The following is a 947,038-nucleotide window of genomic DNA, read 5'->3' on the forward strand; positions in this document are numbered from 1 at the left end:
CCCTGGGTTAGGGCTTCTATATCCTTATGGTTCTTACTGGCACTGGTTGGAGTGCAGAGACATAAGGAAAGATCATATTCCCTCCTCCAAACCCACCCATGTCCTGAGATCTTCAGAAGAGACCCTTCTCTCCATCCTGTGCCCTCACTGGCATGCTTGGGGGTGGGCGCGGGAAAGGGCCTTATCGGTGGTGGCTCCTCCCACACAACTTTGGAACTCCCTGCTTAGGGAAGCTACGCTGGTTCCTTGCTTGCTGCCTTTCTGCAGACAGTGGAAGATCCTTCTCCTTCCACCCAGCTTGGGGAAACTGACTACTTCTAGTGAAGGGGTTGGGGGTGTGCTATATCGATTGCAATTCTCTGTGTGTTTTTAATATTGAATATTCTATTTTAATAGTGTTTTTATTGCAGTTATCTGCATGTTTTTAACAAAGCTCCCCCTTTCTATGATCAAAATATATATTTGGTATTTATTTCTTCCCTTAACTGTTCTTATTTTTAAGCCACCTATATGCTGCTTGAGTGTAAAAATAAAATAAAATCAAAAACTCTGAAAGCAGGTATTTAACTTTAAACATGCGGCTTTTATTTTATTTTTAATTTTGCTTTTGTTTCTGGCGACCAAACCACCAGTGTTTGTTACTGTCATATACAGTGGTACCTCGGGATGCAAACGGGATCTGTTCTGGAGCCCCGTTCGCATCCAGAAGCAAATGTAGCGATAGCACGTCTGCGCACACGCATGTCGCTTTTCGCCGCTTCTGCACATGCACGTGACATCATTTTGAGTGTCTGCGCATGCGCAAGCGGCCAAACCCGGAAGTAACGCGCTCTGTTTCTTCCGGGTTGCTGCGGAGCGCAACTCGAATACGCTCAACATGAAGCATATTCAACCTGAGGCATGACTGATTATATATATATATTGGCAGAACCCGAATATATTTCTAACGCAGTTGTTTCAAGGGAAACCGCATTGTTATTATTGCTGCTGTTATTTTTAAACACACACACAAACATATAGATGTAGATATACTGTATAAAATTATCGGTAGTTCTTTTTAAACAAATATATCTATATATAATTATTGCTAGTTATTTTAAATAATTATTGTGTGTGTGTGTGTGTGTGTGTAATTGTTTAAAATGACTAGCGATAATTATATATATATTTGTTTAAAAATAGCCATTTTATATATAATATGCAAAATGTGTGTCTCTATCTACCGTTACTTTTAAACAATTTAATATATGTGTGTGTGTGTGTATATTTGTTTAAAAACAACAGTAGCAACGACCATAACGCAAGTTCCCCCTGAAACAGTTACATTAGAAATATATTGGGTTTCTGCCATTTCGCCTTCGGACTGACTCTTGCCCAAGGCAACTCGGCGGAGCCGTTCCCCTCGAGAAGCCCGCAGCGCGTCCCTCTACACTTTTTCTCCTCTGCTATCTCTCTAGGGATTTGTTGTCTCGGGAGTTTCCCGCGAAGGCGCCGCTTTTCCCCCCCTCTTCTCGCGATATTTGGAAAGCGCGCGGTTTTTTCCCCCTCCCCCGCCCACTCCGCCGGAAGCGCCGCGAGGCATTCGAAACCCGGCGCGAGTCAGAAGCGGCGGCGCGATGCCCGTGGAGGAGAGCGGCGGAGCCTCGTCCGGGAGCCACGCAGGTGGGGAGCCGCCAAGGGAGGCCGGGCTGCCTCCTCAGGGTCCGGGGGGAAGAAAAAAATGTTTCTTGTGGGCTAAGGGGTCCCCTGAGCATGTGCAGAGCGCTCTCCGCCTCGCCCGCCCCCCCCCCCAGCCAAAAGCCCGGGAAGAAAAGCCCAGCAGCAGCAGCAGCAGCGCCCTTCTTTTTATCGCTTATTGTGGAGGCGGGGCTGCCTCCCGCAAGGTTGCCCCAGAGCATGTGCAGAGTGCGCTCCCCTCCCCCCAAAAAAATAGCAAAAAAAAACAACTCGAGAAACTATCCGAGCATCGGCAGCGCACTTATTTTTTCTCATTTATTGTTCTTTGCACGCCGCCATCGCTTTGGCTCGATGGTAGCTTTGGAAGCCTGGAGGAGCTCTTTATATATCGGTATATATAACTATATTTATAACTAGCTAACTATATATATATATATATATATATATATATATATATAAATATAAATCTGTATCTATATCTAAATATATCTATATATCTAAATATATTATAAATATATTATATATTATATTATAGTAAGTATATTATATAAATATATATTTATAATTCCTATCTATATATTAAATATAAACATGCATCTATATAGATATGCGAGAGGGGGGAAGTCAGAGAGGTGAAAAAAATACGGGGCTGGTGTTGGTTGGTGGGATTTTAACCTCCTTCATGAGGATAAGTAAGAATTTAGCAAAGTAGGCTGCAGCTTTCCTTCCCCCCCCCTCCAAAAAAAGAAACAAACAGAAAAGTTTGTAGCACTGATCCTCAAGCCAAAGTACAACTTTTACTATCCTGCTATTATTTTCCACCTCATTTCGCTTTGTAGCTGGTGACCGGTATCCATTACTTGTTGTTTGTATTGTTCTTGATGAACGCTATATTATAAAGAGACAACAATGGGGGGTCAACGGAAGAATTGGGGGGAAAGATGGTGGTAAAGGGATGGAGGTCTTTTAAGATGGAGGATTCAGGAGCTAGAACCAACAAGTACTGTGTTTTATATATGGTGTGTGTGTATATAAACACAACAAGAAGCAACAGGTACTCTGTGTGTGTGTATGTATGTATGTATGCGGGTGGCGCTGTGGGTTAAACCACAGAGCCTAGGACTTGTCGATCAGAAGGTTGGCGGTTCGAATCCCCACGGTGGGGTGAGCTCCCGTTGTTTGGTCCCAGCTCCTGCCAACCTAGAAGTTCGAAAGCACGTCAAAGTGCAAGTAGATAAATAGGTACCACTCCGTTGGGAAGGTAAACGGCGTTTCCGTGTGCTGCTGGTTCGCCAGAAGTGGCTTAGTCATGCTGGCCACATGACCTGGAAGCTGTACGCCGGCTTCCTTGGCCAATAAAGCAAGATGAGCGCCGCAACCCCAGAGTCCACACACACACACACACTGCTGCCCCTCCCCCTGGCCTGCTTTTATTTTTGCCCAGGTTAAAGTGTGCCCTAGACCCATGTTAACGGTTTCCTAGTCATGCTTGTCTTGTGTTTTTGCTCAGGACACCTGCAGGAAGACATGGGTGCAGAAGCTGGAGCCACCGAAATCACAGCAGCAATGTTGCAGGAGGAGAAGCAGCTTGAGGCAGAAGGAATAGAAGAGGAGAGGCAAATAATGGAGAAGGTAAAGTGCGTTTGCTGCAAGTTGACCGAGGAGAGTTTGGGTTTAAGGGGGGTGGAGTATGCAGTTATTAATAAACAATAACTAGAAATCCTTTTATTTGAAGTATTTGTGTCCTGCAAATAAGAAACACAGCTTGCGTGGAATTAAAAGCAGTCACAGCTGGCTTTGTGACTATGCTGCAGTCCAAACCAAGGTGATTTTTAGATACTTGTTTCAACTTGTAGGTTGAAAAATTTGCTATAGGCATTGAAGTGAGCTCCCTTCTACCTGGTACTGCCTTGTTGAAAAATTCCCATAATCTGTTAATCACTTAAGAACCCAAGAAGAGCTGGATCACACCAAAGGCCTGTCTCCCCTATCCGGCATCTGTTTCCCCCGCAGTGGCCATCCAGAAGCCAGTGGTAAATCATGCCCTTAGTTATCACTTGCATGATGGAAATACAGTGGTACCTCAGGTTAAGTACTTAATTTGTTCCGGAGGTCTGTCCTTAACCTGAAACTGTCCTTAATCTGAAGCACCACTTTAACTAATGGGGCCCCTTGCTGCTGCGTTGCCGGAGCGTGATTTCTGTTCTCATCCTGAAGCAAAGTTCCTAACCCGAGGTACTATTTCTGGGTTAGCGGAGTCTGTAACCTGAAGCGTATGTAACCTGAAGCGTATGTAACCCGAGGTACCACTGCATTGGGTCATATCTAGGGCTGTGTGCTCAGAGCTCGCACAATGGGACTTGCATTTTGTCTCTTCCCCCAACCCTCTGAAGCAGATTTCGAGGATGTGCAGGGGGCTTCAGAGGAGCGATGAGGAAAGTTCTGTTGCACATGTAGAATTGGAGCATTTGATACAGCGTAAAGTTCTAGGTTATGGGACGCAGGTGGCGCTGTGGGTTAAAAACCACAGAGCCTAGGACTTGCCGATCAGAAGGTCGGCGGTTCTAATCCCTGTGACGGGGTGAGCTCCCGTTGCTCGGTCCCTGCTCCTGCCAACCTAGCAGTTCGAAAGCATGTCAAAGTGCAAGTAGATAAATAGGTACCGCTCCAGCGGGAAGGTAAACGGCGTTTCCGTGCGCTGCTCTGGTTCGCCAGAAGCGGCTTAGTCATGCTGGCCACATGACCCGGAAGCTGTACGCCGGCTCCCTCTGTCAGTAAAGCCAGATGAGTGCCGCAACCCCAGAGTCTGTCACGACTGCACCTAATGGTCAGGGGTCCCTCTACCTTTTAAAGTTTTAGGTTACTTAAGAAATTTTAAGAGATTAACATAAAAGTGTAGAATGGAGTACCATCTTGTCCCTTCGAACAGCCCCATTTACAGCTACCTCTGAATGTTCTGGTGGGTGCACCACACATGCTCCAAGCAGCCTAATTCTTCAGGCCACTCTTAAATTGAGGATTTTCTTCCCTTCCTGTTCAAGGCAGTGAATGTAATAGAGCTGGTTTAGCAATGTGACCATAACTTACCCAAAATACAGAACCAGAAAAATAAAGGGGCATCGTAAGACATTTTTCCAAGGACAAAATTGTCACAGCCTTTCATTTTCTTAAGATTTTTTTGGACATATAGCCAATATAAATACAGTGGTACCTCAGGTTAAGAACTTAATTCCTTCCAGAGATCCGTTCTTAACCTGAAACTGTTCTTAATCTGAAGCACCACTTTAACTAATGGGGCCTCCCACTGCCACCACCGCGATTTCTGTTCTCATCCTGAAGTAAAGTTCTTAACCTGAGGTACTATTTCTGGGTTAGCGGAGTCTGTAACCTGAAGCGTCTGTAACCCGAGGTACCACTGTAGTCTGTAACACCCCCCTCTTTTTTGACTGAAGTGTCTAGTGCTTAATATAAATTATTCCCTTAAGAAAATAGGTTACTCTGATGGTTCCCCTACTTTCTTGGGCCCTTTTCTCCAAGGATGGAGGAGACGTTTTAAAGAATGGGAATAAAATGTATGGCATTTGCTGTTTCCCTTAAATTTGATGCCTGGCAAGTAAGCGTGTGTTCAGATGCATCCTTCTTGCTAGGGCTTCCATCATTTAGATTAAGGAAATGTTGAGTAATGTAATCTGGAACTTTAAAAAGGCCCTACATAAATTGATTGAGGCAGCTCTTCCATCATGACTAGTGCTGTCCCAGAAGGTGATGTTGATTAATCCTTGCATTATGGTTGATGTTGTGACCCAGGTACAATTATTGTAAAATACCGCATTTCAGATTTAAATTCTTTGGGGCAAACTCTCCAGAGATTCTTTGAAATAAAATTTGGTTGTGATGAAAGACAACAACCAGGCAGAGGGCCTTCTCGGTAGTGGCGCCCGCCCTGAGGAACGCCCTCCCACCAGATGTCAAAAAGAAAAGTAACTACCAAACTTTTAGAAGACATCTAAAGGCAGCCCTGTTTAGGGAAGCTTTTAATGTTTAATAGGTTATTGTATTTTAGTGTTTTGTTGGAAGCTGCCCAGAGTGGCTGGAGAAGCCCAGCCAGATGGGCGGGGTATAAATAAAAACTATTATTATTATTATTATTATTATTATTATTATTATTATTATTATTGCAACAACAAGGTTCATCCCTTTAGAAAGAGGAAGAAAAGGCGTCCAACAGCAGCACTAGCTGCTTTCATCTTATTAAGGCCTACGGTTAAGCTGACAAATGCAAGCTTCCCATACTCTGTTTACCCCTCCTGGTCCCTTTGGACCTCTTGTTTGTATTCCAAAGGCAGGGAATTCAGAGCATAACTACAGCAGGTGCAAAACGAGTACAACCATGGCTTCTCATCAGGAAACTCTGGGCAGTTTAGTAGTGTGAATTCTCCCAGGTTTAACACAGGTATATTTCCAATACTTCTTGGGGAAAGCTAAAGAAGAGTTGAGTGACCTCGGGTTAATATTGGTTTCCCTTTCTATTGACAATGTGCTGTGCATTTTAATGGCTGCAATAATACCACACTGAGTTACTGCTGATAATGGCTTCTTGTTTGTCTCCTAGGCTCGCATGTCCTGGGACAGAGACTCAACTGAAATGCGCTACAAGAGGCTTCAACACTTGCTTGAGAAAAGCAACATCTACTCGAAGTTCTTGCTGACCAAAATGGAACAGCAGCAGCTGGAGGTAAGTGTGCTCAAAAGTTGGAAGTGAATAAATTAGACTTGTGTGTCTGATAAAGTACATTAAAAAAGTAGGTTGATGTGAGCCTCAGGTTCACATGCCTGCCCCTCTGGCTTTGAAGAAGGGTTGAGAACCTTCCAGTGCCTTTATGATTAGCCGCAGTTTGTTTTTTCCTGAATTGAACAATGGTTAGTTTTAAATATTGTTTGTTTGAAACAAGCCTTCAAACAATGGGTTATGAAGCTGGCTTATTGCAGCAAACCATGGTTAATATTTACCAAAGTTTAGAACTCGGGCGTTGATGCAGTTCTCAGGACATCTTAGCACAGCCATTGAGAGGTATCCGTAACATTTTGGACACTCAGCATTCATCATAATAAAAATGAAGCTATTTCTATATTTGGTCTCCTTTTTTACTTGTGTAGACTCTTGAAAGTTCAATTCTTACGCATAATTTCAACAGCATTCATTTAACACTGGCTCTGAAAGTTGCAAAACAGTACATGAAGCAGGGTAGATTTAGAGTGTTGTTTTAAACTTTTAAGGGACGCGGGTGGTGCTGTGGGTTAAACCACAGAGCCTAGGACTTGCTGATCAGAAGGTCGGTGGTTCGAATCCCTGTGACAGGATGAGCTCCTGTTGCTCGGTCCCTGCTCCTGCCAACCTAGCAGTTCGAGAACATGTCAAAGTGCAAGTAGATAAATAGGTACTGCTCCAGCGGGAAGGTAAACGGTGTTTCCGTGCGCTGCTCTGGTTGTCCAGAAGCGGCTTACTCATGCTGGCCACATGACCCGGAAGCTGTATGCCGGCTCCCTCGGCCAATAAAGCGAGATGAGCGCCGCAACCCCAGAGTTGGCTACGACTGGACCTAACGGTCAGGGGTCCCTTTACCTTTAAGCTTTTAACAAGTCTGCTATAAGGTCATTTTAAGAATGGAGATAGAATGGTTTGTTTCCCAGTATCACATTTAAATATGTTAAGTTTGTTTTGCTGTCCAAACATTCCCTTCTTTCAGATACTCACCTGCCTGCACTATTTCCTCCAGTATTTACAGAATGTAGACGCACTTTCTCAAAATGCCACTGTAGTAAAGCATGCTTGCCTCTTAGTGTAAAGAAATAAAAGGAAACAAATTCTTTCTTGCAGAATAGATGTTTCACAGCCATTGGGTGGCAAGTGGAATATTTCCTTAACTTGGTGGCAACTTTTAGATCTGGACCCTGGATATAAACATGTCGACATAAAATGCCTGTATTGAGGAGCTTAGAGTCTTTTTACTTGCTGTTAATAAGATTGGTAAACTGTTGTGTGCTTTCAGCCTTGTTCCTAGGGTGCATTGGACATTTAAATCTGTTGCGGTATTTTTCGTCCCAGTTTTAAAATGCTTGAGAGATTTGGTGGATAGAAACATGTGCGTTCTTTTTCTTTCTTTAAGGAGCAAAGAAAGAAAGAAAAGCTAGAAAAGAAGAAAGCATCACCAAACACTACAAAGGTAAAATAATTTTCATTTGGGAAATTCTTTTCTTGAGGAAAAGGTTGTTTGGGTGATAGTGGGAGAAAGTTACCGTATTTTTCGGACCATAGGGCGCACCCAGTTTTTAGGGGGGGAAATCAAGGGGGGAAAAATCCCCCCCAGCCCCAAAGAGCAGCGTACAGGCTGCGCACAACCTCTCCCTGCCGGAGGGGTTGCGCGCGGCTATGGCACAAGCCAATGCAGCGAGCAGGATGGATCCCGCTCGCTGTTTTGGCTTCCCCTTTAGCCCCGTGCAGCCTCTCCCTCCTGGGAGAGGCTGTGTGGGGCTAAAGACTCCATAGCCCCGTGCAGCCTCTCCTTGATGGGAGACGCTGCACAGGGCTTTCCTGGCTTTACTGGGAGGTGGGGGGATTCACCCACCTACCGCAAAACTGGCCGAAGCCGCGCAACTCCTTTAAAGAGATTGCGGCTTCTCCTGGCTTTTCTGGGAGGTGGGAGAAGGGACTGATGCGGCCATTCAGTCCCTTCTCCCTCCTGTGGAAAAGCCCGCAAGAGCGCACGGAGCTTGTGTGCAGCTCTTGGGGGCTTTTCCCACCTGCCTCCCCCCTGTATTTGCTCCATAGGACGCACACACATTTTCCCTTGCTTTTTAGGAGGGGAAAAGTGCGTCCTATAGTGCGAAAAATACGGTAAGTCCCTGGTTGAAGGAGATAAGAGTGCCTTGGTTACCCAGGTGGAAAATGGGTAATTTGACCCTGTTGTTTCTTTTGGAAGAACCACTGGGGGCTGGAGGAGTCCATAGCCTGTGGGTACTGCTTTTCCTAACTGTGTTCTTGGGTTTGAAGCATGTTGCTGTAGCTGGACTGCTTCTTAACAGCTTTGGTTGGCTAAACCATCTGCTGGAAGATAGAGACTCTACTACTTGAAGACTTCTAGATATGTTCTGTGTGGGGCTGACTTGAGAAAAAAGTATTTCTGAAACCCTTTGGCTATGCAGCATTGGTCATGCACAAGAGTAGACCCATTAAAATTGGTGGGTTGATACTAATTGGCCCTACTCAGAGTGTAACACTGTTTTTTATTTTGTTTGTGTTTTATTTTTTTAAAATTTATTATTATTATTTGATTTTAATTAATTTTTATAATGAATATTTTGAATGTGTGATTATTTGATTGTTTGATTATTTGATTATTGTTAGCCGCCCTGAGCCCGGCTTCGGCTGGGGAGGGCGGGATATAAATAAAATTTATTATTATTATTATTATTATTAAAAGGTCAAATACTGTTTGATACAGCAAAGCAATATTTGTTTTAAAACATATTAAAGAGAGACCCTTGTGTGTACATAAAGTTCTGTTGCAATTGCTTGTATGTTCTCTAGTTTCTGACCATAGTGGTGATGATGATGATGATTTTGAAGATCGTTGGAGCAACTACCTATACCCTTTTACACTAAAGTATACTTTGGAAAACAGTGTTTCCGTGCACTGCTCTGGTTCGCCAGAAGCGGCTTAAGTCATGCTGGCCACATGACCCGGAAGCTGTCTGCGGACAAACGCTGGCTCCCTCGAACTATAGAGCGAGATGAGCACCGCAATCCCAGAGTCGTCTGCGACTGGACCTAACGGTCAGGGGTTCCTTTACCTTTATACTTTGGAAATAGTTTGTGGCCAGGTTTTTATGTAAAATAATGGAGAAGAATTGTTTGCAGCAGTGATTTCATCATTCTTATATAAAATATAAGTTTGTTAATGGTTTTGTCCTAAATGTTTTGCTTCAGAATGAAAATGATGGAAGAGAAGGCAAATTGGGTAAGACTTGTGACATTCTTTAAAAAAATCCTGTAGTGTTTTTGCTGTTAAAACTTCAGCTGCTGATTCCTGTCCAATATTTTGTTGCAGCTACAAAAAAGAAGAGAGCCAGAGAAGACGAAACCTACAGTATTTCGGAAGTCATATCGAAAGAGGTAAATAGCTAGGGTGAAAATCCACCAAGGTTATTGAGTGATTTTCATGGCTATGTGGAGATTTTTCGTGATGCAGGCCTGTCCGGTAAACAACTCTGAATTTTCAGTTAGGTAGAATCTTTACAATATCTTGTTTTAAAGGCACAATGAGTTGAAAGGGAAACCCATGTTATCAAGGAGAACAGAAAAGGTTTTCAGTGGATATCACCATTTACTTTAATACAAGGTACTGCTCCTGGTGCATTCTGATTTGGGTAGAAGAGCTGGCATTCTTAAAATACAAGCATAGCTGGGATTTGATCCACTTGCCTCAGGAGGTGGTGTCTGTACCTGGAGGGAGCCTAAAATGCCATTTTGTTTCTTCCTCCTACCTGCATGCATCGGCATGTTCCCAGGCAGCGCAACAGGATGTTGAAGCTATGAGCAGCCTCGGCATGCCTCCATAACCCTGTCAAGCCCTCCCTTGCTACTCCCTGTGTCTTGGAGCAACTTTAGCTAAGCAGAGAGAGAAAAGAGGATATGGAGGAGGAGGAGGAGGGCAGGGCATCTCTGAGAAGGGAAGATAGGAGCAACCTGACATGGACAATAATAGAGGGGTAATAACCTCACTCCTCAAATCTTTATGAAGACTGCAAGGCAGAAGCACATGAGCCACGGACTCAATACTGACATCTCCACAGGGACATAACCGTTTTCCTAGTGGAATTTTTTGAAATCGACCCTCAAGTGCAGCCAAAGGCAATATATTCAGTCTTGCGAAAATGAAAGCACATCTGTATTTTGGAATTGTTAAATTTCGCAAATAGGGTGTCAAAATGACTAGGTAGAAAATAATCATACCATGGTCAAAATTTCCTTATTGTGGCCAGATAATTCTGTCACTCGATATCATATAGGCGCTGTCTAGTTAAATTATTTGCTTTACTGAAGCCCAGTGTTAGTAACTGTTCTGATAAACCAGAACAGTTTTGGTTGACAATTTTAGTCTCAAGCGCTCTCATGACAACCTGGCAATACTAAGGGTAGTAGATCAGTGGGGTTTAAATTTAGGCGAAGCCAATAATTAAATGTCCTACGCCAAATCTGTAATTCGACAGAGGGGAGGTTAGCCTCTAAGTGCAATCAAGCATTTGGAAGACAGGATGGAACAGAAAATAAATTGCCCTATATAAAACAGTAGGATCGCTGTGGAGTTTGGGGTACAGGAGTGCTGTTGATGGTTCATTCTTCTCATTAGTCGTCTTGCTCCTACCCTCGCTGGCCACAGGCAGATGGCTTCACTTGCAGAACAGGTTTTTCTGAACCCTTTAAAACACTCTGCTTATCAGGAGATGTCGTTCCAGTAGCTGTAACCGCACTGGCAGCAGCAATAACTGCTTCAGACGGCACAAGAAAACCGATGGTACTTAGCTCCGCATGCTGTTCTCTTCCAGTGTTTGTATTTCTGAGAGAGCTTGTTCGGAGCGCTTTAGGCCAGAGCTTTCCAATCTGTGTGTCACGACAAACGAGTGTGTCGGCTGCAGCGTGTGGATATGTCATGCGAGAGTTCCCCACACTCCTCCCGGGGTTGGAAAGGGTTTAGTTTAACCTCTGGTTTGCTAATAAAACTGAATCACCGTGTCTAAAAAGTGTGTCACGTTTGGAGAGCTCTGCTTTAGGCCTTCTTACAAACAGGCACAAGCCCTTCTCAGTGGAGGTTTAGAATCTCTGTTCCATATTTGCAGACCAGGCCGTCTGCTTTGTCTGGTGTTCCTGGACTCCTGGGGGGGGGGTACTATTGTCTTGTTGTCCTTCTACCTCAGGGGTCAGCAAACTTTCAGCAGGAGGCCAGTCCGCTGTCCCCCAGACCTTGTAGGGGGCCGGACGACATTTTGAAAATAAAAAGATGAACGAATTCCTATGCCCCACAAATAACCCAGAGATGCATTTTAAATAAAAGCACACATTCTACCCATTGGGCTGGATCCGGCCCCAGGGCCTTAGTTTGCCTACCCATTTTCTACCTGTTCCACAGGGATGAAGTTAGTCCCACTTTCATGTCATTTCACAGGTGTATTTCTCAGCCTCTTCAGAGGTCTTCCTGTGTGCACCCCTGCCAAGTGAAGGGAGACAGAAGTCCTTCTGATCACTGTCTTTTTTAGTGTTCCAAACAAACAGGTTTTGCAAACTAAGCTGCTGATTAATTGTTTCGTCTGCCAGAAAGGAGACTTTTGTGCTGCATTTTCATGTGTGGTTTTTTTAAAAAAACGTTTGGATTTTAATAGTCATTTTTACTCTGTTTTGTAGGCTGCCCAGGACCATATAAATTTAGTAAAAATAACAATGCACTCCTCCCCTCCCCAGATTTTAGCTAAGGCTTAATGAAATTTTGCTTCCATGATCTAGGTTAGGGGCACAGTGTCCCATAGGAAGACAAAAGTGTTGGCTGGATGTGGTGAGTGATGAACACCCACATTCTTTCTGATTTTTTGCTAACTGGCATCGTGAGTGCTCGCATGGAGTAAATATTGTAGATGTGCATTAGCATGCTCAGCAGTGATTCTATATATTATACTGTATATGGATGGTGTGTGTGAATTATATTCATGTTGTGTTAAATGTGTGTGCCCTTCATTTCCTTCCATCTGGCCTTTTAATATCCTTTTTTGTTAATGCACTGTGGAATTTTATGTTGAAAAGTTCATTTAAAGTTGTCAACAAATGATTTCAGAGTTGTACTCTTTCCTTTTTCGGCAGGAAATCTTGTCGGCAGCAAAGAAAAGCAGAGTTGAAAATCAGGTATATCAGCTTGTTTGTAAATACTGATTGCCTTGGAGTTACACATTTCCTATCAGAGCCTCATGTTTCGGTACATAAATGAGCATGGCACAGCAGCCTTTTGCTTGTTTCTGAAATTTCCTTTAACAACTGTGAAGATGGATTTATTACATATCAAAGAAAAGTACAGTGGTGCCTCGCTAGACGAAATTAATCCGTTCCGCGATTCTCTTCGTCTAGCGGTTTTTTCGTCTTGCGAAGCAAGCCCATTGACAGCTTAGCGGATTAGTGCTAGAGCTGTCAAGCGGCTTCCAGCGATCAGCTGTTAAGCGGCTTATCAGCGGAACAGCTGATAAGCGGCTTAGCGGCTTAGGAAAAGGGCAAAAAAAGCAAAAAAAAACCGCTGGGGGACGCAAGATTTTTTCGTCTTGTGAAGCAACCCCATAGGGAAATTCGTTTTGCGAAGCGCCTCCAAAACAGAAAAACCCTTTCGTCTAGCGGGTTTTTCGTCTTGCGAGGCGTTCGTCTTGCGGGGCACCACTGTAGCTAGAGGAGAATCTAAACTGGATTATTTTTAAGCTATTTGGTCTAAAGACATGTCAGTACAACAGAGAAAGGAACATAGAAACTCCTCCCTTCCATGGTTCAATTAAGTTTGTGGAGAGGATATATTTTAGAAGATTCGGATAAAGTGACATTTTGATGACTTGGATTGTGATGATAAAAGATGCAGCACATGAATACATGCCTATTCCCTTTTCTTTATCCGTTTTAGTTTTCCTCCTCCCATTTTGTATCATCATGTTTGATGGTGTTTGTATTTTGCCTTCATTTATAAATTCATGGCAAGTTTGTGAAATATCTGTCTATAAACGTCCTTCTGCAGAATGAAAGCTCTCCTCCAAAACTATGTACAGAAGAACTCCAGAATAACGGGGACTCAAATAGCATCATCAAGGACAGACTAGCACAGGCGGTGCGTAACACTGCCAAGCAGTTCGTCGACCCAGTACGGAAATTTAACGGGCAGCCCGTGCCTTTTCAACAGCCCAAGCTCTTCACTGGAGGAATAATGAGGTGGTACCAGGTTGAAGGCATGGAATGGCTTAGGGTAAGGATTGAACTCGACTCAAAAACTTATTCGTTGTGTTATAGAAGAGTAAAAGAAGCCATGTTTCCAGTTGGCTAGATCTTTGGTGCAGTCGCTTGCAGTTAGCAAGTACTTGTGATACTGATCTCAAACATTACAGTGGTACCTCGGGTTACATACGCTTCAGGTTACAGACTCCGCTAACCCAGAAATATTACCTTGGGTTAAGAACTTTGCTTCAGAATGAGAACAGAAATTGTTCTCCGGTGGCACGGCAGCAGGAGGCCCCATTAGCTAAAGTGGTGCTTCAGGTTAAGAACAGTTTCAGGTTAAGAACGGACCTCCGGAATGAATTAAGTACGTAACCAGAGGTACCACTGTAGTCTGATCCAAAATCATTCATACGTGGAATAGATCCATTGAAGGCAGTGGGCTTAATTTCAGTGGATCTACTTCTGAGGTTGACTTAGCTGGATAAAAAGGTAAAGAACCCCTGGACAGTTAAGTCCAGTCAAATGCAATTGTGGGGTTGTGGCGCTCATCTCGCTTTCAGGCCAAGGGAGCTGGCGTTTGTCCACAGACAGCTTTCCACGTCATGTGGCCAGCATGACTAAACAGCTTCTGGCGCAACAGAAGCCAGAGCGCATGGAAACGCCGTTTACCTTTCCGACACAGCGGTACCTATTTATCTACTTGCACTGGCGTGCTTTCAAACTGCTAGGTTGGCAGGAGCTGGGGCAGAGCAACGGGAGCTCACCCCTTCGCGGGGATTCAAACGGCCAACCTTCTGATCAGCAAGCCCAAGATGCTCAGTGGTTTAGACCACAGTGCCACCCACATCCCTTTCTAGCTGGATATCACCCATTGGCTTCATGGCTTCACTTTTTCTATCCCATAAGCTCCTTAAATCTGCCTGTGACAAACAGAACACTTAAGCAGTGGTGGACTTGGGTACTGTGGGGCTATGTGCGAGGGCAAAATCCCCCCCCCCCAGCCTTTGAGCTGCCTTCGTAAGGCGAGTAAAGAGGTGCTCTGCTTGGTGAACCCGAACTGCGAAGGCACTAACCAGGCTTTGGGAAGGAGGAGAAAGGACTCTAGGTCCCTTCCATGTATGTGCACAATGTTCTTTGTTGCTTAGTCGTGTCCAACTCTTCATGACCCCATGGACCAGAGCACGCCAGGCATTCCTGTCTTCCACTGCCTCCCGCAGTTTGGTTAAACTCATGCTGGTAGCTTCGAGAACACTGTCCAACCATCTCGTCCTCTGTCGTCCCCTTCTCCTTGTGCCCTCCATCTTGCCCAACATCAGGGTCTTTTCCAGGGAGTCTTCTCTTCTCATGAGGTGGCCAAAGTATTGGAGCCTCAGCTTCAGGATCTGTCCTTCCAGTGAGCACTCAGGGCTGATTTCCTTAAGAATGGATTGGTTTGATCTTCTTGCAGTCCATGGGACTCTCAAGAGTCTCCTCCAGCACCATAATTCAAAAGCATCAATACACCGCCCTAAATCCACCCCTAACTTGACCACAATTCATGCACCATTCCCCACGATGCCTAAGAAGCTTTTAACTGAGGTTTGATGGTAGTTCCTGACTTAACAGTAATGGCGGCTGTTCCATTTCCGGCGGATGCCACTTCTAGAGACTTGGATATTGAGTAAATGGAAACTGAAAGCAGCTAAGCAGCTCTAAAGCATGGTTTGCCTGTACATCGGAAGCTCAGTCCAATAATCACTGTTACCAATATTAAGTAATTCTTGAAAACAATAGGCTACACTTGTGAAAGAACATGAACTGGATTGTAAATGTTGGGCAAGTCAAATTTCAATGATATCCATTAATCGGGTGTAAAGAAAATGTTTTTCTCTCTCTCTTGTATGCAGATGCTCTGGGAGAACGGCATCAATGGCATTTTGGCTGATGAAATGGGCTTAGGAAAGACAATCCAATGTATCGCAACAATAGCATTGATGATAGAGAGAGGGGTCACTGGGCCATTTCTGGTATGTGGTCCCCTCTCCACACTTCCTAACTGGATGGCAGAATTCAGAAGGTTTACTCCTAAGGTAAAAAATGACTTTTAAAGTAATAGAACAAACCTCTTTTTAATGAGAGAACCACATCCTGCATTGCAGGGGGGTTGGACTACATGACACTTGAGGCCCCTTCCAACTCTACAATTCTGTGATTTCCCGGGGGAACTTTTAGCTACTTCCAAGGCTTCTGGAATTGGTCTGTATGTATGTGTGTTAAGGAGCTTTGCCAAGCGGTTGCAATGATGGGATAAGAACTGGCTTGCTTAAAATGACAGTCTTGGAACAAGGTCCACTCATTTCAAGACCTTCCAATCCAACCAGTGTATTGCAGTCATAGACCAGCAGTTTTTTCAAGCTCTTAATAAATTATTTTGTGCTAGTTCTTAAGGCAGGCATATCCAAAGTCTGCTTTGGGGCCCAATTCGGCCCTCCAGCCGGTTTTATCAGGCCCCTGTGTCAGTTCATTTATTGCTGTCAAATCCTTTTAAAAAGGTCAATAAACCTTGGGGGGAAATCCTAAAAAAAAGCTCAACTTTGGTCAGCCCTCATGCATGTTCACTTCCATCAAATTTGGCCCTCTTTGAAAAATGTTTGGGCACCCCTGTCTTAAGGACTTTAAATGTCTTATTTGTTAATGAGGATGTGAGGGGCAACAGAGGAGGTGTTGGAGACGTGGAAGAGGACCGTAACATTTAGTTAAATTAGTTAAACTAAAAGACTGACTAAAATATTCCCCTGACTGGACAGCACATTGAAAACACTGGCTTTTTAAAATACTTAAAAACTGTAGGTGATAAGTACCATCTTACCGAAGCATCGCCTTCTGTATTGTTCTCTGTTACCTGCTTTTCTTTGCTATTGTTGAAGACCTTAACCTTATTATAATTGGTACTGGTGGTTGTTGCTTTAACCCTGTTTCCCAAACATATGGAGAGAATGCCTAAATAAATCTTACTTCCGGGTGCTGCTGAGCTGTTTGGGGGAAATCGTGTTGAGAGTTCCCCTTAAGGGTTTTTCTTGTTCGTTTCTGCAAACCTTAGGATTCCTCTCAGCTTGCTGATACCTCCCTCATGCATGAATGGGGTTTTTTTTTGGGGGGGAGGGTTTGGCTACATAAGCAAATTACATTCACATCCTGAACTTTGGATACGGAGGAAGTGTTGGGGGAATTAATGGCGTTTTAATACTGTACCCATGGCGTCTACATAGGATTTGGTTGACACTTTTGTTTTTTAAAAAATAATTTTAGGTTCCTATAATGCTGTATCACGGGACCCAGCAAGAACGGCGTTCGTTGGTTCATAAAATCCGAAAGAGAGATGGTTCTCTAAATGTTCATCCCGTGGTCATTACTTCTTTTGAAATAGCTATGAGAGACAGAAATGCCCTTCAGGTGTGTAAGAAAATGCTATTTCATAAGTATGGTCACTCTTGGTCCTTGACAGAACCACAGCGGATGCTATGTGTGAATTAGGATGGGTCGTTAAGTGTTGAAGGCTCAAAGTTATCAGTTTTGTGAAAGGTGGACAGAATAAAATGGCATCATTGTACCAATAAAAAAAAGTAAAGGTAGAGGACCCCTGACTGTTAAGTCCAGTCGCGAATGACTCGTGGGTTGCGGCACTCATCTCGCTTTACTGGCCAAGGGAGCCAGCATACAGCTTCCGGGTCATGTGGCCAGCATGACTAAGCCGCTTCTGGCAAACCAGAGCAGCGCATGGAAATGCCGTTTACCTTCCCACCGGAGCAGTACCTATTTATCTATTTGCACTTTGACGTCCTTTCAAACTGCTAGGTTGGCAGGAGCTACGACCGAGCAATGGGAGCTCACCCCGTCGCGGGGATTCGAACCGCCGACCTTCTGATCAGCAAGCCCTGGGCTCTGTGGTTTAGACCACAGCGCCACCCATGTCCAAAGCTACTAATCAAATGGCACGTATGGCAAATGATGAGTTGTGTTGCTACTTGTGGTAATCAGTGCAGCAGTGCTGCATATAAACTACAGACGCACCGAGGACAAAGTTTAAATTTACAGCAACTATTTATAGTGAAAGACCGCCTCACCTCATACGAACATGCCCAGCCTCTGAGTTCTTTGGGGGAAGCCTTTCTCTTGGTCGCCCCACCCTCGCAGGTGTACTTGGTAGGGATGTGGAAGAGGGCCTACTTGGTGGTGGCTCCTCCTAGATTACTTTGGACTCCCTCCCTGGAGAAGCTAGACTGGCTCCCTCCTTGTTGTCTTTCTGCCAGCAGGTGAAAACCTTGGTCCAATAGGCTTATGGGAATTGACAGCTTTTAATGAAAGGGCTGTTGCCTTGCTGGTTTTATTCCAACTATCTGTATGCTTTTAATAGAACTTATATATTTTATCCTATTAATGTTTAATTGTTTGTCAATGATGGGGAAAGCAATGTTTTTATTTGTTCTGGTTTTTATCTGTGAGCCGCCTTGAGTCCCTGTCAGGGGGAATGGTGCGGTATAAATAAATATATAATAATAGTGGCTGTCTCTATTAGTATTATAACATGCTAAATTATGTTTTAATTGCTAAATTATGTTTTAATTTAAGTAATGAGTCTCATGATTTTCTCTTTTAGAAAACAGAATAAAGCAATATAAAAGCTATGGCAAATTGCTAATATATCACAGCTAACTAATCCAGTCACTATCCTTTTTTTGGGGGGGGGGTGAAGTGTGCAATGGACAGATTGACACAAATGAAAAGTATATTTTAAAAAGTATGTTTCTTCCCCTTTGCTTGTTGGAAATTTTGAATTTCCACTTCTGCTGGAGGGGAATCGTCTCTAAACACAATGCACACAGTAAGAGAGAATGATGATGAAAAGTTATAAGCCCTGTTTGACATCTATTAGCTTTTGGTGGAAAAGAAGGGCATATGGATGGATGGATGGATGGATGGGTTTTTTGTTGTTGTTTTTTTACGTAACCAGCGACTTCTCTTCTCCAGAACTTGTACTGGAAATACTTGATAGTGGATGAAGGACACAGGATTAAGAATATGAATTGCCGCCTTATACGAGAATTAAAACAGTTTCGCACTGACAATAAACTTCTGTTAACTGGAACTCCCTTGCAAAACAACTTATCTGAGCTTTGGTCCCTGCTTAATTTTCTGCTTCCTGATGTGTTTGATGACTTGAAAAGGTAGGCAGTGAACCCCCCACCCCTGTGTTAAAATATGATATAGCAAATGTCTGAAGTTTGGTAAATGGCTGACAATCCCAGACAAACTTCTAATACCGGAAAATAAATATATATCTTCAGCAAAGCAGGCTATTCTTACATAGATTGCTCCCACCGTTCTTTCTAGCAGACGGGGTTAAGTTAAGAGGTACTTTCTGTAGGAAGAAGCCCCTTCCATTTTGGGCCCTGTTTAGCTCCAAAGCACAATGGCATTTTGTCACATGGCAAAGTATCCTGGCTTTCCCTTTCCACCCTTCTGTGGAATAGTTGATGGGCTGTCCTTGAAGACTAATCAGTAACTTCATTTTGTCCAAAATGCCGGTGGCAGATTACTGGCCAGGATTCTCATGCCACACACCCCCCTTTAAAAAAAACAAATAACCCAGCTGCCCTGGCTGCCACTTGGTTTTTAGGCCCAATTTAGCATTCAAAGCCATAAAGAGCCCAAGTCCCAAATACCTGAAATTCTGCACCCTTCCCTACAGACCCTGTCGGGTGCGGAGATTGGCAGAGACAGCCCCCTTTTGATAGTTCACTCCTGCGAAGACATTCCAGATCCCGAGCTTTCATTTAAAGACAGGCAGACTTTCTGGTATTTGTTGGACTTTAGATGTGAAGTTCTGCTTTAATTCCTTGTGGAAAAACTAGCCTGCTTCCCTGTTTCAGTGCTTTATTTGTCCAGCTCCCTAAAATAAATAAATTCTGCGGGTCTGGGCATTCAGAGTTTTGGGAGCACAGTATAAACTTATCCTGAAATGACCTTATTATATACATGTTTAGTTTTTTAAACATGTAACGTTAAGCTAATATTTGATCCAGTAATTGCAGGTTTTGCTTTACATAGGTTTTCAGGAAATGTACTTTCCTCATTCTGAAACTCTGGCTAAGGCTGCATGCAGGGATTTGGGTGTGTAGTGGATTTTCTTATGGAAGGATATATTATTGCACTTGCAGGGGATTTAATTTTCGGTGTTGAATTCAGTGCCTTGATTATCAAATTTCTAGATTTTAAGAGGTGTGGAAGCTTTTATTTCAAGGAAGGGGTGAGGATTGAGCAGTTTCAGCTCCCCGCATTCCTCTTTTTACCTCCCTTAACAAGCCGAGTAAATTAAGGCAGCAGCAAATACGTTCAAATTTGGATAATCTATACAGGCCTTTGCTTTTTTTAGCACAGAACCCACCTGCACATCTCACCAGTTCTTAAATTTGTCTCCCAATTTTGTTTCCTTCACCACAGCTTTGAGTCCTGGTTTGACATCACTAGTATATCGGAAATAGCAGAAGACATTGTTGCTAAGGAAAGAGAACAGAACATCTTGCATATGCTGCATCAGGTCTGTTCCGATTGCTTAAAGTGAGCGAATCGTCTGAATGGTAGCCTGTTGGTCTGTTGAAGCAAAAACATATTGTGGCATCTTTGACAAGCTTATTATGACACACACAAATTCAAAAGCAAATGCCACTATAACTGTTAGTCTTTGTTGGGCCTCAACTTTGGACTAGCCTCACTAAACAGATTCAGCTGGTACTGACTTTTGATTGCTTTTGGACACCACAAGTATTAAATTTTCTAAAATGCTTGGCTTTAATGGTAAATTTTTACAGTTGTACTAATTTTTGGTGTGTGCTTGTATTGCATCTTTATTTTGCTTTAACCTTATGTTTGCCTAAATATGTATACAAATTTTGGGAACCTGGGGGTGGGATGGAAGCGGCCCATGGACTGGGGGTTTGTAACCAGGTGCACAGCCTGGGAGTCGTTTTGGACTCACAGCTGTCCATGGAGGCGTAGGTTAATTCTGTGTCCAGGGCAGCTGTCTACCAGCTCCACCTGGTACACAGGCTGAGACCCAACCTGCCCACGGAGTGTCTCGCCAGAGTGGTGCATGCTCTAGTTATCTCCCGCTTGGACTACTGCAGTGCACTCTACGTGGGGCTACTTTTGAAGGTGACCTGGAAACTGCAATTAATCCAGAATGCGGCAGCTAGACTGGTGACTGGGAGTGGCCGCTGGGACCACATAACACTGGTCCTGAGAGATCTGCATTGGCTCCCAGTACATTTCCGAGCAAAACTCAAAGTGTTGGTGCTGACCTTTAAAGCCCTAAACGGCCTCGGTCCAGTATACCTGAAGGAGCGTCTGCATCCCCATCGTTCAGTCCGGACACTGAGATACAGCTCTGAGGGACTTCTGGCGGTTCCCTCATTGCGAGGAGTGAGGTTACAGGGAACCAGACAGAGGGCCTTCTTGGTAGTGGCGCCCGCCCTGTGGAACACCCTCCCTTCAGATGTGAAGGAACTAAGCAGTTATCCTATTTTTAAAAGACATCTGAAGGCAGCCCTGTTTAGGGAAGTTTTTAATATTTAATGCTGTATTGTTTTTAACACTTGATTGGAAGCCTCCCAGAGTGGCTGGGGAAACTCAGCCAGATGGGCGGGGTATAAATAATAAATAATAATAATAATAATAATAATAATAATAATAATAAAAGTTCCTTGCGAGTCTTTTCGCTTTTATTCAGTGTTGATCACGTTTACTGGGCCCCATGACATGTAAGAGCGTACCAGGGTACAACGTTTTCCTGCAGCTACACATATTACATACTTCATAGTGCAGTGCAGGACATGATATCCTTTGAAAATAGTCATCTTTCCCCTGTTTTCTTGCCCTTCACAGGCTAAAAATACTTAAGTTGCGTTGTGTGGGCTGTTATTATAATGGTGAATACAGAGGAGTGCTTCACTTTACCAAGGGAGATTTAGCATACGGTTAAACTTGTGTTTTATATTTATCAAAACCAGAAGTGCTGTGCCTTTTAAAGAAGCTTTTTGAGTATTATGCGTCATATATAAGGGATCTACCCAATGACATTATTGGTCAAACAAGCGTAACACTGCACATGGCAGGGTGCAGAAACCCCATCTTTTTATATTGTTGCATTTCCCTTTTGAGCCAGCAGTGTTCTATTATTTAAGCTTGAGTTGTTGGAAACTTTCATATTTGAAACTTTTCAACTCTAGATTTTGACCCCTTTCTTGCTGAGACGACTGAAATTGGATATCGCTCTAGAAGTTCCTCCCAAACGTGAAGTTGTGGTCTATGCGCCCCTGGTCAAGAAGCAAGAAACTTTCTACAGTGCCATTATAAACAAGACCATTCGAAAGCTGCTGGGAAACAGTCAGGTGCGTGCTGTGATGCCCAGGTTATCCTAATCATATCAACCTACATTTTGGCCTCGAATCAGTTTATTTTGGCCTCTGCAACTGCAGATGGGATGCCTTTGTTTCTGAAGACATTCATTTTTTAAAAAACATGTTGCATATGACTGTGAAATTTGAGCAAAACACTAGAGCAAAGGTTCTCAAAATAAGAGAATAAGAATATTGTGTGCATTTCTGCTAAAGAAAAACCCACATGGTACTTGTTTTCATCTATTATATGGAAGGTTCAAAAGGTTTGTTATGTTTTTTTTTGTCACTGAACAGAGAGTTAGAAACAAGTTCGTTCGGAGTACGTGACCTATTTTCTTATCACAGCTGCTTTTTGGGGGTTTTTCCAATGCATCATAGTGAACTGTAGCAATGTTTTCCGCTATTTAGGAAGAAGCTGTTGAGCTGAGCTCTACAGGCCGGCCAAAGCGGCGCAGTCGGAAGGTGGCTAGTTACCGTGAGCTTGATGAAGATGATTTTCCTGATCAACTGGAGCAGATGATAGCCGAAATGCAAGAGGAAGTTGAAAAAGAGAGGTACTTATCTAACCATGGCTTGTGTATTTGCACTTAAACTGGTGGCATATACAAAGAACCATTGAGAGTTGGAGAATAAACTGTCTCTATAAAATGTGGCGTTGTACAGGTGATTGAGCAGTCCTTTACTTGCCTTACCTCTGAATCCAGAGATAACATCACCAATACAGTGGTACCTTGGCTTAAGAACTTAATTCATTCCGGAGGTCCATTCTTAACCTGAAACTGTTCTTAACCTGAAGCACCACTTTAGCTAATGGGGCCTCCTGCTGCCGCCGCCATGCGATTTCTGTTCTCATCCTGAAGCAAAGTTCTTAACCCAAGGTACTATTTCTGGGTTAGCGGAGTCTGTAACCTGAAGCGTCTGTAACCCGAGGTACCACTGTATCAGGAAGAACTTTCTGACACTAAGAGCTGTTGGGATAGCAGAACAGACTCCCCCGGGAGGTGTTGGCTTTCCTTTCTTGGAGATTTTTAAACACAGTTTGGATGGCCAGTTGTCATGAATGATCTAGTTGAGATTCCTGCATTGCAGGGAGTTGGGATAATGTGCACATTTAATACTAGAGGTCGCTGTCTTGAATCCAGGAGACAACCTCTCATCCCCCACAACCAGGTGCATCTGAGCTCAGTGTGCAGACTCACTGCATGAGCCTCCAGCCTTTTCAGGCCATCCTTCCCCCAAGCAAGCCACCTGACCAGTCTCCCCTACTGTTTACAGCAAGGCTCAGTGCCCTTCCTTATTTCACACCCAGAATCCATCCCTTTTCTGCAAGCACACTTTGTTTCTGTGCTCCCAGCAGAGGAAGGAAGACCAGTCCTCGGCCTGTTTGATGGAATGCATTTTTTGCTATCTTGCCAAGAGGCTGGTATCTCTTCGCTGTGGCTCCACGGCCATTGTGAAAAGACAGGCTGCTAGCAGCATAGTATCTTTTGTGGGCTTAGCTAGATTCCAGCTATAATTCGCATTGTCGTTTGATTCTGTCATGCTTACAAACTCGCTTGTCGTTTGCAAGGCCAGTAATAGAAATGAGTACGCCGTTGGATTCAGAAATCAACCTGAAGTTGCAGAACATTATGATGTTACTGAGGAAGTGTTGCAACCACCCATACCTTATTGAATATCCATTGGACGCTGCCACCCAGCAGTTTAAGGTATTTCCTCCCATCGTTTACTTAGAAGGCCTTTTGTTCGTTCCAGTGTTGTTTGAAGGGCTTCACCTGATGGCATCGCAGTTTGATTTGCATTGAACAGTTCACCCTCATTAATGAAGTGGGTGACGAGCAGTCAAAAGACTCATGTCAGGACTTTGAAAGAGGACAGGAGAGCTTCCTTACATCCCACAACTTCTCTCATCTTCCAACCACCTTAGCACACTATGCAAAGAATTGCTGGCACCGCCATAAGTCCATCCACAAGATTATTGCATGCCCAGCCGGTAGGCCACTGTTTGAGGGAAGCTACACTATTGTATCGCTCCCTCTTATTTGCCTTTGCTTGTGTGCAAAAGTTATTTGCTAAGAGAGAATAGGCTCCTAACCTCACAATGGAGCAGTTTTCTATAACCCAGAACTTTGCTCTAACCTAGAATGAGAGTGTGTGGGGGGGCGGGATTTAACCATACAGTTTGTTACCTGGGGTTATCTTCCCACCCAATTTTTTAAAAAACAGAACCCAGAAAATCAAGACACACTGACTTTGATTTATTGTATTGGAAGGTTCAGGGACGCAGGTGGCACTGTGGGTTAAACCACAGAGCCTAGGACTTGCCGATCAGAAGGTCAGTGGTTCGAATCCCCGTGACGGGGTGAGATCCCGTTGCTCAGTCCCAGCTCCTGCCAACCTAGCAGTTCAAAAGCATGTCATGTACAAGTAGATAAATAGGGGCCGCTGCGGCAGGAAGGTAAACGGTGTTTCCGTGCGCTGCTCTGGTTCGCCAGAAGCGGCTTAGTCATGCTGGCCACATGACCCAGAAGCTGTCTGCGGACAAACGCCGGCTCCCTCAGCCTATAGAGCGAGATGAGTGCGCAACCCCAGAGTCAGTCACGACTGGACCTAATGGTCAGGGTTCCCTTTACCTTTATTATTGGAAGGTTCAAACATCTCAGCATTTAACTTTCAGTCGGTTGTCTTTTCGATACTTTCTTCAACATTTCTTATAATTTTGGGCCCGTTAGAAGAAACAAGAATATTCAAAGAGTGCACTGTGTTTTATACATAGCTTTTATTGGTGGTGGTTTAGACTTCAGAGGCTTGCTTTCTAACTCCAGGCTCTTTTCCTGGTGCCATTCTTGAGGCCTGCCAACAAGGGGATAAAACCTTCCGGGGTAAATAACCCTGGAACCACCAGTCAAGGGATGGGAGTGGATGGGGCAGTGAGTTCAAATTCTACTTTTTAGCCCTTCACCGATGATGCTATTGCTTGATGAAATGTTTTGGAAGAAATGAAGGCAGAATATTTACAAACATCATTGCCGGAAGAGCATGGAAAGCTGTTGTGTAAAGCAGAGTTGAGGAAGCTGTGGCTCTTCCGATGGGCTGCATCTCCCATCACTCCTGCTGTGCTGATTAGGGACCATTGCGGGTTGGAGTCCAACAAGTGACTAGAGGGCCACAGATTCCTCGTGCAAAGCTAATGCAAATATGATTTAATTAAAAGGTAAAGGTGCCCCTGATCGTTAGATCCAGTCGTGGATGACTCTGGGGTTGCGCGCTCATCTTGCTCTATAGGTCAAGGGAGCCAGTGTACAGCTTCCAGGTCATGTGGCCAGCATGACTAAGCCGCTTCTGGCGAACCAGAGCAGCGCACGGAAACACCGTTTACCTTCCCGCCGGAGCGGCCCCTATTTATCTACTTGCACTTGACGTGCTTTCGAACTGCTAGGTGGGCAGGAGCTGGGACCGAGCAATGGGAGCTCACCCCGTCGCAGGGATTCGAACCACCGACTTTCTGATCAGCAAGCCCGAGGCTTTGTGGTTTAGACCACAACGCCACCTGTGTCCCTATGATTTAATTAGAATGTCCTAAATTGTACATGTGTGTTCTTGCATCAAGGTCGACGAAGATCTAGTGAAGAGTTCGGGCAAATTCTTACTCTTGGATCGCATGCTGCCAGAACTAAAAAAACGAGGACACAAGGTATTGTTAGTTTGTGGTGTTACCAGAAATTATTTGTCTGGACACCTGAGTTCACATGATTGAAGAATCTTTGCTCTGTTCAGGTGCTGCTGTTCTCGCAGATGACAAAAATGTTGGATATTCTGATGGACTATTGCTATCTGAGGTCGTATGAGTTCAGTCGCCTAGACGGGTCCATGGCGTATGCAGAGAGGGAAGAAAACGTAGGTGATAAATTTATTGGATCCTGGTTTGTTTGACTCTTCTGAGATTCCCTTTGCATCACAGCAGAGAACTTTTGCCAACAGAGTTTAGCTAGAAATATCAGCGAGTTCTGGCTTAGTCTATGAACTCACTAGCCCGAGGCAGCCTCACCACCCACTTCAGTGCTGGGATTTCTCAAAGATGATGCTTGAAAAGTTGTTATCAGTAGGTAGCTTGCGCCTTAAAATGTATTGATGACATGTTTAGGTAGAAACTGTCCTGACTAACTGAGGCGGTGATGAATATTGCAGTTGAAATTAAGTCTTACACCCAACATCTGTAGTCCTCTTTAAACATGTGCTTCACTTATACGATAGTCATTGTGTGACATAGTCTGTGGATGCACTGGCAAGTCCTGTCCCCAGGGCTCATCGCCCTGGCCATCCTTGCAGCTCTTCATAATTTATGGGGATTGTTCCTGAACTGGAGAATCTCCACAGTTCGTGGAGGCTCCCTGCATGGTTTGGTGTGTGTTTGGTTGGCACTGTAAAGGTACATTATTAACCTAATGTGTTTACCGTTTGTCATTTGCAGATAAATAAGTTTAACACAGATCCGGAGGTTTTTATCTTTCTGCTGAGCACACGGGCTGGAGGTCTTGGAATTAATTTGACGGCAGCGGACACAGTAATCATTTATGACAGTGACTGGGTATGTTTCGCATGCTGGCATGTATAAATTGTCATGGGTCCTGGTTTCAAAGGGCTGTGTGCTGAGTGACACACATGGGGATGGGGGCTTCCGGGATCAGAGTTGGAAAGGATCCCGAGGGTGATCTAGTCCAACCCCCTGCAATGCAGGAATCTCAGTTAAGTGTTTTATGGTAGCAGCCCTCATCATTGCCCAGCAAGCTGCCTCTGAAACCGGATGCAGAAATAGTTCTTCAGGGAAGCACGATGAGGGGAAGATTTACATTTCTGCCCCTCTTAAATTCAGGTCGTGTGTTCTGCTATGAAAAGCCTGTTCTGGTTCTACAGAAACATGCCAACTTCTAAACAGCTCACAGGAATGGCATGAGGCTTAGAAGATTTTGTTTCAGAAATTCCAAAGTTCAGTCAAGCAATTATGTATTTTTAATCTCTGTATCAACTAAACCAGGCATAGGCAAACTCATCCCTCCAGATGTTTTGATACAATTCCCATCATCTCTGACCCTGTTAGCTACGGATGATGGGAGTTGTAGTCCCAAAACATCTGGAGGGCTGAGTTTGCCTATACCTGAACTAAACAACTCTGGTTAAGGTACAGCACTTTACATCAGATTGAAATAACCAGGAAAAGTGAGATTAAGAAAACCCCAGCTAGTCTTTTTTGCTAGGTAGAATGGAGCACGTGGTCTGCATGCGGCAAGTCAGATCAGGCATCACCACAGCAGCACTTTGTAAACTTTTATTATTTCTCTTTTCCCCCCAACCCCAGATGTTTAGTGGTTTCTGCATTCCTGGCAGTCAGGAGGGGTCACATTTTGTGTGTGTGAAATACATTTGTATGGGAGAAGCCTGCCTTAGCTGTTGCTAGTCAAAATAGACAATACTGGACTATGTGGACCACTGGTCTAACCCAGCATAAAGCAGCTCCATATATTCATATATTTTTCCTTAATCCCAAACTTGCAGAAAGCTAGAACGACTTATTCTGGGAAAGCTGGCACTGCCTGCAAAAAAGGAAAACAAACCCCTTAATTTTATCTCTGGAGTTCATTTCCTTTCTTTCCCACTCTTAGAACCCTCAGTCTGACCTCCAGGCCCAAGACCGATGTCACCGAATAGGCCAGACGAAGCCGGTGGTCGTCTATCGCTTTGTAACTGCAAACACCATCGATCAGAAGATTGTGGAGAGAGCTGCTGCCAAAAGGAAGTTAGAGAAGCTGATTATCCACAAAAGTTAGTAGCAACTTCATTTTTCTTACCAAAATTGACAGGTTTTCCTACTTGGGCTAATAGCTATGAACGTGGTTTCTCTCAATGTACAAGGCGTGACCGGAAAGTTCGATGAATGGTCACAGAAATCGGACAGCGAGAAATATTCGAACATACATACCTTACAGGCCTTCAAAGTAGGCCCCCTCTGATACAATGCACTGTTGACAACGTTCATAGAACTGTTGGAAACTTCTGGAGAAGTCCTCTTTTCGTACTGCTTTCAGTTCCCTCATCACAGCAGCTTGGACGTGTGGAACGTTGGAAAATCTCTGCCGTTTCAGTGCAGATTTCAGTTTTGGAAAAAGAAAGAAATCCAGTGAGGCCAGATTGGAAGAATATGGAGGGTGGGACAACTCAGTAATGATTTCACGCAGAATATGCATTTCTTCCATCATCATTTGGACGGACAAACGCTGATTCCGCATCAGTAACTCACAAACTCTGTTGACATTTGCCACCGTTCTGCTCATCAACAGTCTGCCAGATTGAGGGTCATCTTCGATGGCTTGCCGCCCTTCACGGAAACGCTTAAACCACTCACACATCTTCATCTCTGTACACAATTGTGAGCATTTCATGGGTTTCTGATGCCAATTGTATATTCAAATATTTCTCACTGCCCTATTTCTGTGACCATTCACCGAACTCTCCGGTCACACTTTGTACATAACTTGGCTTGGCTATGCATTGGATTGTGTACCGTGGTAGAGCCTACAGGCTTAAATCGGCTGACGTTGAGAGCAACAAATGATCACATACTTAAGAGAGCTTTTGCCCGCTGCTCTGCCACAAGGGCTGTTGCCATTTGCACCGTCTTGAGCAGACAAAGGAGTTTGGATTTGATATCCCGTTTTATCACTACCCGAAGGAGTCTCAAAGCAGCTAACATTCTCCTTTCCCTTCCTCCCCCACAACAAACACTCTGTGAGGTGAATGGGGCTGAGAGACTTCAAGAAGTGTGACTGGCCCAAGGTCACCCAGCAGCCGCATGTGGAGGAGCGGAGACGCAAACCCAGTTCCCCAGATTACAAGTCTACCGCTCTTAGCTACTACACCACACTGGCTCTCAGAGCAGAGTTTTGCTGCTGTGTTTCCTGGCTTCTGGGACTTGCGAAACAAAATGATTTTGAAGTTAGCCTGCCTTGTGTTCACAAGATTGTAGCCCGCTTGATGGTGCTAACTAGCACTCAACGTGTTGGGTGAGAGGCACCATCCAAGCTGTTGAAAGGCAGAAGAAAACAGGTGGCATCCGATTGCAATGGAGATCAAAGCTTGGCCTCTTGCAAGCTCCCTGCCATTTGCGTTGTCTCCCCTGCTGTCGCCAGAGAGATGCAGGGCTAGTGTGCGGATTCTACACGCGACGGGGGCTTTCAGATGTGCTGCTCTGTGGGCAGAGAGAAGACTCGTTGATGGCAGTCTCCTAAAAGGAGCTGAATCTCAGATCCCTCCGTGATAAGCCGAGTCAAGGTTGCAAGTAAAAAGGAGAAAAATAGCCGTATCCAGGCAGCATCAGTTTCCAGTAATCTTGACTGTAAGGCAGCACCTCGAAAATATGCAGGAATGTAATGGATATGTGTCGGTTGTGATGGACAGGAACAAGCAGGGAGGTGCCTCTGCATTTTTCCTATTACTCTGGGTCTATAAATAGTTATGCCCAGGTGTCAAAAGCAACAGGACATTAAACCAATGATCACCTGATGGAAACAGTGACAGGCTTGAGTTTATACTTCCTTTTTCCTTCATGTTTGGGCGTTGGCACATCCATCTTTGACCGCCACCGGCCAGCAGCCCCTGGAGGGTTAGCCAAGAGGGAATATTTCCATAAAAAGCACCCGTTTTGCACCGATGGCTCTTCTCCTTTTGTAGGTCAAAGATACGTGTCAAACGTTTGCAATCCTAGGGGATCTATCTTGTACAAACCTAGCTGGGAGAATGAGTTACCAAGACCAGTTCTTGCCGTGTAACATCATGAATGTTGCGCAAGTTGGCAAAAAGCAACTGGGATCTAGGTTAAAGGTAAAGGACCTCTGGATGGTTAAGTCAGGTCAAAGGTAACTATGGGGTTGCGGTACTCATCTCACTTTCAGGCCAAGGAAGCCGGTGTTTGTCCACAGACAGCTTTCCGGGTCCTGTGGCCAGCAGGACTAAACCGCTTCTGGTGCAACGGGACACCGTGACTGAAACCAGAGCGCATGGAAATGCCGTTTACCTTCCTGCTGCAGCGGTACCTATTTATCTACTTTCACTGGCGTGCTTTCAAACTGCTAGGTTGGCAGGAGCCTGGGACAGAGCAACAGGAGCTCACCCCATCACAGGGATTCGAACCGCCAATCTTCTGATCGCCAAGCCCAAGAGACTTAGTGGGTTAGACCACAGCGCCACCCACGTCCCAACTGGGATCTAATGGTGTTTTCACCACGTAAACATGCCTGTCAAATCAATTTACTCGTAAGTTTTCTTGTACTGAATGTAATGTCGCAAACCTGTTTGGGAAATGTTTCAGAAAACTCTGATCCATAATTGTGTGCAACGAGACAAAATGGAATGTGCAGAGAACAGAATGTTTATGAACTAATAGCTTTTGTACCAGTGTTGTGGCCAGATGTTTCTTAATACTATCAGAAAGCCCAAGCGACAGTGCTTTCTCTCTCTCAAAGTTGTTGTTTTTTTTCTTGTCTAACTTCAAGATCAGTTTAAAGGTGGGAAATTTGGAATAAACCAATCGAACAGTTGCTTGGACCCCAAGGAATTAATGGAGCTGCTACAGTCTAGGGACTACGACAGGTATGTCTCACTTACAAAGAAACCATTTGGTTTTTTATGTGCAAAAATTCATTATGCTTATTTAACGAAGGGTTTGTATGTTGGAGGTGCTTTAATGACTTGCAGTCCTTATGGCGGGGCTTAGTTTCAAGTAAATAAATATGGTTGCACTGGAACACAGCTATCTGAAATTAATATACACTTACTTTCCATCTGTAGAGAGGTTAAAGGATCAAGAGAAAAAGTAATAACTGACAAAGATTTAGAGCTACTGCTGGACAGGAGTGACCTTATCGGTAAGTATATATATCAGTGTCTTTTCTATTCATTTGAATCTCTCTCCAGAAACGAGCTTCAAATGTGAACTATGTGTGTAGTGTGAACTCTCCCAGCTGAGAGATACATTTCCTTAAGGCAAAGGTGGGATCCCCCAATTACAATTGCCTGTTGCTGCTTCTGGCCAACTATCATAGAAACAAATATTTCTATGATTTTACTGTGCAAGTTGCTTAGCACAAAATGTGCAGCTGATAACTCCCGATACCTAGGCATGGTTTTGCCACAAAGGAGTTTTTTCTGCAGCAATTGTGCTAGGAGAGAAACAACTGCATTGGTAGTGACTGACCGTATTTTTCGCCCTATAGGACGCACTTTTCCTCTCCAAAAATGAAGGGGAAATGTGTGTGCGTCCTATGGGGCGAATACAGGCTTTCGCTGAAGCCTGGAGAGCGAGAGGGGCCGGGCTCCCATCGGTTGCGCAGAGTTCCTTGCATTCCGAAGCCTCGGGCACGCTGAAGAGCACGCCCGGGCTTCACGCAGCTCTCCGCAAGCCTGGGGAGACCGGCGCGGCTCCCTAGGCTTGCGGATAGCAGGCTGTTCTGGGGTCGGGGGAAGCTCGGGCTTCCCCCGCACCAGCCCCGTGCCTGGGGGGAGAAATAAATTTGTTTTCTTTATTCCCCCCCCCCCAAAAAAAAACCTAGGTGCGTCCTATGGGGCGAAAAATACGGTAACTTTCGGCCTAGTTACTTAAGTCCGATTCTTACTACGGAATAATTGTCAGTTTGATTGTGTTGTCGAAAAAGAATGCAAGAGTTTAAAACTACACAAGACAAAAAATGGCTCTGTTCTTTCAGAGAGCATGGTCTTTTTATACAGGAGGGCTTGTTGTTGTTTAATCGTTTAGTCGTGTCCGACTCTTTGTGACCCCATGGACCAGAGCACGCCAGGCACCCCTGTCTTCCACTGCCTCCCACAGTTTGGTCAGGCTCATGTTTGTAGCTTCGCAAACACTATCCAGCCATCTCGTCCTCTGTCGTCCCCTTCTCCTTGTGCCCTCCATCTTTCCCTACATCAGGGTCTTTTCCAGGGAGTCTTCTCTTCTCATGAGGTGGCCAAAGTATTGGAGCCTCAACTTCACGATCTGTCCTTCCAGTGAGCACTCAGGGCTGATTTCCTTAAGAATGGATACGTTTGATCTTTTTGCAGTCCATGCAGTCTCAAGAGTCCTCCAGCACCAGAATTCAAACGCATCAATTCTTCGGTGATCAGCCTTCTTGAGGGTCCAGCTCTCACTTCCATACATGACTACTGGGGGAGAGCTAGGTTGGTTTAAAAAGAAAAACCTGGCTGTTTACTGAGACTCTAGTCTTTCTGAACACAGGTATCTTCAAGCTTTTCAAACCTAGGGCCCATTTTTAACCTAAGCATGCATTTTGGGGACTTTTTCCTTAATCATTCACCATATATTTTGCACGATAGCACTCCTGTTGCGATCCACCTTGGATCAGGCCACAAACCACTCAAGTTTCCCGATCCACCAGTTCAAGGCAGGTGCTCTAAGCTGTGTGTCTTGCTTCTTTCTCTCTAGACCAAATGAAAACTTCTGAGCAACTTAAAGAGAAAACGAGAGCGTTCAAGGTTTTAGAAAACTCTGAAGATGTCAGCACGGAGAGTGTGTTTTGAGATACAGGCAGCTGCTGACTGTAACCTTACAGTTGCTTTGTTCTTAAGAGTTCAGAAATGCATTTCAGACTCTTGTTTTGGTTGTATAATTTTCCAGAAAGAAAATAAGGCTAAACATTACCAAGTGTAGATGTGAAAAGAGAGCTTTTGGACTCCCCTTGGATTTTAGATCCTCTGACTCTGTACAAACTGGAAAGCTAAAGACTACTATAGTTTCCTGTGGAAGTTCTGATAAATGGTAGGATTTGGAGTTTTTGGTTTTTTTACTTCTCAGTATGCTTACTCCTTGCCCTCAACTATAGTTTTATTTGGTCGATGTATTTTGTTTCAAAGTCCAAACCTGTATGACTTCAGTTTTTGATAATTTTGCTAAATAAATTGTTTTGTAACAAGCAGCACTTGCAAGGTAGCAGAGTTACTGCAAATCCACGTGTTCAGTTGTCTCCTAGAAGCACTACAAAAAATAACCCCCAGCTTGAAATTGTACACCTGTCTCGTCAGTAAAGAGCCGGAGACAATTCAAGGTTACCTTCTTAGGATGGGAAACTCAGCTCCTGCTCCCAGTTTGGCACTTGGGGATGAAAGTAAATTGCAAAGTTGCTCCCTTTTCTGCTCTAGGTAAAAGCCAATTCTACAACAATCTGCTATCAAACCACTGGGGGAAGGGGGGTGGAATGTTTTGTTATCTAGGTACCTAGTGTTATTGCTCAAAGACGGAATTATGCCCAGTGAGAAGTGTGTTTTCCTTGGCACGAGTCTGAAGAAAAGAGTTGCATCATAGTATTTCACACCAAAAGAATGAATGTAAGTACTTAAAAGCACTGCTTCAGAAACAGTTCAGTTTCAGCAATAACAAAAAACAAAGGCAAGCAGAAGGATATGGGGAACAGGCAGTTCTTATTTATAAAACCACACCATGGGAAACTAAAGTAAGCAAGCCCTTTCCACAGACTCTGAGACATCATGCAACACACCCCCAGTCCTGGCAGGAAACTTGCGTAAATGATATCAAAGTGAGAAGCAGCAAGGCACACTGGTGCAGGAGAGGCAATAGTTTTGCTGACCTGGATTCTTAAAAAATCTAATTTTGAGACAGGAGTACTTTTGGTGTATACTCCCGTTTACTCTGCATCTAGTCCACACAACGCTAACTCAAACACAATGCAGACAGCGGTTTGAGTCAGCTCCTTTTATTGAGTAGAAAAAGAACAATCGTGTGGCTTGACCTCTGGCATCCGATTGTTAGTTGTGGAAGAAGAGTTGCATTATCAAAAAAAGAGGGGCAATTCCCTCCAACCAAGCGGATTTTCTTTATAAAAATGGAAGTGGTTCACTTACTAGCGGTATAAAAAGGTCCACTGGCAAAAGCCTTGCTGAGCCTCCGCGACTGCGAGGAGAATTCAGAGGCAGAAGACAGTGGTGCCTGGTAGAGTGCTGGAAAAACACTCATTTTGGAAACACAGTGATCACATCGTATCCTTCAGGCGGGGTAACCCGTTCCCGGGCGTGCTTCTCACAGTAGATGCGCTCCTCCACAAAGAAGTGCCCTTTTTGCTTCAGGTTCGTTCCGCAATCACTGCACACATAGCACTCTGGGTGGAGGTGCTTCTCCCGGAGTTTCACAAACACACCTCTGGGAAGAAAAACAGTACCAGGATCAAAATTCAGGAAGGTCATATAAAAAGGTAAAGGGACCCCTGACCATTAGGTCCAGTCGTGACCGACTCTGGGGTTGCAGCGCTCATCTCACTTTATTGGCCAAGGGAGCCGGCGTTCAGCTTCCGGGTCATGTGGCCAGCATGACTAAGCCGCTTCTGGTGAACCAGAGCAGCGCACGGAAACACCGTTTACCTTCCTGCCAGAGTGGTACCTATTTATCTACTTGCACTTAGATGTGCTTTTGAACTGCTAGGTTGGCAGGAGCAGGGACCAAGCAACGGGAGCTCACCCCGTCGCGGGGATTCGAACCGCCGACCTTCTGATCGGCAAGTCCGAGGCTCTGGTTTAACCCACAGCGCCACCGCGTTGGTACCACTGTACAAAATGCAAAATGTGGTATTTGACTGTTGTTTAGTTCATGATTACCCATTCACATGCTACTCGATACTAAAACTTCCACCACAACCCTCCCTTAACCATTTTCTCAAAGCTGAAAAATCTTTCCTCAAACTACAGCAGGCATAGCCAAACTTGGTCCTCCAGATGTTTTGGGACTACAACTCCCATCCCTAGCTAACAGGACCAGTGGTCAGGGATGATGGGAGTTGTAGTCCCAAAACATCTGGAGGGCCAGGTTTGCCAGTGTCTGAACTACAGCCTCTCCACAACTGCAGTCTCCATTGACTGCTCGTGCTGCTACTTACACGATGCCAGATCCACACTTATCACAGACAGGAAGCTTCTGAGAATTTCCAATCGATGCCGCAACTTTGGTTGTTGGTGCTTTCACACTTCGGAATCCGGAGGGCTTATTGGGATCTGTAAGTATTTTAAAGCAACCAGTATTACGGATTAGGAGAACTGTCTTGAGTATAAAATCAAGGCAACAATATGAAATCTGAAAGTCTGAAGTCCACCCCTGTGGCTTTCGGCAGTGGTTTTGAAGGACTGAAATGTTGCGTAGGTTACAACAGGAACTGGTATTTGGCCCTTGTAAACAGTGTCCGGGTGGAAATTGCCGGAAAAAAAATAAATCGCCAGCCGTATGGCAGCCCATGTCAGAAGTGTGGATTTTGGTGAATTTTCACTGCTCAGTTTTGACCCTCCGTCCTCAGCTCGGCGTCCCCCACCAAACAATCTTGCATCTGTCCCACATTCAACAGCTTCCCTCCATATTAAGTACCCAGAACGATTTAGCTGAGAACTGTTTCCCATAAGACGTCTAAAGCACTCCCTTATAATCCCTATAAGGAATGTGGTTTGATGAGCGTGATTAAAAAGGAGCTTCCCTCCTGAGCCAAATTGTCATTTCTTGGGGGTCGAGAGGAAGGCAATTTCCACCGGGACTACCGTGTGGAAAGATTAAACCCTCCCTGCCCTCTAGCCCCTCATTTCCCTCCTCGCAGCTGCTATTTTTAAGAACATCAATGTAACTTTGCAACATGTGTGTCCCACAGGGGAGCTGGTTCAGAGCAGCGGTCATAAGGATCAAATGCTTCTTCTTATTCCCTCTATTATTTCTAGCCAAGTCTTTGAGCTTAACAGTCCTTGCTTCTTAAAAACCAACGCGCGCACACACACCCCTTTACCTTTCTCTTCAGATTCTAAAATTTCTTGGAGCACCAAGAATGAGGTGGATTGTCGAGGCGGCTCTGCCGAATCTTGGTTCTCCTGCAGCATCTTGTAGACCTCAGAATCTCTGTCAATCACTAAGTTACCGGCAGGCTGGTTAAGCTGGTCCAAGCTGAGGAAAAATTAAAGCAAACACCTTTAGTGAATGAAGTGTTGGGAGGTCTGCTAACAGCATTTTTGCTGCTGTTGTTTTAAGGTAAGAGTAAACTTGAGACACAGAGCAAAACAACTAGAGACGGAAAGTGTCTGAACAAACAAGCAGCAGTGAGATTAAATCTACAACTGAATGCAGGAAAAGCCAGTCATTGCCTCCTAACAGTAGTTTCTTGGTATTTCCCCTTTTAAAACTACTTTTAAGTGTACACTTACACCAATTTTATATTACTTCCCCCCCCCCCCATTATTGGTGCTTCCAGAATATAATGTGTGATGCCTACGACTTGGGCTTGTGGGGTCCAGGTTTACTGGTCTCTCTGGGTCCAAACTAATGGACTCTGAATTAGAATATCTCCAGAATTTTTAGTACTTTTATTTTAACAAGAGGGTTAAGGTAAAGGTACCCCTGACCATTAGGTCCAGTCGTGGCCGACTCTAGGGTCATCTCACTTTATTGGCCGAGGGAGCCAGCGTACAGCTTCCGGATCATGTGGCCAGCACGACTAAGCCGCTTCTGGCGAACCAAAGCAGCGCACGGAAACGCCGTTTACCTTCCCGCTGGAGAGGTACCTATTTATCTACTTGCACTATTGACATGCTTTCAAACTGCTAGGTTGGCAGGAGCAGGGACTGAGCAACAGAAGCTCAACCCGTCATGGGGATTCAAACCGCCAACCTTCTGATTGGCAAGCCCTAGGCTCTGTGATTTAACCCACAGCGCCACTCGCGTCCGACAAGAGGGTTATCGATAGGCTTAAAATCCCCCTCTTGGCTGCACGGGAGAAAGCTACACACTCTGCATAAGACAGGTGATGTTTGCTAATCAGATTTTCCCAGGCAGCCGTTGCTACTCACCCCAGGTGAGCAGGCAATTCACAAAACAAAAGACTGGCTTAAGCTGCACAACTGCAGACGAGCACAACATAATGAACATGAATAAGTGTGCATAACTGGCTGCCCCACACACTGGATCCACGAGACTCGCTGTTTGTGAGAGACACAGACAAAAGGAACAATAAGAGCTGATTCATGCATAATAATTGACGGGGCTGTGGCTGAACGTGTAACAGGCTTCATTTAGAAACATCTGTGCTTCAGGCAATACGAGAGCAATAGGGTTTGACCTGCGATGACTCGCTTTGTGTTCATCGAGTGATGAACTACGTTTGAACCAGGTCTATGAGGCAATTCAGACATTCCATTTTGCCTTGCAAAGATGACTGTCTCCTTCCAGAAGGCACAAAGAAAGAGCCCTTATTTTCCTATTCAGATGACTTTTCACCATTAGGCATAGGAGCCAGAAAGAATGCACGTTATTTCCAGCGCATTACACGAATATCAAGCGGGCCTACGGTGGGGGTGTTGTTTAAGTTAAAAATACAACCATTTCATCCAAGATAAAACACGGAAAAGACAATGATACACAAACCACAATATGTTAAATCTGAAGAGGCTCAATCACATTTTGTTTTAATTTTCATGGTGTACCTTCAAAACTTCATCCAGTGCTCCAATGATGACCCACCACCAATTCTTTCCCCTCAGAACTATCATTAGCAATCACTAATTGCAGTCTCTAAAAGCAACCCCTAACTAATTGCGGCCATTGAAGATAACAACATGAACAATGTGCAAAAGCACGGAAATTAAACCTCAGAGAATTTTCTGGGTCAAAACTAGACATATGTTTGGGCTATAGAGTGAATTTTTTTACCCTCAAGAGGCATATGAGTGAGAATTATAGACTTGCAAGCTTGCATGGGACTCCCTGCATTGCAGAATCTCACCTAAAGCATCCATGACAGAGAAAAGCATCTTTCTTTCTCTCCCACACCACAATACCTTCATGCTCAACAGGTTGGAATATTTCTCTCCCAGCTCATCTTGCTTCCAAACTGGGTGGAAGAAAAGCACCTGATTCTACAAACTGTAGATCAAGGCTATTCTGTTTCCTGCTGGTTGAGCTCCACATTTAAATGGAAGGTTTTCTGAAATTTCTTAGTCCGTTAGAAAACGAGGTTTCTACATTTGGAATATCTAAAGCTTTTCAACCATCTCTCTATTCCACTATTGCTTCTTTAAAGGCCAGGTTGTCTCTTAAAGGTAAAGGTTAAAGGGACCCATGACCGTTAGGTCTGGTCATGGCCGACTCTGGGGTTGCGGCGCTCATCTCGCTTTATTGGCCAAGGGAGCCGGCATACAGCTTGCGGGTCATGTGGCCAGCATGACTAAGCCGCTCCTGGTGAACCAGAGCAGCGCACAGAAACGCCGCTTACCTCCCTGCCGGAGCGGTACCTATTTATCTACTTGCACTTTGATGTGCTTTCGAACTGCTAGGTTGACAGGAACTGGGACCGAGCAATGGGAGCTCACCCCGTCGCGGGGATTCGAACCGCCGACCTTCCAATCGGCAAGTCCTAGGCTCTGTGGTTTAACCCACAGCACCACCCGCATCCCAGTTGTCTCTTACAATGCCTTATTTCTAACATTAAGCGGAACTGGCCTGTTTGTAGCTACTGGGCAGCCACAGGGCATGCGCAAAAAGCATTTAGAGTGGTCACAACATGCCAGCGATGGTGTTCAAAATCCAACACATTCCATGGAACAGATCCTTCCTGCTTGTATGAATAAAGCCTGTTTGACCAACCTGAACCATGCACGACAGGAGAAGAAAAACGAGCGATTGGGAAAAGCTACTGAGACAGGCTTCATGCATCAAGGGCCAATTCCAAGGTAACGTTGTCGTCCTCACCAAAGTATTTCCCCCGGGCTCACACACAGGTAATTTGCACGCTCAAATTTCTCCCTGATCCAAACCTTGCTCTCTCCTTTTCTTATCCTATTATGCTTTAGGTTCAAGCACAAGAAACCACGTTTGCATGTTGAAAAGCTCCCCCATACTGAGGGTGGTTTTGTTTTTGCTTGCTACCATGTTGTGTATTTTTGTGTTTTTCTATTGTACACCACCCTGTGATCCTCCGTTGAAGGGCCGTATAGGAATTTAATAAATACCACGATCTTGTGATGGAGGGTGTTATGTACTGAAGTTCTCACCCCGGGCCAGCAGTGGGATACTGTAGATAGCTATGCAAATAAGGAATCGAAAGTGACGCTCAGTGATTGGATAGTTTTAGAAAATTGTTACAGTTACGTTATACTGGAGCTCTATATAAGCAGGCTGACTGAACCCTTCAGTTCAGTTCTTTTCTGACCTGTGAATAAACAAGAGCTGTTTGGAGAATCGCTGTGTCGTCTGCTACGTCTACCCACTATTTAACAGAAGGATAAGGTGATCCTCAATGAACAGGGGTGTAAAGGATTAACACAACACCCCCCAAAAAAAGAATATTAGAGAAGCAGGCCCAAATCCAGCATATGTACACCACAGTGAGCCCCTTCCACTGACTGGAAGCTCCAAAACGTTACTTCAGAAGCAACCCCAAATCTCAGCTTGAGGAGATGCATCCATCACAAGAATGTAGAGGTGTTTTATTTTGTTTTTGCAACAATCGACCGCGTTGAGTGAGCGATGGATGCACACAAAAGGATGAGGGAAGTGAATGTGCGCAGGGACGATAATTCAACGGCATGTGAGGCAGGCAAATTTACCTGGGGAAGGTAGGGCTAACGTAAGAGATCTGCCCCTGCAAAGTATCCAGGATATTTTTCTGTGAATAGAGCTGTAAAGGAGAGTTAAACTGTACGTGCCGCACTTTGAGCCCCGGCACGTCCACTTCCACAGGGCTGCTGGGGCAGATCTGAGCAACTTCCTTGAGCTGTCCGGGCCCCACTCGGATTTGGCTGGGGATGGACGAGGTACTGTGCCTCCTCCGCAAAGGAGAGGAGGAAGAGGCCTGGAGTGGGTTATAGACCGATGCAAAAGGAGCCTTGAACCCGCCAGCAGGTGACAAAGGACTGGTCATAAAAGGAGGGCGTTATAAAGGATGGGGTACGTTCGGGATGATAATTTGCCACGGAGGTGGGGAAGAAAGGACATAAATTAATTACAGCATCAATCGCAACCCTAAACCAGCTTCATTTAGACCAGGGTTTCCCAAACCTGGGTCTCCAGCTCTCTTGGGACTACAACTCCCATGATCCCTCGCTAGCATGACCAGTGGTCAGGGATGGTGGGAATTGTAGTCCAAAATCAGCTGGAGACCCAAGTTTGGAAAAGACTGCTTAGACCAGGCTTCCTCAAACTCGGCCCTCCAGATGTTTTGAGACTACAATTCCCATCATCCCTTGCTAGCTAGGGATCATGGGAGTTGTAGGCCAAAAACATCTGGAGGGCCAAGTTTATGGAAGCCTGGTTTAGACAGTTCCACACAGCCAAGGAGCCAGCACAATATCAACACAGAACAACTTGGGGCTCATCGAGACTTCTGTTTGTGCCGCGATTTCTATGCAAAGGTCCGAGCGTGTTTTCTGGTCCTGCTGCTTTTCCCTGGGAAAACTCACTGTTTAGCACTGAATTGGAACATTCTGGAGCAAACCTGATTGACATCTGTTCTGATTCTGGGGAAAGTGGTGGAACAAAACAAAAACCCTACTCGATCCCTGTTTGGAAATCCTGAACCTTTACAGTAGAAATCACAGCACAAATGGAAGTCAGGGTGAGCCCTTCATATGAATGACTGTGGATTGATGCACTAGTGTTTTACAGACAGTTTTGTATGCACTAACAGACAGGGAGGGAGCACTCACTTCATCCATTAGGAATTTGCGAGGCAAAGAGGAGTCAAGATGGCTGGCAAAGCAGAATATACTCATGTTGGAAGGAAGGGACCAGGGATCTACATGATTTCAGGTTGCTCCACAGGGATTTCTTCTCAGAGAGCATCTGAATGAGTTACCACACTGATAAGACTTGGGCTATTTGGATCTCATAAAACACTAGGGGAAAATAATTTCCAGGTCAGGGTGTGAGGCCCTTAAGGAATACTCAGGAACAGACACAATATTCTACTGGTGGATCTTATTACAGTGGTACCTTGGTTTTCGATCATAATAATAATAATTTATTATTTATACCCCACCCATCTGGCTGGGTTTCCCCAGCCACTCTGGGCGGCTTCCAACAGAATATTAAAATACAATAACCTATTAAGCATTAAAAGCTTCCCTAAACAGGGCTGCCTTCAGATTCCTTCTAAAAGTCTGGTAGTTGTTTTTCTCTTTGACATCTGGTGGGAGGGCGTTCCACAGGGCGGGCGCCACCACTGAAAAGGCCCTCTGCCTGGTTCCCTGTAACTTGGCTCCTCGCGGCAAGGGAACTGCCTGAAGGCCCTCGGCACTGGACCACCATTCCAGAAGACCATTCGGCTTCCGAGACATTCGAAAACCGAAGCATTTACTTCCGGAAAGCTAAATACGGAAGCGGTGTGGCACGTCCGACTTCCAAAAAGCATTTGAAAAACTGAAGCAGTTCCTTCCGGGTTTTCGGTTCGAAAACCGAAACGTTCGATTTCCGAGATGTTCAAAAACCGAGGTACCACTGTAACTAAAATGTAGGGACCCGCTTCATGAGGGATGAGTAGATTAAGGCAGGAATTGCTGCCAGAATAATGCAAACATCTGCACTTAAAAAAAAAGAAAAAGTCCTAGCCTTAGCCAGGACAGGGGGCATTTTGGTTCCACTTCAAGAAGCAAAATATCTTGGGCCAGCAGTGGTGAAGTGTACAGGAACCATGATGATGTAAAACCTCTCCTGTGGAAGGGTGATTTTTAGCAATTCAAAGCATAAGAAGAGCCTGCTGGATCCGACCAAAGGCTCATTCTAGTCCAGGACACAGAATGGCCAACCAGATCGAGCACAATATATCCCTCTCCTCCTATGGACCACAACTGGTGCACAGAAGCATTTATGCCTCCAGCAGAAATGTCACTTCTAACTTGCATTTTCTCCTACTAAGGTACACTTCTGTTTGCTGCAAAGCTCTCAGGGGTTGGAAAAGGGAGCAATCTGTTTGATACCTTTACCTGAAGATTTAAGCATCTAAGAAAAGTTTCTCAGCCCTTCACCCCCCCCCCAAAAAAAGATGTTACTTTCAGGACCACAAAACCTTCCGTTGAAAAGGGAAGTCTTTACTTGTGCTCCCTCTGCCAGACCGTCCCATTTCGCTGGGAAGATCCCCAAAAGCCACAATTATTCTCAAAATAGAAGCGACGAGCACCTGAGCGAGTGGGGAGGCAATTTTAAAGGCTCGTACGTCATACTGAAAGCGCGCTGAAACGGCACAGGCAGCTGGGGAATCAAAGAACAGAAAGGTCATTAGTTTTTCTTTGTTGCGTCGGAAGAACTGGTGTTCTCAGGCACACGCCAGCCGAGTGGCCAAGCTGAAAGAAAAGAAGTCTTGAGGTGCGTCACAGCATAAATACATCACTCCGTGCATCTACAGTAGAGAACGGGGCTTTCCTTGTGTGGTGGTGGTGCCGTCGAGCGCAAAACTGGGGAGCCACTTACTTTTTGCTGGGCTCCTGGTCGCCCTGAGCAGACTTGGACCCCACCGCGTCGTTGAAGGTCTGTATGTTTTCTGAGGAGTACAGGCCCGCTGGGCTATTGTACTGGGCAGTGATGACCTTGGGTGCAGTGCTGGAAGCAGCGGTGGCGGCAGTGAAGGGCATAGCGCTTCGGTTATGTGCACTTCCTATGTGCCTTATATCCTGCATGCAAGGGAGCAGAGGGAACAATCAGATGCGCTGGGCGTGCGGGTGATAAGCAGCAGTCCCTTGGCTGTGCAAGGAAACGGGGAAAAACAAGGTCGGTCTGCAAAGGGGGGTGGAATATACTTGGATACGGGATGGACATTAGTGTAGGGATGATCGCAGAGTGGGGAGTGGGGTGCGGAGCACACACACCCCTCACAGACAAAGCCACGGCTATCTGAACATCATTGCCTCTCTCTAACCTTTTGCGGTCTCAGTAGTCTGCGGTGTCCTGTCTGTGACCTTTGTCTCTGAGACCTTTTTGTCGCCTTTGTCATACACTGTGCAAGGGGAAAATGACGCGGTGGAAACAGGTGCCAAAATAGCTTTGTACCACCCCCCAATCTCGGGACCAGAAGATGTGCAAAGGTCACAGCCCAAAATGTATCTGCCTGGTTTGCATATTTGTCTCAATAAAAGGAGGCTCCACAGGGCTGGCCAGCAGCTTGCATGCAACTCACCTGTGCGCAGCTCACCTGCATTATCAACTCCTGCCTCATGTCCATCACTTCACATTAGCTGCCTCAAACCAAGGTTGCAGTTGCCAAAACGGAAGGTCTAGATTTGGGGCAAGATGGCTGTAAAATTCTTCTACAAATAGGAGGGCAACCATGTAAGTTTGGAGGGGAGAATGTTTCTCGACCAGAGCTTCCAGGGGCTACATTTAAACAGAGGGAGAGGCCATTTGGCAGATCCGAGGATGTGGCTCTTAATTTTGTAGGAGTCTACAGTCACACACTGACCTCACCATCCTTCATTTCCGGAAGCAAGAGCATTGTCAAAGACCAATGACATGTCTCTGCCCGGCAAAAAAAAGGCTTGAGAAGGCTGCAGTGTAGTGCTGGCAGTGTTAGAAACTCAAGATATATAAACTAGGAACTGAATGGATCCTTAAACCAAGCTGCGGGTTAAACCACAGAGCCTAGGACTTGCCAATCAGAAGGTCGGCGGTTCAAATCCCCGCGACGGGGTGAGCTCCCGTTGCTCGGTCCCTGCTCCTGCCGACCTAGCAGTTTGAAAGCACCTCAAAGTGCAAGTAGATAAATAGGTACCGCTCCGGTGGGAAGGTAAACGACGTTTCCGTGTGCTGCTCTGGTTCGCCAAAGCAGCTTAGTCATGCTGGCCACATGACCCGGAAGCTATACGCCGGCTCCCTCAGCCAATAAAGCGAGATGAGCGCCGCAACCCCAGAGTCGGCCAGGACTGGACCTAATGGTCAGGGGTCCCTTTACCTTTAAGGGGGCCCATAGAGTCAACTAGTCCAGCCCCTTGCAATGCAGGAATCCTGTCCTGTTCTCTTCAAACCCCAAACCAGATTTCAGTGTACTGTAATGTATAAGTGTAAACTGTTTAATTATTACGTTCCAATGTTAAATTTTACCGTTTACCATTATATTCTAATGCACTATTGAATATTGCTTTATTTGATGCAAGTTGTTTATTTTAAAGCTATTGTGACTTTTTCTTTTGTATTGGATCAGATTGTTACTATGCGTGTGATATTTGGGGTCTATTTTGCCGTTTCTTCTGCCTGTAAATCCCCTTGGGCATAGCAATATAGAAAGGCGGAATACAAGTTAAATGTGAAGTGAAAATGAAATTAAATGGTACAGTTAGCAACAGAATGAGGGAGCGAGAAATTGGCAAGGCCCCGATTTGAAATCTTGCATCTGTTCACTAAAAGGTCTCAGACGAGCCGCATTTTCTTAACCTCAAACCTCCACTCCCACCTCTGCGATACAGGACAACCACGTTCTCCACCCTTGCAGAATTGTTGTGAGGATTTCAACAAAATGGAATGAAATGCTTCGAAGATTTAGAAGCTGCGCTGAGCACTGAAATGAATTATGAGCAAATCAATATGATCTGCAAGAATCTGTTGCTGTAAAGGTAAAGGGACCCCTGACCATTAGGTCCAGTCGTGACCAACTCTGGGGTTGCGGCACTCATCTCGCTTTATTGGCCAAGGGAGCCGGCGTACAGCTTCTGGGTCATGTGGCCAGCAGGACTAAGCCGCTTCTGGTGAACCAGAGCAGTGCACGGAAACGCCGTTTACCTTCCTGCCATAGCGGTACCTATTTATCTACTTGCACTTTGATGTGTTTTCAAACTGCTAGATTGGCAGGAGCAGGGACCAAGCAACGGGAGCTCACCCCGTCGCGGGGATTCAAACCGCCGAACTTCTGATCGGCAAGTCCTAGGCTCTGTGGTTTAACCCACAGCGCCACCCTCGTCCCTATCTGTGCTGTACCCAAGCGCAAATCTGGTTTTCCCAACACTTGTAGCAATTGGTCCGACCTCGTCATAGTCCCAAATATTCGCAGCTCATTTTTTTTTAAAAAAAGGAGACGCAGAGATAAGAGATTGAAAAAAAAAAGAAAAGAAAGGAAAATTAAAGGAGGCCATGGCAGTGTCTCAATTTTGTCTTCCAAACGGCATCTGGTTGGGATATTTTAAATGCTCTGAAATCTAAGTGAAAATGCTAAAGGTTAACCCAACTTCTTCTTCTTGGGTGGGGAGCGAAAACCTGCCTGATTAGCTTTCCAGCTTCCCTTTCTGTGTTTACCAAGTGTTTACATCGATGCAAAAGACAAAACGATTCAGGAACAATGACGAATATGAAGCCAGATGAGGCCACCGGGCATTTCAGACAGGAAACTGCTATGCCGTTCACCTTTTGACTCAGAGATCCTGGCGCGAGGTCTACTGCGGTCTTATCAAATGTCAAAGCACACACCCAGTTTCTACAGCCTTCCATTCCCCGGTTTCTATGGGAATAGCTAAACAAAACAGCCGCAATGACCTCATCCCCAGAGGATGTGACAGGGAGCGTTTTAAAGGAAAAAGCCTCAGGACAATCGGTGGCCTGTTTTAACGCAGCCATGACATCAGTCTGGCAAAGGAATGTATGGCTCTGGGGAAGGGCAGAGGTACGGAAAGGGACTCACCGATTTATCCTGGGGCAAGCAGCTCAATTCTCTTTTCTGGATTTCCTTTCATTAAGATGCAGGGCACACACGCACAAAAAGGTGTATGTTCGCACGATGGCTCACTCCACCATCCAGCACATTGAAGGCGCATTCACACGGCATTCACACGGCATTAGCCGCCACCCACAGCGATCTCGCAGTTTCGTTGACAAATCCTGCAGTTCAGTGTGTTTCTCCGCCACACTTCAATCCGACCAGAAAACTTTGCACTTAACTTTGTACTCAAGTTCAAAGTGTGTTCCAAGCATAATACATTAAAGAATTATTTGTACAGCTTTTCTTAAAATTTTGCTGTGTTTAGAAATTCAGTCTGACTCTTAACTAAATATACTCGGCCTTTCATATTGCTGCTGAAACAACTGCAATTACTAAATGAGAATCTAGTGACATTAGACTCTTTTAGCTTTGTGGCATGTGTTTGAGTTTGCACTGCAGCCCTTTCGTACAGGCAAATCATCACAGATTAATGAAAAATGTATTCGCATAATTGGTAAATGAAACTTGGTAAGCAATTGCTATGAAATGAATCATGAAATATTGTCTTCCATTTTCGATCACTATTGTGTTTTAATATTCTGTTGGAAGCTGCCCAGAGTGGCTGGGGAAACCCAGCCAGATGGGCGGGGTATAAATAAATTATTATTATTATTATTATTACCATATTTTCCGCTCTATAGGATGCACCAGACCATAGGACGCACCGGACCATAGGAAGGGGAGAATGGGGGAGGGGGGAATTCTCCCCTTCTCTGCGCAGCGCCCCTTCAGCGAAGCGGTAGGAGAAACAGAGCCCCTTCCATTTCCGAAGGCTTGCGGATAGCTGCCTGAAGCCCCTGGTTCGCAGTGGGAGTTCCCACTGCGCTCCAGGGGCTTCAGGCGGCTTCAGCGAAAGCAACACGAAGCCTCCAGAGCACGGGGGGAGCTCTCTCTCTGCGCTTCGGAGGCTTCGCGTTGCTATTGCTGAAGCCAAGGAGCCGGCATTCGCTCCATAAGACGCACACACATTTCCCCTTAATTTTTGAAGGGGAAAAAGTGCGTCTCACAGAGCAAAGAATACGGTACTTAAGAATGGCGCAGCCGTTCCAAGGTGGGTGTCGCGCTCATGTGCAGAAGACAGCTTCGTGCCTACGAGTTCCTGGTAGGGTGTTGCAGAGGTGGGGAACCCCCCAAAAAAAGGCCACATGTCCCAGGTGCAGGTATCACACCCCCTTCTCCGATTGCGGCCCAGGGGGTTGGGCTAGAGGACCTTTCTGAACCCTAGGGCTTTGTTCCAATTACTGCATGCCAGTAGCGGATGAGGCCAACAGGAAGTGTTTGTGGCTGACATTGAGAGAAGCCACCCAAACACCCAAATTCACAGACAATCATGTATTCTCACGTGAATCTAAATTCCACAATTCTGCACTGATCAGATGCAGAACTTCATCCTCCCCACAATCTCCTGCTGCCTGATATATTATGTTACTGGTCATCACTAAAATCTAATGGAGAGAAACCTCAACTTAATTATGTATTGTGTGATGGATTACTTCCTAGTGCTGTATGTCCTGCCAACCACTTTTCTAGAGGCTAAATTACGGAGCGTGGCCCTGCCTGGAAGAGCCTACAGTTTTGATTAGGCTTTCAATATTTCATAGAGTGAAAACTCTGGTGAGAAATGTTATTGAGCTTTTTAAGGCAAAGTTGTTGAGCTTTCTTGGGAGGGAAGGGGGCAATGTTGTTGTGCAAATTGCAAAAAAATGAGGTTTTATAGCTTTTTCTCCCCCCCTGAAATTGCCCAAAACCTGATATGGGATTTTCCTATACATTAAAGGCATTCCCGCCCAAATGCAATTCCCGATGGCCGAGTAAAAAAAAAATCTACAGCCATGCCTTGGAAGTCGAACAGAATCCGTTCCAGAAATACGCTCAACTTCTAAAACGTTCGGAGACCAAAACATGGCTACAGGAAGCTCCTGCAGCCAATCGGAAGCCGCGATGGACATCCGGCTTCCAAAAATTGTTCAAAAACTTGAAGACTCACTTCCGGGTTTCGATTGTTTGGGAGCCATTTTTTTCGGGAGCCAAGGCATTTGAGATTTAATGTACAACTGTATATGGATTCACGATACTCTTTCCTCCACCCTCCACAATTGACTTTTCTCCTCAGCTTATACTGGGCATGCATGTGTTATGCCAAACATGTGACACACAGTGCACCTGTGCCTTTAGAATAAAACACAAGCAGCAGCTATAAGAGTGTCATTTATGCTGCGTCAACACGGTTCAATCCATACCTGCAGTGGGCACAGTCTGGCGGAAAAGAAACAGCCTCCTTCATGTTACTCACCTGTGGCTGGGATGCCAGGTTCATCTTGTACGGATTGGTTTTCCCTTCCTCGGTAACCAGCGGCGACCATATTTTTGATTCAGTTCTGCAAAGTAGAGCGCCTGGTGGTTAAACACTAGAATTCTCCACATTTGTTACAGTATTTTGTAGTTTCAAGACGTTTATCTTGCGCCACACAATTCCATAATTTGGAATTCCCCCACAGCAGCAAGAATATTATTGGCCCAAAAATGGAAGCAAGAAGAGTTACTGTTGACTGAAGAATGGAGGATGAAGTTAAGGGACTATGCAGAACTAGATAAACTAACAGGAAGGATTCAAAACCAGCGAGACCAGAAATTCACGGAAGACTGGAGTAATTGTACGGACTATTTGAAAAGTAATTGTGAAGAACAGATGACATTTGTAGGGTTGTAAGAAGTTTGTGAGGAGTATTATTAGAAGTAAAATTGTAAAAATGGAGAAGGGGGAGGATGATTTGTTAAGAGATGTAAAGGCAATATAAAGTTAAGAAATGCATAAGAAGTGGTTAAAACGGTGGATCATCAGAGGTGCTGATGGAAGTCCAAAAAGATTGTATAATTGATAAGTTTTGTGGTACATTTTATAATTTATATGTTAAATTTAATAAAAATAAATAATAATAAATAAATAAATTTGGAATTCCCCCAAATCCAGGGTTTTGGGGGTGGGGTTTTTTTTGCTTTTGAACTTTTTTCAGGAGTAGACGCCGTACTTAGGCAAAGTCACAGCAGACATTCTGTGTGTCTGGGAAATGTCGAAGTCTCCAGAATTAAGTAAGATTCCTATTGAAATTCTTTACTCCACCATCTCCAAGGCTCACTTTAAGAGTGGGAAATTTAACTTAGCAAGAATTGCACCAGCAGTTTTATGCAATCTATTTATTTATATGCCAGATTTCCTCAAGGAACTGTGGGCCATTATTCCCTTAATAACAACCTTGCAAGGTAAATTAAGGGAAGAGGCAGTCACTGGTCCATTTGAGGAGCATGGATGTGAATTTTTCCAATATTCCTCATTCCATTGCAGATCCAAGAACAGTGGTACCTCGGGTTAAGTACTTAATTCATTCCGGAGATCCGGAAACAGCTGTTTGTTGCAGCAGCCCCAGCTATGAGCTCCCCAGGCGAATGGTGCCTCTCGGGCTGGTCAGGGGGTGCTTCCCAGGCCCTGGAGGGGCAGTGTGAGGAGGCACCTCTTTTTGGGGCAGGGGGGGTGGCAGCTGCAGCTGCCCAGAGGACCCCAAGCAGAGGGGAGAAGAGGCTGAGGGAACCCCCCACAAGGGAGGGCATTCGAAAAGGGGTGAGGGGCTGCCAGCTCTGCAGGCAAGGGGTAGCATAACTGGGCTCCTGAGCCCCACAGGGGTGCCACAGAAAGAATGTACAGTGGTACCTCGGGTTAAGAACTTAATTCGTTCCGGAGGTCCGTTCTTAACCTGAAACTGTTCTTAACCTGAGGTAGCACTTTAGCTAATGGGGCCTCCTGCTGCCGCCGCGCAATTTCTGTTCTCATCCTGAAGCAAAGTTCTTAATCTGAGGTACTATTTCTGGGTTAGCGGAGTCTGTAACCTGAAGCGTCTGTAGTTAGTCAAGGGAGACATGGAGCCAAAAAGGTTGAAAACCTCTGGTGTACATAGTTCTCCTCCTCCTCATTTAATCCCCACTACAACCCTATGAGGTGGGTTTGCCTGAGGGCAGCGACTGCCCCAAGGTTGCCCAGTGTGCTTCATGGCTGAGCAGAGATCCAAACCCTGGTCTCTGGAGGTCCTAGTGCAGCTCTCTAACCCCTAATAATAATAATAATAATAATAATAATAATAATAATAATTTTATTTATATCCCGCCCTCCCCGGCCAGAGCCGGGCTCAGGGTGGCTAACACCAGTAAAATTACTATCTATCTATCTATCTATCTATCTATCTATCTATCTATCATCTATAAACCCCAATTAAAAATGCAGGTTAAAATACAATTTAAAATGCAGCCTCATTTTAATAGTAGCCCATAGATCAAAACCATAAGGGGAGGGAAACATAAGAGTCGGACTGAGTCCAAACCAAAGGCCAGGCAGAACAGCTCCATCTTGCAGGCCCTGTGGAAAGATGTCAAGTCCCGCAGGACCCTGGTCTCTTGTGACAGAGCGTTCCACCAAGTCGGGGCCAGTACTGAAAAGACCCTGGCCCTAGTTGAGACCAATCTAACCACCTTGCAACTTGGGACCTCCAAAGTGTTGTCATTTGTGGACGTTAAGGTCCTCCGCGGGGCATACCAGGAGAGGCGGTCCCGTAGGTACATGGGTCCTAGGCTGCATTGGGCTTTAAAGGTCAAAACCTTAAACCTGACCCTGTACTCCACTGGGAGCCAGTGCAGCTGGTAAAGCACTGGATGAATGTGATCCCGCAGCGAGGACCCCGTAAGGAGTCTCGCCGCGGCATTCTGCACCCGCTGGAGTTTCTGGGTCAGTCTCAAGGGCAGCCCCACGTAGAGTGAGTTACAATAATGAAGCCTGGAGGTGACCGTCGCATGGACCACTGTGGCCACTACACCACACTGACTAATCTTATCCACTGTTAACAGCAGAATTCCTTCCTTAAGGGACATTATTCCCTCCACTGCAACTTTAAATTCACAGAGACAGAAACCAAAGAATCTTAAAATTGTGGAGTTGGACGGGACCCTATGGGTCATCTATCCCAACCCCCTGCAATTCAGGAATGAACCACTTCAGTTAAGATACTTTGGAGCAGTTTCTGGCAAGAAGAATGCACCAAGTGGCATGCTACGCATTCCCTTATTCGGGAAAACATTAATAGTCCTTGCCTGGACTTGTCAGAAATTTATTTTTAAAAGGGGAGCGGCCTGCCAACCACAATGAGCCTTGCAACCCTATTATCAGTAATTAGAAATGTTCTTTTGACCTCCTACGGAATAGGAGCGTGTGCCACATAAACGCCGAGGGGCATAATCTCAACTGCAGAGCTTCCTTTGAGGCTGAAATTCATGCAAGTCAAAGATATTGACCCCTTCCTCCATGATGTGCCCTGGTTAACCCTGACCAGGGACGGAAGGGGAGAAGAGGTATACAGGCCTCGGTCCTTTATACCTGAAGGAGCGTCTCCACCCCCATCGTTCAGCCCGGACACTGAGATCCAGCACCAATGGCCTTCTGGTGGTTCCCTCATTGCGAGGAGTGAGGTTACAGGGTACCAGACAGAGGGCCTTCTCGGTAGTGGCACCCAACCTGTGGAACACCCTCCCTTCAGATGTGAAGGAAATAAGCAGCTATCCTATTTTTAAAAGACATCTGAAGGCCGCCCTGTTCAGGGAAGTTTTTAATGTTTAATGCTGTACTGTTTTTAACATTTGATTGGGAGCCGCCCAGAGTGGCTGGGGAAACTCAGCCAGATGGGCAGGGTATAAATAACAAATTATTATTATTATTATTATTATTATTATTATTATTATTATTATTATTATTATTAAATGAGCAAGATGATTTAGAGGCTGAGAAGTTGCATCAGCGCCAGCCCACCAATGCATTTTCGGGGAGCTGGGTCACTTGGCCCAAACTCACGGCAAACTAAAACATTTTTGGCGTGCACAAACATTACAAAGTGGGGCATTCCACTGAGCGGGAGATTCCCAGGCTCTCGATCACGACGATGGAATGAGCGAGGAATGAAGCGAGCTCTCACCTTCCATTTAAAGACCAGCATTCCAAATTTGCAGGCTAAACTTAGCTCCCTAAAATATAAAACAGCTGCCTTTCAAAAAAAAACACAAGAGCAAAACAGCTGCAGTTCCCAGTTACTTCACTGGCGTTCGTGAGCACCCAGTGCTTGCGAAAGTCAGGTGGCTGGCATGCGAACAAACCTAAATGCCAGAGGAATGTTTTAGCAGACAGACTAGAGCAATAGCTTTAACCACTGCACATTAAAAATCAGTTTTCTCGGCAGGGTTACTGGTGTCAGACATGTTTCGAGTAAATAATAACAATAAATCCCTCGAGAACCTCTACTTTATCTCTTAAAGTAATTTTCCTACTTCTCATGATGGTTGCACAGAAGTAAAAGGTTTGGGGAGATGCTTTCAGCAGCACTGAAAGTCAAAGTTTGAAGAGGGGAAAGTATTCCAGCTTCAGCTAATGCCATATAAATTTGAACATGGCCAAGAATCCAGCAAGTTTGCCATTGAAACCTGCCGAGACAATATTCTTGTGACCTTTTTGCCCACCTGAGAAGATCAGGTTTACTGTTCTTTATTTCTTCCTGTTGACGGTTCCCAAAAAAATAATTGGCTCTTGAAAATTAGATGAGGAGGCTTGGAGCCTTCTCAGCAATTTCTTAATCCAGCCTTCTGAAGAACTAAAAGGTTAGACCAATTCTGAGAACCAGGTGTGGTGCAACAAACTTAGAATATCAGCTAAAGCAAGGAACAACAGGTGTGTCATATTTCTAATTCACTATGAGAAGAGGGAATTTCAGCTGACGCAGCGCTCACTGGTCAAAATTCCCTCTTCCACACAGTTGCTCCAGTTCACCGCCATCCTTTGAATTTCGTCAACCTAATAAAGAGACGCATCCAGCTTCCTTGGTGGTTACAAAGCTATTTTTCTCTGAATGAGAAAGCCTGTGGCATTCAAATCAAGTCAGCCTTTATATTTAAGGAACACAATAACAGATGCAGAGTTGACGGGGGGGGGGGTTGCTTTTTTTACAGAGGCTGGCATCCATGCAGACTTGTTCAGGGGATAAAAATGGAAAGGACAAAGTCGCTCTTGGCTCTGCTTTCCATCTGTACTTGAAGTTATCCAAACAAGGAAGCAAAATGTCTGATGTTTGCACTCTTACGGCTGCAAGGATTTTGTCCCCTGCGAGGAGCTGGGGCAAAATGCTTCGCTTGCTCAAAACAAAAAGTCCTCTATGACAAGAGAGTAGGCTGCCCTCTTTTAATACAGTTACCATGGAAGGAGTTTGGGGGGGGACCAGGATTTGGGGGTTCCGAGTTAAAGCAGTGTAGATAAGATGTCAGGCAGGCAGGGAAGGATGGGAGCTGGAGAGGGGGTCCACCAGGGTGGCGCTGTGGTCTAAACCACTGAGCCTCTTGGGCTTGCGAATCGGAAGGTTGGCGGTTCAAATCCCCGCGACGGGGTGAGTCCCCATTGCTCTGTCCCAGCTCCTGCCAACCTTGCAGTTCGAAAGCACACCAGTGCAAGTAGATAAATAGGTACCACTGCAGTTGGAAGATAAACAGTGTTTCCGTGCGCTATGGCTTACGTCACGGTGTCCTGTTGCACCAGAAGCGGTTTAGTCCTGCTGGCCACATGACTCGGAAAGCTGTTTGTGGACAAACGCTGGCTCTCTCAGCCAGTAAAGCAAGATGAGCACCGCAACCCCATCGCCACCTTTGACTGGATTTAACCATCCAGGGGTCCTTTACCTTTTTACCACCAGGGTGGCAGCCCCCCCCAACAGGTCGCTATGCCACCTTCGGTGGGGCAGGGGTCCCTGTAGAAGCTGGAACCTGCACGGTTGCGCCCCCTCAGCATTTTGCACCCAGGGCCATGGCACCAACTATCTCCACCACCACTGATGCAAAACAAGCTTCCAAAGTAACATGCTGGTTTCACCCTGTCAGTGAGCTGGGTGATGCTTTTGGTCCACACTGTGAATGTTGATTTGGGAAAAGTAGGGGCTGCGTTGGGACGCAGGTGGCGCTGTGGGTTAAAGCCTCAGCGCCTAGGACTTGCCGATTGAAAGGTCGGCGGTTCGAATCCCTGCGGCGGGGTGCGCTCCCGCTGCTCGGTCCCAGCGCCTGCCAACCTAGCAGTTCGAAAGCACCTCCGGGTGCAAGTAGATAAATAGGGACCGCTTACCAGCGGGAAGGTAAACGGCGTTTCCGTGTGCGGCTCTGGCTCGCCAGAGCAGCGATGTCACGCTGGCCATGTGACCCGGAAGTGTCTCCGGACAGCGCTGGCCCCTGGCCTCTTAAGTGAGATGGGCGCACAACCCCAGAGTCTGTCAAGACTGGCCCGTACGGGCAGGGGTACCTTTACCTTTACCTTAGGGGCTGCGTTTCAACTGGTTTTTAGACATGCTCCCCGACAGAACGGGGAATGCTGCCCGACTGCCTCATGGTATTTCTCCCTGCTTTCTCCTGTCAAGTTCGGGCAGGTTTTCTCAATTCCAATAACTTTATTGTACTAGCCATTGGCCATGGCAAATCTGAATCAAAAATAAATACACGTAAAGAGATTTTATCCATTCTGAAGGAAATCAGCCCTGAGTGCTCACTGGAAGGACAGATCCTGAAGCTGAGGCTCCAATACTTTGGCCACCTCATGAGAAGAGAAGACTCCCTGGAAAAGACCCTGATGTTGGGAAAGATGGAGGGCACAAGGAGAAGGGGACGACAGAGGACGAGATGGTTGGACAGTGTTCTCGAAGCTACCAGCATGAGTTTGACCAAACTGTGGGAGGCAGTGGAAGACAGGAGGGCCTGGCGTGCTCTGGTCCAGGGGGTCAAAAAGAGTCGGACACGACTAAACGACTAAACAACAACAAAGAGATTTTGCTGCGCCACAAATCATAATCTCTAGATGTGGGCGTCTCCCAGTTCAATGCTATATTGTCCAGGGGCTTCTTTCTCATCTTTTTGGCCGCCAGAGCAAAAAGGGCAACTTTGCGAGTCACTGGAATGCTTACATTGCTAAGAAGTCATTGGAGCTACTCTGCCGGGGAGAGACATCATTCCTATATGGGCAGTAGGGTGAGAAATCGCCCCCTGGGTCCAATGTATAGGTCTGGGCGATATATCAATATATCGCCCAGGACCAGCAGATGGAGTTCTGAGAGAAAAGTCTGGTTAACACTACAATGCAGAAATTGAATGAAATACAGTGTATAATTTGAGGAGAAGCAAACAAGAGAGGTTTTGCCTTTTTTAGGGCAGGCCTTGTCTATAGCAAGGAGACATTCAACTAAACATACAGAGGAAAACTCCTGACAGCTACATAGCCAATCAAAGCATGTGCTACCTGAGATGGATCATGCCCCTCTGACTGGTTGCTAGGCAACACTTCAATCACCAAAACCCTCTCGGTTGGCTGTCTGACAATAAAATTAACCTTTAGGTTACTCACTAATTGACCTTTGCTGCTATACTTCCACATTATGCTTTTTTATTTGTTGGAAGCCACCCAGAGTGGCTGGGGCAACCCAGTCAGAGGGGTGGGGTACAAATAATAATAATAATAATAATAATAATAATAATAATAATAATAATTAGGAGGAGGAGGGGCAGACCATGATGTCGGCTTCACACAACTGGTGAAACCACCACCACTCCTGAGTCCCTCTGCTAGTGGCGTCTGCTAGATTTCCTTACCTCAGCTGAGCACTTAAGGGAGACCACATATACAGAGTCTGCCTTTATACGGCACCCTGTTGTCTCACGCATCCAGGACGGCGGAGGGCATAGCTTGAAAACGCAGCTCAGTAAACGCAAATCGCAGTGAGGCTGGCTGGAGACTCAACAGGTAACTGGCTCTAAAATGGACCCTTTTTAGAAGGGGAGAGCATGTCAAGGCTTTGATCGCTGGGCAAGCTTTCTCAGCCTTGGGTCCCTAGGTGTTGCTGCACTACAACTCCCATCATCCCTAGTGAGAAGCCGTCAGGGATAATGGGAGTTGTAGTCTAGCAACAAGTTAAGAAAGGCTGGATTTTGCGGGAAAGGCGCTCTCTAAAGTTTAGCACCCGTTCTTCTGAAGAAGCCAGCTCTCTGAAATATCCCATACACAACATTCCAGTGCAAACACACTTTGCCAATAGCCATCAATAATAATTAAACCTTTGAGAAGCTGCCTGTCCGTTTTAATGTCCATATATAGACAGACATGCATACACAGCGTGCCTGACTAGGTTGAATGACACAGACGTTTCTCAGGGTTGAGGAAATTCTCAGGAAAATGACAGGGCTGGAATGAGTCAAGAGAATTTGTGGCATTCCTGAAGTACATCCACCTCCCTCTATTTTTTTGAGTCGAGTTCCTTGTTTTGCTCTCCCCCTTTGAGCTAATTTAATAGACCCTTAGTCACAGGCTTTTGTTAATGTAGCACATTTTGGTCCCTGATTAAAATACTTCTCTCTCAAGAGCTGTTTGGGTGGTTGCTTCACTTCTTGGACAAGTTTGTGACTTAAATTCGGCTTTTCTGTGCTGCTAGCGATTGAATGAAGAGGATATGCTGCCAGCTCCACTTCTTGGAAGTGATTCTGCAACAATAAAACTAACTTTGACACAGAAATTCACGGAGTTTGTTCCAAAGCTTTGGGAGAGAAGAGAGGAACAACAGAAGCGTTGTGCAACTATTTACAATGACATTAAAAGAGTTCACGCAAAAAAAAAACGTATCTGCAGTTCCTCCCACCCCACAATAGTTTTTCTGATTACTCGTGGTTATATATTAGCCCAAGAGTTGCATAATCTTGCACAATAATTGCTCATCTCCATTCAAAAAAAAAAAAAAGAGGAGGGGAAGGGAGGGAGAAAGACGTTCTTGGACCATGAACCCAACTCTTATGAGCTGATCTGGCAGAATATGAAACCTTCACATAAATCTCCTACCAGGAAAGGAATGGATAGCCAAACAGCAGGCAGGAGCTGGCACAGAAGCCGGAGAAGAGGAGAGGGGCTTTGGAAGGAAGAAAGGAAGAGGAGAGTCCATGATGAGCCAACCGGAAGTGCTCCCCTCACCCCCCCGGATGGAAGGAACTGCTGAGAAACTCCTAGCCCTGACATGAGAAAATACACCAGACACATAGGCGCCGACTCCATGGGGCCTGAGGGGGCCCGAGCCCCCTCAAAAATTCGTTTGGGGGGCTCCGCCCCCCCAATAATTTAAGAAAATTATTAGTTATATTATGCTTTGTAAAATCACAAAATTATGTTGGTATTTTTTATTTTCCTTGTTTGACGATAGTTACCTTTTAAAATACATTCAGTAATGAGTTAAAACAAAGCCACTCCCGATCTAGAGAGGGGGTGGGGTTGCGGGCTCTCGACCCATCAACAATCCCACGAGAAGCGGGGATTCCCCCTAGCTCATTAATATTCACCGCCCACGGCGGCAGCCAATCGGCTGCCGCAAAGGGCGGGCCCTCACAGGTTCACTTAAGGTCGGGGCAGCCCGGGGCTCGCCCCTTTCGTTCCCCCAGCAGCAGCGGTTTGGAGGTCTTGGGCCCCCCAATATTTTTTATAAGTCGGTATGGGCCCCCGCCCCCCCAATATTTTTTATAAGTCGGCGCCCCTGACCAGACACTTGCTGCTTTTGCTGCAACACAGAAGTCCATTACCGTTAAATTTCAGCCCACACCAGGGGCGTAGGGTGGGGAGGGCTGGGGGGCCGAATGATTTGGGATCCCTGCCCTCCCTGATGCTGGGGGCCTCTGAGGCCTGGCCTTACTGTTGAATGGCCACCAAGGCTGGCTGGGCCCTTGAACCTTCTGTGCCCCACACCTGCCCGGTGGCAGCGGCAGCAAGGGTTTGGTTGGCATAGCGGAGGAGGAGGAGGAGTTTGGACTTGATATCCTGCCTTTCACTCCCCTTAAGGAGTCTCAAAGCAGCTAACAATCTCCTTTCCCTTCCTCCCCCACAACAAACACTCTGTGAGGTGAGTGGGGCTGAGAGACTTCAGAGAAGTGTGACCAGCCCAAGGTCACCCAGCAGCTGCATGTGGAGGCGCGGGGAAGCAAACCCGGTTCACCAGATTACAAGTCCACCACTCTTAACCACTACACCATGCTGGTTCTCCACCGGCGGGTTTTATTCGCCCTCTGTGCCCAAGCCAGGCACTAAGTGTGTAGTGCATGCAGTACATGGCATGAGTGGCGCTGTGGTCTAAACCACTGAGCCTCTTGGGCTTGCTGATCGGAAGGTCGGCGGTTCAAATCCTTGCGATGGAGTGAGCTCCCGTTGCTCTGTCCCAGTTCCTGCCAATCTAGCAGTTCGAAAGCACACCAGCGCAAGTAGATAAATATGTACCACTGCAGCGGGAAGATAAGCAGCGTTTCCGTGCGCTCTGGCTTACGTCACGGTGATCTGTTGCGCCAGAAGCAGTTTAGTCATGCTGGCCACATGACCTGGAAAACTGTCTGTGGAGAAACGCCGGCTCCCTCGGCCTGAAAGCGAGATGAGCGCCCCAACCCCATAGTCGCCTTTGAATGGACTTAAGCATCCAGGGGTCCTTTACCTTTACCTTTAAGGGTGTGAGGAAATGAACTCTCTCCCTCCCCACCAACCCCAGCCTTCTTGCATCGAGCAAGAAATTCCAAAAGAGCTTTACAGTGGTACCTCGGGTTACATACGCTTCAGGTTACAGACTCCGCTAACCCAGAAATAGTACCTCAGGTTAAGAACTTTGCTTCAGGACGAGAACAGAAATCGTGCAGTGGTGGCACGGCGGCAGCAGGAGGCCCCATTAGCTAAAGTGGTGCTTCAGGTTAAGAACAGTTTCAGGTTAACAACAGACCTCCAGAACAAATTAAGTACTTAACCCGAGGTACCACTGTATAAGCACATTCAGCTAAACACGATTACAGGCCCCTTTCAGATCTTCCTATGTGGTGCAGGAAGCAGGAGCAGAGCTGGGGAAATGTACACCTTGCCATGTACTTTATTTGTTCAAAGCGTTCTAGCTCACCCTCTGTGCAAAGAATCCGTGGCAGGGAATAGTGAAACCTCTATTAGAATATGAGGCATGGCAATAAAACAGGCAGGCAGATGGAATGCCTCCTATCAGCACATCCTGAAACCATAATAAAACATCCCATTCCAACAGGAGACCAGAGTAGGCATTAGCCAAATTTCAGAGGGTTTCAAATTTCATAGCCAGAGTGCCACCACTGAGAAGGCCCTCTCACATGTCACAGCATCGTGTAGCAAGTAGTGGGATGCTTAAAAGGGCTTCCTTAACAGATTGGGAGGCCTATAAGGGAAAGATCTTAGGTATTTGAGTCTTCCAGGGCTTTGTAAGTCATCAGCGAACCCTTGCATTCAGACCAGAAATGTACTGGCAGCCAGTAAAATTATTTAAGAACCAGTGAAATGTGGCCGCAACTGGCTGTCCAGCCAAACAGCTTCATTCCACATACACTGCGATGTTGCGTCATCCTCAAAAGCAGCCCTACGTAGAGCACATCACAGTAATCCAACAGGAGATTAATCGCAGCATGAAATATTGTGTCCAGGCTACCATTGTCAGGGAATAGCTGAAGCTCGTAAATGTGAGAAATTGCAGTCAAACAGAACTATGTGCGAGTGCTAGTTAGTGCATGAAAGGGTTAAAACAAAAGAGCTAGTTTCCTAGACTCAGCTTGGCCATGATCCCTCTTCTCTGATGAGATGAAGTGAAGTCTCCTCTTCCTGTACTCACTCCCTCTGCACCATATAACTGACCAAAGGAAGACATGCCTAAGCAAACTCCAAGCTTAGAGCATGTGTTTGAAGCTATCTTGCTGTATTTTCTACCTGTGCTCTCCTTGCCGCTGCTTGGATAAATGCATGAATCTGACCTTTGGAATGTTTTGTAAGTAAAGCATTTTAAACTTACTTAACCGTGTGTGCTTTGTTCACTGCAAGAGGGGCAGAAAGAGAGGAGTGCTGTATGCAACTAAATGGGATAAAAGGGTCTAACAACTTACATTCCTAACACCTTTGTGAGTTTAAACTCTGCTACTGGGAGCTCTTTCCTGTTGGAGAGGGAGTTTAGCCCTGGGTCAGAGGGATTCATATTTTTCCTCCTACAGTAAACCAACCATAGCTGTGATATGTGCTCATTTGATACTTGAGCCAGGCAGATTTCATTCCTCCAATCCAACTGCTACTTTACCTGCCCACGGTCAGAATTATTTCATCTATGCAGCCCTTGATTTTGTTCTGTGCTTCTAGGTGAGTCATGCTTTCTGTATCTTCCCCATCAATGGACATGATAACATCTCCAATGCATAAATTGGCAGCTGCAGCTTTGCTGCCAGGGGTTACCTGCAAGAAGAAGAAAAGAGATAAACAGAAATTGTCACCAAAGCAAAACTCAAGGCCCCAGGCTGTTCTTTGTATACTGGTCCTGGCTTGTTTCACAAGAGGAACTGGGAGCTGGCTACGAAGAAACTAGCAGAATGCCTTTGAACATTTAACAGAAAGGCAAAAACATAAAAACTGTAAGTGAATCACTCGTAGGCATCTGTAGTACAGTGCTAATTTTACTGGTCTACCTTATAGGGTTATTGTAAAGGATCAATGAGATACTGTCTTGTTTCACACACCATTCTACAAAAACGGTGACTTTGTGAATATTAACAAGCACTGAAAGTTCGGGTTCCCAGAGGGATCACAAGCTCTTTGCTCCTAATTCCGCTGCTGCACTGCACTAAGATTTGGGCTTAAATCCTTGGCTTAGCGTGTCATCCTAACCCAGAGCTGTCCCAGGCAAACCATGGTCCATAAACCATAGGACAAGTACTAATGACAGCTCATTGGGCTTGCCGATCAGAAGATCGGCGGTTCGAATCCCTGCAACAGGGTGAGCTCCTGTTGCTCTGTCCCAGCTCCTGCCAACCTAGCAGTTCGAAAGCACACCAGTGCAAATAGATAAATAGTTACCACTGCAGTAGGAAGGTAAACGGCCATTTCCGTGCGCTCTGGTTTCCATCACGGTGTTCCGTTACACCAGAAGCGGTTTAGTCATGCTGGCCACATGACATGGAAAGCTGTCTGTGGACAAACGCCGACTCCCTCGGCCTGAAAGCGAGATGAGCGCCGCAACCCCATAGTGACCCAGGGGTCCTTTACCTTTTACCTTAAGCTGCAGAAAACTAAACCACGAGCCCAAGTTCAGGCAACCCACTAAACTAAGTCAGGGCTTAGCTCAACCGGTAAAGGAGCAAAATGGCCACAATCTCCTCTTGCAGAGTTTATGCACTCACACTAAAACTGTGGTTTGGGTTACATCAACTCTACAAAATGAACGGGCAGCTCCATGAGTGCAGAGTATCAAGACCATTACATAGCAGACTTGCAAACTAACGACAACAACTTTAATACTTCAGAAAGGAACCAGGTGATAGAAAAGAGGAATGAATTAAGTTGAACGCAAAGATTTTTGTAAGCTTTTTATAATAAAATAAAATTAATAAATTAATAATAATAATAATAATAATAATAATAATAATATACTTTATTATTTCTACCCCACCCATCTGGCTGGGTTTCCCCAGTCACTCTGGTCAGCTCCCAACAAAACAGCAATAACAATAATTAAATAGCAACAACAAACATTAAAAACTTCCCTAAACAGGACTGCCGTCAGATGCTTTCTAAAAGTCAGATAGCTGTTTATTCAGATAGCTGTTTATTTCCTTGACATCTGATGGGAAGGCATTCCATAGGGCGGGCACCACTACTAAGAAGGCCCTCTGCCTGGTTCCCTGTAATCTCACGTCTTGCAGTAAGGGAACCGCCAGAAAGCCCTCGGAGCGGGACCTCGCTGTCCGGACTGAACGATGGGGGTGGAGACGCTCCTTCAGGTATACAGGACCAAGGCCGTTCAGGGCTTTAAAGGTCAGCACCAACACTTTGAATTGTGCTCGGAAACGTACTGGGAGCCAATGTAGGTCTTTCAGGACTGGTGTTATATGGTCTCGGCAGCCACTCCCAGTCACCAATCCAGCTGCCGCATACAAGAGGGTTTGAAAATCCTACTTAACCCTCACAGGACCCCTTTAGCTACTTATTCCTTGACATTTTCCATTTCACAAAGCATACTTTCATTAGAGCATGGGTAGGCAAACTAAGGCCTGGGGGCCGGATCCAGCCCAATCGCCTTCTAAATCCAGCTTGCGGACGGTCCGGGAATCAGCGTGTTTCTACATGAATAGAATGTGTCCTTTTATTTAAAATGCATCTCTGGGTTATTTGTGGGGCATAGGAATTCATTCATCCCACCCCCCAAAAAAAATCATCCGCCCCCCCCCCCCAAGGTCTGAGAGACAGTGGACCAGCCCTCTGCTGAAAAGGTTTGCTGACTCCTTTAATTAGAGCAACCTTACTCTAGGGTAGATTCTTATTCTGTTGCTTGAATGAGAACTTGCACTGAAATCTACTTTCACTGGCCTTAAAGAGAATGTGACAGGATTCCTACATTGCAAGGGGCTGGACTAGTTGACTCTATGGGCCCCCTTAAAGGTAAAGGGACCCCTGGCCATTAGGTCCAGTCGTGGCCGACTCTGGGGTTGCGCTGCTCATCTCGCTTTATTGGCCGAGGGAGACGGCGTTTGTCCACAGACAGCTTCCGGGTCATGTGGCCAGCATGACTAAGCCACTTCTGGTGAACCAGAGCAACGCGCGGAAACGCCGTTTACCTTCCTGCTGGAGTGGTACCTATTTATCTACTTGCACTTTGATGTGCTTTTGAACTGCTAGGTGGGCAGGAGTTGGGACCGAACAACGGGAGCTCACCCCGTCGCGGGGATTCGAACCGCCGACCTTCTGATCGGTAAGCCCTAGGTTTAACCCACTGTGCCACCCGTGTCCCTTAGGGGCCCCCTTACAACTCTACAATTCTATCCTTCTATCCTCTCTGCCTCCATCAAGGACACTTTCTAAAGGAATTTCTTTGCAAACAACAAAGCAGTAACAGGAAGACCTAGCAGCGCAGACACAACTCTCATCTACTCCCCAGTGGGAGAAAACAAACAGCAACGTAAAACTGGACTAAAGGAAAAACGAAAACCCATCAATCAACCGGCTCGTTTTTTAGTTTCCCCTCGCTTTGGCTTTCACAATGGAATGATAGAATGAGTGGGAGACCGCGGTTAAGAAAAGCACATTCATTCGCAATGAGCCATCTCTGAACTATGCATACCCGTTTGCCATTCCTAACAAAAGAGATCCAAACATTTAGAACACGAAACATGGCACAGAAATGTTGGGTGCTTCTGGCTCCTGTGAATTATGGCCATCTTGGCCTTCATTACTTTTCACGAGGGTAGAAACTTAAAAAGAAAAGTAGTATTTAAATGCAGTACGAAGGGGGTTCACGTTTCTGAGCTGTGTCTGCTGAAACCAGAGGGGTTCTAAAGGTAAAGGTAAAGGGACCCCTGACCATTAGGTCCAGCCATGGCCGACTCTGGGGTTGCGGCGCTCATCTCGCTTTATTGGCCGAGGGAGCCGGCGTACAGCTTCTGGGTTGCATGGCCAGCATGACTAAGCCTCTTCTGGCGAACCAGAGCAGCAGACGGAAACGCCGTTTACCTTCCCACCGGAGGGGTACCTATTTATCTACTTGCACTTTGATGTGCTTTCGAACTGCTAGGTTGGCAGGAGCAGGGACCGAGCAACGGGAGCTCACCCCGTCGCGGGGATTCGAACTGCCGAACTTCTGATCGGCAAGTCCTAGGCTCTGTGGTTTAACCCACAGCGCCACCCACGTCCCAGAGGGGTTCTCAGAGCCATAAAACTTTGCCACACTCCAGTTTCCAACATAAGATACAGATTTGTGCTGTACTTTTGTACTGTTTTATTGTTAGCCGCCCTGAGCCCGGCTTCGGCTGGGGAGGGCAGGATATAAATAAAAAAAAATTATTATTATTATTATTATTTATTGTTATCACTGACAAGATGCCAATTATTTCATTCAAAGCAATGTCATTGGGTGGCATAAACTGTCACCCTCAGATGCTGACTTGCAGATCCGTTATTACGCCAAATGTTCCATAGAGATGACCCACTAGAATTCATTCACCTTCTTCTTTTACGGAAATAACACCTGATCACTTCTTTGTCTGGCCAACATTTTCTCTAGTTGTCTCCATGTGCACTTGAAAGGTTCCTGAACTGGTGAAGGTGAGATGTGCTATATGGGGATCAGGGTTTTCATTTTTGGAATAATAAATTTTCAGAGTAGTTTTCACAGTAATATCAAAAATTACTGACTTGGTTATACTATTAGAAATAGTACATAGACTGATAATTATGAATTTATTGTGATGCTTAATAAGTGAACTGTTTATATTTGGATAACTTTTCTGCTGTACTTTAATGGAGGGAGAAAAATAATCATTTCCTTAATAACAATTTGAACAATTTATTTAACTAAAGCAATAACATTATTGCATATGTATCCATGTTTGTTAACTGATGTGGTTAAACTTTTGTGTTTTTGTTTTTTTAACTTAGACTGATTTTTAGCACACATGAAAAACTTAAAACAAATCCTTATTTCCTGATGAACAGCATTTGGATTATAACAAAACTTAAATAGAAAACTATCTTTAGAAAGATTTTTCTTCCAAAAGCATCTTATTTTAAAAATCTGGTTTAAATAAAAAAAAAATCCATTTTTTTAAAAAAACCTTTTTAAAAAACCATTGATTTTTATCCACCCTGCAAAGCACCATGATTGGATGGCATAGACTGTTATCCTCAGATGCTGACTTTGAATGGTTCTTTGCAGATCCCTTATTACCCCAAAGCAATATTCCATAGAGATGACCCACCAGAAGTGGAATTAATTCACCTCTTTCTTTTACCAAAATAGCATCTGATCCCTTCTTTAATTGCCTGGCCATCATTTTCTCTTGTTGACTCCATGTGCAATTGAAAGATTCCTGAACTGGTGGAGATGAGGTTGGAGGATGGATGGTGGCTAACAGATTAAGGTTGAATCCTGATAAGACAGAAGTACTGTTTTGGGGGGACAGGAGGCGGGCAGGTGTGGAGGATTCCCTGGTCCTGAACTGTGCCCCTGAAGGACCAGGTACGCAGCCTGGGAGTCATTTTGGACTCACAGCTGTCCATGGAGACACAGGTCAAATCTGTGTCCAGGGCAGCTGTCTACCAGCTCCATCTGGTACGTAGGCTGAGACCCTATCTGCCTGCGGACTGTCTCGCCAGAGTGGTGCATGCTCTGGTTATCTCCCGCTTGGACTACTGCAATGCGCTCTATGTGGGGCTACCTTTGAAGGTGACCCAGAAACTGCAATTAATCCAGAATGTGGCAGCTAGACTGGTGACTGGGAGCAGCCGCCGGGACAGCATAACACCGGTCCTGAGAGATGTGCATTGGCTCCCAGTACGTTTCCAACCACAATTCAAAGTGTTGGTGCTGACCTTTAAAGCCCTAAATGGCCTCGGCCCAGTATACCTGAAGGAGTGTCTCCGCCCCCATCGTTCAGCCTGGACACTGAGGTCCAGCTCCGAGGGCCTTCTGGTGGTTCCCTCACTGTGAAAAACAAAGCTACAGGGAACCAGGCAGAGGGCCTTCTCGGCAGTGGCGCCCGCCCTGTGGAACGCCCTCCCATCAGATGTCAAAGAGAACAACAACTACCAGACTTTTGGAAGACATCTGAAGGCAGCCCTGTTTAGGGAAGCTTTTAATGTTTGATGTATAACAGTATTTTAATTTTTTTTGGAAGCTGCCCAGAGTTTGTTGTTAGCCGCCCTGAGCCCGGCTTTGGCTGGGGAGGGCGGGGTATAAATAATAAAAAAGTATTATTATTATTAATTATTATTATTATTATTATTATTATTATGAGATGTGCTTGATGGGGAGTTGCCTTCAGGCCTCAAGCCCGATGGCAGACCAACTCTGTGTTACAAAGATGTCTGCCAGCATGACACTGAGGCTGGCAACATTAACCCTGTATGTGGGAATCCCTCACAGACGACCGCAGTGGCTGCAGACAGACAGCCTGGTTGTGTGTCCACAACAGTGACCAGAGGAGAAATGGCCACTGGAAGGAGCACAGAGAGAAGAAAAGCCTTGGTGCATTTGCAGCGGCAAAAGAGACACCTTCATCTGCCCCGGCGGCAACAAAACATGTCTCTCCCATATTGGTCTCTACAGCTATTTGTTGTTGTTGTTTAGTCGTTTAGTTGTGTCTGACTCTTCATGACCCCCTGGACCAGAGCACGCCAGGCACTCCTGTCTTCCACTGCCTCCCGCAGTTTGATCAGACTCATGCTGGTAGCTTCGAGAACACTGCCCAACCATCTCATCCTCTGTCGTCCCCTTCTCCTTGTGCCCTCCATCTTTCCCAACATCAGGGTCTTTTCCAGGGAGTCTTCTCTTCTCATGAGGTGACCAGAGTATTGGAGCCTCAGCTTCAGGATCTGTCCTTCCAGTGAGCACTCAGGGCTGATTTCCTTCAGAATGGATAGGTTTGATCTACTTGCAGTCCATGGGACTCTCAAGAGTCTCCTCCAGCACCATAACAAAAACATCAATTCTTCGGCAATCAGCCTTCTTTATGGTCCAGCTTTCACTTCCATACATCACTACTGGGAAAACCATAGCTTGAACTATACGGACCTTTGTTGGCAAGATGATGTCTCTACTTTTTAAGATGCTGTCTAGATTTGTCATTGCTTTTCTCCCAAGAAGCAGGCGTCTTTTAATTTCGTTGCTGCTGTCACCATCTGCAGTGATCATGGCAGGCATTATAACTCTCCAAAGGTTGAATCATCTCCATTGTCTCCCAAGCTATACAGATGCTAATAGTAAACTGCTTAACTTACATGACCAAAATCATACTTCTAATTCAGTTTTGTTGTCACTGATTCCCCCCCCCCCTTAAACAAGCATAATCTGTGTTTTCACCATAATAAATACAGTCGTGCCCTGGATCTCAAATGCCCTGGCTCCCGAACAAATCGGCTCCCAAATGATCGAAACCCAGAAGTGAATGTTCCAGTTTTTGAACAATTTACAGAAGCCTAACATCCAGCGTGGCTTCTGATTGGCTGCAGGACGCTCCTGCAGCCAATTGGAAGCCACACCTTGGTTTTCGAACTGTTCCAGGAGTTGGACGGACTCCCGGAACACATTCTGTTTGAGAACCAAGGTACGACTGTAGTTTAAAATTCAGATGAACGATACCTTCAAAAATCCCTTATAATATTCTTTTTATTCGTTACAAGGACCACCAGCATACAGAATAATGAGAGTGAAAACTGGTCTTATCCGCCAAGTATTGTATACAGTACTGGACTATAATAAGCACAAGATAAGGTGGCAAGACTATTTTGTTTTTACATCTAAATTAAACAATAATGGCAGTCATTGCCAGAAGCTGGAATAGTATTTGACTAAATCATCTCCCCATTATTTCACAAGCCGCACCCACTGTTTCCTTTGGCAAGCTGGAAACTGTTCCAGTAACTCTGCATGTGAAAATAGCTTTCCTGTTTCTAACCTCCAGCTCTTTTAAAATGCTGTAGTAGAGGTGTCTGCAAGCATGGCTTTTTTCTGCTGAACAATAAATAAATGAAATAAAAGTGTCCTGCCATCCCAGCACACAGGAGAAGACCCAGCACAGAGCTCTTGGGTCATTTGCTATAGAAGCAGCTAACTTGCTCTATAGAGGCAGTTACCATCTTCAGGGTTTGCCAGAGGACAAAAACAGCCATTATGGGTTTGCATACTGTATCCATTTAAATCAGGCAGCCCCAGACTCGGCCTCCAGATGTTTTGGGATTACAACTCCCATCATCCCTAGCTAACAGGACCAGTGGTCAGGGATGATGGGAACTGTAGGCTCAAAACATCTGGAAGGCCGAGTTTGCCTATGCCTGATTTAAATGCATGGAAAGAAACAACTCCCTATGATCTGGCATTAGCTGGGCTGAAATAGTAGTAGTAGTAGTAATAATAAATAATAATAATAATAATAATAATAATAATAATAATTTATTTATACCCTACCCATCTGGCCGGGCTTCCCCAGCCACTCTGGGCGCCTTCCAACAAAAAATTAAAATACAGCAACCTATTAAACATTAAAAGCTTCCCTAAAGAGGGCTGCCTTCAGATGTCTTCTAAAAGTCTGGTAGTTGTTGCTCTCATTGACATCTGGTGGGAGGGCGTTCCACAGGGCGGGTGCCACTACCGAGAAGGCCCTCTGCTTGGTTCCCTGTAACTTGGCTTCTCGCAGTGAGGGAACCGCCAGAAGACCCTCGGAGTGGGACCTCAGTGTCCGGGTAGAATGATGGGGGTGGAGATGCTCCTTCAGATATACTGGACAGAGAGCTGGACCATAAAGAAGGCTGATGACCGAAGAATGGATTCTTTTGAATTATGGTGCTGGAGGAGACTCTTGAGAGTCCCATGGACTGCAAGAAGATCAAACCTCTCCATTCTGAAGGAAATCAGCCCTGAGTGCTCACTGGAAGGACAGATCCTGAAGCTGAGACTCCAATACTTTGGCCACCTCATGAGAAGAGAAGACTCCCTGGAAAAGACCCTGATGTTGGGGAAGATGGAGGGCACAAGGAGAAGGGGACGACAGAGGACGAGATGGTTGGACAGTGTTCTCAAAGCTACCAGCATGAGTTTGACCAAGCTGCGGGAGGCAGTGGAAGACAGGAGTGCCTGGCGTCCTCTGGTCCATGGGGTCACGAAGAGTCGGACACGACTAAACAACCAACACTTTGAATTGTGCTCGGAAACAATAAAAATTACACATTCAAGTGATAACAAAATCAGGGTGGCTCAAAAAACCATCCATGAGTGGGGCAGTCCTTCTGAGGAAGGTGGGGCAGGCAGAGGCAGAATATATGCCCGCGCTCCCGAGGGCGGCGTAGCACAGAGGGTGCCCTCCCAGGCGCAGGATAGCTGTTCGGGTGCCTGGAGCAGTGCGCATGCCCTCAGCCGGGGGCGTAGCAAGCCGCTCAAGGGGGTGGAGCAAGCCCCGCATGGCGGATATTTGGGACGCCACCCACCTGCAACCTGGCAAAGTGGCACAGCTCCCCCCTTACCCCAACGGCTCGAGGTAGGCTTGGGAGTCGCCGGCGGGCGGCGAACCAAATGTCACCCCCTCAGTGAGGGCACCTGGGGAGATCCACCTTCACCAGCACCCCTTCCTCTGCCCCTGGGGGCAGGGGGGTTGAAACAGATGGGCTTTTGGGTCACTTCCCAACCTAAAGTTCTACGAATCCACAAGTTTCACCAATCGTGCCTCTTCTTACACAGCTGCTTGCAATGATTCTTCAACATCAACTTCGTTGGACTGGTCATGTCGTGTGGATGCCTGATTATCATCTTCAAAGCAACTACAGTGGTAACTCGGGTCACATATGCTTCAGGTTACATACGCTTCAGGTTACAGATTCTTCTATCCCAGAAATATTACCTTAGGTTAAGAACTTTGCTTCAGGAATGAGAACAGAAATCGTGCTACGGTGGTGCGGCAGCGGCAGCAGGAGGCCCCATTAGCTAAAGTGGTGCTTCAGGTTAAGAACAGTTTCAGGTTAGGAGCAGACCTCCGGAACGAATTAAGTTCTTAACCCGAGGTACCACTGTACTCTATTTTGAACTTAAAAATGGAAAACGTGATGCTGGTGATCAACAAAAGAGGTTTAAAGACTGTCTTGAGGCAAGTCTAAAAAACTATAGTATAAACACTGACAACTGGGAAACACTGGCCTGCGAGCTCTCCAGTTGGAGAACAGCCTTGACCAAAGGTGTCATGGGTTTTGAAGATGCTCGAACTCAGAGGCCAAGGGAGAAACGTGCTAAGAGGAAGGCACGCTTGGCAAACCCTCAATATGATCAACTCCCAACCCAGAAACCTATGTCCCCACTGTGGAAGGACGTGTGGATCCAGAATTGGCCTCCACAATCACTTATGGACTCACTGTTAAGACCGTGTTCATGGAAGACAATCTTACTCGGCTACGAGTGATCACCAAAGAAGACGACTGAAGAAGCATTGGACAGTGTTAATTTTGGGGAAGTAGCTCGGCAACTTTGTCGCTCTTGCGTCTCTCACTTTCGTACGGACTGCATTCATATTTATTCTTGGGCAAAATGGATCTTCTTTTAAATAAATATTCCTTGCTGTTCCATTAACCCAATTCAGAGACATGGGTTTGAGGAAGAGGAAGGGTCTCTCACCCATAATTCCCTGCCAGGCTCACAGGGCTTTAAGCTATCAAGAAGTAATACTCTGTGCATCACTTGAGCCTAATAAGATGCCCTATGGAACCTCTTCTGTGTCCAGTGGAATTCTGGACCACCTGTGACTCCTTTCCCTTTCTTCCATATAAGGGCTTTATTATATTTTTGATTTGGGAAAAGGAAAGGGGCTGTGGCTTCCAGAAAATGGCTTCACGGGCCAAGTTTGGCCCATGGGCTGGAGGTTCCCCATCCCTTCCTGTGCCACAAAAGTCATTTTATTCTTTTTTTCACCTAGGAAGAATAGCAGCTCCCCATTCTTCGGACGGGGAACAGAGCCCAAGGTACAACTGAATTGGACTATGCACCAAGATTTACCAGGCGAAAACTGTACTCATTCAGCTACCCATTTGGAAGGTTTTGTGTGGCAACCCACCAAAATAGTGCACCTATTTTATGAAAACATATGCAGAATATAAGAAGCCTTGTTTGTGCGGGTTCTCTTTTTTATTAAACAAAAAAACACCCTGTAGATTTCTGTGGAGCAGACACAAAAACAGCATAGGGCTTCTATCCTAGCAGAGAGAAATTGGTAGACTGTGTCAGACACACACAAAAAACAACTCCCAAAGCAAATGTTCACCCTTTTTTCATTGTTCCCTTTGCTAAGAAAAATGGTTTCGAAACCAAACTGCTAGAGGGAGCCTGCAAATTACTCCACGGCAGATCCCATTTTGGAAAGTATGTGGTTAGGCGCTTAACAAAAAAATATGGATTTGTTTTCCGTAATCAAAACCCCTGTTTTGCTGAAAGGACTTTGACAGAGAGCTGGGCTGCTCCTGAGAATGAGATCTGAATCAGGGGCCCATAACCTTATTTGAACATCATACCCAGAGCTCCATAATCTACTAGCAGCCTGGAATTCCAGCAGCAGAAACTAACCTTTTCGCCTCTGGCTATTTGAGGCTGGGAAAGAAAAAGAAGGGAAAGGTGAGCTCCTATTCACCCTTCCTGAGTCTTAAATAACCCTGCTTTTAAACTGGTGGAAGATCTCGCAGCACTGCTGCTCACTTGGAATCATGGTGATATATTCCTAAAAGCAGGCATCATTTTCTGAGAATAAGCTTCCCAATGTCTGATGTCAGAGCGGTCTTAAGGATATCTGGCGCCGTGGTGCAAAGCTCCCTCCGGTGCTCCCCCTGCCATTTCCCAGTTTTTTAGGGAGGGCGGCGCTGTCGGCGGGGCTGGAGGAGGTGACCAGCAGCTGGAGGGCGGCTCCTTTGGCGGGCAAGAGGCAGAGACTGGACGCTTTGTGCCGCTGTGGCCGCGGCAGGCAGAGGCTCCGAGTGCGGCGCTGCTTCAGCGCGGCATGGTGGAGGCGGGCAAGGGGAGTGAGCTGATGCCAGGAGGCGCCGCATCCAGCCTCCACCTCTTCCCTGGCGCCCTCCAGGCCTTGGCGCCCTGCACCCCTATGGATAAGACGCCCCTGTCTGATGTATCTCCTTGGGTTAAAAAGGTAAAGGGACCCCTGACCATTAGGTCCAGTCATGACCGACTATGGGGTTGCGGCGCTCATCTCGCGCTATAGGCCGAAGGAGCCAGTGTTTGTCCGCAGACAGCTTCTGGGTCATGTGGCCAGCATGACTAAGCCGCTTCTGGCGAACCAGAGCAGCGCACGGAAACGCCGTTTACCTTCCCACCGGAGTGGTACCTATTTATCTACTTGCACTTTGATGTGCTTTCAAACTGTTAGGTTGGCAGGAGCTGGGACCGAGCAATGGGAGCTCACCCTGTTACGGGGATTCGAACCGCCAACCTTCTGATCAGCAAGTCCTAGGCTCCGTGGTTTAACCCACAGCGCCAAAAGCATTCCTCAGTTGAAGGCATTATGAGACAACTACATTCAATGTGGGCTAGGGAGAAACCAGAGAAAATTAGGAGATTTGCTGCAGCATAAGCTTTTGCAAGTCACTCCATGGACACTTCTGGCACAATACATCATTGTAAGTTTCTTTAAGGTGCCACAAGTCGTGTCATTTAATTGTAATGTTTCCAAAAAAAAATCATTTTCAGATGGTGATATCCAGTGTTACATCATACTCAGAGCAGAATAATGGAATCAGTGGAATTAAGCAACTTAAATCCACCAATTCCAGTGGGTCTTCCTGGAGTATGACTGTCATGCAAAAAATTAAATGCTAGAATTGATTAGCTCAGGCCACCCTAAATCTGTGAGTACCAAGGGACTGGAGTTTTTGAAAAAGCTAATTGCTTTTATTATCAGTCAATAAAGGTGGCAGAGTGGGTGCGAAGAACAGTCAGAAATATACATTTTTCCTACCAGAAGGATGGATGAAGTATTTAAAGCGAGTGCATCATTACCCTAACGAAAATGTGCAGGCAGGAATATCCAGACACTGACCAATACTTTGTCAACCGTGCTAGCTGATACCTGGGGGGGGGGGGCTTCTTTCAACCCTAGGGACAGAGATTAACCCCCACCCCACCTGAGCACAGTCAAGCAGCTGTTAATGCAGCACCAGCCACTCCCCAAGTCTCAAGTAGGTGCGGCACCTCTCAGAGCTTTCCTCCTTCCTCCAACTTTGGCAATCTATCAGGCAAGTGCAGACAGACTCCGGGGAAGCTGAAGGAAGCAGCCACCGCAACAACAAAAAGTTCAGTCCCCATTTAAGGGCAGAAAGCTGTCACTTTATTTCAAATACCATTGTGATCTGTAACATGCAGGCTGCAAAAATTTGGGGAAATACAGGATGTTGGGTTTTTTTAACCACCCATGTGGACGCATCACCTCCTAGCTTTTACTTTTGGCATTTGCTTTCACCCTTCCAAGTGCTAACACGCCTCGGATCATCAGCCCGATATCTGCAATGGATTTGAAAGGGGATTAGACAAAATCCCAGGAAATTCCAAGGAGCTGGGAGCATTCCTCGCGATTTTATCAATGGATAGCTAATCGACACCTCCAGACTCACGGGCACCACCGCGCGCCTCTGAGCACCAGCTGCCAAGGAGAAAGGGCCGGGGAAGGGCTGCTGCCGGCCGGCTTCCCAGCGCCCCTTGGCCGGCAGATCCCGGCCCCGATCCCGGATTTCTCTCCTTGGGTCCCCCAACCCGAGGGACCCCTGCTGAAGATTCAGAAGAGCTCAGATTCAAGCCCGTCTCAGAACTGGAACGTCCTTCCCTAAAAAGCGATGGGATGGGGACCCGAAGGATCCGGCTCGAGGCGCAGGAGTTGCAGTTGGCGATGCAGGGCGTTCTGCACATGTTCAGAGGCGCTCTCTCCCTCCCGCTCCAATCCCAATCCAGGTTTCTCCCGGAAGGTTGGGGGCTCCCTGCTTACCCTGGAGATGGTGAGCGGCTGCTCGAAGTCTTTGCCCCCCACCAGGCGGAAACCCCAGGGCGCCGGCCCCTGGAGGACGATGCGGTGGGTCTTGCTCATGGTGCTTCGCCGCAGGCTGCGCGATCCAGCCGGCGCGGCGGGGCTAGGCTGCTCCGCCCCACCCCGGGGCGGGGACTCGGGCGGGCCCTGAGCAGGCGCCGAGCTGGGAAGGAGCTACTCCCTGCCTGGCCTGGACAGACTGACTGACTCCGCCCCGGGACGCGCGGCGGGGAGGAGCGCGGCCAAGGGCTCTTTTTTGCGCGTGCCCGGCGTCACCTTACCTGATGCTGCCTTGCCAAAGGAACAAAGGAGTCCGATCCGAAGCCGCGCCCTTTCCAGCCGGCAAGCAACTTTCCCCCGCACCCGGATCGTTTGGATGCGCGCGGTCGGTTCCAGGAACGCACGTGGAAGCAATTGTGCGCAATTACGCACAAGCAATGTTGAAGACAACCTGTGGCCACGCAGCCAAGGGGGGCGCCCTGAACTAGAAATTTTGGCACAAGCAGTTATGGGGTTGCGGCACAAGGGTGCTTCTGAGCATGTTCATCAGCTCATGAGGGACACGTGCAGCAGAGGGAAGTGACTGCAACGCCTGCAGCCCAGCTGGTGCCAAACGGTATTGCTCTGCTTTCATGGGCGTAGCCAGCAGGACAGCTGCCCCCACCCCAAATCAAATAAATAAGTAGAAATTCTTAACTGACCAATTGCATCACAGATAACTCAGTTGTGCGCCCCCCAGGCCTGCCCTCCTAAAATAAATCCTGGCTACGCCCATGTCTGCTTTCCTTTGGACCACCTCAGGCCAAGAGGGAAGTCTTGTCGTCTGGGCAGTCCATACACACTGCCCTGGAGAAGTCACTTCCGTGCTGCTAATGAAGCAAAAACAACACAGGAGGCAGTAGTTCTCTGCACCACCCATAGTCCGCACTGTGAATCTCCAGTGGTTTGGCTTCACCCCAGAAGGCACACTCCATTGTCCCAGAGCTCATTAAATTGGACCCACTACTGTGAAGTAAGGGGGACGCGGGTGGCGCTGTGGGTTAAACCACAGAGGCTAGGATTTGCCGACCAGAAGGATGGTGGTTCGAATCCCCGCAACAGGGTGAGCTCCCGTTGCTCGGACCCTGCTCCTGCCGACCTAGCAGTTCAAAAGCACGTCAAAGTGCAAGTAGATAAATAGGCACCGCTCCAGCGGGAAGGGAAAATGGCATTTCCATGCGCTGCTCTGGTTCGCCAGAAGCGGCTTAGTCATGCTGGCCACATGACCCGGAAGCTGTTCACCGGCTCCCTCGGCCAATAAAGCGAGATGAGTGCCGCAACCCCAGAGTCGGCCACGACTGGACCTAATGGTCAGGGGTCCCTTTACCTTTACTGTGAAGTAAACCTACGTTGTACATATTTGTGAGAGAAATATACATAAAAGCAGAAGTCACCAACCAGACCTAAAAGGTTTCAAAAAGGTTTGGACCTTTTAGGTCTAAAAGGTTTTGAACTTTAGGTTTAAACCTTTTCAAAGAGGTCTGGTGACTTCTGTTTCAGTGTATCTGAAGAAGTGTGCATGCACACAGAATCTCATACCAAGAACAAACTTAGTTGGTCTCGTAAGGTGCTACTGGACAATTATTTTTATTATTTTTATATGTTTCTACTGCGTCAGACCAACACAGCTACCTACCTGAACATTTGTGAGAGATTTGTTCTGCAGACAAACCAAATACCTTCTTGGCTTGCACGTAAATGGAAGACACCCTCAGTACAAATTCCTGACAGATTCCCATCTCAATTTCTGCAAGCCATTATCTTATTTTGACTTTTGCAATCGCCACACAGAGAGGTCCATGGCCTACAGAGGTTTTAGGCAAGGCAGGGTAGGCAAGTAGTATTTCGGCAGCTTATCTCCTCTGGTGATTGCAGAATACAAGTTACGGCGAGACATTCAAACAACCCTGCTCCATAGAGGTCCCGCTGTAAAAACCAAACAGTGCAAAAAAAGCAGTACCCTGGTTGTTGAACAGCTTGGCTCCTGAACAAAATGGCTCCCAAACGCTGCAAACCCAGAAGTGAGTGTTCTGGTTTACGAACGTTTTTCGGAAGCCAAACGTCCAACTCGGCTTCCATGGCTTCCGATTGAGTGCAGGAAGCTCCTGCAGCCAATCAGAAACCACGCCTTGGTTTTTGAACCATTTTGGGAGTTGAACGGACTCCCGGAATGGATTAAATTCGAGAACCAAGGTACCACTGTAATCCAAATCTGCTCCATTTTCAGATCTTGCCAACTTAGTCTCCAAGCTGTCCTACTTAAATTTAAAACACGTTCACAAGTAAAACTGTGTGTGGAATAATAATAATAATAATAATAATAATAATTTATTATTTATACCCCGCCCATCTGGCTGGGTCCCCCCAGCCACTCTGGGTGGCTTCCAACAAAACACTAAAATACAATAACCTATTAAACATTAAAAGCTTCCCTAAACAGGGCTGCCTTTAGATGTCTTCTAAAAGTCTGGTAGTTGTTGTTCTCTTTGACATCTGGTGGGAGAGTGTTCCACAGGGCAGGCACCACTACCAAGAAGGCCCTCTGCCTGGTTCCCTGTGGAAGGAGGTGCACAATTTAGGCAGCGCCCTCTCCTAGGCTCCCTCTCTCCAAAACTCCTGAGGGCAGCAGAACTATCAAGAGGGTTTCCCTCTGCCAATCTTAACACTCAAAATGGTCTGTGGGGAAGGAGGCAGTCTTTTAGACATTTGGGACTTCCGTTGTTATAGGGAGCATTTGGAACAATTCAAGGTGCTACGTAGTTATGACCTATAAATCCCTAAAAAGGTTTAGGGCCAGGTGACCTGCTCCCATAAACCCACTTCCTCAGGACTCTCATCTTAACACTGGGATGAGACATAAACATCATACTACTCTTCCAGCTGGAGAGGTAAGAACAAAGGGCCTCACTGCAGTTGAGACCAACATACAGTACAGTGGTACCTCAGGTTACAGATGCTTCAGGTTACAGACTCCGCTAAGCGAGAAATAGTACCTCAGGTTAAGAACTTTGCTTCAGGATGAGAACAGAAATCGTGCGGTGGCGGCAGCGGGAGGCCCCATTAGCTAAAGTGGTACCTCAGATTAAAAACAGTTTTAGGTTAAGAACGGACCTCCAGAATGAATAAAGTTCTTAACCTGAGGTTGTTGTTTAGTCGTTTATTCGTGTCTGACTCTTCGTGACCCCCTGGACCAGAGCACGCCAGGCACTCCTGTCTTCCACTGCCTCCTGCAGTTTGGTCAAACTCATGCTGGTAGCTTCGAGAACAGTATCCAACCATCTCGTCTTCTGTCGTCCCCTTCTCCTTCTGCCCTCCATCTTCCCCAACATCAGGGTCTTTTCCAGGGAGTCTTCTCCTCTCATGAGGTGGCCAAAGTATTGGAGCCTCAGCTTCATGATCTGTCCTTCCAGTGAGCACTCAGGGCTGATTTCCTTCAGAATGGAGAGGTTTGAGGTACCAGTGTACTAACAAGCGGTCTGCGCCTCGGTTTTTTTGGGTAAAGAAGAGGAATCACCAGTAGGTGGCAGGCTGTCACCGGAAATCAAAAAGGCATTGGATTCTAAGTTAATACTGGTTGCAGGGAAAGCTCTTATGACAGGCAATAGGATGGGGGAGGGCCTGGCAATCTCAGGGCATGGCTGGAGGGGAAGTCGGACAGGGATCCATTTCAAAGTCTTGTAGAAAGAGCCAGGGTGGTGTAGTTGTTAGGGTGTCGGACTAAGACCTGGGAGGTAAGGTAAAGGTAAAGGTACCCCTGCCCGTACGGGCCAGTCTTGACAGACTCTGGGGTTGTGCGCCCATCTCACTCAAGAGGCCAGGGGCCAGCGCTGTCCGGAGACACTTCCGGGTCACGTGGCCAGCGTGACAAAGCTGCATCTGGCGAGCCAGAGCCGCACACGGAAACGCCGTTTACCTTCCCGCTGGTAAGCGGTCCCTATTTATCTACTTGCACCCGGAGGTGCTTTCGAAGACCTGGGAGACCAGGGTTCAAATCCTCAATTGGCCATGAAGCTCACTGGGTGAGCTTGTCAGCCTAACCTATCTCACAGGGTTGTGAGGATTAAATGGGGAGGAAGGGAACAATGAATTCTTAGGGTGAAATGGTGGGCTGTAAATATGGGGGGGGGGGACAGAGAGAAACTATGGTTCCATCCACAGAAGTGGTGGCACTTGCTGTGCCATCCTGAATCATACATGTCAAATAACGGGATTGCAGGGGTTGGGCTAGATGACCCCTGGGGTCCCTTTCAACTCTACAGTTGTGTGATTCCAGGTCAGAAAGCCTTCACCAGCATTCATATTCAAGGGAAGGGCAAATAGTCCAGGAGCTCCTTATACCGTGATACCTCAGGATACATACGCTTCAGCTTACACATTCCGCTAACCCAGAAATAGTGCTTCAGGTTAAGAACTTTGCTTCAGGATAAGAACAGAAATCGGGCTCTGGTGGCGCTGCGGCAGGAGGAGGCCCCATTAGCTAAAGTGGTGCTTCAGGTTAAGAACAGTTTCAGGTTAAGAACGGACCTCCAGAACGAATTAAGTACTTAACCCGAGGTACCACTGTACATTGTTACACACAGGGGAATAGAAGCCTACACACAAATAGCAGTCTTTGGGAAGTGGAGAAAACCTATTTCTGCACATTCAGTGGTACCTCGGGTTACAGACGCTTCAGGTTACAGACTCCGCTAACCCAGACATAGTACCTCGGGTTAAGAACTTTACCTCGGGATTAGAACAGAAATCACGCGGCGGCAGCAGGAGGCCCCATTAACTAAAGTGGTGCTTCAGGTTAAGAACAGTTTCAGGTTAAGAACAGACCTCTGGAAAGAATTAAGTTGTTAACCCAAGGTATAGGAATGAGGCCTTAAAACTGATACATAAATGGTGTTTCACCAGCACATGTTCAGCACGCAAAGCAATATGAAGTTCATCAGTACAGTGGTACCTCGGGTTACATACGCTTCAGGTTACAGACTCTGCTAACCCAGAAATAGTGCTTCAGGTTAAGAACTTGCTTCAGGATGAGAACAGAAATCGTGCTCAGGCGGTGCAGCAGCGGCAGCAGGAGGCCCCATTAGCTAAAGTGGTGCTTCAGGTTAAGAACAGTTTCAGGTTAAGAACGGACCTCTGGATTGAATTAAGTACTTAACCCGAGGTACCACTGTATGGTTGAGGGAATGTAGGCGATGCAGAATGTTTACGCACATGTGACGGAATTGTACAGAAATAATGGATTTCTGAAAATTAGTATTTAATGAGTTGGACGCAATGACTGAAATATGGAGTAATATTGAGTAATATGGAGTAAAATATGGAGCAGCCCGGCTTAGCTTTGCTTAACTGATGGGGAAATAAGGTAAAGTCTAAAACTCTTATTATCCTTATACAATAGGCCGCTGTGAGACAATCTGTTGCTCCATGCTCAAAATATGTGGATGGTTTGATGAGAGACAAGTGGTAGGAAATAATACGTCAGGTGGAAAAACTGACACATCAAATGAAAGTAATTAAGTGGATAGACAAAAGACTTGGACTTCCTTGCTGTATGGAAAGAATTAATTTTCTCCCACATTATGGAAAAGAGACTAAACTTAACCTGGAGAAAAAGGGCACTAAGGGCACATCTTAAAGCTTCTTCAGCCTATCTTTTCCCTGCTGCCTCTCTTGTGATTTTAAATCTCTGGTGGCATTCTCTCACCAAAGAAGAAGAAGAAGAAGAAGAAGAGTTTGGATTTGATATCCCACCTTTCACTCCCTTTAAGGAGTCTCAAAGCGGCTAACATTCTCCTTTCCCTTCCTCCCCCACAACAAACACTCTGTGAGGTGAGTGAGGCTGACAGACTTCAGAGAAGTGTGACTGGCCCAAGGTCACCCAGCAGCTGCATGTGGAGGAGCGGAGACACGAACCCGGTTCCCCAGATTACGAGACTACCGCTCTTAACCACTACACCACACTGGCTCTACAAAGAGTACTCTATACAAAAAGTACTAGCCCCAAGCTTGGACCTTGGCATCCAGGAATCCTTCCTTTTATTTATTCTTGAACCAATAATACTTGCCTTCCTTACTCAAGAGGATCCCGGGTCAGAAGTCCTGGTGCAATTGCACTCTCCCTTGCTGTTTAATCTTCAACACCTGCTCAGGTAGGCCGGGCTCCTTTTAATGAAAAGGTTCTTCTCATCAAAGACAGAATTAGCTACAAGGCAGCTGCAGCACTCGTCTGAGGTTCAGTCCAGGAATGATTGCAGCAGAGGCAACTTCTGAGTCCCGCGCAGAGCTGTCAAGGCTCGCCTCACCTCTGCCGAGGTTGGTGCTCAGAAACAGAACTCTGTGTATATATATTGTGTGTGTGTGTGTGTGTGTGTGTGTGTGTGTGTAAAAAGGTAAAGGGACCCCTGACCATTAGGTCCAGTCGTGTCCGACTCTGGGGTTGCGGTGCTCATCTCGCTTTATTGGCCGAGGGAGCCGGTGTACAGCTTCCAGGTCATGTGGCCAGCATGACTAAGCCGCTTCTGGCAAACCAGAGCAGCGCACGGAAATGCCGTTTACCTTCCCACCGGAGTGGTACCTATTTATCTACTTGCACTTTGACATGCTTTCAAACTGCTAGGTTGTCAGGAGCTGGGACTGAGCAATGGGAGCTCACCCCGTCGTGGGGATTCGAACCGCCAACCTTCTGATCGGCAAGTCCTAGGCTCTGTGGTTTAGCCTACAGCGCCACCCACGTCCTGCATATGTGTGTGTGTGTGTGTGTGTATACACACACACACACACATACACCGGCATATATATTCAGAGTGAAAAGCAACCAAGAGTCTTGCGGCACCTTTAAGAATATAAAAAAGTGTGTGTGTGGCTGGAGGGTTTGTGTTGTGTACAGTGAGCTCAGAGGGGAATGGAATGCAGAAAGTACAGAGAGTGATAATGAAAGCAGCTGCTGGCGATATAACACAGGCATGCTGGCATTGCTTAGCTAATGAACGTGTTGTGTTGCAGAAACAAAAATAAAACAAGCCATGGGATAGCATTTAACCTCTTTATGCACTTCCACATGGAAGTCACAGGGAACTCGGTGTGACTCAGGCATGGAGGTTGTTCACAGTATCAACATGAAGTTGTCCTCCAAAATGCCATTCCCACATTCCCTCTTTTAATCTAGATTTACCATGTCATCCTACAGAAGAGTTTTTTATTTCTAGAAATGTAGTGCAGGTGTTGATTATTATTATTTTTCCATAATTACTTTATATATAATTGGCAGATAGAGAAGCAGAAGTGCCTTCTTTGTTCTTCTTCTTCTTTTTACAAAGTAATAATCGTAAATATATAAGAATAAAAATGTGCACCCCACCACTGAGACCATTCCATTGTAACTATCCAACCTCTCAAAATTTCAACACCTCTTGCGATGGTTTGACCCCTTTCCATTTTAACGGTACAAATTCTACAAACACCTTCTGTATCTCCTCAAAATCATTTATCCTGCGTATTCCCTGTCTTACCTTAATGGCACATGTTAATTTATCATTAATAGCTATATTCCCCACTGCCTTCTTTTGCTTTTTCTATTCATTATTATTTTCTTTCCTCTCTAGCCTTTTCCTTTCTTCCTTTATTACTCTTCTTCTCTCTTTTTCCTTTCATAAGATATTTAGATTAATGTTTAAGTTTCTTGGAGGGGAGATATTTGATAATAAGTTTATTGATAATAAATTTATTCATTTTTTAAAACTAATAATCTAGATTTATTCAGGGTGAAGATGCAGCATTGCTGACGCAATAATGAGTCAGCCCTCCAGAAAATATATATGGTAAAACAGAGAGTGGCTGATAAGTAAAAGGCTTATTTGAAAATGTGGGTTGTTAGAAAACAATTTGGACAGGAAGAGCATTGAGGCAGGGGCCCTTCATTTTTTAGCTAGGTGCCCTGAGAGGATCACAATGAAGATAAAAGATTAAAAGCTGAGAAAACAGTTGCTCTACTATGTTGTAAATGAGATACTGTCTATAAAGGAATGCAGCTAATAAACTTCATTCACTGTCTCCAAACATGACCTTTTCGAGAGAACTTAGTGTTTTGCACCCTGGTGGCTTCAGATTGGGATAGTTTGTTTTCTCTTCTTTTTTTCCTGCCAAACAAGGACAAAGTCTAATTTTTGAAAACATTCTACAAAAGAAGAAGTCGGCAAAGGATTGTCTGGGGTGTTAGAAAAGGGGAAAGTGCCATTTTGCATGTGACGTTTGTGGCAATATAACCTTTCGGCGAATTATTCATCCCTGCTTAGTGTTTTTGGATGCAAAACTCTCCCTGGCTTATTGACACGCCGACTTGTTGAGCAGTAGCAGGCACACGACCGGCGAAGAAAAACACTGGAGCATCTGGACTCACCATTCTCAATGCCTTTAAAGGAAAAGTATCGGTTCTATGACCTTTAATGGTGCTCCCGTCCTCATTATGTTCAAGTACTCTGGATGTCTGTACAAAGCAGCGATGTTTCTCCTCATGGTACTCTCAGCACTTCCAAGTTTCTGCAGTGGCAGAAATTGCCAGGAATGTTTTCGGCTTTGCACAATGTGTAAAAAGGTAAAGGGACCCCTGACCATTTAGTCCAGTTGCAGATGACTCTGGGGTTACGGCGCTCATCTCGCTTTACTGGCCGATGGAGCCGGCGTTTGTCCGCAGACGACTTCCAGGTCATGTGGCCAGCATGACTAAGCCACTTCTGGCAAAACTAGAGCAGCACATAGAAACACCGTTTGCCTTCCTGCCGAAGCGGTACCTATTTATCTACTTGCACTTTGACCTGCTTTCAAACTGCTAGGTTGGCAGGAGCAGGGACCGAGCAACAGGAGCTCACCCTGTTGCGGGGATTCGAACCACTGACCTTCTGATCGGCAAGCCCCTACACAATGTGTAGGTTGGCATAATAACTGATAAGGTGCCAAAGGCCCCTGTTTGGCAATTTGGAAGCCTGCAAACTAAAAACAGGATCATTGTAAATACTTGACAGAAATTTCATGTCGCTGCCCACTGCCCCCCCCCTTCTGCCACCGCAAACTGAAGCTATGTTGGCTCCAGTTTTGCAAAATGTAATCAAATGTGAATTGCAGCTCTGGGCATTCTCTTGCAGACAACGAGTCACTATTCCAACCAAAAAAGGCTTCAAGGGAAACTGCAACATAACCTGTAGGTTGTAAAGCTAATATTCATTCACCCAGTCATTTGGAAAAGAGATGAAGAAGTCTGGGTTCAGGTGAGGACTCGAGAGAAACTTGCCAGGCACTTTGAAGAAGAAAGAGACACAAGGAGGAAATACTTTAGAACAGGGGTAGCCAATATGAAAACCTTCCAGAGGTTTTTTGGACTCCAATTCCCATCAGCCCCAGCCAGCAATGTTGATAGTCAGGGATGATGGGAATTGTACTCCAGCAATATCTAGAGGGCTCCATGTTGGGCTATCTCTGCTTTAGACATTTTTTACTTGCTGAGCAGAGACTCTGCTTGACAAAAAGGTGAGCGAGGTTGCAATCCAGTTAAAATTCACCAGAGCACAAGTACAATACAAAACAGTAGAATCTACATTTGAGTATACATGCAGAAGAAGATTGATCACCGAAGAATTGATGCTTTTGAATTATGGTGCTGGAGGAGACTCTTGAGAGTCCCATGGACTGCAAGAAGATCAAACCTATCCATTCTTAAGGAAATCAGCCCTGAGTGCTCACTGGAAGGACAGATCCTGAAGCTGAGGCTCCAATAATGTGGCCACCTCATGAGAAGAGAAGACTCCCTGGAAAAGACCCTGATGTTGGGAAAGATGGAGGGCACAAGGAGAAGGGGACAACAGAGGACGAGATGGTTGGACAGTGTTTTTGAAGCTACCAGCATGAGTTTGACCAAACTGCGGGAGGCATTGGAAGACAGGGGTGCCTGGCGTGCTCTGATCCATGGGGTCATGAAGAGTCGGACACGACTAAACAACTAAACAACAACATACATGCAGAGAGGCTCAATCTTAAGGCAAGATTTGTTTTGGAGTCCATTAGCGTGCAGAAAATACTTTTCCACAGAGAAGAAATGGAAAGTTTGCTTTTGTTTGTGTTGTTTCTGCCGGGGAGGAAAAAGGGATTCCTCACCTTGCTCAGTTGACAAAAGGTTTTCTTTTTCTGTTGTGTGCAATAAACACAAACCCCTTTCATTTCCTCTCTCCACGAGAGGGAAAAAGCCTTAATTTCTCACTCAAAGCACACACCCTAGGGTTGCCTGGGGCTATGGAGAGCAACATGTCATTTCATTTATACCAGGGGGAATTGGCAAGAAGGCAAGAAACCGAGACTTAGAAGAAAAGAACAAAATAAAAATTGAATAATATGTCAGTGGTTGCAAAAGGAAAATATTGACTATACTTAACAAAGGACCAGAAATTCTAGGATTAACTTGAGGAAGTGGCCGAGAAGGGAGGATGCGTAACAGAAACCAGGTGAACATGCATAAGGCACTCATATGTGGTAAGAGGCAGGGCAAGCCCACCCACCCCCCAGTGTCTTCATATATTTTGTGTCTCCCCTCCCCTGTCCCCAGTCATCCCTGTTCAGCATGGTGACAGTTGGGGACTAAGTGGTGGGGCTGTGGTCTAAACCACTGAGCCTCTTGGACTTGCTGATCAGAAGGTTGGTGGTTCGAATCCGCACAACGGGGTGAGCTCCCGTTGCTCGGTCCCAGCTCTTGCCAACCTAGCAGTTCGAAAGCACACTAGTACAAATAGATACATAGGTACCACTGTGGCGGGAAGGTAAATGGCGTTTCCGTGTGCTCTGGTTTCCATCACAGTGTCCCGTTGTGCCAGACGTGATTTAATCATGTTGACCACATGACCCTGGACAAACACCGTCTCCCTCGGCCTGAAAGCGAGATGAGCGCCGCAACACCATAGTTGCCTTTGACTGAACTTAACCATCCAGGGGTCCTTTACCTTTACATCTTTACCTTTAAGCACATGTGAATGTAGGGGTAAATCTTTGTCTGCAACCCCCTGAGTTTGCATATTCAGACAAATGCCTGAAGTCACCTATACAGTAAGTTGCATTGGAGCAATAGGTCAGACCAGTGTTTTCCAAACTTGGGTCGCCAGGTGTTTTTTGGATTACAACTCCCATCATCCCTAGCTAGCAGGACCAGTGGTCAAGGATGATGGGAACTGTAGTACAAAAAGAGCTGGAAACCCAAGTTTGGGAAACGCTGGGTAAGACCTGGGCAGAAACTACAAGATGGCAGGCAAAACTGACCCAGAGTTGGTGGTGGTTGTTTTCAATTGCCCAAGGCTAATATTGGTATAATTAGCCTGTTAACAGACAGGACTGAAATCCACTCTGGGTGCATTTTTAATTGCAAAATGTATATAGAAGTAGACCTACAATGTAGTCTTTCTAGGTTAGTGTAACAATGTCCCCAAATATTAGCTGCTTCACATTTGCAGTTTCCTTTCGGGAAACAAACAGCACCTGGGTAAACAATATCCTGCAAAATCTATTGATCGGTTTGTTTGTTTGCTGTTCCATGTTTTGTCTCAGCCACAAATGTCCCCTCCAGACTGGTGTTTTAGTGTGGGCGTCTTTGGCAACATGTTATTAACGCATTAACGTATTGGGTTTATTCAGATTTAGTCTGTTCTGCAATGCTTCCCCAAAGCTACCACCTTACTGCTGTCTCGTGGGGCTGTAGCAAAACAGAAAGCAGCAGAAAAAGAAATGTAAACATTTGTGAGACAACAAGTCACAGGATTTCAGCAGGAAGTCATGAGATAGACACTGATTGGAAGTGAAGCAGGGTGACTGCCCCAAAACTTTGACAGCTGCAAACTTTATTGAAATGGGATTATTATAGCACCATGTCTTAGTCCATGGAGTTTTCTTGGCAGGGATACTGGAGTGGCTTGCCAGTTCCTGCTCCAGATGGATCACGTTTGGTCAAAACGCTTCACTATGACCTGTTCATCTTGGGTGGCCCTGCATGGCATAGATCATAGCTTCTCTGAGTTATTCAAGCTCCTTCGCCACGGCAAGACAGTGATCCATGAAGGAGTAGCATCTTAGAAAGCAGAGACATCACCTTGCCAACAAAGGTCCGTATAGTTAAAGCGATGGTTTTCCCAGTAGTGATGTATGGAAGTGAGAGCTGGGCCATAAAGAAGGCTGATTGCCGAAGAATTGATGCTTTTGAATTATGGTGCTGGAGGAGACTCTTGAGAGTCCCATGGACTGCAAGAAGATCAAACCTCTCCATTCTGAAGGAAATCAGCCCTGAGTGCTCACTGGAAGGACAGATCGTGAAGCTGAGGCTCCAATACTTTGGCCACCTCATGAGAAGAGAAGACTCCCTGGAAAAGACCCTGATGCTGGGAAAGATGGAGGGCACAAGGAGAAGCGGATGACAGAGGACGAGATGGTTGGACAGTGTTCTCGAAGCTACCAGCACCATGTGCAAAATTCAATAAAAAGAGTATCTAGTGAGTCTCCATCGTAGGATAAAAAAGAGTTCAGAAGCAGTCCAGGGGCTTGGAAAGGTCAGCATGGGTAGGCAAGCTAAGGCCCGGGGGCTGGATCCGGCCCAATCGCCTTCTAAATCTGGCCCACAGACGGTGTTTTTACATGAGTAGAATGTGCCCTTTTATTTAAAATGCATCTCTGGGTTATTTGTGGGGCATAGGAATTTGTTCATCTTTTTATTTTCAAAATGTAGTCCAGCCCCCCACAAGGTCTGAGTGACAGTGGACCGGCCCCCTGCTGAAAAAGTTTGCTGACTCCTGGATAAGTGTCCTTATTCTGAGGCAACATGCATGGTTTTGCTTGGGGAAATTGTACCCCAATAAATTGGAATTTGCCTTGGGGTAGCAAAATAATCCCCATTAAATTTTTCCTAGGAAGGTGAATCACAGATTTTATTGTTGGCCCAGGCTTGCGGGCAGGAGGAGAATAAGTCTTGAAGAACAGGTGAAAAGTACATTGTAGAGGTGAAAAGTACATTGTGTTTCCCCCCCTCATAAGATCACAGATGTTTGTTGTTGTTTGGGGTGGGTGCATTTTCAAAGTGGGAGGTATTTTCCTTCTTCCTTATTGTGCTCGAACAATGGACTGGCCTCCAAGGATTTTTCCTTTTAACCATTGTTGCTCTTGGCCAGCCCATTTCTCACAACCTCCCCAACCTTCACTCAGGACAACATTCAAACAAATGGTTTTAGCATCCGATTCACTTGGAAATGTCTTCTGCTGGGTGCAAAGGTTTGGTGTTGGAATGGAATTGGAATAAAAGCAGGGTTGCGAAATTTCTTGGCCTATTCGTCCTATATTCTATGGCCCACCCTTGTTTTCAACTGCCTTCTCGAGATGCATTTATTATTTTTGCCAGAATTTAGTTGTTTGATGTGATGTGGCATTGCATAAGTCTCTAAATGTCTATCAGCCTTCCATGCTAAAGAGGGGGAGCAGGGTTAAGATACTGAGAGTGAATTTTGGCTAAGGTGAACCAGGAGCAGAAGATGCAATTGAACTGAGGTACCTACGGTACCTATGCCCCAAAATTCAAATTTTGTAACTTGAATTTGGTTGTTTGGGTGGGGCTGAATGAGCTTTGTATTCTCTGGCTACAGACACCGGCGGTTGTTCACAAAAAATACACCTTAGCCTCTTCACTGGTTTATTTCCTCAGAACACAATACATTCTGGAGTTGGGGGTTGGGCTGCCATCAGTATGCGGATGACACCCAACTCTATCTGTTGATGGATGGCCATCCTGACTCGGCCCCAGACACACTGATCAGCTGTTTGGAAGCTGTGGCTGGATGGTTATGTGGGAGCCGGTTGAAGTTAAATCCTTCGAAGACAGAGGTCCTTTGACTGGGTCGGGACAATATGGGATGGGGGGGAATCCCATCTCTTGCGGGGGTGCAATTAGTGCCAGCACCGTCCGTTAAGAGTTTCAGTGTAATCTTCGACACCTCCCTCTCCATGGAGGCGCAGATTGCAGCTATAACAAAGGCAGCATTATTTCATCTCCGCCAAGCTAAGCAGTTGGCTCCTTACCTCTCTTGCCCTGACCTAGCCACTGTGATCCATGCGACGGTCACCTCCAGACTGGATTATTGTAACTCGCTCTACATGGGGCTGCCCTTGAGACTGACCCAGAAACTCCAGCGGGTGCAGAATGCCGCGGCGAGACTCCTTACGGGATCACATTCATCCAGTGCTATATCAGCTGCACTGGCTCCCGGTGGAGTACAGGATCAGGTTTAAGGTGCTGGTTTTAACCTTTAAAGCCCTATACGGCCTAGGACCCTCGTACCTACGGGACCGCCTCTCTTGGTATGTCCCACAGAGGAACTTACGGTCTTCAAACCAAAACATCTTGGAGGTCCCAGGCCACAGGGAGGTTAGGCTGGCCTCAACCAGAGCCAGGGCTTTTTCGGCTGTGGCTCCGATCTGGTGGAACGCTCTGTCACAAGAGACTATGGCCCTGCGGGACTTGACATCTTTCCGCAGGGCCTGCATGACAGAGCTGTTCCACCAGGCCTTTGGCCAGGGCACAGCCTGACTCCCTCCTTTGGCAATCCTCACAGAACTCTAGCCCAATGGTTGCCATTAATCTGTTTTGAATTATTTTTAGAATGAAATGATTTTAGAATGTTTTATCATTTTACTGTTGTTGGCCGCTCTGAGCCCGGCTTCGGCTGGGGAGGGCGGGATATAAATAAAAGATTATTATTATTATTATTATTATTAACTGTGAGTGTCTGTTTGCAAGCAGCAGTTTACTGCAGGTTTCCCAAACACAATAACTACTACAGGTTGCACCCCTACTGCAGAACTCTTATTGCCTTCCACTGCAGAAGTCATTGAATATTAGGTGAGAAATTGCCGGTGTGCATTTTTCCTGGGCAGAGAGATGCTATATTATTTGCAAACACTTTTTTTTTATTCACATACTCCCTTGATAAAATGAAAGTGACATGAGATTGGCAGGACCCATTTTGTGGAGCCAACTATCCACGTGGCTGATTTGGGGCAGCAAAATTATTTTTAATTATATGTTTTCCACCACAAGGGACATCATTTGGATTTTCTGCCTCAGGCACTAAAATGTCATGGGACTGTCTCTCAATATTATTTAGTATAACAGCTACATTTTCTGTATACACAACTGATGCACCAGATTTTTATTTTCAGTCCACAAACTACTGATCTGTGTGTGCACGGTTCATTTTGAGCGAAAAAGGAGGAGAGAGGAGTAACAGTTGTTGTTGTTTAGTCGTTTAGTCATGTCCGACTCTTCGTGACCCCATGGACCAGAGCACGCCAGACACTCCTGTCTTCCACTGCCTCCCGCAGTTTGGTCAGACGTATGCTGGTAGCTTCGAGAAAACTGTCCAACCATCTCATCCTTTGTCGTCCCCTTCTTCTTGTGCCCTCCATCTTTCCCAGCATCAGGGTCTTTTCCAGGGAGTCTTCTCTTCTCATGAGGTGGCCAAAGTATTGGAGCCTCAGCTTCAGGATCTGTCCTTCCAGTGAGCACTCAGGGCTGATTTCCTTCACAATGGATAGGTTTGATCTTGTTGCAGTCCATGGGACTCTCAAGAGTCTCCTCCAACACCATAATTCAAAAGCATCAATTCTTCGGCGATCAGCCTTCTTTATGGTCCAGCTCTCACTTCCATACATCACTATTGGGAAAACCATAGCTTTAACTATACGGACCTTTGTCTGCAAGGTGACGTCTCTGCTTTTTAAGATGCTGTCTAGGTTTGTCATTGCTTTTCTCCCAAGAAGCAGACGTCTTTTAATTTCGTGGCTGCTGTCACCATCTGCAGTGATCATGGAGCCCAAAAAAGTAAAATCTCAGTAACAGTATATTGGTGCAAACTGCTAGTTGAGTGAAACAATGGGGAACTTCATAAACATGCTGCCCATGTCTTTGTACTCAGAAGCAAGTCTTCCTATATTCAGTGGCCCTTACCCACAAGTAGCACGCATCAGACCGCAGCAAAAAAAGGAGCTGGTCAAAAGTGAAATGGACTCCCTTGAAAGCTGGTGGTACACCTCGCCCATCTGGCTAGGTTTCTCCAGCCTCTCTGGGCAGCTCCCAAAAGAATATTAAAAACACAATAAAACGTCAAATGTTAAAAACCTCCCTATACAGGGCTGCCTTCGGATGTCTTCTAAAGGTCAGATAGTTGTTTATTTCCTTGACATCTGATTTGCCCTCCCATTGAGAAGGCCCTCTGCCTGGTTCCCTGTAACCTCACTTCTCGCAGTGAGGCAACCACCAGAAGGCCCTCGGAGCTGGACCTCAGTGTCTCGGCTGAACAATGGGAGTGGAGATGCCCCTTCAGGTATACTCGGCCGAGGCCATTGAGGGCTTTAAAGGTCAGCACCAACACTTTGAATTGTGCTCACAAATGTACTGGGAGACAATTTAGGTCTTTCAGGACCGGTGTTATGTGGTCTCGGCAGCCGATCCCAGTCCCCATTCAAGCTGCCACATTCTGGATTAGTTGTAGCTTCTGGGTCACCTTCAAAGGTAGCCCTATGTAGAGCGCGCTGCAGTAGTCCAAGCGGGAGATAACCAGACCATGCACCACTCTGGGGAGACAGTCTGCGGGCAGGCAGGGTACCAGATGGAGCTGGTAGACAGCTGCCCTGGACACAGAATTGACCTGCACCTCTGTGGACAGCTGTGAGTCCATGGGCACACTGATGCTGTGCGAATGCTCTCATTTGCTCTGCATTCAGTGTGCTCCCATCACTGGTTTGTAAAGCACACGGCGTTCATCACAATCCACATCTACCCTGTAGTTTCTTGAGAAATGCTGCTTCCCTTACCCGCCCAACTAGCTACAACCCTATGTGAAAATGTCAGCTGTATGAAGACATCCATGCCCATTCTCCACCCACTGACAGCGGGCAGCTTGCAAACCAGCCCTGCTGATGTGTACAATATACAAATGTGATTTGAAACACAGCACTGGGAAATGACCTAGCTGCATTTTAAGCCAGGAATGTGTGTGCAACCACCCACTCTCTGAATAGCGAGGATATAATAACTGGTGACAAAGGGCACAGCGCCAGGAATGATTATTTTCCCCCAATTGCCTACAATAAGAACCAAACTCAGCAGTTCCACCATGTACCCAGGCATAAAATGGGGATCGTAATTTATTCAAATGAGCCATTGTAGACCGAGTGCGTCATGTCAGAGATCTGGAGGGATTATGGGCCCCCGGCGACATGCAGAGACACAATAGCTGGGGTTGCATGGTCCCTGCTTTCAATGGCCTGTGGATTATAGGAGTGTTTGATATGCTTCAGGAGGTTTCAACTTCCAACCCCACAAATTTCAGAACTGCTTAACATTTGTATGCAGTAGAATCCTCAGCTGGGAAGTACACTGGGCCAATACTTGGGTTTCCATTAAAACTTAATTTCTGATTTGGGTGGCGCTGTGGGTTAAACCATAGAGCCTAGGGCTTGCTGATCAGAAGGTCGGTGGTTCGAATCCCCGTGACGGGGTGAGCTCCTGCTGCTCGGTCCCTGCTCCTGCCAACCTAGCAGTTCAAAAGCACATCAAAGTGCAAGTAGATAAATAGGTACCGCTCCGGCGGGAAGGTAAACGGTGTTTCCGTGCGCTGCTCTGGTTCGCCAGAAGCGGCTTAGTCATGCTGGCCACATGACCCAGAAACTGTACACCGGCTCCCTCAGCCAGTAAAGCGAGATGAGTGCAGCAACCCCAGAGTCGGTCACGACTGGACCTAATGGTCAGGGGTCCCTTTACCTTTAACTTTACCCAAACTGAGGGAAATGGTCTTGGGGGTGTTGTTGTTGGAGAAGCCCAGGACTGTTGTGGGTCTGGAGTGCTGTAAATGTATTGTTGTGTGATGGGAATGGCAGCTACCACCATTACAGAAGCAGTGGTGCATCTGTTCCTCAAAAACAGCAATGGGCCCAAAGCTGCCGAGTTGCAAATGTGCCCTTTTGGGGAAGAGGAAGTTGGCCATTCAGTTCCAAGTGCTCTTGGAGGAAATAGATTGTCTAGATCTATGAGGGAGGCCTTCTTGGTACTGCTGCAGACATCAGAGATACACTATAGAACAACCCAAGCAGGGCCTTCTCAATGGTGGCCCCTCAAGTGATGGAACTCCTTCTCAGATAAGGCCTGCATTGACTCTTGGTGAGTTTTAGGCCCTTGATGAATACCCACTTTTCCATCTGTTGCCTGTTTCTGTTATTGTTATTTAAATTTTCCGGTTGGTGAGAGTGAGGCTATACAGTGGTACCTCAGGTTACATACGCTTCAGGTTACATACGCTTCAGGTTACAGACTCCGCTAACCCAGAAATAGTGCTTCAGATTAAGAACTTTGCTTCAGGATGAGAACAGAAATCGTGCTCCGGCGGCGTGGCAGCAGCAGGAGGCCCCATTAGCTAAAGTGGTGCTTCAGGTTAAGAACAGTTTCAGGTTAAGTACGGACCTCCGGAACGAATTAAGTACTTAACCTGAGGTACCACTGTATATTTATGATATTTTAATAGGTATTTAAAATTTTACATATTTCTAATCTTTTGCTGGAAGCCGCCCAGAGTGGCTGGGGATACCCAGCCAGGTGGGCAGGGTAGAAATAATAAATTATTATTATTGTCAGTGTGTTATTATTATTATTATTATTATTATTATTATTATTATTATTATTAGACCGGCTCTGGGATTCCTTTTACAGTAAAGAACAGACAATAATATTTTTTTAAATAACTAAATCAATCAATGTTGACCATGAAAAATTCTGTGGATATTTACTTGTGGCCTTTGCAGAGTCAGAATAGAACCTGTGTAATACAGTTGCCAATCCTGCTTACCAGCGAAATGCCTGTCATCAGATTAAGAGTGTTTTGAGCGAGAAGCAAGGTTTGCCATTTCCTACAGCTATGCCTTGGAGTTCAGCTCATTTGCTCTGTTCCATGGACTGCAGTGGCAGCTGAGGTCTGCTTGTGTAACGGAATGTGAGGAATGGGTTTGTATTGATATAGATAGACTTATATAGCAGCAGCAGCATACAGTACATACTTGAACAGCCTGCAAACAAAGCAGAGCATTTTTACTCCAATGTGCTTAAAGCATAGCTAGTGACAGTGAGTAAGATGACAGAGAAGGGAGAAATAGGGGGGGGGGGACAGCAGGGAAGTACCCTGCAAGCAACCGAACTCTCCTCACCTGCAGTTCTCAGCAACGGGTTCAAGAGTCATACTACGTACCTGTGACAGTAGAGTAGAACCTAACCATTGTGGCTAGCAGCCTTGTTGTTGTTGTTGTTCAGTCATTTAGTCGTGTCCGACTCTTCGTGACCCCATGGACCAGAGCACGCCAGGCACTCCTGTCTTCCACTGCCTCCCGCAGTTTGGTCAAACTCATGCTGGTAGCTTTGAGAACACTGTCCCACCATCTTGTCCTCTGTCGTCCCCTTCTCCTTGTGCCCTCCATCTTTCCCAGCATCAGGGTCTTTTCCAGGGAGTCTTCTCTTCTCATTAGGTGGCCAAAGTACTGGAGCCTCAGCTTCATGATCTGTCCTTCCAGTGAGCACTCAGGGCTGATTTCCTTCAGAATGGAGAGGTTTGATCTTCTTGCAGTCCATGGGACTCTCAAGAGTCTCCTCCAGCACCATAATTCAAAAGCATCAATTCTTCAGCGATCAGCCTTCTTTATGGTCCAGCTCTCACTTCCATACATCACTGCTGGGAAAACCATAGCTTGAACTATACGAACCTTTGTTGGCAAGGTGATGTCTCTGCTTTTGAAGATGCTGTCTAGGTTTGTCATTGCTTTTCTCTCAAGAAGCAGGTGTCTTTTAATTTCGTGGCTGCTGTCACCACCTGCAGTGATCATGGAGCCCAAGAAAGTAAAATCTCTCACTGCCTCCATTTCTTCCCCTTCTATTTGCCAGGAGGTGATGGGACCAGTGGCCATGATCTTCGTTTTTTTGATGTTGAGCTTCAAACCATATTTTGTGCTCTCCTCTTTCACCCTCATTAAAAGGTTCTTTAATTCCTCCTCACTTTCTGCCATCAATGTTGTGTCATCTGCATATCTGAGGTTGTGCTCCATGAATTTTCCTGATCCTCTGTTAAATCATCCAAATTGGTGACCCTCACTGCTTCTTGTGGAAGTGAATCCTTGCAGGAAGAATTACGGTATATATTTCTGCTCATTCCCGAATCTTCCAATGTTTTGGCTACACTGGAATGTCCCTGAGTTCTAATATTATAAGAGAGAGACAGAAACATTTCCCGATCCAATTTCTCTACGCCAGGCATGGCCATACTTAGCTCTCCAGATGTCTTGGGACTACCATTCCCATCATCCCTGACCACTGGTCCTGTTAGCTAGGGATGATGGGAATTGTAGTCTCAAAGCATCTGGAGGGTCAAGTTTGGCCATGCCTGCTCTATGCCTTACATAATTCCACACACCTCTGTTGTGGCTCCTCTTACTTTTTCTTCCAAGCCAAAAACCTCCAAATGTTGTCACCCCTCTTGGCAGGAAATTCCCCCCCCCCCTTTGCTTGCCCTTTTCTGAATCATTTCCAACTCTGCAACATGATGCAGTCACCCACTGACCCCACTATTTTCACCCATCTACCTGCTTTTGCCTCTTATTGTGTGTCAGGACCAGCATACCTGATCTCTTCTCGTCTTTCACCTTTTGGAAAATGAAATTGAGAGCAAGGTAAGTCAGCAATTAATCAGTAGAATTTCATTCTTGGCTTCCAACATATATCAGGCTACTTGGTTTCCCACACTACTATATCTCTCTTATCTGAAAATGTGGAAATACAATCTAGGAAGGCAACATCTATGTCTTTTTCTGGGTTTGGTCATGTAGCAGTCTCCTAGTAAAGGTAAAGGGACCCCTGACCATTAGGTCCGGTCGTGGCTGATTCTCGCTTTTATTGGCCGAGGGATCCGGCGTACAGCTTCTGGGTCATGTGGCCAGCAGGACTAAGCTGCTTCTGGCAAACCAGAGCAGCGCACGGAAACGCCGTTTACCTTCCTGCCAGAGCGGTACCTATTTATCTACTTGCACTTTGATGTGCTTTCAAACTGCTAGGTTGGCAGGAGCAGGGACCGAGCAACAGGAGCTCACCCCGTCACAGGGATTCGAACCGCCGACCTTCTGATCGGTTTAACCCACAGCGCCACCCGTGTCCCTAGCAGTCTCCTACAATGATGTAATTATTAGTTCCTTTTGACATTATTGGTAATCACCTGTTCTCAACCAAACCTCCACCTTCAGATTTAGGGTTGTTGTTTAGTCGTTTAGTCGTGTCCGACTCTTCGTGAACCCATGGACCAGAGAACGCCAGGCACCTCTGTCCTCCACTGCCTCCCGCAGTTTGGTCAAACTCATGCTGGTAACCTCGAAAACACTATCCAACCATCTCGTCCTCTGTCGCCCCCTTCTCCTTGTGCCCTCCATCTTTCCCAACATCAGGGTCTTTTCCAGGGAGTCTTCTCTTCTCATGAGGTGGCCAAAGTACTGGAGCCTCAGCTTCAGGATCTGTCCTTCCAGTGAGCACTCAGGGCTGATTTCCTTCAGAATGGAGAGGTTTGATCTTCTTGAAGTCCATGGGACTCTCAAGAGTCTCCTTCAGCACCATAATTCAAAAGCATCCATTCTTTGGCGATCAGCCTTCTTTATGGTCCAGCTCTCACTTCCATACATCACTATTGGGAAAACCATGGCTTTAACTATACGAACCTTTGTTGGCAAGGTGATGTCTCTACTTCTCAAGATGCTGTCTAGGCCTGTCATTGCCCTTCTCCCAAGAAGCAGGCGTCTTTTAATTTCGTGGCTGCTGTCACCATCTGCAGTGATCATGGAGCCCAAGAAAGTAAAATCTCTCACTGCCTCCATTTCAGATTTAGGGAGTTCCTTGCATATCTACATATAATCTCCACTCTTCCTGTTTGTTCCTTTGGAATAAAATATGCCCTACAGTTCATTAATGAATTTCATCCCACCAGGTTTCAATAATGCCTGTTAAATCATATTTGCTTCCCTTGGACTAAATAAATGAACAAGGAAGTGTTCGTTGAAGGTGAGGCATCAGAGAAGACAATCTAATTCACTTTTCATTGAACAGTCCAAAGATTGCTCTATACCTTGATATTCAAAATATGATGGTTCATATATTACCGTCAAACCCAATAGTGGCATTATTTATTTATTTTTGGTTATTTAATAAGCCGTGAAAGAAGATTTGAAAACATTATTACAGGGATGTTAACAATAGTTTTTGATGGAAAAATGATAGACCCATCATGTCAATGTCAATTGAGAAGCTGGGATATGACATATGTGGTGAAATTAATGCAGCAGAACTTTGAGAGGGGAAAGGTGCATAATGTTTATCAGGAAATGGAGCATCTATGGGAACAATAAAATGCAGCCTTAAGAATGTTTTAAATTAATTTAGTGTTTAATCATGTCTAGAACCAAATGGGGCAGAGCTTTTGTTGTATATACAGTGGTACCTTGGTACTCAAACGCCTTGGTCCCCAAATGCCAAAAACCTGGAAGTAAGTGTACCAGTTTTTGAACGTTTTTCGGAAGCCGAACGTCCCATGCGCCTGCACCAATCAGAAGCTGCACCTTGGTTTTTCAAACATTTCAGAAGTCAAATGGACTTCTGGAACGGATTAAGTTTGGAGCTTTTGTTTTTGCTATTTATTTTGCGTTTTTGAGGCTTTTTCAGTTAATTTGTTTTTGTGACTGTGTGGAACCCAGTTCAGCTACTGATTGATTGATTGCGTGACTGCGAAAATGGATAAAAGCCCCCCATCCAAACAATGACCATCATCAGTGCAGCTAAGAAAAAAAAAATATTTTTAATTTTTATCATCTACAACACCCTCTTACTTATTTTTTTTAATGAATATTTATTAGCATATTCAATAACAAAACATAACAAAAATAAACAAAAAAGTAACAAACATACAAAAAGAAAAACTTAAAAAGAACAATTAAAAAAAACATATGAAGTTTCAAATGCTTATTTTCATATAACTTCTTTCTCAGACCTCCTCACACCTCCCCTTCTTGTATTCCAATTCAATTGTTATTCCGGCAAATTCTTATTACATATTTCTCAATCTTCTGTTAATCATTTTTACATATTATAGTATTACCTTTCCTCTTTCTTCCATTTCCTTAAATTATTTTTGCAATTCTTATTTTCATTTTAATTTAACCATTCTAAAAACCAATTTTCATTTATCTAAACTTAAACATAAATACCTATACGTCATTTCTTATACTTAAACATATTTCTTAAAGTCGGCCAATTTCCCTTCCACGGCTTTCCCAGCTTCTATTCAAATAATCAACACATTTAAAGAAAGTAGTTTATAATTATATGCCCTTTGGATAACCAAACTCCACCTCCCCTTTCCCAGTTTTGGTCCCCAATTGTTCATCATTTACTGTTTAGCCTGGAGATCTCACGTCCGAGGCTCTCAAGTCACCATCAGTTCCTCTCTGTCGGCCTCTTTGACAGTCCTTGATGTTAGGCCCCAGGGCTCGGAGGGGCTCCAGCCCCTCAGGGTCCATGTTTTTTCCAGCTAATCCTCCGTGTTTAGAATTAACGCTTGTGGGGTATTCCAGACCTAATTTCATCTTCCTCTCAAGTCCAAAAGCTCCCCATGTTCCAACATCCCCTTTGGTCAGATCTGTAATCCTTAGGTCTTCATTTTCCATCTCAAACCAGTCTTTCCATCTCAAATTTTTATTCTCCTTTGTTGCCTTCCTGTCAGGCCCCAAATTATAGCTCTCCTTTGACATCTGCGAGATTAGAACTCCTCCCTCCTTTTCTTCAGAGACAGCATGTGCCTCTTTCTCCATATTCTCATGGCTCTCCACTTTCTCTGATTGCTCAGTTGTGTAGATTTCTTGCTTCCACTCCTTATCAGTTTCAGCAATGTTATTTACTGCCAAGACCAAAGTGTTCACACTTGTAGTCAAAACATCAGTCTGGTTTTATAATTTTCCCAGGAGAACAAGTATTCTATTGAGTTCAGTTTGATTTTTCTTTCCTTCAGCCATTCTTGTAATGTCCCTACCCCCCACAAGGGGGATTTTAGTATTTTACTGTCTTTCAGTTTAAACCCGGTAAACAAGTTAGTTTGTAACAACTCTCTCTTATTTTCAAAAAGTTGCAGCAAATATAGCCAACAGAGGCGACAAGAAACAAAGTTCCCTTTTTCCTTTCCTTTGGCAGCTAGTTTGACAGCTGTCAAACTCTTCAGTACTTCATCAACAGGCTCTTCTCGCGGGGCGCCCCCGGGTTCGGGGGGGTGAAACTTTAACTCCCAAAGTTACTTTTATCCTCCGGTAATATCTTGTATTGTCAAACTGTGAAGGTTCAAAGCTTTTAAAAAGAAAAGAAGATTCTCTCGACCTTAAATAGCAAGCTCTTTGCTTTAAAATGTCTACAATGAGGGGGGGCGACTTCCTTTTTAACCCTTCTCCGCTCGTTCCTAATTCATCAAAGTTTTCTTTAAATTTCGAATTCCATATTTACTCACGGGTTCTTATTTTTAGTCCGAATGTTCCAAGGAAAAAGTCAGCGCTTCTCCGACAATGGCACGCGGCTTCGCTCCGCAGAAGTAGCAGTCTACTCACAGCACCACGCCGTCCCCCGTCCCCGTTCCGTAGCCTTTAAAAAAGCTCCTTCGCAGTTTGGGAGGGCGCAAATGGTGCCCGCCGAGTCACCACGCTCACAGGCATCAGCGCCTGTGATTTTTAAGGGTCCCCGCGTCACCGTCGCGGACGAGACCCAATCCTGCGGAGCCGATTCCCTCCGGAGCTCGGAGGGAATCCGCCATTAGTCGATGGCGCTAACCCGGAAGTCTACCCTCTTACTTATTTTAAAGCACAGTACAGTGGTACCTCAGGTTACATATGCTTCAGGTTACATATGCTTCAGGTTACAGACTTCGCTAACCCAGAAATAGTGCTTCAGGTTAAGAACTTTGCTTCAGGGTGAGAACAGAAATCGTGCTCCGGCGGTGCGGCAGCAGCTAAAGTGGGCAGCAGCCCATTAGCTAAAGTGGTGCTTCAGGTTAAGAACAGTTTCAGGTTAAGAACGGACCTCCGGAATGAATTAAGTACTTAACCTGAGGTACCACTGTACGTTGATTATTGCTTTCATTTTGTGGCTCAGTGGTCTTGTTAGATAGTAAAAATCATGTTAAATTGCTGTTTTAGGAGTTGTTTTTAAAAGTCTGGAACTGATTAATCCATTTTGCGTTACTTTCTATGGGAAAGCACGCCTTGGCTTTGGAATGTTTTGGTTTTGGAACGGACTTCTGGATTGGATTAAGTTTGAGAACTAAGGTACCACTGTATGGTTCATACATATCTGACTTGATGTTATGTTGAACTCGTAAATCACGTATTGATATTGTAATGGTAATTAAAAAGGAATAAAAATCAATCAAGCAAGCAAAACCCTGAAGGGTTGGTGGCACAGGGGGAAAGACATGGGGGTGCTTCGCATCTCTTGCAGCAGTTCTCAACCTGTGGGTCCCCAGATGTTGTTGGACTACAACTTCCATTATCCCTAGCTAGCAAGGCCACTACCGCGCCGCACATGCACATGATGTCATTTTTGCGCGAGCGGCAAAACCCAGAAGTAACGCGTTCCGTTACTTCCATGTTGCCATGGAGCGCAACTCGAACACACTCAACCCAAAGCGCTTTCAACTCGAGGTATGACTCTACTGGGAAAACCATGTCGTTTAGTCGTTTAGTCGTGTCCGACTCTTCGTGACCCCATGGACCAGAGCACGCCAGGCACTTCTGTCTTCCACTGCCTCCCGCAGTTTGGTCAAACTCATGCTGGTAGCTTCGAGAACACTGTCCAACCATCTCGTCCTCTGTCGTCCCCTTCTCCTTGTGCCCTCCATCTTGCCCAACATCAGGGTCTTATCCAGGGAGTCTTCTCTTCTCATGAGGTGGCCAAAGTATTGGAGTCTCAGCTTCACGATCTGTCCTTCCAGTGAGCACTCAGGGCTGATTTCCTTAAGAATGGATACGTTTGATCTTCTTGGGACTCTCAAGAGTCTCCTTCAGCACCATAATTAAAAAGCATCCATTCTTTGGCGATCAGCTGCCTTTATGGTCCAGCTTTCACTTCCATACATCACTACTGGGAAAACCATAGCTTTAACTATACGGACCTTTGTCGGCAAGGCGATGTCTCTGCTTTTTAAGATGCTGTCTAGGTTTGTCATTGCTTTGCTGCCAAGGGAAGGATTTCAGAACTCTGTTCCACCTCCACGCGTGGGCTCCCGGAGGGATAAATTGCCATTAATATATCCTCTCCTACTATTCCATCCCCACGCAGCAGACACGTGTCGGCGGGGGAGGCGCCGGGCTGCACGCACGCCTCCCCTAATTGCGGGGGAGCGCGCGCTCTCTGCCTAGCGCGGGAAGCGGGGAAAGGCGAGGCGCGCTCGGGCCGCGCTGCGCGTGCGGACGCGGCCCCCGCGGGACATGCTAATGAGGTGGGCGGAGCCGTCTCCCATTGGCCGCCCGCCGCGCGTCTGGCGGTGAAGTCAGGGCTTTTTCTTGCCGCCCGAGGCGAAGCGGCGCGGATTGCTGCGGCGCGCTGCGCGGAAGGAGCTTCTCCTGCGAAAGCGGCAGCGGGGAAGGAGCGAGGTAAGAGGGCAAAGGGAAGGAACGCGCGTCAGGGGGAGATTTAGAACCTGCGTGTCCGCGTGAACGTGTGAACTGGGCTGGGATGCTGCTGGTGGTGTCGCCGCCTCGGACTCTTCCAAGAGGGAATCCGGCTTATCCCGAGAGAGGCTTTGCGGGGGGGGGGGGCGTGCACGCGGGCGCGCGCTTTTGCTTGCTTTAAAGGCCCGGCTCTTGGAACGCGGAGGTTGCATGGAACGCCTTGATTAGAACGCCTCCCCCGCGCGGATTTAGGGACCTCTTTAGGGAGTTGCAGAACCTGGTTCCCTCTCTATGTGTGTGTTTTGCAAAAGAACAAGTCGAATTGCCACCCTCCCCGTTCGCACGGCGCGGAGATTCGGGTGTGATGGCAGCCCCACCCGGTGGATCTTCGCCATGGCAAACGGGTTTTCTTGATTGCCCCCCCCCCCAACGCCCCAAGAACTGGGCTGATGATGGGAGTCCATCTTTAAGGTGGTTGCCTTTTATAGACTGCGCGACCTTGACTTTCGGATGCCGGCGGTGCTGGAGGTTAAAGACCGCCGTGCATTGTTTTGCGGTGGGGGGGGGGGAGGACAGAGAGAGAGCAAGGCGGTTGTCGCGTCCTGTATCTGTTGCTAGGAGCGGGTGAAAGTAGCATCTTCTCCGGGAGAGATCCCAGGAAGCGGCCGCTGGTGGCGCGTGGCGGTTCATTCACCGCCGTTTTGCCCTGTCCGCAGGGGAATGGCATCCCTTCTCCCCTCCTCCTCCGCTCAAAATCCTACGGGGAAGATCACTTGCGCAGCAGCTGCGATGCATTGGTGTTGCAGGGTTGCAGAGGACCAAGCAAAATGCTGGGCTTTGGGGGAATCAGAGCGAGCCAAACAGAGGATTTTTAATTTTTTAAAAAATTGGACCAAATTTCTGGAGAATAGACTAGTCCAGTGGTCAGTATAATACATTTAGAAAACTGGTTGTGTGTGTCTCACTCTTCTCCTGGGTGTTGACCAGGAATTGCTGCGGCCGCTTTTTAAATGCAGAAATGTAAAATACCTCTGTGGGTTTATTTGGCTGTTTTGTGTTCGTTCTTCTTCTTTTTAAAAAAAAACAGTGTACATTAGAGGTTTATTTCCCCTGCAGAGCAAGACAAAGAGCTGAACGCTTGTGAATTCACATTTGAGTAAAGAATGAAACCTGTATCCGTGGCCTGCCAGGAACATTTACTGTTAGGCCCTTCAGCCCTTCCCGTCTTGAGGATTGTGGGGGGGTTGGGTTTTCTTGCTAGCCTGCTGCTGTGAACACGAAAGCTCCCACTTACTTATTTATTAGGCTATTAGTATAATGAAGAAAAGCCACCTCAGGCCTGTTGTAGGTATCCTGTTTCCATCAAAGAGCGTGCGCTTGTATTGGCAAACCTTCTGCTTCGTTTTAGAAAGGGCATTTGCTTCTACAAATGTATTATACAAACAAAGCATTTTCAGGCATGGGAAATGTGTGTACGCTCAGGGCTATTCAGTTGCATTTCTGTTAACTGGCGAGTAGGATTTTCAGGGGAGATCCTTGCCTTTAATTTGAAACCCCTGTCCTTTCTCCCCATCACAGGATGCTGTGACAGAGACTTTATGTATAGGATTGCAGCTTTAAAACATAAAACAGCTGGGAGTAAGCCCAGTTTAATGTAAAGGGACTTCCTTTTGAGTAAATATGTATAGGATTGGGCTGTAAGTGACCTGCACTGAGACTATTCTGTGGAATAGGTGGATAATTATAATAATAATAATGGTAATAATTTATTATTTATACCCCGCCCATCTGGCTGGGTTTCCCCAGCCACTCTGGGCGGCTTCCAGCAAAATATTAAAATACAATAATTCATCAAATATTCATCACAACCTTCTCCCAGGCCTGTGCAGTTGTGGACTTCTTTCCGAAGGGCTTATAATATATCTACTGTGGCAACTGTAATAAATTCGTTGAATGTTGCTCTTTAGTTGCTATTCAGTTGGATCAAAAGGATAATATTGTGACTGAGTACACATTACCAGTGTGCTCCCATTGCTGGCTTTTGAATCGTCCTGCATGTAACATAATTCACAACGCAGCACCGTCTTGTAGGTGTATGTTTGTTTGTTTTTTAAAGAGATATAGCTGTTTAATGTGTTTTCCCTCAAACCAGTTTCAGTCTGAAAGGAAAACTTGAGCCATGTTTCAATTCACTTTTAAGCTGAGGTGTGTACATTTGAGGCACCCATTGCACATGCGCAGATGACGGCGCTTGCGCACAGATGACAATCTTAATGGAAAGGAGGGTTTGCAGGGTTCAGGAAACCAAACAATAATGTGTAAAGCAGGGGTCAGCAAACTTTTTCAGCCATGGGCCGGTCCACCGTCCCTCAGACTGTGTGGGGGGCCAGACTATATTTTGGGGGGGGGGGGGAATGAACGAATTCCTATGCCCCACAAATAACCCTGAGATGATTTTAAATAAAAGGACACATTCTACTAATGTAAAAACAAGCTGATTCCTGAACCATCTGTGGGCCGGATTGAGAAGGAGATTGGGCCAGATCCACCCCCGGGCCTTAGTTTCCCTACCCGTTGACTAGATTGCCTACCCCTGGTGTAAAGACATCCCAGCCCCCCTCTGACTGTGTGCAAATGCATCTTGAAACACAGCAGGGGGAAAATGTCCTTGCTGCACTTTAAGCTGCTAATGTGCACATAGCCTAAGTCTTTTCATCGGGTAAGCGTCAAATCCAATTAAATGCATTCAGTAAGCATCCAGATCTCTCCCTCCTTTTCCTTAAAAGGTAAAGGGACCCCTGACCATTACGTCCAGTCGCGGACGACTCTGGGGTTGCAGCGCTCCTCTTTCTTTCCTGGCCGAGGGAGCCGGAGTACAGCTTCCGGGTCATGTGGCCAGGAGACTAAGCCGCTTCCCGCCGGAGCAGTACCTATTTATCTACTTGCACTTTCATGTGCTTTCGAACTGGTAGGTTGGCAGGAACAGGGACTGAGCAACCGGACCTCACCCCATCGCGGGGATTTGAACCGCTGACCTTCTGATCGGCAAGCCCTAGGCTCTGTGGTTTCACCCACAGCACCACCTGTGTCCACCCACAGCACCAATAAATACATGTTTCCATGCCACAGTTATTAATGCTTTAAAAAAAGAGGCCACGAGCAGGCAAACTTTGCTGAGCCTCCTAAAATATTAAGAATTACAGAAGCGGCTTAGTCATGCTGGCCACATGACACGGAAGCTGTACGTCGGCTCCCTCGGCCAATAAAGCGAGATGAGCGCCGCAACCCCAGAGTCGGCCACGACTGGACCTAATGGTCAGGGGTCCCTTTACCTTTATCTTTACTGGCGAGTCCCTACGTTCAGCAAGCTCTGAAATACGCAGATTCTTGGATATAATGAACCAGCATGGATTTGAACATAGAGCACTTTCACATTACCTAGAAACCCAAAATTAAAGACATATGTACCATAAGATATCCCAGAACAGATGGACAATTGGACAATAGAAATGAGAAGGAAATGAATTTCCTCCAGATTATTAACACTTAACTAGAAAGTTTGACATTGCTCACATGCTTAAGCCAAAACATCCTATTAGTAGAAAAGCAGACCCATGACAATTAGCAGTTAAAGTTGGGGATGTAGTTTGTTTTGTAATGAACCCCATCATAGTACAAGCCAAGCCATACATAGAATGGAAATTTGGCCGATGGTGTTTCTTCGAAAGCGAGGCAGTAGCAACCAGGAACATATTTACTAGTACAGTGGTACCTCGGGTTACATACGCTTCAGGTTACAGACTCCGCTAACGCAGAAATATTACCTCGGGTTAAGAACTTTGCTTCAGGATGAGAACAGAAATTGTGCTCCGGAGGTGTAGCAGCAGCAGCAGGAGGCCCCATTAGCTAAAGTGGTGCTTCAGGTTAAGAACAGTTTCAGGTTAAGTACGGACCTCCAGAACGAATTAAGTACTTAACCCGAGGTACCACTGTACATACAGAATATGCTCTGTAAAATGTGAGTCCCTTCCTTTGTGTTGTGGGGACACATGTACAGAAACCATTTGAAAATCCTGTGTTGAAAGCAAAGCCAGTAAATTAGGCCAGATATTTTCATATTTACATTTTTTTTTACCTTTTTTGCAGATAATGTTAATGAAAGCAAAGCATTGGATCATTTCATATTATTGCCATACGTCATGGGCAGAATTTGGGTTGTAGTCTTTTTTGGTTCTGCTTGGCCTCCAAAACTTTTTCTTTGTCAGATGGCCTGGTGCAATCTCCCAGGTCATGTAGACTACATCTCCCATCGTCCTTGACCCATGGCTGTGCTGGCTGGAGCTCATGGGAGATGCAAGATCTGACCTACCTTGACAGAGGGAGATATTCCAGGCTGAGTATGAAAAGGGAATTGGCACAAACATTCACGCTATTCAAATAAATAAAATATGGGGCTCCACAGTTCTGGTCCCCAGTGTGTTACAGAGGTTAGAGTGCCAGACTGGGACCTGGGAGGGTTCAAATCCCCACCCAACCATGAAACTCACTAGATTACTCCACGCCTGTCACTCAGACTCAGCCTAACCTACCTCACAGGGTTGATGTATGCATAACATGGGGAGGGGCTCCTTGGAGGAAAGGTGTAAACAAGTAAATAAATAGGCTGTCTTTTTGAGATTGGAGGAGGCAAGGAGTTGCTATGCCCTTAGAAGCTCAGTGAAACTTCAGGGGGGATTCCTTCCTTCGCAGTTTGCAGCTAGAAGAGCGCCAGGGTTGCAATTTTTGACACTGGGCTGCCGAGGCGCTCTGCTGCTGTTTTGGCACAGTGTCCCTTTTCAGCCTGGCAGCGTGGGGCAACGTTGAATGCATGAATCGGGAGCTGAGATCTGCCACCAAGCCGAGGGAGGAGGACCCTTGTTTCCGATGCGTGGGAAGGGAAAGAAAGGAGCGATGAGTTGGCAGCTAGCTACAGAGGTGGGTGGATCAGAAAAGAAGGGAAAGCAGCGGGTCCTGCCCCCCCCCCCAAGTTTGGAGCTTGGGAGAAAGCTGGGCAGTCATCTGCCGGGCATTGCAACACTTCCACGAAGCGCTCAACACCAGAGGCGCCTCCACCGGTGTCACAATCGCACGCACACAGCTCTGAATAGAAACACTGTTTTGTACTGAGAACGGTTAGGAAGGGCAGGGGAGGGTGGTCCTCTGGTTGCATCACCAGGCAAACTACCGTATTTTTTGCTCTATAAGATGCACCAGACCACAAGACGCACCCAGTTTTTGGAGGAGGAAAACAGGAAAAAAAATATTCTGAATCTCAGAAGCCGGAACAGCAAGAGGGATCGCTGCGCAGTGAAAGCAGCAATCCCTCTTGCTGTTCTGGCTTCTGGGATAGCTGCGCAGCCTGCATTCACCCCATAAGACGCACACACATTTCCACTTACTTTTTAGGAGGGAAAAAGTGAGTCTTATAGAGCAAAAAATACGGTATTTAGGGCTTGAAAGTGGAGAAGGAAGATTGCGTGAAAAGGGCAATAGTGACTTTGAAAAATGCGTTTTTTCGGGTTACAGACTCGCCAAAACCCGGAAGTACCGGAATGGGTTACTTCCGGGTTTTGAGGGTCGCGCATGCGTAGAAGCGCTAAATCGCGCTTTGCGCATGCACAGCAGTGCTGAATTGCAACCCACTTGTTCGCAGACATGCCGCTGCGGGTTGCGAACGTGCATCTCGCACGGATCACATTCACAACCCGAGCATCCACTGTACAATATATTTGCAGAAACAACAAGGAGAAATGGTCTTGCTGGCTGGATTTAAATAAACATTTGCAACTTCATTTATTGAGAACCAGAAGTATAACAGTGTGACAACATATTACAGTATACAAACAGCAGAATGTATCATAGGATGTAACAAACCAGAAACGGTAGTTGAGGGAAGTCAAAAGGGAGGGGGGAAATTGGAAAATGTATGCTTAGTAATGTTATTGGTTATTTGTTATGAGAAAAGAAACTTAATAAAAATTATTATTTAAAAACAAAAAGTGGAGAAGCTAGAGAATCGCCAATCTGGCTGCAAGGATTTCCAGAGGCTCTGGGGTTCACTGTGACATCAGTTACCCCCCACCCCGGGAAGAAGAAGAAGAAGAAGAAGAAGAAGAAGAAGAAGAAGAAGAGGAGGAGGAGGAGGAGGAGGAGGAGGAGTTTGGATTTGATACCCCACTTTATCACTACCCGAAGGAGTCTCAAAGCGGCTAACAATCTCCTTTCCCTTCCTCCCCCACAACAAACACTCTGTGAGGTGAGTGGGGCTGAGAGACTTCAGAGAAGTGTGACTAGCCCAAGGTCACCCAGCAGCTGCATGTGGAGGAGCGGAGACACAAACCCGGTTCCCCAGATTACGAGTCTATCGTTCTTAACTAGTACACCACACTGGCACTACGGGCAAGGGCCTGTAGACTGAGCACCCCTGGATTTAGGAAACTCCTGTGCACCGCACAAAAGATATTTACAGGCTCTGACTGGCAGCCTGCCTCGGAAAAGAGTGGAAGTTGGAGAAAGAAGAGGCTGGTTGCTGGAGCCCTCTTCAAGGTTGCTACCTGGGATAAATGCTTCACCTGACCAGTGAATGGACTGGCTGTGCTTGCTGTCAACTACGCTCCCTCCAGGCCACAGACTTATAATATCACTCGGGACACGAGAAAGGCCTTAGTGAGCGCCGGTTAGCTAGACAAGGTCTGTCCATTCCTTACCATATAAGGTTTACTCTGGTACATATGCCTCTCTGCAAGAGCTTTCAGCCTTGCAAGTGGAAGGCACTGGGGTATTCTTAATTATTAGGAGAACAATCACAGCTCCCCCCATCTTCTTTCTGGCAATCCCAAGTACAAACAGAAATTTATTTCCATTGCTGTGGCAGCGCATTCTCAGTGATGTGATCGGCTGAGATAAACAGGAAGCAAAGCAGCGGTAATAAAAGAAATACGATTTTGTAATTATGAATCGCATTGTAACTGGGGCTGCCCCTCTAGGAACACGGCGTTTCTAGAACGTTGCCAAAAATCTCTCTAAAAGACTGCAAAAGAGCTAAATGGCCTTGGGTAGCTCTGCCAGCTTCTAGGAAGCAAGGACGTTTTTAATTGGGCATAGGATGTGCCAGGCATAATGGTGGTTAATGAGTTAATGGTTAATCACTGACCAGATGCTTGGAAGCTGTGGCTGGATGGTTTTGAAACTAAATCCTTCGAAGACAGAGGTCCTATGGCTAGGTCGGGATGGCATGGGGATGAGGGACCAACTCCCTTCTCTTGCGGGGGCCCAATTAGTGCCATAGCCTTCCGTTAAGAGTTTGGGTATAATCCTTGATGCCTCCCTTTCCATGGAGGCGCAAGTTACAGCAACAGCCAAGGCGACATTTTTCCACCTTCGCCGCATCAAGCAGTTGGTCCCTTACCTTTCCCGCCCCGACCTGGCCACAGTGATCCATGTGACGGTCATCTCCAGGCTTGACTACTGTAATTCGCTCTATGCGGGGCTGCCCTTGAAGCTGTCTCAGAAACTCCAGCGGGTACAAAATGCTGCAGCGAGGCTCCTCACGGGGTCTCTGCCATGGGAGCATATTCACCCAGTGCTTTTCAAGCTGCACTGGCTGCCGGTGGAGTACAGGGTCAGATTTAAGGTGCTGCTTTTGACCTTTAAAGCCCTTCACGGCCTAGGACCCTCGTACCTACGGGACCGCCTCTCCTGGTATGCCCCACGGAGAGCCTCAAGGTCCATAAATAACAACACCCTAGTGGTCCCAGGCCCTAAAGAAGTTAGATTGGCTTCAACCAGAGCCAGGGCCTTTTCAACTCTGGCTCCGGCCTGGTGGAACTCTCTGCCTCATGAGACCAGGGCCCTGCAGGATCTGATTTCTTTCTGCAGGGCCTGTAAGACAGAGTTGTTCTGCCTGACCTTTGGCTTGGAGCCAATTTGATTCCCTCCCTCTCTCTCTCTTTTCCCCCCCTTTCTTTTCCTTCTCCTCCTGCGATGAGGCTACATTTTAATATTTTAATGTTCCATTATTTTAATGTATTTTATTTTTGTTTTTAAGTTGTAACCATTCATCTTGTTTTTATTATTGCTTGTAAGCCGCTCTGAGCCCGGCCTTGGCTGGGGAGGGCGGGGTATAAATAAAAAATTATTATTATTATTATTATTAATGAGTTGGAAAAAAGCATCTCTGAGCAGGATGCTGGCCTCCTTCTCAACTGTCTGAAGTCAGTTGGTTCAGTGTAGAATAATGGAAGGCGTAAGTCGCAGAGCAGGGGACATCATTCGTGCCGTGGGTCTCCTAGGTCCTTTAAGACGTTGCTCTGTCCTTTGTTCCTGTTTCCCAGATGTAGCAAAATTCAGCGAATCATATAATCCTAGAGTTGGAAGAGACCCAAGAGTCCTCTCATTCAATAGGTCATTCATGCAATGCAGGAATTCATGTGTGCTGAAGCTCACTGGGTGTGACCTTGGGCCAGACAAAGCCTCTTAACTTACCTCGCAGGAGTGTTGTAGGGATTAACTGAGGAGGGAGGTGTACCATGCACTCCGTGGAGAAAAAGGTGGGGCATAAATTTCAGTAAATAAGGTCTTCTGCTGACCTGCTGAAGAAAGCTGGAGGGGCCAGGCAGATGGAGATGTCAGTCACAAACTGGGCATCCAGAGCTCTCCATGTGGTCACAATTGGACCTGCGCCAATCACAAAAGGCGCCTGGCTAATTTCAAACACTGTGAAGCCCATTTAGTACCCCCTCCCCTTGCCAGCAGGTCCCAAGGCAGGGGACAACAATTTAAAATCCAGCATTTTGTTGTTGTTGTTGTTTAGTCGTTTAGTCGTGTCTGACTCTTCGTGACCCCATGGACCAGAGCACGTCAGGCACTCCTGTCTTCCACTGCCTCCCGCAGTTTGGTCAAACTCATGCTGGTAGCTTCGAGAACACTGTCCAACCATCTCCTCCTCTGTCGTCCCCTTCTCCTTGTGCCCTCCATCTTTCCCTACATCAGGGTCTTTTCCAGGGAGTCTTCTCTTCTCATGAGGTGGCCAAAGTATTGGAGCCTCAGCTTCACGATCTGTCCTTCCAGTGAGCACTCAGGGCTGATTTCCTTCAGAATGGAGAGGTTTGAACTTCTTACAGTCCATGGGACTCTCAAGAGTCTCCTCCAGCACCAGAATTCAAAAGCATCAATTCTTCAGCGATCAGCCATCTTTATGGTCCAGCTCTCACTTCCATACATCACTACTGGGAAAACCATAGCTTTAACTATATGGACCTTTGTTGGCAAGGTGATGTCTCTGCATTTTAAGATGCTGTCTAGCATCAAACAGTTAAAATAAAATGAACGAAAGGGCCGTAGGTTGCACCCCAAAATGGTACCTCCGAGAAGACTAGTTTTGAACCCGATGAAATCGCAAAATATTGGGGATGTTAGAATGGCCACACTGATATATTTTGCCACTTGGAAGTTTTATTTTGCTTCTTCTAAGATCTGCCCGGTGTGATCCACAAGGAGACGGTCTCTGGGGGAATTAATTATTGAAAGGGTCTGTTTAATATTTTACAGTTGCTTTTTGATACGGCTTTAAAATGAATTCTCTCCAAACTGGGTGAGTAGGCAATAAAATGGCAAAGCAATTAAATATAAGCAAGTTGAAAGCGATGCACGATTCGTCCCCACCCCCACCCCCCGAATTTCACATATGGACTCATGGGGTGTGAACTGGCATTGACTTACCAGAAATGAGACCTTTATATCAGAGTGGATAGCTTGGCGACAATGTTGACCCTGTGTGCATGGCAGCTGTGGAAATGGGATTGTTAGGAAAGGGGTTGAAAAGAACACGGCAATTATCATAATGCTTTTATGCAAATCTATGGGGCGATCACACTTGGAACACTATGGGCAGTTCCGGTTGCTTTAAATAAAGGGTACCACAGAGCAGGAGAAGTTTCAGAAAAGGGTAAGCCAAATGATTGAGGGTTGGAGCAACTCTCCTATGGTGAAACCAGGAGGGTTGGAGCTGCTACCTCAGGTGGTGGAACCCCAAGAGGCAGTGCCTGGTGTTTGAAATTAGCCAGGAGCCAGGTGCGGGTGGCACTGTGGGTTAAACCACAGAGCCTAGGGCTTGCCGATCAGAAGGTCGGTGGTTCGAATCCCCGTGACGGGGTGAGCTCCCGTTGCTCGGTCCCTGCTCCTGCCAACCTAGCAGTTTGAAAGCACGTCAAAGTGCAAGTAGATAAGTAGGTACCACTCCGGCGGGAAGGGAAACGGTGTTTCCGTGCGCTGCTCTGGTTTGCCAAAAGCGGCTTAGTCATGCTGGCCACATGACCCGGAAGCTGTACACCGGCTCCCTCGGCCAATAAAGCGAGATGAGCGCCGCAACCCCAGAGTCAGCCACGACTGGACCTAATGGTCAGGGGTCCCTTTACCTTTACTATCAGCCAATTGCGACCAAGTGAAGATGGCTGGGCCTGACATCTCCACCATCTAGAGATCCTTAGATCTGGTCTGTTTTCACACACTAATAGCACATCCTGTAGAATTCTATCAGTTATATATTACCTGCACAGTTGGAATGAATTTCAGGAACCAAAATTCTTTTTCTGTGCTGCCGGTGCAGTGAACAATGTTATGGCTAATAGTTGTCGCTTGTCTTCACTTACCCCACCCGTCTGCCATGCTCACAGTTGTGAAGAATATTCATACACCACTTCTTCTTCGGTGATCACTACGAGTAAGATTGTCTTCCATAAACCACCCTTCTAAACCACAGAGCCTAGGGCTTGCCGATCGGAAGGTTGGCAGTTCGAATCCCTGTGATGGGGTGAGCCCCCATTGCTTGGTCCCTGCTCCTGCCAACCTAGCAGTTCAAAAGCAAAGTTCAAAGTGCAAGTAGATAAATAGGTACTGCTCACTGCGTTTCCGTGCACTGCTCTGGTTCGCCAGAAGCGGCTTAGTTATGCTGGTCACATGACCTGGAAGCTGTATGCCAGCTCCCTCAGCCCGTAAAGCGAGACGAGCGCCACAACCCCAGAGTCATCCGTGACTGGACCTAACCATCAGGGATCCCTTTACCTTTGCCTTTTATGAGTAAAATTGTCTTCCATAAACACAGTTTTAACAATGAGTCCGTAAGTGACTGTGGAGGCCATTTCTGGATCCACACATCCTTCCACAGTGGGGACATTGATTTCCGGACAGGAGTTGATCATGGTTTGGATTTGCCAAGCGTGCCTTCCTCTTAGCATGTTTCCCACTTGCGTCCTGAGTTTGAGTGTCTTCAAAGCCCATGACACCCAGGGGCGCCGACTTATAAAAAATATTGGTGGGGCCCATACCGGGGTCCTGCCCCGGGAAGTTTTCTAAATTTTAGATGAAAATTAGTGAGTTTTAAAGTTTTTTAAAAGTATTTTAGAGTCATATGATCAACATTAGAACCCCGAAAACTCGACTCTCTATAACTCCACACTCCGGGAAACTCGACAAGCCTGAAACACTTTTTGGCTTTGAAAAAAGAAACAAAACATAAACACGCACGGTATTTTCGTAAAAAGCTAATTTAATTTACAGGAACAATTATGCTTATAGACTATTACAGAGCAGTGAATATATAGCTCTGAAAAGACTGAAATGATATTTAAATAAATCCTAAACTATCATTAAAAGAATAAAACATAAAATATTGCTGTCGCACAGTAATAGCACTTTGATTAATAAGTGAAATAGCTAATTTAAGCTTACTTTGAATAAGGCTGAGGGTTCATTAAATAAAAATAATATCTCAAAGTTAATGCTTTAATACAGTTAATAAAGTTAATACAGTATGCCTAATACTGTATGTTAATACTGTAATACTGTATGTAAATAACGGGCTTTAATTGGGTCTTACACCCTAAAAATATTTAAGTATTTGAAAATAACTAATACAGTACTATAGTAATATAGAAATACAGTACTAAACTAGTACTAATATTTCAAAACTGAAAATTTAACATTCTGTATGTATTTAATTCTCTATTTTATAAAGATTTTTAATATCTGACAGTGAGTTTGGAGTAGCCCAATGCAAAAATCCTGAGGATCCATGTGGATCCGTGCTTTGTAACCATGTTTTTGCACCACTGTGACCCTAGGCAACAGTGGGTGCGTGATTTTTTTGGTGCAAGATGTAGCCATGAACATGCTATGTGATCTGATGGTGAATTTGGGGTGACCCAATGCAAAAATCCTGAGGATCCATGTGGATCCGTGCTTTGTAACCACGTTTTTGCACCATTGTGGCCCCAGGCCACAGTGGGTGCATGATTTTTTTGGTGCAGGCTGTAGCCATGGACATGCTATGTTATCTGAACAAGCCAGATGTTTTACTGAGAATCACAACCAGTCCATTATTTGAAAAATAAGACATTAGAGGTGTCTTGCCCCAAAATGACAACTAGAAATTCTGTTTTGTTGACTGTAACTTTTGTTTAAGGATCCATTCAGTTCCTAGCTTATATATCTTGAGTTTCTAACGCTGCTGGCACTTCTTCAGCCTTCTCAAGCATTTTTTGCCGGGCAGAGATATGTCCTTGGTCTTTGACAATCCCTCTTTGCTTCCCAGAATGAAGGATGAAGAGGTCAGTGTGCGACTGTAGACTCTTACAAAGTTAAGAGACGCGTCATGGGATCTGCCGACTGGGCTTACCCGCTGTTTGAATGTAGCCCCTGGAACCTCTGATAGAGAAAGATTCTCCCCTCCAGACTTATATGGCTGCCCTCCTTTTTGTAGAAGAATATCCAATATGACAGCTAGGGAGGCAACAGATCTTCAAAGTCTTGCATCACTCCTGGAAGGCACCCAAGCGAACTTGGATAATGGCCAGACTACATATGATGCTGAATGTGCCACTGAATTATTGTGTTGCTTTACTGTTAATAGCAGGAGTGCCTGATCAGTTTTCAGACTTCAAGGCAGAGGGAGCATTTTAAAACCATTTCTTCACCCACCGTGGTTCCAGTGTGCGATGTCAGGTGCGGATTGTATGCAGTATGTAGCTATGCCTGTAGTATGCTGCTACAGTCGCTTCTAGGGACACGGGTGGCGCTGTGGTCTAAACCACTGAGCCTCTTGGGCTTGCCGATCAGAAGGTAAGCGGTTTGAATCACCGCGACGGAGTGAGCTCCCATTGCTCTGTCCCAGCTCCTGCCAACCTAGCAGTTCGAAAGCATGCCAGTGCGAGTAGATAAATAGGTACCACTGCAGTGGGAAGGTAAACGGCATTTCCATGTGCTCTGGTTTCCGTTACAGTGTCCCCTTGCACCAGAAGTGGTTTAGTCATGCTGGCCACATGACCCAGAAAGCTGTCTCTGGACAAACGCCGGCTCCCTTGGCCTGAAAGCGGGATGAGTGCCACAATCCCATAGTCGCCTTTGACTGGACTTAACCTAAGGTTACCAGACGTCCCCGTTTCCCAGGGACAGTCCCTGGATTTACAAATCAACCCCCATACAAAATCCATTGAAGTTGAAATGTGACCCTGGATTTTAAAAAATCTGGTAACCTTAACTTGACCGTCCAGGGGTCCTTTACCTTTACCCTTTTCTTTTTCTTTTTTACAGTTGATTCTGGAATGGAAGGGTTGTCGAAACCGAATGTGTGTAAGAACAAAATGTGCATGCATTCCTGTCATGAACTGGCAGGACAACGGGGAAGAGGAAGAGGATCCCGGGGAGGGGTGTGGCCGGGAGGAATTGTTGAAATGAAATACAGTGAAGTACATTAATAGTGAAATACAATTAAGAAGTACAGTAGTATATTTTTTGGGAGCACCCAAGAGAGTGGAGCCCTAAGCTGTAGCTTATTTAGCTTATACGTAAATCTGGCACTGACTGCACTGCAAATTTAGCATTCTGCTGCGCATCACTAAACAGGATAGTTGCTTTCTTACGCTTTATTTATGGACCGTAGGAAGGGACAGCTGATTTGGGGGAAGAACATAAATGTGTCATCGTGTTAGATACTGGCAAATAGCAGATGGCTATAGTGGCTTTGGCAACCAGCATGCCCATGAGAAGTTTATTTCTTTGAGGGATGGGCAAACTTCTGCCCACGGAAAATCCTCCAGACGTGACCAGTTCTAGGAACTAGATGAGTTTCGTACTGATTTCTACGTTGCTTGAGAAAGAACTGTGGGAAAGGAGAGGTTGTATCCAAATTCCTCGCTTGTACTTAACGTTCTTTCATTGTGTCATTTTAAGATGAAGTTGAGTAAAAAGTGTAAAAAGGGTTTGTTTTTGGGTGGGCCACTAGGGGCTGGTGGCAAACCTCCAAGTTGGGTGCTCAGTAATGGATTCAGCCTTGCCTGTAACACTTTGTCTCAAAACAGCACCAGGAACATAAACTCAGATGTTTGGAAACACAGCAATTGTGTTGGCTGTGAATAGACAATTTTTTGGCAGATACTTCAAGGAATTGATTGGTTGCAGAAGCTTAATGTGCCGTTCTTTAATACTCAAAGGCTCTCTTTCAGCTCCTCTTCTTAAAATATTAAGGGAAACATTTTTAGAGTGGCCAAACAGCTAAGAGTCTTGTTTTCAATAAGAGGTTGTCCAAGCCACATTCTGACTGCCTGTTCCATATGAATCACTTTTGTGCTGTACATTATAATCCTAGGTGCTTATGTGATGAATCACAGTGGCCTACTCGGTTCATGACTAAGGATGGTCATGATTCTTGTACAGCAAGATACGAAGGAGGACACCCCCCCCCCCTTGTAGCTGGCCCTCTGAGCAGATTTCGTTTTAAACAGTGGCTGATAAATATCCATGCTGTTAGGGTTGGGCAAGGTCTGGTTTTCAACATTGCGGTATATCATCAAGCTAAATATTGTGATAAACCAATATGTCACAACGTCTGAAATAAAGATGGAGTTAAGGAGAGACCTGCCTACCTAGCAGTTCAAAAGCACGTCACAGTGCAAGTAGATAAATAGGTACCACTCTGGTGGGAAGGTCAACGGCGTTTCCGTGTGCTGCTCTGGTTTGTCAGAAGCGGCTTAGTCATGCTGGCCACATGAACTAAGGCAACAAAAAGCAAAGATGGCTGCATGATCAGCCCTTTTGTAGGGTCTGCCAGGCTCACGCCTATCTACCTGGTCACATGAAGGAGGAGGATGCTCCAGACCAGGTGTGACAGGAAGTTCTTCTGGCTGGAGCAACATTCCCCTGTGTGTCCGCTCTGGGCAAACAGGAAATGTTGTATTTAACTGCTTCAGTGATGTTACATCCCACATCTCGGAGGCAGTGAGAGGAGGAGGAGGAGGAGGAGAAGGACTTAAAGAAGGATTGCCACCAGGGAGAAAGGGAGAGATGCCGGAAGATAGAGGGCTGCAAGTTAAAGTTGCCGACTCCCCTGAATGTTCTTCCGAGAGAAAGAGAAGAAAACAAGAAGAGTTTGGATTTAATATCCCGCTTTATCACTACCCGAAGGAGTCTCAAAGCAGCTAACATTCTCCTTTCCCTTCCTCCCCCACAACAAACACTCTGTGAGGTGAGTGAGGCTGAGAGACTTCAGAGAAGTGGGACTGGCCCAAGGTCACCCAGCAGCTGCATGTGGAGGAGCGGGGAATCGAACCTGGTTCACCAGATTATGAGTCCACCGCTCTTAACCACTACACCAGAATGCAGGAAGATATGGGCTTCAAGTTGATGAAAGCACAGCCCCCCAGGGCTCCCCTGAACACACCTCAAGTCACCCCAGGGTGCCATGGCACCTTGGTTGACAACCAGTGGGATAGTAGATGTTCCTCGAAGTGGATGTTGCCTGGGGAAGGGCCGTGGCTAATCAGTCATTAGCCACGCCCCTTCCCCAGGTAACAATCACTTCCAGCAACACAGAACTATGATGTATAGATTTTGCACTCAGATAGGCTGGTCCTATGGGATAGGAGCCTTAAGAAACACTGTGTTAATATAGAAAGTGCTTTCCAGAACCCCCTGTGAGAAATTGCATTGTTTAAATGAGCTGTCACATTTTTAAATGTTTGTGGCCACCATCTAGATCAGCAGCACAAGTACCCGTATTTTTGCTCTATAAGACGCACCAGACCACAAGACGCACCTAGTTTTTGGAGGAGGAAAACAAGAAAAAAAATATTCTGAAGCTCAGAAGCTGGAACAGCAAGAGGGATCGCTACGCAGTGAAAGCAGCAATCCCTCTTGCTGTTCTGGCTTCTGGGATAGCTGCGCAGCCTGCATTCGCTCCATAAGACGCACACACATTTCCCCTTACTTTTTAGGAGGGAAAAAGTGAGTCTTATAGAGCAAAAAATACAGTAAGTGGTTTTCAGCAGTACCTGCCTGAAATCTGTGACATTAATTCCCCACCCCCCTCATATTCTAGAGTACACCGCGCATGTGAAATGTAAAGATGGAAAGTGGGATACGCATTGAAATCCACAGAGAGCTTTTTAAAAACGACAAGTCCTTGTTTTAATTAAACACCTGCGTGAAATTGCGGGTAAGGTGCTGCTTGAATATGCTTCCATTTTAAACAAGACTGCATGTGCAGGGTTTAATTTGGAACAGAGTTTGATTTTTTTTCAGGTCCCCTAAACCTAGTTTCGAGCCTTTGAGCCTGAGCCTCTGGGTTAGAGCAGAATAAATGAAAAACGAAAGACGCATCAAGTTTGCACCTGTATTCTGGCTGGAATGGAGAGCACACCTGAAAAGGTGACACAGAACTCCTTTTAAACAGCTGCAGATTCTTAACACTTAAACCATGGGTATTCAGGGACCCTCATTTTACTGAAGTGGTCAGTCCATTGCCACTTCAGCCTGCAGGTGGGGCTAACATGACTGAATGATCTTCTGTGCATGAAAAATACTCTGTAGTGCAAGGGTTTGAATTCTGGTGCTGGAGGAGACTCTTGAGAGTTCCATGGACTGCAAGAAGAACAAACCTATCCATTCTTAAGGAAATCAGCCCTGAGTGCTCACTGGAAGGACAGATCCTGAAGCTGAGGCTCCAATACTTTGGTCACCTCATGAGAAGTCTCCCTGGAAAAGACCCTGATGTTGGGAAAGATGGAGGGCACAAGGAGAAGGGGACGACAGAGGACGATATGGTTGGGCAGTGTTCTCGAAGCTACCAGCATGAGTTTGACCAAACTGCAGGAAGCAGTGGAAGACAGCAGAGCCTGGCGTGCTCTGGTCCATGGGGTCATGAAGAGTCGGACACGACTAAACGACCAAACAACAACAACAAGTGCAGGGGTAGGCAAACTAAGGCCCGGGGCCCAGATCTGGCCCAATCAGTTTCTAAATCCGGCCCACGGACAGTCCAGGAATCAGCGTGTTTTTACATGAGTAGAATGTGTCCTTTTATTTAAAATGCATCTCTGGGTTATTTGTGGGGCCTGCCTGGCGTTTTTACATGAGTAGAATGTGCGCTTTTATTTAAAATGCATCCCTGGGTTATTTGTGTGGCACAGAAATTTGTTCATTCCCCCCCCCAAAAAAAAATAATAGTCTGGCCCACCACATGGTCTGAGGGACGGTGGACTGGCCCATGGCTGAAAAAGGTTGCTGACCCTTGCCGTAATATATTGGGTACAAAGGCTCTAGCCCAGCTTTCTATGCTGATTCTCTGTGTTTGATTTTTATTTTTTTTCTGATGGACATTGCCTCCCCATGGGGGAACATTCAATTATATGAAGAGTCTGAACTAGTATGACCAAACACAGGTTGGCCTGTGAAAACTAGGCTTTGGCCAGCATGACATCTATGCAATCTTGCACCATGGCAATGTTTAGTTCATTTGGAGACAGCCACCTTTAAAATGTTAATAAGCAATAGTTGTGCGTTCCCGTAAAGCCTGTTCTTAGCTTTCTGCTTGTGGTTTTGTTGGGGGGGGGGGGGGAAACATGCATGCTGGTTTGCATGAAATTCTAAGTCAGTGCTATGGTCGGGTTGCCATATTTTGAAGAACAAAAAAGAGGTTTGCCGATTTCTCCTTTTAATTACGGATCGCTCTGGCGACTTTCATGTTAAACACCCTTACTATATGTAGGCTATAGAAGCTGTGATATATTGCTTGTAGCAATGTTCTTCACTTTCAGCAACAAAATAATAATAATACATATTGCTCCCTCACTTGCCATAGGAAAGTATTTGGGACACATCTTAGTGAACATAAGTGTGCACCGAACAATTTATCAAACTGTTTAACATGTGCATATGAACTCTCCTTAAGGGCAGGCAGATGTTAACTCTTGCCCTCCCAGACTCCTCCTCCAAGATCGTTTAGCTGAGCCAGGGTCCTTTTAGTTCAGCCACAAGAGAAGGGATTTATACAGTATGTAGCAAGTTTAAGATACTGCTCTGTTGTGATTCTCTGCTGCAGATCCTCTTAGCCAGGTGCCTTAGATCTGAGTCTAATGCACTAGAAAAAATTTCTTGGTGTACTGCAAACAAACAAACACAGTCATTTTGCCAATTAAAAAAAATCCGCCTGGACAGATATTTAATTTCTGAAAAAGAGGACGTGTCCTGGAAAAAGAGGACATATGGCAACCCTATGCTGTGGTTTGTTTCCTTTGGGCTCAGCAAAGGTGGTTGTGGTTTAAGTAGTGTTGTGTAGCTAGACATAGTTTGTTCCAGACTCTGGATTATGGTTATGTGTGAATGGGCCAATGAAAGGGGTCTTTATTTGTTTGATTATAGGAAATCAAAAGTTCAACGTCAGGTAAAGCAAAGCAATGCAGATCTATCACTCAACAAACTTTGAGATCATATTACAGTGGTACCTTGGTTTGCGAACTTAATCTGTTCTGGAAATCTGTTCTTAAACCAAGGTGTGCTTTCCCATAGCAGCGGAAGACTCAATTTACAAATGGAACACACTCGACAGGAAGCGAAACATGTTCAGCTTCCGAGGCAACGTTCACAAACCAAAACACCTACTTCTGGGTTTGCAGCGTTCTTAATCCAAGTTGTTCATAAACTAAGCTGTTCTTAAACCAAGGTACCACTGTACAGCAATGGGTTGTACCAAACAGCAGTTGTATTATCTGAGATGAATTCTTCCTCTCTGCTAGTTTGATGGTCTTCCTGCAGGCAGTCCTCCATTTGTAAGTACCGTATTTTTTGCTCTATAAGACTCACTTTTTCCCTCCTAAAAAGTAAGGGGAAATGTGTGTGCGTCTTATGGAGCGAATGCAGGCTGCGCAGCTATCCCAGAAGCCAGAACAGCAAGAGGGATTGCTGCTTTCACTGTGCAGCGATCCCTCTTGCTGTTCTGGCTTCTGAGATTCAGAATATTTTTTTTCTTGTTTTCCTTCTCCAAAAACTAGGTGCGTCTTGTGGTCTGGTGCATCTTATAGAGCGAAAAATACGGTAGATTAGTTTAGGAGTTTGTGTGTTTTTTGAAAGTACGCAAAAATATGCTTAAGGGAGTGGTTCTGTTTTCTTTCTCAGCTGGGTAATTGCTTTACCACACTGATAGATAGCGGCATTGTGTGGATCACAAGGTTGAGTTGGAATGGGAAGAAGGAGTGGTAGTGGCTGCTGTTTGACATTACAGATCAGACTTGTTTTTCCTCGTTTAATCACTCCCTCTACTTCAAGTCCAGAAAGAAAACAAGCTTTAAGTTCCTGCCTTTCTGGCACACCTCTCGGGCACATACTCAAAGCCGAGGGCCCAAGCTTAAAGAACTCTAACTCAGACAACCCTGTTGTCTCAGAAAGCAGGGGCCCAGCATAATGTCTGCTTCAGTTGGGTGCTTACAGGCTATCCTTTCCCTGCAGAATTGCCTGCCCTCTCATTTATGGAGAAGAAGTAGACTACAGAGAATGTTTTTTAGTTCCAAGGGTAGGAAAAACATGGCTCAAAATGGCCACACAGTGCCAGCCCACCCATGAGGGAAGGCAAGGCAACTGTGGAACCACAGGGGCAGCAGACCCCAGTGTAGGTTTTTATTCCATCTTTGTTCCTGATACAGATCTTCACGCATTCCTCCTTCTCTAGCCAGGAGAGGGCTGCCATTTTGTGTTTCGCCTCAGGTGCCAAAATATATTGGACAGGCCCTGTGGTCAGGGAGCAAAAACCACCGGAGACGCTCATCTGTCTGAGTTGGTTGGCAAACCTCTCTGCTCTTTACCAGCGGAATAAATTTTATATGTGTGTGTCGCTCATAGATTGCTTATCTGTGCCCAAATAAAACATGCTTTTTTGGGAACATTTCAGTAGGGTCAGTTTAACATTGCACGACTGGTTAACCAGCTCATTTGCTTTTCATTAACTAGCCTGCCAACACATGACCAGGCTATGGGATTTGGAGTGGAGGTCACCAGGATCATTTGTGGGGTTGCTATGCAGTGTCAACCACAACTTTTTGGTATAAGCTTCTTTTTTTTGGGGGGGGGGTAAACACTCCATTGTTTGGGAGACTGATTCCCCATCAGAAATTCAGAAGCACCTTGAGTCTTTTAGTAAGGGAAAGAGAGTAGATGAACTTTTCCCTCTCTGCCACATATCTTCCTCCCCAGAGCTTTTTTCATTAGGCATAAAGGTTGTGCAGAGAGAGCGCAGAATGTAAAACATTTTTCTTAAAACACCTAGGTACACATGCATGCTCATCTACACAAAATGGTTTATGCTATATACGGCTTAGGAGCACAACACCTCAAGGACCGACCCGCCTTTCCCCACCTGACCCAGACCTTGTGATCATCACCTGAAGCCCTTCTTTGTGTGCCTCCTCCATATGAGGTCCAGAAGGCGGCAACCTGAGAACAGGGCCTTTTCTCTGGTAGCTCCCAATTTGTGGGAGCCTTTGTTTACATATCTTTAGGCATTGGACCCAAAACATTCCTCTTCTCCCAGTCCTTTGGCTAATTAAGCAATCTGTGGGCTTTCAAACTTTGTGAGTGGGGTTTTGTTTGTTACTATGTTATGGGTGTTTGTGTTTTTATACTGTAAATTGCCCTGTGATTCTCAGATGATGGGCGGCATATGAATTTAACAAAAATAATCAAACATACACTTGGGATATTTATTTATCCATGTCCCATGATGTTCTAAGCTTGAGAGAGCCAGAAGCTTCACAATTGCAGAATCCACGAGACTTCCGTACAGTGGTACCTCAGGTTACATACGCTTCAGGTTACATACGCTTCAGGTTACATACGCTTCAGGTTACAGACTCCACTAACCCAGAAATAGTTGTTGTTGTTGTTGTTTAGTCGTTTAGTCATGTCCGACTCTTCGTGACCCCATGGACCAGAACACGCCAGGCCCTCCTGTCTTCCCACTGCCTCCCGCAGTTTGGTCAAACTCATGTTCGTAGCTTCAAGAACACTGTCCAACCATCTCGTCCTCTGTCGTCCCCTTCTCCTTGTGCCCTCCATCTTTCCCAACACCAGGGTCTTTTCCAGGGAGTCTTCTCTTCTCATGAGGTGGCCAAAGTATTGGAGCCTCAGCTTCACGATCTGTCCAGAAATAGTACCTCGGGTTAAGAACTTTGCTTCAGGATGAGAACAGAAATCGTGCTCTGGCAGCGCGGCGGCAGCAGGAGGCCCCATTAGCTAAAGTGGTGCTTCAGGTTAAGAACAGTTTCAGGTTAAGAACGGACCTCCGGAATGAATTAATAACTTAACCTGAGGTACCACTGTATTCCTCTTTTGGTTGGGTCCAGGGCTTGGATTTAATCTTGACTGGGTAGTTGTTTTACTGAAATATAATTTATCATTGACAAACGACAGTCTTTGGAAGCGAGGCAGTTCTATAGTTCAGTGCCGGCGCAGGTGCATTTTCAGCCAGAGGATCTCTTAATTGCAGGATTGTTCAATGCCTGCATTTGTAACCTTGAACCACGGCTAGTCAGAGGCAAGACAGTACAGAGCAGCCTGGTTTTGTGCAAGGCCAGTTTTGTTTACTATTATTATGTTGAAAATTAGATTAGCAATGGCCATTCTCATGTCTGCTCACAAAAGGATGGTTAAAATGAAAATACCAACAGCTCACATGCCTCAGTCTTTTCTTTCTTGTATTACGTTTATATAGCCAGAACCTCATCCTGCCTAGGTGCCTTAATTGTAGATAAAGTAATGGAACGCTTCAGGTTTTTTACTGCATCCGATAGTGCCAGAAAGGACAGAAATGTGCTTTGTTTTGGTCCAGGACAGATAAATCTATTGCAATCGTCAGGTTCAATGAGCATAATTTAGCATAAATTAAAAACTATTAAAAAGACGGCAAAGTGGACTGGTGAAGGACTATGGCTTAGGTGTGGGAGCTCCAGGACGATAGTAGACATTGATGGACATTGGGAACGCAACCGGGAAAGGGGGGAGGGAAATTTGGAATCCAAAGGGTGTTAAATTTTATCTTATTCTTTTTTTATTTTTATTTTTATTCTAATCTGTACTGCATATTAAAGAGGGGAACTCGTGGAAGGGAACAGGTCGATTTTAGGGGATGGGAAAATATTTTTAAATTGGGTCAATGATAATAAGTTTAAAATTGGGGGTAAGAATTTGTTGAATTTATTTGAAAGAATTGGAATACAAGAGGGGGAGGGGAGGGGAAGTCCTGGAAAGATGCCAATGAAAATAAGGTCTTAAATTTGGATGTTTTTCTTTTTTTGTTATATTTGAAAATCTTTAATAAATATTACTTTAAAAAAAAAATAGCATAAAAGAGCCGAGCTTTGGCGTGGAACAAAGCTCACTTCTGCCGCACCGACTGTATACAATCTTGCCTGTTCTGTTCTGTGTTTTTCTCTGAATTGTTTATATTGCTTCAAATATCATTGCAGAACAGAACTTGGCTTGGGGTTGCTGCAAAAGGTATTTGATTCCATGTAGGGGCTTAGTCTCCCAGTGCTATTTTAGTTCGAAGTTCCTCATGAAGCCGTGACTTCATTTCATGTTCAGCCCCGGGGGCCGGTCTGAGCAGCTTCCTTGTTCAGTCGTGGATGCTTGTTTGCAACCAGAGAATCAAATACAGTGGTACCTCAGATTAAGTTCGTTCCGGAGCTCCGTACTTAACCTGAAACTGTTCTTAACCTGAAGCACTATTTCTGGGTTAGCGGAGTCTGTAACCTGAAGCATATGTAACCTGAAGCATATGTAACCTGAGGTACCACTGTAATTGTAGAAATGGAAGGGACTGTGAGGGCCGTCCAGTTCAACCCTTGCAATGTAGGCATCTTTTGGCCAAAGTGGGACTTGAACCCATGACCCCCAACGTTGAAAGTCTCATGCTCTACCGACTAAGCTATCCCCAGGGACCTGCTTTGGTTCTTGCAAGCCCTCCTATCCAGGGCTTTTCAGGCAAATACATTAAAGATTCAACTTCAGTCCTCAGGAAAGCTAAATTCCATGCTTAAGGATAAGAAAATGCTGTGCAATCAAATAATGTTCTATTCATAATTCATGCAAGTGTTCAGAGCCAGGCAAATTTGTATTGCAGATCAGATAACTCTGGATTTCAATGACATGAGTGCAATCTACTGTTCCCCCACCTTGTTCTATAACTTTCCTTCAGTTTTTTCATACCTTCGCTCCCTTCCCTGTCGGGCTTGCATCTGTGCCTCCGCTTCCTTTTCCAAAAGCCTGGAGCAGCTTCTTCTATGCCTGTGGAAGGTTCTTCATACAATCAAGCCAACTTTTCACTTGCCTCCTCTCTGTAGCCCAACCTTTTAAGACATGGGAGCTGAACAGTACTGGGAAGGGCATCCTAAGTCAATGGAAAATACATACAGTAAAGAGGGAATGCGTGGCGCTGTGGTCTAAACCCCTGAGCCTCTAGGACTTGCCAATCAGACGGTCGGCGGTTTGAATCCCTGTGATGGGGTGAGTCCCTGTTGCTCTGTCCCAGCTCCTGCCAACCTAGCAGTTCAAAAGCACACCAGTGCAAGTAGATAAATAGGTACCACTCCAGCGGGAAGGTAAAGGCCTTTCTGTGCGCTCTTGTTTCCGTCACGGTGTTCTGTTGCACCAGAAGCGGTTTAGTTATGCTGGCCACATGACCCGGAAAGCTGTCTGTGGACAATTCTAGCTCCTTTGGCCTGAAAGTGAGATGAGCACTACAACGCCATCATCGCCTTTGACTGGACTTAACTGTCCAGAGGTCCTTTACCTTTACCTTTTACATACAGCAAGCCCACAACCTACGCAGGCGTTTCCTTCCAGGGATAGCACCTAAAGCCAAAATCACATCTAGTCAAAACACCTTGGGTAATATCATGGCAGGTGGGGTTGGCAAAGTAATTTTTCTCAGAACTCCAGCCCCTTTCTTCCACATTTCAATTTTTATTTTATTTTTGCCACGTGCGCCAAGCTGAATGCGCAAAAGTACAGTCTGTTATTTAAATGAACTTAAAATGAGCTAGATTTTAAGTGCCCAATTGTTCAGCAAGGTCGGCTGGCTAGCTGTCCTACCCTACTCTGCAAAAACACCCTCATTCTATTTGTATTTCTTCCACCCCCTTTTATTTAATTTCAGCTTGATTGTTTTCTCCTCAAAGTGCATCCTCCCTCACAGATTAGGGCTGGGTGGAACCTGGTTTTCGACATCACAGTATATCACTAGCTAAACATTGTGATACATCAATATATCACTTTGTCTAAAATAAGAGTGGAGCTATGGGTGGCGCTGTGGGTTAAACCACAGAACCTAGGACTTGCTGATCAGAAGGTTGGCGGTTCGAATCCCCGCGACGGAGTGAATTCCCGTTGCTCAGTCCCTGCTCCTGCCAACCTAGCAGTTCGAAAGCACGTCAAAAGTGCAAGTAGATAAATAGGTACCGCTCTGGCAGGAAGGTAAACGGCGTTTCCGTGCACTGCTCTCGTTCGCCAGAAGTGGCTTAGTCATGCTGGCCACATGACCCGGAAGCTGTACACTGGCTCCCTCAGCCAATGAAGCGAGATGAGCGCCACAACCCCAGAGTCGGCCATGACTGGACCTAATGGTCAGGGGTCCCTTTGCCTTTACCTATGTAGAGGTGAACAGATCCCCCCAGATACATGTAATTTGCATAAATAAATGCAATAAACAGGTGATGCTGAGTTCATTGCTTCTAAAGTGTTTTTTTATTATTATTAAATTCACTTTGCTGAAGCTGGCAGCCTTGTTTCTGCGGATTCGAAGGCATTATAATGTAGGGAACAGAAATGAAGTGAATGGGCGGTGATTACCAGCACTCCAAGAAGCAGTAGTAGGAAATAACAAATTAGAAGTTGGGGAACCTTTCTTAGACAAGGTGGTGAATTGCCCAAGGGAACTCAGCGAAGCTGAATGAAGGTAATTTAGGGTTGCCATACGTTCAGATTTTCCTGGACATAAACAGTCGGCAACAGCGTTCGTGCGGAAATGGGGAAAATGTCTGGATGTATGGCAGCCCATGTCGATTGTGCCTTTTTTGCCGTTTCCCCCTAAAAATAGCTTAAAAATGGCATTTTTAGCGATTTTGCCCAAGAAGCTCAAGAACTTTGCCCAAATAAATCTCAACAACTTTTCTGTCTGGATTTTCACTGTTTGAAATATAGCAACCCTGGTAATTTAATCTGGAAAGGTAGAGAAAAGCATTTTTTTGGGTTGGGAAATGGAACTCGCACACATGCACAAATCTTTTTTTTTTTAAAGGCACAGAATTGCTGGGTATCCCTGTAGACTGACTAAAACTTGCATATGGTCTCCAGGTTAGGGGTTTAGCCATTACTTTCCTAGGTTCTGAGGTACCTATCGACTGATTCCATTGAAAATAAAGAGATCACGTCTGTCCCAGACAGAGTCATTGAACCAAACAATTTTTCAGCTTCGCAAACACAAAACCACAACCTCATTAGTGGCAGGAATAACATTTCATCCAGCTTATGCGGTGCGTAACTGAGAAGCCTCGAAAGAGTTGGGAGTGAAATATGATGATAATATAGGAGTGGAAACGTGTCGTTCTGAGATCCTTCTCCAAACCAGCATCTGACAAGAGTTTTCAGTTACAAGGGGGAGGAATGAGGGAGGGAGGCAGGAAGAGAGATGAATGTGGGGCTAGAGTAGAAATGGGGAGCAGGATCTAGATCATGGGTAGGCAAACTAAGGCCCGGGGGCCGGATCCGGCCCAATAGCCTTCTCCATAGCTGTCAACTTACAGATTTGAAAATAAGGGACCAGCAGCCTCAAAAATAAGGGATCAGCAGCCAAAATAAGGGATTTTCCAAGCACAGGTAGGTTCAACTTCTGAGCCCCTCCGAGCCAAAGGCAGAAAGCCCAGCCAGCAGCCAAACGAAGCCTCAAGCGGTGGTTCCCACAGCGCAGCAACCCGGCAAAGGGGATGTAGCAAGGAAAACCACCGTCACCTCTCTACTGGGAAGTGCTGAGCAAAGGCGAGTCCCCAGGCAATGTGGCTGATTTGATCGGCACAAGGCATGCAAGCTCCACCCCCCAGTCGTTCTTAGACTCCTTATTGGGTGAGCAATGCAGCCGAGCAACACAGTTGGAGCCTCCCTCCTCCTTGGCCAGCAGGGAAGGAGGGAGAGGAGCTGTTTCCTTTGAAACCCAGGACATTTAAGAGACATGATCAATAAGGGACAGCAGCGGGACACAGCGCTGGGATAAGGGACTTTCTCGCCAAATAAGGGACGGTTGACAGCTATGGCCTTCTCAATCTGGCCCGCAGACAGTCCAGGAATCAGCATGTTTTTTCATGAGTAGAATGTGCCCTTTTATTTAAAATGCATCACTGGGTTATTTGTGGGGAATAGGAATTCATTATTTTTCAAAATATAGTCCAGCTCCCCACAAGGTCTGAGGGACAGTGGACCACCCCCATGTTCAAGACCCACTGAGCAGAAGAAGGAACCTTTTGCCAGTCAACAATGGGGAGGAAGTAAATGAGGCCAAGTAAGTGAGAAGCTGGACACTCCAGGGAGGAATAGATCTTTGCATGGAGCTGGGGAAAAGGGGAGGTGCGAGTTTGTGTTGCCACCATGGGGAATGACAGGAATAAGGCATCACTCGGCTTTTGCACATCTCGGCAGCCACTGTCAGAGGCAGAAGAGAGAGAAGGTGCCAAGTTTTGAAACCACACTGCATGCTCAGTGGAACAGCTCCCAACCCACAAAGCCACAGTAGTAGACAGGAGATAGATGCGTCCTAGGACTTTTTTTTACATTCCTAAGCCAGGGGTGAAACTAGGCTTTATTTCACCCTGGCCAAAAATCCAGTTTGGCACTCCCTTGTGCGCATTTGTGTACACACACACACACACACAGGCTGGGAGCCTCAATGGCACCCCTCTGGAGGCTTCACCTGGGGCAAAAACCTCAGCTAGCCCCCTTGTAGCTATGGCACTGCCCAAGCACAAGCCTAAAGACCCGGTCATACATGTCTAACATATGAAGGTGACCCGGAAACTACAATTAATCCAGAATGCGGCAGCTAGACTGGTGACTGGGAGTGGTTGCCGAGACCACATAACACCAGCCCCGAAAGACCTACATCGGCTCCCAGTACGTTTCTGAGCACAATTCAAAGTGTCGGTGCTGACCTTTAAAGCCCTAAATGGCCTTGGTCTTGTATACCTGAAGGAGCATCTCCACCCCCATTGTTCAGTGCCGAGGTCGAGCGCCGAAGGCCTTCTGACGGTTCCCTCCCTGAGAGAAGTGAGGTTACAGGGAACCAGGCAGAGGGCCTTCTCGGTGGTGGCCCTGTGGAATGCCCTCCCATCAGATGTCAAGGAAATAAACAACTATCTGACTTTGAGAAGACATCTGAAGGCAACCCTTTTTAGGGAAGTTATAATGTTTGATGTTTTATTGTGCTTTTAACATTCTGTTGGGAGCTGCCCAGAGTGGGTGGGGAAACCCAACCAGTTGGGTGAGGTATAAATAAAAAATTATTTTTATTGTTACACTGACACATGAAGCAGATCAGATCATATAGCAGGAGAATTCTGTAAGTCAAGGCCCAAGTTTGGGGCAAGCACTCTTGGGTGACAGAACCCTAGCAGAGAGTAAACGTCGCAAAACATGCAGCAAAGAAAAGTATGTAAAACCTTTGAAATGTGCCCTTCTGGTGAGTCTCAAAAATGTCACTTTTAAAAGATATTTCCAAGCTATCCAACATCCCTAGCACAGAGATAGACCACAAGTCATCGGAGTAACATATTTTTCGCTCTATAAGATGCACCAGACCTCAAGACGCACCTAGTTTTTGGAGGAGGAAAACAAGAAAAATAAATAAATCTGAATCTCAGAAGCCAGAACAACAAGAGGGATCACTGCGCAGCGAAAGCAGCGATCCCTCTTGCTGTTCTGGCTTCTGGGATAGCTGTGCAGCCTGCATTCGCTCCATAAGATGCACATACATTTCCCCTTACTTTTTAGGAGGGGAAAAGTGAGTCTTACAGAGCAAAAAATACGGTATTTATCAGTCCAACCTAATCTAATATGTTTGTACAAACTTCAGGGCCTCCAGTTAGCTCAAATAATTTTAGTATCCCAGATAGGGAATTGCGGGTGTCTGAGGTGGTTGTGGTGTGGTTTTTTGGGTTTTTTAATGTAGCTTTTCTCTCACTTGTATTAGGGAAAGTTCTCTCTATGATGAAACGTTTTTGCTTTGTTCCAGGGGAGAGGTGAATTTGCAAGCTCTGTATTTGTTCCCTCGCATGACTATTTCTAATGGTCATCATGTGTTTTGGCATCTGAATCTTTTGCAACAGCAAAGCAGAAAAGGGAGAGAAAGCAGGGTTGGATTCTGCTGAGAGGATGCACTTAGCATACGGTTTAACACAGCCGTTTGTGGCAGCCTTATCATTTGGGCTGCAGCGCAGATTATTCTTCAGAAGGAACTGGGAGGTCAAGGGCCCTGATGACTTGAAACAGTCCAGACCTTTAGAGGAATGTGTGTGATGGCGTTTCTCCAAGATTGTGTTAGTTCTGTGGTTGTCACACTGTGTTCACAAGGCCTACGCATCTTTCTGAAAGCTTATTTGGAACTGGCAAGTTACAGGACTGACTTTTTCCCTTCGTTTCACCTGCTGCTGAAATTTTTTACGTAATTTTAAAGTTGCTGTTTGTAAAACAAGAAGTGACTAGCATAAAAACACGCAGGGAGTGAAAGCTATCGGCAACAAATGAATCCTCAAAGTCCATTTTAAAACCTCCAACTGATCAGTTGATGGTTGGCACTCGGGAGACACTTCCCAGAGTGCTTTGCAGGCCCAGCCAGCCAGATTATCGTGCCTGCAAAGCTCCCTTTGCCAAGCAAGTACTAGGATGGGGTTCAAGATTTCTCATATGATAATTGCAACCACCAGATGGCAACTTGTTTCTCAAACATGTATTCATGTTACAAACGTTTCACTGGCACAAAGGTTCGTCCTGTGAACTGGTTGTCTGAAGCCACTGTTGGCATTGGAGGGTTTCAGGATTTATGTATGGTGTTAATGAGAGGCTTCTTCCGCTGAGGATTATCTCATCTATTTAAATGCGCGCTCTTTCAAATCAACGTGCACTTTTATTGATGAGGCAAGCCCTGTTTGTTTCCCCAAATGTTTAAGATTGCGACACGGGCCATCACTAGATGTGGTAGAATCCACTCAGGAGCTTCAGCCTGTGTATCGCTTCAGAAGATGAATTGCTTTGTTGCATCCATTGTCCTTGTTTGCACATAATGCTAAGCTGAAGCATAGGTAAAGGTAAAGGGACCCTTGACCAATAGGTCCAGTCGTGACCGACTCTGGGGTTGTGGCGCTCATCTCGCTTTATTGGCCGAGGGAGCCGGCATACAGTATTCCAGGTAATGTGGCTAGCATGACTAAGCCGCTTCTGGCAAACCAGAGCAGCACATGGAAACGCCATTTACATTCCTGCTGGAGCGGTACCTATTTATCTACTTGCACTTTGACGTGCTTTTGAACTGCTAGGTTGGCAGGAGCTGGGACCGAGCAACCGGAGCTCACCCCATCGCAGGGATTTAAACCGCCAACCTTCTGATAGGCAAGCCCTAGGCTCTGCGGTTTGACCCACAGCACCACCTGCGGCATGGTGCAAATGTGTGGCCTCCTGGAGAGGAGACTGTGACTCCTCCTTGGTCATTTTGCTGCAGCACTGAGCCATAGTTTTGCTTAGAGTCTTGTCTGAACCCAGCTTGTGGTTTAAATCTCCCAGACAAACCACAAGCTGCAAAATGACTCAGAAAGACCAAAGCAGCCTTGATCAACTCTCCAAGAGCCTGCAGTTTGCTCATCCATGTTAAGCCCTACATGTGAACTAGGGCCATTGCCGCTTTCTGACTCCAGCAATGCTTATCAAGTGCTCTTTCCTTAGAGAGGCTGCCTGGAGAGGGAGCAGAGCCTTTTGCTATTTGGCAACACTTGAGTCGTAATTGAAAGGCGTGGGTGGCCTATTGTAGAAAGGTTTTCCCGTGTGGGCGTGTGGTGTCACTAAAAACTTTTCTGACTTTGTTTGCTTCTCCTGTGAAGCTCAATCCAAACATCCTGTTGTTCCATTCGCCCCCAGAGCCTCAGCCCAAGCATAATTTCAGCTTAAGACTGCATGCAGCTCTAAGATCCAGGTCGGCGCACTTTTCATATATGTGCTGTTTTCCAAAGGTGTGGCATCTAGGATCCATTGCGCTGAAAAGTCTGGTGGCTTTTGTTTTCTGAGGTTCTGATTTTGTGTGGTCATGTTTGTGCCTGGGAAATATTGTCTCTGATGACCAGTAGGGCTGGACGTTATATTGATATATCACCCGAAACCGGTTTGAAGTCCATATCGTGATAATGGTTTCATAACTTTTGACCTGGCAATATATTGCAAAGCATGATGTGTGAGGGCTATGCAAAAAATCCCAATGTGGGGGAAACCGTGAAGCCAGCCAATGCGTTTACATAGTTCAATCCTTATTTCAGACATTGTGATATATCAGTAACATCAGCATATAACAATGTTTTGCTGATGATATATTGCGATGTTGGAAAATGTCAATCACTTCTCCTATCTGGGCAGTTATCTTTCCACAAGGGCCAACCTTGATGCCAAAATCCAGCATTGCCTGAGCTCTGCGAGTGCAACTTTCTCCCGATTGAAGTGCAGAGTGTTTGAGGACAGGGACATTCTCAGGCAAACCAAAATGCTTGTTTACAATGCTATTGTACTACCAACCTTACTGTATGCTTGTGAAACATGGACCACTGATAAACACCATCTCCATCTCCAACTCCTCAAAGGATTCCATCAATGGTGTCTCCAAAAAATTTTTTACACATCACTTGGGAAGAAAGGTGAACTAATGCCAGTGTACTGGAAGAAGCGAAGAGTACCAATGCTGAAGCAATGATTCTTCAACATCAACTTCGTTGGGCTGGTCATGTTGTGTGGATGCCTGACTATCGTCTTCCAAAGCAACTACTCTATTCCGAACCTAAAAAATGGAAAGCACAATGCTGGTGGTCAACAAAAGAGGTTTAAAGACTTAAGGCAAATCTTTAAAAAAATGTAGTATAAACACCAACAACTGGGAAACAAGTGCTCCAATTGGAGAACCGCCTTTACCAAAGGTGTCATGGGCTTTGAAGACGCTCGAACTCAGGATGAAAGGGAGAAATGTGCTAAGAGGAAGGCACATTTGGCAAACCCTCACCGTGATCAACTTCTGCCCGGAAACCTATGTCCCCACTGTGGAAGGATGTGTGGATACAGAAATGGCCTCCACAGTCACTTACAGACTCACTGTTAAGACCGTGTTTATGGAAGACAATCTTACTTGGCTATGAGTGATCGCCAAAGAAGAAGAAGAAGATATTGCGATGTTGAAAACCAGGTATTATCCAACCCTAGTGACAGGAAGAAAGGGGTGCCCCGAAACATGTGGTGGAGACTCAGATGGACCAGCTGAGGAGAAAAGTGGTCAGGTGACTTGTACCTTTTCACCCCAACCATGTGACCAAGCTCTCCCAGCTTCACACCAGGCCTCCTTACGCCATTGAGATTGGGGTGGCAGACAACAATATATATTCAGTTGGCTCCAGCTCTCTGCAGATGCAATATATTCCATTGTTGCCTCAGAGGGAGAATGTTTCAGCCAGCAGGCTCCCTTGGAGCTGCAAAATAATCCTGTCTTGAGTGCTCAGACTGGATACTGCCCGCTTCCCCTGCAAGTCTTGAAAATGCCAGCGAATCCAGACTAGGGAGTGTTATCTCTGCTGCTGAATAATCCTTCCTTGGATCTGCATGAACTCTGTAATCCTTTGCTGGTTGATAACATCCCTTTTCTGGACAAGGTGGTTTTGTGGGGTGGAGGTGGCGCTGTGGGTTAAAGCCTCAGCGCCTAGGACTTGCCGATCGAAAGGTCGGCGGTTCGAATCCCTGCGGCGGGGTGCGCTCCCGCTGCTCGGTCCCATCGCCTGCCAACCTAGCAGTTCAAAAGCACCTCCGGGTGCAAGTAGATAAATAGGGACCGCTTACCAGCGGGAAGGTAAACGGCGTTTCCATGTGCGGCTCTGGCTCGCCAGATGCAGCTTTGTCACGCTGGCCACGTGACCCGGAAGTGTCTGAGGACAGCGCTGGCCCCTGGCCTCTTGAGTGAGATGGGCGCACAACCCCAGAGTCTGTCAAGACTGGCCTGTACGAGCAGGGGTACCTTTACCTTTACCTGGTATACAGACAAAGGGACGCGGGTGGCGCTGTGGGTAAAACCTCAGCGCCTAGGACTTGCCGATCGCATGGTCGGTGGTTCGAATCCCCGCGGCGGGGTGAGCTCCCGTCGTTCGGTCCCAGCGCCTGCCAACCTAGCAGTTCGAAAGCACCCCCGGGTGCAAGTAGATAAATAGGGACCGCTTACCAGCGGGAAGGTAAACGGCGTTCCGTGTGCTGCGCTGGCTCGCCAGATGCAGCTTGTCACGCTAGCCATGTGATCCGGAAGTGTCTCCGGACAGCGCTGGCCCCTGGCCTCTTGAGTGAGATGGGCGCACAACCCCAGAGTCTGTCAAGACTGGCCCGTACGGGCAGGGGTACCTTTACCTTTACTTTACCTGGTATACAGACCAGGCACTCTTGGATGAGCCGGAATGTTCTTGGTCTATCTTTTGGTCCTAGTGAGCCTGGGTTTGGTACTGAGAGGGATCATAATCCCTTGAGGCATTTTCGGGTGTCCCTCAGCCACATTTGAGGCCAGCAGCCCTCCTGCTGCCTTTCCACAGCGCTGGGATTTGGGAAGAAGGTGTGAGGCTCTGGCAGGGTCCTAGAGTCCTCTTCCTTCCTTCCCAAAGCCTTGTTAGTGCTTTCCCATGTTTGGGAAGAAGATGGGAGGGCTCTAGGACTCTGCCAGAGCTTTGTGCCTCCTTCCTAAAGCACAGCACCTCACTTTGCCAGCCTGGGGAAGGCATCTTGGCTGGGAGAATCAAAATTTGGCCTTGCTTCCCCACCACCATGCAACAAGGTCTGCGGATTCCATGTTGAAGTACTCTTGTGGCCCACTTGGTATTATAGATTGGGGGGTGGGGACCTCCCCTAAACCCTAGAAATGAATAGATGGTAGGATTTCGATTCGTTGGGATATGGATGAAAGCCCAAGCTGCAGAACTGTTCCAGACAAGGAATCCCTGGGATGGCTTTTGCAAACCAGCCCGATGGCTTAGTGAGGAACAAATCTGTTGACATGACAAAAGGGGTTGATGGACCATCAGAGAATAATTCTTTGGCCTGGGCAGACAGATGTTGCCAAGGTGATGGGGTGTGTTTTGAGATGCCAGGAAAAGTTTTTGAGCAAGGTTGTGCCCAGATGAAGGCTACCCACTTAACTTGGAGTGTGAGCCCTATTTAACTAAAGCCCAACTCCAGAAGAAGATGAGAACAAGCTTTTTGAAATCGTAATGGTTCTTTGTGTTAAAAAAAAAAAAAGTTTAGATGGCCTGTTGCTAAGGCAACAGGAAGGTTCCAGCACCCATTTCCAATAGCAGCTTAGTTTTGCAGCACTTGCAGTTTGTTGCCTGTAGTGTGTCCTTTGCACTTTTAGATGAAAAACATTTCCTGTGACGCTGGAGGAGAAATGGGACCTTTGCACAAGCCCTGAGATAACATGGCAAATGTTTGTCCATCATCTCTTTGGGGAATCCCAGTGCCATTCTATACACGTGTCTACTCAATAGTAAGCTTCATTTAGTTCAGGGAGACTTACTTCCAGGGTAACGTTATTGGATGGATGCCTCAGATGCACAGGTTCTCATCACATTAATGGCTGCCCTATTAATCTGCGGCCTTCCGAAACTTTAAAAATCATCTTCTGCAAAGGCTGGTGTGGGATTGGTAAAGTCTGAGCCAAGAAAAGGAGCAGCAGAAATGGAACACAACACGGTAGCCGTATCAGATGACATAAGAGGTAAAGGTAAAGGTAAAGGTACCCCTGCCCGTACGGGCCAGTCTTGACAGACTCTGGGGTTGTGCGCCCATCTCACTTAAGAGGCCAGGGGCCAGCGCTGTCCGGAGACACTTCCGGGTCACGTGGCCAGCGTGACAAAGCTGCATCTGGCGAGCCAGAGCCGCACACGTAAACGCCGTTTACCTTCCCGCTGGTAAGCGGTCCCTATTTATCTACTTGCACCCGGAGGTGCTTTCGAACTGCTAGGTTGGCAGGCGCTGGGACCGAGCAGCGGGAGCGCACCCCGCCGCAGGGATTCGAACCGCCGACCTTTCGATCGGCAAGTCCTAGGCGCTGAGGCTTTAACCCACAGCGCCACCTGCGTCCCATCGATGACATAAGAACATAGGCTCAAAACACTTGTGAGATTTAATGTGCATATGTTGTTGTCATCTGTCTGCCTCAAGAGACAATGGAGTGTACCGCTGAGGGTTGATTCAAACCGCAACACCGAAGTGACTTCCTGTGGTGTGCAAGCCTGGGCAGTGTGTTTGGGGGTCCTGGGCTGCCCAGATGATACAATCCTGCTCTTGGCCTCGCAGATGGGGTCCAAAGGAAAGCAGAGCAATATGATTGGCACCAGCTTGGCTGCGGGAGTTGCTGGAAGGAGGTGTACAAGGTATCATCCAGATCTCTTGTGGACTCCACTCTGGATTTGTGTAGTGTTGAAAGGTAAAGGTAAAGGGACCCCTGACCATTAGGTCCAGTCGTGACCGACTCTGTGGTTGCGGCGCTCATCTCGCTTTATTGGCCGAGGGAGCCAATCCTTCGCTGCCTCAAACATGCATATTGGAACCAATCAGTGTCAGGAAAACACAGTATGTTAACAACGTTTTTAATGCCGTTTTTGAACGTAAAGTATCAAAGTTGCAGGAAGAGAGAAGCTACAGAAAATATTGTCAGCTTGCTAATTAAAAGTCCACTGTGGTCAGGAGGAGTATTCGGCCTTGATTACCATAATAGGAAGCATTTTCTCTGTGTGTGTCAGCCATAGTGGGGAGATTTATTTTTGGTCCTGAGAAATTTATCTCTTTCACAGCTATTAAAAGCCTTCTCTGGCATCAAAACAATCCTTTGAAATATGTGGCAAAAGTTAAGTGGGGCAACATGTTTTCTCCATGATGTGGAGCACATCTGGGAAAACTAACTCTGGGAGAAGCAGATGGAGGAGTTTGCCTTGTCCCAAGAAGAAGAAGAAGAAGAAGAAGAAGACCAAGAAAGTGAAATAACATTTGCCTCTAGTGTCCCTATAATAGCAGGTAAACGCGGGTGGCGCTGTGGTCTAAACCACTGAGCCTCTTGGGCTTGCCGATCAGAAGGTCGGCTGTTCGAATCCTCACAACAGGGTGAACTCCTGTTGCTTTGTCCCAGCTCCTGCCAACCTAGCAGTTTGAAAGCACACCAGTGCAAGTAGATAAATAGGTACCACTGAGGCAGGAAGGAAAACGGCATTTCCGTGTGCTCTGGCTTCTGTCACAGTGCCCCGTTGCTCCAGAAGCAGTTTAGTCCTGCTGGCCACATGGCCCGGAAAGCTATCTGTGGACAAACACCAGCTCCCTCAGCCTGAAAGCGAGATGAGCGCCGCAACCCCATAGTCGCCTTTGATGATGATGATGATGATGGTGATGGTAATAATAATAATAATAATAATAATAATAATAATAATAATTTATTTGTACCCCGCCCATCTGGCTGGGTTTCCCCAGCCACTCTGAGCAGCTTCCAACAAAGATTAAAAATACATAAAAAAGTCACACATTAAAAACTTCCCTGAACAGTCCCTTTGACTGGACTTACCTTTTTTTTTAACCCTAATATAGCAGTTTTACATCAGGAAAAGGGTAGGATGGCAAACCCTCCCAAAGTGCTGGGTTTTGATTGAATTGCCATGCCCCACTGCCATGGGTAGGCAAACTAGGGATCTGGCCCAATCGCCAAAAAGACTGAATCCAAACCCTAAATTCGCTTTTCTGCAAGACCCTTCAGAAGAACTTAAGGTGACTTTCTAAGAATGGGTTAACAAGTTTGCTTTCTCTCTCATGGCTTAGTGTCTTTAACATCACCTGTTGAATTTCCCCCTGTAATCTAACTGAATGGCACATCTCCTAATAAAGAAATAACCCTCCCTTTCCCCACATTCTGGCTACCTAGTTAGAACTGTACAATTCTATACCTGGAATTGTTTTCGTAAAGGCGACTTACATAGCTGCCTGCTTTTGTTTTGCCGTAACATTTGCATTAATTCAACCCTCCTTGCTCCATTTGAAGCCCATTCAATCATACTTACTTCAACTGCCTTTTTCCATTTACGGCCAGCGTTTCCAAGTCTTCTGCCTCCGTCCTATTTGCATGTCATAGCACATGGAACCAGGGAAGAAAACATGAGCTCAGATCTATGTATCAAAGCAGGTTTTTCCTACCCAACTCCCAGCAATATGTCAAGCTTAGTCGCTGCCTACATATGCCTAGTTAGCTGGTAGTCAGAATCAGTTTTATTTCCCTGCGAGCATCGCTCAGGCCTTAGGAATGCAATGGTCGTGATCTTCTGAGATATCTGTAGGAAGCATATGTTTTTGGCTGAATATAATTAAGCTCTGTAAATAACCATTGTGCCTTGGCAAGGCAGTTGAAACAACATTCTTCTGATAACCTGAATTAACATTAGATAAGACTGTCTCTCTAGATGTTCCTTGTCTAATGGTGTCACTTCAAAGCCTCCCCAAATGTTGTTGCTGTCTCAAGAGCTGAAAAATTGCTGAAATTCCCTCATCTTAGTTCTTTCTAAGGAACTCTGTGGACAGGAATCCCATGTTCCCCTGCAGTTTCCAATCCAATTTAAAACGAGAACCACTCTAGGGCAAAAATATTAAAAACATCTGGGTTATAGACAGCTGTGGAAATTGTGTGCAGTGTATTAGGGATCTGTGTTTAATATCAGGCTGTCATATTGCAATATAAGTTTACCTCCAGTAAATGGTTAATCCACAAAGTATAATATGTCCGCCAGTTGCCTGGCTCATGGAAATGGGGGGAAGGGGGTGAGTGCTGTAGAATGAGAGTTTGAAATTCAAACACCCCCTTCCGAAACAAGGCGGCCTCCTCAATTTCCATCTGCAAAGGACGGGAGCCGTTGTAGTTTGCAGAGCGTTTTGTTGGAACACTCGAATCAGCCTGATTTATTTCTGGGGCAAAGGGGCGTCCTTAATTAAAATAGCTGCTACTTTCAGTAATGGAATTTGGGTTCCTCCCAGGAGTTCCCCGTGCCCCAGTGATTCAAAACTTCTGGTGTTTTGCGCCAAGTGGAAATAGTGACTTCACTGTAATGTCTTCATTGGAAGTGAGGGGGAAATGGGTAGTTTGTAATCAGTACCTATGGCAGGGGTCAGCAAACTTTTTCAGCAGGGGGCCGGTCCACCATCCCTCAGATCGTGTGGTGGGCTGGACTATATTTTTTTTGGGGGGGGGGAATGAACGAATTCCTATGCCCCACAAATAACCCAGGGATGCATTTTAAATAAAAGGACACATTCTACTCATGTAAAAACACGCTGATTCCGACCGTCTGTAGGCCGGATTGAGAAGGCAATTGGCTAAACATCGCAATATACTGATATAGCACAATTTCTGAAATAAGGATGGAGCTACGTAGAGGCATTGGCTGGTTTCATGGTTTCCCCTCACATGGTGATTTTTGCATAGCACACACATGTCATGATTCACAGTGTATTGCCAGATCAAAAACATATGAAACCAATATGATACGGCCTTGAAACCGCCCAGCCCTAACACGTATCATGATTCGCGAAATATTGCCAGGTCAAAAACTTTGAAACTGATATTGCTATATGGATTTCAAACCGGTTTTGGACGATATATCGCTATATGGCCCAGCCCTACTCGGAGGGGGGGGGTCCTTTGCCATTCTCCCCCTTCTGCCTCAGCTTCCTGTTTGTTGAGGAGCAGAGGAGTGCAAGGGTGGCCAACAGCTGTTATTGCAGCACAACTGGGGCCTGGTAGGAATTGCAGTCCTAAAACAGCAGCTGGAGGGCTCCACGTTGGCGACCCCCGGAGTGGAGCATCTCCTCACCCTTTTGCAACTGCAGCCTTTCCTGGCCTGAGTGCCTTCTTTGCCCAGTGTTGTGGTTGTGGCAAACTTCATTGAAAGGCTTCGGTGCTCATCTGCGTTTTTTGAGCGCTAGATTGAGGGGCACCGATTTAGCCTGAGTGCACTTTATTACAGTGGTACCTCGGGTTACATACGCGTCAGGTTACATACGCTTCAGGTTACAGACTCCGTGAACCCAGAAATAGTGCTTCAGGTTAAGAACTTTGCTTCAGGATGAGAACAGAAATCGTGCCCCCCGCGGCGCGGTGGTAGCAGGAGGCCCCATTAGCTAAAGTGGTGCTTCAGGTTAAGAACAGTTTCAGGTTAAGTACGGACCTCCGGAACGAATTAAGTACTTAACCCGAGGTACCACTGTATTTGGCACCTTAGCGTGCTCTTAAAATCCTGTCCAGACGAGCTTGCCTCTGTTATTTTAGAGCTCGCATCTTCAGGCACTAGGCAGATGCTACAATCCTGACTTTGATTACTGTACTAAAGTGGCTGTTGCGGGAAACCCTGCCTCCTTTTTCTTTGTGGCACAAATTATGGCTGATTGCCGCTGAAATGCTTAGATGCTGTTGCCCCAAAAGCAAATAGGATCTATTAGCTATATGGGCTGAGTAGAGAGGACTTTACTTGAGTCCTAGGGTAGCAGGTTTTTATACTTGGACTCCCGGCTTTCTGCTTGGGATGGGATCTGGCCCACCCCTGCCTTGACCGCCTCCCAGACTCTGATGAATGTAGCAAGGATCTGTTTAAATGTGTGGGTCTGTGAAACATGGGATCTCCTTCTGACTGCCTCAGTGGCACAGCCCTGGAAAGAGTTAATAGGGCTAAGCCTTAGATCTAGCTGAAAAGAGAGAGCATTTAAAATCCTGCTAATTGGTGTGCTTTCTTCACACTAGGAACAGAGGAGTTGCCTAGCTAGACCTCCCACAGTGGCTAATGCTCACAGATGCACTTGACACTCTTGGACTCTGGGTTAGCCAGAGGTCAACTCAGATACTTGCCTTCTTAATGACCAGCGAGTGACCTTGCTCCCTCTCATACCATTATCCTGAAGAGGCCTAAACGGTCTGGGAGGTCTTGCTGAGCATCTCTGCCTCAGAATTAGCGGGGGGGGGGGGGCTGTAGACTGGGTTTCCCCAGCTTGGGCTGCACCTATGGGTGTGAAATTGGTCTTGGACCTAGCGCTCAGTTTGCTGCCTTTGGAGACCCCAAGCACCTTTGCACCCAGTTCCTTCTTGGTTTCTCAATCATACAGGGTTCCTCGGGTTACAAACGCTTCAGGTTACAGACGCTTCAGGTTACAGACTCTGCTAACCCAGAAATAATACCTCGGGTTAAGAACTTTGCTTCAGGATGAGAACAGAAATCGTGCTCTGGCGGCGCGGCGGCAGCTGGAGGCCCCTTTAGCTAAAGTGGTGCTTCAGGTTAAGAACAGACCTCCAGAACGAATTAAGTTCTTTACCCGAGGTACCACTGTACATCTGTACATGCAATGGGCTTCCAAGTTACAAAAAAGGAGATTCCGACTAAACACCAGGAATAATTTTCTGACAGTTTACAGGCTTTCAGCAGTGGAATTGCATCCCCTGGGAGATTGTGGACTCCTCGTTCCTTGGAGGTTTTTAAGCAGAGGTTGGATGGCCACCTGTCATGGATGCTTTAGTTGAGATTCCTTTACTGCTGGGGGTTGGACAAAATGACCCTTGAGATCCCTTTCCAACTCTATGACTCTGTGGAAATCAGAAGAATTACCAACATGGAAAGATTGGCAATATAAATTTTTTGAAATGATTGAATAGCAAAAATGACGGCAACAATTAGAATGCAATCTAATCAAAATCTCAAACAGGAATTGAGATGTGTAGAAGAATACATGACCAAAAGATGCTCCAACAAGAATGTATTGATACGTATAGACTGATTTCACAAAGTTACGGTAAGTTAAGCTAAACAGATATATAAGGCTGAATGTTTAATTATTAAGATACAAAATGACAATCTCAGTAATAAAGTTACAAAATAATAACAAGGAAGTCACGCACAGGTGGAGGGAAGACACAGGGCAAGAAATAAGAAACGGATAAATGTTGGTACATAATGAAATGTGAAAATACAAATATAATGTACCGTATTTTTCGCCCTAGAGGACGCACTTTTTCCCCTCCAAAAATGAAAGGGAAATGTGTGTGCGTCCTATGGGGCGAATGCAGGCTTTCGCTGAAGCCTGGAGAACGAGAGGTGTCGGTGCACACATATGTAAGGGACACGGGTGGCGCTGTGGGTTAAACCACAGAGCCTAGGACTTGCCGATCAGAAGGTCGGCGGTTTGTATCCCCGCGACGGGGTGAGTTCCCGTTGCTTGGTCCCTGCTCCTGCCAACCTAGCAGTTCGAAAGCATGTCAAAGTGCAAGTAGATAAATAGGTACTGCTCCGGCGGGAAGGTAAACAGCGTTTCCGTGCGCTGCTCTGGTTCGCCAGAGGCGGCTTAGTCATGCTGGCCACATGACCCGGAAGCTGTACGCTGGCTCCCTCGGCCAATAAAGCGAGATAAGCTCCGCAACCCCAGAGTCAGTCATGACTGGACCTAATGGTCAGGGGTCCCTTTACCTTTACCTATCAATATGTAAAGATCTCATATATGTATTGCAACATTAATAATAAATACATAAATAAAACCACACACACACAAAAGATTCTGGGCTATTCTTGAATGACAGGATTGTCTGTCCCAACTGTGGTTTTGGGAGTCTGTCATCTTTTACACTGGACAATGCAGCTCAAATGTTGCCGAGGGCTGCCCAAAAAGGCCCTAAGGGCTGGCGTTGGACCACCCTATATACAACGTCTAATTATTTCTCAAAAACTGAATGATTATGTCTAAATATTTTATTCATTATTTCCCCTTCAGCAGACTCCAGTGGCTGAATGTATGCAATTCCGCAAAATCAGTTCAAGGTGGGCTTGGGAAAGGAGCAGGGATGGTATGGCTTAATGGTTAGAGCATTGGAGTGTGATCTGGGAGGCCAGGGTTCAAATCCCCACCCAGCTGTGCAGCTCACTACCTTCGGCCAGTGACTGCCTCTCAATCTAACCTACTTCACAGGGTTGTTGTGAGGATTAAGTGGGGAGGAGAACCATCGTGAGCTGCTGGGGAGAAAAGGGGGATTAGAAATGTAATAAATAAACAAATTAAAAAAACATCAAGTTTGGAGATGGGGGAGGGGTGTGCCTTTTGTAGTGTTGAAAAAGGAAAGTTGCTGAAACAAACTTTACTTGGGTAAAAGCATGCCAGGCAGTGTTTGTTTAGATTCCAGTGTCAGCAGAGCTGAGACAATAGATCTGCAATTTGCAGAAGCCCTGAATTGCCCTGGACGGGCGGTCAACTATAGCAGCATAGCAATAACCTGAAAATTTCCTTGTTAATAACGAGAACGGACAGAGTGCAACTCAATTGCCTTTGCAGAACAATTGCCTTCTTACTGGTGGAACCGATATCATGCAAAAACACAAAATCCAGGATTGTGCTGTGCAGGCGACACGTAGTAAAGCCTTCTGTTAGGATTAGGCACTTACCTTTGGTGTGAAAATATGGACGCTTGTTTTGCATTTGGAACATCACTGTTTTATTTATAAAATGTTGCAGGGCATGCAAACAAATTTCCCGGTTCCTGTTTGACAGCATGAAATACGATGCCAATAGACTTGTGAGCAAGTCTTTCCTGGGATTGCATATCCTGAGCACGTCTCTTGAACACTTTATGAGTCATGTCCAACTGCAACTGGTGCCAAATGTGAGTGCTAAGGACTATGGAATCTCAGTCGTCACATCATAGGAAACCGATGCTGGTTTTTGAATAGCGTGGCCCCAGGCAAAGCCCATTGCACAAGGGAAACCCTGTCTGTCTTGCATGCAGCAGGATAATCTCTGCAAGACATTCTACCGATCTGTATTATTAGCAAAGATCTCGCCACCCTTCAAAGTGCAGCAGGACCCATATCTGTGTGATCACGCTGAGGTCAGGCAATTGCAGGAAATCTCCTTAGTAACTGCATGTCTCAGCTGGTATGTTAGGCACAGATTTGGACTGCAAGCTACTATCACAGGGGTGAGCCACAAAATCAAGTGATATGTGCACATCCCTTCTCTGATTAAGTGAGAAATTCCAAGGGGCCAGCGCTTGACCAGGTTTCCTTCATTTTGGATGGTCACTTGGAGGCTGCCTCCAGAGCCCAAGACTCACTGCTCAGTGATGTGGTCACTGTTAGAAACTCAGATCTACAAACTAGGCACCAAGTGGCTCCTTAAACCAAGGTTACAGAATGTTTAGTTGCCATTTGGGGGGCGATCACTCGTATTGAAGATCACTTATGGAAGATCACTTGTCTTCCATAAACACTGTCTTAACAGTGAGTCTGTAAGTGACTGTGGAGGCCAATTCTGGATCCACACGTCCTTCCACAGTGGGGACATTGGTTTCCGGGTGGGAGTTGATCACGGTGTGGATTTGTCAAGCGTGCCTTCCTCTTAGCATGTTTCCGACTTGCATCCTGAGTTTGAGTGTCTTAGAAGCCCATGACACCTTTGGTAAAGGCTGTTGCAGGCCAGTGTTTCCCAGTTGTTGGTGCCTCTACTACATTTTTTTAGATTTGCCTTGAGACAGTCTTTAAACCTCTTTTGTTGACCACCAGCATTACGCTTTCCATTTTTAAATTCAGAATAGAGTAGTTGCTTTGGAAGACAATAATTAGGCATCCGCACAACATGACCAGTCCAATGAAGTTTATGTTGAAGAATCATTGCTTTGACACTGGTGATCTTTGCTTCTTCCAGTACACTGGCATTAGTTAGCCTGTCTTTCCAAGTGATGTGTAAAATTTTTCGGAAACACCGTTGATGGAATCTTTCTAGGAGTTGGAGATGGCGTTTATAAGTGGTCCATGTTTCACAAGCATACAGTAAGGTTGGTAGTACAATAGCTTTGTAAACAAGCATTTTGGTTTGCCTGTGGGTGTCCTGGTCCTCTGCACTCTGCACTTCAATCGGGAGAAAGCTGCAGTCGCAGAGCTCAAGCGATGGTGGATTTTGCCAATGTCTAGTTGTCTAGACATGTCTAGTTGCCATTTTGGGGTAAGACGACTCTAAAGTCTTTATTTTTCAAATGATGGGGTGACTGTGATTCTCAGTTAAACATCTGGTAAGTTCAGATGACAACCTTGAGCAAGGATAAGAGCTTTGAGAACTTGAAGAAAAGTCCCTTGATCCAGGGGACAAGCCACACATATATATTGGCCTATTCTGACCTCTTTTTCTTAATGGTGACTGCTCCTGCTCAGGCTACACAGCAAAAGCAGTTTGCTTCCCGAAATTCATTCCGATTGTACAGATAAAATATACCTGATAGAATTCTACAGGGTGTGGTATTAGTGTGCGAAAACACTCCTGATTCAGTGATCCCCAGGCATGCACTTCCAGGTGGTGGAGATTTCAGGTCCCATCTTGGCGCCCAGCCATCTTCAAGCGGTCGATAACCAGGTCCAGCTAATTTCAAACACTGGATGGGGGTATACAGCAAAACGGGCGCCAGAGAGGCATGAATGCAGCCCAGTCCATAGCTGTCAACTTACAGATTTGAAAATAAGGGACCAGCAGCCTCGAAAATAAGGGATCAGCAGCCAAAATAAGGGATTTTCCGGGCACAGGTATGTTTGATTTCTGAGCCCCTCTGAGCCAAAGGCAGAAAGCCCAGCCAGCAGCCAAATGAAGCCTCAAGCGGTGGTTCCCACAGCGCAGCAACCCAGCAAAGGGGATGCAGCAAGGAAAACCACCGCCACCTCTCCTCTGGGAAACGCTGAGCAAAGGCAAGTCCCCAGGCAACGCGGCCAATTTGATCGGCACAAGGCATGCAAGCTCCACCCCCCAGTTGTTCTTAGATTCCTTATTGGGTGAGCAACGCAGCCAAGCAACACAGTTGGAGCCTCCTTCCTCCCTGGCCGGCAGGGAGGGAGGGAGAGGAGCTGCTTCCTTTGAAACCCGGGAAATTTAAGGGACATCATCAACAAGGGACAGCAGCAGGACACAGCGCTGGGAGTTTCCCGCCAAATAAGGGACGGTTGACAGCTATGGTCCAGTCCCATGGGAAACGTAGGTGGCTCATGAGAGGCCAGCTACCTCCCGCAGGGATTGCTCTGGTTATAGAAACCCGGTAAAGGCAGGAGTCTGAAGAAGATGCATCTCTCCCCTCCGTTCTGGAGCGGTGATGATGAGCAGAAGGAAGACTCGATGTGCTTTTGACCCCCTCCCTGCTGCACAGGAGCCTGCATTGGAAAGGAGGAATGCCAGTGTAGGTTTCAGAGCTAGACTTGAGTCCTTTAGACCTTCTCCAATTGAAGATGCTGCGCTGTTGTTACACGTTTTGCTGGTTTCAAAAGCGCTTTGCAATCCTGATTGTCGGCCTTCGCCGAGCAGCTGATAAGAAGTACAAAGAGGACTGGATTTGCCGGTTTCCCGTTCCTGCCACCTGCCTTTCATGTTTGCCCTATGCAATTCTGACAGCATCACTGCGGGCCTGGGCCAGCGTCAGGAACACCCACCCACACGCCATAAGTGTGTGTGCCTGTAAGCGTTTGCCCGTATCGCAAGCTGAGCCGAATGACGTTGCATACGGAAACGCTCCCTCTGTAGCATAATTTTCGAGCTGTGTTAAAATCGTGACTTCTAAATAACACGGTGTCGTGTGTGTGTGTGTGTGTGTGTGTGCCTGAAACAGCCACCCAAGTAAATTCATAACCACGTTGAGGCTTGGATGGTTCCCGCACGTAGGCATTTCAAAGGGTACAAATATAAATAGAATAACTTTGATTTTGTTCACAAAGGATTTCCTCCCAGTTAATATAATTTCAGCTTCACAATTGATCAGTGTGCAGCGACTGCATGGGAGTGGAACCTTGGATCTGCGGGGGGAACACGTGGCCCCCAGACCTTGCGGTTTGGCCCTTGGGATTCACCCCAGGCTACCCCCATTCGCTGGCCCTGTTCTACACCCCCTGTGTGTGTTTATGCCTGTCTAGACTGTTTCCTTGAACCCTGATAATTCCTCTTGCCTGCCTGGATGCAGGATAATAATAATAATAATAATAATAATAATAATAAAGCAATAAAACATCAAACATTAAAACTTCCCTAAGATTCCCTAAGAAGGGACGTGGTTGGCGCTGTGGGTTAAACCACAGAGCCTAGGACTTGTCGATCAGAAGGTCGGTGGTTCGAATCCCTGTGACAGGGTGAGCTCCCGTTGCTCGGTCCCTGCTCCTGCCAACCTAGCAGTTCGAAAGCACATCAAGTGCAAGTAGATAAATAGGTACCACTCTGACGGGAAGGTCAACGGCGTTTCCGTGCGCTGCTCTGGTTCACCAGAAGCGGCTTAGTCATGCTGGCCACATGACCCGGAAGCTGTACGCCAGCTCCCTCGGCCAGTAAAGCGAGATGAGCGCCGCAACCTCAGAGTCGGCCACGACTGGGCCTAATGGTCAGGGGTCCCCTTTACCCCTTTACCTTAAGATTGGTGTGCTGATAATAGCTTGCTGTCCAAAGGTAAGCTTTACACTTGTTGCCCCACCCACTTTTGATACTGGCCCCGTCCACTCCTGGCATGTGGTCCTTAGAAAGTTGCCTGGAACAGACGGCGGCCCCTGAGCTGGAAAATTTCCCCCCTTTCTGCGCTGCATCCTGAATTAGCTTCCCTCCCCCCCCCCCGATTCTTTTAACACAGAACTTTGGCTCGGCAAGTGGTAACACCCTCTTCCCGCTTTTAGAAAATGGGTTGTTTGTTTCTGAACATTCACAACGTTGTCAGTTTTCTCATTTCGTAACAGAAGGAATGTTTATTTCAAAGCAGGTGCTCCATTCGCTGTGTGTGTTCCCAGCAAGGTAACCACTGCTGTGACCAGAGAGCTTCCTGCCCCCCTCTCCAAAAAACACCCCCACACACACACCCAATCTCTGCAAAGCCTTTTCGATTGTGTGGACAGGAAGGAAGAATGCTGTATGGCTCTCATCCTGTCTTTGAAGGCAGAACTCTCCCTCCCAGCTGGAACAGCAGACTTAGCTACTCCTGTCCCCGCCACAATCCACAATAATATAGTTTTATAAAGTCTCCAGGCTGTGAGGTCGCACATGAAATGCAGGTCGGGGTACGAAGTTGCCAGAGTCGGATCCTAAAGAAAAGCCATGCTTGCAATGAGGAAGCAGAACTTTTTGAAGCCAGGGTACTTTCCGACTACTGGGAAACCGGCCTGTGTGCCAAGATTTCCAGAAGAAGCTGCTTGGACTATTCCCTTCCTTTTAGCAGCAGCTGTTTCCACTCTGTATTTTAATGAGGAGGCTGAACTTCAGCCATGGGGGAAGGATTTCCCCCCTAATGGCACCCCCTCCTGCGGCTAGTAGAGGGCTTTGCTTTCATTTCATGTTCTTTGCTTGCATTATGCAAATGCCTTTGACTGCGCACTTCCCAAAAAAGGAAAACACTGCGCTCTCCGTCAGTTGCATTCCGGATTACCAGCAATGTTGGGTTTTCCCCTCCAACTTTCTGTGGATTCTTAATTTCGATGTGCCGTTGACCTTGCCAAGTGAGTATTTAAAACTTCCCAAGGTTTGAATTAGTCTTTTTTTTTATAAAAAAAAAAGTTCTTCAGTGAAAATGGGATTTCCTCCGCATTTGAAGGCAGATTCAGTTGGAACTGTTGCATATAATCTTTCCGGCAAAGTTAACTCTTAAATCCCTACTGCCTTCTGTGGAGTCTTTCTAGTGCATTTAACAAGTTTTACTGGCAGAAGATAAACAGGGCTAAAGGGTAGATCATCAGCAGTTTTCTTTCTTTGTGTTGTAATAATGAAATGTGGATGCAAATCTGTTAAAGCCCACAGAGCAGCCAAGATTGCAGATGTTAATCTGTGGCTCAAGTTTCTTTGTGTAGTTAACGGTTTTATGTGCATTATTTGCTCACTTCCAAATCAGGTTTGGTTGCTTGTACAGAAAGCTACTGGTGATGCAACCCTAAGTATACTTTCCCATGAGTAAGAACAGCTGAACATATGGGATACTTCTGAGGGAGCATGCATAGATCAGGCTGCACATACCTTCTGTAATTTTGTCAAACTTCAAAGCCAGTTAGTAGATATTTTATTCCTTTGTGTGTTTACCATGTCGGAGCAAAACTGAGAAAACCGTGGAAGCAGTGATTCTCTTTCATGATAGTTCTAGAGTGCATTAGCTAAATTCAGCAAATAGCAAAATACTCCCTAGAGAATATGGGGAAGCAGCTCAGTTATTCTCCTTTTGTTGTTGTTGTTGTTGTCTTGCGGTTCGTATATATATTGATGAAAGAGGGATTTTGAAAAGGGACAACTTTGATATTCTGTGTTTTAATAATTTGGAAAACATTCCTGATTGATACTTTTCTCAAAAAGTCAATTTCTGTAGGATTATGTACCACTCTTTCAACCAAACTGCAGCGTGCGTCATTTGCAGCAGAAAAAAAATGTGTAGGCGTCTGGTTTGAAACCCTTTTGATTTCCCCCCCACCAAAAAAACCCCCACCACTTTACATAAAAGTCATTGCATATGAGAATTATGAAGCAATGCAGGGAAGTGCCATATGTTCAGTTTAGTTTACAGCTATTTTAAAATTATCACCTTCCCACACACAAATCCATTGCTTGAAGTGTAATGTGTCGGTCCCCAACTCTGCAAAATATCCAGACTGGTGGTGATGCTTGAATGTGGCAGCAAACATGTTGATGTGGTTGTTTGAAGAGCTGGAGGAAAGAGGTAGCAGATGGGTAGGGATGGCATTGATACTGGAACCAGAAAGGTAGTGCTGCTCCTTCGTGGTCCCCTGGGGCCACATTTATGTTTTAATTCAGACCCACTATTCAGAACAAGATTACTGTATTTTTTGCTCTATAAGACTCACTTTTTCCCTCCTAAAAAGTAAGGGGAAATGTGTGTGTGTCTTATGGAGCGAAAAACTAGGTGCGTCTTGTGGTCTGGTGCGTCTTATAGAGCAAAAAATACGGTATAATATTCAGAGTGCCAAGCACGCTTCTGTTCTCTTCAACACTGATCTAAATTAAGGGCTAAACCAGACATAATGTTGAACATGGCTTTGCATTTACAGTGGTACCTCGGTTTACGAACTTAATCCGTTCCAGAGGTCTGTTCTTAAACTGCAACCGTTCCTAATCCGAGGCATGCTTTCCCTAATGAGGCCTCCCACCACCGGTGCCCTTCCACTGTTCAGATTCCATTCTTAGACTGAGGTAAAGTTCTTAAACCAAGACACTAGTTCCAGTTTTGCGGAGTTCGTAAACCGAATCGTTCTTAAACAGGACTGTTCTTAAGCTGAGGTACCACTGTAATGTGGATGTTCCTCTTAAAATGTAAACGGCAACCAGTGGTGGGGGAATGATACATTTCCGTAGTTGATGCCAAAGAGAGATTTCCTCTTGCTGCAAAAAGCAGCTTTCAAGGTAAGGACAGGGTTTACACCAGGAGTCAGAAAACTTTTTCAGCAGGGGGCTGGTCCACTGTCCCTCAGACCTTGTAGAGGGCTGGACTATATTTTGAGGGGGAATGAACAAATTCCTAGGCCCCACAAATAACCCAGAGATGCATTTTAAATAAAAGCACATGTTCTATTCATGTAAAAACACCAGGCAGGCCCCACAAACAATCCAGAGGTGCATTTTAAATAAAAGGACACATTCTACTCATGTAACAACACTTGGGCCGGATTTAAAAGGCGATTGGGTTGGATCCGGCCCCCGGGCCTTAGTTTGCCTACCCGTGGTTTACACCCTTCCCACTTGCTATGACCCCAGTAGTGCTAAGCCTTTCCAACAGCTGTTATTTGCATTTAACGCACGCACATTTGAAATCGTATCTGGTTTAGCCTTGAGGGTAAGTTGGTCGAAAGGGATTTTAGTTCGAGGGTTCCAAATGTCTTGTTGCATCTGCTTTGAACGGGAGTCCTAAAAATATGGTCCTATTCCATCCGGAAAAACACTGCTAACTCGCAAGTAAATGTAAGCAGGCATATTTGAGTGAGGCGTGTCCTATACTTGCAGCAAGTAAGGCAATGTGCTACTGCATCTGAGGGAAAAACAACATTTTGGCTATTTCGGCACCGCATCGCTGACTCTCGCATGAATTGTCCTTGGAACATACAAAGTTTCTTTCTCCTAATGTCTAGCCCAGAATGGCCTGATCAGACCTGAAGCAAGTTCTTCAAGTTCTCAAGTAGAAAACAAAACTTCCAGTATCGAAGCACCATTATCCAAATAAACGGCACAACCACACCTACTGTTTCACAGGTCAGGTTGCATCACCTCAAAAAGGATATCTTTGGGGAAGGTTCAGGGGGAAAAGCAGGCAAAATTATAAAGGGGATGGGATATACTTCCCCTGAGGACCAGTTAGAAATCTGGTTCTTTTTAGTTTAAGAGAAAAGGCAAGAAAGAGGTGAAGTGATGGAAGTTTGTAAAATTTTCTCCTCAGTGCTAGAAGTCAAGGACATGTAATGAGCGAAGACCAAAAGGAAGTATTTTTCGCTCTATAAGACGCACAAGACCACAAGACGCACCTAGTTTTTGGAGGAGGAAAACAAGAAAAAAAATATTCTGAATCCCAGAAGCCAGAACAGCAAGAGGGATCGCTACGCAGTGAAAGCAGCAATCCCTCTTGCTGTTCTGGCTTCTGTGATAGCTGCACAGCCTGCATTCGCTCCATACATTTCCCCTTACTTTTTAGGAGGGAAAAAGTGAGTCATAGAGCAAAAAAATGGTACTTATTCCTGCAGCGCACAGTTAATACTATGGCATTGGCTTCCATGAGATAACCACCAATTTGAACAGGGTTTAAAAGAGGGGAGTGCTGTTGCTCACAAGTTCTGCTTCCAAGCTTCTCCTGGGCATGCCAGGTAGTGGGCAGAGGAGGAAATGGTGGAGACCCCCTCCCCATCCCGACCCTTCGAGGGAGGAGGAAGAGGAAGACAGTATAGATTTACAACAGGGTTTTGAGGGAGGTCGCAGCTCAGAGGCTGATGAGGGGGAAAGTTGGGTTAATCATGAGAGAGCCAGAACAACACCCAGATGACATGTTGTTATTAGAAAGCATTCCAGACTCACCATCTCCCAGAACCCGGCAAGCCTTAAAAGTAGGAGAGCCAAGAGCTCGAAGACAGGGGCACTTAGCAGCACCCATAGATGAGGTGATGATGATGAATGAGGAGGTGGGAGAGATAGGAGGTGGAGAGTCACTTGGGACAATGCTGTGGCGTTTGCCCGTTCTTTTGAAATTGCCTAAACAGTGTTACCTCGGGTTACATATGCTTCAGGTTACATACGCTTCAGACTCCGCTAACCCAGAAATAGTGCTTCAGGTTAAGAATTTTGCTTCAGGCGGCAGCAGGAGGCCCCATTAGTTAAAGTGGTGCTTCAGGTTAAGAACAGTTTCAGGTTAAGAACGGACCTCTGGAACAAATTAAGTTCTTAACCCAAGGTACCACTGTAAAGGGGGAGAGAAAGAGTTAATAGGAAGACCAATAGAAAAGCCAGAGGCGGAGCCTACCTGTTTATAAAAGGACTTAGCCTGAGGGTTAGTTGGTTAGTTGGTTGGGAAAAGGCAGTTGAGAAAGCAGTTGGCAGACAGATGGAAATAAGCAGTTAGGGCAGTTGGTTCTTGTGTGAGGGGAGGTAGAAGAGTTAGAGCCAGGATAAAATAAGACTAAGAGGGTAAAGGGTAACAGCGTTTCAAATGCATTGAAACTACAATAAACTACAATCTTCATTGTTAACTTGAGAACCTGACTAAGTGATTTACTGGGGAGAACCTGGTTGGTGGCAGCAGATTAGTGGTGTACGGGTCAATAGTTTGTGAGATGACTGGGGGCTCTGTATGAACGTCACAAACACCATTATCCAAGAGGCTGGCTTCTATAGCCTCTCTCCGTAAAGTTGGAAATAAAAAAGGACTGTAAAAACTTTTCCTTTTCTTTATACTTTCCTGGGCAACCAGCTGGGAGCCGCTGACATCGTCCTGACACTCGTTGGCCCCTGTAAGAACAGAATGGTGGAGTAGATGGGCCCTTGGTCTGATCCAGCAGGGCCCTTAGAATCATGGAGTTGGGAGGGACCTCAAGGGTCATCTAGTCTAACCCCCTATAATGCAGGAATCTCAGCTGAAGCTTCCATGACAGAGCACTTATCTGATTCAGTCTTAATACATCTTAGCGAGTCTTCTCAGAGTTAAATAGCATCTGTAAATCATTTTCAGATAATTCTCCTTCAAAGTTTTCCCCGAAGATTAAAACTAAAATTACAGATTAAATTTAATTTAATTAAAGATTAAAAGTAAAATGCATTCTTAACTAGTCCTGGCACATTGTAAAGCCATGTATGAGACTTTTTGAGCAATGCGTTGGATATCATTGAATTGGAGAAAGTGCTGTGTCCAGATTAAACTGATGAGAAGTAGACAAAAGGCCGTCGTTCTTCGCACAGTGTTTTCCAAAAATGTAGCGATGGCTTATAAGACTTTTTAACATTGGTGAAAAAACACCAAATGATTAGGCTATTTCAAGGAGCATAAACCTAGTTTAAAATGGGAGCTCAAATCTCATTTGTCCTCTCCCCACTGAAATCTGACTCGGCGTCCTGCTGTTCTTTGTATACCGTTAAACAGTTTGTAAGTTTATTATTGTAGCCAAAGGCCATGACAAACTTTGTAGCAATAGTATTAATAAAATGATGCCGAACATTCACCCATAATATACGCCAACATCCATGATGTTTGAGAGGTTACCAGGAGCACCAACAAACTCAAATCCTTCATGATTTCAAAGTAAGCCTTCAAATGTCAACAACAACTTATAGGAATTTTATCTAACGCCTTTTACCAGTCCCCCCCCCCAGCCAGTGCTTAGGGGGCACTTTGTCTATTATTCTAACTGAAAAGAAACTATACCATTTCTGCTGGGGTGTGCCTGCTTCCTTATGTGAACAAAAGTTTCAGAAAGTGATCTCTTGGGTCTCTACTCATATAACACCAGTCCTGAAAGACCTACATTGGCTCCCAGTACATTTCCGAGCACAATTCAAAGTGTTGGTGCTGATCTTTAAAGCCCTAAACGGCCTCGGTCCTGTATACCTGAAGGAGCGTCTCCACCCCCATCATTCTGCCCGGACATTGAGGTCCAACACTGAGGGCCTTCTGGCAGTTCCCTCATTGCGAGAAGTGAGGTTACAGGGAACCAGGCAGAGGGCCTTCTCAGTAGTGGCACCCGCTCTGTGGAATGCCCTCCCATCAGATGTCAAGGAAATAAACAACTATCTGACTTTTAGAAGACATCTGAAGGCAGCCTTGTATCAAGAAGTTCTTAATGTTTGATGTTTTATCGTGTTTTTAATATTCTGTTGGGAGCCGCCCAGAGTGGCTGAGGAAACACAGCCAGGTGGTGGGGTATAAATAATAAAATATTATTATTATTCATTTATTCCACCTGAGGTTGACCACAAATACAAAATCTGCCTTTTATCTGGGTCCTTGTTGTGGTGACCATCCAAGACTGCAGTGGGCATTGCTTGGAAACAGCTCAATAAAGGCATTTCTTAAGGACACTGGCAAGAGTTTGGCCAGATAACTGTTTACAAGAGTGGATACCAAGGGGAAATTTGGGTGTTTTTTGTAAATTCTACTTTGGATTGGGGGGAGGTCAAGATTGCAAGTGGAAGGACATGAGGAAAAACTGGGATCAGGAGTTAGGAAATAGGGAGAAAACTTGTTTGGCGTCTGAATAACTGGACTAACTTGAAATCGCACAAAAGGGCATAATGTATCTTTCCTCAACCTATTTTTAGAAGTCAGTTAAAGTTTAGGAAGCAGAAAATCTAGGCAGACCAAGTTAGCACAAACTGTTCCATTGCTGCTTTCGCTTGGCTATGGTTCTTAGCAGATATACAGTGAGATGTGTTCTGAAATGATTCCCCTTCTTCTTGGTTATCATCTGCCTGGAACCATAAAGATTTCTTCTTGCTTCAGTTTCTGGAACCCCTCCTATTTGCCTGGCACTACTGCCTGGAGTAGAATACTCAGGCTGTAATGAAGTCCTCTTATTGCTAGGTGTTCATTACCTTTGGCACAACAGTTTGCCAAAGAGCATGGTCATGACTAGGAAAATCATAGGTAAAGGGACCCCTGACCATTAGGTCCAGTCGTGACCGACTCTGGGGTTGCGGCGCTCATCTCGCTTTATTGGCCGAGGGAGCCAGCGTACAGCTTCCGGGTCATGTGGCCAGCATGACTAAGCCACTTCTGGAGAACCAGAGCAGTGCACGGAAATGCCGTTTAGCTTCCTGCCGGAGGGAGCGGTACCTATTTATCTACTTGCACTTTGACGCGCTTTCGAACTTCTAGGTTGGCAGGAGCAGGGACCGAGCAACGGGAGCTCACCCCGTCGCGGGGATTCGAACTGCCGACCTTCTGATCGGCAAGTCCTAGGCTCTGTGGTTTAACCCACAGCGCCACCCGCGTCCCATAGGGAAATCGTAGAATTGCAGCATTGGAAGGAAACACAAGGGTCATCTAGGCCAACCCCCAGAAATGCAGGAATCTGTTGCCCAACGTGGAACTTGATCCCACAACCCAGAGATTAAAAGTCTTGCACACTACCGACTGAGCTATCCTAGGACCATGCATGAAGTTTGTGTTTTATTAAATTGCTTTTGAAGGATCATGTAATTCACTATTTTATGCCCTTGCTGAAATGAGTGTACACTGAGTGAGATTCTGCTGAATGAGTGTACACTGAGTGAGATTATGATGCTGTATTATTTTCTGGGGGGGGGGGGTTGGGGGTGGTAATAAATCCTGCCATGGAATCTCCTTTTCACATGCAAATATATTGTGTGTCTGCAAAATGATGTAAAAAATTACCGTATTTTTCGCTCTATAAGACACACCAGACCACAAGATGCACCTAGTTTTTGGAGGAGGAAAACAAGAAAAAAAATATTCTGAATCTCAGAAGCCAGAACAGCAAGAGGGATCGCTGTGCAGTGAAAGCAGCAATCCCTCTTGCTGTTCTGGCTTCTGTGATAGCTGCGCAGCCTGCATTCACTCCATAAGATGCACACACATTTCCCCTTACTTTTTGGGAGGGAAAAAGTGAGTCTTATAGAGCAAAAAAAATACGGTATATAAAATCTGTAACCTGATTACTGGTTACATGGCTGGAAGTCAAGTTACAAAACATGCATTGGGGTTTTTTTGAAAAAGAGTTACGAAATCTTAAGAAGGAGCAAGGGAATTATGAAAGCAAAAGAGCTGCGAAGGAGGACCAGCCGAATAAGTGGTGCAAAATGAATGAAGCAGGCCGACACCGCAAATGATTATGTCCCCAGTCATGACCTCTTGCTGTATTGATGGTTGTTAAGTACCTGAGCCATTATATATTATAATAATAATAATATTATAATAATTTATTATTTGTACCCCACCCATCTGGCTGGGTTTCCTCAGCCACTCTGGGTGGCTTCCACAAAGAGCAAAAATACACTAATATGTCATACATTAAAAACTTCCCTGAACAGGGCTGCCTTAAGATATCTTCTGAATATTCAGGTAGTTGTTTATCTCTTTGACATCTGATGGGAAGGCATTCCACAGGGCGGGCGCCACCACCGAGAAGGCCCTCTGCCTGGTTCCCTGTAGCTTTGCTTCTCACAATTAGGGAACTGTCAGAAGGCCCTCGGCGCTGGACCTCAGCATCCGGGCAGAATGATGGAGGTGGAGACGCTCCTTCAGGTATACTGGGCTGAGGCCGTTTAGGGCTTTAAAGATCAACACCAACACTTTGAGTTGTGCTTGGAAATGTACTGGGAGCCAATGCAGGTCTTTCAAGACCGGTGTTATGTTGGCGGCCGCCCCCAGTCACCAGTCTAGCTGCCACATTCTGGATTAGTTGTACTTTCCGGGTCACCTTCAAAGGTAGCCCCACGTAGAGCGCATTGCAGTAGTCCAAGCGGGAGATAACTAGAGCATGCACCACTCTGGCGAGACAGTCCGCGGGCAGGTAGGGTCTTAGCCTACATACCAGGTGGAGCTGGTAGACAGCTGCCCTGGATACAGAATTGACCTGCACCTCCATGGACAGCTGTAGTCCAAAATGACTCCCAGGCTGCGCACCTGGTCCTTCAGGGGCACAGTTACCCCATTCTGGACCAGGGAGTCCTCCACAGCAGCCCGCCCCCTGTCCCCCCAAAACAGTGCTTCTGTCTTGTCAGGATTTAACCTCAATCCATTATATGGTGAGATGCGTTGCAACTAGCTCATAGGAAAGCTGCACAAGATTATGTCAATTGGCTGCCAGCCTCAATTTGACCATGCTGTCTATCACAAGGCCAGTGGCAAATGACAGGTGCACACATTGCAGCGCGTCCGTCTTCCAGTGTCCCAGGGCATTCCATCACAGATCCTGCTAAAGTTCAGGAGGATATGCAGATCTCTCTCTAAATGCCACACACATTCTGGAGGATAATTAAGCAGGACTTCCCTACCTAAACGAACCACTTTCTCCCTCTTCCTGCTGACAGCTAGAAGCTTCTATTAATGTGCCACAATGTTGCTTGGGGAGATGTCTCTATAAGCATACCCAAGGATACACAATTCCTCTCACCATCCTTTCTTGTCAAGAGATCGCTTACCAGGCAACAAAGCTGCTGCTATATTAGGGATCAAAGGATGTGGCCGAAGGGCTCTCCACAAAACCGCGTACCAAAGAGCTAACCCTGCAACTATTTATTCCCAAATAAAAGTTGTTGTTGAATGGAATCGCAGTAGTTGCCAAAGACCTTCTTAATGAGAAGACCAGTTTGCAAACTTCTCAATGCCCGCTAAAAACCTTTTTGTTCAGGCGTGTCCCTTTATTATGTACATTCATTTTTTACACAGCTGATTTTATCTGTATTTTGATAACTTTATTGTCTTTACTCTTTCGAGGTCTGTTTTCGGCGATAACTTTAAATGAATACTTTATGCCATTTTATGTAAACTGCCTAATGGCTTTTATTTTTATTTTAAGCATTGTATAAATCTTGTTAAACAAACAACTAAATAAAATTTCTGCTCCAGGCCGTCAGGGAATGGCAGGGATGGTATTAGCAATCATGCTAAGTAAAGCCCAGCAAAGAACCCAAACCAAATTTGCACCTTGGATCTGCACTTAGTTCCACCTAGGTTGATACCCACAATCCAGACCCTTTTCAGGAAAATCTGCTGAAGAATAGTTGAGTTAAAGCAGTTCAAACATGTTGTATTGAGGCGTGATAGTCTTGTATTTACCAACTCCACTCCCCCCTCCTCACTCAGAACATATAATAATAATAATAATAATAATAATAATAATAATAATAATAATATAAGATCTTGGAAGACACAAGATCTACCCACCCTGGAAGAATGGCAGATGAAAGTGATAGACTATATGGAACTGCCAGAAATGACTGGCAGAATCCGGGACCAGGGAGAAGAGTCGGTGGAAGAAGATTGGAAGAAATTCAAAGACTATTTGCAGAAACATTGTAAAATTAATGAATGTTAAAATGATGTCGGATTGAAATGAAGAGATCTTAGCAACAAGGTTAAAAAGAATATGTAAAAATGGACTGAGAACGGATGAAAATATAAAGCTATAATATGTTAAAATATAGAATTAAGATAAAAACAAAGAGGGAAAGGATTTGCTGAATTAACCATGCGAACTGGAATACAAAAAAGGGAAGTGTGAGGAGGTCAGGGAAACAAGTAAATGAAATATAAGATATGAAAAGATTGATTTGTTTTTAATTGTTTTCTATTTACTTTTTCTGTATTTTGTTGTTTTTTTCTATGTATTTTTGTACTTTTTTATTTTTCCCTTTTTTTCTTTTTTATTCTGTAACTTCTTTCTTTTTGTAAAACTTTGATAAATATCCTTTAATAATAATAATAATAATAATAATAATAATAATAATAATAATATAAGATCGATAATGGGGCTTGTTATGCAGCCCAGGAAAAAGGAGACAAAAGGTTTCATTTATGGAAACCACTGCAAAGAATGTTGATTTTGACAGACTCAAAACTACAATGCTGTTCCTTTGAGATAACTGGAAGGTGAAAACATTGCAAAGGCAAGTGTTGTTTTTTCCATCTTGGAGTCGCTTCTGAGGAAGAGCAACTTAGCTTCAAGTTGAAGAAGAACTGAGGAGGAACATCTTACCCCTCATCTCTGTTCATGTCGGCTCCCTTGGCCAGTAAAGCAAGATGAGCACCGTAACCCCAGAGTCGTTCGCGACTGGACTTAATGGTCAGGGGTCCTTTACTTTTACCTTTTCAGAAACAGAACATCAAGAATCCTTTAACAGCTTCTCCACTCATTGTGAAACAAAGAGATAACCAGCTTCTTGTGGCATGGACTTCAGGCAAGCATCCATGTTTCAGTATTCAGAAGTGAAGGCACGTAGTTATCTTACTGCACACCTATCCACAGTAATAGCATCATAGAATTGTAGAGTCCAACCCCTTGCAATGCAGGAATCTCAGGTAAGGCATCCATGACAGATGGCCACCCAACCTCTCCTTCAAAACCTCCTGAAGGAGCGTTTCCACCCCCATTGTTCTACCCGGACACTGAGGTCCTGTGCCGAGGGCCTTCTGGTGGTTCCCTCACTGCGAGAAGCCAAGTTACAGGGAACCAGGCAGAGGGCCTTCTCGGTAGTGGCACCCGCCCTGTGGAACGGCCTCCCACCAGATGTCAATGAGAGCAACAACTACCAGACTTTTAGAAGACATCTGAAGGCAGCCCTGTTTAGGAAAGCTCTTAATGTCTGATGCATTACTGTATTTTAATATTTTGTTGGAAGCTGCCCAGAGTCTCTGGGGAACCCCAGCCAGATGGGCAGGGTATAAATAAATTATTATTATTATTATTATTATTATTATTATTATTATTATTATTTATTAATTTACTCCAAGGAAGGAGAGAGTCCACTACCTTCTGAGGGACTTCTTTCCACTGTCGAACTGCTCTTACTGTCATAAAGTTCTTCTTGGTGTTTTGTCAGAATCTGTAAGTTTAAGCCACTGGTTCAGGTCCTACCCTCCGGAGCAGGAGAAAACAAGCTTGTTTCCTCTTCCATGTGACAGCCTTGAGATATTTGAAGATGGAAACACTCTATTTTTCTGTGTGAGGAGCCTCCTTCCACTATCTTTAGTGGCAGTCGAAGACTGATCTTCTCATTCATGGTGCCCCAGTTATGGAATAATCTTCCGGGGGTGGGGTGGTGCCTCACCTGGCACCTATTTTGTTGTCACTTTGGTTTCTGGTTAACACATTTCTCAGGCATTCAAATACATGTTTCATCTCTGATATTGGTTTATGCTGTTCTGCCAGTGCCCTTTCAGTTCTCCTCCTCCTGCATCAAAATTCTGCTGCGTCTTGCCTCATGGTGCAACCACCTCTAAACGTACACTAAAGGACATTACTCACTCTGGTCTTGTATACGCCAGTGGCCAAAACTTAGGGAAAAGTGTGTTTCTGAGGTTTGATGGCTCATAACACCATTTTTGGGGGGTAGGGGAGTAATACCATAAAATTATATATCAGTGGAAAGATAATTTAATGAAGAATGTAATACAACAAAGTTTGTTCAGTTATCTGTACACTATCAAAAGTTATGGCCAAATCACCAGAAAAAAGGAAGCACAGCTTGCTTAGGGTGATATGCAGTATTCATTTGAATGTAACCAATGAGCATGAGTGTTTAGAGAGCTAATCAGGTGTTAAAAAGATAAAGGACCCCTGACAGTTAAGTCCAGTCGTGAATGGGGTTACAGCGCTCATTTCGCTTTACTGGCCGAGGGAGCCAACATTTGTCTGCAGACAGTTTTTCCGAGTCATGTGGCCAGCATGACTAAGACTCTGGCGAAACCAGAGCAGCGCATGGAAACGCCGTTTACCTTCCCGCAAGAGTGGTACCTATTTATCTACTTGCACTTTGATGTGCTTATGCTAGGTGGGCAGGAGCTGGGACCGAGAAACGGGAGCTCACCCCATCACGGGGATTCGAACCGCTGACTTTCCTATCGGCAAGCCCTAGGCTCAGTGGTTTAGACCACAGCACCACCTGCATTATGAGCCATCAAACCTCAGAAATACACTTTTCCCAAAAGGTGTCCACAATTTTTACTGTGTGTGTGTGTGTGTGTGTGTGTGTGTGTGTATGGAAAACCACATATACAAAAATGGTCCTGAAATATTCAGAAAGGAACCCTTGCTTCTGCTAACAACTGTTTGCATCTTATTCTCTGAGAGCGGGCGTGGGAATAGAAGGGAACCAGCCATTACTGACCTATTTGACATGCAACTGTGAGAAATTTGATGGATGGCTGCGTGGGAGCAAATGGTGCTTTGCAATAAATGTTTGAGCTTGACAGCAACCCGTTAGTCAAAGTTACTGTACTACTCTAGACCTTCACGTTGCTTTATTACCACTCTGTGTCCCGTAGCTCCATTATTATTGATCACAGACCCTCAGCACCAAGTTAGGAAAGCACAATGCTTTTTGCTTTTATTTTTCTTGATTTTCGTTCTTCGGCCGTGAATGTTCGAACAGGAAATATTGCCGGAAGAAGGGAGCTCGTCCATTGCTGTTTCCTTGGTAAGCACATCTTGTGCTTTTAAGAATTGTGTGACGGATAATGAGAGGCAAAACTAGAAGTAGCCGTGGACTTTTTGAAATGATTCCGTGCTGATTTCTGAGGCCGTCTCTCTGACCGAAGTGTAGTTTAGTCTGTTGCTTGTGGGCTCCCCAGGGACATCACAAAGGCCACGGAGACTAGAAAGTGCTGGACTTCTTTAAACTCTGCGAAAAGCGATCTGAAAGTTTACAGTATGTTATTCTTTGAAGGAGAACTACTTGAAAATGCTATTTAACTCCGAGCATGCTTGCTAAGATGTATAAGACTAAATCAGATAAGTGCTGGAGATACAATGAGGTTAAGGGACCATTCTTTCCTATGTGGTGGTCCTGTAAAAGGGTAAAAGAGTATTGGGAAATAATCCATAATAAATTGAAAAACATATTTAGAAGCACTTTCCCCCAAAAAACCAGAGTCCTTTTTGTTGGGGATCATTCAGAGGGAAATTCCCAGGTGTCAAAAAAGACTATTTATGTATGCCACCACTGCGGCCTGTGTTTTGTTAGCCCAAAAGTGGAAAAAGAGCGAGGTCCCAACTAAAGAAGAATGGCAACTGAAATTGATGGAATATGCGCAGCTTGCGGATCTAACCTATAGAATAAGAGAACAAGAAGAACATACGTTTAAAGAAGATTGGAAAATGTTTCTTGAATATATGGGGGTGGGGGGGAATTGTGTACACTTGAAAACATTGGCAGCATTCAGATAAATTCAACACTGTAAACAAGTTTTGATGGATGTATTAATGGAATACTGAATGGTTTAGTTGATGTAAAATCTGCAGGGATTTATGATATGCAAAATGAACCATGGAAAGAGAAGAAGGGAAGTCATTGGCATTTTAGGATTGTGTAAATGAATATTCTAAAGTATAAAACAGAAAATTTAATAAAGATTAGATAGATAAGGGATGGGGGTGGTGCTGTGGGTTAAACCACAGAGCCTAGGACTTGCCGATCAGAAGGTCGGCGGTTCAAATCCCCGTGATGAGGTGAGCTCCCGTTGCTCGGTCCCTGCTCCTGCCAACCTAGCAGTTTGAAAGCACGTCAAAGTGCAAGTAGATAAATAGGTACCACTCCGTCGGGAAGGGAAACGGCGTTTCTGTGTGTTGCTCTGGTTTGCCAGAAGCGGCTTAGTCATGCTGGCCACATGACTCGGAAGCTGTACACCGGCTCCCTCGGCCAGTGAAGCGAGATGAGCGCCGCAACCCCAGAGTCGGCCACTACTGGACCTAATGGTCAGGGGTCCCTTTACCTTTAGATAGATAGATAGATGATAGATAGATAGATAGATGATGATAAAGGTAAAGGTAAAGGTACCCCTGCCCGTACGGGCCAGTCTTGACAGACTCTGGGGTTGTGCGCCCATCTCACTCAAGAGGCCAGGGGCCAGCGCTGTCCGGAGACACTTCCGGGTCACGTGGCCAGCGTGACATCGCCGCTCTGGCGAGCCAGAGCCGCACACGGAAACGCCGTTTACCTTCCCGCTGGTAAGCGGTCCCTATTTATCTACTTGCACCCGGAGGTGCTTTCGAACTGCTAGGTTGGCAGGCGCTGGGACCGAGCAGCAGGAGCGCACTCCGCCGCAGGGATTCGAACCGCCGACCTTTCGATCGGCAAGTCCTAGGCGCTGAGGCTTTAACCCACAGCGCCACCTGCGTCCCTAGATGATGATAGATAGATTAGATAGATAGATAGATAGATAGATAGATAGATAGATAGATAGAAAGAAGATCCTGGACTTCAAGGGGCCTTTTGGGTTGACCCACCAGGGCTCTTATGTTCAGTTGGAAGTAAAACCTATGCTCAATGACATGTACGTCACCTAGAAGAAGGAACTCTGAATGCAGTGTGTTGAATCCAACGATGGCTTTGCCTTGTCAAAAAGTGCTTCTGTTCATGCAAGCTAGGACACTCTGTTTGTCCTCATCTTCCTACAAACATGCCCGTTATTGATTTCTGCGGATGTTAGGCAGACGCCTTTGGTGGTGGGCTGCAAAAATGCATAACTCTTCTTGCCCTGCCTGTGTGAAATTAACCAGCAGAGGGTGCTTTCTTCTTTGAACAGTTTATGCTCTACGTGGCACTGGAGTTTCTTTGGCTCTCTGGCCGTGATCTTGCCTCTGAGAAAGGACCCTATGGCATAATGCAACACATTTCCAGGTGCAGTGTTGGGGTGTCCCCAATAGGGCAGTGGGATCAGCCGTCTTCCCACACAGTGCACCTGAGCAGGGCCAGATTTAGGTTTGATGAGGCCCTAAGCTGCTGAAGGTAATGGGGCCCTTTATATGTCCAGATGTCCTTTGTCAACAACAAATAGTTGCTGTTTTTTGTGTTGAGTATAAGCTATATGGTAATTTATGGACCTAATAGGTATCTCAAGCCATTTGCACATGCAGAATGTAAAGTAAAGGGGCCCCTGACCATTAGGTCCAGTTGTGACCCACTCTGGGGTTGCGGCGCTCATCTCGCTTTATTGGCCGAGGGAGCCGGCGTACAGCTTTCAGGTCATGTGGCCAGCATGACTAAGCCGCTTCTGGCGAACCAGAGCAGCGCACGGAAATGCCGTCTACCTTCCCGCTGGAGTGGTACCTATTTATCTACTTGCACTTTGACATGCTTTCGAACTGCTAGGTTGGCAGGAGCAGGGACCGAGCAATGGGAGCTCACCCCATCGCGGGGATTCGAACCGCTTACCTTCTGATCAGCAAGTCCTAGGCTCTGTGGTTTAACCCACAGCGCCACCCACATCCCTCATGCAGAATGTAGGCACCCTGTATATAGAAATGAGCAAACCAGTGATATTTTAGGGAGCAGGCTAGCAGGCCGGGCCCATGACTTATATCACAGGAGCCTACACAACACGAAACACTGTTGCTGTATGTAGGTTTTATTTTATTTGTTTTTTATCTTATATTTTGCAAATGTACATCCAGGGTTTTTTTTCCTTTAAATTTTTTGGAGACCCCCACAAGAGTGGGGCCCTAAGCTATAGCTTGTTTAGCTTATACGTAAATCCGGCACTGAGGGATACTTTGGGTGCACCAACATTTCGCTTGTCCGAAAGGTTTTCTCTTTTCCTGGGAAAACCTGCTCTTTACCACTGAATCGGAGCAGACATCAGTCAAGTTTTCTGCGGATGGATGTTTGCTCCAGTTTGGCAGTAAAGAATGGGTTTTCCTGGGGGAGGGGAAGGGGCAGGGCAAATGGAAATACGCTCATATCCATTGCCCAGAAAGCATGGAGCGCATAGAAAACCTCTCAGAGCTTTCTAGGCATAAGTGAAGAGTGGACAAGCTCCCACTGGCTGTGGCTCTCCAAGGTTTCTGATGGGGTTCATGCACAGTCCTTGCCAGGGATTAAATTTGCAGCTCTCCAAATGCTCTGTCACTGAACTCCCCTAGCCATGGCTGGGAGAAGACACTGCTGCTTACTGTATTTTTCGCTCTTTAAGACGCACCAGACCACAAGACGCACCTAGTTTTTGGAGGAGGAAAACAAGAACGAAAATATTCTGAATCTCAGAAGCCAGAACAGCAAGAGGGATCGCTCCGCAGCGAAAGCAGCAATCCCTCTTGCTGTTCTGGCTTCTGGGATAGCTGTGCAGCCTGCATTCGCTCCATAAGACGCACACCCATTTCCCCTTACTTTTTAGGAGGAGGAAAAGTGAGTCTTATAGAGCAAAAAATACGGTACTTGTTACACACCCAGTTCCCCTGCCCTTGAAATTCTTAAAAACTTGGGTAATTTTTAGCAGCCCTGGGTGTGCCTTGCCCACACCCTGCAAATGTCCTAAATTTTCTCTCTTGCCCACAGAGATGTGTTATTTTGAAACGTGTGGAAAACAAAAGGGAGGCGTTGGTAGGTCAAGGCAATATTCGCACTGGGAGCAGATGGTGCGAACCAGGACAGATTCCTGCCTGCAGGCTTACGCTCTAAATGGACACAAAACGCAGGAGAAGGGGAGAGAGATTGGAAAGTGAAAGAAACGAGCGAGAGTTCAGGTTTTGAAAGGTCGAGTCGCAGCAGAGGAAATGCAGGACAAACTTCGTTCTGTATAGAATCAGTAGCAATTTGCACTGAAGTAAGGGACAATCCTGTATTGTAGGTGGCTGCCTTAATTGTAGGGCAGCCCTCCCTTTGCAGCTTTTATCGCTGGTGAGTTAGATGGTTGTTTGTCTAATTATCCACAGGATCTGTTCATCCCACAGCCGGAGGGGAACGAGACTGTTTGCAATGCATCTACTGTATTTGCGCTGGCTGCAAAAGGAGAGGCTGAATTGCTGCAGCAGAACAAGTCTATTTGCAGTCCAAATCTGTGTTTGCATTGCCTATATTTACTTTGGGTCAGGAGAGAGCTGTTGTGCCCAGCGCTTAACAGAGCGGCAGCAGAAATAAGGAGAGTCTTTCTGCAGGTGAAGTATGACATTAACTTGGGTCAGGAACAGGAAGCTGTGCTCTGCACTTGGCAGAACAGCAGCAATGAATGAAACTTAACAAAACGCATTTGCAGTTTGCCTTGGGTCAGGATTCAGGAGGGAAGAAGCGATGACGCTTGGCCCCATCACTTATCAAGGAGAGCAGCGGGAGGTATGGAAATCGAGGGGGGAGATGGGACAAGTTTTATAGGGCCTGTAAAACTGAGAGACAGGAGGATTTGTCACTGAACGCAGCTCTGTGTCAGCACTGGGAGCAAAAGGAACTGGCTTTTTTGTACTTGATACTGGGCAGGGAGAAAGAGGTGTGGCAAATGGAGGTGGAGAGATAGAGAGGGTGCATTGAAACCTGGAGTTTGCGCCTAGCAAACATCAGAGGTTGGGTGAAAGGGAGCTTGTTTTCTGTACTCAGGCACCGACAGTAACCAGGAGCAGGGGGTATGGAGCTTAAAACTGAACTGTGTTGTTATGGGTCCCCACAGGAATTTTTCAGGGTGGTAAATTAACAAGTACAGTGGTAGTACAGTGGTACCTTGGTTCTCAAACTTAATCCATTCCGGAAGTCCGTTCCAAAACCAAAGCGTTCCAAAACCAATGCACGGTTTCCCATGGAAAGTAATGCAAAACGGATTAATCCGTTCCAGACTTTTGAAAACAACTCCCAAAACAGCAATTTAACATGGATTTTACTATCTAACGAGACCATTGATCCATAAAATGAAAGCAGTAAACAATGTGCTGCAGTCACACAATCAACCAGTAGCTGAACTGGGTTCCACACAGTCACAAAAAAGCCACAAAAATGCAAAATAGCAAAAACAGACCGACCTCAGCGTGTGTGTGGCACTCAAATCAGAAGCGTAACACTCTAAACGGAGCCTGTTCAGCTTCGGAAAAAAGTTCGCAAACTGGAACACTTACAGTGTTTGGGTTCCAAGTTGTTTGAGTACCAAGGCGTTTGAGAACCAAGGTACCATTGTAAGCATAACTAGCACCAGGGAACAGGCATTTCGGGTGACTGAGGGGTGGCAAAGCCTGGGGAGACACTTGCCCTCTGAGAAGCTTGTGTTCTTGGTCTTACTCCTCCATTGTTTCTCAGTGGGTATGTCTGCTGTTCATTGTGGCATACGATCCAGCCAGACCTTATTTTAGAGTGCAAAAGCCAACCCTATAAATTGTGATTCCTTAGCTTTTAAATTCTAGCAAAGTTAGCCTCTGTCTCACGCCTCAAGATCAAAAATGGCAAAGCCTGCTTTTGCGGTTTGTTCAGTTAATCTACATTTGGGCATACAAGGAAAAGCGATTTGCTCATATGCATACAAAAGAGCTTTGGGGTGAGTTTTGGTGACGTACACTTTCTTCCCCAAACAAATATTGATTCAGAATTGTGTTGGATAGGGTGGCAGTAGCTATTGCTTAGTGCTTTAATTACTAAAATGAGAAATGCCCGGGTTGTATCCTCTAACCTAGAAACTCAATACCTCATACCAGGTGTGGGGGGGGGGCACTTTCTGTGTTGCATGGGGAAAAAACTCTGCACATGCTTAAGGGTGCTTCTCCATTTGCTTGCAAAGTGATGCATTTTTTATTGCATTGGACAAGCATTTAAGGAATCTTTCATTATACACTTTTTTATGTTTTCCGGCTTTTTGTTGATTTTATATGTTTGCGGGCTTTGAGACTATTGTTGTATAAACCAACAAATATTATTTTTACTACCATTACTGTTAACAAACGGCTGGAGGCAAGGCTTTTATGCCCCCTGGCACTGTTATTAACGATTTTTTATTCCTTGTACAGTAAAACCATAGTTTAAGATGCCTTTGAATTTATGATGCAGGTGCCCCGTTTATATCTCTTGGGGGAAGGTATTTGATGGCTAAGAATTAATGCAACCCATTCACCATAGCTTAAGCATTTGTGAGAGTGTGTCTGCAGTGTGTTAAGATTATTCCCATACACAAATAGATGTTAGTTCCAGAGATCGTTAAATCAAATCAATTTAAATCACTAGTCAGTAAGAATTGATTTAAATCATTTTTTTACAGAAAGACTCATTCTTGCTGGTATAATCTTAATATTTACAACCAGATGAAGGTTTCATTTTTGGAATAATAAACTTTCAGAGTAGTTTTTGCAGTTATATCAAAAATTACTGATTTGGTTATACTATTAGAAATAGATAGACAGATAATTATGAAATTATTGTGAGCTTTAATAAGTTAACTGTTTATATTTGGACAACTTTTCTGCTGTACTGTACTTTATTGGAAGGAGAAAAATAACCATTTCCTTAATAACAATTTCAAGTATTTATTTAACTAAAACAATAACATTATAGCATATGTATCCATGTTTGTTAACTGATATGGTTAAGCACATTTTTTTTAGAAAAAAACCCTCAGACTGAGTTTTAGCACACATGAAAAACTTAAAACAAATCCTTATTTCCTGACAAATAGCCTTCGGACTATAATGTAACTTAAATAGAAAACTATCTTTAGAAAGATTTTCCCCCCCAAAGCATTTTATTTTAAAAATCCAATTTAATTTTTTTAAAAATCCAATTTAAATTTTAAAAATCAATTTTTAAAAAATAAAAAAATCATTTATTTTTATCCACCCATATGATTACCGACTATTAGCCAAGTCAGTGATCCTATCCCTGCATCTTGAAGGGGCAGTTATTTCACTGTTTACTTGAGTGGAGCGGCGTCTTTTCATAGGGATGCTTTGGTTCTGAGGACTCCTGCGTCAGGGAAAGCGACGAGCGGTCAGAACAACTGAAAGTTTGGGAGCTGCTGTTGTATGCGAACGAGGGGCGAACGCAAGGAAATAATCTCTGGTTACTTGTTAATGCAACAAAGGCTCCAGTGTTCCTTCTCGTCTCTGAATAGAATTTTATGTTCTGGAAAAAGTTGTCATGTGAATCCACTCGTAAGTGCATCAACTGACAGAACGTAATTACTGGACACGCAGGAAGCAACTGAAAACGAATGTACTGTACCTAACTTTTAATTAAGACTCACCCACTCTGAAAACCCAGCACCCCCCTCTCCTCTGTTCAGTTCCTGGAGAAAACACTGAGGGAAGCTACTTGGCTCTGCTGTGGAGTTGTGACTGAGAGGGAAATAGCTGAAGAGAGGCCTAAAGTGATTCAGGTCACCCTCTGCGACAAGCTACAACAATTAGCTAGAACATCATTCATCTCTTCTGCTCAGGCTGCACAGAAAAAGCATTTTGGTTCCTGAAATTCATTCCAATGCTGCAGACAATATATACCGTATTTTTTGCTCCATAAGACGCACCTGACCATAAGACGCACCTAGTTTTTAGAGGAGGAAAACAAGGGGAAAAAATATTCTGAATGAAACAGTGGATGTATGATTTTTGTGGTTCACGCTGTGGCCGCAGACATGTGATTTGACGGTGAGTTTGGGGTAGCCCAATGCAAAAACCCTGAGGATCCATGTGGATCTGTGCTTTGGAACAGTGTGTGTGTGTGTGTGTGTGTGTGTGTGTGTGTGTGTGTTTTGGTGCAGGCTGTGCTATGTGATCTGATGGTGAATTTGGGGTGACCCAATGTAAAAATCCTGAGGATCCATGGGCTTTTACCTTCCCCCTCCCAGGCAGCCTCCTTTATCGCTAGCATCCCTTATCTCCCTCCCCGATTGCTTGCTAATCAGCTGCTTCCTTTCAACACTCCCTTCCCACTTGTTTGCCTTAGTGTCTTTTCCTTAGCTGGAGCAGTTTTTGGCTCTTCCTCTTATTCAAATTTCTCTCCTCATTGCTTTAGTCTTCCTGTCTCCTTGCAAGTTCACTGTCTTTACCTCCCCCCTCCCAGGCAGCCTTCTTTATTGCTAGAGTCCCTTATCTTCCCTCCCAATTGCTTGCTGATCAGCTGATCAGCGGCTTTGTTTCAACACCTCCTTCCCTCTTTCAAAAAAAGAAGAAGCATGATCTGCTTTTCGCCCCTGGGCAATTCGGCTCCAGGGACCATGCATTCGCTCCATAAGACGCACAGACATTTCCCCTTACTTTTTGGGAAGAAAAAAGTATGTCTTATGGAGCGAAAAATACAGTTACCGATAGAATTCTACAGGATGGGGTATTAGTGTGTGAAAACTGACCTGATCTAGTGATCTCCAGGCACACACTTCCAGATGGCGGAGATCTTGGGTGCCATCCTGGCGCCCAGGCATCTTCATTTGGTTGCAAGTGGTTGAGAGCCGGGTGCAAAATGCGCCTGGCCACTGGCTAATTTCGAACACTGGCTAGACCAGCCTCCCTATGCCACCTCTACAGCAGTCTATCAGTGAATAGGTGCTTCTGGTCTCCTCCTACCCCTAAGAAGGAAATGGTGGGGGCCGTGACAGTGTTTGACTCAGGCAAATTTGATTCTCTCCCCCCTCCCCACAAGCCTTGTTCCTGATGTAGATCTTCACTTGCCCTTTCCTCCTTGGCAGAGGGACACCATTTTGTGGTTTGCCTCAGGTGCCAAAATGTCTTGGGATGGCCCTGTTTCTATTTTAGAGTCTTAGCCCTTATGGGAGGGAGATGTTTATACAGGACCTATTGGAAAAGAAGGGCAGAGTGATCTCTTCCGCATGCGCCCCCTTCTCCCCGCATTCCAGGCAGTGTTAGAAGTTGAGATAGGAAAGCTAAATGATACCTTAAACTTCGGTCATGGGCGCTAAAACAGAATGTCTAGGTGCACTTTTTTATACCAGTAATACGAAGCTGAAAATGAACTGCGGTTAAAATATTATGTTCATTTTTCACATGGTCTAGTCCTTCCCCTGCCCCACCCCCTAATATTCTTAAGAGGGTCCCTTCTCCAGTCTTCAGAGAGGAGCTGGAAGTGGGGAGACAGAAAAAGGTCCTCCTTTCCTTCCACTCTGCAGCTTTAATCTCAAATTTTAGGTGCAGTACTGCACCCAGAGACATCACCTTGCCAACAAAGGTCCATATAGTTAAAGCTAGGATTTTCCCAGTAGTGATGTATCGAAGTGAGAGCTGGATCATAAAGAAGGCTGATCGCCGAAGAATTGATGCTTTTGAATTCTGGTGCTGGAGGAGACTCTTGAGACTCCCATGGACTGCAAGAAGATCAAACCTATCCATTCTGAAGGAAATCAGCCCTGAGTGCTCATTGGAAGGACAGATTGTGAAGCTGAGGCTCCAATACTTTGGCCACCTCATGAGAAGAGGAGACTCGCTGGAAAAGACCCTGATGTTGGGAAAGATGGAGGGCACAAGAAGAAGGGGACGACAGAGGACGAGATGGTTGGACAGTGTTCTCGAAGCTACCAGCATGAGTCTGACCAAACTGTGGGAGGCAGTGGAAGACAGGAGTGCCTGGCGTGCTCTGGTCCATGGGGTCACGAAGAGTCGGACACGCTCCATATTCAGTAATTCAGTAGGACCCCCCCCCCCCAAGGCTTCTGACTAAACCACTAGGCATGACTGAAAGAACCACATCTGTTTCCTCACCCCATCTCTTTCTGTCCTGTTTCATATAAAATGATGGAATCGGTTAAAAGGGCCTGCGGTCAAGGGAAGCCAAGTCCAGCCCCCCTACTTTCTCTTAGGCAGCATCACCCCAGGTATTTTTCTCCCCTAGCCTGGCTGTCACCAGATGGAAGAATAAAAATGACACAGTGGTACCTCAGGTTAAGAACTTAATTCGTTCTGGAGGTCTGTTCTTAACCTGAAACTGTTCTTAACCTGAAGCACCACTTTAGCTAATGGGGCCTCTCGCTGCTGCCACGCTGCTGCTGCATGATTTCTGTTCTCATCCTGAAGCAAAGTTCTTAACCCGAGGTAATATTTCTGGGTTAGCGGAGTCTGTAGGAGTCTGTAACCTGAAGCATATGTAACCCAAGGTACCACTGTATAGGTGTCAGCAGGAAATGTACTCCCCAGTCGGTGTGTTTAGGATTGCAACCCGGGACTAGCCTAACCCTAACCCTAGAAAACTTGGCCTTTGTGCACTAAATCTTGTGCGTCCTGTCAAACAAGGCTTGCTTCTGGCAACGGAGCAATTGGCAGCTCGGTCTTTAATTACCGTATTTTTCCTTCTATAACACGCAGATTTTTTCTTATAAAAAGGAAGGGGAAATGTCTGTGCGTGTTATAGAGCGAATGTGTGGCCCCTGGAGCCGAAAAACCATGCAAAAATCAAATCGCAGCGCTGCACGCTGCACGGAGAAGCGAAACCTGAAAAGAGGAAGCGGCTGCTTTCCTGCATTCTGCCTCAGGGTCTTACTGCCCACCCCCCTCTGTTTCGTTGCTGTGTTTGCTGAAACGGAACAAAGAGCAGGGAAAGCCCCTCCCCTCCAGGCAAGCTCCGGTGCTGCTGGGGGAGAGGGAGAGAGAGGGGGGAAGGGAGGGAGAGGGAGGGAGGGAGAGAGAGAGGGGGAGGGAGGGAGGGGGGAGGGAGAGAGAGAGAGAGAGAGAGAGATGGCTGGCTTGGGTGGGGGGAAACTTTTGCCTTTCTTTCCTCCCTCCCGTTAAATCCCTCTCCTGCATTCTTAGCCAGCTGCTTCTCTGCACACCCCTCTAATGTCCCTTCTTTGTTTTTCCTTCGCTCCCCACTTAAAATGTGGTTACAAAGCATGGATCCTCAGGATCCTTGCATTGGGTCACCCCAAATTCACCATCAGATCACATAGCATGTCCATGGCTACAGCCTGCCCCCCCAAAATCACGCACCCACTGTTGCCTGGGGCTGCAATGGTGCAAAAATGTGGTTAAAAAGCATGGATCCACAGGAATTCTCAGGATTTTGGCATTGGGTCACCCCAAATTCACCATCAGATCACATAGCATGTCCATGGCTACAGCCTGCCCCCCCAAAATCACGCACCCACTGTTGCCTGGGGCTGCAATGGTGCAAAAACGTGGTTACAAACCATGGATCCACAGGAATTCTCAGGATTTTGGCATTGGGTCACCCCAAATTCACCATCAGATCACATAGCATGTCCATGGCTACAGCCTGCCCCCCCCCAAATCACATACCCACTGTTGCCTGGGGCTGCAATGGTGCAAAAACGTGGTTACAAACCATGGATCCACATGGATCCTCAGGGTCTTTGCATTGGGTCAGCCCAAATTCACCATCAGAGCACATAGCATGTCCATGGCTACAGCCTGCCCCCCAAAAATCACGCACCTACTGTTGCCTGGGGCTGCAATGGTGCAAAAACGTGGTTACAAACCATGGATCCACAGGAATTCTCAGGATTTTGGCATTGGGTCAGCCCAAATTCACCATCAGATCACATGTCTGTGGCCACAGCATGAAGCACAAAAATGATACATCCACTGTTTCATTCAGAATGTTTTTTCCCTTGTTTTCCTCCTCTAAAAACGATGTGCGTGTTATGGTCAGGTGTGTGTTATAGAGCGAAAAATACGGTATTTCCCTGTTGCCTGCAAAGTATCGGCTTCCGTTTCCACCAGCTTCCCCATAAAACAACAACAACAAGCCCTGCATTTCGAGGGAGCCTTAACCATGATACATCTCATCTCATCTCTCTCTCAACTTCGTTACGAGACCTGACCGAGCAAGCCCTGAGGTTGGCATCAGTGGCGGAGAAAGGGGCTGCGGGGGTTTTGGCTCGCCCCAGGTGCCATCCCTGAAGGGGGGGTGACAAAATCCCCCCTGGACGGATCGTCGCCATGCCAATAGGGACATGGTGTGCTGTGGCGCCCATAGCTGTCAACTTACAGATTTGAAAATAAGGGACCAGCAGCCTCGAAAGTAAGGGATCAGCAGCCAAAATAAGGGATTTTAGTCAACCAGCAGCCAAACGAAGGCAGCGGGTGGGATGGGCTGTCATGGGTGCTGCATCCCTATGGTGCCCAAGAGGCTTCCTCCGCCGCTAGTTGGCATTTCCACCTGGGAAGTCCCTTAGAAGCCTTGTTTGTGCCATCCGAGCTTTGGGAACCAGTAGGTCTTAAGGACAGCCTTGTTGGAATGCAGACCTCTCTTCACTGCAGTTGGACTTTTCCTACTGCCTCTCCGCCTGCCCCTTCTAAATCTCTCCCCGGGTCACTCTGGAGTCTTCTTGCTGTTATTTTTGCATAGAGTACAGCACATACTTTCGTGGCATCCTAATAGGCCTCATTTATACTACGTGAAGACAAGTTGTCTCAGGCCTGTTTACAAACCCCTAATAAGCGCCAGGCCACCCAGTTTGTCCAGCTGACGGCTGTTCTCAAGTGTCAGTGCACTACCAGGTTGGACTAGCAGGGAACAAGTGCCTCAACAGAGTTGTTGCTCTGGGCATCATTATATGTCATTTATTGATGAGGAAAGATCATTGGGAAAGGGAAGAAGCAGCGAGTATCTGATCTAATTCTTGCTGATTCTTCTTACGAGCTCCAGAGGTGTTCCGAACACCTTTAAACGTGTCCCCATAGAAGCCCTAACTTACCTGGAACGTAACCAAATACAGTGTTACCTCGGGTTAAGTACTTAATTCGTTCTGGAGGTCCGTTCTCAACCTGAAACTGTTCTTAACCTGAAGCACCACTTTAGCTAATGGGGCCTCCTGTTGCCACTGTGCCGCTGCTGCACGATTTCTGTTCTCACCCTGAAGCAAAGTTCTTAACCTGAGGTAATATTTCTGGGTTAGCAGAGTCTGTAACCTGAAGCGTATATAACCCGAGGTACCACTGTATTACTATTCAGGATTCAAAAGCATGTAATCCTCAGTTTAGGCCATCTCCTCTTTCTTTGCCGTACGCCAGCTCATTCCTGACAACGCAGTGTCTTCAGATAGCAGCCACAAATTCTGGTCCAAAGTCAGCCCAACAGAGGCTCCTACATAGACCAAATTCTGGTCCAAAGTCAGCCAACAGAGGCTCCTACATAGTCACAACCAGGCAGGAGTCAAGGTCCAAGGAAACAGAACCTGGGCCGAAGATCCCCACCGTGAGGGACAAGTTGCTTGGATGAAGGAGCAAATTCTATTTGTAATTTTTTTATTTATTTAACATAATTGTTACAAAATATAAGCAAAATATTGCAAATACACACATACATACATACATACATACATACATAATCTTTCAGATAATTTTTCAGATACATAATATTTCAGATAATCATAATCATTTATAAGAAAAAGGAACAAAAGAAGAAAAGAAAAAAGAAGAAGAAAAATTGGAAGAATTTCAACAAATATCTACAAATTTCTACAAATATCTCAATATGAAAATAATAAAATTTCGTTGACTTCCATCGCTTACACTGCACTTCCTATATACATTTTAAGCAAGATTGTATCTGTTATTCCGTATTTTCCCCATACAATCTCACACCAATATTCTAATCAATAAGTTTTCTAAATCTTTCATAAATCTATTCTAAACACAACCAATACCTTATATTTAATCCTTGTCTACATAAATAATCATTTAGACATTTCCATTGTTTCTGGATTATATTTTTTGGTTTTTGTCTTATCAAATCAGTCAACGAGTCAGGAGCAAGTTCTAAGGTCAAGACATCATTAGGTCTAACAGTGTTTCTCAAACTTGGGTCCCCAGCTGTTGTTGGACTGCAACTCCCATCCTCCCTGACCACTGGCCCTGCTAGCTAGGGATGATGGGAGTTGTAGTCCAACAACAGCTAGGGACCTAAGTTTGAGAAACACCGGTCAGGTATGTCAAGGCTGGCCCTTGTGGGTGGTGGGCAGCTTAGGCTAGTACTGCAACTCCCCCCGGCGTCTAAGAGGATTGTGTTGTAGGCCTTAATAAGTGGCTTAGATTACAGTGGGCTAAGATAGCAGAGGCTTAGTGTGGTCAAAGCTTGTTGAGGCTTATGCCGAGAGTCACATTACATGAGAACCAAGTCACTTCTGCATAAGGCAGCGTGAGAATCCGGCCTGCATTTTTGTCATGTTTGGTGAATGTATATGTGCCTCCCAATGTACACAGAGGCAAGCTATGACTAGTAGCTGATTCTTCCCTGTGAGCATGCGGTGAAGCAGAAATATTTTGCCATGTGTCAAACCCCACTGAATATTTTGAGCACAGGAGCATAAGTTTCCTATGTGGAAGTTATTCCCATGCAAGGAATTTTCTTCTGGTCCGGGCGGTCCTTATTCTTCCTTGGATTACCGTGGCCCTGCCGTGGTTGCTGTCAATTCTCTCCTCACCCCCTATAAAGATATTTGCAATTTCAATTCTGCACAGAGAGCCTGTGAGCTAAAGGCTCCAGCCGGTTCCATTTCCTGTTCATTTATTTAATGTTACTTTTATGTCCCAACTTTCCCCCACGGAGTTCGATGTGTTCAGGCTTCCCCTTCTCCCTCCACCTCCATTGAATCCTCACAACAATTCTGCGAGGTAGGTTAGGCCAGGAGATGGTGACTGGCCCAAGTACGCTCAGTGGGCTGAGTGGAGATTCGAAAGCTGATCACCCAGGCTCTGGTCTGATGCTAGAACCACACAAGCTCTAGTTTCTGCAGAAAATTCACCTGGGGGAAAAACAACAACAACCCACCGTGAATTCCCCATTGCTAGGGAGAAAACAAAACCCACAGCCCTCCTCCTACTGAGCTGACGACTGTAGAAATATTTGCCTGACAGCTGGTGTGATCCCTGCCCCGTAGAGCTGGAACGGGTGGCATGCATAGTAGATGCCGGTTATTTGAAAATGATGACATTCAGTCACCCTCCAACCACCATCACACCGAGGCTGAGCTTGCCTGCTTTCCTCATGCAACACATCCAGGTTTCAGCCGACTGTTTCTGCAAAGGACTCCCGCCCCCCCTTTCCTCTTCTTCGAGCCGGCGAGTCCCTCTCCACCGATTCCACCCCGATTTGCCGAAAAGAATTGTGGTTCTGGCTGCTGTCCAAGTGAGAGGGGGACTATGCCAGGCAAGCTGGGAGGAGGAGGAGGACGACGACAACGAGGCCAATGACATGACTCAGATGAGCTCTTCTAATTATAAAGCACAGCCGGGGGTGGGATGGAGTATTTAAAGGTGTCGGAAGGACAGGAAGAGTTTCCTGATGCCAGTTCTTCCTACACTTCAGCCAAGCGGGACACACACAGCATGCTTCGGACTCGGGGTGATAACTCTATGCCCCAGTTGAAATGAGGAGTGCAGAATATGGCACCTGCTCTGGTAGAAAAACCTGACCAAAGGTAAGGGGGCAGTGTGTCCAATTTTAGCTCTCTAGTACAGTGGTACAGTGGTATCTCGGGTTATGTTACCTTTGGGTAACGTAATTTCGAGTTACGAACGTAGCAAACCCAGAAGCGTTTTATTGCGCCATGTGTGTGCGCAGAAGCGACGCCTGCGGATACGGACTTTTCGTGTGGACTCCTGGGACGAATTAAGTTCATATCCGGAGGGTCCACTGTACTTTGGTTCTCAAACGCCTTGGTATTCAAACAACTTGGAACCCAAACACTGCAAACCCGAAAGTAAGTGTTCCGGTTTGCGAACCTTTTTCAGAAGCCAAACGTGCTCTGTTTTGACTGTTGCACTTCAGATTTGAGTGCCACACTTCCGTTTTGAGTGTTAATGCTGAGGTCTGTCTGTTTTTCCTATTTACTTTGCGTTTTTGTGACTGTGTGGAACACTGCAGTACATTGTTTGTTACTTTCATTTTATGGATCAGTGGTTTTGTTAGATAGTAAAATCCATGTCAACTTGCTGTTTTATGGGTGGTTTTTAAAAGTCTGGAACGGATTAATCCATTTTGCATTACTTTCTATGGGAAACCGCGTCTTGGTTTTGGAACGCCTTGGTTTTGGAACGGACTTCCGGAACGGATTTAGTTTGAGAACCAAGGTACCACTGTAAATATTTCTGGCCTCTTGCATTGATGCGGGTGCCGCATCAACCAGCCTGTGTCGTATAGTTTAATTTCTAGTCCTGTCCTGGTTTTTGAGGCATTGCTCTACTGCAGCTGTTGTTGAGAGAGTTTCTGATATATTTTTTAGAAGGCTTGGAGCTGGTCAGAGCTACAAAGGTCTTTAGCTATCACACATCCAAAGGATTGGCAAGGGTTATGCGAGGAGACTTGTGAGATGCCTGGAGGTGTGCCATTCCTGTTGCAGGGTTTTTGTTGTTATAATGGCAATCCGTCAGCTTGGGCCTTCCCAAATTCAGACCTCGCCTCTGTCATTAACCTGTTAGGCAGGCTTAGGCAGTCCTCCAGCGGCAACACAAGAACAAATTGCTGACCTACTTTACAGGGTTGTTGTAGAGGTTTGCAATACAATGTGGCTGATATTTTTTACATGGCATTGTCCTATTACAGATTGAATAGCAGACTAATTGTTACAGTTAGATAGTATCACATATAAAGAACTTTATACATTTTCTCCTTACCAGTCTAGTTGCTGATCACTATAATTTACCTGTGCTTTGGATTTTGGGGGTCAGACTGGTCTGCATTTTTTATTAAAAAAAATGGTTTAGGACAATTTTTACCTTGGCTCTTTGCCTGGGTGAAGCAGGCCAATGTCTGCCATACTCAACCTCTGATTAAACGTTAGTTGGGGTAGATAATGTAACCCCCCCCCAAAAAAGTCTGGTGTTTTTAAGCTAAGGTGGTTTTTGTTTACAGGAGAGAGGAAATAGTCCCCATGATAGGAAGTTGTACTTTGGGGTGTTATTTACTATGTGTAATGACAATGAAGGGACGCAGGTGGCGCTGTGGGTTAAACCACAGAGCCTAGGACTTGCTGATCAGAAGGTCGGCAGTTCGAATCCCCACGATGGGGTGAGCTCCCGTTGCTCGGTCCCTGCTCCTGCCAACCTAGCAGTTCGAAAGCACGTCAAAATGCAAGTAGATAAATATGTACCGCTCCGGCGGGAAGGTAAACAACGTTTCTGTGCACTGCTCTGGTTCGCCAGAAGCGGCTTAGTCATGCTGGCCACATGACCCGGAAGCCGGCTCCCTCGGCCAGTAAAGCGAGATGAGCGCCGCAACCCCAGAGTTGGTCACGACTGGACCTAATGGTCAGGGGTCCCTTTACCTTTACCTTTAATGACAATGAAGAGTCACTACAATGAGAGATACACACACACCCTCCCCAATATGCATAAGAACAACTATGGGAGTAGTTTTATGTCATGATTTGTTGTTGCTGTTTAGTCGTTTAGTCCTGTCGGACTCTTCGTGACTCCATGGACCAGAGCACGCCAGGCTCTATATGCCTGTTGTCTTTGTCCATGGAGTTTTCTTGGCAGGGATACTGGAGTGGCTTGCCGGTTCCTGCTCCAGGTGGATCACGTTTGGTCAAAGCTCTCCACTATGACCTGTCCATCTTGGGTGGCCCTGCACGACATAGCTCATAGCTTCTCTGAGTTATTCAAGCTCCTTCGCCACGGCAAGGCAGTGACCCATGAAGGGGGTCATGATTTGTAGCAAGGGCCAAAGACCTGCTCTGGAATATATTTATGGCTTGAATTGGAAAAAAGGCAATACATTAAAAAAATACAGTGGCACCTCAGGTTATGAACTTAATTTGTTCTGGAGGTCTGTTCTTAACCTGAAACCATTCTTAACCTGAGGTACTACTTCTGGGTTAGTAGAGTCTGTAACATGAAGCGTATGTAACCTGAAGCATCTATAACCCGAGGTACCACTGTATTGGTTATAGAGAGAAATGAATGGTCTGGGAGCAGCTGGTGTGGTATCATTGCTGAAATTAAGCAGGTACAGACAGACCTTATCACTCCCTTGGATGGGAGAACACTGGGAGAGTAGGATATATTTCTTAAAAATAAGTGTTCAGGTTGCTTTCTTCACACCATTGCAATATTATCCACATGGGCTTGTTGGCATCTTTCTTTCATTTTTTTTTGGTCAGGTTGTTGGCATCTTTCTTTCATTTTTTTTTGGTCAAATTTTTATTAAACTTTAAAATATTCACATATGTATTCCAGATTCCAAATTTATTATACATTTCTCTTTAAACGTTGACTTCCTGGCGTTCGCTCCACACTGTTCTTAATCCCATCCCATTTACAATATTGCATTTTAACCAACATTTCACCTAGGACACATTATTCTATTTCAACCTTCTACCACTCCTCATGTTTCAAATCCTGTTCACGATTTCATCTGATTACCGTATTTTTCGCCCTATAGGATGCACTTTTCCCCCTCCAAAAATGAAGGCGAAATGTGTGTGCGTCCTATGGGGTGAATGCAGGCTTTTGCTGAAGCCGGGAGAGCGAGAGGGGTCGGTGCGCACTGACCCCTCTCGCTCTCCAGGCTTCGTGCAGCTCTCTGCAAGCCGTGGGAGCCCGCGCCGGGCTCCCACGCTTGCAGAGAGTTTCCTGCATGCCGAAGCCTGCGCGCGCTGAGCTCAGCGCGCCCAGGCTTCGCGGAGCTCTCTGCAAGGCGCGGGAGCCCGACGCTGGGCTCCTGCAGCTTGCGGAGAGTTGCCTGCATGCTGAAGCTTGGGCGCGCTGAGCTCAGCGCGCCCAGGCTTCGCAGAGCTCTCCACAAGGCGTGGGAGCCCGGCACTGGCTTGCGGAGAGTTGCCTGTTCTGGGGGCTGGAGTCCCCGCCCCACGCCTGGGGGAAAATAATTCCCCCCCCCTTTATTTCCCCCCCCAAAAAAAACTAGGTGCGCCTTATGGGACAGTGCGTCCTATAGGGCGAAAAATATGGTATATATTTTGCCAGATATTCCAAAAAGGTCTTCTATGAATAGTCTGCCATTCTGGTTTCTTACTTTTTCCATTAGTTCTGCCAGTTCTGCATAGTCCATTCGCTTTAGAATCCATTCTTCTTTTTCTTCTTTCTTTCATTTTTAAGTAGCTAGTGCCTAGGTTGATTCAGTTGTCCAGTATAGGCCAGCATGACTTCTGATTCCTAAACAAAGCCCACATGGAGACTCTCTGTCTCTCTGGAGCACAACAGGACAAGAAGGAAAGCACATTTCTCCTAAGCTACCTTTCAAAACCCGGAAAACCATATAAACATCCTTGAAGGGAAGGGTAGAGGAAAACATAATAACTACAAAGAACGACACAATTCGCACTGTGTTTTAGTGCTGAAGAATATGAACTGGGGAAGAAGACGAAAAACTTGCTAACTCACAAGACGTCCACCAGCGGATAGGCTGCGAGCTGAAAGTAATTTAAGAATATATTCCCATTGCTCATTTAACTAGCAACAAAGGTCCAGTGAAAGGAGGAAAGACCATCTGCCACCAAAGCCACATTTTAACCACAAGTCTATAACTTTTTCATTCTGTGTTCAGGACCAGGATGCTGAGATGCATTCTCAAAATGCAGCAACGCTGTAGAAAGGCCAGGAATGAACGGGACAAAAGTGAATGCATTCTTTTATCAGCAGAAATGGGGACGCCAACAACATCTCCCTCTCTTATTCTTCGGTGTTTTCCAGGGAGAAAAAGAGTAGAACATTCCATTAGTTTGCTTCTTAGCAGCTTGCCCCCATGAGCAAAAGGCCCCAGTATTGATGTAATGGAGTCGCAGCTGTGGGCAACTCTGGCAGCAAAATGATGTCACTTTGAGCTATGGCTTCGTTGAATGTGATTTGATTGTTCAGTGATTTGGGGCTAGGGCTGCAAAGGGGAGCAAAATGTTTGCAGTGGAAGCAGCCATGTTCCTCACCCTTAACTGGGCGTTATTTGTAGGACATTAGAGCATCTGCAAGAAACACTAGGTAAAGGTAAATGGAGCCATGACAGTTAAGTCCAGTCATGACCGACTCTGGGGTTGTGGCGCTCATCTCGCTTTATTGGTCAAGGGAGCCGGCGTACAGCTTCCGGGTCATATGGGTCATGACTAAGCCGCTTCTGGCGAACCAGAGCAGTGCACGAAAACGCCGTTTACCTTCCCGCCGGAGTGATACCTATTTATCTACTTGTACTTTGACGTGCTTTCGAACTGCTAGGTTGGCAGGAGCTGAGACCAAGCAAGGGGAGCTCACCAAGTCATGGGGATTCGAACCGCCGACCTTTCGATCGGCAAGTCCTAGGCTCTGTGGTTTAGACCACAGTGCCACCTGCAAGAAACACTAACGGATGGTAAAGGGGGGGGGAGAGTAAATGGAGGACATTTGTAAAATGTATGCCCTCTGAGTTCCCTTTTGAGCCCAAATATTAACCTTAGCTTTTCTTCAAACAACAGAGAATATAGCCATTCATAGGGTGCATCAAGACTTCCTTTTGCGCTGCGCTTTCCAGACACATGTCTCGGCTTTAAAGATTCGCATCTGAACATTTCTTTCTTTCTTTCTTTCTTTCTTTCTTTCTTTCTTTCTTTCTTTTTTATCCTAGTCCTTTCCCTGGGAAAACCAGTGTTTTACCACTGAATTGGAGCAAACAACAGTCTGTGGAAAGCCTGGCCTGTGTCTGGAACGCATGCTTAGAAATGTTTCACAAATGGAAGTCTGGATGAGCCCTCAAATGTCGGCATCCATGGCAGCTCTGCTGCCACTCACCATGTTTCATGCGTAAAAATTAATGTGCATAAAGAGCCAACACATCACGGCAGCAGAATGATCCCACAATAAGACCTTACGCAACATACAGGCAAGACACAACTGGGCAGGCATTAAGAAACCAAAGTGTTTCCCCACAGTGCACAACACCATGGGTCAGCCCACACAAGGGCTTGAACCCAGAGCGTCACCAGCAGCCTGCAGGTAGCTCCATTTCTGAGCAGCAAACGTGCAGGGCTTCGCCCTAAAGTCACAGGGCAGCTTACATCAATTACAACACAACACTGATATTAAAAAGACAACATTTAAAGCAACAATATAGGAGACACCAGACTTGCAGCAGTAGAGACCGGGTTCCTGTTGAGTTTGTGTGTGTGTGTGTGTGTGTGTGTGTGTGTGTGTGTGTGTGTGGAATCCCGAGCCAGAATACCTAGAGCAGTTTTGAGATAAGTGTTAACAAATTCTGAAAAGTCAAATCCTTGTTGGGCCAGACCATTTATGGTTGCCGCATCCCCCAGAACATGATTTCACCTTGGCTCCCATCAGCAGGGCTCTTACTTGTATGTTCTTGAGTTCTCCAGATGTGAGAAAAGAGTAAGGCAGCCAGCCCCATGACAGATATCCACCTGGGATGTGTGTTTTCTTGCTAAGCCTTAAAACTGTGGTTGTCTCTGGCTGCAGAGTTTGTTGGGTCCCTGTTCCCCTCATGGCTATGAAAATGGAGTGGGAGAAAGTGGGGGAAGGGGAGTTTCAGTGGGAATGTCGTTTTTAGCTCTTGTACATGTAACATTACACCATTACTGTGGGAAACGTGTGGGTGGCGCTGTGGTCTAAGCCACTGAGCCTCTTGGGCTTGCTGATGGGAAGGTCGGCGGTTCGAATCCCCGTGACGGGGTGAGCTCCCGATGCTCTGTCCCAGCTTCTGCCAAACTAGCAGTTTGAAAGCACACCAGTGGAAGTAGATAAATAGGTACTGCTGTGGCGGGAAGGTAAACGGTGTTTCCGTCACAGTGTTCTGTTGCACCAGAAATGGTTTAGTCCTGTTGGCCACATGACCCGGAAAAGCTGTCTGTGGACAAACACCAGCTCCCTCGGCCTGAAAGCGAGATGAGCGCCGCAATCCCATGGTTGCCTTTGACTGGACTTAACCATCCAGGGGTCCTTTACCTTTTTTATATTGAAACTGTTTTTTAGCACTGTAGAACAGGAGTTGGGGCTGAATAAGGTCCTCCAAGCCTCACTTTGTGTCTCTTGCTCATAGAAGCTAGCCTACTGTAGAAAGGCAAAATTGTTATATTAGTTGTTGTGGCCATAGAATCATGGAACTGTAGAATTGGAAGGGACCCTGTGGATTATCTAGTCCAGCCCCCTGCAATTTAGGAATATGCAGCTGTCCCATGCAGGGTTCAAACCTGCAACCTTGGCATGATCAGCACCATGCTCTGACCAACTGAGCTATCCAGGCTACTGACATACCCTTGTGACCTTTCCTGTCTTTCATTTCACAGAGAGGATCCGAATTCGCATGTGGAGAAGCCAAGATCCTCTGGCAGGATGACTTCTGGTAAGTTGGCTTTCCCTGTATTTTTCTTCCACCTCTTGTCCTTTCGTGAATGACGTATTCTAAGGTTACCAGATTTTTTTCAAAGAATCCGGGGACCCTTTTTTTAAAAGAGAAAAAAAGTTACTGAATTTAAAAAAATAAATCTATAAAGAAGTAATATCTTATCTTCTGTGGTCTCCTCTGTCGTGCGGTTTTTCTCTGGGCCCCGGCCTGCTCTCTTGGAGCACTAGCCGCCGTGGGGTAGGCTCAGGTTGGGCCTGGGCTCGGCCACGTACCTTGCCCTCCTGGTGCTCTCCTACCTCTCCTCCTCAGCAGCAGCGGTGGCACAGCAAGGTCGGGGCTCCCTCTTTTTTCTCCTCCTTCTTTCTCTCTCTTCCTTCTCCTTCTCCTCTCCTCCTTCTCCCTGCGTCGGCTCCGGGGTTTTTACTGGCCCCAGAGCGCCGCTGGGCAGTCGGCCGGGTGCTCTTGCTCCCGGCTCGATGTGAGTCGTGGGGGTGTGGGGGTGTCAGCCGTTCCCCCAGCTGACACACCGGGCATCCCCGGTTCCCCCTCGGCAGTGGCAGCGGCAGTCTCAGCAGCCGGGAACCAGCCTGGTAGCGCAGTTGGCTCTGGCTGGCTTCAGGAGCTGCTCGCTCCGGTGGCGCCCGCCATTTTGGCTCGCCAGAAGTTCCCATATGATGTGTCTTGTGCTGTTGAACCAATCACGCAACATTCATTCCCTACTAATAAATCTACAACACTTAAAATATAAATCCGGGGACATTAAATGAAATCCGGGGACGTTCCGGGGACAGATTTTGTCCAGGGACAGATTTGTAAATCTAGGGACTGTCCCTGGGAAACAGGGATGTCTGGTAACCATAATGTATTCTACCGGAAGCAATGCAGAGAACCACCCCAGCATTGTAGGAGTAACTTCAGGTATCACATTTGACCGGTGCCTGCACCCCTAGCTTGCAGGAACAGCATCCTTACGGAGTAGCTAGATTGAGGGCGAGGAACCTGATGTTGACTAGATGTTGACAATTTTTCTGCTTGGAACGCAGCTGACCTAGAATTCCAAAAAGGCCCAGAAGATCAACAACAAGTCTGGCAAGGCTGCCTCAGATGTCAAATAAGACATTTCCCTAAGCATGCAAATATTTTAAGCCATATACTTATCTTCTGCAAGAAGTGGGCATAAACTGTGAGTGTGGGTTCTCCTTTAAGCTGCTCTTTATACTCACGGGCAAAATGCAAGTTGTGCCCTTGATCTCCAAAGCATCTAATTTATTAGCCAAGCTTGATTTTGAGGTCCCAGAACAGTCCTCGGCTAGAGGTTGGAGGCTGCTGCTGCTGCAAGTCTGAAGTCTCAGCACAGTGTAGCAGTCTCTATGATTGAACTCACCAGATCAGGGAGAAGAAAAGTGGAAAGAGCAATATTAGCAAGTCTGCTCAAATTACACCATGGTGGGGTTTTTTTGCGGAGTTAACTCTTTGTGTACCTTTGTGCAGATTTTTTAGCCGCTAACAGAAATGTGTTAAAGGTGGAAGCCTTAAGCTGTTTGTTGTGATGTAAGCTCACAGCGATTTAAGCTCCCTGGTAATCTTTTCAACTCAACGGTGTTCTCATTTTCCCACTGTCAGAAGCACTGTAACTCTGATTAACAATTGGTGGGAACCGGTTAGGAATTGTAGGGAAAGATCTGCCAAAAAAGCTGGAAAACATCTTCATGTATGCGACAACGGCCGCAAGAGTTTTAATAGCACAAGGATGGAAGACTGAAGAAACCCCAACTAAAGAATCATGGCAAGAAAAATTGATGGATTATGTAGAACTGGCAAAACCGACATACAAGCTACGGGACAAGGATAACTGTGACTTTGAAGATGAATGGGAACCCTTTACAAAGTATTTGAAGACACAACAAAGCGAACTGGACTCCTTGGCTGGTTTTGAATAAACATTCACAAACTTTTTATTGATAATAATCAGCTAAATGGTTTGAGGATCTATACAACTGTGTAACATGCAGAAAACAGCATTTCTAGAGAAATCAAAGACTGGAACTGAGGGAAGTCGGGGGGTGGGGAGTGGGTTCTGTGGGGGGAGGGAGGAAAAATGGGGGGAAATAAGGATGTTATGTTTCTGGATAATATGTTTTGTTTTAATTTTGAATAAAAAGAAGGAGGAAAAAAACCAATTGGTGGGAACCACAATTGGTGGGAATCTGCTCATGGGTTTTCCATGGAATTTAGCTGGCCACCCTGAGAACAGAGTGCCAGGTTTGGGGCTTGAACCAGCTGAGCCCTTCTTATGTCCTCCCATTCATGTACTCTCATCATCTGGTGTCAGTGTAATTAATTTTCACAACCTCCCTGATGTTTGGAGGACATTCAACTCCAGAGAGATTTCTTCTTCTTCTTCTTTGAGGCATACACAATACTCATGAATGCACTACCTATTAGCTTCTCAGGAATGTGTCTCAAAAAATACCGTATTTTTCGCTCTATAAGACACACCAGACGCACCTAGTTTTTGGAGGAGGAAAACAAGAAAAAAAATATTCTGAATCCCAGAAGCCAGAACAGCAAGAGGAATCGCTGCGCAGTGAAAGCAGCAATCCCTCTTGCTGTTCTGGCTTCTGGGATAGTGCGCAGCCTGCATTCACTCCATAAGACGCACACACATTTCCCCTTACTTTTTAGGAGGGAAAAAGTGAGTCTTATAGAGCAAAAATTACGGTAGATTGTTATTAGCAATGTTCCACTACCACCTCCCATGCTCTCCTAGCCAGGGGACGTGATTCTTCTACCATCCTTGGACTCTGAGGATAAGTCTTCAGAAGAGATTACACCTTCCCAGCCTGTTTGAAGCAGCAGTAACAGAACCATAGAACTGTAGAGTTGGAATGGACCTAAGAGCAATCTAGTCCAACCCCAAGCAATGCAGGAATCTCAGCTAAAGCACCCCTGACAGAGGGCCATCCAACCTCTGCTTAAAAACCTCCAAGGAAGGAGAGTCCACCACCTCTCATGGGATTCTGTTCCACTGCCGAACAGCTCTTACTGTCAGAAAGTTTTCCCCGAATGTTTCATAGGAATCTCCTTTCTTGTAGTTAATAGCCGTTGGTTCAGGTCCTATCTTCCAGAGCAGGAGAAAACAACCATGTTCCCTCTTCCCTTGAGATATTTGAAGATGGCCATCATATCTCCTCTCAGTCTCCTCTTTTCCAGGCTAAACATACCCAGCTCCTTCAAGCGTTCCTCATAAGGCTTAGTTTCCAGATCCTTGATCATCTTGGTTCCCCTCCTCTGCAGATGTTCCAGCTTGTCAGCATCTTCTTAAATTGTGGAGCCCAGAACTGGACACAGCATTCCAGGTGTGGTCTGACCAAGGCAGAATAGAGTGGGACTATTACTTCCCTTGATCTGGACACCATACTTCTGTTGATTCAGCCTAGAATAGCATTAGCTTTTTTTGTTGCTGCATCATACTGTTGACTCATATTAAGCTTGTGGTTCACCAAGACCCCTAGATCCAGTTCACATTGTGATAGGAATTTTATGGTTTTAGATATATGGTAATGTTCATAAGTGTACCAACCAAGCACATACATAGATCAGCACAGGAAGGCCAACCTGGAACCATTTTGATTCCTAAACTGAGCAAATGTTTTCTCTGCAAGGTTAAACTGGAAAACCCTCCCCATTGTCTTTTCCTTCACAAATCCTGTCTTAAGGGTATGTCTGTGTTTGAATAGGATGTGAGCCTGTGACCTGGCCCAGGAACTAAGTATTTATCATTACAAAAGACTGACCAGGCTCGCCAGGAAATCCAATCAAGTAACCTGCCAGACAGGAGATAAACAACAACAGGAGAAAAACAATATTAAAATTTCTGTTTTAGACCACCTTTTCTGTGATGTAGGTTTGATGTATCTGAGGGGTGGTCTTAGGTTACACCCCTTCTGTGATGTATGTATGATGTTTCTGGGGGTGGTCTTGATCTACAGGGTGGCAATTTCAAAAGTCTTTATAAGGCCTTGCACACCATTTTTCTGGGTCCCTCCTCTCTCCTGCGGGTGAGTTGAGCACCCTGCTGCAATAGATCAATAAAGGCCAAGCCTACAGGCTGCTGTTTTGCTCCAAGTTATCCTGGTTGGTGTCTTTGTTTTTTGTCCAAGGAAGCCCTCAGATTTTTTCATTAACAACATGTGCTGCTAGTAAGCCCATCTAATATTTGTGCATCTGGTTCTTCCTGCCTAACTGCATAACCTTACATTTGTCCCTATTGAAATTCATTTTCAATAGGAGGGAAGAATTAAAAGAGGGCAGACAAATTCTCTTTGGAGATGGGGCCAACTAAAGAACAGGCTAGCTGGACTTTAATAAGGTTTCAGATAACTGCGGCTCTTTGCTGAGACAACATTCCTCCGTTACCAACACTTGGGTGTGTGAAGAACTACTGTAGCTCTGAATGCTCTCCATGGTCCTGATAAAGCCTGCCTGAATCTTGATTAATCTTGGCTAAATCAAAACGAGATCCTCCCTTTTGCTGGAGGGGGGTGCAAAAGGAAAACCTCCCCATACCCTTGCAGCAAACTTGTAAACGTGTCAAGACATTCTGCTGACGTTTGGGAGTATATCGGGATTTGTACATCAAGAGCAGCTTCTCCACAAAGATATCCCATTCCTCCTTACAGCTGCTGGAGTGGAGGTACCTAGACAGTAAGAAGGAAGAAAAAGAAACCTCATCTGAGCATTTGTTTCACGAGAATTTGTTTCACGAGAATTTGGCTTTGGGGGAAAGTTAAGGGGCTGTTTAGACCGGCTCTAGAAGACTGTGTGTGGAAGGGAGAACTAGGCAGCCCTCAGAGAAGGCAGGGACTATTGCAAGAGTCATTGGAGAATGCAAGAAAATTATTCTTCTCTTCTTCCTTCTTTTGTTTGTTCTGGCTCACCAGTAAGGATAGTACTCTTCTCCCCAAGCGCGCGCGCGCTCTCTCTCTCTCTCTCACACACACACACTTACTTACAGGTGAAACTCAGAAAATTAGAATATCATGGAAAAGTTCATTTATTTCAGTAATTCAGCTTAAAAGGTGAAACTAATATATGAGATAGACTCATGACATGCAAAGTGAGGTATGTCAAGCCTTTATTTGTTATAATTGTGATGATCATGGCGTACAGCTGATGAAAACCCCAAATTAACAATCTCAGGCTGATAGCATCCATGCCACACCACATTGAGGCAGTAATTGATGCAAAAGGGGCCCAGACCAAGTACTGAGTACATATACATGCTTCTACTTCTCAGAGGTCCAATATTGCTCTATTTGCAGTCCTTGTTTTGCTGATTTCATTTAATATTCTAATTTTCTGAGATTGTTAATTTGATTCTTTCATCAGCTGTACGCCATGATCATCACAATTATAACAAATAAAGGCTTGAGATATCTCGCTTTGCATGTCATGAGTCTATCTCATATATTAGTTTCACCTTTTAAGTTGAATTACTGAAATAAATGAACTTTTCCATGATATTCTATTTTTCTGAGTTTCACCTGTACACTTCTGTTATTGCTGCCGAAAGGGTTTTGCACTGCCCTGCTTCAGTTAGTCCCGTCCTCCTTAATGTACTTCCTTTGCCGACTCAACCTGGAATGATAGAGTCCTTTTCTGGAGAGAGGCGTGCATCCCACAGCACAGCGTTAAAAATAGCTGTGCCACCTTTGCTTTCACAATGCTCTATGTCTTTTAACGGCTGTGTGGGAGGCAGCTGTTCAACAGGTTCAGAGTTTCGCTGGCTAGGGTGGTCGTAGGTGAGAAAGGCTGTGCTTTACCTGTCCCATTATCAACCTTTAGTAATTAAGGGCACAACGCCTCTCGGGAAAAGAAGGGAGAAGCTGCTGGAAACTCTTGAGTGGCAGAGATTGAATGAATGTGAGCAATGAGTATGATCTTTTGGAAACGACCGATTAAAGATTTTATGGTATGTTCCAATATTAGGTCAAGGTAAAGGGACTCCTGACCATTAGGTCCAGTCGTGACCGACTCCGGGGTTGCGGCACTCTTCTCACTTTATCGGCCGAGACAGCTGGTGTACAGCTTCTGGGTCATGTGGCCAGCATGACTAAGCCGCTTCTGGCGAACCAGAGCAGCACACGGAAACGCCGTTTACCTTCCTGCCAGAGTGGTACCTATTTATCTACTTGCATTTCAACGTGCTTTTGAACTGCTATGTTGGCAGGAGCAGGGACCGAGCAACAGGAGCTCACACCATTGTGGGGATTCGAACCGCCGACCTTCTGATCGGCAAGTCCTAGGCTCTGTGGTTTAACCCACAGGGCAGACAATTTGCATTTTTCTTGAGTGTCCCCTTCCCTGAACTAGGGTACCCATTGCACGGGACATCATGCTCCAAGTCTGTTTCCTGTTCCTTGCTCTTGCATCTTCCGTATACAGTGGGCACCTTGGAAATTTTCCTGTCCTTGTGGATTCAGCATGAGAAGGTTGTACTGATCTTTTCTGCTCTTCTTTCAGAATGCAAAGAAGCTGAAGCTGGAAGCACTGTTGTGAATGGCCTGGTACTGGGCAGTAATGGACAAGACAGAGGTATGTTGAATAACAATACAAAATATTAGTAGTAGTAGCATTAGTATATGAACCACCTTCTACACAAGCATCTCAAGGCAACGGCAATAAAAATCGAGGGGACACAGGTGGCGCTGTGATCTAAACCACTGAGCCCCTTGGGCTTGCTGATCAGAAGGTCAGCGAATCCCCGCGACAGGGTGAGCTCCCGTTGCTCTGTCCCAGCTCCTGCCAACCTAGCATTTCAAAAGCACATCAGTGCTAGGAGATCAATAGGCACCGCTGTGTGGGGAAGGTAAACGGCGTTTCCATGCGCCCTGGCACTTGTCATGGTGTTCCATTGTGCCAGAAGCGGCTTAGTCATGCTGGCCACATGACCCGGAAAGCTTTCTGTGGACAAACACCGGCTCCCTTGGCCTGAAAGCGAGATGAGCGCCGCAACCCCGTAGTCGTCTTTGACTGGACTTAACTGTCCAGGGGTCCTTTACCTCGGTCTCGATCAGGTATACAGGCCTCGGCCCTGTATACCTGAAGGAGCGTCTCCACCCCCATCGTTCAGCCCAGACACTGAGATCCAGCTTCTCTGAGCGGCTCCCAATAGAGTGTTAAAACAATACAGCATTAAATATTAAAAACTTCCTTAATCAGGGCCGCCTTCAGATGTCTTTTAAAGATAGGATAGCTGCTTATTTCCTTGACATCTGATGGGTGGGTGTTCCACAGGGTGGGTGCCACTACCGAGAAGGCTGTCTGTCTGGTTCCCTGCAACCTCACTTCTTGCAATGAGGGAACTGCCAGAAGGCCCTCGGCGCTGGATCTCAGTGTCTGGGCTGAATGATGGGGGTGGAAATGCTCCTTCAGGTATACAGGACCGAGGCCATTTAGGGCTTTAAAGGTCAGCACCAACACTTTGAATTGTGCTTGGAAACGTACTGGGAGCCAATGCAGATCTCTCAGGACCGGTGTTATGTGGTCCCGGCGGCCACTCCCAGTCACCAGTCTAGCTGCCGCATTCTGGATTAGTTGTAGTTTCCGGGTCACCTTCAAAGGTAGCCCCACATAGAGTGCATTGCTGTAGTCCAAGCAGGAGATAACCAGAGCATGCACCACTCTGGCAGGACAGTCCGCCAGCAAGTAGGGTCCCAGCCTGCGTACCAGATGGTATTGTGATGCCTGGTTTATTTCATCCATTTTCCCTTGGTAGCTTTTCTCCAGAGTTCCAGAACACATAGGTTAATGGGTTAAAAATAAGGACATGAGTGGCGTTTCCATTTTATTCTGCATTCCTGCCACACGGTTTCCCTTGTTTCCTATAGAGGTGAGATCTGTGCTATATATGGTAACAAAGGGTTTCTTTCTATACCCATGTTCAGATGCTACATATACAACGATTCATTAGTTGTATACACTGCATGAATCTTTCTATGCCATGGTTGAACAACAAAAAATCCATTGGGGGCCATTCTTGCCATTTTTAAAGTCACTTCCAGGTTGGGTCTGATGAGTAAGCGCATGCTCACATGTCAATAGGACACATATAAATTCAGAGATGCCTGTAGTTGTAAATTAGACGCCATGCAATCCTGCTTATTGCCAAAGTCAGCAGTATTTCAAAATGATAAGTGCTGGAGCTTTTCACATACAGTCATACCTCATGTTACGTTTGCTTCAGGTTGAGCGCTTTCAGGTTGCGACCGGGAAGTACCGAAAAGGGTTACTTCCGGGTTTCGCCGCTTGTGCATGTGCAGACGCACAAAATGATGTCACACGCATGTACAGAAGTGGCAAATCGCGACCTGCGCAGGCACTGACACGGGTTGCATTCTGCTCATTTTGCAAACGGGCCTCTGGAACGGACCCCGTTCGCAACCAGAGGTACCACTGTATAGACTAAAGTTTTCTCTGATGTAATCTTTCAAGCATGGGACGTGGGTGGCGCTGTGGGTTAAACCACAGAGCCTAGGACTTGCCGATCAGAAGGTCGGCGGTTTGAATCCCCGCGACGGGGTGAGCTCCCGTTGCTCGGTCCCAGCTCCTACCAACCTAGCCGTTCGAAAGCACGTCGAAATGCAAGTAGATAAATAGGTACCACTCTGGCGGGAAGGTAAACGGTGTTTCCGTGCGCTGCTCTGGTTCGCCAGAAGCAGCTTAGTCATGCTGGCCACATGACCCAAAAGCTGTACGCTGGCTCCCTCGGCCAATAAAGCGAGATGAGCACCGCAACCCCAGAGTCGGCCACGACTGGACCTAATGGTCAGGGGTCCCTTTACCTTTACCTTTAACCTTTCAAGCAGTTTATAACCCAGACTGAAGATGCTTTCTTCTGTGCAATGCATGTTGGCAAGCAAGCAGTTTCAGACAGTGATGCTGCATTGTCAATAATATGGCTGAGGGTGAGCAGAGCTTGCTGCTGTTTAGTGAAAGTTTCACTCCAGACTTGCAGAAAGTTGAGGGGACTGAGATAGGAAGACCCTATAGCAGCTCATCTCAAGACAGCAAACCTCTGGGTTCACACTGAATGCCAAAGGCAATAGCTGCTCTCTTTTGCGGCTGTATCTTATTTTAGGGGGGGGCAGTTGACACGCTGCTGTCAAATTGCAGCTCTTCTGGGATCCTGGATTTCTCAGTTGTTTAATTTGGGCAGCCCCAATTCCACTCTGGGGGTTGGGGGGAAAGGCGTCGAAGACAGAAATTCAGCAGACTCCGAGTTCATAAATGTCGTCTTCTGCTGTGAGAATCAGAGGCGAGGAATGTTACGGTGTCAGTTAAGGAAGAGAGGATTGGAAAAGGAAGGCAGGCAGGCAGGGGGAGAAAGGCGATTGGTCTGCATCTTTATAGTTTATAGTGAACATTGCGGAGGGAGGGTTTAAGGTTGGTGGTGGAGCATGTATGTGGAGCAGTTAAACAATATGGAGAAAAATCCCTTCCCCTTTCTGTAAGATGTGGGTATATTTCAGAGAAAAGGACATCCGCCAGAATCAGGTGCAAATACACACACTGTAACAATAACATACTGGCAGTGCCGAATTTACCGTATTTTTCGCTCTATAAGACGCACCAGACCATAAGACGGACCTAGTTTTGGGAGGAGGAAAACAAGAAAAAAATATTCTGAATCCCAGAAGCCAGAACAGTGAGAGGGATCGCTGCGCAGCGAAATCAGCGATCCCTCTTGCTGTTCTGGCTTCTGGGATAGCTGCGCAGCCTGCATTCGCTCCATAAGACGCACACACATTTCCCTTTACTTTTTAGGAGGGAAAAGTGAGTCTTATAGAGCAAAAAATACGGTATGTATAAGCTAAACAAGCTATAGCTTAGGGCCCCAAGAAAATTTAAAGGAAAAAACCTGGATGTGCATTTCCAAAATATAAGATAAAAAACAAATAAAATAAAAGCTACATAAAGCAACAGTGTTTTGTGTTGTATAGGCTCCTATTTGTTATGTGCAAATGGCTTTAGATACCTATTAGGTCCATAAATTACCATATGGCATATATTCAACACAAAAAACAGCGGCAATTGGTTGTGAACAAAGGGCAGCTGGACATATAAAGGGCCCCATTACCTTCAGTAAGGGATGCGGGCGGCGCTGTGGGTTAAACCACAGAGCCTAGGACTTGCCGATCAGAAGGTCGGTGGTTTGAATCCCCACGACGGGATGAGCTCCCGTTGCTCGGTCCCTGCTCCTGCCAACCTAGCAGTTTGAAAGCACATCAAAGTGCAAGTAGAGAAATAGGTACCGCTCCGGCAGGAAGATAAACGGCGTTTCCGTGCGCTGCTCTGGTTAGCCAGAAGCGGCTTAGTCATGCTAGCCACATGACCCAGAAGCTGTACACCAGCTCCCTCGGCCAATAAAGTGAGATGAGCGCCGCAACCCCAGAGTCGGTCATGACTGGACCTAATGGCCAGGGGTCCCTTTACCTTTAGATCCATAAATTACCATATAGCATATATTCAACACAAGAAACAATTGGTTGTTGACAAAGGACAGCTGGACATATGAAGGGCCCCATTACCTTCAGTAGCTTAGGGCCTCATCAAACCTAAATCTGGCCCTGCATATTGGGACTGGTAACCAGTCTTAAACCTGGGCCTTTTAGCACCAGCAGGAGCATATCTCAGGGAGATAAGAAAGAGGGAAAAGTTACCCTCATTTCACTAGTTTCCTTTATGGTGAGGTCAGAGAAGCACTACAAGCCTCCTGTTCCAGACTGCCTGGAAATCGAAGCCTTCTTGGTCTGCGTTGGGGAGAGAGATGCGTATGACAGCCTAATGTTTTAATTATCAAGTTTTCTGACATTGTTTGAATACTTTATGTCATGTTTCCCCACATGCCCTCCCCCTTTTGTTTTTCCCTGACTTGGACGCACCATCTTCTGTACTTTTATGTTTGCAGCGAATGATGTCCCTTTATGTTCACGCTCTGTTTCTGCTGTTAAAATAATTCCCGTGAAGAAAGTGAAAAGTTCTCCTGGTCTAGTGTTGCCGACAGGTATAATTCTCTCTCTCTCTCCCTCTCTCTCTCTCTTTTATTTATTTATTTTTTTTTTTGGTCCTCTCTCCATATATTCTTCCTAGGTCTTTTGCTTTGCCTCCTAGTTGCTAGAATAGTTTTTCTGCACCATCCTCGCCCACCCCTCACCCACTGTTTTGCCGGCCCACACATTTCATCAGTGCTCTATAAAATTAGACCAGAACAACAAATATGCCAGCAGAGTTCAGCAGAGAGCCATTCTGAAGATAATTTACCATGGAGGAGGGAGGAGAGAGTTATGAGCAGGCCACCACTTGCTTCAGTAGTGAGTGTCTGGTGAATTTTGAAAGTGGTAGGACTTAGTGAGGGCACAAGCAGACCACGGCCAGGTCACCCCCTTTTGCTCATTCCTACTTCAGCACACACATGTATTTATTTATTTATTTTGCTTTGGGATCTAAAATTCTTCCTCTTTTCTTTCACCAATTACTTCAAAATTATGCTTGCTTATACAGTCAATTGTGCTTGCTTATACAGGGACGCAGGTGGCGCTGTGGTCTAAACCACTGAGCCTAGGGTTTCTTGATCGAAAGGTTGGCAGTTTGAATCCCTGTGACGGGGTGAGCTTCCGTTGCTCTGTCCCGGCTCCTGCCAACCTAGCAGTTCAAAAGCACGTCAAAGTGCAAGTAGATAAATAGGTACCACTCGGGCGGGAAGGTAAATGGCGTTTCAGTGCGCTGCTCTGGTTAGCCAGAAGCGGCTTAGTCATGCTGGCCACATGACCTGGAAGCTGTCTGTGGACAAACGCCGGCTCCCTTGGCCTATAGAGCGAGATGAGCGCCGCAACCCCAGAGTCGGTCACGACTGGACCTAATGGTCAGGGGTCCCTTTACTCTTTACCTTTATACAGTCAAACCTCAGTTTTCGAACGTCTTGGCCTCTGAACGTTTCAGAAGCTGAACACCAAAAACCCGGAATTGAATGCTTCCATTTTTTTTTTCATTCCCCCCCCCCCCACTGAACTTGCTGACAGCCCTTTGACAGCCCTTTGATCCTTGGTTTGTGAACGTTTTGTAAGTCAAACGGACGTCCGTAACAGATTACGTTAAAAAACCAAGGTTCCACTGTATATTGTTAAACGTTTAGGAGGGAGACCCTCCTAAACCCTAGAAATTAATAAATTAGGTTTGCCATGTTTTGAAGAGCAAAAAAAGAGAGGGACATATTGGCCGACTTCTAGTTTTAACTATAGAGGGATGCGGGTGGCGCTGTGGGTTAAACCACAGAGCCTAGGGCTTGCCTATCAGAAGGTTGGTGGTTCAAATCCCCGTGACGGGGTGAGCTCCCGTTGCTCGGCCCCTGCTCCTGCCCAACCTAGCAGTTCGAAAGCACGTCAAAGTGCAAGTAGATAAATAGGCGGGAAGGTAAACGGCGTTTCTGTGCACTGCTCTGGTTCACCAGAAGCGGCTTAGTCATGCTGGCCACATGACCCGGAAGCTGTACGCCGGCTCCCTCGGCCAGTAAAGTGAGATGAGTGCTGCAACCCCAGAGTTGTCCGCGGCTGGATTTAACCATCAGGGATTCCTTTACCTTTAGCTTACTTTTAACGATGGATCACAATGACGACTCTTATTTCACATATCTATGAAAAAGTGGGCATGTCCTGGAAAAAAGGAGGACATATGGCAACTCTAAATAAAGGGTAGGATTTTGATTATTTGGCATATGAAGGGAGAATAGGAGCTGTAGTGGAATTCCTGGGCTAGCCTGTGCAAAACGACTTGCCCATTAAGAATCAATACAGGGCCCTTGAGAGTCATTGGCAATGCAAGAGAACTGTCCTCTCTCCTTTCCCTGAGGCGTGAACAGAGACTGGGGGTTGGGAAGGTTGCCAAGGTAACCGGGTGTGAGGTGACAAGGAAGGAGAGATTTTGAGCAAGGTGTTCTGGGAAGAAGAAGGGAGAAGGAAGACTGGTATCCATTTTGGGCAGGCTGGCTGCAGGCTGGCTGGGAGAGATGACTCGGAGCAGCTCTTCAAAAAACCGTTTATGTACAATATGAATAAATGACAGCCGTCATTTGATAAAATAGTATATTTGCTTACACTAAAGTGTCAGACAAAGCTAAAAGGCTTTGCGCATGGGCCCATAAGCACAAAATTGCCTCTAAATTGTATGCATTGATTTATGAGTATAGGTGCAAAATCATAAATAATTACAGTGGTACCTTGGTTTAAGAACAACTTGGATTAAGAACGCTGCAGACCCGGAAGTAGGTGTTTTGGTTTGTGAACTTTGCCTTGGAATAAGAACATGTTCCGCTTCCTGTCGAGTGTGTTCCATTTGTAAATTGAGTCCCCCGCTGCTATGGGAAAGCACACCTTGGTTTAAGAACGCTTTGGTATACGAACAGACTTCTGGAACAGATTAAGTTTGTAAACCAAGGTACCACTGTAAATCCTGTTGCCTCCCACCTGAACTTGAACTTGAAAGATCAGGGTTCTGTTTAAGCACAGCAGTCTCCCTGCCACAGAAGTTTAACACTTGTGCCACGGGAGAGCTGCAGGAATGTCCAGGAAGGCAGTGGGAACAGTGGGCTCATCTCTCTTGTGTAATGGGAGGTGCGTTGGCCCACCTCACAGTGGTGGGAAATTAATATGCAAATTCTTATTTTGTGTGTTTGGATAATGGAGTCCATGGGGGCTGTTTTGCCTTGTTATAAAGTGGGATTTGGACTGCTTGAACTTCGACCATCCAACTGGATCACGTTCCATTTTTAAGCCTGCAGAACATACATAAGAGAGGAAGCGCCACCAAATGCAGTGATTCTTACTTCTGAGTAAACATGCATAAGATTGCATTGCAAATATTATAATTCTGCTGGAAGCCGCCCAGAGTGGCTGGGGAAACCCAGTCAGATGGGCGGGATATAAATAAATTATTATTATTATTATTATTATTAGCCAGATACTGTTAAAGTATCTGTTCTGCATACCAACATTTTGTTAAACCTCCTGGAAGGATGTTCTGATGGTGGCAGACCATAATAATTAGACCCTGCCAACAAATTAAGATTCTGAAGTAGTTTGGACTGTGTAGGTTTACTTTGGAGAACAAGTATCACACCAGGGCTACTGGTGGAAGGTGAAAGAAGAGAACGGGATGTTGGAGAATTCTGACGAAAATGGAAAAGGAAGCAGAAATTGCTGCAGTTCACATGTTTGTGGAAATCAGCCAAAAGAATACATAGTTGTTAATTATGCAAACAATGCATAATTAATTACTATTTTTACATAGCTTTGATATTTCCTTTACATTGAAATGAATGAATGCTTTGAAAGTTACGCAGATACTTAAGTAAGTCATGTGACTTATGTTAAAGAATGGACAGCGTAACGGATATTACAGTGGTACCTTGGGTTAAGTACTTAGTTCTGTACTTAACCTGAAACTGTTCTTAACCTGAAGCACCACTTTAGCTAATGGGGCCTCCTGCTGCTGCAGTGCCGTGCCATCGGAGCACAATTTCTGTTCTCATCCTGAAGCAAAGTTCTTAACCTGAAGCACTGTTTCTGGGTTAGCGGAATCTGTAACCTGAAGCGAGTGTAACCTGAAGCGTATGTAACCTGAGGTATCACTGTATAGAGTTGGCTTTTGCACTCTGAAATAAGGTCCGTCTGGATCGTATGCCACAATGAACAGCAGACATACCCACTGAGAAACAATGGAGGAGTAAGACCAGGAACACAAGCTTCTCAGAGGGCAAGTGTCTCCCCAGGCTTTGCCACCCCTCAGTCACCCGAAATGCCTGTTCCCTGATGCTAGTTATGCTTACATTGGTACCTTGGTTCTCAAACGCCTTGGTACTCAAACAGCTTGGAACCGAAACACTGTAAGTGTTCCAGTTTGCGAACTTTTTTCAGAAGCCGAACGGGCTCCGTTTAGAGTGTTACACTTCAAATTTGAGTACTATTTCTGGGTTAGTGGAGTGTGTAACCTGAAGCGAATGTAACCTGAAGCGTATGTAACCCGAGGTACCACTGTACAGTGTTTGGCAGAAACCGAACTGCAGTAGAATGGAAACAGTGCTGATTGCGGCAAATACCGGTTGGAATGGAAATTTCTGCCTTCTCACATCCCTAAATGGGAAGCAGTTGAGGATATTTGGTCAGGGGAGCAGAAGCAAGATGTGAAGGAAAGACTGGCAGCCTGAGGGGCACTGAAACGTCTGCAGTTAGTGCCTCTTTCATCCCAGAAAGTAGCTTTAGAAGTGAGAGATTCTCTGGAATCCCATTTAGTTGCTTAGTGTGAAATCTCACATATCCAGAAGTCAGACAGTCTTATACGAATCAGTTTGTGTGCCTTAAGTTTATTATAGTGAAGAAGTTGTTCTGGCTGCTGCAATAGGCTTCTTAGGTGAAGTACAACTATAGCCAACAGAGGATGGGACAGAAATATAATCCTGGCTGGCTGATACTAGTGATATATCTGAAAATGCAGCCGTGGTATCTAATTTCTATACATTATGTATTTTCTTCCTTTTTTAGATCATGCTCTTGATTTCAAAATTTGACTCATCTCTCTGCAGATAAACTTACTTTAGCGTATACATTTTTAAAGCTGGAATCGAAAGCTAATTTCCATCCACACTATTATTGTTATGGATGAACATATCAGACGACACAGCGATTCTTCAAACAGCTCTTGTTTATTCACAGGCCAGAACAGAACTGAATTGAAGGGTTCAGTCAGCCTGCTTATATAGAGCTCCAGTACAATGTAACTGTAACAATTTTCTAAAACTATCCAATCACTGAACGTCACTTTTGATCCCTTATTTGCATAACTATCTACAGTATCTCCCTGCTGGCCCAGGGTGAGAACTTCAGTACATAACAATTATGACTAGATCAATTTGCTCAGATGCTAAAGTGAAGCAAGCAGGAAGCTTTCTGTGCAGAGAGCATGATTTAAGATTCTTTTATGTTCCAACTCATCTTCTTAATGTTTTGTTTTGTTTTTTGCCCCTTTAGAGCTGGATCCTGCCAAAGTCTGTACTGGAAAGGGGGCTGTGACCCTCTGGGCGTCTCCAACCTATGAGGAGAATCGGAGCGTCAGTCCTACAAGTCATTCACAAGACGTCCACCAATCTGAAAGTAAGTCCAAAGTGTGAGATAATAGCCATAGCCTAGATAGAAAGTCAAAGTGCTTGTTGTTTAAGCTGCTGCCACTTGAGGGACGCAGGTGGCACTGTGGGTTAAACCACAGAGCCTAGGACTTGCCGATCAGAAGGTCGGCGGTTCGAATCCCCACAACGGTGTGAGCTTCCGTTGCTCAGTCCCTGCTCCTGCCAAGCTTGCAGTTCAAAAGCACGTCAAAGTGCAAGTAGATAAATAGGTACCGCTCTGGCGGGAAGGTAAACGGCGTTTCCGTGTGCTGCTCTGGTTCACCAGAAGCGGCTTAATCATGCTGGCCACATGATACGGAAGCTGTACGCCGGCTTCCTCGGCCAGTAAAGCAAGATGAGCACCACAACCCCAGAGTCGGTCACGACTGGACCTAATGGTCAGGGGTCCCTTTAGCTTACTTGAGTTTAAAGACCTCTAGCCTTTAAAAAAAAAGTATTTCAAAACTAACTCCATTTTTAAACAAAAAAAAATATTTACATGCTTGAAATGTGGGCTGTGTTTGGCTTTTGAAATTCAGGTTTTTTAAAATACAAATTGCAACGAGCAACTTTTTATCCTGCTGAAAACCGAATCCTAGTTGTGGAATGTGACTGAAAAAGAGCAAAAATGTCAGTGACACGTCACATAGTTCAGTGACATCATGCACATGTCTGCATTAGAACTTAAGCAGTAGCACAAAATCCCCATTTCAGAAATTCAGAATGTGCTGTTTCAGATCTCACCTACGTGAATTTTTGAATTCAGTAGTTTTGTATTTTCAAAACACAGTGTTTCGGAATGAAGTTAATTTTTTGTTCGGTTCTAAGCTTGAAATGGATGTGTTTTCATTGTGATGCTCCTTTACGGGGGGGCAAAGCATCTTCTGCCCCCAGATGACTGTGCTGTCTCACCACAGTGGCATTTTGTCATAGGCAGTATTCCCAAGTTGACTCTGTTGTCATTAAAGCTCTGCCTCCCTTTAAATAGCAGATCTGTAATCGTAGTAAACAAGCAAAGGCAATAAACAATGCTCAAATAAGTAACTGACCCTGAGAGGACAGGATTGTTCTTGAGATGGAATTTGCAGCAGGTACAGAGGAGGAACCGAAGCACTTTTTAAACCAATGTACAGTATAATGAATTTATGGAATGTTTGCTACCCTACAAGATATGGCCATTGCCTTAGATGGCTTCAACAGGGAACAAGTCAAATTTACAAAGGGTAAGATCTATCGGCTGATTGCCGAAGAATGGATGCTTTTGAATTCTGGTGCTGGAGGAGACTCTTGAGAGTCCCATGGACTGCTAGAAGATCAAACCTCTCCATTCTTAAGGAAATCAGCCCCGAGTGCTCACTGGAAGGACAGGTTGTGAAGCTGAGGCTCCAATACTTTGGCCACATCATGAGAAGAGAAGACTCCCTGGAAAAGAGCCTGATGTTGGGAAAGACGGAGGGCGCAAGGAGAAGGGGACGACAGAGGACGAGATGGTTGGACAGTGTTCTTAAAGCATGAGTTTGACCAAACTGCGGGAGGCAGTGGAAGACAGGAGTGCCTGGCATGCTGTGGTCCATGGGGTCACGAAGAGTCAGACACGACTAAACGATGAAAAAACAACAACAAGATCTATCGGTGGCTATAAGCCAGGACAGGTGCATGGTCACCATTATGGACTGTGCTAAGACCCACTCCAACGACAAATAAAAATGCAGCAGAAAGATTCTTACATCACAGTGCTGAGCAATGCTGTATCACGTTGTCCTCCAGCAAGATGGTGGAATGAAAGTCATTAACCAGCCGCTTTGTTCTTCTCAACCTGCTGTCCTCCTCTCAGAAGGTATGGGATGAAGGGGTTTCTGAAGAAAATCACACCGCAAGGCTGCTTGGGTCTTACTAGTTTCAAATGTCTCACATCCCCTGGTCTCTTCAACCCGCTGGCTGAGATCCTTTCAGGAAGTCACAACCGCTTCTGCCATTTGAAGGTCGGAAGGAGAAGCCCCTAGAAACTGTATCCCAGCCATCATTGGCCTGCCACCCTTCAGGTATCGTTGGACCATAATGTCTATCAGCCCCAGGCAATAAAGAAGAGCATGAGCACATTCAATTATGCCAGAGGCATTTGACAAAGCCTGGACAGCTTTTGCTGCCTTTTTTCATCAGTCCTTATTTTTAACTGCAGTTGTATGAAGTTGTTTCTGGAAGGTCAAAGGAAACAAGAGAAGACTGTCTTGTTTTGTTGTCTGCAGGTGGGAAGGAGGTTGTTTTTATTGCTTGTGGGTCTTACTTCTCACTTCCCTGATTCCCCTTCCCCCAAATGGGGACGCTCCTTATGGTTTCTTTGTTGTGAGAAAGGCGCTCTGTTCATGCTCTGAGGTTTCTGTGCTCAAAGAGGTTCTGGTGCTAAGCCTTGGTGAGCTCTGCCTCTCTCTCTCTCTCTCTCTATATATATATATAGAGAGAGAGAGAGAGAGAGAGAAGTAATAGTAATTTATTATTTGTTCCCCGCCCATCTGGTTGGGTTTCCCCAGCCACTCTGCGTGGCTTCCAACAAAGATTAAAAATACATTAAAATGTCACACATTAAAAACTTCCCTGAGCAGGCTGCCTTCAGATGTCTTCTAAATGTCTGGTAGTTGTTTATCTCTTTGACATCTGATGGGAGGGCATTCCACAGGGCGGGCGCCACTACTGAGAAGGCCCTCTGCCTGGTTCCCTGTAGCTTTGCTTCTTGCAGTGAGGGAACCGCCAGAAGGCCCTCGGTGCTGGACCTCAGCGCCCAGGCAGAACGATGGGGGTGGAGACGCTCCTTCAGGTATACTGGGCTTGAGAGAGAGATCAGTCTCCATGCCCTGAGACTTTTAATCTCAGGCTTGGGTGTTTGAGCCCCGCGCTGGGCAAAGGATTCCTGCAGGGAGTTGGACAATTTGATCCTCATGGTCCCTTACAACTCTACAATTCTGTGAAATTATTAAGTCCTGTTCCTGGATTATCTAAAACCACCGATGGCATTGACAGAATCAGATAACTACTAGTTTTGATATTTCCAAAGTGAGGTTCTCGGAGCATGGAGTAAGCCTTCTGGGACTTACTCCTGAGTTGACTTACATAGGATCATGCTCAGAAATTGGTTCTCTGGTCTAGCATGCCACCGTGTAATATTACTTTAGGGCAAGTGAATATTGCACTATTGCTATTTATTGATATTTATAAACTGATGCTTTTGAATTATGGTGCTGGAGGAGACTCTTGGGAGGCCCATGGACTGCAAGAAGATCAAACCTCTCCATTCTGAAGGAAATCAGCCCTGAGTGCTCACTGGAAGGACAGATCCTGAAGCTGAGACTCCAGTACTTTGGCCACCTCATGAGAAGAGAAGACTCCCAGGGAAAGACCCTGATGTTGGGAAAGATGGAGGGCACAAGGAGAAGGGGACGACAGAGGACTGTTCTCGAAGCTACCAGCATGAGTTTGACCAAACTGCGGGAGGCAGTGGAAGACAGAAGTGCCTAGCATTCTCTGGTCCATGGGGTCACGAAGAGTCGGACATGACTAAACAACTAAACAACAACAACATGAAAACAGCATTGATGAGCTGTCCAGACACAAAGGCTGTACAGAAAGGTCTTGAATGTTTAAGGAGGCACAGTTTAGTTAGCAAGAAATATCTGTACTGTCCCTTAAAGCTTGGAAGAAACTGCAGACAGCACAAAACACTATGCTCTCTCTTTGGAACATCTATTTCCCCTTTTTAATTACATCCAGGTTGAGGAAACAGTCTGGTGCAACTCAAATGCTCACATTATGAATTAAACATCCTGATACAGTTATTATGTTCTACCCCTGAGCTTCAAACACGCTTCATCCTCCATCTTACATCTTCAGGTTTTTAATAGCCGTATGTATTTACTGCCCAACCACCTACTTCATCTAAACAGTTGGAATAGTTAAATAACTATGACAGTATATGATTCTAGTAGTTCAGGCTCTTTTTTATGTGGCATAATTGTTCAAATGTGGTACCAGGGGCTGTGACTTGAATGGAAAGAAACATGATGCATTCCATGCGGGACTTCAGTTGAAAAAACCAACAACAACCCCAGGCCATGGAGAAGTTTGTCCATCAGAAAAAATGCCAGGCTATATTTCTCACAAATAATATCCCGGATGATGCTTTTAGCTATGATTCCTGATGTGGGTATGAAATAAATGCAAACATTGCTTGCCTGAAATGTCACTGGCAATGCTTATTTATGCAGCATATTTAATCCCTTAAATGGGCTTGGGATGGTTGTGATTATTTATTTGGCAACATGCGCAGGAACAAGGGGGAAAGTGCAGGTGCGCAAACACTTTCAGCAGAGAATCCAGTTAAAAGAAGGAAAAGGATGGGACATTAACACAAACTCCTTTGGATAGTTCTTGTTGCTGATTTCCTCTTTTTTCATTTTAAAGGCTTCTTGATTACTTTTCGCCACAACTGGGCTCTGAACACATTGCCAGCTTCAAATAAAGCCGCTTCGTTCCTTTTTCTCAGTTCAGATCAAAGCTGGCTTGGGGGCAAATACGTAAAAATGCAGTGTTTCCCAAGAACAACAGAATAGATACGGATTGCAGCTAGTGTCACCCAACCGCCGTACAGTGCAAGAATCTCAGCTTTAAAGCATCCATAACAGATGGCCCCTGCTCAAAATCTTTCAATGACGGAGAGGAATTTCAGCTTCTTGGAGCAAGTGGCAGAGAGCAGGAAGCTGAGGAATATTGTGCTTGGCTGAGAAAAGAAGCAAAGTTTCCCCGGTTCAGTCCATGGGCAAACCTGAGTATGTTAAACACTACTAAGGCGGATGTTATGTACTGAGTTGAATAGGATCCAAAAGGCAGCAGTCTGATTGGTCCTAGAACAATAGGATCCAACATGCAGCAGTCTGATTGGTCCTAGAACAATAGGATCCAACATGCAGCAGTCTGATTGGTCCACAGGAGCCACCCAATCCAGCTCCAGGTGGAAGTGAATCCACAACCTGATTGACCTACAGGAGAATCCCGGAATTAGCCAATCACATGGGGGCCATTGTGTAAATAATATAGATAAAGCAGACATTCTGGGGGAACTTCCATTCCTCCTCACCACTATGAGCTGAATAAAGAGGATGAAATCCATTCTCGACTCCGAGTATATTTCAGCGGAGATCCCCTGCTCTCTTACTTCAGAGTAAGCCCCGTTGCACTGAACACTGGTGGAGATGTTCTGAGCATGCAACTCATGCTCAGGCTTGCCGGTGGATAATTTGAACTGATTTCTAATTTTTTCGCACAGAGGATGCCGCCAGAAAACTTTCACTGTCTCATGGTGGGAGGAGGGAACAATTACCGGAAATGATTGCGCATCTGTGAGGGAGAAAAGGGAGGAGAATCGTGCCCACTCTTTTGACCGTGCAAAGTAGAATGTGTGTGGAAGGGGAGAAGCATTGAATCGTGTCGCACTCCCCAGTGGGCATAGATACCCTGTTGAAATTCCAGATAGAACGTAAAATAGAAAAGCCGCAATCGGAAAGTACTGAGTGCGCTGCATCAGAGCTCTAGTTAAGCCACCTGTCTCAGTTTATCCCCCTCGCTTCCTTTCCCCTTCGTACTCTCCTCTGCACAACGTCATCCCTCCCATCCACGCCACCCGCTGTCCTTTTTATTGCTGATGGCTTCCTAAATTTCCAGCAGTGAGTCATTTACAATGGAAAAGGATCATTGTTCTGACTCTCCCTTTGGAAAATGCCCGCCGGAGCCAGGAGGCTGCATTTTGCATGTGCATCAACAGGGGGTTGTGGTGTGTGTGTGTGTGTGTATTTGTGTGTGTGTAGTGGCACCAAAACCAGGTTCTGGAACATCTTGGAAAGGGAGCCAGTGAGACTTCTGAACTTAACTAGGCGCCCAAAAGATTTTAAAGCAAAGATTATGGGATAATGCACACAGTGACTTGCGATCTCGATCACACGCAGTCTGTAGCCCGCTGGGAGTAGGAGTTCAATATGGGTATGTCTTTAAGTTAACATCTTACATTAAAAACCTGACAGTACCAAACTACCAAAGGCTTTTCACTAAAGCCAGACTAAATGTCTTTCCTTCCGCAGTGTTGGATGGCAGGTTGAGAGGAGTTCCCTACCAGGACAGACTTTGCTCATGTGCTCAAGACATCGATTCCATAAAACATATTTTGTTGCACTGTGCAAAATATGAGCAAGCCAGGGCTGAACTGATACTACCCTTGCTGGTACCTTTCCCAGGAAAATCAGAGGCTCACTATGTCAGGTTCCTACTGGAAGACCGGACAAATGCTAGAACGTTAGCAGTAGCAAAGTTTTTATCGGTGGTTGCAAGAACCAGTGATCCCTGTATTCTGAACAAAATGCTTGTTTAACCTGGAGGTAGGCTGTATGAATTGTTTATTGATTTGTAATGATTTCTTGGGTCTCTGGACCGTAATAAAGATTGATTGATTGATTGATTGATTGACTTAACTAGGATCTGATTAAAGACTTTCCTCTGCTGCGGCAAATTTGTTCCTAACCCTCAAAAGAGAGAGTGTTTGTTTGTTTGTTTGTTTGTGGTTTCCAGTCTTAGGATCTCGAAGCAACGTGCATAAGGCTAGCATGTAAATAGAAAATACTGTGTCACACCTTGTGGCCCGGACTCTATAAAGATGGCACATGTTGTACCAACCACTTCTAAATATGTTTGTTTGTTTGTTTGCAGCTCTCCCTCCCATCTCCTCTGGCAGGGTTAAGAAAGGACAGATTTATTTTCCACCCTTTGCTTACATCTTCGTTTAAAATATTGAAGCCCTGCACTTGCAGCAGTGTGTGGCATTTGGGCTCCGTACTGAGCGCTCCGACTGCCTTTTTGACTCTGGAAGGAAATGTCAATGCACAATTGTTTCTTCATCACTCTGAATGAATTGCCTTGTGTTTACAAAGGTCAGGAACGGTGAGGGAATCATGTTTCTATGGAAATTAGGCAGCCTGAGCTCTAAGTATCCCATGCGCAAAGTGGACTCAATTCTTAACTCTGATTGGTAAATGCAACCCCCCCCCCCATGTAACAGTTGATTGTGGTGTTTTTTTCCTAATTCCCTCCCTTCTTTTCATTTTCTCCAATGCTTGCCACAAAATGCTTCAGGTGTAGAGCCAGGAACACCCGAAACAGGTATTTACTAAACGCTTCAATTTCTTATGGTTTCCGCGGCACACCTCTCGGTTGCTTAAGCAAGCACAAAACTGTTTGGTGCAGCTCTAGTGACCTGAAGTTCTTCGTTTTGCAGATGATTGGAGGTTACCGCTTAGTGTCGACTCCAATGGGGATGCTCAGTCCTCTGCTCTGGCTGCCAAGGGCTACCGCAGTGTGCGGCCAAACCTCTCTGAGAGCAAACCACACGTGAGTACCTGCCAAAAAATCCTTATGTGCTAGGAAAACTTTTGAGCCAAAGTAATGAAGAGTGAAGAGACCTGTGTCATCTTCCTGGCTGTGGTTGGGTGGGGAGCTTTCGTAATTCCTTTTTAATGGTTTGTAACAAGGGGTTGCAGGTGGCAACTTGGCAAACTTTTGATGAGGGAAGTTGTAATGTCCTGTGTCCTTTTCACCCCTGAAATCCTTCACGGGAATTTCTTCAGAGGTGGGACTTGAAGGATTCCCCATTGTAGCACTTTGTTATGCAACCTAACGTCAAGGTACGAGGGCCAAGCCAAATTTCTCAGAAAAGAGCATTATCAGTTTCCCCTTTTGGTGTGTCTCTCGTCCCACTACCTCCAAGCTGGCTGGGGAGTTCAACCGAATGCCCCTATCAACTTCTCCACCAACATTACAAGCGGGAAAATTTTGAGTGCAGCTGCAGATCCCATACATGGGACGCGGGTGGCGCTGTGGGATAAACCACAGAGCCTAGGGCTTGCCAATCAGAAGGTCGGCGGTTCGAATCCCTGCAATAGGGTGAGCTCCCGTTGCTTGGTCCCTGCTCCTGCCAACCTAGCAGTTCGATAGCACGTCAAAGTGCAAGTAGATAAATAGGTACCACTCTGGCGGGATGGTAAACGATGTTTCCGTGCACTGCTCTGGTTCGCCAGAAGTGGCTTTGTCATGCTGGCCACATGACCTGGAAGTTGTACGCCGGCTCCCTCGGCTAGTAAAGCGAGATGAGCGCCGCAACCCCAGAGTCGGTCACGACTGGACCTAATGGTCAGGGGTCCCTTTACCTTTACTTTTTTAACATGAGCATAATGCCACGGAACATCTCTCATGTCTGTTCAAATAAAGAGGTAGCAGTAATTGATGGAGAGCACCACAAAAGCGCAAGTTTCCTTGTTTGTTTTCCTGTTCAGCAGTAGTCTTCTTCTACTTGAGATCCATCTTTAGCCCCAACCTGCAACATGGACCCAGTGTTTCTTTGTTTTTTAAGTCAATGTGGACCTGAAGATCACCTAGTCCAGAATGCTATTACAGCATCGCTAAGATCCAGCCATCAAGCAGGGGAGACTGTCCCAAGACAGGCTATTCTACTGCCAAACAACCCTTACCAGTAGGAAGGTTTCTCCTACTGCTCAGCTGAAATCTGCTTCCATGCCTTTTCTGCCTAGAGATTCTAGCCCTTCCCTCTGGAGCCACACACACAAAGACGTTTGCTCCATCTTCTCCCTGCTGGGTGTTTGAAGACTTGCTGTCATGTCTCCCCTTAACCTTAACAAAGATGTGAGTTATAGGATTTTCCCAGAAAGGGAATTTGAGGCTTTTTTGACATTGCCTTCTCCTAGAACTGCACTTGGTCAGCAAAAAGGAACCGACGTCCTTCTTGATCTTGAATTTTGGCTCCATGTGTGTAATTTCCATTACTGAATGAAGCAAAGTAGGGGAAACCACAACTGTTCTCTCCTGCTACCAACCCTGCCTGTCCTTTGCCACAAACTGGATTCTTGGCCAACCAGATTCTTACTGTGCCACCCACTATGTCTGGATTGCAGCAACCATTGAGTTCTGGGTGGCTGTGCTAAAGCTGGTGACAGCCAAGCTCTGCTTCGTTTTATTCAGAATAGGGTCACTCATCATGAGCACCATTGCAGAACACAGAGTTTTGTGCGTGAGAGGACAAGCTTGATTCATAATCTTGGTTGCCTTCTTTATTACATTGCCTTAAAATTTGGCTGAGTTGCATCCAATGTTGTTTGCTTTTGCTTTGCTTTTTTGCAAGCAGAAGGAGGCCCTCACTAATGGAAGAGGCAGTGAGGGATCTTTTTATTTTTTAATACCAAAACCTCCTTCGGGGTACAGTCCCCCAATCATCTGGAGCAGATTTTCACAGGGCTGCAGGGGGGATGGAAAAGATCTCTTTCTCTTCCTTCATCAAAGACATCCATTGGATCAAAAGCGGTTCTGTGAACTGGAAGGGCACAGTCTGATTCAATTCAGTCTGGTGGTTATTATGTTTTCGTCTTTGTCCAAATCCAGAACCCCAGTCACACCTCAGACAGTTTCTAAATGCTTCCAAATGCTAACATTCAGTACATTTGAGAGGAAAATTTAGAAGCTATTGGATGTTTGGGTTGTAGACACATTATTTGGTCACGCAAGCTCACTGGATACACACTACCTTCCCTTCCTATCCCAGACAGTCTCTGGACTTCCCAGTTTCCAGAAGCCTTTAAAAAATCCTTCTTTTGGGTCATTTATTTCACTTCTGTCTGAGCTGTGGTTGGTGCACAGAGCTCAGGCAAAAAAATAAATAGACGTGAGCTAAAATCACAATAGGAACGGATCCCGTTCGCAACCAGAGGTACTACTGTATAGACTAAAGTTTTCTCTGATGTAACCTTTCAAGCATGGGACGCGGGTGGCGCTGTGGGTTAAACCACAGAGCCTAGGGCTTGCGGATCAGAAGGTCGGCGGTTTGAATCCCCACGACAGGGTGAGCTCCCGTTGCTTGGTCCTTGCTCCTGCTAACCTAGCAGTTCAAAAGCATGTCAAAGTGCAAGTAGATAAATAGGTACCACTCTGGCGGGAAGGTACACGGCGTTTCCGTGCGCTGCTCTGGTTTGCCAGAAGCGGCTTAGTCATGCTGGCCACATGACCTGGAAGCTGTACACCGGCTCCCTCGGCCTATATAGCGAGATGAGCGCCGCAACCCCAGAGTCAGCCACGACTGGACCTAATGGTCAAGGGTCCCTTTACCTTTACCTTTAAGATCACAATCTGCGCGTGTGTAGGACCCTGTTTTATGTTCCAAGCTCCAGTAGAACTTCTTTTTACAACCAAGTTTTATTTAAAGTTTTCCACATCAGCTAAAATAAAAAGCATACTAATCTAAAAAGCAAAATAGAAAGGCGGCGGGGGGGGGGGGGGGAGAGCTGAGGAAAGGAGGAGAGTAAAGAAGAAAAGAAAGGGGAAAACAAGGGAAATGAAATTACAAAGTCCTCTATCAAAATTAAGTCTTAACCCTTATTCCGCACATGGAAAAATGAGCCCATGCAGCTCTCACCTGGGACCCTCGCCCTCGTCCCCCAGCCTCCCACCCTAGGAAATGTTCTCACACACAGGGTTCTTCATCTTCAATCCTGTGTGCATCTTTCTCGATATGAGAGGAGGAACTTCAGGTTACAGAACATAGCATAAGTGTAACGAGAAGAAAGAAGAAGAAGAAATAATAATGAGATAGAAGAAAGTGAGATATAAAAAAGGCTAAAAAGAAAGAAATAGGAAGGGCTTCCAATTATTTGCCTGACAATTATGTATGCAACACAACAACAACAACAAAACAAGAACAACATATTATTTATATCCCGCCCATCTGTCTGGGTTTCCCCAGCCACTCAGGGCAGCTCCCAACAGAATATTAAAAACATGATAGCACATCAAACATTAACAACTTCCCTAAACAGGGCTGCCTCCAAGTGTCTTCTAAAAGTCAGGTAGTTGTTTATTTCCTTGACATCTGATGGAAGGGCGTTCCACAAGGTGGGTGCCACTACCAAGAAGGCCCTCTGCCTGGTAACAATGATTCAAAATGTTCAAAGTCTGCACTCCAGGATACTTTCAGGATGCACTGTTGGGTAGTATGTCTCCATCTGCTGTAGCAGAACGTCTGAGGGAAGTGGCATTCAAGTCTTCATAATCTCAGTCATTGCAAACTAGGCAAATTCATATACAGAACAAGATCACCAACATGAGCAAAGCTAAGTTTTCATTAACATGTCTGACGTCTGAACTAGGCTCTATAGGTAACTTTCCCTCAAGTATTCTAGATTCAGGTAGGTGGCCGTGTTCGTCTGACACAGTCGAAATAAATAAAATAAATAAAAAAATTGTCCAGTAGCACCTTAGAGACCAACGTAAGCTTGTTCTGGGTCTAAGCTGTCGTGTGAATGCACACTTCTTCAGATACACTGAAACAGAAGTCACCAGACCCTTATATATAGTTGGAGGGGCGGGGTTTTTCCCAGAAGGGTAGTAGGAGATGGGTGATTGGCTCGATGGGTATGGTAAACCTGTTGAAGACTATTAACGACTGCAATTAGTCCTGCAGGAAAAAGCAAATATGTCCTCAAATAGGTTTTTTTTTTAATTTTCCATGTAACATTTTTACAAATCAGTTTTATTTGTTGAGACATTAGGAAGAAAAGGGGGAAAGAGGTGGAGGGAGTAGGAGATGGGTGATTGACATACGAGAGAGAGACATTGCACACAATTTTGTAAATCAATAAAATATTTAATAAATAAATAATAAAAGTATGCTGTGCCATACAAAAAAAAATGGGTTTTTTTTTAAAGCAAAAGCAACCTCTTGATGGGAATTCCAGGGGCTGATGCTTAACCCTTTCTCCCCTAGCTGTCCCCTCGGTTTGCCTAGGAATAAAATACCGTATTTTTTGCTCTATAAGACTCACTTTTACCTCCTAAAAAGTAAGGGGAAATGTGTGTCCATATTATGGAGCGAATGCAGGCTGCGCAGCTATCCCAGAAGCCAGAACAGCAAGAGGGATCGCTGTGCAGCGATCCCTCTTGCTGTTCTGGCTTCTGAGATTCAGAATATTTTTTTTCTTGTTTTCCTCCTCCGTAAACTAGGTGTGTCTTATGGTCTGTTGCGTCTTGTAGAGTGAAAAATACGGTAATAGCCAGGTTGGGGGTGAGGGGACTACTTCTACAGAAAGTTAAGTGGCCCCTCCACGTGGTTCCTCTGCATTAACTTGCAGTATCCTGATTCCTGAAACTGCTGTCAATATATAGCCAAGAAGGTTAGGGGACAGGTACACAGGACTGCGTTTCATGTTTAGTTCCAGTTTGAAACTGAAAGGCAGATTTTTCTGGTTGCATTCTGGAAGATATATGAAGAAAGGAAAGGCCCAAAGGAAGGGGGCGTCCATCTACAACAACAGCGATAATGAACAACAAACAGCAACAGATATTTGAATGTTGTGCTCTGGGTATTGCTGTTCAAGAACTGGCAGACTGGAGGAGATTTCAGAAAACAACCAGAAAGATGACAAAAGGCCTCTTCAAGGCACATGAATACTAGCTCACAGAATGCGGCTGTGAAACCTTAGACTGAAAAAAAAGCATCTTTAGGGAGTAGTTTGCTTCTCGAAATGTTTAACTGTTTAATTGACTTGCTGTTCCTGTTTCTTAAAGGGAGAGGCATTCAAAGAGCACAGTGAAAAGACTGGATTTATTTGTTAAGCTAATACATTCCCTGTCCTCCTTTTTGCAGTGGTAATAATCAGGGTAGCTTACCATAAAAATAAAATAAAATTAGGCCCCCTGCCTTTTTTTAACAGCCCCACCCTGAACTATTAATCACAGACAGTTATAGGAAAGGCAAATGTATACTGTAGCATCAGATAACTGCAAGAAAAGGCTGCGCAAATACCAATTTGGGGTGCTTTTGTTATGGGATATCATGTCTTAGGCCAAAGTTTGGTGTGACCCAAATGGTAACTTTCAGGACAAATAGCACCTGGGAACAGACTGTCAGGAAAGCATTAACCTCACAGTCCTGGTCCAAATTTGTTCTCTCCAACCCCCCAAGGGGGCTGCTATTAATTTCCTTTTAAAATGCTGGTGATCTCATTCATTTTATCTCCTGCGTCATGTCTTGTTAGAGCAAAACGTTGAATGGGGTGAAGCACCAAATTCCTTCCAGTTGTATCGATAATTTTACTTTCAGAGCTGCTCACTGGTGTTTTTTTAAATTGAAGTTTGCATGTATGAATAAAATCTCAGTATATACAGAAATCCGTTCCAGAAAGATTTAGAGACTTACATAGCCATCTTCCAAATAAAATCACACACAGTTTCAAACCGTATCTGATTATATTTTCAAAACACCCTCAATTTTATCCCAGTTTTTTTTAAAAAATTGAGTGTTTTGAAAATAAAATCAAAAACCTGTTCTACAAGTTTTGATACCTGTTTGCCCCGTACCTTTTCAATAAATAAAAATTTGAGCATTATAATGTTTTTCCAATTTCCACCAAACATTTTCTTTGTGTTGATAAATTTGATGTTTCCCCTCCCCCAACGTATAATTTGTACAGTAGTCAATAAATCATCAGGCTATAATGTTATTTGTGTACATCCTAAAGGTAAAGGTAAAGGTACCCCTGCCCGTATGGGCCAGTCTTGCCAGACTCTGGGGTTGTGCGCCCATCTCACTCAAGAGGCCAGGGGCCAGCGCTGTCCGGAGACACTTCCGGGTCACGTGGCCAGCGTGACATCGCTGCTCTGGCGAGCCAGAGACGCACACGGAAACACCGTTTACCTTCCCGCTGGTAAGCGGTCCCTATTTATCTACTTGCACCCGGAGGTGCTTTCGAACTGCTAGGTTGGCAGGCGCTGGGACCGAGCAGCGGGAGCGCACCCCGCCGCAGGGATTCGAACCGCCGACCTTTCGATCGGCAAGTCCTAGGCGCTGAGGCTTTAACCCACAGCGCCACCTGCGTCCCTTGTGTACATCCTAGATAACACCTAATGACACAGGACTGGAGGCAAGTGATAGTTCTGAGCCAAATTTCCCTTAATCACCAAAACAATGGTATTTGAGAAAGACTTTATATTAGAACATGGCCACCAGGAATAATTGAAAATAGCATTCAGATTGCCACTGTGCTAACACCTTGAATTGATTAGGGCAGGGATGTCTACATTGTGGGACCACATCTCCCATCATCCTTAATCACTGGCCGCAGTGGGGCTGATGGGAACTGGAGTCCAGTGACAGGTTCCCCCTTGAATTAGGACCACTCTTAATCCCTCAGAATTTACGAGACTTATTCTTGTAGAACATGTTGCAGTATATTCAATACTTCGAAGAAGATTAACTGTGGTGTACTTGAGGTAAACGGCGTTTCCGTGTGCGGCTCTGGCTCGCCAGATGCAGCTTTGTCATGCTGGCCACGTGACCCGGAAGTGTCTCCGGACAGCGCTGGCCCCCGGCCTCTTAAGTGAGATGGGCGCACAACCCCAGAGTCTGTCAAGACTGGCCCGTACGGGCAGGGGTACCTTTACCTTTACCTTACTTGAGATCTCAAAATGACAGCTATTGGTACATGTTGGCTGATGAGACGATAAAAATATCACCCAATTTTATTTTATAATTGATTTCGGTGTTCGTGATTCTTTGGCTTTTATGAAGTCTCTGCCATCTTTTAAAAAGAAACATTTCACCTCTTTTCTTTCCCCCAAGCCAGCTAAAGGAGTATGTATGTGTGTGTGTGTGTGTGCTGTTAAAAGCTTGCAGCAATGGAAACATAACAATGACATTTTAGTGGTCTGTCTTGTGCCCCCCCCCCATTTTTTACTATGCAACTATTTTGCAGAAGCTCACTCCAAATGGAGTCTCTGCCATAGCTGTCAAGCGTCCCTAATTTGGCAGGACAGTCCCTTATCCCAGCGCCATGTCCCGCTGCTGTCCCTTATTGATGATGTCCCTTAAATAAGCTACTGAAGGTAATGGGGCCCGTTCTATGTCCAGCTGTCCTTTGTCAACAACAAATTGTTGCTTTTTCGTGTGTTGAATATATGCTGTATGGTAATTTATGGACCTAATAGGTATCTAAAGCTATTTGCACGCCACAAAATATGTATTTTATCAAAGTAATTGTTGATCCCTTGTTTTGGCTGCTGATCCCTTATTTTCGAGGCTGCTGGTCCCTTATTTTCAAATCTGTAAGCTATGGTCTCTGCTAGTGCACTTTGTAATGAAAATCTGACTTGCTCATTGATCGAGGGCTTTCATTGGGTATCAACAAGTTTCACTCTTAAGGTTGCGTGGTAGATTTCCATCACTCTGCTGTTAAGAAGGTGTTTGTAACTCAATGATACGAGTTCATAACAGACCCGGAAAATGCATTACTGTCTTTACATAAGCATTTTCCTTCAAAGGACCTCTTTGTTTTATGCACCTCTGGCTTTGTACAGACTCAGAAGTAATATTGTTGATTGCTTTGAGTAAGATCCTGAACTTCATTCCAATATCCAGAGATCCTGAGAGGGATGATGGGATTCAGAGCTGAAATTCACCACCTCTAAAACCGTGATCCTGAGAGTAAACTCCAGTGAATGCAATAGGGCTTCTGCGTAGACATGGTTAGGATTGTTGCATTAAATCCCCAGGCTTCCCTGGTTTGTCAACTAAGTAGAAAACTAAACATGTTTACTGTAAGCAATACATAACATTGACTTCTTGTTTATTTATTTATTTACTTGCTTTCTTATTTAATCATATCATCAATGCACACTGTGTTACAGTCAAATACAAGGTAATAAGAAAGAAATACCTATCTTAAATATAACACATACGTATATAAGCAAGGATCACAGCATAACTTATTCCTGCAATTTAATTGATTCTTATAAACCTTGATTTCAATTCCCATTCCACTCTCTCCCTGGTTTGGAAAGATAGCAGATAGGAAATGCATACCACTGACTTCAGTTTGATAGACAGCTACACCAATCTGGGCTTTGGGTTTTCAGCCAATACATGATACACTGAAATGATACACCAGCTCATCATGTGAAGATCTGGAAATCCTTCATTCAACAACGGGAGTGAATGAGCTGTGTGCCGACTTTGAAATTCCATATTAAAGTTTCGTTTCTTCCTGTTAACCTCAGTCGAATGACCAACTCATTTCTCTCTCTCCTCTTTTTCTCCTTTGTATGGTGCTGACTCCCCCCCCCTTTTGAACCCCTTAACTGGGCAGACCCCCTCTCCACCCCACCCCTCTCCTCCAAACGAGGAGAGCTTTGCATGGCGACCTCGCACCGGCACCGCAATAACTGTCCTGCAGCCCGTTCCCATAACAGATTGTGTACACCCTCACGCACCCAAGCCGCATTTGCGACCCAGCCTCGAGGGCCGGCCCAGTTTTTCCTCCTCGCCCAAACCCTTCGTCGCGGCTCCCTACAAATCCGCCGGCTCCATCCCCGCAGACAGGGGGTTGCATGTTGGGCAATCGCGGCCGGGAAGTCGCTCCTTGTTACCCGACGCGTCATCCGAGCACCAAAACACCCTGGCGCTTGCTGAGGAACATCCGAGTGGTAAAGCTGGACTGAAACCCAACCACGAAACCAGAGCGCAGAAAAAGGTCAGCAGTCTATATGTAGCTTGTTTATCTAACAGCACTTGTTCGGCTCCGGTTGGAAATTCCACTGCCCGTTCAGATGGCCAAACACAAGGCGCCCGTTTTGGAGCTGAGGTCACTGTGGCACCAGCCTTCCCCCCTACTTCCTCTGTAACAGATACTGGAAAATCTCTTCATCCTCCTCCTCCTGCCCCTCCCAGGCCATTCTTTAATATTGTTCTCAGTGGAGACTCAGTTAGTTATGGTCAGAGCCATCCCTCCAGGACTCCACAGGCTGTTGGCAACACAAAGGCAGACTTCCCACATACGACTTGCAGTGAGGACAGGATGAGAAAGGAACCGTGCATTGCTCAGCTGCCACCGCCGCCACCCCAGCAACATCCATGCAAGGCAAAGGAACATGGCAGGGTACATGGTTTTCTTCATAACCTTTTTTTCCTCCCCCTTTCACACGGCTGTATCTTTCTTTCCCTTCTCCCACGCACCAGTGCCTTCCTTTCCGATTTGGATGCCTCCTAAGATCTTTCCCTCTCTCCTGAATAACCGACAGCCTTTCCTTCCGCGACAGATGCATGTTTGTGTGGAGATTGCGGGTGCAAGGTTTTTTTGGGGGGGGTGCCTCAAGCCCAAATCATACCGGAGAGGTTGGGATGGGTGCTGTTCTGTGAAACCCCTCTGTCTTAGGCTAAAGGAAACATAGCAGCTGGCACAAAACTGCCCTCAGGTGATGACCATGTATTCTAAGGGATTTTGAATTGCTTGATCTGTTGATGACAGGTGACCTGGAAGGTGGGTTTGGGGCCCGGGAGTTGTGTGAATTGTTGTTGTCTTTTTTTGATGGCCGCCGTGCAAAACTTGCTCTTTTGGGTAAATAATGTCGTCTCACGAGGTGTCGTCTCACGAGGTGCGGCATTTTTTGCATGTCACTGCACACCTGCACTGTTTCGGTCCCCCCCACTCCTTGTGTAATGCCACCTTATCTCCCACAGGATGCGACTTGCTCTGCCGCCACCACCCCAGCTCATACAGAGGTTATAGTAGTGCCATTCCAACAGGTTTACCCCGACCGCGGGCGAGAAGCCAGTTCAAGCACACCTCCGCCTCCTCTCCTGCCATATGGCCAAAGCTCTGCATTCTCTGACAACACGCCTGCTCCTGGCTTACTTCTGACCTTCCCGACATTAGACGATTTCATTCCCCCTCACCTTCAGAAAGGTTCCCAACATAACCAGCCATCCTCTTCGTCAGGGATCGTGCCCCACGTTCGCCCGAAACTGCCTTCACTGTCGCCACCACCACCACCTCCTCCTCCTGTTCTGATTCCTCCCGTCACGGAGGTCTCAGACAGTGTGTCGGAGCCCGAGAGCACAGGAATGATCTTGCGCACAGTAAGCCTTGCCACATGCCACCGTGACGGCTTTGCTAAATTTATGCTCCCGGATTAAATGACCTTATTTTTTTTCCTCACTGGCATACTAAACTTTGAACAAGGTGCTCTCTGCCAGCAGCATGACAACCGAAACCTTGTTTATGTGCTATTATATTGCATGTGTGTCCCTTCCCCCCACTTCTTGCTCAGTCACCCTTCGGCCGTGTAATGTTTCTTCCTTGTCCTTTCCTATTTGAAAACTCTACACCAGGGTTTCCCCAAATGTTTCAGACTACGGTACCCATAATAATAATAATAATAATAATAATAATAATAATAATATCTTTATTGTCATTGCCCCCTCTCAGGGACAACGAAATTACTTGGCTGCTCCATCCACCCAGATAGGGCACTCCACTTAAAATCAGAACAACTATAAAAACACTAATTAAAACAATATAATATAATACAGCAAGGAAGATTAGATGACTTCAAAGTCCAGGTTTCCCATTCAGGGCCGAGATCGCTCTGGAGAAGAAGCTGTTCTTGAGACGGCTCGTTCTTGTCATCATCGTCCTGTATCTCCGTCCCGACGGCAGGAGCTCGAAGAGACAGTGACCAGGATGCGATGGATCTTTTACTATGTCCAGTGCCTTCCTATGGCACCTTGTGGCATAAATCTGCTCTAAGGTGGAGAGTGGGCAGCCAACAATGCTCTCTGCTGCCTTAACAACTCTGCACAACACCATCCTGTCCTGGGTAGTACAGCTTCCGTACCACACACACAAGCCATAAGTGAGCATGCTCTCAATGACACAGTGATAGAAGGCAAGCAGCAGTTTCTGCGGAAGATGGTTTTTCCTGACCACAGGTAGCTAGCGGTGATGGGAGTTGTAGTCCAAAAACAACTGGAGGCCCAAGCTTAGGAAGCCCTGCTCTGTGCCTTTGGCCATAACCAGGCACATCCCAACTTGGTGCCCTGCAAACGGTGCTGGACTACAAATCCCAGCCTCCTGACCTGATGGACGCACCGGGCCATAGGATGCACCGGACCATAGGAGGGAGAGATCAGGGGGGGAAATTTTCTTGTTCTTGCCCTCTAAAACAAGGTGCGTTCGAGGTGCATTCACCCAAAGCCTCTGGAGTGCGGCGGGAGTTCCCTCTGGGCTCCGGAGGCTTCAGGTTCCTTTTGACCTGCAGAGGCTTTGCGCAGCTAACCCCAAGCTAGAAGAGCGAGACAGAGCGCTCCGCAGTGCTCCGTCTCCCTGTTCTGGCTTTGGGCTTAGCCGTGCAGCTTGCATTCGCTCTATAGGACGCACACACATTTCCCCTTAATTTTTGGAGGGGGAAAAGTGTGTCCTATAGAGCGAAAAATATGGTACTCTATTTTAGTGTTCCGCACTGCTTTAGACTACCTTCATGGAAGGACATAGGGTAGCTGTTTTGCCAATGTCTTAGGGCTTCTTCCTTTGTGGCAGCTTCGTATTCGCAATTTCACATCTGCGTACGAAAGCATGCCTGCCATTGTTGCGTTGCAGAACACGTGAGTTTCCGAGGCTCCATTTAGTCACCTGGCAGTGGGAAGAGGTCTTTAAAGACAGCTTCACATGCAATGCCTTTCATAGAGTCATAGCTGGAAGGGGTACTGAGGATCATCTGTGTGTGTGTAATAATTTTTACACTAATAAATAATTTTTATTAGTTTTCAATTACAAAAACTCAGTAAAAGCCTCATTGTCACAGTACCAAATTATAATACAACTCATATTTCCAATTGTTCAGATACCAAATTATATTATTTTCTTGGGCCCCCGCGTGCTAGAATTGATGATTTGATAATTTACTTGGACTCGGCATTCCAAAAACTTATGAATTCCAGTTGTACACCAGTCAGAATAACAAACTAAAATTGCAGCTGCAATTTTAACAACTTCCATTCGCATTAACACATCCAATAATTTGCAGCCCTACAGGTAAAGCCTTCAAACTCTCTCTTTGGATTCTGAGCATCGTCTAATCCAGTGTTTCCCAACCTTGTGCCTCCAGATGTTTTTGGCCTACAACTCCCATCATCCCTAGCTAGCAAGACCAGTGGTCAGGGATGATGGGAGTTGTAGGCCAAAAACATCTGGAGGCACAAGGTTGGGAAACACTGGTCTAATCCAACCTCCTGCAAACAAGGCAGTTGCCCCATAAGGGGATCGAACCTGCGACTTTGGCATCATCAGCACCACGCTCTAACCTACTGAGCTATCTAAGCTCAGTGAAGGCTGGTGGGCTGTCTCTGCCCATGGCAGGATATATCTATCAAGAGGGCCCCAATTAGAACAGCCAGGCCTGGTGAAAAGTACTTTATGCCACCAGGATCTCCATACACAACTCTTCCAGCTTCAGGCTGCAAATTATGCCAGTTTCTATGGTTTTCTTCTTCAAGATTTGGCTTCTGCTGGCTTGGCTTCCTTGAGTCTCAAAAGGCAGCCAGACACAGCAAAAACAACAACAAACCTATTTTAATGATTGGGCCGGGAGCTAAACAGGTCACCTCTCTTCCAGTCCCCCCCCCCCCGCCTTTTATATACTTGCTAAAACTGATTGGCACTGTGGGTTAAACCACAGAGCCTAGGACTTGCCAATCAGAAGGTGGGTGGTTTGAATCCCTGCGATGGGGTGAGCTCCCGTTGCTTGGTCCCTGCTCCTGCCAACCTAGCAGTTCGAAAGCACGTCAAAGTGCAAGTAGATAAATAGGTACCACTCCAGCGGGAAGGTAAACAGCGATTCCGTGCGCTGTTCTGGTTCGCCAGAAGCGGCTTAGTCATGCTGGCCACATGACCCGGAAGCTGTATACCGGCTCCCTTGGCCAATAAAGCGAGATGAGCGCCTCAACCCCAGAGTCGGCCACGACTGGACCTAATGGTCACGGGTCCCTTTACCTTTTTAAAAGTGATTGTGGGACCAAATGGAGCTCTGGTGGTCGCTCTATGATTCTGTTGATCTTTAAATATCATGTAGCACAAAAAATCCCCAGAGGGGCACATTTGGATTTGAATTTCCTGTGCTTCTGGTTTGATTCAAAGTGTTCCTTTAAAAGAAGAGAGAGAGAGTGGGGGAGATGCAATTGAATTTTGACATTTTATCCCTCCGGGGAGGTAGGGGCAGCACACATGGTTTCCCCAAACGCATCATCCTTGTGGCAACCCTGTGGCATTAGGCTGAGAGGTGGTGGCTGGTCCAAGGTCATCCAGGGACTTTCAGTGCCTGATGTGAACACAGGCCATGCTGGTTTGAGCCCAATGATCCACCTACTGGCACTTCATGGAGTTGCTTTTACAGGAGAACCCAAAATAGGAATCCCCATGCCTTGAGATTGTCCTTCCTGGTGCACACTGGCTCATGCAAGTGGCTATGCATCATAAAGATGAGTAGGAGATCAATATGGGCTGTATGTAGTTCAAATGCTATTTATTGGATGTGTGGACATGGGTGGCGCTGTGGTTTAAACCACTGAGCCTCTTGGGCTTGCCAATCAGAAGGTTAGCAGTTCAAATCCCCACGATGGAGTGAGCTCCCATTGCTCTGTCCCAGCTCCTGCCAACCTAACAGTTTGAAAGCACGCCAGTGCAAGTAGATAAATAGGTACCACTGCAGCGGGAAGGTAAACGGTGTTTCCATGCGCTCTGGTTTCCGTCACGGTGTCCTGTTGCCCCAGAAGCAGTTTAATCATGCTGGTCACATGACCCGGAAAGCTGTCTGTGGACAAACGCCGGCTCCCTTGGCCTGAAAACGAGATGAGCGCCACAACCCCATTGTCGCTTTTGACTGGACTTAACCGTCCAGGGGTCCTTTACCTTTTTACCTTATTAAATGTGCACACTCACAGAATGGTGGAGTTGGAAGGGACCCCACGGATCATCTATTCCCAACCCCCTGCAATGCAGGAAACCTTTTGCCTGACATGGGACTCAAACCCACAACTTTGAGATTAAGAATCTCATGCTCTACCAATCAGCTATCCCTCCCCCCCCCCTCTCCAACTTGCAGTTGCGCCCTAATTTTCTGCCACTCGCTGCTCACTTTGAACAAATCCTTTTGGTAGATCTAAACTGGAAATCTCAGGGTCAGCATGATCATTTCATCTGGACGGCCACCGCCACAAAAATTTAACAGCAGTTCTTATGTCAGTGATAACAAATAAGCAGGTTCTGACGCTGGCTGCGGTTGGCCCAAGGATGTGATGCCGTACCTTCCTCTCTCCTGTCTCTGCTGGTTCCTCTCCACCTGTTCTTCGCATTGTCCTGATGTCCCCGGCGTCCTGCTGTCTTAACAGCTTGCAAAGGGCGGTGCGTCCTAAAATTATTTCCCTGATCCCCCTCATCAAGTAATCCGTAACCGGCTTTCGTTCAGGATCTGCATGGGTTTTGCATGCCTGATGGTTTCTGTGAAAGGAACACCTCTTTTTAAAAGGAAGCATGGGTCTGAACACACAGATCTCTCTCTCTGTAACCAGAACAGCTCATTCCTGCCACCAGCTGTATGCCATGTATTACAGTGTCTTTGAGCGACGCTCCTTCATCTAGCGCAAAAAAGGGGGTTCGGCTCTTTCCTCTGTGTGTACTAACGGCAAGAGAAAGGCGCCGTGCCGGTGCATCGAACTAAAACATTTCTCGGGTTTGTTTGTTCTCTGTTGCAAAGCGGCTGTCCTCCAGGTATCCTGTGGCCCTTGGGCAATAACGGCATATGTACCTTTCCATTTCAGGATCCCTGTCCTCTGCTCTATGAAGCGCCCAGGTCCAGCAGTGGCACAGAGTGCTATGGCTCCCTAACTCTCACCAGCAAACCCACCTCCGGCTACCCCTCCACCACCATTGTCAACCCCACCATCGTCCTTTTGCAGCACAACAGAGGTAAGGGTAACAACGTATTGCCTTTGCCAGCTCAACTTGGGACAATTTTCAGCAAGGGCAATTACCATATTTTTCGCTCCAAAACATGCACCAGACCATAAGGCGCACCTAGTTTTGGGAGGAGGAAAACAAGAAAAAATTATTCTGAATCCCAGAAGCCAGAACAGCAAGAGGGATCTGGTTTCTGGGATACCGTGTGGCTGTTCTGGCTTCTGGGATAACCGCACCAATACTATTCAGGGCAGCGGGATGAAGGCTCCCCCTGCCCGAAGAGGCTCCACAGGGGTAAGGCGGAAGCCAGGACAGCGCGTCGCTGAAGGGGCGCTGCGCAGTTCACCCTCTCTGCACAGCGCCATTCGCTCCATGAGAAGCACTCACATTTCTCCTTACGTTTTAGGAGGAAAAAAGTGTGTCTAATGGAGCGAAAAATACGGTATATATGACAGGGTAACCGCAATGGGATGGGAGTAGGGCTGGGCTATATATCGATACGTCATCCAAAACCGGTTTGAAGTCGTGATATCGGTTTCATAATTTTTCAATCTGGCGATCCATCGCCAAGCATGATGTGTGTGTGTGTGTGTTAGTCAAAAAATCACAATGTGGGGAAAACCATGAAGCCAGCCAATGCTTCTCTCGATTCCTGCAGCCCCTCTGCCAGCTCAGCTCTCCCCTGTCTCATGCAGGGGGCAGCGAATTACAAGAGCAGGTGCCAGAAAAAATCAGGATGCGGGGAAAACCATGAAGCCAGCCAATGCTTCTCTCGATTCCTGCAGCCCCTCTGCCGGCTCAGCTCTCCCCTGTCTCATGCAGGGGGCAGCGAATTACAAGAGCAGGCGCCAGAAAAAATCAGGATGCGGGGAAAACCATGAAGCCAGCTAATGCCTCTACATAGCTCCATCCTTATTTGACGCCATGATATATTGGTGCATCACGATGCTTAGCTGGTGATACCTGGTTTTCAACTCTGTGATATATTTCCCAGCCCTAGTGTTTGGCTCCTTATTTCAGACATTGTGATGCACATATGCACACATATATACACTCTCACCGTACTTTTCCGTCTATAAGACGCCCCCATGTATAAGACGCCCCCTATTTTTGGGGACTGAAATTTCAGAAAATGGGGGGAGATGGCAAAAAGTTGTTGGGGAGGGGAATTAGTGAGGGTTGCTAAGCTTTCTTTAGAGGGGAATACCGAAAATCGCTCACCCACACACATCGCAAAATCCGCCTCCTGTCTGTCTCCTCGCTGGCAGGAGCTGCCAACGCCCCCCCCCCAATTGCCGTAGCGTCGGCCAATCAACAACACCCATTGACGCAGCAACCAATAACATGCACAATAGCCTCTGACAGCCACGGCAGCAACCAATCAAACGTCCACCCTATGCACTACCCATGTATAAGAAGACCCCCACTTTTTTGCATAATTTCTAAGGGGAACAAACATACATGGAAAATTACGGTATATCTATGCATTTATCTTATCTGTAAACTGCCTGAAGATTTTTCTTTAAAATAAAAACAAAACTGCAGGGAGCCATCACAGCATGTTAACGATGAGATTAAGTGACGACCTTGGAAACCCTTCATTTTAATTTTGCCTCTGCCCATTAAGTCAATAAGTGGCCTTCGATAAGCCACCTTTTCTTTCATCCTTAACCCGCACCTGCAATCTGAATATAATAATTATTTACCAGTCTTCCAAAGTCGTTGCGAAAGGTCACAAGGTAAACAGTCTAAAGTGATATATAGATACTAATAATAAACCCACTGTTTGGAGGTGTGTCCTTTTTGAGCTTTGATATTTATACATCCTGTTTGGAACAACTCACTCACGGTATCAATGACTTGGGAATGTTGCCTAGCACTGCTGTTTTGAAGTTGTGCAGGGCCGAACATTATTTTGCTTTGGTGGGAAGACCTTGGGTTCAGGGTCTGATAAGGGGGCACCTAAGCCCTTGTGTACCGCATGTGTTATTTATGCCTGCCCAGATCACTGCAAGAGTTGAGAGCTCTCACGTCTCTGGTGTTTGTACCACTTATTTGTCTGTCGTTTTCTCTTCTCCCACAGAACAACAAAAAAGGCTTAGTAGCCTATCAGGTACGGTGCCCAGAATGTTGCCACCTCCTTTTCCTCTCCTGTTCTCCTGCTGCTGTGTTCACCTGAGAAGCGCACTGCTTTGTGACTTAGCAGAGTACCTTTAGTGAATCCGCGAGTGAAGAGCCTTTACTGAAAGGGGTAGATGAACTGCGAAGTATATCCTCTCTCTTGAAAGCACTGGAAGGAGCATGCAAATTCTTTTAAGACTGCCTTGGGTGTATTAGATTCTGAAAGGCGAAACTGTATACTGTAGTCAATAAATATGCTTGACAGCTACACAGCACCTTGCCGCTAAAAATATATATATACTGAGCTCCCCCAACACAACTATTCTGTCCAGTTCTGCTAGAAATTTGCACGTGTGTATTTGCACAACCACTGAACCTCACCTGAGCCAATTCCTGAGGGGGGCTCCCAGCCTGGATGAAAAATAGTGTGCCCCACATACATGCCTTCAGATGTGCTTTAAAACTGAACATGCTTTTAAATGATGCTAAACTGGACCCAAATGTAGAGCGGGGAAAGGAACAACTACATTTATTGACTGATTACACTTACGGGATGCTAACAGGCTGGGTTGCCAGGCTTCTCGCCCATTTCCTTCTCCTGTAAGAGAAAAGCAGCCTGGCACCTGTGTATTTATGAAATCCCCTTTTAAAGCTGTCTCAGCTTAGTGGCTTTTGCCACATCCTGTGGCAGCTCCTGCCATAAATTAATTGATCCTGCGAAGTATTTTCTTCCTACCACCACCAATAAATGTCACTTTTCCTTCCTTGTTGACATCATACACAATCTTAGAAAGCAACATTGTGTGCCCATCCCCTTTATGCATTTATTTGTTATTATATTTATTATGCCACCTCTCCTCAAAGGAGCGCACAGTTCGTGGTTCTCCCACAATCCATATTATCATCTCAACTCCCCTAGGAAGTAGGTAAGGCTGAGAGATGCTCACTGGCCCAAGGTCACCTAGTGAGGTTCATGGAGAACTGAGATACAAGCCTGGCCTCCCAAGTCCTAGTCTGACTCTCTAACCACTCTTAGTCATGTTTATTTTCTAAATGAAAAATCCTCTTTAGCTCTTATTCCACCTAGAGATGCTGGTTCAACTCCCGGCTCAAAGTGAGCCTCCTGTACCAGTTTCTTTCCCATTTGTAAAGTTTAGAGAGATCCGTTTGAAACAGTGCGCTTGTACCATTCTAATAAATTTGGTGTCACAAGCAATCCTGGCCACTTCCCTGTTCAAGTTGAACAAGTTTAAACAAGCGCAAGTCGTAGTAGAGATCCTGGGAGAAACCTACTTGTTTCTTTCCATCTTTGAGATTTTTACTCATAGTATGTGCTCAATCGGGGACAATTACATTTTTAATGTTACTATCGGTCTAGATATCTATGACCCCAGAACTCAGTTTAAATTTCCCACTTCTAAAACCTGGTGGTCTTTCTCTGGTTTGCTTCCCATAAAACAACAACTTTTTCTTAGCAAACCCATTGTGCTTCCTGGATTAGGTTAACTGCCCCTTGTAGTGAATTTAGAGGATTACCATGCTGAATTTTCAGTGATTTTGAGACCTTTCCTTCGCTTGTCAATCCTGTGCTAGATTTAAGAGCAGAGCCCTCATTCAAAACCTAGATCAACAATCAGTATTCTCATTTATTCAAAACATGTATGCCACCCTGCAACAAACTGATTCAGGAGCAATTTACACAGGTTAATTGACAATATTAAAAAAATTAAGAGTATTAGATGAAGTGGCTCTCTACAGGATTTGCTAAGGGTACTCAATGACTGAAGCTGGCTCTCTCTGCATGAGCCTTGTCCTGTACTACTTCAATATCCCATTCTGAACCATACAGCTCTGGTTGGCTTTGGGTACTACAGCTGGGTGCATGATTTTAGTATCTGGCCTTCCATCTTTCTCCAGTGCATGCTACGCAGTGATATCAGAGTTCCTGCAACTTGGCAAACTTTTGATGAGGGAAGTTGTAATGTCCTGTGTCCTTTTCATCCCTGAAATCCTTCACGGGAATTTCTTCAGAGGTGGGACTTGAAGGATTCCCCATTGTAGCACTTTGTTATGCAACCTAACGTCAAGGTACGAGGGCCAAGCCAAATTTCTCAGAAAAGAGCATTATCAGTTTCCCCTTTTGGTGTGTCTCTCGTCCCACTACCTCCAAGCTGGCTGGGGAGTTCAACCGAATGCCCCTATCAACTTCTCCACCAACATTACAAGCGGGAAAATTTTGAGTGCAGCTGCAGATCCCATACATGGGACGCGGGTGGCGCTGTGGGATAAACCACAGAGCCTAGGGCTTGCTGATCAGAAGGTCGGCGGTTCGAATCCCGATGGGGTGAACTCCCGTTGTTCGGTCCCTGCTCCTGCCAACCTAGCAGTTCGAAAGCACGTCAAAGTGCAAGTAGATAAATAGGTACTGCTCCGGCGGGAAGGTAAACGGCATTTCCGTGCGCTGTTCTAGCTTCACCAGAAGCAGCTTAGTCATGCTGGCCACATGACCCGGAAAAACTGTCTGTGGAAGCAGACAAACGCCAGCTCCCTCAGCCTGTAAAGCGAGATGAGCGCCGCAACCCCAGAGTCGTTCGCGACTGGACTTAACTGTCAGGGGTACCTTTACCTTTACCTATAAATATGGCTAGAATTAGGTAGTGCTTTTGAGAACCCGTGTTTAGCCTGGTTTGTGGATTAGTAAAGGTAAAGGTAAAGGTACCCCTGCCCGTACGGGCCAGTCTTGACAGACTCTGGGGTTGTGCGCCCATCTCACTTAAGAGGCCAGGGGCCAGCGCTTTCCGCAGACACTTCCGGGTCACGTGGCCAGCAGGACAAAGCTGCATCTGGTGAGCCAGCGCAGCACACGGAAACGCCGTTTACCTTCCCGCCAGTCAGCGGTCCCTATTTATCTACTTGCACCTGGGGGTGCTTTCGAACTGCTAGGTTGGCAGGCGCTGGGACCGAGCAACGGGAGCGCACCCCGCCGCAGGGATTCGAACCACCGACCTTTTGATCGGCAAGCCCTAGGTGCTGAGGCTTTAACCCACCGCGCCACCTGCGTCCCTGGTGGATTAGTGCCTAGAGTCAAATCCCAGACATTGATGGGCTGCTGCCCCTTGTAAAAATCCCTTGCTCATTTGGTCACATTTCAAATTATTTTGCTGTCTTGGGACAGTCAGACTCATCAGTGTTTCGCCAAGGTTTTTGGAGTGATTGATGTTCAATATTGTGCAATGATTGTATTGGAAGTCAAAGCGATGGACTTGCTTCCTTTGTTTACAGAGCCAGCGATAGATGTGCCACTAGCGGATAAAGTAGATTATATGCCTGTCCAAGAAAAGATGAGCCAAAGCAAGAAACAAGCAATGGAGGAACGGAAGAAAGCAATTAAGAGTCCGCAGTACATGACCGATTCCTCGCCGGATGACATAGGCATTCCATTAAGGGTAAGGAAATTTGGCCCATTTTCTTTCCATGTAAATTCATTTGTGCTAACCTGTATGGGGTGTCAAATCTAAAAAAAATGTACAGTGGTACCTCAGGTTAAGTACTTAATTCGTTCCGGAGGTCCGTACTTAATCTGAAACTGTTCTTAACCTGAAGCACTACTTTAGCTAATGGGGTCTCCTGCTGCTGCCGTGCCACCAGAGCACGATTTCTGTTCTCATTCTGAAGCAAAGTACTTAACCCGAGGTAATATTTCTGGGTTAACGGAGTCTGTAACCTGAAGCATATGTAACCTGAGGTACCACTGTAGTATAAACACTGAAAACTGGGAAACACTGGCCTGCGAGCGCTCCAGTTGGAGAACAGCCTTTACCAAAGGTGTCATGGGCTTTGAAGACACTCCAACTCAGGACGCAAGGGAGAAATGTGCTAAGAGGAAGGCACGCTTGGCAAATCCACACCGTGATCAACTCCCACCCGGAAACCAATATCCCCACTGTGGAAGGACGTGTGGATCCATAATTGGCCTCCACAGTCACTTATGGACTCACTGTTAAAACCGTGTTTATGGAAGACAATCTTACTCAGCTACAAGTGTTCGCCAAAGAAGACGACGACGAAGGGGTGGTTTGTTCATCTTTGGCCCCCACGCTGCACTTAGCACTCACCTGTGGCTCCTGGCAGCATGCAACAGTGGCCACAATCCGGGAATATCTTCGACTGGCCAACTAAACCAAGTGAAGGTATCTGGTGGGTCTCAAACTCTCAGTGAGTTAGGGACTTGTCTGTTCCCTGCATGCTAGGACAGACTCTGGCAGGTTGAGCAGATGAGACCAATAGTGAGTCTAATGGCCGAGAAGGAAGTTTCTGCGCATACTTTTAGACGGAAGTGAGGGACAGATGGGGCTCATCCACCTGGGAAGGTAGCCCATCAAGGAGACGGAAATGCAGTGCATTGCAGTGCGCTTTTTACACACAATTAGTATCTTTAATCAGGGTGGATTTGATTTAAATCAAATCGATTTAAATCATGATTTAAATCACTAGTCAGTAAGACTTGATTTAAATCATTTTTTTTTTTTACAGAAAGACTCATTCTTGCTGGTATAATCTTAATATTTACAACCAGATGAAGTTTTCATTTTTGGAATAATATATTTTCAGAGTAGTTTTTACAGTTATATCAAAAATTACTGATTTGGTTATACTATTAGAAATACATAGACAGATAATTGTGAAATTATTGTGAGGTTTAATAAGTTAACTGTTTATATTTGGACAACTTTTCTGCTGTACTTTATTGGAAGGAGAAAAATAATCATTTCCTTCATAACAATTTAAACAATTTATTTAACTAAAACAATGACATTATAGCATATGTATCCATGTTGGTTAACTGATGTGGTTAAAAGGTGGTTGTTGTTTTTTAAAAAAAACTTAGACTGAATTTTCGCACACATGGAAAACTTAAAACAAATCCTTATTTCCTGATGAATAGCCTTTGGACTATAATGTAACTGAAATAGAAAACTATCTTTAGAAAGATTTTTCCTCCAAAAGCATTTTATTTTAAAAATCTGATTTAAATTTTTTAAAAATCCTATTTTTTTATTTTTATTTTAAAAAAATAATAATTGATTTTTATTCACCCTGTCTTAAATATGGCAGCTTAGGAGTTGGGCCGAGAGAGAGTAACCCTGCCAGCTCAGTTCTGTTACTCACAAATGTCAGAGAATCTCAATGCACGGTCTTCCCATCCAATTTGAAACCACACCGGACCCTGCTTAGGTTTGCAAACGTGCCGGAATCTTTTTATTTCTGCGCCACTAGATTTCCCTCAGCTTTTGCAGGTTGTTGGTCAAGCTGTGACAGAGCAGCAGCAAGGGACAAACCTTTGCAATGCAGTTATTGTCGCAGAGAACGAGCAGAGTGCGTGCCGTGAGGCGAGCTTCTTTGTTTTTCGAACGGCGGAATGAACTCGCGCCAATGACTTGTTTTGTCCCTTTTTCTATCAGAACACGGACCGATCGAAGGACTGGTACAAGACGATGTTCAAGCAGATCCACAGGCTGACAAAAGGTACCGTTTGCCTGCCTGCTTTTTGTTTCCCCAAAGAAGCCCTTCTGTGGGCAGCCCTTAGTGGATGTTGAAAGTACCCAGAGCACCAGGAGAAAGGTTGAGAACGGACTTAGAGAGCCAAATTACCCATGAGGTTACATGCGTGGTAGCATTTAGCTTGCCTAATTTTTGTCCTTTAAATAGCAGTTAAAGGAGGAGCTTCAATTGGGACTGGGCACACAGGGAATGGCTCAGTCTCAAAGAAAACTCAGCCTTCCCCATAAGCTGCCATTAGGTCTAGAATGGAAGTGTTTGTGGGGGCCAAGGGAAGTTCTCCCCCAAGGCTAACAGCAGCTTGGAGGGAGGTGATTGGTCCTGACCTGACCCTATGCCCGCCTCCATGACTGTCATTTAAAAAGCAAAACAGGAGAGGTGTGTTGTGTTTACACATCTTTAGCATCATCTGTACGTTGGTCCATGGATGCTGTGTGCCTATGTGTGTCTGAAGTTTTATACACGTTTATAGTCCTGGCTCGGGACAAGGGTGGTGCTGTGGTCTAAACCACAGAGCCTCTCGGGCTTGCTGATCAGAAGGTTGGCGGTTCGAATCCCCGCGGCGGGGTGAGCTCCCGTTGCTCGGTCCCAGCTCCTGCCAACCTAGCAGTTCAAAAGCACGTCAAAGTGCAAGTAGATAAATAGGTACCGCTCCGGCGGGAAGGTAAATGGCATTTCCGTGTGCTGCTCTGGTTCGCCAGAAGCGGCTTAGTCATGCTGGCCACATGACCCGGAAGCTGTATGCCGCCTCCCTCAGCCAGTAAAGCAAGATGAGCGCCACAACCCCAGAGTCGGTCACGACTGGACCTAATGGTCAGGGGTCCCTTTACCTATAGTCCTGGCATGAAAGGGACTCAATATCTTTGCAATGTGCAGCTTCTGCCCTCTCTGCCCCCCGCCCCCTGCCCCTGTTAGCATGGATGTCTGAGGTGTGGAACATTTTGCACATGGACCTCCATGCCTTTAGGCTTTCGCATATCCAGGAGCATGTGGGATTTGAGGGCCCTGCGAAGGCTTTCTCCGTGCAAACGTCCATGCCTGGAATTGGGGGGGGCTGGCAGAGCCAGGAGAAGCCCCACACCATCAGGGCGGGGCCTGAGATAAGGTCCCACAGCCTTCTTAGCATCAACTGCCCCCTAAGGACTGGCTGGCTGATACTAACGGACAGTGTCTTGCAGTAAATAAAAGAACCACGCAGAGTCAAAAGATCCACAAGGAAAGGAACAACTTTACTGAGGCAAAATCTTTGTTACATGCAATGTGCAAGCAAAGTAACAGAGAGGGAAGCTCACTGAGCGCAGGAATTTATCTCTCCTGGCTCAGCATGACCTTGAGGTAGTCAAAACAATAAGTGAGCCTGCTAGAAGGTTTATATGGGGAGAGGTAGTCCTTCAGATATTGCGGTCCTGAGCTTCCCTCTATGAAACAAGCACTGTGTTTTGGCTTTATGGGGTTGTCCTCCTCCTTTTGTAGTCCTCTATAACATTGCCATTGGATGAGGGGTGTTTTTCCCCATTGGTACTCAGCCAGAAACTCAGCATTTCCGTCTCATGTGCTATCAGACCTTTTGTGGGGGGCAACTGGACCCCCTGTTTTCCTCTTCCCACAGTATTAGTTTCAGCTTTCTCCAACCCCGTTCCCCTTTAATTCCGCTCTCCTGCGCATGAACCCCTTTGCATTCCTCCTCCTCCTCTTGACAACGTGATATTTGGTGGGAGGCAGAGCGAGGAGAAGCGAACCGCCATCTCAGAGATACCACAAGCCACCCAGGGATGATGGGGCTTGAAAGAAGGGCGCAGAGATAGCTGGCATCAGGGTGCAGCAGAATGCTAAATGGGTGTTTTCTGCCCTTTTTTGCGGGGGGCGTCAACGTAAAATAGAATTCTTGACATGCGTGTGTGAGGAGATTCACACTGATTTGTCCATCTCTCCCTTCATTTCTTTCCTCTCTGTTCTTTCCCCCCAAAATGTGCTCTTTCTGCACAGACCCTCCTGAAGAAAACCCTTATTGCCCTACCTACAAATTCCCCGAACTTCCTGATATCCAGCCCCAAACCAAAGGTACCCACAAGCTTAGCCAGTTGTTCTGTGTTTGGTTTTTAACCATCCTCTTAAATCTTTCACACTAGAGCGTGCTACTTAGTTGAATGCCTGTCCTTTCAGCATGGCTGGCTCTTGAGTGGTGCTCAGTTTGCCTCCTTGTGTGATGTGTGCGGAGGCAAAATACTTCCTAACCTTTTCTTCTCTGTCTGGAGTGTGTGATGTAACACTGTTGTCGAACGAGGCCGCGAGAAGCTTAACGGGGATAGGAAATTGGGGGAGTGATGTTTCCTCCACTGCTGTCCAACTCCCTTGCTTTTCTCCGCTGCAGAAGAAAATCCTTATTCTCCTACCTACCAGTTTCCTGTGTCTACTCCTAGCCCTAAATCTGAAGGTAAATAGTCGTGGTTGGCCAACGTTTCCTTTTGCACAAGCGCTGCTGCTGCTTCCTCCTCCTCCTCAACTTTCCAACCAGAGTTTTCTTACCCCTGCTTAGTTTGCTTCTTCCTAATGATCTGCTGCCAGTTAACTTTTTTGCCTTAACTGTCGGACCAGCTCTCTGCTTTCTAACAGTCCCCGGACTAATGCAGCGGGACTTGGATCTGCTTGGTTTTTGTGTGCTCAATCCAAGGTACCGAGCCGCGCATCTGCAGTAGTTTACCTGGCACACTGAGCCCAATCCACCAAGTGCAAACTGCATTGGATGGAACAGGACTGATCTGAGAAGAGAGCTATTCGATTGCACATTCCCCATTCATTCCATGGGGAGCTTTGCTGAAAACGTTCCCAGTGAATTGGGCTCATGATGCCAGCTAATTGATCGCCCTGAAATAATAGCATTTAACCTAGTGTGTATTTTTTTAAAAATATGGTCTTGCGTTTTTCCCTTCCCCTGACTACTTTTTAAAGATTACCTTAGACGGGTTTTCCCAAGCTTGTGTCTCCAGCTTTTTTTGGATTATAACTCCCACCAGTGGTCCAGTGGTCAGGGACGATGGGAATTGTAGTCCAAAAAAAATAGCTGGAGAGTTTGGGAGACCCCGCCTTAGAACAAAATAGACTAACAAAATCAATTGAAATAGATGACCATTGACATGACATTTAGTTAACACACACAGACAGAATTTATACATATTCTTTTTTAAAAAAAATATTACCGTTCTTATGTCACATATGTATACATTCTCATATTACATTACAGGGCATATTATAATATAATTTCCAACATGTATACAAAGTTTATATACCAAATTTATGTACCTAAAGAAAGAACAAAGAAAAAACAAAGACATAAAGCCATTTCAAAATAATATTTGTACCAACACTACGGACTTCCTATCAATCTCTTTGTATATTCTTTTTTTAAAAATGAATGTACTCTTATTATTGTATATTTCTTTACATTTTATCTAATACATTCTTATATCAATATGTACCCTTCATCTTGTTTCTCAACTCAATTACTCTCCAACATCAATCGAATGCTAGCATAGATAGCGAACCTTTACTATGTTTTTGAACATATGAATTTATACATATTCAGTGTATAGCGGGGCATTTATACTGTGCGATTTTACACATATTTATACGTATCTTAGCGTTTTACATGTCATGTATGATATGTAAAAGTTCTACATATGTATCAATATGTGTATGTATAATCATGCATTTATGCTGTGACTCAAAATGTTTAGACTCATTGAAGCTCCTCTGATTCTGGCCTTCAGTTAGCTGCCCCCTCCCCCATGGCTTACCTGCACTTCTAATTAAACTTAGATATTTGAACCCGTGTTGCTGGCGTGGGGCTTGCTGGGGGCTGCCTTTCCATTGCCGGTGTACTCTCAGTGGCAACAAGTACAAGCTCTTAGATGCGCTGAATCTGGCATGCTGTCTGTAAAAGTGACCCATAGCTCAAGACTTTAGAAAAACCCTTTTGGAAACGCATGTGTTTTGCATGTATGAGTCTCCAGGCTCACCCTCTGACGCTGGGGGTTAAAAAAATGATCTCTGGTGGCAGAAGAACCTGTGTCAGAGATCCCGGATAACAAGATTCTGTGTCAGAGATCCCGGATAACAATGTTCTGTTCCATCTTACGTGGGCATTTGAGGCCTTCAGACAAAATGCTATGCATTGCAAGGAATGCCTATGTGATAAAGTTATTTACAACATGGACTCGGAAGCCACTTAGTAGCAAATGAATGTTTAGAATATTTCAGTCCCTTTGCGGTACCGGCAGTGTTGCGTCTGATGCTATAGAGCGACCCAGGACACCAAGGTTTGAAACTGTCTGGTGTGGAATTGTGATTCTGTCAGCTACTGTGATTACTAGATGCATCTCAGCCGTGTTGCAGGATAGAGGAGGGAGTGACGTTCCTAAGCCCTTGTTGAGCACCATGGCAAACTATTTGTGGCAACGTCTTATAATGAGATTGCTGCCGCAGGAACCTTGCTGAGTATGCCAAGCCTAGGATGACAGCCTGCGTGCTGTTTTGGAGCATTGGGTGGTGAAAAAGCAGGTTTCTTTCTAGCTCGTTTTAAAGCTTGCGGGTCTGTTTTATTGTTACAGAGAAGGAACGCTTTCTGCAGCAGGAGGCTGCCATCGCTTCAAGAAGGTTTTGCTCTTGTTTAAGGCAAGAGAGTGCGGGTGGCGCTGTGGGTTAAACCACAGAGCCTAGGACTTGCTGATCAGAAGGTCGGCGGTTCGAATCCCGCGACGGGGTGAGCTCCCGTTGTTCAGTCCCTGCTGCTGCCCACCTAGCAGTTTGAAAGCACGTCAAAGTGCAAGTAGATAAATAGGTACCGCTCCAGCGGGAAGGTAAACGGCGTTTCCATGCGCTGCTCTGGTTCGCCAGAAGCGGCTTAGTTGTGCTGGCCACATGACCCGGAAGCTGTACGCCGGCTCCCTTGGCCAATAAAGCGAGATGAGCGCCGCAACCCCAGAGTCGGTCACGACTGGACCTAATGGTCAGGGTTCCCTTTACCTTTACCTTTAAGGCAAGAGAACTGGGGACTTGGGCAATGGACCCAAGTGCTTTTCTTCTGTGCCACAGTGGCAGTGTTCAAGCTGAGAAAACTAATAGCCAACCTAAACTGTCAAGTGCAGATAACCAGATGATGGAGTGAAGCTTTCAGCTCAGTGGGAATTGGGTGGGGAGCCAACGAGAATCCTTGTAGCCCTGTAACTAAACATCAGGGTTTGACATCTCTCTCTGAGCAAGCTGATGTTCAGGTGTGTCGGCTGGCATGCAGACAGGCTGAGTCCATCTGCCTCCCTGACTCAAAAGGCTTCTTCTTTCCACTTTAAGGCAGTGGAAAGCTCCAGGTCAGCCTTCCCAAACAATTCTGTACCGTGAGAATTCTGCAACAGCTAAAATGCTGCCAAGGGTCCTCAAAATATAAAAGTGTGACCTTGCTTGAGGATTATTGGATCTTCATGCAAACATAGTGGAAACTGGTCAGTCAAATGGGAAGGCCTCAAAACCGTTGGTGGGTAATGGGCAGGGGGTAATGGACAGTCTAGGCATGAAAGGAATGCCAGCACACATTTTCCAACCCAGCGTTTATTTATTTTATTCCATTTTGCTAATCAGTGCTGCTATGGTGTTGGGAATGAGGATATTTTCGGCAGTCCCTATGAAAAATAGGATTCCTATATATCTAGATTGATGGGCATTCTTTCACAAATGCTGTTACTCTGAAGAAGAAGAAGAAGAAAGACATATGTACTTATATGTAATTTTGAACACAAGTTTGCTAGAACTGAGCATAATAAGATGCTGAGTTGATGTGGAGGGCCTTTTCCGTAGTGGCACCCACCCTGTGGAACGCCCTCCCATCAGATGTCAAGGAAATAAACAACTACCTGACTTTTAGAAGGCATCTGAAGGGAAGTTTTTAATGTTTGATGTTTTGTTGTGTTTTTAATATTCTGTTGGGAGCCGCCCAGAGTGGCTGGGGAAACCCGGCCAGGTGGGCGGCAAATAAATAAAATCATCATCATCCAGTCATTCTAGTAGTCAAGCATGAAAGGAGAAGGAGCTCTCACAACCACATGCACAATGGTAAACATGAGAACACTTGTGTATTTATGTATTTCGTAAAAATTATATACCACTGGATTACAGAACAAACCTCAAAGTGGTTTACAAAAAAGTTAAAACAATAAAATTATCACTGAAAAAGATATTCCCATAGTTTAAAACATCCAGAAAGTTTAAAACCAGAATAGAACAGACAAACAAATCAAAGCTCATGCAAACTTTCTAAACTACTGTGTGGGGTCGTTTAGGCAAAGAGGTTTTCAGCTGGTGCTGAAAGGAATACCTGCAGTATTTCAAACACCTGCCTTTTCCATGGTTAGAGAGGAACCTTGCAAACCTCTCTCTCTCTTCCCTCTTTCATTTTCTCCTGCTGCCGTTCCCCACAGGGATGAGAACACTGAAAACAATACCTGCATTTGCCCTTAGAACCCTGTAAGGACAGAAGGCGAAACACTTTTAAGTCATAGGTGCATAATGAAATACCTGTGGTGATTGTAAATCGTTTGTTTTCCAGATGAAGATTCCGATTCCTATGTGCCTCAATACTCCTTTTACAAAGACAGTAAGTACCTGGATGTTTCGACGTCTGAAGTGAACTCATGTAAATGCTAAAGATTTGAATGTTATGAAAGAGAACGTGTTGGTGGACTGTTTGTTGAATCCCATTACTGCAGGAGAATCGTGGTGCTTCTAGAACGCAAAACCTTTAACGTTTTAGAACATTGAGATCTCGTTGTTTCCCTTTCAGACGTAACCATGTTGTGTGTGTTTTTTTTAATGCTCCCTTTTCAGCAAGAGCACAGACTTCAGTACCCCGTTCCAAGAGTGAAAACGACACTATCGACATGGAGAAGGTGGTCAAGAGATCTGCCACTCTCCCCTTGCCAGCTCGTACCTCTTCTCTTAAACCGAGCACTGAAAGGTAACTTGTTTTCTCCTCACCAGGAGCGCTGTAACTTGCGCCACCTGTTTTGCCACAAGCCTCTGAGTTTTCCCTCAGTTCAAACCAAGTGTGTTTGGCGCAGTGAGAAAGCAGAGGTGCTTGCATACTTTATGCGTGCATCTGGTTCCAAACATAAGGCAGTAATTACAGTTTGGTTAATGGGCTCCAGCGCATTTTTGACAACTAGAATTATGCCTTGGCGTATCCGTGTAGGAAGTTGAAGAAACTCCCCACGCCCCTAATTTGAACTGCGCGGTGCTCCAAGCCTGATTTCTACTTTTGATTGAAGCGTTTTTGTGATTAAACTAGGATTAACCGCCCAGTGAAAATATTTCGTTTCTGTAACAACAACAAACTATATTCCGCCCCAGGAATGATTGGGAACCTCCGGACAAGAAGGTGGACACAAGAAAATACCGCGCTGAACCTAAAAGCATTTATGAATATCAGCCAGGAAGGTCCTCTGTTCTGAACAATGAAAAATTGGTAATGTTAATTTTATCTTACTAATACGCTTTCCCCTCTTCCTGCACCGCTGGCATGCTTCCATGTGGCTAGGTTTTACAGTCCTGTTTTTTAAGTTTCCGTCTAAACTTATATTTAACATCTTAAAAATCCTCCATCCTGTTCGAAAACAGCTGGTGAATAGGCCAAGGCCCCTTCACCGTTGCAAAGTTCTTTGGAGTGTGTTGAATGTGGTCGGTTCGCTTGCCAAATACTTAATAATCCGTGTTGGACACCACAATCTGTTGGGTGGTGGGCCTGATTTTTAACGCCTTGTGTTATTGGTGCATTCAGTGTGGAATCTAAGCAACAATTAGTTTTAAATAGGAGAGTTTCCACAAGGTTTTTAAGTTAAGAGAAAGCAGGCTTTGTTTCTTATCTTTTGCTTTTGGGTTCTTCCTGTGGCCAAGGTTCAGAACATAGTGACCCTCCAGATAGAGTTGCTGGGGATCAAACCTACGACCTTTCGCATGCAGCTCCAACCAATGAGTTTTGGTTTCATAAATTCATCAGTGCTCCTTCCCCATGCAGCAAGTGTCCTGGGCAAAAGCTCTGCTTGTGGGCGAAAGCTCAGCTGGGTCTGACGGAAGGTGTGTTTCAAAACATCTGGAGAGCATCATTATATTTGTAGGCTGCTGTAGAGTCAGTGCCATCTTGCAGAGATAATAATGGGCTAAATGGACCATAGAGTATCTGCAAAAGGTCCCAGATTCAGTCCCCAGGACCTCCAAGCAGGTCTTGAGACATCCTCAGCAGTGGCTGACCTTTGGGTCTCAGATTTCTCCGGCACCCTGTGTGAGGCCAAAAATCAGCAACCCACCCACCACCTTTCATTCTACATCATAGGTTTTTAAATTAAAGATTTTCTTGTGTTACAAAACAAACAAATGTAGGGGGGGTACGTGCCATCTCCGCTTTCAGTTCATAGAGCAGGCATCCCCAACCTGCGGCCCTCCAGATGTTTTGGCCTACAACTCCCATGAGCCTTAGCTAACAGAACCAGTGGTCCAGGATGATGGGAATTGTAGTCCAAAACATCTGGAGGGGCGAAGTTTGGGGATGCCTGTCATAGAGTCTTTATCACAGTTCGTTTACAGTGGTCTCCAAACTTTTTTCAAAGAGGGCCAGATTTGATGAAGTAAAGGGCGGTGAGGGCCAGCCAAAGTTATTGACCTTTTTTTAGGATTGACATTGTTGAGGTGTTTTTTTTTTTAAGGATTTTAGCCCAGGAAATAAATAAACTGCCATGGGGGCCGGATTAAACCGACCGATGGGCCGAATTAGGCCCCCAAAACGGACTTTGGACATGCCTAAATGTAGTGAGAGACACTTTTGTCAATAGACATCCTGTGGTTTGGGGGGGGGAGAGAGAGAGGGAAGGGGTGTTGTTTTTTCGTTCTGTTGCATAGTGCTAGTTTAGGGGGTTGTGTCAGCATAACACAGGACTTTTGCACCTCACAGACATGCGAGTGGTTAGGGGGTCCAGAGTTGTGTTGGTTGTGTTCAGCTGATTGCAGCATGACTTGTTTGTGTGTGGGTTGTGGTGCCACTCCCCTAAACCCACCACTCCACTAAACCCACTCCCCTAAACCCACCACTGTCCTTTGTCTGAGGCACTGGAGAGAAACTCCCGATTCTGAACTGGATGGCCCAAGGGTCTGAGTCAGTAAAAGGCAGCATCCTATTTCCCTGTGATCTGCACAAGGCAGCATTTTATGTTTGTACAGAGCTTTGCGAAGTTTCGAAGCTGTTTCTCCTTAGGCAGAAGGAAGTCTGTGTTAAAAATACGATAATTGGCTCAGTTCAAATGATCGTGGTTTAGGAGGATTGTGAACAAGCCACAGACTTTCCTCTCTCGTGTGTAGCCACCCTTTTGATTTTTTCTGTTCTTTGCTATGATGTCCAAGCGGACAAACTAGCTCTGCGCAAGCACACACGTGGAACATCTTATGCCTGCAAGGAACATCATTCAGAATGTAGAGCTAGAGCTTTTGCTGTCTTTTGTTTTTGGTAGCAACATACTCCCCTTCAGGTCTAGTGTTAATGTTTTAAATGGCTGACCCCATGTCTTCCTGCTCAGTTCTCTATTGACTACTGCAGTGGTATATACCATCACAAGGGATGGCCACTTGGGGGGGGGGTTTCAGCTAAGGGAGCTAGGCCTGTTCAATTTATTAGGCTTAGCATACCTTCTTCCCAGTGCTGTAGCGTGGGTTGCCGGTGCCCGGGACTGTGTGGAGGGATGGAGGCGAGGGAAACGTACAGAGGACGCCTGTGCATTCAGCTGCCTAATGGCATCCACCTCACCCAGGAAATTGCAGCTGCAGAAATAAGAAAAGAAGAGTCATTTTGTTATCTGCAGAGGTCACTTCCTGTTCGCATGGAGAAGCAGTTTCCAACGGAGTCCAGCGATGGAAGCGTGCAGCTGTACTGAGGCAGCACCGGGTGTTGAAATTTTGCACCCAGGGAAACTGCCTCTGGGACCGGCCCCCAGGCTACACCACTGGTTCTTTCCCCCTGCCCTTTCCCCCATTTTTGGCCAGTCCTCTTCTGCCCATTTTGTCACGGCTAAAATGGCCGCTGTTTCTTTAATGCTTAAAAAGCTGGGTCAGCATGAGTCAGCGGCCTGCACCAGGTTGTATATATAGAGTGAGAAATGTAGGGTTGGTTGGTTGGTGAAAGCTGGTAGTGTTGTTGTGTGTCAGTCGCTTTTGCACAAAGACTTTTAAGAATAAAAGCAGAAAGCACTCTGCAAAGATATTCTTGTGGACTCTTTTATGCCGACAAGGGTCTGAGGGCCAGGCTGAGACAAAGGGAGGTCAGAACCCTTTCCTTTGTTGTTGTTGTTTTTTACAAGCACTGACAGGTTATGGGCCCAGCGTTTCTGAGCATGTGCAGAGTGCAAAACGACTGACAGCATCTCAGCAGGGAGCTGATGAGTCCTGGTGGTGTCAGTGGCTGTGCGTTGGAGCAGTTGGTGGCAAGCTGTAACTGTCTGCAGCGACGCTGGAGTGGCTAGGATCTGAGGATCAGGAAAGCACTCAGCGTCGGCTACTGGAACAGTTTGAACTGCTAGAAGACCACAGTGGGCGACTCACAGAGCAGCCACACCAGTTGTTATAAACACTGACACATTTTGTGTTTTAATTTTCATAGTGGGTGGGTTGTTGTTTTTTTCTTGTACCTGTGGCCACTCACTTGTGATGCATAGCCTTCAGGGGGCACATTCTGCCATTAAAATAAATCAGCTTCTAGCTTTAAAATCTTCTGAACGATGCTCTGGGCAGGCACAGTTTATTCACACATCTGAAACCCGTTCACATCTAAGTGGGAGCCTTAAATTAGTATAAAAAGAGGTGTGTGGTTGAGGGAAGCTGAACCTTTTCCCCATCTTGCTTCCTTAAGCTCTGTATAGCTCAAGTACTTTCTCCCCAGGCTGTCTCATCTCCAGTATCAGAAAAGCCCTCAGAACAGTGATTGTCCTTTTTTACCGCCTGATACTTGCAAAGAAGACGACTAGAGATGCTTGAGGATTAAGTCTTTGCAGATTTCTAAACAAAAGGACCTGAATCTCTTCCTGATTGGAACTTAGCTGTCTGTTAGATCTTACACTTTTCCAACTGTCGTGATCCAGCGTTAGCTGTGCAGTTTGGACATACCAAAATGCACATTTAAATATATATTTTGAGAGAAAATGAACATTTAAATATGTATTTGGTTGTCTGTGTGTGTTGGAAGGATTCTTCTGTACCCCAGAAATTCCAAATTTATCTAAGAATGGAATGGAATGATGGGACTAAATACATGAAAGTGTCATAGGCTAGCAGTCGACAGCTTACACATATATGGTTACAACATTGTCATAGGTTTGCTCATCTCACAGGCAGAGAGGTATAGAGCAGGTTTATTCTGAACTGCTCCTAGCTCAATTAAAGTTTGTCCAGGTTTCGAGCCTTACAAGGCAATTTTTTTTCTTTAAGTTTTAGAAGGCTTTTAAGTGGTTTTGTCTAAAAATTCTCTTCTAGAACCCTAGTGTGGAAAGTCTCTCTGGTGCAAATTGCAGCTAGGGTGGTAAGGATTAATCTCCTCCGCACCCTTACCAAGTCCTTAAGTGGTTCAGAGGTGGGGAAAAGAGACCAGGGACTCAGCTATACAACTGCAAATAAAAAGTTTTAATTGTGTTTTAAGGTGCAATATACAAATGTGACACTAGGTGGCGAAAGGGAGCTATGCAAAATTCAATGTATTTTTTTAAAAAAGCATTTTCACAGCGTTTTTTATATCTGTGTCCATTCCAACTCGGAGGAAAATTCTGAGCACAGGACTCAGGCATGCATAATATCACAAGTAGTTTAAACATTTGAGATGTGTTGAAAGTGAAAACAAGAGTTATCTGGTATTTGGTTCCTGCTAATTGGAATCCTTGTTGAACTAGCAGAAAGAGTTTTGTGGAATGCGAGAGCTTACTATTTTTCTTTGCTTTTGGCTGCTAAGGGGTACTTAGAAAAATACCAATCAGGCCTGCAAGGTGTCTAGCAGACTCTGTAAGAGCTTCTGGGACTTTGCTAGAGGAGGCCTGAGTCAACATGACTCATCTCAACCAAGGACTAATGTCTTTAGCGCCCTTGACAGTTAAGGTTCTCGTAGCATCTTTTTACAGTGGAAAGATTGGGGAAAGCGATTGACTTACGATGAGCCAGAAAGCAAATGTTAATATTGCTTGCCCCCTCCTAAACTATATATATATATAAACACATCTCTGTAATTTGTCAGACAATCTCACTGCTACAGTCAAGTGACCCCAAAGCACAGAAATAATGGGGGGAGGTGTATTCCCGGGACCAACAAGAATGTAAGTCGCTTTGTACAGCTGGAATGTCACTTTCATTTTGAGTTTGGAGTCCATCTGCGCTTGCCAAGCAAAACATTTTCCTGCTGTATTCAGTCCCTCGTGCTAACATCATCCAAGGAGAATGGAACCAAAACACTGTGCAGTAGCTATCGTTTGGGAAGATTAAATCACCTTTTAACCCAGGTGGAGTCGGCACATTTCCCAGATTTCAAAAATATAGTATCAGGTACACCTCAACTTGTTTTATATTTGATGCAAAGCAGTCTGCTCCACTAAGAGCCAATGTTTAAATGTGCTCAGGTATTCAAGTGTACTGTGGTTCTAATTAACTACATCATTAAGAGCTCCAGCTTGTTGCTTTAAAACAAAATATAAGTACAAAAAGGGAGAGCCTTTCTTGGTAGTCATTCTGTTCCTGTCCTGTCCTGTCCCTACTCTGTTGGTTTGTCTGAACTCTTAACTTTTACCCTTGTATTAAATGTTGGTCGTCTAACAGAACAGAGTCTTGTGTGTCCATTCCCCTTAGAGACTTCTCAGTAACATGCTTTCTCTAACTGCGTCCTCTTTAGTTTAGAATTTCACCCTTCATCCTGTTTGCCATTTATGAAAAAGGGTTTCTCACATATCCATGTGCTGTTAAAGATGCCGTGTTCTGCACCGACACATAAATGGGGGGAGGGCAGCTGAGGCGGGAGGGGTCGCAATGTAAATTGCGACCCAAAGTCTTAATTTTGCAGAAGGGTGTTTTTCAGCAATTGGATGTTCCGAGCAGATTGCTCTGGAAATTTAAGCAGGACTTAACAGGATTTATTCACATGTTCTATTTAGTGAAAAGGAAAGTCACGTGTCTCCATATGTCGCCCCGCTGTTGCTGACCATGTCGTCTGCATTTCAGCTGAGGGGAAATTTGATTTCACTAGTTCTCCTCCTTAATTTGCTTGTCAATACAGTGATACCTCGGGTTAAGTACTTAATTCATTCCGGAGGTCCGTACATAACCTGAAACTGTTCTTAACCTGAAGCACCACTTTAGCTAATGGGGCCTCCCGCTGCTGCCGCGCCGCCGGAGCATGATTTCTGTTCTCATCCTGAAGCAAAGTTCTTAACCTGAGGTAATATTTCTGGGTTAGTGGAGTCTGTAACCTGAAGCGTATGTAACCTGATGCATATGTAACCCGAGGTACCACTGTAATGCCATTATCTGTCCTGGTTCAGAAATGACCCATCTTCCTTCCCTGACACCTTTGACACTCCGTATTGAAATGGAGTTTCTCCAGTGACTTATCAGTTCAATTCTATGCCTGTCTACTGAGATGCAAGCGCAATTGAATTCAATGGTACTTACTCCCAAGGAGCTGTGTATGACCGCAGCTTACATTGCCAAGTAATGGGGTGTAGGCTGCCAACTGAATGCCTCATAAGCCGCAGTGGGGGGGGGGGGACGCAGAACACTGCATCTTTAACAGCCCTTTCCTATTCTCTGCATAATGTTGTCGTTCTCTTTCTTCCATTCCCGTATCACCAACTCCTTTAGACTCGGGATATAAGCCCAGAAGAGATAGATTTAAAGAATGAGCCTTGGTATAAATTCTTTTCGGAATTGGAGTTTGGGAAACCGGTAAGTTTTGATGGTCACAGCCATTAAACAAAAACAAAAACCCAACCTGCCTTACAAAGCGCACATGCAACGCTCCCACCTCCATTCTGATTATAGTTATGACCGTAAGACACACACAAAAAATGCAACCTTGGGGTTTTTTTTAACAACAAAAAAAGCAGAAAGAATTTCTGTTTGCGCATCAAGCCACAGATGTACAGCCTCTTGATGATATCTGGAATTCACTAAACCTGTGTCAGCAGTACTAGTGGCCAGTCATATGCTGAAGTTTAGTAGGCCACTGCAATTCATGAGAAATGCGATTTCTTTTATTTTCCAGTGGGTGCTTCCCATTCCCCTAGCAACAGCAAAGACGGCCATTTTCTTTCTTGCTAAATGACTTCAAACCAGGATGCCCTCATCAACTCTTGCCAACTCTTTCCTGAAATCTTTGGCCAGCTTCCTGCCAGCAGGATGAATCCTGTACAATACACATACCTTGTCCCTCGCTCCCTGTGTACCGCTGCTTTTCTCCCAGCCACGGTGCTCCGAGGAAGCTGCAGTCACGGCAAAAATCCCAGAAATGTCCTGATGGACAGACCCGTTGTGTTAATCTTTCCCACATTACTCAAAGTGGGTTTCAGATGCAGGAGTGTCATATCAGAATGCTGCAACACAAACAACCGAACTGAGAATTTGAATCCATTGTCGTGTTGCATTTATGCACCCTGCCTAGCATATTGTAGGTGCTTTACCAATATTAAATTATTGTGGTGGTTTCACGTTCGTATTCATATTTTTGAGAGGCAACCAGGTGGAAGCATTCTGCTGGGACGGATTATGCACCCCATTCACACAGATAGTCCTGCATACAGAATCCAACAGAAATTGAAAGTTTTTGATGGTTAATCCATTCTTACGTAACTTTAGAACATTTCTGGTTGGGCACAGTTTTCATGGGATGACTTCCGAAACCAATCACAATCCACCCAATTTTTGCTCTTGAAATAATTTTTATTAAGATTTTCACACCTTACAGTCATGAAATGCAGAATTAATTAAAAAGAAAAACCCCTAACAACTAAATTTGGGGCACATGTTTTGTATATTAACATGATAAATTAGGAAGGCGGCTCCCTCCCATTAGTGTCAGCCAAGGCCTAAACTCACACCAGAACAGTGGCGTAGCTTGGGTTATCAGCACCCGGGGCAAGGCAAGTAATTTGCACCTCCTAACCCATGGATTTGCGCCCCCTAACCCATGGATTTCCCTAACCCCCAGATGTTGCGCTTGGTGCGGCCGGCCCCCCCTGCACCCCCCCCCCCGCTACGCCACTGCACCAGAAGCTTAGGACTGTGGATTCTTTGGCATCAAGTCTGCCCAGAAAATCCTCCTGAGTTTTTCCTCTTGAACGTTGTATAAATGGGTCCCATTGATCAGAAAAATTGCCCCTGGGTTAACGTCTCTGCCAGAGCAAGAGCCCACACCTTTGACCATGAAGGGTGTTAAGCATTGCGAACTATTCCCACCTGAGCCTATTCCTCCAGTTTCGTAAGAAGTGGAACAGATCTAGGTTTCCTTTTGCACGTTATGGGGATTCAAGAGAGCCAGGTGATCAAAACCACCACTCCCTCGAGCAAATTACTGTATTTTTCACTCTATAGGACGCACCAGACCATAGGACGCACCTTGTTTTAGAGGGGGAGAATAAGAAAAAAAAATTCTCCCCCCCCCCTCTGCTCTGTGCCCCTTCAGCGAAGTAGCAAGAGAAACGGAGCCCCTTCCATTTCTCCTGCCGCTTCGCTGAAGGGGTGCTGCGCAGAGAGAGGGAGAATTTTATTTTTTTTGTTCTCCCCCTCTAAAACAAGGTGCATTCTGTGTGTTCAAGGTGCGTTCACCCGAAGCCTCCGGAGCGCAGCGGGAGTTCCCACTGCACTCTGGAGGCTTCAGGCGGCTACCTTGGAAGCCTGGAGAGTGAGAGGGGTCGGTGCGGACCGACCCCTCTCACTCTCCAGGCTTCAGCGAAAGCAATGCGAAGCCTCTGGAGTGCAGAAGGAGTGCTCCCTCTGCGCTTCGGAGGCTTCGCATTGCTATCGCTGAAGTCAAGGAGCCTGCATTCGCTCCATAGGACACACACACATTTCCGCTTCATTTTTGGAGGGGGGAAAGTGGTCCTATAGAGCGAAAAATACGGTATAAATTGGGGTGAAACAGGAGCAGAAATTGCCAACGTTTTCTTATTAATTCCATGTCTGGAACGGAAAACAATCCACACAATACAATTGGTATACACTGTTGTTTCTGACAATTTACAAATGATAGATAATGGGTTCTGTTTCCCCCTCGATTGCATTGTTTCCTCTGCATTTAAATTGAATGGAGTGGAACAATGCGATGACAAACATAATTTATGTAATCAATTAAGCTGCGTAATTTTGCCACAGCGGACAGCGATTACAAATAGCATTGTTTTTGGCGGTGGATGAACTGGAGCAAACAGAAGCAGCAATGAATGCAGGGTGGAATGGAAATCTGGGCTCCTTACATCCCTGGTTGTAAGAGCCATGAAATTTGTGGCTTCTAGGACTGTGAAAATGCACTCTGCAGTGTTCCGACTGCATTCCCAGCTAGCGATCAGATTCCATCTAAACATTCAGGTTTTTTCCTTTTTCACTTTTACAAAAGTGCAAAATGCTATCAGCAAAGTGAAGTTCAGCAAATTCCCCTTTGCTTACTCCCACAGTGCTAAGGAAAGCTCCACTGTTGAAATTCTCACTTTAAGATCCCTATTAAAGGCATGGGAATCCTCTTAAGTGGGAAATCTGGATACCTTCCTAGGAATTAGAAGGGCAGATTATTCCATTAGAGACAGCCATTTTAATAGGCCTCCATTGAATTTATAACAGGGTCCATTTTTCAGTGTAAAATCTGCCAGTGTGGGCAGGAGGGAGGTGAGGTTTTAGCTGAAAGGGCAGAGAAAGAAGTGTCTTGCTGTGAAATTGTGAAAAACAAAACAAAACCCTTTGTCTGTGAAACATTTGCCAAGATGAGTTTGAAGCTATTTCCTTGTTCCCCACTCAGCACAGAAAGGCACGAACAGCCTAGATATATATAAACTGTGCTTCTTCACATTTCCCCAGCAATAACTCCATCCATAGTGATGGCTTGTTTTTTTTAATGTGTGGCGCCCTCAGGTTAAAAACTTAGGAATAAGGAAATCTGCGAATGATATCCCGTTACAAGGAGACTGTTCTCTATGAGATGCTTCTCTCAAACATGATGCCCATTGCTGCCACTAGATCTGTGAATAAGCAACTAGGGGGGTTCGTACCCCTGAATAAACCATGACTCTCCAGTACTGAATACTGTGCTCCCCCAAATAAGCTGGAACTGAAAGCCATTAGGAAACGTGATTTCTGACTGAAAGATTTGTTTTGGCACATGTGTCATTTGAGCATACTGAAGAACCAGTTTGGATAGGGCAGGCATGGCCAGACTTGGCCCTCCAAATGTTTTGAGACTACAGTTCCCATCATCCCTGACCACTGGTCCTGTTAGCTAGGGATGATGGGAGTTGCAGTCCCAAAACATATGGAGGGCCAAGTTTGGCCATGCCTGGGATAGGGAGAGAAACCTCTACTGGAACACCCTGAGGACCCCTTTTAAAGGTGACTCACGCCATTTTTTATTGGTCTCCGACTGTGAGCTTGGGGACAACATAGCTTTTTTCAAGCCCACAGTCAAATCTGGACAACCGTTGCCCATGGACTGAAGCCAGGACTGAAGTCCAATGCGACAATTGCCCCTGGTGGGACAGCCAACCTCATCTCTCCTCTCCTTGCACCACCATATCTCAAGACCATAGGCCTTTCAAGAGGACTTGAAGACTCTTACTGGGAGGGTTTATGGCAGGCTTTCTCAACCTCAGCCCTCCAGATGTTTTGAGACTACAATTTCCATCATCCCTGACCTCTGGTCCTGCTAGCTAGGGATCATGGGAGTTGTAGGCCAAAAATATCTGGAGGGCTGAGGTTAAGGAAGCCTGGTTTATGGCCTCCTTGTGCCAACAAACATAGGCCATCACATTAGGACTATTATTCCCTCCAACGTTTGAGGGACTGCCCTGTTCTGATTTGATCTCCGTTTCTGCACCATGCATTTCCTTCAACTACAATCTCTACAGATATACTCTGTGTGCTCAACATTAGTGCCTGAGCCACTGGTGGTTCAAATAGCCTATGAAGTGCTAATCATGGTGTCCAGGATGGCGCATGTTTTATCAGTTTCTCCTGCTCAATTTCCCCTTTCACTAGCTCCAACTGGAATGGCTTTTTTGCAGACAACTCTGGCCTTGCCACCTGGGCCTATGATGGATTCCCATGACCCTTCTTTCATCCCTGCCCTCCCAGGTGTGTTGGTCCCAGTGGTACCTACTTCCCCCAATGTTTTGACTCATGGGCTTCAACTGGCCTGTTGACCAACATTTCTGTGGTTATCTCCACAACTCTGGTCTTGGTTTTGCTGGAAGCTTCTATTTCCTCTATGAAAGGTTAGCACATGGGCTCAAGGCAGAACAGCTCAAACTTGTTGCTGTGAATCCTGGTTTTTAATTGATTTAGATGGGTACTGCTGTTCTGGTTACGCCACCCATGCTTCTGGTATATTAGAAACCACCATATAAAGTTGGAAATCTCCTTGGGAGGGATGGTACGGTAACGTGTGCCATTCCTCATTAGCATTTAATACAGAAAAAGTACCGTATTTTTCGCTCTATAAGACGCACCCGACCATAAGACGCACCTAGTTTTAGAGGAGGAGAAGAAGAAAGAAAATGTTCTCTCCCTCTCTGCACAGCGTCCCTTCATCAAAGCGGCAGGATAAGCGGAGCCCCATCCATTTCTCCTCCCGCTTCGCTGAAGGGGTGCTGTGCAGAGAGGGAAAGCTGTGCAGGGGCTCTCCCTCTTGCTCTCCTGGCTTCAGCAAAAGCGACGCAAAGCCTCCGGAGCACAGTTGGAGCGCTCCCGCTGTGCTCAGGAGGCTTCGGGCAGCTATCCCTGAAGCCAGGAGAGCAAGAGGGATCGGTGCGCACCGATCCTTCTTGCTCTCCTGGCTTCAGGGATAGCTGCGCAGCCTGCATTTGCTCCATAAGACGCACACACATTTCCCCTTACTCTTTAGGAGGGGGAAAGTGCATCTTATAGAGTGAAAAATACGGTATATGGCTGCCCCTGTATGGGAGCAGCCATATTGTTTTGGGTTTTTTTCTGTACTAAGTGCCAGGGAGAAACAGCACATCATGGCGTACACCTGCGAGATTTCCACCTGAGTGGCAGAGCTGCCAGTTTTCACAGCTTTGAGCTGCTGGTGGGTGCGGGGAGTTTTAAAAGTAAAATGAAAAATGGTAAAAGGCAGACATCAGATCATCCTTTCAGATTCATCGTCGGGGTTCAGATTCTGGAGTGGGCCTCATTCTGAAATGCAGAACCAAGTGGGAGGCTTCAGAAAAAAGGCAATTGACTCTATAGTGTAGATTTCCTAAATTTCTCCCCCAAGCCTAGTTTCTTCAGTGTACGTTGGGCTTGTTTTTCCTTTGTCTGCCACTCGGCAAACTCTTGTTGCTGGATAGCTGATAAACTGAACGAAAGGTTATAGAAGTGAATCTCCATTCCTAGTTTCATAAGACAAGGCAGCCTTGCTTCTCACCAGCATATTTTTCATTCTGCTACACCAGCAGCCGAAGCCGCTGGTTTTGATTCCCATCAGTACAAGTTTCTGTTCCTTGGGCTCTGTGTAGCACCTCCCAAACCCAGATTTGTTGGGACCCGGGACCTGGTTTCCAAACCTGGGTCCTGAATTCACTTCTTTGACTAAATTCTTAATTCCACCTTCTCTTCCTTGCGAAAGATCAACAAGTAGCTCAAACGGTGACATGAATAACCCTGCATTTTCATTGCCCCACACTGCCACCTCTGGGATTTCAGCCATTTGTTAACATGGTATGTATTTGAAGTCTGGGAAAGGGGCTGGGGATCGATATTTAAAAGAAAAAAGAAAAGGCAACCCCACAATTTGCTCTGTTTGAAAATCTTGGTTATACCCCTTCTTTTTTTTCAGGGGGGAAAGAATGTGCAATTATTTATTTTTTATCCTGGTTTGGTTTCTTTAGCAAACTGTATTGGAAGTGCTTTCAAGCAAATTTCTAAAGCGAGCCCTGCAACACAATGCATGCTTCCTCTGTCCCCCTCCCATAATCTCCTGTGTTTGTGGTTTAACAGGTTGAACCCCTGTTTCTTTCCTTCCCCTCTTCAATTTTATTTCCAGTCTTGATGCAATTTCCCCCCAATGTACTCCCTCTGTTCTAATCCAGTTTCCATGTTCTTTGTGAAGTCTTTCCTTACCTTCATTTCCTCATTTCCTCCTCTGCTTTCCATCAGCCTCCAAAAAAGATTTGGGAGTATACTCCGGGAGATTGCTCTATCCTTACTAGAGAGGATAGAAAGGTAATTCAAACATACGTTGTACTATAGTATGGTTTCTGTGTGTTTGTGTGGCTTCAGCTTTCAGTCTTTAGCAATGTTTGGATTTTACGTGAGTGCAAGTGGTGGTTTGGATTGAATTGATTTTGGATTCCTTATGCCTTGTTTCAGGCTGAAAAGAAGCCTTAAAGCATTCCTTTTAACCCTTGCTGGATCACAGCAGCCTCCTTGCTCTTGTGATCTGTAGCGATAATTGTACTAACAAGTGTTTTGTGCGGTACGAATGAATTTTTTACAGTGGTTTAAAAAGAAATATTTACAAGAAACACTACTAGATCATGGCAAATTCAGAAGGGAATCTAAGCCAGTTGTGGATTTGAGTATGGAAAAATATTCGACTTTTGTCTTGTCTATCTTTGTCACTTTAAAACAAAAGGCTCTGTTTTTTCAGAATTAGCTTTTGTTTTGCCTCCCCTTATGTGTTGTTTCTTCCTTCTTCTTCCTTCTTTAACCAGACTGACCCAGAAAAAGACATCTACCTCTATCAGACTGAGTTAGAGGCAGATATAGAAAAAATGGAGAAAATGTATAAAGATAAGAAGCAGATGAAGGTATTTCTTCTTCATTCCATGCTGCTTGCTAATCCCTGTTCCTAAACCCTCTGCTCTAATCGGGTTGCGGCTGAATAATTAGCAAACAATGCTGCTGAAAATGGTATTACACAGAGGCTGCATTCAGATGTAACACTAAACCATGGTTTACAGTTACTGGAAAGAGTTTGGACAAGTTTTGAGCTTGTGTGCGCTCCCCTCCTCTTCTGGTGCAGCCGTGAGGTGATCGAAATCTTTCTTATTCCATTTCCAGTCAGCCACACACAGTTTAGCATTATGTCCAAACCTTAAACTGTGATCAATAAAATAGGGTGTACAGTAAAACCGCAACTTACGTTCCGGGGATTGCGCCCAAATCCAAAATTGCATACAGTCAAAACCCGCTTGGTTCAACAATGTGTGGGCCTGCCAATGTTATTTTTACCCCTTTTAATTTTTGTGTGTGTGATTTTTGTGGGCTTACTGCGTTGGGGGGGGAAAGGTATCTCAAAAGTGGTCAGAGCACTTTACAGACCCTATTTTCCTGGGACATTTCTGAATTTATCTAAGCCGTCTGGTTTCTGATTTGATCCCGGAACGTCCCGCTTTGCCTTAGGACATCCCTGTTTCTCATTGGAGAAATGTTAGGGAGGGTATGGAGTTATGCGACTCGCTGAGCCAAGGAGATAAATAACTATACAACCTTTAGAAGACATCTGAAGTCAGCCCTATCTAGGGAAGGTTAAAAGGGAGGGGGGCTTAATGTTTTATTATGTTTTTATATCTGTTGGAAGCCACCCAGAGTGTCTGGGGTGGGGTAATAATAATAACAACAACAACAGGCAGCCCTGTTTAGGGAAGCTTTTAATGTCTGATGGATTACTGTATTTTAATATTTTGTTGGAAGCTGCCCAGGGTGGCTGGGGAAGCCCAGTCAGATGGGCGGGGTATAAATAAGAAATAATAATAATAATAATAATAATTATTATTATTATTATTATTATTATTATTATTATTATTATGGAATAGTACATCCTTATTTCCATCAGAGGAATATGGGAGGATATGGCTTTATCTCCCATGTAACTTAATTTTCAAATGTGTTTGATTATCCTTCTTATCCTTAATTAAAACAACACCCCAAAGCAATCTCATTGCAGTGTACAGAAACCGAAGTTTCAGTGGCCCATTTTCTTTGCTTATGTTTCCCACCTCTTTTTATACAAAACGGGTCGGAGGGAGGTATAATAATTCTAAATACAGCCTGTCTGCCTTAGAGCCAAGCCAGTTGTTGTTGTTGTTGTTTAGTCGTTTAGTCGTGTCCGACTCTTCGTGACCCCCTGGACCAGAGCACGCCAGGCACTCCTGTCTTCCACTGCCTCCCACAGTTTGGTCAAACTCATGCTGGTAGCTTCGAGAACACTGCCCAACCATCTCGTCCTCTGTCGTCCCCTTCTCCTTGTGCCCTCCATCTTTCCCAACATCAGGGTCTTTTCCAGGGAGTCTTCTCTTCTCATGAGGTGGCCAAAGTATTGGAGCCTCAACTTCACGACCTGTCCTTCCAGTGAGCACTCAGGACTGATTTCCTTCAGAATGGAGAGGTTTGATCTTCTTGCAGTCCATGGGACTCTCAAGAGTCTCCTCCAGCACCAGAATTCAAAAGCATCCATTCTTCAGCGATCAGCTTTCTTTATGGTCCAGCTCTCACTGCCATACATCACTACTGGGAAAACCATGGCTTTAACTATACAGACCTTTGTTGGCAAGAGCCAAGCCAGACACAAGGCTAAATGTGCCTTTACATTTAAAGTGCATATATATATCTTTGTTTCTAAGAAAAGCAAATAATTTCTGGGGGGTGGGCCTGTCCCAAGCAGGATCAGGGCTAGGGTGGTTAAGGAAGGGGGAAATTGCCCCTTGTCCTCACAATAATCCCGGGGAAAATCCCATCCAGTGTTGCAGGGGGAAGAAAGCATTGAACATCATGTCTGGTTTGGCACTTAGCGGTTGCAAACTATCCACTCACAACCTTTTTATTGTTCGCTCTGTTGAGAAGAAAACCGGCTTCAAGCTGTTTCTTTAAACAAACAAACAAAAAATAAAGAAGCTTTTTATGATCTGGTGCATATGTATTTTACCTTCTACGCTAGAGAAATATAATCTTCTTTTGGAAAGTGATTGGCTTGGGCAGAAGGAAGTCGCGTAGGCCCTAATTATAAATATGTGCCTAACACGGAGCAGTTTATTTCCCTTACTTTTCTTAAGGCTTTCTTTAAAATAAGGCATTGACAGACAAATAATCACGGTGCAAAGGCGTGGCGCGAGTTAAAATCTTTTACTTTCGTGAAGGAACCTCCAATCAAATGCACGCCAATCGAAATCAGTGTATAAAGTCCAGGATTTGAATTTAGGGTGGAAAATTGCTCAGTGGAGTCCCTCCCCCATCTCTGTCTCTCCTTTTGGTTTGCACGAAAGCTTCTGCATATCACTGATTTATTTGTCTGGATTCTTGCAGAGTACGACAGGCTCCTCTCCTCCAGAAACTTCCTCGGATCATTTGCCTCAGTAAGTTTTGAATGCTGCGCTCTGATGTTGATGTTCTAAAGCATTGATCATGTTGGGAGCTGTAGCTGCAGGTCCTTTAAGAGCTGTGCCCATGTACAACATCGCAGGAATCATTTTATGTGTGTCTAAGCGCGGGTGGCACCGTGGGTTAAACCACAGAGCCTAGGATTTGCTGATCAGAAGGTCAGTGGTTCGAATCCCCGTGACGGGGTGAGCTCCCGTTGCTCGGTCCCTGCTCCTGCCAACCTAGCAGTTTGAAAGCACATCAAAGTGCAAGTAGATAAATAGGTACCGCTCCAGCGGGAAGGTAAACGGCGTTTCTGTGCGCTGCTCTGGTTCGCCAGAAGCGGCTTAGTCATGCTGGCCACATGACCTGGAAGCTGTATGCCGGCTCCCTTGGCCAATAAAGCGAGATGAGCGCCGCAACCCCAGAGTTGGTCACGACTGGACCTAACGGTCAGGGGTCCCTTTACCTTTAAGCTGGATTCAAAGGGTATATGGGTGACATTTCTAGTTCTAAGTGTGCCCTGAAATTAGCACAGGCAAAAGGTTATTGGAGGGACCTAAAAATGTTCTCTCTTAAAATCTTCCTCCGTAGAAATTTAGTCAGAATGTGCTTAGCTCCTTCAGGCTTTCTTTCTGCCTTTCTGAATCAAACTAATCAGAGTTGAAATGAATACGTCATATGCAGTGCTGCCACAGGTAATGTAGCCCAAGGGTTGTTAATATTTTTGACCTAGTGCGACAGATCTTTTATTTTTCCTCACCCTGTGCACAAACTTGAGCAGGTGGGCGGGGCAACCCACCCGCCAGTCATCAGAAGACGTCAGGTGAAGGGCGGGTGCATAGCCCCGCCCACCTGCCAAAGATGGCCCACAGGGTGTGTGAGGAGTGTGCTTTGCCAGCACGTGCCTCTCTAGGAATACACTGGCAAAATGGTACTTGTCGAATCATAGAGCCCTGAGGATTATCTAGTCCAGCAGCGGTGAAATTCACTGCATGTTACACCTTGAAATAAAATTTTATGAAGATGCAGTTCAGCTGGTACTTGACACCACTAAAACTATCTAAAATGTATAAGAACACATGAAGTAAATGTTGAAGATGTGGAGAGGCGGAAGGCTCAGTGTTACATATGTGGTGGACCTGTAAGAAAATTAAGGAATTTTGGGGTGTAATTTATAATGAGTTCAAAAGAATGATTAAGGTATCTCATACACACACACACACACACACACACACACACACACACACACTTTCCTCCTGGGGATACCAGACCCAGACATACTTTAAAAAGCGAGAGAAATATTATTGTATGCCACAGTAGCCGCAAGAGTATTAATCGCTATGACTAGGATAGTAGAGGAAACCCCAGCAAAGCTGGAGTTGCAAAGTAAACTGCTGGAGTAGGCCAAGTTGGCAAAAATGACAGAAAAACTGAGAGGTCATACTGATCAAACATTTATTAGGAAATGGGACATGTACAAAAAATATCTAAAGGATTATTGTAATAGCATGACGTCAGTGGCAGGAGTGGAATGATGCCTGTGGTATGATAGATAACACTAAGGGAATATAATAGTGATGGAAATTAACAAAAGAAAATGATAAATATTGTGCTAGATAGACTAAGTGGTAGATGCACGATGGGGTGGCGGGAAGTCTTTAGAAATCCAAGAAGAACGCATTGTGATGTGACATAACAAATATTATCATTCTTCCTTCTGGTTAACCTCTTTGTTGGTTATTTCGTTTTAATCTCAATAAAGCATAAAAAGTGGAGGGGGGTGGGAAACAAAACATCTAGTCCGGTAGCTATCCCATATGGGAATCGAACCTGCAACACCACGCTCTAACCAACTGAGCCAGGTTGAACTGTTCGCTCCCCAGCTGATGAGCAGAGGATTGTGCCCTCTTTGCAGGAATCTGCTTTGACCAGCTCATTGCCCACAGGGAGGGTTCTGGTGAGATGTACCAAGTAGGATGGAGCCCTGCCCACCAGCTGACCTCACTTGATGGACAGCTGGGTGTGATTTGGGGGGGGGGGTAGAATAATAATAATAATAATAATAATAATAATAATAATAATAATAATAATAATAATTTATTATTTGTACCCTGCCCATCTGGCTGGGTTTCCCCAGCCACTCTGGGCAGCTTCCATAAAGACCAAAAATACACTAAGATGTCACACATTAAAAACTTCCCTGAACTGCCTTAAGATGCCTTCTGAATATCAGGTAGTTGTTTATCTCTTTGACATCTGATGGGAGGGCGTTCCACAGGGCACTACCGAGAAGGCCCTCTGCCTGGTTCCCTATAGCTTTGCTTCTCGCAATGAGGGAACCGCCAGAAGACCCTTGGCGCTGGACCTCAGTGTCCGGGTAGAACGATGGGGGTGGAGATGCTCCTTCAGTTACACTGGGCCGAGGACGTTTAGGGCTTTAAAGGTCAACACCCAACACTTTGAATTGTGCTCGGAAACGTACTGGGAGCCAATGTAGGTCTTTCAAGACCGGTGTTATGTGGTCTCGGTGGCTGCTCCCAGTCACCAGTCTAGATGCCGCATTCTGGATTAGTTGTAGTTTCCGGGTCACCTTCAAAGGTAGCCCCACGTAGAGCGCAGTCCAAGCGGGAGATAACCAGAATGACCTCATAGGCCAGTTTGCACCGCTGGCAGTCTTCCCCACCCCTCTTGGAGTGAAATGCCCTGGGCCTTGATTGCTTTCCAGCCAGAGGGTGCCGTTGGTTTTCTTCATGATAAGCTCGGGTTGTTTCTTTGATGGAAGCTAGAGAATTACTCTTGGCTATGCATTTCAGCACCACATAGAGAAGGAACAGCTGCTCTGCCTTTCTCGTCCCATCCTACCAGAGCCGTCTTTCCCATAGGGCTTAGTGGTGCGTCGCGCCAGGGCACCAGCCTCTCAGGGGCGCCCCAGCAAGTGGGGGAGCTGAGAGGCTTTGCCAGCGGCCTCCCCTTTCCCTGCATGCCTGCCAGCTGCGCCCCATCAACCATATGGCAGGCGGGTGTGGAGCTTGCCTCCCAAGCCTTCGCGGGAGGAGAACGATCCCTGCAGAGGATTGGGAAAAGGTCGTCAACTCTGGGAAATGGGGAGGCGGGGCAGAGGGACCTTTCCACCACGGAGCCAGATAATAATAATAATAATAATAATAATAATAATAATAATAATAATATTTTTTTATCCCCCCCTCCCCAGCCGAAGCCGGGCTCAGGGCGGCTAACAACAATAAAATAATACAACATTCTAAAATCATTTCATTGAAATTAATTCAACTCAAATTGATGGCAACCATTAAGCTAAAGTTCTGTGAAGGAGGGAGTCAGGCTGTGCCCTGACCAAAGGCCTGGTGGAACAGCTCTGTCTTGCAGGCCCTGCGGAAAGATGTCAAGTCCCACAGGGCCCTAGTCTCTTGTGACAGAGCGTTCCACCAGATTGGAGCCACAGCCGAAAAAGCCCTGGCTCTAGTTGAGGCCAGCCTAACCTCCCTGTGGCCCGGGATCTCCAAGATGTTTTTATTTGAAGACCTTAAGGTCCTCCGTGGGACATACCAGGAGAGGCGGTCCTGTAGGTACGAGGGTCCTAGGCTGTATAGGACTTTAAAGGTTAAAACCAGCACCTTAAACCTGATCCTGTACTCCACCGGGAGCCTGTGCAGCTGGTATAGCACCAGGTGAATGTGATCTCGCAGCGAAGACCCCGTAAGGAGTCTCGCTGCAGCATTCTGCACCCGCTGGAGTTTCGGGGTCAGTCTCAAGGGCAGCCCCACATAGAGCGAGTTACAATAATCCAGTCTGGCGGTGACCGTCGCATGGATCACAGTGGCTAGGTCAGATATGCTTAAGATGGCCCTGCATCTTACCTTCCTTTTGATTCTTACATACCTGTCACGTAAAATGCAGGGAGCCGACGTGTGTTTTGCATACAAAAATCTATGCCACTCCTGGAAAGACATGTGATCCAGAAATGCAAGGTGTTTTTGCTCTTAGCAATTTCGCAGCGGTGTGTTGAGCTGCCGGAACACCTGTTAGCATGGCCCGTCTACAATTTTGCAACTTATTTATTTTAATTGCTAAGGAAATTAAGTCTCCCTCCTCCTGCATACTTTTAGCTCGCCGTATTCCCCCAGCTACCATTCTGCAAAGAGAGAATTTGAAGCAGCTCTTGGAGATGTCACCGGGCCAGAAAACGAAAGGCAAATATACAAAAGTGTTTTAGAAGGTGGCGATATCCCACTGCAAGGGCTAAGCGGTCTCAAACGTCCCTCCAGCTCAGCTTCCACTAAAGGTATGTCGCTAGAGCAACAATTTCCATGCATCTTCGTGTACTGGCTGTTGTCGGTAGAACTTTAAAAACAGATTGTGTTAATATATCTGTGCCAGGAAATGGTGTGCTTGTGTCAGGATTTGAGATGTGAGGAATAGTTTCTGGGGTGGTAATATCTGACTGCACAATTTCATACTTCAGTCAGGGTGTGTGTGTCATTTTCAATGCTTCCCCACTTAAAAAAAAAAAAAAACCTTTAAAATTTTAGCCTGTTCCCTGCATGTTAGATTTCTACTTGCAGGGAGTTTTATAAAAAGGAGCATGTAAAACAGCCACATGACATCTAGGTTGGTAAAACCCATTTTGCCATCACACAATTCTCTTCTCTTACTCTGCCGCACATGTAGACCAGGCCACAGTCAGCCTACATTGGGATCAGATTGGCTTCAGATCCGGGAGTTTTATAAACCCAAGTACCCAGGAAAAGATTTGTTAATCTGCTGGTATCTGCTCTTCTTTCCGGGGTATTTTGACCCCAGGTTTCATGGGAGCAAATTTTCCTGCACACAATTGGGTGGAGGATTAAAGGGGGGTGATTCATCTCTAGAAAGAGTTTGCTTATCACTCATCTATCCTTTTTTGGCCCTGCTCACTTCCAAGCACAGTCCGGTTACGCTCCCTCTGAATCTTGATCATGGTTTGACCTTCCCTGGCCACGGTATTCTCTGCCCCTCACTCCCTTCTGTCTTCAGAGCATCCTCACGGACCCACATCACTCAAGCCAGTTTCCTTCACCCATGGTAGAGCCTTCTCTTCTGCCCATCCTCTTGCCGGTCTAGCTTCCTAAATTGGACATTTATTTGGGATTGCCTTGTCTGCCGACCTTACTTATTCTTCCACTGCTGTGCCCTTTGTGGCTTTTCTAGGCTGGGAGGACTTGATAGAGAACTAACAACACCAGCAGTTGCGAAAGAGCGTCATAGAAGAGCGAAACGCATTATGAGCTGCAAACACTGTGGCTAATGCAATAGTTGTGGCGAATTAATGCAAGTCAAAGTTGTGCATTAAGCCCTGCTGATTTCAAAGAACTTGAATCGTCCCTTGACAATCTGTGAAATGCAAACTTAGGAATCACTGGTGTTGAAAGCAATTAATTTTATGTTGACAGCTTGCTTCTGGGTTGCTTTTCTTTTACATTTTTGCAGTTACTTTTCCGAATGCTATCTCTGCAACTTTGCCACACATTTGTTGTAAAAAAAAAACCCCAAAAACCCTGAAATTCCCAGGAACTCACAAGTTACTCAATGGAGTCTTTTGCCTATAGAGGTACAGAGAACGCTCACATTGGCCCCACATCTATAAGAAATACAAAATAATGAATGAGGTGTCTTTTGTGGAACCAACCTTTCTTACTGTAATAGTCTGAAGCTTTTCAGTTATATTTTCCTCAGGCAGAAAAGGGGCAAATTCTCAGAGTTTCAGAGGGCAACTTTGCAGTCACTTTTAGCAATTTTATCTTGGAGATTGCCATCTAATAGCAAAGCCTTTTTAACTGTAAACGTATAATAGTGTCTTTACTAGGAGTTCCTGGCTTTTATAAGGTGCAAGGACACCATTTGAAGCGCAGGATATAAATCTTCAAATAAATATACCTTTTATATTTGACAAGCTTGTGGCTATTAAATCTTCCAACTGTATATAATACAGTACAAAACAGTACAGCGCTCTCTTGAAGACTTGGAGACTCTCAAATCTCATTTGTGCCGTCAAAGCGCTCGCCCACAAATGACAATCTGTTCTTTTCCATTGTCACTTCCAAGTGTGATACGTGGGATGTTCAGAGCTGTTAATTTTTAGCCTTTAAAATCTCAAAAGAATCTACCTTGTGTCTCCATAGATTTACAGGGGTGTTAAATAGCGTCACATTGTATTGACTGAAATTATTAGCAGTGTTGCTGCCTTCGGGTGCTGAGTATTTCTTTATTTTTCCTTCAAAGAAGATTTTGCTCTTAAGCAGAAAGCTTGCGTGCTGTTTCATCTAATAGCAGTTTAAACCAACAACTTGATTTATGCACAGGCGTTTTGCATGCTGGGCACAGCCAGTTAGATTGCAAGCTTTTGCTGATTTCCATATGAGCACTTACCGTATTTTTCGCTCCATAGGGCGCACCGGACCATAAGGCGCACCTAGTTTTGGGAGGAGGAAAACAAAAAAAAATTATTCTGAATCCCAGAAGCCAGAACAGCAAGAGGGATCTGGCTTCTGGGATAGCCACGCAAAGCCTCTTCAGGGCAGCGGGATGAAGGCTCCCCCTGCCCAAAGAGGCTGCGCAGGGCTAAGACAGAAGCCAGGACAGGCACATCGCTGAAGGGGCGCTGCGCAGTTCTCCCTCTCTGCGTCCTATGGAGCGAATGCAGGCTCCTGTGAAGGAGAGGCGCTGCACAGCGAGGGAGAAGGCACAGCGCCCTTCAGCAAAGCTGGCTTCGCATGACAGGCGCGTCGCTCAAGGGGCGCTGCACCTTCTCTCTCTCTGCGCAGCACCTCTCCTTCACAGGAGCCTGCATTCGCTCCATAGGACGCACCCACATTTCCCCTTCATTTTTGGAGGGGGAAAAGTGCGCCCTATAGAGCGAAAAATACGGTAATATACCCCGTTGCTCCAGATTCCTAAAGCAGCGGCACTGACTTGTAGAGAACTTGCTTGATCTCTGCCGCCCCTAGTTTAGTAGCTCCTCTAACGTCGCAGGATTTACCTTCCTGAACACAAACAGTCCTGTGTTACCTTGGCAGCACAGCTTGGCTCTTCCATCGCTCTCCTGCATTCCTTTTTAACATTGCCTGTCTCAAGATTGCATTGAGTGAAGCCACAAAAAGCATGTCATTTCCCTCCCCTCCCCTCCCCTCTTTCTCCACAGCTTTGCCACACTTAAGCTAACAGGTTGTATTTATTTTATTCTGCATGCTTTCCAGTGGATCGTAAAGGTGGGAATGTTCATACGATTGCACCCTCTTCAGTTAATAGCCGAACCCTTAACTCTAATAATGCTGGTCCAGTAGGTCGCCCATGTAAACATAAGAAACCCTTATCTGCTGCAAAGGTCTGCATTGCTGAAATTCTTCCGTCCAAATTCAAACCCAGACTGGCTGCTCCACCTATTTCTGGGCAGGACAGAAAGGATCTCTTGCCTCACGAGAAAACGCAGAGCTGCGAAAACCTCCGCAGCTCTTTTGCCTCCTTTGATAGCAGGAAGGATTTTGAGAACTTGCTAATGAAGTCCAAGCAAGAGTTTGCTGTCAAATCCATCAGCACACAGAGCTTGCAAGAGTATGGCTCTTCCAGCTCCAGGAAGGGCTCTCGGAAGAACGAGAAGGAGTTCACCATGTTGTATAAAGACATGCACCATATCAACCGCTCCGGGATCCAGCTGAGTAGCATTTCGTCCTGCAGCGTGAAGGAAATTGCATCCCTGTTTGAAAACGAGCCGAAGGACAAGAGGGAGCCCAACCCCAGTCGGGAGAACCTGGAGCAGATCCCCAAACACACGGTCTCCTCTCGCATCACTGCCTTTGAGTTGCTGATCCAGAGATCCCTCTCCATGCCTGCTCTCAACTTCTCTAGCTTCCAGGTCAAATCTCCCGCTCCGAGTCTCTCTAACAGCTGCCTAGCTTCAGCTCGTTCGGCCGAATACCTGTTGGATTATGCCAAGCCGGACCTGGGACCTGCCAACCTTGCCGATACGTCCTCCTATTCGTGCAGCAATACGGAGGACGTGACCTCGGAAGTCAGTGACCTGGCGCCTGTGGAAACGCTCTCAGCATGCACCGACGAGATAGATCTGTTCTCCAACATATCCAATGACAGTGGTGGCGACAGCATCACCAGTGGGCCCTCCAGATATAAAGCTAACCAGTGCAAAGGATCCTGCCCTGCTTCTTACACCAGGTTTACAACCATTCGGAGGCACGAACAGCAACAGTCCGGCAGAGGGGAACCCCAAGAAGATAAGCAGCTGCTTCCCAGAAATGTCTATCTCATGAGCCCTCTTCCCTTCAGACTGAGAAAACCCGTGCAGCACAGCTCCAGGAAGACTCCGCCTCTGCAGATCCCGGGAGACCTGTTGGCATCCAGCTGTGAGATCCAGAATAATCTGGCTCGGTCGAGGGGGAGCCTGGTGGACAGGGCGGACAGCTCCCTCTTCCACGAGCTGTATATCCGACAGAAACCTCCGGCTCCCAAACGCCTCTCTTCTTATGACGTCCTCAAAAGGTTTAGCCACTTCCTGGATATGGAAACATGCCAAAATAGCTCCCTAATGGACATCCCAGGTGCCTTTAATAATGGGAATGTTCCATATGCATTATACCACAACCTGGACACAAACAACAACCAGCACAGGACATACTTTGGAGGTGGCATTTTTGAGTATTTTACTGGTGTTATTTCATCTGTACCCCACTCTGCTTCTCCTCACTGTTTTTTTTTTTAAAAAAACCCTTCCCCTGCATTTCATCTTTTCCTGTGCGTCCCTTGTGCCGTCCTCCTTGCATTTCAGGACTTGACTGAACTGAGAAATTAATTCCTACTGCCTTTCTAATCACCAATCAGAGCAGGTTGTCTCAAAAGTCAAAATTTAGGATGTGAATTATTTAGGGGAGACAGCTTAAATCCCACATAATTTGCATCCTCGGAGAATTAAATAACAAAACCTAATTTATTTTTAGGGGCAGTTTTTCAGGTTCTTGGTGTGGTGTGTGTGTGTGTGTGTGTGTCTTTGCGTGTGCGAGGTGTGTGTGCGTGCATCTGTATCTTTGCATGCTGTGATGCAACTTTCTTCAACGGAACTACATTCAATCATATTTTGTGAACAGCAAATATGTTGTTTATGCCCACTCATGGGCCTGGGTTTGATTTTGTCGTTTCTTATTTCTGCGTTGTTATTATTTTACTCCCAACTTTTGGAGCACCAAACGGGGAGGAAAAAAAAAATCCAAAATTTTAACCAGCACTTGATTGCAAATTGATCAGCAGACTTGAAGCCTTTTCTTTCTTTCTTTTTATTCTCCTTCCCCCTTTTTCTAGATTTGAATCAGTTGGGTTTTTTTAATTGCCTTTTGTTGTCTTAAAGTAGATTCAGAATCACCAAGGCATTTTGCACCACTTGATTACATGGAGAGTCCTGAAGAATTTTCCCGCAGGCGCCACAGTGATAAAGAGGTAATTTTTCCTGAAAGATCTAGTAATACTTCTCTTCCCCTCCCCCTCCCCAAAATGAGTAGACCTTAAGCAAGATGCTCTTAAGAGGGGTCTTCTGGGTAGAATTGTTATTCGCTTCCCTGGAATTTTATTTTTGATGGTTGCAGGGTTATGAATATCTAAAGAATAAAATGAATTAGAGCGGAGACTATCAATTTGAAGTTAAATGACAACGTTGGTGAAAGTGGACAGGAATGTATAAGTACCAGACGAAAAGGGGGTCACTACAGATTTTGCTTTGCCTTTTCCTATCCCTGCAATCCAGTGCATGTCTACTTGAGTGTAAGTTCCATTATGTTCAATGGGACTTGTTTTCAGGTAAAAGCACCTGCTTAGGAGTAGGGACGGAAGGACCTGTGAATTTCTGTTCCCTCAAGTTTCTCGTTCCCCCCCCCCCACTCATATGCAGTCATCCAGATTTGTGAAGCATTTTTCAATTAAAAGGAAAAAAAATATTATCATGAAAATTCTTCAGCGTTTTAGTGTGATTTTCTCCAAATAATACATTCTTGAATGCAGTTTTGAAAGGGCTGTCTCAAGGTAAAAACAGTATCCTACCCCACCCTCCCAGTTTCCTGAAGTTCCTTTTAACTCTGCCTCACAGGCTTGTTAAAAAGACGGCAAACAGGTAGTTTTGCCATTACGTGCCTCGCTTTAATGGTTCTGCAAAAGTGGGCACACGCAACAAAAGTGAAAAGCCTCGTCAATTTTTGCTGCACATTTTGGAACACTTAGAGGAAACGGTGAATCAATTTCTGTTTGCACTTTTCAAGCTGGCGAATGCAATTGCATTTAGACCCGCAATGTGTTTTTCAAGCACTGACTTGGTCATTCTGCCAAGCTCAACCAGAGTTGAATCACATTATTCATTTGCTGGGCACACCTGTTGCTTTTGGGAGTGGCTGGGTAACAGCCTAAGAACGTAAGAATTACCTTGCAAGATCAGACCAAAGGTCGATTGGACTGTTTTCTCAAACCACCTGTTTTTAACAGCAGACAGCCAGGTGTCTCTGGAAAGCAAGGCTTGAAGACAACAGTTCTTCTCTTACTAGTACCCAGCAGAGATATATTCTCTCTGAACACTGAGATTTAACTTAGCTATCTCTGCTAAAACCGGTTGATAAATTGCTTTCTAAATAAATGAATGGGGCCCTGCAATAAAATGTTGCAGCGCGAAGTGCTCCTGTGTAGAGCACCAGCCAACTAGACATGCCCTTTTCCAGGGACCTTGGCCTACTGGAGGTTTTTGTTTTGCCAGTTTGGCCCTCTGCGGCTTCGACTGCTGCTACCTCAAATGCTTTTTCTTCCCCGAATCCGGGGATTCCCTGTGCTTTGAAAATCCAAAAAGGAGAAAGAGGGAATTAAAGGAGTAACAATGGGCTCACAATCCACGTTAAGGCCCATAAATTTTGGGATCGCTTTCCTAAAACAAAATCTGGATAGTATTTGTAAGCAAAGTACATTTCTGAAGAACATGCAGTCTTATTGAATATAAAGGTAAAGGACCCCTGGATGGTTAAGTCCAGTCAAAGGCGAGGCGGGTGGCGCTGTGGTCTAAACCACTGAGCCTCATGAGCTTGCTGATCAGAAGGTCAGCGGTTTGAATCCCCGCAATGGAGTGAGCTCCCGTTGCTCTGTCCCAGCTCCTGCCAACCTAGCAGTTTGAAAGCACGCCAGTGCAAGTAGATAAATAGGTACCACTGCGGCGGGAAGGTAAACAGCATTTCCGTGCGCTCTGGTTGTCCCATTGCGCCAGAAGCGGTTCAGTCATGCTGGCCACATGACCCGGAAAGCTCTCTGTGGACAAACGCTGGCTCCCTCGGCCTGAAAGCAAGATGAGCACCGCAACCCCATAGTCGCCTTTAACTGGGCTTAACCATTCAAGGGTCTTTTACCTTTACCTTATTGAATATATGCCATTAAATATATATATATTGTTCTTGTGCAAGCCTTGTGGTTCCCCCAGTCCTTCTGACACCTCCCTCTTTTGTGTGGATGTGGCTGTTTTGGCTACAGGAGGGTCCACACCTGGGGAATGAGTTTGCTTTTTAGTATAGTGTATATATGCGGGTTGTTACTGTGTGGAATGCTGCCATTCTCGGTTCCAGCAGCTCTGTCCCACCCCCAACCCTGGTTTCCCCTTCCTTCCAAACAACCCACCCAACCCAAACAGTCACCTGTTTGTGGCCACCAAACACATTCAGTCTTCACTGGGCTTTTCATACGTTTGTGTGGATGGGGATTCTGAATTACCGTATTTTTCGCTCTATAGGACGCACCGGACCATAAGACGCACCGGACTATAGGAGGGGGAGAACGGGGGGGAATTCTCCCCCTCTCTGCTCAGCGCCCCTTCAGCGAAGTGGCAGGAGAAACAGAGCCCCTTCCATTTCTCCTCCCGCTTGGCTGAAGGGGCGCTGCGCAGCTCTCCCCTCTCTGCTGAAGCCAGGAGAGTCTTGCTCTCCCGGCTTCAGCAAAAGGAACCCGAAGCCTTCGGAGCGCAGTGTGAGTTCCCGCTACACTCCAAAGGCTTCAGGTGGCTATTTCTGAAGCCTGGAGAGCGAGAGGGGTCGGTGCGCACCGACCCCTCTCGCTCTCCAGGCTTCAGCGAAAGCAACGCGAAGCCTCCAGAGCGCGGAGGGAGCTCTCCCTCTGCGCTTCGGAGGCTTTGCGTTGATATCGCTGAAGCCAAGGAGCCTGCATTCGCTCCATAGGACGCACACACATTTTCCCTTAATTTTTGGAGGGGAAAAAGTGCGTCCTATAGAGCGAAAAATACAGGGTGTTGAGGTTTTTTTGCAAACTTTGAGGCTCCCCCAGATCTGTCGATACTTCCCTCTTGTGCATTGGTGGCGCCATTTTGGCTGCATAATCAATGGCCTTGGCCTGAAAAACAGAAGGGAAGGTATTCCTGGTGATCACGGAATTATCTCCTCCATGAGTTCTCCATCCTTTCTAAGCTTGTGGCCATTGCCGCAAGGATTCAGTTGTCTTGTGATCCTGCTCTCCCGACCAGAGTTCTTAGGATAATGTCCAGTGTGCAGCATTTAATGATGTACTGTTATTGGGGTTGGGGGGGACGGCTTTCCGTTATGTTTGTTAGTCTGCATTGGAGAGAGGTGTGTTTTTTTAAAAAAAATCAAAGAACAAACAAACATAATAATAATTTGCTGGCAAATTTTGAAATGCCATAAACTAGATGATTTACTGCCCATTTTATGCAATTTCATGGCAGAAACTTTTAGAGGACCAGAGACGGCTCAGACGTGAGCAAGAGGAGGCTGACATTGCAGCTAGAAGGCACACAGGGGTCATTCCTACGCACCATCAATTTATCACTAATGAGCGGTTTGGGGACCTCCTAATTGTAGACGATACCGCAAAAAGGAGATCTGGGTCAGAGGTCTGTTGTGGTTGCCTCAGTCTGCTGCTTGACCCGATTCATATTTGCCTCTCATAGCGTTGTGCTTTTAGGCCAACATTAGCTATCCAAGAAGTGTGTTACTTTTTATTTTCCCCATCCGCGCTTGACTTAGAAACTGCTTTTTTTCGACTTTGTTAAAACGAATTAATAGCTCTGTACCGAAAGCTGTATGTACGTGTTAAAAAAGCATGCCTGCTGAGGATTGCTAGTGCACAACTTGTGATGCATGCCTTTGAAATATCCGTTAGTTTTATGGCAAAAATCAGAGGGCATTTGCTTCATCTTTTGCATCACGTAATGCTACATTCTCTCCTCGTCTCTCTGCCTTATGCTTAGAACTTCCATTGTCTTGTTGATCCTGACCATGTGATTGTCTTGTAGTGGATTAAACACTAGATGGCGATGTTCTTTCTCTCCTCTCCTTTCGTTAATATTCTTCCGGTCAGGAAAACCAAAAAATGACAAACCCACCCCCCCACCCCGAATATCTCGGCACATTTCATTTACAAACAGCAAAAAGAGACAAAAGGAGGAAATGGTTTTTCAATGAGTCATACTTGACAGGAGCTACGCAACCTGCGTGTAGCCTTTCCGCCCGAGCAATGTTGTATTGCAATCAGTGGTCATTTACCCCTTAGCTTATATGTGACGAATGCTGGGAATTGGCTTTTTAAAAAATAATAAAAATAAAAATAGTGATCCTTCAATACAAAAAGCATTGCCTTTGCTTAAGATGCCGACTGTGTAGTATTTATTGCTAGCAGAATTTCACAAGGAGTGTTAAAAAGCAGTTCTGCAACGTTTCAATTAGCCGGTAAAAGAACCCTGAAACGTTGTTCTACTACGCTCATCTTACAGTTTGATTTAGAATGGGTATGAGTGCTGGTATAAATCTGGAGGAATGTGTGTATACAGCCCATAGGCAGTTTCAAATTGCCAACACCCCTCCTCTCTTCTCTGGATTAAAATATTATATATTATTATAGGGACACGGGTGGTTCTGTGGTCTAAACCACTGAGTCTCTTGGGCTTGCTGATCGGAAAGTTGGCAGTTGCTCGGTCCCAGCTTCCAGTAACCTAGCAGTTCAAAAGCACACCAGTGCAAGTAGATAAATAGGTACCGCTGCGGCAGAAAGGTAAACGGCGTTTCTGTGCGCTCTGGTTTCTGTCAGGGTGTCCTGTTGCGCCAGAAGTGGTTTAGTCCTGCTGGCCACATGACCTGGAAAGCGGTCTGTGGACAAACGCCAGCTCCCTTGGCATGAAAGCGAGATGAGCGCCACAACCCCATAGTCGCCTTTGACTGGACTTAACCGCCCGGGGTCCTTTACCTTTACATATATTATTCCCTCAGAACTATAGAAGTTATTTCAATTAAAACCTCCATTTTTTCTCCATTGGCTTCTCCCTTTTGTCTCTTTCCTGCCGATCAAACCGACAATTCATGAGCGCAGTTCAGGTGAACAGGTAGTTGCCAGGAGATGCTTTCTTGGTAAATATCCAGAGTGCCGTGTTAAGAGGGGCTCCTTGTTGTCTAGGTCCACCAAGCTTCCTGATACGCATATCAGAAGGGGATGGCACCCTAAATTCTGTGGGTCCCTGGAGCCATGTTTTTTTCAGATGCAATGTTCTGCTATGCAGAGTGGATCACAGACTGTTTTATCAAACCCTTATCACCAGCCTAGGCAAAATCTGCTTTATGTTTCTTTCCGAAACTAGCTGGAAATGGTTTTTCTGAGACTTATTGCCCATGGTACCAATGTTCATTTTTGTGCATGGTCTCCAATCAGACTGGTTTTGCAGAAAAGCTGAAAAGTAAGCCCCCTCCCATTATTCACACCTTTTGCTTTTCATTTAGAGTAGAAACTGAGATTTTAGAAGCGGCTCAGTCATGCTGGCCACATGACCCGGAAGCTGTACGCCGGCTCCCTCGGCCAATAAAGCGAGATGAGCGCCGCAACCCGAGTCGGCCACAACTGGACCTAATGGTCAGGGGTCCCTTTTTATTGAGAGATTGGGATTTTCCAGCTAGACCCTTAACATCTGATCAGGACTCCCCAGTCATTTAAGATAGCAAAACACCTGAACGAACCCTTCATAGTATTTTTGCCCCCATCCCACACCTGACCTTAGCATTTCTGTGGCTGGGATTTCCATACTATTTAAGGCCCTGTCCCAAAGAGTTGGCAATTGCTTTAAATGTGTTGTTTTTAACCCTTAGATGAGAGCTGCCAGAGCGAAGTTTGACTTTAAAGCCCAGACGCTCAAGTGAGTATATGTGTATGGCCGCTTGCTTCTCCCCCCCCCCCCCCAACGATAGACTCTGGTTGTTAAACCAACAAAATGCTTCCCTGTGCTCCAGCCAATTTCTGTGCTCACTTTCAGTGATTGTTAACAAACAGAAGAGTATTGCTCTTTATCTTCCTTGTGACATTTAGGGCTGTGTCTAGGCATAACATATGGAGGAGTCCAGGTTGGGAAAAGCTAGTACAGGGTAACAGTCTTCTTGTTTAACATTAAATTGAAGAGTTTCTCTTCCTCCACTGCTTAGAATCTGCCCTTCATGTACAACTCTAGGTAGTTTCATCTGTAAAGGGATACCCTCCAACATTTCTGCTATGAAAATAGGGAGGTCCTATTCAGTAACAGGGGGTGCGGGTGGCGCTGTGGGTTAAACCACAGAGCCTAGGACTTGCCGATCAGAAGGTTGGCGGTTCGAATCCCCGCGACAGAGTGAGCTCCCGTTGCTCGGTCCCTGCTCCTGCCAACCTAGCAATTTGAAAGCATGCCAGTGCAAGTAGATAAATAGGTACCGCTCCGGCGGGAGGGTAAACGGCGTTTCCGTGCGCTGCTCTGGTTCACCAGAAGCGGCTTAGTCATGCTGGCCACATGACCCGGAAGCTGTACGCCGGCTCCCTCGGCCAATAAAGCGAGATGAGCGCCGCAACCCCAGAGTCGGCCACGACTGGACCTAATGGTCAGGGGTCCCTTTACCTTTACCTTTATTCAGTAACAGCGACAACAACAACTTTATAATTGATAATACTTTCATCATTTCTACCCTGCCCATCTGACTTGGGTTGCCCCAGCCACTCTGGGCAGCTTCCAACATATATAAAAGCAAAACATTAAACATTAAAAAAACTTCCCCAGACAGGGCTGCCTTCAGATGTCTTCTAAAGGTGGTATAGTCACTTATCTCCTCAGCTCAGAGTTGCGTAACTCCATACCCTCCAACATTTCTCCAATGAAAACAAGGGACGTCCTAAGGAAAAGCAGGACATTCCAGGATCAAATCAGAAGCAGGGATGGCTTCTGTAAATCCAGGAATGTCCCTGGAAAATAGGGACACTTGGAGGCTCTGTAATGTTCTACTTTAAAAGCTATGTGACTGCAGTTGCTTCCAAGCTAGTTCTTCCCTCTGGAATTTTAATCTTTTCTCCACTGCTTTTTACCAAGTAGCCAGACAGCTTGCTTGCCAGCCCATTGTGTTCCATGGTTTCCCATGTTATTTTCCTGCAGGTTTTTCTAGACCCAATCCGTGGTGATTTTTTTCTTTTGGTTACAAAATGCAATTGCAGCACCAGCCACCCTAGCATAGCGAGTCCAAGAGGCTCTTATGGGCTCCTTTGCCCTCAAACATTTTCTGTTTGCAGATTCAGTCCAATTTATTGCTTCTTTAAAATAGCGGGCGGGGCTTAGTGATGGAAAACCTTCATGCCAGTTTCTGATTCAGCTAGCTTCATCTAATTATTTTCATTTTTTAATGGTGAAAAAACTCTGGAGTGGAAGGGTCTTGAATATCAGGGAAAGTGATGCTGAATAATAAGAAAGCGTTTTGTTAAGTGCTTATGCACAATCTCCATGTTAATTCCATCTAATTATGGAAAAACAATGTCTCCATGGCACTAAAGGTCTGTACTGTGGAATTTGACCAGAGGGAGGAATTATTGAGGGCGATTCTCTAGGTCCAGATTTGCCGCTTTTTGGAGCTCTGGAAGAATTTGGATATGGGGAATCTCCAATAGTGCTTTCAGATAAGGGCATGCATATGCCACTTGTATTAATATTTACAAGAGATGTTAATTGCGCATTCACACATAACCTGTATGTTTTTAACAGGGAGCTCCCATTGAAGAAAGGGGACGTTGTTTACATTTATAAGCAAATTGATCAGAATTGGTTTGAAGGCGAACACCATGGCAGAGTTGGAATTTTCCCACAATCATACATAGAGGTATTAGTTTTTGTTGTGCAGGTACAATGAGTCAAAGTGGTGAGACTTGGTTTGTTTCATTCAATTTATATCTCGCCCATCTTCCCAAAGGAGCAATTTCAAATAAGCCACAAGGTGGAACATTGTCGAGAAATATTTTGCGGCCACATTCATTGTTTAAAACTTACCCGAGACGCTTGAACCATTAAAACTGCTTTACAGTCACCCCTTACTAGAATTATGCTTCAGATTTGTTCCAGTGTGTAACACAGAAGTTTTGATTCAGATGCAATGATAAACCACCATTGGGCTTTTCTTGGGACTTACATTATTCATCCTTTCCTCATTTTTTCCCACAACATTCCAAAGGGATGGTTTCCAATTGCCAAACTATGGTTTAGACATTGCATCTCAACCGAGCCAGTCAGAAATATGGTCAAGCTATCTTGCACATCTATGGGACGCGGGTGGCGCTGTGGGTTAAACCAAAGAGCCTATGGCTTGCTGATCACAAGGTCAGCAGTTCGAATCCCCGTGATGGGGTGAGCTCCTGTTGCTTGGTCCCAGCTCCTGCCAACCTAGCAGTCCGAAAGCACGTCAAAGTGCAAGTAGATAAATAGGTACTGCTCCAGCGGGAAGGTAAATGGTGTTTCCATGTGCTGCTCTGGTTTGCCAGAAGCGGCTTAGTCATGCTGGCTACATGACCCAGAAGCTATACGCCGGCTTCCTCAGCCAATAAAGCGAGATGAGCGCCACAACCCCAGAGTCAGTCACAACTGGACCTAATAGTCAGGGGTCCCTTTACCTTTACCTATCTTGCACATCCACATCTAACCTGGTATTGGAATCCAATGACTGGGGTCCTTATATCTGCCTTTTGGTGTGTGTGTTTTTTTTATAGCTACTCCCTCCCACAGAAAAAGCTCAGCCTAAGAAAACATCACCAATACAAGTCCTGGAATATGGAGATGCTATTGCCAAGTTCAATTTCAATGGTGACACTCAAGTGGAAATGTCCTTCAGAAAGGTACAGGTGTCTTTGGATCATGAAAATCAGTGAGAAGGGTTTTTCCCCCATTTCTTTCAAAGGAGGCTATTTTGTTTCCCGACTGCCCTTGTCTCGCTCCTTTGTAGCTTGATGAGTTGTCTACGGTGACACTTACCCATGGTTAAGCAAGGCTGCTGGATTCACATATAGTGCCAAGCCATAATTGAAAGAAACCAGGCTTTAGAGTTTGGTTTGTTGGCGAACCGTGGTTAGGGTTAACACATGCTGCGAAGCTATGTGTTTTCTCCAAGGCTGGGACGCCACATCGAGTGGCAGGAGGAGACCCGGCTCCCAAGAAGGAGCACCAGGCCTGAAGCCAGGAGCTCTTGATGGGATAAGCATTCTTGTGAGCAGGTGGACTTTGCTGCCTCTGTTCAGAAGTGTGGCGGGTAGGCAGGATTGTTTGCACAACTTCATGTTATAATAATAATAATAATTTATTATTTGTACCCCGCCCATCTGGCTGGGTTTCTCCAGCCACTCTGGGCGCCTTCACAAAGACCAAAAATACACTAGTATGTCATACATTAAAAGCTTCCCTGAACAGGGCTGCCTTAAGATGTCTTCTGAATGTCAGGTAGTTGTTTATCTCCTTGACATCTGATGGGAGGGCGTTCCACAGGGCGGGCGCCACTACCGAGAAGGCCCTCTGCCTGGTTCCTTGTAGCTTTGCTTCTCACAATGAGGGAACCGCCAGAAGGCCCACGGCGCTGGACTTCAGCATCCGGGCAGAACAATGGGGGTGGAGATGCTCCTTCAGGTATACTGGGCGGAGGCCATTTAGGGCTTTAAAGGTCAGCACCAACACTTTAAATTGTGCTTGGAAACGTACTGGGAGCCAATGTAGGTCCTTTCAGGACCGGTGTTATGTGGTCTCGGCGGCCGCCCCCAGTCACCAGTCTAGCTGCCGCATTCTGGATTAGTTGTAGTTTCCGGGTCACCTTCAAAGGTAGCCCCACGTAGAGTGCATTGCAGTAGTCCAAGCGGGAGATAACCAGAGCATGCACCACATGTTCCTGTGCAGTCTCAGATCTCGGTTCCCTGATCCTGAAAGCCTTGTCCCTGAGCTGTATTTAGGGAACCTTGAAGCTTCTCTCCTAAGTTGGCTTGATCCTTGCTGCATTGCTGGCTCCCACGGGCATCTGGATTAATTCCTGCTCTTCTCCTGTTGCAGAGCTTGCACAGACTTTCTGCTGGAGCAAAGCTTGGCTACTTCATTTAGAAGAAAGCGCACCTTGTCATTGTTCTTGGGCAAGAGCCAGGGCAGTGATCTTGTGCATACAATGGTTGCCTTTTTCACCTTGTGTTCTGCTTTATTGTTGGGTCTCGGACTGGAATTCAGCAAGTACCAACGTCTGACAATAGCTTTGTGGGCATTCCTGGAATCCTTCCCTCTTGTTCCCCTCCCCAGTATATTCCATTGCAGTTTGGCCACTGGTCCAGGAGTTGGGTAGCCGCAGTCATGTTCTCTGTTTCCCCCTGAAAGCAAACTAGAGGGTATGCAAATCTGATTTCAAATTGGGATCGTGTGTCGAATCCCTTTTAGCCATAGCTGTCAACTTACAGATTTGAAAATAAGGGGCCGACAGCCTCGAAAATAAGGGATCAGCAGCCAAAATAAGGGATTTTTCCAGGCACAGGTATGTTCAACTTCTGAGCCCCTCCGAGCCAAAGGCAGAAAGCCCAGCCAGCAGCCAAACGAAGCCTCAAGCGGTGGTTCCCACAGCGCAGCAACCCGGCAAACCAGGCTTTACAGTTTGGTTTGTTGGTGAACCATGGTCAGGGTTAACACATTCTGCGAAGCTATGTGTTTTCTCCAAGGCTGGTATGCCCCGGCGAAGGGGATGCAGCAAGGAAAAACACTGTCACCTCTCCGCTGGGAAGCCTTGAGCAAAGGCGAGTCCCCAGGCAAGGTGGCCAATTTGATCGGCACAAGGCATGCAAGCTCCACCCCCCAGTCGTTCTTAGACTCCTTATTGGGTGAGCAATGCAGCCGAGCAACACAGTTGGAGCCTCCCTCCTCCCTGGCCGGCAGGGAGGGAGGGAGAGGAGCTGCTTCCTTTGAAACCCGGGAGATTTAAGGCACATCATCAATAAGGGACAGCAGCGGGACACAGCGCTGGGATAAGGGACTTTCCCGCCAAATAAGGGACGGTTGACAGCTATGCTTTTTGCAGTTCCGTGCAAACCGCAAGCATAGGCGGATGTGCGAATTCAGCTTTCCTACCTGAGCAGCAGGGTTGAAAGTCTTGCTGCAGATCAGGAGCTTGATCTGCCCATTCATACTTTCTCCGCAGGGCGAGAGGATCACACTGATTCGGCAAGTGGACGAAAACTGGTATGAAGGAAAAATCGCCAGCACTCACCGCCAAGGCATCTTCCCGGTCACCTACGTGGACATTTTCAAGCAGCCTGTGCTGAAGAACACACTAGACTACGGCAGCTTGTCGTTCTGCCACTCCCCAAACCGCAGTCTGACAACATCCCCGCAGGTACCTGCTCTGAATCCAGCCTTGCGAAACCGTAAGGCGTCGCTGTTTTTTGCTAGAGAGTCCCTTCCCCTGCTAATAACTCTTGGGTAGTAAGGAGAACACATTTACCAGTGGTATATTCAAAAGATACATCTATTGCATCGCCCCGTATGGAGTGGGAGTTGTGGAAAGTGTTGACAATAAACTCACCGTTTAGGAAAGTTCAAATGACCTGTTTCACACACGACACTAAATCAGGCCTTGCTCTGTGTGAAAACCCAGAGAGGAGATTGTGGTGGCCTTTCTTGGTTCTACTGCTGCAAGCTAAGCATGTTGGTTTGTGTGTTTGCCTTGCTCCAGACAAACCATGATTCATAACCCAAGAATTGTTCTTGGTTTACTACTTGTCGTTTGGGGAAGGCAAACCATGAGCCCAGGTTCAGATGATACCCTGAGTTAAATCACAGCTGTTCTCACAGCAGCAAATCAGCATCAGCAGCAGAGAAGCAAGGCAGCCACAAGCTATCGAGCAGCCTGCACGCCCATTTGTTTGCATTAAGCCACAGTTTGGCTTAGAGTTACATGCAAACTGAGCCAAAGCGATTTTGGCAAGAGTGAAATAAACAGGGCCATACAATTGTACCTTAAAGGACTTTGCCTATGCATTCCTCCTTAACTCTGAGCAGGAATTGGAACTTTGCACCAATAATTCTAGTGCGGCAGAGTGTGTACATTGCTCAGAGGCTAGCACAGTTTTAGAAAATAGTTTTAGAAATGGCAAAGCCCAGAGGATAGCCTTATACTTTTTTAAAAAATAAGCAGCCATGTGGTAAAATTGGTAAGCACCCATTTCTTAATGAACCACACGGACATATTTTTAAAATAGTTCCTAAACAGCATAAGCACGGGTAGAAAGTAATTATACATTTCCCCCTCCTGTTCCAGCTGCTCAGTATCTACCAGAGCAATGCTGACTTTGTTCCTAGAAGGGTGTTGTGTTATGTTTGGGATTTTAAGAGACGCTTCCTGAGCCATTACAGAAAATCTCCTGGAAAGCAGTTTGGCAGTGGTTGAGGAACAAAAAAAGGAAACAAGCACATGCGTGATAAGAGGCAGGCTTCCGTTCCTCTGAAAATATATTGTCCGCCAAGCCTTTAAATAACAATCATGAATGCAGTTAGGCAGCTTTAGTCTTTCTGAAGACCACGAGATGGATTCCGCCTAACTGGTAGGATTGCAGCTTTAGATGGGCAGGACCGACTGGGTCAAACTAGTCCTGAAATGAGCAACTGATTGTCACTGCAGTTCATTGTCCTGTACCACTGGCCCAAAGGAGGGCTCTTAGGAGTTGGGTTCAAAGGTATCAACAGTGCCAGAGTGATCAGTTCTAGTGCTTTTATTAAAGAAGGGTGTAGACTTACAGCAAAGCAGCCTGTTGGGTCTCCTAGCTTTGTTGGACGGACACTGCACCCAAACATACATTCTGTATATACACAAAGCAGCATATATTATCTAGGACTCCCCATCACTTAAGGGACGTGGGTGGCGCTGTGGGTTAAACCACAGAGCCTAGGACTTGCTAGGCTCTGTGGTTTAACCCACAGCGCCACCCGCATCCCTGTCCCTCCTTTTAGTCACCTGCATTTATAAGACCCCAAATGCTCTCAGTTTTTTCTTGGGAAGGCTGACCCTGGTCATTTTTTCTGGATTTTTGTGCATCCAAGCTCTTACCATTTTTCTAGGTGGGGTGACCAGTACTGTTCCAAATGTCACTACACCAGGAAGGCATTAGAATCCTCGCAGTGTTATATCCCGTGGCATTTGACATTCAGTATTATATTAATTACTCTCCCTTCTCCACAAGGTCCCAGGGGTGGGTTACAACAATGTAAAATCCGACATAGAAAATTGTTCAAGCCAATTGCAATTGCAACCAGAGTGGGTCCTGGCTATCTATTGCTGCAGTACACAGATGTAACATTTTTCGCCACCCCAACACTTGTTCCTAGTCATCATCGGTATAGATGTGAAGCTGCAATATCTGTCCCAACATGTATCACTTTACACTTCCTCACATCGAAAAGGAAGAACAGGAGGACAGATGGAGGCAAAGTAGGAGCGCAGATGGCTGTTTACTCTGCCAAAAGCATTCTGAATTTAAAATCCCTCTCCAGGGACACCGCACCATATATATTTTTTTAAAAAAAACAAAATGTAGCGAAAACTAAACTCAGGAATATAATTCTTAAAAGGTACTAAAGGCAGCTATAAAGGGGAATGACCAAATTAATAATAATAATAATAATAATAATAATAATAATAATAATAATTTATTTATTTATACCCTGCCCATCTGGCTGGGCTTCCCCAGCCACTCTGGGCGGCTTCCAAAAAAATATTAAAATACTGTAATACATCAAACATTAAAAGCTTCCCTAAACAGGGCTGCCTTCAGATGTCGTCTAAAAGTCTGGTAGTTGTTGTTCTCTTTGACATCTGGTGGGAGGGCGTTCCACAGAGCGGGTGCCACTACCGAGAAGGCCCTCTGCCTGGTTCCCTGTAACTTGGCTTCTCACAGTGAGGGAACCGCCAGAAGGCCCTCGGTGCAGGACCTCAGTGTCCGGGCAGAACCATGGGGGTGGAGACGCTCCTTCAGATATACTGGACCAAGGGATTTTGATGGCCACCTTCCCATCTCATGAAATCTCCCATCCGACTGTGTTGCTCAGGCCAGACCTCTAACCAGACTGCATTTCCTCCCCCCCCCCCCACCTCCCCACCTCCCCCCATCTTTTGGCTTGTAAATATCCAAGAATTACCCCAAAGCTTTCCTCAGCCAACAAGCCGCAGTTCGGTAATGCAACAGTGTAAAAAGAACACGAGCAATCAGGAAAGGGGCACTAGCATTATAACAAGTAAAAAAATAATACAATATAAACACGATGTCTGAATGTAGGCTGTGTAATTCTGTTAAACGAACAGAAACCGTTAGAAACTTCATGTGAAAGAAATGTTAAATTTTGATATAGGGCAAGACGTGCTGAATCTTACCACCACCGCCTGCGTGCCTTTCCTCCCCCGAAAATCAGTATCTTTAGCTATTTTTCTCATGGTGGCGCCCCAATACCAGCAGTAACATCTGGCACAGCTAAATTAACACAATTTCAGGGATCATGAGCAGCAAGAGGATTTCACCTTCCTCCCACCCCACCCATACTGGATTTTTAAATCCCCCACTCCTAGCTTTTTAGGGAATTTGCTGCAGCCAGCTTGCGCCCCTCCTAGAATCATGTCTTCATGGCACCCTTATTGAACCATATATTGAAACCTGCATATATCTACCTTCATGTATCTGCAGAACTTGCTTGTATGCTCTTGTTTCCATTCCTCTATTTCTGAACCTTGGAAACACCCTAAATTGTCAGTGCTCAGCCATGCTCTGGCTTTTCCACTTTCCTCCATTCTTTTGCTGTACACGCTTCATTTTATATTATTATTATTTTTAATAACCTTTTCTTTCTTTCTTTCTTTCTTTCTTTCTTTCTTTCTTTCTTTCTTTCTTTCTCGTTTTCTTTTTTGTCAAGTCTCCCAGTTCTGAGCTGCTTTTCACACCAACACCTCCACCTTTGGCCCCCATGCGCCCAGCCCTGTCTCCCGAGTTGCAGGCCGTCACTTCCGAATGGATTTCCCTCACCTTGGGGGCACCCCGTGGCCACGCTCCACCCATCACCCCTCCATTACCACCTCTTCCCGACGCTTCCCTCTGCAACGTCGACTATCTCACCCCTTCGGCGGTGGCCAGCCCCTCGCCTTCCATCAGCCTCCATCCCTCTAACATGTCCAGTTCCTCGACCCCGACCTCTTTCGTCTCCCCACTGCCTCCCTCCCCTTACGAGCCGCAGTCGCCCGCCCAAAACCTCAGCCTGGCGGCTCGGCAGAGCGAAGAGAAGTTTGCTAGCTCCCCTTCCCCGCAAATGAGCTACTGCGATTCGCCTTGCAGCCCCGACAGCTTCCTCTCAGAGCTCAGCGATGCCACTGAACGCCAAGGCAAGTTGCAGAAGAGCCGAGGGCCGAGTCGGAGAATGGAGAGGGAGGATTGTGTTACGGCCGACAGAAGTTGCGGTGGCATCCCTGAGATCTGTAGGGCGAGGGGCCTGTCAGAGCCGGAGAAGGCCGCTAGCTCACAAAAGAAACCTCTTCACACCATTGAGGAGAGCATGCTGTATCAGGAGCAGGGAGGTAGTCCCATGTGCAGTTATAAGCAAGTTGAACAGAGGGAAAATCAAAGCAGGCCCTTCAAGGTATTTCTTCTGCATGAGTGTCCTGAGGTTAACATCGCTGTACGTTTGAGTGTTGCCTGTGTGTGCTACTGACCCGGGTTGCAGCTCACACTAGCTCAGTGTTTCCCAGACTTGCATCTCCAGCTGTTTTGTTTTTTTGGACTACAACTCCCATCATCCCTTGCTAGCAGGACCAGTGGTCAGGGATGATGAGAACTGTAGTCCAAACACAGTTGGAGACCTATGTTTGGGAAACACTGTTCTAGCTGGTATATTCCTTCTAGCTTGATGGCAACTAACAGCAAAACTTTGTCCCCTGAGCCAGTCGTGTTGGAAGAGTCACCAGAGTGAAGATCATTTTGGGATGGGTCCCAGGTTGAGAAGTGGTTCTCATATATAGCCTAGTCCAGGGTGTTATGTACTGAAGTTCTTACCCTGGGCCAGCAGGGGGATACTGTAGATAGTTATGCAAATAAGGGATCGAAAGTGACGTTCAGTGATTGGATAGTTTTAGAAAGTTGTTACAGTAATGTTGTACTGGAGCTCTATATAAGCAGGCTGACTGAGCCCTTCAGTTCAGTTCTGTCCTGGCCTGTGAATAAATAAGAGCTGTTTGGAGAATCGCTGTGTCGTCTGATATGTTCACCCACAACTTAACACTGGTGACGAAGGTGGGATGGATGGACAGCAGAGCACAGCCGGATGCAGACACCCTCTGAGCAGAGCTGAATCACTGAACTGAAACACCGAGTGAAATCACTGAACGTCACTTTCGATCCCTTATTTGCACAACTATCTACAGTATCCCCCTGTTGGCCCAGGGTGAGAACTTCAGTACATAACACCGAGCTTTCCAAACTGTGTGTCGTGACACGTTAGTGCGTCGGCTGCAGTGTGCAGCTGTGTCGTGCGAACGCTCCTGGAAAGGGGTTAGTTTGACCTTCAGTTTGCTAGTACAGCTGAATTGCTGTGTCCTGAAAGGATGCCCGTCTAAAAAGGGCGTCACCAACATGAAAGTTTGGAAAGCTCTGGCCTAGTCTGTTGGACGGTGGCTCTCAAAGGATGTGTCTTGAGAGCAGCTTTGCTTTCGTGATCCGAGGAATGCTGTAGGCAAAGTAGCTGTAGTCCACGTTCCCGCAAGATGTTAGGACCCTTCTCAGGTATCCCAAATGGAAAACACTCTTTAAGCTATGGTGTCATTTAGCAAAACTGATGCACTCACCCAGACAACTGCCAATGGTAATTCTGAGGGGTGGGGGTGGAGGAGTGCAGTGAAAAAGCTTCTTCTCTGGTCCTCCAGGGAAAGGGCTTCTCGGTGCCTTCCTCTGCCTCCAGCATATATCTATTGCTTTTCCAGCCAGCCAATTTAATTGAGGGTTTGAATCTCAGCAGAACTGGCAAGCCTATGGTACTATCAGCCAGACAGTGAAAGTACCGTATTTACTCAAGTCGAATGCGCCATTGAATCTAACGCTCACCTCAGTTTTCAGAACCTTGAAACGAAAAAAGAGAGCATTTGCCGGCGAATGTATACGTGCTGTTGAAGCCAGTGCGCACCTTAATTTTCACAACGTAATTTGGCCCCCAAACGGTGAGCATTAGCTCCGAGTAAATACAGTAGTTAGTTAGCTGCAAGGCTGGGTCTTTTGCATAGGAGGACAAAAAAAATATGATTTCTGTGGGGCTGTTTTAGTAGGGATGGGGTGTGCAAAACTGGAGAGGAATTCATTAGTCTGCGTCCATCTCAGGAGGGGAGATGATAGTACTCGGCAACGAGTTGTAGACCTGGACTAGTAACATGCAGGCTGGGAAAACTCTTAGAAGCACCAAAGGTGTTTATTTCAGCTGGATGAAATATACTCGGAGTCATGCTCTTTATTCAGCTCATAATGGTGAGGAGGAATGAATGTTTCCCCAAAGTATCTGCTTTATATACATTATTTACACAATGGGCTGCGTGTGATTGGCTAATTCCGGAATTCTCCTGTAGGCCAATCAGGTTGTGGATTCACTTCCATCTGGAGCTGGATTGGGTGGCTCCTGCAGACCAATCATACTGCTGCATTGTTCTAGGACCAATCAGACTGCTGCATTCTGAATCTTATTGTTCTAGGACCAATCAGACTGCTGCATTTTGGATCCTATTCAACTCAGTACATAACACCGGATCTCATACATTGGTTTTGGCATAAGGCTGCGTACACACAATACATGAAATTTGCCTCTCTCCTGCCCCCAAGAATCCCTGAAAGTGTAGTTTGCCCCTCACAGCTACAGTTCCCAGACCCCTTATAATCTACAGCTCTCAGCTTTAAAATGTACTTTTAAAATGCATGTTGTGTGCCTAACCCCTTGAGACCTGTGGAGGAACAACCGGAAAGGGATAGAATTTGTAAGTAAATATATTTCCAGGCGCACACTAATTCTTGTCTCAATGTTTTCAGGGGAGTCATGTCATTGACCTAACAACATTCATTCAAAGCGCGTTAAGCTTGCGATACTAATATGGGTCCCGGCAACTTTGAAAAGGCATGCCTGTTTTTTGCATGGACTTGTTGACGATATCTGCACCGAGTTCAGAACACGTTTTCTTGTTTGTAAGAGCATCATTGCTGCAATGATGTGTCGACGGGTCATTTCCCTTTGCTGACCAACTTTTCCTTCCTTTTAAAAGTCTGTCAACGCAAAACCATTCTCTCCATCTACTCTTCTGTCTCCCTCTGCAATTTCTTCCTTTGCGGTTAGAACACAAGTACCTCCCAGACTCTCACGCACAGTCAACGTCCCACAGGTAATCACGGGAGTTTGGGAGCTGGGGGGAATGTCATTGATTTCTCTCCTAAAAAGTAAGGGGAAATGTGTGTGCGTCTTATGGAGCAAATGCAGGCTGCGCAGCTATCCCAGAAGCCAGAACAGCAAGAGGGATTGCTTCTTTCACTGCACAGCGATCCCTCTTGCTGTTCTGGCTTCTGAGATTCAGAATATTTTTTTTCTTGTTTTCCTCCTCCAAAAACTAGGTGCGTTTTGTGGTCTGGTGTGTCTTATAGAGTGAAAAATGCGGTACATTGTTGTTGCCTTAATCTGAGCCAGAGACCATCTAAGACAGGCATAGGCAAAGTCCAGCCCTCCATCATCCCTGACCACTGGTCCTGTTAGCTAGGGATGATGGGAATTGTAGTCCCAAACATCTGGCGGGCTGGAGTTTGCCTATGCCTGATCTAAGAGCCAATTGTCTGCTCTGACTAGCAAAAGTATAAGAAATGTACAGCACCAAGCACAAAAGGCGTGAGGGAGGAAACTTTAAAACAGTACTTGAATTTTATAAAATAGCAGAAAGGCCTTAGGAAACGCTCAACCCATTTCAGTTCAAAACCTTCTTCAGGGTCACAATACAGTTCCAATTAAGGCAATAGCATGTCTTAATTAAGGTATTGTCTTAACAGGAAAACGGTATTCCTTGTTCCCCGCAAGGAGACTTTAAATAAAACATGTCGGCCATTTTATAGGTCCTTCCTACTATTTTATACCATGATGTCTTTTTAGTACTGTTTTGATATTTTTGCCTGTGTTTTATTTTTCTGGCTGTTATTCTGACTGCTAGCAGCCTCTCAAGATCTTCCTTTTCCAGCCGTATAATTTGGATCCTGTCTTCATTGAGAATATTAATTGGTCAGGTTTAAGGTCGTTAGCTTCACAAGTGGTTAGTTCAAATGGTTGAACTAACCCTCCCTGTGGGGTGGGAAACATTTTCATTACGAGTGACGTGGAAAAAGCTGTATCTGGTGTTAATTAATAGGTAATAGTGGCCTAGATGGGCCAAGATCTGACTCAATGTAAATCGTTTTTCTATGTTCACAGTGATGAATAAGGTGCATTTAGCTAATGTGCTAAATTAGCACAGGCCCTATTAATCTCAGCCAGGATTCCATGTTACTATCCTTATATAAACTGTGCATAACTTTTTGGCAAGGCAAGGTTTTTGTGTCGGAATCACGTGGGTAGGTTCTCTTGCTATTTGTTAAGCTTTCATTGGCAGTGAGAGAGCTTGGGGGTCCCAGGGCATGGATGGTGGTCTGCAATAAGTTCTGTTTGCTTGTGTTAGGGAGGGATTGTTAGGTCAACTTACCTATGCTATCAGTGGGTTCTTGCTGTTGTCTTGTTGGGCTGTGTGTGTAATAAAAGGGGGGGGGCTACACCGGGGTGAAGGTGTCCTCTTTTATTTTTCACTGTGCTAGTTTCAGTTTCGTCGTTAGCTTTTATGTTTCCCATATGGTTTCCCATATGGTTTGGTACCAGTGGTCCATGTTCACTCCTAACAGGTCTGGTACGGCAAAGTACCGTATTTTTTGCTCTATAAGACTCACTTTTTCCCTCCTAAAAAGTAAGGGGAAATGTTGTGTGCGTCTTATGGAGCGAATGCAGGCTGCACAGCTATCCCAGAAGCCAGAACAACAAGAGGGATTGCTGCTTTCACTGCGTAGCGATTCCTCTTGCTGTTCTGGCTTCTGAGATTCAGAATATTTTTTTTCTTGTTTTCCTCCTCCAAAAACTAGGTGCGTCTTGTGGTCTGGTGCATCTTATAGAGCAAAAAATACGGTACATTACAAAGAGAGACTTTGTCTGTATGGACAACCCTGCGTGGAGGAGCTGCGCCACCATTTATTGCAGTGCCCGTTATATATAGACCCAAGAGGCCGATTTATAAAACCCCTGTTTATGAATGGAACACATCTGAATAGGGTGGAAAGGGTGAAATGGCTGCTGAATGGCACTGACAACTTTGTTACTTATAAAGTAGCACTCTATGCGTTGACAGCTAAGAAGATCAGGAGGAAAGAACTAGAAAAAATAGAGGTCAACTGCAAAGGGGATTCAGATATTTAATTTGGCACATCTTACCTAAGAATCTTCTGCTATTCTATTTAATGCAACAAATAATTTTAGTAGCCGCGGCCGTGGTTTTATTGTATGTGTGGTGCCTGATTATTTTTATGGTTATTGTTGTCTTTCTTTTTGCTCTCCTTCTGAATGATGCCATGGCCTATGGCTAGTGCTATAAAAAGTTTAACTGGAACGGTCCCGCCAGTGTCTAGTTATGACGCTCCTGGCTGCTGAGAGTAGCTGGCTTAAGGGTTTTTTGTAGCGTGAGTGTGCATTATCGTCTTGGAACATATTCAGTAAGGCCAGTTCTGGGGTGTCTTCTAATATCTGCTTTGTTCTTTGGCATATTTCTAGGACTGATGTCCAAAAGTGTTTGATTTTGGGACAATTCCACCATATATGGAGGCAAGTGCCTGTAGAGGGGCAACCTCTCCAGCATTTTTGTGAGGTTTCTGGGTATATCAGTACCAACATACGTGGTGTTAGGTACCATCTGTAGATAGGTTTCTGAGCGAGTTTCCTCTTTTTTTTTGGCTGAGATTAAAGGGTGGTTTTGACCACAGTTTAGTCCATTGGGTAGGGTTTATTTCGTAACCTATGTCATGCTCCCATTGTTTTTTGATTGAGATGAGGAGGTTTGTGGGATTCTGGAACAGTATTTTGTTATTTGTGGATACCATCCCTTTGCCATGTCCCTCTGCTGTCAGGAGAAGTTTTTTGAAGGTGGTCAAAGGCCTAATGGCTGCTGTTTTTACTGCTGGGATGTTTAAGAAGGCATGGAGCTGGTAGGATGTTAGCCAGGGTATTTGGGTATCCCCGAGTTTGTCTTGTATTTCTTATGTCGGTATGGGTTTGTAGACATCTGTTAGGTGGTGTAAGGCTTTGGCTTGCCAAGTTTTTACTTGGAAGTTTGGGGTTGTGTGATGGAGTTGTGGATTGTGGGCCCAGGGGGGTTAGTTGGGATGGGGTTGGAGACAGTTTGCCTACCTTTTCCTTCCATGCTCTAAACATGGACTGCGTGGACCTGTTTAGTGTTGCGGGGATTTTCCTTAGTTTGCTTTGGAAAAATGAGTATGCCGTGGCGGGAGTATTTTCGATTGTGTCTATCTTCACATGCGCCTATGGTTTCGTCTCGTCTTCTAGGATATACGGGATTTTGTGGCGCACTTGGTTGGCGAGGCGTAGTTTGGTCAGAATCGAGTATACACTTCCAAAGTTAATGCTGAATACATTACCTCTGGTAAACGAGCTGCATAACCGCTAGAGGGCCATGAAAATTTGTGTCCCAGGATTTTTAGGCTCGTCTACCCATGTACTAGGGATGCGGGTGGCGCTGTGGGTTAAACCACAGAGCCTAGGACTTGCCGATCAGGTCGGTGGTTTGAATCCCCGTGACGGGGTGAGCTCCCGTTGCTCAGTCCCTGCTCCTGCCAACCTAGCAGTTCAAAAGCACGTCATGTGCAAGTAGATAAATAGGTACTACTCCAGTGGGAAGGTAAACGGCATTTCTGTGCGCTGCTCTGGTTTGCCAGAAGCGGCTTAGTCATGCTGGCCACATGACCTGGAAGCTGTCTGCAGACAAACGCCGGCTCCCTCGGCCTATAGAACGAGATGAGCGCGCAACCCCAGAGTCGGTCACGACTGGACCTAATGGCCAGGGGTCCCTTTACCTTTACCCATGTACTATCTGAAACCAAAGGGGCTCGCTGGTTGCCAGATGTGAAATATATTGCCATTAGTTTTAGCTCTCCAACCTCGCTATAATCCTATCTCAGTGTTTCTCAAATTTGGGTCCCCAGCTGCGGTTGGACTAGCTAGCAGTTCCCATGGTCAGGGATGATGGGAGTTGTAGTCCCAAGTTTGAGAAACACTGCTAGATTGCAGCCTCCCAAACACAGGGTCACAGGTTTGGAACCTTCCCCCAAACTCATAACAATAGTCTTAGAAAAGAAAAACCAAAGTGACAGAGAGAGAGGTGTGTGTTTTTTTAAAAAAAGGAAAACACAAAGGTGTGATCAGTTGTCTGTCCTTTTCTGAACGAAGGGCACTAAACACTGGCTGTGTTTGTGTGTATGTCATGCTACTAGCTGGAAGATCACGTAATCCGGACTCTCAACAGCTAATTAGTGAGTGGCAAGGTGTTGCGCTAATTAGAGAGCCAGTGTGGTGTAGTGGTTAAGTCTCGTAATCTGGGGAACCGGGTTCGCTTCCTCGCTCCTTCACCTGCAGCTGCTGGGTGACCTTGGGCTAGTCCCACTTCTCTGAAGTCTCTCAGCCCCACTCACCTCACAGAGTGTTTGTTGTGGGGGAGGAAGGGAAAGGAGAATGTTAGCCGCTTTGAGATTCCTTAAAGGGAGTGAAAGGTGGGATATCAAATCCCAAAAAAACCCCTCTAATTGCATTACGATGCAAGGCACAAGGTGTTGTCTTCCAAGCCAACAGATGATGCAGCGATTTGCCCTGCAACACACAATGTCTTGACAAGCTAGAACAGCCCTTGCCAGCTAGCCATTACAGACACCGTAGGAACTGAGAGACAAGTTGGGAGCTGAGTAGAGAGAACAGAGGTGCTCTTTGGTAACAATACAGCTGAAAGGACCTTTTTCGCCTGTTATGAAGCCGAATCATAGAAATCGTAAGGGAGAGGTTACGTATCATAATTTCAACAATGCGAAAGACCACTTTACCCGATTTGTTCCCCCCAGATTCTGTCTTGAGAGTTTCAGGAGACTGGTTAAAGTCTCCTGAGGTTATCTCTTGCTTAAATGGATGTCACTGCTGTGTTGGGTTCTTTGAAATGGGAATTGAAACAGCATCCATCGAGAGATTTTTGTATGTGAATGAATAAGCGCCGTAAAAAGTGAATCTGACTTGTGTGCCTGAGCCCAAAGGAATTCTTCTGCAGCTGACATTTATGTCTGTGAATTGTGACGACTTGTGCCCTGTAACTTGAATGTACTCTCCTTCCATCTAAGTGGAAAATTGCCACAGTAGACATTCCCAGTTACCATATTTTTCACTCTATAGGACGCACTTTTTCCCCTCCAAAAATGAAGGGGAAATGTTTGTGCGTCCTATGGAGTGAATGCAGGCTTTCGCTGAAGCCTGGAGAGCAAGAGGGGTCAGTGCGCACCGACCCCTCTCGCTCTCCAGGCTTCACGAAGCTATCCGCAAGCCTTCGGAGCCCGTGGGAGTTCCCGCCGGGCTCCAAAGGCTTGCGGATTTCAGCCTGCAGCCCGAAGCCCAGGGAACGCAGGGCTGCGCACCCCGGGCTTCAGGCAGCTATCCGCAAGCCTTTGGAGCCCGGCGGGAACTCCCACCGCGCTCCGAAGGCTTGCGGATAGAGGCCTGCAGCCTGAAGCCCGGGGAGCGCAGTGCCAACTCCCACTGCGCTCCTCGGGCTTCAGGCAGCTATCCGCAAACCTTCAGAGCGCTCCCCCAGCCCACAAGCTCTGGGAGTGGCGGCAAGGCTGCACAACCTTGCCTCCGCTCCCGGACCTGTTTTGGGGTCGGGGGAAGCTCGGGCTTCCCCCACCCCAGCCCCGCGGCTAAAAACAAAGCTGCGAGCAGCCTCTCCCAGCTGGAGAGGTTGTGCGTGGCTAAAGAGGAAGCCAAGACAGCCAGCGGGATGGAATTTTTTTTCTTTATTTCCCCCCCCCCCTAAAAACTAGGTGTGCCCTATGGTCCGGTGTGCCCTATGGAGCGAAAAATACGGTATATAAAAGGGAGGGAGGGAGAGATACAGAAAAGGGAAATGAGTCAAGACTAGCAGCAAATTGTAAACTTGGAAGCCTTCCTATACCTGTGCCTGCTTCTCATATCTCCAGAAAGGACTCCAATTTGTTCTTTCCCCCCCAAGAGGGGCAGCTGTGGTCGTAGCAGCTTAAAGGCAAATAAATATATAATAATAATAATAATAATAAATTTTATTTATATCCCGCCCTCCCCAGCCGAAGCCGGGCTCAGGGCGGCTAACAACACTAAAACAGTACATTATAAAACATTATAAAAATGAATTAAAATCAAAATTAATGGCAACCATAAACTAAAGTCTTGTAAAGATTGCCAAAGGAGGGAGTCAGGCTGCGCCCTGACCAAAGGCCAGGTGGAACAGCTCTGTCTTGCAGGCCCTGTGGAAAGATGTCAAGTCCTGCAGGGCCCTTGTCTCTTGTGACAGAGCGTTCCACCAGGTTGGAGCCGCAGCCGAAAAAGCCCTGGCTCTAGTTGAGGCCAGCCTAACCTCTCTGTGGCTTGGGACCTTCAAGGTGTTTTTATTTGAAGACCGTAAGTTCCTCTGTGGGGCATACCAGGAGAGGCGGTCCCGTAGGTACGAGGGTCCTAGGCCGTATAGGGCTTTGAAGGTTAAAACCAGCACCTTAAACCTGATCCTGTACTCCACCGGGAGCCAGTGCAGCTTATATAGCACCGGATGAATGTGATCTCTAAGCGAAGATCCCGTAAGGAGTCTCGCTGCGGCATTCTGCACCCGCTGGAGTTTCTGGGTCAGTCTCAAGGGCAGCCCCACGTAGAGCGAGTTACAATAATCCAGTCTGGAGGTGACCGTCGCGTGGATCACAGTGGCTAGGTCAGGGCGAGAGAGGTAAGGAGCCAACTGCTTAGCTTGGCCTGAGCTTTTGTGGCTGGAGTACAATCTTGGCAGGCGTACATACCACTTTGTAAAACCGTGTTGACGTGGGTTTGCCACCCCCCACCCCGCTTTACAATCAAGCGGTTTATAAATTTTGTGAAATAGAATAATAAATGCACATGTTTAAGGGGAGGGATGAAGAGGTCCGCAGGTACAGAAATGCCTAAAGCATAAGAATAATATAATCTAATAATAAATAAGTAACATAATCCTTAAATAATAATAATAAACCACAAACCATGACAATTGCATTAAAGCAACATAAACACCCTAGCTCACAAACTGGTGAGCTAAGAGCTAATTAATTTAAAAAATAGCATAATCTTGATTAATCTAGGTGACCTAATTGCATTTCCTGGTCAGTTATATTTCAGCCATTTTGCACAGTTGTTTCCTTTGTGGGCCCATTTGCTTTCAAACTTGGGTGCATCGCAGTTTCATAAAACAGTGGTACCTTGGAAGTCGAATGGAATCCGTTCCGCAAGTCCATTCGACTTCCGAAAATGTTCGAAAACCAAGGCTTGGCTTCCGATTGGCTGCAGGAAGCTCCAGAACACTCATTTCCGGGTTTGTGGTGTTCAGGACCCAAACCGTTCATCTTGCAAGTAGTTCCGAGATCCAAGGTACGGCTGTAGTTTATTCATTTACCAAAAATCCCCTTAATAGGAAACATGGGTGATCCAATGCCTACCTGTTTGGAAGCAAAATCGTCCCACATGAAAAGTAAAGAACATACCTAAGGACCTCCATAGGTGTGTAAATATAAATGAGTAAATTAAAAGAAAAAGTTAACATGCTTGATGCTTGCATGTGCTTCTATATATAAAAAGCCCCACCCCACCCCCCGCCCCGTGACCGTCTGGAGTTACAGAATGTTGAGGACAAAAGAATAAGAAAATTCTAGGTTAATTCATCTCATTGTCTGGCAAATCCTATCATCAGGGGCTCCAAAGCGCATCTTCTTGCTAAAAGCAGTGCTCATAGGTATTCTGCATGTTTCCGTTTCCTCCCCTGGTAATTCCCCTTTAAATCACGGAGTCTAGAGGTTGTGCTCTTTTGTGTCCTCCCAGAGGAACTGTGCCATAATATTTTTTTTGAACATTGGTCTTTGTTTTGCTAACCCATCATTTCATCTTCTAGCTCTTCTTCTTCTAATCCTTCTTGCCAGAGTCACAATGTGCTCTACGGCACAGCTGTTTAATAATATCCAGCGGCGACTGTCATTTATGTCAAATTTCCCTTGTTTATTTTTGTTTTGCTTTCTTCCTATGATTTGAATTTGACTTGCTAGTGCATTTGCTAAAATGTCTCCCTTACCATGTGCTTTGGTGATCACACAGCCTTCTCATCATTCATTGAGGCCAGGACCAGATCTCACAGAATCTGAAAAGAGCTATGTGGTAAGATCGCCTGAGATTCATATCTGCAGCTCCATTTTAGCATTGTTCATACAAGCGCCATTCTCTCTTATTTCCATTTCATACTTCTGGAGGTGTAAGCAAAACAATACCGTACACAAGAGGTACCAGCAGACTCGCAGTAATCCTGAGGTTTGCAGGTGCTTTTTTAAAAAAAATCTTTAGAAAGGAACCCTAAAGGGAGCAAACACCCCCTAACCATTTTCATAGGAACTCCGTGGCATGAAATGTTGTCTGACTGAGGTTGGGTGGGGTTGCGAGAACCACCTGGGAGAGGGAATGGAATGGCTGAAAACTGAGGAGGAAGAGATACATAGATGTTGACATGAGGTTGAATAAACCATCCCATTTTCTGGACAGGTCATTTCCTAATTCACCCTGAGAAGTTATTTTAAATGTAGAAGTCCAAAGATTGTTATATAGTAGGGATTGAGAAGAACTGTGTCCTCATTCAAAACAAACACAAAAATGGAAGGAGGAAATCAGAAAACCCTCCAAGTGTCCCTATTTTCCAGGGACAGTTCCAGATTTTCAGAAGCTGTCCTGGTTTCTGATTTCATCCTGAAATATCCATTTTCCCCCTTAGGACGTCCCTATTTTCATTGGAGAAATGTTGGACGGTATGGAATAGGATGTCCCTATTTTCACTGGAGAAATGTTGGAGGGTATGGAATAGGATGTCCCTATTTGCATCAGAGAAACATCGGAGGGGACGTACTCTTATTTATATTGGAGAAATCTTGGAGAGCATGGAAGAAGCCCCAGGCCAGTGAGCATAGTCACTTGACCCAAAATGAGGCCTGACTTGTGGAAGGAGAGAGCTAAAACCAGAGTGACCGTATCCCTGAACCAGAAGTATCTCAGCCTGCAACATTTTGGTGCAGTGCTGCACTCATAAAGCATCTGTTACCTGCTTCTTGACATCGTAGTCTAGACGTGCCAGTATTTTGGGGGGAAAGAAGCCCCAAATGCCAGAGCTGGGCAGAGCGGATTTGGTTATGTCAATAGTGCACAATGATTTTTTTTTTTTTTTTTTTTTTTTTTTTTTTACTCTCAACCCTAATTCTTTTGCCACCACTGTCCCAAGAACACAAGATGGAGGCTCTGGTGCAAGGCAAGCTGAACCAGCTGCCATCGCAAACACCTGGCTTCTATGTGGAGTTTTGGTGCGCAGTTAGGCCATTGGAACAGCAGCTGAAATTTTCTGAAACAAAGGCTACTGTAGACAAAGGAAACGCAGGCATTAAATATCTGTAGCATTGGGGGGAGAACTTCGGTTGCATGCAAGTGATGTGTTTTGAAATGACGCACTCAAAGCTGGAAGATGTGAATTTGAGGTCCTTGCCAATTCCAATATATTTTGCTGCTACTGCTTTTTTACAAATGCGTCAATCTATATATCTAAAACTAAATAGCAAACTCTTCTGTATCTTGCCTCTGTTTTTCCATGCTTTCAACCTGGATTCCTCTACACTTCACTGGCTGGATCTACCACTGTCTTGTCTTACTGGATTGCTACAACTGGATTTCCCCATCTCTTACTGACTATCCCTCCTCCCCACTTTCCCCTGTTCACTGTCCTCTGACGTGTTTCCCCCCCTCCGTGGATGTCAACCCTGCACTCTCTCTACCGCCCAGGAAACCGTTTGCAATGAGATCTTAAACATTGCGGAAAAGTCCGTTCATTACTGCAGCACAATTTCTCAGCCTCTTGTCTCTTGCCACAAGGGGCCCCATAGTGACAATAAATCATCTTTCATCATTTCTCAGCAACCGCAAGTCCTGCCGCTGGGAACAAGCCTCGACAGGAACCACGCGCCACAAGATCTGTAAGTTGGTCCGAAAGGGAACGCATTTGCCACCTCATTTCAGCATCTGTCGTACTTTGATGGATGGAATGCAGGAGACAGCACAATTTTTAGTTTGATGGCTTTTCTTATTTAACACAAGGGACTCACCAGTATTTTGGTTTTGTGGTCTTGGCTGAGATCACAAGAGGAAATTGTGCCCTATTGATCCTACCAGACTCGTCTTCATTTTTTAAAATATCATGGATCAGAGGTCTGGAGATGGATGTGTGGTACCTTGGTGTGGACTGTTGGAACTTCCTGCTAGTTGGAAGACTTCAGAAGGGCAGTGGCAGCTCATAATCTCCCCGGTGAGGTCCTGTAGACACTTTTGCCATCAAGAGTGCCACAGGGCTACTGGATGAAGTTCTACATGCCACTCCTTGCCACCTGATCTGGTCCCGTGGTTTCAAGATTTATTTAGGGGCTGTCTGTGGTGCAGAATAGGGTATGAGGGAGCTGATGGGAACTGAATACGGTCAGAATATTGTTGGATAAAGTTGAGAGAGGGCAGAGGAAATTTAGACTCCTATCCCAGCAGATTTCCTGTTTGTGGAATGCTCTCCCCAGGGAAACATGGTACCTTCATTATACACCTTTAGGCGCCAGGCAAAAATGTTCCTCTTTAACCAGGCCTTAAAGACATGCAATGCTCTTTTAAATGTTGGGGAGGGGGGATTATTGGGTTGGTTTTTGGTTTTATTATGCATTTTGTGGTTTTATATTGTGATTTTTATCTTGTAACTGCCCTGAGACCTGTGGGTATAGGGTGGTATACAAATTTGAATCATCATCATTGGATCTGTATTTGAAGAAAGTTAGTTACAAGAGGGATATTGTTAGTAGTGGCTGGCAATCTCTTCCCTTAATTCTACCCCCCTCCACTGTTTCTGTGCGTTTTCAGGCTTAGCTACCAAGCATTGTACAGCTATGTCCCGCAGAATGAAGATGAGCTGGAGTTAAGAGATGGAGATATCATAGATGTCATGGAGAAGTGTGATGACGGCTGGTTTGTTGGTGAGCATGACATCTGTCATTTCAACTCGTTTTTAAAACATTAACGGGAACATTAATTAATATCTATTTGATTCACAGACCTATTTACACAAAATCTACAGTTAGCCAGAGCAGCATACATGCTATAATTCTGATAATTTGCTTGACTAGGAGTGATTGCATATATTCTGCTGTGAGTTTCTATGCATTTTAGCAGTAACAGCAGCAGCTACAAATCTTAATGTTTTTCCCTGTGACCCCCCCCCCCCACCACCACCAATAGAAAATTGTCTTGACAACCCAAAAACTTTCCTGGGCAAGATTCAAGCAGCAGGTCTATCAAGCTACTGTAGAAATAGCACTGGGATGGGAAAGATCCATGAATCAGTTTCTACTTCCTCAGACCCCAACACACACTGATGTTCTGCAGCAAGAAATTCTGCCATATGACCCACCAGTTAAACAACTGTACAGCATTAAATCTCATTAAGCGGAAAGGCTTAGCTGAGCCCCCACATTTAGTAAATATGATCCTTTCCTTTCCTTCCCAGCATGTATAGATGGAGAACAACATTTCCTGGTTATGTTTAGATATAAACTTATTTTCCTCAAGCATGTTTTAACTGTAGAATGCCTCAAAATAGCCATTAATTCCTTAGAAAGGCTCAACGGTAACCAATTTTGATTGCTAGGTGTTCAAGAAAGAACACACATGCATTCTGATTTGTAACAGGCTTTGTGGATGTAGACAAAGTAAATATAGCTAGTAGTTTAGAGAGGATATTCACTCTGAATTTTCAGCCATTGGGAAACCGACCTCCCAACACAGAACACCATTGGCCATGCATTTTGGTACCCCAAATAGATTTCTCAACACCTTACTTTAGAATCTTTCCAAAACACTAAATTTACTGTTGACCCCCATTGGAATTCCGGATAATTACGGCACACATAGACTGCTCTAAAACCTTCAACTGTTGCAAGAGGCTGTTTAATTGATCCAACTATTGTCTAATAAAGGCAATTATTATTCACATGCTCACCCGAAAACAATTAATAAACTGAAATGCTTTTGGAGAAGACCGCTATTTTACTTTTATTGTAGTTATGGATAAGCCAATCACTCATGCAACAGGTCGTAAAGACCTGTTTCATACCAATAGATTAAAAAAAAAACACCTGTTTCAGACTATTTTAGTCTTTTCAGCTCAAACCCAAGCCCTTGAATCTGGTGCTGTGCATTCACAAGCCAAATGCCCTCCGCTTGGCTCCAGTTTCCAACTCTTCCTTCCCTGCCCTTCCGCCCTGTTCTTCAAACACTGCCAAACACCCACTCACTGACTCTGTGGCTTGAGACCAATACTTTTATTTTGAAACGGGGCCTCCCTCCAGCTAATCATTTCAAATTGGAGCCATCACTGTGCACGAAGCTTTCGAGCGATTTTTAAAAGCGCCCAAGGAATCTTACAAACTGAATTTTGATGCGGCAGAAGACAAAAGGGTGGGGAAGCAAAGGAACAAAAGATGTAGAGTTATCGGTACATGGTCTTTTATTTCAGCTAGGATTAAGCCAGGCTCCGCTGAAAAGATTTATTTTGAGGTGAAACTTGAGGAAAAAGAGGGAGCTCTTCTGGTATGGACTTCCAAGGAGAAGGGGCATCAGATCAGATCTCTGTCCCATGTGTTTCAGCATTCTTGGAAGACACAGGAACAGGCCATTGGTCCACGTAGCTCAGTGTTGTCGACAGACTGGCAGCAGCTCTCCATGATTTTAGGCAGGGTTTCAGCCTTACATGGGGATAGGTAGAGGTAAAGGGACCCCTAGCCATTAGGTCCAGTCGTGGATGACTCTGGGGTTGCGGCGCCCATGTCGCTTTTTTGGCCGAGGGAGCCAGCGTACAGCTTCCGGGTCATGTGGCCAGCATGACTAAGCCGCTTCTGGCAAACCAGAGCAGTGCACGGAAACACCCTTTACCTTCCCGCCAGAGTGGTACCTATTTATCTACTTGCACTTTGACACGCATTCGAAATGCTAGGTGGGCAGGAGCAGGGACCGAGCAACGGGAGCTCACCTTGTCGTGGGGATTTGAATCACCAACCTTCTGATCGGCAAGCCCTAGGCTCTGTGGCTTAACCCCATGCACTAACCAAATAAGTGGAGGATCCTTTCACGGGATCAAGTTGCGTGTTATCCTGCTACACAGCGATAGCAAAACAAAGATGGAAAAGCCATCACCACCAGCCTGCTTTTTGGGCTGCCACACCCACATTTGTCCTTGTTTTATTTCTCAACAGGCACATCCCGGAGAACACAACAGTTTGGTACTTTCCCAGGCAATTACGTGAAACTTGTATCTTCATAAAAGCCATTGCTAGCCCGTTGGTGATTTCACCAGGACAGAGAGAGACAGACAGACAAAGAGAAGGACCTGGGTTTGAAACTGTAAGAAAAAAATGTTCAGAAAAGACTTATTTCATGAATGTAGCCGACAAGCGAGGAGACGCGGATGTGAATGTAGTAAAGTGTTGGACTGACTCGAAGCTCTTGCCTCCTTTAAAGGTTGGCCAGAGCAAAGTACCGAGCTGCTTACAATGCTGCCTTTGTGTCTGCTTTTATCCTTCAGGGGTGGCAAGTAAGACTTCGCTTTTGTTCAGTATTGAGTATTGCTCTCCGCGGTGTGAAACTGGGGGAAAGCAATGAGATGGGAGTGTGAAATAATGTGAGCAGGGTGGGGAGGGGAAGAGAACACGAGAACAGTGAATGCATTTTGGTTGCAGAATCTGTGACTGCAGTCCGGCTGGCAGAGGGTGATGTTGGTGTCTCATCCTGCTAAAAACCCCATGCAGCTCTTGTTCCCTTCCTTTGGAATGTGCACCTTAATACATATGAAGGGGAAAGGAATTTACAGAGACCCATTTTATATAGAAGGGCACATTGCCAAGATCGTCCTCCCATTATCTTTTAATTCACTACACCAGATTTAAGCAGGCTTTTCTGTGTTTCCTATTCCTCCCTTTTATTGAGGTTGCAATCTTCTATTTTGTTTTACTGGTCAGTTGGCTGTCAGAAACCTACTTTTACTGCACTTAACTGAAACAGCAAGTAAGGCAGCGGTCTTGACACTGTGCCTTGAGGCAGACAAAAAGAACTGAGCCTGGATCTTTGATCGGTCATTTAAGATTTGGCGTTACCGGCCGATAAAATGTTGCATTCTATTCTGCTTGACATTATCCAGCCACATTCTAGGCATTTTGACCCAGCTTTTCCACACATATCCTGAAAGTTCTGCCCACTGCATGTTCTGGGCCAGATCGACTCAGAATGTCATCTTCACAAGCTTCCTAAAGCTACATTTCTGCCAGAGGCGCTTATGCTGAAGCCATTTCCAGTGGTTTGTGCCTTTGTGAGAATTTAGTGCATTCTTTTTGGAGGAACACTGCGTTAAAAAAAAACACCCCACACCAATCGTGTGCATTTTAAAGCATAACTGTTGCCACTAATGCTTCCTCGTCCTCCTAACTGGAATAGCTCCTGCCGGAGGATTTATTTGGAAGTCAGATGCAGTGATTTCAGGTCACCTAATTTCCTAAGTGGACTCCTACCAGCCCAAATGGCAGACCAGGCGATTGGTAGGGTAAGAAAAAGTGATCCATTGATTCACAACTCTCTACCTTTTCTCTTTTTGCAGTTGCTTCTTACATGTCTGGCTTAGCACCAAATAATAGAGCAAGCAGTCAGACTCTCTATCAAGGCATCTTTCTCAGTTGTGGATATATTCTGGCAAAATATTCCTGAATGTGCCTTTTTAGAATTGGTGGCAAATGTGATTTTTCTGCCTGTCTTTTCGAAAAGAAACACAGAAAAGTACAAGCAATCTGCACGTCTGGATTTCCAAAGCCACTTTGTTTTGGATCTCCTTGAATTATACACTTCTCTGACTGCAATCCTTTGCACACTTACCAGGGAGTAAGCCCCATTGTGTTCAATGGAATTTAATTCTGAGTAAGCATGCATAGAATTCCAGTGCCAATTTCCCAAAATTTTGCACTTCCGTGCAAAACGAACCTGTTGTTTTTTTCATAGTCATTTTGTTTAAAAAGAAAAAGGGGTCATGGACAAGTACAACTAGCAAAGATTTAGATTGCGATTTTGTCATAAGCTGTATTTATTAAATATAAAAAAATCCTATTTTTCTGCTGATGCTTTTATACAGTTTATTCATAGTAACAGCAACTAACTCACGGTCAGCATGTTTGCAGTTCGTTGTATTAATAGCCATGCTCCAAAATAGCAGGATTTATCTTTGCTGACTCTTCCCCACCCCCCACAAGATCAGCCAAAAAAAAAAAAAGTCAATTGAAGTGCTTTAATATTATGACTGTATATATGTATATTTGCCTTTGTATAGACTTACAAATAACTTATATTGAAGAAAATTAAATTCATTGAAAGCTTTTTAAAAAGGGCAGTAAAGAAGAAGACTTTTCCATTTTTATTTATATTAAGTAATTATTCCATGTACGATCATATTAAATACGAGGGGTTAGCAAAATTATAGCTCAGTTACAACTAAGCCACAAAATGCTGCTTCCATCCATTTGGAGAGCTAACATTTCATAATGAAGGATTGTTACCGCTTGAGTCCCATTGAAATGATTTACTGTCTCCTGCAGTTCTTGCACAGGAAGACGGCCCGAGAGAACGGCTTCCCTAACGTATTTTAACGGGTTTCTAATGCTTTTTTATTTGCATTTTTATCTGCAGCAGCGTTTAGACGTGGCATTAAAATTGAAAAAGGATTGGATAGGTGCAAATCATGAGCTTAACCATATTGGCCGTATGTAACCATCTCGATGCCATTTTTAGTTTTAATAATACACATGCGTGTTCCGTGCTCACCCATTACCCATCAAGAAGTCACTTTTTTGCGTTTTGTTTCCTCATTGCAGTGGATTATTATTTGACAATAAATGGAAAGATTGAATCAAAAGTGTGTTCTTTTACAGAAGTGATTTAGTAAACATCAGCCTCTGGTTGGTGGTGCCTGTATTCGCAAGAACGTAAGAAAATCCCTTGCTGATTCAGGATCCTGGGGCCCTCCAAGGCCGGGGGGATGTCTGGGGGAAAGCTCACACCCAGACCAGAGCACACCAGCACTCTCCTCCATTGTGATTCTCTGCAACTAGTAGCCACTGATCACCTTATTTTCCAAGATCCTCTTTTAAAGCTGTCTCTTGAAATTTGCGGGAACATTTGGAATGAGAAATTGCCAATGCAGTACAAATGAAGAATATCCAAAGGTGGCCAATCCTGGCCTGAGCTCCCCCAGTCCTGCACAAATAACATATTGGCCCGAATATAAGCCACACTTTCCCCCCAAATTCCGACCGTGAAAAGTTAAGGTGCGGCTTAAATTCGTGACCTTACAAAAATTGGGTTTTACGATATTGCTGTAGGATTTTCTTCCACGTTTGCCATTTGCAGGTGTGAATGCCTGCAGAATTTTAAAGGTGCGGCTTATATACGGGCCAATACGGTACTCCTGCATATGGGTTTATCATGATGGAACAGAGGACCGAATGCACACTTCCCCTCACATTTTGGGGGACAGAGGGTGTACAATGATTACCCTTCAGGAGTGCCTGGAGTTCCGCGAGGCTTGCAAAAATATACTTTCGGATGGAAAAGCAACAGGAACAGAGTGCACACCTTCCATTCCACAAAGGAACAACCAAATTATCATGATGATAATTATCCGCAACACAGGATACAAAAACCTGGGCTGAAAGGAAGCATAGCTAAAGCAATCTGTGTGTTGTATGTCTCAAGAGGTGGCAACAGCTCAAATAGTTTCTTAATAAATAAATATAAAAGGAACTTGCCTTCAGAAAATACCGGGGAGGACTTTTCCTGAAGAAGCCATTCCTTTTTCGAAATCACATGCAACTAGCCCAGCGTAGACAAAACGAAACTATCTCGAAGTAAGAAAGCAGAACTTTTATTTAAAAGGGGGGGAAACAAAGAGGAACATTAGTCAAATAATATAATCTTTAATAACGTTTTAAATTATGTACACTATTTTTATACGTAAATATCTGAAGCTATAGCTTTATACAAGTTTGCTAGAACAGGATGACACAGGGTGGGTGGGATAAAGGCATTCTGCTTTAGAAACAAAAGGATTTGGTCAACTGATTCGAACGCTTAGAAAATTTGATTAAAATACACTATGTTTTCATATACAGCAATCATGCCATAATTTACTTGAAAAACATGATACGAAGTCCACAGGACGTTATTTTACAACAAATCTGCTTTGCAGTAACAGCTTTCAATGGGTGCCAATTCCCTTGTCAAATGGGTGGCAGGCAAACAGCTTGAAGCTGCTTTAAAAACACACCACTAATATGCAGAACCGCCCCCCCCCCCAACCACCAATTTATGAATAAAAGCAAAGCATTAATGGGAGTTTTATTTCTTTCTACAAATTTGAACTCGTAACTATAAAAGCTTTCTTATTAATTCCACCCCAACCACGAAGATGGCTTTCCCCTCAAATTATTATTTGGGAATTACCTTAATGTCATATAAGTTTGTTGGAACTTAAGTTTTAGTTCCTTCTTTCCATAATTAGTGCTGCCTTTTGTTCCTCGTTCATGCTAGCCTCCTGATTTTACAGTCATTTTAGGATCCAGCGGGTCTTGAAAAGAGAAATGTTTAAAGCAGGGCTAGGAAAAAGAGACTCTGTGACTCTCCAGCTGGCTAGAGACAGGGAGAGCGGCAGGTTAGGAAACTCTGGTTTAACGTAAACCAAAAAGCATGAGATAAAGTTGCCGCAAGCAAGAAGGCACAGGCAAGCTAGGACTCCTCTCCATCTCCACTCCAATTAAGGTTTTTAGTTGCTGCTGTTATTTGTAAAAAGCAGAAGTTCTAATGGAGCTTCATTTTTATAAAATGAATTATTTCACATCTCAGTAATTCAAGGCATTTCTCTATGGCAATTCCTCAATTGCATAGCTTTCTCTGCATATCCTATGCACACAATTTTACTGCGGCAAATTTCTTTTTAGAGTTATTAAGAATTGGTGAGTGTCAGTACACCAGTCAAATACTGGAGAAATTTTCACAATGTGCTTCATTTACACGTGCAGCTAAACCATTTGATATATAGCTGATCAGCTTCAACTGAGACTTATTGCCGGAGGGCAAATGAAAACTTTTTCACAAATACTCTCTTCACCGCTCACTGACTGAGATGCCGTGATGACTTGTGAATCTGCAATTTGGAGGGTATTATTGAGATAGTGTGGGAAGGTGCATACATACACTTATGCCTTCTATTAAAGAGATTCTTGGGTCCCTGCCTTCTCCGATTTATTTTCAGCACATCCCTTGGCAAAGAAACAAACACATATTAACAAAATTGGGTAGGGGAGCAAATAGAATTTAACCCCAACATGTTTGCAGTCAAGGTAGGTAGATGCTAACAAACAAAAAAAGCTGACCATTGTTCTGAATAAAGCAGTATTTCTGCTTTATTTTTTTAAAAAAGTTATAACATACTCGGGTTCATCCTCTTCTTGTTCACCTGGCCTTCGGATGGATGATGCTAAAAGCAGGTAGGATGGCACACCCCGAGTCGGCTTCAGATAAATGTCCATTTCACTGCCTGACAGACAATTTGAAGAGGCTTCTCAAAGAGGGACTACTTTGCGGTTGACAAAAGGAGATTTACCTGGAAGGCAAATGGCAAAGGAGTTTCACTACTGTGGAACTTGTAAGGCCTGTTTTACAGAAGCAGTAAAATTTGGGGGGTGGGCGTTTGCACAGGGAAGGTCCTGGATATGGAGATCTGAAACTATTTGAGGGCAATACACAGGGCTGCTGCCCAGAGCAGGGCTTCCGTTGCCGCAAGGAATCAGAGGAGGAAAAGAGGCTTGTTCAATGGGAGCACAATCTCGTTCCTGTGCGTTGGGCAGGGGTGCAGGCTTCCCTCTCGTACAGACACACACAGAGGAAGAGTTTGTGGCTTCCTAATCGCTTCTGCACACCATACCACAAAAATCCCAGACTGCATAGCCCAAGGGTCAGCAAACGTTTTTAGCAGGAGGCCGGTTCACCGTGCCTCAGACCTTGTGGTGGGCCGGATTACACACACATACAGTGGTACCTTGGGTTACGTACCGTATTTTTCGCCCTATAGGGCGCACCGGCCCATAGGGCGCACCTAGTTTTTTTTCTCCGACCCCAGCCCCCAGAACAGGCTGTTATCCGCAAGCCTAGGGAGCCGGACAGGAACTGCCGCGGGCTCCTCAGGCTTGCGGATAGCTTCCTGAAGCCTGGAGAGCGAGAGGGGTCGGTGCGCACCGACCCCTCTCGCTCTCCAGGCTTCAGCGAAAGCCTGCATTCGCCCCATAGGACACACACACATTTCCCCTTCATTTTTGGAGGGGGAAAAGTGCGTCCTATAGGGCGAAAAATACGGTACTTAATTCGTTCCGGAGGTCCGTTCTTAACCTGAAACTGCTCTTAACCTGAAGCACCACTTTAGCAAATGGGGCCTCCTGCTGCCGCCACACCGCCAGAGCGCGATTTCTGTTCTCATCCCGAAGCAAAGTTCTTAACGCATGGTACTATTTCTGGATTAGCGGAGTCTGTAACCTGAAGCGTATGTAACCTGAAGCGTATGTAACCCAAGGTACCACTGTATATATATATCTGGAGACTGAAAGGAGATGCAATCGGGGATTGACCTCAGCCCTGGGCAGCAGGGATCCCGGCAGAGGGGGGCTTCTCTCTCCCCCCAGCCCCTCCCCTCCCTCTGCTTTCCTACCTCCTCCACCACTCTGCCTGCGATTGGGAGCTGGCAGCAGCGCAGCCACCTCTCCTTTCTGGGCCAGCTTTCCTGGGCGCCAGGCGCACCCATGGACAGACAGGGTGGGTGGCGGGTCTGGGCATGCAGGTGGCTGGCACCAATCAAAGCCCAGCCCCCTACCTCCGCAGGGCAGGGAGAAGCCAGGAGGGAGGAGGGGCCGCCGTGGTGGGAGGGGAAATGGCGCAGCCCAAACAGATCCACATGGTGATTCCCGGACCATCCACAGGTTGGATCCAGAAGGCAATTGGGCCGGATCCGGCCCACGGCCCTTAGTTTGGCATAGCCTATAAGCAAAGTTTTGAGCAAGGCCCTTGTACCAGTTACAACGGCTGGCTCATGCCTAGATCTGAGACATCCTGTAGCTTTGTTTCTGGATGCTCTGCTAGCCTGTCAACGTAACCCAAAAGCAAGCATTTGTGCTGCTTTTGTCTTAAAGCCATCTCCAAAATATATTCAGGGCCAAACTTCCTGTGCTCAGAACATTTAGCTAAAAGAATATATTGATCTGACCGAATTTCACCCAAAATGCAGTTCACACAGAATGGATTTTTAAAATAAGAGTTTTCTTACATACCTGTTCCATTGAAGGGCAGGCTACAATCTGGAGATCTTCTTTGCTAAATTCTTCTTTTAGTAGCGCATGCAGCTTCTGGAACACTTGCTGAATATTGTTCTGAGGAAAGGAAGAAAATATTTAAAACTTTCCTTTTTAAAAAAAGAATAATACTTTTTATTACATTTTCCATTTTTTGTCATCACAATATCCATACATAAATCAAATATTTTTAAATAAAATATTTAAAACTTTCCTCGCCCTAAGACCAGCCTTCAAATAAGAAAGCATACAGAGAATGGATATCCAGTTTGGGGAAAAACTAATCAGTTAAGGTGACTTAGAAGCTTCATTTTTTTGTTACTTCTACATTCTCCCATTAGGCAGTTAAAACTCAAGGGGTCAGAGATGTCACTGTGTAAGAAAACCTACATTAGCAGCTGGCGGTCTACATAAGTTCCTAAGATAAACAAGGCCCCTTATGCAGCGTTTATCTTTAAAGGCACTGCCTACTGGAAGGATACAGGAGTGACAGAGCATAATAGCAGCCTTGCTGGATGTGCCTGGCCTAATCCAGCATCTTGTTAACTAGATGCCTCCAGGAAACCCACAACCAGGCCTTGAACGATACTGTTGTTTTCCAGCAACTGGTACTCAGAGGCTTGGGGTCTCTGACCCGGAAGGTAGCGTATAAGGTAAAGGTAAAGGGACCCCTGGCCATTAGGTCCAGTCGTGGCCGACTCTGGGGTTGCGGCGCTCATCTCACTTTGTTGGCTGAGGGAGCCGGCGTACAACTTCCAGGTCATGTGGCCAGCATGACTAAGCCACTTCTGGCCAACCAGAGCAGCGCACGGAAACGCTGTTTACCTTCCCGCCGGAGCGGTACTTACTTTATCTACTTGCACTTTGACGTGCTTTCGAACTGCTAGGTTGGCAGGAGCTGAGACAGAGCAATGGGAGCTCATCCATTGGGGGGTTCGAACAGCCGACCTTCTGATCAGCAAGCCCTAGGCTCTGTGGTTTAACCCACAGCGCCACCCGCGTCCCTTGAAGGTAGTGTATACCCTCATGAATATCAGTTGCTGAAAGGCTAATTCCCCTTTGCAGCCAAAGTTGGAGGCCATCATCACATCCCGGAAAGCCAAATTTCATAGTCCTGCTATGTGTTGCATGAAGAATCAGCTCCGCTAGGTGATCCCAGATTCTAGTACGGTGGTACCAATTAATCCGTTCCTGAAGTCTGTTCTTAAACCAAATCTGTTCTCAAACCGAGATGTGCTTTCCCTAACGAAGCCTCCCGCTGCCGGTGCCCTTCCACCATTCGGCTTCCGTTCGCAGACCAAGGTAAAGTTCACAAACACTACTTCCGTTTTTGCGGAGTTCGTAAACCTAATAGTTCATAAACAGGACTGTTCGTAAACTGAGGTACCACTGTACTATGAAAGAGAAAGGGGGGGGGGGACTGCTTTCCACACCGTGAATAATTTTACACATCTTTATCATGTTCCATCCTTAACTTTCCCGCCCCTGAACCAAAAAACCCCAAACGCTGCAACTCTTCATCATACAGGAGTCGCCACAGCTCTCTGATCATTTTGATTTCCCTTTTCTGCGCCAAAACTGGCTCTACAAGCCACATATGGCTTATAGGCAGCTTCAGGAAGTAAACGAAAAGAAGATTAAGAGGACAAATTCTGTCATGAACTCAGCTGCAGGCATTTACTCCTCATCCACAAAATCATCTTTCCTGGTCACTTGCAGATATCCCTGGCCCTACAAGGGCAGCAGAGCAGAGAACTATAGGTAGACTAGAGGAGAGGAGGAGGAGCCAGGATGCAGCAGGAACTGTGGTATAAGAAGTGAGGACAACCAAAGACCTGGCATTAGCTACCAGAAGATTTTGCAGGCCACTCCAGTATATAGGGGACGCAGGTGGCGCTGTGGGTTAAACAACAGAGCCTAGGACTTTCCGATCAGAAGGTCGGCAGTTCGAATCCCCACAACGGGGTGAGCTCCCATTGCTCACTCCCAGCTCCTGCCAACCTAGCAGTTCGAAAGCACGTCAAAGTGCAAGTAGATAAATATGTACCGCTCCGGCAGGAAGGTAAACAGTGTTTCCATGCACTGCTCTGGTTCGCCAGAAGCGGCTTAGTCATGCTGGCCACATGACCCGGAAGCTGTATGCCGGCTCCCTCGGCCAGTAAAGCGAGATGAGCGCCGCAACCCCAGTGTCGGCCACGACTGGACCTAATGGTCAGGGGTCCCTTTACCGTTACCAGAATATAGTACCATACGTTTGTCCAATAAAAGGTACAAACTTCCACAGGGATGAGCTACAGAGGTTGCTTAGTTTGAGGCAAAACAGGATCACTTGACTTAAAACACGTTGTAAGGTAAAGGTAAAGGTACCCCTGCCCGTACGGGCCAGTCTTGACAGACTCTGGGGTTGTGCGCCCATCTCACTCAAGAGGCCAGGGGCCAGCGCTGTCCGGAGACACTTCCGGGTCACGTGGCCAGCGTGACATCGCTGCTCTGTCGAGCCAGAGCCGCACACGGAAACGCCGTTTACCTTCCCGCTGGTAAGCGGTCCCTATTTATCTACTTGCACCCGGAGGTGCTTTCGAACTGCTAGGTTGGCAGGCACTGGGACCGAGCAGCGGGAGCGCACCCCGCCGCAGGGATTCGAACCGCCGACCTTTCGATCGGCAAGTCCTAGGCGCTGAGGCTTTAACCCACAGCGCTACCTGCGTCCCAAAACACGTTGTAACAGTTTGCAAATATGAATAAGCTACTATTAAAGTAAGCATTCAAGTATGTAAAGTGAAAAACCTACAAAACTTTGGTTCTCATATTAATAAAAAAAAGAGGAAACGCTACCGAAATACTTACCCTAACGGGCTTGAACAAGATGAACTCTGTGTCCTTGTTGGATAAATATAGTGACATGCTTTGCAATGTCAAGGGCAGTTTTGTTTTGATGGTCCTGTATGTCGAAGACACCAAGTCGGCAATCTTTGCTGCGAAACAGAATTCAAAGACTTATTAGTGGCAGAGAACTTGTCCTTTTGAAATCCAGTCATGGTTTATTGGCTGTCTCTCATACGAAGCAAGCACCTCTCCTGCTACATGCTTGTCAAAGAATCACACAACTGCGGAGCTGGAAAGGGACCCCCAAGCCCAGCTCCCTGCAATGCATACATTTCTTTCCATACATTGCAGATATCTAAAACTGCTGTGTCAGTTTCTGTAAAAAATCTATTTGTAAGCAACCCTAATCCTTCTGGAAATGATGGGATGAACATCAAAGCAATACATATAAATTGCATTTATAGCCTGCCTTCCCTTCCTTACTAAGGTGTAAATGAGATGGCCTTCCATCTAGTAACCAACCAGGCCTTAACCTTAGTTCCTCAAACTGACTACATCAGGGGTCAGCAAACCTTTTCAACAGCGGGCTGGTCCACTGTCCCTTGGACCTTGTGGGGGGCCAGACTATATTGGGGGGGGGAATGAATTCCTATGCCCCACAAATAGCCCAGAGATGCATTTTAAATAAAAGCACACATTCTACTCATGTAAAAACACGCTGATTCCCGGACTGCCTGTTGGCTGGACTTAGAAGGCGATTGGGCCGGATCTGGTCCCCGGGCCTTAGTTTGCCTACCCATGGACTACATCATGCACTTTCGGTTAACCAAAAGTAATCTGTTGGTGGAAAGAGAATAATGGCACTCACAATGCAACAAAACTTATTGAGAAAGGGCCTCCTGGATTTGCAACCTAAAAAGTCACAGACTAGGACTCGTGCAGCAACTCCAAGGTATATTTTATTTCAGTAGTAGCGAAGTGCCCATAAGGAACGTGTGTGTGTGTGTACGCAATGATACAACTGCCATGCACACAGTGGTGGGGAGGAGATGCCTGCTACTGCACAATATTGTCATCCTTCCCACTTACCGTATTGGCCTGAATATAAGCCTCACTTTCCCTCCAAATTCCGACCATGAAAAGTTACAAGTGCGACTTGCATTCACGACCTTACAGCATGCAGCCAGGCGCGCGGGACACACAGCGCCAGGAGTGCGGCAAAGCCGCGCCCGCCCCGCGCATAGTCCCCCATCCTCTCCCCCAAGGCCGGGAAGGGGGAGTGAGGAAGGGGAAAGGCCGCCACCGACACAAGGCTTCCCCCACACCCAGTATGCAGCCAGGAGCAGCAAGGAATTGAGCGGCTTATATTTAGGTATTTTTTTCCTTTTTTCTTCTCGACACCCCACCAATTTTAAAAGTGTGGCTTATATTCGGGTGCGGCTTATATTCGGGCCAATACAGTACAGTGGTACCTCGGGTTACATACGCTTCAGGTTACATATGCTTCAGGTTACATACGATTCATGTTACAGACTCCGCTAACCCAGAAATAGTACCCCGGGTTAAGAACTTTGCTTCAGGATGAGAACAGAAATCGTGCTCCGGCGGCGCGGCAGCAGCAGGAGGCCCCATTAGCTAAAGTAGTGCTTCAGGTTAAGAACAGTTTCAGGTTAAGAATGGACCTCCGGAAGGAATTAAGTACTTAACCCGAGGTACCACTGTATTGTGCTTTGAAGGTTAAAGGCTCTGCCTGTGGCTTCCCCAAGCACCAGGTATCAGGAAGCAGGGAAAGCATATTTGCAAGTGCACAAGAAGAAGGGTGGACAAGAGCAGCAAATGTTTGCAGAAGGATGCAAAGTTACACTGAGACAGAGGACCTCTCCCTTGGCAAACACTCCTTTGCTGGCAAGCTGTCTTCCTTCTGTATGCTGGGCATGGAGCGTATGGCAAACAAATGGATTTTCTGTCCTCCATGGGACTTTTCGTTGCATGTGTACGGGAGACATTTACTGTATTCTACTTATTTTCCATTCAGCTTGGATACATGCCAAAGCGGTTAAGTGAGGTTCGTTAAAGATGGGTAACGGTCAACCCTTTGAATAGTTACCCCCCTGAATTAAACTTTTACAAATTAACGTTTAAAATTTTTAAAAGGTCCAGAATGGCGAAGTCTGCAAGCCAAACGAGCTTCATCTCGCAGAAGGCAGAAAAGGAAGGCAAGCATGTACAAAGGGCTGTGAGATTGCACCTAAAGAGATTACCTGGTTGAGCCCAAGGTTGCTGCAAAAGGCTGTATTTAGGACCTCCTTGAGTAGCCATTGTCTTCAGAGCAGAAACCTAAAGAAATGCGATGGAGAACGGGCAATGCACCAAATGCTTAGCAGTCAAGTTGGTAATGTAAAGTGTTTAAAGGTCTTCATATGCAGCACCCCAGCAATACCTATAATAACCATACAGTGGTACCTCGCAAGACGAATGCCTCGTAAGACGAAAAACTCGCAAGACGAAAGAGTTTTTCGTTTTTTGAGTTGCTTCGCAAGACGAATTCCTATGGGCTTGCTTCGCAAGACGAAAACGTCTTGCAAGTTTGTTTCCTTTTTCTTAAAACCGTTAATACCAGGGTGCATCCGTGCTTCGCAAGATGAAAAATTCACAAGACGAAGAAACTCGCAGAACGAATTAATTTCGTCTTGCGAGGTACCACTGTATAAGATAGGACAGAATTATTATTCCTACACTGCATCTGGGCTGAGTTATGCGAAGGCCACCAAAGTAATTCTCCATGGAGGCTGAGATTCAAACTTGCTGCTTCCCAGAAAACTACTAGACTGAACCAGATCTCAGGAGCCACTAGCCAAGAAAATCTAGCTATTAGGCTCGCAGCTATTAAAACTAGAAGAAGTGGCAATTTCACAATGCTTTTTGGTAGTTACGAAAGAGCGCCCGGGAACCCTTCCAAAGGAAGCAGGTTATAAAAGGCAACTGTTTGGGCTTTCTTTGAACGCCTCTCCCAAAGTCGTATCCAGTCAGAACTGGAAGAGAATGCAGTGAGGAAAACACAATTTTTCAAAGGCGAAATTGAGACCTGTTTCTTTACCCCCTCCTCCCCTTTAGGGCTCAAAACGAGAAAAGCTGCTGGGGTGAGAGAGATGAGCCAGCTGGCACTTTCATGAGGTTGGAGGAATTTCAATTAGGACTTTACATGTCCAGTTTATATAGGCATAGAAGTAGTAATGTGAAGGTAAAGGGACCCCTGACCATTAGGTCCAGTCGTGGCCGACTCTGGGGTTGCGGCGCTCATCTCGCTTTATTGGCCAAGGGAGCTGGTGTACAGCTTCCGGGTCATGTGGCCAGCATGACTAAGCCGCTTCTGGCGAACCAGAGCTGCACACGGAAACGCCGTTCACCTTCCCGCCGGAGTGGTACCTATTTATCTCCTTGCACTTTGATGTGCTTTTGAACTGCTAGGTTGGGCAGGAGCAGGGAACGAGCAACGGGAGCTCACCCTGTCGCGGGGATTCAAACCGCCGACCTTCTGATCGGCAAGTCCTAGGTTCTGTGGTTTAACCCACAGTGCCACCCGCGTCCCTGCCTATAGTAGTAGTAGCGTCACAGCAAAACAAGCCTTGGTTTATCCTTATACCCCATTATCACTTACAGGGCTTTTTTTAGCCAGAACACACCGGGACTCAGTTCCGGCACCTCTCAGGTGGGTGCCATTGCCATTATAGTCGTACCTTGGTTTTCAAACAGCTTAGTTCTTGAACATTTTGGCTCCCGAATGCCGCATACCCGGAAGTGAGTGTTGCGTTTTGCGAACTGTTTTTGGAAGCCGAACGTCCGATGGGCTGCAAGAGCTTCCTGCAGCCAATCAGAAGCCACGCTTTGGTTTCCAAGCATTTTGGAAGTCAAACAGACTTCCAGAATGGATTCCATTCAACTTCCGAGGTACGACTGTATAAGAGAAGAAGGGAGGTGTTCCTTGCGAGTTCTGGCACCTCTTTTTCTAGGTGTGAGTGCTGCCGAAAGGCATCTCAGTACAGCTGACTCAGGAATGCTTGTGTTGATAACATATTGAATGGCATTGAGGTTGCTGAGCCCGTGGCCCTGCAGATGTTACTGAGCTATAGCTCCCATCATCCCTGAACACTGGGAGGGCCACAGGTTATTCTCCTTTCAGTTAGATATACCAATGTATCCATATAAGGCAACCTACACCCTCGTGCAAATTAATTGAACAAAGCATGTTTTCTATCTTACTCGTAATCCTGTACTCAAAACAAGCACGATAAGTCAGTTGATCATTATGGAGTCAGAAGCCTGCAGCCAACAGAAGGAATGATGCGCTCGCCACAATATGTTGAGGTTCTATGAAAGAGTTATTCCAGAGCTGGAAAAGAGGTACACTGGGATATTGCAGCAGGACCTAGCCCCCGTCACACATCGAAAGTGGCGAAGAAGTTATGACAGAGCAGCAAATACAGCTACTGGATTGGCCACGGAATTCCCCGGACATAAATCCCATTGAGAATTTGTGGGCTATAGGCAAAAGTCGCCTCCGTGCTGTAGACTGTACGACTATGGAAGAGCTCATTCAGGCGCTGACTGAAGTGTTGTACAGGGATCTGAAAATCAACAGTGACTATTCAAAACTAGTAGACTCCATGCCAAATCGTGTTCAAATGCGGCTTAAAAATAGCGGAGGTCATATCCGTTATGAACGTACGCATATGTTAGTTTTGTACACATATATGGGAGTTTTGTACAATAAACTACATTGTTTGTTTCAATTAATTTGCACAAGGGTATAGGTATGATATTACAGTTCTCTAATGATTTGGGGATAGATGTTCCCTGTACAATGTCTATGTTCCTTTCTGTCAACAATCCAACCAACATAAATATACCAAACACAGCTGCTTAAGATACCAATGGTGCTACCGTAGGATCTCGCACACCTTCGCCAGGAATTCCTCCAGAGGCTCCACAAACTGCTTGGTCTGCTGCTGAATGAACTGCTCACAGGCAAATTTCAAGTGCCGATCGACATCCTTCTTAGAGTCAATATAGTGCTCTCTGATTTCCGGAGTGCCCTGCAACACAGACACAGTAGTTTCTCCCTTTCTCAACTCTTCGGAAATGGCTACACTTCAAAAAAATAGACTTTTTTTTTTCAAATGCACCGTTAACAAATGCTCTTTACCTCCAGCAGGAACTGTATCAGCGCATTGTTGCTACTAAGCCTAAAGAAATGTGGAACGGTCATAGGGTTCAGGATTTTAAAGGCAGCATCTGTGGAAACAAAACCGCTTGCATGAAGTTCACATTATTTTAAGGAATGTTCAGCTTCTGCCCTTGGTCTCCCTTGACCCAAAAATATGAAAACTTTATAGAGTTTTCTATGAATTCTCAAAAATTATCTGATGGAAGTACTTTCCTTCATGTGTCTAGAATGCGTACTTTGAATACGCAAATAGGAAGTCTACAAATTGTAATTGCTGTGCGTTTAAAACACACAGAGATTTATTTGAACCTGATAAGTGTCAAATACAGATTTATGTATATTATAATTAGCAGTATACTGTTGAGGACTACATTCTTAGCACATCCGCTCATCTATATATTGGTTTCACGAGAACAAAGTAGTTTGCCAATTTTGCATTATTACATAAAATCATACATTCATCTTTTGAGAAGTTTTAAACTGGCCAGTCTCTGCTTCCAGTGATATTAAGGTAAGGCACTTTATATACTGTGATTTGCTATCGGTGATGTAGGAAAGCTGATTATTTTTTAAATCTTGTCAATATATTGACTTTTGACACCATCTACACAGCTGAGAAGCCCCACTTGCTTTTTGGACACAGACTTACCATATTACCCAGGTCTGGTTTTTGGCGACACACTTCCGGGGGGAACAGCGACTATTTACCTGTGCCCACAGATGGCAACAACAAGAAAGGAGTCTTTTCAGATCACAATTCCCCCAGAACCTCCATCAAGAGTTCTGAGAGCTAAAAGCAGTTGCAGAGGCTTCAAGGAAGGCAGTAGAAAACCTTTATAGAGTAAAAGTGCTCAAGGATGTTTTAAAGGTCTGATTTTGCTGTATAAACTTGCTTCAAATGTTTTGTTTTATTTTTAATTGATGAAAACTAATAAAAATTAATGGGCAAAAAATACTAATTGAAACTTCCTTTAAAAATGAGACTAGCGCTTTCACTTATATTTTTACTGGAGCTAAATTTATTTGGATTTTGCTAAAAAAAAAACAACACAAATCCATATTATTTGTTGTCTGAATACTAGATCTTTTGCAGATCTCCTGAAGAACATTTCTGCTTCAAAATTGATCAGCTAATAAATACCCTACAATAATAATCCAGAACAAAACGGAATACAAATACAGTCTAATATAAATAGATATAGTTTGGTTATGCAAATGACGTCTGATTTTTCTAAGCTGCGGATATATACAAAGCAAGTTTTCGTTAGCAAGTAACGAATTCTCTCTGGCTCTCTCTCTCTCTCTTAAATGCAATTCTGCCCATGATAAACAAAAAAACCTTCCCATGGGAAATGGGTTTAATTCACAGTACAATACATGGCAGCTGGGATCAAACCCATGGTGCATGAGCATATTGCCAGAATGCAGCCATTCCTATCGCTTAATTCCCACCTTGTCTGTCTACGGCTGCCGTGCTGGCAAAAGCCAGCAATCAAATACGAGGATGCTAGACTGTCAGCACTGGCCTCCATTCTCCACTGAAAGGGAGAAGAGAGTATCCTAACCCCCCAGACTCTGAAACTCTTATACCCACTAAAGCCAAGGCAGCACTCTGCAAATCAACTGACTGCACTAACAGACTGGAACAATTTGGGAAACTTCAGCCTAGGATCAAACACACCCGCTCAGCTTCCGGTGCCCCCTTTCTTAGAAGATCTCCACCCCCTTTTTTCCCACGGGGGAAAAACATTTTCAGCAAGTTCCCTCGGGTTCACTGCCCTTGACAACTCCAGCCTCCTTCCCTCCCCTTTTGCCTTCTCTCCTTCCCCCAAGTCTGGGTGTAGCTGATGTCAGGAACTGGCTGGGCGAAGAGAAGTGGTGGGAGGCAATAGCCAGGGAACCCCCCGCAAGGGAAACCCCAGAGGAGGAAGGCTCTGAGCCAGGGGGATTGGTGGTGGGGTGCTGAGGAGAAATCAGAGGGAGAAGATCGGGAGGAGGGGCTGGACGCTGAAAAGGCAACAGGGTTTAGTGAGCAGGAAGAGCCTATGGGAGGGAGCAGTTCAGACTCAGAGGCTGAAGCAGAGGAGGGTGGTCAAGAGGCTACTGAAGAATCCAGGGAGTCTCCCTCTCCTGCTGAGACAAGCTCTCCTCCGCCTGGTCTCCAAGAACATGCAGAATAATGCTTTCTTGTGACCAACAATCTCTCACTATAACTGTGTATTTGCCATACTCTCATACATTTTCAGCTTGGGGGAGGGAGAGACAGGTATGCATTTCAGTTACTTACCACCTTCCATTATTAACTGGCTGGTATAAAATTTTTATTCATCTAATAAATGCTCAGAATAAAATTATATATCAGCCAGCAAAGGACACCAGCAGGACATATTTACCCCTTTGCTTGTTAACTAGAAACTACTTAACACGACAGAGGTCTCATCCATGTTCAGCTGCAATGAGTAGAACTGTTAGTTATAAGAGCAAGTTTGTTCAAAGCAAGATAGTAGCATATTAGCAGACAAGCAACGTAACTGCTTCAAACTACTGAGACAGAACAGATAGAAGGTATTTCTAATCCCCATTCACTGACTCATAGGCAATAACATTTTGAGGCTTCAAGTATTCCTTCCTTTTCTTACCTCGCCTCCATTTTTCCACTTGCTTTAAAATGTATTTGCAAGAATAATGCACACCTTGGCGTATTCTTTTCTTTGTATATTTTGTCCAAGTGACATTTGATAAGCACATTTGTTTTAATTATACAATGCAAATAGCTTTCCCAGCCAATTTTCTAAGTGAAAAAAAAGAGCTTCCTAATTTGTTCTAGGCAAGTGATTTTTGTGCGTTTTAAGCTTCAATCGTTAAACAAAGCAAAGCTCATCTGCAGAAGGAAATGGAATGGAAAACTCAAATTTACTGTAAATTTTATTTCTCATCAGTGGATAGAACTGTAGATGCTGGCAGCAGAGTCCCTCTCACCTAGCTTGAGGAAAGTCCCCTTTCAACCAACATTAAAAAAAAACAAAAAAACAGGAATGAAAGACTCTCTTCCCACCATCACTAAGTGCTGGGGAAATAAGGAAGAAGGAAAAGGTCCAAAATAGCCTGAAAGCTGAAGCTGGGAGAAACTCCACCATCTCAAAAGAGGGAGGATTTAAAAAGTGAAGAGGTGGTTCCTCCACAAAAGAGGAGAATAGGATGCTTAATTTGCAGAAGCAAGGCAATAGCTCACTCTGGGTACCCTCCTCCACCATCAGAGAAGAGACTGAACAGTACGAAGCTTACTAGATACTTAGCTTTTCTAAAAACCTATTTATTTCTAAAGCCTCTGGACATAGCAGGGACCACACCTGATAATCCTGCACCAAGTCTGCTAAAGCCAAAGACCCAATTCCTCTGCTTTCAGAAGAGGTCAAGATGGCGCAGAATGCTACCAGCTGCAAAGAAGGGTTAGAGCAGGAAGCTACAGCAACCACCAGCCAGCAGCAACCCTCCCCTTATATTGGCACCTGCCTGTTGACTCTGTCCCTTGGTGGAGCACGCTAGCATAGAAAAAACACTGTGTGAATGGAAAGCAGGATATCCCGGTACCATTTTTAACAGATAAGAGTTAGGAGGATTTGTGTTTAGTTTTTTTAAATAAAGAAAACCACCAGAACTGATGTGAAGGAATACTAAAGGCTTTCCGGGAACTTTCCCATCCGGCCCTCAAAAGAAAGGCTGAGTTCGAGTTAGTTCAATGCAAGAGAATGCACAACAGCATGCAGGCGATTGCAGGTGAACATAAACAAACAGAGGGACAAACAACAGGCTGCATGGAAAAGCCGCTCTTGGGAACACCCACACTTTTTTTTTTTTACATAAAATCAGCCACGTCTTTCTCCACCCTGAATTGCTTCAGGCCAGTAGCATTGGGAGGTTTCGAGCCTTTTCTTCCTGCACCACTTCCCTGATTGAAATTGCCACCAAAAAGATAAATTACAAACTATAAATTATAAACAGATAGAAACATTGGCAGGATTATTGTAACAACCTGCAGTTTTGTAAGAGTATATATTGAAAGAAGATGAATAAATGAGCAAATTAAGTTAATTTGGATATGCAGAAGATATTAAAAACCAATTTAAGGAACCACAGAAAGAGGGGGATGGAAGTCAAGTTTTTGAAATGTCAAAATGATTGTAAAATCACTGAAATGTATAAACCTGAAAAGTACAGTGGTACCTCAGGTTACATATGCTTCAGGTTACAGACTCCGCTAACCCAGAAATAGTGTTTCAGGTTAAGAACTTTGCTCCAGGATGAGAACAGAAATCGTGCCCCGGCGGCGCGGCAGCAGCAGGAGGCCCCATTAGCTAAAGTGGTGCTTCAGGTTAAGAACAGTTTCAGGTTAAGTACGGACCTCCGGAACGAATTAAGTACTTAACCTGAGGTACCACTGTATGACTGAGTAAAAAAAGCAAAGAAATCTCCACCAAAAAGATAATAGCAACTTTCGGAACGGGTCGATTTTGATCAGGGATACGGTGCAAGAAGTAAACCCCCTTCCTCCAAATGTCGCTGCCCTGATCCAATTTGAGGGGTGCCTGTGGTTGCTTTTAAAGAAAGAAAAAGATATTGGGAAGCCTGGTAACGGCTCTCCAATGCAACATGTAGCTTGGCCCTCAACCCTCGTGGCTGGCACATCGGAGGAGGAGCAAACCCACTCGGACTGGCCAGTCAGAACAATGCAGTACCTCTAGTTTTCTTAAGGTCCAGGGAAATTTCCTTAATGGTGAATTCAGTGTGGAAAGGAGCAATTTGTTCACGAAGAATCAAAAGATGTTTGATTAAGAAAAGCTGTCCGTCAACCTGGGTCTAAATTGTAACAAAAAATTAATGTAAAAAATAAAGAGAAAAGGGATAGACACTGGTCAACCGGTTGTTCACTTATTAAAAAGCAGTATCATCCCCTTTGTATCCTAGGATACTACCAACTTCCCATTAAACCATATGCACATCTCTTACAAACACGCTACAGAGAGGCAGCAATTCATATTCGTGCTATGCACTACTGCTTAAAAGAGGGCAGAGAGATTGCTGCAAAAGTACGTGGGGTCCCTAACAGCATTAGAAATGTTTGGATTCTTTTGCCATTGAATTGTTCTATTTTTGAATCGTCACATGCAAATCTGTAAGCACCTACATTTTAAGTCTGAAGGGATGGCAGGTGGCGCTGTGGGTTAAACCACAGAGCCTAGGACTTTCCGATCAGAAGGTCGGCGGTTCGAATCCCCGCAACGGGGTAAGCTCCCGTTGCTCAGTCCCTGCTCCTGCCCACCTAGCAGTTCAAAAGCACGTCAAGTGCAAGTAGATGAATAGGTACCGCTCCGGAGGGAAGGTAAACAGCGTTTCCGTGTGCTGCTCTGGTTTGGCAGAAGCGGCTTAGGCATGCTGGCCACATGACCCAGAAGCTGTACACCGGCTCCCTTGGCCAATAAAGCGAGATGAGCGCCGCAACCCCAGTCGGCCACGACTGGACCTAATGGTCAGGGGTCCCTTTACCTTTACCTTTTAAGCCATTTCAGCTAATTTATACTGCTGAATGGAAAACATCACCATGCTATCAAATATGCTTTTTCTTCAGCTTCCCCACTCTTTCACAGTTACCCCGCTCATATCCTTTCTTGCCAATCTCAATCACCACCAGAAATATCCCACATCTCCACCCGTCTTTGTTTTTTTGAAAAGGAAAATCTCATCACTGTTCTTTCCCCATTTGAATGAAATAGCGGCTAGGCTAGACTTATGCACCTTCCCATAGGCATACAGAATTCAGATCTCCTAAGGAAAAACAGAAGTACATGCACTTCAACTATTTTTCAAGACAGTCTCAAATTTGGTGCAGTGCACTCCTAGGAAAAGTTTATAGAGAACCTCTTTATATGAAAATATTACACATTAGCAATATGAAAACCTGTATTATTACATCCCTCCAACACAAAAGAACATTACCCAACCTTGTTTTTAGAAATGGAATCTGCAGCTGTTAGCAAAGACTGTATGCAGGCAGATAAGGCCTCCTGCGATAATCCTTGGAAGACTGCCCTCTGGAGAGGAAAAAGAATGCAAATGTTCATAAAGGTCAGGCCTTTATCCTTGAGGAAGGTCATCTAAGCCTGGCACCCTCAATTTGCAAATTTAAGCCCTATTATCCCATGCTTCTAGACACCGGATTTAGAAAAAATAATATATACTATAGGCACAATTTTTGCAATACGTGAAACATACAGTGACTCCAAGAAGGTATTGAGAACTTCAGAATTTATTACATGGGTGCATCCAGAGCTTTTTTTCTTTTAAAAAAATATGTTTAGGAGTACTCTCATTTTCCCACTCATATTGAAATACTGCCCCTCAATGAGGCCAAACTTTGATTCACAAAATGTTTAGGGGTATGTGTACCCCTGCCCCCCCCCAAAAAAAGCACTGGATGCAGCCACAGAAAGAGGCATTTAACACAAACGGAGTCATGCTCATCATTCATTCTCAAAGGAAGTCTCAGAATGTGTCTGATCTTGTTTGTAAACAGGGGTGTTGCAAGTCTGGGTGATCTGAGAGAGCCAACGATTTAATGCTATTTTGTCTATTCACTGCAGCCATTCAGAAAGACCTTCCAACATCCCAAACAAGGCTGTTTTAATCGCAAGCTTCCACAACATTTCAGGTACGATGTTACTGGAAGAGTAAACAGGTATATATTATGTCTTAAAACAAAGCTGAAAAGGCCAATTCAAAGATACTGGGCCAGGCTTCAACTAACCAGGCAAGCTAGAAGAAACCAATGCAAGTGTTTCCAGTAGCGAAACAGGATTTCTGCCCCTCTCCTCTCCCTGTGTGCCCCCACACCTCCCACAATCTGCTCTGGAGGGTCAGGAGAATGCTCAGAACAGAGCACAGAGGAAGGAAAAATGCTTGCACTGGTCGAATATTAAGAAAAGTGTGAATTCCTCCAACAGCGGCACATATGACCAAAGCCCACATATAATGACTAGTTAACCGTGATTAAAACCAACAGGAGAGAGATTGTGCATTTCCTCCACCCCAACCCCTCACTTCTGGAGCACAAATTTCAATTGTGCGTTATGATCTTTACTGCTATTGACTGCTAAGGTTATAGAGTTTCTTTTGTATAGGGTTTCTTTGGAGTTTTCTATGGGTCTTGCTTAATCAGGATTTGAAACAAGGTCTCCAGCCGTGGAGGTAAAACAAAGCCATCTTGGTTAGCAGCCACTGACGGCCTTATTTTCCAGGCTAGACATAATTCTATACCTACATCAATACATCTGTAAAGCTTGGAGAGGCACACAAGTGTTCTTCTCACAGTAGGGTACCACATCCCATGCAGATCTGCGGGTGAAATCGTAGCATGAAGTCTAGGATGGCAGGATTCCAATGCATCTGTAACACAAAGATCATATTCAAGGCTTGCTACTACAGAACTTAATATGCAATGATAAACTTTATAGTAATCAATTACAGACATGCACCCCCCCCCCATTATCAAAAAAGGGTGTCTTTAGGTTGACACATTTGCACTTTGTATTTTAAGAGTTTGCACCTGTGGTTGGCAGCCTTGATATCCAATACAGCATCAGAGAACATAATACAGTATCAGAAAGTGTACTATCGGGAAGTGTCTCCCTTGGGTTGACAAGTAAGGCTTCCAGCAAAACCACCAAGGGAAGAAATTTCCTCTCAGGTCCCAGACTGAGCCTGGAACATGGTAGGCCGTTTTAGGCAAGTGAAAAGCAAGATATGAAAACACAAGGAAAAACATTAAATAGTACAAAAGCACTAAAAAGATAGAAAATAACCATTAGGAGATGCCACTGGACTCAGAATGTCTAAATTGGATGCTGATAATTCAGACATCCAAGAATACTATTTGCACTGACTCCTGCTTCCCTTAGGGACGCGGGTGGCGCTGTGGGTTAAACCACAGAGCCTAGGACTTGCCGATCAGAAGGTCGGCGGTTCAAATCCACATGACGGGGTGAGCTCCCGTTGCTCGGTCCCAGCTCCTGCCAACCTAGCAGTTCGAAAGCACATCAAAATACAAGTAGATAAATAGGTACCACATGGGACGCGGGTGGCGCTGTGGGTAAAAGCCTCAGCGCCTAGGGCTTGCCGATCGAAAGGTCGGCGGTTTGAATCCCCGCAGCGGGGTGCGCTCCCGTTGCTCGGTCCCAGCGCCTGCCAACCTAGCAGTTCGAAAGCACATCAAAGTGCAAGGAGATAAATAGGTACCACTCCGGCGGGTGCAAGTAGATAAATAGGGACCGCTTTCTAGCAGGAAGGTAAACGGCGTTTCCGTGTGCAGCTCTGGCTCGCCAGAGCAGCGATATCACGCTGGCCACGTGACCCAGAAGTGTCTTCGGACAGCGCTGGCCCCTGGCCTCTTGAGTGAGATGGGCGCACAACCCCAGAGTCTGGCAAGACTGGCCCATATGGGCAGGGGTACCTTTACCTTTACCTTAAATAGGTACCACTCCGGTGGGAAGGTAAACAGCGTTCCGTGCGCTGCTCTGGTTCGCCAGAAGCGGCTTAGTCATGCTGGCCACATGACCCGGAAGCTGTACGCCGGCTCCCTCGGCCAGTAAAGCGAGATGAGCACTGCAACCCCAGAGTCAGCCACAACTGGACCTAATGGTCAGGGGTCCCTTTACCTTTACCTGCTTCCCTTGCTATCTTAAGATGGATAGGGAGAATGTCCCAACACGAAAAGCAGGCAAGTCAGTCTCCTCAGACCTAATACAGCAATTTTGGGGATGTGTGACAATAGATCTCCCCCTGCTTGGGTGCCAGCAATGTGAGGAGTGTTTCAGCCAAGTTCTTATTTATGTATTTATTTATTAACCCAGTACTGATGGAACCAGTTCAATTTTTTTATTCATACTTGATCCATCGCACTAATCTGCACTGAATCACTTTGTGGGTTCCAAGTGGGAACCAGGAACCAGGAAGCTTTGAGGGGAAAGGGGGTGTAAGTGAGTCAAGGGACTTAACGTGCATCTTTTGTTTTGTTTTGTTGTGTTGTGTTGTGTAAAAAAAAGGTACCCTCAAGAAGTAAAGACTGCCCCAGGACTACTGGATAACGTCTTCATGATTCCACAGCTAGGCAGAAACCAAGAAATCTATCTTGTCATGCCTCTTTGCAACCCCTTTGTAATAGGAATCATGACCAAAAAAACATTTCAGATTATAACAGCCACAAGTAATTACAACTACAGGTTCAAGAATGATATTTAAAATACCCAAAAGCTAGTCCTTGTTAAAATATAAAATACCGTATTTTTTGCTCTATAAGACGCACCAGACCACAAGACACACCTAGTTTTTGGGGGAGGAAAACAAGAAGAAAAAAATTCTGAATCTCAGAAGCCAGAACAGCAAGAGGGATTGCTGCGCAGTGAAAGCAGTGATCCCTCTTGCTGTTCTGGCTTCTGGGACAGCTGTGCAGCCTGCATTCGCTCCATAAGACGCACACACATTTCCCCTTACTTTTTAGGAGGGAAAAAGTGAGTCTTATAGAGCAAAAAATACGGTACTTCATTTTATGTTTGCTTCTCTCTTGAGATCGCTCCAAATACTGAAAAGCCATAAGCAAATACAGCTGTCATTATTAGCATGTTTTTACAAGTACAAATTACTTCAAATAACCACACACCATTTTTTACCACACTGCAGTTCTCCAAATCTTCCAGCTTCATATCTGAAAATGAAGGATCTGCAGGCAACTTTCTCTCTTCATCTTTTAGACTTTGGGCAATTTGCTACCAGGAAAAGGAAAACAAACAATTATTATATTATATTACATTACGTTACGTTATAATATTTCCATCATAGAATTTCCCACTGATCTGCAAGAGAACAATGCTTAGTCCAACTCCTCAGGAGGAAATTGGGGGGGGGGGATGCTACAACTGACACATCACGGCAGTTATTGGGGGGGGGGGGACCTCTTGGAAAGTGGAGTCAAGTATCACATAGTTTCTGTTTCAACTGGAAAATCAGTCCTGCATTTCCCAGAAGTTCCACAAGGGCCTGGGTGTCTAAGAAGCCACATCATTGCAGCTGGGTTTGCCTGCCAAATTAACAACCGTCCGGCATATGAAAAAGTTCACCTTGAAATATTTTCTCCCACCTTTCATGGGTTTTTTTTAGATGTATGTCAGAAACGATAATCTGTTTACCAAATAATTATTCCACCAGTGTGCCACATAGTGGTCCAGTCAATGGGTGCTCTCCATCCGATTTAGCCAGACAATTTAGAAGAAATGCCTGTTTGGGAGGTAGCCTGCCTAGCAACTATCAATATTTATTTATTTGACATATATGCCACATATATGCCACCTTTCAACCTGATGACTCTCAAAAGTTGCTGAAACACAGTCACAACTTTCTGTACCATTAGCAAAATTCAACAACGTATTTATCTGTCACCATCTAGTTGTCCAAGGGACACGGGTGGCACTGTGGGTTAAACCACAGAGCCTAGGACTTGCCGATCAGAAGGTTAGCGGTTCGAATCAACGCGATGTGATGAGCTCCCGTTGCTTGGTCCCTGCTCCTGCCAACCTAGCAGTTCGAAAGCACGTCAAAGTGCAAGTAGATAAATAGGTACCACTCTGGCGGGAAGCTAAACGGCATTTCTGTGCGCTTCTCTGTTTCGCCAGAGGCGGTCCCTTTAGCTTTATCTAGTTCTCCAGACACTGGGACTTTACAGAGCACTCCTCCAATTGCACAGTGAGGGAACCTGTATTGTTTGGATTTAGGATAACTATATGCTTTGAACCACCCTTCTACTGAAGGCTGCTTCAATGGACACCTTTACATTTCATTTCTAAGCACTCTCTCAACTTGCAAGTCCACCAACGGGTCCGGAGAGCCGTGGAGGCAGTACATAGCCATTGTAGCTAGCAGCCATTGATAGACAAATTCGTCACAGCTGGGGCACAGTTTGGGAACTCCTAGCGTAGTTGAATGCAAGGGGTTTTGCCTGTTCAGAATCGGACAAATGCATGGACCCTTACCGCCATCATTTCCAGCTTAGCAGGATAGGCAAGATCACCCGGGGCCGGTTTGTAGCCTATAATGTCAGTCTGAATGTAGATATGCGTTCTGTAGACCAGACGCTCTTGAACATCCTCCAACATCTGCCTAACTCCAGCAGCAAATGCAGCCAGCTGGTCCACTGTTATTAAAAGGCACAAAATTAAAGGCATTAATTTCTCCTCATTGAACTTCACTGATTATGGCTAAAGCCTTAACAATTAGAGTTGGTCAAATCATCGCAAGAGGTGTTGAAATTTTGGGAGGTTGGATAGTTACAATGAAATGGTCTCGGTGGTGGGGTGCACATTTTTATTCTTATTTATTTATGAATATTACTTTGCCAAAAAAAATTATGAATGAATGAATAAACAATTAGTGTTGTTGTTGTTAAAATTTCTATATCGCTCTTGATCCGAGGATCACAGGGCAGTTTACAATATAAAAACACAAAAATGCATAACATAGTAAAAGAACAATTAATAATAACCCCCCCCCCCGATGCTGCATAATTATAGTTGTGAATGCACAGATGTTATAATACTGTATAATAATTTCTATCCAGATTAAAATCATTATGGATTTTCAGCTTTACAATTCACGCTTTAATGTAAAGACAGTTTGATTTTGGCTGCTGCAAATCCAACCCCATCTACGCAACTGCTGAAATACACTTTAAGCGAGAAACAAAAGACACAAAATAAAAACTGGTTGTCTTTCTTGGGCACCAGAGATTAGGCTGTGGAATCCTGATTTCCAAAATCAGGATTCACTGGACAAAAATGTTTGGCAGCGGGAGACCCCATTAGCTAAAGTGGTACCTCAGGTTAAGAACGGTTTCAGGTTAAGAATGGACCTCTGGAACGAATTAAGTTCGTAACCAGAGGTACCACTGTACCTAGTCATAAACAACATTATAATCAAATAGTTCTAGGAAAAGGGTGTCTGGGTGATAAAATGTGTTCACCTGAAATATAGGTACATTATCTACATGACATCAGAAGGCAGTTTTGCTAGGAATACTGTGCACCTTGTAAACTTCAACACATCTGAACACTTGCAGATGGTAAGCAAACAAACTGGAACTCAATGCACATAATAAACGAGGGAGAAATGAATCACATCAGCTTAGGCTACTGAAAGTCCCTGCCCTCCATATTTGTTTTGCCATGTGGAAATTTCCTTTGGAGCAGATCCCCTGTATGCCTCCACCCCATCCAAGCAAAAGTAGTTGCCTAACTTTTCCTTCTATTCCGCTGCTAATATCAGCTCACATTTCGACTGTGCATGAACATGCTGGTTTCCAAGAGCTCACTTTACTTGATTTTGGGCACTGCATAATTTAATGGAACTTGGCTACTTTAAAATCGGATTACAACTTATGTATGCGGATGATACCCAGCTCTACCTCTCTTTTAAATCAGAACCAGTGAAGGCGGTGAAGGTCCTGTGTGAGTGTCTGGAGGCGGTTGGAGTATGGATGGCGACTAACAGATTGAGGTTGAATCCTGACAAGACAGAAGTACTGTTTTGGGGGAACAGGAGGCGGGCTGGTGTGGAGCATTCCCTGGTCCTGAATGGGGTAACTGTGCCCCTGAAGGACCAGGTGCGCAGCCTGGGAGTCATTTTGGACTCACAGCTGTCCATGGAGGCACAGGTCAAATCTGTGTCCAGGGCAGCTGTTTACCAGCTCCATCTGGTACATAGGCTGAGACCCTATCTGCTTGCGGACTGTCTCGCCAGAGTGGTGCATGCTCTGGTTATCTCCCGCTTGGACTACTGCAATGCACTCTATGTGGGGCTACCTTTGAAGGTGACTCGGAAACTACAACTAAACCAGAATGCGGCAGCTAGACTGGTGATTGGGGGCGGCGGCCGAGACCATATAACACCGGTCTTGAAAGACCTACATTGGCTCCCAGTACGTTTCCGAGCACAATTCAAAGTGTTGGTGCTGACCTTTAAAGCCCTAAACGGCCTCGGTCCAGTATACCTGAAGGAGCATCTCCACCCCCATCGTTCTGCCCGGATGCTGAGGTCCAGCGCCGAGGGCCTTCTGGCGGTTCCCTCATTGCGAGAAGCAAAGCTACAGGGAACCAGGCAGAGGGCCTTCTCGGTAGTGGCGCCTGCCCTGTGGAACGCCCTTCCAGCAGATGTCAAAGCGATAAACAACTACCTGACGTTCAGAAGACATCTTAAGGCAGCCCTGTTCAGGGAAGTTTTTAATGTGTGTTATTTTACTGTATGTTTGGTTTCTATGGAAGCCGCCCAGAGTGGCTGGGGAGGCCCAGCCAGATGGGCGGGGTATAAATAAATAATAATAAATTATTATTATTATTATTATTATTATTATTATGGACGTTTCAATTTAAGAGATGTGTGTTAAGTTGAAAAGGCAGTGGTAGTAAATCCTATATATTCTAAAGCACATGCCATTCCAGTCTGTTAAAAAGATGCATTCTAACTTTTGATCAAGCGTTTGGTTTCGAAATCTTAATTTTACAGTTACCGTTGTTTTGCACGTGATCTTCAAGCATTTCATTTTTGAGAATCCCACAAAGCTCAGACAAAGTTTCTAGGTGAATTACATGGATGATCATTGGCCGCAAGACATCATATAATGACAGGCATAACCTCTCCAAAACTTCACTGTAAGACAGAAAAACAAATCCAGTATGGACTATAAAAGATTGTGTAAACTGACACATGCATCTCTTATGACAGTAGAAAACGACACGTTAAACCAACACCACTTACAATCTGGGCCATGCCATGACTATCACTAATATCGGGAGAACTTGATCTTTTGCTTCACATCAAATGCTGTCAACCAGCACTACCAATTATTTAAAAAGCCATATAAGCAGCTAAAACATTTTCATTTATTGATTCATTACATTAGCTTAAGTATTCTTAAAAACTCTGGCATCAGCCTACTTGACTAATAGATTAAAATTTATATGACTGACTGATCAAGTCTGCATTTAATGTTTTGTTTCAGATGATGCAAGCAACATCATACGAGGCAGGAAACTTGTAAAAGGCATTCCATGCTATGAGACTGAAGAGTTTTCGACACTGATCCCAATATTTCAAAAAGGAACAGAGAAGGAACACTCTTCTTTTTACAATAGAAGACACTCAGCCAGCTGAGCTATATTAGGAGCCAAAGAACAGAAGCCCACACAAAAGTATATTCAGCAAAAACAATCCTGATGGCTAGTCAAATCTGTCAGCATCGCCCTTGAGCCAGTGTACCAACTGGACTCATGTACTACAGCCCCGACTGGGCTAGGCGAGCTGGGTAGCACTGCCAGAGTCCTCCTTTGGCACAGGAACAGGTGACAGTGCTGCGGACTCACAGCTTGGAGCTGAGAGCACCGGATTTACTTTCTCAATGATGCAGTCGTTGCGCAGCAGCGTTTTGCAGAGTCTTGCAGAGTATAAACCACTCGGAGAGCAGCTCTGTAAAATATCTTCTTTTATTCTACAACTACAGCTATTATACAAAACTATGTACAGAGCTACAAATTCTAAGCATAAATCAATGCTATACTCTGAGTGCCTGCAGCTGCTCTTAGCAGCAATCTTATCTCTAAATAATATCTCTTGCACTCTCTCTCCGGCTCACTGACTGACTCTCTCTCACACATTGAGATTCACTCACATGACTAATTAAGTAGAGAGCAATACATTGCTCCTCCTCTCTGTGGAGTCAGCAAAGACCTCAGGAGATGATCAGGAGATTCTTGGGTATGGGAGGGGTGAAATCTCCTCAAAATCCCCATACTTTGGACCGGATCCACACTCAGGCACAGAAATCAATAGGACTTGAATTGCGACTAAGCTAAGTCCCATTGATTTCATTGGATCTACTGACTACTGTAAGCACAACTAAGTTCAGATTCAACCCTTTATGACAGGCATAGGCGAACTCCGGCCCTCCAGATGTTCTGGAACTACAACTCCCATCATCCTTAGCTAGCAGGATGAGTGGTCAGGGATGGTGGGAATTGTAGTCCAAAAGCAGCCAGAGACCCAAGTTTGGGAAACCCTGGCTTGGAACATTCCTCAGACCCTTAGACATTCCTCTGCAGACTGTCATGTGCATTTACAGAAGCCCACATGTTGGGGGACATGGGAGCGGGACCTGCAGTTGCCCCCCACCCCCGCCTTGCCAAGGTTATGCTTGCATGCTGAAGCAAATGCACGAACAAGAGTTCGAAACATCCTTATGTCAACAGTGTCGTGCAACAAAAAGCGATGTCACGTGTGATACCCACTCCAGTTTGGGTGTTGGTTTTGTGAAGAACTCATCAAACAGCTGGTGTTCATCCTGGCACACATGCACCATAAAAGCACAACCACTTCGTACCTGAAATGAGAGTGAACAGAAGGGCAGCCCGTGTGTATTTAGAAAGAAAGATGCAAATGATGAAAGTATTTAAGTTTAGTAAATGCTATTTATATCTGTGATGGTCCAAAACACACTTCAGGCAACTCCCTGTTTAGACTGTGCATCAGCGGGACGTGTGTAAGTCCATCCTGCTCCCCTGCAGTGCCAAAAACGGCCTGTAATTTAAAAAGCAATCATACAATCTCTTGCAGCACCTTTGGGCAATTTTGATTTCATTAGCTTAGGAACACTGGGAGACAGGGACAATTTTATTTTCTATATATCAGGGTATTTTGACATGCAGAAACAGCTGCAAGGCAGACTGATCTCCAGGAAGAAGGTGAGAAGCCAGTCATTTGCACTGAAAGCTGGCTGGGGTGCAAATGCATTATTAAATATTTAGCAAACATTGCTGATTTTCTAATGAATTCGAAAGGAATCCAAGGTTCAAGAAAATGCAAGTTCACACAAAGCCTCTTACCAGAGCACAATGATCTCTGCTGTTTCGGTTAGTTAATTCTGTCACAGTGCTAGTAATACTAGGCCCTAGTAACAGCTCCCTCTGATCAAGGTAGCATTGATGGATTTCATTTAGCAGTTGCCGGTACCTAGACAAAGAGGAGAGTTAGGAAGCATCCGCCTTCACAGGAAGGTTTAATCTTAGAGCTATTAACTTATTGCTGCTTTAGATAGTAAAAATTTATGCATTCTTATTGCTGATGTGACAAATTTGTGTCTGGGAGGAACCCCTTTAGACTGAGAGTGTGGTTTTCTTTAACACTATAAGATGAACTTCCCACATCTCTCTAGGGCAGGGTTTCCACAAACTTGGATCTCCTGCTGTTTTTAGACTACAACTCCCGTCATCCCTGACCACTGGTCCTGCTAGCTTGGGATGATGGGAATTGTAGTTCAACAACAGCAGGAGACCCAAGTTTGGGAAACCCTGCTCTAGAGTAATGTGCCACAAGGGACAACAGGGGTCTTATTCTTTTTATATAAAGGTAAAGGGACCCCTGACCACCAGGTCCAGTCGTGACTGACTCTGGCGTTTCGGCGCTCATCCCACTTTATTGTCCGAGGAAGCCGGCGTACAGCTTCCGGGTCATGTGGCCAGCATGACTAAGCCACTTCTGGCGAACCAGAGTAGCGCACAGAAACGCTGTTTACCTTTCCGCTGGAGCAGTACGTATTTATCTACTTGCACTTTGACGTGCTTTCGAACTGCTAGGTGGGCAGGAGCAGGGACCGAGCAACGGGAGCTCACCCCGTCGCGGGTATTCGAACTGCCGACCTTCTAATTGGCAAGCCCTAGGCTCTGTGGTTGAACCCACAGCGCCACCCGCGTCCCTTATTCCTTTTGTAGTTGCATTTTTTAAAAAAAATACATTTCGGTAGATGAAGCTTGTCGTGCAGGCACGAGGAAAGTGACGCGTACTGAAATTTCCTCTTCAATTATTAAATATACAGAAGATCGATCTACCTTTGCCCTTGACCACCTTCTCTCTGTCTGTCCCCCAAAAAGAAAAACCTACTTTAAGTAAAAAAGGAAATGGTGATTCTACTGTTACAACACACCTTATGCTGGCCCCCGACATATCAGAGGAAGACTAAATCGACTTAATATTACTGCATCAGACTCAATATTTTCAAGCACAAAACACAATCCTTGCCATTGACTTAGTTTCTGCATACTCACTCTGGCATCTTCTCAGACCGCTGCTCTATCTGCTCAATAAGTGTCTAAGGAAACAAGAAGAAAAAAATTGAGAGCATTCTGATGCTTCCCTACACAGGGATATTAGAAACATTCAAGTACAGTGGTACCTCTAGTTACGAACTTAATTCGTTCCGCAGGTCCATTCTTAACCTGAAACTGTTCTTAACTAGAGGCGCGCTTTCGTTAATGGGGCCTCTTGCTGCCGCTGCGCCACCAGCGCAGATTTCCGTTCTCATCCTGGGGCAAAGTTCTCAACTCAAAGTAACTCTTCCAGGTTCGCGAAGTTTGTAACCTGAAGCGTTTGTAACCTGAGGTGTTTGTAACTCGAGGTACCACTGTAGTCAGTCTGCTGGCTGTTTTCCTTTTTCTAAAGAACTTGCAGCACACAGTGAATATGAGAGTAATTCATACTTGTAGGCTTCTTCCAAACCAAAGGCACACACAATAGTATCCTTAAGAACTGGATCAGGGATTTGAAGACTACAAGCAATGTCGTAGTGAACATATGTGTAAGATGTTACACTGTTACACTATAAGACTTAGAGTTTCCCAAACTTGGGTCTCCAGCTGTTTTTGGACTACAATTCCCATCATCTTTGAGCACTGGTCTTGCTAGCTAGGGATGGTGGGAGTTGTAGTCCAAAAACAGCTGGAGGCTCAAGTTTGGGAAACCCTGCATTATAAGCGTTTGCGCATGATTCAATAGTGTACAACATAGAAATTCCACAAAGGTGACCAACCCTTCATTATGAGCATATCTTTAAGTACCCCTTCCACCTACCATAGTTTGGGAACTTACTCTGACTTTGGGTGCAGCAGCTCTGAACTTCACATAAAATAACGTGAAGGCATTGTCTGAATTTGGTACAGCTGAAGGGTCCTGAAAGAAAAGAGAGAGAAAGAAATGTCATTCGCAATATGAGCTTACTAAACAATAAACTATTATACAGTGACTGCAAAAACTCCATACACTGTAAAGGTAAAGGGACCCCTGACCATTAGGTCCAGTCGTGACCGACTCTGGGGTTGCAGCGCTCATCTCGCTTTATTGGCCGAGGGAGCCGGCGTACGGCTTCCGGGTCATGTAGCCAGCATGACTAAGCCGCTTCTGGCAAACCAGAGCAGCACACGGAAATGCCGTTTACCTTCCCATTGGAGCAGTACCTATTTATCTACTTGCACTTCGTGCTTTTGAATTGCTAGGTTGGCAGGAGCAGGGACCGAGCAACGGGAGCTCACCCCGTCGCGGGGATTTGAACCGCCAACCTTCTGATCGGCAAGTCCTGGGCTCTGTGGTTTAACCCGCAGCGCCACCCGCGTCCTTCCATACACTGTACTACCATGCATATAACTACATGCCACTGGGAAAGGAGGACACAGAAGTTGTAAACTGTGCACCCAAGGAAAATATAAGTGGCATGCAGACCTCTTCAGAAAAACAGCCCTCTAGGCAGCCTCCCCTGCCAGGTTTAATTTGTGAAATTCGCATCCTTCTCGTTTGGGAAATTCACATCCATTCCAGGCAGCTGTGCAGTGAATGACCTCAATGTGGAAGCCCAGTTAAAGTATTAGCATATTCCCCCTAGGCTGATCAAAGGCTGAGGTGCCTTCTCCATTGTACAATTCTCTCCTGGTCAAAGAAAATACATACAAATTCTCCCTTTTGAATATCTTCTACAGTCCTGCCACCTCTCTCTCCCAAATAGGTCTGCTGACATTCTAATGAGTCACCCCAAACTCTTACAGCCTGCAAGATTGCATCTTCACTGGATTCATGGAATCATAGAATCTTTAAAGAGTTGGAAGGGATCCCAAGGGTCATCTAGTCCAACCCCCTGCAATGCAGGAATCTCAGCTAAAGCATCCATGACAGATGGCCATCCAACATCTGCTGAAGGAAGGGGACTCCACAACCTTTCATGTTCAATGGATTGTTGAGGAACAAACACATTGTTCAAGTTATTTACACACCACAGAAGTCCATACATCATACAAGTGTGTGTTGGATAAGACAACTATTAAATTTGCCAAACACCCAACATGCTGCTTCAGAATGCAAAAGTGCAGCGAAGAATCACAGGGAACCAGGTTACAGGGAACCAGACAGAGGGCCTTCTTGGTAGTGGCGCCCACCCTGGGGAACACCCTCCCTTCAGATGTGAAGGAAATAAGCAGCTATCTTCTCTTTAAAAGACATCTGAAGGCAGCCCTGTTTAGGGATGTTTTTAATATTTAATGCTGTATTGTTTTTAACACTTGATTGGAAGCCGCCCAGAGTGGCTGGGGAAACTCAGCCAGATGGGTGGGGTATAAATAATAAATTGTTGTTGTTTTGTTGTTGTTGTTGTTGTTTTGTTGTTGTTGTTGTTATTAGAAAGGTAAATTATTTGGGAGATATTCCCAAGATATTTCAGTTCAAAAGAAACACCTACTCACTACTGATTCTTCCAACTTACCCTTTTAATTAACTGGTTTGTGAGGTTTTGTAGTGTATTCACAGTGTATGTTTTCATGAGGTGCATAGCTCTTGAAAGACATTGTTTGGACTTTGCAAAATACACAGGATAATCCCTAAAGTTTGGCTGGAAAATAAGAAAAAAATAACATTTTAAGCAAAAGCTAAGAAAAAGTGAACTGGAATGGACACAATACATCTTCATCTTTGAGCTGAACAAGGTTATTTCTGTCTTACACTAAATGCACATGTTTTAAGATTCAGGAATAACACTATTTATCCCAGGAAAAAGCAAACACTCTTGTATCAGCAGACTTGGTGTCTCAAAAGAAAAGAGATGGACTGAAAGGGAATGATATGGAGCACACTGCCTTGAAATATGCAACGGAATGAGGAACAAATGCAGATGCTTTTAGGAAACTAACCATCAAGGCTGGCAGAGGTTTGTGCGAAGAAGTTAATAAGCCCACATTCTATACCAAGGGAATTGTATTCAGAAGTTGTGTGATTGTGCTAGGGGGATGTAGAGGAGGGGAAAGAAGAGAAGAAATGTTTGTTAATTCCTCCTCCTTCTCCTTTCTATAGCCTATCTCATGAAAAGCTGCTCTGAATGTTGGGGAAACCTCTGTAACAGCATGGGAGACGGCATTGGAATCTACAGAGGAATTAGGAATTAGAATACCCGCTGGGGCAAAGTCACTTCCATCTACAGAATGAAGTGTAGGGATTTAATCCATAAGGATTGTCATGGAAAGCATGAGGTCCCTTTTCCAGTTCTGTCACTGGATTTCCTCAATTTAAAAACCCATGGGAAACAGAATTGTGCACCACGAAGTAATGTAAACAGGGACAAAAAAAACTGAGCCCAACTTACATGTGATGAAATATATGCAATACAATCATCAAGTTTAGCCAGCATAGGGATGAAACCATCACTGTTTACTGACAATGTAGGGGAATTCAGTTTCTTGAAGAGAGAAAAATAACATGTGATATAAGTATCAGTAAGAAAAACAACAAAAGAAATCTGCATTCAGTACTATTCATTACAAGTCTTCCAATAATTAAAAGAACAATCAAGGAAACTAACATTAAGGACAAGTATTTCATCCAGTCATGTCCCATGCCTCAAGTGATGAACATCTGGGTGGCTGCATGTTCTCCACCCCTGATATATAGGGTTAGATTCAGAGTTAGAAATCAGAAATCAATGAGACTTAGGTTAGTCATGACTAATTTAAGTCCAATTGATTTCAGTGGGTCTACCATAAATATGACTAAGGCTCGTGTCACACTTTAAACCAAACCATGGTTTAGTGCAGACATAGGCAAACTCCAGCCCTCCAGATGTTTGGGACTACAATTCCCATCATCCCTGACCACTGGTCCTGTTAGCTAGGGATGATGGGAATTGTAGTCCCAAACATCTGGATGGCCGGAGTTTGCCTATGCCTGGTTTAGTGTAAGTGTATGAGTCCAGTCCAACTGCTGCTGCACTTCCGTGAGCTAAGCCATGGTTTGGCTTTGCATTATTGTTCGAGCCAGAGCTTATTGTTTGTCTTTTCATTGGTTACAGCTTGTGGTTTGTCTGCAGTGAGACAAATCATGAGCTCAGGTTGGAGTAAGGTTTTTTCCCCAAGTGAAAAGAACACTCCATTGCTGTCAGCCCACTCTGCACATTCAAGCTAAGGTACGGGTTGATGTAACATTCTTCCAAGATGCAACCCATACCATTTTTCTCTTAAAACATCCTCAGAATATGTTTCTTCTCATCAGCCTTTGGAACATAAATGCATTTCAAAATTATTTTCCTCAAATATCACCCAGGATGCTCTATATTAATACTCTCAAACTGCAGCAACCAAAAGTTCAATGAACATGGCAAACGGTGCCCAGAGTTGGGAACCTTACCTAGTTCCTTACTATTTATACTCATCAATATCTGCTTACTTACTGTAAATTGGTTTAAAATGTTTTAAGTAAGCATTTTCCTATGCAGAATTTTCCGAACTTTCAACATAATTGTCTTTTGGCATAGTCACAGCATCAAGAAACATGAATAATGGTGGACCATTCAATAAATTGCAGTAAATTTATAGCCCCATCACATACTGATCATTCACTGCATGTAACTCTATGCATACGTTATATTTGATTTCACCCTCATAACAAGAGAGAGTGACTGGTTTAGGGTCAGCCACTGAGCTTTAATCTGAGTGGCGATCCAAACCTTGGTTTCACTGGCCCCAGTTCACTCAACTCACTGCTATTAACTTCGGTTGCTGCATTTCCTGGAGTAATATAATTATTTGTAATTGTATTATGATTAAACAACCTTCAGTCCCATTCTATAGGTTATCATTACAGTGGTACCTCAGGTTAAGTACTTAATTCGTTCCGGAGGTCCGTTCTTAACCTGAAACTGTTCTTAACCTGAAGCACCACTTTAGCTAATGGGGCCTCCCACTGCCGCTCTATTTCTGGGTTAGCGGAGTCTGTAACCTGAAGCGTATGTAACCTGAAGCGTATGTAACCTGAGGTACCACTGTATTAATGTTCTTATTGAAATTAGTCAGTTATTCTATATTGCCCTGGCCAAAGAATCTGCACTTGACAACAGTTGGGCCTAATAAACAACATTTCTCCAGTGCCCCATGGAAATTTCCTCCTTCCTTGTTTTTGAAGACCAAACATACAGAGGCTTAAAACCACTTTAAAAGAACAATCTTATGCATGCTCACGTAGAATAAAGTTTGGTTCAATTCCATGTACACTTACTCCAGAGTTTTACAGGATTTTAACATAAGAATGATAATTACTAATCAGAGCATGCGACTCTTTAAAGAGTCTCTAGAAAGACATGACTCTAAAGTGGAAAAAGTTTTTTTGTCCTTTTGTGTGTGTTTCAAAACAATTACTTACCGTATTAATATTTTCCAATTCATTAAAATATGACAGTTTCTGCTGGATATTTTCTGCCAGGTCCACAAGCTCTGACTGTTCAAGGAGAAATATAAATTATTTTTAGAGGCAGGTAAAAACATGGAGATACACTGTATGTCAGGAGAGGACAACCTGTGGGCTGATTATACTAAAACAATTACATACGCTTTGTTACATTTTACTTGCATATAAAGGTATAAGGTGAACTTGGTGAATCAACTATTTCTATTAGAATACGCTTACATCTGAAGCCATTTGCTACAATGGGCATTCATATATTTAGGTTAGAAAGCATAAATTGAGTTTAAAACCTGGAACTTTAGGTCAGACCTTTTTCTGGTCCAATTTAAGGCTGATATCACCCTATTAAAAAAGTTACTCTCTGCCAGGATATCATCCGTTCTAGAAAGGGTCCACTGCTCAGAAGAAAAGGTAAAACCCTAGCTTGTCAGGTGCTTTTCTTGCCACACATCCCTTGTTTCCTTTACAACTGGTTATCATAGGAATTGTAAATTGTAAAGACTAAGAACTGTTCAATGTCTGCTTTTTTCCTCTTCCCTCCCCATCATTTTTCCTCTTAGGTATCATGCCTTTTGGCTAAATGTGTTTAGCCTTTTGGGCTAAAGAGCAGGATAAAAAAGCTTGCAATAAATAAATAAACAATGCAGCTACAGATGCATAGGAAGCGGAAGTGTTTTTCTAACTAAGTATGAATTTACCTGCTCTTTCAATAGCTGTTCGCAAGCTTCATGCAGCGTTCCTGTCTTGGTGGAAACAAAGAGATATTGCTTCTGTAACGACTCCAAGTGCTCAAGGGCACTGTTGACATCACTCAAGATAGCATCGCATTGCTCCTCAAATCCAGACAAGTAAGCTCTTGTCTGCCTACAGAAATCAGAACACAACAGTTACATATAGGCACACATTTATCCTTTGAACTGATAGAAAGATTCAGGATAATAGCATGGGCAGCCTGTGTAGCTGAACCTATACTCTGCAGACAAGCTTCCGAGTGATCAGGTTAACAAGTGGCTATCTAAGCTATCTAACCTTATGTGCAGAAATCGGTCAACATCTGATGGAAACCAACACATGGCTTATTACAATCAAGGCCTGGCGGAACATACATTACAGAACAATACCAAACTCCTTTTCAACTTCTATACTTGAAGACCATACTTCATGGTATATAGAACAATTCAGGACAAAATACGTAGTTTGGGTATTGCTCTGGAGAGCCTTGAAGTATTTGATGAAAACTACATACACCAAACAATTAAGCAGTGGCGTTATGACCACGGAAAACAGTGTTTGTCTCCTCACACTCTGAGACCCTGTTCTCTGGAGGCCCTAGGCATAACTACTTCTTACGGATTTTATGCCAATTACCTAAAAGACCTACTACTTCCTTTGCAACGAAGAGCTTTTTTGCTTTCCCCTCTGCAGTGGCCACAGGTAAAGGTAAAGGGACCCCTGACCATTAGGTCCAGTCGTGACCGACTCTGGGGTTGCAGCGTTCATCTCGCTTTATTGGCCAAGGGAGCGTACAGCTTCCGGGTCATGTGGCCAGCATGACTAAGCCGCTTCTGGCGAACCAGAGCAGCGCATGGAAACACCGTTTACCTTCCCGCCGGAGCGGTACCTATTTATCTACTTGCACTTTGACATGCTTTTGAACTGCTAGGTTGGCAGGAGCAGGGACCGAGCAACGGGAGCTCATCCCGTCACAGGGATTCGAACCGCTGACCTTCTGATCGGCAAGTCTTAGGCCTTGTGGTTTAACCCACAGCGCCACCCGCGTCACGTGACCACAGGTAGATACTCACAAATTCCTTATCAAGTCCGCCTGTGTGCCTGCAGTCAGGGAGTACCAGATTCACTGGACCATATTCTTTTGGACTGCCCTTTGCAAAGCAAACTCTGCAAACAGATTCTGAGCAAGAAGTTAGACCTGCGACCAACGGCTCTGAGAAAGCCAAACGAGGTTCCTCCTAGCGGATAGGGACAAGGACGCTACTGCCTCAGTGGCAGTAATTTCCATTTTACCCAGAAGGCTTCTTAATGAATCATCCCTCTGGGGAATAGACAGGGTGAAGCAGAACAACCGATTGCCTTGTGACCCTCAACAGCCTCACTCCTGTCCCTTTTAAATTTACCCCACTGATTTGAAATGTCTTAAATTGTAATGCCAATAAAGGTATTTGTATTGTATTGTATTGTATTGTATTGTATTGTATTGTATTGTATTGTATTGTATCGAGTGGAACGGGAGGAGGATGAAAACGAAGGCATAGCACACACCAAAAGCACACAAGAACGGCAGGACCTTCTCACAGGATGTTTGGCAAGTTGCCATTGTTGGGTGCTATGCCTTGATATTCACAATTCAACCAGTGGGGTGGGGAGGCATATATACCTGTATTTAGCCCCTTCATCTTGATCCATCTGCGTATGGAGTTGATCAAACCATGAGAAGAACTAGAGCAAAGAAGGGAAGAGATTACTTAGGATGCTCTGGGAGAACGGCATCAATGGCATTTGGGCTGATGAAATGGGCTTATTAGGAAATATAATCCAGTGTATTGCAACAATAGCACTGGTTGTAGAGAGAGGAGTCGCTGGGTGATTCCTACCCATGCTTCCTTACTGGACGGCAGAATTCAGAAGGTCTATTCCTAAGGTTAAAAAGTCCCTCCCAATTCTATGATTCATTCCTTTGCAATTACACAGAGGGGATAATAAAATGCTCTATTTAAAAAATAAAAGCAACTGTCGGACAAAAAAGGAGGTCCGCAGTGTTCCCATCACCAGCCACTCTCACCCAGCCCACTTTTCCTTTAGAATCTGACAACATGTACAATGTCACCAAGTTAAGCATTATGGTCCAGCTTCTCTTCCTGGCCATGAGTTGCCAAGTACAGGCACCTCTGAATAGGGAGACGGACACAGACAGGCCTCAGAGAAGGAAGAATAAAGCAGACATGCACAAGCATCTAAAGACAAAAGCCCAGCCAGAATTTTTGCCTATCTATTAAATAACATCACATTTAACACCTTACGTTTTGCATTTGGAATAAGAGAAGGCTTGATTTTTATGTTTTGTTTCACCTGCTGTGCTGTTTCGATTCTTTCATTTTCCATACGCAACATGGAAAACCCTTTCAAGAGGATGTCCTCTGTAGATTCTGGCACCGTTGCTGTCAATGTTACAGTCAATGATTGTTGACCAAGACTGCTAAAATCTTCAATAGGAAGCTAGACACAAATAAAAAATAAAAATGAATGAGTTGAATGCCTTAAAACTGTTTTTTTTTTAAACTAGCTTCTTCATTACTTATTTCCCCCCACTGAATGTTATAACACATAGTATCATTCATTCAAAACCAGATCAGAATGCTTTTATGTCAAAATTGTTCATTTAAACAGAAACAAATGCAACAGATAGCTTTTATTCCCTTTTCTTTACAACCAGATGCATCTGGAGTTCTGTAGCTCTTTAACTCCACTGGAAGTTCCTCTGGAACTCCAAAGCTGCAGGTTAACTTACTGATCTGCAAGCTAATAAAATATACTCAGTACTGGTGTCCAAAATCACAAACAGCTGTGCAGGACACCAAGTTTAGATTACTTGGTTAAAAAAAGGCAGAGTGAATCAGAGCCTGGCAACATGGGATGGTCAGAATTCCACTTGGAAGAGGACACTGCAGGATGTGCTTAGTACAGATTTATGAATGAGCACCCCAACTGAGGGACGCGGGTGGCACTGTGGTCTAAACCACAGAGCCTAGGACTTGCCAATCAGAAGGTTGGCAGATCAAATCCCCAGGACGGGGTGAGCTCTGGTTGCTCGGTCCCTGCTCCTGCCAACCTAGCAGTTCGAAAGCATGTCAAAGTGTAAGTAGATAAAAAGGTACCACTCCAGCGGGAAGGTAAAAGGCGTTTCTGTGTGCTGCTCTGGTTCGCCAGAAGCGGCTTAGTCATGCTGGCCACATGACCCAGAAGCTGTACACCGGCTTCTGTAAAGGAAGAAGAGCGTCGCAACACCAGAGTTGTCCGCAACTGGACCTAACAGTCAGGGGTCCCTTTACCTTTTACCCCAATTGAGCAGGAAACATCCTGTACTGTAACAACTGCCACAACCAACATCAAATGTGCAAACAATTCTAAATTCAGAGTTATGATTAAAGCACTTTGAAATGTGGGCCAATTATTAATAGAGGTGTTCATCTCCTCTATGCACAGCCCGAATTATAACGTGATCAGGAGTGAGTCAGGTGAGGTTTTCACATACCTGAATCAGACTGTGCCATTAATGGGGTGTTGAGTCACAACTCCCTAAAGTCCAGAGCTGTTCTACAGACTTGGGTGCTGCAAAATGCTGCATTTTGCCAGTTAAAATAAAGCGATTGCTGCTTTTTAAGAAAAAAAGCAAAACCTAGCTTAAGGACCTTTACCTGGGAACACATGGAATAAATGTATTTGGGATCAGGCTGCAAATCAATTAATATGGAAGATAGGCAGCTCTGACTGAAAGCTGTTGGAGCCCCTTACACTAACATGTCACAAAGACATACAAGCCATCACAAATATCATCTCTGTTGCTGCACATCTAGTCACCAAACTCTGGCATTTTATTCTCACAGTTCTGAATAGCATACACCTTCAGATCAAGGACACTGACATGGGGACTTGCATAGCTCCACCATATGCCAAACAATTAGGACTTGGAGCAATGCTTTCTCAGCTGCTCTCCCCAAAAAACCTCTCCTCTGCCCTTGATACACTGATGGCATCTTTGGCATCCTGAAGCCATAGACAAGAGGCAGTAGAGAAGCTCTACCAGGACTTTAACAACTGACACTCTCCACCCGTGCTGGATTTACGTATAGTGGTACCTCGGGTTAAGAACGTAATTCGTTCTGGAGGTCCATTCTTTACCTGAAACTGTTCTTAACCTGAGGTACCACTTTAGCTAATGGGGCCTCCCACTGCTGCTGTGCGATTTCTGTTCTCATCCTGAAGCAAAGTTCTTAACCTGAGGTACTATTTCTGGGTTAGCGGAGTCTGTAACCTGAAGCGTCTGTATCCCGAGAAACCACTATATAAGCTAAGCAAGCTGTAGCTTAGGGCCCCTCTCTTGCCCCCCCCCCAAAAAGGGTAAAAAAAACCTGAATGTACATATCCAAAATATAAGATAAAAAACAAATACAGTGGTACCTCGGGTTACATACCCTTCAGGTTACATACGCTTCAGGTTACAGACTCCGCTAACCCAGAAATAGTGCTTCAGGTTAAGAACTTTGCTTCAGGATAAGAACAGAAATCGTGCTCTGGCGGCATGGCGGCAGCGGGAGGCCCCATTAGCTAAAGTGGTGCTTCAGGTTAAGAACAGTTTCAGGTTAAGAACAGACCTCTGGAACGAATTAAGTACTTAACCCGAGGTACCACTGTAAAATAAAGCCTACATATCACAACAGTGGCAAATGGCCTTAGATACCCATTAGGTCCATAAATTACCATATAACATATATTCAACACAAAAAACAGCGACAATTTGTTGTTGACAAAGGACAGCTGGACATATAAAGGGCCCCATTACCTTCAGTAGCTTAGGGCCTCATCAAACCTAAATCTGGCCCTGCTCTCCACCCCATTGATCTGAATCTAGAGCAGTCCACAAAGCAAGTATCCTCTCTGGACCCTACTAGGCAACTACATAATGAACATAGAAGCACCACTTACTGTTGGAAAACTAAGGGCTGCAACGCGCTACCAACTTCCACCCAGAACACATCGCAAAAACCACTGTCTACAACCAAACCTTGAGGTAAAACAGGATGGGGAAGAAATGGGAGCTCACCCCATCGCGGGGATTCGAACTGCCGACCTTCTGATCGGCAAGTCCTAGGCTCTGTGGTTTAACCCACAGCGCCACCCGCGTCCCGATAACACTATTACAGAACTAATAAAGTCAGCCACAACATCAGCGTTTCATGCACTTGCATGTCTCCCAATGCAACAAAAACGATCATCTCTCAGTAATACTCTTTTGCATTACTAAGACAAACAGACTAGCCTCTGCACACAGAAGAATCAATGGGCACGAATTGAAAGCAGGAGAGCTTTTCAATCTATCATGGCATTTTGGTCCAAATAGAGGTAAGGTTTGCTGTTCCACTACTCCTGCTAATTCACTAAGCAATGATGAGGATGTTTCTACATGGGCCTCACTCCAGGTATTTGATGAAGTGGTCTAGTCCACAAAAGTGTATGACGTAATAAATTTTGTAAGACTTCTAGGTACCCAAGACTTTGGTTCTTTTTACCTTGCTAACACTGTAAATCACTTGGAGACAGAAGTATGTGCCTGGAAAAATGCTGGAACCCACTCTAGGCTCCTGGGAAACAGTGGACTATAAAGTAAACAAGCGACACAACACAGCCATCCCCACAGCCTTCCTATCTGTAATATTTGCAACCATACCTTCCTCCAAGGAGCTCATGGTGGTGTATATGAATTTGAACCATTTTTATTCTCACAACAAGTTTGTGAGGTAGGTTAGGTTGAGAGTGTATTACTTCCTCAGTACACAAAACAATACATAAATTCCTTTTGCTTTTTAGAAAAAGTGGCACCTGGATTCTGAGCAGAAAAGCATCAGAGGCAAGAGAAGAGGCTAACCTTTTCTCCACCGGCAGTTTTCCCTGCTCCACGTTGAGCGGATGTATGCATCTGAGGGCAGGTCCTTTTGGGGGGGGGCAGAGTGCCCACACGTCACTATTTTTCTATATACTTCTAAACACAGATAAATAAATACCAGCCCTGCAGGGCTTACAAAGATGTTTTTTTCTATCAAACTCCTCTGTTCAAAATTTCAAAAAAATTGAGAGGGGGAGTGAGTGAGAGAATGAATTTTAATTCTATTCATGTTTAATTGTTTTTAATTATTGAGTCCCCTCCTCCAATGCTTTTCACTATTCTTTGGCTATTTCTTATTTTATTATTGAGTCCCTCTCAGGCTCATCACATCTCACAGCCTGAGAGGGGAGGACCAGATCTTGCAATATGAGCTGACTGGACTCTCTTCAAAGAACTCTCCCTAACTGGTGTTCGGCTTAGCATTTATTCTCAGGACACCAGAGAATAGCAATTGGCTGGGGAATTAGAAAGTGAGGTCAGAGCGGCAAAAGACAAGCACCATCCCTATAATGCACGGCAAATGTACTGGATACATAAATTGTTCAGACTGTGGTAGGAATCCAGCTGAAGAGAACAGGGGGTGGAGAAGGAGCTATGGGTGGAGGGCAGTTTTTTTTTAAATTTAAATTGGATTTTTAAAATAAAATGCTTTTGGAGGAAAAATCTTTCTAAAGATAGTTTTCTATTTAAGTTACATTATAGTCCAAAGGCTATTCATCAGGAAATGAGGATTTGTTTTAAGTTTCTCATGTGTGCTAAAAGTTTTTTGTTTTTGTTTAACCGCATCAGTTAACAAACATGGATACACATGCTATAATGTTATTGCTTTAGTTAAATAAATTGTTTAAATTGTTATTAAGGAAATAACACCCTTCCAATAAAGTACAGCAGAAAAGTTGTCCAAATATAAACAGTTAACTTATTAAACCTCACAATAATTTCATAATTAACTATGTATTTCTAATAGTATGATCAAATGAGTAATTTTTGAAATAACTGTAAAAACAACTCTGAAAATTTATTATTCCAAAAATGAAACCTACATCTGGTTATAAATATTAAGATCATACCAGCAAGAATGAGACTTTCTGTAAAAAATATACATATGTGATTTAAATCAAGTCTTACTGACGAGTGATTTAAATCTATTTGATTTAAATCAAATCCACCCTAGTGGAGAGAAACCCTCCCATCCTCTGGACCCCCTGGGAAACTCAACAAACCTGCTGCACCTGGAAGTGTGTGTGGAGAGTGCAACTGAATGGGACACAGCTGCGAGCAGCCGGAGGAAGGACCAGGCACCTTAGCCCTGCCCATAAAAGGTAAGGCTAGAGTGAGAGGAACTTTTCTCATTGTAAGATTTCTGTGGGTGAGCTGGAGGGTGTGTCAGAAGGAAAGTGAAGTGATGTTGATTTGTAGATATTAGTAACTTTGTATTAATGTAACATTACATGTACAGTGGACGCTCGGGTCGCAAACATGGTCCATGCAGGATGCATGTTCGCAACCTGTAGCTGCGCGTCTGCACACCTGCCGAAACCTGGAAGTAACCCGTTCTGGTACTTCCAGGTTTCGGCAGTCCGTAACCCCAAAAAACACAACCTGAAGCGCCTGTAACCCAAGGTATGACTGTAATGTAATGTTGTTGCTTCAGTTTTCCGTTTACTGCTTGGAGACATTTGTAATACATTAAGTAGTATAAAAATTAAATATTCGTGGGATTGAGTGTAGGTATGTTTGAACACTTTTAAGGATTGTATGAAATGTATGTATGTTTGTATATTTGTAATATATGTGTATTAAAAATTATTTTTAATAAATAATAAAAAAATTAAAAATTAAGTAATCCATCAATCACCCAACACTCATGGTGAAATGTGGCACAACCTTTCAGAGTAACCAAATGAAACCTTATTACACAGCATGACAAATCTGTGGTTTTATCACGACAAATTGTTTGCAGCTTGCTGTGGTTAACGACCATTTTCACAAAATGCATACCTGAATTGGAGAGAGTTGAACTCGATGACCCTTCCCACTCTATAATTCTATGATTCTGATTCTATGAAAATGCACCTTCTGTACCATGAAAATATACTATTATTATTATTACCACTATTAAAATGAACTCTCCCTAATTTAGGTGCCAGGCAAAAACATTCCTCTTCAACTAGGCTTCTGGCTGATTCACATCTTATGTTCTTTAAAATGTGTTTGTAGGAGAAACACCAGATTTAGGGAGGTGAGGGCAGTTCCCCCGCATAGGGTCCAAGATCGAGAAGATCTATAACTGATAAGATCTATTTGGGGTTGCTGATTTTGGGCCTCACATGGAGTGCCACGTTACCAAATATTACCCAAGGCTACCCCTTCATCTTCCGATGAAGGTCAGCATACCAATTTAATAAATATTAGTAATAATGTTGTTAGCAGACAGAGCTGCCCCCCCCCCCAACTTTCACCACCTTGTGGCAGCATGTGTGTAGGGTTGCTGCCTTTGGTTGGGCAAAATACAGGAAGGTAAAAGGTAATTTGTCCCTTCGGGCAAAATACAGGCCAGGTGTGTTGAGGGGGAAATGGGGGGGCTTAAAAATTGCTTTGCAGCAGCTTGCCAATTTAACATATAGAATAAGAGAACAAGAAGAACATACATTTTAAGAAGATTGGAAAATGTTTACTGAATATATGGAGGTAAATTGTTTACACTTTAAAACGCTGGTAGCATTAAGATAAATTCAACAGGGTAAATAGGTTTTGATGGATGTAAACAATGGAATACTGAATGGTTTAGCTTATGTAGAATATGCAGGGATTTATGATATGCAAACTGAACCACGGAGAGAGAAGGAAAGTAATTGGTTTAAGGTTGTTTAGATGACTATTCTAAAAATAAAAATTACACACACACACACATATATATGAATAGTCATCTAAACAACCTTAAGTGTGAAGAAGTGTGCATGCACATGAAAGCTCATACCAAGAACTGACTTAGTTGGTCTTTAAGGTGCTACTGGAAGGAATTTTTTTGTTTTGACTATGGCAGACCAACACGGCTACCTATCTGTACCTTAAACCAATCACTTTCCCCCTTTTCTCTCAGTGTTCAAGTTGCATATCATAAATCCCTGCAGAGAGAGAGAGAGTAGTTTCTGCACCGGGCAAAACAATTTATGTAGAAGGTAAGATAGATAGCTTATGTAAAATATGCAGGGATTTATGATATGCAAACTGAACCACGGAGAGAGAAGGGAGATATATGCGCGCGCGCACACACACACACACACACACACACAGAGTGTGTGTATATATATATATATATATATATATGTGTGTGTGTGTGTGTGTGTGTATACACATTCACACAGTGTGTGTGTGTGTATGCGCACGCACACATACACAGAGTAGATGTAGATATAAATATATTGCTTTGGCCGGTACAGAAACGACTTCAAAGCAATCCATTGCAATGGTCAAACGGAAGGTTATCTTGAGTTTAAACATTGCAACCACCATGTTGGAAGGAAAAAATCCTCCCCACCTGCTGAATTTCTGCCTGCCAGGAGGAGGAGGAGGATAAACGTGGAAAACCAGAAAAAGGAGGAGGAGGAAAGAGAGAGAGAGAGAGAGAGAGAGAGAGAGAGAGCGCAACACGTTCTGCTCCTCTTCCTCAGAGAGAGCTTTCCCCTTCGCAGAGGTTCGTGGCCCCACTGAAACGCCGCCTCTCCCGCTTCCCCGCCCAGCCAACCCCGCCAGGGACCCTCCGCTCACCTCAGCCGGGGCGGGCAGGCAAGGCAGCGCTTCCCTCAGCTCCAGCACCGACTCCTGCTGCCGCTCGGTCAGGGGCGCCAGGGGCCTCAGAGGCCTCTCCCACAGGCTCAGCCGCTCCCGGGCTTCGCTGGGCAGCTCGGCCGCCATCCCGCCCCCTCCTTCTCCCTTTCTCCCCTCGCCCGGAACTATAACGCTGACCGGAATCGTTTCCGAGGGGGTGAGGGACGCTGCGCAGCGGCGGACGCGTCACTTCCGCCTCCGGCAGGAAGCGGCTGGCAAAGCCTAGGTCCCCTAGACTGGAGAGAAAATTAGAGTGAACTTGCCGGCTGGCTTCCGGGGTCCGTAGAAAGAAACGCACAAAACACATGACGCTTCAATTACCGTAATCAGCTGGGCTACCCAGCTTGCAAAATGTTTAAATGGGTTTAAATTTAAGCGGGTTTCTGGGTTTTAAATGGGTTTAAGCGGGTTTCTGGTGTTAACAGGACGTTGCTTCTCTCCCCCAGAGCAAAAGTGGGGAATTGCCCATTTTATTTTGATTATTTCGCGCTTTTATGTTGTGTTTTTATCTTGAGACCTGCAGGTATAGGGTGATGTAATAATAATAATAATAATTAAAAAAAACCAAAATGTTAAGGTGCCTCTGACTGGGTACCAGTGTTATTCTTTTCCTGACTCCTTTTTTTTTTTGGCGGGGGGTGGGAGTGTTGGAGCTGGACCTGTTTCCTCAGCCTGAGTTGTGACCGAAAGGTCTTGCTGGCAATGAGAGAAAGAAAAATCAAACTCTGTATCTGCTGTCCTCTGCTGTTTCTTCAACAAGCTCTGCCTTAAGAGTGCAGATGCACTGGGTTTTTTAAATATAAATTATATAAATTATTTATTTATATGTATGTGTGCATGTATGCATGTACTTATGCTTTTCAGGTTTATACATTTCACTAATTTTACAATCATTTTAACATTTCAAAACTTGACTTCCTTCCCCATCTTTCTGCGGTTCCTTAAATGTGTTTTTAATATCTTCTGCATATCCAAATTAACTTAATTTGCTCATTTATTCACCTACTTTATATACTCTTATAAAACTGCAGGGTATTACAATAATCCTGTGAATGTTCTTTTCTGTTTACAATTTATCTCTAAATATTCAATAAAACATTTCCATTCTTTAATAAAAAGTTTGTTCTCTTGATTTCTTATTCTTCTGGTAATAAGTTCAGATGCAATGTTAAAAGCTCAAGGTTTAGCATTGTGTGAATAAACCTGGGCGAACCGTGATCACGAGTAAGAAACTGGAAACATTCAATTCTAGGTTTAAAACTAATCATGGTATCTTGTTATGCCTGACAAGGACAAACTGTAGTTAGTTTAAACTACAGCTCATTGAACCAAACTTATGATCAAGACATAGTTTCTATTCTTGGCTTATAGTCCTCAGTTCAGATGAAACAGCAACTATGGTTAGTTTAAGCCCCTACTTCCAATCGCCTTTCATGTAGTTTTAATGTCATGTCCAAACTGGGCTTATGAGTAGTTTACCTTTAAAGGGTGTGGAGATTAAGGAATCTGAAGCTTAGCAAAAAAATTCCAAATAATAATAAAAAATGCAAAGCCTTTCTGAGCCTCATCCTTGTTACCATGGTGACTGTGGAAAGCTTCATTTATGGATTCCTGCATTTCAGTGGGTTGGACTAGATGATTCTTGGGGTCCCTTCCCACTACAATTCTGTAATTCTGTGATCTTTCCTTACATGCCATTCAAACCTCTTTGTAAAATGAAGGTATAACCATTGTTGTAAACAAAAAATCTGCCCTTTTCCCCTTATGGGGTATCCAAGAGCCCATAGAGGTTCCCTATTGGTAGGAGAAAATAGCAGAGGCCAACCAGAAAATACAGTATTGAGACGCGAAGCAGCTAGTAAGCCTGATCTTTATTGATCTGTTGCAACAGGGTCCTCACTCACCACACGAAGGAGGGAGGAGGAACCCAGAACAATGGCATGCAAGGCCTTATATGGACTTTTGAAATTGCCACCCTGTAGATCAAGACCACCCCCAGAAACATCATACATACATCACAGAAGGGGTGTAACCTAAGACCACCCCCCAGATACATCATACCTACATCCCAGAAAAGGCGGTCTAAAACAGAAATTTGAATGTTGTTTTTCCTGTTTGCCAGGTTATCTGATTGCCTTTCCTGATACTCTGTCACCCATTATCTGATTGCATTTCCTGATAGTCTGTCACCCATCAAAATGCTGATTACTCAATTCCTGAGACAATGGGAAGGCTCCCTGACCCCCCCCTCCTTGCAGGGAAAACATTTGGTCAGTTTGGGAATCAAAAATGGTTCCAGGTGCTGATCTATGTACGTACTTGGTTGGTACACTTATGAACATTTAACATATAACTATGACCTCAAAATTCCTATCACAACATTTAAAACATTTTTAGAAAGCTCATCACTGCTTTCCTGAATCCACAACAGAACTTTATTCAGGTTTAAGACGCAGGAGAGAGATAATTTTACAAATGTGAACTGCCTGCTATGCACCCTAACATCTCTCCCTGCAGCTAACTCAACTTTCAAGCACTTTCGGGATTCTTCATTCCAGTCTCGGACTCCTCCATGGGGTCAAAGGAGTGGAGCTCCTCATGCAGAAGATCCATCTGAGCAATGATCTTGCTGATCGCAACTTTGATCGCTTTTTGCTGGAGCTTCAGTTTTTTGTTCTCCTCCCAAAGCATTTTGTTTCCTCCTTGGATGGTCTGGAGGTCCTGTTTTTCTTCCAGTAGTGCATGGTTCTCTCTTAGGAGCCACAGAACAGTTTCGTTCAGTTTCTGGACAACTTCAAGTGCCTCGTTCTCCTTCAATGGCAATGAGGCTTTGTTTCTTTCTTGAACTGACAAAACTCTCCTCTCCCCTTGGCTTTCCTGGACAGCTTCAGCTGCTTCGGCTGGTGCAGTCGTGTTACTGGCTTCCTGACCTACAATTTTACTGGTTTCCTGGGCTGGGGTAAATTCATTTGCTGATGACTGAGCAGGTTGCTTTTCCTGCAGCAATGGGGAGGGCTTCTTCTCCTCTGGGTAGACCTTCAGAGCCATATTCTTTTCCCGGAAGATCTGAAGGGCTTTCTTCTCGTCTCTAAAAACCTGAAGGGCTTTCTCCCCCATACCATCCTTGAGCCCTGCTATGAGCGGAAGGGCTGCTAGAGGGTGGTTTTCTTTCTGGAGGACTTGCTGGAGACTTTCGTCATAAATAACCTGGATGCCTTTGTTCTCCATCCGAAGGGACTGCAGGGCCTTGTTCTCATCTCGGAGAGCCCTGTTTTCCACTCGGAGGGCTTTGTTTTCCTCCCAAAGGGCTTTGTTCTCTTCCCAAAGGGTCCAGTCATTGTGCATTTTCTTGCCAGAGTGCTTCTGTCGGGCTTCTGTGGCGGAAGAGAGTGCTGACTGAATATAGGTTTCGTTCACCCACTTGCCGTCTATGAAGATAAAGGTGTCATCGCTCAGTTTGACCCGTGGTGGGATGTAATCCATTTTTACCATCTAACAGCTACTGGTACATGCATTGGTTCAAAAGAACAACTGAAGGGCTGGATTACTACATGAAACAAAGAGAGACAAGTCAAACAATTTCCTTAGCAGTTCAGCAACAGTATTTATATGCAAGCAGTACAAAAATCTACCACTGGCGCTTCAGAAACAACAGATGGGGAATCAAAAGACAATGCTTTCATTATTAAGACGATAAATTACATGAAATTAAGCAATGAAACAAAGCTGTTTTCAAGTCTACAGTGGTACCTCGGGTTACGTATGCTTCAGGTTACATACACTTCAGGTTACAGACTCCGCTAACCCAGCAATATTACCTCGGGTTAAGAACTTTGCTTCAGGATGAGAACAGAAATTGTGCCCCGGCGGCGCAGCGGCAGCGGGAGGCCCCATTAGCTAAAGTGGTGCTTCAGGTTAAGAACAGTTTCAGCTTAAGGACGGACCTCTGGAACGAATTAAGTACATAACCTGAGGTACCACCGTATACAGGGACCACAGCCATAGTATATTCAAACTATGTTTTCACTTTCTCTTTGTGAATTCCTTGTTTGTTTGTTTGTTTGTTTGTTTGTTTGTTTGTTTGTTTGTTTTAATCCTTATTGATCTTTTGTGTCAGGGGAGTTTATAAAGTCACTTTGGGGGAGAAGGGCCTTGCAAAGTTTTAAGTCAACTCTGACACTACCTAAACAGCCTCTTTGTGTAATTTTTCCTCCCAACATCATTGCTTGTTCATTTGAGGGCCAAACCAGCCATGCACTTAAACACACAGCTATGTATCTTGTTTGTCACAGTGTACATGTATGATGAAGCAGCTTGTTTGGGGGCTTTCCTTTGATTATTATTATTATTGGTTTTTTTAATTAGCTCAACTAGCCACACGTCCAGGTTTTCCCAGACATTTTGCTGATTCAGCAGAAATTCACCCGGGCGCCATTTTGCTGGCTGAATCCCAGACGTGTCCTGGAACAACTGGATGTATGGCAGCCCTATCTTCAATATCTCCATATTGAAATTGAGATGGCAGAGCTAGAAGCCTTATGGAAAATATCCCCAATGGACACCAGTTCAGAAGTCTAGGCAGCTTTGTTCAGACAGCTGACCTGTATGTTGAGCTGTCTTCCTGCAGACCCTCCAGGCTGACAGTATTTCGCAGGAGGGAAGCAAGCTCATACCGGAACGTTCGCAATTAAAAGTGGATTAAAGCACTCTGTTGCCGTAGGGCAACAAATCCACTTAAAAAAAAAATACAGAGGGACTTTTTGTAGCTTTGCAGGAAAGTGATGGGGATGAACTGATGATAAACAGCAAGGTGTGTCAACACCCTACAAGCAAATTGGGATGAATGTAGGCTGTTGTTATAAAACCACCCAGTCTACGAATCGGAAGGAATACTCAGTAAAGGTCAGGCGTAGGCTGGGTGTACACAATATCTTTAAAGCACATTGGAAGCAAGTTCTTTCCCTAAAAAGGATTCGGGGCACTGTAGTTTGGTAAGGGTTGCTGGGAACTGAAACTCATGAGGGCTCATCCAAAAATCCTGTTGTGCTCATGAGTGCCCGATGTTGAGGGCCTGCATACAATTATCATCTTGCCTAGCTCGTTACTGTATTTTTTGCTCTGTAAGACTCACTTTTTCCCTCCTAAAAAGTAAGGGGAAATGTGTGTGCATCTTATGGAGCAAATGCAGGCTGCGCAGCTATCCCAGAAGCCAGAACAGCAAGAGGGATCGCTGCTTTCACTGCGCAGCAATCCCTCTTGCTGTTCTGGCTTCTGAGATTCAGAATTTTTTTTTTTCTTGTTTTCCTCCTCCAAAAACTAGGTGCGTCTTGTGGTCTGGTGCGTCTTATAGAGCGAAAAATACGGTTACTACTTAGAAGTGACTGGCTGCCAATGGGTGGACAAAGAACTGGGCAGTCATTGGCAGGGCTTTTTAATGGGAAATGCACAAGAACTCTGTTCTGGCACCTCTCAAGTGGGTTCCGTCACCCCTTTTCCTATAAAAATAGCAGTGGCCTTGGAATCACCCAGCAGAGGTGATGGGAGGATGTTATGTACTGAAGTTTTCACCCTAGGCCAGCAGGGGGCTACTGTAGATAGTTATGCAAATAAGGGATCTAAAGTGACGTTCAGTGATTGGATAGTTTTAGAAAATTGTTACAGTTACATTGTACTGGAGCTCTATATAAGCAGGCTGACTGAACCCTTCAGTTCAGTTCTGTCCTGGCCTATGAATAAACAAGAGCTGTTTGAAGAATCCCAGTGTCGTCTGATATGTTCACCCACAACTTAACAGAGGAACCTTATGTATTTATTTTTGGCCTTATGAGGAAGGGTTGAAGGAGTTGGGTATGTTTAGCCTGGTAAAGAGGAGAGTGACAAGAGATACGAGAGCCATCTTCACATATCCCAAGAGCTGTCCCATGGAAGAGGGAGCAAGCTTGTTTTCTCCTGCTCTGGGGCACAGGACTCAAACCAATGGGTTCAAGTTACAAGAAAGCAGATTCCAACTAAACATACGGGAAAACTTTCTGGCAGTAAGAGCTGTTTGACAGTGGAACGGTCTCCCTTGGGAGGCAGTGGACTCTCCTTCCTTGGAGGTTTTTAAGCAGAGGTTGGGTGGCTATCTGTCATGGATGCTATAGCCAAGATGCCTGCATTGCAGCGGGTTGGACTAGATGACCCTTGGGTCCCGTCCAGCTCTACAATTCTATCAAGGCAATTAAAGTGTCCAAGCACCCTTAATTTTGATCCGGAGGTTTCCCCACGAACATCTGAATTGACGTTTGCTCCGAATGAGCTTTAAAGAGCAGGTTTTAAGCAGGGAAAGCTCAGGTGAAAAAAACAAAACAATGCTCAATCATGGAGTGTTAAAATGTCGACTTCTGCCTGGAAAGAGTCTGGCAAATGGGAAGTGTGGATAAGCCCTCAGCCTTGATTCATTTAAATACAATGGTACCTCGGGTTACAGACGCTTCAGGTTACAGACGCTTCAGGTTACAGACTCTGCTAACCCAGAAATAGTACCTTGGGTTAAGAACTTTGCTTCAGGATGAGAACAGAAATTGTGTGGCAGCGGCAGGCCCCATTAGCTAAAGTGGTGTCTCAGGTTAAGAACAGTTTCAGGCTAAGAACTGACCTCCAGAACGAATTAAGTTCTCAACCCCAGGTACCACTGACTGCTACTGAGTCATAGATGAGCTACAGCTCAGGTTACTTGTGCTGTATGTATGAGAATAGGTAAGAGGACAGACAATTCAGCTCTCCAGGGAAAAAGGTCTCTGCAGATCTGTGAAGGATGTCTGCTGAGACAGAAGTCTAGGGGGCAGAGGCTGAAGTGTGTGGCTAAATTTGGCTGTACTTACTTTCTCCTGAAAGTGTTCTTCCTTACGCTTTCAGATACCGTACATGTAGCATGGACCACGAAGGGAGAGTTGCCGCCAGCTTTCCTTCCTTCAAACTGGTTTCCAGTGCTGCTTGCTGCTACAGGAACAAACTGTTCACAGGTCCATGCAACAAAAGGGGGGGGCGTGTCAGATCCATTGTGACACTGAAGCAGCATCTAAGCACATCTAGAAACCAAGCAAGTGCTGAAGGAGGGAGGTAAAGTATTTTGTAAATGGGTTTTCATTAAAGTCGGATTCAGAGTCGAGAGTTTCTCAACAATAACTTCATTGCAGCACATCAGAGCGTTTATCGGACCTGGGTTGATACCCCTGTTGTGGTCATTGGTGATGTTAAGTTATGGGTGAACATATCAGACGACACAGCGATTCTTCAAACAGCTCTTGTTTATTCACAGGCCAGAACAGAACTGAACTGAAGGGTTCAGTCAGCCTGCTTATATAGAGCTCCAGTACAACGTAACTGTAACAATTTTCTAAAACTATCCAATCACTGAACGTCACTTTCAATCCCTTATTTGCATAACTATCTACAGTATCTCCCTGCTGGCCCAGGGTGAGAACTTCAGTACATAACAGATGACCTGAAGTAACACATTACTGCCTCGCTCCAGTTTCCCCATCGTAAATAGGAATTATAATGACCGACTATACTATGTTGTTTTGTTGATTGAGTGGATAATTATTAAAATGTGCACTAATGTTGCCTTTCAAAGCTGTCTGCTCCCCTTGTATATTTTAAATAGTTCTCACAAGTCCAGCCACTGCCATTCCCCGTGTGTGTGCAGGTGTGCTGTAGCCTTAGTTCAAAAGACCTTGAAACTTTCACCCAGCAACTCTCTTTGTCTCCCTAAACCACCCCAACAGAATTCTGAGAATGGAATAGCCCTTCATGAACTCCCCTGTGAGTTCCTCAGCGGGTGCAGGATCAATGGGACAGCTGTAAGTTGTTTCAAAACTGTTTTTAATATTGTGTTGTGACATTGTGTTTTAATGTTGTAACCCACCCTGGGACCTTAAGTTAAAGGACCGGGTAGTACATTAAATAATAAAGAACAATAACAAAGCTATTATTATTATCATCATCATCATCATCATCATCATCACCATATTGGCCCAAATATAAGCCATACCCACAAAGAAGCCACACCTTTAAAATGAAGGGGGGGGGGAGAAAAATACCCGGATATAAGTCTTAAAACTGGGTTACAGGCTGCAGTTGGTAGAATTGTAATTCCAAGCCAATTTAAGCCTTTGATCTCAAGCCCGCAAAAGTTACCATACAATTGCTAAAATCTCAAATTGCTATTCAATTGCTACAATTCCACAGGCATGTAAATGGCAAATGTAGAAGAAAATCCTATGGGTACTAGAGAGTTAAACATCTGTTCATAGCAGTGTAAATGCAAATAAAAAAATCAATACTGTACTGTAAAATACAGGGAAAGCGATGAATGACATTAGAATTTATTGCATAACAGCCTCAAGCTTGCAATTTGGCAATAAAACTTTTTTTTCTGTTTTACCGTATGTAATTGTCTATTTCAGCAGCGTTATCATAAAAGCCAATTTTTGTAAGGTCACAAATGTAAGCCGCACTTTAACTTTTCACAGTCAGAATTTTTTTTGGGGGGAGTGTGGTTTATATTTGGGGCAATATAGTATTATTATTATTATTATTATTATTATTATTATTATTATTATTAGTGCTTTACCAAAATCTTCCTCTGCAAAAGAGGTTTCCATTTTGCTTTGCTCTTGAGGGACTTGAGAATTTCTTTAGCATTTTGATCAGTGTAGGATTTTGATCAGGGCTGGGCAATATCTGGCTTTCAACATTGTCATATATCACCAGCTAAACATCGCAATAGGGGACATGGGTGGCGCTGTGGGTTAAACTACAGAGCCTAGGACTTGCCGATCAGAAGGTTGGTGGTTCGAATCCCCACGACGGGGTGAGCTCCCGTTGCTCGGTCCCTGCTCCTGCCAACCTAGCAGTTCAAAAGCACATCAAAGTGCAAGTAGATAAATAGGGACCACTCTGGCGGGAAGGTAAACGGTGTTTCCATGCGCTGCTCTGGTTCACCAGGAATGGCTTAGTCATGATGGCCACATGACCTGGAAGCTGTACGCCGGCTCCCTCGGCCAATAAAGCGAGATGAGCACCGCAACCCCAGAGTCAGCCGCGACTAGACCTAACGGTCAGGGGTCCCTTTACCCTTACCCTTTAAACATCACAATATACTGATATATCACGACAACTGTAATAAGGACGGAGCTATATAGAGGCATTAGCCGGCTGACAATGTTTTTCCCACATTGTGATTTTTGCATAGCACACACACGATTCACAATATATCGCCTGGTCAAAAATTATGAAACTGATATCACGATATGGACTTCAAACCGGTTTGGGACAATATGCCGATTAATCACCCAGCTCTAGTTTTGACCTTACCTTATTGTTGCAAGGTAGCCAAGGTTGGAGTGTGTTTTTCTTTCCATGGGACGTTTATCCAGTACTCCGAAGCGTCCCTGGCTGACAACACTTCCTGATCCAGAAAAGTCCCAGGGGAGGAATTGCCTCATGATGTCTTCTTCTCTGGCTTTAATTGACGTACAGGTGCCTGGGGAAGACCGCAGAGATCGTACTTCTGGTGAGATGATATGTAGAATGAAAGAAAGGGCACTTGCATACCCACTAAGCCACCTCAAGAGTAAGGTAAATGCAACATAAGTTCTGCACTTTGATCATGATTTCCCTGGAATTTACTCTCCCCATTGATGGTTGTTGTTTTTTAATATATTTTTTTTAGTTTTTACAAATATTTTCCAACCAGAACATAACATCTCTTCTTATCATATACAACATTTTGGCTACAGTATATGCCTAAGACTTCCATCAACCACGTCTAGTGATTTTCTATCTTCATCTCTTAGTCTTGCATTTGATTATCTTAACTATTACTTTTAATAGTCCTTAAGATCCACTCACTTAGATTTTTTACTGTAATATTTCATATAGTTCTGCTTACAAAACGTATTGTAATCCTACAAGCGTAGTCAGCCCCATTGATGGTTTTCAAATACAATTTATTTTCTTGTTTAATTGACTGAGAAGCTTAAAAATAAAATAAAAAATCCACAACAGAGTGCTAAACAATTTCTGTGCCTGAAGCCAATTGCTTTCTTTGCAATCCCAAGCCCTCGGACCGCACAAATTCAAAAGAAATATCCTGCTTCCTGGGAATTTCTGTCTGCCTGTCTGTCTGTCTCTCTCTCTCTCTCTCTCTCTCTCTCTCTCTCACTCACACACACACACACACACACACACACACACAAACATGATACGTGTAAGAAAGATATATTTTATTTATTAACAGCAACAACAACAAAAACTTCTGTAACTTTTCTTTATAGCATAGATCCAGTGCAACGATCTCAGTGGATAGTGACTGGAGAATGTTTTTGTACCATTAAGAGTGCTGCTACAGAAATTTCAGACCACTAGTGGTAAGAGAGAAACAAACCATTAATGGCAAATCAAGTTGCTGGACTATGCCGAAATGGCGAAAATTAACTGGGAAGCTTAGGAATTGAAAAGACAAGAAATTTAAAAAAGAATGGGAAATGTTTATAATCACTGTAAACAGGTCAAAACATTAGCAGGATTTTAAATACACTTGTAATCTAACAGAATGTACTTAGGAAGATGCAAAATAGGAGAAGTATTGATATGCAGTTGAAAATAGAATCGAAAGGACCCATGGAAGGGATGGCGGGGGGGAAGTCGGGAGATTCAGAGTAATCTCGAAACAGTGGTACCTCGGGTTAAGTACTTAATTCGTTCTGGAGGTCCGTACTTAACCTGAAACTGTTCTTAACCTGAAGCACCACCAGTGGGGCCTCCCGCTGCTGCCGTGCTGCTGGAGCACGATTTCTGTTCTCATCCTGAAGCAAAGTTCTTAACCCGAGGTAATATTGCTGGGTTAGCGGAGTCTGTAACCTGAAGCGTATGTAACCTGAAGCGTACGTAACCTCAGGTACCACTGTCTTTGGATTTTGTGCTCTTTTGATATGTGTTTTTTTTAATACAGCGGTAACCTCAGGTTACATACGCTTCAGGTTACACACTCCACTAGGCCAGAAATTATGCTTCAGGTTAAGAACTTTGCTTCAAGATAAGAACAGAAATCGGGTTCCGGCGGCGCGGCGACAGCAGGAGGCCCCATTAGCTAAAGTGGTGCTTCAGGTTAAGAACAGTTTCAGGTTAAGAACAGACCTCCAGAACGAATTAAGTACTTAACCCGAGGTACCACTGTATATATTAATTTTTTTCTCTCTTTTTTGGAAAATCAAATAAAAATATTATATATATATAAAAAGAGAGAAACAAACCATTAGCCCAGCTAATAGGAATGTCCTACCATACCCTCCAACATTTCTCCCATTAAAATAAGGACATCCTAAGGAAAAGGAGGGCATTCTGGCATCAGATCAGAAACTGGCATGGCTTCTGTAAATCCAGGACTATCCCTGGAAAAAAGGGAGACTTGGAGGGTCTGAGATTCCACTGCCCAAGGTAGCTGCTTCAGTCTGCTTCATGGGTGGGCCAGCCCTGACGTGAGATATATATTTTTAGGATATGGTTACCAGATTTTTTTCAATGAATCCGAGGACACTTTTTTTTTTTGAAGCTGAGTAGCAACAGGGAGTCAGTAGTGGGGATGGTGAGGCAAAAGACCCTGGGCCCAAGCACACATGCATATTGTAAAAAGGTGAAAGCCATGAGGCAGCGGGTCTGGAAAGTAAAGGAGCGGACATTTAGATCGTATTTCATCAGAAGGACAAGATGGCGCGTCTGCTCGAGTGAAAACTTAGATTGTTGGATTTTTGTGAGAGATATACGAGAGAGCATTACAAAGCCCACACAGAGACAAAATAAGACTGTTCCTTTCAATCCACTTGTGAGGTGACTGAAAAGAAAAATGAGGAATGACAAAGATGAGAAGATGGGACTGGAAACATCATTGCAAATAGAAAAGCAGCACGAATTTGGATATTTGGATTCCTGACGATCGAGAAGCATGGGTACCCCCCACAAAAAAAAATTAATCTGGAATACATTTGGACTTTATGAGGTGTATTGATATAATTTGGACTAATTGGTATGTTATGTTTAATCTGGCAAATGGAAACTTAATAAAAATTATTGGGGGGGGAGGTGCAAAGCCCTTCTTTTGCACCCTGTGAGACATAAATGCGCAGTTTTCAAAAAACTAGGCAACGGTGCGCCACGTGCCCATGACTCCCAAACCTTCCCTGATCTCCTGCCCCCTTCCCCCTTTGTTTTGACAGATCAGGGGAGGCTCAGGTGTCACGGGCCGGCAGCAGTTGCTCAGGACTCTTCGTGATCCCCTGGACCAGAGCACGCCAGGCACTTCTGTCTTCCACTGCCTCCTGCAGTTTGGTCAAACTCATGCTGGTAGCTTCGAGAACACTATCCAGCCAGCCTGGTAGTGCAGTTGGCTCTGGCTGGCTTTAGGAGATGCTCGCTGCCGTGGCGCAGGAAAAATGGCGGGCGCCACAGCAGTCAGCTGTGAAGCCAGCCAGAGCCAATTGCGCTAACAGGCTGGCTTTGGGCTGCTGAGGCTGCCACTGCCACGTTTCCCAAGGACAGATTTACAAATCTGGGGACATTCCGGGGACGGAATTTGTCCTGGGACAAATTTGCAAATCTGGGGTGTGTCCCTGGGAACCGGGGGTGTCTGATAGCCCTATTTTAGGACCTACCTGTTTTTTGTGCTCGTACGCGGGTGGCGCTGTGGGTTAAACCACAGAGCCTAGGACTTGCCGATCAGAAGGTCGGCAGTTCGAATCCTCGCGACGGGGTGGGCTCCCGTTGCTTGGTCCCTGCTCCTGCCAAGCTAGCAGTTCGAAAGCATGTCAAAGTGCAAGTAGATAAATAGGTACCGCTCTGGCGGGAAGGTAAACGGCGTTTCCATGTGCTGCTCTGGTTCTCCAGAAGCAGCTTAGTCATGCTGGCCACATAACCCGGAAGCTGTACGCCGGCTCCCTTGGCCAATAAAGCGAGATGAGCGCCGCAACCCCAGAGTCGGTCACGACTGGACCTAATGGTCAGGGGTCCCTTTACCTTTACCTTAAGTGGCTTAAAATGTTTAAACATTGTGTTTTAATACCCTGGTACCTCAGGTTACATACGCTTCAGGTTACAGACTCCGCTAACCCAGAAATAGTACCTTGGGTTAAGAATTTTGCTTCAGGATGAGAACAGAAATCGTGTGGCGGCAGCGGGAGGCCCCATTAGCTAAAGTGGTGCTTCAGGTTAAGAACAGTTCAGGTTAAGAACGGACCTCCAGAACGAATTAAGTACTTAACCTGAGGTATCACTGTAGTTGTAACCGGCCCCAGGTACTCAGGGTGAAGGACGGGTAAATAATATTAATATTTATTATTTCATTGTCCCTTTTCTTCCTTTATTGCTTTCAGAGCCCAGTCTCCTTTTTTGTGTTGACAATATGTCAAGTGGACAGAAGCTGCCTGGGCCTGGTAGTAAAGACCATTTGGAATCAAAAAGAACCTCTTCACTTTCTACATCCCAGCCAGCGGATCCCAACTCTTCCAGCTTGCTTCTCACTGAAGAAAACGTTAAGAAACTGCAAGAAAAGAATTCTGCTTCTAAATCTGCCCTTGCTAGAGAGTCAATAGAAGCGTTCATTACACAGAGCAATCTCTTTCTCAATAAGAGCGAAGCTACTACAAGTCGAAGCAAGGAGCAAAGTCTGTCCGAGGAAAAAGAACCAAAGGCAGCTTCTGTTGTTATCCATGTAGAGGACGCATGTGAAGATGTCTCAGAAAACACTGAACGATCCTCAAAAAAAGGTACCTGTATATTATTCCCTGGTGAGTATTTGAGACTTTCTGGTCACAATGCATAAAATACAAATAATTGATTTAAAATTGAACAACAGCAGCAGCAAAGCGAACATACAAAAATGCAAAAATCACACCTGCATAAGTTTAGCACTCCACATCTCACACTCCTCCCTATGAAATTTGTCTTGGTGCCTAGCTCTCAACTTACCGTATTTTTTGCTCTATCAGACTCACTTTTTCCCTCCTAAAAAGTAAGGGGAAATGTGTGTGCGTCTTATGGAGTGAATGCAGGCTGCGCAGCTATCTCAGAAGCCAGAACAGCAAGAGGGATTGCTGCTTTCACTGCACAGCGATCCCTCTTGCTGTTCTGGCTTCTGAGATTCAGAATATTTTTTCCTTGTTTTCCTCCTCCGAAAACTAGTTGCGTCTTGTGGTCTGGTGCATCCTATAGAGCAAAAAATACGGTACTTGCAGCCAAGGCAAATGTTGCAACCACTGCAGTAATAAATACATTACTGTCAGCCAACAAAATAGAGATTTGCTCAACTACATGAGATATGGGAAGTCTACAATTTAATCTAGTATTTTATTTTATTTTATTATTTATTTTTAAAAAGTCTCAAAAGCAGCTGGGGAACCAGGAGCTGAATAAGATCGGGGCAAGGGCACTGGGTTCATTCACCTGGGAGTTTAATGTGGATTTGAAGCTGCTTGTGTCTCTATTATTTATTGCTTTATTATTATTTATAATATCCTGGGTAGATGTTTTGCTGAGTCAAATCTGTAGTCAAGATGACCAGTCCCACTAGCCCAGGGATGGGAAACATTTTTGGCCCCATGGGTCAGCCATGCAGGTAAAATTTGGCATGTGAGCAGGTTCGCCGCACCTGAAAATAACGCGATGGCGTTACGATGTCATGTGAGTGACAGGCGGGTTGTTCCAACCAGCTGCCCAAATCCCTTGTGTTGGTTCCCAATTGCCCAACATATCAATGGCTGTTGCTGGTGACCTACAGTACAAGGTGGGTTGCTAGTTCTATGCTCAGTGCTTTGGGAATCTCCCTTCATAGCTGTCAGGGGTTCAGGAGCAGAGACACAGGAGGGGGAGCAAATGGAGAGTGAGGAGGAGGAATCCGAGTGGGGTGGAGGCAGTGACAGTGGCCAGAGTCATTCCACGAGCCTCTCCAGCGAATCGGAAGATTCACAGAAGGGAGCGCCGATGGCCAGGGCAAGGGGGGCTCCAGGGGGAAAACCCCAGGAGGAAGGGGCCAGCGGGGACTCCCTGAGCAGCAGTTGGAAATCAGGACCAGCTTCCCCACCAGAGCGCAGTAGGGAGGGGGAGTCCCAGGAATCGGGACCAGTGTTCTCACCACCAGCGAGAGGAGATGAGTCAGGTTTGACCACGCCCACATCGGAGAGCGGGGAAACGGTCAGGAGGAAGGTTACCGGCTGGGCGCGCGCGCCAAGTTCAAATGTACAGGCGAGCGGCACAGCAGGGAGCCCGGATAGGGAGCCAGGTCCTAAAGCCCGCCGGAAGGAAGGGCAAGACTCAGGGGGGTCAGCATCAGAAGAGTCCAGGAAGGAGGAAACCCCAGGGGGCAGAAGGACCCAGAGGAGGAAGGAACAGCGCAGGAGGTGGAGCCGGGCTAGGATCTTGAACTGGTGCGGAAGGGATAGTGACTCAGAGGGGACTTCGCCGATCTAGAGTCAAGACGTAGGGCTGCGCGCTCTGGGGTTTGAAATGGAAACTAAACTTCAATAAAGACTTTTGTACATTACATCAACGGGGCGTTGGTCCTCTGTGAGCTGGGACCTAGAGGCAGTCCTGACAGTAGCACTCTCCCCAGGAGAGGAAAGAAGCCTTTATTCTGAGCTAATGAAACGGAGACAACTTTTACCCCTGTTTTATTCCGTTGATTTTAAAAGAAGTCCCTTTCTCTCTTCCTTCAGATTCCCAGACGAGATCTCCATCATCTTCAGTTCTTGAGTCTCAAACATCAATGAAAGCAGAGTTGCCAACAATGTTAGTAACATTCTGCTCTACATTTCATTAACACCAATAATGGTGCTGTGTCCAGCCAGCCAGCCTATTACCGTATTTTTTTCTCTATAAGACTCACTTTTTCCCTCCTAAAAAGTAAGGGGAAATGTGTGTGCGTCTTATGGAGCGAATGCAGGCTGCGCAGCTATCCCAGAAGCCAGAACAGCAAGAGAGGTTGCTGCTTTCACTGTGCAGCGATCCCTCTTGCTGTTCTGGCTTCTGAGATTCAGAATATTTTTTTTCTTGTTTTCCTCCTCCAAAAACTAGGTGCGTCTTGTGGTCTGGTGCGTCTTATAGAGCGAAAAATACGGTGAATCAGTAGTTTAAGATATGGTTTAGCTCAGAACCGTGCTGACTTGTTTCTGATACTGAATCCAAAAAGCCACCAGAACAGGCCCTCTTCCATCTGAAAATTGACATCTGTGCATCACTCCTAATTAACAAATGATCCCTTGTTGAGGGGAGGGAAGAGGCAAAAACTAGTTCCAAGGAAAACCATAAATACACTCTGGCAACGCTATTGCAGGGCCTGATAATGTTCTTTGATAATCACCTGTTCATCTTCCAGTGTAATTGCATGTTCCACATTCTGCACAGGACAAACCGGTCAGTATCTATGAAAAGCGACCAATGAAAACAAGTCTGACATCAGAAATAGCAATATTCATAAATCCGTAGGATAGCATTTCAGTCTACCAGGGGACTCTGCAGCTAATCTTCTAGTAGCTACTTTGGGGCAAAGGAATTTAAAAGGGAAACTCCAGTGTGAAACAGCAGAATTACAATTTGTCAGGGAATTGAGAAAAATTCCCTTCTGTCCAAATAGAAACAATGGTCTCCTTCTCTACTGCAGATGTTAACTAAACTCAGCATTGCCATGCTGCTTTATTTTATTTATGAAATTTATATACTGCTTGACTGTAAAAAAAACGACAACCACACCTCAAAGCAGTTTACAATATAAATTTACAACCGTAAACTGTGTGTGTGTGTGTGTGTGTGTGTGGCACAGAACTTTGGATTACGTAGCTCAGAATTCTTTTCCCCTGCCCTCAACACAACACCAACGTATATATGGGGTATTTTTGTTAAAATAGGAAGTCTCTTACTGAACCTTTCTTTTCCCATTGCAGAAGATGTGGTGTTACAGATGTGGAAACTCAGACAGAATGGAGTTACTCAGACATGAGTTCAGAAGAAAAAAGTATGATAATAAGAATACTGTGCTGGCCTTAAACAGTTTTGTTTTTCGGAGAGTGTGTTCTAAACAATGACACAAGCATATGTACATGTTGAAAACCAGCTTTGGGCTGACTTGGCAAAATTTGATTGCATTTAAAATGCTGTGGTTTTATCTCTCAAATGCTATTTCTTTTATTAGCTAGATTCCTTTAAACTACTACAAAATTAAGAGATCATGTCTAACCCTTAATGAGGAGAGGGAAGATGAATTTGCACACTTTCAAAGTCTAAAATTCAGTTTTCACTAATTTTGTATTGCTTTGGAATGCTCTGCTCTTCTGTGTAGGTATGTATTTCTTACTTGCCCCAGGTTGCCTCTTTCCCTACAGACCCTCTTGGGTGTTAAGATCAACAGACGTTGCCCTCTTGGTTGTTCCACCCCCCTCAAAAAGCATCTTCTATAGCAGCCTTTATAGGGACACGGGTGGCGCTGTGGGTTAAACCACAGAGCCTAGGACTTGCTGATCAGAAGGTCGGTGGTTCGAATCCCCGTGACGGGGTGAGCTCCCGTTGCTCAGTCCCTGCTCCTGCCAACCTAGCTGTTCGAAAGCACATCAAAGTTCAAGTAGATAAATAGGTACTGCTCCGGTGGGAAGGTAAACGGCGTTTCCGTGTGCTGCTCTGGTTCACCAGAAGCAGCTCAGTCATGCTGGCCACATGACCCAGAAGATGTACACCGGCTCCCTCGGCCAGTAAAGCGAGATGAGCGCCGCAACCCCAGAGTCGGCCACGACTGGACCTAATGGTCAGGGGTCCCTTTACCTTTATAGCAGCCTTTAAGTTGCGTGTCGAGATCCCGCAGCCACCCCCTCGTTGGGAAATAACTCACACAAGGACACGGATATTAGGTTTATGTTATTGGGCAAATTTGGCCACAACTTTATTGAATTACAGAATGTGAGCGGTATTGGCTTAGGCATTGATTGGACCCGACTATATCTGACTCCTGCCCACTGCGCAGGAAGTCCGGTAAGAGTAAACCACTGCTAGGGGCAGCCCTGTCGATGCGAACCAACTCAAGCTCCCCCTGGTGTTCCCATCGGGGTCGGGTCAAGGCCCTAGCCCCCAACCGGGCTTCAGACATGATCAACACCCCTGGATTCCTTTAACGGAATACCCTTAAGCATGGAGGGGCAGGTGATGGCCACACATCCCCTCCCCCACACAAGGTCAACAATGCCTAACCGCAACCCTAACAAAGTTGTGACGATTGCTACGAGGTAGGCGATAACCAAATGGCCAGTGCCAATTTGCCAAGTGGGGAAAATTCCTACCAGGCCCCTTGGACAACCAAGACAACCAACCGAGGTCCATAGCAAGGCCAGTGCCTAAAAACTGCAAAATAGGGAGGGCGGGTGATTGAGGAAGTGAGCCAAAGAGGAAGCCCTCCGGCTCGCTCCTCGGTTTAAACGGTCCCAGCATGCCCCCCCTCCCGGCAAGCGGATTGGCTGGCCGGGCTCTGATGTGACCGGGATCCCCTGGGCAACGTTGGACAAAGTCCCTTGCCCAGTGTGGTATAGTGGTTAAGAGCGATAGACTCGTAATCTGGGGAACCGGGTTCGCGTCTCCGCTCCTCCACATGCAGCTGCTGGGTGACCTTGGGCCAGTCACACTTCTGTGAAGTCTCTCAGCCCCACTCACCTCACAGAGTGTTTGTTGTGGGGGAGGAAGGGAAAGGAGAATGTTAGCTGCTTTGAGACTCCTTCGGGTAGTGATAAAGCGGGATATCAAATCCAAACTCTTCTTCTTCTTCTTCCTCCCCACTGGGAAGTGGAATTCTCTTCCATGGAGGTTTGCCTGCCACTGCGATTATGCTGCTTCCAGCAAACGCCAAAGCTTTGGCTTTTGATACGTCATATGAATTTTTTTAAGTCCTGGCGGTACGGTTAGTGTATTCGGCAGCTGCCTTCGTTCCGTGTTGAATACAGTATTTTATTGCCTTTATTATGTATTGGGTTTTTATGTTGCTTGTCTCAGCGTTGCGATATATACCAGTATTTCTCACACAGGGAGAAGGAAGGTGGAGCAGGCAAGCAGGATTGTCAAGGAGAGACCTTTGGTTGGAGAAAGTGAGGGTGAGTTTTAGCAACAGCAAGATGTACTTAACGTTATTGGGGTTCAAGTGTCCATGGTAGCTTGGCTAGACCTCCTTATGATGCTTTTCTTAACTGATCTGTAGAAGCAATTGAAGATTGAACAATGAACGGTAATGTGGTTACCGTATTTTTTGCTCTATAGGGCACACCCGACCATAGGACGCACCTTGTTTTAGAGGGGGAGAACAAGAAAAAAAATCTCCCCCTTTCTGCTCAGCGCCCCTTCAGCGAAGCGGCAGGAGAAACAGAGCCCCTTCCATTTCTCCCCCCACTTGGCTGAAGGGGCACTGCGCAGCTCTCCCTCTCTGCTGAAGCCAGGAGAGTCTTGCTCTCCCGGCTTCAGCGAAAGGAACCCGAAGCCTCCAGAGCGCTGTGAGAACTCACGCTGCGCTCCGAAGGCTTCAGGCGGCTATCCCTGAAGCCTGGTGCGCACTGACCCCTCTCGCTCTCCAGGCTTCAGCGAAAGCAACGCGAAGCCTCCGGAGCACTGAGGGAGCGCTCCCTCTGCGTTTCAGAAGCTTCACGTTGCTATCGCTGAAGCCAAGGAGCCTGCATTCGTTCTATAGGACGCACACACATTTCCTCTTAATTTTTGGAGGGGAAAAGGTGCGTCCTATAGAGCAAAAAATACGGTAGATCTTTCAGGGAAACTTGACCCAATTGAATGCATTCTCCTAGAGCTTGTTCACATGTTAGCCACCTGATAACTGATGTCAGTGTTTTGTGTGCGTGGATAAGCTATCACAGATCAACTAAAGAGAGAATGTTTGCAGAGCTTCATGTCACCTCAAACACAATGCTCTTCAATGGAGTCAGTTTTACACAATCATCTACAAGATATCAAGTGTTAGTTAAGGTAGAGATGTCAATGAGTGTTGACTCTTGCTCCTGCTTGCAATCAACATATCAGTTTGTGGGGGGGCGGGGGAGGCAGGAGGCAAATTGTTGATGGGGATTTTTTTCATTTAAGAAGCTTGAGGTTCAGTTTCAGAAGGCCACAAAAGTCTTTGTTTGTGTGTTTGTTCCACAGAGCTAATAGTTCGCAGCATATTAGAAAAAAAAGATGTCGCTGAAGTGGTCAGTGAAGGTACGCCTTGTCACACTGATAAGGTTTTAAGGCATCTCATCAGCCACAGGTTGAACTATTTGATACAGAAATAAGGTTGTAAGGTATCATATTCCATTCAGCTACCACCTTCACATATGGGACGCGGGTGGCGCTGTGGGTTAAACCACAGAGCCTAGGACTTGCCGATCAGAAGGTTGGCGGTTCGAATCCCCCCGACAGGGCGAGCTCCCATTGCTCAGTCCCTGCTTCTGCCAACCTAGCAGTTCGAAAGCACGTCAGTTCAAGTAGATAAATAGATAGCGCTCCGGCAGGAAGGTAAATGGTGTTTCCGTGCGCTGCTCTGGTTTCGCCAGAAGCGGCTTAGTCATGCTGGCCACATGACCCGGAAGCTGTATGCCGGCTCCCTCGGCCAGTAAAGCGAGATGAGCGCCGCAACCCCAGAGTCCGCCATGACTGGACCTAATGGTCAGGGGCCCCTTTACCTTTACCTTACCACCTTCACAGAGAAGGTTCTCAAAGTTGTAAAAATGGACATCAGGTAGCAAGAATGAGAAAGATTTCTGCAAACTACTGTGTGCCGAAGTAGACAGCCATGTTGCTGGTGGGACCTGCTGGTGGGTTTATTATGGGCTGGATGCCGTTTACGCTTTGAAGTTTGGTTTCCATTTTTGCAGCACCCACATGGCATAGTAATCATCAAGATGCCAACTGGTACTTTTTCTTCTCTTAATTAACAGGCGGCTTACGTTGCCGCAATCCTATTTCTCTGTGCTCCTCCCATGGGTAGATTTGTGAAATACCAGTAATAATACAGACTAAATGTTTGGGGCTGGTTAGTGCTCTGAGTTATACTGTGTGCTGTTGTAAACAAAAATTGCCTTTCTTCCCTTATGGGGTATCCAAGAGCCCATATAGAGTCCTTACATAGGTTCCTCATTGGCAGGAGAAGATAATAGAGGCCCACCAGAGAATATTGAGAAGCAAAGCAGCTAGTAAGCTTGATCTTTATTGATCTGTTGCAACAGGGTGCTCCCCTCACCCTCAGGAAAGGAGGAGGAACATTTGGTGAAATATGTATACAGTCGTACCTTGGTTTTCAAACAGCTTAGTTCTCGGAAAGTTTTGGCTCCTGAACACCGCAAAAGTGGGAAGTGACTGTTCCGGTTTGCGAACTATTTTTGGAAGCCGAACGGGGCTTCCACGATTTCTGATTGGCTGCAGGACCTTCCTGCAGCCTATCAGAAGCCGCAGTTTGGTTTCCGAATGTTGTGGAAGTTGAACGGACTTCCGGAATGGATTCTGTTTGACTTCCAAGGTATGACTGTACTTCACCACCACTCTTTGACGCCTACAAAAAGAAATAATATATATATCTGAAAAGGGCTCCTTTTCAGATATATATATCTGAAAAGGGCTCCTCTGCCTATCGTTAGGCTTGGTTTGCACCAAGCACCTTGCATTTTTATCAAAGAAGCAAATCTAGCAAAAGCTTTTTGCCAAGGATTAACTTTGTTTTCCATCTTTGTATATTTACCCCCTTCTAAAATATTTCCGATGCGTTTGCTTGGAAACTTCAAAGAGAGTTCTGAAGATCACGAGTCAGTTATTGAGGTGAGATCACGTATCGTTGGGACCCAAAGTATTGTAGTTCATCTTTTTGTAGGGGTTTGTTTTGTACAATTGACATCTATGGTCACGTATAACGATCTACCTGTGGGGAATGTATAATGCTATTTTTCTAGAAAAAAGGAGGTGCCGGAACTCACCATGAACACCTCGCTCGTTCTCTTAGAATGGCAATGGCACCCACCTAAGAGGTGTCAGAACTGAGTTTCTGTGAGTCCCCCCTGGAAAAAAAAAGCCCTGGAAATGTAGATTTTGACTACTTGAGGCAATATTTTAGAGAGAGGGTCGCAAGACCCAAGGATTACACAAGCCCTCTTTCGGCACAATAGTTCGCACCTACCGTATTTTTCGCCCTATAGGACGCACTTTTCCCCCTCCAAAAATGAAGGGGAAATGTGTGTGCGTCCTATGGGGCGAATGCAGGCTTTCACTGAAGCCTGGAGAGCGAGAGGGGTCGGTGCGCATGGACCCCTATCGCTCTCCAGGCTTCAGGAAGCTATCCGCAAGCGTTGGGAGCTCCGCGGGAGTTCCCGTCGGGCTCCCCAGGCTTGCAGATAGCAGCCTGCATCCCGAAGCCTGGGGCGTGCTGCACAGCATGCCGGGCCCGGGGTTTGTGCAGATATCAGGCAGCCAAACAAGCTCGGGGGACAGCGGGGAGGCGGAGCACCGCCATCCCGCTATTCCCTGACCTGGTTTGCAGAGTTGCCTGCATCCCAAAGAGAGATGTCTGCATCCCGAAGCCTTTGGGCAGATATCCGCAAGCCTGGGGAGACCGGCACGACTTCCTGTGGCTCCCCAGGCTTGCTGATAGCAGCCTGTTCTGGGGGCTGGGGTCGGGGGAAGCTCGGGCTTCCCCCGCCTCAGCCCCGTGCCTGGGGGGGGGGGAAATAATTTTTTTTTCTTTATTCCCTCCTCCCAAAAATACTAGGTGCGACCTATGGGCTGGTGCTGGGACACAGGTGGCGCTGTGGGTTAAAGCCTCAGCGCCTAGGACTTGCCGATTGAAAGGTCGGCGGTTCGAATCCCTGCGGCGGGGTGCGCTCCCGCTGCTCGGTCCCAGCGCCTGCCAACCTAGCAGTTCGAAAGCACCTCCGGGTGCAAGTAGATAAATAGGGACCGCTTACCAGCGGGAAGGTAAACGGCGTTTCCGTGTGCGGCTCTGGCTCGCCAGAGCAGCGATGTCACGCTGGCCACGTGACCCGGAAGTGTCTCCGGACAGCGCTGGCCCCTGGCCTCTTAAGTGAGATGGGCGCACAACCCCAGAGTCTGTCAAGACTGGCCCGTATGGGCAGGGGTACCTTTACCTTTACCTTTACCTTTACCTATGGGCTGGTGCGCCCTATGGGGCGAAAAATACGGTAACTGGCACAGCTACTCTCCTGCAGATATGAATTCCCACCCATCCACCGCAGTTGTCCGCTCATTTTAAAACTGTTTCCCCACAGTTCTAAATATTTGTTTAAATGAAAGCAAATATTTTCAGGGAGCCAAAGTCAATCCCGTTGTATTGGATGAGCTGTTCATTTGTCCTGGTCTGGAATCACAGAAGGGGCCTCCTCATGGAAAAGTGATTTGACTCTGAGCCTAAACCACATTCATATACATCAGGAATATAGCCTTGGGTCGGTATAATCCTGCCCCTGTGGCAGTTTATTTCCCTCAACAACTTTGGGCTAAAATTGTAAAAAAAGGTCAAGCTCAACAACTGGGGGGGGGGGGCAGTTGGCAGTTTCCTGGTAAAATCCAGAAAAAAGAGCTCAACAATTTCAAATTTCAATCCTAAAAAAGGCTCAACAACTTTAGTTGTTCCTCACACACATTCACTTCATCAAATCTGGCCCTCTTTGAAAAAAGTTTGGGCACCCCTCATATACATGTTTTCCTGTGTATAGCTAGGATTTTTAAAAAAATATATATATTAATAAATTTTATTAGTATTTTCCACACAACAACAACAACACGAAAGATATCAAAAAACAACAATACACAACACTCAAAAATCAACATTCGAAAACTAAAGAAAGCAACAACAACAAACATATCCATATCTCACCAGTTAATATTATAAACACTAAAACAACAAGAAGACATTGACTTCCTCCAATCCCACAGCACCTCCTTTATCTCTCATTGTGTCTTCCTGTTTTCCTGTTTTCTTTATCATCTCTATCCTAACATCTAGATATAAATCCTTCTTTCATATCCTTTCACCTCACAAGGTTCTTCCAGACTCAGCCAGATTTCTGCCCTCGAACCTTGACTTTTGAGGTATTCATTTAGGCACTCCCATTCTTTTTTTACTTCACTTTTTGGGTTTTGTCTTATGTCTCTCAATTTGGCTAATTCTAAGTATTCTGAGAGCTTACATAGCCACTCTCCCCTAGTGGGCAACTGATTCCCTTTCCAGTACTTAGCCACCGGGATTCTTGCTGCAGACATTGCGTATAGGAAAAAATTAGTTTTGTCTTTTGGAATATCGTCATTTAAAATTCCTAAAAGGAATGCCTCTGGCCTTTTACTATATGATATTCTTAATATTTTCTTTATTTCTTCGTGGACCATGCTCCAAAATTTCCCAATTTCGGCAGTCCTTACCATCTTCATAGTCCGGGCAGGTATGGCTTTCATCCACAGTGGAAGGGTATAAAGTGTATAGCTAGTTTAAAAGCCATTTGCTTACCCCTCCACCTCTTTTTCAGGATCATTCTGAAACCGATCTTTGCCTTCTCGGTTGCTGTGAGTTTTGCACCATGGCACTGAACCCTTTACCAACAGCAGAGTACCTGGATGAGAGGCCAGAGAAAATGGAAAGTGTGAGTATTGTTCTCATTTTAAAAACAAACAACAACAACTTCACTTCTGAAAGTGGAATACTTCCCAGAAAAAAGTATGTGCCCTGGTGGTTTCCTTTGGAGGAGAAGGAGAAGCAGATCTCAGTGGGAAGAGACCCAGTCAGCCTCCTGCCCTCCCCTCCCTTCTAACCCCAGTGGGGCTGAGATCGACCCCCATTGGGGAGCCGTACCCAGCTGCCCTTCATTTGCAGTTTCTCTGCCCTTTCTTTAGAAGCGAGCCCAGAGATCTCTGTTCTGTGAGCATCAGGGATGCAGGACATATTGTCTGATAATAGCCTTTCCAACTTGTGTTAACAAAAGACATTGGATTCTTATCTGAACAAAGACATTGGATTCTTATCTCATTATACATGACAAAGCCATTTTTCACCTTCTCACCCCTTGCTTTTTCCTGTAAGACCTATTGCAGTCGTTAAGAGCCGTCAACAGGCTCATCACAGCTATCTGCCAATCACCCATTCCCACCACCCTTCTGAGTAATACCCCTCCCCACCTTCTCACTATATAGAAGGGTCTGGTGACTTCTGTTTCAGTGTATCTGAAGAAGTGTGCATGCACACGAAAGCTCATACCAAGAACTAACTTAGTTGGTCTTTAAGGTGCTACTGGAAGGAATTTTTTTGTTTTGACTATGACAGACCTACACGGCTACCTATCTGTAACTTGTGTTAACAAGTTCACAATTTAGCAGAGTAACATTCCCCCTTTTAAACTTGTAGTGGATGCGTTTGCTCAGGCTCGCTAAAGCCTCTATAATAACTGTTCTGGTATGTGTGTGCGTCTTATGGAGCGAATGCAGGGGGAGGCAGGCAGGAAAAGCCCCCAAGAGGCACACAAGCTCCTTAAAGGGTGTGCGGCTCCTGCGGGCTTTTCTACGAGGTGGGGGAATTCCCCTACCTCCAGCAAAAGCACTGCTCTTTGGGGCTGGGGGGATAAATTTTTTTTATTGATTTCCCCCTCTAAAAACTAGGTGCACCTTATGGTCAGGTGCACCTTATGGAGCGAAAAATACAGTAACTGAACAACCAGAGCAGGCCATTTTGGCACCTGAGGCAAACCACAAAATGGTGTCCTCTCTCCCTAACATGGAAGAAGCGGGGAGTGAAGCTCTACATCAGGAACAAGGAGGGGAATAAAGATCTGAACTGAGATCTGCTGTCCCTGCAGATCCTGCCGCCTGAGGCAGCCACCTGGCCTTGCCTCAGGGGTGGGCCGGCCCCGACAACAGCAATGTTCTTCTGCCCAGTCTTTTTTGAGCATTTGTTCTCATTTGTTTCCAGAGAGGTTCTGCAACAATGAACACTCCTCCTGATTTAATTGTGTGGCGCCTGTATATTTCCCTGTTAATCATTTGTTGATCCCACACTTTTCAGTGCATCTCCCCATCACTTCTCTACCCACAAAAAAGGCCATTAAAGAACTTGTTCTGCTAAGGCGGCAGAGCACTTTAATCGCGCGAATCTGAATTTTTGGTATGTCCTTGAATTTGTTCCTGCAAAATACGGGAAACCCAGAGGTGACGCAAAAGAACTAAACAAAGCTAGGTAAAGGGACCCCTGACCGTCTCGCTTTATTGGCCGAGGGAGCCGGCGTACAGATTCCGGGTCATGTGGCCAGCATGACTAAGCCGCTTCTGGCGAACCAGAGCAGCGCACGGAAATGCCGTTTACCTTCCCGCCGGAGTGGTACCTATTTATCTACTTGCACTTTGACGTGCTTTTGAACTGCTAGGTTGGCAGGAGCTGGGACTGAGCAACGGGAGCTCACCCCGTCGCAGGGATTTGAACTACTGACCTTCTGATCGGCAAGTCCTAGGTTCTGTGCTTTAACCCACAGCGCCACCTGCGTCCCTCCAAACAAAGCTAAGAACTAGCAAATTTGGGATCTAGGATAAAATAGCCCGTAAATGAGAAAAACTTGATAGCGGCTTCCATTAAAGTGATTTTCAGATTACTGGGTTTTGTATAGCTTATGTGTTGCAGGACATACAAGGACATTTTCCAATGTGTAGTTCAGGAGCTCATAGAAAACAGCCCCGAAGGAAGTACAATCGACATCACTCCTCACCGACACCAATCGGAAGGCTCTTGGCTAGAGAACAAGACTAAAAGGACACTGATAAAAGAGTGAGTGATTTTGGAGATGACTTCTTCAGTTCTCAAACTACCCAGAGACTTCCCGCTTTATTTTCTGATTGCTAAATATGACAGGACTGTGAAAACGGTCTTGAGAGGAGTTTGATCTGGCAGTCTACCATTCGGGTTGCCGTATTCCCAAGAGTGAAAATCCAAACAAAGTTGTTGAGCTGTTGAACATCTCTTCCCCGCCCCCCAAAAAACGTTTTAGGCCTTTCCTTTGTTTGTTTCTTTTTTTAAATAGCCCTACTAGTCATACGTCCGGGTTTTCCTGGACATTTTGCTGATTCAGCAAAAATGCACCCGGGCGCCATTTTGCTGAGCGATTTCTGGACTTGTCTGTGAAAACCCGGACGTATGGCAGCCCCTATCTACAATGGAATAAGACTCACAACCGGAAAGCAACTTTCCAATCTAGAATTTATAGTCATTAAAAAAAGGAAAAGAATCCAGGACTTTTATTCACTCCCAAGAAGAATCCATCTTAAGTTGTTATTCTGAGCACTTCCAGTGTACGGAATAAATGCTTCAACCTTGACAGACAAAAATAAGGGGCTCATAGTGTCTCCTGACATCTGTTCCCCTCCGAACATGTTTGTTACGGAGAAAAATCCAAAGTAGGTAGTTGCTTATGTAACCGTTCAACCCTAGTAATATACAGATTTCTCCTCATTTTTTTTTATTGTGCTACCCCTCCATCTTGGCTTTTTCAGCACATGGAACTGCTTTCTAAATGTCATATAACCATAGAGTTGTAGAGTTAGAAGGGACCCCAAGGGTCATCTAGTCCAGGCATGGCCAAACATGGCCCTCCATATGTTTTGGGACTACAGTTCCCATCATCCCTGATCACTGGTCTTGTTAGCTAGGGATGATGGGAGTTGTAGTCCCAAAACTGCTGGAGGGCCAAGTTTGGCCATGCCTGATCTAGTCCAACCCCCTATAATAAAGGAATCTCAACTAAAGCATCCATGACAGATGGCCATCCAACCTCTGCTTAAAACCCTCCAAGGAAGGAAAGTCCACAATGTCCCAAGGGAGACCGTTCCACTGTCAAACAGCTCTTACGGTCAGGAAGGTTTTCCTGATGTTTAGTCGGAATCTCCTTTCTTGTAACTTGAAGCCATTCTTTCGATTCCTATCCTCCAGAGCTTGTTCCCTCGTCCATGTGACAGCCCTTAAGATATCTGAAGAAGGCTATCATATCTCCTCTCAGTCTCCTCTTTTCCAGGCTAAACATACCCGCTTCCTTCAAGCGCTTCTCCTAAGGCAGGGGTCCTCAAACTAAGGCTCGTGGGCCGGATAAGACCCAAGGGACTTGTTTATCCGGCCTGTGGCAACCCCCACTGCCCACTGCCGCCGCCCGCTCTTGCGCGGCTGCCCACTTCTGGGTCAGAGGAGCACTGTTAAAAAAAGTCCTCTATTTTAGATTGTTTGGGAACCGGTGAGAGAGCTACATCCTCTGGGTCCCTGTAGCGTTTACTAGCAGGCATAGCGTTTGCCGTGGAGAGTAAACAAGGAGAGGTTTCCCCAACCAAAAAAGAGAGAAAAAATAGAAAGTGCTCAGTTTTTTTTCAATTTAAGAGCTTCTCCGTGTGGAGACTGCCAGGAGTTTCAGGAACAAAGTATAGAAGGGAGTTGGCGGTTAATAGCTAGCAGCTGGTGGCCTGCCAAGAATACTTCACAGAACTTGCCCAAGATGTTTCTCATAGCATAGACAAGAAGGTGCTGTTAGAATCTCAGTAGGTTGGTAAGTTTAAAAGTAGAGAAGTAAAAAAGGAAAAAGTACTTCCCTGGGTGGCAGTCAGCGCTAATTACAGTCCTGTTATCTGCGGAGCTCTGAAGGCTGCTTGCTAAGCCGTCGCCATCTTGGGTCTCATCCCGGAGGAGCACTGGAAATAGCTTGTGTGCATGCACAAGTGTTATTTGTGCAAGCGTTATTTCCCGTGCACATCCAGGTTAGAGGAGGCCCGTGCACATGCGCACAACCTATTTCCGGTGCTCCTCCGACCCAGAAGTGCGCCGGAAATAGTGTGTGGGCATGTGCTCCCCTGCCCTCCGGTCCGGTGCGCGATTGGCACTGGATACACCGGCCCGAGGCGCAGTAAGTTTGCTGACCCCGTCCTAAGGCTTGGCTTCTATACCCTTGATCACCTTGGTTGCCGTCCTCTGCACACGTTCCAGCTTGTCAACATCCTTCCTAAACTGCAGTGCCCAGAATTGGACACAGTTCTCCACGTGTGGTCTGAACAAGGCAGAACAGAGTGGTATTATCACTTTCCTTGAGCTAGACACTATACCTCTGTTGATGTCACTGCGTGCATTGACAGCCCTGGGTCCTGAAGGCTGACAGCCTAAAAATAATCAGCATGCAGCAGCAACTGTCCACAAGCAATGCAGTTTGCCACCCCTCAAACACGCTGCATGGAGGAGGAGGAGGATGATGATGATGATGATGATGATGATGATGATAATAATAATAATAATAATAATAATAATTTATACCCTGCCCATCTGGCTGGGTTTCCCCGTCCACTCTGGGCAGCTTCCAACAGAATATTAAAATACAATAGTCTATTAAACATTAAAAGCTTCCCTAAACAGGGCTGCCTACAGATGTCTTCTAAAAGTCTGGTAGAGTGGTACCTCAGGTTAAGTACTTAACGTTCCGGAGGTCCGTTCTTAACCCAAAACTGTTCTTAACCTGAAGCACCACTTTAGCTAATGGGGCTTCCCGCTGCCGCCGGGCCGCCGGAGCACAATTTCTGTTCTCATCCTGAAGCAAAGTTCTTAACCTGAAGCAATATTTTTGGGTTAGCAGAGTCTGTAACCTGAAGCGTATGTAACCCGAAGCGTATGTAACCTGAGGTACCACTGTATTTCCTTGACATCTGATGGGAGGGCGTTCCACAGGGCAGGTGCCACTACCGAGAAGGCCCTCTGCCTGGTTCCTTGTAACCTCATTTCTCGCAGCGAGGGAACCACCAGAAGGCCCTTGGCGCTGGACAGAACTGTCTGGGCAGAACAATGGGGGTGGAAACGCTCCTTCAGGTATACTGGACCGAGGCCATTTAGGGCTTTAAAGGTCAGCACCAATAAAACCCCAGTATCAAGCTCTCCTGCTCCAGTGCCTGAATTTAGGGATCTGCACTTTCCTTCTAGTTGAGAAAAGGAAAAGCAAATCAGGTTCCAGCTCGTGAACTCAAGTTTGCTTTGTTTTTCCCCCACACGTTAATTTTATTTCAATCCGTACCTTCTCCTGGCTGTTTTCCTTGCCTATCCACTGCACAATGTTCACGTGGACGTAGCGTGTAAAACCTTGGCTCTGTGCCTGGCATTCTTTGCAATCTTACGGGTTTTTACTTTCTGCATCTCTCTCTCCTAGGATTGAAGACAAAGGGGGCATTGATCAGTACAGGGACGTCTTTGAGCAATATATAAAGTTTGGGCCATGTGAGTACAAGCCTCTCATTGGTTGCAGAATCCGGGGAGTCTAGTCTCCCCACCCCTGCCCTTCTGCCATTCCCTCCAGCTCCTGAGAGCCAGTGTGGTGTAGTGGTTAAGAGTGGTGGACTCGTAATCTGGTGAACCGGGTTCGATTCCCTGCTCCTCCACATGCAGCTGCTGGGTGACCTTGGGCCAGTCACACTTCTCTGATGTCTCTCAGCCTCACTCACCTCACAGTGTGTTTGTTGTGGGGGAGGAAGGGAAAGGAGAATGTTAGCCGCTTTGAGACTCCTTAAAGGGAGTGAAAGGTGGGATATCAAATCCAAACTCTTCTTCTTCTTCTCTTCTACCAAAGAGTTTCTCCCAAAATCCATGAAACAAGTCCTGCTACATTCTCCCTACTGAAATTAACTCCCAAACTGAAACCTTAAAGAAGTGGGACAAAGCAGACCCACCGGGGAAGGTGTAAGTGGGAACAGTGTGGGCTGCAGGTAGGTAGATACAGTGAGGGGGGAAAGTATTTGATCCCTTGCTAAATTTGCCCGTTTGCCCTCTGACAAAGAAATGACCAGTCCGTAGTTTTAATGGTAGGTTTATTGTAGCTGTGAGAGACAGAATAACAACAGGAAAACCCCCAGAAACCCAGGAGACAAAAGTCAGAGATTGATGTGCATTATAATGAGTGAAATAAGTATTTGACCCCCTGTCAACCAGGCAGATGTCAGGCTACCTGGTATCTTCACTGTTTGTAAGGAGAGCTGAGATTAGAGGCACCTGCTGTAAGGGAGAGGTCTTACCTGCAATCCCAGCTTGTTACAGTACCTGTACAAAAGACACCTGTCGACAGAAGTAATCAATCCAGCAGATTCCAAAGTGGCCACCATGACCAAGACCAAAGAGCTGTCCAAGGATGTCAGGGACAAGATTGTAGACCTGTACAAGGCTGGACTGGGCTACAAGAGGGAGATGGTTTTCCTGTTGTTATTCTGCCTCTCACAGCTACAATAAACCTACCATTAAAATTATGGACTGATCATTTCTTTGTCAGAAGGCAAACAGGCAAATTTAGCAGAGGATCAAATACTTTCCCCCTCACCTTAGATATAGACAGACAGACAGACAGACAGACAGACAGACAGACACATACATACATACATACATACAGTAAGCGTTATATACTGAAATTCCAAATTGTTTGAACACTCTCCTTCTAAAACTGTTTCAGGTATGAAACTCAGATTCAAATTATCAGATTATCCACCCAAACCCAAAAAAGTCCGTAAGAAAGCTCCAGAGCCCAAGGAAATACTGATTTTAGATTTGGAGTTCAAAGCTGAACAGTTAAAGGTATGTAGTTATCCTAATTTATTGGGGCTCTCTTGTGTACAGGGGCACCTCTTCCAAGTCCCTTTGTCAAGCTCAATTAGCTCCGGGGCTGGTTCAGCCTCCGAGTCCGAATCCCAGGCCCACACCTCTCTCTCCTTCTTTCATCCCCACATCCATATCTCCCTCCCTTCATCCATCCATTCACAACACACATCCAGCAGCAGCACCCCGTCTTCTGAGCACCCTAGTCCAGCCAGCTACACTTTTCTTCTCTACAACTGCTTACCTTTGGCTCTCCTCGTTAGATAACACAAGCAGGCAACTTACACACGTGTTTGTTTGTACAGCGTTGAATTTCAACTTGTCTATGATCCGGTGGCCTCCAGGCTAGATTACTGCAATACATTGTCCACAGGGCTGCCCTTGAAGACTGTTCAGGAACTACAGCTGATGCAGAGAGCATACAAAAGAATTTCCAGAATTATTTCCACTGGCTACCAATGAGTTTCCAGAATTGATAAATAACCATGCTCTTATCTTCTCCCTTTTCTCCCACTTTCCCCTTAGATTTGCCATTCTACCAAGCCTGTGAAAAGATATTATTCTGATGGGAAGATATTCTATCTATTTTTCCCAGATGGAACTGGCCAAGTTTAATATCCGACAATAACAATCATGAAGCCAGATTAAGAATGGTTGACGCCTTTGGAGCTGTACAAAGTTGCCAGTAAGGGGGGGGGATGGGGAGATGTGCGGCTGTTTACAGTACAAAAAAGGCATCCAGTAGGCTATAAGACACTATGGCTCCTTCTGCATATTCCCAACACCCATGTGAGGTATCTTAGGCTGAGAGTTTACGACTGACCCAAGACAGGAAGTGAGCAATCACAGTCCATTAAAATGTGAAACTGGATTCACGGCTCCCACCTGTTACAGGTGTGTGGGTGTCTACAACGTCCTGAAGATTCATCTGCATAATTTTCTGTGTGTCCATCCTCACAGAGATCATAATGAACGAGAAACTGTCTCAGGCATATCATAGAGGGTAGCCTTTCCGGATTATTTGAAAAAAATATATTTAGCAATCAAATGAAACTGCAGGCAGGGTTTGAAATTTGAGCAACAGGAAGAAATGATAATATATAAATAGAGGAATACATATATTAGATGAAATTTGTGATGCAATAGAGCAGGGGTTGGCAAACTAAGGCCCGGGGGCCAGATCCGGCCCAGTTGCCTTCTGGATCCGGCCCGTGGACGGTCCGGGAATTGCCGCGTGGATCGGTGTGGGGATTCTGTTCGTTCGGGCTGCGCCATTTTTTTTCTGCGCCAATCCATTCCCCCCTGTCCCTCACACACACCGTGGTAGCGCCTCCTCCCTCCCTCCTCCTGGCTTCTCCCCGCCCTGCCTAGAGGAGGAAGGGTGCTGGGGTGAACTGGCTGAGCCCCATTTTAAGCAGCCCCCTCTCTGGAGCCAGCCCTTTTGCGCCGCTCGTCCCTCCGCCGCTGCCATCGATAGCCCCTGCTGCTTACAAGGCACAGGTAAGCTGTCTCCTTCGATTTAAAATGCATCTGTGGGATCTTTGTGGGGCCTGCCTGGCGTGCTGTGTCCCTTTTATTTTTATTTAAAATGCATCTGTTGGGATCTTTGTGGGGCCATCCCCCCCACCCAAAATATAGTCCCCCCTCCAAGGTATGAGGAACAGTGGACCGGCCCCCTACTGAAAATGTTTGCTGATCCCTGTAATAGTGGAATATGCATTTGGTGAAAATTGTGATATTTTACAGTATATAAAAGGGATGGGTATAAAAACAGCATGGAAAAGAAGGTGGGAAGTCAAATTTATAAGAGAAATGTATAACAAATTGAAATTATCTGCTTAAGGTTATGAAAATCTAATGAAAATCTTTAACGTTTTAAAAAAGAGAGAGAATCCTTTCGGGAAGGAACAAAGGTCTCTTAGTAAACCAAAAACATTTTGACATCTTGACTCAAGGGATCGCACCGAAAGGATCCAATCCTCTGAGACTCTGGGGGTGGAAAATGTGTTTATTAGTAAGTCCGTAGGTAATTTATACGTAACAAGCTTTGAGTGAAGAATATTAACAAAGCAAAAAATGTTTGCAAAATTAAAAAGGAACCGCCGATGTGAAAATACTCTTTTTTCCTTAGCTATTAATCAGTTACCCATCAGGTAATGTTGCTATCCTCATTAGCTATGTAAAAGAATTTCAGTTCACATACATCGTTCTGCAGGACAACCAATCATATGAAATGCAGGCCTGCTTTGCAAACCAGGGCTTTGCAGTATGCTACCACCGTAATGGGAAGATCTGGTAAGTGGAAAGGAAGCATTCAGACATTTTTCTATGAAATCGGGGAAAGTCTAGGCCACAGGTAGGCCAACTAAGGCCTGGGGGCTGGATCCGGCCCAATCGCCTTCTAAATCTGCCCTGCAGACGGTCCAGGAATCAGCGTGTTTTTACATGAGTAGAATGTGTCCCTTTATTTAAAATGCATCTCTGGGTTATTTGTGGGGCCTGCCTGGTGTTTTTACATGAGCAGAATGTGTGCTTTTATTTAAGATGTATCTCTGGGTTATTTGTGGGGCATAGGAATTCATTCATTCTCCCCCCCAAAAAAATTTAGTCCGGCCCCCCACAAGGTCTGAGGAACAGTGGACCGGCCCCCTGCTGAAAAATTTGCTGACCCTTGGTCTAGACCAGGGCTTCCCAAAATTACCATATTTTTCGCTCTATAAGACGCACCAGACCACAAGACGCACCTAGTTTTTGGAGGAGGAAACAAGAAAAAAATATTCTGAATCTCAGAAGCAGGAACAGCAAGAGGGATCGCTGCGCAGTGACTAAGCAAACATATATTGATAGCCCATGAGACATGTTAGGCCTGCCCTGAATTTAAGATGTGTCCACTCTATAGTCAACCTTTTCGTTGATTTTTATCTCTGTCCCTTAGTGTTAACAGTAATGAGTTATTTACATTGCTGTTCTGGCTTCTGGGATAGCTGCGCAGCCTGCATTCGCTCTATAAGACACGCACACATTTCCCCTTACTTTTTAGGAGGGAAAAAGTGAGTCTAATAGAGCAAAAAATACGGTGTGTTTGGACTACAATTCCCACCATCCCTGACCACTGGTCAGTGGCGTAGCGTGGGGGGTGCCAGGGGTGCCGGCCGCACCGGGCGCAACTCGCACTAGCAGCTCTCTGCCCCTACTAAAATCCACGGGTTAGGGAGCCCGCGCTCGCTCGGCTTGGCGAGGAGGTCGCGGAAGGGGGAGAGCGAAGGCTTTTGCCGCGGGCAAAAAAAGGAGAGGAAGCCGGGCGGGCGGGCGGGCGGGCTGGCTGGCTGGCGGGGGTCTGGCTGCACCTGCTGCTGCCGTTGCCGCTGCTGCCGGGCTTTGACAGCTTGGCGAAGTGGAGGGAGAGGAGCTTTATGGTAATTGCAGCTCTCTCTCCACTGGCCGCGCCGAGCAGGGAGTCTGGCGATGGGGCGGGAAGAGACTTTTCCCCTTTTTTCCACCTCGCCAGGTCAAAAAGGAGAGCGGAGTCTCCTCAGGGCGCCCTCAGGCAGGGCAGGGCAAGGCAAGCAGAGCGAGGAAGAGAGAGAGGGGAAGGGGGGGGAGCAGCCAGGAAACGCCGCGGTGTGGAGGGGGAATCAATTAAGGAGAGAAAGCGAAAAGCCTTGGAGAAAGGGAAAAAAGAAAAGAGGCAGCTCCAGGAGAGTGCGGGGGAAAGAGAAGCCTCGCCGCTGCTGCTGCTGCTGCTGCTTGGGAGAGTAAATTACTGTACTTGCCTTGCCCCAGGTTAGGGGGCGCAAATTACTTGCCTTGCCCCGGGTGCTGATAACCCACGCTACGCCGCTGCCACTGGTCCTGCAAGCTAGGAATAATGGGACTTGTAGTCCCAAAAAACAGCTGGTGGCCCAAGTTTGGGAAACCCCGGTCTAGGTTTTTGTAGGATAACTTATTTAACTGTAATGGCCTAAGCTGGGAAAAGGTGTTCCTGGCTACTGTTGATCCCTTTGCTTGAATAGGCAGCGGGGGCGCGGGTGGCGCTGTGGGTAAAAGCCTCAGCACCTAGGACTTGCCGATTGAAAGGTCAGCGGTTCGAATCCCCGTGGCGGGGTGCGCTCCCGTTGCTCAGTCCTAGCGCCTGCCAACCTAGCAGTTCGAAAGCACCCCTGGGTGCAAGTAGATAAATAGGGACCGCTTACCAGCGGGAAGGCAAACGGCGTTTCCGTGTGCTGCACTGGCTCGCCAGATGCAGCTTTGTCACGCTGGCCACGTGACCCGGAAGTGTCTCCGGACAGCGCTGGCCCCTGGCCTCTTAAGTGAGATGGGCGCACAACCCCAGAGTCTGTCAAGACTGGCCCGTACGGGCAGGGGTACCTTTACCTTTACCTTTACCTAGTCCAGAAAAGCTTCCAAACTGCCAATGTGGTCCTTCAGGTGGGATGCAGCTCTGTCCAGAACCGGTAGCACTTTCCTGCCCTGGACCCTGTTCCTTTATCGCAGTACCTTCCTTTTCAGGATTAATCTTCAGTTTGTTCATCTTAATCCATCACCAAACTGCTTGCAGGCAGCTTAGTTTAGGAGTTGTACAGCCTCCCCGGGATTTGTACGTAGAAAACAGAGGATAAATGTCTGCATGCAGACATTTTTAAAATGTTAAGTGGGTTTCACCTATGCAGCCCCATTAGCAGAAGCCATGCAAAATGACTTTCATTCGTGCAATGGGATTTCTCCCCCCCCCCTTCCCCTGCCCAAAATTGGCTTGGGTCTGTGCGCGCAGAGAATCCCCAAAGCACAGGGCGAGGAGAGGGGAGCGGTATTCCTTCCATCATGAAGGAGTGTCTCCACTCCCGTCGTTCAGCCCAGACACAAAGGTCCAGTGCCGAGGGCCTTCTGGTAGTTCCCTCCCTGTGAGAAGTGAAGTTACAGGGAACCAGGCAGAGGGCCTTCTCGGTGGTGGCACCCTCCCTGTGGAACGCCCTCCTGTCAGGTGTCAAGGAGATAAATAACTATACAACTTTTAGAAGACATCTGAAGGCAGCCATGTTTAGGGACGTTTTTAGTATTTAATGTTTTGTTGTGTTTTTATATTTGAGAGCCAGTGTGGTGTAGTGGTTAAGAGCGGTGGACTCGTAATCTGGGGAACCGGGTTCGCTTCCCTGCTCCTCCACATGCAGCTGCTGGGTGACCTTGGGCCAGTCACACTTCTCTGAAGTCTCTCAGCCCCACTCACCTCACAGAGTTTTGTTGTGGGAGAGGAAGGGAAAGGAGAATGTTAGCCGCTTTGAGACTCCTGAAAGGGAGTGAAAGGCGGGATATCAAATCCAAACTCTTCTTCTTCCCAGAGTAGCTGGGGCAACCCAGTCAGATGGGTGGGGTTTAAATATTTATTACAGTGGTACCTCGGGTTACATACGCTTCAGGTTACAAACTCTGCTAACCCAGAAATAGTACCTCGTGTTAAGAACTTTACTTCAGGAACAGTATTATTATTACTACTACTACTACTAAGTGCTTGCACAGACAGAATGTTTGTAATAGCGTGACACTGTATTCCACCCTGTGTACGCTAGCAAAGTTGTGAGGCAGCAAAAAGTTTGTACAGTCGTACCTCGAATGGAATCCGTTCCAGAAGTCCGTTCAACTTCCAAAACGTTCGTAAACCAAGGCACAGCTTCCAATTGGCTGCAGGAACGTCCTGCAGCCAATCGGAACCCACGTCGGATGTTCGGGTTCCAAAGAACGTTTGCAAACTGGAACACTCACAATGTTCGACTCGCAAGGCTTCCAAGGTACAACTTGGAAATAAAAATATATTGAGTGGATCCATTGTGGCAGTTGCTGCACAGTGAGAAACATAGTAAAGGTAAAGGGACCCCTGACCATTAGGTCCAGTCGTGACTGACTCTAGGGTTGTGGCATTCATCTCGCTTTACTGGCCGAGGGAGCCGGCGTGCAGCTTCCGGGTCATGTGGCCAGCATGACTAAGCCGCTTCAGGCAAACCAGAGCAGCGCACGGAAACGCTGTTTACCTTCCCGCCGGAGCGGTACCTATTTATCTACTTGTACTTTGACGTGCTTTTGAACTGCTAGGTTGGCAGGAGCAGGGACCAAGCGATGGGAGCTCACCCCGTCGCAGGGATTCGAGCTGCCGACCTTCTGATCGGCAAGCTCTAGGCTCTGTGGTTTAACCCACAGCGCCACCAGCGTCCCTGTGAGAAACATACACTATACCTATTAATAAGGTATATTGGAGAGATTAGGCTTGCCTTCTTTTCTGCTGTCTCTCACAGATTGCAAAACCTTCCTTTTGGAGATGATTAAAGACAGGGGAGAAGCAAATGCTTTAAAACTACACTTTTAACCAGCTCAAAGCCATTACGTCTCTCCTCATTTGTCTCCTGCCAAAGGATTCAGTCCTTGCTATTTTCTATCCAGCAATAAACGACGACCCCCAACACTTAAGATCATAGGCCAGCTTAAGTCCTCACAGAGAGGACTGCCTTCGGGAACCGGATAAGGTAGAGTTCAACAAACCCTCACACCACGGGACTAATGGTTGTTGAGTTTCGCACTTGTTGTTCCTTCATCAGAAATCAAAGAGTTTATTCCAATGTCTTTTGTTTCATTCCCTCCCCGCCCCCCAAACAGGTTGAATCTAGACCTCTGCCTTGGCTCATACTTTGACCGGAAGGGAGTTAGGAAGAAACACTGGAATTGGTGGGACAAGAGCAGCCACATCCATACACCTCCTTTCCAACCCATCTACATTCAATTGAATCTTTACATCCAGGTTAAAATTGAAGCCCAGGACCAGATTTTCCTAACGTTTACTAATAATCACGACTGCCTTCAGCTGAATGTGGGTGCCAAGCTGAAAGTGAGTGCCTGTGGCATTCTCATTCACACGCCTGTGGCGGGGAATCTTAAGCTGTGCTCTCTGTTTGTCAGAAATGTTTGCCAACTTTCACTGAACTCCAAACGTGGCTCCAAAGAGTTTTAGCAACGAGCCACTTTTGGAGTTTAGCGAAAGTTGGCTAAAAAGCGCCCCTCTTTAAGACTGTGCAAGTTCATAATTGGAGGTAGAACCCACCCCTTCCTTTTAACAAAAAACCCAATACTTTTATATAGATACGATAAAAACACAGAAAGGGGGGAGGGAAAAATAGAGAAGATAAAATAAATAAAAATCGAAAAGATGGTAAAAGGGAAAAAATAGAAAAATACGATTCAGATTTTTTAAAATGCTTCCCTAAGTAAAAGCTTTACATAAGAAAGTAAGAATTTTCTTACCATACGTTCCTCTTCTTGGGAAAAGCAGTAGGTATTGTAGATGTTTCAGTATTACCCTCTAACCAGGAAAAGAGGCAAGGAAAGACACTGCTAGCTAAACAACTTCACTGAGAGTTAATCCAAAAGGCAGAATAAGGTGGATGGATAATTAAGCCTAACCTAACTCAAGGGTTTGTGGTGGGGATGACATAGGAGGGCTAGAGACCCATTAATGTCATTTTGGGCTTACAGGAAAGGTGGAATGGACATGAACGTGATACTGATAAATAAGGAATAATCAAAATATGAAGTCTCTCTCTGGCCTGCCTGCCTCTGTTTTTTTAACTGGGGGAAGGGAGCCAGGTGTGGACTCAAGAAAAAAAAGCCCAAGCTAAATTAGTAAATTAGACACAAACTGGATATTCAGGCCTACAAACATTGAACTTTACATGTAAGTCCCTAGTCCTTTCTAGGCAGGGAAATGCATGTTGCAAGTAAAAATGGTGTGGACTGGGTTAAATCCTCTTTCCTTGTCATGAGCCAGGACTGGACTGAAGAAAAGGGGAGCTGCTCCTTTGTGCCATCCTGGTTAAACATGCATGTCCCCCCAACTCCGGGCTGAAGCTGGCACTGAAACCAGATCCAAAGCTTCTGAACTCTCTTGCACTGAACCGGACCTTGCATTTCTAGCAAAGGAGACCCGGGAAGCCCCTTCATACTTGCAGCCTTTACTTAGAATTATGATGAAAGCTAACATGACAAAAGAATTCTGTATCTGGCCCTTTTACATCACATTCTGTACTTAGGACTTTCATAAGCAAACAGAGGAATCTACATTCAGAATCCTCCCCCGTACAAGGCTCTAAATCCAGGAGTGTTTCCAGATCAAAATACAGCCGTACCTCCACTTACTTTTCTCTCCGGTTATGTAAACTTCGGGATACGTAAGCGGCAAACCTGGAAGTATATTTCCGGGTTTTTGCCGCGCGTGCATACGCAAAGGGGTAGAGTGCTTCTGTGCATGCGTTCTACCGCCACGCTTGCATGCACACAAGCGGTCTCTCTCGTTGCGAAAACCTCGGGATCCCGTCCGCAACTGGAAGTACCACTGTATAGTAGTGATCTGCCTAGAATCTCTATGTAAATGCAATCTTGGTTTTTCCAGTTTGTGGATCTTAAATTTGGATTTTTGTAGCCGAAAGATCCAGACATGCTGAAGTTTCTCCAGAGACCTGCATCCTCGGGACAGCTAGTTGGCTCCGAGATTCTACTGATAAGAAGGCTCTTAGCCAGCATGCAGAATCTACTGAAAGAGCTGTGTCTCGTTCCACCTGAAGAAACCAAATACTTCTATTTCCTCGTGTCAGACATGTATGACCATGTACATCGCCGACAGAAAATGAGAATTCGATCTATACAAAGATGACTGCATACCTGTTATTTAGGGACAGCTGCTGAGCTACTTCCATGTTAAAACAAGTAAACTTGACTTCAGTCATTGTAAGTTTACCTTGTTGGCTGTAGTGTGTACCACGTCCTATACAAAACACATCTGAGATGGAAAAAACATGTACAAGTTGCATAACCCGTTCTACTGCTTGGGTAATCGTACAATTTGGATTATATGGGTAGAAACATTTATTTGCTGGCATGGGGAAACAGAGTTGCACATAGAACAGTGGTCCGGTGCCTTGTCGAATGACTCTATTTCTGAAAAACACACCTACGTATAAGTATTTGAAATAAGTTGTAGTTTTCATAATAAACTTAGGGGTCACTTCCAGAAATCAAAGGGGTGCTATCAGCCCCAAAACTATTGATTTTGCCAAAAGGGCAGCTTTCTTCCAAAGGTATACTGGGCAACTGTTATATGTTGTTACAGTTCCAATGCAATGACAAAAGAGCTATCAAAACCCATTGCTGATTAGGATCATTTTATTCATATATATTTTTTTTACATTTGTAACCCACCCTAGTTAGGTTGAAGTCAGGTAATACAAAAATCAACATATTTAAAAATAGATGATATATAGTCAAAATATTCCATGTTACAGGGATGGTGGACCTGTGGCCTTTCACATACAATGTTGGACTACAACTCCCATCTTCTCAAACAATTGGCTAGGACTGATGGGATTGGAAGTACATCTGGAGGACCATAGATTCCCCACCCATGCTGAAAGAATATCAATCACTTTTTAAGGAACCAGAGAGAAAAGGGGGGACCAATTCATGAACCATGTTACAAACTATTTACAGACTTTTCCATGTCTTCTCTCTAGTTCCTGCCTTAGTAGAATTCAGTAATTACATGTAGGGCAATTTATATCATTTCTTTGTACATTTCATTACATTGCACTATATCCCCCCCATGACTCCATCTGGACTATACATCTTAGTGTGAAAAGCCGGGGCAGCCAACTTTCCAAGAAGTTCCAGCAGGAATGGACAAATATAGCATGGCAACGTCTGACAAGGTCTCAATTAATGAAAAAGAAAGAGGAATTCTGAAGATAATCAGCAGACCTTGATGTTTGTTGCAAAGGGGTGTAAGGCCGCTGATTGACTACAGCAGCTGCAGGACTCTATTAGAGGGTTGGAGCCACTCAAACCTGGATTTTGAAGAACGATTTAGCAGGTATGTATGAAAATGCCATCCTCAACTGCAAGGTTCTCAGGCAGTGGCAGTTGCATTTAGGAGGTGATCATAAATCCAGGACGGGACAGGTGCGCACAGAGCACACCTGCGAATTCTCCCAAGTTCTGTTCACACACTCAGCTAATTTAGCCAATTCCAATCGAGACTCTGCAAAAGAAAGCAGGACAAAAATCAACTGTGCTCCCTTGTAAAAAGCAGGGAACAAGAGCAAGATGAGCAAGGGACACAAACTGATAACCGAGGAGACTTCTCAGGTAGTCATTTAACATGGAGACTGAATGAATGAACTTTATTATGGTCTCAGACCAGGATAAAAAAACAACATATAAATAAAATAGCAGTTAGGAATTTTTTTTAACTAATAAATGTTGGAGCAAATAAGGACAAAGAAACAAGCATAGGATAAAACATCTGAATATAATACAAGATTGAACACGGATAATGGATGGATAAAAACTGATAATTAAAACAGATAAGAACTAAAAACAAATAAAAACATGCAGTTAAGACAACTGTAAGAGCGTAAAAACTAAAAGACTCGCAGTTAAAACAACTGTAAGAGGCTGCAGAGTAGAAGCCTCTGAAACAGATGACACTCACAGCATTAGAAACTGATGTGCAAATGTGGTTAAAACAGACAATTAAAACAATGTACAACAATAAATTTAGAAACAATGTGCAACAATAAACTATCCCAGGGAGTTGACTCAGAGTCACCCATGGAACAGAGTTTCGGGATTTTCATGCCGGACTATTTTAAGTTGGGCGATGGTCTGCGCCTACAGATTTATACACAGAATCTGGCAACCATCCAGGAGGCTGCATTCTGACTCCCTCCCATAACACTGACCCTGGGGCTTGCGAAGGGAAATATAATTTCAGACATTTTGCGGCTTTTGTGGAGGAGGGGGTTGCAAATTGGTTGGTTTGTGTTTTAATTAGAGGCTGTTCTTTACCGGAGAGTCAAAAGGTCTGTCCAGAAACCAACAGAACACGACCTGGCCTTTTGGTGACAGCATGAAAAAAAGGAGTTATTCTCCTGAAGACAAACCATTAACATGAAAAATGTTAAGAGGGGATAATATATGAAAACGCCTAATGGAAGTTTTGTGACACTTTCAAGGGTAGTCTCCAGCAGCAAAACCAGAAGGGCTGATAATAAAGGTCTATGACTGGGGTTTATCATGGGGTTATTGAAGTGTTTGACCCCAATTAACCCCATGCTCCAGAGTTGGGACTCATTAACAAACCCAGAGTATGCTATGAGTAAAACAAATTGCTCACCCTCCAGAGAAGTAGCTGTGCCTGTCTATGGAAGCAAACACAACTTAGATGCTTGGTCACCTTAAAGACCAACAGGTTTATTATGGGATACATACTAGTCATCATCAATGCATGCCCAAATAAACCTGCTAGTGTTTAAGGTATCTCTGTTGTGGCCGCTTACCCAAAACTGAAATTCAAGTGGTCATGTGTACAGCCATGCCCCTTTCCAGAACTCGTAGCAAGGGAAGTGATGCCCAACTCACTCTCCCTATAGGGGGAAATTTCAACATACTGGTTCCTACTAACACTTTCTTTGTGAGCAACTAATGCTGGACTGACACCCCAAGAATCTGCATCTTGCAGCTAAAGTAAAGGTAAAGGGACCCCTGACCATTAGGTCCAGTCACTTTATTGGCCGAGGGAGCCAGCGTACAGCTTCCGGGTCACGTGGCCAGCATGACTAAGCCACTTCTGGCAAACCAGAGCAGTGCACGGAAACGCCGTTTGCCTTCCCGTAGGAGCGGTACCTATTTATCTACTTGCACTTGACGTGCTTTCGAACTGCTAGGTTGGCAGGAGCAGGGACCGGGCAACGGGAGCTCACCCCGTTACGGGGATTCAAACCGCCGACCTTCTGATCGGCAAGTCCTAGGCTCTGTGGTTTAACCCACAGCGCCACCCGCGTCCTAACATTAGCTACTATTAGCTAAAAGTGCTCCACCCATGTTGTAGAAACGCAGTTTCTTATTAGATGAAAGAATTTGGGATTCCCATTCTCTAACACGGTAGCAAACAAGGGCAATACTAGGAAAAAAGGTCACACTCAAATTCTCTCGAGGTACTTGGATTCGGACATTAACCCCTTGGCAACTGAGCTTGCCTGAACTAAAAGTCCCCCTCCTTGGCCATTTAGCCCTTCTCAATTTAGAAAGTAATCTAAGGTATTTTATCAGTCTGATGAAAATCACCCGATAAATTTGTCGCCCTCTTGGAAAGCGATCCAAACCAAAACTGAAGAGAGCCATTAGTGAAATTCAGACGTGGAAGAAAATCGAGTGACACATACATTCCCTTACATAAATGAACACAGTGCAAAATATACTGAGACAGTTGTGGAGTTGAAGCATGAATGGTATGCTTGGAAGGTCTGTGACTAACAGAGGGAGGGAAGGGACGCGTGAACGGGGAGTCACATCTGTTGAGTGCCCTCAAACACAGTGCTGAAATGTGGCTACAGGGAATAGGATGAGCAGTGGAAGATCTGTGTTTTTACCATTCCTGCCCTCCTGCTCCCATGATAGATCTCTCTGTTCTACCACACAGCCCACTCAACAGATGCCTCTCTTCTTCTTCTTTTTTGCTGATTTTCACAAAGTGAAAATGTTAACCTTTTGGAGCAAACACACTAAGCAAGCAACTTGAGAGTTCTGAGACTTTAAAGATTATTACCAAAATGCTGCAAGCAGGGAAAGGAAATTAACGGCCCCTCTTCTCTCCCAATCCTCAGCCGACAGGACTAAAACTGAAAAGTTATCTGAAATTTCAAGAGGATTCCGAACTCACCCCCAAATTTTACCACCCTCGCACAAAACTGAAAGAGCCACTTCAGCTCAGCTCAAGCTGTATTGAATAAAAGGCTACAGAAGAACTTGTCCCTATCTTCCGGGGTAGAAGGAAGAAAAGTCTTTGCTGCTCATTTTGCAAAAGGTTCTTCTTATTCAAAATCAACGCCAAGTGGAGCCCTCTAGACTTACCATCATGCTGTTACTCTGGTCACGTTTTGCTTCTTGTATAATAGTGCTAAAATTCTCGAGGTAGCTTAGATTTTCTTCTATCAAATGTGCAAATGGTGGCCTGAAAAGGAAAATCAGGATTATCCCAACTGAGTAGACACAGTTTGGTAAATGCCACATTTTATGTAGCATGTTTTGACCAGAGTAAGCCCTCTCACTGTAAGAGACGTGGGTGACACTGTGGGTTAAACCACAGAGCCTTGGGCTTGCCGATCAGAAGGTTGGCGGTTCGAATCCCGGGGTGAGCTCCTGTTGCTCGGTCCCTGCTTCTGCCAGCCTAGCAGTTCAAAAGCACGCAGTGCAAGTAGAGAAATAGGTACCGCTCCGGTGGGAAGGTAAATGGCGTTTCCGCGTGCTGCTCTGGTTCGCCAGAAGCGGCTTGGTCATGCTGGCCACATGACCCGGAAGCTGTACGCCGGCTCCCTCGGCCAATAAAGCAAAATGAGCGCCGCAACCCCAGAGTCGGCCACGACTGGACCTAATGGTCAGGGGTCCCTTTAGCTAAGCCCTCTCACTATTATTCAGTATCATAATTTCTAGTGGAAGTGGCTAAAATTTAACCATGGCTGTAAAGAGCAAACAAATTGCTAATTTCCATTAGGCTTACACATTCCTAGATGTTTCCATAGAAGAAAGAGGTTGAAGTGCATTTCCTGGTGATGTCTGCGAGAGCAATGCAGGCACCGAGGATGTAATTGTGCCATCCACGTTGGAACTAACAGGAGATTTGGCAGAACTCTGGGTCTACAAAAAGAGGAGAAGAAAAAAGAATTCCCAGTTTTCAGATCCAGAATTTTCAGATTCATCCAATTGTTGACTTTCAGCAAAGTATTCACATCCTAAGTGGTAACGGCAGTTACACATAATACGTAAGTAGTATGTCTGTGGTATGCAAGTCTACAGAAATAATAGCACAGATCCTAAATAGTTATAAATTTATAATCTCTGAGGCCCAATGATATGAGGCACATAGGACAATACACTATATAGTATAAAGGGAAGTGAAATCCATCCATGGTTTCCCCCCCCCATACATTGTAATGTCTGAAATTGCATTTTGTTTGTCTAGCCAGCATACAATGCAGCTATGACATTTAATAATAATAATAATAATAATTTTTATTTATACCCCGCCCTCCCCAGACAAGGCCGGGCTCAGAGCGGCTTACAAGCAATAATAAAAACAAGTTGAATGACTACAACTTAAAAACAAAATTAAAATACAACATTAAAATATTGAAACATTAAAATATTAAAATGTAGCCTCATCGCAGGGGAGAAGGAAAAGAAAAAAGAAAGAGAGGGAGGGAGGGAATCAAATTGGCTCCAAGCCAAAGGCCAGGCGGAACAACTCTGTCTTACAGGCCCTGCGGAAAGAAATCAGATCCTGCAGGGCCCTGGTCTCATGAGGCAGAGCGTTCCACCAGGCCGGAGCCAGTGTTGAGAAGGCCCTGGCTCTGGTTGAAGCTAATCTAACTTCTTTAGGGCCCGGGACCACCAGGGTGTTGCTGTTTATGGACCTTGAGGCTCTCCGTGGGGCATACCAGGAAGAAAACACCTGAAGAGAAAACCAATACAAATATTTTTGGCAATTTGCTTGGAGACCAGCTGTCATATTGCCACCAATCCAACAGGCAACAAGCAAATATTTCTTCCTGTAAACCTAGTGGTGAGACCTATACTGCGATTATAACTTCTTTTCCTGGAATAAATCCTATGTCATTTTTTCAACTTCAGCACAATGCACTTCTAGATAGACAGTTATCTGTAGCATCATGTTTAATCGGTTGAAAAAGGATGTCTTCTTAATGCTTCTGAAATTAAGAGGGCAAACGCTTACGCAAGCAATTTTCAGCAAATGCCAGATTTCCCGCTGCCTTTTTGCCTGCATCTGCATCACTGAATTGTCAGCCTCTTTGATATTATTCAGAGCCACTTCAATCTTTGGAAGCAAATCAATAATCTTCTGTTTACTACCCAACAGTTTGCTGTGATGGAAAAAGAAAAGAAAAAAGATGTTGGACATCAATTTTTTTGTCATCTAGACAACAGAAACAAAACGAATATAAGCTTTTTGGAAATTATTGCAGAAAGATACAATATGCATTTCATGTGTTGCCAGGATCCTGTGGTTCAGAGCTTCAGAAGCTGCATCGTCAGTACAGTGGTACCTCTGGTTACGTACTTAATTCGTTCCAGAGGTCCGTTCTTAACCTGAAACTGTTCTTAACCTGAAGCACCACTTTAGCTAATGGGGCCTCCCGCTGTTGCCGCCACCGCACCACCAGAGCACAATTTCTGTTCCCATCCTGAAGCAAAGTTCTTAACCCGAGGTATTATTTCTGGGTTAGCGGGGTCTGTAACCTGAAGCGTATGTAACCCGAGGTACCACTGTACTCAGAAGCCCCAAGAATATGTGCGGATCTTAACATATAAATGAGCAGAAAAGGGACCAAAACGGTAACATTTAAACCTGCTTTTCAAAAGTACACAGCAAATACAACATGCACAAGATTTAATACAAGCAAGAAAACAAGCTGGCATTGAAGTTTCCTGGAAAACACTGCAGGAAAGCACTGCTGGTCTGCTGCTTTCCTACCAGCAACACACAACTCCTCTTTGCCTACTGCTCCCACTCAATATCCCCCCCTCCCCTCGCAGTCCCCTTGACTCCTGCTTTTTCTTTCACTAACTGCATGCTGTACATGAAGAAAGCCCAACACCAAAGTACAGTGGTACCTCAGGTTACATAGGCTTCAGGTTACAGACTCCGCTAACCCAGAAATAGTGCTTCAGGTTAAGAACTTTGCTTCAGGATGAGAACAGAAATCGCGCTCCGGCGGCAGCGGGAGGCCCCATTAGCTAAAGTGGTGCTTCAGGTTAAGAACAGTTTCAGGTTAAGAACAGACCTCCGGAACGAATTAAGTACTTAACCTGAGGTACCACTGTACCTGCTTGTGGGTAGAGATGCCACGTGATCAGAATACCAGATCACGCAAATCTCCTCCTTTTCTGCAGACATGTGCATTCTTACCACACAGCCGCTGTGGAAGGTTTCCATTGCCATCCAGTTGTATTAGCAATGGAATAGCTATGTTTTTATGGAACTGCAATCAATGAAATGACATTTTACCGGCTCGATAAAATACCATTTCACCTATTCTGCCCATGCGCTCTATGGCTTTACTATCAGTTTGCATTTCTGATGTGTAGAGTTCTGTCCTATTCTAATTAACTCAAGACGGTTCTGGAAGCTTCTCTGTGTGAAAGAAGCAAGCAGAAGGTTCGTGATGTTTTGGTTCTTTTTCAGAAAAGCGGAGTACAGCTGGTTTAAACTGGTTATCTTATCTCTTTCTGTCTATGTCATGCTGACTATAAAAAATAGGGCCAGGAACCTAGGTTTTACCTATCTCTTTCTATCTCTTTTCCTTCTGGTGTGTTCTCTATATAGATAGTGTTAAGGTTTAGTCTTATTGAAAGTTACTGTAAGTTTAAGTTAAGTCTGCTGCAACTGGTTTTCTTATGGACAGTGCCAATCCTGAATGTATTGGATTTGTGATCATTATGCTCATTTGCCTTCAGGAGCAATAAAGCTCTGCTGGATGAAATATAATTGCCTCTGGTCTATTTTTTGGGAATCCTGCAATGTGTTTAAATTGTTACTCTGATAACTATACGCTGTAATCTGCTTTGGATCAATATTGAGTAGAATTTCTATGTCATTTACAACTTCCCAGTACAGTGGTACCTCAGGTTACATATGCTTCAGGTTACAGACTCCGCTAACCCAGAAATAGTACCTCGGGTTAAGAACTTTGCTTCAGGATGAGAACAGAAATTGTGCTCCGGCGGCACGGCGGCAGGCCCCATTAGCTAAAGCAGTGCTTCAGGTTAAGAACAGTTTCAGGTTAAGAACAGACCTCCGGAACGAATTAAGTACCATATTTTTTGCTCTATAAGACTCACTTTTTCCCTCCTAAAAAGTAAGGGGAAATGTGTGTGCATCTTATGGAGTGAATGTAGGCTGCGCAGCTATCCCAGAAGCCAGAACAGCAAGAGGGATTGCTGCTTTCACTGCGCAGCGATCCCTCTTGCTGTTCTGGCTTCTGAGATTCAGAATATTTTTTTCCTTGCTTTCCTCCTCCAAAAACTGGTGCGTCTTATAGAGCGAAAAATACGGTACTTAACCCGAAGTACCACTGTATTTACAGGAAGCAATTTAAGAAAAACAAAACAAAACTAGAAACAGGCCTCTATGTGCCTTTTTGAGACTTATTTGTACACATCTAGCCTCTTTTCCCTTCAAAACTGTAAACAATGTAAACAACTCATTACTGTTAACACTAAGGGACAGAGATAAAAATCAACGAAAAGGGTGACTATAGAGTGGACACATCTTAAACTCAGGGCAGGCCTAACATGCCTCATGGGCTATCAATATATGTTTGCTTAGTCATACATCAGATTGGAATGAAGATGCGTGAATCTGCAGAAAGAGGAATGCACGTTGTACCTAAGATGTTTGAAGAGTTCCTTGAGCACGCGATCTTGAGTGTGAACTGTATGGACTATGATCTTCACCATCTCTGTGCTGTCACTGTAGGAATGATCTGAAAGGGATACCTGTCACGTGATCAGTACAGTGCTCCTCTTAAAAGCCATTTTTTAAAAAACCACCTGATAAACATCGAAAAACACTGACAAGAAAAAAAACTGATTTAAACATTTCCCGTTACTAAGCACTGGTTAGTTGTTCAGGACAAGTCTGAAATAGCAGGCTTGATAAACGTAGCTAGAATATTTTGTAATCAAACAAACTTTCATTTCTAATGGTTGCTTCATGCCTCCCTCTTTTTCTTTTGCAATGAGTTTCACAGACTGTTGTAAACACCATTTAAAAAACTGCAGAAGTGATGTATTTAGGTGGCAAAAAGACGGAAACTCATAATTAATGCTACAGGAACGGGCAGCAGAAAGTCTACATATTCTAAATTCTTTCCCTCTAACTGAGATCCGTTAGAAATGATCATATAAACTTACAAAAGAATGAAAAAAAACATACAGGGCATGTAAGCAATTCAGTTGCTCACTTCTGCTTTTTCTAATCTGTTAAATTTAACATTCCAGAATGTTCCCGGGCTTGCTTAACATCCTTTGCCAAGAACCTCTGTCCAGATCAGCACTTGCCTGCCTTACTGTTCTTTGCAAAACCTCCTATTTAACACAAAGTGTTCTGGAGCCATTTCCATACCTGGGGGCCTTGGTTTTAATTGCTTGTAGAGTTCTATAGCTCTTTGCTCACTGTAAAAAGATAAAAATTGTAAGCACAGTTCTCTCTCTCTCTCTCTCTCTCTCTCTCTCTCTCTTCTGCTATCAATTGTGACATTTCCAGAAATGAAATTGGTTTAGCCAATCAATCAATTGGTGTCACAGTGTAAAAGCTTTGAGTAAAGGGAAAAAAACCATGTATTTTTTTTCACCTGGTAGAAAGTAACGGCAGCTAATTCTCAGCAAGTTATTTTGACTCACTCTTGGGGGTGGGGGGTTGGATCTGTTATGCACACAAAATTTGTGTATTAATCTCCTGTCCTCGTTTTCAAACTTGTTTTTATCCTTCTTTTTGTGTAAGTCACTTTTGGTTTCATTTTTTTGGGGAAATCAACTAATGAACAGTAGGAAACATTTTCATCTTAAGCAAGATCGACGGGCAATTCCTATAGATACAGGTCTATCTGAAAGAACCCAATCTTCTCTCTAGTTTTCATGGTCAAAACTGGCTCTAAATAAATCACAACACAAGATCATCCAGGGCTTTCATTACTATATGACTGCCTAGAAAAATGACAAGCAGCCAGTCAATTTTGTGCACCAGAGATCCAGAATGAACCAACTGCTGAAGTCTTGACACATTTGTGTGAATTCACACAATGTGCAATTAGGACCCAGGACAGGTATCTAAGAAGGGTCAAGGAAATACTGGGTTCATCTATTAGATAGCAACTGGTTTAGGGCGTCATGTGGTTACTCACAATACAGTCATACCTCGGGTTACAGATGCTTCAGGTTGTGTTTTTTCGGGTTATGGACCACCAAAACCTGGAAGTACCGGAACTGGTTACTTCCAGGTTTCAGTGGTTACGCATGCGCAAAAATCACGCTGAATCGCAACCTGCGTGTGTGCAGATGTGCCGCTGCGGGATGCGAACGTGCATCCCGCACGGATCACATTCACAACCCGAGCATCCACTGTACCCTAGAAAAGTTATACACCCCAGTAGGCACTTTAGCATAGTGGAAAACGGCACTGATGTCAAACTCACAACTTGAGTGTTCAAAAGTCAATACAGTGGTACCTCGGGTTACGAACTTAATTAGTTCCGGAGGTCCGTTCTAACCCGAAACCGTTCTTAACATGAGGCCCGCTTTCACTAATGGGGCCTCCCACTGCCGCTGCGCAAAGTTTGTAACTTGAGGTACTCCTTCTAGGTTAGTGGAGTTTGTAACCCGAGGTGTTTGTAACCCGAGGTACCACTGTACTCAGGACTCTCATACTTCCAACTCTTAAATTGTTGCCCAATATTCTAAAAACAGATGTAAATATGTCTTTGATCTGCAAGATCTGAGGGCTGTATCCAACAAAGTTGTCCTGTTTGTACAAGGACTTCAATTTGCTCTGCAGGGCTGGGGGAAAATCCAGAACAGATCTGGAAGGCAGGCAGGGGGAAGCAGGGGTTCCATTGCACAAGTTATACCCACAAACATTAGATATAATGCTGAGCAATTGGCTCAGGATTGCAAAATTTGTGAGAACTAATAATGAACAAAGTCTAGCAGCCAAGTATTGTTGAGCAACTAAAAGGGAACACCTTCCTTGCTTTTTAAAATCGCAGGCAAGCAGCAAAACAATTAATGACTTGGCTGTTCATCACACCCAGTTGGTGGAATCAATCCTTGATGGGTTTTCACTGTCCAGAAACTGAACACATTTTTTTTTTTTAGTGCAAGCAGGGAGAAGCAACTCTCTCAGGCTTCTTTCCAGACCTTAAGTTCCCTACATATACAAGGATATTTGCTCTATGCCAAAATTATAGTATTATTTTAAACAATGCTTTTTTCTAAAAAAAAATGTTTAGGGGTACTCTCATTCTGACTCAAGAAAATCACCATTTTATAGTTCAAATCGGGAAAAATACAGTAAATGGGCAAAGATTCACAAAATGTTTAGGGGTATGCGTACCCCTGCATCCCCCCAGAAAAAAGCCCTGATTTTAAATGCATATACTATTATTAGCCATCTAGGCCCTGAAGAGTGGAGAGACTATAAAAAAAATCCCAACACTAATACAATGCAAAAGAATAAGATACTAACAAATAATGGAACACCTTAATGTTAGCCTGCAAAAAATTACAAATGCCTATGAGAATAGCTTCTTTTCTTACAGATTTTCCATGAGTTCGCCCTGACGTCGTGCATGGGGACTCCTCTGCAATTCTACAATCTCTGTGTGCAAAGCCATGATCTGCTCATCCAAGTAGCCAATATCTCCAGCCTGAAAACAAGAGAGAATTCTATACACTGGGAAGTATCTCGAGGGAGTTTCTCCTCCCACTTTTGATAGGAAGTGTGTGCGTGTGCACACTGACGGTGGTGATTACTATGTGGTGGTAAGATTCTGCTGTGGTGAGGCAGACTGAAAGCCCTGGTTAATCATTGCACATTTGACAGCATTTTCATCTTCCATACCTGTTCACACTGCAAGGCCTTTTCTTCCATTTCTTTCCAGGCTTTCAGCATCTTTTCCGAGGCTTAAAGAAACGTATTTGGGTTAATTTAAAGCAGCAGCATGCACTGAAAATAAACAGCCTTTATTTTGAAAAACATGCACATTTTGAAGTGGTGATGCTGATGAATTTCAAAAATCAGATCCCCTTTTGAAAAACCTTGGCCAACATGAGCTCAAGCCTGGACCTGGCTCACAATGGGTTTACCTGCCAGGCTTGGATGGCGACAACTACAAGGCTTTGCTTGTCACCAGCCATTTCTCTCTGCCACTGGCTCCCTACTACTTTATAAGGCAAAATATGCTCTGAATAAGGAGGACTAGGAGAGGGCAGGAGGCAAGCTGCCCTGAATTTGGTCTAGCTGAATTTTGAAAGGTTATAGGAAGCGACGCAGCATTGCAGCCACAGTTGTGGGGTGGGGCATCCTTGTACAGATGGGTCTCAAAAGCAGATCTATCCTATAGTTAGAGCTGGCTTGCCCATAACGCACCTGTCTCAAGCGGTGGACATCCCACCACTTCCACAGCAGAGAGGGAAGCATTCTGATGCATAGCACTCCACTTCTCTTCCGTGCTCCCGGGTGAATAAGCCAAGCAGCAACTCTCTGAGGAGCTCCCTGGCTCCCATTGAGTTCAGTGAGCGCTGGGGTGCAGTGGCAGCGGAAGTGGGGAGGGGATCACAGCGGGGCAGGAGGCAGTAATTCCATTTTGCCTTAGGTGGCCAAATGGGAGAGGACGCCCCTTCCTATTGCTAATGCGGTCCTGAGCACCAGCTCCTCCAAACACTTACATATCCCGTATGTCATCTGATCACTGTATTTCTCCAAGTCAAGGTGGATGCTCTGCTGAAAGAATTTCAGCTTTGCTTTCAGCTGCTGAGATGCTGACACCATGTTGTTTTTCATCTTGGTTAAATTGGCATTGTACCTAAGAAGACTCAGCCTAGACGAGCCAAACAAAGCAGGTGTTAGCAATTGCTTCATGGTGCGGAGAATTTCTATTGTGTCTGCATGGAGCTTTAAGAAGTCCACATCCTGGGTGTCAGGTGTGGACTTCAGGTGGCTCCCCCAGGCCTATCTACACAGCCAGCAGGACTCTCCTAAGGTTATACCTCCTTTTCCCAGCCCTTACACTGGCCCTGCTCAGTGCTTTGGACTGGCTGAAATGCGCCCATGAATACCTCTTTCTTGCCCATCACTGTCATGCCCCCAGAAATTGATACATAAGTGAATATGGGAGTGAGGCTGAAAAAAGTTGTAGGGGTATTCAAAGCATGAGGTCCCCGTCTGTCTCGTCTTATTGCTTACTGCTCTGCTTCAGCCCCCCACAAAACCTTATGCCATCAGGAAGCCACTATAATTCTCTTGTTAATGAAGACTCACCATGCCCTGTATCCCATATGGATTTCACAGACACAAAGACCTAAACTTTACATTTTTTTTGAAAAAACCGAAGCTATGATTTTTTGGGTACCCTGAACACAGACTTGCCACCCTGTCTCCCACTGATCTCGGTTACTGAATCGCTGGCTTACATTGCAGCTCTTTGCCCTTGAAACAGCCGGCTGTAATCTTCTTTTAGTCCAATGATGTAATGCACAGCTTCAGCCCATATCTTACGAAGCTGCACAATGGGCAGCTGAATTTTGCTCTCTTGCACTGTGTGAGGGAAAAGGAAGGAAACATAACAGCCATCACTACTGAAAACATTAAGATCTGTACTATAAAAAGCTACCAGTGCATATTTATTAGCGGCAACCCAGAACCAGAACGGTTATGTTTAACTGTCTAAACAAGAGACATTTTTGAACTGCACTTAAAAAGAACATCTGAAATCTAACACATCACCATTTCAAATGGAATAGTACAGCAAAACATGAGGTTCAGTTCTTCTGGTGATTTCTGCTTGTGGGGGTGTCTAGGCTGGTCCCTCCACTGGACTGATCAAACTGCACAATAAAATTGCTGTTGTGATGTTTAAAACAAAGATTGGAGTTTTCCATGGGACTCATAAAGCAGGAAATTGTGGGAAAGCAGGAGTGGGACTCAGCAGTTATGTTGTTCTTCCAGACCTTATTCTTCAAGTACAGTACAAGGAATAGTTTTAATTGCTATGGAAGACTTTCCATCCGTTTCATACACAAATGGAATATTCCCTTCTATCCTGAAAAAAGGTATCACTACATAGTACAGGGAAGCTTTGATCTTCTTGTTTCTAGACTGCCTTCACCAAGGCGAAAGCTGCCTGAGGTGCTGCTTGCGCAACTCTCAGAGGGACAAAGGAACAAGAAGACTCTCATCCCAGCCACTGAGGGATGAAACAAGAAGGGAAACGACTAGCTAGATTTTGGACCAAAAGAAAAGGCTGGTGGGGCAAGGATGAGGGTAAAACTCTTGCACATAAATAACAGACCATGATAAAAATGAACAAAAACATGGGAAGTCCAAAAACATATGGCATAATTGGTTTGTTCTCGTAAGAATGTCTTATTAATGGTCTGAAGTTCCTCATAAAACTTTATCAAGCTAGGTGTGATTAGCTGGATTTCAAACATTGTATTTGTCAATTAACGCACACAAAAATGTCTACTATAACAATTAATGCTCCAAAAATCCTAACCAAGGAAATGCAAGGAACGTCACCTCTGAATACACTGCTCTTGCAACTATTATGGGCTGAATTTGTGAAACAGCTGACCATTGTATTCCCCTTACGGTAATGGCATCATGAAATATATTAGTTACACTGTGTCACAGCAGATACAGAAAAAATAGTCTTCCTAAATAGTATTTTACTGCTACTGCTCTGAAGGTTATATCCCTGCTCATGACAACTAATAATCAGGTCTGAACTGCAATATACTTACCAATATAATTTACACAGTCGGACAGACTCCTAGAAGCAAAGGGGCCTTCGTAGATAGTTTTGCTTTTATCAAACAAATAAACCATGTAGCTATCCCAGCCTCTCTGCCAAGGAGAAACGAGAAACAAACAAGTCAGAAATTCCCACAGAAACCTTGAATAAGCAGCTATAATTCAGAGAACCATGATTACACACTTAAGAAAAAAAACAGAGACGGCCACCCCAGGCACAAGTCAACTGTGCAAAACTACGTGGATTGTGTTAAACTAAACTGTTGTGCAAGCAAAAGTTGCTTCCAGCACAACAAGACCATCCTTGTTCTCCCCCAGCTCACACACCCCAGACTACTCCCAAATTTGCTCTGGATGGGCAGATTTAGGGCGCACACAGAAGGAAAAGGTTCTGCCCCACAAAGAAAATCCATGTTCTGACAGAACCGACTGTAGGAAGGATTCATGAATTGCAGGGAGATGAGACTAGATGACCCTCACCGAGTCTCTTCCAACTCTACAATTCTATTATTATTGTTGAATACGACTCTTTGAGTCTGAATAGTCAATATTTTAATTTTTTTGTCTCAACAGAACCAGAAAACTCATGTATGAACTGAAAAAGATACAAGGAGTACAGGGGAAGAGCGGAGGACGAAGAAGAAGAAGAGAAGAGTTTGGATTTGATATCCCGCTTTATGACTACCCGAAAGAGTCTCAAAGCGGCTAACATTCTCCTTTCCCTTCCTCCCCCACAACAAACACTCTGTGAGGTGAGTGGGGCTGAAAGACTTCAGAGAAGTGTGACTGGCCCAAGGTCACCCAGCAGCTGCATGTGGAGGAGCAGGGAAGCGAACCCGGTTCCCCAGATTACAAGTCTACCGCTCTTAACCACTACACCACAGAAACTTCACCCTTAACTGTAGGCAAATAAAAGGCTGTACTCTGGTGCAAATACTGGAATATATTCCCGTTTACTGGAATGAAAAAGGGAAACTTACTACGCCATCAATAACACACTGAGAGGCTGGCTTCCGAGGGTCTAGGCAAATTCCCATCTCAAGCAAAAGCTCTTGGTTCCCTGTGCTGATCCCAGTCTCCGACTCAATGCGAGACTGGAGAGAATGGAGACTTTCCTCAGGGAGCAATGAAAAAGACAGGATCTTGGCAGACGTCATATTTAAGATGTGAACTATCTGAAAAGGAAAGAAAGGCACACATACTCAACCCCAAACCAGCAGTAATTTAGTCAGAGAAAACCAAAAGGAAAACCAACTCTTTGCCCTCCAAAAAGAAGATGATTATATACACATACATAAAAATGCCTATGTATGTTATATCACTCTTAGCAGAAATCCCTCTAAGCAGAATTCAGGAGTTTGGCTCTACCTAACGTTGCTAAGAAGTTGATTTTAAAAAAATATATATTATGTAAGCCTCCAGTATTAAAATTATTTAAATAAAAGTTTGGGTTAACAGTGCCTTCCCCTGAAGACCTAACAGCCTTTCTTCTCCCCCGAACTCCCGCAGGCTTGCTTCTACAAATTGCCAATGGTATTTTCTATCCTTTAGACCAGGGCTGGGGAACCTTCAACCCATGGACCAAATCTGGCACAGGTTCAGGTTCCAATTTGGCCCATCAGGCAGTTTCCCTCAAACCACACCCACCCGCCCTGCACCTAATGTTTTATGTGAAACCAGGTGTGAGGTAGGGAGAGCCATGGCTGGATTGGAGTGTGACAGTTTCCTGTTTGGAACTTGACAATGCAACTGAGTGCTGCAGAAGGCAGGCCTGAGGTCACTGCCCGTCCTGCGTGATACTTGGAAGCCCTTATTACCATCACCTGATGACACTGTGATGACAGATGAGTGGCTATATTTGGCCTGCTAGCAGTAGATAAGGAGGGCTGACCCACTGGCCAGATCGGGTTCCCCACCCCTCCTTAGCCAAAGGAGAGCATTCTGCCACAGCACTGCAAAAATTGTGTTAAGAGATTTCAGAGAACAAATGAAGGTAGCTTACTAGGTTGTGCAATGGTAATGCATTTAAACAACCTCTTTTTAATCCGGGCATGCCAGATCAGAACTTACCTTCAAACCCAGTATTTGATCCATTAATTGGAAACATCTCAGATTACCAGTTTCTGGGTCTGGACCACCCCCTCTCTGCTGCGGATCCCAATTTAGCATCAGTTGCAGCCAGCTCTCCATCATTTCTACAATTATACTAAGCCAAAAACAAAAGCACAGTAGACAATGGTTAACAACTGTCACCCATGAACGACTGTTAATGCCTAGCTTATTGAAAGATCTTACTTACTAGATACTTACTAGTGTAAGCATATAATGTACATTATGAACACAAGGATGCCAGAACCAGTAAGAGGAGGAGGGGATAGACATTTGTGTAAGATTAATAAACCACAGAACAGCTTTGACATGGATACCGTATTTTTCGCACCATAGGACGCACTTTTTCCCCTCCAAAAATGAAGGGGAAATGTGTGTGCGTCCTATGGTGCGAATGCAGGCTTTCGCTGAAGCCTGGAGAGTGAAAGGGGTCGGTGCGCACTGACCCCTCACGCTCTCCAGGCTTCGCACACCTCTCTGCAAGCAGCGGGAGCCCAGTGCTGGGCTCCCGCTGCTTGCGGAGAGTTGCCTGCATGCTGAAGCCTGCGCGCGCTGAGCTCAGCGCGCCCAGGCTTCGCGGACCTCTCCGCAAGCAGCGGGAGCGCTCCCTCGGCTTGCGGAGACTTGCCTGTTTGGGGGCTGGGGTCGGGGGAAGCTCAAGCTTCCCCCGCCCCAGCCCCGCGCCTGGGGGGGAAATAATTTTTTTCCCTTTATATCCCCCCCCCCAAAAAATTGGGTCCGCCCTATGGTCCGGTGCGCCCTATGGTGCGAAAAATACGGTATATTTCCCATACATAAACCAACAAAATTGACTGATATGGGCACAGTATCCTCCATGACATTAATCTGGAAAAGAACATCAGATTTGTATCTAGCCAGTTTAGTTTTCTTTTTTTCAAAATTCTCTTGCATATGCCACACTTCTTTAGAGTTTTTCCATTCTCAGCTTTGCTCCCAAGGTTCATCTGAGTTCCTAACGACATTAACAAGGAAGACAGGCGTACAAAAGGTTTAAACAGTCTTAAAACTATCTTTGTTTGCTCATTCACCTATTTACACCCAAACAAAATACCCATTAAATTCTGCCAAAACATGAGAGAGAAAACATGGAACACAGCAGCCAGAGTGGTTCAAGACCTCTGTGGTCAGTTTCTGATTCCCTGCAGCCCAGAAAGAAATAAGAGATGCCAGAGAATTTAAGACCATCAAAAGCATTACTTGCCTACATAGGGAAGAAAGCTTTGCAAAGTGAGGTTTCCAGTGAAGCTATGCTTTAAAATGGCATCCCTCTGTGAGTGCATAAGTGAGGAAAATGTTGTAAAAAGTGTAGATGTAAGCACGAGAGAGAGAGAGAGAAAGGCAGGAGGAGTTTGTGGTGGTAATGAACTGAAAATAATTAACACTATTTCTTTTACAGTCAAAGAAAAATAAAATAGAGGGGTTGTTTTAGTTTCACCCACTGCCAGCATGTGACCCCCAACAAATTCTCTCTGAGGGAATATATCCCCTTCAGGGAAGAAAGGTTGCTCATTCTTACTCCAGAGCTTCAAAAGACAACTATCATTTTAGATGAGGCATGCTACCTGTAACCAGTGCTTTTTTTCTTAAAAAATGTTTAGGAATACTCTCATTTTCCTACTCATAATGAAATACTGCCCCTCAATGAGGCCAAACTTAAGATTCACAAAATGTTTAGGGGTATACATACCTCCGAGTCCCCCAAGAAAAAAGCACTGCTTGTAACTATCAGAGAAAAGCAAGCTAGAGTGTATTTGGACCAGAATATACTTTGGTAAAAGATTATACCTTAGAACCTCCACCTGACACTGTATTAAGACAAAAGAGCCGCTGAACAGATTTGCACTGCAATTTAAAGGAAAGCAGGGGATTTAATGTTACCTGCAGAGGCTGTTGGGATTTGGCAGATGAGGACTGAATCTAACTTCCCCAGTCATCTCTTCCCACACAAAAATGTATTTTGGATCTTTTTTCTTGATTTTATCATGCCTGTAGAAAAACAGTGAATGAAGGATTGAAAAATAACTGACAACTCAACACACTGTGATAGAGATTACAGTAATCCCTTATTCTATGTAGAGGGTTCAGTTCCAAGGGTTACGTGTACAAACAAAAATTGTGTACGGATAGCCAAAAGCTCGGAGCCACCCCAAGGGTGATCATGTGCTATCAGACAGACAGGCATCCACAATTTACTTGCTAGCTCATCAGGGGCTATGCCTCCTCCCTCTGGTGAGAAAAATACCCAGCATCCCCTTTCCCTGACCCTCTTACGCAAACTCGGGTTGGGAGAAAACAACGGCAAGAGTTTCTCCTGTTCTTCCTTATTCTATTCGTACCTTAGTGTATGTGAGATAAGACTCCTCTCTCTCTCTCCCCCCCCCCCCCAAGTTCTTTGCATTTGCTAGGACCTCCCCAACCTTTTCAAATGGGAGAAATTCATTCTGCTGCCTTTAATCCTCTTCATATCTCAGAGGGAAGATTATGACAGTCACAAAAGAGGCTGGCTAGTAAGCCAAGTCAATACGTATGAATCCATCACCAGTGATATCCTTGGCTGAATCAATAGGTACTTGTGACACCCACACAGCCACATTCAACACAGCATGCATAATTGCTTCCTTGGAGTGGCTATGACCCCTTCATTTTCTAAGGAACAGAACATTGCCCCATGAGTGCTTGAATATTGCAGTAACGCTGCAATATTTAGCTGCTGCAACACGAGCTGGTCCAAGTGCATTTAGATCCCCAGCAACTGCTCTTCACAAAACGACAGCCTGGAAAGCTCTTGACCAGCTGAAGGTATTATGCCACATAAGTGAGAGACTTATTTGGGGAAGGAATATTCACAAGGAAAACCCTTTTCATTTCCTCTTGTCTTCAAGATGGGTGGTCTCTTTCCAAGTAAAAAAAAAGGTAAAGGTACCCCTGCCCGTACGGGCCAGTCTTGCCAGACTCTGGGGTTGTGCGCCCATCTCACTCAAGAGGCCAGGGGCCAGCGCTGTCCGAAGACACTTCCGGGTCACGTGGCCAGCGTGACATCGCTGCTCTGGCGAGCCGTTTACCTTCCCGCCAGTAAGCAGTCCCTATTTATCTACTTGCACCCAGGGGTGCTTTCGAACTGCTAGGTTGGCAGGCGCTGGGACCGAGCAACGGGAGCGCACCCCGCAGCGGGGATTCGAACCACCGACCTTTCGATTGGCAAGCCCTAGGCGCTGAGGCTTTAACCCACAGCGCCACCCGCGTCCCCTCTTTCCAAGTAGTTCACTTCCAAAAGAGGGGCTTCCCAGGTATATGCAACACTGACATGACTTTACTCTATTAGCTCTTCTCAGGTGGACAGGAAAGGTAGGCAATTGTCCAGTAGCCCGTTAGTTTGAGAAACAAAACTCTTACCAGGTAAAAGGCTGCTGGTTATGTAAAAATGGTCTAAATCCTGCAATGCTCTCAAAGACAACAGTTCCAAAGCTCCAGAAGTCTACAGAAGTTGTATATGGCTTATTATCAAAGAGTTCTGGTGCCTTAAAAAAAAAGTAAACAAGAAGCAATAACAATGGCAATAATAATAATTTTTATGATTTATACCCTGCCCATCTGACTGGGTTGTCCCAGCCACTCTGGGTGGCTTCCAACATAATATAAAAATACAGCGAGACATCAAACGTTAAAAACTTCCCAATACAAAAAAAATTACGAAGAACACTGCAAGTATTTTGCTATAATTCTATAGTTAAGGGATGGAATGTATAATGCATAGAAATAAAAACGGGGGCAGTTTTTGCTGCAGTGCACTACATCTTTAAAGGTCTTACCAAATACTGTAAGGTCCCAACAAAAGAGGTGCATAAGCTTCCTTGATCCAGATCCTTGGCATATCCCAAGTCTATTATTTTGTGAATTATCTGGAAATGAAATCAAATACAGTATATTCTTCATTTATGCTACTTGACCTTTCTGCTGCTTTCAACATCAAATCAAACATCTTCACCCATGTCAGTTTTAGGAGCTCTGCCATTTGCTCAGTTAAATTAAATTTATTAACAAAATGCCTCAACCACTTTTCAACTACTTGGTACCAAAGTGACGTACAGACCCATTTTCTTGTCTCCCCATCCTTCATGTTTCTTTACAAACTTCTTACTTCTCCTCCATGTTTTTGGCTCTTTCCTTTCCTCTCCACACTTTAGGAAATTCTTCCATGGCCCTAAGCAGCCTCAAGAATGCCAAGCCATCTCTTTTTACTTTCCCTTACTTTTAATTTTGCCAGCTGTCTTTTGACATCTGAATATCACCTTAAACTCTGTGTGACAGAATTGCAATTCTCACCCAAGTCTTCATAGGTACTTTATTCTGTTTTACTGGTGTTTGTTAAACTACCTCTCATAGCCTGCAGCTTAAGGTTCATATTTCTCTCTCTCTTTGGTTTTTAAGAACAGGTTCATATTTGATTCCTTTTTTTCCCTTGCTTTTCACTGTGAATCTGTGGTTAAAACCAACACCCACTGACTATGGAAAACTCACCCATGCCTAGATACCCATAGCACAAAGACTTCACATTTACTAAAGATATTTACAAGGAGGGGAATTTGTGTTTTTACAATTAATGTCATTTCTTTTATACTGCAATCTTTTAACCAGTCTTTGCCATCTCCATGCTGACTTCTGATCTTCCATTCTGAAGTCTACAACCAGAACAGTCTGATTAGTTGCTTTAGCAGGACTCAATGACGTAAACTAACAGTCATTATCCATACTACTCTTGCCCCAGAATCTCACCAACCTGAAATCATTACTGAACTGTAATCTGCTGTCTAGCTCAATTTATTCAGTTTTAAACATAATCCTCCCTTGTATTGGATTGCACCACTTAAGAGCAATAAACTACTTCCTTCCTTCCCTCCCTCCCTCCTCCACACGGGCAAGGCAGGGAACATCCATACACCACCCCCTTAACCATTTGATTCAACTGTCACAGAGGGCCGTAACAGCACATAGCCCCAGAGAATTGCACAAAGTGAAACAAATGGCATTGCAGTAGAAAGATGAGGAACCTACCAGGGCTACTAGCACTAGGAAAATTTGAAAATTTACTCCCCACAAAGATGACAGTCAAGAGACTCTGTTCAAATGTACCCAGTGCTGTGGAAGCTGGCTCAAGGTGCAATGCCAAGTCATGGAGAAGCATGGCCTAATTCTGCACATAGGGCAAGATCAACCTCATAGGTGTTCCCACCTGATTAGCACACTCCCATTGAGGTGCCAATCTGGGGAGAAAGGGGGGATCTGATCACAGGAAAGTACTTCCCTCATTGCGCCTGTGTGCAGAAAGCCAAAGTATGAGTAAATTCCATCCGATTCACCTCAAGGAGAACTTTACCATAGCTTATCTGGCACAGCCTAAGCAGGGTGTAGGGGGTTCTGCAGCAGATAGCTCAGATCTCCCAACTCTTTTGTTTCTATCCTTGAGGTTCCCCGGTAGAACTGGTACTCACTTCAACTTCTTATCCCATTCCCTCCTCTGCAGAAGATGGTCAAAAAGAATCAAGGTGGTCCCAATAGTCCCAGCAAATTCCCTGCCTCTCATTTTGTTGTTGTTTAGTCGTTTAGTCGGGTCCGACTCTTCGTGACCCCATGGACCAGAGCACGCCAGGCACTCCTGTCTTCTGCCTCTTATTAGTTTGCTTCAAACTCCACCCCCTCCGCAACACAACAGCTGAATAATTACGAAGTAGACCCATAGCAGAGCTATACAAACTTTCCCTTTATCCTCCACATCACTGACACTACTAAAGGATTCCAGTCAGAATATTGAAACTATACACCAGATTTTGCAGCTGATGGCTGAAAAGTAGGCCACAGATGTACTTCTTATTGCATCCAAGCAAAATTAATACTTCTAGATAATCTGCTCAGATCATCCAAGGCATGTCACTTACTTTTCCACCTTCTTCCTGAAGAACAATATTCTCAGGTTTTAGGTCCCTGTGTATTATTCTGTTTTCATGCAAGTACTGGATACCATAACCTAGAAGTCCAATATGTTTTGGAAGGGGAGGGGGATGTTAAGGAGAAAAATACCTTTTAGAAAAATTGACATCCAGTCTTTCTTTGACTATCTATGAAAGTATATAAACAGCAGAACATAGATGGAGGTCCGGGAGGATGAAATTACTCTAGCCGAATGTGCATTTTTTCAGTTCTACTCTACCAGCCAGCTTTGAATAAACCATCTGACAAGGGTTCTAGTAGTAGCGGATCATTTAGATTATTTGTATTTCTGTGCTGAAACTGTCTTACATGTGAATGAGATTGTTGTTGCTTGTTTTTTTGGAGGAGAGGCATTACATGAATCCTCAAGATAAGAAATGGATTTTAATGCAATTTTAGCCCTCCTCACACACTAGCCACACCAAAGGGTTCCATATGTAGAATGCACAGTGGGGTTCCATTACCCTGCCCCCCCCCCCAATATATGTGTTGTACATAGGTTTTTGAGTAGAGGCATCTATATGAAATGCAGGGCTGTCAGGGAATGGCAGGTCAGGGACCTACATGACATAGATGTCAGGGCCAACAGTGTTATATTTATTCTTATTCTGTGAATTGCATTGAGCGCTGCTTAACACTGACAGAAAGTATTACAAAATCCAAATGCCTAATACAGGGGACTCTGAACAACATCACAGGCTGGGGGATTTTAGCATGCCGCTCTTCACATTTTGAGCATCCCACATTTGTTAATATTCTGCGCAATTTTAATCACCAATTGTGAAATATTGGAAGCACTCAGCATTTTGTGACTGGTTTTATTTCATACTAGTGTTTCATGTACTGCTGTATTCTTATTCTCCTGCATTTTATGGTTTAGCTCTAAATGTTGAGTTGTTTAAATAAGGTGCTTGTTATACAGTAATATTTTTGTATGAACTGGATTTTTGTCCTATTTTTTCTTTAAGTTCTTTGTTGTTGTTTCAGTTTTCTATACACTGCTTAGAGATATTTTCTTATATATTAAGTGGTATACAAATGGTGTAAATAAAACATAAAACAAAGCATGTATAGTTTTTATGCGACTTATAATATGTATTGAAGTTTTTGGAGGTGGAAATGTTGTTATTCTAGTGTCAATGTCAATTTTCTCCTGTTTTGAACAGAATGGCAACCTCCCTAAATTATCAGGTTGCTAGCCTGGGACTACTCCTTGATTCAGCCTTATTATATGTTATATTTTATTAGAAACTCCCCACCCCGAAAAGTGAAAGCAACTTACAGAAATCAGCATTAAAAACAAGGATAAAACATCCTAAAATATGTAAGTAATACAGAAAAACAGACCCAGCTGAACCCCACCCCACTAAAAGATGAGCAGAAAATTAAGGTCTAAAGGCCCGGGTGAATCGAAACGCTTTTGGCTGCTCCCTACAAATAAAGATTGCATCAGGCACCACTCTCTGGGGACAACATGCTCTCTGTTAGAGAGCCACCACAGAGAACACTGGTTCTCATATCACCACCCTCTGTTCCTCTCTCAGAAAAGGCACATGGAGAAGAACCTCAGATGATGAGTGCAGAGTCCGGCTTCATGTGGAGAGAGGCAGTCCTTGATGTACTGGGGTTCTGACTGGCAAAAGGCTTTATAGGTCAAAACCAGCACTTTGAATTGGGCTCGGAAACTGGCAGCCAATGCAACTATGCTAGGATTGGCGTTATGTGCTCAAACCATTCCACCCGGGTGAACAACCTAGCCAATTGTGCACCAGCTGCAGTTTCCAATTTGTCTTCAAAGGCAGCCTTATGTATATTGCATTGCAGTAAACAGCAAACCTCGAGGTCAAGTGTCCTCAGTGGTGTGGAGTACTTTTTTCCATCTTAGGCTAGTAAAGCAGCTGTACTCTGTCCCAGACAGTGATAGTCTGGTAAGATTGATATCTGCTCAGTTAGGCTACAGCAACAAGTGAGTTAGGCATGTTAGGGAGTATCAGACCTAGATGGATGAAACAGGAAGCCTAGTCATCTTGGTTTCTTTATTCTACTCAGGGAGGAGCACACAGAATGACTGGGCAGTATGCACCAATACATAATAAGGAATAAAGCCTGGTTTGTTGTTACACGTGAATGTGGTCAATGACAGAACAATATAGTTAGGGGTATCATGTCTGAATCCTAAACTGAGATTAGAATCTAAGGCAAAAATTTGTTTTCATTTTAGAATTCATATTTCTAGACATCATTTGAAAGTGCATGGCCCGCATTTCCTGAACTGCCAAAATGGAAGGAGTGTTGGGGCAGACGTTAAAAGGAAAGCTTTCTCTGTCCCTCCTAATGATGGCTAGGTTCTACTTCCATCATTTGGTGTGCCTCCTCCAGTTCAGTATGCACCATCATTCTTACTGGTGACAAAAAAAATTTCCGACCTATTGAATCCAAAATAATTTTACATTCAAATAGTGCTATCAGAATCAATTAGGCAAGCTAAGGAAAGTCATATGAGGTCATGAGTACTCTGAGGTTTTTTTTACAATCAAGTGGTATATAAGTTTTATAAATAAAATAAACAAACAAATGCTAAAATTAAAGGGATTTGTGCATCCTAAGTTTCAAGGCAAAATTAGCAGTCTGAGAACCACAAAGGCTTGTCGCAAATGCACAAAAGGGAACAGCTGACTTACCGATGTCGCTAAGAAGAGAAAGTATTTGACTCTCTTTAAGGCCGCAGCAATTTTCCGGTAAGTTCAACAGCTACAAGGAAGGATAAAAGGCTGACATTTGATATACAGTTCAGCCATCAATATACTGTACACCCTTCTAAGAACGAAAAAATTTATGAGCAAGCAATTGCTTGGAGAACACAAAACCTATATGAAAGAAGCCTCTGTATACACTTAAAGTGAGGATCTACTTCAGCAATCTATCGTATTGTCCACAAACATCTTTAAAGCAGAAAACCGTCCTATACAGTTGTTATGTTTAAAATGGAGGGGCACTGCCTGGTTCCAAGACTACTTATTTCTTTAATATACTTATATCCTGCCTTTCTGCCTGGTAACAGGCCTTCAGGGTAGTTTCGAATAAAATAAAAGGCTAAAGGAAAAGTAATTTCTGAGGGTGTTCTGGTCTACCTAAACCAAGGATGGGGAACCTTTTCTGGTCAGCAGGTCAGAGAGTTATCTTCCCACCCTTGGTGGGCCAAACCTGACTCACTGTGATGTCAGATGGTGCCCAAGGCTCTCAAAAGTATCATTTGCTTTTGAGAGAATTAAGCGTGGCCTTGTTTTGGTCCCATCCATCACAGGTTCCAGCCCCACCCAACACTGGTATGCAGCCCTCAGGGAATACAACATAAAAAGGTTGCCTGAACTTGAACGAAGGGGTACCATTTGTTTCCCTTATCCCATCTAGTTTGACAGTTGCACACTTACTTCTTCCATGCTCCCTGATAACAGCACATCACCCTTCTCCACATACTGCGCCCAGCTATAGTCTGGAACCCAAAATCTAAACTGCATCAGTAGTCAAAGAAACAGGACGTACCTTCCTGAGATCTCCTTTGCAGCAATATTCCATAGCCAAAAGTGGGACATCATTGACAAGGAAATTCATCTCGTCAGGCACTTCACAGGCTTTTACAATATTGGGATGGTTCAGCCTAAATAAACGAAGGGAAGAAATTGGACGTATTCTGAAAATGCATGCTACTACAGACAATCCTTCTGAATTTCATGAAGCAGCACGGTATCAAACATTTTGTTTTGAAAACTGGGATAGATAAAACCAAACTTCGCTTAATCAAGCCTATGCAGTTTGAAAAATAAGATGGGTATTCTGAGAAGCAGCACAGCAGCTGTAGTGGCAAGCCTTCCAATGGAAGATGCTGCTACAGGGTTGAGTGGTGACTCTCAAAGAACAGCAACTGTATGGCTGATATGCCTTCTGCTTCCAAACAAGCCTCTTGGAGCACAGCAGCAGCCATTACAACATCCCTCTACCCACCAGGCAAAAAGAAGAATTCGGAAGGGGACACTAAAATAACAATGAAGAAGCAGCAAAACTTCAAAATGGGTGCTGAGATGTGCAAAATCGGAACCAACAAATGCCAAACGCATTTCAGATACATCTTCCTCGGGGCAAAATATGACTGGTTACGATTGTCTACAACTAGCAGAATATCTTTCCTTCAGCCCTTCGTCTTCACAACCCCACGACTGTGTCTGTATGTAGTTGTACCCTGGATGTGAGAGATAGATTGGTCTTGTCTCTCCACCAGTGGATTCCAAGTTTAGCAGATATCTTGGCATGGATAAGATCCATTGAAACAGCTTTCAGGGGGACCCACCAGGAAAGATCCAACCTTTGGGTTAATGGTGACAGAAATGCAACCATTGACTCACAGAACTGTAGAGCTGGAAGGGACCCCAGGGGGAATCTCAGCTAGATCATACATGACAGATGGCCATGCAACCTCTGCTTAAAAACCTCCAAGGAAGGACCTACTTTTTCATGATCTGGATCTCATGGCACCACCGATCTTTGTTTTTCACACTTAGTTCCAAGCGACATGACTTGATTGCTATCTTCGTACCCAGATCCTACAATTGACAGGAGAGAAACCACAAGAGAGGGTAAAATGTATTACCGCAGCAGCATATTCCGCATCTATAAGGAGCTGTCCAGGCATTTTTAGGACTATAGCTATCCCCTTCTGGGATACACCAACTGCCCTTGCTTTCGTTTTAAGCCCCTTTTGTGGAAAATTAAGGGAAAGCATCAAAGAGGTATCCTACTGAACTTCTTTTCTTTAAGGTGATAAACAAAATAAACTGAAGATGAAAACATACAGAAATGTTCCCGAATGTGAAAGCAGGTTTGAAAGCAGCATAAAGCTGAACAATATGTATTGTTAATGTATCATTCGGAAACATTAACAAAAAGACCCAAACCCCACCCATTTCCCCATAAATCTGTTAGGCTGGTTTATAAGTGTATCCTTTCGTCATAAAAATTATTGGTTTGTTCAGCCCTTTTTTCTATTTACTTACTATTATGGTTACCCCCCCCTTCTCTTTTCTGAATAAACAAACAAACAAATAAGAATACTACATATTGACAGACATAGGGGGGGTTATTGGGTTGCTGTTTTTATTTTGATTGTGTGTGTGTGTGTCTGTGAACCACCCTGAGACCTCCAGGTATTGTGTGGTATATAAATTTAATAAACAAACAACAACAGAAGACAACAACAACAGACCACCACCACAATTAATATAAAACCACAGCACAGGGACGGATTTAGGCTTGATGAGGCCCTAAGCTACTGAAGGTAATGGGGCCCTTTATATTTCCAGCTGCCCTTTGTCAACAACAAACTGCCATCACTGTTTTTCGTGTTGAATATATGCTATATGTCAATTTACGGACCTAATAGGTATCTCAAGCCATTTGCACATAACAAATAGGAGCCTACACAACACAAAACACTGTTGCTTCATGTAGGTTTTATTAGTTTTTCATCTAATATTTTGGAAATGTACACCCCCAAGAGAGTGGGGCCCTAAGCTATAGCTTGTTTAGCTTATACATCCGTAAACCCAGCACTGCCACAGCGCAGGGAGGGCGCCTGCGCGCCTTGCTATCAAGAGGCGGGGAGTTCCGAAGGCCACGAAAGGGCCGAGTTGCTTCGCGTTCGCCCCCCCCCCCGCCTCCTGAGGCGGCTCCCGCCCCCCCCCTCCCGCCCCCGCGAACCCACCCGGTGCTGGTAGAGCGAGACGTTGCCGAAGCCGCCGGTGCCGAGCCGCTCCCGCATCTCCCAGGGCTCGCAGGCGGCGCTGCCGGGCGGACCCCCGCGGAGGGACGGCGGCCTCTCCATCCTCCCTCCCTCCGCGCGGCCTGCGCCGCCCCTGACTCCCGCCGCTCGCCTCACAGCCGAGACCGCGCCAACTCTCGCGAGACTTGGGGGCAGGCCCAGAGGCCGCCGGCGTCTCCGTGCCGGATCGTGGGCGGAGGGAGGGAGGGAAGCGCTCCCTGGAGAGGGGGAGGGGCAAGGGGCGGAGCTTTGCTTCTCCTCTCCCTTTCCACCAATGAGCTCTCTCTGTGTCTCTCATGCTGCGTTTTCAATAGAATCGTTGAGTTGGAATGGGACCCCTCCGGGTCATCTAGTCCAACCCCCTGCCAAGCAGGGATCTCATCTGGGTAGAATACAGAACCGAGCAGGCTAACCGTATGACACTTATATATAATAATATTTTGATTTATAATATTATTATATTTATAATATTATAACATAACAGTAATTATGATTATACATATACACACACACACACACACACACTGTTTTTTTCTGGGGGTACGCTTACCCCTAAACATTTTGTGAATTTGTCCATTTGCTGTATTTATTTTTCCAGTTTTGAACTATAAAATGGTGATTTTCTTGAGTCAAAATAAGAGTACCCCTAAACATTTTTTTTTTTTAAAGCATGGGTAGGCAAACTAAGGCCCAGGGGCTGGATCCGGCCCAATCGCCTTCTCAGTCTGGCCCGCGGACGGTCCGGGAATCAGCGTGTTTTTACATGAGTAGAATGTGTCCTTTTATTTAAAATGCATCTCTGGGTTATTTGTGGGGCCTGCCTAGTGTTTTCACATGAGCGGAATGTGTGCTTTTATTTAAAATGCATATCTGGGATATTTGTGGGGCATAGGAATTCATTCATTTCCCCCCTCAAAAAAAAAAAAAATAGTCTGGCCCCCCACAAGGTCTGAGGGACAGTGGACTGGCCCCCTGCTGAAAAAGTTTGCTGACCTGTGATCCAGACCTCCTGTTTTTGGATTCCAGCTCCCAGCCCCTGCTAACAAGACTAATATCCGTTCTAATATCTTACGTTTGTTTTCAGGAAGTGGTGCTTATTCCCAAGTAAATGTCTTAAGCACGACGGCTGCTGAAATAGACCCCATGATTGTGCCACGATTTGAGTGAGTTAAAACAACAACCACCATGAAACAGTATACACTCCAATTTTTTAATTTTTGTTTCTATTTTCTTTTATGATCTTATCTGCTCACAATTTATCTGTAAATAATCAATAAACCATTTCCATTCCTTCACGAAACATTTGTTGCCTTGATTTCTTATTCTTCCAGTAAGTTTTGCCATTTCTGCATATTCGTAAGTTTTTGTAGCCATTCTTCCTTTGCTGGGACTTCTGCTTCTTTCCATTTTGGTGCGTGTAACATTTTTGCCGCTGAATAAGTTTCTATACAGTTTAGGTATAATTCTGCCCCTATAATTCCCAAAAGAAAAGCTTCTGGTTCTTGTTTTTTTACAAACATTATTTTAAACGTCTTTTCAATTCATTAAATATCATTTCCCAAGAAGATTTAACCTTTCTACCAGACAACCACATATGATAAAAAGAACCTTCTTTTTGCATTTCCAACACTTATTTCATTAAGATTTATAATTTTTTGCCAGTATTTTATATTTTATTCTCGGTTTTCCCCCTCGCCATGCCTCGCCCAGTTAAGACCATTAAGCCAGGACCTGAAATTCCCATTGGTCCACTTCGGCCACAAAAATTGTTCTCGAAGGGTGACGAGAGAAGTGTTAGCATCACACTGCAGGAAGGATACCCACCCCCACCTGCCCATTCTTACCCAGGGGGCAGCTGTCCCCCCCCCCACCCTAAATCAAGTAAATCAGTAATAATACTAAACTAATTGAGGTTCTGCCTGCCTAACGTGAAACCTGACCCCCCCAAAAAAAACATACATTCTGGCTACGCCCATGCTCTCAACTTGCATTTTTAAAAAAATACAGTTACAGATAGGTAGCCGTGTTGGTCTGCCATAGTCAAAACAAAAAAATTCCTTCCAGTAGCACCTTAAAGACCAACTAAGTTAGTTCTTGGTATGAGCTTTCGTGTGCATGCACACTTCTTATCTGAAGAAGTGTGCATGCACACGAAAGCTCATACCAAGAACTAACGTAGTTGGTCTTTAAGGTGCTACTGGAAGGAATTCTTTTTGTTTTAAAAAATACAGTTTTTATTTTTTTAAAAATTCTAATTTAGATTTCAAGATAGTCATTTAGACAACCTTAAATCAATGACTTCCCTTCTTCTTTTTCCCTGGTTCATTTTGCAGACCATAAAGGGACCCCTGACCATTAGGTCCAGTCCTGGCTGACTCTGGGGTCAATCCCGCTTTATTGGCCGAGGGAGCCAGTGTACAGCTTCTGGTTCATGTGGCCAGCATGACTAAGCTGCTTCTGGCGAACCATAGCAGCGCACAGAAACGCCGTTTACCTTCCCGCCACAGCGGTACCTATTTATCTACTTGCACTGGTGTGCTTTCGAACTGCTAAGTTGGCAGGAGCAGGGACCGAGCGACGGGAGCTCACCCCGTCGTGGGGATTTGAACCGCTGACCTTCTGATCAGCAAACCCTAGGCTCTGTGGTTTAACCCACAGCGCCACCAGCGTCCCTTCTGCAGACCGTACATCCCTGCATATTTTTACATGAACTAAACCATTCAGTAAATCCATTGTTACACCATCAACACTGTTGAAATGAATGAAATCATCTTCAGAAATCCACCTTGCATTTTAATTATGCTACGAGATTTGGTGGCCCAGTCCGTAGATCACGAGACTCTTCATCTGAGGGTCGTGGGTTGCAGCCCAACTTTGGACAAAAGATACCCGCATTGCAGGAGGCTCGACTAGATGACTCTGGGGACCCCTTCCAACTCGGCCGTTCTGTGATTGCAATTGATCACTGCCATCGTTCTCACTGGAGACGCGTTTCTGCTTTAAACGGTGGGGATGCTGCAGCGCCCCGAGCGTGTTGGTGGGCCCCCCTCCCCCAGCCACAAGATGCGGGGGCGGCGACGCGTGCACTGGGAACGTGGGCACGGCGGGAGGCGCGCACCGAGAGAGAGAGAGACGGAGAGCGCGCGCTAGCTAGCTCCGGTCCGTGCGCTCCCCCGCGGGCTCGGGCTGCAGGCATCGTGCGAATCGGGTTCGCCTCCCTCCGTAGGGCAAGAGGACGGCGGAGGAACCCCCTATCCATCGCGGCAGCCGGCAGATCCTCGCCTCCCCGCCGCCTGCGGGTGCTGCCTGCAGGCAAGGTGCGCGGGATCCCGGGGACCCGGTGGATCCGCTTGCCAGGGGCGCGCGGTAAGCGGAGCCAGCCCCTCGAGCGGACGCCTGTCGCGCTTTGGCCCTGCCATGGATGCGGCAAAGCGGAGGTGGGGTGGGGGGGGGAAGTAGGGCAGCGCTAGGGCCTCGGGAGTGGGGCTGAGAAGTGGTGCTGGGGGGCTGCAGCACGTACTGGGGCCGAGGTCCCTTCGCTGCCCCCCATAAAATATTTGCAGGGGCTGCCGCAAAAAAATGGGCATTGCCCATCCAATGGTTTGGGTGCGCCCCGTCGTGCGATCAATGATGTGGGGTGGGGCTTACCTGGCCCCTCCAATCTTTTCTACAAGTTGGCACCCCTGGCGGCCGGTGGGGGCGGCAGGAACAGTATCCTTGCATGCAGGGCGAGGAGGCTACGGCGGCCTCCCCCTTTACCGGGTGCGCGTGAAGGGGCGCCCGCTGACCCTGGGGTTCCTTCTCCCCCTCTCCCCCCACCCCACCTCTCATTCTCCTGGCCGCGGGCATTGCCTTGGCCCCTGCCGCCTTCCCGGCGTGATCCTGGTGTGCCAATTGCGCCCTAGGCGCACGTTCCGTGGCGCAGAGAAGCCCAGGCTCGCTCTTGCTTTGGCTAAGCACAAAGGGACCGTGTTTCTTAGGTAACCAGTGGTACTAGCACGGCGATGGCTGCATGTTGTGTATTTTATCAGGTTGCCCACGTTTATATCCTGCTGCCTTTCCCCTCTTGAGTGCTGCTGCAGGAGGAGGTGAGGCAAGGGGTTGCAAGAGATGCAAAGCTTCGCCTGGCACCTATATCGCCTTGCCTCCATCGCCAAGCATCTTATCCCGGCAGACATTTTAGTCTTTAACGTGCCTTAAGTGTTTTTCAGACCCTTTGCACTGCTGTCCTGTTTGGCTTTGCTTTCATGTCGAGGCTGTTTTAGTTAACCTGTTTCAGATTTCAGGTTTAATTTTGTGCACACTTAAATTTTGCAGTTTTAGCTAATATTTTGTGCTCTGGACAGAGGACGTTGGCACTTGGGTGACAGAGAAATGCAGTATGTAAATACAGTGGTACCTTGGGTTAAGTACTTAATTCGTTCCGGAGGTCTGTTCTTAACCTGAAACTGTTCTTAACCTGAAGCACCACTTCAGGCTAATGGGGCCTCCTGCTGCCGCCGTGCCACTGGAGCACAATTTCTGTTCTTATCCTGAAGCAAAGTTCTTAACCTGAAGCACTATTTCTGGGTTAGCAGAGTCTGTAACCTGAAGCGTATGTAACCTGAAGCGTATGTAACCTGTGGTACCATTGTACAGTGGTACCTCGGGTTAAGTACTTAATTCGTTCCAGAGGTCTGTTCTTAACCTGACACTGTTCTTAACCTGAAGCACCACTTTAGCTAATGGGGCCTCCTGCTGCCGCCGTGCCACTGGAGCACAATTTCTGTTCTTATCCTGAAGCAAAGTTCTTAACCTGAAGCACTATTTCTGGGTTAGCAGAGTCTGTAACCTGAAGCGTATGTAACCTGAAGCGTATGTAACCTGTGGTACCATTGTACAGTGGTACCTCGGGTTAAGTACTTAATTCGTTCCAGAGGTCTGTTCTTAACCTGACACTGTTCTTAACCTGAAGCACCACTTTAGCTAATGGGGCCTCCTGCTGCCGCCGTGCCGCTGGAGCACAATTTCTGTTCTTATCCTGAAGCAAAGTTCTTAACCTGAAGCACTGTTTCTGGGTTAGCAGAGTCTGTAACCTGAAGCATATGTAACTCGAGGTACCACTGTATCGTGGCTCTAGCATTAATTTACCCGAGACTCGGGTAGGGGGGCATCCTCACATTCAAACATGCCGCTTAGGGTGTCCTGTTTTTCAAACATTGCTGCTGATGCGCCCATTTCCGTTTCACTACAGGCCTGACCCACTTTCCCGCGAGGATGAAATGGAGCACAGCCATCTGCTGGACTCTCATTCTGCTGCTTGCCGTCTTCTTCGAAGGCATCAGTTGCAAAGGAGGGCGTGGTGGTGCCCGAGGGGCAGCAAGGGGTAGCACCCGTGGCAGCACGCGGCGGTCAAAATCTTCAACCCGCTACAGCTCAGGACTACGGGTGGCGGCTGCGGCGGCAGCAGGTGGCGCGGCTGCAGGAGCGGCCTCGGCCGTGGCTGCCGGCAGGATGAGGTCCGCTGGCGAGGGCGGCCCGGAATATGCAGAGGCACAGTCTGGCAACAGCACCGGCGAGGGCAGTTACAACTATCGGGCGTGGACCTCGGGTGCCGAATCCTGGCACCTTTCATATCTGCCTGCCTGCCTGCTGTGCGTGGCCAGATTCTTTACCCTCTAAGGGGGGGGGGGCACTGCCTGCAAGGGGCCTTTACTCTGTCCTCCCCAACCTTTCCCCAATGTTCTCCAATTTTACTGTGGAGCAACTACTCTGGGTTGTTCCTTTCCGTGATTCGGGCTCGAACATAGATGCTTCCTATAAGGAATGCTGGAATTACAATGGGGGGGTTGGATGTGCTATTTGCCAAAAGGTGCTGTATTCGGGTTATCTGAATCTGGTTTCCTTACACAAGGTATCAAATTGTGTTCCCCACCCTTTTATGGTGCCCAGTCTCTCGGGAGCGATATAATCCTGTGGGAGCCATGTCACTCAGACCAGCACCACGTTTAAAGCCATATCAGTTGCTGTTGTCACCCGGGTTTAGCCAAATTCCTGCCCTGTGCCTGATTCCGAAGGTGCTCAAAAGATTTCTAGATTCCTCCTGTTACTGCCAGATTTCCCAGGAGGGATTTTCTAAGCATGGTGCTTTACTGTGATGCAGGAAGGAACGGTGCCCTCTCCTTGTGAGGGCGATCGATTACCTCCCAACCCTATGGCCCTTCAAACAGATGGGAGTTATTTATTGTGCTAACTTACTGTGACCACCATTGAGTTGCACAGGCTCTGTTAAAGTACTAGGAATGGTTGAAGTAAGAAGGGGTCATTGTAAGAAAGAAAAAAGGTGCAAAAGATAAAGTAAGGTAAAGGGACCCCTGACCATTAGGTCCAGTCGTGGCCGACTGTGGGGTTGCGGCGCTCATCTTGCTTTATTGGCCAAGGGAGCCGGCGTACAGCTGGTCATGTGGCCAGCATGACTAAGCTGCTTCTGGTGAACCAGAGCAGTGCACGGAAACGCCATTTACCTTCCTGCTGGAGTGGTACCTATTTATCTACTTGCACTTTGACATGCTTTTGAACTGCTAGGTTGGCAGCAGCAGGGACTGAGCAATGGGAGCTCACCCCGTCACAGGGATTCGAACTGCTGACCTTCTGATCGGCAAGTCCTAGGCTCTGTGGTTTAACCCACAGCGCCACCCAAATCCCGAGCAAAAGATAGCTGTATGTATGCATATTCAACTGCCGTCAAGCAGGGCACACTCAACAACTTCAGACCTATACGTAGCCCTTCCAGAACGTACAGACTAAGAGTGGTTTTCACTATTATGGAAAGGGAACAGGAAGGGAAAATACTACGTGCCTCTTGGAGTTCCATATTCATCTTCTCCATAGCCAAAATATGAGAGCTGCCCCCTTGTGTACAAGGGAAGGTTAAACAGCTATTGGGGATGGATCAGAGGTACATGAACTAGAAGTGTGAACCACTTGCACCTCTACACTAATATGGCTTTATTAAAGTTCAGGATGATCAGCTATAGCCATCCATGGCGGGGGGGTGGGGGTGGGACACACGGGGGAAGTGCTATAGCTCAGTGGCAGGGCTCATGATTTGCATATACAGTGGTACCTTGGTTTACAAACAATCCATTCTGGAAGTCCGTTCTTAAACCAAAGTGTTCTTAAACCAAGGCGTGCTTTCCCATAGCAGCCAGGGACTCAATTTAGAAATGGAACACACTCGACATCTTCCGCTTCCAAGGCAAAGTTCACAAACCAAAACACCTACTTCAGCGTTTGCAGCATTCTTAATCCAAGTTGTTCATAAACGAAGCTGTTTAAACCAAGGTATCACTGTAGAAAGTTCCTGCTTCAATCCCTGGAATCTTTAGTTAAAGAGATCTCAGGTAGCAGAGGCAGAGAAAGACTTCTGCCTAAGGTTGCTCCCCACCCCCCCACCCCCAGAAACAGCAGAAGTTAGACTACTAGGCAAAATGGACCGATTGTCCAAATCGGTACAAAAAGTTTCAAAGAGCTTAAGCTAAAACTGGCTGTATAGCAGGAGCTGCACTTCGGATTAAGCTGCCCAATGAAGTCAGTGGCTCCTTGTCCATTTAAATGCCAATATAAACCACTCTCTTTCAGCTGTAAGCCAAGTTTACAAATTTAAAAGGAAACTTATTCCATGATGGCAGCATGCTTAGGGTTGAAGTCTCACACAGCCAAATCTTAGGGGCCAACTGCAGCAGAATGAATAACGACACAACTTGTGCCTGGCTAGGAGACACGGGCTGCCTCTCACACGTTCTCCATCACAGCTCCAAGCTGCCGCTGCTCAGCAGTCACTGCCAACACTGGCACCAGTTCAGTCTTCGTTATTTATTTTCCTGTTTTTAGGTTTTCGCTTAGCTCGCCACAAAGAAAACAGTTTTAAAATGTGTGTGCACATTTCGCCAAGTCCTTATCAGTCCAGTTCCAACTCTTTGCACCACATTTTGTGCGACAAGTAACTTTTTACGGTAGCTTTTGTAATAAGTCAAATGTGAAGATCCTTCACCTTGATTTTATGACGTTCGGTAAGAAATCTGTGGAGCTAAATAACAAGTACCGTGTGCTGTCTCCGGTGTCTCGGGGGTGGGAGCGAGAAGGGTGCTTCATTCATGAGAGATTCCACACGAGATATTTCCATGTAAGTAGCATGTTTACAAAATTACCTCTTCTGTACTTTGTAATCATGGGTAGCCCTCACCTATACAAAATGTGGGGAAATGGAGAGGCCCAATTCGTGACACTGTGTCTCAACACTCTTTTCTCGTGTTTGAAAGGTGATGTGAAAATAAAAGAGAATTAATCCGTGTTCATGTTCCTTTTGAAATCTTGTATTTTAAGAGCAATGAGCTGTGTAGTTATTTTTACAGCAACAAAGCAAATCACAGAGCACTGCAGACGACGAGAATAATTTGGACAATTTACCGTGTTATTTGTCAGATTATCTGTACACCTGCATAATTTATTCTAAATACAGTGAAATACATTAGGGGGGGGGCAATACCAGGATCTGGGCCTGATAAATGTCCTGATAAATGTCTCAGACATTTGATATAAAAACTGTTAGATAAGAATAGGTCAGTTTTTCACTACCTGAGCATCTTCAAAATTTAGTTTCAACTCTTGGCTGCTCTTCTATTAAATCCAACGAGGAAGCAATCCTCATGTAGCCTCACAGGTGAACTGCTACGTCCTTAAAACATCTTCTCCCATCTGCCCCAACGCTATTGTTTCCCAAGCGTTGCTTTTGAATGCTTCCATCTTATTTCGACAGGGGACGCGGGTGGCGCTGTGGGTAAAACCTCAGTGCCTAGGACTTGCCGATCACATGGTCGGTGGTTCGAATCCCCGCGGCGGGGTGCGCTCCCGTCGCTCAGTCCCATCGCCTGCCAACCTAGCAGTTCGAAAGCACTCTTAAGTGCAAGTAGATAAATAGGGACCGCTTACCAGCGGGAAGGTAAACGGCGTTCCGTTTGCTGCGCTGGCTCGCCAGATGCAGCTTGTCACGCTGGCCACGTGACCCGGAAGTGTCTGCGGACAGCGCTGGCTCCCGGCCTATAGAGCGAGATGAGCGCACAACCCTAGAGTCTGGCAAGACTGGCCCGTACGGGCAGGGGTACCTTTACCTTTTTATCTTATTTTGACAGTATGTGCCATCAGGGCAGCCCCTAGCCTTTACAATGGAAAATCCTTTCATGCTAGACTGGGAGAATAAATAGTTGAGATTCCTTTCTCATCCACATCGGCCCCTAATAAAGCGGAGAGGTCAACAAAAATCCAGCAAGAATGACGAGAGCAGAAGAGCAAAGAAGCTGGAGACAGCAAAGCAAATCAACTGCCCAGATCACTCTAAAGGGAAGATGTTAACCAGCTCAGTCACTTCCGAATTATGGCCAATTTTTTCCAGCCTGAGTAAAATGTCCCTTTGCATCAGATCAACTTTGTACAACAGATCTGCCCCAAGACATGGCCAATTCACATTTTAATAATATATTGTAAGAGCAGGCAGGAGGCAACAGTGGCGAGGTGCAGTCCTCGCTGAGAGTAAGGCAGCAGGAGGCAGAAATAACTCCTTTGAACTGGAACTATTTCTTTAAAAATCATTTACTAAAACCACTGTTAGCCACCATTCGGAGACAGCTTACATACATAGTTCAAACAAGTTAAAAATCAACATAACCTACATCACTTTTTAAAATGAAAGTGGAATGGCAGCACTCTCGTGTTATTGCTTAGAAAGCAGAGACAAACTGAGAATCATTGCATACTCCATACTGGCACAGGGAAAGCAGCAAGCAGCAGTGAAAAGCCCCCCGGAAGTAATAATCCCAAGGGTACTCGGGGTCATCAGTTAGCTTATTGCACGTGCAACTTGCTGACAAACTGTTCGCACAGACACCGCAACCTGTAACAGGTTCCTTACGATCACTGTGCTTCAGCTGCTGAAGAAAGCCTTTCCTCTCTCTCAAAATAAAAAACTCGTTTGACTGCTGCAACCTGGAGAAGGAACGGCAGGTGGGGCAGTGAGGGAAGACGTACAGAAAAGAGGGAGAAACGCAGCCAGTTATGGCCACTGCTGCCTGCTCCATCCTCATCTGGGGGCTCTGCAACTGCATCCACAAAGGAGGTCAACCTGCCAGTGGCTCCAGGCTTAAGGACGGCACACTGCTGTCCCAGGTAGAATCCTCCAGAACGACCCAGGAAAAAACTTCAGCACTGCCTAGGAAAGTGCTGCCCTTAGTCAAGCATGACTTTCCCCAGGAGTCCCTTGCGGAAAGTGTGGATAAACTCAGACGCTGCTGCGTTGTAGTTTGGTGCCTTCACGGTCACATTTCCTGCCGGGCAAAAGGACGGAGAAGACTGAATTACAGAACTGTCTTGTGCCCATTGTGGCGATTACACAGGGCCCCCGGACGTTTGAAGGTCTATTGACCCTGTGCCACCACTGTGATTGCTTTCTTCGCTGCCACCAACCTGTTTCAACTCACGGGTAATCAGGGAGTCCAGACAGTTGTTAACATTAATAAATAATCAAGTTTATTTATAGGCATGAACAAGCTTATGGTTTCAGTTAATTTTCCTCGGTAGTTTCTTAAACTTAGTTCCTTAACTATCCTATACGTTCCTAACAACTTCAAACTGATTATTCCAACTATCTATCTGACTCCACCTAACAATTCCTCTCACTTTCTCACCACACAACTCAACCAACCCACAGACATAACCTCCCACCTCCTCCTTCAACTCCCAACTCTCAACTGACTTTCACACAACTCCCCCTCTAACCCCAACTCCTCCTATCAGTTTCCACTGATTTTAACCCTTATGACCCACCTAGGAGGCAAACGCCACACCCATCGTCACTATGTCGGAGCAACAGCAGCAGCACACAAAGGCGATCACCAAACCTTGCCTTCCGAGATGCAGGACATCAGGAAATGCCAGTGGACACAGGGGACCCTGGGTGCTTCTCTACATGTGTTTTACCTCTAGGCTGAACTCTTTCCACCCCCAATTTCCAAAATTTCCAGGCGGACACCTTAACACAGCCTGAACAGCTGGTGGCAGGGAGAGGAGGATGGGGCTCACCTGTGCCAGTCAGTATTTTGATTTTTTGAGTCTTGCCCAGGCTCAGAGCGATGCTCTTAAGTACGTTCTCCACGTTATCCGAAGGACCATCCAGCCCATAACGTTCTACGTAACTGCATGGTCAAGGAACAAAAGGAGAGGTTTCTTTTTTAAAAAAACCAGAAAAACAGGAGACTCCCATATCCAGTGTTTCCAACCCCAACCTGGAATTTAAGGGATTGTCTCACCTGAATTGCTGCCGCTGGTTCAGTGTGTAAAGAAGGTAATCGGCAATGACATCCTCGCCCACCAAGTGATCCTTGATCGCTCCTGGGTGAAAAATGGCCAGAGGGATTTGTGGCAGAGTTGGGCTGATCTATACCCACCAAGCATTGCCCTACGGCAAATGAGCAGCTGGAGATATCGTCAATAAGGCGCTCTAGTGCCCAAGCTGAGCCAGATGTTCATTTGGGCAAAGATGCAGCACACCCCCAAATCCTGGTTGGGCTGGGGTGCCAAGCAATGCAGAATCCAGGACTCCAAAGGGGTTTAAGTTAGCACGTGATCCCTGCTTTCAAGCTTCATATTAGTATGGGTCAGGATAAGTAAAAGTAAAGGGACCCCTGACCATTAGGTCCAGTCGTGACCGACTCTGGAGTTGCGGTGCTCATCTCGCGTTATTGGCCGAGGGAGCCGGCGTATAGCTTCCGGGTCATGTGGCCAGCATGTGGCGAACCAGAGCAGTGCATGGAAACGCCGTTTACCTTTCCGCCGGAGCGGTACCTATTTATCTACTTGCACTTTGACGTGCTTTTGAACTGCTAGGTGGGCAGGAGCAGGGACTGAGCAACGGGAGCTCACCCTGTCGCAGGGATTCGAACCGGCGATCTTCTGATTGGCAAGTCATAGGCTCTGTGGTTTAACCCACAGCGCCACCCGCGTCCCTCATGGGCCAGGATACACAGGGCAATATGCAGAGCCATAGGCAAGGAACTAATACAGGAAGATGGTTTAAAGAGCCAGCCCTGGACTTGTGAGCAAGCCTCACAGGTGCAGGTTTGTTGTTGTTGTTTTATTATTTGAATTTCTATACCGTCCTATATCTCGTGGTCTCAGGGTGGTTCACAGAACAATGTGGCATGATGGAGGGTGTGCCTTGCTATTATGCTGTAGCAGCAGATTCCCAGATGGGATCAAAAGCCTAAGCATGCTCTGTATTCTGCAAATTTTAAAAGTATGTTTGCAACATCAAGCATAAAGCAAGGAATTCAACATCACAGTATTATGGTCACTTTGTCAGCACAAGCTGTTTTAGAGGGAGTCTGCTGAACCCCCAGAACTATTGGGGGGGGCATGGGATGAGAGTGGAGGAAGCCGTATTGTGCTAGCATGACTTCTGCTGGCTTCCACCAGCGCAACTCCTTAGTGGAATCTGGGCCAAATTGCATTGCTTTGTTCAGTAGTGGAGTCAAACAAAAGTCACAATGCTATTATCACAAATATGATTTTTTTTCAGTCTGTGGGCTAGAAAAGTTATAGCAGCCTGAATTATATAACATTTTAACATAATTCTTAAAAAAATATTTCACTCATCACCCCAAAAGATTGAAATATATTCATTTTGCTCCCAAAAGTCCCATTTTCCCCCCATTTCAGACTTTTAAGAAAAAAGTTGACTTTTCTGGTTCCCTGGCAATGGATCTTATGTGGCTATTTCCATCCCCTGCCTGGGGCATTGCTTGCTTAGCCAGCAAGGTCAAGAATTCTTCTTGTTGAGCCCTTTGAGTTGCTGTTTTACAAAAGTGGTGCTTTATGAAAATAAAATAAAATTGCATCTCCTACCCAGACCCCATAAGTAGCATGGGGCCCCATAAGTAGCACCGAGTCCTCTTACCGCAGAGTGCTAACTTCAGTCCTGTTTCCACACACCCAATCTGGGGAGACAGCACTCCAGGAGTATCCAGCAAGAACATGATGGGCCTTTCGCTCACCTGAAACATGGAGACATCTAACATCCTTTTGGGAAATGATGCTCTAAGAATACGCTTAAAAAATGGCTACCCAGCTCACTTTCAATGCTCAAGAACCAGTGCAGCTTTCTGAATAGAGGGGTCCTGCTTGAGGCAAGACCCAGATTCTCTAGAAACATCCAGCCTTGATTACTACAACAGTTTACACACACACAGTTGCTTTGGGAGACTTCAACTGATTCAGAACACAGCAGCCAGCCAGAGGCTCAACAATGTATGAATATTGCAGCAATTCTTAAGAATTGTCACGGACTCAAAGTTTGCTGGTGAGCACAATTAAAACTAGTGCTGCTTCTGCCTCATCAGTCCCTAAACAATCTGGGATCAGACAATCTGAATGACCAGCTGTAGTAACTGATCTCAGCAACTGAGATCTTCATTGGATCTCCAGCTTCCACTACCCATGGAGTTTAAGTGGGTTACTATAGGGGAAGGAATTTTTCTTCTTCTATAACTAAGACCCAACTGCAATTCTTTCCCCAAGGGAGATCCACCTGGAATCTTCTCTATTATCTTTTAGCTGCCAGGGCTCACTTTGTTGCTGCTGATGCAGCAAAAACCACGTGGGAGGGAGCAGCTAGGAGTTACTGGTCTCTGCGGCTACAGCAGGCGCTGTGATTCTGTGACCGTTGGACTTCACCCCCGGGGGTGCACTCCATTGTCCCTTGACACAGACAGATGCCAACTACAACTGCCAGAGAAAGTCTGTCCTGTTCATCTCAGCATTTGCTAGTTTTAATTTTCTATATAGTTTGGGCTTTGTCTTCTTAGGGTGTTGAAAGGTTTGTGACTCCTGAAGATTTTCTGGAAGGTGAATTATGTAATTGCTTTAAAAAGCCTAGTGGTGTGTAATTTTTTTCTGCTGCTGTTTTGTATTTTTAGGAAGTTTACTATTGATTTTATATCTCGGCTTTCCTTCTAAGAAGCTCAGGACAGTGTACCTGGGTCAAGTCGCACCCAGCTCCATTCTATCCTCCCAACATCCAGTGAGATAAATTATGCTGAAAGATAGCAACTTGCCCAGGCACCAGCTTAGTAAATCTCATGGCCAAGTGGCGATTTGAATCTGGGTCTCCCTGGCCCTAATCTGACATGCTGACCCGTACACAAAAATGACACGCTGCTTTCCTACTAAAAAATTTAAATTATTATCACCAGCTGCCTCAAGCATTCCCAATTCATGCAAATAGGAAGATGTAACACAGAAAGATGTAACACAGATGTATGGAAGTGAGAGCTGGACCATAAAGAATGCTGATCGCCAAAGAATTGATGCTTTTGAATTATGGTGCTGGAGGAGACTCTTGAGAGTCCCATGGACTGCAAGAAGATCAAACCTATCCATTCTGAAGGAAATCAGTCCTGAGTGCTCACTGGAAGGACAGCTCCTGAAGCTGAGGCTCCAATACTTTGGCCACCTCATGAGAAGAGAAGAGTCCCTGGAAAAGACCCTGATGTTGGGAAAGATGGAGGGCACAAGGAGAAGGGGACGACAGAGGACGAGATGGTTGGACAGTGTTCTCGAAGCTACCAGAATGAGTTTGACCTAACTAGGGGAGGAAGTGGGAGCCTGGCGTGCTCTGGTCCATGGAGTAACGAAGAGTCGGACACGACTAAACGACTAAACAACAACAACACAGGCGCTGTCTGTTGACTTGTATGTTTACATCCGACACAAATCTAACCAGACATAGAACCCACCTCTGCACACTTCGCAGGTCCGTCTTCTGTGAGCACAGAGGTTTTCCCTGCCACATTGGGAGGCTACGTATTCATGGCAACACTACTCAAGCACTGCCATTTATCACTGACGGAATATCCATCTGGGATGCATCCTTCGCTTTCATATACCCAGAAAAGGAGTCGTGCACTGCAGCCCCCCAGCCACTTCCCAATTTGTGCAAGGCCCGTCGTATTACCTGGATTCTGGTGAGAACTGCTGTGGTAATGCCTGGTGTTCCCCCAACCATGGAGGCTTTTCCTTTGGGTTGGGCAGAGGGGAGAGAGAAAGGGGAGGGGGAGAGATCAGCAGTTACACGCAACATACAGAGTAGCTGTCAACAGAATAGGTCCCTAGGCCTTTTGGACCGCAACTGTTGCCATGGAATCTGCTCACATGCACCAGCGCTATTGGTCCGATCCGAAGGAGCAAAACATACCTTTTCTGAGGTGCACCCTTCTCAGCGAATTGATGACGGATGATTTCCCCACATTTGGCACTCCAATGACCATGATGCAGAGCTCCACGTTCTGGAACGAAGGAGAAAGGCCAGAAGTGGTCTGTAGCCTTGCAAAAATAGCCGACAACAGAAGTACTGTATTTTTCGCCCTATAGGACGCACTTTCCCCCCTCCAAAAATGAAGGGGAAATGTGTGTGCGCCCTATGGGGCGAATGCAGGCCTGCGCTGAAGCCTGGAGAGCGAGAGGGGTCGGTGCACACCAACCCCTCTCGCTCTCCAGGCTTCAGGAAGCTATCCGCAAGCCTTGCGAGCCCGCAGGAGTTCCCGTCGGGCTCCCTAGGCTTGCGGATAGCAGCCTGCATCTTGAAGCCTGGAGCGCGTTGCACAGCGCGCCCCGGGCTTCTGTTCCCCGACCTGGTTTGGAGGCTTGCGGCAAGGAGAAGCGCGCTTCTCCCCGCCGCCAGCCCTACAAGCTCGGGGGACAGCGGAGAGGCGGAGCACCGCCATCCTGCTGTTCCCCGACCTGGTTTGGGCTTCAGGCAGACATCCGCAAGCCGTGGGAGCCCGGCGGGAAGTCACGCTGGTCTCCCAAGGCTTGCGGAGAGCTGCCTGTTCTGGGGGGGAAATATTTTTTTTTCTTTATTTCCCCCTATGGGCCGGTGCGCCCTATGGGGCGAAAAATACGGTATATCCATCTGCAGAAATGAAGGGCAAATAGCTCAGCCGCCCCACTCCCTATCCCCCACCCCATCCTCCTGCCCCACAGCAGTTGATTGCAGATGTTAATTTCCTGTTCCTATCCTGTGCTTGCAGAAATGGAACCACTGTCATCAGGCTTCTGCATGCTCCAGAACATAAATCGCATTTTTAAAATGCCATGTTAAATATTCTGTATTCAGGTGTGGAATCCTATCATGATAATATCTACAGTACGCAGTGCCGGCAACTTTTCTTCAAGGAAAAAAAAGCACTGACTACATACAATATGAGGGATGCAGGTGGCGCTGTGGGTTAAACCACAGGGCCTAGGACTTGCTGATCAGAAGGTCAGCGGTTCAAATCCCTGCAACGGGGTGAGCTCCCGTTGCTCAGTCCCTGCTCCTTCCAACCTAGCAGTTTGCACCTCAAAGTGCAAGTAGATAAATAGGTACTGCTCCTGCGGGAAGGTAAACAGTGTTTCCGTGCGCTGCTCTGGTTCGCCAGAAGCGGCTTAGTCATGCTGGCCACATGACTTGGAAGCTGCACGCCGGCTCCCTCAGCCAATAAAGCAAGATGAGTGCCGCAACCCCAGAGTTGGCCACGACTGGACCTAATGGTCAGGGGTCCCTTTACCTTATATACAATATAACTGACCTCATCCCTCTGGTACCGTGGACTGTTGCTGATCAGTTCTGTGACATGGGGAATAATCTGAAAAGAAATACAATAGCAGTTTCAGTGGAACTACTGTTGGGCTGCTCTTGGCCCCTAAATGAGGGAGATCAACAGGACAACTGGTCCGTCTCTCTCTCTCTTTTTTTCAATCCCCCAAGTTTAATAAATCTGCTAAGAGACAAGGTCTCACCATTTCAGCCACTAACAAGCACAAGAAAGAAGCTTGATTTTAGGATGCAAAACTTCCACTCCTAACCTACCTTACCAGAATGTAACTTTGCTCTGACAGCAAAGTAGTACCTTTTGGATATTTTCATCTTTCAGGCAATCCGTGAAGAGGACGTTCCTAACACCTTGCTGTTCCAAACATTCTAGAATCCTCTATAAACACATAAAGAAGAGATTTATGAAATCAGGGAGCGTGAAGAAGATGAGAGTTATTTATACTGTTTATTTACAAAGAACGTGTATCTCGCCTTTATTCACAAAGTAGATGCAAGGCAGCTGACAACTTGCATTAGCTCAAAAGAACAGAACAATTTAAAATCAAGTGAAGCAACAGTATAAAACAATACAGCAGAGACAAAAAAAGAAAGGGGGAGGACCCATGTAAAAAAAAAAAAAAGAACTTTAAGATGTACCTTTAGCTAGAAAATGTCCAGTGGAATAAATCAGTTTTAAATCTTCTCTCAATGCAACTGCAATTGCCTGGGGAGGTCATTTCATAGACTCTGAGAAAGCCTTTTCTCCAGTCCTCACCTGCTGAACCTCAGTCAGCATGAGACAGCAAGAAGGGCCAGAGAAAATATGAATTTTATTTCTATCTTTCCTCATGATTCAGAAGGAATCCCAAGACAATTTACATTAAAAATAAGTTCCAGGATGCCCAGTTGGAAAACTCATGCTGCTGTTTCTCAGCCTGTGAATTTGTTTGTGGGCTTGTCAAAGTGACAAATGCAGAAGAAACCTACTTGGGTCTTACCTGTTTGTGGGTTAGGTCTGCCAGATCCATTTTGTTCAACAATAATAAGTGTGGGCGGATACCTAAGGCTTCCTGCAACTGAGGGTTCCGGCCTGAGAGTGGGATGTGCATGTGCTAAGGAGCCAAAAAGAGACGAGAAAAGCAGCAGCAGCCTAGTGTACATTTAGAAAAACAAAAATCTTTAAAAATCTACCTTACCTTCTGCTTGACTTCCCTCCCCTCTCCCTTCTGTAGTTACTGATTTCATATGCTTTTATTACTGCATATACAATTCAAATATATTTATACATTTCTCCCTTATCCTTTCCTTAGTTATCTCTTACTGCCCATGTTTATATCAATCATTTACAATATGTCCTCAAATAATCAATAATTTCCCACCATTCTGTTTTAAAAAGTCTCTCTTCTTGATTTCTTATTCTTCTGGTGAGTTTCGCCATTTTTGCATATTCCATTAATTTTAATAGATGAAGACTTTCTTGTTCAAACAGACTTTTGGCAACTGACTGCTTTTAATGAAAAGGCTGCTGCAGTGCTGTTTTTACTGTAATTACATCTTACATTAATGTATCTATCCATCTACCTATAACTTTAATTCTATAAATGTTTGCTTTTTTATTCTTATTTTCCTACATTCTTAGCTTTTCTGATGTTTAGCTGTAAGTCATCATAAGTTGTTCTCAGGGAAAATGGTGGCAGCGGGGGTGGAATAACAACAACAACAATGGCAACCAGCCAAGTGAAACGCCCTCCCATCAGATATCAAGGAAATAAACCACTGTCTGACTTTTAGAAGACATCTGAAGGCAGCCCTATTTAGGAAAGTTTTTAATGTTTGAAGTTTTATTCTGTTTTTGATGTTCTGCCTAAAGATACCCAGAGTGGCTGGGGATACCCAGCCAGATGGGCGGGGTAGAAATAATAATAATAATAATAATAATAATAATAATAATAATAATAATAATAATTTATTATAAATGGAAACAAGCCAACACAGTGAAGCTGCATGAGGATTGTTAACTCTGTGAGGGGATAAAACTGCAGTGCCCAGGAATTATTTCTAAGGGAAAGGATGTGTTTTAATGGGTGTAGCTTGTATGAATGCTGATCCCCACAAAAGGATATGCGGGCATCGTGAACCTCCAGTAAACAGTCGACCACTCGCAGGCGTTTCTGCATATCCTTCAGCCCTACAAAAAAATCGGGAAAAGGACTTTCGTATCAAATTTGAAGAGGCAGATTGGAATAGTCTATGCCGTTTACCTTCTCGCCGGAGCGGTACCTATTTATCTACGTGCACTCTGACGCGCTTTCAAACTGCTAGGTTGGCAGGAGAAGGGAACGGGCAACGGGAGCTCACCCTGTCCCCACCCTGTGGGGATTTAAACCACCGACCTTCTGATCGGCAAGTCCTAGGCTCAGTACCCACAGCGCCGTTGGTACTGACCTTTAAAACCCTAAATGGCTTTAACCCCCCACTAAAATCAATATCAGCCAGTATTTGAGTAAATTCTTTTAAGCTAATACATAGATAGAATTTAACACCTGTAATACTCAGCTATATAGAAAAAACATCCTCTGCAGCATGCTGGAGAGGTTGGAAGGTAATAGGAATGATTTTTCATATGCAGTGGACATGTGAACTAGTGCAACTGTTTTGGCAAAGGGTATTCACAGAAATAAGCAAAATTACAAGTCAGGTGTACAATGCAACCCATTCCAAAGTTTCTTAACAATTTAAAAAGATAGTCAGATTAAATTATTGCACAAGGAACTTTTCACTTTTCTTTTGGTAACGGAACAACTTCTCACAGCAAATAAAAAATGGGGAAAACTTGATCATCTACATATCATATAATGGACAATTGCTTTATCTGAGAAGCTAAGAGATCACACCCCATAGCTGTCAACCTTCCTCTTTTTTGTGGGAAATTCCCTTATTCCAGCGCCATTTCCCACTGCTATCCTGGATTGTTAGATATCCCGTAGACTGTCCCTGGGACACGTGAGCCTGCTGATCCCTTATTTTCGAGGCTGCTGATCCCTTATTTTCAAATCTGAAAGTTGACAGCTATGTCACACCCCCTGAATATGGTCTGAAGCTCAACCTCAAAAAACAAAGATCATGACCACTGGTCCCATCACCTCCTGGCAAACAGAAGGGGAAGAAATGGAGGCAGTGAGAGATTTGACTTTATTGGGCTCTATGATCACTGCAGATGGTGACAGCAGCCACAAAATTAAAAGACACCTGCTTCTTGGTAGAAAAGCAATGACAAACCTGGACAGCATCTTAAAAAGCAGAGACATCACCTTGCCAACAAAGGTCTGTATAGTTAAAGCTATGGTTTTCCCAGGAGTGATGTATGGAAGTGAGAGCTGGACCATAAAGAAGGCTGATCGCCGAAGAATTGGTGCTTTTGAATTATGGTGCTGGAGGAGACTCTTGAGAGTCCCATGGACTGCAAGAAGATCAAACCTCTCCATTCTGAAGGAAATCAGCCCTGAGTGCTCACTGGAAGGACAGATCCTGAAGCTGAGGCTCCAATACTTAGGCCTCCTCTTGAGAAGAGAAGACTCCCTGGAAAAGACCCTGATGTTGGGAAAGATGGAGGGCACAAGAAGAAGGGGACGACAGAGGACGAGATGGTTGGACAGTGTTCTCGAAGCCACAAACATGAGTCTGACCAAACTGCGGGAGGCAGTGGAAGACAGGAGGGCCTGGCGTGCTCTGGTCCAGGGGGTCACGAAGAGTCGGACACGACTAAACGACCAAACAACAAAACAGATATTAAAGCAAACAAGCCCTCCTGGCTCAGAAGGGCTTTGAGCCACGCCACAGAGACGCCTCGGCCTAGAGAGGCCACGTCCCTGGTTTCTACCGGAAGTCCGGCCTGCGCGCTACTTTCCCCCCGCTCCCCACCCGAGTGGTCACCGGCCCAACGTGCCTCTCGCCATGTGCCCGGGAAACCAGTGGGCCACATCCCGGCCGCCGTAGTCGAACCGCTCCCGCCAGCCTCGGAGCGGCGCCCGCAAGAGAGACGTGAGCCGCATGCCTGCCTCTTTCGGCCTCGCTCGGCAACTGCCTATCAGGCGGCCATACGCACTTCCGGTAGAGAGGCCCGGTTTTGTTTCTACGGCAACGGAACAAAGGCCCCGCCCCACCAATCCGAGACTGGGGCGGGTCTCTGTGACGTCAGCGGTTGGGAACGGATGCCCGCCGGCGCTCCCATAAGGCACCCCAGGCCGCATGCGCAGAACGAAGAGCTGGGCTCGTCGTTGAGGCAGGTATGGGAGCAAAGCGACGGCTGAAGTGTTCTGACCCGCAAGGGTCGCACACGTGTTTCACGCAAACGTGTGAACGCACCTTTCTGAGTAGTTTGGTTCGAAAGTACCGTGTTGTTTTTTTTGAGGGTGGGGATACAGACCTCGTGGTCCCTGCTGAGCCCTAGAATTGCACGGAGTAGGCTGATCGCTGCATTCAGGCAGTATTTTATTTATTGTTGTTATTTCTGTTGACATTAGGTAGTGGTGGTTTTTTTTTGCTGTTTAATGGAATGACTTCTGGCCATAGGAAACACTGGGGGAGCGGGAGGGATATCCAGGATTTTACCATATACTTACGTGGGCTTTCACACCCACCCACCCACACCATATCTGTCAACTTTTCCCTTTTCTTGCGAGGAATCCTATTCGGAATAAGGGACCCAAAACCCTCAACCCAAATAAAAAGTTGAAGGGGAAGCCTTCGTCGACTTCCTCAGCCCAGCCTTAATATTGCGTGCAATATTGTTTTAGCATTTACAGTGGTACCTCGGGTTACATACGCTTCAGGTTACAGACTCCGCTAACCCAGAAATAGTACCTTGGGTTAAGAATTTTGCTTCAGGATGAGAACAGAAATTTTGCGGCGGCGGCGCAGTGGGAGGCCCCATTAGCTAAAGTGGTGCTTCAGGTTAAGAACAGATCTCCGGAACGAATTAAGTACTTAACCCGAGGTACCACTGTATACAACATTGCCCCGTCAATGAAAACGCAAGTGCAGTCCATATGTTTGCAGAACAAAGTGTCTGCAGTGTTGTCCACTGTATATTTTGGGTTAGAAATGAGGATGGGTGGTTTAGGGCACCTGTTACAGCACAGTCATTGCTGTCTGGCGTAATGAGACTGCAGACAAGAGTACTGAATGACAACCTTTGAGGGTACCTTAGTGTTGTTATCCTGTCTCATGCTGGCATGTTGGCACTTAAATTGGTTAAAAACTCTTAGCTTCCATTCCAAAGTACATTATTATTATTTATTGAATTTATATACCACCCTATACCCAGGGGGTCTCAGTATAAAGATGGATACAGTGGTACCTCGGGTTACATACGCTTCAGGTTACATCGCTTCAGGTTACAGACTCCGCTAACCCAGAAATAGTGCTTCAGGATAAGAACTTTGCTTCAGGATAAGAACAGAAATTGTGCTCCGGTGGCACAGCAGCTGTGGGAGGCCCCATTAGCTAAAGTGGTGCTTCAGGTTAAGTACGGACCTCCGGAACGAATTAAGTACTTAACCCGAGGTACCACTGTACAGGCAGTGTCAGAAACAAGGATAGCTATTTATCACATGAGCAAAAACAGAAAGACATGAGCAAAAACAGAAAGCGAACCAATTCTGGAGTCTGGCTGGGAGACATTTATTCTCCTGTGCTCTCGGCGCCATTGGCGGCAATTTTATTATTGAGTCTCAGTCGCCCTACACGGCAACAAGATTCCTCAAAGTGCTCGCCTCCTGACAATTCCCAGTCGTAAAACATGCCTGGCTAATTTCGAACGCTGGTGGACTTGTAGATGGGTAAGAGAGTATTGGGAAATGATATATAATGAATTGAAAAAAATGTTTAAAAGTTAACTTTCCAAACAAACCAGAGTCCTTTTTGTTGGGGATATAATTCAGAGGGAAATTCCCAGTGGTCAAAAAAGATTATTTATGCTGCTACTGTGGCCCGTGTTTTGTTAGCCCTAAAATGGAAAACGAGCGAGGTCCCAACCAAAGAAGAATGGCAACTTAAATTGATGGAATATGCACAGCTTGCAGATTTAACTTATAGAATAAGAGAACAAGAAGAATATACGTTTAAAGAAGACTGGAAAATGTTTACTGATTATAGAGTGAAAATTGTGTTTATTTAAAAACACTGGTAGCATTAAGATAAATTCAACAGTGTAAATGAGTTTTGATGGACTTAACAATGGATCGCCGAATGGTTTAGTTCATGTAAAATATGCAGGGATATATGGTATGCAAAATGAACCATGGAAAGAGAAGAAGTCATTCATTTAAGGTTGTTTAAATGAATATTTTGAAATGTAAATCGGAAAATTTAATTTGAACGGTGGCTTATAGGGCCTTCACCATAGAGGTGCCAAAGTAGGGCTAAGCAACAACCAAGCTGTGCCTAACCCCAAGGTGTTTTTTTTAAAAAAATTTTTTTATTAATATTAACATATAAATTATAATACGTACCACAAAACTTTATCACTTAAACCGTGTTTTTGGACTTCCCTCAGCACCTCTGATGATCCACCGTTTTAACCACTTCTTATGCATTTCTTAAATTTATATTACCTTTAAATGTCTTAACTATTCATCCTCCCCCTTATCCATTTTTGCAATAATTCCAATAACACTCCTCACAAAACTTCTTGCAAACCTACAAACAGCGTCTGATCTTCACAAATACTTTTCAAATAATCCGTAAAATTTACTCCAGTCTTCAGTGAATTTCTGGTCCTGCCGATTTAGAATACTTCCTGTTAGTTTATCCAGTTCTGCATAGTCCATTAGTTTCACCCTCCATTCTTCTTTTGTCGGTAATTCTTCTTGTTTACGTTTTTGGGCCAATTATATTCTTGCTGCCGTTGTTGCATATAAAAAGAGCTTACATTCCTTTCTGTTTATATCACTCCCTACAATGCCCAGTAAAAATGCTTCTGGTTTCTTTATAAATGTATATTTCAACATTTTTTTAATCTCATTATATATCATCTCCCAGAAGCTTTTCACCTTTTTACATTCCCACCACATGTGATAAAATGTTAACCCCAAGGTTTCTTTCTGTCCCCAACCTCAGAATGAGCAGTGAAGAGACACCGTCGGGGGACCTGCAGGAAGAGGCAGCTGCGGACGTTGCAGCTGCAGAGGTTCCAGATGTGGAGGTTCCAGATGCGGAGATTCCAGCTGTGGAGATTCCAGCTGTGGAGGTTGCAAAGGTGCCCGTCGAGGAACATGCCGTTCACATCCCGACACCGCTGCCACCACCTTCCCCCAGTGGAGAGCGAGAAAGGGGCCCCAGCCAGCGCACAGGCTGGCTCCTAGACATGCTGGATGACGTCCGCTATCTCATCTCCTGCACCAACTGGTACTAGCAGCTCTTTTTGCCTTCTGCCAACACGAGCTGGCCCAACTGACAGGCCTCGGCTCACCCTCTCAACAGGGCAGCGGCATCCACCTTGAGGAAAAGCGCCTGCAAGATCTGTGATTAAAGGTCTGGGGTGGGGAAAGAAATCTTTTTGGACATTCTTTCTGTGGGAAACTCGGTTGTCCTTTTGAGTTGCCTTGTGGCCACCTGGAGCAATTCTAATAATGTTCCCTCCGCTTCCTGTGTAAACTGCTGTTAAGCTTTGAGCAACATCCTGATTCTAGCCCAGCTAATTCTGTGCTGTAATCCGCAAGAACCGCTCTGTTAGGGGCAAAACAAAAGCAACAGAAGTCGCAGGTAACCTGCTTGGTCATGCATACGATGCTCGGATGAAGGCAGAGGCAGCTGCCCCATATGCTAAGTGCGCTGATGTTTGATGGAGCGTGTACACAACACACGGGCAAGTGCTTTATCTGTGAGTGCCATTATGTCTGTCCAATGCCAATGTCAGTCTCTCTCATCCTGGTAAACCCCACTAGAGATGGGTATTAACCCTCTTCCTCACTACTGTAGCGTACTTTTAACAGACCAAACATGGCAAGAGGAATACGAACTATATCACAGCGCTTTAACGATGAGAAGTGCAACGCTGTAACTTTGATTTTATGGGTGGAGTGGGGAGCACAATTTATCCTCTAGGTTAGTGTTTCCTGTGGGTCACAAAGCGCATACAAGTGGGTCGCAGGCTTTATAAGCCGACCCAAAATCATTGCAGTGGTACCTCGGTGTAAGAACAGTCCGGTTTAAGAACGATTTGGTTTACAGACTCTGCAAAACCAGAAATAGTGTCTTGGTTTGAGAACTTTACCTCAGTCTAAGAATGGAATCTGAACAATGGAAGGGCACAGGCGGCGGGAGGCCTCAATAGGGAAAGCGCGCCTCGGTTTATGAATGGTTTTGGTTTAAGAACGGACTTCCGGAACGGATTAAGTTTGTAAACCGAGGTACCACTGTACTGCTTTAATCCTTAACTGGTATGACAAAAACCTTTTCAAACCTGTTGTTTTATTGACACCAGTAACTGAGTGTCGGAAAGGCTCAAGTCTTGGGAAACACTTTCTGACGGCAGACAGCAGATCCAGGAACAGTTGTTTTGACTACAACTGCCCTCTTCTGATGTGCAGGTACCAAAAGCAGCAACTACTGTACATATCAGAGGCAAGCTATAATAGTCACTCAAAACAACTCCATGTACTAGAACCTCGTGATGAGCTGTCACCAAATCTGCCACTAGGCTTAGTTAATAGTTAAGCCAAAGGTGATTTGAAATTTGTTTAGTCAAAATTTTCCCATTACTTTCCTGCTGGAAAAAACCAGAGAAGTTTGAGTGACATCGCTCTGATGTCACAAAGCTGTATTTGTACAGATGCAACTCGTTGAACTGACACGCGATAGATAGGACCTTCAAATATTAATATTTGGAGGCAAGGTTATCTAAATTTTGGCTTCATGTGACCAAAATTACTCAGTTATCATTGAGTATCCTGAGCCTGCTGGTGAAGTAATATCTGTGCTGCTGCCATTTGGTGGCACACATCTTTGCAATAAGGGTTTCCCAGCAATTATTGCTATGAAGACAAAGCACAGAAGCAGGTGATGAGTCAGTAATCTGAGGCTGTGTCTGACCACCATCAAACCCTGCATTGACTTACATCTGCAGAATGCATGCTCAGCAAGCCATTGTCAGTCCTACCACCTTCTTTAGGTACAACCATAAAAGTCCCTGTGCTCCCTGGAAAACTCTGTTGGACGCACATTGAGGATTCAATGGAGGCAGCAAAGAATGTCTTTGTCGCCTTCACTGCCACTGAGGAGGATCAATAATGAGTTGAAGATATTGGTTTTTAAATCCCATCATGCTGGGTACCAGCCTCTTCCAAAAGTTAACTTGTAGAGCACAATCTTGTTCACGTTTAATTAAAAATAAAACCTGCTAAGGAACTTTTCAAGCATCTTCAAAACGTCAGTGTGAGACTACCTTTTGTTTGCTTGTAGCTTCTAACAGTTTAATTTCATGCTAAACAATTAGCTCAAATTTGATCCACATTTGCTGAAAAACGCAAGACTTCTCTCATCCTTAATCTTCCGAACTTGTTTCCTCATAACAACTAATACTTCCCCAGAGCTTGTCGTCTTCTCCGCATTTTCTATCAACTGCAGGTTTAACACAGTGGGAAGCAAAAGTCTCCCTACTTTGAAAAGACAAGGAATCTTTTCCTCCTTCCATGCCCTTTACCTTCTATATTCGCGGGACCCAAGCATCACTTGTCAAAATACTGTTCCTTCCCCTGCAATTTGCCAGGGACTATTGAACACAGTGTCTTGCTCTTCTAAAGATGCATGGTTCCCAGGTCCCTACAGCAGGGGTCAGCAAACTTTCAGCAGGGGGCCAGTCCACTGTTCCTCAGATCTTGTGGGCAGCCGGACTATATTTATTATGGGGGGGCGGGGATTAACGAATTCCTATGCCCCACAGAGGGGACGCGGGTGGCGCTGTGGGTTAAACCACAGAGCCTAGGACTTGCTGATCAGAAGGTCAGCGCTTCGAATCCCCGCGACGGGGTGAGCTCCTGTTGCTCGGTCCCTGCTCCTGCCAACCTAGCAGTTCAAAAGCACGTCAAAGTGCAAGTAGATAAATAGGTACCACTCCGGTGGGAAGGTAAATGGCATTTCTGTGCGCTGCTCTGGTTTGCCAGAAGCGGTTTAGTCATGCTGGCCACATGACCCGGAAGCTGTACGCCGGCTCCCTCGGCCAGTAAAGTGAGATGAGCGCCGCAACCCCAGAGTCGGCCACGACTGGACCTAATGGTCAGGGGTCCCTTTACCTTTACCTATGCCCCACAAATAACCCAGAGATGCCTTTTAAATAAAAGGACAAATTCTACTCTTGTAAAAACACGCTGATTCCCGGACCGTCCGCGGGCTGGATTTAGACAGCGATTGGGCTGGATCCGGCCCCCGGGCCTTAGTTTGCCTACCCATGCCCTACAGGGATGCCCTGGTCCCAATATATTAAAATACACAGCACACTGGAAATGTGGTAAGATTTGTTTAAGCTATTCTACGGCACCTGTTTTGAGAGGGGCGTGAGATGAGTGGCTCTTTGATGTTTTCGTGTGAAGACCGACAAAATTTAACGAAGTACTACACTGCCTCAGTATGAGAAAACAAATGCAAAGATTCAGCTCAGTGCTTTCAGGGTAAGAAATTATATTCCAGGACCAGAAAACAGGGAGCTGCTAATCATTAACACTGGATGTTATTTGTAGCACACAGTGGAAACTATGTCGTTTTGCAACTGTGATGCCAGTGCTCAACTCGAGAAAAAATATTTCTCCAAGGGATTTTTATCTCAATTTAAAAAACTGGGTGCAGGGGGCGGTAGTTATACTGACATACCACTTTTATTGATTACTTGGGAGCAGGAAAAGAAACTGCTGCTATCTCAGCTTCTGGCTTACAATGCAGCATGTGGAGAGTCGGACGTATTGTAGATGTCGAGGAGACGATCTGCTTCTCTCCAGCCTGACAACAAGGCACCATGAGTAGTCGAATAGAACGTGCGATGTGTGGCTTCTCCCGCAAACAGAACCTGTGGCGGCTGCAACAAGAAATAGTAGTATTAGTTTAGCCCTGTTTGGGTGAAAACCTGTTAGTGGGAGGCAGAAAAGTCGAGAGGCATGGAAAATCAACTTCTCTGTTAACGCAACGTCCTTCATGTGCTGCTTCCTGGAGAAGTCCAGAGGGTGACAACACGAGAACGGGGCCTTCTCTGCAGTGGCTCCCTGAATGTGGAATGCTCTCCCCAGGGAAGTCTGCCTGGCGCCTTCATTATACACCTTTAGGCACCAGGCAAAAATGTTCCTTTGGTTGATCTGATTTACATTCTATGCCCTTTTAAAATGTGGTGTGTGTGTGTTTTTGGCCCGGGGGCAATTGGGTTGTTGCTTTTATTATGTATTTTGTGGTTTTATTCTGTGACACCCCCCCCCCCCAGGTCTAGGGCGGTAGATAAATTCAAACAAACAAACAAACAAACACAGGGTGTGCGTTGGGGCTTGTGGACGTTTTGATAGGGCGGTATATAAATTCAATTAATAAACAAACAAACAAACAAACAAACAAACAAACAAACAAACGCAGAGTGTGTGTTGTGGCTTGTGGACGTTCCGATAGATGCTGAGAGACAAGCTCCAATACAGCCAGGAATCCAGAATGGGTTACCTTGGAATCAGATGTGTCTTCAGGAAGGGGCTGAGCAAGGGCATCTATGTCATCTCCGGAACTGTCAACAGCCACGTAACTGTAGGATCCTTTGGTGTAAGGCTCGCTGTACCATTTTGAGCGGAGGATGTTCCTTGGAGGAGCAAGTTGTGGATTTCCTGACCCAAGTGCATAGAGAGCGGGTAAGTATCTTGCCTGCTATCCCCAATTTTAAATGAAGTACCTTTAACATCACAAGATGGCTGTGTTAAGCAAGGCTCTGCAGCCAATTTACACAGGACACTGGGACATGGCTAGATAAGCAGCAAAGGTGCTGTGGTCTAAACCACTGTGCCGCATTGGGCTTGCCAATTGGAAGGTTGGCGGTTCGAATCCCTGCGACGGGGTGAGCTCCCGTTGCTCGGTCCCTGCTCCTGCCAACCTAGCAGTTCGAAAGCACATCAAAGTGCAAGTAGATAAATAGGTACCACCCCGGCGGGAAGGTAAACAGCGTTTCCGTGCGCTGCTCTGGTTTCGCCAGAAGCGGCTTCGTCATGCTGGCCACATGACGCAGAAAAACTGTCTGCGGGCAAACACCAGCTCCCTTGGCCAGTAAAGCGAGATGAGCGCCGCAACCCCAGAGTAGTTCGCGACTGGACTTAACTGTTAGGGGTCCTTTACCTTTTTAGATAAGCAGCACCAAACCTGAACTAAAGCGGTTCTTCCTGTGAGAACGGACTACTTCTGCTTCTTCAGGTTTAACTGAGATTTGACAATTCAAAGAAAAATGGGGACATAGGAATTGTGTACAGCAGGGGCAAGGGAACTTGTGTGTCTCTCCAAATGTTGTCGGACTCCAACTCCCATCAGCCTCAGCAAGAGTCAAAGAGTTTCCAGGCATAAAGCAGGGGTGGTGATTGGCTGTTGAGCCCCTCAGTTTTGCAATTAAAAACCACCTGAGCCTGGTTTTAGGGAGTCTCAATGAAGCTGCCCCCCCATACAACTGAGGACCCCTATCTCAGGATAACATGGAGTAGATCTTTTTGTCAGTCACTTTTTCACCTCAAACTCCTAAACCTTTCGGCCTGCATTCTCAAAAGTAGAGAATATCTTGGCCATAAATACCTAGTTTTCAGAGAAGATAGGTTAGGATAATCTATTGGGAACCTTCTTGACACTATTTCTCTTTCAAATCAGAACCAGTGAAGGCGGTGAAGGTCCTGTGTGAGTGTCTGGAGGCAGTTGGAGGATGGATGGCAGCTAACAGATTGAGGTTGAATCCTGACAAGACAGAACTACTGTTTTGGGGGGACAGGGGGTGGGCAGGTGTGGAGGACTCCCTGGTCCTGAATGGGGTAACTGTGCCCCTGAAGGACCAGGTGTGCAGCCTGGGAGTCATTTTGGACTCGCAGCTGTCCATGGAGGTGCAGGTCAATTCTGTGTCCAGGGCAGCTGTCTACCTGCTCCATCTGGTCCGCAGGCTGAGACCCTACCTGCCCGCGGACTGTCTCGCCAGAGTGGTGCATGCTCTGGTTATCTCCCGCTTGGACTACTGCAACGCGCTCTACGTGGGGCTACCTTTGAAGGTGACCCAGAAACTACAACTAATCCAGAACGCAGCAGCTAGACTGGTGACGGGGAGTGACCACCAAGACCACATAACATCGGTCCTGAAAGAACTACATTGGCCCCCCGGAATGTTTCCGAGCACAATTCAAAGTGTTGGTGCTGACCTTTAAAGCCCTAAACAGCCTCAGTCCTGTATACCTGAAGGAGCGTCTCCACCTCCATAATTCTGCCCAGACACTGAGGTCCAGCTCTGAGGGCCTTCTGGCAGTTCCCTCCCCGCGAGAAGTGAGGTTACAGGGAACCAGCCAGAGGGCCTTCTCGGTAGTGGCGCCCACCCTGTGGCACGCCCTCCCACCAGATGTCAAAGAGAACAACAACTAACAGACTTTTAGAAGACATCTGAAGGCAGCCCTGTTTAGGGAAGCTTTTAATATTTGATGAATTAATGTATTTTAATATTTTGCTGGAAGCCGCCCAGGGCGGCTGGGGAAACCAAGCCAGATGGGCGGGGTACACATAATATATCATCATCATCATCATCATCATCATCATCATCATCATCCAAAATTAAGAAGACATTTTGCAAAACTTAGGCCAGCAGTTTTAACAGAATAACACATCGTTTTTGCACCCCTTGTTCCGAAGCTTGCGAACAGCTAAGAAGTCATGCGTACCTGTTGCTCTACGAAATACTTCTGTTAATGCAGAAAGGACTTCTGCGTCTGTGAGGGTTTCCATGAATTCAGCTTCTCTCCCAGCAATGAAGCCACATAAGATATGTCCGTATCTAGTATGGTAAAAGGAGAAAGGCTTTGTAGAATCCACGGATGCTGGTCCTATTACTTTCATCTTCATAAAAATCCATTTTTTTGGAAGTGGTAGATTTATGAAAGTAGATTTCAACGTTGTATGTTCATACACACACTTTATTCTTAGCTATTCTAACAGTTTCCCCAATAATTTAGAGCAATTTACCTAAGAGGACAGCACATAGCCTAAGTGGCTTAAGAGTTTCCCAGATAATTTTTATTATTGGTGGCATGCTGGCCATTTTCCTGTAAAATTGTATGGAGTTGATTCTTATATATTTTTAAAATTTGCATACCACCCTTCATCCATAGATCCCAGGGCGGTTCGCAACACAAAAATACAAGATAGAAAGCACAAATTTTTTAATTATTCTTGTTGACGTTTCTGTAGCTTTGGACTGAAGTTCCTATTTGTTATGTACTGAAGTTCTCACCCTGGGCAAGCAGGGGGATACTGTAGATAGTTATGCAAATGAAGGATCGAAAGTGACGTTCAGTGATTGGATAGTTTTAGAAAGTTGTTACAGTTACGTTGTACTGGAGCTCTAAATAACCCTTACTGTTCAGTTCAGTTCAGTTCTGTTCTGGCCTCTGAATACACAAGAGCTGTTTGAAGAATCACTGTGTCGTGTGATATGTTCACCCACAACTTAACACTATTGGGGTTCTTTCCTGAGCACTATTGGGTTCTGGTGCACTGCTACTATTTAACCAGCAAGATAAAAACCACTTGCTTTGTTACTGCTATTTAACACAGCTCCTAGAATCACAGAACTGTAGCGTTGGAAGGGAACCACCAGGGTCATCTAGTCCAACCCCCTGCAATGCAGGAATATTTCATCCGACATGGGACTTGAACCCACAACCTTGAGATCAAGAGTCTTATGCTCTACTGACTGAGCTATTTGTCCTCTTGAAATAACCCCTCATACACAAGTACCACTTCTTTGGTGTAAAGAATTCATTTGGCATATCTGATTTTTCCCCAGCAAATTTGTGTAATCAAGTCAAGCAGGCTAGAGGTCAGGAGCTCAGACTTCCGGGGAGGGTCTAGTTCTCCTGAGTCCTGCCAAAGACAGCTGCATCTCCTTTTTGGAATTCTTTCTTTTTATATTTTTGTTTGCATATCTCAGCCGCCATAGAAATGCTGCACAAAAGATAGTAAATGGCCAGAGGCATTCCTTTTAGGAATTTTAAATGATGATATTCCAAAAGACAAAACTAAATTTTTCTTATACGCAACATCTGCAGCAAGAATCCCGGTGGCTAAGTACTGGAAAGGGAATCAGTTACCCACTAGGGGAGAGTGGCTATGTAAGCTCTCAGAATACTTAGAATTAGCCAAATTGAGAGACGTAATAAGACAAAAACCAAAAAGTGAAGTAAAAAAAGAATGGGAGTGCCTGAATGAATACCTCAAAAGTCAAGGTTCGAGGGCAGAAATCTGGCTGAGTCTGGAATAACCTTGTGAAGTGAAAGGATATGAAAGAAGGATTTATATCTAGATGTTAGGATAGAGATGATAAAGAAAACAGGAAGACACAATGAGAGATAAAGGAGGTGCTGTGGGATTGGAGGAAGTCAATGTCTTGTTGTTGTTTTAGTGTTTATAATATTAACTTGTAAGATATGGATTTGTTTTTGTTGTTGTTGCTTTCTTTAGTTTTCAAATGTTGATTTTTGTGTGTTGTGTATTGTTATTTTTTGATATCTTTTGTGGTGTTGTTGTTGTGTGGAAAATACTAATAAAATTTATTTCAAAAGAGAAAAGAAGAAATGCTGCACAAAAGTTTGCTGATAACCCAACATCAATTTAATGCAGGGTGGATTTATTTATTTTTTTAAAAAATCAGATTTTTTTTTATTTAAATAAATTTTTAAAAATTTAAATCAGATTTTTAAAATAAAATGCTTTTGGAGGAAAAATCTTTCTAAAGATAGTTTTCTATTTAAGTTACATTATAGTCCAAAGGCTTTTCATCAGGAAATAAGGATGTTTTAAGTTTTTCATGTGTGCTAAAACTCAGTCTAAGTTTTTATTTTATTTTTTTAAAAAAAGTTTAACCACATTGGTTAACATACATGGATACATATGCGATAATGTTATTGCTTGAGTAAAATAAATTGTTTAAATTGTTATTCAGGAAATGATTTTCTCCTTATAATAAAGTACAGCAGAAAAGTTGTCAAAATATAAACAGTTAAATTATTAAACTTCACAATAATGTCATAATTATCTGTCTATGTATTTCTAATACTGTACAGTGATACCTCAGGTTACATACGCTTCAGGTTACATACGCTTCAGGTTACAGACTCCACTAACCCAGAAATAGTACCTCGGGTAAGAACTTTGCTTCAGGATGAGAACAGAAACGTGCTCCGGCAGCGTGGTGGCAGCAGGAGGCCCCATTAGCTAAAGTGGTGCTTCAGGTTAAGAACAGTTTCAGGTTAAGAACGGACCTCCGGAACGAATTAAGTTCTTAACCTGAGGTACCACTGAAGTATAACCAAATCAGTAATTTCTGATGTAACTGTAAAAACTACTCTGAAAATTTATTATTCCAAAAATGAAACCTCCCTCTGGTTGTAAATATTAAGATTATACCAACAAGAATGAGTCTTTCTGTAAAAAAAATGATTTAAATAAAGTCTTCATGACTAGTGATTTAAATGGTGATTTAAATCAAATCCACCCTGGTTTAATGCAAAGACCCAACTTGTTTGCCGGATCTGCATGTGATAAGCTTCCTGTGTTCAAACAAAACAAAACAACAACAACAACAATAATAAATCCTTCCAGTAGCACCTTAGAGACCAACTAAGTTTGTTATTGGTATGAGCTTTCGTGTGCATGCACACTTCTGCAAATGACTTGTTCAAACGACAGCTACCCCGGAATGGCCTGCCCTGCAATCTATTCCAGCCTGTCTTTCCCATGTACCTCTCTGCCGGATGAAGAACCACAAAGCCAGCAATCTTTTGGTACCAAATAGCCTCCAAGTCGGCAGGTGGCTCAGCCAGGGGCGATTCTCCATCCCACACCACCTCAACCACCTGACAGTCCGGCTCCCAGAACGGCTGCTCAAATTCCACAAAGATTTTGTTGTTTGTCCCAAAGCCCAGCTTTTCAACTGCAGCTGCCTTCCGGGACGGAAGCGGCGGGTTAAAAAAGGTTTCTCCGTGTTCTTTGAGGAAACCTAGGGAGAAGGAAAAGACATGAGAGAGATTAGTAAAAGAACAGACTTTGGGGGAATGCGCCCAGGACCAGACTGTGCAAACGCTTTAGTAAGCACTGGGCGGGGGGGGGGGGGGGGAATCATCTCCTCATAGGATTTACAGAAGAGTTCTGGATTTGTTACCGACCAAGTTCCTGCTGCTGGAAAACAAACCACGACTTAGAGGGGTGGGTCTCCCTGTGAAGCCAGAAGCAAGAACGCCACAAGATCAAGGACAGGAAACCTTTTCCGCCCAACGGACTCATTCCCTTTGGGCAAACTTCTGGGGAACAAATATGCCTGAGGTAAAACTGGGCAGAGAAGCTGGTGCGAATTCTACCTTCGTTCAGTAGGTACATGCCCTGGTTATCTCCCGCTTGGACTACTGCAATGCGCTCTACGTGGGGCTACCTTTGAAGGTGACTCGGAAGCTACAACTAATCCAGAATGTGGCAGCTGGACTGGTGACTGGGAGTGGCAGTCGAGACCATATTACACCGGTCCTGAAAGACCTACATTGGCTCCCAGTACGTTTCCAAGCACAGTTCAAAGTGTTGGTATAGGTAAAGGTAAATGGACCCCTGACCATTAGGTTCAGTTGCGAACGACTCTGGGGTTGCGGCACTCATCTCGCTTTACTGGCCGAGGGAGCCGGCGTACAGCTTCCGGGTCATGTGGCCAGCAGGACTAAGCCGCTTCTGGTGAACCAGAGCAGCGCATGGAAACGCCGTTTACCTTCCCGCTGGAGCGGTACCTATTTATCTACTTGCACTTTGACGTGCTTTCGAACTACTAGGTTGGCAGGAGCAGGGACCAAGCAACAGGAGCTCACCCCGTCACGGGGATTCGAACCACCGACCTTCTGATAGGGAAGTCCTAGGCTCTGTGGTTTAACCCACAGCGCCGTTGGTGCTGACCTTTAAAGCCCTAAACGGCTTTGGCCCTGTGTACCTAAAGGAACATCTCCACCCCCATCGTTCAGCCCGGACACTGAGATCCAGCACCGAGGACCTTCTGGCGGTTCCCTCCCTGCGAGAAGTGAGGTTACAGGGAACCAGCAGAGGGCCTTCTTGGTAGTGGCGCCCGCCCTGTGGAACAGCCTCCCATCAGATGTCAAGGAAATAAACAGCTATCTGACTTTTAGAAGACATCTGGCAGCTGGAGGTGAGAATCAGAAAGCCAAGGAAATTTCACCTAGAGGCACGGTGACGATGACATGGTCTGCGAAGAACTTCTCGCCATCTTCACATTCCACCTGGACTCCGAAGGTTCGGCCTGCGGGAGCCTGTTCCAAGCAGGAACTACTCCAGTGAACTGTCCTCACCGGCTTGTCAAACTGCACAGTCCCTTTGGGCAGAGATGCCATCAGGCAGTCTATGAGGCCCTCGTAACCACTAAGGGGGAGAAGCAAGACAAAATGAGGTAGCCTGGTCTTGGACATGTTTCCAAACACAATTCAAAGTGTTGGTGCTGACCTTTAAAGCCCTAAACGGCCTCGGCCCAGTATACCTGAAGGAGCGTCTCCACCCCCATTGTTCAGCCCGGACACTGAGATCCAGCACCGAGAGCCTTCTGGCGGTTCCCTCATTGCGAGAAGTGAGGTTACAGGGAACCAGGCAGAGGGCCTTCTCGGTAGTGGTGCCCGCCCTGTGGGACTCCCTCCCACCAGATGTCAAGGAAATTCCTTTCCCTCCCCCACATAGGGTTAGTTTGCTCACAGCGGGAAGCGAGATAAATTCCAGAACAAGTGAGGGAAAGGGAAATAAAACCAGGGGTTGTTGTTCTTTTTAGCAGGAACTGGAGAGGGGGGACTGAGTTTCCTTACCTTAAAAAAATAATAATTACTTAATTACTTTTATTTTTTCTGTGGGGGCCTGAGCCAAATGTCCACCTATATCTGTAATCAATAAAGTTGTGGCCCTTTCTAATCCAGACCATTGTCTGCTTGAGTTTATTAATCACATCTTACATTTAGCCACTACTAGGAGGAAGGGCAATGAAACTGGGTCAGCAATGCACAAACAAACAAACTTTCCCCCCAGGAAAAAACATGTCCTCTGTAAACTTACATGTGCAAAGTAAAGGTAAAGGTAAAGGACCCCTGGATGGTTAGGTCCAGTCAAAGGTGATTATGGGGTTGTGGCGCTCATCTCGCTTTCAGGCCGAGGGAGCCGGTGTTTGTCGACAGCCTTCTGGGCCATGTGGCTAGCACGACTAAACCGCTTCTGGTGCACCAGGACACTGTGACGAGTGCCAGAGCGCACAGAAATGCTGTTTATCTTCCCGCCAGAGCGGTACCTATTTATCTACTTGCACGGGCGTGCTTTCGAATTGCTAGGTTGGCAGGAGCTGGGACAGAGCAACAGGAGTTCACTCCGTCATGGGGATTCGAACCGCCAACCTTCCAATTGGCAAGCCCAAGAGCAGGGGTCAGCAACCTTTTTCAGGCATGGGCCGGTCCACCATCCCTCAGACTATGTGGTGGGCTGGACTATATTTTGGGGGGGAAGTGAACAAATTCCTATGCCCCACAAATAACCCAGAGATGCATTTTAAATAAAAGGACACATTCCACTCATGTAAAAACACGCTGATTCCCAGACCGTCCATGGGCTGGATTGAGAAGGTGATTGGGCCGCATCTGGCCCCCGGGCCTTAGGTTGCCTACCCCTCCCCAAGAGGCTCAGTGGTCCCACTTGCAAAGTCAAGCCACAGCCGAGATGTCCAATCAGCCCATCCCCAAGGGAACCAGAGAAGCCAACCTATTATTTAATGAGAGCCAAGCGTGGGTGGCTCTGTGGGGTAAACCACAGAGCCTAGGACTTGCCGATCAGAAGGTTGGCGGTTTGAATCCCCGCGACAGGGTGAGCTCCCGTTGCTCGGTCCCAGCTCCTGCCAACGTGGAAGTTCGAAAGCACATCAAAGTGCAAGTAGATAAATATGTACCGCTCTGGCAGGAAGGTAAACAGCATTTCCGTGCGCTGCTCTGGTTCGCCAGAAGCGGCTTAGTCATGCTGGCCACATGACCTGGAAGCTGTACGCTGGCTCCCTCGGCCAATAGAGCGAGATGAGCGCCGCAACCCCAGAGTTGGTCACGACTGGACCTAATGGTCAGGGGTCCCTTTACCTTTACCTTAAGTGGGCAACCACTCACTTGGGAAACGTGCAGTCCAAGCCAGGAAGCATGGTGTACTCCCCAAAGGGCCCCAAAGCCACCAGGTCCAAGCTGTGAGTCCCACTCACGCAGCATTCCAGCTTGAAGAATAAGTTGAGGACGGCCAGCTTCAGCCGCTTGGTCTCCTCATCATCTGACCATTCTCTCACCTTCCGAGCGATCGCCTCTTTCAGGTATTCGCCCACGCTGGGCACAGGCACTTTGGCCGCATGCACGAACTCACGCGCTTCTTCCAAGAGAGCGAAGAAGAGCAACCCCATGGAGTCAAGGAGGTCGGGACTCAGCAACTGGCCCCAACTGGAGAAGCAGGCCGAAGGCCCCAAGGGGTGGCCCCCGATTTCCACCTGCTGGTTTTCCTCAGACATGGCGGCCTCATCCAGGAGTCCATGCTCCGATGCCAGCTGGAAGACAGGGTTCTCCTTGGAGGGCCCGTGAATCCAGTGGGCACCTATCTCAATCACCTTACCTCCTAGAAGGAAGGAGGGAAAGAATCATCCTTCCAGTGTTTCCACAGCATCAAGCCTCAAAGAGACTAATCTTTTAAGGCCTGCTTATTCCAGCTATCAGACAAGGAGGGAAACCACAGCTCTCAGATGCTTAGAGCCTTCAGACTTTTGGAAAACCCTCAGCAGGAGTGCTTGTAAATTTGCAAACGGCAAAATGCTCAGGGTTCCAGCCAGCCATGTCCTCTTCCAAAAAGCTCCACTCTGCTCCTCCTTTTGTGCCTCTCCTTCTCCCCACAACATGCTTACATCTTGTCTGGGCAGTTCTTGTGTCCTCGCCTTATATGTTTTATACAGTGGTACCCTGGTTCCAAAACGGCTTAGTTGACGAACAAATCGGCTCCTGAACACCACAAACCGGGAGGTAAGTGTTCCAGTTTGCGAACGTTTTTCGAAAGTCGAACGTCCATTTCGGCTGTCGGCGTTGTTTCCGGGGACAATCAGCTAATCAGAAGCCGTGTCTTGGTTTTGGAAGTTGAACGGATTGAGTTTGAGAACCAAGGTACCACTGTATATGCTTTAATTTGCCCAGTGTGGCTGGGGAAACCCAGCTAAATGGGAGGGGTATAAATAATAAAATCATTATTATTAGTTTTCTAATTTGTTCTGTGTTTCTGCAAACCTAGAGGCTCCTCACCACCTTTCTCACACACCCCGTTGAGAATGAGTTCGCTGTTCTCCAATGCACTCTCCTGCAAAAGAGGCTTGTTGCCGAATTCTGCGCAGGCTTGATTTACTGCTACTGTTACCAAAACCAGCAGCAGTTTGTTGTGGAGAGTTCTGGTCATGCCTATTCTTCCCCTTCAGAACCCCTTCAGAGTGATCCTTTGTCTAGATCAGGAGTCAGCAAACATTTTCAGCAGGGGGCCGGTCCACTGTCCCTCAGACCTTGTGAGGGGGCGGACTGTATTTTTGGGGGCGGAAATGAACAAATTCCTATGTCGCACAAAAAACCCAGCGATGCATTTTAAATAAAAGCACACATTTTATTCATGTAAAAACACACTGATTCCCAGACTGTCTGCAGGCAGGATTTATAAGGCGATTGGGCTGGATCCAGCCCCTGGGCCTTAGTTTGCCTACCCATGGTCTAGGTGGCCTGCATCCATCCGCCCCCAGTCAAAACTGCTGGAGACTATACAGTGGTACCTCAGGTTACATACGCTTCAGGTTACAGACTCTACTAACCCAGAAATAGTGCTTCAGGTTAAGAACTTTGCTTCAGGATGAGAACAGAAATTGTGCTCTGGCGGCATGGCGGCAGCGGGAGGCCCCATTAGCTAAAGTGGTGCTTCAGGTTAAGAACAGTTTCAGGTTAAGAACGGACCTCTGGAACGAATTAAGTACTTAACCCAATGTACCACTGTAATGGAAAAAGCAGATCTTTGCTTTTAGGCAAGAGAGCAGATGGGCAGAGGGGGAGAAGATGGAGAACACACAGTACCGCCTGAAACCAGGGCTGTGTATACGTTATGATTCGCCCCCCTGTATTTTAAGCCATATGCACAATTTGCAGCTATCCTATAGTTGCTTGAGAAACACTGCTGTTTTGTGCATTTTCTACCCCTCAAACCAGTTTCCATCTGACTTCCTCACCAAACATGAAATGCAGCAGAGCGGGGCGGTGGGTGGTGGGACTTGCTGAATTTCAAGCCGCTAATGTGTACATTGCTTAAAGGTAAACGGACCCCTGACCATTAGGGCCAGGCGTGGCTGACTCTGGGGTTGCGGCGCTCATCTCGCTTTATTGGCCGAGGGAGCCGGCGTACAGCTTCCGGGTCATGTCACCAGCATGACTAAGCCGCTTTTGGCAAACCAGAGCAGTGCATGGAAACACCATTTACCTTCCCGCCAGAGCGGTACCTATTTATCTACTTGCACTTTGACGTGCTTTTGAACTGCTAGGTTGGCAGGAGCAGGGACCGAGCAACGGGAGCTCACCCCGTCGAGGGGATTCGAACCACCAACCTTCTGATTCGCAAGTCCTAGGCTCTGTGGTTTAACCCACAGCACCACCCACATCCCTAGTTGCAACCCTAGCAGGGAGCAAAAACAACTGAGAAACACATCCGCTCCAGCCACTTTCCTCAAATCAACCATGGGAGAAGTAAACCTTTTCATTCTTGAATGCCAATATATGTGAATATTCTGGGCTGCTCAGGGAGGTAGAAATCTGACCCTGACCCCAAAGATTATTTTTTTAGAGGCTGTGTGAGGAAACACAACAAGATTTGTGAAAGAGAAACACTGGTGTATTTCACTTTCATGCTTCCGTCCTGTTTTTCCCCTGGAGTAAATGTCCCATGCCCCCCTCACGCGATTGCAATCCTATTAGTTTTAATAGAGTTAACTTTCAAGTAAGCATGCATTAGAATTGTGGCCTTCTTTTAATTCCTAGTTTATGATTTAGTTATATTGTTTAGGTGTTGTCTGGCAAAAGTGTATGTGGTGTTTTTCCCCCCCTCCTTACTAGTGAATAACAAAGCCTTTTCCATTTCACAGGAGGCTCCAGCAAAGAGCAAGCTATCAGTTTTCAGGAGGGGGCATAGCTTTCTCCCCATCTTCCCACTCTGGTGCCACCTATGGAGCCAGTTTTGGGGTATTTGTTTTACTCTGGCTCAGTTCAGTGTTTGTGAGCTCTGCGTTTTAGGCTTTTTGAGGACTGGGGGTGGGGGTGGGGTTTAGGTTTCCTTTGCTTTAGAATTGTTTGTGGGCAGGGATGTTTTGGATTATTTGGTCTGTACTTTCTATGATTTTTATTACTGGCAATGGGTATGCCTTAACAAAACAATTGTAAATGCCATTGCAGCAGTATCGTAGCCAAACTTAAGCCTGGGTTTCCCACCCCTATGAAATGCCCACCACCAACTTCCCACTTTCCCTGGTATTGCCCATGGTATCTTAATCTATTTCCCTATCGTACTAACAGTGTCTGTCTCTTCACTGTATGAAATAAACACTTTTCCTGAGTCCAAAAAAAAAAAAAAAAAAGAAGCCAGGAGGGTGAAGGGACACGTGTTTCAGCATCGCTCAGTTGGTTAGATAACACCAAGGTTGCAGGTTCGATCCCTCCCTATAGGCGCCAGCAGCACATTCCTGCATTTTTATATTTTTATGGGCCAGCTGTATATTACTGCATTGCAGGGGGTTGGACCAGATGATCCTGAGGGTCCCTTCCAACTCGGCAGTTCTATGATCGGGTTTTCTCTCGGGAAAAGCGCAAAGGGGTGCAAAGTCCACTCCGGCGCGCCTCGCGATGCGCGGAAGGGTTGCGCCCGCCCTCCGCCCCGCTCTCCCCGGCCCCGCTTCCCGCCGGCCAGCCGCCTCTTACGGAGCTTCCCGGAGCGGATGCGGCCCCCGGCTCGGCCCGTGGCCTCCAGGACGCGCACGCCGCCCAGATGCCGGCCGCCCCGGCGAAGGAGCCGCTGAGCCGCGCCCAGCCCGGCCAGCCCCGCGCCCACGATCAGCACCCGCGGCCGGACAAGAGCTCGCCCGACCCTCCGCTCCATGGCTCTCCAGGGCGCCAGGCGGCTTCTCCCTCGTTCCCTTCCGGGAGCGGCAAAGCTTTTAAAACCCTCGTGATCACGAGGAAACGCGGAAGTCTTTGGTCCCCGCCTGCTGCGCTCCGGCTCTGGTGCGCTCTAGTGGCGCTTGGAGACGATGCGCGGAAGGAGCTTGGGAAAGCGGGAAATGCAAAAAATAAAAAATAAAAAATTGCGCGGGGTTAAATCTCTAGAAATCTCTATGTGGGACAAGAAGCTACAGTTAGAACTGGATATGGAACAACTGATTGGTTCAAAATTGGGAAAGGAGTACGACAAGGCTGTATATTGTCTCCCTGCTTATTTAACTTATATGCAGAATTCATCATTTGAAAGGCTGGGCTGGATGAATCCCTAGCCGGAATTAAGATTGCTGGAAGAAATATCAACAATCTCAGATATGCAGATGACACCACTTTGATGGCAGAAAGTGAGGAGAAATTAAAGAACCTTTTAATGAGGGTGAAAGAGGAGAGCGCAAAATATGGTCTGAAGCTCAACATCAAAAAAACTAAGATCATGGCCACTGGTCCCATCACCTCCTGGCAAACAGAAGGGGAAGAAATGGAGGCACTGAGAGATTTTACTTTCTTGGGCTCCATGATCACTGCAGATGGTGACAGCAGTCACGAAATTAAAAGACGCCTGCTTCTTGGGAGGAAAGCAATGACAAACATAGACAGCATCTTAAAAAGCAGAGACATCACCTTGCAGACAAAGGTCCGTATAGTTAAAGCTATGGTTTTCCCAGTAGTGATGTATGGAAGTGAAAGCTGGACCATAAAGAAGGCTGATTGCCGAAGAATTGATGCTTTTGAATTCTGGTGCTGGAGGAGACTCTTGAGAGTCCCATGGACTGCAAGAAGATCAAACCTCTCCATTCTGAAGGAAATCAGCCCTGAGTGCTCACTGGAAGGACAGATCCTGAAGCTGAGACTCCAATACTTTGGTCACCTCATGAGAAGAGAAGACTCCCTGGAAAAGACCCTGATGTTGGGAAAGATGGAGGGCACAAGGAGAAGGGGACGACAGAGGACAAGATGGTTGGACAGTGTTTTCGAAGCTACCAGCATGAGTTTGACCAAACTGCGGAACGCAGTGGAAGACAGGAGTGCCTGGCGTGCTCTGGTCCAGGGGGTCACGAAGAGTTGGACACGACTAAACGACTAAACAACAAAATCCAAGCCTTCGACAACATAAGTGCGGTGCGAGAGTGCCTGCTCTCTCAGACCTTTTAAACTGGCGATTTTTAAATAAAAGCGCCTTAAAACCTCGAAACTCCGAGAGCAATTTGGTCATTTTCTGTGCGCTAGAGATGTCTCTGAGGCTTGATCCTAGTTGGAAGGTTCATCTAGTCCAGGTATCCCCAACCTTCAGCCCTCCAGATGTTGTGGCCTACAACTCCCATGATCCCTAGCTAACAGGACCAGTGGTCAGGAATGGTGGGAATTGTAGTCCAAAACATCTGGAGGGCCAAAGGTTGGGGATGCCTGATTCTCCTGCAGGAATGCAGGAATGTCCATAGAAGCATCCATGACAAATAGACATCCAACCTCTGCTTAAGGTGTTTTAGACCCCAGTGCCCTTCCCCAGATGTTTTGATAGGAATAAAACAGGTGATTGGATTATTGGAAGCCCGGGTGTACTAATTGCAAGCTAGGGCAATTTTGTGCAATGTAAGGAGCCGAAGGCTGCAGTCCTTTCCTGAGAGTAAAGCACACTGACTTGGTGGTGTTGCGGCTCTTGCTGTTAATTGAATTTATATTCTGCCCTGTACGTGGAGGTCTCAGGGTGGTTCACAGAACAAATGCCGTTGTGCTTCCTTCTGAACCAATGTTCTGTACACAGTGGGTGGCGCTGTGGTCTAAAGCACTGAGCCTCTTGGGCTTGGCAATCAGAAGGTCGGCGGTTCGAATCCGCACAACAGAGTGAGCTCCCGTTGCTCTGTCCCAGCTCCTGCCAACCTAGCAGTTTGAAAGCATGCCAGTGCAAGTAGATAAATAGGTACCACTGTGGTGGGAAGGTAAACGGTGTTTCCATGCACTCTGGTTTCCGTCATGGTGTCTCCATGCGCCAGAAGTGGTCTAGTCATGCTGGCCACATGACCTGGAAAGCTGTCTGTGGACAAAGGCCGGCTCCCTTGGCCTGAAATCAAGATGAGCGCTGCAACCCCATAGCCACCTTCGACTGGACTTAACCGTCCAAGAGTCCTTTACCTTTACCTTTTACAGCAGGGGTCAGCAAACTTTTTCATCAGGGGGCCAGTCCACTGTCCCTCAGACCTTGTGGGGGTCTGGACTATATTTTTGAGAGGGGAATGAACGAATTCCAATGCCCCACAAATAACCCAGAGACGCATTTTAAATAAAAGCATACATTCTACTCATGTAAAACACGCTGATTCCTGGACCTTCAGTGGGCCGGATTTAGAAGGCGATTGGGCCGGATCCTGCACCCGGGGCCTTGGTTTGCCTACCCATGCTTTACAGCAAGCATTTTACATCCGTGGTCACATCCAGTGACGTGTTTATCGAGCACTCTTCCTGATTTAGTTCCACAAAGTTTGTGCAGAGGCTAGACAATGCTGGCTATTGATTGATCATTCACAGTCAATGACTCGCAGGGTGGTTATGCAGCATTGCATCATAGAATCTTAGAGTTGGAAGGGATTCTGAGGATCATGTAGTCCAACCCCCTGCAGTGCAGGAATACTGCCCACAGCTGTCCCTGGGTGGCCTCGAACCACCAACCTTCTGGTTAACAGCTAGACACAATGACACATTATATGCCACGGGAGGCACAATTGTTATCACACACTTTCCGGTGCATTTTCTTGACTTCCTTTTCACAAGAAGCCTGGTTTTCGGGGGGTGGGGGAATGGGTTTGTTGTTCAAACTTGCGTTTGCTGGTACAGTGGTACCTCGGCTTAAGTACTTAATTCGTTCCGGAGGTCTGTTCTTAACCTGAAACTGTTCTTAACCTGAAGCACCACTTTAGCTAATGGGGCCTCCCGCTGCCGCCGTGCCGCCGCAGCACAATTTCTGTTCTCATCCTGAAGCAAAGTTCTTAACCTGAAGCACTCTTTCTGGGTTAGCGGAGTCTGTAACCTGAAGCGTATGTAACCCGAGGTACCACTGTATATGATGGAATCCCACCCCAAAATAGCCACTGTCCGGAAGCACCTTTTGCGAACAAACCTTTTCTTGAGATCCGTCTGTAACATCAATCATATGAATGTATTATTTAGAATTGAGGAGCTTCTGGTGCACAGAACAGTACTATAGATGGGCTTAAGGCAGGATTCAGGCATTTGCTAAATTAATCTGGATTATGAAAGAGCTATTTGAAAAATGTGCTGCTGGAAGCTGATTTGAATTTCTGCTCCTGTTGCTAAACTGTAATGTTGCTAGGCATTTAGAAGCAGAACTTGATTAGAAGATCCAGGACTATAGCAAAGTAGACAAAGTTAACCCAAATGTTGCTTAATCAGGAAATGGCAAATCTAGGCGAAATATGCTTCAGATTAAATAGGAACTATTTCTTAATTATGCGAGTAGGCTTCCTAGACTTCGGCAGCTTACTGCAGATAAATGTGCTGCAGCTTGAAAAGAATTTCCTTGATTATAAGGCGTGCGTTGGCTTTTAATGGGAATAAATAATTCAATGTTTTCTCCAAAGGGGAAGCACTCTAAATGGCTGTAATGTGGACGAGGAGTGTCTCGTAAAAGGAAACACGAAGAACCCTATGAGTTTTCAGATACTTAGCGAAGTGGCATCTCATTTTGGACAGGTTTGCTGTTCAGGTGAGAACTATTGCACCCCTCGTGGTCTCTTCGGAGTGAGCTGGAGTGCTCTGAAAAGCAGCTAGCAAAGCCTTAAGCCCCATGGTAACTAATCTGCATCAAATGTGCAAGAGCAAGACTTTTGCTCGCCTTCAGTATGCGCCGACATGAAGCAAGGGGAAGGTGGCCCTCAGGCACTGGCTGATTCCTGCTCTGCCTGGTAATCATTAATTGTCCCACTAAGGGATGCAGGACAATGGCAGCACCAGAAGGACAACCCAGTCCTGCCTGGACCCGCAATAACTGCTTCTGCGTGGAAAAAGGGTGTGTTGTTTGGGGTCTTTTTTGTGTATAGCACATTGGAATGATGTTCCTTTGGGAAGGGCGGGGATCCCTGTCTCCAGGCTCACTCCATCTCAGTGCAGGAAGTCAGAGCGCAGGTCTGTCTCAAGATTTTCCAAAAGTTCAAAGCGCTTCTTGCCCGGCCAACATGAAGCAAGCAGCTTTTTGGAATACTCTGGAATATACCTGCCGACTTTTGGGAATCTCCACTGGAGCAGGTAAGCAGCACTGTTGGTGTGATTTTCTGCCCTGCGTTTCTGACATGGATACCACTCTGGTTTCTGAAGTTCATTCTTACTTTATTTTCTTATACAGGCATACTGCTTTTGACACCAGAAACCTTCCCTAGATTACAAAATGAATTAGAGTAAACCTATGAGCAATAAATTCGGGCAGCGTACATATAGATCCACTGTTCTTTTCCTGAGAGTCCGTCCCCTTTGAACAAATAGAAATTAAACGGCATAATCCATATACTATATGTTTAAAGACCAATTGCACCGGTTAACAGCATCTTTCTTATTGGTGTACATGATGAAAGGTCGTTAATCTGCCGATTATCTGTTCCTCTTCCCTCTTTTTTACCCCTGGCCAAATGTATCCTCAATTTCTCAGTTAATGTGAATTCCCAAATGGAATTCACCACTTTGTTCCTCCTGGTTTTTGCTTGTGGTTGATTAAAATATGATCTGACTTGGACTCCCTTGCCAACCCCAGTTGATATGGGTTTCACAAAATGCAGTACGAGAGCCTGCCCCAGGTGAGGGCGACGGAGGTGTTCAAGGATGAACTAGATTAGTTGTCTGAGTTTTGAAGACCTGACAAGACGCCCATCTTTTAACTAGCACTGTCCTGAAGTTTTTGCTGGTAACTCTCTGTGGTGAATTCATGGGTGGTTAAGGGTAGGAGGGAGAAACCAATCTGCTTTCAAAGCAAAGGTGAATGTTGGCAGAGGTGGCGAAGCATCCTTAAGAACAACAACTTTTGCAGAAAGTTGCTGCGCTCTTTCAAGCTGACTGAGTGGGCAGGAACATGACAACCTGGCTGGTCTCCAACTATCTGCCCTGTTCTTTCCTGCTCGAGGTTATAGAATCACAGAATTGTAAAATTGAAAGGGACACCAAGGGTCCTTTAGTCGAGTCTCCTGTAATGCAGGAATCACAGCTAAAGAATCCCTGAGGGATGGCCATGCAACCTCTACAATTTTTTTATTTTTGCTTAACAGCACCTCTGTTCTTCAGTACTGTACCAGGGAGATGCTTTCTTTCATCGTTCTCTCCTGATGTAAGGAATTATGTACACATAACATACAATCGGGATGCGGGTGGTGCTGTGGTATAAACCACTGAGCCTTGGACCTGCTTGATTGGAAGGTCGGCGGTTCGAATCCCCGCAACGGGGTGAGCTCCTGTTGCTCGGTCCCAGCTCCTGCCAACCTAGCAGTTCAAAAGCACGTCAAAAGTGCAAGTAGATAAATAGGTACCACCCTGGTGGGAAGGCAAACAGCGTTTCTGTGTGCTGCTCTGGTTTCGCCAGAAGCGGCTTAGTCATGCTGGCCACATGACCCGGAGAAACTGTCTGCGGACAAACGTTGGCTCCCTCGGCCAGTAAAGCGAGATGAGTGCCACAACCCCAGAGCCGTTTGCGACTGGACTTAACTTTCAGGGGTCCTTTACCTTTTTAAACATGCAATCAGTGCTTTTTGCCTTTAAAAAAATATGTTTAGGGTTACTCTCATTTTCCTACTCATATTGATATACTGCCTCTCAATGAGGCCAAACATAGATTCCCAAAATGTTTAGGGGTATGCGTACCCCTGTGTACCCCCCCCAAAAAAGCACTGCATGCTATTAAGCAGACAGATATGAGACTCTTGTACAGGGGGACAGGCTGGGGGGTCTGTATGAAGAATTCAGAGGATAGCCATCTTCAAAGATACTTGTAGGATTTTTCTGCCTCAGGTGCCAAAACAACTTGGTACCCTGGAACTAGACTTGGTGGGAGTGTCCTGCGTTGCTTTGCCTCAGGCAGCAAAATGCCTTGGGCAGTGCAGGGCTGATCTTGCCTGCCCAGCAACCACAAGTCGGGGAAAGGATTGCACCGTGTGGCAAATATTTTCAGATCACTGGAGTCATTACTAGGTCGCTATCTAACAGGGTAAATTCCCCCCCCCCCATCTTGCTCAAATAATAGCAATGAGTGGAATCTTGAATTGTATCCTTGCAGCAGTATTATTTAAAACAAACGAACAAGAAAGCATTCGGCAAAGCTGAATAGATGTAAGCCATGCAAGTAAGTCAACTGCAGTTCGTTAAATTAGTCTGTAGTTTTCCAGCTCAAAAGTGTTGTCACCGGACATGGAGATTTGTTAGCAATAGGAAAGATTCCATAGGAGAGCACCTAAATCTTGTGCCATGCAGGTATAAGCTATGCAGATTCAGTCACCAGGATCTCCACCTCAAGAGATGAGCTCACACAGTCGTGTTGGGAGGGCCTCCTGCAGAAACACTGCAGTTACTGCTAGTTCATGCAGACATTTATATGCTATGAAGACAGTGCCGCATTTACGTATAAGCTAAACAAGCTGTAGCTTAGGGGGCCCCTCTCTTGGGAACCCCCCAAAAAATTAAAGAAAAAACAACTGGATGTACATTTCCAAAATATAAGATAAAAAACAAATAAAATAAAACCTACATACAGCAACAGTGTCTTGTGTTGTGTGGGCTCCTATGATATAAGTGATGGGCCCTGCCTGCTAGCCTGTTCCCTAAAATATCACTGGTTTGCTCATTTCTATATATAGGGTACCTACATTCTGCATGTGCAAATGGCTGTAGATACCCATTAGGTCCATAAATTACCATATAGCATATATGCAACACAAAAAATACCGACAATTTGTTGTTGACAAAGGATAGCTGGACATATAAAGGGCCCCATTACCTTCAGAAGTTTAGGGCATCATATATGCTATATGATAATTTATGGACCTACAGTGGTACCTTGGGTTACATACGCTTCAGGTTACATACGCTTCAGGTTACAGACTCTGCTAACCCAGAAATAGTACCTCGGGTTAAGAACTTTGCTTCAGGATGAGAACAGAAATCGTGCTCTGGCGGCGCGGCAGCAGCAGGAGGCCCCATTAGCCAAAGTGGTGCTTCAGGTTAAGAACAGTTTCAGGTTAAGAACGGACCTCCAGAACGAATTAAGTACTTAACCTGAGGTACCACTGTAATAGGTATCTAAAGCCATTTGCACATAACAAAATATGTATTTTATCAAAGTAATTGTTGAACTGTGATATTTTAGGAGCAGGCTAGCAGGCGGGCCCATGACTTACATCATAGGAGCCTACACCGCAGAAAACACTGTTGCTATATGTAGGTTTTATTTTATTTGTTTTTTATCTTATATTTTGGAAATATACACCCAGTTTTTTCCTTTAAATTTTTTTTGGGGCCCCCAAGAGATTGGAGCCCTAAGCTATAGCTTGTTTAGCTTATACGTAAATCCAGCACTGTGTGGAGCTTATCCAACAGAATCTTTCAGGTTCCCATTTTCCTCTCACCAGTTCCGCTGAAAATATGAAAGGTTATCACATTATATGCATGACTACATGCAGAATTTTTATGTATTAAATACTCCTGGTTTCCTAAAGCAACCAGTGCACATAAGTATAAAAAAACCACACCACTTACGCAGTTATGCTGCAAAAATATTGACTCATTTGTATATATTATACATATATTATGTGTAATATTTTGCATATCATTAGTTGGACTGTTTAAGGAAAAACAACAGCTTTATTTGACCACAAACCAGTAGCTCAGACATAAGCAGGCACTCAATGCGAGAGATGGACTCATTTAGGCAAACTTGATAGGGTTGGAAGCACCAAATTCTGCATATAAATTTCATTTAAAGTAGGATTCCCCTCTGGAGGGGTATCTTTGTAAAAACAAATGGAATCACATGCATAATTAGCTATTGTTCCTTAGTGCATATCCGCTGCAAATTTGCAGAGACAAGAAAAGGAAACGCACAATGTTGCCATTTTTACACTGGCATTTGCCACGGTACACAAACTAGCAAATGTTTCTGCCCTATAATGTGTGATTCGTTGCCGCTTTGGCTTGCTGAGTAATTGGAATGCGCCGGTTTCTCTCACCGACACACGGAGCCTTTTCACTGTATGGCTAGTTGAGACCAGTCTTGATTTAGGGATTAAACACTGAATGGAATGAAAGGAAAGGAGATTGGAATGGAATGTTCCAGGCGTCACAATTCAGATCTCTGGGAAGGGCTAATGCTTTCCTTCTGAACCAGGTCTACCCAAGCCAAAGCTCATTACAGCGCCTAATTCCTCTGAGCCTTTTCGGTGGCATGAATGCTGTAGTTACTGCCATTCATGGACATACACGCTTGGTATTCTCTCTCTATCTGGGCTTCTCCAGACTTCCTCTTGTCCCACTGTTTTCCCCTGATGAAACCTGCTCTTCAACGCACAATCAGAGCAAACGGCAATATGGGTTTGAAGCCTAATCATAGAATCGTAGAATTGGAAGGGACCCCAAGGGATCCTGGACTAAATCATCCATGACAGATGGCCATCCAACCTCTGCTTAAAAACCTCCAAGGAAGGAGAGTCCACGACCTCCTGAGAGAGACCATTCCATTGCCTAACAGCTCTTACTGTCAGAAAGTTGTTCCCGATGTTTAGTTGCAATCTCCTTGTAACTTGAAGCCATTGGTTCAGGTCCTACCCTCCAGAGCAGGAGAAAAGAAGCTTGCTCCATCTTCCATGTCACAGCCCTTAAAAGATATTTGAAGATGTCTATGATATCCGGGACGCGGGTGGTGCTGTGGGTTAAACCACAGAGCCTAGGACTTGCCAATCAGAAGGTCAGCGGTTCGAATCCCCGCGACGGGGTGAGCTCCCTTTGCTCGGTCCCAGCTCCTGCCAACCTAGCAGTTCGAAAGCACGTCAAAGTGCAAGTAGATAAATAGGTACCACTCCGGCGGGAAGGTAAACAGCGTTTCCGTGCGCTGCTCTGGTTCGCCAGAAGCGGCTTAGTCATGCTGGCCACATGACCCGGAAGCTGTACGCCGGCTCCCTCGGTCAATAAAGCGAGATGAGCGCCGCAACCCCAGAGTTGGTCACGACTGGACCTAATTGTCAGGGGTCCCTTTACCTTTTATGATCATATCTCCTCTCAGTACCCTCTAAACACCATGGATAAACATACCCATCTCCCTCAACCATTCTTCATAAGGCTTGGTTTCCAGACCCTTGATCATCTTGGTTGCCCTCCTCTGCACACACCCTTCTTAAATTGTGGTGCCCAGAATTGGACACAGTATTCCAGGTGTGGTGTGACCAAGGCAGAAATGAGAGTAGTCCTATTACCAGGTTTTTGTTGATACAGCCCAGTGGATAGCCCTATCCTTTACCGGAACATCCTTCCGGACATTCTTATCAAAACGCTGATGGAACTAGACCTTTCTTCTACCATCTGTGACTGGATTAAAGACTTTCTGAGGGATCGGACACAAACACTGAGGATTGGGCCTGTTACATCTACCTCCCTGAAGCTCAGCACTGGCACCCCACAGGGATGTGTGCTGAGCCCCTACCTGTACTCATTGTATACATATGACTGTATTCTATCTGATCCATCTACTGCAATGATTAAGTTTGCAGATGATACTACCATAATGGGTCTAATTACAGGTGGAGATGAATCAGCGTAAGGGGGGAGGTTCAAAAAGTATCTACATGGTGCCTAGAGAATAACTTGCACCTAAATATTAGCAAGACAAAGGAGATGGTGTTGGACTTTTGGAGGAAGAGAGGGGAACTAGTCCCATTGTATATCGGGGTGTGGGTGTGTGCGGAGAGAGTCTCTTCCTTTAAATTCCTGGGAGTTTACCTTAGTGAAGACCTCACTTGGAAAAACAATATAACTCAGGTGCTTAGGAAGGTCCAGCAGAGACTCCATTTCCTCAGGGTCTTGCAAAAGAACAATGTTAAACAACAGTTGATGACCTTCTTCTACCGGTCCACAATAGAGAGTGTCCTCTCATATTGTATCACAGTGTGGTATGTTGGCTTGACAGCCACAGACCGAAAGTCTTTACAGAGGGTGGTGAAAACAGCGCATGGGCTGACATCTGATGGGAGGGCGTTCCACAGGATGGGCGCCACCACCGAGAAGGCCCACTACTGGTTCCCTGTAACACCGCTTCTCGCAGTGAGGGAACTACCAGGAGGACCTCGGCGCTGGACCTCAGTGTCCGGGCTCGATGATGGACATAGAGATGCTCCTTCAGGTATACTGGGCTGAGGCTGTTTAGGACTTTAAAGGTCAGCACCAACACTTTGAATTGTGCTTGGAAACGTACTGGGAGCCAATGTAGGTCTTTCAGGATATGTTATATGGTCTCGGTGGCCACTCCCAGTCACCAGTCTACCTGCCGCATTCTGGATTAGTAGTCGTTCCCGGGTCGAAGATCCCTGATCCACAAGATCTCATGCATGCCAAAAAAATCTTGCTAAAATCTTGAGAGCTCACTGAAATATTGTGGGGTTATATGTGCTCCGCAAGATTTTGCTGGAAACAACCACTGACAAGGCAGGATTGGCTGCCCCTCTGGGGGGCTGACCCCTGGAGTTGTTTATCTTGGAGGGCATTGCACAACAGCGGGAAATGACTCCCAATGCCCCCAGATCCCAAGTGTTATTTCTTCTTATCTGTGTTTTGTTTCAGTGCTCATTGGCGTTGGCACAGACACTCTGCTCCTGGGTCAGTTCAAGAGCCTGGCTGTCTATTTGCTGTGAGTATGGCTGTCTGATTGGGGGGAAATAACGTGGATTTGAGAGAGCACCTAAATAAGTTGGCCTGGTCGATGTAAGGACTTCTGCAAACCTGGGCCTGACTTCATACACCACATACAGATGTCAGGGACCGTGCTGAGCAGACTGCACTGAGGAGGAATGGTGGGAGCCACCCCCTCCCCCTGCTCCTGCTTCTTCCCAGGAACAGGAGGACAGTATAGATTTGGAACAGTGGTTTGCAGAGGGGCACAGTTCAGATGGCAGAAGCTGGGGAATACTCAATGGGGAACAGTTAGCAGAAGCTACACTAGGAGAGAATAAACAGATTCCCAGTCTCTGGACAGCATTCAACCCCCTTCTCCAAGAACACATGTTAGAACAAGTGTTAGAACAGAAAGCACAGAGGGTTCAAGCTCAGGTTACAAGACGTGGGAATGACGTAGATTAATAGGGACGGAGGAGGGGAGTAACCCTTAATTGGGAGCACTGCCATTTCTTTGTTCTCTCACTGTGATTATTAAAGATTCTAACTGGTAAGACGTTCCTTTCATTTTATCTTTCGTTTACTGCCACGGGGGAGGAAGTCGATTCCACGAAGCCTGACAACAGGATGCCGAATATTGCACTATCGTCATATCAAGGGTCCTTAGAGGAGGAGACAACAGGGCTTCAGCATCCTGTCAGGGGCCTGAAGCCTCCTTCCCAAAGCCTGGGAAGCTTCTGCCCAGCTTAGGGAGGGAGGCGTGATGCTCACACATGTGACATCAGGACATCACTCTCCCAAATTGCCTTCGCAAGCTGTTCTCCTATGAAAAGTTTCACTGCACAGCACTGCATGCTCCCCTGTTCATGGCCTAGGACCCTCGTACCTACGGGACCGCCTCTCCCGGTATGCCCCACGGAGAGCTTCAAGGTCCATAAATAGCAACACCCTAGTGGTCCCGGGCCCTAAGGAAGTTAGATTAGCCTCAACCAGAGCCAGGGCCTTTTCAACTCTGGCCCCGGCCTGGTGGAACGCTCTGCCTCATAAGACCAGGGCCCTGCAGGATCTGATTTCTTTCCGCAGGGCCTGTAAGACAGAGTTGTTCAGCCTGGCCTTTGGCTTGGAGCCAATTTGATTCCCTCCCCCCTTTCTTTTTCCTTTCTCCTCCTGTGATGAGGCTGCATTTTAATGTTTCAATATTTTAATCATGTTTTTAAGTTGTATTCATTCAACTTGTTTTTATTATTGCTTGTTAGCCGCCTTGAGCCTGGCCTTGGCTGGGGAGGGTGGGGTATAAATAAAAAATTATTATTATTATTATCACTACTACTATTATTATTATTACTGAGCGCTGCGGGGGGGTTGCCATTTGCTCTTTGTTCCTCGCCTGTTAACGATTTCTTGTTCTTCAGTGTTTCAGGGATCGCCGTGTTCCTGTGCGAAGCGGCATACTTTGCAGGCCTGCTCTTGACTGCTTGCTGCACGTGAGTGTGCCCCATTGCGTTCCTTCCCCCAACCCTCCTTCCCTCCTACAATTCAGCTTGGGGAAGCACTTCTGGGCTGAGCCGGACGCTGAGCTTTTTTGAGAGTTCACCTTGAGGGTGACTGATGTTTTGCTTTAGCCAGCTTCTCATCCTTCCACTTCCACTGCAGCCCCAAGACGGGATCTGGGATGCACACTTGTTGGAAGCACGCCAGACGTCGGGGGGCCTTCCAGAAGTTCCTGATGTATGTTTTGCTCTCAGTAGCCTGCTTCTTGCACCCTGTCATAGTTTGGCACGTCACTATCCCAGGTGAGAGGGTGACTGGGAATAACCAGTAGAATGGGGAGTTTATTTTTATTTTTTGCAAATACAGTAAACAGTAGCTGTAATAAAAAAATTATTTTAGGATTCAAAAAAGCAGTATACAGTGGTGCCCCACAAGATGAACGCCTTGCAAGACGGAAAACCCACTAGACGAAAGGGTTTTCCGTTTTGGAGGCGCTTCGCAAAACGAATTTCCCTATGGGGTTGCTTCGCAAGACGAAAATGTCTTGCGAGTTCCTGCGGGTTTCTTCCCCCTTTTGCCCCCCTTTTCCTAAGCCGCTTATCAGCTGATCCGCTGATAAGCCGCTTAACAGCTGATCGCTAAAAGCCGCTAAACCGCTAATAGTGCTAATCCGCTAAGCTGTCAATGGGCTTGCTTCGCAAGACGAAAAAACCGCTATACGAAGAGCCTCACGGAACGGATTAATTTAGTCTTGTGAGGCACCACTGTAAAGTGTTATGTACTGAAGTTCTCACCCTGGGCCAGCAGATAGCTATGCAAATAAGAGATCAAAAGTGACATTCAGTGATTGGATAGTTTTAGAAAGTTGTTACAGTAACGTTGTACTGGAGCTCTATATAAGCAGGCTGACTTAGCCCTTCAGTTCAGTTCTGTTCTGGCCTGTGAATAAACAAGAGCTGTTTGAAGAATCGCTGTGTCGTCTGATATGTTCACTCACAACTTAACATAAAGGATTCACCGAAAAGCATGGATGTTGCAAGCTGATGAATGAAAGCAGCTGCCTTAACTTCCATGCCATATAAGCTATGATATAGTGTACTGTACTGGTTTGAGTATGGTGTGGCATACTAGTAGGAACTGGGGTTGTTTAGCCTGGAAAAGAGGAGATATGATAGCCATCTTCAAATATCTCAAGGGCTGTCACATGGAAGATGGAGCAAGCTTGTTTTCTCTGGAGGGTCGGACTTGAATCAATGGCTTCAGGATACAGGAAAGGAGATTCTTTTTTTAAAAATTAATTTTTATTAAGTTTTCCATATTTTATTACATTTCAGTATCAAAGAATAAAAAAAAATAATTCATGACATTGCTTAAATAAAACATCGACCTCCTTCTTTCCCTCTAACAGACTTCCATATCTCATTACCAATTTCTCCACATTCCTAAATTCACTTTTTTACCTTAAATCAATCTTTTAACAATCACCTACTTATAAGTAAATCAGCTCCTTAATTTCCCATTACCAAACATTTCAACTTAAACCTACAAACGTATTCAACCTACAAACGTATTTTCTTTCATATAGAGTATAAATTTGCCCCAGTCCTTTTGAAACAAATCATCACGGCGATTCTGAATCTTCCCCGCCAGCTTCGCCAGCTCCACATATTCGACCATCTTTACTTGCCAGTCTTCCAGTGTGGGGAGTTCTTGTTGCTTCCATTTCTGGGCCAGGAGTATTATTGCAGCCGTTGTTGCATACATGAACAAATTTACATCTTTCATTTGAATTTCCTCAATTAACCCCAACAGGAAAGCCTCTGTTTTTTTTGCTGAAATTATACTTAAATATCTTTTTCAATTCATTATATATGGTATCCCAAAAGGCTTTAATCTTGGAGCAAGTCCACCACATATGCAAGAAATTCCCCCAGAAAAGGAGATTCTTACTAAACATCAGGAAAAACTTTCTGACAGTAAGAGCTGTTTGACAGTGCAACGGTCTCCCTTGGGACACGGTGGACTCCCCTTCCTTGGAGGTTTTTAAGCAGAGGTTGGATGGCTATCTGTCATTGATAGATTGCAGGAATCTCCTCTTTTACAAGATAAACATTCCCAGCTCCTTCAACCATTCCTCATAAGGCTTGGTTTCCAGACCCTTGATCATCTTAGTTGTCCTCATCTGCACACGTTCCAGCTTGTCAACATCCTTCTTAAACTGTGGTGATCAAAACTGGACACAGGATTCCAGGTGTGATTTGACCAAGGCAGAACAGAGTGGTACCATTATTTCCCTTGATCTGGACTGATGAAGCCTAGAATAGCATTAGCTTTTTTCTCTTCACACTGTTGACTCATGTTCAGCTTGAGGTCCACCAAGACCCCTAGATCTCTCTCTCTGTCTCTTTTCTTACTCTCTCCAGGCACGATGCTGGTGGTCACCGGCTTCACATACTTCCTGCTCAGTAAGCAACAGAAAGAAACGAGAACACCTGGGGAAGAGCAATACACGGATTCCCAAAGCGCAGCTGTAGCTATGACGGATGCAGGCGACACCGAGCAAACCTACACCTTCCCCAGGGGAGCACCTCAAGGGCAACGCAACTCCCTTCTTGGGTTTCTGAGGAGCTTCTTCAAAAGCTGCAGGAAACTGGACACCGTCGAGGCCTCTTCGAGCTCGCCGCCACCCACAAGGAGGCAGGTGCACTTTGAAGAGAAGGTGGTGAACATCATTCTTTCTGTCAAAGAAAGCCCAGAAGACCAGGAGAGCTTGGCTGAGGAAACCACATCTGACGTGGCTCCCATCCTTCCGCCCCAGTTGTGACAGCCTACAGCGGAGACAGCAACAGCAAGAACGGGCTCTTTCTGCTTCTCTATGATTCTAGTGTTTGCTGCAGAGACACCTGGAGGCAATTTGTAGAATAAACCTCCCAGCTTTGGTTTAGGCCAGGGGTAGGCAACTTAGGCTCGTGGGCCGGATGCGACCCAATCGCCTTCTCAGTCTGGCCCACGGACGGTCCGGGAATCAGCGTGTTTTTACATGAGTAGAATGTGTGCTTTTATTTAAAATGCATCTCTGGGTTTTTTGTGGGGCATAGGAATTTGTTCATTCCCCCCCACCCCCAATATAGTCTGGCCCACCACATGGTCTGAGGGATGGTGGACCAGCCCATGGCTGAAAAAGGTTGCTGACCCCTGGTTTAGGACAATGAGAGCAGCCAAGAACTTTCGTTGGTTGAAGTTGGTGGACAGGGATGAATTCCCCAGTCACCCCCATCCTGTTCTCCCGAGTCCATTCTTCTCTACTTTTATTGAAGAAGGGATTTGCCTGGTTTGTTGTTGTTGCTTCCTTGTTGTTAGCTACAGTGCTACCTCAGGTTAAGTACTTAATTCGTTCCAGAGGTTTGTTCTTAACCTGAAACTGTTCTTAACCTGAAGCACCACTTTAGCTAATGGGGCCTCCTGCTGCTGCTGCGCCGCTGGAGCCCGATTTCTGTTCTTATCCTGAAGCAAAGTTCTTAACCTGAAGCACTATTTCTGGGTTAGCGGAGTCTGTAACCTGAAGCGTATGTAACCCGAGGTACCACTGTATTTGGTTACTACCATAAGACTTCACAGTGTCCAGTCTGTGGAATGGAGCCAGGACTATGTTGCAGAAAACAGTGAACACAGGAACACAGTGACTGAGAGGGACATAGACCAGGCAACAGCTCATATTTTGTGACGGTGTCCCTCCATGAATTGTCTAGAATCTGACATACATAAACATGTTTTAATTGAGCATTGTGGCTTCCAAGGCCCCAGAGGGGTAGCAAAAACTCCCCTTCCCAATTTTTCTTCAGAGATGTTGTAAGAATTCCTAAAGGATGAAAAACATCTTCATGTATGCGACAACGGCTGCAAGACTGAAGAAACCCCAACTAAAGAATCATGGCAAGAAAAATTGATGGACTATGCAGAACTGGCAAAACTGACATACAAGCTACTGGACAAGGATAACTGTGACTTTAAAGATGAATGGGAACCCTTTACAAAGTATTTGAAGACGCAACAAAGCGAACTGGACTCCTTGGCAGGTTTTGAATAAACATTCACAAACTTTTCATTGATAATTATTGCTTAAATAGTTTGAGGATCTATACAACTGTGGGGAGGGAGGAAAAAGGGGGGAAATAAGGATGATATGTTTCTGGATAATATGTTTTGTTTTAATTTTGAATAAAAAGTAATAATAATAATAATAATAAATAATTCCTAAAGGAAGGAGGGAAATAATAAACCTCATAGCCCACCAGGTTGTTTTGGGCCTAAAGTTGTCTCTACCTTGTTCCCTTTGACTGTGCTCAGCCAGCAGTAAAAGAAAACAGGTAGCAAAAGACTTCCAAGTATCCCTGTTTCCCAGAGACTGTAAATCTGATTTGATCCTGAAACGTCCCACTTTTCCATAGGACATCCCTATTTCCTTAGGACGTCCCTATGTTCATCGGAGAAATGTTGGAGGGGTATGGAGTTATGTGACCCCTGAGCCAAGGAGATAAGTAACTATACAACTATACAACCTTTAGAAGACATCTGAAGGCAGTCCTGTAGTGGGAAGCTTTTCAATGTTTAATGTTTTATTATGTTTTTATATATGTTGGAAGCCACCCGGCGTGGCTGAGGCAACCCAGTCAGATGGGCAGGGTACAAATAATAAAATTATTATTATTATCATGGAATAGGACGTCCTTATTTTCATCGCAGAAATGTTGGAGGGTGTGTAACTAGACTCACAGAGCAGAGTTAGATGAGAGGAAAGGAAAAATAGCCTACAAAGGCTGAGGACCAGGGCATCACCCACCAGTATTTACAGACCCTCCAAGTCACCTTATTTTTCAGGCACGCCCCTGATTTGGAGAAGCCGTCCTGGTTTCTGATTTGATCCTGGAATGTCCTGCCTTACCTTAGTATTTCCCTGTTTTCATTGGAGAAATGTTGGAGGGTATGGAGTTATCCGACCCCCGAGCTGTCTGAAGGCAATCCTGTTGGGTCCCTTCCAACTCTAAGATTGTTTGAGCTGTCCTCCTGACAAAGCCATTTTATATACACCAAAAAGTGGCTGTAGTTAAGCCCATGTGGCCAAATGTGGCTAAAGAACCATGTATAGTTTCCCCTCCCTTTTGCAGTAATCTGAGAGAGCGGAGGCAGGAAAATGTCACCCCTCTGCAGTCTGTTGCTTGAACTGTTTCATGGTAGCCTAGAGCAATGAACCTGAGTTATGGATTTCTCATACGGAAAGCACCCCTTTGCAACCTTCGTTTTGCCTGTGGAATGGAAACGAGTGTCAAACAGTTCAGAGAATGAGTAATATGAGATGTGCAAAGGGCTTTTTGCATACCAAAAATACACACCCTATAATATCATCCAGATACAAAAATAACCCAAACACTTTTGCAAGCAGATGCAAAATACACCCAGATCTACCTTGGACAAATGCTTGGTTTGGTCGCAGATGTATGACAGTTCCTTTTCTGGGCAGAAGATGGCAATAGATTCCCATAAGAACCGATTGCAGTGGTAATCTGTTAGGTTGCTTCGCTTTGGCCGACAGAATGAATGAATGAATCTTTATTTGCATCACCCATCGGCCATAGCAATAAAACAACAATACGATATACAAAGAATAGAAATAAAAAGTCAAATATATAAAATACATTTTAGGGCTTTGAATCAATAGTCAAATGATAGATCATATTCTGATTGCCCCAGCTAAAAACCTGGCAACCTTTGCTGTCACCTTGATCTGCCATCTTGATCTGCCAAGAGAAAGGACACTGTGGCAGTGGTTGGTCGACCTGGAATGGACAATAAAAGAGGGGTGATAATCTTGCTCCTCAAGTCTTTATAAAGAGTGCAAGCCAGAAGGGCATGCACCAGTGGCGTAGCGTGGGTTGTCAGCACCCGGGGCAAGGCAAGTAATTTGTGCCCCCTAACCCGTGGATTTGCGCCCCCTAACCCGTGGATTTGCGCCCCCTAACCCTTGGATTTGCGCCCACTAACCCTAACCCCCAGATGCTGTGCCTGGTGCGGCCGGGCCCCCCCTGCACCCCCCACGCTACGCCACTGGCATGCACCACCAACTTGGGACTCCCATCTCCGCAAGTACATAAGCGTTTTTCATGTGTAATCTGTTGGAATCGCCCCTCAAGTACAGCCGAGGGCAATACATTCAATTTTGCGAGAGTAAAAGCACGTCTGTATTTTAGAATTGCTAGGTTATGCAGATAAGGTGCCAGAGAGTCAAAATGGGAAGGTGGAAAATAGTCATACCATGGGCAAAATTTCCTTATTGTGGCCAAGTTGTTCTGATGCTCGATATCATTTAGGCGCTGACAAATTAGACTATTTGCTTTGCGTGTTCAGACCCAGAAACCTCCCCCCTAAATAAATTCACACCTGTCTCAAATTTTGGTTTTGGGCAGAATTTAGGCCACAACTTTATTAATTACAGAAAGTGAGTGGTTGCATAGGCTCTGGTTTGACTAGCTCCCTGCCATGCAGGTAGCGCTGACCTAGGGCACCAGCATAGGTCAGCCAAGGGTGAACACCTGGATAAGCGGAAAGCCGGGAACGGGCTATCTCTGCCACCCAAATGTCCCCCTGGACTCAGGCACGAGCACAACCCCCTCACAGGGGTTGACCAAACCATCAAGTCCCTGGATTCCTTTAACGGAATACCCTTCACATAGGGATGGCAAGAGCGTTCTCCCATCCCTGTCACCTGAACCAGAGCCTATCTGCAACCTTACAAGTTGTGACGATTTGCTATGTGGCAGGTGAAACTGAAATGGCAACAGCCAATCAGCCCAGTGGGGGAAATTCCTGCCTTGCCCCTGTCCCAACGACAGATGACACACGACGGCATAGCAAGGTCAAGCGCAAATCTCTAAAATTAGGGAAAGGTGGGCAAGTGTTCTGAATGTAAGCACCGAAAGAGGAAGCTCTGGGTCACGTGCATGGGTATATATAGGTCCCTCGATCCATTTGGACTGCGTCCCATTGGCCAGATTGCACCCAGCTACGACGAGGGACCTACCAATCGGGTGTTGTGGCTGACCAAATGTACCCACCCACAACACAGGGTGGTGGTTGTCCAGGTCTCACCGCAATATGTGCCCTCTTTAAGGGAGGACCCGATTTACTAAAACCCAAAGTGAGTAGCTGCTGTGGTGATAAACCACAAGAGTGAAGTTTTTGATAGACAATTTTAGTTCAGGCGCTCTTGTGACAGATTCTTGGTGATAAAAATGCCACCAGTGAAGAGGACCCCTTGCTAACCACTTAGGCGGCCGAGATAATGCTCTCATTTTTCTCATAAAAATGAATCTGAGGAATTTTGCTTCCCCAAGTATTCGGTGCTCTGTAATGGCACCCTCGCCTGTTCTTTCTGGTTGGCCTTTCAAAGTACCCGCAGGCTGAATTCAGGCCGGAGATCAAGGCAGCTGCAACACACAGCCTCAACTGAGGACAATTGTGCTTTGCAGACCTCTGGTTTCTTCCTAGGGAAGCTAATGGACGGAATGAGGGGAGGGAAGCCGAGAAACTTGGAACGCTTGAATATTCTGGGTGGTGTGGCAGAAAGTTTGCTAGCAGATGTCTGCAGGCAGTGCCGGATTTACGTATAAGCTAAACAAGCTATAACTTAGGGCCCCACTCTCTTGGGCCCCCCAAAAAAAATTAAAGAAAAAAACCTGGACATTTCCAAAATATAAGATAAAAAACAAATAAAACCTACGGTACATACAGCAACAGTGTTTTGTGTTGTGTAGGCTCCTATGATGTAAGCCTGCTCCCTAAAATATCACAGTTCAACAATTACTTTGATAAAATACATATTTTGTTATGTGCAAATGGCTTTACATACCTATTAGGTCCATAAATTACCATATAGCATATATTCAACACAAAAAAACAATTTGTTGTTGACAAAAGACAGCTGGACATATAAAGGGCCCCATTACCTTCAGGTAATGGGACGCGGGTGGCGCTGTGGGTAAAAGCCTCAGCCCCTAGGACTTGCCAATCGAAAGGTCGGCGGTTTGAATCCCCGCGGCGGGGTGCGCCCCCATCGCTCGGTCCCAGCGCCTGCCAACCTAGCAGTTTGAAAGCACCCCCGGGTGCAAGTAGATAAATAGGGACTGCTTACTAGCGGGAAGGTAAACGGCATTCTGTGTGCTGCGCTGGCTCGCCAGATGCAGCTTGTCACGCTGGCCATGTGACCCGGAAGTGTCTGCGGACAGCGCTGGCTCCCGGCCTCTAGAGTGAGATGAGCGCACAACCCTAGAGTCTGTCAAGACTGGCCCATACGGGCAGGGGTACCTTTACCTTTTTACCTTCAGTAGCTTAGGGCTTCATCAAACCTAAATCCATCCCTGTCTGCAGGTATGAACCAGGTGATTTAACTGCCCATACAGATAGCACCTGAAAGTCCCACCCCCCTTATTATCCTAATACACATATACTTTTCAATAACCTAATATATTCTGTGTAAACTCATTCCAAACATAATTGTATTTATCCAAAGAAACTTGGCTCAGGAAAACACCTGAAAGTTGATGGAAGTCTCCATGGCGTACTAAAGACTTTTCTTTTTTGCTTCAAAGTACATGCATGACTTGTTTTTAGGAACAATATTTTTCGCCGCTATTTGTAGTATTCTCAAAAACTGTGTCATGTTGTAAGCGTCATGGTTCCAAGGCCAGACCACTGGTGAGGACCTTTGAAACTGGGAAATGATATATAATGGATTGAAAAAGATGTTTAAAATAACTTGTGTTTAAAAACCAGAAGATTTTTTTATTAGGAATTGTAGGTACCGGTATTCCGAAGGAGCAGAAAATACTTTTTATGTATGCAACATAAAATCCGCATGGATGTTACTAGCCCAGAGAAGGGAAGAAGAGGAAGTCCCTACTAGAGAGGAATGGTAAACTAAGTTGTTGGATTGCGTCAAAATGGCAAAACTGACCGGAAAGCTCAGGAACCAAGAAGACCAAAACTTGAATAAAGAATGGGGGGAATGATCTAGGAGACCACTGTAAGCAAATGAAAACATTAGCAGGATTGCAATAACACTTGTAATGTAGCAACTACTGTGGACAACATGGAGAGACATAAAATATGGATTATGTAATAATATCCAGTTGAAAAGGTTGACAATAGGACCGATGGAGGGGAAAGTGGGATGTCCAGAGATTTGGAGCAGGGTTGGATTTAGTTTTGATGAGGCACTAAGGTAATGGGGCCCTTTATTTATCCAGCTGTCCTTTGTCAACAACAAATTGTCGCTTTTTTGTGTTGAATATATGCTGAATGGTAATTTATGGACCTAATAGGTATGTAAAGCCATTTGCACATAACAAAATATGTATTTTATCAAAGTACATCCGGGTTTTTGAATGTCTGGTGTAGATTTTTTCAATTTCGTTGTTCTGTATGGGGCAATGACAATGAAGATTATCGTATCATTTAATTTTTTGAGGGGCCCCCAAGAGAGTGGAGCCCAAAGCTATAGCTTGTTTAGCTTATACATAAATCCGGCACTGATTTGGAGAAATCTCTAAATATGGATATGTATTTTGTAGTGTTCTTACCCTATATTTGTAAAAATCAAATGAAAATTATTTCAAATAATAATAATAAAGCAAACTGGCTTCTGACACAAGCCTGTCCAAGGGTTCTCCTAGTTTAAGATTATGTGCACATTGGAATCATAGAATTGCAGAGTCGGAAGGGACCCTGTGGGTCATCTAGTCCAACCCCCTCCAATGCAGGAATATACATCTGTCCCGTGGGGGAATCGAACCTGCAACCTTAGCGTTATGAGCACCACGCTCTAACCAGCTGAGCAGGGGTGTTTCAAGTCATGTTTGCAGTGCATTGTATGCACCAGAGAGGGGGTGGAGAGGCCTTCACCTGATGTGACTCACCTGAATTGTTTCCCTGTGTCCAACTCCTGTTCTACGAAGCGGCTTGCGTTTTCAAACTGGGTGGAAGCTGTTTTGAAGGGGGGGAGGGGGACACACCAAACTGAGATTTCTCAAGAAACCACAGGATGCATATGGGTTGTGGCTAAGGTCATGCATATGCTGAAGGAGTGGAGACCAGAGGTCCACTTTGGAGAGCCAGGCTGGAGCCATTTTATAATCCAAAAACGCCATTTTAAAAGGAGCAAGCTAAAAAGGCTAAAAGCTATCTCTCTTCTGTTTGCAAAAGCATTCTTTGCAAATGCAGCATGTGTGGTCAGAACATTTCACACCTGTAGCTAGCTGCTGACCAAAATTCTGGTAAACACCGAGGAGAGAGCAAGAAGCAGGATGTTTAGCCCACCACAAAGTTCTAAACCAAGCAACCTGTTAAAAACCACAGAAAGAGGCGGGGGTCAAGGAGCATTTACGGGAATTGCCAATAGGTCAAGAGGATTATAAGCCATCAGTGCCACCTAGTGGATAATGCAGCCTGGAACCGAAGGGCCACCATCAATTCTTTAATTGGTAGAGCTTTTAATGAATATGTATAAAGAGGAATATGTAAGGGGTGGGTCAAGGGCTGAACTTTGCTTTGCCTAAGGGGATAAAAACTGTCTGCCCCTGGTGTTCGGGGGCATTCTCTCATTTTTCCTGAATGCACCCCTTTGCTTTATTTGTCTGACAAATTAAACCAAAGTCAATAAAACTTGTGTTTTAAAAATATTGCTGCCTGGATTTTTCCATTCTGGTCTAGATTCTGAAGTCTCTAACATTGCGGCTTCAGACACCCAGCGATGGGAGCACATCGGAGCTGGAATAAACATTTGATGTGTACACAGTTTAAAGGATGGAGAGAAAAGTTTGGGTTGTATTTAAGGGGATCACACAGAGTTAATGTGCTAATGAGCCCTGACCAGTCGCGGACGACTCTGGGGTTGCGGCGCTCATCTCGCTTTACTGGCCGAGGGAGCCGGCGTACAGCTTCCGGGTCATGTGGCCAGCATGACTAAGCTGCTTCTGGCGAACCAGAGCAGCGCACGGAAACATCGTTTATCTTCCCGCCGGAGCGGTACCTATTTATCTACTTGCACTTTCATGCTTTCGAACTGCTAGGTTGGCAGGAGCAGGGACCCAGCAACGGGATCTCACCCCCTCGCGGGGATTCGAACCACCAACCTTCTGATTGGCAAGTCCTAGGCTCTGTGGTTTAACCCACAGTGCCACCCATGTCCCTTAAGGTCATGCCTATTCAGCTTCAGACACCCAGCGACGGGAGCACATCAGAGCTGGAATAAACATACGATGTGTACACAGTTTAAAGGATGGAGAGAAAAGTTTGGGTTGCATTTAAGGGGATCACACAGAGTTAATGCGCTAGGCCTGACTTATAACGCACTCCGTGCTAAAGGTGCAAGATTTTGTGTGCGTAAGAAAAAACTCCACTCTCTCCCGAGGGAGATACGTATGGCCTCATCACTGCTGTTTTAAAAACAACAGCAAATATTTGGGGCAATTGTATTTTCATAAGTATTGCAAGCCCCTTTGGGATGGCAGCATGCCCCCAAAGAAGGGTTTTAAAAAGATGAATAATGGTGAAATAATTAAAAGCTTAAATGATGAATAGTGTAGAATGCAATCTACAGGCCATTTTTTTATTTTTTTGCTGCAACAATTAGTGCCTGCTGGTTGCTGGGATTCTTTCAAAGAATTCCAGAATAGATGGCTATCAGATTGATCTTGCCAGACACTTCTAATTTTCTAAGCAAGGGGACAAGAGTATTTAAGACCACTGGCACAGATTAGAAACTGTGAAGATGTCCCGAGAATGCTCTTTTGTTTTGTAAATCCAAAGCACAATACTGGAGCCTGGTCCTTTTATTTCAAAAAGCTGAAAATGCAAAATTAGAGTGGGCCCATCCTCACTGATGGCAACTTACATAATATTGTCAGTGCTGATGAGCAAAATAAATTCTCCCTTCTGCCTAATGGATTTTGAGATCACACTAGTTTTGGAATATATATATATATATATGTGTGTGTGTGTGTGTGTGTGTGTGTGTGTGTGAATTTAATTATAGATATTTTTAGCGATTACTTGGAGACTCCCACTGCACACAATGTCTGAATGCAAGCACATATCTAGTCAGTTTTTAAAACTGCTATTTTAAAAATATATTTTCACCCACAGCTGCGCCTATGTTAATTTGCCTTGTTTCCATTTTAGGTCCAAAGGACTCGTTTTTGTAGCATTTATAGCAGTTAATCTACATGCAGCCCTTAGTAAGGTAAAAAGGTAAAGGGCCCCTGGATGGTTCAGTCCAGTCACGAATGACTCTGGGGTTGCGGCGCTCATCTTGCTTCAGGCCAAGGGAGCCGGCATTTGTCCACAGACAGCTTCCGGGTCATGTGGCCAGCATGACTAAACCGCTTCTGGTGCAACGGGACACCGTGATGGAAACCAGAGTGCATGGAAATGCTGTTTACCTTGCTGCTGGAGCGGTAACTATTTATCTACTTGTACTGGTGTGCTTTTGAACTGCTAGGTTGGCAGGAGCTGGGACCGAGCAACAGGAGCTCACCCCATCGCAGGGATTCGAACCGCCGACCTTCCGATCGGCAAGCCCCACCTTAAATGCTCTCATAATGCATTTGGCTCTCAATAATAGTTTTTGGAAGGCATTGCCCTTCTTTGCTGCATGACTCCCTCTGTGAGTGCCATTGGCCATCTCCAGGGGAATACCTAGGGGTTGACCAGGTTGGGCCCCGACAAAGGCATAAACCAGCCCCCACTTTGTGCCTCTCCACTCTGGCTCGGAGTGGCAGAGCACCCAAGGGTGCAAGGGAACCTAGGTACACCTCTGGCCATCTCTAAACATACCACAGATGCCCTCTTCCAGTGGTGTTGTTGTTGTTGATGATGTTGTTAATAAAACTTGTCGCTTGTCACCCAAAGGTCTTGTCCAAGTAACTTAAGGTAAAGTAAAGGACCCCTGACCATTAGGTCCAGTCGTGACCGACTCTGGGGTTGCGGCACTTATCTTGCTTTATTGGCCGAGGGAGCCGGCGTACAGCTTCCGGGTATGAGACCAGCATGACTAAGCCGCTTCTGGCGAACCAGAGCAGCACACGGAAATGCTGTTTACCTTCCCACCGGAGCGGTACCTATTTATCTACTTGCACTTTGATGTGCTTTGAAACTGCTAGGTTGGCAGGAGCTGGGACTGAGCAACGGGAGCTCACCCCGTCGCGGGGGTTCAACCTTCTGATTGGCAAGTCCTAGGCTCTGTGGTTTAACCCACAGCGCCACCCGCGTCTCTGTCTAAGCAACTTACCTGCTATATAAATAGTACTGAACAACATTAACAATATTTCAGTAATAAAAAAAGCAATACTCTGACTCACTAATTAGCAAACAATACCTTAACCATTCCTTAGTCAAACAAATTATTCACATCAATCCAACAATTTTTCCAGTGTTTTCCCGAAAATCACCTTGAAATGAAAATTAGAAAAATCTAATGGCAATGGCACCCACCTGAGAGGTGCTGGAACAGAGTCCTAGTGAGTTCTGGTTGAAAAAAAAACAACCCTGGCTTTTTCTGATTAAATGTCCAAATAAAATTCTACTTTGTTTTTTTATTTTATTTTTACTTCTGTAACAGATTTCGTTGTCAGGTTTTTTAAAATGGAAAAAGCACACCAAAAAACCCCTACAACCCTCATTCCAAGTTAATGTTGGAGCGTAATGTTATTCCAATAACAGATTGGCAAATCAAATTACAGCAATTGGTGGAGATGGCTCAACTGACTAGTAAAGGAGGAAACTCAAAGCAAAAATTTGCGGAAAAATGGGATGGTTATAGAAGATATGTCCAAAAATACAATAATAGTTTTGACTCCGTGCTAGCATTCGAGTGACAAAGGAACTAAAAGGAGGTGGACAACAATTAAGGATTTATTATGTTTTCAGAATGTATTAGAAAAATTATATGGAAAGGTTTATTGTTTTGTGTACATTCAAATGTAAGATAAAATATATGTAAAGGGACTTGACAGGAAGTCAAAATTGAAGAAAAGATTTTGGAAGATAAAAGGGGAAAAATATTTACTTTCATTATTATCATTTTGTGTGCGGGTGTGGGTGTGTGGGTGTCTGCACATATGTGAGTTGTTGTATGCAATGTTTGGGAGGAAATAAGATGGTAAATAGCAAACTAAATATCGATGTATGCAATTTTTATTTCTTAATTATATTTAGTGGTAGTATGGCTGTATTGTTTTTTGTAACATAAAATCATTCAATAAAAATTATTTTTTAAAATAATAATAATGTTGGAGCGTAATGTAATCTAAATTGGTACTGCCAATTTGTTCAAGAAAGGTGTTTAGTGTTACATTCAGCTTCAGGATGCAGTGACCATATAGAGGCATAGTGCGCTGCAGAGCATTGTTGCCGAAACCACAAAACGATTCCGAAGCCACAAAACGACTCGGAAATATTTGTTGTGCGGTTTCACAGTCTGGCAAATCCTTTATAGAGATCAGCCAGCAGACAGATCACGGTTGAGGTTCCATCTGAGGTCTTGGTATCTTAGCATCGAGATCTCTTCTTGTAAACATTGAGGATGTGGGGAGGGGGAGAGATAGCGAAGGGAGGAAACTCTCGGTCGTAAATATAAATTGGGGTGGGGGACCTGTGGCCCTGCAGTTGTTGTTACAACTCCCACAATCCCTAACCATGGGCCATGTTGGCTGGGGCTCAGGAGATTTATAGTTCGTCAATAGTTTCAAGGCTATAGTTTCCTTGCGCCTGCTACAGACCAAATGCCTCAAAACATGATAGCATCCGTCTGCCCTGCTCCTCTATAAAGAGCCACCCTGTTTAGCTAGCAGCTTTGTTTCTCAAACCGACTCTCCATGATTTACATTCGTGTTAAGAAAACAGGTTCCAGTTTGGAGTCTTCTGGGTTCCTCTCGCATGATCCTTGGCCTCTCCTCGCAATTTCTCTCCGTGACTGACCAGACGGAGGAATGTTGAGTTTTTGTTTGTTTGTGTGTGTGTGTGTGTTTTTAAAGCGTGGTAAAAGAGAAATACCCAGTCGTAAATTCTGCGCAAAAACAACAGAGAGAAATTGCACAATAAACATTGTTGCAGCTGCCCCAGGGGACACTACACAGCCATGCCTATTAATCATTGGGCTGCGCTGGGAGGACTGAAAAAGGAGGTGTTTTACACCCACCAAAGGGGCAGTAAGAGAACTGTAGTTAGAAGGGGCCTTCAAGGTCACCGCATCTAACGCCTTGCTAGGCACTCCTGATCACTGGCCACCCGGAATCTGTTTAAAAACATCTAATGATGGAAGCCCACCACCTTCTGAGGAAGTCTGCTCCTCTGTCAAACAATTTGTGCCATCAGGAAGTGTTTCCAAATGTTTAGTTAGAATTCACTTTCTTGTAACTTGAACCCACTAGTTTGGCTCCTGCCCTGGGGAGAAGGCTATCCTGTTGTTGCAAAACCAACAAGAGAGTCTTGCAGTACTTTAAAATCTTACACGTTTATTAGGACATTGGCTTCTGTAGATGGCTGCCCACTTCAAGAGCCCTAGCTAAGGGTAAATATAGATGGCAAAGTGCGAAATATAGGGAAGTTTATCCATTTCTTAAAGGTGTGCTAACGTAAAGCGAAACAGATGGCTGTTGTTAGCTTTGTGGTAGTTGCTGCTGACAAAAGTAGACAATTCTGGTTTAAACAGAATAGACGTCTGACTCATTATAGACATTTTAAATATCTGGAGAATGGTCAAGTTCTTTGAATTTTTGAGTTGAAAGTTCCGGATTTGCAAAGAGGATTCTTGAATTCTATCGGTGCTGTCTTTACTTTGGAGTAGGTAAAAAGGTGGAGGGACGCAGGTGGCGCTGTGGGTTAAAGCCTCAGCGCCTAAGACTTGCCGATCGAAAGGTCGTCGGTTCGAATCCCTGCGGCGGGGTGCGCTCCCGCTGCTCGGTCCCAGCGCCTGCCAACCTAGCAGTTCGAAAGCACCTCCGGGTGCAAGTAGATAAATAGGGACCGCTTACCAGCGGGAAGGTAAACGGCGTTTCCGTGTGCGGCTCTGGCTCGCCAGAGCAGCAATGTCACGCTGGCCACGTGACCCGGAAGTGTCTCCGGACAGCGCTGGCCCCTGGCCTCTTAAGTGAGATGGGCGCACAACCCCAGAGTCTGTCAAGACTGGCCCGTACGGGCAGGGGTACCTTTACCTTTACCTTAGGTAAAAAGGTAACAGACCCCTGGATGGTTAAGTCCAGTCAAAGGCGTCTACAGTGGTATCTCGAGTTACATACGCTTCAGGTTACATATGCTTCAGGTTACAGACTCCGCTAACCCAGAAATAGTACCTCGGGTTAAGAACTTTGCTTCAGGATGAGAACAGAAATCATGCTCTGGCGGCGCGGCAGCAGCAGGAGGTCCCATTAGCTAAAGTGGTCTTCAGCTTAAGAACAGTTTCAGGTTAAGAATGGACCTCCAGTATGAATTAAGTACCTAACCCGAGGTAGCACTGTGTGTGGTGCGGCACTCTTCTTGCTTATAGGCTGAGGGAGCCGGCGTTTGTCCACAGACAGCTTTCCGGGTCATGTGGCCAGCAGGACTAAACCACTTCTGGCGCAATAGAACACTGTGCCAAAAACCAGAGTGCACAGAATGACCGCTCCCCACATCAAATGGGGGCGCATTGTGCATGGTCACGCACAGCTCCCTGGATCCCAGTGCGACTCCTGGTAGTTTGGACTGGCTTCATCCTCCCCAGGCTGGATACCTGGAGGTCTCCGCCTACCTCAGCCAATCGCCCAATCCCGCCTGGGGAGGCGTTGCCAGGGGATTGGCCAGGTAAGGGGAGGGACCGTCCTGCCCACACAACAGAAGGTGATTCTTACCTGCGAAACACTGTTTACCTTCCCACCACAGCAGTACCTATTTATCTACTTGCACTGGTGTGCTTTCAAACTGCTAGGTTGGCAGAGTAGGACGGCTCCTGAAAGGAGCTGACAGAGCAACGGGAGCTCACTCAGTTGCGGGGATTCGAACTGCCAACCTTCTGATTGGCAAGCTCAAGAGGCTCAGTGGTTTAGACCACAGCACCACCTGCATCCCTTATTTTGAAATTGTTGTTGTTTAGTCGTTTAGTCATGTCCGACTTTTTGTCACCACATGGACCAGAGCATGCCAGGCACTCCTGTCTTCCACTGCCTCCCGCAGTTTGGTCAAACTCATGCTGGTAGCTTTGAGAATACTATCCAACCATCTCGTCCTCTGTCGTCCCCTTCTCCTTGTGATCTTTCCCAACATCAGGGTCTTTTCCAGGGAGTCTTCTCTTCTCATGAGGTGGCCAAAGTATTGGAGCCTCAGCTTCAGGATCTGTCCTTCCAGTGAGCACTCAGGGCTGATTTCCTTCAGAATGGAGAGGTTTGTTCTTCTTGCAGTCCATGGGACTCTCAAGAGTCTCCTCCAGCACCAGAATTCAAAAGCATCAATTCTTCAGCGATCAGCCTTCTTTATGGTCCAGCTGTCTCTTCCATACATCACTACTGGGAAAACCATAGCTTTAACTATACGGACCTTTGTTTGCAAGGTGATGTCTCTGCTTTTTAAGATGCTGTCTAGGTTTGTCATTGCTTTTCTCCCAAGAAGCAGGTGTCTTTTAATTTTGTGGCTGCTGTCACCATCTGCGGTGATCATGGAGCCCAAGAAAGTAGGAGTGGCAAACTCACAGGCCAGCCCTCCAACTTCTTCCACGTCTCTCTAGAAAGCATGGGTCTGAGTGGTTTAGTCTCTGCCCCTCTGCTTTATCCTGATTTAGCTCTTGAGCACTAAATCGGAGCAAGCATCAATCTGGAGAAAACCTGATCGACGGTCGTTCCGATTCAGCAGATTTCCCAGAGGGAAAGTAGCAGGGCATGTGGAGTGGGGATGTGCCCATTGTCAGAAAGGGAGGCTCTGGAACAGGAAGGAGCACCCCTTCCTATCTGCAACCCGATCTCTAAGTCCTTCTAAGAAGGGTATTGCATCAGAGGAAGTAGTGATGCTTTTCGAAGGTAAGGAGAGGTGCTCAGTTTTCAAACAGTGTTCCTCCCCATTGCAACCAATGAGTCTGTGCCTAATACAGTGGTACCTCAGGTGAAGAATTTAATTCATTCCGGAGGTCCGTTCTTAACCTGAAACTGTTCTTAACCTGAAGCACCACTTTAGCTAATGGGGCCTCCTGCTGCCGCCGCGCCACAGAGCCCAATTTCTGTTCTTATCCTGAAGCAAAGTTCTTAACCTGAAGCACTATTTCTGGGTTAGCGGAGTCTGTAACCTGAAGCGTATGTAACCCGAGGTACAGTGGTACCTCACAAGGCGAAATTAATTCGTTCCGCGAGTCTTTTCGTCTTGCGAGGTTTTTCGTCTTGCAAAGCACGGTCAGTCGCAACTGCACCTCTTCAAGCGGTTTTAAGAAAAAGGAAACAAACTCGCAAGACGTTTTCGTCTTGCGAAGCAAGCCCTTAGGGAAATTTGTCTTGTGAAGCAACTAAAAAAACGAAAAATTCTTTCGTCGAGTTTTTCGTCTTCCGAGGCATTCGTCTTGCGAGGTACCACTGTACCACTGTATATTGTTACAAAAGTTGGGTGCCTCCCCCGTCTCTGCTGAGCAGTCGCAAAAGCCCATGGTGTTCCTTTGGAGAATTTACATCTTCTTTGGAGATTTTACATCTTCTACACCTATTTACATCTTCTTCACCTATTTACACCTTCAGGCTGCATGCAGGGAGTCCAGATCTTACAGCATGGTCATTTCAAGAAGGGCTTGTCGCCCACACCAGTGCAGCCCTGGAGTTCAAGGCATCTTTCCCAGCCAGCCTTCAGCCAGCCTGCCCAAGATGGCCCCTAGTCTTTTATCCTCCTCCTCCTTCCCTGAACACCTTGCTAAAATCTATGGTGTGATGCCCTCGGAGGGGGTGGTCAACTCACAATGTGGCCCCGAAGCCAGAAAACATTAGCCCCCCGCTGCTTTCGAGAAAAGGACAGTTGGTGTGTATAAAGGCCAGGCTGATCAAAATCTAAGAAGTCATTTGGGTTAAATAAATTTGTTTCTCACTTTGAAGTGTCAGCAAGAGTCTGCGGGACTGTAAAAACCACCACCAACTCTTGTGTTTTTTTATAGATGAATCTGTATCTGCAGAATGTAGTCCGGCTGCTCAAAGGAGCTTCATATTCTCCATAGATCCTTTCAAGGAAGCAGCCAAGGAAGTTGCAGATGTTCTAGCATTGATTCTGAGGCCATTCAGCCACATCCTTGTTAATCCTTCTTCACTGGTGAGTTGTAATCCTAGGCCCTTCCACCGAGTCTGCAGTGCTCGGTTTGCCCTGGTGCACAAAAGCTTTCATGAGAAGAAGAGGCTCTGTGTTTTCTGTCTCTTTGCTACAGAAGTGTCAAGCTGAGGTCACAAAGTATGAACTGGCTTCTTTGAGTGTGTATAGACAGCCTTGGAACAAGATATCTGCCTCACTGATGTTTCTCTATACCAGGCCAAGACCGATGAAAATGCCCCATATGCCGGGTGCAAAATGCCCTGCCTTAGGAAGAAGAAGAAGAAGAGTTTGGACTTGATATCCCGCTTTATCACTACCTGAAGGAGTCTCAAAGCGGCTAACATTCTCCTTCCCCTTCCTTCCCCACAACAAACACTCTGTGAGGTGAGTGGGGCTGAGAGACTTCAGAGAAGTGTGACTAGCCCAAGGTCACCCAGCAGCTGCATGTGGAGGAGCAGGGAAGCGAACCTGGTTCACCAGATTACAAGTCTACTGCTCTTAACCACTACACCACACTGGCTCTCCTCTCGAAGGAAGCTTCACGGTTTCTTTATTGAGGACTTTGACCTTCCTGAGATGGAAGTTTTTAATGTTTGATGTTTTATAGTGTTTTTAATATTCTGTTGGGAGTTGCCCAGAGTGGCTGGGAAAACTCAGTCAGATGAGTGGAGTATAAACAAACAAACAAACAAACAAACAAACAAACAAACAAACAAACTTATTATTATTATTATTATTATTATTACCTATGCAGACTGGCAGCAGTGTGGGCATCTGCTACAGACCACCACATTTGGGCAATGCCTTCCTAAATCAGATTGCCAGATTCTTAAATGGGAGATTATCTGGTTATTGCTGTTGACTTTCCACACTATCTCTGCGCACATCCTGTTATGTTCTGTCCACATCTGTGGACTGAGCATAATGGGATGTAGCCGGGGCTCAACTTTCCAGCTCCCTTCCACCACCATGTGCAAGGTAGATTAGAGAGACTGCTATGCTTAAAGGCCAGACATGCATAGTATCATCTTAAGCAAAATAAGTGTTTTGATCCAAGATAGTCTCTTTTTGTCAGACACTGGCAAGCAACAGTTTGCTTGGACATGAGCCTACGATGCTTCAGTCAGGCTGCAGTCCTAAATACGCTAGTGAGTAAGCTTATTTTGGAGTAAACATGCGTAAGGTTCCACTGTTAGAAGAGTAGCATTGCTGGAGCAGGGAAAAAGGGTTCAGGACTTGATTTAACTCTGCAGCTGGCTGGCTGGGTAGCAGTTTAAGAATCAGAAAACTGTGAGTCAGAACCAATGAGCTCTTGCCTTAATCCACGGTTTCCTGTCGAACATGGATTCCCAAATGAGCAACGGTGATGTGAGAGCAGTAGATTCAACGGCAATGTAATCAGTCCTTCTCTGCCATTGAAAAGCCAAGATTATCCACTTTGCTGTGGCTAATCCCTCTGATCTCCTGTGGCTCCGTCGCACCATGTGGGGGTCTGGGTAGTGCAAGGAGGTCCCTCTGGGAATAGCCCTGTGGCAGAAGAGCATTTTGCACCTGCTTGACTCGGCAAGTGAAGACAAAGCGCTTGGCCTTTTATAGCTTAAAACAACAACAACAATTGCACTGCCCTCTTCTCGCATCTCAGCTGCAGGCTAAGCCCACCTGGTTGTGGCGTCCGCAGTTAGAGGGGAACATCTCCTTCAAGAGGAAGAATCAAAGGGGATCAAATTTAATTGCCTCCAGTTAAGATCGTTTTGACAACGTGCACATGGCACATCCAAGAGACATTAAAGTGGGAAGACAGTATTCCCTTTGCGACCGGCCAGGTTGTAAATCATTTAAATAAAGAGCTTCTGGTGGCATTTATGGCTGTACTGGAGGCATCCGTTGTGTGTGTGGAATATGCCAGTACAAACACATCCTGCAGATCCAGATCTCTTGGGAAAGCTAAAAGTACGGCCATTTTGCAGGCATATGTTGCGAAGGAGAAGAGGGGTAAGCAGGACTGAAAAATGCCCCTGATGGCTTTTGAGATACTGACACACCCCTCCTCTGGAGAGCTCATCAATCTGGTCAGTTTGAGAAGTCTCCTGAGACCCAGAGTGTGCTCACTTTTCCACCTTGGAGCAATAGTTTTTGTCCAGTCCACCTCCTCCTTCCCTCGTGCATACCACAATGCTCCAAAGTGTGTTCTCCTTCATGGAGAGCAAATGTTATGGTGGGGGCTAGCAAGACACCCGCTGTTGCTGGATGGGAAAGAGTTTGGCCACCATTAGCAGAGGGCTGGCTGTTGCTGGGGAGTATTATATGTTGCCATTTTTTGATTTACAACCCTAGACTTTAAGTGCCCTGCGCACAGTGTTGAGCTTCCTCTTTTCATAGAATCATAGAATCATAGAGTTGGAAGAGACCACAAGGGCCATCGAGTCCAACCCCCTGCCAAGCAGGAAACACCATTAGAGCACTCCTGACATATGGTTGTCAAGCCTCTGCTTCAAGACCTCCAAAGAAGAAGACTCCACCACACTCCTTGGCAGCAAATTCCACTGTCGAACAGCTCTTACTGTCAGGAAGTTCTTCCTAATGTTTAGGTGGAATCTTCTTTCTTGTAGTTTGGATCCATTGCTCCGTGTCCGCTTCTCTGGAGCAGCAGAAAACAACCATTCTCCCTCCTCTATGTGACATCCTTTTATATATTTGAACATGGCTATCATATCACCCGTTAACCTCCTCTTCTCCAGGCTAAACATGCCCAGCTCCCTTAGCCGTTCCTCATAAGGCATCGTTTCCAGGCCTTTGACCATTTTGGTTGCTCTCCTCTGGACACGTTCCAGTTTGTCAGTGTCCTTCTTGAACTGTGGTGCCCAGAACTGGACACAGTACTCCAGGTGAGGTCTGACCAGAGCAGAATACAGTGGCACTATTTCTTCCCTTGATCTAGATGCTATACTCCTATTGATGCAGCCCAGAATTGCATTGGCTTTTTTAGCTGCCGCGTCACACTGTTGGCTCATGTCAAGTTTGTGGTCAACCAAGACTCCTAGATCCTTTTCACATGTACTGCTCTCAAGCCAGGTGTCACCCATTTTGTATTTGTGCCTTTGCGCTGGGTGCATCGGATCACCCGCCCTCCCTCCCTATTTTAGGCTGTTCGCTTGACCTTGCTATGCCTGTCATGGGGTCGTCTGCTTTGGGGCAGGGGCCTGGTAGGAATTTTGTCATTTGGCTGACTGGCTGGTGCTATTTGGTTTTTGCCTACTGCGTAGCAAATCGTCACAACTTGTAAGGTTGCGGTTAGGCATTGATTTGGGAACTGGTTGGTGGAGGGGTATGGATTTGGCTGTGCCTGCCCCTCCAAAATGCTGCTGCTGCAAGGGTTTTCCGTTAAAGGAACCCAGGGGCTCCCCATGCTTTTGTCCGAACCCCCTGTCAAGGGGCTAGGGCCACGCAAGAGCCCCTGGGAGCATTGGGGGAGAGGTGAGGCATGGTTCCCAGTCCTCTCTCTCCCCCCGGTTGTCGTACCCTTTTCTGACTTTGCAACCACTCACATTGCTTGTAATTTAATAAAGGTGTGGCCAAAATTATGCCAAAAACCTTAAACAAAAATAGTCACTTGTGTTTTATTGGGGGGTGTCTTGGGGACCTCGACACGCAACTGGTGTGAAACTGGTTTGAGAAATAGTATTAGAAGTCACCCCAGAACTGGCCCAACGAAACATCTTCCAAGATAATAATGCCCACTCAAATCATAAAGAGCTCATAACCCACCTACTCTCAGCAGCCAGAAACATCATAGCCAGACACTGGAGAGATCTGTCAGGAGTAAGCATGGACCAATGGTATCAAATAGTATGGGAAACAGCTTTTATTAGAAAAACTAACCAATAAACTGAAACCGACACAGCGACAAATAGAAGAAGACGCCTTCACCCCAGTATGGTTCCTCTTTATCACATTCACAGCCCAACAAGACAACAACTAGAATCTTCCGACAGTATATGAATCAATCTGGCTAACCTGATTCAAACACACACACACACACACCCCACTCACACACAAAAACAAATCTCACTACAGCCAACCAAAGACAACCAACCACATCCTGGGCCACCCCCAACCTTTCTCACCACCGAGTAAATACAATGAGCGAATAGTAAGAGAATCCATACAAGTAACACTGACACAAAACCCCACACATACACTAAGTAGAAGAACAGAAGTATAACCACCCCACCCCACCCCACTCCCCCTTCCCCTCTTTTCTTCCTAACCTAACACAGCATGTAACACTAATGTCTCACAACAAATGAAACTGATCTGTAGAAAACACAATTTGAACAAAGAGACAACGCACATATTTTTTGAAATAAGAAATCTTCAATAAAAACATACTTTTTAAAAAAAGAAATAACACATCAAACAGTATTTTTGTGGTGTTTTTTTTAAAGGTACAGGGTACAGTGGTACCTCGGGTTACATATGCTTCAGGTTACATATGCTTCAGGTTACACATTCCGCTAACCCAGAAATAGTGATTCAGGTTAAGAACTTTGCTTCAGGATAAGAACAGAAATTGGGCTGCAGCGGCGCGGCGGCAGCAGGAGGCCCCATTACCTTAAGTGGTGCTTCAGTTTAAGAACAGTTTCAGGTTAAGAAATGAATTAAGTACTTAACCCGAGGTACCACTGTACATGTCAATTTTGGAGAATGTTGCCTGAGCACAGATTAGAAACACAGCACTGGAAACACAATTAATATAGACAGTAAATGGGAATGTAAAAACAAGGGGTGGACTCTGAAAAACAAGGGGTGGACTCTGGGAGCTTGAGAATGGTGCTATCAGAGCAGGGGACCGTTGCTATTTTTTTTAGAGAAACAAACAAATGACAGGTTGAACTTCTCACAACTGATTTCCACACTTGCCCTATTTCCCATATGTTTTAGAAGAAAATTTAGGGTGCCTGCAGTGCTGCCTGAAGAATACATGGAGAAAAGGCTGGTGATAAGCACTGTGGAAAAGGACTCAGCCTTTCTTCTGGTTCCATGCCCTGAGTTTGTATGAACTCTTCCTCAGAGACAATGAGAAGGAGACTAGAACCTGCAATTCTGAGTGAAGCTGCAAGACTTACCAACTCTGGCTGCCTCGGAAGCGGCTGTTTCCTTGAGAATTGGCACTGGCCCATTCAGTTGTTATCGGGAACCTAGACTGACGTGCTGCCCAACCATTTCATCCCAGCCTTTCCCATATTGTCTTTCCAACTATTTCAGCACCTAGTAGTGGTAGCCTCATCTGGCTGTGAATGCAGACCCTCCTAGTGCCCCTGTTTTCCAGGGACAGTCCCGGATTTACAGAATAATAGAATAGGGTGGCGCTGTGGGTTAAACCACAGAGCCTAGGGCTTGCTGATCAGAAGGTCGGTGGTTTGAATCCCCGTGACATGGTGAGTTCCCATTGCTCGGTCCCTGCTCCTGCCAACCTAGCAGTTCTAAAGCACAAAGTGCAAGTAGATAAATAGGTACCACTCTGGTGGGAAGGTAAACGGCGTTTCTGTGCGCTGCTCTGGTTAGCCAGAAACGGCTTAGTCATGCTGGCCACAGGACCCGGAAGCTGTATGCTGGCTCCCTCGGCCAATAAAGCAAGATGAGCGCCGCAACCCCAGAGTCGTTCGCGACTGGACCTAATGGTCAGGGGTCCCTTTACCTTTACCTTTTAATTTTCATATTGGAGGATATGTGAGTGCTGTGAGTGTTTCTCTCCCGCCCTGTCTGGATTGGCAAATGGCTATGGAAAGACGTGGGTGGAGGGAAAAACAGTCAGTGAGCCTTCGGGTAACGTTGGAAAATATCAGGTCAATGTTTTAACATCCTGATTTAAAAGAGAAATTAGAAGAGGAAGGAGAAGAGAAATTGGCCATGCTTGGTTATGACAAATCCTTGCTAGGATCCTTTGGTAAAATTATTACTTTGACTTCATTCCAAGAATTAAGAGGTGCTTTTGATCATGTAGTTTCACTGCAGTTTGCACCAAAGATGGTTTAAATTCAAGGGGGGAAATGTAGAGGTTCTGCTGGGAGTTTGTCTGGTCCTGGCGACTTACTGCCTTTTAGAGATTTGTAATTGTTGCCCTGAGTTCAGGCACTGTGGCTTGAGCCTCTAGCGTTTCCAGATCAGTCTGTGCAAATTTAGGAATATTTGGTTTTTGTAAGAATCTTGTAATATCCTGTTTAACTAGGTTTTCTGATCCATGCAGCTGTTCATAATAAGATTTTAATTGTTCAGAAATCTCCTTAGTAGTCATTGCCAATTCGTTATTATACATAATAGGAGGAATCTTTTCCCCCCTTTCTCCCCCCCCCCTTTTGTTCTTTTGCTAACAACCTGGCAAATATTTTACCTCCACTTCTTCTTTTTGGCATTGGCAGTAGAACCCCCAATCTTAGCAGCAAGGGAAACCTTTAAAATTCATGGGGTGCAATTAGATTCATTAAATTAAAAAATATGACTATATGCAGCTGACGTTCTGTTAGTACTGATTCATCTTTAGTCCTTTTGGAAGGGACTGTTCAACTATTGTCCAATTATGGGGCCCTATTGCATTACAAGATTACTTGTAAAACAATCCAGAAGGGATTAACACTAACCTTCAGACAGAAACTAAGGAAAAGCTTGCAGAGATAACAAATTTATTTTTATTCATTTTTTACATTCATATACCACCATTATCTTCCAAGGATCTCATGGTTTTCCTTTTCCCCATTTCGTCTTCACACAACAACCCTGTGAGGGGGGTTAGGCTAAGAGATGGACGTGAAATTCATTAAATTAACTGTGGAAGCTGGTTAACAGCTGATCTAGCAGAGATAGAAATAACCACGAAAGCTTTAAAAGCCAGTAACAATTACTGTATTTTTCGCTCTATAAGGCGCACCAGACCATAAGACGCACATAGTTTTTGGAGAAGGAAAACAAGAAAAAAAAAATTCTGAATCCCAGAAGTCAGAACAGCAAGAGGGATCGCTGTGCAGTGAAAGCAGCAATCCCTCTTGCTGTTCTGGCTTCTGGGATAGCTGCGCAGCCTGCATTCGCTCCATAAGACGCACACACATTTCCCCTTACTTTTTAGGAGGGAAAGAGTCTTATAGAGCAAAAAATATGGTATATTTAACACCATATAATAATTCAAGTAAGATTTACTTCCCAGTACAGAGCAATTGCTGGAAGTGTAAAGAAGAACAGGGAGGTTTTTGCACATATTTTGGAAATGCCATATTTTGGAAATGCCGTATAATTCAAACCTTCTGGATGAAAAAATCAACATTTAATTAGGAAAACGACTGGTTATTTACTACTGCAAAATTGCTGGACTACCTAAAGGACTTGATTCTTGCTGCTGACTTGGAAATGGTTATTAATCCTCTTACTATTGCTAGGATTTATATAGTGGCTAACAGGAAAAAGAGGGCAGCTCCATTTTTAGCTCCATTTTTTATCAGATTGGAACAGAAAATGGAACATAGCTATGTTATCTAAATTAAGATATTATAGAATAACGAGTAAAGAACAAAAGTCAAATAAATTTCTTTTTTAAAGATGGGCTTTATGTGCGATGTCCTGGGGTGATAAATTTTGGGATAATATCCAGCTGTGTATCTATTTTACTCTAAAAAAAGGAAGGGGGGGAGAGAGATGCATCAGTAGAACTACCTGGGCAAGCCAGCAAAATGACCAAAGAGGCTGGAATTGTGGGTTGGCCATAGATGACACAGGAGAGGAGAAAATTTCAACACCCGGTCCTGCCACACAGCAGCTGGTCTCTGTTAAAAGCACCTTCTCTGTGCGAACCAGGAAGTGACCTCTCCAGACAATGGAACAACTCTTCTTTTCTCATCTCTGCGGCTGCGATTTCCTGGGTGACGTGGATGCTGTTAGGCAGTTGAATGTGCATGCATAGTCTGCCAGTTCCCTTCCCTTCTACTTATTGTATTTTTCGCTCTGTAGGACGCACCGGACCATAGGAGGGGGAGAACAGGGAAAAAAATTAATTCTCCCCCTCTCTGCTCAGCGCCCCTTCAGCGAAGCGGCAGGAGAAATGGAGCCCCTTCCATTTCTCCTCCCGCTTGGCTGAAGGGGCGCTGCGCAGCTCTCCCTCTCTGCTGAAGCCAGGAGAGTCTTGCTCTCCCAGCTTCAGCGAAAGGAACCCGAAGCCTTCAGAGTGCAATGCGAGTTCCCGCTGTGCTCCAAAGCCTTCAGCTATCCCTGAAGCCTGGAGAGCAAGAGGGGTCAGTGCGCACCGATCCCTCTCGCTCTCCAGACTTCAGCGAAAGCAACGCGAAGCCTCTGGAGCGTGGAGGGAGCTCTCCCTCTGCGCTTTGGAGGCTTTGCGTTGCTATCGCTGACGTCAAGGAGCCTGCATTCGCTCCATAGGACGCACACACATTTCCCCTTAATTTTTAGAGGGGAAAAAGTGCAACCTATAGAGCGAAAAATACGGTAATTTTTCTGCATGGCACCGGGCACTGGCAACCCACGCTATGCCACTGGGTCTCGGTGGTGCTCACAGGGATATGGTGCTTTGCCAGTGACACTTATCAGTAGCTTAGTGCTGCCCGCAAACACTGAGTGGAGCTGTGTCTTTACAGCTGCTGTCATGGAGGTGGGTGTGTTTGAGTCAAAATGGCCTGCTGGGCCAAAATAGGCCTTCACACTAGAGGGACCATGCCTATAGACCCTCATCTGGAATAATTGAAGTACAGGTGTGCTCTCGGTCAGCATGAACAAACAGATAACCATTTCCAGTGACTTTCCCCCACTTATGGCACAGCCTCCAGTGGCTAACTCTCTAAAGTCTAAGCGCCACTTGGTACCACTGTAAAAGCTGTTTAGAAGCTTGTCTCCAGATTAAGTAAGGTAGATATCATGGGACGTGGGTGGCGCTGTGGGTTAAAGCACAGAGCCTAGGGCTTGCCGATCAGAAGGTTGACGATTCAAATCCCCACGGCGGGGTGAGCTCCCTGCTCCTGCCAACCTAGCAGTTCAAAAGCACGTCAAAGTAGATAAATAGGTATCACTCCGGCAGGAAGGTAAACGGCGTTTCCGTGCGCTGCTCTGGTTCGCCAGAAGCGGCTTAGTCATGCTGGCCACATGAAGCTGTTCACCGGCTCCCTCGGCCAATAAAGCGAGATCAGCGCCGCAACCCCAGAGTCGGTCATGACTGGACCTAATGGTCAGGGGTCCCTTTAATTCATTGCATTCTTATTCCTTTCCGCGGATTCTTTGCCGTTTTGCTTTTGTTACCTGCCCCGATCCCTCAAGATGGGGTCGCCCTGTAAATCTAAATAAATAAACCTATGGAGAACTGTTTGTAAGCTTTTGAGCTGCTTGAAGCCTGGGGCAGATTTAAATGGTCATGAACTGTTTTAACACCATGTTCTCTCTCTGGTAACGAGAGAGATGTTCATAGTGCCAGTGGCAATAAATTTCCAGCAGAGGGCAGGCATGTCTCCTATTTACGCCTATTGATCAGTCTACAGACCCGTCCTAAAATTAAGAGGGTAAAACAGAACTAGGCACGAGATGCTTAGTATGTGTGCTCAATACCTTTATCAAACAGCTTTGGGCTCTGTTATTTAACTGGTGGGAAAATGAGAGAATGGTGCAGTCTTCTTCAGAATGAGGCGTGTCTAACTGCAGGGCAGAAATGAAATTTGCAGGACACTCAGAAACCAGGAGTTGACTCTGCGTAGAACAGAGCTTTCTTGAATGAAGGCGTGCAGAGAGAATACATAGCTTCTCCACACACACCTAAAGGTTCAAAATCGGGTGGCGGGAGGAGTCATTCGCCAAATAGCAGACCCTCCAAGTGTCCCTATTTTCCAGGGACAGTCCTGGATTTAAAGAAGCCGTCCTGGTTCCTGATTTGATCCCGGAATGCCCCGCTTTTCCTTAGGATGTCCTTATTTTCATCAGAGAAATGTTGGAGGGTATGGAGGTATGTGACCCCCCCGAGCCAAGGGGATAAGGAACCTCTAGAAGTTATCTGAAGTCAGCCCTGTTTAGGAATTTTTAAAAAGGTTTAATTTTAAAAAATGTTTTTCTAATGTACAGTGGAAACTCAGTTTTCGAACATAATCTGTTCCGGAAGACCGTTTGAGTTCCCGAAATGTTCAAAAACTGAGCCGCAAAGGGCGGTCTGCAAATTTAATAGAGAAAATGGAGAAAAATAACATATACACTCAGCAGAAGCCGTTCGACTTCTGAGGCGCGTTCAGAAACAGAAGCATTTACTTCCTGGTTTATGGTGTTCCGAAATGTTTGTCAACGGAGTTGTTCGAAAACTGAAGTACCACAGTATTTTAGAAGCTGCCCAGAGTGGCTGGGGCAACCCAGTCAGATGGGTAGGGTATAAATATTATCATTATCATTATTATTGAATAGGTAAAGGTAAAGGACCACTGAAAGTTAAGTCCAGTCGCAGACGACTCTGGGGTTGCACGCTCATCTCACTCTATAGGCCGAGGGAGCCAGCGTTTGTCCACAGACAGCTTCCAGGTCATGTGGCCAGCATGACTAAGCCACTTCTGGCGAACCAGAGCAGCGCATGGAAACACCGTTTACTTTCCTGCTGGAGTGGTACCTATTTATCTACTTGCACTTTGACGTGCTTTCGAACTGCTAGGTTGGCAGGAGCTGAGACCGAGCAATGGGAGCTCACCCCGTTGCGGGGATTCGAACCGCTGACCTTCTGATCAGCAAGCCCTAGCCTCTGTGGTTTATTATTGAATAGAGTGTCCCTATTTTCATTGGAGAAATGTTGGAGGGTATGAGATAGGGAAATGGAAGGAGCAAGACAGGAAATGAGCGATGGCACAGTGGATTGTTTTACCAATACAGGCGCTATCTATCACTCTGCATTGGAGAAGGAACACATTAGATTTTACTCAGATGCTTACAAAGAAGGGCATGGTTCAGCCCTCGTAGGACTGTGTCCCTGCAGAGTGTTTGCAAACAGAAATTCAAATCTGGAACATTGAAATAGGGAGCTGGGTAAATGTCTGACTGGGGGAGGTTAAAGTATCCTTCCCCTCTGCCTTGCCTCTGCTCAAAATAACAGCATCTCAAAGTTGCTTAAAAAATAAAATTAAATTCTGGGGCTGTGTTACACACACTGTGTGTAATCTATACTTGTCCCTTAATTTCACGATTTCAGTCTTAGGTATGCGTGGACAGGATTTCAGCTTTATAGCCTGCTCCTAAGTATGTTTACCCAGGAATAAGTTCCATTAAAGTCAGTGGGATTTATTCCCAAGTAAATTTGCAATTAACAGCCTTATCCTGTTTCTGCCTGGAACAAGGAGAGAATCCTTCTGAGTGCGAGAGAGTGGCTTGCAAGGATGACTCTTGCTTTTTTTGCATTTTGTTTTCATGAACCAAGAAGAGCCCGCATTGGAGGACGACAAAGGAAGTGCTCGAAACTGTGAGCTGCAATTTGAGAGCTGCTGTAGCAACGCGTTGCTTGCAGCCAGATAACCCATCTGTTAGGAGCTCGTACATTTTCCTTGCCATAACCTCTGTGTTTATCCAGTATTATTGTTTAAACAAAAAAGTTTCGGGATTTGTTGTTCAGACTCCGAAAGTCAGGATAGACATGATGTGCAAAGGCATGTAACGAAACCCTGGACAGATGCTTCCATCAGGGAAAAGCAGCTTTGGAACATGATTAGAACCAGAAAAGCCCTGGGGGGAGAGGAAACAGGGTGCTTAACCCTTCTCCCTCCCCTCTAACTCCCCTTCTCCTTAGCTACTTTCACACACACCTGGAGTGCACATCCAATGATGTGTTTATTCTTGCAGACACACAGACAAAGGTGCCCTGGGAAAGTGGTGGGCAGGGAGGAAAGGTTAAGCACCTCTCTTCTCCCCTCGCCTCCCGTCCTCCCAGCCCCAGCTTCCATGACCAGAATTTCTCTCTCTTATGCGACAGCAACCTAGACAGCATCTTAAAAAGCAGAGACATCACCTTGCTGACAAAAGTCCGTATAGTTAAAGCTATGGTTTTCCCAGTAGGGATGTATGGAAATGAGAGCTGGACCAAAAAGAAGGCTGATCGCCAAAGAATTGATGCTTTTGAATTTTGGTGCTGGAGGAGACTCTTGAAAGTCCCATGGACTGCAAGAAGATCAAACCTCTCCATTCTGAAGTAAATCAGCCCTGAGTGCTCACTGGAAGGACAGGTCGTGAAGCTGAGGCTCCAAGACTTTGGCTACCTCATGAGAAGAGAAGACTCCCTGGAAAAGACCTTGATGTTGGGAAAGATGGAGGGCACAAGGAGAAGGGGACAACAGAGGACGAGATGGTTGGACAGTGTTCTCGAAGCTACCAACATGAGTCTGACCAAACTGTGGGAGGCAGTGGAAGACAGGAGTGCCTGGCGTGCTCTGGTCCATGGGGTCATGAAGAGTCGGACATGACTAAATGACCAAACAACAACATGCAACAACAGCCGCATGGGTGCTACTAGCCCAGAGATGGAAGGAAGAAACTTATCCCGACCAGAGAAGAACGGCAAGCCAAGTTGATAGACTCTGCCGAAATGGAAAAATTAACTGGGAAGCTCAGAAATCAAGATGACAAGAACTTTAATAAGGAATGAGGAAAGTTTATAATTCATTTACGAAACCACTGTAAGCAGGTTAAAACATTAGCAGGATTTTAACCACATCTGTAAAGTAATGGAAAGTATGGATAATTTAGAAGAATAATTTTTTTGGGATAAATATGCAGTTGTAAATAATATCATCAGGACCCATGGAAGGGATGGGGAGAAGTCAGGAGATTCAGAGTAATCTTGATATTTGGATTTGGATTTTTTTTTGTCCTATGTTTATAATTCTTAAAATCAAATTAAAAAATTGTACAAGAATTTCTTCCTCTTACAGTTGCTTTCCCCTCATTTTGATTTTACAGTGGTACCTTGGGTTAAGTACTTAATTTGTTCTGGAGGTCCATTCTTAACCTGAAACTGTTCTTAACTTGAAGCACCACTTTAGCTAATGGGGCCTCCTGCTGCTGCCGCGCCACCGGAGCACGATTTCTGTTCTCATCCTGAAGCAAAGTTCTTAACCTGAAGGTCTATTTCTGGGTTAGCGGAGTCTGTAACCTGAAGCGTTTCATTTTATTTGTTTTTTATCTTATATTTTGGAAATGTACATCCAGGTTTTTTTCCTTAAAAATGACTAAGCCGCTTCTGGTGAACCAGAGCAGCGCATGGAAATGCTGTTTACCTTCCTGCCAGAGCGGTACCAATTTATCTACTTGCACTTTGTGCTTTCGAAGTGCTAGGTTGGCAGGAGCAGGGACCGAACAACGGGAGCTCACCCCGTTGCGGGGATTCGAACCGCCAACCTTCTGATCGGCAAGTCCTAGGCTCTGTGGTTGAACCCCACAGAACATTTCAAATTATGATATGAACATCAACAATTTTGTACTGAAAAGATCAGCCTCAAGAGGCTACCGAGGCTGGATTAAATTTCCCAGCGAGCAAAATTCAACTTCTGAAATCGCCATACATTATTTTATTTTTTGAAGGGTTCTCACTAACATCTCCTGTCGCTCTAGTTAACCATCTATAAACAGCTCTTCATGTGACCCCTGCTTGATCTCCTCCTCTGCTTCCCAAGGAACCCCTAGAGGGAGATTCTGTGCTTTGAGCATCCAGGCAGGCAAGGAAACTGGTTGCATTTTATGGAAAAGCAGCAAAATGTTTAGAACGGCATCTGAAAACTCAGGGAGTCTGTGATGCTGGCTAATAGAGCAATTTCATGTTACTGCTCGCCTCTTTACGGAGAAACGCATACTACTAAGCTTATTACAGTTTATGAAGGCAATCTGGCCCCATTAAGGCGGGCGGGCGGGGGGGGGGCAGAAAAAACAAAGGAATGGCTCCAATAAGCTCAAACGAGAGCCATTCTGCATCTGTATGTCTGCTAGCTAAGTCGTACGTAAACCTTTCAAGGCTTGGACTTTCTGAATGCAAAGGCTCAAAATGAGGGTTTCTCAAACTTGGCTGCTTTTTTTGGACTACAATTCCCATCGTCCCTGACCACTGGGAATCCTGCTAGCTAGAGATGATGGGAGCTGTAGTCCCCCAAAAAAGCAGGAGACCCGAGTTTGGAAAACACTGATCTAGATACAAGCCTATCGACCTCAGACGGGGATGAGGAAGCCTTAGCTTGTGGTGTGGCCCTCAAGACCATTCCACTTGGCACATGAGGACTCTCCTTCTCAGCCCCGCCCCTTCCTCCACAACTGCAGTGCTGGCTGTGGAGAGCAGTGGCGTAGCGTGGGTTGTCAGCACCCGGGGCAAGGCAAGTAATTTGCGCCCCCTAACCCGTGGATTTGCGCCCCCTTTCCCTAACCCCCAGATGTTGTGCCCGGTGCGGCCGGCCCCCCCTGCACCCCCCACGCTACGCCACTGGTGGAGAGAGTTGGAAAGTCAGCAAATTGTAGACGCAGTGCCCCGGATTCAATTTGAGATCCTAGCATGGGTAGAAGGGTTTTAACTCTCGGGCCCTCACAGTGGTCCCCATCTAGACTGGGCCCCAGCGGCTGCAATTTGCATTGCCAAAAGGAAAAAGCTGTCCCTTAACACAAACAGATCCCATTTTGAGGGGAGAGGGGTGATACCTTATCACAGGCTTCCTCAACCTCGGCCCTCCAGATGTTTTTGGCCTACAACTCCCATGATCTCTAGTTAGCAGGACCAGTGGTCAGGGAAGATGGGAACTGTAGTCTCAAAACATCTGGAGGGCAGAGGTTGAGGAAGCCTGCCTTATCATATACCATGGTACCTTGGTTCTCAAACGCCTTGGTACTCAAATAACTTGGAACCCAAACAAGGCAAACCTGGAAGTAAGTGTTCCAGTGTGTGAACTTTTTTTGGAAGCCAAACATGCTCCATTTTGAGTGTTCAAGCTTCCGATTTGAGTGCCACACTTCCATTTTGAGTGTTACTCTGAGGTCTGTCTGTTTTTGCTATTTATTTTTCTTTTTTGTGGCTCTTTTTTCTTTCCTTTTGTGACTGTGTGGAACCCAGTTCAGCTACTGCTTGATTGTGTGACTGCAGTACATTGTTTATTGCTTTCATTTTAAGGATCAGTGGTCTCGTTAGATAGTAAAATTCGTGTTAAATTGCTGTTTTAGGGGTTGTTTTTAAAAGTCTGGAACGGATTAATCTGTTTTGCATTACTTTCTATGGGAAAGCATGCCTTGGTTTTGGAACGCTTTGGTTTTGGAACGGACTTCTGGAACGGATTAAGTTTGAGAACCAAGGTACCACTGTACACTGACCTTCAGGACAACACTGTTGTCATAGAAATGGTCTTGCATTGAACGCCCTATTTCATCTCAACTATACCATGGGCAAAATCAGGGGAGCATAATAACACTTCGCAACCATTTTCTTTCCCAAAGAGTGGTAGCATCAGTGCAATTGTCTAAAAGATCCAGCAATGCTGTGCGGTTTACATCCTGACTCCCAGCTGCGATTAGGTAGCTTATTTAATTACTTTCAGTTATAGAATCTTCACTGGACGTCTTCGGAAAATCTAGTTATTTCAGCTGCCAGAGGAATGTACATTTCAGTACTTAAAACAAACCTGAACCCACCGACCATATCCTTTTACGGTCCTGGCATTTTCGATAGGTGCCTTGAGAAAGAAAGTAAGTGGGGTATAAGTCAATTAATCAGAATCATTTTTTCTGGGAGGCTACTGGCTTGTCTAAAAAAGTTGTGGTAAAAAAATAGCCAGGAAGTTTTGCCAGACATAGGCTCATAGGGCGGTGTGTGTGTGATATTTACTCCCCACCCTCTCTCAAGAATGGTGCAGGGCAGGTGAGGTGAAAATCAGCAACAAACTCAGTGTGTGTGTGTGTGTGTGTGTGTGTGTTTCTGTGGGTGGGTGTCTAATGAGCTTCATAGCTGAATGGAGTTTTTAAAAATAGTTTAAAATAATTTATACTTTTCAAATTTATACATTTCATTAGTTTTACAATCCATTTATCATTTCAAAATTCGACTTCCTTCCCCCTCTTTCTGCAGTTCCTTAAATTTATTTTTTTATACCTTCTGCATATCCAAATTCATTTAACTTGCTACTATAAATATAGACTCTTATGAAACCGCAGGTTATTACACTAATCCTGCCAATGTTTTTATCTATTTACAATTTATCTGTAAATATTCAATAAACCATTTCCATTCTTTGATAAAAAGTTTGTTGTCTTGATTTCTTATTCTTCCAGAAAGTTTTGCCATTTCTGAATACTCCATAAGTTTTTGTATCCATTCTTCCTTTGCTGGAACTTCTGCTTCTTTCCACTTTGGGGCAAGCAACATTCTTGCTGCAGTAGTATTCTAGTAGTATTCAATTCATTATGTATGATTTCCCAGTAAGCTTTAACCTTACTACAAGACCACCACATATGATTAAAAGAGCCTGGCGCTGTGGGTTAAACCACACAGCCTAGGACTTGCTGATCAGGCGGTTCGAATCCCCGTGACGGGGTGAGCTCCTGTTGCTCAGTCCCTGCTCCTGCCAACCTACCAGTTTGAAAGCACGTCAAAGTGCAAGTAGATAAATAGGTACCACTCCAGCGGAAAGGTAAACGGCGTTTCCGTGTGCTGCTCTGGTTCGGCAGAAGCGGCTTAGTCATGCTGGCCACATAACCTGGAAGCTGTACGCAGGCTCCCTCGGCCAATAAAGCGAGATGAACGCTGCAACCCCAGAGTCTTCCGCGACTGGACCTAATGGTCAGGGGTCCCTTTACCTTTACCTTTTTACACCCAAGCCTATGTCTATCACTATCCAAAGGTCCTTTGGCAAATGCCCATCAAATGTTCAATTAAAGACATGATGCAGCTGACTTGGGGTGGAAACCCCTTTCCTGCCATAGATGAATCAGCTCAAAACTGCATGAGAAAAGGAAGCCAGTCAGCCCCAGGTGGCATGACTCATGGTCAGGGATAATGGGAATTGGACTCCATCAATATTTGGAGGGTCACAGATTCCCTGACCGTTCCCTAAAGAAGTTGAAGAAGAGCAGCACAGTCCTCCAGGGACCTTTAGCTGGTCCTTTGTCATCCTTAGGGATGGGGGTGGTGCCGTGGGTTAAACCACAGAGCCCAGGGCTTGCCGATCAGAAGGTCGGTGGTTCGAATCCCCGTGACGGGGTGAGCTCCCGTTGCTCGGTCCCTGCTCCTGCCAACCTAGCTGTTCGAAAGCACGTCAAAGTGCAAGTAGATAAATAGGTACCGCTCTGGCGGGAAGGTAAACGGCGTTTCTGTGCGCTGCTCTGGTTCGCCAGAAGCGGCTTAGTCATGCTGGCCACATGACCCGGAAGCTGTACGCCAGCTCCCTCGGCCAATAAAGCGAGATGAGCTCCGCAACCCCAGAGTCGGTCACGACTGGACCTAATGGTCAGGGGTTCCTTTACCTTGTCACCCTTAGGTCCCCTGATGTTGTTGGACTACAACTCCCATCATCCCTAGCTAGCAGGAGCAGTGGTCAGCGATGATGGGAGTTGTAGCCCGACGACATCTGGGGACCACATCTTGGGACAACGGCTGTGTCACTAGCAGCTCATAGGTGGCCTCAAATCACATTTTCACTTATGGCCTGTTGAGGGGAACAGATCAACTCATTTGCAGCTGCGGGAAGGTGCTTGTGAGATAGCTCAGTCGGTAGAGCATATGACGCCCTAATCTGAGGGATGTGAGTTCGAGTCCCACATTTGGTGAAAGATTCCCGCTTTGCAGGGGGTTGGACTAGATGACCCTCGTGGTCCCTTCCAACTCTACAATCCTGTGATTTGGGGGTGGGGTGGGGGTGGGAGTTTGGTATGGAGTGCTTGATTCCAGAAATAGAAATCAAGAGGTCTTCTCTTCGGCCTTTGGACCGCTCTCCCTTTGGGTCCCTGTCCTCCCCAAATCCCCGAAGATGCCCGGAGGCTCAGATGATGGGCTGCAAGAATCCCAAGTGCGTCGCACTCTGCGCTGATAGACGGCGGGCACCGCGACCGACCACCGGGCGCTACACCTACCACCACCAGAAATGAGGGTGGGGGCGATCCACAGCTCTGCGCAACAACCCGGCAGCGGCACTTACAACAGCACATCTCCGCTCACTTAGCCCTGCGTTGGTGGCAGATGCGAAGGAGATACAGGAATCTTGCTCAGCACCCATGTTGAGAATCGGCCCTGGTTGCAGAAGTAATCCCCCCCCCCCACGCCGTCCCTCCGGGGTTGCTCTCTAGGGCACAGAACTTGCCAAGAGAGGCTGCAAGCCAAAAGGGGTTTCTCTCCTGGGAAAGGGACCTGGTAAGGCACGGCAAAGACCATGGCCACTGGGCCCATCACCTCCTGGCAAATAGAAGGGGAAGAAATGGAGGCAGTGAGGGATTTTACTTTCTTGGGCTCCATGATCACTGCAGATGGTGACAGCAGCCACGAAATTAAAAGACGCCTGCTTCTTGGGAGAAAAGCAATGACAAACCTAGACAGCATCTTAAAAAGCAGAGACATCACCTTGCCAACAAAGGTCCGTATAGTAAAAGCTATGGTTTTCCCAGTAGTGATGTATGGAAGTGAGAGCTGGACCATAAAGAAGGCTGATGCTTTTGAATTATGGTGCTGAAGGAGACTCTTGAGAGTTCCATGGACTGCAAGAAGATCAAACCTATCCATTCTGAAGGAAATCAGCCCTGAGTGCTCACTGGAAGGACAGATCCTGAAGCTGAGGCTCCGATACTTTGGCCACCTCATGAGAAGAGAAGACTCCCTGGAAAAGACCCTGATGTTGGGAAAGATGGAGGGCACAAGGAGAAGGGGACGACCGAGGACGAGATGGTGGGACAGTGTTCTCAAAGCTACGAACATGAGTTTGACCAAACTGCGGGAGGTAGTGGAGGACAGAGGTGCCTGGCGTGCTCTGGTCCAGGGGGTCACGAAGAGTCGGACACGACTAAACAACAACAAAAAGGCATGGCGGGGTGGTGGTGGTGGTGAGAAGTGCGCCGGACAGCAGCAGCAAAAGCAACATCCGAAGTCCGTTTCTCGAGGTGGGGGGGGCATTTTTTCGCAGCCCCCTCGGGATCTCTCTGCCGCGTCTCCGGACTCGTGGGGGGGGGGCGAGGAAGTCTCTGGGCTCCTTTCCAGCCCTGTTCGGAGGGCGGGCGGATATCACAACGTGCTTCAGGCGGTCCATCCGAGCGACCGGCCCCTTTTCCTCCTCCCCCCAACTCCTCCAGGAGCGCCCTCCCCTTCCCCGGCCCCGCCAGCCCCTATAGATGGGCGGGAGGGAGGAACGGCCCGGGCAGACGGCCGCGCAAATCCGCAGCGACGGCAAACAGCTGCAGCTCTTCTGACGACCCGGCTCCCAGTCCAGACCAGCCGCCGCCATGGACAGCAAAGCCGCCTTCCTCGCCTTGCTGCTCCTCCTCGGGACCCTCCGCGCCGCCGACGGTAAGTGCTGGACGGCAAGCCGCCCTCCGCCCCGTCGGGGGCCGACGGGAGCGCGCGCCCTCCGCTTGAACTCCAGCGCCGTAGCGGGGAGGCCAGTCCCGGCCGAGGGCGCACACGGCAGACAAAAGCAGGAGAAAGGAGAGGAGGCGGCTGGATCCCCAGCCCAGGGCTGTCGGGGCTCCTCGCAGGTGTCTCTGGGGCTGCTCCGTCGGGGGGCACCCTTGGCTAGTGGAGAGAAGCGGGAGGCAGGGAGGGTGTCGGTGGCGGATTCCTGTTCCAGAGCAGCGAGCGGGGTGATCCATTTTGCGATGGATCCCAACGTTCGGTAAGGCCGGGGGTTTGCCCATTTACCCGTCCGTTGCTCTGCCGTCAAATGCGGGCTTTTTCTATACCCACCCACCCCCCGTTTTGTAGCCGAAGGCAGAGCGAAGTCCGATGGGCGGCCGGCAGCTCCTAAACCCGCTTTTGCGCCCCTTTCCCCTCGAAAGTAGCAAACGCGGCGGCGGGACTGTCGAAGTTTGCCCATTAGATGCTGCAGACGGCTTGTCAGTCCAGAATGAGGAATGCGAAGGAAACGGAGAAGGGGGTCCCGCGGGAAAGTGGTTATGCACGACTCTCCCCAACCCACAAAAAAAGCCAACCCACTTGTTCCCGAGTAAAACCGCTCAAAAGACGACGGCGTGGTTCCCAAAGAGGATGCAGGGACTTGTAGGGTCAGCCTTGCTCCTCGCTCGCCTTCTCTCCGGCGTAGAGGGAGCGCTGAGCGCCGCTTCCTCCCGCCGTCGAAGGGCTGAATCTTCGCCCTCGGGCGCTTGCTTCTCTTGTGCGCGAAGGCTCAAGTGGAAGAGACAGTTGGGTTTTCTTTTCTCTGCGTCCCCGCTTTCTTCCGCACCCTGGTAGCCCCTCTCTAGACTTCGACGCCACCGCCAGAGGACCGGTTGCCTGGGATCAGGCACCTCGACGGCGGGGCTGCTGCGCGAAGCGCCCTTCCCTTCCCTTCCGCGCAAAGAGGAGGCCCTTTTTCTCCGGGAGGTGGAAAGGCCGAGCCCTGCGCACCTGCGCCTTCATCCAGCAAAGCCGGGGAACCGACGGGGTAGGCGGCCGCACGACCCTTGCAACTCTCTCCACCCGAAGCTGCTCTCCCCTCCCGGGCTGCACAGTCGCCTACGAGACCCGCAGTCCAGTCCAGGCAGTGATGCCAAATTTGGACACTTGCACCCACGTCGGGGCTTGCAGCCCATTTGCAGCTTATGCTATAAATTCCTTCCAAGCTCCCTCCTGCAATCTGAGGCTGCTTACAAGATTCTGAGCTCAATGCAAGCTCATTTCTCCCCCTCAAATAATTCTGGGCACCGTTAAGGGCTGCTGGGAATTGTAGCTCTGTGAAGGATAAACTAGGTGCTCAAAATCCCTTGAATCAACGAAATTCACCCAGGTGATGGCTGCATCAGCATCTCTTGAGCACCCTGGTTTCTGCTCCGAATGATGGAGCCTAATCTCTTGCTCTGCTTGACCGTTCCGCTGCTCTTTTGGTTTGAGAAATATCCACATTTTACTGGTTGATTTATATTCAGTAGCTTCTTGCAGCTTCTTGGTGCCCTCACCTGCTGCTACCCAGGGGCTGAGGAGCTTGCCATGATTTCCTTTTGGAGATACTCCTTCTCTCCATACAAGTTAAGGTTTGAGAGCTATCCTTGTGCATTTCCATGCTACGATTAATTGACTTCCCTCTACCTCTTTGCAGCTTCATCATCTCTCTTTATTTCATTTTCCTTTGTACTGGGTTTTGGTATACTTTCAACCTTCTCTTTATGGAAGATATCTCATCTAGCTGTCTTTCATTGGTCTGTGCAGCTTCAGAATCACATGATGGAGTAGCCCTCTATACTTGCCCTCCCCAAACCCTCACATTGTGCTCTAACTTACGTGTCACTGATGCAGAACATTTGTGAATGGATCCCCTGATGTTTTTTTGCTAACAGCAGATGCAGGAGGGTATGTGGCGTCCTAATTTGGACTCGGGATCTAGGACCGGGAGAAGAGGGTCTCATGCTTTCTGCGACCAGAGCTTTGTCTCTGGTCAAAATCCCCCAACACCAAGCTATTCGGCATGCAGAAAGGGACAGATACACAGGATGAGTTCCTCCCTTGTTTTCCTCTCTACTGTTAACTGAGAAGAGGATTAACCAGCGGTGGAGTTTATGGAGAGATATACCAGTCTGCAGGGACAGGCAGTTATTTATTTACTAAAAGACTGGGAACATTAAAAACCCGTTTGTACACAGTAATACACACTGTGAAATGGAAATGGGCAAATCTGAGGCTTTGTTTCTTTTTTTGCAAACATAATTTTATTCTGCTTCTGGTTATCTCAACACTTCAGTAGTACAGTGGAGTCACTTTTGAACCTTTAAGGAATAGGGACCTTAAGCCTTGCTGGCCTGCAAATCATTCAGAGATCTGTCAGTACAATCTGATTTACTGTCCTAAATTTGCTGTTGTAAATCAGATAGGTTGTGGGTCTTAACCTGGAAAAATCACCCTTCTTGCCCCCCTGAGGGCAGAGTTTTCCCTGCAAGAATTGTTAGGAGTTTTATAATCCTGTCGTGGGCAAGAAAAGGTGTAACCCTAGGGAGTTTACAACAGGCAAGCATTGGCATGTGATACGTAGAATTTGTAAATTGTTATATGTAAACTGCAGATTGTTAAAAAACACACACATACCAGTTTCTAAGAAGTAGGTGGGCGAACACAAATGCAGAATAAATAAATAATTGACTGGCAGACCCACCAGTTGAACATTTTCCCAGACACAATAATAAATCAACAGATTTTTGTCTTGGGGAAACTAGGAAAATAATAATAAATGGGCAGAATGACCACTTATTCGTGGGAAAAAGAGGCCCAGTGGATTCTAAATGTAAAGAATTTAGTTCCTAAATGAGAGTTTGGAATTGCAGTTACTTTTGAAAGGGACTGCATGATCACTCGGGGAGGTGGAAATACCTGATTGCAGGAGAGTGGAAGTAATAAAATACAGACTTTTTTTTTACAGCATTAGCCTGGTTTTTGAGCACCTGTCACCTTAGGGCTATAGAGGGAGAAGGTAACACACACCTTGAGAAGTGGCAAACAAGGGTGAATTTGCTGGGATTTTGTTTTGTTCTTAGGGGATTTAAACAGCATTTCCACAGATGCTGACTATTGCTTTACGTGAAGATTCTGTCAGCTGTCTGATAGTCTTATTATACCCAAGTTGAGTTTCCTGTGTTTTGAAAATTACTTGGAAGAAACCTGTGCTGTTGAGTGTGTTCATCTGAATGAACAAGAACCACTTTGAGGATTTTTTTTTTTTAATGATCAAGCAGTGCATAATTTTTTTGAAATAAATAAAAAGAACGCAAACACAGACATTCAGGAATAATTGTGTTGAATATGTACAGTGGTACCTCAGGGTACATACGCTTCAGGTTACAGACTCCGCTAACCCAGAAATAATACCTCGGGTTAAGAACTTTGCTTCAGGATGAGAACAGAAATTGTGCTCTGGCGGTGCAGCGGCAGGCCCCATTAGCTAAAGTGGTGCTTCAGGTTAAGAACAGTTTCAGGTTAAGAACGGACCTCCGGAACGAATTAAGTACGTAACCAGAGGTACCACTGTTTTGCTAAAAATGGGAGAGGTGGTTTTCATGGGCTCCTTCTCCTGAGGCCTTCGCAGCTCTGGAGGGTTCTTTGGAGCAAATTCAGTGGGGGTAAATCTGCAGAAATTATCATTTCCTTTCTCCCCACACCTTTGGATTTGCATCTGTCTAGAAGAGGGGCCATCAACTGCCTGAATTATGCTTTATACTGTGAGACCTGGCGCCCCATAATTACCATAGGATTATTCCACAGTTGCAAAAGTAATTGGACTTCGAAGAGCCACATCTGGGCCAGTCCTTGGGTAGCCTAAAGGGCTCGGCTCCCTTCTCCCTCTCTCTGCTTGCAATCCCTGGGGTTATTGGGGGGGTGGTGTTGTTTGGCTTTGCAGAGCCAAGGGCCTCCTTTCTTCTCCTGTCTGCCTTTGCATCTGGCCTCAGGTCAAATCCTTTGGCAGGAATAACATTGCAGGGGCCAAGGGCTTTTCATTTGCAGCCTTTATCTTGCTTAATTGCCCCCAGCCACTTGGGACAATTAGCTGGCTCCTTTTTTAAAAAAGAAAAGAAAAAGCCCTTCTCCATTTCTGAGGTTCCAGTTTCGCGCCCCATTTCGCCTTCTAAAACCCACAAACACCGGGATTAAAAGCTGAAATGAGAACTGAAGAGGCTGGGACCCCTGCAGCTTGGCAAAAGTGCTAAAAATGCCAGGAAGAAGTCTTCCCTCCTCTCCTCCCCTTAAATCTTGTAATCTGCCCTGCAAGGTGGTCTTGGTGTCAGGCCAGGGCATCTAAATCCTTTTCTTTATGCCACCCTCCAGGGAAGCCCATCAGCCTGACTTACCGCTGCCCATGCAGATATTTTGAGAGCAATGTCACCAAATCCCATGTGAAACACCTCAAGATCTTGACTGTCCCCGGCTGTTCTCTGCAGATCATGTAAGTTTGTACCCCTTTTTTCCCGTATTGCACGCTGTTGCCTCTGGAACAAGTGCTGCTAGCACAGGACAAATGCCTTCTTTTCTCTCTTGTAAACTTTTTAAAAAAAATATATATTCTTTATTGACATAAAAAGTACAAATGCACAGAGTAAGACAAAACACAGAAAAGAATGGGAAACAAGAAATAGTACCAATGTAGAAAACAAAACAAAAGGGACGCGGGTGGCACTGTGGGTTAAACCACAGAGCCTAGGACTTGCCAATCAGAAGGTCGGTGGTTTGAATCCCCGCGATGGGGTGAGCTCCCGTTGCTCGGTCCCTGCTCCTGCCAACCTAGCAGTTCAAAAGCATGTCAAAGCTAAGTAGATAAATAGGTACCGCTCCGGCGTTTCTGTGCGCAGCTCTGGTTCGGCAGAAGCGGCTTAGTCCTGCTGGCCACATGACCCGGAAGCTGTATGCAGGCTCCCTCAGCCAGTAAAGCGAGATGAGTGCCGCAACCCCAGAGTCGGTCACGACTGGACCTAATGGTCAGGAGTCCCTTTACCTTTACCTTAGAAAACTAAACAGAACAACAATGACAACATAAAAATATATTGTGTACATTACAAAAAGAGAGGGGGGGAATTGTTATTGTAGTTAACTGGACCTTAATCTAATAGGGTACTTATAAAAACGATTTCCAAATACAGTGGTACATCGGTTTTCAAATGTCTCCGTTGACGAATGTTTTGGTTTTCGAACGCCTCGGAGGTCGAACGGTTTCCGCTGAGTGCATATGTTATTTTTCTCAATTTTCTCTATTAAATTTGCCGACTGCCCTTTGCGCCTTGGTTTTCGAACGTTTTGGGACTCGAACGGTCTTCTGGAACGGATAACGTTCAAAAACTGAGGTACCACTGTATTGTTAAATTTGTGTGCAAACGTAGGCTTGCTTTGCCTTCTCAAAATATTTTGTAAGGGTTAGAACCGACAATAGGTTTTTGTTGTTGTTATTAGCCTAGTTAATTAATTCATAATTGGATTAATATGTGGCGGGGAGAATATGCCTGAATATCTGAATATCCTGCGATTTTTCAGATGCGAAAGATAATTTTGTACTGGATGAAAAACTGTTTGGTATAATGCAGGTGTGGGAACCTTAGTCCCGCTAGGTGTTGCTGAACTACAACTCCCAGCAACATGGCTAATGGACAGGGAAAGTCAAAGGCTCCCCACAGCTGGTATATTGTACTGCAGTTGTGGCTAGATGGAAATGCTGAAAATAAATAAATTTATTTACAGGTAGTTGCATTCCTCTCCCTGAGATATTTATCTTGGCCTTGGGCACATGCCACTCACTTTAAACAGGGAAAACATGTTAAACCAATTGTATTGCTTGTTTTGCATGATAAAGAGTCCAATTTGAGAAACATTCTCAGTGAAACATGACTCTTTGCTTCTTTGTCTAGCCCAGCCGCAGAGAATGGGCTTAGGTCTAAGAAGCTCTTTGTGCTTAAGTGGAAATTAAGAGGAAACTTGAATGGCGGTTGGGAAGGGGTGAGCAGAGACAGAAGCAGAGGGGATCTGGAAGAACTTCAATATGCCCTCCCCCTTTTTTAAAAAGAACAATCATTTGCCTATTTTTCTTTTAACTAAAATGAGATCTATACAACCAGGGACAGAAGAGGCTTAGAAGTTCTGATACAGGGCACAGCCTGTCTGCCTGCCTCCCTGTGGCCACTTCAGGCAATGCACCAAACTATAGAAGTGGTTTTAAGGGCTGCGCCCCCCACTTAAAATCACCAGAAAGGGCAGGGAAAACTGTTAAAAAGAGAAACACCTTTGATGGAACCTGGTCCCCCCTTCTTTTCATACCTAAGGGAAGCAGTTAGCAAATTTATCCCACCAGTTGTGCAAACATGTCTGTGGAAAGCCTATGTAGACCGTTAATGCCATCAGATTATGTAAAATGATGTTATAATCTTAATGCTATCTGGGGGATTTTTGGCGGAAGCTGTATTAAATATGATTTAATTAAAAGAAAAAAGGTAATACATTGCATCCAATGTATTATCTGCTAGGCATAATTATTATCTGTAAAGGCAGGGATGCCTAAATTTTATTCGAACAATAACGATGAATTTATCCAGTGTCGGAGATGGGCTAGTATACTGTTACACTCCAAGGCACCAAACATGGGTTGGATTTTGCTAGTTTTAAACAGAAATTGTCAGCCTTGTAGAAGAAGGTGGTTCTTTTTAGATTTTGGGTGTGTCCCCTTAAGCCAGGCATGGCCAAACTTGGCCCTTCAGTTGTTTTGGGACTACAACTCCCATCATCCCTAGCTAACAGGGCCACTGGTCAGGGATGATGGGAATTGTAGTCCCGAAGCAGCTGGAGGGCCAAGTTTGGCCATGCCTTAAGCAGGTGAAAAGAGTGAAGAAGCAGCTCAAATGTTTTGCATGACTCCTGGAAAGACTGCCTGCCCCCCCCCCCAAGTTTAACCAGGGCAGCTGGAGGGGAGGGCAGGTAAAACAATGAAACAAAATTCCCATTGCATTCAAGGTTGTTTGATAGAGGAGATGAAGAAATGTAGCTCCAGGGCTGTAACCCCTGGCTTGCTGGGCCTTGGGAGCAGAGCTTCCGGTTGTTTTACAATTATATTCAGTACAGCGGGGGCCTTTTCTAAATACTGGACTTCCTGGAGTCCCCCCCAGTTAAAGACACTTCTAGGTACCTGGAGACGAGCCAAACATAGGTATGAGCTCAAGTGTACTCTGTTGTGGTGATGGTAACAAGAAAGCAACACTTTTTGCCACCATTGCAGCTTCAAAGTTGTCCGGCAGAGCTCTTCCAGGTATTTTGGAACCTGCTTCTGTTAAACTCACCAGGAGAGATGAAGTCCTTCTTCCACCCACTCCATCCTTGCCAGTACAGGTGTGCCCAAAGCACTGACTGGTCCAGGTTTCTTGGATGTTTCAGTTTTGGCAGCCTGAGGGCGTAGACAAGATGCTTGGAGAGATCTGCCCGGCCTCTTGCGTGTGATTCTTGCCCATCATGGCTAGTTATATCCTCCGGGAGATAATAAGGTCTATTTGAGAGAGGGTTGGTCCTGCCTGCCTTGTAGGACGTGGTAGACTGACATCTCCTTCGGTAAACCTATTTGGAACCAGAGTGTTCCACTCCCATCTAGTTACAAATTTTCCCTAATTCAGCAGCTGGCTTGAGCGAGTGGCAGTGGATACAACTGATGAGGTAGACCGGGGTAGTCAATCTGGTGACCTCAAGATCATGTTGGACACCCAACTTCCATCAGTCCCAGCCAGCTTGGTCAATTTGGTCAGGGAAGATATGAGCTACACCCATGCGTGACTTTGACACTGAAAACAGCTCTGGTCAGCTTAAGACAGGCTTCCTCAACCTCAGCCCTCCAGATGTTTTGGGACTACAATTCCCATCATCCCTGACCACTGGTCCTGCTAGCTAGGGATCATGGGAGTTGTAGGCCAAAAACATCTGGAGGGCCAAGGTTGAGGAAACCTGGCCTAAGAGATTACCTCCGTTGGGAGAGAGAGATATTTGTTGGTTGGTTCACACCAGGTTGCCGGCACTACAGTATTTATCTTGGTGTATCTACCATTTCCCTCAGCTTAAGGGGACACACCCAATTAAACTTGTCATAACAGAAGTTTCTCATCTCCAATGAAAGGAAACTATTTATTGGTTTTACTTCAGCCAGCTAATTGCATTGTGGGTTGGTGGTCTGGGCAGTACAAGGAGCCTGGCGATGGATTCTGACGCCTGTTTATTTATCAGGTACAGATTTCCTTCTATCTGGCACCGTTTGTTCATGAAAATCAAAACAATAGGACCTTCTATATGGCGTTGTGCTTTGCATAGTTGGATGGGGAATTTGGGGCATATTTTCATTTTTAAAAGTTTTACATATAACCGTTTTTAAAACGCTCCATCCCAAATCACTGTGCAAGTAAACACAACCCGGTGTTTCAAAGGATGTCTATACACACACACACACACACACACACACACACACACACACACCCCTTGGGATCCCTTCATTTGAAAGGCGTAACAATGAAACTTCAGACCTTCAAAGAGCCAGGGTAGGTGTGTATTGAAAGAGGGGTCCCTGAGTTATGTGTGTATTGATCAAAAAGCAGTTCTGTCCCTGGAATGAGGACCTGGTACTCACAAAACAAAACATGTATGTGCTGTCAACTCCAAAATTTATGCTACTGTCCCACCAGCTGTTAATAAGTCCTTTCACATTTAATGAAAATATCTGTGACTAAGATATTCCATCCTTAATATTAAAAAAGACTTTAGTCTCCTGTTAAGAGGAGAAAAGCTACACATTTCTTGAAAGAAGGAGTAATTTTATACTATTACAAAACGTGTGTTAAAAGCATACAAATATTTGAATTATGGTTGATGTTTCCATCATGTACAGCAATCGGTGTGGTGATCAGTATTTAACCATCTGTGTGAACCTGAAATTCAAATTTTGCGTAAAAATCTACAATGATGACAAACATCCATGCTCTAAATGCAAATCAAATCACAAAAGTCTTTATTTAAAATATTACAAGGCTTGGCAAGAGGGAATATTAGTTGGATCATAGACACGTTCCTCTCATTCCCAGAGCCATTCTCTGGTCCTTTAGTAGCAACTCTTTAAGAAAATTGCCATTTATTTGAACGGCTTTGTGAAGAAAAGTTTTACTTGGAAATAAAAGTCGGCTCTTATTTCCTCCGAAAAAGTGAAAAACCGCTTCAAAACAAGCAGTTATCAGAATCAAGCCTATGGAAATCAATATGATTCTGCAGCTTTCTGAAAGGAAACCATCCCGATTAAAGATGGAACGGTTTAGATTTCTAGCTCTCTTCTAGGCCTAACTAGTATCAGCACAGCAGGGGGCCTTTTCCTTGTGGTCTGTGAAAATGCTTAAAGGTTTTCTGTAGAAATATTCAGTGTGGCGCTTTTTTGTCATTGTACTGGCTGATTTCACCACCACTGAAATTTTCTTTCACTAGCTGCCTACTGCGTAATGTAAAAAGGATAATGTGCCGTATTTTTCACTCTATAAGACGCACCAGACCACAAGGCGCACCTAGTTTTTGGAGGAGGAAAACAAGAAAAAAAATATTCTGAATCTCAGAAGCCAGAACAGCAAGAGGGATCGCTGTGCAGTGAAAGCAGCAATCCCTCTTGCTGTTCTGGCTTCTGGGATAGCTGCGCAGCCTGCATTCGTTCCATAAGACGCACACACATTTCCCCTTACTTTTTAGGAGGGAAAAAGTGAGTCTTATAGAGCAAAAAAAAACAGTACTTCATTGGGTCTTGTCCAGGAGTTGAACCCAACAAAATTCAACAGTGCCTTCTCTTGCTCAGGGTTTTCATTCTCTTACTTATTCTGAAATTCCTCCCTCTCCGCCCCTCCTTTTTTTAAACAGCGCAAGACTGAAAAACAGCAGCAAACAGATCTGCGTCGATCCCAAGTTAAGGTGGATTCAAGAGTACCTGGAGAAATACTTGCACAAGTAAGCTGAGAAAGGACTTAAACCTAAACGCACCCTGGGTAAAACAAAACAGAAAAGCAAAACAAAAAAACGTGCTGATGGCTAGGTCTAACCAAGATGGATCGAGTTTTCATTGAAAACAGGCCTTGCTCTCATTTGGGGCATTTTAAGAGATTTCGGTATTTGGGCCAGAGAGATGCTTGCTGATTGGGTCCCAATGAGGCCACGTTTGTTCCGCGTCCCTCAGGCAATTCTGACAATCAACATAAATTCCTTCACTTCGCTCCCCGGTTTGAACGCGTTGATTGACCCAGCCTGTGGTATCCGAACGCTGACGATTGATTGCACATTAGATAAGCACTACTCCTAAACTGATCCATGAGCCATGTGTTGCAGAGAGAGGTGCCATGGTGGGCTTGGGCTGTGGCATTCGGCACCTTTGCAACAGATCTGAACTGCTTGCAGACCAAACCCTACAGGCAAAAGGGAATTAAAGGGGCTCCTTTGGCGTTTGACAAATATTCTAAGTGATGTAAATCTAGGAGGAATGTTTGAGGCAGCCATTAGGATCAGGGCAAGCCAAATCTCCCGCTCTCACCTTTATTGTAACATCACAGCTTTTCATTAAACCATACTCACAAGCTCATAGTGCTCTGCTTGAGGTTTATTTACATTGCTTCTCTTTTCATCTCCTCTCTTCTCTGGGATTGGGTCCGGATAATGCAGGGATGATTGAGCCACTGAGTCCCCACAGACCACTACCAACAGTTAGAATGCTCTATTTGAATTAGAATGCATACTGCAAATGTGATCTGTCAGTTATGGATCAGGATTATATTCTTGGCCCTTGATAAATTGTTACTGCAGCCTTCAGCCAATCAACTAAGAGTTTGAGATCATGGCTGCAGTGCTGTCCACCTCAGACGAGCTTTCTCGAACCCATTGCATAGTCCAGCTTGCCCCTGGACTAAGCATGGAAGCTTTTACTGAGCTTTCCTGGGATTCCGCCCTCAGCTGCTCCCGTGACCAGTTGATTTCTGATTTAAGGGACACCTGAAAGATTTTCATTTTTACCAGTAATGTTTGGGCCCAGGTTGTACCTGTGGGCAAGACAGGCTCCGGAGAAATTATCTCGTGTGAATGTGGCCTGTTGGAAAGGTTTAGTGCAATCCACCAGGAGCCCTTGCAGAAGCTCAATTTCTAAAGGGCTTGCACAAAAGATGTCCCTGGAGGATGGTGCCCTTTTGAGCTCCTGTTTTGAACACCCATTTTGCCCGTCTGCACAGTACTGAATTTCCTGCATTCCAAAGAAGCTTATTTCAGAGCACACTTGTTACCTGTCAATCAGTTTATAATCTCTGAATTGCAGCCATGAGCCTATGGGCAGCTTAAAGGCTGCCTTGCCCATCAAGGAGTGTTAAATGAATATCTACAGTTATATTAATGTGGTTTATCAATAGTTTCTATTTTTCACATGTACTAACATTGTATTGCATATCGTACTATATATATAAATATAAATATTATATACACACACTCTAGCAATAAAAGCGGCTATTTTTTATATTACAAAAGCCCAGTTGTATTTGGAAATTTATTTTTCTGAAATAAAATACTTTTTTTAGACGGGCTGTTGTAAGTTGCTTAAATTTCACGTCCGTATGTGTCTGCATGTGTGCGGGAGAGGCCATCCGAAGATCTCTTAGGCAGAGATTGCTTGTTGAATGTGTGGTGAACATGTGGTTACAATGTGAAGTGAAAGCGTCTTGCCAGGAAATAACTTTTGTTGCTCACTAACTGCTTAGCTTTTCCTTACTGCTCTCCCATGCGCTACTAGGGATGGAAGGCAGCAATGACAATGTCCAAAACAATAAAAAAATAAAATAAGTGCAGAGCCGTGCAAAGAGAGCATCTCTCGGTTGTGTCACGGTTCTCCTAACTAGCACAGTGGAACCTTGGTTCCCAAAGGGCTTAGTTGACGAACAAATCGTCTCCCGAACGCCAAAAACCTGGAAGTAAGTGTTCTGGTTTTTGAACGTTTTTCGGAAGCCGAACATCCAACATGGCTTCCGCTTGAGTTCAGGAAGCGCCTGCAGCCAATCGGAAGCCACGCCTTGGTTTTCAAACGGTTCTGGGAGTCGAATGGACTTCTGGAATGGATTAAGTTTGAGAACCAAAGTCCCACTGTACTTAAATTTACAACGCAGGACAAAATTAAGTATTGTTCTGCCCAGGATTTCTTTCCCGTGTGAAAATTGTCTTAACTTGCCTGCCTTGGCAGTTTTATTTCATTGTTGTTGTTGTTGCCATTTAAGACAGTGGCGTGTGGTCAGTGGACGAGGGGGACTAGGCTAGTTCCCTAAATGTTCCCGCCCTCCTGCCACCTTCCCAAACCCCACCCAGCTTTGGGAAGGGGGCAGCACGGCTCCAGCATCCTATCAGAGGCCTGACACCTCCTTCCCAAAGCCTGGGAAACATCTGCCCTGCTTAGGGAGGAAGACACGATGCTCACTCACGGGATGTGATATCTCGATGTCAGCCCCTGCATCGTCCTCGCAAGCTGGCCCCTCTGGCCCTAACCGTCCCCCTACAAAAAATTTCACCGCACGCCACTGATTTAAGACCCCATCCCTAAGGTGCAGGTTGGGTAACAACATTTTCTGATTTCTTTCATGTAAAAATCATCCTGGCAAATTTCACGTAAAACCCAGGGGGTTGGTTTCTGGTCGGCTGCTGTGGGTGCAATTTTTATGCTGTTATGTTCCATGCCAGTACTGCAATTCATTATACCTTGGATGTCGAACAGCCCAGTTCTCGGAACATTTTGGCTCCGGAACAATCAAAACCTGGAAGTGACTGTTCTGTTTGTTTGAATGTTCCTTTGGAAGCCGAATGTCCAACGGGGCTTCCGATTGGCTGCAGGACCTTCCTGCAGCCAATCAGAAGCTGCGCTTTGGTTTTTGAACGTTTTGGAAGTCGAACGGACTTCCAGAATGGATTCCGTTCGACTTCCAAGGTACGACTGTATAAGGAATCAGGTCCTCACTTAAAACTTACTAACCTGTGGATACCTTTTATGGAAATTAATAATAATAATAATAATAATAATAATAATAATAATAATAATATACCAGCACACTATTAATGTACATGCTGCTTTAACCCCCAAACCCAACGATGGCCTTTTGCTCTACTAAGCCTATCTTCTAAATTTCAATAATTAGAGAGATTGCGAAGGTAAGGAAGAGAGCCCCAGGTAACCAGAGATTGCTTTGTTTGGGTTGAAGCCAGACGTTTCACAGAAAAGATGTGGGTTTGAGGGAGTCTTTGAAGCTACATCTGTCATGAGGGACTTTAGTTTCAGGTGCTGTCCTGAAGTGCCTCAGTTTTGCCTGAGTCGATCCGTGAACCAGATTCTGAGGACCACCACCAAACTTGACGTGACACGGGCGAGATGTGAACAGCCTTCCAGCTTTTCCAGAGGATGGGGAGGGCCAGCCGGGGGGAGAGGGATGCTTAACCCTTTCCCCTATGGGATGCTTTCTCCATCAAAATACTATTCCCTGCGTGGTTTTCTCCCTCCTGCCCCTAAATTCATAGACCGTGTGGATGCACTGAAGTAAAAAACAAAACTCCCCCAAACTGTCAAGATACTTCTACCCTCATCAGTTTGACTTGGTTCTGAGAATGCATATTCCTGGGTTCAAAGTAAGGCAGAAAAAATGAGCAAGGGTTTCACCTAAGAAGGTACCTCTCTTGTTCATCGCTGTTTACAAAGCTGGTTAAATAAGAAGCAACAGCGCTGAGTATCTTTGGAGGAACAGCACTGTTTTCAGCGTGGATTGCACCGGGGAAAAACCACGCCAGTCTTTTTAGAGACCAATTAACACTCAAGATTTGCCAGGTTGACCGTAGTTTGGAATAGGTGGGTCTCATCTCAGCTCATTCGGAGATAGCTGCCATAAGTCTTCCATCTCGGCTCAGATCGGGCTCAGCCAAGATGGCGGCAAGTCCCGAAAAGGTGGCAGTTTGTGGGAGTGTGGTGGTGACAGGACAAGGCAGGAGGAGGCTAACCCCTTTTTTCAGCTCAGTCACGTGGCCGAGTAAGGCTGTGAAAGCTATACAGTGGTACTTTGGTAGTAAAATGGCTTAGCTCCCAAACAAATCGACTCCCTAACGCCGCAAACTTGGAAATGAGTGTTCTGGTTTGCGGATGTTTTTCGGAAGCTGAATGTTCAACGCGGCTTCTGATTGGGTGCAGGAAGCTCCTGCAGCCAATCAGAAGCCGCGCCTTGGTTTTGGAACTATTTTGGAAGTTGAACGGACTCCTGGAACGGATTAAATTCAAGAACCAAGGTACCACTGTACTGGCAAGATGGATCGTCAAATTCTATCTTAGTTTTCCCTCTGCCAGACTCAGGGCAGCTCAGCCAGCTATAGCTGAGTTTTGAACAGCGACAAGGCACACCAAGCATAATTTGCCCAGGTGTAAATTACACCAGCATCCTAAAGTTTGGCTTGTTCTGCACCCATATAATGAAGAAGAGGCTGCCTAGAAATGGTTTGTGGTCAGCTTGCTTCAAAGGGATCCTTGTTTTGCTGCTCAGAATGACTTTTTCTCCAGAGAAAGACATGCATAAAGAACCAGGTAAGTCACAAAGGCGTACTTGCCTAGCCATTCCTTACTGCACCAATGGAGGCGAGAGGCAGGGATGTGCCTTCCTCGAGAACCTGCTAACGGTAGCGTTTTTTGCTCATTTGATTTTTTTCTCCAGCTTTTGGAGCCCTTTCTAAGCTCATGCTTCAACTCAAGCCCACGGGCAGCTGCCCCCTTCCGCACACCCCCTCACAGACCTTGCACAAAACTGTTGACCTGCTCCTGGTGTGGACCGGGACACAAATCCAATTCTGGCCTTAGAAGATGCTCAGAGTGGGGGGCGTCTTAAAACCAGACATCTAGAGATGCAGATAAGAGAAAGAAATGGTGCTGTGGCCAGAAACACCCATCTATCTCCTGCTTCAACAGTACAACGGGAACGTCGCTAGTTTATGGGATAGAGGTTAAGGAGCATCTCACTCCTTATTCAGTGACATATCCAGCTCTGTCCTGAAGTGTCCACTTTGCTTTCTGCCATGCAGGCCCACTTACAGCGCCGAGATAAATCACATGGAATCATGCTTCCCTCCTCACAGAAATACCTTTGGTGGTGTGTTTTGTTTGCCTTCTACTCAGTGCTGTTCTTGCAGAAAAAGATGCTAGAACTCACCGTGTTCTCTTATACAGTGGTACCTTGGGTTAAGTACTTAATTCGTTCTGGAGGTCCGTACTTAACCTGAAACTGTTCTTAACCTGAAGCACTACTTTAGCTAATGGGGCCTCCTGCTGCTGCTGCGCCGCCGGAGCACGATTTCTGTTCTCATCCTGAAGCAAAGTTCTTAACCTGAAGCACTATTTCTGGGTTAGCAGAGTCTGTAAACTGAAGCGTATGTAACCTGAAGCGTATGTAACCCGAGGTACCACTGTAATGGCAACGGCGCCAGAGGTGCCAGAACTGAGTTCCAGTGAGTTCTGGCTGAAAAAGGGTCTTGGTTTTACTGTTCCCTTCATTATGTGACTTCAGATGAGCACAGCAAGCCCTGGAACTGGAGAACTGCAGTCTCCCCATAAAAGGCTTTCTCTTCAAGCTTTGTAAATAGCAGCTGCATCCCCACGTCCTCGGCAGGCCTCATACGCTGCCGTGTGCGTCCAGATCAGCTGGCTGTTGCTTCCTTACAGGCCTACCATCTTCCCTCAGACCCTTCCCTTAACAGACTCTCACTCTGTTCTTTATCAACAGGAGATTCAAGATGTAAGAGGCCAGCATTGTAGCTGTCTACAGGATGCCTCACTGTAGAAGCCAGAAAGCAGAGGTCCCGCTATTAGGGAGCCATGAGGGCATCTCTTTTTATCACGCAGCACAAAGCGGCGCTTCATGCACTTCCCAGAGCCTCTTGTTCGCACAGAATGCCTTTGCCTTTTGCCAATACTAGCCGATTGTAGCAGAAACTCTCCGTGAAGTTTGGTTTATCACGTAGTAGCACTGACGCCAGCAGCAGATTAAAAACGTTGCTTCGTATATGGCGATTCCTTTCTGCTGTGCAGAACCCTGGCACTTACCAGATGTTTCCATGCAGGTTAACAATCTACTGTGGTTCATTTGTATGGAAAGGAATGAGGGTGTGTGTGTGTGTGTTTGTGTGTGTGTGTCTGTCCCACTGACATTTGTAGAGAACACTCTTTTTTTCCTGCAGACCTATGGTGGAAGTTGAGACATCCTGCAGCCACCAGAGTTTGCACAAAAAGTGATTGATGCATTCCATGTATGTGCAGGTGAACAATTTCTATTCCTGTGAGCCCAATGAACGAGGGTCTAAAAAGGATGGTTTTGAAAGAATGACCTTACCTAGGAATTTCCTCTTTCAGAAATATAGCACATATAGGACTTTTGGATCTTTCTTCCGCAGGGGAAAATGGCCTGAGTTCGTGAGCTCTGTAATGCGTGAGCCATAAGTTGATTTCACGTGTGGTAACTGCTGTGTTTGTGTCACTTTTGGGGAACCTGCACTTGCAGAAGTTGCCACAGTGTAAATTTCTGTGTGCTTTTGGCTCACGCGTGCTTAGAATAGCAGGCCACTCCCCCCTGTGAATTAAAGTGGTAAAAAGGAAAAATAATGTATTAAATATCAGAGAACATACAGAGGGGAGTTATGTGCACTGTGAGGGGATATCTTTTTGAGGGTGCTTATGCATATAGATTAGAGATTGCTTGGGGTGCATATGTGCTGATGAATGTGCAATCAGGTGTCAAAATTATCTGGATAATTTGTTGGGATCACAGATTGCTGGTGTGCCTGAAAGTCTGAAATCTCTTGGGTGCATTGGTTTCTGAGCCCAGTCCAACATGGGCTCAGCTGCAGTCTTTGCTTTTAGTGAATCGCTCCAAAGCATGATTCACTGTGAGCTGAATTTGCACCAGAGACTTACCTGATATGCCAAAAAGTGTTGGGATTGACCTCGCGTCTCCCTTTCTCATTGAATGTGTGATGCCAAAGAGAAGCTCCGGCTAGTCCCGGAGTCTGTTAGCTATCCTGTTCATCCATCACTTGGAGTAATGTACCAAAGGTGAAGCCACACGAAAGATGTTGCTTGTGAAACTGGGGCATAGATGGATGTTAGAAGCTCTCTTGCACATGGGAATCTGTACGGATGAGGGGGTTCGGCTGGTATTTATGCACTGCCAAAGGGAGAGATGATGAGCACAAAAGTTTCCAGCTAAGCCCCTGCAAGCGTACAAGGTTTCCGATCCTCCAACCTGTTCTTTTATCTGCCTGTGACTTTTCTCCTGACAGATTGGTTTAAAGGATCTTGCTTAGCACATTCACGTAGTTGCGTTGATCTGAGCACGACCCGGTTTAGACAGAGGTTGAAAGCTGAATTTTACTGTGTCAAATCCCTCATTTGACACTCAAGCCCATCTGTCAACACAGAGCGCAGTTGTTCAGCTGACGCTGCCAGGGCGCAGAGACTTCAGGGTTGCCCCTGAAATGCCCTCCATGTGGCAAAACAGTGCGTAAATGGGCTCCTCCTGTTATGGTGACTTATGGAGGCCCTAGCTCACATGCCTGTCCGGTAAGTGAGAGGAGTAAAATGACAAGCTTTCCCACACTGAAGCGAATGACGGATGAAAATGAAATTCAGAGGGAAAGAAAACAAAAACACTACACGGGGAAATGGAAAGTAGCATTGAAACCATTAGGTTCCCATAAATGTGGGGAGGAAATCACAGGAGAATTTTTTACACTGGGCTTTAGTTAGAAGTAGATGGCAGCAATGCATGGTATTTAAGGAACTGCAAAATGACAAAATATGTTTCTGTAAAATGTGCCTTTTTTAAAAAAAAGATGAATGAATGTTTAAAACATAAGAAAGTGATGGATAACGAGTCCAGGTGGAGCCTGTGTCAGTTATTAGCTGCACTAATTTGCCTTTCTTGCTGTTGCTGATAATGCATTTATCAGGGGAGAAATGAATTCAAAAGACACCTCAGAATCTGCAGGAATGGACCCAGGAGTCTCAACCAGGTGAACCTTTGCCCCTCCACGTGTTGCTGGACTACAAATCCCATGATCCTGATTGTTGGCGATGTTGGCTGGGACGGATGGAAGTTGCTCTCCAGCAACACCTTGGAGGGCCAAAGATTCATCATACCTAGGCACCCCCCATTGATATATTTGGTAGCAGAACACTGAAAGAGAGAGACATACTTTGACTCAAGGAACCCATCTTTGGCCATTAGCGTTTGTCAAAACCAGTATTTCTGCTCCTTGGGGAAGCTGTTGAATGACAGGAAAAAGTCTGTAGTCATTGAGTAAAGCGAAAGGCCAGCTCCCTTTTGTTATTAAGAACCCTGAAATGTTGGACTGAGAGAAACGGGACATTTTATCTTTTTACTCCAAGTTGCACCCTCTGAAGGTGTTTCTGGACCCTCCAAGTGTCCCTATTTTCCAGGGACAGTCCCCATTTTACAGAAGCTGTCCCAGTTTCTGATTTAATCCCAGAATGTCCTGGTTTTCCTTAGAATGCCCCTATTTTCATCAGAGAAATGTAAGAGGGGAAGTCTCTGTTTTCACTGGAGAAAAGTTGGGGGTTATGTGCTTCTCCACACAGTTCAAAACAAATATTTACCCCACTTTTTATCCCTTGGGGTATGTGGAAATCCTCAGGAGGGCATTTTGAGCTGATAACCTGTGAGTCAGAGAAGCGAATGTACCTACTCTCTTCATTACGGCTTCTCTCCTCCCAAGATCCTCTGGAATGGTGATATGTAGAAATACCACCATGGAGAACTTAAACCCCAGGCGATGTAACGGCAGCAGAACAAAACAGTTCCCCTTGACCAGCAGCATCTATTTAAGCCAATATGGCTTAAGAAACACTACGAAGGCACTTCTGTCACATAGAATCCAATTATCACTATGCCTCTTAATGTGGTATATAGAGAAATGTCTACTACTTAAAAATACCTTTTCCCCCCAGAGCAGCTGCAATGCGGCTGGATTGGAAGCCGCTGCTTGTGGAAGCGCCTTAATGATATTTATTGGTTTTTCAGAGTGGTTCGGATGCAATTTATACTGACTTCCCCATGTGTGTGGTATTTGCACACAAATGCCCACAAATCTTCCCAAATAATGTGAAAAAGACTCTTATCTTCCGAAAGGCAGCTTTATAACAATATTTCATGCAGTGCTTTTTTTTAATAATAATATTTTTTTTGAGAACTGCTATATGTCTTTGCAAATTATGTTAGCACATGTAATTTCCATAATAAAAAATGTATTCAAATTCCAGCTCTTTTCCCAGTAAGTAGTGTACGTCTCTTTTTCCTTTGGCGCAAACAAATACGGTGCGGAAGAGTGTCTCCTTTCCCTTCCCCGCCTCACTGTGGTTCTCAGGCCTGTATGGCTGGGTATGTTCCATGGGACGCTGTTGGTATGGAAGAGACTATTTCCAGAAGGCCTGTAAGAGCAGAACAGTCCATCATTCAGCAAGGATGCCTTTTCTGAGGTGAACGAACCATTCAGCTTTCATTAAACAATTCATTACTTCTCGTTACTGCTTCTAGACACAATTTTAAGGGACCTGGTTTCCCTCAGCCATGCAGAGGATGTAAAACTTGGACCTGGTCCCTCTCATCCCAGCTCTTTGCCCCTCCAGACCTGAGCAAAAGACTGCCATATTACACTAACTCAAGCTCTGGTATCTTGAGACTTGGCTACTGTTTCCACCAAAAAAATCTAGGCAAACAACCCAAGCTGAAGCTAACTTGGGTCCATTAGGTAGGGAGCTTGGGTTGTCTGTGCCAAGGGTAGTCAATGTGGTGCCTTTCAGAAGTTGTTGGACTACAACTCCCATCATCCCTGACCCTCGGTTATGCTGGTTGGTGCTGATGGGAGTTGTAATCCAATGATATCTGGAGGACAACAAGTCTTTGCCAAACCTGTTTACTGTCAAGGTCCAGCAGGCAGAGGCCATTCTCAGTAACACCAGAGCACCCCTCTCCTTTGGACCTAGAATTAGTTGTGAAAACTATGACCCAGATGTGCTGGAATTTGGATTGTAGAGGAAAGAAGCACCACTCTGTTGGGGTGGGGGAACCATCTTCCAAAGCAGCTCTCCGTATCAAAACATGCACCGTGTTTTGAGAGGGAACGTTCTATTCTGGCAGTGGGAAATGTAACCGGGCGCAACACATTAGGTTGCAGCACTTTTCTGTCTGTTGTTAGCCTCCGAGATGGTACAGTAAATCACAGGTACCACCTTTTCTCCTGAGCAGTGCTTTTTTTTCCCTTAAAAAAATGTTTAGGGGTACTCTGATTTTCACTCAAGAAAATCACCATTTTATAGTTCAAATAGGGAAAAATAAATACAGTAGATGGACAAAAGTACAAAGATTCACAAAATGTTTAGGGTTATGCGTACCCCTGCGCCCCCCCAAAGCACTGCTCTTGAGACAGGCTCTGCACCTTTAAAAAATGCAGAAACTCAGTAGGTCCAACTAACCCACTTTGCTACATTTGATGTGCAGGATTTCCCCCTCATGATTATAAAAAGCTATTGTGTAGCCATGCGGTGAAAACCATCATATCCTCCTCCCAAATATTTTTTATTGGTTTTCATGTAAGTACAAGAAAAACATACTGTCAGGACTGCCGCTAGGTCCCAGCTCACAGAGGACCAACGCCCAGTGGATGTTATATACAAAAGTCTTTATTAAAGTTTAGTTTCCGTTTCCAAGCTCTGGGCGCGCAGCCCCACGTCTCGACGCTAGACCGACTAAGTCCCCTCTGACTCACTGCTCCACCCACACCAGTTTAAGATTCTAGCCCGGCTCCACCTCCTACGCTGCTCTTTCCTTCGCTGGGTCTTTCTGCCCTCTGGGGTTCCCTCCTTCCTGGACTCCTCTGACGTTGAACCTCCTGAGTCTTGCCCCTCCCTCCGGCGGGCTTTAGGACCTGGCTCCCTTCCCGGGCTCCCCGCTGTGCCGCGCTCCTGTACATTTGAACTTGGCGCGCGCGCCCAGCCGGTGACTTTCCTTCTGACCGTTTCCCCGCTTCCTGATGTGGGCGTTGCCAAACCTGACTCCTCTCCTCCCTCTGGTGGTGAGGACACTGGTCCCGACTCCTGGGACTCCCCCTCCCCACTGCGCTCTGGTGGAGAAGCTGGTCCTGATTTCCAGCTGCTGCTCAGGGACTCCCCGCTAGCTCCTTCCTGCTTTTCTTTAAAAAGGTAAAGGTACCCCTGCCCTTACGGGCCAGTCTTGACAGACTCTGGGGTTGTGCGCCCATCTCACTTAAGAGGCCAGGGGCCAGCGCTGTCCGGAGACACTTCCGGGTCACGTGGCCAGCGTGACATCGCTGCTCTGGCGAGCCAGAGCCACACACAGAAACGCCGTTTACCTTCCCGCTGGTAAGCGGTCCCTATTTATCTACTTGCACCCGGAGGTGCTTTCAAACTGCTAGGTTGCTTTTCTTTAGGATGTCCCTATTTTAATCGGAGAAATGTTGGAAGGGACGTCTCTGCTTTCATCAGAGAAATGTATGGAATAGGATGTCCCCATTTCCATCGGAGAAATGTTGGAGGGTGTGAGACAAGATTGTGTGAAGTGGGTGTCATGAAATTCTACTCAGTATTGATCCAAAAAAAGAGAGAATCCAGCGTATAGTTAGCAGAGTAACAACTTAAACACGTGGCAGGATTTCCCAAAAAATAGACAGGAGGCAATTAATATTTAATCCAGCAGAGCTTTACTGGTACTGAAGGCAAAGGAGCATAATGGTCACATTCAGGATTGGCACTGTCCATAAGGAAAGCAGTTACAGCAGACTTAAACTTACAATAACTTATAATAAGTCTAAAACCTTAAAGGTAAAGGTACCCCAACCGTTAGGTCCAGTTGCAGACGACTCTGGGGTTGCGTGCTCATCTCACTCTATAGGCAGAGGGAGCTGGCGTTTGTCCGCAGATGGCTTCTGGGTCATGTGGCCAGCATGACTAAGCCGCTTCTGAAGAACTAGAGCAGCGCACGGAAACGCCGTTTACCTTCCCGCCGGAGCAGTACCTATTTATCTACTTGCACTTTGACGTGCTTTTGAACTGCTAAAGGTAAAGGGACCCCTGACCATTAGGTCCAGGCATGGCCGACTCTGGGGTTGCGGCACTCATCTCGCTTTGTTGGCCGAGGGAGCCAGTGTACAGCTTCCGGGTAATGGGCCAGCATGACTAAGCAGCTTCTGGAGAACCAGAGCAGCACACGGAAACGCCGTTTGCCTTCCCACCGGAGTGGTACCTATTTATCTACTTGCACTTTGATGTGCTTTCGAACTGCTAGGTGGGCAGGAGCAGGGACTGAGCAGCGGGAGCTCACCCCATCATGGGGATTCAAACTGCCGACCTTCTGAATGGCAAGTCCTAGGCTCTGTGGTTTAACCCACAGCGCCACCCGAGTCCTTTGAACTGCTAGGTGGTCTAAAACCTTAACACCAAGCAAAACACCATACTAGAAGGAAAAGAGATACAAAGAGAAAGTGTGAAACTCAGGTTCCTTCTGGCCTCTTCTTGTAGTCAGCATGACCTTGACAGAAGAGATAACAGAACCAGGTTAAGCCAGTTGTACTCAGCTTCTCTGAAGGAATAACCCAAACATCACGAACCATCTGCTTGCTTCTTTCACACAGAGAAGCTTCCAGAACCCTCTTGAGTTAATTAGAATAGGAAAGATCTCTACACACCAGAGCAGTACTTTCTGCAGTAAAAATGCAGACTGACTGTGGGGTGGAGAGACCTTTCTCAGCTTCCCAATATAAATGTAAACAGAGAATAATGTTGATTTGTAATGGGATAGAAACCAAGATAAGCTTAGCCCATTGCTTCTCAGCCTTTTGGGCTAAGGTCTCCCTTCCTCAACCTCCTCTGCTTTTCTGCCTCCCCACAGAACCAAACATCTGTTCCATAAGCGAGCCCCTTCCATGCATGTGGCTTGCTTTTTCAGGAACAAATCTGCTGGGAACTAATCCAATAGACTTGGCCAGCCTGCCAGGGCCTAATTGTGTTGCTGCAGTGAAACTTGCATAGCTCCACAAATCAGCATCTGTGCAAGCCCAGCTCACCTGCCAACACCTGCAGTTAACGCAGCACATAGCAAAACAGCTAAGACCACCTAGACATAACTGGTCACCTCTTAGTCTTCATGGAGGTGAAGAGGAGCTCTTGAAGTTCCAGCGTGACAGCTTTGCAAAACACAATGCAGATAAAATCACTTCCCATACATTCTAGTTCAGGATGATTTCTAGAGCCAGTTAATGTGCCTGAGGGGCCTGCTTGTTCTGTTACGGATACTTTCTTTGTTAAAAAATAAACTTTATTAAGGATTATAGAGAAAAATACAAAACTTGATATCTTTTTCCGTTTTTTAACCAAGCAAAGACTTTTATATAGATACAATAGAAACACAAAAAGGGAGAGGAAAGAAAGAAAGAAAGAAAGAAAGAAAGAAAGAAAGAAAGAAAGAAAGAAGAAATAATAATAATACAGTGGTACCTCGGTTTTTGAACTTAATCCATTCCGGAAGACACCGTATTTTTCGCTCTATAGGACGCACTTTTTCCCCTCCAAAAATTAAGGGGAAATGTGTGTGCATCCTATGGAGCGATTGCAGGCTCTTTGGCTTCAGCGATAGCAACGCAAAGCCTCCAAAGCGCAGAGGGAGTGCTCCCTCTGCGCTCCGGAGGCTTTGCGTTACTTTTGTTGAAGCCTGGAGTGCACCGACCCTTCTCCCTCTCCAGGCTTCAGGGATAGCCGCCTGAAGCATTCAGAGCGCAGTGCAAGTTCCCGCTGCGCTCCGTAGGCTTTAGGTTCCTTTCGCTGAAGCCAGGAGAACAAGACTCTCCTGGCTTCAGCAGAGAGGGAGAGCTGCGCAGCGCCCCTTCAGCCAAGCGGGAAGAGAAATGGAAGGGGCTCCTTTTCTCCTGCCACTTCACTGAAGGGGAGCTGAGCAGAGAGGGGGAGAATTTTTTTTCTTGTTCTCCCCCTCTAAAACAAGGTACGTCCTATAGAGCGAAAAATACGGTTCTTCTGGGTTTTCAGCGTTCGGGAGCTGAAACATTCCAAAACTGAGGCGTTCAGGAACCGAGGTTTGACTGTAATGAAAACAATAGAAAAGAGATTAAAAGAGAAAGATAGAAATGTAAGATTCAGAAAGTAAAGAACTTCCGATTCTTCATCTGTCTGCTATATAAAAACAACACAGTATTCACGTCGTCCAATCCCATATAAAACCCCACAAAACCACTTTATATAGACAAACATTATCTTCAATCCACAAATCCAAATGCCATTATTTCATTTTCTTTCTTGTGCCAAAAGTCTATGAGAGGTTTCCAATCTTTAACAAATGACTTTTCTCTGATTACACATGTCGGTTTCACCATCTCAGCCAAGTCTGTTAGTTTTAATAGTCATTCTTCAATTGTTAGTGATGGTGATGTGTCCTTCCATCTTTGTGCGTCTTTGTTACGGATACTTCCCAATTCCTTCGGTCTGTAAATGTGGGCGAGATACTTGCATGGCTGATTGCTTTGTGTTCCTGACTCTTGCCCATCCTCTCTGATGAAAGCAGCCATGGGTGGAATGGTCACATGAGACTGGACAGGAGGATGAGAGACCAACTGTTTTTGAGTCCAGTCATGAAATGCCTTGTTTGAGAAGTTTGCGTCCAGAGCAGCTGTTGACCAGCTCCATCTGGTACACCAGCCAAGACCCCAACTACTTGTTCACTGTCTTGCCAGAGTGGTACATGCTCTAGTTATCTCCCGCTTGGACTACTGCAATGCACTTTACGTGGGGCGGCCTTTGAATGTGACTCAGAAACCACGACTAATCCAGAATGCGGCAGCTAGACTGGTGACTGGGAGCGGCTACCGAGACCATATAACACCGGTCCTGAAAGACCTGCATTGGCTCCCGGTATGTTTCCGAGCACAATTCAAAGTGTTGGCGCTGACCTTTAAAGCCCTAAACGGCCTTAGCCCAGCAGAGTTGTACCTTGGCAGTCAAACAGCCTTGTTCTCAAACGTTTTGGCTTCCGATCGAAACCTGGAAGTGACTGTTCCAGTTTTCGAACGTTATTTCTCAAGCCGAATGTCCGATGGGGCTTCCACGGCTTCTGATTGGCTGCAGGAGCTTCCTGTAGCCAATCGGAAGGCACGCTTTGGTTTTCGAATGCTTTGTAAGTCAAACAGACTTCCGGAACAGATTCCGTTCAACTTCCAAGGTATGACTGTATATCTGAAGGAGTATACCCCCATCGTTCAGCCCAGACACTGAGATCCAGCTCCGAGGGCCTTCAGGTGGTTTCCTCATTGAGAGCCGTGATGTTATAGGGAACTAGGCAGAGGGCCTTCTCAGTAGTGGCGCCCTCCCTGTAGAACGCCCTCCTGTCAGATGTCAAGAAAATAAACAGCTACAGTACCTGACTTTTAGAAGACATCTGAAGGCCGCCCTGTATAGGGAAGCTTTTAATATTTGATGTTTTCCTGTGTTATATTTATATTTAATTATGCTAAATAATCAGGCACCAATATAACTAATAGCACACATAATAAAAGATAAAGGTAAAGGGACCTCTGACCATTAGGTGCAGTTGTGGCCGACTCTGGGGTTGCAGCGCTCATCTCGCTTTATTGGCCGAGGGAGCCGGCGTACAGTTTCCGGGTCATGTGGCCACCATGACTAAGCTGCTTCTGGTGAACCAGAGCAGCACATGGAAACACCGTTTACCTTCCTGTCGGAGTGGTACCTATTTATCTACTTGGACTTTGACGTGCTTTCGAACTGCTAGGTTGGGAGGAGCAGGGACCGAGCAACGGGAGCTCACCCCATCGCGGGGATTCGAACCGCCAACCTTCTGATCGGCAAGTCCTAGGCTCTGTGGTTTAACCCACAGCGCCACCCACGTCCCTTAATAAAAGATAAGTCTCATATAATAAACAAGAACCCTGATAGCTCAGTTGGCAGAGTATGAGACTCTTAATTTCAGGGTTGTGGGTTTGAGCCTCACACTGAGCAAAAGATTCCTGCATTGCAGATGGTTGGACTAGAGGCAGTGTGGTGTAGTGGTTAAGAGCAGTGGACTCGTAATCTGGTGAACCGGGTTCGCGTCTCCGCTCCTCCACATGCAGCTGCTGGGTGACCTTGGGCCAGTCACACTTCTTTGAAGTCTCTCAGCCTCACTCACCTCACAGAGTGTTTGTTGTGGGAGAGGAAGGGAAAAGGAGATTGTTAGCCGCTTTGAGACTCCTTATCCCCCCCCCAATTTTTTTATTGGTTTTCACAAAATTATAAACAAACAAACACATAAAACAAACAAACATAATTCATAACCTTATTAAAAAATTACACCTATTTACATTGTTAAGTGACTTCCTTGCTTCCCCTTGGATGAATTTCATTGCATGTCCTTTTAACAGTTTTCCAAATCACAGTTCTTATAAAGTTTTACTTGAACCTTAACATCCTTAGATCTTTTCCTTTTGAAATTAAACATATTAATTCATCACTTAACTTAAGTAAAATCCTAAGCCAATTAAGTATCTACAAGCTATTTCCAATTGATTTAACTTAACATTTTTAACTAAATAATCATTAAATTTAATCCACTCTTCCTGATGCTCCTCCTCCTTCTGGTTGTGGACTCTTCCGGTTAGGTTGGCTAGCTCCGAAAATTCCATCATATTCGCTTTGAGACTCCTTAAGGGGAGTGAAAGGTGGGATATCAAGTCCAAACTCCTCCTCCTCCTCCTCCACCTCCTCCTCCTCTTCTTCTTCTACTACTACTACTAGATGACCCTTGTGGTCCCTTCCAACTCTACAATTCCATGATTCCATGAAGAACCCAGTTACAAAGGTAAAGTATTATGAATTTCTAAGTCTACGATTCTATGATATAAGTGGAAAAAACAAACCAATCGAAATATAAGAAAAGCCTTTCTGGATCAGAGCAAAGGGCCATCTAATTCAGTATCCTGTTCTCACAGCCATCCACTAGATGCCCCTGAGAAACTCGCAAGCAGGACATGAGCAGAATAGCACCCTTTTCCACTTGAGTTCCTCATCCACTGGCATTCAGAGACATACTGCCTCCAATCCTGGAAGTTGTTGTTGTTTAGTCATTTAGTCGTGTCCGACTCTTTGTGACCCCATGGACCAGAGCACGCCAGGCACTCCTGTCCTCCACTGCCTCCCGCAGTTTGGTCAAACTCATGCTGGTAGCTTTGAGAACACTGTCCCACCATCTTGTCCTCTGTCGTCCCCTTCTCCTTGTGCCCTCCATCTTTCCCAACATCAAGGTCTTTTCCAGGGAGTCTTCTCTTCTCATGAGGTAGCCAAAGTCTTGGAGCCTCAGTTTCAGGATCTGTCCTTCCAGTGAGCACTCAGGGCTGATTTCCTTCAGAATGGAGTCCATGGGACTCTCAAGAGTCTCCTCCAGCACCAGAATTCAAAAGCATCAATTCTTCGGCAATCAGCCTTCTTTTTGGGTCAGCTCTCACTTCCATACATCACTACTGGGAAAACCATAGCTTTAACTATACGGACCTTTGCCGGCAAGGTGATGTCTCTGCTTTTTAAGATGCTGTCTAGGTTTGTCATTGCTTTTCTCCCAAGAAGCAGGCGTCTTTTAATTTCGTGACTGCTGTCACCATCTGCAGTGATCATGGAGCCCAAGAAAGTTAAATCTCTCACTGCCTCCATTTCTTTCCCTTCTATTTGCCAGGAGATGATGGGACCAGTGGCCATGATCTTCGTTTTTTCGATGTTGAGCTTCAAACCATATTTTGCACTCTCCTCTTTCACCCTCATTAAAAGGTTCCTGGAAGTACAAGATAGCCATTATAGCTGTCATTAGAAATAAGGGAATGAAAATAACGAGTAAGTAATAAAAGATATAAAAACCCGAGTCACTGCAAATTTACTCCATTAATTAAAACTACAGGAGCAATTGCGTCTAGCATTCACTGGCAGAACCTCTGCGGGGAGGATGACAATTCAACCAAAGCTAAATTTCTAATTTTGATTCCTTCCCACTGGAAACTCAGTAAATCATTAAGTGACAGCAAACATGTGCTGGTATGGCAGTGGGAGAGTCTTTAGCCAGTGCTGTAAACACCACACAGCTGGGATGCTTGACCTTTCTCAGCAACCAAGCGCAATTCATTACGAAGCCACATCGTTCGAAGAAGGGTATTCTTTTCCCAAGTCCTGCTTTGCCTTCATGGCAGGTTGGCTGAGTAAGTAATGTATAGTGAGCTCTTCTGCCAAACAGAGCAAAGCAGAAAATACCGTATTTTTCGCTCTATAGGACGCACCCGACCATAGGATGCACCTAGTTTTAGAGGGGGAGAACAACAACAACAACAAAAATGTCTCCCTCTCTGTGCAGCGCACCTTCAGTGAAGCGGCAGGAGAAACGGAGCCCCTTCCATTTCTCCTCCCGCTTCGCTGAAGGGGCGCTGCACAGAGAGGGAAAGCTGCGCAGTACCTCTCCAGTGAAGCGAAGCCAGGAGAGCGAGAGGGATTGGTGTGCACTGAACCTTCTTGCTCTCTTGGTTTAAGGCGGCTATCCCTGAAGCCTGGAGAGTGAGAGGGGTTGGTGCGCACCGACCCGTCTCGCTCTCCAGGCGTCAGTGAAAGCAACACAAAGCCTTCAGAGTGCAGCAGGAGCTTCCGCTGTGCTCCAGAGCCTTTGGGCGGCTATCCCTGAAGCCAGGAGAGTCTCGGAGTCTCGATGTTGCTTTCGCCAAAGCCAGGAGAACGAGACTGTCTTGGCTTCAGCAAAAGCAACACGAAGTCTCCGGAGCGCAGCGGGAGCGCTCCCACTGTGCTTCGGAGGCTTCGCATTGCTTTTGCTGAAGCCATGGAGCCTGCATTTGCTCCATAAGACGCACACACATTTCCCCTTAATACGGTATCTATCACGAAGCAAAACCACGCGTTAAAAACGCAACCAAATGTAAACTGAAGAGAAGCGGTTTGTAATGTAGTATCCAATTCAGCATGTGTAAAACTTTAAATAGAAACCTGTTGGAAGAAAAGGAAAAAAAAAAAAACCCAGTTTAGAGCGAAAAGAACCCAGAGAGGCCGGCTGATCTTTGCTAGCAAAGATGTACATAATGAAAAATAACAACTGTTGCAAATGCACTGTAAAAGAGGGAAATTTTCTCCATATGTGGTGGTTGTGTCACAAGGTGAAGACTTTTTGGGATAGTGTATATAAGGAGTTAAAAAAGATATTTAGGTACACCTTTTATAAAAAACCGGAGGCATTTTTGTTAGGAATGGTTGGAGAGGATATTAAAAAGGAAGATCAGAAATTCTTCCTGTATGCCACAACAGCAGGAAAACTACTCCTCGCAAAGAGATGGAAACAACAGGATATTCTGACAATTGAAGAATGGCAACAGAAAGTATTGGAATATGCGGAAATAGCAAGGTTAACTGGAAGAATCCGACAGCAGGACAGTGAGAAATTCCAAAAAGAATGGTCCAGATTTATGGTATACTTAGAGAAAACTGTACATAAATAAAGACACTCACAGGACTGAAATAAAACTCATCATGTTTATTGTAAACATTGGTTAGATCACAACATGTAATGCTGTAATACAATAAGGAATGTATGTCTAAAGTATAATACAAAAATTTATTAAGGAATTATAGACATTTATAGAATGTATATATAGTAATCATGCTTAAGTAAGAGCAAGGCAGAGAAGCCAGGAGAGGGGTGGAGGGAAGTTAATTCGGATAAGATATAGATTCAAAGGAGAATAATATTGTTAAGCTGCATTGTGTTTAAGATATTTGGAAAAAATTAATAAACATTATGGGGGGGGGGGGGAAGAGGCTGGCTGATCTCCCCTAGGAGAATATTTCCAAGCCATGGAACTGCCATCGAGAAGGCCCTGGATTTGCCTAATGACCTAGGATGATGAAATGGATATGGAGATCTCCACAGTTGACCATAAAAACAAGTTAGCTCAGTTGGTTTAGAGCGTGGTTCTGATAACACCAAGGTAGTGGGTTCAATTCCCATATGGGTCAGATGCATGTTCTTGCATTGCAGAGGGTTGGACCAGATGACCCTGGTGGGTCCCTTCCAACTCAGCAGTTCTATGGCTCTATGAAAACAGGTGGTCAATGAAATAGACATGGAATTGGAATTATTTTCACGGGCAGCCGACAAAAGCCTGGCTGCCACATTTTGGACCCACTACTGTTCCTGACTTGTTTTTGAAGGCAGACCCACATGAATCACTGTGGCCGACTACAAGCTGGTAAAAGAATCTTCTGGCCATTGCCTCCACTTGAGTACAGTGGTACCTTGGTTTAAGAACAGCTTGGATTAAGAATGCTGCAAACCTGGAAGTAGGTGTTTTGGTTTGTGAACTTTGCCTTGGAAGAAGAACATGTTCCGCTTCCTGTTGAGTGTGTTCCATTTGTAAATTGAGTCCCCCGCTGCTATAGGAAAGCACGCCTTGGTTTAAGAACGCTTTGGTTTAAGAATGGACTTCTGGAACAGATTAAGTTTGTAAACCAAGGTACCACTATACTCAAAGAAAGTGATGTGCCGAAGAGCATCGCTAAAGCACATACATTCCCCTTTAAGCTAAACCCTGTCTCGCAGTTCACAAGGATTCCCAAACAACAGTACACCAATCTTGTTAAAAATCATTTTTATTTAAACCTCAACACATCTCTAAGTCCATGTTTCTTACCATAAGTAAAAGGGTCTTAGGAAGTATACCTTCTGGTAATCTGTCAGTGCTCAGAAGTTCTCTTCTCTTGTTCATGTGAGATGACTCCATTGTCATCTCCCACCATTATAATATTGCCATCATATTTTCCCCCAAACGATACCTCTACCAGTCCTGCCATTCTTCTTCAGAAGGTAGCACCTTTGGGAAAAAAGAAGTACCTTGACCACAATGTTGACCACAATGCTGTGTGTTTGCCGAGGAAAATGTGTACACGGGCAGCGCCAAATCCACAATCCCATCCCATCTGGAAGCTCCCCAAATATGTGCCATGGCCCTGATGTTCTGAGCCAGTTTGTGAGGAATGTGGATGATTCTTGAGATTCTCTCACAGATTTGATGGTCTCATATTAATTGTGTGTGTTGGCTTCAAATCAGGCCGGGCTGGAAAGGATTTATTTGTACTGATTTAGAACTGATTGAATCTAGAATTACAAACTTGCAAAATCCAGGGAAAAAATATCTACTGAAACCTGAGCCTCCACAAGCCGTTGATGGCACCTGCCTACAGTTCTTAGTTTACATTTGGCCTGAGGGGACAAAGACCCCTTTGCATGTTAAGGGGGAGGGGACATACCAGGCTTCTTATGTGGGAAGATAAAGACAGAATTCTAGCCCCAACTTTGATCCTCTTTCCCAACAAGGAAGCACTTCTCTACAGGAATCCCCTGTGCCCCCTGAAAATATCCAGTATCTTCATTTGCCAGCAAGAAAGAAAGCTGCCAAACAGCCCCAGGAACCCAAACAAAGTTCTGCATAGAAAGGCACTTACAACTAGTTATTTTTGCCCCACATTCAACTCCAGGTTGAATGAATGAATCTTTATCTGCATCAGCCATTGGCCATAGCAATAAAACAACAATACGATATGCAAAGAACAGAAATAAAAAGTCAATTATATAAAATACATTTTAGGGGTTTGACTCAATAGTCAAATAGTGGATTGTTTTCTGATTGGCCCAGTTAAAAACCTTGCAACCTTTGCTGTCACCTGCTCATCTTGATCTGCCAAGAGAAAGGACTCTGTGGCAGTGGTTGGGCGACCCGGAATGGACAAAAAAAGAGGGGTGATAATCTCATTCCTCAATACTTTATAAAGAGTGCAAGCCAGAAGGCGCCACCAATTCGGTGCTGCCATCTCCACAGGGACATGAGCGTTTTTTGTGTGGAATCTGTTGGAATCGTCCCTCAAGTACAGCTGAGGGCAATACATTCAATCTTGCGAGAGCAAGAGCGAGTCTATATTTTAGAATTGCTAGGTTATGCAGATAAGGTGCCAGAGAGTCGAAATGGGAAGGTGGAAAAATAGATTGCTTCTCCAGGTTGAGGGAATAACAACAAACAAACAAACAAACATTTGGAGATGCGCCATCTCGATTGGCTCATAGCCATATTTCTGAGATGCTTCACCAACGAACACCACAGTACAATTTGTGGTGTTTTGCTAGCGCAAGGGTCCTATCCTGCTCACCTCTTGCCTTGCGCAGCATACCATGCGGGCAGTTTGCTAGAATAATATGTAACCCGCGAGATGAATCTCTTTGAGAAACATCTGTTCTCGCATTGCGCTCTGCACACCATTAGCACTGCTTCAGCTTTGCTTTTTCCGTCATCCTGCCTACAGACTGATGCTCCCCCTGGGAACAGCCTCACCTTGGAAATGTATGACAGGTGAAAAGGACAAAGAAGGAGATGAAGAGTTCTGACTGCCGCTGAGATTGTGAGCACACCCTGAGGATTTAAAGGGGGGGGGGTAGGAATTTCTGGTTGTGTACACATTCCCATCTGCTCTGCTCTGCTCTGCTTTTGGAAGCTGTGTGCACACAATATTAGCCACATCTATCCCATTGTTTCTTAGGAAATACAGCATTTGGGTGAATTCCCCTACCACCATCACCAAAACCAGCTTTGGTGTTTTAACCTAGACAGCATCTTAAAAAGCAGAGACATTACCTTGCCAACAAAGGTCCACATAGTTAAAGCTACGGTTTTCCCAGTAGTGATGTATGGAAGTGAGAGCTGGACCATAAGGAAGACTGATAGTCAAAGAATTGATGCTTTTGAATTATGGTGCTGGAGGAGACTCCTGAGAGTCCCATGGACTGCAAGAAGATCAAACCTATCCATTCTGAAGGAAATCAGCCCTGAGTGCTCACTGGAAGGACAGATTGTGAAGTTGAGGCTCTAATATTTTGGCCACCTCATGAGAAGAGAAGACTCCCTGGAAAAGACCCTGATTTTGGGAAAGATGGAGGGCACAAGGAGAAGGGGACGACAGAGGACGAGATGGTTGGACAGTGTTCTCGAAGCTACCAGCATGAGTTTGACCAAACTGCAGGAGGCAGTGGAAGACAGGAGTGCCTGGCGTGCTCTGGTCCATGGGGTCACGAAGAGTCGGACACGACTAAACAACTAAACAACAACAACAACAACTTTTATTAATTTTTCTGTTTTATATCTTAGAATATTCTTTTAAGCAACCTTAAAATATCAACGACTTCCCTTCTTCTCTTTCCATGGTTCATTTTGCACAACATAGCATTTTTTATATAAACTAAACCATTCAGTAGTCCATTATTACATCCATCAAAACTTATTTACACCATTGAATTTATCTTAATGCTGTCAATGTTTTCAAATATACACAGTCCCCCCACCATATATTCAATAAACATTTTCCAATCTTCTTCAAACATATGTTTTTCTTGCTCTCTTTTTCTATATGTTAAATCTGTAAGCTGTGCATATTCCATCAGTTTAAGTGGACATTCTTTTTTAGTTGGGACTTTGCTCATATTCCATTTTTGGGGTGACCAAACATGGACCACAGAAGTGGCATACATAAATAACATTTTTTTGACACCTGAGAATTTCCGTCTGAATGATCCCAAACAAAAAGGACTCTGTTTTTTTTTAAAAAAAAACATTTTTTTTAATTCATTATGAATTATTTCCCAATATTCTTTTACCCTTTTACAGGTCCATCACATATGAAAAAACGTTCCCTCAGTCTCATTGCATTTCCAGCAAATATCTGATTCAGTCTTATATACATCTTAGCAAGTCTACTAGGATTTAGATACTATCTGTAAATCATTTTCAGCTAGTTCTCCTTCAAGGAATAACAAGCTGTAAACTTCAGATTGCTCTTCCAAAGTTTCCCCCAAAGATTAAGATCTATATTATGTCCCATATCGATTGGTGTTTTCTTTTTCTTTTTATTCCTTTTTTTTATTTCCAAAACAGAAAAAAGAAAAATTACAAACATCAAATTCAAAATCCATATTCGTTTTCTAACATAAGTCTATTACATAGTTAACTGAATTAAAAAATACATAATTGCTCTAGACTTCTCTTTGCTGTATATAAATACAACACAATTAGAAATTTTATATTAAAATTTTTATATTATAAATAATATTATAAATTCCCCTGTACCCCCCACTCCCCTTCACCCATGTGCGATCTCAGGTGGTTTTTTTTTTACTTCTTCCGTCTTGTTGTGTTGTTATAATTTAATAATTGTTCAATTGATTCTTTTATTATTTCCTTGCTTACCCCTGCACGTTTTATACATTATCTATTAATATTCCTGTTATGTACTGAAGTTCTCACGCTGGGCCAGCAGGGGGATACTGTAGATAGTTCAAGTCCACATATGCAAATGAGGGATCGAAAGTGACGTTCAGGGATTGGATAGTTACAGAAAGTTGTTACAGTTACGTTGTACTGGAGCTCTATATAAGCAGGCTGGCTGAACCCTTCAGTTCAGTTCTGGCCTCGCCTGTGAATAAACAAGAACTGTTTGAAGAATCACTGTGTCGTGTGATATGTTCACCCACAACTTAACAATTCCAGTTCCAGAACCATATTTTTTCATATATTCCTTGATGGAGGGAAGGAATATATCAGTTGGTGTTTTTTCATGGTGTTTCAAGCTGGCGATCACACCTAACCTCTCTGCTGCCTCTTCTCTTAAAACCTTTTCTTTAGGTTGCTTGATTGATTTATAAAGGACTTTTTAGTTTGTCAATGAACTCCAGCCATTCATTTCACCAGATGCTGTGGCTTCACAGCTACTGATGTCGCTGATGACGTCCGCAATAGAACCAAGAGAAAACCACTTAGAAATACGGCTAGAAGTGAGTAGACTCCTCTCTCATTAAAAGATTATGACTCATAGTTCGGATGCCTGAGTGATGCTGACTGGCTGAAGGCATTGATAATTTGGGGGTTTGCAAAGAAATGATCTCTGTTTCCTTGGTCTGCCATGTGCAGCCAGAGCCCATTTATTAACTGTGGCCTTGGGGGGCTGGGGCTGGGCATACTTGAGGGATTTCTGCCTTTCCCATTCCACTGCTGAAATGAGCAGCAAAATGCACAATTTAACCTTGCCATGCTGCTTAAGATTTGGCTGTTTAACATGTTGGCTGCTTAACTTTGTATTGGGATAAAAAGCATATTTACAAATTCAGGCTGAATCGGTCTGGTGCCTTCCTTCCCTCGAACCTTTTCTTGCAGTTTCAGTGCAAATGCATTGGAAACAGCACTCCCTGTCGTCTGCTGTTAAATGCACTTTTGCATAGATATGCATTTGTTCCTCATTTGTTTTCTCCCTGTGAGTATTTGCCAGGGTTAATGGGGGTGAATTCCTTTCCCTTCTCCCCTGTTTGGAGACATCCAGTGGTCTGTGGTCTTCCACACACTCAGTATTGTTTTGTACACAATGTTCTTCCCACATAATGATGATTTCTGAACAGGATAAAATAGGCACACAATTTCTAATGGGGATGGAGGAACCAAATGTCTTGTTTTTTCTCAATGCCTATCAAAATCAAGCAGGTGCCTTCACTGTACTCTTTCCAGACCTGTTTATTCAAGTCTACCCAGGTGCTTAGAAAGTGGAGGTAATTTTAATTTGTTTTAGAGTTTTAACTTTTGTATGTTTTAAAGTACGGTTGGGAATTTTTTTGATTTTACTGTTTTATCTTTTGGAAACCTATTCAAAGTTTTCCTTACAATCCGGCAGTCAGCAGAGCCATGGAACATTCAAGAGTTTGAAGGTCCTATTTTCAGATATATGAGGGGCGTCCAGTAAAGATTTCCCCTGACTTACTTCCCGTGGACTGAGAGAAACAAAACTGAGCAAGCTATTAGTCCTTCTCTACATAGCTACCAGGGACGTGGGTGGCACTGTGGGTTAAACCACAGAGCCTAGGACTTGCCGATCAGAAGGTTGGCGGTACGAATCCCCACGACGGGGTGAGCTCCCATTGCTCAGTCCCTGCTCCTGCCAACCTAGCAGTTCAAAAGCACGTCAAAGTGCAAGTAGATAAATAGGTACCGCTCTGGCGGGAAGGTAAACGGTGTTTCTGTGCGCTGCTCTGGTTTGCCAGAAGTGGCTTAGTCATGCTGGCCACATGACCTGGAAACTGTACGCCAGCTCCCTCGGCCAATAAAGCCGAGATGAGCGCCGCAACCCCAGAGTCGGCCATGACTGGACCTAATGGTCAGGGTTCTCTTTACCTTTTTACATGTTGTTGTTGTTTAGTCATTTAGTCGTGTCCGACTCTTCGTGACCCCATGGACCAGAGAACGCCAGGCACCTCTGTCCTCCACTGCCTCCCGCAGTTTGGTCACAACCTTTTTACATAGCTACCAGCAAGAGTCAAACACTTCTCCCATCACTTTATGCAACTGTGGAGACCTTGTTTGCAGAAGTCAGCAGGTTGCGTCAGAAGCCATGACTTGAACTCAGAAATCAGCATTTCATTGTCTGGAGAAAGCTTGCCCTTCAAAATAACTTCATGGTTAGAAAGAGGTCAAAGTCTGATGGTGTGAGGTCAGGAGAATAAGGGGGGTGGGGTGGCAAGGAAGGATTTCATAGCCACAAGACCGTGCTTCCGTCTGAACAACATGTGAGTTGTGAACCGGGGTGTTATCCTGCAGGAGGTAGACACATTTGGTCAGCATACCATGCCTCACGATTTTGATGGCCTTCCGCAATTTCTGCAGCAATGAAGCGTAGTATGTCCCAGGAATTGTGGTACCCTTTGCCAGGAAATCCATCATCACTACCCCACACTGGTGCCAGAAAACTGTGAGCGTTACCTCGCTCACTGATGAGCCCTCCATCTTTCCCAACATCAGGGTCTTTTCCAGGGAGTCTTCTCTTCTCAGGAGGTGGCCAAAGTATTGGAGCCTCAGCTTCACGATCTGTCCTTCCAGTGAGCACTCAGGGCTGACTTCCTTAAGAATGGATAGGTTTGATCTTCTCGCATGCAGTCCATGGGACTCTCAAGAGTTTCCTCCAACACCATAATTCAAAAGCATCAATTCTTCGGCGATCAGCCTTCTTCATGGTCCAGCTCTCACTTCCATACATCACTACTGGGAAAACCATAGCTTTAACTATACGGACCTTTGTTGGCAAGGTGATGTCTCTACTTTTTAAGATGCTGTCTAGGTCACATATCAGGATCCAAACACTGTTCTGTTTTAAATTTCAATGCAAATTCACTGACTTACCTGCTGCTGTCCCTCTCTTGTTCGTTTGACAACTTTAAGCAAAATAAAAGTGCCACCCACCCCTTGGAAGAATCATTATGTTTTAAAATTCTGGAATTTAAATGTACGGTCTGCTTCATTCACATGCCAGATTTATGAAATGCCTGATTTCCAACGGGGGGGGGGGGAAATCAGTGAGCATTGTAATCCATGAGTATTTTGAGCACCTGTAATCTCCTGTATTTCTGCCAAAGCAGACAAGTTGGCTGTGTGCCAAGGCTGTCACAGAACAGACCAAAGAGATTGGGGTGTAGATGGTGAGCTCTAGGAAACTCCCACTGGGGATGCAGCAGTGTGATTTGGCAGGTTCAAAAAAATAAAAAAATAAAATCCAAGGTAAAATAGGATGTCACGTAGAGCAGGTCGGTGTAGACATAAAGCAGCCAAGTATTTAGATTACATGCAATTTTAATTACCATGTATAAGATGAGGGTTTTTTTTTACTCTAATGTTAGAAAACGGGGGCGTCTTATACACGGATAGTGCGTATGTGGGACAGGCGACTGGTTGCAGCTGCGAGCAGGAGATTGTCAGTGGCAATTGTCCGTGCGATTGTCGGCTGCTGGTGGCGAGTGGACAGACGCTTGTTTTGTTCTGCGACGCGTGTGATTGCCAGCGTTGGGTGGGTGATTTTGGGGGCACCCCTTCCAAAAAAGGGCAACAACTCTGGGCCATATCCCACCATTTTTTTAAATTGGAGGCCCCATAAGTAGGGGGCGTCTTGTACACGGGGGCGTCTTACACACAGAAAAATACAGTAATGACCGCTCCCCGCATTAAAAAAGCCCTTTGCGTGGACGCGCGCAGGCCCTGGATCTGGAGCGGCTCCCTCAGCATAGGCTTGGCTTTGCCTTCCCTCAGGTGGGATACCTGGAGGTCTCCGCCTACCTCAGTCAGCTATCCAATCCCACCTGGGGGAAGCGTTGCCAAGGAGACCAGGCCAGGTAGGGGAGGGATTACCTGCCCACACAATAGAGGGAGGATCTTACCTGGGAATCCTCACTTGGCTCCAGAGCTTCTCCCACCCTACCCACCCTCAGTTAATGTCTTCTTTTGCAGGTTAACTTTTCTTCACAGGTATGCGGGCGCTGTCAAGGTCGCTGTTAAAGGGCTGGAAAGGAATTCCCCTGCATTGGCAGGTTTCGCCTTTCCCGTAGCAAAATATCACAACTTTGGCGGTATCAGGCCTTGGGCGGAATCCTTTAGTCTATCTTCCTCTTTGCAGTGGCGATACCAGGGTTCCCCGTTAAAGGGGTTTCTGAAGGGAGGCTTTGACCGTACACCGAAAGGTCGTCATTGCCCTCCCCTGCGACGGCAGCATAACGGGGGTGGCTATCTCTGCTTGAACATATGTTCTCCAGAGCCGGCCCATCCCCCACCCACACACTGGATAACCCTGATGCTCCCTAGATCCCCGGCTGGGGACTGGGGAGGGATAACGCCCAATGCCTGAGCCAAGGTCTACCCACATCTGAAATTTAATAAAGTTGTGGCTAATTTAATCCCATAGCTCGTTGTCTTGAGGCGTTATTCCACATGACAGGGTGCGCTCGGGATCTGGGGGACTCCGCCTGTTCACGCAATTTGTTGAACCAAGAAGACCAAAACCTTAACAAAGAATGGGGAAAATTTATAATTTCTTTCAGAGACCACTGTAAGAAGATGAAAACATTAGCAGCATTGCAATAACACTTGTAATGTAGCAAGAACTATGGAGATAATGGAGTTATAATATATATATATATATATATGCAGGTTTTGGTGTCCTCGGGTGTCTTCCCGTGTAAAAGTTGGGGTGTCTAGGCGACGTTTCGACGAGGTCTCACTCGTCATCTTCAGGCTGGTGCTTTCGGCTTCTTGTTACTGGAACAGAGCGGGATCTCAATGTTTGAGTTCCTATAAATACTGTAGAGGGGGTGTGGTGTCTAGCCTCCACACCCCCTCTACAGTATTTATAGGAACTCAAACATTGAGATCCCGCTCTGTTCCAGTAACAAGAAGCCGAAAGCACCAGCCTGAAGATGACGAGTGAGACCTCGTCGAAACGTCGCCTAGACACCCCAACTTTTACACGGGAAGACACCCGAGGACACCAAAACCTGCATTCCTGTACCCGTGAAAATCTACGAAAGCATATATATATATATATATATGCTTTCGTAGATTTTCACGGGTACAGGAATGCAGGTTTTGGTGTCCTCGGGTGTCTTCCCGTGTAAAAGTTGGGGTGTCTAGGCGACGTTTCGACGAGGTCTCACTCGTCATCTTCAGGCCTGAAGATGACGAGTGAGACCTCGTCGAAACGTCGCCTAGACACCCCAACTTTTACACGGGAAGACACCCGAGGACACCAAAACCTATATATATATATATATATATATGCTTTCGTAGATTTTCACGGGTACAGGAATGCAGGTTTTGGTGTCCTCGGGTGTCTTCCCGTGTAAAAGTTGGGGTGTCTAGGCGACGTTTCGACGAGGTCTCACTCGTCATCTTCAGGCTGGTGCTTTCGGCTTCTTGTTACTGGAACAGAGCGGGATCTCAATGTTTGAGTTCCTATAAATACTGTAGAGGGGGTGTGGTGTCTAGCCTCCAATGTTCTGGGCAGAGAGGAAGTTCCCAGGCTAGTGTGCCTTTTTTTCTTTTGTTCCTTAATTACTTGAGAGATACCTTGAGTGATTTCTTGAGTGATATCCTGAGTACCACTTAGGTGGGTCATTAGGTGTGGATTAGTTGCTAAAGTCTTTGTGTCTTGACCTCTAGAACTTTGTGAAGAGTTTTCCTGAGAAGATGGCTGTATTGCACTTAGTTGTGCTTTGGCTTGGCTTCGTGTATAGGGGCGAGCTGTGGTTTTGTGGCTTGTGTCAGCCAGATCTGTGTAGGGATTGCAGGGGGGTGCAGCATCCGGAGGTGCCACCATGGATTGGCTACTGGATGGTGACACCATCCAGTAGCCAATCCATGGTGGCACCTCCGGATGCTGCACCCCCCTGCAATCCCTACACAGATCTGGCTGACACAAGCCACAAAACCACAGCTCGCCCCTATACACGAAGCCAAGCCAAAGCACAACTAAGTGCAATACAGCCATCTTCTCAGGAAAACTCTTCACAAAGTTCTAGAGGTCAAGACACAAAGACTTTAGCAACTAATCCACACCTAATGACCCACCTAAGTGGTACTCAGGATATCACTCAAGAAATCACTCAAGGTATCTCTCAAGTAATTAAGGAACAAAAGAAGAAAAGGCACACTAGCCTGGGAACTTCCTCTCTGCCCAGAACATTGGAGGCTAGACACCACACCCCCTCTACAGTATTTATAGGAACTCAAACATTGAGATCCCGCTCTGTTCCAGTAACAAGAAGCCGAAAGCACCAGCCTGAAGATGACGAGTGAGACCTCGTCGAAACGTCGCCTAGACACCCCAACTTTTACACGGGAAGACACCCGAGGACACCAAAACCCATATATATATATATATATATATATATATATATATATGGACTATTGGAAAAAAAAATATGGACTGTTGGAAAAGATGCAGTAGAAAAGGTTTAATAATAGGACCCACCAAGGGGAAGGTGGAAAGTCCAGAGATTCGGAGGAATCTATAAATATGGATGTGTATGGTTGTATTGGTTCCAGATAGATTTATTCTGGAGACGGATGAAGGAAATACATTTTCTAAAACTGACTGAGAGGGTTCAGGCAATTTTAAAAAAAATCTCCTCCCCCATTGCGATAGCTCAGTTGGTTAGAGCGTGACGCTGATAACGCCAAGGTTGCAGGTTCGATTCCCATATGGAACAGCTGCATACTCCTGCATTGCAGGGGGTGCACTGGATGATCTGTGGGGGGGACGACTAAATTTGCAAGTCTCCCCCTCATTTCTTAAAGACATTTAGAATCAAGAAAGATCCTCACAGATCTTTCCATATTCACGCGTGTTGGGTTATATAACCTGTTGTTTATCTATGATTTGTTTAGCAAGCATAAAGAGAAGAGTTCATGCATTACAAAAGTTTACACAAAGTTTCCCAGTCCTGACCCCCCCTTCCTATCCTACCATTTAAGTACAGTGGTACCTCAGGTTACAGACACTTCATTTTACATACGCTTCAGGTTACAGACTCCGCTTACCTCGGGTTAAGAACTTTGGTTCAGGACGAGAACAGAAATCGTGCTCTGGCGGTGCTGCGGCAGCGGGAGGCCCCATTAGCTAAAGTGGTGCTTCAGGTTAAGAACAGTTTCAGGTTAAGAACGGACCTCTGGAACAAATTAAGTACTTAACCCGAGGTACCACTATATACACGGACCCCTCCCACACAGGTGCCGGCAACACACAATGTCAAATCATGTGGGGACATAATCTTGCTTAAAGGGGGTTTGAATTCCAGAACCAATTCCAGATTGCATGCTGGATAACTGAGTGGAATGCGGCTGGTGATGGAGATATTTCTCAGGAGGTGGAGCTTTGAGGAGCCTCAGTTTCCCCTCTGCATTTGCACCCTCTCGTGTGGTTACTGGAGTGGAGCCCAACTCCAGGGTTGCCAGACTTCAGGGAACCTCGCATTACTGGAATTTGGAGCCTTCTTTCCAGTCTATTGGGGCCAAATAGCCTTTATCCCCCCACCTCCACCCCCCCCCACCGGGCACTTTGCTGATGAATGATAAACACACGCGGTAATTAAAACAGCATTTTGCCAGAGGAAATCTGGAAGTTGTCAGTAGACTGGAGCTGAAATTACACAGCTGCAGTTGTCCCAGACTGCTCCTTTCCATTAATAGCAGTCCCGTCAGAGGCACTGGAAACGGGACCTCTCCGCAGCTTTCAGTCCAGCCCTCCTAGGTCTCTCAGGGCAGAGCGGCCGTCACCTCAGATTACATCCTTGCTGTACAAGGTCCTCTTTAAAGGCACCTTTGCATCAACAGACCCTCCAAGTGCACCTATTTTCCAGGGACAGATTTATTTGATCCCGGAATGTCCCGCTTTCCCTTAGGACATCCAATATTATTATTATTATTATTATTATTATTATTATTATTATTATTATTATTATATTGCCTCTCCTGGTATGTCCCACAGATGAACTTATGGTCTTCAAACAAAAACACCCTGAAGGTCCCAGGCCACAGAGAGGTTAGGCTGGCCTCAACTAGAGCCAGGGCTTTTTCGGCTGTGGCTCCAATCTGGTGGAACGATCTGCCACAAGAGACTAGGTCCCTGCGGGACTTGACATCTTTCCGCAGGGCCTGCAAAAGAGAGCTGTTCCACCAGGCCTTTGGTCAGGGCACAGCCTGACTCCCTCCTTTGGCAATCTTCACAGAACTTTATCCTAATGGTTGCCATCAATTTGATTTGAATTAATTTTATAATGAAATGATTTTAGAATGTTGTACTATTTTATTGTTGTTAGCCGCCCTGAGCCCGGCTTCGGCTGGGGAGGGTGGGATATAAAATAAATAAATAAATAAATAAATAAATAAATAAATAAATAAATAAATAAATATTAATAATAATAATAATAATAATAATAATAATAATAATAATAATAATATATTTATACCCCACCCATCTGGCTGGGTCTCCCCAGCCACTCTGGGTGACTCCCAACAGAATATTAAAAACGCACCAAACATTAAAAACTTCCCAAAACAGGGCTGCCTTCCGATGTCTTCTCAAAGTCAGATAGTTGTTCATTTCCTTGACATCTGGTGGGAGGGCATTCCACAGGGCCGGTGCCACCACCAAGAAGGCCCTCTGCCTGGTTCCCTGTAACCTCACTTCTTGCAGGGAGGGAACCACCAGAAGGCCCTCGGAGCTGGACCTTAGTGTCTGGGCTGTACAATGGGGTGGAGACGCTCCCTAAAATAATCTGATGAAAGTTGTGGGGTATGGAATAGGATGTCCCTATTTTCATCAGAGAAATGTGGAAGGGTAGGCAAATTATTATTATTATATATGGTGTTGAGGGTCGACCTGCAAAGAACTAGAGCTGGAGTCTCGCTCCTTTTTTGCACACTGACTCTTCACAAAGGAGCACTAGAGCCTGCAGTGGGGCAGCCCATTGGTGTGGCCTGGTCAGTAATGCGCCAAGGCTACTGGTGTGTCAGGAATGCAGTGGGAATGAAAAGTACACACAAGTGAGCGCTGCCAATAAATTATTCTGCCCCCTCCCACCATGCTCCGTGTCCGTTCTTAGTCAGTTGAGGAGAAAATAAATTATGCTCAACAATTAGCAAAGGGCAGACAACATTTTGGCAAACTATTTAAATCATTTATAATTGGACTGCTCACTTTCTCTCTGTCTAACCTATGATAAAATGTACGTACTGTATAGACAAAGGAAGAAGGCATTTTCTTTCCCTCTTTCAAACCATTTTCAAACCAGCTATGTATACCGTGGATGTGGGTAGCACTGTGGGTTAAACCACGGAGCCTAGGGCTTGCCGATCAGAAGATTGGGGGTTCAAATCCCCGCCACGGGGTGAGCTCCCATTGTTCGGTCCCTGCTCCTGCCAACCTAGCAGTTCGAAAGCACGTCAAAGTGCAAGTGGATAAATAGGTACCACTCCAGCGGGAAGGTAAATGGCGTTTCTGTGCGCTGCTCTGGTTCGCCAGAATTGGCTTAGTCATGCTGGCCACATGACCTGGAAGCTGTACGCCGACTCCCTCGGCCAGTAAAGCGAGATGAGCACTGCAACCCCAGAGTGGACCTAATGGTCAGGGGTCCCTTTACCTTTACCTATCTATACCGTAATTTACACACCATACCCATTGTGTCAATCACCCATTTCCTACTACCCTTCTGAGAAAAACCCCACCCCACCCTCCCACTAGATATAAGGGTCTGGTGACTTCTGTTTCAATGTATTTTTTAAAAAAGTATTTTTATTAAAGATTTTCTTGATTTACAAAAATATGTGTAATGTCTTTCTCTTGTATTTTTACCATGTAACATTTTACAAATCAGTTTCATTTGTTGAGACATTAGGAAGAAAAGGAGGAAAGAGGTGGAGGGGCGAGAGGTGAGTGGGTCGGGGTCGGGTGGCAATTTTTCTATTTTGCTTAATGTATGTAGGATTCGGTGTCAGCGTTGCTTGTGCTGTTCATTTGTGTTTCTTTGGTGGTGAGAGAGGTTGGGGTTGACCTAGGGTGTGGTTGTTTGTTTGTGATTGGCTGTGGTGGTCTTTGTTTTCATGTGTGAGTGGGGTGGGTGGGTGTTTTGGATCAGGTTAGCCATATTGATTTGTATGCTGTTGTGAATTTTTGTCATTGTCTTGTTGGGCTGTGTATGTGATAAAGGGGAGCCATACCGGGGTAAAAGCGTCTTCTTCTGTTTGTCCCCGTGCCAGTTTCAGTTTATTGGTTAATTTTTCTAGTAAGGCTGTTTCCCATACAGTGGTACCTCAGGTTAAGTACTTTGTTCCAGAGGTCCGTTCTTAACCTGAAACTGTTCTTAACCTGAAGCACCACTTTAGCTAATGGGGCCTCATGCTGCCGCCGCGCTGCCGGAGCACAATTCCTGTTCTCATCCTGAAGCAAAGTTCTTAATCCGAGGTACTATTTCTGGGTTAGCGGAGTCTGTAACCTGAAGCGTATGTAACCCGAGGTACCACCGTACTATTTGGTACCCTTGGTCCATGCTTACTCCTGACAGGTCTCTCCAGTGTCTGTTTATGATGTTTCTGGCTGCTGAAAGTAGGTGGGTTATCTGTTTCAGTGTATCTGAAGAAGTGTGCATGCACACAAAAGCTTATACCCAGAACAAGCTTAGTTGGTCTCTAAGGAGCTACTGGACAATTCTTATTTATTTATTTCACACCATCATTAAGGGCAGCAACTAGCTTTTCCCAGCTCTGCTTAACTACACTCTAGAGCAGTCTCAAGAAACCGTGTGGCCTGAGGACTGCGGTTTCTGTTTTGCTTCTCCTTAAGAAAACAGGAATATTTCGCCCCTCATGCCAGAAATGTTAATTGGTTAAGTGGCCTGATTAATCATTCATCAGAGACAAAACTTTGTTGCCGTAGTTTTAAGCAGCCACGGCTCCTGCACAAAGGAACAGCCTTGTAAATGTGATTGTCCTAGTTGGTTTCTGCAATCTCTTGTTTGGGATAATGTGTTTCGAATTATTTGTTGCTGCGATGCAGTCGAAAGAAACTATTAAATTCTTTGGTTGTGATGCAGTCCAAGTAAATGAAAGTGTATTCAGTTCATCATCACAATCAGTTATTAGTAATATATTTTTTTTATCCCTCTACTGAATAATCTTTCAAATACTAGGGAACATGGCTGAAATTAGTGTGACAATTAATGAAAAACAGACCCATGTGTGGAATTTGGCATCAGACACAAGCTGGCCTGCATTTGGAGAATCTCAAATATCCGCACCTCCCCACCCAACAAGTTTATGACCATGAACTCCAAGCCTTCGTAATTAGGAAGGTAGGTGAGAAATGGCTGAGGAACACACAATGATCCCCCAGAAGTAGGCAGAATTGCTCAGAAACAAGGATCAGGTTGAAATAAGATTTGCTGTCTTCATGCCACAGGTGTGTGACCAGCAAATCAATAAATTACATGCAGCTTTATTTAATTTGCATAATTAAATCACTGTAGGGCACTGCTGGTGTGGGAGCCAGAAGTGGCCACAGCACAAACCAATGGGGCAGGTGTGCCCTAGCTTTTGTTGGACTACAACTCCCATCGTCTCTAACTAGCAGGACCAATGGAGACCCAAGTTTAGGAAACACTTATAAGGTTGCCATATTTCAAGAGGTAAAAATCCAAACCCAAAATGTTGTTGAGCAATCGCCTGATAGCCAAGTCTGAGCCGCTCACGTCAGAGCCAGAACCTGGGCTGCCCACGCCAGAGCCGCTCGCACAACATACTGTATTTTTCGCTCTATAAGATGCACCAGACCACAAGACGCACCTAGTTTTTGGAGGAGGAAAACAAGAAAAACAAAAATTCTGAATCTCAGAAGCCGGAACAGCAAGAGGGATTGCTGCGGAGTGAAAGCAGCAATCCCTTTTGCTGTTCTGGCTTCTGGGATAGCTGCGCAGCCTGCATTTGCTCCATAAGACGCACATACATCTCCCCTTACTTTTTAGGAGGGAAAAAAGTGAGTCTTATAGAGCAAAAAAATATGGTATTATTTTTTAAAAACCCCAAATCCAGGACATTTGCTTTAACTAGGAAACTTCAATCTTAAAAAAAGCTCAACAACTCTTTGAGGGTAAAATTGTAAAAAAAGCTCCACAACTTGATCAACCCTCACGCATGTTTCCTTCACCAAATCTGGGTGGACATGTAGGATCCCCTAAAAGAGGACATGTCCGGGAATTCCCAGACATATGGCAAACCTAAAAGAGCATGTAAAAAAGAATCCTTAAATGTAAATATAAATGACATCAGTAGCCAAGGTGATCACTCAATCCCACCCCCCGTGCTTCTATCACCTCCTGGCTAGTCCCTTCTTCAGACTGCTCTTCAGGGTCCCACCACCAGGAGCCAGTATCTAAGTCATCTTCTTCTGTGTCCTCTCTGAGGGGCTCTTGGGTGGGCAGCTCCCACCACTCTTCCTCTTGCAGCTGGTCCCTGACAGATGTGTCCCTGACATTTGGTTGGCCACTGTGAGAACAGAATCCTGGAACAGATGGACCTATGGCCTGATCCAGAAGACCTCCTCTTCCTCCGAAGCAGTTTTCTTGACCAGTTGACCTGCTTTTCCAGCTAAACTCTGCCATTTTCCTGCCAGTTACATCTGCGCAGAAATACTAGCCTAAAATCTGCCAAAACATTGTTCCTGTAATGACGAAAGCAAAGAGCTCTTTTTTGGGGGGGAGATTGCTCTAGTTAGCGACGCACAAGCTCCCTCCAGAAGTCTCTGTTGCAGTTTGTTGAACGAGGGAGCCTTCAAATGTTTCAGCACTGTGCGGTGACTTGGCCACAAGATAATACAAACCGTTCTGCAGAAAAACCCGAGAGAATGTGGTGTCCATTTGAAGGTCTCTCGGGCCTGGAATATAGCCACATAATTGTTCTTGGCATATATGGAGGGTCTCAAACCCCAGAACCTCACAGGGATTGCTTAATTTCTAGGAAAATGTTTAGGTGAGCAGAAATTGTGATCATTTCCCCTGGCTCAGAGTCCTTGGGGAGAGACAGCAAAATTTGACCTTGCAGAACAATGAATGTCTTGTACACAAAGTGGTAGATAGATATTTTGAGGCTGGCAACACAACAATTGTAATCAAGTTCTAGGGTTTAAACTCGGTGCCTGGGCAGCGCACAGAAAGTATTCCCTCTCCCTTCTCTGAAATAATCTTATTTAAAAAATAAATGCTGCCTCAGAAACTTTTGTTTTTGTTTACAAAGAAGGCATATATCTGAAAAAGCTGCAGCCAATATTGTAGTTGGTAATTTGATAAGTTTGGAATATCTGTTTAAAATGTGAAAAACGACCAGTTCTGACACAACTGTTTCAATAACTGTAAAGTATGTGACTTTTAAAAACAATTCTCCTTCATTTTAACATGTTTAGTAACAGTGGTTTCTCCCAAAAACTGAATTGGATTTTAATTTTCTGGGGGATGGAGGCTGACTGAGGGGAACGTGACTCAGGCTGTATGCCATAATCAAGAAAAAGACACTTTTCACAAGGCATAAATTATTTTTAAAATCATGTTAGGTACATTTACATCTGCCTTGTAATTTTGTTTCAGTCCTTTAATGGAGCAACTTATGAGTTCGTTCACATGATCTGGCAAAAGGCAAATTATTCAGAAGACAGTTACATGCAGTGTTGAAAAAGAACGTCAAACTGAAAGCACCAAGAGATTAATGTTTGCTCCAGGAAATGTAGCTCCAAGTTCAGGTCAGAATGATTTTCTATTTCAGCTAGAAAATGACAGCTCTGCTGATTAAATCTTTGGCACCAGTGGAACATTGTTGCACAGGAGAATGCTGGTATCTTTGTTGCACTACAGATTGCCCAGTTGTTGCAATAAGTTTCTACTAGTGCAAATGTTGTGCAACATTCACTGTCGTGCATCTTTAAAACTCGCTCACCACTAGCAAAAGTTCCCTTGCAGACAGAGAATGCTGGGTACAGCCTACTGCAACTGAAAGGTTGATCTCTGGGAGGCAAAGGTTCAGAGACTTTGTCTATGTGCTGGTCCTGAGGGCTAACCGTGCGGCGAGGTCCGAGTCCAGTCCGAGGTCGAGGGTGTGGTATGGAGGCTGTCTGTCAAAGCTGAAGCTGGGTCCAAGGCAGGGAGTTGGGTGAGGTCAGGAACTCTGGCAGAAAAGCAGGACAGGGTGCAGGCAGGAACTGGCTACCAACAATGTTGCTCCCACAACCTGGGACTGGGGCTGGCTGGCTTTTATCTGCCCCGAGGCATAGGGCGGCCCACAGGTGGCTCGCCTCTCCTGGCCTGGAGGCCAGCACTCCTCCTGCGGGAACTTAGTTCCCTCTCTGCCCTGAGCCTCTGTAGCTCAGGAGAGGCTGGCTGATTACCGGACCCAGAGGCAACCTCAGCTTCCCCTGACAGGGCTGAGAGTGGAGCACCTGCAGGCAATGGATCCTCCATCACCTCAGGGGCCAGAGCAGACTCAGCTGGTGCCTGCACCTGAGGATCCAGCACAGGTGAGGACCCTTCAGGCTCAAGTCCCAGCCCCGGCTCAACTGGTTCTGGAGGCGGGGACTCCTGGGCAGGCTGGGATTCCTCAGGTTCAGCCTCCGAGTCCGAACCACAGGCCATCACAGCATGTGTGCTTGTGCATACATGCATGCAGGTAAAAAAAAGGGGGTGGTGTGGGTGGTGCTGTGGTCTAAACCACTGAGCCTCTTGGTCCAGAAGGTCGGCGGTTTGAATCCCCGTGATGGGGTGAGCTCCCGTTGCTCTGTCCCAGCTCCTGTCAACCTAGCATGCATTTATCCATGCAAGTGGATAAATAGGTACAGCTGCAGCAGAAAGGGAAATGGTGTTTCCATGTGCTCTGTCTTCCATCATGGTGTCCCATTGTGCCAGAAGTGGTTTAGTCATGCTGGCCACATGACCTGGAAAGCGGTCTGTGGATAAACACTGGCTCCCTCGGCCTGAAAGCAAAATGAACACCGCAACCCCATAGTCGCCTTTGACTGGACTTAACCGTCCAGGGATCCTTTACCTTTTTATCTTTACATGCATGGAGGAGATTCTCTGTTTGGAAATGAAAATGCAGACTATCTAGTGGCAGGAGAGGGTTTTAAAATCCTAATTGCACCTGCAAGATAAATTCTAGAGAAGTCTAGATCCCAAGTCATTAGGTTTCTCCGAAGAAACTTTCCAACTCGTGCCCTTTTCATGAGCAAAAACAAAGAGAATCAACTCTCACATGTTGGATGAAACAGTATTGATCTGCTGAGTAGACCAGAATGTCTGATCTCTCTCTCTCTCTCTCTCTCTCTCTCTCTCTCTCTCTCTCTCTCTGTGTGTGTGTGTGTGTGTTTTGGATTAAATGACTCTTGAGGTCTCTTCCAACTCTACAATTCTGTGAACTAGAAAGGGCAAAGCTTGCCACACTTTCTGAAACCATCTGAGAAAAAAACAAAACCCTGCAAGTGGTGGCTCATCATAATGTAGTCTTCTTCCCAGAGCTCCTCACCCAAAGCAGCTGAAAATGTTTGTTTTAAAGGAAAGGGAAAGAGAGAGAAAAAACCAGAGAAGCCCCTAGGCCACCTCATGTTCTGGGAAGGTTTGTAGACATGTGATCTAATCTGCACGTCTGAGTTTTGACTTCAGCACTATCCATCAGATGTGAACTGGGAGGTTTGCTTCAAATCATGGTGCAATCTGAAATCCTGACCTCTCCCTGAGTCTGAGGGGAACCACCAATTAAGCCTCTCTAGAAGCCTAGGCTCCCCACTAAGACTCCGTAAGTCGACAGTAGCCCCTTTAGATAGTCTTTTTTTGTGTTGCCCTGTACCCTGGGAGTTCGGCTGGGCTTGGCAACTACATCAAAAAAGCCATTCCTTTTTCCCTTTCCCCTTGATGAGCGTAATTTTAGATGGGCGATTACTGAGCAGCAACAGACCACAAGACAGGCTGATTTTTAAAAAATATTTGAACATGAAAATGGCCACAACGAAAACCATCATTGTGAAATAGATATCTAAGCACGGGAAGAAAGAAGAGTAGTATATAAATCAGAACTCGTGCTTGAATCCTGCTTGCTGGTTTCCTACAGTTCAGCCACCATGAAATAGGATGCTGGAACCATTGGCCGGATCCAGTAGCCTCTCAGAGCCAGATTTAGGGTGGTGCTGGGTGCTGAGCTGTGGCGGCAGTGGGAGGCCCCATTAGCTAAAGTGGTGCTTCAGGTTAAGAACAGACCTCCAGAATGAATTAAGTTCTTAACCCAAGGTACCACTGTATATGATGTAGAGGCCTGAGAATATTACATGCTAGGTCTGTTTTTTATTATTTAATTATTCTATTTATGAGACACCTCATAAAATTGTTTCTTGAGGCGTGGTTTTTTTTTTTAAAAAAAAGATAATTCAATGCATACAATAAAAGCATTAAAAAGTAACAGCCAGCATCAAATCATTGAATCAGTATAAATTAGAACATAATAATAGCCTGCCAGGTCAGACCAATGGCTCAATGCTTGTGGAAAACCTGCAAAAGAGATTGGAACACAAGAGCCCTCTCCCCTCTTAGGGTTTACAGCAGGTATGTCCAATAGGTAGATCGTGATCTACCAGTAGATTACTGGACATCTGCAGTAGATCACTGGTAGATCATTGGCTCCCCACAAAGAAGCTGAACAACTGGGGCTCCCCCCAAAAAACTCAGCATTTTACCTCTTCCCTGAAAAAACTCAACAACTTTGAACCCCCAAAAAGGGGGTAGATCACAGTCAGTTTTTAACTCTGTGAGTAGATAGCAGTCTCTTGGGAGTTGTCCACCCCTGGCTTACAGCAACTGTTATTCAGGAGCTTTGCTGCCTTCGACAGTGGAGGTAGAGCATCACTGTTATGTACTGAAGTTCTCACCCTGGGCCAGCAGGGGGAAACAGTAGATAGTTTTCACTCAGGTCCACATATGCAAATAAGGGATTGAAAGTGACGTTCAGTGATTGGATAGTTACAGAAAGTGGTTACTGTTGCGCTGTAGTGGAGCTCTATATAAGCAGGCTGGCTGAACCCTTCAGTTCAGTCCTGTTCTGGCCTGTGAATAAACCAGAGCTGTTTGAAGAATCGCTGTGTCGTCTGATATGTTCACCCACAACTTAACAATCACCATTTTTTAAAGCCATCCAGGTTGGTTTGCCATCCCTGCCTCCTGGGAGAATGACTTCCATATCAGACAACCAGTTTAAAGCTGAGTCTACAATTCCATGCAAATTTCAGGGAGTCCTTATTTAAATATAAGAATCATTTGCTCCAGTATAAAAACATGCCATGGCGACCAGGGTGGGGAGTCTCAGGAAGATGGATGCGGGGACGCTGTCAAGCATGGATGAAAAGGGCTGGGAGTTAACAACCCTCCAGTTTTCAGGGTTTCAGGAACGGATGGCACCCTGCTGTTTTGTACACCTACAAAATGGCCTCTGCCCAGTATACCTGAGGGAGTGTCTCCACCCCCATCGTTCAGCCCAGACACGGAGGTCCAGCTCTGAGAGCCTTCTGGCGGTTCCCTCATTGTGAGAAGCCAAGTTACAGGGAACCAGGCAGAGGGCCTTCTCGGTACTGGCCCCCACCCTGTGGAACACCCTCCCATCAGATGTCAAGGAAATAAACAACTATCTGACTTTTAGAAGACAACTGAAGGCAGCCCTGTTTAGGGAAGTTTTTAATGTTTTATCGTGTTTTTAATATTCTGTTGGGAGTTGCCCATAGTGGCTGGGGAAACCCAGCCAGATGGGCAGGGTATAAATAATAAATTATTATTGTTATTATTATTACTACTATAAGTGTGTCGGCTAGATAGGACAAGAACATCACATTTCCCTTTCCATTTTCCATGCTTGGGTTTTCTGTTGAGTGTCTGCTCTTGGTAGGATTTTGTGGTGGCACCGAAGACTTCCTTGGCATTTGCCAGCCAAGGAAAAGGACCTAGCTTAGGCATTGGTCAGTCTTTTGCCCATCAAAATCCATCTGCTATCTGAACAGACGTCTCCAAGGATGAGTGGCTTTAGGTGTGCATTAGGTATGCACCTAAGACTAGAGAAGATCATCAAGGAAGAAGCAAGAGATCCCATCAATTCCATCACACGGAAAGGAACCATATACACAAATTCTTTGCTGCCTAGGCATTGCCTGCTTCCTTATAGGCCTTTAGCTCAGGGCTTAACCGTAAATGACCAGAGGAAATCTGAACATGGCAGCTGCTTCCTGGATGGATTTCCTATGTAGCTGATGGTCAACTTTATTTTTTTTTAAAACATTTTTTATTGCTTTTTAGAAATACAGAAAAAAGAATAAAGAGTGGTTATAAGAAGATAGGGTATAAGTAACAAGTTTCCATATTCTTTTTCCATCTATTCTATAGGACTTCCCCACATCCTCCGAACCCTGCGTTCTCTGTCTTATAAAGCATCAGCAATTTGTTAACTTATTTCAAAACTTATTGTAACTTCCATTTTATCATGTTCCCTATTTTCAATTTTACTGTAGCTCAATTCTTATATGTTTTATATTAAACACAATAAAGTTATTTCATTATTTTACCTCTGAATTCTTGTGTCTTAATTTTCATTTCATTAACTTACATTTGCTGAAGCTAGAATTTCCTGAAAGGTGCATTTTTTAACATTCATACAGCTTATAATGTTTTTTCAAATAGTCCTTAAACTTTTCCCAGTCCTCCTCAGTTGTTTCTTCTCCCACGTCTCGGATTCTGCCAGTCATTTCAGCCAGCTCCATATAGTCCATCAACTGCGACTGCCATTCCTCCAGCGTGGGCAAATCTTGTGTCTTCCAATATTTTGCAATCAGGATCCTTGCTGCTGTGGTAGCATACATAAAAAAGGTTCTGTCCTTCTTAAGCACTCTCTGATCCACCATGCCCAGAAGGAAGTCCTCTGGTTTTTTAGGTAAGGTAAATCTCAGTACCTTTTTTAGTTCATTATGGATCATTTCCCAGAAGGCCTTCACTTTCGGGCAGGTCCACCAGAGATGAAAGAATGTCCCTTCCGCCTCTCCACATTTCCAACATTTGTTGTCAGACAGATGATATATCTTAGCTAACTTGACTGGGGTCATGTACCACCGGTATACCATTTTCATAATATTTTCCTTCAAGGCAGTGCAAGCCGTGAATTTCAAACCGGTGTTCCATAACCTTTCCCAGTCTGCAAACATAATGTTATGCCCCACATCCTGAGCCCATTTTATCATGGCGGATTTGACTGTCTCATCCTGTGTATTCCACTTAAGCAGCAAGTTATACATTCTCGAAAGTAGCTTACTTTTTGGCTCTAACAATTCAATCTCCAGTTTCGATTTTTCCACCTGGAATCCAACTTTTTTATCTATTTTAAATACCTCTTGAATTTGCGCATAGTGCAGCCAGTCTCGTACCTTAGTTTTCAATTTCTCCAAACTTAGCAGCCTCCAATTGTCTCCAGTTTTTTCAATTATTTCCCAATATTTAGGCCAATGGGCCTCCATGTTGGGTCTCTTACGTGCCTTGGCCTCCACCGGTGAGAGCCACCTCGGAGTTTTACTCTCCAATAAGTCTTTGTATTTTATCCAGACCCTCCAAATTGCTCTTCTAACAATATGGTTTTTAAACAATTTATGCACTTTAGCCTTGTCATACCACAAATATGCATGCCACCCAAACGCATTGTCAAACCCTTCCAGATCCAGGACGTCAGTGTTCTCCAATAAAATCCAATCTTTCAACCAGCAGAAGGCTGCAGATTCATAATATAGCCTCAAGTCTGGCAGGGCAAATCCCCCTCTTTCTTTCGCATCAGTTAATATCTTAAACTTTATTCGGGGCTTTTTGCCCTGCCAAACGAACTTAGAGATATCCTTCTGCCACTTTCCAAAACATTCCACCTTGTCCACGATCTGTAGGGCCTGAAACAAGAATAACATTTTCGGCAATACATTCATCTTTACAGCAGCTATTCGGCCTAACAAGGAGAGTTTCAATCTTGACCATATTTCCAAATCTCTTTTAATTTCTGACCAACATTTCTCATAGTTATCTTTAAACAAATTCAAATTTTTGGAGGTCAAGTACACCCCTAGGTATTTTACCTTTTTAACCACATTCAGCTCCATTTCTTTGGAGAACTCATCTGTTTCTGTAACTGTCAAATTTTTTGCTAAAACCTTAGTTTTTTGCTTATTTAACTTGAACCCCGCCACCCGACCAAAATCAGAAATTAATTCTAACACTCTTTTAGTGCTGGAGACTGGTTCCTGAAGTGTTAATACCAAGTCATCTGCAAATGCTTTCAATTTATATTGTTTCACTCCGACCTCGATTCCCTGAACCAACCGGTCCTTTCTAATCATATTTAGCAACACCTCCAGAACTGAAATAAACAATAGGGGGGATAGAGGGCACCCCTGTCGTGTCCCTTTTTCAATATTAAACTCCTCTGTCACCACATTGTTTACTATCAATTTAGCTTTTTGTTCTGTATAGATTGCTTCTATACCATTTTCGAACCCCCGCCCCACTCCCATCCCTTCCAAATTTTTCTTCATAAACATCCAAGAAATATTATCAAAGGCCTTCTCTGCATCAACAAAGATCAAAACCGCTCTCGTGTTCAGATTTGTTTGTAGAAGTTCTAAAATGTCAATAATGTTTCTTGTGTTATCAAACAAATGCCTACCAGGGAGAAAGCCAGCCTGGTCCTTATGAATCACTTCATTTAGTACTTTTTTAAGTCTATTTGCCAAGATATCAGCAAAAATTTTATAATCCACATTTAGGAGTGAAATGGGGCGGTAGTTCTTAAGTTGGGTCTTTTCAGTCTCTGATTTAGGTATCAATGTGATGAAAGCTTCTTTCCACGTTTCCGGTGCCCTCCTTCCCTCCATTATCTGGTTACAAACCTCCATCAAAGGTTGTATCAAATCGTCCTTTAAAACTTTATAATATTTGGAGGTTAGGCCATCCGGGCCTGGAGACTTGCCAAGTTGAAGATTTTGAATGGCACTTTCAATTTCTTGCTGTGTAATGTTACAGTTCAGGTTTGTTCTCATTTCCAGGGGTATTTTTTGTAATCCGTTAGTTTTAAGAAACTGATCCACCTCTGGGGCTTTTTGCGGCCCTTGTGTATAAAGTTCTTTGAAGTACCTCTGGAAGCACTTTCTGATTTCCTCGGGTTTCTGAACCATTCTCCCTTCGATCTCTAGATTTGTAACCGTATTAAGCTTTTGTCTCTTTTTCAACTGCCAGGCTAGCAGTTTCCCACACTTATTCGCCGATTCGAAGGATCTTTGTTTCATTTGTTTAATTTTCCATTCCACCTCTTGGTTTATCAATTTTGAATATTGCGCCTGGAAAAATTTCACTTCTCTTAACACATCCTTCGACTTAGGCCTAGATCTTAATTTTTTCTCTCCTTCTCTTATTTTCTCCAATATCTTCTCCTTCTTTTCATTCCAGAGCCTTTTCTTAATTGTGTTTTGTTGTATTAGAAACCCTCTCATAACTGCCTTACTTGCGTCCCAGATTGTTCTTTTTTCCACGGTGGTATTCAAATTTATCTCAAAATAGTCCTTTAAGGTTTTTTGGGCCTTCTTCACAATCTCCTGATCTCTTAATAAGGTGTCATTCATTTTCCATCTGAAGGTACCGGTTGTGTTAAGTCTCAATTCCACTTTCAAAGCACTATGGTCGGAGCAGGTTTTTGGGCAGATTTCCACTTTTCTAGTCTTAGGTGCCAGTCCTCTAGTTGTCCAGATTTGGTCGATTCGTGTCCATGTCAGATGAGCTTCAGAAAAGAAAGTCCCTTCTTTCCCTAGAGGGTTCTTAACCCTCCAAATGTCCACTAAGTCCATATTGTCTGTCATTTCAAAAAAAGTTTTGGGTAGTCTGCCGTCTTTCGATATGTTAGCACTTTGTGACTTATCCATATGTACAGACACAACCCCATTCATATCACCCAGCATAATGATGTTGCTATAGTCCATATAATCCAGCATGGTCTCATGCAGCTTCCTGAAGAATTCCGACTTTCCCTCATTTGGAGCATATATTCCTAATATCAAAATTTTTTCTCCTTGTGTCTGTATTTCAATCGCCAAAATTCGGCCATATTCATCTTTGAATAAAAATTTCGGTGACAGGCTCTCCTTTGCATAAATCACCACTCCTCTCTTCTTAACTTTGTCCGAAGAAATAAATTCTTGGCCTAGTCTTTTGTTAATTAACACTTTTCTATGGAGCCTTGTCACATGTGTTTCCTGTAGGCAGATAACGTCCAATTGTTCCTTTTTCAAAATGTGAAAGACTTTCCTTCTTTTTTCCGGGGAGTTTCCGCCATTTATATTCCAACTAAGAAGCTGCAGAGACATCCTGAATCAGTTGACGGGTTCTACAATGGGGTATCTAAGCTTCCTCCCGATCCCGGGGGAGGTAATGCTGGTCCTGGTCCTGGTGGTATAACTCTTGGAGATGGTCCCGGTGGTGGTGGAGGCCAAGAAGCTGCGGCTCCTTTTTGCAGGTCCTCCTCGTGGTCGTGTAGGAACTTCTGCTGGTCTTCAGGTGATTTAATCTTTATTTTCCTTCCTTTGTAAGTAAATGAAAGTCCTTGTGGAAACTCCCACCTGTAAGGAATTCCGTTGTGTCTCAACAATTTGGTCAAATCTATATAGGTAGTCCTAAGTTCCAAGAGATATTTGGGTATATCTCTGTAAATTTCGGCCCTTTTACCTTCTACCTCCAAAGATTTCTTAAAATGTAGGCCTAGTATCTTATCCCTTTCTTCTCTTGATCTCAGAGCAACCAAACAGTCTCTGGGCTTATCTTTCTTTACTGATTTTCCCAGTCTAAAGGCTGTCACAATTTTAAAGTCCTTTTCTTCCTCAATTCCCCAGAATTTGGTGAACAAAAGTGTCAAAAATCCCTCTAGATTATTTTGTTCCAATTCCGGGATAGCCCTTATCCTGAGATTACTATCTTTACTCTTCAATTCAACCAATGCCAGGTAGGCTTGTTGTTCCCCTACCTGCCTTCTCAAAGGTCTTACCTCTCCTTTAATTTCATCCACCTTTAAGTTCGCCTGTTCTGCTTTTTGGTTGGCTTCCACAGCTAATTTAAAGTTTTCAGCCGTAGCTCCTTGCAATTTCTCAATTGCCTGAGTGTGCTGCGAAACCTGTTCAGTTAATTTGCCAATAGAGGATGTAGCTTGGTCAATCTTTGATGTTTGATTGTCCACTTTTTGATTTAAGACTGCCAATTGTTCCAAAATTTGTTTTAAAACTATTTCAGATCCTCCAGTTGCCATGTCTTCTGCAGCAGGCTGCACTAGTTCCACCTCCTGTGCTGTCAGCACAGTTGGGACAGATGATCTGCGATGATGAGTTAAAGTTGTTTGCAAAAGTTGCCCAGATTTTTTCTCTTTTTCTTTATCTTTAGCTTTAGCTGCTCTTGTTCTCCCTGTGCCGCTCATTCCACACCTACCTCTGTTCAAGGTCAAATGGTCTTTTGTCCCATGAGAAAAACAAGTCCCAAATATAAATAAAAAAACCACAAAAGGTTTCAATAAAACTCAGTTCCCATGCAACTATGTTTCCACAGTCCTATAGGGGGAGTATTCCAGAGCTTCGAAAAAGAAAGGAACTATTTTCCGCCATTGAAGTTCCTCAATTCCCCATATTGAGTTTAGTAATTCCCAAACACAAAAGGAAGGTTTCCAGGACTTCTAGTCTTTTAAAATCCAGCTATAAAGTATCAATACAAGTCCATGTAACAATGTTTAATATTAGTATCTCAGTCTATGCAACAATTTCGATCTCTGCAACAATGTCGTCAGTTTGACAGCAGTTTGACAGTTCTTTTTCTATGCACTGGCAGCCCGGTGACGGGGTTATCTCTTTCAGCCCCGTTTAGCCCAGAAATTGGAGGATAGTTCTAAAGAATAAAAGTCTATACAACCCACAGTTCTTTTCCTTTTTGGCTTCAAAATACAGAGTCTCTCAATGCACCCTTTCTTCCACTTTAACAATCCCTTTTTAAATACTTCAGCTCGTTTCCGAGCCCTTGCTTTGATCTGATTAGCAGAGTCGGGAGGCGGACTTCCTGTTACTCGCCTCCCGCTTTCGGCCGAATTTCTTCAATTTAGTTAGAAAATTTAGGACCCTTACTCACGGGTATGTTGCTCCAATTCCGATAATTTCAAGAAGAAAGGTCAGCGCTCATCAGCAGCAGCAGCGCGGCTTTGCTTCCACGAAAAGAGCGATGAACTCACAGCGCCGCTCCCCCTTTCACGTTCCGGAGCCTCTTACGAGGCTCCTTCCCCGCTTCTGGGGGGGCTCCAGGCGCCCGCCGAGTCCCACGGCCGCAGGCTCACTCTGCCTGCGGTTTTTCTTGATGGGTCTCCGCTTTGCCGCAGCGGACGACCCTTTTTCGCGGAGCCCCTCTTCACAGCGCAAAGAGGACCGCCATTGCTGTTTCGCGCCGCCTCCGGAAGTCCGCTGATGGTCAACTTTAGAGGGTATTTCTTGCTCTATTTAGTGTTAATGAAGTGCTGACTTTCCTTTACTTATTTCCTGCAGTGGTGGGCTGTGTTGTTCTTGTTTTCTAAAGGGGGGAAAGGGCAGGCGAGGATGGTAGCAAAATAAGCCATCTTAATTTGGGGATGTTACATAGTTGTCACTTTTGATTCCAAAAGCGGAATCAAGTGCCAAGTGACCGGGACACTGATTTCTCCATGTTAAAGATCACAAACACTCTTGAGATAACATAAAGGAAAATCTCCATTGTGTTATCGAGATGCATCAGTGACTGACGAAATGAAATCTGACTAGATTTTTCTTTTTCTTTACATTAAGTCTTTTTTGGGTGAGTTTGAAAAAACCACTGTTTTCTATATGCTAACTTCAGACCAGAAAGTGTAGTACTGGACCTAAGTTTGTTTGTTTTTTCTAAATAGAGCTAGATGCCCAACAAAAAGGAGACATGAGCTGCTGAAATGTTCTTTGGACTTTCTCCTGATGCACCAAGTTTGTTCCCAGGAGGTCTGAAAAAATCCCCACATTATTTCATTCTGTGGATCTGTTTACTTTTCTCCAGTTGCGATCACAAACTGGCAGCAGTAACAGAAAGCGACTCTCTCCCCGGATGAGAAGAATGCGGGAAGGGAGATTTTCTTCTTATTCTTTCAAACAGATTAAGAAACTGCCAAACACTAGAGTGTGGCAACGTATTCATGTTCCCCTAAATGTGGATGACAAGACTTTCCTGCGAAGAAAACAAATCTGCTCATCTTAATCTCACCCAAAGCTCTTTGTTCCCATTTACTGTAAAATGCAGCCATTCTGACTAAGGAAAAAGCAGGAGATTCTTGTCTCTCTGTGCATCAGCCAACAAGAACCGTCTGTGCTTTTCAACCTATTTGAGTTTGTCATTGGCTTATGTGCTTGGTGTAAGCATCACAATATCATAGAGGTTGTCATCTGTGAGCAGCGTTGTCTAAGCCTTCTTGGACCAAGTATCCTTCAGACCTTTTCATTTCCTTTGTTTTGTGTATCTGAACTCTTATCATGTATTGTGCTCTTTCAAGAGACCTGTCCACACTTCCGCTTGTCCTGTGCTTAGAAAGCATGGGTCCAAGCAGTTTTCAGCTTCTCCCTCACTTCCTAGGCATGGGTCCAAGCTGTTTTGCATTTGCTCTGCAGCTTCCCCCCAGGAAAACCCGCTCTTTACTGCTGAATCGGAACAAACAGCAATCGACGGAAAACGGAATTGCGAATGGGCCCTGAGTTTGTGAACTTTGTCAACCTCCACCAGGGATGTGGTCTTCCAGATGTTGTGGGCTACAACTCCTATCATCCCTATCAGCAGTGCTGACGGTGGCTAATGGGAGCTGGAAGTCCAGCCACATCTGGAGAGTGGCAGCTGACATGTGCCAGGAGTCAGCTTTGCCTGATGAACAGTAGCCTGAAGGGGTGAGGGCAAAGGGACTCCACCCAAAGCTTCACAGAGGAGAAGGCACTGATGAGAGCCAGCGATTTCAGACCTTCTTAAACAGAGCTCTCAGCAGAAGTCAGATCCTGGAAAAATGCCTGTCGTTCCTGGTCCTACCTTCCTGCTTCCTGCTCTCCATCTAGACTCTTGGCTCTGTAACCATCTGGATTCCCTGACCTCTGGATTGTCAGACTTCGTATGTGGATTCTGCTCTCAGGCAAGAGTCATAGCTGTCAGCTTACAGATTTGAAAATAAGGGACCAACAGCCTTGAAAATAAGGGATCAGAAGTCAAAATAAGGGATTTTCAAAGCACAGGTATGTTCAACTTCTGAGCCCCTCCGAGCCAAAGGCAGAAAGCCCAGCCAGCAGCCAAACGAAGCCTCAAGCCTCAAGGAAAACCACCGTCACCTCTCCGCTGGGAAGCACTGAGCAAAGGCGAGTCCCCAGGCAACGCGGCCGATTTGATCAGCACAAGGCATGCAAGCTCCACCCCCCAGTTGTTCTTAGATTCCTTATTGGGTGAGCAACGCAGCCAAGCAACACAGTTGGAGCCTCCCTCCTCCCTGGCTGGCAGGGAGGGAGGGAGGGAGGGAGGGAGAGGAGCTGCTTCCTTTGAAACCTGGGAAATTTAGGGGACATCATTAGTAAGGGACAGCAGCGGGAAACAGCACTGGGATAAGGGACTGTCCCGCCAAATAAGGGACGCTTGACAGCTATGGCAAGAGTTCCTCAGAGACTCCTAGCCCCTGCTGCTTGGCAACAGAACTCAGACAGAGTTGTGACAACAGCTCTCCCCATCCCTGACACACAAGTATTATTTCTGAAAACTCAGCTTCTATGTAGTGAGGTTTAGGTTCTTCCATGTCCCATGAAAGCTATACTGTAATTTTAAATGGATGTTCACAAGTTTCTGTGCATCGTCATCACCATAAATTTTATTATTTGTACCCTGTCTCTCTGACTGGGTTGCTCCAGCCACTCTGGGCAGCTTCCAGCATATATAAAAACACAATAAAACATTACATATTAAAAAGCTTCTCTATACAGGGCTGCCTTCAGAAGTCTTCTAAAGGTTATATAGTTACTCATCTTCTTGACATCTAATGAGAGGGCATTCCACAGGGCAGGCGCCACTACCGAGAAGGCCCTCTGCCTGGTTCCCTGTAGCTTCACTTCACACAGGGAGGGAACTGCCAGAAGGCCCTCAGAGCTGGATCTCAGTGTCTGGGCTGAATGATGGGGATGGAGACATTCCTTCAGGTATACAGGACCAAGGCTGTTTTTGGGAAGAGAGCAAAAGGAAAATGTGTCTGTAAAGTCTGAATAGGGCAAGGACTTATTTTGAGTAAACCTGTCTCATAGGCCAAGTTTTGTTGACTTCTTTAATGTTAATGAAACTTGCATGGCTCTGTGGAACACTCACAATCACTGACGGTGATTTCTGAGCTTAGGGTTCCAGCAACAAGATGAACGTTGAGTGAAAGCAGCTGGGCTTTGTGCTTTGCCTTCACTGCTGATTTATAACATTCATGTCCAGGATTTGTTCTGTGGCCACTTGCAGCACTATTCCAATAAGCTCTTCTTAACTGTTAAGGCTTAAATGTACTGAACCATACTTGCAGTCTTGTCTTGGCATTCTGGACTGAGATGAGAGAGAGATGCATTGTCCAGTTCTTAAAATTAGCATAATCCCCATCTCAAATGCCGAGCCAAACTACTTTGCCTGGCATTTAGAGAGGTTTGCAGTAACCTGCGTATGTTTCTCCCCTCCAAAATATAGGCAGAGATATTTGCTTAGCTGCACACAGCTCTACTAAACTTTCCAATATTCAAGATGCTACCTGAGGGGGCTTAATTTGCACATAGGTTGCCGAGATATTGCAGATAGGTTATTACAATGCAGGCTTTTATTCTGACTTGCCAGATTTCCACCGAAAAAGCTAAATCTGTATTAAGGAGAGGGGGAATATGAGCTGTCACTCTAATGTCACTGATGGTGTGCACCTTTCAGCCATTGACATCAGGTGGCCTGTTTTTGCATGCAGAGTTTGAAATTGAACTGTGTGGTTGTGTAGAATTCACTCCCGCTGAATATTTACTGTATTTTTTTGCTCTATATGACTCCCTTTTCCCTCCTAATAAGTAAGGGGAAATGTGTGTGTGTGTTATGGAGCGAAAGCAGGCTGCGCAGCTATCCCAGAAGCCAGAACAGGAAGAGGGATTGCTGCTTTCACTGCACAGCAATCCCTCTTGCTGTTCTGGCTTCTGAGATTCAGAATTTTTTTTTTCTTGTTTTCCTACTCCAAAAACTAGGTGCGTCTTGTCGTCTGGTGCGTCTTACAGAGCGAAAAATACGGTATCTCGTTTTTATATTGTGGGGCTGAGAGACAGGAGGGATCTCTGCAAACAAGGGAAAGGATATAATGCTAGGTGGATTTGGGTCTTCTAAATAGTTTGCTTTGATGGTGATCAGTTTTTAAAGGACCACCACATTAGCTGGAGTTGGGAAGAGAGATATCGCCCAGCCTTCAAAGATAGACGTCTGCCATTCTGCTCTTCTGTGTGAGGAAGGATAGGGAGATCAATTCCAGTTGGTGGCTGTGATTCAAAAACAGAATTATAAAGCTCTAATGAACAACAGAAGGCAACCTTCAACCTCCCACCGTGCCATACTCCTGAGTAAAGCCTCTTGAGCTCTGTGACTCAATTAAGGAGGCTGCAAGGGCAGCCAGCTGGCCTCTTCCCCCTCTCCGTGAGATATGCTCCCACTCTGTGAGATATGCAATGTGAAATGCACTGGAATCGGGGAAGTCATGTGACAAGACTTGGATGGTGTGCCCAGGCTGTGCAAGGAAACAGAAAGCTAATAAGTTGCCCAAGACCCTTGGTTCCCTTAAGGCTTGGAGCAAGCAAACAGCAACAGCCCAGCCGACATAGAGACACCCTGCAGTCCTCAGGCAGTATTTTTCGCTCCATAAGACACACTTTTCCCCTCCTAAAATGTAAGGGGAAATGTGTGTGCGTCTTATGGAGCGAATGCAGGGGGGAGGCAGGCAGGAAAAGCCCCCGCGGCTCTTGCAGGCTCTTCACCAGGAGGGAGAAGGGACTGACGCAGCCAGTCAGTCCCTTCTCCCACCTCGTAGAAAAGCCCGCAGGAGCCACACGCTTCTTAAAGGGTGCACGGCTCCTGTGGGCTTTTGCAGGAGATGGGGGAATTCCCCCACCTCCCACAAAAGCAGGGAGAAGGTCTGGGAGAAGCGGACAGGCTGCGCGTAGCCTGTCCGATTCTCCCTGAACCGTGGGCTTTTGCGGGAGGTGGGGGAATTCCCCCACTTCCAGCAAAAGCCCACAGGAGCCGCGCCCTTTAAGGAGCTAGGTGCGTCCTATGGTCAGGTGCACCTTATGGAGCGAAAGATACGGTAGTTTCGAGAATCTTCTACATTCACACAAGGAAGCCAAGCAAGTTAGCAGTGCAGCAAGGCAGTGATTTCCCCTCTCCTTGCCTGTAGCCCCCATTTCCCCACAATTCAGCTAATTCAGCTCACCTCTTCAAAACATATAGAATTATAGAGTTAGAAGGGATCCTGAGGATTGTCTAGTCCAATAATAATAATAATAATAATAATAATAATAATAAATAATTATTTATACCCCATCCATCTGGCTGGGTTTGCCCAGCCACTCTGGGCGGCTTCCAGCAAAATATTAAAATACAAAGGTCAGCACCAACCCTTTGAATTGTGCTTGGAAACATACTGGGAGCCAATGTAGGTCTTTCAGGACTGGTGTTACGTGGTCTCGGCGGCCGCTCCCAGTCACCAGTCTAGCTGCCGCATTCTGGATTAATTGTAGTTTCTGGGTCACCTTCAAAGGTAGCCCCACATAGAGTGCATTGCAGTAGTCCAAGCAGGAGATAACTAGAGTATGCACCACTCTGGCGAGGCAGTCCGCAGGCAGGTAGGGTCTCAGCCTGTGTACCAGATGGAGTTGGTAGACAGCTGCCCTTGTCTACCAACTGACCTGCGCCTCCATGGACAGCTGTGAGTCCATGGACAGCTGTGAGTCCAGAATGACTCCCAGGCTGTGCACCTGGTCCTTCAGAGGCACAGTTACCCCATTCAGGACCAGGGAGTCCGCCACAACCACCCACACCCTCCCCCCCCAAACAGTGCTTCTGTCTTGTCAGGATTCAACCTCAATCTGTTAGCCACCATCCATCCTCCAACAGCTTCCAGACACTCACAGAGGACCTTCACCGCCTTCACTGGTTCTGATTTAAAAGATTGATGAAGAGTGTAATTTGGGGATAAGAACTTGTTGAATTTAATTGCTTATTTGGAAGATTTGGAACACAAGAGGGGGTAGGGAGGGGAAGTCCTAGTTATTGGCAAAAAGTTTATAGATTGGATTTAATTTGTTTTGATTTGTTTTAATTTGGAAAACCTTAATAAAAATTATTATAAAAAAAAATAAAAGAGAGGTGGAGCTGGATATCATCCACATCCTGGTGAACACCCAGCCCAAACCCCCTGATGATCTCTCCCAGCAGCTTCATAAAGATGTTAAAAAGCATGGGGGAGAGTTTAGTATTATTGGCAATGATTGGCAGTGGCTCTCTGAGCATAGCTGTCAAGCATCCCTTATTTGGCAGGTCAGTCCCTTATTCCAGCGCCATGTCCCGCTGCTGTCCCTTATTAATGATGTCTCTTAAATAAGCTACTGAAGGTAATGGGGCCTTTTCTATGTCCAGCTTGCTTTGTCAACAACAAATTGTTGCTGGTTTTTTTTGTGTTGAATATATGCTATATAGTAATTTATGGACCTAATAGGTATCTAAAGCCATTTGCAGGCAACAAAATATGTATTTTATCAAAGTAATTGTTGATCCCTTATTTTGGCTGCTGATCCCTTATTTTCGAGGCTGTTTTGGTTATGTGGACATCACCACTTCACAGAAATAATGAAAGCTTAAAAGGAGCAACATTGTGGCGTGGTCTCCCCAAGAAGAGTGATTTGTTTCTCTCATCTTGTTTCCTGAGAAAATGAGGATCCTCAGATTCACAAATTGAGCTGACGAGGTGATATGTCTTGGGAATAAGTGGTTTGAAGATCACACACGGACTCTCCAACTGCCAGTTTAGTTTGAATGCACTCTCTCCATGGACAGCTCCATGGAGATGAATCGCCTTTCATCTCCAAAACTAAGTTGTTCTGCAGTATGTCAGAACTATTAAATTCTTCCCTTTAAAAGGACTTTTTACCTCCTTTTTTCTGAAGTCATTCTAGCCCTGCCTGGTGCTTCTTTTAAACAGCAGGGCCGCAGTAGTTTATGGAAACCCCTGCAGTTAAAGGGAATGGCTTTATTAAACTGTTGCCTTTAATTAAGTCTGATGGCAAAACCAAACATTTTTGTATATTTCGTTTCTGCCCGGATCCTGTCTTCCTTGCCAAAGTCTAATGCTCAACAGTAGGATTCCCTGGCAAAAGACCAAGCACTCTGCAGCCCTTTTCACCATACATTACTTGGGGGGCGGGCCTCAAAATACATGTCAACAGAGATATGAAGCTTGTCTTATCTTCAGACGGGCCTAACCTGAAGGGCAATGGGAGTCTAGGCTACAAGAATTGAGGATTAGCCCCACTGAATATGAAGACCATTAACTTTCATGGCTACTTGCATCAGTCACTTCATTTATGAAAAGCGTCTATTTCCAAAACTTCCTCTCATTTGACAAGGGCTAGATAAAAATGAAATAAATCTGGGCAATGGCCCAATGGATCAGAGGCACAGTTTGAGGAATGAGAATCGAAACGTTTCACCCTTGGAACTGAGGTTTCTTGGATGCTGGTTCCTTTTCTCTGGAATTATTATCCGATTCATCACACAGTGTTGATAAACTGGTCGTGCATCATTGTTGTCAGATTGTTGCAGAATAGTGCTTTCTGTGTCGTTCCTCTGTGTTTTTCCTGAAACCGAAAATTGCTTCTTCTTTTTGCAATTAAACATGATTCCACTATTAAAAAATGGAGGGATAAAGAGAGAAAGTACTGTATTTTTTGCTCTATAAGACTCACTTTTTCCCTCCTAAAAAGTAAGGGAAAATGTGTGTGCGTCTTACGGAGCGAATGCAGGCTGCACAGCTATCCCAGAAGCCAGAACAGCAAGAGGGATTGCTGCTTTCACTGCACAGCGATCCCTCTTGCTGTTGTGGCTTCTGAGATTCAGAATATTTTTTTTCTTGTTTTCCTCCTCCAAAAACTAGGTGCGTCTTATGGTCTGGTGCGTCTTATAGAGCGAAAAATACGGTAATTAACCTTGCGCTCCACAAAATAAAAACTGCCATGGAGGCAATTAAGAGAAGGCATTCAAAGGGCAGCTCAGCCACTAATCTCACAGCTGCAATCCAGGGGAAGTTCTAAAACAGACAAGAGCAGTGAACAGGAAGCTTTTAATTAACATTGAAAAGGACTTACAGAACATGATTTTCTTGTGAGCAAATATTAAGCTCCTCCCCACCAAGCTGATTTTCTATGCACAAGTAAATTATTATTTGGAGGGGGCGATCGTTTGGTTGTGATGCCCCACCTTTGCAATCTGTAGTTGTAGAAACAGACACATATTTAGCACCTCCGTGACAACTAAGGCTTCTGACCAAATTAAACTCGAATGAGAGTGATCACATACACTCATTTAAGTGTTTAAAGCATTCTGTTAGGAGGAGGCAAGCCATGAAATGCCTATTCCCCCCCCCCCAAACTGTCTAATACATGAGAGGGAGGGAGAATTAGATATACACTAGTGGCCAAAATTCTGGAAACCTTTTGGAAAAAGTGTATTTCTGAGGTTTGATGACTCATAACAACACTTTTATTTTGGAGTAATACCATAAAATTATACATCAATGGAAATATAATTTAATGAAGAATGTAATGCAACAAGGTTTGTTCAGTTATCTGTATTCTATCAAAAGTTATAGCCAAATAACCAGAAAAAAAAGGAAGCACAACTTGCTTAGGTTGATATGCAGTAGCGTACCTTCATTTGAATGTAGCCAATGTGCATGAATGTTTAGAGAGCCAATCAGGTGTCATCTTGTTTTGGCAATGAGCCAATCAGGTCACAGTAGGATTCAGCTATTGATGTTATGTACTGGAGCTGAGAGGAGGACATTTGTCAGTGTGTTATGTGATTGGTATCAAGTTGTGTTATGTACTGAAGTTCTCACCCTGGGCCAACAGGGGGATACTGTAGATAGCTTTCACTCAGGTCCACATATGCAAATAAGGAATTGAAAGTGATGCTCAGTGGTTGGATAGTTATAGATAATTGTTCCTGTTGCTTTGTAGTTGAGCTCTATATAAGCAGGTTGGCTGAACCCTTCAGCCCAGTTCTGTTCTGGCCTGTGAATAAACAAGAACTGTCTGAAGAATCGCTGCGTCGTCTGATATGTTCACCTACAACTTAACAAGTTGGTTGGCTTTTATTGTGTTCTTTCATTTAGTGAGCTTGCAAAACATGATAAAATAAAATAAATGGTGCAAAGAGTTGACCTTCTGCACCTGGTGCACAGGTAAAAAAAAAAGGACCGCTGAACAAATAAGTCCAGTCAAAGGTGACTATAGGGTTGTGGCGCTCATCTCACTCTCAGGCCGAAGGAGACAGCGTTTGTCCACAGACAGCTTTTTGAGTCATGTGGCCAGCATGACTAAACCGCTTCTGGCGCAACGGGACACTGTGATGGAAACCAGAGCGCACCGTTTACCTTCCTGTCGCAGTGGTACCTATTCATCTCCTTACACTGGCATGCTTTTGAACTGCTAGGTTGGCAGAAGCTGGGGCAGAGCAATGGGAGCTCACCCGGTCGTGGGGAATCAAACCCCCGACCTTCCGATCGGCAAGCTCAAGAGGCTCAGTGGTTTGGACCACAGCGCCACCCACGTCCCTGCCCCCTCAAATAACTGCACCCAGAGCCATGACCTCCCCAGCCCCCTCACGCTACGCCACTGGGCTGACACTCCCCTTTACGTATAAATTCTATGAATGGAGGGAAAGCTTGAATGAGGCTTACAGAAGTTTCCAAAATGCAGCCAAGTGTATACAATATTCTTAAGTTGTGGGTGAACATATCAGACGACACAGCGATTCTTCAAACAGCTCTTGTTTATTCACAGGCCAGAACAGAACTGAACTGAAGGGTTCAGCCAGCCTGCTTATATAGAGCTCCACTAGAATGCAACAGTAACCACTTTCTGTACCTATCCAATCACTGAACGTCACTTTCAATCCCCTATTTGCATATGTGGACCTGAGTGAAAACTATCTACAGTATCCCCCTGCTGGCCCAGGGCGAGAAATTCAGTACATAACCAATATGATGATGCACAGGCTGGCAAAACACCTGAAACAGGTCCAATAGGAGGCAAAACAAGAGCAGTTCTTGTTAATGGTTGGGAAAACAAAACCGAGACCCTTGAAGATGCAGCTGTTTTCTTTGCTTTCAGATTAATCAGCACAGAACGCTCTCTTGGTGTTTATTTTTCTAATGGTAAATTAGAATGTGCATTCAGTTTCATCAAATAAAGCTTCTGTTTCTATAAGTGTTCCTCTGTCCCAAATGTGCAGCGTTTTACGTCCCCCTCTCGGTGGGATGAAGCTGAAGATCGTAAAATGTTTATGCTGCAAATGCTGTAGCTTTCAGTTGTGGGGGTCCTGCTTTGATGGACAGAAATTTTCCATCGCCGGATTTTGAACATGGATGGCCACAAATGGCTCAGCTGAGCATTCATTTTCTCAGTTGACGTATATTAAGAATCCCAACAGAACAACTATGCAGCAAAGCAAGCTGGATGCCTTATCTCGACTAAGTATAGAAGCAGATGTGTTCTGTAAGAATAGCTTTGAGGATCTGATCAAAGAGTCTGCAATAATAATAATAATAAAATAATAATAATAATAATAATAATAATAATAATAATAATAATAATAATAATTTATTATTTTTACCCCGCCCATCTGGTTGGGTTTCCCCAGCCACTCTGGGCGGCTTCCAACAAAGATGAAAGATACACTAAAATGTCACATATTAAAAACTTCCCTGAACAGGGCTGCCTTCAGATGTCTTCTGAATGTCAGGTAGATGTTTATCGCTTTGACATCTGATTAGAAAAAGCAGGAGAAAATTCTTCAAATATAAAAAAGTGGAAATATAAAAAAACAAACATTGTTTTCCATCTCACTGTAGGTTTCATTTTATTTCAAAAAATAAAATTTTATTTTGCTGTTTGCTATTGTTTATATTTTGAATTACAGTGGTACCTCGGATTAAGTACTTAATTCGTTCCAGAGGTCCATTCTTAACCTGAAACTGTTCTTAACCTGAAGTGCCACTTTAGCTAATGGGGCTTCCAGCTGCTGCCGTGCCGCCGGAGCACAATTTCTGTTCTCATCCTGAAGCAAAGTTCTTAACCTGAAGCAATATTTCTGGGTTAGCGGAGTCTGTAACCTGAAGCGTATGTAACCTGAAGCGTATGTAACCTGAGGTACCACTGTAAATGTATATTGGGGCATGAAAATCTTTTAAGTGCTTAGGGCCTCTAAAGGTCTTAATCTTGGTCTTGGGCCAGTTCTGACTAAAGCTGTCCTGATAGCTCTTTCTGAAGATAATTCACCCTCCGCGAGTCCTTCTTCCTATATTGTTTCTGAGTTACAGTCCACCCTGCAGGAATTCTTTCCCTTTGCATTACCATCCTGTCTGTAGTCCCCTATCAATAACGTCAGTTACCTACTCATCAGTTGTTTCAGCAGGGTCCTTGCCTCTCTCATGGAAAAAACAATATCTGTATGGAGCTGGGAGTGTTTCTGTTTGAGAAGCAGTAAGCTCCAACCATTCCTCTTTGCATCTATCCATCATCTTTCAACTGGAGATCCATGCTCTGCAGATAATCCTGGCTTCCTGACTGTATATCAGGGAAAGAACAGCTTTTGGAGTTGCAGGCCAGTCATCTGACTCTGGTCTGGTCCTGCAAAAATAATCTCCGCCAGCTCTTTCCAGCTAATCCAGCGATCTCTGCAATATTTCCTGTTTAGGCTTAGAACAACAAAGGGATACGGCAAAGGGATGGTATCCACAATATACAAAATACTACTCCCAAATCCCATGAACCCCGTAGACACAATAAAAAAACAATGGGAGGATAACATAGGCTATGAGATTAACCCCACCCAGTGGACCAGAATATGGTCTAAACCCCCCTTTAAATCCATATCAATGAAAAGGAAAGAACTCACTCTGAAACTCACCTACAGGTGGTACCTAACACCAAGAAAACTAGCGGTAATACGCCCAGAAACCTTACCTAAATGCTAGAGAGGGTGCACCTCCACAGGCACATACCTCCACATGTGGTGGGAGTGCCCCCAAATCCAACTATTCTGGACAACGGCCATACAAGAAATAGGTAAAATAACTAAGCAAGTACTAGAAATCACCCCAGAATCGGCCCTACTAAACATCTTCCAAGACAATAACGCCCATTTACCTCACAAAGAACTCATAACCTACCTACTTTCAGCAGCCAGAAACATCATAACCAGACGCTGGAGAGACCTGTCAGAAGTAAGCATGGACCAAGGGTGCCAAATAGTAGGGAAAAGCCCTATTAGAAAAACTAACCAATAAGCTGAAACTGACATGGGGACAAATAGAAGAAGACACCTTCATCCCGGTATGGCTCCCCTTTATCACATACACAACCCAACAAGACAATGACAAGAATCCACCAACAGCATACGAATCAATATGACTAACCTGATCCAAACACCCACCCACCCCACTCACACGTGAAAACAAAGCTCACCACAGCTAATCACAAACGAACAACCACACCCTAGGCCAACCCCAACCTCTCTCACCACCAAAGGAACTCAAGTGAACAGCAGAGAACCTGCACAAGCGACGGCGACACAAAACCCCACACATATATTACGTAAAATAGAAACATTGCCCCCCGCCCCACTCACCTTTCCCCTCTCCACCTCTTTCCCCCTTTTTCTTCCTAATGTAACACTAATGTCTTAGCAAGTGAAACTGATCTGTAAAAATGTAACTTTTTTTGGGGGGGAGAGAGAGATTGCTCATACTTTTGTAAACCAAGAAAATCTTTAATGATAAATATTATGTACTGAGCTGAATCCTAGAACAATAGGATCCGGAATGCAGCAGTCTGATTGGTCTGCAGGAGCCACCCAATCCAGCTCCAGGTGAATCAGCGACCTGATTGGCTTGCAGGAGCAGCCTATCAGGCTTCTGGAGGAAGTGAATCCACAAGCTGATTGGCCTACAGGAGCAGCCCGGAAATAGCCAATCACGCGGGGCCCATTGTGTAAATAATGTATATATAGCTAGACGTTTTGGGGGAAGTTTCACTCATTGCTACTATGAGCTGTCCACTGGCCGAGACCTAGGGCAGAAAGGAAAAGCTTGGGGTTTTTGCTCTGTTGGCCCACACCAAAGCCCCTGGGTTTCATCTTACATTTGGGGGCTAACTACACTTTACTCAAACCTATATGATATGATATGTTATGTTTATATATATATATATATATATGCAGGTTTTGGTGTCCTCGGGTGTCTTCCCGTGTAAAAGTTTTTCACGGGAAGACACCCGAGGACACCAAAACCTGCATTCCTGTACCCGTGAAAATCTACGAAAGCATATATATATATATATATATATATATATATATGGAGAGAGAGAGAGAGAATTTCAAGAGAGGAGCATCTTTGTTTCAAAACATGCATGCACACAGTGGAAGCAGACCTCTTAAGAGGCAGGCTTGTGCATATTGTGCAATTAGTTTCTGATGCTATGTGGTTTTTCTTTCTTTCTTGAAGTGCTTAAGTGTTATTGTTATTGTCTGGAAGCGATTGCTGCACCATCCATCTTCGTCTTTCTCTTGCATCTGCGAGCGCTACAGGTTTGTCCACCCCCGGAGGAATGTGTGTTTGCTTTGTCGTCTGTTTGTTTTGCTTCTTTGATGGTCCCAAGCTCTCTTAACAAATGAATGTTTTTATATACATATAATGTTCTCTTTTCATTTCTGATCCCTTTTTAAAGGGGACATCAAGGAGCTGGAGCTTGCAGTGACAAACCCAAACAGAAAGGACAACCGAGCCCTCATTTTAAGTCAATTTATGCGTCTGAATAAATACAAGAGTCAGCTGCAAAAATTAAAAATCAAGCTTTCTCCAAAGCGAAGCTGGCTAAAATATATTATGTGCTGCAAATGACATAAAGCAGCATATTCCGAGCACATTCTCGATGCATTTGGAAACGGAGGGCTTCCCCCCCAACCCCCATTCCCACAGCCCCAGATAGATTTACTGCTGAAAATAAAATATGTCTCTCAGCAGGAAGAGGTCACCGAGTGGTTGGAGGTAAAATTGGGGCCTATGGAAAAATCCATGTCTGTTTAGTTAACCGGTGTCACACAATTAGGCAATGCTAAAAAATCAATTAGTCACACATTAGGATTGCAATGGCATGTTTTTGTAACTGATCCATTGATATTTTATTGCCCACTCACTGTTTATGCAGGGTATTTCAACCATAAAAATAATAACAATAAAAAGGTCCTTTCTGCCTTTAAAACAGCGCAATGAAATTAAACCATAATGTTAGAAAGCGGGGTGCAGGGAACAATGTATGATCAATTATGGAATAAGTGAGCTCCTAAAAACATCCCAGATACACTCAAGTGACCCCCCTGAGTCCAAACAGCCTTGCTGTGGTCTAAAGTTAAATTCACGTTATTTATTTAAAAATAAAGTGGTGAGCTTAATATGCAATACAAGTGGGACCTACACAACAAAAATAGAGTGACGCGGGTGGTGCTGTGGTCTAAACCACTGAGCCTCTTGGGTCAGCGGTTCAAATCCCCGCAATGGGGTGAGCTCCTGTTGTTCGGTCCCAGCTCCTGGCAACCTAAGCATGCCAGTGTGAGCAGATAAATAGGCACCCCTGTGGTGGGAAGGTAAACGGCATTTTTGTGAGCTCTGGTTTCCATCATGGTATCCTGTTGCACCAGAAGTGGCTTAGTCATGCTGGCCATATGACCTAGAAAGCTGTCTGTGGACAAACGCCGGCTCCCTCGGCCTGAAAGTGAGATGAGCGCCGCAACCTCATAATCACCTTTGATTGGACTTAACTATCCGGGGTCCTTTATCTTTTTTACCTTACCACACAACAAAATGTTGCAGTTGTTGTGTATTGAGTCAAAGGATTTTATATCTGTATTATTATTGTCTGTATTAGGGTAAAGTAACTGGCTTTTGGTTCCAGAGGGTGCAGCTACTATTGGTTCATTTAAGCTGCTGTATTTGGATCCTCTGTCTTATTGGTTTCCTCCAAAAGGCAGGACTGTGATTGTCTGATATTGTTCCCTCCAAAATGTATCCTTTCTAGCTAGTTCCCTGTCCCTATAGATGTAGCTCTCTCCTCCTCAGGTCTTAGTCTTGTTTGCTTTAATAAAGAAGTGTTACTAGAGAACTGTCTCCAGCATATTATGTCAAGAGAGCTGAAATCACAAACCCCACGTCACGACAGCAGTGTGTGTACCCTATAAAGGTAAAGGTAAAGGTAAAGGGACCCCTGACCGTTAGGTCCAGTTGTGGCCGACTCTGGGGTTGTGGCGCTCATCTCGCTTTATTGGCCCAGGGAGCCGGTGTACAGCTTCCGGGTCATGTGGCCAGCATGACTAAGCCGCTTCTGGCGAACCAGAGCAGCGCATGGAAATGCCATTTACCTTCCCTCTGGAGCGGTACCTATTTATCTACTTGCACTGGGGTGCTTTCAAACTACTAGGTTGGCAGGAGCAGGGATTGAGCAACGGGGGCTCACCCTGTTGTGGGGATTCGAACTGCTGACCTTCTGATTGGCAAGTCCTAGGCTCTGTGGTTTAACCCACAGCGCCACCCGCGTCCCTTTGTGTACCCCATACCCTCCAACATATCTATTCTACATCACCAAGATTATCCTGTGTTTGACCTCACTGCATGCAAAGACGTTATATAAAAATCTACATTTGTTGCCTTGAGCCAATTACAACCGCTAAGTCTAACCTATCCCACAGAATTGCCGTAGAGAGAGAAAATGTGCCAGGGAAGGGAACATGCATACACCAGGGGTCAGCAAGGATTACCTCACCTGGGCCGGTTCACTTCAGTGGAGATACCTCTGTGGGTGTGCATGAGCGTGCGCGCCTGCAATTTCCGGCACTGCAGAAGCAAGGCTGGTTTAGCGCAGCGTGTGGGGACTCACTGAGTGGGTGGCTCGGTTCGGGGGTGGCTCGTGAGCTGGTTAGATGACCCCCGTGGGCCGCTTATGGCCCATGGGCCTTAGAGTGCCAACCCCTGCGCAACACCTTCAACAGATAAATGTAATGCAAGTAAGGGAAACTGTGAGAATGATCAGGAACAGACCAGAGAGGAAATCCTATTGAATTCATTGGGACTGAGTAAAAGTGCTTAGGATTGCAGTGTAAGGCAGCTCAGCTACCTGGGGTAAGCTCCACTGAATGCAGTGGGACTTGCATACTTCGTGGTAGTAAAGGTTAGGCACAACCCATACAGTACTGTAACGTAAAGGTAAAGGGACCCCTGACCATTAGGTCCAGTCGTGACCGACTCTGGGGTTGTGCGCTCATCTCGCTTTATTGGCCGAGGGAGCCAGCGTACAGCTTCCGGGTCATGTGGCCAGCATGACTAAGCCACTTCTGGCGAACCAGAGCAGTGCACAATAAAGGAATAAAAACTCCATGCATTTCTTCAAAACTTGCTGGCTGCCGAAGCCTTGCAATAAAGGAATTTAAAGCAGATTGTTGACCTTTTCCTTCAAAATTATAGGAAGGGCTTCCTATGCCAGCTTCACTATTTCCTGCATTTGGTGCACGGATTTTATTTTTTAGTATAAACAGGCCTCTGTTTTGCACCCACCCAGCCAGCACTTTTGATTGTTCTCTGAGATGTGGAGGGGAAGGAAAAAAAGGAAAACTGGGACAATCTGGAATCAAATAAGAAACTAGGTCTGCTTTTGTAATTCCAGGACTGTCCCTGGAAAATTGGGACACTTGGAGGGTATGATATCGCTACCCACTGATAGGGGCATCCTGATTTTCATTGGAGAAATGTTGGAGTGTATGGATTTATGAGACCCCTGAGCCAAGGAGATAAGTATCTATATAAACTTTAGAAGACATCTGAAGGCAGCCCCTGTTCGGGGGAGTTTTTTTTAATGTTCTATGTTTTATCTTGTTTTTATATACCGGTATGTTGGAATCTACCAAAGTGGTTGGGGCAACCCAGTTACATGGGTGGGGTATAAATAATATACCTTTACTATTGTGGAATAAAATAGTAAAGGTAAAGGACCCCTGACAGTTAAGTCCAGTTGCAAATGACTCTGGGGTTGCAGTGCTCATCTCGCTTTACTGGCCAAGGGAGCCGACATTTGTCCGCAGGCGGTTTTTCCAGGTCATTTGGCCAGCATGACTTAAGCTGCTTCTGGCGAACCAGAGTAGCGCACGGCAACGCCGTGTGGTGTAGTGGTTAAGAGCAGTAGATTCGTAATCTGGTGAACTGGGTTTGCGTCTCCGCTCCTCCACATGCTGCTGCTGGGTGACCTTGGGCTAGTCACAAGTCTTTCAGCCTCACACACCTCACAGAGTGTTTGTTGTGGGGGAGGAAGGGAAAGGAGAATGTTAGCCGCTTTGAGACACCTTTGGGTAATGATAAAGTGGGATATCAAATCCAAACTTCTCCTCCTCCTCCTCCTCCTCCTCCTCCTCCTCCTCCTCTTCTTCCTGCCGGAGCAGTACCTATTTATCTACTTGCAATTGACGTGCTTTTGAACTGCTAGGTGGGCAGGAGTTGGGACCGAACAATGGGAGCTCACCCCATCGTGGGGATTTGAACCGCTGACCTTCCTATCGGCAAGCCCTAGGCTCTGTGGTTTAGACCACAAGCGCCACCCGCATCCCATATTTATGGAATAGGATGCCCCTATTTTCATTGGAGAGATGTTGGAAAGTATGAGAAAGCACCACACAAATGGCATCAGAACCTGCTCAAAAAAATACATTCCTGTATGTTCACAGTATGGTAACAAGCAATCCTATATTGCATCTACTCCTTCTTTTTTTATTTCCCATGGGGAAATTATTTCCGCTGTTGGAAATCTGTGAGCTGCCAGCTGGATAGAGAGAACATCATGTGGACAACCCACACCAAAATCGAGAAACACGTGGCTTTAAGTCCTCATTAAACTCATCACTGCAATTCACATATGATATCCCCCAATCTCTGATCAACACAATCTGCACCAAGAATGGAAAGCATGAAAATGTATGCACATAATTCAAGAAACTTAGTTAAGCCACACCTGATGTGCATGATATCGTCAAGAAATTAGGCATGTGGGAACTTTCCAGAAAACATCTGCCTGTTTTAGAGATAAGACCATAAGCCTGGAAGATAAGAGGTTTAACGAGGAGTCTTTAAAATAAAAATAAAAATAAGCCTGAGTGACTTTCTCGCTTTGGGAATCCCAGATTGTGGGACAGACAACAGGGAATGTTATTATCCTTCTGACCCTCTTGAAAACTTCCCAGACACATTTTGTTTGTTGCATTTTTATCCTGCCCATTCTTCAAGGAGTGCTCATGGTTTCCCTGGATGCTGTTTTTAGGCTCCTCACAACAACCCCGCGAGATACTAGCTTGGACTGCAAAGGAGTGAAGGATGCACGGCCACTAAGTTTCGCCACCGTTGCTGAGCTGCCCCAAGCCACGACTTTGGGATGTGACATCACTGTAGCAGTCAAACACAGCATTTCCTGTTTGCCCAGAGTGGACACACAGGGGAATGTTACTCCAGCCAGGAGGACTTCCTGTCACACCTGGTCTGGAGCATCCTTCCCCTGCATGTAACCAGGTAGATGGGGGTGGACCTGGCAGACCTCATAAAAGGGCTGGTCACGCAGCCATCCTCCCTTTTCTCTTGATCCCATCTCTTCTTGATGCCTCCCAGCAGACATCCCACATGGGATGAACCCACACTTCTGTAACTACAAGCTAAAGCCTGCCTCCAGGACCATACTGTGAACTGAATGTAAGTAAACTTCTTATTGCTTTTAAAAGAAGACTGTTGTGTCATTATAATTATAATAATAATATAATAATAATAATTTATTACTTATACCCCGCCCATCTGGCTGGGTTTCTCCAGCCACTCTGGTTGGCTTCCAACAGAACACTAAAATACAATAGCCTATTAAACCTTAAAAGCTTCCCTAAGCAGGGCTGCCTTCAGATGTCTTCTAAAAGTTTGGCAGTTGTTTTTCTCTTTGACATCTGGTGGGAGGGCATTCCACAGGGCGGGTACCTCCTCTGCTTGGTTCCCTGTAACTTGGCTTCTTGCAGTGAGGGAACCACCAGAAGACCCTCGGTGCTGGACCTCAGTGTCTGGGCAGAACGATGGAGGTGGAGATGCTGCTTCAGGTATACTGGACTGAGGCCGTTTAGGGCTTTAAAGGTCAGCACCAACACTTATTGGAGAGAATAAAGGGGGATTTACTAGGAACAATCCAATCTGGACAAGCCAGACTGGATTGCTTAACTCTAGAGATTCAAACGAATCCATCAACTAGGTTCCTGCAATATACAGGGGAATGTCCTCTGCAACTAGCTCACAAGTGAGTGAGGAAGGATAATACTTAATCAATATATTCTCTCCTACTACCCACAACATTCTCACAACCACTACAGACCCTTCCCCTTCCCACCCTCCATCCAAGCATGGGTAGGGACAAGTGCCCCCCCTTTCTGATTTGCCCATAGGGAAGCTGGTTTGGTGGAAAACCACAGTGCAATATGGGACTCTTAAGATAAGCAGGACCATTTTGGACATCTTATGCTGTGCACACATTAGCGGCTTAAAACACAGCAAGGTTGTTTGCCCACATTGCGCTTTACGTTGCATTTGGACTTTACTGTATGCGCCAGAGAGGGAGCGGAGATGTTTCCAAGCAATGTGCATTACCTGTTTGGTTTCTCCACCATCTACAACCCCCCTTCCATGTCCTTTTCACTGAAGATGCCATTAGTAGTAGTAGTAGTAGTAGTAGTAGTAGTAATATATTATTATTATTATTATTATTATTATTATTATTATTATTATTATTACTACTATTATCATTTATACCCTGCCCATCTGGCTTGGTTTCCCCAGCCACATGCATACCCTCCAACATTTCTCTGATGAAAATAGGGACATCCTAAATAATAATAATAATAATAATAATAATAATAATAATAATGGTATTATTTATACCCCACTAATCTGACTGGGTTTCTGCAGCCACTCTTAGCAGCTTCCAACATATAAAAAACATAAGCAAACACCCATAAACTTCCCTATAATGGAATAGTGCTTCAGGTTAAGAACTTTGCTTCAGGATGAGAACAGAAATCGTGCTCCGGCGGCACGGCGGCAGCCCCATTAGCTAAAGTGGTGCTTCAGGTTAAGAACAGTTTCAGGTTAAGAACGGACCTCCAGAATGTGTTAAGTTCTTAACCCGAGGTACCACTGTATTTTGTTAAAACTCTTTTTAAAAAAAAAACCAAGCTTATTGTTTTTATACAAAACAATTGCTGTACATCTGTTTGGATAAACTCAAAGATTGGGATAGCGTGATTTGAAAATGCATTTGGCTGGACAAGTGTCCGAGACCAGCAAAATACAGGATTGAGGAAACCACTGCTGGAGAACTAGGAATCCCTAACATCATTACATATGATTATGCCTGTCAGATGCAATTTCTGGGTAATTGGATTCCAGAAGGAGGTGTTCCTTTGCAGAGAGAACCAGAGCAATCTTTGTTTGACACTGCGCTGAAATTGTTGTACCGTCAGAATGAAGCAATAGTAGCAACAACAACAACAACAACAACAGGTTAAAACCTACATAAGGTGGTTATTAAAAAATACAGATTAGATGTAAATAAATTCCGCATCTAGATATCTCTCTCCCTTGGCTGGGATTCTTTTATTCAGTAGGTTTTAATGGCGAATAACGCTGGACAATATACACTGGTGGTTTGAGGAAAGTTGTAAAATGGACATGTGGCAAGGGAAGACTGCTAGAACAATCTAGCTCTTCTATGGAATGAAAATGGAAGTTTTCTAATTTAGTCATTATCAAGGGTCCAAATAGGTGTACACCATTGGCAAGTATATATTCTTCCCTGGGAAAAGCACTAGTTTAGGGAGGTCCCGTGACCTTCCACGCCTGGAGAAGCTTGAGGATTCTTGTTGGGGAACTTAAGTATAATTGTTTAATTCACATTGAAATGGAGAATGCCTGTGTGTATTTCTGAAAGGGTTTAACTGGAGGATTCTGCTGAAGCTAAAGAAGAGCAAGAAGACCTCTCTAAGAACCTGGGTGGGTTAATAATGAGCTGCTGTTGTTTTTTGCTCTGTCCCGGTGCCTGCCTTAGATCACATGAAAGAGATGGATCAAAATTAAAAAAAAATTCCTTCCAGTAGCACCTTAGAGACCAACTAAGTTTGTTCTTGGTATGAGCTTTTGTGTGCATGCACACTTCTTCAGATACACTGAAAGAGATGTCACCAGACCCTTATATATAGTGAGAGGCTGGGGAGGGGTATTACTCAGAAGGGTGGTGGGAATGGATGATTGGCTGATAGGTGTGGTAAACCTGTTGACAACTGTTAACAACTGCAATTGGTCTTACAGAAAAAAGCAAGGGGTGAGATGGCTAAAAATAGATTTAAGAATCCAATGTCTCTATTCAGACCAGGTCTCTCCATGGTTTTAAGTTTGGTAATGAGTTGCAATTCAGCAATTTCTCTTTCCAGTCTATTTCTGAAATTCTTTTGTAATAAGACAGCTACTTTGAGATCTTGTATAGAATGTCCTGGGAGATTGAAGCGTTTTCCTACTGGTTTCTCTCAGTGGCGTAGTGTGGGTTATCAGCACCCGGGGCAAGGCAAGTAATTTGCACACCCTAACCCATGGATTTGCGCCCCCTAACCCATGGATTTGCGCCCCCTAACCCGTGGATTTCCCTAACCCCCAGATGTTGCGCCCGGTGCGGCCGGCCCCCCCTGCACCCCCACGCTACGCCACTGGTTTCTCTGTCTTGTGATTCCTGATGTCAGATTTATGTCCATTTATCCTTTGGCATAGGGTTTGGCCTGTTTGTCTCTAATTGGTCTCTAAGGTTCTACTAAGGGACGCAGGTGGCGCTGTGGGTTAAACCACAGAGCCTAGGACTTGCCAATCAGAAGGTTGGCGGTACGAATCCCCGCGACGGGGTGAGCTCCCGCTGCTCGGTCCCAGCTCTTGCCAACCTAGCAGCTCGAAAGCACATCAAAGTGCAAGTAGATAAATAGGTGGGAAGGTAAAGGCATTTCCGTGCGCTGCTCTGATTTGCCAGAAGCGGCTTAGTCATCCTGGCCACATGACCCGGAAGCTGTACGCTGGCTCCCTTGGCCAATAAAGCGAGATGAGTTAGTCTTTCTCTGAACACCACAGAGTGAACAAAGGTGGTGGAAATGAGTCTGCTTAAGGAAGAGAAAACATCTCTAGTGCAATGGAGACTGTAGAATGAGAGAGGCCTTTTGCTTCTGGGTCTGTTTGGAATTATCTTTTATTTCTTATAAGATGCTGAGCCTGTGCTGGACATGCACAAGATATTGTATGGAATTATTCAGATATTATTTTTGTTCTCTTTTGAAGAAAGCTCTGCGAGTAAAGCTTGACTCAAACTTAAGGCTCTGGCTCCCAAAAAGAGCCAGTTTTTATGCTTCCAGTTGCTTCAAGCTGCACAATTTTAATATCTGCAATAGTGAAGGGTTTTCAGGCATGGCCAAACTTGGCCCTCCAGCTGTTTTGGGACTACAACTCCCATCACCCCTAGCTAACAGGACCAGTGGCCAGGGATGATGGGAACTTTAGTCCCAAAACAGCTGGAGGGCCAAGTTTGGCCATGCCTCGTTTAGATGAAACATCACAAAGTTGTTCCTGGTGTTGCTTGATGGTACATGGATGGCAGGACTGAAAAGTGATGGGCCTTTGCAGTAGTGTGTGGTGACATTTTTCATAGGAGGACAGTGAGCCAGAGTCACCAGCTTGTGAGGGCAATGGTGGGTGGGCAATGTTGCGACATCTTGACATTCTGCACATATGTATCTGACCTCTCTCCCTAAGGCAAACAGAAGCTTCCTAGGCTTTGGGAAAGAGGCATGAGGCTTTAATACTTTAATACAGTGGTACCTTGGTTTAAGAACTGGCCGGTTTAAGAACGATTCAGTTTACAAACTCCGCAAACACAGAAATAGTGTCTTGGTTTGAGAACTTTACCTTAGTCTAAGAACGGAATTCGAACGGTGGAAGGGCACCGGCTGTGGGAAGCCTCATTAGGGAAAGTGCGCCTCGGTTTAAGAATGGTTTCGTTTTAAGAACGGACTTCCAGAACGGATTAAGTTCGTAAACTGAGGTACCACCGTACTGTTGTTTACTGGGAACATTTACAGTGGTACCTCAGGTTACATACGCTTCAGGTTACATACGCTTCAGGTTTCAGACTCCACTAACCCAGAAATAGTGCTTCAGGTTAAGAACTTTGCTTCAGGATAAGAACAGAAATCAGGCTCTGGCGGCGCGGCAGCAACAGGAGGCCCCATTAGGTAAAGTGGTGCTTCAGGTTAAGATCAGTTTCAGGTTAAGAATGGACCTCCGGAACGAATTAAGTACTTAACCTGAGGTACCACTGTAGTGGACTAGCCTAGTCCCCTTGGTCCACTGACCACACAGCACTGGGCCTTTCTCAAAAAAATTAAGCAGAGGCTGGATGCCTGCAGTAGTGGAAATATGATGTAGCTGTGGGTTTGGGAGACAAGGATGAGAGCTTAGCGCTAGATAGCAAGAGGTTTGTCAACATGATGCATTAAAAGTGAATGAATGAAGATACAATTCCGAAGAATAAAAGATGTGGAGGCAACTCCCATCCCCTATTGTGTGCATTCCCTTGAGCTGAGAACCGTCACATGGAGAGCAAAATAAATTGCCTTGTTTGTGCGCATCGTAACATCTTCCCTGACTTCAACACATAGCAAGTCTTTGAGGAATTGATGGGCCTCACTTGAAGACCTCTCTCACCCCGGCTTCTGGGAGCTTTGTAATAAGCATTTTGCTTTGATCTTTTATTTGTACAGCCTTTCCATTTATCCCCACCCAAAGTAAGTTCCTGCCCCATACTACGAGGCACAGACACACTTGGCCCTAGCATTCCCTTCACGGCATGCCATTTTTGCACGAAGAAAAGGGGATGCGATCGGTTTTATCCCTGGTCTTTGTTCTCTCCACAGGCTAATTCTGTGATTATTGCTGTTTCCGAACATCTGTACAGTTGTTGTTTTTCTGTCACTTACAGAGATGAGAAGGCTTGACATGACGTACTAAATTCCAGTTTTGAAAATAAGGGCTTGAGGCGACGTGTCACAGAGTCAATGGACATGCAAAGTTGGGTGAGATATCCCTCCTTTTGTTTTGTTTTGTGGGACCATCCCTTGAAACCCAGTCAGATGGGTGTCGTCCAAATAATAAAATCATCATCATCATCTTGTGTAGGTGGGGTAGAATCCATAAGAGGAACCCAACCCAAGCAGCTCCTTTGTTGTCTGCAATGTTGAAAAAAATCAGGGGGTAACGGAATAATGTAGGAAATGCAAAATTAAAAATTAAAGTTATTTGTTGTTTGTTGCTGTTTAGTCGTTTAGTCGTGTCCGACTCTTTGCAACCAGCAAAAGGCCTTCTGAACTTAGGTGGTAAGCTACTTTTGTATAATAGTTTCAGAACTAAAGTTATCAGTCGAAAGAAACTTATGCAAACTTAGCAGACCATTCCAACTGTCCCTATTTTCCAGGGACAGTCCTGGTTTTACAGAAGTCGTCTTGGTTTCTTATTTTGATCTCAGAATGCCCGGCTTTTCCTTGTTGTTGTTTAGTCGTTTAGTCGTATCCGACTCTTCATGACTCCATGGACCAGAGCACACCAGGCACTCCTGTCTTCCACTGCCTCCCGCAGTTTGGTCAAACTCATGCTCGTAGCTTCGAGAACACTGTCCAACCATCTCATCCTCTGTCGTCCCCTTCTCCTTGTGCCCTCCATCTTTCCCAACATCAGGGTCTTTTCCAGGGAGTCTTCTCTTCTCGTGCGGTGGCCAAAGTATTGGAGTATCAGCTTCAGGCTCTGTCCTTCCAGTGAGCACTCAGGGCTGATTTCCTTCAGAATGGAGAGGTTTGATCTTCTTGTAGTCCATGGGACTCTCAAGAGTCTCCTCCAGCACCAGAATTCAAAAGCATCGATTCTTCTGCGATCAGCCTTCTTTATGATCCAGCTCTCACTTCCATACATCACTACTGGGAAAACCATAGCTTTAACTATACGGACCTTTGTTGGCAAGGTGGTATCTCTGCTTTTTAAGATGCTGTCTAGGTTTGTCATTGCTTTTTTCCCAAGAAGCAGGCATCTTTTAATTTCGTGGCTGCTGTCACCGTCTGCAGTGATCATGGAGCCCAAGAAAGTAAAATCTCTCACTGCCTCCATTTCTTCCCCTTCTATTTGCCAGGAGGTGATGGGACCAGTGGTCATGATCTTTGTTTTTTTGATGTTGAAAGCTTTCTAGGAGATGATATATACTGAAATGAAAAAAAAATGTTTAAAACAACATTTGTTAAGAAACCAAAAGCCTTTTTATTAGGAATTAAAAGGTACCAACATGCCAATGCAACAGAAAAGACTTTTCATGTATGGAACAACAGCCGCCCAGATGTTATTAGCCCAGAATTGGAAAGAAGACAAAGTCCCTACCAGAGAAAAATGGCAAACCAAGCTGGTGGACTATGCCGAGATGGCAAAGCTGACTGGAAAGCTCAGAAACTTTATAAAAAATTATTTAAACTTTATAAAAGAATGGGAGAATTTTACAAGTTATTTAGGAGACAACTGTAAGCAGATGGAAACAAGAACAGGATTTTGACTCACTTGTTGTATAAAAAACATTATGGACAGTATGGTTTGATATAAAAATTGGAATATGGATGAATATGCAGTTGTAGATGTTGTAGATGTTTAAAATGAGAATCCATGGAGGAGGTGGGAGGAAGTCTGAAGATTCAGAGAAACTCTTTAGATAGACTTTTTTTTACAGTTTGTTGTCATTTATATTTTGTATTTGTAAAACCAACAAAATTATTTCATAGACGAAGAAGAAGAAGAAGAAGAAGAAGAAGAAGAAGAAGAAGAAGAAGAAGGAGAAAAAGTGTTTTACACATTGCCTCTGACTTTCCTCTAGACTGGAAGAATACCTTGAGGAATTTCTCCGAAGGGTACAGACATGACTGATAAAAGGAGCTTTTTGCAAGGAGCTAAGGATCAGAGAGCTAACAAGCTGAGTGCTAGAAGAAATTTACTTGGGAGGCAGTGAGGCTGCCCAGGACCTGAGGTACCACAGAGCACCTCTTAAAATTTGGTGCTGTCTTGTTTTATTACATTTCTTGTCCCGTTTCCCCCACCCCACCCAAGGAAGGAAAATATTCAAATTTACACATTTGATACTGTGCTGTTATACATATGACAATGGAAAGATTTTTCTGGGCTGACCGTGTCACACCCACTCAGCTTCAACACCATGGGTGGTGGTGCATTAGAAACAGGGGCACATGGAAAAAGACCTCTGCCAAAAGCTATAGCTGCACCACAGCTGTGACAATAACTGCCCATAAACAGAGGATTGCAGCCAACGCTTGTTTCTCTGCAGGACTGCTACATCTCCTCATGACTGAGGCCAGCGACCAAACTGAGCCCAGGTGGAGAACAAAAGTGATGCTTGTGTGTGAGGCGAGTGGAGGAGGAGGAACAGCAATCTGTCTAATCAGCATAACCTTCTTTGAATGAGAGAGAGAGAGAGAGAGCGAGAGAGAGAGAGAGAGAGAGAGAAGGAATCTCCCTCCTCAGAGGTCTCACCAGCTTCCTGTCTCTCTGAAGCCGTCTTTGGAGATTCTATATTTGTGTTGAGTAAACACGTAGACTGGATGCGGGTGGCGCTGTGGTGTAAACCACTGAGCCTTGGGCTTGCCGATTGGAAGGTTGGCGGTTCAAATCCCTGCACCGGGGTGAGCTCCCATTGTTCGGTCCCAGCTCCTGCCCACCTAGCAGTTCGAAAGCACGTCAAAGTGCAAGTAGATAAATAGGTACCACTCTGGTGGGAAGGTAAATGGCATTTTCTCTCCCTCACTCTCATTCCCTTTCTTTCTTTTCTTTTTTGTCACTCTATTTATAATTGACATGCTTCTAATAAAATATAAATATTTTAAAAAGAAAGCCTGGGCATTGTCTAACTTAGGGCAAGCAAATCAGGATAAATGTTCACTAAACAAGTTGTCTCGAAGAGTCCCCAAGGGATTGCAGGAGGGAACTGGGTCTGAAACTGATCCTTTCCCCCACCTTCTATGCTAATCTTCCATGCAAACAATCTAATGTAGTTAATAGCCAAGTGTGTCAGAGCAATCCTCTTAGTGTCTCCCCTCTTAAAAGGCAGGTCTCAGAAAAGCCCTCAGGGGGGAGACCGAATTACCATGCAAATATGCCTGTTCTCTCTCCTCTAGAGCTGCTCAGACTTTATTTGCTTATTATAGGCATGGCTGTCAACTTACAGATTTGAAAATAAGGGACCAGCAGCCTCAAAAATAAGGGATCAGCAGCCAAAATAAGGGATTTTCTGGGCACAGATATGTTCAACTTCTGAGCCCCTCCGAGCCAAAGGCAGAAAGCCCAGCCAGCAGCCAAACGAAGCCTCAAGCGGTGGTTCCTACAGCTCAGCAACCCAGCAAAGGGGATGCAGCAAGGAAAACCACATCACCTCTCCGCTGGGAAGCGCTGAGCAAAGGCGAGTCCCCAGGCAACGCGGCTGATTTGATAGGCACAAGGCATGCAAGCTCCACCCCCCAGTCGTTCTTAGACTCCTTATTGGGTGAGCAACGCAGCCAAGCAACACAGTTGGAGCCTCCCTCCTCCCTGGCCAGCAGGGAGGGAGAGAGAGGAGCTGCTTCCTTTGAAACCCAGGAAATTTAAGGGACATCATCAATAAGGGACAGCAGCGGGACACGGCGCTGGGATAAGGGAATTTCCCACCAAATAAGGGACGGTTGACAGCTATGATTATAGGATGCTTAGAGAGTGCTTCTAAGCAGGTGCACCTCAGGGAGGGAGACAGGGATGCCTCTCCCTGCCTTGGCTCCTTGCATTCTTTAGACCTGGAGAGGAGAAGGGACCATTCCAGGGGTATGGGAGAGTGACATAGACTTCAATTTTTTTTAAAAATTGTACTCATTGCTGAATCATGCACATACTACCCCCCTCCCCGCCACACACACAAAAGCAGCACTTTTCTTCACACCCGGTGCTTGATTGAGACAGAGAAAGTGAAAGAGAGTAAATAAAGAAATGAATGAGGGGGATAATATGCGCAGGAACTCTGACGTCCCCACAAGTAGGAACTTATTGAAGACTTTAATTCCTTAATTCCTCTTCAATATCAGCCTCCATTTGTTTCCCTTGAAGTCCCTGAAATCCGCTTCCCCAAATAACATATTTTGAAGAATGAAACCATATGGGCTGAGGGAAGGGCTCATGGACACTTTTGGCAGACTTTGCAGACTTCCTTGGGGTGTGAGATATAAATCAGAGCCGAGGCCTTTTCAAATATAATATATTTGTTATCTGGATGAGTGCGTTATGGAGGTCCTTTGTGGGAAGGAAGGTTTATGCTCTGCTTGTCCTTGCTAGCTGAGATTAACAGCGAGTTCAGTGGCTTCCCATGGTTTTTGCCTTTTTGAAGCTGTTCTTTGTCACAATTACTTATGGGAATTTTGGGCTGAGGAAGAATGCTCAGCAGCAGACTCCTATTATAGTCTTCAGTCAGGTCTCCCCTTTTGTGGAGGCATAGTATTTGTGAGAAGGCTCCGCTGAGATACATAATGTAAAAGAAATTATTGGGGGTTAACTTTTACCACAGCTGTAAGGAGATCCCAGAGTGCTGTTTTAGCATGTATTACATGCACAAGGTTCCAAATTACTTTCTGTCAACTACTGTGCCTATTCCAGGAGAATTGTGCTTTGAGAGTATGCAGACCAGAATACTTTGTTGGGTATGCTGTCAGTTCATCAGTATTGCATTGAACATTGTATTGTTACAGGCCACCCCAATTTCCAAGCGGCGGAAGATTCCAGGGGTCTAGGTGCTTACACAAGGTTTGTGTTTTCTTTGGAAATGAGGCACAACAGAGATTGTGGTGTCTTTATGATATATGGTTTAATTACACATATATACAACCTAAGCATTACACTCCAAGAGGGTTCTGTCTGGTCTGTCCCATTGCTGCAGTCTCTGATTCAAACAGTCAGCAGACATTGTTCTCTGGCCCCCTCCCTCCAGCTTGACGCATTTAACAGACTGACACCTTTCTCCACTCGATCACATCACGGCCACCCGGAATCCTAAAACTTCCTCCTAACAAAAGCTCTGGGATTGTCTTCAGACTCACTATCTCAGGGCTCAGGGTGGGGCTCCACCCATCTGCCGGCTGGCAGAAAGTCTTTGCTTTGTTAATCACTTTCTTAATGGTTCTGCACATTTCCTTTGTCCTCTTTCGTCTCCCCAGGAAATTAACCAACACAGGAAGCAGGTTTGGCCTGTATTTAAACCCAACACTTGGCAGCCTATTTTAGTACTCCAGTACATTTCTGAGCACAATTCAAACTATTAGTGCTGACCTTTAAAGACCTATAAGGCCTTGGCCCAGTATACCTTAAAAGAGAGTCTCCACCCCCATCATTCAGCACTGAGGTCCTCCTCTGAGGGTCTTCTGCTGGTTCCTTCACTGCAAGAAGTGAAGTTACAGGGAACCAGGCAGGGGGTCTTCTCAGTAGTGGCACCCTCCCTGTGGAACGCCCTCCCTTCAGATGTCAAGGAGATAAAGAATTGTACAACTTTTAGAAGACATCTGAAGGCAGCCCTGCCACAAACTCTGGCACTCCAACTCATAACAGTATCAAGAGCATGAGAAGAATTCTGCCTGCTGGATCAAACTACAGGCTCATCTAGCTCCTTCCTACTGCCTCTGACAGTGGGATCAGTACAAAACCGTTGTGGCAAGTATCCATCGATAGCTTTATCCTCCACAAATTTGTCTAATCCCCCTTTAAATCAATACATGTTAAAAACATGACACACTTATATATATATATCTGCCTACCCAATGCACAACAGGCATTCAAGCCAAGTCTGTAAAACTTGACTAACGTTCCCAACCACCCCCCGCCTCTCCCTGGAAAAGTTACTTATTTACTTGTTTTGACTGGTATTGGCTTTCTGCGTCGTTCCCTGTTGAAACAGAAATTCCAGCTTCATGTGACCTTGATGCTGAAGCCTGTTTGCAAATACATCTGGATAAGTAATGGAAAGATGGAAATCCAGGTAATGCAGTGCAGGACTGCTGCTCAGTCTCAGGGTAAGCCAGATGTTTCCCATCCACCAGAAACCTTCCTCTTCGTGCTGCCACCCCACTGCCCTGCCCCAGTTCAAGGATGATGGAGCACGAAGCTAGGCTGCAGCTTCCTTAGAGCTTGGATTTACTCATGAAATCTTCACTGTCGTGGGAGTTTTCCCATTTTCTTTTAGTCAGATGTTTTGAAGAATTTCTGCCAGCCACGGTCTCGGCCTCCATCGCACTCCAGCTCGCCTGCTGTACATTTTCACCGAGGTGACACTGAGCAATAGAACTGCTCCCTGGGCTCTACATGTTTTTATGATTCTTTGCGCTAACCACCAGAGCCCTATGCAGATTTCCGAAGCAGATTTGCTTAACTCAAAAAGAGGGGTGGGGGCAAGGAGCTACAGTGACAAGCGCGCTCCCCACAACTTGGGGGGGAAAGCATCCTTCTGAATCAGGGAACTTTCTGGGCTTGTGGATTTTAGAATCCTGATTTCCCAGGGCTCACAAAGGGTGAAGCTTTCCAACTTCAAAAAATGAATGGCAATAGGCTCAGCGAAGCGAACAGAGACAGTATATTCATCCCTGTATATCGCTGCCCTGGTGTGTTAAGAAAACAGGCTTCCGAATGCCTGCATAGGGCTAAGACCAGGCTTAAGAAGAGGCACATCTTTGCCTTAAGCCACACAAAATCAGTTCCTTGCCACAGGGTGAATCACATTTTTTAGATTGAGGTTGAATCCTGACAAGACAGAGGTACTGTTCTTGGGGGACAGGAGGCGGGTGGGTGTGGAGGACTCCCTGGTCCTGAAGGGGGTAACTGTGCCCCTGAAGGACCAGGTCTGCAGCCTGGGAGTCATTCTGGACTCACAGCTGTCCATGGAGGCACAGGTCAATTTGGTGTCCAGGGCAGCTGTTTACCAGCTCCATCTGGTACGCAGGCTGAGACCCTACATGCCCGCGGACTGTCTCTCCAGAGTGGTGCGTGCTCTGGTAATCTCTCGCTTGGACTACTGCAATGCGCTCTATGTGGGGCTATCTTTGAAGGTGACCCGGAAACTGCAATTAATCCAGAATGTGGCAGCTAGACTGGTGACTGGGAGCAGCCGCCGAGACCATATAACACCAGTCTTGAAAGACCTACATTGGCTCCCAGACGTTTCCAAGCACAATTAAAAGTGTTGGTGCTGACCTTTAAAGCCCTACACGGCCTCGGTCCTGTATACCTTAAGGAGCGTCTCCACCCCCATCGTTCTGCCCGGACACTGAGGTACAGCGCCGAGGGCCTTCTGGCAGTTTCCTCACCATGAGAAGCCACGTTACAGGGAACCAGGCAGAGAGCCTTCTTGGTAGTGGCACCCACCCTGTGGAACGCCCTCCCACCAGATGTCAAAGAGAAAAATAACTACGAAACTTTTAGAAGACATTTGAAGGCAGCCCTGTTTAGGGAAGCTTTTAATGTTTAATAGATTATTGTATTTTAGTGTTTTGTTGGAAGCCGCCCAGAGTGGCTGGGGAAACCCAGCCAGATAAAAGGTAAAGGTAAAGGTACCCCTGCCCGTACGGGCCAGTCTTGACAGACTCTGGGGTTGTGCGCCCATCTCACTTAAGAGGCCAGGGGCCAGCGCTGTCCGAAGACACTTCCGGGTCACGTGGCCAGCGTGACATCGCTGCTCTGGCGAGCCAGAGCCGCACACGGAAACGCCGTTTACCTTCCCGCTGGTAAGCGGTCCCTATTTATCTACTTGCACCTGGAGGTGCTTTCGAACTGCTAGGTTGGCAGGCGCTGGGACCGAGCAGCGGGAGCGCACCCCGCCGCAGGGATTCGAACCGCCGACCTTTCGATCAGCAAGTCCTAGGTGCTGAGGCTTTAACCCACAGCGCCACCTGCGTCCCACCCAGCCAGATGGGCGGGGTATAAATAATAAATTATTATATTATTGTTGTTGTTATAGATGTAACTGTTGGAGGTGGGCAGCTCAGAATGTCAGGCTGCCCCTTTCACTTCCAAGCCCTGATTTATGACCATTTCCCCGTCGACCCACTCACTTTCAAAAATCACCTGACATTTCCTCCCACACCATTGGTGCAACCTGCTTTCTATCACCGACTTCTCGTGTGTGGCTCTCACACACAAGTGTGTGGCTTTGCCACTTCCAACTACAAGCAGCAGCTCACAATCCGAACTTCTATGTTCAGGGCATGTTTTTGTAGAGATTAACCATGGTAGAAGCTTGGAGTGCTGCAATCCAAACTCAGGTGTACTATGGAGAAGTCACTTCCTGGTTCGCACTGAGAAGCCATTTTCAATGCAGCCCAGAGATGGAAGGGCACAGCTGTATTGAGGCAGTGCCCTGTGTTGAATTTTTGTCCCTATAAAGTTTTGCGCCCAGGGCAATCGCCCCTATGGCCTCTCCCACACTACGCCACTGTGTTGGGGCACTTTCCTAGGAGGCCATACTTGGTGGAGATCATTGTTGCTGTTTAGTCGTTTAGTCGTGTCCGAATCTTTGTGACCCCATGGACCAGAGCACGCTAGGCACTCCTGTCTTCCACTGCCTCCCGCAGTTTGGTCAAACTCATGCTGGTCGCTTCGAGAACACTGTCCAACCATCTCGTCCTCTGTCGTCCCCTTCTCCTTGTGCCCTCCATCTTTCCCAACATCAGGGTCTTTTCCCGGGAGTCTTCTCTTCTCATGAGGTGGCCAAAGTATTGGAGTCTCAGCTTCACGATCTGTCCTTCCAGTGAGCACTCAGGGCTGATTTCCTTCAGAATGGAGAGGTTTGTTCTTGCAGTCCATGGGACTCTCAAGAGTCTCCTCCAGCACCAAAATTCAAAACCATCAATTCTTCGGCAATCAGCCTTCTTTATGGTCCAGCTCTCACTTCCATACATCACTACTGGGAAAACTATAGCTTTAACTATACGGACCTTTGTTGGCAAGGTGACGTCTCTGCTTTTTAAGATGCTGTCTAGGTTTGTCATTGCTTTTCTCCCAAGAAGCAGGCGTCTTCTAATTTCGTAGCTGCTGTCATGCACAGTAGTAAAACCTCAGGCTTGTGGTTGTCTAAAGGTTTACTATCTGTGGACAAACAATAAATTGAGCGGGTTTCATTTTCTTAGCTCATTTAGGGGATGATTGGTTATATATTAGCTGTCTTGAAAGCGCACCTGTGGAAACAGCAGCAGGAGAAAAAATGAATTCATTTTTTAAGGAGAAAACATTGCAGACTTCCTCTGGGGAAAGTGGTGAAGCAGAGGAATGAAAGGACTGATGAAAAATGCAAGGCCTTTAACATGTTAAGCTAAAGATGATAGCAAAGTGCTTGGAAGCCTTCAATAAATGTGGTGTTCTGAGTACTAAATTGGCTGTATCTAATCCTCACAGAGTTAAAACAAAAAGTTAATTTCTCCAAACTGTAGCATAAGATAAATCATTAGTCGTCTCTGCAGAAAGCTAATCTCTTTGGCTGGAAAAAACTGCTCTATCTAACAGTGTCCAAATAAAGTTTTCACCACTTGTTTTATGTGCATTAATCTCTCCATGGATTACACGGCACACAGCTTTGAGGTATCTACCTAAAAGCCATGAAACCTCTCGTTCTTATTCCAGCATATCAGCCTTTTCCACAAACATAATGAAGAACAGCCTGCATTACAGCTGTTAGTCAAGCTCATTAGGATCAACTCAGATATGAGCTTCGCGGGTTGAAAATGCTCACCTCAGAGAAGAGACACAACATTATAAGGCTTCTGAATTCTTTGTAAAATCTGAAATGTAGAATAATTTACCTCCTCCCCCTACCTTTGTTCTTCTTACCTGTAAGGCAGCTCCTGACCATCAAAACTACATCCCTGTTAAAATTGCAGTTGTGAGGGCTGGCAGCAGGAACCCTAGACACTACTTTGAAGGTGACTTGGAAATTACAACGAATCCAGAATGTGGCAGTTAGACTGGTGACTGGGAGCGACTGCCAGGACCATATAACACTGGTCCTGAAAGACCTACATTGTCTCCCAGTATGTTTCCGAGCACAATTCAAAGTGTTGACCTTTAAAATCCTAAAAGGCCTCAGCCCAGTATACCTATCAATCAGCCCAGACACGGAGGTCCAGCTCTGAGGACCTTCTGGTGGTTCCCTCACTATGAGATATGAAGCTACAGGGAACCAGGTTGAGGGCCTTCTCAGCAGTGGCACGTTTGATGTTTTATTTTACATATTGATGTTTTACTATATTTTTAATCTTTTGTTGGGAGCCACCCAGAGTGGGTGGGGCAACCCAGTCAGATGGACGGCATATAAATAATAAAATTACTACTACTTCTACGACTTGGGCTTTGCTTAAAAGGTGGAAATACCTAGCAGCTTTAATCTTTTTCACACACCGAAAGCCCCTGATATGTTATTGTGGATGGGTGTGTGTGTCAAAAAAACTGAGTGAATGGGTACCTGAGTTTTGCTGGCTGGAAAAGCACCCATAATGGCCAAGAAGACCAAGAGGGGGCAGACAGCTATGGAGCTGCTTGGAGACCAGAAGAAACAAGGTATCTGGAATGTGTTTTCTGGAAAGGGTAGGAAAAGACAGGCGAGCAGCAGTAGTTGGCATAGCTGTCAACTTACAGATTTGAGAATAAGGGACTAGCAGCCTCGAAAATAAGGGATCAGCAGCCAAAATAAGGGATTTTCAGGGCACAGGTATGTTCAACCTCTGAGCCAAAGGCAGAAAGCCCAGCCAGCAGCCAAATGAAGCCTCAAGCGGTGGTTCCCACAGCGCAGCCACCCGACAAAGGGGATGCAGCAAGGGAAACCATCAAAACCTCTCCGCTGGGAAGCGCTGAACAAAGGCGAGTCCCCAGGCAATGCAGCCGATTTGATTGGCACAAGGCATGCAAGCTCCACCCCCCCAGTCGTTCTTAGACTCCTTATTGGGTGAACAACACAGCCAAGCAACACAGTTGGAGCCTCCCTCCTCCCTGGCCGGCAGGGAGGGAAGGAGGGAGAGGAGCTGCTTCCTTTGAAACCTGGAAATTTAAGGGACATCATCAATAAGGGACAGCAGCGGGAAACGGTGCTGGGATAAGGGACTCTCCCGCCAAATAAGGGACAGTTGACAGCTATGGTAGTTGGTGCTGTGTGTGACAATGAGGAAGAGAATATGGTTGAAGGAAAAAGCTAGGAGGTTGACAGCATCAGCCAAGCAGCTTGGGGGCTGCACAGGAAGAGCTTGGGAACTGCAGATTAGGGCCCCTCTGATCTAATGGATTCTGCTGCAATCAAACAGTTTCATTACATTAAATGATAGTGAATTGTTGGAGCCGCTGAGCCTTCCTGTGGCAGCTTTGCTGACTGTAGAGTAATAGAATATTTACGCCGTTGCCTTGGGATGTCACCGTGTCAAAGCGCCCATTCATTCATCCATTCCATGACAAGCCAAAGGAGCCACAACATGACTTCTCCTCCAGATCTGACCACACTTGAAAGAAAGCTGATCCTTGGCGGAGGCAATGGAATGATTTCCAAGTTCTCACAAATAAGGCTTGCTCAGATTTCTTCCTCCTGTTTGCTCCACGGTCTTGGTTGTTAGCTGCTCCTTGCCCAATCAACATTTCAGCAACATTTTGAAGCCAACAGAGCTGCAAGACAGGTAGAAGGCAGAACTGGCACCTCCACGTTTCCACAGTTGGCAGGGAGCCTGGAGAAATAATCACGTTGGAACTCCCCCATACTTTGAAACACTCCTTCCTTCCCAGTGCGGTGAAAAGTGCTCTCTGGTTATACAAAATTTATTTCAGCTCTTCTCGCTTCCCTTCTTCTCTACTTTGCTTAAATGGCAGCCAGCAGCTGTAAAAGGCTTTGAACAGTATTCTGGGCTACCTCCAGAGATATTAACGGAGCGTAAACACATCACTCAGTATTTTCTGTGGTTTCGCTAAAAGTGCATTAAGATTATTTTCAAGGAGAAAAGAGTTCAAGGGGGATAGAAGGTCTTTTTAAGTATCCCTTGCAAACCTCAACTCATTCTGGCCTTTAGCCTTCCTGACTTCATTCTTACAGATCTGGGCAGCTCTGCTGTGTTCATCCTTGGTTATGGGTCCCTCCTTCCATCTTCTTTTCGGGTCCCAGCTCACCAGAAAGCTCTCTTTGCAACCACAATGCCTTCTGAAAGCCATTTCCCCTCATCGGAATAGTTTGCAAATGTGCCCAAAGCATGTCGCTTTCAGAACACACGGCAGCAGCGACAAGGAAGAGAAAATACTGCACACTCACACTAAGCCATGGTTTGGCTTAGCATGATGTGTGAACCAGGCCAATAACTGAAACGGGCCAATAACCTATTGAGGAAACCCTGAGCAAACAAATGTGGCTTTAACAGTCTACAGAAGCAGCCTCTATCCATTTAGCAGGAGGAAAGCATTCCATAGGGCAGATGAAGGCAGCCGTCTCAGACAGCAGAAGCCAAGGGCTGCCTCTGCAGGGACCTCTTCAGTCATGCTCCCCCTGCCGCCACCAGAGAAGCGAGGAGAGGCAACTGTGGAGGCTTCCAGGTTCCAGAGAAATATTGAGGGAAGTAATAGTGCCACTGTATTCTGCTCTGGTCAGACCTCACCTGGAGTACTGTGTTCAGTTCTGGGCACCACAGTTCAAGAAGGACACTGAGAAACTGGAATGTGTCCAGAGGAGGGCAAGCAAAATGGTCAAAGGCCTGGAAACGGTGCCTTATGAGGAACGGCTAAGGGAGCTGGGCATGTTTAGCCTGGAGAAGAGGAGGTTAAGGGGTGATATGATAGCCATGTTCAAATATATAAAAGGATGTCACATAGAGGAGGGAGAAAGGTTGTTTTCTGCTGCTCCAGAGAAGCGGACACGGAGCAATGGTTCCAAACTACAAGAAAGAAGATTCCACCTAAACATTAGGAAGAACTTCCTGACAGTAAGAGCTGTTTGACAGTGGAATTTGCTGCCAAGGAGTGTGATGGAGTCTCCTTCTTTGGAGGTCTTTAAGCAGAGGCTTGACAACCATATGTCAGGAGTGCTCTGATGGTGTTTCCTGTTTGGCAGGGGGTTGGACTCGATGGCCCTTGTGGTCTCTTCCAACTCTATGATTCTATGTATAAGCTAAACAAGCTATAGCTTAGGGCCCCGCTCTCTTGGGCCCCCCCAAAAAAATTTAAAGGAAAAAAAACCCCTGGGTGTACATTTCCAAAATATAAGATAAAAATCAAATCAAATAAAACCTACATGCAGCAACAGTGTTTGGTGTTGTGTAGGCTCCTATGATGTAAGTCATGGGCCCCGTCTGCTAGCCTGCTCCCTAAAATATCACTGGTTTGCTCATTTCTATATATATATACATTCTGCATGGACTGGTTGCATGGCAACATGTGCAAATGGCTTTAGAGATCTATTAGGTCCAGAAATGACCATATACAGTCATACTTCGGGATGAATAAGCTCCCGCTGAAATATTTTCAGGTAGCGGTCCGTGGCGACCTGGAAGTAACGGAGCGTGTTACTTCTGGCTTTTGCCGCTCGCGCATGCACAGATGCTCAAGATGACGTCACGCGCATGCGCGGAAGCGGTGAAATCCGACCCGCGCACGCGCAGACACGCTGTCGCATCTTGCGTTCCATTTGGGATGCAAACGGGGCTCCGGAACGGATCCCGTTCGCATCCCGAGGTACCACTGTAGCATATATTCAACACACAAAACAGCGACAATTTGTTGTTGACAAAGGACAGCTGGGCATATAAAGGGCCCCATTACCTTCAGTAGCTTAGGGCCTCATCAAACCTAAATCCAGCCCTGCTTTTGAGAGCCCCTTGAGATCTTGCCAGAATGTGGAAGCTGCAGTTCTGCAATCCCAGTAAGCTAGGTTTCGTGTTTTGCCTTAGATGGCGAAGTGGGACAGGCCACTCCCACAAAGTGGGCTCCATTATGTCTCCAGGGTTGTGGACAAGCAATATGTTGTAAAACGCAGCATGTCAAGGAGCTGTCACGGCACCAGGCCACCCACAGGGCAGGCACACACATGGGAGGGACGGAACGCAATTAGTTATTTATTAGCAGAAAATGACAGCACAGCAGAGTCCTCACCTTAACCCAGCTGAGACGTTTCTGAAACTGACCACTAGCTCTGCCCTTTCCTCTCTAGCTTTTGTTCGGGATCCCTCCCATGTGGATGAAGTCTGGCCCATTGCTCAGCCACCTGCAGGACTCTCCTCGATCAGGGTGTCAGAGGGATAGTGAGAAATAAAAATTCAATCAGCTAAAGCAGCAACATAAAAAAAAAAATCATTTCAGTCCAAACCAATGGGTAAATAAAATAAAAATAAAAGAGGCAGGTAAAACTACAGTTTTCATGACATGCGGAGAATACACCCAACTACAGTGGTACCTTGGGTTAAGTACTTAATTCGTTCTGGAGGTCCATTCTTAACCTGAAACTGTTCTTAACCTGAAGCACCACTTTAGCTAATGGGGCCTCCCGCTGCTGTCTTGCCGCCAGAGCCCGATTTCTGTTCTTATCCTGAAGCAAAGTTCTTAACCTTAAGCACTATTTCTGGGTTAGTGGAGTCTGTAACCTGAAGCCTATGTAACCTGAAGCGTATGTAACCTGAGGTACCACTGTATTTCTAAATAGCAATGTGTGCTAATTGCTCTGTAAGACAGATAGTTGTATTGATCTAAAACAGGGGTCAGCAAACTTTTTCATCAGGGGGCCGTTCCACTGTCCCGCACATCCTTGTGGGGGGCTGGACTACATTTTCCACAAAAATAAATAAAAATGAACGAATTCCTATGCCCCATAAATAACCCAGAGATGCATTTTAAATAAAAGGACACATTCTACTCATGTAAAAACACGCTGATTCCTGGACTGTCCGTGGGTCGGATTTAGAAGGCAATTGGGCCAGATCCGGCTCCCGGGCCTTAGTTTGCCTACCCATGATCTAGTAAGTGGTGAGTAGAATTTGACCATTCTTCTGCTTCCATGGACCTCTGATCAGGTGATCAGTATCTTATGGAAGATGCTGTGGCTGTAGAAAGGCTTTTTAGGATAGTATGTAGTTCAGAGCCTTCCAAGGAAATGGAAAACAATATGTGCCTGGTACCTGTCACTACACTTCTTGAGTCTCTCTCCCAAACTATAAAGGAAAAGATACTTCTGTTAGGCAAAAATTCCTACTTCACATTTGCTGAATTTTAGACTAAAGAACTTCTGGTCTTGCTATGTTTCACATAGGAGCAGGACATACATTGGTGCTAATCAGAAAAGACGGGATTGATTTGGAACATTTGGTTCTAATGTATTTATTTACATAGAAAAATGCACTTTTGAATGGTTCTGTATCATCCATCTTTTATATGAAAAGTTGCTTTTCAATTAATTTCTCTTTCTTTTCAAATTTGGCAGCATTCCAGGGCATCCTATCAAGAAATCATTGCCCCATTATTTTGCTGGGAAAACTTCGTTTTGGATAAGCTTCTCTGGCATAAAACTGAAATTAGTTGGCTTCAGTGTGAAGGTATTTTGGTCTTAAGTTGGTTTAACTCAGAACAGTCTTTGGGCCTTGAATACAGGCACCAGGGGCCGGGAGGGGGGGGGCAGAGGTGTAAGCAGAACAGGAACGCACTCATGAAACTACTACCTCCATTCCAGATGTTTATTTTGTACACACGTACTGCACAAGATTTCTTCACAGTCCTCAAGCCTTTCCCCTTTCCCTTATCCCATTTAAGCACATTCTACAATGGAGAAGACAGGGTCTCTGTCCAGAGAAGCGTGTTAGTTTTTGCTTGCTATGTCTTACAATAGGGGGATGCGGGTGGCGCTGTGGGTTAAACCACAGAGCCTAGGGCTTGCCGATCAGAAGATCGGCGGTTCGAATCCCCGTGACGGGGTGAGCTCCTGTTGCTCGGTCCCTGCTCCTGCCCACCTAGCAGTTCGAAAGCACATCAAGTGCAAGTAGATAAATAGGTACTGCTCCGGCGGGAAGGTAAACGACGTTTCCGTGTGCTGCTCTGGTTTGCCAGAAGTGGCTTAGTCATGCTGGCCACATGACCTGGAAGCTGTATGCCAGCTCCCTTGGCCAATAAAGCGAGATGAGCGCCGCAACCCCAGAGTCGTCCGCGACTGGACCTAACGGTCAGGGGTCCCTTTACCTTTACCTTTATGTCTTATAATATGTTCCCCATATTGGTTCCCATGTTGTTGCAGAACATGACAGATTGAACTGAATGCCCAACTCCTACCCTTCCCTGCCCTTCTTGCTGTTGTGCCTTTTATCTACTTTGCTAAAGAGCAACCAAAATACGTGCTTGAGCTTTTCACGCTACCCAGCACTAAACGGGCAGGTGAGGTTTCACAGAGCTTTTGGAAGCATCTGCGTTCAAGATATTGGAAAGAGTGGCAACCACCTATGAGCCGAATTTGCCCCCAAGGCAGCCAGTTGCTAACTACTGTTTATGTTAGGTTGTTTTTGATTTTAAAAACTTTTTTTTTGTGGAGCTCTAAATCTCTCCACTCCAGTTGGTTTATTTCTTTTATTTGAAGGACCCCAAACGCTTGTAATGAACTGGATGTTGCACATAGTTAGTGGTGCCAATCACGTTTTTGAGGATTGACGACGGGTGCCATGTGTTTTTCATTGAATCGCCATTCCTAATTCAAAACTGCAGCCTTCGAATACGCTTTGTCAGTTTCTGTTTCTTGCCCCGAGGGGGTCTCATACCACAACCCCTTCAACACTCTTAGAGAGACCACAGAGACCAAAAATATGGCTTACATGGGCCAAGATCTCTGATGTCGAACCAAAGAACCACAGCAGAGTTACAAAATTTGCAAATTCTGCCAAAGCAGAACGTTAATTGTGTGCGCTTGTTTTGCAGGGAGCAGAACCAGGAGACCCCGTTTTTTATTTTATTTTTTAAAGGTTGGAGAGAGAGAGAACCAGATTTGGGGCCAATGTGTACTACTAGAGAATTTCTCAGGTTCACATTGCCAGTTCTGGTAGAACCCTCCACTTTTTCGCTCACCAACCTGATAAGGATAAAAGAGTTAGCCTGCTTCGTGGGGATGTGAAAGGAGGGAGCAAAGGGGGAACTTACGGAATTGTGAGAGACAGCTGGCTCTCTGCCCTAGAAAGAAGCCTTGACACACCCGTTTCACCCTTGACTAGGGTTGTCAGGTCACCTAAGGGCCAAACTACTCATGGCATTAAACCAGGGCCAGCTCCGCAGAGTAGGGCAGCTGCCTCAGGAGGTAAATGCTAAAGAACAGAGAATGGACATAAACATATGTGTCATAGCTCCTAACCTAGCCTGGTGCCCCTCAGGTACAGTAGACGATGCTGTCCCTTTTTATCATATTTTAAAAACTGTTTTTCATACAATTTAACAAATTCAATTCTGTTTCCATACAATATTCCCTTAGCATTTTGACTTCCCATCCTTACTTCCACGATGTTTCTGTTCAAATCCTTCTATCTACTGCCTTAAATATAATACTTATTTCTGCTACACATATCCTATATTACGTTCCGTTATCATTCTCATTCCCAGCATTATTTTTCTAGAAAAAGAGGTGCCAGAATGCACCATGAACGGCTCCTTATGTTATTTTACAATGGCAATGGCACCCATCTGAGAGGTGCTGGAACTGAGTTCCGGCAAGTTCCAGCTGAGAAAAAGCCCTCTCATTCTTTTGCTTATATTTCCAGTCCTGCCTGCAATTTCATTTGGCTATAATATTTTCTCAGATGATCTGAAAAGGGACTCCAATCTTTCACAAACATTTTGCTTTTTTGGGTTTCTTATTTTTGCCATCAATTTTGTCATCTCCATATTATAGTCCACCAGTTTTAAAGTCCACTCCTCTTCTGTAGGAACTTCTTCTTCTTTCCAGTTCTGCTCGTACGATATTCTGGCTGCAGTGGTAGCATATATAAAGAACTTAACCAACTTTTGGGGGGGACCTCTGCCCCTATTATTCCCAAAAGACACAATTCGGGCTCTTTGAGGATGACTATTTTAAACATCGAGGATGCTGTCCCATTGCCAAGGTTGAAGAAAGATTCAGCTGCCAGTTGCCTTTAGTAGAAGTTATTGGGTGGGGAGTAGAGGAGAGGAGATGGACCACCTTGTCTTTTGCCCCCAATAGCAAAATGGCCCTGTATTAAATAGATATTCACATTTGGTGGGAGGAGGGAGGGTTCCAAATCGTGACCTCAATGCTAGTGGAGTTGGATAGTCCTTTTCCATCATACCATGGTCTAGATGAAATAGAGACACACATAGAGACAGATTTTTATTCTTTATAGCTAATGGCCATATATCTCATTCAAACAAGGCAATAAATCCAGAAGGACGTTAACAACAAAAGAAAGAAAGAAAGAAAGAAAGAAAGAAAGAAAGAAAGGGAGGAAGGAAGGAAGGAAGGAAGGAAGGAAGGAAGGAAGGAAGGAAGGAATGCAAACTTAAAACTGTGAAGTTCTCCTAATTATTTAAATTTCAAAAAATCCATTGGCAATCAACACTCTTTTGAATCAAAAAGGTGGCCCGTAACTTTCTCACTGCTAGGGTGTATTCAGGTCACAACTATATCAACACCAGTCAGCAACTATCTAATTTTAAAATATACTGATTGATTTTCTTGACTATTCTGAAGAAAAGGGAATCTACCCTGAGGTGAGTTGAATAAAACAACTACACAATGTCTTCGGTCGTCCACATACCCAAAGATGGCGATTTATTGTCTTGTTAAAGAAATTTGCCAGCCATATATTCTGTGGGCACCATTTGAAATTTAAGCTGAGTGAACACATGTCAAAAGTGAAAAGAAGTTAATCCTTGCAGGCAAGCTGCCCTTTGGGGGTAACATTTAATTTTAACATGTCAATCTATGGAATTATAATTCTTCCTATATTCAAAGTTCATTTGGGGATCTTCGGCAAAAGCTACACAGTAGATCTTTATCACCAGAGATGTCCCGAAACGGACATTATTCAGTAGAAGTGGAAAAATTCGACATCAGATGGTTACAAAATTGTGTTCCAACCTTCACTGTTCTGCAGGGATTAAGACTAATTAATTGAAGCTATGGTTTTCCCAGTAGTGATGTATGGAAGTGAAAGCTGGAACATAAAGAAGGCTGATCGCCAAAGAATTGATGCATTTGAACTATGGTGCTGGAGGAGACTCTTGAGAGTCCCATGGACTGCAAGAAGATCAAACCTCTCCATTCTTAAGGAAATCAGCCCTGAGTGCTCACTGGAAGGACAGACCGTGAAGCTGAGGCTCCAAAACTTTGGCCACCTCATGAGAAGAGAAGACTCCCTGGAAAAGACCCTGATGTTGGGAAAGATGGAGGGCACAAGGAGAAGGGAACAACAGAGGGCGAGATGGTTGGACAGTGTTCTTGAAGCTACCAGCATGAGTTTGACCAAACTGCGGGAGGCAGTGGAAGACAGAAGTGCCTGGCGTGCTCTGGTCCATGGGGTCACAAAGAGTCGGACACGACTAAACGACTAAACAACAACAACAATTGAAGATAAGTCTGTCAGTAACTGACTGGCCGTTACAGCTGTATTGGCAACCTCCAGGTTCAAAATCCACATGCTGGGAAACAATAAAGGGAGAAAGTCGTTGCCTTAATGTCCTCACAGGTTTCCCAGAGACACCCTATAGACCATTGTGGGAAACAGGATGTGGAACTAAGTTTGACCTTTGCTCTGAGCCTGCCAAACTCTTTTTATTTATTCATTTAAAAATATTTCGCTCCTATCTCATACAGTTCAAGGTGCCTAATAATAAGAATAGCAGTAATAATAATAATTTTAAAAACCCAATAAAAGCGTCAGGAAAACCAGCAGAAATAACAAGCCACCCAGTAAAAGCAACGGAGAAAAATAAGATGGTGAGAAAAGGGTCATAGGTATCCATGGGAGCAAAACATCCTCCGAGGGAATTATGAGCTAAATACGGCAAGGCTGTGTCAAGCCTTTAAAGACCAAAAGCCTTCCTGGAAAGGAAGGGCTTAATGCCGTGGCGGCTGGCGAACTGTGAGGAGGCAAAGCAGAGCTCTCCGGGCAGGGAATCCCAGAATTTGGAACTGAGATCCGTAGCCTGGCAAAAGAGAAAGGCTTTTCTGCACCTCAGGGGCGAATTTACTGGTGGGAGCCACCTGACAAATGTGTTGCTCCTGTTTTTGTGTTTAGACCTTTAAACCTCACCCTTAAATAAATTCAGACAAGACTCAAATTTTGGTTTTTGGCAGAATTTAGGCCACAACTTTATTGATTACAGCAAGTGACTGGTTGCATAGGCTCTGGTTCGACTAGCTCCCTGCACCGTTGCAGGTAGCGCTGACCCAGGGCACCAGCATAGGTCAGCCTAGGGTGAACATCTGGATAAGCGGAAAGCCAGGAACAGGCTATATCCACTACCCAAACACCCCCTTGGACTCAGGCACAACCCCGTCTCCAGGGCTCCTTTACCTGACCCAGAGCTCTATCATAGGTCAGCCAAAGGTGGACACCTGAGGTAGGTGAAAAGCCCAGGAACAGACTCTGTTCACTCCCTCCGATGCTCCTCTGGACTCAGGCACAGGCACAACCCCCTCTCAGGGGTTGACCAAACCATCGAGTCCCTGAATTCCTTTAACGGAATACCCTTCACATAGGGAGGACAAGAGCGTTCTCCCATCCCTATCACCTAAACCAGAGCCTATCCACAACCTTACAAGTTGTGACGATTTGCTACGTGGCAGGCGAAACCCAAATGGCAACAGCCAATCAGCCAAGTGGGGGAAATTCCTGCCATGCCCCTGTCCCAATGACAGACGACACATGATGGCATAGCAAGGTCAAGCGCGTAAGCCCTAAATATAGGGAGAGGTAGGCGGGTGTTCCGATGCACGCACCGAAAGAGGAAGCTCTGGGTCACATGCATAGGTGTATATATAGATGTACATCCATTTAGCCTGCGTCCCATTTGTCTGATTAAACCCTGCATCAAGGGACCTACCAATCGGGTCTTGTGGCTATCCAAACGTACCCACCCACAACACAGGGTTAGGTTGCCAGGTCTCCCCACAACACGTGCCCTCTTTAAGGGAGGACCGATTTACCAGGAAGGTGAGGGGTGACGTTGTCAGAGTTGCTGAACTGCAGCTAGGAATCACGTGGAACACCGACACTTTTCTTGAAATTAAAACAGTGTCCAAACACTTGTTAAAATATTCGACAGCTCATGAGAAAAATTGTGGAGGGAAGACTTAACATTTACAGTGTGCTGAAGGAAAATTATTTGAAAATGATGTATCGTTGGTTTTTTAACTCCTTACTAAATTAGCAAGAATGTATGGAACTGCTACAAATATTTGTTGGAAAGAAGGCACCTTCTACCATATGTGGTGGACGTGTAAGATAACAAAAGTATACAGTGGTACCTCGGGTTAAGAACTTAATTTGTTCCGGAGGTCCGTTCTTAACCTGAAACTGTTCTTAACCTGAGATACCACTTTAGCTAATGGGGTCTCCTGCTGCTAAACAGGTTCTTAACCTGAGTTACTATTTCTGGGTTAGCGGAGTCTGTAACCTGAAGTGTCTGTAACCCGAGGTACCACTGTATTGGAAAATGATTTATAATGAGTTGAAAAGAAATGTTTAAAATAATGTTTGTGGAAAAAGCAGAAGCTTTTTTTATTAGGAATTTTAGGTGCAGAAATACCAAAGGAGCAGAAAATATTATTTATGTATGCAACAACAGCAGTGCTAATATTACTGACCCAGAGATGGAAGCAAGATAAAGCTCCGACCAGAGAAGAATGGCTGATAAAGATGATGGACTATGCTGAAATGGCGAAATTAACTGGGCAGATTAGGAACCAAGAGGACAATAAACAAAGACTGGGACAAACTTATAAACTACGTTGGAGAACACTGTAAACAATTAAAAACATTGGCAGGATTTTAACAACACTTGTGATGTAACAAGAACTGTGGTATGAACTGAATATTGAAGAAAAATAGAGAACTGGGGAAAGATTAATAATGGAACCCATGGAAGGGTGGAGGGAAATCTAAGGATTCAGAGAATCCTGTATTTTTATGATTTTGATGGATGTTTGAATGCGAATGTTAAGTGCAAACGAATAAAATAAAATAAAAATATTCAAAAGCTTTTACTTGCAGATCATGTAGCTAAAAGTAAAGGGACCCCTGACGATTAGGTCCAGTCGTGACCGACTCGGGGGTTGCAGCTCTCATCTCGTTTAATTGGCTGAGGGAGTCGGTGTACAGCTTCCGGGTCATGTGGCCAGCATGACTAAGCTGCTTCTGGCGAACCAGAGCAGCGCATGGAAACGCTGTTTAACTTCCCGCTGGAGTGGTACCTATTTATCTACTTGCACTTTGACATGCTTTCAAACTGCTAGGTTGGCAGGAGCAGGGACCGAGCAACGGGAGCTCACCCCGTCGCGGGGATTCAAACCACCGACCTTCTGATCGGCAAGTCCTAGGCTCTGTGGTTTAACACACAGCGCCACCCGTCCTAAAGAAAGCAACCTGTAGCTAAAAAAGAATATATGTACACAGTATTCACATTCACAAGCTTATTCAAGGCTTATATTTTCTTAGTTGAAGGTTACAGCTTCTTCCTTCAACATTCAAACAGGGTCTTTCACCCAGTCTTCTGCACATGACTCAGCCACACCATGCGTCTTCTTCTGAGACGTTTCCACTTTCTCCTTCCAGCAGAACTTTTCCTCGCTGCTTCTTTGGGAGAACAATGGCTTCTGTACTTCTTTCTGTCATGTCCATTCACACAGAAACATTAGCTCTCCTCTCCTGTCTTGCGTCTAGAGAGAGAGACTTATCAAGTAAGCAATACGTTTAAAGAAGATTGGGAAATGTTTGTTGAATATATGGCGGGAAATTGTGTACATTTGAAAACGTTGGCAGCATTAAGATAAATTCAACAGTGCAAATATGTTTTGATGGATGCAATAATGGGATACTGAATGGTTTAGTTTATATAAAATATGCAGGGATTTATGTTATGCAAAATAAACCAGGGAAAGAGAAGAAGAGAAGTTTTTGATATTTTAAGGTTGTTTAAATGAATATTCTAAATGGTAAAACAGAAAATTTAATTAAAAAGTATATATCGAGAAAGAGACTTATCTAACACTGCCTCTTCTTCAGTGTTCATGGAGATGCAGCCATTACGGTCAAGTTCCTCACGCGCAAAACAAAATGGAGAATGCAATGAGATGCCTCCCATGTGACCAAAATTAACCAATCACAGGAGAGCTACTGGGGAACATTCCAGAATCAAACACACGGTAACGCATTTAAGCATTCCCAATTCCAGTAAATTAAATCACTATAAATGGCAAAGTCGAGGCCGTGCATGTATGCCATTGGCATCACTGGATTGGCTCTGCTGGTTTACTTGGGATCGATTGCTCCTCCAGATGGCAACCAATCGTGGCTTTCGAATGGATCTGCAGGCTTTCTGCAGGGCTAGCCCTTCTGTGAGGCAAAGTGAGGCAGTTGCCTCAGGTGGTGGAATCCAAGGAGAAGCAGTTGCAGCAGCTTCTGGGTTTCAGCAAGATCTCCCAAGATCTCAACCTAGAAGCTGGAGTCATGAGACCCCAGAAAGCGAGGTTTTGGTGGGAGGGGCAAGGGGGTGCGCATGGCACCCATGTGGGGCAGCACCTTCTGGTTTCTCCTCAAGCGGTAAATCAGGACCGTCTGCCCCGCCTCTGTGGGTTATCTTAATTTAGGAGCAGGCTGGTCTTAAAGCATCCTGGTCCAAAGTGAACAGGGCTTTAAAGAACGTAACCATCATTTTGAACTGGGCCCAGAGAAACCATTAGGCAACCGGCGAAGTTGTTCCAGCGGGTGTGTGCGTAGGGGGGTGAGGATATGTTCCTTATAACTGGTTTCAGTCAGCGACTTGGCCGCCACATTTTAAACAAGTTGACGTTTCTGGGCACTTTTCAAAGGCAGCTGTCTGATACAGAGTTCATCGTAGAGTTGTGGTCCTCTCATGATGTGAGTCAGATGCTTGATGTTCTTATAGGATGGTAAATAGAAGCAGCACCAGAACTGAGGTCAGGATGGGCCTCAGTTAGCAAGCTGGAATATGGCCTCCATAAAGTACACAAATATTTGTCTTTCTTTTTTTATTACTTGGATTTTTTCTCGGATTTTTATTCTTATTCTCGGATTTTCATTATTCTTATCTTTCTGAGTATTCAGTTCAAGCCACATCACAGTGTTTGACAATTATTTTGAGGGTCTTAAGGGAGCTGGAGTAGCTCAGTTGGGTGAGCGTGAGGCCCTTAACCTCAGCGTCGTGGGTTTGAGCCCCATGTTGGGCAAAATATTCCTGCATTGCAGCGGGTTGGACTAGATGACCTTTGTGGTTTCTTCCATTGTTTTTTTTTCTGGGGGGACAGGAATAACCCTAAAAATGTCGTGAATCTTTGTACTTTTGTCCATTTACTGTATTTATTTCCCCTGATTTGAACTATAAAATGGTGGTTCCTTGGGCTCCATGATCACTGCAGATGGTGACAGCAGTCACGAAATTAAAAGACACCTGCTTCTTGGGAGAAAAGCAACGACAAACCTAGGCAGCATCTTAAAAAGCAGAGACATCACCTTGCCAACAAAGGTCCGTATAATTAAAGCTATGGTTTTCTAAGTAGTGATGTATGGAAGTGAGAGCTGGACCATAAAGAAGGCTGATCGCTGAAGAATTGATGCTTTTGAATTCTGGTGCTGGAGGAGACTCTTGAGAGTCCCATGGACTACAAGAAGAACAAACCTCTCCATTCTTAAGGAAGTCAGCCCTGAGTGCTCACTGGAAGGACAGATCCTGAAGCTGAGACTCCAAGACTTTGGCCACCTCATGAGAAGAGAAGACTCCCTGGAAAAGACCCTGATGTTGGGAAAGATGGAGGGCACAAGGAGAAGGGGACGACAGAGGACGAGATGGTTGGACAGTGTTCTCGAAGCTACAAACATGAGTCTGACCAAACTGCGGGAGGCAGGGGAAGACAGGAGGGCCTGGCGTGCTCTGGTCCATGGGGTCATGAAGAGTCGGACGTGACTAAACGACTAAACAACAACAACAACAAACTTTTTTTTAGGAAAACAGCACTGGTCTCTTCCAACTCTACAGTTCTACGATTCTATGACTTGGGAACACCATATGCTATAAACCATCATTCTCAGTAGAGCTGTGCACAAATGTCCTCTCAACTTTCTCCATCCTATTTGAGGGGAAAGAAAATTGGGGGGTCATTTCACTGAATTCTTCTGGAGGGAGGGGGAATATTATTCAGTAGTTTGCTGGGAGGAGGGCTGACCATTATAGCAGTGTTGCGCAGCACAGCTTCTTTTTCTTTTCTTTATTTTGCTGTCTCTTACAAGTAGCAACAGCAACAGAAACCATGTTGGCAACAGCTAGGTCGCCATTTTGTATCCTCCACAATGCGCTGGTCCTCACATTGTTCCAAATCATTGTTGGTGTGGTGGTGGAATGGCTTCTGCCGCAAAAAAAATATGGTGGTAAACATACAAAGAAAATTCTGTAAACTGACTTTATTTTGAGGGGATGGGGTGAAAAAAAGAAAAACCCCAGAGATTGTCTAAAAAAAAAAAAGCCTTCTGAGAAATTTCCTCAGCTTCCATTCCGACAGATTTAACTATGAAAATAATTCTTGCCTTCTGTCAGGCGAGACTGACCTTTCAAAATGCAATGCATGGTGAGTTTAAATCAATGTACACTATTATATCAACGTTGCTCACCACCATATGTATTAATCCCAAGACGATTTAATGAACATTCTTCACGCAAGAACAGTGAATGTAACAGCTGGTGAGGTCTTTGAGCTGAACTGAGAGAGAAAGCAGTGAAGAAAAATATAAACACTTTAAGATGAAGCTTCCTTCCTGGCAAGCAATGTGGAACTATGATACAAGTTATATGTGTGTGTGGTGGGGACAGATTAACTTTAAAATATGGGCTGACGAACATTAACAGAATTTGAGTGTGTGTGTGGGAGAGTAATCAACATAATGTTGGCAAATGATTGTCAGCTGCCAACTTATGCAACTGTCTTCAGCCTCAAAGGGGGAGTTGTATGAACTAAGCCATCTCCACGAGATCCATTAACGAGCCCTTTCATATTTGAGGTCTGAAATTGCTTGAGGTCAAAGTGTTGGCATGGTGGAAATATTTGATCCTTGCTCAAGAGGAAGAAGCTTCTGGAACAAATGTCTGAGAAGGGCAAAGATGCGGTCCTGGAGATCCGGAATGCTTCCTTTAGCCTGCATTCAAACCCCATATTCCATGGAGAGACAAAAGGAGACGAGAGGAAAGGCAACTTCAGGCTCAACATTTCAAAATCCATCTGAAAAGAATATGAATGTAATATGAATAGACCAGTCTGGCATGGGGTTTCACTACTAGCGGCCTCTGAGGAACCACAGAGGGCACATGCAATAAATTGTGGCGCCGTGAGCCACAGCTTCTGAAAAACTGTGATCTGATCCACTTTGGTAACACTGAGTTTTTACATCTCCATTACTTTGTTGAGATCTGGTGTGTCACGCAGCTAGAAACACAGAATGAGATAGGTGGATGCTCCTGTCTCCCGTGTATCTGATTCAAGAAACTGGATACGAAGGCTACTAAATAATAATAATAATAATAATAATAATAATAATAATAATAATAATAATTTATTTATACCCCGCCCATCTGGCTGAGCCTCCCCAGCCACTCTGGGCGGCTTCCAATCAAGTGTTAAAAACAATACAGCACTAAATATTAAACGCTTCCCTAAAAAGGACTGCCTTCAGATGTCTTTTAAAGAGAAGATAGCTGCTTATTTCCTTCACATCTGAAGGGAGGGCGTTCCACAGGGCGGGCGCCACTACCGAGAAGGCCCTCTGTCTGGTTCCTTGTAACCTTACTTCTCGCAATGAGGGAACCGCCAGAAGGCCCTCGGAGCTGGACCTCAGTGTCCGGGCTGAACGATGTGAGTGGAGACGCTCCTTCAGGTATATTGGACCGAGGTCGTCTAATCAATCCATTTTAAGAACACCTCATTTACAAATCAGCAAGGGCTCTATGTCACCCTTTGTAATGTTCAAAGCTGACCTGAAAGTGCCTCTGAAAGATATTCGCTCGTCAGCAACCCAAATTCCTACTGCCAAGCACAATGCAATACATTCACTGTACTATGGAGAACGTGTGTCACTGCAGTTTGAAGAGAAGTGGCATAGCGTGGGTTGCCAGTGCCCGGGGCTGCAGGGAGGTGGGATGAGAGGGAGGGAAATGAACGGAGTACACATGTGCATTCCAATGCCTAACAGCATCCACTTCACCCAGGAGATCAAAGCCGCAGGGATAAGAAAATAAGAGTAATTCCATTTTCTGGAGAGGTCACTTCCTGGTTTGCATGGAGAAGCCACTGAGATCCAGCGCCGAGGGCCTTCTGGCAGTTCCCTCCCTGCCAGAAGCGAGGTTACAGGGAACCAGACAGAGGGCCTTCTCGGTAGTGGCACCCACCCTGTGGGATGCCCTCCCTTCAGATGTGAAGGAAATAAGCAGCTATCTTCTCTTTAAAAGACATCTGAAGGCAGCCCTGTTTAGGGAAGTTTTTAATATTTAATGCTGTATTGGTTTTTAACACTCAATTGGAAGCCGCCCAGAGTGGCTGGGGAAACTCAGCCAGATGGGCGGGGTATTAATAATAATAATAATAATAATAATAATAATAATAATAAGCACCGGGTGTTGAAATTTTGTGCCCCCTAACAATTTTGCAACTGGGGCGACCGCCCCTGTGCCCCCCAGCACGCTATGCCACTGCTGTCCAGCATCCCACCTCTTTGTCAGTCTTTGGAAGAGTTTTGTTCCTGGATCATAGTTTGTCTCTCCCACTCACTAGCACTGGGGAGCAATTCCTAGCATTCCCAGCAAACCATTAAACATGGCTTGCCATGACATGCAAACACACTCAGACTCCTCCAGCTGTACTTGTTTGCGCCAAGCTGAAAGTGCCACCACAAATCATCAAAATGTACTTTGCTGTCATAACTCTACTGGTATCTGATGGGGTCATTTCATAGAAGACATTAAAGTTAAGCAGCCAGGGCTTAGTATTGTGATAGGCAGCATGCCAGGAAATGCAGATTGCAACAGATGCTTCTTGGGAGTGCAAGATTATTTTGATTTCCCTAAAGGATTATGAACTACTACGTTACATGTGGATATAGAAGACAACTCTAGGAGACATCAGCTGTGAGCTCTGCGGATGTGCCAGGTGAGGAATGCAGAATATCCATTTGGATCCCCAGTGGATTCTGGGACGTTTTGTCTTCTGCTCACCTCACGAAAAAATATGCATTGTATAGGACAGTCCATGGAAAGATTCCCCCATCTTTGTCTCAAGGTTGAGCCAAGACAAACATTTTGTCGTTAAAGTGAATTACTGAATTACCTCAGGCATGGCAGGATTAAAATCTCTGTTGAAAAATGCTGCCTATTTAACCTCTTTGAGCCGGAAAGACATGCTCAACTTTTCCACGATGCACCATTCAAAGAACATTTCTGTAATGAGCACTCACACTTTACATTGTGGGTGCCCTTTGCGGGATCGTGCGTGGTGCTACAGTTCCCAGGGAGCTTCCTGGCAAACAGGGGCTGGCTTGCTTCTCAGTGTTAATTTTTGGAGGTTCACGCGCGGCCTCAGTAATCACGTTTCTTGCTGGGAGGTGGGGCCAGCCCCATTTATAAATAGGGGGTGGAGCCGACAATAGCCAGGCAGTCGGCTCTGGAGATTCACCCTCCCTTTGTCTAATGTTTCTTGTTTGCAGGTTAACTTTTTCTTCCTGCTACGGTCTTTGACTGGTTGCTGTTGAAGGACCGGGAAGAAATTTTCCTGCATTGGCAGGTTTTGTCTTCCCCATGGCAATTTGTCACAACTTTGGCGGTTATGGCCTTGAGTGGAATCCTTTAGTCTTTTCTTCCCTATATGGGGGGCATGAAGTGGTGACTCACCCCCCTGCGGCAGCAATTCCAGGGTCCGTGTTATGTACTGAGTCGAATAGGATCCAAACTGCAGCAGTCTGATTGGTCCTAGAACAATAGGATCCAAAAGGCAGCAGTCTGATTGGTCCTAGAACAATAGGATTCAGAATGCAGCAGTCGGATTGGTCCTAGAACAATGCAGCAGTATGATTGGTTGGCAGGAACCACCCAATCATGCTCCAGATTTAAGTGAATCCACAACCTGATTGGCTTACAGTAGAATTCCGGAATTAGCCAATCATGTGCAGCCCATTGTGTAAATAATGTATATAAAGCAGATACCTTGAGGGGACTATCATCCATTCCGCCTCACCACTATGAGCTGAATAAAGAGCATGAAATCACTTTGCGACTCTGAGTATATTTCAGTCCCCTTCTTAAAGGGGTTACATATATGGGTGTCAATGGCCATACACTGAAAAGTCGTCAGTGAACTACCCTGTGTGTGGGAATATGGTCTTGGCTGCCTGCTACACTAACGTCTCACAGATCACCCCCATATTCCATTTACCCTGATGAGCTCCAGTTCCCCCTGGCTGGGGGGCTGGGAGGGATACATGCTCAAGGCCTAAGCCAAGGTTTTCCTACATTCGGAAGTTTAATAAAGTTGTGGCCTAATTTTAATTCCATATAACGTTGTCAGAGTCTTTATTCCTTCCTTATGATCCCTGGGGGCTGGGGCTGTCGCTGCCTGGTCACACAAATAATATTTATTTGATTTTACAAGCATAAAGTTATAACAGTATCAGCTACACACTTAGATTTAGAGATGCCTCTGAATCTCTAGGCTTCCTACCATCCCCTCCATGGGTCCTATTGTCATCATTTTCAACTGCATATTATTTCATCATCCATATTTTAAACCTTTCCATATTGTCCAAAGTATTTGTTACATTACAAGTGTTCTTTAAATCCTGCTAATGTTTTCATCTGCTTACAGTGGTTGCAAATGCTGCGGATTGCGAACATGCATCCCGCACGGATCACGTTCGCAACCCGAGCGTCCACTGTACTTGACTTATACATTTTTGCTAATTTAGTAGGAGTCAGATCAAAGAGCGTTTTTGGATCCATGTTACAAACCAACTATCTCAGTTTGATAGCAGAAACTGTTTTCTCTAAACTGGGCAAACCTCTGTCTCCCCCACACAGGGCCGTCTTTAGCAGATGCAGCACCGGGGTGCAAATATCCACTCAGTGCCCCCAAATTACCACGGATAGTGTTGGGGTGGCCATAGCTGCGCACTGCCAGCCGTCCGGGGGGCAACTCTCTTCCATGCCGCTGCGGGAGAGCGATGCCCGCAGATACTTGGTAGTGAAGTTGTACCCCTCCCAAACTTCTGCGGGAGGAGAGCAATCCCTGCAGATGCTTGGGAGGGAAGCTGCATGGCTGCCAGCCTTGTGGTTGGCGGATCGCAGCTGGCGGGTAGGCAGGGAAAGGGGAGGCCACTGGCAAAGCTGCGCAGCTCCCCCACTCGCTGGGGCGCCCTTGAGAGGCCGGCGCCCTGGCGCAACGCACCACTAAGCCCTATGGGAAAGGTGTCTCTGCCCACCCTAACCCAACGCGAAAGCCTCTCATGAACTCTTTCTCTTCAGCTGTCCTGATTCAGCCGAGGCATCCACAGCTTTCAGAATCCACTCCTGGTGCAAATCTCACACCTCCCAATTTCATGGAAGCGGACATGTTCACTTTTCTTCTTTTTGTATTATACTTGCAAATAGTAGCACAGGCCACAAATGTGGTATATAAATATCTGCATTCCTGGGGGCGCGGGGTGGGCACAGGTATTGTGATGCCAAAAAAACGATTGTTAACTTGCTTTGTAAAATGTGTTCTTCTAAATATAATTGCCAGTATTTCCCCACTTTGAACTTTCTTTCCAAAAGCTTTGGTCTTGAATGAAAATTAGATGCTTTTACTGTTGGCTAGTTTTCTTTGCTTCTGGCTCACTGAGACAGGGGGATGCAACTGAAAATGGCAAAAATAGGGAATGGAAGAATTTGGATAAGTAAACCTTTATCCATTCCCTGAATCCATTAATATATTACAGGACAATGAACTTTAAATTTTGCCTTGACTTTAATGTTCATCTTGATGTAGTTTATCAATTAAAAACGAAAAGGGTGCTCTTTCCCATTTTGCTGGTAAGGTTTTTTGTTTTTTAAAGATGGAGAAACATAGACTTGCAGAGTTGGAAGAGGTCTTAAGGATCATTTAGTCCAAGTCACTGATGTGCAGGAATATGCAGTTGTTCCATACCGGGAATCGAACCTGCAGCCTGGGCGTTATTAGTACCATGCTCTAAGCAACTGAGCTGAAGCAGCTTTTTTGTGCTGATCTGCAAAAAGAGAAGACATTTTCTCCCAGTGCAGCACAGAAACCAAACCATCTCCTCACTGTTCCCTGCCTTGTCTTAAAAAATATTGGTGGTTTAAGTCCACACAGGGGCATTGCAGAGGGTTGGACTAGATTGCCCTTGGGGTCCCCTCAGGTCTACAATTCTGTTATTCTAACCTGCAGGCTCTTTCTTTCCCGGTCTCTGAAGTGAAATGCTGTGATTGGTTTCAAGTATCCTAACTTAATTCTGGTTGCTCTGGTAACACCAATCAAACTAAAAGTAATTAATTTTGTTAAAACATGGACTGAAGTTTTAAAAAAGATGTTTCAAGATGGGAGAAGTTAAAATTGTCATAGTAGGTAGAATTTCACAGATAAAAATGAATGTTTTGCCTAGAATGTTGCTTTTATTTCAAACCAGACCAATTGTGACTAATGGCTTACCATTTAAAAAATGGCAAAAAGATGCACCTCAGTTTTTATTGCAAGGTAAAAAAAAACCAAGAAACCCCACGAGTTAAAATGAAACTACTCCAAGATGCAAAGGAAAGGGGAGGATTGGGTCTGCCTGATCTGAAATTGTACTTTGCACTGAAATTGTACTTGGGATAAGGAATAAAAATAAGAGAATCGAAATAAGAGAATTTTGGAATCAGAAGGTCATGATTTAAGTTTTGGATGGCATGGATATCTGTGGTATAATAAGGCCAAAGTTAATGTGGACTTAAAAATTATTTTGTTAGACATGCTATATTAAGAGCCTGGAATAGGTTATATGTGAAGATATCCTTATGGTATCAGTGCAAGAAGCGTTTTATAGAAAAGAGGTGACAGAGAAAGAGAAATGGTTACCTTATCAAGAATTATTAAAGTGGAGTCAAGGGGACTGTTAAAATTGAAACAAGGGAACAACTAACAAGGGAAAGTTGCAATCTCCAATGCTTTTCTCTTTACAACTAACTGAGAAATCCAAGTTGAATAAAAAGACTTTTAGTATAAAACAAAAAGAGAGTGACAGATTTTGAAATACAGTTGTGTACAGATGCCGAACATGTTATTGTGAAAATGTGCAAATTGCTGTTGGAATTTGAAATGCAGGAAGAAATTTTGGGTATAATATAAAGATGGAACAGTGGGAACATGTGTGGCTTTTCGTTTTGCCCTCCGTAAAGCATTATGTATTGATGGTGTTATATAAAATGAACAAGTAAGTAAATAATTGTCATATGATTGTGCTTCCTTAACTGTAAAATGGGACTAACAGTATAAATGCCATAGGTGCTTATATGTGTATTTTATTTGTGCCAGATGCACCTGAACCACCCTTTTCTTTGCTGTCATCCTGCCCCATCTGGTAAGTAGCAGCAATGCCCCTTCTGGGATGCTAACTCCATGGCAACACCCAGGCCTGGACCAATACATTTTATCACCTGAGGCGAACCACAACATGGCTCCCCGCCAGGGAAGAAGGATTGAGTGAAGTGCTACATCAGGAACAATGGGAAAAATAAAATACAAATCTAAACTGCTGCCCCTGTCGACCCCGCCACCTGAGGCGGTCTCCTCACCTTGTCTCATGGGTGGGCTGACCTTGGAAACACCCCTTCCCACTGGGGTTCAAGGGCACAGTCTAGCCAGGCAAATGCTTTCAATAAGGCTGCAGAGCAGGGAACATTTGCCTCTACTCTTAGCCGAGAGTCTAGGCCAAGTTCAGCTCAAGGGAACTTATCAAGGAACACATGGCAGCCAATGAAAGGCCACAACTGGAGATGTTAAGGGGGGGGGAAACCCCCTCAGAGACCTATTTTAAATCTTGTGTGCCAGAAATCCCCTTTGAACCTCATTTTCAGTGAGACGATTTTGCTGGGGTAGTCAGCTGGGTGGTTTCTTTCAAAGAATTCCCATTTGTCTCGTTCCCTCACATATCAGCTGCCTCCGACAATTGACTCTACAGCCAAAACAGCTTTATCAGTTAACGCTAAGTAAGATTAATTTAAGTTTCTATTTCCCCATGGCGAGGGCTTTGCTCCCACTCCCTACACAGCAACACATGCATGTTTTAGCACAATCCCACCACCACCTTGAATCGGGGACAAAAAGCAGTCCGTAGCTGGTTTGCGCAAATAGCGAGAGGAACTAATTGCTTCTGACAATTAAATTGCTTCTCCTTTCGCAGCCCAGAGAAAGTTGTTAGCGGAATGATAAAGGGCCCATCCTTTAGTGTGGAGTAAGGTTGCACTAAAAATGATTTGGGCTTCTGCTGAGATCCTAACCATTCACTTTCTCCCTTTCCTTTTTGGCCAGCATTTACAATTTGGTGTATTCAAAGTTCCTCTTCTCCAATCTATCTTGTTTTGAGATAAAAAATATAACTTGGTGGCAGTTGCGGTGGAAAATGGCATTAAGGGCACGCACTAAAATTAGGCTGAAGAGGTTTTCAGAAAACCGGACTGGTGGGCTTCTGCTTACAGCATATGCTGTGAGTTTCAACTTGACTGACCATGTTTCTAAACATCTATGGCTGCATTCATACAGTACTTTATTCCGACTTCCCGATGTTCCTTACCTGTTAGCTTTTGCATTTTATGTGCTGTTTCAGTCAACAAAAAAACCACTTCTGTAACTCTAGGGCTCATGCCCTAGATTTGGGTCTGGACACTAAGCCTTATTAAGAATAGTTGAATTAAATTACTGTACCTAACATAGGTTGTATCCTCTGAAGCTTTAAAGAAAAAAATGTTTTCTTGCATTTAAATCCCACCTTTCTTTCCTCATGGATCTCAGGCCAGCTTACGCATAGTTCCCAGAAATCTCCCATCCACCCAGACCTACTTGGCTTCATTGAGGTGAATGCCTTGTATCTCTCCAGCCCATTCCCTGGGAATGAGGCAAAGTAAGAACTACAACACTTGGGAGGTGGTCGGATCATGGGAACCAGAAATACATGAATATTACCAAACTGAGATTTTATGTTGTACTTGTGGTAATGGGCATTGAAATGGGCTTGCGACCCATTACACAAATGAGATTTCCAGATTGATATGTGAACTAGGCCATAGTCCAAGCGTATCTGCAGTTGAGTTAAATTTATTTTTTCCTCTAGCTTTGGCAAACACATTAGTAAATAAACTCTTAGTTATTCTAAGTTTGTTGATGTGCTTTCTAACTGCTTCTGTTGTGAAACAGAATGGTCTGTGGATTTCTATTTTAAGGCCTTGATAGACTCACAGTTCAGTCACCTTCTGATGGAAAATTCCAGCGGGATCTATCTCCTCCCATAGGAAATGTCAACTTGATGAGGCTGCATATTCTGTTGGAAATTTCTCAGCGAGCTTTGCATGCAGGAACTGGAGCTGAGCGTGCAAGTTTCTTTGGAGTCCAAAGCAATGCCCATTGACATATTTAGTAAGAATCAGTGTGGCCCACTACCTAACAAAGGCTGGGAGATCTGAATCAAAATGTGACTAGGTCGACATAATGCATCACCTGCTGGAGAAATCAGGCTTAGCAGAAAACTATCTTAAGGAGAGACTATCACTACAGAAAGTCGCTGGCCAACTTTGTTGTTGTTGTTGTTGTTTAGTCGTTTAGTTGTTTCCGACTCTTCGTGACCCCTTGGACCAGAGCACGCCAGGCACTCCTGTCTTCCACTGCCTCCCGTAGTTTGGTCAAACTCATGCTGGTAGCTTTGAGAACACTATCCAACCATCTTGTCCTCTGTCATCCCCTTCTCCTTGTGCCCAGCATCAGGGTCTTTTCCAGGGAGTCTTCTCTGCTCATGAGGTGGCCAAAGTATTGGAGCCTCAGCTTCAGGATCTGTCCTTCCAGTGAGCACTCAGGGCTGATTTCCTTCAGAATGGATAGGTTTGATCTTCTTGCAGTCTATGGGACTCTCAAGAGTTTCCTCCAGCACCATAATTCAAATGCATCAATTCTTCAGCGATCAGCCTTCTTTATGGTCCAGCTCTCACTGGCCAACCTTAGGTGTTTGCAACAGGTCTGGAGAACCTGTGGCTCTCTAGATGTTGTTGGCCTCCAACTCATCAGCAGAGTCACATGTTCACCATCCTTGGTTTATATTGTCTTACCATGCTGCTTTATCACCAATGACTACTTGTTGGGAGTAGGTCAAATTCATGGTTTGGACCTTGTAGCCCTTTGTGTGCTGTGTATTAATGTGATGCCCCTACTCCTGCATATCGAGGGTATTAATATTGCACATGGGGAAGCAAATTGGATAAATAAAGACTGACTCATTACCAGTCTCCTTGAGGCAATATTTGATATTAAAAATAAAATTAAATGTTCCATTCAAAGTTATTTCCATGCTTTCCAGGAAGTTCTCATGCACTCTGCCCTAGCCACCCCTGACCCTCGCCAGTGAAGAGAGATTTACTGAGTGGACTTCAGTGATTAGTCACAAACCTGTTCTGGCAGCTTCTCCATATACCCTGCACCATGAATGAATGAATGAATGAATGAAGGAAGGAAGGCATAATCTTATTCAGATGGCCAGCTGGTGAGAAGCTAAAGGATTCATTGAAGCTCCCCAATGCCAGCAGAATACAGTGGTACCTTGGGTCACATATGCTTCAGGTTACATATGCTTCAGGTTACAGACTCCGCTAACTCACAAATATCACCTCAGGTTAAGAACTTTGCTTCAGGATGAGAACAGAAATCGCGCTCCGGCGGCACGGGAGCAGCAGGAGGCCCCCTTAGCTAAAGTGGTGCTTCAGGTTAAGAACAGTTTCAGGTTAAGAACGGACATCCAGAACGAATTAAGTACTTAACCAGAGGTACCACTGTACTAGCATTATTCACCAAAGGTGGTCAACCCACTCGGCACACTGTTTCCTTGACGGGTTTGCATTAATTCCACAGTGTACTTGTAGATTAGTCTTATTGTCTTGTGTGCTGATTTTCTGTTTTCAGTTCCTTCAAGTATATCATTCTAATACCTGCTGACAAAGCTTTGTTTCTTTTTTCCTGGGGGGGGGGGGAATGATACGCAAGAATTGAAGTCCGAACCAAAACATTGCATTGCTGATATGTGGGAGAGTTCATGATGCGATTATAAACAGAATGACCGTGCTTGCAGATAAACTAGATGCTGGGACTACCAAGGTATGGAAGACACAGGACAGCATTGTCCTAGAAAGTTTGCTGAGTCATTCCAGTACAGTGGTACCTTGGGTTAAGTACATAATTCATTCTGGAGGTCCGTTCTTAACCTGAAACTGTTCTTAACCTGAAGCACCACTTTAGCTAATGGGGCCTCCTGCTGCCGCCACACCGCTGGAGCACAATTTCTCATCCCGAAGCAAAGTTCTTAACCCGAGGTACTATTTCTGGGTTAGCGGAATCTGTAACCTGAAGTGTATGTAACCTGAAGCTTATGTAACCCGTGGTACCACTGTACAGTGTTTCACGTTGCAGCAGATTCTGCAAATATACAAACACTCAACAGCTGTTCCCATCTTGTGGGGACAGAATTTCAGAGGGCTATGAACTCAGAACCACCAAACCAGTGTTGCCAAATCATTTTGAAAACTCATTCGCAACATTTGTTTTGCATGAGAAAAGAGAGGAACAGGATAAAACTCTAGATTATTACCTCTCAGTCCTGAAAGGCATGAGATGCACAAGAAAACACGTGAAATACACCAAGTAGCTGCCCCAAGTAAATCAGGAACACCAACTATACTGTTGCTATAGCCCAGCCAGCTTTGAAAGTGTTTCCATTAACTGTGATGCACGGTGGTTGTTCTGTTTTGGCTTACCCTTAGAATTCTTTGGTGAATGGCAAAGAGCAGAAAAACGTGCTCCAGAGGTGCGGCGGCAGCGGGAGGCCCCATTAGCTAAAGTGGTGCTTCAGGTTAAGAACAGTTTCAGGTTAAGAACAGACCTCCGGAACGAATTAAGTACTTAACCTGAGGTACCACTGTATTCAGAGATTAATGCAGCCATTGAAGCCAGCTCCAAGCTCCAAATCATGTTGTGAGAAGCTAAATCAAGGCAGAGTGGCTGTTTTGTATGCAAACTATTCTGTGGCACAAATGTCTGTAAACAAGTCATCCTTTAAATGGCAAAGGTATTTAGGTTTCTTTGGGACAAAAGTTATCCATCAATCCATTGGTTCACACCACTCTTTGGTAAGATTACAATTTCTGCTTTTACAAATGAGAGGTATTTAAATATGATGAAAACAAGTGAATATGTTTTCTGATGTATGGAATTCTTCAACAATAATTTTCAACGGCCAGTCACAATTGTTATCTTAATACAGGTTGTCGAACATAATCCATTCTGGAAGCCCATTTGGCTTCTGAAATGTTTGACAACCGAGGCACAGCTTCCGATTAGTTGCAGGAGCTTCATGCACTCAATCGGATGCCACAAAATGGAGCATTTACTTTCGGGTTTTTGGCATTTGGGAGCTGAATCATCCGAAAATGCTTTGACTGTGCTATGACCTTTGATGGTATTGCGAGATTCAGTGCCAACAAATGGAATTTTAAGACACATACTGTTTCACAATAACTAATATTTATCTGTTAAAGGTAAAGGGACCCCTGACCATTAGGTCCAGTTGCGGATGACTCAGGGTTGCGGCACTCATCTCACTTTGTTGGCCAAGAGAGCCGGCGTACAGCTTCCGGGTCATGTGGCCAGCATGAATAAGCTGCTTCTGGCGAACCAGAGCAGCGCACGGAAATGCCATTTACCTTCCCGCCGGAGTGGTACCTATTTATCTACTTGCACTTTGACGTGATTTCGAACTGCTAGGTTGGCAGGAACAGGGACCGAGCAACAGGAGCTCACCCCGTTGCGGGGATTCGAACCGCTGACCTTCCGATCAGCAAGCCCTAGGCTCAGTGGTTTAGACAACAGCGCCACCCGCATCCCTATTTATCTGTTAGCTGTGTAATTAATAACAACAAATCAATAAAAGCAATCATGCTGAACAGCTTTATCCTTTTGGCTACCTTCCTGTAGGCATAAACTCTCTCACCCCAGAACGAAGGAGAAGTACAAAACTGTTCAACCCTTCCTGTAATATTATTGGGGGTAGTAGCAGATCAAAGCTTAATTGAAAACCACATTGGTGGGATTACTGGCAAGGGGGGGAAAGGGGAACTGTTTATCAGATCTATACTTTGTGTGAATTAGGATGGAGCACATCTAAATCCATTGGACCACAGGAGGGGCTCCCAACCTCATGGAGACTATTTGTACAAAAGAAAAAGAAGCCAAGAAGGGCACAGAACGTTTCCCGATGCAGACACCATCTGGTTCCTGGCTTTAACCTTGGGTCGGCCCTGGTGCTCTCAAGAGGGCATAGGTTGTTTGGATGAGGATTTGAGGGGAATGAGAGAGGCACACCAAGCTAACGTAGGCTGGAGATTTTGTTTCCTCAGATATTGGAAAGGCAACGTGCCAATTCAAAACAGCCGAGACATTCTTTGAAGTGCTGCTGGGTGGATTTGGACACAGTCAGTCTGTGCCATCAAAGCACCCTCTCCGGGTGAGGGGGGGGGGGAAGCCAACCAAGGAGCAGAGCTGCTCTTTGCAATCTGCAGTCACAAATACTGTTTGCCTTTGAAATTGCGTAGAGAAGAGGAACCAATGAGGGATGTATTTTGCTTGCACCCAAGTAGAATATCAAGTTTGTTGTTTAGTCATTTAGTCATGTCCAACTCTTCGTGACCCCCTGGACCAGAGCACACCAGGCACTCCTGTCTTCCACTGCCTCCCGCAGTTTGGTCAAACTCATGTTTGTAGCTTCGAGAGCACTGTCCAACCATCTCGTCCTCTGTCGTCCCCTTCTCCTTGTGCCCTCCATCTTTCCCAACCTCATGGTCTTTTCCAGGGAGTCTTCTCTTCGCATGAGGTGGCCAAGGTACTGGAGCCTCAGCTTGAGGATCTGTCCTTCCAGTGAGCACTCAGGGCTGATTTCCTTCAGAATGGATAGGTTTGATTTTCTTGCAGTCCATGGGACTCTCAAGAGTCTCCTCCAGTACCAGAATTCAAAAGCATCAATTCTTCGGCGATCAGTCTTCTTTATGGTCCAGCTCTCACTTCCAAGTTCAGCTGTGTGCAATTCCGAATGGCGATGAAGAAATTACAGGCTTGAATAGCTATGTAGCATCTCCGAATAACTGGTCTCCCTTGAATTGCCCGACAAATATACCGTATTTTTTGCACCATAACACTCACTTTTTTCCTCCTAAAAAGTAAGGGGAAATGTCTGTGCGTGTTATGGAGGGAATGCCTACGGGTGGCATGCCTACGGATTTTCCTCCTCTAAAAACTACGTGCGTGTTATGGTCGGGTGCGTGTTATAGAGCGAAAAATACGGTACCTTTTCTTTCATTAATGCTTTAGCAAACCAAGTAACTCATAATGGCTAAGCATTCCCAGTAGCGACCGACTATAATAGCAAGGGTGGTAAGGTTTCATATTGTGGGGATATGGTTTTGTTTTATGGGACGCTGCTTCTGTAATCAAAGGAGCAAGTCCCAACCTAATGTAAGAATTATACTTGATTAAAATGGTTTCATACAGAGCAGTTACAGGACACACTTTTCTCCCCTTGCTTCTCTGCCCCTCTGTGCTTGTCTCTACTTCCCATTCCTCCTTCAAACTCCTGGCCCTGGTTCTGCTGGCTTTATTTCTAAGCTCTCCATGTATTGTTCTTGAGTGAATTTTTCTGGTTACAGAATACAATTAAGAACTCGGTGGTGTAGCTGCAAATCCTACAGTTGTCCAGGTAAGGCAATGTCCTACCTTCAGGAAGAAACCCATCAATTGTTATGTGGTATTGGTTGCACACATAAGTGGACTATTGCACAAACACATCATTGTTAAGTATAATTGTTTTAATTCACATTGAAATGGAGATCTATGTATTGCTGAAAAGGTTTAATTGGAAGATTCCATTGAAGCTAAATAAAAGAGCAATAAATATCTATCATCTATCTATATCTATCTATCATCTATCATCTATCTATATCTATCTATCTATCTATCTATCTATCTATCTATCTATCTATCTGTCTATCATCATCATCATCTATCTATCATCTATCATCTATCTATCTATCTATCTATCTATCTATCTATCTATCTATCATCTATCTATCTATCTATCTATCATCATCTATCTATCATCTATCATCTATCTATCTATATCTATCTATATCTATCTATCATCTATCTATCTATCTATCTATCTATCTATCTATCTATCTATCATCTATCTATCTATCTATCTATCTATCTATCTATCTATCATCTATCTATCTATCTATCTATCTATCTATCTATCTATCTATCTATTATCTATCTATATCTATCTATCTATCTATCTATCTATCTATCTATCTATCTATCTATCTATCATCTATCTATCTATCATCTATCTATCTATCATCTATCTATCATCTATCTATCTATCTATCTATCTATCTATCTATCATCTATCTATCTATCTATCTATCTATCTATCTATCTATCTATCTATCTATCTATATCTATATCTATCTATCTATCTATCTCTATCTATCATCTGTCTATCTATCTAATCATCTATCATCTATCATCTCCATCCCATATACACATTATAGGTAAATAGCTATTGTAAACTGGAACCTTGAGGCAGTGTACCTATAAGATTTCTGGGAATACGTAAGTATTTGTATATAGTTAGATGCATTGCTATATGTATCTGTTTTGTGCTGCTTTAGGAAATCTGGAGTTTATATGGGACCCAGGAGCAGTCAGTGGGGAGGAGCAGGTAAGTTTGACACAGGGCCGGCCCATCCATAGTCAAGGTTGAGATGACTACCTCAAGCAGCAGAATCCACTGGGGCAGCAGATCCCAATGTTGATCTTTCTTCCCGGGCCCCTGCTCCTGATGTAGATCTTCCCTCATTCCTTCTTCCCTGGTGGGGACGGGGGACACCATTTTGGTGCCTGCCTCAGGCGCCAAAATGCCTTGGGCTAGCCCGGGTTTGACACTGAGATCTTCAGAAAGTTCCATCCCTAGTCCAGGAGGTGCAACTCAGGCCAGTTTGCTCCAGACTCAGGAGTGAATGATTTTGTCAACCATTGCTAGCTACGACTGGGGCACAGAGTTACAACAAATCAGGCATCCCCAACCTTTGGCCCTCCAGATGTTTTGGACTACAATTCCCATCATCCCTGACCACTGACCCTGTTAGCTAGGGATCATGGGAGTTGTAGGCCAAAACATCTGGAGGGCCAAAGGTTGGGGATGCCTTCAACAAATACTGCTGTGCTGGTCCCGGGGGGTTACCGTGCACCGTGGTCTGAGTCCAGTCCGTCGAGGGTGTGGTATGGAGGCTGTCCATCAAGGCTGAAGTGGGGTCCAAGGCAAGGAGTCGGGTGAGGTCAGGAACTCTGGCAGAAGAACAGGACAGGGTGCAGGCAGGAACAGGCTAGCAGCAACATTGCTCCCACAACCTGGGACTGGGCTGGCTGGCTTTTATCTGCCCTGAGGCATAGGGCGGCCCTGGTCCACAGGTGACTCGCCTCTTCTGGCCTGGAGGCGAGCACTCCTCCTGCAGGAACTTAGTTCCCTCTCTGCCCTGAGCCTCTGTAGCTCAGGAGAGGCTGGAGGGTTACCAGACCCAGAGGCAACCTCAGCTTCCCCTGACGGGGCTGAGAGTGGGGCACCTGCAGGCAATGGGTTCTTGATCACCTCCGGAGCCAGAGCAGATTCAGCTGGTGTCTGCTCCTGAGGATCCGGCACAGGTGAGGGCCCTTCAGGTTCAAGCCCCAGCCCCGGCTCAGCCGGTCCTGGAGGCGGGGACTCCTGTGCAGGCTGGGATTCCTCAGGTTCAGCCTCTGAATCCGATTCCCAGGCCATCACAACTGCACTCTGTCATTGCAATGTGGTTGGGGTTAGGCGGAGGTGGGGACTGCAGGTTTTTTGTTTTCCCCAACATTGAATTCTATGAGTGTTATGTTCCTATACCTGCTCCATAAGAGGCAGAAGGTTGTACTACTGCTGGGGAGCAAATGAGGTCTGACTCTTTCGACATGTCTGCTCCTCTGTTGTCCTTTGTGTCTGTCCTCATGTCTCTGCTAGCGTATCCTTGCAGGGATGTCCTGACATATGCTCACATTTGCACCAGTTCGACTCAACTTGCTCACGAGTAACTCATTTCCACTGGTCTGCTGCAGTATGGATTCCACCATATCCGATAGCCTATCTGATAGCACTCTATGTTTAGATAGCGTCCGATACCCCTGAAGCCAACGTAAGTGGCTGGAGGAATTTTTGAGTGTACTGTGCATAGAATGTACTCTGGCACCATACAGATGCATTTCTTTTTGCTTTCCAAGAACCCTATTATGCGCAAATTAAATAAATCCAGGAAGAACAAATAACTATGGGAAAACAGCTTTAAAAATATATACCCCCCCCTCTCCTTGTCACAATCACTTTGCCAACAGCTTAAGCAAACACAAAACAAAACAAAAACAGGAATAATCATGTCAATAATATATACACAATTTCCATCAAAACATGATCCCCGCCCCTTAAAAATATATGGAGTGAGTGATGATGATGACACATGTAAGCAATTTCCATTGTGCATGCCCTGGGGAGTTCTAAGACTGGTCTATGAAAGAAGGTGAGATTTCCATTTATGTTTCAGTTTACAAAAGGGATGCAAGACAAATATGGAGAAGCATTTGTTTGGAAACACAGAATCTCCCAATACGGAGAGCCTAGGGCTGAAAATCTAATCACAATTACCTGGGAGTAGGGCTGGGCGAAGACATCAAGAAGAGGTGGCAAGAATACACAGAGGAATTATACCAGAAAGTAATGGATGTCTCGTATACCCCAGGCAGTGTGGTTGCTGACCTTGAGCCAGACATCCTGGAAAGTGAAGTCAAATGGGCCTTAGAAAGCACTGCAAATAACAAGGCCAGTGGAAGTGATGGCATTCCAGCTGAACTATTTAAAATTTTAAAAGATGATGCTGTTAAGGTGCTACACTCAATATGCCAGCAAGTTTGGAAAACTCAGCAGTGGCCAGAGGATTGGAGAAGATCAGTCTACATCCCAATCCCAAAGAAGGGCAGTGCCAAAGAATGCTCCAACTACCGCACAATTGCACTCATTTCACACGCTAGCAAGGTTATGCTTAAAATTCTACAAGGAAGGCTCAAGCAGTATGTGGACCGAGAACTCCCAGAAGTGCAAGCTGGATTTAGAAGAGGCAGAGGAACCAGAGACCAAATTGCAAACATGCGCTGGATTATGGAGAAAGCTAGAGAGTTCCAGAAAGACATCTACTTCTGCTTCATTGACTATGCAAAAGCTTTTGACTGTGTCGACACGGCAAACTATGGCAAGTTCTTAAAGAAATGGGAGTGCCAGGTCACCTCATCTGTCTCCTGAGAAATCTCTATGTGGGACAAGAAGCTACAGTTAGAACTGGATATGGAACAACTGATTGGTTCAAAATTGGGAAAGGAGTACGACAAGGCTGTATTTTGTCTCCCTGCTTATTTAACTTATATGCAGAATTCATCATGCGAAAGGCTGGGCTGGATGAATCCCTAGCCGGAATTAAGATTGCCGGAAGAAATATCAACAACCTCAGATATGCAGATGACACAACCTTGATGGCAGAAAGTGAGGAGGAATTAAAGAACCTTTTAATGAGGGTGAAAGAGGAGAGCGCAAAATATGGTCTGAAGCTCAACATCAAAAAAACGAAGATCATGGCCACTGGTCCCATCACCTCCTGGCAAATAGAAGGGGAAGAAATGGAGGTAGTGAGAGATTTTACTTTCTTGGGCTCAATGATCACTGCAGATGGTGACAGCAGCCACGAAATTAAAAGACGCCTGCTTCTTGGGAGAAGGGCAATGACAGGCCTAGACAGCATCTTGAGAAGTAGAGACATCACCTTGCCAACAAAGGTTCGTATAGTTAAAGCTATGGTTTTCCCAGTAGTGATGTATGGAAGTGAGAGCTGGACCATAAAGAAGGCTGATCGCCGAAGAATTGATGCTTTTGAATTATGGTGCTGGAGGAGACTCTTGAGAGTCCCATGGACTGCAAGAAGATCAAACCTCTCCATACTGAAGGAAATCAACCCTGAGTGCTCACTGGAAGGACAGATTGTGAAGCTGAGGCTCCAGTACTTTGGCCACCTCATGAGAAGAGAAGACTCCCTGGAGAAGACCCTGATGTTGGGAAAGATGGAGGGCACAAGGAGAAGGGGACGGCAGAGGACGAGATGGTTGGATAGTGTTTTCGAGGTTACCAGCATGAGTTTGAGCAAACTGCGGGAGGCAGTGGAGGACAGAGGTGCCTGGCGTTCTCTGGTCCATGGGGTCACGAAGAGTCGGACACGACTAAACGACTAAACAACAACAACAACAACAGGGCTGGGCGATATATCAATATATTGTCCCAAACCGGTTTGAAGTTCATATTGTGATATTGGATTCATGATTTTTTGCTCTATAAGACTCACTCTTTCCCTCCTAAAAAGTAAGGGGAAATGTGTGTGCGTCTTATGGAGCGAATGCAGGCTGTGCAGCTATCCCAGAAGCCAGAACAGCAAGAGGGATTGCTGCTTTCACTGCGCAGCGATCCCTCTTGCTGTTCTGGCTTCTGAGATTCAGAATATATTTTTTCTTGTTTTCCTCCTCCAAAAACTAGGTGCGTCTTGGGGTCTGGTGTGTCTTATAGAGCGAAAAATACGTTATATTGTGAACCATGATGTGTGTTAGGGCTGAGAGATGTCTGGCTTTCAACATTATTATATATCATCAGCTGAACATTGTGATATACCAATATATCATGATGTCTGAAATAAAGATGTATCTATGGAGAGGAAACTGCTACTACCTAGCAGTCTAAATTGTTTTTTGTTTTTTTACTACACTTTAACATATTGTTACAACTGTTATTTTATAATACAGAGCAACAGGGACAGAAGGAATCATGAGAGAAGCGATGACTGGCTTCACGTTTTTCCCCACATCACAATTTTTAACACAGCACATGCACACATTGTGATTCGCAATATATCACCGTGCAGAATATTATGAAACTCTTACCACGGCGTGATCTTAAAACTGATTTTTGACAACGTTTGACATAGCTCTAGTGTGTTTCTCTGTGTGCTATGCAAAAATCATGATGCAGGAAAAAGCAGAAGCCCGCCAGTGTTTCTACAGAGTTCCATCCTTATTTCAGACATTGTGATCTATCAGTATACAGTGGTACCTCGGGTTAAGTACTTAATTCATTCCGGAGGTCCGTTCTTAACCTGAAACTGTTCTTAATCTGAAGCACCACTTTAGCTAATGGGGACTCCTGCTGCTGCCGCGCCGCCGGAGCACAATTTCTGTTCTCATCCTGAAGCAAGGTTCTTAACCTGAAGCACGATTTCTGGGTTAGCGGAGTCTGTAACCTGAAGCGTATGCAACCTGAAGTGTATGTAACCTGAGGTACCACTGTATCATGATGTTTAGCTGGTGATATATCGCGATGTTGAAAGCTGGAAATTGCCCCACCCTACCTGGGAGTAACTAGCTATGCAAACGTGGGTGGCGCTGTGGGCTTGCCGATCAGAAGGTCGGCGGTTCGAATCCCCGCGACGGGGTGAGCTCCCGTTGCTCGGTCCCTGCTCATGCCAACCTAGCAGTTTGAAAGCACGAAGTGCAAGTAGATAAATAGGTACCGCTCCAGCGGGAAGGTAAATGGCGTTTCCGTGCACTGCTCTGGTTCACCAGAAGTGGCTTAGTCATGCTGGCCACATGACCCGGAAGCTGTATGCCGGCTCCCTCGGACAGTAAAGCGAGATGAGCACCACAACCCTCGAGTCGTCCATGACTGGACCTAATGGTCAGGGGTCCCTTTACCTTTACCTGGGAGTAAATCCCATTGAAGTGAATTCAATGGAGCTTATTTTTGAGTAGACACATACAGCGCTTTTTTTCCTTTTAAAATGTTTAGGGGTACTCTCATTTTGACTCAAGAAAATTACCATATTATAGTTCAAATCAGGAAAAATGAATATAGTAAATGGACAAAAGTACAAAGATTCAGAAAATGTTTAAGAGGATATGTACCCCTGTGTCCCCCCCCCCAGAAAAAAAGCACTGGACACGTATAGACTGCAAGGTTAAACACTTTAACAGGTGAGGGTTGTTGTTGTTTCTGCAGCTTCAATAAAGGACCCCATTAAAAAGGGAAATGGCAAACAAACTGGACCTCATAAGAAAAAAAGATTCATTCCACAAAGATAACATCTCTAACCCAAGAGAATGACTACACATCAAGGCAGTGACTGGTAGTCTCCAGGGGTAAGGTATAAATTCAATAATTATTTTTTCTCTTACCGCCAACACCTTGGACTGTATGTGTCATAGCATCACTTACATGTGATCAGATTGACCTATGAGCATCCTTAAGGTAGCAAACTCACTGGGTTCATCAAAAGCATCCAGTTTAAGAGCCACAGAAAGGCAGAGGGCTTCTGAACAGGCCAACATTTTCAGCAAAGCTCCCTTCCTGTGCTCCCTTAGTGAACCCCTAGGTAGTCTTCAATGTCCTTAAAAAGGTTCATATTATAGCTAGGGATAGCTGAATCTGTCAGTTTGGGTATCTCTTAGTTTCTCATTTTCCCAATTTTAACTTGCTTTCCTTTTTAAATATACCACAAGACGCACCTAGTTTTTGGAGGAGGAAAACAAGAAAAAAAATATTCTGAATCTCAAAAGCCAGAACAGCAAGAGGGATTGCTCCGCAGTGAAAGCAGCAATCCCTCTCACTGTTCTGGCTTCTGGGATAGCTGCGCAGCCTGCATTCGCTCCATAAGATGCACATACATTTCCCCTTACTTTTTAGGAGGGAAAAAAGTGAGTCTTATAGAGCAAAAAATATGGTATAACCCTCATGAAAATCCACCAGCATTTTGGTTCAGATTTCTCCTGATTCAGTGTACACATTTGGCAGGCAATTTGCCTGAATACAATGCTTTTTTTCTTTGTTATCCTCTTTATTATGCTCTTTTTGTGCAATTTTTCCCCAACAGTCACATTTTTGTAGGCAAAATTCGGAGACGTGTGAATTTTGCAAGGTAGCTGGGGTTTCGGTTCACATTCCATTTTGGGAAACGTGAATTGAATAGGGAACCAAACTGAATATCTCCCCCATCCCTCATGTGCAGGATAGATAGTAGCTATTCACATTTTCCATGTTCTGTAGAAAGCCACTTTCGACATCAGGAGGAGGTGGGGTTGTGGGCTCACTCCCCGAACACGTGCGTGGGCTGGTTTCTAGCCCCGCGCAATCAGGGAATCCTCTGGCCGCGTCATCCCCTGAGCTAATTGGCTGGCTCAGGGTGTTAAGTTGTGGGTGAACATATCAGACGACACAGCGATTCTCCAAACAGCTCTTGTTTATTCACAGGCCAGGACAGAACTGAACTGAAGGGCTCAGTCAGCCTGCTTATATAGAGCTCCAGTACAACGTTACTGTAACAACTTTCTAAAACTATCCAATCACTGAACGTCACTTTTGATCCCTTATTTGCATAACTATCTACAGTATCCCCCTGCTGGCCCAGGGTGGGAACTTCAGTACATAACACCGGGGGTGTGGCTTGCTGCACTTAAGGCAGGCGCGGCCCTGGGATCTCCCTCTTTGGTCTGCGCAGCTGATGTGGTTATTTTCCCACCCACCCACCCTTTAAGGTTCCCCTTTTGACCTTGCTATGGACCTCGGTTGGTCGCCTGGTAGGAATTTTTTCCACATGGCAAATTGGCACCAGCCATTTGGTTTTTCGCCTACCTCGTAGCAAATCGTCACAACTCATTGGTTTTGGCGGTTAGGCATTGGTAGGGGTATTGTTATGTAGATGTGTTTGGGGGGGGGGAGAGCGGCATCACCTCCCCCAAATATTGAAGGGTAGTCTGGTAAAGGATTCTGGGGGGCCAAAGCCTATGGAGGTCAGGGCCTAAAGCACGCCCCCGATCGTTGACCCCAGGGGAGTCCCTAGTTGATGTGGATCAGCAGGGCTCCCCCTGCTGGTGTTAACCCTTCCTAGTTTTCAAGCTAACAGGCTGAAGCCGGATAGTCTGATAGGACCAATGCCTAAGCCAATACCGCTCTTACCTGTAACCAATAAAGTTGTGGCCAATTTTAGCCCATTAACCTTAAATAATTGTCTCCTGTGTCTTTATTCATACTGGGGGGAGGCGGAAACTGGGCACGCAAATCCTGCACATAGACTCAGAGACTTCTGGAGTTGGGAGGGACCATGAGGGTCATCTAGTCCAACCCCCTGCCATGCAGGAATTTTTGCCCAGCATGGGGCTCAAACCCACGACCTTGAGATGAAGAGTCTCATGCTCTACCAACTGGGCTATATGCACTAGCTGTTTGAAGGGTTCGGCCAGTTTGGCACTGCAGTTCCAGATGCTGTTGTTCCAGGCCTCCTGTGAACTGCAGAGCGCTGTACATTCTGAAACTTTTAATGCTAATTATGGGATTTTATGGTATTGTATAATATTGTGTTTTTTACCCCATACGTACCCAGGAATGCTCTCTATAATAAGAATCCCCATGAGGGCACAGACTTAAGAGACCGAAACCTGATACTGATACAAACAGTCTGGAAATTAAAAGGCATGAGTTATGAAGCCACATTCTGGAGCCTTGAGGTCATCCCCACCTCATTGTCTCAGCTCTTTTTCTGCAAAGCATCTTGGCTGCCAGGCTTTTGTTTCCTTACAGGAAGATGACTACATCCCTGTCCTTGCCTCGTGGCCTTCGCAGTTTATAAAAAGCTCTCCTACTGATGCCTTGCAATATGAGAGAGTTATAACAGCTTCTTAACAATGACTACCATGCTCATTTTGTCCTTTTTCCTCCAACCCTGGATTTTGCCTTTTAAGGTGCAGCAATTTTTTTTATTTAAAAAAATATATTAAATTTTGATCAGGGCCATCAGAAATACATGTTTGTATAGATGCAATTGACACACACACACACACACACACAAAAATAAATAGCTCCTGCTCAGCCACTTTTTATGTCAAATCTTTTTTATTAAGTTTTACACTGCAATTTTAAATTCAAACATTAAACATCAACATCATCATTTAGGATTCCCCAAATCCTTCGACTCCCCTCCACCCTTCCATGGTTACCATTATCAATCTTTTTCCAACTGCTTCTCTTATTTTCCTTAAATAATCCAATTTTTACATAATTCTTAGTACATTACAAGCGTTACTCAAATCCTGGTGTGTCAGCTACTTTTAAAGCTGTTGTTATCCCAATCCCAAAGAAGGGCAGTGCCAAAGAATGCTCCAACTACTGCACAATTGCACTCATTTCACATGCTAGCAAGGTTATGCTTAAAATTATACAAGGCAGGCTCAAGCAGTATGTGGACCGAGAACTCCCAGAAGTGCAAGCTGGATTTCGAAGGGGCAGAGGAACCAGAGACCAAATTGCAAACATGCACTGGATTATGGACAAAGCTAAAGAGTTCCAGAAAGACATCTACTTCTGCTTCATTGACTATGCAAGTTCTTAAAGAAATGGGAGTGCCTGATCACCTCATCTGTCTCCTGAGAAATTTCTATATGGGATAAGAAGCTACAGTTAGAACTGGATATGGAACAACTGATTGGTTCAAAATTGGGAAAGGAATACGACAAGGCTGTATGTTGTCTCCCTGCTTATTTAACTTATATGCAGAATTCATCATGCGAAAGGCTGGGCTGAATGAATCCCTTGCCAGAATTAAGATTGCCAGAAGAAATATCAACAACCTCAGATATGCAGATGGCACAACCTTGATGGCAGAAAGTGAGGAGGAATTAAAGAACCTCTTAATGAGGGTGAAAGAGGAGAGAGCAAAATATGGTCTGAAGCCCAACATCAAAAAAGTGAAATGCCAAAACTGACCGGGAAACTCAGAGACCAAGAAGTGTCTGGTTATGATGTTTCTGGCTGCTGAAAGTAGGTGGGTTATGAGTTCTTTGTGGTGTAAATGGGCATTGTTGTCTTGGAAGATGTTTAGTAGGGCCAATTCTGGGGTGATGTCTAATACTTGCTTAGTTATTTTACATATTTCTTGTATGGCTGTTGTCCAGAATAGTTGGATTTTGCAGCACTCCCACCACATGTGGAGGTATGTGCCTGTGGAAGTGCACCCTCTCCATCATCTTTGTGAGGTTCCTGGGCGTATTAGCGCTAGTTTTCTTGGTGTTAGGTACCACCTGTAGGCGAGTTTCAGAGTAAGTTCTTTTCGTTGATATGGATTTAAAGGGGGGTTTAGACTACATTCTGGTCCATTGAGTGGGGTTAATCTCATAGCCTATGTCATTCTCCCATTGTTTTTTGATTGCGTCTAGGGGGCCATGGATCCTATTGTCGACATTTCCAGCTGCATATTGTTTCGTAGTCTATGTTTTTTTATCTATCCATGTTATCCATGGTCTTTGTTACATTACAAATGAGATTAAAATCCTACTAATGTTTTCATCTGCTTACAGTGGTCTCCTAAATAAATTATAATCCCCCCTTCTTTTTTGAATTTCTTGGTCTCTGAGTTTCCCGATCAGTTTTGGCATTTCAGCATAGTCTAACAGCTTAACTTGCCATTCCTCTCTGGTAGCGACTCTTTCTGCTTTCCACCTCTGGGCTAATCGCATCCGTGCGGCTCTTGTGGCATACATAAAAAGTATTTTCAGTTCCTTTGGAATGAAGGGGGCTCTTTGCTGCTGCGAAACAACACCTGTCTGGTCACAGTGTACATAGGATGTCACTAGCTTGTTAAGGTAGGATGCACCTACAGATCTAATCCTCGTGTCAGATTTTTCTATTAAAGGCCCAAGAGTCCCACACAACCCCAGACTACCTCTTGGATTCAGAGAAGGTATTGTGGGACCCTTGCCAGTAGGACTTCGAGTTCCTTCTGAACACTCAAGCTTTCTCTAACTACAGTACTTTAGCCAGTGTGGTGTAGTGGTTAAGAGCAGTGGACTTGTAATCTGGTGAACCGGGTTCGCTTCCCCGCTCCTCCACATGCAGCTGCTGGGTGACCTTGGGCTAGTCACACTTCTCTGAAGTCTCTAAGCCTGACTCACCTCACAGAGTGTTTGTTGTGGGGGAGGAAGGGAAAGGAGAATGTTAGCAGCTTTGAGACTCCTTCGGGTAGTGATAAAGCGGGATATCAAATCCAAACTCTTCTTCCATGGGGCTTCTCTACTTAAACCCTTTGGCATTCCCCATAGCATAGTGGTTCCCTTCCACTCTTTTCTTCCTGGTTCGTTGCTGGACTTACCAACCCAGGACTCCTTTCTTATTCTCTCTTGCTCTTGGGCTTCCCTCACAGCTCCCTCCTCTTTCTCTGCTACCCTTCTCCCCCTCTCTCATCCATCTGTAAATCCTTCCCCGGTCCTTTGGTCTGTGCACCATCTCCCTAGGACCTCTCCTTTACTCTCCCACATCCTGCCTTTTCTGCAGCTGCTATGAGCATCTCTGTAATGCTCCACAGCTGCTGCTGCTGTCCTGTTGCTTCACTTCCAGCCCACCTGTGTCTTCCATACAGCGAGCTGGGAGAGGAGCCATTTGGGCTGCAGCCGCAGCCTCCTTGTTCTCCGAACACCTGGTTTGATAGCATGAATTCTAAAATCAGCTGGCTTATCAGGTTTTAGTGTCACTGAACGCCTCCCTTCCAATAAAATTTATGGGAAGCTGTTCTCCCTGTCACTACTTCATTCAAGTAAATTGACCAAATCATGCATTTATATATATGTATATGTTTTATAAAACATTGCTACAAATTTACTGGGTTTTGTTGTTTTTCCGTTTCTGGATAATGACCTAACCTTCATTATATTATGGGTGCATTTAATATTTTGCTGTGCTTATTGTTTATGCCTACTTTTTCATATAATTATCAACATCCCCAGTTACTGGTTTGGGGATTTAGATACATTTCCAAAATACTGAGTGAAGAAGTCTGCCATTTGCTCCAAATTACGAAATCTCCCCATATCATGGCTGATTACTGATATTCTGTTTCTAGTAATGCACTTTTTCAGACAAGCTGATAGTTTTGATCTTTGATTGCCAAACACATAATACCGTTGTTTTGTGTATAGTAATTGAACTGTAATTTTATCTAGCTGCAGTGACTTCAATTCTTTTCTTTTAGCAACTGAGTCATTCTATACCTTTTTCGTTCTTCCAGTTCTGTGTTTGTTCTAAATCTTTTATTTGTTCCACAAGTCAGTTTCACTAACTGTAAGTGGAACCCAGCAAAGGATAATTGGCAGGTCCAGTGACCTAGGTAGAATCGGTTCTTGTTGTGTCACTATGTGGTTTGGCCTCTGGTTCATGGCTTAGGAGAGCTACTTAGGAGAACTCCAGGTTTGTAGAACTAGCCAGAAATAACATTTACCCAGCTTTTGACAAGAAGCAGCCGCTGTCAAAATGAATACCAACTGATCAGGGTCCAGAATGGCCATTCAGAAACTTTACAACACTGAGGACAACCGTAACCAATGTGCTGCACATAAGAATGCCGCCTGAGAAACAGGTTTGGGGAAAACAGTGAGCACAAGATGTGATAAGTCTGACTGGGGAGTGGAGAGAGGCTGTCCTAAGTATTTCATCCCTAACACCTTAAAGGGCAGGAACAAAGTTCGAAACTGCATAGACAGAATGGAAAACTAGGCTGAAACTAACAACATGCACAGACAACTGTGTACCCTCCGGGTGTCCTGATTTTCCAGTGGACAGCCATTTTGGGGGGTGGGGAAAGCGTGGAGTGTCTTTAATGACCAGGAGAAGATGTACAATTTGTCAGGTGCATTTTTTGCAAACTAAAAATGTATTCATTTGACCAGGCTCTTGGAATGTAACTGGACTGGAGAGTAACAGTCAAAGTTTCATTGCCTGTTGTGTTGTTTTAATTCTCAGTGGGAATTTTGTTGATATTTTAATTATTGTTTTACTGTACTTGTATTTTATGCTTGTTAAGCACCCTGGGCTGTGGGATGAGGAAGGGCGGGTTAGAAAAACGACAAAGAAACAGCAAGCTAACAAACCATGTTTCGTCTCATTGTTTTAGCTGTGACATTTTATTGTTCGGGTTTATAGACTTGGTAGCTCGTATTCTTTTTCTTGCCTTGAACTTGAATTGTCGGGTGAATTAAAAAAGAAACAATAGGCACACATTTAGGTATGAACAATTTACTACCATTGTTATGGCGAGCGAAGGGTTTGCAATATTTTGGAATCATTAATTTGTAGCGACATTCTTTTGCAAAATAAAGCAGAGAGAAAGAGTGTGGGGGGAGGGAGGAAAAATACTGTATTTTTTGCTCTATAAGACGCACCAGACCACAAGACGCACCTAGTTTTTGGAGGAGGAAAACAAGAAAAAAAAAATTCTGAATCTCAGAAGCCACAACAGCAAGAGGGATCGCTGCGCAGTGAAAGCAGCAATCCCTCTTGCTGTTCCGGCTTCTGGGATAGCTGCGCAGCCTGCATTCACTCCATAAGACACACATACATTTCCCCTTACTTTTTAGGAGGGAAAAATGAGTCTTATAGAGCAAAAAATACGGTAAGTGTTGAACATGCCCTGCTGACTTGTTGTTGCTGCTTTGAATGGCAAGACACCCCACCCTACCCAGGCAGATCAGAAACTGATTCCCTCTCTGCTCCCACCCACCCACGCACCCACCCAGTGTGAGTTTGCTATGGTGTGCTGTTCAAGAAACATAAGTTCAAAGGTTGCTTGGGTGTTGTAGCATGAATCAAGGCCAAGACGTTTTCTACTCTGTGCCCTCTTAGTATAACTACTTCCGACACTACTGCATTTGGGGAGGGTCGCAGGGACAAGGAAACAAATTGTGAAACAATGTGTACAACAGTGTAAAACACAACTTGAATTGCAGTGTGGAGGGAGGAGAATGACCTTGCAGCATTTTAAGCTGCTGGTTAAATTGCAGAACACAGCCGAAGAAATTGACCAAAACGTTTAATGGATACAATTTCTTTGTCTTGGGAATATTGAATGAGTTGTGGTTCTTAATATTGTAATATTAAGGGGAGTTTTGGAAGGGCATATTTTAAAGGTCTAAGCCTATACAGTGGTACCTCGGGTTAAGTACTCAATTCGTTCCAGAGGTCCGTTCTTAACCTGAAACTCTTCTTAACCTGAAGACCACTTTAGCTAATGGGGCCTCCTGCTGCCGCCGCGCCGCTGCAGCCCAATTTCTGTTCTTATCCTGAAGCAAAGTTCTTAACCCAAGGTAATATTTCTGGGTTAGCGGAGTCTGTAACCTGTAGCGTATGTAACCTGAAGCGTATGTAACCCGATATACCACTGAACTTTGCTTCATCAAATCTGGCTTGTAAAGTCAAAATCAAGTCTTGCACCAGAAAGGGAAGATGCAGGAAGGACGGGGCTGTAAGCAACAGAATTGCTGGTTAAAATGTATTCCCTTGGTAGATGAGCATTTACAACCATACAGGCAAGTGGCAAATGAACAGCCCCTTTTTAACGAGTGGGTTTTGAGAACCAAACCTTTGGTAGTGCCAGCATCCCTGCAAGTGAGATGGACCAATGTGCAAACCAACCCTTATCAAGGGGAGGGACATGTTCAGATTCCACCCATCCATCAGTTCAGTTGTCTCTAAGTTTGCCTTGAAGAGGAGTCTGTACCCTGGAGTAAAAGATCCTTAGACTATGGGAATGTAAAAAAGTAAAGAACTTCTGGGAAATGATATATAATGAGATGAAAAAGATGTTGGAATATACATTTTTTTAAAAACCAGAAGCATTTTTACTTGGTATTATAGGTCAGGACATTAATAGGCAAGATGTTAAATTGTTTTTATGTGCAACAACTGCGGCAAGAGTATTGTTAGCCCAGAAATGGAAACAAGAAGAAATTCCGATGAAAGAAGAATGGCAGACGAAAATAAAGGACTATGCAGAATTGGACAAAATGACAGGAAGGATTTGAAACTTGCGGGACCAGAGATTTACAGAAGATTGGAAGAAGTATATTAATTATTTGAAGAGCAACTGTAATCAACAAATTACACTAGTAGGACTACACGAAGTTTTGTAAGGAGAAATATATGAAGTGTTACAAAGTAGAAAAAGACAGAGATATTGGTTGTGAGTTTGAAATGTAATAGGGAAGATAAGAAATACATACTGAGAGATTAGATTGGAAAATTTTCAGACAGGATTGATGGAAGTCTAAAATTTGAATAAGATGTAAAAGTATGTTTAATTACTGTTGAAAATGATATGTTAAAAAAAAAACTAATAAAAAATTATATATATATATTTAAAAAGTCCTTAGACTAATGTAGACGGGTGGGAATCACGGAGGGAGGCATGAAAAAAGAAAGGCATTTTTAGGTTTGCAAGAGAGCCACGGTGCCAAAAAATATATTTAAAAAATCCAGCTAATCTGAATATATGAATTTTCATGGCTGGTACTGTGAGCTGTTTTCATACCAGCAGGGCCCCTTGCTAGAACTCCTGGTGTACGAAGAAGGCCTTGCAACTGCAAAATTGCTGGATACGACAGACTTTTCTGTTCTTTCCTGATGCCAGTTCCAGTTTATTCCCGCTTTTGTAAGTAACCTTTTCCTCTTGCGAGTACTTTTGACAGGCACATTTCCATCCTTCGATGGCAAAACCTTTCAACAATTTTTTTAAAACAAATATCCTCGTACATTATTTTAATTATCCTGCTAACATCCATCTCTGCAAGAGTTTAGACTTGCCAGAATACTGACCTGAGGCCAGCCAACATAATACCTGCAAAATGTGCAGCAAGCATTTGATTCCCCCCAGAGGGTTCCTGTGCGTTGGCCCCTTACGAGTTTTTTTCTCCCAGCGATGTTAATTCACTAGAACATGGTTCTTCTGTGGTTTCATTCATACTCTGGGAAAATGTGGCGCCTCCTTTCTCTGATGGTTTCACACTCAGCACTCTGCCTGTGTTTCAGTTTGGGTGAACTGACATGGTTTATTCCTCACCAAGTCCATTATTCCTGCTTGTGAACTGCACTTCCTGTGCAGGCCTGGGAATGGCCAACACCATACCCTTCCCAGCACTTCTCCGATGAAAATAGGGACGTCCTAAGGAATAGCTATAATAACTATGGCAATAACTATGGCAAGTTCTTAAAGAAACGGGAGTGCCTGGTCACCTCATCTGTCTCCTGAGAAATCTCTTTGTGGGACAAGAAGCTACAGTTAGAACTGGATATGGAACAACTGATTGGTTCAAAATTGGGGAAGGAGTACGACAAGGCTGTATATTGTCTCCCTGTTTATTTAACTTACAGTATATGCAGAATTCATCATGTGCAAGGCTGGACTGGATGAATCCCTAGCCGGAATTAAGATTGCCAGAAGAAATATCAACAACCTCAGATATGCAGATGACACAACCTTGATGGCAGAAAGTGAGGAGGAATTAAAGAATCTTTTAATGAGGGTGAAAGAGGAGAGCGCAAAATATGGTTTGAAGCTCAACATCAAAAAAAGAAGATCATGGCCACTGGTGCCATCACCTCCTGGCAAATAGAAGGGGAAGAAATGGAGGCAGTGAGAGATTTTACTTTCTTGGGCTCCATGATCACCGCAGATGGTGACAGCAGCCACGAAATTAAAAGATGCCTGCTTCTTAACCTATCCATTCTGAAGGAAATCAGCCCTGGGTGCTCACTAGAAGGACAGATCCTGAAGCTGAGACTCCAATACTTTGGCCACCTCATGAGAAGAGAAGACTCCCTGGAAAAGACCCTGATGTTGGGAAAGATGGAGAGCACAAGGAGAAGGGGACGACAGAGTATGAGATGGTGGGACAGTGTTCTTGAAGCTACCACATGAGTTTGACCAAGCTGTGGGAGGCGGTGGAAGACAGGAGGGCCTGGCGTGCTCTGGTCCATGGGGTCATGAAGAGTCGGACATGACTAAACGACTAAACAACAACAACAAGGAATAGCGGGGCATTCCTGGATCAAATCAGAAACCGGGACAGCTTCTGTAAATCCGGGACGGTCACCCGAAAATGGGGACACTTGGAGGGTCTACAACGCTCTCACAATAAGTTTCTGCTCTCAGCCACTTCAGTGAAATCACACTGGAAGAAGTGCTCAACAAAGATGCTCATTTGCTGTTTTCTGCACATTTGGAGTACAGACAGGCAAAGACCACTGAAGGAATAATCAGTCCTCTCCTTTCCTGGCCCTGAAATGTGTCCAATGCGTCCACTTTCTGGCACTTTCTAGCAACAGAACTCCAAATTTGGTTGGACCAGTACAATACAGATTTCCAGGGCTGCAGGGAGGAGGGGCTTCAACATCGGAACTCACTGAATGGCACTGAAAATCTCTGTGTGTGTGTGTGTCACACACACAATATTGCAATGATTCTTCAACATCAACTTTGTTGGACTGGTCATGCTGTACAGATGCCTGATTATCATCTTCCAAAGCAACTACAGTGGTACCTCGATTTAAGTACTTAATTTGTTCCGGAGGTCTGTTCTTAACCTGAAACTGTTCTTAACCTGAAGCACCACTTTAGCTAATGGGGCCTCCTGCTGCCACCATGCTGCCGGAGCCCGATTTCTTTTCTTATCCTGATGCAAAGTTCTTAACCTGAAGCACTATTTCTGGCTTAGTGGAGTGCATAACCTGAAGCGTATGTAACCCGAGGTACTACTGTACTCTACTCTGAACTTAAAAATGGAGAGTGTAATGCTGGTGGTCAACAAAAGAGGTTTAAAGACTCTCTCAAGGCAAATATTAAAAAAAAATGTAGTATAAACACTGACAACTTCGAAACACTGGCCTGCGAGCGCTGCAATTTTACCAAAGGTGTCATGGACTTTGAAGATGCTGGAACTCAGAACGAAAAGGAGAAACGTGCAAAGAGGAAGGCACGCTTGGCAAATCCACACCGTGATCAACTCCCGCCCGGAAACCTATGTCCCCACTGTGGAAGGACATGTGGATTCAGAATTGGCCTCCACTTACGGACTCACTGTTAAGTTCATGGAAGACAATCTTACTCGGCTACAAGTGATTGTGGAAGAAGAAGATCCTCTGGAACACGCAGTGGCCATATAACTGCAGCCTTCTTGCTAAATAGCTTCTCATAAGAAAGCTTTTTTCTCCTTCATCTGTAAACTGCTTTGGGTTGCCCTGGGTGACCAGCAAATTTAATAAATAAAATCTATGTAGAACCTGTTGTGTTCAGCTTCTGCTCTGGGGCTTCCTGTGGACAACTGGTTGGCCACTGTGGGACAGGATGCTGGACTAACTGGGCCTTTCTATCTGATCCTGCAGAGGTCTTCTTTTCTGGAAGAGACACTGGCATTGAAGAGCCACCATTGTCTCTGGTGTGGTTTTTCCACCCTGTTAGGTTTGCCACCTAGGTTTGAGGGACGCAGGTGGCGCTGTGGGTTAAACCACAGAGCCTAGGACTTGCCGATCAGAAGGTCGGCGATTCGAATCCCTGCGACGGGGTTAGCTCCCGTTGCTCGGCCCCTGCTCCTGCCCACATAGCAGTTTGAAAGCAGGTCAAAGTGCAATTAGATAAATAGGTACCACTCCGGTGGGAAGGTAAGCGGCATTTCCGTGCACTGCTCTGGTTCACCAGAAGCGGCTTAGTCATGCTGGCCACATGACCCGGAAACTGTACGCCGGCTCCCTTGGCCAGTAAAGCGAGATGAGCGCCACAACCCCAGAGTCGGCCACGACTGGACCTAATGGTCAGGGATCCCTTTACCTTTACCTTGGTTTGCCACCTTTTTTCCTGGCTGGGCTCCTATGGCACAAGCAGCTGTGTGACAAAGAGAAATTAATAGGTGAAGCTTTCCCTCGAGGTTAATTGCATGTTGAGTGAAAATGTGTTTCCCAGTCTTTTCAAAAGTACAATGCTCTCCTAACTCCCGGTGCAGTTTAAAGGGGAGGGGGAAGGGAGAGGAGAGAAACAGATTGGGAATGATTTATGGGCCTTTGAGCCCCATGTGAGTGGCATCGGGGTTACAGAGCTGCTAGTGATGCAGTCCAGGCCCAAGGAATTGCATAACTCTCCTGCAGTATATGGAGATGGTCGCAGCGTATTCTGTAGCTGCGAATTAGTATTACAATAAAAACAAGCCACATAATAAGGCTGGAAGATCTGGTTTTATTGACGCTTTCTGCTGCCAGGATGCAATTTGCTCTTTTCATGCAAGCATTAAGAGAGTTCCAGCAGCTGATCCCAATTAGTTTTCTTGCCCTGACTCATGGAATGGAAACCTGCCCCATGTTCGTTTGCCAGGGATGCAGAACCGCTGGTTCCTTTTGGCACCCGTTGAAAAGGAAGGCATCAAAACGACCATTTGGCTTGGCCCCTTGCGGGCATGAGCCGTCAATAGCCCTGTGACAGGTAGGAATCCAACAGGGGATCTTTTCCTGGCATGGAGATGCAGTCATGAGGAATGCTTCGCCTGTGGAAATGTTACCTGTGTGCATGTATTACTCCTAAATTTATATATACCGTATTTTTCGCTCTATAGGACACACCCGACCGTAGGACGCACCTTGTTTTAGAGGGGGAGAATAAGAAAAAAAAATTCTCCCCTTCTCTGCTCAGCGCCCTTTCAGCGAAGTGGCAGGAGAAACGGAGCCCCTTCCATTTCTCCTCCCGCTTGGCTGAAGGGGCGCTGCACAGCTTTCCCTCTCTGCTGAAGCCAGGAGAGCCTTGCTCTCCCAGCTTCAGCAAAAGGAACCCAAAGCCTCTGGAACGCAGCAGGACCTCCCACTGCATTCCGGAGGCTTCAGGCGGCTATCCCTGAAGCCTGGAGAAAGAGAGGGATCGGTGCGCTCCCTCTGCGCTTTGGAGTCTTCATGTTGCTATAGCTGAAGCCAAGGAGCCTGCATTCACTCCATAGGACGCACACACATTTCCCCTTCATTTTTGGAGGAGAAAAGTGCGTCCTATAGAGCGAAAAATACAGTATTTGTTGTCACCCCTGGGCTGTTTTTCAGCCACAGTGTAAAATGCTCATTCACCCGATTCCCACTGCGCCAGCCCATGGTCTCCACCACAGCTAGATTGCAGTCACGAGCTCCCTAGAAAGGTATTTTGCAAGAGCCGACCCTGAGCAGAAGGTATCTACTTGTGTGTTGTTGAGTAGAGAAGCCACACAATGTACCAGGAGATGTGCAGTAGCAAATCACTGTCTAAATTCTCATGGAAACGGCTCATTCCTGAAACCCTCAAGGGGGCCAAGGTCAGTGCCACTGCTTTCGGAGCTACAGTAGCAATGAATTATAGCTAATTATTTGCAAATGTTCCATCCCAGACGTTCTGCCATTCAGCAAAGGAACTCCTGGGAAAGGGACCACAGTCCATTTCCACCTTCTGTTGGCAATCTCTAGCTGTGTCTACTCTCTAATGCATTTAGCATGTGCCAGCGAATCTGTGACAACCTCAGAAGCACTGTTGGGGCTACGCATAATTTGTTTGCACGACACTTTATCTCCTAGCTCTCTAGGGCAAACTCTTGAAATTTACAATTAACTCAGGGGAATAATTCCTCGCCATCCTTTGGTAAACACTGCAGCTCTCTAGCAACAACAGTCTGCCTGGTCCGCGAGATACAATCCATCATATTTATTGCTGGCAAGACACAACCAAAGCAGCAGGGGGGGATTTTATTCATTGGTACCAGCTTGTAAAACACAGGCTGGGAGAGCATTTATATGAGCCACTCGCAGTGGCGTAATGGAATTTAAGGTGCACTCCTATAACCTAACCACATTAAATTGAATAGGAAATTATTCTGACTAGGACAGACCCTCCAACTGTCCCGTTTTTACTGGGACATCCCGGAATCACAGAAACTGCCCTGGCTTCTGATTCCAACCAGGAGTGTCCCTCGATTTCAGACAAGGTGGGCCAAAACAGGGTGGAACCAAAAGATGTGCTCTTTGGGTTCTGTGCTCTTTTGGTTCCGCTGCTTGCTGGTCCGACACCACTGCCCACTGCACGAGGAGGGCTGTGGCTTTCTTCAGAACAGCGCCACTTCCAGAAGTTCATTCTGCAGCCCTCGTTATGAGTATGTGGTGGCAGGCAGTCACCACCACCGCATGAGTAACAGGGTCCTGATTTCTTTTTCGGAAATATTGGAGCATATGGTAGGGTTGTTGTTCAGCATTTGTTGCACTTCCAACATGCAATTGGAGATAGTGGAATCCCCTTCAAAAAACAACAACAGGCAACCTAAGAGATGCAGGTGGCGCTGTGGGTTAAACCACAGAGTCTAGGACTTGCTGATCAGAAGTGTTTCTGTGCGCTGCTCTGGTTCACCAGAAGCGGCTTAGTCATGCTGGCCACATGACCTGGAAGCTGTACGCCGGCTCCCTTGGCCAATAAAGCGAGATGAGCGCCGCAACCCCAGAGTCGGCCACGACTGGACCTAATGGTCAGGGGTCCCTTTACCTTTACCTTTAGGCAACCTAAGGCCCGGGGGCTGGATGTGCCCAATCGCCTTCTAAATCCAGCCCACGGACGGTCCGGGAATCAGAGTGTTTTTACATGAGTAGAATGTGTCCTTTTATTTAAAATGCATATCTGGGTTATTTGTGGGGCATAGCAATTTGTTCATCCCCTCCCCCAAAAATATAGGCCAGCCCACCACATGGTCTGAGGGACGGTGGACCGACCCATGGCTGAAAAAGGTTGCTGTCCTTTTTATTAACAGAATCTGAGGCGGAAAGTGCCAGAACATAGCCTGGTCTTGCTATGGATTCTGTTCAACCTGTGCAGCCTGAGGTCACTGGCAAGCTGTTTAGGGGATTGAGAACAACCACTTAATTATTGGATCCTTGCCCTCCTTGGCTAGCAAAAATGGCAGAAGCTGGGCTTACTCTATGGGCTTCAGAAGCGGCCAATGCTCTCTTAAGCAACTGCAAAGGTTTGGGAAGTTATTGCCTGGTGCCAAATGTACTATTGAGAAAGGTCTTGGAGCTTTGGGGTCTCTCCAGCTCCAGAAAGCCTTGAAGGAGGCTGATGATTTAGACCAATCCTAATCTGGTTCCTGGTGGGGCTGGGTGCCTCAGGCGGCTGCTGGTAAATTGTGCAGAATCTGCAATGGAGAATCAAGGAGGCACACTCAGTGCAGGAGAGGCCAAACCAGGACAAACAGGAACAGAGTAGGAAGAGCAAAAAGTCTCCCATATACAGTCATACCTTGGCTGTCGAACGCCCTGGAACTCAGAAATTTTGGCTCCTGAATGCCAGAAACCCAGAAGTTGTTTCAGTTTGCAAATGCTCTTTTGGAACCCGAACGTCCGACAGGGCTTCCGGGGCTTCTGATTGGCTGCAGGAGCTTCCTGTAGCCAATCAGAAGCCACGATTTGGTTTTCAAATGACTTCCAAGGTTCGACTGCATTGCATACCCTCCAACATTTCTCAGATGAAAAAGGGATTGTGGATGTTTGAAGCGATATTTACGGAGGATTTTCATCTGCATTATAGGTAGACTCCCAGGGACGAGCAATTTCCGCTTCTCTCAGCTTCTCATTTTTCCAACCTTTAATTCAGTTCTCCACATCAGTTTGCCTTTTTTGTTTGTTTGTTCGAAGTTCTCGTGAAAATTCACCAGCATTTCAGCGTAAATTTCTCCTCATACACACATCTTTTTGCACAACAAATGATGCATTTTTGTACATTATATTTCGTAATATACGTGTTTTTGGTATGTATTATTGGGCTGGCCCCCTGCATTGCAAAACTTGGAGAAATGTGAATTTCAAAGTTTGGCATACTGTTTCAGCAAATGCATACTAGTTCGGCTGGCCTTCAAATGAAAACCAAATTGAATTATTGCCACCATCCCTATTTCCACCACAATGGACGCTCGGGTTGCGAACAGGATCCATGTGGGATGCACGTTCGCAACTTGCAGCATTCGCGCCCCGCAGCGGCGCATCTGCGCATGCACAGATTGCGATTTGGCGCTTATGCGCATGTGCAAAGCGTGATTTAGCGCTTCTGTGCATGCGCGACCACCATAACCCGGAAGAAACCCGTTCCAGTACTTCCGGGTTTCGGCGGTCCGTAACCCAAATAAACGCGACCTGAAGCGTCTGTAACCCGAGGTAGGACTGTATATCCTAAAATTCACCAGCTGGGATATTTGGATCCTAGGTTCATGCCTCAAATAACTCATATTTGAGTTAATGGTCGTCAGCCAATTCTGCCATGGCCTTGTGTTCTAGAGATTAAAATTGTTGACAACTCAAACCAAAGTGGAACATCGAGTTGACAGATTGGGCTATTTGTAAAAACAATGGATTAATTATGTTGCGTGTGGATATTTTAAAAGGAAGTTTAATGTGAACCTTAATTGTTCAAGAAAGCCAGGCACCTGAGAATCCTGTCCTCTATTAATCCCCCGGTGAGTACAACACGTACAAAAAGCGAAACTGCTTCCCCTACAAAACTTCCAAACCCCCAATCTGTGCTCCCGAACCTTACATTTGTCCCTATTGAAACTCATGTTTTTAGCTTGGGCCTAGTTCTCCAATCTGTTAAGGTAATTTTAAATCCTGATTCTTTCTTCTACCCCTCCCTGTTTGGTGCCACCTGCACATTTAATTAGCCTCCCCTCAATTTATTCATCCAAGTCATTTATAAAGATGTTGCAGAACAACGGGCCCAGGACACAACCCTGTGACACACCACTTCACTTTTTTTCCAGGATGATGAGGAACCATTACCGAATACTCTTTGGGTTTGCTCAGTCAACCAGTTACAAATCCACCTAATAGTTATCTCATCCAGTCCACATTTTACTAGCTTCCTGGTTCATTGCTGAGTCAGGCTACCAGCCCATTTAGCGCAGTATTGTTGACACTGATTGGCAGCCTCTTTGTAGTGGGTTTCAGGGATTAGGGTTGCCATATTTCAGAGAGTGAAAATCCGGACACCAAAGTTGTTGAGGTGTAAAATTTCTGCCATTCCTGACATGGGTTGCATACGTTTGGGTTTTCCCGGACATTTTAGTGAGTTCCGGAAATTTTCCTCAACACTATTTCCAGAGGCCAAATCCCAGATATGTCTGGAAAACCCAGACATATGGCAGCCCTACCAGGGATTGAACCTGTAGCTTTTGCTATGCAATCAAGTATACCCATTACCACTGAGCTATGCATTTCTGTGGGGATTACTCCCATGAAAGCGTGTTTGGGGCTGCAGCCTAAGTTGCTCCCTTTGAAACCATGATGTTTCAGGACAAACAATTGGATGTCAAAGAATTCCAGCATCTTGGATGAACCATGATGGCACGAGCTTCGTTTACATGACTAAGGTGCACTCAACTCTGAAGATACAACTGAGTAACAAGGTTGAGAAACCTCAACTCCTGCAGCCCAGAGGGGGCTTCAACTGTGGGTCGTAATTGCTAAGAGCCAGTTATGTGCCCAATTTCAGAATCTCAAATCAATTACACATCTGCTTTTATTTGCAAGTAAATCTTCCACGGCATGCTGACATTTCACTGAACAGTGAAGCCTGCGAAGCCTAAATTCAGTGGTTTACAACGCATCCTCGAACTCCTGCTCCAAGGCTGGGTTCCAATCTTGGGTCAATCAAAATCCTCTAGGAGGGGGAAGAAGAGTCCATCTGCATCGGTTTTGGCTTCCCGCAAATGAAATCATCGAGTCGATCAGTATCGGAGAAATATAAGCTTCCTCTTGGAATCGTATCTGACATTTACAAGGACATCATATTCAGCCGGGGAAGCTAAATCTGCTTGCTTCTTAAGCAGGAATCGGCATTTTCTGATCTGCACTGACCTAGAAATAGCAGACTCCAAATATTTCTTCAGCATGAAAACACTGCCTCTGCTTTGGCAGGAAATGTTAAAACGCCCCATGTCAACGATGATGGCAAGCCAACGTAATTGGAAACTGCCGCTCTAAGCTTGGTTTGAGCTGGAGGCATCAGGAAACTCAGGAACCAAAATTAATTGACCTTTAGCATAAGGTAGAATTTATGCAGACCCTCATCTCCAACCAATCAGGGCTTAGCAAACCCACAATGACCAGAGAAACAGCTCTCTCTGGAGACATTTGTGACAATAATGGCTAGACTTAGTGTAATGTTTTGCGTGTTGAGGTCCCCAAGCCACCCCAAATAACTCACACTTCACACAGAATTTTTGTTTAAGGTTTTTGGCCACAACTTTATTAAAATACAAAAATGTGAGTGGTTGCTTAGGCGTTGGTTGCGATTATCTGACCCTGGTGGGGACAGACTGACATTTCACATGCCCACAAAAGTCAGAAAAGGGGAATACATTTTGGGGGTAGCGACGGAGCAGGGAACCTGACCTCAGCCCTCCCCAAATGCAACCAGGGGCTATTGCGTGACCCTAGCCCCTTGACAGGATTCAGACAAAAGCAATGGTGAGCCCCTGTATTCCTTTAACGGAATCCCTTGCAGCAGCAGCAGCAGCATTAGAGTGGCAGGCACAGTCAATCCATGCCCCTCAACCAACCAAACCAAAAACCAATGCCTAACCGCAACCTTACAAATTGTGACGATTTGCTACGCAGTAGGCAAAAACCAAATGGCCCCAGCCAATCAGCCAAATGGACAAAAGAACAGACAACCCCATGACAGGCATAGCAAGGTCAATGCGAACAACCCTAATTCGGGGGGGGGGGCGCGGCGGGCAATCCGATGCACGGGGCGAAAAGAGGAAGCTCTACGTTTCTGGCTGTCAATCACAAAATGGCAACATTAACTTCATCCCGACAACAAGGGAAGCCCAATCACAACAGTGGCCAATGATTAATTAGCCCGTCCCACAATTTTGGTGTGTCTTGTCAGCCCCCAACACAACACGTGTTCTCCAAGAAGGAGAACACACTATGTATTTTGCTACATGGTGTGATGTTATCTGCCAGATAACAAAACGGTTACTGGCAAAAATGCTGTATTTTTAAAGACGTAGTTGATTACAGGGAAGAGGTCAAAATTAACAGCTTTCTCTCCTTGTTTCCTATTCAGCCTTGTTCAAAATGGTTCAGCCTCCTCCATCTTCGTTTTATCCTTAAAATCCAAATGATCTTGCTTAAAATTGCAAAATCCCATCATTTAATCTGTTGGGAATGTACCTTTAGAGTATGGCAATAGAAATGTTTTAGCTTCAAGACATACTCTTAAGCTCCAAAATCATTTGACTGTTCCCTAAGATCTGTTGCCGATATCCCGACCAATAGTGAAAGTAGCCAACCACAATTCCAACAATTAGAGTTGTTCCTATTATAAATTATGGAGAGCTTTGCAGGGCATAAATATCAGGTTGCTCACATTTTTTAATGTATTATCTATTAGGATGAGTGATGCCATATATTTCTTAATATGTAACTAAATATATTTCAGTTTCCCCTCAGGACTTATTTCTCTAAGTCATCTTTGGGTATAACTGGCTGGGTTGGCTCCTTCTTCCTTAAATTGTATAATTAAATAAACTTTGGAACTGGGTGGGGTTTTTTTTGGTGGGGGGATGTTTCTCCAAAATTATTTTTTCCAAATCATTTAATGGTCTCTATGCATTGCCAGTCACTCAACCAATCAGTCAAAAAATAATGTATTGAAAGTACTCAGATAATATTATTCTCAAGTCTCCCAAACATTCCCTTATTTGTGATAAGGATACAACATAATTGTTCTTTAGGCAGTATGTCAATTTACTCAGCCCTGCCTATTGCTAATTAGAAATACTAATACATCCATTTTTATTGAACTGCCGATGAAATAAAGCACATTTTTAAATTAGAAAACATTTTCTGCATTATTTATTCTGGGTTTCTTTTCATTGGATACAAAATCATTTAAAATATGTTCCGAAATTGATTTTTGTCTCTGTTAATGCTATTGGAATATATTATAGTAAAAATATATATTTTGCATTCATTTTACTATGGATCTTCATGATGGAGGGGGGATCGAAGAAATTCGCATCTTTCTGGTTCACTTTTCATTTGTTTTCCTCCAGCAAATTATAATTATAATGGAATGTTTTGTCATCATTTTTTTAAAAAAGCGTTCCTGATTATTTTACTGTTTTCCCATTAAACCTGGAATTTAGCTTTTTAACTTCAGATATATGGAATGCCATTAACTATGTTTTAACTTCTTGTTGTTGTTTAGTCGTGTCCGACTCTTCGTGACCCCCGGACCAGAGCACGCCAGGCACCCCTGTCTTCCACTGCCTCCTGCAGTTTGATCAAACTCATGTTCGTAGCTTCAAGAACACTGTCCAACCATCTCGTCCTCTGTTGTTCCCTTCTCCTTGTGCCCTCCGTCTTTCCCAACATCAGGGTCTTTTCCAGGGAGTCTTCTCTTCTCATGAGGTGGCCAAAGTATTGGAGCCTCAGCTTCAGGATCTGTCCTTCCAGTGAGCACTCAGGGCTGATTTCCTTCAGAATGGAGAGGTTTGATCTTCTTGCAGTCCATGGGACTCTCAAGAGTCTCCTCCAGCACCAGAATTCAAAAGCATCAATTCTTCGGCTATCAGCCTTCTTTATGGTCCAGCTCTCACTTCCATACATCACTACTGGGAAAACCATAGCTTTAAATGTATGGACCTTTGTTGGCAAGGTGATGTCTCTGCTTTTTAAGATGCTGTCTAGGTTTGTCATCGCTTTTCTCCCAAGAAGCAGGCATCTTTTAATTTTGTGACTGCTGTCACCATCTGCAGTGATCATGGAGCCGAAGAAAGTAAAATCTCTCACTGCCTCCATTTCTTCCCCTTTTGTTTGCCAAGAGGTGATGGGATGTTTTAACTACATTTACTTTATTTACTGAATCTTTAGAAAATGAATGAACCCAAATAAGAAATGATCTGACTGTGAAGTTGTCAAAACCACATGGCCTGTATGTAACTTGAATTATTACTTTCCTTATTTCTGCCCTTTTGTTATCAAGATCCTGCATTTTATCTAGAAGAGGACACAATGCTAGTGCACTGCACATAATGCTTTAATCCATTTGTGGTCAAGCAGTTCTATTGGCTTGGATCCGCTCTCTCCTTCCATTTGATGACAAACAGAAAGGCAGAAAAGCGTCCCTCCATCCGATTTACGTTCCAGGCTGCTTGGGGTCATTGGCGATAAAGTTCCCTGAACTGTTTTATCGTTCTAGGGAATCATTTCCTGGAGATAATGATTACCATCGATTTCTGCCTTGGCAGGATCCTTCCTCAGTGCCTCACATCTGAATGGGTGCCTTAAGCACCCACCTTAGTAGTGTTATCCTTTTACGATACAATAATCTTTATTGTCATTGTCCCATACAGAACAAACGAAATTGAAAATCTGCCTCAGACATTCAGAAACCAACAAGCCTGCTATCCCAGCTATCCCAGCCTGGTTAGCCCCCTAAAGCTCTGATACCCCGTAATTAAATACAATATACTGTATTTTTCGCCCCATAGGGCGCACCGGCCCATAGGGCGCACCTAGTTTTTTTTTTTTGGGGGGGAAATAAAGAAAAAAATATTTTTCCCCAGGCGTGGGGCTGGGGCAGGGGAAGCCCGAGCTTCCCCTGACCCCAGCCCCCAGAACAGGCTTCTCTCCGCAAGCTGTGGGAGGGCTCCCACGGCTTGCGCAGAGCTACCCGAAGCCCGGGTGCGACTGCTCAGCGTGCCCGGGCTTCGGGATAGAGGCAGCTCTGCGCAAGCTGTGGGAGCCCAGCGGGAACTCCCGCGGGCTCCCAAGGCTTGCGGATAGCTTCCTGAAGCCTGGAGAGCGAAAGGGGTCGGTGCGCACTGACCCCTCTCGCTCTCCAGGCTTCAGCGAAAGCCTGCATTCGCCCATAGGACGCACACACATTTCCCCTTCATTTTTGGAGGGGGGAAAGTGTGTATTATAGGGCGAAAAATACGGTACTCCCATAAAGACTACCTTTGGTTTAAAACCAAAATCGCATTTGAATAGAAACTGTTTCTCAGGCGGCTAGTCCTAGTCTTCATAACCCTGTACCTTCTTCCAGAAGGCAAAAGCTGAAAGAGATCATTTCCGGGGTGCGCACTATCCTAGATTTGATCCAAGGTAGGGAAAGTGCACCCAATTATTCTCTCCGCAGTCTAGACAACATTGGACAACATTGTTTTTCCCCTGACCATGCAGCTCCCAAACCACACACACAGACCATAAGTTAGTACACTCTCAACAGGAAAATGGTAAAATGTCATCAATAGAGAGATTATTTTTCCAGAGGATTTTAAAAGTAGAAGTTAACTCATGCTTCAGATTATTTGCAAAGAATCATTGGCATAGGGGTGTATAGGTTGCTTCAGAGCAGGGACACACCTTGGTAATATGGCACCCAAAATTTGATGCCCCCCACAGCACTCCCTGCCTTCCCAAAGGCAGGTAATCAAGGTGCCAGGCTTTGAGAAGGAGGTGGGGAGGGGCTCTGGTAGGGTCCTAGAGTTCTCCATCCTTCTCCCCAAAGTTAGACAAGCACTAACTGGACTTTGGGAAGGAGACAGGAAGGTGCTCCTTTGGCTCGCTGGCCAGTGCAATGGAACCGGTCGCGCTGCCCTAAATTCACCTCTGTTCCGAGGGTTTCTGGGATTTTCCAAGATTATGAGGGATCTGTATGATAATTATAATATTATAATAATTTATTATTTATACCCTACCCATCTGGCTGGGTTTCCCCAGCCACTCTGGGCGGCTCCCAACAGGAATAAAAGCACAATAAAACACCAAACATTAAAAACTTTCCCAAACAGGGCTGCCTTCAGGTGTCATCTAAAAGTCAGATAGTTGCTTTTTTCTTTGACATCTGGTGGGAGGGCATTCCACAGGGCGGGCGCCACTACCGAGAAGGCCCTTGCCTGGTTCTCTGTAACCTCACTTCTGGCAGGGAGGGAACCGCCAGAAGGCCCTCAGAGCTGGACCTCAGTGTCCAGGCTGAACGATGGGGGTGGAGACGCTCCTTCAGGTATGAGGTGTCCTGAATTGCAGCCTCCCCCAGGAAGTGTTTTGGACACACAGAAAATGCCCCGGAAAAATGTCTGCTAAAAGTGAAACCTCATGACTCTAAACCAATTAATTTTTTAAAATGCCATTTGGGAAGGGGAATGAGTAGAGAGGTGAGAGACATTTGTTTTGTGTTTGCATTTTAATGAGAAACTACCTACCGTACCTAAAGGGCACAGGTGGCCCTTTGAAATTTACACTTATGAAAATTTCGTGGTGGACTTCTCCAACCAAGCTATGTTTAGAAAAATGCATATATTAGGGGAGAGTGAGTATAAAAATGAATATATTGGTAGAGAAATAACATACCTTTGTGGATTAATATTGGGGAAATTGCTTGCAAACAGGTGCCCATTAGTCAAAACTGCATACATGCATGCTTATTAGGAGAAATTGGGACTAACACACTGATAATTTTTTAAAATTTAACAATTTAATTTAACAATTAAAAAAAATTGTTGCAGAAATGTGGAGAACTGAATTTAAGATTGGAAGGGTGAGAAATGGAGAGAACTGTCCAATCTGCTCATCCCTAGGGATGGAGTGCAGCAAATAAGGTGCCCCCTGGGAGGAGAGGGAGCTCTGCTGTGACTCATAGCTCCGAAGGAAAAGGATTTACCCCGATACTCCAATCTCAGTGCTTCCTGGATCGCGAGTCATCTAGAATAGATGACATCATTGTCTGTCTGGAGTGTGGTTCTTTGTTACAGGAGGGTCCAATTAAAAATGGCCATTAACACAGAATCAGTATGTTGATCTTTACATTCAGTATTAGGAAGTCAGGATATTTATTTATTCATACCACCCTAGACATTCTTACAATAAGAGCTTGTGTCGGGGTCAAAGATAGTTCATAATGGGAGACGCCACCAAATTTCACCAGCTGTAGCGAAGCCATGATCTAGTCGAAAAAACAATGTAAAAAGTCCAGATCGGTACTCATCATCACACCACAGTGTGCTTTATTAGCTATTGTAACATTATTATTTGTGTCTGCGTGCAGATGCACACATCATTTTCACACAAGCACACACACAGAGTACTGTCTTTGACTTTTACCTTTTGCCTTACTGTCTTTGACTGGACAACGGTGCTGCTATGTAAGCAATACAGAATACAGTACACATTTTGTCATTTATCGTCAGCATCACACAGTCATGCTGCCCGCAACCGTGCTGTGCACCAGGTAGGGACACAGGTGGCGCTGTGGTCTCAACCACAGAGCCTTTGGGACTTGCTGATCAGAAGGCTGGGGGTTCGAATCCCAGTGATGGGGTGAGCTCTTGTTGCTCTGCCCCAGCTCCTGCCAACCTAGCAGTTTGAAAGCACGCCGGTGCAAGTAGATAAATAGGTACCATTGTGGCGGGAAGGTAAACAGCATTTCTGTGCACTCTGGTTTCTGTCACTGTGTCCCGTTGCACCAGAAGCAGTTTAGTCATGCTGGCCACTTGACCCAGAAGGCTGTCTGTGGACAAACGCCGCAACCCTATAGTCGCCTTTGACTGGACTTAATCATCCAGCGGTCCTTCACCTTTTATTTTACCTGTGCACCAGGTGCAGAAGGGGCAGTGTGGCAAGACATGTTGGCCAGTTGCGTTCTCCCCCCACCGAGCTCAAACACAGCTTCACTGTCGCAGGCAGGAGGAGTGATGCTGCCGCAGATTTTGCTCACTCCGAGACAAGCATCAAGTGGTGGAGCATGGGCTGGGAGGACAACTTTGAAGTGGTGTCGGGCACCCCAGCAGCAGCAACCCCACCATGCACCTGTGTGGATGACACCACTCCATTTCGTTTGGGGAAGAGGCAGAGGATTCAGGCAGGAAGAGTAAGATGCGCACAGGGCAGAGCAAAAGCGAGAACTCCTCCTCTCATACTCAGGGTTCCTCCTCACCCCTCCAAAAAGCAGAAGCAGTTGAGACAGGAAACCATTTTTATAGATTTGTGGGGGAGCACCACCCCCTGCTGGGACGTGGGTGGCGCTGTGGGTAAATGCCTCAGCGCCTAGGGCTTGCCGATCGAAAGGTCGGCGGTTCGAATCCCCGCGGCGGGGTGCGCTCCCGTAGCTCAGTCCCAGCGCCTGCCAACCTAGGAGTTCGAAAGCACCCCCGGGTGCAAGTAGATAAATAGGGACCGCTTTCTAGCGGGAAGGTAAACGGCATTTCCGTGTGCAGCTCTGGCTTGCTGACCACGTGACCCGGAAGTGTCTCCGGACAGCGCTGGCCCCTGGCCTCTTGAGTGAGATGGGCGCACAACCCCAGAGTCTGGCAAGACTGGCCCCTACGGGCAGGGGTACCTTTACCTTTACCTTACCACCCCCTGCCAAACCCTGGAAATCAATAAAATGTAGGATTTTGATTAACTGGGATGAAAGTGCAAACTTCAAAGCTGTGTCAGGCAAGGAATTGCTGGGTGGCTTATGCAAACCAGCCTGACTGGCTTAGGAAAAAGCAACTGTTGATGTGACAAAAGAGATTGATGGGCCATCTGAGAGGAATCCTGTGGCCTGCAGAGACAGATGTTGCCATGGTGTTTGTTTGAAGTGACAGGAAAAGAGAGGATTTAGCAAGGTATTCAGGGAAGAAGAAGGAAGGAAGGAAGGAAGGAAGGAAGGAAGGAAGGAAGGAAGGAAGGAAGGAAGGAAGGCTGGGATCCATCTTGGGCAGGCTGGCTGAAGTCTGGCTGGGAGAGATGCCTTGGACTCCATGGCTGCACTGCTGTGGGGGACAAGCCCCTCTTGAAATAACCATGCCATAAGATCTGGACTCCCTCCATGCAGACTGAAGGTGTAAATAGGTGAAGAAACCATATTTCTTAAAGCTACGGCAGTCTCCCCAGTGTCTCAATTCTCCAAAGGAACACAGACTTTGTGTGAGGGCAATGAATCCCATGGGCTCTTGCAGAAAGGGGGGAAGGCATCCAACTTTTGTAAGACGATGAAGAAGTTAGAATAAGGGAAGTATGGGTCCATGAGATGGAACTCCCACGCCAGGTTAGTCCTCAAATCAAAACTCCATTTTGCTTTATAACTTAATTCTAGGTCAGCTAAACAAAAAAGAAAGCCATTTTTTTAAGCGTGCATCGCCATTTAAGAAGTGGAATTTGGGAGGGTGCATGCACAAATTTGAGAGAAAAGGACAAGCCTCATGCTACCAGTGCAAAAAAAAATGCATAAAGCAGTGCTCCCGAGTTAGTACAAGACTTGTATAAAACAGCTAATTCAAAGCAAAACAAAACTGTACATTGCCAATGAATTGTAAACTCGTGTAGTCAAAATAACTGCATTGCCGCTTCCAAAATGTGTTTCGTATTAGAGGTCTCTCCTGACCCCCAGAGGGACGGCGGTGTATTTTTCTTATACATATGCAGCAAACACAGACCGTGCTCATTTGGCTCATTAGAAAAAAAGAAAAACTGGCCGTGTCAGCAGTAAGAGCAGTTATGAACATTCCCCTTATTTATTACTCCCCACGTGTTGCCAGATTCATTGGGGCTGAGGAATAAGATACTTTATTGTTGTTGAAAGACAAAAATAGACAGATCTGGCGAAGGCTCTGTAATAACATCAATTTCAGACCCTCATCAGAGCAAGGCCAATAAGAGTCCTTTCCCACAACTATGGGGCTGGAAACCAAAAGTAAGATGGCCTGAACTTTTGCTCCACTCAGAGCGTCAGGCTATTATTCCCATTGCGCAACATTGTGGGTTGCTGGCTTCTCACTCGTATTGCCGAAATTTGTCAATTACTTTGTCTTTTATTTGCTAAAAGGAAAACATGTCCTCTTGCAACAGATAAGTTATGCCTCCTTCTGCCCCACGCTGAAATGTTTTGAGAGTCAACATAGCATTTTGGTTCTTGCTAAATGGCTTTCCGTATTAGTTAGCATCGGTCAAGGACTCAGGGTCATTTTGTCCCAGCTGACAAGTGCTGATAAAAACAAAGAGTTATGCTCAGAAATCTCCGTGCTCCTCGTGGCTTCCTCAAATAAGGAAGTGACCGGTTCTTCCTCTCTTTTTATGAGAAGCTGCTCTGCCTGGAGCAGTGTTAAGGGTTTTTTTTAATGTATTAGCAAAACATACAAATAAATCATTAAATGTTTTTCCTATGTAATACAGTGGTACCTCGGGTTAAGTACTTAATTAGTTCCAGAGGTCCGTACTTAACCTGAAACTGTTCTTAATCTGAAGCACCACTTTAGCTAATGGGGCCTCCTGCTGCTGCCACGCCGCCGGAGCACAATTTCTGTTCTCATCCTGAAGCAAAGTTCTTTACCTGAAGCACGATTTCTGGGTTAGCGGAGTCTGTAACCTGAAGCGTATGTAACCCGAGGTACCACCGTACTCATTTTAAAAACAAAATACCCAGGTAGACATATTCTATATCAACACAAGCCACCCTAATAATTTGCATTAGTTTTTTAAGCAACACCCTATAACATTTAAACCAGCCCTGGCATGGTTCAGCAACTTTCAAGGGACCCAATCCCAGCAATGTTTCAGTTCTTGACTCATTCTGAGGGGCAGCAGGAGGAAGACAGGAAGACAGCATTCAAATGTTCTCACAATGCCTATCTCAGGATGGTGTGGGTCTTTGGAATCCAATATCCAAGTTCGGGCCAAGCAGTCTTTGGTCAGAGAACTCCAGCAGAGATTTGACATGTCAAAACATGCAGCAAAGAAAAGTGTGGAAATATAGACTGCAAAACCTTAAAATTTCTCCTTTCCAGTGAACTTCAAAATATCATTGTTAATACAGTGGTACCTTGGGTTAAGTACTTAATTCGTTCTGAGGTCTGTTCCTAACCTGAAACTGTTCTTAACCTGAAGCACCACTTTAGCTAATGGGGCCTCCTGCTGCTGCTGCGCTGCCAGAGCACGATTTCTGTTCTCATCCTGAAGCAAAGTTCTTAACCTGAAACACTATTTCTGGGTTAGCGGAGTCTGTAACCTGAAGCGTATGTAACCTGAAGCGTATGTAACCTGAGGTACCACTATAGTTATTTCCAAAGTATCTCACTTCCGATTGTGAGTTACCACGTTAAAGGAATTTCCACCTGGATGCAGAACACATGTTTGGTGAGTTATAAAATGGTTTACTTACAAACACTCCAAAGGCCAGATTCATGTGTTTTTCCACACAACAGTCCAAAAAATTGCACAGGCATCGTAAGAAAATGGTAAATGTTCCTACACTATATATAGGGAAACATTAGTTTCAGACTCCATTCTCATCTGAAAGAAAAGAGCCTGGTGAAAAGCCATGTGGCTGGAGGGAGTAGCTCAGAGATCCTCACACCAAAGTTCATATACAGACGGATGGGACAAAGGCTTGGTTACCTATTTCCTCCCAAGGTGAGGGGAAGTGGCAAAAGCTGAGCCAGGCTGGACAGCTTACTCTATGGCATTAACCCCTTCATGCATTAATTAGGCTCAAGCATGCTGGTTATATGAGGATGGTTTAGTCTACAGTGAGAAAATAAAAAGGATGGATGGTTCAGTGTTGCTGCTGCCTGCCACAACGCTGCTGCCATTGAATGGGGTGGAGAAGCTCTGGATTGGGGCCCCTGACAGTTCACTGGGATCCTTTCACATCTGGCATCAGACTGTTGATACATTTCAATAAATCTATTGTCCCACAGTCTTCCCTTTTTTACTCTGGAAATATGAATTCATTTTATCATGTATACTGCATCCTTTTTTTTAAAGAAAAAGGGTGTTGAATAAATGAAAAACCAGATAAAGTTGCCAGGTGACTAGGGACTTTTAAGTCGAAAGGCTTAAAAAGCATGTGGAAAATGTGTGCGGATCCTGTATTTGTGATGTAGACTTTCAGCCAGTGGCCAACGATTGTGTGCATACCTGGACTGCGAAGCCATAGGAGCTCTAAAGACAGAGCTGTGTGTGGAATTTTAAACCAATTATACTAATTTGGGACTCTCCTTTCTATGAGGACTTGTGGGAGGGAGAGACCAAAATTAGTTTTGAAATCTAGCAAAGCCACTCACACAAAAAAGTCCTTAGAAAAACAGCTTTATATATCCCATCTTTCTTCTGTCTGTAGCTACGATGTGTCACTTGATCTTTCTGTGTGATAGGAAACTGCTGTGCAAAGAATGCAAAGAAAGTGTCCCTGAATATATTTCAGACTTCCAAGAATTAAGATCTTCCAGACTGCTTTACAAGAAAACTTATTTCAGACTCTATGGCCTTGAGTGAAAGCAATATTCCTCCTTTTGACATTAATCAGGTCCTCCCTTAAAGAGGGCACATATTGCGGTGAGACCTGGACAACCACCACCCTGTGTTGTGGGTGCATACGACTGGTCAGCCACAACACCCGATTGGTAGGTCCCTCGTAGCTGGGTGCAATCTGGCCAATGGGACGCAGTCCAAATGGTTTGAGGGACCTATTTATGCCCATGCATGTGACCCAGAGCTTCCTCTTTTGTCGTGTGCATTTGGAACACCCACCCACCTCTCCCTACTTTTAGGGCATTGTGTGATTGACCTTGCTACGCCGTTGTGTGTCGTCTGTTGTTGGGACAGGGGCACGGCAGGAATTTTCCCCACTTGGTTGATTGGCTGTTGCCATTTGGGTTTCACCTGCCGCGTAGGAAATCGTCACAACTTGTAAGGTTGTGGATAGGCTCTGGTTCAGGTGACAGGGATGGGAGAACACTCTCGCCATCCCTATGTGAAGGGTATTCCGTTAAAGGAATCCAGGGACTCGATGGTTTGGTCAACCCTTGAGAGGGGGTTGTGCCTGTGCCTGAGTCCAGGGGGACATTTGGGTGGCGGAGTTAGCCCGTTCCCGGCTTTCCGCTTATCCAGGTGTTTACCCTTGGCTGACCAATGCTGGAACTCTGAGTCAGCGCTATCTACAAGGCAGGGAGCTAGTTGAACCAGAGCCTATGCAACCATTCACTTGCTGTAATCAATAAAGTTGTGGCCTAAATTCTGCCAAAAACCAGGGGGGAGGTCTCTGGGTCTGAACACGCAAAGGAGAAAACTAGGAAGCCCCCGAAACACAACCCCCAAAGTATGAAAGTGTGCGGCGCGGCGGCAGCAGGAGGCCCCATTAGCTAAAGTGGTGCTTCAGGTTAAGAACAGTTTCAGGTTAAGTACGGACCTCCAGAACGAATTAAGCACTTAACCTGCGGTACCACTGTAATGGTCTGTTTGGTTTCAGTGAAAGGAGCAAGTACTGTCAGCCTACTGCCGCTACAAAGATTACAACGAAGAGTCTTGTGGCTGCTTAAAAAGCTAACATATTTATCAATCATTGGCATGTATGTGGCACTTTTGAGTGTTCAATGCACTCCACCTATCACAGTAACCCTTACAACACCCCTGTAAGGTAGGCCAGTGTTATATCAACATTGTATATGAAGGACTGAGAGAGGGGATTGCCTATGTAAGGTCTCCCAGCGCCAACAAATTCATGAGCGATGTGAGATAGAAGTCGGACATTTCATAGCTCAGCCACCACATTGCAGCCATGAACACACAGTTGTTCACATGGCGATGGAATCTGGCACTTCTGGAGTAATAAAAACCATTGTTACTTTCGTGTTGCTTGACCTCCCTTTGCTGCCTTGGAATTTCTCTTGCAATTTAATACTTTCATTTCGCAGAGGGGAATCTAAATACCGCATAGCACCTCCTGGTGGAAACTCTCAAGATCTCTCTCCTCACAGCTGAAGGCTCCTTCAGTTACCTTGGGCAGCCCTAATGCAGAGAGTGGAGCCAAAGATTTTACTATACTATCGCTAAATTCCCAGTGGTTTTGTGTGTGCACACTCCCTTCTCCATCTACTGTGACGTTTCTTGTTTTGCCGCGTAAAATATCTCAGCCTGCATTTAATTTGTGAAATGTTAAGGAACCAGCCCTCTAAATAAGAATTCTGAGCATCCTGTCAGTTATGAGGCCCTTCCAAACCACCCCTTGCTCCCGTTTCCCACCAGTCAAATTAATTTGAGGTACTTGGCTGTGCACGATGGTTCCCATGGTAACACTTGAGGATTTGAAACCAGAGGCCCACGGGGGTCTTGTAGTGTTGAGCTCATATTTGTATTTTAAATGGGCCTTGAACTGTCTGCACTTCCTCAGGCCGCCAACGTTCAGTTTCGTTTCCTTACCTGCATCCAGCTGAGGCCCCTTCGAAGCAGCTGGCTGCTCTTCCAACATGCATCCGACAGCACTTGACGCTTCAGCCAGGATCTGTCACTATTCCACAGCGTGCTGAGGTAAGGATGGAGCCCCAGGAAAGCGCTCACGTCCACACATTGTGCTGGAAAATGTGGGGTGAGAATATCAGAGCAGACCCTCCAAGTGTCCCTGTTTTCCGGGACAGTCCCAGATTCACAGAAGCCGTCCCGGTTTCTGATTTGATCCCAGAATGTCCTGCTTTCCTTGTTGTTGTTTAGTCGTTTAGTCATGTCCGATTCTTCGTGACCCCATGGACCAGAGCACGCCAGGCACTCCTGTCTTTCAAAGCCTCCCACGGTTTGGTCAAACTCATGCCGGTAGCTTCGAGAACACTGTCCAACCATCTCGTCCTCTGTCGTCCCCTTCTCCTTGTGCCCTCCATCTTTCCCAACATCAGGGTCTTTTCCAGGGAGTCTTCTCTTCTCATGAGGTGGCCAAAGTATTGGAGCCTCAGCTTCAGGATCTGTCCTTCCAGTGAGCACTCCGGGCTGATTTCCTTCAGAATGGAGAGGTTTGATCTTCTTGCAGTCCATGGGACTCTCAAGAGTCTCCTCCAGCACCATAATTCAAAAGCATCAATCCTTCGGAGCTCAGCCTTCTTTATCGTCCAGCTCTCACTTCCATACATCACTACTGGGAAAACCATAGCTTTTACTATACGGACCTTTGTTGGTGATGTCTTTTTTTCCCTTAGGACGTCCCTATTTTTACCAGAGAAACGTTGGAGGGTATGGTAAGATGTCCCTGTTTTCATTGGAGAAATGTAGGAGGGTATGGAGTTACCTGACCCAGAAGTCACCTGAAGGCGGACCTGTATAGGGAAGTTTATTAATTGTTTTATTATGTTTTTATAGAAGTTGGAAACTGCCCAGAGTGAATGGGGCAACCAAGACAGATGGGCAGGGTAAAAATATTAGAATTGTTATTATGAAATAAAGGTAAAGGGACCCCTGACCATTAGGTCCAGTCGTGGCTGACTCTGGGGTTGCAGTGCTCATCTCGCTTTACTGGCCGAGGGAGCCGGCGTACAGCTTCCGGGTCATGTGGCCAGCATGACTAAGCTGCTTCTGGCGAACCAGAGCAGCACACATAAACGCCATTTACCTTCCTGCCGGAGTGGTACCTATTTATCTACTTGCACTTTCACATGCTTTCGAACTGCTAGGTTGGCAGGAGCAGGGACCGAGCAATGGGAGCTCACCCTGTTGCGGGGATTCGAACCGCCGACCTTTGGATCAACAAGTCCTAGGTTCTGTGGTTTAACCCACAGCACCACCTGTGTCCCTTTATTATGGAATAGGACGTTCCTATTCTCATTGGAGAAATGTTGGAGGGGATGTTAAAGCAAGGGTATAGGTCTGCAGGCTTCTTCCCCATCAGAGATGCTGTTCAGAGGTTGCTGCTCTCCACAATCACTTGAGTGTTTTTCATTTCGTTTGGGACATGCCATACACTCCAACATTTCTCCAATGAAAATAGGGATGTCCTGAGGAAAAGCTGGAACTTCCTGGATCAAACCAGAGACCGGGACGGCTTCTGTAAATCCAGGACTGTCCCTGGAAAATAGGGACACTTGGAAGGTCTGCTTTATCAAAACATGGAACAAAACATGGAGTCAGCCAGGACAGCAAATGAGGGGACAGGGAAACACCCCCCAAAAATGAAAGAATCAGTATCCTTTTGTTGGTACCAACTAAAAGTCACAAAGCAGTGAGCTAGCTTTCTCGTTACACAGAACCCTTCCTCGGGCTGGACATTAAACAAAAAGGCAGGGGGCCAGCTTGGGGAGAAGGAATAAGACCCCTTACTAATAAAAGATGTAGTAAAACTTATCTACTTGCTTCAGCGTTTTAAGCTTTTTACGTTTGCGGCTCTTTAGTTTGTTCTGTTTTTAAAAGCTGCCTCCAGTTGTATTAGGTGGAGCGCTTTACTGTTTCCTTTATATGATTTCAGTGGGTTAGTTTTTTATTTTATGATCCATATCCCATGCTGGTGTTTGCATAAAATAGTGAAGGGCAGGTCAGACATAATTTAAATGAATAAATATCTGAAGTCTGATACAGACATAGACACAGTATATAACTTTCTTGAAAACTCTCTACGTGCTAAAGGTGAAACTAGAGTGATGGAGACACATTTGTTGTTTAGGTCTGCCAAATTCACATTTAAACCCAAGAGGAGAAGTTATTTGTGTTCCAGCACTTGACAACTTTTCTTTTTAAATAAGCTTTCGATTCTGTTGCTTCTTTAGGGTATTGGTTTTTTGAGAGGGGCTGCTCTTTGTGTTTTTGCTTTGTGCCGCTCTTTCTAGCTTTGTTAAAACTAAAACCAAGTCAGCAACTTGTGTTATAAAGTTTTATAATTTTTGTGCGTTATCATTGTTATTGTTGCTTTAGGTTTGCTTTTTCTATGTAAGCTACTTCGGGAGGGGGAAAATCAGGGCTTGCATTTTAAATAAACAAATAAAGCAAAATCCACAAATCTTCCTATAGGTTAGGAGTGAGAAAAAACATCAGGCGATGTTTTCTTTGATACGATTGAAAATTTGTGGGGTGAGTCTGGATGTAATCTGAGGGAGTCCCTTAGAACCCTGAGGTTTGGTGAAGAGAGCATTAATGGAACAAGCTGGACTGCTGATGGTTATCTTGATGTATCTAGAGCAGGGTTTCCAGCTGTTTTTGGACTACAACTCCCATCATCCCTAGGTAGCAGGACCAGTGGTAATGGATGATGGGAACTGTAGTCCTAAAAGGATCTGGCGATCCAAGTTTGGGAAACCCTGTGTGTGACCAAGGACCTTGCCTTTACTAAGGAGAAAGCCATACCTCCGGTGTGGTCAACAAGGTAAATGAGTGCAAAAGGGAACTGTTCATTCATTCATTCAAAATATTAAGTGGCTTATAAATTCAAAAGCATTTATAAGCCACTTAATATTTTGAGACGAAGAGGTAAAATCGGTTATGATCCATTGGGCCAGAGATTTTGGGTATAATATACAATTAGATGAGTGGATTAAATTGTGGAACGAAAGGATAAAATTTACAGCCTGTACTGCATTAAAAGAAAATATGATGAAGATGGTCTATAGATGGTATATTACTTCAGTAAAATTAGCAAAAATGTATAAAGTTTGTAATAAGTGTTGGAAATGTAAAGAAATAGAGGGAACATTTTATCATATGTGGTGGGAGTGTAAAAAGGTGAGATTCTTCTGTGAATTGATATATAATGAATTGAAGAAAATGTTGAAATATACATTTGTTAAAAAGCCAGAAGCTTTTTTGTTAGGAATGGTTGGAAATGAAATAAATAGAAAGGACCATTTTTGCTAAAGTTATATTTTAGTATTTTTTTTAATTCATTGTAGATAATGTCCCAGAAGGCCTTAACCTTAGCACAGGACCACCACATTTGTAGGAAGTTCCCTTCCTTCATCTTACATTTCCAACATAATTTGTCCTGGCATCTATACATTTTGGCCAGCTTACACGGGGTGATGAATCACTGATGTCTGTTTCTTACCACTCATCTCACTTATAATTCTGGCCAGATTTGAGGAAAATTGCATGGGCGGCAGAACAGAACAAGAGGCTGGTTATCACCCTTCCCTTTAATACCCCCTCTGTGCTTCGCACATGACTAGCTGCCCCATTCACACAGAGTTTGGTCTTCCTTTTTGAATCTAGGGATTCCCTTTAATGAGCTTGCTTTGCTAAGCAATCGCTTTATTAAGCTGCATTAATTTTCTATTAATCTTTATTAAGCTGCGTTAATCGTGAAGCTGAGGCTCCAATACGTTGGCCACCTCATGAGAAGAGAAGACTCCCTGGAAAAGACCCTGATGTTGGGAAAGATGGAGGGCACAAGGAGAAGGGTACGACAGAGGATGAGATGGTTGGACAGTGTTCTCGAAGCTACCAGCATGAGTTTGACCAAACTGCGGGAGGCAGTGGAAGACAGGAATACCTGGCATGCTCTGGTCCATGGGGTCACGAAGAGTCGGACATGACTAAATGACTAAACAACAACAACAATTTTCCATATTTGTTTCATTGTACCAAGGCGCATGCCTTTACACTTGAATTTAAAACAAGTGTGTTGATCGCTGAACCTTTGTTATTGAATATAGGTTTTACACGGTGGGTAGCAATGCAGGCCGTAATTTTAACCCCACTTACATGGGAGTGATTCCCCACTGAATTCAGTAGGGTTTAAAATAGAGTGGTTAGAATTCTGGTATCAATTAGCTTATCAGCAGGGTTTTGTACTATCAATAGAGGAACTTTTCAAAAGAGAATCTTGTTAAGGATTAAGACTCCAGATTTTTCAGATCACGTAACAGCTTGCTTGGCTTGTAACTATATATAACTTTATGTACTATACACTAAACTTCAAAAACAATGTAGGGTTTTGTACCATTCCCTGGCAGGACTCTAAAGCACAGACCAGCTGGAGAGTTTCTCCTCTGCCAAGGGAAGAGAATGGGGCAGGGAAGCCTGCAATCTGAGTTGTCCTTACACGAGGGGTGGAGAATATTTTTCAACCAAAGAGAGGGGTGGAAGTGAAATTCAATTCAGTTTGCATTCATAGGAAAACTTACCCCAGTAAGAGGTTCTGTAACAAAATGTGAACCGAAAAAAGCAACCAGTCTTAAGAATTCTCACGTCTTCAAATTTTGCAGTGCGGTTCTGCAACAGAGTAATATGTACAGAAATGCATAAACGGAGGTCATGTATGCATATAAATTCATATATCGGTGAAAACAACATACAAAAATGCATTCTATTTGGAGAAATATATTAAGATAATTTCACAGTAAAATTCTGCAGCATTTCATGAGAACTTAAAAAAAAATGTATATTGATCTAATTTTTTTAAAAAAATATGTTTTCTTAAGTTTCAAGAAAAAAGTTTTACATATACACTCCAATTCATAATTTTGTTTTTTATTTTGTCGACTTCCCATCCTGTTTTCCATAGTGATTTTGTTTTCTTCCCCTTTGCTTCCCCTTCTTCTATCTCTTGTGTCAGAACAATATTAGTTAGTCCTAATTCTTTCTGTTGCTCATACTTAAAATCCTGCTCACAAATTCATCAAACTATAATATTTCTTTAAATAGTCCGAGAAAGGCTTCTATTCTTCCACATAAATGTCATCATTGGGTTCTCATATTTTAGCTGATAACATTGACATTTCTGCATAGTCCATCACCTTACTTCAGGCCTAGGCAAACACGCCCTCCAGATGTTTTGGGACTACAATTCCCATCATCCCATCATCATCCTGTCAGCTAGGGATGATGGGAGTTGTAGTCCCAAAACATCTGGAGGGCGTGTTTGCCTATGCCTGCCTTACTTATCCATTCTTCTTTTGTGGGAATTTCTTCCTCTTTCATTTTTGAGCATATAAAATCCTCACTGCTCTCATAATGTAACTAAACAATGTACCGGTAATTGTCTTTTTGAGGTCTTCTGTCCCTCTAATCCCTAAAAGGAAGGCTTCAGGGTGGTTTTTGTCTTTTTGGTTTTTTCATGATTGGTTATAGCAAACTGATGTGCAGCTGTGGGGGCTGATGTTTTTCTGGTTGCCTAGGCCTATATGCCACCTCCTGACAAATAGAAGGGGAAGAAATGGAGGCAGTGAGAGATTTTACTTTCTTGGGCTCCATGATCACTGCAGATGGTGACAGCAGCTGTGAAATCAAAAGACGCCTGCTTCTTGGGAGGAAAGCAATGACAAACCTAGACAGCACCTTAAAATCAGAGACATCACCTTGCCGACAAAGGTCTGTATAGTTAAAGCTATGGTTTTCCCAGTAGTGATGTATGGAAGTGAGAGCTGGACCATAAAGAAGGCTGATCGCCGAAGAATTGATGCTTTTGAATTATGGTGCTGGAGGAGACTCTTGAGAGTCCCATGGACTGCCAGAAGATCAAACCTATCCATTCTGAAGGAAATCAGCACTGAGTGCTCACTGGAAGGACAGATCGTGAAGCTGAGGCTCCAATACTTTGGCCACCTCATGAGAAGAGAAGACTCCCTGGAAAAGACCCTGATGTTGGGGAAAATGGAGGACACAAGGAGAAGGGGACCACAGAAGATGAGATGGTTGGATAGTGTTCTCGAAGCTATCAGCGTGAGTTTGACCAAACTGTGGGAGGCAGTGGAAGACAGGCGTGCTCTGGTCCAGGGGTCACGAAGAGTCGGACACGACTAAACAACTAAACAACAACAGGCCTGTTGTAAACGAGTTGCCTAATATGTTCTCTCCTGATATGTCCCCACCCGTTCAGAATATAATGGTTAATCTGAGGGACATGTCGTATTGTCCTTGTAAATGTCTCTGGGACTTTCTTTTAAGAATTCGCTGACCTTGGCTGTGAACTTCACCCTGTGCTAGTGGAAGGATCCGTTGGTTCCTGCATGTTGAAAGTTCTTGCAGTGGTTGACTGAAGCTGCTGGCCACTAGCTATAGTGTGGTTTCTGTTTCAACATAAGCGGTGGTTAATGCATTTTTAACATTTCTTCAAAACCTCACGGCAGGGAATTCTAACGTTGCGAAAAAGAACTTCCCATGAAATGGAATGGAATGGTAAAAAGGCAAAAAGGAACAACTTTTTAGTCAAGATCGAGTTCTGCCTCTTCTCAGAAGTTGTGTTCCCAGAAGCAAAAAGAGGAGAACATTGAACAGCCATGTACAGATTTTTGCAGGCAATTTCCCCATATACTTATTTTTCGCTCTATAAGACGCACCAAACCACAAGACGCACCTAGTTTTTGGAGGAGGAAAATAAGGAAAAAAATATTCTGAATCTCAGAAACCAGAACAGCAAGAGGGATCGCTGCGCAGTGAAAGCAGCAATCCCTCTTCCTGTTCTGGCTTCTGGGATAGTTATAGAGCAAAAAATACGGTATATGGAATTTTATATGTTATGGTCACACACACACTGAACACTTCCCCCTAACACATGATCTTTTTGCTAAATGTTGGATGCTTGGAGATCTGCATTGCAAAATTTGGATGAGTTTGAATTTCAGGGGGTGGTTCTGTGTTTCAGTTCTCCTTTATTTTCGGGAAATGAGAGGCTCATTGTTAAATGGAGGCGCAGGTCAATTCTGTGTCCAGGGCAGCTGTCTACCAGTTCCATCTGGTCTGCAGGCTGAGACCCTACCTGCCCGCGGACTGTCTCACCAGAGTGGTGCATGCTCTAGTTATCTCCCGCTTGGACTACTGCAATGCGCTCTGTGTGGGGCTACCTTTGAAGGTGACTGCAATTAATCCAGAATGTGGCAGCTAGACTGGTGACTGGGAGCGGCCACCAAGACCACATAACACCGGTCCTGAAAGACCTGCATTGGCTCCCAGTACGTTTCCGAGCACAATTCAAAGTGTTGGTGCTGACCTTTAAAGCCCTAAACGGCCTCGGCCCTGTATACCTGAAGGAGCGTCTCCACCCTCATTGTTCAGCCCAGACACTGAGGTCTAGCTCTGAGGGCCTTCTGGCGGTTCCCTCCCTGCAAATTGTGAGATTACAGGGAACTAGGCAGAGGGCCTTCTCGGTGGTGGCGCCTGCCCTGTGGAATGCCCTCCCACCAGATGTCAAGGAAATAAACAACTATCTGACTTTTAGAAGACACCTGAAGGCAGCCCTGTTTTTAATGTTTGATGTTTTATCTTTTTTTAGTATTCTGTTGGGAGCCACCCAGAGTGGCTGGGGAAACCCAGCCAGATGGGTGGGGTATAAATAAATAAATATTATTCTAAATGTGAATCGAACTGTATTGCTCCCTCATGCTTACTCATGATTTCAAGTGAGTCCCCACTACTCAGAATGAACCAAACCCAAGAGAGCATTCTCAGCTTTGGGTATGTAGGAAGTTCTGTCTATTCATGTGGTGACTTAAAGGGGAGCAACCATAGAGCGCCTCCACCAGGACACAATCCTTTACAATTTTTGGAGCAATTGTGGAACAGAGAGTCCACTTAAGCCTGGTTTTCTTTTTCGCTTGAAAGGCACCAGGATTTTGCACTCACCTCGAGAGAAAGCTGCAAGCTGTTTGTGCTGCAGAGGCTTCTCCAGCCCATTTCAGAGAGACAAAATGGGTCCCATTGTGATCTCATGTTACAAAAGAAGACTGTTTTGAGGAACGCTTTGGGAGATACCTGATCCAACAAAGCCCTCCTTGGAGCAGACCCGTCGAAATCAATGCACTAAAGTTGATTGCAATGGGTCTCCTCTGAGCAGGACTAACACTGGACAGCACCCTTTGAATTGAGCCATGAGGAGATGGGGAGATAAGAGAGCACAAGGTTGCACTGAAAGCACACATCAACAACGACTTCATTCTCCATGAGAGTTTTGCCCTTGAGTGAATATTTGAAAACACTGCAAAATTAGATCAGGACAATAAATGAGGTCAGGATTTTCGGTTTCAGGAAACAATGAAACAATGTCGGATTGTTTTGTACGCACATTTGGCATTTCCAGCAGACTAAGTGGAGGCTTCCCCGACGACTCCAGGCACAAACCACCCTCATCTGGACCACTCTGGGGAGTGCTGGAATTTTTGCCATGAGCCAGTTGGAAGATGGTTTATGGAGCACCTTGACTGCAGACCTGGCCTCGTGATAACGCATTCCCCTCATTCATAGGATACAATAACCATTGTACTTTGAGGGTGACTTCAGTTGCACAGATTTCTTCGGTTAGGAACTATATTTACACTGCACATTCAAAGAATTAATTTTCCAATTAGATTTCAGGAAGGCTTCCCCATGAAACAGGAAGGAAATTGTAAATTTTGCCCTTAGAAGGGAAAATAGGTATAATACTTTAGTGTAAACATCTCCACCAAAATGCATGGGAGTCCCATTTTAATCTAATGATGTAAGCATATAGAAGGTATTGAGAAACTCCCGTGTAATTGGTGGTTTTGTGAGTTCCAGTGAATAGAACTCTGGCATTCTGTACTTTCCATTGAATTTGCTTCCTCTGCCTTATTTATCGAATGCTTATCATCTGGTCTCAGGACTGAACTCAGTAAAATGCCGTTCACATATCCTTTTTTTAAAAATAAATATTTTATTAAGATTTTTGAATAAAAATGCAAAGATAAAAAACAGTATAACATACATCATAACATACTTTCTTAACATCTTTGGACTCCCTCACACCTCCCGCTCCCATTTGCATCATTGTCAGTTCTTGCCCGCAATTTATCATCTTGTTTACACTCTTGTGTCAGGTTCATTTAAATATAATCTGTTAGTTCTCCAATAGGTTTATAATTTTTCCTCAAACTTACTTATCATCTTAATTCCATCTAGTTTAGTGGTGCACAATTATTTATGATCTAGCATCCTTTCTTAACATTCAACCAAATTACAGTATTTTTTAAAATAAGTCTTGAATTTCTTCCAATCTTCTTCGACCCTCTCCTCTCCCAGGTCTCGGATTCTGCCAGTCATCTCAGCTAATTCCATGTAGTCTATCAGTTGCATCTGCCACTCTTCCAGCGTGGGTAGATCTTGAGTTTTCCAATTCTTAGCAATGAGTATCCTTGCTGCCGTTGTTGCATACATGAAAAATGTTCGGTCCTTCTTTAACACCTTCTGACCGACAATGCCCAAAAGGAAGGCCTCTGGTTTCTTAGTGAAGGTATACTTAAATACCTTTTTCAGCTCATTATATATCATTTCCCAGAAGGCCTTCACCCTAGGGCAGGTCCACCAGAGGTGAAAGAATGTTCCTTCATTTTCTTTACATTTCCAACATTTATTATCAGACAAATGGTATATCTTGGCAAGTTTAACTGGGGTCATGTACCATCTATATATCATTTTCATTACATTTTCCTTCAAAGCGTTACATGCAGTGAAGTTCAACCCAGTGGTCCACAACCTTTCCCAGTCCTCAAACATGATATTATACCCAATGTCCTGTGCCCACTTTATCATAGCTGATTTAACCATTTCATCTTGTGTGTTCCATTTTAACAGCAAGTTATACATTCTTGAGAGTACCTTAGTCTTTGGTTCTAACAATTCTGTTTCCAACTTCGATTTCTCCACCTGGAACCCTAACTTTTTGTCGTTTTTAAAGACTTCTTTAATCTGAGCATAATGTAACCAGTCTCACACTGTATCCTTCATTTTCTCCAAACTCTGCAATTTCCAATTGTCTCCATCTTTTTCTAATATTTCCCAATATTTTGGCCATTTGGCCTCCATATTGGGTCTTTTTCGGGCCTTAGCTTCCAGAGGTGAAAGCCACCTTGAAGTTTTGTTTTCCAATAAGTCTTTGTATTTTGTCCAGACATTAAACACTGCTTTCCTGACAATATGGTTCTTAAAGGCCTTATTGATCTTAACCTTATCATACCATAAGTATGCATGCCAACCAAAAGCATTGTTAAAACCTTCCAGGTCCAGTACATCAGTGTCTTCGAGAAGTAGCCAGTCTTTTAGCCAGCAGAAAGCTGCGGCTTCATAGTACAACTTTAGGTCTGGCAGGGCAAAGCCCCCTCTTTCTTTCGCATCAGTTAATATCTTAAACTTAATTCTGGGCTTTTTGCCCTGCCAGACAAATTTAGAGATATCTCTCTGCCACTTCCGGAAACACTCCGTCTTGTCCACAATCTGTAGTGTTTGAAACAAAAACAACATTTTTGGCAATACATTCATCTTAATAGCAGCAATTCGGCCTAGCAAAGAAAGCTTCAATTTTGTCCAACTGTCCAAGTCTCTCTTAATTTCAGACCAACATTTTTCATAGTTATCCTTAAATAGACTCAGATTTTTTGCTGTTATGTTTACCCCTAGGTACTTTACTTTTTTAACCACAGTTAGTTCTGTCTCTCTCTGAAACCGTTCTGACTCTGTATCTGTCAATTTTTTTCCCAACACCTTGGTTTTCTGTTTGTTTAATTTAAATCCCGCCACCCGACCAAAGTCTTGAATCAGTTGTAGTACTCTTTTCGTACTAGATTCTGGCTCCTGCAGGGTCAAAACTAGGTCATCTGCAAAAGCTTTAAGTTTATATTGTTTCGCTCCGACCTGAATTCCTTTCACCAACCGGTCCCCTCTAATCATATTCAAGAGCACCTCCAGAACCGAAATAAATAGCAAGGGGGAAATAGGGCAGCCTTGTCGTGTTCCTTTTTCAATTTTAAACTCTTCTGTAACCACATTGTTAACTATCAGTTTAGCCTTTTGCTCTGAATATATTGCATCAATCCCATTCTCAAAACCCCGTCCCACTCCCATTTCTTTTAGATTTCCCTTCATAAATTTCCAAGAGATATTATCAAAGGCCTTCTCCGCATCTATGAAGATTAACACTGCTTTTGTGTTTATATCTGTTTGCAAAAGTTCCAAGATGTCAATAATGTTCCTTGTGTTAGCAAACATGTGTCTACCTGGGAGAAAGCCTGCCTGGTCTTTATGAATTACTTCATTTAGAACTCTTTTAAATCTACTTGCCAGAACATCTGCAAATATTTTGTAATCCACATTTAAAAGGGAGATGGGACGATAGTTCTTGAGTTGTGTCTTTTCAGTTTCCGATTTTGGTATCAATGTGATGAAAGCTTCCTTCCACGATTCCGGCGCCCTCTTCCCCTCCATAATTTCGTTGCTGACCTCCATCAGTGGTTGTATCAAATAGTCTTTTAATGTCTTATAATACTTGGAGGTCAGACCATCTGGCCCTGGAGATTTGCCCAGTTGCATGTTCTGAATGGCTTGTTCAATCTCTTGTCGTGTTATTTTGCTATTCAGGATTGATCTGTTTTCTTGTGACAATTTTGTCAGTCCATTTTTTTCCAAAAATTGTTTAATCTCAACCTCGTCTTGCGGCCCTTGAGTATATAATTTTTTGAAATATCTCTGGAAGCACTTTCTAATCTCCGCGGGGTTCTGAATATTTCTTCCTTCAATTTCTAAATTTGTGACTGTGTTTAATTTTTGTCTCTTCTTCAACTGCCAAGCTAGCAGTTTCCCACATTTATTTGCCGATTCAAAAGTTTTTTGTTTCATTAGTTTAATCTTCCACTCTATCTCCTGGTTTATCAGTTTAGAATATTGTGCTTGATGAAGTTTAATTTCTCTCAAAATCGGCTGTGATTTCGGATTTGATCTTAACTTCTTCTCTAATTCTTTAATTTTCTCCAAAATCTTATCTTTCCTCTCATTTTGTGTCCTTTTCTTTACAGCATTCTGTTGTATCAAGAACCCCCTCATGACAGCTTTGCTTGCATCCCAGATAGTTCTTTTTTCCACCGTAGTGTTCATGTTTATCTCAAAATAATCCTTCAGGGCTTTTTGGGCCTTCTTAGTCATCTCCTGATCTCTAAACAAATTGTCATTCATCTTCCATCTAAAGGAACCGGTTGGTAGTAGTGTCATGTCCATCTTCAGTGCGTTATGGTCGGAGCAGGTCTTTGGGCAGATTTCCACCTTTCTGACCTTGGGTGCCAGACCTCTAGTTATCCATATTTGGTCGATTCTTGTCCAAGTCAGCTGGGCTTCAGAGAAAAATGTTCCTTCTCTTCCCAAGGGGTTCTTTGTTCTCCAAATGTCAATCCAATCCATATTGTCTGTCATTTCGAAAAAAGTCTTTGGTAGTCTGCCATCTTTTGTAACATTTTGGCTTTGTGACTTATCCATGTTAGTTGATACGACCCCGTTCATGTCTCCCATCATAATGATGTTGTTATAGTCCAGATAGTCCAGCATAATCTCGTGCAACTTCTTATAAAATTCCGATTTCCCCTCATTTGGTGCATAAATTCCTAATATCAAAATCTTCTCTCCTTGATGTTGTATCTCAATTGCTAAAATTCTTCCATGTTCATCTTTGAATAAGAATTTAGGTGACAGGCTCTCTTTTGCATATATCACCACGCCTCTCTTCTTTACTCTGTCCGAAGATATAAGTTCCTGACCAAGTCTTTTGTTTATTAGCACTTTTCTGTGGAGCCTAGTCACATGTGTTTCTTGTAAGCAAATAATGTCCAATTGTTCCTTTTTTAATATATGAAAGATTTTCCTCCTTTTTTCCGGGATGTTACAGCCATTTATATTCCAACTCAAAAGTTGCAGAGACATCCTGAGTGAATCTGGTTATTTTTCTGGGGGTGGTACCTTATTCACTGGATCTTCGGGGTCCAAGGGTGCAGGTACCCCTGGTGCTTCAGGCCCAGAAGGTAATTCAATTCCTTTTTGAAGGTCCTCTCCGTATGAAGTCAGAAATTTGTCTCTATCTTCCAGTGTTCTAATTTTAACCTTCTTCCCTCTGAAAGTAAAAGATAATCCTTGGGGAAATTCCCACCTGAAGATAATTGAGTTGCTCCTCAACAGTCTAACCAGTTCCAAATAGTCCGATCTAAGGTCAAGCAGTTGTTTAGGAATATCCTTGTAAAGTTCAATTCTTTTGTCCGAAATGTCCAGTGACTTTCCGTAGTGTAGGCCCAAAATCTTGTCCCTTTCCTCCTTTGATCTCAATATTATCAAACAGTCTCTGGGCTTCTCTTTCTTTATAAGTCTTCCAAGCCTAAAAGCTGATACAATTTTAAAGTCCTTTTTCTCTAATTTCCAAAACTTGGAAAATTCTTTAGTCAAAAACTCAGCTAAGTTGCCTTCTTCCACTTCTGGTACGGACCTTATCCTTAAGTTACTCTCCCTGTTTTGCAGTTCTAACATAGAAAGATAGGTCTGATGTTCACCTACTTGTTTGCTGAGTGGTCTTACCTCTTGTTCTAACTTTCCAAGTCTTTGGCTGGTATCCTCAGCCAATTTCCGGTTTTCATCTGTAGCCGCCGTCAGTTCTCCAATTGCTTGTACGTTCTGTGCTACTTGTCCAGTTAATCTATTTAGGCATTCTGTGTTTTGATCAATTTTGGCTGTTTGCTCATCAGCTTTTTTATCCAATGATTCCACTTTTTTATCCAAAGATTCCAGTTTTTCATAAATTTTCTCTAAAATAGAAGCAGTTGCTCCTGAGGCCATATCTTCCAATTGTAATTCCTCAGTTTCTCCCTCCCCTGCCCGTGGCAGAGAGGCAGCTTCTTCCTCAGAAGGCAAAGTAGGCACAGATGATCTACGTGTCTGTGAGGCTGCAGTTAAAGTTGTTAAAGTTGTTTGTCTAGCTCTTCCCCTCTTTCTTGCGCCACTCATTCCAGAGTTATCTAAAAGTCAAGGTCAAGCTGAGTTGTTCCCATGAGAAAGTAACAGCCCAGATGGTAACAGTCAAACAGGAGGGGGAGCTTAAAATGTCTATAGGGAAGAGATCAGTTCCAGTAAAATTAGTAAAGTCAAATTTAAAGTCCAAGAACCTTCAATAATAGGTTTTAGCAGAGTTAATTTTAGCAGCCACCATGTTTCAGTCAGTGCATACTGGTATTCAAAATGATGCTTCAAAGTAACAAGTCCAAACTCCTCAGATTGTTTCAAAGTTTAAAATCAAAGTATCCAAATCTGCAAACTGGCTGCTCAGTTACACAGGCAGCTCCAGCACCTGGGTTTCTTACTTAAATTATAAATCCAATAGAAGAAAGGTATCACCATACAGATAAAAAGCATAGGATCCAGTGCTTAAAGTCCTTATTCAACTTGCAAAGAAGTTCAATTGGTGCTCAGATCCCTTAAGTTAAAAGTTCTCTCTTTGCCTCCACTCCTCCAGCTCTTTGCTTTGAAGTTCAATGACAGCGGAAGACGGACTTCCTGTTTTTCGTCACTCCGCTTTCAGCCAAATTTACTGCTTTTACGTCCCGAAATTTTATAAGGTCCTTTATTACTCACGGGTTGTTGCTTTTCCGAATCAAAAATTTTCAGGAAGAGAGGTCAGCGCTCACCGGCAGCAGCAGCGCGGCTTCACTCCCTTGACTGCGAAACGACCCACAGCGCCGCTACCCCCTCCCCGTTCCGGAGCCCCTTACAAGGTTCCTTCCACGTTTCGGGGGTTGCTCCTGGCGCCCGCCGGGTCCCGAGACCACAGGCTTTTGCTGCCTGTGGATTTCCAATGTGGGTCTCCGCTTCGCCGTAGCGGACGACCCGTTCTCAACGGAGCTCCCTCTCCGCTATTAGAAGAGGGCAGCCATTGCCGTTCGCGCCGCCTCCGGAAGTCCTCCAAAATGCCGTTCATATATCCTATGGTCAGCTGAATTCTATGGAATCATATTGCATAAGATTACCCACTTTGTGCTTCTTCAGAACAGAAGGCAGGGTTGCATGTGAACACCCCCAAACCCCTTCCAAAATAAATCACACAGGACGCAGAATATTTGTTTAAGATTTTTGGCATTAATTTGGCCACAGCTTTATTGATTACAGCATGTGAGTGGTTGCTTAGGCATTGGTTCGGCCTACCTGAACCTGCACTGGCAGGAACAGGACTGACAACTGTGTGCTGGTCCTGAGGGTTAACCGTGTGGCAAGGTCCGAGTCCAGTCCGAGGTCGAGGGTGCGGTATGGAGGCTGCCCGTCAAAGCTGAAGCAGGGTCCAAGGCAGGGTGAGGTCAGGAACTCTGGCAGAAGAGCAGGACAGGGTGCAGGCAGGAACAGGCTACCAACAATGTTGCTCCCGCAACCTGGAACTGGGGCTGGCTGGCTTTTATCTGCCCCGAGGCATAGGGCAGCCCCAATCCACAGGTGACTCGCCTCTCCTGGCCTGGAGGTGAACACTCCTCCTGCAGGAACTTAGTTCCCTCCGCCTCTCTGCCCTGAGCCTCTGCAGCTCAGGAGAGGCTGAAGGGTTACTGGACCCAGAGGCCACCTCACCTTCCCCTGACGGGGCTGAGAGTAGAGCACCTGCAGGCAATGGGTCCTCCATCACCTCAGGAGCCAGAGCAGACTCAGTTGGTGCCTGCACCTGAGGATCCAGCACAGGTGAGGACCCTTGAGGCTCATGCCCCAGCTGGTTCTGGAGGCAGGGAATCCTGTTCAGGCTGGGATTCCTCAGGTTCAGCCTCTGAGTCTGAATCCCAGGCCATCACAAACTGGAACCTCCAGAGGTCAGTAAGGGAAAATATACTGGGGGAGCACAGAGGATTTCTGCCTCTTAGATCATCCCAGATGCTCCCAAGAACTCTGGCATGGCCCTATCTCTGAGAGGGGGTTGGACAGAGCAAATCGAGCCCCTGGATTCCTTTAATGGAATTCCCTAGCAGCAGCAACAAAAATGAAGGGCAGGCACAGACAATCCATAATCCCTTCCACCAAAGAATGAACCAATGCCTAACAGCCAACCTTACAAAGTTGTGATGATTTGCTACGCAGTAGGCAAAAACCAAATGGCACCAGCCAATCATCCAAGTGGCTATATTCCTACCAGGTACCTGCTCCAAAAACAGACGACACCTAGACAGGCATAGCAAGGTCAAAAACACAACCTTAAATTATAGGGAGGGAGGGAGGGAGATCCGTTGCACAATGCGAAAGAGAAAGTACTTTGCCTCGTGCAGCCCATTAAATAGCCCCTTAGCTGCCAATCAAGCCCCAACTGACAGGAAATTTTCCCCAGTAACAAAGAGGCAACCAATGAGGTGAGGGGGTGATCCAAATGGGCCCGACCCAGCAACAAGAAGGCAGTTGGGTGATCTCACTGCAACATGTGGCTCTCCATGATTTGGAGGACACGATTTGTCAGAAAGATGCAACCAAACTAGTTGCATAGACATAGTTGCATAGACCCGACATAGACAGAAATAGCATAATTTGTACTAGCATGAGCAAGTTCATGTGCTGCCCATAAGTAAGTCATGGAGCATTTCCCTGCAGTTCAAAGTTCCGTTTTTATTTTGTTTATTAAATTTGTATTCACCTGGAGATCTGTTTTGCTTCACAACCTACAGTGGTACCTCTGGTTACGTACTTAATTCGTTCCGGAGGTCCGTACTTAACCTGAAACTGTTCTTAACCTGAAGCACCACTTTAGCTAATGGGGCCTCTTGCTGCTGCCGCGCCCTCGGAGCATGATTTCTGTTCTCATCCTGAAGCAAAGTCCTTAACCCGAGGTAATATTTCTGGGTTAGCAGAGTCTGTAACCTGAAGCTTATGTAACCTGAAGCATCTGTAATCCGATGTACCACTGTACGTAATCCACCCTGAAATCCTAACCCCTTTGGTCTCTGGCCTAGTGACACACAGCTGGGGGAGGGATTCCCCCCCATCTGCTGAAATTCCCTTTTCCACACCTGGGCCTGGATTGTGGGTGGGAGGTCGTGGGTTAGAAAATGGGGCATGTGACTGACAAACTGGAATGTGTCCAGAGGAGGGCAACCAAAATGGTCAAAGGCCTGGAAATGATGCCTTACGAGGAACGGCTAAGGGAGCTGGGCATGTTTAGCCTGGAGAAGAAGAGGTTAAGGGGTGATATGATAGCCATGTTCAAATATATAAAAGGATGTCACATAGAGGAGGGAGAAAGGTTGTTTTCTGCTGCTCCAGAGAAGCGGACTCGGAGCAATGGATCCAAACTACAAGAAAGAAGATTCCGCCTAAACATTAGGAAGAACTTCCTGACAGTAAGAGCTGTTTGACAGTGGAATTTGCTGCCAAGGAGTGTGGTGGAGTCTCCTTCTTTGGAGGTCTTTAAGCAGAGGCTTGACAACCATATGTCAGGAGTGCTCTGATGGTGTTTCCTGCTTGGCAGGGGGTTGGACTCGATGGCCCTTGTGGTCTCTTCCAACTCTATGATTCTATGATTCTATGAATTCAGTAGAGCTTACTCCCAGAAAAATGGAGTTACTAAGAGAGGCATACTGTCTCCTGTTTGGGCAGGGATCAGCAAACTTTTTCAGCAGGGGGCCAGTCCACTGTCTCTCAGACCTTGTGGGGGGGCTGGTCTATATTTTTTTTGGGGGGGGGGAATTCCTATGTTCCACAAATAACCCAGACATGCATTTTAAATAAAAGCACACATTCTACTCATGTAAAAACATGCTGATTCCCGGACTGTCCATGGGCTGGATTTAGAAAGCGATTGGGTCGGATCCTGCCTCTGGGCCTTAGTTTGCCTACCTAGGGAAATGTACAGGCTCAGCATGTATAATCGCAGCACAAGTTATTATGGTCTGTTGAAAAAGGCTGGTTTTGTGTGCGTGCCCGTAATTGATTGTATATGACTGTCAACCAAGCATATATGCCTGCAAGACCTATATTCTTCCTGCCTGCCTGACAACTGATGAGTTTTCCACGAGCCTTAAATATTTACAGAAAGTCAGGTGTATTCCAGTTCTGACTCTCGCTCTGTCTAGAGCGCTATCCAAATAGGAATTTGGAGGCCAGAATCCTCAAGCGGCTTGTTTACAAAGATTCGGAAAAAATGCCCATTCTCCAAATTAGAAAGTGTTTCTCTTTCCCCACCCTGGTAATCAACCACAGAGGCTATTGGATTTGTGAGTTTTTGGAGAAAATCCAATTGTAAAAAGATTGCTTGATAACTTGATGGCTTGAACATTTCATGTACATCATAGGTGCATGATTCCAGTTAATTAGGCTTGCTGACATACTGGTCATGAGATATGAGCCGCTGCTTGCTAAGACAAGTGCCCTCAATCCATTATCTCCTCTCCAATTAATGAAAGCTAAGGCCAGAAAACAATTTCTCTATTTCCCAGAGGCCTGCAAGAAAAAAAACTTCGGTCAAGGCCGAACCAAAAAACACACACGAAAAAGTGGCTTTTCTTGCCAGATCCAAATCGGGAAGAACAACGTGGCCACGTTTTAAGCTGCCTTTTATAGCTCCCTTTTATAAACCTGTTGCCAAGTTCAAAAGCCTCTATGCATTTGAATGCCTATAAAACGTTAGCATCGGACGTAAGGGCATGAAATTTAAGATATATTCAAGTTCAGAAGGTTTTCACCTACTTATAACAAACAGCTTCTTTAAATAAGCTGCTCCTTATCTCCTTCAGAAACCCTGGCATGCTCCTGTCTTAATAAAGGTAGGTTTTCTCTGTCTCCAGGGTGATGTAGCCTTGAATAAGAGTGAAATGCCTTTTGAAAAATTCACGCTGCCAAAGGAGGATGAAAAGTTGAGCAGGTTCTGCACAGATAATGGGGCAGTACCACTCTGGGGGAGTGAACCAGTGTTTGTTGGTTTTTAAAATTAGTTTTACTGAAGATTTTCTTGTGTTATAAATGGGAAAGTACATATAGCGTCTCCACTTTCGATTCATAGAGTCTTTTTCGGAGTTCGTTTATGTTCATTATGAGACATGGACATCTTAGGGTTGGGGGAAGAGAAGGGGGAAAGAAATAGTACAGGGGGGAGATCGGGGTATTGTTCTATTGTTCTGTTGTGGGGATTTCACATGGATAGGTCCTTTATTTATACATTTATTTATCTTTTTGGCACTGTGAGGGGTGGGAGGGTCCAGAGTTTGGTAGGTTGCGTTCAGTGTGAATTGATTTTTGTAAAGCCATAAATTGTCCTAAAAAAAAAATCACTTTAGAAAGAAAGTGTGTCATCAAAAGTAAATGTCTGTCTGTTTTTAATGGGTAAGGTAAAGGTAAAGGGACCCCTGACCATTAGGTCCAGTCATGACCGACTCTGGGGTTGCAGCGCTCATCTCGCTTTATTGGCCGAGGGAGCTGGCGTACAGCTTCCGGGTCATGTGGTCACCATGACTAAGCTGCTTCTGGCGAACCAGAGCAGCGCACGAAAGCGCCGTTTACCTTCCCGCCGCAGCGGTACCTATTTATCTACTTGCACTGGTGTGCTTTCGAACTGCTAGGTTGGCAGGAGCAGGGGCCAAGTAACAGGAGCTCACCCCGTCGAGGGGATTCAAACCGCCAACCTTCTGATCGGCAAGTCCTAGGCTCTGTGGTTTAACCCACAACACCACCCGCGTCCCCTTTTAATGGGTAGATGATGTGAATCAACATTCAGGTGGGTTGGCGTGTTCCCTTGCCCCACTCTGACGCCAGCGTTGACTTCAAGCTTTTCTTCAAAATTCATCAATGGTCTTGAAAGTGGTGGGCAGGAGATAGAGAAGGGTAGGGATGGGAAAAGACAGAAAGGGGGCAGAGAGGCTGGAGAATGGCCCCAACACTTCTGTTTACATTAGAAATGGAAAAAGTATCTCGTTCCAAAACAAGACGACATTTCCCTCCAGATTTAGGGTTTAAAAATAAAACCAGATGGACTTTACCTTCCACTCCCACAACGCCTCACAGCTACTAAAAAAGAAAAGGGAAAAATAAAATCTGTGGAGATTCAAAAGTAGGGGCCTGCAGCAAACTTACCCTTGTGATGAATGGAGGCCAACATATAACCATTCCCTACCAAGGGATGATAGAGAAATATGGCTTGCTTTGTATTTCAATGAGAACCTGCCTAATTCAGACTTCCTGCAACAAAAGGCAAATGGATATGCAACTAGACTGGAAAATTCAGTTTTCATAATTTTGCAGCCCAGTTCTGCAACCAAAACGATGTCTACAAGAACTTGTACGTTAAGGGGAAGTTTACATTAAAATACACAGGTCTGAGAAAGTTATATACACAAATGCATTGTCTTATGGGAAATTCCTCACAAAAACTGGATATTAAGAGAAGGACACACTAAAAGGCTGGCGTATTTTCATGAGGACTTTTTAAAAACAAAAATAATCTCATATTGACGCAGCGATGGCAGGCTGAGTTGAAGACTGGAAAAATGAGAAACTGGGAGAACCCAAAATTGACATTCATGCACTTTAAAGGTAAAGGACCCCTGACTGTTAAGTCCAGTCATGAACAACTCTGGGGCCGCGGCGCTCATCTCGCTTTACTGGCCAAGGGAGCCGACTTTTGTCCGCAGACAGTTTTTCTGGGTCATGTGGCCAGCATGACTAAGCCGCTTCTGGCGAAACCAGAGCAGTGCACAGAAACATTGTTTACCTTCCCACTGGAGTGGTACCTATTTATCTACTTGCACTTTGACGTGCCTTCAAACTGCTAGGTTGGCAGGAGCAGGGACTGAACAACGGGAGCTCACCCCATTGCGGGGATTCAAACTGCCAACCTTCCGATCGGCAAGCCCAAGGCTCAGTAGTTTAGACCACAGCATCTCCCGCGTCCCTCATGCACTTTACATGTAGTCCAATTTGGGTGTTACTCCACACAGAGGCGCCATTATTCTGAAGTACATTGAGGGAGCCTGACACGATGTCCTGCCATTGCACAACTTCCTGACGTCGCATGGCACCCAGATCTGCATTCAGCCTCAACAATGAGGGACCAGCCCCTTCAAAAGAGAGATTGAGGGGGCCCAAAGAGCCGTGATCCCCTGGAGCTGGCGCCTATGAGAAAGACCAGAAACGGAAAGATTGAAGAGGGCAGAAGACGTTCTCAGCCTACAGTAGAGGCTCCTTTCTCTGCAGAAAATAATGGAGGTCAAGCTCACCTGAGTCACCGACCCTTCCATTGATGTGCAGCCATCACTTGCCAAGCACTGATATGCGAAGGTTTGGTTTGGGTAGGCCCACGTATCAAAGTTCTGCCCTCAGCAGCTTCACTTGGTTTGGGATTTTTTATTTTTGGCGAAACCTCTCCCCGTGTGTGTGCACTGTTACAATCTGACTCTTGTGGCTCAGTAGCTAATGCTCACAACTGAGAAATGTATTTATTTTGTTCTGCTCGTATCCCACCTGTTATGTACTGAAGTTTTCACCCTGGGCCAGTAGGGGGATACTGTAGATAGTTTTCACTCAGGTCCTCATATGCAAATAAGGGATTGAAAGTGACGTTCAGTGATTGGGTAGTTACAGAAAATGGTTACTGTTGCGTTCTAGTGGAGCTCTATATAAGCAGGCTGGCTGGACCCTTCAGTTCAGTTCAGTTCTGGCCTGTGAATAAACAAGAGCTGTTTGAAGAATCGCTGTGTCGTCTGATATGTTCACCCACAACTTAACACTGGCGACGAAGGTGGGATGTAACCGATATGCTTTTGTGCCAAATTGAACCATTACGTGTAGTGCTGTATATAAGGAAACCATTACGATTGTAACTAACTCCTTATATCGGTGGGGAGGGGTGTTATGTACTGAAGTTCTCACCCTGGGCCAGCAGGGGGATACTGTAGATAGTTTTCACTCAGGTCCACATATGCAAATAAGGGATTGAAAGTGACGTTCAGTGATTGGATAGTTACAGAAAATAGTTACTGTTGCGTTGTAAAGGTAAAGGGACCCCTGACCATTAGGTCCAGTCGTGGCCGACTCTGGGGTTGCGGCACTCATCTTGCTTTATTGGCTGAGGGAGCCAGCGTACAGCTTCCGGGTCATGTGGCCAGCATGACTAAGCCACTTCTGGTGAACCAGAGCAGCGCATGGAACACCGTTTACCTTCCCGCCAGAGTGGTACCTATTTATCTACTTGCACTTTGACGTGCTTTCAAACTGCTAGGTTGGCAGGAGCAGGGACCGAACAACGGGAGCTCACCCCGTCACAGGGATTCGAACTGCAGACCTTCTGATTGGCAAGTCCTAGGCTCTGTGGTTTAACCCACAGCGCCACCCCCACCTACACTTGCATTGTAGTGGAACTCTATATAAGCAGGCTGGCTGAACCTTTCAGTTCAGTTCTGTTCTGGCCTGTGAATAAACAAGAGCTGTTTGAAGAATCACTGTGTCATCTGATATGTTCACCCACAACTTAACACCACCTTTCCTCTAAGGCGCTTAAGGTAGTATACATAGTTCTCCTCCCTCTAACTTTTACCCTCATGGCAATTCTGTGAGGCATGTGACTGGCCCAAAATCACCCAGTGGGGATTTGAACCCTGGTCTCCCGGGTCTTAGTCCAACACTCTAACTACTAAACCACACTGGCTTTCAACTGGCTATGTCCTTTTCCCCATTCCCAGCTATCCAGGTCTTTTAGAGCCTAAATATTATCTGGAAAGACCTTGAGAAGAAAAGAAGCTTGCATCTCCAGCAGACTTGGTGTCTCTGAGCAGTTCCGAATCCTGAAAGGTATCAACATGTTTTGGTGGGAAGCTCTTCCTTAGCAGGAATGAATAAGCCAAGTGGGTGGGGCTTTTGGCCTGGCCACCCAGTCCAGTTGCTAACAAATCCTTTGTTAATCTCCCCCATACTTCCTGCCCGTGCATTAATCACAGGCTCTTTTTCATCCTGACTTTGCAGCAGTTTCACTGGCGTTCCATTTTAAATAGCAACAAAACTAACGGGTTCTCTTTTGCTCCTGAATTGTAAGCTAACAATGACTTTCGGCGTGGACGTGGTCCAAATATTGTTTGCTACTATTTGTATGCGGTGGAAGACCCAAGTATTGCTGTCCTCAATCCAACACAACTTCCTTTTGGCTAGGCTCCAGAATAGGCCCCCACCATTAAGATGTCAAACTCAAAATGCACCCAAGCATCTCTCTGCCATCTCAGACCCTCCAAGAGTCCCTATTTCCCAGGGACACGTTCCCTGATTTAGAGAAGCCATCCCTGTTTCTGATTTGATTCTGGAATGTCCCACTTTTCCTTAGGATGTCCCTATTTTCATTGGAGAAATGTTGGAGGGTATGGAGTTATCTAACCCCAAGAGCCGTCTGTAGGCAATCCTGTATAGGGACGGTTTTTTGGTTGTTGTTAATGTTCAAGGTTTTATTATGATCTTATACATGCTGGAAGCTGCCCAGTAAGATGGCTGGGGCAACCCAGTAAGATGTGGGGTGGTATAAATAGTGAAATTATCATTATGGAATGGGACGTCCCGATTTTCCTCAGAGATATGCGGGAGGCTATGGCATCTTTATGTGGCAATGTTTGTATACTGCTTATCAAACATAGCAGTTCTCAAAGCAGTTCACGGTACTGTCATACCTCGGGTTACAGATGCTTTGGGTTAAGCGATTTCGGGTTGCGCATCATGCTGAACCCGGAAGTACCACAACAGGTTACTTCCAGGTTTTGGCGCTTGTGCATGTGCAGAAGCGCTAAATCGCGCTTTGCACAGAAGTGCCAAATCGCGACCCGCGATGGACTGTTAGGTCCAGTCGTGACCGACTCTGGGGTTGCGGCGCTCATCTCGCTTTACTGGCCAAGGGAGCTGGCATACAGCTTCTGGGTCATGTGGCCAGCATGACTAAGCCACTTCTGGCGAACCAGAGCAGCACACAGAAATGCCGTTGACCTCCCCGCCAGAGCGGTACCTATTTATCTACTTGCATTTTGATGTGCTTTCGAACTGCTAGGTTGGCAGGAGCAGGGACCGAGCAACGGGAGCTCACCCCGTCGCGGGGATTTGAACCGCCGACCTTCTGATCGGCAAGTCCTAGGCTCTGTGGTTTAACCCACAGCGCCACTCGCATCCCTACCAAGCTCATAGCATGGCCAAAACACACACATACACACCCTGAAACAGGCTTCCAGGCTCAGTAGCCAGATGTTTTCAGTCAACTGTTTCCAGTGATGCTTTCTCTCCTTGGCTGATGACCAAATGTGTATCTTGGTTCCGTTGCTCCTAAACAGCGATGGCAACAAAGGGAAATCCTGCAGGCAGGTGTTCTTCAGGGAGGGCTCTGCATCTATGACCCCAATCGCTCAAGTGTAGGGAAGAAGTCTGTGGTCCTCCGGATGTTCTTAGACCCTCTAACTCCCATCAGTCCCAGGTAGAATAGCCAATGGCCAGGGATGCTTGGAGCTGTAATACAGCAGCATCTGGCCCTATGATCCTCATGTCTGTCCTCAGTAAAATGGGACAATGGGAAAGGAGTATTAGTTTTGTTTAAGTCGTAAGAAAGGAAAAGGGCAAGGTGAGAACAGAGGAGGAAAAAGAACCATGTGTTCCCAAACTTCCATTACTTTTAGCCAATGAGATACGTTTCCTTCTCTTTGCTCCCTCTCCACCTTTTCTCACACCAGATGCTGGGGTCATAGCTGTCAACCGTCCCTTATTTGGCGGGAAACTCCCTTATCCCAGCACTGTGTCCTGCTGCTGTCCCTTATTGATGATGTCCCTTAAATTTCCCGGGTTTCATGCTCGCCCAACTCGGGAGGGAAGCAGCGGCTCGGGGTCCTCTGCCCCGAGAGAGAGCGCGCATGAGCTGCCGTGTCTCCGTCTCTCCCTTTCCCCCTCAGGGATGCGTCATGAGGAGATAGGTGGTGGCGGGTGGGCAGGCAGCCTCTCTCTTGCGAGACTTCTGCCGTGCTGCTAGGGGAAGCCGGAGGCAGCGGCGGTGGCTGAGGAGGCGGCCTGAGGGAGGAGGAAGAGGAGGGGATGGGGAGGGACGCAGAAGGGTGGCGCTTCAGCTACCGTGGCAGCGCTGCAACCACTTCATGCTGGGCTCGCGGGCGGCGTGGGCAAGAGTCTCTCTCCCTCCCTCCCTCCCTCCCTCTCAGGCGGGGAAGGGCCGATGGAACTCCTCGTGCCAGGACGACGGCAGCCCCGATGTGCTGCTTAGCATACCCTCCAACCAGTGCAACATCTTAAAGTAGTGATTTCCCCCTCTGCATCCCTTTCATAACTCTATTTTTATAAATCATTTGTCCATCCATAGTTCAAATTTTTACTACAAGTTTTCTGTCAATCTTACCAATGTATGGTAAGCTTTTCAACTAAATTATAAGCTTTCCCCATTCTTTATTAAAGAGGTCCTCTTCCTGGTTTCTAATTCTGCCTGTAAGCTTTGCCATCTCGACATCGTTCATCAGTTTTGTCTGCCCCTCTTCTTTGGTCAGAGTTGTAGACCCTTAGGATCATGTAGCCCAACCCCCTGCAAAACACAGTCAGTCGCAGCCAAAGCAGCATGGCTCCATCAGTGGTGGATTGATGTAGAAACTAAGCAAAATCCCTTATTTTGGCTGCTGATCCCTAATTTTCGAGGCTGCTGGTCCCTTATTTTCAAATCTGTAAGTTGACAGCTATGGCTGGGTAGCAAAATCAAGGTGCCAACCTTTGTCCATGACAAACAGCTGCAGGGGGTCTGAAATATAACCTGAGAGAAGCAGTATGTTTGGTTTGATAACGAACTCCCGGATAGAGCCGAACTTGGTTATTCCTCGTTTTAAAATTCCAGACGGAGGAAAAACATGGGCATGAACAATTCATTTTCTTGAAAGGAAAAATGTTTCCTACTAAAGAAAAAGAAAAAGAAAAAGAAAAAGAGACAGACACTTTGGGCCGCTCCATTTTGCACTCAGTTACATGTGGTGTGTAGTAGCAGCAAGCAAGGACATGAGAATCTGGCAGCCACTTTCCAAAACATTTTTCTGGGAAAGCTTCACCCCTTAAGCCCTGCTTGGCTGCAGTTTGATTTGACAAACTGCCGTGTTCAAAGACTAAAGGAGGGGTGAGCCTTTCCCACTTTCCTTTCCCTCCCTTCTTGCTGTCAAGACAGCTGCTCTTTGCTACAAGAATGTGGTTCCAGAGCAGCATGTTTCATAAGCCTCTCCTGTGGGCAGGGAGTACATAAACAGCTGGCATCTTTGCTATAAAGCATTTGTTAAATAATGTTTGTCACTTTACACATTACAGGAGATGGAGTTCAGTTCTCCTCTTGGTGTGAACCTACGTACCGTATTTTTCGCTCTATAAGACGCACCAGACCACAAGACGCACCTAGTTTTTGGAGGAGGAAAACAAGAAAAAAAAATATTCTGAATCTCAGAAGCCAGAACAGCAAGAGGGATTGCTGCGCAGTGAAAGCAGCGATCCCTCTTGCTGTTCTGGCTTCTGGGATTGCTGCGCAGCCTGCATTCGCTCCACATTTCCCCTTACTTTTTAGAAGGGAAAAAGTGAGTCTTATAGAGCAAAAAATACGGTAATTCATCCTTCCAGTATGCCAACTGAAACACAGCTACCCTTTGAAATCCACACTCCTCCAGATTTCGAGGTGCTGTTCTCCAAACCAAAAATACATGCTTTTTTCTTTTGTGTCTAAGGGGAAAGTGTGCATACGATAGCATGTATGAATGAAAATAGCATAGAAAAATGCATTGCATTAGGCACAATTGCTTGTGAACATGTGTAGGTTAGGAGAACGTTGTATAAATATGCTGACAAATATTCTTGAGGACTTAAAAAAAACCCATAACAACCCATAAACTTAAGGTTGGAAAATGAGAAACAGAGATTAAAAAAAATTGACAGGGAAATAGCACTGGGAAACAGATACACTTCTCAAAATGCACGGCTAGGGACAAAAATGGGAGTGATGCTCTATTGTCAAAATAGAATTCAGCTTCCAGAAATGTTCAGGGTTTACTGGCAAGGATAAAGGGGAATAAAATGGGAAATTAAAGTAACAGTTATTTGGTAGCAGCTTCCAAGGGGGGAGGGGGGAAGTATTGTCCTGCTGTGGCTTTTAGATGTTTTCGAATGGACCAACATATCATTCTCACCACAATGCCATCACAAACATCTCTGTGCAACCAATGCCTCCCCCTGTTGGACGGAAAAAGGCACAGTTTTGTGCCTTGTACTAAACTTCTGGATCCCGTAATACAGAGCCTCCTTCTTATGAATTGGGCGTGAAGTAATGTACATTTTGAAGCTACATGGGTGTGCCAGAATGTATTGCTGGCTGGATTTTACAGATTAGAGCCAAGCTGTTCTGCTTGGTGTGGTCCTGGATCAACTGCAACTTATTATTTATTCTTTCTGCTACACATGTCAAAAAAGATTGATGCTTCCACTGAATTTTGTGCATGTCTTCCCCCCACTTTCAGGACTTGGATTTTGTCTCGGCATCAAAGTCCACGATGGAATACATTTTTTCTCTCTCCCATCCCTGGTAATGTACTGGGAGGCTCCGACACTCCCACAGAGGCAGACAGCAGGCCAGAGGTCTAGAAACATGAATGGATAGACTTGCATAACCTCCTTTTGAACCCTCTCAAGTGAAATGGAACTGAATCTTCAGTGTATGTCCCCCCCCCCACTCCGATTTCCAAACTGCAGTGACGAACAGAAAGACTGAAAGTCCAAGGGGAAGGGGGGAAGTAGGGGATACAAAAAGAGGAAAGGAAATTCTGCCATTCCCCCCCCCCCCCACTCCTTATTCATGGGTTCTGGAATTGCCAGCCATCCAATATTCTACTGGGTCCAACCTGTACAATTGCGATTTTTCAAGCTGAAACTGAATCCGGACAAGACAAAAGTGCTGCTAGTTGAGCAATCTGTTGATCTGTTTAGAGGTGTCAACCTGTTCCAGCTGTCGTCGTATTTCTCCTATGGGATCAATTGCACACTGAGGCCTGGATGGTGCTAGTGGGATGGGAAAGAGATTCAAAGTGCACCACATTTTAAAGCGAATGTAACAATATCTAAACCAAAACACAGCTATCCGTTGAACTCTGCACTTCCCTGAATTTTGTGGTGCTCTAGTCCCCTTCCAGGGACTCGGGTGGCGCTGAGGGTTAAACCACAGAGCCTAGGACTTGCCGATCAGAAGGTAGGCGGTTCGAATCCCCGCGACGGGGTGAGCTCCCGTTGCTCAGTCCCTGCTCCTGCCAACCTAGCAGTTCAAAAGCACGTCAAAGTGCAAGTAGATAAATAGGTACTGCGGGAAGGTAAACGGCATTTCTGTGCACTGCCCTGGTTCTCCAGAAGCGGCTTCATCATGCTGGAAGCTGTAGGCCGGCTCCCTTGGCCAGTAAAGCGAGATGAGCGCCGCAACCCCAGAGACCTAATAGTCAGGGGTCCCTTTAACTTTACCTAGTCCACTTCCACCTTCCCTGTCAGCCTTTGTGCTCCATATTTTCCTAACCTATCAAGAGAGCTGGAGAGGATTACTGTAGCTCTTCCCTAAAATATTCTGAAAGCCACAATGGCCTAGTCCAAATGATGCCTCACTGAGAGATTCGCTGTAGAAAAGTGCAAAACAAGTCATCTCCTGCCAGCACCGGTGGCGGTGTCATATACAAAGGACATGGGACCAGTCCCCAACTACTGACCTCATCCCACAAGCACACCTATCAAGTAGCGTTCCCTCACTGCATGTGGGCTCACTTTCCTCTTCTCCATCAATCATAAATGCCAGTTATAACTCGGAAACTTGGGCAAAAGCTGCTTGCGGCCTTCACCATCTTCACACCCGGGAGAGAGGCACGAAGCCAGACATTGCTTTCCTTACAACTCCAAATCCTTTCAAGCTGACCCTCTGCCCCAACAGCTCCTAAAAAAACAAAAATGCCACCACAATATTTAGGCAGCTGAAGAGAAGGAGGCACATCTGGGAATAATAAAACCACTCCTGCTTGGAAATGGCATTAATGTGCAAGCTGCCTGGACTGTGACAAAGCTCCAGACACTCTGGATAATCTCCTTTGTCGAAAAGTCACCTGCAAGACAATCTGTGTGTCACCAGGCAAGATATATTATACTAACATCTAGCAATAATAATAATGCTGTAAAGTGCCCTGTGGTTTGTGTAAGGGAGGTATATAAATCAGATAGATAGATAGATAGATAGATAGATAGATAGATAGATAGATGATAGATATAGATAGATGATAGATAGATAGATAGATATGATATAGATGATTGATAGATAGATAGATAGATAGATAGATGATAGATAGATAGATAGATAGATAGATAGATAGATAGATGATAGATAGATGATAAATAGAGATAATAGATGATAGATAGGTAGATGATAGATAGATGATAGATAGATAGATAGATAGATGATAGATAGATAGATAGATAGATAGATAGATAGATAGATAGATGATAGATAGATGATAGATAGATAGATAGATAGATAGATAGATAGATAGATAGATAGATGATATAGATATAGATATAGATATAGATATAGATATAGATATAGATATAGATATAGATATAGATATAGATAGATAGATGATAGATAGATAGATAGATAGATAGATAGATAGATGATAGATAAATAGATATAGATAGATAGATAGATAGATAGATAGATAGATAGATAGAGATAGACATAATGATTATGATGATAGATAGATAGATAGATAGATAGATAGATAGATGATAGATAGATGATAAATAGAGATAATAGATAGATGATAGATAGATAGATAGATAGATAGATAGATAGATATAGATAGATGATAGATATAGATAGATGATAGATGATAGATAGATAGATAGATAGATAGATGATAGATAGATAGATAGATAGATAGATAGATAGATAGATAGATAGATGATAGATAGATAGATGATAGATAGATGATAAATAGAGATAATAGATGATAGATAGGTAGATGATAGATGATAGATAGATAGATAGATAGATAGATAGATAGATAGGTGTTTGTGGTGGGGAGAATTTAAATTGCATCCAGTGGGAAGCAATCCCATTGGATTAATTAAAATAATTTAGCCTAAATTAAGATAACGTAGCCTTCCAGTCTGTCATGAATCCTGGATCCCAAAGCTTATAGCAAATTTCAAAGAAGGCAAGCAAAACTGGTCTCAGAATACCATTGCAACTCCAGATCAGATGGTTTGGGTGCCACCACCACTGTGTAGTCTAGTTCTAAATGACTTGCTATTGTGGGCTACTAACTGATGCATCAGTGACATTGCTGCAAAACACAATGCTGCTGCTTCAGCGTTGCAGTGTTTTGCTATGTTAAAGGGCTGTTGAAAATGAAGGTGAATGTCCTAGAGGGGCTCAGGAGCGAGGGAGATCATGGTTCAGCTCTTTGAGCACGAGGGGCAGACCCATACAGTAAATAACTTGGTCCCAGTGGCAAAACATCAAGCGAAACAACCAAGTAGATGGCTGAGTTGAGCAGCAGGGTAAGGAGGCCAATGCAGTCATTCTGCCCTTTTGATCCTACAAACATGAACAAACCCATTCAGCAGAAATCCCGTTATGAAGGCAGAGAATCAGCATGAGTGTGAGAGATCTCCAATGTGTTGCACAGGGTGTTATGTTTATTACTATCTGCCTGCTAAGCTGAAGTTGTGGGTGTGCACTCAGTAGTGATGTATGGAAGTGAGAGCTGGACCATAAAGAAGGCTGATTGCCGAAGAATTGATGCTTTTGAATTATGGTGCTGGAGGAGACTCTTGAGAGTCCCATGGACTGCAAGAAGATCAAACCTCTCCATTCTGAAGGAAATCAGCCCTGAGTGCTCACTGGAAGGACAGTACTTTGGCCACCTCATGAGAAGAGAAGACTCCCTAGAAAAGACCCTGATGTCGCTCAGTTGCTGATATGCCTGGAAGCGAAAGGAAAGTCCAACGCTGTAAAGAAAAATATTGCATAGGAACCTGAAATGTAAGAACCATGAACCTGGGTAAGTTGGATGTGGTCAAAAATGAGATGGCAAGAATAAATATTGACATGCTGGGCATCAGTTAACTAAAATGGACGGGAATGGGCAAATTCAGTTTGGATGACCATCATATCTACTACTGTGGGCAAGAATCCCGTAAAAGAAATGGAGTGGCCCTCATAGTCAACAAAAGAGTGGCAAAAGCTGTACTGGGATGCAATCTCAAAAATGATTGAAGACAGGAGTGCCTGGCGTGCTCTGGTCCATGGGGTCATGAAGAGTCGGACACGACTAAACAACTAAACAACAAGCCAGCATGGTTGATACATGTTTCTTCAGGCAGAGTTAATAGTTGGGAAATGGAACGAGATCTCTTTTTTAGTGTTTTGAATGCTGACTGCTATTAGAGCTAAGAAGGTGACAAATCCCATCCCACTCAGCTAAGATGTAATAAGGGGCTTGAGTGTGTGTGAAAGACCTAAAAAAGCAGGGGGGTTTTGGAACAGATAGACACGTACAGCTGTGTGCTGAAGGCTGAAAGCCAAAGAGTGCTCACCAATGGAAAAAAGTAACCAGTGGGTTGCCGCAGGATTCTGTCCTGGGTCTGGTGTTGATCAGCATCTTTATATCTTCCGATGACTTGGGTGAAGGAACGCAGGAGGCACTCTTTGAATCTGTAGATGGCACCCAACTGGGAGAAGTGGACTCTTCTTCACTGGCAGTTTTTAAAGGGAGGTTTGGGATGGCCACCAGTTGGGAATTCTTTAGCTGTGATTCTTGCACTGTAGGAGTTTGGATCATTCCCAACTCTACAATCCTATGATGCAAGCAAAGCTGTCTTGAGCCACAACTGCCAAAGTCTGTGTATTAATCCATTGAAAACAGATCCCTCTTCCATCCCTAATCGTTGGCATCTAGTTAGCCCCTGTATGGACAGAACAGTGGATTAGACAACCCTTTTGGCTCTTCTTGTATTCTTAGCTTGGCAGAAGAGGCTTCCTCTAGGAATGGAAGTCGCTCCTTTTTCTACCAGCTTGCAACTCCAACACAGTACAAGAGATGTGTCATCAGCCGTGACTGTCATTAATCTGCACCGTAAGCACTTTTTTTGCTGGTACAGTGGTTCATAAGATCAACAGTTGGACATTTCCTATTCGCAGGTGTTGGGACCCCAATGTTTGGCAATTGCTTTCCATGTTTATGTTAATCAGGAGCCCTAATGCTCCCCGGCTCCTCTTTGTTTTTCAAGTCGCCTTGGCGATCACGCCAACTGGTCTGCTGGTTACAGGCTTTGAATTCCCATCGCTTCTCAGATTTCAGAGCCCGGCTCTTCTAAAGTTGTATCGCGAAGGATACATTTTTAAGAATTAATATCTTTCTTTGGTAGGACAAAAGTTCAAATAAATTGAGGGGAGAGGTCAGCGATGGCCCGAAGGAAATTGCTTTTGTGAAACACATTTTATTAATTTCAGCTGCCTCTCTTTTGTGACTGGCCAAGGAGTTGTCGGCGTGGCTGGAAACCTCACATGGCGACTCCAGGCGACCACGGTGAGCCACGCAATTGCAGAGGCGCACGCAGACAACCAGCTTGAGGTTCCCAGCAGCCAGCCTTGAAACCAACGGGCCCTTCTTGACTCCTCTGGGGGGGAAAAGCTAATAATTAAAACCACATAAAGCCATGGCTATGAAAAATAAACAGCAATAAACATTAAAGACTCATGAGATACACACAAACGGGGACCAAAGAGATATGAGCTCAGACATGAAGGTCCACTTACGGCTCCCCCATGGCCTTTCAGCAACTTTAATTTAGGCTTTTCCTCCCACAAATCAATTTTAAATTAAAAGCCAAAGAAAAATAAAAATAAAATTTGTGCTGCATTTTTCTTGGTCAGCCCCAGCTCTTCTGCTCAGCAAGGAGGTACATAATTTGGAAATCTACAAAGCTATCAGGAGGAGATGCAAACCTCTTGCTATAGCTACGGGATCTAATTCTTGCAGCATGGGGCATATGGAAAGAGAAAAACCCTCGTAATTTTATAACTCTTTCTGCCTGGTCCTATGGGGGAAAGCGTGCAAAATGGCATGTTGTGTTTCTAAGTTACTTTGAGTCATTTTTATGAGTGAAGCAACTTATTATTCTTGCATTTATTTATATCCCCCCCCAGTCCAGGACTCAAGGCAGCTAATACAGATAAAACAGAATAATAATAATAATAATAATAATAATAATAATAATAATGGTAAACATATATATTATATTACGGTAAACTCCCTGCAGAAACGTGCATATTAGTCTAATCCACACAAAAATGTGTGTATTAGAAGAAATGGGCATTCAAATGTTGATTAACTTTCATTAAGACTTTTCTTTTCTTAAAAAAAGGAAAACAACAACAACCCAAATTGCGGTGGAAATGTGGAGAACTGAATTTAAGATTGAATTTAAGCTGCTGCCACTGCTGCCTCCCAAAGTGAGTAAGGTGTTGTCCGCACCTTTGGCCAGTCTATGTTGGGCCGCTAAGGCTGGTGTGGGCTGTGATACCTAAGTAGCAGTCAAGTACAACATTCCTTGTTTTCCTAGAGTGGACATGCAAGGGGATGTTTGGACCAGCCAGTCGAAAACTGCCTGTTTCCTCCTGGGCTGGGACATACTTCCTCTTGCATGTGACTAGAGGTGGGCTTGACCTTACCTGTTCAGGTAACAAAAGCACAAGGCCGGCAGCCCTCCTCCCTTCTTCTCCATCTTCCTTTCACAGTGTGAACTGCAGTGATTGTCAGTCTGCAGTCAGTGGGATTAACCCCCCATATGAGGTAAATCCACATGTATCTGTATATCTGTAACTAAGTCTGCCTTCAGGGATCCAACTGTGAACTGATGATGTGAGTAAACTACTTTTATACCTCGGGTTACAGATGCTTCAGGTTACAGACTTTGCTAACCCAGAAATAGTACCTCGGGTTAAGAACTTTGCTGCAGGATGAGAACAGAAATTGTGCTCCGGCGGTGCAGCAGCAGCAGGAGGCCCCATTAGCTAAAGTGGTACCTCAGGTTAAGAACAGTTTCAGGTTAAGAACAGGCCTCTGGAACGAATTAAGTTATTAACCCAAGGTACCACTGTATCTTAAATAAGATTCTGGCATGTTTATTCTTTTAAGAGGAATATAAGGGAACTTATATACCTGGGGGTGCGGGTGGCGCTGTGGGTTAAACCACAGAGCCTAGGACTTGCCAATCAGAAGGTCGGCGGTTCGAATCCCCACAACGGGGTGAGCTCCCGTTGCTCAGTCCCAGCTCCTGCCAACCTAGCAGTTTTAAAGCACGTCAAAGTGCAAGTAGATAAATAGGTACCGCTCCAGCAGGAAGGTAAACGGTGTTTCTGTGCGCTGCTCTGGTTAGCTAGAAGCGGCTTAGTCATGCTGGCCACATGACCCGGAAGCTGAACACCGGCTCCCTTGGCCAATAAAGCGAGATGAGCGCCGCAACCCCAGTCAGTCATGACCGGACCTAATGGTCAGAGGTCCCTTTACCTTTACCTTACCAGGAACCTTATAGTGAAAGGCTTAAACAAGCCTGCAACCAGCTATCTGCTGTGCATTTGAAAAGGGGAATGTAAAACTCTGCTAAGTTATAGAACTTGCTAGCGTAAGTTAGGAAGGATATTAATAAACAACATATCCTTTCCTGCCTCCCTGAACATTCCCACATCTGGGGATATCTTCCTCCCAGGCCCCTGGGGGGTGACTTGAGAAGGCACCTCTCTTTGGGGCGTGTGGGGTGGCTTAGAGACCAGGGGCAGTGGCAGCTGCTGCCTGGAGAACTCCCAAGGAGAGGGGAGAGGAGAGGAGGCTGAGGGAACACTCCTCATGGGAGGGTGTTCGAAAAAGGGTGAGGGGCGGTCAATTTTGGCTATAATATTGAATATGACAAATGGGTTAAATTATGGAACGTAGGTATGAAATTTACAGCATGCTCCACCTTAAGAGAAAATTTAGGGAAAATGATGTACCGGGGGTATATCACCCCGGTTAAATTGGCCAAAATGTATAAATTGAGTAATAAAGCCTGTTGGAAATGTAAAGTAAAAGATGGGGATCTCTATCACATGTGGTGGGAGTGTGAAAAGATGAAAAAAAAAAAGGGATTTAATATATAATGAACTGAAGAAACTCATTAAGTAGACATTCACGAAAAAACCGGAAGCTTTTCTATTAGGGATCATAGGGGAGGAAGTTAAGAAGGAGGACCATAAATTATTCCAATATGCTACTGCAGCAGCTAGAATACTGGTAGCTCAAAAATGGAAATTACAGGAGACCCCAACGATAATGAAATGGCAGGCTAATTTTTTTGAGTATACAGAATTAGTTAAAATGACCTACAGAATTCAAGACCTAAAAGGGACAAAGTTTGAAGAAGAGTGGGGTAAATTTGTGGCATATATAAGATCTAACTGTAGAAGTTTAAAGACTACAGCAGGGTTGATATAAATCCTGTGATGTGTATGGAAGGTGAATAAGAATCTACAAGAGAAGACATATATTAAGAAAACCGAAGCGGGAAGGAAGGAAGTCTGGGCGTGAATTTACACAGTGTAAATAAGATGACATAAAATGATGGCTGTAAAAGATTGTTTTATTTTGTTTTAGTTTTATTTGTGAAAAATTTAATAAAAAGCAATTTTTTAAAAAAGAAAGAAAAAGGGCGAGGAGATGGCAGCTCTGCAGGCAAAGGGTGACATGACTGGGCTTCTGAGGCTCAGAGCATGTTACCCCACAAGGGAGCCATGGACTCAGAAAGGCTGAAAACCTCAGATTTAGAAGATCACATCAAACGTTGCAGTGCTCTTCGAAAAGACGCACTCTGAGCGTTCCCTCCATTGAGCCGCTCCTTGACCAACCTCCCATTAAACGGCAGTCACAGGCAGTTTCCTCAGCAGTTTCCTGAGTTCTTGCTGCATGACAAAACTCCACGCTGGCTATGCTGGAGTTCAGGCAGCTTAATCAGACCCAGCTGTCGGCTTCTAATGCAAAACGGGCTGTTTACAGAGTCTCTGCCCATTGGTGGCTGACCGGTGCCCATAAAACCGGTAGGCCCCTCTTTGGCATACTTTGCGCGGCTTGTAAACAAAGGCAAATGTTAAGAGGCTGAATTCCAGCGACGGGGCAACCACCTTCCGTTAGTTTGGGCGATTGCTTTCGCATTGCAGCTCTGCAACGGAGTACAATTTTCTGGTGGAAATTGGCCTGGATGCGTACGAGAAGAGACCTGCCAAACAGAAAAGAATGCACATGTTTGGAAAGCAGAGGGAAGTAGTTGGGGTTGAAGATCAGTCCGTTTTCTTTCCACCCAGAAATGGAAGGTGTCAGGAAGAACGTTTTGCTTTAGCAAATGAGCAAGACACAAATAACTGCGATGTGCACCAGTTACAAATAACTGCTTTCAATGCCACATTCTTTGGTGATAAACCCTGCCCCTATACAGTGGTAAGGTAAAGGTAAAGGGACCCCTGACCATTAGGTCCAGTCGTGGCCGACTCTGGGGTTGCGGCGCTCATCTCGCTTTATTGGCCGAGGGAGCCGGCATACAGCTTCCGGGTCATGTGGTCAGCAGCGCACGGAAACGCTGTTTACCTTCCTGCTGGAGCGGTACCTATTTATCTACTTGCACTTTGACGTGCTTTTGAAATGCCAGGTTGGCAGGAGCTGGGGCAAAGCAACGGGAGCTCACCCCGTCGCAGGCATTCGAACCACCGCCCTTCTGATCGGCAAGTCCTAGGCTCTGTGGTTTAACCCACAGCGCCACCCGCATTCCTCTATACAGTGGTACCTCGGGTTAAGTACTTAATTTGTTCCAGAGGTCCGTTCTTAACCTGAAACTGTTCTTAACCTGAAGCACCACTTTAGCTAATGGGGCCTCCTGCTGCCGCCACCAGGCGATTTCTGTTCTCATCCTGAAGCAAAGTTCTTAACCCGAGGTACTATTTCGGGGTTAGCGGTGTCTGTAACCTGAAGCGTATGTAACCCGAGGTACCACTGTACTGCCTTTGGTCCCTGAACACTGAGTGCATGACAACATAGGGGTGCCAGAGATTATCTTATCCCAGCTGGCCGGCCTACCCATGAGACAAGGTGAGGCAACTACCTCGGGCGTCAGGATACATAGGAGCAGTGGATCTAACCTCCAAGAAACCCTGCTGCTGCTCCAACAGATGAGCCCACTCCTTGGAGACAAGATCTATCCCTCTGAATGCAGCCTCTACAGCAGCCTCTCAGTGGTCTCCTTCCACCCTTGCCCCCAGTGTAGATCTTTATTCCACCACCCCGTTACAGCAATTTGGAATTTTCCATGTCACCTTCAAAGGCAGCCCCATGTAAAGCGCATTGCAGTAGTCCAAGTGAGAGATAACCAGAGCATGCACCACTCTGGCAAGACAGTCCGCGGGCAGGTAGGGTCTCAGGCTGCATACCAGATGGAGCTGGTAGACAGCTGCCCTGGACACAGAATTGATCTGCGCCTCCATGGACAGCTGTGAGTCCAAAATGACTCCCAGGCTGCGCACCTGGTCCTTCAGGGACACAGTTACCCCATTCAGGACCAGGGACCACTACTGGTTGCAAGCATCCCATAGGCATCCGGTTGGCCAACTTAAGAATGCGATGCTCGTCTAGATGAGCCTTTGGTTTGATCCAGCAGGGATTTTCTTATCTTATAGCCTTACTCAGGACAGGAGCACTTCTAAATCATAGTGTCATGGACCTTAAAAATGCAGTCAGTAGCCCTATGCTATTAACAGCAAAACTAGTGCAAAGTCTTTTTTTAAAATTTTATTTTGACAAAGTAATAATCATAAATAAATAAGAATAAAAAATGTGCACCCCACCACCAAGAGCATTCCATTGTAACTATCCATCCTCCCAAAATTTCAACACCCCTTGCGATGGTTTGATCCCTTACTGTTTTAACAGTACAAATTCTACAAATGCCCTCCATATCTCCTCAAAATCATTTCTCCTGCATATTTCCCATCTTACCTTAACGGCACATGTTCATTTATCATTGATAGCTATACCCCACACCTCTTTATACCATTCTTCCGTTTTATATTCTGCTTGCCCCTTCCACTTCCTAGCTATCATAATTCGTGCAGCTGTCCATAAATTTGTGAGCAAGTCCTTCATAGCCTGCGAACCTTCCACCCAATCGTAAATTGATAATAATGCTACCTCTGGATTTTCGGTCAGCTTTAAACCAGCGGTTTCATGGGAGAAATGTAGGAGGGTATGGAGCTACCTGACCCACAAGTCACCTGAAGGCGGACCTGTATAGGGAAGTTTATTAATTGTTTTATTATGTTTTTATAGAAGTTGGAAACTGTCCAGAGTGAATGGGGCAACCAAGACAGATGGGCAGGGTAAAAATATTAGAATTGTTATTATGAAATAAGGGTAAAGGTAAAGGGATCCCTGACCATTAGGTTCAGTCGTGACCGACTCTGGGGTTCTGGCGCTCATCTCGCTTTACTGGCTGAGGGAGCCGGCGTACAGCTTCCGGGTCATGTGGCCAGCATGACTAAGCCGCTTCTGGCGAACCAGAGCAGCGCACGGAAACGCCGTTTACCTTCCCGCAGGAGCGGTACCTATTTATCTACTTGCACTTTGATGTGCTTTCAAACTGCTAGGTTGGCAGGAGCAGGGACCAAGCAACGGGAGCTCACCCCGTCACGGGGATTCGAACCGCCAACCTTCTGATCGGCAAGTCCTAGGCCCTGTGGTTTAACCCACAGCTCTAGTTTGACACTTAAGCATGAGTTCACCTTCTGCCTCTCGGATTGCCAGTGGCTCTGCGATGTCCGTGTTGAATAATTACCCGTATGGCAACGCAGCACATTCAGGTTGGCTCAGGGAGACATGTTGCAGGCATAAATGGAACAAAGCTCCTTTCCAAGCAGCTGTTTGAGGACTGGTGCACAGCTGAGGCAAGCCCACCACCTAGCGGCAACAGCCCGTTGCACACTTGATAGGAATCCCATATAGACCTCCTGAAAGGCCTGGTTCTCAGGGTCAAATGACACACAAAGCTCAATTGTGTGTGTTTTCGCTGAGGGTTTCCTTTGTTAACCAAAACAACTCCAGGGAGCCATTTTCTTCCCCACATGGCTAGCTGCAACCCCCTTTCCCTGCAAGGGGGAAAATACAGGGAACTGTTTCTTTCCCCCTGCAGTTCAAAATGCAATTTAGAAAAGAAGCAGTGTTATAGATAAGAGAAAGAAAGGTTCCCATGCACAAATTTCCAGTCCAGACTGCAGTTTCCCTCGGCTGCTTTGGATGAAATAAAACTGAGAAAATTTAAGAAATAGTCATTCCAAGCGAGCACAACATTCACTCACAGACTTTGCTCATACCCTCCAACATTTCTCTGATAAAAATAGGGACATCCTATTCCATAATAATTATAATAATACTAATAATTGTATTATTTAAACCCCACCCTCTGGGCAGCTTCCAACATACATAAAAACATAATGTATTTTTTTTAATGGCTTAAAACTTCCCTATACAGTGGTATTTCGGGTTACAGACGCTTCAGGTTACAGACCCCGCTAACCCAGAAATAGTACCTCAGGTTAAGAACTTTGCTTCAGGATGAGAACAGAAATCGCACGGAGGTGGCGTGAGGCCCCATTAGCTAAAGTGGTACCTCAAATTAAGAACAGTTTCAGGTTAAGAACGGACCTCCAGAACGAATTAAGTTCTTAACCCGAGGTACCACTGTACAGGGCTGCCTTCAGATGTCTTCTGAAGGTTGTATAGTTACTTATCTCCGTGGGTTGAGGGGTCTCATAACTCCATACTCTCCGACATTCCTCCAATGAAAATAGCGACGTCTTTAGGAAAAGCGGGACATTACGGGATGAAATCAGAAACCAAGATGGCTTCTGTAAACCCAGAATTGCCCCTGGAAAATAGGGACATTTGGAGAGTCTGTTCGCAGAGGGCATAAACCTGTTTGTAGTTTGTGCCTCTCCAGACTGCAGGCCAGACCAAGGGTTTTGTGGCTGAATGCTCAAACAATTCCTGCCACGTGGAAAGGAATGGCGGCTCCAACCTAACATTCTCTCTAGGGAAGGAGAGGGTCTGGAACAAGCTTCGTCAACCTCAGCCCTCCAGAGGTTTTTGGCCTACAACTCCCATCATCCCAGTGGTCAGGGATGATGGGAATTGTAGTCTTAAAACATCTGGAGGGCCGAAGTTGAGGAAGCCTGGTCTGGATAGAGATCTCCTAGACAAGGGGTCAGCAACCTTTCTCAGCTGTGGGCCGGTCCACTGTCCCTCAGACCATGTGGGGGGCCGGACTATATTTTGGAAAAAATATGAACGAATTCCTATGCCCTACAAATAACCCAGAGATGCATTTTAAATAAAAGCATACATTCTACTCATGTAAAAACACCAGGCAGGCCCCACAAATAACCCAGAGATGCATTTTAAATAAAAGGTCACATTCTACTCTTATAAAAACACACTGATGCCCGGACCGTCCGTGGGCAAGATTGAGAAGGCGATTGGGCCACATCCAGCCCTCGGGCCTTAGGTTGCCTACCCCTGTCCTAGATGCTATTATCCATGCCCTTGTAACCTCAGGTTAGAATACTGCAGTGCATTATACATGGGGCTGCCTTTGAAGACTGTTCAGAAACCGCAGTTAACCGCAGAATAATGCAGCTGCCCAGTTCCTAACTGGGACGGAGCGTTAGGATCATATTACATCTGCGGCGCTGCCAACCGCCCTGGCTCTCCGTCAGCTTCTTGGCTCACTTCAAAGTGCTGGTTTTGACCTTTAAATCCCTTCGTGGCTTAGGACCAGGGCACTTGGAAAAAACCCAATTGTCTCCATATGTGTCTATTCATCTATTCAGTGAAGGGCTTCCAGTGGGAGACCCCAGCCGGGGAGGTGAGGCAGGTGGTGCCCAAGAAAGGTCAGTTGCAGACTGCTTTTTCCCAGAGAAGTTTTCCTGGGACTTACTTGATTGGCCTTTTGGCACCAGGCCAAGACATCTTTATTTCCCTAAGCTTTCTAGTTGCAGTTTGAAGCCTGCTGACCATGGTGTGCTGTTTTATTATAAAGGTAAAGGGACCCCTAGGGGGACGCAGGTGGCGCTGTGGGTTAAAGCCTCAGCGCCTAGGACTTGCCGATCAAAAGGTCGGCGGTTCGAATCCCTGCGGCGGGGTGCGCTCCCGCTGCTCGGTCCCAGCGCCTGCCAACCTAGCAGTTCGAAAGCACCTCCTGGTGCAAGTAGATAAATAGGGACCGCTTACCAGCGGGAAGGTAAACGGCGTTTCCGTGTGCGGCTCTGGCTCGCCAGATGCAGCTTTGTCACGCTGGCCACGTGACCCGGAAGTGTTTCCGGACAGCGCTGGCCCCTGGCCTCTTAAGTGAGATGGGCGCACAACCCCAGAGTCTGTCAAGACTGGCCCGTACGGGCAGGGGTACCTTTACCTTTACCTAAAGGGACCCCTGACCATTAGGTCCAGTCGTGGCCGACTCTGGAGTTGCGGCGCTCATCTCGCATTATTGGCCAAGGGAGCCGGCGTACAGCTTCCGGGTCATGTGGCCAGCAGGACTAAGCCGCTTCTGGTGAATCAGAGCAGCGCACAAAAACACCGTTTACCTTCCCGCCAGAGCAGTACCTATTTATCTACTTGCACTTTGATGTGCTTTCGAACTGCTAGGTTGGCAGGAGCTGGGACAGAGCAACGGGAACTCACCCCGTGGCAGGGATTCGAACCGCCGACCTTCTGATCAACAAGTCCTAGGCTCTGTGGTTTAACCCACAGTGCCACCCGCGTCCCTACACCCTGCTGTTTTATTATAATTGGTGGTATTTCCCTTACTTTACTATTTTGCATTTACATTCTAACGATTTGCCCTTTTTGCAAACTGCCCTGGGAACCATATCGAAGTGTAAAAATGCTTAAATATTAATAAAATGTGCTCAGACTCCTTCAAGTTGGGGGAGCTGTATACGTCAGTGTTTAATAAATCACTAGAACTGCTGTTGATCCACATCTGCGCTGTGGGAAGAAAACAAGGTGAAAGGAATCCAACCAGATGAGAATGGAACTGACAAATAATCTAGTCCAATTAGGTGAGAGATAAATCATCCTGTTATTTAATCCTAGAAGAGGGGCAGGAATGAATGCGAGGTGACACTGGTAGGGTCTCCGAAGGATGGTGCTTGCACCCTTGTGTCTGGTTACAATATTCCCAAGGTCGCCAGGTCTTGAAAACAAATTGGGGCACTCCAGATTGTGGTTGCCGGTGCTGAAAAACATGAGGATTTTGTGAGACAGATGAGCATCTTCTGGGGCGGTCGGAGAGAATGTGCTAAATAAAGGCTGGTGCTCAGGTTGCATGGAATTGTGTCTGGGAAGAAAGGGAAGTTTCTGAGTGTTATGACAGCTGCAGAGTTCAGGACGTCTGTGTTGTGAAACAATGCAGAGCTTTGTGGACAAGGGAAGGGGGGCGGGCTCTGGCCTGGGAGTCTGGGCTGCTAACAGACACACACGATTGCCAGGATACTCTGCTGTCCCTTGGCCACTTCAGCAGATTGCTTGGGGTGTAACTCAGGGCTGGGAAAACCCACATCTTAACGCTGAATTGGAGAAAACAGCAATCAGCGGTAAAACACAGGTCTTCCTGGAGAAACTGCTGGAAGAAAGAAGGAAGGAAGGGGAAGGGAAAGGAAAGGAAAGGAACTTATGTACTGAGTTGAATAGGATCCAAAATGCAGCAGTCTGATTGGTCCTAGAACAATAGGATTCAGAATGCGGCAGTCTGATTGGTCCTAGAACAATAGGATTCAGAATGCAGCAGTCTGATTGGTCCTAGAACAATGCAGCAGTATGATTGGTCCGCAGGAGCCCCCCAATCCAGCTCCAGGTGGAAGTGAATCCACAACCTGATTGGCCTACAGGAGAATCCAGGAATTAGCCAATCACGAGCAGCCCATTGTGTAAATAATGTATATAAAGCAGATATTGTGGGGGAACTTCCATTCCTCCTCACCGCTATGAGCTGAATAAAGAGCATGAAATCCACTCTCGACTCTGAGTATATTTCAGAAACCAACCAACCACACTCAGACATGGAGCTTTAAAGTCTGGACATCTGTGCCTAGAAACAGAGCTCAAAAGGAAGTCTGCACGAACTCTTAGCTGCAAATGGCTGGTGAGACAATTGCAGGAATGATAGAATCGTACAGTTGGAAAGGACCCTAAGGATCATCTAGTCCAGCGGTTCTCAACCTGTGGGTCCCCAGATGTTGTTGGACTACAACTCCCATCATCCCTGAGCTCTGGCCTTGCTAGCAAGGGGTGATGGGAGTTGTAGTTCAACAACATCTGGGGAACCACAAGTTGAGAAAGGCTGATCTAGTCCAAACTCCTGCAATAGAGGAATATGCAGCTGTCCCATACAGGGATCGAACCTGCCACCTTGGCCTCATCAGCCCCATGATCTAACCAACTGAGCTGTCCAGCTATGCAGAAAACATTTTAAGAATGTAAAGAGTACCTGCTGGGTCAGGCGAAGGTTAACCAAACATCCTGTTCCCATTCAGATGCCCGCAAACATAGGAGCCAGCTCCCAGTTGATGGGCATTGCTGTTCAAATAGTGTTCAAATAGTGTGTGTTCTGTGATCAATCATGCAGGGCGGGGCTTATCTGCCCCCCCCCATTTTATTCAAGTTGCCACCCTTGTCCGCAAGCAAGATCTGAGCGCAGCAGCATTCTCTTCAAATACTGTCTCCAACGGTGGAGGTAAAGCATAAACACAACAGCCAGTGATAACTGATAGCCTTATCCTCCGACGAAACATTGAGAAAAGCTTTCTGACAGCAAGAACAGTTGGACAGTGGGACGGTCTCCCTCAGGAGATGGTGGACTCTCCTTCCTTGGGGGTTTTCAAGCAGATGTTGGATGGCCATCGATCAGGGATAATCTAGCTGGTAAAGGTAAAGGTAAAGGGACCCCTGACAGTTAAGTCCAGTCGCGGAAGACTCTGGGGTTGCGGCACTCATCTCACTTTATTGGCCGAGGGAGCCGGCGTACAGCTTCCGGGTCATGTGGCTAGCATGACTAAGCCGCTTCTGGCAAACCAGAGTAGCACATGGAAACGCCGTTAACCTTCCCGCCAGAGCGGTACCTATTTATCTACTTGCACTTTGACGTGCTTTCGAACTGCTAGGTTGGCAGGAGCAGGGACCGAGCAACGGGAGCTCACCCCATCACGGGGAATCGAACTGCCGACCTTCTGATCAGCAAGTCCTAGGCTCTGTGGTTTAACCCACAGCGCCACCCGTTGAGATTCCTGCAAATTAGGGGATTGTACTTGGAATCCCTTCCACCTCTAAAATTCTGTGATTTTGAGTGGCCTGGGGACAGTTTCCATCCATGGCCAGAGAGTGAGGCCTGGAAAGACTGCATTCCCTCCCTGGGGCATGTTGCCCACCACTGTCCTAGATTTCTGAGGCTCCTCTCCTGTTCCTCGCTGGGTGCTCTGAACTTGAGCCAGAGCACTTCCTCGCCACCCATGTACCTAGATCGTTGGAAAACACCAAACCAGTTCGAAGATGCGTACAAACCATGCATTTAAAGCACATTTGCATTCCCCACCCTCCTCAAGAATCCTGGGAACTGTAATTCGGTGAGGGTGATGTGAGGGGCAAACTACAGTTCCCGGGATTCTGTGTTTCTTTTTTAAAAAATGGTTTTTCAAATTAAAATTTTACAGAGATATATCAAACGTAAATCATAAAATCAAGAATCCAGGGAATCTCCTGGATTTCCATCCTTCCTTTTGTGGGTCCTGTTGTTAATCGCTTCCTTCTGCATCTTTTATGATAGTCCAAATCTTTTACATCTGCATTGTATCCAGAATTCACCCTTAAACTACAAGTGATTTTCCAACCCTACTAATGATTTTAAGTGTTTACAACGGTCTTTAAGACAAATTATAAATTTTCCCCATTCCTTATTAAAATTTTGATCTTCCTGATTTCTGATTCTTCTAGTCATTTTAGCCATTTCGGCATAGTCCATCAACTTGATCTGCCATTCTTCTCTGGTAGGGACTTTGTCTTCTTTCCATCTCTGGGCCAATAACATCTGCGCATACATTGTTTTCTGCTCCCTTGGGATTTCGGCACCTAGAATTCCTAAAAGGAAGGCTTCAGGTTTTTCTTTTATAGCAAATCGGGTCCTCCCTTAAAGAGGCACGTATTGCAGTGAGACCTGGACAACCACCACCCTGTGTTGTGGGTGGGTACGATTGGTCAGCCACAACACCCGCTTGGTAGGTCCCTTGTAGCTGGGTGCAATCTGGCCAATGGGACGCAGTCCAAATGGATCGAGGGACCTAGATATACCCATGTGCATGACCCAGAGCTTCCTCTTTCGGCGCTTGCATTCGGAACACCCGCCCACCTCTCCCTAATTTTAGGGATTTGCGCTTGACCTTGCTAGGCCATCGTGTGTCGTCTGTCGTTGGGACAGGGGCACAGCAGGAACTTTCCCCACTTGGCTGATTGGCTGTTGCCATTTGGGTTTTGCCTGCCATGTAGCAAATTGTCACAACTTGTAAGGTTGCGGATAGGCACTGTTCAGGTGATAGGGATGGGAGAACGCTCTCGCCATCCCTATGTGAAGGGTATTCCATTAAAGGAATCCAGGGACTCGATGGTTTGGTCAACCCCTGTGAGGGGGTTGTGCCCGTGCCTGACTCCAGGGGGACATTTGGGTAGTGGAGATAGCCTGTTCCTGGCTTTCCACTTATCCAGGTGTTCACCCTTGGCTGACCTATGCTGGAACCCTGGGTCAGCGCTACCTGCATGGCAGGGAGCTAGTCAAACCAGAGCCTATGCAACCAGTCACTTTCTGTAATCAATAAAGTTGTGGCCTAAATTCTTCCAAAAACCAAAACCAAAATTTGAGTCAAGTGTGAATTTATTTAGGTGAGAGATTTCTGGGTCTGAACACGCAAACGTTATTTTTTTCAACTCATTATATATCATTTCCCCAAATCCTTTTACTGCCTTACAATTCCATCACATATCATATGCAGGATTCTGGTTTGGGTTTTTAAAAAAATGGTATGTACACAGCCTGAAGACTCTGATGGTGATGTTGGGCAGGCAGTACCATGGAACACTAACTCCAGGTAAGTATTTTAAGTATTATTATTATTAATTCAGTGCCTTTTAAAAGTCCCACAAACAAGAGAACACATCCCTCTTCTCCTGGGATGTTCTGCTTTCTTTCATGTTTAGATATTCCCCAGGGCTGCCTGGGTGTAAGGAGACACAGGTGTTTTTCAATCTAGCCCTGCAGTTGCACACATCTGGCCTGCACCAACTTGTGTATTCCAGGGCTTATAATGTAAAAGATGACTCATGATAGATGCCAGCTTTACAGATTAATCTTACTTACATATATGTCTTATTTCCCCCTTAAGGTTTGCCAAGAGCATTTATTTCTGCTACACCAGGAACAAAATCTCAGCCAACCCTCTGGAGCATTGCATACTGCAGACTCCATCTCTTTGGCCCTCCACGTTAATTTCCTTCAAACGATACCAAGGGACTCATATGTTACACTTACACTATCAGTTTGACAAAATTTTGGCTTTTATTTATAATCATTTGTGTAGAAAGCATCAGTTTGGGCTTGCTTATACCTGTTGTGGAGGGAATTGCTTCAGCACAGATCACTTAAAAATGCCTTTTGCTTCGTAGAGTTGCTGAGGTTTCTCTTTCCACAGTGAGTAAATTGTATCGGTGATGCGTGCAAATCTCTTATGAATCGGATCGGGGTGGGGTGGGGGGCAGGCCAAATGGAGTGGGGGAGAGGAAGGTGAGGCCGAATTAATTTTTTGTGACTCTGATGCAGAGGATGAGGCCCAACTCCCTGCTAAAATTTACTTCAAGATGGATTTGTTGCCCAAGGTGTCGGCTGCATGAATACTTCTGCAAACTGGACTGATAGTTAACATGAAGCCTGACTGGATTGTTTTCAGATGTACCCATAAATCTTCCCAATATGAAAATATTAATAGAGTGGCTTCAGATAAGCAGCAAAGCCAGGGGAGGCATATTTGATAAGAAGGACTATTATCTCCTGGTACAGAAGTAGTGTAGAGGAGAGTGCAAAATATGGTCTGAAGCTCAACATCAAAAAAACGAAGATCATGGTCACTGGGCCCATCACCTCCTGGCAAATAGAAGGGGAAGAGATGGAGGCAGTGAGAGATTTTACTTTCTTGGGCTCCATGATCACTTCAGGTGGTGACAGCAGTCATGAAATTAAAAGACGCCTGCTTCTTGGGAGAAAAGCAATGACAAACCTAGACAGCATCTTAAAAAGCAGAGACATCACCTTGCCAACAAAGATCCATATAGTTAAAGCTATGGTTTCCCCCAGTAGTGATGTATGGAAGTGAAAGCTGGACAATAAAGAAGGCTGATCACCGAAGAATTGATGCTTTTGAATTATGGTGCTGGAGGAGACTCTTGAGAGTCCCATGGACTGCAAGAAGATCAAACCTCTCCATTCTGAAGGAAATCAGCCCTGAGTGCTCACTGGAAGGACAGATCGTGAAGCTGAGGCTCCAGTACTTTGGCCACCTCATGAGAAGAGAAGACTCCCTGGAAAAGACCCTGATGTTGGGAAAGATGGAGGGCACAAGGAGAAGGGGACGACAGAGGACGAGATGGCTGGACAGTGTTCTCGAAGCTACCAGCATGAGTTTGACCAAACTGCGGAACGCAGTGGAAGACAGGAGTGCCTGGCGTGCTCTGGTTCATGGGGTCACGAAGAGTTGGACACGACTAAACGACTAAACAACAACAACAACAACAGAAGCAGTATCATAACCTCCAAGCATTCCTATTTTTCAGGGACAGTCCCGGAATTAACAGGACTTCTGTAATTACCCTAAGCTTGGTGCCCTTTTGGCGGACAGCAGCCATGCTCAAACAACAAGATCGGGAATTATAGTGATTATATATGAGCCACGAGGAATTTTTGCTTCACAGAATGGATAGGCACTGAAAAACAGAAGAATGCTCACCATCTTCTGCCTTTACAGAGATGGGACTTTTGCAAGAAATGCTCCCATTGGGTTTTTATGATTACTGAGTGTTTACATGAACCCTCAAGCTGTTCTGGAAGTTTGGGCATCTTTCCTTTTGCAGTTCTGACATTTCTAAGACATCCCCTGCTCTGTGACACTTTAATTACTGAGAGCATCAAGGTTCTGCCAATGGAACATGCTGCCTATTCTCTGTTCACTCATTCATTAGTTTTAATTAAACCCTTTAATTTTATTTATGCTGTCAGAGACTGATTAACAATTTGCCAGCACAAACCAGGAAGTCTTAAACAGCACCTTGAGAAATCTTTCCTGCTCTGTACAGAAATCTGCTGTAATAAGGTACAGCTCTGCAGGGTTCACAAGCAAGACTACGGAAATCAGGAGAACAGTTGCCGCAAATTTCTTTTAACTCTTTCAGGAAAGCCATCTAAATCCTTTGGACTGTCATCCTTTGCACACTTAGGGTGGGATCCAAATAAAACAGTGCCAATAACGCAATGGCTTTTGGCTGTGTAATAGAACTCCCCCCTTCTCTTCTCCTAGCGTTGTCCACCCATTATTATGTCCCACTAAACTCCGTTGGACTTACTTCTGAGTAGGTAAAATAGGACTTTGTACCTTCACAGCACATAGCACAGACCCTCCAAGTGTCCCTATTTTCCAGGGACAGTCCTGGATTTACAGAAGCCATCCCAGTTTCTGATTTGATCCCAGAATGTCCCGCTTTTCCTTAGGACGTTCCTGTTTTCATCAGAGAAATGTTGGGGGGGGGGGGTATGGAATAGAATGTCTCTATTTTCACTGGAGAAATGTTAGAGGGTATGACTGCATACACTACACTATAATAGAAAATATACCCAAAACAGCTCTTCTTGTTATTTAATGTTATTGTGAGTCTGCACATTCCTCCTCCTAGATGGAAATTGTTTGCTAGTATTAATAGGCAGATCTGCCCAAGTGTGCTCTGGAAGTATTAATTGATTAGCCAGATTATTTTTCATAATCTGCTGAGCATTGCAAAAAAAAAAAATGGACTGGACTCTGGATTGGGGCAGGAGCATATCAAATTCTTAGGCTTTGCTGTGCTGTGGTCTAAACCACAGAGCCTAGGGCTTGCTGATCGGAAGGTTGGCGGTTCGAATCCCCGCGACAGGGTGAGCTCCTGTTGCTCACTCCCAGCTTCTGCCAACCCAGCAGTTCCAAAGCACGTCAAAGTGCAAGTAGATAAATAGGTACCGCTCCGGCAGGAAGGTAAACGGTGTTTCCATGCGCTGCTCTGCTTTCACCAGAAGCAGCTTAGTCATGCTGGCCACATGGCCCGGAAAAACTGTCTGTGGACAAATGCCGGCTCCCTTGGCCAGTAAAGCGAGATGAGCACTGCAACCCCAGAGTCGTTTGTGACTGGACTTAACTGTCAGGGGTCCTTTACCTTTACCTTTAGTGACATTATTGCTACCTACCACGGACTACGGTTTTTAGTCCTTGCTGTTAGGCTTCCTGAATCCCTTCGTCACAAAGACTTTGTGAGATTGGATAGCAAGAAGGAATCCTGAGAATTTTTGCTGTACCAGAATCCTCTAGCTCCCTATATCCTTGGACAGTTGGGCATTGCCACAAGGGTGCGGGGAACCATGGTACCACAAGGAAGTAAGAGTTGAAGGAGTTCATTTAAATAATATTTTGCTGTACATCTTGAGCACTAAATGGAAATTATAGGCCACTTATGTGTAGTATGCAGATTTTTGTTTTGCTTTGCTTCTCTTATTTACCGTTTAAGTATATTAGTATTACATTAGGAAAGTTGTAATCATAACTTTAAACAAAAAACACAAGTACAAAGCCACTGACATCCCATGTCCTTCAAGCAGCAGCAGACCTAAAGCCTCAGAGATTGTAGGTCACCATTTATTTGAATGTATCTCACACACATGCAAAATTCAACCTCACCACCTGTTTTTCTATTAATTCACCAGTAGTCAATTCAATAGGTGCGGTTTTCAAACAGATACACCATATTTTTCCCTCTATAAGACGCACCAGACCATAAGACGCACCTAGTTTTTGGAGGAGGAAAACAAGAAAGAAAAAAATTATGAATCCCAGAAGCCAGAACAGCAAGAGGGATCGCTGCGCAGCCTGCATTCAATCCATAAGACGAACACACATTTCCCCTTACTTTTTAGGAGGGAAAAAGTGTGTCTTATAGAGCGAAAAATACGGTAGATTGGAACATAGGGGAGAGTAAAACAAAACCAAATATACACAATGGAAAACTGTGTTTTCATTCCTCTCAGTAAATTTTATTACGCAGCTAGCCCTGTGATGAGATTAGGAGCACACGCTCAAGGTCACGTTGTATTCATCCAACCATATTGTCCTGAGGAAGAAAGGGAGCAACTGGCTAGTAGTGGCGAATGGGGGATTCTAATCTGTATTAGTGATTTTTAATATGGAATCAGAAGCAGTCACAGGAGAGTGGGAGGAGGGAGGTCAAGAGGCAGAGATTAGTCTGGCTGGTGAAGAGGCACAGGTGTCTCTCACTCCTGCTGCGACAGGCTCCCCCACCCTGCTGGTACCCCAGAACCAGAAGAGGCATGAAGCGAGAAGAGCAAAGACAGGCATGCAGGTGCAGTCTCCAACTGCTTGGAGAAAACACTGGAAAGGACGGGATTTAGGCCATGTGGGGAAGTGGGGACCTTCAGTCGCAGCAACTGCTTCATGGGAGCAAGACCTGATTAGGCCCGACACACCTTTGCAGGTCCCCTTTTTTGTGCTAACGAAGAGTTAACTCCAATTTGCTTGGGTGATTTACTGCTGGCTCGCTCCTGTCAGCTCCAGAGGAGAGTCTTCCTAATGAAAAGCTCTGGAAAAACCTAACAGTACCGTATTTTTCGCTCCATAGGACACACTTTTTCCCTCTTAAAAACTAAGGGGAAAAGTCTGTGTGTCCTATGGAGCGAATGCAGGGGGGAGGCAGGCAGGAAAAGCCCCCAAGAGCCGCACACACACTTCGGGGAGAAGGGACCGCTGCTCCCCGACCTGTTCTGGGGGCTGGGGTCGGGGCTTCCCCCACCCCCACCCCCACAAGCTCCTGGAGCAGAGGCAAGGCTGCGTGCAACCTTACTGCTGCTCCCGGACCTGTTTTGGGGGCTGGGGTCAGGGGAAGCTCGGGCTTCCCCCGCCACCAGCCCCGCAAGCTCTGGGAGTGGAGGCAAGGCTGCCTGAAACCCCCGGAGTGCAGCGGCAGTTCGCACAAGCCTTCGGAGCGCAGCTATCCACAAGCCTTCGGAGAGCAGCAGGAGTTCCTGCTGCGCTCCGAAGGCATGTGGATAGCCGCCTGAAGCCTGGAGAGTGAGAGGGGTCGGTGCACACCGATCCCTCTCGCTCTCCAGGCTTCGCTTCGCTGGAGAAGCGCTGCACAGTTTTCCGTCTCTGCACAGCGCCCCTTCTGCGAAGCGGGAGGAGAAATGGAAGGGGCTCCGTTTCTCCTGCCGCTTCGCTGAAGGGGCGCTGAGCAGAGAGGGGGAGAATTTTTTCCCCCTGTTCTCCCCCTCCTATGGTCTGGTGCGTCCTATAGAGCAAAAAATATGGTACTTTATCCACATTGGACGGGTGGGGGAAATCGCCACAAATAAGAGCTGAAAAGAGGTAGGAGGACAAAGGGAATGAAGGCTAGCAGTTCCAGACTGAGATGCAACTGCGGAATCAACCCTTCTGCTTTCAATTCCTCAACTAATTTGCACAGGAGTTTGATTTCCCAGCCGCACCTGAAGCTGCAGCAACCGTCACCTGTCAAACAAACAAATTGTTTCTGTATAGTTAAATGTCTCTCTGTTACCTTGATTTATTAGCTTCATTACTTTGTCATAGCTCTGAGACATACTTGTTGCTTCTATTCCTGGCTCAAGAAGGTTTCTCTGTTTTATTAATGCTGTGACCAGAACTCCCACTTCTGCCAATGAAGCCACACACTAGGAACCTCCCCCCTTCCAAAAATAAAAGTGACTGATCAATGATGTCATCTAATTTCATCAGAATTTTAGTGTTGTGTGTGTAGATCAGCACTGAGCAGGAATAAATGAGCAGCTCTCACAATGAAGCGATTTCACAATACAGTACAATAAAATCATACAAAACCAATTGCGGATGTCAGAATACAGTGGTACCTCAGGTTACATACGCTTCAGGTTACATACGCTTCAGGTTACAGACTCCGCTAACCCAGAAATAGTGCTTCAGGTTAAGAACTTTGCTTCAGTATAAGAACAGAAATCGGGCTCCGGCGGTGCAGCGGCAGCAGGAGGCCCCATTAGCTAAAGTGATGCTTCAGGTTAAGAACAATTTCAGGTTAAGAACAGACCTACAGAACAAATTAAGAACTTAACCCGAGGTACCACTGTAGTTAAAATGGTTGCCTTTTTTATGATTTCAAACAAAGTACAGAGACCAACTGGGATAAAACATCTCCAACTAGAATGCTTGCTGAAAATGGGGAGTTTTAAGACAACAGAGATTTTGCCTCTCTGAAATGTAATGGGGGGGTGCATTTTAAAGCGTAGGTGCCACCACAATAGATGCTCCATTTTGACACTGCATGGAATGGACGTTCTAAGATGGTATCTGCAGAATGCCTTTTTCTGCACAGCATTGTGATTGGTTGGCTGTAAAAGGAACCAGACACACTTCTAGGTATCCTGGTCCCAAACTGTTTAGGGCTTTGTACCAGCATATTGAATTGGGACGCAGGTGGCGCTGTGGGTTAAAGCCTCAGCGCCTAGGACTTGCCGATCGAAAGGTCGGCGGTTCGAATCCCTGCGGCGGGGTGCGCTCCCGCTGCTCGGTCCCAGCGCCTGCCAACCTAGCAGTTCGAAAGCACCTCCGGGTGCAAGTAGATAAATAGGGACCGCTTACCAGCGGGAAGGTAAACGGCGTTTCCGTGTGCGGCTCTGGCTCGCCAGAGCAGCGATGTCACGCTGGCCACGTGACCCGGAAGTGTCTCCGGACAGCGCTGGCCCCTGGCCTCTTAAGTGAGATGGGCGCACAACCCCAGAGTCTGTCAAGACTGGCCCGTACGGGCAGGGGTACCTTTACCTTTACCTTTACCAGCATATTGAACTTATCCCAATAGATATTGGACTATTATTATTTTCCAGAACTGAGCTCTGCATTGACCTTGAACAACAACTTAAGGGACGCGGGTGGCGCAGTGGTCTAAGTTTGGCGGTTCAAATCCCCATGACGGGGTGAGCTCCCATTGCTCGGTGCCTGCTCCTGCCAATCTAGCAGTTCAAAATCACGTCAAGGTGCAAGTAAATAGGTACCACTCCAGCGGGAAGGTAAACGGTGTTTCCGTGCACTGCTTTGCTTTTGCCAGAAGCAGCTTAGTCATGCTGGCCACATGACCCGGAAAAACTGTCTGTGGACAAATGTCAGCTCCCTCGGCCAGTAAACTCCCTCGGCAGTTGTGCCTGGTTCTCCAGCTGTACAGCTAGGAAGAGGAAGGTGCTCCAGAAGGTCATAACCACAGCCCAAAGGATTATTGGTCATCCCCTCCCATCTTTGGAAGAACTGTACGGCTCCCGTTGTCTTAGGAAAGCAAACAATATCCTGCAGGATGCATCTCACCCGGGACACAGTCTGTTTGTACTACTGCCTTCTGGCAGGAGATACAGAAACATCAAGTCAAGGACAAATAGACTGAAAAATAGTTTCTATCCAAGAGCTGTGGCCTTCTTAAATGCAGTAACTCGATAGTGTGACCTGGGAGTTTGATGGGTGTGGGTGTGGGTGTGGCTGGAATGTGGTTTGTTTGGTTGTTGTTGTTGTTTTGCTTTTGTTGTTTTTAAGGGATGGCATCCAATTTCGTTGCACTTGTGCAATGTTGCACTTGTGTAATGACAATAAAGAATCTATCTATCTATCTATCTATCTATCTATCTATCTATCTAAAGCGAGTCGTTCGTGACTGGACAACTGCCAGGGGTCCTTTACCTTTAAGTATCAACTAAGGGACTGACTCTTCTGGATAGAATCCAGAAGGGATCTGCAACTAATTAGAAACACCAAATTTCCCCCCTGGTATCCACTGAGAACAGAGCATTTTAGTGCTAGTTATCTTAGCAAACTCTTGCTAGTGTCTTTCAGAAGTGCCTTTATTGAGCTACATTTCCATGTAATGCCCACTGCAGTCTTGGATGGCTGCTACAACAAGGTCCCATATGCAGACAGACTATGTATTTGTGGTCAACCTCAGGTGGAAGACATCACTCATTATCTGTTAGCTTGCCCCAAGAGATCGTTTTCTGTTCATGCAAATGGCACACAAATGGTTCGGTTTGAGTGACAGTAACAACTTCATAATGCACAAAGTGGCCCTCTATGCCAGGGGTAGGCAACCTGGGGGCCGGATGCGGCCCAATCGCCTTCTCAATCCGGCCCGTGGGTGGTCAGGAATCAGCGTCTTTTTACATGAGTAGAACGTATCCTTTTATCTAAAATGCATCTCTGAGTTATTTGTGGGGCATAGGAATTCGTTCATTCCACACACCCTCATATCGTCTGGCCACCCACACGGTCTGAGGGACAGTGGACCATCCCACGGCTGGAAAAGGTTGCGGCCCCTGCTCTATGCGCTAGCTAAAAAATAAAGAAATCAGAAAAAAGGAGTTAAATAAAATCACTATCAATTGTTTTTGGTGATTCAGAGGCTTAATCTGAAAGCAAGCTAGATGTAAGCTTGTTGGTGTCTCCGGTATCTTCTCTCTCGTACTTCATGGATGTCGGCTTGTAAGTAGAGATGCATGTTCTACATTATTTCATTAATATTATTGCTACAGGTTTGTCATGGCCTTTAGCTAGAGCACTGAAATTATGAACTAACAATACCTAACTGACAGGCAGTGCAATCCTTTCAACAGTGGCCATTGAGCTGCTGAGTTCTGCACTAGCTGTAGGATAGCTGCCAACCGTTCCTTGTTTGGTGGGAACGTCCCTTATCCCAGTGCCGTGTCCCGCTGCTGTCCATTATTGATGCTGTCCCTTAAATTTCCTGGGTTTCAAAGGAAGCAGCTCCTCTCTCTCCCTCCTTGCCGGCCAGGGAGGAGGGAGGCTCCAACTGTGTTGCTTGGCTGCGTTGCTCACCCAATAAGGAGTCTAAGAACGACTGGGGGGTGGAGCTTGCCTGGGGACTCGCCTTTGCTCAGCGCTTCCCAGCGGAGAGGCAACGGTGGTTTTCCTTGCTGCATCCCCTTTGCTGGGTTGCTGCGCTGTAGGAATCACCGCTTGAGGCTTCGTTTGGCTGCTGGCTGGGCTTTCTGCCTTTGGCTCGGAGGGGCTCAGAAGTCAAACATACCTGTGCTGGGAAAATCCCTTATTTTGGCTGCTGATCCCTTATTTTCGAGGCTGCTGGTCCCTTATTTTCAAATCTGTAAGTTGACAGCTATGACTGTAGGTTCAAGCTCAAGCTCAATGGGTGGGGAAGTTGCTGCCAGTACAGAAACAGACTAGTGGTCTGATTCTGTATAAGATAGTTCTATGTTCCACAGAGGTGGAGGTTGCAAGGTGTTTGACAAGCAACAGGGCAGCCCTCTCTGCCTAACTGGATGCATCAGTTTCCACCATATTGCAGCGTTCTGGGATACTTCTCTGTCACTCCTTCCTACTGAAGGACAACTAAAAATGAGCCGCAGAAGCTGGTAAGCAGAATGAGCTCAGGGAGATGTTGAGAACAAGAGGAGCACCAAGGAAATGGTAGGTCTGCAGAGTGGAAAAGACGGAGAAATGTTAGCAAATGATGAGGAGGAGGCAGAAGGAGCATGACATAGCTGGTGTTTCTGTCTCGAGCGTAGGAATAGCAAGAAAAGAGATTTAGACTAAATGTTAGGAAGAAGGTCTTGCCGGTATGAGTTGTTTAACTGTGGAAAGAGGTTTATAAGCAGAGGCTGGAAAGCCACCTAGCAAAGATGGTGTAGCAGCAGGGTTTCAGCATCAGCAGGGGGCTGGTTAGTGTTCTTCCAACTCTATGTTGTTGTTTTTTTAGTTTTTTTTTAATTCAAAATTATAACAAGACATATTATCCAAAAGCATATCATCCTTGTTCCCCCCCCCCCATTTTTCCTCCCCCCCAACCCCCCCGACTTCCCTCAGTTCCAGTCTTTGGTTTCTCTAAGAATGCTGTTTTCTGCATGTTACAAATTTGTATAGATCCTCAAACTATTTAGCTGATTGTTATCAATAAAAAGTTTGTGAATGTTTATTCAAAGCCTGCCAAGGAGTCCAGTTCGCTTTGTTGCATCTTCAGATACTTTGTAAAGGGTTCCCATTCATCCTTAAAGTCACAGTTATCCTTGTCCCGTAGTTTATATGTCAGTTTTGCCAGTTCTGCATAGTCCATCAATTTAGTTGGGGTTTCTTCACTCTTCCATCCTTGTGCTACCAGAACTCTTGCGGCTGTTGTCACATACATGAAGATGTTTTTCAACTTTTTTGGCAGGTCTTTCCCTACAATCCCCAACAAAAATGTCTCGGGTTTTTAAACAAATGTTAAATGGAACATTTTCTTCAATTCGTTGTATATCATTTCCCAAAATTTTTTAATTACCTTACAATCCCACCACATATGATAAAATGTCCCCTCCTTTTCCTTACACTTCCAACATATATTTGAACTAGTTTTGTACATTTTCCCTAACTGCACTGGTTTTGTGTACCATCTGTACATCATCTTCATGTAATTCTCCTTCAATAGGGAACAATCTGTAAATTTTAAATCAGTTTTCCATAATTTTTCCCAATCTTCCATCATAATGTTGTGACCTACATCTTGTGCCCATTTAATCATAACTGATTTTACCTCTTCATCTTTCATCTCCCATTCTAATAGTATGCTGTATGCGGCCTTCAGTAGCTTCACTTTCCCTTCAATCACTTCCATTTGAAACCTAGATCTAGTATAACTAAATCCTTTCTTGCTGTCTTCTTTATGTGTTTTCTTCCAACTCTATGATGCTATCCAGCAAGTCAATGCTGAAGGCAATACAACCCTATCAGAAAAGATACCCAACCTTCATGTTTCTTTGATTTTACTTGATTCTTGCACAACCACAAAAGTTTGCATCTGGAACTTCTTTCCAGTCCATACTGCCTTTTTTAATGAGGTGAAATTATACTAACTAGGCAGGCTGGGAACCCTATACCTGAGTGAGATTTATCAGCTGCTAGATGAAACTAAAGAATTCAGGAAGGGAAACTTTGCTGTCGAGAGATAAAAGACACTCCAAGCTGAGCTCACACACTTGGCTCTTAATTTCCTGGCTCCCAACACAAATAAAAGGAACATCATTTTCCTTGCCTAACAGAAGAAAAAACAATGGTACTGATTCACGTGGTGTTCAGAGAACTCTGCTGGCTAAAATAAAGACAGGAATCTTTCCATGACGACCTTCATACAGTTAACCACATACATAAAATCCAGCACTGATGCCAACTAGACTATATGTAGAGAGAAAGTGCAGATGCCATGTTACTCTTGTGGCACCTTTAAAGGCTGACACATTTTATTAGTTTCTTAAACAGCGGGTGGCGCTGTGGGTTAAACCACAGAGCCTAGGACTTGCCGATCAGGAGGTCGGTGGTTTGAATCCCCGTGATGAGGTCGGTGGTTCGAAACCCCGCGACGGGGTGAGCTCCCGTTGCTCGGTCCCAGCTCCTGCCAACCTAGCAGTCTGAAAGCACGTCAAAGTACAAGTAGAGGGAAGGTAAGCGGTGTTTCCGTGCGCTGCTCTGGTTCTCCAGAAGCGGCTTAGTCATGCTGGCCACATGACCCGGAAGCTGTACGCTGGCTCCCTCGGCCAATAAAGCGAGATGAGCGCCGCAACCCCAGAGTCAGCCACGACTGGACCTAATAGTCAGGGGTCCCTTTACCTTTACCTTAAAATGTATTGGGTTAAAAAAAAAACACAACACTCAAAGTGGCATACCGAAAAATAAGATAAAACCATAGAATCAAGAAGAAAAACATACAGCCCAACTTTAGTTAAAATTCTAAAGCAGGTTAGAAGTCACCTCAGCTTCCCAAGCACCTGGGTACTTATTTATATCTGTAGACCGCCCTTCACTCAAAAATCACAAGGCGGTTCACAAAAAATAACAACCCAGAATGATGACACAAAATGCATATATATATATATATATATATATAGATAGATAGATATAGATATATATATATATAGATAGATGCGTGTATATGTATTTATATGTGTGTGTGTGTAAATATATATATATATATCTACGAAAGCATATATATATATATATATATATATATATATTTAAAAAAGCAAAGAAAACTAGTTAAGGCCTCCCAAAAATTGCACGGCGATGGGGCCTACAGGGAGTTCCAAAGCGAAAAGCCCCTGCCACAATAGCCACAACGAAGAAGCGCCACCACTGGAGGAGACGCCGCGTGGCCCAGATGATACCTTCGCGGTCCCGGGCAGCTGGGCAGTCGAACCGGAAGCAGGGGCGGAGCCAGGAGCCCACCCCGCCCTCCGTCCGTCCGTCCGTCAGCCCCCGCGCGCGTGCGCAAACCCACCCCCTCCGCCCGTGCGCTTTGACAACCTTTGGAGCGGCGCTCGCCAGGCCCGCGCGGTTGTTCCGTGAGGGGGAAGGTGAGGAGGAGGAGGAGGAGGAGGAGGAGGGCGCCTTCCCAGGGCCTCCGCATCCCCGGGGTGGGGGTGTGGGGCTTGGTGGGCCTGGAGCGGCTTCGTCGCCGCGGGGTGGGGTGGGGTGGCGGCCGAGCTCGTAGGCGCTGAGGGAAGGCCCTCGTCGCCAGAGCGCCTGAGGCGAGGGGCGGTTGGGAAGAAATTGGGCCCACGGTTGGGGGGGGGGCGGGAAACGCGGTTGGAAGAGTCCCAAAACCGGTCCCCTCCACCGCTGCTCATCTCCCCATCTCCTTTCTCTTCCCCTCCTCTACCTCTAGCCCTCCCTTCTCTTCCCCACTTGTCCTCTCCCCTCCCCCTTTCCCCTAATAATATTAATGTTAATAATAACAATTTTATTGTTTACACCCCAGTCACTCTGGTCTGCTCGCCACCAGTGCCAGATTTACATATAAGTTAAACAAGCTATAAGGGACTCGGGTGGCGCTGTGGGTTAAACCACAGAGCCTAGGACTTGCCGATCAGAAGGTCGGCGGTTCGAATCCCCACGACGGGGTGAGCTCCCGTTGCTCAGTACCTGCTCCTGCCAACCTAGCAGTTCGAAAGCACGTCTAAGTGCAAGTAGGTAAATAGGTACCGCTCCGGCGGGAAGGTAAACGGCGTTTCCGTGCGCTGCTCTGGTTCGCCAGAAGCGACTTAGTCATGCTGGCCACATGACCCGGAAGCTGTACGCCAGCTGCCTCGGCCAATAAAGCGAGATGAGCGCCGCAACCCCAGAGTCGGTCACGACCGGACCTAATGGTCAGGGGTCCCTTTACCTTTACGTTAAACAAGCTATAACTTAGGGCCCCACTCTCTTGGGGAGGTCCAAAAAATTTAAAGGAAAAAAGCCCCTGGATGTGGCTTTCCAAAATATAAGATAAAAAATAAATAAAATAAAACCTACATAGAGCAACAGTGGCAAATGGCTTTAGATACCTATGGGGTCCATCAATTACCATATAGCATATATTCAACACAAAAAAACAGTGACAGTTTGTTGTTGACAAAGGACAGCTGGACATATAAAGGCCCACCATTACCTTCAGTGGCTTAGGGTCGCATCAAACCTAAAACTGGCCCTGCTCACAGCATATATCAGAACATACTAAAACATTAAAAACAACAACACAACTTCCTGAAACAGGGCTTCCCTTCACTTCCTCCTCTCCTCTCCCACTTCATGCCTCTTCTCACCTAAGGCTGGGTTATGTCAGCTTTTCAGCAGAAGCCCAACATCACATACATGGCAGTGTTGAAAGCAGAGGGAGGGACAAGCTCTGTCAGGCCTGGCCCTGTGTTGATGCAGCTTGTTCCTCCAGGCGCTGGCAGAGGAGGGAGTCAGGTGCAGGCAAGCACCACCTGGCCCTCAAACCAGTCCTGGGTAATGTGTTGATACATAACCCAGGCCTTCTGTCACCCCTCCTCTTCCCTTCTTCGTCCTCTCCTCCTCCCTCTCCCCACTCCTTTCCCTGTCCCCCCGCCCAGGGTTGGGAAATCATACAGTTGGAAGCAATCGAGAGTCATCAGGATCCTCAGCTGAAGCATTCATGACAGATGGCCACCCAACCTCGGCCTGTATTCACTTCTTCCCACTGTTCCCCATGGGACTGCAAATTCAGGGTTTAAATTGGGGTGGGGGGTGGAATTTCCATTTGCAGCAGTTTTTTTAAATTGCCGCTGCTGCACCAAAAGTTATTTTCATGTTTGCTATATAGAATTGCCCACAGCTCTTGTGTTAAATACAGAGGGCTGTATAACTGCTGAGTAAGGCAGGTCTTGGTAGTTTTATTGTGCCAAGAGAATTGTTATTATATATTTGTTTTATACCCAACTTTTTACCCCAGTAGAGACTCGGAGATAAAAATAAGAATGGCAGAAGAAAGCATGGGAGGAGAAATCATTTGAAAAGGATTAATCATTCATAGAATTAAAACTATACGTATATATTAAAAGTCTGTTGAAATCTTATCATCTGCCATCCTCTTGGTGAACCTGCATGAGAGGTTTTGCTCCCTGGGAACCAAGGCTTGGGAATGGTTGATTTAGCCAATGAGATTCACTGTGAGGGGTTTGAATGTCAGGCTCTACAATACTACTCTTGGTGAGATCTGGGGGCTGAAATTAAATACTTGAAGGTGCTTAAGAAAGGTGTATTGTCTAGCCCCTTGACTTAACCCACCCACTCCAAGAAAATGGGATCAATTTGAGATCCTGCTTGAAGGTGAACTTTTATTGGTTGTCTGCTTCTAGTCAAAAAGCTTCAGAACTTAAAACTGTAATTCTTTTATGAGCAGAAGATGCCTGCCGAAAAACATCAGCCAGAAGAAGGGAATCATGTTTCTATTGGGAGTGATTCAGGTAATACAGGACTAATGGAAGCTGAACAAAGAGGTGCCTTGCCTCCTAGTGAAGGTCACATGGGAGACCATCTGGAAGCTCTTGCCTTGGAAAGCAAGCTACCTGCAGTAGCAGGCACGTCTTCTGGAGCACTGAGAAAGGGACCGCTGCTGCTCATCGACAGGCAGCAAATCCAGTCTGTGGCACGTGGTGCTCAAGCAGATGAACTCAGAGACCTGGAAGTTGATGTGTATGACCAGGATGTATTGGAACAAGGAGTTCTTCAGCAGGTAGACAATGCAATAAATGAGGCAAACAAGGCGGTGCAAATTGCTGATGCAGAAAAAGAATACCAGTCTGTACTGGATGACTTGAGGTAAGTTGAGTTACTTCTTTTTACTTCAAGGTGAAGGGAATATACATCATGGGGAGTAGAAATTGTGGACAGGATTCAACTGTGTCTTGCATGCACAGACTGAAGTCTTCTCCCTCTCAGACTGAAGTCTGCCCCCACACCCCTTAAATCTTCTCTGGAGGGTTGGAGGAAAATCCTGTTGCACGAATGGACCTTGTTCTCTGTGTGTATAGCCCACTCAACATTACATTGAATTCCACCCTATTGATGGCACATTTGTAGAAACATTAGGACACATTTCATCAAGTAAACTAAAAGCCCTGTCCTAGTTATCTGCCAACATACTCCAAAATATATTTCAGTCCACTAAATGTCAACAGGTTTATTTACACAAGTACTCAGAACCCAACCATTCTGGTTAGCTAGCTCAGATAAATATTTGGGTGAAATCCACTGATCATTTATGCTAGGTAAGCCAGTGGAGCTTCTCCAGGCTGGTTATGAAATAGCTTGTGGACCAGACATCACAGTTTCACAGAAAGGAAGAAATGTTTTGCTTTCTTAATTGCTTGCATGATTACCAGCCAGCTGCTAAAATTTTAGACTGCAGTTGTGTTGCATTGAAGTCAGTGCATACTTTGTCATGAATTTTGGTGGGCTCAAGATTGCATTTGTAGCCGGTTTCTCTTGTATGAGAAGGATTTGAGCCTTGGGATATGGAAGGTTGGCAGTTCTGTTTCACCTGAATTACTCTTCCTGCTTCATGCTAATGCCCTAAAGCAGGAGTGGGGAATCTTTTTCAGGTGAAGTGCCAGATTTTTACTTCCTCTCCAACCCCTCAAGCGGTTTTGATAGGTGGGTACCTGCCTACCTGTCAGTCACCTGATGTCAGCTGAAGTGCTCTCCATTACATGTGTAGTTTGAAATCAAGCCACATGGACAAATGCAGGGATTTGCAGGCACCACTGATCAATGTTCAATTTTCTCTAAAATACTGAATGTAAAGCAAGAATTGAAATAAATCTAAATAATTTCTAGTCAGATTTCATTGACCAAGCTCCTCCTCCTCCTGCTAACACAGTAAAAATGTTTTAGGGACCATTGTCTTCTGATGGTCATATCTTCAAAGTTGCAGGTTTTGTGAGCGTCTATTTTTCAGCTACTGTTTATAGAAACAAGATTGGGTTTTCAGTTTTAAACATTGCCCAGTGTTTGCGTTGAATATGCTTTTATCTGTATTCAGTTTTTGAAGCTACTCAGTGGTGCTCAATAGATGATGATTAGGTTTGTGTTTTCAGGTCATGTACAACATCCTTGAAACAAATCGCTACAATTATTGAGCAATTTACTCCACAGGCTGCCACTAATAAAGATATTAGTAGAAAACTAGATTCTGTGAAGCGGCAAAAATACAACAAGGTAACTGGAAGTTCCTAATTGTAAGTGTGTTAAATCACCTTTAAATCTTCTTTTAAGTTAGTATCTTAAAGAACTCTGTACAAGTCTCACTGAAGCTAATTTGCTGGTTCTGGCTTCATGAGTCAGATTATTTTATTTTTCAACTTCATGTTGTGTCCACTTCAGGTTATGTGTTTTCGTGTTGCATTCTGTGGCAACCTGGAAGTAACCCTTTTCTGGTACTTCCAGGTTGCTGCAGGAATGGGTTACTTCCGGGTTTCGCCGCTTGTGCAGGCGCAGAAGCACTAAATTGCGCCGCACGCAGATGCGGCACTTCGGCTTGCGTCAGTTCCGTGTTACAGACGGGCCTCCAGAATGGATCCCATCCGTAACATGAGTTTCCACTGTAACTACTGTAGGTGTAGGTTGCAGCTCCCTTAAGCTGTTTTGTACTTTAAACTCGTTATCAGTGGTGAAGGGGAAGACTCTTCCTGTCACTCCTCCTGTCAGATTATTTCTATTTCCTTCAGATTCAACAAATAGATTGGTTTGCCCCTAAGTCCAAGGACTTCCACTTGTGGAATGATGGAATGGTACCTTCCCCCATCCTATCTCCCCTGCACCCACCAAAATTGGCTCAGAGTTGGGGTTGGTGGAGCCCCAAGAACAGTAGGGGACAGGGGGATTGTTCCGTCTGGCAAGTGGCAGTGCTTGCACAGATCAAATGTTCCTCATAGCATGACATTGAATTCTACCCATTGTATCAGTACTGGAACATCTGTGCAGGCTCTGTGTTGCCTTCTGGGCTTGATTCAAGTTGAAGTTATGAACCATAAATCCTTCAGGGGTTTGTAGAAAGAGGGGCATTCTCTTGGCTGTCCTCTGTCATGGAATACTGTTCTCCTAGACGAGTCCTTCCATACTTGGTGCGCTCCAGGAGTTTGGGATTACAGTTCCCATCAGCACCAGCCATGTTGCCTGGTGCAGATGCAAGTTTTAGTCCAGAATATCTGGCGGCATCAGGTTGGACAAAGCTGCACTAAACACATAATACAGTGGTACCTTGGGTTAAGAACTTAATTCGTTCCGGATGTCTGTTCTTAACCTGAAGCACCACTTTAGCTAATGGGGCCTCCCGCTGCCGCTGCGCCGCTGCTGCACGATTTCTGTTCTCATCCTGAAACAAAGTTCTTAACCTGAGGTACTATTTCTGGGTTAGCAGAGTCTGTAACCTGAAGCATCTGTAACCCAAGGTACCACTGTATCTTATTTTGAGCATGTTCTAAAAGTTTGGTTTTTTAAACTTGGCTTTAAGTAAAATGTTTATTATTTTAGGGTTCTATGTGTTTGTAGTTATCCCAATTGTTGTATTTGTAAAAACATGCAAACATGTTTTTATATTTCTTTTTACATTTATACATATCAAATGCAAATTGTTCACCTGAGAAGTAGATGTTGTTGTTTTCCTTCCCCCTTGGGAATTGAATGAAAACTTAAGTGAGCTTTACAAATTATGTTTATGAAGCAAGTACTGTTCCCATTCTGTCTTGCTATTTGTTGTCATAGTTGAGAATATAGGGTTGAATCCTACTAAGTCATACTCCATTGAACTCAGTGGACATGACCAATTTAAGCCCATTTATTTTTATAGGTCTTCTCACAACATGAATAACTGGATATAACCCAGATAATTTGCTACTCTGTTTAAACTGTATTCTCTCATGATTTCAGGAGCAGCAGTTGAAAAAAATCAAAGCAAAGCAGAGACGCCTTCAGATAATTCTTGGAGAAGAAATTTCTGGTGAAATAGATGGTGTTGACTTTGAAGAAGATGTCGGTAAGGAAAATGATCATTTATTTGGGTCATCTTGGTATAATACCTTCATTTGAAATCAACTTTTAATATTACGCTTGGAAAAAATACACCAAGTTTATTAACTTCAGTGAGTTGTTTTTTTAGAGAGATTTAGCACTGTTTTAATTTTCTGCACCTGCAGAATTGCTCATCTGAGCACTCGTATGGGAATCTTCATGGATGAAAATAAATCTTGGTTCAGTTCAGAAGGGATGGTTGTTCTTCAGAATCGCTAGAGCTTTGCTCTTAATAAATTGAAACTGTTAATCAAATTAGCTGAGCTGCAAAGAAAACATAATGTTTTAAGTTGACAAACACCATGATAGCATTTCACTGAAAGATGTAATTCAATCAATCAACATTCACAATTTTTAATATGTGGAAAGAAAATTATATGCAGTAAACACAAGCACAACGGTATGTTTTGCATTGTTGTTAGAGCTGTCACTTTCTGTTCCTCATAGCTCCAGCTGCAATCTTCTACCTTTTAAGTATCAATGAGCATGCATTGAACAGGCTATTAAATTAGAGAACTGAAGTTTTGCAAAGACAATGGAAGTTTTGCCCTTATGTCTTGTCAGTCCTTTCCATTTTCCCTTTCTGCTCTGTTGAAAGCATTCTTACTGAGGTTTCTGCTGCTCCTTTTATTTTTATTCATTTTTTAATAGAATGTATATACCACCCTTCTCATTCATATGCATCACTCATACTGATTTACAGCAATAAAAATGTTACAATCTCATGATTACAACAACAATAAAAACACATATTAAACAGAGTTGAGTTCAGCAGATAAAGACACCACAGAAAAGACAATCTGCACAGCAAGACAGAAGTTTGTCAGAACAGAAAAGACTTCACCAAACAGGAGAAGATGAAATAAGAAAGGCCAAATGTACCTCATCAGGTGGTCTCGGTGCAGCCACCGAAAAGGCCTTGTCTCTCCTAATTGTGCACCCATCACAGTTGGGACCCACCGAAGGGCCTCTCTACTGGATCTTAGGGGGTGGGCAGGCTGATGCAGGAGGAGACAGTCCTCAAAATAACCTGAACCCAAGCCGTTTAGGGCTTCAAAGCTAAATCAACACCTTTAATTGTGCTCTGAAACAAATTGGCAACTAGTGTCAGTTGTTGCAGAGTAGGGGTCATATGGTCCTGAGGGCAAGCACCCATTGACATCCTAGCTACTGCATTCTGTACCAATGGAAACCTCTAGGACCCTTGAAAGTAAGTCCAGTGTAGACCACATTGTTGGCATCCGTCTGTCTCAAGAGAGAATGGAGTGTGCCTCTAGAAGTGAAGTCAAATGGCTGCATTAGCAACACTGAAGTGACCTCCCTGGGGCACAAGCCTGAACAGTGTGTGTGGAGGTCCTGAGCTGCTCAGAGATCGATCCCCCATTCAGCTTCACTGATGCGCGGTCCAAAGAAAAGCAGAGAAATGTGTTTGGCACCAGCTTAGATGCAGGAGTTGCTGGAGGCCTACAAGGCGCCATCGAACCGCCTTAGGGTCTCCACTTCGGATTTGTGCAGGGTTTACTCTTTTCTTCTCCCAAAGATATCTCGCAAAGCAGTGAAGGCTTAGGATGAGAGATTTCCTTCTCCTAGATGGGCTGCCTTTCCAGGTTGACTTTCCTCTGGGCTACATTACCGTAATCCAGTTTAGAAGTAACTAAGATGTGTGCTATCATGGCCAGGTTTGACTCAGGAACATGTGCATCTGGTACACCAGCATAAGTTGGGCAAAAGTGCTCCTAGCCTCAGCCAGGGCATACAAATCCAAAGTCAAATCCAGGCACACCCCCAGACTGAAAGCCTATTTCTTCAAGGGGCATGCTAGCACATTCAAAACTTGTTGAATCTTTCTAACAGAGTCCATTTCTCTCCTGGCCAGGAGCACTTCTGCCTTTTCTGGATTAAGCTTCAATTAATTGACCCTCATCCAGCCCATTATTCCCCCAGAATTTAGGGTATCAGCAGCTTTCTTGATATTAGACAAAAAATAGAAATATTTCTGCTTGTTATCCGCATATTGATGGCAGTGCACCCAAGTCCGTGGATGGTCTCCCTCAGTGGGAGGGAGCTGGCCCCAACTTCAGGAACTGACCCCAAAGAAAATTTATTGGTCTTCTGTTTCTTCTATGCCAGGGGTCAGCAAACTTTTTCAGCAGGGGGCTGGTCCACTGTCCCTCAGACCTTGTGGGGGGCTGGACTATATTTTGAAAGGGAAAAAAAAGAATGAAATAACCCAGAGATGTATTTTAAATAAAAGCACACATTCTACTCATGTAAAAACACCAGGTAGGCCCCACAAATAACCCAGAGATGCATTTTAAATAAAAGGACACATTCTACTCATGTAAAAACACACTGATTCCTGGGCTGTCTGCGGGCCAGATTTAGAAGGCGATAGGGCTGGATCTGGCCCCCGGGCCTTAGTTTGCCTACTCATGTTCTATGCTGTATTGTCTCATAATGTGCTCCAAATAGGTTACTTGGCTTCTGGTAACACTTTTACAATGATTACCCCTAGATGTCTGTCTTCTCCCACTTTCAGTCCTATAGCTTCTTTCATTTAAGCATCTGTAAGAGCAACCCGTCTGTCTGCACCTATTGCTATTTTTTCTCCATTCTCTTTCTTTCTCTCCCCCCTTTTGTCAAATCTCTATTTTGGTTTCCAGCCATTTTGTGCATTGACTTTCTTTACATTTATAGTTTCCCCACCTCTCTGCCCTGTGTTCCTTTTATAAAGCACAAGGATATAACAGATCTGTTCATTTGAACTCTCAGGATAATAGCTTTATCCTGAAGATAGTTTCACACTGAGATAAATGGGTGCACTTGTCTTTTTCACATACAATGGTACCTCGGGTTAAGAACTTGATTCGTTCCGGAGGTCCGTTCTTAACCTGAAACTTCTTAACCTGAAGCACCACTTTAGCTAATGGAGCCTCCCGCTGCCGCCGCCGCACAATTTCTGTTCTCATCCTGAAGCAAAGTTCTTAACCTGGGGTACTATTTCTGGGTTAGCGGAGTCTGTAACCTGAAGCATCTGTAACCTGAGGTACCACTGTATATGTTTCTGTTGGAGGGAAAGCAGTCATGTATAGATCTTTTTAATCTTTGGGGGGTTTTGTGTTTTGTAGAACCTGGTCCCTCATCCCTTGGGAGCATGCTTATGCCAGCCCAGGAAACTGAATGGGAGAACCTCATCCGAACTGGTCAGATGACTCCATTTGGAACAAAGATACTCCAGAGGCAAGAGAAGAAGCCCCGTCGGATAATGTTAGATGAAGGAGCTGGTTTTGAAAAATACTTGGCAGATCAAGCAAAACTCTCATTTGAAAGGAAGAGGCCTTCAGTTCGTAAGGGGACCAAGAAGAAAGCTCCTTCGCAGAAGAATCTGATCAAAACTCCAGTATGTCCCATAAAAGGCAAAGGAACCGAGAGTAAAAGCCGGCCCAAAACGGACAGCCGTTTGAAGAAGCACATGAGAAAGCTTCAGAACCACGTTCTTAAAATTCAGGCCAAGGCCAGACTTCCTAAGGGCAATGAGATACAGGGAGAGGAGCAACGGGAGGACAGTGAGGAGTCGGAATACAGGCCTGATGAAGAAGAGCTTGGCAGTCTGGATGGGGAAGATGAATTTTTTCAAGAAGATGATGGTGATGATTATGAAGTGAAACCTCTGCCAAGGAGAAAGAGATTTTCATTAACACACGAATTTCAAGAAGATGTTGGGGATGACGACTTTTTCCCAAGCTCTGATGAAGAGGAGGATGATATTGCTGGGAAAAAGAGAATTAAAAAATGTAGAGATGACGGCAATGAAGATTACTATAAACAAAGGTTAAGGTTAGTAAAAAACAACAACACCCACCCAAATATTTCTAGTGGCAATTCCAGGTGTTTTTTTTAATACATACAAAAACTAGACAGTTGTATGCCTCCTACATTTTAGAACTAACAGCTGGGGAACAGAACAAAAGATCCTTAATATCAGAATATGTTATGGTTTCATTTTTTTTTCTTGGAGAGCTCTTTTTATCCCAATGACATAATTAGATGTATATGCCCAGTCAGTGCAAAAAGGCATGGATATTGTATGAATGACTAACAGGGTACTCTATAAGTAAACATATATCATTAAATATGGTGGTGCAAAGTACAGTACCCAGTGGGCAGAATTTCATCTTTAAACAGGGTAAAGGATGTTCTGTTTAGGGGCCTTCCTTTGACTGCCCTTTTGCTGCTTCTCTCTATTCCTTTGATTGATTGATTGATTGATTGATTGATTGATTGCTTCAAAAAGTCTTGGCATAAGTGCTTGTAGTGATTTGCAGCCTGTGTTGGTTGTGCAGCTCCACTAGTGGGTGATTGCGGTGCCACAACACTCAGTAGTGGCATGAAGTCTATTGTGCTGGATAAGCTGAGCTTACTCAAAGGATTTGTCTTCTAGAAAAATGAAAGTGAATGCACTTGTTTTTTTAAATCAAAAGACTTAATTTAAAATAAACCACATGTTGTTGTTGTTTTGAAAACTAATCTACCTTGTCACAGAATAATTTTTATTCCAAAATTTGCCCATTGCTGGGCTGGTAGAAGGCAGAATTGTGAGACCTCTGAAACTATTTAAAAGAAAAACCATGTTCTCCTAATCTAGGCCCCCGAGGAGAACAACCCAACTGATTCCTTTTGGCTGGAGAAATAATAGCCTTTCTGAGAGATGGACTAAAGAATTAATAAATGTATTAATCTGTAAAATATTTGCCATTTTATTGAATGAAGCTCAACTTTTTTCCATTGACTTAGCTCAATATTAAATCATTTTTAATTCAGAGTTTTCATCAAGAGTAATTTATTTTGATTGAAAGTTTTAATATGATTCACAATTTAAATCCATCCAGACAAGTTTTTTAATAACGTTAAGATCGTAACAATTTATCCCTGCTAAAGTCATACATTTCCTGCAGTTGCTTAAGTTACAATAAAAGCCTAAATGAATTTTAGAAATATCAATAATTGTAATTGCCACCAAAACATCATATCTCCTAAAATTTCATAGCTCTAGTTATTGTAGCTGTTAAACTGCAGCTGCCCACATTGACGTTCTTGTACTTGCATTCCCCAGGTGATCTGTACCGTGGGAAATGCTGCTAGGAGATAAAGTGGAGTGAATTTGCTAAAGGAACGGCATTTGCTTACACTTGCATCTTATTCCTTGTCAGTTATAGTTGTTTATAAAAACAACTGGATGAGTGTCTGGCAACTTTCACCCCCCCAATGACGGATGCAGTCCTCCTGGATTGCTCGATGGAGCATTTTGCTGTGTGGGGAGTCCCATGTACTTCAAGAGGCAGAAAATGAGTTTTCTTTCCACAGCGAAGCTTTCAAGATTGTATCTGGGAGATGGTCCTGCATCAAGGTGAAAATATTACACTTGTAAAGCTTGACAGTGAGCCAGCTGTGATTCTCCTCTGAACATCTGAAGCACAAGGCCAATTAAAAGTTTGTGATTCCAGAGGGAGAACGTGCAAACAGGGGGACTCTGTAGTACTTCTGCCTTGTCATTTTTCTGTGGCAGATTGTTCCGAGGGAGAGGGAGCCCTCATTTTAGGAAGAAAGGTATGAGAGCAAGGGAGGCAGTTTACTTCTCTTAGTATGCCCAAGTGTGGATAGGAAATTGGAGGCTGCATATTAGATTGGTTTCAATGCCATTGCCTTAAGTACTGCAGTTAAAAAAAATAAAAAAAATAAGATTCTAATATTCATAACCCACTTTATTGTGCGCAAAAATTTCCAAAATGCCTGCCAGTAAAACCATTGAAAATTCCAATATAATGAAACGGACGTTGTAAGAACAAGATCATAATAGCAGTAGATTGGACAAGTAAAACATAAAAGCAGCATTAACCAAAATGCCTAATAACAGTTAAGACCATGGGTTCATTCCACCCCTGAAAAGCAGCCGCAGAAGGTTAGGTGACTGTCCCAAACGATGTGGGAAGTGATGCTGGAGTCTGAAGAGGAATTATCAAAAATGGCGTCCCTCTTTCCTCCAGCAGAAGCCTCTGCTGGATCTCAGTCTCTTCTGCAAACAAAGCGAGCCTTTCCGCTTTGCAGAAGGCCAAGTCTGGACCCGTCCCAATGATTACAATAGGCATGCTTATTTATCATATGCGAGCATAACTTTGTTATTATGTGAGATGTGTTGCTTTTAGATCAGGGTGGGTGAAAATTAAAATAAGATAAACTGCCTTACATCAGGCATAGGGAAACTTTTAAAATTTCCAGGGGGTTCATATCAGTGGTGGGTGCAGCCAGATGCAAAAGTGGGAATCTAGTCTGAAGCTGTTTCTTCAAGCCTAATATTTCCATCCAAATTATGGCACGGGTTTGGCCATGACTGGGGAATGCATGTCCCTCCAAAGGTTTCTTAACGCTGCATTTGATCTTGGAAAAAACCGCCCAATTTGTTCGGGGGGGGGGGGAGTTTGGGAGAATAAGGTCATGCTGCAAAACAGATGAGAAAGTGCCTGGGGGCCAGTGGGTTTTCACCCCTTTGATTGTATTTTGTTGCAGTTGTTATGCTGATCCATATTTTTGCCACAGTGTGTGGTTTACTGGTTAGAGTATCAGACTAGGAACTGGGAGACCACAGTTCAAATCTCTACCCAGCCATGAAGCTCTCTGGGTGACCTTGGACCAGACACTGCCTCCCAGTCCAAATTTACCTTCCAGGGTTGTTGTGGGGATTAACTGAAGAGCGGGGAGAACACCTTGAGATCCTTGGAGGAAAAATAAATTATTTAGCCATGAATCCAAATGGTACATCAACCCCACCCCCTTATATGTGTGGGGAGCTACTTTGGTTTGTCCCACTGTTTCGACCACCAAATGCCACTGAGAAGAGACAGTGTTTCTCTACCACAGTGATCCATGCGACGGTCACCTCCAGGCTCGACTACTGTAATTCGCTCTACGCGGGGCTGCCCTTGAAGCTGTCTCAGAAACTCCAGCGGGTGCAGAATGCAGCAGCGAGGCTCCTCACGGGGTCTCTGCCATGGGAGCATTTTCACCCAGTGCTTTTCCAGCTGCACTGGCTCCCGGGAGTACAGGGTCAGATTTAAGGTGCTGGTTTTGACCTTTAAAGCCCTTCACGGCCTAGGACCCTTGTACCTACGGGACCGCCTCTCCCGGTATGCCCCACGGAGAGCCTCAAGGTCCATAAATAGCAACACCCTAAGGAAGTTAGATTGGCTTCAACCAGAGCCAGGGCCTTTTCAACACTGGCTCCGGCCTGGTGGAACGCTCTGCCTGATGAGACCAGGGCCCTGCAGGATCTGATTTCTTTCCGCAGGGCCTGTAAGACAGAGTTGTTCCGCTTGGCCTTTGGCTTGGAACCAATTTGATTCCCTCCCCCTCTCCCCCCCCCTTTTTCCTTTCTCCTCCTGTGATGAGGCTGCATTTTAATATTTTAATGTTTCAATATTTCAATGTTTGTGTTTTAATTTTGTTTTTAAGTTTTAATAATTCAACTTGTTTTTATTATTGCTTTTTAGCCGCCCTGAGCCCAGCCTTGGCTGGGGAGAGCGGGGTATAAATAAAAATTATTATTATTATTATTATTATTATTATTATTATTATTATTACCTGTGAATGGCTGGTGGCACTGGATTCCAACTTCCACCTTGGAGGACCACATTTTTCCTCCAGTAGTTTCATTAGCAAGAGAGGTGCCTTTCTAGCCCAGCCTCTTGGGCAAATTATATCCAAATTAAAACAGGTCCTGCCTCCAGCTGGGTAGAGCAAGGAACTCCTCATGACGTGGCCCGTTGTCTGATGAAACAAGGAAAGACAGTTCACTGATAAGGAAAATCCTTGATTTTGGTGCAGATGCCTAATCCCCTGCATCATCCTGGCTCTGCTCTCTGAGACTTGTAACTCTAATGGCATATGTTTAATCTGCTGAGGAGGCAGCGATTAGAGCGACCCCCACACAACTCATAAAAAGCCAGATCGGAACAGTAACTCATTGCCTCAATTTACAAAATGAGAATGATCATTAAGGGAATCTTGGCTGTCTGAAATGGAAAATATATTATGCTTCAGAAACACAAACTATATTAAATACCCAGCTTGGTTCCTGAATATGTTTGGAAAAATCAGATTGTGATCTGTTGTGAGCTACATGTTTGAAGTGCCTGGCTACACTTTTGTTCAAATGGGGAGGGGGGAGAACTGTGTAAGTCATCTTGAGCTCCTTGGAGGAAGGGCAGGATATAAATGTAATAATAAATAAATAAAAATGTTTTCAGAAGCCCATATTTAAAGATGGATGAACTCAAATTACTCAGGCGTTAACAAGATAACCTAAAGGTTTTATGTTGCATTGACTTCAGGATTCCTGAAAACCCTTTTTAACTTTTGTCCACTTTCAGGCATCACATCTTCTAACAAGAGAGTGCACTAAATGGAAAATGAACTCGTATCTAAATTCCATCCTTCGTTAATTAAACCACCTGCATTAATTAAAAGGATACGGAATCACAGCGAGGAGGGCAGGAATAAGGCAAAGATCCAGTAAGGATTGGACCCAAGGAGGCCTTTTATTCCCAAAGTGATGCTTTATTGTCCAAAGAGGACTTCAGCCCAGCTCTCCTGCATCGATGATCAATTATCATTTTAATTGATAATATTGTAGGTTTTCTGGTTAAAATTAAATCCAAATCCAAGCATTTTAAACCGATGCTTGCAATTTCTTAAAGGTGAACCAAAGAGCCAACAAACTCGCTTGGTTCAAATGTATCAGGAAACTGGAGAACAAGTCATAGGGTAGCCTTTCTTGAGAGTGCGGCGGGGGAAAGTAATCCGGCAGTTAGGCTTGGAAAGAAAAGCTTAAGTGTTTTCTTCATGCTTAATTGCTGAGAGAAGTCTGTGTGCATGTTGGGTGACCATGCACACCTCTGGTGTATGTCCCCTAGAGCAGGCATGGCCAAACATTTCCCTCCAGATGTTTGGGGACTACAACTCCCATCATCCCTAGCTAACAGGACCAGTGGTCAGGGATGATGGGAATTGTAATCCCAAAACATCTGGAGGGCTGAGTTTGGCCATGCCTGCAGAGGGTTGGCCAGGCAGGGATGCATCCTTTAGGCCAAAGAAAAGTTCACCACTTCTGTAGGGTGATGCGAAAGCCCTTCAGCATGTGATAACGGAGCTAGATGAATACTTCACAAAAGGAGATAGCTCTCATCACAGTGGTTTGGTGGCTCCGTAACTAGTTTAAATGAATGAATGAATGAATGCCTTGTTTCACAGTGGTATCAACCTATGCTGATTTTGCGTCCAATACATTTGGACCAGCAGCATTCCCCGTTCTGTTAGCTGCTGTTGATGTTTAGCTTACGGGTGTCTAGCATGACAGCCTGTCAGTATTCCAGTCTCCTGCAAATGCACTATGGTCGATTTGCTAGAGGAAGTAGACATTTGGAAGCACTCAAAATCCTTGTAAAAACATAAATGATTCACTAATCCTGCTTGCATCTCTTGCACAAAATAAAATAGTTTGCTAACAAGTGATAAATCAGAGCTTTTAATTGCGCACTTTAATATGCTTCCATTGGGTTTTAGTTGATGTATCACTTGTTTTATCAGTGACTTTATTGCCATTGCAAAACCTGGAAATAGCAGCAATATTCACTATTTATCCTTTACCTCTTTATTTGTTGGTATTGATGGCTCTTTGTCGTGGCCGTATGACACTTGAGTACAGTTTGCTAAATTCATTCGCCTTTTTTTTGCTTGGCGAATTTCGTTCAGACATTTGGCACACAGGTAAGCTGTTACAGGTGGTGGAAAAATGGTTGCCAGCTTCACAAATGATACCTTTAGCTGGGCATGCAAAATGTGTGAAATATTATTTATTGCTCTTTGCCATTTTACATACCAACTGACAAATTAAAATCAGTAAAACGTTTATGCAATCAACACTCAGCTTAATAAATTCAGAAGCAGCGCTGGCACAACAGTTACCATAGAACCAGCATAAAATCCTTAAAAAGCAGTATGGAATCCATAAACAGAACTAAACAGAACTAGCAAGGGGGAATGCATAGGAGGCTGTCTTAAACCAAGTCTGACTGGGAGGCTGTCTTAAACCAAGTTGAGTGCCACTGCCGGCGAGCGATGACAATACAGTCTACCTGGCGACACTGGGGCTTGAATCAGGGATGTTCTGCACACAAGCATGTCCACTACCACAGATCTTTAGCCCTTTCCCAAGCATTTGGATAGCTCAGTCAGTAGAACATGAGACTCTTCATCTCAGGGACATGGGTTCAAGTCCCACGTTGGGCATAAAGATTCATGTGTTGCAGGGGGTTGGACTTGATGACGTTCGTGGCACCTTCCTCCCAACACTGCAGTTCTATGATTAAATCTTAAATTGCTTTAAAAGTTCCGGGAGAATACAAGAGAGAGACAAGTTTTGTTGCAACTGGGGTCTCCTTACCTTACCCCCAACATTAAAACTCATACACAAACATAGTACCCATTTTGAATCACTCTTTGGCAGAGTCTTTTGGAGCAACTTTATTCTCTCTTGACTATGCTTTTCTTAACTAGAACAGGAGCATCCGGTCTCCCATGTTGCTGGACTACAACTCCAATCAGCCCCAAGCACCATTGCCGATTTATAGTTTAACATACTGAAGGCCATGAATTTCCCATCTCTAGGCTAGAGTTTAGGGTATTTGACAGTGTCTGAACCCCTGTCTGCTTTAGCAGAGACTGGAACCTCTGTCAACACTTTGCAAATGGTTTATTTTTATTTTGCTTGGGAAAGTCATATTAAATGTATCTGCCTTCAGTCAAGCTGAACGTAATCTGAAAGAAGGATTGCTGATCAGGTTGTTTACACATTTCCTGCTTAATTCTGGCAAACAAATACCAGAAGCTTTTGAATTGTTTTCCAAAACATTTAAAAATAATGTTTTACCAAAGGTGGGGATGTAGCAAAAAAAAATGAAAAAAAAGCAAAAGCTCATAAGCTGCTTTCAACTCTTCTGAATCTGGTTGCTCCAGATGAATTTCTGTTTCTAATCTGTAGGGAATACAGTGGTACCTCGGGTTACATACGCTTCAGGTTACATACGCTTCAGGTTACAGACTCTGCTAACCCAGAAATATTACCTCGGGTTAAGAACTTTGCTTCAGGATGAAAACAGGAATCATGCTCCGGCGGCGCAGCAGCAGCAGAAGTCCCCATTAGCTAAAGTGGTGCTTCAGGTGAAGAACAGTTCAGGTTAAGAACAGACCTCCGGAAAGAATTAAGTACTTAACCCGAGGTACCACTGTATATCTTGGAGGGAAATGACATGTCTTGCTCATGGTGGGGATCCCTGAGAAATTCCCTTCTGTATAAGGAAATAGTGTTAGTTTGAAGTAAGTTTCTCCCACTCTTCTCTCCACCCACCTTTTTCTACTGGGTGCAGGCTCCAGCTGGGAAAAGTACGCAGGACACAGAAAGTTTTGGTAAGGATGGGGCTGAAATGTACAATGTCTTGATCACCTCCCATTGAAGTTAGCGGGTGTGGATTTGCACTTCCATCTTAAATCATCGCATGCTCTCTCTTGCTGTAGCATGTTGTCATCCTGTTGTACAGAATGATCCTATTTTTCCGATAACAAATGTCTTCTAAAGGCTGTATAGCAATGTGCGCAATAGGTTGATAAAAGTTTTTATGCCGACTGTCAGGACTGCCGCTAGGTCCCAGCTCACAGAGGACCAACGCCCAGTGGATGTTATATACAAAAGTCTTTATTAAAGTTTAGTTTCCATTTCCAAGCACTGGGCGCGCAGACCCACGTCTCGACGCTAGACCGGCTAAGTCCCCTCTGACTCACTGCTCCACCCACACCAGTTTAAGATTCTAGCCCGGCTCCACCTCCTACGCTGTTCTTTCCTTCGCTGGGTCCTTCTGCCCTCTGGGGTTCCCTCCTTCCTGGACTCCTCTGACGCTGAGCCTCCTGAGTCTTGCCCCTCCCTCCGGCGGGCTTTAGGACCTGGCTCCCTTCCCGGGCTCCTCGCTGTGCCGCGCTCCTGTACATTTGAACTTGGCGCGCGCGCCCAGCCGGTGACTTTCCTTCTGACTGTTTCCCCGCTTCCTGATGTGGGCGTTGCCAAACCTGACTCCTCTCCTCCCTCTGGTGGTGAGGACACTGGTCCCGACTCCTGGGACTCCCCCTCCCCACTGCGCTCTGGTGGAGAAGCTGGTCCTGATTTCCAACTGCTGCTCAGGGACTCCCCGCTAGCCCCTTCCTCCTGGGGCTTCCTCCCTGGAGCCCCCCTCGCTCTGGCCACCGGCGCTCCCTTCTGTGAGTCCTCCGATTCGCTAGAGAGGCTTGTGGAATAACTCTGGCCACTGTCACTGCCTGCGCCCCCCTCGTACTCCTCCTCCTCACTCTCCATTTGCTCCTCCTCCTGTGTCTCTCCTTCTGAACCCCTGACACCGACATTTAATTTGCCTTGAACTTTTGTTGGGTTTAGTGATTCAGTTGACCGTGTGAAATGTCTTGCAAACATATTTGTATCCAGATACTATAAAAACATGTTCTCCCTCTTTCCCCCAACCACCCATTTTCTAAATTTAAACACATAAACCTGCTGATTCCAGCCAAAGGCCTGTCTAGTGCAGCATGCTGTTCTCACAGTGGCCAACCAGATACCCACAGGAAACCTGCAATTTGCAGAGCACAACTTTGTAGAGTGCCTTACAGTCTTTCTCACTTCTTTATATCCCTCCTGTAGGAAAACCAGCCAGAGAGTTCTTTACCTTGCCCAAGGCATAAGCACTTAAGCTCAGCTGGAATTTGAGCCCAGGTTTCTTATGTCAAAAACAACACACTCTGCTGGACCATAATAGCTGCTTTTCAGATTTGCTTTCTGTTCTCTCCTAGCTGCCTAAACTAACACTGGCAATTAAATGGTGATTCTTCTTGTAATTTCAGGAGGTGGCACAAGCAACAACTGAAAGACAGAGAGGAGCGGCAGAAGGCGGGGGAAGATTCGGATGATAGCGATGCTGAATTTGCTGAGGGTTTTAGAGTTCCAGGTTTCCTTTTCAAAAAACTTTTCAAGTATGTATGTTAAAGTAGCGAACAACAATTCATTGCTATAAGTGGTTTGCTAATGTATCAGTGCAGGGACGCGGGTGGCGCTGTGGGTAAAACCTCAGCGCCTAGGACTTGCCGATTGCATGGTCGGCGGTTCGAATCCCCGCGGCGGGGTGCGCTCCCAGCACCTGCCAACCTAGCAGTTCGAAAGCACCCCCGGGTGCAAGTAGATAAATAGGGACCGCTTACCAGCGGAAAGGTAAACGGCGTTCCGTGTGCTGCGCTGGCTCGCCAGATGCAGCTTGTCACGCAGGCCATGTGACCCGGAAGTGTCTGAGGACAGCGCTGGCTCCCGGCCTATAGAGTGAGATGAGCGCACAACCCTAGAGTCTGGCAAGACTGGCCCGTACGGGCAGGGGTACCTTTACCTTTACTTTAATGTATCAGTACAAACTGGGAAAGTTAAGAGTAAACCGAGTAGCTAAAGTGTATTATGGCATTCTGCAGCCAACTGAAGAACTTGAAATTCCATTGTGGTTATACGTTTGTGTTGTGTTTTAGCTGCCAAAACTGCATAGACATGTGTCCATCCTACACAAGCATAGTTGGTGTGTAAAGCAGAGAGATCACTTCATTCACGCCGTTAGTCTTTCCATTCAGTCCTTTAGCAAATGATTCAAGCAGTGTAGCTTGTGAGCTGCCTGGCTGTAACACTTCATTGAGCATGGTGGTCTTGAGCAGTGTTTGTCGCTTCCCTGGAACTCACTGCTTGGTTAACAGGTTCCTCACCAACTGGTGGTGGACTTAAGGGTGTGTTACGCTGCTGTAACCATAATCTAAAAATGGATCTGTGATTAGAGAAACCCAAAGAGAATTCAACCAAGACGGGCAACTAAATATGAGTCTTGGCATGATAGCCGTCCCTAATGAAGGGTATCCCCTTGCAAGCATGAGTCAGCTGGCAAAACTTCCTGAGTGGTTAAAAAGATCAATTGAGCTGAATGATTTGTCTGACATGCAATTTAAAAGACGAGATCTCCCCAGCAGGAAAGGGAGGTTGCCATCATTAAGCATTAGAAGCTCCTCTGACCACACTGGAGCGCAAAGATGGCAGCAGTGAATCCCGATGCCGATTGATCAACTCCCAGTTAGTTTGTTCCTGGCTCTTAATTTTTCTCAGCAGGTCTTCTGAAAATTTAATCCTTTTCTAGGGTTTGTTTTCGTTGAAGTTGAATGAGGGCAGTCCTGAAAACTCCTTTTTTAGTTTCTGTGCTTTGCTGTTTCAAAAATATATTTGGAAAAGAGAAGCTAGAAATGGGGGAGTAGAAAGCGGCTTGCCCATTTCTCCTCCCAACTCTCAAGCATTCTGTTCATATATCAAGTATTAATAGAATAGAGATCTGTACCAGTTACAACCTACTGTGTCTCTCTGAAAAGACTATGAAATGTGCTAAATTCTATGCAGTTAAGAGGTACTTCAAGTCATAGGACTTAGAGAGGCCAAAATTTGTGTATGTGACTCTGGTAGGTCCTATTGGGTGTTGTTTTTTAAATGGAGAATTTGGTCTATTCTTTTTTTAGGCTTTTCTCTGGATCTGGGGCTAGAATGGCAGGCCCAGAGCTCAGTGTTAGAGTCCATCTGGTATGTGAGGAGAGATGGGCTATATTCCTTCCCATGATGCTCTCCTTGCTGCTGCTCTTCTCTCCCTTGCATGAGTTTAGCTTCTTGGTTATGATACGTTGCAGAGAATGAAATGAGCAAGGACTCCTGTGCCTTGCTCACTCTTGGCAAGAACTCAGTGTTGCCCTCTGTTCGGCAGATGCCATCTGAAGGGAGAGGAAAGACTCTGCCACACTTACCTGCTCCTCCAGCAATCACACTGGTTGCTCATCATTGTACATCCCACACCCCATGCGAAGAAATGCTTTGTTTTGCAATATCAGGGGGAGAGCGGTCTCCTGTATCCTTGTGCCTAGTGAAGTGAAAATGTTAAGAAACTAGCTTGTTGAGGGATGCGAGTAGGAATCTACAAAAGGCACCTTTCCAACTGTCAATGGGAGAAAGAGGGCAATGGTTTGAAATAAACAATAGGCTTTTCAGTTGAGCTGAAGAATTTGGCGAGCTTTTTGTGAGGAGTCAGCATCCTCAGATGAGAGAGGGTGGTGAGAGAGAGAGATTCTTTTTAAAGCCAAAATTTAGATCATGTCTCATGTGTGCAACCTGCCTTAAAGCCCTGGGGATAGATTAGCAAGTGAGCCAGACGTTCTCCACACACTACAGATGGCAGAAGACCCCTAGGGATCACTCGCTAATCTAACCTGATGGAAATATGTTCCTTCTCCCAATTGGAGTGCTTTTGGGGGACCATAATCTCTTTCTGACCTCACTGACCACCCAGTTGAGGCATGAGATGGAATTACAGTATACTGTCATCTTTCACGCATTTATCCAACTATTCCTCTGAACAAAGGAGATTCTTCCCGCAAAACTTCTGTTTTGGCAGAATCTTACATTCTTGGTTGAAAACCACCCCTAAACTTACTAGCAGGCAGTTTGCAGCTGTTGTTTTTGTACTCCTAATCTGACCTAACCTGTATCATTGTTTGTATTTGCTGTATCCATCCCTGAAGGGCAGCCCTTCCCCTGCTCCCAATTCTTTTCGTCTAGGTTTGACAGCTATCTTTTATCTCAATGCTGCTTACGTAAAGAGAAGTTGCTGGTGAACTGTGCCCAAAGCATAGCCCATCCTCCTGCTTCCAAATAGGGAGAGACAAAAATTAGCCTGGATAGTTCATCTGCTTAGAGCATGGTGCTGATAACGCCAAGGTTGCAGATTTAATCCCTGTATGGAACAGCTGCATATTCCTGCAAGGCTGGGGATTGGACTAGATGACCCCCCCACCCAGGGTCCCTTCCAACTCGACAATTCTATGATCCTGTGTTTTTGCAATTTGTAACTTGTGTAATTTAGCAAGAACAGCCTGATAAGTTTTCACTGGCAAAGGAATTACTGTTATTTTTAAAAGCTCCCTCTTCTTAGTTTGTAGCCATTGTTTACTTTTTGTTCCTTTTCAGCACTAGCTGTTGGGCTCCTGGGCATGGAACTACTCTGCCATGTTCCACTGTGATTTAACTATATGTTGGGCTGCGGAAACAATTGCACTTACTGTTCTGAAGAACCAGAAGGGGCCGTTCTAGCAATATTTATACAAAACCAAATAAAACACCCTCCAATTATCATGTCCCGGTTTAATTAGATGTACTTTTAACATTGCACAAAGAGCGAGTTCATCACATCCAACGTCCAAAGGCATAAAAAATGCATGACGCTGTAAATACAGCTTTCATGTAAAACACATGCTGCAGCATGTTACGGTAACTACCTTCTGAGCGTTGCAAATGACTAATTCATGTGTTTGTCCTGTTGCGATCTCTTGTTTGCCATCTGATTTTGCCCTTTTCCTTGCAGGTACCAGCAGACAGGTGTTGGGTGGCTCTGGGAATTGCACTGCCAGCAGGTGGGAGGAATTCTGGGAGACGAGATGGGATTGGGCAAGACCATCCAGATAATTGCTTTCTTGGCAGGTCTGAGCTACAGCAAGATCAGGACGCGTGGTTCAAATTACAGGCAAGTGCTCTTCCGCAGACTGTCAGTCTGTGGAGCTCGATGAATATTTCATTGGATGTATTGCCGTGGAGGAGGGCCCCGTGAATTATTAATGGCATTTCAATTACAATATTCCTTTAATTCTTTTAGCGGGGGACATCAAAGGAAATTTTTTTTACGAGACAATGGAGCTGGAGGGCAGGAAAAATTAAACATGTAACACTCTTAATGAATTCCAGGCATTGATGCTTCATTTTGCAGATGAGCCTCGCCAGTTATTTTGGGTCAATACTATGTCTTAAGGTTATAGAGCACAAATGGATTGCTTACCAATTCAATTATGTTAATATTGATAGTTTACACAGTATGGAATTTTCAATTAGGGGTAATACCTTTAGGTCAACTTATTACGTTTTTACATTAAAATATTTGCTCTGGCAAGAGACCAGTGGACTACTTTCATAGGCAGTCACAGTCTTCTTTGGGATGCTGGAAGTGAGAGTCAAGAGTGAGCAAGGATCCTTCTTGCAAGATCCTTCCTTGGGTCAGCAACATCCTTCCACGTTCAAGTAGAGGGAGTTCCCGCTTTCTTTTTTTATACAACCTGCTCCTTGTTGTCTTCCTCCTCCCACCCCATTTGCCTGGAACCTCAAGTATCAGTAGTTATCAATCCAGCAATCGGACCAGTCAGGGGAAAATGTCTTGCAGCCCCTGGAAGCCCTAATGGGCATTCACAAATTCACTGCTGATTTAGGTGCCCCTGGCTGAAACAAAAGGGGTTCCCAGCAGCCCCCAAGAGGCTGTTACTTATGCTGTTGTCTGGAGAACTAAGCAAACAACCAGGGCTGTTGCTTAGTGTATCCAAGCCTTAGTCTAAATAAGATAAGATCCTGTCTGGATTTGCATTCCTTGACTTGCAGACTGTGTGGCATGTAGAAGGCACATAGAAGCCTGATTGATGCATGTAGTACCTTCTATGCACAAGGCTATTCCAGACTGTTATGCCTTAGTGAGTTTCCTCTCTTCGTGGTTGTTGCACAGACGGTAGACTGGATTGAGTTTGTGGCATTTTTTTCTGTGCTGGTAATTATTCCTAGTAACTTTATCTGCTACACCCCTTCATATGCTGTTGCTTTTATTTCTCTACCACGATCGCCCCCTGCCACTGGCTCTTGCAGGCATTATTTTAAAATTGGGATCAGCCTAGTTCTCTAAATTTAACCTGCAGTCCTCTGTTGTTTCTGTATTTTACTGGTTTAATTGGTTGGGAGGAGAAAGCTAGTATAGCTTCCCCAGAACTTTTCATTTAGCGTTGTGGCTGTTACCGACTCCAACTCCTTAGCACCCCCCTTTCCACTGTCTTCTACAGTGTCATCCTGCCATTTAATTTTATAGTTTTGCACCCATTTCATAAAATCATGGAATTGTAGAGTCATCTAGTCCAACTCTTCATTTCTAACTTGAATACAGTTGTTCTGATAGCTCTCATAATGCATGCTGCTTATTTCACGGTGCTGTCATCTTGTGATGTCTTCTAGGTTCCAGGGGCTGGGTCCAACAGTGATTGTGTGCCCAACCACAGTGATGCATCAGTGGGTGAAGGAGTTTCATACTTGGTGGCCTCCATTTAGAGTTGCAATTCTACACGACACGGGCTCTTACACCAATAAAAAGGTACCTGCTCATTCAGGATGCTGCAAATTCAGACCTTCTCTTTCGCTGCTGAATAGGAACAGTTTGCACTTCTTTCTCTTGAAAGTGTCATAAGAATTTTGTTGCCAGTACTGAAGATAATCCTTGAAGTTTTAGCTTTGCTCCCTCCCTCACAGTGTTAAATGGAACTCATGTTTTCCCCCATGAAACACCTTGAGAGTTTTTGTTGCATTGTGACATTGAGTGAGCTGTATGGTGCAGCGATTCAGCATCAGTGAACCCCCCCCCCCCCACTCCTCCCTCCACCCGAAGAATTTAAGGACAAATACAGCACAGAGGGCTTAGCACCTCTGCTATAGGTTCCGTCATACACAAAGGCCACCTTTTTAAAGATACTTATAGGGTTGCTCAGGGTGGCACTGTGGGTTAAACCACAGAGCCTAGGGCCTGCCGATCAGAAGGTCGGCGGTTCAAATCCCCGCGACGGGGTGAGCTCCCGTTGCTCGGTCCCAGCTCCTGCCAACCTAGCAGTTCGAAAGCACGTCAAAGTGCAAGTAGATAAATATGTACCACTCCGGCGGGAAGGTAAACGGCGTTTCCGTGCGCTGCTCTGGTTCGCCAGAAGCGGCTTAGTCATGCTGGCCACATGACCCGGAAGATGTACGCTGGCTCCCCTCGGCCAGTAAAGCGAGATGAGCGTCGCAACCCCAGAGTCGGTCATGACTGGACCTAATGGTCAGGGGTCCTTTTACCTTTACCTTTATAGGGTTGCTACTTTTATATCAGTGTCTGCTTTCGTTCAGCACCAAGGTCTGTGAGTTGGGCGCCCCAGCGAGTAGTTTTCTATGGAACTTGTTGCAGCAAGGTGTCCTGCCTGGGTTCTTTTTCTAAAAAACAACAACCCCAAACTTGCTCTTTTCTCCCTCTCACTGCTGCTTCTCCACTCGGAATTGCCCTAGCTTCTGTTGCACATGTGTACATGCTTTCCGTAGTTCAGCCCTTAGATTAGTGATTAGTTAGGCTGGCCTTCCCTGTGCAGCTGGACTCAGCAGCTGATCTCACCATTCCCATGCCCCTTGCAGACTTTACCACAATCTTCCCGTCTTCAGGGAGCACTTGCCTAGGAAACCTGCAGCAGTGCAACCTCCTGAGTGCTAATCTTGTGAGTTCGGGGGCAACGTTGCAGACACCTGAGTGAACTCTTGGGCTCTTGAGCATCTTGTTTATCTAGAACGGTTATGGGCCGCTTCATATTCCAGAAAGATCTCAAAAGTGGCATGCAAGATAAAAATACAAAATCACACGCAGCGTTAAATATATTGGAAAACGGGTCCAACAAAATTGCACTATGGTGTGGCTCTTGTAGCTGATATCATCCTTCTGGAAATGCCTGGGTAAGCATAAAAGTTTGAAGCAGGTAGAAGCACAAAATTGTCGGCGTCTGTCTGATAACGTGATGAAGTGCATTCCACAAAGTAGGGGCTGTAAGAGCAAAAGCTCCACTCTGTTATTGAGAATCATTGCCGCATATAGTGATCAGCGTCGGTGGTGTTTCCATGATACTATTGCACATCATAATTATTTACCTAGACTAATAACTTATTTATTAGTCTGGAGAGATCGAAAACATGAGCCTCAGGCGAATGATACACAGCAGCGAAACGGCTGGAGTCTCCACTCCGGGAGCTTGCACATCTGCACTAAGCCCATAGTGAAGCTTGGAGTGACGTGTTGCGATATATACACAAATGGATCAGTCTGATAAATTGTGCTGATACTTTTCTGAGGTTTAGCTAAGTTGGTGTTGTCGCCTCTGAGGATCTCGCTTTATCCGGGAAGCACTGAAACGTGCACAAAGGCTCCTCTGCAGAGATTATTGTGTATTTAAACACACCCGGACCCCTCGTTTTCTCACCTGCAATTTTCCTCCACCGCTACTGCCCTTTTGCAAGTTAAAACTAAACAAAACAACGGTACTGTTAGGAGGTTAGCTGGCAGCGGGAGTGAGCCAAGCTGAAAACCAGGCAGGTGGGCTATTCAACCAGCTGGCAAACGAACTAATTCCAGAACTTAAGCATCACATTTTCTGCAATGATCACAGGAATTGTGGCTTTTTTTTGGGGGGGGGAGGGGGGAATGATTCTTCTAAGCCCAAACACTTCCAGAGTAAAATGACAGGGCAAACTAAGCTCCCTCCAGCTGTTGGTTATCCCTCTGCAGTGGTAAGGGATGGGGGAACGGGAGAGTTGTTTGTGAAGCTGGAGGAAGTGGCTGGGAACAGGGTTTAATTAAACATATGTCATCTTGGTTTTGTGAGCATTCCTTGCAAATACTCACAGAATTCCCTTAGGGGAGATTTTTTCATGTATTTACAGAGGGTTGTATCTAATGCCGTGTATACACAGTCCCACTCACACAATGGATTTCCCTTCCATTTCTCTCCCCATGCACCATCAAAATCTTTTCCGTAGGGTCCTCTGATCCTCTGGAGCATTGCGCACGGGGGCGGTAGGGGAAATTCCATTGCGCAAGTGGAAGTCTGCGCCAGCATTGGATAGGACCCAAATAATTGAATACTGAAAAGAGCAGGGGGCTGTTCACCAGTCCCTATAAATATTCTCCAATGTTCTACGGACACGGTTTGTTGGCATGCCCAAGAGCTGGGAATTTACTGAACTCCGGTAGGGGAAGCTTCTCAGGATTCTGTTGAGAAAGTTGTAGACAGCACAAAGATTCCATGTTCTGTTTATGAGCGCACACCAGTATACTGTTTACATACTTGTAAATATGTGCCACAAGCATAGAAACGAGCACCCTGCAAGGCTCTCGAAGGCCACGGAGGGTTTTGCCCACTAGCTTCACTGAAATCAGAGGTGGGGAAGATGTAACACTCCCGGTATTGCTAGACTGTAACTCCCTGGCTGTTGATCATGCTGGTGGGACTCGTGGGAGTTGGAGTGCAACAAAATCTGGAAGGTGTCCCCATTGGCAACCGCTGCTTTTTTCCTCTGGAACTCAGTTCTGGCACCTCTCAGATGGGTTCCAGCATCTTTCAGGTGGGTGCCATTGCAATTCTTAGAGAATCAGGTAGGTGTTCATGGTGAATTAAAGCACCTATTTTTCTAGAAAAATAGCACTGCATATGTTGTTGTTGTTTAGTCGTTTAGTTGTGTCTGACTCTTCGTGACCCCATGGACCAGAGCATGCCAGGCACTCCTGTCTTCCACTGCCTCCCACAGTCTGGTCAGACTCAAGCTGGTAGCTTCAAGAACACTGTCCAACCATCTCGTCCTCTGTCGTCCCCTTCTCCTTGTGCCCTCCATCTTTCCCAACATCAGGGTCTTTTCCTGGGAGTCTTCTCTTCTCATGAGGTGGCTAAAGTACTGGAGCCTCAGCTTCAGGATCTGTCCTTCCAGTGAGCACTCAGGGCTGATTTCCTTCATGGATCACTGCCTTGCCATGGCAAAGGGGCTTGAATAACTCAGAAAAGCTATGAACTATGCCGTGCAGGGCACCCAAGATGGACAGGTCATAGTGGAGAGTTTTGACCAAACGTGATCCACCTGGAGCAGGAACTGGCAAGCCACTCCAGTATCCCTGCCAAGAAAACTCCATGGACAAAGACAACAGGCACTGCATATACCCAACCCTATTTACCCAAGCCATTGCTCCCAGCAGGCACCCCAACTAGGTCTTAAAACGGGCAGGACTTCTCTCTGATCATTCAGCAGCATTAGCCGTTTGTGAGTATTCAGTTCTCGAAATGTCATATGTCTTGATTCCTGAGCTTAAAGCTGCTTGTTTTCATTTTTATCTGAAGCCCCTTCCCACCCACTTTCAAAAGGGGCCAGTATTCTGTTTAGCTATAGCAGGGTTTCCCAAACTTTGGGTCTCCAGCCGTTTTTGGACTACAACTCCCATCACCCCTAGCTAGCAGGACCAGTGATCAGAAGTGATGGAAATTGTAGTCCAAAAAGCGCTGGAGACGCAAGTTTGGGGAAACCTGAGCTGCAGAAAGGATTGTGAGCATGGTTCCCTTCTGAGCTGGGCACCAGCAGAATATGGACATAAGGTTACAAAGGGAGCTTACTATCTGAACAGCTCAGAAGAGGTCAGGCTAAGCAGTAGAAGGGGGCTGAGAAAAGAGATGTCACTACGACAGAAATCGGAGGAAGAGTGGAGAAAGGATACTGTGGCACCGTAGGGTGACACTTCTCATTTAGTAGCGCACATCTCTGTGAAATCCTTGACCTCTATTTTGTTCTCTCACCATTCGTATCAGCTCCCGAAGTGCATAAATCCCTTTGCAGAAACTTCATTAAGTGCAGAGTTGAGGCATAAGGCTGGCACAATTTCAGTGCCAGAAGGCATATTGATGTAAAGTTAAGCAGTTCCTTCTCTCAATAGCCCTCTCTCTAAAGCAGAGCAGAGCTGAGGTTAGAGTAGCATGTGCAGTATTTCTTCAGCCCTTTATTTTTCTTGACAAAACAGATTTCAGAATAGCACACCTACTACGTTGACCCTTTCGCTCTGTAGAGTTTAGTACAGGGGTACCTCGGGTTACATACACTTCAGGTTACATACGCTTCAGGTTACAGACTCCGCTAACCCAGAAATAGTGCTTCGGGTTAAGAACTTTGCTTCAGGATGAGAACAGAAATCGTGCTCTGAGGGCGTGACAGCAGCAGGAGGCCCCATTAGCTAAAGTGGTGCTTCAGGTTAAGAACAGTTTCAGGTTAAGTACGGACCTCCGGAGCGAATAAAATACTTAACCTGAGGTATCACTGTATATGCTGTCACAGTCATTGCTGGGTAGCCTAGGAGTTCTTCCTTATGTCTTGGGGGGTGTGGTGGTAGAAGCAGGTTCAAAATACAAACATGCTAAAAAGCATTTATGCAATAAGGTAGAGGGGGAATTAGGGCACCAAACCATTTCCCTTCTTCCACAAAACCATGTGTCTCATTACAAAAGTTAAAGCTGTTATGGGATTGCTCTGGCTTTCACCCGCGCACCTGCGATTTTAGCTGCCATCCTCATTTAACCTGACGATAGAAGCTGAAAACCTGACTGTTTTTCCATCCCAGATTCTGGCTACTTCATAATCCTTAGTCTTATCCCATCCTGTTTTTCTGTGTCAGAAGTGATTGAAGTGGCTGTAAAAGGCTTTAGTTGTGGAGATTGAATTTTAAGAGAAGAAAATATTAAAAGCCCTCGCCTGTGATGTTAGGAGGAAGGTACGTGTTTGTCGGTCAGTTCCTGGGTAGAAACGGGCAACGATGAAATGAAATGCGGAAGCAGACGCGTCCTTAGAGCACAACATTGAATATGCTTATAAATTATCTGAGAGTTCTGTCGGGGTGCACCACGAGGTCCCTCTGAGCTCTGCAAATCTGTTTCCCTTTACAGAACTCAACAGACTTTCGTGTGGCAAAGCTTACATTACCTTAACCTGAACTGGGGGAAGTGGTCGGTGATGAATTGCCTTTCTGTGTTTTTCCTTCATTGTCAGCACAAATCCTTGTTTAATAAAAGATTTGGCTTGAAGGAAATTTTAATTAATTACAGGTTCAGTAAATCCTGAGTAGGACTCTGCTGTGCTGTGTCTACAGTGAATGGCCTTCATGTGCCTTGTGTTTTTACTCCTGTTCTCTGTGCTGCCTGACAGTGTGATTTATGGCTGTTGTTTTCTACCACTACACTGTTTGCCCTCTAGGAGGGATTGGTCTCCTGAGCCCCCATAATAACAGGAGCACTTTCACAAAACATCTTTTAATGACAACATTGTAGCAGCCTTCTGTAAGTCAGGCTAATTGCAGACATACCCTATTAATTGCAAAATCTAGGAGAGGTTACATATTTTACAAGCTTTTAATTTGAAATCGCCTGAGATGATTTGTCTTAAGTGTTTGAGTAGAGATGCCTATAGTATTCTGCAGTAGACCATTGCTAGGAAATAGATGCAATGAATGTGGGTTGCAGTGGGGGCTTAAAAATATCAGATTTTACTATAGGGGCAAGAGAGTCTGTTTTTTACCTCCATAGTAAACTGAATCTGTTAATTTCATTAACTAGTGATCATACTTCCTTTCTCCTTTTGGAAATACGATTCCTTACAAAAATAGACATTTGGCATTAGAGATCTTTTCTAGTGGTATCAAATTCAATAACTATTCATGAAAGTTAGCCTCCTTTTAAAATAAATGTTTTTTCCCCCTTCTGTTTAAAAAAGACATTTAAAAAAAAATTCAAGTCCTAGTTTGTTCGTTCCTCATGAAGTTGTAAGGGGAGGAAGAGGTGATAGTGACACAGCAGCAAATCAAATTGATTTAGCACAGCGAGTTCTCAATTTGCTGCTCTGCTATATTCATAGTGCATTCTCAGTGCTTTGTAGTGCTGCCCTATGGTGACTCGCTCAACTCTATGTGAGACAGCCCAGTATCCTTACTTGCATACCTGATGCTGAAGCCAAAGGACGTGTCTTAACTTACAGTGGTCATGCTTTTTTAGGGAAGGGGAAGAGATACAATTGAATTTGTTAGTGCCTTAACTCATTCCTTGTAATGGAGGATTGTTCAGTCCTAGATTTGGCTTTTCGGGACTTGCTATTTTCCCCCTTGCAATATCGGAATGAAACGTGTTTATTTTAATGCGTGCTTAAGTCCTGTGACAAGTGTTGCCGTGTTAGTGCTGCCTGGGACATTGGTTATCCAAAACAGTACTTTCTTTATGGACTCTCATAGTTTCAGTAATTGACAACGTATTGTTCTCTTTGCAGGTAAAACTGATTCAGGAAATTGTAGCATGTAGTGGCATTCTGATAACCTCCTACTCTTACATTCGCATGCTGCAAGATAACATCCATGGTTACGGCTGGCATTATGTGATTCTAGATGAGGGACATAAAATTCGGAATCCAAATGCTGCAGTCACGGTTGCCTGCAAACAGGTAAGACTCTTTAAAAACAAAAGCATTTTGATTGGTTAAATTAGTGATAAACTTTGTCTTAACGCTTACTTCACGCTTAGGCCATGTTTCAAAGACTTTGTGTCATGTGTAAATTATTGGTGGAATTTGCACTTTTCTGTATTTTATTATGACATGCATACGCTTCTCCCTGCATTTACAGTTCTGCACTCCTCATCGAATCATCTTGTCTGGCTCACCTATGCAAAACAACCTAAAAGAGCTGTGGTCCCTCTTTGACTTCGTATTTCCAGGAAAACTAGGGACACTTCCTGTCTTCATGGAGCAATTTTCTGTTCCAATAACCATGGGAGGCTATTCCAATGCCTCTCCAGTTCAGGTAAAAGAGGCAGTTCTCAGAAAATGTGCCTTGTACAGGTCCCTTTGAAAGCTCAGTTCCAGGCCATGTTCTAACACAGTCGCTAAATGTCCTATCATCTCCTCAACAGTTAACATTAAAAGAATAAAACAGTAAACAACAAAGAGAATCCTAAGAATCGTGCAGAATAAAACCACAATTCAAAACTAATTAAATAAGACTTAGATCTCCGCTAATGAAGTCATGCTATTACTATTATTATTTACTGGATTCTTAATTGTGCCCTTCATCAGACAATCCAAGGCTGAGTTTACATATAACAGACAATAAAAAACTATTGCATACAAAATACAAAAATCAGGTAAAAATTAACAAAAGTGCTAATAGGCACTAAAACAACAGTGAGCCATCATAACATAGTGACTGAATGTCTTAGCTCACCCCCTGCCAAAGAGCTGGGCAAACAGGTACATCTTCATCTGCTACTGAAAAGGTAAATGATGTTTGTGCCAGATGAACCCCAGAAGGATGCATTTCAGAGATGGTGCCACCATCAAGAAGGCCCCGTCCCACACTGCTGTCCCACAAACTTCATCTGATGATAGAACCACAGGAGGCCTCCCTATTGATCTAAATGAATGAGCAGGATAATATGGAGAGCCTTGTTAATTCCAAACTGACCACATAAGGCCATCCACCATTTAGTACATGAAGAAATGCAAGAGAATTACTGGATAGCATAATATACAAAGGCAGATTCTATAGCAGGGTGTCTTAGGCGCAGTGACCAGTATCCGAGCAATCACTCATGGGCTTCCAAGCAGAGGTTTTGCCAAGGGAGCGTTGAACTTTTACTCTTAACAGCAAGCCCACGTCACTTGACAAACCATTTCTGAACACAGTTTAGAGTCACACCAAAGTCCTTTTTAAAATGATGTCCGGTGGAGTTGATATTCATTTTCCCTCTGAGGGCAGGAGAGGGGTTTTCAACTTCACTTAGCTTCATTCAGTTTCTCAGATTGCTCACAGTTATAGACTTGATTGGTAGACTCACCTAGTCTGCTGATTTTGAATTCTTTAGACACTTCCCCACCCCCAATCTCTCTTTGTAAACTCACATCTTACTACCAGGCCATTTTTGGTTGTTTTCCGGATGTCCGCACTCGGCCTACCTTATTTTTGGGTGACCCTATTTTGATTTCAGATTGATAGGCACACAGCTGCACTGCTGGAGGGAATGGCACATGTTCAAGTGGGGTTTGCTGCAATTCTATGTAGTTTTTATTTTTATGTCCTTTCAGATAAATTCCACCAACTATTTTTAAAATGAACGGAGAATGATTTGCTGTTAGTTTAGATCTGTGGTTCCTAAACCCCACAGGGGGGCAATTTGATTTTTAAGGTGAGCAATTCGAGAATGAGTTATTAACAGTTAATGGCCTTTTAGGCTTCCTCCACGTGAATAGTTCACTTTTTGAATAATAAGAATTATATGTCGGGGGTGGGGGTGAATCAGGCTTTTAGAGATGCCTAGGTGGGGCATGGCCCCAAAAAGGTTGGGAACTACTGGTTTAGACGCAACTGGTGCCCGTATGAGTTTGCTTTCATTTAAATGTACATGCAAAAAGACATAATAAGTGTGGAAAATATCAGCATGATAACCTACAAGTTTTCACTAACCGGTGAAGTATTTTATCCTCCAAAGTACATTAACATAAATATTCAGTGTGGTGCACTGGTTGGAGTGTTGGACAGACCAGGAGAACCAGGGTTAGGATTTCTAGTCAATCATGAAACCTAACAGGTAACCTTTGGGTCAGCGTACGTTGAGCCTAACCCACGTCACAGTTGTTTTTGCGAGAGGATAAAATGGAATAAGCCCCATGCGTATTATGCTGAGCTATTAGTGAGAGGTTTGGGGCAAAATGTGGAAAGCAAGTATGATTAATAAACTAGCATTGGCGTTTTTTCCCCTTCAAAAGGTAAAAACAGCATATAAGTGTGCTTGCATTTTACGGGACGCAATTAATCCCTATCTGTTGCGGAGAATGAAGGCGGATGTTAAAATGAGCCTGTCACTACCGGAGAAAAATGAGCAGGTATTGTTTGACTCTGTATTTTGCACCCCGAAATTTATCTGAGAGAGGCTACATGTGAAGTTATGCTTTGAGCAGCTCACTGAGTGTCTAGGGTGGGAAGTCACAAGGATAACCATAGCACATTGCCCCACTTACTTTCCTGTTGCTTCCTCGTGACACACTTCCACCAATTTAATGAATTGGGTTAAAAGATATGGGTTGTATCCAATACTACTGTTCCATTCATGCAACAGACATCTGCTTTAACGATGGAACTTCCCCTTACTCCGCCCTGAGAAAGGTGTTTTTGGGGGTTTTTTTTGCAATATTTATTTTCTTGTCGGATCTAAGCTTATTTGGGTACTTTAAGAACATGAAATAAATTATGTATAACTGTGTTGCAGCACAGGCTAATATTAGCAAGCAGGAGAACTCTGCAGAGCTCACAATATAGAATTAAGTAAGATTTCCCCTTGAGGACCAAGGGTGAGGAAATTCTATGTTGTGGCTGCAACTCGTGAGTTTTAACAGATGATGAGCCCAGGGGCTGGGAAAGTCTCCACTGAGCTGCTAATCCCTGCGATAAAAGCAAAACCTATGCCAGTTCATAGATCGTGAGCTCCTTGGGGAAAGATCTGTATTTTTCATTCATGTTAAGTATAGCTCCATACTTTCTACATGTAATAATGTCTGCAGTGTCTCTTTTTTAGGTATTGTTTTGCCGTTTGACAGATGAGCAGCACCAAGTATACAAAACGTTTATTGATTCCAAAGAGGTTTATCAGATTCTCAACGGAGACATGCAGGTCAGTGCAAAGAAAGAAATTGGCGTGCCAGATAGCATGAAAGGAAAAAGTTCATCTTTTCCATTTGCTGTCAAACAGCTTAGCAGAGCACTAACAGAGGGTTAGTTAGTAGGCATGAGAAGTTAACAGAACCGACAACATAGCATATTTACCTTTACAGTTATCAAATAAGTCCTTTAAATTCGCACTGGCCAACGTCTTCAGTCTAAGGAGCTGCATTTTCATGTAGTGCATATGTCTCAGTGAAAACAAGCACTGTAGGAAGAAAAGCAGAGGAGTGGCGGTGGAATTGAAAGAGTGAATTCTGCAGCCAGTACCTTTGGCAGTGCATAATTTATTTGGCATGAGAATTATAGTAGTTTTACTGAGGGAGAAATAAACGTCTCTCGTAGGCCTGGGAGATGTATCAGTGCATTGCCTGAAACCGGTTTAAGGTTAAAATTGTGAGAGCGATTTCAGAATTTCCAATCAGGCAATGTATTGCGAGTCCCTGCTTGTGCCAGCGCATTGCACATTTCAGTAGGCCACCTGATGCTTGCCCACTCGCCCTCTGCGGCGCAGCTACCAGCCTCGGGAGTCGTGCTTGCCTGCCTGCCTACCTGCCAACATCTTCGTATCTTTTTCTAGCCGTGCGAGCGCTGGCAGGCTGCCTCCTCTCTCCTTTTTTTTTTTTTAAATATAATTTTTTATTAGTGTTTTCTTTAACATATCATTTTCAACAGTAATTAAACATACTTTTACATCTTATTCAAATTTTTGACTTCCATCAATCCTGTCTGAAAATTTTCCAATCTAATCTTTCAGTATGCATTTCTTATCATCCCTATTACATTTCAAACTCATAACCAATATTTCTTATCTTTTTCTACTTTGTAACACTTTGTATATTTCTCCTTACAAAACTTCTTGTAGTCCTACTAGCATAATTTGTTGATTACAGTTGCTCTTCAAATAATTCATATACTTCTTCCAATCTTCTGTAAATCTCTGGTCCCACAGGTTTTGAATCCTTCCTGTCATTTTGTCCAATTCTGCATAGTCCAGTAATTTCGTCTGCCATTCTTTCGTTGGAATTTCTTCTTGTTTCCATTTTGCCTCCTCCCTCCTTGCACCAAGCAGAATAGTGGCTCCTGGTAGCCACTTCTTCTTAAGCAGCAAGCGACAGTCGTCAGGATGAGCCACAGCTGGCGGTTCCAGGGAAATGGGCAGCTCTGCAGTGCCATGTCATGCGGTACCCAGGCTTATGGGCTCCGCCCCGGGCAGCACTGCCTGCCCAGCCTCACCAGGAAGAGGCAGAAGTTGCGCACAGTGACACCAATCGTCTGCATGGCCAGCAGCTGCCTTTTCCCTCCCCGCTTTCTTTCCTCCTCCCAGATGCCTTAATATACTGCAAAGTTTAGCTGGTGATATGTTACGATATAAGAGCCCTAGTCTCTTGTTGAAAACCTTCTTCCAGTGCCCACTTGCTTTCATTCTGATCTGTTATGCTGGCTTAAATGTGGAAGGACCGGAACATGCAGAGAATAAACATTTGGCTATCCTCTGTGTAGATTTTCTCCGGATTGGTGGCCCTGAGAAAGATCTGCAACCACCCAGACCTCTTTTCCGGTGGTCCTAAAATTTTGAAGGGTGTCCCTGATGAAGAATTGAAGGAAGAAGACCATTTTGGATTCTGGAAGCGTTCTGGGAAAATGATAGTTGTAGAGTCTCTGCTGAAAATATGGCACAAGCAAGGCCACAGAGTACTTCTCTTTACTCAGTCTCGGCAGGTAAGTCACACTTTGCATCTTCTCTGTCTCAAGTCCACAGCTGTGACCTGATGCTGCACACTAGAAAGTTGCCTGCAGAATCCTCCCAGAAAGCAACGTTTTAAAGCCAAGGGGCAAAGTTTTGTGTAGTTCTGATTGACATGCCTCGGGAATATGCACAAATGTTTTCGTTTATATTTTCAAATAAATACCTTATAACAATGCAGTGGTACCTCGGTTTACGAACTTAATCTGTTCCAGGAGTCCATTCTTAAACCAAAGCTGTTCTTAAACTGAGGTGCACTTTCCCTAAGGAGGCCTTCCGTTCGTAAACCGAGGTAAAGTTCGCTAACCAGAACACTACTTCCGGTTTTGCGGAGTTCATATACCGAATAGTTCGTAAACAGGGCTGTTCTTAAACTGAGGTGCGGTTGGCGCTGTGGTCTAAACCACAGAACCTAGGGCTTGCCGATCAGAAGGTCAGCGGTTCAAATCCCTGCGACGGGTGAGCTTCCATTGTTCAGTCCCTGCTCCTGCCAACCTAGCAGTTCGAAAGCACGTCAAAGTGCAAGTAGCTAAATAGATATTGCTGCGGTGGGAAGGTAAATGGTGTTCTGGTTCGCCAGAAGTGGCTTAGCCATGCTGGCCACATGACCAACGTCAGCTCCCTCAGCCAGTAAAGCGAGATGAGCGCTGCAACCCCAGAATCGTCCGCGACTGGACTTAACGGTCAGGGGTCCTTTGCCACTGTACTGAGAAAAATAAAAATAACAGGGTACAATTTAGCAAGATACGTAGTAGATAAATAGATGCAAATTTCCAACATATAACCACCTAAAGAATTCAAATAGAAATGCATATGCCAATTGCTTCCAATACATAAAATATTTCACAATATTCTCAACAATGTGTGTGGATTTACATTTTCTTGCACTTCTTACACCTGTTTTCAATGATGAAAACTAGATTTTTCAACAAAGAGATAAGATTGCCTCGCTTTTATGACTCTGTTGATCAGTTTTACCATTTCAGTGTTGGAGTCCTCCCTCCCCCCCAATTATAACAGATAGTTGCTCATGACACTGTCAATATATATTGAACAATTTCCCTGACATCAGCTAGCACCAAGCCTTTAATATACCTAAATAAGATAGCTATTAATTGGATTAACTGGAATTTTAAAAAAACTAAGAGTAAAAGTGAATCTTCCATTTCAAAGTCCATTAGATAATGAATAAAATCAGGTTTTGGTACTTTAGTGAGAGCATTCCCTACTCTAATTTCAGTTGCACATATCAACTTTGAGTAGACTTGGATTTTAATTTGTGGCTGAAAAATGTCCTACTTAGAACCTTCTTTGTATTTATTCAGCATGGGTAGGCAGAAACAATTTCTGTATGAGAGAAGTGTTTAAATGTATTTTTCTGTTTTTATATTGTAAACCACCCTGTGATCTTTGGACGAGTGGCAGCATAGACATTTAATAAGTCATCATGATCTCTGCCATTAGTTTTTATGCTGTACAGTGACTGTTTTGATTTTGTTTTGCTGCTCAGCATCAATCTTTTCCCCCTCAATTTTGCAGATGCTGCACATTCTCGAAGCGTTTCTAAAGCAGAGAAGCTATTCCTATCTCAAGATGGATGGCACCACAACAGTGGCATCAAGGCAACCCCTTATTGCAAGATTTAATGAGGTAAGAAACTCTGGATCAGCCAGGTGGTCTCTGATCTTCATTGGAGACGCATGGAATTTAGCATTCAGTTTGGTAAGGGTTAACAAGAAGAGCAAGACTCAGATGAAAAGACTTGTAGGAAACTTATGGAACCATTCACAGGTGCAACATTCCCAACACTCAAAATAATAAAACATTTACCAGGTTCTGATAATAACTATTATTATTATTGCTGTTGTTGTTGTTGTTGCTGCTGCTACCTAACACGAAAGGATGAGATTCGAAGATGCACCAATATTTAAAATAAAAGTTACAGTGGTACCTTTGTTCTCAAACAGCTTAGTTGTCGAACAAATCGGCTCCCAAACACTGCAAACCCAGAAGTAAGTGTTCCAGTTTGCGAACATTTTGCGGTAGCCAAACATCCGACGTGGCTTCCAGTTGAGTGCAGGAAGCTCCTGCAGCCAATCGGATGTTGCGCCTTGGTTTGCGAACAGTTTCAGGAGTCAAACAGACTCCTGGGACGAATTAAGTTTAAGAACCACGGTACCACTGAACTGTGATTATTATTTATCACTTCCAAAGCTCCTAAATAGTTTTTAAAACTGCATAAATTGCCCATCCACCCACCCACCCTTGGAATTTCAAGCCTGGCAGGGTTTAAATTTAGTTTCACAGTTCAGACAGAACAATGAATGAAGGTTTTCCTTCAACCTATTCTGTTCAGTTCTAATGGTTCCCATGTCACAACAATTATTTGATCAGCTTATAATAATTCTTAGCACTTGAACTTTGCAGATGTGTGGCCTTGCTCCTTCAAACGTACACGCAAATAACTACATTTGCTATATGTGAATCACAGGTGTAAGTTAGTTTTAGCTTTATTTTAGTGGAATTTGTTCCCAAGTAAAAATGTTTAAGATTTTACAGCCTTGGGCAGCCAAGAAGCACATTCACTGCATCCATAGGCTGGAAAGACCTAGAAACACATTTTTCAACTTTTCCTAAATGTACCTTGTGGTGTATGTATTTACAGGACGAATCCTTATTTGTATTCCTACTTACCACTCGAGTCGGTGGGCTTGGTATTAACTTGACGGGTGCAGACAGAGTGATTATTTATGACCCCGACTGGAATCCCAGCACAGACACTCAGGTAGGTTTCATGGAAAAGAATATTAAATCTGAGATGTACCTTTAGAAATAAGCCAGTTCAACATCTGCCTTGAGCCAGGATGTCTTAACTTTGACCATTCAGAAGCATGCAAGGCTCAGAATGTTAACTGCTGTGGTTTTCCAGTCTGCACATCCATGTTGAAGGTGTTTTAGCCAAATGTGCTTAGAACCACTCACATCTCTTCCTTTAGAAAACGTAGCTCTGGGAATCCTGGTCCAGTTTTTAATCACAGTGTGGAGGGAGTGGGATTTAATCCTCTTCCCCTGAACTATTTTCATGCCAAAAATTGCATGTCTGCTTCTTTTTCTAAAGGCGGCGATGTGGCTGCTTTTAAGCACATTAGTTAAGGTTTTTAATTTGGTCTGGCTTCCGGAATGTTGTGTCTGAAAATGCCGTTTGCAAAACACTTCTTTGTATTCTAGGCTCGCGAACGTGCTTGGAGAATAGGCCAGATGAGAGAAGTAACCGTGTACAGACTTCTTACTGCTGGTACTATCGAAGAAAAGATTTACCACAGGTGAGTGGCACACTCGCATTGACTTGCTAGTGTTTCACCAGGTGCAGCTCTGAGGAACAGCATTTATTTGCATTTTGCTGTTTTTTTCCCCTGCTGTGAAACTTAAAGCGGTGTACAAAGGGTTCTCAGGCAGCCTCCCATCCAGGCACTAACCAGGCTCAAACCTACTTAGCTTCAACCATTTTGCTGCATTGTGTTCTTTTTCAACCTCTGCCGACAACATGTGCAAGGAGAAATTCCAGCCATGGATGGGGATAGGGATGGGGGAAAGGGGTATGTCCTGGCTTGTGTGTCACCGTTTGTGCTAAGCAAGGAGCTCAGTGGCAGGTCAGGGGCTACTTGGAAGTGCATTCTGCTTGTCTATATCTTGGTGAATGCAGCTACTACTGCAACTAAACTGCATAAAGTTTAGTTTCGGGGCTGAACACATCGCACACAAAGGAAGGTCTTTGGAGACATGGGAAAGAGAAAAGGTGTCTTTCCTTCCTTCCTTCCTTCCTTCCTTCCTTCCTTCCTTCCTTCCTTCCTTCCTAACCACCCCACCCTATCCCAGAATGGATCAACACTTTAGAGGCTGACAGTATAGAGTAACAAAAGTTTGCATTCCCTGGTTCTGTAAATACTGACACAAACCTGTATCCGTGGATCTAGCTTCTTCTGTCCGACAAGCCTTAGGAAGCTTTTTCTGACAGTAGAGAATAACATTTGGTAGCCACTTCCAGTAGGGCGGGAGCTGCTTGTGCCTGAAATAAGCGGTTTAGACTGAGCAAAACAATGGTTCAGTAACTGAGAATCTGCTGTAAGTTTGTATGGAGCATAGATCACTTCCAAGCCAGAATTAGGGACCTATCTCAAACCGTAATGTCTGCGAATTATGCTCAGTAACAACCATAGTTTGTCTGATTTAGATGTCACAGTAAATAGAATTATCATGAACCTGGAAGCTGAGGAGGAGCCTTATTGCTGTTGTTGGCATCTCTCTGTCAGTGGAGTGCACCTCCGGGGGTCCAGGGCTGCCCAGACGACAGGACCCCTCTCTTGGCTTCACTGACGTGGTGTAAAGAAAAAAGCAATACGTTCTGCAGCATATTCCTGGTGTCCTAACCATGGTTTGGCTGTGACATCTAAGCCTGGCCAGTGTATAGCCACAGCTTGTAGTTTGACACAGGAGACTAAGGTTCAAGTCCCGAAGAAGTTGTTTTTATTCTAACCAGTCTCTAAGCTTTTAAGATCATCTCACTTGCCCTCTGTAGGCTGGGGTTTGCTTGGTTCTTTTTTATGAGATGCTGGGATGCAAATGTACCAGAAAAATGTTGGCTCTGTATCAGGAAGCCCCTGAAGCAGGTACTATGTGGGTGACTAGTGCGAATTTAGTGTTAAAAGTTATCATTGATAGGCTTAATGATGAGCATAGCTCCCCTCAGTTCCATATTCTCACTCCCCTCAAGTTTTTCTTTTAATATTACCATCTCTGAAGCAATTTTTATTATAGCTTGTTGGTTTGAACCCTCTGCCAAAATTCTTGCTGGATTTAGCTTTCTTTCCCCCTTCCTCCTCTTTTATGGGGATTTCCTTTTTGTTTGTATTTTCTGCTGTGGATAAACAGTGTTTCGTGGGATATATCTTTGGTGTGTCATGAGATTAAGTGCAGTAAACTCATATGGTTAGCAGTTTGTGGATTGCTTAAAAGTTACCAAAGCAACTCAGAGCATTCATGTGAAGCAAGAGTCTTGCTGCACTGTGTAATTTTTCCCTGGGGTAAAATTTGCATTGTTAAGTTTAGTGCTTTGAACAGAAAGCTATGCATATCTTAACACAAAATTCTGTGTTTTTTTCCAGACAAATCTTCAAACAGTTTCTAACAAATAGAGTGTTGAAGGATCCGAAGCAGAGGCGCTTCTTCAAATCAAACGACCTCTATGAGCTCTTTACGTTGAGCAGCCCAGATGGGACACAAGGGACCGAAACCAGCGCTATATTTGCAGGTATGTCTGATGAGGAATTGTAGTATCTGCACAACAAAATATGGGATAGCAACAGCCAGTGATTTTCTGTGTAATTCGTTTCAGGCACTGGCTCTGATGTTCCAACACCCAAATGGCAGTTAAAGCGTAAAGCTGTGAATTTACCTGGCGCTTCTAAGCGACGGCACCGCCTTGCAGGACGTACATCGCCCACAAGCACCAGGCTGCCAGATTCCTTCTCGGAAAGGCAGCGTGTAAGTTCACCTACTACATCAACAGAACCAGATGAAACAGTCAAGCACAGCACAGAAGTGTCTCCTCAGATTTGCAGTCCTCCCAAAAGTGATGCTCAGATGACGGCAGCTGGTCCTACAGATCCATTGAGCGGAGTGGAAGAGAAACCTTTAGGATCCGGTGATGAGGGAGCGCAGTTGGAGAAGAAAGAAGCGCCCGAGAACATGGTGTGTTTGGATTCCTTTCCCGTTGGTGATACAAGCGTATTTGTTGAAAGTCGGCGTGATCTCGTACATGAGAAAAATAGCCATTGCCAGGCGCAGGATGGGAATGAGCAACTGGAGAATAATTGCAGCAAGCACACCTCAAAAACGAAACATCACAAGCACAGGCCACGGAAGCGGGAACGTTCTCGGGATGCCAGATTTGAGGGTCAGCGGATTCCTCACCTTGTGAAGCAGAGAAAGTACCGAAAGGAGGACAGCGAGGAAGGGAAGCATCCCAAGAAAGTCGAGGATTATGTTTTGGAGAAGCTTTTCAAAAAATCAGGTAACTCTCTCCTTGTGCAGTATTTAGCCTGGCACAAGCCCAGAAGGCCCATTGCGGATGGCAGCATGTGCCACCTCTGCTAAAACATCTGCACTGCCAGATGTTACCTTCGAGGTTCTTGTATTAATATACAAAGCCCTGAACAACATGGGCCCAGGATACTTTAAGAAGCCCCTGAGTTTAGAGGTCACCCCAGAACTGGCCCTACTAAACATCTTCCAAGACAATAATGCCCACTCACAACACAAAGAACTCATAACCCACCTACTCTCAGCAGCCAGAAACATCATAGCCAGGCACTGGAGAGATCTGTCAGGAGTAAATATAGACCAATGGTATCAAATAGTATGGGAAGCAGCCTTATTAGAAAAACTAACCAACAAACTGAAACTGACACAGGGACAAATAGAAGAAAGCACCTTCACCCCAGTATGGTTACATTTTATCACATACACAGCCCAACAAGACAACAAGAACCCACCAACAGCATACAAATCAATCTGGCTAACCTGATCCAAACACACACACACCACTCACACACAAAAACAAATGTCACTACAGCCAATCAAAGACAACCAGCCACACCCTAGGGCACCCCAACCTCTCTCACCACCAAAGGAATACAAGCGAATAGTAAAGAGAACCCACACAAGTGACGCTGACACAAAACCCCACACATACACTAAGTAGAATAGAAGCATTGCCCCCCGGGCCCACCCCACTCACCACTCCCCCATCACCTCTTTCCCCCTTTTCTTCCTAATGTAACACTAGTGTCTCAACAAATGAAACTGATCTGTAGAAAACGTAACTTGAAAAAAGAACAAATTTCCTTCCAGTAGCACCTTAAAGACCAACTAAGTTATTTCTTGGTATGAGCTTTCGTGTGCATGCACACTTCTTCAGATACAAGGTATCTGAAGAAGTGTGCATGCACACGAAAGCTCATACCAAGAAATAACTTAGTTGGTCTTTAAGGTGCTACTGGAAGGAAATCTATCTGTAACTTGAAAAAAGAGACATGGCACATACTTTTGTAAACCAAGAAATCTTTAATATATATATATATATATATATATATATATATAAAGAACCCCCTGAGCTCTCTTTTCCCAGCTTGATCACTGATATAATCTGGAAGAGCACTGACAGTTGTCCCCATTTTACAGAAGTCCAGCTAACTTCAACTGGAAGTCAAGCATTTACTGTTGCCAGACCCAAGATGTGGAGTGCTCTTCTAGCTGAAGTATTTTTGTTTAAATATTCTTAAGGCGAGCCAGTCATTTTTATGATTATTTTTATCCCACCTTGATGTTTTGTATTGCTGGACAGCATGTAAATACTTTTATAAATGAAATAAATACGATTCAAGGATAAGCCAAATTCTGCCACTTGAACAATAATTAGAAACTTTAAATAGATTTGCTTGTTTTGCATTATTGATTCAGGGTTTTGTTTTGTTTTGAAGATATATATATATATATATATATATATATATATATATATATATAGAATTGTCATGTGGAAAAGAACCTTTCCTTCATGGAATTTGTGTAAGGAGATGCAATACTTTGTGAGCTTCCTTATAAACTTGTCATTCTGTATGGATCATTTTTATCCCTGACTACCAGTTACAATACTGGTCTTGGGGCTTCTGATAATAAATCATGAATCAGTCCCAGTAAACTGTTGAATTGAACTTGTATGTAAGTTCATGCATATTTGTAGCCTGTGTATGCATTATTTATTGCATCTATAGGCTACCTTTTTCTCCAAGGAGCGTACATGATCCTCCCCTCCTCATTTACTGTATTTTTCGCCCCATAGGGCACACCTAGTTTTTTTTTTGGGGGGGGGGAATAAAGAAAAAAACTTTATTTCCCCCCCCCCCCCAGGCGCGGGGCTGGCACGGGGGAAGCCTGAGTTTCCCCTGACCCCAGTCCCCAGAACAGCCTGCTATCCGCAAGCGAAGTCGCACCGGTCTCCCAAGGCTTGCGGATAGCTTCCTGAAGCCTGGAGAGCGAGAGGGGTCGGTGTGCACCGACGCCTCTCGCTCTCCAGGCTTCAGCGAAAGCCTGCATTCGCCCCATAGGACGCACACACATTTCCCCTTCATTTTTGGAGGGGAAAAAGTGTGTCCTATAGGGCGAAGAATACGGTATATTTCTAAGTGGGCTAGAGAGAGAAATTGCAGCATATGTTAATGACAGAGGTTCAGAAATGGGGGGCAAATGGTGGGGCACGAGCTCCTTGTTTGTTTGTTTGTTTGTTTGTTTGTTTTTCAAAAATTTTATTAGTTTTCACAAACAAACACACAAGACAAACATAAATCATAGCCTTATTGAAAATTACACTTATTGACTTTGTTTGGTGACTTCCTCGCTTCCCCTTGGTTGAATTTCATTGCATGTCCTTTTAACGGTTTTCCAAATCCCAGTTCTAATGAAATTTAACTTAAACATTAACATCCTTAAATCTTCACCTTATGGAATTAAACATATTAATTCATCACTTAACATAAATAAAATCCTAAGCCAATTAAGTATCTGCAAGCTATTTTCAGTTAATTTACCTTAACAAATTTAACTAGATAATCATTAAATTTATTCCATTCTTCCCGATACTCCTCCTCCTTCTGGTCGCGGATTCTTCCGGTTAGGTCGGCTAGCTCTGAAAAATCCATCATCTTCATCTGCCATTCTTCTATTGTTGGTAATTCTTGGGTTTTCCACTTTTTAGCTAACAAAATACGAGCAGTAGTTGTGGCATACAAAAATAATTTAACATCTTTCTTGGGCAATTCCAAATCTGTTATTCCAAGAAGAAAGACCTCTGGTTTCTTTATAAATGTAGATTTCAACATTTTTTTCAATTCATTATAAATCTTTTCCCTTGTTTGGGGGGCTTGCTCCCTGCCCCCCTGGCACCACCCATACCTAAGCCCCTCCATTGGTCTTGTAAAATGTGCTTTCTGATTTTTAAAGCAAGCCATGTTCCTCCTTTCTCCCAGGAATACACAGTGTAATGAAGCACGATGCCATTATGGAAGCCTCCAGTCCGGATTACGTGCTGGTGGAAGCAGAAGCCAATCGTGTTGCTCAGGATGCCCTCAGAGTGCTGAAGATCTCTCGGCAGCGATACCAGGGAGCCACTTCTGCTGGTTTTCCAGCAAGAACAAAGTAAGGCCTATGGCACCACTTTCAGATTCATTGACTTTTACTAGTTGGTATATTTGAAGTAAGGGACGCGGGTGACGCTGTGGGTTAAACCACAGAGCCTAGGACTTGCCAATCAGAAGGTCGGCGGTTTGAATCCCCGTGACAAGGTGAGCTCCCATTGCTTGGTCCCTGCTCCTGCCAACCTAGCAGTTCAAAAGCACGTCAAAGTGCAAGTAGATAAATAGGTACCGCTCTGGCGGGAAGGTAAATGGCGTTTTCGTGCGATGCTCTGGTTCGCCAGAAGCGGCTTAGTCGTGCTGGCCACATGACCCGGAAGCTGTACGCCGGCTCCCTCGGCCAATAAAGCGAGATGAGCGCCGCAACCCCAGAGTCGGCCACGACTGGACCTAATGGTCAGGGGTCCCTTTATCTTTACCTAATAATAATAATAGTACCCCACCCATCTGTCTAGGTTGCCCCGGCAACTCCGGGCCGTTTACAGCATATCTGAAGGAGCGTCCCCTCCCCCATCGTTCTGCCCGGACACTGAGGTCCAGCTCCGAGCGCCTTCTGGCGGTTCCCTCACTGCGAGAGGCCAAGTTACAGGGAACCAGGCAGAGGGCCTTCTCGGTAGTGGCGCCCACCCTGTGGAACGCCCTCTTTTCAGATGTCAAAGCGATAAACATCTACCTGACATTCAGAAGACATCTGAAGGCAGCCCTGTTCAGGGAAGTTTTTAATATATGACATTTTAGTGTATCTTTCATCTTTGTTGGAAGCCGCCCAGAGTGGCTGGGGAAACCCAGCCAGATGGGCGGGGTACAAATAATAAATTATTATTATTATTATTACAGCATATATTAAAACATAAAATCAAAAATTAAAACTTCCCGAAACAGGGCTGCCTTCAGATGTCTTCTAAAAGTTGTATAGTTCTTTATTTCCTTGACATCTGATGGGAGGCTGTTCCACAGGGCGGGCGCCACTGCCAAGAAGGCCCTCTGCCTGGTTCCCTGTAACTTCACTTCTTGCAATGAGGGGAAGAGCAGAAGACCCTCGGGAGGAGGACCTCAGTGTCCAGGTTTAGCGATGGGGGTGGAGACGCTCCTTCAGGTATTCTGAGCGCTTTGTCTGGCTGAAATGTGTCCTTGAAGTAGGATAATGCCTCTTGATTGTCGGGGTGTGTGTGGAAAGATGGCTATAGGTTTGTGGAAACCTCTGGCCTTCACATGGCTGGAATGTAACCTACTGTACAAAGTAAAAGTCCCATCTTCCAGCTGCATCCACTTTTGCCTCTGGCTTCACCCACCGTGAACATGCAGTCCCCAGAAAGTTATTCATGGGTGGAAAAAGGGTCTCTGCATTTCCTTGCATTTATCTATCTTATCACGAGTATACATTTGTAAAGAATTTGTGTGCAATTCTTTGGTATGTTTCAGAAGCAGATTTGGTCAGAAGAGGAACCCAACCTTGGTGACAGAGTCTACCTCCTCTCCATCTCCAGGAAAGAAATGCAAGGTATTTCATAAGCACTTCATATGACAAGCCTACAGCATCATTCCACAGCTTGAAAGCTCCCAGCAGAGATCATCATTTGCTTGCTGACTGCTCAGTCTAGCTGAGTTAAACTTAAAAACAGGAGCATTATTCCTTCCTTTCAGTAGTGCAGCTGGGGCTGAGATTGAGACAAGTAAAAATGCAGTTTTATGTCAAACTAAGTGCCAAAGAAGCCATGCCTGTATTATATAATCCATTGAAGCTATCAAAATGTAGACAAATATCACCCTTTGCAAAGTGATTGCCACTTTAATGTGATGTCGTTTGATATATTTGTCAGTGTTCAGTGCTAACACTTACGCTAACAAAACACATCTGTTACTGTTCAGTTTAAAAAAAAACCATAGCTTTCCAGTGAAGCGCAGAATATGTAATTTGATCTTCCAGAGAGATGATAAAATATGCTACAAATAATTATTATAAATTACATTCATTATACAGCAGTATAATGATGTGTACATGTACGCGTGCGTACACACACGCGCACACACAATTTTTGTGTATATATGGAAATAATAAGGAAATTAGAATTGTGTGTTTTCAAATCACAGTTGGCTGGATCCAGATTAGCCATTGTGCAGACAGAAGGCACCATAAGTGTTCAAACTTGTACAAATGAAAAGCTACCCAAAACCTTCTCACAAAAGCATCTTGTGTGTGTATAATTTCAACCGGTTCCATTGCATTGGCAAATTATCATCACCTCCTTGCCGTTTTGAAATGCTTTCCTAAATATATATTTTTTCTAGATTTTTGATAGGTCCAATATGACTTGAATTGATAGTGTAAAACAGGGCTGGTGTGACACTGGCCCTTCCGCTACTTGATCACTAAGCTATAAAGCCACAGAGATTTCGTGACGAAGGAAATATGGACCTGTAAACTTCTGGGCTCACACTTCCTTGGCAGTTCGCCATCTACAGAAGATTTTTGTTGTTCTTCTCGCTATTAACTGCTGTTTTTCACAAGAAGATGAGGTTCTGTGTATATGAGAGCTTCCTTCAGTATTTTCCCATTTCTGTTTGCAGGATCTTGAGAAAAGGAGAGAAGAGAATAAAAGCAGAAATATTTCTCCCACTCACTTTGATGGAAGGGTGGAAGCAGGAGAGTCTTCTTCAAATGCCATGGACTCATCATCTCTGCTAGCTAAAATGAGGGAAAGAAACCATCTGACTGTACCCCAGACAGCTGACAGTCAAACGGAGGAGAATCTCCCGCAGGGAGCAGCTGCACCCTCTGTAGCTTCAGAACACCAGGAGTTACTGATGGACGTCCGGAACTTCTTGGCTTTCCAGGCCCGGGTGCCTGGTCAAGCCAGCACTCAGGAAATACTGCAGGAGTTTGAATCAAAACTGACTGTGGAACAGTCCTCGGTCTTTCGAGAGCTCCTGAGAAACCTCTGCACTTTTTATAGGAGGCCGAGCGGGGAAGGACTCTGGAACTTAAAACCAGAGTTTACCTGACATATTATTGCTGGGTGTGTGCTGTCCATCCGACGCTTTTTGCAGTCAGCTTTTAAAGTGATGCTGTGCTCATCATTTGTAGTGAGCTGGTTGGTGCCTGGTGCTCTGCTTAAATACCTTTATATACTGTTCCACACACGAAGTGCCGTCTACCTCGAAATGCATCGCTAGCAGCCCAGTGTTTTTTTTTTTTTTTGCAAAAGAACATGACTGGGACTCAAAATACTTGATTTATAACTGGATTTCCATTCCGCTTTCTGATAACCTACGCCATAAAAATCAGAAAGTACAAGCTGTTGGTCCAAATGTGTATTGCACATGATGACATCTTAGGTGGGTACCGGGTGCGTAATCACAGTGATTAACAATGTTAAGAATAATTGCATTTGATCCTGAGATGTATATGCACTGTATACTCTTCGGAAGTGATCTGCATATGATAACTTCTTCTACTGCCGGATTTTAACTGATCTAGATCTGAGACTCGGTGTCCTATTTGGGTGTTAGCAATGACGGAGGGGCAGGTCTCCCTCTATATCAGAAGTTCTCACACACTCGGTTAGGGGTTTCTTGGTGTTATCCATTCGACTGCCTGTCTTGCTGCAGTGACTGGAAGCCATAGGCTTGGCTAGAGAGAAGTCGTGATTCTCTCATTGGTTACTAAATGAATATGATTGAGACAAGCTTGTCCAGGGTGCCTCATCCAACACCACCTTTTTCTTTTGAGGGGTATGGTTCTATTGGGAACTTGGGCATTCATTACTCCAAGAGTTATGGACAGTTGATAATAAGTGCAACCTGAAGCACAGTACGCCGGAAAAAGATTTTTTAAAAGTTTAGTGATTTATTGTTTGCCCTGCAATAAGGCAACCTTAGTAACTGACCTTCTTCATCAATTCCTTTGAGTAAAGAATGGACATGATTCCTGGTGTTGGTGGCAATGCGTGTGGTTGGTCTGATGTTATTACTCTCTCAGTTGCAGAATTCTGGCAATAAGAGAAATAAACCATGGAAGATCTAGAGACAAGAACGTGGACAATTCATTTTGTTGGGATTTTAGCGGTACTCCGTTGATTGAGATATGTCAATACTGGCTTTTGTGTGCAGAAAAACAAAATACCGTATTTTTCGTCCTATAGGGCGCACCGGCCCATAGGACGCACCTCGGGTTTTTTTTTGGGGGGGGAATGAATAAAAAAAAAATATTCCCCCCCCCAGCCGCGGCTGCCGCCCCAAGCCTTGCACACACCTGCCCGAAGCACGGGGCACCCTCCGGAGGGCTCCGCGTGCTTCGGGCTGCCGCCCCAAGCCTCGCGCGCCCGGCAGGACCTCCCGCCGGGCGCGCGAGGCTTGCAGACACTCGTCTGAAGCACGGGGAGCCCTCTGGAGGGCTCTCCGTGCTTCGGGCTGCAGGCTGCCGCCCCAAGCCTCGCACGCCCGGCGGGACCTCCGCCGGGCGCGCGAGGCTTGCGGATCGCCGGGGCTGCAGGCTGCTGCCCGCAAGCCTTGTGAGCCCGCAGGAACTCCCGCCGGGCTCGCAAGGCTTGCGGATAGCTTCCTGAAGCCTGGAGAGCGAGAGGGGTCGGTGCGCACCGACCCCCCTCCCTCTCCAGGCTTCAGCGAAAGCCTGCATTCGCCCCATAGGATGCACACACATTTCCCCTTCATTTTTGGAGGGGAAAAAGTGCGTCCTATGGGGCGAAAAATACGGTATCAAAAATATTTTGTGTACCAAAAATATCAAGATCTACCATATACTCCACTAACACTGAAGCAGTTGGTAACAATAAGCACTTCTACAAATCATGTAGCTCTTTAGTTACAACTTGTGATAAAATAAGTTGCACCTACAACAAATAAATCTACTTTATAAGTCACTGTCCTGTTCGTCATTCAGCTAAAAGATCACCTTGAATTTGATAGTTATCTATCCATTTTGGTCAAATATACATGTGATAGTGTCTGTCTCTGAGCTTTATGCAACGTGCAGTTAAAGACTCAATGAGCTTATCTGCTGCTCCCACCCTACTTTTCCTTCACAGCAATGTAATTTTTTTAAAAAATCATACACTGCCCTTCAGTATTTCCATTTTAAGGACAGTTATCCATATGCGTGGATAAAATCAACAGCAACAGAAACATTACAGAGTCACCAACTATATTACCCAAATTTCACCGATGACTTCATAGATGGAAGACGAGAGCACTCTTCAAATACCCGAAGGCTGTCACACAGAAGAGGGCAAAGATTTGTTCTCAACTGCACCCAAGGAGAGAACTAGATCGAATGGTTTAAGTTATAAGGAGGGCAGGTATCAGTTGAATCTTCAGATAAATATTGATGATTAAGAGCAGTTCAACAATGGAAACAATTGCCTAGCCCTAGAGGGTGATGAGTTCTCCATTGCAGGAAGTCTTGAAGTAGAACCATCAGTTGAGAGAGCTTTATTTCTGGATTTCCTACATTAAGCACTTGGGGGTCAGGTTAGATTAGAACAGAATCTAAAGGGCTGAATCACCCTAAACCAGATGCCCTCCTCCCCAGTCACCTTCTTCTCCCTGCCAAATTAAAAGGTGCTCTTACAACCTTTTGGATTTCTGGTTCCATTATGATTGAAGGGGAATCCATCTGTTTCACTTTGTTCCAAAATGTTCCCCGGTAGTTGTCAAACCAAAGCCCTTCCTCCAAACACCATGATTGCAGATTTTCTTGCTAAAGCAGCCCTACACATGAGGGGGAAAAGGATTTCCGAAAACATTTGGATGCCTTTCATTTCAGCAACCTACATGGCAACCTAAACTGGGCTTCCAATACTCCACTTCATTTGCCCACTGTTATAGTACCCGCATATAGAGAGGCCACTGATTCTAGCACTCTTGGATCTACCTAGACCTCTTGTGATGTCAGAAGTCTTCTCACCAGGCAAGTAGCTCATCATTCAGTGAGCACACTTAAACCTTATTTTTTATTTCTTTGTTTATTGAATAGATTTATAGCATGCCTTTAAAAAAACAACCTGTGTTATAAGGAGGTTTACAATAATATAGAAATTTATAGCAATAATAAGACCAGAAAACAATGACAATAAAATTAATTCATAGTATAAATGCATCTCTCTTTCCCTAACTATTAAGTCTCCAATGCACACCCTTAGTAGTGTGCAATGCTTTCTTCTTGGGGGGGAGTGCGGGGGTATGCATACCCCTAAACATCTAACGAGAAAAGAAACTTAAATTTTTTAGTTTCTTCTCTAACACAGGGAACCGTCAGTTCCATTGAATAGCATGGTGAATCATCAGTTCCGTTGCTACTCCTGATGGCAGCCTCATTTCCTGTCACAGTGTTTCCTGAGTTTCAGGCAGAATGAAAGTAGCCCTAAACATTTTTTTAGGGGAGGGGGGGGGAGCACTGGTAGTGTGTCTTCAGAAGGAAAGAATATCAGCTTGTCATGTACCGTAAGCAATGCAACTCCTTTTCAGGTGTTTCTTTGCAACATTACCAAAGCTGTCCTCAAAATACCGTGCATTCTCTTTGATGCTGTTGACGGACTAGCATCACGGACTAGCTGAACGGAGGGGACAAAGGCTCAGAACTGTGGGACGAGTGACCAGCTGGCTGAATTTCAGAGCGAGGCTCCCTTTCCCAAATCTGAATTAAGCATCCAGTTCTCCATCGCTAAGCTTTTTGAGTTGGGGAAAGAATGACGTGTTTCCAGTAACAATTGATTGCAGCCTTGAGAGCGAGGAAAATGCAATATTCTGTTCCTTGCAACAGAAGTTCCACCTTCGTGGATGACAGCTGGATCCCACCCAGATTAGTCATGCTTGTGTATTCATTGTGCAATAAACTGATTATCTAGCAAGGTTATAAGAAAACCACCTGGTTCCGTGTGGGTTGTCAGCCAGCACTCCCAGTGTTCATACCTCTTCCTGTTAATCATTTGCTCGTTCCACAATTTTCAATGCATTTCTTCATCACTTTCCTAACAGCAAAAAGTCCAGGTTTTTTTTTTTTTAATAAGTTGATTTGTTCTGCTAAGGTAGCAAAGCCCTTTAATCTGCTTTAACTGCAACCTGAGTTTCCTCATGCATTTAATCCTTCCTGCAAAACACTGATAGACCTCGGGCACTCTACCTCCATCACTGATCATCAGCTAGTTGGAACAAGTTTATTCCTATAAATATGTAAACACTTGTCTTGTGGCGAATAAGCTGGAAGTCCCAAATCCAAACTGAGATGGACATTACTTCTAAAGCAGTAGCCAGAAATAAAGGGTTTGGGGTGACTAATACTTCATAGTATTTCGCTGAAGCCAAAGAAATTTTTGTTGTTGTTTAGTTGTTTAGTCGTGTCTGACTCTTCGTGACTCCATGGACCAGAGGATGCAAGGCACTCCCGTCTTCCACTGCCTCCCGCAGTTTGGTCAATACATGGTGATATTGAGCTTTTTCCTAAGCTGTTGAAAATGTCCCTCTCCCTGCAACCTGCCCCCACTGTGGTGTTCAACAGCTGAGAGGGTGAAAAGGGGGCTGGACCGCATAAACGGTTTCTCTCTATTTGGAAGCCCAAATAACCTTGCTGTTTGGCTGATCAGTGGGAGAGGATGTGTGATTAGGCAGTGGGCCAGAAGAGGTAGCCTGGGGAGTACAAATTGCACATTTCTGAACAAGAAATTGAAAGGAAAAAACATCTTTCCTGGAGACAATGCATAATGACTGTATAATGTACATATTGCTTGGAGAATATGCAAAATGCAGTCAATTTAAACACATTCCCCAAATCCTCTTGGAGGTTATGCTTATTTTCGAAAGAGAGTGTACAAAATCGAGTTGCTACATGGACATGTCCCAAGATCTGTTGAAGATTATGTATGTTCGTGACCCCATGGACTAGAGCACGCCAGGCACTCCTGTCTTCCACTGCCTCCCGCAGTTTGGTCAAACTCATGTTCGTAGCTTCGAGAACACTGTCCAACCATCTCGTCCTGTCGTCCCCTTCTCCTTGTGCCCTCATTCTTTCCCAACATCAGGATCTTTTCCAGGGAGTCTTCTCTTCTCATGAGGTGGCCAAAGTATTGGAGCCTCAGCTTCAGGATCTGTCCTTCCAGTGAGCACTCAGTGCTGATTTCCTTCAGAATGCTCGGAAATGATTCCCTCTTCATTGAAGCATTATTTTTCACATTTTCCAGGAGAATGTGCACAATGGCCAGTTGTTATGCACATTAGCTGCTTAAACTAAAATTCCCCTTAACCAGGGGTCGGCAACCTAAGGCCCATGGGCCACAAATGGCCCATGGGGGTCGTTTAACTGGCCCATGGACCCCCGCCACCTGCTCAGCGACCCCCGCTGGCTGCTGGGTTGCCTCCCATGCGCCACGCTAAACCGGCGTAGAACAGCGGGGCCCGCCTTCCACGACACTGGCTGGCTTCCCATTGGCCGCAGGAAACTCCTGCGGCCAATGCGAAGCTGCGCATGCCTCCTCCGCGCTGGAAGGAGCACTGGAAATAGTGTTTGTGTGTGCATGCGCACTCCAGCCCACTGCTGCATCTGCAGGGCCGTGAACCAGCCCAAGCCACGAAAACTTTGCTGACCCGACTGCAAACCGCATCATCATATCCTGCAACCCAGATCCCAGGAGCCACAAAATGGTTACTCATCTAGAAGTGCCATCAGCTTGATCTCTTGCAGGAAATGAACAAGAAAACTTGTAAACAAAAATTGAGGCAAGTTCAGTACTTTGAATAAAAGCTTGGGCCTTCTACCTGCTGTGCGTAATCTCACTGCTTCTGAAGGAAAATATGAGACAGCTGCATATTCCTGCACTGCAGATAGTTGGACTAAAACCTGGGTCCCTTCTGACTAATAATACTAAACTGGAGTGCTACTCAGAGCTTTTGAGGAAGTTAGAAAGATTGTTGGTACTGGTAAAGCTCAGACATAACCATGCGAAGTATCAAAAGCAAACGGGGAAATGTAAGCTGTACGTTATTACTTGTAAAGGGACCTCTGACCACTAGGTCCAATCGTGGCTGACTCTGGGGTTGCGGCGCTCATCTCTCTTTATTGACTAAGCCACTTCTGGAGAACCAGAACAGCACACAGAAACACCGTTTACCTTCCTGCCGGAGGGGTACCTATTTATCTACATTCACTTCAACGTGCTTTTGAACTGCTAGGTTGGCAGGAGCAGGGACCGAGCAACGGGAGCTCACCCTGTCATGGGGATTCGAACGACCTTCTGACCAGCAAGTCCTAGGCTCTGTGGTTTAACCCACAGCGCCACCCACAACACAATTGTGCTCTGTAGTGAATTCAGAATATTCAAAGCAATGTGGGACCATGATAAGCTCACCTTCAGTAATGAGATGAGGAACGCACTAGGTGACCCAGAGCTACTCTTGCCATTAGGCAAAGTGAAACTACCACCTTGGGTGGCAAATTTGGCATGGAGGCAACGGGAGCCCCCAGCTGTTCGCCTGATTCTCCCAGCTGTTCTCTTACATTGCCACATGGCCTGTCCTGTGTCTCCTAATTTGGCTCAGGTGTTCTAGAGGACATTATCCCACCACCACTAGGAAGTAAAATTCAGTTATTAGTCCAGTTGGCTTCTGTGCTTGAAACCACCTCGGGCAGCAAAATGTCCTAGGCCATCCCTGGACAGATCAGCCTTTCCCCAGTTGCTCCGTCCGCAGGAATCGCTTCTGTGGCATCTCCCTGCAGAATCGGCTGGATCCATTCCAAGTTCTCTGACAGATGGCTGAGGAATTGCCAGGCAGAAAAGGGAGGATCTAACACTAATGCTTGGAGCATCCCAAAGGTTTGCAATCTGAGACACTGAACTCCTACGGCGATGGTACTGTGTTTCCAAGAAAATTAGAGCACCTATCAGATCTTCTCCAGGGCATAATTTCATAGGTGGCATCAACATGTGAAGTTCAGAAAGTGTAGCACCAAGGAATTTGCACCAGGTGATTGGAATGAAGTTTGCCATCCTCACTTAATGTCTCCTGTCTGTGGCATTGTGTTCTCGGCTACAATATTATTACTGGCTGCAATGCGAATATAAGAAGAGTGTTGCTGGGTCAAGCCAAAGACCCATCGAGTCCAGCATCCTGTTCTCAATGGGGCTAATCAGATGCCTAAGGGAAGTTCATAAGTAGTAATAATAATAATAATAATAATAATAATAATAATAATAATAATAATAATAATAATAATTTATTATTTGTACCCCGCCCATCTGGCTGGGTGTCCCCAGCCACTCTGGGCAGCTTCCACAAAGACCAAAAATACACTAATATGTCATACATTATAAAACTTCCCTTAAGATGTCTTCTGAATGTCAGGTAGTTGTTTATCTCTTTGACATCTGATGGGAGGGCGTTCCACAGGGCGGGTGCCACTACCAAGAAGGCCCTCTGCCTGGTTCCCTGTAACCTCACTTCTCGCAATGAGGGAACTGCCAGAAGGCCCTCAGCGCTGGACCTCAGCGTCCGGGCAGAATGATGGGGGTGGAGACGCTCCTTCAGGTATACTGGGCCGAGGCCGTTTAGGGCTTTAAAGGTCAACACCAACACTTGTGCTCGGATTGTGCTCAGAAACATACTGGGAGCCAATGTAGGACTTTCAAGACCGGTGTAGGATATAAGTGCAACAGCGCTTGTGATTTCCAGCAAATTCAGAGGCATGCTCTCCTCCAGTGGCAGAGAAAGGACTTGGTCATGGCTGCAGCCTCCACAAATCTATCCATGAATTTGTCTATTTATATTACAAAGCCATCCAAGTTTATGGCAATTGCTGCATCTTCTATTTACATGTATGTCAATAATATTAACACCACCATCATAATGATGTTGATTTGTTGGTTTACCTTAATAAAGGATGATAATAATTTCTTAAAAGACAAGTCAAGAAATCGCGAGAATTAAGGAGATCATTATAAACAATTTGCAAGATTAGATGGATCAAGTAGAAATCTCTGCCACCATCCAAAGCCAACCCAGATAAAATGTGCAATCAAATTTAACAGTTTCTTCGCCAAGCTCTAAGCTTTGGTATGGGAAAGATGTGCGTGGATTTTGGGAATCACAGAAGAAATCTGAAAGATAAGAGGGAGAAATGCCTTCATATAGCACATCTGAAATCAAAAAATGAATGTGGAAAACTAGTTTGAAGGTTAGCACTGGGCCAAGAAGATACACATTTTTGCTCAGCCATGAAGCCAATCACTATCTCTCAGCCTAATCCACCTTCCAGTGTTTCTTTGGGAATCAAATGGGGAAAGAGGGGACCACAAACTCCATCCTCTTCTTCTTTGAAGGATTATTATTATTTATTAAATTTGTTAGTTGGCCAGGGCAACCCAAAGCAACTTACAACCAACCAGACACACAGACCAAAAGCCCCACATGGATACATTAAAACCACAGATAGTTAAAAGTCAGGTGCCCAGTTCTAGAGGAAAGCTGTTGCCTGGCACCTAAAGATATACAACGATGGTGCCAGGTGACAGGGGCGGAGGAAGGGGTGTGTGGTGGGGGCGGGTTGCCCCGGGTGTCACCGCTGAGGGGGGTGACAAAATGTCGGCTAGCACTCACCACGGGGCCTGCAGCGCGCTCAAGCCACAGGTCTCTCCTGGGAGTGACGTGGTGGCTTGGGTGCCTGCTGGCTCCATGATGCCCCAAACAGTCCGCCCGTTGCCTCCTCCTCAGCTGTAGGGCGGCTGAGTGGGGGGAGGCAGGCAGACTCCTCAGAGGCCCCATGGAGCATCCTGACCTGGACTGCCCCACCCCCGTGGGTGGTTGGCACCACCCCTGGGCACAGGGCACACTCCCCGTCCCAGGCTCCCGATTCTCTTGCTCCACCACTGCCAGGCCTGTTCCCGTGTTGCCATCCTCCAGGCCTCTTACAGAGAGGGCAAATGAAGAAGGGCCTCAGATGATGATTACGCGGTCCAGGTTGGATGATGATGATGATGACGATAACAACAACAAGAACAACAACAACAATTTATTATTTAGACCCCGCCCATCTGGCTGGGTTTCCCCGGCCACTCTGGGTGGCTTCCAACAGAATATTAAAATACAATAGTCTATTAAACATTAAAAGCCTCCCTAAACAGGGCTGCCTTCAGATGCCTTCTAAAAGTCTGGTAGTTGTTTTTCTCTTTGACATCTGGTGGGAGGGCGTTCCACAGGGTGGGTGCCACTACCGAGAAGGCCCTCTGCCTGGTTCCCTGTAACTTGGCTTCTCACAGAGAGGGAACCGCCAGAAGGCCCTTGGCACTAGACCTCAGTGTCCGGGCAGAACGATGGGGGTGGAGATGCTCCTTCAGGTATACTGGACTGAGGCCGTGGATGGGATATAAAGGTAAACGTGGACCAATTATGTCATGAATCCACACTAAAAGTTATGACAGCAGGGCCCCCTCCTGAACCAAGACAAGATGCTTAAATGATAAGTATTAACAAAACTGCAGTGTTTAAGCGCCTGTTGTTTCTTTGCAAAGGAGGAGGATAGAGGGAGAAACAACAGGTAGAGACTACTCTTTTCTCCCAGCGAAGAAGCAGCTATAATAGCAGGCATCCCTGATATTTTTCAGTAAAGTTTAGTGCTAGTTTGTAGAACAGTAAAGTGTCCACCAATATCTTTGCAAGGAAGGAGAATACAGAGAAACCCACAACTTGACATCTCCCTGTGACCTCTCTTTGGCCACACCCCCGTGACTTCTTAAGAGATCCACCAGATCTAGTGGGCACCAGCCTGTGGCACTCCATGTCACATGTTGCTTTGACATGCCATGGAAGCGTTGCTGAAGAAAGCTCCCATTGCCCACTAATTCAGTTTAGTGCTTTTCAGTTCTGATCCACTTCAGCGGAAGCCCTGGCTGGAATAATGTCAGTTGGAGAGAACTTAGCCGATTCTCATCGTGTTCCCAATCTCCCTGCAAAAAATCACATCATCTGGGAAAGCAGATCACTCTTCTTGTGCCATGGTATCATTCCTTCTCAGTTGCGAAAACCTAAGATCATGTTCAGAATAATGCTCAAAAATAGAACAAATGCATGCAGAAGACATTCACATGGTTTGTTGATTTGCACAGTATCTTTTGAATGCTGAATTTCAGTTTTCTTCTGCCAGAATATGGAATTATTATTATTATTATTATTATTATTATTATTATTATTATTTATTTGAGGGTAGCATGGAAAAGAATAGGACCACTCTTAGAGCCCCTTCATATTGTATGCTTTTAGCACATAACATGCTAAAGCTTACAAGATTATGCATTGATGGTATTTAACCCCAAGGAAGCGAGCTCAAATGTACAAAAACGTATCAAACAAATTTTGGAAATATAAGGACTGTGAGAGGTCATTCTATCATATGTGGTGGACCTGCAGGAAGGAGAAGGCCTTTTGGGACATTAGCTATAATGAAATTAAGGGGGGGAATTAAGTGACTTTTCCCAAGAGGCCAGAATTTTTCCTGCTGGGGATACTAGACAGAGAAATGAAAAAGAATGCCTCAATACTATTTATGTATGTAACTCATAGCTGTCAACCGTCCCTTATTTGGTGGGAAAGTCCCTTATCCCAGTGCTGTGTCCCGCTGCTGTCCCTTATTGATGATGTCCTGTAAATTTCCTGGGTTTCAAAGGAAGCAGCTCCTCTCCCTCCCTCCCTCCCTCCCTCCCTGCCAGCCAGGGAGGAGGGAGGCTCCAGCTGTGTTGCTTGGTTGCGTTGCTCACCCAATAAGGAGTCTAAGAACGACTGGGGGGTGGAGCTTGCATGCCTTGTGCCAATCAAATCAGCTGCATTGCCTGGGGACTCGCCTTTGCCCAGCGCTTCCCAGCGGAGAGGTGACGGTGGTTTTCCTTGCTGCATCCCCTTTGCCGGGTTGCTGCACTGTGGGAACCACCGCTTGAGGCTTCGTTTGGCTGCTGGCTGGGCTTTCTGCCTTTGGCTCGGAGGGGCTCAGAAGTTAAACCTACCTGTGCTCGGAAAATCCCTTATTTTGGCTGCTGATCCCTTATTTTCGAAGCTGCTGGTCCCTTATTTTCAGATCTGTAAATTGACAGCTATGATGTAACTACCGCAGCAAGACTTCTCTAGACACAGAAATGGAAGGAGGAGAGAACAGCCCTCAAAGGAAGAATGGTTGGTGAAAATCTTGGAATATGCAGAGATGGCAACATTGACGGCACTGATAAAAGATACAATTTTGAATCTTTTAAAGAAGACAGGAAACCCTTTCTAGTCCATATAAGAAGTCATTTCCCATACGCAAAGACCGCAGCGGGATTTGAAGTGCAAGAAAACAGCAGAACATATTTGGAAACATGTTAAAGAGGATGAAATTAGATAAGAAGGAAGCTTAAAATGCAATTGTATGTAATTTGGGTTATAAACATTGATGTCGGGTGAGCAGAAAATCACTAATTTTGCTGAATTGGAATATAATTGTTGAGTAACAAATATAACTTTCTACATGGAAAAAAGAATAAAACATTATTTTTTAAAAAAATAACACGCTAAAGCTCAATCGGGGAGGGTGACAAAATGCATATTTCGAAAATTGCATACACCTATTTTGGCAAAAGCAGACACTACAGCAAGAATGACATCCTCTGCTCTCCCACCATGGGTGAAATATTCATGGCAAAGTTCTAAGGATCAGCAGCACACTGTAAATTACTTTCTTTTTCCCCCTGCACCACTCAACATCATCTCATTATGGCCCATTAAACACTAATAATTAAAACAAAATATATTGGAATTGTTTATCCTGGACTGTGTAGGGAAATGAGGTCCATAATAATGCTGAAGGGGGAGAAAATAACTACTCTAGGTCTTGTAATTAGAATAACAATTAAGCAAAAGTCAGCTTTTTGGGGAAGGGGGCAGTAATAAGAGACAATTTTTGTTGCTAATACTCTTCTTGTATACAGATGCTAAAACAGGGCAGTTGTGAAGGTCTGGTTACCTGTAAGAACTTAGCAGCATATTGAAGTACAGGAGAATGGGAAGAGAACAACCACACAAATTGTTCAAGGGGCTAGAACAGCAGTTCTCAAACTTTTTCCTCTAGGCCACACTTCCATAATAATAAATTGCTTGCATCACACCATTTTTTTTATTATTGATAAGAAAGACAAACCTGCAGGTTTAAGATCAGTCCAGTTCACTTTTGTGGGAATTTTGTGTATAGTAAGGTCAAGGTAAAGGGACCCCTGACCATTAGGTCCAGTCGTGGCCGACTCTGGGGTTGCGGCGCTCATCTCGCTTTATTGGCCAAGGGAGCCGGCATACAGCTTCTGGGTCATGTGGCCAGCATGACCAAGCCACTTCTGGCGAACCAGAGCAGTGCACGGAAACGCCGTTTACCTTCCTGCCGGAGCGGTACCTATTTATCTACTTGCACGTTGACGTGCTTTTGAACTGCTAGGTGGGCAGGAGCAGGGACTGAGCAATGGGAGCTCACCCCATCGCGGGGATTCGAAACGCCAAACTTCTGATCGGCAAGCCCTAGGGTCTGTGGTTTAACTCACAGCGCCACCTGCGTCCCTGTTGTGGGTAGTAGGAAAGGATATATTGATTCAATATTATTCTTCCTCACTCATGCTAGTGAGCTGGTAGCAGCGTACATTCTCCTGTACATTGCAGGAAGCTACAGTCATATCTCATGTTGCATCCGCTTCAGGTTACGTCTTTTCAAGTTGCGTCCTGCGGCAACCTAGAAGTACTGGAACGGTTACTTCCGGGTTTCGCTGCTCGTGCATGCGCCGAAGCACTAAATCGCGCTGTGCACAGACGCGGCACTTCTGGATGCGAACACTGCGAGTTGCGGGCGTGCCTCCGAGACGGATTACGTTCGCAACTCGAGGTTCCACTGTAGTTGGTAGACTCATTTGAATCTCTTGAGTTAAGCAATCTAGTCTGGCTTGTCCAGATTGGATTATTCCTAGTAAATTCCCCTTTTATTCCCTCTTAAAAAGAATAAAGACGCCGCAGTCTTCTCTTAAAAGTAACAAGAAGTTTATTTACATTCAGTTCATGGTATGATCCTGAAGGCAGGCTTTTTAGCTTGTAGTTACAGAAGAGAGTATGGGACGCAGGTGGCGCTGTGGGTTAAAGTCTCAGCGCCTAGGACTTGCCGATCGAAAGGTCGGCGGTTCGAATCCCTGCGGCGGGGTGCGCTCCCGCTGCTCGGTCCCAGCGCCTGCCAACCTAGCAGTTCGAAAGCACCTCCGGGTGCAAGTAGATAAATAGGGACCGCTTACCAGCGGGAAGGTAAACAGCGTTTCCGTGTGCGGCTCTGGCTCACCAGATGCAGCGATGTCACGCTGGCCACGTGACCCGGAAGTGTCTCCGGACAGCACTGGCCCCTGGCCTCTTGAGTGAGATGGGCGCACAACCCCAGAGTCTGTCAAGACTGGCCCGTACGGGCAGGGGTACCTTTACCTTTACCTTTTACAGAAGAGAGTGGGGGTTCATCCCATATGGGCTGAGAGCCAGAAGACAGCAAAAGCATCAAGATGTTGTTGTTGTTGTTTAGTCATTTAGTCGTGTCCGACTCTTCGTGACCCCCTGGACCAGAGCACGCCAGGCACTCCTGTCTTCCACTGCCTCCCGCAGTTTGGTCAAACTCATGCTGGTAGCTTCAAGAACACTGTCCAACCATCTTGTCCTCTATTGTCCCCTTCTCCTTCTGCCCTCCATCTTTCCCAACATCAGGGTCTTTTCCAGGGAGTCTTCTCTTCTCATGAGGTGGCCAAAGTATTGGAGCCTCAGCTTCATGATCTGTCCTTCCAGTGAGCACTCAGGGCTGATTTCCTTCAGAATGGAGAGGTTTGATCTTCTTGCAGTCCATGGGACTCTCAAGAGTCTCCTCCAGCCCCATAATTCAAAAGCATCCATTCTTCGGCGATCAGCCTTCTTTATGGTCCAGCTTTCACTTCCAGTGGGAAAACCATAGCTTTTACTTTACGGACCTTTCTTGGCAATGTCTCTACTTTTTAAGATGCTGTCTAGGTTTGTCATTGCTTTTCTCTCAAGAAGCAGACATCTTTTAATTTTGTGTCTTTTAATTATACTATCAAGATAGTATAAAGCAAAGAAAAAGAAGAAGAAGAGGAAGAGGAGGAGGAAGATCAAGAGGAAGATGACTGAGTGACCAGACCTTTTATGGGGTCTCCAGGGTCACGCGCATCTACCTAGTCACATGCAGGGGAAGAAAGCTCCAGACCAGGTGTCACAGGAAGTTCTCCTGGCTAGAGTAGCAGTCCCGAGTGTCCACTCTGGGCAAACATGAAATGTTCTCCTTGACTGCTACGGTGATGTTACACCCCACAACTTTGAGCTGCTTTGGCAAAATCCTTGATTCTCCTTGGACAAAGCTTGAATTGCTCCAAAGCAGCTTGCTTCAGTCTGGGTTTCAGTCTTTGTCCGAAGTAGAGGCACTCCTGGAGTATTGATTATAACCAAGAGGTCCAATATGGACACACTGTTGCAGTCCAGTTTCTGACGTAGGTCACCTGACAAACCAATCAAATATGCATCCATCCGAAACCAGGTCTGAAGCTGGATTGAAATGGATCTTAGATATTAATTTTATCCAATAACTCTTGGAGCTAAGTCACCACCACTTGGCATGTTTGAAATGTGGGATGTGAAACACAAGAGCAGTCAAGTACAACATTCCTAGAGTGAACATGTTTGCACATGGGGAAGAATGTTTGTCCAGCCAGCAGGTAAACTTTCTGTTTCCTTCTGGGCTGGGACAGACTTCCTCTGCATGTGACTGGAGGTGGGTGTGGCCTCACCTGTGCAGGTAACGACAAAAGCACAGGGCAGGGCAGCCATCTCGCTCTCTTTCTCCACATGCATTGAAGAAGCAACATCTGTTAAGCCAAAGATGCCCTCTTGGCTTCCAGCCAAGAGAGGACAAAGGGACTGTCTTCTTATGAGATAGATTCCAAGTGTATGTTACTTCATTAAGCTCAGTCTGCCTTCTGGGATCTGATTGTGAACAGAATGTGAGTAAACTCTTTTTTATACTTTTGTAAAAGACTGTGTTGTCTCTTATATTTTATGAGGGAATAAGGGGGAAATACCAGAACAGTTATTATAGAGGCTTTAGCGAGCCTGAGCAAACGCTGCTGTTGCAAACTTAAAATAAAGGGGAATGTATTACTTTGCTGAAATTGGGGAACTTGTTAACACAAGTTGGATAAGGATATAATCAGTCAATATATCCTCTCCTGCATCCCTCAACATTCCCACATGAAACTGACTGGAGATTCTACAACGCAGTGGGATTTCATCCCGAGAGTTTATTAAACAGAAGTCTACCTACAACCTAGGGACGCAGGTGGCGCTGTGGGTTAAAGCCTCAGCGCCTAGGACTTGCCGATCGAAAGGTCGGCGGTTCGAATCCCTGCGGCGGGGTGCGCTCCCGCTGCTCGGTCCCAGCGCCTGCCAACCTAGCAGTTCGAAAGCACCTCCGGGTGCAAGTAGATAAATAGGGACGGCTTACCAGCGGGAAGGTAAACGGCGTTTCCGTGTGCGGCTCTGGCTCGCCAGAGCAGCGATGTCACGCTGGCCACGTGACCCGGAAGTGTCTCCGGACAGCGCTGGCCCCTGGCCTCTTGAGTGAGATGGGCGCACAACCCCAGAGTCTGGCAAGACTGGCCCGTATGGGCAGGGGTACCTTTACCTTTACCTTTACTACCTACAACCGCTAGGCTACATTGATATTCAAGGATTGGCAAGCGTCAAGAATAAAGATAGCTGCTCTCACACTTCCGAGATCTCGTCCGCATTCCCAGGCTGAACAAGTGGAAAAGTATCCAGAACAATAGGACAAGCGGCTGCCAAATGTTCCATTAGGTTATTATGCAATAAATGTGGCATCCGAGTTGGAGGAGCTGCAACTAGCTTCACCCTGAGAGAGCCTGGTAAAACAAACATGGCAAAAGCATGGACTCAAAAAGGAAATAGATCCGCAACCACCACCTCTGATATCCCCTTATAAAAATGTGATTCAGTGAACAGTTTCATAATATGAAAAATAAAGTAACATCAATATCAAATATATATATGAATAATGAAATGGTTTGCAGCAGCACTGTGAGCTCTTTGGAAGTGCTGCAGAGAGGGAGGTGTTGGCAGCCGCAAGACTCTCTCCTCTGGTGATGGTTGTAAATAGGATTTCATAATCTCTTTTGTTTCTATAACACTCGCATCTACCCTGAGCTCAGTGCAGAATCAACAATCTACAGATCTGGGCCTTTTCCCAGAGATGAAACAATTGTTTTGTGAGGGTTTTTGGGGAGGAAATTCATAGCTAACATTCTTTGACGAACAGTCAGATGTTTAGTTAACTCAACTGATTTAAAGATTCATGTAGTGCTATCAACAAGTAGTTATAGAAACTCCGATTATACAGCCTATTGAATATTTTGTGGCCCAATCCTCCCTATTGATTTAATTGGGACTTACTTCCAATTAACTGTGTTTACAATTACAGCGGCAGAGTCTGATCCTATCCATGTTTTCTCAAGTGTAAAAATGCCTGTAGTTTTAGCAGGAGTTAAGTGTGCATAGAGTTCGGCTGTGCATTGCAGCCTTTTGTAGGTTTAACCACAGTGCCCAACAGAGCTTTGTATAGGATCGCAGCCCAATAGTCAATGCTTTTCCTTTTTAACAGTCTAACAATTAATCACTGGATATCATACTTCCTGGGACTTCAGAAACAAAAAGAAACACATTCTGAGAACTGCTACTGGCCAGTGGCAGTTAAACCCCTGTGTTGCTAACAATTATCAGTGATATCCAAGGCAACATGATGACCAAGTACAACAATGCGATGTCAATACAGTGGTACCTTGGGGTACAGATGCTTCAGGTTACAGACGCTTCAGGTTACAGACTCCACTAACCCAGAAATAGTACCTCGGGTTAAGAACTTTGCTTCAGGGTGAGAACAGACATCGCACAGCGGCAGCAGGAGGCCCCATTAGCTAAAGCAGTACCTCAGGTTAAGAACAGTTTCAGGTTAAGAACAGACCTCCAGAATGAATTAAGTTCTTAACCCGAGGTACCACTGTATAAACTTTATATAATCTTTACAGACCATTGAACAGTATGAAATATATGAAATATGCACTCTCTGCAAAACCAAATAAACAGAAGTCTTATAAATCTCTGAAAGTCACATAATATGCACTCTGGAAAGATTCTCTTGAAAACATCGAACCAAATAAACATAAGTCTTATAAGTATCTGAAAATCTCTGTAGGCTATGCAAGTCTCTGAAAGAAGCAATGGATCAGATTCTTATCTGGTGAAAACAAGCCACAAAGCTTTGTTTTATGCCCTCCAACACTGCCGAAGTGGTCCACAAACAGACGTAGGGAACAGCACATTCTGAGAACTGCCAGTGGCTTTCATCTTCCCTCCCCATTCCTATTTCCTTTTGTATCCTGCCTATCAGATTGTGAGCCTGTGGACAGCGAGTGTCTTATCTTTTAATACAGTATGCATACAGAACTTAGAAAATGGTAGGTCATGGGCGTAGCCAGGATTTATGTTGGAGGGGCAATTCACCCACCTGTCCTGTTCCAGAATGGAGCTACCTGTGATGTGCTTGGTCAGTTCATGAAAGCCACGCCTATCACTCAGTTGCATCACTAGAATGCGCCACAACATCATCCAAGTGACCGCAGTGAGCATTTCAATTTCAAATATTCTGATGATTTCTACTTTGAGTTAAGTATTTTTATTTATTTACTTGATTTATTTTTATTTATTTACTGTCCCCCTGGCTACGCCCATGTGTTAGGTGTTTTATAAGTTTATTATATCAGCAAAGCAGGATTTATTAAATTTTTTGGCAATTTAAAGCAGATAGCACTTTACTTTGCCTTAAAAATACACTTGCTCCTTCCCCACATGTCCTTGTGCCTCCTGTGGATTTGTACTGATAATTTAAGGATTGATTGCTTTGCCTGCTGCCGCCCATTATATAAATAAGAAAATGGTTACACGTCACAGGGCACACACATTCCAATCCTGTATAAGGCGAGGTCTTTTGCTGATTTTATTGAGTATTTTTGTTGTTGGTTTGGACTTCAAACAAACAAACAAACAAGAACCCCGCCCTTCCTCCCGGAAGCTCAGGGCGAATGCCCCAGGAGGCCGCCAATATCTACAACTCCCTGCCACACTTACAAGAGCATTTTAAAATAGATTTGCTGCCGCAGAAGCTGCCTTTAGGGGCTGCCATCCACTGCCCATTTTGAAGCACAGAGGGCAACCTTCTTGCAGACTGTGTAGGACCTCCCTTGCCTTGGAGGTTTGCCAGACATAGCCAGGGCATCTTCTGAAAGCATCTTTTTCCTCTCGATGGCCAGATTATTGGTTTGCTATATTTTTATACAGCGTTCCTGCAGGAACGAAGCCGGAATTGGGATTAAAATAAAAAAAAAACCCTGCATGTTAATTTGCAAGGGATGAGTAGATTGATTCACTGTAGCTATCCATCGATTGATCCTCGCAGTTCTCTTTTCCTCTTCTCAGCTGTCAATAAGCAATAGGTAAGGAGAACGATAAAAGTCTGCAATGCACCACCAAGTTGTCTGTGGAAGGCAAGAGGGCCTGGGCTTTGTGGTGACGCGCTACGGGTGGGCCCGAGTTTCAGGCGTCACCTTCAGGAGTGGGAACCCGGATCTGGGAAGAAGGAAGAGTCGCGTGGCTGGGACTGCCGGCACTCTCTGTGTCTGCAGCTTGCCGAAAACTTGGGCACGATTTCCCTGCAGGAAGGGAAGGCAGTTACCCGGGTTCCTGGGTCTCCGCTTTCCAGATCTGCGGTTGAGTCCTCAAGACCGACTGTCGCGCGTTTTAATTGGCGAACTTGTCCCATCCTTCATTAAAGCAATCACTGTTAAAACAGAGGGACATAAAGAATAAACCATAGGATTTATTCCTTCATTAAACTGATGATCCGTACATGAAGCCAATTAACATTATGAGTCTGGCGAACATCAAGTGTAAAAGAGGTTAGAGGAAATGGAGAACAGTCACCTTGGTCTTTAGATAAAGAAAGAACACTTTTGCGTTATAAATTATAAGAGAGTCCAACCGGGACAAATCTGCAAATTTGACTAATTGGAAAATGCCTTTTACTGCACATGGGTTGAGATGAAATGTAACCTCTTCGCTGCTGGTTCTCAGAGACAACTCAGTGTCAGGACGGGTTGCTAGATCATCAGGAAAGAAAGGAAAGAGGAACAAATCCAAAAAAAAAAACCCCAGCACTGGCGTCAAATTCGCTTGGTCCAGACGAAGTTGGCAAAGATTGAAATCGGTGCCTCAAATGTCTTTTAAAATCTAGACCTGCTGGAGCGAGCAGCCACAACTGTCATGCAGGCGTTGGACCCAGAGCCACACAAACTGGACACCCAAACTGAAGCCAATGGTTCTTCCTCTTCTACAAAGCCGGTGTCCCAGCCCCGGATGAAACGAGTGACTCACTCCGCACCTCCGCCACACGGCTCTCTGCCATCCAAGAGCGGCTGTCCTGCTACACACAAACACACACGCGTAATGCTTTTTATACTGGCTCAGATTTTATACCAGATTCAGGGAGTTAGGAAAGTCTCAGTCCAGGGTATACGACTAGGAATGCGTCCCGAATGGAAGCATACCCTCTCTCCCTCCACGCACATTTACTTGGGCGGGGGCTCCACAGAACACAGTCCTGGCCGCCCGCTTCTCTGTTTTTAGACGGGGAGTTCGGTTTGCCTGCGCCACCGGGGCCGGGGCAGGCTGTTGTCAATTCCGCTCCAATGTAAACGAGCGGAGACGGGCCGCGGAGGCGAACCACCTCCTCTCTCGACCAAACCAGAGGGTCGCATTGACGCTCCGAAGGACAAACTTCGTGAAATCCAAGCCACCCATTTCCCTGACCGTCGTTTAACTTGGAAAGACACTCAAGGCGCCAGATAAGACGGGCCTCTCTTTTTCTCGGGGTAGTGGGCGGCGGGTGGGGGAAATGTAACTGTGAAGGCCTTTGGCATATTTGTGCTTACTCGAAAGTAAGCCTTACTGAGGCCAATGGCACTTGCTCCTACGCCAGGATGCACCGAATTGCGGGGAGATAAGTCGTATTCAAAGCCGGCGCTCGTGAACCGACGGGGCCACTGTCCCTGGTGCTGAACCTGCAACACGCTTTCGTGGGTGGAGGGGAAGGGTCCGGTTACATACCCAAATAAAAGAGGCGCTGGGTGGTCCTGGGGGACAGGAAGAGGGTGAAGCTCTCTAAAGCCCTGTTCTCCCAAGGGTGCTTTGTTTTCCCTTTCTTTGCAACGAGCCCTCGATTATCTCACGCGCAAGGTAAGTAAGCTGATCTCTTTTATATGACAGGCCATCTCTGCGCTCTCTATCTCGCGTCTGCAAGCTATAAAGGCAGCTCCAGCCGGTTAGAATGGGACCCTAGAGAGGGCCCTTTTTCGTTTCTCGGCGCGCAGAATCCAGGGCGGACTCGGAGCCCCTGGGCAGAATCCGCTGAACTTGCAGACTACGAGCAGCAGAGAAGGCCAAAAGCGAAGGAGGGAGACGCGGAGCCAGAAGAGCGAGGCATCCACCCTTCACAGAAACACACACACACACGCAAACACACACAAGCAAGCCTGAAGTGCCATAATGAAGTTATGATTATTTTATTAGGGTTCTTAGGATAAAATCTACACACTCTCTCTGTCAGACGAGAGAGAGAGAGAGAGAGAGAGAGAGAGAGAGAGAGAAGGAAAGTCGCATCTGTTTCCAAATCAGGGAGCCATTGGTGCCAATCCCGTCCGGGGAGTTTATAGCCGTGGATATTCCTAGAGAAATAGGAGCCTTCGGAATTACGCAGCGTGGTAGCGGCGGCGGCGGCGGCTTCGTCTCCCCCACTCGCCTCCCACCCGCTTTGGGGTCTCTGTTGAGCTAAACTAGATCGCCTCCCCCACCCTAATAGTCAGGCTGGCGGTTCCCCGACCCTGGAAAGCCAACCCGAAATGGCTTGCCTGGCTGGGGAGTGCAGCGCAGATTCTCCTTGCCCGCGATTCGCCCTTTCGGAAAAGCTGGTGGCAACCAGGATATGAAAAGAACCGCTTTCCACTTTCTGGCACTCGACGTATTTCGGCGGAGCGGAGGTGGCCGGATTCGTGCCTGCTTTCTCTCGGAGACCCTGCCTGGCACGGGACAGCGAGACTCCGAGGAGGACGGCTGCCCCAACCGCTTGTCGCGTAAAAGCGCGTCGGTGCAACTCAGCTGGCGCCTAACGGGAGGGAAACCTTGTTCCTGAGCTGTGCTTTTCATCTCTCCATCCCTCTCTCGCCTTGCTGCCTTGCTTTAAAATGCACCGTGTCTTGCAAGCGATCCCTGAGCAGACTCGTCCGTCCTTTTCCTCCTTCTCTAGCTGCGCGTTTCGGAAACAGCCCGTCGTTGCCGTCTGTCCAAGCAAGGCTTGTTCCAACGGAAAACGAGCTGTCTAGACCAAACACAGACAGCCAAACTTATCAACAGTTGTCTGACTTGCATCTTCTGACGCATCTTGAGTGGGTCATAATACCAACTTTATTTTCAGTGGTGCATAAATTAATTACACGCATTTAATAACCCAAATATCATTATATTCCCCCTTTAATATCGTAAAGGCTTTACGCCAGGGAAGCACTTAATCGGGTAGGGGGGGCCATAAGCGGCTATTATGTCGGTGTAATGCTATTATGGAGCCAATTACGCGCCATTATCCCTTCCCCCCCGCCCTTTCGGTTTCTGCCATTTGATCCAATCTTGCGCCCCCGAATTTAAATTTTCAGCTGGGTGCTTTAAAAAGACTCATTTTCACCCAGGCCTGGGGGCTGGGCCAGCTCTCTCGCCGCCGAGCCTCCCTCTCGGATGCGCTTTAAAAGTAATTGCGAAGGGTCCCAGCGCATCTCATTTGCAGACGGGAAGCGAGCATCAATCCGGAGACCCCTCGCTGTGAACAAAATCAAACTCCGCTTTGGAAAGGCGAGGCGGCTCCGGCAAAGCCCACCGAATGGGCCATTAGCGGGAGGGCGGGCGGGCGAGCGGGAGGGGGGAGGAACGTGCCAGCCAGCCAGCCGGGCACAAGTGCCAGCCCCGCTTGCCCACCTCTGCCCAGAGGTAAAGTGGCACGCCCCCAGGGACTCCGTCGGGGCCTGTGGAGCCTGGCGAGAGCTGCTTAGGGAAGGTCGACGTGGGATCCTCACCCCACCCCATCCGTGGGCTCCCCCCTCCTCCCCCCTTTGCATTCCTGCTGTTTACTGAGAAATGACGCGCTTCCCCCCCTCCACGCACCACGTGGGTCATTTGGAAGGCCCAGGAGACCTATCCAAGTTACTCACTGTAGACAGCGCTGGCAATAATCAGATTAAGGCCAATTACGCGTGAGATTATAAAAGCAAGTGCTGAGAGGCTGAGCGGACGGCAGACAGTTCCGTCAAGACATCTGCCCATTGGCACGGCTCCGCCGAGGCCTTGTGGCTGCCTCGACGCCAGGAGAAGGACGAGCAGCCGCAGCTGGGGCGCGGGCGAGCGCTGCCTCCTCCAGCCGCCCCTCTGCCTCCACGCCGTCTTCGGTAGGGCTTTCACTTTCCTTGTTGTTCCTTGACGGGGCGGGTTTGGAGTCTTAGTGGGGGCTGAACAGCTCTTCCCCACTCAGGCAACGGGAGAAGTGGGGAGACCAGTATCGGGCTCATTGCCGCCGCCACTAAAGGGTCCCCCAGAATTGCTGCCTCGGCTTTCTAAGCTTCTCTCCCCACCCCTCAAATTTTGCCCCTTCTTTCGAAAGACGAAGAGGTCGGCATGGGGGGGCCGGCCGGAGGTGCTTCGCTCTGCTCTCCCGCTTCCTTTGGCACAGCAGACGCGACCTATCCTTTAGCCAAAGTTCCCCGGGAACTTTTATCCTCTTCGCCTAACGTCGAAACGCCCGCGCCGTCGAAAGAGAGGGCCCACCTGAGCGCTGCGCCTCGGGGTCTCTTGCTCTGCTGCTTGGGGGTTCGTTGTTTTGATTCGATTGGAGGTCAGGATGAAGAACCACCTCTCGTCCTTGGAGCTGGGGGGCGGGCGTCGTGGGAGAGAGATTTATTCCTCTGCCTGTTACTGACCTCCTTCTCCCTGCGCTGTTTGTTCCAGAGTTCCCGCCCGCCTCTCGCCACCATGTTTTATTTCCACTGTCCCCCGCAGCTGGAGGGTGAGTGTTGTTGTCGAAGCTCAAACCGTAAGTAGGAGCGCAAACTTCCTTGCGAGGCTCCCAGCGTTTGGGCCTGGAGCGCAGAGGGAGGCGCTTGAGCGCACAGGGAGGCAGCGGCTGGCCCCGACCGATCCGTACAAAAATATCTCATTTTGCTTATTTTATTTCTGTTTCCCTCTTCGGAAATTGTAGCCCGCCGACCCCCGCCCCGTCGGAGTACTGGGTTGGGAAGCGGCCTTAATTCCCTTCCTCCTGGAAGCGCCTTCGGCTGGGGCGCGCGTCTTTTTGCGCGCTGCGCGGCTACACTTTTGGCCACCTGCCTCCTCTCTGCGGCTGCAAGAGCCGCGGGCGATGGGGCCGCCCGGCCGGGGATCCTCTTTCCTCTCCCAGCAGCACAGATGTTCTTGTTCCGCCTTTAATCGGGAGGCTTTCTGGAGGTGGGGGGGGGGGGCTGCCCCCGTCTCTCGCCCGGGGGCAACATAAATCTTTCATACAGTTTTGGAAACCGGCTTCTGCGGCGTCAGTCGGGAGCAGCAGCGAAGTGGCGGTGGAGAGCTTGGGGGGCCGTGGATAGAGCTGTGGGGCAGACCCCAGTGGTGGCATTGGCTGTCGGGCGCCGCCTCCTTTAAAACTAGTCAGTAAGTTTTTATCCGTTACAAAGTGAATAGAAGGAAGAGAAAAGGAAACAGGGTGAAATCTGATTTTAAGACGGGGCGGCCGCAGCTAAAACCCGCTGTTCAAGCTGTTCCTAAGCTTCGTTGTCAGGGAGGTAAGCCGGTGGAGGGAAGGGATTTCTCTCCAGGGGTCGAAAAGTTCCTCGGGTTTCCTCTGAGCCAAGCTGGGAATGCAGAGAGGCGCTGGAGTCTTGGAGACCCCTTCCGCCCGCTGAGTTTCTTTGCGTTATTCCCTTCTGACTCTGTCCGGGAGTCGCGAGAATCTGGACTTTATCCGGAATCCTTTCGGGCCTGCAAAGCCCTTTCCAAGGCCAAACTGGATTTCGGCCCTTTGCTTGATCTGAATCTAGCCCTCCGAATCCAATTGGCAACGGTCTGACCAGCGCTGGTGCAAGCCAGGATCGGACTGGCTTGTGGGCCCCCAATTGAGCAGCAGATCCCGAGAAAGGTTGCACTTTTACTTGGAAGTAAATCCCATTTGCCCCGCGGGCCTTTTCACGCCGAGTAAGCAGCCATTCCCTTACCATTAGGCAGGATGAAAGCGGCTGATTTGGGGTTCTCCGGAAATGGCAGCAAATGATTCGTTCTTTGCAATTTCATTTCATGTGTATTTTTATTTCCATGGAAGAGCCAGGCGCTGGGGTGGGTGGGAACTTGCCTTCTTCGGGTGCCCAACTACCTTGACCAGCTTTGGATATTATGTACCTTGAAGGGGGGGGGGCACTTCCTGCTCCTCTTCAGGCACAAAGTATTTTGGGCGCGCCCTGTTCCTGCAAGAATTCGGAATTTCAGCAACCCATCACCAGGCTCAGCGTTGGGATCAAGCCAATTCCCTCACCCTCCATGAACTCGGTGGCGCTTACTCCCAAGTAACACATTGAGATGGCGGTGCGGGTCAATCCATTATCGGCAATCCCAATTAACTGAGCTGAAAACAGGGAACCGGGTGGCGGTGGTTCTCCCTGGCTGACGCATCTTATGGCAAAGGAGGCAGCCCTGGAACCAGCCGAGGGGCGCAGCGCTCGCTGGGTACCAGCCCAGCCCAGCCCAGAGCTGCGCCACAGATGAAAATGGAGAGAGGCACCTCATAGTAAATGGGTTGGGACTGGAGTTGCACTCAACGGTTGGTCTTGGGAAGAGCCTATGTTTCCTTGGAATATTCTGCCACCGCTTTAGCCCGAGGCAACCTCCGGCCTCATCCCTGTCTGCCCCAGAGACAGAGAGGGGCGCGCGGGGGTGGGGGAAGAGTTTGGGCAGGAGGCAGAAAACCAAAGGAACCCTGCCTTCGTAAAACCTCCTGATTTTGAAAGTCAAAAATCGGTAGAATGGGCTCAGAAGCCTGGCCAAAATCATATGGAGAAATCGGGGGGGGGGGAGCGGGTGTCCCACGCACAACCAGTATCTTTAATAGTGCTAAAAATCTCCCCCTGATACGCCGAGACGACCCTCCTCCCTGCCCCGGAGAAAAGGAGCAAAAACGTCCATCTCCATCAATTCATTTCAGACAAAATCATAGGCACATACAGTGGCTGGGGGGGGGGGGTATTATTATTATTTACTATTATATTTATTTTTATTTTTATTTTTATTTTTATTTTTATTTTTATTGCTTTAGCTGAGATTCATGCATTATTGGGGGTTGGAGTAGATGACTCGTGGGGTCCCTCCAACTCTGATTCTATGACACATTCCCACCTCCCGCAGGGCAACTATTGACAGGTAGGGCTCCTTCCCCAATTTGTATCCCAGTCTTCCCTAAACTGCTAGTAGTGGAATCGTGCATTCTTTTCTCGTTATCTTCTGACAAATAAGAAACTCACTCCAAATCATTTACGAGATTGAAAGGGGTACACTGAAAATCAAAGCAACCCGTTAGGAAATTTTAAATTAATCTTAACCCTTCCAGCAGCCCCTCTGGCAATCCGAGCCATTTTTTGGGTGGGCCCAGAGGGGAGAAGGTGCGCGCAAACTCGCTCGCAGTCGCGGTGCTTTTGCTGGGGAGGCGAAGCGCCTCGACGCGCCTCCGAAAATCTATTTCAGGTTCGCTGCTGCGTAAGTGGTCTGCAAGCTCGCAGCCATTAGGAGGGCCGACAAAAGGCCCGCCGCACGTTTGAGGCTTTAAATCGATTTAGTCACAAATGAGGTAATGGGGCTCGGACCCAGTAATGGGATTTCAGTCCCAGGAATGTGTTTGGAGTGGGGTGGAAGGGAAGAATGCCTTTTATGAGGCTAAATAGTAGCCCTTGTTTGCCCGACGGCGCCGTGGCCCGGCTTGGTTTCTGAAGGCAACTTTGGAAACCTGAGCAAGTCACATCTAGCCCTGCAACTTGGACGTAAAGTGTACAATAAAAAGGCAGAAATAAAAGTCCGGATTAAGAGCCGGGCCGGGCCTCTCCTCCTCCGGTTTCCCGTAGCCACGTCGCTGCCCCCCGGCCGTCTGTGGCGAGGAAAGGAAGCTCTTGCAACCGTCGTTTATTTCGCTGCCATCGCCCGACCAGGTGGCAGCTTTGGAAACGTCCCGGGGGCAGAGAACCCCGTTTTCCGCAGCCTCCCCAGCTTCTTTACCCCCCAAATCGCCGCCCTCCGAAATGGAGAGGATCTCGCGCTTCTGTACCGCGCGCCCCTCGCGGGGTTGCGCCCAGTTCCACCCACTAGGCCTTACAGTGGCGCCCTTTGGGGAAGCCAAGAAGGAGCCGGAGCGAGAGTCTGGGTCACTCCAAAGCGCAAAGTCCCCCTTGCCCACCCGCATAGTGATTTGCAAATCGGGAGCGCCGCCGCGTCTGTTTTCCCCGCGGGAGAAAACCGCTTGGGGGGGGGGGGGAGGCCTTCGGTCCCTGGTTATGCAACTTGCAGCTTCGCGGCAGAAAGCGACTGGCCGGTGCAGCGTGTTGCTTGGTGCTCAACGGACAATGCCCCTGTCCCAAATGCATTTTTATTTTTTGGGTGGGGGCGGGAAGGGCATTTTTGGCTGGGCCCTCTTTGCTCCCCAAACTTCGCACAGCCTCAGCCGGGCGGCGGCGGCGGCGTAGGGTGCTCTCCCTCCGCCCGCTCTTTCCAGCCTCCGACCCCCGCTTCTCCTCGCCCCGTCCCGCAGGTGCCACGCCCTTCGGCGGCCCGTCCGCGGCGGACTTCGACGACGGCTTCTTGCGGCGGAAGCAGCGGCGGAACCGGACCACCTTCACCCTCCAGCAGGTACCCGGCAGCTGCCGTCGAGTATCCCCTCCCTGGATGGTTGGAGTCGAGGCCCGCCGGGAAGCACTGGCCGGTCTCGTCGGGGAAGGGTCTTCGTGGATGCCGCCGGCCCGCGCTGGGTTTGGACGGGGCGGGCCGCAGGGAAGGCTGCGCCCTCCGCCGGCGTCGCGGCCAGGGGCTCTCCGGAGGCGGCAGGACGGATCCCCCGCTGGAGGAGGAGGAGGAGGAGGTGGTCTTGCTTGGCCCTGGCCCAGGTTCTCCTCGGCCCGCCCCGTCGCGTCCTGCCCTCGCCTGACGCGGCTATTTGCTCTCCCGCCAGCTGGAAGCCCTGGAGGCCGTGTTCGCGCAGACCCACTACCCCGACGTCTTCACCCGGGAGGAGCTGGCCATGAAGATCAACCTTACGGAAGCCCGCGTGCAGGTAAGGGGCAGGCCTGGCGGGGAAAGAAGGGCGGCAGCAGCAGGGCCGGATTTAGTTTGATGAGGCCCATAGCTACTGAAGGTAATGGGGCCCTTTATATGTCCAGCTGTCCTTTGTCAACAACAAATGGTCGCTGTTTTTTGTGTGTGTTGAATCTATGCTATATGGTAATTTATGGACCGAATAGGTATCTAAAGCCATCTGCACATGCAGAATGTAGGCACCCTATAGATAGAAATGAACAAACCAGTGATATTTTAGGGAGCAGGCTAGCAGGCCTGGCTAGCAGGCCTTCCATTATTACACCATAGGAGCCCACACAACACAAGACACTGTTGCTGTATGTAGGTTTTATTTAATTTGTTTTTTATCTTATATTTTGGAAATGTACCTCCTTTAAATTGGGGGGGGGGGGGCTTCCAAGAGAGTGGGGCCCTAAGCTTGTATTTAGCTTATACGTAAATCCGGCACTGGGCAGCAGCCAAAGTTTTTTCCACCTGCATCCTCCTCTCCTTCTCCTCCCCCCCGCTTTTCTCCTCCTCCTCCTCCTCCTCCTCCTCTTCTTCTTCTTCATCATCATTTATTTATTTATTTATTTACTTACTTACTTACTTATATGCGGCCTCAGCCACTCTGGGCAACTCCCAACTACTACTACAACAACAACAACAGTAAAAACATAATAGAGCATCAAACATTAAAAACTTCACTGTACAGGGCTACCTTCAGTTTTCTTTTTAAAAATCACAGAGCCGTTTCCAGTGCTTTTTTCCGGGGGAGAATGGGACCCGCGCAGGGGTACGCATACCCCTAAACATTTTGTGAATCTAGGTTTGGCCTCATTGAGGGGCGGTATTTCAATATGAGTAGGAAAATGAGACTACCCCTAAACATCTTTTAAATAATAATATAATCATAATATTTTTTTACTTATACCCCACCCATCTGGCCAGGCCTCCTCAGCCACTCTGGGCAGCTCCCAACAGAATATTAAAAACATGATAAAACACCAAACATTAAAAACTTCCCTAAACGGGGCTGCCTTCAGATGTCTTCTAAAAGTCAGGTAGTTGTTTACTCCCTTGGTATCTGACAGGAGGGCGTTCCACAGGGCGGGCGCCACCACCGAGAAGGCCCTCTGCCTGGTTCCCTGCAACCTCACTTCTCGCAGGGATGGAACCACCAGAAGGCCCTCGGTGCTGGACCTCAGTGTCTGGGTTGGATGGGAGTGAAGATTCTTCTTCTTCTTCTTCTTCTTCTTCTTCTTCTTCTTCTTCTTCTCCTTCTCCTTCTTCTTCCTTCTTCATGCTTTTGACATCATCGCCCCCACCCAGGGCTGCGAGAAAAGACCTATTTGCACATTTGGCCAAAGCAAGCAAATGAAGCCGATCTGTCATTTTCATGATGCACTTTAATAACATCAACATAATGTGGAATATTAGATTAGGTTGATTAATCGGTCATTCATAATTAACCAGTGATAATGTTCTACACTAATTTGTCCGTGTCTCTAAGGTACTAAATTACATCGATGCACATCCATTTCCTTGCATTGGAGGAGGGGGGTGGGGGTGGGGGATGGAGGACGAGGAGGAGGAAGAAGAGGCGGGTGGGGAAGAGGGTGGGGTGCGCAGGGCGGATGTGACTCTTTCCAGCTGGCTCTCTCCTCCTTTCCAAAGCTGCTGTGGGAGGAAATGGGCTTCCTCTGACCACAGGGCAAGCCCCTCTGATGTGCTTAGGAGTCGCTTCGCTGCCACTGGGCTGCTCTGGAACAAAGGGCGTTCAGTAACTTGCGAACTGCCTGCCTGCCTTGTGGACATTTCTTTTCTCTTAGTTTTTAGTGTCCTGTACAATGTGTGCAAATGCATGCTGTGGGAAGAGTTTAAATGTTATTAATAGAAATGGTTTAATATAAACTGCATTAGGCTAACTGTGTTTTGGAGCCTGCTGTTTCACGTTGCCGTACCCTCCCACATTTCTCTGATGAAAATAGGGATCTCCTATTTAATAATAATAATAATAATAATAATAATAATAATAATAATAATAAAATACTTCCCTGTCCATCTGTCTGGGTTGCCCCAGCCACTCTGGGTGGCTTCCAACATATATAAAAACATAAGCATTAAACATTAAAAAATGTCCTTAGACAGGGCTACCTTTAAGGTAAAGGGACCCCTGACCATTAGGTCCAGTCGTGGCCGACTCTGGGGTTGCGGCGCTCATCTCGCTTTACTGGCCGAGGGAGCTGGTGTACAGCTTCCAGGTCATGTGGCCAGCATGACTAAGCCCCTTCTGGTGAATCAGAGCAGCGCACAGAAACGCCGTTTACCTTCCCACCAGAGTGATACCTATTTATCTATTGCACTTTCGAACTGCTAGATTGGCAGGAGCAGGGACCGAGCAACGGGAGCTCACCCCGTCGCGGGGATTTGAACCGCTGACCTTCTGATCGGCAAGTCCTAGGCTCTGTGGTTTAACCCACAGCGCCACCCACAACCCACATGTCTTCTAAAGGTTGTATAGCTACTTATTTCCTTGGCTCGGGGGTTGCGTAACTCCATACCCTCCAATATTTCTCCGATGAAAATAGGGACGTCCTAAGGGAAAAGCGGCGCATTCCGGGATCGGATCAGAAATCAGGACGGCTTCTGTAAATCCCGGACTGTCCCTGGAAAATAAGGACACTTGGAGGGCCTGTGTTGCTTGCTGCAACATAGCCTTCCTCCCAGTTTCTGACAAAATAAATGTCAGGAAATAAGTTCCATTCGTATCAACAGGCAGCCTCGATTCCTTCCCAGAAGCCCATCCTTTTCTATATGTGTAGGCATTTATTATCAGCGTCAGGACTTCCTTCTTGCAAAAGGTGCGATAAATGAAGATGCAATCCTGCACACACAAACTGTGCAAGTCCCATAGGTTTGGCTTCTGGGATTCCCAGGCTGAGTCGTTCTCTTGCTTGGGGAGTGACGTCTGCCGGAGGCCGTCTTCTCAAAGATTGATGAAGTATACCTGGTGGTGGCTTTTATGGGGGTAGCTCTCTGACGGAGATTCCACAAGCGCTGTCTTTCCCTTCTCCGAACATCCCCCTCCCTCCCTAGCCCTGGAGCTGGAGCTGGCAGAAAAGACACGGGGGTCATTAGAGTTCTGCTCTTGCAACTGAGAAGCTTCAAAATTTCAGCACGTTAAAAAGCCGCCAGACTTCATTTTGATCTGCAAATCACATTTCAGCGCTCAAGAGAAGTAACTCAGACTCATCTTGTTTTCTAGTGATGGAAGGTGCTTTGCGGTGGATAGAGGCTACCCAGAAAAAGGGGTGCAGTGTCTTTAAATAAAAGCTCCACCATCACTACTTGTGAGAACACAGCATGTTAAGGGTTTGTGTGAACAGAGGCGCCAGCAGTAGAAGTGTTATGCTGAATAGCTGCACACACACACACACACACACACACACACACACACACACAGAACTTGCTTTGCAATAGCCAGCCTTTCGCTCAGCTCAGACGTGTTATTTATGGGGTTTTTCCATCCTGCTGTTTCTGTCTTCTTTTTATGTAGGTGCTCGGGGTTAAGACTATGCAAAGATCTAATTGTAGGAAATATAATAGCATGCCTTTTCTTCCCCAGGGTCATGTTAGTATCTCTTAAAACCCAATGGCTAAGGAGAGATAATGGAATTCACTGCAGTAAATTGGGGATTGTAAACAAATTATTTCTTCTATAATCAGATTATGCAACCCTGATTATTAAATCTGAACATGAATCATTGGTCATGTGCAGGGAAATTAAACTGATTATTATTATTTGGACATTCAAATCTCCTTTTTGTGAGTACATTGGAGGTGATAGCTTGGGGTTTTCCCTCCCACCATTTTAGCAATTGGTGCCTAAAGACTGCACTGCAAATTGAGATAAATGGGACAATTATTGGGCATTCAGAAGTGGAAGATCATAACTTCTCCCTGAAAGGTGCAAGGGCGAGATAGGGGTGGTGACAATTAGAGTGTTTAGCCTTGTTGTGAGACATTATGCAAGCAGACAATAGATGCTGGGTTTTGCTTTCATGCTGAGGACCTGCTGGGGAAACGGGAAGGGAACCATGTTTACATTTCTCCCCCTTGCTCATTCAAATATGATTAATGTGCTGGAAAGCCACGTCTTAATCGAAGATGATGTTGTCAAACAAAAACTAAATAGGGAAATAAACGACTTCATCAGGCCCTTTCTTCAGAAGCCGGCAAACTGTCATTGCAAAGTCATTAAAATATGATAATGAAAAATAGCTCAATTAAATGTTGTTATAGCTGTGACCTTCATTCAATTAAGACACAAGGAAGTGTCTGCAATTGGCTTTGCATTTAAGTCTCCTAAATTTAGAACGCAGATAAAATCATTATTCAGCCTTTGCTGATACACGCAATTAAAAGCAGGCTGAATAAAAATGGAACGATAACAATGCGCCGCACATTGTAATCATCTTTTAAATTGTGCATTTCCTTAGCCATAGCTTGGAAAGCCTGATTTTCTATACGCATAATAACATCCACAACCTGGTTAAGCCAGCCTATTTTCAGTTTAAAATAATGGGAAGCCCACTTATATTTACATTTGCCTCTAGTCGGGCTAAATCCAAGTCTTGTGGCATAACCGGATTGTGGCTTCCCTTGTCACAGCCCAATTAAACTGAAGTACTTGTGTTTTGGCTACTTAATCCCACTAATAATTAGTGGGACTGAATATGCTCAATTCTGGATGCGTGAGGTTTTCAGAATGAACTACCAAGGCCATTGTTGTTCTGCATGGAAGCCATGGGGCAAAACTGACAATATGTAGATTGTTGCTAAAAGTGAGAAGAAACTTTCCATAAGCTGTACCAGCTAGTCTCAGGGCCAAGCTAGATAAGATGTTAATTGTGTGCATGCTATTAACATAAACATATATTTTTTTAAAGTGAAATGGTACCCAGAGGGATGATGCAGCAGGCTTGGGACTGGTGTGTGTGTGTGTTTAATTTTTTCTTTTAACTATTCTAACAAAACGCTCTTTTCCAAATCTGCTGTTTGCATTTGCATTGCGTTGCATTGGTCTAATATGCAAATAGCAGCTTCAGAGAGGGGTTTTTTTATTCTTGGAATCATGGCAGGGAGCAGCGGTGGGAGAGATAGTTCAACACAATAAGTAGATCCCTGCTGGATCAGTCTGAAGGCCTATCTGATCATGTCAAGGTTGCAGGTTTGATCCCCTACGAGACAGCCGCTTCTTCCTGCATTGCATTGGACTAGATAAACCTCAGGGTCCCTTGCAACTCTAGAATTCTATGATTCTATTTTGTCTGGCAGTAGCCAGCCAGATTTCCCTGGGGAGCCCCAAGCAGGGCATGAGCAAAGATCTTTATCCTACTGCTGTTAGGATCTCACCTTATACCAAGTCAAACCATTGGTTCACCTAGCTCTGAACTGTCTCTACTGACTGGCCATCTGAGTAGCTCTCTAGCCCAGGGGTCAGCAAACTTTTTCAGCAGGGGGCCGGTCCACTGTCCCTCAAACCTTGTGGGGGGCCAGACTATTTTTTTTGGGAGGGAAATGAATGAATTCCTATGCCCCACAAATAACCCAGTGGTGCATTTTAAATAAAAGGACACATTCTACTCATGTAAAAACACAGTGTTCTGTGGGGAACCTGATACAGAGAAATTGAGCTCCTCTGAGGAAATTGAGCCCCTACTGTGTCCAGTTCTGGGCACCACAGTTCAAGAAGGACACTGACAAACAGGAACGTGTCCAGAGGAGGGCAACCAAAATGGTCAAAGGCCTGGAAACGATGCCCTATGAGAAACGGCTAAGGGAGCTGGGCATGTTTAGCCTGGAGAAGAGGAGGTTAAGGGGTGATATGATAGCCATGTTCAAATATATAAAATATATAAAAGGATGTCACATAGAGGAGGGAGAAAGGTTGTTTTCTGCTGCTCCAGAGAAGCGGACACGGAGCAATGGATCCAAACTACAAGAAAGAAGATTCCACCTAAACATTAGGAAGAACTTCCTGACAGTAAGAGCTGTTCGACAGAGGAATTTGCTGCCAAGGAGTGTGGTGGAGTCTCCTTCTTTGGAGGTCTTTAAGCATAGGCTTGACAACCATATGTCAGGAGTGCTCTGATGGTGTTTCCTGCTTGGCAGGGGGTTGGACTCAATGGCCCTTGTGGTCTCTTCCAACTCTATGATTCTATGAAAAACATGCTGATTCCCTGACCGTCTGTGGGCCGGATTTAGAAGGCGATTGGGCTGGATCTGGCCCCTGGGCCTTAGGTTGCCTACCCATGCTCTAGGGTTTCACGCTGAAGATACCAGGGGTTGAATCCAGCATGTTCTGCATAATGTGGAGGCTCCTCAGGCTTCCCTATAGCCGATACTTACTCAACAAAAGGGGCACAGGTTGATTTCAGTTCCTCTTTAACCAGGCCTTTGGCTGAATGACATCCGACGCCCCTTTAACATGTGCTGACGGTGGGTTATTGGGTTGCTTTTGTTTTTATTATGTGTTTTGTGGTTTTATATTGTGATTTTATGTTGTAACCGCACCCCCCCAAGACCTGCGAGTAGAGGGCAGTATCCAAATTTAATTAATAATAAATAAATAAATCTAGTTTGGGCCCAATAAAAGTGATTTTATGATGGTCATTCATTTGGCAGCCTGACCAAACTTAGATTATGAAGAACAGATATAAGAAATAAGCAGGTTTGTTCTTCCTGCAATTCAGTTTGTTTGGGGAAAAGCTGTATAGAGAGGCAATGAATAGATGACCCTGCTGTCTCAGGATTAGGAACGGACTAGATGGCTTCTGGTCCGTCAGAGCATATGAACCTGCTTTCTACCATGTCAAACAATTGGTTCTTCAACACAGGGTTTCCCAAAGTTGGGTCTCTTGCTGTTTTGGGACTACAGTCCCCATCATCCCTGACCACTTGGTCCTGCTAGCTAGGGATGATGGGAGCTGCAGTCCCAGAAAGGGCTGGAGACTCCAGTTTGGGAAATCCCGATCAAGGCCGTGCGATAGCAACAGTGTTGCCCTCCAGATGCCGTTGAACTACAACTCCCACCACCATTGGCCATTAGTCATGCCAGCTGGGGCTGATGGGAGTTGGAGTCCAGCAGAATCTGGAGGGCAACAGCATATACCTTTTCCTTTTTTTTAAAAAAATATCTTTATTAATTTAAAATAAATACATTTATGAAAAAGCAGACATACATACAAGTAGATAAACATACAAACAAAAACAAATAACAGAAGAATCAAACAAACCACCACACTATAAGATATAAGAAGATTAATATAATTATAATCATATATGCTCCTGATATTGAACACAAATATAGAACCTATAGAGAAGAAATTTAAAACTTAATTCCAATTAATCTCATTACTTTATACCGCACAGTTACATATTTCTTATATAATTTCATTTTACCTCCCTACAAACTGATATTTATACAATACAGGGATCAGTCTAATTCTGCCAGGATGTTTCCTTTTATTCCATAGTTTTCTAAATATTCTTTAAAGATTCTCCAATCCTTATAGACTTTTTGTTTTGGTTGGCCTCTTAAGCTTCCTGTGGCTTTCGCTAGCTGCAGATATTCTACCAGTAGGTTTTGCCAATCTTCCGTGTTGGGTATTGTTGTGTTTTTCCAATTTCTTGCTACTAAAATTCTGGCCGCCGTTATTCCGTACATGTAGCTTTTCCTTTATAGCATACATTTGAATTATCTTCTGCATTCAGTCTTCTGTTTCCAACTCCTGAGACACAGGTGAAGGAAAAGGTCCATTGTGGTTGGTGGGGAGGGGTGGCAGCACGGACTTGACCTGTCACTGGTGTTGCTTCTTACTGGGAGGGGTAGGGGAGGCAGTGGTGTAGCCTTATTGGAGTTCACCGATTGGGTCTGCCTTGCTCCCGGACAGGAGGAAGGAAGTCAAATGACACCGAGGGCTGGTTCAGAGAAAGAGTTCTTTATTTCTGCTCTCTGGAACAGCAGAAAGGCACTTGCGTGGTCAGTCCACAGCAAGTCCAAAGAAATGAGAAATTTCATGCAGTATATATATCCTCCAGGCACCCTCTCCCCCTTCCCCAGGAATCCAGCCACGTCAGCTTGTACACACAGGTTGACATCACAGATGTTCCTGCTCCGGCACTCTTAACCATAAAAGGGTATTCCTTCCTGTACTTCTGACCATAAAAGGATCTTCCCGTTCCTACTCTTATCTTGGAGCAAGAGGTCACCATCTCCAAGAACACCCTCTGGCGCTGTTCCCAGACTAGGTCTGTGCATCTTTGTGGTCAGGATATAAGATAAGGCACAGACGTGTCTTCCCTGTTCTACTGGTACAGTCAAGGCCATCGTTGCTGTCACAAACTGATAAAGGAGAGGGCTCTGAGCACTTGTCTATACAGCCGGGTTTTTGTTTATACATCGACTCTGAGCTCAAGTTAATGGATTTTAGCTAAGGAAAAATAGGGATTTTTGTGCCTATTTCAAACTGCCTAAAGCATCCATGACAGATGGCCATCCAACCTCTGCTTAAAAACCTCCAAGGAAGGAGAGTCCACAATCTCCTGAGGGCGTCCGTTCCACTGTCAAACAGCTCTTCCCATCAGAAAATTCTTCCTGATGTTGAGTCGGAATCTCCCTTCATGTAACATAAAGCCATTGGTTCGAATCCTACCTTCCAGAGCAGGAGAAAACAAGCTTGTTCCCTCTTCCCCGTGACAGCACTTGAGATATTTGAAGATGGCTATCATATCTCAAAGGCAAGTTAACCTCAAAGGTGCATTTAATGCTCACGTGTGGGGAAAACCCTTCCTTTTGATAATTGTCCTTCCCATATTTCCCCCCTGTGTTTAAATCAGGTGCTTATGCCCTACAAAAATTATTTATTATAGTGTTTCATTGAATAAGGGCCTCAGGGAGATGCAGATATTCCTGTTGTAGCTCCCTGATGCAGCCTGGTTTTAATAGGCAGAAGATGATGCTCTCTTACAGTCAAAGCAGAAGAGGAAAGGAAATTCACACAAATGACAATAGTTTGGTGCCCAAGCAAAGCTGCCTATTGGGTCCTTCCTTCCCGATTCAGGTCTGGTTCCAAAACAGAAGGGCAAAATGGCGGAAAACAGAGAGAGGCGCTTCAGACCAAGAAGGACCTAAGGAGACAATGGCTGAGGTGACACCCCCAGGAAGGAATTTAAACTCTCCCTCTCCAGTTGACCAAACCAGGAATAAGAAGGAGAGCCTGGAGATTCAACAGAGGTAAGCTTGCCTCCATTTGATGTACATTTAGTGCTGGGTGGAAGCTTGAAAGCATTTTTTTGATTCTCATTTTTCATTTGGGTGGCCGGAGGGGGGAAGAGACTTACAGGCCACTGTCTCAATCCTGAACATACATCGAACACACCCTTTTTTTGGTCATGTGGTTGGGTTAGGATCATAGCAGCCAATTCCTGGGGGCGAGGTCCCTTCTCCCCAATAAAATATTTGAGGGCCTCTCCCAAGTTGATGAGCAGTGCCATTCAAATGGTGTGCATGTGACACATCATGTGATTGATTACCTCCCCCCTCCCAATATTTTCAAGTTGGCACCACGTTGAGCTGTCAGCACAGAGCCTGACAGGGCACAGGATAGTGCAGAGGTGAGGTCTCAGCTGGCACAGAAGCCATACTATTTATCTACTTGCACTGGTGTGCTTTCGAACTGCTAATTTGGCAGGAGCTGGGACAGAGCAACGGGAACTCACCCCATCACGGGGATTCGAACCACCAACCTTCCAATTGGCAAGCTCAAGAGGCTCAGTGGTTTAGACCACAGCGCCACCCGCATCCCCTTTTACCTTTGTGGTAGTTATGACCGTGCTTGGGCAGGGATAGCCTGGGCACAGCAAGCCAAGCATTGCTAACCTAACATTTGGACTGCCATAACACACTTAGGTAAAGGTAAAGGGACCCCTGACTATTAGGTCCAGTCGTGATTGACTCTGGGGTTGCGGCGCTCATCTTGCTTTATTGGCCGAGGGAGCCGGCGTACAGCTTTCGGGTCATGTGGCCAGCTTTCAAACTGCTAGGTTGGCAGGAGCTGGGACCGAGCAATGGGAGCTCACCCCGTCACGGGGATTCGAACCACTGACCTTCTAATCAGCAAGTCCTAGGCTCTGTAGTTTAACCCACTGCACCACCCGTGTCCCATAACGCACCTACCAACTTGCAAAATAGTGACCACCTGGAGGCATCCACCGTATGTTTGGTAGCCAGAGCAGAGAGAGGCAAAATGACTGGAATGGTGGGTGGCCTTGAGAGAGAAGGGTCGTCTTCTTATAACACCAGACATACCAAGATGGAGCGAGTACGAGTGAATTGATGCAATTGATGCTGCAGTTGTACGTATATGGGTTGCTTGGTCAAATTCCAGATTGAGGGTCGCCGAATGCAAATGATTCCCCCTTTTAACATGGTGACAGGTCAGGCAGCTGGCTCTGGAGCTCCTCTGTTAACGCAATTTTAATTGAGTTTTAATGGGTTTCAACTTCTTTTAAAACCTATTCTCCCCCCCTCTCCTCCCATTCCTTGCAGCCTCAGCAGAGCCGTCGGTCCCTCTGGGCCCTTCTTCCCTTCGTGTCTTCCAGGGACTCTCCTCAACACGGCCACCTACGCCCAGGCTTTGTCGCAAGTTGCGTCCCTCAAAGGTAATGGTCTCTTTTTTGAAATCCCAGATTCCGCGGCAGAAAGGTGTGCTTTGTGTTTGAGATGGCAATGATAATAACAACCCAGTTGTGTCTCAGCCGCAGTTTGCTGATTCGGCTGGAGCTTTTGGGCGCAACGGTTGCAGAATTGGCACTTTTGGACGTCGCCTTTTTTTTGCTTTTCTGTTCTGACTTTTTGGGCAAACACTCTGATTGATTAGATTTGGGATGCACTCCTGTATACGCTTATCCAGGAAGGAACTTCACTGGAAGCAATGGGACTTACTTCTGAGTAAACATGCAAAGGTTCGTGTCGCATTACATGCAGTTAACCAAATGTCTAAACGTGATTGGGCTGGGTTTTCTTTTTGCAGTAGCCTGGTCTGCAAAGCCAACCGATTAGCCCATGAATGTTCTCCAGTAAGGTGGATACATTCCTTTTTGCCTCATGAGTGAATCTGACGGAAAAGCTTCTTCTTCCTAGACGTATCTTAAAGAAAATGGGAAATGACTGTCTCTGGCTGCTGCTCTCTGACATGTGCTGCTGAGTCACCCTGTGACTTGTTTCCCATTAGAGTGGCTCTGTGGTTTCATTCGCCACCATTCATATTTTACAGAATAAGTGACAGAACAGGCAATGGGATATCCCAGAATACCCAGTGCTGAACTCAGGCAGGGGTGGCCCATCTTCGAGGTGAGGGGAAGCTGTTTGCCTCTGGAGGCACACCTGCCCCTCCTCTCCACCCCTGGTTTTGCACCACTGCCAGGGCTCCATCGACACAGTGCTCTTGCCACTGTAGCCAAGTTGTACTGGTAAGCACTGGTGCATCTTCAGGGGCACGGGCAGGGCAGCTGCAACATTGGGGCCTGGGCCCGGATCTGTGTTGGGTGGCGCTGGGGCATTTTGCCTGCAGTGGCAGAAAGTCTCGGGCCAGCCCTGAACTCAGATTTGAACCGTGGTTCGTTCACAAAGCTGCAGTACTTCATCCGTAAAAAGCCAGTTGTTGGCAGAGGGGAGTCTTGGTTCACTTGCTTGTGTGAACTGGATTGTTTTCATGAATTAAAAAAGGCAGCTCTTTGGTCAGCTTGTGGCACATAGTTGGGAGGGTATTAAAGGTCACCTTGTCCAACCCTCTGCTTGGAATCCAGACCTACAGTATTTTCTGACCAGCCTCTGTTTGAAGATAATGGGTTATATTGTCAGAGGCGATGTTAGGGTTGTGCAACCCGTTTGGACGCACTGGGTGCAGGGGGTGCCTGCTGAAATTTGATAGCCCAAAGCCTGCCACTGCTATTGTTGAGTCACTCTTACAGTTGAAAGGTCACTACGAATGTTCAACCAAAACCTATCCTCCTTTAACGTTCGCCCATCTGATCTGCTCTCTTGAGACAGCAGAAAACAAGGCTTTGCTCTTCTCTTTGTGACAGACCTTTTGTTATTTGAAGATCGCTACCATGTGTCCCTTCAGTCTTCTCTTCTCTTGGCTAAATACACTCAAGTTTCTTCAGCCTTACTTCATAGGACTTGATTCCAAACCCCTGTTTGTCTTCATTGGTCTCCTCTCAACCCAATCCAATTTGTCTGGTGCCCAGATTTGAACACAGTACTCCAGTGAAGCCTAACTAGGGACCCCTGACCATTAGGTCCAGTCGTGGCCAACTCTTGGGTTGCGGCGCTCATCTCGCTTTATTGGCCAAGGGAGCCGGTGTACAGCTTCTGGGTCATTTGGCCAGCATGACTAAGCCGCTTCTGGTGAACCAGAGCAGTGCATGGAAACGCTGTTTTACCTTCCTGCCGGAGCGGTACCTATTTATCTACTTGCACTTTGACATGCTTTTGAACTGCTAGGTTGGCAGGAGCTGGGACCGAGCAACGGGAGTTCACCCCGTCACGGGGATTCGAACTGCTGACCTTCTGATCAGCAAGTCCTAGGCTCTGTGGTTTAACCCACAGCGCCACCCATGTCCCGAAGCCTGACTAGTGCACAATAAAATGGAACAGTTACTTTCTGAGACTTGGAAGCTACACTTCCAGTAAAGCAGTCTAAAATGGCATTAGCCTTTTTTTACAGGAACATCACACTGCTGACTCATGTTCAGCTTGTGACTTTGAGGCTGAGATTGCCCATCCCATAGCTGTGTATTTTATGGGGAGATAGCCCGAACACAGAACTCTCCATCTGCCTCTGTTTAATTTCATTGCTAGTTTTGTGGGAATGTTCAGGGATGCAGGAGAGGATATATTGACTGATTATATCCTTATCCAACTTGTATTAACAAGTTCCCAAAATATCAGCAGAGTAAAACATTCCTTTTATCTTAAGTTCGCAATGGTAGCGTGTGCTCAGGTTTGCTAGAACCTCTATAATAATCACTCTGGTAATTTCCCCTTTATTCCCTCTTAAAATACAAGACATGACACAGTCCTTTACAAAAGTATAAAAAGAGTTTACTCACATTCTCTTCACATCAGATCCCAGAAGGCAGACAGCTTAACAAAGTAATATACATTTGGATTCTATCTTATAAGAAGATAGTCCCTTTGTCCTCTCTTGGCTGGGAGCCAAGAGGGCATCTTTAGCTTAATGGATGTTGCTTCTTCAAAGGAAGAGAAGAGAAGAGAGAGATGGCTGCCCCTGCCCTGTGCTTTTGTCGTTACCTGCACAGGTGAGGCCACACCCGCCTCTAGTCACATGCGGAGGAAGTCTGTCCCAGGAAGTTTACCTGCTGGCTGGACAAACATCCCTCCCCATGTCTAAACATGTACACTCTAGGAATGTTGTAATTGACTGCTCCTGTGTTTTACATCCCACAAGTTTGGGGCCAGTTTCCCATTCTATCAAGGCTTGGTTGAACTTCATTCCTGCCCACTGATGTGTGAGGAGCTTAAAGCTCTCTTGACCAGGTTCGCCATGCTTCGGCCAAACTCAGTTCTCCAGTTCTCGTGATGTGCAATACATCTGCCAGCATTCCTTTATCGAGGAAGAACTTTGCAGGTTAAAAGTGTGAGTCATTAGAAGTTGGTTTTGTTTTTTTTAACCTGGAAATAGCAACTACAGAAAGACTTGATTAGTATTGAGACCACAGCACGTAGGGAGGGTTGTGGATAATGCCTTCCATTGGTGCTGTTGTGCCAATGAAGATGGTTCCTTGCAGATCCCATAGTGTAATTATGCACCTTTTATCTGCTTTGATTCTTCCAATGTTCAGCTTCATTAGTTGTCCATGCATTCTAGTGGGGGGGGGGGAATATCAAATTTTTCAGCATCATGCATTATCATCTCTACATGCCCCCCCCATCAATACCTTTTCTCTAAACTAAAATACCCCAATGCTGTAACCTTTTCCCCATAGGTGAGCTGCTCCTTCCGTGGCCCTATTACTTCCTTCTATGATTGCTAATCTGAGTAGGCAGTCAGGCAAGAGGTCCTCCAGTAGACTGCCACCATATTTTCCCCAAGTTCCCACTAACCCTGGCATACCGCCCAGTGTTGCTCTGATGAAAATAGGGATGTCCTATTCAATGACGAATGGGACGTGGGTGGCGCTGTGGTCTAAACCACAGAGCCTAGGGCTTGCTGATCAGAAGGTCGGTGGTTCGAATCCCCGTGACGGGGTGAGCTCCCGTTGTTCGGTCCCTGCTCCTGCTAACCTAGCAGTTTGAAAGCACACCAGTGCAAGTAGATAAATAGGTACCGCTCTGGCGGGAAGGTAAACGGCATTTCTGTGCACTGCTCTGGTTCGCCAGCAGCGGCTTAGTCATGCTGGCCACATGACCCAGAAGTTGTACGCCAGCTCCCTCGGCCAATAAAGCGAGATGAGCGCCGCAATCCCAGAGTCAGTCACGACTGGACCTAATGGTCAGGGGTACCATATTCAATGATGACAATGATGATGATTTTATATTCATACCCCACCCATCTGACTGGGTTGCCCCAGCCACTCTGTGTGGCTTCCAACATATATAGAAATGTAATAAAACATTAAACATTTTTTAAAAGCTTCCTTATGCAGGGCTGCTTTCCGATGTCTTCTAAAGGTTGTATAGTTACTTATCTCCTTGCTCATGGGTCAAATAACTCCATACCCTCCAACATTTCTCCAGTGAAAATAGGGACATCCTACTATACCTAATGACGTCCTAAGGAAAAGCGGGATATTCCGGGATCAAATCAGAAAGCACGATGGCTTCTGTAAATTAATCCAGAATGTGGCAGCTAGACTGATGACTGAGAGTGGCCGCAGGGACCACATAACACCAGTCCTGAGAGATCTGCATTGGCTCCCAGTACGTTTCTGAGCACAATTCAAAGTGTTGGTGCTGACCTTTAAAGCCCCAAACAGCCTCGGTCCAGTATACAGGCTCGTGGGACATAGTCTTGTGTAACACAATGACTCCCTCTCCTCTTTTACCAATGCTCTCATTGATGATGATCTCTGGCATGGGACACAGTCTTAACAATGAGTCCGTAAGTGATTGTGGAGGCCAATTCTGGATCCACACGTCCTTTCACAGTGGGGACATTGGTTTCCGGGCAGGAGTTGATCACGGTGTGGATTTCCCAAGCGTGCCTTCCTCCTAGCATGCTTCTCCCTTGCGTCCTGAGTTCGAGTGTCTTCAAAGCCCATGACACCTTTGATAAAAGCAGTTCTCCAGTTGGAGCGCTCGTAGTCCAGTGTTTCCCAGCTGTCAGTGTTTATCCTACATTTTGTTAGATTTGCCTTGAGACAGTCTTTAAACCTCTTTTGTTGACCACCTGCATTATGCTTTCCATTTTTAAGTTTGGAATAGAGTAGTTGGTTTTGAAGATGATAATCAGGCATCTGCACAACGATGAGTGAACATTGGACAGTGTGCCAGGTTCCCTTCTATCCTTCCTTTCTAAATATATGGCGGTAGCTGCAACTTACTCCTTGTGTAGATAGGGCCACTCATACAGGGTTTGTGCATTTGTGATTTTTGTAAGAGGATCTTGCCTTCCTCCCCGGGAATCTATAACCTCAGCACCTTCATGATGTTGCATTGTGGAGCCTTCGACTGAACACCGAGTTACAGAAGGAAAATCCCTCGCTGCGCGTGATTTATTTATGCTCTGTGCAATAATATGGAGTTACCAGGAGAAATCAACAAGCTTAAAAGCAAGGACCCCCAGAGCAGTTCCTTAATGGACAAAGGCAACAGTGCAATTCATTAATGGAGAGATTATTAATGGAGGTAAACAAGAATCTCTGGTTTTTGGCGGAAATTCTCTAATCATTGTGGGAGAGCCTCCCTTCCGCTCCTACAGAAGTTCCCCGGATCCTCTGTTGCCCAGTGCAGGTTGGAAGGAGATGAATGATTACGTTTGTCATGGGATGACTTGCATAGTGCATCGCCGCTTGCGATATTGCTTGCTCCGTTGGCGTAGCAGCCTGTGTGCAGCCATTGATGGGAAAGAAGCTTCTGCATTATAGATCAAAGCACCGGGCAGGATCGATCAGGATCATTCAGGGTTAGTGCGCTGCTGTGGTTGCAAAAGGTTTTGTGAAGGCTTAATTGTGGTGCCTGAGAGGAAAGGGCTTGTTAATTGTCCTGGATGAGTGGAATTTGTCAATGCTTGGGACCCCACCGTTGTAGTGAGATGCAGGAAGGCAAGGACTTACCCAGAATGAATGCTGCTCTTTGCAAACCTTTTAGATCACATTATTATTATTATTATTATTATTATTATTATTATATTTTATTTATTTATTTATTTTATTATTGTTTATTAAATTTGTATACAGCCCTTCTTCTGTAAATCACAGGGTGGTTCACAACATAAATTCGTGGCCAGGAAAGAATTCTGTATAATATTATATATTTGCAATTTGTAGAGCAGGCAGCAATGGTTGTTAATAATAATAATTAAATTTAATAATTTTATTGTTTCTACCCCACCCATCTGGCTGGGTTTCCCCAGCCACTCTGGGAGGCTTCCAACATGTATAAAAACATCAAACTTTAAAGACTCCCCCCCCCCCCGCCCGACATTTTATTGGTTTTACAGATGGAGTACAAATAAACACAAATCAATAAAATCACACTGTATGTGGAGATTCTCCGAATCTCGAGACTTCCCCCCATCCCATCATGGAGTATTATTTTAAACACCTACAACTGCATATTAGTTCATACTCCATTCTTTAAAATATCAAACCGTATTGTCCATAATGTTTTTTTCACAACAAGGGAGTCAAAATCCTGCCCTTGTTTCCATCTGCTTACAGTGGTTTCCTAGATAACTTATAATTTTTTCTCATTCTTTTATGAAGTTTTCATCCTCTTGGTTTCTGAGTTTCCCGGTCAGCTTTGCCATCTCAGCGTAGTCCATTAACTTGGTTTGCCATTCTTCTCTGGTAGGGACCTTGTCTTCTTTCCAACTCTGGGCCAATAACATCCGTGCAACTGTTGTTCCATATATCAAAAATATTTTCTGCTCCTTTGGGATGTCGGTACCTGTAATTCCTAATAAGAAAGCTTCTGTTTTCTTAACTGAAGTTATTTTAAACATTTTTTTTCCATTTCATTATATATCATCTCCCAGAAAGCTTTTATTACCTTACAAGCCCACCACATATGATAAAAGGTACCTTCTTTTTCTTTATAGTTCCGGCAGATATTTGAACTAACATAAAAAACTTCTTGATACAGGACTGCCTTCAGATGTCTTATCAAATTGTGTAGTTCTTTTTCTCCTGGCCGAGTTCCAGTTGGTTCTGCCTTGTCCCAACCTTACATGAAACCACAGAGTCTGAGGTTTGAGCAGAGGTGTCACTGGTAGGCTGATAATACACAGCTTTGTCTCTCATTTTCGTCAGATCCTAGGGACACAGCAGGAGCCACAAACAAGAGCTTGTCAGGCTGAGAAGACTGGATGGGAAAAAACAAAACTGAATTTTAATGCAGAGAAGATGAATGTCGGTTGCCCATGGGCTGTCCAAGCCAGTATCATGGTTGCTACTATATTATTATTATTATTATTATTATTATTATTATTATTATTATTATTATTATTAATTTATACCCCACCCATCTGGCTGGGCTTCCCCAGCCACTCTGGGCGGCTTCCCAAAAAATATTAAAATACTATAATACACCAAACATTAAAAGCTTCCCTAAACAGGTCTGCCTTCAGATGTCTTCTAAAAGTCTGGTAGTTGTTGTTCTCTTTGACATCTGGTGGGAGGGCGTTCCACAGGGAAGGCACCACTACTGAGAAGGCCCCTCTGCCTGGTTTCCTGTAACTTGGCTTCTTGCAGTGAGGGAACCGCCAGAAGGCCCTCGGCGCTGGACCTCAGTGTCCGGGCTGAACAATGAGCGTGGAGACACTCCTTCAGGAATACTGGACCGAGGCCGTTTAGGGCTTTAAAGGTCAATACTAACACTTTGAATTGTGCTTGGAAATGTACTGGGAGCCAATGTAGGTCTTTCAAGACCAGTGTTATGTGGTCTCTGTGGCCGCTCCCAGTCATCAGTCTAGCTGCCGCGTTCTGGATTAGTTGTAGTTTCCGGGTCACCTTCACGTAGAGCGCATTGCAGTAGTCCAAGCGGGAGATAACCAGAGCATGCACCACTCTGGCGAGACAGTCCACAGGCAGGTAGGGTCTCAGTCTGCGTACCAGATGGAGCTGGTAAACAGCTGCCCTGGACACAGAGCCCTGTTCTGAATGGGGTTTCAGTCGTCCTGAAGGAGCAGTTCCTCAGTTTTTGGGATGCTCTTGGATTTGGTGCTGGTTTTTTTGAGATTCATAGGTGGCATCGGTGACTAGGAGTGACTTTTGCCAGCTTGTGCAGATATGCCAGCTGCAAACCTTGTGGATGGCTGTGGCTCACTATGGTCATTTATGACCTAGCGCAGGGTTTGGCAAAAAATATTAGCCACAGTCTGGTCCACTGTCCCTCAGACCTTGTGGTGGGCCAGAGAAGGGGCACCAGGGTGGCGGTGGAGAGAAGATGAGCGTCGTGAAAGGGCTGGCTCCGGAGAGGGGCTGCTTAAAATGGCGCTCAGCCAGCTCAGCCCAGCCCCCTACCTCCTCTAGGCAGGGCAGGGAGAAGTCAGAAGGAGGGAGGGAGGAGGCGCCGCTGCCGTGTGTTTGAGGGAGGGGGCAAAAAATGGAATGGCACGGGGGGGAAATGGCACAGCCGAAACGAACATAATCCCCACGCCCATCCACGGACAGTCCACAGGCCAGATCCTGAAGGCAATTGGGCCTGATCCGGCTCATGGACCTTAGTTTGCCGGCTCCTGACCTAGTGTCTTCCATGGTTGGGGAAACTTCAGTTTGTGCAAAATGCAGCCACTAGAATAGTGGCTGGAGTCAGCTGATCAGAGCATATTACTCTGATCTTGTATGATCCATGCTGGTTGCCTGTTGATTTCCAGGCTTATTTTAAAGTGCTGGATTTGACCCTTAAAGCCCTAAATAGCTTGGTACCTGGGTATCTATACGATTCATTCTACTTTTGAGGCTTTGCACCAGTTTCTGGCTGCTGAGTGACCCACAGCAGGCATCTACTAGGGACAGGGCCTTTTCAGTTGTGGCACCAACTTGGTGGAATTCTGTCCCTGGAGAGGCGTGATAGGCTCCACCCAGGACTTTGGGTGCCATGCGAATATAGGTTTCGGGAAGTCTTGTTTGACCATTCTTGAGCTCGACTTCTGAGTATGGTGCTATTTCCTTTCTCTCATAGACATTTTTGTGTGTGTGCGCATGTGTGCATGTCCCTGTAATGCAAATTCCAGGGGATTGAGGGAGGGGAGAGGCGGAGGAGGAGAAGTCAGAACAAAATGGGAAATTCTTTAATAAAAACATTAAACAAAAAGGGATCAGGGCTGGTCTCAACAGCGATGGGCAGGGCAGAGAGAAAAGAGCAGAGTTGTATATATGTGGGGCTGTTGCTGTGTGGGTTGTCTATAAAGATGGGGGGCAGAAATTAACAGCTGGAGATCTTTTATTTCGAAATGGCAGTAAAGATCTTCTCACCCACATAAATTCCTTTGCCCCATTCATCTGATGCATGCAAGGCAGGAGCAGTTAAAGTGAGGACTGTGCAATTTTCATGTATGTGCAGGATTTAATGCTTAATGCTGTTCTGTTAGGGCTCTCCCCCCCAAATTGTGTGTACATCTTCCTAATAATAATAATAATAATAATAATATCTATTATTTATACCCTGCCCATCTGACTGGGTTGCCCCAGCCACTCTGGGTGGCTCCCAACAGAATATTAGGTAAAGGTAAAGGTAAAGGTACCCCTGCCCGTACGGGCCAGTCTTGACAGACTCTGGGGTTGTGCGCCCATCTCACTCAAGAGGCCGGGGGCCAGCGCTGTCCAGAGACACTTCCGGGTCACGTGGCCAGCGTGACAAAGCTGCATCTGGCGAGCCAGAGCCGCACACGGAAACGCCGTTTACCTTCCCGCTGGTAAGCGGTCCCTATTTATCTACTTGCACCTGGAGGTGCTTTCGAACTGCTAGGTTGGCAGGCGCTGGGACCGAGCAGCGGGAGCGCACCCCGCCGCAGGGATTCGAACCGCCGACCTTTCGATCGGCAAGTCCTAGGCGCTGAGGCTTTAACCCACAGCGCCACCTGCGTCCCTGTAACAGAATATTAAAAACACAATAAAACATCAGCCATTAATAACATCCCCAAACAGGGCTGCCCACCACTTAGAAGGCCTTCTGCCTGGTTCCCTGTAACCTCACTTCTCGCATTGAGGGAACCGCCAGAAGGCCCTCGGCACTGGACCTCAGTGTTTGGGCTGAACGATGCGAGCGGAGACACTCCTTCAGGTATACAGTGGTACCTCGGGTTACATACGCTTCAGGTTACATACGCTTCAGGTTACACACTCCGCTAACCCAGAAATAGTGCTTCAGGTTAAGAACTTTGCTTCAGGATAAGAACAGAAATCGGGCTCTGGCGGCGCAGCGGCAGCAGGAAGTGCCATCAGCTAAAGTGGTGCTTCAGGTTAAGAACAGTTTTAGGTTAAGAACAGACCTCCGGAACGAATTAAGTACTTAACCCGAGGTACCACTGTACTGGACCGAGGCTGTTTGGGGCTTTAAAGGTCAGCACCAACACTTTGAATTGTGCTCGGAAACGTCCTGGGAGCCAATGCAGGTCTTTCAGGACTGGTGTTATGTGGTCTCGGCGGCCGCTCCCAGTCACCAGTCTGGCTGCCACATTCTGGATTAGTTGGAGTTTCCAGGTCACCTTCAAAGGTAGCCCCACATAGAGCGCATTGCAGTCGTCCAAACTGGCTTCCAGTTCAGGTTTATAGGGCTTTTGTACATTCATTCAGTCTCTCTCTCTCTCTCTCTCTCTCTCTCTCTCCTCTCCGCTTTTCCTGTACCACTGTTGTTGCTCAGGATATGTTTGTCTTGGAAAACTGTGCATTTGTAATGCTTCGTGACAGCACAGCACATTAGGACTTAACAGCTCTTCCCTAGTAAGCCCTGCATCACACCTCCACTAGTGTTTTGTGTTCATTACATGCCGGACTTCACAGGCGATTCTCTTATTTGAGATGTTTAGGAACCTTTCTGGTGGAGCAAGGCAAGCTGCAGTGATCTGTGTTTACATGGATCACATAGTATCTGAAAGTTTTATTTGTTCTGCATGTAAGCCTGTGACATGGAAGTATCTTCTGTGCCCTGTTTTCGTACGCTATTTAATATATAGGTGAAATACCCTGAATTACCCTGAATGTCCTTTTTGAGGTATAAATTAATTTTTTTAATAATAGTCTTTTTAAAGTTTTATTTATACTTTTCAGATTAATACATTTCAACGAATTCACAATCATCTTAACATTTCCAAGCTTGACTTCCATCCTTCTCTTTCCATGGTTCCTTAGATTTATTTTTCATATCTTCTGCGTATCCAAATCAACTTAATTTGCTCATTAAATAATAATGTTTGTTTAAGAGGGCAGCCTTTAATATACTATTCTGTGCTTGCCCTGGTGCCCCATTCCTTCTAATAACTGAGTGTAATTGGGTAAGTTGTGAGTAGAAAATCTTGTTTTATTTGCCTTGGTCCCCCCCCCCCCCAGCCTGCAAAGGATATGTACACATGTAGGGTTTGAAACACACAGGGCTCATTTTTTGCAATGCACTTTTTTTTTGCATAGTGCTATACAATTCTACATGTTGTTGTTTAGTCGTTTAGCCGTGTCTGACTCTTCGTGACCCCATGGACCAGAGCATTCCAGGCACTCCTGTCTTCCACTGCCTCCCACAGTTTGGTCAAACTCATGCTGGTAGAACACTGTCCAACCATCTCATCCTCTGTCGTCCCCTTCTCCCAGCATCAGGGTCTTTTCTAGGGAGTCTTCTCTTCTCATGAGGTGGCCCAAAGTATTGGAGCCTCAGCTTCAGGATCTGTCCTTCCAGTGAGCACTCAGGGCTGATTTCCTTCAGAATGGAGAGCTTTGATCTTCTTGCAGTCCATGGGACTCTCAAGAATCTCCTCCAGCACCATAATTCAAAAGCATCAATTCTTCGGCGATCAGCCTTCTTTATGATCCAGCTCTCACTTCCATACATCACTACTGGGAAAACCATAGCTTTAACTATACAGACCTTTGTTGGCAAGGTGATGTCTCTGCTTTTGAAGATGCTGTCTAGGCTTTGTGCAATACTTTGCCTAACGCTGGAGTACAGCTCCCGGGTCATGTGGCCAGCATAACTAAGCCGCTTCTGGCAAACCAGAGCAGCACATGGAAATGCCATTTACCTTCCCACCGGAGCAGTACCTATTTATCTACTTGCACTTTGATGTGCTTTCAAACTGCTAGGTTGGCAGAGGATTCGAACCACCAACCTTCTGATCGGCAAGTCCTAGGCTCTGTGGTTTAACCCACATCGCCACCCGCATCCCTTTTTTCAATATACCAGAAGTCTTTTAGGAGATGGGGAGTGGCACAGCCCTGTAACATCACTAGTTCTGCCCAATAGGAAACGCTCTTTGTGTACACATGGTGGCAGCAAGTGTTTGAGAAGTGTATTTGCAGCACGAAATGGGTTTAAACCTTTCCTGCAGAAAGCGCTATAGATTAGCCAGGCCCAGGGGGATGACATTGTGTGTGCGCAACACTCCCCCCCAGATGCCCTGCATTAAACTGGAGCAGAGAACCAACAGCCACAATTGAGAATTATTTCTCAGTAGTTTGTGCACTGACCCCAGGCTCTGGACTCATACAATCTACATATTAGAATCATAGAATCGAAAAGTTGGAAAGGACCACGGTATTCATCTAGTCCACTGTTTCCCAAACTTGGGTCTCCGGCTGTTTTTGAACTACAACTCCCATCATCCATAACCGCTGGTCCTGCTAGCTAGGGATGATGGGAGTTTCCTGCATTGCTTGTGGTTAGACCAGAATTCTGGGTTTCCCAAACTTGGGTCTCCAGCTGTTTTTGGACTACAACTCCCATCATCCCTAGCTAGCAGGACCAGCGGTTAGGGATGATGGGAGTTGTAGTCCAAAAACAGCTGGAGACCCAAGTTTGGGAAACCCAGAATTCTGGTCTAACCACAAGCAATGCAGGAATCTTTTGGCTTCCGGGTCATGTGGCCAGCATGACTAAGCCTCTTCTGGTGAACCAGAGCAGCGCACGGAAACGCTGTTTACCTTCCCGCCACAGTGGTACTTATTTATCTACTTGCACTTTGACACGCTTGTGAACTGCTAGGTTGGCAGGAGCTGGGACCAAGCAACGGGAGCTCACCCTGTCACGGGGATTCGAACCACCGACCTTCTGATCGGCAAGTCCTAGGCTCTATGGTTTAACCCACAGCGCCATCCGTGTCCCTTAACTGAGGCATACAAAGAGGTTAAATTTCCCCCAAGAAATGAAAACATCTGTATTGTTTTTATTGGGCAGAAGGGAGTTGCCCTATTGGTCGAGATTTATTTTAATTTAATGGGGTGGCATGGAGAGTGAGGAGGAGGGGTGTGGTCTGAGGGGAAAGGGGGCCCACTTTGCCCAAGAGCCCCAGAATCTGCTGTGCCCCACCTCCAACACCTGCCGCCTGAGGCACCTGCCTCACTCAGGGATTTAGCAGGAGTGCCTTTTGCAAAATAAATCAATCATCCTTTCTCGTTGTCTTGAAAGGATGGTGGGAGATGTGGAGGATTCGCGTCAGACTGTGCTGTGAACCCCGTGGTCATCGGTTCAGTCTGTGGCACCAAGAATTAAAAGGATGGCACATCTGCTGGGCTGGGGACAGGGTCCTTACCTCAGAGATCTGGTACCTAGAGGGGATGGTGTTGGGCTAGAGGTGGACCAGGTGTCTGGTTCAGGTGAGCTTTCAGAAAGAAAGAAAGAAAGAAAGAAAGAAAGAAAGAAAGAAAGAAAGAAAGAAAGAAACCCCTCAGATTCTTGAAACAGAGAGATCCAAAAAGGAATCAACTCTGCTGCTGGGGCAAAGCCAGGTCTGGCTGTGTGTCATCTGCCTGAGTGAGGGCTCTGACACCTACCGCATTTTTCACCCCATAGGACGCACTTTTCCCCCTCCAAAAATGAAGGGGAAATGTGTGTGCGTCCTATGGGGCGAATGCAGGCTTTCGCTGAAGCTTGGAGAGCGAGGGGGTCGGTGCACACTGACCCCTCTCACTTTCCAGGCTTCAGGAAGCTATCCCCCCACGCTGCGGATAGCAGCCTGCTTCCCAGAGCGCGCGGGGTGCGCTGGAAGCAGAGCGCCCAGCGCTTCGGGCAGACATCCGCAGCCTAGGGAGCCCTGCGGGAGTTCATGCAGGTGTCCGCAAGCCTGTTCTGGGGGCTGGGGTCAGGGGAAGCTCGGGCTTCCCCCGCCCCAGCCTCGCGGCTGGGGGGGGGAAATAATTTTTTTTTATTCATTCCCCCCCCAAAGGAGGTGTGTCCTATGGGCCAGTGTGTCCTATAGGGCGAAAAATACGGTATGTAGGGATGAGAATAGATGCTAGGGAAATTTTTATTAGATATTATCCTTTGTGACCCTTTGCAGCTTGAAAGGGAAGCTTGGAGAGGCTAGTTTTAACCTTTTGGTTTAAATAATCCAGGACACTTTAAGGCAGATGGGATTCTCCTGGTATTTCTCCCTCCCCCCCCTTAATACAATAATCACACAATCTTGTAAAAGGTCAAAAATTGACATTTGCTCACTCAGAATACTTGTTGGAGAGTAACAGATGCAGCGGCTTTGCTTGGGAAGGCTTAACATGCTCATTCAGTTGCAAAGGCATACTTTAGTCTAGCTTAAAATGGTGTCTGAACACCTTCACATGATGGACTTGATGGAAGAATGGCGAAAAAGAGGATGTGCAATATATATCACAGGTAGGACAAAAGAGAGAGCGAGAGAGAGATACCTTCTCCTATCAGGGCACAATGGGAAAGTGTCTCTCACAGGGTTCTCTCTAGCAAACTTGCAGGAAATACAAATTGTTGGTTTGACACCATTGTAAATATCCCACCACGGGTGGCGCTGTGGGTTAAACCACAGAGCCTAGGACTTGTCGATCAGAAGGTCAGCGGTTCGAATCCCAATGACAGGGTGAGCTCCCATTGCTTGGTTCCTGCTCCTGCCCACCTAGCAGTTCGAAAGCACGTCAAAGTGCAAGTAGATAAATAGGTACCACTCCAGCAGGAAGGTAAATGGCATTTCCGTGCGCTGCTCTGGTTTGCCAGAAAGGACTTAGTCATGCTGGCCACATGACCCGGAAGCTGTACGCTGGCTCCCTCAGCCAATAAAGTGAGATGAGCGCCGCAACCCCAGAGTCAGCCATGACTGGACCTAATGGTCAGGGGTCCCTTTACCTTACTAAATATCCCACAGACTCACGAGGAAGAATTGTTAGGGAACGATTCCCAAAACTGCTGCCTTCCAGTTATTTTGGATTGCAGCTCCCATCAACTCCAGACAGGGATGCTGGCAGGGGGCTGATGGGACCTGGAGTCCAAAATGTCCAGAGGGCACAAGGTTGGGAGTGGCTGTGTCAGGGTGCAAGTGTGATAATCGAGGAAAGATGTGCTTTAAAATCTAGATCTAGGCCAGGTTTACCTCCCCTGGGCTGGTTTACTCCAGCGGAGATCCCTGCGTGGGCCAGATCGTGTGCACTGCCACGATTTCCGGCGTCTGCGCAGACATGATTTCCGGAGTCTGAGCATGCGCAGATGTGATTTCCAGCACTGTGGAAGCGAGTCCCTGTGCTGCGCTGCGCTGGGAATCACTGAGCGGGCGGCTTGGTTCGGGGGTGGCTCGGGGGCCGGTTAAACGACCTCCATGGGCCACTTATGGCCCACAGGCCTTAGGTTGTCTACCCCTGATTCTAAGCTCACCCTGCTCCTCTTCTCCTCCGGCGGTGTCTAGTGGAAAAAGGGATCCCCTTGTGAACCGATCTGTAGTTCAAGTACCACTTTCAGTTAAAATGTGCTTTTGGCAGAGATGAGGCAGGACTAATTTAATTTTTCCTGTCAGTCTCTCTGTAGCAGATCAATTAAACTGTCAAGTGGATCAAATATTTCAGACTGTATTTATTACATTAAGTATTTATGTCCGAGCTCAGCCTTTCAAGCATGATGTAATATAGCAACAGTAGGTGCTCCAGATCAATTTTGCAGAATTTGCTGTAACCTAATGGAGAACTAATTGTGTGTTTTTAATTTAGAATACAGGAGACAGCAGCTTCTTGAAACAATTTAGCACAGGGCCCCGTTCAGATGCTAAGGCTGGGCTTCCACACACTATGACAGGAGCAGATCTCCTTTCTTCTAGAGTCCACAGCTCCCTTGACCATCTACCTTCTTTCAGTGGCACCCTTGTGGGGCTCAGGAGCCCAGTTATGTCACCCCTTGCCTGCAGAGCTGGCAGCCCCTCACCTTTTTTTCACACACCCTCCCTTGTGGAGGGTTCCCTCAGCCTCCTCTCCTCTCCCCTCTCCTTGGGAGTCTTCCGCTGCTGTTGCCCCTGCTCTCTGAGCTGCCCCCCCAAAAGAGGTGCCTCCTCACATTGCCTCACAGGGGCCTGGGACTTATCTGTCCATTCCCAACGGCAAGGGCTGGCGGACCGGCTGGCTGGGCTCCCTCGCCCACTCGCTTGCTCCATGGCCGCCTCAGCTCCTGGCAACCAGCACCCCTGGCCAGCCCCAGAGGCACCATTTGCCTGGGGAGCTTGTAGCCAGGGCTGCTACAACAAACAGTCGTTCAAGCCTTTGGGAGGCAGAGACGCAAGAGCATGGGTAGGCAAACTAAGGCCTGGGGGCCGGATCTGGCCCAATTGCCTTCTCAATCTGGCCCGCAGATGGTCAGCATATTTTTACATGAGTAGAATGTATTCTTATATTTAAAATGCATCTCTGGGTTATCTGTGGGGCATAGGAATTCGTTCATTTCTCCCCCCCCAAAAAAATGTAGTCCAGCCCCCCACAAGGTCTGAGGGGACAGTGGACCGGCCCCCTGCTGAAAAGAGGGCATCAGAGGAGGGAGAGAAGGAAAGAGGGACAGAGGCCAGTATTGCCCACAGCACCCCTGATCACCATTCAAGGCACCCCAGAGTGCCAGGGCACGCTGGTTGAAAACCACTATTCTAGGGACTAAACGGAGCCTTCTCTTTATAACCATGTTCAGTGGCTCTCTGGGAAACTCTAATAAGACAGCAAAAATAAAACCCAAGTGCTGATAGAAACACCCATTTAGTCTGGCATCCTGTTCTCACAGTGGCGAACCAGAAACCTATCAGAAGTCTGCAAATAATAATAATAATATAATAATTTATTAATTATACCCCACCCATCTGGCTAGGCCTCCCCAGCGACTCTGGGCAGCTCCCAACAGAATATTAAAAACACAATAAAACATCAAACATTAATAACTTCCCCAAACAGGGCTGCCTTCAGATGTCTTTTAAAAATCAGGTAGTTGTCTATTTCCTTGAAATCTAATTGGAGGGCATTCCACAGTGCAGATACCACCACTGAGAAGGCCCTCTGGTTCCCTGTAACCTCACTTCTTGCAGTGAGGGAACTGCCAGAAGGCCATCGGAGCTGGACCTCAGTGTCTGGGCTGAACAATGGGGGTGGAGACGTTCCTTCAGGTATACTGGGCCGAGGCCATTTAGGGCTTTAAAGGTCAGCACCAACACTTTGAATTGTGCTGGGAAACGTACTGGGAGCCAATGCAGGTCTCCCAATGTTATATGGTCTCGGCGGCCGCTCCCAGTCATGGAACTTTAGTGCTGCTTCTCCCCTTTTGTGATTCCCAGCAACTAATATTCAGAGACATATTGCCTCTGTCAGGGCAGATAGAAAATAGCTTTGCCCTTCATTATTTTGTCTTAATTCCTTTTAAAGTCATGCTGGCGGCCATCACTGCATCATGCGGTAGCTTCCATGGAGGTCCTTGTTTCGTGCGTGCCTCCCGTTATTTTATTTATGCAGAAAAGTATTTCTGTACCACTATATCGTAAAATATCAAGGCAGTGTGTGCAACGTTAAAACAGAAAGCACCATTACAAACAATAACAGATAACCATTAAAGCAGCTGGCTGGTCAGAAAATTAAAAATTAAACAGCTGCAGAGGCCTGTGGACTGAAAAAGGTCTTCAAAGATACCTGGAAGTCAAAAGTGAGGACAGCTGCGGAATCTTGCCAGAAGAGGATTTCACAGCAAGGGGCACAGCAGTGCGAAATACCCGACTTACAACTGAGGCCGTTTGGACCTCTAACACTGTACTCCTCTGGGTGATCTTTAGACACAACTCCCACCCGTTCACACACAACAACATTAAAGCTATGTGTCAGGGAACTGGCATCAGTGCCGGAGGGAGAGAGCAAAATCCAGAGGGATTCCAGAGAGCGTCCCGGGATTGGAGATGCAGCCCATCTTCTGGGGAAGAGAATCAGCGTAGCACCAGTGGAGAAGGGTGGCAGATGGGGGAAGTGGCGAGGTGGTCCCATGACTCCTTGCCGGGGACCAGCAGGGAGAGTAGAGGTCCTCCGCTGCCTACGCCCTCCTTGTGCAGAAGGCTTTCGTGCAGAGAGAGTAGGAGGAGACTAGGCGTCAAAGAGCTTCTTTGCTGGAAGAAGTTTAAGAAACGCCCACTGACGTATTCTGCCAGCGATTGAGACAGCCACGGGTGCGTGGCTGGCCGGACAGAAAAGGTTCACTCAGGCAATACACCCAGGTGTTTGCACCAGCTTACGCACGAGCAACCCCTAGAACCATCACACTATGTCTGAGCATCCCTTGTGCTGTTCACAGGCCCTCTGAGTTTGTGAAAGTTGCTAACGTGAGGCAGGAAGCAGAAGATGGACCTTTTTAAATGGGAAGAGCATTCTAGTCCCTATCGTTTTTACATTTGCAGTAAGACGAGTGAAACCACAAACAGCACTTTTCACTCATAGCTGTTTTGGCTGGGTACTTTCCACAGGCAGCTGTGAAGGCAGAATCAGGGTTTCTGGCCCCGTGTCTTTATAAAAGATACAAATTAGGAAAGATGATAATGTCCTTGTCTACTACTGTTTCTCAAAGGCTATATGACTAACCCAGTTCCTATAATTTTACCTCCATATTGTTCATAGTGTTGCCTGGCTTTTCGATCAATATGGTTAAGCTACACTTTTTTTTATGACTTTAAGAAGTTGTCCATAAATATGAAATGCTGTTTCTTCGCTGAACCAAAGGTGGATTTATAGGTATGCACAGTATGTGAGGAATTAGGGCGTCATGTGGCTGAGGCCTTTTCTAAGTTACTAGAATACATGGATAACTGAGGGGATACCATTGAAAAGTGACTACAAACAATGAATTGCCATTGTTGAATTCTAGAATTTTGGTGTGTTGAGTCGTTTCCACTCTTCGTTTCTTCTTCTCCCTGATCAGGACCATCAGCAGAGGAGTGCAGGTGGTACGCATTTACTGAGTCCCAAAGCACTCTTAACTTTTTTTAAAAGCAAGTTGGCCATTTCTGAAAGTTAGAGCACAAAATGTGGAGGCAGCTGTAATACTTCAAGGCGTGGTAGGCAGCATCGTTGCTAAGGGTGCTCAGAATCGTAGAATTGTACAGTTGGAAGGGACACTGAGGATTATCTTGTCTAATTCACTGCATTCCCTTACCTTTCCCGCCCTGACCTGGCCACAGTGATCCATGCGACGGTCACCTCCAGGCTTGACTACTGTAATTCGCTCTACGCGGGGCTGCCCTTGAAGCTGTCCCAGAAACTCCAGCAGGTGCAGAATGCTGCAGGGAGGCTCCTCACGGGGTCTCTGCCATGGGAGCATATTCACCCAGTGCTTTTCCAGCTGCATTGGCTCCCGGTGGAGTACAGGGTCAGATTTAAGGTGCTGGTTTTGACCTTTAAAGCCCTTCACGGCCTAGGACCCTCATACCTATGGGACCGCCTCTCCCGATATACCCCACGGAGAGCCTCAAGGTCCATAAATAGCAACACCCTAGTGGTCCCGGGCCCTAAGGAAGTTAGATTAGCCTCAACCAGAGCCAGGGCCTTTTCAACACTGGCTCTGGCCTGGTGGAACGCTCTGCCTCATGAGACCAGGCCCCTGCAGGATTTGATTTCTTTCTGCAGGGCCTGTAAGACAGAGTTGTTCCGCCTGGCCTTTGGCTTGGAGCCAATTTGATTCCCTCCCCCTCTTTCTTTTTTCTTTTCCTTTCTCCTCCTGCGATGAGGCTACATTTTAATATTTTAATGTTTCAATATTTTAATGTTGTATTTTAATTTTGTTTTTAAGTTGTATTCATTCAACTTGTATTTATTATTGCTTGTTAGCTGCCCTGAGCCCGGCCTTGGCTGGCGAGGGTGGGGTATAAATAAAAATTATTATTATTAATAATAATGCAGGAATCTTTTGCCCAACGTGGGGTTCAAACCCACAACCCTAAGATTAAGAGTCTCATGCTCTACTGACTGAGCTATCCACAGGGCCAAATCACCTAATTCTGTTGCTAAGCAATAAGAGGAAGGATGTTGGCCGCCAACACTTTGGATTTGGAAGTGGACCCTCTCAGAGCAGAACAAAAAGGTGGATGAAGGATAATACTGAGATATGTTTGTTACAGCACTTTCTTAGCCTCCACATTATTTAATTCACTCCCAAAGGGCGCTTCCTTTACATAATAAAACAGAATTGACTGGGTTTGGTGTATTTTACTCAGAAGTAACTCTTTGAAATAAAACAAGTTTCTTTTCTGCTGAGAAAACATTGGTGATACAGTCTGCCCACCCCGACAGTCTTTTTGACCACTGTACAGTGGTACCTCGGGTTACATTCGCTTCAGGTTACATACGCTTCAGGCTACAGACTCCGCTAACTCAGAAATAGTGCTTCAGGTTAAGAACTTTGCTTCAGGATGAGAACAGAAATTGTGCTCTGCTGCGCGGCGGCAGCAGGCGGCCCCATTAGCTAAAGTGGTGCTTCAGGTTAAGAACAGTTACAGGTTAAGAACGGACCTCCGGAACGAATTAAGTACTTAACCCGAGGTACCACTGTGGCTTTGGAACTGCTGATCTAGCCTGAATAGTGTCTGCAGCAGCTTCATTCGTGGTGCCTACAGGTGGGCAGGCCCCTGGAAAATCCTCCTGGCGCATATTTGTAGAAGTGCATTGCAGCAGCAAACAGTTCCATCTTTTACCGATGCGTTCCGACGGCAGGTGGTGTTTTGTTTTTCCTCCCGCTGCAGGTAGCCCGCTGTGCTCTTGCTGTGTTCCTGACCACATGGGCCTCTCCTTCCTCCCCACGTACGGCTGCCAGAGTAATCGCACGGCAAGCGTGGCGGCCCTGCGCATGAAAGCCCGGGAGCACTCAGAGGCTGTGCTGCAGTCGGCGAACCTCCTGGCCTCCAGCAGCCCCACTCCACCCTCGGGGGCCAAGCCTGCCGCAGAGAATGGCTTGGACAACAAGCCGCCCGTGGCTGTGGAACAGAACGAAAGCGAGAAAAGTGTTTGAGACCCCACATGTCACCTCGTAACGAACTCAGCACCCCAAGAAACCAAATCCGAGGGAATCTACCCTTTAGAAGTTGTCTGGATTTATTTTGAAACTGGAAGGAAACTCGCTCATCTCTTGACAGTTTCAGCAAGCTCTGGGTTTTCCCTGGCCCTGTCTTTTATTGCTACCATCAATTCCCGCTGGATTTCCCGAGGTTCTCCATTGCTCTCGCTGAATCTCCAGGTACTGCCTGGTGTTAGTTCTGCTTACAGCTGAATTGAATCCAGGAGCCCTGATGGGAATAGAGAGAGAAGCAAAAGGGCATTATTTGCCTGGTGTCTAGATTCCACCAGATTGGGGTGGGGAGGGGATCAGGGGTTGCCTCAGCATTGCATAACAGGCCCCCTTCTATTTAAATAAGAACAACAACCTCTTAGTTGTTCCACAGCAGATGGGTGTAGAAAGGCCTGGTTTCATAGGCCTGACGAGCGGAAGTTCCTGAGGTCCAGAGAGCAATATGGACAGAGAGGTCAGTCTTGTTGAGCTCACATGAGGGATTTTATTGCTAATCTATTAGTTTATTTATTTAGAAGGTCTGTACGCCGCCTTTTGAGAGAATGGCCCTCAACGCACAGATTACAGGAGATTGTAATGATGCACACACAACCAAACAGCCCCTTGGCCCACATCCAAGCCACAATGTGACCCTACACATGTGTAGGAGGAAGGTGATCCTACACATGTGTAGGAGGAAGGAGAGCCAGCCACCCATACTGCGGGGGGGGGGGGGCTTCAACTTGCTGGTGCCACTAACACCTTGACTTAGGCCATTCAGGTCTGAGAAGCCGGGCCAACAGCCAAGGAGTGTGACAATTCCCTGCAAAAACACTGGGGCTGAATTTCTAGCAATCTGAGTCATCTCTCCATGGGACCATCACTTCAACCTGCTCCCTATGTTCAGTTTGGGACGCTGGAGTCCACAGACATTCCTATCAGCGTTTCTAGCAGAAATATGAATGGGTGAAGATAACAACCTCTCTTTCTAAGGTATAATTTGGGGGCAATGAAAATGACAGGAAGGGTCTACTACAACATCTAGATGATAAATAGGTCTTCTGTCATTGAATGAGCTTGGTGAATAGGATCTTTGGATCCATCCCTTCCTGGAAAGGGATTTCTGCTTTGCCTGCTAAGTTGCTCTACTTGCCAAGCCGAGGTCCTTTGTGGAACATGTCCCTCCATTTCCCCTCATCGTAGCAGAACTGTAACTTCACACAGGCTGTGCCTCAAGATCCTGTTGAATTTGACGACATGAGACCATCAGTTTATCCCACAGAGCAGAAGGAAGACACTTTGACAGCAGTCCATAACCAAGGGTTTGATTCATGAGCACAGAGTGGTAATATTTTTTATTTGTCATAGGTATTCTACCCTGCCCTTCAGATAAACCCCCAGTCGGATGGCATACAATAGAAGAATCAAATCATTTCAAGTGTGCAATACTATTCAAGTGTACTAAAATATAAGTCCTGTTGAATTCAACTCCCAGTTGAATTTTGCAACTGCCTTGCAAAATTCCCAGAAGTACGAATTTCAAAGGATAGCTCTTTTGCGGTTTGTGCATTATTTCAGAAAGCGTAAACAAAAAATGGTTACAAAAGTGGGTATATTGGGGAAAAGATATTGGTGAAAATGACATGCACAAATGCATTATGTTTGCAAAAATATGCGTCATAGGAAAAAGCGACCGTGTGCTAATATGCCGATGAATGTTTGTGGCGGTGACTTTTTAACTTAACAAATTGCAAACCGGTAATACAAGTGTAGTGTTCTGAACTTCAGGTTGGAAAACTAAAAAATGGAGAGAAACCAAAATAGATAAATCACTGCTTCTAGTAAGTTTGTCTCGGATTGCAGAAGACCCAGACATATAAAACAGGTGTTGAGAACTCAAGGCTGTCACCCCCTGATCAAGAAAGTGGAGTGCCTGGTTCTCCAAAGACCATACCTTTGCAGAGTCACAACCTCCCAGGTTACATAAATTATACTATGACAGAAAGATAGTTGGTGATGCTCAGGCCTTGTGTATAGAGCATCTTTCTGGCTCGGGGTTCATTTTGAGCTCTGTTCTTTTGACTGGTTGATGAGCAATGCAGGAGGGCTTTTCTTTGTTTTAACGCAAGTTGTTAACATTTACCCCTGTCCTTCTGATAAACTTGAATCCCAGCAGAGAATAAGAAGCAGAAGGGGGCAGCCACTGTAGCTGTGGAGATTGCAGCACCCCTGTGGGGTTTGGATGCAACCAAAATCTCTTCACCTTCAGCTCTTAAGCATTTATCTGAAGAGTAACAAGAACAGTTTCTCCTGCCAAAAATAAAAAGCTACACACACACAAACATCCCAGGAAGAAGAGGAATCTGTGTCTCTTTTCACAGCCATTCCAGTCATTTGGAATTTATTTCCTAAAGTTCCACTATTAAAATGGTTTGCAAAAAATATAAGCAATCTCAATTTCATTTCGGCATAATTACTGATTGCTCAGGTGAACTTGGCCCTTGTATACACTAACTCTTCATTCTAATGGTTTGATTAAACTCATTTTTCCTCCAGAAAGGTACATAAATAAGTGAACTGTTGAGCAAATTAAGAATACTTAACAGCATTGCATCTGAAAAGTAGTTATGTTGATTAAATTTTCTGTCCTTGAGGATTTTCAGGAAATTACTTTTGATCGTCAATAACACAATTAAGTAAAATACACGCACATTAGCATGAATAATTGATAAGAAATTATGTATTACCATGAAGCATTGATTTAATAATTCATGGTGCGACACTCTAGTGACTGTGCAAAACTGGAGACCATCACAAAAACCTGCCTGCCCGATGTAGCTGGAATTGCTGCCTGGCAGTTTTGCTGTATAATAATGAGAAATACCTGCTGCATGATGTATTTTCTGTTGGTTTAATAAAAAAAAAAACATGTTTAGAAAAAAGGACCCCAAGAATTGCCCTGCATTATTTTTAAGAGTACTTTTCGCTCCATCTCTATGAATGACATCTCTCTCTCTTACACACACACACACACACACACACACACACACACATGGTGTTTCATGGACCCTCAACACAATTTTAGCATAATTCCAGTTCATTTCAGAAAGGCTTACAAAGGCACCAGTCCTGTACAGTCTGAAAATGCCGTAGAATTATTGCGCCTTCATGATGGAAAGCACGACACCCAGAATCTCAACTCTGTCCCTCTGAGCAAGGCTACACGACAAAACTGGACAAATATCAAAACGATGCTGTGGTTTTACGGTTTGTGGCAGAACTCTTAATCCGGATTGCACGTTGGAAAGACGCAACCTCCCTTTGAGAGTGGCTTTATGGTGCTCGGGTCAGCAGCCCTCCATGGGGTTTGGGCAAAGAGAAACATTTCCCTGATTATGCTGCAGAGATGCCAAGCATCCAAGAACCTTGGAGCTCCTGTATCCCAATGTGCCGTGGTGATGGAAAGGGAAATGGGGATGAAGGGTGGGAATACGCAATTGCAGGTAAGGATGAGTGTTAAGTTGTGGGTGAACATATCAGACGACACAGCGATTCTTCAAACAGCTCTTGTTTATTCACAGGCCAGAACAGAACTGAACTGAAGGGTTCAGCCAGCCTGCTTATATAGAGCTCCACTAGAACGCAACAGTAACCACTTTCTGTAACTATCCAATCACTAAATGTCACATTCGATCCCTTATTTACATATGTGGACCTGAGTGAAAACTATCTACAGTATCCCCCTGCTGGCCCAGGGTGAGAACTTCAGTACGTAACAATGAGCTTTGGCCTGTGAGTTCTGTTCCCTCACTCAGGAAGTTGTGGCATCATCCGCAGGTCTGGAGCTCTGCCCTTCCAGTTGGTGGTTTGGCGTTGACTCCAACGAGGAAACCTGCTTCCTGCTGTCACCGTGAACATCACAGGGGAAGGAGAAAGGAGGGTGGTCCTAGGATTCCGTATGTAACTAGGTTGTCCACGCTTCTACTTGCCCTGCTACATTCTTCCATGGAAACACGCTGTTTGCGGCTGTATTGGAACAAACAGCTGTCAGGTTTTTGTGCTGGTTGACTGGGGTTCCGATTCAGAAACCGCTCAAACCATGGGCGTAGCCAGGAGGGCAGGACACCTGCCCCCCCCAATCAAATACCGTATTTTTTGCTCTATAAGACTCACTTTTTCCCTCCTAAAAAGTAAGGGGAAATGTGTGTGCGTCCTATGGAGCGAATGCAGGCTGCACAGCTATCCCAGAAGGTGCTTTAACTGCGCAGCGATCCCTCTTGCTGTTCTGGCTTCTGAGATTCAGAATATTTTTTTTCTTGTTTTCCTCTTCCAAAAACTAAGTGGTCTGGTGCATCTTAAAGAGCGAAAAATACGGTAAATAAGAAAAATGCTCCTTTTCCCTTACGGGGTACCCAAGAGCCCATATAGAGTCCTTATGTAGGTTTTCTATCGGTAGGAGAAAATAACTAATGCCAACTAGAGAATATTGAGAAGCAAAGCAGCTAGTAAGCATAATCTTTATTAAACTGTTCGACAGGATGATCACCCCCCCCACACACACACGCAGGAGGAAGGAGGAACCCTGAACATTGGTGTGCAAGCTCTTATATAGACTTTTGAAACTGCCTACCCTGTAGCTCAAGATAAAGGGACCCCTGATCATTAGGTCCAGTCGTGGATGACTCTGGAGTTGCAGCGCTCATCTCGCTTTACTGGCCGAGGGAGCCGGCATACGGCTTCCAGGTCATGTGGCCAGCATGACTAAGTTGCTTCTGGCGAACCAGAGCAGTGCACGGAATCGCCGTTTACCTTCCCGCCGAAGCAGTACCTATTTATCTACTTGCACTGGCATGCTTTTGAACTGCTAGGTGGGCAGGAGCTGGGACCAAACAATGGGATCTCACCCCGTCGTGGGGATTCGAACCACCAACCTTCTGATGGGGAAGCTCTAGGCTCTGTGGTTTAGACCATAGCGCCACCCACACCGCATAGCTCAAGACTACCCCCCGAAAACATCACACATATGGCAGTCTACAGCAGAATCCTGACTGGCAGGACACCTGTTAATGGTCACTGATTACCTTTACCTGGGCATCCTGGCCAGTCTTTTGTAATGGTAAATACTCAGTTCCTAAATACAGGTCACAGGCTCACCCTATTCATATACAGATGTGCCCTTAAGGCAGGATTTGTGAGCACAGAGACAATGGGGAGGCTTTTCCCATTTCCATCCAACTTGCAGAGGAATATTTGAGGTCAATTTGGGAGAGTCAAAATGGTTTCAGGATTGCTCTCCTCTACTATTTCAGACATGTGGTTTATATACTTAGGTATGTGTTTGCCTTGTTCATTTATGAACATATGATTTATATATATGAGACCTTAGAATACCTATAACAAAGTAAACATCATTAAATTGTAGAGTTGAAAAGGACCACAAGGGTCATCCAGTTCAACCCGCTGCAATTCAGGAGACTTGCCCAATGTGGGGTTCAAACCCACAACCCTGAGATTAAGACTCTCTTCTTCTAACAATTGAGCTACTGAAAGTTGTTGTCGTTTAGTCGTTTAGTCGTGTCTGACTCTTCGTGACCCCATGGACCAGAGCACGCCAGGCACTCCTGTCTTCCACTGCCTCTCGCAGTTTGGTCAAACTCATGCTGGTAGCTTCAAAAACACTGTCCAACCATCTCGTCCTCTGTCGCCCCCTTCTCCTTGTGCCCTCCATCTTTCCCAACATCAGGGTCTTTTCCAGGGAGGCTTCTCTTTTCAAGAGGTGGCCAAAGTACTGGAGCCTCAGCTTCAGGATCTGTCCATCCATTGAGCACTCAAGGCTCACTTCCTTAAGAATGGATAGGTTTGATCTTCTTGCGGTCCATGGGACTCTCAAGAGTCTCCTCCAGCACCATAATTCAAAAGCATCCATTCTTTGGTGATCAGCCTTTTTTATGGTCCAGCTCTCACTTCCATACATCACTACTGGGAAAACCATAGCTTTAACTATTAACTACTGAAAGTAGAATTTGTAGAAGGAATTTGACACCTTTTTCTGAGCGCTTGGGGTCAAAAGGAAGCAATTGGAAAGAACAGTTGGTGAGACATTTAATTCCGAATCTACTAGACAGAGCCAGACAGCAGATGATGACAGATGGATGTCCTGCCCCCACCGACATAAATCCTGGCTATGCCAATGGCTCAAACCTGTGCCTAGAAAGCAAGCAGAAAATCTGTTGGACCTGTGCTTTCCAGAAAAGGACAAGCAGCATAGCTGTCAACCGTCCCTTATTTGGCGGGAAAGTCCATTATCCCAGCGCTGTGTCCTGCTGCTGTCCCTTAAATTTCCTGGGTTTCAAAGGAAGCAGCTCCTCTCCCTCCCTCCCTGCTGGCCAGGGAGGAGGGAGGCTCCAACTGTGTTGCTTGGCTGTGTTGCTCACCTAATAAGGAGTCTAAGAACGACTGGGGGGTGGAGCTTGCATGCCTTGTGCCGATCAAATCGGCTGCGTTGCCTGGGGACTCGCCTTTGCTCAGTTCCCAGCGGAGAGGTGACGGTGGTTTTCCTTGCTGCATCCCCTTTGCTGGGTTGCTGCACTGTGGGAACCACCGCTTGAGGCTTCGTTTGGCTGCTGGCTGGGCTTTCTGCCTTTGGCTCAGAGGGGCTCAGAAGCTGAACATACCTGTGCTGGGAAAATCCCTTATTTTGGCTGCTGATCCCTTATTTTCGAGGCTGCTGGTCCCTTATTTTCAAATTTGTAAGTTGACAGCTATGAGCAGAAGTGTGTATCCTCATACATAAAAAATAAAAATCTTTACTCAGACAGACAGACAACCCACCAGCTGCCTCCACATTGCATGGCAAGGCACCCCCCCCCCATTTGAACCTTCCAATACCATGAATAAGAGGCAAGACACCATCATTGGCTATATACCAGGGTGCTGTGCTAGGCCTGTCCCCTGGAGGCCCACCCCCAAGGCCACTCGCGATTGGCCAATTCAGTGAGCAGTCAGAATCCATCTCCCAGGTAGCAAATTCCATGCAGAGGCTTCCTCAGGTGCTCTGGAAACTCCTTAGGGGTTTTCTCGCCCCTTGGAGGGTGGAGGGGATGGTGACCCACAGTGGCGCACACCAAAGAAGGTGAGCAGGAATTATCATTTATTAAATTTGTATACTGCCCTCTACCTGCAGGTCTCAGGGCAGTTCGTAACATAAAACTGCATTATAAAACACAAAATACATAGGATTTTTTTTTAAAAAACAAGAGTGACTCACTAACCCCCCCCTCTCCCCAATGCATTTTAAAACAGTTTCGAATGTGATAGGAATTTTATGGTCTTAGATATATGGTAATGTTCATAAGTGTACCAACCAAGCACATACATAGATCAGCACAGGAAGGCCAACCTGGAACCATTTTGATTCCTAAACTGAGCAAATGTTTTCTTTGCAAGGTCAAACTGGAAAAGCCTCCCCATTGTCTTTTCCTTCACAAATCCTGTCTTAAGGGTATGTCTGTGTTTGAATACGATGTGAGCCTGTGACCTGGCCCAGGAACTAAGTACCGGTATTTATCACTACAAAAGACTGGCCAGGCTCGCCAGGCAATCCAATCAAGTAACCTGCCAGACAGGAGATAAATAACGACAGGAGAAAAACAACATTCAAATTTCTGTTTTAGACCGCCTTTTCTGTGTTGTACGTATGATGTATGTGAGGGGTGGTCTTAGGTTACACCCCTTCTGTGATGTATGTATGATGTTTCTGGGGGTGGTCTTGATCTACAGGGTGGCAATTTCAAAAGTCTTTATAAGGCCTTGCACACATTTTTTTTGGGTTCCTCCTCTCTCCTGCGGGTGAGGGGAGCACCCTGTTGCAACAGATCAATAAAGATCAAGCTTATTAGCTGCTTTGCTTCTCAATATTCTCTGGTTGGCCTCTGTTATTCTCTCCTACCAATAGGGAACCTATGTAAGGACTCTATATGGGCTCTTGGATACCCCATAAGGGAAAAGGGCAATTTTTGTTTACAACACAAACATGCAAGGAATCAGTGCTAACGTGCAGATGTGGTAAGCATATTTAAATGTGGCTGGGCACATGTGGGAAGCAAACTCAGGCAACGTCATCCCCATACAAATCAGGCTCTGCTGTTGAGAGCTTGGGGTTTCTGCTGTAGACGCAGAAAGCTGGAAATAGTGGCGCTGGTAACTGCATTTGTGCAGTCAGTTGCCAATTTTCACTTCCCTTGTTTCTGTTTGATAGCTCATCGTCTCTGCTTGGGTCAGCTTCCCTGGGAACTCCTCCTGATCTCCTGGGAAAATGAGTTGCCAAGGAGAGAGAGAAGATAAGCAGAGATCCACAGCCTGCGTTTGAGATAGTAGCTTGAGCTCAACTGGCAGAAAGAGTCTGGCTCAAGCAAGGCGACTTTCCACATAATGAACTTGAAATTAAAAAAATTAAGGTCTTAGATATATATATAATAAATGTTCATAACTGCATATATAAACCACATGTCTGAAACCCCACAGAAAAAGTCCTGAAACCATTTTGGACCAAGTATTGGAGCCTCAGCTTCAGGATCTGTCCTTCGAGTGAGCACTCAGGGCTGATTTCCTTAAGAATGGAGAGGTTTGATTTTCTTGCAGTCCATGGGACTCTCAAGAGTCTCCTCCAGCACCAGAATTCAAAAGCATCAATCCTTCGGCGATCAGCCTTCTTTATGGTCCAGCTCTCACTTCCATACATCACTACTGGGAAAACCATAGCTCTAACAATACGGACCTTTGTTGGCAAGGTGATGTCTCTGCTTTTTAAGATGCTGTCTAGGTTTGTCATTGCTTTTCTCCCAAGAAGCAGGCGTCTTTTAATTTCTTGGCTGCTGTCACCATCTGCACCCATATTACTTACCAGGACTACCCAATTGTGTGCAATATACGGCTGTCTACATACCCAGAGACAAACTGCTTAACAAAGATGCACAGAAGTGCACATGCAAGAAGGGATAAGTGCCACAGGTGATATACTGGAACCACTCCTCTGTTTCTACTTGATAATAGAAAAAGGATGTTCTTGATATTGAAGGTCTAACCAATAAGTTTCCTGTGTGGGTGGTGTTCAACATAAACTCGCTAACGTATTCCGGTGGAATTTGGGATACATTCAGCCTTGGCGATGCTGGAGATGGAAGCGCTGAGAATCTAAAGGTTTCAGCATGCAACTTGCTAATTGATTGTTTATGATCCCAACAGGTACAAATGGGAATTGCCCGTTTTAATCGTCTGTGCTTCTCTGCTTCAATGTTCCTAACTTTCTTTTCTAATTAAGTTGGATTTGCTTTGTCATCTGAACCGGCTCCGCTTCCAGCAGTCCTTCTGCCTAAGAATTGCCCTTTATTAAATTTCAGCATTCCGCTTCCCCCGAGAGACTTAAGTGCAGCTGTAAAGCATGCATTACTTCTGCCTTTGGCTCGGGGGAGCTGGAGCTCTTTGCAGGCACTGATTTTAAGAGCTCAGCTGTATAAGGTGTGGCGTGTTAAAGCAGCAGGATTCCCAGCCGCCAGTATGATAGGACTGTGCGCCTCCCCAGTCCAACTGGGAGCCTGGTTTAGATCACCCTTGACCCAGGATGGTCCAGATCCAGCCTCTGGATCCAGATCATAACCTGGAAAAAAACAAATCCTATGGACTTTGATTGGGAAACATGGGGTTCCCCTCTCCCACATAAAGGTAAAGGGACCCCTGACCATTAGGTCCAGTCGTGGCCGATTCTGGGGTTGTGGTGCTCATCTCGATTTATTGGCCAAGGGAGCCGGCGTACAGCTTCCGCGTCATGTGGCCAGCAGGACTAAGCCGCTTCTGGTGAACCAGAGCAGCGCACGGAAACGCCGTTTACCTTCCCGCCAGAGCGGTACCTATTTATCTACTTGCACTTTGACGTGCTTTCGAACTGCTAGGTTGGCAGGAGCTGGGACCGAGCAAAGGGAGCTCACCCCGTCGCGGGGATTCAAACCGCCGACCTTCCGATCGGCAAGTCCTAGGCTCTGTGGTTTAACCCACAGCGCCACCTGCGTCCCCCTCTCCCACATAGGTAGATGGAATTTGGTGGCAAAGTAGCTTCTATTGAGTTGATGGACCCTGCCAGTTTTCAGACAGGTAGCTCCAGTTCTTTTTGTGCTACTCACCTTTAAAGTTTGGTGTGTATTTTTTCTAATCTTAAAGTCAGCTCTCTACATTTCCATTTGCAAAATTCTTTTTGAAATGTCTCCGTGAAAAATCCACCAGCATTTTAGTGCAAGCATCTCCTAACAAACACATTTGTTTGCAATTTTGCCAAATGTACAGATTTTTTTGTAAAACAGTCCTTTCCAAATAGTTCATTTCCATATGTTATTTTCACCAACATACGTGTTCCTGTGAAAAAACTTTGCCCTGGCAATTAGATTGCAAATTTCAGAGAAGTGCAACTCTCAAAGGATGGCAGTGTTTAGGTTTGCTTATTCGGGAAAGTGTGAATTAGGTGGGTTTACTGTTAAATGCAAATAATTATTCCTCCAACATCTCGACTTTACACTGCAGGTTTGTTGTTGGTTTTTTTACTGTATATACTATATACAGTATACTAATTTCAGTTTCATGGAGTAAGTGTAAGCAAAAAGCAAGGGCCATATCCAAGCAACCAGTGATACCAGCAAACTCAGGAAAATTCTGACGGTACCACAGGTTTAAAAAACTTTTTAAAACACCCACCCACATCCATAAGTTTTTAAAAAATAGCAGCCAAAAAGGGAAGATAATTGTACATGTGGGTGGTTATGAGGGAGACTGGGGAGATTCAGGAGCAGAGATCAAATGAGGAAATTTGGAGGTTGTTTAGCAAAGTTACTGCACAACATGACTTATGTTCAAACTTGAAACAGGAGCAGGGGAGATTTTGCTGGGACCTGGAAGGGGGTGTGGAGAAGGCAAATAAGAACAGAGAAGGCTGAGGGAGGAACCACAAGCTTTGTGTATGGACTTCAAAAACACTTTCCAGTCATGAGGAACAAATGACTGCCTCCTGCCAGCCAACTTTCCTGAATTTCACAGCAACACAAGCACGCTGCTTTCTGCTAGGTTTTTAATATAACACCGGTCCTGAAAGACCTACATTGGCTCCCAGTACATTTCTGAGCACAATTCAAAGTATTGGTGCTGACCTTTAAAGCCCTAAATGGCCTCAGCCCAGTCTACTTGAAGGAGCGTCTCCACCCCCATTGTTCTACCTGGACACTGAGGTCCAGCTCCGAGGGCCTTCTGGCGGTTCCCTCACTGCAAGAAGCCAAGTTACAGGGAACCAGGCAGAGGGCTTTCTTGGTGGTGGCGCCTGCCCTGTGGAACGCCCTCCCATCAGATGTCAAGGTAATAAACAACTATCTGACTTTTAGAAGACATCTGAAGGCAGCCCTGTTTGGGGAAGTTATTTAATGTTTGATGTTTTATTGTGTTTTTAATATTCTGCTGGGCTGGGGAAACCCAGCCAGATCGGCGGGGTATAAATAATAATAATAATAATAATAATAATAATAATAATAATAATAGTAAGGTAAAGGTAAAGGGACCCCTGACCATTAGGTCCCGTCGTGGCCAACTCTGGGGTTGTGGTGCTCATCTCGCTTTATTGGCCGAGGGAGCCGGCATACAGCTTCCGGGTCATGTGGCCAGCATGACTAAGCCACTTCTGGTGAACCAGAGCAGCGAACGGAAACGCCGTTTACCTTCCCGCCAGAGCGGTACCTATTTATCTACTTGTACTTTGACGTGCTTTCGAACTGCTAGGTTGGCAGGAGGTGGGACCAAGGAACGGGAGCTCACCCCGTCGCGGGGTTTCGAACCGCCGACCTTCTGATCGGCAAGTCCTAGGCTCTGTGGTTTAACCCACAGTGCCACCTGCATCCCTTATTATTATAGTATCCCCTTTCTAATCCTATTCTTTTTGCTAATTAACTCATTTTCTGCTGAGATTCGGAAAGAAGCCGGTCATGTGATGTTCCTCCTCCATACACCCCAAAAGCCCATTCCCAAGCTTGCAAAATTTGTTTACAACTCTTTCCCCCTTGCTCTTCTTTTTCTTTAAAATTCATTGCGAGGCCAAACAGGTCCAATTGGTTACCTTTGTTCCCCCATCCTCAAACAACAGCACAGAGGGGATTTTGACTGGGAAAACAGTGAGGAAATGATTAAATTCCCTTCCCTTAAGTGCCACGGTCCCAATCCAATTCTCCCACCCTGCCCCAGTCCGGCAGCTGTGATTCAAGTTTTTAAATAGCTATGGGAGATCGTCATTAAGGAATCTCTCGCATCCACAAGCATCCTTGTGTTCATACTTGAGAAACTGGGGAACTTGTAGAGGTCCTGTCCTATGGACCACAGTGAATGCTTTCTTCCCCCTTTCTTTCCCTCTGCACTATTTTGTTCTGCTGGGGAGATTTCTGGGCCTCTGTAATCCAAGAGCTGGAAGGGGAACATCAGGCAAATTGATTTGCAATAATTCAGTATTATTACTGCTGCTGTTGAAGAGGCACTATCTGAAATTCTGGCAAACAGCAATGGGGCCTGTTGTTCCACTGCTCCACTCAGAGGATCCTGTTTTTATTGGATCAGCTATAATAGCCAATTGGCTGCTCCTCTTAGCCACCCCTCTGACTGGAAGCCACAATGTCCAAGGTCAGAAAAGCGCACTGAAATATAAAAGTAGACCCTCCAAGTGTCCCTATTTTCCAGGGACAGCCCTGGATTTACAGAAGCTGTCCCTGTTTCTGATTTGATTCCAGAATGTCCTGCCTTTCCTTAAAGGTAAAGGGACCCCTAACAGTTAAGTCCAGTTGCGAACGACTCTGGGGTTGCGGCGCTCATCTCGCTTTGCAGGCCGAGGGAGCCGGTGTTTGTCCGCTCTGCAGAGTTTTTCCCAGCTCATGTGGCCAGCATGACTAAGCTGCTTCTAGTGCAGTGGAACACCGACACCAGAGCAGTGCACGGAAACACCATTTACCTTCCCGCCAGAGCGGTACCTATTAATCTACTTGCACCTTTTGACGTGCTTTTGAACTGCTAGGTTGGCAGGAGCAGGGAGCTCATCCCGTCACAGCAATTTGAACCACCAACCTTCTGATTAGCAAGCCCAAGGCTCAGTGGTTTAGACCACAGTGCCACCCGTGTCCCTATTTGCATTGGAGAAATGTTGGATGGTATGGAGCTATGTGATCCCTGAGCCAAGGAGATAGATAACTATACAGTGGTACCTCGGGTTACATACGCTTCAGGTTACAGACTCCATTAACCCAGAAATAGTGCTTCAGGTTAAGAACTTTGCTTCAGGATGAGAACAGAAATCGTGCTCCTGCGGCGCGGCAGCAGCAGGAGGCCCTATTAGCTAAAGTGGTGCTTCAGGTTAAGAACAGTTTCAGGTTAAGTACGGACCTCCGGAACGAATTAAGTACTTAACCCGAGGTACCACTGTATAGCCTTTAGAAGACTTCTGAAGGCAGCCCTGTATAGGGAAGATTTTATGTTTAATGTTTTATTATGTTTTTATATATGTTGGAAGCTGCTCAGAGTGGCTAAGGGAACCCAGTCAGATGGGCGGGGTACAAATAATAATTTTATTATTATTATTAAAGAATAAGACATCTGTATTTTAATCTGAGAGACATTGAAGGGTATGTTAAAAACTGGGCAGCACACCTTACCCCCACCATTTATGTGTAGATACGAACAATTGCAATATTTTTATTCCAAATCGTACTTCCAAGCTCATGCAGGGATTTGCAGCCAGGCACATGACACAAACAAAGCCAAGGTCTGAGGTTCTGCACCACCACCACCATAAGGGATAGAAACTAGCTTTATTTAAAAATGAAGGCATGGGCTGACAAGGATCTTCCCTTTATTTCTTACGCTGAGGTGACTACTATCAGTTAATCCTTTCTAATATGACAAATGAAATGCTGGTTTTGAAATCTTCCCCAGGTACTGTCCTCTGTCCGAAAGTTCTCATATATGGGATTGCAGAAGCCAAAGAGATACGTAGGACATTGTGACAACATCCTTTTCTGTAGCTCTTTTCGAAAGCAGTTCCTGTCCCACAAAGAGGGTTCATTCTGAGTTTGGATTTGTACCCTACTAGTCTCTTTAGTCTAGAACGGCGTGGGGAGAGTGTTTCTGAAGAACTGCATTCAGTTGTCCTCAAGTGGAAACTCTGACATGTCTTCTTCATAAGAATGCACATCCCTCAAATCTTGTTATCCACTTTGCCACAACAGAGGAGGCTCTGAATCCTTGGAGCTTGGAAACCATCATGATAGGAGACCTAACATTTCTAAGAAATTATTCTCAATTTCCACCTTCATCGGGACAGTTGTCTCTGACTTGTCTTTTATAGGCACAGACATGTGGTTGCCCAAACTGTACAAGCAGTGAAAAAATGGCAAGGGTGGGTGGGGAGGAGGAAAAGTTAGCATGTGCCAATGAAAAAGGTAGCAACCAGATCTTATTCAACCATTCACTCAGTTTACAAACCTGAAGTTTTATCCCAAAGTGATATTTCTGAGCATGTGCTCACCGGGGGCGTGAATCATGGTGTGAAAGTTTGTCCCAAAGCAACTCTTCAGCTGTACACTCTGCAAAAATATTTAGGCTGCTGCATATATCCAGGCCAAAGTATTTCTGTATTGTACATCCAATGTACCGTACATGGTTGTTAATGAATTTGGTTTTTTGGGGGGTGTACAAAAAAAGTGAGTTCTCATTCGTACATTTGATTCTCACCACCACATATCCTTTGTCTCTAAATGCTGTGCCAAGCTGAAATCGCTGCTTTCTGCTTGCTTGTTTGTTTTCTAAAGGGGAATCTGCCCATTATTCTCCATCATTCTAGTCACTCAAGCAGTGGGAAAGAGAAGCTGCAGCCACCACCATGTCATGCTTTTCCTTTATGTCAATTTGGCGTTCATCTCATCAGCAAATTTATATCAAGAGACCACAGCTCAGTTTTCCTTCTAACACAATTGCCTTTGAAATTTGTACCGATATTATTTAGGGTGTGTGTGTGTGTGTTTGCAGGTGCGTTAGGTCTGTCTTTCTAAAATAATAGCGAGCACCTTGCGTTCTCACGACACACCTTCCACAGCAAAATCTTCAAGCGCGCCCATTGAAATGATGTCAGCATCATCAGGGAGACTCACGTCCTTCTCAAAGTTATACTGTGACCCATCCACTTCGCGACTGTCAACATCACACCCGGCAGGCTCAATATAAGGTTGACTCCCAAGAGGTTCTGGGTATTGGCCACCTTGTGACCAGTCTGAAGCCGATTCCAAGAGGGCTCTTTGCATAAGGGAAGCCGATTCAGAAAACTGAGATGGCGATGCCTGTACCGGAACAGATGAAACTCTGGTTGGGAGAGTACTGGGGTACAAAACGTAAGAAGAAGGGACACTCTCTGAAGAGGGCGTTTGAGAGAAGTTCCTTTTTGAAGGAGGGATCGAGAGCTGGATGTACCTTCCGCTCTCTGGATCATAAAAGGTCTTAAACTGAACAGGTAAATCTACAATGAAATACTCTCCTGAATCCGGATCCTGAAGTAGCTTACGCTGGGTTGTGGCAGGTAAAGAGGGCGTAGGACTTAATGATGGGGCAGGTTGTAGCCTCACCAGGTGGGATTCTGATGGAGTCAAGGAAGAATTAAGGCATATTGGCGAGAGTGAGGATTGGATTGGTTGCAAAGTTCCAATATCGCCGCCGTGGGATGGAGCTTCATCCTGTAGCCTTTTCTGCTGTGCCTCTGTTTTTTTCCTCTTGCTTGCCAGTTTCTTTGCCCGCCGTAATGCCTTTTCTGATTTGGGTGGTACAGCCGGGGGTTTGGCTGCTGTCTTCGCCATCTGAAGTCTCTCATTTGCAACAGGAGAGCTGCCAGCATCTCCTGAGAGTTGACTTGCCTGCATCAGATCAAATGGCTCCAAGGTAGAAGACCTCTTTCCGCTCTCTGTTCCTCCTTGCAGTGAAGAGGAATTTGTTATTCTTTCAGCCTGTGGTACATTGAAGACTGCAGACGTATCTGAAAAAGGACTTGTGAAGGTAGATTGCATCGCGCTGTGTGACCTTGGACTTGGTATGGTGGAAATGGTTAGGGTACCCGATGATGCTGATGTATCCCGGAAAACTTCACTGGAAGCATGAGAATAGGGCTCCGATATCGTGGGAGATCTCACCTCTTGACTTATTATCTTTTTCACACAAGAACCACCTCTGCGTTTAGATAAGAGATTGTTCTTAAAATAGTTCACCTTTTCTCTCACAGGGCACTTTTGCCTGTTTTGTGCTGGGTCACCTTCCAAACTAAGAATCGGTTGGCTGGAAGAATTACGCCTCAGTTTCCCAGCTCTAGCCTTTTCTTTGTCTCTGGCCAATTGTTTCTCGCCGCTTTTCAAACCTTGCTGTGATAACCCTGGTGTAATATTAGCTCCTTCATCTTCTCCCACCAATTCCTGCATATAGACTCCCTCTGGTCCTTCTCTAAGAGTGTATCCTGTTGTTAAGGGGCTTTTTCCTACCACTTGACAGCTCACACTGCCTGGGATGGATCTTAACTCATCAGCATCTCTGCCTGTTGCAGCATCCCTCACATCCTGCTGGCTTCTGTTTTTTGACGAAAACAAGTCCACCTCTTGAATATTTGGAGTAGAACGAATGGGCCCAAAAGTCTGTCTTTCAGCCTCTGCATGACTGCCAGTGATGGCTTCTTCACAGGACAAAGACCTGAGCAGAGGCAACTTGACTGCTTTTATAACCGGCGACGACTTAAACGTGTTGTCTTTAATCATGAACATATTGGGCTTCAGTGAACTTGGTGAAGTTGGTGTTAGTGACTCTTCCAGCTTGGCTTCTGATGCCGAATCCATACTTTTCAATTTGTCTTCTTTCTTCTCCTTCACATCTATTTCTTGCACTGCATTCTCATTTTTACCCTGCTCTTCCTGCTCCTCATGCTTCTCATCCGTGTGACAGCCACGGATGCTCAGATTGTAGTCATGCAATTGCTTCTCCCCCCTTGACTTCTCCTCTTCCTCGTCTTTGCTACATAGCTTTTCTTCTGCACTCCACTCATTCTTACTCCTCTGGCTTTCTTGATGGCATGCTTTCTGAAAGAGCTGCATTAGAGAAAAAGAGTCGTCATGAAATGGCTGATCTACAATGGAGACAAAGGATTGTTCAGAAGAGCTGGTGCTCCTTTTGCCTCGGTGTTCATTTCCAGTCGATGGGCATGCTTGGTTTCCACTATCATTTATGTTCTCCTCAGGTGTGAAAAATAAATATGGGGATACCTGGGGTTCCGCATCAGCACTGTGACTTGGAGCAACTTGTTTACTTTTAAGATCCTGCAGTTGGAAACTTTGAACATGTGCTTCTGGGTCAGTTGGCACATCTGCAAAGTGAGAGTTGGGTGGAGAATATTGTCTTACACGGTGCTCATTTGGGTGGAAGTCAGTCAGAGATGACATCTCACTGTCTTCTGGAGTCAGGTAGCTGTCAATGAAATGCCCAAAGGAATTGGTGGCATTGGTGTTGTCCATTTGTTCAGGAGGCTTATGACCTGTTTTGTCAGCCTCAACCATTTTTTTATTGCTTCCTTCTAGCGCATTGGCGGCTGTGACGCTTGCTTTTATGCCGTCTTGCTCCTTAATCTTTTTGTCGTCGAGGATTCTTAGGAGAGGGGAGGGACTGTAAGTGCTTTTCACCCGTTTTCGGATATCCTTCAGGTTGAATAGCAAACTCGGTGCTTTTGACTTATAATTGTTCTGAGAAGAATAGAGTGTTCTCTCCTCTGTTTCTTTGGCAGTTCCAGTTTCAGGAATGGGAGGAGCTTCCAGAAATGACTGGCCTTCTGAGGGCTCTCTCTCTTGTTTACGTGGTAGGACTGGAGTTAAAAGTTTTGAGATGTTGAAAGAAGGACTAGGGTCAGATGGAGCTATGTGGGACTCATCTGCAGATGTTTCGGCCATGGGAGTGACGTCAGGTGGCTTTCTGTATGAGGTGTCCTTTGTTCTTAGCTCTTCTGGTGCAATCTCCTGCGTCAGCTCCATTCCTCCAAGCTCTTTCTTTTGTTTCCGCCAAGGTGGACAAACATTTTTCAGCTCAGACTTAAATTCTGAATTGCTAGTCTTCTCTGACAACCCAGTAACTTGAGGCACTGGTGCTAATGCACTGGCGACATGGGCTATCGCTTCTGGTGGAGCAGAGGCCTGAGGCAGAGATTGTGGTGGAGTGGAAGGCTTCAGTGACACGGAAACCTGCGGAGATGGTGGGAAAGAGGTTTCAGATGTAAGGGATGGTGATGTAGGAATCCTGTGCACAGGTGGCGGCAGATCAGAAGCTTGGGGTGGCAACACCTGTGAAACAATGTCTTTAGCATTAGCCTGAGGAGGAAAAGGCACCTGGGCTAGAGGTAATGGAGAGAGAGAGGCTTCAGAGAGTGGTTTTTGTGGAAAGGCACCTGAGAAATCCTGTTCTGAAATTACGGGAGCTGTGACCTTCGGGGGAGATGGTTTACATTCATGAATACAGGCCTCTCTAAAGAAAGGTGTTTCTTCAAAGTATGTCAGGTTTCCTTCTTTGAGTATAATTTCAGTAGGCTCGCCTGTCTCAAGTTTTTTATGATGCAGATTCCATGATTCAAAAGCACTGTTCTCGCTGTGTAGAAAGCTGCCCTTTCTAGCTGGCTCTTTGGCTTTCCCAGTTCGGTTTTTTGCCGCCTTTCTCGAGATGGCGGAGACATTGGACATTCGAATATTTGAAGCATCGGCCTGACGATAAAAACCACGTGGACCGTGACAGGCCAAATCCATTTTGTTCTGCCTTCTGTGCAGTTCGTGCAGTTCGGGCCTCCCGCTTGCATTTGCCACGTCCTGGAACGGCTCAGAAAACTCAGAGAGTTCCTTCTGGATGTTTAAAATGGTTTTGCCACCCCAGAAAGCCATGTCGCCTCCACAAATTAAGGGGAGTTTTGTCAAACTGTTTCTAACCGGTTGCTTGGCTGTTGCTGAAGTCTCCCGGTTCTCAGCTTTATCAAAGGTCTTTATCAAGGAAGAAACTTTTGAGGTATGTTTATAATTGCGCAGACTAGGCACTGGCAAACCCAGCTTCATCCTAATGCTTGGGGTGATGTTTATAGCGGCATTTTGACCTTCTTGGGTGTCGTTTGGAAACTGCTGGAATGTTGAATGCTCCTCGGTTTTTGGCAGTCCCTTGTTAGGGGGAGTATTTTTCCTGATGGCATGGTTCCGTGGGCCTTGGGGAAATTTGCTTGAGAGCTGGTGGGAGATGTTGGGCGAAACAACTGGATCGGCCTCAGTGTAAGATGATTCCAGCTCAGCCACACACAGACTTTTGAAGGCTCGGTCGGTGAGGCTGCAGACTTCTCTGTCTGTGTCATCCAGGAAGCTCCCAATACTGGAGGAGTCGCTTTGCCCATCGGCGTGCTTCTTATTCACTTGCATTGTCCGTACGAGTCATGAACAGAACAGTCAAAATAGCAATCTCACGTACAGAACAGGCAGGCAATTCTTTCAGCTACCATATCTCAGCCTTCGACATCTTTCGGCGACCTTCCTCCTCAAGAATGCACAGCTTTACATTCATTTATAGTGTGGAAGCACCAATAGGGCTCTGCAAATTGAACACATAAAATCAGTTATTGTAGTGTATCGTAGTTGACACATGAACTTTCCCCCTGTTTAGTTCCATTGTTGAGTCTCAGGTTAATCTGATTATGTCCTTCCAGAATCAGGTTGTGTGACAAATTCTTACATATTAGCCTGTTCACATGTTTCTCACATATGGGGGTTTACCATGATTACTTGGAGTAGCAGCATGCTTTTAGTACCACCCACAACATAGTTTCTCCGGTCCGGGAATCAGCATGTTTTGACATGAGTAGAATGTGTCCTTTTATTTAAAACGCATCTCTGGGTTATTTGTGGTGCCTGCCTGGTGTTTTGACATAAGTGGAATGTGTGCTTTTATTTAAAATGCATCTCTGGGGTATTTGTGGGGCATAGGAATTCATTCATATATTTTCCCCCAAAATATAGTCCGGCCCCCCACAAGGTCTGAGGGACACTTGACCGGCCCCCTGCTGAAAAAGTTTGCTGACCCCTGGTTGAATATGGCCACCAGAATTTTACTGGTACAGCCAAGAATATGCCTATCACACGCACACATTTTTTTTTTTATAGCTTACTGTACTTTTCTGTGTATTAGATGAGGGTTTTTTTTACTCTAAAATAAAGTTTAAAATGGGGGGTGTCGTCTTATACATGGACAGTGCAGTAGCACTGGAAAGCGAGTGCAGTAACGGTAGGAGAGCCAGCATGGTGTAGTGGTTAAGAGCGGTAGCCTCGTAATCTGGAGAATGGGGTTCGCTTCCTGCTCCTCCACATGCAGCTGCTGGGTGAGGTCTCAGCTGGTGCTGAAGCCATACTGAAGAAATGGGTAGCCTTAGTGAGGATGTCAAGACACCACTTGAGAGCCAGTGTGGTGTAGTGGTTAAGAGCAGTAGACTCGTAATCTGGGGAACCGGGTTCGCGTCTCCGCTCCTCCGCATACAGCTGCTGGGTGACCTTGGGCCAGTCACACTTCTCGGAAGTCTCTCAGCCTCACTCACCTCACAGAGTGTTTGTTGTGTTGGAGGAAGGGAAAGGAGAATGTTAGCCGCTTTGAGACTCCTTCAGGTAGTGATAAAGCGGGATATCAAATCCAAACTCTTACAGTGCAGAGGGAGGACAGGTGATTGGTTGCAGCTGCGAGCAGGATCTAGCGATTGGGTGGGTGAATGGTGTCTGCTGCAAGGGCTGCTTTTTATTGGCTGCTGCTTTGTCAATTGTGTGGGTTATTGGCTGATGTGGCAAGGGCTGCTTTGGATTGGCTGCTACCTCGGCAATTTGGTGTGCGTTGCTTGCGATGGTTTGCCAGTTGGGTGACAACTCTGGGCCATCTGCCCCCAATTTTCTTTAATTTTTAGTCCCCCAAAATAGGGGGCATCTTATACATGGGGGCGTCTTATGGACAGATAAGTACGGCAGTTTTTGTTTTAATATTGGCTACCAGTTCTCTTCAAAGTGCTTGTACATACCTTTAAATCCCTTAACACTTAGGTCCTGAATGCCTGAAGGAGTGCTTCTTTTTCTCCCAATCTGCCAGTGCTTTAATATCTTCTGCTGAAGACCTTTTTCAGGTGCTGCCTTTCTCACAGGTACGCTGTTGGATAACAAAGGAAAGTCCTTTTTTTTCAGAAATGGCGCCCCGGTTGTGAAACACCATCCCTATAGCCCATCCTATTTTTCTAGAAAAAGAGGTGCCGGAACTCACCATGAACATCTCCCTCATTCTCTCAGAATGGTAATGGTGCCCACTGGTGAGTTGCCGGAACCCAGCTGAGAGGTGCTGGAACTGGAACTGCCTATAGCAGCTTTGTTGGAGTCTAAGCTGCGTTCTTTTTAGAGCAGGCTTCCTCAACCTCGGCCCTCCAGATGTTTTTTTGGCCTACAACTCCCATGATCCCTAGCTAGCAGGACTAGTGGTCAGGAATGATGGGAATTGTAGTCTCAAAATATCTGGAGGGCCGTGGTTGAGGAAGCCTATTTTAGAGCCCTGCAAAAACGTTCGTATTCACATTTCAACTTGATGCAATTTTAGTGGTTGAGCAGAGCAGGGGGGAAAGTCCTAGGCTCAGTGGTTTAACCCACAGCGCCACCCGCATCCCCAACACAACTTCTAGCTGGCTGCAATTAGTGATTGCTGTTGGGGATGCCTGAAGTGCCCACCTACATTTGTAGCTATCTCCCCTGTGTCTCATATATTCTAATTTCTAATTTACATTTCAAAATATTCATTTACATGAACTAAATCATTCAGTGATTCATTATTACATCCATCAAAACTCATTTACACTGTTGAATTTATCTTAATACTACCAGCGTTTTTAAATGAACACAATTTTCACCATATATTCTGTAAACATTTTCCAGTCTTCTTTAAACGTATATTCTTCTTGTTCTCTTATTCTATATGTTAGGTCCACAAGCTGCACATATTCCATCAGTTTCAGGTGCCATTCTTCTTTGGTTGGGACCTTGCTCGTTTTCCATTTTGGGGCTAACAAAACACGGGGCACAGTTGTAGTATGCATACATATTTTTTTTTTTGGCGCCTGGGAATTTCGCTTTTTTGTTGGTGATAATTCAGAGGGAAATTCCCCTGTTTCTCATAATGCCCAGATTTTATGCACCTGGGACATTTTACAGGGTGTGGGGGGAGAATGACAGCTGACAGTTACTACCACAGCAAATGATAAGCCTCCCAACTCTGGGAAGAATGCTTCCTGAAGAAGCATCCATTCCCTCTCAAATCTGTCAAATGCAAATCCCTCCATTTAGTTCAGCCCTAGCTGGCGAGGACATTTTAAACTGAGGATGCTTCGAGCTATGTGATTCTAGTCAGACAAATATTATTAATAATAATAACAACAACAACAACTTCATGCAATTTTGTATTGACAACTTAAGTCCTTCTCACCTGCTATGTTAGCAGATGCTGTGGAGGCCCCCATTTTGGCCTCCTCATGTTCATATTCTCCTCACTGTGGCCCATCTTGCCGTATAAATTGAAAATATTTTTATGAAACGTTTTCAATAGACATATTTCGGTGTGTTCTTTAGATTCTTTCGCTCTGCAAATTAATAGACAAGAGAAAAGTGGATGAGTGTGTATGTAATTAATCACTATTAGTTTATTGCTCTGATTGTGTGCTAAAGGGTGGTTTTCCTCTCAAGAGGGCCACTGCGCAATACTGCCCCATAATGCTAGCTGTTCCTGACCGCAAGCAGAATTCCAATAATAATAATAATAATAATAATAATTCATTTATACCATGCCCATCTGGCTGTGTTGCCCAAGCCACTCTGGGTGGTTCCCAAGACATAAAAACATAATAAAACATCAAATATTAATAGTAACAATTTGATCCAATATAAAAGTCACAATACTGTAACTTTAAAATAAACGACTTAAATCAGACAATCCGTCAGAATCAATAGTAAACAGTAAAATTAAGCACCAGCAAATAATAATTCAGCAGTTCGGCCACAATAAAATCTATCATCAATAAAAGTAACAGCAAATCACAGTGCATAAAATACCGCGAAACATACAAGACCATGCAAAAGGATCAAACTGAAAAACAAAAGAAGCACAACTTATAAAACTATTGAAAAAATATCCCTGAACTCCTCTCTTCCCAGATGCGACTGCTGCTGCTGCTACTGTTCTGAGAAAGGCTAGGTGGGGCAAGGTAACACAATGGTTTGATGAGGAACAGAAAGTCTCTCTTCTCTCCTATGTATCTTGGGGGAGAAGAAATCTCCCAAACAGACCCAGGAGAAGAGCACTCTTGTCTGCTTCTCTGGATCAGTCCCTGTCCCCTCTTGAAAAATCATATGGAACATTTTTTTTATCCCAACATTGGCTGGGACAAAAGAGTGGCAGGGATGGAGGATCAAAAATATGGCGTGGTTTGTTTGGTTTTTTTTTTAACTTTTTGCTTACAGGAAGAAAGCTGTACAGGCATCTCCCCACTCCATTGTATTCATGCACAACCACGCAGGCACATGGTGCCAGGAAGTAGAATCATACCAGAAAATGGCAGGAGAGCTGGCGAGTCCATGTGGCTCACATGGAGACCTTCCCAGGAGCCCGAAGAGGGCGCTAGTGAGGGAAGATGAAGCCCCAAAGAGACCTGAGGCATAGCGGGGCCTTGTTAAGATTGCTCAGCCGTCCTGCCTAACAGCAGCAGAGGAAGACGCTTTCCTGTGTGTCCTCCATCCTCCAGCCGGTCCCAGAGCTCCAGGTCTAGATGTTTGGGGCTGGATTGGAGAGGGAGCTGGAGGGCAGGGGGAAAATAGGCATTTAGAGACTGCCTCCTAGATTATTTCACTTATGCTCACAGCGGCCTGGAACATAACACCTCCATAAGTGAGGAAACACCTGTAAATGGCTAAAATGTGAAGACTTCGCTTGCTACCGAGTGGGTGATACTGTCCTAAGAAAAGATTTACCCTAGATTTACCTATGGGTACCATGGGGACGCAGGTGGCGCTGTGGGCTAAACCACTGAGCCTAGGGCTTGCCGATCAGAAGGTCGGCGGTTTGAATCCTCACGATTGGGTGAGCTCCCGTTGCTCGGTCCCTGCTCCTGCCAACCTAGCAGTTCAAAAGTACGTCAAAGTGCAAGTAGATAAATAGGTACCGCTCCGGCGGGAAGGTAAACGGCGTTTCCATGCCCTGCTCTGGTTTTGCCTGAAGCGGCTTAGTCATGCTGGTCACATGACCCGGAAAAACTGTCTGCGGACAAACTTCGGCTCACTCGTCCTGTAAAGTGAGATGAGTGCTGCAACCCCAGAGTCATTCATGACTGGACTTAACTGTCAGGGGTCCTTTAGCTTTACCATGCAAGCATTTGCACAAAGCAGCGCTTGGAAACATACCTAAATTCCAACTTGCAATCTCTTATATACTCAGATCTGTGCCATGCATTAGTACGTTTACTCAAGAATTACCGTATTTTTGGCTCTATAACACGCACCCGACCATAACACGCACATAGTTTTTAGAGGAGGAAAACAAGAAAAAAAATATAACGAAACAGTGGATGTATGATTTTTGTGGTTCATGCTGTGGCCACAGACATGTGATCTGACGGTGAGTTTGGGGTAGCCCAATGCAAAAATCCTAAGGATCCATGTGGATCCGTGCTTTGTAACCACGTTTTAGGTGGGGAGGGAAGGAAAAGCACTCAAGGGACAAGGAGCACGCGAGGGGTGTGTGGAGAAGGATGCTGCTAATAATGCAGAAGAGGGGTATAAGCGGAGAAGGCTCCTCTCCTCTCCCGCTTTGCTCCTTTAAAGCAAGCAGGCTCCCTGTCCGTCTCTCCTCCCCACTCAGCGGCTCTTCTCCTGCTTTGCTGTTTCAAAGCGAGCCACAGAGGAGGGAAGAGGAACCATGGATCCTCTGCTCACGACTGCAGCAGATCCCGCCGCCATCCGTAGGCATTCGCTCCATAACACGCACAGACATTTCCCCTTACTTTCTAGGAGGAAAAAAGTGAGTGTTATGGTGCAAAAAATACGGTACGTTCTACTCTGTTCAAGGTGGAGGGGCTTGTTTCATAGTACAGTTGTACCTCGGGTTACAGACGCTTCAAGTTGCGTGTTTTCGGGTTACGGATGCACCAAAACCCAGAAGTACCGGAACGGGTTACTTCCTGGTTTCAGCGCATGCGTAGAAGTGCTGCATTGCGACCTGCGTGTGCATAGATGCGGTGATGCGGGTTGCGAACGTGCCTCCCGCACAGATCACTTTCGCAACCTGAACGTCCACTGTACTTGTGTTTGGAATATCCAGTGATTGAATCTGGATAGCTTGAAGTATATAAGCTCTATCAACAAGAATACAGCAATAATCAATGGAGAATTGGAAATCAAGTCAACACTTTGGCTATGCTTTGCTTCTGACATCACCATCACTTCCTTTCCCTGTCTGCTAGGGTAGCCATTGATGCGTTGCTAGAGTAGAGGAGAAAATGTAGCAGATTTGCATATGCCAATTTAAATGTGTATATGCAAATTTGGAAATAATGAGTGGCATTCAGATGAATTTGCTGTCACTTGGTTGGGACTGCAGGCTTTCTGATGGAGAAGTCGGTAGTCATTTCCTTGCTAGGTTGGATGAACTGTTTTTCTCTTCCCAAAAGGGCAAGTCAAACCCAACAGAATAAACTACAAAAGTATCAAAATTAGCTGGGGGAAAGGCAGTGGTGGTGTTATAATCACGTCCGCCAAGAGGGGGAATTTTGTTCTCTCTCCAGGTTTGGCGTTTTCAGGTACCTTTAGAGCACATTTTTATTGAAACGTGGAACAGCAAGAATAGAGGGTCGGGAACCAGTTGCTTTCCATATGTTGTTTTGCTCTGTGGGATCATGGAAGCTGCAGTTCCACAACAGATCCCTGAGCTGGACTGATGATCACAGAATCATAGGAAGGGGTCACAAGGGTCATCTAGTCCAACCCCCTTCAAGACAGGAATCTTTCACCCAACCTGAGGCTCAAACCCATGACCTCCTGAGATTAAGGGGTCTCATGCTTTACCAGTTAAGCTATCTGTATGATTCCACACTAAGCTCTGAAACTTTGGAGAAATCTCCACTCTACGGTTATTTCACAAGAACTTGGTACACTTCTGTTATAAAGTATTATCTTTTACAAAACTGATCTTAAAGCTGCTGAGTGCAATCTTGTACCTAAGCAAAGATGAAATCAGTAAATTAAATATTCGGACATTATCAAAACACCAGATTTACGGACTAGCTCTATTCTGCCTGTAAATTCTGAACATTCAATTCATTTTGAAGCCACTATGATCGGCCCCAGCCAGCACTGTCCGAGGGCTGATGAAATTTCTGGTTTGGGCTGACTGCCCCCCCCCCCCAACCTCTAGCTGCTTGGCGATTTGGGTGTGCTAAGCTGAAAATATGAGAAAATGTGATTGGAAAAATTGAAAATAAAACACAGCAAGTGTTTCTATATCAGTACCCAACCACAGAATGAAGGACAGAGGAATTCATATCCCAGAGCTTTCGTTTAGCATCTCAAGGATGGGTTGGTTCTCAGGGCAAAACCTACCCCACCCTTAGGTTTAGGGTTTATTTGTCTCCCACGATTAGCTTGGGGGAAAGGCTTAAACCTTTGCCCCAATCCAAACTGGATCCCAGTGAAACAAATGGGATATTTTTGTGGCAGAGCCAATCCAGATCAGGTCCACAGTAGGCGGTAAATGGTTTAAGCCCCTTAACTCTCACACCCCATGCTAAAGCAGGGTTGAGAAACTTTTCCTATACAGTGGTACCTTGGGTTAAGTACTTAATTCGTTCCGGAGGTCTGTTCTTAACCTGAAACTGTTCTTAACCTGAAGCACCACTTTAGCTAATGGGGCCTCCCGCTGCCGCCGCACTACAGGAGCGTGATTTCTGTTCTCATCCTGAGGCAAAGTTCTTAACCCGAGGTACTATTTCTGGGTTAACGGAAGCTGTAACCTGAAGGGTATGTAACCTGAAGCGTATGTAACCCGAGGTACCACTGTAGTCTCTTTTTCATCCACCCCCCCATTCATCTACACCCACATATATCCATTCTCTTTTAACATACACTCATTCTTTAATGCCTATGCATTCGTTCATTTCCCCCCCCCCCGTCTTGCACATAGCAATGAGGGTTTGAATATATGTGTGTGTGTGTGTTTGTGTATGTGAAGAATTTTAAAAAGGAATTGGGGAAATTCATAAAGTATTTAAGAGAACACTGTAAACAACTAAAAACATTGGCAGGATTTGAGTGATGCTTGTAATGTATGAAAAACTATGGGAAAACAGACTATTTTTTTTTAACAAATTAGAGAACATAAGATAAGCAGTTGAGGGGGAAAAAAGATAGATAATGGTAGCCATGGTAGGGCAGAGGGAAGTCGTAGGATTCAGAGAATCCTAAATGAAGAGGGGAATGGTGTGTTTGAATTTAAATTTGTTATGTAAAATATAATTAAAAATATATTTAAAAGAAATACTTGGTCCAGTATACCTGAAGGAGCGTCTTCACCCCCATCGTCCAACCTGGACACTGAGGTCCAGTCCCAAGGGCCTTCTGGTGGTTCCCTCACTGCGAGAAATGTGGTTACAGGGAACCAGGCAGAGGGCCTTCTCGGTAGTGGCGCCCGCCCTGTGGAACGCCCTCCCACCAGATGCCAAAGAGAAAAACAACTACCAGACTTTTAGAAGACACCTGAAGGCAGCCCTGTTTAGGGAAGCTTTTAATGTTTGATGCATTATTGTATTTTAATACCGGTATTTTGTTGGAACCTCAATATTCTGTCACCATGAACACCAACCCCCACATGTTAGTTGAGCTGATGTTGAGGGTGTTTCTTTAAAACAAAACTTCTGATTCTTTAATTTTGTCTTCTTGGGCCGGGGGCAGGTGGGTGGGGAGCCAATGGCTCTATGAACATAATAAGCAAAATTGGCCATCCTTTTGTCCCATGCTGAAAATAGATGGAAAACGTGTTAGGTTTGCTATAGATTTATCATGAAATGCTTCCCCATAATTTCCCCTAATTAAATTTATATTTTATACCTTTATTTTTTCCAAATATTTTCTTTGCCTCGAGGAGCAAAAAATAAAATAAAATAATGGTTGGCTCTTTTTGGATCTTACATACATTAAGATTATTTTCATGCACTCAGCCATTGTAATCCTACTGATAAGCCCCAATTGACCCTTCCCTTCACATTTTGGGATTAATGAAGCAATTAAATACTGAGGGGGCTCTGCCAGCTGAGAGAGAAGCTCACTGCTGGAGACCTCCCCGGTGCCATTTTGCCAGTGGGCTTCTGTTGGTGTTAGGACTATGATGGGGGGAGCTATGAATCCACAGAACCCCAGGACCCCATCTCCTTTTGACACACACTCCCAAAGGCCCTAAAACTACAGCAGTCCTAGAGCTGGCGTATTTAATATTCTCCTGTTGACCACAATGAGAGGACAAAAATAAGAATACTCCAGCTCTTACACTCACTCGCACACAGACATTTGGGCACACACACCAGCTGCTGCACTCCCCTCGGGTAGGTAAAGTTGCACTGTAATTTACAGAACAACTTGAACCCAAGATCCACTGCGAAGAGAGAGTTTGGATTTAGCAGATCTTGGGCTCTCAGCTGGGGCCATGCCAGCGTAAGTCCCAGATCCTAGCTTAGCTGGGAATCAGCCAGTAGAACTTAATCCGGCATTAACTTGTACCGGTATAAGTCTCCGAAAAGGGGCACGGTGGGGAAAGGGGAGATTGACACCTTTCATACCCTCCAGCAGTGAAGTTTTGAGTGGCCGTGACTAAAGACTACCTGCTGTAGTGCTAGCCAATAATAAGAGGAGTTTGCTCTGATGGAGCCCCAGCTTCTGCCAATGGCGATGCAAGAGGAGGGCGGTGCTGCTTAAAAAGTCATGTTGTTGTTGTTGTTGTTGTTGTTGTTGTTGTTGTTGTTGTGTCGTTTAGTCGTGTCTGACTCTTCGTGACCCCATGGACCAGAACACGCCAGGCACTCCTGTCTTCCACTGCCTCTTGCAGTTTGGTCAAACTCATGCTATTAGCTTCGAGAACACTGTCCAACCATCTCGTCCCCTTCTCCTTGTGCCTTCCATCTTTCCCAACATCAGGGTCTTTTCCAGGGAGTCCAGGGACCGTCCCCAGGAAACAGGTAACCTTATTCTAAATCGCGTTTGGAATAGGGGTGAATTACACCAGCATAATTTGCACCGGCTTTCTGTAGTAGGATTGCTCTGTTATTCTGTTTGCTAGCATAGATTACTATATATATTTTATAACCTTGACTCAATAATAAAATGGAACCAAACAACATAGTTAAATTAAGATCTTTATCTTTTTAAATGTATTAATATTGTACCCATCTCATTCCATGTCTTACTAGGGAAATTAGAAGTTAAACAGCAATAATTAAACAGCTGAAACAAAGGAGGTGAATAACTCATTTGAAAAGGTTTTCATAAAATTCTGCATTTAATCTATCTGAACCAGAAGCCATAATGATAATTACTCTTCTGTATATATCACATTTACTTATTTGTTTTTTAAAAAATATATTTATTAGCAATTTTTTAATTTAGTTACAATTCCAATAAACAATACCATATAACATATCTTTTAACATAATCTTCTTAACTTCTTTGAACTCCCTCACATCTCCCGCTCCTGCGTTCCTAGCCAAAAAGGTTTTTCCAGCAAATTTATCCCCTTTTTTCGATTCTTATTATCTAATTTTCCAATATTATATCTCTAATTTTTAATATCCTTTATTCAAATCTAAAAGAATTAAATATAACTTAACAATTTTCCAAAAATTTGTTTTTTCTTAAGTTTAGCTTATCTTCATATATCACTTCCTCTATCTCAATGGTGCCCAATTATTTACATTCTAGCATCCTCCTTAACATTCATATAATTTACAATATTTTTGTAAATAGATCTTAAATTTCTTCCAGTCTTCTTCCAACGTCTCTTCTCCCAGGTCTCGGATTCTGCCCGTCATTTCAGCCAGTTCCATATAGTCTATCAGTTGCATCTGCCATTCTTCCAGCGTGGGTAGATCTTGGGTTTTCCAATACTTAGCGATAAGTATCCTTGCTGCTGTTGTTGCGTACATAAAAAATGTTCGGTCCTTCTTTAACACCTTCTGGCCGACAATACCCAAAAGGAAGGCCTCTGGTTTCTTAGGGAAGGTATACTTAAATACCTTTTTCAGCTCATTATATATCATTTCCCAGAAAGCCTTCACTCTAGGGCAAGTCCACCAGAGGTGAAAAAACGTTCCTTCGCTTACTTTACATTTCCAGCATTTATTATCGGACAAATGGTATATTTTTGCGAGTTTGATTGGGGTCATGTACCATCTATATATCATTTTCATTACATTTTCTTTCAAAGCATTACATGCAGTAAAGTTCAGCCCAGTAGTCCACAACCTTTCCCAGTCCTCAAACATAATATTGTACCCAATGTCCTGTGCCCACTTTATCATGGCCGATTTGACCGTTTCATCTTGTGTATTCCATTTTAACAGCAAGTTATACATTCTAGAAAGTACCTTAGTCTTGGGCTCTAGAAGTTCAGTTTCTAACTTCGATTTTTCCACCTGGAATCCTAACTTTTTGTCAAGTTTAAAAACTTCTTTAATCTGAGCGTAATGCAACCAGTCTCGCACTTTATCTTTCATTTTCTCCTGACTCTGCAACTTCCAATTATCTCCATCTTTTTCTAAAATTTCCCAATACTTCGGCCATTTGGCCTCCATATTGAGTCTTTTCCTGGCCTTAGCTTCCAATGGTGAAAGCCACCTTGGAGTTTTACTTTCCAATAAGTCTTTGTATTTTGTCCAGACATTAAACACTGCTTTTCTGACAATATGGTTCTTGAAAGTCTTATGAATTTTAACCTTGTCATACTACAAATATGCATGCCATCCAAAAGCATTGTTAAATCCTTCCAAATCTAGAACATCAGTGTTTTGAAGAAGCAGCCAATCTTTCAACCAGCAGAAAGCTGCTGATTCATAGTACAGCCTTAAGTCTGGCAGGGCAAAGCCCCCTCTTTCCTTCGCATCAGTTAGTATCTTAAACTTAATTCTGGGCTTTTTGCCCTGCCAGACAAATTTGGAAATATCTCTCTGCCACTTCTGAAAGCATTCCATTTTGTCCACAATCTGCAAAGTTTGAAACAAAAACAGCATTTTTGGCAATACATTCATCTTTATAGCAGCGATTCGGCCTAACAAGGAAAGTTTCAGTCTTGACCAACTTTCTACACATTTACTTATTTGGACAGTATATTAATATACTTTTTTTTAAAAAAAACGCTTCTTTTTGAAATGAATAGGAGTCCTGGGCTCAACACAAACTTGAGCTTGGCTTGGGAGCTCATAGCATAGCTGTCAACTTTTCCCTTTTCTTGTGAGAAATCCTATTTGGAATAAGGAAATTTCCCTTTAAAAAAAAGGGAAATGTTGACAGCTATGGCTCATAGGAGGCCAGTGCAGATTTCTCAAGATGTTGGAATCAAATTATGACCGCTCCCCACATTAAACGGGGGGTGCACTTTGCATGGTCACGTGCAGCCCCCTGGGACCCTATGCAGTTCCCATCAGCACAGGTTTGGCTTCGCCTTCCCCAGGTGGGATACCTGGAGGTCTCCGCCTACCTTAGCCAGTTGCCCAATCCCACCTGGGGTGGCGTTGCCAAGGTGATCAGGCCAGGTAGAGGGAGGGACCGCCATGCCCACACAATAGGGGGAGGATTTTACCTGGGAATCGTCAGTTGGCTCGAGCTTCTCCCATCCTACCCATCCTCAAATAAGTCTTATTTTGCAGGTTCACATTTTCTCCACAGGTACGTGGGTGCTGCTACGTCAGGGTCGCTGTCGAAGGGCAGAAAGGAATTTCCCTGCATTGGCAGGTTTGCCTTTCCCGTAGCAAAACGTTGCAACTTTGGCGGTATCAGGCCTTGGGCAGAATCCTTTAGTCTATCTTCGCTAAATGGGGGTTGGCGTGTAGCAGTGACCCACGCCCCCCTTTTCTTTGCAGCAGTGATACCAGGGTTCCCCGTTAAAGGGGTTGTTTTGAGGGCAAGCATTGGCCGTACGCCTAGAGGTTGTCATTGCTCTCCCCTGAGACGGCGGCGTAACCGGGGGGGGGGGGCTCTCTGCTTGAACATATGTTCTTCAGAGCCAGCCCATCCCCCCCCGATAACCCTGATGTTCCCCAGATCCCCAGCGGGGGACTGGGAGGGATAACGCCCAATGCCTGAGCTAAGGTCTACCTACACCTGAAACATAATAAAGTTGTGGCCAATTTTAATCTCATAGCACGTTGTCTTGAGTCGTTATTCCACACGGGGCCGCCCAGGGTTTGGGGGACTCCGCCTGTCCACGCAATATCTGGAAGCCACAAGTCCCTTACCCTTGGTTTCTTGTGCCATAAAAGAACAACAAATACACCCATTTTGTTCTTTTCTCTTCTCAGAATCAGTTTTGAGAGACCAATCGCTTCCGGTTCTAAAATGTTATTTTCTCTCTCCTATGTACCTATGAAGACAATTTGCTCCCAATTCCTTGCTGACACCCCCCCACCACGGCTTTATACAGATGTTGAAAAGCGCAAGGAGCAGAACTGTGTGGGAACCAAGCCCGCACCACATCTGCTAGGGGCCTGAGTTGAAGTCCCCCAATGAAATTTTCTGAAACGTACCCCAAAATGTTAAGTTGTGGGTAAAAATATCAGACGATTTAGCAATTCTTCAAACAGCTCTTGTTTATTCACAGGCCAGAACAGAACTGAACTGAAGGGTTCAGCCAGCCTGCTTATTTAGAGCTCCACTACAATGCAACTGTAACACTTTATGTAACTATCCAATCACTGAACGTCACTTTCAATCCCTTATTTGCATATGTGGACCTGAGTGAAAACTATCTACAGTACACTGGTACCTTGGGTTACATACGCTTCAGGTTACAGACTCCGCTAACCCAGAAATAGTGCTTCAGGTTAAGATAAGAACTTTGCTTCACGTTGAGAACAGAAATCGTGCTCCGGCGGCGCAGCGGCAGCAGGAGGCCCCATTAGCTAAAGTGGTGCTTCAGATTAAGAACAGTTTCAGGTTAAGAACAGACCTCCGGAACAAATTAAATACTTAACCCGAGGTACCACTGTATCCCCCTGCTGGCCTAGGGTGAGAACTTCAGTACATAACGCACAAGGTCAGAGTGGACTCGCCTTATCACCAGGCCTCCATCTCCCAACCCACAAAGTCAATCTGGCAAACCACAACGGTGGGTGGTATCAAAGACTGCTGGGAGATTAAGGAGAATCGACGCAAACCTATTCCACGCTGTTCCTTTCCCGAAACAAGTTATCCGTCATAGCAACCAAGGCGAAAATCAGGCCTCAACCCAGGTTAAAATGGGTCTTGATTATCCACTTCTGCCAAGTGCTTCTAGAGCTGGCCAGCTACCAGTTGTCAATCACTGTCAACAATAGGCTGCTGTAGCATTACAAGCTGTCGGGTGTCTGTTATGTATCAGTGAAGCCAAACCCAGCATGAGGACAGAGCGAGGAGGGTAAACAGCACCTGCTGCACTGCTATTTGTCATGCAGACACCCTATTGGGCAAGAAGGCTGTCATCCCCTTCCATTTGACTTATTTGCAGAATCCACCTTTCTCAATAGAGATTCGCAAGTGGTGCCATTTTAGGGATGTATTCATCCATGTATGAAAATATCCAGCTTGCTGGAATTTGGCAAGCTACCACTGTGCCAAAACCTGCCCTCCAATTTGCCACAAATTTTGTTCACTGGCAAAAGAGACCTGCTTTTTTCACAGGGCGCGTTGGAATTTCTTTCTAACATTGGTTGGTTTCAGGGTTGAGCCTACTTTATCATTTCAGGGGGGCAAGGTTGATATATGCATTTTTCTTCCCATTAGACATTTCTTTTCTTTTTTTTTAAATTTTTTTTTTAAACTTTATTGATCACATTGTTAAAAAAGAACAGAAATCCTTCAAAAATATGTACAGATACAGATACGTAGTATCAGTATAACTAAGATACATAACATAGAATATAAAAAATACGTCTGAGTTAGACCTCCAACCACTTCAGCTTAGGGTTACATAATCCTATACAATTTCTGCAGTTGTTATAATAATTACTCAAAATGCCGTAAGTGTTAACTCATATCTACTGCTATATTGTTAATTCCCAGATTAGTCTTAATATAATTTAAGAATTTGTTCCAGTCACTTTTAACTTTAGCCATATTATGATGCCTGATTCTTTGAGTTAAACTGTTTCAATATATAGAATTAGCAAATTTAACCCATTAGACATTTCTTCAACACACAGCAGCCTCCCCAGGTGCCTGAACTTCCTGAGTTTTTTTTAAAAAGTCATGATTTATTCCCCTGGTTGTTACGGAAGTGTGGGAGGCTCACTTTTTTTTTAAGGGAAGCGCTTTCCTTTTACATTTCTGCACTGATTTCTTTACAAGTAAGAAGACTTCACTTAAAAACAAAAACAAGCTGTAGCCTGATACAGACCAGACAGCATCCCTAGCTTCTGCACTTACAGGAAAGCCCAGCTGAGGGCATAATAGAGGGACGCAGGTGGCGCTGTGGGTGAAACCACAGAGCCTAGGACTTGCCAATCAGAAGGTCGGTGGTTTGAATCCCCGCGACGGGGTGAGCTCCCGTTGCTCAGTCCCTGCTCCTGCCAACCTAGCAGTTCGAAAGCACGTCTAAGTGCAAGTAGATAAATAGGTACCCCTCCGGTGGGAAGGTAAACAGCGTTTCTGTGCACTGCTCTGGTTTGCCAGAAGCGGCTTAGTCATGCTGGCCACATGACCCAGAAGCTGTACGCCGGCTTCCTCGGCCAATAAAGCAAGATGAGCACCGCAACCCCAGAGTCGGTCACGACTGGACCTAATGGTCAGGGGTCCCTTTACCTTTACCTTTAAGTACAGGCACCCAAGAAGGCTGCTGAGTTCAGAGATAATTTGCAGAATAATATGAAGGAAACTCACAAACACCCCTTGGCCACTTTGTAAGTAAGCTGACCGCAACAAAAACCACGCACCCCATCCACAATAATTTCAATGACATTTCCCCTCAATTCCAATAAATTTTGAGTGCAGGTTATCCACAATAATTTCAATGACATTTCCCCTCAATTCCAATAAATTTTGAGTGCAGATTGACCAGATGGATCTTGTGGCTGCTGCCAGCACTGAAATCAGAAGTGAAAAGGCAGCGCTGGTAAAGTCATTCCTTCACTTAGATGCTACAGCTGTCAGTCACAGAATCGCATTTGCGGCCCTGTCTGTCTGCCTCCTCACGCCTCTCTCTGCCTGGCATTGCCCATTCATGAACAGCTGGGTGGAGGTTTCAAAAATTTAGAAGCCATTCCAACACCCCAAAGTGGTCTCCAAGTCCCAGAGCCCCAGAATACTTTGGAATCTAGAGGCCTCTGATTCTGAGGAGGTCTGAAAAGAATATTTGCCATGGGTAAGACATAAGCGCTACCCTTAATACAGTGGCCCCTCGAATCTAAAACCACAACATAGCATATCCTCCAATTTTCCCTATTTTTCAGGAACAGTCTCAGATTTACAGAAGCCATCTCAGTTTCTGATTTAATCCCAGAATGTCCCACTTTTCCTTAGGGCGTCCCTATTGTCATCAGATAAATATTGGAGGGTATGGAGTTATGCAACCCCCGAGCCAAGGAGATAAGTAACTATACAACCTTTAGAAGACATCTATACCTAGCTAGATAGGTAGATAGAAGAAATTAGATTTATTGAGAATAAGTTTAATTATGAAAAAAATGTGTATTGGCAATACGTAATATGAATTTGAAATATGGAATAGACCAATAGATGTTTTATTGTTTGCCAAGAAAATTATGTGTCTATGGTTATTTTTGTAATTTGTGTGTAATTTGGTATTTGTGTTTTTTGTGTGGTTTTTTTATTGTTGTATATATATATATATATATATGCAGGTTTTGGTGTCCTCGGGTGTCTTCCCGTGTAAAAGTTGGGGTGTCTAGGCGACGTTTCGACGAGGTTTCGTCGAAACGTCGCCTAGACACCCCAACTTTTACACGGGAAGACACCCGAGGACACCAAAACCTGCATTCCTGTACCCGTGAAAATCTACGAAAGCAAATATATATATATATATATATATATATATATATATATATATATATATTAGAAGACATCTATAGGGAAGTTTAAAAAAATGTTTTTTTATGTTTTTATATATGTTGCAAGCCACCCAGAGTGGGTGGGGCACCCCAGTCAGATGGGTGGGGTGTAAATCATAAAAATATTATAATTATGGAATAGGATAAGTTTTTTTAAAAAAATGTTTAATATTTTCATATATGTTGGAGCATCTGGGACAAACCAGTCAGGTACGTGGAGTATAAATAATAAAGTTGTTGTTGTTATGGAATAGGACGTCTCTATTATAATTGGAGAAATGTTGGAGGGTATGTTAAGCACGACGAAAGAATGGTTAAAAGGGTGCATCATTTTGCCTCTTTTTAAACACATTTTTATGGTGCTTTGAGAAGGGGGTTGGGTTGCTTTCGACTAATTGTGGAGTGTACCATCTCTTATGTACTCAACACAGTAGACCAGGGGTTGGCAAAGATTTTGTGGCTTGAACTGGTTCACGGTCTTGCAGATGCCGCAGTGGGCCAGAGTGTGTGTGCGCGCACACATGCGCAAACACTACCGTATTTTTCGCTCTATAGGATGCACTTTTCCCCTCCAAAAATGAAGAGGAAATGTGTGCGCGTCCTATGGAGCAAATGCAGGCTGCTTGGCTTCAGCGATAGCAATGGGAAGCCTCTGAAGCGCAGAGGGAGCGCTTCCTCCATGCTCCGGAGGCTTCGCGTTGCTTTCGCTGAAGCCTGGAGAGTGAGCGGGTCGGTGCGCACCGACCCCTCTCACTCTCCAGACTTCAGGCAGCTATCCGCATGCCTTCAGAGCGCAGCAGGAGTTCCCGCCATGCTCCAAAGGCTTGCGGATAGCAGCCTGCAGCCTGAAGCCCGGGGAGCGCAGCGCCAACTCCCGCTGCACTCCCCGGGCTTCAGGCAGCTACCCGCAAGCCTTCGGAGCGCGGCTAGCATCGCTGAAGGCGGTCCCCACTCTGCTCCACTCCGGTTTAGCACAGCGCATGGGAGCCGACCAAGCGGGAGGCAGGGTCCATGGGCCGGTGAAATGACCCCCATGGGCCAGTTGTGGTCCATGGGCCTTAGGTTGCCGACCCCTGCAGTAGACATACTGGAACATCCCTGCAACACCCTTGTTCTCACAACATCTCTCTCACTAGTCTGTCCAGAAGGCATGTCTGCAGATCAATGCCATATGCACGTGCAGGAAAGTGGTGGTTACTGAGTGGCGAGAGACGAATTTCTGCACATACTCCGTGCGCCCTCCTTAATTACTGTTTCGACCAGGGCTGAGGCCTGACATTCAGAACCGGTTCCAGGCCCACCGCCAAGCCCGGCTTCAAATGAACTGTTATCTGCGAAGCTTTATTTATAATTAAAAGTAACCTGCCACTGCTCAAGCTGACTCCTTTCGGTTCAATCTGTGCACCTGCTGCTGCCACAAATAATTCCGCTCCTTTCCACAGTCATTCCGCACTTCTGGCCAAGGGGAACAAAAAAAGGGGGGCCTGCAGCTGTGATTGACAAGCAATTAAGAAGGAGGGACAGAGAGGTCCTGCCCCTTCCGTTCATAGGTCGTAACAGAGGCATAAGGGATCTCCTTTATTGCCGTCGCTTGTCAGTTGCCTTTGCTTCCATTGGCTGGAATGGAAAAAACGAGGCGAGGAGGAAATGGGCTGACTTCTTATGGAGAAGCCAGCAACCCCACAAGTTGTTGTTTTCCTTTGTAAGCGTAGCTTGATGTTGGGAACGTAGAAGTTTGCAAAGCGTGTTCTGCATAACAGAGAGCACGTGTTGCGGTTGGGGAAACAGGCCACCCTGCAGTGACTAGGCAAATTTGGTGAGGAACCCAAGCCTTTAAGTGGTTAAAATTGGGTTACTGGGGAGTTTTGATTGTTGCCAATTTGGAGGAGGGGTCAGAGTCTTTAAATACAGGGGCCAGACGTTGGACGTTCTCTTGGCCATTTTGCATCGGATCACCCGCCCTCCCTCCCTTTTATAGGGTGGTTTTTTCTTGTTTGCTTGACCTTGCTATGCCTGTCATGGGGTCGTTCGCCTTGGTGCGGGGGCCTGGGAGGAATTTTGCCATTTGGCTGATTGGCTGGTGCCATTTGGTTTTTGCCTACTGCGTAGCAAATTGTCACAACTTGTAAGGTTGGCGGTTAGGCATTGGTTAAATTGGTGCTTGGAGGGGTAAGTGCCTATCCCTCCAAATGATGCGAAAGGGAATTCCGTTAAAGGAATCCAGGGGCTTGCCATTCTTTCGTCCTTGTCCCTGGAGTCAGACCTGGGCCGTGCAAGCCCCACCGGAACATGAGGGTGAGAAGTGAGGGACTGTTGCCCAGCTTCATTTTCTCACCCAATACTTGTTTCCCACGCTGGCTTCCGCTGGAATCCGGAAGGGCCAGCTCTGTCCTTGAGGACAAGGACAGATAGTCATAACCAATGCCTAAGCAACCACTCACATTTTTTGTATTTGAATAAAGTTGTGGCCAAAATTATGCCAAAAACCTTAAACAAAAAATCATGTGTGAAGTGTGAATTTTTTGGTGGGTGGCATTGTGGGACTCAACACACAAACTTGCGTTTTACCCAGGTACAAAGCATGAAACCCCTCCAATTTTCCCTATTTTCCAGGGACAGTCTTGGATTTACAGAAGCTGTTGTAGTTTCTGATTAGATCCCAGAATGTCCCACTTTTCCTTAGAACGTCCCTATTTTCTTCAGAAAAATGTTGGAGGGTATGGAGTTCTCCAACCCCTGAGCCAAGGGGACGAATAACTCTGCAATCTTTAGAAGACATCTGAAAGCAGTTTTTTTTAATGTTTATTGTTTTATTGTGTTTTTATGTATGTTGGAAGCTACCCAGAGTACAGTGGTATCTCGGGTTACATACGTTTCAGGTTACATACGGTTCAGGTTACAGACTCTGTTAACCCAGAAATATTACCTCGGGTTAAGAACTTTGCTTCAGGATGAGAACAGAAATCGTGCTCCAGCGGCGTGGCAGCAGCAGGAGGCCCCATTAGCTAAAGTGGTGCTTCAGGTTAAGAACAGTTTCAGGTTAAGAACAGACCTCCGGAACGAATTAAGTACTTAACCCGAGGTACCACTGTAGTATAATAAATAATAATAATAATAATAATAATAATAATAATAATAATAATAATTAATGGAATAGGACACCCCTCTTTTCATCAGAGAAATGTTGGAAGGTATGAGCATGGATTCTAGATCAGGGTTATCTTAAGCATATGTGGTGCCGGGGTACAAAGATCTGCCCAGCAGGCTCCCCCCCCCCCCAGCTGCCCAGTTCCAGGTGCGCAGGAGGGCGGAACCAGCCAGTCGCCTCAGCGTCTCGCTGGCTTGGTCGCCCCTGAACTCATGGCACAGAGCCGCCCACAGCAGAAGAGCCCGTCACAGCGCTCCGACCAATGGGCAGGCTTTTTCCTAGACTCAACTTTTGGGCCCCGGACTCTTGGTATGTGTGCCGGTCCCGAGGGTTAACTGTGCAGCGAGGTCTGAGTCCAGTCCGAGGTCGAGGGTGCGGTATGGAGGCTGCCCGTCAAAGCTGAAGCTGGGTCCAAGGCAGGGAGTCGGGTGAGGTCAGGAACTCTGGCAGGAGAGCAGGACAGGGTGCAGGCAGGAACAGGCTACCAACAACATTGCTCCCGCAACCTGGGACTGGGGCTGTCTGGCTTTTATCTGCCCTGAGGCATAGGGCGGTCCCAGTCCACAGGTGACTCGCCTCTCCTGGCCTGCAGGTGAGCACTCCTCCTGCGGGAACCTAGTTCCGTCTCTGCCCTGAGCCTCTGTAGCTCAGGAGAGGCTGGAGGGTTACCGGACCCAGAGGCAACCTTAGCTTCCCCTGACGGGGCTGAGAGTGGAGCACCTGCAGGCAATGGGTCCTCCATCACCTCAGGGGCCAGAGCAGACTCAGCTGGTGCCTGCACCTGAGGATCCAGCACAGGTGAGGACCCTTCAGGCTCAGGCTCCAGCCCCAGCTCAGCTGGTTCTGGAGGCGGGGAATCTTGTGCAGGCTGGGATTCCTCAGGTTCAGCCTCCAAGTCCGAATCCCAGGCCATCACAACCTGGTGCCCCTGAGAGCCTGGCGCCCGGGTGCGCTGCACTCCTAGCCCCTATGGGTAAGACGGCCCTGCTCTGGCTGTTGCTCAGTTTTTTTGGCAATCTTCTCCAAAGGATAAAAAAAGCTGCGGGCTGGATAAAGGAGCCAACTCCTGGGGCCAAGATCTCTTTACCTCACCCCCCATAAAAAATTTGAGGGGCCCAGGGCCCCACAAAGTTGATGGGCACATCATTCAAATGGTGTGTGCACACCGTAGCATGAAATGGATTATGCAGTGTGGGGCTTACCTGCGTGCACCGCCCCCCCCCCAATATTTTATTCAAGTTGGCACCCCTGAGGCTGGAAGTTTATGAAAGGAAAGGTATAGAAGAAATCTCACATGAAAAGCCATGTTGCCTTTGGGAAGAGAAACTGGCAGGGAGGCTGAGTGGGGAAACCCCCCCCCCCCAAGTGAAGGTGGCTGAAAGAAATGGGAGAGAGGAGGGGGATTTCTGTAATGCAGCAATAGGAAGTGAGAGACCCATGGCAAGATTGGCCATTGAGCCAAGAAAATCTGAGACCCGGCTTTTTTTAGTTTTGCACAAAGTCGTTGACCTTTTATTTTCCTTTTTCCAAAATCTAAATAATGATAATAATCAAGTTTTTGAGTTATTTTTAAGGAAATTCATCAAAATCTACACTTCCGACATGGTTTGCCATAAATCCAGATTTTCCCAGACATTTAAGCAATTTCTGCCCAGATACTGTTCCTGATGGCCCAATCCTGGCTACGTCTGGGAATGAATGAATGAAACTTTATTTGCGTCAGCCATCGGCCATTGCAGTAAAACAACAATACGATATACAAAGAATAGAAATAAAAAGTCAATGGTATAAAATACATTTCAGGGTTCTGAATCAATAGTCAAATAGTGGGTCTTATTCTAATTTCCCCAGTTAAAAACCTTGCAACCTTTGCTGTCACCTTTCGCTATGTCCGGTAAAGTCCGGAGGTATGTGGTGAAGGTGGTATTATATAGGTATGCTGTGTTAGGGAGCTGGACCATAAAGAAGGCTGATCACCGAAGAATTGATGCTTTTGAATTATGGTGCTGGAGGAGACTCCTGAGAGTCCCATGGACTGCAAGAAGATCAAACATGTCCATTCTTAAGGAAATCAGCCCGGAGTGCTCACTGGAAGGACAGATCCTGAAGCTGAGGCTCCAATACTTTGGCCACCTCATGAGAAGAGAAGACTCCCTTGAAAAGACCCTGATGTTGGGAAAGATGGAGGGCATAAGGAGAAGGGGACAACAGAGGACGAGATGGTTGGACAGTGTTGTTGAAGCTACCAGCATGAGTTTGACCAAACTGCGGGAGGCAGTGAAAGACAGGAGTGCCTGGTATGCTCTGGTTCAGGGGGTCACAAAGAGGCGGACACGACTAAATGACTAAACAACAAACAAGGTTTCTGTGCTGATTTACAAAGCCCTACACAATTTGGGACCAGGCAGTTTTGCCTTCCTCCATATCATTTGGCCTGGTCATTGGGGTCAGCTCATGAAGCTTCCTCCCCCTGGTTCTGCCATCAGGGGGAGAAGAAAATCCTCCTGTAGCAACCAGGGGAAGGGGGACTTTTCTGTCGCAGCACCCTCGCTATTGAGCTATTTCCCCTCTGAGTTATGGCAGGCGGCCTCCATTGATGATATTGTGTTGCATGCTGAAAATTCGTTTATTCTCCCTAAACGTTGCTAGCAATTAAAACCAGTTGGTTTTATGATTGTGATTATATAGGTGTTGGTTTTGTTGTAGTTTTGTTACATTGTGCTGCTCACCACTTTGCGATTCTTAAATGGTTAGGAAATATGTTAAAATAAAGTAAAATAGTTTTCTAAGTTCTGTGAGGGCCAAACTTACATATACAGCAGCTCTCAAAAGCCCCAGGTTTTTTCCTTACTGTGTTCAGCTCTTTTTGTTCATTGCACATAGAAGCCAGCGCTTTTCCCTACATGCTCAGTTCGCCCTTGTATTAGCCAAACCCAATCCTTTACATCTAACATATCAAACCGTACAGGCAACGTTTGCTATTCAGAAGCAAGTCCTATTGAATCCAGCGGGGCTTACTCCCAGATAAGTGAGGGTAGGATTGCAGTCAAAGTCATTGTTTACTGTACAGTGATACCTCGGGTTACAAACGCTTCAGGTTACAGACGCTTCAGGTTATAGACTCCACTAACGCAGAAATAGTACCTCAGGTTAAGAACTTTGCTTCAGGATGAGAACAGAAATCGTGCGACGACAGCGGGAGGCCCCATTAGCTAAAGTGGTACCTCAGGTTAAGAACAGTTTTAGATTAAGAACGCACCTCCAGAATGAATTAAGTTGTTAACCTGAGGTACCACTGTATTTACAGTCCATTGGGGGGCCAAGCATGAGTATACAGTGGTACCTCGGGTTACAGACACTTCAGGTTACAGACTCCGCTAACCCAGAAATAGTACCTCGGGTTAAGAACTTTGCTTCAGGATGAGAACAGAAATTGTGTGGCGGCGGCAGCGGGAGGCCCCATTAGCTAAAGTGGTGTCTCAGGTTAAGAACAGTTTCAGGTTAAGAACGGACCTCTGGAATGAATTAAGTTCCTAACCCGAGGTACCACTGTAATCGGGTGGAGGAAGGGGGGGTCTGGTGGGTGCTGTCTGCCCCAGGTGTCACTACCAAGGGGGGTGATAAAATGCCGGGCAGCATTCACCACAGGGCCTGCAGCATGCCCAAGCCACGTGTCTCTCCTGGGAGTGACATGGTGGCTTGGGTGCCCGCAGGCTCCGCGCTGCCCAAAACAGTCTGCCCACCGCCTCCCCCTCAGCTGTAGGGTGGCAGAATGGGAGGAGGCAGGCAGACTCCAGAGGCCCCGTGGAGCACCCTGCCCTGGCTTGCCGCGCCCCGCGGGCGGCTGGCCCCGCCGCTGGGTGCAGGGCACGCACGCCACCCCAGGTGCCCGATCGGCTTGCTCTGCCGCTGGGTATAATGTCGGACTAGGTCTGATGAAACCCATCATACACACAAAGGCACAAGCTATGGTTTTCCCAGTAGTGATGTATGGAAGTGAGAGCTGGACCCTAAAGAAGGCTGATCGCCGAAGAATGGATGCTTTTGAATTCTGGTGCTGGAGGAGACTCTTGAGAGTCCCATGGACTGCAAGAAGATCAAACCTCTCCATTCTGAAGGAAATCAGCCCTGAGTGCTCACTGGAAGGACAGATCCTGAAGCTGAGGCTCCAATACTCTGGCCACCTCATGAGAAGAGAAGACTCCCTGGAAAAGACCCTGATGTTGGGAAAGATGGAGGGCAATAGGAGAAGGGGACGACAGAGGACGAGATGGTTGGACAGTGTTCGTGAAGCTACCAGCATGAGTTTGACCAAACTGCGGGAGGCACTGGAAGACAGGAGTGCCTGGCGTGCTCTGGTCCATGGGGTCACGAAGAGTCGGACACGACTAAACGACTAAACAACAAGTCTTGAGACACAGCGAGGGAGCAAAGTTGTAAGCGGAGCAGATTTATCTGAGGTCATGCCCTGCCCGAAACTGCTAATCTGACCATGCTTGGTTACATGCCAGGCTTTTCCAGCCTCATCTCTCCATTTTCTTGGTCCCACATGGTTCTCAGGAACTTTCAGCTGAGCTCCAGTTATCGCCAAAGCAGACATAATCAAAGCAGAATGTACATGACACTTAGCAGCTCGAGGCAGCAGAGAGGGAGACGTAACATGGTGTTTGGTTTCCCAGGTTTTGGCTCCTGCTCCAAGAATTCAGCGATTCCTTGGGTCAGTCACTGCCATAACCTTCAGCTTGGGTAAGCTGGCGGGCAAATATTTTGCCAGCTATCTGTTGGAGGGAGGGAGGGAGGTCAGGCTTTTTGCCTAATATGAATACACATCTTGAATGTCCTGGTGATAAGTCACACAGAAGGGTTTATGAAGTTAAATTTAACTGTGTGTGTGCATGGGAGCCCAGGCTGAAGAGGAGATGATTATTTTCTTCAATTGTTTGTCAGGCTTTTTGAGAAGCCTGACTAGTCTCTGTTGTCAAGGCCGCTAGCAGGAGAGTCCCCCTTCCCCACCAGGATTGAGCCTGATACTTTTTGCACGCAAAATCTGTGCCATTAGGACTCCTTCCATCTTCTGGGCTGAGCACTGGTACCTCCAGACCAGTTATTAGACCCAAACTGATCACATTTTGAGGGGGCAGCAGTAGTTAGTGGGTTTGACACAGTACAGTTTTGAAGCATGCTGGGCTTTCTGTTGTTGCTGGAGTCACGATTAAAAGCTGCTAGTTGAAAAAGAGAAGGCTCTTTAATAGTTGTGTAGCAGACAAGCTCATACCCTACTACATTTCTCCGATGAAACTAGGGACGTCCTATTCTACAATAATATTAATGATAACCTTATTGTTTATAACCCACCCATCTGACTGGGTTCCCCCAGCCACTCTGGGTTGCTTGCAACATATATAAAACATAACAAAACATTAAACATTTAAAAAACTTCCCTATACAGGGCTACCTTCAGATGTCTTCTAAAGGTTGTATATTTACTTGGCTCGGGGGGGGGGGTCACATAACTGCATACCCTCCAACTTTTCTCTGATGAAAATAGGGATGCCCTATGGAAAAGCAGTACCGGTACATTCCAGGATCAAATCAGAAACCGGGCCGGCTTCTGGAAATCCAGAACATTTGGAGGGTTTGCTGTAAATACCTCTTTTACAGAAATGTTAAGCCCTCTTTTTCAACCTGGGCACCCTAGAGGTGGTGGCAATCACAACAGCCTAAATCAGCCCCTCTCAGGAGAGCCAAGTTGAAGAAAATGTGGGAGGGGCAGGTGTCACATGACACAGTGCACCCACACCATTTGAATGGCAATGCCCATCAACCTTGGGGAAATAGCTTCCCTCAAATATTTTAGGGGTGTGTGAAGGGACCTCAGCCCCCTAGGAGCTGGTTCCTATGGCCCCTGCCAGAGATGGAGGCTTGAGCATGCTTTGGTGGCCATGGAGCAAGGGTGTTGGAAGACCAGAACCAGACCAAGTTTTATTGCGGCAAAAGCCAGTGACACTGAGCACCACAAGATCAAACAAAAAGAAATCAACAACATCAGAAGAAAAGAAAAAAAGGATTACACAAGGGAACTTCGCAGTGTCTATGCTGGTCTATGACCGTAATAAAGTACTTGACTTGGTGCTGGAAGAAGGAAGAAGTTGCATAGAATACCAAGGATCGACTATACAACCTTTAGAAGGCATCTGAAGGCAGCTCTGTAGTGGGAAGCTTTTTAAAAAGTTTTATTATGTTTTTATATACGCTGCAAGCCACCCAGTGTGGCTGGGTTACCCCAGTCAGATGGGCGGAGTATAAATCATAAAATTATTATTATGGAATAGGTAAAGGTAAAGGGACCCCTGAACATCAGATCCAGTCATGGCCGACTCTGGAGTTGCAGTGCTCATCTCACTTTATTGGCCAAGGGAGCTGGCGTACAGCTTCTGGGTCATGTGGCCAGCATGACTAAGCCGCTTCAGGCAAACCAGAGCAGCGCACGGAAACGCCGTTTACCTTCCCGCCGGAGCGGTACCTATTTATCTACTTGCATTTTTACGTGCTTTTGAACTGCTAGGTTGGCAGGAGCAGGGACCGAGCAACGGGAGCTCCTTTAATAGGTGGAATGGGATGTCCCTATTTTCATCAGGGAAATGTTGGTGGATATGTGATAACAGATCTCATTAGCTGACTTGAGACTTCCGAACGTTAGCCTCCTTCTCAGGGTCTCCAGGACAAGAACTAAAGTCTCAAGGCGAGGTAATAGGAACAAGTGGGCACACTGTTGTCAGCTTGGCTTGTGCGCTTCTACCACTACTGCCCTCCCCTGCTCATCAGACCACATGTTGGTCCCATGACAGAGCAAGTGCTGTCCACATCTCAGCAGCTTCAAGCCCCTGGCCTACAAAGCACAACTCTCACACGATGCTCGCTGTCTCTCAGGTTCTGCGCTTCTAGGAGCCTGACAGGCCTAGCCTTAAGTCTTCCTTTCTAGTCTTCCTTTCAGGGCCATTTTGGACAATGACCCTAAGCAACGTTGTTATTGCCACACCCAAGCAAAGCCGTTGCCATAAGAAAATAAGAGTTTCCAACTGCCACCCGCTTGTATCTTGCTGCACTGGCAGAGAAGCAAAAATGTTTTTCTTGCTCATCACAGTAACTCTATATCTACACCATTTTGTGTGAGACTATTAGTTATTATAATTTCTATAGTGCAAGACACATTACGGAATACAAGAGGACAGGGGTTTCCATAATCTGCTTGTATATTACAAGTCGGAATAACGAAACACCAGTGGAGTAGCGTGGGGGGTGCAGGGGGGCGCAACATTTGGGGGTTAGGGTTAGGGGGTGCAAATCCACGGGTTAGGGGGCGCAAATTACTTGCCTTGCCCCGGGTGCTGACAACCCACGCTACGCCACTGTGAAACACAGTTTTTGTGACCTCCAATCTTGGCATCTGGACCTCAGAGGTCCAAGCTGTTGGTGGTAGGTTTCCTAGATTAAAGGGAATACCGTTGAATAGTCCCAGTAATACTATCCTTGCTTCATAGGTAATTAACTGACATAAGAATATCTAACTGACATTAGACCAATGTCTGTCTAGACAAATGTTTGCATCACACTGTGTGTCCAACAGCATTCTCCACACCCCAGTGTAATATACATCTGAGATTTATGAAAGTAAATCTTCAGCTAGAAAATAAACCTGATTATGATAATCCTTGCTGTGCAGCCTTGGTTCATATGTAGTGACACTTGAACAGCCCAATCACGTTTACTCAGAAATAAGTCCCACAGAGCTTACTGCCCCTTGCTCTCACATATGTGCATGGAATCGTAGCCTTAATATCTTTACATTTGATTCCAACATTGGCTTGGATAAATCAGAGGGAAAAAAAAATCTATCCACCTGGAGGACAACTTCCCTGCTTTTCAGCTGAGCTCAAGAGATCTGGCCTGATTTGGGGGGGGGGGGATAATAATAAACTGTTTCGTGTTTCGCATCTGATCAGTTTCCCATGATGTGCTTCCATGCTGCCCTTGAGCCCACAGCTGAAAGCACACATCACAACACCCATGCAGTTCCTTGCACCTTACCTTCTAGATCCAATTGTTTTGATCAGAGACGGAGGGCCACAGTGCTGTCTTCAGCTGAGCCAGCTTCCCAGCACATTTATTTCCAAAGTAGTTCGCTTACCCCTCAGACTTCCTGTAAGTCATATCCTTTCGTGTGAATGAGAACAGTGGTTTTTCGAAGTGGAAGCAGCCAAGTCTTTCCCACTCCCCTCAAGATCCGCCCAAATAGGTGAAACGAAGCGAGAAATCAAAGTCCGTAAAACATACTTAAATATATCTTAGGCAAGGAGGAACCGAGTGTAGAACATGGTTGGGGAACAGCAAACATACGTATTGGAATAGCCACTCAGTGTCAAGTAACAAGCAGGCACTCACAGGCTATTTTTACACACAGCTTCTCCGCTGGCAATGCTTCAAAGATAACTGAGTGACAGAATATAATGTTCTGCGATTGGCCAGCCCCCAAGGGTGATTCAAACCATAAACCGCCGCATTTTCATGCCATCGGGTGGCGGGCGCAAATGTTTTCATGAAAGTCATCATTAAAAATAATAAGCCAGAAATGTGCCCATGAGTTATGCACACGATTGTCTTCGTGGTGTCATTTCATAAATAGCCCATTTCATCATCAGGGCAGGACAGATGTATCGCTCGCTGCATTCTCCCAGACACAGCCCTGCCTGTCCTTCGGAAGCCAATAGAAAGAGCGGCTTTAATAGGAAAGACGCTCAAGCATTGAGTTTCATTCTGAAGGTTGCAGTAAAATATTAGATAATGAGTGGATGTTGCATGTCATCAGCAAGCCGGACTTTGCTCTTGCAAATAGGAAACGGGCTGTTCCCAACTGGGATCAAAGCAATTAGGGAAGTTGTTAGCATTTACAGAAGTTATCCCAGTTTCTCATTGGATCCCGGAATGTCCTGCTTTTCCTTAAAGGTAAAGGAACCCTGACAGTTAAGTCCAGTCGCAAACGACCCTGGCGCTCATCTCGCTTTACAGGCCGAGGGAGCCGCCGTTTGTCCGCAGACAGTTTTTCCGGGTCATGTGGCCAGCATGACTAAGCCGCTTCTGGAGAAACCAGAGCAGCGCACGGAAATGCTGTTTACCTTCCCGCTGGAGTGGTACCTATTTATCTACTTGCACTTTGACGTGCTTTCGAACTGCTAGGTTGGCAGGAGCTGGGACCAAGTAATGGGAGCTCATCCTGTCACGGGGATTCGAACCGCCGACCTTCTGATTGGCAAGCCCTAGGCTCAGTGGTTTAGACCACAGCGCCACCTGTGCCCTTGTATCACCCTTGGACATCCCTATTTTCCTCAGAGAAATGTTGGGGGGCATGGAGCTATCCAATCCCCGAGCCATCTGAAGGCAGCCCTGAATAAGGAAGGGTTAAAAAAAATATATAAAATGTTTTATCATGTTTTAATATATGTTGGAAGCCAGTCAGATGGGTGGGGAATAATAATAATAATAATAATAATAATAATAATTAATAATAATAATAATAATAATAATAATAATAATAATAGGACTGCAGTAAGTACAGACAGTATTATATGCCTTAATCCTTCTGTCATTATTGTCTGGAATGTCATCTGCCTCTCAGACTCTCCTGTGGTTCAATGGGTTAGTGCGTTCAAGCCCACCCAGGGACAGCTGCACTGCAGGGAGTTGGACTAGATGATCGTCAGGGTCCCTTCCAACTCAACAATTCTACGATTCAATCCCCTACCTCTAATCATGGCTGGAGTTACCTAACGTTGTGTAGGAAAACAATATTGTTACATTGACCACACTCAGTTGAGATATAACACCTACCCAGGCTGGATTTCCTTGGGAAAACTCCTAGACATGGAATGGTAATTTAGTCATTTAGTCCAACCCAGTGTGAAAGCAGGAAATCCTGATAGCTGGCCATACACCCTCTGTTCAAACTTTTATAAGGGTGAGCTCACCATTTTCTGAGGCAGTTTGTCTCACTTTCAAGCAGCTCCTATCATCCAGAGGTTCTTCCTAAAGTTTAGCCAAAATCCCCTTTCTAGGTCCAGGTTCTACCTTCTGGAGCGACAGAAAAGAAAATTGTTTCATTGTTGTCTATGTGACAGCCCTTCAAATATTTGATGATGGCTGTCATGTTGGTTCTCTTATATGGGCTAAATACACTCAGCTACTTCAACTGTTTGTCATAGATTGATCTCCAGGCCTCCTCACCATCCTTTTCACCCTTCTATGGCAACATAGGAGACAACACCTAGGGGCCAAGGTCCCTTCAGCCCCCACCCCACCCCACCCCAATTGAGGGGGCCAAAGCTGATGGGCATGTGCCATGCCTTGTGATTGATTATGCAGGGTGGGGCTTACCTGTCCCCCACCAATATTTTATTCAAGTTGGTACCCCTGTATGGCATGTCCCAGTCTTTCAGTATTCTGCTCAATAGAGCTGTATCATTACTTCTCTCATTCTGGATGCTATGTCTGTTGATGCAACCTACATTTATTATTCTTATTATTATTAAAGGTCTGTATAGTAAAAGCTATGGTTTTCCCAGTAGTGATGTATGGAAGTGAGAGCTGGACCATAAAGAAGGCTGATCGCCAAAGAATGGATGCTTTTGAATTACGGTGCTGGAGGAGACTCTTGAGAGTCCCATGGACTGCAAGAAGATCAATCCTCTCCATTCTGAAGGAAATCAGCCCTGAGTGCTCACTGGAAGGACAGATCCTGAAGCTGAGGCTCCAATACTTTGGCCACCTCATGAGAAGAGAAGACTCCCTGGAAAAGACCCTGATGTTGGGAAAGATGGAGGGCACAAGGAGAAGGGGACGACAGAGGACGAGATGGTTGGACAGTGTTCGTGAAGCTACCAGCATGAGTTTGACCAAACTGCGGGAGGCAGTGGAAGACAGGAGTGCCTGGCGCACTCTGGTCCAGGGGGTCACGAAGAGTCGGACATGACTAAATGACTAAACAACTAAACAACAACATGTTTTAATGCCGCTGTCATCTGGCAGGGATGATGGTGAAGTTCTCCTCTCCAAGCTTCGCTTCGTTTTCCCTCTCTGCGCAGCGCCCCTTCAGCGAAGCGGGAGGAGAAATTTCTTTTTAATTTCTTTATATATATTGTCTTTACCTACATTTTCACGTGTTTTAAGTGAAAGAGCCTGGACATAGCAGGACTTTAGCATGGACTGAGCCAAGTCACCACAGCTGTTTCATCAAGCCTGGGCTGTTTTAAGTGAAGAGCTGCCAATCAGCTCACAGTGGCAGGACTTAATGCTGGTGAAAACTAACCCTGAGTCATTAGATCAGTGGTCTTATATTTAAGCGATGAGACTACCAGATAACTGGGACGTTGCTCCTGTGTTCTGTCTGAAGGGCCAAACTAGATGTGATTGGAGCTGCACAGTTTCTTGCCCATGTCTCTGCATTGTGAAACAGGAGGTTGGGGGTGTAATTTTTTGCAAGAAAGCTGTGTAAAGAGTGTCTGCCCCCTCTTTATTATTATTTATTGAATTTATATACCCGGGGGTCTCAGGGCGGTTCACAGAAGAAAATCAAGATATAAAACCACAAAATACCTTATAAAAATAAAAACCCAATAGTGCCCCTCCCCCCAAAAAAAAACATTTAAAAAGGGCATAGGATGTAAATCGGATCAACCAAAGGCCTGGTTAAAAAGGAATGTTTTCACCTGGCGCCTAAAGGTGTATAAAGGCAAACCTCCCTGGGGAGAGCATTCCACATTCAGGGAGCCACTGCAGAGAAGGCCCCATTCTTGAGTTGCCATCCTCCGGACCTCTCAAGGAGGAGGCACGTGAAGGAGGGCCTCAGAGGATGATCTCAGGGTCTGGGTAGGTTCATATGGAAAGAGGTGGTCCTTGAGGTATTGCGGTCCTGAGCCGCTTAAGGCTTTATAGGTCAAAACCAGCACTTTGAATTGGGCCCGGAAACTCATTGGTAGCCAGTGCAGTCGGACCAGGATCTGTGTACAGTGGTACCTCAGGTTAAGAACTTAATTCGTTCCAGAGGTCCGTACTTAACCTGAAACTGTTCTTAACCTGAAGCACCACTTTAGCTAATGGGGCCTCCCGCTGCTGCCACACCGTCTCTGCACGATTTCTGTTCTCATCCTGAAGCAAAGGTCTTAACCCGCTGTAGTATTTCTGGGTTAGTGGAGTCTGTAACCTGAAGCGTATGTAACCTGAAGTGTATGTAACCTGAGGTACCACTGTATTTTGCTTGTCCAGGATTTCTGGGAGCAGCAAACATCATCAAAACCTGAAGTGTATGTAACCCAATGTACCAGTGGAATATGCTCAAACAGTATTGCTCCGGTGAGCGACCTGGCCACTGAATTCTTCACCCTCTTCTTTTTTCCTTCCTGCGGTCCACCTCTTCAGACACCTATACTTTCCACCTGGCTCACTTCTCGTGTCTGAGCAACCACACTGGGCTTGAGAAGAACAGGAGTTTGGGTGACCAACTGCAAGGAAGGATTATTTATTTAGACCAGTAGTTTTTTTCTGGGGTACTAGAGGGTATAGAGTACTGGCACACACAAACACACACACATGCCAAATGTTAAAAGTACCGTATTTTTTGCTCCATAAGACTCACTTTTTCCCTTCCAAAAAGTAAGAGGAAAAGTGTGTGCGTCTTATGGAGCGAATGCAGGCTGCACAGCTATTCCAGAAGCCAGAACAGCAAGAGGGATTGCTGCTTTCACTGCACAGCTATCTCTTTTGCTGTTCTGGCTTCTGAGATTCAGAATATTTTTTTTCTTGTTTTCCTCCTCCAAAAACTAGGTGTGTCTTGTGGTCTGGTGCGTCTTATAGAGCGAAAAATACGGTACTTAAGGACCTGAGCAGGAGCAATCCAATTTCTGGAGGGTATAGAAACTTTGATTTACCAGAAGAAAATATTAATGCAGTTATTTTGAGATGAAATATCTGTGCAACAACACTCTTCCGACCTTGACCTAACCCAAAGCCATATTAGTAAGGAACAGAAAAGCCCAAATTCAGAAGTGCCGTATGGAACTTCTACCACCAAAACTTTCCCTCACCATCTCCACAAACTACCACTATCTCTTCTGCAGCTTTTCGAAAGGTAATCTTCAGCCATAAAAACTATGCTAATGCACATGCCTGGTTTTTAATTAAGGCTAAATCTAATTCTGCTCCAACTATAGCTAGCTTTGTTGATCTAGGTATTGAAAACAGCCTCCATGCAAACATATTTTGTACCTTTTCTAATTAATCTAGCTTATCAATTGTCCACAAGAGTGCACCATACAGTAATTGTGGTATGATCCTTCATTTATATTTTTCCAGAGCTAGTTTTAACAAGTTTCCCCCTTGGAAATCATCAACATAATAGATCTCTCTGTGGGTTGAGTCATTTGTAATATTTGGGGTTGCCATGAGCCCATTGAGCGATTTCTGAATAATTAAGGCCTTCTCCCTGAATATTAGCCAGCTTACCTTTGAAGGTAGAGGCACCTGGAGAAGAATCTGAAGAGAGCGGGCTCCTGTACCACAACCAGTCTTTGCCACTTCAGTCTCTGAATGTCGCCCTACTGAATGTAAATGGAGCAATGCTGGATTCCATTACATTCAGGCACTGCTGGAGGAAAAGCCCAAGGCTATGGGCTGGCATAAGGATGGGCTGGCAAAGAGGGAAAGTAATGGAGCAACATTGCTCCTTAACATTGGCACACCCTCCAACATTTTTCCAATGAAAATAGGGATGTTCTATTCAATTCTTCTTCTTCTTCTTCTTCTTCTTCTTCTTCTTCTTCTTCTTCTTCTTCTTCTTCTTCTTCTTCTTCTTCTTCTTTCCTGTCCATCTGGCTGGGTTGCTACAGCCACTCTGGGCAGCTTGCAACATATATAAAAACATAATAGAATATTAAACTTTGAAAAGCGTCTCTATTCAGGGCTGCCTTCAGATGTCTTCTAAAGGTTGTATAGATGCCTATAACAACAACAACAAATTTTATTTATACCCCGCCCTCCCAGGCCAAAGCTGGGCTCAGGGCGGCTAACATCAATAAAATCACAGTAAAAACATAATGGGGGGAAAGGGGGGGGAGGGAACCCAATTTAAAATACAGGTTAAAATGCAATTTAAAATGCAGCCTCATTTTAAAATAGCCGATAAATCAAGACCATAAGGGGAGGGAAACATAAGGGCCAGACTAAGTCCAAACCAAAGGCCAGGCAGAACAGCTCTGTCTTGCAGGCCCTGCAGAAAGATGTCAAGTCCCGCAGGGCCCTAGTTTCTTGTGACAGAGTGTTCCACCACGTCGGGGCCAGTGCTGAAAAGGCCCTGGACCTAGTTGAAACCGATCTAACCACCTTGAGGCTCGGGACCTCCAAAGTGTTGTTATTTGTGGACCTTAAGGTCCTCCATGGGGCATACCAGGAGAGGCGGTCCCGTAGGTATCTCCTTGGGGGTTGCATAACTCCATACCCTCCAGCATTTCTCCAATGAAAAAAGGGGTGTCCTAAGGAAAAGCAGGACATTCTGGGATCAATTCAGAAACCGGGATGGCTTCTGTAAATCCAAGACTGTCCCTGGAAAATAGGGAAACTTGGAGGGTCTGATGGTTGGCCACTTCAATCTGAGCTGGAAAAGAATTTGAGAGTGTGAAAACCTCACCTCTGCTTTGCAGTGAGCTTTACTAAACACCTGAAGTTCTTTTGCAATCTAGCTAAGGAGAACTTCACCACCATCCCTGCCAGATGACAGCTGCATTGAAACATACCGCAAGTCAATGGATCTGTTTACTGGCAAGACATGTTCCTTCAGGCCTACTCTTGCCGCTGTGTTTCCCATCTTCTGAAGAATCTGAGTAGTCTTCAACAGCAAGCCCCACATGCAATGCATTGCTGCAATCTAGTCCAAATGTTGCCAGAGCATGCTGCCATTCTTTATCTGTCCAGGAGGCATTGGAGTTAATGTACCAGTCAGTGTTGGTGAAAGACATTTTATGCCACAGATTCCTTTAGGGCATCTGTCAGAGCCACCCGAGGTCCCAGCTCACAAGAGACCAAAGTCCAGTCCAAGATATATACAAAAGGTTTTATTGAAGAACATTGTTGTCGTTACATCCAAGCTCCGTGGCTCCGCATCTGTTACCCTTAGATGTTAGAAGTCCCCTCTGAGTCAGTCCCGCCCCTGCACCAGCTTAAGAGGCTTGTACTGCTCCACCTTTTCCTCTCTTTCCTTTTCCGCAGGGTCTTCCTGCCCCCCTGTGCTCCCTCCCTCCGGGACTCCCCCAAGGCTGAGTCTTCTGCCGCCTGCTCCCCCCTCCTTCGTGCTTTGGGACCAGGCTCCTCCTCAGGGCTCTCCTCATTTCCGCGCGCCTCCACATTTGAACTTGGCGCGCGTACGTTGCCTCTGACCTTCCTTTCGACCGTTACGCTACTCTCGGTACTACACTCCTCCCCTTCCGGCAGGACGTTTTGCTCCGAACTCCTTCCCCTCTCTGCTTCCTGTTCTGCTCTTTCTGACACACTGGCAACTCCACCCCCTTCACTCCGTTCCGACGGAGAGGCCGGTCCCGATCTCCAGCCCCCGCTGGGGATTCCCCCTTCGTTCCCCTGCTTCTGACTGCCTCCCTCTCTACTGCCCCTTGGCCTGACCAGGGGGGCTCCCTTTTGGGAATCCTCGGATTCACTTGACGGACTCACTGACAACCTCGGGTCGTCGTCGTCCTCTTCCTCGTCGCCCTGGGACCCCTCCCCCTCGCTCTCTGTCCCTGAAACCCTGAAATCCATCCCCCCTCGAAGCCCCCCCTTCCCCCCTCCCGCCCATCGGGTGCAGGTTGTAGGAGCTGCAGCTCTTCGGAGGTGGATGCAGGATACAGGTTGTGTACCTCCATATCCTCTGCTTGCAGTTCGGTGTATGAGTGTTCGAATTCGGGTTCTTGACCCAAAGTGTTCTCTTCTCCCTCTTCCATTGGTACCTCGTCTGGTGCTGCCGGCCAAGGTCCCGTCAGCCATTTCCTGCGCCAGTCCTCCTCTGGTTGCTCGTCCCACCAATAAGAGGGTTCTGTATCCACCCCTGAGCACGATCCCCTGGGCGGGCTAGATTCTGGCGTTCTCTCCTCGGCTGAAGAAAAACCCCGGAAAGTACTGTCTGAGAGTGTGGGCGTAAAGAGCCAGTCATCAAAGTACTCGGCTGGCATGGGTCTATGCGGGAAAAGGGCATGGAACTCGTCTTTTAGAAGAGGTTCGTCTAAAGCGTAGCCCGGCACCCAACCGTTGGCACTGGCTGGAGTGCCCTCTGTGGCTAGAAAGTATTCTACCCCCTCTTCCCCCCATCTCGAGTCCAGGATTTCTGTGACCTCGTTGAGTGGTTCGGCCCTAGGCGCCCTCTCCCTCTCCTGTGACTTAGTGTGTAGTTGCGGGACTGTTTCAGACTCCTGAAACCTGTGCGGTGCCTTGTAGGGTGTGAGCACCGACCTATGAAATACCGGATGCACTCTGGAACCTTCGGGGAGGGCTAGTCGAAAGGCTACAGGGTTGATCTTAGCCTCCACCTGGTACGGCCCTAACTGCCTGTGCCCTAGCTTCTTCTTGGCCAACGACTTGGCTGGCATCGCTTGGGCCGCTAACCACACCCAGTCCCCCACCTGGATCTCCTCCCCCGCTCTCCTGTTTTTGTCTGCCTGCACCTTATATGCTTGCTTGGCCAGCTCCAAATGTCTCCGCAACTCTTCGTGCACCTCCTGCAGCTCCGCTGCAAACTGGTCGGCTTCTTGCGGCACCCCCTCTCTCGGTGCCCCGAACCCCGGGAAGGTTCTGGGATGACGACCGTTGTTCGCGAAGAACGGCATCACCCCCGTGGACGCGTGCTTCGTGTTGTTATAGGCAAACTCTGCCATCGGCAGGTAGTCCACCCAAGCTGCGGGTCGCTGATTGGCGTAATATCTCAGGTACTGCTGCATGATCGCGTTGACCCTCTCAGCTTGGCCGTTGGTCTGTGGGTGTCTCGCCGACGTAAGGTTGATCTTGACGTTCAGGATACCTAAAAGCTTCTGCCAAAAATTGGAAACAAACTGGCGCCCCCTGTCGGACAGGATGGACTGCGGCAGCCCATGCACCTTGAACACGTGATCAATGAAGAGTTTGGCAGTCTGTTCCGCCGTCGCCACCTTTGCGCACGGAATGAAGTGCGCCATCTTGGTGAACAGGTCCACAACCACCAGTACCGCCGTCTTCCCTCTGGAGCTGGGCAGGTCAGTAACGAAGTCCAGGGCTACCCTCTCCCACGGTTGCTGTGGCGTTTCCAGCGGTTCCAACAGCCCCACTGGCTTCTGGTGTACTGGCTTGAACCTCTGACAAGTGTCACACCTGGCGACGTAATCCGCTACCTCTCCGCGCATCCGGGGCCACCAAAAGTCCCTTGCCACCAGTTCTATTGGCCTCTCCTTACCGAAGTGGCCAGCACTGGGGGCGTCGTGCAACTGCTGCAGAACCTTTGCGCGAAGCTCGTCGCTTGGCACGTAGAGGGCACCTTTGCGAGTTAGCAGTCCGTCGCGTAGTTGGAACTCTTCGCCACTCTGCACACCTCTGCGCAACTCCTCCATTTTGGACTGTGCAACTGATCCACTTGCAACACGCGTCGCACCGCGTCCAGATCTACTGTGATGGCAGCGCATGACCACGCCTGCGGTACGAAAATGTGCTTGGCTGCTACTGGCGCCGCTTCATCGAGATATTGCGGTTTCCTGGATAGCGCATCGGCTATAACGTTGGAATCTCCTGGGATGTACTCTATCCGAAAGTCGAAATCCGCGAAGAATTCCGCCCAGCGCATGTGTCTCTGGCTTTGGAGCTTCGCCGTGCGCCAATACTCTAGGTTCTTGTGATCCGTGCGGACCTGTACTGTGTGCTTGGCTCCTATGAGGAAGTGTCGCCACGCTTTGAAAGCTGCGTGAATGGCTAACAGCTCCCTGTCCCATATGGTGTAGTTTTGCTCCGCCTTGCTGAGCTTTCGGGAGTAAAAGGCACCGGGTCTCCAGTTTCCATGTGGATCTTCTTGCAGGAGTACGGCTCCAACCGCTCTGTCTGACGCGTCGGTCTCCACTCGCATGGGCCTGCCTGGATTCACGTGCAGCAGCTGCTCCTCGGAGGCGAAAAGGCTTTTAAGCTTCCGAAAAGAGCGCTCCGCCTGTTCCGTCCACACGAACCTCTTCTTCTTGGAACTCAGAGTGTCCGTGATCGCTGCCGTCTCCTTTGCAAGACCTCTGATGAATTTGCGGTAGAAGTTGGCGAAGCCGATGAATCTCTGGACTTCCTTCCGATTGTGTGGGCTCTTCCAGTCCAACACCGCACGGACCTTGACGCTGTCCATGGCGAGCCCCTTGTCGGACAGCTTGTAGCCTAGGAAATCCACCTCCGTCACATCAAACTGGCACTTCTCTAACTTGGCGTAGAGCCTGTTCTCCCGTAGTCTCTGCAGGACTTCTTTTACGTCCTTCTCATGGGCCTCTTCCGTTTCCGAAAAGATCAGGATGTCGTCGAGGAAACACACACATTTCTTGTAGAGGAGTCCCGCTAGCACGTGATGCATAAAGGCTTGGAAGACGTGAGATCCATTTTGGAGACCAAACGGCATAACTCTGTATTCATACGTGCCCAGAGGCGTGAACATGGCCGTCTTCCACTCATCGCCCTCCCGGATGCGTATGAGGTTATACGCTCCACGCAGATCCAATTTGGTGAAGATCTTCCCCTTCCTCACGGTTGCTAGGAGATCATCTATCTTGGGCATGGGGAAGGCCTTGGGCTTGGTCATACTGTTTATGAACCTATAGTCCACAATGAGTCTTTTTTGGGGCGTGTCCTTCTTCTTTACAAAGAACACAGGACTGCCCCCCACTGCTTTCGATTCCCGGATGAATCCACGCTTCAAATTGTGCTCTATGAACTCCCTGAGCTCTTGCATCTCGTCCTCAGACATGGAATACAGTTTTGCAGTCGGCAACTGGGCCCCCGGCACCAGGTCGATGGCACAATCATAAGGTCTGTGGGGCGGCAACTGGTCAGCTTCCTTCTCGCAGAAAACCTCCAGGAACCCTTCGTACTTGCTAGGTACTGCCTGCACCATGCCAAGTCGCAGCTGCTGCTCAGCCCCCTCCTCCTGGCAGGACTGGATGCAATTTTGAGCACAGTACGATGAGCAAAAGGTGATCTGGCGTTGGTACCACGCTACAGCAGGACTGTGTCTCTCCAGCCAACTCATGCCTAATACTATAGGCGTGTCAGACAGGTGGGTGACATTGAAGCTAATGACTTCTCGGTGATCTCCTATCCGCATCACCATGGGAGGTGTCTGTTGCACAACTTGCCCTCCAAGCAATTTCCTGCCATCCACCGTGACTACGTTCAGAGGCGTTGTGGCGGGCAGAAGCGCTATGCGATGCTGCTTGACGAATTGCATCCCCACGAAATCGGCGTTGCTCCCAGAATCGATCGTGATGGGCACTTCTAGGGTGGTCCCATTTGGCAACTGAAGTGTTGCGGTGAGCTGCACCGCTGGCTTGGGTGGTAAAGGGTCTGTGGGTTGCAAAGACGCTGGGGACTGTTCCATAGATCCGCCTGGCTGAGCCCCAGCATTCGTGCTTACAGCCAGGCACTTTCGTTTCCCCTGAGGCTCCTCTTCTTGGATCACTTCTGCTGCTACCGTTGCTAAAGCTGCAGTGTGTTTCTGGAGCCTCTGGGGGCACTCTTTCGCCATGTGCAGTGCACTGTCGCAAATGTAACACTTCCTGGTCCCTCTAGGAGGCTTCGCCTTTACTGCACCGGAAGCTGGGGCTCTGGCTGTTGCTTGAGCCTTAGCACCACCAAGTTCCATCGGCTCCTCCCCCTGCCTCCCCAGCGGCGAGGGATGTGACTGACTGAACTCCCTGGGGGTGAAAGAAGACGTCCTCGCTGGTGGACACACCTGACGTTCTTCCTCATTGTGCCAAGGACGTCCCTTGTGACGTATCCCAATCGCCAGAGCCCTCTGCACCACCTCCTCCAGGGTCTGAGGTCTGTCTCCCCTGGCAAGTTCGTCCTTTATGGGACCGCTGAGACCCTCCCAGAACAAATCCCTCACAGGTGTGCAGTCTTTCTCCCAGCGTAACGCAGTCAGTAAAGCAAAAAATCTGGAATGGTACTGACGCACAGTGGCTTTGTCTTGCCGCAGTCCAAATATCTCCCTGCGTGCAAGATCCAAATCTACGGTTGACTGGAAGCAGGCATCCATCGCTTTAATGAATTCAGCAGAATCGCGGCGGGCAGGGCCATCTTCACGCCACAAATTGCGCAACCAGTCTCTGGCCGCCCCATACAAGTGAGAAACAATAAACCCCACTTTCTCCTCCTCATCTTTAAAGTCATGACGAAGCAAGTGCAATGCATACAAAACGTCTGCTCTGAAACTGGGGTAGTGCTTCAGGTTCCCATCGAAGTGGGTGACTAGGCTGCCCCCCCGCCTTCCAAGTCCAATTCCCTCTGATCTGGACCCTGGGAACCCTTCCCTGTTTGCACGCTCCCACCTTGTTTGCAGGTCTTGGCAGCGCTTCTCCATTTCGTCATGCTTCTTCTGAGACGCAAGGACTGCAGCGGTGAGTTCGGAAACTGTAGTTCGCAGTGCTGTCAGCTGATCCTCCGCACTCATGGCTGTCACCGTTTGTGAGCTTTGCAAAAAAAAATTTTGCGTTCTTTGGGAGGGGACTTACTGTCAGAGCCACCCGAGGTCCCAGCTCACAAGAGACCAAAGTCCAGTCCAAGATATATACAAAAGGTTTTATTGAAGAACATTGTTGTCGTTACATCCAAGCTCCGTGGCTCCGCATCTGTTACCCTTAGATGTTAGAAGTCCCCTCTGAGTCAGTCCCGCCCCTGCACCAGCTTAAGAGGCTTGTACTGCTCCACCTTTTCCTCTCTTTCCTTTTCCGCAGGGTCTTCCTGCCCCCCTGTGCTCCCTCCCTCCGGGACTCCCCCAAGGCTGAGTCTTCTGCCGCCTGCTCCCCCCTCCTTCGTGCTTTGGGACCAGGCTCCTCCTCAGGGCTCTCCTCATTTCCGCGCGCCTCCACATTTGAACTTGGCGCGCGTACGTTGCCTCTGACCTTCCTTTCGACCGTTACGCTACTCTCGGTACTACACTCCTCCCCTTCCGGCAGGACGTTTTGCTCCGAACTCCTTCCCCTCTCTGCTTCCTGTTCTGCTCTTTCTGACACACTGGCAACTCCACCCCCTTCACTCCGTTCCGACGGAGAGGCCGGTCCCGATCTCCAGCCCCCGCTGGGGATTCCCCCTTCGTTCCCCTGCTTCTGACTGCCTCCCTCTCTACTGCCCCTTGGCCTGACCAGGGGGGCTCCCTTTTGGGAATCCTCGGATTCACTTGACGGACTCACTGACAACCTCGGGTCGTCGTCGTCCTCTTCCTCGTCGCCCTGGGACCCCTCCCCCTCGCTCTCTGTCCCTGAAACCCTGACAGCATCCAAGTTAAGGTCCAGATCTGTGAACATCTTGCAGCTCCTTAAGAATGAACAGAACTCCACCCAGAGCAGAGAGCCAACCCCCTTTGAGACATATGAACCATTCACAAAGAGGAACTCTCTTTTATATGGATCAAACTCCAGTTTATTCACCCTTACCAAGTCCATTAAATCTCTTTTACATTATTTGAGCCATTATCTGAGAAGGAAGGGGGGGGGGAGAGATTCAGCTCTCCCAACTCATGTGAACCACCATCTTCCATTTCGTACATGAGAATAAGTGTGGCTGCCCCATCATATCTAGTTTGGCCTAGTTTTTGTTGTTCAGCTACCATTAAGTGCACAAATGTCATATTTTCCCTTGGTACAAGGAAGGAAGGAAGGAAGGAAGCTCATCCCTCACAAAACAGTTGCTTGAGCTAGGGTCTTGATATGGGAGAAGAAATGTTTTTCCTACTGGGAAGCGCATAAACTGAGTTTGCAAAAACTGCCCTGTCCTCTTTCCCCACCTCCCTATAGGGGCTTGCCTAGAGGAGAGGTTGACCAGAGGAGCAAGTCAAAGAGTTCTTACCCTACTGCAGCTCTTAGCATGGTCCCTTAACAGAGAGACTGCCTATTTGAAGGAATAACCTGCCTTCCGGTGGGAGGATCAAAGGCAGAGGTTATTTTGACCTCCAGCAACAAGAGCCAATGCAGAGAACTCTAGGAGAAGCAGAGGGCATGGAACATCTTCCTGGAAAGAGCTTTCAACAGCTCGCTTTCTGATGAAGTCTCACTGCAGAGCAGAAGAGAGGGTTGGAGCTGGTAGAGGTTGCCAGCGCTTCCAGTTAGTCCATCACGTACCCTTCAGTGTTCCTCTGATAAAAACTGGGATATGGTTTGGCAATGATACCTCAAGAGGCATCTGAATCTGAAATATACTCAAGTCAAGAGTGGATTTCATGCTCTTTATTCAGCTCATAGTGGTGAGGAGGAATGAAAGTTCCCCCAAAATATCTGCTTTATATACATTATTAACACAATGGGCTGCACGTGATTGGCTAATTCCAGGATTCTCCTGTAGGCCAATCAGGTTGTGGATTCACTTCCACCTGGAGCTGGATTGGGTGGCTCCTGCGGACCAATCATACTGCTGCATTGTTCCTTGGACCAATCAGACTGCTGCATTCTGAATCCTATTGTTCTAGGACCAATCAGACTGCTGCATTTTGGATCCTATTCAACTCAGTACATAACAGAACCTATGGAGGACAAATAGACAAATGGACAGACAAACCAGTTTCAAAAATATGCAGTAGATGAGCTGAGCTGGATATCCACGAAGGCTGCACCAGCCTTGATCTGGGAGCTCAGTTTGCAAACAGGTCATTGAGAGGTTGCAAGCAGGTCACATACATGGCAATATATTCCTGGGAAAGAAGGGAGAGGACTGGAGGGCTGGTCCCACTCTCCTCCCCCTACTCCTTCTGCAGGGAAAGAAGAGAGGGAGGGAGTGCTGTGTCCCCATATTGCTGGGGGCCACTTCTACACTCATAACTTGCTTCTGCCACACAGCAGCTAGAAAACAACTTGTATATCCCATCTTTTGGCTACAAGAGCCCCCCAAGATTAATGTGCATTTACACCTCCTTGCCCATGAATTTGGCCCCCATCCACATGGCTTTCCCCTCCACCAGTCCCTATCCCAGTCCATTTCAGGCTTAAACTTGGATTTTCCCTACCCAGTGATGATCCAAATACAACCCCCCCCCCAGCGGTCTATCCCTCTGTTATGTACTGAGTTGAGTAGGATCCAGAATGCAGCAGTCTGATTGGTCCTAGAAAAATAGGATTCAGAATGCAGCAGTCCGATTGGTCCTAGAACAATAGGATCCAGAATGCAGCAGTCTGATTGGTCCGCAGGAGCCACCCAATCCAGCTCCAGGTGGGAGTGAATCCGCAACCTGATTGGCCTACAGGAGAATCCCGGAATTAGCCAATCACGTGCAGCCCATTGTGTAAAAAATGTATATAAAGCAGACATCCTGGGGGAATTTCCATTCCTCCTCACCACTATGAGCTGAATAAAGAGCATGAAATCCACTTTCGACTCCGAGTATATTTCACCCTCCTATGGTTACTATGGGTATGGTGCTCCAGTTTGTGCAGTTAAGGAGAAATTGTCCCACTTCCAGACCCAATACTTCCTCTGACATTCATTTGCCTTCTGGCAGCTCTCATACTTACTTCTGGCTCAGCTGGTATTAAGCTGCCTTTCCAGGAATTGAATTATTATTATTATTTTTGCATTCTATCGTTAATAAGTGAACAGTTGCATGCGTGACCCATGTAGTCGATGCCTGCCATTTCCCCGTATTTCTGGAGCTTCGTATATGTGCGAAACAAAAGTCAGCCGTAGTAAATTCAGGTAAAGCCTTTCCCCCACTCTATATGTGTGACGAGTGGGGGGTGGGGGGTGGGTTACAAGTGGTTCACTTCAGCACAACAAAAGCCATCTTGGATATGATTTCTCCTGAGCAATGGCCTGCCACAAGCCACGGATAGGATCTCAGCTGTTAATACAGTTTCCAAACACTTCTTCTGCCAAATGGTGTGTCTGTCTGTCCCCCCCCCCCCTCGCTGCTGCCTATTACTGCACACGGTGACGATAGGGCTATAATTGGAGGCAAGGGCACTGGATCTTTTCCCAGGATCCACTCTTGGAGAAAGCTCTCTGCGCATATTGTCATGATCGACATACACATGTGTGCCCCGGCAGAGGGAAAGGCAGCCATTATTGATGACTGGCCCAGCCAGGCGTCTCATTCCCACTCTGCCCACGCTGCTCTCCTGCTTTGGTGACCTCTTTTCATCGACCTTTGCTTGATCTCCTGTGTTGCCAGGATCCTAAGCTTTCCTGCGTAAGGGTTGCGTTCAGACGGATGCAACGTTTTCGCTCCCAAATCTGTCCCCTCACCTTCCCAGTCGAGATTGATTATTTTTAGAACTCTGTGGATATTCCCAGGCTAGATGGAAAAATGACCTTGTGAAATTAGTAGCACCTCTCTGCTCTGTCATTGCATGGGCTTCATTTCTAAGCTTGTGGTTTTCGACAGCTGCATTCCAGTACAGGGCTTGCTCTGTTGTATTCTGGAATGCAAACAACGCGTCACCTTCTGAAGTTAAATTTAACAAATGAAATTAAGAGCAAGGACTCTGAAGTCCACACTTTCTCTCGTTCCCTTGCTTTCCCCCAGGGAAAACCACAACAATTTGGGAAGGGAGCGGGGCAAGGGGACAACTGCTAGGACCCGTTCTTAGAAAGCATGGGTAAAGCACAAGACCACTTGGACCAGTGCTTGCGATTCGAGGACCCGTCCCACGCTTGGGAATAATAAAGACACGTGGACACAGCATATTAGGTTAATGGGCTAGAAAAGGCCACAACTTTATTGATTACAGCATGTGAGAAGTATTGGCTTAGGCATTGGACAACAGCAAATCTTGACTCCACCCACTCGGAGAGGGGTGAGTCTGACGAGGGTTATCCACCAGTAGGGGGAGCCTGTTGATGCAAATACAACTATAAGCTCTCCCCTGATGTCACCGGGGGTCGTGCCATGGCCCCCAGCCACACAGGGCATCAGACAGGATCCACAACCGCCGGATTTCTTTAATGGAATACCCATAAGTGAAGGGGTAGGCGATGGCCACACCTTGCCCTTCCACACACCAACAACACATTCCAATGCCTAACCGCCAAATACCAAGAAAGTTGTGACGATTGCTACGAGGTAGGCGGAAAAAACCAAGAGGCCGGTGCCAATTTGCCAATTGGAAAAAAACTCCTACCAGGCCCCCCAGGCAACCAGGGTGACCAACCGTGGGTCCATAGCAAGGTCAAGCGAGAAGCTACGCCCTAAAGGGAGTGGTGGGTGAGTGACTCAAGGGAAATCGGAGCGCAAAGGCGGGGAGAACTGGCGCGGCCGCATTTGAGTGGCCAAACCAATCAATCAATTTCCTTTATTCGACCGATAGTCAGAAATAAAACACAGAAATAAAACACAATACAGAATTATGAACTAAAACATCATAGGGGTACATGAATAAGGTAGGGCCACAGCACTAAACCTCTCACAGATAACCCACATCAAGGCATTCAATTGTACGTTTCCGACGCTTGAGTGCCAGGAAAAGGAATTTAGCCACTGACAAAGTTGTTTTCCTAGAAGACTTATTTAGCAGATATGCTGTCTGCTTTCCTCTTTGTCGGGGACTAAGCTGGGGTAAGTACGGGGTTATAAGATACTGTCTTAAATCGTTGTAGAAGGGACAGCTCAGTAAAATGTGCTCTGTGGATTCTACCTCACCCAACGCACAATGGCATAATCTCTGGTCATATGGGACTCCTCCATATCTTCCCTTCAGAACCGCCGAGTCAAGAACATTCAGCCTAGCCGCGGTAAATAGTCTGCGGTATTCCACGTAGTGGATATCCGCCAGGTAGCGAGCTGGAGCAGCTCAGTACATCTGCTCCCCCAGAAACAGCCCAGGTTTCACACGGGCTATGTCCTCCTGTCTCGCAATATCCCTTAATCTCTGGGCGATCACCGCCTTTGCGTGGCTATACGTCATGGACTCTATATAAAGGGAGGACAACCCGCACTTCTGAACTTCCTCCACTATCTCCCCTTCCCATGGAGATTTAAAGTTATCCCTCAGAATCAAGGGGGCCAAACCACGCCCCTGAGCTGGCACTCGATTGGGTGCCCATCTGGGAGGTGTGGCGCGCCAGCGATGATGGCAGGGCAGGGGCCGGAACGCCCCCTGCAAAGCGCGGGAATCGGCTCCCGCTCACAATCCCTCCAGTCCGGAAGGAGGAAAGGCTTTTCCGGACACAAGTGGAACTGTGGATGAACCCTATGCTGAATCGCTACTCATCTTTTTTTAAAAAAAGAAAAGGAAATTATCCTACACCTTGAGAATAACAGATTTCTTGTGGCATAAGTATTTATAAGCCAGACTTGCTGATTGGAAGGTCAGCGGTTCGAATCCCCACGATAGGGTGATGCTGCGATAGCGCAAATCTCTTTAACTGCCTGCGCTTATGGTTTTCCTCAAAGAGGAAAGCAGTTGATAAAAAACATCTAGTTCAGGCTGGAATCGTACGTTGACAAACTGATGAATCAGTTCCCTGTAGCCTCAGTGATAGTGGCAGGTGACTTAAATGCTAGAATTGGCCACTCTGACAATGCTCACTTCCATGAATCACCACCCATCTTAGAGGAAGCCCATTCTATACCAGTCAGACAGCTTTCCGGCATAGCTGCCAACTTTTCCCTTTTCTTGTGCGGAATCCTATTCGGAATAAGGGAATTTCCCTTAAAAAAAGGGAAACGTTGACAGCTATGTTTTCCGGGTCATGTGGCCAGCATGACTAAACTGCTTCTGGTGCAACGGAACACCGTGACAGAAACCAGAGCGCACAGAAACACTGTTTACCTTCCTGCCGCAGCGGTACATATTTATCTACAGTGGTACCTTGGGTTAAGAATTTAATTCGTTCTGGAAGTCCATTCTTAACTTGAAACTGTCCTTAACCCGAGGTACCATTTTTGATATTGGGGCCTCCCGCTGCCCAGTGGCATAGTGTGGGTTGTCAGCACCCGGGGCAAGGCAAGTAATTTGCGCCCCCTAACCCATAGATTTGCGCCCCCTAACCCTAACCCCCACTGGAAGTGCTCACTGGAAGGACAGATTGTGAAGGTGAGGCTCCAGTACTTTGGCCACTTCATGAGAAGAGAAGACTCCCTGGAGAAGACCCTGATGTTGGGAAAGATGGAGGGCACAAGGAGAAGGGGGCGACAGAGGACGAGATGGTTGGATAGTGTTCTTGAAGCTACCAGCATGAGTTTGACCAAACTGCGGGAGGTAGTGGAGGACAGAGGTGCCTGGCGTGCTCTGGTCCATGGGGTCACGAAGAGTCGGACACGACTAAACGACTAAACAACAACAACAACCCTAACCCCCAGATGTTGTGCCCGGTGTGGCCGGCCCCCCCTGCACCCCCACGCTACGCCACTGCCGCTGCCGCCATGCCACCACTGCATGATTTCTGTTCTCATCCTGAAGCAAAGTTCTTAACCCGAGGTACAGTACTATTTCTGGGTTAGCGGAGTCTATAATCTGAAGCGTCTGTGACCTGAAGCGTCTGTAACCTGAGGTACCACTGTACTTGCACTGACATGCTTTTGAACTGCTAGGTAGGCAGGAGCTGGGACAGAGCAAAGGGAGCTCACTCCATTGTGGGGATTTGAACTGCTGACCTTCCAATCGGCAAGCCCAAGAGGCTCAGTGGTTTAGACCACAGTTCCACCCGCATCCCTGTTCATCTATGATTCCTTCCTGGCAGACTCATTCAATATGTCACAGGCACTCTTGCCTTTGAAGACAGAGGTCATTTTAAAGGAACAGCAACTTGTGACACATCGATAGTAATAGTGCAAAATCGTCATGCGATGCTCAGACACCTTCCGCAGGACTACAATGCAAACCATAATCGCAGGCAGTTCAAGAGCGCTGTGCTATCGCACCAACACCGTTAAGTGTCTCATTACTCTTGTCCCTATAAAACGGTCAATATTTCTTCCCATGTTGTTGAACTGTCAAACAAATGGTTTCTAAGTGAACACTGTTTAAACACAATCACTATTGAATCTCCAGAAGCTATCAGATGGCTGCTTTGACGATATCTGATAGCTGACGAACCCATCAAGGAACAGAGCAGAATAGGCTGGAAGAGATACTATGTCACTCGGATGAGAGGTCATGACTCATGTGAGCACTGAGCCAGATGTGACTGGATTTCACCCTGTACATAACGGCTAGTTGTTACTGCAGAGCATGTCAATGTTCTTGCGCACTTGCATGTGACTGATGCCTGTGAAATCTTGGTGTATATAATCACTCACAACATGCAACATGCTGAACCAGAGGAATTCAAGCACACAGTATTACAAGCTGGAACATTTCTGTTGCTAATGGAATTCCTAGAAATAACTCAGTACTGGCCAACTGGTGACAAGAAAGGACAGGACTTTTTTCATGTACGCTACCACAGCAGCAAGGATACTACTAGCAAAGTATTGGAAGATGCAAGAATTACCCACACTGGAAGAATGGCAGACGAAAGTGATCGACTTTATGGGATTGGCAGAAATGGCCGGCAGAATCCGTGACCAAGAGAAAGAGACGGCGGAGGAGGATTGGAGGAAATTTAAAGCTTATCTTAAGAACTGTTGTAAAATTGATGAGTGTTAAAATGTTAAGGGGAAGGAAGATGCAGAATTGCAGCTGAAACTGTTTGATGAATTAAGATGAAACTGAGAAAAAAATAAGTTATAAATATAATGGGACCAAGGGGTTGCTGAAAAATTGTAAAATAAGGATGCAGAGAGGGGGAGGTATGGGGAAGTCCATGAAAGAAGGTTTATGAAAAGGAGGATATGAAAATATATATGTTTGTATGTGTCTGTTTGATTTGTTTGTTTTAAAATGAAAAACCCAATAAAATTTTTTATAAAAATAAATTAAAAAAAATAGAAATAACTCAGTACTTTTCCACACCCTCACAAATTCTGGCATGTATCTCACAGCCCACTTCATACTGAAAGGGAATGCAATTGAGCAACAGAATCATCTGCAGCTAAATTTGTATCTCTGTTCTTCTTGTGGTATGAATTTGCGAGTGATGGTCATGACACGAGGGATTAAGCCAAGGGTCAACAACTGCGTTATCGGTACTGAAAGGCAACAATGAATCACAGACTTGTAAAGTTGGAAGGGATTGTGGGGGGTCATCTAGCCCAAACCCCTTTTGCCCAACAAGGAGCTTGAACCCATGGCGAGATACTTAACAGTTGAATGATACAGACAGATTAATTGTCGGGATTTCATTAGTCATCGCTGTTTCCTGTCACCAACTTATAACTTTCTGCATCCGTCTTTGAATTGTGTTTGGCATCAGCCTCAAAGGCCAACATAATAGAGGGACTTCAGCATGCCAGCACCGTCTGTTAAGAGTTTGGGTGTAATCTTCGACACCTCCCTTTCCATGGAGGGGCAGATTGCAGCTATAACAAAGGCAGCATTTTTTCATCTCCATCAAGCTAAGCAGTTGGCCCTTTACCTCTCTCGCCCTGACCTTGCCACTGTGATCCACGCGACGGTCACCTCCAGACTGGATTATTGTTACTCACTCTACGTAGGGCTGCCCTTGAGACTGACCCAGAAACTGCAGCGGGTGCAGAATGCCGTGGCGGGACTCCTTATGGGGTCTTTGCTGAGGGATCACATTCATCCAGTGCTATACCAGCTGCACTGGCTCCCGGTGGAGTACAGGATCAGGTTTAAGGTGCTGGTTTTAACCTTTAAAGCCCTATACGGCCTAGGACCCTCGTACCTACGGGACCGCCCCTCCTGGTATGTCCCACAGATGACCTTATGGTCTTCAAACAAAAACATCCTGAAGGTCCCAGGCCACAAAGAGGTTAGGCTGGCCTCAACCAGAGCCAGGGCTTTTTTGGCTGTGGCTCCGATCTGGTGGAATGTTCTGTCACAAAAGACTAGGACCCTGCAGAACTTGACATCTTTCCGCAGGGCCTGCAAGACAGAACTGTTCCACCAGGCCTTTGGCCAGGGCACAGCCTGACTCCCTCCTTTGGCAATCCTCACAGAACTCTAGCCCAATGGTTGCCATTAATCTGATTTGAATTAATTTTATAATGAAATGATTTTAGAATGTTTTATCATTTTACTGTTGTTAGCAGCTCTGAGCCCGGCTTTGGCTGGGGAGGGTGGGATATAAATAAAATTTTATTATTATTAAAATTATTATACATCTTGGAGGTTTTGAAGAGACTTTCCCACTTGTCTTTGCTTTAGACAACAGAACTATGCAAGATGGCGGACTGCTTATCTTTCAGATACAAAAAGACTTTCTGACATGGCGCCAATAGCGTTGAAAAGGGCTGCTGAACAACTCTAACTTGAGCATTCATTAGACAGACCAGCCAAAGAATCCAGCCTGGCTATTGTATAGAAGGTGTCTGTGAGGGAGAGGTGGTTTCATACAGTATATAACACAGTGGAAACGATGACAGCATCAAGTGCTATGTATGGAACGACAGAAATGGACTAGGCAAAGCGTGGATAGGTTAGGTCAGATGTGGAGGGTTCATGTCCAGTGAGTTATTGCTATGTCTTCAGGACAGCTTGCTAACCCATTTTCAATTTTTTAAAAAAGAATTTGATTCATATTGTGATAAGATATAAATCATATCTTTATTCTCCAGTTGCTGTAACATTAAAGGAAGGCAAGAAATGCTGGTGTTTGTTCAGCAATGGCTGCATGCATGGCTCCAACAAGTGAAAATTCAGAATGAAATTAATATTCCAAGACAAGATTTGGAAAGCGCTGTGGCTGTTTCAGCAAGCCCACTCTGCAAGGGGAGACAGTGGAGGAAACTGTGACCAAGGATCTCATTTCTATGAAATCCACATGCACCACATTGTAAGTGTGCATAGTATTATGGTCTTTAAAACTATGTTACAGATAGGTAGCCGTATTGGTCTGCCATAGTCAAAACAAAAAAAATTCCTTCCAGTAGCACCTTAAAGACCAACTAAGTCAGTTCTTGGTATGAGCTTTCGTGTGCATGCACACGTCTTCAGATACCAAAGGTCTTTAAGGTGCTACTGGAAGGAATTTTTTTTTGTTTTAAAACTATGGTTTGTCCTTTGCGTATTGGACACAACATTCTTTAGAATATGTCACTGCAGTGGAACCTCGGTTTTCAAACATACAGTGGTACCTCGGGTTACATACGCTTCAGGTTACACACGCTGCTAACCCAGAAATAGTGCTTCAGGTTAAGAACTTTGCTTCAGGATCAGAACAGAAATTGTGCTCTGGCAGCGCAGCAGCAGCAGGAGGCCCCATTAGCTAAAGTGGTGCTTCAGGTTAAGAACAGTTTTAGGTTAAGTACGGACCTCCAGAATGGATTAAGTACTTAACCTGAGGTACCACTGTAACCCGTTCCAGAAGACTGTTTGACTTCCAAAACGTTTTAAAACCGAGGAGCGATGGACGGTTGGCAAAATCCATTGAGGGGGGAAAACGTGCAGTAGAAGTCGTCTGACTTCCAAGGCACGTTCAAAAATGGAAGCAATTACTTCCGGGTTTTCGGCTTCTGAAACGTTCGAAAACTGAGATTCCACTGTATTCCACTGTATTCCCACGGCTTCCCCTCTAACTCACAACAACTAGCAATCATCTGTTTTGCTATTTTGTTGTTGTTTTTTTTAAAAAAATAATTTTTATTAACTGGCCAATCACATCAAATTAAATCACATCGCATAAATTCCAAATTACAGAGCCAAATTTTAAAATTTTGTTGGGGGAACCCATACTTCAAGATCCAAAGGGGGATTCAGATCATCTTCTTATTACTGTGTTAATGTCCAAATCAGTCCCAATCAGTCCAGACAAAGTTCATAATTTCTATTTTTCCTTTACGATCTCTTCTGTTAGTCTCCTTAAGACGATAAGCAAAATAATAATCCTGTGTGGATTTCCCGTTCCTCCACTAAGTCCAGATGGTTTCCATATATCTCCTTCGTAGATAACATCGCTCTTTCCATCATAAATTTGGCATTTGTCGCTCTTAAGTCCCACCCAGGAGTTGATCCACGATATGTAAACAACTCTATTTCTCTCTTTCTCCTCCCAGACCCAAGAGCTCCAACAATGCCTCCCAAAATGGCGACGGCATTTTTAACTGCGTCATTCCAAAACTCTTAGCTTTCCAGCTTCATCTTGAAACATTGCTTTGGTTCGAAGGTTTATCTTCACACAGCCTTAAATCCACAGCTTAAGTCCTTAATTTCTGACTCATTAGGGGAGGGAATTCTTGTTAAATCACATTAAAAAAAGGGAAGGCAGGTTTTTCCCCCCTCCCCCCTCAGTCATTTGTCGTACCGTATCTTGACGTATCTTCTCATATTTTATTCATCTGTTTTGCTATTTTGTATTGTCGTGAGTTTGAGTAAGCACACATAGGATTGCACAGTTTGAGTCAGGCTGTATGATGCCTCAGTCCCTTCTAATTCCTGGATCCAGCAAGGGTTAGAATCTAATGGAGCATCTCAATGTTGAATTAGCCAGGTTCCGTGCCAGAGGGCAAAGGGGTGGACCTCCTCCCTTACCTGGCTGGAAGTAGGTCGGCTAGAAGCAGGCTGTAGGCAGAGAGGGAAAGCCATGCTTGATTTCTGCTTGAATCCAACTGTTGATATGGGAGAAACAACACCTTCTGGGGTGTTAATGCTATGAGTCCCTCCATCCTGGGTTGTAGATTTTTGTAAATAAACCCTATAACATAAAGACACTACAGTCTCTGCTATCCCTACATCCAAGTACAGTGGTGCCTCGCAAGACGAAAATAATCCGTTCCGCAAGTCTCTTTGTCTAGCGGTTTTTTTGTCTTGCGAAGCAATCCTATTAGCGGCTTAGTGGATTAGCGCTATTAGCGGCTTAGCGGCTATTAAAGGCTTAGCAGCTAAAAGGCTATTAGCGGCTTAGCGGCTTAGAAAAAGAGGGGGAAAGCGAAAAAAATCGCAAGAAGCAAGCCCATAGGGAAATTTGTCTTGCGAAGCGCATCGAAAACCGGAAAACCCTTTCGTCTAGCGGGTTTTTCATCTTGCGAGGCATTCGCCTTGCGGGGCACCACTGTAAACCGAAAGCTGGGTAAACAGCTGGAGTCTGGGGTGGTGTGCAACTGTATTCAAGCACAGTAAATTAAGTGTGCAGTGTTCTATTATGTACAGACCATCTCAGCTTAGCTTGGAAGCTATGCTCACACTGGACACTCACTACATTTCCAGTGTAATTTTTTAAAAAATCCATGTGGACATTCTCCAAAATACATATGCATCCTGTACTTCATTATAAAGGGACAAGGGTGGCGCTGTGGGTTAAACCACAGAGCCTAGGACTTGCCGATCAAAAGGTTGGCAGTTCGAATCCCTGCGACGGGATGAGCTCCCGTTGCTCGGTCCCTGCTCCTGCCAACCTAGCAGTTCAAAAGCACATCAAAGTGCAAGTAGATAAATAGGTACCACTCCGGCGGGAAGGTAAACAGTGTTTCCGTGCGCTGCTCTGGTTCGCCAGAAGTGGCTTAGTCATGCAGGCCACATGACCCAGAAGCTGTACACTGGCTCCCTCGGCCAGTAAAGCGAGATGAGCGCCGCAACCCCAGAGTCGGTCACGACTGGACCCAATGCTCAGGGGTCCCTTTACCTTTACTTCATTATAAATTACTACTGTTTAGGGCACTGTTTCTCAAATGAGCTTCACACCTATTGGAGCCTTCAAGCTAGTCTCTGAACTGCTTTTGCACAGGGAAAAAAGACATCCCCCATCATCAGTGACCCCTGTTGTGAGCTGAAATAGAAATGACTCAGACAGTAGTGAGGATGTGAACATGGGGGGGGGGGGACGACTTTGAAACAAATGACAACAACAGCTTGACTATACTTACTCTAAGGCAGGAATGTGAACAGACCCCTAGACTCCTCTACTGCCTCTCTTCTCTTTTGGATGACTAGGAACACTTTGCTAAGGCTTCATTTAGAACCTTCAAGAGCTGTCAAGAACCCTGTTTAATAAACCAGTTTACATTCCCAACACCTGTGCAGCGTCTCCACTAACAACACCATTTGTATATCATTCTTTCCTTGGCAACTTGCATAATCTCCATTCTGATCTCTAAAGTTGCTGCAGCTGAGATCTGTGAGCTCCCCGCTGACACATTATTCCAGTTCCCACTATAAGATATCATCTCCCTGAGTAAAGAATGCTATGGAGAGAAATCTACCTTTTTTTCCACCCCAGCAGAAGTAATTTCTGCAGGGAGTTTTGAAGCCAGAATTGCAGGAGATAAATAGCAGAGGACACAATATCCTTCAGCACCGAGGAGGGGTTTGGCTATGGAGATGATATGAGATACTTATCGTATAAGCATGTGTGTGTTAATGAATTTTCTGCCTTTGGTTGCTAGTGGGTTTTAAGTCTCCCTTCCCAAGCAAAATTAAGCTGATTTTATACATATTCCTCAGATCTTGTATATAAATTAATGGACTATTTGTGCCAGACTGAAAACTCTAGAACAATCTACTGATATTATTTGGAAGAGGCTATATAATTACTTCAAAACTGCCTGTTGTTGTTTTTTTTAAAAATCATGAGATCTCTATAGTAGCACTGAAGCTATGCAAGAATGAAAAGGTGGCTTTAATGTGTATTAATGGAGCAAACAGCAAATGTGGAGAAGAGCGGATTCGTTTTTCTTATTCCCTTGTAGGACAAGAATGCTAAATAAGAGGATTCCAGCTGTGCAACAGGAAAGTTACAATGGATTGTGCAAGTCATTAATATTGCAATGAAAACTAATTAAACCTAGAGCTCTGGAGAAGCACACATCGGAGATTTGAAGAGAGGAAGTGCAAGATTTGGGGGCCTTGGGCAAAGTGTATTTCAGCCCTCAGAGCAGAACAGTAAACAGAGGGTACTGGATTGCCTACCACGATTGAAGAAAAGAAAATGTAGGCAGAAAACGCCTTCAAATGGCAGAGTATACCATAGGACACAATAGAAGATGGCTGTTTCTCACTGCTTTTATGGTTGCTTCCAGTATTATCATTTTAATGTAAGGGTGCTCTGCTGCCCAAGGCAAAACAGGAAGGTGCCTCCCCACCCTGGCCGAAGCCTCCCATGCCTGGTTTATGTGGCATCACCTGCGAAGTGCAGTGGCATAGCATGGGGGGCACAGGGGCTGTTGCCCCAGGTGCAAAATGGTTAGGGGGTGCAAAATTTCAACACCTTAATACAGTTGTGAGAAACCTAGACAGCATCTTAAAAAGCAGAGACATCACCTTGCCAACAAAGGTCCGTATAGTTAAAGCTATGTTTTTCCCAGTAATGATGTATGGAAGTGAGAGCTTGACCATAAAGAAGGCTGATCGCCGAAGAATTGATGCTTTTGAATCATGGTGCTGGAAGAGACTCTTGAGAGTCCCATGGACTGCAAGAAGATCAAACCGATCCATTCTGAAGGAAATCAGCCCTGAGTGCTCACTGGAAGGACAGATCCTGAAGCTGAGGCTCCAATACTTTGGCCACCTCTTGAGAAGAGAAGACTCCCTGGAAAAGACCCTGATGTTGGGAAAGATGGAGGGCATAAGGAGAAGGGGACGACAGAGGACAAGATGGTTGAACAGTGTTCTCGAAGCTACCAGCATGGGTTTGACCAAACTGCGGGAGGCAGTGGAAGACAGGAATGCCTGGCGTGCTCTGGTCCATGGGGTCACGAAGAGTCGGACACGACTAAATGACTAAACAACAACAATACAGCTGTGCGCTTCCATCGTGGGACTCTGTTGAAAATGGCTTCTCTGTGCGAACCAGGAAGTGACCTCTCCAGACAACAGAACAACTCTTCTTAGCTCTATGGGTGACACAGATGCTGTCGCATTTGACTTAGAAAGAGGTAATTTCCCCCCAAAGAGGACTGGTAAAAAGGAAGTTGGAAGGCAAAGCCAAGAGGGTCAAATCATTCCCAAATACTTGGGAATTGTTTAAAAACACAGTATTAGTAGTTCAACTGGAATGTATACAGCAGATCAATAAATATACCACAAAGACCAAGAGTACTGTATGCAGTCTTGGTTAAAAAGCAGAGACAAAACTGCTATCAGAGGCAAGAAGATGTTCTTCAAAAAATGGAAGTCTTGCCCAAATGAAGAGAATCAGAAGGAACACAAACTTTGGCAAAAGAAGTACAAGCAGAAAGTAAGAGATGCTAAGAAAACAACAACAACAACAACAGCAACAGCAGCAACAACAACAACAACAACAACAAGCACATTGCTAAAAATATTAAGACCAACAGCAAAAAGTTCCTTAAATACATTACTAAACCGTCTAGGGAGACAAGGGAGTAAAAGGTGTGCTAAAAGAGGATAAGGAGATTGTAGAGAAGCTGGATGAATTATCTGCATCTGTCTTCACGCCTGAAGATTTATGGCCGATCCCAGTGGCTGAACTTTGCAGGAAGGGAGTATGAGGCAAATAGTGACGATGAGAGATGAAGTTGTATGCCTAATAGATAAAATAAAAACTGACACATTGCCAGGTCCCGATGGCATCCACTCAAGAGGTCTCAAATAACTCAAATGTGATGTTCTTACAAAAATATGTAACTTGCCCCTCAGATCAGCCTCCATACTTGAGGACTGGAAAGCAGCCAATGTAACACCTTTTTTTAGGAGGGATCCTGGAAATTATTGGCTAATTAGCTTAACATCTGTCCTGGAAATACTGGCGGGAAGCATGGTTAAAGATAAAACATCCAAGCATAGAGAAGAAGAAGCCTTGCTAAAGCAGAACCAGCATGCTTCTGCAAGGCAACTAACATATTAAGAGTTTTTTGAGAGCAATAACTAGAGGTGATTCAGTTGACACAATGTACTTGGACTTGCAGGGACGTGGGTGGCGCTGTGGGTTAAACCACTGAGCCTAGCGCTTGCCGATCAGAAGGTCAGCGGTTTGAATCCCCACGACGGGGTGAGCTCCCGTTGCTCAGTCCCTGCTCCTGCCAACCTAGCAGTTCAAAAGCACGTCAAAGTGCAAGTAGATAAATAGGTACCGCTCCAGCGGGAAGGTAAACGGTGTTTCCGTCCGCTGCTCTGATTTGCCAGAAAGTGGCTTAGTCATGCTGGCCACATGACCCGGAAGCTGTATGCTGGCTCCCTTGGCCAATAAAGCAAGATGAGTGCCGCAACCCCAGAGTTAGCCATGACTGGACCTAACGGTCAGGGGTCCCTTTACCTTTACTTATTTGGACTTGCAAAAAGCTTTTGACAAGGTACCTTGCTAGAGACAACTGAGTAAGCTTAGCAGTCATGGAATAAGAGGAGAGGTTCTTTTGTAGGTTAGGAATGGGTTCAGTAGCAGGAAGCAAACAATAGGAATAAATGGACAGTTCTCCAAATGTTGGGGTGTAGAAAGTGAAATCCACCAAGGAACAGTATTGGAACTCAGAGCCTTTGCAGGGGTGGGTGGACCAGTTAAGATGGGCCGCCCAAGGAGGCTGATGGTCTCAGCAACTCTTCTTAGGAGGTCTTTCTCTGACGACACTGTTGCGAGAACTGAATGTCCCTGCCTTCCCACCCCTCTCTAAGACTCCTCCTCTCCTGGTTTAGCCCATGACATCACTCTTCACCTTGAGAGGAAATGAGTCACCAAGCCTCTGTCACCTCTCTCTCTCTCTCCATATGAACTTCAGTAGGTAAGGAACTCTGAGCATGACTTTAGCATGGAGTCTGAAATGAGTGTTTTCCTCTACCAATACTTTGGAAACTTTTGCCATCTGGAGCTAAGCAACGTTTTGACTGCCTGTGCATCTTTTCCGGCTGTTGTATGCAAAGGCACATGAATCTGACCTTTGAACAGTTTTGGAAGTAAACCATTCCGTGACTTGACAAACGTGTGGTCTACGTATCTCTGTGTTAGGGACGCGGGATGACTTGGAAATATATTTTAAAAGGGGGTATTTGGGGGATTCACTGGAAATGCACCTTTAAAAGATTTCCCAGTCTAGATTTCCACACTTTTCTTTGCTGCATGCTTTGCGATGTTAAATATCTCCTGGGGTTCTCTCACCAAAAAGTCCTTGCCCCAAACCTGGGTCTTGACCTTCAGGATTCCAGTACTTGGCCCCTTATATCCCAGCACCAAGGGACGCAAATCGTCTGTGTTAAGTTGTGGGTGAACATATTGTGGGAATGTTCAGGGGTGCAGGAGAGGATATATTGACTAATTATATCCTTATCCAACTTGTGCTAACAAGTTCCCAAAATATCAGCAGAGTTTATAAACATTCCCCTTTAAGTACGCAACGGTAACGTGTGCACAGGTTCACTAGAACCTCTATAATATTACTCTGGTAATTTCCCCTTTGTTCCCTCTTAAAATACAAGACACGACACAGTCTGTATAAAAGTATAAAAGACTTTACTCACGTTCTGTTCACAATATGATCCCAGAAGGCAGACAGGCTTAAAAAGGTAAAATACATTTAGAATCTATCTTGTAGCAAGATAGTCATTATCTCCTCTCTTGGCTGGGAGCCAAGAGAGCATCCTTAGATGTTTCCTCATCGAAAGAAGATGGCAGAGAGAGAGAGATGGCTGCCTGCCCTGTGCTTTTATCATTTACCTGCACAGGTGAGGCCACACCCACCTCTGGTCACATGCGGAGGAAGTCCGTCCCCAGGAAGTTTACCTGCTTGCTAGACAGACATCCCTCCCCATGTTCTAACATGTACACTCTAGGAATGTTGTCATTGACTGCTCCTGTGTTTACATCCCACACATATCAGACGACACAGCGATTCTTCAAACAGCTCTTGTTTATTCACAGGTCAGGACAGAACCAAACTGAAGGGTTCAGTCAGCCTGCTTATATAGAGCTCCAGTACAAAGGTACTGTAACAACTTTCTAAAACTATCCAGTCACTGAACGTCACTTTCGATCCCTTATTTGCATAACTATCTACAGTATCCCCCTGCTGGCTCAGGGTGAGAACTTCAGTACATAACAGTCTGTTCTGTTTGGCTTGAGCATTTTTTACTGGGCGTTCCTATTTGCTTGTCCTCACCAGGCTGTTGGGCTCTGCTACTTGATCCACCAGCTCATGCCTGCGGATATATGCAACCCTAGGTCCAAGGCTCCATCCCAGAGCATCAGCAACCCTATATTGGGCACACTTACACATGAGTAAGGGCTCTGGGAGGTGGCGACAAAGAAGAGTTTCTGTTTTCACAGAGAGATGACGATGCTCTCCTATTCCCCAAAGCATCCTTCCCTTTCTGCCTTGACCCTGAAAGGCCTTCATGTAATTTGGAATCTTACCACCATAGCTTAGGAGTAACATAAGTAAACGTCCACTTGGGTCTAGATTTCTCCAAACTCTGTGAGTCTCAGCATTAAGCAAGGCACAGGCGGGTTAATGGGCAAAACGCATTGATTTGTATGATTCATTCTGAGCACAATATTTGGCATCGACAGGTCTTGGTGAGACCTTTAAGGATATTAGTGAGACAAAAGAGCACACAGTGGTGGCCCTGCTCTCTCTCCCCACATTCTGAGAGTGAGACGCTCTCCCAGCCAAGGAATGACTGCTGGCCTCCTAACTGTCTAGGGAAGCTCTCGGGTTACACAGTCTAGAGAGCAAGAGCCCAAATGAGGCAAGTGTGTTCTTCGGATCGTCCTTGAATAGAGGAAACCTGACCTAAATTTAGACAGCTGAATTCACACCGACCCAAGCTTATAAGAAGTGAAGAGCAATGCTGGGCTGCGCAGGGGGGTGTTGAGAGAAACCCGCCACCCCACATGAGATCTGCTGCCTTTTACACTTACCCAGCAACAATACCACAACCTTGAATATTCTGTGTTGTTAACGGAAAAATCTAAGGGCTCCCTTGGGCAAAAACAAAGACACCAACCAGGATAACTTGGAGCAAACCAGCAGCCTGTAGGCTTGGCCTTTATTGAATACTGTCACGACAGGACTCCCACCCACAACAAGATGAAGCAAAATGGAAGCCCAGAACAAAACAAGACCCCAACTTTAATTAGTTACTAATCCTCCAAACTACATCCCTAAGACTACATCACAACTACATCACAAAAAGGAGGGGTTGAGGGAGGAGTTGTGGTGGTAACCTGAGTGTCCTGTCACCTGGCTGGTTCCTCCTTTCCCCCCTCCCTATGAGTACTTTCCAGGTGACAAAGGGGAGCTTGCAGTTTCGTGCCCCCAGAGGGAAAAATTGATCATTGTCCTTTGTTCCAGTCCGTGCTGAATCCACTCCCATATGCAAGTTCTTTGTGATCTTGATGGTCTTCTGTCTAGGACCATCAGAGTTGGCATAGCAACTGGGCAGAGCCTCCTTGTATGTGCTGGTAAGGTCAAGGGATTATGGCTGCCCTGCATCAAACCTTCCCTATTTTGTAGTCCTTCCTTCATGGAGTAAAATAAAAGTGGAACAGTGCAGATCCGAAGTATGGTTGATTTTCTATGAATTTATAACAGAAGCGTAGCATATGTAGTGTGTGAGTGTGTGTGTGAAGTTTGTACAAACGGAATGATTGGGGGGGGGGTCCTGCGACAGTGTTGCTGCATTTCAAGCTCTGTAGGTCTGCATGGGGTGACTCTAGAGAAAGAGGTCATCTCATTCGCTTCCTTTGCAACCCAGACATCATGTCTTCATGACAGCCAGACAAAGGACAGCTTTGGACGTTCAGAGAAGCACCTACCGAGGGCACACAAGGGCTTTGTGCTTCCAGTTTGTTGTGTGTTCAGTGTAATGTGTGTCATAGCAATGAGTTCCTCTCTCCCTTGGTGAGATTGATGCTCCGAGTTCCAAATGCAGATGGGATTCCTGCAAATAATAATAATAATAATAATAATAATAATAATAATAATAATAATAATAAATAACTTTCCACCAGAGAGAGGGCCATGCTTCACACATTACAACATCCGAAAGTGCAAAACATAGGAAGTGTGAGTCACTTGCACGATTCCTGCCAGAGCCCACAGTGTATGCAGCTCAAAGCTTCCTCGGACTGCCTGCTGTTTTGCAGTTTCCAAATGAAAACTGCAAAATACTTGGCCTTTTTCTTTTTTAAAATGCATGCACACGATAGGTTTACAGCAAATACCGTATTTTTCGCTCTATAAGACACACTTCCCCCCTTCCAAAATTAAGGGGAAATGTGTGTGTGTTATGGAGTGAATGCACGCTCCTTGGCTTCAGCGATAGCAACGCAAAGCCTCCGAAGTGCAGAGGGAGAGCTCCCCCCCGCTGCGCTCCGAAGGCTTGCGGATAGCCGCCTGGAGGGCAAGAGGGGTCGGTGCACACCAATCCCTCTTGTTCTCCAGGCTTTGCTTTGCTGGAGAGGTGCTGCAAAGTTTTCCCTCTCTGCGCAGCACCCCTACAGCAAAGCGGGAGGAGAAGTGGAAGGGGCTCCGTTTCTCCTCCCGCTTCACTGAAGGGGCACTGAGCAGAGAGGGGGAGAATTTTTTTCCTGTTCTCCCCCTCTAAAACAAGGTGCATCCTATGGTCCAGTGTGTCCTATAGAGCGAAAAATACAGTAAGTTCCTCCACAAAATCCTGAGATCTGTGGTTTGTTAAAGGTGCTGAGAATTGGATAAAGTACAGCTCCAGGGATTATTTGGCGTGCCCATAATCTGATGTGTCTTTGTAGATGATGTAATTATTGTTTGATTGCTTACATTTCAGCACTTGTATTTTCAATATACTGTGATATATTTGGTTTGTCTACATATTTTTAATTACGTTCATTTCATATGACATCTGTCTTCACGTACATCACGTATCTACATGTATAGAAGTGATTGGCTCTTTAAAATGCTTTAGAGTTTATTATTGTCCTATTATGGGAGAGGCTGTTACAGCTGATTCTCTGGAAGAAATCATTTCTTTCCCTGGGTTAGAGTTATGAAAAAACAACTGGTGAAAAATTGCTCAGACAGGTTGCTTGTTCATCATATAAATCTGGCAATCAGATGACAATCTATTCTTTTAATTGATTGCAGCTATGATATTATCTGATATAAAGCAGAAATAAATGTTCTTATAGGAAGTGCTTTTTAGAAGTTGAGGTTGCAGCAGGAAGAATTGCATTTAATCACTAGACGTGTGGGAGGAATTCAGCCTGGCAGCTACAGCTCAAATCACAATCCAAGGGGGGGGGGGATGTTCCCCAAGGAATTAGAAACACATGGATCTGAAAAAGATATTCTATCGAAACAGCTGATTTGCTAGTACAGTGGTACCTCGGGTTACATACACTTCAGGTTACAGACTCCACTAACCCAGAAATATTACCTTGGGTTAAGAACGTTGCTTCAGGATAAGAACAGAAATCGTGCTCCGGGGGCGCGGCGGCAGCAGGAGGCCCCATTAGCTAAAGTGGTGCTTCAGGTTAAGAACAGTTTCAGGTTAACTGAAACAGACCTCCAGAATGAATTAAGTTCTTAACCTGAGGTACCACTGTATTCCTTTCAGTGAGAACTATTTTATGCTTGTTCAGGGCACCATTTAAAGGGGTGGGGGGAATCTGAGCCAATAAACAAGAGACTTAGACTTTCTTAGCACCTCCAGCATTCAGATGGAGATCTTGAGCTTTGGATTTCTTGAAAGTGGCCTGTTCTTCATACTATGAAAGCCCATTAGGTCAGAGCACTATTTTTCTTGCAGGTTCATTTCTCCTTCAGTCTGTTTGACTGTGGCAGGTGGGAGAAATAGGAAAGAACAACGAAGGTTATTACTGGGAACTGAGACCCTGGATAAGTTCTATCCATAAATCTCCTATGTGCTCAAAAAGCCCGTTATCTTCTCTGCAGTACTGAGGAGAAGCTTGTCACCACCACCACCAAACCATTAACCCACCTTCAAATTATCTCCAAAGTTCTGTTTAGGCTCATTAGATTTCATGACCAGTTTGGCTCTTGCATTATAATAAGGGGAGCCTTTGAGTCTGCATTTCACCCGATCAAATTGCACAGCGTCAATGCCATCAGAAAAGTTGGAATCTCACCGTACAGCATCGGGGACAAGAAAAGGAAATATACTTCTACAGCTAAACCTTCACTTTGTCTCCACACCCATTATAGTTATTACAAGGCTCCATCGTTGCAGGTGCAATTCAAAATCAAATACAAATGTGCCAGCAATAAGAACAGGCAACACATCCAGTCTGCTCTGAGCTGTGCCTCGGATATCTCAATCTCTTCTGGCCAATGAGAACAGTGCAGTATCCTGATGACCCCATCACCTCCTGGCAAATAGAAGGAGAGGAGATGGAGGCAGTGAGAGATTTTACTTTCTTGGGCTCCATGATCACTGCAGATGGTGACAGCAGTCGTGAAATTAAAAGACTTCTGCTTCTTGGGAGAGAAGCAATGACAAACCTAGACAGCATCTTAAAAAGCAGAGACATCACCTTGCCAACAAATGTCTGTATAGTTAAAGCTATGGTTTTCCCAGTAGTGATGTATGGAAGTGAGAGCTGGACCATAAAGAAGGCTGATCGCCAAAGAATTGATGCTTCTGAATTCTGGTGTTGGAGGAGACTCTTAGGAGTCCCACGGACTGCAAGAAGATCAAACCTATCCATTCTTAAGGAAATCAGCCCTGAGTGCTCACTGGAAGGACAGATCCTGAAGCTGAGGCTCCAATACTTTGGCCACCTCATGTGAAGAGAAGACTCCCTGGAAAAGACCCTGATGTTGGGAAAGATGGAGGGCACAAGGAGAAGGGGACGACAGAGGACGAGATGGTTGGATAGTGTTCTCGAAGCTACCAGCATGAGTTTGAACAAACTGCGGGAGGCAGTGGAAGACAGGAGTGCCTGGAGTGCTCTGGTCTATGGGGTCACGAAGAGTTGGACACGACTAAACAACTAAACAACAACAATCCTGACGACATGTTCTGTGAGGTCCCTCCAAGAGCAACACAGAAAATGAAGGAAATAGGTGACATACCAACCACATTGGAAGCTGAGTGGTCACCACTGACTCATCCTTGCCCGCCCACTCCAAATAGTTTATTAATGTATCCTTCCATGTGAGTTTCTGTAATTCATGTACAATGAATAAGGCTTCCACCCACTGCAGTGTTGAAAGCAATGCGTTTGATAACCAACAGCTAATCTATTTTTTCTTGTGATTAGGAAGCAGCCTGGCAATACTATGAATTCCTCTTTTTAATTATTATTATATTTTATTTTTTACCACCCACCAAAACACAAACAGTGAAACCCCCTAGGCGGCTGATACATTGGGTATGCAATATTCAATAATATACATATTCATTTCAACCATATTTACACATCTATATACCTTAACACTCCTCCCTCCACAAGGTTTATTTAACTTTTAACATTTTAATTGCCCCATATTGTTCAAACCTACCCAAATAATTCAATATCTTCTCAAACCAATCCTCCACTTTCTCACTGACCTTAAGCCCTTTCATTCTATGTATCTTCACAGTTAACAATAACTAACTAGGAATTCCTGTGACTTTATTAAATTGTATTAATTGTTCTGAAGAGTTTGTTGTTGGCAGCAATAGTGGCAGCTTTCGATGCTATTGTGCTTAATATTATAGTGACTGCAATGTTGGTTGTTTTCTAATGCTATTGTGATTATTACGGCAGTGCCCTTGTCGTTGCTACTCCTGATTGACGGCTGCTGTTCTGGGACATGCACGATTGGTAGCAGACAGTTTTCCCCAGTCGGGTTAGCGATTTTTCTGTTGGGGAAGGGTCTGTTGGCAAGTGGGCAGTCGATTGGCCAGTGGCGTAGCGTGGGTTGTCAGCACCCGGGGCAAGGCAAGTAATTTACACCCCCTAACCTGTGGATTTGCGCCCCCTAACCCGTGGATTTGCGCCCCCTAACCCTAACCCCCAGATGTTGTGCCCGGTGCGGCCGGCTCCCCCTGCACCCCCCATGCTACGCCACTGCGATTGGCTGCTGCCGGCGATCGTCACCGCCGGTGCTGCACGGGTGAGAGCGATTTTCGGCAATTCCCCCCCCAAAACAGCTGTACATTTCTGGGCAATCCCTCCCCAAAAAGTTCAACAACTGTGAACCATCTCCCCCCATTTTCTTAATTTTGAGTCTTATACACAGAAAAGTGGTATTGTTATTATTATGGAATAGAAGGTCCCTATTTTCATCAGAGAAATGTTGGAGGGTATGCCGACACTGTGGCTCCTCTTGTTGCAGGTGGTTAAGTGAGAGAGCTGTCTGCTGTTGGCACACGGCCTGCCCGAGACATTTTTATGCCTGAGGGGAAGGAAAAGATGCCCAGTTCCCCAATTCCAAATACAGAAGCTGACTAGAGTAACAACTCTTTCCTAAAACACTGGCAATAAGATGGTATCATCTACCACAGGAGTCAGCAAACTTTTTTAGCAGGGGGCCGGTCCACTGTCCCACAGACCTTGTGGGGGGCCGGACTAGATTTTGGAAAAAAAGATGAACGAATTCCTATGCCCCACAAATAACCTAAAGATGCATTTTTAATAAAAGTAAACATTCTACTCATGTAAAAACATGCTGATTCCAGGACCGTCTGGGGGGCCAGATCCGGCCCCTGGGTCTTAGTTTGCCTACCCATGCTCTACCACATCTGAGAGTAGCAGGCTAAGGTTCAGGAGCACAGATGCCCAGGAGAAGGGGGTCTCTGAATGACTAGGGAGGCTGCAGCTCCTGGTCATCTCCACTGCAGCAATTACTGTACCACCTAAGGAAGCTATCTCACCAGCCCTACACTGGCACTTTCCCTGCCACATAGGACTGGTGAATGTGCTGGCTGTCACCTCACACAGCTGCCTCATGCTGCTCCAACCCTTCCTTGCCTTCTGGGCCAGCAGCGGTAGAGGCAAAGCAGCATGGCTTCTTTCCCCCTTCCTTCCTTCCTTCCTTCCTTCCTTCCTTCCTTCCTTCCTTCCTTCCACTCCCTTACAGGTAGTCCAGGGATTGGGCAATGGGGCTGGAGGGCCAGCGAGAGAGGGCCAAAGCCCCCCTGCCCTGCCACCGCCAACCATGGGGGCATCTGGAGATCTGGCAACCGTGAGCTAAAACAAATCTTGTTGCAGGGGCGGTTTAGATAACTTCCTGGCCGCAGTCGGGGCTTGGAAGGAGGAGAAATGCCTCTCTATCCCCTACCTTGGGCAAAAGGGACACGTGGAACTTCTGCAAGCCTCTAATTACAGTCACCATGACACTTGGTGTACTGCCGCAATAAAGAGAACCATAAACTTACCTCGTCATTAAAGGAAAGCAAACAGCCCCTCACTGGATCATCATATGTAAGTACTGGGGCGACTAATAAAGCCCAAAGAACATAGGGGCATTTAAAGAGCAGCCTTTCCGTCTCCACAGTTCCTCTCTCAACTTTGGAGGCATATTTTTATTAAGTACATGCAAGAGGATGATCTTAAACCTCACGAAGAGAGCGTGTAATAATTGTGTGTTCCTCTAATGCTCTCCAAAGGCCTATTCAGAGTCCGTTCTGGAAGACAAAATATATCACAAAGTTCTACAAAGTTCCTTCTAATGAACACATGCCAATTTGAGAGCAAGAATTCTGGCCCCAGAGGACAAAATAACCACTACTCTTAGTCTCTGGGTACTTTGCTACTTTATTTCAGAGCGATTCAAAATCTAATTAAATTTCTAAACTCTAATGAAATTACAGAAGAAAAATCATTTAGGACTATATTATACACAATTACTCATGGCTGAAAATTACTGTTAGCCTCTTTCACCAGGAGAAGGTCCCCAGAGAAATCCTTGTTATTCTGACCACGAATACCGGTAAATCCAGCACCATTCCTTCTAATTTACAGAGTGAAGGTAAAGCTGGAATTAATTAAAAATATATATCCTGCTGCCCAGTGACTGGGGACGACTTGTGGGGTTCTGCCCCTGAGGCTGCAGAGAGCGATGATCAAGGGGAGGTTGGTCTCTGAATGAAACAACTCTGGATGTGTTTCCATAGGCGGAACTAATAAGGGCACCATAGAGTTGGAAGGGACCCCAGTGGTCATCTAGCCCAACCCTCTGCAATGCAGGAATCTCAGTTAAAGAAGGATCTCTCAAGAGATCCTCTCTTGTATTTATTTCATCCAGGAGATCGTATGTAAGGAAAACCGAATGCTCGGTCTACTTGGAATAGGGTTTGCGTTTGTGTCAAGAGCTCTTTTAGAATTAAGCATCGTGTGCATAGGGTGTCTGCAAAGGTCCCATATGAGAAACACATAAAACGTGGAAGGGGAAAGCCACTCCCGACATCAGGAGGGGGGAGTTGCGGGCTCACGCCCACTAACATCCGCACGGGGCTGGCTGCAGCCCTGCGTGATCAGGGAAATCCTCGGGCTGTGTCATACCCCAGGCCAGCCAATCGGCTGGCTGCAGGGGCGGAGCTAGCTGCGGTCATTTAAGGACAGCGTGGCCCCGAGAACGCCCTTTTTCTCTTCATTTCAGCTCCGGTTTCCCACCCACCCTCCCTCGAGGTTTTCCTCTGACTTTGCTATGGGCTTCGGCTGGTCGCCGCAAGGGGCCTGGTAGGAGTTTTCCCACTTGGCTAATTGGCATTGTTTTTAAAGCCATTTGGTTTTTTCGCCTAGGTAAAGGTAAAGGTACCCCTGCCCGTACGGGCCAGTCTTGCCAGACTCTGGGGTTGTGCGCCCATCTCACTTAAGAGGCCAGGGGCCAGCGCTGTCCGGAGACACTTCCGGGTCACGTGGCCAGCGTGACATCGCTGCTCTGGCGAGCCAGAGCCGCACACGGAAACGCCGTTTACCTTCCCGCTGGTAAGCGGTCCCTATTTATCTACTTGCACCTGGAGGTGCTTTCGAACTGCTAGGTTGGCAGGCGCTGGGACCGAGCAACGGGAGCGCACCCCGCCGCAGGGATTCGAACCGCCAACCTTTCGATCGACAAGTCCTAGGTGCTGAGGCTTTAACCCACAGCGCCACCTGCGTCCCATTTTTCGCCTACCTCGTAGCAAAATGTCACAACTCCTTGGTTTTGGCAGTTAGACATTGGTAGGGGTATTATTATGCTGATGAGTCGGGGGGAGGAGCGCCATCACCTCCCCCAAATATTTAGGGGTGGTCCAATAAAGGATTCCGGGGGGTGTTGCCTCGTCCAAAACCTATGGAGGCTAGGGCCTAAAGCGCGCTCCCGAGCGGTAACCCCTTGGGGAGCGGCTAGGGATGTGCATCTCAGGGGCCCCCCCTATTGGTGTTAACCCCTACCGGTTTTATCCCAGATAGTCTGATAGAACCAATGCCTAAAGCCAATACCGCTCTTACCTATAACCAATAAAGTTGTGGCCATTTGTTGCCCATTAACCTTAAATTCTGATGTCCGGTGTCTTTATTTTTTGTAACTGGGGGGGAGGGAATCGCCATGCAAAATTTAATTTTAGATATAAACCTAAAACTGGTCACTAGGGCCATTTTAACCATAGGCGCCAGGGGTGCTGGGCGCCAGGCTCTCAGGGGCGCCAGGCTGAGTGTCCGGGGCCTGAGAGTTGGAGTCCGCGGAAGAGCCTGTCCATCGCTTGGAGCGCCGCGGAGGGCTCTTCTGCTGCGGGCAGCTCTGTGTTGCCCTCCTGTGCACCTGGGATTGGTGTAGGGCCGTGTAGAGACACGCCCAGCACATGGTGCTTACACCACAAGGCACCTGGTTTGTTGCACTGGTCTGTTGCGCTGGGCTCCTTAGGTTTCCTGTTTTCCTGAGCAGAGATAAGCATGCTGTCAGCTCCCTAAAAAAAAAGGTCGCCAATTCTGGGGAACCTTTCTTTAAAAAAGCCATCAACTTTGGGGTCCACGCCCCTAAAAAAAAAAGTCGACAACTGTGTGGGCAACCGGGGGGGGGGGCACCGGACAGATCTTTGCACCCCGGCACTTCATATGCTTAAGACGGCCCTGCTGGTCACTCGAGTCTGCTGGGCTCAACTGCTTGAGTTGTGCATTTATTAATTCTTTTGTTATTGCTTTGGCCCCCATTCATGACAGTAAGAGCTGGTCCGACAGTAGAACAGACTCCCTTGGAAGGTAGTGGATCCTCCTCAATCAGGAGGTTTCGAAGCAGAGGTTGGATGGCCATCGGTCATAGGTGCTTTAGCTGAGATTCCTGCATTGCTGGGGGTTGGACTAGATGACCCTCGGTGCCCCTTACAACTCGACAACTCTTTTTTTTTAAATAATATTTTATTAGGTTTTAACAAAAAGAAAAAAAAATTAGACAATAGAAAGAAAACACAAGAAAAATACAAAAACACAAAAATACAAAAGTACAGTCATTTAACATATAAAAAAAGAAAAAGAAAGAATAAAAAATAAAAATCCCTCTTTTTAATTCCTCTCCATTCATTAACTTATTTTCTGACTTCCTCACACCTCCCTTTTTTGTATTCCATTTAGAAATTGGTTCAGCAAATTCATATCTTATTTGTTTATCCTTAATTATTTTTCCTCACATATTATAGTTTCAAATTTTCATCTATTACCAATCTATTCTTGCATATTCTTATTTTGCCTTATCACTAGAACCCCTTCATTTCATTTCAATGTCTTCAACATTCAAAAATTTTACATTGTTTCTGTAAATAAATTTTAAATTTCTTCCAATCTTCCTCCACCAACTCTTCTCCCTGGTCACGAATTCTGCCAGTCATCTCCGCCATTTCCATATAGTCCATTACTTGCATCTGCCATTCTTCCAAGGTTGGTAGGTCTTGTGTCTTCCAATGCTTTGCTTCCAGCTCTACAACTCAATGATTCTATGTACATGGCACTTTACAAAGAATGAGAGGTGCCCCCAGCCCAAGGGGCTTGCAGTCTAAAAAAACAAACATAAGAGAGACAATCTAGGAAAGGGTGGCAGAGGAAGGATATGCAATTGCGGCAGTTATAACTATTTAGACCTAGTCACAACAGGACAGTCTTTGCAAACCAGGCTCCTTCCAGACGTTTTGGACTGCAATGCTAAGTACAGTGGTACCTTGGGTTACAAACACCTCGGATTACAAACACTTCGGGTTACAGACTCCGCCAACGCGGAAGTAAGGTGAAGATAAAGGGACCCCTGACCATTAGGTCCAGTCATGTCTGACTCTGGGGTTGCGGCGTTCATCTCACTTCATTGGCTGAGGGAGCCGGCGTTTGTCCACAGACAGCTTCCGGGTCATGTGGCCAGCATGACTAAGCCACTTCTGGCAAACCAGAGCAGCGCACGGAAATGCCGTTTACCTTCCCGCCGGAGTGGTACCTATTTATCCACTTGCACTTTGACATGCTTTCAAACTGCTAGGTTGGCAGGAGCAGGGACCGAGCAATGGGAGCTCACCCCGTCGCGGGGATTTGAACCACCGACCTTCTGATCAGCAAGTCCTAGGCTCTGTGGTTTAACCCACAGTGCCACCCACGTCCAACCCAGAAGTAGTACCTCGGATTAAGAAGTATACCTCAGGATGAGGACCGAAATTGGGTGGCGGCAGTGGGAGGCCCCATTAGCTAAAGTGGTACCTCAGGTGAAGAAAAGTTTCAGGTTAAGAACTGACCTCCGGAATGAATTAAGTTCGTAACCTGAGGTACCACTGTATAATGGCTTAATTCACACAGAAATGGAAAATGTCTATGTCTTAATGAAGGTTTAAAATGGAAAATGACTAAATGTATATTGCTTACATAGGTCCCCCCCCCACAAGAGTTTTTTTGCAAAGGACTCAAAGCTCCTTGCAGAGTTAATGACTGACTGATTGTTGTGCTCTGGTAGCTACATGTGAGGCTTGTAACCTGGATCGTGCGAGAGGTATTGGGTTGCAACCTCCATCTTGAAGGGAGTTGTCTTTGAATCTTTGCCTCACAAACTTAATGGACTGAAGGTGAAAATGGAGTTTCTCTCTGAGCGCTACAGGGAGAACAATACATCTCACAGTCTGTGGCCGTTATGGCAGCTGGTCCAATTATGGCAATTAGTAAAACAGTCTTAAGAGCATGTTGCGTTGTGCTGCTGTCCGCCTCAAAGAGTTGGTTGGTCTGTGGCAGTTTAATCTATGTAAGATGTATTAGCAACTTAGGAAACGTCCACTGGCATTGTATATATTTAATTTGCAACTGCAAGCACACCATGTAAAAGTTATATGCAGTGCTATTTTTCTAGGGGGGTGGGGGGGTGGGGAAGGAGCCAGAACTTACCATGAACACTTTTCTTGTTCTCATCTCATGGCAACGGCACCCACCTGAGAGGTTCGGCTGAAAAAAAGCCCTGGTGGAAATTGTTCCATTTGTGTACAGTGGTACCTCGGGTTACAGATCCTTTGGGTTACAAACTCCGCTAACCAGGAAGTGGTTGCTCCAGGTTAAGAACTTTGCCTCAGGATAAGAACGGAAATCGCACATCAGTGGTGCAGTGGGAGCAGGAGACCCCATTAGTGAAAGTGTGCCTCAGGTTAAGAACTGTTTCAGGTTAAGAACAGACCTCCGGAACGAATTAATTTCTTAACCCAAAGTACCACTGTACTTTGTGGTGTGTTTTGTAAACCACAGAGCCTAGGACTCGCCGATCAGAAGGTCGGCGGTTCGAATCCCTGCGACGGGGTGAGCTCCTGTTGCTCGGTCCCTGCTCCTGCCAACCAAGCAGTTTGAAAGCACATCAAGTGGAAGTAGATAAATAGGTACCACTCCGGCGGGAAGGTAAATGGCGTTTCCGTGCGCTGCTCTGGTTCACCAGAAGCAGCTTAGTCATGCTGGCCACATGACCTGGAAGCTGTATGCCGGCTCCCTCGGCCAATAAAGTGAGATGAGCGCCACAACCCCAGAATCGGTCACTTTTGTTATGTTGGAATTACGTAAATCTTATGTAAAGGTTGTAAGCCGCCTCGAGCATGGTTTTAACTTTGGAAAGGAGGCATACAAATAAGATGATGATGATGATGATGATGTTTTTTTGGGACTCTGCCCTTTGACCCCCAGAAAAATCTGCCTCACAAATCCATCCTGTCCCACAACGTTATCTGCCAGGAGTTAGCAACCTTCTCAGTAAACCTGCAATCATGGAAATGCCGATAACTGGCTCAGAAGACTTATCATGAATTCCTAGCTCAGGTAATACTGGAGCAGTTCATACATAGCAAAGAAATGGTCTATCTGACAAGCAAAAATTCTCTTCTGGAATGGCTGGCAATAAAATTGCAAGTTCCAACGTTGAACATTCGCACCCACTGGTGCAGCTGCAAAGGTGAATGGGTTAAATGGTTTTTCAAGGCCCCTAAATTAATGCCTGCCTCTTTTGCACCAGTTTTTGTAGCTTAGACCTCCTGCTGCAGCAGCAGTACATTAAATGCCTGTTAACAAATGAGTTGCACACCATTAATCCGGTTTGGCTGTTTGATGACATCACTGAGGGCAGGCAAATGAAACTAATTCGGAATACAGTGGTTACATACGCTTCAGGTTACATACACTTCAGGTTAAAGACTCCGCTAACCCAGAAATAGTGCTTCAGGTTAAGAACTTTGCTTCAGGATGAGAACAGAAATCGTGCTCTGGTGGCGCAGTGGCAGCAGGAGGCCCCATTAGCTAAAGTGGTGCTTCAGGTTAAGAACAGTTTCAGGTTAAGTACGGACCTCCGGAACGAATTAAGTACTTAACCCGAGGTACCACTGTAAATGCTTCTTTATGCACAGATGCAATTGTACGCACCTAGTTCCATGTGGCCTGTATGCTTAAAATTTACACAAGCTTCTACTAGCTATACAGTGGTACCTCGGGTTAAGTACTTAATTCGTTCCGGAGGTCCGTTCTTAACCTGAAACTGTTCTTAACCTGTAGCTCCACTTTAGCTAATGGGGCCTCCTGCTACCACCGCACTGCCGGAGCACGATTTCTGTTCTGATCCTGAAGCAAAGTTCTTAACCTGAAGCACTATTTCTGGGTTAGCGGAGTCTGTAACCTGAAGTGTATGTAACCTGAGGTACCGCTGTATTGTACTAGTAAAAGGACCTTCAATTGCCAATACCAGAGGAAGGTTATGTAGCATCAATTCCCAGTTTAATTACCTGACGCTCCAAAGGTTTGCTTTCCTGTACTGAAGAGACTGTACACCCAGAGATTATTTATTATTTTATTTATATTCTTTGCAGCCAAGAAAGAAAGATGTCAATACAGCGGACTTGCATGAAAAGAACATGAGGCCTTGGGGCCTCTTGCAGTCAGCTTATGGACTTAGACGTTAGCTGGGAATTTGATGACTTGAAAATTATAGTTCATGTCAATTTGGAAAGCCATCTGAACCTGGTAAATTACAATGTCCCAAAAAAACCAGACGTATTTAATGCATTCATAAAAACGTCTAGGCATGTTTAATATGGAGAGCACTTTGAATTAACTATAGCACAACAAGATTTATTCCGTTAGAGAACGGAAGAGGGACAAATGAGGCAAACGACAATGGGAGATAAAGACAATGGACATCAGGTTGAGCTATTAATTGGATATGTGTTCCATGCAGCTCAGTGTTATGTCCGTGTGTCTCCTATTTTATCCTCACATCAACCCTGTGAGGTAGTTGCAACATGACCAATGATCAGATTGGGCACAAGATGTGGGACATAATATAATGATGGAGGATTGGGAGAGACTTTGGAAGAAAAGGGTTAAGTTCACTGCATGTACAATGTTAAAGGAGAATGTTACGAAAATGATGTATAGATGGTATTTAACTCCTGTTAAATTGGCAAAGATCTACCACAATTGTGATAATCTATGTTGGAAATGTAAAGAAAAGGAAGGTACTTTTTATCATATGTGGTGGACCTGTCCCAAGGTGAAAGACTTCTGGGAAAAGATTTATAATGAATTTTTTAAAATGATGAAATATACTTTTATGAAGAAACCAGAGGCCTTTCTCCTTGGAATAACAGGTTCTGAACTGCCCCCAAAAGATGTAAAAGTATTTTTGTATGCCACAGCCACTGCACGGATTCTACTAGCCAAAAAATGGAAAACACAATAACTACCAATGGTAGAAGAATGGCAGATGAAGATGATGGAATTTATGGAGCTGGCTGATCTCACCGGAAGAATCTGCGACCAGAAAGAAGAGGAATACCAAGAAGACTGGAAGAAATTCAAAGACTATTTGAAAAGATATTGTAATATTAAAGATATGTAATCACTTGAAAGAATCAATTAGGCCTAGGATTAAATTGGGATTAAATAAATAAATAAATAAATAGGAAAATGTACGATAAGAAAAGTTAGGAAATATGATTATGACTGTGATATGGTTTTATGAAATAATGATATTGGAAACTGCTATACATAATTACTAAGAAACTCAGATGGAAGAGATTTGAGGAAGTCAAGTAAGGTGTTTATGAAGATGGATTTTGATTAATTAATTAAGTTTTATTTTATGTGGTGAATTGATGTACCGTATTTTTCACCCTATAAGACGCACTTTTTCCCCTCCAAAAATGAAGGGGAAATGTGTGTGCGTCTTATGGGGCGAATGCAGGCTTTCGCTGAAGCCTGGAGAGCGAGAGGCGTCGGTGCGCACCGACGTCTCTCGCTCTCCAGGCTCCAGGAAGCTATCCGCAAGCCTTGCACGCCCGGAGGGAGTTCCCCCGGGCGCGCAAGGCTTGCGGGCGGCAGCCTGCAGCGCGGAGCATGGGGCGCCCTCCGGAGGACGCCCAGTGCTTCGCGCAGGTGTCCGCTAGCCTTGCACACCCGGGGATCTCCCCCGGGAGCCGAAGGCTTGCGGGCGGCAGCGCGGAGCACGGGGCACCCTTCGGAGGCCGCCCCGTGCTCCGCGCTGGTGTCGGCAAGCCTTGCGCACCCGGGGGATCCCCCCCCCGTGAGCGCAAGGCTTGCGGGCGGCAGCCGGCAGCACGGAGCACGGGGCGCCCTTCGGAGGACGCCCCGTGCTCCGCGCTGGTGTCGGCAAGCCTTGCGCACCCGGGGGATCTCCCCCCGGGAGCGCAAGGCTTGCGGGCGGCAGCCGGCAGCACGGATCACGGGGCACCCTTCGGAGGCCGCCCCGTGCTCCGCGCTGGTGTTGGCCAGCCTTGCGCACCCGGGGGATCTCCCCCCGAGAGCGCAAGGCTTGCGGGCGGCAGCTGGCAGCGCGGAGCACGGGGCGCCCTTCGGAGGCCGCCCCGTGCTCCGCGCAGGTGTCCGCTAGCCTTGCGCACCCGGGGATCTCCCCCGGGAGCCGAAGGCTTGCGGGCGGCAGCACGGAGCACGGGGCACCCTTCGGAGGCCGCCCCGTGCTCCGTGCTGGTGTCGGCAAGCCTTGCGCACCCGGGGAATCTCCCCCCGGGAGCGCAAGGCTTGCGGGCGGCAGCCGGCAGCACGGATCACGGGGCACTCTTCGGAGGCCGCCCCGTGCTCTGCGCAGGTGTCCGCTAGCCTTGCGCACCCGGGGATCTCCCCCGGGAGCCGAAGGCTTGCGGGCGGCAGCGCGGAGCACGGGGCGCCCTTTGGAGGCCGCCCCGTGCTCCGCGCTGGTGTTGGCCAGCCTTGCGCACCCGGGGGATCTCCCCCTGAGAGCGCAAGGCTTGCGGGCGGCAGCTGGCAGCGCGGAGCACGGGGCGCCCTTCGGAGGCCGCCCCGTGCTCCGCGCAGGTGTCCGCTAGCCTTGCGCACCCGGGGATCTCCCCCGGGAGCCGAAGGCTTGCGGGTGGCAGCGCGGAGCGCGTAGCACGGGGCACCCTTCGGAGGACGCCCCATGCTCCGCGCTGGTGTCGGCAAGCCTTGCGCACCCGGGGGATCTCCCCCCGTGAACGCAAGGCTTGCGGGCGGCAGCCGGCAGCACGGAGCACGGGGCGCCCTTCGGAGGTCGCCCCGTGCTCCGCGCTGGTGTCGGCAAGCCTTGCGCACCCGGGGGATCTCCCCCCGGGAGCGCAAGGCTTGCGGGCGGCAGCTGGCAGCACGGAGCATGGGGCGCCCTTCGGAGGACGCCCCGTGCTCCGCGCTGGTGTTGGCAAGCCTTGCGCACCCGGGGGGCGCGTGGGGCGCCCTGAAACAGAGGGTTCCCCATGCTGCGGACTGTAGCCTGCCGCCCGACGCGCGGGGCGCCCTGAAGCAGAGCGCCCCTCGCGCCAGGCAGACATGGGCCAGCCCCACAAGCTCGGGGGACAGCGGGGAGGCGCAGCACCGCCATCCCACTGTTCCCCGACCTGGTTTTGGTGGGGGGGAAATAAAGGAAATTTTTTTTTCCTTTATTTCCCCCCCAAAAAAGTAGGTGCGTCCTATGGGACGGAGCGTCCTATGGGACGAAAAATACGGTATTTTATGTTTTGTGTTTTTTTTTTGTTTCATTCTTTTTCCTTTATTATTGTTGGTTTTTTCTTCTGTTATGTTTATGTATGGAAAATAATAAATATTACGGGGGGGGGGGGGAATGATCAGAGATGTTGGGAATTTTACTCCAGGCATAGCTACAGAGCCACAGGTTAGTAACTCCTTTACTTAATGCGTTTTTTTCCAATGAAACAACACACACTCACACACATTACAGAGGAAATGGTTCTTTTACTTGTACCATAAATTTCCGACTTCCCTTTTCCCACTCTATTTTATCATGGGTTCTCATTGCTATCAAATAACCCCTTCGCTTGCATCCCCATACGGTTGCTGCTGAAATCTGCCATGATGTTACTGATAATGTTGAAAACTTGTAGCTCCTTTTGGCATTTCCCCACCACATCTGGATTTAATAACAAAAGTTCATTTATGGTTCTTGAACTGCAGCTGCATTTTTCATTATCTTTCATCTTTTCACAAACTTCACGTTGCTAAGCTATAGGTTGTTGATGTTGTTTAAATCATATCCTTTAGCTACTTCAATGACCTTCGTTTTTACTCTGATTTCTTTTCTCTCTTCTTCTTGTCTGAATTTTATCTTCTAACAACTCTTCCATATAGCAGTCCTATATTTACATTTGCACTTGGTCAAAGGTACAGCCCAGATCCTCATTCTATGCCAATCCAGCCCAGGATGGGGAGGGAGAAATATATAGCAGAAGAACAAGAGGCATAAACCTACATCATGGCTCCAGCCACAATGATCCAAGTGTACCTTCAGAACACCCCTATGGCTCAGAACACAAATATTACAAACACTTCTACAGTCTCAGTAGATCTCTCCTTAGGGTGGAGGTTGGGAACTTGGAGACAGTGATTTAAGCCCCACCGGGTGAAGTGGAGAACGCCCCACAATCATCTTTTGCAGGCAGGGCCAGAGGGATCAAATTGTTATAGATTTTTTGGAGGTGGGGGCTAAACCCTAGAAATTAATAAACGGTAGGATTTTGATTAATTAATTGAAATACATTATTGTCACTTGTACAACTTGTATACAGTGAGATTACACGAGCACCCTGCACTCAGCTCTCTTAGTCTTAATTCCCCTCGTTTACTGACGCACACCCACCAAACCTGAAAGTCAGTTGCTCTGTTGTTATCTTTTCATTCAGCAGCCTTACAGCCCACGGATAGAAGCTGTTCTTTACCCTGTTGGTGCGACTAATCATGCTTCTATATCTTCTGCCTGAGGGCAGGAGATCAAGAAAGTGCCGGCCAGGGTGTGAATCATCCTTGAGAATTTTCCTTTCCTGAGGCAATGTTCTTCCACTCTTTCATCCAGTGGATTCACGGGACAGCCCATAATATCTTGTGCTGTATTCACCACCCTCTGTAGGCACTTCCTATCAGTTGATGTCAAACCAGTGTACCACACCATGATGCGGTATGAAAGGACAGTTTCTATTGTTGACGGGTAGAAGGAGATCATCAAATGTTGATGGACATCGTTCTTTCGCAATACTCTGAGGAGATGGAGTCTCTGTTGGGCTTTTGTAACCACCTGGGTTCTATTGATTTTCCAAGTAAGGTCTTCACTGAGATTAACTCCTAGGAATTTAAAGGAAGAGACTGTCTCCACACAGCCCTCCCCGAGGTACAGCGGGGCTAGTTCTCCTCTCTTCCTTCCTCTCTCTTCCTCCATCTCCTTTGTCTTGCTGATATTAAGGTTCAAGTTGTTCCCTAGGCACCATGTAGATATTTTTTTATAATTGAGATATGGATGAAAGTACAAGTTCAGGCTTCCTCAACCTCAGCCCTCCAGATGTTTTTGGCCTACAACTTCCATGATCCCTAGCTAGCAGGACCAGTGGTCAGGGGTGATGGGAATTGTAGTCTCAAAACATCTGGAGTGCCGAGGTTGAGGAAGCCTGTACAAGTTGCACAGTTGTGCCAGACAAGGGCTAGCTTATGCAAACCAGCAAATCTGTTAACAGGACAAAAGCTGTTGATGGGCCATCTGAGAGGAATTCTTTGGCCTGCAGAGACAGATGCTGCCAAGGTGATAGGGTATGTTTTTGAGGTGACAGGAAAACAAGAATTTTTAGCAGAGTGTTCCAGGAAGGAGGAGGAAGAGGAAAAGCGGGGATCCATCTTGGGCAGGCTGGCTGAAGGCTGGCTGCACTGGTGTGGGGGACAAGCCCTTCTTGAAATGGCCATGCCATAAGATCTGGACCCCCTCCATTCAGACTGAAGGTGTAAATAGGGAAATAAGCCATATTTCTTAAAGCCACGACAGTCACTGCCCTGGCTGAGTGCCTGGAACCCTAGGAATCTTGCAGAGAGTGAGGGTGGCACACACACATATATATAAAGGTAAAGGTAAAGGGACCCCTGACCATTAGGTCCAGTCATGGCCGACTCTGGGGTTGCGGCACTCATCTCACTTTATTGGCCGAGGGAGCCGGCGTACAGCTTCCGGTTCATGTGGCCAGGAGACTAAGCCGCTTCTGGCGAATCAGAGCAGCACACGGAAACACCATTTACCTTCCTGCCGGAGCGGTACCTATTTATCTACTTGCACTTTGACATGCTTTCGAACTGCTAGGTTGGCAGGAGCTGGGACTGAGCAATGGGAGCTCACCCCGTTTTGGGGATTTGAACCACCAACCTTCTGATCGGCAAGTCCTAGGCTCTGTGGTTTAACGCACAGCGCCACCTGTGTCCATATATATATATAGTCATCTCGCTAACCCCTTAGCCACAGAAGCAGACAGCCACCATCAACATCCTCTCCTTCCTTCCAACAGTGTATGAATAGGCTAATGGTACCACATGGGGCTGTTTCTGAAACGATCTTGGCTACAGAGATGTGATTCACAATTGTTTCCCTTTTGGTTCGCTGTTTACTTGATCTTCAGCCCACCCTGCTTTGTAGCTGTTTGTTTTGTTAACCGTGGCTGTTTTCTTCCAAGGTGGAAGCTTTCACAGTACGCCAAGGAGAAAGATTCCTGCTTCAGTCCTCCAGTGACCACCCCCTCTGTCATTCCCTGGCACTACAATTTCATCCTAGAGTTCTTATTATTTTTTCATCTACCTTGGTGTTCTTCCTGCATTGAGAGTTTTCACAGCTCCCTGGTGTGCTTTCTCTATTCCTTTTTTGTTCCTGTCCTTCCTTCCCACCCCGATCCCAAGGTCAGCTGAAGCCGGATCACACTGAGGTGGGTGCAATGGATTCCTATCTGCCACTCCCCAGCAACATATGGTTGAGCTTTTTAAGGAAACCCCCCCAAATTTGGGCTTTTTTAAGACCAGCCCCAAAGTTGTTGAGCTTCCCTCCTCCCAGAAAAATGTCAAGAAACGCAATTATTCTATGTTCTTTTCTTTTTTATTATTTTAAATTGCTTTATTAGTTTTTAAAAGGAAAAAAAAAAAACCCAAGAAACGAAAAACCAAGACACTTTTCGTTATCACTCCAATCTTATCCCATATTATTAATTTTATAAAATTTTCTGTGTTTCTACATGGGTCCTTCTAAGCCAGCCAGAGAATTCCCATTATTACAGTGCTCTTTAAGATATTTTCTGTAGATGTCCCACTAATAAACGTTTGGTCTGTATTATCTCTTATTAGGGTTAGAAAACACAATTTTTCAACTGACTTGCCTAAGATCCAGGATAAAGCACCGCCTTTCAGAAAATTCCCTGCAGACATCAATTCTGCCTTTGAAATCCCAGTAATGTCCAGCATTTCGAATGGTCAACAGGGCTTCTGTGTCTTGGGCGCTGGATTTATAGGCCAATGTGATGCCTCCAACACTTCTCTGATGAAAATAGGGACATCCTTTCAACAACAGGATGCGGGTGGCTCTGTGGTGTAAACCACTGAGCCTTGTGCTTGCCGATCAGAAGGTTGGCGGTTCGAATCCCCACGACAAGGTGAGCTCCCATTGCTCAGTCCCAGCTCCTGCCAACCTAGCAGTTTGAAAGCACATCAAAGTGCAAGTAGATAAATAGGTACTGCTCCAGTGGGAAGGTAAACAGTGTTTCTGTACGCTACTCTGGTTTCACCAGAAGAGGCTTAGTCATGCTGGCCACATGACCCGGAAAAACTGTCTGTGGACAAACGTCAGCTCCCTTGGCCAGTAAAGCGAGATGAGCGCCACAACCCCAGACTCGTCCGCAACTGGACTTAACTGTCAGGGGTCCTTTACCTTTATTTCACAACAACATTTATACCCCACCCATCTGACTGGGTTGCCCCAGCCACTCTGGGCTTCTTCCAATATATATATGTTTATTGTGTGTGTGTGTGTGTGTGTGTGTGTGTGTACACACACACACACAACAAAACAATAAACATTTAAAAAAACTTCCATATACAGGGCTGCCTTCAGATGCCTTCTAAAGATTGTATAGCTACTTATCTCCTTGGTTCGGGAGGCAGTTGAATGCACATGCGTATTCCATCTGTTTCCCTCCCATCCCCTCTGCATGGTCCCGGGCAGTGGCAGTCCATGCTACACCACTGTATGTAGGGCCTCCATGTGATCAAGACTGCCACAACTGTGACAGTGTACAGATCTTGCAGAGGCACCTGCCCACATGTGAGCAGTTTGTGGGTTGCACAGAACTATGGGGCAATGGAAACATGTTTGAGTGGCACTGGGGGTGGCACAAAAAAACATGCCCTCAAGTAAACACAACTGTGCCCTGCACATGGATAATGAGTGGAAAGGGTTGGTGTGTTGTGATAGCTTCTCCATCAGTTTGCAAGGGAAGTGCTTATGAGTCTTCAACAAGTAGTGGGGATGTTTGGAGTTGAGCACCTGGCTTTGGTCTTGGCCAATAGAGAGCTTAGCTGCATGTGAAGATGGATGCTCTCCTGCTTTGGGGGGTGATGGGACAATGCTAGAGAGCAACGCACTTCAGACAAGAGAAGTATTTGAATATGGCAAAAGTGAAATATATTTGCATTGGTCTTTTTGACAGCAGCAGCACATATTATTTTACTTTTTCAGTCTTGCAAGTAGTAGATGCCACCTGAATAGCAGGTCATAATTTTTTTTATTAGATTCATATATAAGGGAACAAATTTCCCATAGCCACTTCCATTAACTTCAAAGGAATTTCCATTAATAAGCCTGTCTCCCATATTACCTTGTATTGATTTTCACTTTTTCCAAACTATAGGTGATTTTGTATGTTGTACCCAATACCCCAAATGTCTGTACTTCACAAATAGATTCTTAATTTAGATTCTATAATTCATAATGGCCGTAATTTCATTATCAATCTGTAAATTGAAGCTAATGGGGAAATAATGGGATTCAACTTTGCCTTAAACTTTTCCCATGAGTGCAATATTGCACAAGGAGATCCTGAAATAGTTTTCAGACTGCTTCCATTTCCATATATGTCTTAAGATTAAAGTTTGTGTTTTTATTCATGGAATTTAGACAACACAGAATTTAGAACACAGGAAATACATGCTTTTTTATAAACTACCAATGAGTAACATTAGCTTGTTAAAACATTTCCTTGACTTTCCTCCTTTTGCTGCAGGTTAGTAGAGGAAGCAAGCTTTCTGGAAATGTAAATTCTGTTCCTTCAACACTTCATTTAGTATCTACTCAACTGGGTAAATTTCACCGGGAAAAGAGGAGACTGGGAGGAGATATGAAAGCTATCTTCAAATAGCTGAAGGGTTGTCACATGGAAGATGGAGAAAGCTTGTTTTCTCCTGCTCTGGAGGCTAGGATCCAAACCAATGGCTTCAAGTAACAAGAAAGGAGTTTCTAACTCCAACAACAGGAGGAACTTTCTGACGGTAAGAGCTGTTTGACAGTAGAAGAGGTTCGGAAGGTAATGGGACTCTCCTTCCTTGGAGGTTTATATGCAGAGCTTAGACGGCCATCTGTCATGTATGACCAAGTAGAGATTCCTGCATTGAAGGGGTTTGAAGTAGATAACTTTTCTGATGTATTTTTTACACTGGTTTCTTGGAAGAGAAAGGGACGCGGGTGGCGCTGTGGGTTAAACCACAGAGCCTAGGACTTGCTGATCAGAAGGTCGGCGGTTCGAATCCCCGCGATGGAGTGAGCTCCCGTTGCTCGGTCCCAGCTCCTGCCAACCTAGCAGTTCGAAAGCATGTCAAAGTGCAAGTAGATAAATAGGTACCGCTCTGGCGGGAAGGTAAACGGTGTTTCCGGTCGCTGCTCTGGTTCGCCAGAAGCGGCTTAGTCATGCTAGCCACATGACCCAGAAGCTGTACGCCGGCTCCCTTGGCCAATAAAGCGAGATGAGTGCCGCAACCCCAGAGTCGGCCACAACTGGACCTAATGGTCAGGGGTCCCTTTACCTTTACCTTGGAAGAGAACCAGTCCACAAAAACAGGCAGAAGGCATCATTTGAAAACTCAGCTATGCAAAGGCCTTTCTCAGATAAGAGGAAAGAAATTTAAATCATGGAGATGCATGTTGTGATGATAGGTCAAACTGTAACAGAATTGCATCATTAATGACCAGCTTAGTATCATGAATATGTCTGTACAAAAGTTTAAACTCCTAACAGTTTTTACTTAGGACCCTGAGTTCTTCAGCAAAGTATCTGGAGAGAGATTGCATTTAGAAAATAAAGTCTTAAACCATTAATTCCAACTGGGTGGGTTTAATTGCTCTTTAATGCATCTTTTTGGCAGTCTATTATCAGTCATAGAACTCACCTTCAGCCAATACATTAAAATAGCTTTATGAAATCAGAATATTAAGGAAGAGTAACTGGGCTTCAAGCTTGCAGATTTAGGAGGGTACAAAAATGAAAATCTAGTGCCAAGAATTCAGAACCACAGACGAATCACAGTGCAACTTTGCCTATGAATATTTTAACTGTAGGCACAACCAGGTTACAAACCTCTTCTATTCCTAGAAAAAATTAAAGCTGGCTTGCACTGACTGGGAAGTAACTGTTTTAAAGGCATCTAGATGCTTTTACAATTGAGCCATTCATTATATATGATCCCTAGCTATTTAAATCCACTCACTTATTCTGAGACCTGTCCATCCATTTTCCATTTGTGTCTGGTAGGATCTGTTCTAATTTACTACCCCCAAATTCCACTATCAATAATTTCAACCCTTATTAGGTGAGGGATGAAAGAGCCATGTTGTCTGCAAACGTAAAAAACATAGCATTTCCTGTTTAATATATAATAAAGGCAAAGTAATAGGTTCCTGTGATCATTTTACAGGCACAAGATCTCATGGCTGTTTTGGTATAATGTGGAAAGCTGGAGAATAAATAAGGCCAGGCTGGCACTCCCAAATATTTGAGGGAAATTTCCTAGGTGAAAAATGTATGATGTTGACTGCCAAAATAGGAATGTTAACATAATTTCCTTCAAGGAAATCTGAGGAAAGTGTTTGGGTGTACTACAGAAGTATTTGGGGTTAAAGAATGCACTTTTGTCGTCTACTACTACTACTATTATTATTAAAATATCTATACCACCTTTCATCTAAAGATGACAGGGTACAATGACACTGATTGAGATCTCTACACTTGTACAGTTGTTGATTTACAGCATTCATTGGTTATATGTACAGTGGTACCTCGGGTTACATACGCTTCAGGTTACAGACTCCGCTAACCCAGAAATAGTGCTTCAGGTTAAGAACTTTGCTTCAGGATGAGAATAGAAATCGTGCTCCGGCGGCGCAGCAGCAGCAGGAGGCCCCATTAGCTAAAGTGGTGCTTCAGGTTAAAAACAGTTTCAGTTATGTACGGACCTCCGGAACGAATTAAGTACTTAACCCGAGGTACCACTGTATCTTTATATGTCATTACAGTGGCCTTGAACAAATTGCTTGTGTGTTTCTCCCTCTCTTTCTCTCTAAAGTAGGATTAGTGCCTTTCTTACTTTAAAGAAAATCCATTGTATATTCATAAAGCTATGAGGTGTTTTAAGTCCCCATTTGAATTAATCCTACTTTAGGTTTCCATACCACCATCAGAAAGTTGCATTCCTCAAGTTTTTGTTGATTTTTTTGAGGAGGAAATTTCTGAATAACCAAATACAGGTAAGTGTTCTATTACTATCCGTTCCAGAAATACTTGTTAACTCGTTCGTAGAGGATTTCAGACCCAAAAGAACTGCAATAACGTCGGATAAAATTTGCTAGTGCCTGCGTTGGATTCGTTACAAAGCTTGCGGCTCTGTACAAAGGAAAGTTGTCTGTCAAGTCCCAGTCGTTTAGGGTGTTTCACATCAGCAACAAAACCCAGAGTAGCCGATTGTCAGCCAGGACACTTCCTTCAGCATAGGTAAGAAATGTGCATAGCTCAGTTCTTCACTCAGCCCCCTAGCTGCTGAATTCTGCATTAGCTGCAGCTTCCAAACATGGTATAAGGGAAGCTTTAAGATAAAGGTAAAGGGACCCCTGACCATTAGGTCCAGTCGTGGCCGACTCTGGGGTTGCGGCGCTCATCTCGCTTTATTGGCCGAGGGAGCCAGCATACAGCTTCGGGGCCATGTGGCCTGCATGACTAAGCCGCTTCTGGCGAACCAGAGCAGCGCACGGAAATGCCGTTTACCTTCCTGCCAGAGCCGTACCTATTTACTGTATCTACTTGCACTTTGACGTGCTTTCAAACTGCTAGGTTGGCAGGAGCAGGGATCGAGCAACGGGAGCTCACCCTGTCGCGGGGATTCGAACCACTGACCTTCTGATCGGCAAGTTCTAAGCTCTGTGGGTTAACCCACAGTGCCACCCGCCTCCCATAAGGGAAGTCTTAATTGTGGCTATCCATTCATGGACCGCATGCTGCAGCTGTCCAGGAGTGGGTCTAGCTGTGGTACCAACTAGAGTTGCTAACAGGGATTGCAAATTTCTAATGGCAAAGATCACCTGGGAGTGTTTCTGGAACTGTGCATCCTTGTTCCTAAGTGCACCCCTGTCCAAAACAGGCAAACAGTGAAACTCCTGGCTCTGGGGACTACAATGTCTATGTTTGGTCGTGATGTACTCTCTGTTGATTAGCCTTCATCCAGCTCCGTCAGGGCATCCAAGCAGTTTCAGAAGAGTTTGGATTTGATATCCCACTTTATCACTCCCCTTCAGGAGTCTCAAAGCGGCTAACATTCTCCTTTCCCTTCCTCTCCCACAACAAACACTCTGTGAGGTGAGTGGGGCTGAGAGACTTCAGAGAAGTGTGACTAGCCCAAGGTCACCCAGCAGCTGCATGTGGAGGAGCGGAGACGCGAACCCAGTTCCCCAGATTAGGAGTCTGTCGCTCTTAACCACTGCACCACATTGGCTCTCTAACATGCATCACCTCTCCCAGTTTAAAAGTTACAGACAAATAGTGTTGGACGCCATCAGCAGAACAATGGCACTGGGCCCCAAATCACCTAATTATAGGCTCCCACAATTTCCTATAGATGCCAAATAGACAGAAGACTGCTAGGGTGCTGAGGTACAGTGTCTCAACCCCTAAGTAGATCTGTGCTTTATTTGGATTGGGGGGGGGGTAGGTGGGTGGGTAGCGGTAGATGTTTTGCCTGTTGGGTCTTCAGAGTAATATCCGAACATTGTCAGTTCTTCTTCTGTGAAATGGGTATTTTGTGGTGTCTACGACACCTCCTTAACTTTCCAAATGTGCCCCAAAAGATTGGAGGCCCCTGAAGTAAATACAGAGCCTAAAGGTCTGGGAGATTCGAGGTCAAATTGCAGCTTCACAATTATTACCACCATGGCCTTGCGTAAATCACTTCCATCTCAGTCCTTTCACCTTTCAGCTTCATAAAATCACTGCGAGTCTAAATACCATATGTTTTGCTCTATAAGACTCACTTTTTCCCTCCTAAAAAGTAAGGGGAAATGTGTGTGCGTCTTATGGGGCGAATGCAGGCTGTGCAGCTATCCCAGAAGCCAGAACAGCAAGAGGGATTGCTGCTTTCACTGCACAGTGATCCCTTTTGCTGTTCTGGCTTCTGAGATTCAGGATATTTTTTTTCTTGTTTTCCTCCTCCAAAAACTGGGTGTGTCTTGTTTTATATTGTTTATTGTTTGTTATTGTGTTGTCTTGTTTTGTTTGTTATGATAAAATCTGTTGAAACCTTAATAAAAATCTTTTAAAAAACAAAAAAAACAAAAACTGGGTGTGTCTTGTGGTCTGGTGCATCTTATAGAGCAAAAAATACAGTGAATTTATTGTATGTCATTACTGAAGTTATCTCAGGGACAAACAAATTGGGGACACCCTCCATTCCCGAATTGGAATTGTGTGGCTCACATTGTGCAAAAGGATAACATTCCTTTGGATTTGCCACAAGGGAATGGCACTCATTTTATTTAAGAAAATATGTCTCCAATTTATACTCTGCGTTCAAATGTGCTTAACAACCAAAAACTGGAACAGAATGTTTTTAAAAACCAGGGCAAAGATATAATAATTGCATTTGCTCAGGAGACTCCAGAAGGCTAATCTCTGTGGAGTTTTGTGTGAATGAGATTCCCCCTTATTCTCTGCAATGAAAGATGAGGTACAGAGGAAAGCAAAGTGCTGCGTTAGAATAATTTGCGTGGATTCCCAAGGTGTCTTTTACCCAGTTCAATAATATTGTAGCTCATTAGTGGCACAGGCTAACTAATATCCTAAATCAGTAATGCTATGCTTGTAAGTAATTTTGAGTGTGTGTAGTAGAGAATAAACCATCCTGTAAGGTGTCTGTTAATTGATTTCCTTTCTGTAGCAGCATTTTAATTAAGATTTCTGGTTTGGAACAGGAGGGAGGATGTGGTCATATAGAGAAACTAGAAGACATCCATTCATCTCTACTTGTAACTGCTTAATCCCCTCCCTCACAACCACAGCATGGAAAAATGAAGAGCAGAAAATAACAGAGGAGAAAGAAATAAGGATCAGTTGCACAGACAGAAAAGCAGAACGAAACGATTTAGCAGTACCTATGACGTTATGGGAATTGTGCGGCCTTCCTCAAACGGAGGTCAGCTAGTAACTCAGAGATATGTTAGCAAATTCTTTGTTGTACCCGGTAGAGTTCTTCATATACATGTTGCAACTTCTTTTGCTTTGTTTCCCATGAACCAAGAAGAGCTGATCTGATTTTGTACTTATCCCTTACCTTACTTTTGCTCTCAGATTTTGGGACGAAACAACTGCATACCCTCCAATATTTCTCCGATGAAAATAGGGACCTCCTAGCCTTTGACTGTGTCGACCACAGCAAACTATGGCAAGAAATGGAAGTGCCTGATCACCTCATCTGTCTCCTGAGAAATCTCTATGTGGGACAAGAAGCTACAGATAGAATTGGAAATGGAACAATTGATTGGTTCAAAATTGGGAAAGGAGTACGACAAGGCTGTATTTTGTCTCCCTGCTTATTTAACCTATATGCAGAATTCATCATGTGAAAGGCTGGGCTGGATGAATCCCAAGCCGGAATTAAGATTGCCGGAAGAAATATCAACAACCTCAGATATGCAGATGACACAACCTTGATGGCAGAAAGTGAGGAGGAATTAAAAAACCTTTTAATGAGGGTGAAAGAGGAGAGTACAAAATATGGTCTGAAGCTCAACATCAAAAAAACTAAGATCATGGCCACTGGGCCCATCACCTCCTGGCAAATAGAAGGGGAAGAAATGGAGGCAGTGAGAGATTTTACTTTCTTGGGCTCCATGATTACTGCAGATGGTGACAGCAGCCAAGAAATTAAAAGACGCCTGCTTCTTGGGAGAAAAGCAATGACAAACCTAGACAGCATCTTAAAAAGCAGAGACATCACCTTGCCAACAAAGGTCCATAGAATTAAAGCTATGGTTTTCCCAGTAGTGATGTATGGAGGTGAAAGAAGGCTGATCGCCGAAGAATTGATGCTTTTGAATTATAGTGCTGGAGGAGACTCTTGAGAGTCCCATGGACTGCAAGAAGATCAAACCTATCCATTCTGAAGGAAATCAGCCCTGAGTGCTCACTGGAAGGACAGATCCTGAAGCTGAGACTCCAATACTTTGGCCACCTCATGAGAGGATACAACTCCCTGAAAAAGACCCTGATGTTGGGAAAGATGGAGGGCACAAGGAGAAGGGGACGACAGAGGACGAGATGGTTGAACAGTGTTCTCGAAGCTACCAGCATGAGTTTGACCAAACTGCGGGAGGCAGTGGAAGACAGGAGTGGTCCATGGTCCATGGGGTCATGAAGAGTCGGACATGACTAAACGACCAAACAACAACAAAATACAGTAATATTAATATTAATTATTATTATTTTACTACTTATATTCTGCCCATCTGACTGGGGTGCCCCAGCTACTCTGGGAGGCTTCTAACATACATAAAAACATAAGAAAACAGTAAACATTAAAAAAGCCTCCCTATACAGGGCTGCCTTCAGATGTCTTCTAAAGGTTGTATAGTTCCTTATACAAGGTTGTATGCCCTCCAACATTTCTCTGGTGAAAACAGGGACGTCCTAAGGAAAAAGTGGGACATTCCAGGACCAGATCAGAAACTGGGATAGCTTTTGTAAATCTGGGTCTGTCCCTGGAAAATAGGGATGCTTGGAAGGTCTGTAATTGTTTCACCTTTTAAGGCATGACACAGCTTTTACATAGTATTGCAAGGTGGGTGTGGGTGGGAGGGAGTCATTCCCAGGAGTTTGTTAGCCCTAATCCTCCCCTTACACTGCTCCTTCCTTTAATTGTTTTATTTGTCTTACTCTTTCATTGTTCTTGTACATTGCCATAAGCATTTTTGTAAGGTTTAAAGACTCTCTCAAGTGAAATCTAAAAAATGTAGTAGGAGTGCGGGTGGCGGGTGGCGCTGTGGGTTAAACCACAGGGCCTAGGACTTGTTGATCAGACGGTCAGTGGTTCGAATCCCTGCGATGGGGTGAGCTCCTGTTGCTTGGTCCCTGCTCCTGCCAACCTAGCAGTTCAAAAGCACGTCAAAGTGCAAGTAGATAAATAGGTACCGCTAAATGGTGTTACCGTGCGCTGCTCTGGTTCGCCAGAAGCGGCTTAGTCATGCTGGCCACATGACTCGGAAGCTGTACGCCGGCTCCCTCGGCCAATAAAGCGAGATGAGCGCCGCAACCCCAGAGTCGGTCACGACTGGACCTAATGGTCAGGGGTCCCTTTACCTTTTTACATTTCCTTAAGATAACGAAAATATCATCCAACTTAAGTGTGCGTGTGGCATGAGGAGTAGCTTGAATAGCTTCGGTTGGAAGTGCTAACCTGGGGGAAAGATAACTAGTTCCTCCACAACCAGCATAGAATTTATTGGAATTGCTGCCCCCCCCCCAAAAAAAAAACCCTGTAAGGGCTTAGAAGCATCAGGTGTGAGGCATCAGTTCAGGCTGAGCAGAGAAGAAAGAGCACCTTAACACTGCCTGCAGGCTGTGTTCAGAAACGGCAACAATCCCTGGCCTAATTTGGAGAGCAGAAGCAACTGCAGGTTTTGCTATACTGTCAAGCTTCCAGTTGGTTTATTCAATGTGTCCTCTTTACTAATTTGTCATAATTTCTGGCATGTCAGGCCAATTAATCATTTTCAGGGGGGGAAATGTGATTTCTCACAAGTACAATATTTGTCTCTGCCAAACAAGGGATAATTCAATTAGCTTCCTTTTCTAAACATTTATTAACTGGTTTTGGTAAATTATCCAATTTTTTAATTCAGCTTTAATCTGGGAAGATGAACTACATCATTAGGCTCACAAAGCCTTACAGAAACGACGTATCTGAAGCATAAGCTTTCATTTTCATAGAGACATTAGAATTCATACAGGGTGTCATAGAGAAATTATCAAGAGAAACCAAAGGAATGCTTTCAATTATCTGAAGAAACTGCTTGGGCGGCGGCGGGGGGGGGGGGCGGAATCACGGTTCTCCAATATGGCAACCACAAAAACCATCCCTGTGGTTCCCACAGCACTCTGGTCTCTCCGTACTGGAAGAAGCAAAGATCACCAGTGTTGAAGTGATGATTCTTCTACATCAACTTCGTTGGACTGGTCAATGTTGTGCAGATGCCTGATTATCATCTTCCAAAGCAACTACTCTATTCCGAACTTAAAAATGGAAAACGTAACGTTGATGGTCAACAAAAGGTTTAAAGACCATCTCAAGTCAAATCTAAAAAATGTAGTACAAACACCGACAACTGGGAAAATCTGGCCTCCAGTTGGAGAACAGCCAAAGGTGTCATGGGCACTCAAACTCAGGACGATAGGGAGAAACATGCTAAGAGGAAGGCACGCTTGACAAACCCTCACCGTGATCAACTCCCACCCAGAAACCTCTGTCCCTTCTGTGGAAGGATGTGTGGATCCAGAATTAGCCTCCACAATCACTTATGGACTCACTGTTAAGACAGTGTCCCATGCCAGGGATCACCATCAATGAGAGGATTGGTAAAAGAGGAGAGGGGGTCATTGTGTTACACAAGACTAGCTTGTATGCCATCTGCTGCAGTAAACCCTTCCTCTGTCCACAGAGTTGATCCTCAACTGTGCCCCCACGATGCTGTTATTTAATGCTAGGTTGGTCCTTTATGAGACGCGGGTGGCGCTGTGGGTTAAACCACAGAGCCTAGGACTTGCCGATCAGAAGGTCGGCAGTTTGAATCCCCGTGATGGGGTGAGCTCCCGTTGCTTGGTCCCTGCTCCTGCCAACCTAGCAGTTTGAAAGCATGTCAAAGTGCAAGTAGATAAATAGGTACCACTCCGGTGGGAAGGTAAATGGCGTTTCCGTGCGCTGCTCTGCTTCGCCAGAAGTGGCTTAGTCATGCTGGCCACATGACCCGGAAGCTATACACTGGCTCCCTTGGCCAATAAAGCAAGATGAGCGCTGCAACCCCAGAGTCGGTCACGACTGGACCTAATGGTCAGGGGTCCCTTTACCTTTACCTGGTCCATTATAAGACCTCACTTATCCAGATATTTTATTAGTTTTTCAGATCTCCAAATAGTTTAACCCACAGCGCCACCCGCGTCCCACTATGTGGACAATAGCCAGGTAAAAAATGTGCCTGGCTCCAGGCTAATTTCGAACATTGCCAGCAGGGCTGGTGGTGAGCTCATCAGACCATGTCAAGCCCCAACTCAGGCCTTGGCTGGGCAGGGAAAGAGGCAGAAGGCAGCTACAGTGGTACCTCAGGTTACATACGCTTCAGGTTACATACGCTTCAGGTTACAGACTCCGCTAACCCAGAAATAGTACCTCGGGTTAAGAACTTTGCTTCAGGATGAGAACAGAACAGGATGAGAACAGATTGACAGGTGACAATCAACTGGTGTCAGATGACTGACAGGTAGGCCAGTTCCAATTCTTCACCCTTGATCTATCTGCTGCTATGGCAGCACCCATGCGAGATCAACTCCAGTACACCCCAGGATTGGCCCTGATCCAAATGTAATTTACTCTCACGCAGCAAGTGGAGCTGTGTGCATAGAAAGCATTCTTCCAAAAGTAATAATTACACCAACTGGTTGTTTGATAGGTAGGGTGGTGGTGAATCCAAGCTTACTACAGTGGTACTCGGGTTACATACGCTTCAGGTTACAGACTCCACTAACCCAGAAATAGTGCTTTAGGTTAAGAACTTTGCTTCAGGATGAGAACAGAAATTGTGCTCCGGCAGCACAGCAGCAGCGGGAGGCCCCATTAGCTAAAGTGGTGCTTCAGGTTAAGAACAGTTTCAGGTTAAGAACGGACCTCTGGAACGAATTAAGTACTTAACCCAAGGTACCACTGTATTTCCTGTTTGCTCTCCCCTCCCCAACCACACTGATCAGCTACTATCCCTTCAGGTTATAAATGGCACCCTCAAGCATTTTTAAAAAATGTGTGCTTAGTGTTTCTGCCCCCTCTTAGAGTTTCTGCCCTCCATCTACCCCCAAGTGGGGGGGAATTGTTCCAGCTGGACTGCGTTCAGTCCTAGGGTAGCATCTTCTAGACGAGAAGACACCCTACACCATATTGTGAGTCAGTGTTTTTAAGTAGGGGGTTGACAGGATCCCCATTCCTCAATTTCATGCTGGAAAATGGACATTCAACTTTGATCTGCTAACAGATCCAGCGAGACCAGAGAGGTCTTCCCCACACAAAAAGAATCATGTGGTTTTTACAGAAAGAATGTGCAGTTGCTGCACCAAACGTTGTGATTACCAATCCTCACCCAAATTACTCCTTTCCACAATATTTTCCTATGCTGTGGCGGCTGTGGATAATTTCTATGTTTAGTGTATGCTCCCTTGATCAGCATTTAAGGCAAGCAGCTCCAGCTCTCTATCCCCGGAATATGAGTTCCAGCCGTGGAATGCATGAAATATGAGAATGCCTCAGAGAACATTCAGAAGACCTTTTGTTACTCACCAGCGGCCCACCAGCACATGTGGCAAACACACACACACACACACACATGCAACTATTCTGCCACACAGACATGTGACAGGAAACTCCAGGTTCTTATGGCATGAGCGTGCAGCTAACTCTTTGCAGATGGAAGTGTCACAGAATCTATGGAGGCTCTGCAAAAGTTAGATTCCTCTTCAGTGTCCCGGCTGCTTGGCACCCACTTTTAAAAATGAACTGATACGAATTTTGCTCAGTTCCCTGAGTCTTCACGCATTTACTGGGAAAGATGGAAATCCACCTGGGAATAACTCGACACCAAAGTGCAGGTTAACTACTGGGTAAGGATGTGTGGTCCTCCCCACGTACTGCTCCTCTCCAAAACTAAGGAAGAAGAGCATCCTCTTTACTTGGGAGGAGGGAAGAAGAGTTTATCCCTACCCTAAGAAGTCTCAAGGGATGCGGGTGGCGCTGTGGGTTAAACCACAGAGCCTAGGACTTGCCGATCGGCAGGTAAGTGGTTCAAATCCCCACGATGGGGTGAGCTCCCATTCCTCGGTCCCTGCTCCTGCCAACCTAGCAGTTCAAAAGCATGTCAAAGTAGATAAATAGGTACCACTCCGGCGGGAAGGTAAACGGCATTTCTGTGCACTGCTCTGGTTCGTCAGAAGCAGCTTAGTCATGCTGGCCACATGACCCGGAAGCTGTATGCCAGCTCCCTCGGCCAGTAAAGCGAGATGAGCGCTGCAACCCCAGAGTCGGCCACAACTG

General features: G+C 45.5%; 14 protein-coding genes and 4 long non-coding RNA genes across 78 annotated transcripts; 8 read left to right on the forward strand and 10 right to left on the reverse strand.

The window, feature by feature from the left end:
• Window positions 1-1,527: 1,527 nt before the first annotated feature.
• On the forward strand, window positions 1,528-33,104 carry HELLS (helicase, lymphoid specific). Its single transcript, XM_083738314.1, has 22 exons — window positions 1,528-1,662; window positions 3,188-3,309; window positions 6,290-6,412; window positions 7,845-7,901; window positions 9,665-9,695; window positions 9,786-9,850; window positions 12,587-12,628; window positions 13,494-13,718; window positions 15,577-15,759; window positions 16,979-17,122; window positions 18,698-18,894; window positions 20,171-20,267; window positions 21,955-22,116; window positions 22,534-22,679; window positions 23,696-23,834; window positions 25,736-25,819; window positions 25,903-26,022; window positions 26,597-26,713; window positions 27,786-27,945; window positions 30,672-30,768; window positions 30,967-31,043; window positions 32,615-33,104. Exons 1-22 carry the CDS (start codon window positions 1,617-1,619, stop codon window positions 32,707-32,709), a joined length of 2,529 nt encoding a protein of 842 aa, XP_083594440.1. The 5' UTR covers window positions 1,528-1,616; the 3' UTR covers window positions 32,710-33,104.
• LOC310844415 lies at window positions 30,212-31,861 on the reverse strand. Its single transcript, XR_014564104.1, has 2 exons — window positions 31,753-31,861; window positions 30,212-31,367 (listed from the first exon to the last, which is right to left on the reverse strand). It is a non-coding gene; the product is annotated as an uncharacterized lncRNA (long non-coding RNA).
• A 779-nt stretch (window positions 33,105-33,883) lies between the features above and the next one.
• On the reverse strand, window positions 33,884-73,743 carry PDLIM1 (PDZ and LIM domain 1). 3 transcript variants are annotated; one of them, XM_083738488.1, is made up of 9 exons: window positions 73,509-73,622; window positions 60,089-60,240; window positions 48,184-48,268; window positions 42,623-42,822; window positions 42,333-42,403; window positions 39,766-40,071; window positions 35,958-36,112; window positions 35,073-35,187; window positions 33,884-34,342 (listed from the first exon to the last, which is right to left on the reverse strand). In XM_083738488.1, exons 5-9 carry the CDS (start codon window positions 42,371-42,373, stop codon window positions 34,156-34,158), a joined length of 804 nt encoding a protein of 267 aa, XP_083594614.1. In that variant the 5' UTR covers window positions 42,374-42,403; window positions 42,623-42,822; window positions 48,184-48,268; window positions 60,089-60,240; window positions 73,509-73,622; the 3' UTR covers window positions 33,884-34,155. The 3 variants fall into 3 exon arrangements, with proteins under 3 accessions (XP_083594614.1, XP_083594612.1, XP_083594613.1); XM_083738486.1 differs by lacking the exon at window positions 42,623-42,822 and having other exon boundaries at window positions 73,509-73,667; XM_083738487.1 differs by lacking the exons at window positions 39,766-40,071; window positions 42,333-42,403 and having other exon boundaries at window positions 73,509-73,743.
• Window positions 73,744-175,901: 102,158 nt separating this feature from the next.
• SORBS1 (sorbin and SH3 domain containing 1) lies at window positions 175,902-297,298 on the forward strand. 50 transcript variants are annotated; one of them, XM_083738159.1, is made up of 35 exons: window positions 175,903-176,301; window positions 183,103-183,158; window positions 189,687-189,758; window positions 194,134-194,229; window positions 199,244-199,366; window positions 206,545-206,571; window positions 206,687-206,799; window positions 215,610-216,398; window positions 217,046-217,378; window positions 222,113-222,260; window positions 224,335-224,364; window positions 227,655-227,818; window positions 229,835-229,898; window positions 231,918-231,992; window positions 232,303-232,365; window positions 236,527-236,574; window positions 236,805-236,934; window positions 237,327-237,441; window positions 243,846-243,929; window positions 250,344-250,409; window positions 250,901-250,996; window positions 253,491-253,540; window positions 257,672-257,847; window positions 262,954-263,042; window positions 266,317-266,484; window positions 268,724-268,770; window positions 270,625-270,739; window positions 271,620-271,745; window positions 274,064-274,258; window positions 277,822-278,538; window positions 281,192-281,308; window positions 289,387-289,446; window positions 291,103-291,293; window positions 292,216-292,328; window positions 294,603-297,298. In XM_083738159.1, the coding sequence occupies exons 1-35, from the start codon at window positions 176,267-176,269 to the stop codon at window positions 294,668-294,670; spliced, it is 4,959 nt and encodes a 1,652-aa protein (XP_083594285.1). In that variant the 5' UTR covers window positions 175,903-176,266; the 3' UTR covers window positions 294,671-297,298. The 50 variants fall into 50 exon arrangements, with proteins under 50 accessions (XP_083594252.1, XP_083594262.1, XP_083594241.1 ...); XM_083738113.1 differs by having other exon boundaries at window positions 175,904-176,301; window positions 216,980-217,378; XM_083738161.1 differs by having other exon boundaries at window positions 175,904-176,301; window positions 262,957-263,042.
• LOC310844422 lies at window positions 278,665-285,078 on the reverse strand. Its single transcript, XR_014564111.1, has 2 exons — window positions 282,856-285,078; window positions 278,665-279,859 (listed from the first exon to the last, which is right to left on the reverse strand). It is a non-coding gene; the product is annotated as an uncharacterized lncRNA (long non-coding RNA).
• COG3 (component of oligomeric golgi complex 3) lies at window positions 294,602-343,167 on the reverse strand. Its single transcript, XM_083738327.1, has 23 exons — window positions 342,908-343,167; window positions 335,545-335,691; window positions 334,853-334,914; window positions 333,156-333,321; window positions 332,416-332,490; window positions 330,368-330,460; window positions 329,495-329,620; window positions 327,838-327,918; window positions 327,018-327,061; window positions 325,800-325,926; window positions 325,206-325,297; window positions 323,432-323,571; window positions 320,904-321,064; window positions 319,538-319,643; window positions 317,144-317,268; window positions 315,828-315,917; window positions 314,565-314,685; window positions 309,808-309,896; window positions 309,563-309,697; window positions 306,866-306,941; window positions 304,626-304,753; window positions 301,758-301,856; window positions 294,602-300,043 (listed from the first exon to the last, which is right to left on the reverse strand). Exons 1-23 carry the CDS (start codon window positions 343,052-343,054, stop codon window positions 300,014-300,016), a joined length of 2,460 nt encoding a protein of 819 aa, XP_083594453.1. The 5' UTR covers window positions 343,055-343,167; the 3' UTR covers window positions 294,602-300,013.
• A 2,212-nt stretch (window positions 343,168-345,379) lies between these two features.
• CBY2 (chibby family member 2) lies at window positions 345,380-352,506 on the reverse strand. 2 transcript variants are annotated; one of them, XM_083738513.1, is made up of 3 exons: window positions 352,328-352,506; window positions 349,831-350,037; window positions 345,380-346,514 (listed from the first exon to the last, which is right to left on the reverse strand). In XM_083738513.1, exon 3 carries the CDS (start codon window positions 346,457-346,459, stop codon window positions 345,497-345,499), a length of 963 nt encoding a protein of 320 aa, XP_083594639.1. In that variant the 5' UTR covers window positions 346,460-346,514; window positions 349,831-350,037; window positions 352,328-352,506; the 3' UTR covers window positions 345,380-345,496. The 2 variants fall into 2 exon arrangements, with proteins under 2 accessions (XP_083594639.1, XP_083594638.1); XM_083738512.1 differs by lacking the exon at window positions 352,328-352,506 and having other exon boundaries at window positions 349,827-349,942.
• On the forward strand, window positions 350,005-383,414 carry ERICH6B (glutamate rich 6B). Of its 3 annotated transcripts, none has more exons than XM_083738395.1 (18): window positions 350,005-350,068; window positions 350,737-350,811; window positions 352,493-352,591; window positions 353,290-353,382; window positions 356,380-356,793; window positions 358,717-358,789; window positions 359,941-360,011; window positions 362,059-362,124; window positions 363,176-363,232; window positions 364,794-364,825; window positions 367,540-367,653; window positions 369,661-369,818; window positions 373,213-373,280; window positions 374,500-374,621; window positions 375,168-375,256; window positions 376,785-376,937; window positions 381,285-381,513; window positions 383,101-383,414. In XM_083738395.1, the coding sequence occupies exons 5-18, from the start codon at window positions 356,409-356,411 to the stop codon at window positions 383,329-383,331; spliced, it is 1,848 nt and encodes a 615-aa protein (XP_083594521.1). In that variant the 5' UTR covers window positions 350,005-350,068; window positions 350,737-350,811; window positions 352,493-352,591; window positions 353,290-353,382; window positions 356,380-356,408; the 3' UTR covers window positions 383,332-383,414. The 3 variants fall into 3 exon arrangements, with proteins under 3 accessions (XP_083594521.1, XP_083594523.1, XP_083594522.1); XM_083738397.1 differs by having other exon boundaries at window positions 350,006-350,068; window positions 356,380-356,772; XM_083738396.1 differs by lacking the exons at window positions 352,493-352,591; window positions 353,290-353,382 and having other exon boundaries at window positions 350,009-350,068.
• A 408-nt stretch (window positions 383,415-383,822) lies between these two features.
• CHUK (component of inhibitor of nuclear factor kappa B kinase complex) lies at window positions 383,823-412,350 on the reverse strand. The gene is made up of 21 exons (XM_083738333.1): window positions 412,151-412,350; window positions 410,899-410,993; window positions 409,939-410,053; window positions 409,077-409,146; window positions 406,344-406,432; window positions 404,220-404,309; window positions 403,804-403,928; window positions 402,289-402,396; window positions 400,351-400,486; window positions 399,261-399,455; window positions 398,271-398,373; window positions 396,939-397,062; window positions 396,195-396,346; window positions 395,368-395,429; window positions 395,064-395,173; window positions 392,875-392,924; window positions 392,137-392,233; window positions 389,464-389,611; window positions 388,231-388,367; window positions 387,585-387,684; window positions 383,823-384,711 (listed from the first exon to the last, which is right to left on the reverse strand). Exons 1-21 carry the CDS (start codon window positions 412,268-412,270, stop codon window positions 384,685-384,687), a joined length of 2,253 nt encoding a protein of 750 aa, XP_083594459.1. The 5' UTR covers window positions 412,271-412,350; the 3' UTR covers window positions 383,823-384,684.
• Window positions 412,351-421,693: 9,343 nt separating this feature from the next.
• On the reverse strand, window positions 421,694-433,117 carry MTG1 (mitochondrial ribosome associated GTPase 1; the record flags this gene model as incomplete). Its single annotated transcript, XM_083738494.1, has 11 exons — window positions 421,694-422,565; window positions 423,320-423,432; window positions 423,547-423,628; window positions 425,193-425,289; window positions 427,248-427,309; window positions 427,488-427,578; window positions 428,863-428,919; window positions 429,184-429,264; window positions 429,866-429,968; window positions 430,989-431,055; window positions 432,814-433,117. The coding sequence occupies 11 exons, from the start codon at window positions 433,115-433,117 to the stop codon at window positions 422,468-422,470; spliced, it is 1,155 nt and encodes a 384-aa protein (XP_083594620.1). The 3' UTR covers window positions 421,694-422,467.
• LOC310844392 lies at window positions 433,028-436,420 on the forward strand. Its single transcript, XR_014564073.1, has 2 exons — window positions 433,028-433,153; window positions 435,987-436,420. It is a non-coding gene; the product is annotated as an uncharacterized lncRNA (long non-coding RNA).
• On the reverse strand, window positions 435,984-453,433 carry PAOX (polyamine oxidase). Its single transcript, XM_083738415.1, has 8 exons — window positions 453,143-453,433; window positions 449,288-449,777; window positions 447,328-447,527; window positions 445,860-446,115; window positions 442,781-442,893; window positions 440,559-440,716; window positions 438,809-439,935; window positions 435,984-438,655 (listed from the first exon to the last, which is right to left on the reverse strand). Exons 1-7 carry the CDS (start codon window positions 453,318-453,320, stop codon window positions 439,792-439,794), a joined length of 1,539 nt encoding a protein of 512 aa, XP_083594541.1. The 5' UTR covers window positions 453,321-453,433; the 3' UTR covers window positions 435,984-438,655; window positions 438,809-439,791.
• LOC310844394 lies at window positions 435,984-726,647 on the reverse strand. 2 transcript variants are annotated; one of them, XR_014564076.1, is made up of 2 exons: window positions 726,313-726,647; window positions 435,984-438,659 (listed from the first exon to the last, which is right to left on the reverse strand). It is a non-coding gene; the product is annotated as an uncharacterized lncRNA (long non-coding RNA). The 2 variants fall into 2 exon arrangements; XR_014564077.1 differs by lacking the exon at window positions 726,313-726,647 and adding an exon at window positions 660,576-660,857.
• On the forward strand, window positions 456,304-468,748 carry TMEM72 (transmembrane protein 72). The gene is made up of 5 exons (XM_083738521.1): window positions 456,304-457,696; window positions 464,249-464,315; window positions 465,712-465,783; window positions 465,953-466,092; window positions 468,214-468,748. Exons 1-5 carry the CDS (start codon window positions 457,501-457,503, stop codon window positions 468,612-468,614), a joined length of 876 nt encoding a protein of 291 aa, XP_083594647.1. The 5' UTR covers window positions 456,304-457,500; the 3' UTR covers window positions 468,615-468,748.
• On the forward strand, window positions 504,271-524,130 carry CXCL12 (C-X-C motif chemokine ligand 12). Of its 2 annotated transcripts, XM_083738573.1 has the most exons (4): window positions 504,271-504,656; window positions 509,112-509,229; window positions 514,686-514,772; window positions 520,589-524,130. In XM_083738573.1, the coding sequence occupies exons 1-4, from the start codon at window positions 504,593-504,595 to the stop codon at window positions 520,602-520,604; spliced, it is 285 nt and encodes a 94-aa protein (XP_083594699.1). In that variant the 5' UTR covers window positions 504,271-504,592; the 3' UTR covers window positions 520,605-524,130. The 2 variants fall into 2 exon arrangements, with proteins under 2 accessions (XP_083594699.1, XP_083594700.1); XM_083738574.1 differs by lacking the exon at window positions 520,589-524,130 and having other exon boundaries at window positions 504,459-504,656; window positions 514,686-516,377.
• On the forward strand, window positions 725,736-775,439 carry ERCC6 (ERCC excision repair 6, chromatin remodeling factor). The gene is made up of 21 exons (XM_083738234.1): window positions 725,736-725,845; window positions 728,173-728,591; window positions 729,869-729,989; window positions 731,700-731,805; window positions 734,969-735,677; window positions 744,834-744,962; window positions 748,409-748,567; window positions 750,085-750,220; window positions 756,976-757,146; window positions 757,328-757,504; window positions 759,466-759,582; window positions 760,272-760,367; window positions 761,918-762,136; window positions 763,701-763,811; window positions 764,827-764,946; window positions 765,390-765,484; window positions 767,324-767,469; window positions 767,554-768,231; window positions 771,242-771,410; window positions 772,829-772,907; window positions 773,975-775,439. The coding sequence occupies exons 2-21, from the start codon at window positions 728,176-728,178 to the stop codon at window positions 774,407-774,409; spliced, it is 4,389 nt and encodes a 1,462-aa protein (XP_083594360.1). The 5' UTR covers window positions 725,736-725,845; window positions 728,173-728,175; the 3' UTR covers window positions 774,410-775,439.
• A 21,516-nt stretch (window positions 775,440-796,955) lies between these two features.
• Window positions 796,956-836,995, forward strand: DRGX (dorsal root ganglia homeobox). Its single transcript, XM_083738537.1, has 7 exons — window positions 796,956-797,058; window positions 797,615-797,672; window positions 801,441-801,538; window positions 801,858-801,959; window positions 811,090-811,262; window positions 812,577-812,689; window positions 833,392-836,995. Exons 2-7 carry the CDS (start codon window positions 797,639-797,641, stop codon window positions 833,655-833,657), a joined length of 786 nt encoding a protein of 261 aa, XP_083594663.1. The 5' UTR covers window positions 796,956-797,058; window positions 797,615-797,638; the 3' UTR covers window positions 833,658-836,995.
• A 10,553-nt stretch (window positions 836,996-847,548) lies between these two features.
• LOC310844268 (cardiac-enriched FHL2-interacting protein) lies at window positions 847,549-881,740 on the reverse strand. Of its 5 annotated transcripts, none has more exons than XM_083738235.1 (4): window positions 881,387-881,740; window positions 856,293-856,446; window positions 854,851-854,975; window positions 847,549-853,385 (listed from the first exon to the last, which is right to left on the reverse strand). In XM_083738235.1, the coding sequence occupies exon 4, from the start codon at window positions 853,214-853,216 to the stop codon at window positions 848,831-848,833; it is 4,386 nt and encodes a 1,461-aa protein (XP_083594361.1). In that variant the 5' UTR covers window positions 853,217-853,385; window positions 854,851-854,975; window positions 856,293-856,446; window positions 881,387-881,740; the 3' UTR covers window positions 847,549-848,830. The 5 variants fall into 5 exon arrangements, with proteins under 5 accessions (XP_083594361.1, XP_083594365.1, XP_083594362.1 ...); XM_083738239.1 differs by having other exon boundaries at window positions 856,293-856,367; window positions 881,387-881,721; XM_083738236.1 differs by having other exon boundaries at window positions 856,293-856,498; window positions 881,382-881,721.
• Window positions 881,741-947,038: the final 65,298 nt, after the last annotated feature.

Source organism: Podarcis gaigeae (assembly GCF_964106915.1).
Source record: "Podarcis gaigeae genome assembly, chromosome: 5".
NCBI lineage: Eukaryota > Metazoa > Chordata > Lepidosauria > Squamata > Lacertidae > Podarcis > Podarcis gaigeae.

Bases quoted from the DNA above. Each gene is read 5' to 3' on its own strand.
- PAOX (XM_083738415.1), bottom strand. From the start codon at position 453,320: ATGGAGCGGAGGGTCGGGCGAGCTCTTGTCCGGCCGCGGGTGCTGATC. The intron at 449,778-453,142 runs GTAAGAGGCGGC...CCTTCCTTCTAG, and splicing joins CATCCGCTCCGGGAAGCTCC to GAGGTAAGGTGATTGAGATA. The intron at 439,936-440,558 runs GTAACCCATTCT...TTCTTGTTGCAG, and splicing joins AAGACACATCTGATTCCAAG to CCGCCACAGGTTCTGTTTGC.
- ERCC6 (XM_083738234.1), top strand. From the start codon at position 728,176: ATGCCTGCCGAAAAACATCAGCCAGAAGAAGGGAATCATGTTTCTATT. The intron at 728,592-729,868 runs GTAAGTTGAGTT...TTGTGTTTTCAG, and splicing joins TCTGTACTGGATGACTTGAG to GTCATGTACAACATCCTTGA. The intron at 748,568-750,084 runs GCAAGTGCTCTT...GATGTCTTCTAG, and splicing joins ACGCGTGGTTCAAATTACAG to GTTCCAGGGGCTGGGTCCAA.
- DRGX (XM_083738537.1), top strand. From the start codon at position 797,639: ATGTTTTATTTCCACTGTCCCCCGCAGCTGGAGG. The intron at 797,673-801,440 runs GTGAGTGTTGTT...CCCGTCCCGCAG, and splicing joins CTGTCCCCCGCAGCTGGAGG to GTGCCACGCCCTTCGGCGGC. The intron at 812,690-833,391 runs GTAATGGTCTCT...CTCCCGCTGCAG, and splicing joins GCAAGTTGCGTCCCTCAAAG to GTAGCCCGCTGTGCTCTTGC.
- LOC310844268 (XM_083738235.1), bottom strand. From the start codon at position 853,216: ATGCAAGTGAATAAGAAGCACGCCGATGGGCAAAGCGACTCCTCCAGT.
- SORBS1 (XM_083738113.1), top strand. From the start codon at position 176,267: ATGGCACCTGCTCTGGTAGAAAAACCTGACCAAAG. The intron at 199,367-206,544 runs GTAAGTCCAAAG...AAAATGCTTCAG, and splicing joins AGACGTCCACCAATCTGAAA to GTGTAGAGCCAGGAACACCC. The intron at 278,539-281,191 runs GTATTTCTTCTG...TCCTTTTAAAAG, and splicing joins ATCAAAGCAGGCCCTTCAAG to TCTGTCAACGCAAAACCATT.
- CXCL12 (XM_083738573.1), top strand. From the start codon at position 504,593: ATGGACAGCAAAGCCGCCTTCCTCGCCTTGCTGCTCCTCCTCGGGACC. The intron at 504,657-509,111 runs GTAAGTGCTGGA...GCCACCCTCCAG, and splicing joins GACCCTCCGCGCCGCCGACG to GGAAGCCCATCAGCCTGACT. The intron at 509,230-514,685 runs GTAAGTTTGTAC...TTTTTTAAACAG, and splicing joins GGCTGTTCTCTGCAGATCAT to CGCAAGACTGAAAAACAGCA.
- PDLIM1 (XM_083738486.1), bottom strand. From the start codon at position 73,607: ATGAGCAAGACCCACCGCATCGTCCTCCAGGGGCCGGCGCCCTGGGGT. The intron at 48,269-60,088 runs GTAAAGTAGCAG...TCTACTTTGCAG, and splicing joins ATAATTCTGACCGTGGGCAG to AACTGAATCAAAAATATGGT. The intron at 36,113-39,765 runs GTAAATTTGCCT...ATTTTTCCTCAG, and splicing joins GTTAGCCCTACCTTCCCCAG to CTTGGACCAGCTTAACCAGC.
- CBY2 (XM_083738513.1), bottom strand. From the start codon at position 346,459: ATGGTAAAAATGGATTACATCCCACCACGGGTCAAACTGAGCGATGAC.
- COG3 (XM_083738327.1), bottom strand. From the start codon at position 343,054: ATGGCGGCCGAGCTGCCCAGCGAAGCCCGGGAGCGGCTGAGCCTGTGG. The intron at 327,919-329,494 runs GTAAGTTGGAAG...CTTTTCTTTCAG, and splicing joins CAAACCAGTTAATTAAAAGG to GACCCTTCAGCTGTACCAAA. The intron at 315,918-317,143 runs GTAGGTATAGAA...TTTCCTCTCCAG, and splicing joins AGCTTTACAGATGTATTGAT to AGGGCAGTCTTCCAAGGATT.
- HELLS (XM_083738314.1), top strand. From the start codon at position 1,617: ATGCCCGTGGAGGAGAGCGGCGGAGCCTCGTCCGGGAGCCACGCAG. The intron at 26,714-27,785 runs GTATGTTTCGCA...TCCCACTCTTAG, and splicing joins TCATTTATGACAGTGACTGG to AACCCTCAGTCTGACCTCCA. The intron at 30,769-30,966 runs GTATGTCTCACT...TTCCATCTGTAG, and splicing joins CAGTCTAGGGACTACGACAG to AGAGGTTAAAGGATCAAGAG.
- CHUK (XM_083738333.1), bottom strand. From the start codon at position 412,270: ATGGAGAGGCCGCCGTCCCTCCGCGGGGGTCCGCCCGGCAGCGCCGCC. The intron at 397,063-398,270 runs GTAAGTATATTG...TCCCTCACACAG, and splicing joins CGACTGTGTAAATTATATTG to TGCAAGAGAGCAAAATTCAG. The intron at 396,347-396,938 runs GTAAGCCAGCGA...TGGCTCGTCTAG, and splicing joins CAAGGGCAAAGAGCTGCAAT to GCTGAGTCTTCTTAGGTACA.
- ERICH6B (XM_083738395.1), top strand. From the start codon at position 356,409: ATGTCAAGTGGACAGAAGCTGCCTGGGCCTGGTAGTAAAGACCATTTG. The intron at 362,125-363,175 runs GTGAGTTTTAGC...TTTGTTCCACAG, and splicing joins TTTGGTTGGAGAAAGTGAGG to AGCTAATAGTTCGCAGCATA. The intron at 364,826-367,539 runs GTGAGATCACGT...CCTCTTTTTCAG, and splicing joins ATCACGAGTCAGTTATTGAG to GATCATTCTGAAACCGATCT.
- TMEM72 (XM_083738521.1), top strand. From the start codon at position 457,501: ATGATGTTCCTTTGGGAAGGGCGGGGATCCCTGTCTCCAGGCTCACTC. The intron at 457,697-464,248 runs GTAAGCAGCACT...GTTTTGTTTCAG, and splicing joins GGGAATCTCCACTGGAGCAG to TGCTCATTGGCGTTGGCACA. The intron at 466,093-468,213 runs GTGAGAGGGTGA...TACTCTCTCCAG, and splicing joins TTGGCACGTCACTATCCCAG to GCACGATGCTGGTGGTCACC.